Source organism: Apis mellifera, linkage group LG5 (assembly GCF_003254395.2).
Source record: "Apis mellifera strain DH4 linkage group LG5, Amel_HAv3.1, whole genome shotgun sequence".
Classification (NCBI taxonomy): domain Eukaryota; kingdom Metazoa; phylum Arthropoda; class Insecta; order Hymenoptera; family Apidae; genus Apis; species Apis mellifera.
Window position 1 is genome coordinate 10,784,360 of NC_037642.1, and position 977,876 is coordinate 11,762,235.

General features: G+C 34.0%; 78 protein-coding genes, 5 long non-coding RNA genes and 2 other non-coding genes across 187 annotated transcripts; 47 read left to right on the forward strand and 38 right to left on the reverse strand.

Annotated features, from left to right (window-relative positions):
* Positions 1-1,868: 1,868 nt before the first annotated feature.
* Positions 1,869-2,969, reverse strand: LOC107964500. Its single transcript, XR_001703104.2, has 2 exons — positions 2,637-2,969; positions 1,869-2,112 (listed from the first exon to the last, which is right to left on the reverse strand). It is a non-coding gene; the product is annotated as an uncharacterized LOC107964500 (long non-coding RNA).
* Positions 2,970-4,073: 1,104 nt separating this feature from the next.
* On the forward strand, positions 4,074-10,568 carry LOC551934. Of its 4 annotated transcripts, none has more exons than XR_001703169.2 (4): positions 4,074-4,734; positions 6,864-6,966; positions 8,577-8,941; positions 9,582-10,568. XR_001703169.2 is itself a non-coding variant. In XM_624318.6 (4 exons), the coding sequence occupies exons 1-4, from the start codon at positions 4,732-4,734 to the stop codon at positions 9,641-9,643; spliced, it is 453 nt and encodes a 150-aa protein (XP_624321.2). In that variant the 5' UTR covers positions 4,080-4,731; the 3' UTR covers positions 9,644-10,568. The 4 variants fall into 4 exon arrangements, 2 of the variants coding, with proteins under 2 accessions (XP_624321.2, XP_003251089.1); XM_624318.6 differs by having other exon boundaries at positions 4,080-4,734; positions 8,577-8,861; XR_001703168.2 differs by lacking the exon at positions 6,864-6,966 and having other exon boundaries at positions 4,077-4,734.
* Positions 10,569-13,904: 3,336 nt separating this feature from the next.
* Positions 13,905-20,386, forward strand: LOC727431 (gustatory receptor for sugar taste 64f). 3 transcript variants are annotated; one of them, XM_016912475.2, is made up of 12 exons: positions 13,905-14,318; positions 16,608-16,675; positions 16,759-16,906; positions 16,984-17,102; positions 17,185-17,379; positions 17,460-17,569; positions 17,675-17,845; positions 18,091-18,263; positions 18,506-18,668; positions 18,737-18,826; positions 18,900-18,992; positions 20,280-20,385. In XM_016912475.2, coding segments are annotated over exons 2-12 (1,293 nt in total). In that variant the 5' UTR covers positions 13,905-14,318; positions 16,608-16,674; the 3' UTR covers positions 20,310-20,385. The 3 variants fall into 3 exon arrangements, with proteins under 3 accessions (XP_016767964.1, XP_006567793.3, XP_016767961.2); XM_006567730.3 differs by lacking the exon at positions 13,905-14,318 and adding an exon at positions 14,794-15,905 and having other exon boundaries at positions 18,109-18,263; positions 20,280-20,386; XM_016912472.2 differs by lacking the exon at positions 13,905-14,318 and adding an exon at positions 14,794-15,905.
* A 2,998-nt stretch (positions 20,387-23,384) lies between these two features.
* LOC113218812 (protein anoxia up-regulated-like) lies at positions 23,385-35,213 on the forward strand. Of its 3 annotated transcripts, XM_026441068.1 has the most exons (7): positions 23,388-23,851; positions 27,052-27,267; positions 30,666-30,704; positions 32,275-32,499; positions 33,082-33,170; positions 33,339-33,631; positions 34,893-35,213. In XM_026441068.1, the coding sequence occupies exons 1-7, from the start codon at positions 23,777-23,779 to the stop codon at positions 35,009-35,011; spliced, it is 1,056 nt and encodes a 351-aa protein (XP_026296853.1). In that variant the 5' UTR covers positions 23,388-23,776; the 3' UTR covers positions 35,012-35,213. The 3 variants fall into 3 exon arrangements, with proteins under 3 accessions (XP_026296855.1, XP_026296853.1, XP_026296854.1); XM_026441070.1 differs by lacking the exons at positions 32,275-32,499; positions 33,082-33,170; positions 33,339-33,631; positions 34,893-35,213 and adding an exon at positions 30,951-32,113 and having other exon boundaries at positions 23,385-23,851; XM_026441069.1 differs by lacking the exons at positions 27,052-27,267; positions 30,666-30,704; positions 32,275-32,499; ... (1 more) ...; positions 33,339-33,631; positions 34,893-35,213 and adding an exon at positions 28,855-30,508 and having other exon boundaries at positions 23,458-23,851.
* A 373-nt stretch (positions 35,214-35,586) lies between these two features.
* On the forward strand, positions 35,587-41,178 carry LOC409060 (golgin subfamily A member 6-like protein 22). Its single transcript, XM_026441066.1, has 8 exons — positions 35,587-35,723; positions 36,722-36,760; positions 36,881-36,925; positions 37,003-37,614; positions 39,003-39,072; positions 39,336-39,551; positions 39,614-39,860; positions 39,981-41,178. Exons 2-8 carry the CDS (start codon positions 36,736-36,738, stop codon positions 40,161-40,163), a joined length of 1,398 nt encoding a protein of 465 aa, XP_026296851.1. The 5' UTR covers positions 35,587-35,723; positions 36,722-36,735; the 3' UTR covers positions 40,164-41,178.
* Positions 41,179-48,769: 7,591 nt separating this feature from the next.
* LOC727423 lies at positions 48,770-53,616 on the forward strand. Its single transcript, XM_001123131.5, has 3 exons — positions 48,770-49,055; positions 51,195-51,255; positions 52,500-53,616. The coding sequence occupies exons 1-3, from the start codon at positions 49,046-49,048 to the stop codon at positions 52,786-52,788; spliced, it is 360 nt and encodes a 119-aa protein (XP_001123131.1). The 5' UTR covers positions 48,770-49,045; the 3' UTR covers positions 52,789-53,616.
* A 1,279-nt stretch (positions 53,617-54,895) lies between these two features.
* On the reverse strand, positions 54,896-56,290 carry LOC727420 (transmembrane protein 192). 2 transcript variants are annotated; one of them, XM_006567723.3, is made up of 4 exons: positions 56,229-56,290; positions 55,876-56,007; positions 55,405-55,801; positions 54,896-55,332 (listed from the first exon to the last, which is right to left on the reverse strand). In XM_006567723.3, exons 2-4 carry the CDS (start codon positions 55,975-55,977, stop codon positions 55,088-55,090), a joined length of 744 nt encoding a protein of 247 aa, XP_006567786.1. In that variant the 5' UTR covers positions 55,978-56,007; positions 56,229-56,290; the 3' UTR covers positions 54,896-55,087. The 2 variants fall into 2 exon arrangements, with proteins under 2 accessions (XP_006567786.1, XP_001123128.1); XM_001123128.5 differs by having other exon boundaries at positions 56,224-56,276.
* Positions 56,291-56,711: 421 nt separating this feature from the next.
* LOC727416 lies at positions 56,712-60,568 on the forward strand. The gene is given in 8 exon segments (XM_026440644.1): positions 56,712-57,461; positions 57,577-57,721; positions 57,804-58,013; positions 58,098-58,271; positions 58,371-58,475; positions 58,620-59,176; positions 59,241-59,490; positions 59,579-60,568. Coding segments are annotated over 8 exon segments (2,070 nt in total). The 5' UTR covers positions 56,712-57,234; the 3' UTR covers positions 59,981-60,568.
* LOC102654715 lies at positions 60,161-65,091 on the forward strand. Its single transcript, XM_006567719.3, has 2 exons — positions 60,161-61,725; positions 64,439-65,091. Exons 1-2 carry the CDS (start codon positions 60,636-60,638, stop codon positions 64,666-64,668), a joined length of 1,320 nt encoding a protein of 439 aa, XP_006567782.2. The 5' UTR covers positions 60,161-60,635; the 3' UTR covers positions 64,669-65,091.
* Positions 65,026-67,661, reverse strand: LOC411603 (digestive organ expansion factor homolog). The gene has a single exon (XM_006567722.3). The coding sequence runs from the start codon at positions 67,403-67,405 to the stop codon at positions 65,132-65,134; it is 2,274 nt and encodes a 757-aa protein (XP_006567785.2). The 5' UTR covers positions 67,406-67,661; the 3' UTR covers positions 65,026-65,131.
* A 1,888-nt stretch (positions 67,662-69,549) lies between these two features.
* Positions 69,550-75,016, forward strand: LOC411604 (WD repeat-containing protein 20). Of its 5 annotated transcripts, XR_410949.3 has the most exons (5): positions 69,572-70,086; positions 70,681-70,863; positions 71,435-72,826; positions 74,342-74,497; positions 74,755-75,016. XR_410949.3 is itself a non-coding variant. In XM_016912417.2 (4 exons), the coding sequence occupies exons 2-4, from the start codon at positions 69,817-69,819 to the stop codon at positions 72,920-72,922; spliced, it is 1,941 nt and encodes a 646-aa protein (XP_016767906.1). In that variant the 5' UTR covers positions 69,550-69,645; positions 69,742-69,816; the 3' UTR covers positions 72,923-74,005. The 5 variants fall into 5 exon arrangements, 4 of the variants coding, with proteins under 4 accessions (XP_016767906.1, XP_016767905.1, XP_395074.4 ...); XM_016912417.2 differs by lacking the exons at positions 74,342-74,497; positions 74,755-75,016 and having other exon boundaries at positions 69,550-69,645; positions 69,742-70,086; positions 71,435-74,005; XM_016912416.2 differs by lacking the exons at positions 74,342-74,497; positions 74,755-75,016 and having other exon boundaries at positions 69,557-69,645; positions 69,717-70,086; positions 71,435-74,005.
* Positions 74,440-74,894, reverse strand: LOC107964512. Its single transcript, XR_001703159.1, has 2 exons — positions 74,718-74,894; positions 74,440-74,648 (listed from the first exon to the last, which is right to left on the reverse strand). It is a non-coding gene; the product is annotated as an uncharacterized LOC107964512 (long non-coding RNA).
* A 3,411-nt stretch (positions 75,017-78,427) lies between the features above and the next one.
* LOC100578746 (aprataxin and PNK-like factor) lies at positions 78,428-80,361 on the forward strand. Of its 2 annotated transcripts, none has more exons than XM_006567705.3 (5): positions 78,428-78,727; positions 79,005-79,079; positions 79,173-79,352; positions 79,417-79,907; positions 79,968-80,361. In XM_006567705.3, exons 1-5 carry the CDS (start codon positions 78,629-78,631, stop codon positions 80,329-80,331), a joined length of 1,209 nt encoding a protein of 402 aa, XP_006567768.2. In that variant the 5' UTR covers positions 78,428-78,628; the 3' UTR covers positions 80,332-80,361. The 2 variants fall into 2 exon arrangements, with proteins under 2 accessions (XP_006567768.2, XP_003251088.2); XM_003251040.4 differs by having other exon boundaries at positions 78,430-78,727; positions 79,167-79,352.
* LOC725867 (translin-associated protein X) lies at positions 80,332-81,774 on the reverse strand. The gene is made up of 2 exons (XM_026440845.1): positions 81,705-81,774; positions 80,332-81,444 (listed from the first exon to the last, which is right to left on the reverse strand). Exons 1-2 carry the CDS (start codon positions 81,718-81,720, stop codon positions 80,621-80,623), a joined length of 840 nt encoding a protein of 279 aa, XP_026296630.1. The 5' UTR covers positions 81,721-81,774; the 3' UTR covers positions 80,332-80,620.
* Positions 81,775-83,450: 1,676 nt separating this feature from the next.
* Positions 83,451-87,666, forward strand: LOC102654091 (meckelin). Its single transcript, XM_026440884.1, has 12 exons — positions 83,451-83,649; positions 83,713-83,874; positions 84,025-84,221; positions 84,392-84,580; positions 84,673-84,909; positions 85,122-85,274; positions 85,676-85,960; positions 86,043-86,492; positions 86,564-86,826; positions 86,903-87,083; positions 87,151-87,358; positions 87,435-87,666. The coding sequence occupies exons 1-12, from the start codon at positions 83,451-83,453 to the stop codon at positions 87,656-87,658; spliced, it is 2,748 nt and encodes a 915-aa protein (XP_026296669.1). The 3' UTR covers positions 87,659-87,666.
* A 507-nt stretch (positions 87,667-88,173) lies between these two features.
* LOC725797 (NADH dehydrogenase [ubiquinone] 1 beta subcomplex subunit 3) lies at positions 88,174-90,206 on the reverse strand. The gene is made up of 2 exons (XM_003251037.3): positions 89,937-90,206; positions 88,174-88,547 (listed from the first exon to the last, which is right to left on the reverse strand). The coding sequence occupies exon 2, from the start codon at positions 88,533-88,535 to the stop codon at positions 88,221-88,223; it is 315 nt and encodes a 104-aa protein (XP_003251085.1). The 5' UTR covers positions 88,536-88,547; positions 89,937-90,206; the 3' UTR covers positions 88,174-88,220.
* A 79-nt stretch (positions 90,207-90,285) lies between these two features.
* On the forward strand, positions 90,286-92,207 carry LOC102654186 (fizzy-related protein homolog). Its single transcript, XM_006567707.3, has one exon. It carries the CDS (start codon positions 90,500-90,502, stop codon positions 91,958-91,960), a length of 1,461 nt encoding a protein of 486 aa, XP_006567770.1. The 5' UTR covers positions 90,286-90,499; the 3' UTR covers positions 91,961-92,207.
* Positions 92,208-96,989: 4,782 nt separating this feature from the next.
* Positions 96,990-99,343, forward strand: LOC413935 (nucleolar protein 58). Its single transcript, XM_006567708.3, has 4 exons — positions 96,990-97,176; positions 97,344-97,420; positions 97,576-99,050; positions 99,160-99,343. The coding sequence occupies exons 1-4, from the start codon at positions 97,132-97,134 to the stop codon at positions 99,297-99,299; spliced, it is 1,737 nt and encodes a 578-aa protein (XP_006567771.1). The 5' UTR covers positions 96,990-97,131; the 3' UTR covers positions 99,300-99,343.
* A 2,070-nt stretch (positions 99,344-101,413) lies between these two features.
* Positions 101,414-102,843, forward strand: LOC107964438. The gene is made up of 2 exons (XR_001702929.2): positions 101,414-101,898; positions 101,975-102,843. It is a non-coding gene; the product is annotated as an uncharacterized LOC107964438 (long non-coding RNA).
* Positions 102,844-108,832: 5,989 nt separating this feature from the next.
* Positions 108,833-120,020, forward strand: LOC552679 (cytochrome P450 4c3). Its single transcript, XM_016912202.2, has 8 exons — positions 108,833-109,635; positions 114,247-114,444; positions 115,262-115,447; positions 117,840-117,909; positions 117,979-118,105; positions 118,268-118,504; positions 118,602-118,764; positions 118,872-120,020. The coding sequence occupies exons 1-8, from the start codon at positions 109,449-109,451 to the stop codon at positions 119,207-119,209; spliced, it is 1,506 nt and encodes a 501-aa protein (XP_016767691.1). The 5' UTR covers positions 108,833-109,448; the 3' UTR covers positions 119,210-120,020.
* On the reverse strand, positions 115,710-117,456 carry LOC100578566. 3 transcript variants are annotated; one of them, XM_003251035.4, is made up of 4 exons: positions 117,199-117,456; positions 116,513-116,732; positions 116,119-116,227; positions 115,710-116,030 (listed from the first exon to the last, which is right to left on the reverse strand). In XM_003251035.4, exons 1-4 carry the CDS (start codon positions 117,439-117,441, stop codon positions 115,838-115,840), a joined length of 765 nt encoding a protein of 254 aa, XP_003251083.3. In that variant the 5' UTR covers positions 117,442-117,456; the 3' UTR covers positions 115,710-115,837. The 3 variants fall into 3 exon arrangements, 1 of the variants encoding a protein (XP_003251083.3); XR_003304693.1 differs by having other exon boundaries at positions 115,897-116,030; positions 116,513-117,123; positions 117,199-117,303; XR_001702928.1 differs by having other exon boundaries at positions 115,986-116,030; positions 117,073-117,375.
* Positions 120,021-122,368: 2,348 nt separating the features above from the next.
* On the forward strand, positions 122,369-124,289 carry LOC725569 (UDP-xylose and UDP-N-acetylglucosamine transporter). Its single transcript, XM_026440572.1, has 5 exons — positions 122,369-122,750; positions 122,971-123,187; positions 123,312-123,626; positions 123,747-123,898; positions 124,012-124,289. The coding sequence occupies exons 1-5, from the start codon at positions 122,674-122,676 to the stop codon at positions 124,256-124,258; spliced, it is 1,008 nt and encodes a 335-aa protein (XP_026296357.1). The 5' UTR covers positions 122,369-122,673; the 3' UTR covers positions 124,259-124,289.
* A 473-nt stretch (positions 124,290-124,762) lies between these two features.
* Positions 124,763-147,290, reverse strand: LOC409444 (AMP deaminase 2). Of its 11 annotated transcripts, none has more exons than XM_006567712.3 (13): positions 147,151-147,290; positions 144,033-144,166; positions 135,516-135,690; positions 129,320-129,473; positions 128,620-128,806; positions 127,878-128,227; positions 127,552-127,749; positions 127,178-127,473; positions 126,959-127,085; positions 126,733-126,896; positions 126,325-126,619; positions 126,118-126,228; positions 124,763-126,049 (listed from the first exon to the last, which is right to left on the reverse strand). In XM_006567712.3, the coding sequence occupies exons 2-13, from the start codon at positions 144,160-144,162 to the stop codon at positions 125,879-125,881; spliced, it is 2,358 nt and encodes a 785-aa protein (XP_006567775.1). In that variant the 5' UTR covers positions 144,163-144,166; positions 147,151-147,290; the 3' UTR covers positions 124,763-125,878. The 11 variants fall into 11 exon arrangements, with proteins under 11 accessions (XP_006567775.1, XP_026296358.1, XP_016767689.1 ...); XM_026440573.1 differs by lacking the exon at positions 147,151-147,290 and adding an exon at positions 146,248-146,529; XM_016912200.2 differs by lacking the exons at positions 144,033-144,166; positions 147,151-147,290 and adding exons at positions 142,039-142,165; positions 142,273-142,703.
* A 414-nt stretch (positions 147,291-147,704) lies between these two features.
* LOC100578382 (interaptin) lies at positions 147,705-152,398 on the reverse strand. Its single transcript, XM_016912198.2, has 4 exons — positions 152,082-152,398; positions 151,889-151,951; positions 151,023-151,185; positions 147,705-150,780 (listed from the first exon to the last, which is right to left on the reverse strand). The coding sequence occupies exons 1-4, from the start codon at positions 152,150-152,152 to the stop codon at positions 147,754-147,756; spliced, it is 3,324 nt and encodes a 1,107-aa protein (XP_016767687.2). The 5' UTR covers positions 152,153-152,398; the 3' UTR covers positions 147,705-147,753.
* An 827-nt stretch (positions 152,399-153,225) lies between these two features.
* LOC107964437 (THAP domain-containing protein 4) lies at positions 153,226-154,163 on the reverse strand. The gene is made up of 3 exons (XM_016912203.2): positions 153,954-154,163; positions 153,461-153,849; positions 153,226-153,363 (listed from the first exon to the last, which is right to left on the reverse strand). The coding sequence occupies exons 2-3, from the start codon at positions 153,845-153,847 to the stop codon at positions 153,241-153,243; spliced, it is 510 nt and encodes a 169-aa protein (XP_016767692.1). The 5' UTR covers positions 153,848-153,849; positions 153,954-154,163; the 3' UTR covers positions 153,226-153,240.
* Positions 154,164-154,257: 94 nt separating this feature from the next.
* Positions 154,258-157,662, forward strand: LOC413966 (katanin p60 ATPase-containing subunit A-like 1). Of its 2 annotated transcripts, none has more exons than XM_006567701.3 (11): positions 154,258-154,487; positions 154,962-155,233; positions 155,353-155,488; positions 155,567-155,711; positions 155,838-155,928; positions 156,005-156,126; positions 156,199-156,378; positions 156,467-156,609; positions 156,736-156,848; positions 156,934-157,060; positions 157,140-157,662. In XM_006567701.3, exons 1-11 carry the CDS (start codon positions 154,462-154,464, stop codon positions 157,336-157,338), a joined length of 1,554 nt encoding a protein of 517 aa, XP_006567764.1. In that variant the 5' UTR covers positions 154,258-154,461; the 3' UTR covers positions 157,339-157,662. The 2 variants fall into 2 exon arrangements, with proteins under 2 accessions (XP_006567764.1, XP_006567765.1); XM_006567702.3 differs by having other exon boundaries at positions 154,260-154,516.
* A 468-nt stretch (positions 157,663-158,130) lies between these two features.
* On the reverse strand, positions 158,131-158,968 carry LOC107964436 (RNA-binding motif protein, X-linked 2-like). Its single transcript, XM_026440576.1, has 4 exons — positions 158,917-158,968; positions 158,669-158,821; positions 158,429-158,558; positions 158,131-158,271 (listed from the first exon to the last, which is right to left on the reverse strand). Exons 1-4 carry the CDS (start codon positions 158,928-158,930, stop codon positions 158,143-158,145), a joined length of 426 nt encoding a protein of 141 aa, XP_026296361.1. The 5' UTR covers positions 158,931-158,968; the 3' UTR covers positions 158,131-158,142.
* A 572-nt stretch (positions 158,969-159,540) lies between these two features.
* Positions 159,541-162,717, forward strand: LOC726216 (exostosin-2). 2 transcript variants are annotated; one of them, XR_001702926.2, is made up of 11 exons: positions 159,541-160,115; positions 160,222-160,428; positions 160,486-160,669; positions 160,736-160,875; positions 160,949-161,174; positions 161,250-161,430; positions 161,538-161,704; positions 161,770-161,913; positions 161,987-162,108; positions 162,178-162,306; positions 162,379-162,389. XR_001702926.2 is itself a non-coding variant. In XM_006567700.3 (10 exons), the coding sequence occupies exons 1-10, from the start codon at positions 159,589-159,591 to the stop codon at positions 162,598-162,600; spliced, it is 2,127 nt and encodes a 708-aa protein (XP_006567763.1). In that variant the 5' UTR covers positions 159,545-159,588; the 3' UTR covers positions 162,601-162,717. The 2 variants fall into 2 exon arrangements, 1 of the variants encoding a protein (XP_006567763.1); XM_006567700.3 differs by lacking the exon at positions 161,987-162,108 and having other exon boundaries at positions 159,545-160,115; positions 162,379-162,717.
* A 407-nt stretch (positions 162,718-163,124) lies between these two features.
* On the reverse strand, positions 163,125-165,236 carry LOC552236 (threonine aspartase 1). Of its 2 annotated transcripts, none has more exons than XM_006567695.3 (9): positions 165,094-165,236; positions 164,854-164,921; positions 164,511-164,782; positions 164,346-164,425; positions 164,138-164,205; positions 163,936-164,052; positions 163,658-163,848; positions 163,401-163,569; positions 163,125-163,331 (listed from the first exon to the last, which is right to left on the reverse strand). In XM_006567695.3, exons 1-9 carry the CDS (start codon positions 165,131-165,133, stop codon positions 163,254-163,256), a joined length of 1,083 nt encoding a protein of 360 aa, XP_006567758.1. In that variant the 5' UTR covers positions 165,134-165,236; the 3' UTR covers positions 163,125-163,253. The 2 variants fall into 2 exon arrangements, with proteins under 2 accessions (XP_006567758.1, XP_624615.1); XM_624612.5 differs by having other exon boundaries at positions 163,130-163,331; positions 163,401-163,552; positions 163,668-163,848.
* An 897-nt stretch (positions 165,237-166,133) lies between these two features.
* On the forward strand, positions 166,134-168,625 carry LOC413926 (sentrin-specific protease 1). 2 transcript variants are annotated; one of them, XM_006567697.3, is made up of 4 exons: positions 166,134-166,330; positions 166,421-166,451; positions 166,540-166,676; positions 166,788-168,625. In XM_006567697.3, the coding sequence occupies exon 4, from the start codon at positions 166,898-166,900 to the stop codon at positions 168,608-168,610; it is 1,713 nt and encodes a 570-aa protein (XP_006567760.1). In that variant the 5' UTR covers positions 166,134-166,330; positions 166,421-166,451; positions 166,540-166,676; positions 166,788-166,897; the 3' UTR covers positions 168,611-168,625. The 2 variants fall into 2 exon arrangements, with proteins under 2 accessions (XP_006567760.1, XP_003251079.1); XM_003251031.4 differs by having other exon boundaries at positions 166,134-166,451.
* A 1,451-nt stretch (positions 168,626-170,076) lies between these two features.
* LOC726139 (tubulin-folding cofactor B) lies at positions 170,077-172,060 on the forward strand. 2 transcript variants are annotated; one of them, XM_006567699.3, is made up of 7 exons: positions 170,077-170,321; positions 170,380-170,523; positions 170,598-170,685; positions 171,038-171,229; positions 171,303-171,375; positions 171,504-171,774; positions 171,862-172,060. In XM_006567699.3, the coding sequence occupies exons 1-6, from the start codon at positions 170,202-170,204 to the stop codon at positions 171,619-171,621; spliced, it is 735 nt and encodes a 244-aa protein (XP_006567762.1). In that variant the 5' UTR covers positions 170,077-170,201; the 3' UTR covers positions 171,622-171,774; positions 171,862-172,060. The 2 variants fall into 2 exon arrangements, with proteins under 2 accessions (XP_006567762.1, XP_006567761.1); XM_006567698.3 differs by having other exon boundaries at positions 170,078-170,321; positions 171,859-172,060.
* Positions 171,670-174,100, reverse strand: LOC552198 (pleiotropic regulator 1). The gene is made up of 10 exons (XM_624575.5): positions 173,988-174,100; positions 173,736-173,842; positions 173,536-173,660; positions 173,178-173,455; positions 172,894-173,043; positions 172,574-172,768; positions 172,328-172,446; positions 172,078-172,257; positions 171,857-172,010; positions 171,670-171,776 (listed from the first exon to the last, which is right to left on the reverse strand). Exons 1-10 carry the CDS (start codon positions 173,988-173,990, stop codon positions 171,717-171,719), a joined length of 1,371 nt encoding a protein of 456 aa, XP_624578.2. The 5' UTR covers positions 173,991-174,100; the 3' UTR covers positions 171,670-171,716.
* A 953-nt stretch (positions 174,101-175,053) lies between these two features.
* On the reverse strand, positions 175,054-178,075 carry LOC409510. Of its 2 annotated transcripts, none has more exons than XM_393017.7 (6): positions 177,946-178,075; positions 177,274-177,511; positions 176,877-176,979; positions 176,466-176,718; positions 176,017-176,170; positions 175,054-175,906 (listed from the first exon to the last, which is right to left on the reverse strand). In XM_393017.7, the coding sequence occupies exons 2-6, from the start codon at positions 177,509-177,511 to the stop codon at positions 175,722-175,724; spliced, it is 933 nt and encodes a 310-aa protein (XP_393017.3). In that variant the 5' UTR covers positions 177,946-178,075; the 3' UTR covers positions 175,054-175,721. The 2 variants fall into 2 exon arrangements, with proteins under 2 accessions (XP_393017.3, XP_006567757.1); XM_006567694.3 differs by having other exon boundaries at positions 176,454-176,718.
* A 779-nt stretch (positions 178,076-178,854) lies between these two features.
* LOC412531 (GATOR complex protein NPRL3) lies at positions 178,855-181,517 on the forward strand. The gene is made up of 7 exons (XM_395986.5): positions 178,855-179,243; positions 179,391-179,662; positions 179,772-179,867; positions 179,949-180,167; positions 180,229-180,562; positions 180,632-180,808; positions 180,875-181,517. Exons 1-7 carry the CDS (start codon positions 179,082-179,084, stop codon positions 181,247-181,249), a joined length of 1,635 nt encoding a protein of 544 aa, XP_395986.4. The 5' UTR covers positions 178,855-179,081; the 3' UTR covers positions 181,250-181,517.
* A 701-nt stretch (positions 181,518-182,218) lies between these two features.
* Dcr-1 (endoribonuclease Dicer-1) lies at positions 182,219-191,341 on the reverse strand. 2 transcript variants are annotated; one of them, NM_001123013.2, is made up of 21 exons: positions 191,232-191,341; positions 190,328-190,404; positions 190,119-190,234; positions 189,834-189,993; positions 189,438-189,733; positions 188,201-189,123; positions 187,911-188,089; positions 187,521-187,672; positions 187,292-187,433; positions 187,001-187,231; positions 186,739-186,918; positions 186,426-186,639; positions 186,168-186,340; positions 185,919-186,097; positions 185,553-185,806; positions 184,325-185,484; positions 183,674-184,246; positions 183,374-183,605; positions 183,079-183,299; positions 182,716-182,881; positions 182,219-182,637 (listed from the first exon to the last, which is right to left on the reverse strand). In NM_001123013.2, exons 2-21 carry the CDS (start codon positions 190,385-190,387, stop codon positions 182,390-182,392), a joined length of 5,859 nt encoding a protein of 1,952 aa, NP_001116485.2. In that variant the 5' UTR covers positions 190,388-190,404; positions 191,232-191,341; the 3' UTR covers positions 182,219-182,389. The 2 variants fall into 2 exon arrangements, with proteins under 2 accessions (NP_001116485.2, XP_016767546.1); XM_016912057.2 differs by lacking the exon at positions 191,232-191,341 and having other exon boundaries at positions 182,290-182,637; positions 190,328-190,452.
* A 6-nt stretch (positions 191,342-191,347) lies between these two features.
* LOC552106 lies at positions 191,348-193,439 on the forward strand. The gene is made up of 5 exons (XM_006567692.3): positions 191,348-191,491; positions 191,921-192,002; positions 192,612-192,747; positions 192,940-192,995; positions 193,246-193,439. The coding sequence occupies exons 2-5, from the start codon at positions 191,928-191,930 to the stop codon at positions 193,375-193,377; spliced, it is 399 nt and encodes a 132-aa protein (XP_006567755.2). The 5' UTR covers positions 191,348-191,491; positions 191,921-191,927; the 3' UTR covers positions 193,378-193,439.
* A 685-nt stretch (positions 193,440-194,124) lies between these two features.
* Positions 194,125-200,150, reverse strand: LOC726002 (tyrosine-protein kinase hopscotch). Of its 4 annotated transcripts, XM_006567689.3 has the most exons (13): positions 199,968-200,150; positions 199,295-199,593; positions 198,646-199,014; positions 198,143-198,346; positions 197,733-198,010; positions 197,255-197,579; positions 196,555-196,739; positions 196,347-196,461; positions 195,783-196,159; positions 195,537-195,718; positions 195,076-195,360; positions 194,532-194,869; positions 194,125-194,468 (listed from the first exon to the last, which is right to left on the reverse strand). In XM_006567689.3, the coding sequence occupies exons 1-13, from the start codon at positions 200,067-200,069 to the stop codon at positions 194,135-194,137; spliced, it is 3,393 nt and encodes a 1,130-aa protein (XP_006567752.1). In that variant the 5' UTR covers positions 200,070-200,150; the 3' UTR covers positions 194,125-194,134. The 4 variants fall into 4 exon arrangements, with proteins under 4 accessions (XP_006567752.1, XP_006567751.1, XP_006567753.1 ...); XM_006567688.3 differs by having other exon boundaries at positions 196,347-196,736; positions 199,968-200,149; XM_006567690.3 differs by having other exon boundaries at positions 195,885-196,159; positions 196,347-196,739; positions 199,968-200,149.
* A 1,342-nt stretch (positions 200,151-201,492) lies between these two features.
* On the reverse strand, positions 201,493-210,583 carry LOC411631 (liprin-beta-1). 5 transcript variants are annotated; one of them, XM_006567684.3, is made up of 14 exons: positions 210,451-210,583; positions 209,213-209,389; positions 208,582-208,720; positions 208,195-208,352; positions 205,994-206,118; positions 205,693-205,924; positions 205,208-205,369; positions 205,002-205,133; positions 204,697-204,871; positions 204,059-204,354; positions 203,801-203,977; positions 203,321-203,692; positions 202,382-202,567; positions 201,493-201,662 (listed from the first exon to the last, which is right to left on the reverse strand). In XM_006567684.3, exons 3-13 carry the CDS (start codon positions 208,709-208,711, stop codon positions 202,409-202,411), a joined length of 2,118 nt encoding a protein of 705 aa, XP_006567747.1. In that variant the 5' UTR covers positions 208,712-208,720; positions 209,213-209,389; positions 210,451-210,583; the 3' UTR covers positions 201,493-201,662; positions 202,382-202,408. The 5 variants fall into 5 exon arrangements, with proteins under 5 accessions (XP_006567747.1, XP_016767888.1, XP_006567748.1 ...); XM_016912399.2 differs by lacking the exon at positions 210,451-210,583 and having other exon boundaries at positions 209,213-209,493; XM_006567685.3 differs by lacking the exons at positions 209,213-209,389; positions 210,451-210,583 and adding an exon at positions 208,954-208,992.
* On the forward strand, positions 210,203-212,420 carry LOC552025 (tyrosine--tRNA ligase, mitochondrial). The gene is made up of 3 exons (XM_016912402.2): positions 210,203-210,520; positions 210,949-211,844; positions 212,042-212,420. The coding sequence occupies exons 1-3, from the start codon at positions 210,393-210,395 to the stop codon at positions 212,389-212,391; spliced, it is 1,374 nt and encodes a 457-aa protein (XP_016767891.1). The 5' UTR covers positions 210,203-210,392; the 3' UTR covers positions 212,392-212,420.
* A 1,010-nt stretch (positions 212,421-213,430) lies between these two features.
* LOC409686 (NACHT domain- and WD repeat-containing protein 1) lies at positions 213,431-229,723 on the forward strand. 3 transcript variants are annotated; one of them, XM_026440557.1, is made up of 19 exons: positions 213,431-213,526; positions 216,650-216,827; positions 220,505-220,584; positions 220,863-220,985; positions 221,134-221,279; positions 223,095-223,252; positions 223,362-223,754; positions 223,888-224,298; positions 224,839-225,185; positions 225,270-225,800; positions 225,882-226,122; positions 226,204-226,387; positions 226,533-227,007; positions 227,334-227,640; positions 227,925-228,150; positions 228,333-228,528; positions 228,638-229,166; positions 229,245-229,511; positions 229,599-229,723. In XM_026440557.1, the coding sequence occupies exons 2-19, from the start codon at positions 216,719-216,721 to the stop codon at positions 229,610-229,612; spliced, it is 4,737 nt and encodes a 1,578-aa protein (XP_026296342.1). In that variant the 5' UTR covers positions 213,431-213,526; positions 216,650-216,718; the 3' UTR covers positions 229,613-229,723. The 3 variants fall into 3 exon arrangements, with proteins under 3 accessions (XP_026296342.1, XP_026296340.1, XP_026296341.1); XM_026440555.1 differs by having other exon boundaries at positions 213,452-213,698; XM_026440556.1 differs by lacking the exon at positions 213,431-213,526 and adding an exon at positions 215,374-215,486.
* A 6,134-nt stretch (positions 229,724-235,857) lies between these two features.
* Positions 235,858-416,110, reverse strand: LOC726101. The gene is made up of 9 exons (XM_026440829.1): positions 415,823-416,110; positions 259,718-259,758; positions 256,942-257,295; positions 253,067-253,294; positions 252,660-252,827; positions 247,551-247,644; positions 244,646-245,200; positions 241,753-243,740; positions 235,858-236,954 (listed from the first exon to the last, which is right to left on the reverse strand). The coding sequence occupies exons 1-9, from the start codon at positions 415,887-415,889 to the stop codon at positions 236,793-236,795; spliced, it is 3,657 nt and encodes a 1,218-aa protein (XP_026296614.1). The 5' UTR covers positions 415,890-416,110; the 3' UTR covers positions 235,858-236,792.
* An 8,842-nt stretch (positions 416,111-424,952) lies between these two features.
* On the reverse strand, positions 424,953-447,534 carry LOC411115 (baculoviral IAP repeat-containing protein 6). 3 transcript variants are annotated; one of them, XM_026440827.1, is made up of 51 exons: positions 447,254-447,534; positions 446,298-446,617; positions 445,968-446,212; positions 445,538-445,877; positions 443,970-445,467; positions 443,727-443,901; positions 443,381-443,599; positions 442,869-443,292; positions 442,657-442,780; positions 442,420-442,570; positions 442,088-442,312; positions 441,755-442,009; positions 441,393-441,666; positions 441,136-441,297; positions 440,495-440,803; positions 439,299-439,595; positions 438,972-439,186; positions 438,672-438,828; positions 438,388-438,579; positions 438,094-438,308; positions 437,740-437,993; positions 437,425-437,597; positions 437,160-437,350; positions 436,943-437,087; positions 436,511-436,667; positions 436,054-436,426; positions 435,855-435,978; positions 435,589-435,753; positions 435,255-435,418; positions 434,930-435,167; positions 434,558-434,858; positions 434,304-434,479; positions 434,013-434,214; positions 433,705-433,932; positions 433,108-433,632; positions 432,753-433,023; positions 432,400-432,659; positions 432,025-432,307; positions 431,551-431,936; positions 431,317-431,460; positions 431,069-431,246; positions 430,841-430,986; positions 430,531-430,773; positions 430,240-430,458; positions 429,941-430,162; positions 428,540-429,871; positions 428,238-428,458; positions 427,931-428,170; positions 427,677-427,865; positions 427,465-427,599; positions 424,953-427,369 (listed from the first exon to the last, which is right to left on the reverse strand). In XM_026440827.1, exons 1-51 carry the CDS (start codon positions 447,438-447,440, stop codon positions 427,082-427,084), a joined length of 14,157 nt encoding a protein of 4,718 aa, XP_026296612.1. In that variant the 5' UTR covers positions 447,441-447,534; the 3' UTR covers positions 424,953-427,081. The 3 variants fall into 3 exon arrangements, with proteins under 3 accessions (XP_026296612.1, XP_026296611.1, XP_026296613.1); XM_026440826.1 differs by having other exon boundaries at positions 429,941-430,165; XM_026440828.1 differs by lacking the exon at positions 440,495-440,803 and having other exon boundaries at positions 429,941-430,165; positions 447,254-447,533.
* Positions 447,535-447,982: 448 nt separating this feature from the next.
* On the reverse strand, positions 447,983-449,026 carry LOC100577702 (39S ribosomal protein L11, mitochondrial). Its single transcript, XM_003251028.4, has 3 exons — positions 448,804-449,026; positions 448,369-448,558; positions 447,983-448,307 (listed from the first exon to the last, which is right to left on the reverse strand). Exons 1-3 carry the CDS (start codon positions 448,939-448,941, stop codon positions 448,045-448,047), a joined length of 591 nt encoding a protein of 196 aa, XP_003251076.1. The 5' UTR covers positions 448,942-449,026; the 3' UTR covers positions 447,983-448,044.
* A 64-nt stretch (positions 449,027-449,090) lies between these two features.
* LOC550966 (RING-type E3 ubiquitin-protein ligase PPIL2) lies at positions 449,091-451,493 on the forward strand. Its single transcript, XM_623360.6, has 9 exons — positions 449,091-449,264; positions 449,358-449,724; positions 449,784-449,949; positions 450,038-450,186; positions 450,297-450,420; positions 450,481-450,629; positions 450,702-450,853; positions 450,962-451,300; positions 451,379-451,493. Exons 1-9 carry the CDS (start codon positions 449,233-449,235, stop codon positions 451,464-451,466), a joined length of 1,566 nt encoding a protein of 521 aa, XP_623363.1. The 5' UTR covers positions 449,091-449,232; the 3' UTR covers positions 451,467-451,493.
* Positions 451,494-451,853: 360 nt separating this feature from the next.
* LOC551919 (leupaxin) lies at positions 451,854-466,159 on the forward strand. 10 transcript variants are annotated; one of them, XM_016912190.2, is made up of 11 exons: positions 455,112-455,243; positions 455,530-455,742; positions 458,426-458,577; positions 461,965-462,118; positions 462,205-462,334; positions 462,429-462,630; positions 463,319-463,633; positions 463,707-463,880; positions 463,961-464,191; positions 465,350-465,470; positions 465,556-466,159. In XM_016912190.2, exons 2-11 carry the CDS (start codon positions 455,628-455,630, stop codon positions 465,699-465,701), a joined length of 1,740 nt encoding a protein of 579 aa, XP_016767679.1. In that variant the 5' UTR covers positions 455,112-455,243; positions 455,530-455,627; the 3' UTR covers positions 465,702-466,159. The 10 variants fall into 10 exon arrangements, with proteins under 10 accessions (XP_006567739.1, XP_016767681.1, XP_016767684.1 ...); XM_016912194.2 differs by lacking the exons at positions 465,350-465,470; positions 465,556-466,159 and adding exons at positions 464,338-464,475; positions 464,568-464,942 and having other exon boundaries at positions 455,114-455,243; XM_026440579.1 differs by lacking the exon at positions 455,112-455,243 and adding an exon at positions 456,118-456,209 and having other exon boundaries at positions 455,629-455,742.
* Positions 466,160-467,068: 909 nt separating this feature from the next.
* Positions 467,069-468,976, reverse strand: LOC408853 (X-box-binding protein 1). Of its 2 annotated transcripts, none has more exons than XM_026440581.1 (3): positions 468,462-468,976; positions 467,857-468,357; positions 467,069-467,600 (listed from the first exon to the last, which is right to left on the reverse strand). In XM_026440581.1, the coding sequence occupies exons 1-3, from the start codon at positions 468,731-468,733 to the stop codon at positions 467,534-467,536; spliced, it is 840 nt and encodes a 279-aa protein (XP_026296366.1). In that variant the 5' UTR covers positions 468,734-468,976; the 3' UTR covers positions 467,069-467,533. The 2 variants fall into 2 exon arrangements, with proteins under 2 accessions (XP_026296366.1, XP_392383.6); XM_392383.7 differs by having other exon boundaries at positions 467,069-467,559; positions 468,462-468,973.
* A 1,460-nt stretch (positions 468,977-470,436) lies between these two features.
* On the forward strand, positions 470,437-483,031 carry LOC102655661 (ecdysone-induced protein 74EF-like). The gene is made up of 2 exons (XM_006567670.3): positions 470,437-474,185; positions 482,918-483,031. Exon 1 carries the CDS (start codon positions 472,016-472,018, stop codon positions 473,636-473,638), a length of 1,623 nt encoding a protein of 540 aa, XP_006567733.2. The 5' UTR covers positions 470,437-472,015; the 3' UTR covers positions 473,639-474,185; positions 482,918-483,031.
* Positions 483,032-486,941: 3,910 nt separating this feature from the next.
* LOC726337 (mitochondrial intermembrane space import and assembly protein 40-B) lies at positions 486,942-488,529 on the forward strand. Of its 3 annotated transcripts, none has more exons than XM_016912188.2 (2): positions 486,942-487,068; positions 487,464-488,529. In XM_016912188.2, exon 2 carries the CDS (start codon positions 487,893-487,895, stop codon positions 488,361-488,363), a length of 471 nt encoding a protein of 156 aa, XP_016767677.1. In that variant the 5' UTR covers positions 486,942-487,068; positions 487,464-487,892; the 3' UTR covers positions 488,364-488,529. The 3 variants fall into 3 exon arrangements, with proteins under 3 accessions (XP_016767677.1, XP_006567729.2, XP_016767678.1); XM_006567666.3 differs by having other exon boundaries at positions 486,962-487,120; XM_016912189.2 differs by lacking the exon at positions 486,942-487,068 and adding an exon at positions 487,191-487,209.
* Positions 488,530-489,042: 513 nt separating this feature from the next.
* On the forward strand, positions 489,043-516,355 carry LOC408852 (protein similar). 3 transcript variants are annotated; one of them, XM_026440936.1, is made up of 14 exons: positions 489,043-489,448; positions 494,774-494,961; positions 495,088-495,236; positions 495,357-495,542; positions 495,680-495,915; positions 495,996-496,102; positions 497,085-497,232; positions 510,714-511,212; positions 511,296-511,530; positions 511,739-512,088; positions 512,167-512,408; positions 512,487-512,632; positions 512,795-513,336; positions 515,425-516,343. In XM_026440936.1, exons 1-14 carry the CDS (start codon positions 489,405-489,407, stop codon positions 515,767-515,769), a joined length of 3,417 nt encoding a protein of 1,138 aa, XP_026296721.1. In that variant the 5' UTR covers positions 489,043-489,404; the 3' UTR covers positions 515,770-516,343. The 3 variants fall into 3 exon arrangements, with proteins under 3 accessions (XP_026296721.1, XP_016767676.2, XP_016767675.2); XM_016912186.2 differs by lacking the exon at positions 489,043-489,448 and adding an exon at positions 493,016-493,920 and having other exon boundaries at positions 515,425-516,355; XM_016912187.2 differs by lacking the exons at positions 489,043-489,448; positions 512,795-513,336 and adding an exon at positions 492,421-493,920 and having other exon boundaries at positions 515,425-516,355.
* A 950-nt stretch (positions 516,356-517,305) lies between these two features.
* LOC102655148 lies at positions 517,306-522,509 on the forward strand. The gene is made up of 4 exons (XM_026440885.1): positions 517,306-517,468; positions 519,143-519,684; positions 519,828-520,073; positions 520,164-522,509. Exons 1-4 carry the CDS (start codon positions 517,306-517,308, stop codon positions 521,760-521,762), a joined length of 2,550 nt encoding a protein of 849 aa, XP_026296670.1. The 3' UTR covers positions 521,763-522,509.
* LOC411114 (synaptosomal-associated protein 25) lies at positions 522,287-552,977 on the reverse strand. 13 transcript variants are annotated; one of them, XM_006567664.3, is made up of 8 exons: positions 551,348-551,555; positions 547,441-547,633; positions 547,226-547,267; positions 540,005-540,053; positions 533,314-533,362; positions 531,054-531,171; positions 530,407-530,680; positions 522,287-527,814 (listed from the first exon to the last, which is right to left on the reverse strand). In XM_006567664.3, exons 2-8 carry the CDS (start codon positions 547,443-547,445, stop codon positions 527,752-527,754), a joined length of 600 nt encoding a protein of 199 aa, XP_006567727.1. In that variant the 5' UTR covers positions 547,446-547,633; positions 551,348-551,555; the 3' UTR covers positions 522,287-527,751. The 13 variants fall into 13 exon arrangements, with proteins under 13 accessions (XP_006567727.1, XP_006567728.1, XP_006567722.1 ...); XM_006567665.3 differs by lacking the exon at positions 551,348-551,555 and adding an exon at positions 547,911-548,146; XM_006567659.3 differs by lacking the exons at positions 540,005-540,053; positions 551,348-551,555 and adding an exon at positions 552,822-552,977.
* An 863-nt stretch (positions 552,978-553,840) lies between these two features.
* LOC408851 (putative cysteine proteinase CG12163) lies at positions 553,841-557,222 on the forward strand. Of its 2 annotated transcripts, none has more exons than XM_392381.5 (3): positions 553,841-554,285; positions 554,397-556,692; positions 556,761-557,222. In XM_392381.5, exons 1-3 carry the CDS (start codon positions 554,085-554,087, stop codon positions 556,907-556,909), a joined length of 2,646 nt encoding a protein of 881 aa, XP_392381.3. In that variant the 5' UTR covers positions 553,841-554,084; the 3' UTR covers positions 556,910-557,222. The 2 variants fall into 2 exon arrangements, with proteins under 2 accessions (XP_392381.3, XP_006567715.1); XM_006567652.1 differs by having other exon boundaries at positions 553,842-554,294.
* A 119-nt stretch (positions 557,223-557,341) lies between these two features.
* On the reverse strand, positions 557,342-563,467 carry LOC408850 (pre-mRNA-processing factor 39). Its single transcript, XM_026441058.1, has 13 exons — positions 563,347-563,467; positions 563,001-563,125; positions 562,670-562,903; positions 562,131-562,598; positions 561,842-562,019; positions 561,511-561,761; positions 561,322-561,447; positions 560,395-560,543; positions 559,917-560,322; positions 559,692-559,856; positions 559,233-559,619; positions 558,778-559,064; positions 557,342-558,691 (listed from the first exon to the last, which is right to left on the reverse strand). Exons 1-13 carry the CDS (start codon positions 563,393-563,395, stop codon positions 558,394-558,396), a joined length of 3,123 nt encoding a protein of 1,040 aa, XP_026296843.1. The 5' UTR covers positions 563,396-563,467; the 3' UTR covers positions 557,342-558,393.
* Positions 563,468-563,925: 458 nt separating this feature from the next.
* On the forward strand, positions 563,926-568,488 carry LOC409576 (spastin). Of its 2 annotated transcripts, XM_393080.7 has the most exons (7): positions 563,926-564,963; positions 565,070-565,240; positions 565,746-566,006; positions 566,902-567,254; positions 567,352-567,683; positions 567,769-568,079; positions 568,255-568,488. In XM_393080.7, the coding sequence occupies exons 1-7, from the start codon at positions 564,417-564,419 to the stop codon at positions 568,416-568,418; spliced, it is 2,139 nt and encodes a 712-aa protein (XP_393080.4). In that variant the 5' UTR covers positions 563,926-564,416; the 3' UTR covers positions 568,419-568,488. The 2 variants fall into 2 exon arrangements, with proteins under 2 accessions (XP_393080.4, XP_006567713.1); XM_006567650.3 differs by lacking the exon at positions 565,746-566,006 and having other exon boundaries at positions 563,932-564,963.
* A 3,963-nt stretch (positions 568,489-572,451) lies between these two features.
* On the reverse strand, positions 572,452-576,464 carry LOC411890 (nucleolysin TIAR). Its single transcript, XM_395357.6, has 3 exons — positions 575,438-576,464; positions 575,001-575,297; positions 572,452-574,876 (listed from the first exon to the last, which is right to left on the reverse strand). The coding sequence occupies exons 1-3, from the start codon at positions 576,023-576,025 to the stop codon at positions 574,583-574,585; spliced, it is 1,179 nt and encodes a 392-aa protein (XP_395357.3). The 5' UTR covers positions 576,026-576,464; the 3' UTR covers positions 572,452-574,582.
* A 1,420-nt stretch (positions 576,465-577,884) lies between these two features.
* On the reverse strand, positions 577,885-582,467 carry LOC411891 (ARF GTPase-activating protein GIT1). 2 transcript variants are annotated; one of them, XM_006567649.3, is made up of 13 exons: positions 582,192-582,467; positions 581,692-581,825; positions 581,510-581,622; positions 581,232-581,418; positions 581,032-581,162; positions 580,755-580,944; positions 580,605-580,677; positions 579,877-580,074; positions 579,637-579,803; positions 579,039-579,209; positions 578,791-578,970; positions 578,466-578,696; positions 577,885-578,392 (listed from the first exon to the last, which is right to left on the reverse strand). In XM_006567649.3, the coding sequence occupies exons 1-13, from the start codon at positions 582,247-582,249 to the stop codon at positions 578,195-578,197; spliced, it is 2,031 nt and encodes a 676-aa protein (XP_006567712.2). In that variant the 5' UTR covers positions 582,250-582,467; the 3' UTR covers positions 577,885-578,194. The 2 variants fall into 2 exon arrangements, with proteins under 2 accessions (XP_006567712.2, XP_006567711.2); XM_006567648.3 differs by having other exon boundaries at positions 579,637-579,812.
* A 547-nt stretch (positions 582,468-583,014) lies between these two features.
* On the reverse strand, positions 583,015-585,037 carry LOC113218774. The gene is made up of 5 exons (XM_026440726.1): positions 584,987-585,037; positions 584,843-584,924; positions 584,690-584,770; positions 584,533-584,610; positions 583,015-584,464 (listed from the first exon to the last, which is right to left on the reverse strand). The coding sequence occupies exons 1-5, from the start codon at positions 585,008-585,010 to the stop codon at positions 583,086-583,088; spliced, it is 1,644 nt and encodes a 547-aa protein (XP_026296511.1). The 5' UTR covers positions 585,011-585,037; the 3' UTR covers positions 583,015-583,085.
* A 346-nt stretch (positions 585,038-585,383) lies between these two features.
* LOC100576817 (zinc finger and BTB domain-containing protein 41) lies at positions 585,384-591,877 on the forward strand. 2 transcript variants are annotated; one of them, XM_003251098.4, is made up of 7 exons: positions 585,384-585,677; positions 586,640-587,005; positions 587,085-588,002; positions 588,164-588,286; positions 588,422-588,658; positions 588,727-589,054; positions 589,148-591,876. In XM_003251098.4, exons 2-7 carry the CDS (start codon positions 586,677-586,679, stop codon positions 590,486-590,488), a joined length of 3,276 nt encoding a protein of 1,091 aa, XP_003251146.1. In that variant the 5' UTR covers positions 585,384-585,677; positions 586,640-586,676; the 3' UTR covers positions 590,489-591,876. The 2 variants fall into 2 exon arrangements, with proteins under 2 accessions (XP_003251146.1, XP_016767771.1); XM_016912282.2 differs by lacking the exon at positions 585,384-585,677 and adding an exon at positions 585,895-585,913 and having other exon boundaries at positions 589,148-591,877.
* A 1,804-nt stretch (positions 591,878-593,681) lies between these two features.
* On the reverse strand, positions 593,682-595,498 carry LOC724388 (solute carrier family 35 member G1). Its single transcript, XM_001120222.3, has 3 exons — positions 595,187-595,498; positions 594,880-595,095; positions 593,682-594,811 (listed from the first exon to the last, which is right to left on the reverse strand). The coding sequence occupies exons 1-3, from the start codon at positions 595,496-595,498 to the stop codon at positions 594,329-594,331; spliced, it is 1,011 nt and encodes a 336-aa protein (XP_001120222.1). The 3' UTR covers positions 593,682-594,328.
* A 555-nt stretch (positions 595,499-596,053) lies between these two features.
* On the reverse strand, positions 596,054-597,629 carry LOC411385 (ester hydrolase C11orf54 homolog). The gene is made up of 6 exons (XM_394859.7): positions 597,477-597,629; positions 597,296-597,394; positions 597,039-597,217; positions 596,710-596,971; positions 596,461-596,627; positions 596,054-596,305 (listed from the first exon to the last, which is right to left on the reverse strand). The coding sequence occupies exons 1-6, from the start codon at positions 597,553-597,555 to the stop codon at positions 596,132-596,134; spliced, it is 960 nt and encodes a 319-aa protein (XP_394859.1). The 5' UTR covers positions 597,556-597,629; the 3' UTR covers positions 596,054-596,131.
* A 1,288-nt stretch (positions 597,630-598,917) lies between these two features.
* On the forward strand, positions 598,918-616,199 carry LOC100576683. Of its 6 annotated transcripts, XM_026440983.1 has the most exons (17): positions 598,920-599,548; positions 600,025-600,354; positions 600,425-600,618; positions 603,356-603,623; positions 605,796-605,893; positions 606,600-606,752; positions 609,445-609,570; positions 609,914-610,153; positions 611,513-611,641; positions 611,708-611,837; positions 611,951-612,073; positions 612,136-612,225; positions 612,302-612,425; positions 612,509-612,727; positions 612,797-612,888; positions 612,953-613,079; positions 613,200-616,199. In XM_026440983.1, the coding sequence occupies exons 3-17, from the start codon at positions 600,599-600,601 to the stop codon at positions 615,209-615,211; spliced, it is 3,951 nt and encodes a 1,316-aa protein (XP_026296768.1). In that variant the 5' UTR covers positions 598,920-599,548; positions 600,025-600,354; positions 600,425-600,598; the 3' UTR covers positions 615,212-616,199. The 6 variants fall into 6 exon arrangements, with proteins under 6 accessions (XP_026296763.1, XP_026296766.1, XP_026296764.1 ...); XM_026440978.1 differs by having other exon boundaries at positions 598,918-599,548; positions 609,421-609,570; positions 612,953-613,231; XM_026440981.1 differs by having other exon boundaries at positions 598,918-599,548; positions 600,428-600,618; positions 609,421-609,570; positions 612,953-613,231.
* A 142-nt stretch (positions 616,200-616,341) lies between these two features.
* Positions 616,342-620,768, reverse strand: LOC409046 (ankyrin repeat and zinc finger domain-containing protein 1). Its single transcript, XM_006567646.3, has 13 exons — positions 620,331-620,768; positions 620,070-620,213; positions 619,530-619,736; positions 619,139-619,455; positions 618,864-618,978; positions 618,647-618,792; positions 618,352-618,577; positions 618,009-618,278; positions 617,684-617,908; positions 617,345-617,621; positions 617,137-617,278; positions 616,879-617,052; positions 616,342-616,801 (listed from the first exon to the last, which is right to left on the reverse strand). Exons 2-13 carry the CDS (start codon positions 620,170-620,172, stop codon positions 616,628-616,630), a joined length of 2,376 nt encoding a protein of 791 aa, XP_006567709.1. The 5' UTR covers positions 620,173-620,213; positions 620,331-620,768; the 3' UTR covers positions 616,342-616,627.
* A 1,358-nt stretch (positions 620,769-622,126) lies between these two features.
* LOC102654567 lies at positions 622,127-623,604 on the reverse strand. The gene is made up of 3 exons (XM_006567644.3): positions 623,274-623,604; positions 622,485-622,818; positions 622,127-622,344 (listed from the first exon to the last, which is right to left on the reverse strand). Exons 1-3 carry the CDS (start codon positions 623,449-623,451, stop codon positions 622,260-622,262), a joined length of 597 nt encoding a protein of 198 aa, XP_006567707.1. The 5' UTR covers positions 623,452-623,604; the 3' UTR covers positions 622,127-622,259.
* Positions 623,605-623,986: 382 nt separating this feature from the next.
* On the forward strand, positions 623,987-629,681 carry LOC552299 (myosin-IA). 2 transcript variants are annotated; one of them, XM_016912276.2, is made up of 16 exons: positions 624,069-624,215; positions 624,306-624,399; positions 625,317-625,423; positions 625,528-625,723; positions 625,876-626,095; positions 626,165-626,377; positions 626,449-626,652; positions 626,768-626,966; positions 627,028-627,197; positions 627,328-627,588; positions 627,654-627,898; positions 628,000-628,162; positions 628,235-628,567; positions 628,636-628,826; positions 628,911-629,159; positions 629,251-629,680. In XM_016912276.2, exons 4-16 carry the CDS (start codon positions 625,590-625,592, stop codon positions 629,462-629,464), a joined length of 2,796 nt encoding a protein of 931 aa, XP_016767765.1. In that variant the 5' UTR covers positions 624,069-624,215; positions 624,306-624,399; positions 625,317-625,423; positions 625,528-625,589; the 3' UTR covers positions 629,465-629,680. The 2 variants fall into 2 exon arrangements, with proteins under 2 accessions (XP_624678.1, XP_016767765.1); XM_624675.6 differs by lacking the exon at positions 624,306-624,399 and having other exon boundaries at positions 623,987-624,215; positions 629,251-629,681.
* An 828-nt stretch (positions 629,682-630,509) lies between these two features.
* On the reverse strand, positions 630,510-634,020 carry LOC552324 (ubiquitin carboxyl-terminal hydrolase 5). The gene is made up of 13 exons (XM_624699.5): positions 633,925-634,020; positions 633,715-633,840; positions 633,435-633,611; positions 633,264-633,370; positions 632,671-633,198; positions 632,399-632,470; positions 632,152-632,344; positions 631,905-632,057; positions 631,657-631,838; positions 631,198-631,583; positions 630,901-631,113; positions 630,662-630,771; positions 630,510-630,594 (listed from the first exon to the last, which is right to left on the reverse strand). The coding sequence occupies exons 1-13, from the start codon at positions 634,018-634,020 to the stop codon at positions 630,529-630,531; spliced, it is 2,409 nt and encodes an 802-aa protein (XP_624702.2). The 3' UTR covers positions 630,510-630,528.
* A 375-nt stretch (positions 634,021-634,395) lies between these two features.
* Positions 634,396-638,912, forward strand: LOC724701 (protein FAN). Of its 2 annotated transcripts, XM_006567640.3 has the most exons (16): positions 634,396-634,638; positions 634,828-635,061; positions 635,139-635,337; positions 635,409-635,594; positions 635,662-635,733; positions 635,797-636,005; positions 636,081-636,243; positions 636,346-636,500; positions 636,752-636,930; positions 636,991-637,122; positions 637,213-637,416; positions 637,504-637,780; positions 637,887-638,117; positions 638,240-638,328; positions 638,391-638,642; positions 638,764-638,912. In XM_006567640.3, exons 1-16 carry the CDS (start codon positions 634,625-634,627, stop codon positions 638,859-638,861), a joined length of 2,694 nt encoding a protein of 897 aa, XP_006567703.2. In that variant the 5' UTR covers positions 634,396-634,624; the 3' UTR covers positions 638,862-638,912. The 2 variants fall into 2 exon arrangements, with proteins under 2 accessions (XP_006567703.2, XP_006567704.2); XM_006567641.3 differs by lacking the exons at positions 634,396-634,638; positions 635,139-635,337 and having other exon boundaries at positions 634,925-635,061.
* Positions 638,913-639,544: 632 nt separating this feature from the next.
* Positions 639,545-642,596, reverse strand: LOC413711 (mitochondrial uncoupling protein Bmcp). The gene is made up of 8 exons (XM_016912275.2): positions 642,578-642,596; positions 642,145-642,238; positions 641,903-642,050; positions 641,488-641,767; positions 641,279-641,397; positions 640,056-640,116; positions 639,892-639,981; positions 639,545-639,778 (listed from the first exon to the last, which is right to left on the reverse strand). The coding sequence occupies exons 2-8, from the start codon at positions 642,215-642,217 to the stop codon at positions 639,650-639,652; spliced, it is 900 nt and encodes a 299-aa protein (XP_016767764.1). The 5' UTR covers positions 642,218-642,238; positions 642,578-642,596; the 3' UTR covers positions 639,545-639,649.
* A 529-nt stretch (positions 642,597-643,125) lies between these two features.
* On the reverse strand, positions 643,126-644,142 carry LOC552383 (PQ-loop repeat-containing protein 1). Its single transcript, XM_624757.5, has 4 exons — positions 643,946-644,142; positions 643,737-643,873; positions 643,426-643,642; positions 643,126-643,318 (listed from the first exon to the last, which is right to left on the reverse strand). The coding sequence occupies exons 1-4, from the start codon at positions 644,140-644,142 to the stop codon at positions 643,126-643,128; spliced, it is 744 nt and encodes a 247-aa protein (XP_624760.2).
* A 252-nt stretch (positions 644,143-644,394) lies between these two features.
* LOC100578298 (probable serine/threonine-protein kinase DDB_G0283337) lies at positions 644,395-647,325 on the forward strand. 3 transcript variants are annotated; one of them, XM_016912455.2, is made up of 8 exons: positions 644,395-644,859; positions 645,084-645,220; positions 645,324-645,598; positions 645,745-646,033; positions 646,141-646,509; positions 646,592-646,675; positions 646,773-646,883; positions 646,962-647,325. In XM_016912455.2, exons 1-8 carry the CDS (start codon positions 644,817-644,819, stop codon positions 647,103-647,105), a joined length of 1,452 nt encoding a protein of 483 aa, XP_016767944.1. In that variant the 5' UTR covers positions 644,395-644,816; the 3' UTR covers positions 647,106-647,325. The 3 variants fall into 3 exon arrangements, with proteins under 3 accessions (XP_016767944.1, XP_016767943.1, XP_016767942.1); XM_016912454.2 differs by having other exon boundaries at positions 644,398-644,859; positions 644,934-645,220; XM_016912453.2 differs by having other exon boundaries at positions 644,398-644,859; positions 644,985-645,220.
* Positions 647,326-648,964: 1,639 nt separating this feature from the next.
* On the reverse strand, positions 648,965-654,347 carry LOC552430 (N-acylneuraminate-9-phosphatase). The gene is made up of 4 exons (XM_016912262.2): positions 653,906-654,347; positions 650,113-650,185; positions 649,316-649,799; positions 648,965-649,187 (listed from the first exon to the last, which is right to left on the reverse strand). Exons 3-4 carry the CDS (start codon positions 649,554-649,556, stop codon positions 649,000-649,002), a joined length of 429 nt encoding a protein of 142 aa, XP_016767751.1. The 5' UTR covers positions 649,557-649,799; positions 650,113-650,185; positions 653,906-654,347; the 3' UTR covers positions 648,965-648,999.
* LOC102654127 (neurochondrin homolog) lies at positions 650,904-654,482 on the reverse strand. Its single transcript, XM_006567636.3, has 2 exons — positions 654,347-654,482; positions 650,904-653,556 (listed from the first exon to the last, which is right to left on the reverse strand). The coding sequence occupies exon 2, from the start codon at positions 653,300-653,302 to the stop codon at positions 651,065-651,067; it is 2,238 nt and encodes a 745-aa protein (XP_006567699.1). The 5' UTR covers positions 653,303-653,556; positions 654,347-654,482; the 3' UTR covers positions 650,904-651,064.
* Positions 654,483-655,059: 577 nt separating this feature from the next.
* Positions 655,060-656,355, forward strand: LOC552450 (DNA repair protein RAD51 homolog A). The gene is made up of 2 exons (XM_624824.6): positions 655,060-655,267; positions 655,395-656,355. The coding sequence occupies exons 1-2, from the start codon at positions 655,178-655,180 to the stop codon at positions 656,328-656,330; spliced, it is 1,026 nt and encodes a 341-aa protein (XP_624827.3). The 5' UTR covers positions 655,060-655,177; the 3' UTR covers positions 656,331-656,355.
* Positions 656,356-656,723: 368 nt separating this feature from the next.
* LOC412232 (dipeptidyl peptidase 3) lies at positions 656,724-660,004 on the forward strand. The gene is made up of 4 exons (XM_395694.6): positions 656,724-657,105; positions 657,455-657,752; positions 657,827-659,579; positions 659,660-660,004. Exons 1-4 carry the CDS (start codon positions 656,936-656,938, stop codon positions 659,809-659,811), a joined length of 2,373 nt encoding a protein of 790 aa, XP_395694.2. The 5' UTR covers positions 656,724-656,935; the 3' UTR covers positions 659,812-660,004.
* Positions 660,005-660,179: 175 nt separating this feature from the next.
* LOC724926 (DNA polymerase alpha subunit B) lies at positions 660,180-667,755 on the forward strand. Of its 2 annotated transcripts, XM_006567634.3 has the most exons (7): positions 660,180-660,432; positions 660,820-661,033; positions 661,160-661,208; positions 666,033-666,133; positions 666,208-667,002; positions 667,106-667,321; positions 667,386-667,755. In XM_006567634.3, exons 1-7 carry the CDS (start codon positions 660,357-660,359, stop codon positions 667,702-667,704), a joined length of 1,770 nt encoding a protein of 589 aa, XP_006567697.2. In that variant the 5' UTR covers positions 660,180-660,356; the 3' UTR covers positions 667,705-667,755. The 2 variants fall into 2 exon arrangements, with proteins under 2 accessions (XP_006567697.2, XP_006567698.2); XM_006567635.3 differs by lacking the exons at positions 660,180-660,432; positions 660,820-661,033; positions 661,160-661,208 and adding an exon at positions 663,786-664,110.
* Positions 665,592-665,691, forward strand: Mir279a (microRNA 279a). Its single transcript, NR_034289.1, has one exon. It is a non-coding gene; the product is annotated as a microRNA 279a (primary transcript).
* Positions 665,821-665,911, forward strand: Mir996 (microRNA 996). The gene has a single exon (NR_034308.1). It is a non-coding gene; the product is annotated as a microRNA 996 (primary transcript).
* A 226-nt stretch (positions 667,756-667,981) lies between the features above and the next one.
* Err (estrogen-related receptor) lies at positions 667,982-682,847 on the forward strand. Of its 10 annotated transcripts, none has more exons than XM_006567595.3 (9): positions 667,982-668,139; positions 678,618-678,764; positions 678,902-679,015; positions 679,093-679,222; positions 679,434-679,676; positions 679,801-679,836; positions 679,991-680,131; positions 680,214-680,416; positions 680,529-682,847. In XM_006567595.3, the coding sequence occupies exons 1-9, from the start codon at positions 668,128-668,130 to the stop codon at positions 680,865-680,867; spliced, it is 1,365 nt and encodes a 454-aa protein (XP_006567658.1). In that variant the 5' UTR covers positions 667,982-668,127; the 3' UTR covers positions 680,868-682,847.
* Positions 682,848-685,630: 2,783 nt separating this feature from the next.
* On the forward strand, positions 685,631-688,312 carry LOC107964461. Its single transcript, XR_001702979.2, has 4 exons — positions 685,631-686,042; positions 686,156-686,527; positions 686,621-687,219; positions 687,293-688,312. It is a non-coding gene; the product is annotated as an uncharacterized LOC107964461 (long non-coding RNA).
* Positions 687,221-692,038, reverse strand: LOC100576277. 4 transcript variants are annotated; one of them, XR_003304702.1, is made up of 9 exons: positions 691,968-692,038; positions 691,721-691,851; positions 690,986-691,655; positions 690,478-690,689; positions 689,205-690,396; positions 688,366-689,053; positions 688,047-688,284; positions 687,449-687,640; positions 687,221-687,378 (listed from the first exon to the last, which is right to left on the reverse strand). It is a non-coding gene; the product is annotated as an uncharacterized LOC100576277 (long non-coding RNA). The 4 variants fall into 4 exon arrangements; XR_003304701.1 differs by having other exon boundaries at positions 687,449-688,284; positions 689,205-690,050; positions 690,266-690,396; positions 691,968-692,037; XR_410930.3 differs by having other exon boundaries at positions 687,449-688,284; positions 689,205-689,334; positions 689,443-690,396; positions 691,968-692,037.
* A 1,367-nt stretch (positions 692,039-693,405) lies between these two features.
* LOC100578476 lies at positions 693,406-708,294 on the forward strand. The gene is made up of 3 exons (XM_003251068.4): positions 693,406-704,862; positions 706,719-706,943; positions 707,412-708,294. The coding sequence occupies exons 1-3, from the start codon at positions 704,650-704,652 to the stop codon at positions 707,613-707,615; spliced, it is 642 nt and encodes a 213-aa protein (XP_003251116.1). The 5' UTR covers positions 693,406-704,649; the 3' UTR covers positions 707,616-708,294.
* A 218-nt stretch (positions 708,295-708,512) lies between these two features.
* LOC411116 (nephrin) lies at positions 708,513-943,996 on the reverse strand. Of its 3 annotated transcripts, none has more exons than XM_026441039.1 (14): positions 942,766-943,996; positions 854,617-854,746; positions 786,881-787,092; positions 765,851-765,961; positions 757,012-757,102; positions 756,833-756,945; positions 755,406-755,572; positions 748,930-749,074; positions 746,856-746,986; positions 736,935-737,094; positions 731,378-731,677; positions 726,356-726,676; positions 716,980-717,210; positions 708,513-710,320 (listed from the first exon to the last, which is right to left on the reverse strand). In XM_026441039.1, the coding sequence occupies exons 1-14, from the start codon at positions 942,839-942,841 to the stop codon at positions 709,986-709,988; spliced, it is 2,523 nt and encodes an 840-aa protein (XP_026296824.1). In that variant the 5' UTR covers positions 942,842-943,996; the 3' UTR covers positions 708,513-709,985. The 3 variants fall into 3 exon arrangements, with proteins under 3 accessions (XP_026296824.1, XP_026296825.1, XP_026296826.1); XM_026441040.1 differs by lacking the exon at positions 942,766-943,996 and adding an exon at positions 866,329-866,348; XM_026441041.1 differs by lacking the exons at positions 854,617-854,746; positions 942,766-943,996 and adding an exon at positions 846,823-847,875.
* Positions 884,944-894,213, forward strand: LOC551044 (glucose dehydrogenase [FAD, quinone]). 3 transcript variants are annotated; one of them, XM_006567631.3, is made up of 10 exons: positions 884,944-885,049; positions 885,987-886,201; positions 889,883-890,011; positions 890,094-890,290; positions 890,586-890,945; positions 891,098-891,245; positions 891,316-891,633; positions 891,698-892,068; positions 893,772-893,866; positions 893,960-894,213. In XM_006567631.3, exons 2-10 carry the CDS (start codon positions 885,994-885,996, stop codon positions 894,042-894,044), a joined length of 1,911 nt encoding a protein of 636 aa, XP_006567694.1. In that variant the 5' UTR covers positions 884,944-885,049; positions 885,987-885,993; the 3' UTR covers positions 894,045-894,213. The 3 variants fall into 3 exon arrangements, with proteins under 3 accessions (XP_006567694.1, XP_623443.2, XP_016767722.1); XM_623440.5 differs by lacking the exon at positions 884,944-885,049 and having other exon boundaries at positions 885,749-886,201; XM_016912233.2 differs by lacking the exon at positions 884,944-885,049 and having other exon boundaries at positions 885,994-886,201; positions 893,963-894,213.
* Positions 894,915-901,305, forward strand: LOC406081 (glucose oxidase). Its single transcript, NM_001011574.1, is given in 9 exon segments — positions 894,915-894,947; positions 895,038-895,260; positions 895,334-895,462; positions 897,898-898,094; positions 898,164-898,258; positions 898,334-898,598; positions 898,662-899,127; positions 900,712-901,082; positions 901,145-901,305. Coding segments are annotated over 9 exon segments (1,848 nt in total). The 5' UTR covers positions 894,915-894,944; the 3' UTR covers positions 901,244-901,305.
* Positions 943,997-946,790: 2,794 nt separating the features above from the next.
* On the reverse strand, positions 946,791-949,711 carry LOC725038 (NPC intracellular cholesterol transporter 2 homolog a). Its single transcript, XM_001120140.5, has 3 exons — positions 949,451-949,711; positions 947,468-947,772; positions 946,791-947,121 (listed from the first exon to the last, which is right to left on the reverse strand). The coding sequence occupies exons 1-3, from the start codon at positions 949,524-949,526 to the stop codon at positions 947,038-947,040; spliced, it is 465 nt and encodes a 154-aa protein (XP_001120140.3). The 5' UTR covers positions 949,527-949,711; the 3' UTR covers positions 946,791-947,037.
* Positions 949,712-961,861: 12,150 nt separating this feature from the next.
* Positions 961,862-974,830, forward strand: LOC552513 (neural cell adhesion molecule 2). 4 transcript variants are annotated; one of them, XM_026440798.1, is made up of 12 exons: positions 961,862-962,908; positions 966,066-966,222; positions 967,315-967,526; positions 967,590-967,700; positions 967,774-967,989; positions 968,970-969,266; positions 969,344-969,474; positions 969,559-969,718; positions 969,795-970,097; positions 972,523-972,996; positions 973,154-973,366; positions 973,439-974,830. In XM_026440798.1, exons 1-12 carry the CDS (start codon positions 962,809-962,811, stop codon positions 973,480-973,482), a joined length of 2,418 nt encoding a protein of 805 aa, XP_026296583.1. In that variant the 5' UTR covers positions 961,862-962,808; the 3' UTR covers positions 973,483-974,830. The 4 variants fall into 4 exon arrangements, with proteins under 4 accessions (XP_026296583.1, XP_026296584.1, XP_026296585.1 ...); XM_026440799.1 differs by having other exon boundaries at positions 961,864-962,908; positions 972,523-972,990; XM_026440800.1 differs by having other exon boundaries at positions 961,864-962,908; positions 966,090-966,222.
* Positions 974,831-977,876: the final 3,046 nt, after the last annotated feature.

A 977,876-nucleotide genomic window follows, 5' to 3' on the forward strand; every position in this document is an offset into this window, starting at 1 on the left:
GCAAAAGTGCGCCACCGGAATGTTTCACGGACTCTGTATTGCTTGATCGTCCGAAGGCGAGCTTTATGAGTGATCGTGAAACGACGACGAACTCACCTGCGGATCAGGAATGGGGCGAAAGAAGAGGGGTGAATACCGAGTTCCTTTTTCTCCCACTCTGAACCATCTTCGAAAGATCATCTTCCTCAAATTCTCGAATTGAAATAATCGCACAAGCGATAAGGTTTTGTTGGTTTTCATGAAAAAAAAACGACACGTTTAATTATACGCCTTTTTATTCATTTTCTATTTTCTATCTCTATTTTTTTAATTGAAAAAAAAAAGGAAAAGAAAATTTGAGAAAAAAAAAATAAAGATAATGTATATTTTATTCCATTCTTGTTGGCAAAGCTTTTAGCATATTTGTCGTATTCTGTTTGAAAGTATGCAGATTTTTAGAAGAAGAAGTGTATGATTTAGCGTTAGATGTTATATCATGAAAGTACTAGGAACTAGGAGATGAAACTGTGTAATTGTGAAATGTGATTTAATTTTGTTTTCCCTTCTTTATACGTATGGAATTATCAAATATAAATAAATAATAAATTTTATAAATTATGATAAATATGTATTAATTCATTGTATGAATAATTATAATGAATACATGTAACATTTTAATAAAGAAGAACAATATCAATAATATCATGCGTCATATTCCATATTTTCATATATTTCCAATATAAATATTTTTAATATACCATTGTATTTTTCTTTTTTTTTCCTCAATTTTTATTCTTGAAATCTTAAATGTTGTATCCACGTTGAATTATACACTATGAGATATGGCTGATGTCTGATTTGAAAATTCCAATTTTTTTTTCAATTATATTTTTTTCATCGTGTATTTTATAACGCGATTATACTTTATCGTAGCGCATTGTCTCAGAATCAAATACGATGCTTTCATTATTTTTTTCTTCGTTCTTCATTCATCACCATTTTACCACGACGTGTAATTTTATAATAATTTCAATAATTTTAACAAGTGAAAAACAATTTACATATTGAGATAATATAATAATAAATTAATCTTTACGATAAAGATATATTTCAATTTTATGATGTCGTAGTTGCGATGAATAATGAACGAGATATATCTTTATTTAACATGTTGTCACGCGTGCATATGCAACGATAATATACAAAGGATAAAGGATAAAGTAAATAAAATAGATGGAAAATTTAAGGGATGACCGGAACAAAAAGTTAATATGCAAAAATATATCCATTGAAGCTTACCGATTTTTTTTTTTGTTTTATTATTATTATTTGCATACAGTTACAGTTTGAAAAAAAAAAAAAAAACTGTTAATCATTCGTGAAGAATACGTTATCTTCGTTACACACGTGTAAATTACGATAGAGAGTGGGTCGGGGCCCCTTTTGTGTGTTGCATTCTTTAGTAATTGTTACGACACATTTAACGCGTGCTCTCCATAAATTAGATTTTCGATTCTCTTCATTTTCCGCAATTTAAAATTTAATGAAAATTGTATCGATTCTATACTTTCGGACACAATTATAATTTAACACAAAGTTACGATATATTTTTCACATTGTAATATAAATATAAGAAAGAAAGAAGAATGTACACAATATATGTTTAATTCAGGGGAGACGAAGTAATTCATTCTTAAAGAAAACTATTGAAACGTCCTTAAACTTGAATTCGTACAACGAATACAAATAAAAATCAAACATTCTAGCTGCATTTTAATAGCTACTTCTACACGTGTATTTCTTCGTATATGTATTTTCATCAGATTCTCGCTAGAATATTTTTTTCAATTTTTAAATAAAAAAAAAAAAGTGCAATAATATACACGATATACATTTGTAAATATAATTTATTGTACGACAGTTAGTTCCGCATGCATTAGCACGCGAACTCAATTATTCGAACACTCGAGCATGGTGCATACGAAAGTATGACGTACGAGCGGACGAAAATCAACGAATCCACAACGCTCTTTATGTGTCAATGGATCAGCGAGAGAATGCCAGCCAAAGAAAAGTGAGAATAATTCATTGTCGATTCATATAGCGCATATAGCGCGACTGTCCTTCTCTGCACTGTAATGTTACTCATAGCATGTTAGTTATTTTAATTAAAGCTGGATAGAACATTTCGCATGTAAATGTACAAGTTATTGAACTTAATACAATCGAACTTAATGTCGTTTCAACCGTGTGAAATACAGTTGAAAATGAATCTGGTTAGCGATATGTCTCGATAAATTAAATTAATATATTGTTGAAATTGATTGAAATCAATTATCTGATATATCGTATATTTATGCAAAATTTGTGAAACGAATTATAATCGTGAAATTTTGAAAAATGCATTATTTTATAAATATAAGTTAAGTATCGTGATTTGATTAGGTTATAAAAATAATTTAATTCTTTTTATTTCATTCTATCTTTTTTATCCGATGGTTAAAATATTAGATTATCCTTGTGTAAGAAAAATATAGTAAACTTGATCAATAATATGAGAAATTAGAACAAATTCGAAAGAATTTTGTTAATTGAAACGATAAATTAGAAGGGTAAAAAAATATTGTGAAACATTTCAACAAAAATTGAAAACCTACCTCAAGTATGTTTAGTTTTTTTTAATGAAATGATTTACTTTGTACTTCATTTCGTTTTCGTTATAAAATTTTCAAGTATCTTCACGCACTTATTCAAAGAAGAAAAATTCTGACGAAAGCGTCGCTTACGTAATTATTCGTCGACGGCATGGCCACCTTCTGTTCCGCATTGTCCAGTTTGAAATTTATACAGTTACACAAAGTACGTGACGATTATGAGTAATGTACCGAATCTTATAAAAGGCGGCATGAGAAAAGTTTGAGGAAAATTTCGATTCGTTACACGAATAATTTATTTAACGCACTTCGTTTTATTCAAAGAATAAAATCATTTCGTCGATTCTATAAGAAAATGTATTTATTAAAAAAAAGTATCAACAAAAATTTTTTTTATACTATTTTTTTCATAATATAAATATGTTATTATGAAATTGAATCAAAAATAGTTTTCTAATCTTTAGAATATCTTTAATTATATTCTTATAATGAAAAATCTTTAAAGAGATCTCAATATAGCATGGATATACGTAATTTTTTAATTAAGAGAATTTAAGAATATTTTTTAACAGAAAAATGTAAAAATTTTATGGCCTAAATGTATATTAATACATATATATGTAAGTATTAAAATCCTTGACCTCGATTGCAAAAATGATTTCCTTTTGTCAAATAGAAATCTATGTATACAAAGATTGCATTAGAATCGTGTAATAAGATGCATATTGAATATTTGATTAAATGTGATATTTATAATAGCTGTAATAGATTGTTTTGTAATATTATGAATAACGTTTAATTTATTTAGTATTTTAGGTGGTTAATAATAATATTTAATAATAAAAACATTTTGTTATTTCAATTTTTCAATCATATTTATCATGTAATCTCAATAAAATTAAAAATGGAAGTCTTATTTCAACAATTATATATTTTCATGTTTATTTTACTTTACTTCATATCAAAATTTTATATGAATTTTTCAATTATTTTGCATTTCTCAATTATTATTTTGAATATTGCTTTGCTTATAGTATGCTTAAACAAAGACAAATTATAAATTATTGTACTTCCAATTTATTGCAAATAACAAACTTTTCAAAAATTCTGCTTATTATTGATTCTGATAGATGGCACTATGTTCCAACATAAGTTCCAACATATTGTTTATTTGTCCGACTGAGCAAGACGTGATTTTAAAATAACATATATTTGTAAATTTTTTTACATAAAAAAGAAAATATAAAATTGTATAGTTATACAATTTTTTTAAAAATATTAAAATATTAAATTTAACTTAAATTTTTACATTTATTCAAATAAATATATATACATCCTCAAATCTATCTTTTAAGTAAAAAATATAATTTGTGTTACAATAAATATAATTGGAAAATAAAATAGAGAAATAAAATTTTCGATTATTGAGAAAATATAAATTCCTAGAATAGATAATCACGGTTTCCAAAATTTAATTATTTATTCGGTAACTATCGGAAATATTCGGCAATGATCGCATCAATGCCGAAGTTACGACACACAGATACAAAGAAAATCAACATCGGTGGTCGTGAACACCCTGACCTATTCGTTTCATGAGCATAGGCAGACCGAAATCAGACAGCGACGCGACGGTTGAAAAATTATGATAGCATCTTCGTCGTGGTCATCGTTCTCTTTCTTTTTCACGTCACTACTACGCTACTGCGATTGGCCGGCAAATGGTGGACGAACCGTTGTGTTGTTCGTTTCGATGACGCGTATATTGTGTGCGTAATCGTGTACATCGATTGAAAACCATTTGGCAAATTTTCTGGCACATCTTGGCCATTGTTCTCTTACTCGCAATTTTTTCCTCGTTTCGTGCATCATATATATCATTGTATTAAACGATTTCCTTGTGAAATGATTGTGTACTTTGATTCGCGCAGTATCGATTCGTAGACGGTTGGTTTACAACTGGCATGCATGCTGTATAGCACTCACAGCACCCACGCTGACAGTAAAGCTCTGACTGCAGAAGCGTATGTTGTTATCCCAGTGTTCAGTGATAGATACCTAACTACGTACACGGAAGAGAAACGCTATCAACATCTCGATGGTGAGTTTGTGAATTATTACGTCATCTGTCGCGTCATTTCTTATTGCTCATATACATTAATGTTCTCTTGAAACATTTTGATATTTGTAATTTATTATCATTGTTTTCGATAAAGTATTATTGTGTTCCCCACTTCGATCGACATTCTGTCTTTATCTTTCTTTATAATACCATTCTTTTCAGTTATTGTCTACCATTGTACATATAGATATGTAGCTCTTTTATACGCACTGAAAGTTATATTTACGTGACAAATTAAATTTATGGCTGATTAACTTCAGAGTAAATGTTTTTAAAATGTAATGATTCTATTGGTAACCAATACGATATTACGAAATTAATCGTAAGATTTAATATCCTGTGCCTATTATAGTCAAATTTCATGTCAAAGCACGTGGTACTGACGTAAGATATACATATTTTGTCGTAACTATGTATGTACGCAGTATACGTACGAATCGATCACTGACTTTTCAGGGTTATTGCATGAATAAGACTGTAGATTCGAGGAGTAATGTCGTTAAAAAATGATACGTCAACAAATATTTTATTGTTTTCTTTAAATAAATAATTGCAAATAGTTTTGAAATGATATTTATTAAAAATTAAATAGATTAATTATTATAGTAATCAAATATATTTTTTATTATTTTTTAAACTATTAATTATTATTATTTATAAATTTTATTTAAACTATTTAAAATTCGAAAAATTACTTTTCGATATAAAAGATTCGATATCAATTCAATTTATTTTTTGAACAAATTATTTTTTTCTATTAAAATTATCTCGTTAAAATGTTTATTATTTATTGAAGTTTCGTATTTTACAGAATATATTTTTTTAAATACATGGCCACTGTTCCAATTTTTCGATAAAAATGTATATTATCACGTGAAGGACCACCTGACCTGCTAAAAATAGCAAACTCACTTGTATCTAATCTTTAAATAAAATCTTTTTTTTTAAAGAATGAAAATCAATTAAAAAATATAAACACTTTATTGTAAATTAATAATTAAAATCAGAATATTTTTTTTCATTTTTCTTTTTCATTGATGTTTTTAAATATTTATATTAGTTCAAAATAATGATATATGTAATAATAATGATATATATATTACTATACTTATTTTACATTCTTATCTTCTCTAATTGTTCATAAATTTGTTATATATATAATTTTATATTCAAAGTTTATTTTAATCGCGTGATACTCTATTTGAACGTATCATTCAATACACATATGAATTATATAGTTGAATTTTAATTAAGTTCTACTAATTAAATGTTATTGTGAACAAACATTTTTTTCAATGCAAGGTTTCTGCGTGTTTTTATGACCTAGAATAATCACATGAAAAATCGCAAAAAAATCACAAAATAATAAAAATCATATATATATATATATATATATATATATATATATATATATATTAATGAGTAGATCAATAAAAAGAAAGCTCATGTCATACAATCTGTGGAAATAACATTACTTATTCTTTCTTAAAATTGCAGAACACAAATTATATAGGTAAAAGTAATTTTATTTCTTTAAAAAATTTTTTATCTTTCTTTTTTTATTTTTTCAAATGCAAATTAGATGTTTATTTTATAATTCATTTTCGTTAAGTCTTATTATAAGTCTTAAAATAAAATGTTAAATTAAAATTTTAATACACTTAAGTAAATTAAAAAATGATATATTTGATATATTATGAAATATCAATAAAATATCGATAAAAAAGTTAAATAAAAATAAAATTTTCTTGTAAAAAAATCAAAATAAAAAAAAATAATGAATTATTTTATATTAAACTACATTTGTATTATCATACATTATTTTAAATGTTTAAATTCATTTATAAATTTTATATTTTTCTTTATCCTATTAAAAATCAAACTACTCGACTCAAATTTAATAAATTCTTATTTAAAAATAAAGAAAAAATAATTTACAGAAGTTACAATAATTTAATAAACTATTCTTTTAAATAATGAATCAAAAATTTATAATTTCATAAATATTTTGTATATACATCTTGTTTTCTTTCTTTTATTTATATTTATTGTTAATACAATATATTTTAATCTTAAATAAAGTATAGTATAAAAAAAAAAATACTTAGGTGAAGCTGCGCAAAGTATCAGTGACAGGGAGAAATTACCTTGCCGTTTTCGGTTATTCGACATTCAAAGGATACAGAAGAAAACGTCTTGTGCATGAAAAAGGTACTTTTTGTTCAGAATGTTCGTGCTAAATTTCACCTAATTTTAACTTAACTAATTATGCTAACAGAGGCATTAATATTTTTTGATTAACCTCGATTCTTTTCGTTCATAATATGAATTTATTAACAAGATTTTATCTTATCTTTAAGAAGTAATTACTCTTTTGTAAAAAAATATGTAACTATGAAGAAAAATACAATTAAAAATATGAGAAAAATTAAAAAGTAATCGATAAAATATTCAACTTTCTATCTATTATTATGAGACGACCTACTTTTTGATATCATATCGTACAATGTTAAAGAAAATTAAATATCAATATTTGAATATTTTCGTACTGGAATATTTGCTTTGAAATAGGAATTGGAGAAACTAATATTTTGAATATGCGTAATGCAGATTCTTGTTTATTCTTTGACAAGTTTTTTATTGGTATATCTTTTTATAGAACATAAAGTATATTACCAACTAAAATTAGTTTTTTACTTTTTTCGATATAAACTTATAAAATATAAATATATTTTAAAAATAATATAAAATATATTAAATAGATATATGTCGAAAATGTGATCACGTGCATGATTTATTTCTTTAATCTTTTATATATGTATATTATTTATTTATTTATATTATATATATATAAATTGCATATAAATATTAAAATAACTAATCTCTTGCATATTTTAAAATACTTTTATTATATTTACTTGTTGAACAATATATTTATTTATTGAAGATATATTGAAAAAAATCTTTTGTCTATATTTATTTTGCAGACTTATCTTGTTGTAATAAAAAGAAAAAGAATAATACGTGAGACAAAATCGTATTAGATATATCTGTGAGATAAAAATATTATTTTATTTTTAGAAATATGTTTTTTATATATAATAAGGAAATTCGATTTATTTCTATTAAAACTTATATTCAAAGATAAATTTATCGCTTTTAATCATTTTGAAATTAATTGTTTTTGTGTCTAAGCATTAAGTGTTTTTTTAATAAAGAAAAAACAAATTTTATCGCGTATAGAGTGAATCGAATGAAAACTATTTTTATACTATTTCTAATTGTTTATATATAATATAATTTGTAATAAATAATCGACTATTATTTCAAATCGAATCTACAGTAATTTTTTTAGATTTATAAAAATATAGAAATTCTATTCTTAATTAAAATTCATCTACGATAAATAAATAAATATTTCCTATACACCAATGTAATATGGAAAGATTAAATAAGGTAAATTTTATTTCAATAGAATTTCACTTTAAAGTTTCTATAAATTACAAGTTTTAAGTTTCTACAAAGTTTTTATAAATTGATTTCCACTTCTTATTTAAATCAAATTATCTCTAGAGAGATATATTTTATTTACTTTGACTAAAACTGTTTTCTTGCAACTGTATATAATCATCTTATTCAAATTCATAAATTAATTTTTCCTTTACTACTTGTACAAACAAAGAATTAGCCTTCTCATAACATTAACCACTTAATTTGGAAGAAATAGGAAAAAAAAAAAGGATAAAAAATTAAATAAAAAAATAATAGAATTTGAAAAGAAATAGTAAGGTAAAATAATTGGATACATTCATGATTCACAGCATTGAAAAAGATGCTAACGCCGGGACGATCGGGACCAATCAGTCCCGAGGAGATCGGCAATGGACCTGATACAAAAGATCCTGGTGCAACAGGAAATGGTTCAGGGACGTATGCGCGTGGTACGCGCGCCCCAACCGCATATGAGACTGATGAAAGGGCAAAAGAGTTCCTTTCGACCGGAAGAACTGGAAGGAGAAATGCTCTAACGGAAATCTTGAGTCACCATGCAGAAACAGGAATGTTGGATTTGCCAGATCGTTTTGAAGAGCTCACCATGGAAACAGGTTAGCCATATGAGCAGTAAATTATCTTGATTGTTTCATTGATCCACGAATATGACAAACAGGAAAATAAGAAATACAAGGTGCGTCTTTTTTCTTTGTTATTTATATGATTATAAAAGTAGAATTTTTATATATCTTTCATGATCAAAGATCAATGAATTTCTGAGCAAAATTTAAGATTATTAAATTTTAATATATTTATGATAAAAGTGTGGAATATAACTTGATAAATCCATATAAATGTATTAATATTTGAACACACAGGAACTGCATATAATATAATGAATAAAAGTATTTGAAGATAATATATATTATGTAAATAAAATATATAGTAATAATTCTATTGATTTATTGAGTAAATCAAAAAAAAAAAGTCTTATTCTGCTGTGTTTGAGTTGATGTGATAAAAGTAAAAAATTAATCAAAAATATGGAATAAAATTTTGTATAATTTATTATTTAAAAAATCAATTTCAAATATATATATATATATACACTTATACATATGTATAAATGAATAACAATTTATTAATTGTACTATAATATTTTATGTGCAATATCTATATAATTTTCTGGAAAGACATGAAAATCTTAATCATTAGTCTTCACTTAAGAACAAATATATATTAGCAAAAATAAATATTGCATCCATAATTAAATTCTATCTACGTAATTTGATATTGATTTTAAATTAAATTGTATTTACACGACCAATTTGCAGGTCAAACGAATAACAGCAGTCAAGATTCAAATTCACCGGGTACTTCAAAACAGCAAGGTTGACACGGTTCTGGATTTGTTTTTATAAATTGGTATTGGTCATAATGTAAACACACAATAAGGAAAGTGTCGTTTGAAGTTCTGCAGGAAGTTGCTGAAATATTACGAAAACTGTTTTTCTCTTGTGTCAAATCAAACTAGATCTCAAACTTTACACGCACACAGTTTATTTCGTCGCTATGTTGGTGCATACACTCGGTGAGGTCGCTTGAGAAAGCCACATGTATGCACACAAGTATAATGCAAATACGTGAATATGTTATTGAAATTGAAGCTTATTGTTTGTAACTGATTACTAATATGACGCAATATCAAGTTGTTTGATATTATTAAACGAATAATGTCGAAGATTTAGTAACCTTTACATGGTTAATAATTATTAGTACTCGATTAATATTTCGAGTTCTATTAATACTCAAAATTCGTACAATACGAAATTATTTGGTGTGTCGCGAAAAAAATTTTTCACGTTGATGTGAAATCTATAATGATAGTCATATAGTATGTTTATACGTATGCATATCCATGGGTGTCTTGTAAATTGCGGATATGGTTAACAGGGATAATTACATGTATAATTATTCTATATATAATTCTTTACACGTTGTGCGTATGCTGCGTTTAGGATTTAATAAAAATATACAATAAGTTTTTAAAAGGCAGGAGGGAGCATTTTTTTAAATAATAATACACGTATCATTTGTGTCGGTAATTTTTCTCCATCTTTTTTTATCGTTTAGCAATGATTTATCGTTTCAAATTCAAACTTTTTTAAATACATGCTTAAATATATTCAATTTTTTTTTTGCTATTAAACCTTTCGCATCCACAAATGAAATATTTCTTGACTTTATATTATTTATGTTATATCATGTATGAGATATTTCACGGGCCTTTTTTTTTTTTTTTAGAAAAATCTCGTTATGAACTCTTCACTATAACCTTTAAGTGATCTTGGGTCCTTATAATCTTTAAAATAATTCTCCACCATGACTTTTAAACGACCTTAACTTTTTAATCATGATCTTCAAGTGACCTTGACTCTCCATCATAATCTTCAAATAATTTTGACTTAACGAAAAGATTAGTATTAAATAAAAACCATTAGATATTTTTAAGAACAAATTTTTACACATAAAATTTGTCTCTTAAACGTCTCTCCATCCGAGATGTCGTACAAATCATATTGTATCGCTAGATATTTGTGGATGTGGAAAGGTTAAAATTTTATAAAGAATAGATCAGATATATAATAGTATGACAGTACTATATGTAATGAATTATATTGAGTTTTATATAGTACGATATTCCAGCCAAAGATCAAAAATCTTGTCGATTTTTGATTACTATATACTGTCTAACATTGGCCTAATATTATCTCATTTAAAACTAATATTTTTACTCTTTATTATTAATAAATTCCATATGTTTTATATAATTGTTATATTTAGTTTATTTAAAAAGAAATATTTATCGCATCAAGTATTTACAATAGAAATTTTAATTGTAATTTCTTTCACATTAACAAAAAAATATTACTAAATTATTAGAATTTTTGTAATCTTGCCAATTTCAAAGTATACTTCATTAAATGCCTAAGGATATATATTTATGTTCCTAATATTTAGTATTTAACTTAATTACAGCAACGAAATATTCACATCTTTTAATTTTCTAAATGTGCTTTGAATACACAAAATATTTTAATAGTACAAATAGAATTGGTTACTCTAGATTAAATGATTTTTCTGTTAATGTGATTTATATTTATATTTAATATGAAATAGTATATTTCATTGTAATTGAATATATAATTAATAATAAATTGCAATACATGTTATTTGATTGTTGATATTTGATGTATCAAATAGTGATATTATAAAAAAAATATAAAATTTGTATTATGTTTTGATAAAATTAAAGCAATTGTTTGAGTCAAAGAATTTTATAAAAAAGATTCTTTATATTTTCAATAAATTAAAAGATACGTTTAGAAACATATTTTATAATATTTAAAACTATACAAAATGATAAATTATATAAATTATTTTGAAGATGTATATTGAATTCGTATTGATATTTCTTATTGTGATTATAAAATTTTATTTATTATGTATTTATGCATTTTTCTCTCAAGTAATAAAGTTATATAATGAAAAAAAATATATACTTTTCGATTATACGTAGTAAAATACTCAATTTGAACACTGTACTAACGTAAATTAAACTCGATGGAACATCTTATATAAATTTATATACTTAATCCTTCAATTTATTTTTCAAGTATTGTTTTAAAAAAAAGTGAAATCCTAATAATTTTGAAATTGATTATAAAATAAATTGAAATTGATATAAATTAATAAAGCTAGTAATTTATTACGTATATCATTCCTATGCATATTTTGTATATTTGTTGCAATATTTTAAATTGATAAAAGGATGAATGAACATGATATTTTTCGACGATAAAACTTCTGTTCTTAATAATGTACAGTGCGCTAATTGTGTACATGTAATAATAATAATAACTTTTATCTATGTTGATATAAGAACTTGTACAAATAACAGTAAGAACATTTAGATCTTTTAACTATAGAATTGTAAATATACATATAACAACAGAATGTTTTGCGTGTAACAATAAACGACTGACGAATGATCTCGTGTAAAGGATACCGTTTGTTAGCGTGTTATTTTTATTTTTGTTTGTAAGGTTTTAGCGTTCCAAGTATTTAATAATATTGTTTCACGTATGTATTAGACTTTTGCTACAATTTAAATACGAATAAAATTTTATCGTCACTATAATTAAGAGGATGAATACAAGTAAACAGCATTGAGCTCCTAACAGTATTTATATTATAAATGATAATTAACTTAACGAAAAAAAAAAAAAATATATAATGTATAAAGATTAGCGAAATAATTTCGATTCAACATTTGTAACGTTTTACATTTTGATTGTACTATTGAAAGAGAAAACAGAATTTCTATAATTTATACGTGATTTTCGTCACGAAAATTATGAATATAAATATATATTTATACAAAATGCTTGTCATTCACTTTGCATGATATAATTTTAATCTTCAGGATCCCAAGTTTTGGAAAATCTGTGCATAACTTTTTTCTAGAATCCTGCAATTGCATCAAAAATATTTAAAATGAAAAATTTGTATCAAACACTTTTCAATATTAAAATAATTTACATACTCTCTAAACCAATATTTTCTAATGTGGAATATATTTAATATGAGAAGATAATTTTTAAAAGACAATTGTTTCAGTTAGGGATCCAAGGATTAATGAATTTATGAGTATATGGGTGCTACTTATTTATTTATACAATAATTTATAAGTTCGTATTTAGTATCGATGATACGTGCAATTGAAAATGTAACTTAGCGACAAAACAACTACGAACAACTAGATAACATTCTATGATACGCGATGAAACTATTGTTAATAAATAATGAATGTCGATCGATGAAAAATCTTGTCGAACAGCATGTACAGCAACGGCCTTCGCGATTTAAGTCCATTATTTGAGACTATTGTGTTTAACGAATAAACACGATTGTAACGATGTACGCCACTCGTGTATGGGAACAGAATCATAAATATAATTCATATTATATGTGAATCAGTCATCGTGTTTTCTTTATTCCTTCTCTCTCTCTCTCTCTCTCTCTCTCTCTCTCTCTCTCTCTCTCTCTCTCTCTCTCTCTCTCTCTCTATCCTCCTCCCCCTCCTCTCTCCCTTTGATTGTTTTTATGATAATCATCTTGACTTTGAAAGCAGTAGCAATTATTGTGCAAATAATCGAAACGAACCCTAATGCAGATATAGAACTGTAATCATCATTTTACGACTCTTCACGCAATATGAATATTTAATTGAAACATGGTTGCTAATTATCCTGGAAGTGTAATTTACAACACTGCGCTCCACGAACAATAATCTTACATGATTTATTATTTTCTTTGGTATACACGCGGAACATGAAATACGGATGTTTGCATCAGATAAATATTTCGAGAAGGAAATAAATACAATCGCGATTTCCGTGGAAGTGATTTGAAAATTATTCATTAGAATCGGATTATAATCTCTCTTGTAAAATTTAATTCGTCGAAAAATAATTTATCGCGAAAATTTTATTTTTATTATTTGCTGCAAATATTTTTTAATCCGTGTTAAAAATATTATATTTAAGTTTTATTTTAAAAAAATATCTCTTTCATAGAATTGAAGAAGGAGTGATTCTATTTTAATTTATTAATTTTGCAATTTTTAATTCCCATTTTCTATTTTGAAACTCGACTTGAAACTTCCATTACTTGTACAGGTTATGTATAACAATTATCGTTGGAAATTAGTAATCGAGGGTTTCGTTAAAGAGAAATGGAATACAATATACATGTACATGGTACAACACATGGTACGGAAGATATATATTGGTTTCCACGGTTACAGAGAAAGATATTAAAGTGGGCCGGAATTACGAGACAAGATCCACATACGCACCCCTTTTCACAAGCGAATGCAAGCGGCGTAACAATGGAAAAATTCTGTTTACACAACCTGTCAGCTTGTCGTATGTTCACGTATACGGAATACTATAATAATACGGAATACTACTGACAGTGAAAGAGGAACTAAACACCAAGGCATTGGTGTAAGCATGATGTATAAACATCATTAAAGTATAAAACTATAAATGATTTTGATTTTTATTTGTATACAGAGCGAGTTTTTCTTTTTTCTTTGGAAAAAAATATTATACAAATTGTGAAATAATGTTATAATCTCTTAAAAAAGTTTATGATCGACGCTTTGGCAAATTATATTATAGAAATAATACGTTTCTTTTTCCTTAAAATAAAAACTACTTATTACACGTAGTAGAAAAATAAAAAAAAGTATCTGATTAGCCCGATAATAATGTTTTTAATGTTTGATAAATAATCTTTCGAAACTATCTAACATCGTGTTTCACATATTTTTATATATCGTCAAATCTAATAGGAATATTAATGCATTTTAAAAAATATCCGTGAAAATAAATTTATACGCAATGCATGGATCTTACAAGAAAACAATTTATCACATTCTTCTCAATCTAAACGACAACAAAGATATGATTGATGGATCATATACTCTGTACAGATAAATACAACAGATCGGTTAAAGATTCGAACAAACATCTGCTTCAACAAGGAAAAATAACCTCACTTTCTCCAAAACGAGCATTATTTATAATAACAACGATATTCCAAAAAGAAAAAAAAAGAAAAAACAGAGAGAGAGGAAAATACTTTATTAATATTATACGACGATAATCATGACTACATTATCTTTTCATAAAAAGGGTTTTCTTGTTTTATCAAAGATATATATACACGTATCCGTGTTTATAGGCCAGTCATCATCCTTTCTTATCTATTATATTAGCTTTGAAATAAACTCTATATCTGAACTTCGTATCGAACCGACCGTACAGAGATATAATAGAAACCACAAAACCAAGTGTGAATTTTGAATCGAAAACGATCGATGAAATTCGAATATTCGAATAGGGAGATCCTTCGGTAGGATGGATATCCGCCGAGCCACTGTTTGCGGCAAGTGTGTCAAATGTCCATTCATACGTAAAACCTATACTCGAGTAGTGCATATCTGTAATAGTCTCAATAGTGCACATATCTTCTCTGTCATAGTTAATATACACGCTATACACGATATATATATAACTCGTGTTGTCGTATATCTTTTAGCCCATTTCACGACACGTTCCACACTACGAAGAAAGTATATATTCATCACGTGGTATACCTTGTATTTGCAATCCCACCCTTTTAATTTTTCCTTTATTTTCTCGTCACACCTATCCCAGTTTCAACGATCTTACTTAGTCCGCTTCATTCGTGACATATATTTCACGCATGTTCTACGAAAAACGAGTCGTGCCGTTTTCGCTTTTCCACGATTTATTTCCTTTTTTTACGATTGCGCCTTTTTTTGGATATTTTATATTTCTTGTTTCGTCGCGACAAAGTGTTTGAACTTGATACGATGTCGATGATGATGATGGTGGTTCGCTTTACGTTTGTGATATTATTCTTGTCGTTGGATCAGCATTGAAACGTTAACGAAATGGTGTAAAAATGTCGATTTACGATAATACAGGGAAAAACTTGAACGGAATGCGGCCATTGAATGCGCCAGCTGTCAAGTATCAAAACACGTTATTGTTCAATATTAAGTACGTATAAAACAATATTTCTATCTCTTGCACTTTTTGTTATTGTTTTACACTTCTTTTTTTTTTTTAATTAATGTACGACTTTGCCTTTGATTATATCTCATAATTATGGGATCGTTAATAATAAAAATTAAATAATGGAATTTGTAATTGAATTAGATAATCTAGATTCTCCTATAAGATTGTACAAATAAGAGACGAGAATAAATCGTTTCTCTGTCACGGATTTTTACAATTGCCCGCCAGTTCACCACCCCATTGAGCCAGATTTCTTTAATGGTTGTTCAAGCAAACGTTTTATCGAGTTTCCTCCAACTATGTATAAGACACTCTCCACCCTTTTGACGCATGATAAAACTCTGAAATAACGAGTCTATCTTCTGTTCGCCATGCGATCCTGTGCTGTGCATATCATTGGTCGCGACGCGCTACGAAGAAGGTTTACAGGATTCTTGTGATCCAATAATTCTTATGTGAATTTTACCATTCTTCGATTCGAACTTTCTTTTCTTTCTTTCTTTTTTTTTTATACATATTGAATGAGGTTTCGAGTGAATGTGAAAGTTCATTTTTTTGCGCTCAAAGAAAAATTTGAAAATAATCCAACATGTGTATCTAAATATATCTTGATAAATCGTGATCCATCTTTTCGATCAATTGTTCATCAAATCTTTCTCATCGAATAAATAATTAAATTTTCAGGTCGCCCAAGAGCAGCTCAAAGTTTGGAAAATTCGACAATTTGAAAACGGAAATAGAAACTATCGGAAGTAAATTTCTATGAAAATTTATTATTTAATTGTTCGAATTCGATTTATTAATATTCAATTCGAGTTTCGATTTCGTCTTTCAGTGTCGGAACCAGTAGCATTTTCAGCCAATTCGTTTAATCCAAAGACTGACAGTTTACACGCATCCATGAGACCAATCATCATGTTGGCCCAATTCTTTTCTTTATTCCCTGTGTCGGGGGTTAACAGTCCCGACTCGTCGTATCTTAGGTGATTTTCCTTTTTTCAATCAATGAGATATTAAAAATTAATTCGATGTCGCTATCTATCTTTTTTTTTATGCTTAGATTCACTTGGCGCAGCCCGAAATTTATATATTGCACGATATCATTTCTCAGTTCATCGATAATGACCATTTTTAACGTTTTAAGAATTGTCACAACTGGGATAAGTTCGATAAAAATGAGTAAGATTTTTATTCCTTGGAAAATTATTATCGAATTATTTATTTATCGTTTATTTATTTATTTTTTTTTTCTATTCTTAAGCCACATTCGTTTTCAACGGAACGAATTTGATCGCATCATTCTTGTTTTTAAAATTGGCTATGCGATGGCCCTGCTTGATGGTAACTTGGGAGAAGCTTGAGAAAGAGCTTTCACAGAGGCATAGAAAAATTTCCAAAATCAGTCTTTCCATGAAATTCAAAATCGTGACAATAGTGGTGATGACATTTGCATTAGGTAAATTGATATTTTTCGCTCGTATTATTATATTGATATATTTTTGATTTCTTTTTCAAAATCGCGATAAATTTTTGCAGTTGAGCACAGTTTATCGATAATCCACGGTTACTTCAAGGCGAAAGAATGCATCGAATTTCATCGAGAGCAGAGTATTCTTGGCGTGTATTTCCAGATGCAATTTCCACAGGTGAAAGCAATTTTTCTTTGAATATTTTTAGAAACAGTGATCTCTTTTTAAAAAAAATTAAATTTTTTTATTAGAAGCGTTCTAAAATGATTTATATTCGATCAGATATTTTCTAGAACCTCGTACAGTTTATGGAAGGGAATATTGGTAGATATCATTAATATCCTCAGTACATTTTCGTGGAATTTTGTGGATTTGTTTCTCATTCTTATCAGCATCGCTCTAACGGATCAATTTAGACAATTAAACAGCCGCTTGTATTCTATAAGAGGAAAGGTAAGCAAAGGTTATGATATTTCTTACTATATATTTATTTTCTGATAATTTATCAATAGTAAAATTTTATTAATAATATTTTACTCATTTTATCAGTCTCTCTTCTTCCCTCTATCATTCTCTCACTCTTATTCTCTTTGTTTTATAGTAAAAAATTATATTATTTCTTGTATGATTGCTCTAATTAAAATATTATAACACTTAGCAATTTATATTATTGTTTCTAATGGCGAATTGGTCGTTAGTATCATTTCATTGTTAAGGCAATGCCGGAATGGTGGTGGGCCGAGGCAAGAAGTGACTACAACCATTTGGCAACCTTAACGAGACAACTGGACTCCCATATTTCCATTATGGTTCTCCTATCTTTCGCCACGGACTTGTATTTCATCTGCATACAACTACTTTTCTCTTTCAAGTATACATCACAGAAATTATTTATTTATGCATGTCGTTTCATTACTATTACACAAATATCTATTGTGATTTATCATGTAATTCTCTTCTGTCTCTGTTTTCCCATCTTTGATCTATACACTTTTTTGATCTATTTAAAAATTTAACCTTCAATTTTACTTCTATCATTCTATGCGATTAATATTGCTAATTACTATACGCTATACAAACAGGACATAGGATAACTATTAAATGTTTGAACAGCCCGATGCGAGGTATTATCGAGAAAATCTATTTCGGATTCTCCTTTGGATTCCTTTTGGCTAGAACGACGGTAGTCTCGCTGTGTGCTGCGACGATTCACGATGAATCTTTACTTCCAGCACCGATTCTCTACAGTGTTTCCAGTAGCAGTTTTTCCACAGAAGTAAAATTTCAATCTTAATCAATTTGTATAATTATATCGTATAATGTAATCGACTTATTTTTTTATAGGTAATGAGATTTCTATCGCAAGTAACGACGGATAACATCTGCTTGACCGGTATGAAATTTTTCTCGGTAACCAGAAGCCTCGTATTGACTGTATGTATATAATATTCATATGTTGATATCCAATCTGAAATGTTTACTTTACAAATTAATTACTATATTTCAGGTAGCAGGAACCATAGTTACATACGAATTAGTTTTAGTCCAGTTTAATACTACTCAGCAAACTGATGCGTCGAACGCTACAATTGTATGCGAGGTGAAGTAATTGCATTTTCAAGTATCTTTCAACTTGTAAATGGAATTTTACCTAAAATATTGCATTTTTGGCTAAAAAATTTATTTGCTTTTAAATTTGCATATGTAATCATATATAATTATTAATAATATTTTAATAATTTGAAATGAATTGAGCTTCTGGTTGAATTGCTGTATTATATGCATATATAATAATGCTATTTAAGCTAATTTAAAGATAATTTGACATTAAAAATGATAGTTCAAATATATTAAAATTTTTTTTAAAAATATATTTATATATATTTAATAAATATAATAATCAGCATTTTGCAAAGAATTCTAATCTTGTGTAAAATATGTTGTTATAATCTTGTAATAGCTTTATATTCTATTTTTATTTAAGATTTATTTAAGATAATCTTTTATTTCATTTTTCATGATGCACCTCATATTTAATATTAGAAATATATTTATTTAATTAAATATTTAATTATTCATATATGTAAACTTGTAATAAATATTATATGTTATTTTATTTGTTTATATGTATTGTTTTATTATAATCACAAAGTAATTTACTTTTCATTAGAGTACTTGTATATACTTGTACTATATGTATATATATATATAATCATCACATTATAGTATAATCTTTAAAATAAATTATTTCTTTCCATTTATGATTTTTGTTTAATGCAATTCCATAAATTGTGCACCAATTATGAATTTACATAGATTCTCATATAGTTTCCATTGTATTATATTCAGAATAGTTTATATTCAGAATAGTCTCATATAGTTTCCTGAAAATCTTATACAATGAAACCATTATCTATTATCTATATATATTATAGAAAAACAAATTTATTTCTATATCTGGCTTTCTGAATATTTGTAATTATAATAATGTATATATGTATATAAATAGGTATGTAAATACATAAGTTGAGAAATATAATTAATGTAATTTTATCTTTACTTTGAGTAAGATTGAAATTTATTTATTAATCTGTTAAGAAAAATATTTTTATTAAGAAATGTTTCTGCATTATCTACATTCAAAATTAAAATATAATTGACTAAATAATATGTTATGAAAAATTTGAAGAATACATTATATTGAATTATTTATCAAATTTTGAACATATCAATCATATAAATAGTTTTATATGTATAAATATAGATATATAATATTTTATTATTGATAACAGATTAATACATTTAATCAATCTTTATCAAACTAGATACAAAAGCTTTTTTATTTCAATTGAATTTTGCTTTCTTGACTTTTATTTGTTTGTTATAGTTGGTCTCGTTGGATTCTCTATCCTCTTAACATCCTTATGAGGAAAAAAATAATATCTTTCTTTCTCCACTTATTTATATAATAACAAATTTTATATACCTTTAATTAAATACTTGAAGATATAATAAAATAATTGGTCATACAAAAATATCATTGCTGTTTTATATTTTGTTAGCTTCATATTTTTACAATTAAAATAATGAAATAAATGTTAAATACTTTATATTTTTTAAAATTATTTTTGAAATCCATAAATGTATGTACTTGGTTGTAATCACGTATTATCGTTTGTAAAAAAATAAAAAACAAAAAAAAACAAAAAAAAAACTTTGTTATTAATATTACAGTATTAAACAAGTTGAAAATATCACTGATAAGAATCCACCTAAAATTTAATTAGAACTTTGTTTCATATTCTTATATTTTGAAATACCAATACAAAATACCATATAAAAAATTAGAATATTAATATTTAAAAAAAAAATTTATGATACATATTTGATATATATTTACATATGACATCTTCAGAGTGATGCAAATTAAACACATTCAACATCACATAGATAAACTGCTCTACTTTATCTACTGTATTTTTAAAAAAATTTTTAATTATTCAAGTGACAATGATGATGATTTAATATTTAACCTATTTTTATCCTTCGTCTATTTTTCTTCATTACTCATCTTTATATGCCTCACCTCATATGCTTCTTTTCTAATTATTGACAAAATACAATTTTGTCGATAAATAAGAGAGCGAAAGTTACCGATCAAAAAAGTTTTTGATCAGCGCCATCTCGCGTATGGATCACTGAAGCTCCGACTTGTTATTAGCATAGCAGAATGTGCAAGGAGGTATGCGAAGTTATCGACAAGGAAAGCAATATTTTCAAGAAGGACAGAGATATTTCCCCGCCCCTTTAAGGACACCGAATATAAAAATCATTAATTATTCATTTTCTATTAAAAATTTTGATACTTTTAAATTTGCATTTTAAAGTTAAGGTTTCAGAGAAGTTTCTCATATCAATTTTAATATAAAATTCTTTCTTATTAATTATTTATTAACGATTCTTGTGTAGTGTACGTTAGTTGCAAATCTCCATTACGTAATCTAGTAACGAATAATCAATTTATTCATTTAAACCACAATAAAATTAGAAATAAAATTTATATGTGAAAATAGAAGAGGAAATAACGTTTTAAATGTATATAATTATATTTTTTTAAAAATTAGATAATAATAAGAAATTAGTGAAAAATGTATTAATAACGTTGGTTCGATATGCATTAATTATTAATAAAAAATTAATGGAAAGGAATTTCGTAATAAAATTGATACAAGAAACTTTTCTGAAGCTTTAGTTTTAAGATGCAAACTTAAAAGTGCAGAAATTTTAAGTGGAAAATGAATAATTAATTAAAATTCAATATGGCGTCTTTATATACATATCAAACGATATGTATTACGTAATAATTGTTAATAAAAAATTAATATAAAAGAATTTCGTAATAAAATTGATACGAGAAACTTGTCTGAAGCTTCAGTTTTAAGATGCAATCTTAAAAGTGCAGAAATTTTAAGTGGAAAATGAATAATTAATTAAATTTCAATATGGCGTCTTTATATACATATCAAACGATATGTATGACGCAATAATCGTTAATAAAAAATTAATGGAAAAGAATTTCGTAATAAAATTGATATGAGAAACTTGTCTGAAGTTTCAGCTTTAAGATGCAAGTTTAAATGTGCAGAAATTTTAAATAGAAAATAAGAAATTAATGATTTTTATATTCAGTGTCCTTAAAGGGGCGGGGAAATATCTCTGTCCTTCTCGAACATATTGCTTTCCTTGTCGGTAACTTCGCATACCTCCTTGCACATTCTGCTATACTAATAACAAGTCGGAGCTTCAGTGATCCAAACGCGAGATGGCGCTGATCAAAAACTTTTGTCGCATTCTCACTTATCAGAGTATTAAAAATATTATTGTTTTTAAAAATACTTAAGAGATGGCGCTAGTTCATAATTCTTATTTTACTTAATTCTTAATTCTTATCTCAACTTTAAAAAAGTGTGTTTGACATTCAAGAGATAGCACTATCGATCAATTCTTATTTCTTTTATCTTTCATCTTTTATCTTTATATATTTCATTTGCATATTTCATTCTGAAAATAGTACTAATTTTAATATTTTTTTTCCTTTTTCCATTATTTTTTTCTCTTTATTTATACTTTGTACTGTTTTTGGCTCGTGATAAAATAGTATGAATTGAACATATTTCTCCATTTCTCTTATAAAATTGCAATAGGTTTTAATTTTTAATGCAAAAAATTTCCGATTTCATAAATATATTTCTGGAACAGAGATATTTTTAGATTAAATTCTTTAACTTTTGAAATTTGAAACTAAAATTTAAACCCTGAGAAATAATTTAAGATTGTTTCCTAACTATTCAATAGAGGAGATTTTATTCGAATAAGTGACAGTTGTTATAAATAAATAAATTGTTTTTTTGTAAAAAAATTAGAATTTGATCCAACTGCAAATTTAGTGCAAAATGATGGCTAATTGCCAATGTAATATCTGATGTAATATATAAGCACAATCACGGATATAATGTATGATTAAATAAACAAACATGACATTGAATATCTAATTTCGTGTCATTCGTATAAAAATAGTAAACTAGTAATAAAATGTATTAATAACTACTATTTTTACATAATGTACATTAAGTCGAAACTTCATCAACGATTGTTCAAACGAAAATAAAAAAAAACATATTTTAGAATAACAGATTTTATTTGAATAATTTTTCTCAACGCGTATCATTTTATTTATCCACGTTTAAACGTGAAATAATAAAACGAAAGAAAACAAAACAAAAAAAGAAAAAAAAAATGTAAAATGGCGCGTATATACGAGATACAGAAAAAGATATATATATATATATATATATAAATAAAACACAAAGGAAAGAAAGGGAAAGAAAGAGTAAGTAAGAAGGAGAAGGAAGAAACGTGGGAGAGAGCGTTGAAAGAGGGTTGCCAGTTGCAACCTTAACACAATTCTATTTCTTTCGATGCATCAGGCCGTGTGCTGAAAATGACGCAATCGAAGTGGCGACCGCGAGAATCTTGTGAGGAGAAGACGCGCGACACGTACACGTAAAATGCGCTCCCTCGTACGTACACGGTGGAAAAGAAAAAGAGTGGGCGAAGTGGGGTGAAACGATCCGTAGTGGAAGACGAAGAAGCGTCTGGTCGAACGAGTAGAATCGTACGAACCTTCATCGTGGCCGCAATAGCGGATCTTTCACACTGGTGCCCACATTTAACATTTCACGACAGATAGTATCAGTCGTAACGTGCAACGACGAAGCAACGTTTTACCGAGCGACAAGTTCAACAAGGTAGCACCGACGAACGAATTATCATCAACCGAATTATCAACCGAAATAAAGAAGAGAACGAAGTGAAAAGGCAAAAATGGTTTACGAGAGCGACTTCTACACAACTCGACGACCCTACTCACGGCCTTTAGTCTCGTCTTACTCCATCACGGTCAGTATACATGGGATTTGCCAACAGAGCGGGATGAAGTATGTCTTAATAATGTTTTTTGCTGGATGGCACTAACGTCGAATAAAAGCGTCAAGTATGACACGGGAACACTTTAACCGAGACAACCTTGTTGTATTGGATTTTCAATCGATCCAACAGAGCCGACGTTTCGCTTCTCCTTTCAAATTCTCGATTCGATCCAAACCTCCAAACTTTCTCTCCTTCCTATTTTCGCGTCTCGATTTCCTAACCTTTACGATGATTTGTCAAATGGCGAGACGTTGGCTCGTTCACGATCGAAGAATGAAAACGACAGACACTCCTCGATTACCCTTTTTCGATCTCATTCACGAAATCGATCAACACGACAGCCACGAATTGTATCGACGAATTACGGAAACGTCGTATCGCTGTCGATGGATCGAATTCGATGCATTTCGAAGTCTCTCTACTTCCACACTGTATTCCGGCCATTATTATTCATTTACCAAATGTTACCAACTGTTGCTACCAATTGCTCTTTGACAAGTTTTCTCTTAATTCTCGATACATGCACTCGGTGTCTCCCGAAAAAAATGAAACGAATACTTTGTTCGGTACGAGTCGATCGTACTTAGCACAAGCCTAAATTTCAATTAACGTGCACACTTAACAGCACGGAGTATCAAGTATGCCGTCGAGTATCAATTACGAGAGTTAAAACCAGATATACGACTGCGCAGTATAATAACCTCCAGTTTACGGAATTAATTTCTACCTGCATCTGATAATAAGCTCTGACACGAGTCACCCGGACGAGTTGAAAACGGACGGGAAAAAAAAAAAAAAAAAAAAAAAAGAAAGATACCTGTTGAATGATTTGTTTTCGACAACATCCTCTGTGTTTTGTATGCACTTGTACACATATGTATGTGTTATATCTCCCAATGTAACCAAGATTTTATTATTTATTCTATCACAATTGTATGCTTCGTGTATTCGTGTATTTGTGTAAATAATTGGAAATTAATTGGGATAGGAATTATTGTTTTAAAGAGGATTGGAATTTATTTCGTGATAAGATGATACGAGCGATCGTGTTCGTAAAAATGATCGCTAGATTAAAGATAACTTTTTTCCTTTCTTTGTTTTTTTTTTTTTTTTTTTTTTTAAATTATTTTTAAGCCCTCTCAAACGTTTAATTCGCAAATCAATACTCGAAATTTTAACGAGTTTCGCGTTTATATAAATATTAAAACGATATTTTCATCTTCGAATACGAAATATTCGAGAATTCGAATATAAAGCAGTGATTCGAGGGCAAAGGAATTAGAGAAACGACTATTCATAGCGTTGCAGCCATTTTCCGGGACTCTGTCGCGTTAAACTTAGATATCATACTGACCCGGCAAATTTTGGATTCGTGAGCAGCAAAAAAATGTATTTCGAACTTCCACTAATATAGTCTGTTCCACGAAAGATACAATTAAAAAAAAAATAAACAAGTAATAAAGAAAAATAAAAGAAGAAATAAACCATAAACTTTTTTAAACTTTTCGAAGCGAAGAAAATAAAGGAAATCGAGGAAAATTAGTCAAATTTCTCGGGAGGAGAGAATTTTTCAACTCCCGTGACAACGCAAATTTTTGGGATCGATCGAGATCGATTCTCCATCGGTCGATCATGGATCAATGGCATCGTTAAAAGCTGACCCGAATACCTTACTTCCCAACGATTCTAACCATGTTTTGAAACAGAGCTTTCGAGACAGAGAGAAAGAGAGAGCGAGAGCGTCTCGAACGATTCGAAGGAGAAAGAGAGAGAGCGAGAGCATCTCGAACGATTCGAAGGAGAAAGAGAGAGAGAGCGAGAGCGTCACGAACGATTCGAAGGAGAAAGAGAGAGAGCGCGAGAGCGTCTCGAACGATTCGAAGGAGAAAGAGAGAGCGAGCGAGAGCGTCTCGAACGATTCGAAGGAGAAAGAGAGAGAGCGAGAGCATCTCGAACGATTCGAAGGAGAAAGAGAGAGGGGTATAACGACACGCGCACTCACACCAGGGAAGGAAAGAGCGATTCGGTGGTCAAAGATATGTTATTAAGATACTTTCCGTATTTCTTCGTTTCGGTAGAGGGGATTCTGCGAGCATCGGTGTTGCGTTACTCTGCCCTAATTTAGACTCACGACGTAGACCAACGATGTTGACTCCCACCACTAAGGGAGCTAAAATTCGTCACGGAAATTCATATGTGATTTTCTCACTGGCCATATTTGCTTTTGTAACCTATATGTCGCAAAAGCTTCGTGTTTCTCGGATTATTGTTCCTCGAAACATTTCGAAACATTTAGATCGATAATGCAATTTTCTTCTATTTTCGTCGTCCCACCTTGGGCAAAATGGAAGGAGAAGGAGAATTTTCTATTTTTTCTTTTTCTTTTTTTTCTTACACTATCTGAACGAGATTATGGACAATTTTACGGGATAAAATTAGCGAATTAATAATTAAGATGAAGATAAAAATAGAATAACAATGAGAATATCGAAAAATATAAAAACGCTCAACGACGTGTTTGGAAAGAGAAGAAGAGAAGGAAAAATCTACGGACAATATGCGATATTGTATCGGGGGAGCAAGCGTAAGGAGGGATCCGCCTTAAAAAAATCTCGCTCAACAATTCGGAATGTGCGGAGGCGAGCACGAGGGCGCCTGTGTTGCGTTCCTTGTATACCATTCACTGTTGCTTTCGTCTATTTTTACGCGAGGATGAGAAACACGCTACGCTATAACCGTGGCAGAAAATAATCGAGAATATAAAATAGCGAGGAATCATCGGGGGAGAAAAGGACGACGTATTTGTATTTTCCTTATCCAATTCTATATTCGTCCGCAGTAACCGGAATGACGGTGGCACGATCATTGAATAATTTAAGATTCGTCATTTTAATTCGCGTTGCTACGATCGATATAAGTAAATATATATATACGTATATATATAGTGTCGCAATAATAATGGAAGAATGATGGTGTGGAAGTGAAGACGAATCGAAAGGGATCAAGTTTCTGATCGAAGAAAAGAAATAAAAAAATAATAATAACAATAACAATAATAATAATAACAATAATAATAATAATAATAATCCTGAAAAACAATTGATGATCGACAAGAAGAATAAAGAATGGGGCAGAAAACGCATCACGAACGATGATGATGAAATTTACAGAAACAGGACTACTTCCCCTGGGAAAAAGTGCCGTTTGTCCCACGACCATCCTTGGTACCGGAACCATTCACGGTCTGGGGTCGTAAGAGACAGGATCCTAAAAAGGAATTTTACCAATACGTAACCCTGAGGGATAAGGAGGGTGTCGTGCGTGGGAAGAACCCCTCGAAAGAGGATCATGCTCGCCAATTGGTGGCAGGTGGCGCGGTGTCGAAGGTCAGTTTGGATGCCGCAGCCGAATTGGCAAGGAAAGGACACGTTTTCGGGAAAGGGGTGCTTTCCAGGCCACAGACTACCAACAGACACGTCGCTTTACCGGCCAGCGGTCATACCAAGATACTGATGGCGCTCCAAACGCCATCTTGGTACCGATTTTAAGGATTAACCCGCGAACGAACTGGAACTGCTTAATTAATGGAATATATTACGTCTCGTGAAAAAAAAAACGGACGGATTTCGATACGACTGACAAACAATTTTGATATATTTCCTCCTTAGAATTTAGTTAGATAATACTTGCCAGGACTTTGAGATTCACTTTATCGATCCTTCGAATAATCAATCCAACGATTTAACAAAAATATTTCTCGAGAGATTCGTAAGTAGATGCAATTGATTAATATTTTTTTTTTCAAATTTTTATCCGAAATAAATGGAAGGGAATAAATTGCAACGATCTCTATTTTTTTATTATATTCAATTTTATTCGAAATCGCGAATAACGAGCGAAACAAAGCGGAATTTTTAAAAAATCGTTCAACCGCGGGAATTCTTCCCCCGTTCGAACGCGTTTAATATTTTAGGCGAATAGAAAGTTTTTACTCGACCCGTGTATATCTATAATTAGGGAGGCTCGATTTTCCAAGGAAGAATCGATGCTTGAGCAAGATCGAAGGGGGCAAAGTGAACAAAGTTTTTAGGTCGAAAACTAATGGCCGAAACGAGACACCGAGATGCATATGAGCAAAGAACACAAACATAACTATATATATACACACACTATCGCGTCGCGTTATGTATGTGTTTCTTGGCAAGTTGGCTCGATTCAACGTTGCTCAACGTTGCACTCTAGAGTGTCCTGAATATCTCGGCAAGGAGACATTATTAATGCATACGTGTACCGCTCTACGTTTATAATTGGCCCGCACGTTGTGTGTCTACAGATAGATATCGAATATACATTAATCGGCGAGATCTTATCTTGGCGATCCCCCCCCCCCCTCTCTTCACTTTCTTCTTTTCCCTCAACTTAACATCGAGTGATTAAAAAAAAAAAACCTCAAGTACATTCGTGCTAATTATCACGATTCCCTTCCAAGAAAAAAAAAGAAAGAATTCATTCTCAACTTCGTCTGAATTTGATTCAAAATAAATGCTAAATGGAACGAGGCAAAATGTCGAAATATCGTTTTCCTTTTTTTTTTTTTTCGATAATTTCAATCGATCACGCAAACGAGACGAATCAGAAGTTTACGATTCGAAGTTTCAATGATTACAATGATAGTTTGCAAAAAATTCGAAATTCTTTCTTATTTTTCACAATATACGTCCCCTTTTCCAATATACGTTATTCCAAAAGACGGAGAGCAGAGCGAACGAAAATTTGGCATATTAAATCGATCGAAATTATACCTATATGTATATATAACCTATATGTATATGTATACTTATATGTATAGTTAGAAAGAGATTGTTGAAGAGAAGAGTTTGAATTTTCGAGAAATGGAAATGAATCGAGTTCTGTTCTCCGGGTACGCCTCTGTTCTCCACATTGTTGACCTTGTGTGACCCGAATATCTATAGACGCCCCGGCATTACGTGGTCCGTGACTATCCGGAAGTCGGGGTGAGGTCTGCTCAAGAGCAATACAGCTATGCCTACACCAACACCAGCTCGTCGTCTACTTCCTCCTCCTCCACGGATCCGTACAGCCGCCGCCCGCACAAGTCCAGCTACAGCGAGGAGAGCGTGTACAAGAGGGAGAGCGGCCCATACGGATCGTACTCGACCGAGAGATCGACCAGGACATCGAGTGGGGGCGCTCCTGGAAGCTATCACTCCTCCTACGAGTCCCACACTTCCGGCCGTTTGCCAGGTGGCACCACTTACCGCCATTTCTCCTACCGTGTCTAAATCCCCTCCGCCATCTTGAATCGAGCAGCCTCCATCTTCCGACCGTGGGGCGAACGACGGAACAACGACGGACCCGACGTCTTCTTCCTCTCTTTCTCTCGCTCGATCGAAAATGTGGATCGGATAGGGACAACGAGCTTTCTCTCTTTGTATCTTCTGCCCCCGTATCTTTTCCTATATGTAAACGGTATACAGTTGTCAGTGGCCAGTGATTCCTAACCTTTCGAGTCGTGACGCGAGTTTCTTTTCACTCGGTATTTATTATGGTTCGTGTTTATTCTGGAAGTTTGGAAAGGAGAGTTGTTTGAAATTATTTATATTATCGAATACGTTGCGACTCGAGAAAGGTTGGAATATTGCTATTCGTGTGATTAAATTTGTAATTGCGGGATGAAAATTAATCATGTCATGTAGCTGCATTTCGATACGTTGAAATTGATCGTGTTTAATTATTGGCTGTTGTTAAATTATAATATATATATAAATGTATTGGATATTGAAAAATATGTAAATTTGATATTACAAATAACAAATTTGGAATTTACGCTCAACTTGTTTCAGCAATTTTATTATTTTTATCGATTGTACGTGTGGGAGTGTTTCTTCTTCTTTTTTTTTTCTTCTTTTTCTTCTTCTTCTTCTTCTTTTCGCTTTCGAACCAATGATTTTATTTATATTATCCGTGTGCCAGCATATATTTCGTTTCCTTCAGCGTGTGTGCGCGCGTGTGTGTGTAACGACAGTGTGTGAATTAATAAAAGAGAACGCATTACAAGTATCTTTATATCAATTAATCGGGCATGAAAAACGTATATCGGACATATTGATTCGAAGAAAAAAGAAAAAAGAAAAAGAAAGAAAGAAAATGCGTGCGTTCACTTTTCTACTGTGTACCAAACTGTTAAATCGTGACTAACATCACTGAAACCAATCTCGATAGACACACAACGCGACAATCGGCCAAAATAAATTCCTTTTGTTCCGCGGATCGTTGAAAATTTATTCGTCGTCGCCTTTTTTTTTCCCCTTTTTTTTTTTCTTTTTCTCTTCTTTTTTTCTCTCAAGGTACACTTTTCCTTGCTTTTCTCTTCCTCTCCGAATCTCGATTAATCGGAAAAACGCGCCACGAACGATCAGTCTCTCGACCGACGGTCGCCAATTTCCAACAACGACACGCGCGTGTGTAAACGAAGGAAATAAATAATGAATGAATAAAGTGATGCGTAAAAGAAAAATAAAAAAAAAAAATAAAAAAGATAAATAAATAAAAAAATAAAATAAAAAAAGAGTGCAGAAAAGGATACTGTATTGCGAACATTACTAACCGGGTGTTGTTCTTCTTCTTTCTATTTATTCTGCTTCCCACTGTGACTCCTCGTCCCAATCGCCGCCGTCGGATCACGTCCAATATCGTCGAAAATCGATTCGAAACGAAAATCGCACGCAAAACTCTGTAAATACGACGATAAACCGGGGCGCAGGATCGACCGATTACCTTACCGATCTCTACGATTCTTCAGGTAAGTAGCATGGGATTGCAAGCTGATGGAGAACAGAAAAAAAAAAAAAAAGAATAGCTCGCTTCAAGTACGCAAAAAATTACGGCAAGATTTTTTAACACAATGACACAAATCGATCGATTCTCACCGCAAGATTTCTCTTCTTTTTTTTTTTTTTTCTTTTTTTCAAAGCTGCTCCACGTACGACGCTTTTCTGCTTCATCTCTTCATTAACTAAAACCTTGCATTTTCGCAAATCATCCATAGCATCCATTTGGAAATTGGCATCGTTGTTTTCGATCGAACGACGATCATTAGCGCAACGCATAATCGCCGCTTTAGCTGCTAATTAACTTCGATTCGAAGGTGAAGGTGAGGGGAGTGAGTGGTGGAAAGAAAGGCAAACACAAGGGAGGGAGGAGGAATAAATGATTAGAGAGGTTGCACATTGCGATCACAATGATGATTGAATGCAATAAAAATCTAATCCGATTTTCTTTGCTCAAATTACTGGAACACTGTTTCACGATTGCAATCACGATTGATCATTAGCGTTGATTTCTACTTATCGTTTCTAATCGCATCAACGTCGATGGGAATGAATGGCGAGTGGGAAGAAATGCGAAAGGAAGGAAAGAATGGCAGCTATTAATTAAATTAATGTCTAATCAATTGCTGATTGATACAATGCCTGTCGAATATTATCGCAGATATTATTTCTAGTCACGAATAAATCCATTACCGTGAGGATGAATGGCGAAGGAGAGAAAGAGATTGCTGAATTACTGCTTCAAATTGCTATTAATCGATATAACTACAGCGAATAAATTCGTTGAAAAGAGAAAGAGATCATGAAATACTGCAAAAATTAATCGATATTATCGCATTGCTGGTAATAAATCCATTTACCATGAGAGTGAATGAAAGAAAGAAAGAGGTTGCTGCTTCAAATTGCTATTAATCGATATAACCATTGCCATAGCGAATAAATTCGTTAAAGAGAGAGAAAGAGATCGTAGAATGCTAAAATACTGCACAAATTGATCGATACAATCGAATATTATTGCTGGTAATAAATCCACTTACCATGAGAGTGAATGAAAGAAAGAAAGAGATTGTTGCTTCAAATTGCTATTAATCGATATAACCATAGCGAATAAATTCGTTGAAGAGAGAGAAAGAGATCGTAAAATGCTAAAATACTGCACAAATTGATCGATACAATCGAATATTATTGCTGGTAATAAATCCACTTACCATGAGAGTGAATGAGAGAAAGAAAGAGATTGCTAAATTACTGCTTCAAATTGCTATTAATCGATATAACCATTGCCATAGCGAATAAATTCGTTGCGAAGAGAAAGAAAGAGGTCGTAGGTTGCTTGCGAATGAATCCAATATCGGAAGAACGAATGGCGGGGAGAAGAAAGAGACAAAAGAAAGAGAGAGAGAGAGAGAGAGAGAGAATGGAGGAGAGAATAGACGAATGCTCGACACGAGCGCTTGGCTTGGCCGAAGCTAATTGTCGCTGATGCCGCTGGGAACGTAACGATTAGTCGACGAATTAGTAAAGCAGAGTTCGTGCCTCTAGTTGAGAAGCATTCCCCGCATGCCATACGTGGCTCATAAACGGCTCGTCACCGTAATCCACATCCCGTATCATACTGTGTACTATGGCGGCACCCTGATACCGATAAGAGTTCACTCGCGCGTGCGTCCAAGCGTCCTTGCAGCCGAGCTCAACAGGATACGCAGCCTGACAAGACCGTCCACCGAATCCTACGTGGAAAAGTATCTTCAATCGAAGGATCACATCGTAAGTCTGCCTAAGATATCTCCTCCGATATCTCTGTTTCGACGCAAAAAAAAAAAAAAAAAAAGAAAAGAAAGGGAGAAAAACAATCGCATCGTTCACGGCCATTAAGCATGAGTGTCGTCACTACCATCACCATCATCACCATCATCGTCATCATCATCATCATCCATATCGTCGAGACGAATCATCGAATCATTCGTGCACCGTCGCATCTCTTCACGATTACAACCCGTTGTTCTTGGACGACATCTGGCATCATCGTTCGGCGGAATCGCGTCGTCTTTTTTGCACGGACAAGATCGAATTTTTTATATTTTTACGATTGTCATCATATATATATACGTACATATATGTATTATTATATTATCGATTGAGAATTTGTCTCAATTACTCGAAGCATGTCTAAAATTATTGAAATTTATACGTCCCATCTTGTAACGCCGCGATACACACTTTATATTTTTCGATCGATTTAACCGAATTAACGAAACGATCGTTGTTACTACGCTAATACTAATTCCTGTCTCAGAAACAGAGCGAGAACCTTATGAGCACGTATATTTTACGTATCTCTCTTCACAGTACTTCGACGACGAGGCGAGGGAAATACGTGCGAGAGTGGATTCCCTTCTTCGACGAGTACACATCTTCGTCCCACGAGCCGTAGCAAGGTATATTTAACCGCTTATATTCGCTTTTTAGAAAACGCGAACAAACGCGGCCCTATTCTCTCTCTCTCCCTCTCTCCGTCTCCCTCCCTCCCACCACCGCCCGATTATATCCATCCTCTTTCGCCCGTACACAGTCGGTAATGCGAAACGACTTTTCCATTTTTCTAGCGACTTCGCGGAGGAAATAGTGCCGGAACGCATGCGCAGCGGGGACTACGTACGCCGACTGCTCTCGGGCAAGCACAACACGAAGAAGGACTCGATAGAGCCGATCTCATGGTACGAGGTACCCGATCGAGGTAACTTTGGTAATCTGGCGTGTGTTAAGTATGTCGCCGGCAAGCCACACTCGATCAGGAAACCCTACTTCAAGGTCGCCGATTTACGCCCGTCAGACATCAAAAACGATGTCAATTTTCTCAGTTACTACAGCAAGAATCGCGAGGCGGCGGCTAACGCCTGTGAGTAATTAAATACCGAGGAACACAAAACGATGTTTACACGAACACACAGACCGCCGATAAACTCGCGTGTGACGTTACCCAGCTGTCCTAAAATTTCTCTTTTTATTTTATACGTACGCAACGTATTATTTATACGCACGATCTTCTTTATACTTGTTATTTATTTATTTATTTTATTTTTTTTTTACTCGAATCGTGGAAAATGAAAAAATAAAAAGAACTTTTAAGACAGCTGGATACATATATATATAGTTTATTTTTGATCGAATTTTTGTCGACAACGGACGATCGAGAACGAATGAAAATTTTTTTGTTCAAACACGGAACATGTAGGAATGAAGATAGTAGAAATAGTCACGTTATTACGAGAAAGATCGAATGACGAATAATTATCGAAGATAATTATTAATCGTTACATCGTTCGATGTGTTCGGAATCGAAAGAAAGTGGAAAAAGAAAAAAAAAATGGCGATGTTATTCGGCATTACTTTCCCGTATACTTTTTTATATATATATATTCTTGAAGAAAATTTTGGAAAAATAAAAGCGGCCATGTGACGCCGTTGTGTGTACCTTTCTTTTTTTGGTTTTTCTTTCCCGCTCGGTTTTCTACTCTTTTTTTCCACACACTTTTTTGGATGGATTGCCATTGGATTCGCTCTGATCTGACAATTTTTTTGCTGTGCTGTGTTACTCTTGTTTTTTTTTTTTTTCTTATTTTTTTCTTATTTTTTGTTTCCCTCGTTCGTTACGTAGTTTTCCTCTTCATCTCTTCTTTTTTTTTTCCCTCGTTCTTTTGTATGTATGTACAGATTTTATTGTTCGTAAACTGTGTCTAATTGAAATATGTATACACGTGGCGACACGAAGGTGTGAGACGTTGTTGTTTTTTTTCTTTTTGTTCGTCTTTTTTCTCGTTTACTTTTTTTGCTCGGGTCTCTCGGGTTTGATTTCGACAATTGACGATTGATAAGGCGATCGACGATAATAATTTCGAGAAAAAGAGAGAGAGAGAAAAAAAAGAAAGAAAGAAAGAAAGAAAGAAAAAAAAAAAGAAAAGAAAGAAAGGAAGGAAGGAAAAAAAAGAAAAGAAAGAAAGGAAGGAAAGACGAAAATTCTCGAGACGGAAGCAAGATTTTTCACACTTGAGAAAGGGGTGAGAGAAGTGCAGAGAACCAGATGACTGGGACACGTTAAATAACGGGGGTAGAGAAAAGGCAGAGGAGGAACCAGTTCGGCTTTTTTTTCAACGTTTCAGGCAAAGGGTGGAGGAATCGGGTTCCAGAGCTGTACGAGGATCCGACAAAAATGAAACGAAAGGAGAAGGAGGAGGAGGAGGAGGAGGAGAATGAGAGTGAGCCAGCTGCCGAAGAGTGACGACGCTCGCGTTATTATGAATCGTATCGCTACCCCCCGATTTTTCTTTTTTCTTTTTTTTTTTTTTTTTTTCTCTTCAAATTTATAAAAATATCCACACAAATCACGCGTGGGCCCCCTTGCACACAACGAAATCCAAACACCAAACAAACACGATTGCACCGAACACGAGATCGAATCGATTAAAAAAAAAAAAAAAAAATACACCTTTCGCACGGAGATGTATAATGCGCACAGATTATTAGAAACCGACTGATTTGTGAATTTCGTTTGAGGAAAAAAAAAAAAAAAAAAAAAAATTGGTCGAATTAAAGGATTGGTTAACAACACTTTTTGGTGTCGGTTTTCGCACGAGTAATAATAATTAAATAACGAAAAGACTGAAAAAAAGTAAAAAAAAAAATAAAATAAAACGTTAAAACAGCGGTTACGAGTAATCGTTCATACGATTTTCAATTTAAAAAGAGAAGAAATAGATAGATAAACGAAATCTCTACGCGATTCGAGAAATTCACCAAATTTCACTCCTTCACTGTATATATTACTAATTAAAAATACTTATAATCCGATAAAAAGAAATAAAATAAATCAATGTGATCGATGATCGAAAGAAAAAAAAAAAACAAAAAAACGAGCAACCGTCAATTGTTTCCCTTGCACAAATATTAAGATGGAAAGATTAAGAAAACGGGAAGCTGACTATCCGTTCGAGGTAAGCTTATCATGCGTGCTTTTGCAGATTCTAATAATAATAAAAATCAGGCCAACATTGATATTTTTCTCGAGGTTGAGTGAATTTTTTTTTCTTTTCTTTTGTTGAGAAAGGAAAGGAATTAATTAATCATTGAGTTGTAACAAGAGAGCGATATTATAAGAAAAGAAAAAAAAACAGACGAAATGATATCGCAGCTGCTAAAGTAAAAAAAAATATCTTACGGGGTGTGTATGAGGAACAAGACACGAATATTCCTCCCCCCCCATAATTAAATATCGTGCCAATTAAATATTTAAACATTGTACATATGAATGATGCAAACATGCTAACCGATAATCGTAACAAAAAAAAAAATAAATAAAAAATATCGAATCCATTTTCATCGACAGATTCGTTAATAGATTGGATCAACGTTAAGTATATATATATATGCATATATACCGTGTGTCCTTTTCTTTTAATCACTCCCCTCCCATCATGTTTACAAAAACAGGAAACGATCGAAGACAAGACGAGAGCAATTTAATTCGATTCATCGTTTCTTCTTCCCCTTCCCCCTCCTCGCGATAATAAATTACAAAAAATCGTAACAAAAAAAAAGAAATATCAACTTCAGGGATAATATTTCATTTATTCACTCCGATATATATATATACAGGAAATTCGAAATCTTCTTCTAATATTCTAATTCATTTCTCTCAGTCGCACACCATCGTTGAATTGTTTGATTGTAATTTCTTTTATACAGTTTTTTTTTTTTCTACGAAGCTTTTTTATCATCGATTAACGTCGATTAACAAAAGCGTCAATAATATAAATAATATTTCTAACTTCTTTTTCTTCTTCTTATGGCTTTACGTTTACATTCATCTCGCTCACACTTTTCTTCTATTTTTTTCAGACACGTGTACGAAATTATATATACGGAAAAGGATATTTAATTTTTATTAATCGTTAATCGAATAATCGTTTATGTTTCATATCATCATGTATAGCCCCAGATCAACCGATGACGGAAAGAGAGTTGCGGAAGGGTCAGTAGAAAAATTTCTCTAACAATCGTCCTTGAATTAATTCGTCCCTTTCTTCTCCTCTCTTACCTTCTCCCTTTTTTCTTTCCTCCTTCTCATTCATCTCATTCTGACAAATTTTAGCGCGAGCGTTGCAACCCGATTTGGACGACTCGACTCTGAGGAAAGGTAAAAAAAAAAAGAAAAAAAGGATCTCTCGCGAATCTTTCTTTAAAGAAGAAAATGTGATCATTTCGTGTGTCTAGTAACGGATAAAACGCGTAGAGAAACGGAATCGAGGGCGGAGAAGAGATACTCGTGGATGCGCGAGAAAGTTGTCGAGGAGGAGAAGGAAATTCACTTCACGGAGACAGTGAAAGATTCAACGGCCGAGTCAGAGCCTGAAGAGGAGTCTGAAGAGGAGCCAGAAGTCTCTAAGGAGCCTGAACCTCCAAGCAAAGCCGAAAATCCTGCGAAGAATCCGGAACCGGAGCCAACGACGCAACCTGAACCGGTTAAACACTCGGAACCCGTGAATCAAACTGCCAAAGAACCCACGCCTGAACCCGAACCTATCAAAGAACCCACGCCCGAACCTGAACCTATCAAAGAACCAACGCCAGAACTCGAACCCGAACCCGAACCCGAACCCGTGAAAGAACCAACGCCCGAACCCGAACCGCTTTCAGAGACGAAAGAGTCGAAGGAGGAAAACTTAGCGAAGGAAGATGCGGAAAAGAGAGTGGAAGAGGAAGAAACGGAGGATGAAGAAGCGGTAGAAGAAGAGGTGGAATCGAAGGGAGAGGTTAACGAAGCTGTAAGTGAGTCAGAGGAAGAGGAGGAGACGCAGGATGAGAAGCAGGCAACGACCGAGGATGGTATGTTGTTTCAGGACAGGATTGGACTGTGTATTGAATAAAGTCATTTCGAGCAATTATTGGAATGAATTAATATTTATTAGATTTATAATAGTTTTATTTTAAGGATTGGGCTATATATATCAAAATAAAGTTACTTTGAGTAATTATTAGAATGAATTAATATTTATTAGATTTATAATATTTTATTGTATTTATAATTTTTTATTAGAATTAATATTTATTAGATTTATAATATTTTTATTTTAAGAATTGGGCTATATATATCAAAATAAAGTCACTTTGAATAATTATTAGAATGAATTAATATTTATTAGATTTGTAATATTTTTATTTTAAGGATTGGGCTATATATAAAAATAAAGTCACTTTGAGTAATTATTAGAATGAATTAATATTTATTAAATTTATAATATTTTATTGTATTTATAATTATTTATTAGAATGAATTAATATTTATTAGATTTATAATATTTTTATTAAATTTAATTAGATTTATAAAATTTTATTGTATTTATAATTATTTATTAGAATGAATTAATATTTATTAGATTTATAAAATTTTTATTTTAAGGATTGGGCTATATATAATATTTTTATTTTAATATTTATAATATTTTTATTAAATTTAATTAGATTTATAAAATTTTATTGTATTTGTAATTATTTATTAGAATGAATTAATATTTATTAGATTTATAAAATTTTTATTTTAAGGATTGTGCTATATATAATATTTTTATTTTAATATTTATAATATTTTTATTAAATTTAATTAGATTTATAAAATTTTTATTTTAAGGATTGGTCTATATATAATATTTTTATTTTAATATTTATAATATTTTTATTAAATTTAATTAGATTTATAAAATTTTATTGTATTTATAATTACTTATTAGAATGAATTAATATTTATTAGATTTATAAAATTTTATTTTAAGGATTGGGCTATATATTTTTATTTTAATATTTATAATATTTTTATTAAATTTAATTAGATTCATAAAATTTTATTGTATTTACAATTATTTATTAGAATGAATTAATTCTCGATCGAGTTAATTGTTTCGAGAATACGAGTGATGGGTTGGTGATCGAAGTGAGTTTGTTCGTTTACAAATTATCGTTAGAAATTTCGCCCCATCCCTGTTTCGATCAAAGGAATAACGGAAGATTTAAAGAATTTGTGGATAAGTATATCGGCGAGTATGAAAGATCGTGTCTCTTATGTTGCATGATACGATATATGTTCATTTCGTAACGTGTATGATTCCATTGTCGTAGAAATGTATCTGTATCTCCTGTGTATATATGTATGATAGGGATGAACAAGTAATTCTTTTAAAAGATCATTAAAAAGATGTTCAGAAATTTTCGTTTTTCAGTGAGGCAGGATAAGGAGGAGGCGGCAAAGAGAATAGAGCAGTACCTTATCAACGCTGCCGAGCAGGCGAGGTGGGTAACCCTAATAATTAGAAAATTTGGCACCTATCGATGATGAAAAAGATATATTGCGCAACAGATCGGTTCGAAAAAATTCGATTTCGACACGCGTCGATCACCAAATCGGTCCAACGGACTAACGGGTGACCTGGTAAAATCCTGGCCTCCGATCGCTTTTGGCCTGCTTGCCAAAAAAATATCGATCTGATTTATTGATTTATTACATAATAATAATCGGGCGATTAATTTAATTTTAAAATTTCCCTTCGATCAAGGACCGAGGAGGAGCGGAAAATAGCCGCGGAGGAGGAGCGAACGAGGTTAGAGTTGGAGGAGGCGAAGGCGTGGGAGCAGCTGCAAATAGCGCAGGAGCGGGTGGCCCATCTCGACGAGATTATCGAGCAAGAAAAAACGGAGGAAAAGAGGAAGGCCGAGGAGGAGAAGATCGAAGCTGACCTGTTGGAAACTCGAAAGATACTCGAGGAGGAGAGGTAATTTCGTTCGAAGGAAAGAAAAAGCGAATCGCAACCAACGCAACTCTTCTTTCGTATAGAAAGTTAGAGGAGGCTAAAACGGCGGCTCTGCTGGCGGAACAGGAGCGGATGCTGATCGAGGAGCAATTGGAGAAAACACGGGAGGAGGAGGAGAAGGAGGAAAGGTTGGCGAACGTCACCTTCCTCGAACAGGAACGGGAAGTGAAGAGCGTCGATCCTTGCCGCGACGACGAGATCACGTGCGACGTCACCGATCAAGATAGAGAGGAGAAGCCCTACGATCCGATCACGGACGACGAGACGCAGGTGAATATTTAGGAAAAATGTCGAAAGAAAAAATTTTCTTCTAAAAAAATAATAAGAAACGATTATTATTAAATTATTTAATAATTTAATAATTATAATTAATTATATTCTATGATGAAGATCGAGGAGGAGGAAGCGCACGAGGAATGCGAGTGCGACATGGCGGAGAATCCTTTCGTGGAGGAACCGGAGGGGGCGGAGGGGAAGGCAGTGACTGGTGGGAATAGCGTGGAGGAATCGAAAACGGAAGAAGCGACATCGGGCGGAGAGGAGAGTTTCGTGTGGGGCGACGAAGAGGATTAAAAAAAGGAAATTCCTCGTTCGAGAAATCGTTCTCTTTAAACAATCGCGACTCGTTGTTCGCACGGTATATAAAGGAAAGGATGTAATTTGTAAAAAAAGTTCAAGTCTCTCTCTTTCTCTCTATTCTCGATCATCTGTCGTTTAATTATATACTCATTCACGATTCTTTTTTTCTTATCTTTCAAACAAAAAATCGCTCGATCTCGATCTTTTGTCGTGTTTCGCTTGTCGTATTGCACTCGTGGGAAAAATTTTCACGAATTTTGATGAAATTGAAAATTCTTTGCATCATCTTACGTGTTCAATTGTTATTATATTAAATCGTTGAACGATTTTACGATTTTACGATCTCTCTATCCCAGTTGATTCTATTGTATCTGGGTATCTCTCCGAGCTTGTGCAAAACTTATACAAAGTAGAAAGTTGACGAGGAAAAAAAAGGAAAAAAAAAAAAAAAGACAATTTCTCTTTCTTGGAGAAAACAAATTGTTTAGTAAGTTTTATCAAGTTGTAGAATATATATGTTATGTGTATTTAATTTTATGTAATTTATCTTACAACAACATCGTCCAGTTCCAACTTATTTCTCTTAATCGATAACGAAAGGGAATGGTTTGGTTAGGTCTTACGTAACGTGTATAAATAATGCACATCCCGCTATAATTGGAAAATGGTAGCTAGTATACAGGAAATTATTAATTTCATAAACGATTAAGCTGGAAATGGAAAAGTTGAATGAAATTTTATATATATATATATTTATCTACGCGACGTTTTCTTTCGATGCTCTTTCGATTCTTTCGATGCGTCTGAGAAAAAAAAGAAAAAAGAGAAAAAAAAAAGAAAAAGAAAAATGGAAAAAAAAATATTTATTAATTATCACACGCTGTTCAATTACAACACTCGATTAAACACTGCACTTTTCATACTTTTAGCACTTTCCTGTATATTTCTATAATACGTATTTTTGATTATGTATACACACTTCTCTGGCAATAAATATATGTTAAATTAACATATTCGAATATTCGGATGATTTATAACCTTCTTTCGACATCTATTCCAAATGTCGTATTTTCCTTCTTTAAATATTCGTTGAATACTTTACCCTCATCTAAAATTGATCGCTAATATTATTTTCGAGTTGATATTAAAAACGTAAATGTCACGATTATAAGGTCACTTTCGTAGGAAGAACAATCGCGTATAACCTTAACCTTGGTTAATATTACGTAACATCGTAGTTAATACAAATACCAGGTAAATCGATAAAGTAAAAAACATCGATGATCACGTGTTTCAGCAGCGCCTCTATCTTTGCTACAGCGATCCTTTTATAACTATGCTCGAAAATAATATCGAAAAGTGAACGATAAAAATAAAAAAAAAATATTATTTACAATACAATTACAAAACTTAAACAAGCAAAAATTCAATTTCTTTTCGATCTTTCTCTCCATATTTTCCTATAGAAATACACTCTCTACTTATTTAGTAACTTTCGAATCCCTAGCGTATCCCTAGATTATTCAAAAGCATCAGATATATAGAAGAGAAGTTCAAGAAAAAGAAAAAGCCTCGAAAAGTCAGAAAAATTTTATCCTTAATCCTTGATCGATTCTCGAGAGAGCCAACGCGATAATTATATTTTTTTTTCAAAACGAAAAGCCGTAAGCGACGAGGCGAAATCGTTCGTAAAAGGCAACGATCCTTCTATGCTCGAAAATAATATCGAAAAATAAACGATAAAAATAAAAAAAAAATATTGTAAATATCATTTACAATACAATTAATAAAACTTAAACAAGCAAATTCAATTTCTCTTCAATCTTTCTCTCCATATTTTCTAATAGAAATACACTCTTTACTTATTTAGTAACTTTCGAATCCCTAGCGTATCCCTAGATTATCCAAAAGCATCAGATATATACAAGAGAAGTTCAAGAAAAAGAAAAACGCCTCGAAAAGAAAAATTTTATCCTTAACCCTTGATCGATTCTCGAAACGAGAGGCAATGATTATATATTTTTTTTTTCAAAACGAAAAGCCGTAAGCGACGAGGCGAAATCGTTCGTAAAAGGCAGGAGGGTCGTAATCAGGAAACCGATGATCGTCAGCCGACGACGGTGCGTTGGCCTGCCGCCGCTATCATAATTTTCCAAAATGAGCGCCGAGATTAGAGAGAATTGACGTCATAGCCGCGACAATAAAAAGAGGGATTCGTTTGGCGGAGCACCGACTTGTGCTATATCATCGAATATCGAGAAAGCGGGATGCGACGTGACGTAGCGTTATGCGTTATGCGTGTAAGTGTGCGTACTTGCGCGTAGCGTGCAATTACGTAACTCGAATTATTCTTCAATCGAGGAATGGTTGACTTTGATCTTGTAAAAGGTTCGAGGGAAATCGATATCTCGATTTTCTTTTTTTTTTTTTTTTTTCGAAGAGATGAAATATTTAGAATATTTATTTTTCTTCCTTGTATTCTTCCCGCGAAACAAAACAACTCGATCGAATAATAAAAAATTCGAGCGATATTTTTACGCGTTTAAAAGCTTGTTTGTTTTTTGCGTAATCTTACTTTTGTTTTCCAAAGCGAATTATTCGAGTTTTTGTTTAGTTGCGTGCACGCGGTTTTTTGTCGAAATGTATACGTTCGTCGAATACCTTTTGTAATCTCTGTTCCGTACATGACATTGGCAATGAAACAGTTTAATGCGAATGCAAGCGCAAAAGGGACCTTGGAAAAGTCGATTCACCAATAGTGAACCGTGTTTTTCTTTCGAAACGACTCTTTGTTCAACAATTTTCCAAAAGACTCGAGAAATTATCAATCGAGAAATATAAACCTCGAAAGATTAAAAGATTAAAAAAAACGATCAACAAATAAATCGAATATATTTTCTTTCGAAACGACTCTTGCCCTCTTTGTTCAACAATTTTCCAAAAGACTCGAGAAACTATGAATCGAGAAATATAAAACTCGAATAACGAAAGATTAAAAAATTAAAGAAAGGATCAACAAATAAATCGAATACAAAATAAAATAAAATAAAATAATTGGAGTTGAATAAACGAGGGAGATCGTCATTGTAGTCGTCATCACGAATCGATGACGGAGGTGCCGCTTTACGACGAATCGATAATAGCGCGATAGACGCGAGACCTTTGCTCTAACCTTAATGCTTCCTCGATGCTCCGCGTTCTTTCTTACGGACGAAATTAACGGAAGAAGAACGGAAGGAAAAAAGAAAAGAAAAATATCGATCAACATAGAAACGAAAATATTATTCCGATGCGTTTTGTTTTCCACGGAGGAAAGGAAAGGAAAGAAGGGGAAGATGAAATGGACGAGGGCAAAAGTAAGTTGGTTGTCCAATGTTCGGGACAACTGACGTCAGTGCAGAGTTGCTGGCGCCACTGTCCTATGACGTCATTAGGGGTGTACTTGGGGTGGTATGCGGGGGTGGTCGAGGTTCCAGAGGCGTAGAGTTGAGGAAACAGCGATAAGAATTTTCCCGATAATCCTCACGTCGAAATAGAATGCTTAATCCGTCCAGATTAGGGAAAGGTTATCACGGACAACCTTAATGATTATTCTTCGTCTAGCAATTTCTTTTTTTTTTTTTTTTGTAATGGGATATCTTAACGGAGAAGGAAGAAAATATATTTTCGCATTCGATCCTGATTCGTGTAATCTTTATTTTTATTTTTAATTTATCGAGACGACGTTGATTAAAACGCGCCTCTGTGAATTAAAAATTAGTAAAAAAAAAAAAAACACTTTCTTTGACAATAATTATTCACCTTGAATTCCGAATCCAATCAATGATTATATCGATCGACGAGGATGATAAAAAGGTGTTATAAAAAAAAAAAGGGAGTTGATAACGGGGAAGAAACGTAAAATCATTGTTACGCCACTGGTTCAGGCTGTCAAACACGTGCCACCTCCAACCCTCCAGGCCTCCGCCATTTTGGTGTTGAAGTTGGGTCTCTCATCCTCTCCCGTCCATGTAATCTCACTTCGCACTACTCCAACCTTCCTCTTACAAGTCTGCGTTATTTTACCGATTCTTTGGCGCGAGCCCAGTGGCGTAAGCGCGTATAAAAAAGCAATCGTAAAAATGATAGATGGAGACCGCGAATGCCCTTTTCGCCCTGAATGAATCACGAAACTAAATTCTCCGATGAATGAAACTCTGAGATATTCTTTCCTTTTTTCGTTCCATTTCTTTTCTTTTTCTTTTTTTTTTTTTTTTCATTTGTTTCTCCGATATCTTTATGGATTTTCGGTTTGGCAACTTTTCGTAAATCTCTGAAGGGAGAAGAAATTGAAATGTATTTTTTCTCTTCTTTTTTCGAAGTAGATCGTTAAACGAATAAGTGGATAATCCGTGAAATTCACGAATGCCATTGAATTCTAGGATTTTAGGATCGGCTATTAACATCGATGTTTTAATCTCCTCGAAATGGTTCATGAAAGAGGACATTGAAGTTTAAATTGTAGAAAATTTTTTTCTCGGAAGAGAAAAATTCTTTTCTTTTTTCACGCGCATCTGTAGATCCGTATCTCTCGAACGATTCGAATTCGCACGTGTAAATATAAAGTAACGCGTGTCATCGATAAATTTCATTACGCTGAAAATGAGAGCGATATTCGGAAATAGGTACTCCATACAATACAACACGTGTAAGTACGTCAGTATGCAAGCCTCACGTGATTATTTAAACCTATTTATAGTACGGTGATGCGGTGAAATAGCGGTAAACTGGTGAAATTCCGCCAATCACGAACAAGAACTTTTCATCGAATCGATGATAGCGTATTATAGGCGTCCACTTTTGGACCGATCTTCTTTGCTTTTTTCCATCTTTCCTTTTCTTCTTTTTCCTTCCCTCCCCCTCCACGAGATATCGCCGCGAGATCGAGGAACAAGGAAACGCCGAAAGACAAACGATTTTTCTTCCTTTTTTTTTTGAAAAGAACCGAGCGAAATTTCCCGCCTCGAAACGCGCGTACGTAGGGGGCTGGTAGAGTGTTGCGCGAAGCAAACGATACAATTGGGCAAATGAAAGTAGGTGACTGCGAACAATAAGCCGCGATGAGCCAAGAATAAGATTCTCTATTCACCGTGACGCATTGCAGTGAATCACAATTGAGACACGTCACTCATCGTTGAATTTACGAACCGTGAACCGTGCGAACTCGCACGCCGTCCAATCCTTTCCCTTCCAATATCTCACCAGTCATCATCTCGACGAATCGAACGTAACGAAATTCTCTCGATCTCGCATAAGTTTCGAGAGAGAGAGAGTGAGAGAGAGAAAGAGAGAGAGAGAGAGAGAGAGAGACAGAGACAGAGACAGAGAGACAGAGAGACAGAGAGAGAGAGAGAGGTGTTGGACCGCGTAAGATAATTGATCGCCTACTCTCTCTCTCTCTCTCTCTCTCTCTCTCTCTCTCTCTCTCTCTCTCTCTCTCTCTCTCTCTCTCTCTCTCTCTCTCTCTCTCTCTCTCTCTCTCTCTCTCTCTCTCTCTCTCTCTCTCTCTCTCTCTCTCCTTTATCTCTCCTTTATCTCTATCTCCTTTATCTCTATCTCTGCCTTTCTATCTGTCTCTCTCTCTCTTCTTTATCTCTGTCTCTGTCTTTCTATCTGTCTCTCTCTGTCTATGAAAAATTTTCGGAAAAACTGCTTCCGTTGAATGGGAGAAGATGGGACGAGAGATCGAGTCGATGGGCGGATATTCGGGTAACGTTAACGAAAAAAAGGAGAAAAAAATAAACGGTGGAGTAATTTATCCATCGATAAATTGTTGACGGATGAGAGGATAAGAGATGTAAATGAAAGGAGGAGAGGTTGAACGATTTTGATACGAATTGAAACGTACACGTACCGTTGGACGTTCGCGTTGGAGGGAAAGGGAGAAGGAATCAGGGGGTATATGCAATCGATAATATCCACGGACAAAAATACTCTTCGGCAACTTATAGACTTTGAGCGTACGCCGTGGCACGGGCGACCGGACGTTCCGGAATCTGGCGGAAAAGATTTTCATACGCACGCTTGTCTTCTCCGCTCGGAAAATATTTACGCGTTACGATCCGTGTCGCGAAATATGCGACGGGTATTTAATCCAGTTTCCAGCGTTTATCGATAAACGCGGAATAAATATTTGCCCGCGTTAATTCCCTGGAACGAAGGAGAGACGCGAATCCGCATTTGATTCGTGCGATGAAATATATATCCACGTTCCATTTATATCGCGCGCGTGCGTGTGTGTGTGTGGGTGTCGCGATTTTCGCGTTAAACGATTATTAATTGAAAAAGGCTTATTCGATTTCCAGGTAAAACGAATTATTATACGTTTGGAATTAGAATTGGGATGAAATAAGCCGGATGGAACACCATGAAGAAATTTCGGATTTATTAACTCGATTCGGTATGCGTGGAATCTCTCTGGACGCCCTCGCAATTTTTGCTAAAAGAAACAAACTGCTAGTTTTTTTTTCCTTTCTTTCTTTTTTTTTCCTCTGCTCTCTCTCGACTGGAGAGGAACATTTAACCTCGATATCAAATGTCTAGTGCGTTGAGTCAGGTTCCGAATCCAAGGTCTCGTAACAAACGAACGTTTTAGTCCCTTTTCACTTCGCTAACACACGTTTTTTTTTTTATCAGTCTCTTTTTGTAATTTTAAATAGAAAAGGGATGAAGATTCTTCTTCGTGAAATATTGAGACTAATTTCGAAGGAATTTTCAAAATTCTTCCATTCTTCTCAGTTGAGATCTTCTCGTGTTTATATTACAGATTATCGTACATAATACGTTTGGTGAAAAGAGAAACGATTCTTCTTTCAGAGAGGAGGGAGAAAGGAAAAAGAAAATATCGAGAAGCGTTCGAGATCGAATTTAGACGACCTCTTTCGACATACTCGATTTCTCGCATAATAATCAAAGATTACGATCAATGCAAAACTCGAGAGAGGGCTCGATAAGATATCTCCATTGACGCATGTACTTATCTCGGAGACAACTTTTATCACCAAGCAAAAGGCATCGAGCTTAGAAATTCTTCTCTCCCTCGATTCGATATTATCAATCTCCCATTAAACGCTCGCCGTATTTGCACGAGAGATCTTGCAATTTAGATAACAATTCTCTACTTTACAACCCAATTAACTACTTTTCAACGATTAATCCCCTCGTCTTCATCTTAACTCGTCTCCGAAAATTTCCACGAAATATTTCTCAAAACGATTCCCTTTTTCCTCCGTGATCGACTTAACGAGCGAAAATAGGGAGGCGATCGGCCGATCTCTCGAGAGACAAAGAGGCGGAGGATGACGCGGGGCTGGAGAAGGGAGGAGAAGAGGGGAGGGGGGAGAGTTAAGGACGCAGACGAGTGAACGCGTTCGATGGTTAACCACCACGCTCTCCGCGCATACCGCGACAAAATTAGCGACCAACCGAAATAATTTACCCCCCGAACAGGGTCTTCGTTTCGCGAATGACCCTGAAAACCGACATGGAGCGGCCGCGTTCCTTCGTCCACATCATCCGCGCCCATTATCATCCCGTTTTTCTCCACCTATTTTTTTACTTTATACGAACAAAGAAGAGGATTTTTCCGATTGATTAAGAAGGAGAGAAAAGAAAAATGAATGAATGGCGCGAGAATAAAAATTTTGCAGAAATCGAAAGAGTTAGGTTAATTTATTTCCCTTGCGAAATATTTTGAAAGAAGTTCCCTCGGTTACTTAATACTTTTGCATCGAGTTGCTTCGTCGCTAATTAGACGAACCTGCAAAAATACGTGTAAATATCGGGATGACCGGAAATGAATTTCAATTTTCGCGCGTATTATTAATTAATCGAGTACAACGAGCAGCTCGTGTGATTTCGTTGAATCTAACGATACGTTCCTCTCCTTGGTTTTTCTATGGACAAAAATTAATTGCGAGATGCGCGGTGTAATCGAAATTCATAGAGAAGTACGGACGTCATTATACGAATGATTCATCAGCTAACTGGTTAAATAAGCAGTCAATATCCGTTTCTACGAAACGTCGATCCGATCTTTGTAAATCGTCACCTTTCACTCGAAGTTTCTTTTTTTCTTGTCACTTTCGAAGAATTTTTCCTTCCCCTTTTCCCGGAATGGAATCGCGAACAATTACAGGTCAACAATTGTTAACGAATCGTTCGCCTGATCCTTTTATGAAATCGTTTAACAACAATAAAGATCAATCGTTTAAAAATAGACGGCGCGGAGTTAAAAACAAGACGTGGACCGAAATAGAAATTGCGGCCAATTTTACGAGGATTACTCATCATCGATAAGGATTATCGTCGATTTAAAGGGGGAAAAAAATCGGGTATTTTTAGTGAGAAATATCGATGTACCAGCGGTTGATACACACACACACGCGTATTTTCAATCGTATATCAATGAGATATTCGAGTAATCGGATGTAGTAAGATGCGCATTATTCGAGGGTTTATCGAATGTATGAAAGAATAAGAAAATAGGAGGGGAAGGGTACGAAGTAAAATTTGTCGGTTGCATCCACCCTTCTCTCTCCGTTGAAGCGGTAACCTGCAGTTGTAGCGCGGCAATAGAGGCCGGAGCAGAGCCAGTCTGCGCGAGTCTTTCGAGCGGTGAGCGTCGCGTTCTATGCCCGCTCTGTCGGTTTCGTTCGCTGTTCAATCGAAACCGTCTCTTTTCCCACTCGTCTTTCGCTCTTCCACGCGTCGTTCGCAAGAGAATTTGTCGAAACGGCCGATTTCGGGGTCGATTTTATTCGATCGAAGCAGAAAGTAAAAGATAAAAAGAGAAGGGAAGAGAAGTAGATAAATTCATCGGAAACATTCCAGCACAGATGGTCAGAGGTGAGTAGAATAAAAATTTGAATTGAATCGAATATTTCTTTATCGAAATATTTCTAAAAAACGAGAAAGGAAAGGAGATAAAGATTGGAAACACGGCGACACGAGGCTCGGAGTGTGCAAATATGTGTGAATGTTCGAAAGAAAGATTCCGGTGTGCAATTACAGCTTTTTTGACGGGTAACGTTTTGTTATGAAAATATTCGAGTTTGAAATCGACGCCGGGAATCTAGCGTGGAAACGTTACAACTGGTTCTAAACGGCATTGACGTTTATCCGGTGCAATAATACGAGAGGATACCTATATTTACCTTTGCTCTCTCTCTCTCTCTCTCTCTCTGTCGCCTCCGACTTCTCTCTACGCTCTTCTTTGTTCCTCCTTTCGTTCGGCTCGCAGAAGTGGTCACGGCTCGTGGATGTTTTGTGTACAGGTCGTATTGTCTAAGGTCGCGAAGCACTCAAAACACGATTCTCGCGTGGAAGGTCGTCGGTCCACAATCTTCTACCGAATAAAGAAAATTCCTTCTACGTTACGGATCGGAAATATAACGTGCGATCTTTTCAATCGTACATTTGATTAAAGGAGACATTCTTCTTCGCTATCGCGGTTAATATCCCCGTTACGTTATGCATTATAACGTAACATCGTAACATCGATTGGTTGAAATAGCGCTCGTTCGATTCCGTTAAAAATCGAATTTGAAGATATTTAGTCCGCGTAGTAACTGCTTAATTAATCGTTTTATCAACGAAACGGATGTAAGCTCTATGGGGCCAAGGTTCTGGTCGGAATCGAGTTCGTCGATTCTATTTTAAAGATCGGGATACCACCTTCTCCATACGCCACTATATCGGCCCAATCATCGCCGACGGTTTGCATTTAGCAATCGATAATCGTGATCCATCATCAATCGAGAATGAGGTATCGGAAATAACGCGCATATTTTTTTCGATATATATATAACGTGTTCTTCGACCTTGTCGAAGTTTTTAACCGGTGCTATTAGGAGCAAGGGTGGAATATTGAGGAAAGTATTAATTAAAATTCGCGTGGTTCGTGACGTAGGATATGACGTGTGCAACGTGCACGTGTAAATGGACTCGATTTGGTCCGCTTCCATCGGATAAATTTGCATACGTCGTTCGTGTAAAACGGTCGGCCCGCGAATAATATTTTTATACCGAACCGATCGATTCTTTTTTTTTTTTTTTCAAACGAAAAAACATTTTATCCGCGATTTGTCGTTTCGTTTGCTGCTCGTTTCGCAATTGTTCCACGAGACAATACTGTATGTATGGTGTGGTGGCACGCCGATCGATCCTTCTCGTTAAATAAAACGAGACGGTGCGATTTACGTAAGAAAATCGCTGTAAAATCGTGTAATATAAATTAAATGATTTACGAATGAAGATAATATCGCGTCAACGTTAACGTCACAATGATATCATTTTCCAATTGCTTTCTTTCTCTCGAAGAAAAAAACTGATTTAACGTAATAACGAAATCTTTTACCGTGTGTATATATATAGAAACGTTTTTGGAAAAATTACGTTTCCATCACTAATTCTCGAAGAAAATCCAGAAGATAAGATGTTTTATTACGTTATATATATCGAACATGAATATCGCTAGTCTTCGATATGCGCGCTCGTTGTCTTGAAATAAACGAGGGCTTCATTTACGCATCATGTCCTTGCCGGAGACGCGTGTCAACGATATATAAGACGAAACACGATTATGCGTTCCTTATGGGAGGAGGACAATCGAGTCAGTGTAATAATCTTGACTCGATTCCCGAAAAACGTTCGATTCGTTTCGATCGGTTCTGCCTCGGAGAGGAGAATTTTATCACTTGGCAGGGAGAACAAAGCCGTGGTTTCATCACGTTGAAATTAAATAGCGTGTAATAATAATTCTAACGATACGTCATACGGAGATTCGCAATCGTCACGATAGAGATATTTGATTGGCGATAAATTAAACGCTTTACTATTCGATGACAAAAAATCGTATTCGAACTAAACGATTTAACGATTGTGTTTAATAAATGTGTTGTCTCGAATCCATCCTTTTGATGGATCTGATTAAAAAAGAATTTTTTTTCTCTCCATTAGAATTGTTCAATTCGCTCTTTGTTTCAGGATCGTTGCCTGATATCGCAGTGACGATGGCATCGGGAAGAGAAATTTACGGTGCATTCAGGTAAACAATCGCAAATTTTTTTTTTTCTTCAAAACAAACGCGACGCAAAAATCTGATACGATTCCAAGAATTAATGATTAAAACGATTTGATTTGGATTTTATAAGTAATTTTAACGCTGGATAAAAAAAAGTGTCAAAAATAATTAGAGATAACAATTGTTCACGTAATAATAAAAATAATAAAAAAACGGCAAAGTCAATATTAATCCCTGGATCGGATCGTACCTAGGAATAGATTTGGTTATCCTGACCGAATCGTGAACACATTTTCAAACGCGCAATCGAAAGTCTGTTATTTCTAGAATTTTCGTGGGTGTATTTCCAATATTCTATAATCGGTTTAATAGAAAAGTCAGCCCGAATAATAATAATAATCGATGTCATCGAATAGTACGACGATATGCTTAATTTCAATTTTCGTAGATTAACGTTAAAAATCGTGTCGGAGAAAACGATTGTATTTTTATCAAAAGCTATATAAGCAATCCTAATCCAATGTAGACCATTATAGACCGTGACGCAAATTAGAAGAATTTCTAATTTTTTCCTCTCGCGATAAAACGTTCCTCCATCCGTAATTAAATTGAGAGATATTTATTTCTGTAACAGTAAATAAAAAAATTCTACTCACTATACTTATTGTTGTTTCTTTTGTTTTCGTAAAATTATTCAAATAATTATATTATTATTATTATACGGTGTTTTACGTAAAATCAATTCGTTACAGCCTAGACTAGGTACTTCAGTACCAATGACGTAACATTGACGCAAGCGACAATTGTTGCCACTAGAATGCTGCAGGGCAGAACGTCGATAGTTTAGACCAACTACGAAAATCACGTCCCTCTTAGCGACGAAACCTGCTAGCTTCTCGAAACCCAAATTCGAAACGTAGATTCGACTGCCTGTTAAACGTACCACTAATAAACCATTGGTAAACAAACATTCGATACAGATTCGATATTTAATATTTAAATTCAATTTTAAATTTATTAATCTTGTTCGAAATTAATATCACTAGATTTTAGTTTAACCAGATCTCGAGAGAAAAATAATGTCGGTATTCATTGAAAAAAAATAAGATAAAATGTAATTGTTAAGTATAAAAAAATATAGATAAATAAAATTCAATTTATCCTCGTCTATTTTTACGATATCCGATTTTCTAGATTCGCAACAACAACGTAACAGTAAGAAAAAAAATGCATCGAAATTTTAACATTTTTTTTTTCTTAATTTACAGCTTGATCGTTGACGATGTCGATTCCCATTCGATATCAAGCGAGAACTCGGATTTGGATGGTTTATCGAATGAAACTAGTTCCCAAAACTCGTCCTCCCAAACGCCATTGGACAGTCCAGGCGGGCCTAGGGAAAAAATCAAGCAGATGCAAGTGGAGGCCGAAACTAGGAGAGGGGAATTTGCTAGATTGCTTGAGGAACACGCTCAGGTAGTAAGAAAATTAAAGATGATGGAGGCCGAGGAACAACTCTCGGCAACTGGGAACGTTGTTGGAGCCACGCACGCGTGATTCCATCGTTAACAATCGTCGTAAAACAATTGTGAGGATTGGGACCACCACCGCGCCTACGCGATACACGATACGCCGATTCTTTAAGTGCGAATTGGAAATTTAACGGAAAGTGTTGTGTGGATTTAATGAATAGTTTTGTGCGTTTATTATAACAAATAACGATGATTCAAAATAGAACAATGAGAAATGTAAGAGGAAACTATTTTTTAAAACAAGCGTATATTTCTATAGTCTGAAAATTATTATCTGTATAATTTCTATAAGAATTGAAATTTCTTGAGATTACTTTTTAAACAACGATAATACATTACCAAAATGGGATAGCAAAAAGTGTGCAAATTGAAGACAAAATCCTTGATCACTGCTTATTCGTAGGAAATATGATTAGAAATCTTATCACTATGACGAAAATCGCGTCACAATTGAAGAAAATATTTAAATGCGAAACGAACTTTTTGCCCCTCTATGTAATTTTATACGAAACGCTACAGCGTTTGCATGTTCGTTTCTATTTATATTGAAACGAATCTAATAATTCGTAAATTCGTGTATAGATATGTAAAAGTAGAAATGATCGAGCGAAATTTGACAAAATTTGTTGCTCATTGCTTTAAAATTTGGCAAAAAAATATGTATTCAAAATTGACTAATTAACGGGAACGTATTCTCGATTTGCGTTTATCACGAAGTCTGAAAAACTTCTTCTTTAAGACAATAATAAAAAAAAAAACATACATTCGGTATACATTCTTTATAATCTTGAAATAATCAGGATTAATGTATCCGATATACATACGCAGCAAAAATGGCTGGCCTAAATATGTAGTACAAACTTTCAAAAAAAACAAAGAACAAAGTATAATACTAACTAAAAATAACGAGGAGTTTGAGTTTTAGTACTGTTTTCAATAAATCATCATTTTGTAGAACATTTTCGTTTCCAAAAGAAAATGTCGAAATTGTAACTATGTAGTAAATAAGTAGTAAATAAGTACAAGCTTCTACATTTTATAGCATTGTATATTTAAGTGTTCCATATGTATAAGCGAGTAATTTTATATACCATGGAAGCATATATAGATTCGTATGATAGCATAGGATTCTAAGCCTGCCGTAATACACGTCAACTTTTTGTAAATAGAATTCTCTTTTAATATAAATGCATCGTTTAAGATGTTCATCCACAAGAAGCCTTATAATATACGTAGTTACACATTTAAAAAAAAGAAATCATTATTGAGAACCTTATTTTACGATTGTTATAACATATATATAAGGTTCGCATTAAATACGGACCAAATAATCACGAGTATAATCTTTTTTGTCTCTATGTGCACATTGCGTCAGGTTTTTATTGATATAAATTAGATATTATTAGGCATTTATAGAAATATGCATATATACATATGTATTATAAAAAAATATATATATATATAGAGAAACATTTAGTTTATTGTTAAGAAATTTTTCAACATAATACGTCAAACATATAATGTAAAAGAATTTATCTTTTTTTTTTTTTTTTAATGATATTTAAAACATATTTTAAATTAAAAAGATTAGTTTTAGTATTAAAAGTATATTCATTCAATTCAATGATAAAGAAGCTTATTTTGAAGAATGCAAATTATTGTTTTGTTATCATGTTTGTCAACATAGTATGTAATAAAAAATGAATATTATGTATTGAAGATATTGCTAGTCTAAGTACAATAACTTCATATAATACAAACAAATATGTATTATAAATTATGTAAAGTGTATTTAGATGTAACTAAAATTATAAGTGCTGTATATTGAAAAAAATATATACTTTATTCAATTAGATATATACATTTCTTATCACAGAAATTATTTTTGATTTTTTATAATCACGTATATTTTTTATGACATGATATCTTGTTTAACTTAATAATGCCACTTAAATATACGATTATTTTAAATTAATATAATTAAATAATAAAAATAATGTCAAATATTTAACATTTGTCCAATAATTAATGTGTGAATTCAAACATCGTGATAATGCGAATATCAGAAAAAAAAAACGAACGTTCGTACGATTCCGATCTTAATTGTGCAAGCCTTACACTCGAAATAATACAATGTTATTAAAAATTAGTGCATTCAGAAATAAAAACGGGGGGGAAAAAAAAATAATGGAAAACATTAACATAACAGCAAAAATGAACGAAATTATAAAATGAAAATATTCGTCTCGTATTCTTAATATTATAATTACATATATATGATAAAACATCACTTATACATATAAGGCTTGTACTCTGTCAGAATCTCATGCTTCAGGTAATCTACGTTGGGCTGCCAATAGCATCATTCTATGACTTAATTTAACATTATGATCTCTTAAATATCTTATTAAATCCGCTTGTTTTTCAAGCAATTCTTCTAAATTAGATTCTCTATGATGATAACCTACTTCATTACTACCTGCATACGTATCTTGAGTAAAAGAAGATAACCATTCTTCTCTAGCAACATCAGCTGGTGGACGTAATCGATTAAATCTTAAAACTTGTTCTATAAAATAATGTTTACACTTTTGAGGCTTTATATATTATAAATATTTTCAATATCTTTTTTTATACTTACTAATATAATTTATATAAACTGGTACGATAATTATAAGTTCCAATGTAGTCAAGAGCACTATATAATTTAGAGGTGTGAACCATTCTGATGCACGACAATATTGTTCATAGTTAACTTTATGTGTGTGATGCAAAAACACAGCCAATAATAAATAACATGTTATCCATAACGATGCTATGAAAAGAGGTGTTCTTATTTGTTGGTATGTTGATTGATAAAAATCAAGATATCCATAAATACGAAGCTTATGATGTTTTCTTTTTACTAAATGATCTGTTAACATTATTAACAACCAATATGCACAGTGAAGATATAAGTATATAAAATATGTATCACATTTATTATTTTCTTCAGGCCATACAGCTATAAATATAATTCCTGTAATTTCTAAAGACACCTAAAATTTCAAACATACATATAATATTTATTATTGTTATTATTGTTTGTTTTATTAAAGAAATTAATACTTACACCAAATATAAGAGGGATAAATGTAATTAAAACAGTATCCAATTTATGAAAATGTTCTTCTTGAGAAGTTAATACAGGTTGAAGATATTCTTCGTCATCCATGTTATGAGATGAGTCAAAATATACAGCTCCCTACAATACAATTTTGTATTCATACATTTTTGCAACCATATAATATGCTATGTAAAATTCAGTACAGTCATAATGTTATAATAATATAAATATATATTTTAAATTATGAATAATAGACTCATAAAAGAAGGTTATGTTTATGTTACATTGAGACTAATGAAAATAGAATACGAAATAGAATAATTTCATTGGAAATATTATTTCTGTTATACTCACACTACCTGATGTATTTAAATTTCTAATAAGACTGACCATTCCACCATAGAAAGATAAAATAAAACAAGAAAATTACACTTTTCACTATCAGAATTAAATTAACATTTTTTTTGTGTTAATATATAGCATATACTAATAATAAATAGCAAGAATAAATATAATCAGAATTTTATCAGAAATTTTATATCAGAATTTAATGTATATAATAACACACGATATAAATCATTTAGAGTCCAAGTTTAATTTACGTATAACGGAACATAGCTGCAATACGTAGCGTAAGATCAAAATGTCTACTAAAGATAGAAATTATATGAACATCGTTCATAAGATTTGATTTAAATTTTATATAAATTAATTGAAAAAAATTATAATTTACATTACACAATGTATTATTAACCTTGTTTTTAAATTATATTTATTAATGTGCATTTAATTAATAAAAATTTATTTTATTTGTATATACAAGAATAAAAATAGTTGTGCATATGTATACAGTGTTTGATAAAAAAAAATTTTAATAAAAGTTCATAAAAATAAGACGTGATAGAAAATGTAATAGTCCCTAATAATTCAGAAATACCAAATTTCTGTATGGATGCTGACATTAATCAGAGGATGCTGAACAAATATACACAGGAAGCGTCGAACTTTATTTTAAAAACACAAAATAAATCTTTAAATATAGTATTATTTCAATAAATGTAGTATCATTTCATATATATAATCACATCTTCGAATATAGAATGATGGTATCATTTTAAAAAGATCTTTACAATTCAAATAAAAGTTCAAATATATAATTATATTAATGATTAATAGAAATAAATCTTAGATCGATGTTCGCAAGTTTCACTTGCAATGTAGAAAAAAAAAAAAAAAGAAAAAAGAAAAAAATAAAACACAATATACGATGGAGAACACAACCTAAATGAACGATTATATTAATTTTGATCATAGTTAAAATTTGTCAAAATTTACTGTGAATTTATTTCTATAAAATTAACAAGTATGTTTGGACGACAAATTTTCTTAAAGCCTGTAGACAATCAACACGATGAAAGACGTAATGATTATATTCGACAATTATCTCCAAGTCAAGGACATGGAATACCATTTACTGAACTAATAAGCGTACCATATTTAAGAAATGATGGATTAATGCTCGATTTAAATTTCATTTTTATCGACGATGATCATGTTCAATCAAATAATCTAAATAATCTATATTTTCAAACGTTAGTTTTATATATATATATACACATATATATATAAAACAAGAAATTTGATCTACTAAATTAAATGAATTATTTATTCAAGGAAATATATAATAAATTATTAATCACGTTTTAGTAACCGTGGAAATATATCTAATCGATATTTATTGGAATATATAAGACAAATGAAAGAAAGATATCTATTTATGGAAAGAGAATTAACAAGAGCAAGAATGTTAATCCCAATAATATCGCGTAATACCAATGCCGTGCATCAATCGGTATTTTAACCATTAATATTTTATTAGTTGTGTAATAATAACATTTTTTTTTTTTCGTTCATTTACCTTTATTTTTCCAAAGGCACAAACAGACATAAATTGGAACGAATGTTCCCTCACGAAATATGGACATTTTCTTGGAACTTCCTCAAAAAATCAATACAAAAAGAATCCAGAGCAAATTAACGTTTCATCGAGAAGAAAACATTATACTATGAAAAGAAATAAAGAAAATTCAATCAGAAAGACTCTGACTGATTCAGATTGGATGAAACATAGGATTTCTTCACAAGTATTCGCCCAGAAAAGAATAACAGAATGTTGAATATTTCTTGAAATTGTTTAATTTTCCAATATATCTTTATTTTTTCTTTAGAATTTACAGAATGATATTTACCCTATAAAAGAGCCTGATAGCAATACATTTCAACCAAGATCATTAACTAGCAATTCAACCACTGTTTGTTCAATGCATAATATAGCTGTGATTCTTCCACAAGATTCAATTCAATTAAATGATCTATCAAAACACAAACAAGCTGAATCTAAAGTAATTAAAATGATATCAAAGTTAATATTATGATAACAAAATGTTTGATAATATAAGATATATATATACATATATGTATTTTTTAAAATATATTTATAGATAAACGTTGATATCCATAAAACTGCCGATAAATTAGATTCTGATGAATCTAAAATTATTTTTGGAAATTCGAAAAAATATTTCAATCCGTTTGAAACTCGAAAGGTAGGTTAAGATCGTACGATCGAATTTTTTATACCAGTTTTTAATCACTATTAATAAAAACGTATTAATAAGACAATTTAATATACTTAATTTATTTTATTTTATAAATGATTCGAAATTATTATAATTATTAACGGCGAAAAGACGTCGATGGAAATATGCCAAAGCTTTGACAAGAAACACGAACCGGAAACGTCGAACTATACTGACTTCGATGTTAAACACGAAGATTGTACACAGACTAAACCTGCTGTAAATACACCAGAATTTCGACCAATAATGGGCTCGAAATTTAATAATGATATTTCCGATCAATCCACATCTCACTGTCAACAACAGAATATCAATTCTGAGGAAAAGTGTATGTTGAAAAAAATTGAATTTTTCCTAATATACGAATTACGTGTAATATCGAAAAAATAATTTTGGTACTTTTTTTTTCTTCTTTTTGGTATTCGTGAAATGTTTCTAGGTAATCGTAATTATTGGAACAATTACGCGAAAAAGTTACCATATGGTAGAGCACGTGCCAACGATTCATCGAGACAATTTACGCGAATTGTTCAAAAACAAAAGAAAGAAATGCATAAGAGAATACCGACCCCGCGTAGCAATGTTCATACCGCTTATACGCCTATGACACAACCTTCTACCTGGAATTCCATGTTAGATCCCAATGGCTTTACCATTCAATTATTAAGGTATAATAAAATAAATAAAGAAAGAGAAATTTTGATCATCTATATATTTCTTTTCACTCTATAGACTCGCAGTGTTACTTTACGCTCCAGCATTGATGCCGGCGTTAAATTCATTGATCGCGCGACAAAGCATTCAAACAACAATCCCCCATTTCGAAGGTTCGAACGATTTGTTGACGCAAATTTTCACAATTTTGAACAATCAACAATGCGTGCCAAATTTATCGTACGCGCCAAATCCTAGAATGGACGAAAACTCTCGACAATTTCGAGAATCGAGTACCCACAATTCATCGGCTCAATCAAATTCCGAGGTAACAATTCTATATTTTATATATGTATATATATATAAAAATCATTTACAAATAATGTATAAAGTAATTACGAAAATTTTCTTGTTAGAATCTTACGAAACAATTTCAAAACGATACTAATAGAGTAAAAACTTTCGATAATAATCAATTCGAGAAAAATTCGATCGCTGTTAACACCTCTTTAGAGATATGTAGTTGTAACAACGTAAAACAATCGTCCTCGCAGTCGTATAATAAAAATATTTTACACGAAGAAGAAAATGAAAAATTGGTTTATACGTGGACCAGCAAAAAATCATCGAAATCGTCGGAAACGGTAATGTCAGAGAAGCCGATATTGAAAAATGAACAGAATAAGGAGAAAGTAACGGAGAAACAGCAAGAGAATCCTGAATTTTTCGATAATTGGTTAATTCAAAAAGATCCTAACGTATGGGACGATCCAAAATCCAAATCTTCCAATATTTGGCAACAATACGTCAATCAATGATAATTAATTCCTACGAGAAACATCGAACTAAACATCTTCTTGATCTGATCTAAATTACAAAAACTGGAAAATGTATAATCACGGCTAATACGTAGTACGGCTTAAGGACGCTTGCGCGTGGTTCAAACACGTGGCAAAGGAAGGAACTTTTCTACGAACGTTTGTTCAGAATTGCAGTCTTACGAGCTTTCGCTGCCGAAGCGCATCCTATATAACACAATATAAATCTCTAAATTCATATATTCTATTTTGTAAAATAAAATTTTCTTATTTTTGTTTGTGTAATAATAATTTACAAAAATTTATTGGATATTGATTGAAAAATAAAAATTAATTGCAAAATCTATCTATCTACGTGTAATTGAAATTAAATTAATGGAAAATATCAACGAAAACGACCGGTTTTGATTTCACGAGTGAACTTTCTATTTTAAACTACTGTGAAATGTAAAAATTCTTATCTTTCTTCAAGAATGACCATGATAATAAGGATAAATAAAAAAAAATAAGATCTTAATATATAAGGATAAATAATAGAACGAGGAGAATGATATTGGAAAGGAAATTGGGTGAACGAGCAATTGGATTGGAAATTTAATTTAATTTTCTTAAAAGTTGGTTATAAAAAAGAAAGAAAGAAAGAAAGAAGTAAACAATGAGCAAAGAGGGAAGTAGTGATGGTGGTCAAGAAGCTGGTGGAGGAAATAAATCTCCGGGGAAGAACGAAAATGCGGATATTTTTGAAAATCGAGGTAGCAAGAAAATAATACGTTTGTTCACGGTAATGGCTTACATGTTCTCCGTAAGTTTCGTGGCCATTGCCTTGAGCGCATATTATTTAATTCTTTGGAAACCTCCGGATCCGAGGCTTCTGCGGAGGCCGATTCAATTTTTGTCGGAACCCGAAGTGCAATTCTTGTTAAGCGATCGAACGATCGTAGAAAAGGAATCTGCGAAGAAAGAATCCAAGCATTCGCTTTCCGGCCGTACCGGCGCGAACAATCTTTTCCACAATTACGACCACGTGAAAACACCGGATGAAAAATTGAACGAATCTTTGATCCTATTGAGGAACACATTAATCGAATCTTTGGAAAATAGAATCAATGATTCGAGTTCTCCTTCTTCTGCTCGGGATTCACTTGGGGAAAATTCTAATTTCTTTAATTACAATTCGTTTGAAAAAGGAAATATATCGTCAAACTTGAGAAAATCGAGGGAGAAAGATGCAAGACATTCCTCTAAAATTATGAATCGTATATTTAGTAATAATGGTACATCCCAGACATTGGAATCTCCGACTATTCCTGGAGATGAAGCGAAACGCGATCGTTTCACAACTGTTAGAAATTACTCCTTGTATCTTGAATCTGTATCTCGAGATACAGAATTCCCATCGGACGATCCGACGAGAAAAACTGTCGAGGATCAAAAACAAATGTACAAAGAAAAAAATGTTCCGTCTAATTTTAAAATAAGAATGGAAACATTTGATAAGAAGAAAGAGAAAGACGTAAAAACGACACGATATTTAAGAGATAATTCATTCGATGAAGGAACTATGATGGATAAAAGAAATCGTGATATCCGAGAAGATGATGAAAATCTTGCATACAATGTGAAACCTGCGATCAATTTGAATAGAGTAATCAGTACAGATTCTTCCAATAATTTCGAATTTCCAAATCGTCTGCAACACGAGCGATCACTAATGAAATTAGCAGATTTCGCGTTAAAATTCAAAGGTAATTTTTTTATGTTTAATTTTTTAATTTTTATTTAACTTTTAAATGTATATAATATTGATAATAATTATGTAATTTATTACGTTTGAGTGAAAAATATCATTAATTTTACAAGCAACATACACTTGACGCCTATCTCGATAAAGAAAAATATAATATTTCGTTTTAAAAAATCAATTAAAACCTTAGAAAAAAAATGTAATCGATGGATTGACCTATAACGATTATCCGTATTGCCCGCGTAATGACGAGAATAGGATCAGTCGATCTATTATGGCTTCTTTAATGCTATATCTTTTTAAAGATTATATTTTTGTTGAACAATTATATCATATAAATTTTTTTCAATTTAAGTAATTTTAAAATCTAAAAAATAATATGCATATAAATTTAAAAAAAAAGTACTATTTATTTTTTTCTATATGCTTTTATTATTATTATTATTATTTTTATTTTTTCTTAAGATATGTAAAACTTCTATCGAATAATGAATCGTTAATCGAAACTATGTTTATCAAGGAATGATCGAAGAATAATGCTATTAAAATAAAGGAGCGCCTCCTTTGTAAAACGAGAACGTTGTCAAAGTCGCCTTACCTTCGAAACGAAAATCTTGTTTAAGCTTTAACTTAAAGTTTATAGGCTCTGATATTAGCAACACCTATTCTTGATATTTGTAACCTTCGAATTATATCCATGAAATGTGAATATAACGTATACAGGGTGTTAATATATTCGTGGAACATCTCTTTGGAGATATCGATTCTAAAATAAAAATTGGTATACAAAAATATAGGTTATTAAATGATAAATTGAATTAATTGAAGTTTGCACTAAACAAAGCAAGACGAAAATAGAGCGAGACCGTTCTCTGTCTTCATTACACTTGTTGTAGTATTTCATTCTCATCTTGCTTCATCTAATGCAAAGTTAAATTGCTTGTTTAATAAATAATTTAACAAATAAATCTCAATCGATATTTTTATGTATCAACTTATTTATTTTATCCTTTAGAATCGACCCACAAATATATTAACACCCTATATATATATATATGCTTAGAAGAGTATTAACTTCGAAGCAGTATTTAAACCTAAACTTACATAAAATACTTGTGCAACATTTTTAGTCATTTCTTTATCATTTTTATGGAAGTATTTTCATTTGAAATTAAAATGACTTTTATTCAACTATATCTTGTGAAATTTTTTTTTGATTTATTACATTATGTATATATTTATTGTGTTTGATATAATTTAAATTTTTATCAATTTTATCAAACTTTATTCTTTTTTAATTAAAGCATTAATTAAAACATATATAATCTAATAAAATAAAATTCTAATCAAAAACAATTAAAGAAAAATCAATATATAATATTATTAAATAGATATATTTATATTAGAAATATAGAATAAAAATTTCATTAAATGGCTACATTTTAATACATATATTAAAATAATATTACTCAGCGTATCGGTTTTAAGGACATTTTTCTCTCAACGAATCCCGTAAAGTTGAGCAACCCTTGAAGCTTGTAAAACGAAGCACAATGAGTCAAGGTTCTTAGACTTGCGCAGTGAAAGCTCGTTTATATCATTGGACGAACATATCTAATAGTTATACTAGTAAATGTTGATTTGTTAGTCAAAAACGAAAATAGTAATAAAAAACGGTGGAAATGTCAACAGTAAGAAAATGGATATTGCATCCTTGAAATCTCATATTCTTTTTAATAAATTATCGTGAAGTTTAAATATTTTTTTGTCACTAGTTGTTCAACATCTATTATATTCACTTGGGAACGCCCCACTGGTAAACAAAACTGATTTTTATTTTGGAAAATTCGTAAATCAGTAAAAATAAAATCATTGTATATTTTTAACATATGGGTTATGAAAATAATTAGTACAAAATTATTCAAAATACTCCATCGTACATACGTAACCTGTCGAATGTAAAAACATTCTTCATAAGAGTGTATAATATAAGAAATATAGTAAAATTTAGTACACATTTTCATAAATTAAAAAAAAAAATCAAAAAAACTATTAAAAAAATTTAAAAGATTTGAAGAAAATAATGTTTTTCTAATTCAAAATCCCTTTTGAAATCTTTTGAAATCTTTTTCTTCGAATCATCATGGTTACAATTATTATTATTCTATGAATATTTAATACTCAATAAAAATTGAAATGTTATGATGTTAACTGAAGTTATCAGAACTAAAATATAAATTTAATTTCAATTTAATAGTTCTGAAATTGAAAATTAAATAAAGTAAATTAAGAATGCAGTTACCGCGCAAAATGAGCGCCCAAAATGTAATGGCAAGTATTAGTCGTACATTAGGAAATCGAGAACATAAACCGACAGGTAATGAAATTCGATTTGCGGGAGATGAAAGGAAAGATAAACTTTACGAGCCAAAGCACAAACAAAAATTGGTACGAGTATTAACAGTAGTAGCTTATGTTATATTCGTTAGCATGGCAGCAATTTTGTTATCGTTATATTATACTTTCTTGTGGGATCCTAAAGATGTTGTCAGAAAAAACATGAAATCAGAATGCAATGTAAAACCATCTCTCACTACTCCTTCTATTATAAATGGTAAAAATAAATTTTAAAATCATTGAATTGTTGCGATCTTATTATTATTATTAAAAAGCTAATTTGAACGTCATAAAACTAATGCTTTTTTCTTTTTCAGAAACGCAGGTAGAAAAAATGACAAAATCGATGACAATAGCGAATGAACAAATTTCTTCATCGGAAATTATGAGTACTCCTCAACAACAAAAGGATCTGTTAACTATTTTAACAGAAATTGCTGAAACGTCATCGACTACTACCCCGTTAATAATATCTGAAGATTTACAAACTAATTTAAGTACAGAAACCAAAGAAATATCTACAAAAATACATTCAAATATTAATTAATTTGCTAGAATAATATTAAAAACTATTAACAAAAAAAAATAATCAAATTTTATTATCAGAATCTTTGATTTTATTATGATATTTATTTAATAATTTTGACTAAAATAATTTAAATTAGTTTTTAAATCTATATATTTTTTAACTTTTGCAGAGATGAATTTTTAAACCGAATTATAATTATTTATTGAAATAATTTTCTTACTGCAATTGAATAATTGGGTGATAAAATCTTAAAAATGAACAATCATTTTATATTTTTCCTTTAATTTATTTTTAAATTATATACTAGTAAAAAATTAAATAAAATAGTAGAAATTAAATAAAATATTTTTCATTATTAATAATATAAACTGCAATACTAAATTTTTATATATAACTAATAACGTCAAGAGTGATAATATACAATTGACATTAAAATAATTATATAAAGTTGTATAAAATATTTACAATATATTTTTGTTCCCTATTCACCAGTCATAATCATGTGAATAGATTTTTCTGAGCCAAGCATTTGATTGGCTCTTTGAGTACCCACAATTGCAGACAATTGCATAATATCATATTTACAATATAAAACAGTAACTGTCATATTACTTTCAGACCCTGAACGTGGATTTTGATTAGCTTCTTGCATTAAATTGCACATCTCTGTATAAAATTGAGGAAAAATTGGTGGTGCATAAAATATAATATGTCTTATACCTTTTACTCTTATTCTACGAAAAAAATGAAATCGTTCTGAATATAGAAGAAAATGTGCATCGCTATGAAAGAACATGTCTCTTGCTCTTGCTACTTTTGCATCTTTGGAATATTCACAAATTTGTACAAAACTATATTCTTCTTTTTTGAAATAATTACGTAATTTTACAAAATCAAAATAAGATGGTATAAAAATCAGTGTATGATTCATAATTCTATCCTTATACTGAGGAAGTATTTTTGTTATAAAGAATTCCATTCTATATTCTAAGGCATGAGAATGACTTAAAGTTTCAAATTTGTGAAATACTTGTGGAATCTGCAAAGCTATTTGACAAATAGATCCAGAAGAAATAGAATTTATTACTTTTACTTTTCCTGCATAATTGTAACATTTCTTATTAAATATTCCATAAATTTCAGGTACATGAATACTAGAAAATATTAATGTCTGTCTGTAATATTTAGTCCATCCATTTACACACCAACTTCTTATTCTAGAAAAATCTGTTCCATGAGAATCCTTAGGTTGTAAATGTAAATGATTTAATACATGTATCATGTGATCCCAATTTTGCATTAAAAATAATTCTGCTTGATCAAGAATTAATAATTCTATTGATGCCAAAAAATCATAATCTCTATCTGCTTCACCTTCTGCGCCTATTAATATTCTTAAACCTAATAGGGATGAAATTATTATATCGGAAGAATAAAATTCTGAGTATAATTTTAAGGTTTTTTTTGTAATAGCAATTCCTATTTTAAATGTATCATCTGTATTCCCTTGAAATGTCAATTCATAATCTTCAGGTTTTGGATTTCTTTTTGGCATTATTAATTTATCACCACTAAAATCTTCCATAAATCTCTTCTTATTCATTACAGAACCACCTTCATCTTCTCCAATTAAAATAGATATTAATAATTCAACAATTTTTAAACATGAATGTCTAAAAGGAACTATTATTAAAACTTTTGGTCTCACCAAACCTTGATCTCTATATTCATCTGGAATTTCTGTTATGTTTGTAGATTTTGATTTTATTTTTGCATTATGATGCAATACTTTTGTACGTGTTTTTAACACATGATTGATTGTATGCAAACAATACACAAATCTTATTTGATCAGCATTAGAAAATGTTCTTTCAGGATAATATAAATCTTGATAATTATTTATTATTGAAAATAATTCCTTTTGTAAAGGAGTCATAGCAGATGAATTTATATTTATATTATCTTTTATATTTGAATAATTCGCTTTTATGATATTACCATGAATTTGAGATTTTATATATAATTTATTCCATTCTATATTATCAATTAATTGAGGGATAGTACCACATTTAGCGAATTGTTTATGTTCTAAAACAGAAATATTAGATTTTTTTGTGTCTTTTGAATCTTCAAAAGATTTTGATATTTCACATATAAGATTGCCTAAAACAGGCCAAGTTATCTTTTGTGTTTCCATAATTTGTGGAACATTAGAAACTGCTTCATAAAGTTTATCACTTAAATCATCATGAAGATGAATTGAAAATGGATCTTTTAAATAACCAGCATCTTCTTGAGCTGTTTCTGGATCTTCTTCATCAATCTCTTTTATTTTAATGTCTTCATCACTTGTTGAATCTACCTTCTCATCTTTATTGTCCAATTGCAGTGTTAAATTATTGGTTTCTTTATCATTCTTACCAATATCATCATCCTTATCACTACATATATCACTTTCTGAATTAGAATCAATAGCAGTCATTTGTAAATTAGTAGTATTTGAAAATGAGGATAATAAATTTTGTAATGGATTTTCTTGTTCATCACCAGAACTATTACTTTCTATTTCCGATTGTTGTTGCAATTTTTCTTCTTCCAACATTTGTCTACGTTTTTCAATTTCCCTATTTTTAATATCGCGATCTTTGACATATGTTGCATCTTTTAAGTTAAATTTATTTTTTTTTGGCTTCGGTCGATCATTATAACGATGAAATTTTCTTTTTCCACGAAATGATTTTTTACCATGTGCCATTTTTATTTTTTTTAAGTAATGAAATAAAATTCACTCACGTGTGCTTTTTAAATGCATGAATATTTTTGTTTAATATGAGAATATATACACACATATTACATAATTATATATAAATTATACATATTTAAATTAAATTAATATATTTTAGATATATATATACTTTAATTTAATACAAAATAATTTAGTCTCAAACTTTGAGACTTTTTTTTACATATAACACATTCCTGAAGTTCTTCACGTCCATTTAGAAACATTATAACCGCTGAATTCAAATAACACAGAATATACATTATTATATACATTAATATACATATAAATATACATTATTTATTTAATGATTTTTTAAAAAATCATCATAACAGAAAGGTATTATAATAAAAAATATTATAATAGATATTAAAAACTACATATTACTAGATTATAATAAATTATAAAATAAAAATATATAATAATTTTAATTATATATATAAATTATACATATTTAAATTAAATTAATATATTTTAAATAAATAAATAAATATATATATACTTTAATTTATAACAAAATAATTTAGTTTCGCAAGTTTTGAGTATATATTACATATTCTTGAAATTTTTCTTTAAAAATATTATAACCGCTGAATTCAAATAACATAGATACACTATTAGTATCATTTATTCAATGATTTTTAAAAATCATTATAACAGAAAGATATTATGATAAAAAATATTATAATAGATATTAAATTATAGATATTAGATAATAAATAGATATATATAATAGATAGATATTAGATATTAGATTAGATAATAATACTTATAATAAATTATTAAATAAAAATATATAATAATTTCAAAGTAATATGTATATCTTCAAATAAAAAATAAATATGTTTTTCGATTCTATTTTCAAATGTCATGCGATTAATGTGTATATACACATATACATATACATAACATTCGAAAATAGAATAATTAAAAATATTAATTAATTAAAAATAATTATTTATTTTTTATTTTGATTTAATAACTTAATTTTCATAAATATGTATTATATTTAAATTAATGGCTTCATAATTAATTGCTGAGATAATTAAATAAATAATAACTATCAGTTTTCGTTAAATAATATATTATCTATTGATGTATTCTCAAATATTTATAAATACATAATATAATGTCACATACTATTATATATATTGTAAAAAATTATTACTAGAAAAAACTAAGAGAAACTTTCAAAGCGAATTCTCTATATCTAGATCACGTGACTAATGATTTTAATAGATAAATTATCGTTGATTATCGTGAATTTTTTAATTCTTATTTTTCATATTTATAATTTCATGAATTAGTATTTTAAAAAGTCATTACGTGATAAATAAAAAAATAATTATTATATGCGTTTTTAAAACTTAGAATAATATATTTTAATAATTATATCAATACAAATATTCTTTTTATTATCTTTCCAATTCATGATTAAGCCATAATTTATTAAATAAAATAAGATTGAATTTACTATTGCAATTGAATATATGTTTTTGATAAGATAGAATGATGAAGAAATGCAGGAAGAAAAAAAAAGTGAGCAAAATTAATTAACCCTTTACTTAGTTGTTTACAAAATATCCGGTTCCTGACAAGCTGTCGGAGCAAATGAATTCAGGCGAGTAGGCGATGCTGCGCGCGCAATAATAACACGGCGCCGACAGTGCCGTGCATTCTTTAATTTTACTTAATTTCAAACATTATTATATTATTAAATTATAAAAAATAAAAATTATAATGTATATTCAAATTAATTATATAGTTTTAGAATATATATATATATATTTAATTGTATCTAATTATATTAGATATTATGTTATATATAATTTATAAATCTTTATACAAATCTTTGTTACTTTTATATCATTAAAAATGTATTGAAGATATTAGATTAATATTCATATTATTAATATTTCTAAAAGTATTAGATTAAAATATATAATTTTTTATTAATTATATTTTTAAAAATATTAATGTTTAAAACAATGAATATTTTTAATTTTCGTATTAAATTATTTATTTAATATATATATATATGAATTCAGTTTTACATTATATTCGTTATATGAATATAAAACGAACATCAGTATGGTGGGAGACAGAATTACCCTATACGAGGTTGAGAGTATGAGCTGCGGGTCGTAAATGCACGACGAGCAGTTTCGATATAGAACTTGGGGCGCCTTTAACAGCGGTTGTATGAAGAACCGGTAAGCTGTGATTATTTGGGAATTTTTCAATACAAGAAACTGCCCAATTGATATTTGATAGTTTTTAAAAGCTTTTGAACAAGGAATTATCAACAGACGTATAGAAAGGCAGAAACCAACGCAGATTTTTTCGTATCTGATGAGCTCCTCCGTCGCACCGCTGGTGGTAAGATGGCTGTGCAGTTGGATGGAGGAGGGAAGGAGGACTTGAAAACACAGTTTGTCACGCGGGAAGGAACTTATAAGCTAATGACTTTGTCGGAGTATTCAAGGCCAAATAGGGTCGGTTACACCAATAGTCAAGGAAGCGCATCCGTTAGAGTGTCTTTTGTAACTTTACCGGATCCAGCGGATCCTACGGGTACGCAAGGACTTGGTGATCGAATGTGTTTCAATTTTGGCAAAGAGCTTTATATTTATGTCTATCGAGGAGTTAAAAAGGTAATTCAGACTCTTCTCATAACTAGTGTATTTGTTGTTATATTTATATTTAATTAAGCATGGATTCATCAAAACCTAACCTCGAAAATGCATACTAAGACTCCATCTTTGCATCATCACCACACCTAACATAGAAAATTTTCTTTGCATATAAAATTATATTTATTAAACTTATTTTTAATTTAATGATTACTCTAAAATCAAATACATTAATTATTTATAATGATAATCTTTTTACTTGATTTAAAATATAATACAAATGTCATTTAATTCTCACTTATGAAATATTTTTATTAATATAAATAATTTTATGTTTTAATACTCAATATTATTTATTGATATAATATATATTAATTAATAAAATATTAATATAATTAAAAAATTAATAATGCAAATATTTGCTGTAAATATATATATATTTTTTTAAATATTTACTTTAATAAAATTTTATATTTAATAATTAAAAATAAAAAATTTATTATTTTAAAAAATAAATAAATAAATTTAATTAATTACAAAAAAAATATTTTTGAATTATCTTAATTTAAAAATATTATTAAAATTTAAAATTAATTTTATATAAAAATGTTTCAGGCTGTGGACTTAAATAAACCAGTGGATAAAAAATTATATAAAGGAACTAATCCAACTTGCCATAATTTTAATCAAACAACAGCTACTGCAGACAGTGCACCATTATTAGTTGGTTTCTCTACAGGGCAAATTCAATTGATAGATCCAATAAAAAAAGAACTTAGCAAATTATATAACGAAGATGTAGGTAACTTATGATATATTAAAAGTAACAAATTATATCAAAATGATATATATTTCTCTCTAAAATTTTTGATTATGTAAGGAGATATTATATATTCCTAATACAATCCTTAGATTATAAAAACATTTATTAAATATAAGTTGATAAGTTATATAATTTTATATATTGCTATTACTGTAAACATTATCAAAAGATATTTTCAAATATTATTAACAATTTTATTAAATCTCTATATAATATGAATCTGTTATTTTTTTTAAATATGATATATAAAAATGTTAGTTATAAAAGTTTAACTTTTACTTCATGATACATGTATTTCATAATTAATATTTTAATTAATATTTTAAATTATTCTATGTAATATTTAATTTTACTAAATTTTACTTAGATTTTATATGATTTCATTAAATAATGTTAATTAATTTATAATTATTTTAAACTATATTGATTTACAATAACTAAAATATAATATAATGCAATAATCTAGAATATAATTATTTTTTAAAGTTAAATTTAATATTTCTTTGATATTTCTTTTTAATAAATTAAATATTTTTAATGTTTCAGAGATTGATAGACAAAAGCAAAGTAACATGTATAAAATGGGTTCCTGGATCAAATAATCTGTTCTTGGTATCACATAGTTCTGGACAACTATATTTATATAATGAAGAACTTTTATGTGGTACAACAGCTCCTCACTATCAATCTTTTAAATCAGGAGATGGTTATGCCATATATACTTGTAAAACAAAATCCACAAGAAATCCTTTGTATAGATGGGTAATAGGTGCAGAAGGATGTTGTATAAATGAATTTGCCTTTAGCCCATGTGGTTCAAATTTAGCAGTTGTTTCCCAAGATGGATTCCTACGAGTATTTCAATATAATACAATGGAGTTAGTGGGTTCAGCTAGAAGTTATTTTGGTGGATTTTTGTGTGTATGTTGGTCTCCAGATGGAAGATATGTTGTTGTGGGTGGTGAAGATGATCTTGTGACAATTTGGAGTTTTCATGAAAAAAGAGTGGTAGCTCGGGGTCAAGGCCATCATAGTTGGGTAAGCGTAGTAGCTTTTGATCCTTATACTACATCTTATGGAGATCATGATCCAGACTTCAGTGGTTCAGATGATGAAACATTACCACATAATAATCATAATCACTATCATGAGAAGTCTAATCGTTTATCTACAACTTCACAAGGAATTCATTCAAACAGAAACTCTTGTGGTTCAGAATTAAGAGTGTCAGGTGGTACATGCTACAGGTTAGGTAGTGTGTCACAAGATACTCAGTTGTGTTTGTGGGATATTACAGAAGATGTGTTGAGACAACCGATATGTGCAAAGCAAAGGCCATCTGCAGCAGGTTCTAGCATTCTTCCTACATCTGCAACAATCAACAGTGGGAATGGTTCAACGACAAATCATCATTTGAACAATTCTAAACATAATAATTTGAATAATGTTAATTGCAAAGAAAACGCGAGTGGTAATAATGAAAGTAGTAATAATAGCATGAGTACAAATACAGCTGTGTCAACTGTAAATTCTTTGACACAAAGGTTAGCAGGGCTTGGCTTTGGTGAGCGTAAAGGTGATAATCATAAAAGGAACTTTAGCCTCACTATGAGAGGTAGTGGTGCATCTAATAGCACAATAATGCAAAATAGTGGTAGTGATAAAACTACCACTAACTCAAATACAAATAGTAATTTGAACAGTGTCAGTGGAAATTTAGTAGGTCCAAATAAGAAGGTTAGTTCTGTGATGGACGATCCTATGAGGTTGATAGGAACTGCCTGGTGCCCTAGGTTTGATGAGTGCCCAGTGCTAGAACCACTGGTGTGCAAGAAGTTGGCACATGAAAGATTGACTGAATTAGTGTTTAGGGAAGATTGCTTCGTAACAGCGTGTCAAGATGGATATGTCTACACATGGGCAAGGCCTGGTCACATGGTAGGTCCTCTCACCATCAGCAGCACTCTGCACAGGCCACATCATCATAGCAATCCTTACACCAACATTAATTCCTTGCGACCTAACGATCTATGATGTAACCCATCTTCAATTGTTATTGCAATTTTGTGAAGTAGGATTTTTTTTAGTAAAGAATTCTAATTTGTATATAAATAGAAATAAAATTTAAAATCATTATCATTATTCAATGAATGAAATAGGCAATACAATAATGTTTTGGACAATTCCTATTGTCTTTGTTAAATTATATTAGGAAATGAAAAATGTTCTTTTAGATACATAACTATTAAATGTGAAAAATATAAGAGGGTGATTTTGTTATTTTTCATCTTTATTAACAAATGTAATGAATATTGTTCTTGCGGCATCATGTCATAATATAAATGGTAAAATTTTTTAAATTTTAATTTGAGAATAAATGTATATTCTTTCTTATATTTACAAAAAAAACCTTAGTTTACATTTTATCCAAAGCAATATACATTATATTAAAAGGTGCCATTGGAATACAGATTGATATATAATACATTAAAGATTTAGCAATATCTTTTAGTTCATATTATATACCAATTATAGAAATGTACGGACGGATGATACTATGAATGGAAAAATCTATATTTCTCTACTATATATTATGAAATGCAATATTTCATATTTAACTTTTATGTATTTTGTAATTTAAATTTTCTGAAAAAAGAAATGAATTTATAAGATTTTTTCAAAATTTAATTATGTAAAATTTTAGTATTTTTTTTTATTGATGTATAAGAAAATGAATATAATTAAAATATATATAAAATATAAGACATTCATAGTATAAATCCATTCATATTTGTGCCTAATGATCATCTGGTCAAAATATATTCAATATAAATATTAAACGAGTACATTAGTATGATTATAAATAGAATATATTTATATTTGGTTTGCATCATTGAGAGTAATATTCTTTGCGCTCCATAAGATTTTGTAACAGGGCAGGCCCCTTAAATCCTTTTTTTCTTTCCTGTAAAGTGTTAGCTTAGCTTAGTAAATGATAGAAAGTCAATGAGTTATTTAGTGAAACTATTGTCCTGGATTATAATGATGTGACATTTAATCCTTTGTTGAAAACAATGAATTGCCTTGTTGTACAATAAAGCAAAACTTTGAATGAAATATTGCTGCTTGCTTCCTGCTTGAGTTTTATATAAAATGCAATGCAAGCTCCAGAAAAAAAATTGAATTGCCATATATGTATATATATATATATACATACATATATTTATATAAATTTTAAAATTTGTTAGAATTTCAGTTAATATTATCAGGTATGATTATATAATTATTTTTGTAAAAAAATATGTTAATTTAAAATATCTGATTCAGTTTCCTGGCGTTTTGCATAAAGCATTTCTATCATTAAATTACCCTATGTTCCTTTATGTTATAGTGGTTTAACTAGTTAAAATTTTTGTGATAATTTTCATATAGTATGCATTGCTTCTTTTATAGTGACAGTCTTATAATTTTATCAGAAGATGCTTGTGCTTGTTTCTTAAGCCGGTGGGACATTAATTTTTTACTTTCATTGGAAAGATTAATGTTCTGTACCATGCTTTGGCTGATGCAAGAGAATCATGGATGAATCTTCCCAGAATTTATCGCATGGTACGTATACATATGTGTATATAATAATTTAATGTTTTCTTGACTTGTTCATTGCTTCATTGAACAAAGTAATAGAATATGTCTTTTATATGCTCGTTCTAGTATTGATTATATTTTTATATTGCTATTATTGCACAATTCTTTAATGCACCTATAGAAACCATATTTATGTTTTAAATGCTTTCAATTATTTATAGAATTTTTTTAAAAATAAAATTACTTTTGGTAGTGAATTTTTATGCATTTTTTAATTACAGCCTGGAATAGGACAGGTTGGAAATGCTCTTCACGTTGTCAGTCCTGCAGAAAGTGGAGGTACTATAGTATAGCCAGAACCAGATATTAATACATTTTCAAAGCACGAAGAAGAATACATCCCATTAATGCGTGCATTACAATCTTCAAAAATGCAGTTTCAACCATATACCCATTATCGACATCTATATTACGTATGGCCAAGTGAAAATTATTCCAGTATTGTTTAAAAAAATAGATAATTCCAAAGCATCTAAAAATTGATTGCTTAAATTTTTTTTTTAATACCAATTGCCTTTCCTTTCCAATTTTTTTTTAACACAATAAAGATGTTCAAATTTCATAATATTATACAAATTTTATAAAAGAATTCAGCGAAAGTAATAAGTAAATTGTGTGTACATGTATATATGTATACATATGTATGTTGCTCTTATACACTGTACTAAATCATTCCAATAAGATCCTCTTAGAAAAATAAATTTGAATTGAATGGTGTTAATACTAAATGCTTATATGTATGTGTATATATATATATATATATATATATGTATATATGTATATATATATATATACATATTAAAAATTTTTATATTATCAACATTTAATTTGATTATTTAAAAATGATTTGAAATAGTTTGCTTTTTATGGCATAGATTAACAAGCAGTGCAATTATTGTAATCAGTCAGAATAATATGTAAATATAAAATATTTTAAGTATTATTTTAATTTCCATATTTGTTATTAAATATTATTGTTTTTATTTCAAATTATATTATATTCAAAAAAAAATGATTTAAATAGTATGTAATACAAAGAGAATTTATATTATATCATTTTTTTTAAATTTAATTACAATATTTTACATTGTTAATTTAATATTTTTTTACATTGTTAATTTTAAAAAATATTTACTGAAAATATACGCTACAAAACTTTCTTCCTCAATATTTCTATTTCACTTCTTGTTAACGCAATTTAGAAATATAGCCGAATTATTGCTAACTAAATTGCCTTAAAATTATAAGTTAAATAAAAGAATTTTTTATTTGTTTTAGAATATGAATTTGTTCCCGAGAAACTTGTTCGCTTTATTGGAAATTTATAGTACATCAGTGATGTACAATTAGTTGAAAACATAATGTAAAAGACGACTTTATATCTGAGAGCTACGAAATATTAATAATAAATAATTAATTAAAAGCTATAGAATAACTTATATATTATACTACAATAATTATTTTAGATTTCTATTTCATTATCCCTCCATATAAAACTTTTTATGAAAAGTTTATTGTATATATAGATATATATAAATATTTCTGAATTTAGTTATAAAATTCTATGCATTTCTATCTATTATAAAATAATAATAAATCATTTTTACAACGAATAAATAGATATTTTTATATAGTTCTCAGATATGAAAGTCTATCTACAATAAATAAATAAATAAATATAAACTTATTAACTAGTTACTAAATATTCTAATAATAGACAGTATTTCATATTGCCTATTCCACATGGCGCTACTATTTATTATTTTATAAAAATAATTAATTAAAAAAATTATTTATTATATTATATATATTAAAATCAGAATGTAAAAACGATTTGTATTGTTGTAATTTTTAAACAATTTGAAAATGATAATACATTTTTTGACTCCTTATATGGGCATTTTTTAAAAAATATTCATTATTTAATGATAAAATATAATATAAAGTATAGAATCGTAATTTTAAAACTTGTTTATTTATTATTACAAAGATGATCAATATGATTTTGTAAACTAGTGTTTCTTAGACAATAATATCAATCATAGTATACATTCATATAAGTGTTTTATGAGGACATATGATAAATTTGTTTAATATGATAATTTAATTTATCATATGATATAATATTTATTATATAATAAAATAGTTTCAATCATTGAGAAACATTAGTCTTATTGTTATTATTAATACATAGTACTTTTTTGTTATTCTTTCATAAAAGAATTAAAAATATTTCAAAGAATATTTTTATGTATATATATTCGTATTTTATGTTGTATTGATTATAATTAATAATTAATTAAGATAATTGAATTATAATACATATATATACAGATATGTGCATATTGTGTATATGGTAATGAATTCTGTTTTTATATAGATAAAAATAATTGACAAACAGAAATAATTTTATTTTGAAAGATATGTGTAAAGGGATATTATTTAATATTTAATATTTGTGTAAAGGAAAATAATAATAATTTACTCTTAAATTAATAAATCTCAAAATTTTACAATAATATATATTATAACTTAACATACAATTTTACAGTAATACAGCATTAAAATTTTAATTATATAATATTTGAAATAAAAATCGTCAACAAGTTTTAATTAAATATGTTAATTAAAATCTGAAAGTTTTATCATCTTCGATATTTACTTTTGAAAAAAATAAATAAATATAATATCGCTTTTTTCGTTTGAATTCCCTGTGATACATGCGTATGTTGATTGATAATTATTTAATTATTTAATTATGAATAACGAAAGTGAGAATTATGTTAATGTTATGAATCATGTAAGATAAATAATTAATTTTAAAGTTATATTTATCGATTGAAAATTTCTTATATCGATATGCATTATTAAGCCAAAAACAATTGAAATTTAATCTAGTAAATGCTAAATGATATTTGATTTATTCAATTCGAAATCTACAGAATGTTTATCATAATTGTCGTCAAGATTACTAATCTTATGAAAAAATATTTGATTCAAAATCGTAATATGAGCTATAATTTTATGAAATCAAAAATATATATGGTGCTATTTAAAAAAATCAAGATTATCTTGATTTTTTATTGAATAAACAATTTTTTAGAACTCTTTATTATTGCAATTTTTTGCAAATTGATTTACTTTTGTTCAAAACATTTTCTCATAAGATTAATACAAAAAATATGGCTAATACGGCCTAAAAAACCATAATGACATTAAGATAAACGTTTTGTATAATGTTCCTATATTATAAGTAAAATAAGAAGTTCATAATAAATAATATGTATATTTCATTTTATAATTAAGTATTGATCAATTATAGAATTGAATTTATTGATTAATTTATTAGTCTAATTGTAATATAATAATTGATAATATATATATATATATATATATATATATATATATATATATATATATATACTTTAATTTTCTATATTGTAACATAAAATTTTCATTTGTTGAAATATTAATTAATATTATTCAATGTTTTTCGTTACATAAAGCGAACAAGATTTCTTTATATCTACAAAAAATTTGCAATTGCAATTTTATAATATTATTAATACAATAAATAATACAACGGTGCGAAGAAATATTTTATTGAATTAATTAACTAATCTGGCTGATTACATCTCTACAGATGCACATAAAAATAATCAATTTCCTATTTGTTGACTTTTTTATGAAATATTTTCACACATAAATTTACAATATTAAATTTTTAATTCTTTTCGCATTTTACTTGATTTATTTATAAAAATGTATATTCTTTGTAATTATAAATGAAAAAAATTTAATTGTTATTATTCTTGTGTATTTTTATTTTCTCAGTTACCCAAAATTATATAATTATTTGTGAAAATATAATATATATATTTAAATTATAGGCAATTAAATTTTTTCATAGTGTTACATGCTTAGCTAACTATGATGATGTTCGATTTGTTTTTTGTTTTTAATTTTTTTTTAACATATGTGTAACGTACCTTTAATATTGCAACAAAATTGTATTTTGTAACTGATTTTACACTATGAAAAATATTTTATATGATATATTTGGATAATTTAATAAACATTTAATAAATCAGAGAAATGAAAAAGTTACAAATACTTCGTGTAGATAATGACTTAGTGCAAAAAGTGGATTTACAAATAGGTAACAACATTATTAGTCGAAAAGTAGTAACTGCAGTAAGTATTTAATTGTATCTAAAAATATATATATATAATATATATATGTATATATTATATATATACATATATATATAAAATAATTAATGTTGAATTTTCTTAACCATCAAATATTTTTAAAATATAATGACATATATATTTTGACGCATGCGTTTGAAAAGTGCTTTACTTCGTCATGTGAAAGTTTTTTTCTATTTATTTATTATGCTTAAATTAAAAATGTTGCATTTCAAAAATTATGAAATTTTATATATAGTTTGTATAATTTAAATTTCAGTGTGATAATGATCAAGTTATAAAACATGCTGCAATAATAAATGTAATGTCTAATAATGAAATGACAATAACACCGGTAAGAAAAATTTTTATTTTTATTATACAATAATAATTTTATATAGTATATTATTTAGTAACGTTCTATAGGAATATTATTTTCTAGTATCAGGTTTCACCATGTTACATGAAATCTACTGAATCGTCGCGATGGCAACTTCTTAAACTAGGTGTTACAGTTCCGATAAAACCTGGAGATGTGTGTACTTTAGTACCGGAGAAATGTTGGTTTAAAATTATATTAGTATCTGATAAAATGGAAAATAATGAAGATTATGCATTAAAACGAAAAGTACGAAATCAGTATATTAAATTACTACTATAATTTATTTTCCAATATTTTTTAATAATTATAGGCTAATGAAGATATAGATTCAGATACTGTACATGATAAAAGGCTTTGTTCTGAATCAGGAGAAGGTGACAATTTACAGTATAATGTATTGAACAAAATGTTAAATAAAAATAATGATATAACTAAAGTAAAAGTGGAAGAAAATATTATCAATGAAAATAATGTGTCAGATAATGAAAATGAAGATAAAACACAAAACTCAAATTCTATATTAAAATATAATTGTCAAAATATACATCATTCATCTGCAACAGAAGATGTTTCCAAAATTCAAAATGCAAATAAATCAAATGATAAACCTGCAAATGAAAAAAATTTAAGTCTTAAGAATTCACATTTGGCTTCCATAAATGTAAACAATGAAAAAGTTACTACAAAAAATATACAATCTCCTGTTTCAAAAGGAGAACATGAATCCAAAATGTCTACTAATGTAACAGTTTGTAATGTTTTTAGAAGAAACAAATGCAAATATGGAAAGGAATGTTACAGGTAATTATATATATATATATTCTTTAATTTAAAATATTTGATGAAAAAATTTGTTGATAGGAAAAATTCACAACATAGAGATAAATTTAGTCATCCTGATGATCCTGATTATGATATTCCTGATAATAGAAAAAAGTGTCCTTATGGCACTCAATGTTATCGTAAGAATCCTCAGCATAAAATACAGTTCAAACATACTAGCAAAGATATTGCAAGTAAACATAATAAACGAAACTATAAACAAACTCAGAAACAATCTTTGGATATTTTAAGTGGTATAGAAGATTCATCTGCAGAAGAATCTGCTGAAGAATCTGTTGATGAATCTGAATATGAACCTAGTGATGTTGAAAGTTCAGATGATGATGAAATATACTCTGACAAAAATGAAAGTGAACAAGAAAATATATATATGTCCAGTTGATTAAGAGATAAATATTTTTTTATTATAATATGTTTGGATATTTTTAAATTTATCTATGTAATTTTACATAAAGTATGTTGTACATGTGGAACATTATATAACACATATTTTACATAACTACATAAATATATGTGGTAGTGTAAGAAAGATGAAAGAATATAGAAATATTTTATTTTTACAATATTATAATTGATAAGTAAGTATAATCATATAAGAATTAGTTTATTTTTTTATGACTGAAATGTACAAAAACAATGATAAATAAATACTTCAAAAATAGTTACAAAATTTAATAAACTTGATATCCTTCATCACTTTCTATATATTCTTCAGTAGCTACATCTACGAGTATGTGTTTTGGTATTTCTGAACCTCTTATTTTAATTGTATAACAAACATTCTCCATTTTATGAAGGCTTTGTTTAAGAGTACAAAGTTTTCTATTTATTTCTTTATTTGATATACTAACACAACCAAGAAAACCTTTGTACATATTTCTAACAAAATTACATGTTTCATAACAACTAGCACTATCTCCTGTTGCCAAATTATTAATGCATTGACGCATTAGCTCTCCAGTCAAATCAGAAATGCCTAAGATATATTCAAATGGAGTAATTAAAATCTGTATAAATTTAGATTTTTCAGAACTTGTATAGGTAAGTGCTTTTCCTAATTCTAACCAATTTTTCATATTACCACTACTTAAGTATTGATAAAATGTAACAGCTTCTATATATTCCTCTAAACCATTACGATAAGCTTTTAAATAAAGATATGGATCTTGATTTTCTAATTCTCGTGAAATAGCTTTGAAATGATTTTGTGCAACATTTTGCAGTCTTAAATCAGCTTCACATAACACACTTTCTTGTTTGCTTTTTTTATCTATGGTGTGCAAAAGAAAAATAATTCTTTTACTTTCTATAGTAATATCTCTTCCAGTTTTTACAATTCTCTCAAAACGATCATGTTTATCATCTAATTCAGTTGCATATGCTCGAAATTGTTGTAAAACAAAACTGTTTTCATTTGTATTTTCCACAATTTCTTTTTTCTTGTCACCACAATTAATTTTCTTATTAGAATGATATCCACGATTTTTTTCGCCACCTTTTATCCAATCATAAAATAAGAAAGTCAAATTTTTAATGATTATAATATTTCTTTTTTAAATAATCGAAATATAATTGTTTATTATCGATTTATATATATATTTATTTTAAGCGTTGTATATAACAGTATATACAAATTATATTAAATTATATTAAAAACAGAAAAAACTTGTGAGAAACTTGTAATAAAAAAAAATTATATAAAATATATTTAAAAAATATTTAAGTCATATTTAAAATATTTTATAATTAATATACCTTTGACTTGTGACATAGTGATTATTTTCTATTATTAAGACGTTAATAGATTATAATATATAACATTTGTCAACAACTGACTTATATATAAGATAAATGAGATAGAAAACAGTTCTAATAATAGATTTTCTTAGTCCAGAGCCCTCTTACTATGTTAAAGTCATTCTCAGTATTACCGATTCAACATAAAATACATTATTTGTGATAATTAATTTTAATATTAAATTAATATAAAGTCATAAAATAAATGATAAAAAATTTCATATTGTAATATTTAATTAAAATATTAATGAAAAATAATAAATGAGAAATATTCATAAGAATAGAATTCATGAAGAGATTGAAAATTTTACAAATGTTTATATTAAAATACTATAAATTTGTGTTTTAACAAGAAAAAATTTATATTATATAAATGATTGTAAAATTAATGATAAATAGAATTTAAACTTATAATAAAATTTTAAAAAATTTTAAAATTATATTTTATATATTTTAATAATTTGAAATAATAGAAATTTTGTCTTAATTTAAAGATATTTTATATTTCTTAATTTAAAAACAAATTAAAAATGTTATTTCGTATCATAATTATTTTTAATTCATTATTATTAATGATTTAATAATTAAAATTATATTTGGAAAATTATTTTTGATATTAAAGAAATCGTGTCTTTTCACTGAATTTTGTAATGATTGTCACGATTTTTTACATAAAATAAATCACAAAAAGAATTAGATCATTTCTTAAAGCTTTTCTTTCTGAATCTTTATACATTAATAAATACATATAAATAAATTCGAAAATTTTACTAACTTTAATGTATAAAATGAATTATAATTATTGATTCTTATAATATTAATTCTAAGTTGAAATTAAATGTTATAATTAATGTAATAATTGTTCTATTTCTATAAAAATTTTATTTATTCATTACATTTATTTATATATTATATTATTAATAAATATTTATAATATATTGCCAAATAACACGTATGTTTATAACTCACGAATATAATATATATATGTACTATATTTAATATATGTATATATTATACTAAATATTTGCAAAAAAAAACACGAAATTATCAAATTCGCAAATAAATATATTTAAAACATTCGCGAATAAAACATATATTCAAACGTATATTTCAAATTTAACATTTGTGTAATATTGTACAACATTGTATAACATTTGTACGATTTTAAATTATATATTTGAAATATGCATACCTCTTATCTATCCGTATGGTACGGCGATTGAGGCGTAACTGGTACCAGTATTTTTCCCCACATGATACGTGGAGCGCGTAACTTACTGCGCAAGATCATGCGCATTGCTAATAGCGCAAGTAGCTGTCTGTAGATTTCAAACGAATATTATATAAAATATTTAAAATATAAAATTAATTTATATTAAATAAATACGTAAGAGTAAAAAGAATTCTTGTATTATTTCAATATTTAATAATTTGTATTGTAAATACAAAAAGTATTTATATTTTTATTTTGCAATAAAATTATTTTTAATATTTTTTAAAATTCTTGCAAGATTTTTGCAATTTATAAATAAATATAAATTTGCCAGATATTAAATTTTGTGCAAAAAACATTTTAAATTTTTTAACTTTTTAAGTATAATTATTCAACATTTATAATTTAAATAATATAATAATATACTTCTATATCTGGTTACCATAGAAACAAAAACTATACACAAATGTTTTATGCTAAATAAACATAAAATGTGTTACTGTATTAAAAGATATATCTTTTTTTATCTTTTAATTTATTACATAAATTTTGTATTAATTGTTATTGCAAACAAAGAATTGTTTGAATTTTCTGAACCATCAAAATGTAAAAATAATGAACATTTTGATATTGTGACACTTTCTTGCATAGAATGTGATGTTAACAAAAACTTAAAGCCATCTGACGATCGTAAGTTTAAAATTATTTTTCCTAAAATATTTTAGACAAATATTTAGATAATTTTATTCGTAGGATTACGATGTATTTGTAATAAATTTAGTAAAAAAATTGGTTTCAAAGACGGTTATCCTATATGTATATCTTGTGGCATTAATGCTACAGTAACATCAGACGGAAACGATTGTATATCATGTAACAATGCAACATGCATATGTTCTTCTAATGAAATACAAGGTAATAATTAAAGAATTAAAAAATATATATCATTTAAATCAACTTATTTTAAATTATGTATTTTATTATATTATTTATAGTAATGCAATTATTATATGTAAAATATTATTTAAATTAAAACTTTAAATTATGTTTTTAAACATTTTATAGTAGACAGAAATTTAGATGGAACATTATTAGATACTATGTATTGTATTTCATGTGTAAATAATACTTATCCATTTTTGACTGGATCTAAATGTTTACCCTGCAAAAATTTTGAATATAATTATTATGAAAGTGATACATATTTTACAAAGTATTATTATACACTGATACAGAATTACTGTTTATATAAAAATCCTTTTTTTGATAAACAAAATACAAAAATATCATTACAAATGAAATTTAAGAATCAACATATAGATAGTTATTATTTGAAAAATGAACTTGAAAAAGTTATATATTTTTGTAAGGTAAGAAAATAAATAAGGCTATGAGAATAAAAAAATAATTTTCGCACACTTTTTAGAAAGAAGATAAATTAGCATGTGAATATTTATCAAATATATGTGTTTTAAGTCTTTATAGTAATGATATTGCATGCAAATTTTTTATGAAGAAACAAAAAGCATCTATATGGTTATTTTATAATAAAAATGAAACTACAACTATATTAAATAGCAAACAAATTACACAAAATTACAGTTTTATAAAAGAAAGCAATGTATGTATATATATTTTTATAACCATCTATTAAATAAATCTAATAGTTTATAATGTAATAAAATTTATAGTGTAAATGTTATATTTTTTTAGGATAATATATTAAATTTTACAATTGTTACATTTTCTTTACATGGCAATTTGAAATTCATTGGTAAACCTAATATTCCATGCAATTTGTTGGAACATGTTAGATTTGGTATTGACTTTGAAAAAAAATGTAAACTTTCAATTAAAAATTTAATGCAAGAAAAAATGGAATTTATGTATCCATATTTAACATTTACAAAAAATAACAATAATTTAATGTATGCATTACCTATACTTATTAAAAATATTAATCAAGTAAGTAAATTAGTAATTAATTAACATTTTCAAATAATATAATTCATAATTATTATTGCCAATATTTGTTTTGATTATATAATTCAATTTTATTAAAACATGTATTATGATAAATATTATATATATGTATAGTATAATATATATATATATAAATTATAATATAATAAATATATATAATTATATATAAATTATTTTAGGATTATAATAAAATATCAGATTGGCAATTAGTACGAAAATTTTTCTTTATTGACAACATTAGTGGTTTTAAAAGATTGTCAAATTTCACAATAAATGATAGTGATGAAAAAGAAGATAAATTATCTGTATTACGTTATATGAAATCATTAAATTTAATGTAGGTTTTTCATTCATTTTTCATAATTCTAATTTAATTATATTGAATAAATTATATATATGTTAATTTCAATTAATATCTATTATAACAATTTATAATATATATATATATATATATATATACTTTTTACAGAATTAATGTTCAAAATACAAAGGATAAAAATAAAATATTTCCACCATTATTAATTATTGAATATGCTGATTTAATATATGAACAGATTGATAAAATAGTAGAAATTACAATAGAATATAAAATTAAATTTATTGTAAAAAATAATAATATAAATTTATATTTTATGGTAAAAATATAAAATAATAGATATAAATCTAATATATAAAATATAAAATAATATTTTTATCATTATATCATAATAATTTAAAATTAAAATGTTTTTAGATAATTATTGGAGTTTTGTTAGTATTGGCTTTACCATTATCAGGAATAAAAACATTGAATTATATTAAACAACACCATACTTCTTCTATTAATATATTTGTAGTTATTTGGTTTTTTATTTATACTATGAGTACTATAGGAAATATAATTATTTTATGCTTAATCATTTTATGTTTATATCTATTTATATTTTATAAAGGAAGTACAATACCATGTATTTTTTTTCCTGAAGATATTAATGAAAAAATGATAAAAACATTTACAGTAATAGCATTTTTTTCTAAAGTAAGTATTTAAACATAAGATATTAATATAAATACAATTAATTGTAGCTAACTTTAAAATATTTTAATCTCAATTTTTTTAGTTTATAGAAATACTTGGATTTATTTGTCAGTATTGGAATATTGATATATTTTTTATTGATTGGGAACAGCCAAAGATAATAAATAATCAATGTAAACATGATCTTCCATATTTATCTATAAATGAGTTTTATATCAATAAATTTTCTAAAAATAAACATTTTCAAATGACATCAGAAATAATAACAGCCAAACGCAAAAAAATATTATATAAATTAAAGAAATATGAAAATTCTAAGAATTTTAATAAATCTTTTTCAGTTGACAAACAAAAAACTGAAAATTCAATATCAAAAATTTCTACTCAAATAATAAATAAAGATAGCAATTTTGATAATTTACCTATTAGTATTTGGAGAACATATTTCATTGCAAATAAATGGTTAAATCTTCAAACAAAAAGAAAAATAAATATTATGATACAATTACTTGCTGTTCTATGTATTTTTCAGGTAAATTTAAGCTTCATAAAAAAATAAATTAAAAAATTAAACAAAATTAAATTAAAATACATTTTAAATAGATAATACAATTGTGTCCATGGATTATTGGAATACCGGAATTAACATCTATATTTTCTGAAAACAATTATGATTTTATTTTGTATTACACAATATGTACCTTAATATATATTTTAATTTATTGTATTCACTGGTTGGTATCTATTGTATTTTTTGAACAATGTATTACAAACAGAATGCAAGAATTTGTAAATTTATGTTCGGTTGCAAATATTAGTGTATTTATTTTACCATTTAATTATTATGGTTTCTATATTCATGGAAGGTAATATATATTAATATCAAAGTACATAAATTTAAAAAATAAAATATTGTAATCCAATATTTTTTTTTACATTTAGATCAGTACATGGATTTGCAGATACAGATTTACCTACTTTAATTAATAATTTGCAAATGGAAAAAAATAATTTGTGTGCACACAGAGGTCTTGTTCCAGGCACAACTCAACAAACATTTATATTATACTTAACAAAAACTTTCAGGATTACTTTCAACAAAAACTTGAAATTAACAAACATTGTATGTATGATATAATTTTAATCAAAATTTTTTGAAATTATAAATTATATATATTTTTAATTCATAGAAACGACATAATTTTATAAATAATTTCTATTCTGCAACTACAAATTGGGAATATATATTTAATAATCAATTGAAAATAAAACAGTTCTTATGTAAATTTGTAGATCATTGCATAGAAAATGAGGATTATATTATTAAAGAACAGCATTTCTTAGAGAAATTATTCAATATATTTTTTTACAATGAAGAGAAATCAATTTTCTATATTGGTAATGTGTTTTTAATATTTAATAGAAAAAAAAAAATTTTTTTCATCATAATTTATACTGTACATAAATTTTGCAGATAACAATTATTCTTTTAATCAAGTATTATTATATGGAAATGAATGGTTATTTGCAACATTTGAAATTTCAATATTTATTCTCATCATTGTGTTGTGTAATAATAGTACATTAGCCATTGTAGTAACAATATTAGTATCAACATTGTTAACTCTAATAGTGAAACAAAGTGGTAAAAAAAATATAAGTAATCACATATTATTAAATAGAATATTTTTTACGTAAATAATTAATTTATTATATACATAATATAATATTATAAAAAATATTGCATTTTGTATAATAATTTGAATTATATTAAAAATTTACTAATTTTTGTATAAAGAAATAAATAAAAATATATAATGAATAAAAATATATAATTTATATAAAACTATATATATAAAACTTATATAAAACTATAATTATTTCATATAATTAAAGAATTTATATAATTTTTAATGTAATATATTCAAATGCATGCATTTATGTATATTTATTAATATTCTGAGAAATACATTTGAAATATTTCAAAAAAAATTATTTGATTAGAAATTGAAATATTTAAAATTTTTTAATTTTTAATTTCTTATATATTTTATCATAGTTCTATATTTTGCACATACTTCTTATAATATAAATTATTAATTCTTATAATATAAATCATTAATTAATAAATCATTAGTTATTAAATATACAATAAAATCATTTCATTTAAATTATAATTTATTTTCAAATTTATAATATACAACAATAATTAGGAATTTTATAATATTTCTCTATATTTCCAATTATTTTTTAAATAAAACTAATGATGACTATCATGATCATGATCATCATGTTTATGCTCATAAGTAATTCCAAGAGATTTTTCTATACCTAGTGTTACTACAAATGCAGCAAATCCAAGTAACATACCCCTGGTGAATGTTTTAAATAATCGTAATGTATGAGAAGTACCAGGAAGTGCTGTATAACGCCAAACTTCATTTCTCAACCAAGGATCTTTCAACCCATGTTTAGCTAATTTTTCTTGAACCATTTTGAGCTCTGGCACATCTTCTACTTTATATATGTCTGGAGACGGTATTTTCATTGAAGATCCATGACCATGACCTCCCATTTTTCAAATGAACTGAAATTATAAACATTCTTATAATTAAAAATTTTTAATTATAAAAATTTAATGTGAATTAATATTAATGTAAGTATATAATATAAAAAATATTTAAAAATCTTTAGATACAAGATTGTTCAAAAGAAAAAATATATAAATGAAAAAAATCTTTAAATTAAAAAAATTAATAAGATTAAATTTTAATAAGGAAAATATATGCTTTTAAAATACTATATATTTAAATATAATACTAATAATTAAATTAATACAAACATTAAATTCTTAAAGTTAATTAATTATCATCGAGTTATATTTCAATGAAAACAATGATAAATAATACTATGTGTATATGAAATAACTTTAATTACAGATTTATCACCATATTTTTAAATCTATTTTTAATTTCTAAAAATTAAATCTAAAAATGCATTAAAATATACACATATAAATTTATCAAATAAAAAATCATTTTAAGTTCTTTTTAAATGATATATATTTGCTAATATATAATAATAATATAACAAAATGAATGATAATCTATAGTCAATAATTTAATTAGAAAATTTTAAAATTTAAATTCTTCAAAATATTTTCAAATACATTATTCGATTATAATTATTGATTAACAAATAAAAAATGTTTCCTTGTTATATATTGTAAGAAACATTATATTAATAATTATAAAATATGTAATCAATATAATTTTTTATTTTCAATCAAAATAATTTTTTACTTAAAAATACAATATTTATTACTATATAAATATAAACTTATATTCTAACTTTTTTTATTTTCATTATCATAAATTTTTTAATCCAAGCAAGCATTATATATATATATAATGTTATATAGTTCAATGAAACACAGATATTTAAATAATGATAATTTTTTAAATCATTAGATTAAATATAATAAATTTTCAATAATTCTCTATTTTTCATTAGTTCAATGTCATTATCGGCAAAGATTAAATAAAACTAAAATTTTATCAAATTTTATTAAATTTCTATATATGTGATAATATTAAATATAATCACAATATTTTTTAAATATCTAATTATGTAAATATATATATTTACTTTTTGATTAAAAAAAACATTTTTATTTTATTAGCATAAAATACATTAAATTCAATAATTTAAAATATAATATAAACTAAAAAAAGTCATTCAACATTAAATTTAAAATATATATAAATATTTTTTGATAATCGTTAAAATAAAATAAATATGCAACTTATATAAGTTGTAAATTAATATCGAACATTAAGGTTAGTTTTACTTGTATTTTAAATTTTTTATTGTTTACTATGCAATTTTAATTTGGAATGTATATGATTTTATAAGTAAACAGATTGATATTAAGAATTTTAGAATATGAAATATATAAAATAATCACATAACTTACTTTCTTCAACTGTTAACTACAAATTGTACAATCTTTCATGAATATATATATATATATATAACTTTGATATATGTGTCAATTATTTTGTATCTTATATTTACAAAATTATATTATAAAATATATAGTAGGAATACATTTTTTTTAAATATTTTATATAAAATCTACTTAAAGATTACTTTTACAAATTTTACTAATCATTAAATTATACATTTTTTAAAAAATACGTTATAAACTAGCATTTCATTATAACTTCGTAAGAATGTCGCTAGATGGATATTCATTCAATTGCACCTTTTTATACAGATGTTTGCCCATCTGTTTTCAAACGTAGTACTTCAAACTAAGCATTTCGATTGGAGAATCACGTTCAACCTCTTTATTTCCGTATCGAAAATTTTCCAAGTTGACGTTGAATAGCGATTTGATGATACACTGTACTTAATTTCATCAATACAGTGACTTGCATGAGAAATGACAATGTATGTGCAATCTACGTGATTTAAAGAAAAGAAAACGTGTTTGAATAATTATGTGACTGAATGTGAAAGAGTAGCATTAAAAAAATGTTTCATCACGAATACGAGAAACGGCTGTTGAAGTCAAACAGCGAGAGTCATATAGATAGTCTGGCAGGTTCTGGACTTCATTCATCAGTATATTTTTCGCCAACTAAGATGATGAACAATAGTTTCGATCGATTTATTCCAACACGATCGGGCAATAATTGGCAAACAACATTTTCAATGATATCAGAAAATAATCGGAATGGTATAGTTACAAAGAAGACTCGCGAAAATGGAGAAAGCAACCGTGATGGTATTGCTTATTCTTGTCTTCTAAAAAATGAACTTCTTGGAGCAAGTATAGAAGATGTAAAAGGACAATGTGAAGAAAGAAGAGTATTATCACCATTAGTTACCAGAAATCTCTTTAAATACATTACACCTACAAAAGACCACACACTATTGGATCAAAGTTCACCTTATTCTTTATCACCATTGAGTGCTAAAAGTCAAAAACTTTTAAGATCACCAAGAAAAGCAACAAGAAAGATTTCCAGAATACCTTTTAAAGTATTAGATGCTCCTGAATTACAAGATGATTTTTATTTAAATCTTGTTGACTGGTCTTCTCAAAATGTTCTTAGTGTTGGTCTAGGTAGTTGTGTTTATTTGTGGTCTGCATGTACCAGCCAAGTGACTAGATTATGTGATTTATCCAGTGATGGTAATAGTGTAACATCAGTTGCTTGGAATGAAAGAGGAAACCTAGTTGCAGTTGGTACACATTTGGGCTATATCCAAGTATGGGATGTAGCTGTAAGTAAACAAGTAAGCAAATTACAAGGACATAGTGCAAGAGTTGGAGCACTAGCTTGGAATGGTGAAGTTTTATCATCTGGTAGTAGAGATAGGTTAATATTACAAAGAGATGTTAGAACTCCTTGTGTTGTCAGTGAAAGACGTCTAGGAGCTCACAGGCAAGAAGTTTGTGGACTCAAATGGTCTCCAGATAATCAATATTTAGCCTCTGGTGGAAATGACAATCGTCTTTATGTATGGAACTTACATTCCCTTTCACCAATACAAACATATACTGAACATCTAGCAGCGGTTAAAGCTATTGCGTGGTCTCCACATCATCATGGTCTTTTAGCTTCTGGTGGTGGTACAGCAGATAGATGTATTAGATTTTGGAACACATTGACAGGTCAACCAATGCAATGTGTAGATACTGGTTCTCAAGTTTGTAATTTGGCTTGGAGTAAGCATAGTTCAGAACTAGTCAGTACACATGGTTATTCTCAAAACCAAATTTTGGTTTGGAAATATCCCAGTTTAACCCAAGTTGCAAAATTAACAGGACATTCATATAGAGTTTTATATTTAGCTATGTCACCAGATGGTGAAGCTATTGTAACTGGTGCTGGAGATGAAACTTTGCGTTTTTGGAATGTGTTCAGTAAAGCACGTAGTCAGAAAGAAAATAAGTCTGTATTAAATCTCTTTACTAGTATTCGATAAATTAATATAAAAAAAATAATGATTTTATGTATAATACATAATATATGCACTATTCTAGTACTTTGAAAAATTATAATGTATACAACATATATAACTAATAATTTACAAACATTTAGTTAAATATAAGAACATATTCTGAAATCTATTAAGATTAAGTTTATGCACAGCCAATTGTTCATTAATTTTTGCGTGCAATAAGTTATTATTCATAAAATTATGCCCTTATAAGAAAAAGAAAGATGATATATAATTTTTATGAATTTTTCATACAAATGTTTTTATGTACAAACTATTCAATTTATATCTCATCAATGCAATATTTACTTTTTACATAAAATATAATCTTTGTTATAAATATACAATACTATTTAGAGATTAGTCATTTGTATTTCTAATTACTAATTAGTCATTTATATTGTTTGTTTATATTAACAAAATTCAATGACTAAATTTAATAATAATTATATTTAATAATTTATTTTAATTATATAGTATCATAAAACAATATAACACTATAAAAGAATGTAATACTGTAATGATATTGATGTTAATTTTTAAAGTATTACATCTCATTTCTTTTAAGGGCATATTATTATACATTTATAAGACTCAAATATTTATAATCTTTTTTTTTTTAATTTTTGAAAAATATTTTTACAACCTTACCAAAATTAATCTTATGTAAAATTTATATAGAAAAAATTATATCAAGGTTGTATATTATTTTTTCTTTGAGGTGACTTATATTAATTTATATTTTGCAGCTAGCAAATTGTACAAACAAATTGAAAGATGATTTATAAAATAAATCCATTTATTTATATAAAAATAATATATTGATATATTTACTTATACATTTAAGATAAAATTTTGAAAACAATTATTAAGAATATTATAAATATTCTAGTGCAGTAGAATTTAAAATTTATATTATATAGTTCTCAAAGAATATGTCTATTCTATTTTCTAAAATCTTAAAAGATATATTAAACATATGTAAAATGAAATAAATATATTCTTAAATGACATTAAATGATGTAATTTTTTATAAAGGTGTTTGTAAATTACATGACCTTATTGTATTATATATTATATGATTACAAAATTAATTAATAAGTGCATATATCAGTAGTTTTAAATATTATTAATATTTTTTTTTTAAATATTGCACTGATATATTTAATATCATAACAATATTTAAATAGAAAATACTAATAATCATACCTCATATTTTATACGAAATCAGTTAATAAAAAAAATTTAAACATTGATATATATAATATGAATATATTTATAAAACTATGATAAATGCATATTATATTTAATGTAAATATATAAATATAATTAATTAAAGAATCATATGAAAAATATGAAAAATATGAACTTGCTTGATTTAGAAAGAAAAATATTGAATCTGAATTTTTTGATTAAAAATAATATGAACATTTATTACATGAATGTTATAAATTATGAATATTACATACAATTTATTTAGTGCTTTGAGATATATTTAATAGAAAAAATATAATGCTTAATTGTAATAATGTAATTTAAAATTTTGAATAAATAATAATATGTGTATATATATATATATATATATATATATATATATATATATATATAAATGTATAAATATGTGGGTATAGATTAAATCAATCTATTTGTGATTTAAAATTAAACCAATGTCTAAATTTAATACTTGTAATTATTCTGTATTCTAATATATAATCAATATTTATAATCATAAATATATCTTATGTAGATAAACAATTAAATTAAAATTACATTACATTAAAATTATTAAATACTTTTAAAATAATAAAAATATATAATTTCTTGTTTTTGTAAAATAAAATGTGATATAATTTTTCTTCTAAATCATCTATTTCATTGAATAATAATAAATAATATTAATAAATCATTATTTCTTAATAATTAAGAAATAATTTCTTAGACATTATTGCATATATAACTCTTCTAAACATATAACTTATTATTATTAGATTATCTGGAAATTAATAGTCAATTTTAGTAAATTAATTAAAATTGAAAATATTTCAATTTTTTTAGTAATTAATAATTAATTTTAATATAATTTCGATTTATAACTATAACTATTCTAATAATAATTTTTCATTGTCATAGTTATGATCAACATATTCATGAACTGCATTTCTCAACTTTATTTCTAAATATTAAATATGTATTTATACTTCGTAAAATTTTAATAAATAATATTTTTGGAACATACATGAGTTATTCTCATGATATATTTGTATATTTCTAGCATATAAAACTTTAAATATTGAATTATTAAAGGCAATTTTTTTTCCAGACAATTTAATATAATTATTTTTCTGTATCATATTTATATTTTAAAATAATATTAATTATATATTTGTGATTTTCACTAATTAAATTCTGTCAATTATCTATTTGATGAATTAAAAATTGTATAAAAATATTTTTAATTTCATATATTTACATATATGATTACTTATTATACTAAATATATATTAATATTAAATATTAAATATATATTAAATTTTAAATTATAGCAATTTATATAATTCTCAATTCATAATATGTAAAACCAAATTTTTATACAAAAATTTTAAAACAATATATAAAAATTATATGGTTTATATACTGATTTGTTTATATATAAAATGTAATAATAATGTATTACATTTCTTTTATTGAAATGTATTATTTGCTCCAAAAAATAATATAATTTTTTTATATGTAAAATATTTGAAAATACTTTAAAAAATATCAAATTAGGAACAAAAGTTTAAATGCTTAAGATAATTCTTTATGATTTGATTTTTAAATTATAACAATATTATTTTGAATGTTATTTTATTAATAATGTATTAACAAATATATTATTATATAATTTAATTGTATATAAAGAAGAGTTTATCATTTTATTTATATGTAAAAATTTTATGTAAAATATTAAATATGTAAATATTTTAATTCATTTTTTTTAATATTTAAAATGAAAAAAATAAATCATCAGGAATTATCTTTTAGATTTTAGAAAATTTCCTATATCCTAATTATTATATAAAACAATTTACATTACAGTATGTGTAAGTATTGAAATATAAATCTTAATTAAAAATTAAAAATTGAAGAAATGTTTAAAATTGATATATTGAAATAGTTAAAATTAAATATTAAAACATTTATGTAATTAAAATAGATTGTAATGTTAAATATTTCGAAGATATTTATTTCATATGAAAAAAATATATATAATATATATGTACATATATATTTATATAAGTTTTTATAATTGATAATTTCTTTTTTACTAAAAAAAAATTTAACAGTGATTATTTATGATTTCATGTAATTTTTAATTTACTTATTGATTTTTAACAGCATTTTCAATAAATTATACCTAATTCCCTTAATTCCCTTAAGAAGATGGGTTTAAATAGATTTCCAAAATTACTGATTTTTACAAAAAGATTAACAAGAATTAAAATACTTAATTTTTTTATCTTAATTATAAAAGATATTTTTTTTCTTTATTTTCTTTTTTTTTTTTTTTTTTTTTTCATTATAATCATAAAATCGTATTGTAATCTTTTTAATCTTAATAAAATCTATTTCATAAAATCTAGAAATATATATACTATTACTATATACATTTATTGTAATATATTACATAGGCATTGCTTTAGTAAATTTATTTTCATATAACAAATATTTTATAATTTTGTAAATATGCATCATGTCGAACTGATAAGCATCAGGTTATTCTTGAAGACTCGTAATAATGTCATTTTTATAATCTTTATTTCATCTTATCTTCATTTTTATTATCTAAAACCTTAAAATTGCATTTGACATAAATTTAATTGCATTTTTATATTGAAATAATATTATCAATTTATCCTATGAGTTTGTTCTATTTATTTAACTGTATTATTTCAAATTTACATAAAACATTTATTATTTTATATTTCAATTTTTTTTATTAGGAATGTAAATTAATAATTAAAAAAAACTTTTTAAAGCAAACAATTAAAATTCAAGCTTAATGTGATTTATCATAATAAATATCTATTATTTACAATTAAAAATTACAATAATCATATCTTTTCTAGAATTTTTGTGAATTGCTGATAAATTAAGATTTTTTCAATCTATTTAGATATGAATTCATTCAAATTAATCTAAACCAATATTTTATTTGTCTATGTTTGGTATTTTGATATGTATCAAATTTTTCTAGTTTTAATTTCAAGTCAACAATTGCCATTAAATGTCTTTCCATTTTCTTGAAAGTCTTTATCTTTAGCTAAATATTAATAATTTAAAATTAGATTTAATAATTATAAATTTGTTATATATTTTCAATTCAATCAAATAATTCTATTTCTTTAAATTTCTAACAAATTTCTAGCTAATTTCTATTTTAGTAATTTTTGACTATTCACTATTTCAAAATGGAAACATTCTAACGTTTTTTCTTTTTTTTTCTGACACATTACTTTCTTTTGGTTATATCTTCTTTTTCTATGTTATATATTATAATATAACAAGATGTAATAATAATAAAGACAAGATTTTTTTCACATTGCAGATTTATCATATACAAAGATAAATTTTTAATAAATAATATATCTTAAAATTTTTAGTAATAAAAGTTAATAAAAAGTTAATAAAAGTTCACAGGTACACAAATCATAAATGCAATTAAAAATATCAAATTTTCTAAGATTGGATTTTCTAAGTAGAATATTAATTCAAAATACTTATGTTACTTAATTATTAATTTTAAAATCTAATTTCGCGCTCTTTTTGCATATTTCTTATATTAAAATATCTAAAAACATTATAATTCGTCATAATATAAACTTTTCAAATAAATACACAACAAAATAATATATTTAAGGCGAATGTACAATAAAGGAAAATATCTCGTTTCTGATTTGTGCTTATACTTTATCTTTGAATCGATAACATTGAAAATAATATTAAAGTTATAAGGAGATTTTAAAATCGTCACCGCTTAAACGCGGAAAAATATATTGGATGGTAGATCTATTCTCTATCTCGTCTATGCAATAGCTCGTTGGCGCGTTTCATCACAAATGAAATTTCTTTAAACATTGATTTAATATTTTTATCGTAAGAAAAAATTTGTCAAAATGTTAGTATTATTTGAAACTCCTGCGGGATATGCTATTTTTAAGGTAAAGTATTCAAAAAAATATAATTTAATATTTAACCTAACCATGTGTTGCACGTGTTCGTAATAGGTTATAATTTTTAATATTATTTGAATAATTTGATATTTTGGAATTTTAAGTATAAATATTATATTAAATATGTTATATAAAATTATATTTGTTTCTTATAGTTACTTGATGAAAATAAGTTAACAGAAGTAGAAAATCTCTATCATGAATTTGAAACACCTGAAGCTGCTAGCAAAATGTATGTATAAATATTAAAAAAATATTAATTATACTAATAATCAATAATAAATTTATTTATTAGCAAAATGCATATTATACATTATAATATTTTTATTTTTATTTTTAATATTAAAAATTAATATTTATCAAATATATTCATTTTTTATATTACAGAGTTAAACTAAAACACTTTGAGAAGTTTGCAGATACTACTGAAGCTCTTGTAGCTACAACAGCTGCAGTAGAAGGAAAACTTTGTAAATCGTTGAAAAAAATACTTAAAAAACATTGCAATGAACTTCAAGAACAATTAGCTGTAGCAGATGCGAAACTGGGTAATGCCATAAAAGATAAACTAAGTTTATCTTGTGTCAGTAATACTGCTATACAAGAATTAATGAGATGTATAAGAAGTCAAATAGATAGTTTATTGGCTGGCTTACCTAAAAAAGAAATAACAGCAATGGCATTAGGTTTAGCACATAGTCTTTCTAGATATAAATTGAAATTTTCACCTGATAAAATTGATACTATGATAATACAAGCTGTTTGTCTATTAGATGATTTAGATAAAGAGTTAAATAACTATGTTATGCGTTGTCGTGAATGGTATGGTTGGCATTTTCCAGAACTTGGAAAAATTATTACAGATAATATAGCATTTGTTAAAACAGTAAAAATAATTGGAACTAGAGAAAATACTATAAATTCAGATTTATCTGATATTTTACCAGAAGATGTAGAGGAAAAAGTAAAAGAGGCTGCTGAAATATCTATGGGAACTGAAATTTCTGAAGATGATATTTTAAATATTCAACATTTATGTGATCAGGTTATTGAAATTTCTCAATATAGGACACAATTATATGATTATCTTAAAGCAAGAATGATGGCAATGGCTCCAAATTTAACTGTACTTGTTGGAGAATTAGTAGGAGCTCGTTTAATTTCACATGCTGGATCTTTAATTAATCTTGCTAAACATCCCGCATCTACTGTGCAAATACTTGGTGCAGAAAAAGCTCTTTTTAGGGCATTAAAAACTAAAAAAGATACACCAAAATATGGTTTAATTTATCATGCACAACTTGTTGGACAATCTTCAACAAAAAATAAAGGAAAGATGTCTAGAATGTTAGCAGCAAAGGCTTCATTAGCAACTAGAGTAGATGCATTAGGAGAAGATGGAAACTTTGATCTTGGTGCAGAGCATAAAACTAAGTTAGAAGCACGTTTGAGGATATTAGAAGAAGGGAATCTTCGTAGAATTAGTGGAACAGGCAAAGCAAAAGCAAAATTTGAAAAATATCATACTAAAAGCGAATATATGCAGTATCCTATTGCTGCTGATACAACTCTTCCAAGTGGAAAAAGAAAACATTCAGAAATTGAAGATAAAAAACCATTAATAGAAGAAATTACAAAACCAGATGAAGAAATACCTAAAAAAAAGAAAAAGAAGGAAGTCAATACAGATGAACCAATAATTCAACAAATGATTCAATCAGAAGAAGAAGTCCCAATATCAAAAAAGAAAAAAAAGAAAAATAAATCAGAAGAAACAGCAGAAGATAATAATGTTGAATCTAGCTTTAAATGTGAAAAAGAAGAAGAAAAAATATTAGTAACAAGTTCTGAAGTATCGGGAGGTAAGATTTTATTTCTCTTTGCATTTTATAAATTTTAAATTTGTAATATTTATAATTAATTATAAAATTTAAGTATTTAATATAAATAAAAAACTTTTCTTTATTACAGAACAAATAAAAAAAAAGAAAAAGAAAAAAGATAATAAAGATCAGGAAATTGAAGAGACTACACATACAAATGAAGACATAAATGAAGAAGTTATAAAAGAAAAGAAAAAAAAGAAGAAAAAGAAATCTCAAGATGAATAAAGTTTTTTCAGTAAATGTATGCATATATTTAAAAAAATAATTTTTTCAATCTTCTTCATCAATTGATAATTATATTATATACTTTATAAACTTTTATGTATATAGTATATATACATATATATATATATATATGTATATGTAAAGAAAATAACAATTCAATTGTATTTCGATTATATATTTTTTTTTTCCGTAAATATAATGTAATTATACAATTTAGAGATGATTATATAAAAATAATAGATTTCATCGATTTTAATAATCTTATGATATTTTAAGATTAAAATCCTAAATAATTTTATCGATACATTTAACCGTCTTTGATTTTAATTTCAAAATTACAATATTAGAATATTTTTAATCATTTGTATATCATATTTTTGAGATTCAAGATATTAAATTTTGGTATAGAGGATTTTATAATAATAACCAGATTTCTATCTATTTTAATCAATATTAAATTGTTGAAAAATAACATCTTTTCTTTTATATCATTTTTTAATACTACATATTGCTTAGAATAGATGAAAGTGTCTATTCCTTAAATTATTACTTCAAAATCATAAATCCATAAATAAATCAATAAATAATTAGCAATTATAAATATGTATCAGTATTTTATAAGATATATTATTAAAATATAAATATTTTAAGCACTATGAATAGATTGTGTTGTATACATAATTTAACTTGTCAAATTAGAATTATTGTAATATCGGTTTTAATTTATATTTTTATATATATTTCTTTTTTTTTTATTATTAAATATATTATATTCAATTTTCAATATTTGATTTTAAATTTTATAATTATAAAACGCTTCTGAAAAAAATGCATTATCTTAAAATTATTTTTTGGATTATTTAAATATAAAAGATACATAATACATTATCATATATACTATATTGTGAATATAGAAGAAGAAAAATTTTTTTGAATCGTTCGTTAAAAAAAAGTATTTCAACTTTGTTGGCAAATATAAATTTGAAAGTTCAAAATATCAAATTTCGTGTGAAGAATTTGATAAAAAGTTACAAATAGAATTTCATAAATATTAAATAGAAAATATAATAAATAATGATAAAATTAGGATGTAAATTAATTTTTCATACCAATTTCGTAAACTATAAATCTTAAAATCATTTTCTAATATTTATACAAGAAAGAATGTTCATAAAATATGAAAGAAAATATATATTATTATTATATTAGGAAATTATATTAGGATATTAAGAAAAATTTTTTATCTAAAATATTTATTTTCTTTGAAAGAGAGCTAAATACAAAATATGAAATAATAACAATAAATAACAAACAAAAATCTTTAATCAAATTATTTTACAAAATCAAAAAATGGATCACTGAATATATAACAAATATAAAAAAAATATAAATAAACATAAAAACAAATATAAAATATAAATAATTTAATTATCTAATAATTAGTAACAATTAATATTAACACGTGTCTGATGTATTTACATCTTTCAAATGACACGTTACTTTTTCTTAATAAATTGATAATTAATTGAATTAATAGATAACAATAAATATTAATTTATCTGTAATATTTATTTATCTATTAAATATTCATTCAAACTATGAATTTTCATTACATGCATATTACTATGCATTAAGAAATGTATTATATATATATATAAATTCGATAAATTGTAAATTTAATATTGAATCAGACTATGGAAAAAAAAACAGAGAAAAATGGTTAATTCTACACGTAATATGTGATAATATTAAATGAGGTTTGAGGTCATTCGTTCTTTTTCCTGTCAATAAATAAAATTATATTTATTACTGATTTTTCCTTGAAGTTTGCACGCTCTCATTAAACGATGATTTATCATTTGTTTCGAAACTGAATACTTAAATAAAGCAACAATTTTAATCTTTGAAATGGTGCAATTTTAAAAGAATAAAATATTCAGACAAATTCAATAGGAAACAATAATTATCTATTACTATTAAAAAATTTAAAATAAAATTTGACACAATATTTTACGTATCTAGTTACTAGTTTTTTTTATTTCAAATTACATTACTATTATATTACGAAATTACTAATTACATCGTTATATTTAAAGAATCACTATTTTCCAAGATAGGGGAAATAAAATAATCACTATTCAAGTATATCGAAATAATTTAATTATAAGGATAATAGAATTGTTACCTTATTCCAGATCATTTCCAGATTGTTCCAGATCCAAGGAATGAAATTCTAAAAAATCTTTATTATATATGCGTATATATGTGTATATTTTCAGCTGACCAATGCGAATCTTATACACAGTAGTGACATTTCTTCAAATCATATTATCTCTGTCTCTATGAAACAATATACGTGCTCCCCACCTCCTACCATGGAATCTTCGCAAAAGAAGTGATCCTTCTTCTGAGAAAAAAATATGATGAAAAAAAAGAGGCGACGCTTTTCGAGGTAGATGCATCGACCCTCTGTCTCTGGGGGTAGGTGTCTCGTGTACGAGGTCAAAGTCAAGGTCGTACACGTGTCGACCGAATAGGTGCCCCTCCGGAACACACGTGCACCCCCACTTCTGTGGAAGCAAGCATATTGCTGCAACAGGTATATCAGAAGAAGACTTTTGAACAGTCGATTTCTTGAATCTAGATATACTTTTGTAAATCTATTAATCTTTCAGGTTCAATGTCAAGGACGCAATCAAGAATCGACAGAAATACCGTTCGATTCGCCATCTGTTTTGTTTATCATTCTATTATTCGCTTATACATTATTTTATTCTCATTCTACGTACATTCTGCTACACGCTTTGAATTCTGCAACATTTTATATTTTTTAATATTTTCTAATTTTTATTATTATTATTATTATTATCATATGTTTCTTAAAAATAATTTCATCAAGATATAATTTTTCTTAATTTCAATTTTGATTAATATAAATATAATATAGATAATGGAATAAATATCAAATATTAAATATAGTAAAATTAAATAGAAAAAAAATTACATATGTTTTATATGTGATAATTTATATACTTTTAGAATTTTTTTTAAATTATAATATTCTTAGCTTTTCATTCGATCAAAGTTTACTATAATAAGAATAACATTTCGAAATTAAAATTATAATTAATTATCGTTGATTTTTCGTTTGTTCCATTGCATAATGAAGATAAATAAATAATAAGATAATAATAATAATGTTAAAATAATAGGAAATAAAAGTTATTCGAAATATTGATTAAGCAAGAAAATAAACAATCGAGTGAAAATAAATGTATCTGCAAATTTCATCAAAATAGATTACGAAATGATTAATCATCCGTGAAAATGATAGAGAAATTTTGAAACGTTGTTCAGTTTATGTTGAAATTAAAACAAAATTGATTGTTGAACGATGTTGAAACATGAACTTATTTAAAGCTTTTTTTAATAAGTTATTTTGTGTTATTTTTAAACGTTCCTTGAAAAATATACACATTATAAGTAGATATATGTATCACATGTATAACAAATCTTAATGAATAATTAAACAATCTTAATGATTCTTTTTGAACGAGTATTCGATATTTTCACCTTGCTGGCACGTGGCTTTTCAGAATGTAAACACATATATACACATGCGTATATATGAGATGTACGCAGTCAGAATAATCATAGAAGGAATGCCTTTCGAATTGGCTTATCACACGAAAATCTCGTACGAAAAATGCTCGTCTTAATCTCAGAAATTAATACATCAACGAACGTCATCAATTATATTTAGCAGAGTAGTACGTGGACGCTTCGAAAAAAAAAAATCCGAAACTGGCACTTCTCCTCATCTCTATACATAGTAGTTGAACAAATTTCTTAATTTGCACGAGGACGATAGAAACGATTCGACGATGAACACAGATATTGTATTTAATCACAGACACGATATTAATATTTATAGAATAAAAATATCGAATTCAAAAATATAAAAAAAGCGATTAAAGCGAGTATTTAAACAGATGAATGATAAAGATTAATCTTAGAAAAAAGTTAGCTTGCATTGATTTGAAAAAAAAATAAACGAGTTACTATTCTTTGCATAATAGTCGTATATGTAAATGATTCACGGGAGGAAATAGATTAAAAAAAAAAATAATAAATATATAAATGTTTGTTTCTGCGCATAAATGAATAATAATTCAAATCGCTTGTTGTAAGCAAAAGAAAAAAAACGTTGTAATAAGCGTTATAAGCATTATCAACGTAGGAGGCGTTAGAGGGACGACATAGAATCGATAATCTTATCAATTTCATCGAGAAAGCAAATTCAAAAAGTGAACCATTTAAGGCCGTGTAGATAATTCCTTCTTTCTCATCATATATTACATCGTTATCAATTTATACAAGTATATTGATATATTTCAATTTTCTTTACTCTTTTAACCCCAACTAATAATTCATGATTCTATAAATGCTTCTCATATAAAAACAAATACACGATTTAAAAATAATTCGCAGTCATAAATATATATATATATATATTAAGTTTATAAAAAAGCAGTTCAAAAAAAAAAAGAAAAATAGATAAAATGAGGGGGAAAGGGGGAAATGAACATAATAACATAATAATATCTGCGTGTTTTTTTTTTTCTATATTTTTTTTATCGACATATATTTAAATTATCTATTTAAATTATATTAACAATTCATCTCTTAAAGATTAGCACGATGATTCACCAGACGTGTATCGCAACTACAATCTACCCTAACAGATTATTTTAAGAATGTTCATACTGGGGGGACTCTAACTAACGAATTAGGAAAGATCGTAAGGATCTCGTACGTTTTTAACAGACGTCTAAAGACTTCAGGGTCGCCGGAGGGCTACACGTGCCGACCATTTCAAGGTGACAACCCTCGACGCCTGAGACTCCGAAGAAATTCCAATCTGTCCCTCCTTCGTTTTTCTAGATAAATCCATAAACTTACCTTTTTTTTTTTCCTTTTTCTGTTCCTTTTGCTTTTTTTTTTTTTCCTTCTTCATCGATGTTCCATTTCCCCGCTTCTTTTTTAAATTATAAAAATCGAAATCCTTGCACGAAATTTTTAAGCGTGAACACGAGTGACTTTTTTCGTTTGAAATAATTTTTTTTTTTTTTGTTCACTCGGATTTATTCTTATTCGAGGAATAAATTCGTGAAAGTTTGTGAATCGCTAACGCATATATTACTGGATACTAGCCAACCAGGATATTAAGATTGAATTCTTTTGGATTTATCCAGTTCGGAACGTTCCGTTGAATCACGCGTGTCGATGAACGCGAAAATAAATCGATCTGGGCGAACTTTGCTCCACGTGTATTCTTAAAACGAAACCGCTATCTACGATACGTTTACGTATAACTTTCTAAAGTGATCTGTAATCTCGATCGAGAACACTTTCTCCTGATTTCAATAATTGTCCGTATTATCGATAATCGGCGCGATTATTAACCCGTTAATAAAACTTTGAGAGAGAAAAGAAGAAGAAGAAGAAGAAGAAGAAGAAAAAGATATTCGTATCCTCTATAAATGCTTCGCGAATAAAGTGTTAGATAACCGAGATGACATAATTTCAGTATGCATCATCGATATTCTCGTGCCACGAGAGCCCTGTGAACGGCCTGCATGTATGTACGTGTACGTAATGCATGTATGTGTATCAGACCAGTCTGGTGTAACCGAACGAATCGGGTCTTCGTCCTTGTAAGTTCAGACACGTGAACGAATGATTGTAGGACCCACATTCAATTCTTACGGCGGCTTAATGAATGCAACCGTTCTTGGAATTCGAACAGCTCGGCGAAAGAGGCTGAAAATAAAATCGCATTTAATTGAAATCTCTCCGCATTATACTAATTTATACTTGCGCAAATGGAATCTCGAAATGATATCTCGAAAATTGATGCGTTTATGGAAATTGATTGCACTGACTTTCCTTTTTTTTCCCTTTTATTTTAAATCTCGATGTTTCGCACAGATGGAATATCGCGACAGTTTGATTTTTCGGCCGCGAATCAACTCGACGAAACTAAAAAATACGAGAAATGCGCAGTGTAGGCTAAAAAATAATCGTAATTGTGAAACGTAGTTGCATGTATCAGATGACTGTGATACGCTGTCAGAGAGAGAGAAGTAGGAGGAGGAACGAAACGTATCGACTTGCAATTTAATAGAAGATGCCGGTGGCGAGATGAATGCAAATTCGCGGCGATCCCAGACTAGATACCAGACTACGCGTTTCTCTCTCTCTCTCTCTCTCTCTCTCTCTCTCTCTCTTTCCTCGATATTTTTACAGCAAAGATAATTAGAATTTTCCCGGCTCGATTCAGATCAAACGTGAAAATGCGACGTAGAGATGGGGAGAAGGTCACTCGTTTGCTAACTCATGAAAGATCAGGAATTCGAGTCAGCCACGTGGAAATACAGCTAGACTGTCTCGACGCATGCATGCATATAATCGCATTATTGCCAATGATAGATAGATAACGCGTAATCACGAGATGGAATTATTAATTAAAAAATGGATCGAGACTGGATTTTTAAATTCGCGAAAATCGAATTTTAAACTTTGCGAGATCGAATATTTTCAATAATTTGAAACAATCTTTCTTTCTTTCTTCCTTTCTTTTTCTTCTCGAAAGAAAATTTCTTGAAAATTCATCAGATTAGATTTAATTTACAGTCGACGAATATTTAATTGATCACCATCGTCCGGATCATCTGGTAATTGTTCCTTTATCGGATCTATGCGTGAGCACGTAATAATATCGTTCCTTTTTCTCTCTTTTTCATCTGCTATAACAATTTTATCTAATCGACTTCAATGTTTATTATTTCACATCGAGGCTTAATGTATTTTCGTACAGATTACTACTAATAACGTCAAACGTTCAAAATGATTTCGCTATCTTTGACATGACATTCGAAATTGATTAATTAATGAGAAAGAGAGTATTTCGCGTGGAATAGAGCGTAGAGGCGTATTGTCTATCGTGTAAAAGAACAATTTTTTGTTGATTCAGATTAATTTACCCTGATAACATCAGAATGATAATCTTATATATATATATATACATGTATAATTTAACAAGTATTTTATATTGCGAGATTATTAATTTCTTTTTTCGAAAAGAAAGAAGAAAAAAGATTTTCAAATCCATAATTTTAATAATATGTGACTTTTATCGCTTACTTAACATATATTCTTCTTGTTAAGTTCGACGAACCGTTTTCTATTCATTGTCATAGTGCACGTGCATCGAAATAAATCTTATCTTTTTTTGCATCATATCTCGTTTAACATTTTCGGTATATTTTTATCGTAAACGTATGTGTAACAAATTTAATTAGAATGAAAGTTTAAGGTTTAAAGAGGAATTAATTTTTAACAATAAACGTTTCATCGCGTTTCCTTATTTTTATTTTTCTTGCGATGCGATTTTCAAGAAGAGAAAAAAAAAAGAAGAAGAAAAAGATACAATGCACACATGATGTGCATTAATATCTAGAAGAAGGACATGCACGATTCATTCAAATGCTAATCAATGTTTCAATACTGTCGGAATGGATGCATTTCTATGAACCGCAATAGTATACCTTTTTATCTACCAAAGTCCATCGTCTATTTATCTTTGACATTTGTATTTAACTCGTTACTTTGCATCAGCACTGCACATGCATTAATATTTCATTGCTTAATAAATGGGAGAGAAAGAATTTTGTAAAACATTGTATCGATCGTAAATTATTGAGCTTTGGAAAAAGAAAAAGAAAATTAGAGATTAGAAGATAATGACATTCAACTTTTAATTATTTGATAATTGATCGACGTAAAAAAAAAAAAAAGATAATTACGCTAATTTAAATACAGGTAGCCGATAGACTATACAGATATCAATTATAAATATTAACTATACAAGCCGATGAAAGGAAGAAAAAACTCGATGATATTCTTTTTATTAATCATTCACCTTCCGTATTCTTCCGTATTTCATTGTCAACAATTATCAAAACATATTAATGTCCATGTTCGATTATTAGCACCACTTTTCGTATTCATATGAAAATTAAATATTTTAAATAAACTTAAAAAAGTCAATTTGCTCTTTCGATAAATAGTTTTTTCAAAAAATTTTTCCTATTATCATCGAAAAAATATTTTGCGTGCACATATTAATAACAAAAATGTAGAACGTGCGAGAACAATCCACGTGTTCGTCCATGCGAAAGACTATCGATACCAAATTATATAATCAATCATTATCGATCGTGATAGTCTACAGATTATTCATACAGAAGTATTTAACAAGTATCGATTTGTCTTGTTTGCATTCTTAACAATAGTTTAACACTCGAATTTGTCTGCCGAAGCTGCCGTCCCGTTTCGCGTCAATCCGTTCCTGTGTACTCTTTTAAACCTCTGGTTTTCAGTGAATTCTTTTTACGAGTGTATTTTATACGTGTATACATTATTTATTACAACACGTGTAACATCAAAATTTTCGAAATTCATTTATCGACAATTACTCTCGCAAACGTTTTTAACAAGCAAGAAATTCATTTTCGAGATCAATTTCCAAGAATATTTCTAAATGGACACACGCTCTATCTTTGAAAGGATGCCATATAAAGTATGTAAATGTTTTGACATGTGCAATCGAATCAGATTCGATAAACTCATTGAATGGAATCATTGTATGTGCAAGCAAATGATTTTGAAAAAAAAAAAACCAAAGGGAATCGAAAATCTGAACTGTGACATTGGGATTAATCGAAAAAATATTTTCTTAAGAAAGAAACACGATATTGATGTGTCGAAACAAGGTTAAGGTTTCATTAATTCGTTATTTGAAATTGTTTATACGAATGAAAAAAAAAAATTCGACATAAAAATTTAATTTTCGTCCATCATTCCGAAAAATGATTATTATTCTTACTATTGATCGTGAAGTTAAATTCGAAAAATTTTAAAAATCAAAAATTAAGATTATCGTATTTCAATTTTTGAGAATATGGGTAATTTCTTTAAGGAGAAAAAGAAGATAATGAAAAAAAATAAGCTTGGATTTTGGATCGAGAGTTTCATCAAGATCTCGCAAAGTTTCGGATTCAAATCTTTCAAATCCCTAGAAGTTAAGTTTCGACCTATCTTTCTAAAAAGAATGTATCGATCCTATAAATCGTGCGTATAAGTATCGATTTCGTGATAGAGAAAATTCGAGCACAGTACGTATGTACTATGGAAAAAATTTGTGTACCGTATACATACCCATATCGATGTTCTCATCTGTCTGTGGAAATGTAAATTTTATACTTTTTTTTTTTTTTTTAGTATAAGACGAACACGAAGAACCATGTGGCTACCTTTGTACGTACTGCCGGTCAACACCTCGTCACATATATACATACATGTACATATATACACATCCCACGTGTTTGTTTCTATTGGTGGAGAAGTTAGCCACTGACCGTTGGTGTAGTACACAGAGCATTCAGTAGTATATAAGGGCGACTCTTTCGTACGGGCACGCATAACCGAGAGGGAGTCATTCCATGACACGCGTTGCACGCGACCTCTTCCTCTTCTTTTGCCGTCCTTTCGCGGCATTGTTTTCACCGTGACAATTGCTACTTTACTTTTAGTTTAGATTCAGTGAACCATAGAAAATAACTCGATTTTCTTTTGTGTTTCTCTTTCTTTTCTTTCCCTCTTTCTCTCTTTGTCTCTCTCTCTCTTTCGGTTTTTTCATTCTCTTTAAAAGGTCATCTTTTTAATTTTCCGCGTTTTTCATTGCACGAACGCGTTACGAATATCTCTATTTTGTCAATAGTTTGCTTTTGCATTTGAGGTGCTTTGTACTCTTTTATCAGGAAAAATCGATTGTTAGTAACATAGTGCATAGTAACATAGTGAAGAAAAAGAGACTGTAAGGAGAAAACGATCTGTGAAATGAGAACACTCTTTGTAAATTTTCATTCTCCGATAAAAGTGAACATTTTGAGAAGAAACGTTTGAAATAATACATTATGCAGTTATAATTCTTATGAGATAAATTATAATAAATACTTAACATATGAAACATGCAAGAAGCGAGAAGATATTGAAGAGAACATTGGCATATCGAACAAATTCAGAATGTCTTCTTCAACAATCATTATGGGAGTATCGTGGCTCACGATGATTTTGTCGATATGTTTGATGACAATAGTTGTATTGTTATTAGTGCGACGAGGAAAATTTTTATATGCTTTGAGAAAAGTGCCTTGTCCTCCTGCTTTTCCCATCATTGGAAACGCGTACGAATTATGTTGCAGTCCGGAAGGTAAGTGAAATATTTTCTAAAAAAAAAAAATAAAAAAAAGAAAGAATATTTATCTAAAGTTAAAACGAAAAATTAAATTTTAAACAGAGTATGTAAAAATATTTAATCAAATAATTTGTAATAATTCGACACGTGCCGGTTCTTAACCTATTGCTATGTAAGATCAAATCATATATATATATATATGGTAGATTATAGTTCGATTATGACAAATATGAATGTGATATACACTAGTTGTAAAAATTATTTATACATAACCTTAATTTTTTTCAATAAAACATTTTTTTATCAGGCATTTTAATAGTATCACGTTATTTTAGTCACATGAAAATGCTACAAAATGATACAAAATTTAATTTAATGTTTTATAGTTGTATTTAATTAATTAGTATTTAAATATTATAATAATTATAATAATGCATTAATATTTTTTATAATCATTGCATATTATGTAAAATAATTAATCACTATCAGAAATAAATTATAATTTATCAAGAAATAACCTATTTTGAGAAAAATGTATAAAATAATCCTATTTTAGTGAAAAAAAAATTGTGAAGCAACGAATTAATATAAATTAACGCGAGATTTTACAAAATTTGATAACTGATAAATGAACTAGTTAGTTGAATTTGAAGCATATTATTATAATATGTTTAAATTTAAAAAAAAACGATTATGAGTACGAGTTCGATGATGTTTCATGTCAAAAAGAAAAAATTAAATCATGAATCGTTATATAAATGAATAGTTATAAAAAGAGAAAAAAAAGATTAACATGCTGTCAATATAAAGTAATGAATATTTATAATATGCGAGCGCCATTATAATTAATTTTTTTTTAAATAATAATTAATTATTATAATTATTATAATAATATTTAATAAGTATTTAAGATTTTATATTAAGTATAGATTTAGTAAGATTTAATTACATAAATATCTTAAGAATAATAATTTTCTTCAAGCAAATTATTTATTTTTATGTTAATTACTATTATTCTTTATCTTTCTTACTTTTATTTTAAAATTGATAAATTTTAAAATAATTTTGAAATAACATTATTAAATATTAATAATGTTTAATTAAGAATATTAAAAATAATTTAAAATAAATTAAATATTTACATTTATTCTAAACATTTAAAAATTTGTCTATACATAAAACAAAATTTCAATTTTATTGAAATAATTAAATTTTACTTTATCTTATTCAATAATTAATAAAACTTTAACATTTTTTTTTCTCAAAATCAATCGATTTGTTACTATTGAATATTTAAAAAAAAAAAAAATGAATAACATGAAACATCGTAGATAGTCTTGAGACACGATGAAATGTATGTAACTCTGGTATTCGCGTACTTTTATTTCCAAATTGGCACAAGATAACGATAACCTCGATATCAAAGAAATTCGCGAGATCGAGCATGCAAGCAGATGCATTGATATTACGAACAGAAATACATATTGATCGCTCGAGATCGGTATTTTGCGATGTAAGTTCAAGCAAATGAATGATCTTTAACATGTTGATGATTTCTCAAAATCTTTCACTGTTACTTCTTTTTTATGTAACGATTTTTAACATTTATTTTTATTTATATATATATATATTTTTTTCATTGCCACGATAAAATTCGAATTGCGTGTTAATTTTTTAAATTTTTCCATATCTTGTTACGTGAAGAGAAGAGGGGAGGGGGGGACACAAATTATTTGAATATTAAAAAGATCGAAATGTAAAAAAGAAGAAATAGTAATAAATTATATCAATGAAAAGTAGATCGCGTGATTTTTTTTAGTCATGTATTTGATATCATTCATAAATACTTTTTAACAATTAAATAAAACTAATTAAACACCATGTTACAAAAAAATGTCATCAATCAAAACTTGTAGAACATTATCTTCGAATAATAACGTTTATTTTCATATATATATATATACATACACACACACACGCGATATCTGGAATTATCTTATTGCAAATATATATGATTTGTAGCAACAAAATGAAGATTTTTTTTCGCAAATGTTTATTCGATGCGTGTTGTTTAATTATATATATTTTTTTCAAAAAGAAAAAAAAGAACGCGTATTGGAAGAGGACGAAGAGTTTATAAGAAATCAAAGTTTCGCTCGATCTTGGTTATCGCAACACAAATGAATATCAAGTATAATAATTCATTTTCAAAGTGAATCGAAAGACGTGTCAATCGTCGATGATAAATTTTCGAATTATTTGGGAAAATTACGTTTAATTTGCGTATGCTTTAAATATGAAAAACGAACGTGCGAGTAGCGTGTACTCGCGAAATGAAATTGCGGGGGAAAGGAAAAGAGAGAAAAGAAAGGAGGATTTATCCACCTCAGCCCCACTGAATGCTACATATAGATAATGATTGGCGTGTCGTGAGTAACCAGACGAAGAAAGAAACGGGTCGAGGTCGTTCGTGCTCTGAATAAAGCTGTAGTAATTGTATGCAATTACACGTGGCTTAAGAAAAAAAAAATAAAATAAAATTATCAGCGGCACCGATGATTTAAAAAAAAAAAAGCTTTTAATATGAATTGCTCTTGATTCAAAGTTACAAGTTGTACACAAACTTGTACAGTTTTCATTTGTAAACCTAATTATGCAATTGCAAATGCATGCTAAATACGGTTTGATCGTAAATGATAATAACGTTAAAAATATTGATATAACCTCTTGAAATTTGATTTTCAGGAAAATTAAAATTCATTCGTGTATATTGAAGAAAAATAATAGAGCCTTGCAATTTCATTTGTATCTATCGTGTTATGAAATGATATTATTTTAAATAATATTTCAAATGAAACATAACCTAACATGTATAATTATTTTAAATAATTTGATATAAATTATTTGAAATTATTATACATATATATATACAGTTTGAAAATATCATTTCAAATGTGTCTATTTATTGGATTCAAGAAATCACAAAACAAATAATTTATATACAATAATTGATTGCATTAATTACACATTATTCAAATATTTGAAATAATTAATAAATCCAATACTTTATAATAATTAATAGTTATATACTCACAAGTTATATTTCAACTATAAATTACTAGCTTATATTTCAATTATGATAAATGAAAATGAATTTTAAAAGCTGTTAATTTATTTGCATAAGAAAATATTATTCTAATGGATGTTAAGCATTCTAATGGATTAATGGATGGTCTGTTTGGATATTGTCGGCGCGACATTACAACATTCTAACAAAAAGTTGCTTCCTATTCATATAAATATTGAATCTTATAACGAGTAAGTTGGAAAACAAGTTGGAAAAAAATAAACAATGGCCACTTTATCGTACTAAAATCAAAAATAAAGCGAATCGAAGACATACTATTGTACGAAGGACGTATCTAGCTTCACGTTGCGCTTCAAGGTCTACGAGAGAGCATGTCTGTTCTTTTTGTTCCGAGTCATTATTACTCGATGACCTCGCGTTGCATTTTTACCGGTCAATGTCCGGTCAGTGTACAGCCACTCCTCTTTTATTAGAATTGCAACACGAGTCATCCTCGTTCGCTCTTGTTTCGCTCTACGCTCCTTTCTTTTCTTTTCTTTTCCTTTCTTCTCTCTCTCTCTCTCTCTCTCTCTCTCTCTCTCTCTCTCGTCATTACATCAATGCTCGTCTTCCCTTTCTTGACAAATAATTCGCGTCACGAGGCTGAAACAAGCATAGAGATACGACAATAACTTGATTGGCTACGACGATAACTGTAAAAGGTCTATTTCTGTATATTGATGTCTTGGGTCAATGGCCGCCGGAAATCATATGGAAATATCGGCAATCTTACCTTGCATTGCAAAAATTCAGCGTTCCGCTGATTTCCATCTTCGTTTCAGATAAGAATATCTCGGAATATATACATTTTGAAATTCTCGTAAATTATTTCTTTGTTCTATTAACCCCTTCGATCGTTACAGTTTTCGTATTCGATTTTTCGTTGCTGCGAGAAGCGAGATTTTTCAAAATTTCCATCGATTATTATTATATCATATTTATCGTTACATTTTTCATTTTTATTCAATTAACAACAACGAAATATTAATATTAAATAATACGCGGCAAAAGTTCGAAGAAATCGAAGAATTCGTTTTTAAATCGTATTTAATGATGGAAAGTGAAAAAGATTTTTATGATAATGATTTGATAAAAATAAAATTATTTTTTCATCCGAAAAAGATATAGAATATGTATCGAGTTTTCGATCAATCTTAAATAACTGGTCAAATGAAGTGAAAGAAAGCTGCGAAAATTTATACGTAATTCAAAAGTGAAAATATATCTACGATATATTACGTACGTTTAGTTATATCAGATCGAAATCGTGAAAACGATAAACAACTCTAGATAAAATGTTTGTACTTACATGTGACTTAATCTGATCGAAGATACTATTCGAGAGTATCAATTTAATCAGTAGGAGCAATTGTGACAATATCTTGAAAAAAAAACTCGACTCGCGTAAATTGTACGAGATATACGTACAAGTAAGAGGTCGATGACCGCAAAAGTTAAATCAAAAAAAAAAAATATATATATATATGTATATGTTGCAGAAGCCTTCAAAAAAATGATCAAATGGGGAAAAGAATTAGGAGACATGTACCTGATCTGGGTAGGGATGCGACCTTTTATCTTTCTCTATAAAGCAGAAGCGATACAACCATTGTTGAGCAGCAGTGTTCACATTGACAAAAGTTTAGAGTACCAGTATTTACAGCCTTGGCTTGGTTCCGGTTTGGTAACTAGCACCGGTAAGTAAACAGTATTGATACACTCCTTGTTAACCTTTTTTACATCATCTTTTACTCTCTTTCGTACAATTTAAATTTTTCTTCTTTTTATTTATGCCTATGTCACGAGGAAGAGATAGAAGAATATATATAGTAATAATGAAAATTGTAACACATTTTGTAAAATATTTCAGCGATGAATATTCATTCGAAGGGTTAACAATGTTATAAAAATGTAAAAAAAATAAATAATAAAAAATTTACAAAATTGTAACAGAATTTGAAATTCTATAAGCTTCAATTTTTTTAAATGGGATATCCTGACCGTTTTCTACAAAATACACTGTGTGCTTTAGGGCATACTATCAGATTTCCATGAATTAGAGAATGCAAAAAAGGAACAATTTGTTCGACGCAAAAAAAGAGAAAAAAAATGTATAAGTAGATTGAACCGATTCGATCTACTTATCTAGCCGGTTTAGAGGCTATATTTAACTATGATTTATTAGGTTTTTTTTATTGGGATTTTTTTCGTTTGAAATTTCAGCAGATTACCAGACAACTAGTAGCAAAAATTTATGATTATTGAACTCGAATCGGATGTTCCTTTAATAACTATCATTAAAATATTTTTTTGCGTATCCCCTCTAGCAAAATGTTGCCAATTTTTTAACCTATATTTCTAGGGAAATTTTTCTTTCTTTTAAATTTTAATAATAGAATTTCTTTTTTATATTTTATAAATTTATGAAAAGTAATAAAAATTTGGTATAAAAAATTATTTAAACATGTTATTTCAGAAATAGAAAATGAAAAATGTAATAAATTTTTATTCTAGGGGAAAAATGGCACTTTCACCGGAAATTGTTAACACCAACTTTTCACAGTGGTCTTTTGGAATTGTATTTAAAGACGACAATTAGAGAGGCTCAAATATTAATTTCATGTCTGAGAAAGGAAATTGGCAAACCAGAATTCGATATTGTTCCTTATGCTAAACGAGCGGCGTTGGACATAATATGCGGTAAGACGATTTAATATCTTATAATCTTTCTTTTAGCAATATAAATATTTTCAATCTACTTTTATTATTTTTATCTTTTTCAACAAATCTCGTTTTAATATATATATATATATTCAGATTCGTTTGTAAATAGATTTATTTATACGAATAAGTCAAAAGAAAGAATATATTGTTAAAATTAATAGATTTAAAGTAAATAAAAATTTTTTAGAAAAAAAGCGATACAAGATCGAATAACATTGGAATAATAATAATTTTCGAACATGATAAATTTTTGTTATTTAATTATATTCACATTTCATAATACATCTTATGTGATGACAGTAATATCTTTTTAAAATTTTAAACGATTCTAAATTCTAAAAACAATACGCATTTTATTCTTCACAATTATGAATATCGACGAATTTTCTTGTTTTCATTTTTCAAATTTAACCCAACCATAATAATAGTTCTGTTGGAATTTGATAGTCTTAGTTTTTTTTTTATTTTTTGTTTCCGATCATTCTTGTAGCGATTGAATCCATTATGCTTGTAATCCCTGTTTTTGTAATCCTTCTTTTTACCGCGTTTCCCGTAGCTTCTAAAATAAAATTATATATTTATTTTTTTTATTTATTTTTTTTATTTGTAGACGCGCACGTATATAAAAATTTTAGTTTCGTTATTACCGTGACTTTTCTTTATGCAATTTTGATTTTCTTTTATTATGATTAATTTTTGTTACTTTTAATCTCCGTTTTCTTTTCGGCTTCGATAATTCAATTATACGTTGAGTGGCTGGAAAATAATTCTAATTACCAATTATTTCTAATTTCTAATTTTTTATTTAAAAAAGAATAAATTTCATAAATTTCCTTTCACATAATACAAAAATTGTAAAAAATAATTTTAATAAATGCCTCTATTAATTTATATAATAAATGAAAATCATTCAAGATATATGATATCATCTCCAGTTGTTAGTTTATAAAAAGACATAAGAATCAAGTAAATGAAAATTCATGAAAAATCATTCCAATATTGGAATACATAAAAAAAAAGAAAAAAGAAAAAAATACGAACCGACTGCTGTAAGAGCTTTGGGCGCTACGTATCCAACTGGCTTAGTGGGATATTGATACGGAATTCGTGGTTTTGAAAGTTCGATTATTCGTGGTGATGCTTTTGGGATCTGCGATACATTTGATCGTACTTGAAATTGCTTCTCATCGATTCGTTGCCGTGGTTGGGCTAATTGATTAGTGCGTTCGGTTATTTCATAAAGGAGAGCCGATGCTTTCACCTATTACAGGTAAAGTACAATTCCGTTTCACACGCGATGTGACAATAAAGTTTCGAGAATAATTCGTTTAACCCTCGCAATCCGATGGCGCTGAGTTACTTTTTGACTCGGTCGATAATGATGCTAACTTCATGGTTAATTAAATAAGTACAATTAGATGTGTGATATTATTTTAAATTTAATATTAATTTTTTTCTTTTTTTTTCTCTCTCAAAATTAAGCGAGTTTGGATCTATGATCTGGAACGTGTATACTCAGGCTCGTACTTGGAGGGTTAAAGCACGTAGTATATGTACATAATATCGAGATCCATTGTTTGTAAACGTATCTAGTAACTCACTTTCTGGTATCTGCGTGTGGATACTTATGTTTCTCAAGTTCACGTGTAACACTGCGGGGTTAAGTTATATATTTTTCAATGCGCGTGTCATTTCGAACGAAAGTCGACATTTACACATACACTTACGTGACTAGATTCTAAGATAATTTCGTTGTAGGTCTTGGTCTTCAATTTTGTTATTTTCGCACCGATGTTTCGTTTCGCAGACTGTTTAAGGGATTTATCTGCATTCGCATAATCAGATACTGGAGTTAATATGTTATTGTTACGGTTTTCTTGCGATTTTGTGAACTTGCTCACGAACATCTTGCCAAAGCAATTAAATGATTCGTCTGATCCCCAGTGTCGAGTAGTGAGTAACGTAGCCATTTTCTCTTGATAATATATATTACGTCACTTAATAAATTTTCTACATTATTGGAAAAGTCAACTTTGTCTTTTTTTTTTAATTTATCGATTTTTCATTCCGTGTGACATATTGTGTATACGGGATTTTCTGTTGAACAACGAAGGATCAAATATTTCCATTGCCTTCTTGAATTATAAATTTAAATTTTCGAGATCGAACGCGATACAAAATCTTAAATACACCTGCGAATTTTTAATAATAATTTTTAAAAATGATTTATGATTACTTGCCATCGAACATCTTAAATGAAATATTTGCGATAATATCGCTATATATATGTTCTAAATGTTTCGTCGATGTTGAGTTTTTTTATTTATATTTAAGAAAAATTAATAATCTTTGTTTTTTAATGTTACAGATAGTTCCATGGGATGTAATATTAACGCGCAAAAAAATTTTGAAAATGAATACGTGCAGGCTGTGAACACGTAAGCATGTTTTCTATTAAAATTATTCATATTAGAAGAAGATATATTACATAAGTATATTTTTTCTAGATTAGCTTCTATTTCGCAAAGAAGATTTCTGAACGTGTGGATGTCCTTCGATCCAATCTTTAAGTTAACATCGTGGGGGAAAAGACATGATCATGCACTTAGTGTTACTCATGGATTTGTCAATAAAGTAAATATAATTTTTTTCCATTCAAAATGATTATAATAATTTTTGCTTCGTTTAAATATAAATATATAAAATATAAAATAATTTTTTAATTAATATGAAAATTCGAGATATTATAATATTTATAATGAATTAAAATTAATATTATTTTTTTTTTGATTACAGATAATCGCGGAAAGAAAAGCCGAGTGGAAAGATAGAAAAGATACAAATTTTAATGAAAAATCTCACAAACGTCAAGCTTTATTGGACTTATTATTAGAATTATCAAAAGATGGCAAAGTTCTCACCGATGATGATATTCGCGATGAAGTGAATACATTCATGTTCGCTGGACATGATACTACTGCCACTAGCGTATCGTGGATTTTGTATGCATTGGGAAGACATCCTCAATATCAAGTATAGAAACTTTCTGTATAACATAATTGTATTACATTAGTTTTTAACAGTTTGTAACAAATCGTTATCTCACAATTTTTATTACTTTTCATTTTAGGAATTAATCATCGAAGAATACGACGAAACAGTAGGGACGAAAGAATTAACTTTAGATATATTAAGTAAATTAACATGGCTAGAAGCGTGCATAAAAGAATCATGGAGACTTTATCCGGTGACACCGCTCATCGCAAGACAAATCTATCATCCTATTACTATCTGTAAATATTATTTGTTTAAGAATATAAGAGTTCAAGATCTTTTCAATTTGAAATTCTTTGATTTTCACAGGACAGGATATTTTTTAAGTAAATTAATTCGTTTTTAGTGGGACATGAAATTCCAATAGGATCGACGGTTCTCGTTAATTCATTCCTTCTTCACCGAGATTCTCGATACTTTCCAGAACCAGATATTTATCGACCAGAACGATTTCTTCCTGATGGACCAAAATATCCTTCTTACGCTTTCGTTCCCTTTAGTGCTGGTTCCCGTAATTGTATCGGATGGAAATACGGTACAATGATCGTTAAAGTTCTTATTTTGTATATATTGAAAAACTTTCATGTTGAATCTTTAGATACTGAAGATCAACTTCGTTTTATTTCTGAATTAGTATTACACAATGCTGATGGGCTTAGATTAAAAATTACGCCACGAAAATAAGCATTTTTTGCTTGATTTTATTGTAAACAATTTAAAATCAAATGAAATAATGAAAATCAAAGATATCTTTTTTTGATAATAAGCTGAAAGCTGATTTTTTTTTTTTGCACAGTCGATTTTTTTTTTTTAATTAATCATAACAATTCTGAATTTAAACTGAAATAAATATTAGAGGAAATTAAATTTATAATGATTAATAAGAAATTTATATTTCATTTTTGTGTCTTCATATATACATGATTAAACTTAAAATTACTGTATATTGTAAAACAATTTTTATTATGAAGGTTTAGGAATATAATTTTTATATTTTTTCTGTACAATTTCTTTATGTCTTTCAAATGTTCTTTGAAGCTTTTAAAATTGTTATATTTGTAATTCTTATTATTTCATTTTTATTATCAATGATTTTTGTTATTAATAACAAATTTAAGACAATTATAACAATTTTAAAATTTCAAAACATTGATGAAATTATTATTAATTATATTTTTAACTTTTTAATACTTTTCTATAATCATAAAAAAAAATAGAAAATGTTATATTATACAATAACTAAAAAATAATTCTTTATTACATGAGAAAGTGATATTAAATTTCTCGTACATATTTCTACTAGATTATTATAAAACTTCATTATTAAGTACTTTACATATACAATGTGAAGGAATAAAAGTATAATTGTTATATTGTGATATTTTATAATATCTTTAGTTTTTAAGATGTATAAATATGATAAGATGTTATACAAATAATATTTTTAAGCTTTTATCTATTTGTATTTAATAAATAAAGCATTACATTTTATTATAAAAAACTTTTAAAATAAATTTTAATAAATATAATCATATTTATATGTATGTGTGCATCAGAATATGTGATTTAATATTATTATATAATAATAAAATCACTAGACGATTTCAAATGAAACAAAAAAAAACAAAAAATAATAGAAAAAAAATAGAATAAGAAATGATTATTAACTCCATCTCTTGAGTGTCGAAACAATTGAAAGAAGAAAATAATAATAATAAATATAATATAATAAGAATAAAATAAGAATTGAGAATCAGTGTCATCTCTTGAGTGCTTTTAGAAGTATAATATTTTGAAATAATATTTTTAACATTTGATGATATGGAAGAAAAAGACTAATAAGTTTCTGAAATCAGCGTCATCTCGTGTTTGGATTTTCGAAACTCTGATTTGTTATTAACATAACAGAATTTGCGAGAAGGTATTCGATATTATAGGAAAACAATACTATGCAAAAAGAATAGAGACATTCTCTACTTTGGGATGCCATATAGAAAATTTATTAATTATTTGTTTTGTATTAAAAATTTGAATTCACATTTTTGAAGTAAGAATTTCAAATAAGTCTTTCAATATTAATTTTAAATTCCTTTTCACATATTATTTATTAACGATTATCATAAATATATCATAGTTAAATTTGCATTTTCTAATCCAATATAAAATCAATTTATTTAATTTATTAAACTACAATAAAATTATAAATAAAATTCATATGTGAAAATAGAAAAAGAAATAACATTTTAAATGAATATAGTCATATTTAGAAATAAATCTTATAATAATGAAATATCAATGAAAAATCTATATTATTAATGTTTATTAACAAATTAATAAATAATTAATTAAGAAGACTTTCATGTTAAATTTGATGTGAGAAACTTATTTGAACTTTAGTTTCGAAATGCGAATTTAAAAATACTGAAATTTAAAAAAAATTTTTAAAAAAATGAAAAAAAAAAATTTTTTAAAATAATTAATAAAGTTTCAATATAATATTTTCGATTCATTAAAAGATATGATATGTTAATCGTTAATAAATAATTAATAATTAATAAACAATTTCATATTAAAATTAATATGAGAATTTTATTTAGAGATTTAATTTCAAAATGAGAGATTGAAAATATGGAAATTTTTAGTAGAAAACAAGTAATTAATGAATTTTTAATATTGCGTCTTTGAGCTATTAAAAAATATGATGCATTAAATGTTAAAAAAATAATTAATAAAAACAAATTTTACATTAAAATTGATATAAAAAACTTGTCTAAAGTTTTAGCTTCAAGATGCGAATTCAAAACTACCGAAATTTTGAATAAAAAACGAATAATTAATGAATGTTCAATATTACATCTTCAAAATGGCGAGAGATAATCTCTATCCTTGTTGCACAATATTGCTTTCTTTGTTTCTGACTTCAAATACCTCCTTGCACATTTTGTTATGCTAATAATAAGTTAGAGCTTCGGATGTTTAAACGCGAGATGGCGCGAGCTGGCGAGATAGATTAATTTAAAAAAAATTTTAATTTCCTATTTTATCGGCAAAATATATTTTATCAACAATTAGAATAAAATTAAAAAAAGCAAAGGAATTAAATTAATTATAATTTAAAAAAAAAAATATTATAAAAATGTTAAAATTAAACAAAAATGTATGAATAATATTGAAGCGAATAATAAAAAAGAACATTTGTTTATATATGTGTAAATATTTTTGCAATTTTTAAAAAATTTTTAGAAATTTCTGTATACAAATATATAGTATAGTCCTTATAACATATAAGAATATCAATACATTTTGAAATATCTATTTAAATTTTTAATCACTAAAACAAACAAAATTGTCTTTAGTATACAAAAAATAGTGCTAATCCTACAATTTTTAATCTATTTTTATTTTTTTCTTATTTTGCTTTCCTTATTTTTGTTCTTTAAAATTTATGTACCCAAGAAATATTTGATGAAATGCGTAAATCAATAAAATCAATAAAATTATTTTTAAATTTCATTATGTAAAATAAACATTTAATATATTTCATCTTAAATTTTTTTTAAATTCTATAAATAATTATCTCAATAGTCTTTTTTTTATTAAAATTTTTATTTATATTGATGTAACATTTCATTCTCTTATATCTAAAGAAAAAAGAATATTTTATTTTAATGAAATAATAAATTAAAATATTATATGAAATATTTTATTATTCATTACTAATTTATTTTATAATGTATTTAAAATAAAAAAATATTTATTATAAATTATTATTTAAAAATAATTTAATCTTAATATAAAATATAAATTATATTTTCTATTGTTTCTTTATGCATATACATTTGTAAGTACTTATGTAAGATTTATGTAAGTGAATACATATCTTAAATAAGATATAGCATAAATTAGTATAGAATGAAGTCTTTTATATATACTCATTGAATTCTTTATTTTGTAGTACATATATACGTATATAGAAGGAATTATGTGGCATTTAAATGAGACATTAAATAACTATGTATCGTGACTTTGTGATAATTTATCCAGTCATTAGTAAATTTCGCATAATTTTGAAATAGAATAAATAGGCGACGAAATTCGATACCATTAATCATTTTAGGTTATATTTTGTGATATTTGTTAATTAAAATATGCGCGCAACTATTGCGATATTGTGTGTTTTTCTTGGTTGTTGCAGTAATGTTGTTTTCTTGGAACTTCTTGTTAAGTCAGTATTATATTTTATTTTTTGTGCATTATTTTTTTATGTTATATGTTTTTATTTTTAAATATTATTATATTTTATAAATATAGTTATTAATAGTAGTAATATAATAATTTATATTTTTCAATAATATAATTTTGAAATGTGATATTAAAATCATTATTCATTAATAGTATATTCATCATCATTATATATAATAATAATAATATTATTATTTTTTCAGAGATGATCCAGGTAGTGGAAATCTTATCACATTTTCACAGTTCCTTTTTATATCCATAGAAGGGTTTTTATTCACTTCAAAATGTGGAACAGTAAAGCCTAATATAGGAATAAAAGATTATTTTATATTAGTCACAATGTTTTTTATTGCAAATGTTTGCAATAATTATGCATTTGATTTTAATATACCTATGCCGTTACATATGATATTCAGAGCTGTAAGTAATATTTATAATACTTATATAATAATAAGTATATTTATATTTAAATATAAAATATATTAATATCTAAATTTTTTAATAGATACAAAATCATATTTAAATTTATGTTTAATAATTTTAGGGTTCTCTGATAGCTAATATGATTATGGGTATTATTATTTTAAACAAAAAATATGTCTTTAGTAAATATTTATCTGTATTTATGATAACTCTTGGAATTGCAATTTGTACTATTGTTAGTGGAAAAGAAATTAAATCTTTACAACCTAAAAATATTGAGCAAGTACCAACTACACCATGGGATGATTTTTTCTGGTGGATATTAGGAATATCATTATTAACTATTGCATTATTTGTATCTGCAAGAATGGGAATTTATCAAGAAGTATTACATAAAAAATATGGAAAAAATGCGAGAGAAGCATTGTATTACACGGTAAAATTTAATTTTAATTTTAAATTATTACCTATTAAAATTTCAAAATATCAAATTCTTTTCATTATTAATTAGAATTTGTGTATATAATATGTAATAAAATTAAATATTTATTTTCAGCATTTATTACCTTTACCATTTTTTTTAACATTGACTTCTAATATTTGGGATCATCTTATATATGCTCTAGCATCAGATCCAATAAAAATATCAATTATTAATATTCAAGTGCCAAAATTAATTGTATATCTTATAGGAAATATTTTGACACAGTATCCTTTTATTAATATATAAATTATATAATGTATATTAAAATTATTAACTATTATTAATTAAAATACATAATCAAATTTTAATAATATATAATTCTTAATAATAATTTTAGATATATGTGTATAAGTTCCGTTTTTGTATTAACGACGGAATGTACATCTCTTACAGTAACATTAGTAATAACATTACGGAAATTTTTATCTTTACTTTTTTCTATAATATATTTTAAAAATCCATTTACAATTTATCATTGGATTGGTACAATCTTAGTCTTTACAGGAACAATAATATTTACAGAAATATTACCAAAAATTGCAGAAAGTTTACAATTTACAGAAAAGACTAAGAAAGTTCAATAATAAATAATATTATTAATTATATAAACAAAAATGTTATATGTTGTATAATATAATTGAAGAAAACAAGATAAACATATCAATTAATACAATAATAAAAAAAAATTAATTCTTTATTATTCTTTATTTAAACAAAACAATCTATAAGTTGTCTATAAAACTTTATGATTTCGTATAAAAATTTATTAATAAAATTAATAAAATGAAAAGATTATTTTCACGATATTAAAATAAATAAAAAATCTCAATGAATTATAAACATCAAATTCATAATTCATATTTCCTATTTATTTAAATGATTATATTTAAATTACACGCGTACAAAAAAAATCTATATAAAATTGCATATTTTTTTTATTTCAAAAAAATCAAATTTTACTATGCATATTATAATTAGATTTATTAATTATAAAATTTATAATATGATATATTGTAAATATGTTTTCATTATAAGATATAAAATATTTTAATTAGATTTTGATAATCTATTTAATTGATAACACAAAATTATTTTAACAATACAAGTATATTTTTATTTTATAAGATATACTTTATACAATACATACATTTTTTTTATCTAGCAACAATTTACATTTAAGATTAAATTTCATTACGGATATTTATATATTATCATACATTTGCCAATAAAAGCTTATTAATCACAAAGTTGTATTAAAAACCAAAAAAAATTTATGATTTCAAATTGATTTCAAATAATGGTTGATAAATCAAAATTAATTTTGAATTACCATTTATACGAATTATTTTACGAATAGTACTAAATTTAATGCCTTCAAATTTAATAATAAAAATAATAAAAATTATATAAATATTCATATATGAAATATAATTTATAAGAAAACTATTTGTATTTAAGTTAAACACACTTTTTAAAAACATAACATATACAATTTCTGTATAAATGTACAAAAAGGTAAGAAAATAACACTAGGATTCAAAAAATTGAACTAATATTTTTCTAATGACTAAAGCATGAAAAATGAATTGCGGTTTTATGGTACTTTACATTTTTTCTTTTTTTCTTTCTTTCTTTCTTTTTTTTTAATAAAATTAATATATATTCAATTCTAATTTAATTTATATAATAATATGCAATTATATATAATAACACTTGAAATTGGAATTTTATCTAATATTTACTATTCTTAAATTGGTCAATATGAGAAATTTGAGATTAATTTTTCGTTATTTCATAGTAAAATTCTGCAACCTGAGTGAAAGACATTTTCCTATAACTTAATTTTTTTCTTTTAAAAATATCGTCATTATATAGTTAAAATATTTTAAAGAAAAAAATATAAAAATTTCAATTATTAAATATAAAACAATTATCATTATAATATATAATGTAAAAGTATCGAATGAAATCTAAATAAGATAATTTGTAATTTTACAATTAATATAATTAATAAAAGAAATATTTTAAAAAGGAGTTATCGAAAGTTAACAATGATTATTAGCATAAATTATATAATCATTTACATTACAAGATTCTTACAAATAGTTTTTATCGCAGTTTTATCGAATTTTATTGATACTATTTGTAATTATAGAGAATAATTATATTACGTTTAAGGTTTTTTTTTGTACTATCGCTAAAGATTAAAATGGAACGGCTTCAGGTTTTTCAACAACTTTAAAGATATTCGATAATTCATCGACTAATGTTTCATATCGATAGGCCACTCGAATATCTGGTACATTTGTTCGAGTAATATCATTACCAGCCACACCCTCTTTAGTATAATTTGGCCCAAGCCAGTATTGTTTACTCTATAAAAATAAAATAAAAATATTTACATAATAGTATTGATTTATTATCTGTTAATCAGAATACATACCTTGTGTGGAAAACCACTCATAAGTACTGAATTTCGGGCTAGTTCACACATATCGCATGAACTAAGTTTCCATACTTGTGCAGCAATACTATATTCTTCCATTAAAGGTTCCTACAAGAAAATATTATTACAAATTTAAATATGAAAATTATGGGAAAAAAAAAACATACTTTAAAAGAATTAAAAAGATCTTTATATCATACTGACCTTAGTAAAATGAAATTGAAGAGGATCGTCTGTAGAAAGACTTATACATAATCCTCTAGCTAAATATTCAGGTAATGGATTACGATGATAATTTAAAAAAAGAGAATTATTACTAAGAGGTGACATTGCAATCCCAATTTGCGCCAAATAATATAAATATTGTAGTACAGGCACTTTTCGAAGTAAAAGACCATGAGAGATATTTTCTGCCATCATATAACCACAGACAAGATGTTGAATAGGACCAGCTTCACCACAATGAGGTCTAAGAACAAAGGTATTTAAACCTTGTTCTCTACAAACAATATTTTACATTAGATATTTGTTTATACAATATTATAAAAATATATATATCAATAATTAATATCAAATAATTATATATATAATTAATTGTAAAGATATATTTACGCTCTGAAATGATTTAGAACAGTCATGTTTGCATAAGTATAGTATTGATAATATCCGTAAGGAGGATTTTCAACATCATCCCATTCTGCAGGAGGACAAACGTCTTTGTCAAATAAAGGATTTTCGGGTTTACTTTCGTCATCAACGGAATCAAATCCTATTACCTATAATATTCAATATTAAAAATTCTGAAAATTATCAAAACCTGTTTGTTATATCTACTTACATATTGAAGGAATTTATGTAATTCTGGATGAGAATTAGAGTCATTTGTTACTTCAAAAAGAGGAAGAAAGATATTGTTTAATATCTCTTGGAAGTTTGTCATCAATTTGTTCAATTTAAAAATATCACTATGAAATGATAAATATCAGATTAATACCAGAATTTAAAATATGATTTTATTTTAAATTCTTCAATAATATATACATATACTATAACTTACTAAAGTCGTGGAATTTGAATAAGCCAGCGTACATTATCCGAATATACATCACTTTGAATTGCCCATTTTGCTAATTTGTCCCATTCTTCCGGACTTTTACCATAAATCGAAAGACGTAACTCCGCATTTTGATATTTCGATTCTTCGAGATCACTGGCAACTTCTTTAATTATACTTGCGAAAAATTTACCATTTAGATAATTATCCGTTTTAAGAAATACTTCACGGAGACGACTTTCACCGATAGGATTATATTTAGCATTGAATTTATCAAATCTATGAAATGTATTTCTATCCTAAAAAAAATGAATTATAAATAAATTTATTTAAAAATTTTTTTTTTTATATCAATGAATTCAATAATATAAACTTACTGCATGTACATCCAACATATCAACACTAAGATCATAAGTTGTTAAATTCATTGATTGAAATACTTCGCGAAGGGTCATTGTCTCTTTATTTTTAGAACATGTTACAATTTCATCTGCATGATTTTTTAAGGTTTTCTTAATAAATCTAAGCAGATGTTTTTGATTCATACAAGATGCTGCATGAATATGTGTATCAACCTGAAACCAATAACATTATTTTAATTAATAAATGATACATTTTTCTTCACTTTATTAATTATTAATTAAATATTCATGATATAAATTAACTATAATATAATAATTATTTATATTTTTTTCATACTAACCTTTCTGATATTGTAGAAATCTCTATGAGGAACTGCTTTTTGACTGGCAAGTTCTCTAAGCTCATTCAATAATACATGTAGTTGGTATTTTGATGAAAGATAACTCAGTCTTCTGTAGCAAAAGGATTTTAATGGACCATCAGCGATCATTGTACAAAGAAGATTCATATCCCTGACAAAAGTTGCTAAATCAGGATATGAATAAAGAATTGGCTTTCCATCGGTGAAATCTTCTTCGTTTGCATATACATTAAAAACACCATTGACAGGAGCAATTATATAATTCTTTGCTGGAGGAAATTCACATTTCCATGGATCTCCTCGAGATGCAGGTGCATGTACAGGATGATCTAATAAAATTTATAAAACAGATATTAAAATATCATTATTTTTTTTTTTTAACTTTTTGTATTAATATGGAAAGAGGATTAATTTTATATATTATATACATAAAATAATATAATTTAAAAAATTTTTCAACAAAGGATAAGAATGGGAGAAGGACCTTTTAAGACGCATCTTTGAGTGCATTGATGTCTACATCAGATCCATAATTTCATTTTCAACTTCTAACAGCAACTTTTACCTTGAGAAACAATACATTAAGTTGATTTTACATCATAAAAATTTAATATATCAAAAATATCATATCATTTAACATAAAAAAGAATTAATCAAGGGATTGATAGAAAAAATTAAATGTTAAAAGAAAAATATAATTTCGTAAATTTGGAATAAATACCAGCGATAGCTTTACGATCATCATGTTGAACTTCATCGTCACTGCTCACTGGTCTTTTATCGATGCTGCGTAAAAACCGTGATGTTATAGAAGGAAAACTCTGTTTAGAATTATTCATGTATTTTTCACGTATTGCCAATGCTTGAACCAACATCTGGGACGCTTGCTGTAAATCTTCCAAAGGTACCTATAAATATATAATATTAAGAATTTTTTAATTTCAATATTACTTAAATCTCTTAAATTTTATTTTCTTTATCATTTCTCTCTATTTTTTTTTTTTTTTATTGAAATGTAAAAAGAAATTTTCCAATCATTATATATTACATAATACAATAGTTTAAAAATTAAGAAAGCTTTTTATAAAATGATGAAAGATAGACGGAAGGGCAAAATAGCGATATATAATAGGGATTTCCTACATAAGACAACACTTTTGAGGTTTCTTCTCATAGAAATCTCAAAAAAAAAAAAAAAATACAGTCTTCTACGAACATAGATATATATACAAATAAATCAATTGGTTCTATCGATTAAAACATCATTATGTTTTAATTACAATTAAATAATTGATAATTATATTTATAAATTTTAAGGAAATTGAGAAAAATCAGCATTTATTTCAAATCCTTGGTAAAAACTAATTATAATTTCATTTTGTATGAGATATTTAATATATTTCAAAATCAATTATACATACCCCGGAAGTATCTTCACCAGATATGGATACCCTCTGAAAGTGTGGGACAAAATCATTTTCTTCGAGATTAAAGTGATGATCGACATCATCTGGTATACCAGGTCCGAGTGATGGTTCATAATGGCTACGACGTTCTTCTAAATCCTTGGCAGCTCTAAAAAAATATTCTAAACATGATTTTTTATTCAAAAAATATAGAAATTTAAATAATGATAAAAAGAGTGAAACATTAAATAGTTATTACATACATATATAACTATATAGTTTTTACATATGTATTATGTAAAAAGAATATAGAATAATAAATAATTTAAAAAAATAAAAAAAAAATATAAAAATCAATTTATTTATATATTTAAGAAATAAAGGAATATTATAAATATGTTGTGATAAAAATTTAATCATATTCCGAAGAATATTGTCAGTTTTGAATATTAATTTTTATAGAACACATTTTTCGTATAATCTTATAATTATACTAAATATTATAAAATTGATAAATATTTTTATAATAATGATTGATTTTTATATAAATATTACAATACAGTATTTATTCGAAATTTGATTCATGATGATAAATGCTGATTACCATAATAATCCGTAAATTTGATTTTGATTACGTAGAAATCTAAATTAGTAAAACGCATTTAAAATATGTTATATTTATCTCGTTTTTTTGTTTGATATTTCCACAGTTTATCAAAGTTTGTAGAAAATATATCTTCACATAAATACAAGTATTACTTTTCTTATATAATAATTTCAATTATATTATTTTAATAATATTTACTTAAAAATTATATTTAAATTAACATTACATTAATCGTTTAATGAAATAAAATAATATTATTTTAAAAATATATACAGTTTTATATACAAGTTTTCTTTTTATACAAAATATAAATATTTTAAATGGTATTATTATATATGTTGATAATAATGTGAAATCGAAGCGATTGAGCTGAAAATATATATATGCTAAAATATCACGCAAGTAGAAAACCGCGTGCATATATTTGTGCATTGACAATCTAAAAATTAAAATTCTTTACGTTTTTAGATATTTTTTTTCCTCATATATACGATATATTATTCAAATTATAGAATAAGAATATATATATTATATATTTAGATGACTTTATTCTAAATATCTCTATTGTATTGAAATCTATAAAGACAAAAGCGAATAATAGCCACAAAGATCTATTATACCTTATTAGATGTTCGAGATGACAAAATTTTAGATCAAAGTATTATACAGGACAAAATCGTGTCAAAACGATAGCAATCCTACATATATACATATACATATACATATAATTTCGTAAACATAATTAATAATAATAAACTAGCATAATTTCAACGAAATACATTAAAACTTAAAACTATATTAAAACCGTTGGATAACCTATACAAATATTTTGATTAACCACTTCAGGACGGGTGATAGATTTAATAATATAAATTTTAAAGAATATTTTTTAACGATGAAGATATTTAATTTCATTGAAAATTTCAAATTCGTTTATTTGATACAAAAATAAATATAGCCTTTCGTTAATTTATTTTTTCATATTTTACTTCATCATTTTATATTTTTCATTCAAAATGAAGAATCTAGAATTTAAATCTATCAAACTGAAACAAAAAAGTCATAATAATTTTAAAATTCAAATACACAATTATATATGTATTACATATATTGGGTTTTATATTACTGGTCGTTTTGCGGTTATATTGTAAAGAGAAATAATAATTAATTATATTTAAAATAAAATGTTTTCTTATAAAAAAAAAAAATCCGTCCTAAAAGGTTTAAGGGATGTGCAACATGATGTGGGCATTTTAATTTACCTCAAGAGTATCCTATTATCCCTGAGCCATCGTTTCGACTCGTTCGCACCGGCGAACATGTTACACGTTCCTTGTCTTGTATTTTACGTCTGTTGCATGCACGCTGACAGCGTCCGAAAAACGAAATATTTCATAAGCAAATGTTTCTTTCTTATTATATACATTTTTATCTTTTTCTATTTATCGCAAATTCGATAAAGTATGAATTCGAAAAATATGACCAAAATAATATTTCAGTCTTTTTATCAATATATTTTATTATTTCATTGCTCATTGTTAATTCTGAATTTTTTTTTAAATTCATAATGATAATATATATTCCTTCAATCTAATTTAAAATTGAAGGGCCCAGTATAAAAAACGCGTAATATAATATATGCTATAATTTTACAGAAATTTTTGAAGAAAAACAAGTTATATGTTATAATATTTTTATTAAATGAATTTATAATATTTTTCAAAGTGCAACACATCTTTTCAATTAAATTTCATAAATGTATTTGTTTTACTTGTATCATACATACTTGAAAAAATAAAAATGAAACTGCATAAAAATTTGTAAATTCTTTAATTCTTTTTTTTAATATAATAAGTCTATTTTTAAGTTTTAATTATTTATTTGTTTTCGATATGAAGAAATTTTTATTTTTTTCTATTCATGAAATATTACATGTCACGGTACTAAAAAATAATTTAATGAACATTAGAATGCAACAATTAGTTGATAATATAAAAAAAAAATGACTATATGTGTCTTCTTCCCATTGAGTTTATATTTTTATATAAGCCATTCAATTGTATTGATGTAATTACAAAATATCTTTAATATAAAATTATATTAAAATAATATTAAATTATAAATTATATTTTCTCTATGATATTTCAATCAAATGATAACAACTTGACAAAAATATTTAGCATAATAATCTATATTCATTTAATAAATTCTATTTTTAATTTAACATTAATATAACTTAACATTAATAATATATGTATAATTTAATTTGTTTAATTATATGTATATATACATATATGTGTATATACATATATACATAATATATATAATATAGTTTAATTTTAACACATTTACATGATATTATGCTCATACGGTAATTAGTAAGAAAAAAAAAAAAAACATTTATAATATTAAACTGAAATGAAATTCAAATAGAGTTTCAAACAGTTGCATTAATCCATATGTTGTTACGATTACAAATGCACAATAATTTGCAAAAAAAATTACAATTAATATATTTAAAATTACGTAAGAAATGTAAATGTAAAATTTGATCATAGTATAAAAAAATATGAACAAAAAAAAATATTCATCAATGATTATCAAACAATGAAATGAAATTTTTTTAACTATATACATAAATGTATCACTTAATAAACCTAATACTTAATACTTAATATTTAAAAATCTTAATAATAGCGAATATGTGGCTACTAAACGTTTCACACGGAAGGAAATAATTAAAAAAAACAAATGTCCGCACTATCAAAAGAGCATTGCGTCGAATCATGCATGTACGCGTATACATACATGTATACGTGTCATTCACAAAATCCTTTAGAATCCTTTAGAAGAGAGGTGAACAAGGGGTGAAAAAAAATGTTAATAACGTTTGGCCAACGAGGGATGAATTTGTCTTATTCCATACTGCCCCTTTTTCATATTCATGGATCCCTTTTTCCAACGCGTAATTTGAAGATGCACGGGCACGGTAAACGCACAGAGAGTATGAAATTTCTGTTAATCGATACGTTAACTCACATAGCCTGGCCTCGGAAATGCTCGTGGCGAGGTCATGAAAGGCTATCGTAAAGCCAAGCCAGGGGATCATGCGGTCGTCCAACACGAGTGTGATATTTCTTCGTGGTGGACCGGAAACGATCTACATTGCACGCAGTGCATACCGGCGAAAACTTCCTCCCTCCTCGATGGTTGCACGACTACTGAACGGCCGACCGTGAGAGCCACCCCTTCGCCGTCTCGCCTATCACTACCGCGCCACTACCATGCTGCGTAGCACTATTGTCACGTCGCAACCACATTGTTTCTGGCTACTTATATACTATGTATACATATATGTGTACAGCAATGTAATCTATATGTTTAATTTCCGTCAACGTAACCTTCCGTTTCATTTACTTCGATACTATGATGTTCATCCCAATTATTGCTCTGATATAAATATTTTTTAAAAATATAAGTAACATATAAGAGACATACATATACATTTCGCAATTACATAAATTTGAAAATATCACTTGTTAATCAATTAATGAAACACGATTTTATCGATTGTTATATTAAAAATTAAGAATAATTAAATTCTATCTATTTTTATTTATTTGTCAATATTTAAAAATTTTCTTTATTCAGCTGATTATTTAGAAATAAAAATAAGAAAATAATAAATAATTTCATGGAATTAAATTACAAATACCAATTTTATTATCGCATACTAGCTTTCAAAAAAATCAATTTTGTTGCGTCACGACATTATGCTATGCGTAGCTTGATCGTTATAAAGAATACCATCATCGATCCTATTATCCGTAATCTTGTAATTAAATTATTACATCCTGTCAAAAGTAAAATATTTCAAATACTTTTGAAGGTATTGACAATCATGTTTATAATTTGTCAATCAATTATAAAATTATTTTGTCAAAATAAATTTATATTTATCTATAAAAAATTTATATATATATATATTTTTTTAATTATTGCTCAATATCATAGATTGAATCTATTAAAATTCGTTAGATAAGTAAAATTGTAAAATAATTTTATCTACTAAACTTATTTAAATAAATATATTATTATAAACTTATATTTTAAACTTATATTATTATTGAATTTAACTCAACAATTTTTGCAGCTGAATATATTTCTTCATTCAAGATATCAAGAAATATTTATTGATTTAAATTTATTTTTGGATAAAATTTAGTATTTGTTATGTAATAAAATAATAGTTTTACAATGTCTTCTATTTAATAATATTATAAAACATTTATATCTAAACTAGCTTATCTAAACATCTTTTAAATGGAAAAATATAAAAATTATGGAGAATGAAAAACTTCCTCATAATATTATTAAAAGAAATATTTCTCTTTTAATTGCAGATTAACCATCTGTTAAATTGCTATGAAATGTTGTGTTGTGTCAATTCACAGAACAAGGAATAAAAAAATACTCTTCAGACGTATTATCTTTATCGGTGAGTGACCGAAGAAATTGAAAATGAAGCAAAATTTGCAAATTGTTAACTGCAAAATTGTTAAAATGTTACGTTTCTATAGAAACAAATAGTTGAAATGATTTGAAGAATACTCGAGAGATACAACTTGAAGATATTATACTAAGAAAGCTATTAAAAAAGCCAATATTGTCTAAAAAGAATTAAATTGTATTTAATATTCGCAAAGAAAAGTAAAAAAATGGACAATTCTCAAATGGAAATGATGTTATATAAGTTCGATGGATCTGGAATGAATGAAATTAAATCTAATGAACGTACTTAGGGCTGAATTCGAGCAAAAGAATCAATTTAGCTACTACGTCGTGTTAAGCAAACAGTTTAATACGAAGAGGGGACTTTATTATATACTTAGGGTGTACGATTATATTTGACATTGGTCCCTTATATAGATGATATGATAAATCGAAATATAGTGTAAAGATATAATTAATTATTCGAATAATTAATTTTAAAATAATTAAAATGAAAGAGAAAAATGGTTATAGATATATAATTATCACGTACTTAAATAAATATCGAACACGAATATCATTTTAAAATTTATCGATCTTTATAATATCATAAGCGATAAAGGAAAAATTATTTTACACGACTCTTAAGATAATTCGTTATAATTTTTTTTTTGTTTGAGTATATACATAAGTCAATAGTAATAAAATTTACTCATTCAATCTAAGAAGATACTTTATCATTGCTGTGAATGGAAGAATACAAGAAACTGAAAACTTTCCAACGAATAACAATTGAAAAACTAATACTATTATCCATCTCTAAATATAATTCCACAAATAATTAATTATTATACAATAATGTAATATTTGTTTTGCCATAAACATTTTCATTTATACTAAATTTTTTATAAAAAATATTTAATGATATTATTCAATATTGATCATAAAAAATTGAAATATTTTAGATCCACTTAAAATATTAAATTCAAAAAATAATTATGAAAAGAAGGAAAAGAGTAACTATTAAATTTTTAAAAATTGAGAAATAGGATTAAATAAATAATTCATCTATATTTGAAAAAATAAAAAATACAAATAAATAATGATACTTACTTGACGGTTAATTGTCTTTGTATCAAAAGCTTTTTCTCAATTTGTTCAATTGGAAATTGTGGAACTTCGTATGGAGCAGAAATTTCATTAGGCAATTCATGCGATGCGAGTCTCAAGGAAGTCCCACCACCTGTACCTGTTCCACCTTCCAGACCAAAAACTGGACTCTCACTTCCTACAATGATAAGTTACAAGCCTTTTAATTCTATCAACTTTTATATCTTAATTAGTTCCTCAAAGTTTAAACGCTTAAATATTTTTGATCTCGTTAAAATTGTATGTCCTCGCTTAAATTTTTAACTACAAATTTCAATTAAGTTTTTTTATATTATTATTTATTGTTGTCAATTGAATATAAAATATTTTTATTGAAATTATTGAATTCCATAATCTTAATAAAAAAAAAAAATTTACACAACATCTCATCTGAAAAATTACCATCATTTTTTGCTTGTCCAGTTTTCTGTAACCATTCCGTAACAGAATTGCGTTTATATCCAGTCATGTAGTCGTTTTCATTACCCAGCACCATTGTGCAAATTATTCTGTGAGTTTAGAAAGATTTTTCAGAATTCTAATACAATTAATTTGAAAATCTTCCATTTTTATCTAATTATAATATTATGAATATTTCTAAATTATTGATAATTATAATTTTTCTTAATATTATATTAAATTTAATTTAATTGAAATATTTTATTTAAATTTTGTGCAATTAAGTAATTTTGATATTTAAAACAATAAAATTTTATTTATATATATATTATCATTTATATATATGTATATTTTATTTTATTTTATTTTATATGTATATATGCATATATATATAAAGTTTATAAATTGTTCGTCTACAACTTAAAAATTTTTAAATTCAGAGATTATGAAATGTATATCCTCAGTTCATTATGCTTGCTAATACTATATTTTTAATTCGATATGTCTTCTTTTCTTGAATTATGAATTAAATAGTTATAAATAAAATTAAAAATTACAAATTATATTATCAATATAAATTCGCCAGTTAAGTAAAAAAATAACTTAGTAAAACTATTATAGATTCATCTATACTACTTTGTTGAATCGATATAGTGGAAATTTTTATGCATATAAATTGATCGTCATTTGTAACCTTGATTAATAAATATGCTGGAAATCTGTACATAATATTGCTGCAAAAATTGTGTTTTGAAGAAATAACATCATGTTAATTTTATTTTCACTTTACATCTATATATATATATTATATAATCATATTATATTTAACCATAAGCTATGTAATTCTCATCTTCATTTATTTATAATATAAGTCAATTTATTGATTCATTCATTGACTGTATTAATTCTTTTCTCAATTTCCTTAAAATAATAACATTGTATACGAATTTTTCAATTTAGCTCAAAACAAAGTATTGAAAATATGGCGAATATTCAGCAAAATAAATAATTTAAAAAAATTGCCCTTTAAATTAATTAACTTATAAATATCATGTTAATTTTAATAAGAAACCGATATATATATTATTAATGTCACATATACATTTAGACCTGGATAAATGTTTTTTACAAGGCTACATATTAAAATATCAGAGAGTAAAGAACTGTTGAGTTTATACATTACCAATAAAAAGAAAGAAATAAAAAGAGAAGAAATGTTAAAAGTTGAAGAAATGAAAAGTCAAGTTCTAAAATAATTACAAAATTCTAATTAATAATTAATTTGTGATAATTAAATTTATAAAATTGATTTATTTTAAGTTTCTTTCTTTTAAGTGAAAAATAATAAATAAAATTTGCAATTAAATTCCGGATGAAATTGGATAAAAAAGTTAATATTTGATAAATGCATAAAATCACCAAAATATTTACTTAATTTTTATATTTAAATTTGACCTTGAATTTATTCGTAAATTATTGAAATTATTTTAATAATCATCTCTATATAACATAAAAATAATAGCTATCAAAATTATTGATTAAATTTATTCACTAATTATTATATTTATTTATTTATTATATAAATATTATGAAATGAAAATATTTATTCGAATTTTCAAATAAAATAAAAATAAGAAAATATTATCTTCTTATAATTTTTCTTTTTATAAATTTGTTATTTATAAAAAGAACACTATAAGCTAATAAAGTGTAAACATTTTGCATAAAATTCATATTTTATTTTAAATTAAATATAAAATTCTTTCAAAATTTATTTTAAAATTTATTTCAAAAACTATTAAATAGTATAATTTCAATTTATCTTTTTGATAACAATCAGAATTAAAGCAACATTTACTATTTTAAATATTTTATTGATAAAATTGATAATTCAGTAAATTTCATGACCTATGACCTATGATAAGTTTACAAAACACAATGTGTATTAATAGAACAGAATGTGGAGAATACCATAAAACGAAAGGGCAACAGCTGTTTACATTCCTTAAGTACAATGAATTTCGTATTTTACCAGCTGGTTTAGATTGATAATTTTATTAAATGAACACAATCATAATAAACTGTTGGCTCATGCTAATAGGAGTGTGATGATTGACAGTCATGTAATTTTTTATGCAGCATTTTTTAATTTAGGTAACTGTAGATGTAATTGTACCGTATTTTCAATCTATAAATAAAGTTTTTTTGTATTTACATTCATTCGCGAGTAACTACTTTCAGAAAATATGTCTGCTCGCATGAGTCATCGAGAATTTGATTTGGCGAATATCAAAAATACGAAATTATAGCATATATTTATATTTATAGATATATAAAAATAAATTACTTCAGTGTTTACATATTTCTCACAGTTATAATTATATATATATAAGATATGACACACAAGATAATTTTAGTATTTACATGTATCACAAGTAAAAATTAAATTAAATTAAACTTAAAAATCTTTGTAAAAGAAAATCGTAATAATTCAGAAAAACATCAATAATGTTTCATAAACAATATAAATACTAACAATTATTAAATATTAATATTTAAAAAAAAAATAAATCATTGTTACCGAAAGAAAATTTTTAAATAACTTTGACAAATATGTTGTTATTAATATTTTTATTTTGATTAATGCATATTTAGATCAAAAAATTTATGGCATAAACGATCATTAGTTCAAAGTTTGTTTAAAAATTTTACAAACATATAAATACCACACTTTTGCTACTTCGAAAATCTAGTTCCGATTTATTTCTTTTAATTTATCACAAATATACACTCTTGTTTTTAAAAAAAAATTAACACAAAACTCTTATGCAAAATTATATAAAAGACCTGGATGTAAAACGAGACACTCTTAATTCGAGAAGACACTATTCACGTTAACTGATTGCGAGTATCGAATACACTGACTGTAGCGTAGAGTTGGCACTTGGTAGACATCGTAGAATCGGTACATACAACTACACACTCGTATATATACATATACAACTTGCCATCAAGCTGTTTTCTGGTAGCGCCATTAACGCACGTACGCCAAGATCGTGAAACAGTTCTCAAGAAGCGTTAACTATCGCACGTTTTCTTATAGCGATATAATGCTATATAAATATATATATATATATATATATTCCATTCATTATGTTGATTATGTTGATTCTTTATAGAATTAGAATGTTTTTCGGTAAATATAAATTATTTATTAATATATAATACTTTAATATTTTAATTGATATTTAAAAATTTTAACATATTTCAAGTGTTTGAAGTTGTGTTATTTTCGTATATTTCATTTTATAATAAATAACCTCTCAAGATGAAGTTATGCTAAAATTAATATAGAACGATGATGAAATATGAATCACTAATGATATAAAAATAGTATGCTTAGAATAACTTGAACATTTACTAAAATTTTTACATGGACCCATATATACATCTGTATAAAAATTATTATTAAATTAACATACATATTATTTTCATTTGATCCACATTGTTTGAAACTATGTATACATAATGTACATATACAAAGTGTAATTGTCAAAATAAAATCAAAATATTTTATACATACATATATATAAATATTATTCTATTATGAAAATTAATATTAAACAAATATTAAGTGTAATTTAATTTTATTAAATTAAGTGTATTAATTATTTGCATTTAAAGTATTTCATTATTAGTGAAAATCTAAATGTATCTTGTAATCATTAATAATCTGAATATTAACTCAAATTATTACATGCATATATAATTTAATACTTATATCTATATATGCATATACATAAATAATTATTTGAAATTAATTGATTACTTGATATTGAATTTCAATATATTATAAATATCTTTTTCATAAATGTATTTTATTATAATTAGTACATGATAAATAATAATCTATCTTCTAATTATTTATGTTTTGTTATCTATGAATTAGTAGAAAACTATCAGAAAAGTATTTCACACATTGACAGAAATTTAAATCAATGTACCAAAGTTATCTAATCAATATAAATCTGCACAAAATATTATTTTGAAAAATTAATTCTGATAACAAAAACTATAGAAATATATAATAAAAATAATAAATAAATTATATAATAAATTTTTAATGCATAATCAATTTATAATATATAACTATTTTTTATAAATCAAAATTATTTTTATATTATTAAATTTAATAATGCAATGAATGTTTTTTTGTAATATACATATATAATTTTCACTTTCACTCTTACTTGTGAACGAATTAGCTACATCCGTAACACTTATTATCAAACTATCGTAAATTATCTTTTCACATTCACACTTGTATTACTTTTTTTAATTATATTTCTTAATAATAATTGATAATTGTTGATACATAATCATAGAATTGTTTCATGAAAAGTCTTCGAATATTTTTATAAATAACTAATATATAAAATTCTCTATTTCGGATTCATAACTTTTCATAAATTAGATTTTGGCACTCGATCAATATTCGAGAATAATTATTAGAATTGCATTTCTTCATGTATTAATAAATGCACCGGAATCAATTAAATAATTTATAAAAATATACAAAATATTTTTATTCAATTAATATATTTAATTAATATTGCATTTAAAAAAATTTTTCAAAATGTTTTCAATATCATATATTTTTATGCGATAAATTATTAATTATTTATAAAATATTTATTTCGATGAAATAAATAAAATGAATTATTTATTATAATATTATTCTAAACAATAACTAATAAGAATTTTCTTTTTTCTTTAGATAAGTTTCCATAATTTCTTCAAGAATTCATTCAAGAATTCATTCAAGAATTCTACATAATTGAATTCTTTGTATGAAATTACAAAGAATCTTTTAAATGCTAATTGCTTCTAATTTTCTTCTTCTTATTTTAAGCAAATTCACAATATTGAATAAAATTATATCAAACTATTTAATCAAACACATAATAAAAATATTATTGAAAATTAAAAAATATAAATTAATAAAATACTACATAATAATAATATCGTTATCTTTACATGATTAAATTATTAATTCAAGTATATACTTTATATATCAAATTCTTTGAACAATACAAAATATTACGAAGACAATCTTATTTTAAAAATAAAAAATACTTTACATTAAATCTATATTGTCTATTTGTATATTATTACTAATTACATAAATGTGAATTCTTTGAAAAAACTTCCTATTTCTTTGAATATTATGAAATACTAAATTGCATCGATTGTAATACGAACATAAAAAAATGCAAATGCTTCTACATAGAAGTTACTGATAAGATATCTAATCTAATGATAGATTGGTGGTATTATATGTACCGTTATCCGATTTAAACAAAGATAACAATAATAATATATGTATTACAAATTTAATTTTTATAATATTTAGATATTGAAATTAAAACATATTTCATTAAATAATATAAAAATTATAATAGAAAATGAAAATATAAAATATAACTAAATAATTTATAATTAATACCAAATTATATTAACAAACAATATTACAAAAAATTTTGTAATATATTGTTTATTTTCTTTAATGTAGTATGAATTAGGCAAATCAATTAATCAAAATTTATGAAAATTAAAAACAAAATAATAACAATGTTAATACATATAAATATCAGTTTTTTTTAGTTTTTTTAAATGATTTAAAAAAAGTTTAAAATTTTTTTTTGAGATTCACATACAAATATTATTTATAATTTAAAAATCCATAGTATAAATGAACATAAATGTAAAAATGAACAACATTATAAATTTTATTTATTCCTTGCATTTATATAGCATAAAAAAAAATAAAAAATTAAAAAAAATTGAAATGAATAACTTTTTTTAGTCATTGCACAATAGACTCTTTAGAAAAAAATTTGAAAAACAATATTTATTTTTTGTACTTTTTAGAATAAGAATAATATAATACTATGCAAAAATAGTATTACAAAAATTTTAATGTATTCATTAATAATATTATAATAATTTTAATATATTTATAATTGTTATAATATTTTTTTGTTAAAAATATATAAATTTTTAAATATAAAAGTCAATCCTTTCCTACCTTCATCCTCAGGATCTATAAGAAAATTTGGTATCCTTGGACAGAGAAAAAAATCGTTTTCTAAAGTAGTGACACCTCTACTTGACATGATTCGATTTAGGCGAACACCGAACACTTCAAGTTCACACTACGATATGAATTTGGAATAATTTATATTCTAAAAATTTGTAATAGATGTAATAAATATAGATTTAGATTTTTTTCATAAGAAATATTTTTGCTTCGAATACACACCAATCTTTAACGTTTTCTTTGTAATAATGAATTCTTCTCTTTATTACACTGTTCAGTTAACAACTGAATTTTATGCCTCAACGTCAAGTTAACTACACTTAGTTTATCCAATGTTATGACACACGTGTGCTAATCATTTAACTCTATACTTAAATAAATATTATTCGTCAATGTTATTTGTTATCTATATATGAAATCCACACAGTCACTCGTAATTAATGTAATTTTATACACAATTTAGTGCATCTAATTATATATTTCTTTACGATAGACTGAACGCAGACGATGTCTCGTGATACTAATACACCAAAATGATACTGTTTATTGTTAGAAACATTGGTTCTCTATGTCGAATAGGTATTTACAAAATGGAAAAATATCAAAAAAAAAGTGACCGACGTTCTCTCGATCGTATAAAACAGGATTATTATTACACAAAACTAGTTCACTAGTTTTTTTTTTCTTATTTCTTCTTATTTTTATTTTCGCGTATTAAAAATGTTGAGCAACTAATGTACAATGCATGAACTGAGAGAAGATGGTTGCACGATGGCAAAAATACTATTCAGTAGGTGAAGGCGAGAAAGAGGACGATGAAGAACGCAAACAAAATGTAGGCTCTATGCCAAATTTCAAAAACGTCATTTGATGATATACTGCCATAATGTCATGCATAATGATTTCTTATGCGTAAAATATTACATCCATTTTAAAGTAATTTTATAATGTTTTATGCTCGTAAATTTAAAATAAATCAAGTTATTTTTTATGCTCTTTTGATATTATTTTTATATTATGTTATTTGATATTATTTGTTTTAAATAAAACATTATAAAATATCAGTTTGCATATTAATGATACGTGTTTAAATAATTATATATATATCTTTTTTTTCTCATTTTCAAAATTAATAAGCATATAATCTGTACACTTAAATAAAAATATTTATATCAATTGACGAAATAATTAAAATATAAACAATATATAAAAAAAATATATCTTATAAAAACATAATTCTATATAATTATAATAATTGAAAAATAATGAAGAAAACAATTTTTCAATTAAATTATTAACAATAATATAAATTCTTAACAATAAATAATTTTATTTATTATTGAAAACTATTAATTATTATTAGAATGAAATGAAATAAAACCACGTTAATGTCACACAATGAATTATTGATCCTCTTAAAAATTTTAAAACCATCGAATGATAACCATTTTTATGATTCTATTTTTTTTGTTCAGCATTGTTATCAAAAATGCTTATCTGTAGATGAGTTAAAATTACAGTATCATATTTAAATTATGTTTTATGCTTTGATGATACGTTCATAAAGCAAACTCGTTAAAAAAAAAATATTATAACTAATACAAAATGTTTCACTATAAACAAAATGTAAATAATAGTTGTTAATACTATAGCTATTTCAAATTTTTTTATTTACAAATAATAAAATAGAAAGTGCAAAAATTATGACTTTTGATATAAATATACGCTATACTTTTATAAAAATAATTTATTAAATTAATTGTATAATCTTGTCTTTATAATATAATTTCTCTACAAAAATGAATATATTATTTACTAATTTTAAATTTAATTAATTGATCAATGTATTATATAAAATTATATATGTATAATTCGCAATTTTATTACAATTATCTCAAATTTAAATACCACAATTATAAATTATAAGTTGCTCATTGCTATAATGATATATTTGATATGAAATATCAAAAAATGAAACTTACGGTCACGATGATGATCGACATTATGCGGTGTTGTTGAACTATCGGCGTCACCTTCACCATCTAATTCGTAATAAATCCTATTGGTTCCACTATTAACATCCTTCACGCTGTTTATTACCAGATCTTCCATTTTTCTATGAACATGTAGATATATTTTGATTTCTTTTTCCATCTAAATTTTACCGTCTGAATTTTAATATATTTCAATTTTAATATATTTCATTGTATGTTACTATTATATGAAAAACACAATTCAATATTGTCATTAAAATTATGTGTTATGAATAAATATAAATTTAAGATCTATCTACAAGTGTATTGTATATAAATATGTCATGTTCATATAATACATATATGTAAAAAAAATGTATATATCATTTATGTATATGAAATCATTAAAAAATTAATGAAAAACAATAATAAACAAAAAAACAGAACAAAAAATTTTTTATTTTCTAATCAATTTCTATTCATTATTAGCATTTTAACTTCTTGTTAACTTTTTATATCACAATAATAATGGAATTTTGCATTAATAATTGAATTCATATTTGACTAAAATAATATTTAGAAAAAAAATTAAGTTATTAAAACCTGAATTATATTTATGAACTTGTAATTGTTCAAGAAAAATGTGTTTCTTTTTTTTTTGTAAAACAATTAATATATAATTATATATAAAATTATATTCAAAATATACATAGAATTTGTTTTTATTAAAATGTTTTAAATGCAAGTTCAAAATTTAAATAATAAAATAAAAAAATAAATATGTAATAAAATAATAAAAAAATCAATAACATAGACAAAAAATTATTATATTATTTGTGAATAAAGCACATTTATATTTCTCTAAGATATATTTATCTAAGAATGAATTATAATAAATATTTTCTAATTAATGCTAAATATAATAAAAGATTAATAAAAATAATAATTCATATATCGAATTCCAAGATATATAAGCGAACGAATGATATATTTGTGACGATGCAATTATGTTAAGAAAGAAAATTTTAAGTAATACGGATGAAAACAGTGCACAAAATTCCTCTTTTGCTTGCGAAACTTCCACCTAACTTAGGAAAAATTTAAAAAAAGCAATTCGAAATAATCTTCCCAAGATATATTCAAAATTTTTGATATCTGCATTTGCATTGAGAAACATAATAATTATGATATTTACAAACAGAATTTAAAATAAAACATAAAATTATTCAAATTTATTGAAGTAAACAAAATTCCCAAACTTTGATCTTCCTATTTAATTTTTATAAATTGTGTTTGAAGACAATTGAGTATTGTATTTAAATCTTTTCATGTACGTAATTATTTATCATTTTATTTATTATTTAAAAAAATATTATAAATATAATTATAAAAAATAATTTACTCTTAAAAGAAAAGAATTTAATTCTGGATACAAGTTTTATTTCCAAAAAGTTCTGGAAATTTTTTCAAAGTGATCTTTGTTTAAATCAATATACGAATTAATGGATATATTTTAAAGATTATTTATAAAAACTTTTTATAAAATCTCATTTTAAGAAAAATCGAAAATATAAAAAAAATAATGATTTTATTTTAAAACTATATTTCTATTTAATTCTATTAATTAAATGGTAAGTGAAACATTTTTCAAAAATTCGTTAAAAAAAATCTTAATATTTACAACAAAATTAATTTATATATAAGTTTTTTTTATATAATAATTTATATAATAAGTTTTGTTTATGATGATATTAATGATAATTTATATGCAATAAATAAAATAATTGTAGGAAATAACTTTAAATTGAGTTAAAAGTTAACATGAAAGTTTATATGTAGATTAATGATTTCTCAAAATAGTTAAACGAAATATCTAGTTAAACGAAAATATAGATCTAAAAAAGACGAAGGTCAATTTAAAATCTTGAATTCTTTATTTAGATTAATTTAGAAAATTTATATTTAAATATGATAAAGATTCATTCATTCATTCAAAATGAAATAAGTTTTAGAATAAATTTTTGAAACATATTTTTAAATAATAAAATAATTTGATAAATAATTACATAAAAAAATTCAAATGATACATATTGTATACGATATAAAATAAAATAAATAATTTGAATTAATCTATCATTATTTAAATTAAGAGATACACAATAATATTAATTGTATTAATAATCATAATATTAATCGTATAGTAATATTAATATAATTTTCTTACACTTTCGTTATTTTCAGAGCTTACGCATGAAACGTCACTGTATGTTTTTTTTTTTTTTTAGATCACTATCCTTAAACATCACTCAATATAAACAATATATACTCATAAATTATATACATATGCATTACACAATGATGAAAATAATCACAGAACACTGTTTTCTAAATATTTGATATTTAAATAGCTACATTCATGAAGCATTCGGAATTTGCCTTTTATAGTAGCTTTTCTTATAGATACAACAAGGTCACGATGTCAAAATTTAATAGTATTTATGGAAAACAGATTCACTTATTTTATACATACGTATTTTTTTTATTTTAAAGATCACTGATTTATTAAGCATAAAAGAAGAACTTCATAAAATGATATAATTCTTAATAATAAAAGAAATATCACACATAAAACTTCCAGCACGCTGGAGCGTGCTGTTAGCTAGAGACTGTCACTGCATGTTTCAGTCGCGATATGTTGTATAGGATCGTATCTAGTATCATAAGAACCTTCTTATCTTGATAGGAAGATGAATATAAGTCATTCAAACTATAAAAAATCTGAATGAATGCATTTGAGAATAATAGTTTTTTTAAAAACTGTTCTTAAATCCTTAAATTTTTCAATAATCATAATAAAATAACCTCATTTATAAACATAAATCTGGCTTGTTTATTAATACTTAATATACAAAATATACAAAAACAATTTTCATATATAATATTGTGAATGTATATTATAATGTTGCTTATAAGTTTTAATAAATTTATTCATTAAATAAATGGAAAAATTGAAAATAGAATAATAATTCATAGTTGATAATAAATAATATTATATTATAAAATATTAAACTTATTGTAAACGTCAATGGAAATCATTGAAATATTTGAAAAAAACAAAATTTTTCACCTGAAATCTTAAAGGTAGTACAAATGAAGAAGACTACGGCAATGGGCACGATTAGTCGAGTGGCGCCATAGCGATGTGAAGCACGTCACACAATTGGCGCAGACTCACAACTGTCGATCTTGTGAAAATCCATATCGCATGATACAACAAATTATATTATTCTTGGAAAATATTAAAAGATATAACATTTTATGAAATTTATAGCAAATATTTAATAAAAAAAAAAAATAAATTTTAATATTTATTAACTCTATATCTATATCTTGAAATTTGTACATAATATATATATATATATATGTATACATATACATATATATATATTAAAACTATAATGGAAATAAAAATTCGAGAAATATCTAGTATTCGATATATTATTTTAAAAAATAATAATATAAATCGAATAAAATCAATGAAAAAATAACAATGGAAATATTATATAACATTAATTTTTTTTTTTATTAACATACGTAACTTTATTAAATTAAATTAAATTTGCGTTATTAAATATAATATAAGCATGCATTATATGTTTTAAAAAGAAATTCACATGGAGAATCAAATATACTTTATACAATATGTTTTTGTAACAGATTTTTTTGTATTTTAATTAAAATCAAAATCACTTTCTGTATTTGATATATTTCTTTCGATTGTGCTATCTGTATCAGAATCCAACAAAGATTTAATTACATCTTTCGTTTTTTTTTCTTCGTTTCCAGAAGATAATTTTTCATTTTTACTCTCAACTTTTGCGTCAAGTTTTTCTTCTTCTATTTTTTCACGTTTTAATTCTTGTTTTAATTCTTTGCATTCTTCTGTTTCTTTATCCTCTTCTTGTTGTATCTGATTAGGATCATAATCAGTATATGCAAAAGATTGATTTACATGGGTGTCGCTTACTTGATTCGAATCATATTGTTGGTCATAAGCATATTCATATTGTTGATTCGTACCTTCCTGGTATTGTATGTTAGGATCATGTTCATACTGATTTTCAGAATCATATTGTTCGCCTATATATCCTTCGTATTGTTCGCTCGATCCTTGCATATATTCTTGATTAATATATTCTTGATATTCTTGATTTTCATTATTTTCATACATTGCATTTTCTTCATAATTATGTTCTTGATTAGTTTCATACGACGCATTTGGATCATAATTTTGATTTTGATTAGTATCATACAATGCATTTGCATTGTAATTTTCATCTTGATTAATTTCATATGAAATGTTTGAATCATAATTTTGTTTCTGATTACCTTCATACATATTTTGATCATAATTTTGACTCTGATTATTTTCGTACAATGCATTTTGATCATAATTTTCTTTTTCATACACAGCATAATCTTTATTTAAATCGGTATATTCAGTTTCATAATTTTGCATATAATTTTGTGTTTGATTAGAATCTTCGAAATAATTTTGATCGCCATATTCATCATTTTGCACCATTACCTCTTCTCTGTTATTTTCAGATACGTTATTTTCAGATACAAAATTAATTTCATCACTTTCTTGTATTTGCTCATTGTCAACTTTATTCTCATCATCAATCTGATTTTTCGTTGATTCTATATCTTGAACAATATTTTCATTGTTTGCATATTTTTTATTTTTGTATTCTATTTCTTGTTGTTGCGAAATATGTTCACTTATTTCTACCTCGTTTACGATTCCTTCTTCCTTTGGTTCAAGACTTTCTTCTTTTAATTCATTTTTCGTGCTATCTGTATCCATATATTTTTCACTAACATTTTCTCTACAATTTTTTTCATCTTTTCGATTCTCCGCAGTATTTTCCTCTAAATTTAAAGATCCAACTTGCTCTACGTTATCCTTTAATTTAAAATTATCAATAACAAGTTTTTCCTTGTCTAAATGATTTTCAGCTTGTTGAGTTAAATCTATTTCCTTTACCCATTTCTGTAAAACATCCACATTCCACGGTTCTAAATCTTCGACGGTGTCAAACAAATCTTGATTAAGATTCGATTCTATTGCAATATAAATATTATCTTTCTCATTACAATTTTCTTTCTGTGTATTTTTTAAAGTAACACTCTTATCATCCTCCTCCATAATTTTATCGCCCAATGAAATATCGGAATCATTGTGCTCATCGCTTTTCATTTTAATTAATTGCTGTTGAGATTGTCTTGGACTGTCTTTATCTAGACTATTAATACTCTCTTTCCTACAATTTTCAATATTTTGAAGTAGATCTAATTTTGGTTTATGTAACTTAATATCGCTGCTAATTTCGTCTTTCGCGAACGCGACGTAGTTTCTTTCGAAAATTGGAATATGATTTTGCATGGTTTCAACATTTCTATCTTTATTCACACGTTCATTTCCAGAACCAGCAACATTTAAATCCATTGTTCTGGACGCGAGATCATCCGCCAACGCCAAAACCTTTTCGACTTCTTTAGATATTTTTTCTTTCGATTGATTCTTTCGTTCGACAAAATCTCCTGAATTATCATTCGAAATATCAAGCATGTTATCGGTTATATCTTCCTCTTGATCAATTTCTTCCAAACTCTGAGTATCAAGGTCGTAATGAAGTTTCCGAATTTTATCAATGTAACTGTCCAATTCATTTTCTACGATCATCGTTGTTCTACGTTTTTCCTCCATTGCGGATTGTTTCGTCGACAATCTTGTATTAATTTTTCGAGGCGAGATTTTTGGGGCAAAATGTTTGTGACGTTTTATCGCATTTTCAACGTCGAAAGTCTTCGATGAACGCACAGGAATATCGCTGACAAATTTATGCTTCGGTTTAAAATAATTAGATCTTTTCCACGAATAATCAAAGTAATTTGGAGAAACTTGTCTCGATAACATCAGAGATTTATTTAACGAAGGTGTATCGTTTTGTTTTGTAGATGTTGATATTGTTCCGTGAATTGGAGATAATTCGTCAATATCTTTTGTCTGCGTTTGTATATCGTTCGACAATATTTTATTATTTTCTTGTTGAGAAGATTGTACAACTGATGATGAGTATTGTAAATTAACCGGAATACGTCGATTTTTAGTTATATCCAAGGATTTACGTTGTGACGTTGTATCATTACGTTCCGGATTTATAAAATGGGTAATGGCGTGGGATATTTCCATTTGTTTCGACAAAGGTTTATTAAAATTGTAATGCGAAAGAGTTTGTTGATTTAACGAACTCGATCGATTTGATGATGGAACGTGTAGATTCGAATCGATTTGTACATAGGGCTGTTTTCGTTGTGGCAATAAATTTTGAGTTGGTAATTGTTGAATCAATTCGTTGTTTTGTAAAATTATCGGATACGATTGGAAAATATTTTGTTGACTTGAATCATTTGATTGTGTGATATTTCGTTGATAATAATCATAAGACGTGTTTTGAACCGATTTTATTAAGTCTTCTGACGCGGATGACGGAGAAATCGATCGATTCTTTTGAGAATTCAATCGCAATAATTTAGGTGATAATACATTTTCTACTTCAGGAGACATTTGTTTCATAGTGATTTCCTTTTTTAAATATTTAGCTTGATTTGTCGTATTGTCGTCATTAATATTATTTGTCGATGAAAGAGGAATCGTATGAATACGATGAAGATAAGATTCATATTGTTTCTGGAAAAACGAGATATTCTATGTTGCAATATTTAACAACATGTTAATAACACATTTTAAATAAATATTTAATATTTTATATCTACTATAATTATATACTATGCATTAATTAATAAATTACTATATATTATAAATTATTTGCTAGAATTAATTTATGCAAAAGTTATACATATATTGAGTTTCTCTATATTTATATATTTGTTTATTATTAAAATGATTGCAAAGATTAAAAAAAAACTCACTCTAAGAATGTTAAGTCTATCCGTTTTTGTAGACATCAACGTGAGACTATTATCTACTCTATCCAATGCTTCAAAAAGTTTATGATTCTTTTCGTCTCTTGTGCGCTGTTCTTCTAAAAATTCTATATATCTTAAACGTAATCGATTTATACACGCATCATGCCTGAAATATCAATAATTTTAAGTATAAAAGATTTCTCTTTTTTTAGAAAAAAAATTTTTTCTAAAGAAAAGTATCAATTTAAACAATCATAATTGTAAGATCATTAAAAACAAGTTTATTATATTTTATTAGAATCAATTTATCATAATTTATTGAATATCTACTAAATATACACTTCATAATATATATGTATGTATATATGATCGAAGAACATTGCGTGATCTTGACAAAAAAATTATGTATAATACATTTATCTACATAATTATATTCGTTTATGCATCTGCATTAATTATATTAAAATAAAGATTAAAATATCAAATTACAAATATTTCTTATATGTTTTTATGCGATTGAAGTTTTCAATCTCTGAAGGTTAAAATATATATTTCAAAATATAAACACAAAGAACACGAAATTCATGCTCGAAGTCAATTATAAGACAAAGTTAGTATTGATTGTGACAACTTTCTTAAAACTAGGTCACTTCCTAATCAATACATAATCTCCAAAATTCTATTGTTATTATTATTACGTAAAACAGAAATATAATCGATAACAAGACAATTATTTGCCACTGTGCAATATCGTTTTTAAAAAATAAAATTTTTTTTCTGTTTATATATTAAAATTAATGATTATTTATAAAAATAATAAATTTAATAATAATAATAAATTTAATAAGTAAATAATTTTAAAATTTTACCTATTACGAGATTCCTGTACAAGTATTTTGAATCTTTCTTCTAATCTTATCCTTTCTTCCTCACTGTAACAATTATTTCGGGAACATATATAATAATCTATTTATTTATAATTTTATAATTCTACAGTTATTAATAAATTTTAATATATTGTCACTATATTGTTACTATATTTATATAAAAAAATATACTTACCTTTTTCGCAACTTTTCTTGTAGTTCCAACATTTTCTTATAATAATCATAATTATCGTAAAACGATGTCATAATTAATAACAACTTATAATTCAACTTGAAATTAATTCAAAAATTTAAGTTATCGACTGTATCGACATTCGATATTTGGCGCTTATTATGAAAAATTTTAATAAAATTGACAATAATAAACAATATTTACATATAACATATTTCGCATAACTAGTAAACATTTTATATATAACCATATATAATGTAACAAATATATATTAAATTTATAAATAATGAATATTTACTTTGATACTTTGTAAAACCGTTTCAATTATTGATTAAATAATTGAAACAAGTGATCAATAAATTCATTAAATATTTTACTTATTACGATGTAATATAAATTTATTTTATTTTGAATAACCATAACAAGAATTATTGTAACGATCTTTCTTTGGTTCGGTACTACGAACGACTGTCGTATTTGACGTTGTGCAATGAATAGAGTTGAGGGTGTTACAGCAAGTAAACATGCAGGTGTTGTCCCTACTCCTATTCTAACTCACGCAATAATATTTATTTAAAATTTTTATTTAATGATATAAAGTTAATATAAAGTTTTTATTTAATAATACAAAAATAATGTATTAAAAATAAAAAAATCTTGTTTAAAATAATATTTATATTAATCTAAATTTTAATTCATTTTTATTAAAATAATTATTATTAAATATTATAATCAATTTTGCAAAAAAAAAAGAAAAAATTTATTAAAATAATAAAAAAAAGTCTGTTTATACATTTATTATTTGTTATTATTTTTAATTTAATTTCAATTATTTTTAAAAATAAAATATTCATTTTTAAATGTTAAATATAAGTTTATTTATACTTTTTATATAGAATAAATAGAATAAATATTCGTATCGAAATTATATAAATTATTTTTTTCTGGAAATAAACAGATTATTACAAAATAAATAAATAATGAATCAAAATAAATTTAAATCCTTATATCTGTAATATATTTTATTGATATTTTTCTGATTTTTTTTTTATAAAAATTATTATATTAAAAATTTATTGAAACTATATAATAATAAAAACATTTTAATATATTATTATTTATATATTATACATATTATTTTTTTATATTTTATTACATTTTATTAAGCATCATCTTTTCTAATATAAACTGCACACAAATGTTCATGTAATTCTGGTGTGTTTTCTGTAGCCATATATAATTTATGTTGTAGACAATTTTCAATAAGTTTAAATTCTCTTTGAATCTATATTTAAATAATTTTTTTAAAATTATATATTGTCATTTTTTTATTAATTTATTTTTTGTAAATTTTGTAAATAATTATAGTTATATAATTATACCTTAATTACTTTATGTGAACTTGCTCCTTTTGTTGGTCGTGTTATATTAGTTGATCTCAATTTAATAATTTTATCTTCAAATGTTCCTTCTTCTATTGTTGTTACACCAAAATTGTGAGATAAAAGTAAATGTATTTTATTTGTATCAGGTATTATTTTTAAAAAACCCATTTCATAATGTAATGGTTTTTTTGTCTCAGCATCCCAACTTTTTGCAACATAATTTAATATTGGTTGACCAATAGAATACCAATTCATTTCTTCATGATATTCAAAAGGTGTAATTGTTGGAAATTTACCATTTCCAGGACAATTCTCTCTAGTTTTCCATATACCTTTCAACCAAGCTAATGGTTTGATTGCTTCGTGCATTGTTAATTTTTTCATATCTAATGAAAAAAATATTTTATGTAATGTATATTTTTATGTAGACATTTAAATATTTTTCAAGAAAGAAATAACTATTATTTAAATATTATGACATAATACTAACCTTTATCATAGAAATATTCTTTTTTATATTTTAGAATTTAAAAAGTTCTTATAATATTTATTCCTTTAATGATTCGAAATTTTTCTTTTTTGATAATTATCAGAAATATATTATTCATAAAAATTATAACAGTATATGTTTATAATAATATATTATATTAAATATTACTATCTATCAATATTAGAAGATATTAAAACCAATGAACCACAAAGTATCTTTTCGTATTCAATTATTGCTTATTTAATTCAATATTTGCATGTAATCACATATTCAAAAAATTTTATTTTGTTCTCAATTTAAATTTTGTGAATTATATTATAACATCGATTTTCATATTATATTATGTAGTAAAATAACCTTTAAATTAATAGTCATCTATAAGTATATATGTATATATTTATCAAAATTTAAGTAGACATACAAACGTAGTGAAAATACGTTAAATATTAATAAATTTTTAAACAAATGCAAAAATTTAAAAAGAAACCCGTAATTTCAAAATAGTAATATGGCGACAACAATTTACAAATTCAAGTAAATTATATCGCATATATCTGTTTAGAGTTAGTACTTTTTTCTAATAATTATGTAATAATTTTATTATTTTTTAATTTACGCAACATATTAATCATAAATCATTTATTTATTTTTTTTGGAATTTGAGTTCATACTATTTATTTTAAGATATATATCTTCGATATTTATATAATGATCAATGATTAATATTTAAAGAATTATTATTCATATAAAATAATTTTTTTATCAAATTTTTAAATATAATATTATTATTGCTTATAATGAAAAAATAATAAATAAAATATTGGTTTAATTAATATATATATATTAAATTTTCAGATTTTATAAATTATTTTCTTTTTTTATTATAATTAATTTTCCAAACAATTTTAATTTAAATATATCATTGTTGTTTCATAATATCATATTATACATGATCTTATTATACACATTATGTATATATAAACACAGTTATATGTATATATATTTTAGAAGAATTATGGCTGTTTCAATCAATGAAATTTGTGAAAATACTAAACTAGCTCGTGAAATGGCTTTAACTGGAAACTATGATACATCTGGAGTTTATTATCAAGGTGTTGTTCAACAAATTCATCGGTTACTTGCAAACATTGCAGATGCTACCCGAAAAGCTAAATGGCAACTTGTACAACATCAAATTGTTCAAGAATTTGAAAAAGTAAAAGCAACTTCAAATACTTTACAACTTTTTAAAGTTGATACGCATGGAGAAAGGTTATTAGGTACTATTATTTATGAAAAATATTTGATAAGAATATGTACACAATATAATAAATATATACATATATATATATATATATATTATAAATAAAAATATAAATGTAATAAAATAAATTTTTAGGTACTTCGTGCTTATCATTTGAAGAGCCTACAAGAGATCCAACTTTATGGACTTATAATAATTCAGATAATTCATGGAATCAAACACCTGCAAGAGATCCAGATGTATGGCCACCTTTAACACCTGCTGAACAAAAGTAATTTTTTTAAATTAGTAATAAATTTAAAATTATGTTGTGTTACATTATATTAATGTTATTAAATTATATTTATAGAAATATTAAACCATTAAAAAATCAATCAAAACAACAAAATAGAACAAGTATACGAAAATCTGTAACTACTGGAAAAAGATCAGATACCAAAGCAATGGTTAAAAAAGATGATAGAAAAATACAAAAAAAAGATGATATAAACAAAGTATATTTCATTTTTATTATATAAAGTATATATATAAAAAATGATACATACAAAATATAATTAATTTAATTTTTATTATATTTTTACATATAGTATAATATTATAAGAAATAAATAACTTTTATAGGAAAAATTGGAAACTGAAAAAATAGATATAGAAGTAGAAGAACGTAAATTTGAACCATCTGGAAATGATAGAGATTTGGTTGATTTATTAGGTAAACTATATATTATATTATATTAGTAACTTTAAAATAAAATAAGTTGTTATATATATTTACATAAATATTACAGAAAGAGATATTGTTCAAAAAAATCCAAATATTCATTGGGATGATATAGCTGATTTGCATGAAGCAAAACGATTATTAGAAGAAGCTGTTGTTCTTCCAATGTGGATGCCAGATTTCTTTAAAGTATATTTAATAATTTTGCATATATTACATTTCATATAATAAAATATAATAAAATATGGATCGTTTTTTCAGGGAATTCGTCGCCCTTGGAAAGGAGTACTTATGGTTGGTCCACCAGGAACTGGAAAAACAATGTTAGCAAAAGCTGTAGCTACTGAATGTGGAACAACTTTTTTTAATGTATCATCTTCTACACTTACTTCAAAATACAGGGGAGAATCAGAAAAACTTGTTCGTCTCCTTTTTGAAATGGTATTTATAATTTATGCTTTTTATCTTTTTTCAAAAAATGAATTTAAAATTTTTTATTAATTTTTAATTATTATGGATATTTATGCAGGCTAGATTTTATGCTCCTAGTACTATCTTCATTGATGAAATTGATTCTTTATGCTCTAGAAGAGGATCTGAATCTGAACATGAAGCTTCACGACGAGTAAAATCTGAACTTTTAGTTCAAATGGATGGTATAAGTTCCAATAGGTAAAATAATTACATAAAATTAATTGTAATTCATATAAATATTCTATAAAATAAAAAATAATATATAGTATATATACTATACTTTATAGAAATTTATAAAATAAATAAAATAAGTTTTTTTTTTAGTGAAGATCCAAGTAAAGTGGTAATGGTATTAGCAGCTACAAATTTTCCATGGGATATTGATGAAGCTCTTCGAAGACGATTGGAAAAACGTATTTATATTCCACTACCAAATCGTAAGTTTTATTAAAATTTAATAGAAATAATTTCTATAATGTACACTTCAATTTCCTAAAAAAAAAAAAAAATTGGAGTACACAGGTGAAGGTAGAGAAGCATTATTGAAAATTAATCTACGTGAAGTAAAGGTAGATTTATCTGTAAATTTAGCAGATATTGCGAAAAAATTAGAAGGGTATTCTGGTGCAGATATTACAAATGTTTGCAGGTAAACAAATATTAAAAATATATTTATATAATTTTATATATATAATATACATGTATATTTTACATATATTTAAATATAGAGATGCATCTATGATGTCTATGAGGAAAAAAATTGCGGGCTTAAAACCTGATCAAATCAGACAATTACCGAAAGAAGAATTAGATTTACCTGTATCTGCTGCAGATTTTGATGAAGCTGTTGAAAGATGTAATAAGAGCGTTTCTCAAGAAGATTTAGAAAAATATGAAAAATGGATGAGTGAATTTGGTTCTTCTTGATACCATTCTACTCAAAAAATATAAATTCACAAAGAGTTTATTCAAAAATATAATTGCTTATTTAGATAGATATTGTTAAAATTTTTTGTTTGTCATTATTGACAAACAAAATATATAAGCATTTTTAAAAATATATTTATCAATATAATAATTATCGAATTTTTAAAATGATATTCTTCATTATATTAGTATTATTAACAACTTATGTTTTTTTTACTTTTTAAGTTTAAAGAATAATACAAATTCATATTGTTTTAAAAAATCAAAATTTCTATTAAAATTACATAATATATTATATATAAACAAAAGTTGCATAAATTAAACGATATTATAAAATATTATATATATGAAACAAAATAATTCAACTTCATATCATATTATTATTAATTTAACTATAAAATTAAATTGAAAAATAATATTTTTGAATATTTTTATGATTCATAGATTTTAGTTTATTAAGTTAATTGTTATTTAAAGTTTATTTTTATTTAAGTAATGCTCTTTTATAATTAATTTAAATATTTTGAAATAAAGATATTGTAAAAAATAAGTTTTAAAATTTTCAATATATATTTAATCTTAAACTTACTTAAAGAAATATAAGATATTCGAAATTAATTTTGTATTACATTATATTAACTTTGGATTAAAATGTAAATTAAATTGTTGTTTTTAATAGTGTAAGTTATATTTTAATAAAAACTGCAATTTTTTCTTAAAAATCCAATATTTTTGTAAAAATATAATATAAAATTATATATAATATTATAAACAAATTTAATTCATATTAAAAATAACATATTATCAATAATTAAATTTTTTGGGAGCACAACCTTCCTTTCTTAATTTTTTAGTTTCTTCATCAATATTTTTTGAATCTTTTGGTGCTTTATAATTTGATACATGGTCAACTCTTATCGTTCTACCTAAAATCTAAAATTACATAATTATTATTGATTTTATTACATATTATTTTTACAATTATTTTAACAATTATTTTATTTTTACAAGTATTTCATCTTTCATTATTATTAAAGAATTTAATATGAAAATAACAATAATAATAATAATATTTCAAAAATATTTTTACCTTAGTACCATTAAAATTATCAACAGCTAATATTGTACTTCTTTGATCTTCATAGCATAAAAAACCATATCCTTTTTGCTTTCCTGTATCTTTATCTCTAATTAAATTTATATTTACAACTTCTCCAAATCTATAATGATAAACTTATTATTATTAAATTATTTAATAATATTATTAAATAAATAATAATTAATATTTATTAAATAAATATTTAGCAATTATTTTCAATTTTATACTTACTGAGAAAATACTGTTATTACATCACCTTCTGTTAAATCATATGGTAATCCACCAATAAAGATCCAAGCACTATTTTTATATTGATCATGCCAAGATGTTTTTCTATCGCCTAATAATTCTTGTTCTCCAAGTTTTTGTATATTTTTTACGTTTCTAAATATACGATATTTAATTATAAACGATTATAATTAAATAAATAATAAATTATTAGATTTATATTTGCAAATGAACTTTATAAAAATACTCACGTTAAAGGATTCATTTTATATATACTAAAAAAATAATATATTAAAAAAATTATTTTATACTATATACAATATTTTTTAAATTTTATACGATATTGTATTATTTATACAAATATATAGTTACATAATATACATTTATAATAAAATTTAACTCATTTTTTGATACTTGATGATACAATTATACAAAAAGAACTATTTTAATATATATATATATAATATATATATGTATATATATATATAAGTTTATTAAAAAACGATATTATAGTTACACTGAACATAAGTGATGTTTTAGAATATAACCTCAAAAATAGCTTACATCAACATAAATAATTTTATGTAAATATAAATAAGAAAAAAATAGATAAAGGTGTTATTATATTAATAGAAGAAATTGAGAAAAAAACTGAATTATTTGAAAGTTAAAATCAAGTAATTATTAATATATTCTTCATATGACATCTTAGTTTATTAATATAATTATATCAGATAATATTTAATGTCGTAACAACTTTTTTTTTTATAATGATTTGTATAAAATAAAATGATTAAAAAATAAAATGATTAAAAAAATAAAATGATTAAATTAATGATTATAATTAATATATATATTTCTACATGTATAATATATTTTTAAACAAATATAAATTGCTTCTTATTTAATAAAAAAAGAGCAATATGGTATTAACAACAAGAATGTCACATAAAGTAAATAGAATTTCTTATTATTATCATAATGTTTTTGTAATATTTTTGTTAATGTTTACATTATTTATAATATTAATTATGACATATCATATTTTTAAATTTGGGAGTACACAAAAGCGTTCTGTATATAATCCCATTGTCCTTAATGATTTACATTCATTACCTGTACAAGTAATAGATGCAGATTTTGCAATGGCAGATATCACAAATAGTTCTTGCACATACTTCAGTTGTTTTAATGTTTATCGTTGTGGCAGTCAAGGAAATAAGCTTTTAGTATATGTTTATCCACCAAAATTATATGTAGATTCATTAGAAAGATCTATAACAAGTCATATAACAAAAGAGTTTTATCAAATTTTAAATACAATTATTTCAAGTAAATTTTACACACCAAATCCATATGAAGCATGTATCTTCATTCCTTCAATTGATACATTAAATCAAAATAGATTAAAATTACAAGAAGTTTCACAAGCTCTGAAATCATTGCCATTGTAAGTTTCTTTTTATTTTATATATTTATATAAAATATAAATATAATATTAAAAAAATTTTTATTAAAAGTATAATTTTATTATGTGAAATTTATTCAAATTTTAGCTGGAATAATGGAGAAAATCATTTGATATTTAATATGATACCTGGAACTGTACCTGATTATAATACAGTTATTGATGTACCTGTTGGAAAAGCAATGATTGCAGGTGCAGGAATGTCTTCATTAACATATAGATCTGGTTTTGATATCAGTTTACCAGTATATAGTCCTCTTGTAAATAATCTTAAATTAAATTTTAATAATACAAGGTAATAAACTTTATAATCTTTTAATTATTCATAATAATAAATATTTATATATTCTAGACCATGGTTAATCATATCATCTCAAATGAACATTAATTCTGCTTCTGAACAAGATTTGTTAGAAATTAAATCTATATCACCAAAAGATATTTTTATATTAGGTACATGTTTTCACTATAATTCTATGAATAACACAATTCGATGTGCAGGAGAAGATGTTTATAAGTATCCTAATGTGCTTCAAGTATGTAATAATCATTATAATTAAAACAAATAAAATTTTGTATTATATTAAAATTAATATTGTTAGACAGCAACATTCTGTTTAGTAATACGAGGTGCAAGACTTGGTCAAACTACACTTTTAGAATGCATGGCAGCAGGTTCTATACCTGTAATTATAGCTGATTCTTTGACAATGCCTTTTCATGGTATAATTGATTGGACTAGGTATTATATATTATAATAATTAATTATATATTAGCTCTTTTATAATTATATAATAAATATATTTTATGTGTAGAGCTGTTATATTTATACGAGAAGTAGATATTTTATCATTAATATCAGTTTTAAAAAAAATATCTCAAGAACGAATTATAGAACTTCAACAACAGGGTGCATGGCTTTATGAAAAATACTTTAAATCTATGGAAAAAATAATAGAAACCACGTTGGAATTACTTGCAGATCGTGTATTTCCACACTTAAGTAGAGATTATACATTTTGGAATATACCAATTCACAAGGAAAGTCAAAATTATATTAATTATATAACAATTATCAATAAATTAAATTAATTATTATTTTATTTATAAATGTAGGATATTACATCTCCGTTGTTTTTACCTATTACTGTGCCAAAAACTCGAGGATTTACTGCTGTAATTTTAACATATGACAGATTAGAATTGCTGTTTCTATTAATTAATAAACTTGTTAAAGTACCAAGTTTATCTAAAGTTCTAGTTATATGGAATAATCAACAAAAAGATCCTCCACATCGTAAATTTTAATTTTTCATATTAATATTTTAATATTATAATCTTTAATTTATAGTATAAAATTTATATATAATATTATTTAAATTAAAATTTTTTTATATATTATAGCATCTAGATGGCCAAAGTTAAGTAAACCATTAAAAGTTATACAAACAAAAGAAAATAAACTATCTAATAGATTTTATCCTTATGATGAAATTGAAACTGAAGCAGTTTTATCAATAGATGATGATATTATTATGTTAACTGCTGATGAAGTAGAATTTGCTTATGAGGTTTGTATATAATTTAAACGATAATAATGATAGTAATAATAATAATAATAATAAATAATCATTAGATATGGAGAGAATTCCCAGATCGAATAGTTGGTTTTCCCTCTAGAATTCATATGTGGGACAATGGAACAAATTGTTGGAAATATGAAAGTGAATGGACTAACAGTATTTCTATGGTTTTAACTGGAGCTGCATTCCATCATAAAGTAATATAATATTATTATATGATATTTTATTATTATTTAAACAGATTTAGATTCCAACAAACTTTTATTTCAGACATCAAAAATATAATTTTTTAAATTTTGTTATTCCTTCCTGAAAAATAATATTTTTAATATTTCCATTATAAATTTCCTTATGATCCCGGATATTCCTGAACAAGTTTCTGAAAAAATTAGGTATAATGTTTTATTTGTAATTTAATATATAATATCTTTTTTCATTATATAATTATTAATATATTTCAGTATTGGAATTATATGTATACTACTGCTATGCCTGGTGACATAAAAGAATGGGTTGATGAACATATGAATTGTGAAGATATAGCTATGAATTTTTTAATAGCAAATATTACAGGAAAAGCACCTATAAAAGTAAGTTTATTATAATTTTTTTTAATTTGAGATATATTTAATATATATAAAATATTTAATATTATGATATAGGTGACACCAAAGAAAAAATTTCGATGTCCAGAATGCACAAATACTGAAATGTTATCAGCAGATTTAACTCATATGGTAGAACGTACTCAATGTATAAATAGATTCTCTTTAATTTATGGATCAATGCCATTACAATCAGTTGAATTTCGTGCAGATCCAGTTTTATTTAAAGATATATTTCCCGAAAAACTTAAAAGATTTAATGATATTGGAAGTTTATAAATATTTATTCAAAATATAATAATAAAAAAGCTTTTTGTTATAATATTATATGAATATTAAAATATTATATAATACAAATTAAGAAATATAAAATTAGTATGAAATAAATTATCTACTAAAATATAGTTGAATTATATCATATTAATAATAGATACATATTCATTTTATTAACAACACATTTTATTATATATTTACTTTTTTTTTATTAAATTTAAATAAAATTTAATAAAACATCAATTTTTTTATAAAAAGAATAAATAATTTATATTTATAAAATCTTATATTTTTTAATTATTTCGAAATTTTAAGATCATTATTATATTTTTATTTATTTATTTTTTTTAATTTTAATAAATTCAATGATGATTCAATATAATATAAATATAATACAATCAAATATGATACATATATATTGTTTTGATTTTTATAAAAATGGATAAAACTTATAACATCGCAGATATTTTATTATATTTTTTTTTGATACTTTTTTTATATCATAATTATAAAGATTTTTATATCATCATTTTTTTTTATATCATAATTATAAGATATATTTAAATTAATTAGAAATAAATAATTATTTTAAGTAGTTTCTTATATGGTAATATGGTATAATAATATTGTCTTGCACAAATCATAAATTCATTAATACACTATGTGATTTTAAAACAAATTCCTTCAACAATTGCTTTTTTACCAACTTCATGAGATGGAAGAACAGCCATATGACTCTAAAAAGAATAAATTAATAATAAATATTATTTATATTTATTTTTATTTTAAGAAATGAACAATCTTACCATTGGCGTTTGTTCATTTGAATTCATGTAACCTATTATCATTGAATTTGTAGAATGGCTCCAAAGGAAATCCCCTAATCCTTCTTGTGGTGCATATCGTATAGCAATAACACCTCCAAGTTTCTGTTCAAGTCCATACAAAAATTTTGAATCTAAAAAATTTGTATTTCTATAAAAACATTTTATCTATAAATCATAATTTGTTCACTCTAATAAAAGATATTTTTAATATTGTAAAATAATAATAAAGTAGTTACGAGTTTTCACCGATAAAATCAGCTTTCATAGAATGATACAAGTTGGTAATAGGACAAGAACTATGTGATATAGCTTCTGCAACTGTTCGTGCAAGTAAAGTACGAATAAGATGTTCTCCACAGCCTGATGTGCTTGTTCCTATAGAATATTTATCTTTATATGCCCATGTACCACATCCCCACATTCCTGCCTTAAAATTATAATTATAATTATTTAATCATTTTCAAATAAAACATTTATACATAATAATAATAAAAAATAAATTTGTAAAATATACCTGTCCCACTCTTCCAGGATATTTTAAAATAATACCACCACTAGAACAAGCTCCAGCAATATTTCCTTCTTTATCAACACATATTGCTCCAACTGTATCCATTCTTTGTTTGGTATACTATATTATTCAATTAATTTAAAATTTTATTTAAAAAACTATAATATAATAAAATAAAAAAAATAAAATATTAAAAATTATTTACCTTTTGAACATCTGCATTAGAATTTTCTATTTTTCTTTTATAATGTTTATACATTTTCTGTGCTTTTGCTATAAAAATATAAATGTAATAAAATATTTATTAAATTTATATATAATAAAATATTATCAAAAATCATAGAAATGTATAATTTATAATTAACAATTTCTAAATGTATACGAATAATAAAAAAATAAAAGATTTTACATACTTGAAATTAATTGTTCTGGAGATAAAGTTTGGATTCTCATTTCTTGTGCCCATACATGGGCACCATTCCCAACTAGAAAACTACATTATATTTATTTATTTTTAAATGAGTAATAAAAAAAATATTATTTTAAATCTTTAAAATATTAATTTTTAATAATTATACCTTGGAGGAATTCTACCATATGCAATTTTAACTGATTGATGTTCACAAAGTCGTTTTGCCAATAAAACAGGATTTTTTATTCCACTAACTGCACCAACAGCTCCAAATTGCAATGTAGTACCATCCATAACGCTTGCATCACATTCTACGGTTCCTTCTAATGTAAGATTAGAACCAAATCCAGCATTAGTTAATGGAGAATTTTCTAATACTATTACAGTTTCTACTACAGCATCTAATGAACTACCACCAGTTTTTAAATTCTGTATACCCTTTAAAAATATTATTGAATTATATTATAATATATTAAAATATTATAAATAAAAAATTTAAAATAACTTACAGCTTTGCATGCTTGACGACATAATTTTTGATATTTTTCTTTAAGAGTTTCGGAATGTCGTCCTGCCCCTAATAAAACATATTAATATAATACTCAGCATATAAATTAAAATATAAAATATAATAAACATATAATTATATATATATTATAAATATAATAAACATATAAATTAATTAAAATATTAATTTATTTTTTTTTACAATTATGCTTAAATATACGTTTCCAAAACTAATAACATACCTACATGAACAGCAATAAATCCATGATTAATATTACTCATTATAATATTATTATTAAGTTTTCAGTGTTATTAAATATTTATATTTCTTTTTTTTTTTTGATTTCTGATCATCACATATATAATTTTTGTATTAATTTTCATTTATATTTTGTAAATATTTCTAAATAAAATTATATAGATATATAAATATCTATTTATTTATATCTATTTATTTAATTTATAATTTATATTTAAATAAGATATAAAAATTTGTAGGTTTTTATTATATATTGTAATCACATTACCTATAAAATATGTATAAAATTATCTTTAAACACGCATGCGTAATTACATACTTGAATCTATAGTTATATATAATACTATGACACAAATTTTTATGAATATATTTTATAATTTAATTATTTTAAAATATTATAGAAATATGTATTTAAAAACATTATTTAAAAAGTCTAAATAACTTAAATCAAAATTTTGAATTTTTCTAATACAATAAATTATATTAAATAAATGAAACTACAATGATCAAAATTTAAGTCAAATATTCAATTATAAATTGTTGGCATAATTAATGTACATATTAGCCGAAAATATCATATCTAGATTGAAAAGATCATAAAGTAAATCTTATTTACTTTTTTTTATAAAATAAAAAATTTATTTAAAATTATATAGTTTATATTTATTTAAAATTTATATAGTTTAAGCAAATATATAAATATAAAGTATATTAAAACAAAAAATAAAAATTAAGAATTAAATTAAATATAAATAAGTTATTATATATTATTTACATTATTGTATTAAATTATTTAATTTATTAATTTAATTTATCATAATAAAATGTTAGAAACAAACATTTTATAAAATCGCGGGAATCTGAAACTAGTAACTATAGTCACTTAAGTATCTATATCATGATAAGATCCAAACATTGAATTTACCTAATAACCGCTTTTATCTTTAATAAATAATAGATTGTGCATTAAGTCAAGTTCACACAATAAAAGGATAGAATAAAACAATTTAAATATAGAACTTTTTTTGATTGTCCAGTTTTCGCCATCTGGTGAAAATGAATGTCGGTCGATTAAAACTTATATAGTTATTGAAACTGACGCTAAAGGGCGTAAATTTTTGCATAAAATACGCGGGAGTTGTCTATCCATAGTTCGTATTAATACCAATGGAATTGAACATACAGATTTATTACTTGCTATGTTTAAATTTATATGTGAAGTACGTAACATGTAACAATTTTTTATGTTCCCATGAAATACTACAAAATTTAAAATACCGGTTATTAACATAAAATATCAATTTTTGCAGTATTAAATCAAATGAAGGCTTTTTATATTAGGTACATTTATATTTTCAAATTTATGTGTAATTATATTTATCATTTTTAATGAATGATTTATATTTATTTTTACATTTATTTTGATTAGGATGCCTCAATTAACATAAGGATTATTTTAGGTTACTTGAATTAACAACATAGTAGCCATCTATTTCAACTTTATATATACTTACATATAAATACATATATATACATATATATATAATATATATATATATATATATTGTAAGTACCACATTTAAAATTTCTTTTTTGATGATGTTAAATATTTATATATTAAGTTATGTTATTTTATTATAAATAATAAAAATGATAAAAATCTGATGAAATTTTCAGGATTAAGTGACAGATAATAAAAGGCATATAATTTATAATATATTGAATGGCCATATTAATAAAAAACATTTGGACTTTGTGCTACAAGCAATTGTTTTCTTACAACAATCATGTTGTTGTTCGACTTTTTAAAAAAATTTTTTGGGTGGGTAGATGAAGCACCTAGAAAACGTAGAGCAGTTTCATTTAGTTTGGAAAAAGAATTTGTTACTCCAAAAAAACATCGTTGTGATTATAAGACTATTAACGTGGAGGAAGAACCTATTGAAATTAAAGATGATAGTGATGAAGATGAAGTTCAAGTTATTACTAAACATAAATATCCTTCCATTAAGGCTTCTAGTAAATTAAATGGTACATGTAATAATAGTAGAGAAAAATCACTTACTTGTTGTTCTTCATCTTTTTCATCATCAAAATCTCAACCATGTTATGACAAAGTAAATATAGGATGTTCTAGTAATAAAAGTGGAAGAATACAAAATATTGAATCACATCAACAATGTTCAACATTGATTAAAACTCATCGTTTAAGGGAAAAAAATCAGTATGAAGAATTATTACAAAATTTTCTCCCACGTAGGATACATGTCATATGTGATAAAAATGATGATAAAAGATCTACACAAGAACCAATAGAAGTAATAGATTTAGAAAGATCTAGTTCTTCAACTCCTTTTTCCAAAACTCAGTCAGCTTCTAGAAAACATGATAGAATGTTACAAATGCATTGGAGTACTCCAATTAAAGAAAAAAGAGATACAGAAATAATTAATTTAGATAATGATGAAAAAGAAGAGCTAATACATTCCATTCATAATAAAACATTGTCTCATAGAAAAAATGTTATTGAAAAAGAAAAATTTTCACAAAATAAATATACTGAATGTATAACTACAAACACATTAAGAGATCAATTAGCAGCAAAAGCTGTAATGAGGGAAGATTTTATTCCTCAAGTAGCAAAACGTTATAATGAACGTATTGAACAACGTTATAAAGAAGCAGAAAAACTTAAAAAAATGACATGTGTATTATCTAAACATAATCGTTTAGCAAGAGAAGCTGCTTTAGAAGAGCATTTAGCCCGCTCTATGAGGTTATGTGAAGCCGTTTTAGAAGAAAAAGAAGATTTAGAAGAGCCAGAATTGCCTACTTTAACAGAGGAAATGCTGCAAGAAATAAAAAATGCTCTTATCTCTAGGCCACCAGATGAAGTCCTTGTTGAAGGGTTTGGTCTAAGAATTACAAGAAAAGATATTCATACATTAGCTGACCTAAATTGGTTAAATGACGAAGTAATAAATTTTTATATGAATTTACTAATAGCCAGAAGTACCACTAATGACAAATATCCAAAAGTACATGCTATGAATACATTTTTTTATCCAAAATTAATCTCAGGTGGACATTCATCACTAAAAAGATGGACTAGAAAAATTGATATTTTTGCACAAGATCTTATAGTTGTTCCTATACATTTAGGTATTCATTGGTGTATGTCAATAATTGACTTTAGAGATAAGTCTATTCGTTATTATGACAGTATGGGTGGCAACAATTCAAAATGTCTATCAGCACTACGACAATATTTGGAAGATGAAAGCTTGGACAAAAAAAAACAAAACTATGATACTAGTAACTGGAAGTTAGAGTGTGCCAAAAGTATCCCACAACAAATGAATGGAAGTGATTGTGGTGTTTTCTCTTGTATGTTTGCTGAATATATTTGTGCAAATAAAAAAATCACATTTACACAGCAGGATATGCCATATTTTCGAAATAAGATGGTTTATGAAATATTAAAATCCAAGCTTTTATAAAATAAATATTATTTATTTAGAGAATTATTGACAATGAATAATTTAAATAACTTTCAGCAACTTCCAAAAATTACAAAATATTTTAGCAAAAGTTTATTATTGGATAGAATATTCTGAAAATATAATATTTATACTAAAAAGTATATTATTCATATTATTATCATAGTATTAAAAGAAGTTATACAGTATGATTTCTTTTATATTGTCAGAAGTATAATTTTGTTTAAAAATGGAATGTTGTTAATTTTTTGCAATGTAAAAAAGAACAGTACTTTGTAAACAAAAGTTTAAAAAATGTCATAATAAATAGTATTTCCTCATAATAATAATATCATATCTATTTTAATAACAAAATTCATTTCATTATAATATTTGCCTATTGCACATTCTTTATAAAAAATGAAAAATGTAATGTATTATAACACTTTATTTCGAATAAATGTAAAATTTTTAAAATTACTTATGTATGAATATTTTATGTTTAAAACTGTTTATGTAATAAAAAATATGTTTTCTAATTATGGTTTTATTTCAACATTTTGAATCAATATTACATGTCGATCTTTATTATATTATAATAATATAATTATATATTAATTATAATATATATATATATATGTTACAGAAAAAAGTGATAATGTAGAATTTGTTTTTTATTATTTTTCGAAAAATAATTAGTATTATATCATTTAAATTTAGCTTTAATTTAATCTTTATACATTTCTCTTTTATATTAAAAATTTTAAATAAAAAAATTAATTTAATTAGAAAATTTTATCTTTATTTGAAAAAATAGAGTTTTGTAGATAATATGGATTTTCTAATTATCTTAAGTGGAGATTTTTATTGATGTAAATATATTGATTATAATATTTAATAAATTTAGTATTATTATCTTTATTATTATTAAAATATACATTTATATTTTTATTTTTATATATAATTTATTTTTCAAAAATTAAATTTTTTTTATAAAATTATATTCTTCGAGATATGTGTAAATATGTGTATATATATATATATATATATATATATATATATATATATATATATATATATACATATATAATAAAAAAAACATTTATTAAAGTAAGAATTAATTAAGAATTAATTAAAAATTACGTTTCATTTTATTCTGATATATACTTAATTTCATATTAGCAAAAATAAATTAATATTGTAAATTTTTTTATTTTCATAAATTATTAAAAAATTTCATAAAATTTTTTATTATAATAAGTAAATACATCAAACTAACTTAAAACATTACAAGAATTATCTATGGATAAAAAAATAATATACAAAAAATTAAAAAAATAGTTGATTTCACAAAAATATTCATAACTATTATAAAAAACTAAATATATTTCAAATCATTTACCTCTGATCTTATGTCATTTTTTTTCTGCTACAAACATATTCTATTGTAAAATCACAGATATATTATAATATTGGTTCTTTTTCAATTTATCCACAGGATTCTACATTACCATCTTTTCTCTACTATAATTTAAATAACCTTATTTTATATACAAAGTTTACCGCTTGCAAGTTGATTTGAAAACATTTCCTTCTTCTTCATTATATAAATATGAGTGCTTATAACGTAATAACATCAGATTTTGTAAATCTATCCATTACTAATTCTAGTCAAAATTCTTATTGTGTAGAACGACGATTTCAGAAAGGAATAACAATTGATGAATTTAAAGTAAGAATATAAATAATAATTATTTAATATTATTATATATTATTTTATTACATTAAAGGGAAAATTGGAACTTCTTACTGGTGGTAATCCAAAAACAATGAAAATTGAAGTATATGACAAAAATGATAAATTAATTTGCAAATTAGATGATAATCAACGTTTATTAGGATCATATCCTATCGATGATGGAATGCGACTACATGTAAAATAAATTTATTTGAAGTAATAATATTCTTTTTAATTATAATATTATTATATATATAAATGTTATTTCAGGTAATAGATAATTTTTCTCGTACTGAAGAAAATTTAAATAATGTAGAAAAATTTGAAATTTCTGAAGAAGAATATGCTAAAAGAACGGGTAAAATAATCACAATATATTTTTAATATATAAATTAACATTAAAAATATTTACATACAAAAATAATAGATTTTTAATATTTTTTTTAAATTTTTAATATTTTCTATGCTATAAAATTACTAAAATGAAATATTGTCATTTATTTAAAAATATTTTTTCAAAATATTTTAGCTTAATATATATCATAATTTCTTTAATATATTTATAATTCCATTTAATACTAATTAAAATATTTTATAATTCATTTATATATTGAATATTATATAGAATATTTTAAATATTTATCTGAATATATGTGTGATGTGTGTGTGAATGTGTATGTGCATATATATGTATATATATATATATATAGATACAGTAAAGGCATTTTTGGAAAAAAATAAGTTAGGAAAATATAATGAAGAAGAAATGAAAAGAAAAGCAGAAGAGAAAAAACAAGAAGAAGAAGCAGAAAGGATAGCTGCTCAATTATGTAAAATTGGTTCTCGTTGTGAAGTTTGTGTACCAAATCAACCAAAACGAAGAGCTATAATCATGTATGTTGGTATGTATAGTAATTCTTATGCTTTTAATTTGATTATATATATTATTTTTTTTTTTTTATAATTTCTTTATAGGTAAAACTGAATTTAAAGAAGGTTGGTGGATTGGAGTAAAATATGATGAACCACTTGGTAAAAATAATGGAACGTAAGACTATTATTATTATTTTAAATTTATATTATATCTTTTTAATATCTTATACATAAGATATAAAAGATATATTTTCTTGATATCTTTAATATATATTTAATTTTCTGTTTATTTTGTTTCTATAGTGTTAATGGAAAAAAATATTTTGAATGTTTACCAAAATATGGTGGATTTGTAAAACCAATACATGTGAAAGTAGGAGATTTTCCAGAAGAAGAATTTGATTTGGATGAAGAATTATAAAACATTAATATATTTCTTTAATGTGGCTTTTATATTAAAAATTAGAACTTAAAAAAAAATTTTAAACTAATAATATTTATTATATATAAAAACACTTAATATTTTCTTCGTTTTATTATATCTGGTCTCCAATTTACTGGATGTGTTTCTTCGGTCTGTAAACATTAACAAAAAAATAGTTACATTTGTGCTTTAATTATTGATATAATTAATGTATAAAAAAATTTTTTCTTACAGCAGTATCATCTTCTTTATAAACTTTGATTGTTTTATCTGCTTCTGTTGTAATCATACGAGTACCAGACATGTCAAATGTAATACTAAATACTCCAGCTTCGCTATCCATTGAACCTGGTTGAACAGGTGCTTGTAAACGTTGAAAATTATACCTTAAAATTTATATATTTGAGCAATATTGAATAAATTTAAAAAATTCTTATATGAGATATTGTTTACCCTGTCCTCCAGTCCCAAAGATGCATAGTACCATTATCTGCTCCAGAAACTAACACTCCATCAGGATTAACAGCCAAACAATTAACAATAGCATTATGTCCAGATAAGTTCTGAATAAATTTTCCTTCTGGACATTTCCATTGTTTAATATTATCTGGGGATGCTGATGCAAACATGTATCTAATAAATAATATAAATGAAACAAATAAAAATTTACACAATGAAAATTTTAACAAAACAAATTACATACAATGATGGATGAAAAGTTACAGCTCTTACACTCTTTTTATGATTTGTTAAAGTAGCTCTAGATTTTCCACCTGCTAAATCCCATAATCGTATAGTACAATCATGACTTCCAGTGACAATCTAATAAAAAAAAATATATATAAAAAATATAAGTAATTCATTCAATAGTTTTTTTTTTAAATATAGTTTTAAATTATATTATCCTAAAAAAAATTATCTTTCATAATATTAAATACATAAAAAATACCTGTGGTTCAGCTGTTTGACAAATTACACTAGCAACTGTATTGGTATGACCAACAAGTGTATGTACATTTGCTTTGGTACGCATATCCCACACTCTTGCAGTGGAATCTCTTCCTGCAGTTACTAATACATCAATACTAGGATGTAATGCCATAGAATATACAGCTGATAAATGACCATGATAATGTCTTATAACCTATGAAAATAACAAAAATTATATCATACTTAGTTTATTAATATATAATATAATAATAGAATTTATTAAACATTAATTATTGTACATATACAATAAATAATTAAAATTTAATATAATTTAATAACCTTATTGTATTCAAGATCCCAACACTTTACTTGTCGATCTTCTCCACAAGAAAATAAATATGGATGTCGTTGAGAAAATGCAAGTCCACGAACACTACTTATATGACCAGTTAATGAAACTTTCAATTTACCACTTGCAAGATCCCATATCTAGAATATTTAAAAATATATATAAAAATATAATTGCTAATAACTATATGCTAATAATAGATAATAAAGATATATAATTCATAAAATTAATAAAATTAATAATTCAATAAAAATATTAAATAAAACAATCTTACTTTAATTACTCTATCTGCAGACCCTGTAGCAAACCATTCATTCCCTGGTTCAACAGCACAACATCTTACCCAACCAAGATGACCACTAATAACTCTATATAATTTCCATGGTGCATGCCATTTTGGTTTTGCCATAGAATGTGTTTTTTTTTGTGGCATATGTAATGTAAGATTACTTGCATTTCCTCCTGAATTTGTTTGTGTTGTTACTATATTATTATTTTGTATAGAATTATAAGGTATAACTGCAGTAGTATTATTTCCTCCGAAAGATTCATCTAATTGTTGATAATATAATTAATATAATAAAATTAATTATTGATAATATAATAAATATATATATGATATATATAATTACCGCCTGGTGGGGGAGGATCTGTATTTTCATTTTCATTTTGTACTTTTATTATATTGTTATTTTTAACACGTTCTAGTACAGGACCATAAGAGTCTTTTGCTTTCACAAACTTTTTTATTTTTTGTCTACAAAACATTATTATATTTTTTGAATATTGATATTATATATATTATATAGAAAAGCAAAATATATATACTTACAAATTAGGATCCATAGGTGGCAAAGTACCTTGATTTAATAGAAACATATCATGGGTTCTTTTTAAAGATCGAAATACAAGAGTATGTACAGAATGCCTTTGTACATCCTACAGAGAAAATATTTTTATTTAATAACAAATCATATTACTATAATTCGTTTTTTTTTATCATTTAATAATACAATGATAATTATTTTTTATTATCAATAATAATGATTATTAATTATTTTACGAAAAATACTTCACAACTTACCATTTTTATTTAAGGATGAATCTATAATCAATATATCAATTGTAAATAAGAAGAGTAACATAATAATGGAAGAAATACAAAGATAGAATAAAAATATTGAAATCAACGCCATCTCTAGAGTGCAAATGAAACTAATATAAGCAAGGATAACAAATAGTAGAAGAAAGAGAGAGATAGAATAAAAATTGAACATCAATGCCATCTTCTAAATATTTTTAGAAACAAAATTCTTTAAAAAAAATTGGCGCTAAAAATTAATTCTTATTTAATTCTATTTTTGAAAAGATTTCTCAAATACTTAAAAGATGGCATTAACTGTCAATATTTATTATTTTAACCAATATTTTCTATCTTTTCTTTATTTGTTTTGATACTAAAGATAGTACTGATTTCATAATTTTGATTCTATCTCTTTTTTTTATCTTTTTTCTATTTGTTTTTCTTATTTATGTTTATTAAGCTAAAGAATTATATAAGAGTTTTTTTAAAAAAATCTCGCTGACTTTTCAATTCGTTAGACTTTTTTCAATTCGTTTCGGGAGTTTGAATTATAGACAATGTTGTTCATTTTATTAAGTATTTATTTTATAATTAATAAAATTAAACATTTAAAAAAAAATATGCATCATCAACTGAACATTTCATTTTCATTTTCGCATTCTTTTTTTCAATTTTTATTCCAAATTTAAAATTATGTAAATGTATGATTCTATGAATAAATACTCTGATTTTTTATTTGTTGATATTTTAAATATGAAAGAATATAAAGTCTGATTAGATTATTTAATTATCATTAATTATCTTACTAATCATTAATTATCTTACTATCATTAATTATCTAACTAAATTATAATTTTTAATTATAATAATCTAAATATTAAAAGTTATTTTTAAAATTTAAGAATTGAAATTGAATTGTTATAATTTAAAAAAAAAAGATATATAACGAATAATATTTATAATTCAAATAATATCAATCAATATTCAATCAATTTCTTTATATTAAAGAATTTTTAACAGTTCGATTAAAATATGTAATCATAAAATTTTATATTAAGATTAAAGATTTAGGCTCAGCAATGATCTTTTTTTATTGAAACAATATATTTCCTACAAAAGTTACATTGTAAACAATAACGAAATTAAAATTAAAAACAATTAGTAAATTTTGTTATAACAATTTCAACAAAAAAGAATTTGTAACAAATTATGGAGATTTGAAATGCTATTTTCTTATACTTATCGAACTATTTTTTTTAGTAGATTTTTCAACATATAATATATCAGCCTCTTTTTTGGCATGAACTTTTGAATAAGTTTTTTTTCTATATGATAATATATAAACTAGTGATTATACTATTTTCTCTCTAAATTCTGTCATTATCTATATAATTTATAGAATATAAATATTAATAAATTACAGAACATAAATCTGATCAGATTATTCAATTATTTAAATTTAATCTATAATAAATCATTTTGTTTTTTTTTATTCTATTTGGCAGTGAGTGATATGATATCTTGTATATAATAAAATATAAATAATATTATACAAATTGATCACATTGCTAGATTTTATCATTTTTAAATGACCAAGTCACATTTTTTAAAACTTATATTCATTTTTTGATTAAAATGACTAGATGTGAAAATAATGTGTACAAAATGTACCGTTATTTACTGTCGCTTATCGCGTATAAACCTAGAAATATAAACCAAAGTTTGATGTAAAACTTATATAGTAGGAATGTATGTAGATGAAGTAATACTATTTCTTAATAATGTATCTGAAGCTTGTGACGTAACAGATCCTTTACGAGAAGAACGTTTATGAGGATGAAGGTTAAGAGGCGGTAAATTTGGATGTTCGATCCGTGTTGGTGAGCTAACGCGTGGCCGCGATGTTCCTCTTTGTATACCTGTAATCAAAATTAAATTAAATTATAAATATAAAGATATGCTAACATTAATTAATTAATGTTAATATTAATTCATTAATTAATTAAAATGTTAATAACTAAAATATTACTTGGATCATTTGATTCTAAAACATCACTGAGTTGATAATAATCAGTCTTCATTAACGAAGGTTCTTCGTAATCTACGAATGCAGTGTTATCAAAGGCTTTGTCGTCCTTTAATCGATTTTGAATCGGAGTTGTAACTGGAGGATCTGCATAAGTCTGAAAAATCAATTATCTATCTTCAGATATTTTAAATGTTTTTTTACTTCATTCAAAAAATGTACAATATAGTTATTCCATGATATCTGTTTATATAAATTGTATTGAAATTTTCTTTATTTTTTTCATTATTATTTAGTAATATTTTTTTTTATATAAAATAAATAAAAATTATTTTTTATTATATTGAACAATTTTCAATATAATTCAAAAATCATGAAAAAAAAATCATGAATTAAAGTGAATTAAAGTATAACTACATATAAAAACAATATTAAATTGCCTTAAGTTTTACATGTTCAGTTGGCGTAGTTGAACAGGCACGTTTATGAAATTGTCCACCGCCGATTGTTTCATAAGTATGTTCTTCTAGATAATGTCTAGTAGTACCCCGTGGTGTAAGAGTAGCCCACATAACACGACTATCTTGCATAGTATCAGCTCCACAAGGGTAAAGAACAGCTTCATTTTGAATTCTTCCGTTTTTTGCTTGTATACCAGATGTCGCATTTGGTATAGAAATTACGCCACTCTTACCACTTTTATTACTATAGAATAATATTAGTTGATTGTTTTCTGTATTATTGTCTTGTTTTTTAAATTCAATCGTTAAATATTTCATTCCATTGCATATATAAAAATTTTTTTTTTTTGGTTAATTTTTGTTTTGCTATTTTTACAAAAGAAATAGAAAAAAAAGACTTACAATTTGCATTTCAAGAGTAATGTTGCTAGTACGATGCCTATGAAAATTACACCGATGCAAGAAGATATTAGAACCAATAACCATGTGTCATCGAAAACTGTTCCTAAAATTTTAATATAAAAATTATTTATCTACAGATATAATTAATATGATTAAATATATATATTTATATATAATACATATTTTTTTTTCGTTTTGTTCTTTTTTTATGTAACATATTTAAATAGACATATTTAATAATAATTTAATTATTTAATAATATTTAATTATTTAATAATATTTAAATTAATATATAATAATAGAAAATATTTTTACTTTCTTTCAAAATAAAAGTACAAAACGAATTATATGAATAAATTAACATAAAATAAATAAATTACAAATTTGTTAATTAAACCTTGTTGAGGCATTTCTATATATTGAACTCCTTCAGAGCGGCGATCGCAAAAATGTTTGCAAGGGCTGTCATTGAAATGAGATGGGAACGATAATAAATCCGTGTGTGAATAAAAATCAGAGCTATGTTGAAAAATGGCTGGGAACGGTGGTGGCGGTATATGAAGGATGTCAGGCGGTGGTTCGAGTGTACAAGATGCACAACCCGAATTGTTCGTTGTTAAGTCAAAACCTCTCATCTATTATTAATATTAAAAAAAAATTAAAAATTATTAATTTTCATTATATTATTAAATAAAAGTAAAAGTTAGTTAAATCTTTCATATTATTTCTTTAATTAATTAAGTCAGATTTATTTTAAAAAGATAATGAACAATAAAATTTTAATTTAATAAATATTATTTCAAATATCTATGTATATATTTGTTTATAAAATAATTATAAAATAAATATAATTATTTGATTATATTTGATGATTTTATAAAATTATTGTATTTTATTTATTCTTTGCTCTTTTCTTTTTTGCTTAACACTTTCAATTTTCAATACTTTCTTTGTATTATCTTTAATTTAATTAAAAAAATAAACAATAAAAATAATGTTTTATATTATTCCATATTTTTTTCAATAAGAAACATGCAAATAATAATAACATCAAAAAGTATATTCTTACCGTTAAATAACACTCTATGAAAGTTCATACCATTAAAGCGACTACTGGCTTCTCTGGAAGAAAAGCGCACGCGTTGTCGTATTGAACGGTGAAGAAAATTTCTCACCCAGTCTGCTCTTTATGTCCTGTATAGAATAATAATAATAATAAATCTATATCCATATAATAATATTTTATATATGATTCAAAAAAATAATAATATTATTTTTATCAATTTTAATTAGATTATTATATTTAGTTTTTCATATCATTAAAAAAATAAAACAAATTATATTTTGAATATCTATAAAATATAATATATTATATAATTGCAAGATTTATAGATTTATAGAATTAAGATTTATAGATTGAAACAAACTATAATAATGAAATTACGATATATGTATTTGTATGTATATATTTAATATTTAAAAAATATATTTATATTAATCTTATAAATAAATTGTTATTTTCATTTGTTTGAATATAAATAAATATTAATAAATTATTTTAAATAAATGAAATAAGTTTTTTAAACAAATATTGAATATTAGTGATGCCTATTATTATATAATTAAATATTTAAGACATGAAAAATAAATGTTGTATTTCTGTTTGTATTTATTCTATATTATAATGAATTATTGTTTTTTAAATTAAAATACAAATATAATAATATAATAAAATGTTATACAAATGTTATATAAATTATAAGAAAGAAAAAGTATGTGATATTCAAATAGAGGATAATGAATGATAAAAATGTTACAACTATAATCAATACACTAAATATATAGACTAATTTAATTATTTCAAAACAAAATTAGATTATTAAATATAATTATCTAATGTTTATTAATTATAATACAAATTTTTTAAATATAACTTTTTAATAAACATATAAATATTTTTTAAATTCAAATATAGTACATTGATTTTTACGCATGGTTCCGGTAAAGTCAGAACTGTGTTGTGAATTAAAAAATATATTACAATATTTTTATTAAAAAAATTGATATTTATATTTGAAATTTAAAATAACTTTGATACTTAATTATATATATTTATTAATTTCATTTTTAATTGATTAAATTTACTCGTTTATAATTTATTGATGGCAAGATATTATATAACCTGTACATTAGTTAATTGTAGTTATGGAGATAAATCCGCTAAGTATAATTCTTGTGAAAAGTGATAGTAAAGGTGATAGACTTTTATTTCGATATCCACATGTGGCGAAACATACACGAGATTTTAATCAATGTACTAAAAGAAAAAATCCTTATTCTTTAACCATCACAGAAGATTTATTGCAGGTCAATTTTTTTTCATATAACATTATGATTATAATTTATATAATTTTCTTTATATAATTTTAATAATAAATGAACATCATTAAAATATTAAATTATATTTTAAATGAATGTACTAATTTAATAATATATAATAAATTTTGTTAATAGTCTTTACCTTTTCCAATTTCTAACATAAGCAATGGAAATTTAACTGGAGTTACTGATGAAGTATTATCAACATTATTTGCTGTTAAACCAGAATTATGTGAACAAAAATTTGAATTAAAAGTAAATGATGTTCGGTTTGTTGGACACCCAACTTTAGTTCCATCTCATGGTATGAAGGAAGTTAATTCTTCAATGCTTTTTAATATAGTTTTTGCTCTACAAGCACAAGCCAGTCATTCTATAGTAAAATGTTACTATGATTTAAGTAAAAGGTTTGTATATATAATATGTTTGTATATATAATATGTATAATATAATATAATATATTATATTATATTATATATGATATATAAAAAAAAACAATTTTATTATTTGCCTTAGGTTAGGTATAGCTTTAAGACATGAAGAAAAACGATGTGGATTTTTAACAGAAGAAATAAAAATTATGGTTTCTACTCATGATGAAGTTGCCACAAGGTATATATATAAAATAAAAGATTAATTAGAATTTTTGTATTATTATTATATATATATATATATATTTATTTATTTATTTAGATCAGAAGGTGAAAGTGATTGTGATGAATCACCTTATGAATTAATATTGCAAAGAAGTTCACTTTCACGTGATTTGAAATCTGTGTTTAGTAGTCTGACTACTTCTGGTATAATTAATATTATGATTAATAAATGGATTCAAGTACGTTTCTGCCTTCCTCAAAAAGTTCATCAATCTCACAAAAAAGGATTTGTTATTAACCCAGAAATAATAGATAGGTTAATATTATGTTATATGACTATCAATCAAAATAATATTACATATTAAATTTTATTGCAGATGTTTAAATAGTTTAAGACCTTATCATGGTATATTATTACTTATTGAACCTTTAGATTTACTGGATTCACTTCCAATAGATTCTTCTCCAGCTCTTAAACGCTTAATTCAAATGTATAGTCCACTGAAAAGTTTACAAACTTTAGCTGCTGATTCTGATTTGACATTAACTCAAGTTTTTCAATTAACTGGACATTTAATATATTGGGCTAAAGCTACTATAATTTATCCTCTTTGTGAAAGTAATGTTTATGTTGTATCACCAGATGCTATTATCACAAATCAATTATTAGAATTATTTTCTGAAGAATTTCCAGGACTTTGTTTATTACAAGTATGTGAAAAAATTATTTATATTATTCAGAATTGAATTATATGTAATATTAAATTTCTATTAGTATAGGTTCTCAGTGATTTTTCACTACCAACATCTATAAGTCAAAAATTAAATCCTTTAAGTCAATCACAACAACAAACACAATTAGTAAAAACAATAATATGGTTATTAAAAAACCATTTACTTCTACAATTACATACATATGTACAATATATGCCAACAGTGCATGGTCAAGTATCATTGGTAAGTTTAGAGATATTTATTTTTTAATTCATATATTAATTTGCTATACTGCTATCTTTTTTAAAGGATACAAAAGATGAATTGAATCATAATTTAAATGAAATCACAGAAAGTAGTAATGTATGGAATTTAAATGATGTCTCAAAAACTACTTCTGCTGATATAAATGAAGAAATATCAATAACACTTCGTAAAGAAAATGGAATATACAATTATCAATCAGAAGATTATGATATTCCTTCTGATGATAGAAAATTACTTGACAAATTGTGCCGTCTTGATTATTTTAATGGAGGCTATCATTTAGAAGAGATTATGTATTTAGAAAATATTCGTAGATCTCAATTATTACAGATTTTAGATAAATTTCGAGATATTTTAATTACATGTGAATGTGAAGATCCTGCTATAGCTCTTTTTTATAGCCAATTTAACTCCTAAAATTTTAATTCTAAATTAATATAAAAAAGATTTTAAATTGTATATAAATTAAGTTTTGCATATTTTTAATTTCATTATCATTTTTATAATGGTATCAATAATATATTTAAATATAATACATATAAGGTTTCATGATTTATAATAAGACATATTTGTATGAAGTTTCTTTCATTGTTTTTGATTGTGCAATTAATTCTTAAAATGGGTTCCAAAGTACACAATATTATATAAAATATAAAATTTTAATATATTTAAAAAATTTACGTTACAAACATATTTAATGTTTTTTAATATTTAAAATTTTCCTTATTTTATTTAACTAAACATTTATTATAAAAGATTTTTAAAATTTACATAATAATTGTTTTTATACTAAAATGAAATACATTACATAATGATTATATCAAATTCAAACAAGCAAAAAAAAATTATATAAAACATTATACATACTATATGATTAAATCATTAAATAATTAATTTATACATTTTACATATAAATAATATTTCATTGTAAAAAATTATTTATTAATGTTTTAAAATATAAAAAATTTTTTCTTTAAATTTTATTTGATATAATTTGTTAACATATAATAATTATTAAATAAATTTTAATAATTAAAATTGAAATATTTATAAAATATTTTTACAATATTTATTTATTGTATATAATTATTATAAAAAATCGTGCCATTTGAAAATATAAAAAAAATAATGCTAATATTGACTAGAATTTTCAGAGAAAATTGTTACACAATTTATAAGGTAAATAAAAAATATCATTTATAAATCAATCATTTATCATAAGTTGAATACAAGAAATACATATTCCATGATTCTTTTAGAATTTATAAGTACTTTTAAAATGATTATTGCTTTAATATTTACAATGTAACAATATATATTTATACTATTTTTTCAAAATTTTGTTTTTTATAATGACAATAAATGATGTTCTTTTAAATTTAGAAATCTATTTTATACCATCAATATATTATATTAAGCTAAAATGCATAAAAATTATTTATATTACAAATTCGTAAATATTTATGAACACAACTTTATAAAAATATATTTTAATAATAATAAAGAAATTCATTTTATTTTATATGTTTTTATTTTGATCTAATATTATATATGCTATCATAGTTTTTCCCTTGAATAATTTTGCATTCTCTTTAATTTTTTTAATGCGCATTTTGCTGCAGTACATTTTGCAATCCTATAATTTCTTCCAATTCCTTTAAAAGATCCCTTACCAAAAACATCCACTGTAACTCTAACTCTTCGTCCATCGGCTAATTTTTCTGGTTTTCCAAATTTTGCTGTTTCAGGTTCCAATTCCAATAATTCACGAATTGGAGATTTAGGAACATTTGTGCTAAATTGTTCTTTAATAAAATATCATATATTTGTCTTTTTTTTTTATAAAATATATATATATGAAACAAAAAAATTTTTCAAATTACCAATTTCATTTTTCATAATGGCGTAATAGACGCTCCATACTGCATCCAAGGACATTCCACTATCTAAATAAATTGCACCAGCTAATGATTCAAAAACATCACCTAATGCTTTTGGTACTTCTACATCTTCAGCTTCTTCACATTCTTCTTCTCCAATTAAATAATACTAAAAAAAAAAGTAATAATAAAATATATATATGTATATCAATATAAAATATCTTATATATTATATATTAAAATATTTTATATATTGCAATATTGTTGTATCATTCATGTTCTTGATCTTTGATACAAAATAAAATAAATCATTAATCTTAATTATTACTATATTGTATATATGTAAATTTATTCAAAGTTTCTTACTTCTTCACTAATAGAATGTCCATTTTCTTCTTGAATTCTAACGAAACGATTTATAACAATACTTAGACCAGGAGAAAGATGTCGAAAATATTTATGAAATCCACATCTCACAGCTAAAGAAGCAAATATAGTATTATTAACTAAAGCAGATCGTAAATCTGTTAAAGCACCTGGAGAATGTTGTCGAGTATCTTCATATAAATGTCTTGTTATTAAATAATCTAGAATTATAAACTTTTATATTAAATTTTACATAATCGAAAGTTATAAGAGAGAATGAAATTATCTTCATTACCTAAAACTGCATCTCCAAGAAACTCCAAACGTTGATAACAATCTGTTAATCTATTGGGTTGATATGATGCATGAGTAAATGCTTGTAGCAGATAACTAATATCATGAAACTTATATCCTATGTTTTTTTCTAATTCTTCATAACCATCAAGCATCAGTTTTAATTCTTCTTCTGGGTCAACAATATATCGAAGTAAAGGATTTTGTGGTTCTTCCAATTTTCCATAACGAATCTTTAAAAATTAATTTAAAACATTTATTTGTTTTTTTATAATTTTATAAATTATAAAATTATAGATACCTGTGTCCATATTGTCTCTCCTTTTTCATTTTTTCCTTTTACAAAAGGAGTGCTTCCTGGAATTCTATCTTTTGGCTCAGTTTCTTGAATAATATTAATTTCTTCTGTAGGTAGAACATGAATTCCTAACCAAGCCATAAAAAGTAATGCACCTCTAGGTCCACAAGCAATTAAATACGCTCCAATTAATGCCTCGACACAATCTGCTATACTTTTATCAGGAATGCTATGTTGAGTAATTAAATTATATGGTATAAAACAACGCATATTATCTAAATTATTTGGAAGTGTTGTTTCATTGCGGTCAAGTTCATTTTTCATGACACCCAATTTTTGTTCTGTTTCTCGAACTAATTGAGTTATTTCAAAAGGATTTACAGCTTGTAAAGCTGGAATGTCAGCTTGATTCCATAAAGTAGAAGGTACACCAGATTCTATTAATGCTTGTTCAAGTTCCTTTGGAACATAATAGCAAGGAGGTAACCAATTATCATGTGGTTCAAATTTTGTTGCTATCATGCTCTCACCCAACATTTTTTGTCTTCCTAATCTGTATAAATTTAAATTACTGACCTAAAAAATATTAGATTAGATTAAAACAAATTATAATTAATAAATCAATAAAATCAATTAATATTTTGAATTTTATACCTGTTTAGATCTTAAATGACTAAGCTTCCCTTCGTGTATATTATCATATGTACAATACAAATAAGTAGTTATAGCATATTTTAAGAAAGAATCTCCAATAGTTTCTAAACGTTCTAAATTAATACCATCATTTGCATTGGACATAGTTAAAGCTTGCAAAATTAAACTAGGACTTGGACCTGGATGATTTTCTAATTTTGGTTGAAAATCAAAGCTAAAAAGATTACTATCGAAATGATATGTAAATTTTGGTGTATTAGAATTTTTTTTTATTGGTTGTATAGTTTCATTATTATTCAATATTTCTTGAGTAAATTTATCAACCACAGTTTCTACATAAGTTTTGTACTTATAATTTGGTAAATTCTCTTCAGAATGTAAGCTAAATGAAGTTTTTCTTTTAATTACAATCTTATTATTATAAGGTATAAAAGATCCATTTTGTTTTATTTCACATTCTCTAATTTTAGCAAATTCATAATGAGCTAATTTATGTTTTGTAATTAAAACTTCGCTCTCTTTTGCATATGACCATAAAATTTCATCCGAATTTTTTTCAGTTTCTAACAAATCCAAAATTCTCTTATTAACTTCTTGTTTTGATATTTGTTTTTCATCTTCTACAGCTTCTGCAACATTTTCTCCCATATAAGAAATTCGTAACCCCCTGTTTTCATCTTCACTTTCGTCAGAAGTATCAGCAAATCCATCACTGTAAATATCATCTGATTCATAACCATCAAAATCTGATTCACATGCAGGAGATCCATATCGAATATCATTCCAATTAAATTCATTTGGTAAAACAGTCACATTTAGAGGAAATGATTTTAAATTATTTGCTCCAAAATCTAAAGAATTCATTGCCATATCACTTGACCAAGTACCAATTTCTAATTCATTTTCATCATTTGATATTTGTTCTGCTTCAGTTATCTTATCATTCGTTAATTGAAATTCATAATTACTTTCATTTAAATCTTCTTTATCTAATTTATATAAATTTTCTGTAATATCTTTAGATATATTTTGACATTTGGTATCAATTGCATTTGTAGAATTTAATTCATTTCTAATTAATTTTGTTTTTTCAGATTCTTTAGATTTTTTTAAAACTTCTGCTAAACTCCATCCAAAATCTAATGCTGGCCATTCAAAATCTAAAATATTTTTACATTAAAATCAATATTAAAAATTAAAAATAATTCTTATACTATTTTATAAATACCAGAATTTAAATTTTCTTGTCCTAAATTTATCATTTGGGCAACTTGACATCGTATTTGATTAGCAAGTAATAGAGCATTAATTCTATATAAAATACAAGGTAAACAAACTGCTTGTCTCCATAATGAAGCTGGAAAAGGATGAATTGCACATAATTCAGCAACAAGAATTTGTTTTTGTTCCAAATTTTCTCGTTTTGCTCGTTTTGTTTCTTCACTACTTGTTGGTAAAGCAACACCTTTTCGATTAACATATCTAAAATAAAATTTTTATATAAATATAATATAAATATTAAAATATTATCATAAAGTATCATATTCAAATACTATAATTATAAAGAAAATCATGTATTTTTCATAGTATTTACCTTGGTGTTAAAAAATTTAATCTAGCTGATGTATGATCCACATCTAATAAAGGTTGATCTAAATTTTGTATTTGTATATCATATTTTTTCAAATAATATTCTTCAAAAGTGCCATAATCATTACCAGGAAAAGAAGATTTAGGATTCAAATTTGTACAAATTTCAGCAACATAAAAATACTAAAACGAACAAAAATAAAGGTTTAATATTGCAATATTTTGTTTATAATTTAAATATACATTAAAGTACCTGAGGTTGATCCTGACTTCTATACCAAGGCATAATTACTGCATCGTGATATTTTGATGCATCAAACTTGAAGTTTTTTCTGGCTTCTTCAGGAATTTTAGTTGGTCCTATATTTCGATTTTTATATATACATTCTAAAAAGTTCCAATCTACAGCAATGTCAGATTGTTCATCTATCAAAAATAGATTTGTATATGCAATTTAAATCGTAATTTAAATTTAAATAGAAATATAATATTTCGAAGTATTCAAAATTACCTAATTTTACAGGAACAATCATATATGAATTTTCTGAAGCATTAGGATCAAAGAGCATCAAATATTGTTGTAATCTTAATACATTTGTAAAAGTATAATTAAGAAAAGTAGCAATTTTTTCTACTTGCATTTCATTTAAAATTATAGTCTGTTTAGTAAGTTTCAATTTTACATGAACTTCTCCAGATCTAGTATATATAGGAAATGGACATAACTAAAATAAAAATTTAAATATTAATTATATTTTATATATTAATATACAATTATAATATATAATATATAATATATATATTAAAAATCAAAATATTTATACCTTAGGAATTTCTTTCAATGTTATTATACCAAAACCAATAGCTGATTCTTCAGGTGGATATATACGTCTTCCTCTAGTATTTTGTTCTTCAGGTAAGGGACAACTTAACACCAAGTTAATATGATATAAATAAGAAGGAACTCCAATTATTGGTCTACAATCTGTTAACGCCTCAGCTGTCTAAAAAGAGTAATTTGATATTAAGAGAAAAAATATTGTAAAATATATATATTATTATTTTTTATCTTAAAATAGATAAAACCTTTTTATAATAATATTGTCTTCGTTTTGTTGTTCCTGGTCGAGCTTCAGAAAAATCTACTTTACTTTCATCTGGTAAAGCAGGCACTTCTGCATCCTCTGGTTTAGCTTTAAAATTTTCTTTCCCAATAGGTAACAAATTATCATCTATTTCATTTTTTCTATGTAAATCAATACATAATTGTAAAGCAGCCATTCGTCTTGCCATAGCTTTATTAGGCATAGGATATGACTAAAATAATAATAATTTAATAAAAAAATAAATCTTTAAAAAGTAAAATAAAGCACTTACTGATACAATATATTTTACTGGAGAATTTATAGGAAGTCGTAAAGAACATATGTACATAAGTATATTATCAATATTCATTTCCTGAATGGACCATTCTGGAGTTAATCTTGTAAAAGTATCACTAGGTAATTTTGCACAATATCTGTACAAATAAAATTTTGTAACAAAAAATAATTTTTTAAATTAACTATTAAATATTTTTATTTTTTTCTTTGTTATTTTATACTACCTGTTTACTAATGATATAGCAGAATTAAAAGTAACTTTAGGTGCATCACCTCCATCAAGTGGTTTATAATGTGGTATCATAGCAGCATACATATCTGCTTCATTTTCTTCTTCTTCAGATGGTTCGTTATTAGAACATTTTACTAACAAAGTCTACAAAATAGATTGATGCTCTTCCATTAAAATTTTCGACTGGGATGGACACAGGTAATGAACCACATTAAATGGCTGATATTAAAACTGGTACACACTGAAGTTTATGAATAAATTAAATCGAGCAGATAATATAGTCATTAATCAAACATCAGATCCAGTTCATATATTCCATTAAATTTTATCGTAAATTAATAATTAAAATGATTCAAAAATATAATATATCATAATGTGATACCTTTTCTATATAATGATATTGAGCTAGTTGCCATACGTACTCCTTTGACATTTCTTGTGATACCAATAATACATACAGGGCATCTGGAGCTCTTGCACGACTTTTACATTGTACATAGGATTGATAAGTTTTTGGAAAATCATATCTCATTACAAAGTTACATTTTGGAATATCTATACCTAAAAAACGCAAATATAATAGAATATTAATATATTATAAATTATTAGAAAAATATTAATTAATTAAAATAAATTATTATTTAATAATTATAATATTTATTAATGACAAACCTTCTTCTAAAATTGAAGTTGAAATTAGTATATTACATTCATGTATTCTAAATCTTTTCAAAACTTCTTCTTGTTTTCTATGTTCTATTTCTAAATCTTTTGAATAACTAATATCATCAATATTTTTTTCAATTGTATAAAGAGGTGATAAAAAATGTAACTCTTCATCATGCATAGATATTTCATTTAATAAATAAAATAAGACTTTTGCTACAAATGCTTTATCTACAAAAATTACTCCACAAAGTAAATCAGGATCTGTAATGCCACGCATATGTCGTGCTACAGGTGGTTTTTTGCAATTCTCTTCACTACTTTTCCAATTACAATCTAATTTTTTAGATTGCATAAATTTATCTTTAATAGAATCCCTATTATTTGCTGGAAACTTCCGAGAAATATTTTCATTATTTATTTTATTATCAGTATTATTAATATGTTTTGTATAATATGGTGTATATGTTTTCAAAATTTGTAATAATCTATGAACTTTTGTAGTAGTATATTTATATATTTTTTCTTTTTCAGATAAAACTTCAAATGCATTATCACATAAAGCTCGTATCTTCGTAAAAACAGATGCAATCATATTTAATAACAAATAATGTCTTTCATAAGGTGTTTTTATTTTTAATTTTTCCGTTAAAATTAAAAGAGCAAATGCAGCACGATCTGCACACCATGGTCCAAGAGTTTCTAATATATGCAAAAGATCTTGCATCATTTCAAATGGCTTTTCTGTAGGATCTGGTATTTTTTGAATATCTTCATAAAATTCTTCATTATAAATTTCAGTTGGATCATAACGATGATCACGTAGAAATTCAATAGCATGCAATATATGATTTTCAATAGTAATATGTAATTCTCCTTTCTCACTTTTAGCATATTCTACTACATATTCTTTAGGTTTAGGACTATACCTATTTAAAAAATTACTATTTAAATATTTAAATAAAAATATTATACATAGAATAATTTAATATTATATTAATATATTAGAATAAGTAGGATGAATTATATAACTTAAATATAACTTATATTTTTTATTTGATTATGAATAAAAAAAAAATATAAAAAAGAAAACTGAATAATATGAAATTTTCTTTATAATTTTTTTTCTTTTGTTATAACTATAAGTTTAATAAAAATAATAGATTTTATAATATTCAATATTTTTTTATGAATTCATGTATTTTAAATGTTAAAGTTATTTTGTATATTAAAATGTACATACCGTAATATAGATAATATATCACTAGCTGTTTCAACTTCACATTGAAATGTATTTTCTACTTTTTCTATTTCTAATCCTAATCTTCCAGGTTCTTGTGTTAAATTAAATAATGGTACAGCTAATCCAATGATTCTGGGAACATTATTACATGATAAAATAGTTTGTAAAATAAATTTTAGTTGGCTATTGTTTATAGATTTATGGCACTCATCAACTATGACTAGATTTATTTGATGAGGTAAAATTTTTTTATCTGCTAATAATTGTGCACATGTCTTTGAAGTTGCAAGTAATACCTAATAAAATTTTTTTAAATAGAAAAAGTTAATGAACATTTATTATATTATTAATATACAATTAATTAAAAATTTCTTGTAATGTATTAATGTTTCTTACATGAGAAATTTCAAACTTTTCTATAAATTCTGCAGTTGAACAAGTGTCACATAACAATACTTTTAAATCTGTTAATTGTTGTATATAACTTGCTTTTATAGTACATTTATCTTCATCTGTCAGTATGTATAATGATCGTTTTCCTCCTTGACTTAATAATCTAAATTAACATATAATAATTTTAAAAACCATTTAATAAAATAATATAAAAATAGTTTAAACTCTATATAAAAAAATATATAAAAAAATAGTTTAAAACTCTAAAAAAAATAATAATAATATTACCTTCTATTATTTGTTGCAAATTCTTGAATTAATTTTATAACAAGAAATGTTTGTTCATAATTTTTTCCTAAACAAACAATTATATCTTTATCTTTAGCAGCATAAAATAATTCTACCTAAAAAATAGTTTATTTTTAGTATTTAAATTTATTCATTATTTCTATAAAATGTGAAATATATTTTCATAAAATAATTTAGAAAATTCTTACTTGATATTCTCTAGGTGTAAAAGATTTTGTATAAATTTGATCGTTTAGTGGAAATGCCATGGAATCTACGATTCTTACTATATTAATAATATAAAATTATTATTTTTATTATTTCATATATAAATAATATGAAAATTTATTATTTAATCCTGATTTAAATTTTATATAAGGTTAGTATATCAGATGAAAATTATCATATACACTCAACATTTAAATAATATATCATATTATACATATATGTATATATAGTATGTATATGAAAAGTATAAATCAAAATTTGATTGGATAAATAATTTAATTTAAAAATTTAATAATATTTTAACAAATATTATTCAAATTTTTATATATTTAGACATAAATATTAATAAAAAATCAATATTAATAAAAAATTATTAATAATTTTATCATATATGAGAATTTTACACCTATAACTCTTTCACAAATAGAATTGTTCGAAGTAAACAAAATCACGTGATCAAAATCCAATCCAAAATTATAATTGAATTTTCAATCTTAAAATATTATAAATTTTATATTTAAAATAAACATTAATAAAAGACATTAAATCTTCTAAAATAAGAACAAAGTATTCGAAAAATATTAATAAATAATTTCCAGAATAAAAATTTCTAAATATTATACATTTTCATGAAAATAATTAATCGATATAAAAAAATTTACATTATTTGTTAAATGAAATATAATATTATATTATTTTAATTAATATTTTTATTTTTATTGTAATTATAGCTTTCTTTTATAATATATTATTAAATAATATTTAATATAAATAAAAAATCTGAATCTAAGATAAAAAATCTAAAATAAAAATAAAATTAATTAATTAATATTTTAAAATTAATATTTTATTATCATTTTATCGATAAATTGTATTATCACTTACAGCTTATAATTAGAATTGCTAGATAAGCACGATACGATTATCTCCTCTATCATTAAAAGTGGCTTAATTTCCTCATGGCGAATTTCTACAGGAGGAGAATGTGACGTCATATTATACTGTCATTACTGTTAGACAAAGTACGTCACGTGATCAAGTTTCTACTAAACTAAGCGTCGCATCGTGTCACTCTGCTACAACTGTTAATAACTTCAAGCTGTTCGTAACCAAGCTGACCAAGATCCTTTTAAGCATTATTGCGTGTAAGTATGATTTTCCGCGTTTTTATTTTCTAATATATTAAATTTTACTACATATTTAATTTATAAATATAAAATATTTTTATAACTATTTTTGATACTATCTAAAATATTAAAAAAAAATGATTATTTTAAAATTAAATATGCTTTTTTAACGACACGTGTCAATCATTCATTCTTTATATGATTTTATATTTTTTTTTATTTATTTTTAAAGATTTTTATTTTTACTAGATATTTACTTTATTTAAATTTTATTTTTTTTAATTACAATTTAAATTTGAGTATATATATATGTGTGTATATATATTTATAATTATTTATAATTTAGTTAATAATAAAATTAGATTTTATTAAAATCTTAAAAGCTTAAAAAATTGAATATATTTCTTTTTAAATATTTAATTGAAATATTATTTTATTTGTATAAAGAGCAAAAATGCAGTTGCATATTAGAGGAGAGCGCACGACTGTGGTCGAATCACACGAGAATGAAACTATTGCAGATTTAAAGGTATAATAAAAATTTTTTATATTTTTATATTTTATATTATTTTAAACTTATTATATTATATTAAATATAATATATAATAAGTATTTTTCATTTAAAAAATTATTTTTATACTAATATTTGTTAATATTTTTATTTTGAAAAAATATATAAATAATTTGTGTATTATTATAAATATTATATTTATTTAGTCATTTGCGTTGATGATAATTCAGAGTCAGAACTTTATGTCTCTGGAAGGAGCAACAACGCAATATTAAATGACAAATGTATGAGCTGGTGATCAAATAAATATATGTTGATTTCCATTCGCAATATTTGTCAATAATTATAAATTAAATTAAATTTCAAAATTTAAAGTAATATAATATATAGGTTAAAATAATTAAAAAATTTTATTTTTTTAAATGAAATAATAGCTTTTCCTTATGTTTTTTATTATTTAATTGTTATGACAAATATTTAAAAAGTCTATAGAGATAAAATATTGCTTTGTGAATGATAATATAATATTGATAATACTTTGATAAATCATAGTAGATTAGATTTTAAAAATTTTATTAATTGAATATAAGATGATAATAATATAAATTTTTTATAATTCTTTTTCAGAAAAAAATTGTGGAATTAAAATGTGCTGCAAATATAGACTTTAATCTATATTGTTCTGGTCTTTTATTACAAAATGATAGTTTAGTTGGAGATCTTATATCAAATGTTTTAGAATTAACAGTTTCTCTTCCTGGTGGTAAGTTTTCATAATGAAGAATTTTTATATATTTCTTAAGATTTATTTTAATTATAATTTCTTATCATTATTTAATTTTATTCATAATTTATTTATTATAAACTTCTAAATTTATATTTTATTAGTTTTATTTATTTTATATTTTAGATTTTTGATATTATATATAAACATAATATTATTTTAATATTTAAGGTAAAGTACATGGGTCTTTAGCTCGAGCTGGAAAAGTGAAGGCTCAAACACCAAAGGTAAATAAATTATATTAGTTATAATCATATTATACTACAGTACAAATAATTACTACAATTAATTTTATTAACTTTTTACTGATTAAAAAAGTAATCTGTATATTGATTAAAATTGATTAAAATATTTAATGATGAATTTTTATTTTTACGCAATATAAAATTTTAGTTTAATATATAAAATTTTTTTCATAGAAAAAATATTTATTCTTTAAAAAAATTTATTAAATTAGTATTTTTTCGCTTTATATAGGTAGAAAAGCAAGAAAAAAGTAAAAAAAAAACTGGCCGAGCTAAGAGACGTATTCAGTATAATCGAAGATTTGTTAATGTTGTTCAAACTTATAGTCGTCGTCGAGGACCGAATGCTAACTCAAATTCATAATTGTATCTATATGTATACATTTCATGGTTATGAAAATAAAATAAAAAATTAAATATAAAGAAGTTTTTATTTCTTATCTTTTGTAATTATATTAACATTTTCGAATTAAATAAACTTATTCATAATTTTTATATATCATATAGTTTTAATTACGAAATCATCAAGTTGTATTCAAAAATATAAGAAATAATTTTTATTTTTTATTTTAATTATTTATTAATAATTAAATAGGAAATATTTGCAAATAATAGATAAATGACTATGAAACAAATTTTATATTTGTTTTACAAAAAAAATTTATATATATATATATATATACATATCTTAGATAATTTTATTTTAATTATTTTATCTTTTAAAACATTATACATAAATTTACATTATACATAAACATTATACATAAATTTAATTTAATAACTAGTAAGTAATTTGACAAAAAGTCAATTGTGTATATAATACAAGTTAAAATCATTAAAAATATATTAGTCATTTTTGTTCATCAATATCAATTATTTATAGCAACATTAATATAGTAAATTTAATATAATAAATTTAAATTAGATTCTTAACATTGCACTTAATTATTGAAATTGAATCAATGTTATTATTTAATGTCTATTAATTTTTTAATACTGAAAATATATTGAAATTTTATGCAATTTTATTAAAATTAAAATTATAAAAATTTTTATATTAAAATTAACTTTTCGTATAAAATAATTTTTTTCATTTAATATATATTTTTTATTTTTACTTTTTAATATTGAGTAAGAAGATCTTCAATATCTTTGCAAAGTGTTGCAAAATCTGGTCTTTTATGGCTTTTTAAATTCCAACAGGGATGCATAAGTTTTACATAAATTGCTTGTGGACAAGTAAATGGACAAGGAAGACGAATACCATTTTCTAATGCAGCTAATAGTTCAGTACTTCCTTTTTCTTGTTCATTTTGAAGTCGCTCTGTACTAGAATCAAGACCAGGTAAACGTGGTTCTTCTCCAAAACTAAATGTTTCATACATTGTTACACCAAAAGACCACACATCTGATCGAATAGAAAATTTTCCATCTCTAATACTTTCTGGAGCATACCTTAAAGAGAAAAGAAAATTATATATAAGAAATATATAATTTCGTTAGATTTATAATACTTACCACTTAATAGGAAGACTTCGGTCAGTTTGTAAAATATAATAATCATTTTCTCCAATAACTTGAGCTAATCCAAAATCACTGATTTTAACTTTATTTTCATCAGCAACTAAAATATTTCTTGCAGCAAGATCTCTATGAACAATACCCTCACTACCTAAATAATCCATTCCTGTTGCAATATCTAAAGCAAATCCCAATAGTCTTCTATGTGTTAATTCTTGTTTGTGAATTGCTAAATAACTTTGCAATGAACCATGTTTTACATATTCCATTACTAAACAAACTTCAGGTTCTGATATTACTCCGAGAATTTTTACTACATTTGGATGATTTAAAGTCTACAATCATGTTATTCATGTGCAATTAATATTCATTCCAATTTCAATATTATAATTATTAATGTCATATTATATATAAAAATATATAATATATAAAAAATATATTGTCATATATTTCATATAATTTTATATAACATACGTCACATAATTATTAATGTCATATAAAAAATAAATTATAAATTAATTAATAATTTTGAAATAATTACCTTCATTATAGTAATTTCTCTTTCAAAATCATTTATATCAGTTTCAAGAGCCCTTTTTTTTTTTAATTTTTTTATAGCAACTTGTTGTGGTTCAATATCTTTTCCATTTTCTCTTTCTAATGTGCCTCTATAAACTTCTCCATAAAAACCTTGACCAATTTTCCCTTGTAGAATTACATTACAATCAATATCTAATTCATAAATTCCTCGCATTTGACCTAAAGAACCATTGCTACTTCCAGATCCACAATCTTCTGCTGTTCCAGATTCATTTCTTCCTATTACCTATTTTTATATTAATATTATATATTCATTTTCTTTTTTAATTATTATTATTAAAATATATTATTATAGCTATTAATTTCTAAAAATTATTAAATTTATATAAATTGTTATTAATATATATTGTTAAATATAAATAATAAAAATTGATCAGTTTTTTATTAAATTTATTTTATTACCTCGCCTAAATCACTAGGATGTCCTATCCATAAAGCTTGAGTAGAATGTTCAATACAATTCATATTGGGAATGTTATTTTGAGAGATCGAGCAATTTTCTGAATCTCTTCTTGCTAAATATGCAGAAAGATCTTCTGTACTATCTATATAATTATCATTGGTATTGATTAAACCTTGTAAATCTAAAATTAAAATAAATTTAAAGATTTTGCTAAAACAATATAACAGAAGATAATTATATCTTACTATCATCAGTATCATTCCAGGGAAGACTGGTATTATCCATAAGAAGACTATTACTTCTTGATTCACTATTTATTGATTTATTATTATTGGAATTAAAGTTACCTTGCTCAAACTTTTTTAATTGAGAATTAAGTAATTTTGGAAAAGCTGTTGCATATGCATGACTTCTACGAGAATTATATACTTGATATAGAATTTGATTTATATCTCTTGTAATTGCTTGAGGTTGTTTTCTAGAACCATTTGAATCTCCCCAACATTCAAGCATCAATCGATAAACTTCTGTAGGACAACCATTTGGAATAGGTAAACGTTTTCCTGCTTCATAATGTTTTTTTACAATAGTAACATTTGAAAATTCTTGTAATGTATCTCCTCTGAAAAAAAATAATATTAAATTTTATTTTTATATATTAAAATTATATTAAATCATTTATGAAATATTTATGATAAATCGTTATATTACTAAATATATATATTTTAAAACTAATAATATTAAGAAAAATTTATTAAATTGAAATTATAATGAAAACATAAAAATTAATATTTATCTAAAAGATTTACCTAGCAAATATTTGCCAAATTGTTGTTCCAACAGCCCAAATATCTGCTTGAAAACTATGTCTGGCCAATTCTAGATCATTATAAGTCTCTGGAGGTAACCAATGAATATCCATTTCTGTATATACAAATATTCCTGGATCGGCTAATTTTACTACAAAACTGTTATTAGTATGGGCATGTACTAACAGCTTATTGCATCTAATGTTACCATGAACTACACCATTTTCTTCAAGATGCCAAAGAGCAGCGGCCAAACAGGCTGTTGCTTCTACCATATCTACAGTTTTAATAGTTTGAGAAGAAGAACTACGTAAATATTCATCAAGTGAACCATGTCGTACCAATTCCAAGAGCATTCCAATTGATGGTGTTACTGTTAAACCATATAATCTACTAGAACATACAAATTATTCTAGTATCAATATATAATAAGTATATATTAGATGAGAGCAAAAAATTAAATTAACTTGGATTATCCATTTAATATTAAATTATTATATAAAAATTTTGAAGAAACTTAAATACATTATAAGTATAATAATATAGTAAAATTTGATTGTAATAAAATCATTTATTAACTATAATAAGATTTTTTGTTGCAAATATTAGATAAGAAATAAAAAATACTAAAAATTCTGAATATGCATTTCAAAATTTACATTTTGAAATTTTACAATTACTATTTTAATATTTTCATCATAATATAATAAGTTATTGAATAATCTAATAATAATTAAATTTAATCTAATAAATTAAATTTAAAACATTTTTAACTTCTTTTGCCATATTTTTTAAAACCATTATTAATATTCTTTTTTACATTATAATTTAGAATATTTTAATTTATATTACATTACTTTATATTTTTTAAAAATATAGAAAACTATAATATTATAATTATTATTTACCTTACAAGAGTACCTGAACGTAATTGAGACCATTTTCCAGCAAGTTCCAAAAATTCTTTTGTATAATTTGCTTCTTCTTCTTGTTTTAAAATTTTAAGAGCAACTTCTAATTTTTTTCCTTTAGTTAACCTCCAAATCGCTCTGTGAAGAGTTGTTGGTGAATATTGTTGAGTCCTAATAGTTTTTAAAAAAGGTTTATAAATTTCTAATTGATTTTGAGATACACAATGAGGACCAGTTTCTAAAACTGAAGCAACAATTTCTTCATCAGCTGCAACTTCACTAACAGCATTTTCAGGAGCACAAAGTAATAGTGATGACTTATCTAAAAAAATTAATTTTTTCTTACTTTTATTATTTTGTGTTATTATAACAATAATAATTATAACAATAAAAATTATAAATTATAAATAAAATAAAAAAATAAATTTTCAGTTATAAAAATACGAAATAAAAAACAAAAACTTATTTAAATTACCATATTCTGAGGGTGGTAAACATTCTGAAAGATATGGCTGTCCTTCAGAATCTTGAAAAGATGAGACACATTGTACCAATGAATTGTATCGATTAGGAATTCCAATAACAGTGAACTCATTTGGAATTTTTTCTTCTATTCTCCTTGAAAATAGTTTTCCTCCCTTATTACATATATCTAAATGATATACATTATATTCTGTTTCACTTTCTCTAAGTAGATAAGAACCTGGTTTATTAGCACGTTTTTGTTGAAGTTTTGTATATGAAAATTCTTGCCTAAAATGAAATTTAATTTTACAATATTTTTATATATAGAAATATATATATATATATTTTTTTATAAAATTTTATATTGTAATTATAATAATATAATATAATATATATAAAATAAAATAAATGAAATCATACCCAACTGGACCATGACACTTTAATTTATGTAATCTTTCTAAAGAAGGAGTGACAATCTCTCCACATAAATTAAATGTCCATTTAACTGCTAGACGATAATAACCATCCAGAGCAGAAACAAAAGACATTAAAAGTGCATTTTTTGAAAATTTTAAATATGAAGGTATACCATTTTTTCTCGATATTTCCACTGTATTATCTTGTCTAAAAAAAATAAAAAAAATATTAAATACTTTTTGCAATACATATGCGCGCGCACATAAAAAATCAATTATAAATAAAAATTATGTGTAATTTAATATCAACATAAAAAATGTTTTATTTGTTACATTTTAAGTGAAAGAAAGTTTACTATTTTCAATAAAAAATATTTTTAATTTTTTTGAGAAATGTTTGAAAATAAAATATATATATCTATAATAAAATGTCTACCACAAAAAGATATTTGTATTAAAATATATTATGTTTTGTTATTAATGTTTATATAATAATAAATTTTAAACCTTATAGAAACAAAACATAAATCTTCAATTGCACATAATGTAACCCATGAAGCAACATTTAATTCACAATATTTTACTTCATCTACATTGACCCTTAAAGTCACTTTTATTGGAGGATTTTGAAGATCTCTATCCATTAAAGCTTCATATTCTTCATATGGATAATTTGGTGCCATACATTCAAATTGTTTCAAATATTGTTCTTTAACATAATTTGCATCATATCCAGATATTTTACAGATTTCCAGAAGTGCATTATGAATTGGTTTTTTAATGAAAAATGCATGACGTTTTATACATTCCCTAGGAATATATTTTCTATACTCTGATTCCACTGTTTCTCTTGGTATTCCTTTTTCTAACATTACTCTGTAAAAAAGTAAAAAAAATAATTTTATATTTATCAAAAATTAGATTATTAATCAAACTTTAAAAAGAAAAGTCACAATATTAAACAAGTTAATTATATAAAATAATTATAAAATAATAATTTTCATAAATTATACTTATTAAATATAAATTGAAAAATTATAGAAATATTTGCAAAATTAATTATAAAAATATATAATTTTATCATGAAATTTAAGATAAGATATAAATAAATAAATCATTAAATAATTCAATTGGATTGAAATTGAATTATACAAACCTATACATATCAGTAACACCAAGTCCAATTAATTCTTGTTTATGTATTTCATAAACAATATCTGGCACCTTATTATCCATAACATCTGAACGTGCTTGTTGAAAATAATAATCATAGGCATTTACATCAATCTGTTTTAATCTTTTTAAACTTGAAGGTTTAAATCTTAATCTAAAGTCAAATTTATCTTTATTTTTCATTTCCAAACGATATGATAATGAATACCAAAGTTTTGTATAATGATTTCTAAGAGCAAAAAGATGTCTGGCTATTGGACCTATTCCAAGAGATTTACAGATCTAAAAAATCATTTATTTAAATTAAATGTACATTAAAACAAGCAAAATTATATTTAATTTCAAATATATAATAATATTTCAAATATTATTATATAAATACATAAATAAAGCTTCATAAATATAATATTTGTCTATACTTAAATCATATTTTATTAAAGTATATTTTAGATTTCAGATTTATTTTAGAAAAAGGTTAAAATTGAATTTTAATTTAATTTCAATTTCATTTTAATTTCTGACTAATAATTAATAAAATAAAATTTTATTAATTATTAATAATTTATTTTCAATATTTTATAAAATATCAAAACAAAATATTCATTTAACTTTAATAATAAGATCGAGAAAGAAATTTAATTCTTTTATTAACTTACCTTGATACAAAGATCTTCTATTGTTTGTCCATAAATAATTGTAAGATTTAATTCTTTTTCTTCATTTGCAATATAAACAATCGCTAAACTATCGTTTTCCATTGTTAACACAGATTACGTTTTCTTCACATTTTGTTACTTTAATTGCTCACAGCGTACTGATTATTTACAATACGAATATGAATCAACGCGCATGACAATAAAAAGTATATCTATACTGAAATAACTATATATTGAATATAGTATATGTATATATAATATATGTTTATTATTATATATGTAATATATGTTTATTATATATATATAATATATTTATATCTAATTGAATTTTTAATTTATTTATATTAATTTTTTTTCAAAGAATTTTCAAATATAAAATATTACTTATTTATATATCACATATATTTTTGATTTATATTTAATAAAAATATCTAGATTAATAATAAAATGAATTTATATATTTTATTTTTTCATATAAATTGAATTTGTAGTTTTTATTTATTTAGTTAAATATTGATATAGTGTAAATTTTTTTAATATAATAAATTTAAAATGATACAATTTTATTTCATAAATATATCTACAAACAAAACATTAAAAATAATAAAAGATAAATTTATTGAATTAATATTTTTAATGATTTATAAGTTAAAACTAAAAAAATTATATTTATTTTTAAAGTACCAAGAAATTAATAATTAGCATTTAATTAGATTGTTGATAACTAGCTAATTTTGTTTTATTGATTTTTATTAGATTTTAATCCTTTTAAAAAATAATTACATGATTTATAATTAAATTTTGGAATAAATTATTGATTTATTTATATTATATTTAATAAAATTAAAATTTTACATGTATAAATAATCTATATATAATAAATATATATAATAATATAATAATATATATAATAATATATATAATAATATATATAAATAATTTATATATATTTAAAATAAAAAAATTTAATAAATAATATGTATAAAATATATAAATATTTCTTGTTTCAATAATATGCAAAAACTTGTTCAATAGAGGTTTATGAAAAAAATTACTATATATACACAATTTTTAAAATTTTTGATAATTAATATATTTAATAACCTAATTATATGTATAAGAATACAAATTTGAATATAATTGAATATATAGTAAAATTACAAAGATAATATAATCATAGACCACTTACAAAAATTGTAATGTACATATGTATTGTATGTAATGTACATATTGTACAAATTGTTCATTTGATGCAAATATGACATGTATAAAAATCATGATTTTAGTATTGAGTTATTATTGCATAATATTAGTGTAAACATAATATATATTTATTGTTTACACTTTACATTTTATTGTTTATTTTTTATAAATACATTAATTATTCATATTTTTACATGGTTACATGGTTAAGTCTTCAATTTTTACCAATTTAGTGTTTTTACTGTGTATATCATAATAAATAAATAAAACATAAATGTAAATATTTCTAAAAAGAATTATTTTTTTGTAATTAATATATTTATTTTTAAATGGTTATTTTCATTATTCAATATTTCATTATTCAAAATTAAATAATAAGACTTAAACTAAAGAGATAAAATGATGGTCCCCAAAATACTTTTTTTATATATAGGTGCAATTACATTTTTCAAATGCAACCAATCATTCTTCTCTGATTATTATCTTTTGATTCTGAAAAAAATTAATTAACTTGAATAAATATTATAATATGTAGTAATCTATAATATTAAGAATAATGCATAAATAAATGAATAGAAGTTTGACAAATGATTACATAATGAAATATATAAAATGAGTAAATAGATAAGTGATAAAATTTGTTAATAATATAATATTGATAATATTAAAACTTACTAACAATAAAATTTTGTTTATCCGTATTTCGATATAAATAATTCAATTCATCATTTAGTTTCATATATACGAATTCTTAACTAATTTATTATTCGAAAAATGGATATCAATTATATCAATCATTATATGAATCTATATTTTTATAATAAATTTATGCAATCATTATTTTATTAAATAAAATAAAATAAATTATTATTTAAATTTATATAATTAATTAGTAATTGTATTCGGAATAAATTGTATTTGTTAGAAGAAAAATTAAAGAAAAAAAATTAATAAATGAATTAAATTATATGTTAATATACAATAAACAATGTACAATATATCTATTTCTAATTTTTTTTATTATTATTTTTTATTATTATAATTAATAAAAATAGATAATATGTATATATGTACAATATAATAATTTGTATAAAATAAAAGATAATAAAATATCTAATGTAGAATTAAGTTATCAATATTAAATAAATCAAATATTAAATAAAAGAAGTAATGAAGAATGAAAGAATTAATATTAGTAGAGTTAGACTTACATTATATTAGACTATGATTTGTGATTGTTAAAATGTTGGTGAATTCAAATTAGGACTGCCTGGTGTTGAAGTAGGGGTTGATGGAGTACCTGGAGGTGAAATTTCCAGAGGACATACCAAATTACCATAATCTGCTTCATTTTTACTTTTTTTGCGTTTTAAAGTAAACTGAGATTTCTTAGGTACCTAGATTAATTGAATTGTAATTTAATTTAAAGATAAAATTGGAATTTGTATATATAAAGATATGTCTTCACCAGAATTTATAAATTTTTCACAAACAATATGAGAATTAAATTTTCTAAAAATCGGATTTTCTAAATATTTATTTATGTATTTGCATATTATTCGTAATTATTGTAAGAATTAAAAAAACGTTCTCTAATGAACATTTCATGAACATTATTAGCTCATATTTCATAAGTACTATATAATCTCTATAAGTTTAAATTTATATTTTAAATTCATATTTACATTCTTCTCATTGGATTTTTCTAAATGAAATAAAATCAAACATAATTTATTATTTATTATTAATTTAAATTATTTATAATACTAAAAATGATTAAAATGAAATAAAATTTTTTTAAATCTCTATTCATAATCTATGTAGAAGTTGTTCATGAATTGTTCGATATTTTTTTATAAATTTTGATTTTTTAATTAATTTAATAATATTTTTTTCAAGTATCGATTTTTCAAGAATAGCAAATATATAGTAAACAATTAACGAATCGATTCCTTTCAAAAAACTAAAAATTGATGTTGGGCAATTGTTTGTGGAATTGTTAACAATGTCCCTGAAAAGTCAAACTTATAAAACAATATTTGTAAATTTGTTGGTGAAGATGTATCTTAATATTTTATAATATGTAATATTTTGGTTTTTTATCAATTCAAAATAAAATATTATTAATATTTTAAAATAATAGAAATTACCTTTAAACGAGCTGTAAGTGTAAGTGGAATGAATCCAGGAGTGTTCTCAATCTCTCTTTTCCTTTGTACGACTTCTCTTCCAAGAATTTGATTGAAATGTGTAGTTAAGTGTCTACGAAGAAGAGTTTTTCCTGGAGAAATACTAAGTAACGTGGCCAATAATTCTGAAGTAAATCTGCCTTCATAAATCATCAAACCTCCATGTACTCCAGATCCTCTCATATTTGGAGCATATTCCGCTAAATCAACTACTCTGAGCCATTCCATTACTCGATGATTTGTCCAAAGACGAACATTATCACCATCTGCTCCATTTCCATTTGTCGATCTTCTTTCAAGATTATCAAATTCAAAATTTAGTTCTCGTAAAATCTATAAAATTAAGTCATTATTATTATTAAATTTAAATTTATTTAAATGATTATATTATATTTAATTTATAGATATTATAATATTTAAAATAAATAAGTTTAATGTTACCTGAATTCCTCGTCTAAGACTTGCAGCATGTAATTGTGCAGTAACTCCAAGATTTAAAAGATCTTCAGTGGTAAGTCGATGTAACATTCTCCCATCAACTTTACCATTTTGGAAAGCTTCTTTATGCTGTGGTAAACCAATATCATCTAACCATCGTAAAACTGCAGTATTATCCATCTATAATTTTATAAATATTTATATCATTACAAATTTATATCATTAAAATAATATTGTGCAAAATAAAATTATAAAAAATACTTTATCTGATCCAAGAAATTCAGCTCCATCAAATTTTTCAGACTCTATTGCATATAATAATTTCTTCCTATGAAGAACATTTTTAATTTCTAATTCTTTTTCTAATTGTTGTTGTGAGCAGTCTAATAATTTTGATCCAGTAGCACCCCATCGTCTCAATTCGCCCGCGTAACATTCTAATCCTAAATTTGCGAGCCAATCTTCAATTTCTTCCATTGAAAGTTCCACTAAAGATTTTTGAGTAATCGATGCTATTTGAGAATTTGAATCTCCTATGATTGTTTTTTCTTTTTCAGCTAAAACAAAAAAAATAAATAATCAATAAATTTTATTGCACCAAACTAAATTTAAAAATTAAAATGTTGCAAATGTCATAATTCAAATATAAAAGAAAAGTAAATAAATAATAATTTTTTAAAACATATCAATGTCTGAAATACATGATATTGTTATGAGGAGAATAAATTTAAAAAAAAAAAGAGAAATCAAAATTTTCATGCAAAAATCAACATAAAATTTAATTAATTCAATGTTGACATAGACTAAATTAAAAATTATCAGCCACGATTGCCTGTCATATAATATTTTTTATTGAGAACATTTAAAAATGCATGCTTAGAGGAAGAATCAATCGCAACCTAGAGTAGGCGCAGACAGGCATCTCGCGGAGGCTCCTTTAATGGCCAATGGTACTGTTGTGTGTGCTCCAGAAACTAAACTGGGTACCTTACCGAACACTACACCTTTCTTTGAAGAACTCGGTGGCCTAGGAAGACTACTATACTGAGTGGTATGCCTTCCAAATTTTTCTCCCTGTAATAAATTAATAATAATGATGTATTCTTTCATTTTTATCGCAAATTTAATATATAATTATATATACATATATTTATAAAAAAATATTCAATTTTATATATATTCATATATTCAATATAGGACTTACATTTGATATAGGACTTGTATTACGAAGTGCAAGATTTTCATGTTCTAAACTTGCTTGTCTAAGTTTCATTTCTGATAAAGAACTCAAGAGTTCTAATTTTTGTGTTTCTAAAGCACTTCTTGAAAGTACTTCCTAAAATTTAAATCATTGAAAATAAAAAAAAATAAATATATAATATAAAATATAAAATAAAATAATAAAGTTACTTTTTGTAATGCCTCTTCCATTCTTCTGAGAGAATCTTTTTTTTCTCTAAGCATATTTTCCAATTCTTGGATTTTATTAGATTGTGCATCTACTTGTTCTGATAAAACTGATACTTCCATACGTAATGTTCCACGTTCATTTTCTAACTTTTTTAAACGTTCCTATATAATTTACAATTATTTATATTAGTTATATTATATGTATATAAATTCAAATATTAAGGAATTAAACATTAACATTTTAACTTTCTATGTTTTAGTTGTATGAAATTAAATAATAAAATTATTAAAAATATTAATCTTATTCTTTTTTCTAGAATTTATAAATGAATACAATAATAAGTAAAATAATATAAGTATAAATATATATTCATAATTAATTTTAAAGTATTAAATATTTTATCAAATATTAAATATATTATTTTAAACATTATTTTAATATTTATTAATATTTTTCAATATTTTTTGTTACATTATTAATATACCTCAGTCTTTGCTTGACATTCATTCCATTTTTGAATGTCTTGTAAATATTGAAGAGAGCAACAAGAAGAAAATTCTCGTCTTCTTAAAGAAAGATCTGATTGTGATTTAGCTTTTTGTTCATGTTCTATTCTATTCCTTAATTGTCGCTTTTTCCCTAATTTTAAATATTGATTGTTTTGATTTCCTTTATATTGTTTATTTCCTTGACAATTATGGATTTTTGAACAAAAGCTGTTCAATCATGTTATAAAATCAGTGATTTTAAATTTAAAAATAATAAAAAAATAAAAATTCAAAGACCTCATATCATATACTGCAGAACAGAATGATGGAAGAGTTCCAACATGAGTTAAGTTTGTAGATGTACAGAGATTAGGTACACTTCCTCTCAGAGCTATCATTTTTGCATAACCTAATGGACAATTCTAAGAAAACAATATGATTCTTTTAAATATTTCTATGAAATTAAAATTTTATATTTTTAAAAAATTAATTTTTTATAAAAATTTATATAAGAATTTAATTTAAGAATAATACAAAAAATATTTACAATTTGATTTTTAATTAATTTAATAATATTAAAAATTATTAAATTTTAATTGTAATCAAATTGTATTAAAATTTATATAAATTATAAATTATTATATTATAATATCTAAAATTATTAAATTAATTAAAAATCAAATTATAAATAATTTTTATATTATTTTTAAATATTTCCTTATTTATACCTGGCAAGAACAATTGCCAGATTCATGTACTTGATGTTCAAAAAGATTAATATTTGCGAACTCATCTTCTCCTTCTGAATTTGATGTTCCTGAAGAATCATAATCTTCTGAAGGAGTCCAATTAATATTTGATTGTTTTGATCTTGACATAATTTTCAATAAATTTAAATCTAAATAAATTTATATAACTAATTATTTGAAAAACTTTTCATAATTTTTTTTATTATTTTTAATTTCTTTATTCAAATTAAAATAATATTATCTAAAATAGAAAGAAAGAGAACAAAAAAATTATTTACACTACATATATAAAAATTGATATAAATTTATATGAAATTCATTTAATTAAACAATGTTTAAAATAATAACAAAAAAATTCTTTTTAAATAGATATTTTTAATTAGATATAATATATAATTGAAAATTCCGTTTACGACTTTACTTTATTGAGTTCTTTCAAATGAAAAAATTATTAATAGGATTTCTTGCGTTTTCTCTACTTCGTTCATAATTTTCTATTTTTAATGATATAAACAAATTTTGTTATATTTGATTACACATTTCTTGCCATTTTTAAAATTATTTTCATATACTTTTCATTAAACTAAATTATCACAAATAAAATTAAAAGATAAAATTAAAAAATGAAATTAGTAAAACGATCACGTCGAGGTTTTCTAAGATACTAAAATTACCATTCTAAAATTTCTCAAGATGAGAGTCATAACGTCACGTGACGTAATCTATACATAGATTATTCTTTTCTTTTTTTATAATACTTAATATAATATTAAAATTTTGTTTAATAGTAATATTAAAATTTTATTAATCAAATTTTTTTTATTGCGCACATGAGAATCTAAATTAATTTATATTTATTATTATTATTATTTAAATATAAATATTTTTTAAAAAAATTAAAATTTAAATGTTTATAATGTATAAATTAAATTTTGATTTTAATAATTTATATGTATATAAAGTGAAATACATAATATGTATTTGAGAAGTTGTTTTCTTGTAAATCATTAAAAAAATTCAAATACAAAATACATAATATGTATTTGAGAAGTTGTTTTCTTGTAAATCATTAAAAAAATTCTTTTTTTAATTAATTAAGAAATAATATAATATTCATTTTTTTATATTCATTACAATTACATTTTTTATATTCGTTTTAATATATTATATAATATGCTATAATATAATTTTTTATTTTTTTTTAGCTTATCTATTTATTAATTATATTTATTTATATTTTGCATAATATCAAATTTTTTCTTGTAAAAATAATAAAAATAAACATATTTTAAATATATTGATATTGTTAAAATTTTTTGAATAATGTCTGATTTATAACAATGAACAAAGTATATTTTTTTTTAAAAATACCTATGAAATGATTAGCTATTTACTTATTTAATTAAAATAAAAAAATAAAATAAGTTGCTATCTGCAATAATATAAAGAAGAAACAGCTTGTTTTATGTATCTCTCATCTGGTATTTTAAATATAGAATGCTTATAAAAATATTGGAAGAATTAATATTGAAAATATATTTAATTTAATTAGAAATAAACAAGAACTGATACATAAAAATGTTAACTTATAACAATAATGTTAACATATAACAATGTAAAATGTTAACTTTAACAATAACTTATTTTTAAAGTTATAAATAAAATATATTAAGATATTTAATATGCATTAATTGCATGTTTTATGAAATCAATTTAGTTATATCTATAATTGAAGTTCTAAATGTTTACCAATTGCATCCACTGCAATAAAATTTCAGTAGTGGCTGTATCTGGAGGGGAAGGAGGACTTGGAGAGTTTTTAATTGCTGTCACAAGATTTTTTGCTGCTTCTTTGACAGAATCCTTCCATTCTGTATTGCCTTCATTATTACTATCAGTACATACACCTAATATTTAATATATATATATTAACATAAATATATTATAATTTTAATAATTTTATGGATATTTTAACTAATATGTAATCTTATTATTAATTTTTCTCTTAAATATAATATATCTTAATAAAATTAAAAAATTATAATAATTTTCATATATATTGATTATATATTTGATATATTAAATTAATTTAAAATAATATTACATATAATTTATATATAATTATGTATAATTTACCAGAAATAATGTCATCCATTTGTAATAAAGCAGCTTCTAACATCTTACTAGCTTCGCTTGATGTTTTTGTAAGAAAGGTAGATTCTCCTACTTGTATCGTGTTCCCGTTTTTTTCTTCACTTTTACCCATTGCTAATTTCTAAGTACAAAAATAAAATATATAATAAAACATTTTCTATATATAGAAAAATAATTACTTAATAAAAATTATAGATATTTGAAATATTATTTTAAAACTCATATACAATTTTTTAATATTAAAGAAAATGTAAAATATAAATATGTATAACCTAAAAATTTATATTTCAAAATTATTTTTATATTTAAAACATGATAAATTTTTGAAAATTACTTTATGTAAAAATACATAACCTTTTTTATAATTACTAATAAAAAAAGAAAGAAAAAAAATAACAGTACGACAGAAAAAGATAAAGAGAACTGTCAAATAAATCTGAATTTCAAAATGGCGTGTTTACTTAATTATTTACATATTTAAAAATAAAATAAGAAAAAATTAATTATTTTTTTTATTAATCTATTTTTATTTTTTATTTTAAGAGAATATAAATTTCTTTTAGTAAGTAATAGAAATAAAAAAGTATTATTTGAATAATTTTTTGAAACTTACCTCGCTCTACCATGATTTAAATAAAAATAATTTAAATCTTATTTAAACTTTAAATCAAAAATTGATTCAAATCATGAATACAAGAAAAAGCAACAGGTGTTAAGAACAACGCCCAATAGTTTACCGCCATAATAATATTTTGCTCCTTTTTAGTGTTTCGCTTATATTCCAAATATACTATTAACAAATAAATTAATATAGTAACTGTTACATGAAAATCTATCACAAGTTGATAATGATATGATTATTTCTAAAGCGATTTTCTGTAATGGTAGAAAGATTTTTTTACATATAAAACAACCAATAATAGAATAGTTTGAAAAGAAATTTCACTTTGAAGAAATAGTTCAAGTTTTTATAACACAATGATTTTTCATCGAACAAGAAAATTATTATTATGTAAAATTCAATTTATATTTAATGATAAGCATCCGAAATTCTTATATTAATGTTTAAATAATGATATATATATATATCAATATGTTTAAATAATAATATGATTGTATTAAATCTATTAAAATTCTATTAAAATCTATTAATTACAATTAGATCTATTAATTTTCTTTTGAAAAATATTTACTATATTTTATATGAATATTTACATTTATTCTATGTGTGTATATATATATATATATATATATATATATAATAATTATATAATCAACTTGTGTGACATATATATATATATATATATATATATATATATATATACACGAGTAAATTAATGAAAAAGAAAATTTATTTTATATATAATCGAATTTTTTTATTATTATTTTGTATTTTTTATGAAGAATTTTTATTATTTATGAATTATTATTGAAAAATTTATTTTTTTTATTATATAATTTTAAAAAAGAAAATTGAATGCATCAATGTATTATTACTTGTTTATGTTAATATTAGTAATATTTAAAATTATTCAAAGTATATTATAGTAAATAAATTTATAAATTGATATATTAATTAGAAATTTATTATGCATTTTTATTTTACTTATACTTTATATCACTGTTTATAATTATATCATTATCTATTAAGTTAAACAAAAAATTAGTTTTATGGTTATATTTTTAAATATATATCAGTTAAATTTCATAATTAAACATTTTTAAGATAGAATGCATAAATAAACAATATTAAGATTAATTTCTACATTTTTTTTAAACACGAACAATTAAAAATGAACAACTTAATGAGGTTACGTCCGTTTGCAAAGTGTTTAAATAGTCGAAAATTACATTTTGCAAAATATATTTTAGATGCCGAGAACAAACAATTGTATGAAGATGTTTTTCCTGATATTTGCATGTAAGTATTACTAATTTATTGAATATCATAAAAAAAAATTGCACGTGATGCGTAAATTATATACTACATTACATATTATGTGTATTATATATTGTTAGTATATTACATATTATTATGATATATTTTTATATAATATTTTTAAAATTACAATATTTATATATCCTTATTTTATTCTAATTTTAAAGTTTTTTTTTGCTTTAATTTCATTTTTTAATATATTTATATTTTTTTTAATTATTTTTATTTTATTCATATACATCTTTCATTAATCTGCCTTTTCAAAGAATTAAATGATACATTAAAATTTTCTAATTCTAAAAAATGTGTCCTGAGTTTGATATATATCATTATATTATATTCTAAAATTATTCTTGATTATAATTATCTCAATAATAAAAAAAAAATTTTAAAACAAAATAAAATTTTAGGAATGATATAAAAAAATTATGGAAAAGCCCACCACAATGTATATATGCTGGATTTGATCCAACTGCAGAAAGTTTGCATATAGGAAATTTGTTAATTCTTATTAACCTTTTACATTGGCAGCGTTGTGGTCATGAAGTAATTATTCTATTAGGAGGTGCAACAGGTTTAATTGGTGATCCAAGTTATAGAAAAAAAGAGCGTGTTGAAATAGATCAAATTATACTTAAAGAAAATTTAGAATGTATAAGAAATGATATTAAAACTATTATTAGAAACCATACACAATATTTCTGTAAAAATCATAATCATTTAATTCCTATAAAAATATTAAACAACTTACAATGGTACAAAGATATGAATCTATTATCATTTATCAAAGATGTCGGAAAATATTTTAGAATGGGTACAATGCTTGGTCGTACATCTGTACGAGCAAGATTAGAATCTGATAATGGAATGAGTTTTACAGAATTTACTTATCCAATTTTCCAAGGATATGACTGGCTTCATTTACAACGTACATATAACTGCAATTTTCAAGTTGGAGGTCAAGATCAAATGGGAAATATAATATCTGGTTATGATTTAGTTACTAAATATACTAAAAATCAAGTTTATGGATTGACATTACCTCTAATCACAGCTGAAGGTGGAAAAAAATTTGGAAAATCTACAGGCAATGCAATTTGGCTATCCCCTGCAAAGTCTTCTAGTTTTCAATTATATCAATATTTTATGAGAGTAGAAGATGCTGATGTAGAAAAATTTCTTCATTTCTTTACATTTTTACCTTTAGTTAAAATTAAAAAAATTATAGAAGAACATTTTAAAAAACCAGAACTGAGAATAGCACAGAGAAATCTAGCTGAGAAAGTTACAATATTAGTTCATGGAGGTAAGAAAATAGAATAAATTTTCATTTATGTAAGTTACAGATTTAAATTAGAATAATAAAAGACTATTAATTTTTCTATTATTTATTAATTTTAAATAATATCATAAACATAATGATTATATAAGAAATATAATGATAAAACTATTTTTATTTTTATGTGAATTATTAAGATTTATGCAATATTTTTTTTATTATAGAAGCAGGATTAATTGCAGCAAAAAGAGCATCTGCTATTCTTTATGATAAATCAATTGATTCTTTAGCAAAAATGAATGCAAATGAATTGGTACAAATATTAGAAGGTGCTAATTTAATAGAACTTCTTTCTGAACCAGGTATTAATGTTTATGAATTAGCTATGAAAGCAAACTGTTTTAAATCAGATTATGATGCAAGAAGAATTATTGAAGCTGGTGGATTCTACATTAATTATCAAAAAATTACAAATATGGAAGAAGTTGTTGTACCTGGAATACACATATTAAATAATAATATATCATTACTTAGAGTTGGAAAAAAGACTTATCATATTGTACATTGGATATAAAATAAAAAAATTATTTTGATTAAAATTTATTAACTCTTATTACAATAATTTTAATGCATTTAAAAAAATTTAATTTATAATATAAAAATAATTATTTTTTTCAATGTATATAGTAATTTTTTATTTATAATAATTTATTTTTATTTATAGTAATAGAAATAAATGTAAATAATATTATAAAATATAATATAATAAATGTTATATATTACAACGTATATTATAACGTGTACAACGTGTACGTATATATTCATAACATAGAAATACTTTATTTAATAAAAAATTTCTTAAATATATAATTATTCTAATTATAATTAAAAATGAAATATGATAAATATTTTTAAAACTATTACATTAAGATTCCTGCAATGAGTAATAATATTTTTTTTCATTTGTTAATATAATCTAAATTATATTATCTTATTTTAATATAACCTGACAAATTTGATAAGTATTAAATTTTATTAGCAAAAAATAAAGTTTTATTGTTATATTATTATTAATCGATATTATATTATCAATATCGATATTATATTATCAATATTCGATATTATATTACTTATCCATTGAATTTTGCCATATAATTTATAAATCATATTAAGAATTCCCAACAATGATGAAGATAAACAATTTAACATTTAAGCCATATTTGTATTATTTTTTTATGAAAACAAATATTGCAAACCAATAAAAATAAATATTTCATAAAATTGTGAAAAAACCATAGAAATCAAACTAATAACATATAATAATTTATTTGATTATTATACATATAGATAAGAATTGAAGTTAAAATTGCTACAAAAAAAAAACATGTAAACAAATAAGGGAAAATGTGATTATATAAAAAATATGATAACAATGATAATCAACATATATATATGTTGATTATAAAAATATTCGAACACTAATTCATAGTATAATATTATCAAATCACATTAATGTTATTTAAAATAGGGAATTTTTCTAATAGAGCTAATCCGGGTTATTACCTATTTTATTTTCAACATCATGATTTGTATCTAAAATAGATTGTGATTACAGGATAGTAGTGATACAAACAGCGCTTGCGTGTAATCTATTAAAGATGGCGTATTCTGATATTCTACCATTTTATCTTACTAGACCGGCAGTGTGTGTAAGAACCAGTAGCATTGATAGTTTTATTCCGTCATAAAGAATATACTTATTTAAAGTAGATTATTGCAATTATTTGTTTATTAGTGCCAAGCAACGATTTATTGTGATATTTTGTGTCTTCTTTTTCTATTAACTTATTTTTATATATTATTTCTTCCATCTACTTTATGGTATGTATTCTTAATTTTTATCTTTTATATGAGCTTTTATTCTTTATTCGAAAATTTGTATATTTCTTACAAGGTCTATATTATTTTCTTTAAATAAGAAAGAATAAGAAAGAAATTTTTTTCATTTTTTTTATTATAATATTATTTGATAAATTTTCTATATCTTTCTTCATTTTTAATTTTTTTAAGGATAATCAATAAATAAATAAAAAGATAAGTAAAAAATAATGACTCATTTGTTTTATATAAATTTCGTTTGTATGTTATTAAAATATGTCATAGTGATAATTTCAGTATTTTTTAAATTATGACTTGGGAGAATTTCGAGAGTTAATAATCAAAAGACTGTAAAGAAATTTTTAAATTAAAATTTAATTTACATAATTCTATTATGAAAAATTTAATAAAAATTCTATACAATCTTAATTAATTTTGTATTATGATTGACTGCTAACATTTTATTTAAGTGCATTTAAAGAAGTGATAATAATTAGTAAAATGCATATTAAAATGCATGAAAGAAGTTTTCGAATTAATAAAATATAAAAACATATAATCATATATTCATATATAATATAATTATACATATATCTTATTTTCTAATGTTTTTATTTTGTACTTAATAATATAACAAATAATATTTTTTATAATTATATTCTCTTTCATGATTTATATTTATATATTTTTTGACTTTAATTATTTTATTTTATAATATAATTAAATTATATCTCAAATTTATATAATTAAATTGCAATTAATATACCGTTTGCTATTTATAATTCATTAAACATTTTTTATTCATTTTACATTTTTTATTTTTTTTCTAAATATATGTATATATATTGTTTTTAATATAATATTTTTGAAATTTTTTTTTCATATCATTTATACTTCTCTTTTAAGTTATGATTATTATTTTATTGATATTGATTATTTAATATAATTCAAAAATTTTTTAAAGATAATAAAAATATTTTAATTTTAAATTAATTAAGAATATTAAAAGTAACATTTTTCTTTCAGATACATTATTATTGTCTCGAAAGTTATTGTCTCGAAATTTGTGATTTTATAAAAATAATAATGATAATAAATTTATAATCTTTTATAAAAGTATAGTATGATTATGTATATTAGAAGAATAGATAAAAAATTAGATTGATTTTAATAAAATTCTCCAAAAATAATTTTGGGTTAAGAAGTCGATCAAATTCGGGCGGGTAACATGAAATATATTCTAATGATTTTATTCTTTTGATATTTTCAAAATTTAATTCGACATTTATTTTAATTTTAATTAAAATTTGAACATATCTTATATTAAATTTTATAAGATTTTATATAAAATTATATTATTTATATATAATAATATATTACAGATCAGCTTTATTGATGATAAATGCAATATATGTAAGTCTACTGTAATCTAATGTAGAAAAAGCTGGCAACGAATTTTCCGTGATATCGATTATACCTTGAAATTAAGCCTTTGTTCTGCATGCATCAAGCTGAAATTATAATTAAGTGAAATTATTGCCTAGTATATATATATATATAATATATATGCTACATACGGTAAAAAAGAAGAGCATTTAAATCGAACACCTAAATTATTTCTGTTATTAAAATTAAAAAAAAATAAATACAAGAGATTTAAATAATTTCAGTACTACTAAATAATATAAAATTTTTTTCAAAATAAAATATCATTTACGGAAATCTTTTCAACTATAATACGTGTGACAATTATGAAACAGAATTAAATCAACATAGGTTAAATCGTTTAAGGTATTTTATTATTCTATATCATATATATATGTATATGTAGGTAAAATTTTTATATTGATATATTAAATTTATTTTTGATTATTTATATTTATTGTTTGTGATTTTAATCCGATTAGTTATTTTATAATTTTTACGTATTTATAAAAATATTTTTAAAATAAAAATTGTTTTCAATAATTTTTTTTTAAAAATTCTAATAGATAAGAAAATAAATATATATAATAAAAAATAAAAACAATAAATAATACAATTAAATATATATTAAATAACAGTAGTGTTATATTATTAAATTATTATTAATATTATTATATATATTAAATTTTCCTATTATTCTTGAAAAGTATCAATTTTAGGTTAAAACTTCTTTAATTTTTAACTTTTCAAAATTTTATAATATTTATTACATATTATTACATATTATATATATATATATTATTATATATATATATATGATTCTTAATTTTATATAAAATATATTTTATTTTCAAATATTATTTTTTTCAAAATCATAAAAAATGAGATCAAATTAAATAAAAAATTTAAATCGAAAAAGAAGATTTCCAATCAATACATTTACTTTTGTATTTAAAATTGAAGATTAATTTAGGTTGTCTACTTTGTTAATTGTCATTTGTCATCATGTAACAAATTTTATCGACAAATTTAAATAGAAACGGTCTCGATTTCAATAATTGATATGAATAGCTAAAAATAAAATAAAACGATAAATCAATGGAATATCGTTTTCTGAAAAGAATATTACTAGTAAAATGTTTCGATAATATTTCTATTCACTTAATTCTAGATCTGTGCTCGATTATTTATATATATAAACAATGGCTTTCATTCGAAATGATTCATTAACATAATTACATACATGTCAGAAATTAAGAAGTTTTTTTTTTAACTAATATTTATTCCATCTAAAAAATATAATTGTATTAATAATCAAATAATAAAAAAATAATAAAATAATAGTAGAAATAATAAAAATATATTAATATAATTATATTAATCATATTTTTTATATAAATATAACAACTTGATAAAACGATTTGATTATAAATAATATTGTGATGAAAATAATTAGAAAAAATTCGACTCATATTATAATTTCAATTTGATTTTATCAATAATGTAATTATTTTATCTTTTTAAATTAGGCTGTGCTTCAAAACATTTTCGTGGAAAGAAGAATGTTGCTTTAAATTGCAAGATTAAACGGCTGCAAAATGAATCTGGAAGTGGAACTTATCGCAGGAGTGATTAAGGGTGGACCATCTCCTAAAAACTTACCCGCTCCGAGGCTCATTAAAATTTTCATCGCTGGAGAACGGAATGGTCTTATTATTCTTTTATTGATATTTTGACTTATTTGTCTGATTTGTATGTGTCCTTTAAATGGCACATTTTTCCAAATTTTTCTATATGAAAATTTTATAATTGTATTTTCAGTTCAATTAATTTAAAATTGGTTAAAAATTTAGTTTCAGATGGATAGCAGTTTTACTATATAGATAAATATTTGTAATAAATAAGTAATTTATAGAATAATACAAAGAAAGAATATTTTTTTTAATAGTAAGTATAGAAAAGTGTGTCATTTAAGCAATATATTTATTTTTATAGTTAAATTATTTTAATATTATTTTAACTCATTAGATATTAATATTTAGATCAGTTTTTTCTTAATAAAATTTGTAATTCTTTTTTTTTAATATTAGAATTTTCAAAATAATAATATTGTTTTTTTTTATTAATCTTTCATTGTTATAAAATATGTTATTATGTTAATTAATAATAAAAGTTTTTTCTAAGAATGAAAATAATAAAAATTGAATTGATATAAATATAAATTAATAATTACAATTAACTTGTTATAATTCAATTATAAATTAGTAATTGAAAGAAAAAGAAATTTTTATCTAATGGGTTAAATATAATATGCTTTATTTGTTAATTTATGGAATCATATTAGATATATCATAATATATATTAGATTGTTGTATATGAAATAATTAATTTTATAAATATAATAAATCATTATTTAATCAATATAATTCTCAATATAATCACTTAAAGATATATAATAATTATAAATCTTTGTTTTATATTGATGAAAATATATTGAATTTATTAAATTATATCTAGATATTATTTTTAGTAAAGCTATAATAATTTAAAAATTTATTAAGAATTTTTTTATTTCATATGTATCAATCTAATATACATATACTTGCATTATTTATTTATCTATGTATCAATGTTAATTAATTCATTAAATGTGTATCGTTCTTTGATATGCCTGTTTAGTTATCAATTCTATTTATAATTATTTATTTAATTTCTTTTTTTAAGAAATTATGTAAACCTAAATCTAAACATGATCATAAGATTGAATCTTTTTTAAAATATTTTCTGTTTATATGTTTGAAAATAACAATTTATTAGCTTCGATCTTTTGTCTCGTTACTTTATTTTACAATTGCATAGGTGTACGTAGTTTTTCACTGCTTATCGGCGTATCGGCAATGAATATGTTTTTCTGTGTCTGCATATATACACATTATTTCATATGTTTGTTCATACAAATATTCGTTGTATATATTTATATGTAATACATATGAAACATTGAAGGCAACAAAGGAAAATTTATAAATTTTAATCAATAAAACAATTTGTTGATTCATTCATTTGCCTATGTGTATAAATTTGTCCATTTTCCCTGTCAATGCTTTCATATGCTTACCAACCTATTTTTTTTATTTTATTGCACTTTTGTTATATAACGTGCATTTATTGGTAAAATTTTTGTTAAACTACTCCAATGATAATTAAACATACATTTATCATTGAATTTATTTTAATATAATAATATATATGTATATAAAAGAGGATAAAACAGCAATTATTTCAATGTGTTCAAGTAACATTTATTCAAGAATGAATAGATATCATATATATCAATAGTATAATGAACATTTGAAATTAATATAAAATATATTTATTAAATAAATTTTGTATAATTTAATGTAACACAATTTACGAATAGAACAATCCATTTTTAAAATTTAAACTTTTAGAACTTAATTATTAATTGAAATTTTAGGTTTCAAAATATTATAAGTCTAATTTTCGAAATTACACAATATATTGATAACATTGTTTTTTATTTATTTTAATAAAATAAAATAAAAATTTGGATTCTAAGACGTGTTTTAATGATATATAAATCATTATAATTTTGTTTTATAAATTTTGATATTTGTAATGATATTCTAAATAATACTTTGATGACCTTTCGTGTCCTCGTAACCAAAGGGATATATACGCTGAGCATGTTTCCCGCGAATACTCATACTATTTGCTTCGTACATATACACAGACCTTTGACCTGATTTCTACCATGATGGCATTCAAGACACGGTAAGTGTCGAAGCATTTTAGTTATGCTATTATTAATGAATTTTTCTCAGATCCACAAACAAAATATTTTCATTCCTTTTTCTTTCTGATAATTTTGAAATACTTTATTTTTTTCCACAATATATTTTAAATATTACAAATGAAATTATTAAAATTATTAAAATACAGATTGTTTTATATCACAAAATTATTTATCCTAATAATTAAAGACATATTAAAAAAAATATTTTTATATTTTACTACTTTAGGGAATCTGGTATAAAATTGGAATCTTAAAGAAAAGATCTTTTCAAATCATTCATAAATTATGATTTGATATCAAAGACTTTGTAATATACTTTCACAATATATCCTGATTTTTTTTTTATAAATATACTATAATTAATAAAAATTATAGTGGTATAATTATCCAAATATAATTATAGTATAATTAAATTTTAAATTTATCGTATAAGATTATCATAAAAATATTTATTTCCATTCAACTATTTTTTGTTAAAATGCAAATTTTTTATTTACTTTTATCATGTATTGTATTGTATCTTATGTCAATTTTGCTTCATCTATTTTATCCTAATATTGACCAATGTACGAGTTTAAATATAAATATGATAAATTATTAATAATATTATGAAGTAAAATGAAGTAAAATTTTGAAATGATTGGAATTTAAATCGTAAAATTAAAATATTCAAAAGTAAAAATTATTATAACTTTAATAAATATGAATACATTATTAATAACTATTTTTTTTTTATAAAGTGATATAAGCGATTATGATATATATAAAATTGCAAGAATATTAGAAAATTTTGAATCGTTTTAAAAGAAAGATTATCGGTTTTATCCAGATATTTGCTTTGTACAGACTTCTCCTATCGTAAATCGTTTCAACAGATGTTTTAAGAATAAATAAGTAGATTCTTTAGATTAATAGAGAGGAAAATCAAAATCAAACGATAGAATGGTAAAATGTTCCACATTTTTACCATTAATCAACAAATTATAGAAATATATAGAAATCAACAGATATCATTTGTAACTAAGGTAAGTGGTGATATTATGACATTTTTGCAAATGTCTCGCTAATTATTGTAATTAGGGCAAATAAAGTTTAATATATTTTTGTAGAAAAATAACTGATTATTTAAATTTTTATCTTTTTTACAAAAAGATTTTGTAAAAAAATTCAAGAATTCACTTTCATATCTTATAAATAAATAAATTATTTGTGCATATCGTTTTAACTTTAGATTGCTTCTTTAAAACTTTATTGTTCTTACAACTTGTTGTTATAAAAAAGTTTTCGATTTGGATTGGATAATGAAATTTTTACATTTTTAGAAGATTAACAAACAAATAAAATTTATTTTACGATAAATTTTTCTTTTGAAATCCCTCTTTGACACAATTTTATCGAAATTATAATTTTGAAATCAAAAGAATTTTTTAATTAAAATTTATGTAATTTTCATGTAAATCTTTATAAATAAAAGTATTCATATGCTTGTTAATACTTTTTTTAACCATTCTACATTGTATACGCATTTTTCTCTAAGCTGATCTTTTTCTTTTATTTCTAATATTTGCAGAATTTATAGAAGAAAGGAAGCAATTATTGGAACTGGTCGGTCCTGAGCTGCAATCGATTTATGATGACATGGGAATCGAGGTACGAAAAGGGAGGAAGATTATTTCTTTAATGAGTTTTGTTTTTAGGACAATTATTTTATTAGACTTTATTAGAAATTTAATTTTATGTTTTCTTTTTTTTTTACATTTTTTTTGGAAAATAAAAATTAAAAATTCAGTTAAAATATATTTAATTAAAAAAGATAAATTTTATTATAGAATAACTAAAATATTTTTTAATTATAGAATTATTTTTTTATTGCTCTATACATCTATTTTCACATTTGACTGATTGATTGAAAAATAAAAATGCTATAGGTTCTGCTAGTGGATATGCAATATGCAACAAACGTGAATCCTGATCAAAATCCATTCTTAGCCGAACATTTTTTCGACGAAATACACGCTGCTTATCAACATTCGAGGGGTTGTTTTTTATTGGTAAGTTTTCAATAAAAATAAATAAATCAAATAAATATTATTTTTTTCTTATAATTATTTTTCTGTATATTGAATATTTTAAATCGTACGATTATACGACATAATATTATTACAAGGTTTAAAAATGCGTGTAAAATTCGATTTGAAGCTATTAATCGGTGACGAGCACAATGTCGGATGGTTACCAACGAAGCTCACTTCCGCAACCTACGAAATCCTTTCGAATCGCTGCGACGATATGAAGGAGTACTATGAATGCGATAGCGATGATTGCTACGTCCTAAAGGTTGGCAGGTGAGTAATTATATTTCGTTGTAACATTTAGGCGTAAAATAATAAAAATGGCGAGTACAATGATTGAGGACGAAAAAAGAAAAAGAAAATTATTTGTCGTTCCAATTTCATCAACAATTTCCACTGTTTTCACTTTTAACTTTTCTTGTCTTTTTCTCTTCTTCTATTTCTTTTATTTTATTTTATTGTTCCAATTTTTTTATGATTATAATACGATTTAAATTTAATTGTTTTGTGGGTTTAGAAAAGAGAGATATAAGGAAGTATATATCATTGCGAAAAATTATTTTAATTAGAGTGTTATGAGAACCAATTTTATTTAATTAAATTTTATTATATAATAATAAAGAAAATTCTTAAATAATAGACGAAACAATTCTTATTATAAATTTTAAATTATAATAAGTTAATTGTTATATAAAAAGATGGTAAATATTATAGTATTATAATCGAAATATTGAATAATAAATTAAAAAAGAAATAAAATAATCAAGGAATTGATATATTGATAAGAATCTGTTTCTAAAATTTAATTAAAAATTTATAATTTTAGTTGTGTCATTGTGTTATTTTTCTAGATATAATCTTTTTCACGTGAAATATTTTTCTAATTTTCAATATTAAAAAAATTAAAGTTACATCAAGTTACATAATTTTATTTGAAGCATGATGAAAATATTCTTCGTCCTTTTTTATCTTATTTTCGTGATATCCTTTTTCTTCTTCTTTAAGTATTAAATCTATCGTACTCTATCATATTATTTCGTATTTTAATAAATTAACCAAATTCAATCAATCGAATCTTCTATCACAAGCAAATCCTCTTCCATATGTAATATCCGTATATATCCTCATAATTAGTTTCAAATTTTTAATTTAAAAAAAAAATATATGTTAGTTTGAAGCTAGAATTTTTTTATTCTACAAATGCTTTCCAATAGTTAAAAAAAAAAAATCTTCTAGCTGGTGCTTCAATGCATGAATTCAATGCATAAAATTCATCTTTTTATTATTTATGATCAAATATTTATAACCTTTCATGATTTAATATTAATTTAATATTAGATCCTAATGTTATATAGATTATAGATTCTAAAAGTACATGGAACAAAAGTATTCTTTATTAATGCTATGAATAACTTTTAACAATATCTCAGTTCATTGCTATTAATTAGAAATAATTTTAGATATAATATTTAGTATTTAGATAGGAAACTGCCATTAAACTTAAATTAGTTTCTTTTTTTCTTGATAGGAAACAGCATGTAAGTATACTTATTAGTTATATGTAGTTATTTTGAATTAAAAGAGGAAAAAGAAACGTTAACAAAAAAGTTAACAAAAATACTTGAAATAACTTAAAAAGATTTTATAAGTTTTATTTAGGAGAAGGAGAAGGAAAAGGAATCATCATGAAATTTTTGCAAATGTATGATTAAAATAATATATCAAATCAACAAATTAAATTTCTTCATTTTTCTCTTGTAAAATTTTCAGGTGGATTTAATTTTTGCGAATAATTGAATTCAATAATTCACACTTATTATTCCGTTAATATTAACTCTGGAAAATTTTGCCACTATTTTTGACCATTAAAATTCGCCTTCGTAAAATTTTCAATTTTCAAGAAATTCCTATCACTTAATTCAATGAATGATTTTCTGTTTACAGTTGAACCTTTAGTTGTCTTGTTGGTCTTATTGAAAAAGGAATCCTTAAGAAAGGATTAGCCGATCCTTTTCACGAACCTCTTGAGAATTGTTGGTAGCCGTACAGGAAGTATTTATAGAATATTATGTTGTAAATAATTGACAGATTGGGAACTACGAAGGACAGTTGGCATAGTTCGGAACCAACGTTAAGGGAGGCGTTGAAAAAGGCTGCGGAATCTGCAGTTACGGATCAATGTGATAACGAAGAGATTAAGAATATATTGAAGAGCGCTGCTGAGAGACAGCTCGAGTACGCCTTGCGTAAGTTATATTGTATTAATAAAATTAATTTTTCTTAAAAAACTGACTCGAGCGATTCCACCACTTTTTTCTTCTTAACTTAACATTTCTTCCCTTTGTTTGTTTATAGAACTGGACGAAACAGGTGACGGCATAATAGCCGTGAAACGCACATGGAAAGGCAAAAAGAGCACAAGAGCAGTTGCCTCGTTGAAGTCTTTGGTGGACAACCGTCTCCCATCCGACAATGTAATTAACATCGATGTGGATCAGAAGCAAGGCGGCATTAATCCCGATAATAGATCCCATAAAGGCTACCTGGCTCATCTTTGTCGCCTGGTGGTGAATCGCGTGCAGAATTTGGTGAACGCATCTATAGAAGCGGATCCAGAAATCAAGAGCAAGAAGAAGATGGTGCAGGAAATCTATGCGGAGAGTTTGGTACATCTGGCGCTTCTTAGGGAGATTAAACCCTGCGAGAACAACGAGAATATTGAAAGGATCAGGGAGATCTTAATATCGGGTAATCTTCTTTTATTAATGCTGCGCAGTCTTTTTCCTTCATTCTTGTATAATTGTATAATAATTGATTTTAAAAAAAGTCGTATGTTGGGAAAATTATTTTTTGTAAAAGAAGAAAAAAATATTCAACGCAGGTAAATCACAGAAGCATGGCCCTATATTGATAAAAGGCGGTAAATATTCGGGGAAATCATCGTTGCTGTCAAGAATTTACGAGGATGCTTCCACCTGGTTGGATTGTCCCACGTTCAGGATTGTTCGCCTCTGTGCGTCTACACCTCGATCAGCGTATAGTCTCGAACTGCTTCGCGTGCTCTGTCAACACGTCGGCTTCCTTTCCGGCTCGTTAGATGGAAATCTTCCCAAAGACGCCTCGTTTGATCCTCTTTATTTGAACAATTGGCTGGGACAAATTATGAGACGGATCGAGGAGGAACCTATAAAGGAACAGTTGGTCATTCTTCTTGATGACATTCATCGATTGCACTCTCTCGATTGCGATATCGTCGCTGCTCTATCCTGGATGCCATTGAATCTACCACCAGGTAAAAATGTTTCTTGTGAAACTGGACATTCTAGTTGGACAAACAAATGGCTTATTTCATTCATAATATCCTCTCATCTTATATCATTAAGAACTTTTTAAAATAAAGATCTGATGTACCAATATAAATGTACATAGCATATTGATGTATCATTTAAATTGAAATAGAAATATATGTTCTAAAATTTAGTTAATGATTCTTATGAAACTGGATTCTAGCTGGATAAACAAATGGCTTATTTCATTCATAATATATTCTCATGTTGATTATTGAGTTATTGAGTTATTCGAGGCTTATGTCATTAAGAACTTTATAAAATAAAGATCTGATGAGGCTTATATCATTAAGAATTTTTTAAAATAAAGATCTGATGTATCAATGTAAATGTACACAGCATATTGATGTATCATTTGAATTGAAATAGAAATATAAAGTTTGATTAGAAATTTTTGTCAGCTATTGCTATATTTATTGATATAAAAATCACGATAATGTATAAATATTGTATAACAAAATATGATTTTTCTGTTCATTATTTAGGAGTACATTTAATAGTGACTACAGCTCTTCCTCCGGAGGTACTACGGCTCACTCCAATACAAAAAGAGAGATTACGTAGCAACGAAATTTTAATCGAGCTTCAAGACTCGAATTCAGATTTGCAAGAGAGTGAGAACGTTTTTGACACATTGGAGGAACTGGTGGGTGAATGCGCGGCTAATAGAATTGGCGCCATTTTGGCTTCCACGGAGTACGGTTTATCGGAAACAGAGATTCTCGAGGTGATCATGCCAACAGGAGGCGACGGACCATTATTCTTAAAAGAAGGATTCTTCAATTTTGCCACCTGGTGTTTGATTAGAAGAACATTCAACGAATTTCTCAAGGTAATTTTCCATAATAATTTATTTAATGAAGTAAGAAATTTAATCAAACTCATTAAATCAATTTCACACCTTTATTATTCTCAGGTGCGTGTAATGAGTGGAAGACTGTTATTCTCCTGGCGTTATCCAATTCGCGATCTGGCCAGGAAAAAATACTTTGCCAATCAAGAAACGTTGAAGAATTACCACGGAGAATTGACGAATCTTTTCTTCTCGGAAGATTTCGAAGAGAAGGACGATAAATCCTTCTCCGTAGAGGAAACTCCAAAAAAGGAGACGCCTTTTCAGAGTAGGCCGAGGACAGAAACCGCAGCATATAATCTGAGACACGTGGAGGAAGGTTGGTTGCATTTGTTGCGAGGTGGGGATGTAGAGAAGTTGAAGAAATTGGCAGTGTGCGCGTTCGATTTCCTCTTGGCCGCCGTACAAATGATTTCTGTTAGCTACTTGAGGTGTGTTCTTGAACACTCGAGAAAATATTTGCTGAACAGAGACTTGGAATTGGTGTATTATACGGTGAGGAAATCTAGCGACATCTTAACGAGGGATCCTCTTCAACTTGGAGCGCAACTGATCTGTTGGTTGAGGCCTGTGGCTGAAGATGGTGGCGATCTGGTGAGAAAATATCTATATTATATCTAAATATTTGTATCAGAGGAATATTGGAATATTAAAACATTGATTCTAATTCTAAAGGTAAGCAGAATGGTAACAGCAGCAATGGCATGGTGCGATGGTTACACGGCCCCATTATTGGTACCATTGAACGGATGGCTGCAACCACCGTTACCTCTTCAAATTCGCACTTTATCTTATCCACAAGGTGTGAAACTCGTCGAGGCAACTACTTCCGGCCAACATGTTATCATTGTTCCTTTCCAAGGAGATGCTCAATTATGGCACGTGATGTCTGGACAATTGGTTCATACGTTTAAAGGTATCTTTTTATTGCTACCTTTATTTCAGTTTCTAATTTTAAACGGATCATCTTTTTAAATCATCCCAAAAATAATTCCAGGACATTCGAATCCAATTTTGTGCTTAGCTGTGACGGAACACTCGCAATATTTGCTGACAGGCTCTGAAGATACTTCAATTATAGTCTGGGATATGAAGGAATTGAGCCTAAAATTGAGAATACAAGAACACATTGCACCAGTTCTGTGCTTAACGTCTGCTATTAAGAATCCTATGATTATCAGGTCCCTGATTTTATCTCATAAAAGTATAAAATACTATAAATGAAAAGAAATGAAAATTTATAAATTTACAATAATCTGATATTCCATAGACTTTTTTAAAATTTATCATTCGCAGTAATATTAAAATGTTTATTTTTTTTCTCAGTGGAGGCGAAGATTCCAGAATAATCGTTACCAGCCTCTTAACCGGCGACGTCCTCATCAAAGTAGATCATCATCGAGGGCCAGTGAACTCTATTCGCATCGATTCTACCGGCGAATTCCTCGTTACCGGTTCTTCAGACTGTACAGTCTGTTTGTGGTGTCTGGATGGATTCTCGTTGTTAAGGAGCACCGTTCTACCCTCCCCGGTGACAATGATCGACATATCGGCGGATTCCGTGTTCTTGTTGGCAGCCTGCGAGGATCAAAAGTTGTACTTGAGGTGTTTGGCCACGGGGACTGAGATCCACACATTGAGGGGCCACCAGGGAGAAGTGAAGAGTATCTGTTTGGCGAGGGATTGCAGAAGAGCCATTGCTGGTGGCATCAAGGGGAAGATTTCAGTGTTTGATATGCACAGTGGAAGATTGACCAGGACATTGCCTGCCAACCCTTCAGCGGATGTTACTGCTGTCAAGGTAAAGGTGTACATTAAAAAATTAATTGCGGTAGATATTGCAAGCATTGTTTGAAGAAAGGATATTATTTTAAACTGCTAGACTAGTAATTTTACTCATCATCGTTCATCAACAGCTTGTAGTTGATTCATTTAATAACAGGTACAAAATAAAAAGGAATTAGTTTCTATTTAGTTATCACAATAGTTATTAGCTTGTAATTATTAATTATTGGTAATTAATTAAATTTACAAAAGATAATGTATATAAAATATACCTATATACATTCGTACGAGTTTTATTCTCAAGTGTGCTTTCTATGCCTAAATAAAATTTTTCCTAAAAAGGTAACCGAGAAAGACGACTTCCTGATAACAGCTTCTGGCGATCGAGTGGCTTATTGGAGCTTTCGTAGCGAAGAGGCTAATACTAAGCGACAAAAGTCCAGCAGTGCAGAATCATTGCATCCGCACACTGCTCCTATATCTTGTTTGGATATATCCAGAGACAGAGCGATGGCGGTTACCGGTGGTGTCGATTCTCTCGTCAATCTTTGGCAATTAAACACTCACGAATTGCTTTACACTTTCGAGGGCCATATCGCTAGCGTGACTTGTATTGCATTTTCACCTTCCGGTTTATTTGTTGCTTCTGGTAGGTATAGCGATAAACGATATTGGTAAAATGTAGAGACGTTGCCGATTTAGAAAAAAAATTGTCCACGTTAGATGTATTCAGTGGTAGTAAGTAAAAATAATGATTTTAGATATATTTTTATTTAACCATGCTTTGATTGCTTAATTATTGCAATATAATTTCATAACGCTTAACTTAGATAATTACCTATCTTCCTTCTTTCAATTAAACAAACGACGTATATCTCTTCAGTGAAAATGTTCAATTTAACACAATGTAATAACAAACAAAATTTAAAACAGGTTCCGAGGATAAAACAATTCGCGTTTGGGGCCTGAATTTAAGCATATTGGTGACAACGTTTAAACACCAGGCACCTGTCACTGCAGTGACAGTCATGTACGATGGCCGAAGAGTGGTCAGTTCTGACAGAGCTGGTGGAATTCGAGTTTGGGCAGCTGATACCGGCACTCTGATTCAATCAGTATGCGGACCAGGTCGTTGTTTTACAGTTTCTTCTGATATGAGGTGTATATATATATATAATTAATCACAATACTATTTTCATTTAAACATATAGATAGTTTTGTGATCATTGCAACCCTAAAATTTGACATTATTTTCCATACATTATTATGATAATTTATATTTAAAAAGTAACTTGCATTTATGTATTTGTATCATATTTATATACTTGTCTTAAATTTCAGATATGCGATATGCGGCACAGGAGACAATCAATTAAGAATCATAGGTTTAGGTGTTGGTCCAGAAGAAAAATACCAAGTATCGCATTCTCAAGAAATTACTTGTCTTGTCGTGACTCCAGATTCTCGATCATTGATCACGGGTTCCAGAGACATGAGTTTGAAAGTTTGGCAACTCGCTGGTGGCAAATTATCACAGGTTTATATCTTTATTTCTAATTAATATTAACGAAATCTTGAGATTATTTTCCTTAAATGTTTCATTACGAATATTTTGGAAAATTAATTCAACAAATTTTGAAATCCAGGTTTTAGTGGGTCACACGGATCACGTTACCTGCGTCGCAGTTGCCGTTTTGGACAAATCTATTGTAGTGTCTGGTTCCAGAGATGCCAATCTGATTATTTGGGATATTAACACTGGCAGCGATCTTCACACTTTGAAGGGCCACTTAGGGTATATAACCTGCATTAAGTTGTCAGGGGATGGAAGTTTAGCCGCCTCTGGAAGCGAAGACAAAAGTTTGATTATCTGGGACATGAAAAAGGGTTGCTCCCTGAGCAGTATAATGTTACACGTTCCTGTGTTGGGTCTCGAGGTCGCCACGGATCTGTCGAGACTTGCATTGCATTTACTTGAGCATAAGTGCATGCCTATCCTCTGTTTGCACAATACCCCTGCACAGTATGTCAAATTACCTGATTATGTGGCACCATGGAGCGATATCAGAGATTTGAGGTTACCTGGACCAAAGAGACCGCATAAGAGATTGTTGAAGAAGGAAGTGTCACTGGACAGTGACACGTGGCATAGGAAATATGGCCATCTTACATCAGGTTTATTATCTAAAATGAAAGATTCTTATGTATTTATGAAAATATTTTTTAATCGTTGAAACGTTTCTTTTCATCCAGGTATGTTGACATCATCGGTGGAGGATGGATTACAACGAAGATTTAGCGTAAGCGCTTCCATGGACGAGATCAGCAAGGTTGGATTAACGAGTAGTCCATCCGGTTTAGGGCCGGAACAGGCTGCTCTCGCTCAATCGCAACACTTCGATCAACTCGAAGCACTTTGGAACAAACAATCACCGCCTGCTAGACCTCGTGCTCATGGTAGAACATTATCTAAGCAAAGCTCGTTACAAGCCACGCGAATATCTGATTCTGAAGAGGAGGGTAAGATTTTATTCGAAATTTCAACCAGAGGGGGGACAAAAATTGTATAAATTTTATAAGTTATGTTACATTTAATATTTTTTTCAGGTGTACCAGATTAAAACAATGTATTTCATTAGAAAGTAAACGGACTAAAATCCTAATTGTCGTACCTTCTTCTCTTTCCACTGTCTTTCAAAGGAGCAAAGGGTGAACAAGAAATAAGGGGGGGGGGGGAAATGAGAGGAAAAGCTAAAAAAGGGCCATACGTTCTAAAGCTCTAAATTACGAATTTCCTGTGTCTGATGCAATAAATATAAATATATACATACATATAATATATATATATATATATATATAGGTGCATATGTATATTAGAGAAAAAAATAAATTAAAGTTATTTATTTTCATCCCTCATTCCCCACATTTTTAAAAATTATTTTCAATAAGAATTATAGATAAATTTAATTGTTTATTTTTTATATACTTTTTGTATTTTATATTATTTTTCATAAATAGATAAACAAATGTTTCATTTTGTATAGAATTGATTGTTTCCATTTATCATTTAATTTCTTCTTAAATTAAATTTAAACGAAAAATATTTGTATGATTTTATAAAGGAAAATTTTAAAGAATTTGATTTATCATTATTGTTATATTTCAATATACCTATAAATTTAATAAAGAATTGAGTATATATGTATATGTAGTTCTTAGCTTGATATCGTTTTCCAAAAATAATACAATTTCTAATATAATTTTTTTAATAAAGTTTTATTTAATCGATAAAAGATTGTTTTGGAAGGCGATACCAATTATTAGGTCTTACCAGAAAGCGTCCATCTAAAAAAAAAAAATAATATTACAAATATAAATAATTGAAATAAATTTAAATTAAAATCTGAAACATAGAAAATAAAGCAAATTAAACAAAACATAGATTGTTATTATAAATTAGAAAATAAATAATAAAATAGAAACGTAAAACATGAGCAATATAAAAAAAAAAATTGATATAAAATTAAAATTACAAATATGTTAGAAAAATCTGAAACATAAAAAAAGAATTAATATAAAAATTATTTACAATAAAGTACAATGAATCTTTACAATAGCAATTTATCACTTATACTAAATATATTATAATGAGTTATAATAAAAAATTAAAATCTAAAAAATTCTCAATTCTACTGTCCATTGATGAAATCTTAAACTAATTTAATATTAAATCTAAAATCTATTTGCATAACATTCGTATCAAGAATATTCTCGTCCAATTTAAAGTGAAAGAATTTTAAAATATTGATCATTTGCAATGTAATTTAAAAATAATGATCACAACATGAATACTGAAAGGAGAAATAAAGAAAAATGAGTTAATAATAGAAAAATGGATATCAAAGTTAAGACAAAAAATAAAAAAGAAATTAAACAAAAAATAAGTTTAAAATAAATGTACAAGTAAAAGAATAAATAAAAGAAAGCATAAAAGAATAAAGGAATAAATAAATAAAATTATAAATTAAAAAATAAATGAACAAGTAAAAGAATGAAAGAATAAATAAAAGTATAAATTAAAAAATAAATTAAAACGTGAAAGAATAAATAAATGAATAAAGAAATACATAAAAGATTAAAGGAATAAGTAGATTAAAAAATAAATATTTGAATAAACAAATAAATAAATATTTAAATAAATGAAATAACAGAAAAATGTTGATTAAGAAATAAATAATATGTAATATAATATAACAATATTAAATATTAATAAAAAAAAGATGTTATAAAAATAAATGAACGAAAATTGTTTTCTATTTTATAAAAATTTAGTTAAAGTGTTACAGATTTGATCTATTCGCCAGGAAGGTTCGTTAATAAATGATTACTCTCTGACTTGCGAGCTGTCTTATATAAGGTCGTGGCACAAAGTTTAATGAAAATATACGTTTCTTATGAATCGTTTCGTGTTAAAATTGATTTTTCGTATATAATGATTAATAATTTTATAATTTTTAGATTTTTACTGTTAATTTATAATTCTAACAAATTATTACAATAAAAAAATTATATATATTTTTGCAAATTAAAATATTTATATTTCTGTAGTATTATTTTTCTAATATTTCTTAATTTATTTACTTAGTTATTTATTAATTAAATTATTTGTTTATTTCTTTATCTATTTTTTAATTTATATAATCATTTATTTATAAAATTATTAATTTATTTAATTGAAGAAAAATTAGTCTAATATCAGTTTTTGAATGTTCTACTTATTTTTACATATTTATTGATTTATTTATTTATTTTTTTGTTTATAGAGTCAATTACTATATATTGTTATATATTACTTTTTTTATATTTTCATTTATTTACTTAATTAGATTTTTATTTATCGATTTATTTAATTTTTATTTCTTTATCTATTTTCTTTCTCTATTCATTTTTCGAATTATATAAGTTTTTATTTATTGATTTATTCATTTTTTTATTTTTTTCTATCTCTTCCTATTCACCTATTTTTTCATTTATCATACAATAATTTATTTTTTTATTCATTTATTTATTAATTGTTTAATTAATAATAAAGTGAGAAAAGGATAGTGATAGGATAAAAATATTGAAATTACCGTCATCTTCAGAATACCGCAAATGAAACACATACAAAGGAAAGAATAAAAAAATAACGTGAAAAGAACAGAAATACAGTAAAAATTTACTAGAAATGTTATCTTTGGAGTGCAAAGATTATTTTCAAACGCATAGATAAAGAAGAATAAGAATTGAACATTCATGCCATCTGTTGAACGCTTTCAAAAACACGATTGATTTCTTGAAAAAATTTCAAAGATGGTGCTGAAAGTCAATCTTTACACTATTTCTATCTCTTTGTGCGTTTTATTTATGGCACTCTGAAGATTGCACGGATTTTCATATTTTTATTTATCTCCGCTCTCTTCTTTTATTATTTACTCTCTTTGATTATACTTGCTCTGTAAAATTGCATTTATGAGATATCTGATTAATTTTATCGTTTCTTTTATTCAATCCATCAATTAAAAATAATAATAGAGTTTATTCGATTTAATTTTCATACATTGTACGTATACACGTATCTTGTATTACTGATAAAACTTTTCATTTATTAAATTCGTTAATTTTAAGAGTAATTCATTATTTTTTAATTCGTTTAAAATTTAATTTCGTTTACTCGAATTAATACTCGATACATTATCGCTCATCGTCGTTTTTCGTTCGAAAATAAATTGTTCACAAATAATATCTGCGTTATTATGATTAATCAATATAAAGCGTGACAAAAGAAATTAAACTAAAGAATGGGGAAATGGGGAGAAGAAAAAATACACAACAGGGACAAATATACAACGTACGACATTTATTCTCTCATTTTCCTTAAATCGAATATCCTACGTACGGGTAGATACAGAGGATTCTATAAAGGTACATGAATTTCCATGAATTCTGAAAATTCGAGGAGATATATCAGCGTACCCTTACGACATCCCTTCTATTCCTCACTGTCGTGTGCGTACAACTGTGTATGCGCGTGTGCGTATCTATGCTCCACTTCCGGTTTGCGCCATCTCCATCTAAGGATTCGTACACCATCTTTTTCCATCTGCCTGCCTTTCAATCTTTCATTCGAACGACGATGATCTCGCTCTCCTCTTTTTCTTCCCCGATCTCTCTCCTCTCTTTATATAAATAAAAGACATTACTCGAGACATTCGAATTCGGATAAAAATATTTTTTTTCCTTTTTTATTTTCTCATAATAACACACATGCTTTCATTAATATTCCAATTTGTTAAAAGTTTTGACTCGGTTTTGGAGCGTAGAAAATTTCGTTCGATCCGTTCGACACACTCTCCTCTTAATAAAATCTTTCATTTCTCTTTTTCGTTTCGTTCCTCGAAATCTTTGCTTCCTCTTTGCTTTCAAACCGTGAAGCGTAAATATTTACATTATTTCGCGCCGGGCTGCCTCCTTTTCGAATCGATAAACGATTCGACCGAGAGAAAGTCCAACTTTCGATTCGATTTAAATTTCAATGATCTCGAATCATCATAATCTCGGATACGTTTTTTAAATTTCTGATATACTAGGAGTAGCGCTTAATCAATTTCTCCCTTTCTTTCGAACGAGGACCGATAAAACTAATTGAACGCATTTTATATGTACACAACGACGCACAGTGTCTGGTCCTAGGCGAGAATTATCACCCCACGTGATATGCCACGGGCTCAATTTTCCGCTAATTTTCCTCTCCGCCGTCCGTTCCCTCGCCCTTCTAATCGATACATTCTCGCTAAATTGAAACGCCGGTTTTACGCTTACCAGCTACTTTTAACCCTCGCCGATCAACTTCGAACCAACGATAAATAAAACTCCAATACAAATGATATGTGAATCGAAGGCGACACTTTGACAATCACTATTCTATCGTCTTTTTTTTTTCTTTTTTCTTTTCGTAGAAAATTTATCCCCAAACAGCGCTTAATTTTCTTCCCTGATCGTATTCCAATTACTTGAGATTTTTAACAAATTTTTCTCTTTTCCTATTCTATTATTTCGATTCGATGAGAAAATCATCGAATCCAGAGAGAAGAACCACGCTCGAGGAACGAGTATCGTGAAAACGTGAAAAGTTAAACTATATAATCCAGATTCATATTAGAGATTCATATTATCTTACAACGAGCTTGTTCATCGATAATTTCGTTCCTCGAGCGTGGTTATAATCTCTTTTTCTCCTCCTCCATTTCAACGTCACTTATCAAATATTGTCAAGGATTCTTTCTATCTCTCGCTTATTCCCGATTATATATATTGGGTTGGGAATTAAGTAATTGCGGATTTTTTTTAGAAAATCAAAGACAATTTTTTCATGGAACTAAATCAATGACCTTTTGCCATCTTTCAGGCAGCATAATTCATAAAACTTGTAGTTTTTATTAGCAAAAAACTGAATCAAGTACGATTTGATATCATCATCGTTATTGAAATTTTTACCATTCGAGGAGTTTTGTAAAGATCGAAACGAAAAGTAATCGGATGGTGCAAGGTCAGGACTATACGGTGGATGTGGCGAAACATCCCAACCAAGCTCCACTAATTTTTGCCGAGTGATCAAAGATGCGCGTGACCTTGCATCGTCACGATGGAATACAACATCTTTTCGATTTGTCAATTCGGGCCGCTTTTCTTCAACCGCATCGTTTAATTTCGTTAGTCGTTCAATGTAGACAACAGAATTGATCGTTCGATTTGGGTGGTAAGAGTTCAAAATAGACAATTCCTTTGTAATCCCACCAAACTGATAACAAAACCTTCTTTCGACGAATACCAGCTTTTGATGTTGTTCGAGCTGGTTCACGTGGCCTGCTCCACCATCTTTTCCGCTCGATATTGTTGTAAACGACCCATTTTTCATCGCCAGTTATCTGTCGTTTTAAAAATGGATCATTTTCATTACGTTTCTTTAGCAAATCGCAGCTGTTAACGCGTTGCGTTAAATACTTTTCTTTCAGTTCGTGAGGAACCCATGTATCGAGTTTTCGAACATAGCCAAGTTGTTTTAAGCGGTTTTCAATGCACGTATGCGATACATGAAGCTTCTCCGCAATCTCACGAGTTGTACTGTGACGATCCGAATCGATTATTGCTTTGATTAAATCGTCATCAACTTCAACTGAAATCCGCAATTACTTAGTTGCCAACCCAATATATAACAATAAGAGTTGTTTTTCGATAAGCGAACGAAGGCCGACTTGAACTACTAAAAAATCGTTGGTACGTTTTTACCGAGATCGGACACTTTTGAAATTCGCGCCATTCGTCTTTCCCCCAAATTTCCCCTATTTCTTTCCTTCTTTCTTTCGACGGAGAAGAGGAAGTTGCAAGTTGCGATGCGTTAAGGACACTCGAAAGGTTGTACAGTTTTCCTATGAATTGAAACGGCAATTAGGCCGTCGCAACACCGACGAATTTCTCAGTCCCGTAGAAAAAATATTCGCTCGATTTCCCTCCCTAAAACTCTCCGCGCGGCGAAAGTTACAGTTCCCGTGGTTGCAAAAGCGTACAAGCTCTTACACGTTTTTAACCCCCTTCGAAAAAGGGGTGGTGGATTTCTTTTAAACGTTTTCCTCCCTCGAACGATATTCAAATATATATATATATATACTTTCGACGATAGCGATTAATCTATCATGCGACTCGACTAGAATTATTTTCTCTCCGCTCCGCGAGTTTTGGGCGTCGTAGGCGGGTTGTTATCTCGTGTCTTTTCAGGGATCGAAGAAGTTTGAAGAAAGAACGGAATTTCGATCGAAAGAGTGAAAAATAAATAAAGGAAGTATTATATTGAAAAAAATTGTTCAATTTTATCGAATTATTTATCGAATTCGTTTCTATATCAAGTTTACTAGCGCGATTTATTTCAAAGGAAGAAAGGAAAGAGAATTCTCGACGGAAAATCTTTTCCCCCTCCGATCGTGAATTTTAGGATTCATTTCTCTCACCGGATTTCAAGAGGTCGAAATAAAGTTCAAGAAGAAGAGGAAGAAGAAGGGGATTTCAGTTAGAATACTGAGCTTTTGAAAATTCTGAGTATCAAAAAAGAAGAAAAAGTAGAACAGAAAAAAATGCAGAGGAATTAAAGCGAGTTAAAGGGGTTGAAAAATTCACGAGGATCCTCGTTACCGAAATTAACTGTTTGATAGGAGCCGGAAGGAAAGATGCTTTTGTAAATATAAAAAGCTCGGTGTAAAAAAAGAATTAAAAACTTGAAAATTGAAGCAAGATTTTCCGTTCTTCTCCCTTCAGAGAGGTAACGTTTCCTCGAGCCATTGATTCTTTTTACACGCCCACGTACGCTCGACAAATATGGCACAAGGGTCATCAAGGCTCAACGACACTACGAGATACTACGATGCTAGCTCTTTTCAAGAAATCATTAAAAAAAAAAGAAGAGAAGAGAAGAGAGAAAGGCAGAAAAAACAGATAAAAAAAGTAACAAAGTAAAAAGTGATACAAAAAAAACAAGATCGTCCATAAATAAAACGAGATGATTAACAAAGGAGAAAAAGGAAGAAAGAAGAAAAAAGAAAAGATATTTGGTGAGCGATATCGAAGAGTGACTGGCCAAAAAAGGGGTGGACGTTGGCAGGGGGCCAGAGAGTCGTTGGAAATTGCTCGGAGACTTGGCGTAGCCTATTGTCGATTGAACAGACGTGTATCCATTGGGCAAGATCAAGGATCTAGGGATGGGGCCTCGATCTATTTCATCGAGATCGTCCGTCGATTGGTCTCGAGCGAGCCGTCGTCCCCATTGTCGGTGATCAGGGGCCCTCGACGATGCATCGACGTGGCCGTGGTCGAGTTGTTCTTCGGGGTCGAGGACGTCGTCTCCGTGGTTGCTCTCGTTGACGTCAATCTCTTCTGCGAATTTTTTGCAAAATTTTAAAAGTTGAATCTTTTTTTTCTTTCTTTTTTTTGAAAAATTAGAATAAAAAGAGTAGATTATAGGTTAGGTTTATTTTTTCCTAGATTCGTATCTTTTTTTTCTTTATTTTTCAATGTTGAAATGGGAATATCCTTTGAACTAATATTAGAAAATGTTATAATTGGCTCGCATAAAATATTAAACTATATTTTATTATATATTAAACTAATATTTCAATATTTCAATCGTGTTTTTTTTTGCTAACGTTTCAAAATTTCTATAGTTTATTGCTATTGCTCAGGATTTTCAGTTGCAAATCAGTGTCTCTTTATCCCAATATTGAAGATTCAGAGATCGAATGACACATCGATGTATCATTTTGTTAATTCAGATATTTTTTAATTAAAATATTTTCAAATCTAGCTGGATCGCAATTATTCGACATGTAATAATGATTTAGATAACGAAGTAACAATTTTAACAATTTTACGAAATTTTGAATCGTAACGCGAAACGTATTTGTAAAGTTTTCACAAAATATATCGAAATGAAATTTCTACTATATTTTATTTAAACGCACGTGTATCGATTGATCCAAATACGTTGAAACACGTCAAAACGCGTCGATTCGATTCGATAACTTGTAAAAGTTCGATGCTTTAAAATATAAAATAGACTAATCCTGAACAAGGTGGTACAGATGAATCGATCCCGTCCAAAATCTATAAAACGTTCTGATTTTTAATTATTTTTGGTGGTATATTGCATACGAAATAACGTTAACGACTGTTTTTGTTTGCTTTTAATTAAAAAAAAAATCAAGTTGTATACACAAGTGATATACGAAAATGCATATCCCCGAAAATTTTTCACAGTATCTTTTAAGCTTTAATTTATTGACATTTCATCAACAAATAACGATTGTTCCAGAGTATGTTAAAAAAACAAGCGAAAATGAATGCATCGATTTCAAAAATCAATAAGTTCATAGGATAGTATATTATCGAACGATTATTGAAAAGACAATCGTCATCGAGGTCAAAATTTACTTAAAAATTCCTGATTCACAATTTGAAATGCTCTGTTGACTTAAGTAATAAAAAGTATTAAAAATTGTTCTTAATTCATTTCAAATTCTTTATCTAAGTAAAATAAACTTCAATTCTATAAAAAATTGTTCTTACTTCAATTCGAATTTCTTTAACCAATACTCCAAATTATCCAATAAAATAATATTCATACATAATGTATATTATAAATAATATTCGCAATAATATTCATCGTAATTTCAATAAAATAATAAAATAGTAAATTTGACTAGAAAAATTCATTTCAAATTCTTTATCTAAGTAAAATAATTTAATAAGCTTCAATTCTACAAAAAATTGTTCTTACTTCAATAAAATTTCTTTAACCAATACTCCAAATTATCCAATAAAATAATATTCATATATAATGTATATTACAAATAAAATATTCACAATAATATTCATCGTAATTTCAATAAAATAATAAAATAGTAAATTTGACTACAAAAATTCATTTCAAATTCTTTACCTAAGTAAAATAATTTAATAAGCTTCAATTCTACAAAAAATTGTTCTTACTTCAATAAAATTTCTTTAACTAATACTCCAAGTTAATATAATAATATTATATTATTAATAAAAATAATATTATATATATATATTAATAATAATAAAATAATATTCATATATAATCTATATTATAAATAATATTCGCAATAATATTCATCGTAATTTCAATAAAATAATAAAATAGTAAATTTGACTACAAAAATTCATTTCAAATTCTTTACCTAAGTAAAATAATTTAATAAGCTTCAATTCTACAAAAAATTATTCTTACTTCAATAAAATTTCTTTAACTAATACTCCAAGTTAATATAATAATATTATATTATTAATAAAAATAATATTATATATATATATATATTAATAATAATAAAATAATATTCATATATAATGTATATTATAAATAAAATATTCGCAATAATATTCATCGTAATTTCAATAAAATAATAAAATAGTAAATTTGACTACAAAAATTCATTTCAAATTCTTTACCTAAGTAAAATAATTTAATAAGCTTCAATTCTACAAAAAATTGTTCTTACTTCAATAAAATTTCTTTAACCAATACTCCAAATTATCCAATAAAATAATATTCATATATAATGTATATTACAAATAAAATATTCACAATAATATTCATCGTAATTTCAATAAAATAATAAAATAGTAAATTTGACTAGAAAAATTCGCAACACGATTAGAAATTCTTTGCTGTTCCAATTGCTTAAGAGAAAAGAATAGATTTAAGAGAAGTTTACTTCTTCCTCTCGGTCAATATGCGACGTTATCCGGTTCGGAATATCCCCACCGCGAAACTTTACGTTCGTCACGAGAGTATCCGCGGCAAAGTTTGGCAATCAGAGATCGCAGGGATCACGTAAGAAGATCACGCGGCGGAAGGAGGGCATCGCTCACTTCCGGGCTGTGCGCGTATGCGGAGCGAGAGTCCAGGCACGTCCTCGTCAACGAATCCCGGAAATTGCGGCACGTAAAAGCGTCGCGGGATTCGAGACTCGCAATTCGACTGTCTTTCGCCTCCCTCTTAAACACGATCTTCTTCTTCTCGGTTTTATCAACCCTCCCCGTCGTTCGTTAAAAAAAAAAGGAAAGGGAAACGCTCTCGACTATTTTTTCTCTATAATTCCCTTCCTCTTAATATTTTCGAACAGGAGAAGTACTTACTTCAACGAGAATCATCTTTTCCCTTTGTCATAAAGGATTTGAAGATATTACGGAATTATGAATTTTTCAATATAATATTTTTCCAACTATCGAAAAATTCAATATCCATCCTTCTCTCAATGATGTATTGAACAAGCGTTAAACTGAAAAATTTATTCGTCCTAAGTAAAAATTTAAATTACACTCCCAATGTATTAAAACTCTTATTTCTTAACGTCTTTAATTTGTTCCAACAAATCTGAATCAATCGCGCTAATTACCGATAGAATCGTATCACATAACTCGTGTGCAGAAGAAAATTGTAAGAAATTGTAAGAAAACTGTATCTATCGAAAAATTCAATATCCTTTTGATTCTCTCAATGATGTATTGAACAAGCGTTAAACTGAAAAATTTATTCGCCCATTTTTATAAGTAAAAATTTAAATTACAATCTATTAAAACTTTTATTCCTCAACGTCTCTAATTTGTTCCAACAAATCTGAATCAATCGCGCTAATTACCGATAGAATCGCATCACATAACTCGTGTGCAGAAGAAAATTGTAAGAAATTGTAAGAAAACTGTATCTATCGAAAAATTCAATATCCTTTTGATTCTCTCGATGATGTATTAAACAAGCGTTAAACTAAAAAATCTATTCGTCCTACACAAGTAAAAATTTAAATTACACTCCTAATGTATTAAAACTCTTATTTCTTAACGTCTTTAATTTGTTCCAACAAATCTGAATCAATCGTGCTAATTACCGATAGAATCGCATCACATAACTCGTGTGCAGAAGAAAATTGTAAGAAATTGTAAGAAAATTGTATCTATCGAAAAATTCAATATCCTTTTGATTCTCTCGATGATGTATTAAACAAGCGTTAAACTGAAAAATCTATTCGCCCCAATTTTAAAAATTTAAATTACAATCTATTAAAACTTTTATTCCTCAACGTCTCTAATTTGTTCCAACAAATCTGAATCAATCGTGCTAATTACCGATAGAATCGCATCACATAACTCGTGTGCAGAAGAAAATTGTAAGAAATTGTAAGAAAACTGTATCTATCGAAAAATTCAATATCCTTTTGATTCTCTCGATGATGTATTAAACAAGCGTTAAACTAAAAAATCTATTCGTCCTGCACAAGTAAAAATTTAAATTACACTCCTAATGTATTAAAACTCTTATTTCTTAACGTCTTTAATTTGTTCCAACAAATCTGAATCAATCGCGCTAATTACCGATAGAATCGTATCACATAACTCGTGTGCAGAAGAAAATTGTAAGAAATTGTAAGAAAATTGTATCTATCGAAAAATTCAATATCCTTTTGATTCTCTCGATGATGTATTAAACAAGCGTTAAACTGAAAAATCTATTCGCCCCAATTTTAAAAATTTAAATTACAATCTATTAAAACTTTTATTCCTCAACGTCTCTAATTTGTTCCAACAAATCTGAATCAATCGTGCTAATTACCGATAGAATCGCATCACATAACTCGTGTGCAGAAGAAAATTGTAAGAAATTGTAAGAAAATTGTATCTATCGAAAAATTCAATATCCTTTTGATTCTCTCGATGATGTATTAAACAAGCGTTAAACTGAAAAATTTATTCGTCCTAAGTAAAAATTTAAATTACACTCCCAATGTATTAAAACTCTTATTTCTTAACGTCTTTAATTTGTTCCAACAAATCTGAATCAATCGCGCTAATTACCGATAGAATCGTATCACATAACTCGTGTGCAGAAGAAAATTGTAAGAAATTGTAAGAAAACTGTATCTATCGAAAAATTCAATATCCTTTTGATTCTCTCAATGATGTATTGAACAAGCGTTAAACTGAAAAATTTATTCGCCCATTTTTATAAGTAAAAATTTAAATTACAATCTATTAAAACTTTTATTCCTCAACGTCTCTGATTTGTTCCAACAAATCTGATCGTCGAATCGCGCTAATTACCGATAGAGTCGCATCATACAATTCGTGTGCAGAAGAAAATTTAATAAAACGAGCTCACCTCGGCCTCGTTCTCTTTGTACGACCAGAAGTCGATCCGTCTGAGCGCCTCCAACTGGTTCTCGAGCGGGTCGGTGGTTCCGTTGCCTTTGTCCTTCTTCCACGCGTAGATGGGTCGCTCGAGGCCCACCTGATTGCCCGACCGTTCCTGCTCCTCGCCGCCAGGCCTCTCGTTTTCGCTCCTCGGGTCGTCCTCGTTCTTCCTCCACTCGTTTCCGCCGTACTTGGGCGAGGAGACGGCGGACACCGCCACGAAAGCGTTGTTCTTCGACTTGGACGAGGCGGCGTCGGCCGTGGTCCCCGGCTTCGAGATCGGCATCGCGGTCACCCTGTGATAGGCGAACTGCTTCCACTTGCCGGGCCACGTGCCCGTCGAGCTCGTCTTCCCGTAACTCCACTCCTCGTTCATCTTCCGCTGCCACGGGGACAGCTCGTTGGGGCTGCTCTTCGCCCCCCACCCGCTCCGCTCGCCCGCCTTTCTCGCCCACCCGTCGCCAGGATCCTCGTCCTTCCCCTTCCACGAGTCGAACTTGGACTCGCCAGTTTTCGACTCGTTCCAAGAATCGTTCGACCACGAACCACCGCCCCACGAGCTCTTCTCCCCTCCCTCCTGGATTTTCGATATCCAGGAGGAGGAGGAGGAGGAGGAGGATCGAGGATCTTTGGCCAACCATTCCTCTCCCTTCACCTTCCACGCGTTGCCCGGCTTCCAACCGTCCAGATCCTTCCTATTGGCGTACCAACGGCTCGATTTCTCGATTTCGGGCCAGCGATCAGCGTCCATCGGCTCGGGCCACAAGTCGTTAACCATCCACGAATCGTTCGATCTCTCGGGCCAGGAGGATGCCGATCTGCCGTTGAACAGCTTGGCCGACCACCTTCGAGGACCGGCCTCGTCCGACGGTTCCACCGGTTTGATCTGGTAAGGCTTCCAAGTGGACTGGTCGGCCGCCATCACCCACGCGCCCACCGACTGGATCTTGGGCAAGGTCTCCTCCTCCTCGTCCGTGGTCGGCCGCCACGCGCTCTTCTTCCCCTCGTACTTCCTCCTCCAAGCGTTCGAGTCGTCGCCCTGCACGCCCTCCGCCTTCGCCCACTCGTTCGGCCACGACTTCACCGAATCCTCGGATCTCCCGTTCGAGATCTCCTTTCTCTCCTCCTTCTTCCTCTCGCTCGATTTCTCCCCTCCGTTGGTCGACCAAGGGACGCCGTTCTGTTTGTCCAGGCCCAACTTCTTCACCAAGTCGGCGTTCGGGTTGTACGACTTGCCGTTCTCGTCCTTCGGCCACGGCTTCGCGCCGGGAAGCTTGTGCGGCCACGTGGCCGGGTCCGAGGTCAGACTGTTCCAAGTTTTCATCGTGATCTGCGGCCTCCTCGAGCTCTTCTCCTCCTCCTCCTTGGTCGATACTTTACTCGCCTCGGATCGATTCTTGCTCTTCTTCCCTTCGTACGCTTTCACAGGCCTCGTTTCCACGGCTTGCTGCCACGAGGAGGAGACAGGTTTATCCGCAGGCCAACTGTCCCTGTTCCAGGAACGGTGAACGTTCCGTTGCCACGTCTTCTCGTTGCTCGTAGCCGATGTCTTAGCTCCTCCGTCCTCCTCCTCCTGCTCCTGGTTTCGAAAGGAGGACCAATAATTCTTCTCCACGGGCGGGAAATTTACGCGATGGGGCCAATACTTGTTAACTGGTTGCCTCCAAGACCATTTGTCCGAGGTTAGAGGCAAAGGAGGGCGACGTTCCTCGTCCAGGGTTCTAGACCAGGGTGGATCGTATCCACCGTAGGAGAGGTCGGGCCAGCTCTTGCTCAACCGGAAATCCGGTTGCTCGTACTCCCGATCGGTGGGATATCCGTCCGATTGAACGTTGAAGTCGCCTCGATAATTCTGCTCCCGCCCTCGAACGAGCTCTCTCGAAGCTGGTGACAGTTCGTGATCGTATCGATGATAAGGATTTTCCATGTCCGTGTAATCCGGCATCCGTTCCGGATCTGGAAAAATCGGGGAGAATACGATTTATTAAAGATAGAGAGAGGGATTCGAAAGTTTTCGTCGAGGCAGGGAATCGAACGGGATCCGAAAAAGTTTGCGAAATGTCCGAGGAGCGACTTGTAAATACGAAGCGATGAAAAAGTAATGGAAATTTTAACGACACGTTTTCGAGAAGAGTTTCGAGGAAAGCAAAAGTGAAATTAAATTTGTATTGGATAAAATATTTGTTGTTATTATATAATTATACATCGCGAATAAATTTATTTAAATCATGTGAAAATATTCTTGTTATTAAGTTTATCCGAGATTTATTTCGAGATAACTCGAAATTCGATTTTAAATCAATTACTGTTTACTTTAACAACAATTATTTTGCACGGATAATTGTACGAATAAGCAAGAAACTCCCTCGAAAGAGTAAGAGTTTTTCTAGGTTAAGCAAAGAGCTGATTATGCGGGCTAAAACTTTTGACGATAGCCAAATGTAATAGAAATAAAGTGAAAGAGAGCGAACTAAGAGTCTTTTTTTCTGAAAATTAACCTGATTGCATTGCTTAACACGAATTATTCGAAATATATCTATTATATTATATTAATATAGTTACATCTTGATCTCGTTAATGTATATTCGGAATTACCGAAGGAGCACGGTGTGCGCTATCCCTTCTACCATTTCAACACGTCACGTGACACGTTGCAACTTTGGCGAAAGAGTCACGTGACGTATATCTGTCTAACGTAGTGGGGATAACGTGACGTCACGTATCTTAGCCTCCTCAGTCACGTATATAGAGCGAACGTACGATGTTCTCTCGCAACGAGATCCACCTATTTCTAACGAATTAAGTTTCGGAAGAGACTCGTCCGGCAATTCTCAAACTAGCCAAAATCCTTACGAGTTTACCTGTAGGCCTGTCGTACACGCTCGCGAACTCTCTGCGCTGTTGAACGTGACCAGGCTGACGATTTCCAATCTTGCCAAACCGCATCAGCCTTTGATTGCCAAGTTCGCCAACTTGGCTCGCCAATATCGGTTTTCTATCGGATGGAAAAGTCTTTGGCTTCCCGCTCGACTTGTCCTCCCCGATCAGGTCTCTGATAGAGGTCAGACTTCTTGGACTTTGCGGGGAAGAGTGGCCGGTCCCTTGTTCGGTTTCACCGTGAACGTCTTGTTCCCAAGGAGGTCCGAACAGTCTCTCCGCTATCAGACGCCATTGAACAGGGGTCGTTTGCCACGGTATCTCAGTGGTGGTCAACAATGGAGGCGTGGCCGGTACGGAAGTCAACGGAGTCGTGGAGAGACGATGCTTGGGCTTCTTCTTCTTCTTCTTCGATTTTTTTCGCGATTTCCTCGACTCGTTCGTGGATTCGGTCGAGAATAGATTCAAAGTGGGCTGATAGCTGCGCTTGTCTGGCTCCAACTCGTCCCTAGACAGCTTCAGCTCGTCTTCCCTGTTCACTGTCGATCGCAGAGAGAAAAAATTATTAAATATTTACTATTTACAATTTTGAAATGTTATTTAATTTCGTTGTTCAATTCTTGGATGGATTTCAGACTGGTATTGGATTTCGGATTATATCATGCAGATCGTTATAAATAACGAGTAAAAACACTTAAACGACTTTCAATACGTCATTCAACGGGATTAAAGATGTTCGATCGAACGAGATATCCAAATATCCCGTAATTTTAATTTCTAAAAGATTCCTTTCAAGATCCAAGTCCGATAAGAAGGTAGCTCCATTCCTTCCACGAAGGAAGCCGTTCGCGGGTAAATAGATTCCGTGCGGAGTTAGTTGCGGGAGCGGTCCAATCCGGCTGGGCTATTAAAAAGGGAGAAAGCTGTTGCAAAAGGGAAGACCCGCGCTGCTAATCGCGTTCGAGTCGAGCGGGGAATCCAATAAAGGGCTCACAATAGGTTGATTAGAGCGATAGTGCCTGCATTATTGGCCGACGTAATTGCCCCCTGACAATTAGTCGATCCGTATAACGTGGAAATCAATGTAACCCGTGAGAAATTCTCTCTCTCTCTCTCTTTCTCCCCCATTTCCCCTGTTGCGCGGCTTCTTTTCCACCCTCCGTCGCATCCATCCTTCCTCTCGTTCGATTACTTCCTGCCACGCGAACAATATATGTTAACCCGCCATCTTGCCATTTCACGTTCCCGAATTAACCCGGAAACGAACGAACGAACGAACGAACGAACGTGAATCCACTCGAATCTCTAATCGACTCTGTCTGATGGTCTTTTACGTTGTCGACTCGACTCCACATTTCGCGGAATAATCACGCGAAAATTTCGGAATCATCGCTGTTGGATAGAACAGTTCTCTCGACACTTTTTTTTTTTTTTTGGAAAATCTAATCGAAATAAGATGTTAATTTCGTGTGAAAAAAGATCGAAAAAAAAAATGACGTTTAACTGCATTGCAACTGGTTTCTATTTTTTATTCATTAAGAACGGATGGATAATTTTAATTAGCCAAACAGCGTTTCAGCGTATCTCTTTATACGTAATACAAAGGGAAGAGAAGCTCGAATATTTCCCTTTTTTGGAGATTAGATCGACAGTTAAAATTTATACAAGCGAAGTGAATTCGATAACAAGCAATATCTTTCGAAGATAATCCTTCGTCGCTAATAAATATTCAATCGGCATCCAACAAACGTCAACGAAGCACGATCGATCGTTAAAATCGTTAACACGGGCGTTAATTATACAATCGAATTATAGGAAAGTGGAAAACGCAGCAAATTAAACAAATTGGTTGGAAATCGGAATTTTAAAAAAGGAATATTAAAATAATAAAAAAAATCGTTGTCTCTGTATGCAAAACTCGCCCCTTAATTTCGTAACTAACGGGCGGTCTGGTGGCCGGGATAATGCATATACGGGGACAGTGAATAATCCGGGAACAAGTTAGTCCGTGAATCGGTGGGGGAGGGCGAGGAGCAGCAGTAGGTAAAGCGGTTTGCGCGCGAGACCATCTTAATCTCCATTACAGGAACAATGTCGCTTTAATAATAGCCATTTGCTCGCGCTGATGGATGAGCACAGCCCGGGGGAGAACACGTTGCCAGTATCGCGACGCGGTTTTCGCCACGAATAAATCGACGCCCACGCTCTTTCATCGATCGACAACGTTTCTTCTCCCAACACTTTTTTCCTCCCTTTACAACTTTCCTCAAACTCGAGAAAAATTTTTACACAGCTTGAAGCTCTGTTATCGAGCACGATCGATTTTTTCAGATTCGAAACAGAGATATCAATTGATAAAAAAACTTGTGCTCTAAAACGAAGAGAATAATATCGAATCGTCTGTGGAAAAATGTTTGGAAACGCGTTTAAGCAACCATTTTCAATTCCTCTTGGCTTGACCGATAAATCTTCGAAAGTTATTTATTTCTTATCTCCGAACACGTGTCGATACAAGTAATAATCCAATTAACGAAGGAAAGTTCATTCGGGGGATTTGCAACAGGTTTCTTCTTCGCGGGATCAAGTCTCAACGTTGTTTGCGAAACTTGCACGATTATCGTTCCCCGTCGCCTCGCGGGCAAACAGCGGAAACTCGATGAACCAAGCCCAGGTCACGCTTCCCTTTTAGGTTCACCCCTTTAACGATACACGAGAGAGATCAACAAAACAACTTGCGAGATTCAGCCGCGGAAAGACAAGCGAGTGGGGATACCAAGAGTGGAAGGAGCTTAACAAGAACAGAACTATTTAACCGAGATATCAATTGTAAACTATCCCATCGTGAGAGAATTCCTTCGGTCAGAAGGAGTTATTGCCACCGTTACTTACCGAGCAGTTTGTGCAGCCGTTCCCATCGCCTCGGATCTTCGGCTAGTTTCGTCAAAAGTTGCAGCAAATCGTCCAACAGGGCGTCTTCTTGCGTCTGTGATGCAAAGACGATTTATAATTATCGCTCGGGGAAAAAAATAAAAATTCGTGAGCGATTAAAAATTCTCCTTCGAGAAAATTTTAAAAGCTAACAACCGATGTGTCTTTTGATGTATAATGTATAAAGAGTAGCGCGCGCGTAACGTGATGCTAAATTATGCGTCAAAGAGCGTCGACATTTCTTTCGAGGCCACGAGTGTTGTGTAATTCGATCCTCCAGTCGAAGAGCACCACGCGCTAAATGGACGATGGTTGGACAGTGACGGAGAATGTGTTCGTCATTTCTCTCGACCGTCCTGTGTTTATATTGCCGTTCCGCGAAAGAAAATAAACAAACAATTTAGATAATTCTGGACGCGAGTGGCGTCTACTGGGAATTGTAGAGAAACGAGGGAGAGAGAGAGAGAGATAAGAAATAAAAGAAATGGTCTCTGTTGAGCGAAAGAGATAACAGTCTTCCGGATCCCGTGTTTCGTAATTTCCGCTCGACGCATTCCCTCGTATCGAACCTTTCTCGTCGCCGATTCCAAATTAAGATTAACAACCTTCGCTTCGTGTCCACCATTCCAAGTATATATCCTCGGTATTCGTGGTGCGGGATTCAAGGTTCGACGAGAACGTCGAAAGGAAAGTTTCTTCACCTTCCTTTTCTCTCTTTGTTCGACTGTCCTTTTAATGGAGATTAACGCTCCTCGAATCTCTCTCTCTCTCTGTTTTTTTTAATAAAGATCCTAGATACTCCTTCTTTCTCTTCCCTCGCGGAATGGAAATTTAACGCAATTTGTTTTCCTCGATAAAAATCGTACGGATTTTCGTTATTCCCATCGCTTCATTTCCTATTCTTTCAAGCTACGCGTCGATAAAATTCTTCGATACTCTTTCTACTAGTGCTAATACAAATGCCCTTTTCGCTACCTTCTTCCTTCCTTTCATCGAATTTCTTTAATAAAAGTCATCCAATAAACGTGTTTACCTCTACCCTCGTCTAATAAAAATCGGCACCCTTCTTCTTCTTCTTCATCCCTCCTCCCCTTTTTTTTCCGTTTTTTATTCCCAAACGCGATGGAGATTCCAGAGGGTTCTCCTTTCTCCTTTCGTAACGCGAGGATAATCGAGGAGGAGTGGGGAGGGAGGATATTGAATTAGCCGTGAGAATGCGGCTCTTTGCGAGATCCGCGCATCCTCGACGATAAGCACAGCAGGTAGGTGACGCGATAATGGCGTCCGGGACATTCTTGAGGCGCGGGAAGAACGCGTCCAATTTGGCGAGGACACGGCAGCATTCCCCACTCGAATTGCCACTCTCTCTGCCTCGTCTCGCTCTTCTGGATCTGCTCTCCGCCCTGGAATGCCTCCACCGTTCCGATTTTTTATCCATTTTTTTTTTTTCTTTAAACTTATTTATTAACGAATGAATTTGCACGATAGATAGATTTCGGGAGATATGTCGATTTATATTAATACGAATCGTGATTTCTCCGTGAACTTTTTATCTAAAAAAGAACTACTAACGAGTTGTTCGAGTTTTTATTGGCACGCTCGAGTATTTCGGTTGACGCAACAAATTTCTACTCGATTTGGAATCGAAGAGGTGGGTAAGAAAAATTTTTGAAAGAATTCGATTCGATCGAGAGGAGATATTTTTTTTTCTTTTTTTTTTTTTTAAGAGGATATTCCTCGAGTTCCGTTAAAGAGGCGTCTCTTCGCGGATCCAATTGTCGTGGTAATCGCGACACAGTAAACTAGTCGCTTTAAGAATATTGAATTAGTCAGAATGGGTTTATTCTTTGTGCTGTCGAGAATTGTCGGTCAGAAGAAACGGGGACGATGCGATTATATATGTATCTATCCTTCAACTCGTGAAGAGCTCGTGTAATTTTCTCCTCCTTATCTTTTCCACGAAAAATGTCATCTTTGTCGTATTCTTCCTTGCTCGTTTTACAATAGTATTAAAAATGAACTTTTTGCACTCGACTCTCAGGCTTCTCATTTGGATTAGAATTTTTTAGAATATCGCTTTATGAATAAATTCTTAAGCTCGTCGCCTATAATATCTTACGAAATAGTAGAATAATATAATAGAATAGATTTTCTTATCTCAAATTAAATCTCGTGGAATCTTCGGCATTGGTTCCAGGTTTTGACAATCATGGCAGAATATTATTTTCAAAGTTTCATGAGTTTTGTAAGCAGAAGAATGCGATAATGATTGAATTTGAGAGAAGATGAGTTTGATTTTGAACGACGAAATTACTTCTATTCGCGAAGAAATTGACGATAAAGAGAAGGAAAGTGGCGATGAAATGAAAAGTGTAAAAAAAAAAGGGAAAAATAAAAATAGAAGGTGAATGAGAGAGAGTTGAATGAGAGCACGTTATCTTAATAGGAGTTAAGAAGGATTATAAGATTTATGTCTCAACGAAATAAGAAAGATGAAAGACATTTTACCGTGATAAATCGGAAAATTGCATCTTGCCGATTGCTTTATAAAATATAACGCGAAACAACGATATACAGAGTTTAATATTCGACAAATTCTCTTTTTCTTTTATATGATACATAAAAAATATAAAATATAAATTTTATACGTGAATTAACTGTAATAAAATTGAATAATAATAATATCATCTTAAATATTCTCTTCATCAATCCGTTTTCAATTGTTTCGAAATTTAAAAATTTAAAAACGAAAATCCTTCTTCGTTTTTAATTACATATAATTTAAATCATCGTTACTTTAATCATCCTCTCGATTTAAATGCTTTCCTTTCATCACTAAAAGACGTTTCGATTCTCATCCGATGATTATTATTTCCGGTCGATAGGCGTTTCTCACCGATTCGCTGCGTGGGACAAGAACAAATAGCCTGCCTCAAACCCGATCCTCAACGCGGAGAAAGGAAGCGGAGGAGCATTGTCTCTTCGCGATAAAAGAAAACTTGGGAGGAGAGGGGGGCGGCATTTATCATCGCGATCCAAGTTTTATTTCCATCTCCCGATCGTTCCGTGACAACTTTCTCATTTGTATCCGCTTTTTCTTATCCGCGACCGTTCTTATTTAAATCCAAACTTAACTCCTCCCATCGTTTCGAGCGGCAAGATAAAAATGGCCATTTCGAAATGGAAATTGAAAATATAATATTTTCTAATTTATCAAGAAAAGAGTAAAAGAGAGTAAACTCGTTTATTTATTTTTCGATGTAACAAGATCGTTGCTTATTTGACTTGTTATAAAATTTTTAAATCCACGCTCCGGTGGAAATTAAAATTTTCCTTAGTACGAGTTGAACCACGTTATTTTAATCGTATTAAAATTTCATATCCATAGAGAAGGAGAAAAATTTTTCTGATATTTTCCTACACCTTTCTTTCTTACTTTAAAATTCGATATTCGTATGAAAGATTGAATTAAAGAATACATTCCATATCTTTATTAATGGAAGAGAATTTTCCTAATGTAATTATCCTCTAGAAATTTTTCTAATATACTTTTCTTACTTTAAAACTTGATATTTATATGAAAGAAAGATTCAATTAAGAAATATATTCAATATATTCAACTTTATGGAAGAATTAAAATTTTCCTAATGTACTCTAATGTTTAGTAACCCAGTTAGTAATTTTCCTAATGTAACTATCTTAAAAATTTTTTTAGTATGCTACATTTTTCTCACTTTAAAATTCAATATTTATATGAAAGAAAAATTGAATTAAGAAATACTTTCCATACCTTTATATCAATGGAAGAGAATAAAATTTTCCTAATGTACTTTAATGTTTAGTAACCCAGCTAGTAATTTTCCTAATGTAACTATCTCCTACAAATTTTTCTAATATGCTACACTTTCCTCACTTTAAAATTCAATATTTATATGAAAGAAAGATTGAATTAAGGAATACATTCCATATCTTTATATCAATGGAAGAGAATAAAATTTTCCTAATGTACTTTAATATTTAGTAACCCAGCTAGTAATTTTCCTAATGTAACTATCCCCTACAAATTTTTCTAATATGCTACACTTTTCTCACTTTAAAATTTGATATTTATATGAAAGAAAGATTGATTGGATATAATATATAAGATATAAGATATAAAGAAAGATTGAATTAAGGAATACATTCAATGTCTTTATAGAAGAATTAAAATTTTCCTAATATTTAGTAACCCAGCTAGTAATTTTCTTAATGTAACTATCCCCTAAAAATTTTTCTAATACCTTACACTTTTTTATTTTAAAATTTGATATTTATATGAAAGAAAGATTGAATTAAGGGATATTACATACAATAGAAACTTTAATAAACTTTCAATAGATTAAAGTTTTTCTAATGGTTAATAATCCACCTGAGATAATAATTTTCCTAACGTAACTATCTGTTCTGAAAGAACAGTACATTTTCATTTCATTTTCTCCAAGAGTAATTGTACACTGTTCAATTCGCCGGGTAGGCGAAAGGTAATTTAAAGTTTGAAATCCAATCTTTGGCCGTAGAGGCAGATGCAAAGAAGTTCATCTAAAATCGGTAAGAGGAGAATGATGAGGCGGTCGTTTCGCCAGCTGTTTCGTTATGAAGACACTTTGGCCGAGGGGTTGGCTGCCGATTTGAATCAACGTCCAACGGGGATCAAAGTCCGTGGCGCAGGTGGCTCGAAAGACGCTTTGAACAAACCCTGTTACTGACCCAGAAGAAACACGGCTGGACTCTATCGATCGCGCTTTCTCCATCGATCACGACTAACTATCCGTACTTTCTTCTCCCCCCCTTTGCATAGTGAAATCTTGATATTAATATCCGTGAGATAAACGTTCGAATACACGGATAAAATTCATTTATTCGAATATTGTTGCTCGATCGAAAAGTTAAAATTGATGAGCGCAATATCTTGGAATCTTGGTTCAACCGATGAAGAATATTCGAAGGATTAAGATCGCTTCGTTCGAAAATAATATCAGAATTTATAAAAAAAAAAAATTCAAAAAAATTACTGTTAAAATTTTCTCTCACCCCCACTTTTCGAAACTTCTGCTTGGCCGCGTACCCGGCCAGCAAGTAGGATTTCAGTTCCTTGAGGTCCGTTTCTTGCCTCTTGTCCAGTTTCTTCGCGTCGCTCCTCCTCGAGTATCGATCGCCGTCCCCTACGATCTCGTCCTCGCCTCTCTCCGACTTGGCCGGCTGCGGGCAGAAGAAAATGAGAATTTTCGGAAGAAATCATTTCGAGAGAAAATTTTCCTTTTCTCGACGCTTTTAATCTCTTAAGAACACGGTAATAAAAGTTTGTTCGAAACTCGACGATCAAAAGAGAAACCGTCTCTCGAGAACGAAAGCTCATGATGGTCATGTTTGTCACCGACATTTATTCGAGTATTATTGGAGGAAGAATCTTTACTCGTGTATTCTTCGTATTCACTCACCTCGACCACGTTCCTCCTTCGAATCGGCTCGAGTTCCTCGTTCAACCGATTCACGGCCTCCTCCGATCGTGGAACGCTCTTCGACGACACCTGGGTCTCGTTGCCGCTCCCTATCAGGATCTCCTTCTGCGTGCTCAGCTCCTTCTTCACCGTGGGCACCCGCTTCGTCTTCGTCCGATTGGCCTCGCCCTGGTTCCAGTTCTTCTTGTACTTCACCAGCTCGACCACCTGAGATCGGAGAATTCTTGCATTTCGAATATCAAGTAAAAGGGAACTTGTCGAATATTAGGAATTAAACGTGGTGGAAGTTTTTTTTGGCGAGGAGAAGAGAAATTATTGAAAGAATTATTATATATGCACTCCCCTCCCTCGAGATATTTTTCGAGTCATCGACTTTTTTAAAGTGTTCAAAAGTTGATCGTTACAGGAAAAAGTCTTGTGGACATTTGATAAGAAGAATGAGAAGAATCGTTATCCATTAAATTTTTATTCGAAAAAGTTAACTTGGAATTATTTATTTTCGAGAATTTAGGAAATGCAATTGTGAAAAAACGAATATCGATGTATAATGAGAAAAATATCGATACAAATGTAGGATAATTTGTAAAAAAAATAGAAATTTTATTTACATTTTTTTTTCTTGCTTCATTATAACAAGAAAACTTCACTTTTAAGTTATGCAGGACAGGACCTCGAGGGTGTTTTACAGAAGCGTAGCACGTAATTAAGAATCTACTAAATGAAAAAGAGGATTTGGAGGATCTCAAACTTGCCCTACTTTCGAAATTCTCCTAGCAAAAAAAAGGAAAAAAAAGAAAAATAAATTTCGAACGTGATACCGTACATTTTCGGTTTTAACGAAAATTGGACGAATTCGTTTTCTACGCGGACAGCGGCCAATTAATTTATTCCATATCGACTCCCTTTCGATGGAACAAACTGCTCGTTTGTTCGACAGACGACACATACCCAACCCTACCATCTCGTGTCTCTCTCTGTAATAACATCGTTAACGAAACGAAAGTTTTTCCAAAGGAAAATGAAATTATCTCACCGGGGTATCTTCATTGTAGAAACAAAAACGTTATCGATTTTCACGAATATCCTCCATGATATTTCGAGAGCATTAACGTAACATAACGTAATTTATATAACGAAGATTTATCGATTTATCCGAAATTAAACCGATAACGAAATATAGTCGATCGACCTAACTTTATATACCCAAAGTTGAAAAGTTAATTTCGTATCTGGGACGTACGAATTTAACGAGAGAAAGAGATGGAGGAGGGTTGGAGCGTGCGCGATAAAAAAAAAAGGGGGGAGGATAAGTTGTTGTCTCGGAGAAAGGAATCGCGAAAAGGAGGAGCAGGAACCGAAAGACGGATGGTCGTCGACCTCCTCCTTCCTCTTCGAATTTAAAATTTCAAATCCTGCTCTTAAGACGTTACAAATCGGTTTCCGATCGCGATACACAGCCTCGGACCTTTGTCGATGCAAAGTACTTTCCGATAGTCTTCCATTCCATCCTCGTACGCGTCCCGATACAAACAGACGAATTCTCGGCCGGAATTCTCTTTCGTGTCCTCCTTTAATACCCTCTTCCTTCAAACCGTTTCCACCAACCGATAAATCGAGGCCGATAAACGATACGATTCCCTCTCGACTGTTTCTGAATTCCGAGCAATGGATTTTTCTCTCCTTTTTAAAAACTTTCCCTAATTTGAATTTCATTAAAAAAAAAAAAAAAAAAAAGAAAAAAAGGAGGATGAAGCAAGTTTGTCGCGATCGATTTCGATTCGATTGGAAAGAGAGTCCTATCGAACGCGTCAAATCGAAATTGATCGGTCAGCAAGCGGAACATGGATAACCAGAAGCGAGCCAATAGGAATTGAACGTTGTCCTGGCGTGAGGCCAGGTTAATCGTAAATGGAGCGCGGTAAAGGAAAGGTAAGGGGGCAGGTGGTAGGTCAGGGCCGTTGCCGGGTCAGGGTTCACCCTCCCGCGAAACTGCGCTTCCAACGAAACGGTGGTCAAGGCTCGACCGCGATGCTTTTCCCCCGAATCGGGTCATCGGGCGAACGAAACGATGAACGATCGTGGCTGGAGCCAAGGTTTATTTACGTGAAGCTGTTTCGATAAAATATTCGAAATTAGATTCATTTCGTCGTCCATCAACTTTTATTTTTCCAATGGAAACATTAATCGATCAGATACTCTTGCATCCAATCGAGGTGCAATTAATATTAATTAATGTACAAGTATCGTTCGTTTCGCGTTATATTCAACTCTCTGTTCAATTATCTCTAAATAAAGGACGATCTTGTTCGGGAAGAATATCGTTTTTCACGGTTTAATCGACGCTTGTATATTTCTGACTCTCGAGCACGAATAAAGAACGATGTTATCCGAAAAGATAGTCGTTCTCGAGAGTTCAGTCGAAGCTTGTAATATTTTTGACGTATTTTCAGCTTGATTCTAAAAGCCACGTATTCCAGACGCGTTTCAGGTATATAATAGAGATACGCTGATCGATTTAAAGATAGCCGGCCCGATTCGAGGAATTTCTCTCCAAGCGAGCCAGGCACTAACCGCAATATTATTGGTCCTTGTCGTGTCCCACCGAGGAAACCGAGAGCACGAGCCTCACTTGTAAACAAAGTCTCGTCGCGAACGGATCGCGCTCTCGATACGACAACGTTCTAATATCGCGTCGTGTTTCGACACGTGAGACACGATCACTTGCTGTGGAGAAAATTTAATAGTCGAAATTACGAATAAAATTGCCTGGATGAATTAATTCGATAATTTATCGTAAGATTATGATAATTGGCCAAGGTTATGTGTGTAATAGCCACGAACGAACGTTGTTCCAGCATTTCAGTAAGTAATTATTTAAAGCTTTATTCGAGATCTTTAATTTTTTCAACGGATTAATACTCAATTCTGTCTACTTTCTTATAGATGTAGCTTATACATTTTTTAAAAGATATATCATTTGTTACATTTGTCGAAGAGCATTTTACAATATCTATTGGCTTCTATTCACCATTACAATATCATGAATAATACTATTGATGAAGAAGAATTTCAATTTCAAGAAAAGAGAGAGGAAAAGTATTCTCCCATGGATCGAATATTTTATCATCAACTTGCACGATCTCGCTTCTATTCGACCGACAGTGAATATATATATATACACATAGTGTTTCTAACAATCGTGTTCTAGTCTGTGTACGCGGCTTTATAATCGCGTGGCTACGATCAATTGAAATTCCGCGCTCGGCATGTTACTCGAAACGTAGGCAAAAGCTTTCTCCGATTCGTGCCAGATGGTCCAATCTAGCAAAGTTCCAAGCGAAATTTCAATATAGAAACGTACCGATACAAGCTGCACAACGAGTGTCAAATTTACTTGAAAAACTTGCGCGGTTCGATCCCTCTTTTTCCTTCCCGTTCATTTTCGAGGAGCGGTTAAACGATGTACGCTATATATATATATATATATATATATATAAAACCATTCTCGAAACGAACGCGCACACCTGCGCTTTTTTCCACCTTCGGTAACTGTCGATTCTCGGAAAGGAAAGAAAAACCTCTTTCCTCCTCGAGGAAAATGAAAAGTTCACTCTGTTTTGCGAGACAAACGAATATATATACATATTTCACAATTTTATCATTTTATATATTTCACCGATTCAACTAACCTAAAAAATGAAAAAAAAAAAAAAAAAAGAAGGAAATCGTCTTCTCATTTCACTGTAATTATTAGAATGTTAAGAGAGATTTTTATTCACGTTATACACTTTACTCTTACAGATATATTACACGAATAAGGAACAAAGAAAAGAAGAGGAGGAGGATGGACGTACCTCCTGGTCGTATTTGTCGACGATCTCGTCGGTAATGGCCTCGTTCGAGGCGACATCTTCGTCGGAGCTGTTATTGACAGCGATCACTTCGCGCGAGTCAAAGTTCTTGGAGGGAGACGAGATCCTGTCGGGAATGCCTGGCGTGGACGGTGTCGCGGAGACGTTCGAATTCCTAGTGTCGTCCCTCGACATCGCTTCGTGCGACTCGGCCACGGCCTTCAACTCGTCCTCGTACTCGTCCTCGCCCTCGTAATCCTCCTCCTGCTCTTCGTTCTCGATTCGTTCGACCCGCGAGCCAACCGCGACCCCGTCATCCTGCAGGTTGCTCGCGTTTCTTCTTTCAGGATTTATAACCTGAAAAGTGCAAGGAGAGACGAGCTCGAGCAAGAATGATTTAAGCGTTGATGAGGTGCTATTATTTATAATTTGCGTTCTTCGGAATAGACGTTAGAGAAGGTAAAATATTTCTTCCTATTATTTATCGATGGAAATAAAATTTAGAAAAGAAAAAGACTTTCTTCGTCCTATCTGGAGTAAGTAGAATGGGGTATCGATTAATTAAAATCGTTTTTAAGCGTTGTAAACTTTCTCTTTCCCCTAATAAAATTGTAAATTAATGTAAAATTGTCGATGAAATTTACTTTGTCGGTAAGTTAGACAACGACATCGGAAAATATTGATCAGCGCCATCTCGCGTTTGGATCCGCGAAGCTTCGACTTGCTACTAGCATAGCAGGACACGCGAGGAGGTATTCGTGACGTCACGAGAAAGAATCGTGCCACTATTTCTGGTTATACGGTTCCTGATACTTTCAAATTTTCAAGAATCTTACCACGAAATTTTATTAATTATTAATTTTTTGCGCAAAATTTTTACACTTTTAAGCTCGCACGTTAAAGTTAACATCTTTGACAACTTTCACGTATTAATTTTAACTACAAATTCTTTTCTATTAATTATTTATTAATAATTAATGGCTCGAATATGGATCGACGTAACCGCGCAACACGTTTTTCACTAATTTCGTATTATTGCGAGATTTATTTCTACGAATATATCTGAAACGTTAGATTTTTCTCAATTTTCACGTATTATTTTCATTCGTATATTTATCGTCGTTTAAATAAATAATTCGATAAATCATCATTCGATTATACATTCTTCGTAACAATCGTAATAACTGATCAATTAGAAAAAATTTCTAGAATTTTAATTTTGCATCTTAAAGTTAGAACAATTTTCTTCGATAAATATTTTACGGGAAATTATTTTCTATTAATTATTTATCGACGGTTATCATCGAGGTAACAACAATCGATTTATTCTTTCGAATAACAAGATAATTACGAATAAAAATTACACGTTAACGAAGAAAGGAGCGTTTATATTTATAAATAAATCTCATAATAACGCGAAATTAATGAAAAATGTATGACACGCCAGTCCGCACGCGACGCAATTAATCGATAATTAATAATAATTGATAATTGAAAACGATTTCCCGTTAAAATTTATACCAGAGACTTGTTCGAGTCTATATCTTTGAAACGCGAGCTCAAAGATATAAAAGTTCGCGATGAAAGAATTATTTATCAATTAATTTTCAATTAAACGTTTTCGAAGTGGTGGGGGATTACAATGGCGCGTCTTCTCTGTCCTTCTCGCACACTATTGCTTACCTTCTCTATGACGTGACGTCACGAATACCTCCTCGCCTATCCTGCTACGCTAGTAACAAGTCGAAGCTTCGCGGATCCAAACGCGAGATGGCGCTGATCAAAATTTTTCGATCTAACTTATCGACCAAACGACTCACTCCGTTTCGAAAGTTACTTATTTCGTACACGTACGTCTCGTACGTGTATTTTTACGTTTATTTAGCCAATTTTAATCGTCGTTTGTTCGTAAAATTCCGTGCGTTTTTTAGTTTTGTTTGATCCCAAAGTTAAATTAAATTCAGATTTAATCGTTTAGCGTGTGTTTCGCGAGTTGAAACGAAATTAAGCGTAATATCGTAATACCACGACAAAACATAACCTTTAATTTTTGTTTCTTCACCGATGTGTGTTCCGTGAAAAGAATATAATATTTACATCCAATTAATAACCGACCCTTTAATAGCTGCTTCTTGCGTGCAATTTATTTACGCAACGTGATCGTAAATTACATTTCATCGATCGTTTTTTTCCTCGCTTCTTCGTATTATAACTATCGAAATGCAGTTTCGTTATTCCCTTCGACGTTATTTCGCTTTCCAAATGGATAACAATAGGAAATACGTCTCTGAACGCGCGTTCGTTCATCAATAACCTGGATAACCGTTACAATTACGTAAATTTAACGGAAGGGAAACGACGCTTCTTCTCTCTGGGAGTAAAAAAGCATCGAATTCACGGCACGAAGCAACAAGCATACAACGCCCCCTTTTTTTCTTTCTCTCTCTCTCTCCCTTCACGGTTTCGCTCGCAACCATTTTCACAACAGCTTCGCGTTTTTTTACGAATCTTGCTACCTCGGTCGCGAGATAGTTATCGATTTCTCGCCTCGTTCCAACAAAATGGTGGAAAAGATCACATCGAGCTCCGAAATTCTTTTCGATTACCGAAAAAAAAAAACTCGAACGAAATAAATTCGATCAAAAACGACTCACGATATATACATATATATATATATAAAATTCCACGCAAGCGTATCGCGATTTCCATTCGTTTGGCCGAAATACGAGCGGAAAAAAGTAAATATCAAGAAGGAGGATTGGAATTTCGTAACACTTACCGCCGCGGTTCCCAACGACGCCTTCTCAGAGTGGCTGGTAACTGGAACAAAAACGAAACCGTCGATTAGCCGCGATTCCATCCAACTCTTGCCTTCCAATGCAAATTCATTTTTTTCTTTCGCTCGTAAATATATACGCGCAGAGAAAGAAGAAACGGCGCGAAAATTGAAGTTGGAAGCGAAACAAAATTCCAAACGAGGATTTTTAACGAGGATTAAAATTTAAAACGGGAGCCAAAGGTAGGATATATATATACGATAAAGGGAGATGGAAAAAGCGGGGAAAGAAAATCGGCATGAAACCGGACAGAAATGTGACACTGGGTGGCGGCGCGAGCGGAAAAAGAGTTCATGAATGCGACGAGGCGGAAATGGGCGGGGAGGGAAAAAAAATTCGCAAACGTGAAAAGCGGAGAATCCATCCCGTGAAAGTAACTCTCTCTCCCCCTCCGCCCTCGAGCGCGCGCAACCCCCATTTCCTAGATTCATCTGCTCGTCATAATTAATTCTGGAAACATCAGAGTAACTATGGCGCCGTTTGTTTTCTATCCTCTTTCTCGCTTAAATTAAGTATATTATACGTATATGTATAATTCTCATCCCTCTTCTTTTTCCAAACTTACCCTCCTTTTTCTAATTCAGAGAATGCTTCAAATTTATTAAATAAAGATTGGTTTCCTCTTCCTCGTTCAGAGAATCCTCCAAATTTATTAAATAAAGATTGGCTAGGTTCCTCGCCCTTATACAGAAGTTTTCTATCCTCCTTTTTCGCTTTAATCGTATATATATAATTCTCATCTCTCTTCTTTTTCCAAACTTGCCCTTTCCCTTTTCTTCTCCTCATTCAGAAAACCCTCCAAATTTATTAGAGATTGGCTAGGTTTTTTTCCTCGTCTTTATATGGAAGTTTGTTTTCTATCCTCGTTTTTATATTCTCACCCCTCTTTTTTTTCCAAATTTGCCCTTTTCTCCTCCTCATTCAGAAAACCTTCCAAATTTATTAGAGATTGGCTAGGTTTTTTTCCTCATCCTTATATGGAAGTTTGTTTTCTCGTTTTTATATCATTCTCATCCCTCTTTTTTTTCTAAACTTGCCCTTTCCTCCTTCTCATTCAGAAAACCCTCCAAATTTATTAAATAGAGATTGGCTAGGTTCTTTTCCTTGTCCTTATATGGAAGTTTGTTTTCTATTCTCGTTTTTATATAATTCTCACCCCTCTTCTTTTTCCAAACTTATCCTTTCCTTTTCTTCCTCCTCTTTTTCATTCAGAGAACCCAAAAATTTATTAAATAAATTTATTAAATAGAGATTGGCTAGGTTCCTCGCCTTTATACGGAAGTTTGTTTTCTATCCTCGTTTTTACCCTCTTTCTCGCTTAAATTAAGTATATTATATGTATATATAATTCTCATCCCTCTTCTTTTTCCAAACTTAAATCTTTCCTCCTCTTCCTCTTTCTAATTCAGAGAATGCTCCAAATTTATTAAATAGAGATTGGCTAGGTTCTTTTCTTTGCCCTTATACGGAAGTTTGTTTTTTATTCTTGTTTTTGCCCTCTTTCTCGCTTTAATCATATATTATACATATATGTATAATTCTCACTCCTCTTCTTTTTCCAAACTTGCCCTTTTCTTCTCCTCCTTTTCCTCATTCAGAGAACACAAAAATTTATTAAATAAATTTATTAAATAGAGATTGGCTAGGTTCATTTCTATGTCTTTATATGGAAATTTGTTTTCTATTCTCCTTTTTACCCTCTTTCTTCCTTTAATCATATATAATTCATATATAATTCTCATTCCTCTTCTTTTTCCAAACTTTCCCTTTCCTCCTCCTCCTTTTTCTAATTCAGAGAATGCTTCAAATTTATTAAATAGAGATTAACTAGGTTCTTTTCCTCGCCCTTATACGGAAGTTTGTTTTCTATCTTCCTTTTTATATAATTCTCACCCCTCTTCTTTTTCCAAACTTGCTTTCCCTCTCCTTCTCTTTCTAATTTATATTAAAATAAATAATTCTAAAATTAAATTTATCGAAGCTTATCTTGAATATACTACACTTTGATTCGAATTACTATTCTATAAAATTTCTCTAACTTAAATAAATTGAGGCCAGTTAAAACAACAATACGTAAATATAAACTCAAGTAGGTCATATCGTGGACTATCAAATTAATCGACAAGCATCTCTAATTAGAATATAAAAATTCCTATTCTAATTCAATCGAAAATTTATTAAATAGAGATTGGCTCCCGCTCTTACACGAAAGATCGAGAGAAATGGAAAGATCGCGGAGATATAATAACTCGATCTTCCGTGGAAGCTCGTTGATAATCGCGAAATGGAAGGGAAATGGAAAGGATTCGATGGCTGGCGACGTTTTCCGCGCGTAAAAGATCCCGATCTTTCCGTAAAATTCAAAATTCAAGGGGGTGGGAATTTTCCAGCTCCAACTCCAACTCCAACTCCAAATTGAATTAAAAATTCTCTTCGAAATCGAAGGGCAAGTCTATTTAACGAGTGAGCAAGTTTTCATAGGAAGAGGATGATTCCATATTCGAATGCATCTCGAAGATATATATCATCAGTTTAGATAGAATTAATAAGAAATTGAATTATCGATCCAACCAATATAATTCAATAACTTCATTAAGGGAGAAGGTATAATTCGGAGGGAAAGGCTAGAAGCTTGATTTAATTTATAACATTAATATATAATTGTAATCTGGCGTCGAAAGGAATCGGGAATTCTATTCTAGAAAAGATCCCCTCTCTTCCCAAATAATCTCTGTTACCCTCCATAAGAGAGAAAAATTAGTAAAATTAGATCAAAAGAATTAATTCAGAGCGAAAACTTTCCACCACTTCGAATATTTTCGAGTAAAAACGAAACCATCATTCTTCTCTCCAATATTCTTCTCTGATATTTCGATTCTGACTGCTAAAAAAAATGACACATTGGAAACAAAGCAAGTCAATCGAAAATACACTTGGTTCGAGAGCAAAGGAAGGAATTTCTAATCTTCTTAGCAGCTTAAGAACTCGCCGCAACGACGAGCATCGATCGACTAAACTGTAGCAAACAAGGGTGGCGACAAACGTCGTAATTGGTTTTAATCGAGATGCCTCTCCTGAAGAGGGAAGAAAGAAGAGGAGGAGAGGCAACATCGATGAAATAGTTTCGATTGTTGACGAGAAGGAGAGGCCTCGCCTTCTTCCAATAATAATAATTTTCGCACGAATCGAAAACATTGCAAGAGAACGAAGAACAACTGGAACAATAACTGGAAATTAATCACCTTGCTATTGATAACGAATGGCCGCGCGATTTTTCCCTCTTTTGATCGATCTCGAGTTATTTTTTTTTTTGTTGCCATTGGAGAAGCAGTGTTCGATTCGAGTAAACTGTAACATCCGTTTTTCGTTTTTTAGAAAGGCACAGTGTGTAAACGAGAATTTACAGTTTTTTTTCGTTTGATATACGAGATACGTAAGATACGAATATTTGTTAAGAGGAATAGAGGAGTAATAATTAAGGAATAATGAAGAAGAAAGGTGATGAAATTGTGTGGCTGTTGGGATGATAAACGTGATAAAGGGGGAAATTTATAGAAACGGGAAACGAATTAGTCTTTCGGCAGTGCATAATTTCCCGATTAAATTGTTGACTTTAATCGACGCGCGTGGCCAACAATAAATCATCCCTTTTCAACGAAGCGAAACCGTGTGCAAATAACGCGTGTTTGCTCGAACCCGAAATACCATTTTCCAGGCTTGGAAAAAAAAAAAAAAAAAGGCGAATAATTTATTCGATATAATCGCTCCATTTTTCCATTCTCGTATTCGATTCTATTTCAACGTTTGTAACTCGAATCCTATTACTAATTTTATCAAATTTAATATTTTAGATTAAATTAGATTAAATTAACCGAAAATCGAGGAGGATATCTTCGTTTCTGACAATTCAGGATTGGTCGATCGACGGATTATTTATACATTTTTCTAATTCTGATCGCATCTTTCTCTATCAAAAATTTCGTGGGACAATAACTCGATCTGTTGAAAAATTTTTACAAAATTTATTATTACAAAAAAAGGCGAATAATTTATTCGATATAATCGCTCCATTTTTCCATTCTCGTACTCGATTCTATTCCAATGTTTGTAACTCGAATCCTATTACTAATTTTATCAAGTTTAATATTTTAGATTAAATTAATCATTCTATTTTTCCATCCCTATTGAATTTTATTCTAACATTTCTAATGTAACTCGAATAATTATAATTTTACCGAGTTTAATATTTTAGATTAAATTAACTGAAAATCGAGGAGGATATTTTCATTTCTGAAAGCAATGATTCGGGATTGGTCGATCGACGGATTATTTATATATTTTTCTTCCATTCTAATTTTGATCGCATCCCTCTCTATCAAAAATTTCGCGGGACAATAACTCGACCCGTTGAAAAACTTTTACAAAATTTATTATTAGAAAAAAATGACGAATAATTTATTCGATATAATCGCTCCATTTTTCCATTCTCGTACTCGATTCCATTCCAACGTTTATAACTCGAATTCTATTACTAATTTTATCAAGTTTAATATTTTAGATTAAATTAGATTAAATTAACCGAAAATCGAGGAGGATATCTTCATTTTTGAAAGCAACGATTCGGGATTGGTCGATCGACGGATTATTTATATATTTTTCTTGCATTCTAATTCTGATCGCATCCTTCTCTATCAAAAATTTCGTGAGACAATAATTCGATCCGTTGAAAAACTTTTACAAAATTTATTATTACAAAAAAAAGGCGAATAATTTATTCGATATAATCGTTCCATTTTTCCATCTCGTACTCGATTCTATTCTAACGTTTCCAATGTAACTCGAATCCTATATTAATTTTAGATTAAATTAACCGAAAATCGAGGAGGATATCTTCATTTCTGACAATTCAAGATTGGTCAATCGACGGATTATTTATACATTTTTCTTCCATTCTAATTCTGATCGCATCTATTATATCTCTTCGCATCTCTTTCTATCAAAAATTTCGTGGGACAATAACTCGATCTATTGAAAAACTTTTACAAAATTTATTATTACAAAAAAAGGCGAATAATTTATTCGATATAATCGCTCCATTTTTCCATCTCGATTCTATTCTAACGTTTCCAACGTAACTCGAATCCTATACTAATTTTACCGAGTTTAATATTTTAGAGAATTTAAATTAACCGAAAATCGAGGAGGATATCTTCATTTCTGACAATTCAGGATTGATCGATCGAGGAGGATATCTTCATTTTTGACAATTCAGGATTGGTCGATCGACGGATTATTTATACATTTTTACATTTATACATTTATTTATACATTTATACATTTTTCTTCCAATTCTTTCTAATTCTGATCGCATCTTTCTCTATCAAAAATTTCGCGGGACAACAGTTCCATCCGTTGAAAAACTCTTGCAAAATTTATTATCACGAATTAAAATTACACGATTATCGAATACGCCTTCCAATTATCGTCGTATTTCACTCGTTCGAGTTTCGCCATTTCTTCATAGAAAATTCACGATCCATCGAGTCTTCATTGGGACTCGAAAAACGACTTCTTTTCTTTCTCGGCTCCTCGAGGAGAGCTTAATCCCTTCCTGGAAGGAAGATGGAACCCAAAATTCAATACGATACAATTTCATGCAATCTCACCAAAAATATTTTAACGCAGTACGGGACACTCGATACGCGGCTGTTTCTCGCGATTACGAGAAGGGGACGCGAAAAGGGGAGGAAGGAGAAGCGGGCGGAGAGATATGGCGGGTTTTCAAACGTTTGGAATTGGTTCACGGGCCGTTATTACGATTCAGCTCGATTTTTCAATGCCCCCGCGTTTCGTAATATCGTCACCCTCCCCCTTCTTCCATGTCCTTCGCACACGTTATCTCACGCGGAGGAGCAAAAAGAGTAGACGGCGCACCCTCCTCTCTCTCTCTCTTCTCCCTTCCCTTCCCTTTATTGCCGCGTTTTTCGCCTCCCTTTTCAGATCGAAAAAACTCTTTCATAAAGAGAACTTTGTCGATCTTTTTCTTTTAATACGAAATTCGGATTCGAGGAGGTTCGATAATAACTTTTCAAATAAAGAAAAAGAAGGAAAGAGAGGAGGACTCGAGCATTTTTGCAAAATAATTAGAGGAGGGAGGGAGAAAGGGACAAGGTCGATGGTAAAAGGAAGGAGAAACTCCTTTTACAACCTTTTTTTTCCTTTTTCTTTCTTTTCGAGTATCGATGGCGCGATTTATTCGGCATTATCCTTTCCTCTTCCCCTTTGGAAAAGTTCCGAATTAATTTCGATTTCTTTCCAATGAATCACTCGAATGGAGAGGGAAATGGAGCCACAGGGTAGGAAGGGGTGGGTATTCGATCGGCGTATTAATATCCGCCGTAGCTAATCGTGGCTTCACCCTCCGCCTCGTTCTGTATCGAAATGCAAAGAAAAACCGTGATTTATCGGAGAAGGGGTGATTCGAGGATGGCCTAATTCCCAGTGCAAACACACATATATATACTTTGTACAAAAGAGAGTATTATATTTGATGTTTAAAAAGAGTTTTCGATGTTTAAAAAGAATTTAAGTATTATTATTATTATTATGATCCAGGAAACGGATTCCATCTCTGCTGCTATTTTATCATTTTTATCGAGAAGAAAGCGAGATAGTAGATTTGATTCAATCAAAGGAGCTCTTTAGTTCGTTTCGTTTAATTAACATTTTAATCAAGAGTTCCACTTTTCCACTTATTGGCCCTCGATCCAATAATAAGTAAATAAGAAAAAGCGATGTTTCTTGCTTGTGAAAACGAGATCTCGTTCAGATACGTTTTTCAAATCAATAGAAGCATCCTCTTAAAAACAAACTTAGTATTAGGTTGGCAACTAAGTAATTGTGGATTTCAGTTGAAGTTGATGACGACCTAATCAAAGCAATAATCGATTCGGATCGTCACAGTACAACTCGTGAGATTGCAGAGAAGCTTCATGTATCGCATGCATGCATTGAAAATCGCTTAAAACAACTTGGCTATGTTGAAAAACTCGATACACGGGTTCCTCGCGAACTGAAAGAAAAGCGTTTAACGCAACGCGTTAACAGCTGCGATTTGCTAAAGAAACGTGATGAAAATGATCCATTTTTAAAACGACCGATAACTGGCGATGAAAAATGGATTGTTTACAACAATATCGAGCGGAAAAGATGGTGGAGCAGGCCACGTGAACCAGCTCGAACAACATCAAAAGCTGGTATTCGTCGAAAGAAGGTTTTGTTATCAGTTTGGTGGGATTACGAAGGAATTGTCTATTTTGAACTCTTACCACCCAACCGAACGATCAATTCTGTTGTCTGCATTGAACAACTAACGAAATTAAACGATGCGGTTGAAGAAAAGCGGCCCGAATCGACAAATCGAAAAGGTGTTGTATTCCATCGTGACGATGCAAGGCCACGCGCATCTTTGGTCACTCGGCAAAAATTATTGGAGCTTGGTTGGGACGTTTCGCCACATCCACCATATAGTCCTGACCTTGCACCATCCGATTACTTTTCGTTTCGATCTTTACAAAACTCCTCGAATGGTAAAAATTTCAATAACGATGATGATATCGAATCGTACCTGATTCAGTTTTTGCTAATAAAAACCACAAGTTTTATGAACGTGGATTACGATGCTGCCTGAAAGATGGCAAAAGGTGATTGATCAAAATGGGCAACACATTACGGAATAAAGTTATTTAGTTCCATGAAAAAATTGTCTTTGATTTTCTAAAAAAAATCCGCAATTACTTAGTTGCCAATACATCTTACTTCACCTCTTCTTACTATAAATCTTCGAATCAGTGTTCTTTCTTTCTTTACACGACGAGGAATTTACGATTATTGAAACGATTGCACAGAAGAACGCGGCGTAAATAATCATTCTCCCCATCGAAAGCCAGGAAAATGTGAAAAAAAAAAAGACTTATATATTCGTTTCGAGTATTGCGTTTCACCCGATATTTTGCCTAATCCCCGGGGCAGCCTTCGTCTTCTCCCTCCCTCTTCTCCATCCGCTCTCTACGCCCTTTCCAGTTGCAGAGCTGTTTTTCAGAGGCAGGCTGCCGGTTGGCCACGCACAGCGCCCCATCCGTTGAAAGGAAATCCACGCGAGCGGAGATCGATGAATAAAGCAGGTTGGCCCGGAGAGAAAAGCTTGCCGGATTAAAGCTTGGAAACGCGATCCGATGTTTTACGCGCCACTTTCGAATCAACGGCTCGGCTCTGCTCCGATCGATTCGATTCCGATCGCGGGTTTGTTTGAGTTTCTTCTCTGATATTTTTGAATTTTCTTTCTTTTCTTTTTTTTGTACTGTTTTCTCTGTTCTTAGGGAACGAAGACAGAGATCGAATAGAAGAGGTAAGGGTAGATATTGTTTTTTATTTATCAAGGATAATCGTGGATAAAAGTACAATTGTTGTCTCGATTATTCGAATGGAAGTCATTAGAATTCATTCAGCTTCTCTCTGTTGCAATAGGATAAATATTAAAACGTGTAACGTAATAAGTAAAATATAAATAAAGAATATAAAATGCGTGTGAAAAAAGAAAATTTCCTCCGTTAACCAATCAAAGAGTGTTCACTGTTGGAAGAAAGTATAGGATGCGGATTTCGATTGGTTAATGTGGAAGAAAACCTCCTATATTTCTCCCGTATAATATAAAACGAGAGTATTGTAACGTATCGATATAATTTTTTCGTAAAAACTTTGTAAAATTAATTTTACAAACGTAACTTCGTATCCGAGCAATTAAATATCCCAATACAATTTCATAAATTGAAAATATTTATAATTCTTATAATTTCGTATATATTCGACTTACAATACGAAGCGTATTGGGAATGTCAACAAAGGCGTTTAAAGTGGGGAGAATAGGTTTTATCGCCGTCCCGGCAGACTGTTTCCAACAGTGAGAACAGTACGCGTGTCGAGAGAGAAACCAACTCGACGTTCCTTTGATTTTTCTTCCTATTTCGTATATGTAACATATATAAATAAATCGATCAGTTAATCAATTAACGTTAACGTTTCGAGAGATGCAAAGGTATTAAAATCCTTCCTTTTTAATATCGTTCATGTCATTGTACGAATGATCGAAATATATATATATATATATATATATGAACTGCATATCTGTAATCTCTACAACTTGAAATTATTTTTCTTCCTATTTCGTATATGTAATATATATAAATAAATGTTTCGATCGATAGTTAATCAATTAACATTAACGTTTAAAGAGATGCAAAGGTATTAAAATCCTTCCTTTTCCCTTTTTAATATCGTTATATCGATTGAATTATATCGATGTTAATGTACGATCGTACATACAACTCGAGATACGGCGATATATATAAAGGATGTCCTTTATATATAAAGGAAAAAATTAACGCAAGATTTGAATTAAATATAAAAGAGAGTTTTTAAAATATTCAATAATAAACTCTCAGCTCGGTCAAACTGTTCTTTTTTCAGAGTTGCCAACAACTTAATGCAAAAATGGCGGCAAATTCAAATCTTGGGACATTCTTTATACATATGTAACTGCATATAATTGTAATCTCTAATGATTCGTCCACAGATAACACTAATAGATAAACAACTTAAATTATTTTTCTTCCTATTTCGTGTATATAATACATATAAATAAATGTTTCGATCGATAGTTAATCAATTAACATTAACGTTTCGAGAGATGCAAAGGTATTAAAATCCTTCCTTTTTCCTTTTTAATATCGTTCACGTCGTCATTGTACGAAATGATACGTCATTGATCGAAATATATATATATATATAACTGCATAACTGTAATCTCTAATGATTTCAGAGATAACACTAATGGATAAACAACTTAAAATCGTACAACACGATACATATAAAGACTTATACAATGTGACAAATAACAATCTCTCCCTTCCCTCGATATGCCCTGAATTCGAACGAACAGAAAACACGTTGTTATCTCCCTCTCTTTTTGGGTTAAAATTTAAATTAAGGTCGAGGTTTGGAGTAAGCGTGACCGTTCTCCCACGGTTAAGACCGAGGCTTAAACCGCGGCGGTTCGCATAGGCGACAAACGAGGTGTATATATCGATTCGCAGGCGGGCGTCAACATCGATTGAATCTATAATCCTTCACACGGGATTAATACGAGGGCCCTTCGGGTGACGGCACGAAGGGTGTCGTGCTGGATGATCGCGTGCGCCCGGGTCATCGATCGCTCTAATCGGACCACCTCCGACAAATCGAGACACCTCGACCAACCACACGGCTCCTTTCTTCTCCAGGGAACGCGAATAATCGTTGTTGTGAATTTTGAATCGCGTTGAATGGAAGAAGAGGAGGAGGAGGAGGAAGAGGAGGAAAAGAAGGAGGAAGAGGAGAAGGAAAAAAAGGAGGAGGAGAAGGAGGAAGAGGAGACGAGAGGAGAAAAAGGAAAAGGAAGAGGAGGAGAAAAAGGAGAAAAAAAAGGAAAAGGAAAAGGAAGAGGAAGAGGAGGAGGAGAAAAAGAAGGAGGAAGAGGAGGAAGAGGAGGAGGAGAAAAGAAGGAGGAAGAGGAGGAGGAAGAGGAGAAAAAGGAAAAGAAAGAGGAGGAGAACAAAGAAAAGGAAGAGGAGGAGGAGAAAAGGAGAGGAGCAAGAGGAGAAGGAAGAAACAAGAGGAGGAGGAGAAGGAGGAGGAGACAAGAGGAGGAGGAGGAGGAGGAGGAGGAGGAGGATGGGTTAATTGCGCTATTAAGCTCGAAAGGTGAAGTGGCATTAGATGATGACGGCGGTGGGGGGTGTTTGCAATGAAAATATCAACCGGCCTGTTTTGACGCGTGTTGGTTTAGCGCACCATTTCCGCCTGTTTTGCCGGCGGAATCGATGTTTTCCCTCGTCGCGTGTAAACACGTTTCACCGAGAGACGTGTATATAAACGCGTATACCTTCCGGATCTGTCTGTGTGCACACTCTCGATCCTTGCGCGAAACTCGATTCCAGAAAAATCATGAAACGTTTATGATCGCCGTCGATTCGATTAACGTTAACCGATTTCGAGAAGAGACTTGCAAAAATACGATCTCCATCATTCGATTAATGTTAACCGATCTCTATCATTAGATTAACGTTAATCAATTTGGAGAAGAGACTCCTATTGAAGATTTGCAAAAATCTTCATCATTCCATTAACTTTAAGAAGACTTGCAAAAATACGATCACCATTATTTAATTAACATTAATTAATTTGGAGAAGAGACTTCTGTCGAAAACATCTACGATCTTCATTATCATTAATCAATTTGGAGAAGAGATTTCTATCGAAGACTTGCAAAAATACAATCTCCACATCATTCGATTAATGTTAATCAATTTGAAGAAGAGATTCTTGTCGAAGACATCTTCGATTTTCATCATTCGATTAATCAATTGAGAGAAGAGACTCCTATCAAAGATATCTACGATCTTCATTATTCGATTAACTTTAACCGATTTGAAGAAGAGACTCCTGTCGAAGACTTGCAAAAGTACGATCTCCATTATTGGATAACGTTAACCGATTTGGAGAAGAGACTTATAGATAATTCATAAATATAATTTTGTAAAAGTAAAAATCGGTAGAATTTGCAACGAAAAACATTGTCCTCGAAAAATATTCGTAACGCTATATCGAGAATATTCTTCGATCGTATTTCACGAACGAATTTTTCGAATAGAATACAATATGAGATTCGTGAACACGATCTCTTATAAGAATTTTAATCGATTACGAAATATTTTATTAACGTACACGATCTAATTCTTCTTCTTCTTCTTCTTCTTCTTTATCAGAGTCTTCCAAACGAGAGACTCTCGTAAAAATAAATATTTTAGCTCTTCAAAATTGGGGAACCACGAATCCAAAGCACTAATTTGAAGAATGGGGATCGCAAGACTTGCATAATAAATGAATAAACACGGAGGAGATTACGACGAGTGAGAGAAACAGAGAGAATTTTGTTGATCCCCGTCGATTGGTCACGATCGCGTAGGGACAAAGGAAGTCTCTGCAAATTATCCTTGCGGCGAGAGGTCGGACTCTCGTCCAACCATCCACGCTTCGAGCGTGCTCCCGATTCGAGATTTAATTAGTCGAATTGCAAGCAGATTTAATGCCAACCCCGAATTCGCTCGGACTCCAATTAAACGTAATCGTTTATGGACGATTCTCGTTCGAGTTGATTCTCTCCCTCCCCCTCCTCTCCCCGGTTTTCAACCTGCGAGAATTTGTTTATTCGTTCGTTAAATTGGACGACTCATTAACGGTGGCGAAAATACCACCGTGGATGATCATCGTGACGGAACAACAAACAGCAAGAGAGAAAAAAGAATCGAACACGATTTTTTCATTGGAGAACTTTTCGAAATTTTAATTTGTTTAATAACGTTTTTTAAAAATTACGTTCAATCGTAGTGGATCGTTAAATGGATTAAGAGGATCTCTAAAAATTAAAAATTATTGGATTAATTTTTTAAAATTTAATTTACTTTTAGAAAGGAAAGCTAGATATCGATAAATTCGTTCAACATTCTCTTCTCTCGATTCAAACTCTTTCGACTGAGAACGTGCAGGTTTCTCGCAATAGACTCTTTCCTCCAAACTCGTGAAAATCCATTTCGAATCGATAAATCACGATACGATAAAAAAATTAAAAATTTCGAACAAAGTTACTCGTTAACATTTATTCGCAGCTATTAAACTCGATCCTCTTAAACAACCTCGACTGCGGTTATTCGCGATTGTTATTACTATTTCGAACGACAAATTATCCGAGCAACTTTATTCGTAACTTGGACTATTAAATTTTCCCCATTAATATCGCGCCCTCCAAGTTGAAGGAAAATTCCTCGAACGATTCGAGTTTAGGGCGTTTCCCTTTTTCAGAGCTCCAGCCAGTCAAAAATAAATTTATTTAATGATAAACGGTATTGGAATGATAAAGAGTAATTGGTTGGAAATTTGGAACAAAGTTACTCTTCCATCCCGTTTTGGTTATTCGCCGTTATTATTACGAACAATAAATTATTATCGAGGCAAACTCACAAGGGAGCAACTTTACCTTCGTAACTTTGACTATTGAATTTTCCCCCCCCCATCACCGATTATAAGCGTCGATGAGAATCTTCTCGCAGCATCATCCTTTCTCAATTTTTTCTTATTTTTCTACAGAAAAAAGTCGTTGTTTGCTAATATTCAAAATGGATTTTGCGTAATCGTTGCTGAAAGAGATTTTATATTTTATATTTTTCGATTGAATTTATTTAAAAATTTATACTAATATAATTATAAATCTTCTGGGATCGCAGCATCATTCTTTCTCAAATTTTTCTACAAAAAAAAATTGTTATTTGCTAATATTCAAAATGGATCTCGCGTAATCGTTGCACAAAGCTGAAAAAGATTTTATATTTTATATTTTTTGATTGAATTTATTTAAAAATCTACATTAATATCTATAATTATAAATTTTCTCGGGTCGCAGCATCCTTTCTCAAATTTTTCTTATTTTTCTACAAAAAATCATCGTTGTTTGCTAATATTCAAAATGGATCTCGCGTAATCGTTGCTGAAAGAGATTTTATATTTTATATTTTTGATTAAATTTATTTAAAAATCTACATTAATATAATTATAAATTTTCTGGGGTCGCAGCATCATTCTTTTTTAAATTTTTCTTATTTTTCTACAAAAAATCATCGCTAATATTCAAAATGAATCTCGCGTAATCGTGGTATAAAATTGAAAGAGATTTTATATTTTTCGATTGAATTTATTTAAAAATCTACACTAATTATTTATAATTTATAATTATAAATTAGATTTATAAATTATAAATTAGATTTATAATTATAAATCTTCTCGGGTCGCAGCATCATTCTTTTTCAAATTTTTCTACAAAAAATCATCGCTAATATTCAAAATGAATCTTGTGTAATCGTTACACAAAACTGAAAGAGATTTTATATTTTTCGATTAAATTTATTTAAAAATCTTCTGGGGTCGCAGCATCATCCTTTCTCAGATCTTTCTTATTTTTCCACAGAAAAAAATCGTTATTTGTTAATATTCAAAATGGATCTCGCGTAATCGTTGCACAAAATTAAAAAGGATTTTATATTTTTGATTAAATTTATTTAAAAAATCTACGCTAATATCTATAATTATAAATAAGATTACACGAATAAATAAAGTTTGTTCATAGAAATTAAATTTTAAATTTGTTAATTTAAAAATAATATTGTGACAATTTTTAAGAAAAACAGAGATTCTTCACCTTGTCTTATTTTACAGAAGCGAGGAGAGGATGGAGGGAAAATTTGGGCGATCATCGAGTAAAATATAAACGTGGAGATAAATTTGTATTGGGAAGGGATCTGCGAGGGGAATTCAAAGGATTCGCGGCGCACAGTTTCGAGAGACGGTTTTACGAGCAAGAACCGGCTTCCCCAAACATCCACGATCGGGCAAATTCCACTGTAAACCGAGCAAAACTGCCCTCCTTCCCTAGGATCATTCGTAGCTACATTCGAGAGAAAGGATTTTTATTTATTTTTCCATCTCATCGTTCGCCACATTCCGATCGATTTATATCGAATCGTTCCTTTCGTTCTCGTCGTGATTCCACGAGTCGTAATTTGTCAAATCACATTGTTATTGTCGGTAAATTACGACGTGAAGGGGGCCACAGGTCGCGCGTCAATAATTTTGACAAACCCCTTCGAGGTCGCGAAGACAATTAATTACATCGCAACCAAACCTATTCATCGTGTAAAATTGAGATAATCGAGGCAGGAGAAAAGAGAAAAAAGAGACACATTGTCTAAGCGGATGCTGTTTCGATAAGATGAATTTTTAATCGAAAAGATGTGCCTCGATCAACCAGGTTTGGAATAATTGAAGCCTAGGATAACTTAAACTAACTCGATTGCAAGTTGACGCAGGTGGATTATTGTTTCGCAGCTCGGAATTGGAGGTTGATGATACTCGTCTCGAATCTGATGACGATGGAATCATTTGAACATCATCTCGTCTCGAGAGTGAGTGAAATTTGTCCCTCGAAAGTAAAAAGACTTTTTAAGACTTTGTCTTCGATTAAATCTGAGGGGTGTGCTTTCGAAGGAAGATTAATATCGATCGTTGGCGCGGAGGCCAAATCGAGTTAACCGGATATCCGTTTAAGCGAAACTTTTTAAGCGACCTCGTTTCGAGAGAGAGGGAGAAACTTCTCGACAACTTTCGCTTTCCGACTGAAATTCCAATCTACTAATCTCCGAAGAATTAATTATACAGAAACGTGGATCGTATCCACCGAAATCGTATCGGAATTAAACGTTTCAGCCAACTCGAGACGATTGTTCTCCGCTCTTACAATTAACTGGATAATATAATTTCAGGGTAGGAATCAAAGCGTAAAATTTTAGTATTTCGATATTTTATGTAAATATTGCAGTTTTAAAAATACGGAAGAAGAATTATTTTGAATACAAAATTTCTATTGAAATATATTTTTAATTATTTTGCAGTTTTAAAAATACGGAAGAAGAATTATTTTGAATACAAAATTTCTATCGAAATATATTTTTAATTATCCGTACAATGAGAGAATCAAGGCTTAGGAATTTATTTGAAGCGATATTCCAATACTCTGGAGAAATCGTAAATAATATATCATCGCAGGGTGATTACCTCTCTCGTGTGCAAAGGTTAATTACGAAAGCTTGGATCGATCAAGTCTCGTCTCTTGATCGATCAATATCTTACGATTGAAATTAATCGAAAGAAGAATGAAACACGAGAGATCATTTGTTCAAAGATAAGTTGAAGTCTACTGAAGTATACTCGAATATAGTTATTCGAAAGTGATATCTTCGTTCGAAATTAATTAGGAAAACTTGGATCAAATCTACAAAACGAGTTTTTTGGTTGATCATTCTCTCATTCGTTCAAAGATAAGTTCAATCTGAAGTATATTCGAATAGTTATTCGAAAGCGATATTTTCGAAATTAATTAGGAAAACTTGGATCGTTCAAATCTACAAAAGAATTTGTTTTTTGATCATTGTTCCATGATCGAAATAAATCGAAAGAAGAATGAAACACGAGAGATCATTCGTTCAAAGGTAAGTTCATTTAATCTGAAGTATACTCGAATAGTTATTTGAAAGTGATATCTTCATTCGAAATTAATTAGAAAGTCGAATCGAAATTAAGTAGGAAAACTTGGATCGTTCAAATCTACAAAAGGACTACTTTTTTGTTTGATCATTGTCCCATGATTAAAATCAAAAAAAGAACGAAAAATCGAGAGATCATTCGTTCAAAGTTCAATTTGAAGTATACTTTAATAGTTATTCGAAAGTTATATCTTCGTTCGAAATTAATTAGGAAAACTTGGATCGAATCTACAAAAGGAATTTTTTGGTTGATCATTGTCCCATAATCGAAATGAATCAAAAGAAGAATGAAACATGAGAAATCATTCGCTCAAAGGTAAGTTCAATCTGAAGTATACTAGAATATAATTATTCGAAGCTATTCCTTCGAAGTATCTTCATTCGAAATTAATTAGAAAGTCGAATTGAAATTAATTAGAAAAACTTGGATCGTTCAAATCTACAAAAGGACTAGTTTTTTGGTTCATTATCATGTCCTATGATCGAAATGAATCGAAAGAAATATAAAATACCAGAGATCAAAGGTAAGTTCTTCAATCTGAAGCATACTCGAATAGTTATTCAAAAGCGATATCTTCATTCGAAATTAATTAGGAAAATTTGGATCATTCAAATCTACAAAAGGACTACTTTTTTGCTTGATCATTATTCCATGATTGAAATTAATCGAAAGAAGAATGAAACGAAACATCATTCGCTCAAAAATAAATCTGAAGTGTACTCGAATTATTCAAAAGCGATATCTTCGAAATTAATTAGGAAAACTTGGATCGTTGAAATTTACAAAAAGACTCGTCTCTTGATCGATCAATATCCTATAATTGAAATTAATCAAAAGAAGAATGAAACACGATAGATCATTCGCTCAAAATAGTTATTCGAAAGCGATATCTTCGAAATTAATTAGCAAAACTTGGATCGTTGAAATCTACAAAAAGACTCGTCTCTTGATCGATCAATATCCTATAATTGAAATTAATCAAAAGAAGAATGAAACACGATAGATCATTCGCTCAAAATATTCGAAAGCGATATCTTCGAAATTAATTAGCAAAACTTGGATCGTTGAAATCTACAAAAAGACTCGTCTCTCGATCGATCAATATCCTATGACTGAAATGAATCGAGAGAAGAATGAAACACGATAGATCCTTCGCTCAAAATAATTATTCAAAAACGATATCTTCATTCGTCGAAATTAATTAGAAAAACTTGGATCATTCAAATCTACAAAAGGATTACTTTTTTGCTCGAATTAATCAAAAGAAGAGAGATGAATTCAATCATCGAATCGGGAGAAGCGATATACTCGAAGCGGCATACTCCTCGCGATATCCAATCAGAGCGAAATAAATTCCTTGGAAGACGGTTCTCCCCATCTATTTGTCCGGTCCGTCGGCAGTAATTCACCCGGTAGATCCGCCGGTAACACGGTCGTAGATCGTCGGTGAGGAGAATTAATCGAACGTGCGAGAAGGGAGGAGGAGGAGGAGGTGGAGGACAAGGCCAAGTACCGACCGAATTTCCAGAGAGATCGATGCACCTTCGATCTCGATCGATCCTCCCTTCCATTCGAAAGATCCAGAGAGAGAGAGAGAGAGAGGGAATAATGAACGAGCGACGATCGCCGTTGCGTATAATGTTAATTTAATTTTCAGGCGAATGGAGCAGAGATAGTGGAGTTAGGGATGACATATTCTGGGATATCGATTATTTATCAAGGAAAATTTCCAACGAATTTTATCGAAGAGATACACATCGAGATCGATATCGACGAACAAGGATCGAGATATACGAATCTTTATTCATTCTCGTATCGATTATTTATCAAGGAAAATTTCCAACGAATTTTATCGAAGAGATACACATCGAGATCGATATCGACGAACAAGGATCGAGATATACGAATCTTTATTCATTCTCGACAACTATTATTCCGTGTAAATTTAAACGGGAAGAGGAGTAGTTTATCGTGCGAAACGTTGAATAAAAACGTCGCCTTTATCCGTAATATCTCATTTTCTCCTTTTTTCTCTCCAACGTTATAATTCTTCTATAAACACATCAAACTTCTTCGTTTTATCGTATAAAATGAACCGCGGTATCAAAATGGCGCGTCTGACGCGAAAATAATGTTTTAATGTTGGGGGTGAAAAATACGAGGAACGACGTGGGGGGGGAAAAAATTTATAAATATTAACGTTGCGCGCACGTGGTAATATAAAACAAAATGGGTAAATATTCTTCTTCCTGCGCGCGTGGAAAAAAAAAGAGAAATTATATGAATATACGAATTTATTTTTATTATCAAAGATTTTTCGGCTGTGAAAATCCTTTTCCTCCTCCAAGGATCTTTGAACTTTAAGTTAAGAGATAGACTCGTGGCTCGAGATAGATTTTGTAATTCGTTTTGCATCGTAAGGAATCGATTCCCTCCCTTGTGCATCTCCTCTCCTCGGGGATTTGCATCGATGAAAGATGATTTTTCTTTTTTTTTTCATCGTTAACGTTATCCGTGCAAGGATTCTTTTTTTCCCATAACAATCTCCGCCGAGATAAATTTATCATGGATGATGGAAAATTCTTACGAGCGCGTTAAGAGTTAATATCGGATATATAAATTTGATATCTGTGAGAAATATTGTCAGGATATTGAGAAAAAAAATCCCAGAAGTCGCGGAAAGAAAAATATTCGAAAATTCTTCGTTCAACGATTTTCCTCTTTTCGTTCGATGAATTTCCTACGACTTGATCAAACTTGGAAATCTTGTTTACAAGTTTATATATATATTTATACATAATATATATATTTATAATTATACATAATTATACATAATTATACATAATATATATATATTTATATATATATTGTATACAAGTTTATATTATATCGACTTTACAAATTAACTGTAAAAAGATTTATATTTATACAGATTAGAGGAATTTATTCGCGAATATTTTAAACAATATCAAATAAATATCGTTCGAGAAATGTGTTTAGAAAAATCTTCTATTTAGCTCAAAGATAAATTTGATATTCCATATATTATTCGCGTTTAAAGAAAGAAAGAAAGGAAAAATCTTTGTCGAGCAAAAATTTGGTTAAAAAAAATCGATGACGATTATCGAAGAAGGTTACATACGAATTTTCTTGCCGTCCATAACTCGAACCACCCACTTCTTTCTCTTCCTTTCCTTTCTCAGGGAATTTCCTTAAAAATCCTTCGACTCGCAGGTATTAAATCGAACGAATTAATCGAAGAAGATTGCACGATCGAATTACGATATTGCGTTGGAATCCGTGAACGAGCCTCCTCCACGATCTTTTCTTTCCTTCTCTGGACCAAGTTCTCAAGAAATTTCGCTCCTTCCTTAAAAATCCTTCGACTTGCAAACGAATTATTTTAAATCGGACGAATTAATCGAAGAAAGTTGCACGATCGAATTGCAATACGAGTTTTCTCTCCATCCATAACTCGAATCACCCTCTTCTTTTCCTTTCTTTCCCTCTCTGAATCAACTTCTCTAAGAATTTCGCTGCTTCCTTAAAAATCCTTCGACTCGCGGACGAATTAATCGAAGAAGGTTACACGATCGAATTGCGATACGAATTTTCTCCACAACTCGAATCACTCACTTCTTTCCCTTCCTTTCCTCTGGACCAAGTTCTCAGGGAATTTTGCTCTTTCCTTAAACATCCTTCGACTCTCGGACGAATTAATCGAAGAAAGTTACACGATCGAATTGCGATAAGAGTTGCGTTGGAATCCTCCACGATCCTTTTTTTTCCTTCCTTTTCTTCTCTGAATCAAGTTCTCTGAGAATTTCGTTCCTTCCTTAAAAATCCTTCGACTCGCGAGTATTAAATCGGACGATCGAATTGCGATACGAGTTTTCTCGCCGTCCACAAGTCGAATCATCCACTTTTCTCTCTTTTTTTCCTTTTCTGGATTAAGTTCTCAAAGAATTTTGTTCCTTCCTTAAAAATCCTTCGACTCGCGGATATTAAATCGGACGAATTAATCGAAAAAGGTTGCACGATCGAATTGCGATAAGAGTTGCGTTGGAATCCGTGAACGAGCCTCCTCCACGATCTCTTCTTTCCCTTCCTTTCCTTCTCTGAACCAAGTTCTCAGGGAATTTCCTTAAAAATCCTTCGACTCGCGAACGAATTAAATTAAATCGGACGAATTAATCAAAGGTTGCACGATCGACACGAATTTTCTCACCGTTCACATCTCGAATCGTTCACTTCTTTTTCCTTTCCTTTCCCTCTCCGAACCAAATTCTCAAGTAATTTCCTTAAAAATCCTTCGACTCTCGGCTATTAAATCGGACGAATTAATCGTATCGACCTCTCCCCCTCCAAAGAGATCCGGAAATAAAAGTTAAATCGTGGACGGAGGAGAAATGAAATATCGGATAGATAGAGCGAAAAAGAGGAAAAAAAAAAAGAAAGGAACGAAGAATTAATCGGTTTCGAAAATACCTGTTAAAAAAAAAAGGAACAAAGACAGAGAAGTCGTTGGCTGGAACGTCCAGTTAACGAGAGAATCGAATTTTGATATACCCTCGAATCAAACCAGATATCCCAACCTGCCCGATCATATTTATCGTCCAAGGGATTAATTGTTGCCTCCCAAAAGGGTGAACGGAAATATAATACACGAAAATACAGTGTTATTGTTCGCGGTGTGATATCATCCGACTCGTTGATCGAGAAGAGGAGAAGGGAATAAAAAAACCTCCCCGTTTACCAACCCGGGCCAATAAGGGCGCGCTATTTATTCCACATCACGTGGCCGATTACAAAATATTTTCGCGATTTACGGCGACATCCGCGCCCCTGATTTACGGCGTGACGCCACCGCGGCTCGTAAAAAATATTTTTAACGGGTTACGAAAGCTCGTGTTTACGGCTCGATTTCAACCCCCTTCTCCTCATTTCCCAGACATGTACACGCGTATTTTTCATTTTCGTCGAATCGTGGCTGGAATTAAAGAGAGAGAAAGAGGAAAAATTGGAGAAGAAAAGGAGGAGGATCAAGGGCGGATTTTCCTCGCTGTTGTCCTCCTCTCTTTTTCAGATAATTAATAGGACTAACTTCTATCGTCGGAGTCGTTCAATCTCGTATAAAACTGTAATTGCCAGGACCCTGATCCGCGTTTCCTCTGTATATCTGTCGGCCATTTTGGCCAGGAATATTTTTTTAGTTCGTTTAACCGCGTCAAATTAAACCGAAATTCGAGCCTCCACCGGTGTAAAGTTTATTTCGATGCGGTCTCTCGACTCCCTTCCCCTCTCTCCTCTCGTTTCACCGCGACTGTGTACACATCGTCGCTCGTTCGATACTCGCCCTAACGTTTATCGAATATTTTTCGAACGAATTTTGAGGAGAATAAAGAGGAAAAGATGTTTAAGAGAATCGAATATTATTTTGAATCGATTTCGTGAGAAAAGGTTCTTCTTTCCATTTCGATGGAGCAACGAGATAAATGGCCGGATTCCTTTTGAGAATCGGGATAACAAGAAGGAGGGGGGGGAGTGGTTAATCAGAGTAAAAGGAGAGGATCGTTCTCTTTCGAACGAATAATTTTCCTCCATGGGGGTTGTTGGAATCTTGGTCGGAGGAACACGCTTCCGGCAATTATGACGAACGAAAGGGAGAGATTTTATTTTAGTTTTTTCCTTCCTTTCTTTTTTCGCCGGAGGAACGGTTTCGATGGTTATTATTCCTCGATAAATTCTTTTTATCGGTCGAGAATTTCTCCCTTCCGGGGATACAACGTTAAGTTAGAGACCGCTTTGTAAATTATCGTGATCGAGAGTCGCTTATTTTTACATCTTGCTACAATTTACGAATCTCGAACGATGATTTTTTAACGCGTCGTTAAACGTTTTATCACGAACTGGGGGGGAAGCCCCATTGTTCGTCGAAAAATTAATATTGCCGAGGTAAAATACGAAGCACGACACGAAATCGAGTAAAGATAATCAACTCTCTACTAGCTTTGATTCCATCTCGATTCAAAATGTTCGCAATAGCGGTCTTTGTTTATTAACCCAAATATCAACCGGAAATCGAATTAACTCTAGTTTTAATCCCATCCCGATTCAAACTCGCCCGCCACAACGATTTTTGTTTATTAATCCGAACGCGAGGCAGAAATCGAATAAAGATATTAACTCGATTCAAACCGTATCTTTGTTTATTATTATTAACCTCGAATACGAACCAGAAATCGAATATTAATTTATTATTCCGTTTTAACGATTTAACAATTCTCATTATTGAATTTATTTAACTCTTTCCATCAACGAACGTCTCATAACCTAACCTAACCTCGTTTCGAAGAAAAAGTTTCGTAAGAATTAAAACCAAGATCCATATATTTATATATATACATTTGGCTTAGCTTAGTTTACATCGACGAATTGGCGCAAAAAGATTTTGGAAGGAGGCTTGCTATTAATGGCAAGTAAACGAAGCTAATTTCCTGGAGGATTTTACTTACAGTGGCCGAGCGAGGGCGATCCACGTTAATTTCATTTTCGGCCAATCTACGCGCTATGCCCAATCGCGCCACGCAACGCGCGCGCCATCTGCTGTGCTTCTCGCCTTGTCCCCCCTCCCCACCCGTCCCGAGTCACACCCTTTGGCCCCTGGTCCCTCGCCTATATCATCCGTTACATGCGCGCCCAGGCAAATACATGGCCCCGCCGAGTAAATACTGCATAATGGAAACGCGGTTACTCGAATTGCATAATTTCGTATTACGCCGGCCGAACATTGCTCCGCGCAGTTACCTCGAGACTCTACGAGGTAATTCCTTCTCGAGCCTCGATCGTCGTGGATGGATAAATTGGACGAATCGCACGTCCTTCTCCCGTAAATCGATTACTTTTTCAAAGCGTGGAAAGGAATTGATTCTTTGAGATAAGGATAATAATTTCGTGCGTGTAAAAAACGATATAGTCTTTTCTTATCATTATCTTTCTTTATTCAATTATTGGATGACTAATCAATTTAATATTATCATTTATTAGATAGATTAGGTTTTTTTCAGGTTCTACTATTTTATTAATCTATTGATTTTATTATTGGAGGAAGAAGAAGGTTAAATATATTGTATATATATGAATATCGTGACGATTATTCCTTACTCTTTTCTCCTCTTGTTGGTGTGTTTGAATACGGTGTAGAATAAAAACCGTTCGTTCGAGAGAGAAAGATTTCGTTTAAGAAATAGCACGAGATTAGAGATTCGTATCGCTCTTGGGATCGTGACTGTTTTATTCTTTATTCCCACGTTGCCGATCGATGAATCTTTGATGGGACGGGGGAGGGGGAAGGAGGAACGTTTCCGCGGAGGAAGCTGCGCAGCGTGGAATTAATTATAGAAACGGCCGAGAGAGGTCGCGGACAGCGACATTAATTGCTTGCACGCCTTCGTGAGTTATACTTTTTCGTAAGTTTCCCGCGTTAACGCAAGCTGTCGCGCGACAGTCGGCCGGCCAATGCATACAACTTTTTACGAGGAGCGATGCCAAATCGGAATATTCCTTCATCGAATTTAAGGAAAGTTTCTTGAAGAAACGATGCTTCTTCCCGATCCTCGTTAACAAGTTGCGTGATCTTGGTCGGATAAATCTCGCGTTTCATGCTTAAAAGTTTTGCGATGGCAAAAGAAGAAGAAAAAAAGAAGAGATAAGCAGGAGTTTATTGTCGCTTGTTAAAATGAAAAATATCATTCCGTGAAAATTTGTGTTGGAGGGATGTATCGAGGTTGAGATGAAAGTTGGAGAATATCAATCGAAATTTCTGCGATATTAAGTTATATCGTTATATCATTTACGAAAAATTTTGCGATAAGGAATCGAAAGAGTGGAATTCTATGGAAGGATCAAATGAATGTTGGTTGAAAGATCGATTTTGGGAAATTTCTGCGATAACAAAACCCAAAAGTATCTCGATTCTACGTAAATTCCATCATTGTATCATCATTTTAACGAAAATTTTTGCGATGAGGAATTCGAAAGAGCGGAATATCAAAAGAAAAATGTCGTTCAATTCGAAAGTTTGATTTTGGAAAAATTTCTGTGAAATCTTACCGGAGAAGAATTTCAATTACAAAAATTTTTGCGACAAAGAATCGAATCGAGTAATAAACATTCGTTCGACTCGAAAATTTGATTTTGCAAAATTTCTGCGACAATGAATCGAAAGAGGCGGAATATCGAAAGAAAAATGTCGTTCAATTCGAAAGTTTGATTTTGCAAAAATTTCTGTAAAATTTTACCGCAGAAGAATCTCAATTATTACAAAAATTTTTGCGACAAAGAATAACTTTCGAATCGAATAATAAACATGGTTTGACTCGAAAGTTTTTGACTCGATTTTGCAAAATTTTTGCAATGAATTCGAAAGGATGGAATCCTTGGGAAGAATCATCGAAAGGAAAACATCGTTCTGCAATGAATTCGAAAGTTTTTTGGAAAAATTTCTGCGAAATCTTACCGCAGAAGAATCTCAATTGTTACAAAAATTTTTGCGACAAAGAATAATAACTTTCAAATCGAATAATAAACATGGTTCGACTCGAAAGTTTGATTTTGCAAAATTTTTGCAATGCATTTAAAAGGATGGAATCCTTGGGAAGAATCATCGAAAGGAAAACATCGTTCTGCAATGAATTCGAAAGTTTTTTGGAAAAATTTCTGCGAAATCTTACCGCAGTAGAATCTCAATTGTTACAAAAATTTTTGCGACAAGCAATCGAATCGAGTAATAAACATTCGTTTAATTCGAAAGTTTGATTTTACAAAATTTCTGCGACAATGAATCGAAAGGGGCGGAATCTTAGAATCCTAGAATCGAGTTGGAAAGTTGGATTTTGGAAAACGTCTGCGAAAGAGGAATCAAAATTGCACCGAAATGAACATCGATCCTTTATTTCTCGCAATCCCACGAAAATTCTTAAGAATATTAATCGAGGAAGGAGGGGGGGGGGGCTTAATGGCTGGCTGGGGGGTCGTTGCGCCCCTCTTGCCTCCCCCACGCGTGATTTTCTTTTCCAAGGTTTTAATGCCTCCCACGGCGCGGCGCGCAGTTGCGTCATACATTATAATAGCGCCGACTCGCGTATGCGCCCGTTCCGTGCTCACAGAGAATGCGAGAGTGTAGTTTTATGTCGTCCATAAACGATGTATCTGCACGAGCCACCGACCTCTCTCTTTCTGCGTCCGTTTTCTGGGACACAATGGAAAAATAAACCTGGCCAAACCTCCTCCCTTCCTCTCTCTCCTCCTCGCTCTTTCTTTCTTCTTTTAATGCCGGGGCAAGCAGAATTGAAGCCTCGTAAAAGAGACGAAACAAGTCGGTTCGTTCGCCTGCTTTAACGATCCTTTAAAGCTTCCAAGTTCTTCGTCGTCGAGACAGACCTCTTTTCGAGGATAAGCAAATAGGATTCTTTTTAAGAAAATCAATTATTATTATTATTATTATTGTTGTTGTTGTGAAATTTTTATACGCGTTTGTAGTTGAGATCGGATCAGAGAATTTTTAAGAAAATCAATTATTATTATTATTGTTGTTGTGAAATTTTTATACGCGTTTGTAGTTGAGATTGGATCAGAGAATTTGTAATTGTAATTTTCTACAATATATAAAATTATTTTTTAAAATATCGTGCACTTGTCTGGAAGAAAATTGAAACTATATGTCAAGTGTTAATAAAATTTTCTACAATATACGGAATTATATTTAAAATATCGTGTCTGGAAGAAATTGGAACGGTATTATTGTTGTTGTGAAATTTTTATACGCGTTTGTAGTTGAGATCGGATCAGAAAATTTGTAATTGTAATTTTCTACAATATATAAAATTATATTTAAAATATCGTGCATTTGTCTGGAAGAAAATTGGAACGATATTATTCTTGTGAAATTTTTATACGCGTGTACTTGAGATCGGATTAGATTTATAAATTTATAAATTTTCTACAATATATAGAATTATATTTAAAATATCGTGTCTGGAAGAAATTGGAACGATATTATTGTTGTTGTGAAATTTTTATATGCGTGTACTTGAGATTGGATCAGAGAATTTATAAATTTTCTACAATATACAGAATTATATTTATATTTAAAATATCGTGTACTTATTATCTAAAAGAAAATTGAAACTATATGTCAGGTGTTAATAAAATTTTCTACAATATACAGAATTATATTTAAAATATCATGTCTGGAAGAAATTGGAACGATATTATTGTTGTTGTGAAATTTTTATACGCGTATATTTGAGATCGGATCAGATTTATAAATTTATAAATTTTCTACAATATATAGAATTATATTTAAAATATCGTGCATTTGTCTGGAAGAAAATTGGAACGATATTATTATCGTTGTGAAATTTTTATACGCGTGTACTTGAGATTGGATCAGAGAATTTATAAATTTTCTACAATATACAGAATTATATTTAAAATATTTGTCTGGAAGAAAATTGAAACGATATGTCAGGTGTTAATATAATAATGGCGGATATCAAGTATACGTCAAGTATACGTTATTCTCGCGATTCTAATGTTTGTTCGTTGCTGCACCCCTGATCTTACCTTTTCCTTTGGAATCGAAACGGACAGATTGACGCTTGTATCCGTCCTTTTAATTGAAGGAATACCTCGAACTCGGTTCTTCCAAGGTATAAAAGGAGGATAAGTTGCCTTCGAATTATTGCTCTCGGATCGTCGGTTTTGTAACACGTTTAACTGTTATTCGTGTTACTCTCGCGTGTTGCTAAATACTATATTTCGTAAAAACTGGTAAAACGAAATGGTTTAAAGTTCACCTTAATAATTCATTTGAAGTAATAATAATCGACGTAGGCGTGAAAGTTATAGCGGATTCGTACGATTTTAACAATAAAATAATTTTTAACTCGAATAAATATCCTCCAGAATTTTTCTTTCTTGCAAATCCTTCCTTTCTTCCTTATGAAAATTGTAAACATCGAATAATAATCGTTTTCTCTCGAATGTACAAACAGTTTAAGTTTCACCACGATAATTTATTTGAAATAATAATAACAATCGACGATTGTAGGCGTTGAAAGTTATAAATCGACTGTGATAAAAACCTGCTCGAACAAATGTTATTCGATTTTTACAATAAAGTAATTTTTAACTCGTATCAATGAATACTCTCCAGAATACTTGCAGAAGAATTTTTCTTTCTCGCTAAGAACGCAAATAAATCTTTCTTTTCTTCCTTATAAAAATTGTAAACATCAAATAATATCGAATAATAATTTTCTCTCGAATGTATAAACAGTTTAAGCCTCACAATAATTTATTTGAAACCTCGCGGACGATCGTAGGCGTGAAAGTTTTTAACTCGCAGATTTTTAACTCGAATCAACGAAGAATTTTTCTTTCTCGCTAAGAACGCAAATAAATCCTTCTTTCCTTCCTTATGAAAATTGTAAACATCGAATAATATCGAATAATAATTTCCTCTCGAATATAATAGCGGATTCGTACGATTTTAACAATAAAGTAACTTTACCTAAGATTTTTAACTCGTATCAATGAATATCCTCCAGAATTTTTCTTTCTCGCTAAGAACGTAAATAAATCCCTCCTTCCTTCCTTATGAAAATTGTAAACATCGATCGAATAATAATCGCTTCCTCTCGAATATAATAGCGGGTTCGTACGATTTTAACAATAAACTAACTTTACCTCACACATTTTTAACTCGAATCGACGAATAGAATTTTTCTTTCTCACTAAAAACGTAAATAAATGCCTTCTTTCTTCTTTATGAAAATTACGTAATTAATATAAATAATAAAATTATATCCTTATGTAAATATCGAATAATATCGAATAATCGTTTTCTCTCAATGTATAAATAGTTTAAGCTTCACCTCAATAATTTGAAATAATAACAATCGACGTAGGCATGAAAGTTATATCGGATTCGTACGATCTTAACAATAAAGTAACTTCACTTCACACATTTTTAACTCGAACAGAATTTTTCTTTCCCGCTAAGAACGCAAATAAATCCCTCCTCCTTCCTTTTTTACAAAAATCGTAAACATCGATGGAATAATAATCGCTTCCTCTCGAACGTACAAACAGTTTATCACCTCGATAATTTATTTGAAATAATAATAATCGACGTAGGCGTAAAAATTAGTATATCGGATTCGTACGAATTTAACAATAAAATAACTTTATCCCCACGAATTTTTAACTCAGCTCAACGAATACCCTCCAGAATTTTTCTTTTCCGCTAAGAACGCAAATAAATCCCTCCTTCCTTCCTTATGAAAATTGTAAACATCGAATAATATCGAATAATAATCGCTTCCTCTCGAATATAATAGCGGATTTCGTACGATCTTAACAATAAAGTAACTTCACCTCACACATTTTTAACTCGAACAGAATTTTTCTTTCCCGCTAAGAACGCAAATAAATCCCTCCTCCTCCTTCCTTCCTTACAAAAATCGTAAACATCGATGGAATAATAATCGCTTCCTCTCTCTAATACACGAGGGAGTGCGAGAAACGCGCACTTTCAGCGGACCAAGGAATGGAAATAAGGGATATTAAGACGCGCCGCGTTTAACGATCAAAGCAAGGGAAGGAGGAGGAGTAGCGGAAGAAAGGGAAGGAGGAGGAGAAAGAATTCACCGGCGGCGATGAATTTCACGAAGAGAAAGAGGGGAAGGGAAATATATTCCCCTGAAAAAGCAAACTTTCGAAATTATCTCGCGGAGGTAACGACGCTGCAAGTTGGAAATTAGATTGGCGTGAAATAACAGGCGCGAAGAAACGTAACGTAAGTTCGTGTCTTCCAACTTGCGCGAATAAATTCGTATCGAAATCGCATCAGCCAAATCTTCCATCTTGCAATTCTTGGATCCAAGTAACTTCGAGAGAATAGAACAGACAGAATTTAGAGAAAGAGGCTGCTCGATCTCGAGAGAAATTTTTAATTTTCAGAATTTTAGAACAATTTGGAAGGAATCAGATTACTCCACGAGATTGTCTTACGTCTCTGGGAAAATTTCTATGGCGAATTTCAAAATTTTTCCTCCGCGAGAATATTAATCGAGAACCTCGATCTCTAATTATTTCGATCATCGAGAAATCCAAATCCTCGATCACGGAGAATTCCATCTCTTCCCTGGGCGAAGGAAAAGCAAAACAATAATAAAAGAATTCCATAAATAATAACAACGAGAATTCCAATCGTCTCGAAAAAATTTTCTCGTCTCGATTCTCATTTTTCACGTTTCTCCCCTCCGCCATACTTATTTAAATAAAAAAAAAAAGAAATCGAAATAATTTCTCTGGTGGAAGAGGATCCGCCGAAACGGTTGAATTCCGTCGGCGGAATTTTCTCGAGGGAAATGAAAAAGCTGGAAAAACCGGCTCGCGCGAACATGCATAAAATAGTGCGTGGTCGCGGAACCCGCGCAGAAAACTGTCGAGCGGAACGTGCAATTTAACCGGTATTAAAGAAACTCGCGACGCGATTCACCCTCGTTTTTAAATTGCTTCGCGCTTCTCCTCTTGAAATAAGACGAGAGAGAGGGAGAGAGAAAGAAAGACAGATAAGGATAAGAATATTAAAGCGAGATTGGCGAGGAACTTGGACTAGAACTTGGATCCGTTTCTTATATAATTCTTCGAATCCATTCCTTCGAGATAAATTAATAATTAAGAAGGAATGGCGCAAGTTGGAGAACGGCTCGAGTCTCTTTCCACTTAAGAGAGAGAGAGAGAGGAGGTTTTAAGCCGATTGTAATAATGGAAGTTAAAAGTGTATCGTGTATTCGCAGAGGGAAAAATACGAAACGAAGGCGCATTAACTGGTATTATTGGGTTGGCAACTAAGTAATTGCGGATTTTTTTTAGAAAATCAAAGACAATTTTTTCATGGAACTAAATAACTTTATTGTGTAATGTGTTGCCCGTTTTGATCAATCACCTTTTGCCATCTTTCAGGCAGCATCATAATCCCACGTTCATAAAACTTGTGGTTTTTATTAGCAAATAACTGAATCAGGTACGATTTCATATCATCATCGTTATTGAAATTTTTACCATTCGAGGAGTTTTGTAAAGATCGAAACGAAAAGTAATCGGATGGTGCAAGGTCAGGACTATACGGTGGATGTGGCGAAACATCCCAACCAAGCTCCAATAATTTTTGCCGAGTGACCAAAGATGCGCGTGGCCTTGCATCGTCACGATGGAATACAACATCTTTTCGATTTGTCAATTCGGGCCGCTTTTCTTCAACCGCATCGTTTAATTTCGTTAGTCGTTCAATGCAGACGACAGAATTGATCGTTCGGTTGGGTGGTAAGAGTTCAAAATAGACAATTCCTTCGTAATCCCACCAAACTGATAACGAAACCTTCTTTCGACGAATACCAGCTTTTGATGTTGTTCGAGCTGGTTCACGTGGCCTGCTCCACCATCTTTTCCGCTCGATATTGTTGTAAACAACCCATTTTTCATCGCCAGTTATCGGTCGTTTTAAAAATGGATCATTTTCATTACGTTTCTTTAGCAAATCGCAGCTGTTAACGCGTCGCGTTAAACGCTTTTCTTTCAGTTCGCGAGGAACCCATGTATCGAGTTTTTCAACATAGCCAAGTTGTTTTAAGTGGTTTTCAATGCATGTATGCGATACATGAAGCTTCTCCGCAATCTCACGAGTTGTACTGTGACGATCCGAATCGATTATTGCTTTGATTAGGTCGTCATCAACTTCAACCGAAATCCGCAATTACTTAGTTGCCAACCCAATACAATAACATTTCTCATAAATACGATGGAAACGTGACAACGTCGTCGTTAAATTCATCCAATGCGTTGAATGTATCGAAATTATTATATTCTTCCGTGAAAAAGAAAGGAATGGAAAAGCGGAGAGGAAATTGGTCGGTCGAGCTCGATTAGAGATCGTTCGATTTGGAAAAGGAAAAAAGGAGGAAAGACAAATATTTGTGGAAAAAGTTGCGGTCGGTATAGAATTTTTTTTCTCCTTTTCCAAAATTTTACAACGCGACAATTGGAAACTCTAGCCAATGGAATGTATCAAAAAAAAAAAAAAAGAAAAAAGAAAGTCTTCTTTTTTTTCATCATCTCAGTTTTCTAAAATACGCGCAAAAATGATCAAGTATCGGCCGTTATTGAATTCTTCGGGGGGCGTCGCTCCATTTTCCCTGTGAAAATTTTGCCGGCCGGAAACAAGGGAATTCCTGGATGCAGTTCGCGTCGGAATCTCGAGAACGAGGCTCGACGCTCCATCGTGAGACGTTTCAACGATCGCTTTGAAGCAGGGTACAGAAGACAAACATCCGGGGGACGCTGGTAATAGGTGACGTGTTTTGAAGGAGAAATAATTTTCCTTTTTTTTTTTTTTTGTTCTATGAGAAGTAATCATCTAGCAGAGTTGAATAGAGTAAACTTGAATCTAACAACATTTGGTGGAAAAAAAAAAAAAAAATGGAAGAGGGTTTCCGATGGCGGAATATCAATTTTTTTGATACGTAGAAAAACAATTGTAGAATGGTAAAAATCCAAACGAAATCCAAACGGTTTTATATACTGACGGCTATATACTCGGATCGAATGCAAATGGAAACCTGAATGTTTGAATATTTGTACGTTTTGTACGTTTTCTTTCTTTTTTTTTTGGAAAAATGATAAAAAATCATCGTTCGCATAATATATCCAACACGCGAATATCGATAATCGTATTGAAATTCCATTTTTAAACAAGATTTCTCATTTAAATTTCATTATTTATATAAATTGTTCTAAACAAATTGTACACTTTCTTCAATTCAAGATCATCAAAAATTACATCGATCCTCCTCCTCCTCTTTCACTTTACTTATCGATTTCCAATTTCAGGTTCTCTCAAGGTACGATCAAACTCGCGCGGAAACTTCCAACACCGATATTCGTCAGCCCTCGGATCCACTTGATGCCACGTAATTGGCCGTGAACGGACCACGTGACGCGCGACGACCGTTTGACCAAGCGGATCGATAATCAACCCGGTCGGTAACCCAGTTCCCTAAGAAATCGCGCGAGCAGCCGCGAAAAGTTGGGATGGAGACGTTGGCGCGACACGGAGACCCCGTTTCCTCTATCCACCGAATTCCGGGGAATAAATCACTTCCCGTTGCCGTGAAACAAAACTTGCCCGACCAAGTTCGATCCTCGTCGCCGCCAACTTTCTTGCTCGCCGAGAATTCTCGGCCAATCTCCGCGCTGACCGCGAATACCGGGTTTACTTGGGTGGAGGGGAGGGGCGAGGAAGAAACTCGGGGCAAAGGGATTGCGAAACTGATCCCCCCTCCCTCCTAACGCCTTTCCAAGGCGTGGAACACGTTGATTAACGAAGCGGAAAGTAGTTCGGACGGCGCCCGATAGGATCGAAGCGGATTAACGTGTTTTCGAATCTAAGGTAGCCGCGATTTCGCAAGTCGAACGATACCCGCGTAATCTTTCTATGAAATTTTCTTTTATATACGTATTTTAGAAGATTCGAATTTCGAAATTATTTCTAAAAGAGAGAAAAGAAACGAAGCTTTTCCCTTCGGTATCTTTATACGTTGCGCGAATCTCATTAAATCGCTTTCCTTCTTCGAATAAACCAACACGTTGAAAAAGTAACTAGTTTAAAAATTTCTACGATAAACTCACACTAAATCTAAACAATTATTCATTTAAAGCAAATAACGTTTATTCCATTATTATTATTAGAAAATTATCGAAGCAACTTTATTTTCGATCTCAGCGTCGAAGCGAATTAATCAGGGGACCGATGGATCGATTTCTCGAGGAAGCGGATGGAGGAATCGTGATTCGGCGGAAAATCTGCTCGTTAACGCGTATCGTGTCACGGTCGAGGGAGGGAGAGAGAGAGAGGTTGCTCGTCTCGCGGGGCGTATATACTCGGGTGGAAGCAAGGAGCGACTACTTGCCAGTGGCCGACCGCACGCTGTAATAATTAATTCGGGTGGAATGCATTATCGCGATGCTGGCTCGGTCGGAGAACAACCGCCAGGTACCAGGATTTATCTCGCGACACCAAGCTTTTCCTTCCATGTTGTTTGCAAACATGTTCTTTCCTCGATCGAGAGATGCTTTTTATACGTATTTTTTCACGTCTAACGAACAAACCTGCGAATGTACTATTAGCCTCGAAGCTCTCGAAGAAAAAGAAATGAATTTTCGAAAGAATATTCAGATCATTCTTGGCATAGATCTGCTCGAAATAACGCGGATGCGTCTTCGTAGAGTATTCTCCAATCAGAAATGGTATAAGTATGAAAAAAATTATTAAGAATGCATGTCTAGTTACAATTGTATTGTAAATTTGATGGTTATTAATTCATGATCCTGGGGATCTTAATTCTATTCGAATAATTAATATTATCGATGAAGTATTCCAGACTCATAAAGCTAGAATAATATATAAGATTCGAATATTTTTATGATTGATACGAATCACTTTATAATTAAGATTTAAAAATTACATTTTATTTTTAATTTTGAAAATTAAGATTTGACTTAAAATCTTTCATATCAATGTTTTAATAGCAAGGATATTAAATTTTGAATTATGATAATATGTATTTTAAAATGGATAGAAGTGTTAAAAAAGAATTAAATTGTAAATTTAAAAATTGAAAATTAAAATTTTTCTAATACTAACATCGTTATTATTATAGTTTAAAAAAAACGTTAAATTGCAAATTTAAAGATCAATTATCGTTACAATAATTTAAATAAAATTTAGTACAAGAAAAATGAAAGCTGTGGTTATAAGAATTTATTATCTTTGTCATCTGAAAAATTATTTTCGTAGAAATTTATTTTTAAAAAGATACGTTTTAGGATGATTTAGATAATTTCAAATTATTAATATTCTATATAAAACTCGGTTATAAATTTTTGTTGTTACTATTACGAAGACTGAATTCCATTTAATAATAAATGCTAATAAAATTAGATATATAGCATAATTAAATATTAAAAATTATCTAAAAATCTAATCAATAAGAAATAATATTTTTGTTCAAATGTAAAATAGGAAATTGTTCAACATGCTAATTTTAAAATAATATTTATTTGCATAAAATGAAAATTAAAAATTACTTTTTATTTTTAATTTTGAAGATAAATTCATTTTATGGGAAGAAGAAATGGCAAAGGAAACGACTCAAATTACGATGATAAATAAATAGAAACTCTGTTTATCCCAAATTCATCGTTCGAATAGAATTGAAAAATCAAACTGTTGGAATAGTTCCACGAAAGAGAGAACCAATCCCTTCGACAATAAACGAGCGAATTTCAACCCGAATCCGCGACAATCCCCTTTCTCTTACTTGGACCCTTTCTCCTACTTTTTTCCTTCCGTGTATAATGGCGAGCTGCGAAAAAAATCCAAGCTGACGTGAACGTTTAATGGAGGTGTCCGAACAGGCCGATCAATAGTCAGACACCGGGCACATCATCGGCCTTGTATACCCAACGTGCCAGCCATACCGTCCCCTTTTTTCCTCCTTTTTTTTATCGATCATCCTCCCTTACTCCTCCTCTGGCTGATATATATATATATATATATATACTCTTCTTTCGAAGATGAAAAGAAAAAACCTTGGATCTTCTATGTCGACATCTAACGAAAAGATATACAAACGAAAACAAAGATACTTTAAGATACAAGCGAAACATTGATCGATCGAGATCCTGCTTTTATAATAAGCAAACAATTTCGAAGAAAGAGATGAGAATTTTCCCTCTTTGCAAAAGATTTTTCGCGAGAATTCTTTCTCTTTTTCGCGCAAAGGATATCCCTTTGATTCGTTTGATTTGGGCACAGATCACAGAATTGGCGGAAAAACTGATTCGACAAACGTGCCGTTCGTCGTCGCGTCTTACGGAATTAACGGCGCATCCGTCGTTGCTATTTGCCAGCTTCCGTTTGCCATACGGATTAACAATTAACGGAAATAGTTTGGCCGCCTGTTTAGAAAATAAACAGGAGCCAAGGAGGGAGAGGGGAGTGTGTCCCGGTGGCGCAGCACGGCGGAATATTTAACGAGCACTCACCGTATTTTCCCTCCGCCGGTCGACTTGGACCACTTCGTAACCAACTACCATCCCTCTCCTGAATTTCCTCCGCAATAACCGAAACCGCGCGACCTTTCACCCAGGTATTATTTAACCCAGAATCTATTTTTTAATCATCCTTCACGAATTTTCTTTCTTTTTCGATTCAATTAATTTCCTTCGAATTATATGAATCGTTGAAATAAATAATTAATTATTTTCTATAATTTGTAATCATTGATCGGGGATTTTTAAATCGTTGTAGAATTTAGAATCGAAATTTTACTTTTATCGATTGCCATTATTTCACAGTGGTTTCCTATTTGCTTTCTTCGAGCGCACACGCTTCGAATAATCGAAACTGTTTTGCAAACAGGCACATTTTGCAAATATATATATATATACGTTAAATCCGTACGTTTTATTTATTGTTTTCAGTGCGTCAACATCGATGATTATCGTTAATGGATTTGATTCTGATAATAACAATTCGCGACCACAGGTTTATCCAGTTCCAAGAGAGAATTAGAAATATTACATTTCGCGCAACAATGAAATTTATGCATTTTTCGACAAATGTAAAATTTAATAAAAAGTTTTTCATTTTAATACACCGTTCTTCTACTGTTGAGAGATTGTGACAATGATTGCTCAATGATAAACGTACCAAAATCGTACAAATTATCAGATGAAGAAAAAAAAAATATTCGCAGTGTTTTGTATCAATCAACGAGTTATTTCAATTTTAATGAAATTTACTTTTAAATCCTCTTTCATACTTGTATTAAAATAAATAATTCTAAAATTAAATTTATCGAAGCTCATCTTGAGTATACTAATAAAGAAAAAAAAATATTCGCAGTGTTTTGTATCAACGACTTATTTCAATTTTAATGAAATTGACGAGCGATTTGTACACTTTTTAAAACTATCTCCAATAAATTTCTTTAATTTACTTTCAAATCCTCTTTCATACTTGTATTAAAATAAATAATTCTAAAATTAAATTTATCGAAGTTCATCTTGAGTATACTAAATTTTGATTCGAATTTACTATTCTATAAAATTTCTCCAACTTAAATAAATTCAGGCCAAAACAACAATATGTAAATTTAAATTCAAGTAGGTCATATCGTGGATTATCAAATTAATCGACGAGCATCTCTAATTAGATATAAAAAGCCGCCATTTAATTTTAATGATTCAACATTTAATCATTTTAATCTAATCCTAGTTTTTTACTAAATTTTTTAACGACAAAAAAGATTGTGGATAATTATTATCAATTAATTTTAAAAATTTCACCTAAAATCGATAAATTTAATTATAAATAAAGCACAATTTAAATCTATATTAGAAAAAATTAATTTATAAATCAAGTTTATATAGCTGGCACTCATATTTATCTTTATTAAAATTAATTTCCAAACAAAATTTTCATTTATTGTTTCAGAATTCTCTATTAATTATAATTTTACTTTAATTTTTATATTTTATATATAATTAATTGATATAAGAAATCAAATCAATGATCAGAAATGTGACCGATAATTAATAAAGCAACACATTGAATCCCAACAACTTCTCATTCTTCATTAATCAATAATTATAATTATAGTCACGGTTAATAATTGGATTTTATATCAATATACCAATTTTGCCCAACTCAAACTATATTCTCGTCTCTACGAGAATTCTTATCCTTTCGACCGAGGAGGAAAAAAAATATATCGAATTCGAATTATGGACAAAAATAATTACAGTTTGTTTGTCGTTACGTGGAAAATAATTGGGAGGATATAATGGAATATTTCCCCGTGGAAAGGGCGGTAAAATCCGGGTTCTCGAAGCTGGGCCAACCCTTTCGAGAGATTTCGCGTTCCACGAATTCCATTGCTCGAGGAAGAGATCGCGTTTCGGCCAAAGGGAATGGATCGGCGGTCGCCGTTCTTTCGCGTTTCCCCCTCCACGCTTAATTGCCGCTCGACAACGACACCGAAACTATTATTATTTCCCCTCCCGCGGATTAAACTCGTGAGAGGTCGAAACAACGCCAGATTCGAGGATTGCTCTTTCGTTTTTATTAAAGCTCCTTTTGTTTCTTATAATTCGCCGTTTATTAGGAAAAAGAGAAAAATATTCGAATTCACGAACGTATACGAATTCGTACGAGGCAGTTGTAAAAGGAGAGAAAGAGAAAGAGAAAGAGAGAGAGAGAAGGGATATGAATACCTTCTTCTTTTTCTTCTTCTTCTTCCTTTTCTTCTTTTCTCCCTTCTCTTCCTCCCCGCATTGATCAAAGTTACTCGCGCACGAGCGAATCTCGAAAGCGGGTTTTCAAGCGGAGAAAAGGAGAAAAAGCGGGTTACTTAAAAGCGGAGCTTTCTTCCCCCCTTCTTACTCCGCCCCGCCCCCTGGAAAACAAAGAGCAACACTCGAGGTTAGAACACAGGCCCCCGTCTGCCATGTCCATGTTTACTTACTGTAATTAATGCACGCCCACTTATGTGCACTCTCCGCCGCGGGTATCGCTTAAACGACGCGCAATTAGCTAAAAAGCCTGGAACAATGGCCGCCCGGGGATCCTCTCTCTCTTTCTCTCTCTTTCTCTGTCTATGCTTTGACCGCAGAGACATCTCGCGTGAGAATTAAGCAACGATTTCGATCGGTATATCTTTCTTTCGAAATGTAAAAACATCGGATCTTCTTATCGACCGAGGAGACTTCGACTCGAAAAGACTTCTTTTCTCATCTCGATATCGATATTTCAAATTCGAACGATTTCATCACGAGAATCGTCCAAGTTGGGATTTTATCGGTTGATTAACAAGGAAGGAAGGGGATTCGAAACGTCGCGATGCATCATCGAAACGCTAAACTATTAATTAATCATTAGCCCGGTTCCCGCTATTATTCCAGGGTTCATCAATTAAGAGGGTTAAGCGTCCGGCGCGGAAAGGGATACGAGATTTAATTAAATCGATCGTGGATCGATCCTCGTTTGAATAATAACGGAAACGTGATCGTCGGCACGGATAACAACCGGCCGGGGAAGAGGAGAGTAGTTGGCCCGGTTAATTGCGTTAGTCATCGCGCACGGTTTATCGATCGAGTCGATCAAATACTTTTTTACCACGGCTTTTTCGCGTCGCCTCCTTCGAGATTCGCAATCTTCGAAGTTGTGTACGCTCGAACTTTTTTCCTTCGAAGGATTTATAACAAGTGACGAATTCTTTTCGAATGAACGAAACACCAAATAATAACGGAATACAAAGTTATATAAATAATTAATTTCGTCAGCTCGAACGAAACGTAACAAACACATATTTCTTTCTTTCTTTCTTTTTATACCGGCCGGGGAAGAGGAGAGTAGTTGGCCCGGTTAATTGCGTTAGTCATCGCGCACGGTTTATCGATCGAGTCGATCAAATACTTTTTTACCACGGCTTTTTCGCGTCGCCTCCTTCGAGATTCGCAATCTTCGAAGTTGTGTACGCTCGAACTTTTTTCCTTCGAAGGATTTATAACAAGTGACGAATTCTTTTCGAATGAACGAAACACCAAATAATAACGGAATACAAAGTTATATAAATAATTAATTTCGTCAGCTCGAACGAAACGTAACAAACACATATTTCTTTCTTTCTTTCTTTTTATACCGGCCGGGGAAGAGGAGAGTAGTTGGCCCGGTTAATTGCGTTAGTCATCGCGCACGGTTTATCGATCGAGTCGATCAAATACTTTTTTACCACGGCTTTTTCGCGTCGCCTCCTTCGAGATTCGCAATCTTCAAAGTTGTGTACGCTCGAAGGATAATAACAAGTGACGAATTCTTTTCGAATGAACGAAACACCAAATAATCACGGAATACAAAGTTATATAAATAATTAATTTCATCAGCTCGAACGAAACGTAACAAACACATTTCTTTCTTTCTTTCTTTCTTTTTATAACAGAAGCCACGCAATTACCAGCAAACAAAGAATGAAATTCGAATATCCTTTTCCTAAAAGAGGAATAAATAAAAATACGAAATCATCCATATTTACAACGCATCTTCTCTCCTAATTTAATTTACTTTATTTACGACCTTTATTCACTTCGTTTATTATTTACGCGATACTTGTTCATTTACTGAACGGTTAACACAATATTCCCTTATCCGTGGAAAACACGTTAAATTTCCGATACGAAGAACAACCGACGTTTCCTCGATTCAGTTCGTGGATTAAAATTTCGAAAAGATCGTGCACAGTTTCACTTTGCAAAGATCTCCTTTCCGGAAAGAGAAGATGAAAAGCAGATGTTGGAGCGTTAATTCGGCGAAAAAAGAAGGAGGAGGAGGAGGGGAAGAAGAGATATCGCGAGCGGCGAAAGTTTTTAATAAAGGCGGCTGCGCATTCAAACGTTGGGGAAAAAAAGATGGCTGCAACTTTTTAAAGAGGTATAACCGCGCGCTCCAAATTCCCTTCTTCTCCTTTCGCGATTGTTCGCTAATTGGCAAAGTCGTTCCGCCGGAAACTTCCTTCCTCCCCCCACTCTTATTATTTTTTTTTTAATAACAACGGCACGCTGTTATTGCCGCCGATTAAAGAGATGGCCGCCGCCGATTTCGAGGGAGAGAAAGAAATTTCATCAAAGGGAAATTGAGAGATCGTGGGGAGGGGTTGAAATTTCGACGTTTAATAAAGCTGAAATGTCAACGGGGGATGGTAAACGATCGCGATTTTCCCGCTCGCGCTTTTGTTCCGCAACGGCGCGCGGATCATCGCGTCAAAGCGAAAGGAATCCGTGTGAAAAGGATCCTTCTTCCGCTTCCGTTAATTAACGGAAACAGAGGAGAGACGCGGAAATTTCGAAGAATCGAATCCGTTGTGAAAAGAGTTTTATTTTCTCTTCCTCGCGAATGGGACGAATATGAATGATATGATGATATGATGATGTGACGCTCTGCGTTCGAAAAGGAATGGGAAAAATTGAAATTTTTAAAGATAATATATCTGGTAATGCGATTTATTTTCATCATTTATTTTCAGATGATTTAATTTTTCGTGTTTATGTAAATTGGGGCTGGGGTTGTTATTATTTAGGAAATTATTGTTCGATTGTTAGCTGGAGCAATCAACTACATTTATTATTACATCTTAGAATTTGCCTTTTGTACTTTTATAATCATTTTCTTTATAAAACAAAAGAATTGTTACTTAGAAAAGGGTTAAGAAAAATGTTGCAATTTTTTTCATTTATATTTGGGAGAAAAGGAAAAAGTATTGTGTTCGAATATAATTAATCCCTTCCACGAGTTCCAGTCATTGTCCTCTTTGTCGAAACCTCTCGACGAGGTGGAGTGAGAAGGGATATAGAATTCTCGTCGAATGGAGGAGAGAGAGGAAAGAACGAAGGGGAAATATCGAAGAGAAGAATATCGCAAATGTGTTATAGGAAAAATTACTCATTTTCCTAACCTAAAAAAGAATCTTATCTCAATTTCTACAATTATTTTTTTCCTTTTGCAACGAGTCTGCGACTAATCGGCCATCCACGATTCTCGAGATTAATTTTAACGATTAGACTCACCTGTTCTCCAGGCATTGTTAATATTTTAATTCCATTATTTTCATCCCTTTGCAACGCATTTGACCGTAATCGAATCGGCCGTGCACAATTTTCGAGGTTAATTTTAACGATTAGGCCATTCGCATTGTTAATATTTTAATTTCTAATCGAAAGGAAGTAACAAAGTTTTTAAACTTGGGAAAAATATTTTTAAAAGTTTCGAACGTTGCTTATTTTCTTAACCTAAAAAAAGAAAAAGGAAGAATTCCATTTCACAATTTTTAACAATTCTTACAACTATTTTCATCCCTTGAAACCGCGTTTGACCGTAATAATTGTAATAATAATTGGCCGTCCACGATTCTCGAGGTTAATTTTAACGGTTAAGTTCACCTGCATTGTTAATATTTTAATTCTTAATCGAAACGAAATAACCAAGTTTTTAAACTTGGGAAAAATACTTTCGAAAGTTGCTTATTTTCTTAGTCTAAAAAAAAAAAAAAAAGGAAAATTCCATTTCACAATTCTTACAACTATTTTCATCCCCTTGCAACGAGACCGCGTTTGACCGTAATCGGCCGTCCACGATTTTCGAGGTTAATTTTAACGGTTAGGCTCACCTGTTCTCCACGCATTCTTAATATTTTAATTCGAAACGAAGTTTTTAAACTTGGAAAAAACATTTTTAAAAATTTCGAAAGTTGCTTATTTTTTTAACCTAAAAAAAAGAAAAAAAGAAAAATTCCATCTCATAATTTCTAATAATTCTTTTCACTATTTTCATCCGCTTGCAACGAGACTGCGTTTGACCATAATATCGAATCGGCCATGCACGATTCTCGAGGTTAATTTTAACGATTAGGCCCATTCGCATTGTTAATATTTTAATTCCTAATCGAAAGGAAGTAACCAATTTTTTAAATTTTCGAAAGTTTCAAAAGTAGCTTATTTCCTAAAAAATATTAATCTAAAAAAAAAAAAAGGAAAATTTCATTTCATAATTCCTATTCACTACTTTCATCCCCTATGCAAAGAGTCCGCGTTTGACCGTAATCATAATCGAATCGGCCGTCCACGATTCGCGAGATTAATTTTAACGATTAGGCCCATTCGCATTATTAATATTTTAATTCCTAAACGAAGTAACCAAGTTTTTAAACTTGGGAAAAATACTTTCGAAAGTTGCTTATTTCCTTAACCTAAAAAAAGAAAAAGGAAGAATTCCATCTCACAATTTTTAACAATTTCTTCCACTATTTTCATCCCCTTATAACGAGTTTGATCATAATCATAATCGAATCAGTCATCCACGATTCACGAGGTTAATTTTAACGGTTAAGCCCACTCGCATTGTTAATATTTTAATTCCTAATCGAAACGAAGTAATCAAGTTTTTAAACTTGGGAAAAATACTTTCGAAACTTTCAAAAGTTGCTATTTCTTTAACCTAAAAAAAAAAAAAAAAGGAAAAATTTCATCTCATAATTCCTATTAACTACTATTTTCATCCCCATATGCAACGTAGCCCGCGTTTGACCGTAATCATAATCGAATCGGGCGCACGATTCGCGAGGTTAATTTTAATGGGTAGGCCCACCCGTTCGTTATTCTCGACGTTGTTAACCGGGGCGAACGCGTTCGCGTTTATTATTCGAAACTTTGCGCCGTGCGCGGCCTCATAATGCTTCCCTATATATTTTCGCCGTAATGAAACAAAAATGGAGTCCACGCCCGCCACTAAAGCGTACAATTAAAGCCGCTTCAGTTTATTTCGAAATTTTTCCTTTTTCCCTCCCTCCCTCTCTTTTTATTATTTCCTCCTCTCTCTCTCTCTCTCTCCGCCTCGTGCCGCCGTGCAATTAAATTTTTCCCGCATTTCCGAGCGTAAGTAATTGAAGAAAATTCGCTGGAAATTCCTATCCTCCTCCTCCTCTTCTCCTCGTCGCGCAATTTTTCCACGCTCCTCCAAAATTTACCAATTTTGCCTCCCGCTCTCCTCCGATTTAATCCCCTCTTCTTCCCCGAATAAACCCCGAATTAACCCATCCCCTCTCTTTACGTGCGTGTAAAGAGGAAAATAATTCCATTCTACCCATCTATTAATTCGAGCAATTCGTTTTCCAACCCCCCATTAAAGCGAATTTTCCAGGAAGAAATGCGCGAATTTCGAAAGACAGGGTGATGATTGAAATCCCGTGAAATCGTGTTGTTGCAAGGCTAGGATCGATATGGAAATTCGTTAATAAAATAATAATTAATAATCGTCGAGGATGAGAAGAGAATCGAGCGAGGGAAGAGAAAGATTTTGTGCTTTGATCGGTAATTCGATTTTCGATTTTTGGATATTTTGAAGAATTTCTCGAGTCAATTTCTTTTTTCTTTTTTCTAGAATATTTGCTACGTGTTATCTCGTATTTCTCTTCTCAATTTATTATTCGTCCAACGCGAATTTATTCGTGGATTTTCGTTTGCGAAATGATTCAACGAATATTTCTTATTATTCTTATTAATTCTTATTATTATCTAATAATTCTTATTATTATAATGAGAATTCCTGTGAATTTCGATACGAGTTTTTAAATAGAATCTCAAATAATCATCTCAAATAATTCTATCAAATAAACGTCAAAAACAATAAATTTCTATATATATATATATATATTATGTCACTGGCACAAATTATTTGTTACTTCATCCTACTTCAAATTATCGTGAAATACAAGTAAACGGAATTTCGATACGATAGTTTTTCAAATACAATCTCAAATAATCATCGATTCTATGTGAAGAAATGAGTGTCAAAAACAACAAATTTCTTCAATATATATATATTACATTACTGGGATAAATTATTTGTTACTTCATTCCACTTCAAATCACCGTGAAATATAAATAAACGAAGAAGCTCGACCTTCTCGTCATATAATCTATCCGTATAACACTGAGAAATAAAGAAAGATCGGCGCGAGAAAATGCATGGATCGGCCAATCTCGCGAAGAAATTATTCACGGAGGAGCGAAACAATCGCGATACGCGGGCAGAATTGGCCGGGACGGGCTCGAAAGCATAATTGCGTATCAACGCCGGCGATACTGGTGGCTGGTATACACGGGCAAAGCGGTGTAATTTGTGGAATCGTGGTAATCGGCTTTGTACCGGTATTCGGGGATCGTCCTCTCTCTCGCGTGTAAACCCACAGTTCGGAAAATTGTCGCTCGAATTAAAGGAATCGAGCCCCCCCTTCTTCCTTACTCGGGATGAATTTATTATCCTTCTGGAGGATTTCTTTAAAATTCCTCAACTGCGAATGTTGTGGTTGTAAATAACTCGTTTATTTGGATATTTTGAATATTGGCGATGAAAACACATTATAGTCATATTTTAAGAGCAATACGATTAGATTTTAATGAAATATTTTATTGCATTTAGATCGATGGCTATGCAAAAAGTATCTCAATCGAAGAATAAAAAAGGTGTCTATAATTCTATAATTGGGAGAATAATATTGGGTTGGCAATTAAGTAATTGCGGATTTTTTTTAGAAAATCAAAGACAATTTTTTCATGGAACTAAATAACTTTATTCCGTAATGTGTTGCCCGTTTTGATCAATGACCTTTTGCCATCTTTCAGGCAGCATCGTAATCCCACGTTCATAAAACTTGTGATTTTTCTTAGCAAAAAACTGAATCAGGTACGATTCGATATCATCATCGTTATTGAAATTTTTACCATTCGAGGAGTTTTGTAAAGATCGAAACGAAAAGTAATCGGATGGTGCAAGGTCAGGACTATACGGTGGATGTGGCGAAACATCCCAACCAAGCTCCAATAATTTTTGCCGAGTGACCAAAGATGCGCGTGGCCTTGCATCGTCACGATGGAATACAACACCTTTTCGATTTGTCAATTCGGGCCGCTTTTCTTCAACCGCATCGTTTAATTTCGTTAGTTGTTCAATGTAGACGACAGAATTGATCGTTCGGTTGGGTGGTAAGAGTTCAAAATAGACAATTCCTTTGTAATCCCACCAAACTGATAACAAAACCTTCTTTCGACGAATACCAGCTTTTGATGTTGTTCGAGCTGGTTCACGTGGCCTGCTCCACCATCTTTTCCGCTCGATATTGTTGTAAACAACCCATTTTTCATCGCCAGTTATCGGTCGTTTTAAAAATGGATCATTTTCATTACGTTTCTTTAGCAAATCGCAGCTGTTAACGCGTTGCGTTAAACGCTTTTCTTTCAGTTCGTGAGGAACCCATGTATCGAGTTTTTCAACATAGCCAAGTTGTTTTAAGCGGTTTTCAATGCACGTATGCGATACATGAAGCTTCTCTGCAATCTCACGAGTTGTACTGTGACGATCCGAATCGATTATTGCTTTGATTAGGTCGTCATCAACTTTAATTGAAATCCGCAATTACTTAGTTGCCAACCCAATATTATTATCTATTATGGAACGAACGTGAACTTTGTCGCGTTTGTTGAAAGAAGACTGGCGACAGGATAGAAAGAGTGATTCCATTCGTACCCAAGTGAAATGTGAAACGCGATTCCCCAAGATTCCCATCTCTTTATTCTATTCTCGCGGATTTTCAGGAATGCTGTTTCTCGATTCGAGGGGAGAAATTGGAAAACACGAGTTACTCGAACCTTGCTTCTTCTTCTCACTTTGCGCGGCAATGTTCAGTTATCATTAAATAAAGGCAATCGATAGTAACGAAAGAAAGAGAATGGACGATGCGCGAGGTCTATTAATCTCTTTGAAAGGAGAATCAAGGGAGGGGAGGAATCGGTGTTGGTTAATTACGCTTGGAAAAGTGCTCGAGCCGACGTTCTTCGTTTTGATAAAAAAAAAATAATATTAAAGGATGAAGTTGCTTCTGTCTAAACGAGGCGAAATCAATATTCAAAAAAGTGATATTAAATAAAATAATAATAATTCTCTTGATAATTTTCTTTCGACGATCGAAAATAAAGGGAGAACAGTCGCCATTTTCTCTTCTGTCAAAAGAACGAGAAGGAACAAGCTTGAAATCGTGGTCCATCGAGAGGGGAAACAAGGGAGAAGCAAGCTAGCTTCTAGGAGAGAATCGAGGAGTATCCGCTCTCCTCTTTATCTCCGCACCCCCTTTCTTTCACCCTTCGCTTGGCCCTCGAGAAAGCTCGCTCTATCGCACGTTCCAATCTACTCTAAGTGCACTGCGACTCGAGTTTCTCTCCCCATCGAATTAGCGCGAATTCCCTCCCGGAAACCAGAAATTTCGATCTTACATCCGCGTGGAAACGTAACGAACAGCCGCCACTCGCGACAAGAAAGAAAAGAAGAAAATTTCTCTCTTCTCTGTTCGCCCTTTCGACGCCAAAGAAATAACATACGGTTGAATTGGAGAAAATTAATGTTTGTCGAAAGATATAGAAAACAATTGTTTTCGAAATTTTTAACCTTTTAACATGGTTTTAAGAGAAATATCCCGTGAATTTTTCAACGAGCGTTTCAATCTTATAAATTATCGACAAGTTTTTTTTTTTTCGAGTTGAATGTCAATTACTTGAAATTAGAAATTCGAGTAATGATGATACGAAAAGTAGAAACTTTCTAAAATATTTCCAACTGTAGTTGGCAATTTTTTCTTTCCTTTCAATCTTCGAATAATACATACCTTCTTACACTGTTTTTATCATTTTATAACTTTTATCTTATATTAATTTCATCGTTTCTATCGTTATTTCGTTTCCATATATATTCCAATTCTCTCCAGTTTTTATCATACGACTGCATTCAAATTTCTGTATTCGTATATTTTTCACACATCTTTTCTAATCTAACCCCATACTAATCAAATCCAAACATACTAATTAATTCTATTCATATCTTTATTCAATACTATTTTATTTTAATCTTTATTCAATATTATTCAATAATATCGAAAAAACCAAATTTCTAAAAATTAAATCTTTACTTTCCTTTCAATCTTCCAATAGTACATACCTTCTTACAGTGTTTTTCTCATTTTATAACTTTCATCTTATATTAGTTTCATCGTTTCTATCGTTATTTCGTTTAGGCCCACATATTCCAATTCTCGAGGTCCAGTTTTCATCGTACGACTGCATTCAAATTTCTGTATTCGTATATTTTTCACACATCTTTTCTAATCTAACCCCATACTAATCAAATCCAAACGTACTAATTAATTCTTTCTATTCATATCTTTATTCAATACTATTTTATTTTAATCTTTATTCAACGCTATTCAATAATAACGAAAAAACTTTCCAAATTTCTAAAAATTAAATCTTTACTTTCCTTTCAATCTTCGAATAGTACATACCTTCTTACAGTGTTTTTCTCACTTTATAACTTTTATCTTATATTAGTTTCATCGTTTCTATCGTTATTTCGTTTAGGCCCACATATTCCAATTCTCGAGCTCCAGTTTTCATCGTACGACTGCATTCAAATTTCTGTATTCATACAGAAATTTAGTATTCATATATTTAAAAATTAAAATTAAAAAATATAGTATTCATATATTTTTCATACATCGATCATCACGTGTTCTCTTTTCTAATCTAACCCTATACTAATCAAATCCAAACGTATTAATTAATTCATATCTTTATTCAATAAGGAAAAATTTCTAAAAATTAAATCTTTACTCTCGTGTCTTCCTTTGGAACGGGATGAAAAGTTGATGAATTTGCGAAACGATGGAATTATGGTCGATACGTCTTGTCTCCGTTTGAATTTTGAATCCCCCGATCGGAATCGCAAATGAAGAGAATCGAATCGCTTGGGCAAACGAGGCCCGGTTTCAATGGCCGCCGCATATTTATAAGGATCGTTCTTGGCCGGCCAATTACGACGGCCTCCTCCTCCTCCTGTTTCGAGCTTGGACCACGCACGACGCGCCATCTGCGGAAATTAATTCATACTTGAACCCTATTACATATTCATCGGCCACGGCCGGACAACGTGACGATTAATTTCGACAGGGATCCAGCTAATCGACGATCCCTTCCGTTTAACGACCGATCTTGTTCAGATATTCATTCGTTCGAACTTTTTCGAAAGCCTCGTCTTATAAAATTTATCAAACAAAAATTTTTTTCGAGAGGATGGATAGATTATTTGATATATAATTCAAATTTAATAACTTCTTTTCAGAAAAATCTGCACGACGATCTTGAATAAAATCAAGATCGGAGGATTATACGCTTCTTTCGTATAAAGCGCGTATGTACGCGTGTTTGAAAACGAATGGCCATTATCGATCCTTCTATACCTCTCTGTCTATCTCTCTCCTTTTTTTAATCATCGATCGTTACTCGATACAACGATTGCCTTCCATCCACGATTTTCTACGAATTTCGAACAATCGAGAATCGCCCCCCGTCGATGTGATTTCTACTCGATTATTCGCCTAGGTTTAATGGAAACGGTCGATTATAGAGCTCATCGGCCGTATCGAATGGCGATTGTGTAACGAAAACCGAGGATTAACGCTCATCATTTGGCCCGACCAATTTCGAGAAAAACGTTTTTCGAATTTTTTTTTTTTCCGCTTCGAAAACCTCGTTCTCGCCCTCTTGATCGTTTCCAATGAAATTTGAGCTGCTTTGAAAAAAGTAAATAATATTTTTATCAATGCTTATGCACGGCGAGTCAGAATATATGTATAAAAGATACGCGGTAATTTCATTCCTTTATATCGTATCGATATTGTACACTGTTGCCACGTATATTCACAATTTGAATAAAGCGTATTTCGAATCTTGAACGAGTTCGATAAATTCTAAATATAACGAACTCGCGCAAGATCGAAAGATTAAATTGCGAAGAAATGGAGATAATTACTCTTACCACAATTCCGATCGCCGACCAGCGAATAATTCATTTCCATTAAATTTAATAAACCCGCGGAACCGATCAATTATTTAATCCAATAGCCCGGGAACAGAAACACAAGAATCTCACCTCCCGATTACTCCCAAAAGAGTTTCGCCCCGTTGGTAGTTGGGCCAATTACCACGGTTTAATCACGAGATCGGGGAACAAGAGTCGTTACTTGGGAGAATTGCGAGTATTCCGCTGGTAATCAGCCGAGTAGCTTTCTTTCTCCCTCATTTCATAATGAGGATTATAACCTTTTTCCGATATTCCTTATAACCGCTTTCACGATATTCCACTTCGTCGCTAAGGCAGATGCGCGCGCATCTCTGTCGAGAAAGATCGCCACCAGAAGTCGCCACCAACCGCCGAGCTCTTTGTTTTTAGTGGGGAGAAAAACTTTCCTCGAAAGTAACTTCTAAACACGGTCGCATTTAATCGTTAATTCGAATAACATTACGGAATATAATAATAATAATACGATGTAACACGATAATGGTGTCGAAACAAATTATGAAAACAAAAAGATATATGATTTCAATACGCGGCGTCTTACGTAGAGCGAGTAGGTTATGTAATATGTGAGTGGCATTTTATGAAGAGAGGTTATGTTGTATTGTTGGTTAACGATGTTGGATCAAACAAAGGGAAAATCGTTCGATGATCTCGAGTACGATTCGAAATTTGGAAATTTTGGAAAGATCGGATCAAATACACGCGTATATCGTGAAACTTGTTATTCTTCGCAGTGCGTAAAATTAATAATTAATTTCTCGTTAAATATGATAGGGAAGAATGCGTTGAAGATTCATCGAGCCACTAATTATTAATTATATGATATATAAATTAACTTAAATTAATATATATTCCCTTTATTCTTAATATTTCATCGTTTCGTGGGAACAATATCACAATAACTTCTTGATTCGTTGAAAAATGAATCCCCCTCTGAATCTCTCTCTATCTCTCTCTCTCCCCTCCCTCGTGGATCCGCAAAATCCGTCCAATTTTAACGGATCTTAATCCAAAAACGTCAACAGCCGCGCAAAATACGATTACCATTTTAATTCCTCGCTCGCTTTTAAAACCCTTAACGTTTTCACTTTAACGCTTTTTAATCCCGCGACAATACGATCGTAGTTAAAAAAAAAAAAAACCGAAACAAACCAACGGGATAAAACTTTCCCCGATCAGATCCCCCGAATTAGAGTTCTCGTTCGAAATTGACCGTTGAATATCCGCGATCGAACAATGGAGACGAGAGAGAGGATCGAACGAATATTAAACGAACATTGTTTCGTTGGCGTGGAATCCAAAAGACGGTGAGAAAAGCCAAGTTGATGTGGCGGACGATTTACTTTTGTGCCCGAATTCCATTTTTTCTTCCACTTCTCTCGGCTTCCGCGCATTGGTTAACCGGAAGAGGAGGGGGAAGTACTAAAGGAATATATATACGCTTATTTCGAGGTTAATTCAACTTCTCTCGATACGAGCTTGAAAATTTTGTTTTAAAGTTGCAAGTTTTTTTATTTTGATCGATCGAAGGAAAGAATCGATAATTTCGAAGATAATGAATAAATTTCGTAAAATATCATTTCGAAAGATCACGAAACTCTTTTTCGTTTATATCTTAAAATGTATCATTTTAATCGTTTTATCTTCAATTTCAATCGAGTGCAATGAAACTGAAAATTTTTACAAAAGTTTCAACTTTCTCGAAACAACGTGCGCATCGAGGCGAGATCCTTTCCAAGAATTCGTGGAAACAAGATACGCTCGTTAACCGCGCAATATGTATCAACGAAAAAAAAAAAAAAAAAAACTGTCAAAACTGTGAGAATTTTACACGGATATATTGCATTCTCTCGTCAAAGAGAGAGATAGAAGAGGAAAAGAGGAAAAACGAGCAGCGAGATTGGATCTCTCGAGGGGAAATCAAATTTTCGAGGCGAGAGAATGGCCTGCTCGCTTCTCCTCGGTTGGAAAATTGTAATTGTACACGGTGAAAGTGTCCGATTTGGCGGGTAAAAATCGAGGCCGATGGGGAGAGAGGCGTAAAAAGATTGGAGAGGAAAGGTTTGTTTCCGATTAAGGAAGCAGGCTGGCCGCCAACAACGCGATCCGATCTCCCTCTATCGAGGACCTCTCTCTCTTTCTTTTCGTTCCCTCCTTGGATCGTTCTCGGCTGACTTCGCGGAAAATATCGGGCACGGTTGGCAAAGTGCCAGAGACGAGCGTCTCTATCTCTCTCTCTCTCTCACACTCGTTGAGAAGAGCTCGTCCTTCTCGATATCCGTCGAGCTTTCTCCATCCTCTTTTTATCCACGTTCACGCCACCGTATATTCGCGCACGACTCGTGTTGTTTCGCCGAGCTATTTGTACGTAGAGAAACTAGCAGATTTAAGAGATTCTTGGAGAGACTCGTATGGAGTTTGTTATTGCAAAAGGAAATGCCGCGTGGCTGGAAATTTTAGATACATTTGGATGGACGAGCAAACTACTGGAATACATTGGATCCGAGACATTGCTTTCGTCGTAATGGACAACACGAAGAAACGGCAAATGATCTAAGATAAGCTTGGAATAAGAAACGAGGGGAGGGGGAAACGTATTCTCCTCTCGCTCGCAAAGCCGATAAAACTTTTTCATAGCGAATTTCCCCGAATTACCTCGCGCGGATTTTAATTTTCTTCCACTTTAAGAGAGTCGTTTCGAGCCTTCTTTTCGCCACCGCCAATTCCCCCACCGATCGTTTCGCGTCTCGGAGAACTCGGGAGAACGATGATAGGGCTATTCCAACGATATTGCCTCCATTGCGGTTAAATATATTTATTTAGGGAACACCTCGGAACGTACGTTGAATACGACTATCTCTTCTTCCTTCCTTTTCCTTCCATTCTCGAGGAACAAGGATAACGAAAGATGCGGAGAAAGAGAAAGAAAGAGAATTGGAAGAGGACGAAACGAAGAGAAAAGGAGCATCTTCCCTCCGGCAAGAAATCCAAGAATGGTAGTAGTTTCGGTCGGTGACAAGTCGGACAGACTCGGTCGGCGCAAAGAAAACATATTCCTCCGCTTTCCTGTCGAGGAAGAAGGAGGGGGAAGGGAGGAAAGTTCGTAAAGGAAATAGAAGAGATATGGACGGGGAAAGGGATAGTTATTGTTTCGATCCGAATCGCGTGATTGGGCGGAAGGAAAACAGAAGGGGGAGGGAGGAGAGAGAAACGGACAGATGGATCTGCTTTCGCAGGAAATTGATAAAAGAGGATATCCTTTTCGAGATGTTTTCCTCTATTCGGTCGTATCCGAAAAAAGGAGGAAAAGGAACGAAAACTTCTAAATTGAAAAAGGGGTTGGAAAAAGAGCAGATTCCAGACGAATTAAGAAACTCGAATTTCGATAAATCTCGTAACGATAATTTAATTTATAAATTTGATATAAAAATTTCTTTATTTCTCATAATAAGCTTCCAATAAATATTTCAGCTTCCAATCTTAGGTAATTATCCTAACATAAATGAAAATAATTTCTACGATTTTGAATATTCGAATATCTCTCCAACAAGATGAAGTCTAAAGTGGAAGAATGCAGCAGTGAACGGCGGATAAAAATTTTCTGCTCCACGATACGTATCGTTTTGCAAATTTTGTCTTTTTTTTTCGAAGAAGAATATCTTTCAAGCAATTATCGAATTCTTCTGTCCCGGATTCTCGGATGATCGCCGCGATGACCGCGTCTAAGAACGTGGAGAAACTGGGTCGAGAAGCGACTCCTTTCGAGATTAACGAAGCAGTTTGGACGATCGATGGAGTCAAAGTGGGAATCTACGTGTTCCTCGAGCACGTATGCTCGCTAATTTATCTAAGGAAAGGAATCAGGATTCTCTTTTGTACTCTCCATCGATATTAATATTATTCAGTTTAAATCTTGGAACGCTTCCAACACGTTTCTAATCCATCGACGAAGTAAAAATTCTTAATATCAACATTAATTAAATTTATCCCTATTTATGTAATAGTTTCATTAACGAACATTAACACGTGAACGTTAATTCATTTAATTATTATTATTATTCGCTAAAAAAATTATTAGCATGCTGAACAATTTTTAATTCTTTTTATTTTATTCCTATTTAACATTTCAACAAAAATATATTTTAAATTAATTATTTTTTATCGATTAGATTTTTAGATAATTTTTAATATTTAATTATGCTATACATCTAATTTTATTAGCATTTATTATTAAATGGAATTTAGTTTTCATAATCTTCATAAAAATTTATAACCGAGTTTTATCCTTCATAATATTTACAAGAATATTAATAATTTGAAATTATCTAATCACCCTAAAACGTATCTTTTTAAAAATAAATTTCTACAAAAATAATTTTTCAGATGATAAAGATAATAAATTTTTATACCACAGCTCTCATTTTTCCTTGTACTAAATTTTGTTTAAATTATTATAACAATAATTGATCTTCAAATTTGCAATTTAACGTTTTTTTTAAACTATAATAATAATATACTACCATAATTCAAAATTTAATATTCTTGCTATTAAAACATTAATATCAATTATAGATTTTAAGTTAAATTTAAACTCTTAATCTTCAAAATTAAAAATAAAAAACAATTTTTAAATCTTACTTATAAAGTGATTTATATCAACCAACCAATAAAAATATTGAAATTTTCTACATTATCCTAGTTTTATGATCTGGAATACTTCATCAATATTATTCCAATAGAATTAAGATCTCCAGGATTATGAATTAATAATGACCAAATTTACAATACAATTGTTTCTAGACATCCATTCCTAATAATTTTCTTTATAAAGAAATAGATGGAAATTTTCTGAATATTTTTCAAAAAAGAATAAGATTTAACAACAATAACTAGTTGTATTTTTCTCGTAAATATTTTCTATAATAAAATCCTTTTTGATTTTTGAGAAGAATTGAGGAGAATCGAGACACGATAAGAGAGAGAGAGAGATAAACATCTCGCTTCTAATTACGATTCGGCGTCCTTCTCCTTCCCTCGATCCAGCCTCGAACGAAAACACGGTGGAAATTTGCTCGCGCGATTGTCGAGTAAAAAGCGGGAAATGCACGGTTGCTTTCCCGTTCGTTCTTCCATCCATCGGCCCTGCGAAACGCGAGCATATTAATTATATCCCCGATTCAACGCGTTCCGAACGGACGCATTTAATTATGCGATCCTTAATTACACTTGTAAATGTATTTACCCCCCCTCGTGTTTAAATTTCTATTAGGAGCGGGCACATCTTCTCCAACCCCCGTTTAACGCAACGCAATTTATGCAACGTGTTGTGCAAACTGTTGGCCCACGCAATTCGACCGTCCGCCATCTTCTTCCTTTCCTTCGTACGAATTAAAAATTACAGAAGAACAAATATATTCTTTCATCTTTCTTTTGAAAAATATCGTCGAATTACGAGTTTCCACGAAATGAGAACAAATAGAGGAATAATAAAGTATCTGGAGGAAATTTTAGAAAATACGCGAGAGAAGAATAAATAGATATTCTCCAAAGTGTCTTAGAGCACACGAAGTTCCAACGAACCGCGCGGAAACAAAGAAAGAGAGGCACCGCGAGTCTTTTTACTCTGCCACCTTAACGAATCGGCCAGAAAGACGCCCCTTCCTTTTCATCTTCCGTGTGCAAGATCCTGGATCAAAGGAAGGGGGGGGGGGTGAGAACAAGGAGCTGGCAAATTCGATTTACGAATCGATCGTGGAGCGGAACGTGACTCAGGTTTTGGAGACGGATAGCAGCGATCCGTGTTGAAAGAAAAAGGGAGATGGGACACGCCTCGAGGCGTCGACAAAGGGAAGAAAGTAGGGAGGATTCAATCAGCCGGTTAGGATTACCGAGTGGCTTGCGCGCCCAACCTTTGCCCAATAAGCTGACGCCTAAAATTAGTTTCTGCCTCCTCCGCCCCCTCTTCCTCGATCGCTGCACAACAGCCTTCCCCCTCTTCCGCGCCGTCCGTCTCTTCTCCACGACGCTCGAGCCTCTCTCGAGTTTTTCTCGCTTCGAGTGGAAGAATATTTTCGGCCCATTCGAGTGGAGAGCTCGATGATGGTTCTTTGGAGGGGGATTTCGAGAAACGGGGCCATCGTTTTCAACGAGGCCTACAACAGGAATTCTTTCGATCCGGAGAGGGAGATAAAGAAATATAAAGGAAAGAATGGAGAGACGTTTAAGTGGTTTTGGTCAAGGATACGCGCGACGAAGCTATTCTTTCCTGCCAGAAGAAAAGTATAAGCGTGATATCGATTCTTTTGTATCGCAACGGTGAAGGAAAATTTAGTTGGTCGAAAAGTTGGGAATAATGTTACTTGAATAAGAGTTTGAATAATTTCAAAACGTAATCGAGAAACAATTGTGATGGCAAAGGAGCGTTTGAAGTAAAATTTATTTTTAATTACTTTTTCGAGTCTGCTTAAATCGAAACCAACGTAAATTTTCGAATCGTACTTTATACTATAAAAAATATTTCCAAGCGGAATCTCGCTCAAAAGACCAAGTTTAAGAGGATCATCTTTAGCTTCGTCCGTCGCAAGTGTGAATTGCCTGTATTTGCCGCTTTTCAGGGTTAATGCTCGAAAGGAAGGCGAATCTGAGTAATCTGCAAGGTTCTGGAAGTAATCGCAAGCTAATAGAATCCAGAGAATTCTAACGTGTCGATATAAAAATTTTTATTTCGATGCAAATTTAATTTATAAATGTAATTTCGTATCTGAATAATTAATAATATAGTTTCGAAATTATTTTCAATCTTAGACAATTATTTCTTAATTTCCTAAATGAATATAATTTTTACGAATATTCGAATATTCAAATCATAACTTTTCTACGTTCAAAGGACCCTATAAAAAATTGTTTACCTTTTTGTACATATCGTATTCATATTTTCTACAAAGGATTGTCAACAAAGATATCTTCGTCTGAAATGGCGAAGGACTCTATAAAAAATTGTTTACCTCTCTGTAACACGCCTATTCGATTAATCAAGATAATTTGTACGAATAAGTTACACAATATAACAATTTCGAACGTTCAATATCAGTATCGATGATGCTACTTAAAGTCCTGCGAGGCTTCTTTTCGAACATATATATAAACCAGATTAAGGATCCGTGTACAAAGTGGAAGCATTTGAAACGTGGTGAGAGACGCGTTGGGAAAAAAATCGCACTTAACGAGAAACTTGATATTCCGTGGGGGATATTAGCGTCGGCGTGGGAGGAGACGTGTTATCGCGTCGCGGAGGAGAAATTCTCGCGGAGAAAATTGCGGAGGCGCGGTTGAATATGGTGAAATTTACAGCCTGTAACTTGGCGAAACTTTTTCGAGCTCTGTGAACTCGAGCTCCTCCCCCCTCCCTCGCGGCGAGTCACGTACCAGAGGCGTGTATAAATATATATATATATATATATACATCCTCGTCGCGGCTTCGATTACACGCCGAGTTTCAATGGAGTTCATCGCCAGCCACGGGATGGAATAAAAGTTTTTCCTTCAGAGGAGGAATTAGGGGTTGGCAAGTTTCAATGGGATCTTCGAAATTTCCAAGTTTCTCTCCTCGATCGGACGATCTCGTCCTTTCATTGCCTCGAGTTTTTCGATAAATAAAAATATATAAACGGTGGAGGAAGAAAAAAACGATGATGCGATTTGAATGTACGGAGGGAGAAGAGAATCGGGTTAAACGCTCGCCGAGAAAACAGGGTTTGGAAGAGTAGGACGATGGTTCGAAGGACGAGTGGCGGACGAGAACAAAGTGCGCGGGGGTTAAAAGTGTAAATAAAAATTCAACGGACGCGGTCCGTTGCACGTTCGAAAAAGGATCCCTCCCCCGTCCCATCCCATTTCCATATATCTTGCGCATTGTTCAACGAAAACCTACGCGTGTATCAACCCATTGTAACTCCGACAATGGAAGTTTATACCGATACATAAAGCCGCGTGTACCGACTCTGACAGCTGTCATCCGGCAGAGTTTTCAATAATGGAACGGGAACGCCGTTTTCCACCTTCTTCCAGGAAACTGCGCTGTGGAAAAATTCGATTACGTCACGCGTGCGTCTCGAAACGCGATCACGTCGCCGCGAAGGAAGAGAAAAAGCGGCGGGGAAACATTAACGCGTTCCGCGTATAAATATCCCTCTCTCTTTCTTTCATTATCCTTCTTTATCATCTTATTTTCTTTCTCGTCTCGAGAAAGGTAACGATGTTTTTCCTCCTCCCGAGGCCGACTTTTATGTCACGGAAGCGGCCGAGATCGTCTCGACCGATCGCCATTATTTAACGCCGACGAACAGCTGGTAACCGGGTGGAAAACGTCTTGCAGGCACATTGATAAACGAGCGCTCGGTCGCTAAGGTAGCGCGCAATTTTACGGGAGGATACGAGTTTACGACCGTCAGACCGGAGGAAACGCGTTGTTGTAAACGCGAAGGGAACGTCGCCACAAACCGGCAACGCCTCTCCCCTCCTCCTGCCCCTCCGCCCCCCCCTCCCGCGACTTTCGTTTCATTTTCGTTTAAACGATCGCGGCGCTCGCATCCAAATTACGCTCGATCGCGTGGCGTACGACTCGAGCGCCGCGTGACTTTGATACCCAGCTCGTGATGGATACCCGATCGATATCGCGGCGGATTATGCATCCGAGGCACGCGCCAAAGCGGATCGAAAACGGTCGTTGGAAATATCGTTGCCAGCTTCGTGTTGCTTCGCGTGTGTGACAACGAGAAGGAGAGAGAGAGAGGGGAAAGAAGGGGAGAGGGGGTAGTTATTGCCTTCAAAGTTCCCCTTGGAATATCGAAAGTATCGGACAAGTTTCTTCCAAGTTTCTTTTCGCGGGCAGAAAAGTTTTCGTATTCGACACTGCGACGACCTCTATTTCCAAGTTGCGCCAACTTTGAACAACTCTATATATATGTGTGTGTGTGTGTGTATGATCGAGCGTCGATACTTTTTCTTCCACGAGTCAAACTCGCCCAATTCTCGTTAACTTCGAACGCGTGGCTTTCGTTTGAACAGCTTTTCAAAAGTGTTTGTTTGACTTTACGTTTACCGTGTTTTTTTTTTTTTCTTTCTTCGATATTTAACCCGATTTTTCTATTTCTCTCCCTCGAAAGTCGGGACGAGGTTATTTTAAGAGAACCAACCAGGAAATTACCTAATTTCCGTTCCTTCAGTTTCATTTTTTCCCTCGAGATTATGCGGCCAACGATGTTTATGCGAAGCTACAAATCCTCGCGTTCCCTCGTTATCAGCAATCCCTTCGCTTCCACGGCATTCTCTCAGGTTTCCGGTTCAATAAAATCTTTCCCCGAAAGAGAATTGGAAAAAAGGCTCAGCTTTCATTTTTTTACTTTATACATCCGATATGTATAATATACGACGTATAATACGATCAAAAATTTCATTTCAACTTTATTCAAATGTTTCTACCATGGTATTTGTCACATCTAAATCTCGATGCATTAGCACAGGCAGAGAATTCTAATATATAATATAAAATATTTTTTATTTCTTGCAATATATCAAATGTAGATAGAGAATATCGCTCGAATCTTTTAATAACTTTATAAATGAAAACAATCTTCACTGTTTCGTATACTCAAATTATAGCTCTCCTACTGCTACGTTTGGCCTCACAAATGTCAACAAAGCGCCTGGAGTGGGGGTAGGCAGTTCCTAGCGAAGGACCCCTCTTGCCCCCGCGCCGTCCCGCGCAGAGACGGTTTTTTTCCACCTGAGCGAACAGTATATACGTGTATATACATTCGCGCCGAAGCAGGCTAAGGAAATACAGAATATCAATAACAGAGGAACAAAAATCATCGCACAGATGTAGGGCAGGCAAAGAGAGAATAAACCATTTCCAAACCTGTCCCGTAAATAAAGTTTCAATCTCGAAGAAATCGAGCTCCCTGTCCCTATTCAACATTCGTATCAGAAACGGTAAACGTTGCATCGTCTTCTTTATGTAAGGCGGACGACGCAAGTTCGTCTTTTCGCCCTCGGCTGTGCCACTATATCAAAGTCCGATCTTTTGTAACGTCGGTCACGCGATTCGACCTCCGTGCATTATTTGGCCCGATCGTCGTGAATTTCGATAGAGTTGGGAAACAGGAATGGCGCTCGGTAATGTGTAACGGTAATGCGATATTTCTCTCCCGTGGGGAGTCGCTATCGAAAGAGGGGGAGGGAGGAGGAGAAGAGGGATTCGGTCACAGTGGACACGCCAGATCCCTTTATTATCAGCTGATTCATTGCAGCCAAATATCGATAATAAAGCGTAGTATATGTGATGATGCACGGGGCTGTGGGCCCTGTGAGAATTAGAAGAGAAATGCGTCAATTCTCGATTTAGAGATGTAAATATAATAAAATGAAATCTTCAAATTTTGCGAATTTTACAAATTTGTATTTTACAAATTTTGGAATTTGAATTTCTTTTTTTCACGTTCTCGATAATTTAAATTTGTAATTATCGCGGGTTTAAAAATCGATGAATTTTATATTTTTGATTGAATTTCGATTTTTTTTTTTTTTTTTATTACGTCATGTATCGATACTCGAGATGAAAATTATCGAAGAGATGTGTCCAGGGATATGTAAATTCTCGATTTTCGAATACAATAGGGAGAATCTTCAAATTTGTGAATTCAAATTGCGTTGAATTTTGAATTTGAACTTTTAAACATCGTGTTTTAATTTTAATTTTTAAAGTGCAATATTTAGACGCGATTTATAAAACGGCGGATTGAAATTTGAAATTTTTGACGATTATACCGTATATACGGAACACTCGGAGTGGATCAAAGAGAAAATATGTAAATTCTCTGGATTTTAAATGAAATAAAGATATTTTATGTTGATATTTCATTTTTAGATAAAATAGAGATATCTTTTTTTCCTTTTCAATGTGCAATAACTTTTTATAAAATTCAAATTGAAATATCTGTTAAACTAATAATTGTTAGACACGTATAATATTTTTTTTTTCACGAAGAACGTCAAACTGCATCGATAGATTAAAAAATATATTGTTAAAAAACAAAAAAAGTTTATTTTTATATATCGCGAAAGAAATTAATAACACTAGATCTCTCCTCGACACTTTTATCCGAAATTCGAGTCAATGTCAAAATAAGACACATAATACAAACGCTCTCCATATTTATTTGAATCTCACAAAATCAGAGAATCAATTTTAACCGGTTAACTATCCAAATAATCCTCCCTTCAATTTTAATTTCCCTTCGATGATACAGAGAAGAGGACAAATTCGATATCTTCCCTTCAACATAAACTGTAATAGGATAAAACATCTTATCTGACAAGCGCGAGCATCCAAATTGGCGGAAAATGTACTTGTGACTTTCCATATCGCTTTGATATCGAGTGCGCGAAGAATAATGAAATTAAAGCCTTTCCTTTCGCCCTAATTAAAAGTACTCTCTATCCAACTTCGAACATCTCTCGAATGTGTATTCGTATTCACGCCCTCGAGGCAGGCACAGCATCCCTAAATATCCCACCGTTCGGATCACGATGCGATAGCAGCTTCAACGAGCTATGAAACTATCATCCTCTCGGTACGGTTGCCCGTGACAGTTGTTGAACAACGAATGTGGTGTTTTATACGAACCTGCTTTTACGTGTTTATAAATAAAACATTTCTACCGGAAAATATCTCGAGTGAAAGAGGGAGAAACTCCTTTTATTCCGAAAAATTCCGACTTCCGAGTGTGTCGCAATGTTTCTTTCTTTCTATAACTATGTATATATATTCGTATGTACGTGTGTTTCTTTCGTGGAATTCTTTTGAACTCGCAACAACCGGGTGAAACAAAAGGAACAATGGAGAGTCTACGTTTTGCAAATTTCTCTCTCGATTCGCTCGATTTTTCTTCTTTTTCTTTTTAGAGAAGGTTATTTATAAAGTCGCGAAACGTAGGATTTTTTATAAATATTCAAAATTTGTATACTCAACGCAACACGTCTGATAATATTAATATTCATTCTCAATACGTATCTATTTTTCAATATTCAATAGCACCAATGCCGCTTTAACAGCATTTTGATTTGAATTCACGGTCGAAACAAGTTGTAAAGAAGTCTGGCTTCCGTTCATCGCGAATACGAGTAAGGAAAAAAATTTCGAGAAAAACATGATCTCGTTCGAGATATTTCCACCGCTCTTTCGAAATAATTCATCGAAACCGCACGTACGAAATTCTTCAAAGATTTAAAAGAGAGGAATGTGATCCGATTCACGATTTCGTGAACGATTGCAAAGAGAAAAAAAGAGAGAGAAGAAAAGGTGAAAATGAGTTTTTGCGTAAATACATACATATGTCGGAAGTGTGGATGGAACGCGTGCAGGTGGTTGGCCACGAATTGTCAGGGAAACTCTGGGGAGAGTGGACGGTCGATAAATGTAACTGCCACCTGATTTCCCAGAGGCAACGCGGCAGAACCGAAGCGGAGGACGACAAGCGTTTTTCCCGGTCGGACGAGTCGGCCCCCGATTCGGCCAGCTGATACTTCGGGAGTTGAATATTACATAGCGCTTTAGCCGCCGATGGTGAACCGCGCCGATGTGCATTGCAGGCCCCCCCCCCCTCCATTTCCAACGATCGATACCAATACCCTGGAGCGTGCACGTGGATCCACGCGAAATCGCACGCGTTCCGCTTCGTTTCCACTTTGCACCCGCGAAACCGCCCCGCTTGCTTCTTCCGTTATCTGCCTCGAATCCTTTTTCCAATTTTCAAATGGAACACGCGTTTGCGGGAAGGATTTCCTTCTTTTTTTACAAACACACTTTAAACACACTTTCTCGCGGTATCAAAAGTCGAGAAATCGGACGCGAAAAAATAAAATGATAGCAATACTCAATGTCCATGCAAATGGAAATTTGTACTTTTTATATTTCTCGAAAGAAAACAGTGACACGATCATCCGTAATATATCAATTGTGATTGTCTAGAAATTTTCCAAAGAATCTCAAAACGAGTTCACGTAAATGTTAACACAAGGTTGAGAAGAAAATTTTTACTCGAATCTTTTTCATCTTTTTCATCGATTCATCATTTTAGTTCATTTTCATTTCACTAACACAGTTAAACGAATCTATCCAATTTGATGCTCCTTATATTTCCATTAAATCTAAATATGGCTACGTAAATAGAGCAAAGGCCACTATTCACTGTATCCGATATGTCGAATGAGTACGGGCTTTCATCGTTTAATTGACTCGGGATGCGCGCGACGCAGCAATTTGGAATCACATTTCGATGCGAAGACGCGCACGTTAACCTTACTTTCCAACAAGCAATGAATCTAGATGCAAAAGCGTCTCCACTAAATTCTCCAATGATAAATGTCTAGCTTATGAGAACATATCCGAGCGATAACAAATGACCCCCCTTCCGACCTGGCTGAATCTTGAAATAAGGACTAATTAAGGAGCCGACCACTTTAAGGACTTACGGATGAAATAACGTTTCCTGTTACCAGGGAATAAGCATTCGCGTGCACGATGTACTGCGCATCCATTCTCTTACTTCGTTATCGTACAATTTTTAGCACAAAGAAGCTTAATGCGGCCATTTATAATCCATTTAAACTGTGGAGAGATATTTCGCCGTTTCAGGATCAATTAAACGTATAATTATCGTTGGAAAATTGAATCGATGTAATCGAGTTTAATACGTGTATAATACGTGTATTTATAAATCCGAACGAAAGATTCCAAAGATTCGTTTTTACTTCGCTAATTATCTTTTTCTATCGGAGAAAACACAAAAGAAACTTCAAATTTCGATCACGAAACACATTAAGACTCGATTTCACTATTCACTCCGCTTAGATCCCAATTTTCGAACATTTATTTAACTCTAACTTAACCTCTTCGGTACGATTCGTTCGTTCGCGCACATATTACTAAAGCACGATACGCACGATTTTTTACCGCGTGATGGCGTTGCGATCATACGTTTTATAAATCGGACCTAAAGTCGAACAGTCGTGTTCGTTAATTTGACGATTGCTTAAACTCGATGATCGATCTACATATTTATTTTTTTTGTTATCGACTAAATTCGATGATCGCACTAAAGAGTTTAAAATAAATTCCAATCTACTTACCACGCACGATAGTAGTCTCGGCTACTTATAAATACGATTATCGCATCTTGTCGCAATTTTCCACTCGTCCAATTCTTACTTAACCTCTTCAGGTGTTCCGCGTATCGATGATCGCACATATCTATTTTACGTTCTCGACTAATAAAATGGATAATTGCACGGAATAGTACCGAGATCAAAATAAACTCGAATCTATCAACGTTCGAATCTAGTTACAACGTGCTTGGCATCCATCGCTATTCGTATCATAAACGCGGTTATCGTATCCTGTCAGAATCATCGAGCCTTCTCAGCGAAAATTCACTCGCGATTCAGAATCTCGTCTCGCGTTCACGGAATGAAATTTCGCGCGCGGATCTCATTAATATCACCCCACGTTCTATTCCACGACGCTCGGTTGACGCTTGTACACACGCATCGATCGCGCAAACAGGCGAGTATCGGTTGCCACGCGCATGCATACATTACGAGAGCGACACGCGCGACATGCAACAGACCTTTCCGCGCGCCATCTACGCCTCGAAGCGACACCGTAATCGATCCAGGAATCGATCGGTCGATCGCTCGACCGTGCGATAAAGGGACAGAGAGTTGCCTCGGTGGCAAACCTCGATCGATACTCGGCTTCGACTAACCCCTCAGCTTTGTTCGAGTCTGCCCGCTTGATTATTATATGACAGCCCTACAGCAATATTGACTCGCGCTTAACGATTCGCTGCCACTCGCAGGCATCTTACTTGTTTGCTTTAAAGCATGGTCGAGCCAGCGAGTTCAAGATGGCTGGATCTCCAAGTTTAAACTGTTCCATAATACGTGGAGCTCCAAGTTTGCTCGTATAATATATAGCGTATATTTTTCCAAGTTTTAGTTTCGAAAATCGTCGTATGGATATATAATAACAATTTCGAGGATTAAATAAGAAAATAGTGTCAACGTTATTCTCCGACATATTTTCAATAACACCGACCAATTCTAATAATCTTCGATATATTCGAATCTTTTCTAACGCCATTCACGTGCGTAAAATATTTATAAAATATTATATATTTTGAAACATATTTGCATATTTTTCAGAGAATGATGAAACAAGAAGCCTATATATATATATTCGAATATGAAATAAAATTCACTCCAGCAGGAATATCGTTTAGCATTGTTCGCATATTCTAGAAACTCGATGCGATAATTGCACGGCATACCGTGCAAGTAAACAAAACACGTTGGAACGCGCGTTCACCACAGTCGTCCGTGGATTACTCGAGCAGAGTAAACCACGAAGGATTCTCTTTGCTCGAAAGATTTCAACTTCGGTTCATAAAGAATTCGTCGGAGATTAATTCTGGTTAATCCTCTTTCAGGATATCGATCCTCGGCAGTGTCTTGCGGCCGGATTCCAATCTTCCAGATTCGAGGATGGAAGGGAGAAGAGGACGTTCGTTTGACGTGGCGAGGCAAGGGCAACGGGCATGCGCCCTTTTTAAAATTAGCTGTTGGCCGTGAATAGAATTAAATGGAGGGGAGGGGAGGAGGCGGCGGAAGATTGCCGCAGATTAAACTACTTTAACAGAGGAAACACGGAAAAGAAGCGGAGAGAGAGAGAAAGATTTTACGACCTGCATCCCTTGAAAACTCGGTCTAAAGCCCGGGGCAAATAGAATGCGGGCCAAACTAACGCGATGAAAGGGTAGCTAATTTCGCCCGCTGTATCAGAGAAGCTAATGGTCTCCTAATGGGAAATGGGAAAAGTGCGTTCGACGGATATACACGCTTTGCCATTACCGCCTTTTCATCCCCCGAAAAATTTCCATCCGACCGACAAAAGGATGCAACAACGATACAAATACAATTATTCCTTTCTTTCTTAAAATTTCCTTTCACCCAATTAATTAATAATAATTAAATCGAATAATCTATATATGGCAACTAAGTAATTGCGGATTTTTTTTAGAAAATCAAAGACAATTTTTTCGTGGAACTAAATAACTTTATTCCGTAATGTGTTGTCCGTTTTGATCAATCACCTTTTGCCATCTTTCAGGCAGCATCGTAATCCCACGTTCATAAAACTTGTGGTTTTTATTAGCGAAAAACTGAATCAGGTACGATTCGATATCATCATCGTTATTGAAATTTTTACCATTCGAGGAGTTTTGTAAAGATCGAAACGAAAAGTAATCGGATGGTGCAAGATCAGGACTATACGGTGGATGTGGCGAAACATCCCAACCAAGCTCCAATAATTTTTGCCGAGTGACCAAAGATGCGCGTGGCCTTGCATCGTCACGATGGAATACAACACCTTTTCGATTTGTCGATTCGGGCCGCTTTTCTTCAACCGCATCGTTTAATTTCGTTAGTTGTTCAATGTAGACAACAGAATTGATCGTTCGATTGGGTGGTAAGAGTTCAAAATAGACAATTCCTTCGTAATCCCACCAAACTGATAACAAAACCTTCTTTCGACGAGTACCAGCTTTTGATGTTGTTCGAGCTGGTTCACGTGGCCTGCTCCACCATCTTTTCCGCTCGATATTGTTGTAAACGACCCATTTTTCATCGCCAGTTATCGGTCGTTTTAAAAATGGATCATTTTCATTACGTTTCTTTAGCAAATCGCAGCTGTTAATGCGTCGCGTTAAACGCTTTTCTTTCAGTTCGTGAGGAACCCATGTATCGAGTTTTTCAACATAGCCAAGTTGTTTTAAGATACATGAAGCTTCTCTGCAATCTCACGAATTGTACCGTGACGATCCGAATCGATTATTGCTTTGATTAGGTCGTCATCAACTTCAACTGAAATCCGCAATTACTTAGTTGCCAACCCAATATTTTGCTGGAAATTGTACTTGCATCAAGACCCTTCATTCAGGATAAAAATTATTAATTATGAGCGAGGAAAACTATAAAAGAAAATCGAGGGAAAGAGGGAAAGATCGACGTATATAAAGGCGTGAAATAGGATCCGGATGACGCCATACCGAGCTAAGGTCACGGGGATAACGGGCATAATTTAGAGAGCAGTCGAAATTTACTATGAGACTCGAGATACTTGATGAAGGTATGCGAGCGCATACGTGATGAGCCCGCGAGGCGTGCACAGGCGGAACGTAAACTGGAATCTCGGCGGTACAGTTGCGGCTTTAAAGGGAATACGAACATTAATCCGGAATCCTAAATCCAAATAACGCATGAAATAAAGATAACGGGGGGGAGGGGAAGTGGGTTGGAGCCGCGGACGTGGGTTGAAAAGTCGATTTTCAGCCACGCGTTTCGCGCGCCAGCGATGGGTTCGAGCGTATCGCGAGTAGAAACAAATCCTTCCAAGATTCTGTTCTCTCCTGACAGATTCCATATTTGAGTAGTTTCAAGAAATAAATAACAATCTACTCGAATACTTTCTTCCAATTACAGAAACAAGGAATAATTCAAAAGTTTTACGTTACCAAAGATTACAAACAAGCTCGATCCCATCGCTAGTCTCGATCGCGGAAATGGAATTGAAAAATTCAGGTACACTTGTTCCTCTCCCTCCTTCCACTCGTCGATTTTACCATCCCTCCTTTTTCCTTTCTTTCTTTCTTTTACTTCTCCTCGACATGACAACACCGGCTCTAATTACGGACGAGCCGGTTGAAATCCACGAATGGAAATCAACGTCATATCGATCTCTAATAACGAGAGGGGCGAAACAAAACAGCGATGGAAGAACGGTGGGAGAAGGAGGAGTATTTTATTCGGCCGGTCGAAGGGAAACGTCCATCGGCACGAAACGACCGAGCGTTGATGGATTAAAAGCCGTCAGACGTCCCCTCGGCCGATCTGTCCCGCGTTTGCCTCGATCGGCCGAGATCGATCATAGACATCGACACGGAAAACTCGAAATTACGGTACAAGCTTTTGTGGCCACTCGATCGTTTTTCACCGACGTACCGTGTCATCCCGTATAAACAACGCCGTGACAACCGCATAAAGCGTCCTCCTCCAACCACTCCATATATGTATATATATATATATATATATATATTGGGGATTAATTTGTCCGTTCTCACGCTCGAGAACGAGATTTCTCTACGTCATCGCTCGAAAAATACTCTCCGTTTTATTTTTATTTTTACTCTTGCCGAGGACGGAAACACATCCGATCGAGTTCCACGAGTATTTTTCATTCACGAAATCCGTTCATCGTTTCCCTTTTGTCCCCGATTCTTTTGAAATGTTAATCGAGCCCCGTCGAGTTCGTGTCGCTCGAATTATCCCTCTCGCGGGAAAAATCGCTTGAAAAAAGGGAAAAAGTAACACCGATTTCCACCTTCGTCAGCTTCTGCTTCCCTTACAATTTTCATACTCTTCAAATTTGGACGAAATGAAACCTGTCAACATCCCCATAAAATTCAAAAATTATTCAATTTAAAATTAATTATTAAATTATTAAATTTGTTATATTTAATATTAATTATTGAAAATTTAAAATTCATCGAAATTACGATAATTATTAATTAAATTAGTCGAAGAGGGAGACAGGAGAAATACTTTCCCCTCCTTCTCCTCCATCGTCGAAACGTGGAAACGAAGCGCTGGCCGGACAATCATCAGTCACCTCATCCTATTAATAACAATTAACACTTGGCCGGGTCGCGGGATCCCTGTACAACGCGATCGGATGATTTACGATCGCGTATTCGCGATTGCGTCCGTATTCGTGGCTCCGCGAGTTGATTAATGAATTAGGTGTACGGCGCACCGCTGCACCGCGCCCACCGCCGCCGCCGAGCCGATATGATTCACCGATGAACCGTGACCCCGCCCCGCAACAACACGGATGGAGAGAGAGAGAGAGCCCACTTGGACTGCATCACGCTGTAAACTGTCCATTCGCTCGTGAATAATGGATACCAACAATGGACAACCGCCACCGCTTTTACGCGCCGCTTTTCGCGGAACATCCGCACTTCGATACGTTTTATCGCCGGTTTTCTTTATCTATTTTTTTTTTTTTTTCAACAGGATCGAGGAAGAAAGATTTTTCTTTTCTTTTGAGGATGAAAGGCTGAGGTTTTGCAAAGATATTCATTTTGCAATATTTTCGAGGCTCGATTGGTAAAAGTATCCACTCTGTTTGTTGTAGAAAATGAACAAATTGCGGAAGATCCGTACTTCGATACGTTTTATCGCCGGTTTTCTTTATTTATTTATTTTTTTTTTTTAATAGTATAATATATTAATATTTTTTTTTTTTTTAATAATTGATGAAGGATGATCATCCTTTTGACGATGAAAGGCTGAGTTTCGCCAGTTTTCTTTATCTATTTTTTTTTTTCAACAGGATTGAGAAAGGATGATCATCTCTCCTTTTGACGATAAAAGGCTGAGGTTTTGCAAAGATATTTATTTTGCAATTGAATATTTTCGAGCCTCGACTGGTAAAAGTATCCACTCTGTTTGTTGTAGAAAATGAACAATTACAGAAGATCCGTCCATTCAATCTTCGATACGTTTCATCGGCAGTTTTCTTTATCTATTTTTTTTTTTTTTTTCCAATAGGATCGAGGAAGAAAGATTCTTCTTCTCTTTTGACGATGAAAGGCTGAGGTTTTGCAAAGATATTTACTTTGCAATATTTTCGAGGCTCGACTGATAAAAATATTCACTCTGTGTACTTGTACTTTGTTGTAGAAAATGAACAAATTACGGAAGATCCGTCCTTCGATACGTTTTATCGCCGGTTTTCTTTATCTATTTTTTTTTTTTTTCAACAGGATCGAGGAAGAAAGATTTCGCTTCTCTTTTGAGGATGAAAGGCTGAGGTTTTGCAAAGATATTTATTTTGCAATATTTTCGAGGCTCGACTGGTAAAAATATCCACTCTGTTTGTAGAAAATTTGTAGAAAATGAACAAATTACGGAAGATCCGTCCAATCAACGTTCGATACGTTTCATCGCCAGTTTTCTTTATCTATTTTTTTTTTTTTCAACAGGATCGAGGAAGAAAAACTCCCCTTCCATTTTTGACGATGAAAGGCTGAGGTTTTGCAAAGATATTTATTTTGCAATTCTCTGAATAATTTCGAGCCTCGACTGGTAAAAATATCCACTCTGTTTGTTGTACAAAATCAACAAATTACGGAAGATCCATACTTCGATACGTTTTATCGCCAGTTTTCTTTATCTATTTCTTTTTTTTCAACAGGATTGAGAAAGGATGATCATCTCTCTCCTTTTGACGATGAAAGGCTGAGGTTTTGCAAAGATATTTATTTTGCAATTCTCTGAATACTTTCGAGTCTCGACTGGTAAAAATATTCACTCTGTTTGTAGAAAATTTGTAGAAAATGAACAAATTACGGAAGATCCGTCCTTCGATACGTTTTATCGCCGGTTTTCTTTATCTATTTTTTTTTTTTTTTCAATAGGATCGAGGAAGAAAGATTCCTCTTCCGTTTTCGACGATGAAAGGCTGAGGTTTTGCAAAGATATTTATTTTGCAATTCTCTGAATATTTTCGAGACTCGATTGGTAAAAATATCCATTGTTTGTTGTAGAAAATGAACAATTACGGAAGATCCGTACTTCGATACGTTTTATCGCCAGTTTTCTTTATCTATTTTTTTTTTTTTCAACAGGATCCATGAAGGATGATCATTCTTTCGACGATGAAAGGCTGAGGTTTTGCAAAGATATTTATTTTGCAATTCTCTGAATATTTTCGAGGCTCGACTGGTAAAAATATTCACTCTGTTTGTTGTAGAAAATGAACAATTATGGAAGATCCGTACTTCGATACGTTTTATCGCCGGTTTTCTTTATTTATTTATTTTTTTTTTTTTAATAGGATTGATGAAGGATGATCATCCTTTTGACGATGAAAGGCTGAGTTTCGCCAGTTTTCTTTATCTATTTTTTTTTCCAACAGGATCGAGGAAGAAAGATTCCTCTTCCATTTTTGACGATGAAAGGCTGAGGTTTTGTAAAGATATTTATTTTGCAATTCTCTGAATATTTTCGAGGCTCGATTGGTAAAAATATCCATTGTTTGTTGTAGAAAATGAACAATTACGGAAGATCCGCTCAACCTTCGATACGTTTTATCGCCGGTTTTCTTTATCTATTTCTTTTTTTTTCAACAGAATCAAAGAAGAAAGATTCCTCTTCTCTTTTGAGGATGAAAGACTGAGGTTTTGCAAAGATATTTATTTTGCAATATTTTCGAGGCTCGACTGGTTGAATTATAAAAATATCCAATTTATTTGTCGTGGAAAATGAGCAAACGTTAAATTACAATCTCGATTATTTATTTATATTTTATTTTATAGATATTGATTTCCCCTTTCCAATTACAAAAATCCAATTAACAGGAGAAAAGGGCGTGTGTCTACGAAGCAGCCTTACTTTTACCTTAATTTTTCTTAATAATACGTAACCCATATCCGATCGATTGAAGAATTATTCAATTATATTATCGTTAAAACCGTTGAAGCAAACTTGTCGAATCGTTCCTCTTTTCATCTAATATCAAACGATATTTATATAATAGCAAGAATATTCGAAGAGCAATGAATTATTATTTATCGAACAAACTCGCGTGAGATACTCATCGACCGAAGCAGCCATTAACGATTCATCAGCATCCGGTTAACGATCGGTTCGACGACACGTCCCGCCTCGAATTTGGCACGCATCGTGGAACAGTTTTGTGCTTGCTGGCCAATTTCTTCCTACTCAGACATGTCAAGGATTGATCGAATATGCATAAATTGCTACGCTTAAGGAATCTCTCGGTCCTTGCAGCCTCTATTCCTCGATCGTGAAAAGAAAAGAAATCGACTCGTCAAATTTCTTCCTTGGAAGACGTTTGGTCTTCAGGATTAATCGAGGCTTATGAAAATCGTATAGTTTCGAGACAACTATTTTTATTATACGTAATTGGACTCAATTTGACTAAATATAGAGAAAATTACCATCATCCACGTATCTCGTTGACTGACTGCAAGATCTAAAATAGATTCAGTACTACTTTTTAAATCAATTGAGCTCCTCGAATACGAACGAACTTCAAGAAAGAGATTGACACACGTCGATTTCTACATCGTTTCCTAATCGATACACTTTTCATCCGCTGTTAAGATATATCGTGAAGAGACGTGAATTTATAAATTTTCTGGGAAGAAGGAGCAGCTTTTTCGAGGAAAATTCGGAGAAAGAAGCGTCGAGGGAGAATATAAACGGAATACAAGGAGGATTTGGAAAGAGTGTGCGAGATCGTTGGACCGAAAGGCAACGAAAAGGGGTAGGTTAACGAAAAAGAAACGCAAAAGACGCGCGCGCATCATCGAGTCGCCGTTTATTCCCGAGGGAGAGGACAAAGTGAAATCAGTCTACGATGAATTATGCATACGCGCCGCGAGGAAACACGAGAATCGCTCGCTGGGAATCGAAAGGGAATCCTCCATCCTTGGATTTCCTCCACGCCGCTAAACGTTACCCGCGATTCTCTGATTAACAGCCGCCGCGACTCCAATGAGATTATTGAATATACGAATCTATCAGATATATATATACGTGTATAGCTATAAAAGAAGATTATTGAACGTGTAAATCTACATGTAATTATTCTTACGAGGATGTTTCGATGAATATTTGGATTAAAGGAGAAAAGAAGGGGATGGAGATTCTAAATGTTATCCCTCTTCCTCGATTCTTTAATTAATAGTTGTCGTGGCTCCAATGAGATTATTGAATATACGAATCTATCAGATATATATATATACGTGTATAGCTATAAAAGAAGATTATTGAACGTGTAAATCTACGTGTAATTATTCTTACGAGAATGTTTCGATGAATATTTGGATTAAAGGAGAGGAAAGAAGGGGATGGAGCTTCTAAATGTTATCCCTCTTCCTCGATTCTTTAATTAATAGTTGTCGTGGCTCCAATGAGATTATTGAATATACGAATCTATCAGATATATATATACGTGTATAGCTATAAAAGAAGATTATTGAACGTGTAAATCTACGTGTAATTATTCTTACGGATGTTTCGATGAATATTTGGATTAAAGGAGAGGAAAGAAGGGGATGGAGATTCTAAATGTTATCCCTCTTCATCGATTCTTTAATTAATAGTTGTCGTGGCTCCAATGAGATTATTGAATATACGAATCTATCAGATATATATATACGTGTATAGCTATAAAAGAAGATTATTGAACGTGTAAATCTACGTGTAATTATTCTTACGAGAATGTTTCGATGAATATTTGGATTAAAGGAGAGGAAAGAAGGGGATGGAGCTTCTAAATGTTATCCCTCTTCCTCGATTCTTTAATTAATAGTTGTCGTGACTCCAACGAGATTATTGAATGTATGAATCTATTAAATGTGATCTATTAGATTCTTATGAGTCACGGATGTTTCGATGAATATTTGGATTAAAGGAAAGAATGAAAAAGGAAAAGATATCTCCTGCAACTTCTAAATGTTATCCTCCTCGATTCATTAATTAACAGCTGTCGTGACTCTATTATAGAATATATGAATCTATTAAATATATATATGTGTATAGCCGCCATGGTTAAATAATTAAAAAAAGATTATTAAATATAAATATATAAATCTACGTGTAATTATTTTTACGGATGTTTAGATGAATATTGTAAAGATTAAAGGAGAGAAAAGAAGGGGATGAAAAAGGAAAAGGCATCTCCTGCAGCATCTAAATGTTACTCCTCCTCCTCGATTCTTTAATTAACAGCTGTCGCGACTCCAATGAGATTATTGAATATATGAATCTATTAGATATATATACATGTATAGCCGCCATGACTGTAAGAAGATTATTGTGTAATTATATTTGTAATTTGTAATATTGTGTAATAATTAAAATTGTGTAAAATTATTATTATTATATATGTAATAATTATTTTTACGGATGTTTCGACGAATATCGCGAGAATTAAAGGAGAGAAAAGAAGGGGATGAAAAAGGAAAAGGCATCTCCTACAACCTCTAAATGTTATTCCTCCTCTTCGATTCTTTAATTAACAGCTGTCGCGACTCCAATGAGATTATTGAATATATTAGAATCTATTAGATATATATACGTGTATAGTCGCCATAATTAAAAGAAGATTATTGAATATAAATATATAAATTTACGTGTAATTATTTTTACGGATGTTTCAAATGTATTTTTCTAATGTATGAATCTATTAGATGTGTAGATATATATATATGTATATGTATAGTCGCAATGACTAAAAGAAGATTATTGAACGTGTAAATCTACGTGTAATTATTCTTACGAGTCGCAGATGTTTCGATGAATATTTCAATTAAAGGAGAGAAAAGAAGGGGATGAAAAAAGAAAAGGCATCTCCTATAACCTCTAAATGTTCTCCTCCTCGATTCTTTAATTAACAGCTGTTGCGACTCCAACGAGATTATTGAATATATGAATCTATTAGATGTGTAAATATATATATGTATAGTCGTTATGACTAAAAGAAGATTGTTGAACGTGTAAATCTACGTGTAATTATTTTTACGAATCGCGGAAATGTTTGGGAAAAGGCATCTCCTCCTCGCGACTCGAACGAGATTAATGAATATATGAATATTGTAATTATTTTTAGTCGCAAATGTTTCGACGAAGGATAAAAAGAAGGATGAGAGGAAAGATTCCACCCTTAAATTTGTCCACGACACATTGCGAATCCGCGTTCTCAAAATGTCATCTGCGATTAATTTAATTAACGAGATTATTGAATTTACGTGTAATTATTTTTACGAGTCACGGATGCTTCGACGAAAAATAAGAAGAAAAATATGCTGCCAACTTGAGGATTCTAAATGTTACTTCCGATTTTCTAACAGCCACCACAACTTAAAAAAAAGAAGATTATTGAACGTATAAATCTATCAATTTGTGTAATTATTTTTACGAATCGCGGATGAGAGAAAAAGAATATACTGCCACGATTCGAACAAGATTATTAAATTTATTTCTGTAATTATTTACGCGGATAAAGAATAAAAACAAGGACGAAAGAAGAACTCTTCCATCCATTTCATTTATTAACAATTGCCATCGAGTGCTCCTTTTCAAAGAAACCGTCTCTATAAATTCACACGAAATATCTAATCACATTTGCAAAAATCCTTCGATGAACTATATCGACAAAGAGAAGAGAAAAACGGGAGGGAAATTTCTCTACCCGTATTTTAACCGTCACTCGCTCAATTCTCTAATTAACAACGCGGCTATCGGCGAAATCTTGGTGGAGAGAAAAAAATTGTCCGATCGTTTCGAACAACGAAAGAAATAACGGTGACAAAGTAAAAACAAATGGGGGAAGGAACGTAAGAGAAATGTAAGAGAAAAAGATGGAGGCTAGGGAAATGGGCTGCGATGAATTATGCATGCCAAGAATCGAAGCGTGGCCGTGCACGCAACATTGGTCGTCGAAATGCCGCATTATGCATTTGCGAGATATCGCGAAAATACTCGTAACAGGATAGAGAGAGAGAGACAGAAATGGAACGAGAGATAAAAAAAATTCTTCCCAAATAACTGCAATAACATTCGTATGTAATTTTATAATAAACGAAGAATCGAAAAAGAAATGATATCGCGTACGAATCCGGCAAAGTGTTTCGAGAAAAATTAAAATTCTTCCAATTTGTCTACCCTTTATCCAACTCTATATTTATACGTCAGAGAGACAGAGTTTAAGCTCCGCTCACTTTATTCGTCTTTGCAAGGGAATACTTTTATGGAACGATTTGTGGTGAAAGCAAGAGAGAATATCATAGAAACGCGTGTATTATAATGCAAGATAGATTAGAATTAACGCGTAAATATCAGTGGTGTTTCGTTAAATCTCGTGATGACGAGCGGTTGCAAACGGAATTAATTTCAGTTTCGCAAAGTTTTGCGAATCAAATATGGCGGTCCATATCCACCAACTCTTCTGGAACGTAATAAAGAATCATCGACAACTCGTTACTTTCGGTTTGAAATTAATTCACGAAATGAAAAAAAAATAAATAAAAAACCTGTCGATAATTTTCTACGATTTAAATTAAAATAGACGTTTCGAGATGTCGATACCCGTTTTAAAATATATCGAAGCTTGAACGCTTCTTAATAAATTTACTCGAATATTTCTCCATTGAAATGCGACCGATCAATTATCGATTAATTCTATATATATATATACGCGTATTTAATCCATAAAAAGAGGATTAAAAATTTTAATGCACGGTCGGAACAATTATTTTTTTACAAATTTAAAAATGCGTTTTCTCACGCTTTTAACAATCGTTGCGCGACGACTCGAAAAGAGAAACGTAACAAGTCGTACCTTTTTCCATATAGACTTGACGACTTTAGTCAATTAACTTTGACTCGAGAACGCGATAGATTTTTAAAATTCGCTATTAATCTTCATTTTTAATTATTTCTTTTCATCATTTCTTTTCATTAAATTAATCGACGAGGAGGGAAGGAAAAGGAAAAAGAAAATTCTCCGAAATGATGAAAATCGATGCCTTCAAATTTAGGTAAAAGTTTCTCATCTTCGATATTCGATACGAGTCGGAGCGAGCGTTTTAATTTCGCGTTCGATTGTGCGAAGGCGAGGGCCGGTGACGAGCCGCGGCTCAGGGAAGGGAGAGGCAAAAGTTTCTCTCGGATCCTCCCCTCCCCTCCCCTCCCTACCCGGCCGCCCGTTGAAATTTCCTCCGCGTCCCTATAATAAATTGGCCGCGTTACTCGTCGATAAGGGATATAAACGGGGAGGTAATTACGCGGACAAAATGTTGGTACAAAGCGAACAAAATAGGTAGGGAGCCCAACTATCGTTGGCGCGACACACGACTCGACCATTCATCCTCCCCTTGAAAATACATAGCATTAACCAGTGGTTTGGAACGAATGGGCTCGATCGATCGTATTAACGCGAGCGTGTAAAGCGTTGAATCGACGTGACAATCCGCGCCTTTTTTTTCTTTTTTTTTTTCCCCCCTTTATAACCATCCGTAGAAATTTCCTCGCCGATTTTGTATATTTCGTATTATTCATAGATTCGACCTAATAAATTTTGCGTACATATATTGATAATTAATCGCGTCAATGTCAACGTTTGAATTTTTTAAGCTTCTCTTTAGAGAGTTAATTATTATTGATAAAGTGATTAAAAATTCTTATTTAATCAATTTAATTAGTAGGTAAAAATACACACGGAGTTAAGCAGCGGTTTGGATCGATCGATATTGCATCGACGTTACAATCCTTTCATAACCTCCTTTAATAACGTAGAAATTTTCGTACCGACCGAGAGATTCAAACTAACTCGAGATTCTTATTCGATTAATTTGTCCACTCTCCGTTGACAATAATCGGCTTTTTAAAAAAGATTTAATAAAACAGATATTTCTCTCGCATTCTTGGTGGTATTCAGTTTCATACGCGATCGTTGAATTTTCAGATTCAGAAAGGTATTGCTGTCTATCTGGAAAATGATATTCCAACACGCCGAGTACGCAACGTGCGGGAATATCGACCGAGTAATAAATTTCTTAGGTCGCACTTTCGACCGCTCCCCCCCCTCCTCGTTCGTATCGATCGATCCGGCGAGGCACGAGGAGGGGGCCGAAAGATTATTTTCCCTACACGGTGTAGTCAGCGTGTCGATGGTCGGCAAAGGTGGGGCCGCGAATTAATTAGAGGCACTATCGCCACGTCGAATCGATAATCGTTAATTAGGATGGCGTCAAAGGACGACACCCGGCCGTTCCTCGCCTGGATAACGGATAGCCACCGTTGCGAGACCGTTCACCGGTCGAGTGGAGGGGGGCAAGGGGCTTTAATAGATTAAAGCCAAGCTTTAGTTTGCTCGCGCTACGCCGTTTTCGAACGAACGGCGGGGCTTGATCGATTCGGCGGCGAGAAATATGCCGTAAACGTCGACTTTCGAAAACGGACGAATATCATCCGCGGATATTTCTATTCCGCCAACGACGCGTTTATCGTTATGTAATGTATATAATTAGAAATTGAACGGTGAATATATCATACCCTTGTTTCGTAATAAAATTGTTTCTAAATTTGTCGCACAGACGAAATTTACGTATTATTTTTCGTATTTTCAAACGGAAATAAACAATATCGTCGTCGCGCGGTGATCGAATAATAAATTTTGTTGATCGTAATGAAATTTAAATTTGTCGCGAAAAACAAATTTTGCACATATATAAAAAATTTATCGCAATAACTTACGAATAAATTCCCAACCCGTATTTTCGAAATATAAAATTTCCCCGATTTTTCGGGATTAAAATTGTCGAAAATTGTTGGATTAGTTTATCCGAATATAATAGACGGAAAGACTCTCGATGTTTTTTTTTTTTTCGGATAGTTAATTCAACAAAAATTGTTGTTGCATCAAAATAACACGCGTACGCAGAAGATAAAATTCTCTCCGTCCATTTGTAATATCTCGAAATATTCTCAAAACGAAATGTTCTCGAATTATTAATCGGAAAAAAATCAGGAGGAGCGAAAGTATTCTCGATGGATGTTTAAAAACGCGAAGGAATATTTTTTATTTTTTTTTTTGAAAAGCTCGGCGTAAACAAAGTAGCCAAGAATCATTTTCGCTCGTTTAGGTAGGGCGCGATTTTATCCAGGGCGCGCAAAGGTGCGGTTGACAGGGAATATATCTCGTGGAAAAAAATTGTTTATGACTGCGCGGACGGGTTTACTAAGCTCTCGGTTGCGCTTTTCGGTTTTGACGCGTGTAATGCGAATATTTCCACCTTCCTTTCTGTTAAACGTTCAACTTTATACGCGTGAAAAAAGATTATCTCGAACGGTATTTTTCCCCCCTCTCCCCCTGCAACGAGCGAAGAGGGACTAGTTGCCTTTCAGCTACGAGCACGTTCAAACGTCGTTATCTTGATAATTCTTGTAAAAAAAAAAAAAAATGGAGAATCTTGAAAATTTATATAGTCGATCTTTTCCTCATAATAATTTTTTTACAATATTCTAAATATATTAGTTAAAGTATATAATTTTTACATTTTTTTTTTAAACATCGATAAGATTCCTTGGAAGCGAAGCGAAGTGAGAGGCGAACAAAAATGGAGAATCTTGAAAATTTATATAGTCGATCTTTTCCTCATAATAATTTTTTTACAATATTCTAAATATATTAGTTAAAGTATATAATTTTTATATTTTCTTTTTAAACATCGATAAGATTTCTTGGAAGCGAAGCGAAATGAGAGGCGAACAAAAATGGAGAATCTTGAAAATTTATATAGTCGATCTTTTCCTCATAATAATTTTTTTACAATATTCTAAATATATTAGTTAAAGTATATAATTTTTATATTTTCTTTTTAAACATCGATAAGATTTCTTGGAAACAAAGCGAAGTGAGAGGCGAACAAAAATGGAGAATCTTGAAAATTTATATAGTCGATCTTTTCCTCATAATAATTTTTTTACAATATTCTAAATATATTAGTTAGAGTATATAATTTTTATATTTTCTTTTTAAACATCGATAAGATTTCTTGGAAGCGAAGCGAAATGAGAGGCGAACAAAAATGGAGAATCTTGAAAATTTATATAGTCGATCTTTTCCTCGTATATAATTCGTGATAATTTTTTTACAATATTCTAAATATATTAGTTAGAGTATATAATTTTTAAACATCGATAAGATTTCTTGGAGGCGAACAAAAGGTCGATTATCAGGCGTACAAACCGTAATTCATAACAAATGGATGGGCAGCCAACTCGGCCTCGTATTTGGCCAGCCGCAAATTCGATTTATTTATCGCGATATCGTTCGAAATACAGATGGAAGGAAATTCGAGAGAGAGATGGAACGAAATAATAATAGGTTCCCTCTTTTTTTTTCTTTTCGATAGCCCGAGGATATCGACGCGTTTGCCAAATTCCTGTTCGTGAATCCCCTCCAGATTGATAAAACGGAAATGCAACGGATTCGAAGGGACAAATAAGCGATAAGCGGGCGAGTAACGAAATAACGAAATAATGGAATCAGTCCTTTAGGTTGGCAAATTTGGTTTGTATTATTATTCGCGCAGTGGTAGCCTTTGTCGAACGACCGTGTTTAATTCGATTCCGCTCGAGGAACGAGTAGTACGCGCCCTCTCTTTCTGGTTCCGTTTATACGCGTGCAATCTCCGTTCCTCTTCTTTCTTCCTCTCGTTGATTTATTTTTCGATATCCAAGATCCTGCTCGAAAGCAAAATAAAATCGAAAGCAATCAATCGAAGGATCCATTAGAGTTTTGAATTATTCCATTTGAATATTCGAAATTTATAAATTAAAGTATCATCAGTCGATAATTGCGTTACGAGAAATAAAAAAATTTGTGTCGATACGATAGAATTATCTATGATCTAGGATTCTATTAGAGGTTTAGAGAATTGTAGTTTTGGATTATTATTATTATTGTTGTTTTCATTTAAAGCTAGGATTATCGTCTGAGCTTGAAATATTTTCGAAGCTATTTACAGCGTGTCTGGATTATTATATCTCAACTACGAATAATATATTAATTCTTCGTCTATCTGTAGATATTTGAATTCTGAATCATATATCAACAATAATTCAAAATGGTAAAGATTATTTTCATTCACGAGATTATCGTTGGGATAATCGTGCGAGAAGAAATATTTTCGAAATATTATTTCTTTCGACCGGTGAACGTGGATGGAACGTGGACTCGTTATTCACCTTTGAAGTTTCCAGCTCCAATTTCGCCCCACTTAATTGCTCCAATTTGTTGAGACGTTCGGCGACGTTGATAGAGACGACGCGTCGCGTCGAGAGATGCCGTTTGATTGGCGCGCGACAGAGACAGACATTCCTGATTTAACGCGATAAAAGTGAGGGAAGGAAAAATGGAGAGAGAGAGAGAGAGAATTCGATAGGCTGTTCGATAAGCCTCGTGAAGCGAAACGTTATAAACGAAATTGAATATGCTTCTGTAACTGGTCGCGATAGGAGGAGGAGGGGGAGGGCCGCTTTGAACCGCCACCGTCACGATATTACCTGTAATAAATTGTCGGAGCTGCGTAATAAATTTCGTTACCGTCGCGGAGAGAGGGCCGGGTTTCGCCTTGTTCGCCTACCCCCTCTCCCCGCTATTTAAATCGAGGGGCCACGGTAATACGCGTCGACCACGCCACATTATCGAAAAGTAATTATCGACGTTGCATTTAGAAATTAAGCGGCCAATAACGTCGCGGCGGGTGTAATAATCGAATCTCGTCGCCGCGTTATATTCCTCGTCTCCCTCCCCTCTGTCCCATCTTTCGTTTTCACAACGATAATTCGACGAGATATCTTTCCTTACACCGAGTTATCGACCGAGTCACTGCTCATTAACTCCAGAGAGAGGAGTGGTGGTCATTACCTTGGTCGTTGATTGGTCGGAACAACAGCGCTGCGCGCGGAGAGAAACAAAACTTACGTTTCTAAATCTTTCTAGAATAGTCTTCGACGAGTAGTTTGTTCCGTTCGTTTGTCGCGCATCGTTTGGAGGAAGGATACGATGAGAAATATTTGGATACGTGCGAGTTAAGGTAACTTTGGCGGATTTTACATCGGATTGTACCACTGGATAGTCGATTGTTCGCGTCAATTTCGAGGCGGAAGTCTCGTCTGGATCGAAAGCGGTCGAAATACGGTCTCACGCGTATTTGCCAGCGTGCTCGACAGTGCTGATAACACTTCCCGCCTGCACAATCGTTCCGTTAATCAGCGCAGAGATTGGCCGTTACCCACGTCATATCCCCCCCGTAGGCAACCCGTTAAATCTACGAGGCTCGAGACACCCGGCCAGGGCAAAATAGTTAAACTCCACTCCGACAATTCCCCGCCAACTTGCATCAATTGTCGAATTAATTATCGATCTTCTCTTCTACGATGAAATATATTCGAATATTCGAGCAAGCGTTTAAAATCTATCGGAAAGATTCGATTATATATATTTCCTTCCTCGTTTCGAGTCGAGAAGAGAGAGAAATATCTTTTTTCTTCTTTTTCAAATTTTAGAGAACGGTTAATTTCCAGTAACTTTCTTCTCCTCCCCTTGCAACTGTTCATCGCCGGATAAGAGGATAAGGACGCGAGTGACGAGGCAACAGGTGACTCCGACGAAACGCACGATCCTCCCCCTCCTCCTCCTCCTTCTCCACCTCGCTCGAGAAAGATCCGGACGAGGTAAACGGGCCGTCACCAATGGAATCTTCTTTATTCGCCGAGCGGATGTGGTGGAAAGGAAAGGGGAGAGGATTTTTCAGCGAGGAATCGGTGTTTCGAGGCAATCAACGGCCGATTAATTGCCATTCGATGCACTAATCATATTTCGAAATTACCTACCTTCCGGCCAAGGACGAGGATAAATGGATCTCTGGTTTCGATCCTTTCTCTCTTCCTTCGTTTTGTCTCATTTATTTATCCTCGATCGAGGATAGCAGGAAACAATTAAATTAAATAAAAAGAATTTCCATATACGAAACGCGTGATCGTTCGCTGTTTTCGACAATTTAATTGGAGTTGAACGCGGTTTTTGAAAAAGAAGAAGAAGAAGAAGAAAAGAGATCGTGGAAAATGGTGGCTCGTTTTAATTATCCCATCGTTACAATCATTAGCTTTATTAATAGGGGAAAGTTTCTGGACCTGGGTGGAAAGAAGTTTGGCCAACGATCGGCGGAATAGGAGGAGGGATTGCGAAAGTGGCCCGATCCCGACTACCATATCGCGCAAACTTGCAAAGTCAAATTAACTGGCCGACTTAACCCGGCCGGGAAACGGGAGAGTTGGCTAATTGAGGACGTCGCGTCACGCCATCCCCACCCTTCCTCCCCACTCAGAGGCCACCCGGTATACGGTGCAGTACGCGAGAATCGTATTTTCCATACGCGTTGGAACGTTGAATGGTTCGTCGAGCATTGTTTTCCAGTCAACCCCAAAACGTTTCGAAACGTTTAAACGCGCCAACGCTCGAGAACGAATTTACCGACAGGCATTATTCGTCGATGACGCGGCAGCGACATGTTCCAGCGCATTTTCCATCTCGATTTCGAGGGAGGAAGGAAAAAATGAGGAAAAAGCGCATAATATCCCTTACATATGACGCGTAATTCGGTCGATGGCCCCGACGGAACAAAAGACAAATTTACCGCCGCGTTGTTTTAACGCGTTTCGCGTTTCCACAGGCGCGATTATATTCGTCGTATATAATAACGTTTATGCACGGTGGATCCTTCATCGAGGCATCCAACCAGCGCGTAACCGATCGACAGAATCGGTCGTTCCGCGCCTTTGTCGATAGTGATTGAAACTGTCGGCGCGCTGTGAAAAGCGTAATCAAGTTTGCAACGTTTCGAATTATCGATCCGATTCTCGTCGATCCGTTCGTTATCGTTATGATAAGAGAAAAAAAAGAGAGAAAAAAGGATTCGTCGCAGATAAATAATAATAATAATGGAATAGGTACGAAGAAGATGGATCGGAAATCGTCGAGAGGAACAATTGCATAACGATTCCTTCTCTGTTCTTCGTTACAAATGCTGCTTCTCCATTTCTCTTTAGAAGGATCTTTTCCTTCTCTCCACTTTTCGACCATTCTTCAACGAAACACTCCAGTTCAATGTTACACGCCACGCCCTCTTCTCGATCCTCCTGCCCCTCCTCCGATCTCCTCGACGCGATGGGGCGCGTTATTAAGCGGGTCAAAAATTGATTTCCACTTTGTAGCGGGATTTGATCGTGACTAAGTGTCGTGGGAGGCAGGGGAGGCGCGTGTCGAGTGGATTACGCGCGTCAATTTTCACGCAAATCGAGGGAGGGGGTCGGGCAGATTGAAACGGCCACTCGATCGTCGCGCGTCACTCTTCCTCGTTGTTGGCCAGTGTTTTCTCCTGGTCTGAATATAATATCGTGCGTGGAACAACGAGTCTGGGAGGGATGAAGGAACGAGGAGGAGGAGGAGGGTCAATTAAATGCGAATAACGGCGACGGTTCCTAATCAAAGGATAGACGACAATGCGGCTTGATTCGCGGCCGATGGTTGATTCCCTCTCGCGTCACGACATAATCATCCCCGAAACGTGGGCTCAATACGGTTCGAATCAATTCGGTAGCGATGGAATAGAACTGAATTCGAACGAGTATGATCGAAATATTGGTTCGAATCAATTCGGTAGCGATGGAATAGAACTGAATTCGAACAAGTATGATCGAAATTAGTTCGAATGAACTCGGTAGTGATGGAATAGAACTGACCGCGAATTCGAACAAGTATGACTGAAATATAGATTCGAATGAATTCGATAGTGATGGAATAGAATTGACTGTGAATTTGAACAAGTATGATCGAAATATTGGTTCGAATGAATTCGATAGTGATGGAATAGAACTGGCCGCGAATTCGAACAAGTATACTCGAAATATTGGTTCGAATGAACTCGGTAGTGATGGAATAGAACTGGCCGCGAATTCGAGCAAGTATGACTGAAATATAGATTCGAATGAATTCGATAGTGATGGAATAGAATTGACTGTGAATTTAAACAAATATGATCGAAATATTGGTTCGAATGAATTCAATAGTAATGGAATAGAACTGGCCATGAATTCGAACAAGTATACTCGAAATATTGGTTTGAATGAACTCGATAGTGATGGAATAGAATTGGCCGCGAATTCGAACAAGTATACTCGAAATATTGGTTCGAATGAACTCGATAGCGATGGAATTGAACGGGTCGCGAATTTGAACAAGTATACCCGAAATATTGGCTCGATGCGGTTTAAATGAATTCGGTAGTGATGGAATAGAACTGGCCGCGAATTCGAACAAGTATGATCGAAATATTGGTTCGAATGAACTCGATAGTGATAAAAATAGGGATGGGATCGAGTTGGTCGCGAATTCGAGCAAGTACACTCGAAATATTGGCTCGATGCGGCTCGAATGAACTTGGTAACAATGGAATAGAACTGGCCGCGAATTCGAACAAGTATAATTGAAATATTGGTTCGAATGAATTCGATAGTGATGGAATAGAACTGATCGCGAATTCGAACAAGTATAACTGAAATATAGATTCGAATGAATTCGATAGTGATGGAATAGAACTGACCGCGAATTCGAACAAGTATGTTCGAAATATTGGTTCGGATGAATACGATAGTAATGGAATAGAACTGGCCATGAATTTGAACAAGTATACTTGAAATATTGGTTCGAATGAACTCGGTAGCGATGGAATAGAACTGACCGCGAATTCGAACAAGTATGACTGAAATATAGATTCGAATGAATTCGATAGTGATGGAATAGAATTGACTGTGAATTTGAACAAGTATGATCGAAATATTGGTTCGAATGAATTCGATAGTGATGGAATAGAACTGGCCGCGAATTCGAACAAGTATACTCGAAATATTGGTTCGAATGAACTCGGTAGTGATGGAATAGAACTGGCCGCGAATTCGAGCAAGTATGACTGAAATATAGATTCGAATGAATTCGATAGTGATGGAATAGAATTGACTGTGAATTTAAACAAATATGATCGAAATATTGGTTCGAATGAATTCAATAGTAATGGAATAGAACTGGCCATGAATTCGAACAAGTATACTCGAAATATTGGTTTGAATGAACTCGATAGTGATGGAATAGAATTGGCCGCGAATTCGAACAAGTATACTCGAAATATTGGTTCGAATGAACTCGATAGCGATGGAATTGAACGGGTCGCGAATTTGAACAAGTATACCCGAAATATTGGCTCGATGCGGTTTAAATGAATTCGGTAGTGATGGAATAGAACTGGCCGCGAATTCGAACAAGTATGATCGAAATATTGGTTCGAATGAACTCGATAGTGATAAAAATAGGGATGGGATCGAGTTGGTCGCGAATTCGAGCAAGTACACTCGAAATATTGGCTCGATGCGGCTCGAATGAACTTGGTAACAATGGAATAGAACTGGCCGCGAATTCGAACAAGTATAATTGAAATATTGGTTCGAATGAATTCGATAGTGATGGAATAGAACTGATCGCGAATTCGAACAAGTATAACTGAAATATAGATTCGAATGAATTCGATAGTGATGGAATAGAACTGACCGCGAATTCGAACAAGTATGTTCGAAATATTGGTTCGGATGAATACGATAGTAATGGAATAGAACTGGCCATGAATTTGAACAAGTATACTTGAAATATTGGTTCGAATGAACTCGGTAGCGATGGAATAGAACTGACCGCGAATTCGAACAAATATGCTCGAAATATTGGTTCGAATGAATTCGTTAGCGATGGAATAGAACTGACTGCGAATTCGAACAAATATGCTCGAAATATTGGTTCGAATGAACTTGGTAGCGATGGAATCGAGCGGATCACGAGTTGGACAAGAAACATATAATCGGCGAAATCGATTCTTATTCGAAACTCAGAAATTATTAAAATAGGACAAAATGAGTGTAATAACGATCTCGGTTGGATTGAAGATTGAAGATTGGAAGGAAGAAAAAGAAATTTCAAATTTAATAATAACGAGTAATAGGTAAAGAAAATTATAGTTTGAAAGTATGTAGAAATATTTCGATCGAACTTAAACCCATCCCTGACTACAATATAATTCGCGATTCACCGCGATTCACCATGCTCGCAAGTGGAGGCAATAAGGTCGGCGATTGGATCGCTGATGAAAATCAAACTACGAGTTTGCTTATCTTGGCCGATAATTCACTGCCGGTTCGATCGTATAACTATAGCATAGTCGTTAAATAGGCTAATATAACGTAGTCGACTGTGTTGCGTATCGCGTTTCCAACGATTCACGCTTAAACGATAGTTGGCGCAACTTTGAACTCACGGTCGAGTTATTTTCGCGTCTCAAATATCGATTCGATTCGAAAATCCAGATTTCTCCACCACGGTCTCGCTTCGGTGATCAAATATACCTTGTTTATCCGGTTTATTCGAATTACATTCTATTACGGGTAATTGGCAGGTGGATTGTTTTAACCCAGTTCCCGTGGCTGATACATAATTCGTTGTCAACATGACGTTAGAAACGGTTGGAAACGGTCTAAAATTATCGATTGCACGATGATCGATGGACGAACCATGTTTTCGTCGAGATCCTCCAAATTTATTAATAGACGCGAAATGTAACGATTGTTTCGAAAATTTAACGTGTATTTAAACTTCGATATTCTTAGGATTGTCAATATTTCGTGAAGAAAAGTGACAAATAATTTAGATTCTAAATTTTATAGATAGAAGAAATTTGGAATAAAATATAAACTCGGTGAAGAGATCAATCCAGTTCAATTATATATTACTGAGCTGACAATCTTGAAAATTATTTCGAGAAATAATTCACACTCTTACAAAATTAATATTCTTCGTAAATTCCTAAAATATTCCATATAAAATTATACGAATAGTTTCCATTATCACTTTCTCGAGAAAAATTAAAAATGGAGAAAAACCTTCTATTAAACCAGACTCTCTTCATCACAAATGGTTCGAGTTAATTACAAAAATATATTTTCATTTTCTATCAATCCAATAATCATTATATTTCTCTGTTAATTAAAGTTTAAAATCGAAAAGGAAATTTTATCGAATTTATTTTTTCAATTCTCACTTCTCTGACAAGCCACTAATAATTCCAGTTAATTTAAAACAACATGAAATCTTTCTTTTTATTTTATCATAATTTCGAAAACACGATCTCGAATAAAGTTGCTTAACGATCATCCTTGGAAACAGGATGGAATCGATCCGCAAGCTCGAAATCGATTTTCAGATCGCCTAACTTCTTCCTCCTTGATCGATTATGGTGGAGGAGAACGGGAAGCCAGTTTGCGGTCGGCCGGTGGTCGCGAGTTTCGTGCCCATTTCCTACAAAATCGTTCGTGCCCGGCTACGGCACCGTTTCCAGATTTCCGCTCCCAACTTCCAATAATCGACGCCCTCTTCCGTTAAAATCGCGCTTAGAAAAATATCTCATCCAGAAGAGGGATGCGACATGGAGAGGAATATTAATTTCCAAGTATAAATTTCTCGAAATAATTGTTATTTATCAATCGAGAGGCGAGTTACACGAATTGTTCGATTCATGTAAACTCACCTTTCTCATTCTCTCCCAAGTCATTCAGATTCAGATTCAAATTTTTAATCGCAAGTTTTATATTTCGTTTTCTTCTTTTCACTTTTATTTAAGTATTCTATTTTCTTTCTTTATATATAAAATATTGAATTTCCCTCTATAAGCTCAAAATAAAAAAATAATTCAAAACTCGAGATGATCCATGATTTCTAAATTTCGTCGTCATAGAGAGCGTATTTCATTGAACAGGTTGCTTGGATATTTATTGTCATCTGCGCAAAGTCACCTCGAGTCGCCATTTTGAAAAACTCGTCGAGGTTAAAAGATTCAATCGTGTAACGCGCATTGATTTCACCACTTCGTGAATATTGCATTCCCAAACTTTTTTCAGACTCGAGTTTCAAAAGCGTCTAATAGTAGCGATAAAAACACGTATGGTATGAAAGAAAGAAGAAGGGAAGGAATTTTGTCGATCGGGAAAAAGTGGAGCAAAAAAGGTAAAGGAACGAATGAGTAATAGAAAATAAAGAATTTAGAATTTACTTATTATTCTCATATCGAGAAGAGGAGGATTGGAATTAAAAATAAAGAAGTAAAAAAGTAACAAGAATGACCTATCCGATAAGAAAATCGTGAATATCGAAAAAATTAATTCATTCGACGAGAAGAGACTATCAATCTTCGAAGAAGAATCACCATTTACTCGTAGACGAATTTTATAAAAAAAAATTAAACTTTTCGCGTTCGAAAAAATTGTTGTATAATTAAATAAAACGGACGAAATGTAGGTATTTCGTGTAATGCCGCAAACATTACTTTAGGGAGGACCGATTGGAACCGATCGAGCTCCGAGCCGAATAAGCGTCGCTTTCGACGGGACACGATTTTCGAATTCCCTGTCAAGTGCAATCTTCCAACGCGATTCTCTCTCTCTCTCTCTCTCCCTTCCCTCTCTCTCTTCGCTTTTGTTCGAGCACAATGGCCCAATGTCGTTCACCGTTCCATCGATTTTACGCCACGAGGCGGTCCTGTAAACCGCCTCTGAAAAGAATTCGGCGTGGCCGAGTTGGTATTTAAAGCCGAAAATAATTAACGCTTCGATCGCGAAAGTGATTCGAAATAAGACGAAGAGCGAACGAGTGGAAAAGAAGAAACGTCTCGTAGAAGGAATAGAGCGAAAAAAAAAATAGGAGAAAAAGATGGAATACGAAATACGTAAATTCCAAAGTTGAGAGAAAAGAAAAAATATGAAGAAGAATCTTCTTCTTCTTCTTCTTTTTCTTCTAGGTGAGAAAGAACGAATAATTGACCATAGGGGAGAGTGGAGGAGAGGGGACGAAAGAAATTCCTCGGGTTCCATATTCATGAACCGCGGCAGAGCCGCGAAAACTTTTGCCCTCGTTAAATATAACGAGCGCGTTACGACGTGGTCGGTAAGGGAGAAATAACGACGCCGATACAAAAACTGGAATATCGTTTCGAAGGGTGTATACGATTAAGGGAAGAAGTGAAAAAAATATTGCGAAGCGAAAGGAGAACTCCGTTCTTCGATCTATTCGATCGAAACGCGATCGAAACGAAGATTTCTTTATCTTAGTCGAGGCACTGAAACTTTCGACAAAAAAACCACCTTTTTATTTTATTACCCTTTTTTCTCTCCTCTCGAACAGCAAGAATGTCGGTTAATGTCGATCATCTTTTTCTTGCGCTCGTTTCTTTCTTTCACTTTCTCTTGTTCTATTCGATATTCTTTCATCCTTTTCTCTCCTCCTCGTTATCGCTCGACTCCGAATCCATCGACAAAACGTTTTCCTCGAATTGAAACGAAGCAGCGGTTACTCGGACGATAAAAAAGGACGCACATATATACACACGTACACGTACACATATATATTATAGATATTATTAAGAATTATCCCGTTTAGAAAAACGGGAGGCGCGATAAATTTGTCGCGATAAAATTACACGACACGGAGAGAATCGAGAGGGGAATGGAAATATATGGTAAAAAGAAATCGGGGATATAGGGGAGGAGGGGGGAGACGGTGGATGCGAGCCAATGTCTCGTCTATTTCCGCTACCTACCGGCGAATAGCCAATAAGGATCTGCCTACGTTCAACCGTTATCGGCCATAAAAATTTACCCGGCTGTCTCCCCTCTTCCCTTCCCGTAAAATTTAAATACAGATCTCTGCTCGCCCGTTCGCCATCCCCTGCAATCTCACGCTTCCGTTTATCACCGATAATTCGATCTGGCTCGAGGGCTCTATTCGCGGTGAAGAGAGAGAGAGAGAGAGATAACGGCCTAAAGCTTGACCTAAAATCAATTTTGACTCGCGTCGAAAAGCCACTTAAAAAAAGTGGAACGACGGACGGGGGAATTTTTACGCGATCAAGATGAAACGAACGAAGTGGCAATACGTTTGAAAAAATGGGATTTAATTTTTAATTTTGGAACGTTTTCGAAATATGATCATATCTCACTCGAATCGAAACTTTTAACTCTTTTCGGATTGAAATCGATTTTCCGTCTACTTTATCGACGCGTGTCATCGGTTGTTGTAGTTTCTCGAATATATAACGGTTCTCTTTAACCGAGCGGTGTTTAGTTTAGCTTGGAAAGGAACTTTCGAGTCAAAGAAGATACCGGGTCTTTGCCTCGATAATCGTTTATAAATAATCGTCGAAGGCAAAGCGGATAATATCGAGAGCAAGAAGCTTAAGATTTCGGATCTTATCGGATTTATTCATTATATCGCTATGCGAGCAATAAAACGAGGGATAAAGGAAAATTTGAATGGAATAAAGTAAAGACTATATACATATAATCCGTGCGAATCAACGAAATTAACGGATCGAAAATATCCCTTCCCCTAGCTGCAAAGTTATGGATAATGCAACACTTGCAGAATGGAGATAGGCCTTTGCAGTTACCTTAGATGCAAAGATAACGAAACTAGGTGTCGAGTGGAGGCTCGAAACTCGAGAGTCGAGGCTTTTGCCGTTCGGCCCAATTGCCTGCGAGCAATGGCAACGTCGAGATATTAGGCAAGTCCTTGCTGGATCTGTCACACAGATGTCGTACTTTAACGCCATCTTTCGAGAACCGCGTGAATCTCTCGTTGCTTGGGATTGGATTTTTCGGTTTAATATCTGGTTGATGCATATATATATATATATGGAATGGGCATCGATAATCGCGCAACAATATAGGCGGTAATAAAGTTTTCCGTAACCGATGAAAATCTGCCTTCAGGTTATATATTCGCTCGCCGACTAAATACTCGGCCATAAAAGGCAATCTTTAGCGCGGTCCCGCCTCGGTGTATAATATCACAAGGCCACAGGATACAGCGCGCAACTTTGTTGCTCGGTCAAACCATATACAACGGTTATATTAACTTTCTGTCACGGAAATATCGCGGTGCTGCCGATATTAGTTCCCTTACAACGGCGAATAAATCACACCGGCAAGTATGTGAGAATGAAACGTCAAGAGCAAACAAGGAGTGAGAAAACGGCCAAATCTGATTCTGTCTTTTCGCGACTTGTTGTTTACAGGCTGTTTCAAAAAAACGTCTCTTATTCTTCTCGAGAACGAAATCGACCAGTGAGAAAAGGAAAAAAAATCTGCCTACGTTCTTTTGTAAGTTGTACAGGACGCTTCAAATTTTGGTAAAGCGTTTCTTATTCTTCTCAAGGTGTGAATGAAAAATCAACAAAATCTGCTTCTGTATTTTAATAAGGTGTACAGGATGCTTCAGATTTTGGTAAAGCGTTTTATTCTTCTTAAGCGAATGAAAAAGCAACAAAATCTGCTTCTGTATTTTAATAAGTTGTACAGGGTGCTTCAAATTTTGGTGAAGCGTTTCTTATTCTTCTCAAAGTGCGAATGAAAATCAACAAAATCTGCTTCTATCCTTTAGTAAGTTGTACAGGGTGCTTCAAAAATAGATATCAAATTTTGATGAAACGTTTTTTATTCTTCTGAAGATGCGTACGAAAATCAACGAATAAAAGAGTAACAAATTTGCTTTTATTCTTTAATAAGTTGTACAGGGTGTTTCAAAAATAGGATGCTTCAAATTTTGGTGAAACGTTTCTTATTCTTCTTAAGAGCGAAAATCAACAAATAAAAGAGCAACAAATCTGCTTCTGTCCTTTAATAAATTATACAGGGTGCTTCAAATTTTGGTGAAGCATTTTATTCTTCTCAAAGTGCAAATGAAAATCTGTTTCTATCCTTTAATAAGTTGTACAGGGTGCTTCAAATTTTGGTGAAACGTTTCTTATTCTTCTGAAGGTGCGAATGAAAATCAACAAATAAAAAAACAATAAAATCTGCTTCTGTCCTTTTATAAGTTGTACAAGGTGCTTCAAAAATAAGATGCTTCAAATTTTGGTGAAATGTTTCTTATTCTTCTTAAGGGCGAAAATCAACAAATAAAAAAGCAACAAATCTGCTTGTGTCCTTTTATAAGTTGTACAGATTGTTTCAAATGTTGGTGAAGTTTTTTATTGTTTTCAAGATGCGAATAAAAAAGCAACAAAAATTTGCTTCTGTCCTTTCGTAACTTGTACAGGATGGTTCAATTTTGATGAAGTATTCAGTTCTTCTCAAAATGAATAAAACAAGTGAGAAAGCGATTAAGTTCTTTCGTAACTTGTACAGAGTGGTTCAAAAATAAATAGTCAAATTTTGGTAAAACGTTTCTTATTCTTCTCAAGTTCTTCTTAAAATTAACGAATAAAAAAGCAACAAAATCTACTTCTGTTTTTTCATAACTTGTACAGGGTGCTTCAAATTTTGGTGAAGCGTTTCTTATTCTTCTCAAAGTGCGAATGAAAATCAACAAAATCTGCTTCTATCCTTTAGTAAGTTGTACAGGGTGCTTCAAAAATAGATATCAAATTTTGATGAAACGTTTTTTATTCTTCTGAAGATGCGTACGAAAATCAACGAATAAAAGAGTAACAAATTTGCTTTTATTCTTTAATAAGTTGTACAGGGTGTTTCAAAAATAGGATGCTTCAAATTTTGGTGAAACGTTTCTTATTCTTCTTAAGAGCGAAAATCAACAAATAAAAGAGCAACAAATCTGCTTCTGTCCTTTAATAAATTATACAGGGTGCTTCAAATTTTGGTGAAGCATTTTATTCTTCTCAAAGTGCAAATGAAAATCTGTTTCTATCCTTTAATAAGTTGTACAGGGTGCTTCAAATTTTGGTGAAACGTTTCTTATTCTTCTGAAGGTGCGAATGAAAATCAACAAATAAAAAAACAATAAAATCTGCTTCTGTCCTTTTATAAGTTGTACAAGGTGCTTCAAAAATAAGATGCTTCAAATTTTGGTGAAATGTTTCTTATTCTTCTTAAGGGCGAAAATCAACAAATAAAAAAGCAACAAATCTGCTTGTGTCCTTTTATAAGTTGTACAGATTGTTTCAAATGTTGGTGAAGTTTTTTATTGTTTTCAAGATGCGAATAAAAAAGCAACAAAAATTTGCTTCTGTCCTTTCGTAACTTGTACAGGATGGTTCAATTTTGATGAAGTATTCAGTTCTTCTCAAAATGAATAAAACAAGTGAGAAAGCGATTAAGTTCTTTCGTAACTTGTACAGAGTGGTTCAAAAATAAATAGTCAAATTTTGGTAAAACGTTTCTTATTCTTCTCAAGTTCTTCTTAAAATTAACGAATAAAAAAGCAACAAAATCTACTTCTGTTTTTTCATAACTTGTACAGGGTGGTTCAAAAATAAATGGTCAAATTTTGATGAAGCGTTCCATTTTTCTCAAAGTGAATAAAACGAGTGAGAAAGCGATCGAGTCCTTTCGTAACTTGTACAGGGTGGTTCAAATTTTGGTGAAGCGTTCCATTCTTTTCAAGATGAACGAACGAAACTTTTCCAAGAGAAGTCTATCCTTTTGCAAATCGTACAGGTTGCTTCAAAAGGAAATAGTCCAATTTTGGTTCCATTCTCCTTAAAATGAAACGTCACGAGCAAGCAACGAACGACAAAATAATCCACTTTTATCGCAAATTGTACAGAGCGTTTCATCGAAAAGATAAATAAACTTCCAAGTATACACTTTTTCGAGAACTCTCTCAAACTCGAGGAAAAATTTTTCGAAACGAATAACATGATACACGTTTTCCAAATGTTGGATCGGCGTTAAAACGATATCGAAAATATAAGACGAGACGAAAGATGAACATCGAGGCAAAGTTTCGATTAGTCTGATTGACAGTTAACTAGATGCCAGGCGGAAGAGGTTGGAAACTCGTTACAACACACGCCACCGAAATATCGATACAAACCTGCCCTACAAACCAGTTTCGAGTCGATCGCGATAAGCAACGAACCAGACCTTCCCCCCTAAGAAAGATTCAACCAACCCTTTCCCTCGAACCTTCCTTCCTTTTTCTTCCTCTTCTCAACTATCGATCCTCGTTTCACAAATCTCTCTTCCACTTCGAAAAAGAAGAAGAAGAAGAAAAAAATAGAAGCAAAGAAAGAACCTTCTCCATTCCTCCTCCCTTTCTCCAAACGTCGAAGAATCAAGAGTGAGACGGGGTGGAGGAAAAATAGATAGATCAAAGTGAAACTAACGAACCGCGTTAACCGCTGATAAAAGAGGGAAGGTCGACTTGGCTGGCCGTTGTTACGAGCAAAGAGCCAATTAGAAAAGAAAGGGAGGAACGTTGGGGGAAGGGGTTGGGGTGATGTTGGCAACGATTTCCTCTAATTCGGTGTACAGATCGCTGGTTAAAGCGAGTGATGGGTGCAACCTTCGAACAAATTGCTAGAACACACGTGTATTCGAGAGAAGAAAGAAACATGGCGGATGAAGTTGACGTTAAAAAGAGAGATTCGAAATTGGGATAAAATATAAATATCGTGGAGATATTGGGAGGAGGGTGATGAATTGGTGGAAATTGTGGAAATTTGCACGCGAGATCGATATTGGCCTTGACGAAACGTTCAACCGTGGAATATGCATCGATCGGGAAATAATAATTGATAATTAAATTCCCTTGCTTCGACGAGAAACGTTAATTAACGTTTAATCAATTATTTACTCGAACGTTCATAATTTCGATGATCGAATGAAAAAAATGACAATTTTCCGCCGAAATTCTTTTCGAGGAGTCTCTGTTCGAGAGAGAGAGAGGAATTTCTTTGGGAGAAAGAGAAAGAGAAAGAGGGGGAAGAGAAAAGTATTCATGCATTATTTATTCGGGGTGTATAAAGGCGAGAAAATGGCGGGGACAACAAACCGAGGCGAGGATCATATGGAATCTCTCCCTTTATCGTTCTATCCCGAGGCTTCTATATCCTCTGAGGAAAGAAAGCCTGGGTGCCTTTTACCTTTGGATTCTTTTTTAAGAGAATTTCTACGCGATTCGGTAATTTGCATGCTTCCTGCTCCTCGAATCCAACGGTGGAAAGGATAAAAATTCGTTAAAATTAATTAGGCTCTCTTTTATCGATGTAAATTTTCGACTATTCGAAGTTACAAATTTTGTTCAACAGATAAATCATGTTGTCAAAAATAACGATAATTTTGTTTCACGTGAATATCGATCTTCTGGGGATGAAATCAGCCTTTGAAATATCACTGTTTCGTCTTTTTTTAAACTTTGGAGATGAAGATGGAAGGAGGAGAATTAAACTATAAAATATTTAGAATTTTAGCGTTTTATTATCCAACTGTGAAAAATATTTCCGCTCGAGATATGTATATAAAAATATGATAAAAATTTGAGGGTTGATTCCACGCGCTTGAAAAAAAAAAGTAAATAAATTGTTTTATTCGCATAACCGTTCACGCGCGTGCAAATTTTCATTGAAATCAAATTTTATTCGAACTTCCTTACAGAAAATAACGCCCGAACAAATTACAAATTTTTCAAATAAATAAATAAATAAAAATTATTCTCACCTAAATTCGATCTTCATTCCGATTTTAAAAATCAACCTCCACTCCAAATATCCCAACTTCCTTATAGAAATTTCTCAAAAATTTATCTAAATAAATAAATAAATAAATAAAAATTATTTTCACCTAAATTCGATCTTCATCTCGATTTTAAAAATAATCGTGAAATTTCCACCTTAGAAACTATCTTCTTCTTCAACCTGAAACCCTCCAAATATCCTCATTTTCTTATAGAAATTTCTCAAAAATTTATCCAGATAAATAAATAAATAAATAAGAATCATTCTCATCTAAATTCGATCTTCATCCAAACTTTAAAAATAATCGTGAAATTTCCACGTTGGAAATCTTCTTCTTCAACTTCAAACCCACTCCAAATATTCCAACTTTCTTAGAGACTTTCTAGAAAACAACATCCGAACAAATTGCAAATTTCGATCTTTATTTCGATTTAAAAAATAATCGTGAAATTTTCAAGTTGGAAACTTTTTTTTTCAAACTCAGACCCTTCACTCCAAATATCCCAACTTCTTTATACAAAACAACACCCGAACAAATTTCTCAAATAAATAAATAAATAAATAAGAATCATTCTCACCTAAATTCGATCTTCTCAAAAATTTATCCAGATAAATAAATAAATAAATAAATAAAAATCATTCTCACTTAAATTCGATTCTCATCCGTTAAAACGTTAAAAATAAAATTTCTATATTGGAAATCATCTTCTTCAACCCCAAACCCTCCACTCCAAATATCCCAACTTCCTTATAGAAATTTGTCAAAAATTTATTCAAATAAATAAATAATCATTCTCACCTAAATTCAATCCTCTTCCCGACATTAAAAATAAAATTTCCACGTTGTAAATCATCTTCTTCTTCAACCCTTCCACTCCAAATATTTCAACTTCCTTATACAACACCAGAAATTACAAATTTCTCAAATAAATAAATAAATAAAAATCATTCTCAATCAATAAAAATCATTCTAAATTCGATCTCCATCCCAACTTTCTTATACAAATTCCTCAAAAATTTATCCAGATAAATAAATAAACAAATAAATAAAAATCATTCTCACCTAAATTCGATCCTCACCCCGATGTTAAAAATAAAATTTCCACGTTGCAAACCATCTTCTTCTTCAACCCTTCCACTTCAAATATCCCAACTTCCTTATACAAATTCCTCAAAAATTTATCCAGATAAATAAATAAACAAATAAATAAAAATCATTCTCACCTAAATTCGATCCTTACCCCGATGTTAAAAATAAAATTTCCATGTTATAAATCATCTTCTTCTTCAATTCCAAACCCTCCACTTCAAATATTCTAACTTCCTTAGAGAAATTTCTCAAAAAATTATCCAGATAAATAAATTCGATCTTCATCCCAACTTCCTTATACAAATTCCTCAAAAATTTATCCAGATAAGAAATAAATAAACAAATAAATAAAAATCATTCTCACCTAAATTCGATCCTCACTCCAACGTTAAAAATAAAATTTCCATGTTGAAAACTACCTTCTTCTTCAACCCTTCCACTCCAAATATCTCAACTTCCTTATAGAAATTTCTCAAAAATTTATCCAGATAAATAAATTCGATCTTCATCCCAACTTTCTTATACAAATTCCTCAAAAATTTATCCAGATAAGAAATAAATAAACGAATAAATAAAAATCATTCTCCCCTAAATTCGACCCTCACCCGACGTTAAAAATAAAATTTCTCCTTCTTCAACCCCAAACCCTTCCAAAAAACGAATAAGCGGCGGGGGAGGAGGACGATGGCGACGAAGATTATCGAGCAAACGAGTCAATCCGATACCGTTTCCGTTAGGAAGAATTTTCTGGAACGGGGCCGAGGGCAAGCATCTGGGAAGCTGTGCAACATCCCTCCAAGATGTTATCGGACGTGACCGGAACGGGTGGGCGGCCCCGAATTATCCGATAATTTGACAGGCGGTGGCTCATCGCCAAAACTCGGGCCGCACCAATTTTTCCCACTTCCTCAAACATTCATCTCTCCTTCAGCTCTTCTTCTTTTTTCCTTTTCCTTTTTTTTCTTTTAATCTTCGAGCGTGCAACGAGAAAGATTTATAAAATCGGTTCCAAAGTTTTATCAAAATTGAATTTTTGATTTTTATCAAAATTGATCAAACTTGATGGTTAGAGAGATGGTGAATGGGACGAGTTTGAATATCGCTCAAAGGATCACTTGCTGTTTTAAAATTGTACTCGCTTCAACTGTATCGAATCTTATTTTATTCTGATTCGATCTGGAAGATTGTCGGGGAGGGTCGGTTTCTCCTCCACGATCATTATTTCCCGCGGATTAAGAGGGAGGGGGTGAGAGGATGAAGTGTAATAGTTGCGGAGGGCGGTTTGGAAAGATGAGCCGTCATCAAGACGGTGATGAGGGAAAATTTAATGGAATTCGAGTTGCTTGGACAAGTTGCTCCGATAATTTATCGCTCGAACGAGTAATTGGAAGTAATTGTAAACGGTCTGAGATTACGCATTTTAATTGCTCGAAATTTTTTCAACTAGATACTTTTTCAAACCCTTTTTAAATCCTTCCACAGAGAGTGCAACTAGTCTATGTTGCTATTATATCTTCGTTCAAATCGAGAAAAGAAACTGTAAATTACATTATTGAAAATAAAATCCAATTGGAGCAAATTTTTGAATCGTATTTTTTATCGTATTATATAAGAAACATTTCCAAGCGGAATCAAAAGATGCAAGCTTTAAACAGATCGTCTCAAGACACTAGTGAATTGCTTATATCACAGATATATTTCAGTTCAAATCTGAGAAAACTGTAAATTACATTATTGAAAATAAAATCCAGGCTGACAGATCTTGGATTTATCCTTGACAAACACACGTGGAGTAATTTTTCCATCAAAGGGATTGCATCGAGGAAACCAATTCCTACCTAAAACTTGAAGCAAATTTTTCCAATCGTATTTCCTTGTATTGCGCAAGAAATCTCGATCGAAGGGATCTTTCGTTGGAAATTGGAATTTTGGGACAAATATTCTTCAATAATGCAATTAAATATTACAAAAACAAAAAAAAAAAGAAAGATAGAGGGGCCAAGAAGCAAATTTTTCCAATCGTATTTCCTTGTATCGCAAGAAATTTCGATCGAAGATCAAAACGAAAATCTTTCGTTGGAAATTGGAATTTGGACAAATATTCTTCAATAATGCAATTAAATATTACAAAAACAAAAAAAAAAGAAAGATAGAGGGGCCAAGAAGCAAATTTTTCCAATCGTATTTCCTTGTATCGCAAGAAATTTCGATCGAAGATCGAAGGGATCTTTCGTTGGAAATTGGAATTTTGGGACAAATATTCTTCAATAATGTAATTAAATATTACAAAAACAAAAAAAAAAGAAAGATAGAGGGGCCAAGAAGCAAATTTTTCCAATCGTATTTTCTTGTATCGCGCAAGAAATCTCGATCGAAGAGATCTTTCGTTGGAAATTGGAATTTGGACAAATATTCTCTTAATAATGCAATTAAATATTACAAAAACAAAAAAAGAAGAAAGATAGAAGAGTCAAGAGGATCGTTCCATGTCAAACTAAAGTAGATATGGATGGCTCAATGGCAGGAAAATTTACGTCATCTCTCCGCGAGAAATTTCGAGTTAAATTTCGAGGCGACAACGATTAAAAGTCGAAGAAAGGGGATTGATCCGGTTTTCCCTCGAAAAGAGAGAAAGGGGAGGGAGAACTTGTTTGTGTTTTTTCCTTTGACGCCTCTGAACGTCGATGGCGGAAAGAAAAGAAGGGAAAGAAAAATACGACGAGGAGAAATATTTTTACAAAAACGAATCCTTTCCGGGATTCGAGAAGGAGAGAAAGGATCCGATGCTTTCGTCCATTTATTCTTCCGCAATTTATTAATATATTCGACGAATTCGTTACGCTTTATGGAGTGTAAATTATCAACGATATTATTTCCACTCGGATGGACGGTCGCCTGCAACGCGTCGATTTATCATCCAGAAATTGATGGAAATCGATCATTTTTGTTCGAGACCGATTCTTAACTTTGAAAAAGATTTCTTCGAAAGGAAAAAAAGAAAAACGAAATAAACGTCGCACGTTTATTTCTCCCTCTTTTTATTTTATCGATACGATCTCTCGGATTTTCGGAAAGGGCGACTTTCCAAGGCTATTCGCTTTTCCTTTTTTCAAGAAAATCGGGTTATTCGGGTTGCAACAGGCAACCCGGCCGATTAATCATTCCGTTCTCGCGGAATTCCTCCTCCTCCTCCTCTCCTTCCTTACCCAACCCTCGCTCACCCAACCCTCGCCCCGTTTCCGCTCGAATTTCGCGCGCAACAATTATTCACCGTTGCTCGAGCCGAACAATTTCAGGTATTTCGAGTTTCCGATTCTCCGCGATCTCGAGATCTCGCATTCGGATAGGAATGATTTTTGTGGGGAGGGGGAGCGAAATTAAAGGGCGAAAAAATTGGATTCCATCTTCCAGACAAGTCTCTCTCTCTCTCCCTCTCCCTCTCTCTCTCTCTCTATGTATCTGTCTCTCTGTCTATTTCTCTGTCTGTCTGTCTGTCTGTCTTCTTCTTTATGTATCTGTCTCTTTATTTCTCTGTCTGTTTATCTATCTGTCTCCCTCTTTATGTATCTGTCTCTTTGTTTCTCTCTTTATGTATCTGTCTCTCTGTCTCTCTCTTTATATATCTGTTTCTCTGTCTCTCCCTTTACGTATCTGTCTCTCTGTCTCTCTCTTTATGTATCTGTCTCTCTATCTGTCTGTCTCTCTGTCTCTCTCTTATGTATCTCTCTGTCTGTCTCTCTGTCTGTCCCTCTATCTGTTCTTCTCTCTGTCTCTCTGTCTGTTTATCTCTCTCTCTCTCTCTCTCTCTCTCTCTCTCTCTCTCTCTCTCTATCTCTCTGTATCTGTCTCTCTGTCTGTTTATCTCTCTGTCTCTGTCTCTGTCTCTCTCTCTTCGTTTATTCGAAAAGAAACGAAATCGGTTTGCACATCGATCGATTTCTTCCAAAAAATAGAAAAGAGAGATCTTTCTTCATCTTTCCTTTATTCCCTAAAAATCCGCTTATTCCCTAAAAAACACACCAATTCCTCCTGTTTCCCGATGCTCTGATCATCGATTGAAAAATAGGATGAAAAATTTTCTCGCGAAACGATCCTGCGAAAATACGTACGGAGAGAGAAACGAGTGTTTCGATTTCATGGAAAGGAAGGAAAAATGTCGCCCATACCTGATCCACGAGAATAGAGGATTCGATGCTATACGATTCGATGACCGATCGCCTCGTTTTCCTCCTTCTTCTTTATTCTCTCTCTTCTCTTTTGAAAAGAGAATATATATATATATATATATATAAATATTATTCAGATTTAATGTGTATAAGTATATTTATTGGATTAGCAATTTTAATATTATCAGGATCACCAAGATGATAAGGAATAAATATAGAAATAAATAAGATAATATAAAAAGATCTTTAATTGAAAAATATGGATGAATTGAAATTTTATAATTGTTGAAATTTGAGCCTAGTTTATTTGATGATCCAGTTAAATGTATATATATATAAAAATATCATTCAGATTTAATGTATAGGTATTAATGTTAATGTGTATTTATTGGATTAGCAATTTTAAAATTATCAGGATGACTAAGATGATAAGGAAATTAAAAATTAATAAATATAAAAATAAATAAGATAATATAAAATCCTAAAAGATCTTTAATTGAAAAATATGGATGAAAGGAAATTTTATAATTGTTTAAACTAATGGATTTGATGATCCAGTTAAATATATATACATATATATCGGTGGATGAGAGGAAAGAACACCCGGAATATTCTTGTTACGAGATCGGTTGGAAGATCGGTCGAAATGGGGCCGATTTCCATGGCCGATTCGCGGCGTTAATGCATTCGAGATGATATCCGATAGGGCGAGCTATTAAATATATCGCGACAACGACCACGATATTCGTATTCAAGGCGGCTTGCCCCGTACGTGTCTCACCTTTTATCTTTCGTTTTCCTTCCTTCCCTCGAGTTTCTCCTCCTTCGAATAATCTCTCTCTCTCTTTCCCTCTCTCTTTCCATCTAATCTACGTTGAAAACTTTGCATTTTCTCGGTCGAAATTATGACTCGAAGCGCATTTAAGACAGTCGCTCAACGCCCTCTCCCCCCCTTTTTTCCTTCCACGAGTTTAATACCCGGTTGCGATGCTCGGTCAACGGAATGGAAATTCGTCGTTCGAGATATTAAAAGTGACGCAGCGCGTCGAAGTAGAATCACGATGCTTGATCGGTATGGAAGCGGGAGAAATTATTATTATGATCGATCGAGCGCGAAAGAAAATTATATTCTTTTTTTTTCCGTTCCTAGTTTTTGAACGATGATAGAAATTGATGTATCGCCGAATTAGGAACGAATTTCTGAGGGATATGATGGCCATCCAACTCTACGAAAATCCTTTCCCAAAAGGATGTGCAACGAAATCGTCCCGCGAGAAACGCGAATTTTTCGTATAAATGAAAAATACGGAAGATTGGTGAAAAGAACGAATTTTCCAATAATTATCGAACAAACGGATGTATAACGGAGAGAAAAGGAAAGAATTCGTCCATCCTTTTCCATCCTCGCGTCACTCCATTTCGTTTCGCGTGCAATTTAATCCGAATTTTACCTTTGATTCCGAATCATCGAAAGCGACCCGCGCGTACGCACGGATATCCGCGTTAATTATCCCATCCACCGTGCGTGGCAAATTTGCGTAATAAGAGAATTTCCAACTTAGTTGTCGGAAATTTCGGGATCCAAACTTGCCCCTCGTTTCGTCACTTTGAAGGACGGGATACATCGCGAGCTTCCTTCTCTATCTCTGTTCTTCACACAGAATATCGTGCACGATATTCTCCAATTCTCCAATTTTTTCCTTTCTTCACCGATTTTGGGAAGAGTCTTGGGAAAAGCACCAAAAGAGAAGAGAGATATATATAAATATACTATATATTAAATATATATATATATATATATATATATATTTAACTGAAACATCAAATCAAGCAGGCTCAAATTTCAACAATTATAAAATTTCCTTTTATCCATATTTTTCAATTAAAGATCTTTTAAGATTTTATATTATCTTATTTATTTCTATATTTAATTGCTAATTCAATAAATATACCTATATACATTAAACCTGATTGATATTTATATATATATAGGCGTGGAAAAATTTAAGAGGAACGATAGATAGAGATGCACTGGTATTTCAAAGTGGTGTTATAAACAAGCCTGGGAAGGAAACGTCTATTTTCACGCGAATTTTTCATCATCCATTTGCCAATCCGAAACAACGATCTGTATCTAAATGCACGTATAGGATCCAGAGAATTGATATAAATTTTTCTTTTTATCTCTCATAACAGGCTCGCATTAAGCCTAAAATAATTATTATAAATGTATGTTTCGTATTCGAGCATAGCTTTAAAAAATATTTTTACGAGTTTGAACGTTCAAATTATAATTTTTTCTGTCCGCGGAAGGAATACGAGTCTGATTGGAATTAATGTGAAAGGAAACCTATTTTCATTTTTCTTTCCACTGTGCTAATCCAGAAAGACGATCTATATCTAAATCTCGTAGAATTAAGAGAATTATTTTTTTTTTTATTTCGATACGAAATTAATTTATAAATGTAACTTCGAGAGATTAATAATTTAAACAGATATTATAGACAGTTTCGAAAACATCTCCTCAACTTCTTTATCGATTATCCGATATTAACTTCATAAATGAAAACAATTTTTACGATTTCAAATTATTTTACGAATATTCAAATTTTTCTACTGGAAATGGAGATCTTAACAAGGAATCTCTTTTGCACCGTTCTCATAGAAGGGATAATAATTTTCTATTCGAAAAGTCAACACACCAACCTATTATTGGATAATTTCGAAGAATTTAATAAAAGACACGTGGAAGGACGATGAAAGGAAGCTTTTGATTTCCAGGATATTTCCAAACATAGGATTAATCAATTAAATTTAATTAGAAAACGTCCAGGAATTTTTCAATGTTCAGAAATTTGTGGTATAAATCATAGATTTATCTATGATTTATACCAATTATAGTCGAATCAACTTCGTTTCAATATTTTGAGCAAATAAACAAAACTAAAAATTAGTTGATTAAATATAACATTAGTTTGTCAAATTAAAATAAATTTTTACAAATTATTTTTTAAAATCAACATTAGATATCTAAATTATAAGAGTCTTGATCTTTTAAATCAAGTATATAAATTAAAATACTTCTAATGAAATTTAATTCCTCAAATAATACCAATAAAATGATTTATAATTTACTTTACTTATTCAATAATTTTTCAGTTATTCATCACATTAATTAATTCAATATTGATCAAAATTAACATTGATAAAAAAACTTCAAAAATTGAATTAAAAAAAACGAAATCGACATTTGATAAATTCATTTGAAATAATCTTTCTATCCATCGCCTAGAAATTATTCTTCAATAAATTAGATTATTTACAATCTTATCTTTAAATCTTACCTTTCCTCCATACCAGATTTTTCGAAAAAAAAAAAAAAAAGTGCGAATATATATTTTAGTCGAATGAAAACGATTATCGAGGTTTAAAAAATTGGGGCAGAAGATGGCGGCGTCGTTCGCGTCTGGCGGGCGAAATAACCGGGGTCCGGGGATATCATGTAAAGAAGTCTTATTCGGCCCTGTCTACTATTTCACGTACCGTTGCTGGCTACGTGCCCCGAATAAAAATAAATTCACCGACGCGGAACGTGTGCGCACCGTATTTGCCCGCCGGGTTACGGCCGATACATCCGTTTCCGGAATTACCGCTGATATATTACGCGAGATATCCTCTCTCTCTCCCCCTCCCCCTCCCCCTTAACACCGATATCTTCCGCGAGTGGAGTCGCGAGATACGCGCAGGAATGGAATAAAAACCGCGAATCCTCGAGAAATAAAGTCCCAACGCGGATCGACGATTGTAGAGGCTCGATCGGTTATCGATCTCGAGATCCACGGGCAAGGGTAATAGGAACGAATCGGATATTTTCATTTTCTTATGTGTCTCTATCGTTCTATTTAAACGATAGACGTGTATCAGGGTTTGAATTTTTATTCTTCAATTTGTATCGGCCGATTTCTCAATTCGACACATATTTTTACGAGGAATAAATTTTCGTTTTCTTTCTTATATGGAATATTGTTATTGGAGATTCTTCTTTCGAGTATCTTTCTTGTGTTATAAAAGTAAAAATTATAAGTGAGAAAAATTAGACTTTCGAAACTCGATACGATCAGAAATGGAAAGATGTCGAATGGAATATTTTCTTTTTCTTCAACATCAATACAACCGATTCTTCGATTCCTCGATCACGTAAGTAAAAATTAAAATGTGATAAGAAAAACTAGACTTTCATTATCGTACTCGAAACTCGATACGATCAGAGTGGAAAGATGGAATGGAATATTTTGTTTTTCTTCGGATACAACCGATTCTTCGATTCCTCGATCACGTAAAAATTAAAACGTGGTGAGGAAAATTAGATTTTCATTATATCGTACTCGAAACAGAGTGGAAAAATATCGGAAAGAATACTTTTTTTCTTACAATTGTATCAGGAAGGACACTCTTCCAACCGATTCTTCCCGATCTTCGAGCTTGCCATTCCTTGATCACGTAAATAAAAATTAAAACGAAGCACAATTCGAAACTCGATGGAAGATGTCAGAGTGAAAAGATATTGAATGGAATATTTTCTTTTTCTTCGGATACAACCGATTTTTCGATTCCTCGACTACATAAGTAAAAATTAAAACGTGGTAAGAAAAATTAAACTTTCACAACTCGAAATGGAAAAATATCGAATGAAATATTTTTTTTTTCTTAGGATACAACCGATCGATTTTTCGATTCCTCGACCACATAAGTAAAAAATATGCTGAGGAAAATTACACTTTCATTATCATACTCGAAACTCGATGCGATCAAAGTGGAAAGATGGAATATTTTCTTTTTCTACGGATACAACCGATTTTCGATCACGTAAATAAAAATTTAAACGTGGTGAGAAAAATTACACTTTTATTATATCGTACTCGAAACTCGATATGATCAAAATGGAAAAACATCGGAAGAAATATTTTCTTTTTCTTAGGATATAACCGATTCTTCGATTCCTCGATCACGTAAGTAAAATTTAAAGCGCAACGTAATGAGAAAAATTAGATTTTCATTATCGCAAAACCTGATATAATCAGAGTGGAAAAATACCGAATGGGATATTTTCTTTTTCTTCGGATACAACCGATTCTTCGATCACGTAAATAAAAATTAAAACGAGAAAAATTTTAGTGAGAAAAATTACACTTTCATAATTCGAAACTCGATGCGATCAAAATGGAAAAACATCGGAAGTAATACTTTTTTTCTTACAATATCAAGAGGAACACTCTTCCAACCGATTCTCCCCGATCTTCGAGTGCCTCGAAAATTCCTCCATCACGTAAATAAAAATTAAAACGAAGCATAACTTAATGAGAAAATTCTTCGTTTTCCTCGACCACTTTCCACGAAGAAAATCTAAAAATCCGCAGTGAGAAAAATTAGACTTTCATTATCGCGCACTCGGATTGGAGAGTGGAAAAATGGAAATTGGCCGTGTCTAACGATCGCGTGTAACCCGAAACAGGCCGAGGATGGAAGGAGAGAGAGGAGGGAGGCGGTGAGACCGTTTCAACACCGCGGTGTTGAATTCGACCGATGCGGCCGCCGGTTTATTAACGCGAAATCATTACGCCGCTTACGTCTCGGCTTACGGGGCGAAAACGAACGAGTGGCCAGGCGACATTTTTTCCTCCCCCCTCTCGAAATTATAAATAAATAGCGAGAAGATCCACTTTCGCGGAGGAAGGAATTTATACGCGGCGAGGAGATTAAAAGGCGGAGGGTTTTCGATACGGCGAAACGTTTGGGGAGGCTCGTCCCTTTCTCTTTGTATCCCAATGCAAGAAAGGAAATTGGAGGGGATTCTGGTTATCGCAGTGGGGGGTGAGAAATGAAAAATTATAAGGGGATAAGTGGAGATTAGAGCGCGGTAAAAGGTTTACGAGCGGATCTAAGCCTGACTTTGGGTTGAACGTTGATCGATATATCCTTTGTACTTTTATACGGCAGCTACGTTCGTTCTGATCGATATATATATAAAGGGTGTCCCGAAATTAACGCAAGGTTTAGGGATTAAATATAAAATTAATGTAAGACTCTCAGCTCGGTTAAACTGTTTTTTTTTCAACATTGCCAATAACTTGATGGCGGCAAATTTAAATCTTGAATTTTACTTTTATACGGCAGCTATGTTTGCTCTGATCGATATATATAAAGGGTGTCCCGAAATTAACGCTAGATTTGAATTAAATATAAAAGTAATGTAAAACTCTCAGCTCGGTCAAACTGTTCTTTTTTCAGGGTTGCCAACAACTTGATGGCGGCAAATTCAAGTCTTGCCTTTTACTTTTATATGGCAGCTACGTTCGACTTGATCGATATATATAAAGGATGTCCCGAAATTAACGCTAGATTTGAATTAAATATAAAGGAGAGTTTTTAAAATATTGTTCAATAATAAATTCTCAGCTCGGTCAAACTGTTCTTTTTTCAACAACTTGTGTTAATTTTGGGACACCCTTTATATATATTCTTTCCTCAACATTTTTTAGATTTAATATCAATACCACGACGTTATTCAGATTACCCAGATTCTTACTATTGTTGAAACTCAAACTTTCATCAATAAGATCAATAATTTCTTTAAATAGAATAATTTTTTTAATTTTTATTATTTTAGAAAGATTAAGCTTTCTAAACGAATGATATTATTTAAATTTAATCAATTATCTCTGCATATAACTGTAATCTCTAATGATTCGTCCAGAGATAACACTAATGGATAAACAACTTGAAATTATTTTTCTTCCTATATTTCGTATATATAATACGTATAAATAAATATTTCGATCGATAGTTAATCAATTGACATTAACGTTTCGAGAGATGCAAAGGTATTAAAGTCCTTCCTTTTTCCTTTTTAATATCGTTATATCGATTGAATCATGTCAACGTTATTATACGATCGCATATACAACTCGAGATACGGCGATATATATAAAGGATGTCCCAAAATTAACGTAAGATTTGAATTAAATATAAAAAAGAGTTTTTAAAATATTATTTTTAAAATATCGTTCAATAATGAAGACAAGAAGTATCGTATAATAAATAATCGTATAATAATAATTGTATAATAATATCGTATAATAATAAAATATCGCTCCATTTTTACTAACCCTAAACTCTCAGCTATCAAACTGTTCTTTTTTCAGGGTTGCCAACAACTTAATGGCGGCAAATTCAAATCTTGCATTAATTTTGAGCCATCCTTTTACTTTTATATGACAGTTACATTCGCCTTGATCGATATATAAAGGGTGTCCCAAAATTAACGCAAGATTTGAATTAAATATAAAAGAGAGTTTTTAAAATATTCAATAATAAACTTTCAGCTCAAGATTTGAATTAAATATAAAAGAAAGTTTTTAAAATATCGTTCAATAATAAACTCTCAGCTCGGTCAAACTGTTCTTTTTTCAGGCTTGCCAACAACTTGATGGCGGCAAATTCAAATCTTGCCTTTTACTTTTATACGGCAGCTATATTCGCCCTGATCGATATATAAAGGGTGTCCCAAAATTAACGCAAGATTTGAATTAAATATAAGAGAGAGTTTTTAAAATATCGTTCAATAATAAACTCTCAGCTCGGTCAAACTGTTCTCTTTTCAGGCTTGCTTTCACAACTTGATGCAAAAATGGCGGGAAATTCAAATCTTGCGTTAATTTTGGGCCATCCTTTACTTTTATACGGCATTCGCCCTGATCGATGTATACGTGTCGAGATTTAATAAGAAGACTCTCAGATTTAAATTAAAATGGACGTTTCGAGACGTTTGTTTCAACGAAGTTTCAACGCTTCTTAATATAAATTTACGGAATATTTATTATATTTCTCGAATATTGAAATGTATGACCGCGTTGAACAGTTATTTTATTTGTAAACGCTTGAAAAGAGGAATGAAAATATTAATTCGCAAGAGTTTTAACGTGTATAAGGAATTATCGTTTATTTAAACTTGAAAATGAATTTCGCCCGATTGACGTACATTATTCAAACCACTCTGCAGCGGCTCGAGTGGCGACGGTCTTCTTTACTTACTCTAGCTTTCGTTGTTTCCAATTAATAAGAGCGTCGATTTACGAATACGATTTCTCCGGGAAATGTTATAAACTTGTACTTTGAAATGGAGATGAGATAGTCCTTCGTTGAAACGTTGGTTCAGATTCAAAAGTGTATTATAGTGAAGCTGTATTTTAGAATTCTTTTAGAAGCCGTAAAAAAAAGAAAAGGGAGAAAATTTCAGAAATGAAATTAACTCGAGCGAAGACGAATTTAATTTTTGAGAAACGAGATCGATCGCACTCGTGAAGAAATTAGCGACGAAAGCTACGACCAAGATAATGGAGCACTGTTGAACGAATTCTTATATTATTTACGAGTTAATGAAAAAGGCAGAAGAACGACCACTTACTGCGATTCATAAAAATTCTAGTCGAGAGAGAATTTTCGACAATTTTCGAGCTTCCATTCTCCATCCATAATCGCGATGAGATTCGATTAAATGGGAACAAGTTGCGCGTGATTTTAACGGGAAGGAAAAAGAGATTTCGTAAAATTTGTTCTTTCTTGCCGAAACAAATTAGACGCATCAAGAATGCATCTTCAATCGAAAAAGAAAAATACAGAAAATCATATTTTCAAAGATGTATAAATTATTGTAAATCGAAAAAGAGAAATACAGAAATTAATATAAGAAAATCATATTTTCAAAGATGCATAAATTATTGTAAATCAAAAAAGAAAAATACAGAAATTAATATCAGAAAATCATATTTTCAAAGATGAAGATAGATAAATTATTGTAAATCGAAAAAGAAAAATACAGAAATCAATATAAGAAAATCATATTTTCAAAGATGTATAAATTATTGTAAATCGAAAAAGAAAAATACAGAAATTAATATCAGAAAATCATATTTTCAAAGATGTATAAATTATTGTAAATCAAAAAAGAGAAATACAGAAATTAATATCAGAAAATCATATTTTCAAAGATGAAGATAGATAAATTATTGTAAATCAAAAAAGAAAAATACTGAAATCAATATCAGAAAATCATATTTTCAAAGATGTATAAATTATTGTAAATCAAAAAAGAGAAATACAGAAATTAATATCAGAAAATCATATTTTCAAAGATGAAGATAGATAAATTATTGTAAATCAAAAAAGAAAAATACAGAAATTAATATCAAAAAGTCATATTTTCAAAGTAATAAATTATTGTAAATTAATTTGGGTATAGATCATTTTACGTTAAGACAACGCTCGTCGTGTGCGTGAAATCATCTCGAGTCATTGTTATATATTAATAAAATTCGATTTGAAAAACTTTCTCGAATGTATAAAACGTGTAAAGAAGCTCGAATTTGAAATTAAAGGGGAATTAAGTTATCCTCGATGATGTTCGATCGAGAAGATCTCTTTTTTGATTTTGAATCGAGAAAAGAATTTGCCTATTCGAGTGCAGAGAAGAGAAAAATACGAAGACCAGAATGGTAGGCTGATGGCGTGATCTTTCGAATAGCCTAATTTCAAGCCCTTCGAAAAAATCGATAATTCGAGTAACTTTTTCTGATCTCATTCCATTTCTATTGAAACGAATCGAATTTCAAAAGACACGTCGTCCACTATCTATGATTCCAAAGAATCTTTTCGAAAAATACAATTTTCCTCGTTAAATAAATCATATGATTCCGCAGAATCGACGGAGCTTAAAATAAATTAAAATAAAACAGTTGCCTTTCCAAAGCCTCCATTCGATCGTTTAATTCGCAGAAATAATTGAAGTCAGATCCTCCACTCACACAGCGTCCTTTTACCCGATTCGTCCTTTTAAGACGGGGAAATTAACCGCAGAGAAGAGAAATTATTGTTTGCGAAATAATTTTAACAAACTCGTTTCCTTTTTCTTCTTCCTCCTCCTCCTTTAAAGAACTCGTTGTTAAGTTTAATGGAATAACGTGTCCAGACGAGAAGAAGCCACTTGTTCGATCCCTTAGAATCGATGCCGACCAAGAAAGGAAGGAATCTATCGAAATCGTTTCCCGAATTATACAGAAAATATACTCGTGTTTATCGAGATCGTATTATCTCTGCAATTTCTTCTTCTTCTTCTTCCTTTCGAGGATCTCGGCCAATTGTTCCGGCGCCAGAAGTCTCCTTCTCGATTCCGCAATTTTTCTATATATATTATTTCAACTTTGAAAAGAGATTCGATGATTAAAATTCGAAATAACAGATAATTATTGTTTGCGAAATAATTTTAACAAACTTGTTTCCTTTTTCTTCTTCCTCCTCCTCCTTTAAAGAACTCGTTGTTAAGTTTAATGGAATAACGTGTCCAGATCTTGTTCAGAAAAGAAAGGAATTATTAATGCGAGTTAATAAATCCCCGCATGGGGCATAAAAATTGAGAGGGAGATATAAAGAGAGAGATGAGAAACCGAGTCGTGTGTAAACTGTGTGGCCACGCGTTCCAATATTCCTCTCGATGGAGAGAGAATACACGAATACACTCCTCTCTCTCTCTTTTGCCTCCTCTCTTTTTCCAACTCGCTGTTTACATCGCGAAGTTTTCAAATTCTCCGTCTTTGTTTCGTACGACGCGACTAGATGTATCTTTATATGTATATATATAAATTTTGGGGAATTTTGATTAGTCAAATGAGGAAGGTATAAGTTGTAATAGAAATTGGAACGGAATAGATTCACTGGAACGAAAGAAACTCGTGAATTTAAGCGAAGAGGTATAAGAATTCGTTCTTCTGCGGCTCTCTCGGTAAAACAGTTTATCGATTCATTCGACAAACGACACGTTCCTGTTACGACGAAATCTTCAAACTTTCCACCGGTGTTCAAGAATTAATATTTAATCGGAGGTTTGCTTCGAAATATCTTCCAAAAAAAAGAAAAATATATAGGTAAAATCCGAGGTTTAACCGATTAAATATTACAAATATTACTGAAACGTTTATCCGTCGAGTTTCGAGGCGACAAACTTACCACTCAAACCACCTTTCTCGATTCTATGCTGCGAGCGCTCTCCGCAAGAAGCTGGCAACAATCTCTTTGTTCCGACGACTGCGCTCAACGGTCATTTAATTTAAACTGTTTCCAAGTGCGACACCGTGACTGCACAACAAACGCCCCTCCTCCTTCTCCTTCTCTTTCTCGCCTACGCGCACCGCGTTCGAATACGAGACCTGCTCATCGCCAAGTCATATCGAATATTTGTCTATATTCGGCCATATTCGTTTTCTTCGCGTCGAGGAAACTCGATTACCATATGGAAAGAGAGAGAGAGAGAATTGAGTAGCGATTCGATTCGATTCGATTTTTAATAATCTATTTTCTAGTTATGGAGAATCGTACAGATTTTAGATTGAACGAGACGCGTTTTAAAGAAAAGAAAAGGAAAAAGATTGATGGTTTTGGAAATTTGTCTTTTAGAAAGGGGGATTAATCGTGTAATTTTATAAAATCGGTTTCACGATTCAATTGGCGCGCAATTAGAAGCCTTAGTTAATTTTACGATAAACGTGTTGCTCCGCGAGAAAATTATTGGCCGAGCTCGAAATATTTTCGAGACGAAAGTGGGGGATTACGCGTGTACCGCGGCGTTCAAAGTTCAAAGTTATTTGAATCAATAGCAGGGAGTAGTTTCCGGGGCGTGAATAATTCAGCTGAGGCGCGCGTATTATGCGGCCAATAAACCAACGGGGGAACCGCGAATATATTTTTCTCCAAACGCGGGGTGGGGGGAAAAATGCGTTGCGATAATTTTCCCCCAGAATTCACTATACACTGGCCGCTCGTGCGCCAGACAAAGTCGAGCGAGTCGAGTTTTTTAAAAGAATATGCAAACGAGGTTTTGATAGGACACAAATAATGATTAATAATTAATTAATTAATTAATAATAATAAAATAACGTTAACATAATAATATCCGTATCTTTCAGATAGTGGATTTGAATTTGGCCATTTTTCGAATTAGAGGAGAAAGAAGAAAACTATCCATTGTAAGTTTCAATTTTCAAGAATCGAAAATTAGATACATTCTTTTCAATTTTTTAATTCTTTTTTTACTCGATCTCTTTCTCAAGTTACATTAAAAGAAAAACGTAAAGAAAACACTTATTCCTACTTTCAACACGTCGAAGAGCTCGAATTTAACCAGTTAATTTATACAAACTAGGAATAAATTAATTATTAAAACTAGGAATAAATGACGATATTAAAAAAAATTTTATTCCTACTTTCAACACGTCATTTTAACACGTCGAAGAGCTCGAATTTAATTTGTCCACAAAACTAGAAACAAACGACAATATTAAAAAAAAAAATTATATTTCTACTTTCAACACGTCGAAGAGCTCGAATTTAATTTATCCACAAAATTAGGAATAAATGACGATATTAAAAAAAATTATATTCCTACTTTCAACACTTTAGCACGTCGAAGAGCTCGAATTTAACCAGTTAATTTGTCCATAAAATTAGGAATAAATGACGATTTTAAAAAAAATTATATTTCTACTTTCAACACGTCATTTTAAGTCGAAGAGCTCGAATTTAACCAGTTAATTTGTCCACAAAATTAGGAATAAATGACGATATTAAAAAAAATTATATTCCTACTTTCAACACGTCATTTTAACGCGTCGAAGATCTCGAATTTAATTTGTCCACAAAACTAGGAACAAATTTGTTTTATTAACGATTATTGTTTTATAAACGATTTATTTTATTTAAAAAAAAAAGAAAAAGAATCTTTGACTTTTCAAAAACCATCAGCGTCGATTATCATCTTCTCAGCGACGATCGAGGCGAGTTATCGGTTATGCTTGCAGAGATACGAATAAAAATCCGCGCGTGAAACGTTACGTTCGAGGGACGGAGAGAGATGGAAAAAAAAAAAATAAACGGCAAGACAAATTGTTATCGGGGAGACAAGCGATAACGGAACGGTTGGATTAAAAAAAAAAAAAAAACGAACGCTCGTTGGAGAATCGAACGGGCCGGTTATCGGTATTCGGATTATAAGCGCAAACTGTATCCGTAATTGGTTACAATAAACCGTGCGTTGATGCGAGTATGCGATTTTTTTCCAGCGAATGGTCGAAAAAAAAAAAAAGAGAGGGAAAAATACCAAAAACACGATTGCCCCCCCTCCACTTCCGGTGTCCGGTTGCACAGAAATTATCCCGCGAACGTTGATTCGACGAGGCTCGATCATTACTTGGAATAAGTTACAGTCGAAATTCACCATGAAGGTAAAAAAAAAAAGGAGAGCGCGTGTTGTCAATGTGTGGATATTTTTTTTTTTTGATAAATCTCACTTTTTACTCGACATCAACAACAAAATTCGGTTATTTATTTATTCCGCGCGTGTGTACGTGCGCATTGAATTCACGATGGAATTCGTTTCCAACAATTTTATCGATAAAAACGAGGGAGAGGGATAATAGGCGGAATTGTTCGGAAATTGTTCTATTATACGAAAAAAATACGGGAGGGCGGGGGCATTTTTTTTTTCCCGTGTCCGGAGCGTCGACCATCTGACACGCGGAGGAATTTTAATATTGATTATTTTTTAAAATGCCGGGAAAAACGCGAGCGTGAAATTATTGTATTTGTATTTCGAAAGGATATTTAAAATCGTGCCAAGGTCATCTTCTCGATTTAATCGTTATTTCATTCTCATAAATAAATAATATAACAATACGATTAAAAAAGATCATTAACTGATGAAAAATACGATCCTTTTATCGAATCTTTTCCTATAATAAGATATCAATAATTAATATATAAATAAATATATATATATATATATAAAATATAAAAATATAAATAAATAATTCCTCAATTACAAAGCAAATTATATCCGCCATTTTTTCTCCCGCCTCCATCTTGCCATTTTCACATTTGCGCGTCCCTAATCTTTGGAATAGCCCCTCCTCCCACGCAACTGCGCGAAAAAAAAGGAGGCGATCTCGCGTGCCTCGAAGACGAGTGGAAGAAAATGCTGTTCAATTAAAATGTGGATGGATCAAACAGGAAGCGGATGAAGAGCGATGATATAATAAGAGTGGTTTTTCTCGGTCGATAATATTCTTTTCTCTCTCTCTCTCTCTCTAGTTGTTATTCGATATTTATTCGAGAGGAAAATGGTGTGAAACGGTGTTTCGATGGAAGGGTTTTCTAAACCATCGTCAATTTTCAATAAATTGACCCTTAAGCCGTGTAAACGGGTTGCCCGCTATTTGATCGCGTATTAATAATTTACCGGTTGTTCGTTCGTTCGTTCGTTCGTTGCGTACATCTGGTGAAACGAGATTTCTCTCCGTCGATCGAATAATTTAATTCGATCAAATTCACGCTAGAATCCTATTAGAGAGGATAAACGATCGAAGCTTGGTCGGCAAAATAATCGGAATAACAGGCGCTTTATTCCTCGAGCCGTTAAAGAAGAGATATTTCGATCCGAAATACGTATTTTAATGATATTATATCGATATTGTTTCGATATAATAACACGTAAAGTGGTAAGAATTAATCGGATCTCCATCCCGTTAATCGAATCAAAAAATTTCTACGCGATAAACAGAAACGATAAAACATTGTTGAATCTCATTATAAAATATTGTACATTACAGCAAAACAATTACAATTTGTACAAATTTTTCTCTCCAAAAGAAAAATCGTGTCGAAAATTTTCTCTCATACGACTAAAATAATGAATTATTATCACAATTAGGAATATTAAGAATTTCTATCCTCGTTCGTCGTAACATCGTTCGACCAAATCGTCAAAACTCTTTCGACAAACAATGAAACAGTGAAATGAAAGAGAAACTTTATTTTCATTCTTTCTTTCTTTTTTCAAATCGAAAAATCTTTCTCCGCAAGAAAGAATATTGAAACATCTCGTCGTGGAATATCATGAAAAACAAAATTACATGTATTCTACGTTCTATTCGATTCAAAGAAAAATGGAACTTGGCGAAAGAAAGGATCGAGATAGCGCGTTCACAACTATTCGAGTTTATTTCATTAATCTTTGGCCACAATCGCGAAAGGAAATCGACACAATACTTGGTCGGGCCAAGTTTGACAAGTTTTCGTTGACCGTTCGCAGAAATGCGGCGAGCAAGCGGGGAGTAAGGAGGGAAAGCGGGGAAGGCAGACAAAAGGAGAAGGGAAGGGGAAGGAGGTGGTTGCGCCCCAGATAGAAATCCTTCTTGCGCGTGGCATAATTTATCGCGAGCACGGCCCACTTAGTCGTGGCCGGGAGTCATTAAGGACGAACGTGTGCCACGTCACGAGTTACACACTTTGTCACGCCAAGTTCCGCACAGCCACGGCAATTTTGCCGGCCCCTCGATTAAATTACCCGACCATCTCTCCTTTCCTCTCACTTTCCTAGAGAGGAGGAGCTGAAGAGAGAGAGAAAGAAACTCATCGAGCTCCAGTTTCTTCTTCTTTCGCGTTGAAACTGAAAAACACTTCGTTCTTCGCAGAGTATTTATCTAAACGGTTTTCGGGGAAAGAATAAGGCACGAGCAAATGTTGACGAGAGAGAAAGAGAGAAAGAAACTCATCGAGTTTCTTCTTCTTTCGCGTTGGAATTGAAAAACACTTTCTTCTCGATAAACATATATCTTTTCCCTTCTTGTTCGAGCGCAGATTAAGTGGCGGAAATGAACTATCGTGTTTTGGGAAAACTTTGGAAGCATCCGGATTTTCGCTGTTGGACGAGAGAACTTTTCGAACGAAGAAACGTTGCGTTTCTCTCTTTCTCTCTCTCGCTTTGTCCATAAAATTTTTTTGCAGAGTATTTATCTAAACGGTTTTCGGAGAAACAGCAAGGCACGAGCAAATGTTGACGAGAGAGAGAGAGAGAAAGAAACTCATCGAGTTTCTTTCTCTCTCTTACTTTGTCCATAAAATTTTTTTGTAGAATATTTATCTAAACGGTTTTCGGGGAAAGAATAAGGCACGAGCAAATGTTGACGAGAGAGAAAGAGAGAAAGAAACTCATCGAGTTTCTTCTTCTTTCGCGTTGGAATTGAAAAACACTTCGTTCTTCTCGATAAACATACATCTTTTCCCTTCTTGTTCGAGCGCAGATTAAGTGGCGGAAATGAACTATCGTGTTTTGGGAAAACTTTGGAAGCATTCGGATTTTCGCTGTTGGACGAGAGAAGTTTTCGAACGAAGAAACGTTGCGTCTCTTTCTCTTTCTCTCTCTCGCTTTGTCCATAAAATTTTTTTGCAGAGTATTTATCTAAATGGTTTTCGGGGAAACAGTAAGGCACGAGCAAATGTTGACGAGAGAGAGAGAGAGAAAGAAGTATACACAAAAAAGGCAGGAGATTAAGTTACGACCAAAGTCCGCGAAGCGAAACGTTCTCTACAAAATACTTCTCGAAACACAGTTTCTTAAAATATATCTATCCAACATCGATACATTCTGACCAAGTTATTTTTACAGGCAAAATTATTATTCTTCGAGAATCGAAGAATATAATATGGAATAATATGGAATAATATAGAGGACGAATAAAATAATGATAATGATCGTTTAACGCGAAAAAGGCTCCTTGATCCTCGAAGCGTTTCATATAAAAGAGTATTTTCACGATCGCGGAACGACGAAATTATATAAGCGGCATAAGAACACGGATTTAAAAAGCGGGTGCTCGTCGCGAGTGGTGTTTAAACTTGTACGTTTAAATTGCTTCCATAATCCACGCTTGAATCGCCATCACCGCGAAAAGGCTTATCGCGCATCAAGCGAATCGTTTCACGATTTAATAACGGTCGACCGTTTAAAAACACTCGTAAATTGGACGAATCCACGGCAGCCAGAGTGCCATTGGAACCGGAAAAACTTAAAAATATCCTCCTACCTTGCCTTTGCCTTTGCCTCTCGACTCGGATCTCGGGACTCGAGAAAAATAGAGAGAAGGAGGAGGAGGAGGAGGGGAAAAAATGGAAAACCCACGGCAAAGTGGATCGCGAGATTTCGAAAGCGTGCTTCGCCCCGCACTCGCGGATCTCCAACTTTCCGAACGAAGAGAATTATTGCGCAAAAGTTGCGCGTTCATATCATCGAACGCGGCAACGTTTCGATTACCGGCCAGGAATTATTTAATCAAACTTCTCGAGTTTCCTCCCTTCCTTCCTTCCTTTCTTCGAATATCCAGTTGCTTGATTCGACTATTCTCTTCCAATGGTATCGAAAAAGAGATAAAAAAAATACGAGAATACCAGATCACGTCGAATTACATTTCCATCCTTTTCGTCGATCGCGCGAGAAGGAGAGAGAGAGAGGATTCTTCTCGATCGTCGAGGAACGTTACAAGTGGCAACACCGAGCTTACAGTTGCGAGGTAGAATTTCGAAAATGTTACGTAAGATGCAAGATTCACGTATATCGCACGCCAATCTCTTGGAGTACGTGTCAAACCGTATATGCATATATATATCCCTCTTCCGCGAAATACGAAGCACGAACCGCTTCGCAGTGTCTCGATACCGGAAGAGAACTGGAAGAGAGTTTCGTATTGAAAGAAATATTAGATATAATTCGATATTTCAAATTAACCGCTATATACAACAAATTATCAAATTTGCTTATAAAATCATTTAAACACTCGTTCTCGTAAAATCTAGAATAAACAAATTGCTCGTCCGTTATCTTTCCTCCCGGAAGGAATCGAAACTGGGTTACTCGAGGAAGGGCAGGGGGGAGGGAATAACGAAATTATACGCGGCCCAACGACGATGTTTAATTATTGGCAAGGGGGAGTGGAGAGGAAGGCGGGAGAGGAAACGTCGCCGCGATGCGATCGTCCAAGCGTGAAGAGGACACGAACGTGAAAAGCTCCCCCCATTCGTCTTCGTTCCAAAGGAAAATAGGAAAAGTGTCCCTGCGTTTCGAACATCCGGATCCGCGATTTACGATCTCCCCTTAATTGATGCCAATTAAACGCCACCTTCCCCCTCCGTCCACGATCCCTGCCAACCCAACCGCCGTAAATAACCTGGACTTAAACGATGCTTACAGACTCTCCTTTCCCTTCTCTCCTCTCCTGCTTTTATCCTCGCAATTTCGATATTAACGCGGATCGCCGTTTTCGACGACCGAAGTCTCTGAAAGTCGACGAAGAGTCTATTAAACCCTGGCTATTTCCAGGCAAGATTTTCGAGCAAGCTTTCTTCTCGATCTGGGCTTTGCTTTCAGTAATAATTTATAGGCAAATAATTATTAAAATTTTTAATATTTATTCGTAGCTTTATTATTATTATTATTATTATTGTTTGGATAAATTATTAAGTTTATTCGTAACTATTAAATTTTCAGTCTTTATATATTCCATATTTATATAAATTTGGCAATCGTTTTGTCTATATTGTTGTCCTTTATATTAAGAAATAAACTAAAACTAAAATAAAAAATGCTATATATATATTAATTAGATTAATAAATTATCTTCTATATTACATATATTTTTTTCATTATAAGAAAGATTAAAAAAGCCAATTGTAGAATACTAATAATACTTTATTAAATTATTAGAAAATTTATTTATTAAATTTTGCCGAATGACTCGATCCTTTACAGCAACTGCTCCATCCACGTTTTATTTTATTTTATTTTATTATCCATAATATTTCTCTCTTCTACTTTACGCGTGTTTCGACGGAGAAGTAAAGGATCGGGGAGAGGGGGAATCGATCGTAAAATCAACTTCCGCCCAAACTTCGTTCTAGCCGTGATTATTATTTTTACGCGTGGTGCGCGAAAAGTCTCCTCCTCCTCCTCCTGCAGAGCTCGTGATTCGGTGATTTAGGAGACGCGTCTCGCGGAAAAAGAGGCGGGAATATTCCGTGGAGGGAAAACTGAGCGGCCACCGTTGATTTACGCCGCCGCAGCAACCGCCGCTCGAGGAGGAATCCGTCCACCCGTGAAACGCTTGGAATAATTTCCAAGATCGTTCCAAATTTGACGAGGAAGCGGAACGATTTACTTTTTTTTTTTTTTTAAAAAAAATTCCATCCTCGACGGCCAAAAATCGCGAGTCGAAAAGAGGAAAAATTGGAGGAATAATTGGAGCGCGATTATCGCGTCCCGAATAATCCCGCGATATAATTCGAATTTTCGCGATTAAATGGAATTAAAGAGTGACGGGAGGGGATTGGCCAGCGCGCCGTTATTTCCGATTCGAGGTGTGTCAGAGACCGTCTTTTCACCGCCGAAGCCTAGAAACACGAAGTTAACGGGAGTTTAAAGGAGATTCGATTCGAGTAAAGCATACGATTTAGAAGAGTTTAAGAAGAGAAATAAGAAGTATCGAAATTTCGAGGAGAGAGAGAGAGAGAGAGTGATTAAGGAAAAAAACTCGTTTCCCGCGCGTTATCCTTCTTTTTATTCGGGGAGGGGGGAGGGAAGATTAAAGACCTTAATCTTGGTGCCCTAGCGCGCGACGCATCCATTGCATAATAATGGCGTTATACACCGGAGGTGGATTATACAGTCTCGAGAGCAAATACTGTTCCGCACGGAGAACAGTCCAGAGTTGGTCCATGAAGCCAGATTTACAGCCCACTCGGTATTTCGCTATTGGACAATCCGTTACGACGCGACTCCGATTACGACAAACGTGCACAGGTCGCGAGTCGAAGCAAGATTATTACATTTTACGGAGAAAATGTGCGACGAGATCGTTTAAAAAATTAAGTTAATTCACTCTCGTCCAAGCTTGATACTTTTATCTTAAAATATTCGCGTTTCTTCGATCGAAGGAGAATCGAATTCGATTCAAAGAAAAACAGAACGGAGGACGAAAGGACAACTGTCGCGCTTTAACTGGCTTTAAACGAAACTGGGAAACCTGGCTCCTATCCCCTCCATTTCTCGCACGCAACGACGAAACCTACGTGGCTCTATCTTTCGACGATCGCTGCACCATCTGTTGGATCGAAACGATCGAAAGAACGGTCGTCCATCCTAACCTGTACGTCTCTCTAATCCCTTCCCACGTGCTACACTTGATCGTCACGCGACGAGTCGGCCACAGATGTCGTTTCTCCTCCGGTTATACGATATTATTGGCGTATGAGAAAGGAGAGGGGAGAGAGCAAAGCTACTTTTACCATCCTACAAGAATTCCGATATTCTCACAATCGACTCCTCTTACGTGCGGCGACCTTTCTTCCATCGTTATCGAACCTTTTCCTTTTCCTTTTTATTTTATTTTCACAGAGATATCACAGAGGCTTTCAGGAGAATATCCCCATTACGCGAGCGTTTATCGAACGCTCGCATGCATACGTCCCTTGTTCAAATTTAAAAATCTCGTAAATTCAACCGTTTCTCTCTCTTTCTCTTTCGCTCGCTCGCTCGCTCGCTCGCGTCTTCCGTTCCGATATGACGAATGGCGGCTAAAGTCCGGATTTTCCGCGGCGGAAATTTGTCGAAAAAATAAACGAGAAAGCAAAACAAACGGAAAATAAAACAAGCTCTCGTGAACGGTGTCGCGACGGTTCGGAAATAAAAACGGCCGATAGTTTCGGCCGATCTAACGGCGCGGGGCGTTATCGTTACCGCGTCGCCATTTTCACCGCATATTTTACCGCTTAACGGCCCTGTTTAGGGTGGGGGGAAAAATTTCGAAATATCGTGAACGGACAGTGGCTCGTGTCAACGATATACCAGGCATTAATTTCCACCGTGTAAAAATTGGCGCGCATCGAAATCATTACGGGTTTTCATTACCGACGGATGGTACAAAGTGCTTCGTTTGCTCCGCGTAGAGGTTATATATACAATTGTCGTGAAATTGTATCGCTTCTCTTCCATGATTATTTTTCAACGCTTGAAAATTGGGGAAAGAGAGTTGAAACGAGGATCCACGAAATAAGTTTTGCGAAAGTATTCGAACTAGTCAAGTTCGTATACAATAGATCGATGAAAGTTTCTCCAAGTACAAGAAATTTGTACGGGCAAGTTTTAAATTACAAAAGTGTTCCGTAAAAGGAAAAAAAAATATAAAATTATCAAAAGTTGGAAAAATGTCGACGATAATAATTTTGTTATTATACGCACTTCGAATCGGACTTTTGAATTTCCCTGTAAAGTAATTTCACCAAGCCAAAGATTTATTACCGATTTAATTTAATAAAAAATATCAACCCACCTCTCAATTTCACATAATATTTTTCGAGTGTTTCTTTAAACCTTGTTACAAATTTTAAATTACAGATCGCGTTAAAAAGATTAAAGTACAAAGTTGACGATGAATAAGAATCACGGAAACTTTCATCAAAGTCACAATCTTCTCGAGTTAATAATTTCGAATATTTTCACAATTCAATAAAATAACTTCAAAATCGACTACCATTTCGCTATTCGAACGAGACAATTCCAAGATCTCTCTTGAGAAAGTACGTTTCACTTTATTAATCCTTTGAAAAATACACGGATCTGTCAATATTTACCAATTATTCATATTCCTTTTTTTTTTTCTCTTTAATCTGAACGATTTTCACGCTTCATCTTTTCGAACAAAAAATTCTCGAATTTTTAAAATCTTGAGCGAAGACTTGCTCCGGATAGGAATAAATGGCCGATTCGCGGTGCTCTGTTCTTACGATTTATGGTTCGTCGTATATATATACATACATACATTTTTAAGACGTAATTCACGAGGATCGTAAAGAGGAACGATCGAACGAAATAGATTCTCAAACTTTAGAATTCGATGTTGTAGTTACAAACGGCATAAAACGGGCCAACCGTTTATATCCACGATAAACAACCACGTTTGGCATGATTTATTGGAAAATAAAGCGTATCCACCTTTCTTATTATTATGAAAACTCGTATCGAATTTTCATAATAATAAAATTAATCCCTTTTACCTTTTATTTCCTTCGAATCCCATCCAATTCGAGGATACATAAACAAGATGAGGATTTGTATTAATTCGAAAAACTTATCTCGAGTAAAAGACGAGAGAAAGATAATTTGAAGCGTCTCGAGAAGATGAAAACTCGGATGGAAGGGAAGATAATGATTCAAGAGATCGCCTTTTCAATAGGAAAAGTTCAATGTCAGCGCGCTACTTTTTTCTTAGATAAAATTTTGCTAAAGTTACACTTTTGAAAATTTGAAAAAAAGTAACTCCATGCACAATTGAAATTGTAATTATTCCGAATTGAACATTTTTCGATCGACAAGTTTATTGAATGAGATGGACAAAAATAGAAATATATTTTGATTCGAAAAAGTTTTCCTCTTGTACGCGTAACGCAACAAAAATCGGAAAGAAAGGAAGGGAAAGGGTGAACAAGTTGGATTAAACTTCATTCCAGAGGTCTACTACTCTCGGCTCGAAAGTTGAAGATTCGAAGGAACGAAGTTTACCAACCAGTGTCGATTTCAATCTCAAAATCGACGGATGAAAAAAGGAAAAGGGAAAAATCGGAGCTTTCGATTCCTTTCTCCTTCGAGTTCTGGTTAACGTCGATTCGAGACAAAAATTGAAGGGCAAGTTTCCTCGAGTAAAGCAAGGGTAGTTTCTAGTAACTAGGAAATTCAACTTAGTGGACGGCTCGACAGTCTTTTATTTCTCTCTCCATCTTGCAGACTTTTTTCTCCTCACAGAAATACGACAAGAAGCAGAGAATTATTAATCATTAATACCAACGAAATATACCTTGCTCTTTCCTCACCTCTTCTTTTAGCAAAAGAGATTCGTAATAGATTAGATTTAGATTCGAGTCTTCACTCTCATCTTGCAGACTTTTTTCTTCCTTTCTTCTCAGATCGAAATACGACAAGAAGAATTATTAATCATTAACGAAATATACCTTGCTCTTTCCTCTCCTTTCTCACCCCTTCTTTTAGCAAAAGAGATTCGTAATAGATTAGATTTAGATTCGAGTCTTCACTCTCATCTTGCAGACTTTTTTCTTCCTTTCTCCTCAGATCGAAATACGACAAGAAGAATTATTAATCATTAATACCAACGAAATATACCTTGCTCTTTCCTCTCCTTTCTCATCTCTTCTTTTAACAAAAGAGATTCGTAATAGATTAGATTTAGATTCGTTCTCATCTTGCAGACTTTTTTCTTCCTTTCTCCTCACAGATCGAAATACGACAAGAAGAATTATTAATCATTAATACGAAATATACCTTGCTCCTTTCTCACCTCTTGTTTTAGCAAAAAAGATTCGTAATAGATTAGATTTAGATTCGAGTCTTCACTCCATCTCGATTAGAACAACAGCGTCGATCCTATCTTCCCTTCCATTAGCGTTTCATCATCGAGGACATTCGTTTGATCTCGAATATCAGAATCTACATTTTTCCATCCGATTATTCTCCAGCCGGGGATATATTTTGCTAAAAAGAGAGAATTTTTCGTTACGTAAAATCAGCCTCTCTCGGGCCATCGCCATTTCGAAATTACGGGAAAATATTTGGAGAACTGGACTCGACGTGACGGCGAAAGAGAGGGAAAGAAAAAGGGGAAAACACGATATTGTAGGCGGGCTCCCGATCTCCAACGACGAAATTAAATTCGAGAAGTTGAGGAAAAAAGAAACGAGCATGCGTTCGCTCTTTTTTTGTTTTCCAACGATGGAAAAATTTCGAGGATAAGCTCAAAGGGTTTTGACTTGTGCAACTTGGACATGATATTCTGGAAAATGAAGTGAACGACTTTGGATATTGCAAAAACTAATGCTACTGCAAGAGCCATCTATTTTCCTAGGACTAATCTTTCATATTATGAGCTCATATTATGAGAATACTTGAGCCAATTGTATGGTCATTGAATTTCTATCTGTCCTTTTATTTCTATACTGATTCAATTGCGAATCTTTCTCTTCCTCACGTGGTATCACCTTCGTTTAAATTGAAAGCAAATATTTGGGAAAATATTCGTGAATTATTAATTTAGACTGTCGAAGGTAGTCGAATTGTTGAAAACAAAAGCAGCTTTCGCAACCCCTTTACAGAGAGTGATAATGAAAAGGGAAAGAATTTTTCTATATTTCTTTATAAAAAAAATATTATCTCCATAATGTTAAAAAATAAAATAAAATTTTTATTTTAAATTTATAGATTATCCCATAAATTTTTAATATAAAATTCGTTAAAATATTTATATCTAAATTAAAAAAACTAGATATTAATAAGTTCGTATAACATTTAATTTCTAAATCCCCTTACTTTCGAGATATTTAAAATTATTAAATAAATTTTAATCAATCCTGATATGAAAGATATAGAAAGATTAATTCTACTTTTCTATATTTTACATTTCTCATAAATTCGAGATAGAAATCAGCCTCTTGAAACGAAAAACAATTCGCATTCACTCGAACATTTGATGAACGTAACAGAGAATATAACAACATTTAATTTCTAAATCTGTATTAATAATTTTATTGTTACAAAAAAAATTAGAGTCCCCTTATTTTCAACCTGATCAACCCTGATACGAAAGATGTACAAAGATTAATTCTACTTTTCTATATTTTACATTTCTCATAAATTCGAGATAGAAATCAGCCTCTTAAAACGAACAATTTCGCATTCACTCGAACATTTAATGAACAGAGAATATAACAACATTTAATTTCTAAATCCCTTACTTTCGAGATATTTAAAATTATTAAATAAATTTTAATCAACCCTGATATGAAAGATATAGAAAGATTAATTCTACTTTTCTATATTTTACATTTCTCATAAATTCGAGATAGAAATCAGTCTCTTGAAACAATTCGCATTCACTCGAACATTTGATGAACGTAACAGAGCCGGTTCGAAAACGACAACGGATCGGTGAATGAAAAAGCTTGTCGATGGAAAAGAAACGTGAGAATCGAAAACGCCCTCCCCCCGTGGAAACGATCCTTTTTCTCCCCAGTCGGCTCGATTAATACTCCCCTCCTTTCCTTTCTTCCCTATTCTAATGGAAACCTCGCGTACCGCGAGAAATATTCATTGGACGAGTGAAAAAGAAAGAAAAGGAAGAAGAAGCGCATCGATGATGCCTGATCCTCTCTCTGTTGTCGGATCAGACGAGAATTCACCCGGGGACGGTGATTATTCCGGGGAGGAGGAGAGATGCGATTTTTTTCTTTCTCGAAAGAAAATAAAAAGTCACGATCGATGCTCTATCATTCCAAAAGAAAGAAAATCCATCAGTCAAAGGGACAAAATTCGAAAATTCGAAAGTGGTCGAGTTTGCTCGAAAATTGAGAGGCTCAAGGTGTATTATTTTCCAAGAAAAGAAAAGAGAAAGGAAAGAAGGAAGGAGAGACACGTTCCCTTCTACTCTTAACTTTAACAAGCTTGTGCAATTTCACTTAGCTCCTCCTCGAGTTTGCTCTCGTCAAACGGAAATTTCATAAACTTCCTCGAATGTCGAATGTATTCTTCTGGAACGGATCTCTCCCCTCGTTCAGGGATTAATAAAGCCTTTGAAGAATTTTCGTGTCTCTCGTTTGCGCGGCAAAAATTCTAAAAACCGCAACTACGACGCGAGTGGAAGGGGAAAAAACACACACAGAATTCGCCGAAACACGAGAAACGGCGGATATTTACAGAGAAGCATCGGGGCAAAGTTGGTTAAACCTGCGCAAACTGGATGCCGCTTTAATTAACCATTTTAATCACGGGACGGAATGGAGAAAGGAAACCGCTTCTCGAATCCTTCTCTCTTTCTCTCAAACTGAAACTGGGGGAAAAAATTAACGTATGGGAAGAAGAATCTTGATCGAATCTTCATTTTACGCAACTCGATTCTGGAAAAGATTTCGCGTGTATCGAAGGGGACGAAATTACTTTTCCGGGGGGATAAAGTTTCTGAAACTTCACGATTCCTTTATTTACTTGCGCGACGTTGTTGCTTCTCGTTTCATCGCGAATTCCGTTTGTAACGGGACTCTTCCTGCTCTCTCCTTCTTTTGCTTTCAGCAATTTTTAACCCTCTCTCTTTCTCTCTCTCTCGAAATGACAAAGGGTCGAGAAATATTTGCAGGCACGCGTGATTAAAACGCGTGTATTATTCATCCTGTCCACGGAAGGAAGGAAGGGAGGGAGGGAGGGAGGGAGGGAAGGGAGGAAGAAAACGGGTGTGTTTCAACTTTTGATGAACGCGGCCCCGTTTTTAGAACTTTGCTCCTGGGAAATCTGTGAAAGTCAACACGCGCTCCTCCTCGTTTCGAAAACTAAGCCTTTGTGTCTCGGTTAACGAGATAAAAAAAACATTTTTTTCTCTATAATCGATGTATAATAATGTATATATATATATATTATATTCGTTTGAAAAGAAAAAAGAAAGATGGCCGGTTCGAAAGGAGGTGATAAGTTAGTTATATCGAAGTCAAACCACGAAAGAGTTTCTTTCTCGAAAGAATTTATTTCTATTTCGAAGGAAGCTGAAGAAATCTGTTCCTTTCCTGTTTCTCCCCTATAATCAATATATAACAATGTATATAATATATTTGTTCGAAAAGAAACAAGAAAGATGGCCGGTTCGAAAAGAGGAGACAAATTATTTCGAAGTCAATCGTTTTCTCGAAAGAGTTTATTTCTACTTTGAAGAAAGCTGAAGAGATCTATTCTTTCCCTGTTTCTTCCCTGTTTTTAATCGATATATAACAATGTATATATAATATAATGTGTATATAATATATTATATTCGTTCGAAAAGAAAAAAGAAAGATGACCGATTCGAAAGGAGGTGATAATTTAGTTATATCGAAGTCAAACTACGAAAGAGTTTCTTTCTCGAAAGAATTTATTTCTACTTCGAAGAAAACTGAAGAGATTCCTTCCCTGTTTCTTCCTCTAATCGAAATATATATAATATTCGTTCGAAAAGAAAAAAGAAAGATGGCCAGCTTGAAAGGAGGGGACAAGTTATTTACATCGAGGTCAAACGAAAGATATTTATCCCCATTTCGAAGAAAGCTGAAGACATCTATTCCTTCCCTGTTTCTTCCCTATAATCGATATATAACAATATATATAATATATTTGTTCGAAAAGAAAAAAAAAGAAAGATGGCCGGTTCGAAAGGAGGGACAAGTTATTTACATCGAAGTCAAACCACGAAAGAGTTTCTTTCTCGAAGGAAGTGAAGAGATCTATTCCTTTCCTGTTTCTTCCCCTAATCGATATATAACAATGTATATAATATATTTGTTCGAAAAGAAAAAAGAAAGATGGCCGGTTCGAAAGGAGGGGACAAGTTAGTTACATCGAAATCGAACCACGAAAGAGTTTCTTCCTACTTCGAAGGAAGAAGAGATCTATTCCTTTCCTGTTTCTTCCCCTAATCGATATATAACAATGTATATAATATATTTGTTCGAAAAGAAAAAAGAAAGATGGCTGGTTCGAAAGGACAAGTTATTTACATCGAAGTCAAATGAAAGAATTTATCTCTATTTCGAAGAAAGCTGAAAAGATCTATTTTTTCCCTTAATCGATATATAACAATGTACATATATATATATATTATATTCATTCGAAAAGAAAAAAGAAAGATGGCCGGTTCGAAAGAAGGGAACAAGTTATTTACATCGAGGTCAAACGTTTTCTCGAAAGAGTTTATTTCTACTTTGAAAAAAGCTGAAGAGATCTGTTCCTTCCCTGTTTCTTCCCCTAATCGATATATAACAATGTATATATATATAATATATTCGAAAAGAAAAAAGAAAGGGAAAGGAAAAATTCGAGGGAGATTCGACGCGAAGAAAAGTGACTCGAGGGAGAGGAGGGGATAAGTTAGTTACATCGAGAAAAAACCAAACCATGTTTCCTCGAAAGAGTTTACTCCCTCTTCGAAGAAAGCTGAAAAGATTATCGGTAGCTTTCATCCCTCTCGCGAGGAAAATAACAAATAAATAAATATAAAAATTTCAGTTGATCCAGATCGATCAGAATTCGAAATTTCTTTCGTTCTATGATTCGCTTGTCAATAAATTCCTCCAAAGTTTCAAAAGTTACCATCCTCCTTTTTAATTAGTAAACGATCAATCGACAATTTCGACTCGAATTAGTCGATTTTGCCAGTGAATCGTTATTTTATTTGATCGTTTCTCGTGAAAAGCTTGCGAAAGAATCAAAATTTCAACGTACCTATGACGAGTTTTCCAAAATATTTGAATTTTGTAAGGAAAATTGAAATATTTCGACTCAAATTAGTCGATTTTGCCAAGAATTAAAATTTCAACATACTTATTGATAAGTTTTCCAAAGTATTGCAATTCTGTAAGGAAAACTGAAATATCTCGACTCAAATTAGTCAATTTTGAATTAAAATTAAAGAATTAAAATTTCAACATACTTATTGACAAGTTTTCCAAATTATTGCAATTCTACAAGGAAAATTGTTGAAAGTTTCGATAATTTCGACTCGAATTAATCAATTTTGCTTACACTGAATCGTTGTTTCGATCGATCCTTTTTTGTGAAAAGCTTGCGAAAGAATCAAAATTTCGACGTACCTATGACAAGTTTTCCAAATTATTGCAATTCTGTAAGGAAAATTGTTCAAAGTTTCGACAATTTCGGCTCGAATTAATCAATTTTGCCACTGAATCATTGTTTCGATCGATCGTTTCAAAAATCAAAATTTCGACGCATAACTTCTCCCCAATTTCTGGCGCGTGAAAAAAGGACGATCGTTTCGAGTGAGACGCACTCTCTCTCTCTCTCTCTCTCTCTCTCTCTGCGTTGGAGGAGGCTGGTAAGAATGGCGATCCAAAAGGAGAAGGAGGAGGAGGAGGAGGAACGAGTGTCGGGGAGGAGGAGATGGAGGAAACGGTGTCACGTTCCCACGAGCGACGGTATATTTTCTAACTTTGCTCGATGTATACGTTCGAGATGGGTATATTATAGACGCAGATTTTGTCGAGAGGAAATAATAATATAGGTTGTAAGAGAAATATTGGTTCCAAGGATCGATCCATGTTTCTTGGTTGGGGGAAAAAAGAAGGTGTACGTGGCTAAAAAAAAGGAAGGGAGAGGGGATGAAATTTTACATTGTTTGGATTCAATTCTCCTTTTGCGCTCGAGGATTATTTTTGAAGTTTCGTTCGATACGAGGATAAAGAAAGGTTTTGCAAGTGATACGAGAAGGATAATTAATATCTGTTTGTTGATCGTTTCTTGAGAAAGAATTATAAATTTCGACGTACTTATAACAAGTTTTCTATAAAGTATTGCAATTCTGTAAGGAAAATTGAAATATTTCCATTCAAATTAGTCGAAAAATTTTTGCCAAGAATTAAAATTTTAATATACTTATTGACAACTTTTCCATAAAGTATTGCAATTCTGAAAGAAAAATTGGTAAAAGTTTCGACAATTTCGACTCAAATTTAGATTTTGTCACTGAATCGTTGTTTCAATTGATTGTTTCTTGAGAAAAGCTTGCAAAAGAATCAAAATTTTGATGTAGCTGTGACAAGTTTTCCAAAGTATTGCAATTTTGTAAGGAAAATTGAAATATTTCAATTCAAATTAGTCGATTTTGCCAAGAATTGAAATTTCGACGTACTTATTGACAAGTTTTCCAAAGTATTGCAATTCTGCAAGGAAAATTAAAACATCTCGACCCAAATTAGTCAATTTTGAATTAAAATTGAAGAATTAAAATTGCGAAAGAATTAAAATTTCAACGTACTTATTGACAACTTTTCCATAAAGTATTGCAATTCTATAAGGAATCATTTCGACTCAAATTATTTTGCCAAGAATTAAAATTTCAACGTACTTATTGACAAGTTTTCCAAAGTATTGCAATTTTGCAAGGAAAACTGCTGAAATATTTCAACTCAAATTAATCGATTTTGCCAAGAATTAAAATTTCAACTATTTATTGACAAATTTTCCAAAGTATTGCAATTCTATAAGGAAACATTTCGACTCAAATTAGTCAATTTTTCCAAGAATTAAAATTGCGAAAAAATTAAAATTTCAACATACTTATTGACAACTTTTCCAAAGTATTGCAATTTCTGCAAGGAAAATTAAAATATTTCGACCAAAATTAGTCAATTTTGAATTAAAGAAAATTAAAGAAAATTAAAGAATTAAAATTGTGAAAAAATTAAAATTTCAACATACTTATTGACAATTTTTCCATAAAATATTGCAATTCTGCAAAGAACACTAAGACATCTCGTCCCAAATTAGTCAATTTTGGATTAAAGAAAATTAAAGAAAATTAAAGAATTAAAATTTCAACGTATTTATTAATTTTCCATAAACTATTGCAATTCTCTAAGGAAAAATCTCGATCCAAATTAGTCAATTTTGCCACCGAATCGTTGTTTCGATTGATCCTTTCCCGTGAAAAGCTTAACAAAAGGATTAATGAATCATATTTCTATAACCTTGAACGTACACACATACACACATATACACACGAAAAGTAAATTATCAATGTCGAAGAGCTCCCTCGTTATCTCCAACCCCGGCAACAGTTCTCCCTTTGTTCTTCTCGCGACTAATTGACCGCCTTCGTTTTCTTTTTTTAAAACCTAACCTCTCTTTGTCTCTCCTTAATTCAATTCAAATCGAATTATCCTAATATCATTCCCTTCGAGATAACGAATAGAACGACGAATCCTTGAAATATTTTTCGAAAAAAAAAAAAAAAGAATTTCACCGACGCGGTGTCATCTTCTTAAAAAAGAAGAAAGAAACGCGGCCACTCGGGGACAAAGTTGTCGCCGCTTGAAACGATAATTATGAATGGCGGCCTTCTCTCGCGAATCGCGAAATGGGTCGAGTATCGATCTCTCGTTCCGTCGCGTGTCAAGGATGGAGAGGAGAAGGAAGAAGGAAATCGATCCCGATATCTTTCTCGGTGTAATATCAATTTTTCAATTTTATATATTACAATTCTTAATAAATAATAAATTTAATCTTTTAAAGTTAAAATTTATCATTGAATTTTATTTTATCAACATGATTAATAAGGTAAACAATTAATCGAATATCCATTTACTAATTATTAATATATTATTTACAACAACTTCCATTTATCCAACTATCATTACTTACAACAACTTATATCTCTTATATTTTATATCCTAAATTTTTATTTAAGAAAATTATAGAGATAAACTTAATCCGAAAATCAAATTAAAAATTCAAAATCTTAAAAAAAGAGTTAATGAACTGGAATAAGTATATATATTTGAAAATATGATACAGAAATAAAACTTTCTATTAACTTTGCTTACTATCTTTCTCTCTCACCTTTGCGAATCCCTCAATTATACATCCTCCTTTAAAATTCACGAAAACTGTTATCATTTCTCTGCGTTTCGAAACGAAGGAAGGCTAAGGAAAGCTCGAAGAAAAATTAAAAAGAATCGATCTCGCGATATCGATCACCCGTGAATGGAATTACGATGAAGAGAGAGAGAACAAGATAAGTGGAAATAGGTTGACCAAAGGATACTCCATTAACGGTGTTAAGAATTGAGGGAAACGAGACGCGGTTGGCAAGAAACGTAATTGCAAATTCGATAACACCCCTCTCTCTCTCTCTCTCTTTCAGAACAACGAGAGATAATTAGAGTGGCCCGTGGAAACGGGTCAGCAGCGCAGAGAGAATACGTCACGTATCGCCCCGTTTCACGATAAATCCCGTATATATCTGGCTATTTTCGGAAAAGCGGCGAGGTAAACGCAGATCTTGGCCACCTTCTTTCGATATGAGGTCAACTCACCTTTCTCCCAAACGGTGTGAACTTTTATTGAAAACTGATCCCGGTTTTGGGATAAAAATGTGGGATTCCCTCGATTTATCCGGCGAGTATCGATCGAGGTGTCGTCGATTCTCATCGAGGAGGAGAATAATAAAATTCTTAATGAAAAGTTAATTTCTTGGAGGACGAAGAAAAGTGTTCGTCTTCTTTCTCTTCTTTTGGAAATCGTCTTTCGAAAGCGTAGATAAAGAACGCGTCTCGGTTTAATATTTCGAGAATTCATCCCTCGTCTCTTTCGAGAGATTTTCGCGTTTAATTCGAGCGTTGCCTCCGAATGTAAAGACGCCCCGTTTAATAATCTCTCGAGAGGTAGAGAATAATAAGAATAAATCGTTCGAAGCATTCTTTCATCTTCATTTTCTCTTTCAAACTTTTCCTTCCATCTATCCGTTTTCGAAAAATAGAAATTTCGAGTACTCGATCGAACTTTATTCGAAAAAGATGATAAGAACGAGTTTTTGAACAAATCGTTCGAAGCATTCTTTCATCTTCATTTTTTCTTTCAAACTTTCTCTTTCTATTTATCCGTTTTCGAAAAATAGAAATTTCGAGTGCTCGATCGAGCTTTACGAAAGAAAGAGATGATAAGGATCGTTCAAGCATTTTAATCCTCCGCGACGAAAAATTTTCTTCTTCCATCTATCTGTTTTTGAAAAATAGAAATTTCGAGTATTCGAGTTTTACCCGAAAGAGATGATATGAACGAGTTTTCGAACAAATCGTTCGAAGCATCCTTTCGTCCTTTCTCTTTCAAATTTTCTCTATCTTTTTCCATCTATCCGTTTTCGAAAAATAGAAATTTCGAATGCTCCGAGAAGAAAGAGATGATAAGAACGCGTTTTCGAACAAATCGTTCGAAGCATTCTTTCATCCTTTCTCCTTCCATCTATCCGTTTTCGAAAAATAGAAATTTCGAATGCTCCGAGAAGAAAGAGATGATAAGAACGCGTTTTCGAACAAATCGTTCAAAGCATCCTTTCATCCTTTCTTCTTCATCCTTTCTCCTTCCATCTATCCGTTTTCAAAAAATAGAAATTTCGAATACTCGATCGAGCTTTACTCGAAAGAGATGATAAAAACGCGTTTTTGAACAAATCGTTCAAAGCATCCTTTCATCCTTTCTTCTTCAAACTTTCTCCTTCCATTTATCCGTTTTCGAAAAATAGAAATTTCGAGTGCTCCGAGAATCAATTCAAGCATTTTAATCCTCCGCGACGAAAAATTTTCTCCTTCCATCTATCATTTTCGAAAAATAGAAATTTCGAGTGCTTTGAGAAGAAAGAGATGATAAGAACGCGTTTTCGAATAAATCAGTTCAATCATTTTAATCCTCCGCGACGAAAAACTTTCCCTTTCCATCTATCCGTTTTCGAAAAATAGAAATTTCGAGTATTCGAGTTTTACCCGAAAGAGATGATATGAACGAGTTTTCGAACAAATCGTTCGAAGCATCCTTTCGTCCTTTCTCTTTCAAATTTTCTCTATCTTTTTCCATCTATCCGTTTTCGAAAAATAGAAATTTCGAATGCTCCGAGAAGAAAGAGATGATAAGAACGCGTTTTCGAACAAATCGTTCGAAGCATTCTTTCATCCTTTCTCCTTCCATCTATCCGTTTTCGAAAAATAGAAATTTCGAATGCTCCGAGAAGAAAGAGATGATAAGAACGCGTTTTCGAACAAATCGTTCGAAGCATCCTTTCATCCTTTCTTCTTCATCCTTTCTCCTTCCATCTATCCGTTTTCAAAAAATAGAAATTTCGAATACTCGATCGAGCTTTACTCGAAAGAGATGATAAAAACGCGTTTTTGAACAAATCGTTCAAAGCATCCTTTCATCCTTTCTTCTTCAAACTTTCTCCTTCCATTTATCCGTTTTCGAAAAATAGAAATTTCGAGTGCTCCGAGAATCAATTCAAGCATTTTAATCCTCCGCGACGAAAAATTTTCTTCTTCCATCTATCATTTTCGAAAAATAGAAATTTCGAGTGCTTTGAGAAGAAAGAGATGATAAGAACGCGTTTTCGAACAAATCAGTTCAATCATTTTAATCCTCCGCGACGAAAAACTTTCCCTTTCCATCTATCCGTTTTCGAAAAATAGAAATTTCGAGTATTCGAGTTTTACCCGAAAGAGATGATATGAACGAGTTTTCGAACAAATCGTTCGAAGCATCCTTTCGTCCTTTCTCTTTCAAATTTTCTCTATCTTTTTCCATCTATCCGTTTTCGAAAAATAGAAATTTCGAATGCTCCGAGAAGAAAGAGATGATAAGAACGCGTTTTCGAACAAATCGTTCGAAGCATTCTTTCATCCTTTCTCCTTCCATCTATCCGTTTTCGAAAAATAGAAATTTCGAATGCTCCGAGAAGAAAGAGATGATAAGAACGCGTTTTCGAACAAATCGTTCAAAGCATCCTTTCATCCTTTCTTCTTCATCCTTTCTCCTTCCATCTATCCGTTTTCAAAAAATAGAAATTTCGAATATTCGAGACGAGGAGGAAGGAAAAAAGGGAAAGAATGGAAAATTTTCACTCGAGATTCGAGGCATTTTTCTCGATCCCTTCCCCCTCCAACTGTTAGACCAACCACATATGTAGCATCATATCGCTACAACCCTTTTCTATCGCCGAATTTCTCCTTATCCGCGAGCGAAGATCGGCAGATTTACATTTCTCTCGTTTAAATTTATCGATCGAGCGAAATTATTCCGGACGTCGACGCCTCTGTGAAAACTGGGACGCGAATCGATAGCGACGCCGTTTATTATTATTATTATTATTATCATCATCATCCCGAAAATTCGCTGCTGCAATCACGAGTTACAAATTCGTGATTAATAATCGAAGAAGCCTCCTGCCTGTGTTTTTTACCCCGTCCCGGATCGGATCGATATATCGGCCGAAATCGAGCAACGATCATCCCCCCGAATCCTGGCCAAACCCGAGATTTTGCAGACGCGATGGCTCTGGTTATTCCGGATCAGAGAGCGGATCCACCGTTTATCTCCACCGTCTCTCCTCGCGAGTCTCGGATTAACCGTTGCAGTGTGTGTGTGTTTATATATATAGGGTGTCCGAAAATTAACCCAATATTTGAATTTGCCGCCACTTTTTGCATCAAGGTGTTTTTAGGCAACTGTGAAAAAGAACAGTTCGACAGTTTTGAGAGGTTAAGGTTAGTGAAAATGGAGCGTTGCACGATACGACAACGTGTCTTCATTATTGAACGATATTTTAAAAATAATGAAAGTTTGGGTATGAAGCACATTTTCACCTCGATGGCTTCGTTAATCGCCAAAATTGCCGTGTTTGGGGTTCGGAGAACGTGTGAAGCTCACGTGTGATTAGTGAAAAACAAATGCAACCCACAACGCGTCACTGTTTGGCACGGATTTTGAACAGGAGGCATCGTCGGACCGTGCTTTTTCGAGAACGAGACTAGTCGAGCAGTGACTATAAAGGTGTTCGATATCTCTATAATATAGTTCTTTCTGTCGAAATTGGATAATATTAATGTAGCCTATACGTGGAGACGGTGTCACGTGCTGTACAGCCAATGAAACGATTTAATTACTGCACCAGACATTTGCTGGTGTACTCTCTACTTTCGGTGATCAGAATCATATGATTTTTAACGCCATTGGATTTCTTCTTATGGGGTTATTCGAAGTGAAAGCTCTATGTCAACAATCATTCAGTCACAATTATGCAGAAAGGTGATGAAAAATTTGTTACGATGTGTTATATACAAATAAAAAGACTCTCTTTTACATTCGATTCAAATCTTGCGTTAATTTCGGGACACCCTATATAGACACGAAAGAGGAAAAGAAAATTCGAGGAGAGGAGTACGTTTGTTGAGAAAAAAAAAAAATCGTGATACGTTGCTTTACACGTTGCTTCGAGAAGAGTCGGCTTTTTTCTTCCTCCTTGTATTCCATCAGAAATATATCCTCGCCTTTCGACACAGAGAGAGAAAAGGAAGAACTCGAATAGGAACGATATCCCTCGAATTCTTGCTTCTCGGTGTACGGCCACCTGTTTGCCGTACAGCAACCAACAACTTCGAAACCAACTTCCCATTCCATATAAACCAGCGTTAAACTCGAGAGAGAAATTAAATTAAGATAGAAATTCTTTTCTATTTCCCAATTTTCTCACTATTTATATACATATATTGAAAGCTTCGAAAGCTTGATCGTCGATTAATAATCCTCCCTAATCCTTTCGTTTCAAAAGATTTTCCCCTTTCTTTCTTTTTTTAATCGATCGTTGGAAATTTTAATAATTCCCCATTACATTAATCCCCGTGTAATCGGGGAAGATACGAGAATCAAGCTACGATTTATCATCTCTTTTCTTTTCTTTTTTAATAATAAAAAGAACGCGTCCGGATTATCGAAGGGAGGGAATAATTTTTTCACTCGTTCCCGCTGAAAATATCGCATTATCGATCGAGCGAAGGGGATAAAAGATACGAGAGAAAGAGAGATGAGAGAAAGAGACGAGAGAAAGAAAGAGAGAGAGAGAGAGACGAGAGAAAGAAAGAGAAAGAGAGAGAGACGAAAGAAAGAGAAAGAGAGACGAGAGAAAGAAAGAGAGAGAAAGAAAGAGATGAAACGAGAGAAAGAAAGAGACGAAAGAAAGAAAGAGAGAAAGAGAGAAAGAAAGAGAGACGAAAGAGAGAGAGAGAGAAGATAGAGGCAGAGGAAGAGATAAAAGAGAAATACAGGATAATAGGTAGCAGTGGAAGAGAGCAGAGCGATGATCGAGAGAGAGAGAAGAGTGAGGGAGATGGAAAGAGAAGAATGCAAAAGAAGGATATATATATATATGGTTAGAATATATTTATAATGTTAGAATTATATATATATTATATATATTTTTAAGGTTAGAATTAAATGCAATAACTGTGTTGGAAAAGGAGAGAAAGAAAGAGAGAGAGAGATGAGAGACGAGAGAAAGAGAGAAAGAGAGAGAGAGAGAGAGAGAGAGAGAGAGAGAGAGAGGAAAGAAAGAGAGAGAGAGACGAGAGAAAGAGACGAGAGGAAAGAAAGAGAAAGAGAGAAGAGAGAGGGCGAAGGAGGGAGGCACGACCACTGGTTGAATGTTGTTCCGCGGACCGATGTTTGCTCGGTCGAACGCTCGGTCTGAGAAGACGGGAAGCCGCAAGAAGAATAGACCGTTGAAGAAGCAAATTGCCCTCGTAAACGAGCGCGATAAAACGAATCGCGAATCCACCTCGCTTTCGATATATCGAGCCCCTCTCCGATCGTTCACTCGAATCGTTCAACGAGTTTGGTATTATTGGAGGGGAAAAAGGAGAAAAGAAAGGAAAGGAAAGGAAAGGAAAGCTTGATGATGCGCTTTCTTTCGCGATTATAAGATTTTTTTTTTTTTTCCTATTCTAAAGTGGCGCGTTGTTTCTTAATTTTTTCTTTCTTTTCTTCTTCTTCATTCCTGTGCAGAAGGAAGATTCTTTTTTTTTATCGAATTATTATATGATGATACGATTCTTGAATGATAAGATTCTTCCTTCCTATTCCTCACGAGATAAAATTCCTTCTTCCACTAATTTTCGCAGAGAAAGATTTCTATTTTTATTCGCAACGAAGGATCGTAAGATTCGACTCGTTAATTCGATAATACACGTGTTAAGATCTTTCAATTACACGTTGCAAGATTTTATTTTATCGATGATTCGCCACGAAATGTCATAAAATTCCTTCGAATCCCAAAAATACCGAAATCTTTCAATTGCAAGATTCGTAGTAAAATTCAAAATTCTTTTTCCATTAACCACGAGACACTCGAATTATTGCAAGAAGCAGATCTTAAACTTTCCTCACAGAAATATCCAATTCCAATATCGATTTCTCAGAAAGAAACCCCTCCTTCAATTCTACCACCCTCGATTCGAAGCGTTAATATTTACCCAAAACCTGCCAACTGGGAAGACCAACTAAGAAGAAACTAACCGACGCGTAATCCCTTTGAACGAAGGGAATAACCCCGAGAACAAGAAGGGTAATCCTTTTGCGCGACAACTGGATCTTGTCGAGGGACAAAGGGGGAGAGATGTGACCTCCTCCTCCTCCTCCTTCTCGAGGAACAGAAGGTTGCGGGCCTCGAATGGATCGTGGTCGGGGAGAGATCGCGCGGGATTAGAGGGAAGCTTGCATCAGCGTTAAAAGCTAATGGACCGGCGTCCTTTGAAGGGAAAATCCGATGGTGGACTCTCTCTGTCTCTCTTTGTTCGAGGCGAAGGTGGCGACCTTTTGATAAAAAGATTACCTCGGCGATGAGTGGCACGTCGGTAACAATTAACGTTGGACGGCCGCTTGATCTTGGAGGAGAGAAAGAGAGGAGGAGGAGGAGGAGGAGGAGGAAGTGAATCGATACACGGAAGGAAATCGGAGAAGGCGAGTCGAAAAGGACTTTGTTGGAAATTCGAGCTTGCTCGACGAGAGAGGGAATTAACTTGCCTTCCGAAAGGAGTAAGGGGATTTTTCTCGTTTTCCTCTTTTTTTAATTTGTTTTCTTTCTTTCTTTTTCTCTTTCGAAGGGAAAGTTGAGTGTCAATTGATCGGGGGATGAATCAGATTCGAGCAACAAAGTTTAGTTTTTTCTATTATAATGGATACAGTTTTGGTAATTTCTTGTGAATTATATGTGAAAGAGAAGATACATTAGGTAGAGTAGATTCTTTCTTCCCTTGTTCTCTTTCTTTGAAGTATTTCTTTGAGAAGAGTTGCAACAATTTCGAGAAACGTGGCTTTTCTAGCTTAGTAAAAATCAAATCAGTCGAAGCTTAATTAAAACGATATTGTATCTTAAAAATCGTGATAAAGATTCAAATTTTAATTCGAAAGATTGTTATTCGTCAAGAAAATTCTACGATGAGTCGAAGAGAGTCGATGAAGAAGTCGAAGAAATGTATCTTAAAAATCGTAGATTCAAATTTTAATTCGAAAGATTATTATTCAAAAAAAGTTCTACGACGATGAGTCAAAGAAATCGGCAGAAAGATTGTCTGCAGCGATCTTGGAAGCTTAATTAAAGTATTTATATAGAGAGATTATTTACTAAATATTTATTATTTATAAGAATCGTTATTCAGAGAAAAATCTGCGACGATGAGTCGAAGGAGGAATCGGCAGAAAGATTGTCTGAAGCGATCTTGGAAACTCAATTAAAACGATATTTATATAAAAGAGAAGGGTGTATCTTAAAAATCGTGGCAAAGATTCAAAGCCGCAAATTTTAATTCGAAAGATCGTTATTCAGAGAAAATTCTAAGACGATGAGTCGTAAAAGGAATCGACAAAAAGATTATCTGCAATGATCTTGGAAGCTTAAAACGATATTGTATCTTAAAAATCGTGGTAAAGATTCAAATTTTAATTCGAAAGATAGTTATTCGCCAAGAAAGTTCTACGATGAATCGAAGAGAATCGATGAAGAAGTCGAAGAAATGTATCTTAAAAATCGTGGATTCAAATTTTACTTCGAAAGATTATTATTCAAAAAAAGTTCTACGACGATGAAGGAATCGACAAAAAGATTGTCTGCAATGATCTTGGAAGCTTAAAACGATATTGTATCTTAAAAATCGTGACAAAGATTCAAATTTTAATTCCAAAAATCGTTATTCAAAGAAAGTTCTACGACGATGAGTCGAAGAAATTGGCAAAGAGATTGTCTGCAGCTATCTTGGAAGCTTACTTAAAACGATATTATATCTTAAAAATTATGGCAAAGATTCAAATTTTAATTCAAAAAATCGTTATTCAAAGAAAATTCTACGACGATGAAGAATTGGCAGAAAGATTGTCTGGAGCGATCTTGGAGCACACTTCAACTATCCACTATCGTTCACAAAATTCTCATCCAATTACTCCAAACCAACAACAACCAAACCTCCAAAAATCTAAATCTTCCATTCGTAAATTAAGAAGATGTCGCGAGAAACTTTTAATAACCATATCAAAAATAAAAAGAGAATCGATCGAGGAAAGAGAAATCTCGAGAGGAAGGATTGAAAGGAAAGGGAAAGGAGAGGAAAATTTAATTTACCGCGCGATGGAAGCTCGCATTGGGTGGCCGCCGAAACGAAAGCCCTTTGAAATAACAAACCGGGTGTAATTACTCTTCGAGGGCCAACGAGAGGAGAGGAGAATCTTTGAGCCAGCTCTTCCCTCCCTCCCTCCCTCCAAACTTCGATTCCAGTTTCCAACACCTCGTTACGCTTCTTTCGAATCACGATTTAACGCGATGATCGAGGATACGATCGGATAGTGGAGGAAAAATCGAAAGATACGAGAAGGAAAAGAAGAAGAAAAAAGTCGATCGCGAACTTGAAACTCGTCCTCTCCCTTCGATTGACTGCAACGTTGATCTTTGAATCGACTCGAGCGAGGAAAAAACAAGTTTCCAATTTCCTCAAAAGTAGTTTGCAAAAGAAAGAAGAAAAGAGAGAGAGAGAGAGGAATTTCTCCAAGTGTCAAACTTGGAATCCGTATCCGCGTGGACGAACAGGGTTCGAGGGAGATTGGAGGGAGGAGGAGGAGGAAGGGTCAAGAATAAATCACCGCGTGTCGGTCGAGATGTTCGCTCTTTTCCCTGTGGAAGGGGAAAAAAATCGGGAGAAATTCGGGAGGGAACGAATAATATACGTGTACGCAAGGAAATCGAAGAAGGGGCATCTTTTCGAGAGCATGTTTCCGGTGGATGGACGAATCCTTGAGAAATGGGATTGGAAGAGCAATTAGCTTAGGAAGGACAACTTTTCTTTTTTTTTTTTAATAGAAAGGATAACTAATTCCAATTAATTAACAATTCTTTAGCTTGGAAATTCGAAACTTTTCGCAATCCTCGATCGAGCAAAGTCGTGGAAATCTCTCCGATCGTTGGTTAAACGTAGATCGCCATGAGTATATGCATTGTACAGAAACTGAATACGTGAATACGAATAGAGCAAAAAGAGGTTTCTTCTTCGTCACACAATGTATGCAACGTGAAATGAAGGCGAGGAGAGGAAAGTAAGAAAGAAAGAGATTAAAAGAAAAGAGAAAAATATATATATATAATAAAAATATAATAAAAATATATATATATAATCTCCGATCGTTGGTTAAACGTAGATCGCAACGAGTACACGTTACAGAAACTGAGGTGAAAGAGATTTCTTCTTCGTCGTACGTCACACAATGTATACAACGTGAAATGAAGGCGAGGAGAGGAAAGTAAGAAAGAAAGAGATTAAAAGAAAAGAGAAAAATATATATATATTTATATATATATAATAAAAATATATATATAATAAAAAAATTATATATATATATTTGTTCGAAGATAGATGCGGTTGAAAAACGGATGGAATTTTTCTCCCTCTGTGAAACTTTGATTTGAAAAAATGATTTTTTAACTCGTGAGACCTACAATTTCGGTTTTCCATATAAATATAATTCGATGTCAAATTGTATGTCGTTGTTGAGCCTGTTTCCTCTCAATGTAGACATGATTACCTATATATAAATATAATTAATACAAATACAATTCGATGTATGTCAAATTATATGTCGTTGAGCCTATTTCCTCTCAATATAAACACGATTGCCTAATCTTTTCATATAAAACTACATTTTGTTGTGTTTCTTTTTCAAGATTTTCAACGAAGAAAAACGACTACTTTAATCGGTTAACATAATCACGCGGAGATAGAAGAAAAATTGGATCGAAACAAGGGCAACGATTTATTTTATTCGTTTAAGAATTCGTCTACATCTACGTTCGCCTCGAATATTCAAAATATTCGATATTCAAATAGAGATGCATAAGATTAACTGACCTTCTCTTCAGAATTCGAATCTGGTGGAAACAACAGCATATATTCCCTTGGCGCAAATGTTGTAGAAAAGGAAAGGGAAAGAAGAAGGAGGAGGCTCGACCTCCTCGCTTCGAAAAATTCAAAAAAGGATAAAATCGGGACGGGGCAAGTTTCCTCGAGTCGTCGCCCTATTTTCCTCTGCAAGACCTCGGCTTATTCCTTACGCCTCGATTTACCAAAAGAGGGGAAGAACACGGAATCGAACTCCTTCTCCCCCTCAATTTTCCACGCCACTCTTCCGGATTATCGTAAACTCGAAACTCCCGACAAACGAGTTCCTTTTCTCCTCGTTTAGACGCCTATCTCTCCCCTCCCTTTAACTGTACTTAAAAAATTCGAAATTTCCAAAATGCCGAAATTATTCTATTCCTGCTCTCCTTTTTCCTTAAAAATACTTCCTATTCCTACATCATATTGAATCTTATCACCAAGCCATGTATTATTTGAAAAGAGATGTCATGAAAACCGTCTAATAGAAACCTAAAATTAATTTAAATTAAAAATAAGTCAGTTAAAATAATTCCTAGGAAAAAGAATTTATGTAGGAATAAGTTTGATATCTGAGCGAAAGATTTGTGGAATATCGAGATGGAAATATTCGAGTTTCGATTCGAGATGGGATAAGTGCATCAAAGACGTAATAAAGATTAGTTAAAACTGGAGAAGACGAGAATCTACCCAAACTTTCTTCGATTCTGTTCGAGTCGAAGATCTATCCGTCGCTCATCCACGCGTTTTGAAGGAAAAGAAACAATCCCTTTCGAAGAAATCGCGATGGATTTGTGTTCCAATTGCAAGTATTGATGGATATATCGCAACAAGTGATACGCTGCTCCAAGTGAATTAAGAAAGCAGGCTTTCGAAAATCTGGAGCAAAGTTAATAAATTCTAATTACTTGTTAAAATCCTGGAAACAGCGTTCGTTACAGCCATTACGGTCGGCCATTTATGGCGTCGCAATTATTTCCAATTACCTTGCGAATTGTCGGATTAATTCATCCAGCCAATTTTATTCGTAATTTCGACCATTAAACTTTAAACTAAACCCATCGCTGACACCGGGTGATCGCGTCCCTGTCGACTTCCTCGAGATGAGACTTTTTGTTCACGATCGAGTCTCGTGAAAAATCCCTTCCTAGTTCAATTGGCAGGATGAGACATCTTCAAATTGGAGGGAAATTATTCGATTCTTTAATTCGATCAGCGTATCTCGCGTTTGGAACACGTGGCTCTTAGGATCAAGCTCGATTCAACTCTCTCCTCTTAATTCGAGCTCAACGATAACTCAGAAGATAACAGAAATGTAATGTATATTTGTATATTTTTGTGTATAATGTATAATAATACAATATAATATAATGTATAATAATATATATAATATGATATAAATGTATATTTTTTTTTCTGATACGAGGATTCTTCCATCTTTCGATTTTTGATGAAAATTAACGTCCTCCTTTCGAAATTTCGTTGAATTTTTAACAGGATCTCTCCCTCTCTGTTTCTCTTAATTCGAGCTGAGCAGAGAATAACAGAAAGTTTCGTTTTCCTATACGAGGATTCTCTTCGAGAATAATTCCATCTTTCTATCTTTCGATTTTTGATGAAAATTAACGTCTTCTTTTGAAGATTTCGAATTTTTAAGAATCTCTCTCTCTCTCTCTCTTCCTCTTAATTTTAGCTCACCAGAGGATAACAGAAAGTTTCGTTTTCCTATACGAGGATTCTCTTCGAGAATAATTCTATCCACTAATTTTTTCACGATTTTTGATTGATTTGAAAATTAACTCCTTTCGAGACTTCGCCGAATTTTCAACAGCCTCTCTCTCTCTCTTTCTTTTAAATCGAGCTCAGCAGAGAATAACACAAGTTTCTTCCTATATGAGGATTCTCTTCGAGAATAATTCCATCTTTCCACGATTTTTGATGAAAATTAACGTCCTCCTTTCAAGATTTCGAATTTTTAAGATTCTCTCTCTCTTCCTCTTAATTCGAACTCACCAGAGGATAACAGAAAGTTTCGTTTTCCTATACGAGAATTCTTTTCGAGAATAATTCCATCTTTCCGATTTTTGATTTTTGATTTTTGAAAATTAACGTCCTCCTTTCGAGATTTCCAGCCTTCCAGTCGAATTTTTAAGATTCTCTCTTTCTTCTTCTTAATTCGAGCTCACCAGAGGATAACAGAAAGTTTCGTTTTCCTATATGAAGATTCTCTTCGAGAATAATTCTTTCCACGATTTTTGATGAAAATTAACGTCCTCCTTTCAAGATTTCGAATTTTTAAGATTCTCTCTCTCTTCCTCTTAATTCAAGCTCAGCAAAGTTTATATATATAATAGAAAGTCTCGTTTTTCTATACGAGGATTCTCTTCGTTCGAGAATAATTCTTTCCACTAATTTTTTCACTAATTTTTGATGAAAATTAAATTATCCTCCTTTCGAGATTTCAAATTTTTAAGAGTCTCTCTTTCTCTTTCTCTCTCTTCCTCTTCATTCGAGCTCACCAAAGATTCTCTTCGACAATAATTCCATCTTTCCATCTTTCGATTTTTGATGAAAATTAACATTCTTCTTTCAAGATTTCGAATTTTCAACAACCTCTCTCTCTCTCTCTATTTCTGTTCAAAGGTTGGATGGTTAAACGAGCGAGCTCGAGAAACAATCGTGCCTCGGCCAAACGTGAAATTGAAGGGGTGGCGTGCACGATCGAGCAACGAGATAATGGAGAAACGGCGCATACGAGGACGAGAAGACGAAGAGTTTCCAAGGACTATGCGACGTCGACACGCTTGGCCTTTTTGGGGGGAGGAGGTGGTCGAGGGATCGATATTATGTAAGCCGCTCGACCCGTAAATACGCGAGAACCGGGCCAAACCGTCTTCCTTCCCCCTTCGTTTCTTCAAGGATAGTTCGAACCTTGGATAAAACCAGCTTCTCCCTTCTTTTTCACTCCTTCTCCACAAAGATACGCGTTCCTTTGAATCGTCTTCTTCTGAGTTTGACCAACTTCACCCCCCGGAAGAGTGGATGAGAATATCGTACGACGGTTTCCTTCCAATCTTCTTACCAAGAATCGACGTAAGCAACGCGAGTTCCCTCCGAGATGTACAAAGAAGAAGAAGAAGAAGGAGAAAGGTTGCTCAGAGGGGGTGAAACTCCGTAATTTTCAGGGCGAAAGATAAACGGCGTTTCTTTCTCAGCCTTCCTCGAGTTCTAAGAATGTCGTGAGATCGAGTTGATTCGATTCGAATTTGTTTCGTGAGATAAAGAATCGATGAATAAGGTTATTCGATAAGTAAATTTATTTAAGAAGAAATTTCTAACTTCAATGTTCCTTTGCGAGTTTTTCAATCGGGATAAAATCGTTGAATTTCTGAATTATTTTAGAATTTTGCATCACTTTCATATTATTCCAATTTTTCGATTTCTTAATTAGATTTCTATCTCCATTATTTTCACTCTCTCTTTCACTTGCCAATCCGCTTAACGAATAATCTCGTTTCTCGACGGATCAATTTCACCTTCCTCGAGCTAATTTTGTTTCTTTCTGAACTTTGACGAAATTATAACTATAAATTTTTTCGCAGCGTCGAATCTTGGTTGAAACGTTGTCAGGATCGTAGGAGGAACTTATCCTATCTTCGTTTCGAAGTATATATAAATTTTCTATTGTTTCTATTGATAAAGAGTGAAAGAGAGGAATACCATGATCTTATGAACAAATCTACACGAATGGAGTTTATGCAATCTACGTTGTCGAACTATCTATCAAGCTTTTGAATCAAACAAGTTATAATATCAAATCTATGAGATTGGAGGGAAAAATCATAGGCAAACTCCTTCGCCACGATAAACGAATATAAATTCTAATAAAGGAAAAACAAACTAAATGAAAGGAATGGATGAATGGAAATGGAAAGGTTCGAGGATACATCGTGTTGAAAAGAACAAGCATCTCGAGAATAAAACTTGGATTCACTTCAAAGCCTATCTATTGAACATTTAATCCTCTAATCCAAATATAAATGTTTTCATAAAATGAAGCATAAATTAGAATCACACTCAAGACAAGAAAATGATAGACAAACTTGATAGAATATTTTACAATTTTTTTAAAACTTATTGAACATTTAATCCAAATATAAATGTTTTCATAAAATGAAGCATAAATTAGAATCACACTCAAAACAAGAAAATGATAGACAAACTTGATAGAATATCTTAAAATTTTTTTAAAACCTATCCATCGAACATTTAATCTAAATATAAATATTTTCATAAAATGAAGCATAAATTAGAATCACACTCAAAACAAGAAAATGATAGATAAACTTGATAGACTTTTTAAAATTTTTTTAAAACCTATCCATTGAACATTTAATCCAAATATAAATGTTTTCATAAAATGAAGCATAAATTAGAAATCATCACACTCAAGACAAGAAAATGATAGATAAACTTGATAGACTTTTTAAAATTTTTTTAAAACCTATCCATTGAACATTTAATCTTCTAATCCAAATATAAATGTTTTCATAAAATGAAGCATAAATTAGAATCTCAAAACAAGAAAATGATAGACAAACTTGATAGAATATTTTAAAATTGTTAAATCAAATAAATACTAAGACATTGATGCAACATGAAAGCTAAATAAAAAAAGAGTTGTTTCGAGGTTACTTGACTCCATCGATGAAATTGTGAAACGAATATTCGAATCGACGCGAATCTCCTCGAATTTGACAAATGATCCTCGAAACAGGACTCGTCAACTTCGATTCTTCTCCAATTCAAATACGAAGGAGGTTTGCCCTGAAGTTTTTTCGTCCTGCAGTTTCGATATCGAAAGGGGCCTAGCCATTCCGAGGCTGACTGGATTTCGAGCGGCGATTAAAGACTGGCTGGTTTACGAGTCTGGAATCGCGCGGGAGGCGAAAGAAAGCTTGGAATGGAATGGAATGAGTGTAAGGAGAATCGTTGGATATTTCTGTTTGAATCAAGTTTTCGGAAAATACTCGAGCAAATGTGTGAAAATGTAATCGTAACCCGTTCGAATATCGAGTCGAATCGTCGATATTCAAAAGGAAGAGGAAACGAGGTGTTCCTCCAATTTCGTTCCAAATTCTCGGAAGAATTAAGAAGATTCCTTCTTCCTTGCGTAGAAGAAAAAAGGGGGAAAAGAAAAAGATATATTTCAAGAGCGAATTCAATTCGTAACTTTTCCATCTTATCATCGATACTTTTATCAGTTTTATTCGTTTTATCTCTCTCTTTTCGAGTCCATCCGAAAAATAGAATTTTAGAAAGACAAACACGAAGAGATTGGGAGATTAAAAGAGGAAGGAAAAATTGTTGATCGTTTAAACGATCGAGGAACAATATTCTAAAAGTAATTCGATAGGAGCCGCAACTTTTTCCATCTTATCATCGATATTTTTATCAGTTTTATTTGTTTTATCTCTCTCTTCTCGATTTTCGAATCCATCCGAAAAATAGAATTTCAGAAAGGACAAACACGAAAAGATTTGGTTAAAAGAAGGAAGGAAAAATTGTTGATCGTTTAAACGATCGAGGAACAATTTTCCATCTTATCATCGATTTTATTATTTTATTATATTATTTTATTATTATTTTATTTTATTATTTTATCAGTTTTATTCGTTTTATTTCTCTCTTCGATTCTCGATTTTTGAATCCATCCAAAAAATAGAATTTCGAAAAGGACAAACAGGAGGAGATTTGGTTAAAAGCGGAAAAATTATTGATCATTTAAACGGTCGAGAAACAATATTCTAAAAGTAATTCGACCTACAACTTTTTCCATCTTATCATCGATTTTATTATTTTATTATTATTTTATTTTATTATTTTATCAGTTTTATTCGTTATTCTCGATTTTCGAATCGAAAAATAAAATTTCAGAAAAACGAAGAGATTTGGAGATTAAAAGAGGAAGGAAAAATTGTTGATCGTTTAAACGATCGAGGAACAATATTCTAAAAGTAATTCGACAGAACCCGCAACTTTTTCCATCTTATCATCGATACTTTTATCAGTTTTATTCGTAGTTTTTCGATTTTTCTCTCTCGATTCTCGATTTTCGAATCCAACTTTTTCCATCTTATCATTGATTTTATTATTTTATTATATTATTTTATTTTATTATCTTATCAATTTTATTCGTTTTATCTCTCTCTTCGATTCTCGATTTTCGAATCCAACTTTTTCCATCTTATCATCGATTTTATTATTTTATTATATTATTTTATTTTATTATCTTATCAATTTTATTCGTTTTATTTCTCTCTCGATTCTCGATTTTCGAATCCATCCGAAAAATAGAATTTCAGAAAGAAAAAACACGAAGAAATTTGGTTAAAAGCGGAAGGAAAAATTGTTGATCGTTTAAACGATCGAGGAACAATAACGAAGAAACCGCGAGAGAGAAAGAATTAACAGAAGAGAAAAAGAGAATAGAAGCGAATTGCCTTAATAAACGAGATGTTCCCGTTGTCGAAATGGCCGATACGAAATTAAACAATTTTCAAATTGCGGAACCTTCCTGCACTCGACATAAGAAAAAAGGAGGAGAATGAAAATCGTTACGAAAGATCGACCTCCTCCTTCCTTTCCTCGCGCAATGAGAACGATTATAACAAACCTTGCGAATGGATATTGTTGTTGCCAAACACACACACACACACACACACACACACACCATGTCCAATTAAACGGAAAATAAAACTTAACGAAGCAAGGATAATTAATTCATTTCCCCTTTTTAAGACGCCCCATCAAAGAAGAAACAACTCCTTTCGTGTCTTTCTTTCTTCTCAAGATTTGAGAAGACACACGTTTGCGAACGCATCATCCCTCAGGATTAAAGAGTGAAGAAGATCGATCGAATTTCCATTTCCTTTCGAAAGGATTAAAAGGAATAATAAGAGCGTCCCTCTTAAACTCGTTCAATTACACCATCATCTCTCTCTCGAAAATAATTCGACTTGGAACGAATAATCTCTCGATTATTCCTCAATTACATTAAGATCGATCCTCAAACGAGGAAGGAATCGAGCCGATTTTTCCAAGAGATCGCGCTCTAATCTCGCCTGATCTCCGTGTTGTCTCCATCTCGAGAGATCTTCTATGAGATTGAAAGGATCTCTTTCGAATATTCGAAATTCCCGCGCCTCGAGGATTAACCCTCGAGTTTAACAAACGTTAAGGGAACTGCGACTATTTTGCAAGCCTTTTTCGACGCGAAATTTGAATTTCTTCCGTGATCTTAGCTAAATGATTTCACGCAAGAGTTAAATTCTTGTGTTTCACGTGTGAGGAAAGAGAATTGGGTAATTAAAGTATATCGTTGCTTGGATATTTTAATTAATTATGAAGATCAGGGTATATAAAATTATAATAATTCACTATGCTCTGTTTATTCTTATTTTTCTTACACTACATTCAATTTCTTAACGAATAATCCCGTTATTCAGCAACGAAAATTCCAGCTAATTTCATTACCTCGTATTCCTCGCGAAACTTTCACAATAATATTTTTATTCCCACGAACCAACGCTGAAAATGTGCTTCGATCGCCGTCTAATTATTACAAATATTGTTACAAAATTACTTTCGTAAAGAGGTCAGGTTAATCTATTCAAGCGTAAATAAATACTACGTTCGAATCGATCCAACACTTTGGTGAGAGCCGCCAAAGGGTTAATTATTTCGTTAAAACTACCCCTTTTTGTTCTCTGAGTACATTTAACATCTCGAAGCAAGAATATTTGGATCTAGAATGTCCGTCAGGGCTCGATAAATTTCTCGAAATCCAAGGAAATTTCGAGCCGTTTCAATTAAAAATACAATTAATAATAAATTTGTTACATAATTCATGATCCTAATGATCCCTGATCACGAAACAATAAATAAGATCTTCTTATCATTTCATAATTAAGATTCAAAACTAAATTTTGCTTTCGAAGAAAATTTTTTTTTAAATTATAATAAATTATATAAATAATAATCGAGTGTCTTTTGATTTTTCAAAATTTTTCATCATTCGTATCCGATTTCTCCTTCCATTCACAAGTTTCTTCCCAAAAGCAAAAGGAGAGAGCGCGTGACTCGTAAAACAGCTGAAGATAAATTCGCATCAACTGGAGGAACTAGGATGGATCAAGAGAAACTCGTTCGGTTATTCTTTGGCGCATCGATAAATTTTCCCCAACTCCGCTTTAATCCTTCGAGTCCGATAATTTACACGAGGAAGAGAGAAGGGAGAGGCAGTTTCCGAGCTATGAGCTTCCAATTTTCTTGAAAACTTTCCTCCGCTTTAAAATTCTATCCTGTTACACAACGGCTAACGCTCTCACGGTGTCGCTAAAACGTTACAACTTATTATCGAATTTGCCGCGCCCGACACAGTCTTCTTCTCCCCTTTTTTCGCTATCAATTTCATATACACTTTCATCGATTAACTTTTCCAAGAAATATTACGTCTAGTTCTGTCCAAAAGTTTTTGGAATAAAACAAAATACAAATTTTTTCTTACCAATTAACTTTATTGAATAATATAATTGCCATTATTATTAATGATCTGTTACCAGCAATTTGTATATCCCATTTTTGAAAAATGTTTCATCTTTTGATGAAATGCGAAAAATTGAACCAGTGCTCGTTCGACATCTTCTTCATTTTTGAATTTTTTGTCCGTCAAAAAATTTTGTAAGGATAAAAACAAGTGATAATCGGAGAGTGCTATGTCTGTGGAATATGGCGGATGCGACGGAATTTTCCAGCCTACTTCTGCAATTTTTTGACGAGTCCCTAAAGCAGCGTGCGGTCTGGCGTTATCGTGGTGCAGTATCATGTCCTTCCTATTCAACATTGCCGGCCTCTTTTTTTCGACCTGTCTTTAAATTATCCAGTTGCTGACAATATAATTCTTCGAATTGAGCTTTTCGTTCGGTTTTAAAAGCTCGTAATGTATATTGGTCCTCGAATGTCCCACCATATACGCAACATTCTCTTATTCAGAGTCAAATTTGGTTTAGAAGTGGAAGGGCTAGGTTTTCCGGGTTCACAATATGCCCTTTTCCTTACAATGTTGTTGCACGTAATCCATTTTTCATCCCCACTTATCGTCCGGTTCGAAAAGGGCTCGATTTTGTTCCGAGCAAGCGGAGATGTGCATATGACAACTCGATCGTCCAAATTTTTCCGACTTAATTCACGCGGCACCCATCTTGAATACTTCCACACCAATCCCATCTTCCGAATATGGTCAGAAATGGTTCGTTGAGCTGAATTAAGCCTTTCCGCGATCTCCGATGTTGTCGGAAAAGGATCTTGCTCCAACATTGCCTTAACAACATCGTCGTCGATCAAAGATGGTCGCCCAAGAACGTGGCTTATCGGAAAGATCGAAATCACCCGTTTCAAATTTTTCGTACCATCTTCCGCATGTCCTATCAGAAACTGTATCTTCACCAAACACTTTCGATAAATTTCTACGTGCTTCCGTAGCATTTCTTCCTTGTTCATATAAAATACAGTGGCGTAAATGAACTTTATCAGTCGCCATGGGTATACTATCGTTTCACACTTAAGACTAATGTGAATCAACTTTATTATATTGGGTTGGCAACTAAGTAATTGCGGATTTCAGTTGAAGTTGACGACGACCTAATCAAAACAATAATCGATTCGGATCGTCACAGTACAACTCGTGAGATTGCAGAGAAGCTTCATGTATCATGTACCTGCAGTGAAAACCACTTAAAACAACTTGGCTATGTTGAAAAACTCGATACATGGGTTCCTCACGAACTGAAAGAAAAGCATTTAACGCAACGCGTTAACAGCTGCGATTTGCTAAAGAAACGTAATGAAAATGATCCATTTTTAAAACGACCGATAACTGGCGATGAAAAATGGGTCGTTTACAACAATATCGAGCGGAAAAGATGGTGGAGCAGGCCACGTGAACCAGTTCGAACAACATCAAAAGCTGGTATTCGTCGAAAGAAGGTTTTGTTATCAGTTTGGTGGGATTACAAAGGAATCGTCTATTTTGAACTCTTACCACCCAAATCGAACGATCGATTCTGTTGTCTGCATTGAACAACTAACGAAATTAAACGATGCGGTTGAAGAAAAGCGGCCCGAATCGACAAATCGAAAAGGTGTTGTATTCCATCGTGACGATGCAAGGTCACACGCATCTTTGGTCATTCGGCAAAAATTATTGGAGCTTGGTTGGGATGTTTCGCCACATCCACCGTATAGTCCTGACCTTGCACCATCCGATTACTTTTCGTTTCGATCTTTACAAAACTCCTCGAATGGTAAAAATTTCGATAACGATGATGATATCGAATCGTACCTGATTCAGTTTTTTGCTAATAAAAACCACAAGTTTTATGAACGTGGGATTACGATGCTGCCTGAAAGATGGCAAAAGGTGATTGATCAAAACGGGCAACACATTTAGTTCCATGAAAAAATTGTCTTTGATTTTCTAAAAAAAATCCGCAATTACTTAGTTGCCAACCCAATATTATTCTTCGTGCAAGACAATTAAATAAAATAGAATCGAACGAAAAGGAAGAAAGGGAAAGAAGTAGAGTAAAGGAAAAAAAAATATATATCCTTAGAATAGGAAGAATCGGATTCCCGTTTTGGGGGCAATTTGGGAAGAGATAAAGCGGAGTCACAAACGGTAAACCGAAAAGCGAACAGTGTTGGAGCACGTTTCGAATATACAGAGAGAGAGAGGGAGGGAATCGTGTCCAGAAACCTGACTCTGACCCGTTCGAAATTTCTCATCGTTCGCGTTTACTAAACCGCAGTTACTAGATTTCGGGGCCAATCGTGGCAAAAAAAAAAACAAAAACAAAAAAACCGTTTCGACGTTTCGACGTTTCCCTCGCGTTTTCCACGCGGCTCGCTCGAAACGAAGCGCAAAACCGATTATATTCTACTATATTGTCCGTCAAATGGAAAATACGTTTGTCAAAACCGTGATCGAAACTGGGGAGAGAAAAAACCATGGTGAAAATTTCCACAAGACTTTTCTCAGACGAGAAAAGAAGCGACGAATATTTGCAACGTCGTCGAGATGATAGAAGAGAGGGAAGAAGAGAGAGAAGAGAGGGATGATGGAATTTTTGAAATCAATTACCGCCCCTCCCGCGGAGCGAGATGGCCCGTTAATACAGCGATATCCGGTAATCCGATCAACAAGGATCAATTGCCCGAGCGCGTTTAATTATCCAATTCCCGATATCCAATTGACAACGTTCCATTATGCTAATCATTTTTCCCGGCGAGCCAATTTTTCCACCCGATTTCAATTTCGAGCTCGTGGAAAAGAAACGAAGAAACAAAGGAAATCCATGTAATCGAGAGCGGTATCCGGTTTAATGAGAATCTTAATATCTTCGATTCTTCTCGAGAGAGAGAGAGAGAGAGAGAGAGAAGTAAGGTATTTCTACAACAACGATTGTTCCAAGGAAATGCATGTTTCCCTCGATCCACTGTTTCAAATTCGAGAGAAAAGTTTCGATCGAGCAAACACCCGTTTCCAATCGACAACGTTACCTTCGAGTCGCTTTTGAACGAAACTCCTTTTAAAAATCTCTCTCCTCGAAAAAGAATCTCTCAAGATTTCTCGAGGATTATCACTTTTTACGGAAGATAAAAAGAGAGAGAGAGATTGTTCTTCGGTAGACCGAGATGAAGCATTCAACAAGTAAACGCCTCGATCGTTAACTCGCTCCTCGACTCGAGGAAGGAAACGTTTGGAATCCATTTTCCAAGTCAAACATCGGGACGAACTCGGTGGATACACCTGGCTTAATTATGGATAGGCCGGTTGGCAGATATAAAAATTTCCGCCGCTTCGAGATACTAACGAAATTCACAAACTTGTCGAGTAAAACTTGCGTAACTCGAGAGCTTCGTTATTTACAACTTTGAATAAATCGGCCAACGTACGAATTTAATTTGCTAATCTCGTCCACAAAGATTTATACGAGTACGAAATGGAACGACAACGCCTCTTCCTTCTTTAATCCTTCTTCAAACCGAGAGTATACCTAAGAAGAATGTCGAGAGTATAGCTATACTCTTGGAGGAGCTAAGAAAAATGTAAATTTATTCCTCTCGTCGGGGGACATGCATTTTCGGGTCGCGTGACGATAGAGAAAATCCTAACCTCTTTCGCGCTGCTACTTTGCGAGGTTAACGAAGGACCCTCCTTGCTGCCTCGTAACTTGAGAGACTGATAATGAGGCCTGTTGTTCGCGAAACTCTGACGACGTCTAAATACTTGGTGGAAATATACACTCGTTCCACCGATCTATTTTACGCAAAAAAAGTGTCTCGAACATTGACAAATAAAGCACGATCGTGATAAAAAAGATTAATTAAAAATTAAAAGTTTATTTATACACTCGAAGACAAGACGAATTAGTTAAAAATTGGAGGAGAAGGAAGGCGGAAGTGTTCCGAGACGCGTCAACTTCCCCCTCCCGACTCGATAATTATCTGGAACGTAAGGGTTGAACAGCGTCGGTTCGTTAAATCCGGCGTGTACGCAAGAGTTGAAGGAGAGTCGAGGGTGCAGCACGTGCACCACGGCTTTTCCCGCGGGATTGTGGCCAAGTTGCGACGAGGAGGAGAGGACTCGGTCTGGCCTCTCCTTCGTCGAGCGAATTACGTGTGTCGACGATGAAAGAAACCGAGAAAAAGTATGTACGTGTATTCGACGAGTTAATGGGTCAAACTATCGCGTATTCTTGATACCCGATGCTTGACACGGTTTGAAAAATGGAATAATTTCGAGTAATATTGAAAAAAACGACTAGGTCGATTTTCGGAGCAATTAAAAACGCGTTGTAACGCGTTAATAGAGAGTACGAGAATAATTTTGAAAAATTTCAATTTTAAAATGTAAATTTTTACCAAATTTCTGCTGCGCGATTTAATATTTTACGCAGAATCATATATTGAAAGTAATTTTAAAATTGAATATTGTTACAAATATACCTGTTAAAGATTTCATTTAGTTTCGAAAACATATTCCATTCATTCTAAAATTATTACGCGTTTCGTTTATATTTCGTCCTATTTGTTTTCTTCTGAAAGTGAGCATTTCCATTATGCGTTAGCCGACTTGTACAATATGACGCAAGGTCACGTTTATCCTTCGAGACTCGGCCATATTTCTATACCAACACAGTATTCGGTCAACAAACGCGCAACTGTTTCATACCGTTAAATACGACCACTCTCGTAAATAATATTCTTACTGTAACGACGCAATTGCGCAGCGAACAATTAACGAGAAGAAAATGTTATTCGAATACGTTATGGTATTAAGCGAGCAAGTTTCAAAAGAGTTCGTTTAAACTATTAAAACAAATCATTGTTAATACGAATTATGTTTGCTTCGCATTAAGAGCAATAATTTATAATTAATGTCGTTAAAATCCGTCGTCGATTTTGAAACGCAATGCTTAGAAACGTAAACAAAATTTCTATCGATTTCTACTCGACGAAATGCAAAGCATCTTCCATTGTTACGATTACAAAAACCGACGCGTTGTTCCACGCGAATTAATTTTAACGCAACTAATCTCAAAACTACTTTACTTCTCGCAACGAACCTCGATTCTTTGCGCGAAAACGATCGCGTATTTATTTCCCACGAGAAACGAGAAACGATAAATTTACGCGATATAAAAATAACGATACAAAGAACGATATGATACAAAAATGTAACTTACCGGTGGCGACAGTGAGAGCGATCAGCGAGCAAAAGATCGAAATGGAGAAGATACCGCGTCGATCCATGCTTCTTTACGGAAGAATGCGGCAAGCACGTTGAAACTGGATCACTTCATCGCCACTACGGAAGAAAAGTGTGAGAAACAAGGAAATATACACGCGCACACGTGAACGAACACGAAATATTACGAACACCGATAACGGAAGAAAAGTGTCACGCGAACTCACAGGCTTGACGGTCGAGCGTGTACTGACAGGTCTCCGTAGCGTCGCGTGCTCCCACCACCTGATCCCCACTCCCCGACCAATCGCAATTCCCTCTCCAGCTTCCTCCTTTGCCCCGCAACGAGCATAAGTTCTTCCTCGTCCGACCAACTACGTGTTTTCTCTACTGAAACTACTGGCACGGTCTATCGCGTCACTGCTTACAGTTCTCGACAATCGATGGCGCTATTCGCATCGTGAAAAATAATATAAACTTGTAAAATTAGGATTAATACGTACGTACTTTGTATTCCGAAATATCATTAATCCGGATATTAAATTAAGGAAAATTTCCCGGAAAACGCGAATATTGACCGTAATTTTTCCAACGTTTCGAAAACATAGAAAAGTTTATATATATACATATATATAACGTTACGTTAATAGCAACTCACAATCTCGATCGGAATGCACAGTTTTCAGAGGTTAATCTGCTTACGTTAGATGAAAATTGTTCAAATAAGCATGATTTAAATTTATATCGGTATACGTGTTTCAAAATATTCGAATGAAATTTTATTCTTTATTTATGAGATAGCCATTTCGCGTCAAATGCAAGTAAATTCCTATTAACTTGTAAAATGGTTAACGGTGAAATAAAATTGTATCTCGAATATATGAAATAAACTGTTATTCGAATAAAAAAAAAAAAAAAATTGATTTAATTGCAAAACATATAAATACACAAGTATAAATCGGTCGTCTCCCCTCCGTGTGCTCGTTATTATACGAATAAAAAATTTCTCTCTAATTTCACCATTATATACATACGCTCGATCGATATTTTTTTCAAATATTTTTCTTCGACCGATAGCCGAGACTCGAGAGAAATTAGAAGCGTGGAAATAATTTAGAAGCATAAAAAAACAAAAATTCGATCCAATACCTTTTGATCTAACGAATTACGTAGAAAGAAGAAATCTCAACTAACATCGAAACGACGATCGTTACATTCAAAATGGCGGGAGTGAGAGAGAGACGGAAGGGAAAAATGGATTGATGAACGAGTATGAACAAGACAGACAGGCAGCTCATACGCTACAAGAGAATAAAAGGAGCAACGACTCGCTTCCCAACGATAATATATTTCTCGCACGACAAAGGCAATAACATTGATTTATTATTTCTTCGTGGACAAGAAAAAGATAAGAGATCGGGCTAGGGAAAAAAAACGGAACTGGATATAGACTTTATATACCAGAGTCAAAGACTTTTAAAAAGAAAAAAAGAATCGAAGAAAATTTCTTCCTTTATTTTCCTCCTCGCTCGCGCAAAATTGAAACGTAATTGAAAATTTATTCGTTATAGCTGGGGACACGGTTACACCGCTCTATTCTCAGAGGATCGATTCGAGTTTCCTTGACAGATTCTCTATAATCTCGTTTGAATGACGTAACGCTTCGATCTCGTTGACACGAAAAATAAAAATTATGGGGGATAGAAAACATTTTATCTTTTTTTTTGGTTCGAAAAATAAATCTATAAAAATCTGTTTTTAGAGAATAGATTTTTCTAACCCCCTCTCGGATTGGCTATTGAAAATAACGGATACATGCTCGATTTATATACGATGGGGAATGAAATTAATTTAACCACGGTCTATAACTTTATTTTAGAGGATAATTAATTAATTTCCTCGCACTTGGATCGGACACCCTTTTAATCGATTTATAATCAAAACAATAAACCGTCGAATCTTCATTCCGCGTAAATAGAATTTATTGAAATTTCGTCGGCTTTCCCCCGTTAGTTTGATCATTTTCGTAACCGCAATAGTTACCACCATTCCCGTTAAAGCTTCAATATTGTTCCATCACCTCGCCCATCTCGTAATATTTATCCATCTCGTTCATCGATCGTCGGTGTCCAATTAACCCAACCCAACCGTTTAAACGATTTCTTTTGCAACGATATATAAAATTCATTTTACGTATCAAATCCAGGGGGGGGAGGAATGATTAAAAATTGACTTTCAATAATTGATCGGGTATAATTGGTAATGCAATATGTAATTAGCCACATTGTAAACGTACGTTTCCAACCTCCCACGTTGCTTTACCACAGGGCAGATTGTAAACGAGAATCGTGTACCAATTATCATCCCTGGCTGTTATTATTGCGTCCACGTAAAATCAAGTGCGTTCCATATATATATATATATATCTATTATTTAATGTGTTATTTAATTACATCGCTTTATAATATGATTTAATTAATAGGTCTATCATTACACACGTGTACTTTTTATCGTTATTATTAATTGACCGATAATGCAAACTGTCTGGCAAAACGTTGACCGGCACTACTTGCCGATTTCGATACTCTTGGCAGATCTCCTCGTAAATAAATCGAATTCGAACTGAAACCTTTTACTTAAACAAAGAAACGAGTATTGTATAATATAATTTCGAACAATTTCCTTTACTATATATATATATATATATATATAAAAGTTGAACAAATGGGAAGGCGAAACGTGAAGATGAAGGGAGAGTTACCGGAGTCCGAGTTACCGAGTTGAGATATTTAGGTTGAGACAGGTCTCAAAGAAGGGGGGGAGGGGAGGGGATTGGACGAAACTAATTATACTTACATCAGCACACACGCGCGCACGCACACAGGGAGCGTGTTAAACGAGAGATGGTGGCCAGGCCCTGGGAACGAAGTTACTTCTACGTACTAACTTCTCCTATCGCGCCCCAGCCCTGCAACCTACAACTTCCGGCTTATTCCGACCCTACGTCTGGACGATCCGTCCAACTTTCGGAAACGTGTTCCCCGTTACGCCAGGGACGAATATTTCCGCTCTGGGCGTAAGACTGGAAAGGCAAGCGTGCGAGGCTTAGGATAGGCGGCTGTCGCGTTTATCTTTTGCTCCGACAGAAGAAGAAGAAGAGGAGGAGGAGGATTCCACCGGAAAGGGAAAATAAGAAGTGGAGGAAGGGGGACAAAGGACATTCGCGCCGTGGAATTAAGCTCGTTTATCGTCCGGTTGAGTCATCGGGATTTAATATTCCGCTCTTTTTTCTTCTTTTTTTTTACTCGTCCAAGGGATATAATAGCACGAGGAAACAAAGAAAAAAAAGGAAAGAGAATCGGTAGAAGAGACGGTAATTAAGAAATTGATGAGACGACCCAATTCCTCCCCCCCTTTTTGTTCCTTTTTATTCTCTTTTTTCTCTCTCTCTCTCTCACGACAAAAGGAAACCGGGACTTGTGTATATAAAAGCGCGCGTCGCGGTGTTTCTGAATATTCAACGGGATCCTCATTAAATGCAAAGGAGCTACGAAACCGGAAGGAGCGTCCTCTGGCGGAGAGTTTCGAACTAAATAGAAAAGTTTCTACCCGCCTGAAGCCGCTCGCCACTTTCCATAACTACCCCCCCCCCTCCTCTTTGCTAAAACATCCCATTCGTGTCCAATGGAGTAGCGGAATACACACGCGTGCCTTGTTTCCTCGTTCGCCTCCCCCTCCCATTTAACCGCGTCTTTGCGCGGTCAAAAATTGAATCTCGCACGACGGAAGGGAGGAGAAGGCCGGAAACCGGGTTTCTAGAATCCGACTACCGGCTAAATGCTTGCATGACTCGCATATGTATGCAAAACCTTTCATTTATACCCGATGAATTATTTACCTTCTTTGCTCCAGACCGGTTGGAACCGTTTTATCCCTTTATTTAGCAAAAGTTGCTCGATCCTCTTTCCTTCTTCTTCGAAAACCCTTTTTCTCAAGGAAGGGAACGAACAGGCGAGGAAATCCTTCCATTCGAACATATTCAAACACGTACGAACATGTTCGAATATATACAAACACATTTAAACACGTTCGAACACATTCGAATACATTGAAACACATTCGAACATATTCAAACACATTCCAACAAATTTAGACACGTTCGAACACATTTGAACACATTCAAAATACATTTAAATACGTTCAAATACATTTGAATATGTTCGAACACATTCCAACAAATTTAAACACGTTCGAACACATTTAAACACGTTCGAACACATTCAAACATCTTCAAACACATTAGAACATATTCGAACACATTCGAACACGTTCAAATACATTGGAACACATTCAAACATGTTCGAATATATTCCAACACATTCGAATACATTCGAACACATTTAAACACATTGGAACACATTCAAATATATTCGAACACATTGGAACACATTCGAACACGTTCGAATACATTCAAATACATTGGAATACATTCGAACACATTCGAACACGTTCGAACACATTGGAACACATTCAAACACATTCAAACATGTTCGAACACATTCCAACATATTCTAACACATTCAAACACATGCAAAATACATTTAAACACGTTCAAATACATTCGAACATGTTCGAACACATTCCAACAAATTTAAATACATTCGAACACATTCGAATATATTCAAACACCTTCGAACACATTCGAACACATTCAAACACATTCGAACTCATTCGAACACATTTAAACATATTCGAACACGTTCGAACATATTCAAACATCTTCAAACACATTCGAACACGTTCGAACACATTGGAACACATTCGAACACGTTCGAACACATTCAAACACGTTCGAACACGTTCGAACATTGTCGAATAAGAAATAATCGGTGTTATCGGCAGGTTATGGAGGCAAAAAGATCTCCCGTGAATTATATCCGTTGGAGCGGTATCTCGTTATCCAACGACGCGTTAAACGGGGGATGAGGAAACGTGGGGAGCGTGCAAGAAGTTTCACGGGCGGAGGAAAGAAAGGCGGTTGTTCGGGGAAGTTGCGAGCCGCGCGGATACCCTTGGCTATCTTGCCGGGTCAGCTAACTTCCGGTTACTCTACTTTCGACTAACGACCCATCTAACTTCGGGATGCTCAAAGAGTGAGGCGGAACGTCTGTCGCAATGCCGGCGACGATGCAATTACTCGAGCGTACCACGCCCCACCCGCGCAACTAGCAATTTCCAGTGATGACGTTAACGAGAGCCACCTCCCCCCCCCTCTCCCTCTCCCGGAAAAGGATGCGCGGCAATCTTAATGAAATTGCCAATTGCCGTCCCGTCATTTCTCAAATTTCTCTTCCCCGCGTTTCATTTTTTCCTCCCATTTGCCGGGAGGAGAGGAAGGAACGAAAAGTAATCTGAAAATTTTATCACGAACGTCTCTGAAGATAATAACATCCCGAAGCGAAATTTCCAAATTCAAATTCGGCGGCTCAATTTTTTGAATTTCGACGAATCTCGTTTGAGTCGATTGTTGTATCGATCGTCCGACCAATTATTAGCTTGTACTACTATATATATTCGGATAAGTTGCCGATGAATCGGATTAAAGTTAAATAATTAGAACAGCCTCCCTGAAAATGGAAATGGGACAAAGCAATAATCTTCTAAAAGTTGAATCTTTTAATTTTTCGATTAAAATTATTATTTCAAGGGAAAAGAATTAAATAGCGTTTTAACCTTTTTATTCTACCTTCATTTCACTTGATCCACGTATACGAAAATTTAATTCGCATTGTTGCTGCGCGTTCACATTCCCCCGCGAAAAACACGAGAAATTTTACTCTTAATAAAAACTGGTCCTCGAGTTGGAGTTTGCGAAACAAGTAACCGCTTTTTACAAATCTTATCCCTCGACAACATCGGGCAAAATAGACCAAGGTCTCTCTCGTTTAATTAGATCAGCTTTTAACCAGGTCCCTTTTTTTTAATTGGCGTGTCGTGATCCCGTATCAAAAAAAAAGGAAGGTCTCCAGAGGTGGATAAAAGGGGTGCGAGTTCACCGGAGAGTCCTACGGAGCATTTGTGGACGTTTCGAGGCATTAGGCGAGGCGGCGCAATTAACACCGTCGTCCATCGACACCCGCAAAGTCCATTACGGGTCCCCCCATCCCATCCCCTTTTTCCTCGGCCCGAGTATCGTTAACCCGGCAAAATCCCCCGATTAAACCGCGGCAAAAAAACACGAATCCTTTGCCGAATAGATCGAACGATATCGTTTCGGTCGGAATTGCGGCGAAACATCGCGGTGTATCTTCCTTTCCAACCCCGAATTTCGAATTTTAGAAACTACGTTGAAGGAGGAACGTGTCCAAGGAGAATGGAATCCACCGGAGTCGAAACTCTTGCTCTTCCATATTTCGGCCAGAACTCCTTTTTCCTCTCCCCTCCCCCTCCTCGAAACAATCCGACGAGCGGGAAACTCGGCGCGACTCGAGTCGAGAACTTTCGAGCATTCGAATAATCCCACCTCGGGGGGATTAAAAAAAGAAAGAAGGAGAGAAAACTGCGCCCGAGTGAAAAGCCGAGGAGATCAAAAGGGAGGAGATCGTCACTCGACGCGGAGACGTTGAGAAGTCGGCCAGAAATCGAGCGATGAGCCCGATTTGTTGCGAGATTACGGGGTGCAGGGGAGTGGGGGGCGGCGGTGGATAACGGCGAGTCGGTTAACTGGGCGGAGAGATGGGGGAGAAAAAAAGGGAGACGTTCGAAGGATGGTCCGAAAGGATCGATTCTTTTCGTATCTTTATTTCCTTTGTTCTTTCTTTCTCTGTCGAGTAACCGCGTCTCGTCTTGATAGCATCTCTCTCTCTCTCTCTCTCTCTATATATATATATATATATATATGTATATCCTTTGAGATATTTCTTCGTTCAATTCTGGTTGACGCGTCGATTGATACCGCTCAGGGGAATCCAATATCAGCATATATATCAGGTGAGATAGTTGCGCCTTTTGATCGATGGAACATCTCCGGTGGAGATAGGTTGATTTTTGCACGGTGAAAGAAGAGAGAAGTTTCTTCTTGGTTATTATGTATGGTTTCGCTCGGTGTCCGTCGCTTCAAAACACGGGGGAAGCACACACGGGACGTGATTCGCGGTGGACGAGTGCAACGCCCCTCCCCGGCTAAAGCAGATATTTACGGAACAATTGTTTACCCAACGGAGCGAAACACTGACAAAATGTACCGATATTAATTCCATTCCCTGTCCCCGTTCAAAGGATACACCGTTTATGTAAACCGTTATCGAATTATTCCATCGGTTTCTTTGTCCTGCAATTTCCTATCCCGATTTGAATAATAACGCGCGAGTTTCGTTGATTAAAATTTGCCGCAAACAAATTTTTTTCCATGTTTCCAGATGGACGAGACAGCTTTGGCGCCCTCTTCCTCTCTCCTCCCTTCTTTCAACCTCCTTTTTTTTTTCTTCCTCTCTTCTTCTCTCCCATCCCAATGCCCCGAAGGTCGAGTTTAACATAAAACATACGCGTAGAACGAGTACGAGTTTCAAGCTGACGCGATAGTTTCGTTACCGACGGTTCGTTAGCAATTTCGAAGATTCGGGCGATCGGTAAAAAAAATTCGTACGCGTCGTTAATCCCGATTTCTCTCTTCTCCTCGTCTCATCCCTATTGTACGAATTGAAATACGTAGCCCCCGAAGAATCGAGGCGAATTTCGAATAGCGAAGGTAGGGGAAAATGGGATTCTTCGGGATCGCAAATTATTACACGAGCCGACGTAACCTTTTATCGTTGTACCTTTTTTCGCTCAATTCGTGATCTCGATCTGTTGTTACTCCGTCCATTTTCCAATTGGAAACTGAAGAAAGTAGTCAGACACACGAAGGACGATTTGCAGCTGCATCCGACAGTACGGGGTCGCGTCTATTCTACTCGATCGTCCCGCGACGATGGCTTTTCAAAACGCGCGTACGGCGTTTCAACGCAACGTCGCCTAGAATGGAATTCCATTCTCCGTTCCTCCTCCCCCTCCTTTTGACCGATCGTCTCTCCGCGCGAAATTGCTTAATTTCAACGCATCTTTCCACGCTGGAAGCACGATCATATTTCACGCTTTCCAATTACCTCTCTCTTTCCCCCTCCCCCTCTCGACGCCACTGCTGCACTCTTCTCGGATCTTTCCATTTCCTCTTTCCAGTCGTCCGCCCAATCTCGCGCTTTCATTTTGTCAACATCAACTTTGATCGTTAATTTTGTTCCTTTTTACACGGGAAAGGATCAAACTCGTGAGAGATCGAGTGAGTGTCGTGTGCAAATGCGAGGATTCCGTGGCGTGCACAGGCATCGGTGTGCAAAGTATGATCACGGATGACGCGTTCAACGGTGGCCTGTGCATCGATTTAATTGTGACGAGACTAGTCGTCGTCGGCACGCACTCGAGTGTGCAGACGCGCAGCGCGCCACCTGCTGTGCCAACTCTCTGCGAACCGTTTAATATAGAAACTCTGTCTCGCAGAGTTGAAATTTCATACCGTGTTATGAACGAGGAGAAAGCTTACGATATAAATCAAATCCAATGCTCCACCGTGCATTCTCTCTCCTATTTCCTTTCTCCTTGGATCCTTTTTTCTTTATGGTTTTTATTCCCAACTTTTAAATTTTTAGTTCTCTTTAAATTTCTCGGTCGGTTTTTTCTTGTCGGTAACATGCCAACCTTCTTCGGAGATGAATTTTTTCAAAAATGAAAATGAAAATACGACTATTATTTTATTGGAATAATTGTTGCTTAAATTCGATCGTGGTAAAGATCGAAAGGGCTCGAGGTAAAAAGGTGTAAATTCGTGCAAATTTAATCGTGCAAATTGCAGATGGAACGAAAAAAAAAAATTCTCGCGAATATGCAGGGAAATTTAATATTTCCCTGGCTTAATAATATTTCCAGGCGGGAATACGAAGGAAAACAATATTTTTCGCTTCGAGCATATCATGCCACGATATTGATCGCATATTGGATACGGAATCGAGCGGAAAATTTCTTCACTTTTCCAATTTGAATGGTTTCAAAAATTTCGAAATGAATGAATTGAATACGAGTCAAGTCACTAGAAATGGCGTGATAATAATCGTTTATTATAAATAACTATTAACACATTCTCCTGTCACGTACATCATCTTATCTTGTTTCGTTTCGTTCATTGCTTAGGAATCCATGCAATAGTATACGTTACATTGGAGCATTTTATTCAGTTTACTTCGGAATTACAAACATTTACTTGTAATGCGATATAATTATTCGTGTGACGATTATTTACAGAAAGAACGATCATCGGATACTGGTGATGCAATTCGACCAGTAATTTTACAACTAACCGTAATTATTATTCGCTGATAAGAGAACGGGGACAATACTAATACGAGAGCAGGAATCCAATCCAAGCGTGGCCCCGTTAAAAAATTTCGGGACACGTCTCTTTGGGATTGCTGCCCCTTCGAATAATGCCATCGTCAGTTTTTCGTTTAATTATATCAAATGCAAACGGGTATTTCGGGTATTTTGGGAATACCCGAATGTCCAGTAGTTTCTTCCTCTTTTATCTATCAAGGATTTCGTAGTACCATCCTTTCTTCGTTTCGTTTCGTTTCGTTTTTTTTTTCTTTTTTTCGCTTTCGATCGATTCGATTCATGTTTGGAAAAAGAAAGAAGAGAAGAGAAGAGAAGAGAAAAGGAAAGGAAATGACAGGGAGAGAAGAAAGAAAAAAAGAGATGCTTGGAAGAGGAGAAATATCGTCACTCGAATGCAAATTCTCGAATTCTCTTTTAAAAGTGAAGGCTACTTCGATAGAAAAAATCTCGCCCTTTTCCGATTCGAAATTCGTGGGAAAAAAGGAGTTCGATGTTGAAAAATATGCGTTCACTTTTAAGCCGAACTATACGTCGTACTATTATTTCCCGTAAAAAATACAATGCGGACCGATAATCGATACAGGCACGATAAATATTAAATCACACTGCGCACACATATCAAGTGCTAACTGCATCATGCATTATGGAGCAATTTTCTGCACTGTTTTTCTACTCAATAAATCGAGAGCAATGCGATACTGAGCTAAACGGCTGAGACGATTTGATCGGTGGAAAGGGGAGGGAGGGGGGATGGTGATGCGTCATAAGTGTCAACGAGAAACGAAACTTTAAACGTTTGCAACGGAAAAGCGATAACTTGGCTCGCGCAAAATTACAGTGTATAAGGGTACGTCCTATTCGAATGACTTGTTTTAATATATATATATATATACGTATATATATATATATATCTCATATGTATGTGTATATATATATATATATATATATATACATATCTCACGTAGCCGTTCTTTCATAATGTTCGCGTCGTTGTTTTTTTTTAATTATTTATTATTTGTTTCGCCTAATATTATATCGAGCATCGCCTCGTCTGTTGGAACACAAAGGTTCGTTTAAAGTCAGTCGCATTGCTATTGGGGGAGGGGGAAGGAAGAGAAGGATAAGGGAATTACCGGCTACATAAACGAGGAACACGTATAATAAATATCGAATAACAGAGTTGTTACTTATGATAATACGAAGTAGTAGAATGCAGCGTACATATAATATAGCAGTTGCCACAGAGAGTTTACCTACTACGTACGAGTTATTCACATTCACACCGAATTTTTTAACCATTGACTACTTCTTTCTTTCTTTCTTTCTTTTTTCTCTTTTTTTTTCTTTTTCTTTTTCTTTTTTTTTCTTCTTCATCCTCGTCCCTTTCACTCCACGTCCACATTCACTCTTCGTATCTCTCCATTTTTTCCTTATCCCTTTACACGATTCACTCCGTTCAACCTCTCTCGCTCGTTCTTTCTTTCTTTTCCTTTTAACCAAATTATCTCTCGTTCATACCACATACCACATACATGCACGCATACGTTTATCCTCTTCGTTTCTCGGATTATCCTCATTACTTTTTTTTTCTTTTTTTTTTCTTTTTTTTTTTCATCGATATCGTCATCGTGTTCATTTCGAAAAGATACACAAGTAATCTTTCATCATTCATTCTAACCATCCGTCAATCAACTGAAATTTTCATTTCACGTACTACAGGATTTCCTCTCATTTCCGGTCAGTCCGTATTTTTTTTTTTTTTTTTGTTGTCCGTCATAACACAAACAATATAGACTTTTCAAAATGTCCAACAATGTCTATTAACATTCTTTAGCTATTCACACACTTTTGAAACCATCTTCTCCATCTCAACGTCTGTGTCGATGTCGTGGTGTACATGATTACTGGCACTTGCATTGCTCATCGAGCCATGAGAGTTATTAATCGGCGTGGAAATCGTGCCAGTTGGGGGAACCGTCGATGCTGGTGGCGTGTTTGGGGTGCCAGGGGTGCCGGACAATTCGATCGGTGAGCCTGGTGATGCGAGCGGTTCGACCAAATCCTCCAACCCTTCAGGAGTTGGCAATTTGCTCAATTCTTCCCTCAACAAACTATAATGTCTCTGAAAAAGAAATATTATGATATAAATTTTGAAAAGATTCGATCAAACGTGTAAATTATATATAATAATGATAGGATGTAAATCTTATTAATTACTCTTAAAGCTAATGCGTTCAGAGAGAGTGTACGGCCAAATCTTCTATCCGATCCGTGTAATTCCATATCTCTTATCCATCTTTCTAATTGTGCAACAATTTCATGTCTCTTTATCCAAAAGTGAGTATGTATGACCTATAATACATCAAAAGCAAATGTAAATTCAATATTTCAATATAAATATAAACAATATTAAATGTAATATTTATTACCTCTTTGAAACAAGGACATGGGTTGCGAATTTGATCAAGCATCGCCCATTTAGCAGTAGCTTGACAAATGTTCGCGTTATACTCTTGACTAGATTGAGCTCCGCTCGTTGTACCTCGCGACCGTTCGTATCCTGGTTCGTTGAAATAAGGCTCTGATACTAAGATCAGCGATTGTATCGATACTAAGACCTGTTTTTCAACGTTAAAATTTTTTTAATCGACAGGTTTTTCAAACTTCATCAAATGTTATTTACCTGAAGGAAACTACTAGTGTGTGCATTCCATTTTTCTTCAGGGCGGCCATGCCAAGTATTTAATACGCTCAAGCAGACTTTCCCGTCGTTGTACAGATTTGGATTAAATCGCACGGTGTGACGACCAGTAGTTTCTAGATTAATTAACATCGGGCTATTAGGATAGTCCGGAGGAAAATACACGTCAAATTCGAAGCATCCGTTTGCGTATGGTGTCTCCGCTGGCCCTGTTATCAATACCTGAAAAATATTTCAAAATGTACAAAATCGATCAACTATTTTCGTTATTATTCATTTGTTAAATTACCTTCATCACGTCTAATCTATCAGCGTCGCATCTGACGAAAACGCTACTGCTATAAGACAAGGGCAACGCTGTGGAAAGCGTGACGGCTTCCTGCGCCAATCTCTTGACTCTAGTAGGATGACTTCTTTCTCCAGCTGCCCTCATAGTGGATTCAAAGTGATATGAGACGGCAAACTTATACCCACCAGCTTCTGGATTTTCGGTAATCATTTCATACGTATCTGCAATTACATATAAAATAATATAATAATCGTGTACGTGTGTATCGAGTGATAAAAAAAAATATATCGTTATTTCCTTACCAAATTGTAAATTTTTCATAACTTCTATGTATCGTTGTTCGATAGAGCGTAGAGGTAATTCCGGGGCCGTGGGGCTAGGGCCAGGTAACTCTTCTTCGATTCCTGACAATCTAGAAGTAGCATTTTGCACTATGGTGGCGCTTTCCTGAATATCTGGAATCAACGTTGCTAAACCCTCGTCCTGTTCAGTATCATCGGGATACTTAAATAGCGTTTTCGATTTGTTAGTCCTAGTACGATTAATCTTGTGAACGTACGTGTCCACGCAAACTCTCATACTAGATAGGAGCGATACGACGGATGGCTCGCTAGACTTCCCCCTGGGTAACAAGAGCGGAACTAATTGATTGGAAAGGGCCATGGCTCTGAGCAATTGGAGTACAGCGCGATACAAAGGAATGTGCCTCGCCATGTCTAACACCGAATCGTTTCTCAAATACGAAGACAAGGCTGGGAGTAAACACGATCTTGCCAACAGGTCGGGGAAAGACGGTGGCAATTCTCTCTGCGTTTGTCCACCTGAACCGATGTAACTCGCCAAAACTTGCAATAATACTGTGACGTGCTCCTCCTCGGATCTCTGCCGCATCAACGCCTGCTCGACATTCCACGATTGTTGAGTGGAGCCTGTCCCAAATCCCGTCCCCTTCGCCCAATACAAATGCGAATTATCGTCACTTCGACCTGCCTCCCCTTGGCTCCCTGTTATCTTTTGCTCCGTGTTGTCGTTCTGATTTGTCTGATGGGTGAACACCGCCAAACAGTTCAACAATAAAAGCATGGCACCCACTTCGATAGTCGTTTTGCGCAAAAGTAGACCGTCATCGGTGGTCGCCGGTGTGGCGTCGAGTAATTGTTTCAAAACTTGGAATGGCAATGTTGGCAGCAAAGCGGCCAACGGGGATGTTAAAACGTCGCCGCCTTCGCCGTCGTCCGAAACGCCTAGAGCAAGGCGTAGCAAACACTGGGCTCTCTTCCGATCTCTCAGCAATACTTCTGCGTAGCCCGGAAGCCTGAGGAACAATCCGAAAGCGGCAAGAGAGTGGGGAGGGACGTAAGCGGCTGGCGAAGACGCGCACGGGGAAGAATTATTCCCGCTTTCCTCTATAATTTCAATTGCGTAGTCGCTAATTCCTAATTTCACCCATTCTTCGTGGCTAAATGTTTCCTCTGGTGAGGGTGACGGGACGGGTGGTGGTCTAGAATCTGGATACACCAGCGGCAAATATCGCGCCAATACCGCTAAACCACCACCGGCACTAAAAACGCCTAATGAACTTTCTATACTTCTATAATTTAATAACTCGCTGTCGTTTTGCTTCGATACATCCTCTGAAAGGTAAAAAATAAAATGTTTATAAATGTTATGATATTTTAAATTGGAATATCGAGACAGAATACCTTTCGAGTCTTTGTTACGTTGGCGCAATATAAGATGCAAACAAGGTTCTGATAAAGATATTCCACTATCTTCGGCTATAGCTAACAATTGGGCAATGGTCAATTGCGGTGGCAAAGGAGTATTTGGACGCGATGAATGTATCAAATATTGTTGATTGGTAGAATTGGTAGAATTTTGTTGAACATTATTAGTCGATGTTTTGCTTGTACTTGCTGCTCCATCTACTAACATTTAAATTTTAAATAAATAAATTTTATTGTATTTGCATCCCATACATATAATATAATGTATAACTTGCCAGAATTCCCACGTGATTTTCTTATAATAGGACCACGAGCTTGCGACCTGTTAGATGCCTCTTTAGCTCTTTTGTCTTTCGCTGTATTTCCAGCAGCTACGCTAAGAGTATCTACTATAAAGGCCATACCAGATTCCCAAAGTTCTCTAGAACGATTATTGTTCGTTCCAGTTTCATTACTTTTATATGTATTTGGCAACAATAGAAAAAGCCAAGTACCTTTTAAAAATATTTTTAGATTTTAATTACAAATTTGTATTGTGTTATTATTAATGGAAGAAAAAAATTTACCAGAGACTTGTTGTAATATATCTGCAACAGTTGATTGAGTAGACATATACAATAATTGATGATAATGACCAAGTGGATGAGCTGGATGTGGTGGCATGGACAACATACTATAATTGACTGCTGTATTTGAAACTTTCATAGGTGCATCGGAAGTTACGGATACTAGTACTTTTTCACCTTCCAATAATAATTGCAAAATTAATCGCCTCGTGAAACCCGAAATTCCATGAAGATAGCGTATATCTGTTCAATAAATATTTTATATAATACATGGAATGAAAATAATATGAAATAAAATAAATCGTCCTACTTGAAGTCGTTCGTTGTTGAGAAATGACATCCGTTAATAATTCGGCTAATAACTTTTGATTTTCGAGATGACACCAACAACATCTAGATAAAAATTTAATCATTGCACTTTCTAATGATGCATATGAAACACTTGTTTTGGAACATCTGTAAAGTACAAAAAGATTTCTATCATCCGTTCTATGTATAAATATATAATCAATCAAGCAAATCATTCATATAAAATTACCTCAAAGAGGATAAAGATGGATTTTCTACAGGTCGATTACTAAGAAGAGAAAGAAGGGGTAACCAAAATCCATACCCTTCTTTTCCAAGCCAATCACGCATTTTACCTTCCGAGCATACAAGTGTTAAAAATTCTAATACTATCGCTATACTTTCTGGCTCTGTCATGCATAATCCACCTAAAAATAATTATTATAATTTTGTTTACAAAGATTATAAAAATCACAATTTTTTTAAAAATACAGTTACCATAATAATTATTTGTATCCATGGAAATTTCACTTGCTTTATCATTATCCGTTAAACCCTCTAAAGTGTTATTCTGACAACTATCCATTGAGGACATCCTACTTTGAGGTTGTTCTTGTCGTGTCTTTTCCAAATTACAAAAATCTATTGTAAAAATTTATCTTTTAGACAATCATACTATCCTATATACATATTATTTTAATAAAATAACTATTTCATAAGAAAATATCTTACCAGTTATTAACATTGTCAACGAAGCAGGAAGTCCAGAATCAATTAACTGTTCTATACCTGACGGAGATCGAGCGGCTGCAGCTACAGTAAGCAACTGTCCTTCTGTTAAATTTAATCGCTTACATTCTGATAATACATAACGATAATACCATTCTTCGCCGGTAAATTCGCTTTTTCTATCATCCGTTTGTCCTTCTCTTTCCTTGCGATCATCAGATATAGATGCAGAATGATCTGTAGCCTTATTGGGCACCAAAATTCGTACTCTTTGGAGAAGAACGGGAAACAATGTAGGTCTTACATAACAAAATGCGCACAGAGCAGAATCAATCGCTTGTTTTAAAGCAGAACTCGTTCCCAAAATCAAAGTCCATTGATATAAAGCACTATTTTTAAATAATATAATTTATATTAAAGATATGTATCAAAATTTTGTCAAATAAAAAAAATTAATATATGCAAAATATGACTTACTTAAAAAGTTCATCTGTCAATAAAGCTTGTAAATCATAATTAAGATTTTGTTGTTGATGAGCTTCCCATATAATGGAAGATACGCAATGAATATATACAGCAGGTGGATTAATAGCATTAGGACTATTACTGGGTCGAGAAATTCCATTTACTGCCGATGCATGAAGCCACGAAAGCACCGCTGTCATACGAGCTTCTGTACAAGAATCTTGAATTGAACATAATTGCTGAAGTAATTCTACGACCAATTGAACGGTCGATGTTTCTTGAGTAGTTACAGCACCTGTAATCAAAAATTAATTTCACTTTTCTATGAATTCGAAAAAATTTATTTCAAAAAAAAGGAAAAAAATTGATTTTTAAGAAAAGCGATACCTTGAAAGAAAAAGGTAGACCTGTTGTTAAGTAAAAGACCAATGAGTCGAAGTCCAAGCTCTTGAGAATGTAAGCCTAATTGCAAAAGTACCCTTTCCAAATTGGGAGTAAAAAGAGATGGTGCTGGGAGTAACAGAAGATTACAACATGCCTCAACTAATCCTTCAACTGAAGCTGCAGAATTAAGCACTTTAACAGCAAGATTGCTGTTTAACGTGCTTACGGATAGGCATTGATGCAATAATCGCAACCAACCCAAGCTAGACATATATGTTACAAAAATTGTATTTCGACATATAAAACCATAAATTTTTTTCCATAAATAGAACCAAAATCTATATCAAAAGAATTACCTTGTCTTAGTAAGTTGTTCTTCGTCTATTGTATCATGATTCGTTTTTATTTCACCGAATGCTGTAGTACCTAATAATCTAATCTGACTTAAACTTATACTTCTCGAATCGCGTGGTTTATATAATCGTACAAGTACAGATGTTGCCACCTCTGGTTGTGACAGAGTGATACGTATAAATGTCAAGCCTGCTGTAGGCATTGGTGGACAAACAGGTGTTAAAGGACTATTACTTTCTCTTGAAACTTCTATAGCTACAGCCGATGGACATGCTAAAAATAGCAATATATTATAAGTTATTAAAATATAATATATTATTCTTATATTATTACTGATAATACATTTATATATCTTACTAGCTAAAGATGTAAGATGTGGTTGCAATTCTACTTTTCTTAATAATATAGCACAAGGTAAAGTAATCGCAAGATCAACCCAAGCTTCATCAGGATAACAATGATATAACCACGCGGCTGTCCTTGCCCGTTTATGTGGTGTAGAATTTTGTATAAGAACATCTGCTGGTTGTGCGGCAGGATTAAACCAAGATATTATACCCAAAGGAGCAAAGTTTAATAATCCATCTTCATAAGTCTCAAGTGTATTTATAGATTTCTTGCTACTTGAAGAAGATACTGGTAGTACGTTTGGAACATTTGAAAGGTGTTCCATTACCAACGCAATCACACCAGGAGAAACAGAATTAGCATTTCCATTATTACTTGATTTTACTAAATTTTCACAAAGTACTTTTACTCCACCCATTGCTGTAAACATTGCCAGTGATACTTCATTATCTAAAACTCTTAAGATGTACCAAAGAAGAGGCTCGGATAATTGCATAATACCCAATTGTCGATTTAATTCTCTTTGTTCACATGCTATAAAATAATATAATAAATATAAAAATATGTTATTTAAAAATTAAAATTTGTGAAAATAAAAATACTTACAGGATGAAAGATATTGGTAAAGTGGATTAAGAACTAAACTACGATTGCTTGCTTTTTTAGTAAGAGTAGTCAAAAGTTGGAATGTAGCATCTGGTATCGAAGCAGGATCACCAAGTTCAGTAGCTGTTCCTGCACCAGCACTCTCGCCTAGGAGCATAGCTAAAGATGAACCTGTACTATGACCTAAAGCTCCTAACAATCGCATCATGGTAGGTTCATGTTGCAAAACTGAAAATTATAATATTTCAATAGTAAAAATATTTCATTGAAATAAGATTGCTGTATTTCTATATGTATATTCTACATACCAGTATCTGCAACACATCGCATACGAGGTTTATTAGATGCACATTGTTGTAAGCGAGACGAAGATTGTTGCTCTGCAACTTTACTTTCATCCGTTTGTGAAATATTTACTTTCATTTGAGTATCATTAATATCGGTATTTGTATCGAAATTTGTTTCAGAAAAATCTATTCTGATCGAACCATCAGAGCGACACGCACAAGTCTATAAATATAAAAGATTGAAATATATTTTTAAAATATAGATTTTTAAAATATCTACTTCGAATATATAAAATATTATAAATAGTATACCTCTGGCAAAGGTGTTTGAATAAGTCGACATACTAATTTAATAAGTGCTACGACTAAAGTATCCCATGAAGTGGGATAATCTTGTCTGGTATGCCCACCGAATACACAAGCGAATAAACTCCCGAATCCACTAGATGAATTTGTTAAATCGCCAGTTCCACCACATTGAGCTCCAACTATCAAATAATAAACATAGACAAAGAAAATTCATAATTCAATTGTATAATAATTATAATTCTAATTCATGAAATTACCTTCAGAACCTCTAACATATGTAGAAACTAATACTCCGACGCATTCTGTTATACTCATTGCAGTTCCTAAATCTGTATTAGCAAAATTTAAATTCGTTAATGATGTTATAAGTTTATATTGTGCGTCTAAAGGCCCTCTTCTTGCAGAAAGTGCACCACCAGGTTGTACAAGTTGATATATCACCCATAATAAAAGTTCTTTTAATGCATTTCCTAAAGAACTATCAGGCATAATTACATCACATCTCATTTTTAATCTAACTAGAAAATATTGTAGTGCTTGACAAACAGTAGGACCAGCCTAAAAACATATTGAAATATAAAATTACAGAACATTGTAAACTTAATAGTTAAAAAAATTAATAAAAATACCATTATATATTGTTTATCCATAGCATTAACATTTAATCCACTTCCAGAAAGTAAACGTAAAAGCATAGGACCCATATTACGTTCTTTTACAATGCATCCGGCCATACCACCCAGAAGACCATCTAACGGTTGACGACTATTTGCAGCCTCTGCAGGATTTGTCTGTAATGGTTGATTACTTGCCAAAGTTAAACATCGAAGAGCAAGACACCAAGCACGTAAAGAAACACCCGGATGCCTGTAAATTGATCTTATTATTATTTAAACCATCAGTTGGAAAGTTATTCTGATAAAAGAAAAATATAAAAAAACATTTTATATTTACCAACATAATGCAGATATAAGATTTGAAATAGCTGTTGAACTCAACGGTATAACAGGTGAAAGTGAAGGATCAAATTGATTTAAACAATTAGATTGTTCTGAAGAAGCATCTAAATTTAAAGTTAACCAAAGCTGAAGAATAAGTTCCAAATTTGTTCCCGCGCTCTGTTGTAAAATTATATGTAAAATTATATATAAATTATATGTATGTATATATGTATGTGTGTGTACATATATATGTATATACATATTATTATTATTAATCTTTTTTTAAATCATTAGAAATTATATAAATATTTATTATTGTTTGATTGATATTACTTATTGATATTTACCTGTAAATATAATTCTGTAAATATTTTGTCAAAACATCTTGTTAACATTAATAAACTCGAAGAAGTTGTATCAGGTGAATTCCAAACATCTTGACTTCTCTCATTCCAATTAGATTCTGTTTTTGGCGTTGATTGTTGAGAACATCGATTTGATTCTGATGGAACCTTTCATATAAAAAGAATAAGAATAAATTTTTATATTGATTCAAAAATTCATTTTATCTAATTGAGAGTAATAAACACAAAAATAAAAATCATCAACTCACATGTATTGTAGTACTTATACTATAAGGTAAATTATACATGCTGAACATGGATAATATTCTTAATGATAATTCTATTCCCATTTCTACTCCATATTCTAATCTTGCATCCATTGCCAAAGAAATTCTATAAAAATTTATAAATAATTTAATTCTTATATAAATTATACATGTATTATATTTATATGTATATGTTACTTACCCAGATATGTCTACATTTTTAGGTAATGGATGTCCTTTCTTTAAGGTATTTCTACCACGTTCTAAAATATCATCTAAGAAATCTTCAAGTTCACTATCATCAGACTCCAAAAGAGAAGGTAAAAATCCATTAGACTTTGATGTTGAAGCAGTTGCAGATAACACCATTATACTACTATCTTGAGTATCTTCTTCTCCTTCACCTTCAGCAAATCCTTCATCATTACCAAGTGGAACAGCAGTATTACTTGTTTCAGCAGCACTTGCACTATATTCTTCTTCTGGCGTTCGACCTTTCTCCGTTACGAGAGGTATAAAATTCACTACAGAAGGGCCCTCAGCAGTAAAACATGTTTTTGGAGTTAATTTTCCGCCTATAATTATAACGAATAATTAATAAAAATTCAAAGAAAATATATATAAATAATATTACAATCAACAATATGCGAATCTCATACCTTCTAATAAATCCTGCAAAAGGCACGAAACTGCATGTGAAGACCAGGCCGCATCAGAAGTACCCGCCAATCTGACTAATTTTAGGAGCTGTTCTTCACTCATAAGTTCACACAAGCTAATTGCAGGACGTGTAGAAATCACTAGCCTAGCGACTACCTATATGGCACATGTTACAACAATTCAAGAAATTACCTCATAAAGCATAAAGCTTATTATTTATTAAAAATCGTCAAATATCTACAAGCTAATAATATTTTAATCATAAATTTTAATAATAAGCATAAATAAATCGTAAATTATAATACTTGTTGCAAATAAGATATGTACTAATTTTAAATTTTATATTTTGTTCAAACATAAATAATAACAGAAGAAAATGAAATAAAAATCAATAAATACATATAACATAATCATAAATCAAATTTACTTACTTTGCAAGCTAATAGGAACATATCCACATTAGCAGAATTATACAAAATAAGAGCAATAAGTCCACGTGCCACAGGCAGAACATGCTGATGTGATAAGTTAGATATATATTCAACATCCAAATCTGTTGCTTCTGATTTGCTAGAACTTATATGACATAATTAAATTGTCATAAAATGTTAAAAATTAATTGTTGTGATATAAATTTTTATCACAAACCTCGTATTTGCTTGTGATTGCGAACTGCGCGAACTGTGTTGTGTATCACTTTTACGAATACCAAGAATATCTTTGAAGTGCTTGGCAGAATTTTGTTTTAATGTTTTTTTAAAAAACTGCTCATGCGATTTCAATGTCGCTTTCATTTTACTGCATAATGAAGCAGTATGTGATGATAAATTAGTCCATCCCTTCAAAATTTATGTAATTTATTTATTTTTATATTTCATTTATTATAAGAATAAAATGAATATATTTTTCATACCTGTGATGATGTATGAAATGCTTTTTTTGCTTGCTCTAATTCTTGAAGTTGTTGCTTATGATGTAATTTCTGTAATTTTTTACGATAACTACAAGCTGGAGAACGATTAGCGTTACCATATTTCCTTTGCATTGCAGATTCCCCTTGAATAAATTCCCAACGAGATAATAAACCTTTCAAAGGAATTTTTACAATAATCAAAATTTAAAATATTATTACAAAATTAATATTTTATATTAAAATTATTAAATACATAAAATATATACAATATATAGCTTATTTATTATATAAATTATAATATATATATATATATACCTTGTTCTCTATTTTTTTCATTATTTTCTTCCAAACAAGTAGATGGAATTGCTATAGTATCCAAACATACTGATAAAAAAAGTAGTACCCAGCCTATAAGTGTTATATCTAAGTGATTTATATCGGATGCTTGAGGATTTGATAATGGTGCTAATAATTTGCCTAACGTGCGCACCATGGCGTCTATTACGGAAGATCTATTAACTCCAGCAATCAATGATTTACGTCCAAGAAGGGTCAGTAAAATAAATACTCTAAAAATTAAAAAAGAAATATTCGTTTTAATGAACAATATTTTCTAATTTTATTAAAGAATTAAAAATTATATCGTATATCATATATCGTATATCATACCTATCTTGTGGAAATATGTGCGTAGACGATGAAGAATAAAGATTAACTAAAACATTAGATAAAAAATTACCCCACCAAGGTTGATGACCAGCCATACGCGTTAAAAGAGCGACAGCCTGTAACTGTAAACGCGGAGCTGGTGTAACAACACAAATCGAATGAAAAAATTTTTCACAAACAGTTGGTGTAAAAACATCACATATTGATAATGGTATCTAAAAAAAGAAAAAAACAGATATAAAAATCTAAATAATTATAATAAAAATTGTAATAAATAAAAATTAATAAACATACGCTAGGTATTGGACCAATTTCATATACTGCAAATAAGAGAATATCGAGTAAAGTTTCTCCTAAAGCTCGCAATTTATCAGTAGGTGCATTAGTTAAAGACATTGTAGGTATAGTTTGAGAACCTTTCCATGATTCCAATCGTCTCCATACACCACGTACAACATTTAATTGATGTTGAAACATTATACATTCCTATAATATAAACATATATTTTTTATATATAATTATTACATATAATTATTACATATAAAATTATATTTTATATTTTATATTATTTAACTTACTTGATAAGTAGATAATATTTTTGCAGATGGTTGTTCTTTATTTTCATTAGGTATTTTACTAAAAGAAAGATAATGTTGCATATGCATAACATTAGTAGTTTCTGAACACAACAGTGGATCCAGTAGGCTTTTTAATTTTTCAGTAGCTAGGCTAAATCTATGACATAAATTAATAATTAATTACCAATTAAAAATAAATTAATAAAAATATTAAAAAATATTAAAATATAAATATATATTAAATATACATTAAATATAGTAAATAAAATTTATATTTCCAAATAAATATATTATAAATACCTGCACTGTACATCTTCTGCAAGAGCTGACAAAATATTACATTGTGTATCAATAGTAGCTTGTATATTAGAATCAAAAGTGTTGTCACAAGTTGATAAACTACTATTTAATTCCGCATAATCTTCTCCAGGTAAAACCATCATGTGTCCATAAAAAATTCCTAACGGAATTTTACACATAGTAGGAGACATTCCATAGCGACCTATGATTATAATCTAAAAATAACAATTTTTTTATTATCATGCAAATAAATAAATAAATATAATTAAATAAAATAAATAAATTTTATTATGATTTATTATAATAAAGAAATATTATTATAAATACCTTTAAATATCTACAAACTGGTGGTGGTTGAAGATCACATACAACTAAAGATCTATTTCCAATATCACCAGCAACAATAAGTCGTGTACCGTCAATTTCTTCTTTTTTTGTCCATATATCTATAGATAATGATGCTAAATCACTGCAGCAAGGAATAATCAAATCCGTAAGCAATACAGGTGATCCAAAATCGAGGATAACAAAACGACGTGCACCGGAATGCATTCTATCAACTACCAATGCTTGCTGAGGTGGCCAACACAATAATCTTGCCCATGGAAATGTAACTTCTTTTCGCTGTAATATTAAATAGCATATATAAATCTTCTAATAGTACATATTTTAGTAATTATTAAACATCTATTTCATTTCTATTTTGTTATGTAATAAATTATAGTCATTCAAACAAATACATGAAGATGCATAAATTATTTTATTCTACAATACATTAAGATTAAATATTTCTAAGAATTAGAAATTTGAGTAATCAGTTCTTTTTCTATTAATCATATGTTGAATATAGTTCATCATATATTGAATATAGTTCATTTATATTTCAATAATAATTTCAAAGCAGGAATAATTTTTCTATAAATTCTTATAATATAAGTATTAATATATTTTAAAAACTGTTACCCAAAATTTCATAATAAAATTTTATTAAAAAATGTAACTATACACCATATTTATATGTATATATAAAATATTAGAAGCATTATATATAAGAATAAAATCTACATATTCCATTTACATAATTAAATCTATTGATGTGAAATAAAATTGAGAAAACGATTATACTTGCAAAATTAAATCATGGAAGTAGATCTAGGCAATTTCATATTATTAAAATTTGTTCGTGCGTTGAATTCAAAATAAATCATTCGATATAAAATCTATGTAACTAGATGTTTTAATTACATTTAAATTTTATAAATTTCGTAGATAATTTAAATGGTAAGATGTACAATGAGAAAATAATATCAATGTAATATTAATTTTGAATATATGGTATCCTAAAGCTGTCATGCAATTTGCAATTTATGTATTTAGCTTTGTGCAAAATCAATGAAATTACATAAACTCAGTTATAAAAACAGCATATTAATAAAGCTTTTAAAAATTTATAATAATGACAAGAAATTATCAAATTGAGAAACAGAAAGAAAAAAGTGCAATTTCTCATCTATATAATCTACCTTTTTAGAATTGCTGTCTTCAATTTTGTTTTGTACAGTAGTATTGATATTTTGTACGGACGACTTTTCTTTTGTTACAGTAGAACTTAATATACGTGAAGTAGGCATATCATTTTGTGTATTATGCCATGTTTGATTGTTGATAGGCATATCATTAGCTTCATCACAGTCTGATTGATCATCAGGTGTGAATATCAGTTGTGGAGCTGGCTTCTTTAACATTCTTCCTGTACATAGACTAAGTAGATCGCTTAACATAGGTGTTGGCTTAGCCTGAATATCTGCTCCTAGCGATCCAGCATCCAAGTTCTATAATGTACAATGATTTCTATTTGGATTATATTTCCTCTACTTGAAAAAACATCTATACCATTTACGTTTTTACATTCAACGCTAAATAATTGTAATAATTTCAACTGTTCTAATTAAAAAACGGAAATTGTTGAACTGCCTGTTCTATTTTACCATGATGTTTTATTGTTTGTTTTACCAATATGATATTATAATGATATTATAACGTTTACATCAAATTTACAATAATAGCATGCTCCATGAAATCGTTAGATTTAAAGTATAGAAAAAGGAAAACAGAAAGGATTTAGGAACTATTTGTAAAAAAAAAAAGTTTTAGAATAACTTACATAAGTATGATGAATGGTTTTGATGTCAGGTACGCCATTGTTGTTAGTAGCTGTACTATCATAAAGGGGAGCTCCAATATTATTTGTATTCATACATGGATCAATCTTTTCCATTTTGGTACCATCAGAAGCAGCAAGACAAGTAAAATGAAGGGGTTCAACCTAAATGTTTTCAATTTTTGTCCATTTTTATAATATTCAAAATTTTTTTTTATTTTCCTATATTTATTTTGTTACGATTTCATAATATTAATTACCTCTAAAAGTCCCTTCATATTGTGATTAGCACATAAAGCTTTCAACTTGCTAGACACCACAAGTTCACTAGTTGGATGTGTAGGCAGTGTAAGTAGGTCCCTCAAATCAATAGCATCCTGAGAATACATAGAACTTGATGAAGCAGTTGACGGTCCTGTCTGTTCATTAGCTACTGCTGATACATATGTAGGTGGTATTGGACTGTATTTAGGAGGCATCGGCGATTCCAAGTCGAATAATTCGGTCTCAAATGGAGAATTATATAGACCAAATCTATAAAAAAATTTAAAATTCTTTTTTTTATTAATGTTATATTAATAATTTATATTAAGATAAATTATAATCATAAATTGAATTATACCTTGTTGCTAGTAATAAATGATATGGATTTACACGATTTGATATTTCAGCAGCTATTTGTTGTATTAAAGAAATACATTGTTGAGCAATACTGTGATTTCTATCTCGTAACAAAGTTCTATTAATTAATAATTGTAACCAACGCAGTGAACCAGCCCATTCAACTTCTACTATCGAAGGTAATAATGTTACTAAAACAGATACTAAAGCTTCATCGAAAGATTGAGGTGGAGGATCTTCCAAATTGTAAAAACCACTGAAAATAATTTATAATATTATAAAATAAATTATATTTCATATCACTTAATCAAATATTATTGTATTATTAACTTACATATTACAAAGCATAATTAATTTTATACACTTGTGCGCTATACTTCGACCAGCATGCAAAAGACAAGTTCTTAATAAATTAGATAGTCGTGCTTGTACTAAACGAATTGTTTCCAATTGAAAAGCTTTTATTTCAGTATTATTTTGATAGTTACGCAACCTCGTTAATCTAATAGAGGCTATCCACACAAGAATATCTAATGCAAGTGATTGTACAATGGGAGACCTATAATATTTAAATGTATATAATATGCTTATATATGTTTTGCATAACAAATATGATATAATAATATTATAATTTAATAATTTTCCATTTTTATAAAATATTCTTACTTTTCAAGTGTCTCCAAACAAGCTACACTTAATAAATTTTCAAAACAATTTTTAGATTCTAACATAGCGCATCGTTGCGCTCTTTCATTTGGTATATTAGTAGGATATACCGTTCGAACGGTAATTGATACCTCATAAATACAATCACAACCTTAAATAAGTATTGAAAAAAAAAATGAATTAAATATATGAAATATAAATTATTTATAATAATATAGAATTTAAAATCGTATTTACCGATGTAACCATCTAATTTCTTACTACTTGCACCTTCTACGAATCGACGTACTTCAACTATTCTTAATTTTTTCGATGTAGGAGGTTTGTTGTCTGATGAATTTGTTTTTGATTTTGTTGTTGTCTAAAAATAAAAAAGTAATATTATATAATATATATCATATATATATTATATTTAACTATTTCGAAATATATTTTGACTAAATACTCACGTTATCTTTTGTAGGATCAATTAGAGCCTTAATATGAACAAGAAGCGTTCTGGCTTTAGATCGAAATAATTTTGGACTAGTTAATGTAACACAACCAGCACGCCAAGATAAATCTAAACTACGATGTAAATCAATCGGTCCACATAAAATTTCCGTATTATGTTGCCTTTGAAATTCTTCTGTGACCACAGGATTTTCTCCCTTTTGCTCATTACTTATATTAAAATCTATTCTTTCATCAACAGGAGTTAACAAAGGCTCATGATGACCAATTCTTTTGATATTTTGCTTTAGTAAAGTAATTTGAATCGAAGGTAATTCTTGACAAACTGAATGCAAACTATATCGTACATCTACATGACCAATATGTCCTGCTGCACTTCGAGGAAGAGTTAATTCAAATATATGTTCATCCCAAGTATTTCTATATTTTATAAAAGAAATAAACTTTTATAAATCAAGCAGAATGAAATATATATAAAATTATATTTCTTAAAAATATTCATACATACCGTTCATTATGTAAACGCCATGTTCTTGTATGATGCTGACCTTCTGATTGATGAAAATGTTGGGGATGACGACGTTGTCTTTGAGCTTGCATCATTTCATTCCAACAAGGAGGAACAGTAGCACCATATGCAGGAGAATGATGATCAAATCGTGTCAATTCATATAAAGCACATAAATCCGAATGTGAAAAACTTAATTTGTGCGCAATTAACTGATCTCTACAAAAATGTATATATTAAATATATTAAGTTATAGTAAATATAAGTTTTAAAATATTATTTCAAATTTTTTATTTATTTATTTTATTTATTTATTTTATTATTTTAATTTCATTTTTAATCTTACTGAAAATTAGATGATGTTGATGTGCTAGGAATTATAGTTTTATTACTATTTTCTTCATTTGTCATCATATTAATATCCTCAATATCTTCCTTATCTTCTATAGAATCTTCTTCATTTGTAGTAATAAAAAAATGAAGTGCACCATCACTTGTACATGCACACAATCTTTCTAAACCTGAAAAAAAACAAATTGTGCAAATATGAGAACTATTAATAAAAATATAAATAAATATCAAAACTTACTATTACAATAGGCTGCAGAAACAAACTTTTTTCCTTCTATTCTTGCCTCAGTAATAGTTTTCAATGTATTTAAATTTAATACTCTGATAACACCATCTCTGCATATTAGAGCTACTTGTCCTACAGGTTCTGATACATTTGAATTAGTAGTAGAACTTGTACTAAAATTTTCACCAGATAATGTAAATTTATTTTTCTCTTGAAGAGGTAAAAACACATGTTCAACAGGAGCTTCATCTGCAGATAATTCTCGTTTTGCTACTGGTTCAGAAAATATCTTTACTACTTGTCCCGAAAAATCCAAAGCATATACAAGTAGTATGGTATTCATATTATTTATATCATCATGTATTTTACCATTTATTAGTCTATCAGATTGTGTATCATTATGGTCCCAATACACATAACCTTTCTGTGGGAAAAATTCACTATCTTCATCAATATCCATCTGATTATTATTTGAAATTAATGAATCTGTGTTATCAGTTATAGGACACATAGCAACATATAAATGTCTTCCATCTTTAGATGATTCAATATGTGTAATTTTAACAAAATCAGGAGCTTCAATAGATAAAGTTTTTACAACAATTGGTTCAGTCTTTGTTATTTTCATGATATCCAAACTTTTTTTATTGGCTGTTGTTAAATCAGATGTTGATGCAAAATGTTCTGGACCATTAATAGGATTAAAATTGGCATCAAATGAACTTGATGTTGGTGGTACTGTGATACCAATTGGATTTGAATAAATACCATTGGAAGATGATGCAGTAAGGGCAGATGTTGGAAAAATACCATCAAAATGTGGACCAACTACATCAGAATCTACATCTTCTATTACTGGAACTTCATAAAAAAATTTACCAACCAAGAATTCTTGATATAAATTTTCTTGACGTTCTCCATTTGAGCTAGCACTAGTGCCTGTTCCAGATAATGTCTTTTTAGCCTTAGACTCCTTAGTATTATCTTCTTTAATTTGTTGTGTTGTTGCAGTTTTGTGGTGAAAATCATAAAATACTAAATAGTGCAATCTTGATGGTGTGTATTTATCACCTGCTACTTTCATTATATCTAAAGTATCACTGGCAGCACTATTTACACTGTTCATTGCACGAACAAGAGATGATGATGAAGCTAAATCTGTTGAAGCAGCCCACACATTTTCTAAAGTCCTTAATTGCGATGGATTACTAACTGTCACAGTAACAGCACACACTACACATGGCCTGATTTTAGAGTCCGATGTCTCTACAGGTAAAAGCGTAGAACCAGATGTTTTTGTTTCACTGTTTTGAGATTTGGGAGATCCTACTATAGACAATGCTGTGACCTGTACTTTATGAGAACCTGGATGCTTATAATCAGAAAGAGGATCTGTTTCGGAATTAAGTGTCCTTAAATATGATGACAAATTTCTTGTGGAACCAAATTGAATAGAGTCCTTATTATTTATTTCTTGATCTATAGGAGCTACATAAAATGATACCTCCCTCTGTGAGAAATACATGATGTGAAAATATTTTTATGAAAAATATTAATTAAAATATATTAATATATATTACCTTTAATTGATTTGTTACATTCCAGACATTAATGAAACCACTGCTAGAAGCTGTAGCTACAAGACCACTGACATTTGTAGTGCTAATCACATCTACAGTATCACCAACCTCGCGTGCAGGAGCAGTAGCAAGGATGACAGACAAAGGAACATTTTGCGTATATTCTCCTTTAACAAATGGACATGCTGGAGAATGGCGTTCATGTTCTGACCAAGGTTCATCTGTTGGTTCCCAACAAACTAAACAAACATTGCATGTAAAGCACATTATTCTATCATCACCTGTTGCATTTGGTTGATGATAGAAACCAGCCTGAGCCATTTGATCTGGTAAAGCCCACCTAAAAAGTAACATATATATTATTTATATATATATTCCAATAAAAAATAAAAAATTACTCCAATAAAAAATAAAAAATTAAATATTATACTTGTAATTCATGTGTGGCCATTTTGAAAATGTATCTCGGCGGGTGGCTTCACTAAACATTAATGCTTTATCAGCAGGATCTCCTTCTAATGGCAGACCTGGCAATAGGCCATTTAGTCGTTCATTAATGGCAGAAGCAATTGGCAATGCTGGAATATATCGGCTTAATCTTTTCAATTCTGTTACTAATCCTGAGCACACAAGTTTCAAAGAACTATGTGGTAATTCCAAACATACCGTATTCCACTATAATGAAAATAAATTATTATCACATAAATATTAAATCATTTAATAACTTAAAATTAAATTTATAATTAAAATTTATATTTACCTTTTGAGCTTTAATTCCCTTTTTTTGATTTGCTTCTATTACAAAAGTTTTACTTATTAATTCTTCCTTTACTTCCTGCACATGATCTATACCTGGTAACTCTACACATCGTAGACACTGATATAACAAAGTAGCTTCAGAAAACAATAATTCTAATTTTATAATATCTTCACTTCTTGAAACAGGTGTTTGTAAAAGTGTGTCTAAAAAGAGTACTCCATTATAATCACTGCGTACTCCAATTCCTCTTCCATCTGTATATAATATTTTATCTACACCATTTGATAAATATGTCCCTTGAAGTTTTCCATTTAATTTTCCTAAAATACATTATTGTATAATCATTACTGTATAATCATACATTAATTTATTAAATTATAAATTAAGCAAATATAATTTATTTTTTTTAAATATAAATTCATTTTAAAAATATGAAAATAATATAAATGAAATAATAATTATGAATAATAATAAAAATGAAATAACAAAAATATAAAAACATTTATATACCATTAAAAAATAAATAATAATAATTATCTTATAAAATTTACATTTTTAAAAATTATTATTACATAAAAATCAGTATAATCATAAAAATCAATAATTCTTATAAAAAATACTCTTAATAACAAATAATAAAATTAATTTTTCAAGAACAACATAATTGAAAATTAAACAACGATAAAATCATCAAATGATTGTAAAAATTTGATAACATATTAAAAAATAACAAATCAATCATGAAAATCATTTAATAACAAAAATTGATTACTTTATTAAAGTGATTAGAATTAGAAAAACTTTAGTCACGCCTGACGTTTTGTACGTGTATACGACCTTGACCATGAGGTACGATTAAACATTACAAATAAATTATCTATAGGATTTATAATAAAATGACTTGTTATCAATATTAAATACTTCTTTATTAAGAGTAAATGAATAAAAATGCTTACCAGATAAAGAACTTTTTTGCAAAATTACTCCTGAGTTGACATCAAATACATATACTTGCGCACTGCCAGTGGTAATTAGTAACACATTTAGATTAGCATGATAGATTATACTTTTACATTCAATATCCACATTTAAGTAACCGTCTTCCTTTAATAACCATGGATCATCATCAGCCATTTTGCTCATATAGATTACAATTCTCAAAAAATTTGCCTAATGCGCGAACATCACAAAAAACATGGCGTACTTATCACCGCCATCTTTGAATAGAACGTCAGCAAATCGCTATGAAGTTGGTTAATAACTGCCAAACGATTAATACATTAACGATATATCGATATCATATCTTTCGATTATCGATTTCGATTTCGATAAAAGTTACATCTTCGAACAACATTAAAATACATATAAATACATTTAGAAAATATAGACGTTAGAATATAATAATAATAATAATAATTAATAATAGAATAAAATTAATAAATAGTGTTTCATATTGTTTGAATTATGCATTATTCATTTGTTTAATTATTAAGCAAATATAAAACATTAATTATTATGCATATTTTCTAATTTCTATGATTTACTTCCATAATAATCATTTAAAAGATTATTAATAAGTGATTAATGACAAAATTTTATCAGTGGGAAATCTATATAAAATATTAAATAGGATAAATTCATATTTTAACAAGGAAGGAAAAATTACATAATGCCATGTGATATACTTAAATCTTACTATCTCTTACTTTTATTAATAATATATAATAAATTTTTTGAATATAATATTTTAAACTGCCCTAAGTACTTTGGATTTTTTTAATTCCTCTAATTGTTCACGGAATTTTATATAATTTTCATTTCTTTCCTTCATAAATTTTGCATGTTCTTCTGGATCTAATGTACGTACAATTTGAATACCACATGTTCGAGCTATACCAACAATCATTTCACAAATCTGTGGTAAACTTAATAATGCTAAAGGTGGATCTTGTGCCTTAACACAGGCAATTTCATATACATGTTTAAATGATACTTTTCCTGCTATTTCACCTAAAGAATATAATTTGCATAATAAATATTAAATAAATTTATCTTATAATATTTAATTTACCTTTTATTGTTCTTCCTTTTAGAATTCCAGCTGCTTGTTTCAAAAAAAATGTTACTGGTGGTTTATGAATCACTAAAGAATAAGTTCCATCAGATTTTACTTTGATACGACATGGTAAAGGTATGCCCTCCTTAATGTTTTCAGTTCTTGTATTAAAATCTTTACAAAAATTTGCTACATTAATATTTCTCTGAAAATAATACTTAAATAAAAATTAAATAAAAAACTAATAAACGTAATTATATAAAATAAACATAAATATATAAAATAATATATATTAATAAAACTATTTAATAAAACTATTAATAAAAACTATTTAATAAAAATTATTTAATAAAACTAAAAACAATTGCATTATTATTTATTTACTATAGTTTTTATAATAAAAACAAATCATCTTATCAAATTAATGAAAAAAATATAAGATTTTTTAACCTGTCCAAGTTGTGAACCCAAAGGTGGTTTAGCATTTGCCATTCCTGCAGGAATAGTTACTCGCAAAGGAGTACGATGTTCTACTTTTTTCGCTAACTTTTTCAATGCATTTCCTTTTTTAAGTATTTTATTAGACATTTTTATAAAGTTTTATCATATAATTTGAATCTAAAATTTATTTGAAACAATCTTATAAACGTAAATAAAGCAATATAATGTATAAAATAGTATATAGTTAATTTATCAGGTTTACCAAGTTTAAAAAAAAAACTTTACTATGGTGTAGTATAAATATGAATGTGATGAATTTATGTCAAAGATAAATAAATATTAAATAATTAAGATATATATTGAATTAATTAGATATAATTATCATAATAATTATCATAATTCTTTTTTAAAAGAAAGTTAAACAATAACACAATCGAAATGGGTAAACGTCAGCATCAAAAAGATAAAATGTAAGTTGTTAATCATTGTTATTAAATTTATGAGGTTATAATACAAAATTTTTTATTTTCTAATATAATTTCTTAAATTTATTATTTTTGTAGGTATTTAACATATACAGAATGGACAACATTATATGGTGGAAAAAAATCTGGAAGTTCTGAAGCAAGTGAAGATACAACATTTCGTCGTTTACCTTATAATCATTGTTGTTTGACTTTACAGCCTTTTGAACATCCTTATTGTGATCCACAAGGAAACATCTTTGAATTAGAAGCAATATTAGAATATATAAAAAAGTATAAACATAATCCTGTTACGGGAAAACCATTAGATCCAAAAACTTTAATAAAACTTAATTTTCATATAAATTCAGAAGGGCAATATCATTGTCCAGTACTTTTTAAATTATTTACTAAACATTCTCATATTATAGCCATTAAACCAACTGGAAATGTATTTTCATATGAGGTAAAAATTAAATTTAAAAATATTTATTCATAATAATTTAATTTAATTTTTTTTTTTAGGCAATAGAACAATTAAATATAAAGACACGTAATTGGAAAGATTTAATAAATGATCAACCTTTTACACGAAAAGACATTATTGTAATACAAGATCCAAACAATGCCATAAAATTTAATTTATCTACATTTTATCATATAAAAAATAATATTAAACTTGAAGATGAAGGTAGTATTTTATATGAAAATATAGATTTTAATTTGTTTTAATGAGAATTTTATATATATTGAAATGTTATAAACAAGCATTATTATAGAAATCATAAAGGAACGTAATAATCCAAATGCAAAATTAAAAACTGTGTCTATGGAAACCAAAGAAATATTAGCTGAATTAGATAGAAATTATAAACAAACTGAAACTAAACAAGAAATTTCTAAACCAAAAGCAGATAAATTTAATGCGGTTTGTATATTAACATTAATTTTATTCTTTTATTTTATATTATATTAACATTAATGTGTGTTAATATGTTTTTTTTTCCTTTTATAATTTTAAAAAAAATTTAAATGTAGGCACACTATTCTACTGGTGCAGTTGCTGCTGGTTTTACATCAACAGTAATGCCAACAGAAACTACACATCAAGCAGCAGTTATTTCAGAAGATTTAGTGCGATATGAAAGGATTAAAAAAAAAGGTAAACAATAGCATCTATATAAATTTATATTTCATTTAATCATATAATATTTTTTTCTAGGATATGTAAGATTAGTTATGAATTTTGGTGCTTTAAATTTAGAACTTCATTGTGATCTTGTTCCAAAAACTTGTGAAAATTTTATAAAACATTGTCAGAATGGTTATTATGATGGAACAAAATTTCATAGATCTATACGAAATTTCATGGTAAATATATAAATATATTAAATTGAGAATTTATAATAAAAATAATAAGAATTTAAAAACAATTTAATTTAGATACAAGGAGGTGATCCTACAAATACTGGTAATGGAGGAACATCAATTTGGAATAAAACATTTGAAGATGAATTCAAACCAAATTTGATTCATCAAGGAAGAGGAATTTTATCAATGGCAAATTCTGGACCAAATACAAATGGATCACAATTGTATATACTTTTTACTTTTTTTTATTATATATTTATATATATTATTATATATAAGCATGATTTAAGATAACATCTAATATATTTCGTTTTATATTTTTATAATTACAGTTTTATTACATTTCGATCATGTAGACATTTAGATCGCAAACATACTGTTTTTGGAAAGATAGTAGGTGGATTAGAAACATTAAATGCCATTGAAAAAGTTGAAGTGGATAACAAAGATAGACCAATAGAAAATATAATAATTCAAAAAGCTCAAGTATTTGTTGATCCATTTCAAGAAGTAGATGAACAATTAGCTACTGAACGTGCTGCTGAAATCGAACGATTGGCTCAAGAAGCTGCAAAAAATAAATCAAATAATAAAATGGAAAAAAATGATGTATTAAAAATATATCGATCGGGTGTAGGAAAATACATAAAACCAAATAAGGAAGAAGACAAGTATAATCATATTATATATGTATTATGAAATTTATATTAATAAATTTCTAAAACATTAATTATTAATTTTACTTATAGGATAGAGAAAGAGGAATTAAATATACCATCTACAATTAAAAAGAAAAAGACAGTAACAAACTCATTTGGTGATTTTTCATCTTGGTAATTATTAAATTATTTAGAAAAAAAAAAATGTACAAATAGAAATTATTTGAAACTTTATATTTCAAATATCAATATATTTCATTATATAAATTTATATCACAAATATAAATTATTTTTATATTTTTATTATGTAGAAACGAACTATCGTTTATGTATTTTATTATTTTTATTATAATTTATCAAAAGAAATAACAATATATAAATAAATGTATTATAATAAATAAAAAATAAATAAAAAATAAAATTTTTTTTATTAATAATACAAATAGTAAATATACCACAATAAGAATTAGATATAAATATGTTATTTGAATTAAGTGGAAATTTAATGAATTTTATATTATTTGAAATGTATGAAGGTTAGATAAGTACTGGAAGTCATAAACTGAGAACCGGATTCTCCATATTTGATGTTTGCTTTCCTTAACTCAGGGAAGTAAATTGATCAACTTTAACATATTTTATCGTAATTTAAATTTAAAATTGTTATAAATTTTGAGTGTAATTTGTGTAACAATATCTGCAGAATTAATATATATTAAACATGGACGATTTAGGTAAGTAAAATGAATTTTAAATGCCTAATTAATAAGATAACCTCAAATTTGGTCAATCCTACTGTCAGAAATATTTGCATTAGATATTATAAAAATATTTATTGGATATTATTATTTAATTATGTGGGTTTCGATATTTTTGAATTTAAACTTTATTTTTTATCTTAAAAGATTAAATATTACAATTTTTTTTTATTTTATTTAAAATTTTCCGAACATATGATTATATATACATATATAGTTATTATATATACATAAGTAATAAAATATTAATAAAAATTTTTGAAAAAAATTATAAATTCATCCTAAAAAAAAATTATATTTATTCTAATTTGTTTTGCTTTTTTTTATTATTTCTATATGAGTATAAAAACTATAAAAACAATCATTAAAATTTTATTATACAATTCTATCATATTAGATTTGTTTAGTTAGAAATCTAGATGGCATAGCGTAATGTTGTGAAAATCAAAAGTAGTGAAGTTTGTAACTGTTATTTATTTTCAATGTTTAACTTTTTGTTGCATCATCGGTAAATGCATTATAATCATATTAGTTCATTCTCTCAGTGAAAGTTCAATTAAAAATCTTTTTATAATATAAATATAATAAATATAAATTCTTTTTTTTTTTAACATATTAGTTATTATTTTTATATAATTAGTGCAAATTATGTTTTTTATAATTGTATATATTTATTGAAATTATATATTCATACATTATATATTATATATTCATGTTTTCAAATTTAAAATTTAATTTTTATAAATTTATATATATTTTTAAATAAAATTAGAATTTTAAAATATTTTTATATTTAGAATGATACATAAATAAAAAATTTTAAAATAATTTTAAAAATTTTTAAAATGTCCCACGTGATACATTTCACCGGAAGAGATCTCAAAATCCATATAACAACGTAAGAGTGCTTTAAGTATCGTGCCAACAATTCTATGTATTTTTAGTGTATTTCACAGCACTGCTGTCTTTTTGTTATACCGTTGTGAAGAGAGGACGGATATTGTCTAAAATACATTTATATATTTTAACTTTTTATTTTTTTATTTTTTATTTTTATTTTTATTTTTATTTTTTTTTTTAATTAATTTCAGTTTATTCACATAGAATCAATATTGTGGTTATAATTTCATTTTGTCAATAATAGTGACAGTTTATATCATATAAAAAATAATAAAAAACACAGCATTGACTCACTTAATTTTTTACATGTGTAAAATTTTAATAAAATGTGTGTGTAAATTTGTCTATTATATTTAAACAAATTGTGTTCAAATAAAATAATAGAAAATATAAATAAAGAATAATTAGTCAATTATAATTATTATTTATTTAATCTTACTTCTTTCTTTTTTTTAAAGAGACTATTTATTTACTTAGTTATTCGTATTTTGTACGTATAAAATTCACAAACAACATTCAACAAGTGGTCGTTTGATATGTGTATCATCCCCACCATTAATTGATCGTCTACATAGCTCAGTCATTCGCGATAGACAGTGAAGAGAAGCATACCGCAGTAAAAGTACTACATAATAACATATATGTTTATATGCAATGATTTTATATGAATCTATATAAAAATAATACATAAATATAAGTGTGATTATATATTTAAATGTTAAGTTAAAAAAATGGCTATGGATCGAACAATGTATGGAAAAGTAGAACCAAGTGCTATCTATCAGCCCTATAAAATCACCATCAAAAAAGGTTCATCACCAGGATGTGAGTCGATAATTCTTATTTAATCTTTTTTTGCGTTTTTCAAAGATTATTATAATTTTAATCTTTTATTAAATTTAAAATAAAGAAAAATATGTAAATTAAAATAAGAAAATGTTTTTAATAATTACGATTACATTTATATATATATATATACATATATATAATATATTATATATTATGCACTTTTTTGCATAAATGAACTAATGAACTTAATTATTAATCTAATTATTCTCTATGCTTTTTTTTAAATTAATATTGAGTCATTATTGATTTAAAATCTGTATTTGTGTTAGTTTGCGTTCACGCAACTAACACGCGTGATAACATAATGTGAACTTTTAAATTAAGCTCAATTGTTTCTGACAGTATTTTTTTTTATATTCGCTTTATAGAACACAGGTCTGGAAAGAAACAAATTAATTATGAAATTTTAAAATAGTTTTATAAAAATATATGATTATTAATAATCATATATTTAATAATCATTTAATATATCTTAATATTACTTAATATAATTAGTTTAATATATTATATTATAATATATCACGTGATGATATTTGTAAAAATAATTTTTTTAATTAAAAATTTTAAATAATTTGTAATATTTTTTTAACTATTGATAGAAATGAATTGCCGATATAGTCAAAAGTAAACATAACATAATTTCTAATTTTTTTTATAATTTAGTATATATAATTAATATTGCATCTAAAATAATACATTATTTCAAAAATTTTTTAAGAAATCTTTTAAAACTAAAGAATGTATTTAAATTATATATTAATATTATTGTATTACAGAATATGTGGATTTAAATTATTTTTGAAATGTACATTTGATTCTGTCTGAAGAGATGACTCATGATGTGCACAGATCACATCATTTTTTTTGGAATACCTTTCACCTACAATGTGGGTCGCCTTGACACTAAATTTTCTGAAATATTTGTTGAAGTCATTATTTACAATACTTTTATGGAAATCTTTAAACGAATCTAAGGTAGTTAATTTCTTTTTATCTCCAAAGAAGTTTGAATTATAAATGTTACGTCAATTTCCCATGTGGCGCCATCTATTCATTCATATTGGAATTAACAAATTACTGTATCGGTATAAGAAATTGATATTAATAGCATTATTATTATTATATAAATTAATAAATTATTAATTTCTTTAAATTTCAGTTATTAAGTTAAAGACGTTTACATATGTATTTAAGAATTTTTTTATTAAATAATTTAATCATTTATTCTATATGAATTTTATTATATATATATACAAATATACATAGAGTATACATATAGCAATATATATTCAAATTACGATGATTTAACTATTGAAAGTCTTTTTTTAGAGATACAGGAAATCGTTCTCATTTATTAATCGTGCATATTATTGTATGAAAGATCCAGTACATGCGTAGGCATTCTTCTTTGAATGAATTTTGCCTTGATCTATACGTATCCATATCAGGTATGACAGTGTGTGATTTAACTTCCTATGATTACAACTGATGTATTTAAAAACATATATATATATTTGTGTAGGATCAATAAGTCATTCCATTCATATTAAAAAGTATAATTTTTTTTTAATTACAAATTTTATAAAATTGAGTAAATGATATTTCTTTTTGTAAATAAAATTCGAAAGAGAAAAAAATGTTATGTTAAAATGATAGTTATTTGAAGTTATTTTTGAGATGTTTGTCGTCAGGAATCTAGTTGTAAACATTTCTGTATAACGCGTGTTAACCAAGGTGCGCAACACAAATGATGAACAAGGTTAAAAGGAGGGAGAGAAGAGAACAGGGACAAATGAAGAAGGAGATGGGTTCACGTAACACAGATTCTGTAAATGCAAACTGAGAAACACGTGCTGCCAGTTCTACCTGATCTCGCAGTACATACGTGCCTTCTAGTAATCATTTCTTCGCGTGCCATTACCTTGCACGTGAAAATAATTTCAAGTGGTATGAAATAATTTCATTTTTTATTTTTATATGTTTTTATAATTATAATCGTGATATGATTTCCTTCTTTCTTGAAGTGTCAATTTATTATTATTATTAAGTAATATGAGAAATACTATTTTTGATATTTGATTTTACATGAAATTTTTAGAAATTAGCAATTGAAAAAGTTTATTTTAAACTTTTTTTTTTTACCAAATTGCGATCTTGTAATTGTTATTATTCCTTTGAATATATTTTTCTTTGTATAAATAATTAAGCTTTGAGTTGATTAAAAAATTTTGTTATACTTTCTTTTTATATTTTGTAAATATATTAAATTCTATTTAAATTCAACGTTATTAGATTTGATGACATTTTGTTGAAAATGTATAGCGATATGAACGATATTATGAGACTTGAATCGCCGATTATTCCGGCTCGTTTGACAACAATTCAAAAATATGCTTATTGGGAACAATACATAAGTAAGTAATTATGGAATTAGTGAGAATATAAGTTAATAACAGTAATCACTAACTATCTATAGAAATTAATAAGTGTAAATTATAATTGAATTCTAAATATACATGCATATATACATATATATGTTATGATAATTTATTTTTTTGAGATGAATGTTTTACTTTACTTAATAATCGTATTAAATTAGCGATAATATATTCGCAATAATATATTCAAAAAGTAATATATTTAAAGGAAATATTTCATTATATAATTAGATGTATACAATAATTATGATTTTTTTTACAAAATTTACTAATTGGACTTAATTTGAAAATTTATAACAAAAATGCATTTGCATAATGCAAAATTAATCTAAATTAATCATATGATTCAGAAGTATAAAATAGATTCGCAGAAGTTCAGTAGGCTTTTTGCCAACGATAAATTTCACTTAAGTTTGTTATTATATTAACTCAAAATCATTCTGATTTAAATCTGAAATCAATAATTTCATTATCAATTAGATGAAAAGTAAAATAATAATGTTAATAATTTTGCTTTATATTGTATAAAAATTTTTTACCTTTTCTCTAATAATCTATTTTATCGACAAAATAGATTAATTATAAGTATATGTATTTAGAAAAATTATAATTCTCATTTTATATATATATATATATTTTACTGGCATTTTCAAACTTTCAAAATTATGATATTTAATGAACATCTAATGTGAAATTCAAAGAATGTTATAATTTCTACGAAAAAAATATAACTGTCTCGTTCAAGTTTTATTTGTGAACCATTTCTTCGTACTACAGTCTAGGCTGTTTTTCCTTCATCTCGAAGTAACCTCGGATTTCTACTTCCCGTGTTGTGAGAATACTCCCTCCATCTTCTGTTCTTTCTCCTTCTCCAGGCCGGTTTGCCTCCTCCAGGTTTCTATTCTCCGGCTTCGAAGCCGGTCGCTTTACCGAGAACTTGATTGACAATCAGTACCGCTTTGTCGATCGTCATAAGTTCGCGTGCACAAATCTTGTCAATATCTCGAAAGACACGTGACAGGTGGTTCGCTTCGGCGTAATTTTTCATTGTCGCAGAAAATAATATAAAACGGAGAGACAAATACGTAAGAAGAAATGCATTATTTATATTCCATGCAATTATCAAAAGATAAATGGATATGATATATATATATTTACGTTCAGACGTTGCTTGAAAATTCCGCGCAGTCTGCAAATATTATCAGTGTGTTCAATCGTTCAATCTTCACGACGATCATTTTGTCCTTCCTTTCTCGATTTGTAAATAATTTTAAAAATTGTGAATTGAAGTGTAAGATACGATTTCCGTGAATATCCATATACATTGCTTTCAATTCGACCGGAAATTCGTGGCAAAGTTCGACGTTCTCGGAACAGTGGGTGTGTCGCGGTTTGTCTCGCGATGGAAGCAGGATGCGAGTCGAAGGCTGGTGCCGATAATCTTTATGAACCTTATAATGTTGAAAAAACGGAAACGAATTTTCTAAGTCTTGGTAAATGATAGATTTTTTTTATTCTTAATTACTTAATAAGATTTAATTGCTCATAACTCATAGAGGATTAACTTGAATATATCAAAGGTTGCTTATCTCAAAGGTTTGCTTATCTCAAAAGTTTACATATTAAACAATGCTCACGTCAGCGTTTTTTTTCTCTCGTTATTTTGTCGAGGGATTGAAAGTAGGCTTATGTATACTTGTAACATAAACATTTTTATATTAATTGTTGGAAATTATTTTATTTGTTATAAAAAAAAATGATTTTTATAAATATATTAGTCATGGAATCTAAAAAAACTGGGAGTAATTGAATAAGTAAATCGTATCAATTCGATAAATTTGATTCTCAGCTCTCTAAATTTATATTTATTTTTATATTAGTAATTCTTGTAAATTATTTAAATGAAAACTTAATATATTTATCAGTATCAGTATTGATATCATTGTAATTATTACTTATATACATAGATATTTTATACATATTGTCATAAATGTAAGTAAGAAAAATTTTTACAAACCTGAAACAATATTTAAAAAGATATTTAAATAATATTTATTATACAAAAACATTCAATTTATTTTATTCTTACAAAGAAGTAATTGTCAATCTCATTAAATTTAAATCATTTAGAAAAATATTTCTGACTATTCTTTATCGTGATTAAATTTAATGATTGAATTTAATGATTTCAGATGCATTGCTGGCAGATCTTCAAAATACAGTATCATCGGAAGGAAATCATGTCGGTAGTAATGCGACTCCTGGTTACGGATCACTGAACGGCGCACGAACTACCGCCTATAGATCCTACGATAATCGAACTTCTCCTCTTCCGCCGCAATCGGTATGTAAATTTTTTTGCAATATATTATCTGTTATATCATCATTGATAGAGATAAAAAAAAATTTGTATTTGAATGAAAACGCAATGGTTTAATTATCAATATTATTAAATGTAGAAACCAATTATGCATCATTCGCAGAATAAATATTGTATATAATATGTTCAACATAACATAAAAACAATTGTCATTATAATAATACAATAATTATAAATTATAGATTTAATTCGTCGATTGTAATTTTACAAATTAACTTTTATATATATCGATTTTTTATTGTTTTACCTACATTATCGGAAACTCGATTGATTTAGGTTACAATTTTCTGAGACAGATGGCAGGAATGAAATGTTTCACTTATTGCGCTATTCTCGTGATTTCATTTTAAAATTTGCGATGACCTTCTCTCGGTTTTTCATATTCAAACGATTACTATGAAAATTTTACTAAAAAATAACAGTATTAACTATGTCTAAAAATAATCAAAATTTTATAAAAATTCATTGAATTGAACAAATCAAATATAATTAATTGTTCGTATTTTTCAAAATTATTTAAGCCAACTTTATACTATGATCGTTCTTGTAACGTATTTTTAGATGTGGCCATGGAAACGGCGCCATTCGACATATTGTTAGAAGTTGTTTAATACGAGTGGTTTCACGTCACACTTTGAAAATAAGTCGAAACAGTGACGGAATTTTTTCTAATTTCAGAAGAAATTTTAAAGCTTAATTTAAATTAACAAATGAACACTTATATGAAAGTGTAGATCCAGAGATAAGAGATTAAGAGATTATGACAAAAATTGTAGAATTTAAGTAAGAAATTGGTTAAAATTAGAATCAATATTATCTCTCGGTTGAGCGTGAAAACTATAAATTTGTAAAAAAAAAAAAAAAAGAATATTTTGAAAAATTAACTATGACCATTTAACTGTGAAAATCAAATGACTGATCTGCAATTTCATGCTTAATCGACTCTGAAATATGTTCCTTGATGAATCACATCGGATTCTACATCTCGACGATTACCATTCAAAATTATTAATGGATTGCGTTCGATCAGGAAATTCGATCGATCTCGCAGGAAATTGACCAATTCCTCTCCTCATCGCATAGTCACATTTATTATAAATTGATTCATTTCCAAATTAACACGTCCAAAATATAAAAAAATTCTAAAAATTAAAAAAGAATAAATTCAAATAAAAAAAAAAGATAAAAATATATTTTTCGAAGTGACTAAAATATAAAATATAAAAATGCATCGTAACAGAATTCGTAGAGTTGGTGGACGTTTATCGATCTTTCCCGTGGAACAGGTATTACATATCTTGGTAGTATTATCGATTGTCCTCCTGGTAGGAGCGACGATCCATCAATTATTCAACCTTTCGACGTTCGAGTTGGCTGCAAGTTTCCCTGTTCGCGTGCAACGCGGTTCCCATCGCGCCAACTGCATAACATTCAATTGCCAAATCCGATTTTTTGCTATAAAGTATTACAACTTTATTACTTAATTAGTTTCATCGTCACGTTAGTTTGACTATCATTTTGATTATCCTTTTATTGCACAATTGTTTTACAAGTTTCTTGAAATCATCGTACGATTTATATGATTTTTATTAGAATTTAAAAGTTAAAAAAAATATTATAATTATTCTATTATAAATAGAATATTTAACATCTTGAAAAATACAATTATTTAAATTGATCGTTTAAAAAAGAAAGAAAAAAAACTCTATTTTATTTCATCATTTCTAATCTAATGTTGTATATATAAAGAAATACGACATTTACGTTTTATAGATTCTTTCCGGGCATTGCAATAAACATACTCGATATTTTTTCGAACTTTAGTTTATTAATAGATTTTATAGTGCCTATAAAAATTATCTTCCACTCTTTCACTCTGTTAAGAGAGAAAAAAAAAAAAAAGAAAATGAAAATAAATCGAAGGAAAAAACGACTTTTATAGTAATAATAAATTCTTGGAAACAGTAAACACGTATATACATATATTTTAATTTACGTATATCCTCTCTATCGATTGCAAATGTATAATACTTCTCCTTGATTTTGCTAAACATCACTTGTACCGATATAAATTATAAATGCGCGTGATACATATTCTTCTTGGATGTCGCGAAATTTTGCTTTACCGTGACGTAGATTGGCTTTCTCAGACTTAATCTTAAAGCCACGATAAACGAAAAGTTGGCGGAAACTTGTCAAATCGCGAACTATTTTCCTTCGATTCGAATTTAGCACGAAGTAAAACGAACGATTACGTATTCGCATTCGAGTTACAATGTGATTCTCGAAGGCGTTCTGTAAACCGAACTCGCTTAAGAAATAGTCGATTCTCGAACGATATTTGTGTTGCGATATTTTCGATGAGAACGTTCGATATTATCTTCGTATCGTATTCTTTTAAGATTCGATTATTCTCAACTTCGATTATCCTCCAACATAAGTTGAATTTCTTACAAACATTAACATTAGAAAACGTGAAATCTCGTGGATGAAAAATCTCTTATTTTTCCAAGTTGGAATAAATTTTTTTTTAATTTATCAAGTTTCATATGTCACAGTAAATCATGTCGGTTTATAAGCTCGTGTTTATTTTTTGATCGACCAACCTTGACGAAAACTCTCACAGGCTTGCGATTCGATATTCGAGGAAACCAGTCGAAGAGATTTTAACCAGGGATTTCTGCAGGATTCCCGACGTATCGCGACATGTTTTCTTCACCGGTGGTTCGCTATGGATATTTTTGGAATGACAACTCACCGACCTAACCTAGTTTCCATCAGGACGTCCACTAACATAGTTACATGTCATTTTATCGTGGAAATATGAAAAGTAAAAAAATGTTAACGGATAGAATAAACGTATATATGTTTCCTTTCACGTATTACTATATCCAGTTTTAAACGAGAAATCAAATCGAAATAAACGTTTATTCGTTTCTGATCCATTATCGCGGTTAGATCGGCGGAACAAATTTCAAGCGATTCTCTTATTCGAGAATTTTGCAACAAACGAGAAATTTTGGTCTGTTTGGCGAGCAAGTTTCTATTAAAAGTATATGACGCCTTGTCCTCCGTATGTCCACGTAATTGATAATGTATTTACAAATTCTGCATAGCATCTAATGACATCATGTTTTGAAATAATATTAAATATAATGCTTATGCGGGAACTTGGCAGATTTACTTCATTTTTTTTCTCAACGTTTTTTTAACAAATAAACGTTGATGCATTTAAAATTATATTAATAATTATCGTTATTTTTAATTTTAAAAAATATTCCTCAAAAATTGAGAGAGATTGTCTATTAGGTTAAGAATCGATGATGGATCAATAGGAAATAATTGTTACAGCCAACTTATCAGAATCGCGAAGCTATCGAGGAAAGCATCGCGAAAAGTGGCGGAGGAGGGAAAATGCCTTCTTTGAACAACAATCTGTCGGAATTGGACACGTTGCTTCAAGATTTAAGCAACGCCCATTATAACGCTCATTATCAGGAAAGAGGTTAGGATCTCACTTTCGTACTGTTTTCTTATTTAAACCTTTGTTTAAAAATATCACGATATTGAAATATCGATTATATTATATAGAAAATCGTATTTCCTCGAGTGGAATGAATGGAGATTCTAGTCCAATGCTTCGTTCTCCAAGCAGCATGTCAGCCTCGAGACCCACCGTCGACTCGTTGCTCGAGGAGTTGAGTACCGCGGTACCAAACGGGTAAACTTTTTCATTTTTTTAAAGAAAATTAAAAAAAAAATTTGACCCTCGATATATCGAACTAACTCGAATCCAACGCGATTTTTTTCATCAGAGATTATCCTTCCGACGGAAGAGTGAAAGTTACCATACAGGAAACGTCGACGGAGATCCAACCCGTCTATGACGGTTATCATTCCAGACAACACGGATCGTTGAATCGTAGCGAGGTCCAGAGAAGTTACAGTAATGGTCACACTGCCAGTAACGCTACCAAGGAACTCGACGATTTAATGGCTTCTCTATCCGAATTCAAGGTATGCGTCAATCATGAAATTTGTCACTTTATATTCTCTTTATTTCAATTTTCAATGCTTTATTCATTTACCAGTTGAAAACATAGTTACGACTGTAAATTGCTTGATTATTGGATTTCTCGATAACGGTTATAATAATTGTTTTTTCATAATATTTGTTTATTATTAAAATCATTATAGAATGAGAAAACAGTGGTGTTAAAACTATCTCTGCCCATTCTTGGCTCCCTAGGTTACCAAAATAACTTCCATTCCACCATCTACCACTAGTCCAACCATCCACTCCTCATCTCTCTCTTTCTCTCTCCCCTTCATCCGTCTCCTTTCCTTCGTCTTCACTTCTGATTTTCCGTAGTAGGGGAGTGAAAATATAGAAGGTGGGGATTATAGTGATCCACGAAATCTCTCAAAGCTTTCAGCCAGTCTGCAAGCTCATCTCTGCCAATCGACATCTCTCGCGGGTCCTTAAAAATTTTTCAATCTTATCTCGAAATATATCTTTTGACATTTTCCAATTTTAGTAGCTAGTTGTTCTTTTTTTTTTTTTTTTTTTTTTTTCAGTAACTCTAACTTTATCTTATTATCCATTCTTTCTTTCTTAACTTTCAAGCAACTTATTATTCGCTTTTCATCTTGATTCTAAAAACTTGATTCTATTTCTCTGTCTGATTATTTTTTACGTTTACAGATCAATAGTAGTTCCCATCAACATCAAACAGTGACCGATTCTCCATACGCTAAACCGAACAAAGCGACGAAAAGTTCGCAGAGCCCGTTGCCATCCGAGGGCACGCAGACTAGGATCCACATCACCGAGACTCACACCACTCATCACTACCAGCAGCAACACGGGGAACCTTATCCACCGCAGCCAGCTACACAGACCAAACAGAATCAATTGGATTCTATGCTAGGAAATCTTCAAGCCGATATGAGTCGTCAAGGAGTGAACACCACGCAAAAAGGATGCTGCAGCGCTTGCGAAAAACCTATCGTGGGACAAGTAAATGAAATCGAATCGATTAGATTATCATCCGTCGGGCGATTGAAGTTAAAAAACGTATTTTTAATTGCAGGTGATCACTGCTCTGGGAAAAACTTGGCATCCAGAACATTTCACTTGCACTCACTGCAATCAGGAACTGGGGACGAGAAATTTCTTCGAAAGGGAGGGACACCCTTACTGCGAACCCGATTATCACAATCTTTTCTCTCCCCGTTGCGCCTACTGTAACGGCCCCATTCTAGACGTAAGACGTTCGTTCAACGAAACACTCAGAGCGTTATGTTTCGATCGATACAGCAGAGTTAGTTATCGTGTTATTTTCAGAAATGTGTTACCGCTTTGGAGAAAACTTGGCATACGGAGCACTTCTTTTGCGCCCAGTGTGGCAAACAATTCGGTGAAGAGGGATTTCACGAGCGGGACGGGAAGCCGTACTGCAGAGAGGATTACTTCGACATGTTCGCTCCGAAATGCGGTGGATGTAATCGTGCCATCATGGAGAATTATATATCGGCGTTGAACAGTCAATGGCATCCAGACTGTTTCGTTTGCAGGGTAGGTTTTACGCATCCGTCGATACTCGCGAGTAATGTAATATTTTCGATTTCCAGCGACGTTTGCAGGATAACACAATACAAAATCTATCGATGCAATTTTGTTGTAGCGATTATTCGGTAGCTTTAAAATGTACAAAATTGTAGGATTGCAAGAAGCCAGTTTCTGGAAAGTCGTTTTATGCGATGGAGGGCAAACCCGTTTGCCCTAAATGCGTTGGTGTCGATGATGATGAAGAGGAGGAAGAAGAAGAAGCATAAGCATATAATGCTTCGATTTCTTATGTAAAAAAAAATCCTATTGCTCCTTCTTTATGCTGTCAGGCTGCAAAAATGGCTAAAAAAAAACCTGACTTTCCCCATATTTTTTTCAACAGGTGATTTAGGTAATCCCACGAAGGAAGAATGTGCTGATTTGATTTCATCGTCGTCGTGTCTATCTTTCTTGAAATTACACTCATTTACATACACGTGAACACACACACGCACACACATACATACATACGTACATGCACATATGGATAAATGTATAATAATACACTACAAACAGTTAGGATATTGTTAAGGAGTATGATATTATTCATAGAAAATTACTCGATGCAGTCGGAATTGATTTTTTGTTGTCGAACTACGTTTTTTTAGATAGATAAACATTATTAACAATCAATCGTTATTACTAATATCAATTGCTAGAATTGTATGCAAAATAAAAATAAATTAGGAAAAAAAACGAAAAAACATACACAACACAAGAGTTAGCTCGAAACTCTGACGCTGCCGCTTTCCACGTGTCTTCATCATGGAAGGCAAGTGTGATCGTATGCCGGCATTCTATATTATCTAATCGTTCTGTTGTTACGAATTACGATATTCTCTATTATATGCTCGTATATTTAACTCTTCCATGTTTATACATACGCAGCACACGAGCAGATGTGTGCATGCAACTTATATTTATCTGGTTGAAACGCCCCTTTGTGTATGGTGAAATCGTTTTAGACTCATTCATGAATGAATGAATAGAACTAAGGAACACAACGTTAATGTATACTATTGCATTCTATTAATTTTTTTCTATACTCGTGTTTAATAATTTTTTTTGTTTTTTTTTTTTTCATAAATATTTCTAACTGACATAGCAATTTTTTTTTATCCGTAGGATTGTAGACAAAAATTCCAAGGTGGATCGTTTTTTGATCACGAAGGTTTACCTTATTGCGAAACTCATTATCATGCTAAGAGAGGATCCCTTTGTGCAGGATGTCATAAACCAATTACAGGTCTCTGAATTTTCATTTCTCTGAATCTCTGAAACTTTTATATTGTTAATAGAATTAACTTATTAAATAAACATTTTTCTTTCAGGTCGTTGTATAACTGCTATGTTCCGGAAATTTCATCCTGAACATTTCGTATGCGCGTTTTGTTTAAAACAATTAAACAAAGGTACATTTAAAGAACAAAATGATAAACCGTACTGTCATGGATGTTTCGATAAATTATTCGGTTAAAATTTATCGTAAAGTATTCATATTTGTAACATAAAAAAAACGAACAAGCTATTCTGCTTGGCATTACATATTTATAGACTGCTCATGTATGTCTATACCGCATAGAATATGTAATCGCTTTAATCGTTATGAAATACGTATTTCACGATTTAAACTTCTCGTTCTCGTAATCCAAGACAGCCTTTGAAAATTTTTATAAATCTCAATATGCAAATGGTGCAACAATTTAATTATACGTCATGTATTGTTATATATTCTTATTAAGTAAGAATAAGGTAATAGAATAACTGTAGTCCTTTGTATCTTCCATCGTCCGAAGTATGAAGCATGTTAGTATATTGCTAATATTTTTATGTATATTTTATATTACGTATTTCGAATTGACTGTACAATCAAAGGATTATTAAAGGGTGCTAATTATTATTTTTTACTAATAACATATTCGTTGACATATTCAAGAAAAAAAAATTATTCGAAAAAAAAAAAATATTTATGTGAAATTGGAACGTTTACTAAACATTCGCTGTGTTTTTGGTAGGTTTTATATACAAGTTTGAAAAATATTTATATTTACAACTGAAATACATAGTTAAGACGATTAATATTTGTCGAATTTCTACTGAATATTCGCAAGAAATATATAATTAATTATAAATCTAATAAAACGAATTAATCAAAAACAAAATACTTGATAACTACATAATGTAAAACAGTAAAAATATGAGTTAAAAAATTAATAATGCATTTTGTTTCTTACTACTAATCACTTACTACTTCTCCTACTTATAAATATAAATATTAAAAAATAATAATGATTAAAAGTGATAAAATATAAAAATAAATTAAGTTTTTTAAATTCATTTATTGTTTATTTGGCATACTGTTGCATAGCACATTATTATTTTTATGATAAACATTTACCAGCTATTATATACATTAGTAATTACTATTTTGTTTAAAAAATTTTTACAACGATATAAATAGTGAGTGTTAAATCAAATTTAATATTACAAATACATGTACAAAATAAAAACATGTATAAAAATTATACTTTATATATATATATATATCTGTGCTTTTAGTTTATAAAGTGATTTGTGTCACAATTTCTGTGCTACTTATAATATACTAGTATAAAAAGAACAAATAATTTTTTAGTCAGGACAATGATTTCTTCGCAAGTAAAAGTAACGAATATCACAGACATTGTATTTTAAATTTTCTTCTTCTGAGAAATTTGTCATGCTAGTGTGGGAAATAATTCAGAAAAACTTTCGTGCCAAAGATCTGTCAAACTAACATTATTTTTTTCGTGTCGTATATCGGAATTCGGAGAACCGTGCGATTCGTATCCGCAATCAGATGCGTTAGAATCCAATTTGGAATGTGTATAATTAGTTTCCATTTCTTCGGAATATATACTCGAAGGTGACATAGAATCCGTGTTCGTGTAACATGGAGATAAGTGATTGATATAATAATTCGGTAAATATGTTGAATCTTCGTTTGTGCAAATACTATCTGTAACTACTTCTTGAACGCATTCTTGAACGCTTACATTGGTTTCATCTCCAGGATAAATGATCATTACAGAATTGGTTGCTTCGTCGTAAGTACCATAAATAGTGTCTAAATCATGTGTCATATCTTCTTGTTTTATTTCAATCTCTGATTTTATTGACATGGGTACGCTCGTACTTGTGGTATAAGATGTACTGGCTGTGCTAGAAACAGGATGCCACGATTGATGTATATTCATGCTTCTACAGGTTCCATTGGTTTCCACATCTTTTGATGTCTGCCCCACCACTCTTTCTGAATAGTGACATTCCTCAGTGGTATTTTCCTTGGCTGTTGCCTACACAAGACACAATCATTATATTATTAACAAAAGGAAGACTGAGTTGTACATCAAAAATATGAAGTTAGAAACAAATGAAATATTTAATAACATACAAATGTTGTATTTTAAATTAAAAATCAATAATTTTAAGTATATAATTTATAGCATAACAATACTGAAATTTTTTTGTTTTTTTTTTTAAATAATTCATTCATTTCTATAATATAAAGTAATAAAATATTAGATAAAATATACAACATAATATAATATAGTTATCTAGTCAATACGACTGATCATTATTAAAACACTCACTTGTTCATTTGTTCTATGAGGATTTGCTTCCACTTCTGCTGTAACTTCTCGCAGAAGGCTTTCTGCAAGTTTTTCAAGTCGTTCGATATAATCATCTCCTTGGAGTTCACTAAACAATTCTTCAAGAGGAAGTAGATGGTCAGAATCTTCAGAAGAATTGTTGCTCCTGGAGTTAGTGTCAGAGTTGATGCCAGCTGTGTTGTTCCACCCTGCTGCAGAGGGTGAGTGGAGGATACTGTAGATCCCAGTGAGGACACAGCACAGCTGACACGACTCTGGCACATAGAACAAACAAAGTCTTCCGTGTTCTTGATTTCTCTTTCTTTCCTCAATCTTTTTGTTTCTGTAATCAGCACTTCATTTTGCGATCTTAACATCGAACATTCCTGAGTCAATAATTCATTTTGTTCCCTTAACCTTCGAACAGTTTCTTCTAATTCATCAAGTTTAGCCTTTTTACGGTCCCGAGATGTTTGAGCTGCTACTCTATTTTTTAATTTCCTACGAAATATTTTAATATCTAATTAATATAATATATTCTAAAATCTAACATCTAATTTAATATTCATAATTAATCAATATTTGCATCATTTTTTTAAACGTACTTCCTCTGAAGTTTTTCTTCCCATGTCAAATGATCCAGCCGTCGTTTTTTTCCGCGAACACAAACATCTGTTTTGAACGATACACTTTCATCCTGAATTTCTTCGTGTTTAGTGATTTTTTTCGTATCCATATTCGATTTATTAGTTAACACAGAAGTAGTAAAATTTAATTTCGGCACAGACTTTGGTAATTCGCTTGTTGAAATAATGCCAGGCGCCTTTGATGACAGGCCCTTAGGCAACGTTATTATAACACTTTTCAATACATTCATAATCAGCCATAAAATATAAATTAATTTACTATTGTCACTTGTCTTAAAATTTCACCACTTTATCTTCCCAAACTTCTTAAGCCACCGACTATCGGAAAGCGACTGATATGAAGCATAACACTGCCTATCAGGAGAAAATTCCATATGCGCTTCTAGCTGATGTAACAGTACTGACGAACTGCAGCATTTGACTAGCCAAAGAATATCCTAGAACAACAGTTGCATCAGTCTTTGATATGACTGGCTGAAACTAGGAATGTTACATGTGGTGAATCGTTATTGGTTGCCACATCGTATTTCTTCATGCACTCTTTTACTACTACATAGTCAAATAATTACACTTTATTGACGTCATATAATACACATGCTTTTTTTTATATTGTTTTTATCTACTAAAATTATATTCTGCTATTTTTCAAACTTTCTAAAATTATCTAATTAATGATGACTCATTCGATGACTCATAAATTTTAATGAAGTTTAAGAAAATATTTCAAAGTCGTTATGTTTGAATTTATTATTTCTAATTGATGAACATTATTATATTAAAATTTCATTATTGTTTATAAAATGTTTATTGAAAAGTGTTTGATAAATATCATTTAAATTTATCATTTAATATTGTATTATATTATATAATATTATATAAAAAATATCAATGAAATTTTAATAGTGCAATATATATAACATATTCGTAACGGTAAAAAAGAAAAAAAATTATAATTTATCAAAATGTATGAAATTTTTGTTATTAATATTAATATAAATTAATCAAATAATTAATACAAAAAGAAATGTAAATTAGAAAAAATCGAAATTTTGAAATCATTATAATTTTCAATGCAGTAATAATATTTATGGATAATTTTACATAATATATATTATAAATTATTTATTATATTGATAGAAAAAAGATGAAATCATAGACGAAATGAAGGATAGAAAAGAACAGAGATAAAGAAAAAATATAGAAACCAGTGCCATCTTCAGAATGCCGCAAATGAAACTCGTATAGATAAATAAAAAAGAAAAAATAAAGATAAAGAATTGATTATCAGTACCATCTTTTGAATACTAAAGACATCTATTTAAATGCTGGATAAAGTAGAACAAGAATTGAGAATTAGCGTCATCTTTGAAATGTTTTCAGAAACACAATTCTTTGAAGAAATGTCTTACTCTACTAAAGATGGTATTGATGGTTAATTCTTATGGTATTTCTATCCTTTTTCTACTTTTTTATTCTTACCTACGTGAGTTTCATTTGCGGCACTCTGAAGATGGCGCTGATTTCCATATTTGTATCCTATCTCTATCCTTTTTCCCACTATTTGTTCTTTTTCATCTTATATTACTTCTACAAAGTAATGTTTTCAAAAAATGATACCAATATCCGATTAACTTCGTTATTTTTTTTCGTCTAACTTATTAATTAAAAATCTATTCAATTTAATTTTGAGATAAAAAAGAGAATAGATGTTAGAATTATTATGTATCTGATTTGTAATAGAGCCTTATTGGTAATCGATATGTTCACTGTTGAATATAGAATACTATAAAATTTAAAATAAATTAATTTCGTACGTATATGTTTAAATTATTTAATAGAATTTATACTCTGTTTATTTGAGAGAAGGAAAAAATTTATTTAATATGTAAAAATGTAAAATACATTTTCAGATGCAGAAACCAATCAAAAATTTTCGCACGAGAAGAAACTAAACAATTATATCAAGTTGGCTAGCCCGATGGTGCATCGCGCATCGCATTTCATAGATACTAGCCATTAATCTACGGAATCGACCACACTGTAGACAAAGAAGCTACAAGGGGACAAAGAAGGAAAATATTGAGAGGAAGAGGGCGTTGCAGAATGTCACGAGTAGACACGAGGATTCGACAGGACTTGGCTTTCAGTCGCAGCTCGGCAGTCTGTACGAGACGAGCGAGATACGTGTGGTAAAGTGTGTAGTTTGTATACATATACGTGCACGGTGCATGTATATTACTACTCATAGACATACTCTCGCGTGTGTAAAGGTAACCGATACGCCGGACGAGTTGACACACGCGCAGCAATGGCGTACCCCTTTGAAGAAGCCTGAACGTGTTCTGTCGTTTAATTTTTCTTTGTGCAGCTGTGTTTGAAGTGAGTGAAAAAGACAAATAATTTGAGTAAAATCTCTTATATATAAGGCAATGATAGAATTGCAAAACAACGTCAGTATATTAAAGTGTTTCAATCTTGTCGAAACGAAGAAACGAGACGTTACGCCCAGCCTGTTCAGATCCAAGCCCCCATTGCTTGCTCTGATATATAAATCTACTCTTCGTTCTCGTGAATGTCTCTGAATTTTGTAAATAAAAAATCCGATTAAAAGTGGAAGTGTGGCATTCTAACGTTTAATTGCAAATATAACACGTACGTATAGCAATCGAGATATTACCGTGCGAAGAATTTGTGAAAGAGTGAAGTGGATTACTATATGTATCGAGAATTCGAAAGGGAAAAGACGAAAAAAAATACGTTTATATAGAGAAGAAAAAGGATTTTGGAATAGCAAACGAGAGATTGGAGAGAAATAAATAGAAAATCATAGAAGGCAAAGATCGATGTTGCAAGGAAGCCGGTGTCCAACAAATCAGGGCCGGTGGTGTTCGAATTCGTAGTCGGTTGTAAGCTCTTTACGACTTTTTTTTCCTTCTCTCTCTCGAAATATGCGATAACGCTCTTTCGCTCATGTACATTGGGGGCTTCTGCCTCGAGGGTTTTCCTTGGTGTTGGATATAATAGCTGATTGGTCCAACCCTTGGATAAGGCAACCCTCTCTCTCGCAGCGATGAATCGTACCATTTTTTTACATCTCAAATTCAAGATTTGCCCGTAAAAATTGTGAAAATTACCACGATCGTTAAGAGGATCGATACTCAATCGTATCGATACAATCGAAAATAGAGATATTGAGAAACGAGTATATCGAGAAAAGAAAGATAAAAACAAGAGGAGAAAAGAGAAGTAGAAGGAGAAAGAGGGAAGGAAACTAGAGAAGAAGAAAAAGTGCTGGAGGATCGCGAATTCGCGTCTCCGGCTGTGCGGTGAAAGATCGAGTAATCTCAACGCTGGGCGAGACGGAGAGCAGTGGATCGTGGTCGTCATCGGGGAGAATAATCACGAGGATCCCACGAAATGAGAGGCTAGCGTTCGAGGTGGGTCGTTGGTCAGCGGGCGTGCAAGAAGGGACGGTTCGGCGGCGGAAGCCTGGATAGTAGGAGGTTTCCAACATGGCCGCTGCCTGCTACGAGAAGGAAGTGGTGGTAGGTGCCGCTATGCATGGACACGGTCATCACCATCACCACCACCATCACCACCACCATCACCATCACCACCACGGGATCGGCGGCGGGTCCACCGGCGGTGGCGGCGGCCCGGCTGCCGCGGGTGCCGCGAGCGGACAGCAAACCGTCCTGCCGGCCGCATCGACCGGCATCCTCGACACCGCCGCCACTGCTGCTGCCGTCGGCTCCGCCACGACCGCGAACGCGAACACGACGACCGCCACCGCGACCGCGGCGGCTGTCGCAGCCGCGGCGGCGGCCGCCGCGGTCGCCGTCACCACCTACAAGGACTACAAGGACTACTCGCAACCTCTCCACGTCGACTGCAGCGTCGAGTACGAGCTGCCGAGCCAAGCCAAACCACCGCCCGGCGGCGGCGAACCTCTTCTCATGATACACCCGTGCTATTATCGACGAGCCGAACGGGAGAGGAGAAGCCCTTTCGTCAATAATCTGCCACCACCGGCAAACGCGCCGATCTCGTCGAGGCGAAGCAGCAGGCGAAGCGCCTCGGCCGCCGTCGTTGCCACCGCGACCGCAGCCGCTGCCGTCTCCTCCACCTCGTCCGTCGTCGCGCCCTCCTCCGCGGCCGCCGCCGTCTCTACCTCGACCGTGTCTTCTTCCAGTTCCGCTGTCGCAGCCGCAGCAGCGGTGTTGTCGGCAACCGTTGTCGCGACCAGCGATTCGGGATCGAATCTCGTCTCGACGACCAGTCAAATGTCTGCTGCGGCTATGGCAGCTTCCTATCGCGCGGCTCTAAATGCTGCTGCGACTCTGTCGCAACAACAGCAACAAAGACGTCAACAACATCACCCGCAACAGCAACAACAATCACAAGCACCTCCGCCACAGCAGCAGCAACAAAGTCATCATCATCTTCATCGATCTCATGCTCATCCCCTCCACAATCAACAACAACAGCAGCAACAGCAACAGCAGCAGCAAGTAAGTTCGGTGTCGTCGACCTCCTCCACCACCGAACTGATCTCTGCTGACGAAAAAGCAGTCATATCAGGTATTTATCAACACTACTTCCGCGCAATGCGCGCTCACAATCATCAGCATCGACAGCAACAGCAGCAACCGCAGCAGCAGCAAGCAACGCAGCAGCAGCAGCAGCAACATCGAACGGCTCATCAGATTCATCATCAACCTCACCAAAGCGACCGAAGTTCCTCCTCGTCGGTGACGCCAACGGTTACGTCGATATCCGGCATATTGCGGCAGACTTATCAACAGACGTATAACGCGACGAATTCGAGTTCGTCGAGTCATCTACGGGCAACAACGGCCTCGGTGGTCGGGCATCATCCGTATAGGCGACCGTCGACCACGTTACGTGCAACGTCGCACATTGGCCAACAGGCCTCTTCCTCCTCTTCCTCGTCCTCCTCCTCCTCCTCCTCCTCGACGTCGATCGGTGCTTCCAGCAGCGTTTCTTCTTCTGCCGGCGTTTCCAGTGTATACGCGAGCACAATACACAGGCATCACGCCACCTCGCTACACGCCCTTCAAGCGGCTGGTTTTTACGAAACGCCCGGTTATCACGCGCTTTTGCCGCAGAGTTAGGTGTCTACCAGCAGCGCGGTGAACCCGCAACTCGAGACCGACCCTATTGCCAACCTTCATTTATTCACCTAATCCGGCTACAAAGCTCTCTCTTCCCTATTGTACGACTTATCTTCCATACTCGTTAAAGCGCATACGGGTTGGTCTAACTCTGCCTAGTACACTCGGGATACATCTATCTCTGCGACATACACGCTACTTCTCCCTACGTGTATGTTCCGCTGTGTATATACGTAAATATGTATGCATACGTATATATATGTATGTATGTATGTATGTATCGTCGTCGACGCAACGATCGTACGTGCCGTGCTCTCCGTTGTTGGCAGTAGTGTGCGGGTGGCCGGACGGACGGACGGACGGACGAGCAGAAAGCCACAGAATAAACACACGACGCATACACACCACCACCACCATCACCGCTATTATACACAGATATACATTGAACCAGAGACAGATGGATGGAACCACGAACAACTGAAATGGTCGTCTATGTGTAGGCATCGACCAATTTCATCCACCTGCAATACGTGTGCGCTTCTCTCAGGTATAAAAATCCATTTGCTTAGGTCTTGTATTAACGTTTTTTTTTATTATTTTTAGTCATACACTTTCAGCCAAAGACACGAGATTTCCTCCGCGTAAATTCTTGAAACTCGGATGCCTTTCTTAGCCGGGCAAACATCGTGTACACGCGATCCTTCTCTCCATCGTTGTATGCCATCGCCGCTGTAGTCACGACGACGGTGGCAGCGGCGGCCCCTTTCGCTCTTTTTCTCATCCTTCGTCTTTGAATACCCGCGGATCGCGTACGCATCGGTCAACAATAGTATTTTTCAGATATACGATCGATATACGTACACTTTGATCGCATTCTAAAACCAATTATACATTATTGATCGTCAATAATTCATTATATCCCTAACTATAGCGAATAGCTTACTATTTTGATTTCATTTCAGATCTTCTCTGCTTACGTATTCCGATCGACAATCATTCGTAATCGCAAGTGCCAAAATCTAAATGCAACCTTTACGTACATTTTTCGAAGAAGAAGAAATTGCATACAGGGACACTTGTCTTTTTTCTTTTTTTCGCGAGCATATACAGGAAACGGCAATGTGACGTAGCAATTGCATTTGTCCTGCTCTAACGGAACGTCCGTTTCGTCCTTTCTCCCAGAACGCTTCTCGTTTTCTTCGCTCGAGCTTCTTTGTTTTTCTCCATCTCTGTCCGCCTCTCGGAACGGGGAACATCTCTAGAAAGGCGAGAGAGGTCCGAGAGAGAGAGTCGGGGCAGCAGGATTTCTTCTTTTTTGTCCTGCGCCCTTTTCAAAGAGCGCGCTCAAGGAGAAACGGACGGGGACCGTATTTCGTTACACGGTAACGATCGATCAACGTGACCGCACGACCGCACTGGCGGTACGGGCGAGCCGTGGCGAAGCGAGACGAAGCGAGGCGAGGCGAGGCGAGGCGAAACGAGACGGCGACGAGTCGGGACGAACGGTCGGGACGGGACGGGACGGGACGGGACGGATCTGGGCGGTTACGGGACGCGGGGAGTGCGAGGGACGCGACCAAACCAGACGAGAAGGGGGCGCGGTCAAGATGGGGATCGGTATATAGACGAAACCAAGAGACTGCTCGCACGCATTGGAGGGAGCGGGACGCGTCGCCGCGTGTTCCGAAAACACTGACGACCGCGCGTACACGGACGGACGTTAGAGACTAACAGCCGCTAATGCGAACCTGCGACTCCTATAATTTCCAACCGTCTCGCAGAACCTTGGAAAATTGGTTAGAAGAGGAGAACTAGATAGATTGGAAGTATACTTTGTTAAGAATACTCGAAGAAATAATAAAAAAGGGGAAGAAATATGAAAGTCATCGTTTCGTTGCTTCGTATAAAAAAAAAAGAACCTCTTAATAAGGTATCGATTCTAATAAATTTCTTTTCACGAATTCTTCGCATTCAACTCCCTTTCATGCGACTGACTTTAACGACCTGTTTTCTCCGATTGTTGTAACAATGCGTTGAAAAAGACTGTGCTTCGCAGATAGTTTATTTTTGTAGGAAAAACTCGTGTATTTTCGTGCGATGTTTCCCGAAAAGAAATTCGTGGAAGAGATCCAAAGAAAAAGAGAGAGAGAGAGAGAAAAAAGCTGCGGATAAAATAGGAAGAGGAGGAAAGGGTCGTCTATAGTGTATCGCGGTGTGTGTATCCTTCGGCCCGTATTGCGTTTGACACGACTTGTATCGAAAATACTTGATGGAGCACAATCAGGCGCAATTGTACCGCCTCCTTCGGATGGACACAGACACACACACACACAACAAAACCCGGTCGATAGTAAATACGTTTCCTAGTTATATAGGATCGTTGGCTCACTCGCGCACGGGCAGAGGGTTAAAAACTTCATCCACTGATAGATATTTATACGATGTGGAAGGAAGGAGGGCATTATTGTGCCTCGTTGAAACCCCCGTCGAACTCGTTATATAATGTGACGTGGACACATCGGGTAATTAGGAAGCGTCGCAAGCAGAAACGTTGGCTGCTGACTTTGAAAAGGTTTCACCGGTTTGTTTGTCGCTTTCTTCCCGTCTTTCTCGGACGGAAAGGAGGAAAAATTCGCTTGTACGTTATTTTTAAATTTCACGCAACTATTTTCTCGACGATATTATTCCACTTTCGAACGATCCAATGTCCCGATGAATTTCCACAACGCGCGTGGCGGGCTGTTGCGGCATGTTAAATCGTCATCGGTACAATGGTTCACGCATCGAATCCTGATTCGACCGGTTCAGGGGGGACACACAAAGGAGCGACGCGAAAATGTTCCGTTTCGTGTGTACACGAAAGTCTCCTCTCGTTCCTGGTAAATTTTGTTGGCAGAGCTCGGTTGTCGAGAGCAGAGTTCGTTCCTGGCACCACTTACCCTTCGCCGTCCATCTCGGCCGAGCATTTCCGCCCCGGTGTTTTTGCTCGTTCAAAGGGAACGAACCTCTTAGCGGCGAAGTAGAGGGAAGCTAAACGGATACAGGGCCTAAATACAGTTACTTGAACTGTGAACGACGGGAAAAACTTTTCGCGTTACTCTTTTTTGTTTATCGATCGATAGACTTCTAATGAAATTTCGTATTTTCTCGAAAATATCAATTTAGTTAGTTTAATATTTGTTCATACGTATATTCTAAAAGAATATGTTAAAAAACGATAGGTAAGTGGTGGTGATATTTCTTTAGAAGTAAAGAATTATATAGAATTATATATTTCCGATAATCTAAACCAAAAGATAAATGTAGATATCGTTTTACTATCGTTAATCCCAATTATCGGTATTTTTTCTTCAAAAAGAAAAAAAATTTTGTTAAATAATTTAAGAAAAAAATAAATTTACATTTTTAATTTTAATCGTTAATCTTCGATTAGCTATGGTTTTGTTAACGAATTATTACACGAAGAGCTCCGATTCCATCAGTTCTTCGTCTCTAGTTTAATATTTCGATCTAGTTTTGTCCTTTTTCTTCCTTCATTTGGCCTCTTTTTCTCTTCAGTTTCCCCGTAATCTGCCATCAACTAACCGCCGTCTCTCTATACATGCTACTTTCGATTCTTATATGCTGTCGTATATTCCATCGCTTCCTATGCAAAGGATACGCTCGTAGAATTCGATTGTCGTTCGTCGGTATGTCGAAAGAAAAAAAGAGGGGACTCGCGGACGAGCGAGCGAGCGAGCGAGAGAGCGAACGAGCAAAAGAACGAACGAATAAGACTCTGTTAGTCTGGGAGCATTGTAGCGTCGCAACGACGAGACACGGTCGAATGTCAAGCAGAGTTGTCGGTGCTGATACGATCGAGAGCTACGCCTTAAACTTTTCACCTCGTGCATATCGGGAATCAAAGCTAAAAGTGCCTCGCCTCCGACGATTACGCGATTCATGAGAAACCAAGTCATTGACTGAACTCGAAACGTTTCGTGTGTGCCAAAATTTTACGTTTTACCCACCAAATTACTCGAAAATATTCGTTCGCGCACTTTTTTCCTTTTTTTTTTTCTCTTTCAAATCAGTATTACCTTTTGCATTTATATTCGCCTGTATTCCAGGTGAGATCAACGTTTTACGTCAATCAGGTTATATTATCGTTGTTATCGTCTCGAAAAAGCTGGGAGCATTACGTAAGGGGAACGTTGAACGACTTTCCTGGGCTGCGCGCATCTCTTCTCTAGGGGAGATAACGCGATAGAGGCGCTCCTCTTCTCTCGTAGTTGCCACCGGCTCGATCTCAGGAAACACGTGCACGCTGTGCGCCACCACTCGCTTTCCTTTTTTCGCGTCCGATTCCACGATTCTCCCTCTCCTGCACGGAACACTGTTGTGTTGTTATTGGTTGTGTGTGTGTATATACGTGGCAGAATCCACTTCCATAGAAATTTCATTTTTGTCCTCTATTCGTTCCAACTCGGTGTTGCGTTTGTTTATCCTAAGCGCGAGGCTATCCCATTAAGTTGGAAACGTCTCGATCGTCGAAGATATGTTTTCAACGGACGAGTTCTCTATGTTCTATGTTCGCGCGCGCGAGAGTTCAACGAATATACGAGGAGAACGAGCGTGCTTGTGTAATATACGCGTTAAACATCACATAGAACACCCACATGACTCGATGCGACACGTGTGTGTATCGCGAAGGAAATAATACACGGCATGTGCGGTCGTTCCGGTCATTTTTTTTTCTCCTTTTTCTTTTTCCTTTTCTTTAACATTGCATTCGATGAATGCATTTCTACACCGAAACGATCACTTTCCTCCTCTTCCGTCTTCCTTGTCCTTTCCTTTTTTTTTTCTTTTTCTTTTTTTTTCGAGGGGAGGGGGTTTCTCTCTTCTTTCTCTTCTTTACTTTTGCTCGATTGATCCGCAAAAAATCTTGATCGATTGTTTGTCGCGTTTGTAGTTCGGCGAGAGAGAGAGAGAGCAAGGCAAATATATTTACTCTGTAACAAAACGTGCTTCCTCCGTAAGCGGGTACGAGAAAAAGAAAAAAAAAGTCTGGCATCAAATATTTTGTCCTACGTCGCGCGTAACGAACTATACGTAAATATACGATCAAGCTTATTCTCGAAATACGTGTGCATCGCGTCGTTTGATGGAGAGAGATAGAGAGATAGAGAGTGCGTGTGTGTGAGAGAGAGAGAGAGAGAGAAAACGAGAAAGAAAACGAGAGATAGAGAAACTGTGCTCGAACGTGCCTCGCCCTCCACTATATACGAGAACGTATATACTTTTGTGCGTATACAGTAGACGCGCATCGGATAAAAGCTCGATTCACGTTCGACGGACAACGGGGAACGAGAGAGGAAACGGGGCGAGAAGGAAAGAGAAGGGCGGTAAAGATAAGAGGGCACAAAGTATGCCACTTTCGATGCGACGGACCGTGGGTCCCTTGTCCCTCCCTCCCCCCCTCCCTCTTCGAGACGTCGTTCGAAATTAAACTAAATTGCCCGTGGATTTTCACGGGAGACAACGGCAGGGACGGACAGCAACCAGTGCCACGTACGTGTATCACTCTCCTCTCCTCCGACGGTTGTCCGTCCGTGTGTGAATCAGGCGACGAAGAATGGCGTGTGCACGCACCACGGCGCGGCGTAAACGCGTGCGTACACCTTCTCGACACATAGTTCACTACTATTAACTCGGCCTTAAACAAAATGACGTAAACTGCCTCAAATAATTAATATATTAAACGAGCTAGCGCGCCCTCCGACTTACACTTTGCGACTGAACGAATAATAACAAACTCCTGAATCTTGTGTAATAATTATATAGTATTAAAAGGGGATCGCGATAAGTTATTAGCGGATCGCTGGCGAAGAAGAGAGAGAGAGAGAGTTAGAGTTGCGCGAATGCGAGTCCGCCGGCAAAAACGATAAAACGAGCGAAACGAAAAACGGGGTTATATAGATAACGATCGATCGGGAAGAGGGACGTGTGTGTGTGTGTGTGTGTGTGTATATACATATATAACCTCGTGTATCTGCTGCGCGTTCACCGAGCAGAAAGAGAGAAGAGTGACAGAGAGAGAAAGGAAGAAGGGCAAAGTAGGCGTGTAGCGCATTCTTAAACGAAAACTACATATTCTCACGTTGTCGGCAGGCGTATAAAATGATGCATGAGCGCGGGCGAGTGGAGGATGATCATAGGAGGGAAATGTTCGGGACGGTATCGATCCACAACTTAATTACGTTCAACTCCTCGGTTTATCGCCGATAAAGTTTATCGAAAGGAAGGGAACAACAACACTTCTTTCCTTCGTTCCTCGCTGCGGATCGTAAGGGTGTGTTACGATGTATGCAACGGATAAACGAAGCAACGCGAAGCTTTAGTGTGCGTCGAGTAACGAGAGGGACAGGAATGAAAAAAAGGAATGATGGAAGGGTAAGGAAGGAATATATACGACGAGATCTCGTTGCTCTTCTCGGACGAGAAGAAGAAGAAGATGTGGTGCGGATAAGCGAGGAGGAGAGACCGTTCAAAAGACTAACGAAAAGAATAGTAAGGGGGAAAAAAAAAAAGAGGAACATATTTAGTTTTTGGTATTCTAGGATGGGAGCTAAGGGGGGGGAAATTGAGCCAAGACGATTAGGAGGGGGAAAAAAAAATTGTAACGGTGGAACGAAGATTTGTTGAAAATCCATCCTGTCCTCTCGGCTCAAACTTAATAACGGCGACGGTAAGACGGGGACGATGACAAAGACGGGATGACGATGACGGGATGACTGGGTGTTTCGAAGGACGGTAGTTCCTTCGTTTAATGTATTGTATACATAGACCCGCGCAAAGGATATACTCGACAATAAGGATCGTAGCCGGTCGAACGCGATCCATACCCCACGAGAGTTAATCGAGAAACGGACGAACTCCTACGGCTTTTATGGCTCCGCTCGTAAAGATATACCCAAGGCTTTTTCCGTGGAACTCGGGACCCCTCCGAACACCCGGTCCTGGAACACTGGGGCAGAAACGACGACGGAGCGTAGATAGACGGGCGAGCGAGCGAGCGAGCGAACGACTGGTTGGCCAGGTAAAGGTAAAACTCTCTCGCAAAAGCAGCGAGCGAGCGAACTGTGTGTGCCAACCGTGGCAGGTAGTTGCACGCCGGAAAGCATCGGCTGTACAAAGAACCGACCCGAAGCCATTTTTGATCCACGATCCTCTCTCTCTCTCTCTCTCTCTCTCTGCTTCCAGCCGAGACCCCCGAATTACAATGTGTGCTCCCCGCGCGCGCTTCACCGTGGGTGGACCAGCGCGCGAATTTTTCTTAAATCGCCTACCCTCTCTCGATGAATGATCTCTTTCTACGGCAGGCCAGCGGGCTTCAAACGGGCGGACGGGCGGACGGAGGGAGGGAACGGAGACGAGGAGGGAGGACTGTGCTGTCAGCCGGCGAATGAAAAGCGCTTAAGAAGCTGCGCGGCATGCACCTAACAATGACCTTACCTACCTCTGACGCACGAATTGTTCGTATACACCAAAGTACACCGGCTGATTCGGCAAATATAACGCGCGTTATTTTACGCTATTCTTTGCACGCGGCGTCTCGTTGTACACCCGGTTTATAATATACCAAAGCGCGCTCCATGTGCCAGCCAGAGAAACACAACCGCTTCTTTATATCCTTATAATTCGTTTCGAGTTACCGAGAATCTTTTTCAATCTCTCGTTTCGACCGAACATCTTCCATTTCTTTTTTTTTTTTTTCCCATTTCGATTGTTCGTTACTCGGTTCGTAATTACGAGAGGCAATCAGTTCGAATCGTTTCGAAAGTATTCTTTGGAATACGGATGATACGGTTGCGTCGTTACGTCCTCCGTTGGAAACGTATGGGGTTGCGGTTTTTCGATAGTTAAACTCGAAGGGGGAGATAACGGGACGAGAGCGAAGAGATAGAGCCAGCGCGAGAAAGAAGGAATCGGAGAGAGAGAGGGTGGAGAAGGAGGAGGACTCGATCCTGGAAGCGAGCGAGCGAGCGAGCGAGCGAGAGAGAGCGCCGCGTGGCTATGAAAAGGAAAGATATATATCCACGCGTCACGAGCGTCGGTATATTATAGGTTGCCCTGTCTATCCACGGATAGTCGGGGCGATAGTTCGAAACGACGATGGACCACGCCCTCGGCCTGCCATCTCCACTTCGACCAACTCTCTAGACGATCGATCCTTTCCTCGCGACAAGCTGGCAAAAATTACCACCGCAAAAGTCGAGCACGAAACGGGACACAACTGAATACGCCCCTGGAGCGACCCGAGGCCTGCCTGCCTCTCCGGCCAATCGATACCATACCGTGTGCCTCTTCCGTTTGACAGCCTTTGCGACGTTTCTCTCCCCGCTTATTTCGTTCTTTCTCCTATTTTTACCATCTCTCTCTCTCTCTCTATATATATATATATATCCTTTCGATCCTTCTTCCTCGTCAGCCAGAATTTTTTCCCCTTTCTCCTCGAACCGGAACAAGGGGATGGATTCGTATCGTAGTGAGTAAAGCGAAACGAAGCATGCCTCGACGGTCGATCGCATTCCTTGGAACGAAAAGAAGAAGAGAGGAAAGAAGGAAAATATAAACGACTCTGTTAATCGTTACGCGGACACATCGTGGCGTGGCGGACGATCGATTGGCCCGAGACAATCCAATGGGCCCGTGCAATGGGTTGGTTGGTTGGTTTCCACGTGCCCATCCGCTTGCTCGCTTCCTACGATTTCTTCATCCACCGTTTTCCGCGAAAAGCGCGTGTAACTTAACAGGGAGCAATTGTTCTCCTTCTAGTTCCTCGCTTTTCGCGATTAATCGAAAGTTTCCAATTGCCGCGCCACTACCGTCGTGTTGTATCTGCCTGCCTGTTGGTTGGTTGGCGCGTTCGTTAAGAGACCGGCCAACGTATTGCGTGCGTGTGTGTGTGTGTGTGCGCGCGTGTGTGTGTTTACTTTGCTCGATCGTTCATTAAAATTCGAGCCGATGCGCGTGTTATTTCTTCCCGTCACGGTGTTGTATTGGACTTTGGAGAGAGCTTTTACGAGGAACAGAGCGTGTGCGTGTGCGTATGTTTACATGTGCGCGCCGCGTGTCTACCTTTTGCGAAACGCGCCGCGTGTCGCCTTGTTTATCCATCGCCGCCATCGCCGTCGTCGACGCTCTTGTGGCGCGGCGTTGACGATATATATCCTTTTCTCCTCGGTTCTCGAAAAACGACCTTACCTTACCGAGAAACCTTCTTCGTTTTTTCAGGGGTGAAGCTAGCTAGCTACTAATCGACTAAAACTACTCTCTATTGTGGGATGGGAGAGAGGGAGGAGAGAGAGAGAAAAAAAAAAAAAGGAAAAAAAGAAAAAGAAAAAAAAACAGAACATACCTACGCATTTAAGATAATGTACAAGTCTCTAGTGTGATACATTTCTACGCTTATTCTCTTAACTAGTAGTCATGAAGTCTAAAGTAACGATACCTCGTTGTGGTTTGTAAAACGCGGATTAAAAAAACAAAAAAAATAAAATAAAAAATAAACAAGTAGTTCTGTAATAACGATAAATAAAGAGAGGGAAAAAAAAACGAGCAAAAGGAAGCAAAAGATTAAAAAAAAAAAAAAAAAAAAAAAAAAAAAAATGAATAAGTAAAGGAATAAAAGAAGAAAAATAACGACGTAATGATAAAAAAAAAAAAAAAAAAAATCCGCTTAGGCTGACCTTAAACTGATAAAAAAAAAAAAAGCGATAAAAAGCTCGCAAAAGGCGCCAATGTACTCGTAGAATGGAATTGTCCGGCGGCAGACGTCCTAATTAATCGCAACACTTGAAATTGTAAACGACCGCCAAAAAAAAAAAATAATAAAATAAAATAAAATAAAATAAAATACCGTTCGACTTATAAGAAATACTGGATAATAAAAATGGAAAAAAACCCAGAGCGTGAGAGAAAGAAAGAAAGAAAGAAAGAAAGAACGAGATATTTGCGGATCCAAGAAATGGATGAGACGGATGCGTGGATCCGGATGAATGGATGACTATTTCGAAAAAAAAAAAAACACGTGTGGGTTGATCGATTCGTCAAATCGTATGTATGTGTGAATTTACGCGCAGAGTATTCGAGGATGTAGTGTTCGGCATGTACATAATTCTGTATATACGAACGAATCACTGACTGTACAATACCACCCAAATATATTTATATTTCATGTTAAAACAACTTCGATACTATTTATTTCTTCGTTCCAGCTACCGCTTTTCGCTGTTAATCAAATTTGCCTATGCAAAGTATATATACGCGTTATACGGAGAAGAAGAAATTTCTCTCTCTCTCTCGTGGCGAAGAGAAGGGGAAGAAGAAAGACAGAGGCTTGTGTTGTCTCCTATCGTAAAACGGTGGAAGGAAACAGGAAGAAGGGGAGGGGGGGGAACCGCGTGTAACAGTGATTTTCAGAGGAGAACTGAATCGACAAATTTTACTTACTAACGGCAATATGACGCGTGCGTATCGTCAAGGAGAACCAGTCCATTGGCGGCTCGTTGTACGAAGTTTAATGATCACCGGGGATCTTCTTATTTTCGTTGTTATATTCTCGCCGTCTTCTTCCGTTTTCCTCATTCTCGACGGATTGCGTAACGCGCATGCGCTCGTCAAATAAGTTACGTGCGATCTTACGTATCTCTCGGACACCGAATCACTTTCTTACGTCGTAAAAAAGAGAGAAAGGAAAGAAAAGAAAAGAGAAGAAAAGAAAAGAACGTCATCACGGGTTATCGTTTATTTATTTTTAAAAGCGTTTAAAACATAATTAAATGCAAAATCTTTTAACCTTTGAGCGGGGTAACCTCTCTCCTATTTGAACTGAATAAACTTGCATACGAAAGGTGCGCGACCTCCCGGCGGCACAACAATGAAATACAGGAACCACGCTTCCTGGTGCAATTTCAGCCTTTTGTTGCCATTATTTTTGTCATGACGTTTCATTCTATTTAACATTCCTTCGGTCTGATAGCCGGTATTGTTTTTTTTCCTCCAGTGTGCGCCATGGCTTCGCTCGATAAATGTCTCTCCCCCTATCGCGTGGAACAATTTGTTGAAAATACTTCCTTTCTTCCTTTTTTTTTTTTTTTTTTTTTTTCTCTTTATTTTCTTTTCTCTAAAATTATCGACAAGCTTGCGATTAAATAGCAGCCGTATAAATACGATGACTTTACGATTCTTTGTTATTCATGATATTCCGGCGAATACGCCACTTTCCGTAGTATACTTGCCATGACGTCATTAGTCTTCTATTGTATTCGATGACACGCTTCTATCGAACTCGATACGGAATTATAGTTGCCACGGGGAATTGTAGATTACTCTGCAACGTTTTACGGACACGTATCATGGAACGGTATTCGGTATTTTTACGAAAATACTTGCCGAGTTTTCTCCTAAAGTTGGATCGATTCGTACGTAATAAAGAAAAAAAAGACCCGTGTAGGATGTCGTAATTTGTCGAAAATCACTCTGACACGTGTGTATACACACGCACTTATCTTCGTACTTTCGTGTACGATATGGATGTTTTTTTTTTGTTTTTGTTTGTTTTTTTCGACAACTGATAATATCGCGCACAAAGCAAAAATACGAACGAAATTAGGGCTTTCGATATATATACACGCGCGCGTGTTTCAAGTTTCGTATCATCGATCGTCTTCCTTAAATGAAAGAAGTCCGGTTTGATTGCATTACCAAGTGCATCAAGGACTAGAGAGATGGGCTCGGAGAGTGTAAGCTACGTGAAGCGCATCGATATTTTCGAGCCGCAAATTTTCACATGTTCCTGCGATTTCCTTTTAGCGTACCGCAAGTTGGTACGCCATACATTCCGACCATCGTATATGTACCATTCTCTTTTTCTTTTGTTCGTTTTTTAAAAGGATATCTCTTTTTATTCGAAAAAAATTTTCACTCGATATTTTAAATATTTATAGGAAGTACAACTGCGTGTAAAATATTTTTGAAAAATAAAAGATGAAATGCTCGAGAGGTGTTTTCGTCTCTTGCGTCATTGGATTAGTTCTTACGTGTACAATTCGTATGACGAATATACCGTTATCGAATTAGTTATACATGATATTTGACAATAAACTTTTCATGTTTTTTTTATTTCGAAATAAAAATTTTTCGGCCGTATGATTTTGTTCTATGCATATTCTCGACGCATTACGCCTATGCGAAGGCCCCGTATTCAGGACCCACATGGAACAGTGAAAAGAATAAGCACAAGAGTCTTGGTTCAATTGCCGAGTTAACAATCGGGCAACGATTCGCTGTAACGCTCCAGGTAACTGAAATGTCAATTTTTTTTACGGATTTTATATTCGAACGTTACATTTGAACATTTTTTAGAGTCGTCAAAATCAATTGAGAAGAGAAGAGCAGATATTCCAAGCGCCAAAAGAGGAGTATTGATATTGCAGCAAGTATGAAATCTAATGCACTTTCGTTCTTCCTACACGTTCCAATCAATATTAGGTTACTATTATGATATCTTTTTCTTTTGGAAATAAGTATATAATCTTGTGAAAAATAGATGTTAATAAATTTTTTATTTTTTTCTAGAAAACTACTAAAATATTATAAGAATATACCTTTAATAAAAGTTTTTTTTTTTGATAACTTTTAACCTTGTATATTGACATTACCATTGACCTTACGCGAAGAAATTTGCATTTTTAAGTTCGATAAAAATAATTTCTCGAAAAATTTCTAAATATAAATTGTTAAATTTCATCGCTATTAATATATTGAAAATTATATCGAAATATTATTAAGAGAACTATACATCGAAATACTTGGATTGTTTTGTAAAAAAAATTATAATATACAGTTTTAAAAATGATTGAAAGATTATAAACTAAGAATACAAATATTTAGAAATCATTATTATCAAGATATAATGAAGATTAATTATTTTTATATTGATATATAAAAATTTTCAGGTTTATAGAGATAGTTCCTTATTCACCCTAACGTCTTGCAGGATTTCGTAGGATGCTAATGCATCGATCACCTTGTATTTATTACTAGCAATATTATGGAAATATTTCCTAGGAATCCAATAATTTCATTGGATGATTATATCGAGGCATATAGTTCTTAAAATTCATCTTTAAATAATTTTATAGTATCATGTACTTTTAAAAACAAAATAATTTTTTTCCGTTTTTCCACATTATATATTATATTTTTATTTACATACGATTAATTCAATAATTATTTAAAAATAAAAATTTGGATATCAGATACTCAGACCGCCATCTATGAATCGCATAATGTGGCTGCTCTTTATGAGAAAGGCATGGGTGAAATGCCGTAATATTTGTACGAAACATCTTCAAACGTGCTTAAATTCGTGAATATTAAATGTGAGTCGGGAGTTGGTGTTAAGTGTACTATGTATTATTTAGACGTTTCTCTGTTAGTACATTTAATTAGTTTTTAGATTTTTATTCATGCACACAACTTAACCTAAATTTCGAGAACGATCTATGTGAATAAAACTTAAAGTAAACAGTTAAATATACGATTAGTTGAATATATACACTTTATAAATTACATTGTTTCAAGGAAATATTATCTTTTTCTTTCATAATTTCATATTTGTTATTTATATGATTACATAAAATTCGTAGTTTCCTACGTAATAATTCTTCATTTGCAATTTTTACCCATTTATCATATATTTTTATATAACAATTGTAATTATTATATCTTTTTACTTGAAAAATTGTTTATAAAAAACTTTTTTTTTTGTTTTTAGAATATTACCACATAATCCTGGTCTTGAAGTGTCAAGAGTTTATTTAAAGAAAAACATTCTTGAGTCATTAAAACAATTATTTGGTGAAGAAGGGACTAAGTATACTATTGATATCCTAAAATATAATCCAAAAGAACTTAGATGTGTTTTAAGGTGCACTGATGATTGTTATGTACGTTTAAGAGCAGCATTAACCTTAAGTGACAAATACGAAGGACAATCTTGCACTTATATTATTCATCGTGCTTCGCCAAATTTATTATCATTTTGTGCCGATAGTAGGAATTATAAACATTGAAATATAAAGATTCTGGATATAAAAACAACTTAAGTTTGAAGAAAAACCAACTTAATTCACTTACATCATTTTTAAAAAGGAAAATATTGATTTTTTTGTTTTGTATTAATTTTTTTATTAATTATTCAACAATGCCATTCGTTCATAAGGAAGGTAAAGATACTATAATCTTTGCTTCAAAGGAAGATCATGCAACACCCAGTAAAATAGATCTTCCAGAACCAGAACCAAGTCCTGGTCTCTTGTTAGCAAGTGGAGAAATCAATTGGAATTGTCCGTGTTTAGGAGGTATGGCTACTGGACCGTGTGGTTTGGAATTTCGAGAAGCCTTCTCTTGTTTTCATTATTCAACCGCAGAACCAAAAGGTTCGGATTGTTACGATGCATTTAAAACTATGCAATCGTGTATGGTGCAGTATCCAGCATTATATGGAAAGAAAGGAGGATCTTTAGATGATTTAGACGATGAAGAAGATCCAATGGATGAACATAAAAAAAAATTAGAAAATGAAAACAAAGTCACACATTTAGAATCAAAAGTAAAAGAAGTTCCTCATAGTTCTAGTATCGAAACAGGAATAGAACAAACTAATGTTAAATGAATGATTTGTTTGTTTTTGTCAGTAAATAAATAATTAATGCATTTGCATTACAAAGTTAGAGTAAATTTTTACTAGAATTTAATAAAAGGAGAATTTCTAAAGTTCTTACGAGAAAAACAGGTTGTGCAAGAAAGCATTTTTAAAATAAAATATCTTTAAATATTGTTTTCCCGTTATTTTGTTCTCAATTTTTAGAATCGATATGCATGATATTCAGATTATATTATCTGAATTAAAATTAAAATTTAAACCTCGTAATGTTACAATGATTATTTTTATTTATTAAAGAACAAAGTGATGGTCAAACGTATTAAAATTAATATATTTTTTATTTCTCATTTTTTTTTTCTCCTTTGAATTTCAGTTGATCGATGGTGATATATTGTATAGTTGTAATCAATAAATTATTCCACAAAATAATAAATTACCATTTCATACGTACGATGCACGATTTAATAAGGGGAAAGATAATTTTTTCGCGACGCGATATCAAATTTGTCCTATTTGTTCGTGCCGCGACAACGAGATAGTTGACATCATTGCCGTCCGATGGCAGTGCGATCTTTCTCTGCGAGAAAGATGGAACCAATGTGCTATGACGTCAACTTTATGACCTCCCCTCTTTTGTTCCATCCCTTGGGACAGTCGGTCTCGTGTATACAACCTCTACCACCACGCCGCGGTCGTTTACCACCACCACTGTTGTAACGAGTCACTACTACTACTAGCTTCACCATCGTCATCGTCATCGCCATCACACCATGAGTTTGGCGTTCGTCGATCGTTTCGTACGTGTAGAAGAATGATGTGTTTTCGTTTCATAACGTTAAGTGAGTGAAGAACGTATGTTGGTGCATCGATTTCGATAACGGGAGAATAGGAAGGAGTTAGTACGAACAAAGTACGGAAGAGACAATTGGAACGAAGAATTTCGTGACGAGTGAAGGCGGATTATAAGCTGGATACGTTCCTTGGCAGTGACCGAGAGTATCCTAGTATTGTATCATCCGAAAAAAGTTTCTCTGAAATTTTTGACTTGCCATGGATCATCCGAAAAAAGAGAAGAAACACAAGGAGAAAAGAAGGTGAGTGAATCGCATGAAAATTAAAACTCGATGTACCCGTATGGACATTGCGTTGCTCGAACCTCGAATTTTCATTATTTTCACCAAAAAATTCGGGTATATTGTTAATTATGTCATTCTACCTTGTTTGATCGCATGATTGTTCGTAGACACTGTTTAGATGTTGGAATTGACGAAGACCAAAGACAAATTCAATGTGTTGCGCGCGCGCATGTCGCGTTCTATATGCGTGAGTGAGTGAGTGCGTGCGTGTTTGACGCAATCGCGTTTCCTCCGAACGGTAGTCTCTCTCTCTCTCTCTGTTTCTCTCGGAACTCTTTCTATTCTTCTTACACTCCTGATATTTTCTTCTCCCCACCCTTCTTTACAAGATTACTTATGCCTCTTCTCTCTAATAATCCGATCTCTTTTCATTTGCTCTCCAGCTGCGACTGCATATATGCATCGCGAGCGAAGCTACGAAAGCAAAAAAAGAAGAAAAAAAAGAAAGAAAGGAAGGAAAAAAAATGCGTACTAGAAAATACAATTAAAAAATTATTTGTCAAATCGATTTGAAAGTTGTAAAGATTTACGTAGATTGCCACGTTATATTGGGAAACCCGTAATACCTCGAAAATCCGAGCGGGGATTCATCGATTTCTCTTTTCTTGCGCTCAAATGAAACGCCATTTGAATGAATTTTGCGGTCAAGCAAATCGTCATCATATTTGACATAAAAATTCTTCCAATATCGAATTCTCTCAGAATAATTTCACATTCTTGTTTCAAAGGAAAGTTTTTGTTGTCCTGTGTGCATATTACGTTGTATTATATACCGCGATAAAAAAAGCGAATTACAAAGGATACATAAATACGTATTCAATAACTTTTCGTTTTTATTTTTTCCACGTGTATTCATTCTAACGCAAGCTTCATACGTGTATATATTAGGCTAGACAACGTAATAAAATTATGAAATAAAAAAGCAAAACAAAACAACCTACCATCCTAACCTGAAAAAGTACGGAATTGTCGTAAAAACTTAATACATATATACATACATATATACACGTATATACACGCTTGTAAGGTATCGTACACAATGTCAATACGTATTTTCATAGTTGTAATTTTGAATAAATCGTGAAATTCTCTGGTTTGAAAGGGGGTACACGTGCGGGATAGATAAATTTCTATCGATCGTAAAAATAGTCGCATCGTTTTTTCTCGGAACCATTAAAATTCAGATAAATCAAGAAACGCTCGGCCGTGTCACGCGCCGATCATGTATGTTACTTACTTTCAAGCTTCGTCGCCGCACAATCAAAGTGAACCACATGGAGAGATAAAGCGTTTGGCTGGGTTTGTTTTCACGCTTATTTACATGTAACGCCCGTCTCGTTTTCCATAAAATATTCCACCCTGTATGTTTAGAAACATATACACGTATACACGTGTTATTGACATTTGTTTAACTTCCGAAACGATCGATTAACGGGAGTTTAATGAATAAATTAATTTCGATCGGGGCAACGATCAACGATCCAATTGTTTCTTAACAACCGGCCAGCGTAAAGAGCCAATAGTTATCGTATCTCGATATCGTTGCGAGGGAAACTCGTACGTATAAAATTTGCACGCACAGTGTTGTTTTATATACGTGTATATATATATATATGTATCGATGAACGTGGTTTTTTTTTTATTTTTTTATTACGTGAATCCATAATGACGGTTCGGTTTGTTCGGTTATAGCCCCATTTGGAGGAAAAAAGAGCGGACACACTCTCTCTGCTTCGGGCTAAACGCGTGGATACGTATATTTCTCTCGTCTACCGCGCGATAGGGACACGTACACACAAAAGATGATCCGTGTCCGTTCGATATGTTCGGATGACGGGCGACCTTCTGAAAAACTTTCTTTTTCCAATTAGTCCAATACATTAACAGGTTGTTTATACGTTCGAAGGAACTATCAAATCTCTACTGGTTATTTTTAGTTGAGTTATCCGTTCGATTTAACGTCAACGTCAATTTCGGGAAAAAATTTTTTTACACGCCGGTGCGATGACCTGAATAATCGGTCGAAATTCCTCGAAATCGTTAACAGCAACCAAAAAAAATATCCACGTAGAATATTCTTATATTATTCCTTTCTTTTTCTATCGCATTTATATATAAAAAAATATATATATATTTACACGTGAAATTTTTTTTTTTTCTAATTCTTTTCATTTCCTATAAATCATTTTATTGCAAAGAAGACAGACAAAAAATACAGACAAGTATCTCTGGATAAGATAGAGGCTGTTTGTTGCTCGTTTTCAATCGTTCGTTAACCGGCGATATTTATTTCGATCGGAATGAACGATTATTACGTCCAAAAATTAATTTCCAATACTTCTTTTTTTTATCAAATTTCTCGTTTCGAAGGTATTCGAAAAATGTAATAATTTCTCTGTATCGATTTCGAAGATGGATTATCATTAGCCTCGACCAGCCCTTTCGAAACGTGGAACAAACATTTACCTTCTCGAATATTTTATTCGAATTACTATTTAAATCGGGCAAAGTTATTCAGAATCGTTTCCGCATTCGCTCGCTCGATTATTAGTTCCCTCGATCAAGGCTGATCGCCGTGGCGTATCGGTGATTGGCGCTCGATACCCGATTTCCCCTTCTCTAAACAGATCTATAGATGTATGTACATAGATTCGTGTTGCAAAATCGCGGAGAAATATATATATTTACAAATATCTCTGATTGCGAGAAAATAATAAGCTTGGATCGGTGTATCGGTAATTAAGAAATTATATGGAACAAAAGAAACGTCTCCCATATACATACATACATAGTTTATATTGTATAGTAATTATCTCATTACATAAAAGGGTTCGTTCGATAACGATGGAAAGATTTTTTTTTTCTTTTTTTTTTTGCGCGAGATTTTTCGATAGCGGGAGAAGGGAGAGCAACGTAATTGATTGAAGATTAACCGTGATTCGTCGGGCGAAACGAAATCCTGGAGAGACTGGTCTATCGCGATAGGTAGTATCGTTATCAAGAAGATAGCCATCGTTCTTTCCGAGACAACAAGGTTTTGTGTTCTCTTTCTTGCTCTCTAGTATCGCGCGAACCGTCGAGCCAGCGAAAATTCGATCCGTCGGCGAACCGATTTCTCCAACAGCGCCAGAATGCGAATGTCTCGTGGCGATCCCCGACGGAGTACAGTCGTCTTCCCTCTGGCCACCAAGTCTTTCGAACGAGCCTTCTGACGTGCGCGATCGACGACAAAGAGTCGAGGCGAAGGAAGAAAACTGCTCGAGAAAGAAGAGAGGAAAGGATTTGGAGGCCGATCTCTCTCGGCGTAGAGAGAGAAAGAAAGAAAGAAGGAATCGAAGAAAGGAACATCGAGCCTCCACCACTACTACCGTCGATAAAAAAAGAACGCGTGGAGAGAAGGAGGAGTAGCGAGCGAAAGAAAGGAAAAAGAAGGTGCACGAGGAGAGGAGGGGGAAGCAAAATCGGGCCAAAGTTTTATTTCGTCGCGAGCGAGTAACGGGAAGAGGAGGAGAAGGAGGAGGAGGAGGGAGGAGGAGGATCGGGTGGCGCGGCGCCGGCGTTTCGTTGCGCTGCGTAAAAAAAAAAAAGGAAAAAAATCCGGCGAAGGAAGGCCGAGATCGATCGTCGAACGCGCGCGCGTTTCCAAAACCGGTCGGGCCGAAAGAACGCGCGATGATCGCGCCACGTGTCGTGAGGACGGCCGATAACGAAACCGGTCGTTGCACCGAGTGGCCGGCCAAACACTCGTCGTACACCGCCCTCTACGACCAGCCACCTCGAGCCACCCTCCCTTCCTGCCGATTCGCGCGAGCAGCGCCTGTCCTCCAACAACAACCCCCCCCGATTAACCATTACCCCTCCTCCCCCCCTTACGGGCATCAAGCGTCTGGCGGGACGCCGCTGCCTTACCACGCGCCCCTTCCGTGCACGGAGCCACCGTCCACCACCGTCGACCAATCTCAATGCGGCCAGTTTCAGAATGCAGGATGGAGGAATTGCCAATTGGGTCCGATCGACGTCGAGGATCTGGCCCTGTACTTCGAGGACAGATCGCAGATCAATCGCGCGTCCCGGCCATCGATCAACTCGTCGAATTTTCGTCGGCCGCCAAGATCGATCAACAACCCGTCGTATCCGTCGACGAGCGACGGACAGTTGTCGGAATTTCCCTCGAACGTTGCTCGCACGTGCGCCGACGATTGGCCCGACGGCCAATTCTGCGACACCTGTACGCAACAACAGTTCCCCTTTTGCACGGAGGAACGATGGCTCCAATGCCCGGCCAGCGACCGTTGTCCCCTGTACGACGACAACGTCTATCCCTATGGAGGAAACCCGGTTTTGCCACCGTGCGTCTACGAGGATTTCGGCAACGGGTATTGCCGATACTCCGGGTATAACGGGGACGATCAAATTCTCGAGGATTATTTGTAAGTGTATTAATTAGGAGATTATAAGAAGAAAGAGAAAAAAGTTTTATTATTATCTTGGAGAATTTAACGAGCAAGAAGAAGGGCGAGGAAGAGCGTAATTCGCTGGTACTGTAAGGTTTCTTCGATCGAGGATTTAATTTCTTTTTATTTATTTAAAATCGCATTAAAATATTAAGTTTCCACGACGAACGACACAATTATCGAGGAGGAGATATATATTTCGAGCTCGGTCGATAAGAATTCGATCGGGATTTCGTAGGGAAGAGGAAACTTTCCGGTTTTCCTGGTAAAAATATTTTCAAGAAGTGGAGAAAAGAGCAGTGTTCGAAGGTCGTTTCGTTCGAGGGAGATAAGCATTCGAGATAGTCGAGACGTGACAACACGTATTTGATGTAAATCTCACCTTTTGCCCGATATTTACGCCATTCTATTTATATATGTATGTGTATATATATATATATATATATATATATATATTATATATCTTGTTGTAGCAATTATAACGTCACAACATTTTAAACAGGGACCAGATAGCAAAACGTCGAACCACTCGAAATAGAATGCAATTTTGCGATCGAGCGTCGAGAAATAATTCTTTCAGGGTCGCGACTTTTACCTACCTACTGGCATGATCGTTGTTTTTATAGCTTCACAGTTATTCAATCGTGTCGCGTTACGTAATATAGGTGAAAAAAAAATTTACCTACCGAGCAGAATGTCGTTAGAAATATCGCGTAGAGGAAATAGTATCCTGTTACTTAGTTGGCGCAAAAGTTGCGCTTTTAAGTTTAGTTAAATTTTGAAACGTTCGAATCATTTTTTTTTTTCCTCTTCTTCTTTTACATTGCAGGAGCAACGAGAAAAGGAAGGAGAAGTCTCGCGACGCTGCTAGATACCGTCGAAGCAAGGAGACGGACATTTTCACGGATCTGGCCGCCGCTCTTCCCGTAACACCGGAACAGGCAGCTCATTTAGATAAGGCGAGCGTTATGAGGCTTGCCATCGCCTATCTTAAAGTGCGCTCTGTGGTCGACTGTAGTAAGTGTGTTGACGTTAAATAATAATATTCCTTCGATGTCCGATCTCTCGATGTCCCGAAAGAAAACAAACAAAAAACGAAAAAAAAAAAAAAATTCTCATTCGTCGTTAATTATTTTTTTTCAGTTCCAGGCCCGATGACCAAGTCCGAGACGTTGAATCAAATGGACGAATTATTTTCCAAAGCTCTAAATGGATTCATGCTGGTGCTTTCCAGCGATGGAAATATGATCTACCTGTCGGAGAATGTGAGCGATTATCTCGGCATTTCCCAGGTGTGTTTTTTCCCAGTAGAACGAAACAAAAAAAAAAAAAAAATATTTACCAATGATGGAAAGTAGGAATGGACAAGGAGTTTCTTTGTTTAACCAATTCCTTTATTCGACCATTTCCAGATGGATATGATGGGCCAAAGCGTGTACGAGTACAGCCATCCGTGCGATCACGAGGAATTGCGGGAATGCCTGTCCTCGAAACCGCTCGAGAACAGCGAGAAACGTGCTTGCAGTTTTTTCTTACGGCTTAAGTGTACGTTGACCAGCAAAGGAAGGAAGGTCAATCTAAAAAGCGCTTCCTACAAGGTAGAAACTTTTTCAACCATTCGGTTCAAAATCATCGTTTTGTATAAATAAAGGAGGACAAAAGAATTAAGTTCTCGGTTGATTATTATTATGCAATGCCTTCTTTTTCTTTTTTCTCTTTTTTTTGCCCGTAACAGGTGATTCATTGTACCGGTAGATTAACGTATATCCGCGATCCGGTATCGAATTCGTCGGACAACGACGAAACGAGAAATAAAAAGGACGAGGAGGGGAATGAACGGGACACCGGTGCCTCGCTAGTGCTTTTGGGATGTCCCATACCGCATCCTAGCAACATTGAGATACCGTTGGGACGTCACACTTTCCTCTCCAAGCATAGCCTCAGCATGAAGTTCACGTACGCCGACGAAAAGTGAGTACATTTGTAAAATAAAGGATAGAGAAAGAAAATGATTTTTTTCATCCATGAATTATTTTCCATACGTTCTTCAGGTTGGCCGAGTATCTGGGTTGGAACAGCGAAGAGTTAGTGGGACAATCCGTTTTCGAGTTCTATCACGCCCTCGACAATTTGGCTCTGGATAAATCTTTCAAATCACGTGAGTAAAAAGCCAATTGACGGTCATTTGAATATAACGCGTTTGAACGTTATTCACGGCTCGTTCTCTATTTTAGTAACGAGTCTAATCTTTCATTTGCGTGTGCGATATAAACGATTTTTCGCCTCTGTTAATCTCGCAATTCGAAAATTCTTCCTATTTTTTCTTCTTTTCTTTAACGACTCGGAAACTAATAAGGAAAATTTTTTCCCAAGCTCGTCAGGAAATCTGTAAAATCTTGAAACACGTGACCTCGTTTCTCGAGCGGAACCTCTTTCGATCCCTCTTCCTCTCATGTCATTCGTCTAACGCGTGAGAGAGACGCGTGATGGTATCGATCGACGGGTAGCCGCAACGAGAGGGAAAAGAAAGACGAGTTGTAGGCGTTCGGAGGAATTGTGAACGATCTTTATGTCGGGTGAACGACACCATCAAGGGCACAACAATTTATAAGATTTTTCGAAGCAAATATTCCTTTATTTCTCTTTCTTTTTCAATTAATTATACAGTTGCAAATTTTCTTTATAGATCCAATTTTCTCTTTTCTGATCCCAGTTTTTGTACCGTCTCGATACGTGGTCCATTTCGTAATCTCTCTTCCCATCTCTCGATTTACGAGAAGGGAGCAGCTCCTGCGGATCGCGATAAGGGAAGCTTTCGAGGAACCTTTCCAGTCGTCGCACGCATCGTCCTCCGATAAGCTCGATATAAGAATTCAACGATCTCTCTGAAAACTTTAGATAAGAGAAAAATTTCGCTAGAATATCGATAAATGAATACGTATCGTCATCGATGACGATAGTTCGATTAAAATTTCACGCGCGAGAGATTGGTAATTCCTGTACGAATCTTTCGTCATCCAGGATACGTGCGCAGTGGCGATGCGACGGGACGGGTTATAAAGCCCCTCGAAATCGCCGCCGAGCGATTAGAAGAATCTCTCAGCCGCTTGATCGAAATCCGTTCAATCGCGCTGTTTCAGTGTTCAGCAAGGGTCAGTGCGAGACGGTGGCCTACAGATTTCTGGGCAAACGTGGAGGATACGCTTGGGTCGTGACGCAAGCCACTCTAATTCACTGTTCCAAGCAGCAGAAACCGTTGTCCGTCGTCTGTGTGAATTACATTCTAAGGTAGGATCAATCGAGTTTCTTCTTCCTCGTCCGTCCTCCCCCCCCTCTCTGCATGATGCGCGGAGTATCTTCCACTTCCTGCTTGTGCACGTTATAATTGTTGTTACATTGGATTAATCTTGATCTCTCTCGAACGAGAGATGGAAGGTGGAGGGATAAATTTATGCAATAACATAAAACAAATATCGCGAAAGAAAGGAAAGTTGATCGGTTTATTATCACCTGTTTCTCGTTCACCGAACTCTTTTAGCTAAAACGCAAGGTAAGTGCTCTTTTTTTTCTCTTTCTTACGCTTGCATGCAGATCCCTCTTATCGATTCCAGAATCCTCTTGTCTCGTCCTTTCTTCTCCGTCCCTTCGTTTACGGAAGATACTTCTGACCGAGCACCGCCTTTTCCTCGTTTTACGAGAAGGCGGATTTATCTTGCCGAAGTCGGCAAGATTCTTACCCCCATCGAGTCGAATCTCTCCACCCTCCGTTTCGACCTGGAGCACAACTGACGCAACATTTAGCAATGCGGGTGTCTTGCGTCAGATCTCTTCTCGGACATTTGAAACGAACGCGTGTTGAAACGCACGTGCTACGAGTCGCGAGCGAATTCTAGTAGCGCAGTTCCCGCAAATTGCATGTTTTTCCGCGAAACGTAGAATAGTGTTAACGATAATAATTGTGACGCAATTGTGTGTCTGCGAGCTAGCAATGAACTTGTACGAGGATAAGAGGAAAAATTGTAACAAGAAAAAATTATTCGTGGAATTTAGTTAATTTTTGTATATATATATATTTTATCAGATTAGAAAGAATAATTAATATATGGTTGTTGATATATCTCTACTTTTACAAAGAATTTAATTTACGTTCGTGAAAAATAGGAAAAGTATTATAGCGAGCTTGTGAATAATTTATTTACTATTTAAGAAGATGTCGCGTTCGCGAATCCGAGAGTCGCGTTCGAATGGTAAAAACAATTTTGACCAATTATCATCAATCGGTAACACGAAAAAGAGCAGGAGACCTATTTAAACTCTATTTGACCGGTCAAGCAGGCGCGCCGCGGTATTCAGTCATCGGGAAACGAATGAAACGGCTACCGTTTCTTCCATTCTCCCGTCTTCATCCCCGCGGTAATTTCGAGCCGATGCCGTCCCCTCCGTGCCTCTCGTCCCCGCTTCTTGCGTAACACGCGTCCAAAAGGGTCCAACCCTCGAGTAAGAGTAAGCGAGATGATCGTCGTCCACATAAAGAAAAAAAAGATCCCCTCTTTGTCTCCCTTGTCCCTAAAGCAGTTTAGGGATCCTCCTTTAGTTGCCTGCTAGATTCCCTTCTTCGAATTTTCCTTCTGGATCCTTTTTTTCTCTTCTCTTCCTCGAATCTTCCGGATTTAGTTTATTGCTCCCTTACGGGGATCGATTTCGGTTTATCGTCGTGGGGAAAATTCGAAATCGATGCGGTTATAAGGTTGTACGCCGGGCGAGGAAGATAAACGGTATAAGGGTTCTCCCTCCTCCTTCCTCTCTCTCTCTGCCCTCGTCCCTCTCCCCTCCCTCCCTCGTTCCGTGCCGAACAAGATAACTCGACGACGGTTTATTGCATAGATGGTCGGTCGCGGCCAAAACGTTGTGTACGAATCGGAACGTGCCAAATTTTTTTCACGCGCCAACACGCGTTTCGCAACGCGTTAAGCTATCGTAATTATGAAACGTGCGCGGTGTGCCGAGGCTCGACATTTTTTTTTCCCTTCCTTTCTTTTCCAACGAAAGGACGATAGATCGGCTCTCTTTTTTTACGTTTCGTTTCTAAAAGTGGGGCGAGAGTTTCGTTTCCTCTTGTTGGAATGAAAAGGAAGAAAGAAAGGAAGGGTGGAAAGGGCTGGTGAAATTTTCGTACCGTCCTTGGGGATAAAAGAGGGGGAGAAACCGTGCAACGCTTTCCGCTTATCTTGCATCGATTTTCGCGGGCCGAGGTACAAGGTCGGCTCTCTTCTTCTGGCCGAATCCGAAAGATGAAAGTGGTGTCTAAAGTCGGATTTCAATCTCTCGTTCTTCAATTTCTTCGTTTTCCGTTTTATCCTTCGAAGGTTGAAAAGCTTCGAGCTGCGAGTATATATCGGAAAGGCGGAAGATGCGACAGGTAGAAGAAATACGAGGAAGAGATAATGAAGGGAAGAGGAAAAGTGTCAGGCTGAATCGTCAAGCTTTAAATTTCCCATTTATTTCCGAGGTATTAACAACTAGAGATATCAATAACGATTCCGCATCTTTGTGTCGATTTCGAACAATGCGCCAGGCAGTGCGAAAGTGAACGCGAGAGAAATACGACTTTATTTGTATTAATTTACAATTCGAGCCTTCCTCGACAATCTATCTCTCTCTCTCTCTCTCTCGATCTTCTTCTCGCATTTACTTTTCAGTCTGTTCGAATTTTTGTTTTCATTGCCTTGTCCTTCCACACCCTTCCTCCCCATCATACCTCCAAACTTTTAACCTCCAATAATCGTAAAAAGGGGGAGGGAGGGAGAGAGAATAGATCAGGTAGTAATTCGTTGTTCGGGAATAATAATAATAAGAGAGGAGAAGAATGGTGAATTCAGTGGCGGTTGAGAGACAGGCGATATCCCGGCGAGGCGAGCGTGAGTCGAGTGGTGGGGGAAAGAAGGAAAGGAAAGGAAGGAAGAAAGAAAGAAAGAAAGGATGGATTGTTTCGTCCGGTTCCGCGACGAGAGAGTGAAAGCGAAGGGCAAGAGAGGCAGGGGGCCGGACGCGCCTCGCGGCGCTTGCGCGACTTGCGTATTCCCGCGACGGCTCTTCCACCGTTTTAACCGTCGCGTTCCCTCCTTCCCCCTGCCCCTCGTCCCCCTCCGCGGTCGTCGATACTGCTCTTGTTCGCCCAGTGTCAGTTGGCGCGACCCCGAACGAAAGTGAGAGCGGTTCGTGTCGAAGGGGAGAAAGTCGGGCGGCGCGCAAACTCGGTCGCCGCGGCTCTCCCTTCGCCATTCGGCAGGGACGATCCCAACGAACGAAACGAACGCGTTTGTTTCCAATCCGTGAGAATCCGTGAGCCCAGTTATCTCCGGTCGGGACAGAGCGAGAGGAGGTGCGGGAGAAGGCGCTCTCGCTCACCGGCCAACGTAATTTCTCGATCGAATTCTTCTGAATAAGTTGCTCGAGGGAGGGAGGGGGTTGTTGTGCATCGTCGTTTGATACACGGATCGATGCATCCTCGAGGCGGCAGCAGCAGCAGCAGCCTATCGCGCAACCGACGCTTCTCAATGAAAAGCAGTGACGAGTCGAGTTGTTCTCGGGAGGACGAGCGAGCGACCGCTGTGCAGCGGCAAGTCGCTCTTTGTTCCAAGAAGACGTCCGTTTGAATAGAGAAAGCGGAAGTGTCGGGTTCGGTCTTCGTCGATGTATCTTAACGGATATTCCTAAGTGACCGTGAAGAGATTTTTTGAAATTGTAATAGGAAGGAGTAAGTTTTAGGGTTCTGGGTATTATATATTTTGGGATTTAACGGAGGGATTGTTACCGAGGATGGGCCGAGGATCGATCGTAAATGAGCAGAGGACCCGGCGTGTTTTGAGACATTTCTAAGACCGATATTTCGCCTCTTTGTTTCGTTCTCTTTTTTTTTTTTACTTGAAATTTCTCCCGAAGAGTGCGATGTTGACGGAAATCCGGTTCGTTTATCGGTGTTGATAAATCGTTGACAACGCGTTTCATTGAATAGGGAAACGCGACTGTTTGGGAAGGGAAACAAAAGAGTTGAAAGTAATCCTGTTTCGAGGAGGGAATGTGCGTATTGGCGCGCGGGTACACGAGGTCGGGTGGTGGTCACACGATAGCGAGATCAGATCCGTTCCTCCTAACGTTACCGCGCGCGGTATCTTAATGGATATTCGAGTTTCTCGACTCGTCTGTACAAACTCTGTGGGAAGCGAGACTTCCTGTGCCCGGAAACCTGTGTCGGAAAGAATAGGATCTTGGCACGTCCTGACGCGTGGGCACCGTCGAGTCGAATATTAAATAATATAATTCGGTGTAATTTGAATCGATCCGTCCAATCTTTCGATTCGTAACTTTTCCATGATTTTTTAAATCGACGAACGCGATATCGTACGTTCGAATTCTTTTGTGCGTACACTTTAGTCCGTCTGATAATAATAGTCGGTTTTATCAACGAGATAAAATTGACGCAAGCAACGTCTGATGAAAACAAGAGTTTAACTCGTTATAACTTAACCCTTTCGACGTTGAGTATTGTTACACGCGCCATGTGCTCGTTGTTTTGTTCTCGGTCGATAAAAAGGAATTTTTCTTGCTTTTATCTCTCTATTCGACGATCCGTATACCGAGTTCGTGGTTCATTTTTTCTTACTTTTCGATTCTCTCTCTTTCTCTCTCTCTCACGCGCTTCGATCAAAGGGAACATCGCGCGCCTCTTATATCATCCATGCTTAAAATTTCCAAATAGGAAGCTAACAATACGCAACAATATCTTACAAATGTTATGCAATATTTTGTAAGATAAGGTTCACACGGTAAATCAGCGGCGTAGATGTACGCGCGTATCGATCATATTTTCGTCACGTGTTCGCAGCAACCGAATTGGCCAATCCTCTCCTTCTATTCTTCGCCCAATTTTCATATGTAGAATAGAAAACCGTGCCTATCAGCATCGTCACTTTACTTATCAACCTCAATTGCGAAAAATTAAAAATGCACACTTTCATTTTCCCTTCCAAAAAAAAAATTCACACGCATCTCGTGTTCTTCTTTATAATTAATATAACGCACCTGTGTTTGCTCTCCGTATTACGCGCTTAATCATCCTTTCTAAAGAAGAAAAAAATCGATCCAGATAAAGCGACTCTTTCCGCGTGGAAAGATAAATCTTACTGGTAGAAAAAAGAGAAAAAAGAGCCACTGCATCGATAAGTTTTAAAAATCTTTAGGATTTTCGCGGGCAAGGAGGAGGAGGCCGAGATTCTCGCGGTGGCGCGTCACGCGAGCGACCTTGACTGTCAGCCGGCTCGATTGCATAAGGATCGTTTTCAGTGACAATAGGAGTGGCCCCCCCTCCTCCTCGCGATAGATATCGATCCATATCGATCGATCGATACCTATTACTGAAATTGAAGGGGACGATATTTTTTTTCTCTCTCTCTCTTCTTCAATCATCCAAATTGGAGAGAAATTACGTCGTTCGTTCCTCTTAACGGATTTCCGTCGTTCCGTTCCGCCGAGCTATGTCGGTTAACCATAACACCGCTTCGTCGTCGAGAGAGAGAGAGAGAGAAATATTGTCCATGGAGACTCTCTCCTCCCGGCAGCAAATTCGATGATTCGTTCGAGAGGTTGCAATACATCCTGCCGAGTCACGTAAATTTCCATCAATTTCTTATCTAAGAAAGACCTTGTCGCCGCCGATTCACGATCCGTGCACGTTATTGGCCAACCGACGATGGTCACACATAATCGTGTCCGCGCACGGATCCGTATCCGATATCTCGATTCGTCACGAGTCGGCAATAATGAATTCCTCCGGTTGATTTTAAACGGATTCGAGTGTCTCGGTTTCCGTCTTCCGTCTATCCATCCATAAAGAGGATAAGGGAGACGAATTTAAGTTTTTCAAGTTCGTGATTAGAAAATTAAAAAACGAAGAGAGAGAGAGAAAGAGCGACCCATTTCTTATATGACTACTCGTCCCCCCCCTTTTTTCTAACCGCGGTTTAAGCAAGCTGCACAATTGCCGGTAGCTTATATAACCAACGTTCTTCGAGCTTAAACGAATACGGTAAACACGACTACACAGCTCGGTGATAGAGAAACTATTCAAATAAATCTATTCTAGTAGACTAAGCTAACAATGTGTGTATATATTAGAGACAACGTAGACTAGAAAATCTTTCGTAGAGATGGTCTCGAGAGAGGGAGAGAGAGGGAGAAGGCGAGCACTATCTATCTCGCGAGAGAAGCGATGATGACGCGAACGATGAACGAGAGAGCGAGTTCGCTAGCTCGGATTAGCTAGCGCCTCGTGACACACATTTTAGTATTGGCGAACGAGTGACTGATTTCGCGCGTGCCATCCAGAGGAAGGGGATATATTCGTGCGCAGTATTAACGGTCGGGCGTAGCGGCAACAACGGTACGGGCGAGATCGAACGATTGTCGGGGAGGGAGGGGGAAGCGGTCGATTCAAGTTTTAAAAAGTTGATTCGGTCGACTGTCAGTGATTCCGTGTCCGGTTGCGTGCGGTCGATATGCGATCCGTCGCTTCTGCCTTCCTTGGCGTTTCTTCCAATATATTCGTGAACACAATTTTCTTCGATTCTTTTAATCTCTAATAAAATAAATGATTCTTCGAATTTTCTTACGAGAATCGAAAGGGGAAAAAGAGAGAGAGAGAATATTATTAGATATTTTCACTAAGGAAGGCAGAGTTGTTATACGTTTAATAATAGATTGCGTCGCTTTACGGGAAATTGGTCACGGTTGAGCGCACGTGCTCGCGCCTTCGTTCCGAGTTTTTCGACGGGCGAGAGAAAAAGGATTAAGAGGAGATGGCGAGAGGAGGGCGATTCGATTGATACGTGGATCGAGAGCAAGGCCAAAGTGCACCGAAATAGTTGACGGTGGCTCACAAAGGGCTATTAATATTTAATTCGATCCGTGACTCGAATTTTCTCACAGGGACAAACTTGAACGGGATTCGATTGGAAAATTGGCGATTCGTCGGTCAATTCATCGTTCGAACGGATGGAGGATGGTTTCTATTGATCTAGGTCGTTGTTATCTGATGTTATCTGTTACGTACTCGTGTTACCAAATTTTACGAAGAGGAAAGTTTAGATAGACTTTTTTTTTTACGTATATATATATATATATATATATATATATATATATTGATTAATGTGTTTTACAAGGAGCAGCATATTCCGCGTTGCGAAGCTGGATGAGTTTCGATAGGAACCAGGTTACACGCTTAAGGTTCAACACGATTTACGTTATCGTCCGGTTTCCAACACATTGCGCAATACGCATCACCGGCACCGGTTAATATTTTTAACTTTAACGCCGACAGTCCGTCGAGCTTCTTCTAATTTTATAGCCGCATGAAATTTAATAATTTACGATCAACAACCTCGGTGACGGAGAAAAAAACCCTCCCTTTTATTTTAACGACTTCGAGAGATGTCGTATTCGATGATATAACCAGGAGGAATCCTGCTGATCTAGGAAAAAAACCACGCCAATAATGTTGAGAATTTAAAATATCCTTTCGTTGGATCCATTTAGATTTATCCGCCAAATTGGAGCCGCCTTGAATCGTTATTTACCAAAATTATCGGCTTGATATGATTATGATCAACGATAAGTCCCGCGGTGAATTAATAATAATCAGAGCGATTGAACGGATATAAATGTACAGATGGATCGGTATTTAGTCGGACATCGGCGATTGGAATCGCGTGTCGGCGTGTCGAGCGTGCGCGCAAGTTCGACGTCCTCGATTAAGCGTTCTACGCGGGCTGGGTATTTTTAAATTCACTGTGATCGCCGCGATATACGAGACATGCCGAGTGCGTGCTCGAATAAAGTTTCATTTTCTCGCGCGAGAGAAATAGATATAACCCGTCTAATTTGTCTAAAATTCGATCGTCGAGAACGTTGTTAAATCTTTTTAAATTCGATTCTTCTCTGTCGCGAGATTAGAAAAGGAAAGGAGAACGAGAGAAGAGTTTTCGAATAAAAAGGCTCGTTACGATGCGCGTAAAGATAAATACGAGGTAAACATTGACGCGGGCTATGGTCGAAATGACTTTGACGAGCGCTTGGGTAAACACCGAATTCTCGCTGCAATTGGTGGGCACAGATCGATATGATCGTCCTACTTCGTAAAGGGCCGTAAAAGGGGACACCGAGAGCCCTATCCCTAACCTGGATTAGCCTCGCTTTAGAGGAAGCCAATTTCTCCTCTCGTCGTTCCTTTCTCGAAATCGAGGGAAATAAAAGATAACTGGAATTATCCAGGATGTGAAAAATGTAGAGAAGAGTAAAAAAAGAAAAAGAAGTGACACTCTCGCGACGAGAAACATCGAACGTACGCTGCCGCGAAAACGTGGCACAAGAGGAGGACTAGAGTATTTTCGTTTCCACCGAAAAACATCTTGTTCTCTTCCCTCCTCTCCCCCCTCCTCCCCCGGCCTCTTGTTTGTTTGTCTAGGTTACTCCACTCGCCACCCACGTGTTTGTCACAGTTCCTTCGTGACCGATCCATTTTTTTCTTTTTTTTTTTTTTCCTCTCTTTTTCCTCTCGTTCACGCATTTTCCCCCGACAGTTCGACTTTTCGAACGTTTTCCTCCTCGCCTCCTCGATTGCACGATTGGGCAAGAAGAAATCCGGACCAATGGGGAGGCGAGGCGAGTCACAGTTTATCGAAACTGCCGCGGCGTTTCCTTCCTCTTTCTCTCTCACCGTCGCGATCTCGCATCGAACATTTCGTAACGAAGTAACGTTTATCTTCGCTTCGTTCGGGTAGATAATCTGTCGCGCGCGGTATTACACCCGCGTTTCACGTCGCGCCTCACCGCGCCTCGCCATGCCCGACCACGCTGCTGCGGCAAAAAACACACTTTTTTTCGCGGCAGTCGTTCTCGGCCGCTCGTCTCTCCATCAACCGTGTTTACCAGCATCGTGTTTCGCACCGTCGTTTCTATCCCTTTTGTATTCGACTTTAATAATCGAACGAAAGCGCGAAAGTGTGTATAGATATATATATCATGTATATCAGCTGTTGACTGAAAAGTTTAGATAAGAATCAAGAAGAGATTGGTGAATTAGAAATTGGTGAAGTTTTAAGCGAAAAGAATATATATATATATATAGATATATTCGCGATCGAGGATAGGAATTGATGAACTTTGTGGAAAAGTATGAGATGGTGACACGGGTTCGTTCGAATCTTTTTCGTTTTATTCTCGTTGAAATTGAATATTTGGTTTATATATTTGGTATATAGTGGGAAGAAGATTTGCACGGGGAAAGTCACGCGATCGGCCCGTTTTAATAAAATTGCACGATGAAACGGGTAGGCAATCGGTAACATCGGTGACGCGAACGATTTTCATTATTATTCGCGCGTCAATAAGTCTGTTGCGTTCGTTTTCTCATTACTTACAATCTCTTTCTTTTTCACGATTTAACGTTTTATCGTTTTTAATAAATGTCGCCGCTAACGTGACCTTCTTTTTTTTTTTTTCCTTTTCCTTTTTTTGCACACCTAGCACAAAGAAACACGCGTGATAAATATTCAAACGCAATTGAAATCTACGTGCAATCCTGTACATTCCGATACGCGCTTCGTTGTTTATTTATCTCGTATTGGGAGCGTAATTGGGAGTGAAAACGAGAGAATAACGTTGCGTGAAATTGTCTACAAATGTCTCTCGCGGTTGATTTATGCATATAGATTCGGCATCGAGTCTATCGTCCGCTACTTTACATCCACGTTTAATTACACGTTTTCTTAATAATCATCTCTCTCGAAAAAAAAAAAGTCTTCTTAAAATATTTCGACTCGTATCCCTTCGATACCACCGTGTATAGCTACATATTTTTCATTCGGTTAGATTACACGCTTGTAACGTTTATCGAAAACACAGAAGATAACCTATTGTATTATCATGTTGGACAGGTAATTTACACAGGTTGTTAAAAGAAGAAGAAAAATTGTATGCAAAATATGCGATCCTCGTATTATTATTATTAGCTATTTCATATTCGTCGTTGTTCAATAGTTCATAAAAACCGATCGGCGTGATCGCTCCTCGTCTGCCAGTTATCGGTCAGATATCGCGAGCATCGTCGTACGATTATGTCACGCAACAGAGAGAGCGAGCGAGCGAGCGAGCGAACGAGAGAGAGAGAGAGAGAGAGAGAGAGAGCGACGGAAGAAGAGGTGAGGGAACGATCGAAAGACGAGCACGGCGGCGAAATCGCGGATCGAATATGGGTGAATGGAGAGAGAGTGTGGCTGGTCGCGGCGACGCACACGGTCGCCGCGGCAAGCGCAGAGCGCGCGATCCTCGAGCAAGCGAGCGAGCGAGCGAGCGAGCGAGCGAGCGACGGACGAACGAAGCCAGTGCGAGTGCAACGTTTCTCCCGCTAGTGTCAGTGCCAGTGCCAATCGTGCGCCATTCCTACCGTTTGCCGGAAGACGAGAGCGTTCAGAGATCGCGTGCCTCTCCCCCCTCCCTTCCTTTTTTTCCACTCGTCTCCACACGCGTTTCGAACGGTTACGATGATCGTTTGACGGTCGAGGACCAACCACTGGATTCGACGAAGGGACTAATATATCGAGCGAATATTTTATATGTATATATATATGTGTATATATATATATATAGGTATCGATCGAACCTGTTTTTCCTGGCCAAAAAGTGTTGTCGGGACGATGGATATTTAGGAAAACGTCAAAACTTGTGAACGAGACGGTTAAGGTTGAAAACTTGTACACTTTGTACGCGCTATTACATCCTTTTCTCTCGGTCGTTGGTGGACAAATGTTTGCTGCGTGAATAGACGCGGAGACGAGACGAAACGCGAGAGAGAGAATGACGCGAGTCCACGGATCGTACGATCGATCAATTTTCAACTAGGGAGGGTAGCTAGCTCTGGTAGGCAACAAGCAGCAGCGTGGCTTGTATCGTTACATAACTTCGACGCACTACTCGGTTATTCGAACGGCGAAACCACTGACAAACACACGTACGCGCACCACGGCGGGTTGGAGGAGGGGGGACGTGTAATTTTCTTCCCATGCTCGCGAAACCGGACACTACCGCACCACTAGTTTTTTTTCCACTTCGTAACGACCCCTCCCCTCCCTCCCTCCCCTCCCCTCGCCCACCTTCTCCGCTACGTAAACAAGTCGCGTTTCCTTCTTTAATCGCCCTAACGATTTTTCGACCGTGGACGTCAGGAAGAGAGGCTCGGTTTCTTGTATCTCGGCCAAAAATGTCTTTCTCTCTCTCTCTCTCTCTCGGCATCGTCGTGCGCTCGAGAAACGTCATTCTCGCGCGGGGACTATTACAGGAAGTTGTGTGTCGCGTTGTTTGTTTCCGTTTCAAGGGCGAAGGATCGCGGACTCGCCTCGAGGTTTTTCGTTTCGTTTCGTTTCGTTTCGTTTCGATCGGTGCCAAGCGGTGACGAGAAGAAGAAGAAGAAGGCGGCGGCGGCGGCGGCGGCCTCCCTTTTTCTCAGGGCAAGGAGGAGGCCCCCGAGAACGAGGCAAAGGCCGCCCAAGAAGAACGCGTGTCGACTGTGATTCGTGCCAAAATCGTTGGGAAACTCGCGCAACTCTCGCTCTCCGCTCTCCGCTCTCCTCTTTCGTTTCGACTCGTTTCGCGGATCCTCTCCCTCCCCGTTATCGACGCGGTGGATAAATCGAAAAGGAAAAAGAAAAAGGAGGAGGAGGAGGAGGAGACGACGTGGAAGATCGTCGTGAGACGTGGGCAGGAAATTTTGGGGGAGGAGGACGGAAGAATAGGCGGAAGAATGGGAAAACGAGCAGCAAGGGAGGGGGGTTACCAGATGGGCAGATCGGCGGAAAGAGGGGATTGATCCCACGTGCTCGATTGCACAAGTAACCCGGCGGTCGGCCGTCACTCTATTTTTAACAATACCGGCCGCATATTTAACTCGCACCTAACTCAACCTAATCTCTCTCTCTCTCTCTCTCTCTTTCCTTCCTTCCTTCCTCTACGCGATTCGATTTCGTCGTTTCGATTCCCTTTTCTCCCTTATCTTCTTTCTTCTTTTATAATATCAATCCCGCTGATTCGCTCTCGCTCAATTATCGATCGACAATTTTGGATAGATAGAGAAAGAGAGAAGCGACCTCTCCCTTCCTCCCCGTTTCTCCTCCCCCTTCCTCGGAGGTATCGCGGGTCGACAACACGTTGTCGCGAGGCGTACGAGGTCGCGCCGTTTATTTTCCTACTTGAGCGGCTCGGCAGAATTCATCCCGCTCGCCAACAACACTCGAAGAAGAAACGGTCGAAGACGAACGACCGGTGGCCCAACTAAAAATAAGTCCCGCGTTTTTTATCGTGCTACTACGCGCCGTTATGCAAGCCGATTCGCGAACTCGCGCCCGCTCGAGGTGAAGTATCAGGAGAGGAGGAGGACCGAGCCGAGTTCGAGGAGGTTCTCCTCTTTTTTCCCACTCAAACTTGCCGAGTTCGATCGATCGAGATTCTCGCTCGTGATTCGTAAGCCACGAGGCGGCTGCGACCAAGCTCCTGCTTGTTCCACGTTTGGGGTCCCGCTGGTCAATTTGCGACAATTACCGAGCCGTTGCGACTGGTTAAAGTTAGTTAGTGGCTCGCCTCGGCTCTACACGACTACGCGCTAAAGCTAAGCGCGAATATCATCGGACTTCTCTCTCGCCGTTTTCGCGCTTCCTCTCTCTCTCTCTTTTTCTTTCACTTTCGTTTTAAACTCGCGTGTCCCGCGCGCGCAAGTTTTTATCGGAAATTGCGTTTTCCATCCGTCTGTACAATTTCTTTCCTTTTTATATGAATATTGTACCGCGTTATTCGATAAATCCGTGACGAATGATGCAAGAGTTTTCGTCCCGCTGAAAATTTATTATTCGGTGGCCCTGTTCACCGATTACGCCTCGTTCACGAGATTCGATGGGCCGCTTAACCTTCGCGATAACCCATATTCGAAACATCGAACGACACTCGGTCCAGAGATCGGCTCGCGATCGATCCACCAATTTTTAAACTTTCGTTTATTTACGTAAGGAAGATCGATTTAAGAAATAAACGATTCGGATATTTTGGCGGACGGTTTAACCGCTCTTTGGATTAGGCGATAAATAAACGTGGTCGAGAAAGGCCGTAAAATGTGACCGTGGTAATGGCAAGCCCGAGCTAGCCGACCTCGATCCAGTGCCAGTCATTCGACGACCGATGCTCGAGGATCGGGAGGGAGAATTTTCATTGAGGGAACTCGATCGGGGAGGAAACTAGTTTCGTTGCTCCCAAACGGCCAACGAGCGTGCAACGCCGATCGAACGGCGCGTAATAATTGTTACGTAAGGAAGAGAGAGGGGAGAGGGAGAGAATCGCGAGTTAAAAAACCGTGGCCACATGGCCGTTGGTTCGCTCTCGAGGGTCAGGACCCGCGCGAACGCGCGAGAGGGGGGCAGGTTTAAAGTAGGCCGTCCAAGATGCGAGCTCCGTCTCAGTCGTCCATTCAACCTGTTCGCGATACCGCTACGTACACGTACGCCGGCCAACCATCTTACACCACGAAACTTCCTCCTCCTCCTTCTTCTTCTTCCTTTGCAACGATTCCAATTTTTTCCCCTCGAATCCCTCGATTTCTTTGGACGATCCTCTTCGGAGAGAGAAAGAGAAAGGGGGGACGACCAGTTTCCACCAGGTAGGATTTCTGGTTTCAGCGGTGTGGAACGCGAGGATGAGGTGTACAGCGCGCGTCAGCTCGCAGCACGTGACACCGAGAAGGCCGTGAAGCCGGAGCAGCCGGCCGATCCCATCCTCGTCGAGCCTCTGCTCACGACCAAGCTTCGTCTCCGCGTCCAAGTGAACAATAATAACAATAACAATAATAATAACAACAAGAGTAACAAGAGTAACCTGGAGGAAGCTACGTTGGACGGAAACGAGGAACGGTTCTCCCTGCAACCGGAAGTCGATTCGTTGGATCGCGCGAAACCGTTGACGGTGACGAGCTCGACTTTCCGCGCGGCGGACAACAAGCCGAGGAGGGCGCAGGACGGCTCGCGGAAGGATAACACCTTCCCGAGACCGGTCCAATCTACGTCGGAGAAATCGTTCGCCGGTGTCCAAGCGTTGAAACAATCCCTCGAGGAGTCGATCAAGGAGAACAACGAGCCGAGAAAGAAGCAGCAGTGTCGCCGTGCTCCGTTCGAGTTCCAGGTAAATAAATATATTAATAAGTATATAAATAGTATATAAATAGTTTTTGGGAGTGGAAGTAATTTTCATGAATGATGTTTTAGGGTAAACCAGCGCTGGAATACGATCCGGAGACCGCTGTTCGCCAGGACAGACCGCACGTGGTTACCAGACACTTGTTCGCATCCATTGCCACTCAGCAGCAGCAGCAGCAGCAGGAACAGCAGATCACTTGCAGGCCACCGCCGCAAACAGCGACTGCGAGTATCTTCGCACCTCGCACCGAGGACATGAACAAAGGCTTCTTGACTTTCAGCGAGGATCATCCAGGCCTTACCAGTGGGTGTCTCCTTTTTTCCTCCTCCAAACAAACACTCTTTCTCTTTTCTCTAACAATGTCTCGAGTTTAATAATTTCCCTTTCGAAAGAAAAACGTACGACTCCCCTCTCCCTCTCCTTTCTTCTATTATTCTTCTATTACTCCTTTCTTCTATTCTTCTATTATATATGGAAGGGTCGGTTTCTCGCACGGTGGAAAATGTTGCAGTGCTGAAGGACGAGCCGGAGGATCTGACGCATCTGGCGCCAACACCTGGCGACGTGTGCGTCCCCCTCGAGGACACGCCTTTCCTCTCGGAGATGCTCGACGAGTTTATCCTGAGCAGCGACAACTATTGCCCCCTGCTCAGCCCGGGCGGGCCGTTGGCCCCCGAGTTGCGGTCCACGGATTTCGGCGACCCCCTCAAGGACGCCGAGTTGGCCGACACCCCGAGAGGCAAGGATCTCGGGGAGTCGTTGGCCGACAGCGACCCGTTCATGTACGGCGACTCGCCGAGCAGCCCTTGCAGCATCGATCCGAGCGCCGTCTCGCCGCAGCTCGCCAACAAGTATCGTCGAGTGAGTCGTCGATCGAGATTTCGAATCTTTTCTCTTCTATCTCTTTCTTTCTTTCCCCGAACTCTCTCGCTTTTCCAGAGCCCGGAGAGAAGCATAGACTCGTTGGGCAGCCCGACGGGCGGAAGCGGTGCCGACGGTTTGTCCGAGGACGAGATGTTGATGCTTGGGCTGAACGACAGCATGGCCGACGACGAGCTGGAGTTGAGGGCCCCGTACATACCGATGTCGGATCAGGACGAGGCGTTGGATCTGCTCATCAGCAACGATATGGTGATGTGGAGCCCGCCACAGACCACGGATCAGAAGAACGGTTTGAAATGGTACGGGGGAAAGATTGATACACGAAGAAAAAAGGTTCTTTTGTTTCTGAAAACGTTGCGCGATTCGTAATCTCGTAGGATGTTGGCGGAGAAGGAGCAACGAACGTCGGATTCCAGTTTGGCGCAACTGTTGAAAACGGATCAGGTCGTCTCGAGAAAGTACAACGACCACGGTGGGGGTTTGGTGAATCCGGTCCAAGTTCTCGGCCAGATCCCTAGAAAAAGTGAGTGAGGTTCGAAGCCTCTTTTCTTTTCTTTTTTTTTTTTTTTTATATCTTTATTTCCTTTGCGGAGAGACAGGTTTGGACAGATTTTATGACAGGTGCGTTATTAATAATTAAAAAGATCCGCGACTGATGATCCTCTCTTGTTGTGTCCTCTCTCAGATATAAATCTAGATAACTGCCATTGGTCCTCCAAAGTGGACAGACCAACGAAGCGTATTCACACTGCCTCGATAGACGTAGGGAACGACAATAAACGTATCAAGTGCGACGAGTCGACGAAACGCAGCTGCCATCTGGAGGATCATCTGTTGACCAAACAACAGCAACCGTCTTCGAGGAAATGCTCGTCGAACGGCAACAACAGTCAACTGCTGCGCCGCCTGGTGTCGCATCAAAACTCTCCGCGAAATAATAACAATTTCGCGAACGAGTCGTTCGAGGGGACTGCGAACGGTCGGCAGAGCGCGAGTAGGATAGACTCGGAGCTGGACGCGGCGCAGGACGGGGAAGGAGACGGGGGCGGCGGCGACGGGGGCGACGGCGGCGGAAGGATGGAGGAGGGGAGGAAGGAGAGCGGAGGAAGGTGTGGCCGGAACGGCAGCAGCGCCGCGGAGAGCGGCGCAGATACGATCGGTCAGATGCCGCAGCGGAATCCAGCGTGCAACAGCGTGCTAATGAATCTCCTGGTATCCGGCTGCGATGTGAGTGCGGGATACGTTTGCTTCGCGAAGCCCTCGAAGAGCATAGCGAGCACGTGAACCGGTCCCTCGATCGTTTCATTTTATTTCTCGATGAAAATGTCTCTTGCCAATTCTTGGAACGTTTTCGTCTCGCGAGAATCGCGTTCGAAACCGCAAACGAAACCCGGTGTTGGCCGCCCACAATTTTTGCCGATCAAGCTCGATTAAAACGATTCGCGAGTCGCGATTAAATCCGACCGTCCACCGATCTCACCAACGTCTTCTTCTTCTTCCGTGTTTTGATCGTTGATCCTTTCTTCTTTTCTTTTTTTTTTTTTTTTTCTTTTCAACCGCGATGCCTCGCGCGGAGCAAGTAGTTCTTGAACGGTCGAGAAAGGCCGAATCGAAAAAGGATCGACTTACGGAGTTTAGCAGTTCTCTAGAACACGATATCCTCGAAACGCGTTCATATTTCGCAATGCGGACAACGATGGATTTTACACGAGTTTTCTAGGAAAGTACGTTATTCGAGTAGAGTCGTAATATTATGGTTACGCAGAGAGAAAGAGAGAGAGAGAGTGAGAGTGAGAGCGAGAGAGAGATCGAGCGAACGAGGGATCCAAGAGCGAGAGAAGAGTTTCAAGAGAGTATTTTATTATAGTAGAGAGAGTATTCGAGGCGACGAAAAGTACAAAAAAAAAAAAAAAGAAAGAAAGAGATATATACACGGCGAGGCACGTACGGAGATAGATAGATAGATAGAGAAAATAGATACTCGATGATAATAATCATTTTAAGAAGTGTAGGAGAAATGTTGTTCTCAGGCGATGTAAAATTCGCTCGATCGTAAAAGCTGTTTAATAAGAGTCACGTTATGTATATTCTACTTCAAAGTATATGAAAATTGTTGATTTGAAGAATTTGTCCAAATACATTGAACATTGAACATCGAATCATCTGAACTGCTGCGTTTCGTTTCCTCCTTTCTCATCCCTCCACCGCTCCAACCGCCCTCCCATTTTGTTGCGAACAAAAGGGGAAAAGGGATGATCGCGACGCCTCTCCACGATCCTCCCTTTCGATCATCCTTATACGGTGCACGCTGCTGAAAACCACTTGTTGATATGATTACGATACGGCGAGAGAACACGTGCCGGCGAATAATCTTTCTCTTGCCGTTGAATAAGTAACGAGGAAGCAATCGATCGTTATAAATATAGCGTTGGATTGTATTATAAATAATATTCTTTTCTTCCTCTTCCTTTTTCTTCTCCTCTCTTTCACATTTTGTAAAAGAAAAAAATAGTGGTAATAAAATATTGGAGATTATTCTCAAAGATCTTGTTGGATCGATTGCCTTCCGTTTTAATTACACGAGTGAATTACTTTTCATGTATCGCGAAATAACCGTTTCTTTAATTCGAATAAACGGATAAGAAATGGTAGTTTTATATTTTTTTTACATCTCGTTTATGATTTAATATATATACATATACCAATTATTATTATTATACTAAAAATAATTCGCGCTCGAGTTTGTATCTCGAAATAACCGTTTCCCCTAAAACTGTTAAATCTTAAAGCGATGATTGCGCAAATAGAGGACGCTCGAAGAAAAATATAACATCTTGACAAAATTGACGAGTCTCTCGCATTTAAAAGAATAAATAGCCTCCCAATTTTCCTCGTCTTTCGTAACGAAACGCAGCAGCCCTCGTTCTTCGTCTTGAAAAGTATAGCTCGAAAAAAAGTATATATATATACACACATTCACACATATATATAAACGTGCTCACGTGTGGAGGGCCGAGGTTCGCGATGAATGCGTCATAAACGTCGGCGGTCAGGCTTCGAGCCTATATAAAAAAAGCGGACTGTGTAACGTAAGCGTCATTAACCGTCCATCAAATATTATAACTTCGCCTCGGTATATATCCTTGTGCAATCGGTATTTTACCTCTCTCCTGTCGAGGATCGATTAAAAATAAGTGGACGAGCCACGTTTAATGACGCATCATCGCGAAACAAAGAAAAATAAATAAATAAATAAAATAAAATAAAAAGAAAGAAAGATGATAACGAATTGGAAATATTCTAAAAATTGTTCAGGAGAACTTGATGGAGTCGCGGAACGTGCCCACGATGTACCCGAAAGTAGCCCTGATGTCCCCGCTGTCCGTGAACCTGGACAATCATCAGATGGTGCCCCAGTGCCCTGACTCGAGAGGATCGTCGTCCGGCTCTTCGTCTTACGGCCAACTGAGCCCGGCCGCGAGGAGGCAGATGTCCAGCAACGCGTTCGTAATAAACGGAGGAGGATCGATAGTGTCGTGCCCTTCCTCGCCGATCATGCCGTTCGACGCGTTCGATTACGAGGCGAGCATGTCGGTGAGCGGGTTGCTCCAGGTCGAGCCGGATCTTTTCGGAACACTGCTCGACCGAAGTCTCGTGTAAGAATATATACGATTGTGAAGGATGGAGATATTACAAGTTGCAATAGAGAATAGATGGGTTATGATGATGGGCAAGAAATGAAGATGCCAAAGCGAGAGGCGACTTTTTATTTTTTTTCTATTTTTTTTTTTTTCTCTCTCTCTTTTTAGATGGAGTTTAAAGACAGTTCGGGGTTGTCGTTTCTTTTCTGAATTGAGAATCGTGCGAAAAAGATACATATTGTATATCGATATTTTTTCATTGGTATGTATAATCGTGCGTGGTATAAATTTATCCCGATCCTAGATTTTTCACGCGAAAAGTGCCAATGCATTTTTTAGGGTGTTAGCGTTTAAGGTTATAACGTAGTGTGTAAAGTATAAAGAAAATAAGGAAGGAAGGAAGGAAGGAAAGGTTCTGCTGTCGCTTTATTTCGCGATACACATATATATATACACATATACCTGACATTCGGTTGACTATAATAGAGCATAATTCCTCCTCTGATCCAATAAAGATTTTATGACCACTCCGTCGAGTGAAAAACGAAGATATTCGAGTGGCCGCGTTTCGGATCGATCCGGATTGGATGAAAAAAGAAAAAAAATGGGGATAAGAAAGGGATCATCGATCATCTGTCGACGATTATTAATCGGGGGATTATTGTGTCATTGTTGGAAGCGAGGGAAATAATTAATAAAGATAAGGAGCGGTGGGTGAAGGGGGGAGGGGGAGACGTTTATTCTATCGAGGCCGATTGATGTATATCGGCGATCGATTTCTGACGATCCGTTCGCGATAACGATAATCATGTACACACACACACACACAACACACACATACACGTTTATTGCGAATTCTCATCGTTGTTGTTACTGTTTTTTATAGTTTTTAACGAAGCCAATCCGAGTATCAGTTGTTATTATCATATTACTATTATTATTATTATTATTATTATTGTATTATTATGATTTATCGTTTTGTGCACGTATTTTTAAGAAATATTCAAACAAATTCTAACGCAGTATATATTATATATATATATATATATTTTTACTTATTCACTTATTGATACAATTACTGTAATCGTGTAATTTTATTACTTTAATATCACTGTATTTTTATTATTGTAACATCTATGATTAATTATATCCTTATCTATCCGCATTATACAGTGCTGATATACAGATCGATATTACCACGAGAAAGGAAAAGTTATGAAGTATAAATAAATAAATAAATGAATAAATAGTCTTTCTAATATTTTCGTGTGTTTTTTTTTTTGTTTTGTTTGTATAAAATTAAAAAAAAAAAAAAAAGAAGAAAGAAAAAGAAAGAAAAGAAAAACCCGTATTTCGTACGTTGGAAACGTTTGGTCGAAACGCGGCTTGAAATTGTGCGCGATCGATCGATATTATAGCGGGAAGTTGGCCGCAAGAGAGATGGTAGCGCGAACCACTTCAGAGGTGACAACTTTGGTGGCCGTTCGAGAAGAGAGATTATCGCGAGGGAACCGCAACAAACTGTCTACGATGACGATCATAAACTGCACGATACATGGGCCTGGTAAATGCCGTTTATAGCTGGCCTTCCGTGAAAGCACTCTACTTTTCTGTTTTCTCTATGAATCTGGCCGGCCTGATAGCCCTCGCTTTTGCCATCCTCTGGGCCGTACGATTCGAAAGAGGCTTTGGCGATTATCTGAACCTCATCACTCCAGGTTGGTCCCTATCCGCACAAAAACGTTTTAAAGTTGATTGATGACGGTCCAATGGTTACGTGCAGGCTATCCTTAGTCCCTCTCTATACCGAGAAATTCCCCATAAGAATTTTTTCAAACGTGGTATTAAAATATTATCTCCATTCTCTCTCTTTCTCTCTCTCTAACGATTTAGAATCGGACATGGAGAATGCGTCATCCTTGGTTATCTGTCCGTCTATCTATCTATTGAATTAACGATATCGTAAATGATAGCTTCGCACGAATTAAAGATCGTGATTTTAAAGATTATATAAAAAAGTGAAATGGAAAAATAAAATACACGTGCAACGTGCGTGTATCGAGAATATAAAAATTCGTATATATATATGATCACTGACTATATGAATAAAACGTGTATAAAAGTTTTGTTCGCCACTTTTTCTCGGATTATTTTCTCCTGATACGAAATTTTATTACGAATTTACAATTTTACATCGAAGGAAATTGTATATATAATAAATATGAAAATATAATCGAATTGTAGGAATACGATATGATAATACGACACGGAGAAATAGAAAGTGTGTATATATTTTGTTCATAAATCAAAGAAAGAAAATAAATGGAAAATTTAGTACCGGTGGCGCCATCTCGCGTTTGGATCGCCGAAGCTCCGACTTGTTACTAGAATAGCAGGATATGCGAGGAGGTATTCGTGACGTCACGGAGAAAGAGAGCGATATTGTGCGAGAAGGATAGAGAAGGTCAGCCATTATACCCCCACCACTTTGAAAATTGCATTGAAAATTAATTAATAATTAGTTTTTTAGTGCAAATTTTTGCATTTTTAAGCTTGCATTTCAAACTTAGAATCTGAAACGAGTTTCTGGTATAAATTTTAATAGGAAATTGTTTTTAATTATTAATTATTAATTATCGATTAATACATCGTATACGAACTGATGTATATCGATATGCGACATATTTTTCATTAATTTCGCGTTATTATGAGATTTATTTATAAATATAAATGTATGCATCTCAAACGTTGATTCCTTCTTTACATTTATTCATAATTTTTATTCGTAATTATCTTGTTATTTGCACGAATAAATCAATTATTTCTTATTCGATTATAAATCAAATAAGAATTTATGAACATTCTCTTTGATAATCATTAATAAATAATTTATTGGAAAGAATTTCGAATTAAAATTAACACGAGAAACTTCTTTGAGATCTTAGCTTTAAGATACAAGCTTAAAAGTGCAAAAATTTTTAGTGAAAAATTAATTATTAATTAATTTTCAATGTAATCTCTTTGAAGTGGGGAGAGGATGCCATGTTTTTTTTCTATCCTTCTCGTAAATATCGTTCTCCTTCTCTGTGACGTCACGAATACCTCCTCGCATATCCTGCTATACTAGTAACGAGTCGGAGCTTCGTCGATCCAAACGCGAGATGGCGCTGATCGCAACTTTCCAATTTTTACCTAACTTATCGACTTAGATAAATTTCGTCAACGGTTGTAATGGAAGAAGAGAAGCGAAAATTCTATAGTGTTCAGAAATATATATTTGTTCGAAAACAAAATCTGTTTGTAAAAATTCGAATGAACAATACACGTGTATTCTTTAAATTAGACACGATTCGTGCTAAAAAATTCTCCTATTTCTCGATAATGGTCATAAGATGAATTTTTTAGAATTCGCGTAACGCATGTTCGTTTGTATGTGTGTGGGTTAACGTGCAGATCACGACGAGCAGGTGACGGTCACGTATGGACCGGAATAATACTCTCCACCGCCTTGTGCTGTTCTCCTGCCTATATCCTGGGAATCAAATGTTGGTTGTGCTTGAGATTAGAGCCAACGAGGACCGACCTGGGGGATCGACATAAAGTCGACGATACGGCGGATCCTCAAGATATAAATCGACTTTTTTACTTCCACGTGGTTGCCTGTTTACTGTCGGGATTTTTGGTAGCGATTTTAAACGCGACTTATCTGATTCTGTTGAGCGGGTTCCAGCAAAAAAGTCGCGATGGCTTGACAGAAGCTATTGAGAAATACGGTATCGATATTGCCGTAAAGGCGAGGGTGGACGCTGTTCAAACTGAACTAGAATGTTGCGGAGATACCAATTACGAGGATTGGTTCCGAATTCCGTGGCTTAAACTGTCTATGGAGGGACCAAAGGATGTGCAGAAAGGTCCTCGGCTGGAAGGGCAGTGGGTATAATCGAACCAATTGTCGTTTAACCTTTCTCTTTATCTAAATTACTTTTCTCTCTCTCTCTCTGTCTCTTTCTTTTTTTCCCAATAAATTTCTCTATTCCTAATATCTGAATTAGCCTCCTTCTTTAAATCGTATGATAAAGATCAGCACCAGAGGAGCAAGAGGAAGAAACTTCCACGCCCGTAGACGTACCTTTTTCTTGTTGTTCCAATAGCATTCCTAAACCTTGTATTCATCACGACATTCTGAGCCCCAGTGCCGTGTACGATTACAATCCTAAACATTTGACCATTAGTACCAGTGGGTGTAGATCGAAGATTATAAATCGAGGTGAAGTTATTCGAATATTCTTGACAGGATACCTTCTTCTTTTATTCGCGTATCAGGTAAGCATAAGAGGAGAAAAACGTAGCTCGAAGTATTTTATTACATACATATACATATACATATACACGTATATATTTTTTATCTTTCAGATAACTTTATCGATTTTCTCACGATTATTGCAAACCGCTCACAGCAACGAAATGTACATAGGGCCTCAAAAGACGCGTTACTACGTCTGGATATTCTTCAAGCCGGAAGATTTTCCCGAAAACGGGATAAAGAGCAAACTACGGTTGCAAAGGAAACGGTCGAGAAGCAAGATTTCCACTACGTTCTCGAAAAGTTCGGACGAGGAGGAAATAAGTACGCAGCGTCCGAAAAGTAGGAAGAGCAGTATGAAAGTTTTAACGAAAATTCGCTCGAGAATCTCCTCGGTTAAATCGAAAAGCGTGCCTGTTATTAAATCTGCTTTATCCTCGAAGAATTTTCGAAGTAAGAAAAAATTCGCTCATCGTCATCAGTTGGAGGATATGGAGAGAGACGAAGAGGAGAGACCGGACGAAGAGAGGAAGCTTCTTTCCAAAACTACTAGATCCGAGATTGTTATGCTGAAAAATCATCTCTCCATTTTTTCTCTACTGTCGGACGATTCCTCGTTAAATTTGCCCCCACCGCCGCCGCCGCCGCCACTGTCGCCGTTTATACCTATCCTTGACGTAGAGAACGAAAGTAAACAAACCATTAACATCGTGGAAAATAATATAAGCGAACAATTCGCTACGATCGTAGAGGACAAAAGCGAACGAATCGTCGAGATGGTAGAAAACGAAAGCGGACAGATCTCCAAAATGGTGAAAAATGAAAATGAACAGATAGTGGTGCGAGATAAGAGCGAACAAATCGTCAAGATCGTAGAGGAGCATAAAAGCGAGCAAATCGCCAAGGTAGTGTCTTCAAAATCGTTGGAATTGGGAAAACTCGATTATCCGTTACAGGAAAGCATGGTCAGAATTCCGAACTCTGGTAGACGGATAAAGGTGTTGGAAAAATTTGGTAAAATTTGGGAACGCATCGATAAGGGTACGCAGCACAGAGAAAGCGGTGGAGCGGATATTTTGAAGAGAAATTCGAAAATTAATAATTATCTGAAGAAAAGTAGTCGCGTGAAATTAAGCACAACCGACGTCTACGACAGATTTCGTGGCACTCTTCAGCACACTCTGGCCAGAAGGGAAACCATTCAAGCCCAAAAAGAATTGAAAAAAGCGTACAATCCCAAAGTGGAAAACAATCCAGATATAAAACGTAGCCACGTTTTGGCAAAGATACGGCACAACATTCCACCCTCTTACCGTTTACTAGCCGACTTCGAAGCTCACAAAAGGCCTTTTTTACAAACGTATCCGAAATCATCGCCCCTTTCGCGCTCTTTCTCGCCTCCCCCTCCTCCTCTCCCTTCTCCCCTCTCTCCCTCTCCCCCCTCTCCTTCCCCTGCTACCCCTCCGCCTCCCGCTCCCCCTCTTCCTCCTCCTCTCCCACCTCCGCCCCTCCCTGCTCTTCCTCCACCGCCATCTCCGTCAAATCTTCGACTAAAGCCGATACCGCGAAGGCAACGACAATGCAGCATATGCAATCGTCCTGTTCAACAAAGCGCAACCTCTTCTTCCGAATCTCTCATCGAAGCTTACGAGAATACTCGAAGGTTTTCCAGTTCGATTCGAAGGAAAGCTTACGGCCCGTTCTCGTAGCGCACCGGTCGATCAAGAGGAGATCGCGTTACCTTACGAGTCGATCTACTACCACTCCCTGTTTAAATCCATCAAACGCAGATGGCACTCTTTTTGAGTGAAACGTTTCCATAGCGATGAATTAAAGTAAAGATGCATTCGCGAATGAACCGAATCGTAAAGAAAAAAAATGTAAATACAAGTAGGAAATAGTGGAAAATAAGAAAAAAAGAAAAAAACGATAGCTGGTAATAGAAATGTTAATACGAAGAGGATAAGGTAGAGAAGATAAAGAAACACAGTCGTACAATACTTGATGGTATTTATTTGCCGAGAAGTAAAATACACAGGCATTTTTGTTATAATGGTACTGCCGAAGAATACTTCTTACGTCTCTGTAATACATCTAGCGACAATACATCGGTACTAAAAAGAGAGAAGCTGATTTTTCATCAATTTGTCTGTTTTACCAAATGCTTTACAATATTTGCGTACTTTTCCCCCCTATCTCTCATCATCTTTGTGTTTCGTTTATTTTTTTCTTCTTTTTTTTTTTTCTTTCTTTTTTCTTTTTTCTTTTTTTTTTCACTTGTTCTACTTCTTAATCAGGCTTCGTGTTTACTCTATTGAATATATTTTTCGCGATTGCTCGTCTCACTGTTTTTTTTTTTTCGCTTCGAAAAATCGGAAAACGGCCGGCGCGCGATAGACATTCGTACGTTCGTCGTAGTCGAAAGAGAAGAGAGAAACAAAAAAAGAAAAAAAAAATAAAGATCGACGATACGTTGAAGAAACTCGTCACGCCGTGGTCGTTCTCGTCTCGGCACCTTGCACTTTTGCACGGTGGTCCCAATTTTGTGTTAAATCATCGCGATTTCGTACTCTGTTATTGCAAACGTTAAACAATCGGTTTCACGCAGTTTCTCGTCAGTTTCTCGATTAACAACACGCGCTATACCGCAATAACTTTGTCGAGGGGGTAAACAGTCGAACGACAAGCTTCGAACGAAGTTGAGTCTCGAACGAAATCGTCCCCCCTTTTTTTTTTTTTTTTTTTTTTTTTTTAAACGAAGGTAACTCGAGAGAAATTGCACGCAACCTTTTTTATACATAGACTTTGGAATACACTAATCGAACGAAAAAACAAACAACGGTTTTCAACGGTTTTCAAAATTTCGGTCGCGAGCGATCTGTCGCGAGTTTTCGCCTCTCCCCTTTCTTTTTTTTTTCTTTTTTTTTTTTTTTTTTTTTTTTTCATTTTTCAATGGTCGCTGTTCTCGCAGTTTTTTCGCCTCTCGTAAAAACCGCTTGTTCAATTATTCGCCTCAATAATTTCTTCTCGCCTCTTCTTTCACTCAATCTTCCCATTCACACCGTGAACCATTTCCCTTCTCCGCGCAACTACCTCGTCTATTTTCACCTATCTACGCGTCTAACTACTTAAATCTGCGTTATTCTATAATACAATCCTGTGAATAGGTATTTAAAAGTACGCGTACCACATAGACCTGTAACAAGGTTCGATATGAGTTACTCGTTCAGATACGAGGGATTATTTTGTAAAATAGGTATATAATATAATTCTTCGAATAGGCGGTGATAAATATTAACGACGAAGTAACAATACAATATTGCTCGATTTCGTATTGTATAATATATATAATATATAATATATTTATGATAATATAACAACGTTGTTCGCTCGCGAATAAAGATAATAATCTCCCATTCCCATCCTGAATCCTGAATCCCTCTCATCTTCCCTTTTTTTTTTTTTCCTCTCTCTCGTTTTTTGTTCTTTTTTTTCTTTTTTTAAAGGTCTACATAAGAAGGGGGCTCACCGCGCTCGTTCCATACATGTATGCATGTATATGTTTGTATCATATATATATATAATCTTTATATATATATATATATTTATACCTATTTATAATTGTTCTGTATATCCTTCCTCTGTTAAAGTAAATAATTACGATAGGCCTAACGATCTCGAGTAACAATCATAATTATTACCAATATCGGTGCATTTGCTCTCTATTTCTCGTTCTCTCTCTCTCTTTCTCTCATTCATTCATTCTCCCGTTCATCAAATTTCCATTCTCATTCTCTCTTTTAAATTTCTCTTAGTACGTTCGTCCGGCGAAGCGTCCAAGAATTTTGCAACCCATCGATTCCATCCCTTTCACGCCTCCTGCATATATATATCGATAATAAAAGCAAACGAACAAGCGAAATCGAAAGGAGCTACGCGTAATATATTTCCTTTCTTATTTGTGCTCGATTCATAACCATCGCGCATGCGCGCGACTCGAGGGCGACATCTTTTACAATATTTATACAATATATCGATATATATATATATGGTTAATTTCTTAAATTCAGAAAAAAGTTTACATATATATATATATATGTATACAATACGTAGTTATATGTATCGGTACACTCTTGATCTACATAAAAAAATCTGCACGACTCTAACCTTTTCGTACTCCGTACATATATATATATATATATATATGCTCATTCTCACTTTCTCTCTCGTTCGCTCGCTTTTCTCTCTCTCTCTTTCGCTCGCTCGCTCTTTCTCTCTCGCTCGCTCGCTCTTTCTCTCTCGCTCGCTCTCGTTCCATACATGTTCGTTTTCTCTTTGCTACGGGCTAATTTTGATGCTACAAAGAGGGGGGATGGGGGGATCAACGTCAGCGCTGACAGCATCTCTGGCTCTCTGTCTCTACGCGTTCTCTTAAAGCTAAAGAGGTAAGTGTAAAGATGCGAATACTGTTAAGGCTGGCTGACAGCTTAAACATCGCTCATCTGCAGTGTTGGATCCGATCTGCGGTAACCACGTCACTTTTTTCTCTATTTTTCACTCAATTATAAATTGACCTTAACCTTTTTAACGGAATTTTGTACGACACGGAGTCGAAGAAAGAAAAAAATGGAAATCTAGAATGAGAAATTCGCGTGTAAATTAAAAAGATCGGGATGGAAGATAAGAGATAAACGTGGTTATAACGTGGATACGCGCAGATCGCGATAGAAAATAACTGGGGAATCCCTGGACGCCGTGTCGACACAGCGTGCAATGGATTATTATTTATTCGTTCGTTCGTTCGTTCGTTCGTTCGTTCTTTCGCTCGTACAATACAAAGTAGAGGTACTTCGCTTCGTGTAAATACAATAATGTACAATCTTCGATTATTCTTTGTCGATTATTCCTCTTGCTCTCCCATACCGCGTCCGTGACTTGTTTCGTTTGGAGTTTAACCTTACAGTGACAACCCCGGCGCGTTAAGCGTGCGCGGGGCCGCAAGAAACGGAATCGATCTACGGTGAGTCGACAGATAAAACGATGAACAAAATTCTATCTACACATTAAACATCTTCCTTCTTCCTTCCCTTCCTTTCTTCCCACCTCTCTCGCTTTCTCGCGCCCTCTCCCCCTCTCTTTTCTTCTGCTCGAAACGACGCGTCTTCTTCGTTGTTTAGATCGATAATATCTTCTCTCTCTCTCTCTCTCTCTCTCTGCCTTCGCTTCTCCTTCCTTACAGAGCACGCTGCGCCCTCTCCTCACAGAAAACGACTTGTGCTGTCGCGCTAAACGTCCTCCTCCGCTCGTTCTGCGCTGCGATTCGTTCCGGTTCCATTGGAGTGTTCTCACGGGGAAGCGAGAATATTTCGTTGATCGCACGATCGTTCGGCGTGGAGCGTGGTTAATTATACGGTTAATTATATCGAGAAAAAGAATAATAAGCGGATAATAACTCGGATCATCTCTCGAAGGAAATATCTAAATATCTAAATATTATTTTGCCGCTTAAGGCAAGCTCCCTCCAAGATCCGTTCGATAATATATATATATATAATAAGTTCGTCTATACACGAACTTCTGGATTTGGATCGCGCAAAGACATGACGAGGTCGCTGCTGCTCCTCTCAGCACGCGGTTCGCCTACTACGACCCTACTAGCTGCTTCGAATTTCGACACGCGCGTGTGTCCCGGCATATATATATACGCGCATATACACACACACACACATACACATACACACGCGGTGTCCATCTACAAGTAATCGATCTACTGTACACGGATATTCTTGGTCGTAACGCTAATCGTGATAACAAATTACACGGTATGTATTTATCTATGTAGGGGAGGGGGGGGGGGGGAGGGATTCTCGCTGTGCGTATGTATCGTTCACATGTGCACTCCCACACGCTGTGCGATCTACACTATTCTCCCTTTTTCTTTCTGTTGTTTCTCTGTGTGTGTGTATGTGTGTGTGTGTGTGTGTGTGAGAGAGAGTAGATGTGTGATTCTTATACGATTGTGTGTGATATACGAATGTAATATGCGTGTGTAAAGTGTGCATGTGTATGTGTACAGGATCGTTTCAAAAATTTGCGCAACGTACACGCAACAACGATGCAGAGAAGAAGACAGCGTGTGCAGTACGTTCCCGGTTACTTACAACTCTCTGTTGTCATTTCTTGTGTGTATGCATTTCTGTTCTCGTTAATCTTGCGGGTAATCTTTAACCCTTAAACAGGCGCACGATACTTGACGCGTTTCGTTTTTGTTTTTTTTTTTTTTTTTCAGCTAAAGGATTTCTATTTTATTTTTTTTTTTATACTGTTCCTTTTTTATTTATTTTTTTTTTTTTGATTTTTTTTCCACTTTTTTTTTTTTTAATTAATTAATTAATTTATCATCAATAATCTCTCCTCTTATATTTTAGAAACTTTTTTTTTTTTTTAGATAAATCGTTAAAAGTGTAAACGCTATATCACGAGAGGAAGAACTTGGATAAACGTGCAATTAAGATGAAAAAATTTCTCTTTACTCGTTTATTATTATTTTTTACTCGTTTGCTCTCTATATCTCTTTTTTTTTTTTCTTTTTTCTCCTTTGCGTACTCTCCTTCTTGCGTAAATGCGTCTGCTTGTCTTTTTTAAAAAACTCTACCGAATCACTGAATTGACTTGACGGCGCTTATCTGATCGCGTCGACATCTTCGCTTTTACATGTAAATATTATCCGTAAATAAACTAATTTTTTTTTTTTATTTCTCTTCTAACTTTCTGTCTTAAATATTTCTACATTTAGAGATGAAAAAATTTGCTCTCTTAAGGGTTAAAGATGAAGTTCGTTAGGTGCGATCGAGCGGAATTCTTTGATAAGATTTTCACTCAGATACACAAGATAGCTCGTAACGTGATCAATAAATGAGTGAACAAAAGAACGAAAGGTCGACGAAAATATTAAAATCGTTAAAATATACAATCGAACTACTCGCTTACATACATAACAAAACGTAAAATAGAAAAAAATAAAAAAAAAAAAGTACAAGCGATATTATACATTCAAATAGAAATTTACTTTTACACATTCGTTGAAAATAAAAGGCACAGCACATACAATGGTACAATTTATTTCCCAGAAGGCAATAACTTTTTCGAGGCGATGATCGATTCCGAGCAACAATCAAATCAAATTAAATTAAAATCGATGCGAACGATCGTTTTTTTCTAATAAAACGTACGCGATTACCGATTTGAATTGTAAAATTGAAAGAAAAGAAAAAACGACGAGAGAAAGAAAGAAAGAAATTCAAACGCAGGACGGAGAAAGAGAACGTATGAAGAGAACGACGTTATCGATCGTGTTCAATCGCCTATTTGTCAACATGTCTGTACTATAGGTTCACGACCAAGTATAAGTACACTGTGACAAATAAAGTGACAAATAAATTAAGTAAGTATACGAGTACTTAAGTAACGGTATAATGAGTAATCGATCGTATGTATCATTTGTGACTGATGAGTTCTGGTTTTTATTATAAACACTGGTGTTGTTGTTGTTGTAGTTGTTATTGCTGTTGTTGTTGTTGTTATTGTAACTGTTGTTGTTGTTGTTGTTGTCGATAGTGTTGTGATTGTGATGATGGTGATGATGGTTATTTGGTGCTTGGTTGGTGGCCGACGGGGTGCAAGTGGTCGAGAGTGGCCTTACTTGAGTAGTTGATGGGCTCGCTCGTTGGCCACCTTTATCCTCGTCTCGTTCGATTCGCCCTGCGTGCCAAAAAAACAAACAAACGAAAGATCGTAACCCAAACTTAAACGTTCATTGTTGTTATTGTCGACCTCTCTTTTTAACTTTTCATTTATTCCGCTTCACTTTATTTCCTCGTTCACACGATTTGTCGTCGTCGTCGTCGTCGTCGTCGTCGATTATATTCCTTCTTCTTCGAGCTCCTCCTCTGTGTAAATTCGAACCCGATCGATGCAATTATATCCGACCGATATAAGCGGGAGGAGTGGTCGGTGAAAGAAGAGGCAAATTGAATATTCAACGGGGAATATTGAATCGATTATTGAAGGGAATGCTAACAATAAAGGAGAAACAGAGCTCGTATTACGTGCCATTTGGCGCGACAACGACGATGACGATGATCCTGTGGGGTTTCATCCGACAAATAAGATTCCAAAGAAAAGGTTAAACACGTCGATATCATCGTCGTAGCACGCGCAATAGTTATTAACCATATGTGTATAATTATAGGTATTATAATTATCCACGTGAATGTAAAAAAGAAGAAAAAAAAAAAGAAAATTGGACGCGACGACGACGCGACGACAAAGAAAGAATGGCGAATGGGTTGTTACAGAAAGGTGTAAGAGAAAACTAAATGCGTATACAGGGAGATTGCACTAAGTAGACGAGACATAAAACACACGTAATATTGTAAATCGATGTAAACCGGAAGGCTCGATGATTTCGTTGTAGCACAAACAGGTGGATCGAGTTGGAGACACGAGTTGGGTTGACGGTTGGGTTGGCGATGTCCGACCGACGACGAGAAGGCAGAAGAAGGGGTCGTGGGCGTGTGAGCGTACAATATTTTTGGAGTTGATATAATATACATATATATATGCATATATATATATACACACATATATATATATTTTGTTTTTTTTTGTATTTTTTTTTTTTTTTGTTTGACAATTTGGGGCTCGGAGGAGACGGGTACGTGGGCAGAGAGACGCATTTTACTTGAGTAGAGCGTGCGCACGCTGATTCGCCACGGCTATCCTCGTTTCGTTTGACTCGCCCTGCGGATTATCACAGTTTGGATTTGGTCACAAGGTGGCACAAGATAGAGAATTTATTTGTTTATTTTTATTTTTTTCAATCGAACGTAAGGAAAGAAGAAACAGAGAAGGAAAAAGATTAAAAATAGAGAAAGATAAGAAAAAAAAAAGGGGCAACAAAGCGTGTGAGATACGGTCAGGATTGACCAAAATAGCTAAAGGTGCGATAATTTTCCATCTGTTTCTTTTTTTTCGTTTCCTTTTTCTCTAGCATTCATATTCTTCTCTTGCTTTTTTTTTTGAACTCGTGATTGCAGAACATGGTTGAACATAGACGACACACCCCGTGGCAAGGGTGGCAAAAAAGAAGAAGAATGACGTTGGTGGTGCGATAACGAGAAAGGGTTAATTAAAGAAGGGGCGGCTAGTCGTGCGGTGCACGTGCGTACGCATGCCAACGTGAAAACGAAACGATCATTTATTTCCCTGTTACTCGAAAGGTGTGCATATATACATACATACATAAATATATATATACATATATATGCTGTAATTACTTCGTTCGATTCCCAATGGTGCAATATTCCATCTCTCTTACAACGATCGTTTCGTTTCTCGATAAATAGAAGTTCCGTGCCAATATAAAAATGATGTGTATGTATATATAAATATATATATATACCCTATATAAATATATATAACATAAAAAATAGAGAGAAAAAATATGTTTTATCGAATGCGGTCTCCTGAAAGATGATATATAAACTTAGAGATCTTTCGAAGAACAAATGACTCGAGGAATAAGGAACACGTGAGAGAAAAGTGGGGGGAGAATAATCGCTCGCAAGTGGAACGTATACTCGTACGATACGTTGCCCATCGTCGGCGGCCAGAAGTATAATCGGACAATCTTTGGAGGAAACGCGAAATTTTATTTTATTTTTTTTTTTTACAAAATCATGCTGATCCGTTCGGTATTTCATTTATGAAATGATATCATGCAAATATATCGAATAATAATATCTTTTTGACCGAGAGTCTCTGATTTGATTCGGAAAACAAAGTCTGGCAAGACCGCCGTACAGGATTTGATCGAGGACGAGAAACGGGATTCGCCGCGAGGAGGCGAGAAACGTCGATTCTTTTTTTGGGATCGCGCCAGGGAACGACGTTATGAACTGGTGGTAAGGTAGATCGAAGGGCAATGTAAGAAAGCGAAAGCGACAACGAACGTGTTATGCGTCGCTCTGAGCGCGTGCATCGCGAGATAAAGTAATCCACGCGCATGCTCCGTGGAAATAAAAATATATATATATATATAGCGGAGCTAATCGTACGTATTTTATAATTTCATTATTAATTGAATCTATCACGGATCTTCCTCTCGTCTTTTCAATTAATTTTGCATCATTTTCAATTAACTATCATCATTACAATTATCTTTTTATTAGATTAATAGATAACCTCAATATATGTATATATATATATATATTTATGAAGAGAGGAAGAATCGGAATAGATCCATCGAATCTCGTGACTTTTTCCAAACTCAAGCCCGACTCGTTTTCTCACCTTGCGATTGATCCTGTCGATTTGCCGATTCTGATTCTCCAGCTCGCTACCCATATCGATCGCCATGTTTCTCAGATTACCGATCATCGTGTTCACCTGGCCCATATTCTCCTCCATCTCCGTCTCACGGGCATCGTTCGTGATCTTGGCGATATAACCGCCCTGCGGGCCGAGCCCGTTGCGATCGTCCATCACCCGTTGGGGTTGGTTGTTCACCACCTTACCGTCGTCGTTTCCTTTCCACGTCCCTTCGTCCTCCTTGAAGCTCGCGCCTCTGTATAACAAGATCGTTTCGTCAGTGTACGTACGAATATATATATACACATATATACACACACATATATACACGATTCGAAAATAAAAGAAGACATTGAAAGTAGTATCGTTAGCAAGTATTCAAACATTTTTCGTATCTCATCTCGTTGAGATATCGTGGAAAAGGAAAAAGAAAGAAAAGAAGTGTCTTTGATCCTTGATCATTTCTAATGTAAAATAAAGGTTGAAGAGAGGCTGTTTTTTAATGTCGACGACGTTACGTAAGAATTCTGTTGTGTGTAGAGAGAGTGTGCTGGAAATAAAGAAATTCGATTCGTAAGAGTGTGAGAGAGAGAAGGGGGGAGGTTAAAGCGATTTCGGGACAGCCCTACTTGTTGCATGGAAGAACGCAGAGGCCGCAGCACTTTTCCATTCCCGTGAGATTTTTCTCGGCCTCGCGCATGTCGGCGTTGATTTGGTCCATACCCTCCTCGATTCTGTCCAGTTGTTCTGTTTCATCGTACGAAAAAACAACGTTAAACATCTCCATCCTGTCGGTATTTCCAACAAAAGAGTATATATATATATATATATATAAGTGTCTCGAAAGAGAATGGACAGCAGGCGTGAAAATAAAAAATTCACTCCGTGTACGATCTACTTCTTTGCTTCTAATCGAATTTATTAAAAAAGAAGAAAAAAATTATCGAATTACACTCGAGAAAGGAGAAAGGAAAAAGAGAGAGAAAAAAAAGAAACAGGAGAAACACAATAAGCTGTCCCATTCTCTTTCGAGAATTATAAATTTGTTCTCAAAAATTGAAGTGAATCGTCATTTTCTCGAGTCATCGAGGAATAGAGATTTCTTTCTCGTCATGCTTTCCATTATTTCTATTATTTTTCTTTTTTATATCAATAAATAAATTGCAAAATATTCTACGTACTATCTACTCCTTGATCCTAAATGACGATTTGGTGGTTTTATAATACTTTACGAGGATTCATCGAGAGATTCGTCGTTGCATTGCTGAACGTTAACGCTACGTCGATAAAATTTATCGCAATCGTCCGGTTCGAATTAAAAAAAAAAAAAAAAAGAATAAATAGAAAAATATAGAAAAATAGTAATGTACATACATTTATCATCGCGTTTCAATCAGAGTATAAAGAAATGAATTTTTTCTCTCAACGATCCTCGGAAAAGAAAAAAACGAGTGCAACGAAAGTGCAACAGCTAAGCAAAGAGTCTCCCTACTAAGGGTAACCTAAGATCCTAAGATTTGGGTGAGTAATTCTGTATGTATATTGGGGGGTGTTTTCGGTGGATTCTAAGGGTAGTGGGTACGAATTGAACAAAATATTATATTTCACGTTGAGAGAGTTAACGCGGTGATGCAAAAAATAGTGCCGGTCAATAAGGTAATAATAACAAGTACAGTAACAAGTATTGCAATAGGTTTTTGACTTACACCGTGCCGGAAGTACCGGAGGGATGCGTTTAAAAACGTGGAGCGCGTGTCGTGCGACCCGATTACGTCTGTTACATCTCTTTGTGACGTAATTTTACTTTTTTTTTTTTTTTTTCTCTTGTTTTCTTTTTTTTTTTTTTGGTTCGTCTACTTGTATTTCTGTATTTCTCTGTTTTTTTTTGTTCATTCGCCTTCGTGAGATTACGTTCACGGAAGGAAACGGAGTTAAGAATAGGAGGAAGCAGGCGGAGAGAACGATAGGACGCAGAGAGAAAGATAATAAATAGAGAGATATATATAGAGAGAGAGAAGAGAAATAGAGAAAGAAAGAGAGAGAGAGAGAAAAGATAGAGGCAGAGGAAGAGATAAAAGAGAAATATAGGATAATAGGTAGCAGTGGAAGAGAGCAGAGCGATGATCGAGAGAGAGAAGAGTGAGGGAGATGGAAAGAGAAGAATGCAAAAGAAGGATATATATATATACATATATATATGGTTATAAGGTTAGGATTAAATAAGATGCAATAACTGTATTGGAAAAAGAGAGAAAGAAAGAGATAGAGAGAGAGAGAGAAAGAAAAATAGAAAAACTCAAGAACAAAGGGGGGGAAAAAAGTAAGTTGATGATTATTCGAACGTAAACGATCTGAGCATTGAAGGAATGTGATAAGATGTTGAAAGAACGAATCTGTTGTCTTTTTTTTTTTCTTTTTTTTTCTGTTTTTTTCTTTCTCTGGTTCGGTATCAATCGTTTCGATCGAAAAAGTTAAATTTCCGATATAAAGGGATATTATGCATAGTGTCTGGACGATATTATTACATTTAGTGTCGTGTATATATTATATATATATATATATACACACGTATGTATACAATATCCAGTGTATAACTATATACGATATCCGTACGATAATTATATACGAATATTATATACATATCGGCGGGTAGGAGAACGTATGGAGGACATATATATATATATAAAAGTAAGAAGTACATATAATTGGTCGTCGATTATCGTTGCTTTCGTGTTCAGTCATCGAGACCATATGGAAATATTGAAATATATTTATAATTTAATTCAAGTTACTTGTAAAAAAGACGTTTCTTTTTTTTTTCTTTTTTTTTTTTTTTTTTTTTTTACGTTTAAGTTTAATGTTTGTTATGTCTAGATTGAAATGGCTTACCGCCTTGCTCGTCCAGCATTACGAGGGTTTTCATCCCGACCTCGTGGCTCTAAACAGGCAACCGACCAATCAGCGGCGTGTTAAACGTGAGATAATATACAGGAAGCACCGTCGAAACGCTCCCTCGCTTCGCTCCACGACACAATTTCTTTCGTTCGTTTATTTTTCTTTTTTCTTCTCTCTCTCAATTCTTCTCGCGTGCCTCGTCCCCCCCCCCCCCCGAATAGAGAGAAAATCCCGAAACCACGATCCTTAAGCTCGTTTAATCGCTGATCAACGAGGAATCGGACCGCCTCGAGTTCACCGCGAACGATTTCCATTCAGAGAGGCAAAAAGAAGGGACAAATTAATTAAACACGTTTGGATCGTTCTAAATATTCAAGCTTTATATTCGAGTCTCGTCGCTATTGTTGTCCTCCTACGTAGTAACGTATAAGTAAATCGTCACGAGGTGTCGCCCTCGTTACATCGAATCGTTCGAATCGAGAAAGTCGGATTCATCGTGGACAGCGCCTCTACAATATATATCTCGTCCATCATCCTGGTGACGGATGACGGACAGAGGAGGAGCGAGAGGGCGCGTACGGCGACATTTTATCCTGATTATTATAATTCTAATTGCGGGTCAGGCTGCTGGAGGACTGGAGGAAACTCTTTTACAGATTTTTTTTTTTTTTTTTTATTCAATGAACTAGAATTCGATGTGTTCGAAGTTGGATTTACCAACCGAGACGACGCGTTCGAACGAACGAGAGAGAATGCATCTTGAAAATAACAGATGGCGTCTGACCGTCGTCTTCCTTCCTCCGCTTCGAGAGGATCGAGAGTGTTTTTCGAGAATGAGAGAGGGGAAGGGAGGGGGAAAAAAAAAAAGAAAAAGAAAAGAGAGTAAAGAAGATGAAAATTCATTCGAAGAATGAACAACGAATTGACGGGAAGCGAGGAAGCGACGAGGGACGACGTTATCGATCGAGCCATTGGTAAATCCAACCGTTCCACTCCGGGTGGGGTGGGGGAATTGGAATAACTCTATATTGGATGTATCATATATATATATAAAGGGGATTATTAAATCAAATATGCACGTGAAATTTTTTCAAGATAGCAAAAGAAATTACAGCTACGGTTATGAAAAATTATTATTATATATAGGCAGCTAATATACTAGGCGGTCACACGTTCTTATTATATATATAAATATATATATATAAAATTCTGTTCTATCACGGAGGGTGGCTTCAAAGTCTCGTCAAGGAGGATATGATGGATAATCGAGTCTCTAGATCGAGAGAGAGAAAGAAAGAAAGAGTGAGTGAGTGAGAGAGAGAGGATGAGGTGGAAGGGGGTTCAAAATGGATTTCAAATTCGATGAAGCGAATCGAGTTGAAGGGCGAGTGGCGAGGCTGGCTCGGTGGCGATGATGCGAGAAGTCGAATGTTAAATAGGAGCAGACAAAGGCGTAGAAGCAGATTAAAGGAAGAAAAGACACGCTTCGGTTTTCCAGTAGTAGTGTAGGCACCCAGAGGTACCGTGCCGCTGTAAGATGCAGAATTAGAAAGTTGTTTTTAGCTAAAGGACAGAAAAAGAGATCAGAATCAGAGATATAACGCGCGTTTCAGTTCCCGGAATCACAGATTAGGCGGAAATCACGCTACATCTGTATTTGTTAAGTCTGTTAAGTCAGTCGTCCGTCGATTTTTTTTTCCCCACAAAAAAAAGTCAAGCAAAGTTCTTATCTCTCGTTCCTTCTGTAATTTTCCATGCGTATTTTTTCTTTTTCTTTTTTTCTTTTCTTTTCTTCTTTTCCCGTTTGCGAGTCGAGGGTCGCGTGTATTTTTTTTTATCGAATCTCGATCGATCGTGAACGAAAATCTCTCGGTTGAATCGTGTTACGCCCTACGTCGAATAATCGCGATTTCTCGGGGAAATTAATACAATATCTGTGACTCGACATGGATCAATAATAACTCGCGAGAATAAAACGAATTGAATTGTACGTATTTAGATAGATAGACGTGTCAAAGTGTGTCCTGTATCAACGAATATAGATATATATATATAGTCCCGTCAACCGTGGAAAGTGTACGAAAAATAAAAAGATCTATCTTTTCTCTATTTTTTTTTTGTTTTTCTGTTGTCTTATTAAAATTAAAAAAAAAAAAAAAAGAAAGAAAAAGAAAAAGAAAAAAGAAAAAAATCGTCAAATCATAATCGAAATCGAGTGAACTGAAAAACTTTATTATTCGTCCTTACTCTTGTATTACTTTTTGCTTTTTTTTTCAATGTCCCATTTTTTTTTTTTTTTTTATTTCTCGATCACTTTGCTCTCGCCTTTCTTTTTTTTTTTTTTTTTCTTTAACATTTTCAATACACATTCTTCGAGAGAAGAATTAAGTCTTTTTTTTTTTTTTTTTTTTTTTTTTCTGTTGTTTGTTTATTGCTGAGGGAACTGCTTACCGCCTTGATGATCTAACATCGTCAGAGTGTTCGCTGCGACATCCTCGCTCTACGACAGGGTCGAAGGGCCCACACGTTAACGGAAATGAAAGATCGTTCAGTGATGCGCGTGAACAACTGCGAAATTAAGTCAGAGACAAACAAGCAAACCGGGGGCACGCCTTGCCACATTCATCATCATATATATATATATTCGTATTTCGTCGTTCATCGAATCGAAACGACAATCAAAATGAGTCGAATGCGACGAATGGAATCTCAACTCGAAGCTGCATCTATCGTTGAATTCGAAGGAATTCGAACGGAATAATATTTCGTGTCGTGTGACAAAACGTGCCAGGTTAATAATAAAAATAAAAAAGTTTATATTTTTTTCTACGAAAGAAAAAAATTCTGTTCAAAACGTACGTCCGTGAAGAAGGATGATGATACAACGATGATGAGAAATTTATTTAATTGTTATTCCTCGAAATTTTTCTCTTTTTTTTTTAATCGGAAATTCCTTGCCTTATATAATTCAAATTAATTTCTCACGGACGGACATCCTGAACGTGACGATAAAAAACGTGGAAAACAATAATAATAATAATAATAATAATACGAGAATACAATAATAACGACGAAAAGATAAGGTATTGTGGATGGCGCGAGGAAAAGAAAGAGAGAAAAAAAAAAAAGAAGAGAAAAAAAAAAAAGAAAAATGATGATAAGAAAAATGACGATGAGATATCATAGCTAATTATTATTATTATTTAGAGCAAGTGGAAACGAATTACTAGCTAATAAAGATTCACATGGATTTTCAACTTTCACACGGCGACATCGACGTAACACACGACGTCTGCTTGCACCATGCGCATCGCATTTGCTAAATAATTATATATAAAATTAATTCGCAAGGATATAAAGGATATATATATACATATATATATATATGCAATGATAATATATATATATATATATACATATATATATATATATATATATATATATATATATATATATATATATATATATATATATTGATCTTTGGCAGCTTCGAGGATGAGAACGTAGCGGATACCTACGTAACAATAAGAAAATCAGAATTCTACTACTGGTAATAAATACTCGGCTCAACAACATACGGAAACAAAACTATGTACAAACAAGAAGGCAACGAGCGGTGGCAAAATGATCACGTGGCTCGTCGCCGCTTCCTTTCCCCTCCCCTATCCTTGTTCGTCGATCGTTGCTTCTTTGTCGGATCGAACAATGTAAAAAAGCCATATTTAACGAGACGCGCGCTACTTTTCTCCGGCTCGAATCAATAACAATAACTAATATATAATCGCACAATCGCTTTTTATATATGCACGATATATATAATAATAATAAAATAATAATAATAATGATGATGATGGTAATAATAATAATAATAATAATAATAAGAAGAAAGAGAATAATAATAATAATAGTATGTACACGACGGCATCGGTAAACTCGCAGAGGTAAAAAAGCGGAGGGCAGATAATACCTACTGTTGGTAAGACGACGGTCGACAAAAAAATACGTTTGATGCAAAAAAAGGAAGTCAAATTAAAGAATAGAAGAAGAAGAAGAAGAATATACGTAATACGTGTATACATATATGTACATATATACAAACATGTGTATGTATCTGTAGAGTACATATATATATATACAGAGAGAGAGAGAGAGAAGGAAAGAGAAATTAGAAAAGAATAAAGAGTGAAAAGAATAAAACGACAGAGAAAGATAGATAGATAGTTAGAGAGAGAGACAAACATCTAGCTCTAAACGTTTACGAATCATTAAGTAAGAAGTACTTGTCTGGGCTTTGTACACTAAAGAAAATGAGGTAAATACATGGGCTTATATACATACTTTTAAGCGACGTATATATGTATATAAACGTTATCTAGATTTGATACGTATATATTCGTATATATAAGTATGAATAGATAATATAATAAATAATAATGTACGTATTATTACACGTTGACTGATAAGCGACACAGCTAGAAGCTTCGTGTTTTGCTACGAAGTAAAAAAAAAAAATATACACAATTCGAGAAAGAATGTGTGTATTCGTGAGAAGAGAGATAGATAGAGAAAGAGAAAGAGAGACTGACTGACAAAATACGTATACGTATGCGTCTAAATCGAGATGCATACATATGAGATACACACGTCTACGCTTCGAGTATTTTATTGTTGCGTATAGAAAGAGAGAGAGAGAGACAAAAGAAAGAGAAAAGTCCGTCGAGAAGTAGGGAGATAGAAATGAAAAAAAAAATGTGAGAAACTAAGAGAGAGAGAGAGAGAGAAAGAAGCCGAGTAAGAGAAAAGTCGTAGACGCACACAAAGGGGGACGAAGAAAAAAAAAACAGGACGTTGTACAATAATAATAATAATAATATAAACGAGTCAATTTGATCCCGCGCATGATGCTCTCTTGAGTTGATCGATCGATTTGAATTCTGTGAAACAGCAGATTTCTCCGATATCGAATATTCGTATATGTGTGTACTGACAGCACAGCAGCAGCAATAGCAGCACCAGCAATTAATGTTTGTGATTAATCAATTGTGTCAGTATTATATTGTCAGTATTATTAAGTAAGTAATTAGTGTCGTTTTCCTAGTAAGTAAATTGCCTGTGCAAAAGTCCAGGGAAATTTCGATTTCTTCCAAATACAAATACAAAATATATAATAAAATATATATTTCAACTTTGACGACGCCACTATTTTCCGCTTCCACTTTTGCACTTGACTGGTTGTAAAGAAAAGTTGACAAATGTTAAACAGTATTAATAGTGTTGATGGTGTGAAACTAGGTAATCGGTAAGGTAGTAACGGTAGGTAGTACTAATAGTAGTAATTTTGTAGTAGTAGTAGTAGTAGTAGTAGTACGGCTGTAGTACAGTGGTAGTTGGCTGTCGCTTTTCATCGTCAATCGCGAATTCGCACTGTCTCGTTCGACGCTTCCGCTACAATTATTCTACCCGTTTATATTTATTTAAAAAGCAAAGAAAATCTACCGCTACTTCTCGTTGCAAGAAACTTCACCGAGCAGGGAGTTGCGTGTATGATTCTACCAAGTTTTCGTGACAGTGTATACACGATGTAGGTGGAGAGAGAGAGATAGAGAGAGAGAGAGAGAGAGAAGAAAAAGATGGAAAAAGAAAAAAAGAAACGATAAAAACAGAAGAGAGAACGTCATTTTTATTGATCGAATTATTAGAAGATGAGCCAGTTCAACGAATCTCGAACAGGTATACACCTGGGGGAGAGATATATCCGGTTTGACGTAGAAACCGCGGCGAGGTAGATCGATCGAGAGTGTCTCTTCGCGCTTCACGGTGCATATATGTTTATTAAAAGAATGCCTTCCCACGACCCGAGTAACGAATAAACAGTGTCGGTTGGAAAAAAATAGAAAGGGCAAAAAACTGAAAAGAGGAGAGACGGTTTATACATCGCGATGATCGATCCACGCCTTTGGTCCCTTCCTTCGGCCGCCAATCAACCGACGAACCGTAAAGTCGACGCGTATGCTATACATAACGTGCGTATCGATTAGAAACGCGGATAAAATTCAAAAAAAAGAAAAAGAAGAAGAAAAAGAAGAGGAAAAAGAGGAGGAGGAGGAGGAGGAAGAAACTACCTCTCTCGAAATCGGAATGAGAGAGAAGACACGCGTGGAGATACGTGTTAACAAATCTCTCTCTGCGAAAAAAAAGGTCAGGAGGTTGCGAGAGTGTGCTCGAGATAAGCGACCGTGGCGAAGTGTCTATCGATTTTTTTCAAAGTTGGAAAAGTACAGGGGACGAAAGTTCTCGAGCACGTTGGACGATAAAAGAAGGAATACGGAAGAGAAAAGAGGAGGAGGAGGAGGAGGAGGAGGAGGAGGAGGAAATGAGTCCGCGAAGGAGCAACGCGATATTATCGGTATTCCCATCCCACTCGCCTGATCTTCGAATTGGAATTTTTTCGCCACGGGGAACGATCTTGAAAGGAGAGAGAGAGAGAGAAAGAGAGATAAAGAGATAGAGAGAGAAAGAGAGAAAGAGAAAGAGAGGGAAAAAATTCCTTTGTGCTTGGATTAGGTGTGACACGAGACACACACATACACACAAGTTCAATTGTAATGTAATTCCTTGTGAGAGAAAGCCGAGGAGGTTTCCTTCTTGTTGTTTTACTTATATGGCTAAAAAGCGATTCACTCACCTCCCTGGTCATCGAGCGCGACCAGAGTACGGATGCCAGCCTCCTTGCTCTACGACAGACACAGAGGCAGCACAACACAGACAACCACCACCAGTGTTAGAGAGTTGTTTTTTCTTTTTTTTTTTTTTTTTTTTCTTTTACTTTTTTTTTTTTTTCAGTAGTAGGTATATAGTATATAGTAATATTAGTAGTATATTAGTAGTATATAGTATTACGACAGGTAGAAACGGAGGTTGGTGTAAAACGGAAAGTCGGTGGATAGAATTGGGCAAAGTAAGTTTAAGGTGGTATCTTTTCACAAAGAATACGGTGCTGGATATATTATATATACGTGACCCGGATCAGGCTAGTATTATTATTATTATACGCGATAATTAAAAGAGTTATTAAAAAATCGGTTATATTTAATAGTTTTTTGTTTATATTCTGTTCTCGCTTTTTTTTTCTTTTTTTAATTTTTTTTCAAGCCTTTGACGCGCTCACAACGATAGGCGATTGTAATAATATATATATATGTATATGTATACGTATGTATATATATATATGTATATATATTATACCGCCTGTAATGCAAAGATAGGTGGGCAGATTGACGGACACGTAATATGTATAGATTGACGATATATATATACAAGAGACACGTTATCGTTATTACTTATTTATCGGTCTTGGCTCGAATGAGTGATATATATATATATATATATATTTTTTTTTTTCGATCTCTAGATTAGGCTTGTCGCTTGTTGTTGCTGTTGTTGTTCTTGATGTTGTTATCGATCATGACGATGTTGTTGTTGTTGTAGTTGTTGTTGTTTTCCTGTTGCTCTGTAACTGTCGTCGCCGTTGTTGTAGGTTTATCTATTAAACTTTATTTATTTATTTATTTATTTATTTACTTTATTTATTTTCAGATCTCTTCCTTCCGGCTAAATTCGAGATTTCGAGTTACAAGCGTGCGAAGGCTCGCACAGATTTTGATTCTTTTCTCTGTTATTTGTTTATTGTTCAATGCGTATATATTTTTTTTTACTTTCTTTTTTTTATAGCGTTTCTACGTACTCTTTTTTTATCATCGTATATAACGCGCGAAGCGAGTCGAAAGGACCGCTCTTTTTTTTTTTTTTTTTTTCTTTTTTTCATTGGGAGGAATTCTCTCGTTCTCTTCTCGTCGCCGGTCTTCAATCGTCCCTTCTTCTTCCATCCCATATCTTCGGAACGGAAGGGAAGAGAAAAGAGAGGATTCTCCTCGGAAGAGAAGAGAGGTCGAGAAAGAGAAAAAGAGAGAAATAGAGAGAGAGAGAGAGAGAAAAAAAAGAGAAATAGAGTATAACAGAGAAGATAATTAATATCGAAGAGGAGACTGAATATCCATAAGAATGAAAAGGAAGTCATCGCATTATATATAGTGTATGTAAAAAAAAAAAAAAAAAAAAGAAAAAAAAAAGTACCGCAGAATACAGATCGATACACAATATATATATATATAGATTTCTTTTTTTTTTTTTTTCTTTCATGGAGAAATAAATTGAAATAAAATAAAATGCGCAATACAGAAACTAAAGGTTTCGATCGCAATTTGAGTCGCGAGAATACGATACAATTTTTCCACGATAAATTTTAAAAGGAAGAATAAGAGAAAAAAAATTGAACACCTGGAACGATTTTCCTGGAACAATTTTCCCGGAAAACTTGGGAGAGATCTCGGGACTCAAACGGACGAAAGATACTTAAAAATAAATGCAAAGTAGATAAACACACGCACACAGAGAAGTGGAGATGGAGAGAACGAGAGGGAGAGCATGAAGAGAGCGGCGAAAATGGTCAAATGAGAGAGAAGAAGAGAGAATGAATGAGACAGAGAGAGAAAGAGAGAGAGAGAGAGCAAAGAAAAGGAGCCGAGCTTTTCGACTGGATAAAACCAACAAGGGAGGGAAGAAATCATCGTTCTTTTTTTTTTAACAAACGATACTTATCTTTTCTTTTCCTTTGCACGATTTCTCCGGCCAACAACTAACTCTGGTTCAAATTGAAGAATAGATAAAAGAGATAGATTTAAAAAAAAAAAGAGGAAAAGAAAAGAAAACCTCGGATACTCGAGGCTGCCGTGAAAATTATCCATCGAACATTAATTTAATTTTTGGAACTGATTACCACGGGTGTGCTTTTATTTATTGGGTTGGCAACTAAGTAATTGCAGATTTCAGTTGAAGTCGACGACGATCTAATCAAAGCAATAATCGATTCGGATCGTCACAGTACAACTCGTAGCAGAGAAGCTTCATGTATCTTAAAACAACTTGGCTATGTTCAAAAACTCGATACATGGGTTCCTCACGAACTGAAAGAAAAGCATTTAACGCAACGCATTAACAGCTGCGATTTGCTAAAGAAACGTAATGAAAATGATCCATTTTTAAAACGACCGATAACTGGCGATGAAAAATGGGTCGTTTACAACAATATCAAGCGGAAAAGATGGTGGAGCAGGCCACGTGAACCAGCTCGAACAACATCAAAAGCTGGTATTCGTCGAAAGAAGGTTTTGTTATCAGTTTGGTGGGATTACGAAGGAATTGTCTATTTTGAACTCTTACCACCCAAATCGAACGATCAATTCTGTTGTCTACATCGAACAACTAACGAAATTAAACGATGCGGTTGAAGAAAAGCGGCCCGAATCGACAAATCGAAAAGGTGTTGTATTCCATCGTGACGATGCAAGGCCACACGCATGTTTGGTCACTCGGCAAAAATTATTGGAGCTTGGTTGGGATGTTTCGCCACATCCACCGTATAGTCCTGACCTTGCATCATCCGATTACTTTTCGTTTCGATCTTTACAAAACTCCTCGAATGGTAAAAATTTCGATAACGATGACGATATCAAATCGTACCTGATTCAGTTTTTTGCTAATAAAAACCACAAGTTTTATGAAGCTGGGATTACGATGCTGCCTGAAAGATGGCAAAAGGTCATTGATCAAAACGGGCAACACGTTACGGAATAAAGTTATTTAGTTCCATGAAAAAATTGTCTTTGATTTTCTAAAAAAAATCCGCAATTACTTAGTTGCCAATCCAATATATAATAGAACTATAAAAAGAAGTTTCTTTGCTCCTTTCCTCGTACTTGCTCTTGAAAGAGAAGCGGTGCGCATTCATCCACGGAGGGGAGGGAAATGTGCATGAAGTTTTCCAGAGAAAAGAGAAAGAAATCAAAACGATAGACAGAGCGAGCCGTTGAATTTATAATAATATAATATACATGTGCGAGTATTTACCGGATCTTATCTCAATCTGTTTTTTTACTTGTTCCACTCTTCTCTCGGGTAAATACTCTGGCGAATATTCGGGTGCATAATTAAAAAAAAAAGAGTAACGAGTGAGGGGAGTTCGATCCGTCGTATGAATCGGTGTGGTGGTGGTGGTTGGTGGTGGCTGGCGGCGGTGGATGATGCATGGAACGACATCTTTTTGGCAGACAAGACGAGAGCGATCGACTCGAATCCACGATTGAAAGCGAAACCAAACGGAAGAAAGAGAGAGAGAGAAACGAGAAGGTGATAGCGTGACGGATTCGCATGGATTCTGAATGAACGAGTAGCTCAAAATCGATTTTTTTTAATCCTCTTTCTTCGTATGCGAATCCATCGAGCCGTGTTTCTGTGAGTGAACTGAAGTGGTTTGTGCGCAACGAAGTATCGATAGAATGATACCGAGAGCCAGAAAAGTGACAGCACGATGCATCGAGAAAGAGAAATAGAGTAGTAGTAGAAAGAGAGAGAGAGAGAGATGAAGAGTGTTCTCGCGGAGGACAGGCAAACACACACAGGCAGGCAAACAGCCAAGGCATAGATATAGGCGGCAAAGTTCGCGAAGGTGATATCTCATTGATCGATGAAAATCTAACAAATCTATATTCCAGAAATAAATCGTTCGATTAACAATTTTTTCTCTTCGCAAACTTTGCAAGCGAACAGGCGTTCTTCCGGAAACTGTTGAAAGATAGGTAAAAATTCTCTTCGATCGATTAATTGCGATTAATCGATCGGAATACATATATTCGATCCGTATATTCCAGAGATTGGAATAAAGTTTCAGGAAGTTTGCGATGGCAGGCAGGCGGGCGATCGAGCAAGCGAGTGTATCGAGTTCTTTCGAATTTTTAAGCAAGCGAAAAACACACACGTGGGCACACACCGCACACGTGAGAACACATACATACGCAGCCAGCAACACACGGACAATAAATCGATAAATGCCCGGTTCAGCCAGCAACACGGATCATACTGGTAGCAGCGACAGAGGTATACTCTTTTCTCGATTTTTCCAAAATCGAGACTTTTTTGTTTCTTTCTTTTTTTTTTTTTTCCTTTCTTTCATCGTCGAGATCAGAGCTGTCGTTATTTACCTGTCTTGATTTACCAGCCTCTAATGAGACAATCGGTTGACAAACTATGGAGAGGAGAATAATCGTTCCCTAGAGATTTTCACGCTCCCATCCCAGTCGGGATGAGCCTTTTCTTCTTCCGATTCGACGATCGGCATATTTTAATGCTTCTTCTCAACGTTTAATTACAAATCTTAGATTTCATTTCATTATGAAAAATAGGAAAAATGCAAGTTTTACCGATCGTCGAATCGATGTTTCTAAAACGCGATTCACAGTGAAAAGAAAAAACACACAGAATGCATGGAAGTACAGATAAAGAGAAATAGAAGAGAGGAGGTGGAAGAAGAAGAACGGAAGCAACTGAAAGAGGACTTGTGCACGTACATACAAGAAGGATTGAACTTTCGTATAAATTCTTCTCGACCGTTATTCGACGCGATGATATTAACCAATCGTTGTCGAGAAATTCGTTGTTGCTTGTCGTCGATTTAAAAAGGATAGATCGAGAAGAATTGAAAAGAAGAGAGAAAAGAGAGAACCAGGGAAAGGGAGCAAGAATATCCGTAGGAAGAAGTCTAGAGAAAAGAGAGATGGAGAGAAAAAAAAATGCAAAAAAAAAAAAAAAAAGTATCCTGTTTACCCTCTATCTTAATCGCTAATGATGAATCGTGATCATCAAAAATGTTCTACGCAACGTATAAAAAGATTGAAGCACGCCATCTCTACGCGTACGTGTGTTAACGTACACGATGGATATTGTTTAAATGATGTACCGCACGTTCATCGACGTTCCTTCATTCATCCTTCTAAATCTCGTATCGTGTCAAAAGCGTTTTCTCTGTTTTCCATAAGATGAGTCCGTTTCCAAAAGACCCGGCGCTGGAATTCACCATTGCTGAAAAAAGATACTCCTCCACCACTGGCAGCATTAACTATTTCTGCTTTTCGTTTTCCCTAATTATTTTCATTATATTCAACTTGCGACTGCCCCCGCTGTTCAGGTTCTCCTCGAGCTTCGAATAATATACTTTCGATACCACGAATTTCGACAATTCACATTCATATATAAATATATGATACGTACAAGATGTTCCAGAAACGGGTGACACGAGCCGGTAACAGATTCATCGTAAAGGGGTTAACTTTTCGTGCCATCGATTTTGGGACACCCTGTATACACGTATATTTAGATATGGGCAGCGTTTCTTTCGATGATATCACGCGTATGTACGTACACGTTGTAAATAAGTTGTGTCGAAGTCTCCAGTGCTCGAAATGCGACACGTGCTAATTAAGTGCAGCCACAGATAAGTAGCGAAAGAAACTGGAATGGAGCGACGCAACCTCTTACCCCTTTTTAATCCTCGTTCCATTCTAATTAACATTTAAACGATCACTTTTTCACGTTAAATTTTTAAATTTAAAGAAACATTCTATGGATTGTGAAAAAAAGAAAAAAAAATATTTATTTATTTATTTATTCATAGGGTTGGATACAGATTGCGTTCGCTCCTTGGACAATTAGTAACAAGTTGAAACAGGAAGAGAATGAAGACATCGGAGACATACACAGTAATAGTAAGTTTCGCACACACTTAGAGACGTACATATATCGAGAATAGATATCCAAGATACGAGCATAGACAACGAATAATAATAATTATGCATGGGAAGAAAAATGCGGAGAGCTGAAGAACGTAGACAAGAGTAGACACGAAAACACGCGCACGAACGCACGCGTTCCATTTAAAAAAAACGATATATAACGATATAATACACATATATATATATATACATATATATTGATAATTTTTATTTTCACATCGCGGTTCTTTGAAACAAAAAACATATTTCCCGTGTGACGAAATACGTTTAATTTTAGACGAAATTAACGCAGTGATGTAACATTTGATGATTATCGCGTGCATTCGTGCTGCGGATTACCGTCTCGAACCGCGTCGATTCGTCGTCTTACAATTCTCCCGATTATATTCACATATAAATATATAAAACATATAGATATTGCTTGGCACCCGTGCGATACCGGTTTTCTCCCCTTTTTCTTTCTTTAAGAGGAAAATGTCTCTCTTTTTTTTTTTTTTTTTTTTTTGCTTTCATTTCACAAAAAAATTCGCGTCAAACGAAGCCATAACAACCTCGACGGATATATGGCTGTCATCTCACAACTTCACCGTTATTATATCGTGTTCAAAATATACACACATATTAATAAGTATCATGTAGGAACGAAGAATATATTTCTTGCGCCGGAGTTGGGTCAAATACTATTTCACGATTGTACAAAACCGCATAAATCTGACTATTCTCGTCATATTCTCGTTGAAATATCCTCGTATTCATTCTATCTGTAATTTGCATAAAACGCCACTTCATTTTCTTTCGTACAGGTGTATACACGTATATACTTAAATATATACATGTACACAATTTCAAGAATCTGAAATGAAATAGTATTACGCCCGTCTCCCTCTAGCGCGTTCCATTTTTCTATATTTCGTTATATCTCTTTTTTTTTTTTGTTCCTTTTTTTTTTTTTTTTTTTACTTTGTTCCTTCAACTGCACCGAGGATCGACTATGACGCCCATCTTTGCCGTGATGCAACACGCAACGATTTTACCCAGCGATAATTATATTAAAAACTTCTATATAATATTTTATGAGAGAAAAATCTGGGAGCAAGAAACTCCGGGAATAAATCGCTATATAAGTATAACGAGGATCGAGGATTAGTACCGAGGATGATCGAGGATGAAGGTTAATGCGTAAATAGAAGAGAAATAGTTTCATAGGGATGAGATGAACTCACCTCCTCGCATAATGCCAGCATACGCCTCGTACTTTCCAGGGACTGAAACAGAAACGGGAGTCACGTGGGTTAAGCGTTAAAATATCAAAAATGTTTCTAACTATATAAATTACGCGAGTTTCGCCACGCATAAAACGAAGAAATAAAATATTCAATCGATATGTAATATTATAAATTGAACAATAATTAAAGAATTATCATATTAATAGACATACCTCATCTGTAGTTTGATCGGCCTTTAGTTGTAATTCCTGCAACTCGGTGCGAGGTGGCCCCTCCACCGTACCCGGTGCTGATGTTGGAGCAGGCATCTTGTTGAGTGCCTGACGATTAGCCTTCTTCTACGACCGCGCTTCTTCCTTCACTCTGCAGCTACGCGCACCTCCTTGGTATGGAGACTCGACTGTTCTGCAACATTGAAGGATAAATTACAACTTCTAGCAGAAGTTCTAAATCTTTAGAATCGTCCACCTAGTTTATCCATTATATCTTAAAATCTAAATAATCGAAGTATATTTATCACGAAGTGTATTCATTTACGTTTCATTTAGCACGTACATGCTGGACCGAGAAAACCAAATACCCAGCAAAATGTACGTACGCGTTAAAATTCTCCCGAGAAAAACGGAGAGAGAGAGAGAGAGAGAGAGAGAGAAAATATAGAATAAATCGTGTAATGACGTACTTTCGAAAACGAGATGCACGCTAATAAAGAATCTGTACTTGATCAGCGAGGGAAGGCGCTATTATTCTCTCGAAGGCGTAACACAGGAATGAGTCGATTTAACGTGTCGAGAATCTGCGATTGCGAAATTTTACGCAGATATTTGGCAAAAGCTGCCAGCCAGTCAGTCGTCGTGGATGCATGTATACGCTTTACGTGATGGAGTTACGTGTAGAGCCGGTGCTCCTACGAAAATCAATACCCGACGACCGACCGACCGACCGACCGATCGACCCACCGACCGAATCGCGCGCAGGCGCACATGACCGCGCCTTCTCTCTCTCCCTCTCTCTCTCTCTCTCTCTCTCTCGCACGCGCGCCGTGCTTCCTGTATTTCCAACCCTCCCCTATAACCGACCCCCTCCGCGCACACCCACCGCCTCAACGGACCACCCACCACTTTTTCAATCCTCGCAGCACCACGAGAACCGATCAGCTGGGATCTCCTGCAACGTATGTAGGTTGAGAAACACCGTTGAAAAGGTTGCACACCGACGCATCCGCCTTGATGCGTTTCTATAAATAACCTCTTTTTTCTCTCTCTCTCTCTCTTTTTTTTTTTCGACAATCTTCTCCCGGGGGATTTCCGTGTTCTATCGTAAGTAGAAGTTTCAGCGGCCGATGGAAAGATTTTTATCGCGCGAACGATATCGAATTTTTGTTAAAAGTTGCAGATATTGATATCGATACAATTCTCATCTTTTTGTTATTTTTCTGGGGAGCGTTCGATTAGAATTTGAATAGTTTTCCCCATTCGCGTTTATAATTGATCGAAATGTTCGAAAACGAATTTATTTTATTGCATCATTTTATTTTATCTCTATCTGAGCAAAGATTCGCGAATGGTTCAAAGCGCACGGGACACCTTGTTAATGCATTAAGACAGCGTGAGAGCTTGGTAATTGGCACTTGTAAATTTAATTGCTGGCAAAGTGTAATGAACAGAGATATCCGCTACGAGAGAGAAAGATACATGGACCACGAATATATATATAATCCTTCGGGAAAACTAGTTCATTCGTAAGAATGATAATAAAACTGTGTGTGTGTTAAAATTAAACCAGGCTCTATAAACGTTTCGCACAAATTATGGCGTGATCAATTGACTGAGTTTGTCCTTGCCCTCGAGACGAAGTTGGCTCGTTTCCAGGGCGAAAGGTATCGCGTCGTTTCTCCTGGTCACGGTGCACCTCGCCAAGATCACGGGCGACTACACAGAGTTAGAGCTGGAGGACGCCGCTTGTATACCCTCTCAAATAGCAAACAAACAGATATTGGCGTTCGATAAGAGAGAAAAATGAAGAGGAATTCGGAGGAAATCGTGTTTAGAAATCAATACGAGGCCTTCTAAAGAAATGTTTCTCGAACATTCGACGTGCATTCGACGAACATGTCACAGCATCGACGATACTTTTGTTGTTGTTGCGAAACAAACTTTTTTTATAGTATTGATTCGCATAACGAAACAGATGAATCAGATTCTTGATTAAAAAGACTTGTATACAGCATTTTCTTTTTCGATTCATATTTATCCAAATATTTGCTATTTAACTTTCTATCAGATGAACAAGTTTAAATCACATATTGAACGATTGAAATATTGATGATCGAAATAATAGCGACGAAATTACAATTCGTTGCGACTTATGTCGTAATTCTAGATTCTTCTAGATAGAGTAGGGCTCCAATACGAGAGCATTTGCTATTTTCAGTAGCAAAAAAATACACGTACGTATCAAGACTGATATCGTGTACGATGACAAAGACGATCCTGACGATCACGTGGAAAGATAGATGTACGTGTAGATACGCTTTGAAGGAAATGTCGATCGCGCAGCGATCCAATGTGCCGGGTGCCGGCAAAATAATGCGGTCATATCACGATGTATACTTCAATTTGCATGCATACACGAATATATACAACTGCGCATTGTTTGAATGTTTCGACGCACGTTTTGACGCACATCTTCCTATTTGGAATAGCGATTCGAGATTTGATGTTCCTCAAATGTAAATCGTAATTAATGTTTTAATTATGCAAACGAACGTTATAGTAGCAAGCGATTAATATTTATGAAAAAATGAATAAGTTAATTCGTAATGATAAATTAAAAAAAAAAATTTTATTTAAAATGTACGATATATAAATTTAGATGTAAATCTTTAATGTTAAAGTTCAATTGTGTCTATTGGACGATTGTTAATTTTTTTTTTTTTTTTCGACATTTAATATATCGTACGACAATAATTTATAAATTTGTATAAAGCTAGAATATGTAAAATTTATATTTGTGCAATTTATACGCAATAAAATTATTAATTTTAATTTTTAAAAGTTAAACAATACTAAATAACAATCGTAGAAGAGGAAAGAAATTGAATATTTTTTTCACATTTTATGATTCATAAATGCATCATTATATTATGTATTTCATCTTAGATTGAAGATTAAAAATAAAATACTAATATTCTGACGTCATACATGCTCTCTTGTCCTCGCACATACATTCATGCGCGTGTGTGTGCATGCGCGCGCCAGCGCCCTCTTATCATATATACATATACTCGGATGTTTTTCATCAATGACGCTCAGCTGTTAACGCCGGTAAAAAAAAGTTTCAAAAACTTATCCTTTCAAAATGGTTATCATTTTTAACGATATAAACTAGTTGATTTTATAAATTTAACAAATAGGAAAAAAATATGTATTTGCAAAATTTCATATATGTATTAAATAGACCGCGCATACGTATGACATTAAGAAATCAATAAATAAAATAAGTAGTTCAAGACGGTAACGTTAACATGATGTTTTCCACGCTATGGAATAAATACAAAGATTGCAATTAAATAAATAATGAAATATTTCGTAAATTAATTTTTACGTCATCATATCGAATATATCATTGTTAGATTTTTTTTTGAAGAAAATCTAACATGAATATATATATATCTTTTGTACTACATGCGTTAAATGTTAAATATCTAATTTGAAAATTAATAAATTTACAACAAACAAAATCGATTTAATATCAAGTAAATCATTAATGACGAATTGTTTGGCTTCTCATTTTCTCCTTGCATAAGAAAGTCAAAACTATTTATAATACTCTGTACTATTTATAATATAAAGTATTTATAATATAAATGTACACAGTAAATATGAATTTTGATTGATAATTGCAATTCATATAATTTCTTTATTTCATTTTTTATATTGATATGTCATGAAAAGAAAATTAATAATTCGAACACAATTATCACGAAATTTAAACATTATCTAAAAAATACCAATTAACTAACTAAAATATTTAAAAATTCTTAAAATATATGATGGTAATATAGAATATAAAAAAAGAAAATTATGCAGTATTACTGGTCTAGCTATTATTACTAACCGTAACTCGTCAATAAAGTTGTCTTCGATGGGTGTTTCCACTGCTAGTGAATTTTATAATCAGCTTGTTCGTGAAGAATTGTAAATAAAAAATTTCAGAATTATCACTAACACTTTTTATCTAAAAGTGCAAAAAAACCGGTAAAATCGTAAGCAAAATTCACGAAGCTACGTTCTCTCCGACTAGAAGATTAGTACTCAGCTACTGAGCAACGAGCAGTCGCAGAGTTTCAGAACAGCATTCGATTCATAGTGGGGGTAAAATGTCGTCGGTAAAGAAAAGCACCAATAGAAAGACCAGATTACAAAATTGCAAACTCAAGGCGCGAAATTCGTATTTTATATTAAAACATTTCTCTTAATTACAAATTTTACAATGTAAAAATTTTATATAATATAAAATTTAATTTTTCTAATAATTAATTATATTAATATATAATTTTTAATTTTTAATATTTAATATATAATGAATATATATTAATATAATTTTATATATTGAATATTAATCCAAAATAATTATTCAACTATTACAATGTAAACGTAATATTCATAATTAGAAAACCACTGATTCGTTATGCCGATTTTCAAATATAATATCGCAATAATATAAAGAAAACAATTTTTAAATTACGATACATATCAAAAGTGTATTATATATACATATATATATATATATATATATATATATACACAACGATTAAATGTAGAATCATTTTATATAATATTAATTATAATATTAATTTAAGATAAGAATATAAATTTAATTTATTATTATAACAATTAATTTAAAATTTCTAATGAATTAGCTATATTAAAAAATTCTACTAATAAAACTTTTATAATTTCAAAATATCATTAAAATTATTTACAAGATATATTTTTTAAAAAAAATCTTTATCTTTAAATTTATATCTGAAATTATTTTATTTATCTTTCATATATGTTCGTTTAAAAAAAATTTTTAAAAAAATTTAAAAAAAAAGTAAATTAACAAATAACTAAAATTAAATTAATGAAATTAACTAAGAATAAACTAAGAATCTTAAAATTAAAAAAAATTATTAAATAATATATAACTATTATAATAAATAAAATATTAAACTTCATATCTATATATTATTATAATAAATATTTTTAGAAATAAAAAATGTAATATACATTAACTTGAATTAATTATTTAACTTTCAAAGTCATGATTATAAATAATTTATATAGAAAAAAATTTAATCTATTAAATATGTAATTATATTAAATTTATAAAATAGAATAACAAAACAAAAGAAAGAAAAAATAAAATTTATTAAAAATTCTAAATTTATTAAAGTTAGTAACATATACGCTTTGATATGAGTCAAATCATAGCTAGAATAAAGTAAAAAATCGATACAACTTCACTGCAATGTGGTACTTTGTTAGTTTCTATCTATACATTTCATTGAATGAAGTAAGTTATATTAAATATTATATTCGCTTACCAAAGATAATCAATGAATTCTCACAAATCACAAGAAAACTATCGTATAATTCGTTTAAATATCAACTTTTTAAGACACTACAGCTATTACTAATGATCACATCGATACAGTGAAACAGCTGCTGCTTTTTTGACAACCGGAACTTGAAAATGGTTAACATCAATTTTAAAAATGGCGCGAAAATTTAAATACATAAAATACATAAACAATATTATTATGAAAAATTTATAAAGTATATAATAAAAAAATTAATAAAAATATAATCAAAATTTTTTAATTATCATATCGAAAATTTTATTATAAATTTGTAAAATTGTATTATTTTTATTTTGACATGGAAAAATATATTAGGTAAAATGAATACAAATAAATATAATTTTTTTTATTATTTTAATATAATGTTAAACACATTTCAAACTTATTTTATAAAACTTTCTATTTTTAACACTTTCTAAATATTTTTAACTAATTATTTTCATATTTCATAAAATTTATAAACTTTCAATATAAATATATATATTGAAATATATTTACATAACATTAATAATTTTTAAATTATTAGATTTTATTTCAAAATGATTCAAAATAATGAACGTTTCTTTTTTTTCATATCATATAATATGAATATTTAGGGAATTTAAAAATCTAAGTTTATATATAGTTTATTTAATATATAAGTTTATATATATTTATTACATATAATATATAAATATGTGTATAATATATATAAATATGAAAATTATTTTTAACATTTTTTATTAAGATATTAATAAGAAATAAAAACTCTTTTATATTTTGAAAATACAAAAAAATATTGCAAACATTATATTATAATAGTTAGTTATAAAATATAAATTAAACATTAACAGAGTACAAATTAACTGCATATTAAATTACAGAATTTATCTTATCTTTGATGCAATAAAAATATTTATGAAAACATGAGTTCGTAGTTAAAGTCAAATATATATCTTTTGTAATGAAAAATGTTTACCAGTTTTTTTTAATTTGTCATATCTATTTACATGTATTAAATCATCTCATTTGCTGTTCTTGTTAAGATCTGTTATTTTTGAATACGTCGCATAAACATTTATATTTACAGAAGAAATAGAGTGATCAAAATCGGATTAAAATTTCTTATTTTTAATTTCTTATTATTTTTAATTCAATGATAAATAAAAGAATATAAAAATTCATCCAAGAGTTAATTACGTCAGTTAAAACCATTAGAAGTCAACACCGTGCTGTGTGTGCACTAAGATGGCAGGCTTACTTTTACATAAAACGGGCTTGTTATTTTTATTAATCGTTAATCCAATCCTTGTATTTTGTGATTCTGTCAACAAACCAGTACAAAATGTTCCGGAGCCTTTAATTCAACGTGCCTTGAATTCTTTGAATCAAGATTCTCCGACGCATCATACATATAGGGGCGGTAACCTGATTAGCGCGCAAAAATTGGTATATTATGTATCAGTCTTTTAAAATCTAAATTTTTATTATTGATTAGAATAAAATGTATATTTGTATTAATATAATTATAAAAAGATTGTTTAATTTCTTAACTTTCAGGAAGAATCTCCATATGTAATATATAGGCTTACATTTGATCTAATTCCTATTTGTAAAGAAGCATTAGAACCTTGTCCTCGAGAAGCATGTACTATTGAAATAAAACAACATGAACTTGGAGATATAAATGTTTTAAAAGAATCAATACAATGTATGTATTTATATCCTCAATCTGGACAAGATGACCAATTACAAGTACAAGAAAATAATCAAGATCAGGATCACATTATTGAAAATTTAGACAAACAAATTATTAATAATCAAAGCATTGAACTAGATCATGAAATTCAGAAAAATGGAGATCATAATGATAGACCATTTATAGCAATGAGAGCTTCCAGTCCTAATTATTGTCCAGGATGTCCATATGAGTTAAATCCAAATTTACCTGGATTTATTTCTTTTGGAGAACAAGTAGCAAAGTCAATGGATGAATTAATACAGAATGACTTTAAACACAAAGTAATTGACATTGTCAAAGTAACTCGTGCTATTCCACCTTCATCTAATATTATACAATATCAAATCTTATTACATATAGGAGAATCTGATTGCTTAAAAAATGCAATAGAACAATCAGAATGTTCTGTCCAGTTAAATTCTTCTTTTAAAATATGCTTGGTAACATTTGAAGAAAAACCATGGCAACAATCTAGCCGTAAAATAGTAAAAAACAATTGTACTTTGAATAATGATGCAGAAATTAAAAAAAATATTATTAATTCCTATTCAACAATAAATAGTGAAGCACTTGTAACATCAATACCTAATAGAAAAGAAAAATTAGAAGCTTTAGAAAATTTAAAAGATATTCTTGATAATTATACTTATGTCACAACTAAGAAATCAGAAGAACCAGAACAATCAGAAGTAACAGAACATCCTATTTTAAAAATTTCTGTTAATGGAAGTGATGACGATGCTAAAGTTCAAAGATTTGAAGATAAAGTAAAAGAATTTGATGAATTTCTGAAAGATTTTGATTTACCTACAACAGAAACTCGATCAAATCTGGAAATAAAAAAAGACGAAGTTCAAGAAGAAATTATTTACCCAACAAAAAAAGATTCTGTAATTAATAAATCACAAATCTTGTATAGAAACAAAAGGTCAGAATTAGTTGGTGCATCCAGTTATATAGATATTAATAATCCTACAGTACAAGAACTTGCAAACAAAGGTTTAAAAAAATTTTCAGAAAATTCTGAGGGTTCAAATGAACCTATGATAGTAGAAATTGTTGATGCCTCACGGCAAGTAGTATCTGGATATTTATATAAAATAAGAGTTAAATTAGGTACAAGTAATTGTCCAAAAGGTACAAAAGAAAAATGTCAGTTGAAAGAGGGAACTGAAATTAAAGAATGTTTGTTCAGTATATGGTCTCAGCCATGGATAGATAAAGGATCTCCAAAAATTACCATTAATTGTGATTTAAACAATCGTCGAAAACGATCTTTACGAGGTAGTAAATATAATCAAAAAATGTTAAAATTAGCTCAAGACATAAAAGATGAAATGTTATTTGAAGATTTTATTATAAAATTTAACAAAACATTTAGTTCAACCAATGAAAAACAAAATCGTTTTCAAATCTTTAAGCAGAATCTAAAAATTATTAACGAATTACAAACATTTGAGCAAGGGACAGCTGAATATGGTGTTACAATGTTTGCAGATCTTACGCCTAAAGAATTTAAAACTCGATATTTAGGTTTTCGCCCTGAATTAAAACAAGAGAATGAAATACCTCTTGCTAAAATTGAAGTATCAGATATTTTTTTACCACTTAAATTCGATTGGCGTGATTATAATGTAGTTACGCCTGTGAAAGATCAAGGTCTATGTGGATCATGTTGGGCATTTTCTGTAACTGGAAATGTAGAAGGCCAATACGCGATTAAATATAAAAAATTATTATCTTTATCGGAACAAGAATTATTAGATTGTGATACTTTAGATGAAGGTTGCAATGGAGGATACATGGAAAATGCTTATAAAGCTATAGAAAAATTAGGTGGTCTCGAATTAGAATCAGATTATCCTTATGATGGCAGAAATGAAAAATGTCATTTCTTTAAAAAAAATGCTAAGGTACAAGTTGTTGGTGCTGTAAATATTACTTCAAATGAAACAAAAATGGCACAATGGCTTATTAAAAATGGGCCAATTTCCATTGGAATCAATGCCAATGCTATGCAATTTTATATTGGAGGAGTTTCACATCCATTTCATTTCTTATGTAATCCCAAAGATTTAGATCATGGAGTTTTAATTGTGGGATATGGCATTAGTAGTATGTATATTGATATACTTTTTAAATACAGTAATTTTTATCTTTTTACATGGCATATTGTTTTCTAGAATATCCTCTCTTTCATAAAAAATTACCATACTGGATAATAAAGAATAGTTGGGGCTCACGATGGGGCGAGAATGGTTATTACAGAGTTTATAGAGGAGATGGTACCTGCGGAGTTAACGCGATGGCTTCAAGTGCAATAGTTGCATAACAAATATATTTAAGAAATTAATGCCTTTAATAATATTTAACTTCTTCGAAATAAAATTATATATTTTTTTTTTTGTACTGTAATGAGAATAAAAATTATATTAATGTATGAATGAAATTAGTCGCTTGCACTCTAAAAATTTAACGTAACATATTTTAATGATAAAACATCATAAACGTTATGTTTCATAATTAAAATTGCAAATAATAAATACTAATACTAATAATGATATGAAATTTTTACAATTATACATTAATAATTATAATTATTAAGAATCAATGTTTTTATAATAAAAAAGCATGTTTGTTACAAATATTTATGTTTTGTTATTGTTCTCTTCAATTTAGCGACTTTTATATATCGAAAATTTAACAGAATGAAGACATTAATTTTTTGAAGACATATTAATAAATAAATTGAAACATTAATATATTCAGAATGTAATTAAAAATTATATTTTTTCTTATTTCGACAGTCATAAATATATTTCTTTGAAATTCTAAATTAACACAAGCAATGCATTGTTGTGTATTATTAGAAATATTTATATAAGTTTTAAATTTCATTTATTGTAAATTATAAAAATTCACATACAGAGAAAATTTCTTGAATGTATGTGATTTCTATGTCGATTGCGACAAAATTCAGATTATAATTACAAATGCGAAATTACAACATACAAAATAATATGCATTTGTAACTTAAAAATATAATTCCAACGATAATTTTTATAACTGAACATGTTATAAAAATGTAGTTCTCTTCTTTTACTTATTGTTTATCAAAAATGTACTGACAAATATTAACAATGTTTATTCCGTGAATACGTCATAAAGTGCGCTTACCTAATATCTCTAGGATATTCAAATATCTATTTTTCCATTTACATATATTTTTAATTTTTTTTAAGCGATACGTTTAATGCATATCAGCAAAAAAAAAATTATAATATTATAAACTAAGTACACGGAAAAAATACTTATACAAGTTGTAGGTAACATTTATGAACTGCTACTCTCCTGTTAAAGAAATAACACGTCACGGAATAAAATTAGACGTAGAATATTGCATTATACAAACTTAATGCAAATAATATAATTGGAGAATATTTCACATAATGTACTTTCTTTCGTACCATATGGCATTCTTTATCAACTACCTGTATCATGTATGTCTTTAATAATATATTCAACATCAGTCGGGAAATTCTTTAATATTTCCTACACTTTTGTATTATTTAAAATATATTAAGAAAGAATTTCATGCAAATAATTATTTATGTATTGAAAAAAAAACATCAGTACGACAAGTATTATTATTATTATTATTATTCGTGTCAGGTCACTGATGTGTCATTGGAACTTGAAAGAATTTTGCTTCTTTTGTTGTCTGTCATCCTTAGATGAAAAAATAAAGATTTTAAAATGTACAGTAGATACAGCAACGCAATGAAAGCTGGTACAAGAGAAATTTTGTATTATCTTCTAATAGTAATTATAAGATCCCCATTGATTGTACGGTCCATATGCTTGAGGTCCTCCTTGTCCATATTGCCAATTTTGGTAGTTGGCATAATTAGGATCGGAAGGAGGTGGATATTGTTGATAACCTTGTTGATATCCACCCTGACCACCATATTGACCACTTTGAAATTGTTGTTGTGATTGATAAGGTCCACTTGGTCCACTGCTATACTGGTATGATGACTGTGAACTTACAGAAGGTGGAGGTGGTACATTAGTCTGATCTCCAGTTTTAACTTTCTTTGGAGGAGAAGTATCTCTATAGAACATTAAATTTGCGCAATTTAATAAATTTTATTGATATTAATGACTGTTTAAATATTTTTTTATAAAAATAATACTTACGTTTTGGTATCATCATTTTTCGTCTTTTTTCGTTCCTTTGCTTGTTTGATGCATTTTTGGAATTGTTCATGTGCTTTTAATATTTGTCGAATATCTGGACTAAAATCTTCGAGAAATTCTACTTTACGTTGTGCAAAAAGTACTCTTTGTTCTAGATCAGCATGTTCTCGTTCTATAAACATATCCATATATCCGACAATTTCTTGAGTATCAACAGGAGTTCTTTGCATTCCCAAATCAATTAATTGCAAATAAAGTCTTGGATTATCTTTATCTTTTTCTGTTGCCTAAAAAATACATAATATATAAAATTATTTAAAAGTATTAAAATTATTGTTATAAGTGTTATTCAAAATTAAATTATAAAATTATAAAAAATTATAAAATATAAATTATAAAAATATAATTAGATAAAAAATATATAAAATGTATTATAAAGATCAACATGATCATACCTTCAATAATACTTTAATTGCTTTATCCACATCATTTTTCACTTTACACAAAAATCTTGCATACTTTACTACAATATTATTTGCGATAGTTCTATTCTTACTATTGCTAATATAATTTTCATACAATGTACAAGCTTTATCTAAATCTCCTCTTCTACGTTCTAAATTTATTCTTCGATATGCCACTTGTAACATGTTTGGTATTACATTATCGATATTTTCCAATATGTTTGCTGCTTTTTCAAAATTACCCTGACCTTCTTCAAATGTAGCCCACTGCAAATGTAAATTTGGCTTCTTTGGATGATGCACTGTACAAGCTCTAGTATATACATCTCTTATTTTTTCCACATTATCGCCTTTCAAAGATTCCAAATAACGAACAAACTATAAAATAATTAAAAAATATTTAAAAATTAAATGCAGAAATATTTTCGAAAAAAAATAAGAAAAACTTACTCTCATCCAAAATTCATCATATAAAGCACATGCTATTAAACATCTTTCAAATAAGATAATTATTCGATTTTGATCTTTTTGTTCAATTTCAAAATCTAAATATTCTTTCCAATTTTTTAACTGACATCGTTCTAAAGGTTTGACATGGAAATATGGTCTTTTAATCTGTAAATAAAGATTAAATATTAAATAATAAATATCACATTAAGTATATGATGTACTTACACCTTCTTCATATGACCATCTTGCAGCAACTGCATTAATATTAGCTTTATGCATTTTACGTCTACTACTAATAATTTTTTCTCTAATAGCACGGGTTTCTTCATCAGTTGGAGGAAGTTCATGTGGCGGCGGTTCTTCACCAGGTGGTGCATCATCAGCTGCTGAAGTAGAAGTAGTGTCATCCGATTTCAAAAGTGCTTTCACTTCAGCACGTAATGCAAGAAAATCGTCAACATTTAAAATACGATTTGGTAAATTTGAAGAAACAAATTCTTGAAATGCATCAAAATGAGAAATATAACCAAGTGTTGGAGTACATAATAAACGATCATATAATGCTGTTACTCTGCTTAGACGTTTGCCTTCTAATTCCCATTTTATATAACTTTCCCAAAGACGATCAGATCTAAATAAAAAAATATATATCTGTATAAATATTATATAAATATGTGCATAAAAAATCGAAGATATTTCGCACCTGAATTCAAGACCACATGCCTGAATAGCTTTTTCATATTGTTCTCGAAGTTTTTCTTCATCTTTTTCATAGACGGTTTTGCAGTGGTTGATGTAATGAAGCCAAAGGTCGACACTGAGCGAAATAGCTTTCAAACCTTGGTCGAATACCTGTAGTAATGGTTTGCAATCACATTTAGAATAGTTTACAAGTGATTGGGCTGGTGGCGGGTAGACTTATACCTATTTTTTGTTTTTTTTATTTTTTTTTTTTAAGCTTTCGATAAGCATTACGGTTTTTTAGCAACGTATACTCACATATCATACGCGTACTGTAAATAAAGAGATTTAATTAACACAGAGATTGCAGAGCATTGTGCATTCACCTTAAAGTCAAGGAGTGTTCCGATCTGGGTGCCTCTGTGTCTTCCGCCACATTTTCTTGCTCCCTCTCTGGCATGTTCACGTCCTAAGTCTTTGTTTCTGACTTTGATTTAACACCCAACCCAATCTTACTTACATTAAGTAAGGTACCGCATCTTATGCTTAAGTTACAATACTTTCTGTAGTAAGCTATGTGTACAAATGCTTACAGTAAATATTATACACAATTTCTTGCACGGTAATATCGCAAATTGAAACAACTAGCCTTCGCTTGACTTACGTATCGTATGTAGAATATCGATATAACGGTATAAGTAAAACAGTAATATACGCAATAATATTGTAGATATCGCAGAATAATTAAATAACTAGCTATTTGGTAAACGGAGAGAGTCGTATAGGTGCCGCAAGACGTGCTAGGCTGTTGGAAGGGAAAACCATATTTACGTGCGTGCACACTGCCCACGCGTCTTCCTAACTCGAGCTATTTTCATTAGATTGCGTTAATTAAATGATATCATAATAAGAAATAGATCTAATAAATATGGTAAACGAATTGACTCACCCTTTGGACATTATCGGGGTTGCCCTTCTTCTTCTCGTAATCAGCAAATTTTCTCCAGTAACCATAGCAATATGGATAACGATCCAAAAATTTGGTATAAGCCTCACGTGCAGCCTCTGCATCATTCTACATGACAAATAAATCATATATTAAGTATAATTTTTATAGTATTGTTGCTTTTTAACTTACTTCTTGATCAACATATTGGAGAAGATAAGTCCATCCTGTGAAATCTGATGGATCTTCATTAACAGCTTTCCAATATTTTTCTAATTCTGGTAATGTCTTTTTCTTTGGCGATGCTGGTTTAATTTCTTGCTTATTATCCCCTGGATCTGTTTCTGTTGAAAGTGCTACCTTTTTTGCTGGTGTTTCATCGTTATTTTCAGATGTTGGTGAACTAGGATCATACTCTCCTTCTGCATTTAATTTACGTTTATCTGAAAACAAATATAGTACAAAATAAAAAGACCGAAGTATATAACAATTTTAAAAATTTAAATAAATTTTTCTTTCTTACTTGTGCCTTCCGTTTTGTTCTTCTTTTCTGCGATTTTATTCATTACTTTTGTTCCACTTTTTTTCTTTCTTTCACTATCTAATGGTAATTCATCTTCAGAAACTGATTCAGTTTCTCCCAAATCTGCTGGGGCCGCTGCTGGTAATTCTTCATCAGATACAGCTTCTGTTTCAGGTTCCTAAATGTTAAAAATAAAATATTATATAAAATATAAACACACTTTTGTAAGTGCGTATGCATGTACAAAATATTATAAGTTTTTAATCTTACTTCTTTAATAATAAAATACCTTTGTGGCAGCTTCAGTAGGCAATTCATCTTCAGATACAGCTTCCGTATCAGGTTCTGTTTTTTTTATAGCATTCTCAGACAAACATTCCATGTCAGCTTCTGTGGTTTCTGATATTTCCATCATTTCTGTCATATCATAATCAGGCACAGTTTTTTCTATAACATTTTCTATACTCTCCGATGTTTCTTGTTGACAATCTACTTCTACAACTTCAATTCCAGTACTTTCATTTATAACAGTTTCAGATTCAATTTCTTCTGTTTCTAGGATTTCTGTCACTTGTGTTATTGTTTCTCCATCATCATTCATAACTTCTTGAAAATCTATCAATACACGTTGATTTGTTTCATCATTACTAATATCTTGTCCTTCCATATCCATTTGTTCACGTTCATTTAACATATCAACTTTATCCATACTACTTTCTTCTATGATCATAGGATCTGATACTGTAGTAGAATGATCCTAAAATAAAAATATTTTAAAATATAATTTAAATATATTAAATTTAAAAGAAAGAAATATATTTTATTTACAATTTGAGATGCAGATGTTTCTAAATCAGGTACAGTTTCTTGGATTCCTATTTGTACAGTCTGATTCATATTGATTTCATGAATAGTGGTATCACCAGAATCTTCTAATTCTAAATGTAACATAGAGGAATCATCTTCATTATGCTGTTCAATTATAATATCACCAAATCTTTGCACTCCATTCTCAGGAATGCTTTCCATTACCACTTCTTCTTGTAATATAGGTTCCTCTTCCTGAAAAATTATAACAAATTATTTCTATTAAATATGATATTGAATACGAATTTTAATGATTGCGAGAACAACTTATAGTACTATAGAATTTACGCACCTCGACCTCTTCGATTTCTTGCACTTTTTTCGGAGAACGTGTTGCCCTTGCTAGAAGTTTTTTTACAGGAGATTTCTTTGCTACCACGGTAGTCTTTCGTGTACGACTAGATCTCGTACGTCGTACTGAAAAGAATCAAAATATAAAAAAAAATGCAAAATTTGAATAAGATATTTACGTTACATGCGTATGTGAGACGCCATTCGTTTAATGGCGGTTTGCAGGTCTTTACTACCGGGTTTATTAATATTTTTATTTCATTTTATACAACTGTACATAAATATAAATGAAAATCAATATTATGTCATGTTAAATACAGTTTCTTTCATAAATATCATCTTCTTACCGGGTTCATTTAAAGCGATCTCACTTTCATCACCACTTGCGGACGACATCTTGCCTCGATGCAATCTCTGGAATGTAAAACGCAGAACTGATGAAGAAAATGGCGGCAGAATGCTAAGAGAGACTCTTAGTAGTATATTTATGAACTAATATGATATAGGTGATAAAGTGATAAACTAATTTAACATTCATCGGTAATAACTGTGCCGGGAAATATAATAAATATATAAATGTTATCTTTTATAATTGTATATTTCTAAACATTGAAAGAGAATCTTTTTAAAATTATCAATTTGTAATATTATATATACTTTTATTATATTATTTATCATAAAATTTATATTTAACGAATGATATATTCTTAAATAAATGATATCATTAAATATAAAATAATATCATTAAATATAAAATCTTTATTATTTACTTATTAAATACATTTTAATTCTTAACAAATTAAATAATAAATGAACAAAAACAAAATATGAGATGTAAAATTTAAAATTGTGTGAAAAAAACAATAAAGATATCTTAAGTACATATACGCATGTGCAAGGGAATACAATAAAGGGCGCAAGTGCATAAAGTAATCTATCTCGTGTACTTAGAATATATACTAAATGAAGTAAATAGTAATATGCACATAATATAAGTTTTTCTATGTATATTTTTGTATGCGCGATTTTGTAAAACAACGTTTGTTGATGTTTGTAAATTCATGTTATATATTCATGTTTCAAGTTAAATGTGAATCAAAACAAGCGATGCTGAAGAAGATTACGAATTATTCTATTTTATTTATGATTTATCAATTGCAAACATTTCAAAATTCTGAAACTTATCGTTTTTTTCTTTCATCTTCTTTGTCAATAAAAACGATTGTTTCTGTGCAATTATTTTTAGAAAAACTTAATTGTTGAATTTCGAAAATATTTTTTAAAAAGATGATTTAAAACAAGTTTTCATTTTCAATATTTACACAACATTGGGAATGTCAGAATGTTTAGTTCAACTTGTATTTGGCGATAATAAGTGTACTTGGTACTATAGGAATTCAAAAATTTGCGATAGGAAATGTCTTACAGTGATGGCGGGCGTCCAATACGAAAGTACGGCACTAAGTCGCCGAAAAAACTTTGCGTGACCAAGAATGAAAATAGTGATAAAACAACAACTACCATTAACTGCAATAATCATCACCACAATCATTACCATCATAATCATCGCTTTCTCGACGCCCCTCAGCCGTCAGTACACAAACGTAATCTCTATATTGTTTCTTTTCCTTTGATATTGCTTTTTAATGTTCTGAGGACACTTCTTTATCAATTATTTGTGGTATTCAAATACTTATATACATCTACATCTCAGCTGATTCAACGAAGACAAGCTTGCAAACAAACTTGTCAGCTAGAAATTGTAGTTGGTCAGAAATCTAGTGAAAATTTAAATAATAACTTAAATAATACTGAACAAATTGAAAACGAGGGAATGTCGCAAGTGCCTAGAAGGCCAATTGGTCCTGGTCCAGGAGATCCCTTACTTGCAAAACAAAAACATCATCATCGTAGAGCTTTTGAATTTATCAGCAAAGCTCTTAAAATTGATGAAGATAATGAAGGTATGATATTATAAAATTATGTAACATAAAAAATTATATTTGAACTATATTGTATAATTTTTTATTCTTTTAATATATCATTATTATAATTATAATTAATCAATAGGTCAAAAAGAAATGGCAATTGAACTTTACAAGAAAGGAATTGGAGAATTAGAAAAAGGAATAGCTATAGAATGCACTGGTGGTCGGGGAGAAGTATGGGAACATGCACAAAGACTTCATGATAAAATGCGCACTAATTTAGCAATGGCAAAGGACAGACTTGATTTTCTTGGTTTGTAAACATATATTTTAAGTATATAACATTTCTTAAGCTGTTTTAGTCATAAAATTTACTTATAATTATTAAATTATTAAATTAAGTTTTAATACAGCTTAAGGAGTAACACTATTACTGTTTAGCATGCTCATGTGTTAATTGTTCTATAATGTTCACGCGTATGTATGTATCTGGGTGTGTGTTTGATGAAAGTACTAATGCGTGAATGTACCTGTACATGTATGCATGCGCGCGTTATTCCTTTCTTTAATGGTTTTATTTTTATTTTTTGGCACAATATTTTTTTTTTTCATAAGCGATGCAAATTTTTATGTATTAACTAGTAGCCAAACTTCATATAGTAGCATTTCTAACGGCCATTCAAGCATTCATCTCAAATTTAAAGACTAGTTATATATAATTTACAATTTGGATAAAAATTATCAAAATTATGGGTTCAAACTGTATTTAGCTATTTAGCCTACTGCAGCATGGCAGAGAATGTTTTTCCTTTTTGTAGTGAGTGTGTGTGAGCTGAAAAAACTGGATATCTGCAATGAATATCGTGCTCCTGGAAATAAAGTGGACAGCGAACATCCAGGAAAGAATCTGAGGATCCGACGCAATATACACACATTACAAACAACTCGATCTTCTTTAAATACAAATCATACTAAAAACACAAACAGTACACAAACAGTGAACATAGGGCAGAATACATGTACTCAAATTCCCAAGTTAAGGCCACGTTCACCAAAAAATTATTCTGCCCATTCTGAAGGTACTGTTTGTCTGAAGTTTTGGGCTTACAATGCAGACTTTGACTGTAAATTTGTTAATTGCTTTTTTAAACAGTTATTTCTATTTCATTATTAACACATGCATTTATATTAGTTTTTGATGTAATGCAATAAGTAGTAAATGCATGCATGTTAATATGTATATTTTTTTTTATCATTGATGTAGTTATGCCACACTTAGCAGTATGATATATTTATTTAAGTAAGTAATTTAAAAACATAGAATTATTTATATATAAGTATAAATAAAAAAATATTTATATACACATATGATATTATGTGCATGGTGTGTATATATATATATATATATATATATATATATATATATATATATATTATATATATATGTGTATATATATATATATATATACATATATATATGAAGCAATGAATAAATAAAAGAAAAGATTAGTTCGTATGCATGAATGTGTGCTTTATATAAAAAATTAAAGTTTTGTTAAAAAATTAGAATAGTTTCAAAAATTATTTCTTATATTTTTAAAAAATATATTCATATTTGTTTTATTATTTTATATAGTATTTAAATCATTAGTTTAATAGTATATATAATTTTTTAACAAATGAAATGTTTTATACATATGAAATATTAAGTATGCTTTTAACATTTTAGACATACAAATATATTATATCACATGCATACTATCTTAATAAATATATTTCATTCTTTTTATATTAACTTGAATTATGTTAATAATTATATCTTTTATTGCAAAATATTTGTCTTGTATTGTTATTTTTTCTAATAGTTCTATGTAATAGATATAATAAGAATTTGTATTCAAAAGTATTATAATAGTTTCATTTTAAAATTATTTTAAAATTTTTTTGTTTCTTATTTATTTTATGTTTTTATAGCATCTGGAAGAAAATTATCTGTTCCTGGAAAAAGAGTGGGCACAGTTATAAGTAAAAGTCAAACATTACCACGCAGCATGGGACGTTCAACAGCAATACAATCATGTCATAGAGTTGCACCTATTAAACCATCATCTACACCACCTTCAGTGAAAAGGCAATTATCAGTACCTGGAAATGGTTCACCTATTAGGAGACCAGGAACACCCACCGCATCAAATAGCAATAGAGGAACACCTACAAGAAAAGTACCCATTTTAAAAGGTGTAGATCCAAAATTGGCACAAGTTATTCTAGATGAGATTTTGGAAGGTGGAACAGCAGTTCACTGGGAAGATATTGCTGGTCAAGAAGTATGTAGATATTATACCTATATTATCAAATAAAAAAAGAATATATAATATTATATATATGATAATAAGCTTATATTTTCTTTTTTTAATAAAATAGACTGCAAAACAAGCACTACAAGAAATGGTTATTTTACCTTCATTAAGACCAGAATTATTCACTGGTTTGCGAACACCAGCAAGAGGATTATTATTATTTGGTCCACCAGGAAATGGAAAGACATTACTTGCACGTGCTGTTGCTACACAATGCAATGCTACATTTTTTTCAATATCTGCTGCTAGTCTCACATCAAAATATGTTGGAGAAGGAGAAAAACTAGTACGAGCTCTTTTTTCTATTGCCCGAGAACTACAGCCATCTGTGATCTTTATTGACGAAGTGGATTCATTGTTAAGCGAACGAAGGGATAATGAACATGAAGCTTCTAGGTAGATTTTAATATAGCTTTTGATATTTATATAAATTGATAAATATTTGTAATTATTATTTATTTAATTGACAATTCTTATTTAGGCGATTGAAGACAGAATTTTTAGTTGAATTTGATGGATTACCATGTAATCCAGAAGAAAGAGTATTGGTCATGGCAGCTACAAATAGACCTCAAGAATTGGATGAAGCTGCATTAAGAAGATTCACAAAACGAGTATACGTTACGTTACCTGATTTACGAACAAGAATTATGTTACTAAAACGACTTTTAGCTAAACATAATGATCCACTGACTTCAGAAGAATTGAATGAAATGGCAGTTTTAACTGAAGGCTATTCTGGGAGTGATTTAACGGGTTTAGCAAAAGATGCAGCTCTTGGTCCTATTAGAGGTAAGATAAAATTTCATAAATTTTTTATACATATTTTCTTTTCTTTTTATTTAATATGACTGAATGGACACAAAGATTTTGACCAGACAGTCTAATAAATAAATAAATCATTATTAATTAAATAAAAAATATTCTATTTTTAACCTTCATAAAAAATTTATTAAATCTTGTACAGAACTTAATCCAGATCAAGTAAAAGAATTGGATCTTAATTCTGTACGTAATATTACAATGCAAGATTTTCGTGATTCGCTTAAAAGAATTCGTAGATCAGTATCTCCTGCAAGTTTGGCTGCTTATGAAAAATGGAGTTTTGAATACGGTGATGTAAGTCTATGATTTTTAAAAATTAGTTGAACTTTATAAAACTTTAAAATAAATTATATTGAAATATATCAACATTTAAAAAGAAAAGAAGAAAAAACTTAACAATGAAAAATACAACAAAAACGATATTCTGCGATATTAATTAAAATGATATTAATTATTATAGAATGTAAATATAGCAGCTTTTACATTTTCTAAGCTAATTTATAAAATATCTACATATGAAAAGAAAATGTAATAATATTGCATAAAGCACTCTTGCTAAGTACTCTTTTTTAAATAGCTTTATACAATATATTATATATATATATGTATATATTATAATATATTTATATAATATATATATATATATATATATATATAATATATTAATATAATATATATATATATATATATTATAATATTATATAATATATATACATATATGTATATACATACATATTATACATTTCATACTCCATCCAGTAATCAGGTATCATAGATTTAAGTTTCATTCTAAAAATGTTAATATTAGAATTTCAATGTTTGTAGTTATATTATAGCCTACATAGATTTTTCTAACTTTTTTATTTCATATTTCGATAAACTATAAGCTTTAACTTCATTAAATCAATTTAATTTTTGTTATATTATTAGCAATTTGCAAATCATTATGATATGAATTATTCTAACAATACAAAAAAATATATAATTCTACAGTTACAATTACAATATGCACTTTATAATAAAGAGAGTAATGTAAATATTTAATTACTTACTTATATTTCAAGCACAATTAATTTAAATAATATCTGTAGAAAGACTGTATTTGCACATGAAACAGCTCACGTCCAATCAGATAATAAAACAATTACTGTAATTGAGTATAAACAGATTAAGTACCGCTATAATTATGTTATCAAATAAGCATGAAAATAAATAATAATCTTGATCTTATATATAAATATGTGCTAAAAGTATGCAAATAGAACTCTTTGAAGCACATGAATTTTGTAAAATATAACAAATTACATATTATATAATGTACTTGGGAAGAATATTACAATTATTATTCTTGTTATGTTTGATAATACTTCAAATATTCATTTCATAATTGTTAAAATGAAATAATATAATTAAAGTCTCTTAATAGAAAATATTTGACAAATTATAAATCAATTCTTGATTTGATGGATATTCTATGAAACAACGAATTGCAAGTATGTTTGAACTTTGTGAAATTAAAAATATTTATTATTTATAAGTAAATATTGTCATTAAAAAAATTAATGTTATGATAAAGGTATGCTACAAAAAGAAATCGCATATATAAAACTTTTTGATATTTATCTATTGCTTCAAATGCTCAAATAAAAAGTGATTGTGCTTGTATTTATAGTTATTGATTTAAAACTGCATTTATTACAAAATCGTAATATTAAGCTTGTTATTATTTCACTTTAAAATTAATTAATTAAAAATATCTTAATTTTATTTGACATATATTTAATTTATAGGAGAAGCATATAAAAATTATTTCTTTATGTTGTAACTCGTTATTATTAATTTATTTTTAATGATGATAATGCAACGAGTTTAAAGCTTCTCTAATGTGATCAGTAGATAATACTGAACTATAAAAATATTATATATATATATATATATATTGTGTGAAATAATGTTGAAAATTTTTCTTATTTTTGTGTCATCTAATTTGATAAAAAGAAGTGTAGCTCCTTTAACATGTTAGAATTTTTAACTATGTAATAATTAGACTGCGGAAGTTAATGCAGTACTAGATGCAGATATTGTATGTAAAATTAAAAAATTCATATAATTATGTTTAGTCAGATATATATAGTATAATGTAATATATATATAATATATAATATAATATATAATATATATATATTTAGTATATTTACATTATATATACATTTAAACTTTAGTGATCCTTAATACATATATATAAATATTGCATACATTTAAAACATAAATTTTTAATTTTCTAAATGTGTATTTTTAATACACATATATTAAAAATTAGAATAAAAATACACAGATCAGTATTTTAATATATTTCAAAATTATTAAAAATATTAATAATAAGTGCTCATATTTTATACAGCTTCTAATTGTGCGTTATACACGGATAATTATGTAAAAATTATATAAATATAAATAATGAATACGTTTAATATATGTAAAATAGAGATATATATTAATATTTGATGTTACAATATTAGCTGCCTATCATACAAATTTGTTATGGCAATATTTGGCAAAACAAGAGCATATTTAATTGCTATGATTTATAATGATAAGATTGAGTAAATTTTGGCAATTATTTGAAATTATTAATTATTTAAATTATAAACAAATTCAATATATACAAGAAAGATGAAAATATACACAACAAATATGCAGAATAGAAAATTTATTTGTAAGTTTTTTTTAATGATAAAACATAATTATGTTGAAATCTTATTTGCTTAATCTCTTATCTTCTTACTTATTTAATTCCATGTGCACAAACTTCCACAGTCTAATTATAATTAATGCACTTATAGAAAAGTGATAACTGTAAAAAAATATAAGTTTGCACTTGCGCAAAATTGCGCGTTTTTTCTATTTAATATGCAAGTAATAAATAATATTAAATAAATTTAATTTCAGAATTCTAACAATATAAATATTAAGTTAATATATATTGCTGAATACTATATGTATAATTAATTTGATTGAGGAACTTGTAGATTTAATGTTAAGTCAATGTTGAAATTGTTTATGTTGAAAGAGTATAATGTAAACTATATTGAAGTTTTACTTACTTACTTTAGATAGAATATTTTTTCCTTAAATTGATGTCAGTCGTATTTAAAATTTTTTGCATTAAATAATTTATAATATGCATAAGTAAAATATTTTTGCTCGAATTTCGTCAATAATCTTGCACAACAGACTGTTATGAATATAGATATATCTCCATTTACAACCCTGGCCTTCCATGTTAAAAACACGTTCTGCCTCGATTATTTTGCTACTTTTATAAAAACTACTTTTATAAAAAAAATGAGAATTTCTTAATAACGTAAGCAAAACAGTAATGTTAATATCAATTAATGCTATGTAAATGAAAAATAATCAATTGTGAATTGATTATGCAGAAATATTTGCGCATGGTTATATGAATTATGTTTTCTTGATAAATACATTATATAAATATATAAATACATTCGAATCCTTTTTTCTGGATAATATAGAGATAAAAATTATTTTAATTAAAAAATTCATATCACTTATATTATGCATTAAATGCAACTTTTCTAAAGAGATAATAATTATTAACAAAATAAGTAATAATTTATTTGATAAAACGTAACATAAAACTTGTAAAACTTATTTTTATTTCATCAATGGTGTGTTTTTTATAGATCTTGTCAATTATTTTTTAATTAATGCCAAATCTATATTTTTGAACAATATTATAAATTACGTAAAAAAGTATATGGAACAAGATAGACAGATTATAATTGTAAATTGCAAACTTAAATTTTCGTTGAGCAACTCCTCCTTTTAATATATTATATCGTAGTATTCTTCGCTTGATAAAACAATTAACAAATACATATTGAATTAACGTTAATATACTCAGTGACATGCAATTAAATAGTAATTTTTAAATGTAATTGAATAGTATAGTGTCACTTGTTGTACAAAAATACAAGATATCCTATTTAGTATTTTGCCGCTGTGTGATCGAGATCGAGGAACGCATGTATTGTGTGTAATAAAGTGTACAGTACAAATTATTCTTCAGCGCATTTTATTTAAAAAAAGGAATGCTCGCAACTTTCAAGCGAAAATTAATCAAATTATTCACAATTTTACCGAATTATAATTTTTTATTATAGTGTTAAAATATTCCAACTTGACATTACTAAATTCGTGAAAAAAAATTTTAATTTTTAGTAATAATAATATAATTGAATAAGAATCCGTTTTAAATTGAACAACGCTTCTTTTATACAGAAAACGAAATTGTGTAGTTTCAATAAATCGCAAATTTTGTACTTAAAGTTCAATTTTATTGTGTCAAAAAATCAGTCAGAATTATGTCTTCTACATTAGTCATTCAGTCATCAACTGCTTGACGCGATAATTTGCAGAAAAAAATATCTTCGATTAACTTAAACGATTATTGTAAAAGTATGTCGGCTGTAAAATAAAATTACCTTGTTTATGTACTTAAAAAACTTATATTATTTTTACATTTAACCAGTTATAAACGAAGGTACTACGTTCCTTATAAATTTAAAAAATCACTTTTGATATTATTTCATAACTTTATATTTTATAATAACGTGGGCTATGAAATAATACAAAATATTGTGTATTTTAAATATTTATTCCTTTTTTTTCATTCAAAGGACAATTTGTTTTTATTATAAGATAACATTATCCTAAGCATTTTCGAGGGTTCCACACCCTGCTGTACCTAAATTATTTTTTATATAACATTTTTTTTTATGTCTTCCATCGGTTCACTGATTATTATTAATCCATAGACAAGTTCTTTTTCTTAAATTGGCTCTCCGTAGTTCGATATCACTTATCGCAGTCAATTAATCATTGCTATATTCGACTTATGTTTCTTCTGTTATTACATTCAGTACTGACTTTATACAAATTGGTTTTGAAAGGTTTATGGCTTTTTATCGTCGGTGGTGAAGCGAAGTATCGATAAATTTTTATTACACTAATTCACTCTAATTTTCTTTTATTATTAATTTATTAACTTGATGAAACATATTTTAAAAAATAAGCATTCAAAAAATTACCAGAATGTTAAATTTTTTAAAGAAAATAAATATAAAACTAAATTTTGTTGAAAAATAAAGAATAAAATATTATTTAAATTATGTAACAATTTTTCATCTGTATAATAATTAGAAGATATGAAGATATAAGTATTGTATTATATCATAATTGCAATAACTTTAAAATATCGAATAATATCAAATATGATTGTCAATTGATATACTGATTGTTACAAGAGAAAAAATTAATATTTTATAATATACTCAAAAGAAATGTAATTTAATTATCAATGTATAAATTAATAAAGATAAGACAATAGTGACTCCAACTCTTAGTGGAAGTGTTTATCATTATCATTATCATTATACTTAAATTACATATAATAATTACACCAAGACTCGCTATTTCTTTGTACAGATGGAGAGGAGTCACTATGCAATATAAAGTATATTCAATAAGTCAAATTCAATATTTTCATAAGATATTTCACTTTTGACACTTCCAGAAATATTTTCTTTAAAATTTTTTATAAGAATGTTTTGTACATTTACCACCGACGATAAATATCACAAAACGAGGGAAGTTTACAACTCGTTTATCGACTCGCATAGTTTATTTTAATAAGGGCCCTGCATACGTCAAAGCATGCATCCAAATCTAGCTACATCACAGGCGCCGTGTCTACCTATACTCTCTATCTTATATTATATTCAATGTCATACTTTGTGTTTACCATAAATGAACATTTATCTTTGTTCATTAATGATTTGAAATAAACTAAAGATTGGTAATTGTGGCAAAAATATTAAAAATATAACAACGTAATGGTCGCATACATACATACACCTTACGCAGCACAACGAATGCAGGGCTCATCAAGGGGCTGCAATTTTAAGTTCAGAAATATACCTCATTCAACACTTTAAGAATATAAATCGTTTTGAAAAGAGTGTTATATTACACTGATGGATTGACTGCTATGATATTTCTTCTTTCAATGAACATTACAAGATATACTTGCATGTATTATAATAATATACGTTTCTATTGTTTGGCAAGAGAAACGTATTAAGAAAATGTATATTTAAATGTATGTAAGTGTATATATGTATATATATCACTTGATCTTTTGATGGTATAGTCTCTGATATATTACTTAATATCAGTCAATATTAATACAACCAAATTTAGGAGCTTCTTCTTGCTATGTATTATACTTCAATTGAAGTAAAACTGGAAAATTTGTACATATGATGCTGCAGTCAAAATACCAATAAACTTGTTGGAACAGGTATATGACAGAACAGTTTTTGCAAACGCCCCAGGGGCAAATGTATCATATGTAACAATTAGTTGATGTTGATCAATGATCAATTTCATTGCGTGGGGTATTGTGGCATGGTGTATGTTACCATAGCAGGTTGCTGACCTGGTGGCAATGGTGCAGTTGCAGTCGGTGGTGCAGCAGTCGCTTGTGCAGGTTGCCATGTACCTGCACCAGGAGCAGGCATTCGCATACTATTCATATATTGAGCCTGTTGTCCATAATATTGACCATAGTACTGAGCAGGCTGTAAAAATTGACCTTGCATTTGTGGATATCCTTGTGGATACCAATAACTCATTTGTTGGCCATATCCATATGCATACTGTCCAGCTCCAGCTGTAACCTATTATGTTAAGAACAAAATATATTTTAATATTTTTCAATTTATTATAATCATAAAAATATAAATAAAAAAATTAATGATAAAATATATAAATAAAATAAAAGAATATATGTATTAAAATTACCTGTTGAGCTTGATGATTTGCATTTGGACCCACACTGTTGGGATCTCCATTTTCTTTTCCCCAAAAACATTTGACAATACTACCATTAATTTCTGTATTATGTGTTGATTCTATGGCATGAGTAGCAGCTTCCTTAGTAGTAAACTTTATGAAAGCATATCCTTTATCCTTAAATACTCTTATATCTTGTATGGTACCAAAAGGAGAAAATGTTTTGGTTATCAGGTCATCTGTAATGCCATTTGTAAAACCTCCACAGTATACTGTGCAATTAGTTGGACTACTTTGGTTATATACCTATTAATAGTAATATATAATTATTAAATAAATTTAATTAACTTATATTCTCATAGATTAAATTATTATATTATATTTTCATTATATATAAAGAAAATAATTGATGTATAATGTATAATTTTTTGAAATTTAAAACATACCTCTTCATAATTAGGTTTACTATTATTTGAATGTCGTGGCCTTTCAGATCGAGGTGGTGGTGGTTTCCTCGTTGACCAATTTGTCCTGATGCTTCTAGATCCAAGCCACTGACCATTCATAGCTGCTATCGCTGCTTCAGCTTCAGACTTTTTGACAAATGATACAAAGGCATATCCTTTACTTTTCATGGTTTGTGGATCGCGGACAATTCTACAATTGCTAATTTCGCCAAAAGGCGCGAATGCTTCTTTTAAAGTTTGTGTTTCAATTTCTGGCGAAAGATCGCCGACAAATATGTGATGGTGATTACTCGTATCCAACTTCGGCTGATTTCCAGGGCTCGTTGCCCAGTTAACCTTCATTTCCTTATTCAGGAAGGATCGCTTGTTCATGGCGGCTAGCGCTGTAGCCGCGCATTGATGATTCGTAAATTCAACAAAAGCATATGGATCGTTTCCTGGTTCCCGTATAATCTTGCATCCTTTAACAGCACCTATTTGTGAAAAAAGTGCGCACAAGAGTTCCTCCGACACCGAAGTGTCTAGATTTCCCACATAGAGCGTTCGCGGATTACTTTCTTCGCTCATGCTCGCTCTTTCAGAACCCCTGTACTTCCTTATTTAACTAATTTCCTTACTTTCCTTGGGCTTAATTTATGGTTCACACGTTCAGTGCGTGATACGTGCATTTACCTCGACCCCAGCATCAGAATTCAGATTTTCTCGCCTTTTCCAAAGAACACGGACGGTTGAACGCGAAGCTACACCCAGCCTCTACGTCATACTAACATAAAATGGCCGCTCTCCTGCTTCACTACTTTCCCTTCAATCATCCACGTAAACTTTCGTATTCTACCGATTAACTTACTTAAAACTATGTTTTCTTCACGCCTATTCAGTTCCTTTTATCTACCTACCTAAAGTTTATTAAATTGACTTGAATAACTCAAAACTTTATTAGCTAAAGTGTAAAGAACACGTGTTTTTGTATCATCCGTCGAAGATTTCATAACAGGTAGCGCGAAAACGCTTGTGAATCATTGGCCTACAAAATTCACTAGACAATCACTTTTTTAAGGTTGATTTTCATAAAATCTTCCGATGTTAATATTACTTGCTTATCCTTCACAAGGTGACAATAATTAATCATAATGACTATTAAAAATACGTACAATACATATATTTATAAAAATTTATAAATATATTTTATATTTATTTAGAAAAAATATGTACATTGAAAAATAAAATAAAATAAAATTAATTATTTTTATATTATTTTTATTATATCAAAATAGAAATTTATAATTAAGATTTAGAATTAAAAGAAATTTATTTTGTCATTTTTATAAATTTGATAGATCGTATTCTATATTTTAATTAATAAAACATAATTATTTCATATATAATAAGTATTATTTAAATACAAAAATATTGAAATAAAATTATTTTATTATTTAAATTAAGACAAATGGCGTCTACAAATAAACATTTCAACATCAAAGAACGGAAAAAAATATTATGAAAAATAATTTTGATTAATGATTTAATGAATTAATGATTTAATTAATGATTTTTTATTTCAATTTAAATTATTATAATATAGCTGTCATTTGTTTTAATATATATATAAAATATTTTTGGATAAATAAAAATGTTGAAGAACGATTTTATTAATTATATTTGTTAATAATACATTTAAATTTTATTTAACTGTAAATGTATTCTATATTTAATATCAATTAAATATAGAATATATTTACAGTTAATTAAGTATAATAATATTAATTATAAATATAAATAAAAGTAATTTTATAAAAAAAATTTTAAATAAAATAATTAATCTATCATAATTATTGTATCATCATATATAGAATAATTATTGTATAACCATATTACTGATAATATGAATAAGAAAACACTTTTTTTTATTGGCAACGAAATTCTTATTTGTAATGTTCAATATAAATATATATATATTTTTTTCTATTTAAAAAGAGAGAAGGGTAGATATAGATAGATAGATAGAGAGAGAAAAAGAAAGAATGAGAGAGAGAGAGAGAGAGAGAGAGAGAGAACCAATTATAGTAAAATTTAATTCACAAAACGAGTTTCTTATAAATTATCATTATGTATGAACAAATTATTAATAAAAATATTTTTATTAATTGATTTTTTAACTATTTATCCTGTAAATAATCATATGTTCATAAGGTAAAATAAATTTTATTATTGATATTAAAAATGCAAAAAATTATCAAATTTTAACAAATATTTTGTAAAAGATATTTTTTTATATTGCACTTTATACATATATTTTATAGTTATATAAACAGAATTAATTTTTTCACGTTTATAATTTCTTTTTACATGCCAGCTTATATGAACAAAAAATACATTTATAAAATCAAATATACAAACTTAAATTGTATAGTAATAAAATTCATTGGTTTGTGGCTATTCAGTCTTTATAATATATTAAAAATTACATTAATATTATATGAATCATGAAATATGTCTTGTTTTATATTTTTTTTAATAAACTATAATATTATTCATGCATTAAAATCTCCTCATTATTTACATAAAAATAAGAATATTAAACAACAAATTATTATTACGGAATATAAAACGAAAATACTTATTAAATATTTTAATTTGTGATGATTTTGAGTATTATGATGTTAAGTATCTATACAACTTATATATACATCAAATATGGAAAAATTATTTAAACTATAATACTTTGCCTTTGATTTGTTATGTTTGAAATTGGGTAACAAGTAGCTTTGTTGCTTTGGCAATATCATAAACACATGAACGTACTTGTTGGAGGCATCTATCCATATGTTCTGTATCACTAGTACATCTTTGAAGACCAGAACATTCTGCTTGAAGTCTACCTGTATTACCATTTAATTGTCTTAGAGCAGATCTGACGTTTTCCTCAATAGGATTCTATAATATAATTTAAATGTTTTTATTATAAACTTTTATTTATATTTAAATAAAAAATCTTATCATATCTTACTTGAGGAAATATAGCTGTGAGTTCAGCAACAGCAACACGAATTCTTTCTGCACAAGGTACAAAAGCTTCTCGTTGTTTTGGATTTTGCATGGCCATCCATAATTCCCGAATTCTTTTTGTAACTTGTTCAGTTCTTCTAGTAACTTCTTCGCTAGAAGGAAGATTAGGAGCTCCATAGTCCCATAGACTTTGTGTATTGCCACGAGACACTGTCTCTGAATCGCGTTTTGACTATATTTTATATTTATAAATAAAAATATTAAATAAATTTTATAAAAGAAAATTTATAACTATAAACTAAAAATTTTATCATTGATATTAATACCTGGCAAATAGATGTTGACCATGAATTTGGTTTTCGTAGACCTTCTCTTGTTTCATACATAGACGCAGGTCGTTGATTAGTTCGACTAAGAGATGTTTTTATATCAAGTACTGGCTCTAATTCTGGTTCTTGTTCTCCACTAATATGACCATTAATAACCGCATCAGTAGATCCTTTTAACTGTATTTTTTATATGTTTTAGATTTCAATTTATAATATATTATATCAATATTAAACATTTATCTTACATGAATCATTTGTTTTAATTCATTATTTTCATGTGTCAGTTGTTCTATAGTATTTTGTAATGTAGAAATCTGTTCACGGAGATCCCTGACGGTAGATTCAGAGAGAGTTAGTTGTTTTTTCAAAACTTCTACAACAGATGGAAGTCCCTTGGCTAATGGAGCAAAGGCTTCCTGCAATACCATTTTAATGATGAAATTTTATTTAAAAAAAAAAAATAAAAAAATAAAAAATGTTATCATTAAATCACTTTATGTGGTTGTTACAAAATAAAACACATGATCAATATTTATATTATAAATTTTAGTAAATTATATATTATAAAAGGTGTATGAACACTTCTTTGGCTGCACATGCACTAACAGACCTGTGCACTTGCCTAATAAGGAAGAGCCATGTATTTAACTGTTTCCTTATGTTCCTTTTCATTATTAGAGCTGGTACCTTTAATATGTTATCACTTTATCTATTTTTATATAACTTTATCTATTTCTTATATATTATAATATAATAAATTATTCATTTTTTTTATATTTCATGTCATAATTTCTGTATTTATACTATCTTTTTTAATTTATTTTTAAGCAGTTTAATACCTACTTCATTATCCATTTTAAATTGTGTTGAATATTCAGGTATTGTATTGTCAGCCGATGTCAATGCATAATCATCATCAGAAGCTACACTATCATATAAAGGTTCATCATCAGACATTTGTGATCCATATTTTCCATGTTGTTCTTTACGAAGTATAGAAATAGCTGGATCTATAAATACTATATATATTGACATAATGGATAAATTATAAAAAATATATAATTTGAATAATTTTATATAAACCTTGTAAGGGCGCATTATTTGCAAGCATATGTCTTCTGCGAGCTTCAATAAGAATATCTATAATAAGTGTAGCAAATTCCTTTGGTGTAAATCTTGCTAATTTTTGTCTACCTTGGTTCCTTGTGGATGATAATTGTGGATTAACTGGTAGAAAAGGTACAGTACATTTTTCTGGTAAAGATGCAGTTCCAAACCAAACTATTTAAAAAATATAAAATAAAAATAATTAATATTCCTATTCATCAAATAAGTAAAATATAATATTCACAATAGTTTATTATTTAAAAATCATATATTATATATTTAAATTAATCATAATGTAATTTTAAGTTAGAAAAAAAAAAACTATTGAAAAATCGAAATTTTTAAATTCAACTTACCTTTCCTTTAAAATGATGCAATAAAAAAAGCATGCATATTAATAACATTATAAATAAACTAGAAATTAACATAATATAATATATATATATATATATATATATAATGATTTGAATGCATATTTTATATATATATATTTTATATATGTATATAATATAAATATATATATAACATATTAATACTTATAAAAAATTATTTAATAGGATACATTACAGAAAAATATATACTCAATTAAAAAATTATGAATATTACGAAATTATTTTTATACTAATCTATTCATTTCTCAAAATCACTATTTATATAAAGCAATTATATGTTATTATTTATATTTATATATTATTTATTCTTACTTTCTTCATTTTCTCTTCGATCTACTTCATCATAAACATCCATTGCCAATTCTTCCAATAAATGATTTGATAACTAAAGAAAAAAAGATTTATATATCATAGTTCATATTTATATAAAATTTTTACTTATATGTATAAATATATATTTACCATTTGTAATTTATTTCTTCCTTCTAAGCACAAATCACTTTGTTCCAATAATAATGTACATTCAGGAATAATAATATGTTCATCCACTTTATGATTTGGTTTACGTAAACATATAAAATATGTCAGTCTATCTGTTACTTCGTACATGCATTCAATTAAACGATCAGATAAATCTATATGTCCTGCCATTCTAAACAAAAGTTTAGCTATTAAATCTAAATAATATTCTTTTTTATAATTATATCAATAAAATAATATTTTTTTTCTTGTTACATACTTAGCAATTTCAGCAGGTGTTTGTGCATTTGAATCAACCATATTAGGATTACCACCATTAGCTATTAAAAGTTCTAACTGTAAAGCTTGACCTGCTCTAGCAGCTACATGTAAAGGTGTTGTACCTTTTTCCTATAATATTACATATTTTATCATATATTTCTATAATTAAATTATATAAAAATTGTTTTTTTTATTTACCTTATAAAAATAATTTGGATTAGCACCTTGTGCAAGTAATCTTAAAGAAGTTTCTAAATTACTTGTACGAACACTACTATGCAACTGCCTACTTAATTCTTCTTCACTACAACATTCTTCCTTACTTGGATGTAATATGAACACTAAATGTTGATGTTTTGCTTTAATAAAATCAGCTTTTATTGGACTATAAAAATAATTAAATTATATTTTTAATTTAATCATTAAAAATTATATATTATTTTATAATATTATTTTATAAAAATGATTATACTAACTGTAATGGATCTTTAGCTTGTGGTTTTCTCCTATTAATTTTTGAATTACTAGGATCTAAAAGGGAATGTTCCCAAATACTGTTTGCTCCATTATCATTTAATGTATGCACCATCTATAAGATATTATTCATTATTTTTTAAATTATAAATTTTACATAATTCTAATAGTAATTTTTACTAACATTAAGTAAATTTGTATGCCAAATGCTTTTATGAAGAGATTTTATTTGAGATATATGACGACCAAGACTACGATGTACACCACAACAATCATCACATAATAAAATTGCTCTGTTTAATGAAGCCCATCCAGGTTCTAAAAATAATTTATATAAAAATATTTATTTTTATGTAAGTTTCCAAATAAATTATTATTAATAAATTAACATAGTAAGTATAATAAAATAAAAATTTTAATAATTTTTTCTAAATATTATAAAAAATACAATAATTATATAAAAATTATGATTAAAATATAACTTTTTTCTAATTTAAATTATATATATATTACTAATATAAATAAGTAAATAACATTAACCTTCATTAAATAATTTAGTTAGTTTTAATCAATTAAAGAACAATTTTTTATCGACATAAGATTATGAAATATTGGTAAAAGATTAAAAAAATTTAATAAAGCTTATGTATTAAATAAATCATTAGAAGAAAAGAATGCATTTACCAAAGGCTCCGCAGTCAGCGCATATATCCGTATTAACTCTATGCTTCGGCCGAGCCATTCTCTTTACATTTATTTCGTTAAAATATAAGAGTTAGATTTGTTATAAGAAGTTTAAGAGACATAACATAATGCACAAATTGTTTTAAAAATAATATAAAGAACTAATTTAGAAATAAGAACCCCTAGTTTAAACGTCATTATACAGTTAATGATTTCACTATGACAGAAACCATCTCTAGTAGCTTATGTGAGAGTAGTTGTACCATTGATTGAGTATCCTAAAAGACACGCAATCATATGATTTATTTTTACTTACATTATTTTATTCTAACCTATCTTAATTACATTTTACATTAAAAATATTTTGATAATTTTATTATAAATATGTTTATATATTTATGTTTTTGATAAAAAATTAATATTACTATATATATTATTGTTATATATTAGAAAAAAATAATAATTTTTCAATTTATAAAAATTAAATTAATTAAATTATAATTAAAAATTCAAAGTTGGTATTTTATTAAGTATAAAATAAATAAATATAAGTTCATAAAAGTATATATTAATTTTTATTCAATAAAAAAAAAATATATATATATATATATATGTACATATATTAAGCTCAAATTTAAGCTTAAGAATACACATTATTAATATATATAAATAAAAATATTAAATATATTATGCAATGAAATTGTACATTAACCAATAATATAATTATCAGGTTCTGTAATTAATGATATACTTTTTATATGTATATATAGTATTGTTAATAATATTTTACATTAATATTCATATAGAATTTGTACTCACATTAAAATAAACTATAAATTAAAAGGTATTTTTACAATGTTTCAATTCATTATAATTATTAAAAAAAATTCATAATTAAGAATCTGGTGATTCAGAATATAAAGTATGAAGATCTGTAAGCAATTTATTTGATATATATGTTACATTGAGAACAGATTTATCTACATCATCCATCTGACACAAAGATTTAAATTTTTTACCATCTGGAGTTTCTAAGAAATTTATACTTGACTTTAAAGCCATATATTCTCTAAATGATCGTTTTTGTTTATACTTTGTGATTATAGGAGTATTTAGTTGAATTGAATAATCATGAATAGGTTTTGCATGCATAATATTAAGTTGATTTTCTAATTCCAAAAAACTTCTATCTGTTTCAATATCAGATCTTATATTCCAATCTTTATTATTTTCTTTATTTTCATCATTTTGAATTGAATTATTTTTATTTGAAAACTCTGTAATTTGTGAAATATGTAAAATAGGTGTTTTTAATTGTTCTTCTGCATATTGAATTGATTTACAACAAGTTTTTAATTTAATTTCTTTATTTGTCATAATATTTTCTTCTTTTAATTCAATATTGGAAAGTGTAATCTCTTTATCATTTGTATATAATAATCTTGTGACAAATGCTAATGTTGATTTTAACTTATTCACATTTTCTTCTGTTTCTTCTAATGTTGATTTTAATTTAATCATATTTTTTTCTGCTTTTTTTAATAAATCTTTCAATTCACATTCTAAATGAATAATTTTGTCTTTATTTATACAGATTATTTCAGATGATTCATATTCCACATTCATATTAGTTCCAGAAGCCAATAGCTTTGTATCCTGAATGTAATTACATAAATTTTCAATACAATCATCTTTTTTTAAAGGAGATTTTATGGATATGTCATATTTTGAAATATTTTTGTTTGGACTTATGGAATTTTTTTCGGATTCATTATTTTTTGTTAATACTTGTTGAGAAGATTCATAGTTAGAAAAAATTGGAGACTTTGGAGTAACAAGTAATGCTTCATGTTGTTGGACACTTATATCATTAACTTTTGATCTTGAATAATCAGAAAATTGAATATTTTTCTCTTCATTTATTTGTCCATTATTAATAAAATTAATATTGATATTCGAGGAATCAGTTATAATTTTATTTTTAACTGGAAGATCAATATTTACTTCATTTGTTTTTTTTAATGTTAAAATTTTTTTTGAATTCTTATTTACTTTCTCAGAATAATTTTGTATGAATTTGTCTTTTATAGTATTTGGTGGAATTAATGAACTTTTTCTTACCGGTTTAGAATTTTTTTTATGAAATTGTTCATTAATTACAATTTTATTTAATTGATTTTTATTTTCATTGTTATCTTTTGTGTTTGTAGAAATTGCACTAAAATTAAGAATTCTACGTGCACTTTTCTTAGAAGATTGAATATAACTTGTTTCTAATAATAATAAAATTATATATTAATTTATTAAAAAAATATTCAAATAAATATAATTTTATACTAACCACTTTGTTCTTTATTTATTTTTGAATATTTTTTATTTGATAATGTTCCCAATCTTTCAGGTTGTGCTCTTTTACGTACTGAAATACACATTCATTTTTATAAATATTTACATTATTTATATAAAAAAAATTAAAAATTACTAATAAATATATTTACCACTATCTTTTTGAATAGTTTTTAAATTTTCAGATTGTCCAAGTAATTGTGCAATTTTAATTGGTTGAGGTCTTTTATAATCTACGAAATAAAAAACATTTAATTATTATTAACAAAAAAAAAGAAATTAAATAAAAAATTTATCGAAATTACCTGTTTTATTTGTCAATAATTTTGAACATGTTGAATATTCTGTCATTCTAATTAACTGTAATTGTTTATCTTTAGATTTACCCTAAGAAAGTATAAATATGAAAATATTTATAAATGAATTACATTAAAAATTTTTATACTCACAGTTGAATTAGATTTAACAAACATTATTTTTATTTTTTAATTAAATAACATAATTTCCACAATATTTCACATCATAAATTTCTATTTTAAATTATTTTTTATTTTATTAATCACTGTAATGTACGATAATAATAAAATATTTTTTAATAATTAAATTATAAACATAAATAACATTTAAATGTAAAGATAATATATAAAGAAATTCAAATTTCTTCTAATTTAACGGATTATAATCATAAAATATAACGATGAATAGATCTGTAAACGACAAACTAGATTTCAGTTATATGAAATGGTGCATTTACATTGCATAAATATATGATATACCAATGAAAAGAGTGAACTTACATTCCATATACCGCGCGTTTAGTTTGTGATTCTAAATGCACAAGTTACAAATATGAGTTAAACATTAAGTAATGATAATTTTGATGGATATTTATATATATATAATATTTATTGCGTGATTTATTATCTGTTACGAACAAGTGCTATACAAAATGTAAAAAGTTTTGCGCAGATTTCTTATCTATAGTTAGCTATTCCCCAAAGTCACATCTATCGGCCATTTTGTTAAATTTATTTCTAAACGTATCCCCTCCAAATTGAAAACAACCGAAGGTTGACGCTGTTCTCGATCTCGATAAAGTATTTTTGGTTAGGTTAATAGCTGTATAGAGGATATTTAACAGTAAGTAAATTATTATGATTGCGTCTATTTTTATTAATATTGAATTGAGGTAAAAAATTTCTATGCGTTCATGAAGAAGTACCACTTTAATACAGTTCGTAATGTGTAATTGAATGGAAGGAGGCTTGGAATAAAGAGAGGCTATGGCTACTGCTTTGATCATATGTAAAATACTGTTACCCGATCGGCCACCCTTTGTTTTTCATTACTGGTTTATTTGGCACTTCTTTCAGTTGGTTCGTTCGTGCAAAACAATTTTCTATTTCGAAATACTTCTTATAACCTCTAAAGTCATAACCTATATAATATAACCTTAGATGTCAACATATTAAATATTCGTTGTTTAAAAAATTTAGTGGAAATGTTCTTAGAAAGTTTTAAAATCATAATTGACAAACAATTTTAAATTTCTGTAATGTGTGTCATCTAAGTTAGTTTTATATGCAATTTTCTTCAATATTGCATTTTATGTTATCAATATTATATTTTATTAAATAGACCTAATTTATTATTATTAAAAAATTTATAGAAACAAATTTTTTGTTACAAATTTATATATATATAATTAATAAGTAGAACTAATTATTTTCTTATTATAATAATATATATAATTCTTTAATTCATATTATTTTGATTTATCTGAAAATTAAATAAATAATTATATACAAAAAAATTTTATTTTTTAGATTAAAATTATATCTAATTATATCTAATTAATAATTGGAAATTTAATTGTATAAATGTAATTGAATTAATTATATTAATTTTAGTTAACTTTGTATAATGAATTTTTTATATTTATGTGTATATATATTAATTTACATCCTTCTTTTCTTTATATGATTATGCTATTATAAATATGTATTTAATAATATTTATCTAATAATAAATGAAAATCATAGTAAAAAACAGATAAAATAATTATTATAATAATTAAAATCAAAATAATTTTTATGTTTCAGTGATTTCAGTGATCAAATAATTTTACGTTATAACAAAATGGATGTTGCTGGAGATTTGACATTACAATGGGTGGAGGAGGTGGGAAATGTCATTCACGAAGAAGTAATATATGGTTTAGAAGCACAGCTTGTTGGAGCAGAAGAAGAAGTAATAGGGGCTTGCGAAGAAGTTGCAATAGAGGAAACAGTAGAATCAGTTCCCAATGTAACTTCTACGACAGAATCAGAAATACTAATGGTGCCACAATCGAACGATATGGAATCTATTTATATAGTTCCACAAGATCAAGGTCATGACTATCTCAATATACAAGTTACAGAGGAAGTAATTGCAGATAATTGGGATAGATCTGGTCCAGAAGATGGGTAAATTTAAATAAAATATTTTTTTAAATTTTAAATTAAATTTAACAAAATGAATGATTAATACATTTATATTTTGAAGGGTTGAAATACCTGAAACAAAAGTGTCCCATGAAAATCTACTTGAATATGATGACATGGAAATACCATTGCCAATTGATCAAGATTCTTATACAAATAGTAGACCTTATCCATGTGACTTTTGTAGCAGAAGGTTTAGAAAAAAAGCAAATTTAATGAATCATATGGTAGCACATCAGACAGATCGTCCTCATGGTTGTAATTTATGTGGAGCACGTTATGCAAGAAAATGTGATCTTATGAATCATTTAAAGATTCATGCATATGCACCATCTAGAGATGGTTTAGAGGATGATTTAAATGATGATGATTCATTAATACCAGAAGAAGAAGAAACTACTAAAGGTAGACGTAAAAAAGTTCAATCAAGTGTACCTAGAAAACGTAAAAATAATTCTGCTATTTCTAAACGCAATATGGAAGATAGTAAAATAGAAATGGGCAAATATGTCAATAAATCTTATGATTATGTTGACGAAGATATGCGTCTTTTGGAAGAAATGACTAGTAGAAATTCTGCGCGCAGTAGTAACTATGCTTCAAGCTCAAGATGGACTGAACAAATGTCACCTGTATCAACTGAACCTCAAGCACCACGTTGGCCTATAACTGATCCAACAAAACCATATGTGTGTCAATATTGTGGAGTTGGTTTTGCAAGAGAAAAAGCACTTGCATCTCATGCACGTATACATGGTGGTGATAGTCCATTTGAATGTACATCATGTGGTGACATGTTTTGGGATGTTAATAGTTTAAGAGAACATGTTCGTGTCAAACATGGTGGTACAATACAATCTGATACAGAAGAATATGATAACGATGCTACATATACTGGAGATGAAAGATTTGGAGAATTCTATTGCAATACTTGTGGTGTTCCTTTTCACCGTTTGGACTTACTTAAACGTCATCAAAAGTAAGATAATTTTATAATTATAAAAATTAAAACATTATAATAATAGAAAAAATATATTCATATAATTGTTCATAATGATTAAAATTCCATTTTGTTTATTTTCATTCTCATAATCAGAAAAATTAATAACAATATAATATTAATTTTATTGGTTATATTAGGATTCATGTTAAACAAGAAACTGATATGGTGGAAGGTCCAAGTCAACATCATGTTTGTAATGTTTGTGGTGAATGGTTTGAAGAAGCTTTAGCATTGTTAGCACATGCTGAACTTCATGCTAGGTATATATATGTTATAAAATAAAGAATAATTTAAAATTATTTTATAATTATAAAAATTAAAACTTTATGATAATCATTTTAAAAATATTTAAATATCTCGATAAATATTGATAAAAACATTATTTGATTGTTCAGATCACCCAGTCGCCGATGTTTATTATGTGGTGAAAGATGTCGTGATGATGCTGAAGTTGCTGAACATGTTCGGCAAAATCATGCTGAAGATGCTCCACCAAATACATGCACTCTTTGTGGAAAAACATGTAAAGACAAACGCAGTTTATTAAAGCATTCATGGGTTCATAATGTTGATAAAACTTTTGGATGTACAAAATGTGGTAAACGTTTTCATAGCAAAGCTAGATTACGAAGGTATTTATTACAATTTTTTTCATGTTATTTGTTAATCAGTTTTTAATTATTTATGTAATTTTATTTAGACATATGGTATCACATCGCAATAAAATGGTAGCTTGTGATGAATGTGGAGAAGAATTTCCTAATGGTAGAGCTCTTGTTAGTCATCGTCATTCACATAATAAAGATTTAGGTGGTCGTTCTTTTCCATGTCGAGAATGTGGTAAAACATTCGGAAGTCGTAGTTCACAACAAATTCATATTCGTATTCATACTGGAGAAAGACCATATGGTTGTAGATTTTGTTGGAAAGCATTTGCTGATGGCGGTACTTTAAGAAAACATGAACGTATTCATACAGGAGAAAAACCATATGGATGTGCAATTTGTCCACGTGCTTTTAATCAAAGAGTAAGATATTTTAATTAAAATATATAATATAAATATACTTCGATTGTTCCATTATATTTTAATGCATATTTTTTATTATTATTATTATTTTAGGTCGTTCTTAGAGAACATGTTCGAGCTCATCATTCAGGTTCTGATCCAGGACGTGTAGGTAGTCTTACTCCATATTTATGTAAAGTATGTGGTGATACATATGCAACATCAGAAGAAATAGTTGCTCATATTGTGCAACATTGTGATGATAATACTGCATTAAAACGTCAACCGCAAACAGGACCACGAAAATACAAAAGGAGACGTAAATTAAAACCCCATGAAACCAATACAATGTTGCGTATGACTGAGCAATATGATATGTTAGAAGGAGCTTCTGATTCAGATGATAATACTAAAAGAAAACTTGGAAGAAAAAATAAACAACATCGGTCGAATGTTGAAGAAGGATATCAGAATGTTCTTAAGAGTTTTGAAAGTTCTTTACAAAATATAAATTCAATTGTTAGTAATTCGAAATTAAATCCTGGAAAATCCAAACTTTCTAAGAAGAAGCTTAGAAAAGAAGAAAAAAAGAATGAAGCTGAAGCTTCGTGTCAACCTGGTAGACCAAAAATGATTCACACCCAAAAAACAAGAGTGCCTGTTGAAATTGGTAGTGATGGAGTAAAGAAAGGACAAAAAACGAAAACAATGGTAACAAGGACTCCTAAAATGATGCCACAAGAACATAAACTAGGTATTTTTCCTGGTGGGGAAAGAAATAGACCAAGAACAAAAAACGTTAGTTATCATATTGAAGGGAAACTTCAACCAACACCTGCAACATTCCCAAAACCAAAGGAAGAACCTCCAACATCTTTAACACCAGTACATCGTCAATCACCATTAACTAATATAAAAATAGAACCTAATTTACAAAAAACGCCGAATAATAATCATAGAAATAATAATGGTAATATTCTTGCTATTAATAATGAAAAAATGGAATCAACACCTAGAAAAAGATCAGGTGTTTTGAAAAAAATTAAAAAACAGAAAGATGAAATTAAACAAGAACCAATGGATATTGATCATGAAGAAATACAAAATAATAATAATACAGAAAATACGGATTCAACGAGATTAATGGATCATACAGTAGATGGAAGTAACTTAGAAGTTGCATTTGAAGCAAGTGTTACAACCGAAGAAGAAAATATACTTCCCGATGTAGGTGAAGTAAATAATACCGAAGATGTAGGAACTGGGAATGTAAAACTTAGTGTAAAAGTTGAATCGACATCTCAACGAATGTTGGCTGTTCATACCGTTATAGCACCTGTAGATGATATTCCAGAAACTATAGTACCAGATGCTGTAGAATATACATGCGAAATGTGTTCCGCAGTATTTTCCAGTCGAGCAGAATTATTGGTCCATGTTCCCATACACATTTGATTTAATTTGTTTAATGAAATTAAAGGAGGTATGCAAATTTGTTCTATTTTAAAAATATTTGTTTAATTAAGCAATATTTTAACAAGGTCAATGAAAGTTTATCTGTTTATTTGAATTGACATTATGTTATTATGCCAAATTGTCCTCTACTCGTTGCTCTATGAAGTGTACCAGATTTTTGTGTTTAACATATATTTTAAAAGTTGATGCTGTCTTTAGTTTATTATATCATTCTAAGGTATATAGAAATTTTCAAACATATTTGTTTTCGTTTATCATTATTATTATATCCTTTTTATACTATTCGTGTTTCTCTTAAACTAAAAAATAGTACTATTTGGCTCAAAATTCATATTGAATCATGATACAATGAGTAATGTTACAAATATTTTATATGTTTACAATTTATAAAGTCAGTTACTTTGGTCAAAGAATTGAAATCTTAGACCATTTTTTTGCCATCCACAATTTTATACTAAAAATTAACAAAAAATGAAATAATGGCACGTTGTGTACATAAAATACTAAGATATTCTAAATATTAATGCGAGTGTGTTCTATAATATTACTCGTTTATATAAATTAAATTTACTCTGTACGTTTGCTTTTAGCTTCTAAGTAATTAGATATATGATAGCCAATGCATTGAAGTACTATGATAAATAATTTATATTATTAACCCAGATTGTTTTTCCTATATTTTTTACTTATAACAATATTTACAAAAATCAACATAATACATTTGAAAAATAGATATTGATCGATTTATAATTAAAAAAACAAAAATTAAACTTTTAAATTTGCCTTAAATCAAATAATTGTAAAATAGTAATAATACACATTGCACAAGTTGCATAAGAAACATTTATAAAATTAATTTCGTATTTTCGAGCATTTTGTGATACAAGGAACACGAATGCATTGTTATTGTTACAATAGTATTCATAATATAATAAAATATGCTTATTATTATAGTATATTTCGTTTGCACTAACATATCTCAATAGTTTTTATAAAATTTGGTATTATATTTGATTGTATGAAATATATGTAGAATTTTATGAGAAATGAAGCATTAAAACTTAAATTATGAATTTCAAAATTATTTTATTTTAAGCATTAGTAAATTATGCACAATCAGATCTGATTTTAATTTTAAAAAAATGATCTTCAAAGCATATCTTTGTTTATTTGTATTACATGTTGAAAATACATGTTTCATTGGATGTAATATATCCATCATTGTATATTACTTATAACTGATGAGTGCTATTGTAGTATTACATCAAAGAATATTATGAAGTAAAGAGCAGAATTATATTTTATTTTAGATAATATAAATTTATGTATTACATAGGCTCATAAAAGTTTAATGTTACAGAGTAAAAATTTAAGTATTAAATATACTGTATATATACTTTCATACAAATATTTTAGATATATTGACAAGTTTTTTTATCTTTGCATCTTTATTTCATAACAATAAATAATTACAAATATTAAACATCATTTCTATTTACTAGTAAAAGATTTCATAATTTTATTTATTTTCAAAAAAAATATTTGAATTAATTTTTAACTTATCATATTTATTTCTTATCTCTTCATTTAAATATTGCAAATATAATTTTTATTGATAAGAACATTATAAAAATTCCATTATAAAAAATTGCATTAAATTAGATTTAAAATTATTTTATATAAAATGTTGATGTTTACTAAATTTCATGTTAAAAATATTCAAGTTTTTTTTATTACTTTGCTGATATTCTATATCTTACAAATTAATATTTAATATTATGTTAAATTATAATAAAAGAAATAATTAATGTTTCAAATTGTTTAAAATTTTCAAAATCATTTAATTAAATATTATTATTAATTTTAAAATTACTTAAAATATAGTTATACTTTCTTGTATAATGTAATGCATTAATTTTATTATAATTTTATTATATTTAACATAAAATATTGTAGTACCTTTATAGTATTTTTCTTACCTTTGAGGAGATGTGTATATATATATTCCAAAGTTAAATTAGTAGTATTTCAATGGCATTATATATGAGGCAATCAATCAAAAACAGTATGTGCTCTATTTTTATAAGTAAGAAATATTTTGAATATATATAATGAAGAATATAATGAAAATTCTGATACTATTTGTAACATTTTGCAAAAAATGTGTATGTGTGTGTATATATATATATATATATATATATATATATATATACATACATACATATATATATATATATATATATATATATATATATATATATATATATATATATATATATATATATTGTTATTATTTAATATTCTTATGTTTCTCTAGGAATGGCACACAATGCCCATTATTCATTTGTTTCTATATTTTTATAGATATATATATATTTACTTAAATTACTAAAAAGTTTCATAAAATAAAAAATATTGGTAATTTAATTTAAAAATAAGAAAAATATTTTTGGAGAAGCATCAAAAAAGATATTCAAATAATACAAATTAAGTTTAATAATTCTTAGGACAGCATCATATTTTGTATGTTGTGTACATACATAATGATTTATTTCTTTAGTAATATACATATATAATGTATTTATGCTACAATGCTAAAGAAATATTTAAAATTATACTGATTTAAAATTATTTAAATTAACAGAATACAAGTCAAAGTTTGTATAGTCTCAAAATTAATATAAGATATTTAGAAACAGAAAAATTTATATATGACCAATGTAAAGTTATAACTTTTGGATAAGGAATATGTAAATATATATTTACATAAGAAACATCAGAAACAAAAATTGGTATATTATGTATAAATTTTTATTTCAACATTACACACATTTACATTCCTATTTAACAGTAGCTTTAATATTATTTAAGCGTATCTTAAAAAATATGAAAATTTATTTAATTAACGCGTGCATAGAGCAGCTAGTGCAGGTGGCAATAATTGCAAAAATGCAAATTGGACGAAATTTAGGAACAAAATGTTTAAAAAGAAGTACAGACAAGAACACGTACACAAATTTTTCGTTTTTTCAACTACAAGAAGATTGATTGCATGTAAGTATCCGTGGCTTCTTTCTAATGATAATTAATCTAAAATAATTAGTGTAGCATATGATACTATGTTGCATGATAACGTTTTAAACAGTTACTAAAGAATTCTTATATGTATTACTTCAGTTATAAACTAAGTAAGCTCTAAGAATATGTATAGATTTATAAGCTCTAAATTAGCATTTTCTCGATAGAATTGTTTGTATCTAGCAGGGATAAAATAGCTAAGAAAAAAAAATGTACATACTATTATCTTGGATATGGTATGGTGATTTATTGTTAATCGTAGATATATATTTTTTTTTTTAATAAACCGCGTTAACAATTATAAAGGTACAGTTAATTACGTCCGCACAAAGTCACGGATAATTCGAAGTACATATAATAACGATGTGTGTACAATTGTAAATATGTATTCATTTGTATACTTTAAAAATTGTGTCATTTCTATCTCATGATAAATTTTAGAAAAGAATATAGATTATAATTATAAATATATAATCAGTTTGTTGAGTTAACTATTAAATACTTGATACTTTTATTTTTAGTTTGAATGAAAATTTATGTAAGGTATATAAATTCATGCGGTTAAAAAATTATGTAAATGAATGGTAGTTTTCATATAATTCAATATTATATTGTATAAAGTCTTGAAACTTTATATTATGAAAATCATAATAGTAGTATAATAACGTTTTCACCATTCATAAAAATATGTATATTATCTATGTTTATGCAGGTAAATAATTTAAGATACTGTATCTTTGATTAGGGAATAAAATCACAAACATTATAAATTTCTTTCTCAAATCCCATACATATAACAGAGATTATGATTAAAAATGCTCCAATAATACTAGTTGATGTAGGTTGATCTCCAAAAAAATATATTTGTACAATATAAGCCAAAATAATATCTAAAGATCTAGTCACTGATACTTTTCCAGCACCTTCTATTTTTAATGCATTAGTCACTAAAATTTGACCTGATAATCCAGTTAGTGCTATTAACAATATTTTACTCCAAGTAATCCAATCATATGAAAATTTTGATTTTTGTTCTTGATTATCTGATACAAGAAAGAAAAAAAATACTGCTGTAACAAGTGACCACCAAGATAGATTAAAGATAATTGCTGAGTAATGAATTTCTGAACATTTTCTCATAATAACTATATTAAGAGCTGTAAAAAGAGTTGCTAAAATAGCACACACATATCCCATCACATTGTATGATTCAGCTCTATGTATCTAAAGAAAGAAATATTTTATGTCAAATTGTTGATTTATAGAAATTTTATAAAATATTATTCTTTTACCTGAAATAAAAAAGGTGGTTTAGATACAAAAATAACTCCCGCAAAAAGTGCACACATAACTATTACGCGCAATATTCCACAAGGTTCTTTTAAAAAAATGAAAGATAATGCAATTACAATCACTGGAGAACTAAATATAATTGTTGTAGCATCTCCTATTGGTAATTTGCGAAAACTATAATATAACAATGATAATGTTGCACCACCTATTATTCCCTGAGAAAAAAGATGAAATACTTTATCAGATTATTTTTGTTTATTAATATATGAAATATAAATCTTATTAACTTATTCATAATTAACATACTTGTAAATGTAAAAGCATTCTTTGTCCTTTGGGTCCAAAAAGATTTTTAGAAACTTTAAATGCTACAACAGCCATAACTATCATTTGTAAAACAGATCTGATAGTCAGCAATACCATAGGATGTACATTTTGTACTGCTTTGACTAAGGCAGAACTAATTGTAAAAAATGTACCTGATAAAAATGCCAAAAATATTCCAAACCATTTAGTACTCTCTTGATACGTTTCAGCATTATTAGCAAATTGTTCTGTGTAATGGTATGCTGGATGTATACTATTATAAGAAGCAGTGGATTCAATGCTGAACTTCATTATTGGGCTACTTTAAAGCTATGATCCGTGATACAATACTGAATGAGACTTTTGCTGTATACTACCATCTATCACTAGTACATCTGCTGTTTGATAGAATTAATATACAGCTTTGCATATCAAACAGTTTATGAGAGATTAATACTGGTAGGAAGATTTGGAAAATGTAACGATTGGATTGAGATTCTGAATGTTAAAGTAAAAAATGTTAATTATAAGATCAAATTTGTTAAAATGACGTTATTCGTTTTAATTTTACTCGAAAGAAACTTTTTAATTAATGTATTTATTATCTTTTTAATTAATAATAATATAATTGGAATAAGTTTATAATTTCATATAAGTAATCAGGATTTTTAGATCTTTTGTTAAATGAATTGTATATTAAGTATATTATGATATTTATGCAATTAATAGATTCGTTTATTTACTTCAATTTTTCCTTATAATTATTTTTGAATTAAAGTAATATTATAATTTTGTTATTAAAATTAATATAATTTATCTTATTTAATTACAAAAGAAATATGTTTATAAGTTATTACAACATTATAATTATTTATGCATAACTTTTATTTGAATATTACAAATATTGAATATTATAAGAATGTATATATAACAATATAACAAAAATTAGTCCTTTCCAAACTCTACACCAGTTAATGGTTTATCTATACGATAAAGTGTAGTACCTAAATTGAAATATCCCAAGTATTCTATAGTTTCTGGAGTTGTATCAATATGATAATGGCCACCTTCTCCATGATGAGAAAAACTGTGAAAATGTTGAACACGAAGATCTAGATCCTAAAATTATAAACAATGAAACAATGTTATGGAACAATACATGTAACAGTGTATAGTAGGATAGACTAAAGACAATTTCAAATTATTTTTTATCAATACAGTTTAAACGTTTTCCTACAATTATATAATATCTAATTTCATATGATTTTACTTACACTTTCAGAACTAACAAATGTACCAACAGCTATTAAAGGTGTTGACATGTTATAAAAGTGTAACCAATTATTAAGTTGTGCTTCAGTACGTAATGGAGTTGCTGAGAAATCTGGCATAACATGCTGTTTGACTTTTCCATTTTTTATTAAAAATGTTCCTCCTAATCCTATAGTTGAAAAAAATGTTATACAAATATTTAATTGTATTTTTTGTTAGATATAATTATTAATCAAAAAAATTCTGCTTACCAACAAGATTATTGTGATAATTTTGAGCAATTGCTTTTTGCATACATGCAATAAAATCATCATTTCCAACACGTTTTTTAACATGAATTTTTAAGACTTTACCAGGTTTTCCTTCAGTGACAAATAAATTGGCTAACAAAGCAAATCTCGTTTCATTGTTAGGTAAATTTTGAAGTTCACAGTTTCCATTTCCTTTATTGACATATGAAATATGAGTTCCATTTTGTACATTAGATAATGAAACAACCATATTCATTATAAGCTATAAAAATTTTATCTTATATTCTAATTACTAATTAAGATATATATATATAAATTTTGATTATTACCTCACAATTAGAATTTATGTGTGGCCATGGGCCAGCTCCTGCCCCAATAACAAAAGAATCTTCTTTATAATGTAAATGATTTAAGAGTTGTTGAATATCATATAATTTATTTTTTTGTACAGTAGGAAGAAGAAATGATGGACCACCAATTTCTAACACTGTTGAATTACCACTTAATCCTAAATTCAAATATTAATTTAAAATAATACAAAAAAAAAAAATACTTTATATATAAAAAATAATATAATTTATTTTACCTGGAGCAGAAAGTGTGAATGGTTCTTGTGTTAAATCAGGGCAATCAACAATTTCTACTTCAACATTTGCAAAATTTTTAATTAATCCTTCTTTTAACACTATTGCAAAAAGAAAAGAAAAAAATATATATAAATATAATATTGTTAAAATTTTAAATTATATATTTTATTTAAAATTTACCATCTTTTATTTCATCAAGAGAAGGGACATGTAGATTTCTTTTTACTATGGTAAGTTCATTGATATTCAAAGTAGTCATATTTAAAAAATATATATATATATATATATATAAAATTAACTGAAAATTTGTTTTTATAATATATATTAATAAAGATTTAAAATAATTCACGATTATGTAAATATATTTCAAATATAATTTATATAAGAACTATATTATTGAGAAATGGTAAAAGAATTAACAAAAACTTGAATATGTTGTCATCACAAGATTTGCTTTATCTAATCATGTGTTTGAGTATGACCTTATTTCATAAGAGTTAATATCAGTTACGTTATTTTTAATTACAATAATTTTTATATAATCTCTATTTTATGTATTAATAGTTATATATATTACATATATATGATTCAAAATATTTGCTGCGCATATACTGCGCATTTTTTGATATACAAACATTTTTATTAAGTTTTTAAATTTTTTTTAATTAAGATTTATATATATATTGATAAATTTAAATATTAATTTGATGAACCAAATAATTTAATATAATTATATATATATTATAAAATATAGCAATGAAATAAAAATAATCAATTTACGAATTATTTTCTAAAGCTCTTAAACAATTTTATTATTACGTATATATTATTATTATATATATATATATATATATATGTGTGTGTTATAAATTGTATAAATTCTAAAAAACAAAAAAATTAATATATTAATATATAATATTATATTAAATAAAAATAAAAAAAATTAAAAATACATTAATACAAATAAATAATAAAAATAATTATATTTCTATGGAAAATTTTAACAAGTGCAAATAAGATAATAAGATAAATAAATACGTTTTATAAAAAAAAAATTTCAAGTATGAGATATACATATGCGATGATAAAATTTTCAATTGACGTCAGATACTTACTAGTTAGAAATTACTTATAGTTCTCTTCAGAGATGGCAACACGATGCACTTATATTCAAGTAATCAAATATACGCGCGCATCAAAAAGAATCCAAATAACTTTATAATCATTAATAATTCAATGAAATTTGTTATTAATAATTACATTATCTTGCAAATAAATTTTTCTCTTTGTACATTTTTTTTATAAACAAAGAAAAAATTATGCATTTTAGATACTTTTTAATGTATTTCTTTGCATGATGTTTTATGCGTTATATATCTATTAAATAAGTAAATATTTAATAATAATGATGAAATTCAAAGTTTAAAAAACGGTATATCTTATCTTTTATTTTCTATACTATTATTTTATATACTACTCTTAACAAAATAAATTTGCAAGATAATTTATAATATAATTTGTTTCAATTAAATGTCAAAATGATGCGATGTGAAAAATTGAAAAGAGGGTTGGCATATGTCGATGTTCGGTGTAGGGTTGTGGATGCGCATTGGACAGCGAGAAATCTATCGCGAGTACTAGTCAACGTTCCTGGATCGTATCGTCAGTATGCGGTCGCGCATTCCATGCGAAAACACCTGTTTGTTGTTTTGATTTCTCTACCGTTTTTTCGGTCCTAAATCGCGTTGAATATCACATATTTATACATTTGTCTAACGTCTAAAATAGAAAAAGAAACTTTTAATCGTAATAAAATATCGTAAATATTTGAAAAAAAGTAAATAGAAACATTAATTTAAGAAAATATTTATATTTAATATTCTTGGATTAAAGTAAGAAGGGAAAAAGGGGGGAAAAAGAAAGAACAAGAAAAATAAAAAATTTTGATTAAGAGATTTTTAAAATATAATTAAATATTAAGAAAAATGATTAAAATAAATATAATTAAGTAAATGATTAATAGAATAATTATTGAAAAATTATCGATTGAGATCGAAGAAAAGGAAGCACCGTTAAATGCATACTGGTGTATCCGTGTGATAAACGAGGAATAAGGACAAAGATATTGTGGAGGAAGAAAACGAAACGTAAACAGAGAGAAAGAGTGAAGGAGAAGAAGAGTTTTAACCGCGAGAGAGGAACGTCCTCGTGATTTCAACCACGTGTATCTCGTGGTCCTCGTTTAAACACGCGTAAGAGCAATTTTCTCTATTGACGTACGCCGGTTGTTCGTGGTTGCTCGTATTGACACTTTTATCTCTTTGCAACGAATTTATTCGCGGATAGAAACCAGCATGCAATTTTTTCCCAATTTTTTTCCACACGCATCTTTTTTCAACATTAATGTAACCATTATTTCGTCATCCTTTTTTTTTTCCTTTCTTTGTAGCATGCAATTAATTTAAATATAATTGTCGATTTCCAACTGGATTTTAGAAATTTACGTACTATAGATCAAAATATTCCTTGTTCATGTTTACGAAACATTTTTCCTTACTTTTATCCATCTTGTAAAAATTTCTTTCACGAAATTCTTTCGCGGTTACAATATTTTGGTGAATTATAATTGCAATAAAAAAAATGCAATTATAATCATTTTTATCTATTTCTTGTTTCCATTCTGTATAACATAAAAAAATAAAAAGCTGCAATAATTTTTTATTCCAAGATTACAATTAAACTCCAAAATGTAACTTAATTACACTTGACTCGGATTGAAAATAATTTCTTTTAAGAATGATACAAATTCGTATCGAATTATTTTTCTTTAAAATCATTATCATATAAAAAGAGGAAGAAAGAGAAATTGAAAGAAAAAGAAGAAGAAGAAGAAGAAAGGAGAAGGAAAATTAATAACATTCAACGGAAATGAATAATGACAATGATCGATCGATCAATTGTACTTGAAATACGAAAGAGGCGAAAGGGAATCATTTGAAATGAAAAAGACGATGATCCGATAATGTTTAGTCGTAGCCATGAGGCAGGGATGTGCAACGTACGTATACACACGTAAGATTGCAGCTCGTAGATTATTTGTAGTCGTTGCTATTGAGATGGTTTGATAGTAGCCCCTTCCCCGCGCACATCTTTATATCGAGACTGAATGGACAGAGAGAGCAGCCTCCTCTATGAGATAATACGCCTGGTTGTACCTAAGTCATTCAGGCCTCAAGTCGGATCCATCGAATCGCGAGAGATCGCGCGAGGTGAGGGTGGACACCGTAACAGCCCCTGCAGTCATGCTCACCATACAAAACGAGTGAGTATATCGGTTTGCATGCGATATTGGGTAGCCACACGATACTCTTCATCGATGCATCCCCTGGATACTTTGTGCTTTTTTTCATTTCCTCTAGCTTTCCAGAAATCGTGCATTTCCGCCTCGAGCTTCTCATCATCGAGTTTCAGGAGTCGCCCTTCAATTCAGCGATTATTCCATCTTATTTACGTTCCAGGATTAAACAAACATTTCACGATCACGAAAGTTATCATCTTCTCGTACGATTTATTTTCCTGAATTTTGGCGTCTCGTTCGTTAAACGCATTAATCTTTTCACTCGTTCACAAATGAACGATACACGCTTTATGGAAATCCTGCTTTTATAATTTCGCCTTCTCCGACCTCTTCTCGCCAAAGAATAAAGCCAAGAACGTCGCTTAATACATTCATTCCACTCTCTAAACTTTCTTTCAGCGATGGAAGAATCATTGTTAATGGCGATTATACGGCTTTTTAAACGTATATATTTCATTATAATACAATAGTATCGAACGATTTTTGAATCTTCTTACAGATTTCCGAATTTATTCGTATTTTTTAATTTCACATTTTCCACGAATCTTTTATCCGAAATTCGAAAGAACGTTCCAAGATTGTAAAAATATGGAAAGAGAAGGTAAATCGTTCGAAGAGGTTTTTCGCTTATAGCGAAATCTGTGACACGATGCACACGCAATTACAAAGGTGCGGTTCCGGGTAGATGCCGTGACGTGGTTCCTCGTGGAGTCCCTTTGCATCGTGTGCAAGGCAACACGGCAATAAACCACTACCAGTAACGATGCATAATCTAATGGCGGGTTAAGTATGGGACAGCTTGCTTCTCTGCGGTTCATTAATTGCAGCTTGCTCTCTCTCGACTAGCGTGCTGTTATTCCGATCGTCCGAGCGGGACAACAACAACAACAACCAGGGGTTGAAAGAGAAAAAGCCTCGTCGCACACGTGCACGTCTACGTGCAATGCCCACGTTCTTAAAGGGAGAAACCTTTCGTTTTATCTTTTTTTCCAGTTTCTTTCTCGAGGCGGAGGATATTAACCGACGTAAATTCACGCACGTAAATCGAGTTTGCCGCCACGCCAATTTCAACAAGAATGGGAATCTTTGGAATTCGTTCGAACTCGCGAATGATTTTACAGGTTCCTATGTGTTCCCGAAATCTAAAAGCGATCTCGTTTCTTTTCTTAATGTTTATTTTTTTTCTTTTCTTTGAATTAAAAATTCCTCCCATTCCTAGCATTCCTCGTTTCCCCGGCATCGAACCTTTTTGTTTTTCATTAAACGTGCGCCGTGTCATGGCCATTCGACTTTCCTCGAATCCCTCGACAAGTATATCGCGTGATACAGTCGGATTAATAGACGATGCACTCGTTTGTTGGAATATATCCAATTTTATCAAGTGTGTATCATCTGAGATACTCGATAACGAGCCTGCAATTAATTGCCACCTTCCGGCGTATCTTCTTTCAAGGGAGAGATACAAATCGTTCTTATAATTTGTTCAGATCAAACGAAATGAATATGTCGTTGTAAAAAAAACTTTTTCAAGGCAGATCTCGTTGAATGAACGAAAGTTTAGGGATCTTAAACTCGATTGTCGCGAGATTATTATTACTCGGTGTTCGGAGAACAACAGGCAACGCGCGTCACCAATGATCATTTTGTTTGGCCTGCGGTTTACGGAAGTCAGCTGTAGGCGAGCGCCTCCTCTCAAGCGTTCCCGTTCTATTAAACTTAAATAGGAAATGTTATTTTCCGGATTAATTTAATTTCTAAGACGTTTGAGGATACAAATTGCAAAGAAACTTTGTTCTCTTCCTTATTCGTTTTTTTTTCGATTAATCGTTTTCGAGGGAAAAGAAAAGAAAAGATCGCAATTGCAAGGATTTCAATGGAAAGAAAACGAAGAAGAAGAAGAAGAAAGTGAACGCGCTTACTAATTTGCGTTTAAAATTACACCTGAAAATCAACCGCTATTCAACGATTGACCGATTTGTTTGTCCAATCCCTTCCTCGGACGTTTAATCTTCTTTCATTACGCGTAAGAAGAAAAACACGTGCGTGGTCAAAGGAATTTCTCGCGCGCGAGATCGATGTCAAAGGCTTTCCTTTTCTTCCCGAGGCCTTGCCCGTTCATTACTCGTTTGCTCGATTATTTAATTTCCCTGGTGAATGGAAGGGAGACAAAGGGAAACCCGTGGCATCGGAAAATCATGAATACGCGCGGTATCGCCGTGTGTTCAATGGATGGAAAACTACCGCGGTAGATTGAAGTATCGTCTACATATCTCGTTACGTATTAAATTTTTTACTAGTTTTATATTTCCAACCTAACCCTGAAAAATAATATTACACTCCTATATATATATATATGTACGAGTATGTTTCATACTCTTAAATCAAAAAAGAAAATCACTTTCGCATGCCGCTATATTATTTACTTAAAACTAAATACTCTCCCTTTAATGCAGTTAAGTGCAAAATAGCTCGCATAGTTTAATTAAAAGAGCTTCTCCTCGCCTTTCTATTCAATGTACACGCATGCTTTATATTTATGTGTGTGTATGTAACCAGTTTACCATCATCGGTATATTCTATCGAAATAAAAATTCGAATATTAGAAACGCATCGTTGACAACGAGATGCAATCTCGGATTAAGAGTTCGTTGCGCAGGTAAGCAGTCCTCGAAAAAAATTCAGGAGAATGGAATTATTTCAGCATGTCACCGCGTAATGGCTCGTGCGTGGCGGAAGTGAGCTCGGTGAGGAGTCTCTCGTCGGACGATGTCTCGGCGACCAAGACGAACCGAAAGAAATCCTGCTGGGCACGTGCCACGGATCCGGCTCACCGCCGCGGACGTCGAATTCAGTTGCTGCAGATGTTGGTTCTCCCGTTCATACCGATCCTGGCGTTGATCGTCCAAACGGCCAACACCCTCCACGATATCTTGATCTATCGGCAGGAGGTCTCCGACATCGAAACGCAGGTAACGTTTTCCATTTATTTCGATTCTCTGTCGATCGAGTGAAATTTCTAAAAATAAAGTTTTTTTTTTCTGGTTCGCGATAAATAAACGTGCAATTCAGCGATAATCGATCGATGAACTATGCGAAAGGAGCGAGTAAACATGTGCCACACCTACGCATTTCTTCGATTGTGTATTTTGATTCGCTTTGATCGATGATTTATAATGATTTTATCTATGGATAATTTTTCTCACTTTTTCCTTCTAAACTTGATTATACGTTAAATCGTATCACTGTGCGATTATCAAGATTTTAATTAAAAGGGAAAGAAATAAATCGTCGATGTAATGTAATTTGGTATTTTTTTATTTATCGCTCTTTTTAACGAGAGAAAAAACGATTTGCTATTACGAAGTACACGATGATTACTAAATCGGTTATATTTTATGCTTGACCTCGATTTCTTCATTTTCCAGTTCAATGCCTTCTTTAATGTACAGTCGCTTCTCTTAATATCGGGCACGCTAAATTTTGACGAGACTCGATCCGACTTTAACGAATTTAACGAATTGTGATAAATCTATAACGTTGATAAATTCGATTAAAGATGATATTTTTCATTCCATGTGGTGTAAATAACTAAGCAATAACTCATTCCATCACGGCACAATGCATTGGTCATCGACAAAGATACATCGATATTGTTTCGATGTTGCGTCCAAGTTCTTCACAATGCGTTCTTCATCTACGGTATCATATATTGTTGCAAAGCGATCGATCCTCGAAAATAGAATGGAATTCTCTCTCTCTCTCCGATTGGGAGGAGAAATTCACGGGAGCAGCTTTCGACGATTCTTTTTTCACTTTACACCCAAACCTCTAAATTCATCAACGTACTCGCGACGTACGTCGAATCGTTTTCGAATCGTTTCCGGTATTTCGAGTTTCCAATCTCCGCCTTCGTTCTCCAAGATTTTGTCTCGAACAATTCGAGATCCTCGATCATCCTCTAATATATAATTGTGAAGGGAAATTGGAACGGACAACAAGTGCCTGAATATACCGCTCTCAGACCAAGTCTTGCTCGAGTCCAAGAAAATTTCCATACCGGAATGAAATAGTGTCGCTCGCTCCATTTGCGGATGATTATTATTGTAGCGTACGTTCAGAAGGGTTGATAAGGAGGGAGGGAGGGAGGGAGAGGGTGGTAGATCGAAATTGATCGAAACGAGGGTGCAGTCTCTCGAGTGCACCGTTCGATCTCGAGTTATACTTGTTTGACGAGCACGGTTGGCACGCCACCGTGGAAAAGAATGGACGTATTCTCCTCCTTGCCTGTCCTCGCTATTCCTCCCGTCCGTGTTTGCCGTCCCGTCCTTCTGCTAAGCGTGTCGAGAGTTTTATACCCGTTGCTCCTCCGCCACGCCCTCCATAATTAAAATCTATAGGAAAAACCGAAGAAGAAACTCAATTTGCCTTTTAAAAGTACGCCGTTTCCAACCGTTGCTGGTCAAAATTAAATTACCATGGAATGATTATATCGATTATACCCTACGTTAAATTTCTTTCTTTCTTTTTAAATCTGTATAAACTTTCGTTTTTTCGAAAACTTGCGAAGATTCAATCGATTAATTTTGGGATAAAGTGTATATTAGAGCGAAGCTGATATTATTTTATTCCAATCGAACGAGCATCAACATTCAACGTGTATCGTTATTTGAAAAATTATTGAAAAATGAGATTAATTCAATTTTACGTTCATCGATCATTGAAATTTCGATATTGGTGAATTAAATTTGTGAAATAAAAAAAAAGAGAGAGACGATATTTTACTACTACTTTTTACAACGTTTCATCACGACGGCCGACACATAATTGTTAGAATGCTGTATGAGAATGAAACGTAATGGAACCGTCACAAGTATAACAGAAGGCCATTTAGGTACTTAGAAGTTGGAGTGACCGCACGATAGTGTAACTAGGAGATATTCACCCATCCTATCGCGTCCACTTTGTCCTTCCCATCAATTCCGTCTCCTTTTACAAGTTTCGTGAAAATAATTAACGGAATATTCGATCCGTTTACTTTGTTATACTCGATCAATAATAATTTTCAATAAAAAAAAGAGGTTTTAACCTCTTTTCATTTTCATTCGAAAAACAATTCCATAATCATGGATTTCTTGTAACAGGTAACAATCGCCACTGATTTGGGGAAGGTTGTCACGCGGATGCAGCTCGAAAGATCCGAGGTTGCATTCTTTATTTACACCAATGGCAACACTCTAAGGTATTAAACGAGTAACGTAACGTAACCTTTTTTTCCTTTCAAAGCGTTCTTTCGTTATATCAAAGGTCAGAGTCGCACGGTCTAACCCGTGTTGCAACCCACATTGTTCACTCGAAATGCAGATTAGACGCGTTACGTATCCGTTTTTTTGTTTTTTTTTTTCCCAGGTAATTTTAAAATCGCTTGATCTCCCGATATAACGTGACTCGGTAACGAAAACGACTCGTCTCTCTTCCTTTTGAAACGGGAAGAAACCCTTTAACGCGCGGCTCAATGAAAACGGATGGGCGGCAGGGTTTTATCGTTTAATCCGAGGTGAAAATCGCGTTGCAATGAAATCATCGCAACGGAGGGAAAATTAGTAAATCTCGATTCTTGGTTATCGACACTCGGAAATTCAAGGTAAACGATTAAAGTCGCGTGATCAGCGAAACGTGAGATATTGACCTGACCCTTCCGCTTCGATTCTCCCTTCCTAAGGGGAGGAGGAAGGGGAAGGGAGAAACTCTGTCTCTGAAAATATTTAACGAAATTTTTAATCCGGGTTAATAAAAATAAATTCGTGGAGAAACGTTGTTTCGAGGCGAAGCGAGAATGTCTCGGCTTTGTGAATGTGGCGAGCTAGAACGAATAAATAAGCCCAACCTTCTCCGCCAATTTATCGACGTAACGGCTAATACGCCATGGTCTCTTGCATTTGTTCAAGGTCAAACTTGACGCAGAGGTTCGCCATAACTGATCAAGCTCTTCATAACATGACTACGTGGCCCCTGGTCTCGGTGCCCAGGGATGAGAGCAAGACGCAAGCCTATGACGTGGTCAGCAAAGAGGCTTTTCAAGCACGCCTCGAGGATTTCAGGTAACGGATCGATTGATAAATACACTCTTCCATACGCTCGGAATCCACGTGTATCGTGCACCATGAATGACGTCAGAGCTTACTTACCTTGTACCATACGCATCACGACTTTCCCTTCGTCACTGTAACTTTCTTTCTTTCTCTTCTTTTTTTCACGTAATTCACGATTTTCTTCATCCCTGGCTCTGCGAAACGACTTTTTTTCGACACGAGGATCATTTGGATTGAGAAGTTTTTAGAAATGGAGATTAATTACTCGTGATAAAGTAGAGATAAAATAATATCGAATCACGTTTTCGTGTTGGAGGATTGGATGGAAAGTTACGGCAGAATCCTATATTCCTTCCGACACTTGTTGAATTTCCATTCAACCTCGAAGTGGACGATTCTTTTCTTCCGCGTATCTCTCCTCGCTCGATAATGTAGAAACTTTTTCTTCTTTTCCCCGGTATCTCAGTTCATTTCCACGCATGTTATAATTTATACATAATAGCCGATATTTATTACGTAGAAAATATTGTTGAGTGAATTTTAACAATATATAACGATAGCAACGGAAGAAAGGAAAGATCGAAAAATTTTCGGCTTATTAATATTAATTATATTAGAGCGGAAGATTAGAAATGTTAAAATTTATTCTAATACGGATGCGACAACGGTCCAATGGCGGTGGACTCGATCGTCTAATTAGAGAGGGAGAGCCGAAAGGCGCGGCAAAGGAGATACATATGGTATGGTAAAACGGTGTATGCTTTTATAATAGCGCATAGTCGTCGTCGTATTTGTCTTGGCGTATCGATCGATTATAAAAATACAGTGGCAAGGATCCGGTTTTTCCAAGACCGAGACGGATTATCGTTACATCTCGTCGAAATAGTAAAAGTGTAACGAGCGTAAACAGTATATTGGAAATTTAATTTTTCCACTTTCTCAAATTTATTTTAAAAGGGAGTCTATTACATCGAACGCCTCGAATCACATTTAACACGTCTCTCTGATCGGAAATATATGCAAAAATTACTCGATCCGTATTCCGACTTCAATTTTATACGTGTCATCTTTTACGCATAATATCCGTTAAATCGATAAAGGCCAAGAGTCCAAGTGTCATTATTATTATTATTATTATTATTATTATTATTATTATAATTTCGATTGTGTTAACGAAATAAAAGAGGAAAATTCTTTTCAATAAAAAATTTATTACACGACGTCTCGTCGAAATATCAATGAAAGATAAACCTAAAAAGGATTAATTTTAGAATATTAGTATTAGACGTTTTATTAATCCGTCTGGCAAACGATACTAATTAAAGGACGTTATGCCTCCCGCATAAATTATCTAGGGTGACATGTTAATGCAATGGAAATTTCTCATCTACGTGACCGCACGTGTATATCATCTACGCGTTATTTCCATTTGAACACTTATTTTCCGTCAAGTAAAACGGATCGTTCCTTTCGAATCCCCACGATTCATATTTTCGTTCTTCTTTTTTTCTCTCTTCTCAAATTTTCTGAAAATTTGTCAAAGAAAAAAAAAGAAGGTACAATCGAAAAATATATATAAAATTTTTACTCACTTTTATCACAAGAATAATTCATCCATTGATCGACCCTAAGGTTTGTAGTTTTTGCCTTTGGCCATCGTACGAGCACAGGTCGGATAATAGAACGCGTTTCTGTCAGCGGGGGGACACCCGTAACAAGGAGCTAACAATCCCCCCAGAAAGATATTACCCGCACGGTTGACAAAGATAAGAAACCGGGAAGGAGGAAAGAACGCGTGTCAATCGAAAAAAAAGAAGCCGATTCCCGGAGTTTTATTAATCTTCGATCGATCGGTCGCCAATTAAATTAATTAACGCTGGCTATTTAGCTGATTATTTTCAACGTTTTAACAACCTTCTATCGCTCGTTTCATTTCGGCCAATTAACGTTCTAATGATATTCGTTTCGCGCAGCCTCGAATTATTTTTTTTAAAGAATTTACAAAACAATTATCTCCATGTCCGTAAACATTCAAAGCTTCGTACGTGTGTGTCGATTTAAAAAAAAAGAAAAAAATTTAAGAAAGCGTAATTGAAATCCTCCAATGAATCGTGTCTTATCAAAATGTCGAATGGGAATAATAACGTAAGAAGCGGTAATAAATTCCCTGTCAAAGAAATCGTACGTCATTTTGCCTCTGTCGCGCCTCGGCCTTCTCTGTCGAACTACCTTTATGAGCAATGGATGAGGTTGTCACACATGAGCGCGTGACCGCCCATTTGGAGCAGTAGACAATATTTTTAGACCCCTCTACCCGCCTCCCTCTTTCCACCCCTCCTCTGCTTTCTCTTTGTCGCTCTATGACTATCTAACTAAAAACTGCCTCGATGCGATGAATTCATCTACTATCTGATCACTCGAATCATATATACAAGTATATCCTGCGACAAGATTCTCTGTTCAGAGAGTATTATTCGTAACAAATTCTTCTATTTTATAAAAAGAGAAAGAAAAGCAATCCAGCAATCCTTTTGTTATATATTCTTATGATATTATTGTTATTCGTCACTTATTACTTTCTTTTTAGAGCACGTACTTTGTAATGGAATGGAATATGTGTTCAATCATTCAATTTTTATGATATACGAGCAACGAGATTTAACGGAGGTCTTTGCAGGTACAAAGTTTGTTCGTTTCTTAGGCAGAAGATAAGTTCGGAAGAGAGCAGCATTACCGAAGTGATGACATGGTACACGAGCGTGAACGCGGCCATGCTAGACCATCTGACTAATCAGATCAAAGAAACGGATAATAGCGGAGTTTGGAGGTGAGTCTTTCACGAGAAAGAAATATAATATTTCCTTTTTCTTAAAAGTATTACTATTATCTCTTATTTTGAGAGGGAAAAGAGGAGAAGATGGTTAACTTGGACGGTGGATTCGTTTTGAGTAAGTCAATTTTTCAGTTAACAGAGAAAGAAAGTTTCCGAGAAAAGTGGGATGAAGAGTTGGTGAAGCAACTCGAGTTATACCTTCTCTAAAAATAAAAATCAATTTCAAACTTCGGGTCAACTTTTCTTCTCTCCTTTCTTTTTCCCTCCCTCTTCACAAGTTGTCGTACAATTTATTATACATAAATACAACAAACGTGGAGAATAAATCGTTTTCCAGATATTTGATAGCTTTCAAAAATTTACTGAGAAGTATCGAGAGTTTGGGTATCGCTTCCGTTTACGGGATCAATTACTTCGGGCGTGGAATCCTTCTGGGGGACAATTACGTCAGCTATGTCCGCCACGAAGCTCTTGGACGCGATCTCCTCAACGGTTCTCTCACATACGTGCCTTCTCTCAAGCATTTTTACGCCGAGCTCACCCGCACCATGCCCGATTATGGCAGGATTAAATCCAGGTAGGCACGTTACGTTATTATTAGGTTGGCAACTAAGTAATTGCGGATTTTTTTTTAGAAAATCAAAGACAATTTTTTCATGGAACTAAATAACTTTATTCTGTAATGTGTTGCCCATTTTGATCAATGATCTTTTGCCATCTTTCAGGCAGCATCGTAATCCCACGTTCATAAAACTTGTGGTTTTTATTAGCAAAAAACTGAACCAGGTACGATTTGATATCATCATCATTATTGAAATTTTTACCATTCGAGGAATTTTGTAAAGATCGAAACAAAAAGTAATCGGATGGTGCAAGGTCAGGACTATATGGTGGATGTGGCAAAACATCCCAACCAAGCTCCAATAATTTTTGCCGAGTGACCAAAGATGTGTGTGGCCTTGCATTGTCATGATGGAATACAACACCTTTTCGATTTGTCAATTCGGGCCGCTTTTCTTCAACTGCATTGTTTAATTTCGTTAGTTGTTCAACGTAGACAACAGAATTGATCGTTCGGTTGGGTGGTAAGAGTTCAAAATAGACAATTCTTTTGTAATCCCACCAAACTGATAACAAAACCTTCTTTCGACGAATACCAGCTTTTGATGTTGTTCGAGCTGGTTCACCATCTTGGCCTGCTCCACCATCTTTTCCGCTTGATATTGTTGTAAACAACCCATTTTTCATCGCCAGTTATCGGTCGTTTTAAAAATGGATCATTTTCATTACGTTTCTTTAGCAAATCGCAGCTGTTAATGCGTTGCGTTAAATGCTTTTCTTTCAGTTCGTGAGGAACCCATGTATCGAGTTTTCGAACATAGCCAAGTTGTTTTAAGCGGTTTTCAATGCATGTATGCGATACATGAAGCTTCTCCGCAATCTCACGAGTTGTACTGTGACGATCCGAATCGATTATCGCTTTGATTAGGTCGTCGTCAACTTCAACTGGACGACTAGAGCGTTTTTCGTCTTCGTTTGTCAAACCAATTTTGACACTGCCGTTCTTTTAAGGCTTCGTCGCCATAAACAGCATATAACTTTTTGTGAGCTTGCGATGCATTTTTCCCTTTGCGGAAATAAAAAAGCAAAATACGACGATAATGTTCCTTTTGATTTTCCATTTTTCAACGAACACCAAACGAAAACTACGCAATCGATCGAAAAATTTTTTTTACTGATTGACAGCTGAATTGCCAACTATCAAATAATAAAATGTGTTTTACATTTGGACTACACCAGCAAACCTAAAAATTCAACTGAAGCCATCTATGAATGAAATCCGCAATTACTTAGTTGCCAACCTAATATTATTTAAAAGGGAAAGACATGCGTCGAAAAGGGAGATAGAGGTTTGTTCGGAAAACGTGCGTTACAGACGAGACGAAATCCTCCAGAACCGGAAGAGGGAGCCGAATGTCGAAGACGCGATCGCTTATTTCGACTCAATGGCAACTTACGTGGACGAACTGCGGAAACTTCAGAAAGAGTTACGTCACATGATTAGGTAAATATTCGATTGCAATATTCTCTCTTCTTTGAAAGTTTTCGAAAATAATTACACCTTCAACAGGGATTACGTGAACTCGACCCTGCAAGACGCGAGCAACAAAGAAGCCGCTGGGATAGCTATAGTTGTGCTGGTGCTGGTCGTCTCTCCCATCATTATAATACTAGTACGCAACGCGGTTGCGACGATTCAAGTAAGTGAAAATATAATTTATTCGATGCAGTTTTTAAAAATACTTGGATTGAATCTATTGCGAATTTATGTTTTAAATTATCTTTAAGAGTTTGTTGCTTTTGAAAATTTTAGATGTACGCAGCTAACCTGGCGCAGAAAGCGCGGGAGCTGAAACAAGAGAAGGGGAAAAGCGACACGTTGCTTTTCCAAATGTTGCCACCGAGCGTTGCTCAACAATTGAAACAAACGCAACAGGTAATCAAGCTAAGCTAAGCTCCGAAAACTATTGTTGTATCGTTGATTTGTAATCATTCCAGGTTCCGGCTGAATATTACGAGGCGGTGACCGTATATTTTAGCGACATTGTCGGGTTTACGGAAATTGCCGCAGAGAATACACCCTTGGAAGTAAAATTTCTTACATTGCTATCCGTAACGTAATTCCTGATTTTATTTTTACTTCGAGTTATCGCATCATCCATAGGTTGTCACGTTCCTCAACTCGATCTACAAATTGTTCGACGCTCGGATCGAATGTTACGACGTGTACAAAGTTGAAACGATCGGCGACTCGTACATGGTTGCGTCCGGTTTGCCCGTTAGAAACGGTAAAAAAAAATATCAAATATCAATCCACGTTGTTGTTCCACGAATTGTCAATGTATTTTAATCCAGAGCAATGATTTCGAAGGGGACAAACACGTGTCCGAAATAGCAACGATGGCCCTCGATCTCCTAGCGGCTTCGTCCGTGTTCCAAGTGCCGAAGAGGCCCGGGGAACGGCTTCAGATACGAAGCGGCGCCCATACGGGGCCCGTCGTTGCTGGAATCGTGGGCAGCAAGATGCCTCGTTATTGCCTCTTTGGGGATACCGTGAATACGGCCAGTCGCATGGAATCAACCGGAGAAGGTATCGACTTTCAACATTCCTATTCATTTTTCCTATAATTTAATTAACTTTTATTTATCTCGCACGAAGCTCTGAGAATACACATCAGTCTAGAAATGAAAAAGGCTTTGGACGCGGTGGGAGGTTTCAAAATTGTACGCCGTGGTTTAGTCGACGTTAAGGTAAACAATTCAAGAAATATACATATATACATATATAAAATTATGTAAGAAAATTTTCTTTTAGGGAAAGGGACTGATGGATACGTATTGGCTGGAATGTAAGGACGGTGGTATCGCTCGTGCGGCGGAACTGGACTTGCCCTCGTTCTTCGAGGACGTGCGACCAGTTTTCATACGTCGTCTCCGAGAGGAGGGTACCCTTTGATGCGAGCCGTATTCCCGTCGGGACCTCTGGTACCTGAACCGACCGCCCACCCCTTACATTCGCCTTTCGCAACCGAACCTCATCGACCACTTGAAGAAGCCCACCCAGGGTCGCAAAAACCGACTGTCCCATCCAAATCTCCACATCACCCCCGTCAAGCCACCCCCCCAATCCCAGTCGAGCATCGAGTCCCAAGACTCGACGGCCACGTACGAGGGCACTCAGTCGACCACCCCCTGCCCGCCGAGTTACTCGCCGAGTCAACGTAGCCGTTACTCCCAACCGAATCTGCCCACCCTTCTGATATCCCACGAGAAGAGGTCAGGGGATCGTCGCATCAGGATGTCTCAGCCCACGTTGAACTCGAGCTTCAGCGGCATCAACTTTGCCGGGATGAACCGTAGCTCGAGACTTTCGTACCCGAGCCTGAGACCAGCTTCCGGGGACAACAGCATTAACGAGGAAGAGAGATTGTCGGCGAGAAGCGTGCAAGGGGTTCTCGGGAGTTCGAGGGGAAGTTGGACGGATCAAGGAGCCGCGAGACTGTCCCAATCGGACGTGATGCGGCTCGTTCTGCGCCAGGACGCGAAACGGGACGCTCGCCTCTCCCAATCGACTCTGGTCATCGGCGATTATCATCCCGGTCGCGGCCAACAGAGATTATCCCAACCCTGTCTGAGCACGGGCAAGGATCTCAATTTGCCAACGATGGTTTTCCACTCCCCGTCCCCGCCGTCCGTCAAGCACAAAAGATTCTCGCCAGCGGTGCACGCCAGCCAGAGGGAACGGCTCTCCCAATTGGACATCGGCGCCAAGTATAGAAATTTCAAAGAGTCGGCCGCGACGAAATTCAATAGGGACAGATTTTCGATACCCGAGCTCGAGACGCAAAATGATCTCAAGTTGTTGATAGCCGGGACACCGAAGCAGAGGTTCAGTTTGGACAGCCAATTGACAGGGCGTAATCAGGACGTAACTCGGTCGAGATTGTTGCCGATCGCCAGTTCGCCCATCAACGAACACCAGCAAATTAAGATCGAGGAGCAAACAGGAGGTAAAGTTAAAAGCCCCACCAGAGAAGGCCTTGGACGCGTGCTCGTCGCGAGTACCACTCCGATATTACCGCCGAGCGAGAGGGAATTGTTATCGACCGAGTTGAGTAAAATAACGACCGTCGACTCGACGACGCAGAAGGATCAAACGACGCTTAGAGGGAGCAAACTTCACAGATCGGTCTCGCCTATCCCCACCAGGGAGAGAATGTCGGTGCCTGAAATAAGAAATTCGAGTCTACGCCGATTGCTCGACCCGCCGATGAGGCAAAGGCACAGTATCACGGGCAATTTAAGACAGAGTATAATCCTTCCCATCAAGCCTCTCGATTTTGGAAGGAAATCGCCCAAGCATTTGTTCGAGGAAGCATTGGAAAGATTTGGAAGAAAGGATGAGAAAGAAGAGAATCGAAAGAACGAAATTTCGAATTCGGAAACCCTTGTCGACATCGTCGACGAACCTAAACACATTCAAAAGCATTACTCGTATACGTACGAAAGTAGTGGCGACGACGGTTGCTCGATATTTGGAAAGATAAGCATGTCCGCGATACCGAAGAAGAAATATTTGGAAAGTAATTTCGACGAAAATGAACAGGTGATCACGACGGTGATCGAGACGGACGTGCCAATGATAATGGCCAATCCGAAGTATGTAAAAAAATCATCTTATTCGAGCGAAACCCCAAAATGGATTAGAAAATATTTGGAAAGCGAAAGTCCGAAAGGAGGAAGAAAGATGCAGGCAAGCAACAAGGAGAAAACCAACAGAAGGAACAGCAGGAGGAAAAGCTCTTTGGAATCGATGGAAAGCGAGAAAATTACGGACAAAGTTCGCTCGAAATCGGTGAGCAGCGGTGAGAGGAGCCCGATGCTGAGAAACACCGGTATACAATCCGAGTTGAAAAATATGAAGAACACGTACGTGAGAATTGTTCCTTCTAACAAAACTCGAGAAAACAGATATGAAGTAAAGATAGAGAATAATTGGATCGATGGAAATATTCACGGACTATATGGTGATGAATGTGAGGATACGGATTCCGATGATTCCACGTCCATTTAAATTAAAACTAACGATACTAATGCGTAATAGAAATACGAAACAAAGAAATTTTGTCCGATTAACTTATAACGATATTTGTAAATTGGTGAGAGATTAAAGAAAAAAATTCATATTGTGTACTTAAAGCATAAAATGCTACGAATTTTATGAAAATTGATATTTTCTAGTTACCAGTCAAGGATATGTATTAGATAACAATTTGATTAGCCTAAACATCTTGGAAACGAAATAAGGTAAACTGATATGTCCGATCCAAATTTTATTTTCTCATATTATCATATTTGTAATGATCTTTAGATCTCGATGTATTATTTCCATTCAAACGAGAAATTTTATTTTTATTAAAATAAAATTAAAACAACTTGTAAATATTTGAATTAATTCTGTTGAATACTTATTGCGATATATAGTTAAGAAATTTTTAGTAAAATTCAGGACATGGTTTGATATTTTATTGTCACTATTATTCGTATTTAAAATATAAAATTTTTTAATGCTTGCTGTGAATGAAAGAAAATGTATCAGAGAAAATATAGTCTAACTAGTTATTATCACATCAAATACATAAACTGTACGAAATGTTCATTTTCTTATCAACATACTATCGACATTCCTACAGTTTTATAATATAAGTATCGAGAAATTTATATTTTTTTTCTATGCTAGTCATCAATGAGATTCGCGTGAATTTCATCTCAAATTCCTATTACATTTATATATATAACGAAATATTTGCCTCATAAAAATATTCCAAAAAATTTGTATTTCGCTTGAACATTACATAATTATATTGATATGTATTACAATGTTATGATATTATAACAGCATAACGCAATTGATGTAACGTTATAATATCTTAAACTCGGTATGAATGTAATATTACGGTCATGAATGTGAAACTTATCGTGAAAGTTATCGTAATCGTAAAATTGTTAGTCCTTTATATGTCATTTAATATATGATTAAAGATGTTATACCAAAGATATAATCGAAGGGAAAAATATATAAAATATATTTAATTTTTAAGAAATATGAGATCTTTGCATACTTTGAATAACACTCTCGTTACAAATTAATTTTTATCAAATGAAAAAATGATTCAAATTCATAAGTTTTAAAATAATTTATAATTTTTTTTTCTTTTTTTTTTTAAACTTGAAAAATACATGCGAGAAATTTTACCTGAATTATATAATAAATAGATTTGCACCATAGATTTGCAAAACATAACGCACTTTAAATTTATATATTTTGAACATAATATATTATGAACATAGTATATTTAAATTTTAATCGTTATATCATCATCATTTAATTATTTTTTAAAAAGTTCCACTATTGACGAAAATTATATGTGATGAACAAATAAGAGCAACTCGTAGAAGAATACATTTAAAATAGTAAATGTAAGAACTATCAGATAATTACTTTGTTACGAAGACGGTGTTCTTTTAGGCACGGCATAGAACAGAAACGATTAGAATTATATTCGAAAGGCACCTGACCTGCCATATCCACACCACATTGAAAACATCGTGAAACTACAGTACAGCCTTGTTTTAAAATGCGTTGTTCTGCAGCCAATGCTCTCTGTAATAGAAATTCATGCCATTTAATTTATCAATACAATATTTATAGATTTCATAATTATTTTTTAAAATATATACTTTTTCTCTATCACTGAGACAAAGATATCTTTGTTTCGCATCTTCTTCTTGTTTTTTAAGTTCAAATTCTTTTCTCTTCAATTTATCTTTTTCTCGTTTTATTTTTCTTTGTTGTCTTTTTTTTTCCGATTCCTCGTGTTCTATTTCATCAGTAAGTGGTCCAGGTATTTGAGACTTTATAATAGATATATGTATCAGTTTATAATAGTGATAAATAAAAATAATTTTAATAAATAAAAAAAAATAAATAATAAATACCTTGCTATAATTAAATTTATCGGGATTAGCGCCCATAAATCTTCTAAAAATATTTCTAGTTTCCTTATCATTTGCCGCTGCATATGGTGTTTGCAATTTCTTATTTCTATTGCAAGGATCTGATCCAATTTCCAATAATTGCCTAAAATCGAATAACTAGATAAAAGTTCTATAAAATAAAAAAAAAGTTAGGCTAACATTGATATACCACACTAATTTTAAGTGTCCACCCAAGGCTGCTAAATGTAGCATTGTATTACCATCTTCATTGGAATCATTTACCAATTTTGTTATATCATCTTTGTTTATAATTGAATGAGAATTTATAGTTACATCTTCTTTATTTTGTTCTTCTAATTCAAAATTTTTTTCTACTTGAATTAATAAATCTTTAATAACAGATGTCAGTAATTCATTATCACCTAATTTACATGCAGACCATAATTTAACTTTAGCATTGGCCAACATTTCGTTCATTACATATTCTGAAAAAATATATTTTAATAGACATAAGAAATATAATTAAAAGAATATAATAATAATTCACCATCTTTTTTTGTCTTTTTCTTCTGACGACGAGATTTTTTATTCTTCATATATCTTGGTACCGTATCTTGAAAAGCGAGTAAATTTTCATGAAATTCTACTTCTAATTCTTGTTGAATTAATGAAACATCCATTGGAGCATTAGGAGTATTTATTTGATTATCCAATTCTTCAACTTTATCCAATTCTGATTCTGAAGATGATTGTGCTAACTTAGCAACTATATCTGAAAGATAAGATTACAAATAATAATTTATTTTTATATTAATTATTTATAATTATACATATTTTATTACATATTTATAATGATATTTTAAATTTTATACCAGGTAAAGGACGGCATGGACTTTTTCTTGGTTTTGCTCTATCTATATAAGATCGAGAATTTCTATGTTGTCTTTCGGGAGATGGTTGAGCAGGAACTTTATTCTTGTCATTATCTTGGGTATTACGGATATTACTGGAAGCATTAGAATCATTTTCTTCATTTTCTGTTTTTATTGGAATTTCCCCAGAAACATCAGTTTTTGATAATTTTTTTCTAAGAGGTTGACGAGGTGAAATAGGAAAAGAATCTGTAAAATCAGCTGCAGAACCTATAATATATATAGCATTAATGAAATAAATGTAAACATATTGAAATATTTAGAAGCAATATTAATATCGTACCATAAATTTCCATTGTACTTAATATATCATACACTCTTTTAACTTCACTGAATGTTGCTCTACGAGTAGGAAAAGGCAATGGTCTTAATCTTAAGTCATTCTTATCTAAAGGCGGATTTTTTCCTCCGAATAATACAGTTCGATTATATGGACCAACAGCTCTATATAAAATTAGAGAGGAATTATTAATATAAGATGACCACGATTCAAGTATATCTTGTACATGCTGAAAAAGAAAAAAGATTAATAAATATAGTATAAAAATAATTCTTATTTAAATTTATAAACTAAATACCTGAAGAAGAGATGCTTCATTATAACGACGTAAACTAGCTCCAGCACTTTTTGCATGATTAGCTGTTGTACGTGAACTTTGGGCAAAGCCTTGTTTTGCTCGTACAGTATAGGAATGAAATGTTTTATGTACAATGGGTTCTCCGTCTAAAATACAAAAATATATTGATAATATTCATAACAATACAGAATATTTTCTTAGATATTAATATTAATACCTTGAAATACAGCTGCAGCAAAATGTCCTCCACCAATCATGATAACAGTCCATGTTGTTTTCCTCCCACTGTCCAATGCCTGAGCAATCATCTCATTGTCTACTTCTGGAATTTCCTAAAATGTAATTGCATCTCTCCTGATCTGGCAAGTATAGACACGCCAAGTGATTCTAATAAAGTAGATTAAATTACAAGATAAAATCATAGACAAGTATGTCTATACTCAGAGAAAGTTACTTACAAAACTATATCTCTATTACTATAAATGAACAGACCTTTTTATTATGAAGTAAACACCTGTATATACTAAATATATTTCCATCATCATTTTCAAAAAAAACTTTTGAATGACGACTTGCAGTGACTAATAAATCTTCAGTTTTTTTCTCTTTTATAATATCATCACAACATTCTGTATCAGAACTATCAGAAATTGATTCCATATTTTTTCCTTTTTTCTCAATTTTTTTATTCTTATTAATAAGATTTCTATTTTCACAATGTCCACTAGGTAAAATTCCAGCTTCCGAAACATATGTCTCATCTTCATTTTCAGAATCTACATCACTACCAGATAAACTTGAAACGTTACCTATAATATTAATAATACAATACTTTTCATATTGAATGTGATAAATTATCATATTGAATTAATAATTTTAATACCTTCATCAGCAAGAAGGCTAAATTTATCTTCATTTATAGGTTTTAATCCATTTAAACGCTGTTTTAAATTATATCGATGCCAATCTAATTTATAATGAAGTCTTTGTTGTGCTTTATCTTCAAATATAGTATTACAAAATGAACAACTTAAAGAATCGGATACAACTAAATCATCAAGTTGATTCAACAATTTCTCATTTTCTGAAACTAATATAAAAATATATAAAAAATATTTGTTTCATTTTATAAATTTTCATAATAAAAATAAGATATTATAGATTCTCGACTTTATAAAAATATATTGATATTGTAACCTCAAATGTATATATGTTTTTTATATTTAAAGTTATAAGAAAGTTATAAATTTATTAATTTGAATGATGTGATAAATAAATGAAAATGATAAATAAATAAAATTTGATAAATGTTCTTAATTTTAATGTGAAAGTAATAATTTTACAATTAGAATCATTCTAATACGAACATAAATTCATATTAAATAACATTTTAATTAAAAATGAATATTCTACATATAATTACCAGATGACGATCGTGATTGCATGCATTGTGCTACTTTAATTCCTTTTGTAATTCTATTAAAATCTTCTTGATTGTATATTTTAAATATTTGATGATCCATCATTCACGTTATTTTAATTTTTGAACTAAAAAAATTGTATGAAGCTGAAAAAATAAGATATAATCACCAGTAAAATAATAAAATTTTAATTGAAAAATTAAAATTGGCATACTATCACTTATTTAATGATGAAATAGAAAATTCTATTATTTTATACTAACTTTTTCACGTATATGTATATAAAACACTTTTTAATAATTAAATAGATGTCAGAATCGAATGGTATCTACTTGACAATCCCATGCAAGTCGGAAATTTATATTATTAGTATTATATTAATAGTTTTTTTATTGAAAAAAAAAATATAAATAATTTTATTAAAATAAAATTCTAAAGTTACAATAAACAATATATTCACTTTCGATTTTAAATATATTTCATTAATCACATCACATACAGTTTTATTTTAACTCAGCTCTGATACAAAATTACATCATCAAATAAATTATCGCAGATGGAAACAAGGTACTAATAAAAAGAGATGAGGAATCCGAGAATAGACATTCAATACATTTTTTTTTTAATTCGATTAAAAAGACTCTAATCAAACAGATTCTTCAATAGGTTAAAAAGACAATAAAATTAATGAAATATAGAAACTGTTTTTTGAATGTATAAATTTTGCAGATTGAATATAGATAAAAAAGTAAGATAACAGAGGAAGAAGGATAGAAATAGATTAAAAATTGAACGCCATCTCTAGAGTTGAAATGAAATTCACATAGGCAAGGATAGCAAATAATAGGAAAAGAATAAAGATAGAATAAAAATTAACTGTCAGTATTATCACTTAAGAAACAATGACATTTTTTAAAAACAAAATAAACTAGAATAGAAAATGATAATTTGCGCCATCTCTCATAACATTTAAGAGATATTAAAAAATTTTTACCTATTTTATGTTGCTTTTGAAAAGATCTTTGGTATTCAAAAAATAACATTGATGGTTCATTTCTTACTCTATATATTTTTTGTCTATGAATTTTATTTATAATATTTTTCTTATAAATAATCCTTATAAACAAATCCTATATTTTAATTCTATCTCTATCCTTTTCTCATCTATCATACTTGTTTTACAAAATTTATACATTAAAAAATCATTTTCAATATCTAATTCAATTCAATTTTCAATATTTAATTAACTTTATTTTTTTTTTTTACTAATATATTGATTAAAAATATAACAAATAATAACAAAGATTTTAAATTTAATTTATTTTGTTAATATTAAAATTAGGATGTTACAATATAACAATAATTATTAATATTCTCCAAATATTTCTTCAACAATTTCAACTAAAAAAATATTCTTAACATTATTTTACAATAATATAATATGTTTTACATATACATGTGTATATACACATAATATAATTAATGTTAAAAGGTACCACATTTAATACTTGATGTTTAACTTTTTGAACTTAATTTTACTTTATCAATAAATAAAGATATTATATGTACAATTTCAGTCTTAAATTATAAAGAAATTAATAGTTACATAACTAAACATAAATAGTTGATTTGTAATAATACATTAACTTTGTACTTTTTATAATTTTATATATAAAATAATGTATATTATAAAATATTATAAAATAATATGCATTATTTTATATATATATTATATATTATAATGTTAATACATATTGCAATTCACATTTAATTATTTTTCTTATACAGAATTAGAATTTATATTTTTTTATAATTTAAACTATTGAAATAAACCTGTTTAATTTTAATTTTAATTTTAACATTAATTTAAATATAAAATTCATTTTGTTATTTATTCTTATTTTAATGTTATTATCTAAGAATATTATTTTTTTATATATTAATATACAAAATTGCTCTTTTTTCTATCAAGAATATTTATAAATTCATATATATTATAAATTATTTATCTTACTTATTAATTATTAAATTAGATACAATATTAATTAAGAATTTTAATGATGATAGTTAGATAATTAAGAATATTAATAATGAATAAATATATACAATATTATACAATCTTCTATAAATTATATAAACATTATTTCAAATTATTCCTCATCAACATTATTTTGTTCAAGAATGTTAAAATATTAAAGACACATGTAGACAAAAATTAATATACCATTAAGTATTCCAATCAAATAATTCATTTGTATCCCTGATGTCTTTGCAAATCTGAAAAAAAAACAAAATATATAAAAAATTAGAAAAGAATAAAATTTCAGAAGAAAAATTCACATATATAAATTCACATAATTAATTGTTATAGTGTTATTTAATAATTTGATAGTAAATTTTTTTAAATTTCAACTTACCTTTGCTTAGAAGGACTAAAAGGAGTAGGTGGATTGATTCCAGGAATACTGCTATCTTTGTAAATTATAAACCAAGTAAAACCCATCATAATAAGACCACATATTGCTGCTCTTATTAGCCATCCATATGATTTAAAAAATAATATCATTACATTTACAACATCATCGTATTGACTATTATTAACAAATTTTTCATTTATAACTGTTAATTGTTTTATATTGAATTCTGATATATCAGGTACATATAATAAACCAAATATATTGGATATATTTGAAAATATAGATGTTGTTGATACTATATATTTAATACTATTTTGTGGCTCTAAAATACTACCTAAGAGATGATATATAAATATCAATATTCACAATACTATATATAAAACTATACTATATATCCAACATGCAAAGCAGCAATAAAAATTTGTTTTTATAATTTTAAACTTATTAAAAATTAAAATTATTAAAAATGTTTATCATTATGTCAAATATATAATTTAAAAAGCATAATCTATTAAAAATGAAAAAAATTAAATTAAATTCACAAATTTATTTTAATGATACTCTATTACATAAGTATAATATTCCATTAAAACATAAATTATTATTTTAAGCTTGTCAATACGAAGATATTGAAAAAATTATTACAAACAATACATTCCTTATGCTTAATCAAATGTATAAGATATGTATGTACAGAGTATAAACACATGCAATGTCTATTAACAAACACGCTAAATTTACAAAACAAAGATTTGAATAAAGTATTATTTTCCTTTCAATATCACTTACCATAATTTATATATAATTTTCCCAAAACAATAGATAATGATATTACAAAGAGTAAACAAATAAAATTCCATTCATTCATTTGTAATCTTTCCCATAACCTCATTGGTAGAATGCAATTTTTGTTTGTTATTAAATCATTAGTTTTATTTAAACGAAAATTAAATTTCTTCTCGCCCATTTTAATTTACAATTAATAAATGCTTATATGTCTGCATTGAATAATCACAAGATTATGAATAATAAATGATATTACCAAAATGTATTACCAAAAATAACAGTGAATAATAATAATACATAAATAGATATACGATTCATACACACGTGACACACACAAAATTTCTACGCATGCGTTTGGAAAACGTTTATTCAGGACTGTATCATTATTAATTTTTATAAAAATTCAAGAGTTAAAAATTTTTAAATATTAATTTAATCTTTATAAAAAATATGTACAGAATACATTTTAAAAGAATTTAAAAAATATATTATTATAGCAAATAAAATAAATAAAAGATGAAGACAATGTTTGAAAAATTTTCCTGTCCTAATTTATATGTTCATCAAAATAATTTATTTTTTCTATAACTTCATTAATAGTATCATATGATTATATAGTTATAAAATAATATATTTAATGTGTTATATTATAAAAACAGATAACAATATTTTGTAACGCTACTGTAATTATAAGATTATGGAGGGGTGAATGATAGATTGGAGATTCCAGTTAACCGCATTCGTCATTCGTTTAACGGCGAAGATTGGTCTGTATAAGGGAGCTGGACTCCACAAGAAACGAATTGTGTATACTTATATAAAATTATAAACGTGTATATATGTATTATTAAAAAAAATGGCAATGCAAGAGGAAATTGGTATCGGAGATTTGGTTCTTTTGGATGAAATCACATTAGAAAAGATTGTGGATAATTTACGAGTTAGGTAAGATTATATTTTGACTAATGGTGAATAAGGCGGTAAATTAGGAAATTGGCGGGAAATTTAGGAATATAAGTTATTTGTTTCTTAAAGAGCATGACAGGTGTCCTTTTTTGTATTCCGATGATCTTAGTAAATACTTCATAGATCATCCACCAAGAGGGCGTGGCTAACCGTATATTAGCAGGTGGTTATAATTCGGCTTTATAATTTGGATTTGAATTCGATCTATAAAATCGATGATAATAAACTATATCAAAATTAAAATTGTTTTTAATTGATAATATAATTTTATATATAAATATCAATAATTATGAATTTATATATTTTCTATGTTTTTATATTTATGTAAAATCTATAATTACGTATACAATATTATAATTATAAATATTTAACTTTTATGTTTTTTTAAATAAAAAAAATTAGCATATGTTCAAAAACGATATATTTAATTTTATAATAAAAAATGTTTAAATCTTATCTCGTTTTGTATTCTATGAGTCATCGGTTTGTAACTTAAACTTTACATTAACTCAACTAATGTATTTAACAATCAAAATGTTTTAATCTTCTTTTATTTTTTATATATATATATATAAAACATAATTAATTATTTTATATTTATAAAAATGGATTATTTTTTTTATTCAAATATATACGTATTAAAATACAAATTATTTAAGAAAAATGAATAAATTTAAGCGCGCGATTGATAAATAATTTAGCATAAATTCTAATATGTTATTCAATTATATATTAATATTATTTTACAGACAATATTTTATAAATAAAATACATATATATATATATATATATATATATATATTTGTTATATAATTAACTATTATAACATTTGATAATAATATTATCAGTAATAGTCATTTGATATCAGTAAATGATAAGGAAATAATTGATGAAAAGATAATATTTATCTCTTAAAAAAAAAAATTAGTTTGTAAATATGTAAATTTTTTTTGAGTTAAGTTTCAATAATATAATATTCTATATATATTGAATTTTTATTGATTTAAATTGATTGATTGATTCTTTTATTATTTATATTATTTATTTTATTTATTATATTCTATATATATATAATTTTAGATATAATGGTGGTAAAATTTATACATACATTGGAGAGGTATGTGTCAGTATAAATCCATATAGGAATATAAATATATATGATAATGAACATATTAATAAATATAAAGGTAAAAAATTATATAATAATAATTGTTATTTAAATAACATTAAAAAATTGTCAAATACTTTATATAAATATATGAAATAATTGTATTTGATAATTATATTTTAGACAGAGAGTTATTTGAAAATCCACCACATATTTTTGCAATTGCTGATGCAGTGCATAAAGAAATGAAACAACAACGACGTGATACTTGTATAGTAATAAGTGGGGAATCAGGTTCCGGTAAAACAGAAGCAAGTAAAATTATTATGAAATATATTGCTGCTGTTACAAATTTAAGTGGTCAACAAGAAATAGAGAGGTATACATAAATTATTCATAAGAAATATATTTTATTATTTAAAGTTTTTAAAAAATTATTCTATTTTTAAGTATAATAAAATAATTATCTTTACTTTATTTATTTTTGTAATTTTTTATTTTTAGCTAAAATTATTTTTTTTTATATTTCAGAGTAAAAAATATTCTTATACAATCCAATTCAATATTAGAAGCTTTTGGAAATGCAAAAACAAATAGAAATGATAATTCATCTCGATTTGGAAAATATATGGATATAGATTTTAATTTCAAAGGGGATCCAATTGGTGGGCATGTTACTAATTATTTATTAGAAAAATCAAGAGTTGTATATCAGCAAAATGGTGAAAGGAATTTTCATTGTTTTTATCAGGTATTTGCAATTTAATTTTATTTTATTATTTTTCACTATGAATATAAAATATTTTATTCAAAATTTTAGTTAATAAATGGATGTAGTGAAGGAGAATTAAATAAATTACGTTTGGTACGAGATCCAGCCGCATACTTCTATGTTGGTGCAGGAAATTGTAATAAAGCAAGTCCAACTGATAAAAGTGATTATAAAACTGTTACCTCTGCTATGTCTATTCTTGGATTTACTCAAAATGAAATGCAAACAATTTGGAATATTATTGCTGGGATATTACATTTGGTTTGTTGTAATTAAAATAAAAAAAATTAAAAAGTTATTAGATTATTCTTAATTTGACATTTGATTTATAGGGTAATATTACTTTTAAATTTATTGAAGATAAACTTTTTATTGAAAATAGAGCTGCTTTGAATGATACAGCAAATTTATTTTCTATCAGTATACAAGAATTGAGTACAGCTCTTACACAAAGAGTTATTGCAGCTGGTGGAGAAGTTATGCAAAAAACTCATACTTCAACAGAAGCAGAATATGGTCGAGATGCCTTAGCAAAGGTAATGATTTTTTTTTTTTTTATAATTTTTTATTATATATATGTATATAAAAAATGAATGTATGTAAAGAATAAGTGAATATTATTTAAAATTTGAAAAATAAATTATATTTCAGGCTATATATGAAAGATTATTTACTGAAATTGTATCTCGCGTCAATAGTGCAATTAATGTAAATGATACAGAAATTTATAAAAGATATAGAACTGTAATTGGAGTACTTGACATATATGGTTTTGAAATTTTTGATATAAATAGTTTTGAACAATTCTGTATTAATTATTGTAATGAAAAACTACAACAATTGTTCATTGGTAAGAAAATCTTATATAAAATTATTGTATTATAATAAAATTAATATTTATAATATTCCAGAATTAGTATTAAAACAACAACAAGAGGAATATGAAAGAGAAGGTATTGCATGGCAAAATATTGATTATTTTAACAATCAAATAATTTGTGAATTAGTAGAACAACCTCATAAAGGAATTATAGCAATTATGGATGAAGCTTGTCTTAATGTTGGCAAAGTTACAGATGAAGTTAGTTTTTTTAATTTATTATTTTAATTTATATTATTTTTTATATATATTAATAATTTATATTTATAAAATTAAATTAATCATAACATTTTATTAAAATGTATAATTATTATATAATAATTTTTTTTAGATGCTTTTGGAAGCTATGGATCAAAAATTACTTGATCATAAACATTATACTTCTCGGCAATTAAAACCAATGGATAAAGAACTCCAACATAAAGTACAATTTAAGATTAAACATTATGCTGGAGATGTAATATATAATATTAGTGGTTTTTTAGATAAAAATAAAGATACATTATTTCAAGATTTTAAACGTTTACTTTATAAAAGTAGTAATCCAATAATTAGCAAAATGTGGCCTGAAGGTGCTCAAAATATTTTAAAAGTATGTAAATATACATTTTATAATTGTTACAAAAGTATTTTTATTATTATACTATTTTATTTTAGACAACAAAAAGGCCTTTAACAGCTGGAACTCTTTTTCGTAATTCCATGACAGCACTAGTTAAAAATTTAACAAGCAAAGAACCATTTTATGTTAGATGCATAAAACCTAATGAAGTTAAATCACCGGTTGTATTTGATGAAGAAAGAGTCAATCATCAAGTACGATATTTAGGTCTCCTTGAAAATGTATTAGTTAGAAGAGCAGGTTTCGTATACCGTCGACGATATGATACATTTTTAAAACGGTATTTATATTCATATAAATATAATATGATTATTAATCATATATTTATATATCGTTATATTATAGAAATTCAATTATATTATTAAAATTTTTTTTTATTAGGTATAAAATGATATCACAATATACTTGGCCAAATTTTAAAGGTGGTAATGATGAAGATGGTGTGCGTATGTTAATGGATGAAAAAGGATTCAGTAATGATGTGGAATATGGACATACTAAAATATTTATTCGTTCACCTAAAACACTTTTTGAATTAGAGAAAGTTCGTTATTTAATTTAATTTATTTAAAATTTTTGCTTATTGAGACAATTGTTAAAATATGTTTATTTTTAGGCGCGTAGCGATTTAATTCCAGGTATCGTAATATTATTACAAAAACAATGGAGAGGATATTTATGTCGTCAAAAATACAAAAAAATGAAAGCTGCCCTTGTTATAATGAAACATTATCGAAAATATAAAATATATGCTTATATCAAGGAATTAGAAAAAATATTCCGAAATGCAAAAACAATGCGAGATTATGGTAAACATTTAATTTGGCCTCGTGAAAACTTCGCTGTAAGACATATAATATCTGTTTTAAAAATAATGTATGAAAGATGGTGGGCATGGATGATTCTTAGACTTATCCCTAGAGAGGATTGGCCTCAACTACGATTAAAAGTATGTTATATTTATCAATTAAAATGTTTAACTTTTAGTTTTAATTTTTTATATTAATATTATCTTAGATGGCTGCGGGAATAGTTTTACGTTCAAAGCGACTTCATTGGGGACAAGACAGACGATGGGAAGGAAATTATCTTTCTAAACCAGATGAAAATGTTCATAGTGATATTTTTAATTCTTCAATAAATAATCTTCGCAATACCGATCATTTTAAAGCAGTTTTATTTAGTGCATTTATTAAAAAAACCAATAGGTTTGTATGAAATATTATATTAATTTATTATATTAATTTATATTAAGTGTAAATATAAATTTTATTTTAAATTTTTAATAATAGATTTAATAAATCAAAAGATCGTGTACTAGTAGTTACTGAACATGCAATATACAAACTTGAAAATTCTAAATTCAAAAATATGAAAAAAGGTATGCCAATAACAGAAATAACAGGTTTAAGTGTATCACCTGGAAAAGATCAACTTATAGTAATTCATTCAAATCGAGGAAATGATTTTATTATGTCAATTATTGCTAAAGATGATAGAATTGGAGAACTTGTTGGTATTTTAAGTAATAAATATAATCAGTGAGTATATATTGATTATTTATTCAAAATTTTGTTTGTATAACTTTACTACTTAAATATAAATTAAAATGATATATTTTTATAATGCTAGATTACGTTTTGCTGATTTACAAGTTACAGTGGATGTAAAACTTAAATGTATGTTAGGAAATAAAAGCAAAGTTTTACGAGTAGAAGTAAATCCTGAGGTTTATGAACCAACATTTAAAAAAGATGGTGAAAATATTATATATGCCATTCCGCCGTCAATTGGTATAATTGATGGAAACGTTGATACAAGGTTTCATTCTAGAACCACTAATTAAAGTACATGTTTGAACTGCCTTTTTAATATTTTATAAATATTACAATTAAATTATTACATATACTAAAATAATGTTCTGCAAAAGTATTTTTTGAAAATATTTTTTTATTTATAAATTTTTTAATGTACAAATTTATAAATAATATTAAGAACATGAATATTAAGAACATTAGAATCGTAAGTTAAAAACAAATGACAATATTAATTTAACAAAAAGTATTTTGATACAAATAAATAAATTATTAAAAGTTATTAAATAAGTAATTACTATATAAAAATAATTTAACATTGCTTAATGAAATTGTTTTATGTAAATACACACAAAATTCACTATAAGTAATACATTTAAATTATAAAGAATAAATAATGTATTACTTAAGTGAAATAAGTTGTAAATTTTTCAATTGAAATGTTAGAATATAATGAATAAACATAAAATAATAGAATAGGAAATTAACACAGTATTGTTTTAAAAATGTATCATTTTTTGATACAGTAGTCTTAAATATTTATCGATGTGGCATTTTACTTAAAATATTTTTGAAAATATATTTTTACATTAGTGTTAAATATTTATATACTATAAAAAAATTTAATTAGATTTATAAATTATATATTTTATAAAATATTTTAAAAATATAAATTTAATTTTATAAAAAATATATAATTTATATTCATGTTAAAATTGATATATAGATTAATAAAATTCTAAATATTAAATATACAAAAAATTAAATACAACTGAAGAATTTGTTATATTGTTTAGATTTAAAATTTTCTAATTCTATTAATATTATGCAAATGATATTGTACGAATTGAAATATAAAATGTAAAACGATATAACATATTATAAAATAGTGCCATTATATAAATAAACGTTTTTACATATTTTTATTTATATCAAATTGTATCAACAACTATAATTGGGCAATAAATAATAAATTATTTATATGCAATCAAAATTTCTAATATTTTTTTGTAAAATAAAAAACAAGTTTATTTATTATATTTTTTATTGTTGAAGTGTAATAGAATACATTTTTTATACAAAATAATTGTATAATCTAATCAATGCGTTGATATAAATATATATATCCTAATTCTTTTGGTGGATTTTCAGATAATGCAACCTGTAATAAAGGATTCAAATAAATAAATTTTGTTATGTTTAATTTATTTTATATTTTTTATACATACTTTATCATCATTATATATCACCCATCGATTATTTTTCAGAAGATGGCATACATAATGTCCTACCATTGTCGATGTACCCATATGTGATATAAATCCTACTAATTTATATTCTATAAAATATAAAAATGTAATATTTAATAATACAGAGAATAAATATCAAAATAAACTAATTCTTGATAAAAATATATAAATTTGTATAAATATGAAATATTATAAATATTATAAAAATACAAACATACGATTGATTCCATCTCTAAATATTTCCTTGGAATGTTCTGGTTCATTTTCACTTTCTAAAGCATCCAATTCATTTTGATGACTAAAAATCCAATCTGCTGCACGTTCTAAATTATTATCAGTCGCTTTAAGAGCTTTTGTTGCTTGTTCTCTTGTGAAACTCATCCCCATTAGCATAGCTACAGCATCTTCATTTGCTATAAATTTACTTTTTTCTAAAAATAAATAAATATATAAAAATATATATAGATTAATAATCAAATATATTTATAAAAGAATTTGTAAAAACATTTAGTTACCTGGTTTGACATCGATTCCAGGAGGTACAAAAGGATCTGCAAAATCTGAATCTGCAATATGCTCCATTAACCAATTTGTGGCTGCTTCTAAGCCACGATTTTCTGTAAAATATAAAGCTCTTTCACAAGCTTCTGGTGGAAATCCCATATCTGTCAATTGATTTAAAATCACAGAATCATAAACAAGTGGTGGAGGTTCAGTCCCAACTGTTTCCGGCAATAATTCTTCTGTAGGCTGCAAACCAAATCCTCGAAGAGAACTTAAATTTAATATGTCTGGCATTTCAACTGCTACATCTAATTTAACTGGTGTCCAATCTTCTTTCATCATGAATTTTTTTAAATGAATTAATAGATAGTCCGGAAAAGTAGCAAGTCTAGTTGTTCTATAAAAAATACATTATTATATATATAGTATTAATTATGTACAATATATTATTACATATTTTACAATATTACTTCTGTGCTGTTGTTTTTTCATTTAAAGCTGAACTATAAAATTGTTCCACTATTTCTGGTCGAATAAATGTTTGCAAACAAGATGATAGTTTTATACGTGGTCTGACAAGAGCATTCGAATCCAATTTTTGTCCTTTTGCTTCAGTTTCATTTTTCAATGTTTCATAAGCTGTGACTTCATCCTATATAAAATATATATATAAAGATAATTTTCAAATTAAAATTTATAAATTATATAATTTATTTACCTTATTTACAGCAGTTTCTATAGGTATTGGTAGTGGTAATAAATATTCCGTACGATAGGTATACTTTACTTTGTTAGAACGACTACATTGATACCTTTCTTCAACTTGAAATTTAAAACAATCGGTTGGATTCATTTGACGACGACTGTGACGCTGTGCGATCAATTTCCTGATATTAGTATTGTAACTTCGTATGAAAAATGAAGTAAATTATTTTTATATATCTGATTAAAAGTAATATGATTACATTTATTATGTTTATGATGTGAAGAAAAAATTCTTGTGCATCTTGTTGTCGATTTGAGGAAAATCCGGGATGTCCACGACCAACTAATGTTTTAAACATCCGAGGCGGAATACCTTGTCGTGATTCGTGTTCATTGTTTGTATCTGATGGATCAGAGTATTTACCAGAAAGTAAACCAATTCCAAGTTTAGCCCTACAATATCAATCTTGTATCTTAAAGTTATTCACATATTGTAATTTTACTTACATTTGAACATTAAAATCATTAGCTGGATCGGTGTAATTTTGTTGAAATATCTGTGATGCACCATCTATAAATCTGAAATTCACCTCCGATTATTAAATACTGATCCTATTATGAAGAAAGACATAATGTTTTATTAAAAAATATATTGACTGAATAATTATTACAATATTGTAATATAGTAAAAATTTTTTTCTATGTATATTTCTATTATACATTTGTATTATATTTAATTTCTATAGTATAATTTATCTGCTTGAAATTAAATTACAAACCTTTTAATAAAATCTGGAATCACAAATAACATTTGCATGACACTATTTAAATAACAAGAATTTCCTAAGTTAGCAAGTCCTGTATATCCAGGTCCATACAAAGGTGTTAATTTACTTGTTGCTTCTTGAAGTGCAACCCATTCTCCAAATCTTTGATTGAGATCTAATTCTAGTTCTATCATAGATTTATCAGTTTTCTCCATTTGGGCAATATTAATACCCCAATGAGCTAAATGTGATACTAAATTTGGATCTTCAACCATATCATCTTCATCATATGAGAATACATCTGCTTTTCCTTCTTTAGTTATAGTTCCTAATTTCACAGCTAAGGAATAGCCTGTAGCTCTATAATGTTCAACTGCATGATCATTTCCTCCTGTTCCATCATAAAATTTACGTCCACAAAAAATACTACCATCAGTTAAATTAAGCCAAAGATTTTGAGTTAAATCACATTTTTCACATTTCCATCCATTTGGTGGTATCTTTTTTCCATTATCTAATTGTTTAAGATTTGCTGCATGTCTATAAATTTGACATTTATATAAAATGATAATAAAAATAACAAATATTTTAGTTTTAATTCTTACTTTGAAATTGCTTTTATTTCTCCATCCCAAGTTCCAGTCAATGCTTCTACTTCAGCTACTTTTGTTGCAGATTCTGCCTCCAATATATATTTAATTGCAACTTCAACCTATGTAAATTTTATTTATAATTTATTTTTATTATTATTTTTGTTTTTTTTATATAAAACTTACTTCTTGAGGTAAATTATCTGTTGGATATGGTATCGTAATAAAATCTGGTAAAATAATAATTTGATAAGATTCATGATAAGTATATTTTTGTTGATCTGGTGTAAATCCATCAGCTGTTCCTATTGCTAATCTAGTAATTTTCTTTTCAGGACCATCTCCTTGATGTTTAGAAGGAATCTAATATAATATATATATAAAACATTAATCATTACATATAAACAATCCTAATTTTATGTCAATATATTTTTCAATATTAAAATTTAATAATTAAAAGGCTTACTTCTTTCCTTCTTCTTTTAATATGTAAAAATATAGGATTTTCTGTTAATTGATAATAATGTTGTATATAATCCTGACCTAATCCCAAGAACGTAGTAAGATTAATATACAGACCAGTACAAGTATCCTTAAAAAAATAATGAAAATAATAATAATACAATTAACAGATTATATTATTATCTTTAATTATAAAATCATCATGAAATCTTACTGGTGTATCAAAAGAATAAACACATTCATCCTTGTATATTTTATCATTTTTTTGCGGTATCCTTATTTTGGATAAATGTTTCATTAATTTCTCCATTATAAACAAAATGTAATCACTATAAAGAAACAAAAATATCTGAATAAATTGAAAATGACCGATTTAAAGAGCACCGGTTTGTTGTATTGATGATATGCGTGATTTGAGAAATGAGACGAAAGAACCGGAATATATTCGATTCTTCTCGGTTCTCTTTAAAAATCAGTGGTGCTCAAAGCTTAGTCACACGATTTTTATATTTCAATTTAATATAATATATTTAAGTATATATATTATTTAAAAAATAATAAAATAAAGAAAAATTTTATATTTTATTTATATAGTTTTTAATTAAATAATAAAAAATATTTTTCTTTTTTAGTTTTTAATTTTTATATTTTTAAATATATATATATATATATATAGAAATGCATCGAATAGAACAAGCCTTATTGTTTCATTAAACAGCCATCTGAAAAGATATATACATAAATGTTATATACATACGTATATGATGATTCATATTGTCATTAACACAACCTAAAATAAAATTTATATTTTATTTAATGAGAAATGATCACGTAAATTTGACTGATAAAAAGTATTAATTATGCGTATCATTTATAATTTACTGTCATTATAATTTGTATTTATTTTTGTAACAATGGAAAAAGAAAGGTAATCTTTTCTTTTAATTATATGCGTTTATTTATAAAAATATAATTACTTTCTAGTAATATATTTAAATATATATATAAATTAATTTAAAATATATACACTAATTTAATTCAAATATATCATTTATATCAATTTATAATAATCATTTATATTAAATATTTTTAATAACAAATTTTTTATATGTATCAGGTTCACTATGCTCCTTTTAGAACCTGGAGAGATATTTTTTGAAGATTATAGTGTTCAAATGAAATTATTTGATAATTCTACTTCAGAAGAACAAAATTGGAAAGATGGAAGATTAAAATTATGTTCAAAATCATTAGTATTTGTAAATAAAGATATTAATCAGCCTTTAATTAAGATTCAACTTAAAGAAACTCTAACTATTGATCAATGTCAATCCAACAATGATATAGCAAAGTTAGTATATTTTTGGTTTTTAATATAATTATAATTACTTTTTTTTTATTAACATAAAATTTTATTTTATTTGCAAGATGTGGCAATATATTATTGGTTCAATGTAAGCAGTATGTAAAGATGCTAGAGAAGAATATACTTGCACCATATAAATTTATACATCAAAATGCTACTTTTCATTTTTTCTTTAATTATGCAAAAATAGATGATTACCTTCCACATATTCTACAACTATTTAGAGCAGCTACTTTACCAACTGCTGAACAAAATGCTATGGTATTTTCTAAAATTATTATTTATATTATTACATTAAAATATAAATGTATTAAATTATTATTTTTATATAGATTATGGCTATTGTACATTCTCGACAATCTAGAGTATCATTTGATACTTCATGGTTAGAGGATTTGTATGAACAGGTAGTGTTAGAAATTCAAGCAAATAAAGTGTTACCTCTTGTTATAAATCCAGGAAGAATACTTTTAACAACTTCAAGAATTTATTTTCAACCTTATAATAATTTAGATCAAGTATGTATTTTAATGATAATTATAAATAATTTTTATTCATACTAAAGAAATAATTTTATAATTTTAGCATCCAGTTCTAAAAATACAACTGAAAGATATTATTAATATCAATAAAAGACGATTTCTTCTAAGTCAAATTGTAAGTGTGATTTTTTAAATTAATATAATCATTACAATTTGATATATATTAATTTTTTTTAAGGGGCTTGAAATTAAATGGTTACGTCAACCTGAAAATAAGGCTGAACATTTATTTATATCATTAAAAAATCAAAATGATAGAGATGAATTATATACAAGTTTATTAAATCAACCTACAATTTCTTTAGAAAGAGTACCTCAAGATCAAATGACTATGAGATGGCAAAATGGTTCTTTATCAAATTATGATTATCTTTTGTATATTAATAGGTAATTTATATTGATTATAATTATAATATTAAATTTTACAATATTAATTAATTTAAATATTTTTATATTTTTCAGTTTAGCAGATAGAACTTTTCATGATTTAACTCAATATCCAGTTATGCCATGGGTATTACAAGATTACACATCTACTACATTGGATTTAAAAGATCCTAGAATATATAGAGATCTTTCGAAACCTATTGGAGCTCTTGAATCAAATCGGCTAGAAAGATTAAAGGTCAATTTTTTTTTATATATATATTTTTTATATATTTATTATTTTTATTTTTTCTAATAATAATGATCTATAAATGTCAAAAATATTGATATTATATTTTAGGAACGATATTTAGAAATGTCAGAACCAAAATTTTTGTATGGTTCTCATTATAGTGCACCTGGATTTGTATTATTTTATTTAGTACGAAAGTATCCTCAGTACATGCTTTGTTTACAAAATGGAAGATTTGATCATCCAGATAGAATGTTTAATAGGTATGTATATTTTATAAAAAAATATATTGCTACAATTTTTTTCAAAGTACTGAATTCATAAGCATTAAAAAAATGTATGTATTATTCAGTTTAGTAATGATAATAAGATTATGTGAATAAAGTTTTTAATCGCACAGACAAGCCAAAATTTTATGGTAATTGCTTATTGTACCATAAAAATACATAATTACTCTGTCGACTCTGCAGAATCGATTTTTTGTTTCACTCTTACCAACAAAAACACCTAACAGTGTAGCTGACGTATGGAAAAATGTTTTGGTGAACATGTCTGACTTTAAAGAACTGATCCCGGAATTTTATGACATAAACAATGGTGGTGATTTTTTAATAAATAGTTATGGTATTGATTTTGGTTATCGATATGATGGAACAAAAATAGGAGATGTACAATTACCACCATGGGCAAATGGTAATTTACAATTTACAAATAATTATTTAAAGTTCAAGTAAATTAATTATTGAATTCTAGGACCAGCTCATTTTGTACAAATATTAAGAAATGCTTTAGAGAATGATTATGTTTCTCAAAATCTTCATCATTGGATTGATTTAATTTTTGGATATAAACAAAGAGGAATTGAAGCAGAGAAAGCTAATAATGGTAAATTAAGTATTTAGTTAAAAATTAATGTATAAATAATATTTATTCTATAATGTCATTTATATAAATTATATTAATATTGTATTTTAGTATTTTTCCATTTATGCTATGAAGGAGCAGTAGATTTAGATACTATTAGAGATATTAATGATAGACATGGTTTGGAAATACAAATCATGGAGTTTGGTCAAATACCAAAACAAATTTTTACTTTGCCACATCCAAAACGTTCAATGTTTATTTTGGATAAATTATATACTGAAATTGATTCAATATCAATTAAAAACGAAAAAGGTATAATATATTTTTTCAATTGATAAATTAAAATTTATTAAAATTTAAATTTTTATTTATTATGATTAATAAAAATATTGTTTTTAGAAAATGAGGAAAATCCTATAGAGATTTTCGAATTATATGAATTAATAATGTTTCAATCTCATAAAGAAAGTGTAAGTAGTATTATTATAACGAATAAGGAAGAAATAAATGAAGTAATATCAGTAGGACAAGATGGAATGCTTAAATTATATAGTATAAAAAATAAAAAATTAATGCGTAATGTACCTTTATCATCATTACCACTTTCCTCTTGCATATCATATTATACATCTTCTCATCGCAATATATTAGTTGCCGGTTCTTGGGATAATACATTGTGAGTAATATTTTATTTATATTATTATTATTTATAATTTTTATAATATTTTATATTTGTATGTGTATATGAATTTCATTCTATTAATTAATATTTTTTTTTATAGAATATTCTATGATATTGAATTTGGTAGAATAATAGATGTACTTCAAGGCCATGAAGATGCTGTTTCTTGTTTAGCATTAAGTACTACTCGTCAGGTTATTATCTCTGGTTCATGGGATTGTACAGCAAAAGTTTGGCAAAGTTATTCTTCTGGGACAAAAATTAAACCAGCTGAGTGCCTTATAGCACAATTAGATCATGATTCTAAAGTAACTTGCATCAATATATCAGGGTAAAATTATTTTTTATATTTTGTAAATTGTATTAAATATTATATTTTTAATTTTATTAATATTAATATTATATATTTTATTAATAATATATATTTTTATCTTTTTATTGAAATATTTATAGAGACGAAACGTTATTAATATCTGGCACAGAAGATGGAGAAATTTTTTTATGGAATATGGATACATATAATCTTCAATTCACTGTAAAAGGTAAAGTTTAAAATAATTATTTTTTTTTATTTTAAAATGTATGATTATTTTATTCTCTACAGCACATAATTGTAAAATAAATGCAATGGTATTTGATCAAGAAGGAAAAAGTATAATATCATGTGCAAAGGATAAAATGTTAAACATTATTGATATTTATACGAGTACTCAGATTTATCGTATAACTCTAGAATATGAACCTTTAACATTAACATGGTTCAAAACCTTTTTATTAATAGGAGATAACAATGGTAATATTAATGTTTGGAATCGTCAAGGAGCAATTTTTATTACGCAAATACATTGCCATGATGGTATAGTATTTTATATATAAATATTAATTAATTGTTTATATTATGTCAAAATCTATTATTTTAATATTTGATTTAGTTTAATTAATAATTAAGAATTAATAATTAATAATAATATTTTTAGGTCCAATTAATACATTATCAGTATCAACAGAAAATAATATAATCTTAACCGGTGGAAAAGATAAAAAGATAATTGTGTGGAATTGTAAAAATGTATAATTAGTAATATTTTCAATGAAAGATCTTTTAATTATAAATTTAATTATTAATTTATAATAAAACTTTTTGACTTAGTAAACATATAGCAAAAAAATTATACATATATGCTATATTCATTTGAAATTGTTATAATATTTGTTGAATATTTTAATATTTGTTGCGTGTATTTATATTTATAATATTTTAATATATCATATTGTTATGCATTCCCAATAGTTTATAAAAAAAAATTCAATACAAATATTACATATATTTGAAATATTGTTTCTTTAATATATATTTTTTGCAAATTTAATAAATTTTTATGGATAATAATACGTACTAAATAATTTTTTTTTAATTTTTTAGATATATTTCAAAAATTTTTAACACCAGTCTTATATTTTTATAAAAATCTAAATTTAAATATAAGGAACATAAAAAATTAACATGTAGTATATTTAAATTTAAAAAAGTTAATAAAGTTACATTAAATTTATAAAATGCAATTGTAATGTGCATTTTGATTTATATATTAAATAATTAATATTTTTTAATATTGATTCGATATTTCATATTTTTTATTATAAATATTTTCATTAATTTAATTTGGATATAATTAAAAAAAATAAGTTCTATTTATTTTTGTTATTTTTTCTGCATAGCTTCTTTTATATGTTTAAATAAAATTTCATAAAAATAAATTATATAATACAAATATTCATTACAAACTCTAATTACAATTGTTTTATCATATGTTCATACATATTTTTTTCATTTATTATTACTTACTTGAACAACTCAATGCATTATTGTGAATTGTCCAGTTTTTTCAATTGTTCATATGTTATAAAAAATATTATATTCCATGGTCCCATTCTAAACCAAGTAGGTACAAAACCCTTGTATAAAGCTAAAAATCCTTCATTTTTAAAAGTCTACAAAAAGAATAAAATTCATATTATTATTAAAAAAAATTTTTTAAAAATATGCATACTTTTTTTTTATATATATATGTATATGTATATGTTTGATATTTGATATTATATACCTGTACAAAGCAATCTATGCTACCATTATAAATATGTGGTGGTAATGTACCACCTGTAGTTCGTATCCTCCTCTGATTCATTAAACGTGTCTACAATAGTATTATTATTTAATATTTTAATTAGATAAAAATATAAACGAAATATTTATAAATCATTTACTTACACGAACGACGTCTATAGGAGTAGAAGCTATTGCACTTCCCATACTAGCTATAAAACTGGACCTGAAATATATAATTATATATGTATATGTACAAAATATATTTAATTTAATTTTAAAATCTTATTTTGTTACACTAAATTAAACCAACCCTTATCCAAGCACTATAAATTATACATTGTGATGTCTACAATGTTACATAAAATAATTTGTTTAAATATTTTGTATAATATATTTTCATATATTATATTTTTAAAAAATAATAATAATAAAACAAATTTTTAAAAGTATATAAAGAAAAGCAAAATAAGTATTTAATTTTATATTTTTTCAAAATTATAAATAATAAATCTATATGAATTATATGCTAATCAAAATAATTTATAATGCAATTAATCATTTGGATCACAATTTTAATAATTTTATATAAAACAAAAAATATTAAACATAACTTCCGTTTTGATTCTCTGGTCATCTCCATGTCCACGTACTGCACGTGCCCATGTGCATCACATGGCACATGGTGTGAAAGAACCTGGAAATAAAATTTTTCATTTTTAGAAAAATGTTACTTCCTTTTTAACAAATATAAGTCATTATAGCAATTATATGACTTATTTAGCTCATTACCTGTTATTCTTAAAAACAAAAACATCTATACTATCTATACAATATAAAAATAAACTTCAAAATTAAAATACAGATTTTTATTTGTTAGTTACATTTATAATATAAGTTTTAATAAGTTTTTAATTATTAAGATTCATAAAATAAAAAAATATTTGACTTTAAAAAGCATAATAAACAATTTTAATATTAAAAATAATAAAATAAAAAAATTTTTAAATAAAATTAATATATATTTTTCTATTTAAATATACTTACATGACATCACATATTGTAAAAGAGCATAAAATTTGTTTGCTTCAGAAATTCAATTATGAAATATTTATTAGTAGAATAATAATGTAAGAAACATATTACATGAACAGAAATAGCCCGGATAAGGGTTCATTTTTGTATTATTATTTTGGTATTAATATTAAATAAATGAATTATTTAACAATATAAACTTACTTTTGAATAAATTTGTTATATAATAAATTAAAATATATATATTAATAATTATATTATTATGATAATATTAATAAATTAAATATATAATAAGTATATACACAAAGAATAAAATATAGAATTAAATACATGAGTAAAAATGATTTACTCACACAAAATGATTACTAACACTGTCTCCTAATAAAATCATAAATTTTTTTTTACTATAATCATATATAGGTAGTTCTACAGCTGCAATAATTGCTGCTCTTTGGGCAGTAGGTCCTACACCCTATATAAAATTTTTAATATAAAATTATATTTATGTATACATATGTATATATATATGTATGTTTCTAAAATTTATAAATAATTAACTTACTTTCCATAAACCACAAACACCTTCATGTTGATATACATCTTGAAAGCAACCAAATAACGATAAATTTGAATTGATTCCAGTTACTTGCATACGTACTTTTACTACATCAGTAGGATTAGCTATAGCACTTGAAATAGCACCAGCCAAAGCAGCACAAATAATATTTATAATAACTAAATCATCTGTTTCCCATTTATTCATTGCTGCTTTTTTTAAAGAATAGTAAGTACCAAATTTTATAGTTCCATAAGTAGCTTGTCTTAAAATAGCTGAACTGATTCTATATATAAATAAAATAATTTTATTTAACTCAATATAATATTAATAATATTAAAATAATTTATTACTTTTAATAATAATAATAATAAAATAAATTATATTAAAATAATATTTTGTTTATATAAATTACATTTACCCAGAATATAGAGCTTTGAAACCTTCTTGTTGTGATATCTGAAATAAAGCATCAGTCATACCAGAATATTTTAAATGTGCATATCTTTGATCTAATTTTTGTCCTTGAATTTGAAGACGTGTTTTTGTTGTGTCCAAAGGAAAAGTACCTGTTCAAAAATATATTTATGGAAATAATAAATAAATAAGTTAATGATTTATAAATAAACTTTTATAACAAATTAATTGTATTATATTACATACCTAACTCTGCAAAAATTGAAGCTAAACCTCCGTAAATAAAAGGTTTCCAATCACTCCACTGACTCTCTCCCATTACAACTTTGATGGTTTGGTACTTTATAATTAATAAATATAAATTATTTTTTAATTTTTTATTTTTTTAAAATATTTATAAATCTAATATAATTTTTAACGATATTTTATTAATGATATAGTTTATAAAATATATTATAAAATAATTAAGAAACTAAAGAATTAGGTTATGTATATCGATTAGAAAATAAAGAGCTACATTTATAATTCTAAAATAATGTTATACCAAAATATTTAAAAAAATTTAATAATATAAATATTCAAAACGTAATATATATATATATATGTATGTATATATATTTTTATGATATATAAAACTTTTTACTAAAATTAATATCTTCATTAATAAAAATCACTATACCTGTAACAGTAATATCTATAAGTATATATATAATAAACTTTAAGTATAAGAAATGATCAATAACAAATAATAATTTCTTATATCATCGTTTTTATTTTATATGAAAATCTATTTTTATTAAATTCAAGAAACATTAATCTAAGCATTATTTCTTAAAAATATTAAAAAAAAATGTAAATTAAAATTGAAAGCTACAACCAATCATTGTGAATTTACTGTAAATATAAATATAATATAAATTCTGAAAGTTCCTATATAAAATTTTTGCTAGTTATATGAACAAATGAATTTTATCTTCAATTACGTTTAAATATATATGATTTATGAATTATTTCTGTTATAAAAATAGTAATGTGCTTTAATTTAATTTAATTTAAATTTAATTTTTCTTATTGTATTAACAAAATTTTATTTAAAAAAATTAATACATAATAAAATACAATTAAAATGTATAAAAAATTCAATGTAATAAAAAAATCTTTAGATAAAATTTCTTTAGTCAATAAAAGGTATAGAAATAGTATATTATATCATTTATATAAAGTATCTCAATCTATTCGAACTGGGACTCTTGTATGTATTGATGTACTGCTTTGATAAATATATACTTGTGTTAAAATTGCAATATCAATTATAACTTGAAGAGTACTACAAACTTCAAATTGAATTGGAGCTTCTCTTATAATAAAATAACATGTTTTAAATGCATCACCTAATGTCCACATAGCAACCATAAAAATACTGTAATCATAAAAAAATAATTTAGAAATTTAAATATTAATTTTTAATTTAATATTATTCAAATAACTATTTATTATTAATTTTTTATTATTAATTCTTGTTATTACCTCATTCCATTAGTAGATTTATTAAAAAAATTACGTAGAAATTGTGGTATTCCAAGCATAGCTTCTGTCAATACTGCAAATAATCCAATAGTTTCAACAAATATTGGTATATCTATTAACAAATATGTTAATATTCCTATTAATGCCGCAAACAATAGCATAAAATCTAAATAAGATTGAAAATCTGTCCATTTCCAAAAAAAATTTGCATCAAAATCTAAACAAATTAAATTTAAATATAAGTTATAAATTTTGTATATACTATTATATATATATATTATTTTTATTTATTTTGTCATATTTAAATTTACCTAAAAATACACGTTCTCTAACTTTTATTACTTGATTTCTACTTTGTACACTTATACATAGTTTAATCATTATAAACATAGTAACAATCATAAATATACTTTGTAATAAAAGAGGTATTTCATAATGTTTCCCAAACCTGTAAAAAAATATATAATAAATTATTTGATATGACAAAAATATAGCAGATATATAAAACAAATATACAAACCAAAAGAAAATACGTAATGTATTAGCAATTAAAAGTGTAAGGCATACATAAAGAGAAAATCCTTCTGCACTATCTCTTTTTTTAATTTCTTTGTATTGTGGTACATATGGAATAATACCACCAAATATCATTGCTCCAGAAGCAATCCAATTTCCTAAATCCTTAATAGTTAATTGCTCATAAACATTATACATCATAATATTTTTGTTCTATTTTCATATTTTATTATCTATAATGTTTTGCAATATATATTTAATTCTAGGTTATGGCTCCAATCTTTTTAAATATCATATTGACAATGAATCATTAAAATCAAATAAACCTGATAATAAAAAAAAATGATAAATTGTGTAAATACATATTATCTGAAAAGCGATAATATATATATATATATATACATACCTTATAATGACTGACTTTTATTTAATATATAGTTTTAGTACAATTAAATATATTATTAAATCTATATATATATGTATGCATAAAAAATTTATAATTGTGAACATTGATAAACTAAAGAATTGATACAAAGTTTAGTTACCGACTATAGGTAACATAAATTGTGATACATTCAAGAATTTAAGTATTCAATTACAGATATAATTACAAATGAAGTATAGAATAGTATCGATAGGTATACAACAAAGTGAAGAATGATTATATTGTTGCTTAGTAACCCATAATAACAACTTTAAATTTATATATACGTGTACATTACAGTGTTTTTCATGTCATTATACATTTCATAAAATATAAATTTGTTGTCTTTGTATTAATCATTTAAAATTTTTGTAATATCTTTTAAATTATTACACTAAGCATAAGATAAGAAAAATTCATAGGCAAGCAAACTTGTTATAATTTTCAAGAAATGACAAGATGTAATAAGAGTGAAGTTAATCTTAAAAGCACTGGTAAAAATATATTTTTTTATTGTTCTATATCTTTTAATTTGATTGAAATATCGTCATTTTAAATAATTCAACAGATATATATTTTGCAAAATTATCTTTGTAACCCGTAAATTTATATTGAATAGTGTACAATCAAAATGGACAAAGTTATTTTGAGCAATTAACAGCGTACAATTCTATGAGCGCGCATTTGCGACGCATTTTACTAGCAAAATGTGTTGTAGATGCCAGAAACAAAACCTATATGCGTAAAAAAAAGCAAGCATGTAAACAAATTGGCTGGAAACCAAAATGTGCAAAAACAGATATTACAAATAATATAATTGATAAGTTGGCATATGATACTTCATATCATCCAGCGGTAAAAATTATTTATAAATATAATAATAATTATGCATAAAATATTACAATATATATATATGTAAGAAAAAATAATAAATTCGAATTGTTTCATTCATTAATAGGATTTTTTAAGAATGAATAATGGTTCAAAGTATTTTTGCCAGTGTCAAGCACAGAAATATTTTACTACTTGTTATGATTGTAATGCAATCTGTTCAAAACCAAAATTACATAATCACCTAGCTTATATTAATCCGATATATAAAATAAATGCTTCAGAGCCATTTATATCAAATAGTAGCAATATAAGAAAACAATGCACAGAATCAAATACTAATTATAGAAAAATATTTAATCCTATAAATACGAAAAGTGCATTGAAATTTCATGATGATAGGTAAGATCAAATTTTGCAATAAAAAAATTTACTTTGTTATTTAAATTCATTTTAATTATAGTTACTTACTTTATTTATTATTATATTAATCATTTATTTATTTAATTATTTTATTTAATTATTTATATTAATATAAATATACATAGATATGAAGAAAATTCAATATTATGTGAATCTTGTGGTCTTTTATCACAAAACATCAATGATGATCTTTCATCAGAAATTAGCACATCAAGAAGTGATGAAAATCCTGATCAATTTTATGATAATTTAATAGATAATCCAAAAATCGATGAAAAAGATGAAGAAGAAACATACGCTAAACTTATGTATGAAATTACACACGAAATAATAGTAAATGGTCTATATACTGATGATGAATTAAACAAAATATTCAAGAAATACATCGAAAAAAACAAAAAAGTTTTAGATATGGTTAGATATTTTAGATATTATATTATTTATTATTTAAATTTGTAAAATAATATTAAATATAATAATGCATATATAAATATAAAATAATATAATATATCATTAAATAGAATCGAATGTTATATGAAATTTATCAATTGAAACTTGCTTTGAATATATCGGATAATTCAGAAGAAGAAGATATAAATAATGTTGCATATGCTCAGCAATTATTAAATATTAGCAAAGTTCGACCACCAACACCACCGAAAGTTTTAAATGAAGATAGAGTAACTGAAAAATTAATGTGGTATCAAAAATTGGATAAAATCAAAAATAATTCAATAGGCAAAAAATCAGTTTTATTAGTTGATGCTAATCCTGAATTACGTGTAACTGAAAGAGATGTTTTAACATCATTAATAGAAGCTGATATCGATCCTGAACAAGCTCGAAAAATTTATAAAAAACTTTCCTTCAAAAGCAAAGATAATTTATTGGTTTGTTCAGTATAAACTACAGCTATATATAATTTACAAAATTTCATTAGAATTTCATTATCAGTGTGAATATTTTTTTTAGATTGACACGAATTCCATACAAGATTCAAATAATGAAATAGAAAAAAGCAATCAATTTAATTCCAATTTAATAGAATCATATAAGGTATGCAAAATAAAATGAACAGAAAAAGATATCTATATCAATCTTAGATAATCATAAAATATGATATTCTATTATTATAAATATAAATATTTTTTAGTTCGGAACGAAAATCGAAAAAGATGAAAATCAATTCAAAAATGAAAATTCAAATAATAAATATAGAATAGAAGAAAATGAACAATTTAATTCCAACTTCACAGAATATGAGGTAAACAAAATAAATAAAAAATATAAACGATCTTGTAGAATATAACGTTCCATTTTTATGAATATAAATATTTTTCAGATCAAAACGAAAATTGAAAAAGATGAAAATCAATTCAAAAATGAAAATTCAAACAATGAATGTAAAATAGAAGAAAACAATTTAAATTCTAATTTAACAGGACATGAGGTATGTAAAATAAATAAACACAAAAAATTTCTATGATTTGATGATCTTGTAGAACATAATATTCCATTTTATGAATATAAATATTTTTTAGATTGAAACGAAAATTAAAAAAGATGAAAATCAACTTAAAGATAAAAATTTAAAAAAAAAATATAGAGTGAAAGAAGACGAACAACTTAATTTTGATTTAAAAGAATCACATGATGTACAAATAAATGAGCAAGAAAAAGCTTCTATGACTGATGATCTTATAATATTAAAGAATAAAAAAGTACAAATATAAAAGAATAGATATATAATGCTGAACTAAGGAAATAAGTAACAATTTCTAAAATATATTTATATAAATTTAAATATTCATGTTGATTTTTCTATAAAGATATTATATTTTGACAAAAAAATTTAAATATAGTTATTTTTTCTTTTATTATTAAAAATAAGTATTACATAAATATTTTCATTTAATTCTTTTATATTATTGTTTCTATTTATCTTATTCAAACAAAATAAAATATATTATGAAAAAGTATATTTTACAGATGTACATATATAATTACAATATACATATATGTAATTAGATTCATTTGCAGTATTCATATATTAAATATATATATATCTCAATTATAACATATGTTTATATATAACATATATATGTATAAACATTTATATATATAAACATTTTATATATATATATATACACACGTTTACAATATTTGTAAAGATCATTATATTTAATGCATATATTGCATATGATACATTAGTTACAAAATTAAAACAATTATTGCTCTGATTTGTTCTTAATATATGTTTAAATGTAAATATACGTTTTTACTTATAACAAATTTATATATTTATAATGTTATTTAAAGTTTGATTTTAAATAATATTATATAAATTAAAAATTCATTATATAATTAAATAGTAAATATCGAAAAAATAAATTTAAAAATGTAAATTAATAATTTTTGATTCTATATTAAGAAATATAATTATTTCATGTAAATATATTATAAAATTCATTTTCAACCTAAAAAAATAATAAAAGAAATCTAAATTACAAAAACATATTAAAATAAGACAATTTCTTGAAACTTAATAGTAATAACAATATATAGTAAATATCACTTTTTTTCTATTAATAGAATTATATTCTATTATTCTTTCTTCTTAATATTAAGATTTGATAATAACTAATCTGATATAAGATAAAAATAATGTAAAAATAAAACAAAATATTATACAGAGTGCCCCATCACATCGAAAAATCGTTTAAATAGATAATTTATATTCTATACAATATTAAATTCATATATTTTATATATGAAAATAAAAAAAAAAAATTCATACAAACATATGCTCTATTTGATCTTATTTTTGAGTTATACTTATTTTATATTAAAATAATTTTATCAAAAAATTAATTGAACTATTTATAAATGAAACTTAATACCAGATATTTTTTTATATATAAAATGTTTATTGACGATATCGAAATAAATTTAGCAAAAAAATAAAGGCTTTTAAAAAATAATATTTGAAGAAATAAAGAAGATAAAATTAATTAATGATGAAACATTTAGCTCACATTTGAATGCAAAGTCATTTTGAATATTTTTAATGAAGATAAAAGATAAAAAAAAATAATGGTAAAAGAAATATATAATATAAAAAAGAAATTTATTATTTATTGTTTATATGAAAACAAAATCAAATAGAATATATGAACTTTTTTTTTATTTTTTTCATGTATTTATCCATCGAAGTATACGGGACATGCTGTATATAAGAAATTTAAATTACTTTTAAAATAAAATATATTACATGCTATAATAATTATTTAGTTATGAAGAAACAATTACCAAGTTTTATAAAAATTTTATATCTATCAGCTGTGATTTTTTAAAAAAAACCTAAAAAAAATGTTTTTTTATCAACTACCATCAGATGCATTTGAAGACGAATCTTCAAGTTCTGGAGCATCAGGACCTCTATTTAATATACTTAAAAGATCTGTGACATGCCTTATAGTAAAATCTGGTTGTGGATCTTCTCTTAATAAGAATGGTTTATCCACTGTTGGAATCCAAATTGTACTACCTAAACCTGCTTCTATTCCACCTAGATAAAAATAATGACAAATCATTTTTTTATGATATTAATTCAAAATGCAAATATGATATTTGAATATAATATTTCTTAATAATTAACGCGTTGTGTAATGAAAATATACGATAATAATATAATACCTAGAATATCAGTTTCCAATTTGTCACCAACCATTACACAACTGTCTGGTTTAACATTTAAAAATCGACACGCTTTTCGAAATATTTCTCTTTCAGGTTTTTCCCATGGTAAATCTCCTGATACAAGAATTATATCGAAATATTGTTCGAGTGAAAGTTTTCGTATTTTTTCCCATTGTGCATTAGAAGGACCATTAGTAATCAAACCTAAGAGATATTTTATCCTCAACTGACGAAGCATAGAAATTACATCTGATGCCAACGTCAAATAATAATATCGTAGATATAACCATCGTTCGTAAATTTTTCTTGCTAGATATGAGTATTTTTCTCCAAGAGCTTTACTCCATAAAGTTATGCGCCAAATATCCAAAGTATGAACTACATTGTCAGGACATTTTCTAAAGAGCTTCAAATATGTTGTTGTAATCTTTATAGATATATCTTCAGGAATACCATATTCTTGTGTTAGTTCCTCAGCCAACTGCAGATAAAGTTAAAATATCATTTATTAGATGTTATTCATTTTATGATATATAAATCAAGCAGTATAAAATAATGAACAAAATACAAAATACACACTAAAGGAAAATGAATGATTTCCACATTCAACACAGTCTAAAATAAGATATTTTAATAATTAAAAAAAATTATAAATGTTAAAAATTAATTTTATAAATATATTCAAAAATCACATATTGAATGTGGATTTTAATGGTTGAACCAAGCTCTTGGGAAGAAGGATACAAACGATCAGTTAGGAGTTTAGGTCACTTAATTCAGTTTTTGATGATTACCTAGAAAATGCATTGATTCATTGAAATACTCGAGCCGATTAGTGGACACTCGAAGTGGCACCCGCGGTCGTTGCTGTAATCACAACAAAATCAGTTGTGCCAACAACAAATTTATATTATTCCAACTTTCAAAACTTTACTCAATTGGATATTAAACATTTATACTTATTACTGCAGATTTTGTCATACATCATGTTAAAATAAGAGATAACTTATACATGATTATGATTTAGGAAGTTTATCAAATTTAATTGTTAATTTAATTTTTAAATAGAAAGGAAGGTAATATTTTAAAAGATAAAATTTTAAAAACAATTTATTTTAATAAAAAAACCATTTATTACTTTACAATGCCATTCATGTATACATAAATTTATCAAATATGTACATTTTTAAAGTATATAAATTTTAAATATTATCAAACTTATACAAATTTTCAAATAGTTTATGAATTAATATAAAATGTAAAAAAAAATTTATTTCAACATATATTATATCAATATTTAAATTCGTAAAATTATTTAATAAATAGAAATTGATAAATCTTTTGCTTGCCAAAAAACTATTCTTACATATGATTACTAACAAAATTTATATTTGATATATGAAATTTTAGTTCACAGGATTGCAAAATTGTAGTTACTAAAATTAACTACTTGAACATAAATATTACTATTTAATAAAATGAATTATTTTTATTGTGTTTTTATTATAATATGAACATATATATATATATATATATATATATATATATATATATATATATATATAAAATTTAGAAATTCAAATAACTTGATAATAATTTTGTTTTATATAATATAATGTAAAAAACATATATAATATGTATACACAAATAAACATATTACTTGATAACATAAGAATGGATTAACTATTTCAGCTATTTTATCAATATAAATATAAATATTTTCATTCAAAATATAATAGAATGTTTTTAGTCTCCAAAGAGATGTTTTCCCAGTTCCATCATACGATGATTTCTGCATACAGTTAAAGCTCCACGTTTCTTCAAAACAGAAGCAACATTTTCATCTGCTTTAACCAAATGACATAAAAGATCTTCAAAAGCAAATTTTACATTTGGCTGAAGACTTCCTATCTTTATTTTCTTGAGGATTTCAATAATTTCTTCTACCCAACCTGACTCAAGAGTAAATTGTGAAAGCCAAGGTATGACTTGTAAGACTCCAGCCATTGTTTGCATTCCAAGAAACCATAATTCCATAAGTTCTAACCATTTTTCTTTATATGACATGGCAACAACAAGTTCAGTTGGATCATTGCTTTCATCAATTATATATGCATCCCATAAAAATCTTATAGTAGCTTGAATATATCGACAAATAGAAAAATCATTTTTCTTAATACGTATTGCTTGCTGTTTCAATAATAACAATCCCAAAACTGCAAGATGACCATGCAATACTAGATTTTCAGGAATTTGTTTAAGTTCTGGAAGATTATTGAAAATAAATTTCAATAAAGAAATAAATGTTGGTGATTCTTCTACTAATTTTGCTTCTAATACGGTAATGTTCATTAAAACATTACACACAGAAACCATGGCTGTCCTTGAATCTTTTATTTCTTCTGATAGATGAAGTTCTAAATCTTCTTTTTCTGGTTCTTTTAAAATTTTTAATCTTTCTGATTTTGGTATTGGTGGTTTTTTTTGATGAACAATTGTCCAATGATAAGATAAACATTCAAACAAGACTTCTTCTTGTTTATGTTGAATTAAAATTTTTCTAGCATCTTCTTCTACAGCTAAATAACATAATGCTGGCAATAAAAGTCTCAATAAATCAATTTCACTTAAAGGATCATGAATAACTGATTCTCCAGATGATGTTGCTTCATCACTTTTAAGTTTCGCATTTGCTTTAGCCTTTTCCGTTAATTTTCTATTTCTATATGCATAAAATGTATCATTAGCTATAGTTAAAACATAAGGTAAAACTGTATAAACTTGAGAACGCATAGCTGTTGTTTCTTGGGCAAGCCATGCTGCCAGTACTCTTACTACAGCACAAATAAATATTCTTTCTTTAATATCTGTTATTTCTTTCATCTTGGATACTGCTGTGAGTAAACCTATAATTGCAGCAAATGCTCCTTTTAAAACAGTATATAATGATTGTTTTTCTTTCTGATCTAAATCCAACTGATCATTGGTAATATATGCAAGAGAAATTTCAATAATAATAAAACAAGATGTTATTAAATCTGCATTTGTCATTATACTTTTCAATTGTTTTCCTTCTATTTGCATTCTAACTTCTATAGATGTTAGTTGAATTAATAATAATAAAAATACTTTTGGTTTTTCTTTATCTAATAAAGTCCATTCTGCTCCTAATAAATCTAGCATTACAGAAGCAAGTTTTAATGCTGGATCACGTTGATTTTTGCTTATTTTTGATCCAAGAATATCAGATAAAGCTTTATGTATACTAGAAGGCCAAGATTCTTCTTTAGCAGTTTTACTAATTATATCCTTTGTACAAGACATTAGTAAAGCTTGCAAAATTGTACATAATTCAAATTTTCTTTCTGTATGATCTGTTTCAAAATCTAATGCAATCTTATTTATTATAGCATGAAAAGGTGCAGTATCTGTTGCATCCCATGCTTCTGTACTAAATCTTTGAACTAAAGTAACTAAAATGTTTAAGGCCTTATCTGTTTGAAAACTTTTTTCTGAATAAATATCACACATTTTTGCAATAGCTTTATGTTCAATTAAAACTTGTTGTCCAGGAGAATATTGTGCAATATTTTGCAAACATGTATATGCTTCACTAACAATAATTAACATATTATCATCTGCATCTTCATCAGCTTTTGATACAATTTCAAGTAATGCAGGTACATGAACAATCATATCAGGGTGAGAAGCTAATTCTGATTCGCCACAAAATGCAGAAAGTATAGATAGTGCTACAGATTTATATACTTGTGGAGGACAATCTACAGGAACTACTTGTGTAGATAACAATTTTGTTAAAAATTTAGTTCCAATAGCTTCAAATAACATTTTTTTTTCTGTTACTGTACAATCTTTACTATCCACCAATTTTGTAATCATAAATAAAGCAGCAAATTTTTCTGAATCAGATTCAACAGACTTTAAAATAGTCACATGCTTTTTCACATTCTTTGAAATACTCATGGTTATAATTTACTTTATTACAATTTAAAATGTAATTATAATTTAAATATTTTTATAATTTTACTTTTTTTATATGATAACAATCTCCCAAATAAAATATAAAATATTAGAATATTAATATTTACCCAATAATATTTAACAAAGATTTAATAAAACTTGCATCTTTCACATGTCACAGCTAAAAGCCAACTGGCAGTACTCCCAAACTTCCAAATCAAACCCCTTACGACTAGCCTTGCCCTTTGACACACTCACTTAAGCAGACAGAAATAAAGTTGTACTACCACAAATACTATTCCACAAACATATATAATTATTATTCAAATATGAATTGTTATTAGTATAAGGTTAACAATTTTCTTTAATTTTTTTTAGTTTGCTGTCAATTTTTAGTTTATCAATATCAATTACTTATTTATTAAAAAATAATATTAAAAATTATTCAAAATAATTTTATTTAATAGAATTTCATTGGAAAAAGATTTTAAATATATATATATAATCCTAGCATAACCTTTTCCGCATAATACAACGTGTGAATATAATTACGTTATACAACTAATTGTATCTTAAGAACGTCAAAATCTTTAGTAACGTGCTTACACGCTTTATCTACGTTATGTTGAGCGTCTGGACAGTAGGATCGGTCGAAAATAACCGTCCGAGAGAAAGCACTATATCAGGGAGTCGGCTCGTATTACACAGAAGTTTCTATTTTCGTCGATCTTCGTATCCAAACGAAATTGAGAGATTAAATGTAAATTTAATTACCATAAGATATTTTTTGAAACAATAAAAAATCTATTATAAAAGAAGAAATATATAAAATAATTAATAAATTAATAAAATGAGTGACCTTTACATTTTTCTAATTTCGAATAAAAAATTGAACTACTTTTCGCGCACTCTCCAGGAATGACATATATATATGTATATATATATACACATACACACATTTCTAGTATATTAACCAATACTGACCGTTTATATATGTACACGCATACAGTTTTTGACACCAATAAAATTTCAAATATTTTAGCATACCTTTCGACATGTTTGATTGTCGCCTTTTCTGGTTTCGATGAGAGTATTGTCCAGATCAAAAAACACAGCGCTTATAGTTATGTTTGATGAACAAAAATGCTTCTTATGCAAAGTCGCCATTTTTATTGTATATAATAAATATGTTGTCAATCCAACGATGTTTCAACAAAGAATCGCGCATGAAAACATGTAGTGTTCATATAACAGTCCCCTTTTAAGAACACTTTAGGGATAAATATACAATTATCTTAATGGTCAGACGTCAGAACAGATATAATCTGTCTCGTCTCGACCTAATGCCTTTCGTTCCTGACCTTTTTCTCTTCCTTGATTTCATTTCGAATGAAGAGACATCTTTAATAGAAACTTATAATGTTGATTGTCGATAAATGCGTAATCTAGTTTTTAGATTAAATTATATAGATTTACAGTAAAATAAAATATTATCAACAGAGTTAATTAAAAATATAAATTTTTATTCATATATTTTTTTATTTTATTCATATATTTACTTTGAATATAATAATAATATTATTAATAACATAATTGTCAAATATTAATAATATTAATAATAGTAAATATATTAGAAAAATTTGTAAATTACAATAAATTATTAAATATTTATTTATTTACTATAATTATTTATGAATTTAGTATTAAACAGTATATTATTTTTTAGGATAATAAATAATAATGCAAATTACATAAATTAAAACTACTTTGACATCAGTAATGGCGTCATAATATTTTGGCGCAAAGATAATACTTGCTTTGAATTCTTATTTTTGCATTAATAATTTTTATTATTTAAAGTGTATATTATATTATAAAATGTCAGCTATGGCATCTACTGCTAGTCTTCAAGGAGATGAAGAATTTGAAGAATATAATCCACAAGCAAAATTAATAAAAACTTTAGAAGTAATTTTTTTTTGTAACCTATATATATTACTTTTTTTCATTATAATTTTTAGATATTTATATGAAAGCATTTATATGATTAACTTATATTAAAATATAAAAATTATTTAATATATTTTTTGTTTAGGGAAATGGCATAACAGCAGGAGATGTAAAAAAATTAGAAGAAGCTGGTTATTATACTGTGGAAGCTGTAGCATATGCTCCTAAGAAATGTTTAATTGCTATCAAAGGAATTAGTGAAGCTAAAGCAGATAAAATTTTACAAGAAGCATCAAAATTAGTTGTAATGGGATTTAAAAGTGCGACTGAAATTCATCAAACTCGATCAAATATAGTTTTTGTAACTACTGGTTCCAGTGAATTAGATAGATTATTAGGAGGTGGTATAGAAACAGGTTCTATTACAGAAATATTTGGAGAATTTAGATCAGGAAAGACTCAGTTATGTCATACACTTGCAGTCAATTGTCAATTACCTATAGATATGGGAGGTGCAGAAGGAAAATGTCTTTATATAGATACAGAAGGAACTTTTAGACCTGAAAGATTAATTGCTGTTGCTGAAAGATATAAAATTGCAGGAGATTCTGTATTAGATAATGTAGCATGTGCTAGAGCTTATAATACAGATCATCAAACTCAACTATTAATTCAAGCTAGTGCTATGATGACAGAATCTAGATATGCATTATTGATAGTAGATAGTGCAACTGGTTTATATAGAACTGAATATTCTGGAAGAGGAGAATTAGCTGCTAGACAAATGCATTTAGGCAGATTTCTTAGAATGTTACTTAGACTAGCTGATGAACATGGTGTTGCTGTTGTTATAACCAATCAAGTTGTGGCACAAGTTGATGGTGCAGCTAGTATGTTTGGAGGAGATCAAAAAAAACCAATTGGAGGTCACATCATAGCTCATGCAAGTACTACAAGATTATATCTACGTAAAGGTAGAGGTGAAACTAGAATATGTAAAATTTATGATTCACCTTGTTTGCCTGAAAGCGAAGCAATGTTTGCAATAAATGCAGATGGCATTGGAGATGTTAAAGAATAAAAGACTTATTATTTTTTTATAAAAATCTATTTGTAAAAAAAATGTTTAAAATATGCCTTCCAAGAAAAATAATTTAATTTTTGTATTTAATATAATTACACTTTAAACTTTAAAGTTATCTAATTTGTTTTATTTTATAAAAATAATGAATAAATAACATTATTATTAAATAACTATTGTGGTATATACAAAACTGTAATGAGAAAAATTAAATATAAAAAAAAATATATATTATATAATATAATTTATCATATTATATGATAAAATTTAATTTGTTTATATTTTTAATAATAAATTTGAATTTTATATTAAATATTTGTAAAGGAAAATTAGAAAATTTAAATTAAAAAAATAATTTAAAATCCATTATTAATCACTTGTAACTTTTGATAGAAGGTTAAGAACTAGATTATCTAGGAAATTTTGATAATTGTTCTTTTAAAGATTTAAAAAATGATAGTTTATTATGTAATAATTTAATTATAAATAAGTTTAATTTTGTACATATGTATATATAAAAATACAATTAGTTGTTTTTATTAACATTTTTTGGTTATTTTGGATAAATTGTAATGTTTAAATTATAATTTAATAAATGTGGAGATATGTTGTACACGTGGCCATTTTATTGGCAGAAGATTGTTTCGAAAACCAAGCTTCAACATTTCGTACGGACTTTTTCATTTAATATAACTGTTAAAATAAAAAAAAGTGGATCTATAATTTTAAATACAAATAAAAAAATTAAGCATTTCGAAAATAATTTTATTTCAAGGTGGGTTATGTGTCGTTTGATTTGTCATTGCTTTACATATATATATATATATATATATATATTTAGTGTATGTGTATATATACTTTTATATATATATATATATATATATTTAGTATATGTGTATATATACTTTTATATATTTACATATGCATATAACATATGTATAAAAAAGTCTAAATTTTTATTATTACGTCTATTTTTTAATATTTTTTCTAAAATGTTATAATTACAAAATATTCTGTTAAATTTATTAATTTAATAATACCATATTGTTTATATTTATATATAAATTTATATAGAATTTAAAATATAATCAATAAATTTATTAAATTAGAACATTATATTTTAGTGTAAAATTATTGTCTACGAATATGAGTGAAGATATTTCTTTATTTACTTTACCAAATAAGCAACCGATAATTGCATTAGAATGTGATACTGCATTTAATGCTTTAACAAAAAATGAAAAATTATATGCACATTATTTAAGTCAAGCTGCATGGAATGGTGGTCTTATTGTATTTGTCCAAACTTCTCCAGAATCACCATTAATATTTGCTCTACTACATAAAATCTTTATATCTGAAACAATAAATGAATTGAAAAATTCTGCATTTAATGTTAATGTTAATGAAGATGAATTTACAGTAAGTTTTATATTAAATAGTAATTTTATTTTTTTAAATATAATATTAATTGTACAATTATTTCATATTTTTAGGCATTTTTAGTATATTCATGTGGAATTTTTGCAAATGCTGGTAATTATAAATCTTTTGGTGATAGTAAAATCATTCCAAATTTACCTAAGGATAAATTTGAAACTATAATAAAAGTTTCAAAAGCATATAAAAATAATTCCAAAAACATTGAAGAAATTTGGAATAAAATTCAAAATATAATATATTCTATTAAAGGAAAATTAAAATCTTTAGGATTGAGTGAGAAGGGAATTACAACTTATTTTTCTGCTAATTGCACAGAAAAAGATGCAGAGTTAGTTAATGATTTTATGCAAAGTAAAGGATTAGAATGTTATAATACAAGATGCTTTAAAATAGCAAATGATCATAATGATTCTAAATTTGATATATATGAAATTAGATTAGCTTCTGTGGAAACCAATAATGATTCTAATATTACTTTGTCAGAAGAAGTATTTAAAAATGCAAAATTTAGAATTACAAGAGGAGATTACAGTAAACTTTTGATTCCAGTTGTTCATAATCTTCAAAAAGCAAAAGAATATGCGGTAAATGAAATTGAAAAAAATATGTTAAATAAGTACATAGAACACTTTCAAACTGGATCTTTACAAGATCACAAAGATGGTTCTCGTTTATGGATTAAAGATAAAGGACCAGTTATAGAAACTTATATAGGTTTTATTGAAACTTATAGAGATCCAGCAGGTCAAAGAGGAGAATTTGAAGGATTTGTAGCAATGGTAAATAAAGAAATGTCCAAAAAATTTGCTACATTGGTAACTAATGCAGAAAAATTTATACCAAAACTCCCTTGGGGCAAAGATTTTGAAAAAGATGAATTTCTAAGACCTGATTTTACTTCATTGGATGTTTTAACATTCTCGGGATCTGGTATTCCTGCAGGTATAAATATTCCAAATTATGATGAAATTAGACAATCAGAAGGATTTAAAAATGTTTCTTTGGGTAATGTAATTCCTGCAAATATGAAATTAGATGTAATACCATTTTTATCTCAACATGATCAAACTTTGATGAATACTTATAGAGTAGCTAGTTTTGAAGTGCAAGTTGCTTTGCATGAACTTCTTGGTCATGGAACAGGTAAATTATTGAAACAATTAGAATCTGGTTCATATAATTTCAATATTGGAAAAATAAAAAATCCTTTTACTGGAGAATTAATAAATAAATATTTTTTACCTGGTGAAACATATGATTCGAAATTTGGGTCATTGGGATCATCTTATGAGGAATGCAGAGCAGAAGCAGTTGGATTATATTTATCTTTAGAAAAAGATATATTAAGTATATTTGGATATGAAGGTTCTGAAGCAGATGATATAATATATGTAAATTGGTTATGTTTATTATGGACCGGTTGTGCAAAAGCTTTAGAAATGTATCAACCATCAACTGGAAAATGGTTGCAAGCTCATTCTCAAGCAAGATATGTTTTACTTAGAGTTTGTTTAGAAGCTGGCAATGATTTTGTTGATGTTGTAGAATCTGAGCCTGGAAAGAATTTATTATTAACTGTTAATAGAACAAAAATTTTAACAGTTGGTAAAAAAGCAATTGGAGATTTTTTAACTAAATTACAAATTTATAAAAGTACAGGTGATATTGAAGCAGCCAGAAAAATGTATGAAAAATATAGTGAAGTACCTGAAATAGGACCACATCCATGGGCACGTTGGAGGGATATAGTTTTAGCTCACAAAGAACCCCGAAAGATATTTGTACAATCTAATACATTCATTAATGGTTTGTATTTAAATAATAATATATATTACAAAATTTTACAATTATACTACTATTATATAATTTGTTTATTGTGAAAATAGATGAAAATGAAGTACAATTGAGAAACTATGAACCCAATTTTGCTGGATTGATTCAATCTTGGATAGAAAGATTTCCTTCTACAGATATTTCGCAAACACTTATTGAAATTATGGAAAAAGATAAACAACATTTTATATTCGAGGATAATTAATTATTTAATACAAATATTACAAAAATATTTTTTGTTTTTTTGATATATATTTTTTGTTTATTTGATATATACTGTAACATTTGTATATGTATATGTGGATAAGAATCATAACCATAAAAAACAATGCCATTTATTGTTTTTATAAATATTTTATTGAATAAGAATTTTGTATAAAATAAATTTATTACAAATATTTAACAAATATCTTAAAATAAAATATATTCTCAAAAATATAAAAACATTTCTTTTATTATATATTATATATATTATTTATATATAATATTACATAATAATATATAATATATAATAAAAATAATATTATTGATATACATGTTCATCAATATATATTTATATTCATTGTGACTACGCATTGAACATGTGATATTTCTTTATAATATACACACACATGCATACGCGCGTGCGTGCGCACATGACATACCTACAAAGCATTGTAACACTGAATATGAATGAAGATTCTGCGCATGTCGTATATTGTTTCATTATATTTATTGGCGGGAAAAAACTGAAAAGTACAGTATATTAAAATGTCAAAAGAATCGTTAAATTTATGTTTCTATAATTTAGGTTGTGATATTTCTGATAAATCTATCATCGATAAATGTAAGTTATTTATAAGTTTATAATTTAAAATTAATAGATTTCATTTCTAACCTATATGAATTCTTTGATTAATTTTTTATTTAAATACTATTATTTAAACAATTCAATTTTAATTTAAATACATTTTATATATTTAATAACTATTAAATTATTAAATATTAAATATATATATATTTAAAAAATTATATCTGTTTTTTAACCTTTTCTTAGAAAGGTTATCTTGTTTTACATATTATGAACTATTATTTATATTTTAATAAAATGTATTTATATGTTTAAACTTTTGTTTTGACATTTTTAATTTTATATTAATTTTTGTAATATATAAAATATATTAATATATTGTTTTTATTTAACAGATTTTCAATTAATTTTTTTTTTGTCTAGGTGTACAATTTTGTCATGTTTATAATATAGATGAAGAAAAATTTTTAGAATTATGGGTAGCATATACTATTACACATTCATTAGATATTAATCCAACAATAAACAATCTTATTCAATTTGAGGATGAAGAACTTAAAAAAAATAATGAATGTGTCGTAACACAAACCATATCAAATATACATACTCTGGATATACAACCTAAAGAAGATATTATGTATCCTTTTATATATATTTATCATATCATATTCATCAAATTTAGAAAAGTCTTATTATTATTCTTTTGTGTTTATGATATTTTTATATATTATCCTTACATATTCTTTATTATATATAATTATAGTAATAATGTTTTGGAATTGTATAATACTGGAGAATGTTCTACATCAAAGGTAAGTTTTTATTTTAATTATCCTTTATTTTGACATATGTATATTTATTTATTTATTTTTAATATATATATATATATATATATATATATTATGCTATAAATACATGCATGCTATGTATACACATATACACATATATAATTATTATTTATCAATAAATGATAATTTTTAGTAAAAAAAATTTAATATTATATTTTAATTTATTTTATTACTAATTATTTTGCAAAACTATCGTATTTCTTTTTATTGGTTGAAATTAAAATTTTTTATTTTTCTTCACAAAATATTCATTGAATTTTTTAATGGATTATTTTGATTTTAAAATCTGTTGTTAGTTTTCATTATTCTTTTTTTCAAGAGGAAAGATTTCTTGTAATGATCTTCTAACATTGTTGCCAGATTTATCAATTTTATTTTTCACTAATAAAATAGATATTTGAAATTTATATATATAATACAATTAAATTTTATTATTATAATTATAATTTGCATTCTCAAGAAAATTTTTTTAACTTATTATATTTTAACATATATTTATATTTTAACATATATATAAATATTTTATTCAATGAAAAATATATTTAAAAATAAATATTTATATTTATATAATATATTTAAAAATAAATTATTATATATTTTATAATATATTATTATATATATTTGATATATAATATTATATAATATACTATTTTAACATAAGACTAAAATTTTTACATGTAAAATATATTACATTTTATCAAATTAATAATTTAAAATTAATGTTCATAAATGCATATGTATAATTTTTTAAAAATCTAAAAAAAGTATTCAATAATTTTTAAAGTATAATATTTCAAAATATTTTAAAAATGTTTAATTTAAAATTGAATATTGAATTTTGTCTCAACCTTGGCAATTCTATAATTTACATCGATTTGGCAACATTGCTTTGCATTCTTTATGGTCGATCTATGGTCTACAGTACAGTAACAATGACGTAAGATTTCTACCTGAAGATTCTACGTAAAAAAATTCAAAATTGTACCTAACAAAATAATATGAAATAGATAAAATTTTTAATTATTTTTATATTTTTTTTATTCATTGATATATTATTTGATTTTTTTTGTAAATTACTATTTCAAATTTATATTTAAAAATATATTTATAACAAATTATATATTATACAATAATTTTTATTAAATATAAAAAATATAATTTAAATGATATATATATTTAATTATTTTTAAATTTTATTATTACATTTAATTTTGGAATTAATTATATATTATATATGATATATTATATATTATATATTATATATTATAGAATAAATTAATTTTGAAATTTCTTTATAATTAACAAAATAAAGTTTTGAATATAATTGAATTATTTATTGTATATTTATTTTAGCAAGGTTAAGTATTCTTTATGATTTTTTTTTTATATATTTCAATTTTCTTTAATTTAAATTCAAAATATATATTTCAAGATTTTACATATTTCAAGACTATATATCATTTTAATAAAATTCTACAATAATTAAATTGTTTTTTAAATTTAAGTAATATTTTTTTATTATAAATAAAAGATTTTAAAATCATATTACTAATAATTATTATTAAAATATAATATTATAATATTAATATTATGCTTACATTATCGTCATTGAGTACTAGAGATTCCAATATTATTTTTCGGCAGGTGGTTTCTTGTTCTGATGTGTTGTAAGATCTTGTTGAAACACCGTAATTCCCGCCACAAAAATCGTTCAGGTAGATCGCCGCCATTATCCCCTCTTCTTTTTTCTCAGTCTCCCACAAAGGACACTCTATTATGGAGGGGAATGTTGGATTCGTTCTTATTGGTTGAAAAAGGATAGTATGTATTCTCGTATCGTAGAGAGAGGGGTTCTTCTTCCATCTAAGAGAGCTGACCAGATTTCTTCAAAGGGTACGATTTCAGTTTTCAAGGACCCAGACTCCATTATCATCCTGATGCGCGCGTGCGCGCGCGCTTACAGCTTTCCGAACAAAAGTTGTGTTTTTTATGTATTTCTATGCTTTAATTCACAAATTCTATTGAAATTTACGAATACTACTTTACTAAGTAATTGTTTTGTTTGTGTACAAGGCAATTATAGTTCATATTTTTTAAAAATCAGTAGCTATAATCAAATATCTCGATGGCGTCGAATTGAGACGCTACCGTTTGCTTGTCAGTTAGTTACACGTATTCGAAGTGTATTATCAGTGGTTTACCGGTTAATTGTGAATATAGTATATAAATTGTAAATTATGTGTAAATATTGTGAAATAATAAATAATTCGTGCAAAATAATATTATACATATATATGCGGGAGTGTCAGTGTATATTACATATTGAAATGGTCAAGTAACGCGTCAGCCATTACGGAATTCGGTTTGAGTGAATTTCATACTCGAAAGTCATTCCGGCCAATCGTATAACGATTCGCGTTATAAGTAACGACCTGTTGCTATTGCTATTATTACGTTCTAATTCATTCAATTTTTCTTTGCTTTTCTTATCAATTTTTACGATAAAATTTTATGTTTATCGTGAAAACTTGCTAGATTAATTATATAAAAACGAAAAAAATTGTTCATATATATGTAAAAGTTGTTTGCTCATATTGAATTTATCATTAGATCATAGTTGTTATAAGAAATATGCGATAAATGTAATTAACAATAGAAAAGTTTATGGATAACCTTATTCATATTAATATATATGCGTCCATATATATTGTATGAAATGAAAATAGTATTATATGTGAGAGAGAGAAAAAAGGTGGATTACAGTAGTGTGCGTATACGCGAATGTCGTCGACCGTTCATTCGTTGAGAGTTCCAAGCGTCGCGTCGCTACAACCTGTTGCTTCGAGTATGTTGCATGTTTCTTTGGGTATACTCACTTTTTTTTGAAAGTGTTTCTATATCTTTTAAATACTCTACGAAAAAAGGTTTCTTTGGTTATATAAGTAAAGGTATTATATGATAAACTTTTTTGTTTAACATTTTTAATTTTTAAATTATATATTTATGTTTCCAAATGTACATTATATTTTGTACATATTAGCTTGTTAAAGTTGTATATAACTGTGATAATTCTATATTTTTCTATTTAATATTTAATAATTAATGTTTTAATTTTTTTTTTACTAATTTTTAATAAAAAAAGTATCGTACATTGATGATATCATTTTATACATATGAAAAAGTGACTGAATAAAATTATATAAATATATGAAATTTATAATAATAATGAAATATCCGAAATTTTTAAATTGAATAAATAGAAAATTGTTTAATAAATAAAATTTAATTTTTTTAAACAGTATTTTGTTGAAAGATCTGTTTTTCTAAGAAGTTGTTTACATTTATTAATTAAACATAATTATTCAACAATTAACAATCCAATCTTTTTTATTTTTTTGCTTCAATTTTTAATTTTTTGACGATCTTTTTTATACATAAAATAAGTAAAAAATTAAAATTTTTTGTGAAGAAAGAAGAAAATATATATTTTGATATTTTTATTGAAAAATAAAAGAAATGCCAACGGTTCTTATGGCATGGCATATAATTGGTAAAAGCACCATGTTATTTCCCACGGTATCTCTGTGAATAGTGGGGCAAAAGATTGCCAGGGGCGGATAGTTTGTGGAGAGAGGGGTAGAAGGAGAAATAGTCTCCTGACTCTGTGCATATTCGTCAGAAAAGAGGGGGAAAGAGGACAGCTCGGTGATCGACCTAAAGTTTTACATGATCTGGTACAGCAAGTATCATTCAAATAAATTTCCTCTCATATTTCTTTTATATATATTTGATTGAATATTGCATGTATTTAGCACATATTTTATAATTTTTGTAAATTTTATTTTATTAATTTATAAATAAATTATAATTTATATAATTTATATTTTAATGAAATGAAATTATATTTATAAATATAAAAACGATTTTTTAAAAAAACCATTCCTGAAGAAATGAAAATATCGTATTAATTAGTTACTATAAAGAAAAGCAAATTTGTTATTAAATTTAAAAGCATTGAACGCAAAGTACAAAAAATAGTTTAAACTTTATCGAAACAATACGTAATACAGTGCCAAGAATGATCAGGTTAATAACAATTAACCTTTCTCGTTATGTTGACTTCTGAATACAGATCATGCTATATAGTTTTTATCATTTTAATATTATGAATATAAAATAATTATGTTTATTGTTTCTGTCCTTTCTTTGTTTATTTAAATTTTTTCTCTTAATCGTAACAGTTTCTCATATTCGATATTTAGAAAACAATTTGCTTTCTAAGTATCAATAATGGAACGTGCCTCATTATATGATGCAATATGAGAAGGAAGAGGATAGAGAAAAAGAAGAAAATGAAAAAATTTCCTGAATTTGCCAAATGAGTGAAGGTCTAGTGCACAGAAAATGAAATTGTGACTAGATCCACACTCATTAAGTACGTTCAGGTCTAAACATCACAATTTTATTATTGGTGATTATGAAAATTCTTCTATATTAAAGTATATGAATATGAATTTTAAGAATTTTTCATTACTAAAAACTATTTTTTTATTCATATATAAACTAAGATAATATAAAACAGATAATTCCATAGGCGAGTATGAATGTGGTGCACGTTTTGATTTATTTCGTGACTAGATACATACTCGTCTACGGTAATCTGTTTTACTCTTAAAATATTGTGTATGCGAAATATATATATATAAATAATATATTTCTAATTTTCAGTAAAAATAATTTGATGAACATATTATTATTCTATATAAAATTTTATTTTTTTTTTTTAAGCAAATTAAAAGAGCAAGGAGTCCATCAGCAGAATTAGAGAATGATACAAAATTACGGGCAATAGAACAAATTTTTCCATCATCGATATATACATCAAATTTGTAAGCAAATTATATTATAACTTACATTTTCGTAATTCGATACTGGAATTAGCAAATTTCAATCATTTTTGCAGAAATGTACCCATTCGTTCACCGAGCAATACAGTTAAAGCTAAAATTCTTTTGTATTTTGGTCCAAATATTCAGAATTGGAAAACTCAAAACGATTACGAAGTATCGATCGTTCAAGCTGATAATCCCCATATACCAAAAGATGCAGTATACATGTATGAAATGCTTTTCAAACAAGGAGTCTTTCTCAGCAGTCGTTGTAAAAGTTTTGGTGAGCGTCTATGTTATACTTGGAACGAAATGGGACCCTCGAATTCTAACATGCGTTACGTGAGAAACATAATGTGTATAAGTCAAACAGCATTTAGAACATGGGGTAGAATATTTATAATGGATGATACTTCTACTGGTAGTAAAATTGTTATGTTGGAAGGTTCTAAAACAAATGTTGGTGAAAAAAATGCTCCTATTATACGTTTGGATCTTAGTGGAGTTAAACATTATTCATTGTTTCCTGGTCAAATAATTGCAGTGGAAGGTTTTAATACTACTGGAGATACTCTAATAGTAAAACAGTTATTTGTTAAGGGATATGCACAATTATTTGATGAACCAAAATTATCAGTAGATATAAAAATTTATGTTGCGGTTGGCCCATTTACACCTTCTGACAATTTAAATTATCAACCATTATGGGATCTTATGAATCGTGTTGCAGAAGAAGAACCAAATATATTAATATTAATTGGACCTTTTATAGAATATACACATCCTGAAATTAAAAACTGTACCTTGAAAGAGACATATCAAGATTTTTTTGATGCAATTTTGATGAAGATTCTACAATATTTGCAAGGGTTATTATCGATTAATAACATTTAATAATATTATATAAATTATAAATATATTATAATTTATTAATATTTAATAAATTATTATTAACAATTTTTTATAATGTAGGAAATCAACACGTATTGTATTAGTATCTTCTAATCGTGATGCGCATCATGATTCAATTTTTCCGACACCAGAATTTATTATAAATACAAATAAAATTGGATCAAATTCGGCGAATCTTTATTCCATGCCAGATCCTTGCATAATAAATGTAGATAATTTGCACATAGGAATAACATCAGTTGATATTCTTAGACATCTTGGACAACAAGAAGTATCGTAAGTATAGCAGAACATCTATTTAGTAAGATATGAATTTTATCATAATAGAAAGTTCTTTTAGGAATACACCTGGAATGGATAGGCTTGGTCGGTTAGCTGATCATATATTGTCTCAAACTACATTCTATCCTTTGTATCCTCCTTTTTCTGGCTTAAATCTTGATACAACACTTTGGACAAAATACGCTTGTTTTGAGCGGCAACCACATATATTGATTTTACCTTCCGATGTGAAACATTATTGCAAATTATTAAATGAATCTCTCGTTTTAAATCCAGAGCGATTGCGAAAGTATATCTATGCTAAATTATACATACGATCAGTGAATAATAAGAAATGGGATCCAAACAATATATCTTGTGAAATTGCAAAAGTCTAAATATAAGCGTTTTTGTTTTTTTGCAAAATAAATCGTAAAAAGATAAAAAAATGTAAGTTTATATATTTATTATTTGAAATACGAGGTTATAGAATAATGAAAAGAATTTTTATATAATTTGTATTTTTTCTTGTCATAATTTTGCATACATAATACGTGTATTCCATAATTTTTTTAAGTGGATAAATAAAAAAAAATTGATTATCAAAATTAGTACTTTTTCATTTTTCCGTTAGAGGTTAGCACTTATCGTATTTAGGATTATAATTCTTGTCCGTATTGTAAACGTATGATGGCGCCACATGAACAACAATCGGAGCCATCGAGTTTTCTGCTTCTAGTGAGTTGTAGAATCGGCCATTGCTCCAATATTTTTCTTGTGATTGAAAATTTTTAATCTCTGATGGAAATACAAAAGTGTATATGAGTACCGAGGTAAGTTATTCAATTACCTATTACATTTGTCATTCCTTTTGTGATATATTTCTGGAAAAACAGTAAAGATAATTGAATATCAACGATCTGCCAAATTTTCGTCCGCCATCTTTGTTACAAATTCGTTTACATTTTACTATGTGTGTTATATTTTTTATAATTATTTTATGTTTTGCATTTTAAATTTAAATAATTAATTTTGTATATATTAAAAATTAGAATTCAATAAGTTTTTCTTAATATTTATTTTTAAATTTTCGAATTAACTGCGTGAGTTCTACTATTACTGTTATGGCCTTGGTTTTTTAGTCCAAAAAAACGAGTTATGAAATTAGACATGTGATGATAAATATATATATATATATAAGAATATATGTATATATATATATATATATATAAGAATATGATGCTTTGTTTAATTATGTTTTTTATATCTTTTAAACAATAGATCTATTTCTTGTTAAGATATAAAATTCAATTATTTAATAAATATTTACATGTTTTACATGTTTTTGCAAAAGTAAATTATATATATATTGAACAAAGAGAATATGTAATTTTTATTGAGTGTTGATATGTTATAAGAATGAATAAATTTAAAGCAAAATATGTATGAATTTAAAATATATCATCATTTTATATTATTTTTTAATTCTATTGTATCTTTTATATTGTATAGAATTTGTATACAGTATATTCTTAAAAATATTTTTAAAAATATTTATATCAATTTACGATTGATGATTTTATTGATGATTTTTAATTTTATAGTTAATATTGTTAATTATTTTATTGCGTAATATATGCAATGTGTATTTAATTTTTTAAATATAAGTTATATGAATAAAATTGCAAGATATTGATTTAAATAGTTGATAAAATGATATCGACGGATGAAATTAGAAATTTCTTTATTACCGACTGTTTATTTTTTCATTCTTCAAGATATTTCATAAAATTTGCGCATTATTATTATTATTGTTGTTGTTGTTATTGTTGTTATTGTAGATATATTTTATTTATGAATATTTAAAACTATATATTATTGCAATATTTGTATTATTATTACAATATATTGGTAAATTATATATGGCAACAAATAAAAGAATTATTTTTGTAAATATCTTTGATATAGCGTTTTATTGAATATGTAAAAAAATGTGCATGTTTCAAAAAATTAAGTTTTATTACATTTTTCATAAAATCATTTTCAAAAAAAATTGATTAAAAGATATTGATATATTATTCAATATATAATCTTTAAAATAGTTTCAGAATTTATATTTATTATTCATAGATAGTATTGAAGATGGTAATAAATTTGAAAATGATGTTGCAAATATATTTAATATTTTTTGATATATAATTTTATAAATTTTATAATTATATAAATTTATATTTATATAATTTATATTTATGAAAATATTAATATATTAATATATCGTAATATAAATTACGATTACTTTGAGGAATTCGTATACAGAATATTTATTAGATATGAACACGATACGAAGTATCGCAAATATAAGAAAGTGAGAGTGTCATCGATTCAGTTGATTTAAAGTCTAATTACCTCAACTTAAATTAAATTTTATTTTTACTTATTATATTTTCATTGGTATAAATTTTTTATTTTTATTTCTTAATTGACCTTTGAAATGAAATATGGAAATATTATTTTTTAAATTCGTGTTATTTTCGATAATCTTTAATCTTTCAATATTTCAATTATATATTCACTTTTATAATTTATTTATTTTTCAATTTTTTACATATTAAAAAAAGTATAAAAAACTAATTAAAATTTTAATGTATAATTGGTAAAAATCTTTAATGATTATTGCAAAAGAAAGAAAGAAAGAAAAATGTATATTTGTATAATAATTTTTATTATAATTCTTTGAGAAACAATTGACAAAAATAATTTTATCATAATGATGTACGCATAAGCGATTATATTTACTCATATTATTTATTTTATTTTCCTCTTCTTTACCGTGTATAAAAATTATAAGGAATAATTCTCATTAAAAAGTATCAAAATTTTGTTTTAACAAAAATATAAAATAATATAATATATATATATATACACATAACGTTTAAAACATAAAAAAAATCATAAAATGAAAATTGAATTGAAGAATAAAAAATCTTTTGGTAAGAGGCCAGGATTTTAGAAAAATAACTAACGGTAGATGAAAATTGAAGTGTCTACGCTGGTGGGCTGTTTTGGGCAGGCTGTACGCAAAAACGGCGACAGTCAAGTTCAAGGCCACCATCGGTTACTTTTCTTTCCCTCCTCGTCGGCAGAGCAGCGGTCGCCTCCAGTGCCACTGTTGCTGCTGCGACACCATCGCTACCATCGTCACCACTGTCTCAGCCGCCGCCAGTGCTTTCAGTATAGCCACAGCCTGCGCCCCCGCCTCCCACCTCCCACTTCTCCCCTCCCTCTTATTCTCACCCTTCCATAGCAATATATATATATATGTTGCACGCATTACGCCAGTAACGTATCAATTTAGGTCCTGTTTAGGTCCTGCTTCAACTGTGGGTAAAGGGAGAGTTTTGGAGCTCGATCGATCAGACCTGCTAGTCTGAAAATTCAATTGGCTTGTACATGGACGCAATGCCATTTTATACGTTTCTTTCTTTGTTCACATTATTTTTATCGTATCTATTCTGTGTAAAAAAAAAAAAAACATTCATATCATAACATTTTATTTTCTTCTACTTCGTGGAATCATTTATTCAATTAACATCTTTTCCTGTTTCTTCTTCATCGTGTTTAGAATACTGAAGTAAAAAGAGGTTCAGTTTATAGAAAGACCTGCTTCAAAATAGCTTCACGGCCAAGAGTTAATGACCGATTGGTCATGACCATGATAATGTTCACGGTAATTTTATCAATTTCGTTTATATTTATACAACGTGGTAACGTGTTGTGCTTCAAATTGAAGTTGATGATTTTATCATCGATAAATACACCCCGATCTAATTCTTTGCAAACGAAAATAACTCTGTTGTCTTGAAGATATTAATGTTTCTGGAAAATTTACTTATATTCTATACCTTCTATACCATGTAATATATGTTTATAATATTAATACTAGTATTATATAAAATATATGTTTTTAATCTCAAAAACATTATTTGTTTATATTTAATTGGAAATATATATTTGGAATAGAAATTATTTTTAGAATTTTTTTTATAATAACAGTAAGTCAGAGAAATTTATCAACAACATTTATATTTAATATAGCGATAAATATATATAATATTATAAATATTTATAATAATAAATTTATTAACAGTATATATATATATATATATATATATATATATATATATATATAAAATTGAAATTTTATCTATTCATGAGAAATTGTTTTGTTGTGCAAGATAAAGAATAGATCGTATAAATCATAATCATAAAAAATTGAATATCTGTTGATCAATTAGATAAGATATTTGATATATTTTGTCTGAAAATTCGGTTATTCCTTAAACGAAGATAAGGTAATTAGTATAAGAAATATATATTTTGCGGATTTGTGGCGCCTGGTATTAGGATCGGCCATCTCCGTGTATTACCGTATCCTCAGAATTGCCGTCAGTCGCGTACGGCTCGTCGCGCCGTCAACGTCGTGGTAGGGGGATAGTGTGTACATACTGGTGTGCGTGCTTTATTCGTAGTCTTCATGAGTGTTTCAATTCTTGACATTGTGGTCTTTTTCGCTTTTCATCTAGGAAAAGTATAGCAAGAAAATAAGAATACAGTGTTCTTGTATTATTTGGACAAAAGAGACGATCATGGATTCATGGATGTACGATGTGGTAGGTGTTGTCGATACATAACCTCTTTCTTCTTTTCCATCTCGTGGCTTTGTTTACGTTGCTGCGCGCGCGTTCTTTGCTATTTTCCGTTAATCCGTTGATCGAATATCGAGCAAAGTTTTGATTATTTCGAAACGGAAATATTTAACGTTCGTTTTGAAGAATAATCAAATGAAAAAAAAAAAATTCGTTTCACAATAATGATCATGCGTTGATCATTATAATATGATCTGAAATCCGGAGTTGGTGAAAAAAAATTAGTTTTGGTAATCTTCAAAACTTTGTATTTTTTTTTTCCTTATTAATATGCAACAAATTCAACGATTTTTCTTGCATAGATCATGTTAATTACATCTGTGTTGTTCGAACTTGCTTGTTTTTCAATGCAATAAGAATACATATGTATTATCTTTGTCGCGTACATACCGTCAGTCAGCTTTAGCGACAACAGACTCGGTTATTACGTTACGACGTGTCTGTTAGGTAATCTATCCTGTAACTTACTGATCATTTTTCCACGTCTGTCCGTTTTTAACGTTACCGTTGATTCATGATTACTTCGATTTTGTAATCTTTGTTCCTGCTAATTGATAAGTTGATCGATTTATTTGAATTAAATTTCACGTTTAACGTATACATAAAATATGTAAATATTTGAATAAATATGATAAATTTAAGATATTATAATAAATAGATAATAAATTTAAAATTCTATATTGAATATAAGTTAAAATATTTTACATCATTTGTATATATATATATATATATATATGTACATACAAACATTGCCATGAAAAAGTTGTTTATTTTGATGACTGTGAAACAACTAAATCGAACGACCTTAAGTTAGAAACTTTTATCGATACTTTTTCATCTACGTTTTTTCCCTTGTTTGTTCCTAAAAATTTCTTTTAATTTTTCTTTTTTATTTGAAATTTTGTTAAAAGATATATCTTATTGATAAAACGATCGATAAAATTTGAAGAAAATATATTAATCGTGACGTTAATATTTTCTTTTTAGAAAAAAATATAGGTAATGTAAATAATATTTCGTAAAAAAAATATAGATAATGTGTCGTTTTTGATTATCGTATGAAATATTCGAAAGTAAATAATTATTTTGTTAAAAACAATTATTTATTTTGAAATCGTTTCAATTGTTTTGCGATAATTAATTCTTATGTGCTCCGATATTTGACGATAAGAAGAATGTAATAATTTTCACGTCAATCTATTTAGAAATTCTAAATCGTATGGAAATTTTCCAAATTTTTCAAATTTATTTTTAATCAAAATGGAGGAAATTTATATTCATTCAAAGATACATTTTATTAATCATTAAATATATTTATCAATAATACATATTCTTTTTAGAATTTTTATTAAAAACAAATATTTCACTTATAAAGTTTTTCAAACAGAATGTATCAAATATAAGATTTAACTATTTTTATATATGAAACCCATGATAATTTTATAATATTTTTGTGATTTATATATATATATTTAATAGTTTAAAAATTTATTAAAATGATCATATAATACATTAATATATAAATCTTACACAATTCTGTATGAATAAAACATAAGAAAACATGGAATTATTTATTTCATCTTTAATCTTATTAACATTTTTCATAATGGATGAATTGAAATAACATTTGTAACCAATATTATTTTGAATTTATCCAATGCTGATTTCTATAAAAACAGTTTCCTTTTTATACTTATTAATATTCCTCTATTAATATTTATTTTGAAAATAAATATTGGCTATCAATATTTGCGAAAGAAAATTTCTCACGAAATTTCAGACTCCACGTACGTAGAGAATCGATGGATCGAGATACTTCAATGGAAATAAAATTGTGGATTCCTACATAAGAAGTTTAATAGATAGAAGATTATTGTAAACTTAATAAAAAAAAATTAAAAAAAAGAAAAAAAACGTTACAAGAACGCGTCAGTCGATATTTTCGGATTTCTTTACTCTTACTAATCTTGGAGAAATTTTCAAAACATTTTGAAATCGATGATCCAAATACGACTTTCACACTTTTATGGATCTCTAACGTGACAAGGATGCGTTTATTTTTTCACCGAATGCATTTTTTATTTCCATAAATTTCAAAATAAATTTCTATACAAAATATACATTTGGAAGAGGAAGAAAAGTTTAGAAGAAGCTCTTTGTGATGAAATAAAATGATTACATGTTTATACGTAGCGTGAACTTGCTACAAAGGTGACATTTGTTTTACTTTAATTCTCTCTCTCTCTCTCTCTCTCTCTCTCTCTCTCTCTCTCTCTCTTCTTGCATCTCGCTTATTATTATACATTGTACGTGAAATTACGTGCGATATCTGCATACGTTCGACGTATTTCGTGTATATTTTGTAGTTAAGTAAAGTATCGATTACGAAAAATTTGCATTAGAATAGACTTTTGTGACAGAATATATATATATTTTAATTATAAGATTCATCGAATACGCAAGCAGGTGTATTTCTATTCGTACGTATATATTTCCGCTTATAAGATAAGTTCGAGTTAAACTTACGATCGAATCGATAGAAGAATGATACGCAGACAAAGCGGGAAGAAATTGACAGAGGCCGATCCGACAATGGATCTGGCAATTATTCGCAAAAAAGTCGAATTCTCCTGTGTGAAACGACGGGGCATCCGTCGATAGGCGTGTTTGACGATTGGTCGCGCAGGTTGTATGCGCGCCAATGATGCGTTGTCTGCGTTTGGTGAGGAACATGCTTGGATAATCATCGGCTTTCCGAGCTCGCCTCGGGTGGGGAGCATCGAAGTTTTCAGGCTACGAGACACGTCGGTGACGTCATCTCGAAGCTGGGCCAGCCATAACCTTGGACAATACGCGAAATAAATTCTCTTATGCGCGATTTTTATCTTGGAAGAAAAAGCACACGTTCGTACAACGTGATTTCCGTTATTATTTTTTCCCCTCTTTCTCTCTCTCTCTCTCAAGTCTGTTGAAATCCCTGCGGGTGCGATAATTGGTGAATGATTAATGAGATTCTTTGCGAAATAATATTAAATTTTATTTTGAAAAAGGACGGAGAAAAAGATCGAGAAGTGTTATCGTATTGGACGTTTATTTCGGAGAGGAATCAATGTTGAAAAGGATGGAGATAAAAATGGAAAAAAATGCGGTTTGAATTGTTGATGATGAAGATTTTAAAAAGTGAAAGAGCGTCGCGCCGTTCTAAAATTAGTTTTACATGTCTCGATGTTGTTGTTGCTGACTCGTTATGATATTTATTTTTTTTTTTCTTCTTTTTCTTTCCTTTCGGTTAAACTTGCCGTAAAATCGGAGCATAGTTGTTAGAACGAAGCTCTGGCCTTGACCGCGACCCAGGGTCTTCATCCTCCGGGATATCGATTCGTTCCTCTCAACTTCTAATTCTGTATATATCCACCTGTATATAAAGCCGTAATATCGCGCTCACCCCGTGAGCATTGTAATAATTCAGGGTCGCCGCGATCGACTTGTTGCGAAATCGCGGACACACGCTGTGCGCATCGTGACGCTTTTTCCTTTTTATCGGAAATTTATCCGAAGGAAACAAACATTCGTAATCGTAACTCGAGAAAATAAGATGGTGTCCGATTCCTTTTCATCTCGTCTTCGATCTCGTGCCAGAGTCTCGAGTTATCGAAAAGAAGATTGCACAATCCAGGAACATTTCCTCGTTGGACGAGATTTACTTGCGTTTATTATTTCTCGAAAAAAATTAAACGCGATCTTTAACTCTCAATCGGTAAAGATTCCTCCTTTCGTTACCGATTCGTCAATTATTCGAATTTGGGATTAAACGTGTGAAAAAAAAACTTGAATTTGAATTTTAATAATCTATTCGATCGATGTTCGTAGCATTTTGTCAAATTCACACCAGTGTTCACTTTCTAAAAATTCGAATTGATATATTTGCATAGGCATACTTTTCGACTCATCGCAAATGAGATATTTCAATTTTTAACAAAGATCGAGAAAAAATAAAATAATTGTATATAATAAAATGATTTCTTTTTCTTCATTTCTATCATTTGGATACTTGTTTCTCATTTGCATAATTAATTCGTATAAAAAAGATTTCGACTGATGGATTTGAACTCGTCCCGCGGGTATCTGAAAAATTTTTATACACCTTTATAAATATATAATTTCGATTTTGAATCTATAATATGTTGTTGTTTTGCCAATATAAAACTTCCATTATGTTGGAATTATACTTCTGTTTATACTTATATTCCGTTAAAATTGAAAAATTAGCACGATAGGGAGGATGAAAAGATACATTTCGTATCAACGATGGTTGTCAATCATCGTTGAATAATGAATAGCAATTGTTAAGAAGACATCTTTGATCGTAATTAAACCGCGTTATTGCGATAGAAATAAAATTACGACTAGCCAGAGTGCAATCGATATTCAGGTCATGGCTTCCTCTAAAAATGGACGCTCGATTAAAAGCTTCATTTTCTTTTCCTCTTCTCTTTTTTTGGGGTCGCGTATATATATACACACAAACACACATATATATATGTGTGTGAAATAGCACGAAATTCTCTGTCAAATAGAATAAATAACGACCTTGATTCTTCTGTCGTGTCACATACGCAAAGATCGCTTTCGCAAAATGAAGTAATATAGTCAACGATTTCGCGTAAGTTTCAAGGTATGCGGGTCTTAAGTATTCAATGGAGGAGAAAAGCATTGATTTTTATCACCGTAGAATAATCACCGAAGACATCGCGTAACGTACGTCGTTGTATTCTATTTTCAAAATTTTCTCCAATTCGATTTTTTCGATCCGCAAGTCTTGTGTCAGATGTGGAAGGGAATGAGACGAGAGAGTGGATCGACGATACACGAGGTGCATCTGAACACGAGGAAACTGAAACGGAACAAGATAAAGAGAGCTAGAGGGAGAAGGAGAGCGAGGAGCCTAGTATACCATCGGTACGAGTAAAAACGGTGAGAGATAGAAAGAGGAAGGGAGACAGTAGAGAGAATCGGACAGAGGGATTCAAGGCCGCCCGCAGTCGGCTGTTTCCGTCAAAGTTCGGCGGCTAAAATTGTGCGTTGGCGCGGTTCTGCGGCCTTCGCGAACGTGGCCGCTTCTCTCGCAGAAAAGTCAAGTTCAAGGCTAACCAGATATCGCGATACGCTTATTTCTTCTCTTTTCCCATTCCCATTTCTTCCTTCCGTTTTGCATTTTGGATAAATCGAACGGTTATTACGGAGGCGAAAGTGAGAAAAATTAAAGATATTTGGACGACTCCTGAGGCGAATCGAGTTCGAATTATGCAATCTCTGTCTCTTCAAACTTTCTTTTATTCGACTTATATCTATTTTATTTATTTATTTATTTATTTTTTTCCTTCTCTCTATTGTTATCATTAAGCTCGGGATTTTGAGGGGAATTGTATCGTTATCGTTTCGTCACGGTCGTCATTATGTATCGTGGCCGAGTGTTCCGCGCACCGTGTCGGTTTTTATTTCATTAATCTAAACGTGGGAGACGTACACGTGAAGCACTTCGCACGACTAGCCAAGTTCGAGGTTAACCAGCTGCTTCGGTGCCTTCGCTCTCTCTCTTTCTTTCTTTTTCCAATTCCTTCGTATCGTTTTTCCTCTTTTTTTTTTCCCCTCACGATCGCCACACATTTCACAATTCTCGATGTTTATCGATCTCTACTATTGAAATAAACGGCTGGTTAAAATGGAGCACGAGTGGAGAAAGAGTTTTCGACTAGAATCGAAATTCCGAAATAAAATTCCAACGATCTTCTTCTTCGAGGTTGTAGGATAATTGAAAATTGAGCAAAGGTGTCGTTATATATAAAAAAAAAAAAATGGTTGCAACGATAAGGAGAGACAGATCGTGGCTGGATAGAGCGTAAATCTGCTCAGACACACGCGTCCTAAGTTCTTGCGAACGATCGTAACTGCATCTCGCAGAAAAGCCAAGTTCAAGGCTAACCAGATACTCTGCACTCCTTCTTCCTCCCCTCGATCCCCTTTCTGCGTGCATTTAATATACGATACCGAGGGCAGGAGGGCGACAGAGAGGAATAGGCTTACGCAATCCTTTCACCGTTACTTTATTCACTATCGCTCTGCTCTCTTAACGTTCTTTTAAGGATACCTTCCTTTTTTAACTTGTACTTTTACTTTTTTTTTCTTCTTCTTCATAAATCACATCGAATTGTATTTTCGAAAAAGATCAAAGGACGTATAAAATGGATAAGAAAAAAAAAATTGAATAGCGAGAAGAGTAAGAGATAATTAATTAGAATTGAAGAAAAAAATTGTGAACTAATATTCCGAGAAACATCGATGCTATGTATCGCGAATTTTCTGAAGTCAATTCTAAAAATGCTTGAGGCGTTGGTCGTGCTTAAAAATAGCAGCAGAAAAAAAGTGCAGCTGACTGCAAAGCAGACTGTCTTCTTCTGCTTTTCGATTATTTTGCCACAATTTTTTTTTTTTTTTTTTTTCCGTATAAAATCGATCAAATTGTAGAAAATAATAATTATAGAAACAGGGTGTGTGAAAGATTGAACAGGGAAGAGAATTTTTTTTTCGTCCAATCGTTGTTCCAGGTTTGTATGATGCCCGGTGGCGGCACCGAAAATATGATTGGAAATAATAGGACTATGGCGAACATTAAACAAGAGATCGAAAATCCTACGACGCCCACGCAAAATTATCAAGTTTGTTCACCGACCACCACGCTTCAGCATCAAGAGGTATTTTGGACATGTAGTTTTTTACGGTCAAAAAAACAATTGCGATTCGTGAAAATGTAAAATAATTTGAAAACAAAATTATACATTTTTTTTTTTTACAACCTTGGGATGATGATCAACCTTCTTCTATATTTCAGGTGATTTGCAGTAAGATAGAAGTTCCGCCCGATTATGGCGGAGGCGAAGGTAGCCCTGGAAGTCCGGAAATGCACCATTGTTCCTCAACCACTCAGCCTTTGGGGACATCAGAGGTATGCGAGAATATTTATTCCAAATATTATTATTTTTTTCCAATCGATTCAAAATTCAACGAGATCCTTTTATTCAGGAAGGTGTCAAAGAGGAAGACATGATACCCAGAAGGCTTTGCCTAGTCTGCGGTGATGTTGCAAGTGGATTTCATTACGGGGTTGCATCTTGCGAGGCGTGTAAAGCTTTCTTCAAAAGAACCATACAAGGTAAGAAAAGTTCCTTCGCGTTTATTCAGATATTTCTTTTCCAAGAATTTTCCAGGTAGCACCGTGCTATTGTAATTGATACATAAGTTTCTCTTGCTTCTAATTTTTAATCTGAGAACATTTTAATTATTCATTTATTAATATATATATATACACGCATGGTAATATTGGTGCTACCTGGATGAGAGCCATGTATATTACAATAAAATAGCGAGTAATTTTACAGGTAATATCGAGTACACGTGTCCCGCGAATGGGGAGTGTGAGATAAATAAACGGAGGAGGAAAGCGTGTCAGGCATGTAGGTTTCAAAAGTGTCTTAGACAAGGCATGTTAAAGGAGGGGGTCCGATTGGATCGTGTCCGAGGTGGGAGGCAAAAATACAGAAGGTCCACCGATCCCTATACACCTGTGAAACCAGCTCCCCTGGAAGGTGATTTCTTTAATAATCCTTGTTAGTATATCAAATATCACAGTTTCGATATGTCAAGATTCCTTTCATTATTAAAAACCCATTATACGTCCCTTGTATCTTATATCAAGATACGATTAAATCTTTGATATTTTATTCTTTCTAGCAAACATAGCGACAGGAGCTTCTAACGAAATAATAAGTAAGCTATCGGGTCCTCCTCCCATTTTACTTTTATTCGAGTCGGATTCACGTTGATTGATTCATTGCTAAAAAAAATTTTTCTCATCTTGACGCGAAATCATCACCGATGTAATAGATGTTCAAACGGTAAACACTTTTTAATTTATTGGTAGATAATAAAATGCTGGAAGCTTTGGCTGCCTGTGAACCCGACATGCTGCAAGTATCGAATATCTCCCATACTCTTGACACTGATCAAAGAGTACTTGGACAATTATCTGATTTATATGATCGGGAATTAGTCGGGATAATTGGTAATATATATTACTATTAAGTTTTTGTTATTGCATAATCAGGATCGTTGTACGATTGATCTGAATTTTATTCGTTTTAAAGGTTGGGCGAAACAGATTCCAGGATTCAGCAGTTTAGCTTTAAACGATCAAATGCGGCTTCTGCAAAGCACGTGGGCCGAGATATTGACGTTCAGCCTCGCGTGGAGAAGCATGCCAAATAATGGTAGATTAAGGTTTGCACAAGATTTTACTCTAGACGAACGACTTGCCCGCGAATGCCATTGTACAGAGTTGTACACGCATGTGAGTATCATTTTGAATAATTCTAATTCATCATACGTCTTCACATTTGTTAATACTTTAATCTCTTATCTGTGTATGTATGTATATATGTATCTATAATTTTTTTTAACAGTGTATCCAAATAGTGGAAAGGCTTCAAAGATTGGGATTGACCAGAGAAGAATATTACGTGTTGAAGGCGTTGATATTAGCAAACAGTGACGCGAGATCAGACGAGCCACAGGCGTTATACCGCTTTAGAGATTCAATCTTAAATTCGTTGTCAGACTGTATGGCCGCAGTAAGACCAGGACAAGCGCTTCGCGCCACTCAAAATATGTTCCTAGTGTTACCCAGTCTCAGGCAGGTCGATGGAATTGTCAGACGATTTTGGTCTAGTGTGTATCGAACGGGGAAAGTACCAATGAACAAGCTCTTTGTAGAGATGTTAGAAGCTGCTTATTATCGATGAAATAACACAACAAACTCGAACTCAAACGATTTAATTAATATCTAATATATTGGAGGACTTCGCTAGAATCGCTCTGTTATTAAGTATATAACACTCGCACATTATGAATGACTTAAAGGCACGCATTTTCTTGTGTTCCTATAAGATATACGATGACAGAAGATGACAGTGATGATGAGAGTGATAGTGAGAATAGAGAAAGAAGAGAAAGGAAACGGAGACTGTACAGTTTTATTCATTTTCTGTAAGAGAAAGACTTAAAAAAAAAAAAAAAAAAAAAAAAAAAAAAAAAAAAAAAAAAAAAAAGGAAAAAAAAAAAAGGCTTTATTTTTCAAAAGAGGAAGAGTGTTGGAGCGTTGGAGCGTCGTTGGCCAGTGATTCCAGCAGATTCGTTGAAAACTCTCAAAACGAAACACCTTGATATAGCAGGCACATTGTTTCGTCGTAATAAACCAAACTTTCCTTTTCGAGTACCCCATTTACAGGTACAAAGAAAAAAAAAAAAAAAAAAGAAAGAAAAATAACGATGTTATTTCAAGATAGGATACAAGTAGTAGTACAAGAGATGCGAGACGCTTTTTCTCGAGCCTCTCATTTTTTTTTAGGATAGTTTACGAAGAAACCTGTCGGTCGGACAGAAGAACCTACCAAATAAATAAAATGTTTTTTTTTTTTTTTTTCATTTACGTAAGATCGTGAACACCGAAAACCGGTGAGAATCGTAGAAATCAAAATGCAAAATGTACTAACTGTGGGTGTTTGACGTTTAGATAAGGTTAGAGCATCGTGTGTTACCAAATACTACCAGTTCAATCAAAAATTATATACGAATAGCTCCGATTCGAACTCCGTTTATTTTAAGTTAATGTGTCTTTTCTCTAAAGAAAGAAAGAAAAATAAATCCAGTCAATTTGAAAAACTAGAGGAAACGCAGACTCTCTATATATATATATATATATATATATATATTTTTAAGAGTGTTGATGAAAAGATGATATCATTTTACATAGAATAACTGCACATTTTTAATACTAATACTAAATGTAAAGTGTAAAGATCGATAAATGTAAAAAATCGATGTGCGTACCGCATTGAACATCCATAGTTATTAGTTCAGCGGATGAATTTAGGTATGTGCTATTGTACAAATCGAACCAATATTATTAACGTGAACAAGGAGCTGTGAACAGTGAACAAGGAAAAAAAAAATGCGAAAGAATGGCTGGATCGTTCTCTTTAATTAAAAGCGCCATGCTGTTTTCTACGAGATATTGTGAAAAAAGAAAAGAAAAAAAGCAAAAAAACAAAAAAACAAAAAAAAAAAGCGTTTCGAGAACGAACCTTTTTTGGCCAGGTTGCCAAAGTTAGGTTCTTAGGAGGCAGAGCAGAGAGAGAAGAAAAAAAATTTAATCGATTGTTGAAATGAATTTGCGAAAATGTTGTTCGCGCGTGCCACACGAGGAGCGTATTAGGAGAATATATATTATTATATTATATTATATTATATTATATTATATGTATTCAGGGATCTTTATTATCTAGTTATTATTGTTACGAGATCTGTGCATAGATCTTGCGCATAATATCGCTTTTTTTCGAAGCGAACAATCGTATAGGAGCTATACTATACTCACATGAAAAAAAGAAAAAAAAGGTTCATTTTTAAAGGAGGGAAAAACCGTTTGTGTAACAAATTAATGGAGTAATATTTTTTTTTTTTTTCTTTTGTCGATTACACGCAACCAAAAAAAAAAGGCAAGGTTTCCATCGATTTTTTCGGATCGGCTTTTTGTTATTTCACTTAATCGATATTGACTCGATAATGAAACGAAGAGAGAGAGAGAGAGAGAGAGAAAGGAACAAAATTGTTTTATCATTATCAAAGTTATATATCAAATATTAGATTTCGTTGAAGAAGCTCGATCGGAGTCGTTCGAAACCTTGCGATCTTAAAAAAAAAAAAAAAAAAAAAAAAAAATTGCGTGTGCAAATCACTGTGACGTTCAGAGTGCAATAATATTCGGGGACATGCGATTACAACTTTTCTTTTTTGGTCAATCGATCGCGACGTCCTTTTTAAGTTTTCCTTTTATTTGTACATTTCGTCTTCGTTCTTCTAACGTTTGAATCCTTGTTTAAGAGAAAAAAAAAAAACCTCCTGCATTTAAATACACGATGCAACTAGTTAGATAGACGCTTACGTATTGCGTGTCCTTTCTCCATTAGTTTTTTTTTTCTCGATTTATCCGAACGACGGTTCATTTCCTCATTATGAGATATATATATATATGTATATATATATATATATATATATATATAATGCAACGAACGCGGATGAGGAAAAAGAAAGAAGAAAATCGCTGTTGAGCCACGGCGAATTTTTGTTCCATATATATATATATGTATATATGTATATATATATATGTATATATATATGTGTATCTTTTCGCTCTTTTTTCGTTTCATTTTCTTTCTTTTTTTTCAATAATATGATTTCTTTTCTTTTTTTTCTTCCATTTCCCCCCCCCTCGCCCATCTTACGAATCGCAATAAAAGAAATCATGTTATTTGCTACACTGCCTTTCAGGTTGTAAATTTTGCAAGAGAATCAAATGTTAATTTATTAGTAAACGATCGAATATTATTCTAAAAATGTGTTATCAGAGATGATTTCGTCACAAACGTTGTTTGTTTTTAGTTTTATGCGAATTATTATATTTCATCAGGGAACCATATATATATATATATATATTAATCAATATCTCGATGGCGTTCGTCACCTGTTGATAGTATCGGGGTTTCTTTTCTTTTCTTTTTTTTTTTTTTCTTCTTCCAGAAAAAGTTGTTGTAATATCAAAATATTTAGTTAATCAGACGATAATGTACCATTTGTACCGTCCATAATAGAAGATGTTCAATACAATCGTGTTCAATTCTATGGAAACGATTGTAGGCTTGATTGTTTAAACATTTCAAATTTATTCAAATCTGTTGTCGACACTTTTTTTGTTTAATTATTATAACCGTTGGATATTTTTGGAAAAATGTGTTTGAAAATTGTGTTGATTGTTTAACTCCGTATATATATATATATATATATATATATTTATATATATATATATATATTTTTACATTTTAATAGAAAATGTAAAATTTTCACGTGCTATCAATTTGTGATCTACTTTTTTTATCCGTTTTTACATAGAGAGAGAGAGAGAGAAAGAGAGACAGAGCGAGCGAGAGAGAGAGAGAGAGAGAGAAAAAGATGTAATAATTTTCTTTAGTTGAAATTTCTGAGCGAAAGTTTCGGATGAATTTCGAATTCGAGGCCTAAAAATATCCTGGCACATGCATCAATCTTTTAATTTTCAAGATTTTTAACACGTACACACACAAATATCGAAAAATATATACATACACGTAGGATAATTAATCCTTCGCCATCGAATTTGTCTATAATTGATCAACGATTCGATCCATTCTTCTGGTATGCGTGCCACGATCAAGGGGAAAAAGCCGCTAGGGAAATATTTTTTTACGAATTAGACTTAACTAGTTGGATGTTGGATGTTTTACGAGCATTTTTTTCTTTACTCTATACAAAACATATTGTTCATCGATGATTCGCCGTGGCGATAGAATCACATAGTCTCAGGGTTTTTAACCAACAACCAACAAAATAAACAAATGATGATACAAATTTAGATACATATAAATAAATAAATAAATAAATAAATAAGCGCGCGTGTATATTTGTGGAGCAAAAACATTATAATAATAATTACGATATAGTAATAATAATAATAATAATAATAATGAGGATAATAATGATGATAAAGGGATATTAACATTAGTATTAAACTGATGATGATGATAATAAAAAGCAAGAAACACGATATCGTTTCTTGTATATTGTAAATTCACGCATTTGTTTTGCACACTGGATTTTGTATCCGGCGCGAAAGAAATATAATTCTAACGTCACTTTTTCTTTACGATCTTTCTCCCTGTTTCTAGGAAGAAGATTTGTATACGTACGTTATATACGTAGTTTATTCGAAAATTTCCATCAATAAATTCTAACCACATCCTGTATTTTTTTTTTTTTCTTTTTTTTTTGGCACGGGTATATATACGATTGCACAATTTTGAAAACGCTTCCGCTTTTCTAGCGAAACGTGCGTGCGCCGAAACAAAGATGACAAAATGGATCGTGGATTTGAAATGAATTTCATATATCATGGCGTGCAGTGTTTACGATTTGTTTCTTCTTCGAAAGTAAACAATATAAAGTGGTTCTTCGAAAAGTCCTTCTTTTCTCGTTCGTTTCGTCGTACTCACCAGACCAGTCGTAAATTTGTACCTGCTGCGAAGAAACGTTGCTTCTCTGCGACCTCTATATGCGTACGGAATATGTGTATACAGATACCATGTAATTATAATTTTTATATATATAAAGAAAAAAAAGAAAGGATACGTATGTGTGCGTGAGCATTAGGTGATAAGTCGAACGAAAATAAAAATAGGAATTAAGCTCGATTTTTATTCTTGAAATCTTCAATGTACGAGCTCCTGTTCGGAAAGAAATTCGCATTAAAATATTTACGTATGAAAAATATATGCCAATTATAACGAAATAGAATACTATACTACTGACCTCGGTTGGCGCAGCAATCGTGTTGCGAGAGGAAGGATGTTCACGTGTGCTTCTTTATTTGTTAATCGTCTTTCTTGTCAATTTTGCCAGTAAGTATATATATATATATATATATTTTTTTTTAAATATATACGTACTTACATATACATAAGTAAATATTTGTACTGTAAATAATAAGCGAAAAGTAAAGTTGAAAAAAGCCATTCCCTCGCAGAAGCAAGTTCGTACGTGCTGCGAAGCAATTGTTTGGAATTCGATGTGGTCGACCTCGAGGATTACTTACCTCGGAATATTGAGAATGTACCGACGATCGATATGATGATCGGTGGTTTCAAATGTCCCGTCTCTGCTTTGCCCTTTGGCGCTTTGAAATCTGACTGGGCAAGATTACTGCTCCTGCAGAGAGCGCAACCAAAGGATTCGATTCTCTCGAAGAAACTAGGTCGTCTTTTCAGAATCTTAGCTTATTTCCAAATAGAGCAACATTACGATATTATTCAATCTGGAATTTTCAGCAGGTTGGTATAATAATGAAAAACGTAATTTTAAACGGTAGAGTTTTTTTTTTTTACTTTACGAAATCCGATATATTTCGACGATAAGTCTAATCGCATCTTTTGTAATTCGAAAGCGTAACCGTTACGAAAAGGAAAGAAACGAAGGGATTCAACAGCTCGGCAATCGATTTAGAAGGGATAGATAAAAATTTTACTGCAAATACTTTTTTCGACGATAAAAAGTCCATTGACACAATTAATACGGCAATAATTCTTGGACAACCGTCGAATTTTTATCGATCGATAATCGGATGACATGAAACGATACGAGAAAAAGAAGATGGTAAATATTACCACCGGTTTTTCAGATATAAATAAAAAAATTACGCAGAAAACAAATGAAATCCGTCGCAATCGAAATCGCGAATAATTTTACGAAAAGTCAAGGTGGTGCAAATATTTGTAGAAAAAAGGATCGAGTAAAAATAAAGATGACACCTTTACCGGTAAGAATATTAAGAATTTTTTCAAATTTTTTCAATAGATTTCGGCAGAGTATTTGGCAGCCATTAATAACCGATTTAATCCAATTTCTACAGTTACCGACATTTCGGAAATAACGATTTCTAATTCAAGTCGAGAATCAATAGTGAAAAATATGAAGGGAGAGGGAACGACGAGATCGATTTTCACCATTAAAATTAACACGATGAAATCTGATGATGGTATGGAAGATTTTAAAAGAATAAGCGATTTTTCTACGTCGTACGATTACTCCATAAAGTTCAATTTAGAATTGGAATTGAAAATGTAAATAGTCTGGAGATTTTTGATGTAAAAACTAGGCGTTCATTCGGATAAAATCTCCGCTAACTCGAGCGAAAGTTTTAATCAAAGTCCTTCGAATCGTCAAACAAACGACGTGTTCCTTCGGAAAGATTCCGTGGAATTTCTCGAATAAGAAACCTCCGACTTATAAAAAACTTGGAAAGCCCTCGTTGGATAACTTTTCGAAATACATTGTAATTTCACGAAATGTTAGTTTAACCACTTCTCCTTCTGTAGAAAATTAAAGGAGATTAAAAATGCAGATAAATCTAAAGGAAGTTCGACGAAATCCAAAAAGCTTGAACACGAATATCGAAAAGGATCTTGGATGGTTTTACAATTTTGCCCACGAAGATAACAAACAATACAGGTACGATATACATTTTTTAATCATATCACTAAATATTTTTCTATTATAATTTAATATAATTTCTTAATTGCAGTAATAATCCGGCTGATCGTCGAGGTATTCGTATCAAATGCAACGGGAAGAAACGCAGCGGTAGAAAAGAAGCTTTACTCTTCTGATCTGCAAAAATATAATAGGATAATTTTTTTTATGAAAAAATAGGATAAGAAACGAATCAAACATTGCCTACCTAAATAAAATTGTTCGAATCTCGCTTAATTGGACTTTACACTTCTTGATTTCCTTTATCGTGTCACGTTTGCACGTTGGAGAAGCTGGTACGACGACTGGGACATTTGCCGATTCTTATCAATGGCCGTCCAGTCCATAAATTCACGAGCCGGTGACCAATATTTACGAGGTCCTCTTCAAGCGTTACAAGCTGTAAACGAGTCCTCTTATTAATCCTATGCACAAGATTTTTCGAATCGTCGACCAGCGAGTAAGCAGTTGAATCGTTTGCGATGCAACGCGATTAGGTGACAATTCATGCGATATGCGTTGAACGGGGCGTCGTGTTTCGTATGCGATTGCGATTCGAGTTGAAATTACACGCGAAGTAATAGGGGAGGGGAAAAAGATAGGGGATCAGTTTTGCACTGTTTAAAATGTTCTCGTTATTCGTAAGGGAGGGAGGAGGGGAAGGGAACGAGAACGATTGCGATGAGTTCATAATTGGCTTTACGCAAACTATCGTGACTCGATGGTTTAATAACGGTTTTTCGAGATAGCAGAGCCGATCGGTTTAATTTGCAACGATAGCATATCAGTGGGTTGCGGTTAATAACCAGTCCAAGGTACGTGAACAAATAGGTGTGTTCAATCAGCATCCCGCGTCGTTCCAAATTACTCCGCAATATTTTTGTTAAAATATCCATCCGCCGTCGGTTTCATCCATCGATGTACAATATCGTATAAATGTAACGCGTACGACTGATTATTCAAAACGTACGGAGAAAGCACGGGGAATTGAATAATTTTATCGCTTTATTTATGCGAGAAAGTTTTGTAAATACGTTTTGGAACCTTTAATAAAGAAAAAGTGAATGAAAAATTTTGTCTTTTAATTATTTACATATATATATATATATATGTATGTATACATACCTATAAAATTATTTGCATTTAAAATTTTATTCGTCGTTTTTAAATTCCTTGTACGCTCGAATCAGTTTAATTGGATAATCGTTTCCTCATCGAATGATAAAAGGTGTGCCAAAATTAATGCAAGATTTGAATTAAATATAAAAGAGAGTTTTTAGTCTCTAGATATATTGATTTTTTAAGCGAATCATAAAGTATATAAGATAGGGTTATTTATGGAATAACATATCGAGCAAATGGCTTCCACGGCTTTGCTGCCATATACGCACCCTTTCGTCGAAATTTTTCATTACCTTTCTGCATAATTGTGGCTGAATGATTGGGATTGTTGACATAGAGCTTCCATTTCAAATAACCTCATAAGAAGAAATCTAATGGCGTTAAATCACACGATCTAGGGAGCCAATTCTGATCACCGAAACGAGAGAGTACACGACTAGCAAATGTCTGGTGCAATAATTGAATCGTTTCATTGGCTGTACGGCACGTGACACCGTCTTGTTGAAAGCACGTATCGGCCACATCAATATTATCCAATTTCGGCAGAAAGAACTATTGAGCACCATTAACAGTTGCTGCTCGACCAGCCTCGTTCTCAAAAAAGTATGGTCCGATGATGCCTCCTGCTCAAAATCCGCAGCAAACAGTGACACATTGTGCGTTTGTTTTTCGCTAATCACATGTGAGTTCCCTAAACACGGCAATTTTGGCGATTAACGAAGCCATCGAGATGAAAATGTGCTTAGGATTATTTTGCGGCCGCCAAACATTCATTATTTTTAAAATATTGTTCAATAACGAAGACACGTTGTTGTATCGTATAACGCTCTATGTTTACTAACCTTAAAATTCTCAGCTGTCAAACTGTTCTTTTTTCAGGGTTGCCAACAACTGGATGCAAAAATGGCGGCAAGTTCAATCTTAATTTTGGGCCACCTTTATATAGCGATACACGTGTATTAATATTTTCTTCTACAGGATCGAGAAACAAAGCGAGCCATATTTATTAAACTCAATAATTTCACCCGTTGTAGAATGGATTAACGGTGCATCGCCCCTCCTTCCAACGAAACAAATTACCTCGCTTCACCAAGATTCCAGTTGAGAGCGGAGCATTCCCTTTGCACCTGCCTTTCTCAATTTCTCACGTCCATGCTGATAAACAGTCGCGCTTTGACGCGATTCGTTCGTAATTGCGTTAACACCAAACCGCTTGAAAATTCAATGTTTTCTCTTCTGTATTACACGGTATATATCGTTTGACGGTATTAGACAGATCGACACTAAACTTCGTAAACGTTCCTTTCGTTCCTTCCGTTTTTCCCTCTTCTTCTTCGAGGGGAATTCGAGCGAATTAAGGGAATCATTCAAGGGAGGAAGGGGATAAATGGGAATTGACAAATGGCGGCGATCAATCGCGGGCAAATGTACAACTCAGCCGAAACAAATTTGCTCATTACTTATCATTTCTTCGCGATTACTCGCCCAGTAAGGATTATCCGTACACATTGTTCCATGGAGGGGGGGGGGATGGAAACAAATTAGCCGTTTCTCGAAGAGGTTTCCCTCGGCCTTCGTGTCTAGAATACGGGTGGAATGTTCGTTGCTCGAGCCGTTCGTCAGGATTACTTTAGCTTCTCGAGCAGCGACGATAGACTGGCGTCGTAGCGAGAGCAACGTCGAGGTTACTATACCGACAGAAAGTTCACGGGAATCATTTAACCGGGGAAAGAGTAGCGTGATCACGGAGGAGGAGAGGGAGGTGCACGGAGAGGGGGGGTGCACGATGGTAATGCGGTGGTGCGGATAGAGGAAGGGGCGAGGAGACGCTCGGTAATTATTTTACCGACGAAAGCGAAGGGATGAGAGAATACAACTTGCCCCCTTCATCTTTTCACCCCACCTTCGTTTCCGGCGGCTTGATGCTAATTCATACTAATTGGTTGCATTACTCTCGTTTCATTCACCTGCATTGCTTCTTCTCTCTCTTTCGAGACCACTCGTCTCTACCTTCTTTGTTACCTCGTCTCTCCTCTATATATATATAAAATTTCTATTAATTAGTCACCAATTAATTTTCAATATTTCCCTCTTGTTTAATGGTAAAAATCTTACGAATAACTTTGAATATTCTCGATCGTTACAAGATTCTTCTTTTTTTTTTCTCTCTTCCTTTCCAATCTTTCATTCCCACGAGATTCCGGTCGAAGAAACTTGCTGCCTTGCTATTTTTATATTTAAAAAGGTATTTTATTGTGAAATACCGAACCGTGATTTAATCATCCAATTATGCGTCCATCGTGATTCATCCGATTACAGTTTGTTTCCTAAAATTTGTAACAACGAATCAATGAAATGAAATTTTAAACTTTCGTTTCGTCAAGTTGGTTAAATTGTTGGTAAGCCATTTAATTTTTGGAGAGAGAATTTTTGGCGAAAGAATCTTGAATTATTGCGAAATAAAATAAAATAATTTATATTGAAATAAAAGAAGAAGTGTTATAAATAGACGCTCTTTGTTCTTCATGCTACGTTTCGTAACGATGAAAATTTCCTTTGAAATCAAGAGATCTCGTAGATCACGTATTATTTTATGGCACTTGGCACAGAGAATTGCACGTACATTTTTTTTCCTCCAGTTGTCCGCTCTTTTTCATTTTCATCTTCTTGGGTCATATTTTTGGAAAACAACCGATCAATCATCGAATGCCGCTTTACGATTCACTCGACGACAAATTCTATTACCTAGAATTTAAAAAATTCGTTGAACAAAATTGAACAAGAATGTTTGAAAGAATAATTTTTGAAAAAATTTAAAAAAAATCGATGACAAAATCCATAGGCGAAGAAACGAGGGAGAGAGATGCGTGAGAAAACGTCGGATTGTCCGACACCCTTTGCAGGGGTGCAATCATCTTTGCTCAGTGTCGTCCGTGAAAATCCATTCTCGTCACGTCGAGACAAACGGGCGCAGTTGACTCTCCATCTAAATCTTCTTCTTCCTTTCGTCCTTGGGATCTCTTTTCTTTACTCGCACGGATAAGAAATGAAATTAAAATTCTCAAGGAGACTGAAACGTCACGTTCCTCGTCGACCGTCTCATCTCGTTCCACGCTTCGCGGAAAGGAGCATCGCGTCCGTTCGCCTTCAGAAGATAAAGAAAACGGGAGAGATCGGGAGAGACTGCTTCGCGAGATCTTCGTAGATCGTTCGATTCGAACGAGCCGGACTACCGGCACATTTCGAACTTTCTGCGAGAACAAAGGAATCCAAAGGATCGAGTTAACCTAAAACTTTGAATAAAAAGTTTAGTTAGTATTTTCTGAAAATAGAAATTCCCGAGATGTAAAATATTTACCTTTTTCGAATGCAGATTGCAGTAGAGTAACTACATTTTAATATTGTTTATCGAACGTCTTCATTACACGAATGTGTCCATGTATATATAAATAAAATCGAATTTTAACCTATATAATTTTCAGTATCCATCTACAACACGCACATTATAAAAATATATACACACATATATTTAATAAAATGTAGAAATGTAATAACATGTATACATGTACATATTTATTTTTTACAATGCAATAAATATTGTATACCATATTTTTCATCTTCTTTTTTTTCTCTTTTCCTTCAAGAAATTTCTTCTTTTCTTTTCGTTTTTCCGATACTTATAATTTTCCACTTTACAATATTTGCATATAGATTCTTTTGTTTATTGTTTTAATTACGTTAAATGTTTTTTGAACAAATATTTCGAGACATTATAAAATTTCTTTCGTTATAGTCTATATAAACTGTCAATAAAATTTATTTTGCCGATAAGTTAGATGACGATTGAAAAATTTCGATCAGCGCCATCTCGCGTTTGGATCACCGAAGCTCCGACTTGTTATTAATATAACATAATACGCAAGGAGGTATTCGTGACGTCACAGAGAAAGAGAGGGCAACATTGTGCGACAAGGATAGAGAAGATGTGCCACTATTTTTGGTTATGCGGTTCCTGATACTTTTTAATAATTCAGAACGCAGTATCGAAAATTTATTAATTATTAATTTTCCATCAACAATTTCTACACTTTTGAACTCTCGTCTTAAAGTTGAAACCTCAGACAACTTTCACGTGTAAATTTTAACGACAAATTTTTTTCGATTAATTATTTATTAAACGGATTTGTGCCTCGATCGACGCCCAATCCATTAATTTCATTAAATATTATTATTAAATATTCAATACATTTCTGAATATAAATATATCCATTTAAAACGTTAAAATAGTTTTTGCTTTATTTTCGCGTTACTATTTTTATTTATAAGTTTGTTGTTTGTTTAAGCGAGATAATTTAATTATTTACCGTTTAATTATAGAATACGCAACTGGCACATATTCCATAATAATTATTTATTAAAATCGCATCTCAAAGTTAGAACCTCGAACATTTTCCTCGTATAAATTTTAACGAAAAAATTCCCTTTTTATTAATTATTTATTAATAATCATCATAAAGTACATCATCCTCGATCTATCGAGTATTAAATAATCGATTTATTTATGTAAATAAGAACACATAATTATATATAAAAAATATAGAGGAAATAATGTTTCAGATGCATAAATTTAGAAATAAATTTTATAATGATGTGAAATTAATAATGAAAAAAATATATTGCAGATCGATTACATCAGTCCGAATATACGACGCGTTAATCGTTAATTAATGATAAATCGAAAACAATTTCTCGTTAAAATTTATATCAGAAACTCGTTTGAAGTTCCAGCTTTTAAAAGTGCAAAAGTTTTCGATAAAAAATTAGTTATTAATTATTTTTTCAACGTGGTATCTTTTTTAAAATGGTGGAGGCGTAGCGACATTTTTTTTCCTGCTCGCACAATGTTGCCCTCTCTTTCTCTGTGACGTCACGAATACCTCCTTGCGTATTATGTTATATTAATAACAAGTCGGAGCTTCGTCGATCCAAACGCGAGATGGCGTTGATCAAAATTTTTCGATCGTTATCTAATTTATCGTCAAAATACACTTATCTTTATATATATATATATACATGTATTGCATTCCTTTCTATTTCTATTTTCTATCTTATATATATCGTATATATAACAATAATTCGATCGGAAAATTTACTTACGTTGCGTGTATTTCGAAGAATCGGAGAAAAATTTTTACATGCTACGTTTTTCTCGATTATATTTCCCCGTTACAAAATCGATTGAACGTGTATATTTATAAAATATTACTATATATATACCATAGTTAAGAAAACGAGAGCGTATACGAGAGAATTTTCTCAGAATCTTAAGAGCGAGTTGATTTCGAGTATTCTCCGAGTGTAAAAAGAATATTTCAAAAACACGTTGCGCGCATTTCCTTTGAAAGTGTATAGAATTTATCGCATACAGTTTTTTTTTTTTCTTTCTTTCCTTTCTCTTCTCTAGGGGGAGAGAAACAAAAAGCTTTCGGGAATCGAGGCAATCCCTTTATCCGTGGAGGAGGGATTAGTTGGTTTCGTTAGGGGAAAAGAATGGACGAGGCACGATCCAGTAGACGATGATTGGAGAGGAAACCGTGACTGGTTAATTGGAATTGGCGGCAAACTTGGCGACTCCCTCCCCCGCCCCCGGATAGAAGCATCGATGAAATTGCAGCAGTCGTCAAGCATCGACCGGTTTCCTCTCCAGTTTCGAGATCGCTTCTACCTTCTTCTCTTTGCCCGTTCCTTTTCATTCGGGGAACGACGAAGCGACTCAATCTCGCCCCTTACATCCATCCACGACGGAAGAACACCTCCTTTGACTTTCACTCGACGAAGAAACGCGCGTGTAATTGTTATTCCGTCCGGCTCGCTATCACAGTTTTTTTTTTTTTTTTTTTGGTTAAAAGTTATACATCGCGCCCTTCGTCGCATCAATTCATCACCGGAAAATTAATCTCGCGTATACTCGTGGAATCGAACCAACTTCTAAATTCCATACCCGTCTATTTTTCCATTCCGTTTCGATCTTTCGCGTATTTTTCACGAGTCGTAATAAATCGTGGAAAAGAACCGGTGGAAATTAATTATTCGCGCGAAAAGAAAGGATATTTTTAGGAGGGGACGGGACGCGCAAAACAAACGGAATTCCCCTCCTTTTTTCGCCCGTAAGTTATACTTTCGTATTCTTTCGTCCCACCTCTGTTACTATAAATTCACCTATTCGTATTTCCTCGAACGTATATCGCGCGAGAGAAGGCAATTGCTCGATCGAGAAACGAGAACTCTACTTTACCGCTTTTTTGCCCGGTCGAATTTTTTCATCTCAAATCTTTTTCATCCTCGTCCCGCTCTTTAAATCTTTGTCCTTCCTCTTTGTCGAGCAGGGGAGGGGAGGGAAAGGGAGGAATTGGCATTCACGATTTCGGTTACGATATTAATCGTTCGAGGAGGAGGAGAAGAAGCAAGGCGAGAAGAAGAGGTGGCGCATAACTCCTGGCCTTTCCCATCTTAGTCCAAACTATTTGAAACGTTTGCATCGATATGCGAAACTTTATCATTTCTCCTCAAAACGCAAACTCTCCAAATCTACCGATGCTATTTCGAGCCAGGTGAACCAGGTACGAATATAGAGTGCGTTGAAAGCTGTTTCCAATTTGTTCGAATTATTTAATATTTAATTAAATCCATCGATCCTCTTCCATTTCCATTTCCTTTTCCGTTTCTTCTTCGCGGCTCGAATACGAAGCGATACGTTTGGGGGAGGGGGAAGGTATAAAACGACGAGGAGGATAGGATCGATGGGAGGAGTGAAAAAGGCTCGGGACGATCGATCGGATAGGATCGGCGTTCACGGAGGACGGCTCATCTTAATCACCGATTTATCACTCGCCATTGCCCCTCGAGGGCAATCGCGCGTGAACCTGGCCCGATGGACGATACATCGCCGATACAGGGGCATCGTCGTCGCCTCGTCGTCGTGACCCATCCCGAATTCGCCCAGCCGGACACGCTCGCTCGAACACCCAAGATTCCTCGGAACGGAAGGGAGTTAAGGCTTCGAATCGATGGGACGGACAGTGGAGCTGACGAGGACGGGCCGATAACGAGGCTTGTTAATCATTTCTAACCGGCGATCCCCCCCTTCGAAAATAGCGTACACCGAGGTGTCGTGCAATAGGGATCGTACATATCGAAGATTGGAGCGGAATGGAAGAAATTGGGGAGGAAGAGGAATTTTCGCGCCAACTGACCAAAGTGGAATCGGTTACTACCTTCCCAGGGAATGCGTTGGTCCGTGAACTCGGCGATAACGCAGAATTATGGCCCCCCCCCTCCAACTGGCTGGCAGAGGAGTGACCATTCCGATTCGCACGCATGTATCATCGTTCAGCCAGACATGTATCTCGTGTCCCGCAACGTTTCTTTTCGAATCGTATCTCGAGCGAAACGAGGAATATCGAAGAATGCGAGCGATATTTTCTTCTTTCTAGATCACTTGTTAACACACGAGTTAAATTGTATATATATATATATATATATTCCACACGCACGCTTCCCCCTCTCCTTCCTTTACAGAGAAGAACGGTTTTCACGGAGATGCGGCCTAATTGGTGGCCTCCGCCCATTATCGCCCCTCCCCTTCTTAATTTACGAGGCCGAATGTTGTCGAGTTACGAATGCCGAGTATAGGTTAAATTTTAAGACGAAATTTAGAAGAGTGGGGGGAATGGTTAACAGTCGAGATGGCGCGTCTGTCGTCCCGAATAATTACATGCGACTTTACCGATAACGTCTTGCTTATGGGAGAAAGGGACGCGATGTTTTCGAAGGAAATTAAGCTAATATAACGAGACGCTTCGCCCGTCGACATAATAACCGATACACTCGTTCAAGGGAGAACGTTCGAAATATTATTACTTTAAGAATAATATCCGCGCATGCGCGATATTACATACGTCGCGAGTCACGCCCGTACCCTTTAAAAAACTCGCCAAGTGGAAAGTTGCATGACCGATTATCCCACTCGTCTCGAGAGTGCTTTCCATCAATCTCTATTTCGCAAACTTTTTCTCCCTTCTCCTTCCGTGCTCTCGATTTCTTATCTCTCTTGTCTCGACGTCGACTATTACCTCGGATTTGATTATCACTTTGTCGAGGGAGGGGGGAAGGAACTGGCAGCCTTTCGCGATATAATTTTTGTCCCGATCCTTGTCGCGATAACGAAACTATATATATATATATCTCGCAAACTCGGATAAATTACGCGTATCCTCCACGTCCACGGCCGAGCGCTACTGTCGTTCACGGTAGTTGCTTTTTTACCAGCTCGACCGTTAAAGCGGCGTTATCGCTCGATCTCCATTCGGTAATTTTAATTAGTTTACAAAGGATTTTTGTGAATCCACCGATGCGTGCAGCGTTATTAGTTTCACACGCAGTGACCGCGATGTAAACCGCGATACGACGAGTATTCGGTCGTTGAATATAAAAGTCGTTTCGAAAACTTTGTCGCGATTTTGAGGTTAGAAAGTAAATCTTGTTGCGTTTTGTGACGAATCGAAATTTTCGTATCGATTCTTTTCCTTCCTTCTTTTTTTCGCACGCATCTCCTAACGGAATGGACGGAAAGGAAAAGGAGATTGCGCTTCGAGTACGCGATCCCGTATCATTAGCAAATTCGAACCAATTTCCATTCGTTTGCCCGTTGTTGCGCTTGGGAAGCGAATCGGTGGAGTAGTTACGGTACCTTTTTCCTCCTCTCTGTTTCTTCCTCTCTCTTTCTCTCTTTCTCATAAAAGCGAGCATAAAACCTTTGTCGGAGCCCGGAGAGTGGAAAACACGTATATTGAAAAATATAAGTATAAAAGGACGGATACAAACGTACAAAAGGACTGCGTTTCAGAATATTTTATAAAGTAAACCACCGCACGCAACGTCTTTCCCCTCCCATCCCCTCCCTACCCCTCGAAAACGCGATTTTCTTAGATGCAATAATTTCGAGTCACAAAAGGATCGTAATTTCGTCCGCTTTTTTTTTTTCTTTTTCCTCTTGCACGCTCCTCCTCCTCCTCCTCCTTTGACAATCATTGAATTGAATCCCGGCCCGATTACAACAGTCGTTTGCAACAGCGATCGCGTCCCAGGGATGGCACGCCCTGAAAGGATATTTCATTCGTTCCTTTCATCCATTCCCATCGTGATCCATCCATTTCGCCAACGTGAATTTTCGCTTCGCTTTAATTAATTAAAATCTTCTCGTTTATACCGGCGCAATAAGATGCGCCCACTTTTCAACGTATATTTATATATATATATATGTGTGTGTGTGTATATACACACATATATACACCTTCCTCTTTTATCCTTCTTTCCTTCTCCTTCTCCTTCTCCTTCTCCTTCTTCTTCGGTTTCAGTTTCGACGAGAAGGAGAAAGTGAGCCGACCGTTCTTGTTCCGCTCATCCCCTCCACGTTTCTCTCCCCACCTCCTTTCTCGGGCCAGCAACAACAAGGCAGCGAACGACTGAAAACCCGTGCTTTTGCAGACACGCGCTACGTGTTCAACCAACTGGAAAAAGTCGAGGATGTAATTTTTACATTCGTTTCCAAGGGAATCTTTTTCATCGAATGTTTCCTTCCTTCGTTTCGATTAACATTTCCCTCTTAACTGGATCGAAAAACTCACCAAATTCCAATAAATTAAAGATATCTCTCCGTTTCCCCCCCACTTCAAATCTGGCGAATGATCGGAGCAGCGGAGAGGAATTCGGTGGGAAGGTTGATACGAGCGCGAGAACAAAGGAGAGGAGGAGGAGGGGGGAGAGTTATGGCGGTCTCAATTATAGCTCGCAAATAAAACGTTCCGAGCCGGCTAATATTATTTATCGCCCGGTTGGATGCCTCTTCCGCGTCGTTATAAAAGCGAGAACACGGAAACCCATTATAATGAAATTAACAAATTACCCGCTCGTCCAACGCCTCGACCTCTCCCTCCCTCTTCCTCCTCCTCCGTACACATCCTCTCGCGAGTCCCATCGATTTTCCCACCCGAAACCCGTACAACCCGTACATCCTACATCCTCCAGCGTTCTCGCTCCTTAATCCTCCCTCCTTGCTTCCAATCCAATTTCCTAATTCACGAGGAGGCTGCTTCTCCTCCACCCAATTATCACAGCTTTATTCGTCGTACAGCCTCGATTATCCCACGATTATTATATATATCCGTATCGATACGGATCCCATCCTTCCACTGGGTATTTTCAATTAGGCAAGGGAGGGGGAAGGTGGTTTTTGGGGAGAGACAATGGTAGGCGGACAAAAGCGTGATATACGAGGAGGGCATATTTTTAAGTCGTATATTCCTGTCGAACCGAGCAATGTCTTTTCTGGATTTTTAATTCGAGTTATTACGATTAATTCGAAAATTTCCATCCTCTTCTCGCTGTTGTTTCGACGAAGGAAGGAAGGGATCGATTAATCTCGGGGAAAAGAGGGGAGGTCAAAGAGTCGAACATTTTCATTCGAAAATCCGGATATGTATCTCGGGTTATTCAGGTTTGCCCAGGTTTGATTTAAAGTCGTTCGAAAGGGAACGATGATATACGGGCCCTGAATACCTCTACGTACCCTCGCATTTACACGCAGGCACGCGTGAAATGAATATCTCCTTTCTAACCCGCGACCCGACCGCAAACGTATATATTTCATCTTGCTATCGCTATTTCAGAGAGGCGACTTGCTTTTTCCTTTCCCGCTTCAAAGGATCCGCCCGGCTTACTTTCCTCAACACACACACACACACACACGTATATATATACGCACACACGGTCGTTAACTCGGACGACATCTCGCTTTATCTTTGAAAATTCGTTGGCGAGCCAGAATAGGAGAGAGAGAGAAAGGGAGATCGCCTCGCAGTTACTTTTTATTCGGTTGAAATTTCAACCTTGGTGCTAAAGGAAGCCGGGCAGTAAGAATCGCGTCGCTCTAATAAATTGCAGTCGAGTCTCTCTCTCGGATGGATCTTGCTTTCGAATAAAAACGAGAGAGGAAAAAAGAAGAAAGAAGAAAGACACGCGATACAGAGGCGCTAGCTAGAGCTCTCTCTCTTTCTATCCCTTCGTTTTTTCAAACGGGGCGGAAATTTCCCAGTTTTATAATATAAAATTCACGCGCTAACTTGATTTCGAGTGCGCGCTCAACCACGATGATTTTCAAGTATTCTTCCCTCCACTCGAAACGGATATTTTTTTCGCGCTTGCGAAAAAAAAAAAAGAGAGGAGGAAAAAAACAAAACGACCCCGCTGCGATTCAAACGCGTCGCACGCGCGCGTCATCCACCCCGGATGCACTTCATTAGAAAACTTTTAAACCTCGTTTCGTTTCGTCGTCGTCGCTGTTGTCGTCCTCCGCGGGGCTAATTCGGCGATACCGACCGAGTTTCGCGAAACATTCGCCCGGCGAATTTGCCTCGAACGTCGTTATCTCGCTCTATCCTTCTCTTTTTCTCTCACCAACAGCAAAGCAATCGCGCTTTCGATGATTTTTAATTTCAATTTTTTTAAAATCTTACGATTTCGAAAATGGATACGCGTATTTTTTTTTTCGAGCGACGAGAGATATCTCTTTTTTTTTTTTTTTTTTTTTTTCCCTCTTTCGTGTCCAACGCTATCGATACGAGTTTTCAACCGGGGCCGGAATGGAGAATAAAGGATCCGCGTTTCGTTTTTGTTGCGTTGTACACGCAACGAACAACGACAACCGTTGTTTAACGTTTCCCGGCCGCTCGAACGCGTACGAAAAAAAGGAGGTTATCGAAGGGTTATTAACAATGCACCTCTTCTCCCTGCACACCTTCTTTAATAATTTCCCCGTGAAAATCCCCTTCTCATGGAAAAAAAAAAGAAATACTCGAACTCGCGGGATTATTTATCGACCAACGGTAATATCGATCTTCGCCATGCATTTCTCTAATGTCCAAGTAAAAACAGGATAACAATAAAATAGAATCTAAAAAAGTATACAAATATCCAATTGAAAATTGAAAATTTCTGTAAACGAACCTATTTAACTTATTGCTAAAAAAAGAAAAATACGAAAAGTTCTCGTTGGTGGCAGTTAAAGGAGAAATCTTGGAAATGTTGGTGGGGCGGAGAAGTTTGGAGGAAGAGGCAACAAGTTGCGGGGCAAGGAGGGCGCGAACGAGGGGGAATCGAGAGCGAGCAATTAGAATCCGGCGCTGGACACGAGCGGCGGTCGTTTAGCGAGGAGGAGGGGAGGGGAGGGGAGGGGAGATACGCGTTACACGGCCCATTACGAGTCGCTCGGGTTTCGGAAAAACGTTCCACTTTGGGGATAATGGCCGGCCGAAAGGAGCCACCGAGTTGTATACGTTTATACTCCTCACGCGTCTCTCTCTCCCCCTCCCCCTCCATTTCATTTTAAAGTCAAAACGGTGCGCGCCTAGTCCCGGGCCCCTGAACATCGTAAGAGGGTTTGCCATACTATTATAACTTTGTAATGGCCTACTGCCGCGTACTTTGCCCTGGATATTGCCTTAAAGGGCGCGATCGTGAAACGGCCCCTGTAAATTTAACTTTCAAACACGCACACGATCCTCCAGCAGCGAGATACTCTTATTCCTCTTTATCGTTTGCATCTTAGCTAATACTTTATGATCTATCAATCTATGATCCAAGATATATAATTAGATATATCCAAAAGATGAAAAATTGAAATGAGAACATGTTTACTGATGTACTATTATTTACCCAGTCGATAAATAGTCTTCTTGCACCTTACTTAATACTTTATGATCTATCAATCTATCGATGATCCAAGATATATAATTAGATATATTCGATTCCAAAAGGTGAAAAATTGAAACGAGAACATATTTACTGATGTACTATTTACTATTATGTACTATGTACTATGTACTATTTTTTTTATTATTTACCCAGTCGATAAATAATCTTCTTGCACCTTACCTAATACTTTATGATCTATCAATCTATCGATGATCCAAGATATATAATTAGATATATTCGATTCCAAAAGATATAAAATTGAAACAAGAACATGTTTACTGATGTACTATTATTTACCCAGTCGATAAATAGTCTTCTTGCAGCTTACCTAATACTTTATGATCTATCAATCCATCGATGATCCAAGATATATAATTAGATATATCCAAAAGATAAAAAATTGAAACAAGAACATATTTCCTGATATACTATTTACTATTATGTACTATGTACTATTTTTTTTATTATTTACCCAGTCAATAAATAATCTTCTTGCACTTTACCTAATACTTTATGATCTATCAATCTATCGATGATCCAAGATATATAATTAGATATATTCGATTCCAAAAGATATAAAATTGAAACAAGAATATGTTTACTGATGTACTATTATTTACCCAGTCGATAAATAGTCTTCTTGCACAAATAGTCTTCTTACCTAATACTTTATGATCTATCAATCTATCGATGATCCAAGATATATAATTAAATATATTCGATTCCAAAATATATAAAATTGAAACAAGAACATATTTCCTGATATACTATTTACTATTATGTACTATGTACTATGTACTATTATTCTATTCTTTTATTATTTACCCAGTCGATAAATAGTCTTCTAGAGTATTTCTCTTTCTCTCTTATCCACCGAGTCTCGATAATTTTTGACTCGGTTTAGAGAAGAAAGAAAAGGTATACTTAACTTAAATTAAGAGAGGAGAAGTATGATCTTCTTTCGTCTCGAGCTTCACGCAACAGTGCCAAGTAACCAGAAGCGTGAGTAAGAGAGGAATGCATCGGAGAAATATCCGAGTAATTCCAATTTACGGCGTCGCTGCAAATCATAATAGCAGGCCCGGCTTGGACGGCTCGGGAAACGGAAGCGGCCGACTTAACGACTGTTCGATACCTGGAATTACATTGGAAACACGAGACGTATTCCATTCGAAATCCAGCGTTGGTAATTTATCTAAATTTCCGTCCAACCGCCGAGACATTTTATCGATGCTTGTAAACCTTGCGCGTTGTGCAAGATTTATCCCCGCACAAAGGAATTCCTTCTTGTCCTTTGGATCTTTGTCAGAGGATCTTCGTAAAAGGAATTCGAACCGAGACCGAAGATAATCCACCAGGCGAACGGTGGACGAGGAAAATGTTGTTTCGAATCTATCGATTCCTCCTCGGCCATTGTGTTGGCGGGACGCCAGAGGAGGAGCCAGGCTCGGCCAGGTGGAAGCGAGGCTAGCTTGGGGGCAAGTTAGATTCCTGGCGAAAAGGGGCGAGGTTGGACGGACCACGAAATATTTGTCAATCGCAAAAGGCAAGAAAGATCGGGCGGGGAAGTCGATTTAACGCCCGTTAAGGAAGCAATTCCTTTAAGAGGGATGGGGAGGATGGCTCGACCTTCCTGGACTTACGACCTTTCACCGGGGAATCGCTTCCGTCCGCCATTATCGGCGGACGAATGGAACATCAATAACCAATTTCGTAAGACTAATATCGCGAAAATTAGTTTCCTGAGGTCCCTTTTCCTTCCTTCCTTCCTTCCTCTCTCTCCTCTTTATATACCCTTCGTTAAAAGGTCTAACCCCGCGCTTTCGATCGATCGATCGATCGATCGATCGTCTCTCTTTATCGTCTCGCGATGCTCTTTCCCTTCTTTTTTCCCACCAGACGATAATACATCCTTCCTTTTTTCCTTCGAGATTTCAGCCAGGTGAAATATCCGGCCAGGAGGGGAACCGGAGATCGTTTCGATCGTATCTCCGCCCGAGAATTCGAGAATTCCCGTCCCCCTTTTTTCGTCGAGAAACCTTAACACGGCGCGGACGAGTAAACGTTTCGCTCTATCGGCGAATGGAAACCGAGAAAAAGAGAAAGATATATATATATATATATATCGCGAGCGGGAATTTCTTCAATTACGCCTCTTAATTATAAATTAATTATTCCCCGAGTTATGGCCCCTATTTTTACCTCCCTTTTCAACCTAATTACCGCCACGAGGAGCTTCGAAACTCGCCCCTCTCCGTTTTTGCGTTTCGTTCCTCGCCTCACCGTTTCTATCTCCAACTTTTCTTTAACGAGGAGGATCCTCCCCTCCCCTCTCCTCTCCACCTTTTTGCCGGGGAACCAGCCGGTTTTCCTCCTCGATGTTTCTTTTCAACCTGCAAAATTTTACCGACTCCGCTCTCTGAATTTCTCCTCTTAAGAAGTTCCCCGAACGTCCGAACGTTCTTTTTTCCTCTCCTCTCTTCTGTATCGATCGTTTCTCGCTTGAAATTTATTCATTCGTCCCGTTGGATTTTAAAAAGGAAGTAGACGCTGTTCCACGTCGACCGCGGAAGAGTTAGAGAATGGACAAAAAGATTCGTTGCGTTTATCGAGCAAATTTGATCAATCGGCATTCTGTTCGAGAGAAAGAGGGGAGACACGATATTTGACACGATTTCTCGATTCCTTTTTTACCGAGCGAGCATAGCGGGGCTAGGAATGTTAAAGTTGATTTATTTCCTTATCGATCGGGAAACGAATGCATTTGGCGGAGCAAAATATCGTGATCGACCTTCTCCCTTCCTATTTTTCTTTTCCTTTCCACAATCGTGAAGGTCTCGAATTTTCAATCCTTATTTTTTCCATATCCATTCCATTATCCCCTCTCCCTTTTTGGAAAATAGACAGGCGGCCCCGCGAAGTTGGAAGAAACAAATCGAGAGTGAAGGTTGGAGAATGGGGGGGAGAACGTTGACCATGAAGTTTCTGTTTGTACGTTGGTCAAAATTCGTGCGACATGTACTAAAGAGAAAAGCCATTCCACCATTCAAGAGTTTCTAACCACTTTCGGTGACTAGCCAAGGAAAATTCTTCGATGGTGTACAAAGAGGACGTGACACCGCCGCCCTGTTACCGGTCAAACTCTCTCTCCTATATAAATTCGTAACGTTCGTAAAAGTGTTTCGAGGTTATGTCGATGATGCAAAGTGAACGCGCGTGAAAAATTTCGAAAGGGGAAAAAATTTCGTTCAACGGAAGGAGGGAAAAATCGTAAAGTGTGATCGAACTGTTAACCGAGTTTTCTTTGAAACGACTTTTGACACTCCCCCGCCTTTACACGCACGTACACGCACGTATATACAAAGAAAAAAAAAGTATCCCCTTTCGAAATATCCTCGTCGGCTTGATATTATTTCATCCCGATGAAGTATCGGAAGGAGCAGGGTGTATCTTGGACCGAGAATTGAGAGAGGAATAATGAAGAGAGGGAGCAAGTGTGTCGCGCAGACCATCAACTTGTCCAACCCGGAAACATGCATAAGACCGAAGAGGATTCAGAAGCTCGTCTCAGCGGACGCGATGCAACCCTGCCCTACCATGACAGGCCCGGCCTCGTCCTACTGGACCCCCAAACCCGTGGCCATTAGAATCTGCACGAGGAAGGATATGCAAAGAACTTGCCCGCCCAAGGTTCCAACACACTTCACTCATAGATTAGAGTTAAAGAGAATACAAACACACTTCGTTATACAACAAAGATTAAAGTTAAAGAGAATACAAACACACTTCATTCATATAAGATTAGAGTTAAAGAGAATACAAACATACAACAAAGATTAAAGTTAAAGAGAATAATACTTCACTCATATGAGATTAGAGTTAAGAGAATACAAACATACTTCACTCATACAACAAAGATTAGAGTTAAAGAGAATAATACTTCACTCATATGAGATTAGAGTTAAAGAGAATACAAACACACTTCACTTATACAACAAAGATTAGAGTTAAAGAGAATACAAATATACTTCACTCATACAACAAAGATTAGAGTTAAAGAGAATACAAACACACTTCACTCGTATAAGATTAGAGTTAAAGAGAATACAAATACACTTCATTATATAACAAAAATTAAAGTTAAAGAGAATACAAACATACAACAAAGATTAGAGTTAAAGAGAATAATACTTCACTCATACAACAAAGATTAGAGTTAAAGAGAATACAAACACACTTCATTATATAACAAAAATTAAAGTTAAAGAGAATACAAATACAACACAATACTTCACTTATACAACAAAGATTAGAGTTAAAGAAAATAATATTTCACTCATACAACAAAGATTAGAGTTAAAGAGAATACAAATACACTTCACTCATACAAGATTAGAGTTAAAGAGAATAATACTTCACTCACAACAAAGATTAGTGTTAAAGAGAATACAAACACTCATATAAGATTAGAGTTAAAGAGAATACAAACACTCATATAAGATTAGAGTTAAAGAGAATACAAACACACTTCATTATATAACAAAAATTAGAGTTAAAGAGAATACAAACATACTTCACTCATACAACAAAGATTAGAGTTAAAGAGAATACAAATACACTTTATTATATAACAAAAATTAGAGGTGAAGAGAATACACACTTCATTCATACAAGATTAGAGTTGAAGAGAATACAAACACACTTCATTCATACAAGATTAGAGTTAAAGAGAATACAAACACACTTCATTATATAACAAAAATTAGACTTAAAGAGAATACAAACATATAACAAAGATTAGAGTTAAAGAGAATAATACTTCACTCATACAAGATTATAGTTAAAGAGAATACAAACACATTTCACTCATACAACAAAGATTAGAGTTAAAGAGAATACAAATACACTTCACTCATACAACAAAAATTAGAATTAAAAAGAATACAAACATACTTCACTCATACAACAAAGATTAGAATTAAAGAGAATACAAATACACTTCACTCATATAAGATTAGAGTTAAAGAGAGTATAAACATATTTTACCATACAACAAAGATTTAAAAAGAATATATTTAATTGAAAGCTTCACTTTTACGAGCTTTTTATAAATAATAGTCGAGATTAAAACTTAAACATTTAAACATTTAATCTCCCTTGACTTTCTTCCAATTGAGCCACGTCTGAATATCGATTATTACATTGATCGAGAAGGTTTATCTGGAAATTAGGATAGAGATCTACGAGAACGAGTGTTTGGAGGGAAGAGGGGTTTCGTAAACGCGACGAATCTTTTGCAGCTTGTTTCAGCGCTGTCCGCTGAAATCCGACGACATATGTATATGTATATACGCTTGTTCGAATTTTTAGAATTCGTAGCGTGTCGGGGAATCCTCCAGGTATCCGTCTCTCGATTCCGAAATGTAAATATAAACGGGGGTTTGTTCTTAAAAATCGTCAAATATTGATATTCTTCCGAGTCACGTACGCAAACTCTGTCCCTCGCGAGGGAGGAGAGAAATATATATACTGTTTCGTGCGCGTAGGTGTGCGATTGCCAGCCCAAGAAGAGGAGGACGTTCGGGCAAAGATTCTGCACCATCCTCCTCTTCTTCCTCAAGAGCAGCATAGCGGCCGGCCTCGTCTACTGGACCCGTTCCGAGGGTTTGTGGGGGAGCAGCGCCGAAGTCGAGGACCTGTATCGAAGGATAATGGCTACGATCTCGCCCTCCAACGACTTCGAGGATTACTGCAGAACGGAAAGAGAGGATGTAATCTTCCACCATTCATCCTGATCGATAATCAAACCCCTGTCTCAAAATTCGGAAGTACAAATAATTTTTGATCATTGAAATTTTGATCGAATCTCCTCCTTTAAGAAACCCTGAAAAGAAAAAATTAATTGTTTCTCTGTAAAATCACCGTCTTGGTTATTTTTAAAACATCGTTCAACGACAGCCTGAACCATGTCTTTTTTCTTCCTTTCTCAAATCTTGAATTTTGGGACACCCTTTACTTCCCCTATTTAAAAATCCATGATAAAATTAATGTATTGTTTGTGAATCTGTGAGATCTCTGTGAGTCTTGTTGAAACTTGGTTATTTTTAAAACATCGTTCAACGACAGCCTGAACCATCGGCTGTCTTTCTTCTTCCTTTCTCAAATCTTGAATTTTGGGACACCCTTTACTTCCCCTATTTAAAAATACACGATAAAATTAATGTATGTATTTCTTCCAGATCGAGTTGCCTCGGTTCAATCAGATCAAGTACAAGTTGATAAAGAAGTACAATCAGGCCGTGTTCACAGTGATGAATTGTATCTTGAACGCGTCGACCGCGCTGCGGAACCAGCTTCAAAGGCTGATGGTCCCGGAGACGGACAAATCCGGGGAGGAGGAGGAGGACGAGGATGCGGCGGAGGATACGAAGGATAAGGCTTGATCGTTGACCTCCCATCATCATCGAAACACAAATCCTGTGCGTCCTATCGTTTGCAACATTTGTCTTGTAACTAATTTTTTTTTTTCTCTCTAAAAAAAAAAGGAAGGAAAAAAAAGAAAAAAAAAATCCTAATGCACGAATAAATTTCTCAAATAACCTCCGCTCCTCCCTCGTTTACAACATACGAGAGATAAGGGACGCAGAGAGTCAAATCTGCACTTGCATCCCCCTTCAGATAGATCGGATAGAGTTCTTCTTATGTTCGTTGCCATAAGCAAGTAAGTTACCTTGCGATAACGCAATAGCATACAAACGGATTAAAATTCCGTTCGCAGGCTGCTTCCATTTTTTCCTCCTCCTCCTTTTCTTCTTTTTTTTTTCTCGAGACAGACGGTACACCGGGGATCTCTCGCGAAATAGTTGCATGTTCGAGCAAAATTTCAAGCTTTTCTCTTCTCTCTACATTTTCTGTATTACGTGTATATATGTATACAGTAGGAATTTATTCTCTCTACGTAGCCAAGGACCGAATTTTACACCCTCAAGTAATCCCTGTTTTAGAAAAAGGATCGAGCTAAAATCTCATCTCTCATCTTTTAATATAAATTTCGGATTAGAACCGATCATTCCGGATCATTTGAATTTATTGGAGAAGGATTCACTCACCTCTTTTCGTAGCATTCGAAATTCGATTTAACGAAAGACACGATTAATTTGAAACAACGTTTTCCTTTAAGATAAGGATCCTCTCCTTATCTTTTCGCTTCGATCTCTAACGTTTCGAAGCTTGTTTCCCTTTCAATCGATATCGCGGAAGAAATATCGCGGAAGGGAAGAGAGAAGGAGGAGGAGGATTTGGGCAGCCCTCGGGGGGCAAGGGAGAGATTCAAAGCTCGATTCAGTTCGGACAGTTAAACAGTTTATTCAGATCGAAACTTTATGTAGTATATACATACGAGTTTAATAGACGATATGGAGTTCTGATATGAAATCACCCCCTCCCCCTATACAGTGAACTTAAAATACAATTCGATTTACATCATCGTTTCTGCTTCTGATTATGTACACACTTTTTAAGTCTTCTTCTTCTTCTTCGTTAGCCAAGAATTCGAATTCGTCGAAATATTTGTTATAAAAAAGGAGAGTTTGTATATATATATATATATATAAATAGAAAAAGAAAACTCGAATCTCGTTTCGAAACGAAACGTTGTCGAGCGGTGAAAGTACGATTTCTCGGCTCCTTGTCACGCTGGGGGAAAAATTCGATATCACGGACGTTTCCCGTTCTTTAGGCTAATGTTCATTGGACGCGAGAGAAGCGTCGATCAGCTCGTTTTCGATCCACCCCCTTAAAAGTATTCTTGAATTTCATATATTTCTCGTCAGAGAACGTTCTTTCGATTTTTCAAAGGGAAAGAATAACGAGCCGTTCGAAATTACGACGACATTCTTGCCTCTCACCTTCCCTCCCCTTGCGTGGAGGGAGATACATAATTATGTACAACGACACGACATCAACTAACGACTTTTCTCTATCTTGTTCCCTCCCTCTTCTTTCAATTGGTACAAAGGGAAAGGAGAGAACGAGTTAGAATCGCGATGACTTAATTCATATCTCCCCTCTCTCTCATTCACATTCGTTCAAAGCTCGAGCGAGACAAAGTTCGTCCTCTTAGGAATATAAAGCTTGTCGCTTCCTTGCAAATTCAATTTTTCATCCGCGCTAAAAAGTAGGAAAGAATCGAATTTCCAAAATTTCTGCTCCGCGAACGAAAAACTGACTTACCGACCGCAACTTTGCAATTTTCGAGCGTCCGAAATCAGGAATTTTCGGAAATTTCGGAATGAAAAAGAAGACAAAGTCGACGTATAAAATCGCGTTTCGTAACAAACCACTACGAGCGCACGTTTTCCCGTTGTCGAAAGGCTGATTGATCAGCCTTCCTTTCTCCCCCCCCGCAATAACATCGCGTTATCTCTCCTCCCCCTCGCTCTTCCCATTCTCGCCCCTCTCGATCCATCTTCATTCCAAGGAACGGAACAGGCTGGCACGAGGAATCAACCTTTATCTTTCCTCGCCGATTCTCTCTCCCTCGATCGGACGCTGCGAATTCATTTATTTTGTATAATCGACGAGAAGGGGAAAGGAAAGGAAAGAAGATGCTCGATTATTATTAATCGAATAGAGTCTTCGAAACTTAAATCTCGCTTAAAAGAACAAGTTTCTTCTTTCTTTCTTCTTTCCTCTTTCTTCTCCAGAGGAGGAGAAAAGGAGGAGAGATTGTTGTGCAAAACAATCTCCGATCGGAAAGTTTTTTTCGACGCGAGGAGTTTCTCAACCCTTTTTGGCGAGAAAAAAAAGGGTTCCTAGACGCAACTCTCGGGCAGCCTGTTCGCCATCAATCGCCTCTTGATCGCCTCCCCGTCCAGACACTCGCCCGCAACGACGACACCTTGGCCACCCGTGGAAGGGACGACGCCCTGTCCACCGCCGCCACCCATCATCGCTCCTCCCGTCATGGGCATGCTCTGTAAACTCGGCGGCAACGTGCCCCTCGATGGTAACCTCAGCTCCGTCGGCCTCCCCGTGAATTTGTGGCACAGCTCCTCTATGCTTGGCGTAGGCCCGGGCGTGACCCAGTGTCCCGGGGGATATCCACCGCCTGGATAACTCGGCGGGCTCACTTCCGCCAGGTTGCCCTCTGAAACATCGAAGGGAGGGCGCGGGTTGGACAATTCTTTTGGGAATTTCTCGCTCGAAACTTTATGAAGCGGAACGAGTGACAATTAGCCCTGCGGTTTCCCTCTTTTTTTTTCTTTTTTTTCCAGACAGAAACACGAATACTAGTGGTAATACTTTGTACAGGATTGGAAATTATTGGGTTGGCAACTAAGTAATTGCGGATTTTTTTTAGAAAATCAAAGACAATTTTTTTCATGGAACTGAATAACTTTATTCCGTAATGTGTTGCCATTTTGATCAATCACCTTTTGCCATCTTTCAGGCAGCATCGTAATCCCACGTTCATAAAACTTGTGGTTTTTATTAGCGAAACACTGAATCAGGTACGATTCGATATCATCATCGTTATTGAAATTTTTACCATTCGAGGAGTTTTGTAAAGATCGAAACAAAAAGTAATCAGATAGTCAGATGTGACAAAACATCCCAACCAAGCTCCAATAATTTTTGCCGAGTGACCAAAGTCATGATGGAATACAGCACCTTTTCGATTTGTCGATTCGGGCCGCTTTTCTTCAACCGCATCGTTTAATTTCGTTAGTTGTTCAATGTAGACGACAGAATTGATCGTTCGGTTGGGTGGTAAGAGTTCAAAATAGACAATTCCTTCGTAATCCCACCAAACTGATAACAAAACCTTCTTTCGACGAATATCAGCTTTTGATGTTGTTCGAGCCGGTTCACGTGGCCTGCTCCACCATCTTTTCCGCTCGATATTGTTGTAAACAACCCATTTTTCATCGCCAGTTATCGGTCGTTTTAAAAATGGATCATTTTCGTTACGTTTCTTTAGCAAATCGCAGCTGTTAATGCGTCGCGTTAAACGCTTTTCTTTCAGTTCGCGAGGAACCCATGTATCGAGTTTTTCAACATAGCCAAGTTGTTTTAAGCGGTTTTCAATGCATGTACGCGATACATGAAGCTTCTCCGCAATCTCACGAGTTGTACCGTGACGATCCGAATCGATTATCGCTTTGATTAGGTCGTCGTCGACTTCAACTGGACGACCAGAGCGTTTTTCGTCTTCGTTTGTCAAACCAATTTTGACCCTGCCGTTCTTTTAAGGCTTCGTCGCCATAAACAGCGCATAACTTTTCGTGAGCTTGCGACGCGTTTTTCCCTTTGCGGAAATAAAAAAGCAAAATACGACGATAATGTTCCTTTTGATTTTCCATTTTTCAACGAAAACTACGCAACCGATCGAAAAACTTTTTTTACCGATTGAATTGCCAACTGTCAAATAACAAAATGTGTTTTACATTTGGACTACGCCACCTAAAAATTCAACTGAAATCTATGACTGAAATCCGCAATTACTTAGTTGCCAACCCAATAAAAATATTCCTGAGATACGCGAGATCGTAGTTGGAATTTTTTAAAAATTTCATATTTGGAATATGGAGGAGGAAATCCTCGTCGAAATAATGACAGAGAAAATTGAATTGATCCGGGTTTTTGCTTAGTTGCCAACCCAATATTTTACGAGGTTTACTTCTTTGTTGATGATAAGCGAGGTTGGATTTTTAATATTACGATAAGGAGAATGGATAAAGTTTCTGCGATCGAATAAATTCTGTTTCTTTCTCGTTCCTTTTGTTGGAAGGAGAAGGGGATGATGGAAAATGGAAAATGGGAAATTGTACAACGGCATATCTAAAAAGAGCGGCCTACCTCTTGCACAATCGAACGAATCGATCCAATGGCTCGCGAATGGAAAATGTTTTTCGGAAAATATCTGGCCCGATCTCTTTTGTCGGGGATGAAATACCGCCGGCGCCACGCGTGTAAGCCGCGGTAATTGAATAAAATCTATATATATACACACGCCGCTATTACAAATCGCGGCTGTGCTCGTAACCAGCGCAATTAGATTAACTGCGCGTTGCGAGAACGTTTCCTGCCTATTATTCCAGCGAAATCCAGACCGGCGATCGATCGTTTCGCGCGGTTTCGAAACCCCGAAACCGTCCCCGCTTTTCTCATCGAAAGTCAAGTTCTTTTTCTCCATTCTTCTTTCTAAGGAATCGATCGATCCCCTTGATCGAGGGGGATCGAGATGTTGTTGTTGGGTTATATATCTCTGCGTGCTTTGGATTAGGGGAGGAGAGGGAAGAGGAATTAGGGGGAGAGTCGTACGTTGTTTGCAATGGTTTGGAGGCAAATGCTAACGACAGTGAAATTAATGGAATAGGGATTTGAGATCCTGAGGAATGTATTATTATTGTACAGGGCTTGGACGGTGAAGGGTTGAGATTTTGGGCTCTGAGATTGAATTTATATTTGTACAATGTTTCTTTTTTTCTGTGTGATTCTATTGGATTCTATTTTCTATTGTGTATTCTGTTGAGGATGAGGTAAAGATCAGTGTAATTAATTGGAATTGGGATTTTATTGGATTATATCGCATGCTGGACAATGCTGAAGGAGATTTGAGATTTTTATTTCATTTCGAGCTACGTGTATTGCTGCCCTGCCTGAGGATAAGGCTAAAGGAAGAATAATTAATGAGGATGGAGATCTATTGGATTATATCGCTTGACAATGCTGAAGGATAAAAGACAATGAAATTAAGAAAGATTCGAGATTTTAGATTTTACTGTGTCGAAGTGAAGATTTGAAATTCTTATTTCTTTTCGAGCTACGTGTATTGCTGCCCTACCTAAGGATAAGGCTAAGGGTAGAGTAATTAATAAGAATGGAGATCTTATTAGATTATATTGTATGCTGGACAATACTGAAGGGTAAAAGACAGCAAAATTAACGAAGATTTAAAATTTTAGATTTTGAATGACACTGCGTCAAAGTGAAGATTTGAAATTTTTATTTCCTTTCGAGCTACGTGTATTTTGCTCTGCCTGAGGATAAGGCTAAGGGTAAAATTAATAGGGATGGAGATGTTAGACAATGCTCAAGGGTAAAAAACAGCGAAATTAACGAAGATTCGAGATTCTATGTTTTCGAATATTGTTGCAACTAATGAAGTGAAGATTTCAGATTTTTATTTGCTTTCGAGCTACGTGTATTGCTGCCTTGCCTGAGGATAAGGCTAAGGGAAGAATAATTAATTATTCTTAATTATTCTATTCTATTAATTGAGGATGGAGATCTATTATATCGCTTATTGGACAATAATGAAGGATAAAAGACAGCAAAATTAACGAAGAATTGAAATTTTAGATTCTGATATTGCGTCGAAGTGGAAATTTTTATTTCTTTTCGAGCTACGTGTATTTTGCTCTGTCTGAGGATAAGATTAAGGGTAAAATTAATAGGGATGGAGATTCTGGACAATGCTAAAGGGTAAAAAGACAGTGAAATTAAGAAAGATTTAAAATTTTAGATTCTTCTCTATTGAGCGAAGTAAGGATTTGAAATTTTTATTTCCTTTCGAGCTACGTGTATTTTGCTCTGCCTGAGGATAAGACTAAGGGTAAAATTAATAGGGATGGAGATGCTGGACAATGCTGAAGGGTAAAAGACAGCAAAATTAACAAAGATTCGAGAATTTTAGATTCTAATATTGCGTTTTCGAATATTATTGTTTTTATTTATTAACGAAATGGAGATTTGAGATTTTTATTTCTATCGAATTTCTATCGAGCAAGGATGCTGAGGATAAGACTAAGGGTAAAATTAATAAGAATGGAGATCTTATTGTATTATATTGCATTCTGCAATGTTGAGGATAAGGCTAAGGATAGCGAAATTAAGAGGAATTGAGATCTTATTATATCGCATATTGGACAATGCTGAAAGGTAAAAGACAGTGAAATTAACGAAAATCTGAGAATTTTAGATCCTGAAATTATTCTACTGTACTTCTGAAGTATAGATTTGAGTATGAAGTATAGATATGATATAGATATGATATATATAGATATGATATTGAAGTATAGATTTTTTTTACTTTCTATCGGATTCCTATTCAGCTATGTTGAGGATAAGGCTAAGAGAAATTAATAAGGATGGAGATGTTGGACAATACTGAAGGGTAAAAACAGCGAAATTAGAAGATTTGAGATTCTGTGTTTTCGAATTGTTGCAACTAATGAAGTGAAGATTTCAGATTTTTATTTGCTTTCGAGCTACGTGTATTCTGCCCTGCCTAAGGATAAAATTAATAGGAATGATCTTATTGGATTATATCGCATGCTGAACAATGTTGAAGGCTAAAAGACAGCGAAATTAACGAAGAGATTTCTGAGATTTTAAATTTTGATATTGCGTCGAAATGGAAATTTGAGATTTTTATTTCCTTCTATCGAGCTACGTGTATTGCTGTCCTACCTGAGGATAAGGCTAAGGGCAGAGTAATTAATAAGAATTGAGATCTTATTGTATTATAATATACTGAACAATGCTAAAAGACAGTGAAATTAACGAAAATCTGAGAATTTTAGGTCCTGAGATTATTCTACTGTACAAAGCAAAGATTTGAGACTTTTACTTTCTATCGGATTCTTATCGAGCTACGTGCATTCTGCAATGCTGAGAATAAAGATAAATGAAATTAATAGGAATGGAGATGCTGGACAATGTTGAAGAATAAAATTAGCAGCAAAATTAACAAAGATTCGAGATTCTGATACTGTGTATTTTCGAACTAACGAAGCGAAGATTTTAAATTTTTATTTCCCATCGAGCTACGTGCAACATCGATGATAAGGCTAAGTGAAATTAATAGACATGGAGATCTGGATGCTGGAAGGGATCGAGATCACAATGGACAATACAGAGGCGAAAGGACGAAAATCTGAGAATTTTAGGTCCTTTTAGAAGATCGAGCTTACTCCACTCTACACTGAAGACTTTTACTTCCCTACGTGCACCCTGCCTTGTGCCCGAGGCACAAAGCCAAGGACAGCGAAATTAATAGGGATCGAGATCTTATTGTTGTAACCGGACAACGCCGAGGATAAAGCGAAATTAGGGGAGTAAAGATCCGACAGAGTTTCTGCGTTGTTTCTCCAACGCCGGAGGCAAATGCTAAGGATAGTGAAATTAATGGACTAGTATCTTCAATACACCGTTGTATCTCGACCACTAAAATGAAGATATCCAAGATATCCTTCCCTTCTCAATAGAAACATCCAGATTTTTCAATCCCAATCGAATCTGCTAAGGATAGTGAAATTAATGGACTAGTATCTTCAATACAGAGAAGATATCCAAGATATCCTTCTCTTTTCAATAGAAACATCCAGATTTTTCAATCCCAATCGAATTTGCTAAGAATAGTGAAATTAATGGACTAGTATCTTCAATACACCGTTGTATCTCGACCACTAAAACGAAGATATCCAAGATATCCTTCCCTTCTCAATAGAAACATCCAGATTTTTCAATCCCAATCGAATCTGCTAAGGATAGTGAAATTAATGGACTAGTATCTTCAATACAGAGAAGATATCCAAGATATCCTTCTCTTTTCAATAGAAACATCCAGATTTTTCAATCCCAATCGAATCTGCTAAGGATAGTGAAATTAATGGACTAGTATCTTCAATACACCATTGTATCTCGACTACTAAAACGAAGATATCCAAGATATCCTTCCCTTCTCAATAGAAAGAAACATTCAGATTTTTCAATCCCAATCGAATCTGCTAAGGATAATGAAATTAATGGACTAGTATCTTTAATACACCGTTGTATCTCGACCACTAAAATGAAGATATTCAAGATATCCTTCTCTTTTCAATAGAAACATCCAGATTTTTCAATCCCAATCGAATCTGCTAAGGATAGTGAAATTAATGGACTAGTATCTTCAATATAGAGAAGATATCCAAGATATCCTTCTCTTTTCAATAAAAACATCCAGATTTTTCAATCCCAATCGAATCTGCTAAGGATAGTGAAATTAATGGACTAGTATCTTCTACTAAAACGAAGATATCCAAGATATCCTTCCCTTCTCAATAGAAACATTCAGATTTTTCAATCCCAATCGAATCTGCTAAGGATAGTGAAATTAATGGACTAGTAGGGACCCGGATATCTTCAATACACCATCTTCAATACAAGATATCCTTCTCTTCTCAATAGAAACATCCAGATTTTTCAATCGAATCTGCTAAGGATAATGAAATTAATGGATTAGTATCTTCTACTAAAACGAAGATATCCAAGATATCCTTCCCTTCTCAATAGAAAGAAACATCCAGATTTTTCAATCCCAATCGAATCTCCTAAGGATAGTGAAATTAATGGACTAGTATCTTCAATACAGAGAAGATATCCAAGATATCCTTCTCTTTTCAATAGAAAGAAACATCCAGATTTTTCAATCCCAATCGAATCTCCTAAGGATAGTGAAATTAATGGACTAGTATCTTCAATACAGAGAAGATATCCAAGATATCCTTCCTTTCTCAATAGAAACATCCAGATTTTTCAATCTCAATCGAATCTCCTAAGGATAGTGAAATTAATAGACCCGGATATCTTCAATACACCATCTTCAATACAAGATATCCTTCTCTTTTCAATATTTCTCAATAGAAACATCGAGATTCTTAATCCCAATCTACGAATCGAATCTTAAACCTACAACAATACATTACCTCTTCTTTCGAAGCTTTCGAAATTGTCCGAAGAAAAATTCAAAAAACTTACCAAATTTATTTGGAATAACGTCCGGATCCGTTTCCACGGTTTGCTGGGGGTTCTGCAGCGGGTACTGTTGAGGGGGTAGCTCGCTCAGCTCGGCCGGTTTTTCGTGGCGTGGCTTCGACACGCGTTCCCGACGCACGCGTACCACCACCACGAGTATGACGAGGACCAGGGTGACCAACGCCCCGACCACAACCCCTATCAACGGCGACAACACGATCCCAGCGTCTTGTCCTTGAACACAGAGAGGCAGAGAGTAATTTCGCAGCAGTTAGTCAGGGGAGGGATGACGCGTTTAAACGTAATTAACAAATTCCAGCGGCGAATTTCAGGCTCGATGAAATTCACGAGGGATTGACAAATGGACAACCGTAATTTATTCAAAATTATCCACGATTAAACGACCTAATAACAGTATTTCATTACGAAATATACAACTTCCTCCTCCTCGATAATCGTTATAAATAATAATACGAAAGGAGGACGTGTCTCCTAAATTTTCTTCTCTTCCTTTTATTTTCGTCCATCGAACATCTTGCGCTCGAAAATATCTCGGTCGAACTTCGATGAAATTTTAAACTTCTTACAGATTCGAATTCTATATATATATATATATATTCTGGGAGGATAAAGGTGGAAAATTTACGATCGGGGACGATGGTGAAAAATATATCGGAGCGTAAACAAGAGTCCTCCGTGTTTTATTTCGTTCCATTCGTTACGGTGTTAATTGTCATCAGTTATCCAACTATTCGAAAACTTGGATTAAAAATATCGTTGGATTGGATAACAAACTTCCACTTACCGGATCAAATGAACTACCTCCAATTACTCGTCTCTCTTTTTCTTTCTTCTTTTGTATAAATAAATATTTAGCATATACTCGAGAGGTAAAGGAAAAGAAACGCGATCGAAGAAGAAATTAATCGTAAGCGAGTTATGAAAGGAGGGGAAACCGCTTTCTAATCTCTCTCTCTGGCTATTTACTCCATCTTTTTTTTCCACCCTCTCGTACAACAGCGCAGCGGTAAACCGTGCACGTACACAGATCCGAGGAGAGCACAGCCTCTGCAAACCGCCTTTGCGCGGATTCCAGAGTTGGCTCTGGACTCGATTCAAAATGTTTGCGCGTTAAAAAATTAGAGGGAACTGGAAGGCGCATTAGTCACCTCTCTCTCTCTCTCTCTTTCTCGTATATACTTCTGTAATATTCGAGAAACTAGGAAAAAAAGAAAGGAAAAAAAAGAACGGACGAAATCTTGCAGCTCGACTCTCGCTTCCCACGAAGGAGGGAAAAAGGGAAGCGTGACGTTTCGGTTGATAGCGTGGGAGTCGGCCCGCTGTTTTCGTCGGATAATTAACAAAACCGTATCCTTTCCAGCTGTTCCACTTTCCCCCTTTTTTTAAATTCTTAACTCCAGCGAGGAAAGAATTCGATCTCTCCTCCATCGTTTCAAACTTTCTCCACGCGAAAATGATACGCGACACAGGTGCGCCCATATTAGGTCTACCGGAAAGTTCTGTCCGTTTTTGGAATAAACAAAATACAAATTTTTTCTTACCGTCAATTAACTTTATCGAATAATATATAATTGCCATTATTATTAACGATCTGTTGCCAGCAATTTGTATATCCCATTTTTGAAAAATGATTCATCATTTTGATGCGAAAAATTGAACCAGTGCTCGTCTGACATCTTCTTCATTTTTGAATTTTTTTGCCCGTCAAAAAATTTTGTAAGGATAAAAACAAGTGATAATCGGAGGGTGCTGTGTCCGGGGAATATGGCGGGTGCGACGGAATTTCCCAGCCTACTTCTGCAATTTTTTGACGAGTCCCTGAAGCAGCGTGTGGCCTGGCGTTATCGTGGTGCAGTATCATGTCCTTCCTATTCAACATTGCCGGCCTCTTTTTTCGGACCGCTGTCTTTAAATTATCCAGTTGCTGACAATACTTCTCCGAATTGAGCTTTTCGTTCGGTTTTAAAAGCTCGTAATGTATATTGGTCCTGGAATGTCCCACCATATACGCAACATTCTCTTATTCAGAGTCAAATTTGGTTCAGAGGTGGAACGGCTAGGTTTTCCGGGTTCACAATATGCCCTTTTCCTTACCCTTGTTGTTGCATGTAATCCACTTTTCATCCCCAGTTATCATCCGGTTCCAAAAGGGCTCGATTTTGTTCCGAGCAAGCGGAGATGTGCAAACGATAACTCGATCGTCCAAATTTTTCCGACTTAATTCACGTGGCACCCATCTTGAATACTTCCACACCAATCCCGTCTTCCGAATATGGTCAGAAATGGTTCGTTGAGCTGAATTAAGCCTTTCCGCGATCTCCGATGTTGTCGGAAAAGGATCTTGCTCCAACGTTGCCTTAACAACATCGTCGTCGATCAAAGATGGTCGCCCAAGAACGTGGCTTGTCAGAAAGGTCGAAATCACCCGTTTCAAATTTTTCGTACCATCTTCCGCATGTCCTATCAGAAACTGTACCTTCACCAAACACTTTCGATAAATTTCTACACGCTTCCGTAGCATTTCTTCCTCGTTGAAATTCGTATGAAATACAGTGGCGTAAATGAACTTTATCAGTCGCTATGGGTATACCATCGTTTCACACTTAAGACCAATGTGAATCAACTTTATTACAGTTTATTTGCTACGTCAGTATGTATACATTAAGCTCTATAAAAATATAGAGTCGAACGTGCAATAAATAAACATGTGCTTACACAACTTTCCGGTAGACCTAATATTTATATGATCTACTTATGCGCAGGAGGGCCCATAAAGTCCAGGATTTAATCGGCCATCCAGGATTTAGGTGTAAACCTAAGCGTTGCGCTTACGCAGTTAACGTACGACGTTTGCGTTTCGACGGTTTATATCTTCGATATAAACCTGTTCGAAATCTCCAAACATCGGTTGCCCCAGCGAGACACGCTGCATTTCTCATGGGAGGTTCGTGGGATAAAACATCGCAGGCGAATGGTTTTGAAGATTCTGACAAGGAGATCGAGTATATAATTGTTATATAATAATTACGTATATTCTTTTCTTAAAGTTAAAGTTGCAGAGCGGAGGGGAGAAATACGTATTCAAGGACGCGGAGCAATTTTTTAATCAATTACCAGTCTTTCTTTTTCTTCTTTTTAACGCCTTCTCGTCCTGCAGGAAATGGGCGCAGTATATCCTATCGTCGTGTACAGTCCCCCCCTTTTCTAAGCCCCCGACAATGTCTCGTAAAAGTTGCAATGGAAGTTTAATCGAGTTCCAGGCGAAGAAACGTCTGGCGGCCGGGGGTACTAAAGATAAACCTCGGGCTCTCCCGATCCTCTACGGAGGATCTCTGGTCTAACGGAGCCAACAGGGGAAATCGCGCATCCCCGACTCAGGAGTTTAGATCGAAGTTTAGATCGCTAATCGCGCCCTCTCGCCAAAAATTCTCTGGAAATCGTGGAATTCGGTTTCATCGTCGAAGAAAAAAAAATCGATCGAAATAAATCGTGCGAAATTTCAAGAGAAGGGAAAAAAAGAAGAGGTAAAAGTCGTGGGATAAGTTTCATTGGACGGGATAAGGGAAGTAAGACAGAGAGGTTGGGACGTCATACGGCCCCGGCTAAGTCACCGAAAAGCCGGGCTTAGCCGGGGGGAGGCCAGATCTAACTTTGCCTCACCTGGATTAATTTCAACGTAAAGGCTAACCCCGAATCGATGTCGCGCCGAGACTAAGACGACTTACGTGTCCCTCTCCCCCCTCCCCCCCCCCCTTGCACACCGTTTTCAATTAATGAAACGCGGACGCGAATCTCTTTCCGCCCTCCGTGACCGATCGCTTTCGACCCGGATTACACCCGTTTCTGAAAATTATTCCATCCCCGTTAAAGGGATTTCCACGATATTACTTTCTTCGAAACACGCGAGATTTTCCTCTTCTCTCGCGTTTTTAAAAAAATCGTCCCTTTCGGTTAAGCTTGAAGCAAAGAGATGCTAATACGGTCAAGTTGGATGGTGTCCTCTCAATTGCAATCAGTCTCGAGAGTTCGTCACCGACTGCTCTCTCTTCTTCTCTCGTTTCATCGCGTGTGTACACAGGAGAGATACTGTGAAAACCGTGTGTGCATACGTGAAATCGAGGAGCAATTACCTCAATCTCGAAGAGAGAGAGAGAGAGAGATCGTTCGTGATAAACGTTTATCGAGAAGGGAGAGGTTGATCGGCGTGGCGATAGGCTCGAAAGGCTTAAGGCCAAGTATCCTAATCTCAATTATCGTAGGACCTAGATGGAACCCTTTATCTAATCTCTCCCTCTTTCTTCCACCCTCGACTTCAACCCGAACACCCGCGGGCCATCGAAATTACGCTAGTTTCCACCGTTGCTACTCGTCTCTTATTCAAATTATGCTTCGTTCCATTACAGAGAGAGAGAGAGGGAGAGAAGGTTCGATTTATTCGAAATTCACGTTTAGAGGAGGAGGTCACGGGTTCGATGCGTGTAATTTTCTCGCGGAAAAGGTTTCGCGCATACGCGAGAAGGGCTGAGGAAATTTCATGGGTCGCGGTAATCTGATTCAGAATTCGTTGCAGCTGACGCCTTTCAACCGCAGAGAATCGTGAAACCGAGAGAGAGAGAGGAATTCCGCGAGAGATACGACAGGGATCGATTTGCCTTCCCTCTCCCCTCCACCATCGTCTCGTTTCGAATTATATTTTCGACAACCTTCTCCATTCTCTTCTCGCCCGATCATAATTCTCATTTCAACTCGACTCGAAACTTTGATCAATTGTCCGTTAACGTGGGATCTCGAACAAAGGGGAACAGGTCTTGGAAACGTGGCTGGTTATTGCCAGATAGATGTAAAGATTTCGGTCGAAGAGCGTACAATCACTCGCTTAATACCACTCGGACACCGTCCAGGGGATTTAAACTCGGGAATTACGATACTTCCGGCGTTACGAATGAAATCGTACGTTCGAGGAATTTCCATTTCCCACGAAACCGTCGGGGATAACTGGGTAGGCTACGCCTTCATATGAACTTGGAATATATCACAGAGAATATTTCTTAGGGGCTTGACCATAATAATCGTTTCACTTCGAACAGGAGGATTTCTTTGATGGAATTTAGAATAAATTTGGCTCTTTCTTCTTCCCTCCAAATGAGAAGACGATTCGTGACGAATTATTTATATGACTTGTTCTCGCCTTTCGATCTTCGTGAGCCGAGTTTTAAGAGAATTGAATCAGAAAACGGAACCTGGATTTTGAGGTTCAGACACAATCAGCACATGCGCCTTTCTAGGCCGCGTTTCGTTTCGACGATGCGCCTCTTCCTTTCGAGATCGAATTCTCCACCCGAGAATCAACAATTTTATTTTTATCCCACCGATCGATCGATGCACCAATGTTCCTTCCTTCCTTTCTCCAGATCGACTGGATTATATATTCGAGGGGAGCAAAGTTGACTAATCGTTGAAAATCGGACGGTTTTCGATTGGCCGTTTAAGCAGGAAAATCGGATATATTACAAGAGCGAGTTGAAAAGCTGATCGATAGCCGCGCACGGATGCGTGGAATTACGGAAACGCGTGTCGGTTTCATCGTCCTTTAATTGACGCACGTTGAACGGTAACGGAGTGGTATCGGCTTTCACGGAGCGACGAGTTACATCTGGATACGTTATTCAGATATCCTTCGATCGTATAAACACGCAGGATCGAAGCGGAGGTGGGGGGGGGGGGGGATCGCAAACGAACTGTCGTCGCCTCGCGCGACGGGGGCCACGCGACTCGCTAGTTTAACATCCTCCCCTCCACGCGTCCGTTTCTCCCTCCCTCCCCTCGACAACCGCCGGGATCGCGAAATTCAATTTTCTCGGTCGCGGTTCCCCTCCTCTCCCCCCAATCGCCGCTTTCTCGCTGCAAGAAACACGCTCACTCCCTCTCGGCCATCGCTCTCCCTCGTATACAATTTTCGGAAAAACGAATTTCCGCTGCGTTCAATTTCGCAGATGTTTACCCAGCAACGCGATCCGCTCGAACGCGCTCGTTCCTTCTTTCTGCGTATCTTTGATTCCTAGGGATCGAGGATGTGTATATGTATAAAGGGTGTCCAAAAATTAAAGGAAGATTTGAATCAAATATACAATTTTTCATCGCCTTTCCGCATAATCGTGGATGAATTTCGTCGATACGATGTTTGATTTCCTCTTGCGATGCGCGTGTGCTTGTGGGATCATCGATCTTTCACTTCGAATAACTCCTAACCTAACCTAACCTAATCTAACTTAGTTTAGCTTAGCCTCACCTAGCCTAACCTAACATAATCTAAACTAATATAATCTAACCTAGCCTAACCTAACCAAGGCTAACCCAACCTAACCTAAACTAACCTAATCTAATCTAACATAACCGAACCCATAAGAAGAAATCTAACGGCGTTAAATCGCACAATCTAAACGAGAGAGTACACGTGTTGTATCATATAACTCAGCTGTCAGAGCGTAACCCTAATCCTAACCTGGCTTAACCTAGCCTAGCCTAGCCTAAACAAATCTAATCTAATCTAACCTAACCTAGCCTAATCCAATCTAACCCAATCTAAGTTAACTTAGACTAATCTAACATAATCTACCCTAACCTAATCTAATCTAACCCATAAGAAGAAATATAAACGAGAGAGTACACGTGTTGCATCGTATAACTCAGCTATCAAAGCCCTAACCTAACCTAATCTGGCCTAACCTAGCCTAGCCTAACTAAATCTAATCTAACCTAACCTAGCCTAATCTAATCTAACCTAACTTAACCTAACCTAAGCTAACTTAACTTAACCTAATCTAATCCATAAGAAGAAATTTAATGGTGTTAAATCAAACAATCTAGAGAGCCAATTCTCATCACTGAAACGAGAGAGTACACGTGTCGTATCGTATAACTCAGCTGTCAGAGCGTAACCCTAATCAACCTAACCCAGCCTAACCTAACCTAGTCTAGCCTAATCAAATCTAATCTAATCTAAACTAACCTAACCTAATCTAACCTAACTTAGCTTAGCTTAACCTAACCTAGCCTAACATAATCTAACCTAACCTAACCCATAAGAAGAAATCTAAACGAGAGAGTACACGTATTGTATCGCATAACTCAAACTTCTTTTTTTCAGGGTTGCCAACAACTTATGGCGGCAAATTCAAATCTTGCGTTAATTTTGGAACACCCTTTATACATATATATATTTATAGGGATCGATGAGAACGAGAGAGAGAGAGAGAGATGGGTAGATGTATTATATCTCTCGAATTTGAGGAATGGAATTTTTCTTTTTTCTTCCCCACTCTGCCAATTTAAATATTAATATATAGGTTAACGAGATATTCGTCGGGAATAATCACGGTTGAAATATTTATGGTATTTTGAAAGCCCCTTTCTCTCTCTCTTTCCCTCTCTCTCTTCGAATCTATATAATAATAATAATAATAATAATAATTCTCCTCCTACCCATCCATTATTGCTCCATTCGAGATTGTTCGTTCGCGACAAGGGAAGACTTGGAAAGATTCGAGGGACGATGATGGGTTAAGTTAATCGTTAAGCGGCCTCGTCGAAGCGGCGGATGGGGATAAAATCGGACGAAGAAAGGGAGAATTGGGGAGAGGGGGGGAGGGGTAAACAGAGGTAAGTGAAGTTAACGACGGAGCAAGAAGAGCGGCAAAAATGACCCCGGGAAAATTACCGCACGCGAAACGGTTTAATGTCCAAAAAGACGAGCGCGGACGGACCCCGGTTACGGAGGAAAGGGGGAGGGCACGCGAGCAAGACGAAGCGAGAGACGAAGCGCAGCCGCTTAATGACCATTCTGTACATCCGTATCTCTCTCTCTCTCTCCAATCCTTATCTTTCGTTTTTCTTCTCCTCCATACTTCTCTGTACGGGAAGAAGGGAAGGGGAGGGTGCCGCTGGGACCATTATCCGTAATTGCTTTCCTTAATTCGATGCTCGTTGCTCCGCGAAAAAATTTTCCCTCCGCCACATCCAAGAAAGAAGGAAGGGTTAACCCTTGAAGGGTTGACAGGAAGAAAGAAAAGGAGAGGGATCTTTCTTTTCCAATTATCGACACTTGGCGTCGAATATGAAAACCAGGGGAAGGGGATGGAATCGTAGGAAAGAGCTATTTAAACGCCGCAAGTTTCTACCCAATGTCTTAATTACGCGCTAATCGACTTTCGAGCCGGGCTTGTCGTTTCGCCGATCGAGTTCCAACGAGGATAGCCGAGAGGAGAGCTTGTCTCGTTCTTTCTCTCTCTCTCTCTAATCGAAAGATAATCAAATGCGGTCTGAGAGAGAGAGAGAGGAAAAGCGTAAGTAATGGTCGTTTGTTCTTGAATGTCGAGAAGTTGATGTACGAGAAGTCGGTTGGGCGAGAGAAGACAGACGGAGAGAGAGAGAGGGTAGTAAGTAGCGACGGTGGTGGTAAGCGCGCTCGCTCGCATCTCCCGCTTGCAAATTGATAGACGCCGCGGCGACCGTAAATCACTTTACTGACAATTGATTTGGTGCCCTCCGTTTTACCTCGTTGTAAACTCCACGCCATCCCACGATATTTACGATCGCGCGTGTTACACACGACGTCGCCTCGACTTATCCGCGACAAATCTTTTTACATTTTTCTTTCTCCCCTATCTCTCTCTCTCTCTCGCCGATCATTTTTTCTATCAGCTTCTCTGTCGGGATATTCGATGGAAATGAATAAACGCGTCGTCATAGAGGATTATTTACGAGTTGCTCCGTTTTTGTTTGTAACCAGAGTACCAATAGCATTTGGAAATAAAAAGAATCATCCTTTCTAAAAACATACGGTCCGTGTTAAAATCAATACTTTTTATTATTATCTTTTCCTTTACAGAAGTCGAATATTTCGATTTTCGAAAATTATGGACGAATCATTTTCGGATGTATATATATATATAACGGCCTAAGGTAACACGTATACACGTAATGGGTGTGGTGCATACGTCTCGCGGCGTGTTGTCTCGAGGGTGGCGATTCGTCTTGCTTACTAACCTCGTCGTTGACACCACCCACCCGGGAACAGCTACCATCCGTTTCAAAGGCGGCGCAGGAGCCAAGGCACCGACCTTGCCTCGCCGAATCCCCCCGAACGCTTTGTTAATCCCCTCGACATCGGTCACTATATCGATCAGGGTCAACCTGACGCACCTCGTTTCTCTTCGATCAGAGCTTACGCACCACGTTTCTTTCGTTAGAAGCGAGTCGAAATTATTGTAATTCAATCAACCGACTTTGACGAGACGGATTTTTCATAATTTCTCTCGATTTTAAAGATACACAAAAAGCGGAACAATTTCTCTTTTACCGGTGCGTTTCTCGGCATCCCTGTAGGTGACCTCGCTGAGAACGACCGGTTGGCTGCGACCCTTGGCGTTCACCGCGTACACGGCCACGTGCACCCCCGCCTCGACCCCAGCCTCCAGTCCAGCGAGGGAGAAGCTCGGCTCGTCGGCGTTGGAAACGTTGTAGAGGGGTTGGCCGGTGGACAGGAAATCCACGTCGCCGTGGTACACCTCCAGGATGAATTTTTGCGGAAGACCTCCATCGTAGCCGGCCACGCATCTCACCTCGACGCTGGTGTACGTCTGGTTCGCGAGCGTGCAGTTGCGCACCGGAAACGGTTTTCCTGAAACCATGGTCGAAGGTTGAACGGCGTTAATGGCATTTCAGAAAATGGAGGGATCAAAATATTTCTCTCGAATTATCGGGGACGAATCCTTCTCCTCGTCGTATTGTATTTCGCGGGGCAAAAGTTGACGTACTTGCGGAATATTAAAACGAGCCGGCGCGTGAAATTGCTTCGTAAAGGATTTCAGTCTTGGCTGCCCCTTTAGAACGTTACGATTGTAAACGGACCGGGGTCCGCCCTTTTAACTCGCAATATTCCTCGGCTACTTTGCTCTACCGTCCCCAAGCTTTCGCCAAAGCTTCGTCAAACGAGGGGAGGGGCTGGCTCTCGTTATTATCACCAAGCTTTTGTCAACCGCACCATCAAACGAACGATGAAAATTATTTCCTCTATCGGTCGAATTTATATATATATCTCGCGATACACTAATAAAGAAATCTCCACGTTTCTCTCGTTCGTTGCACTAATATTACACGCTTTGTGCCCGCTCTACAGGTTGAGGAAGGGAGGGATGAAAAATGTTTGCGAGTGTCTACGAGTGGCAAGGATTTAACGGATCTCTTTGTTTCGTGCTCTCTCGCTTCTAAATAAAATTTCCCTCGCTTCTTAAACGGACAGCTGTCTATACGAAAATAAATATCGTTCGTCCTCCCCTTGGATCCTTCGACTTTATCTTCTTCCTGCTCTTTTTTCCTATTTACAGATCGCCCCTTCATTCCCTGATTCTTCAATTTATTTTGCTTGGCAACTAAGTAATTGCGGATTTCACTCATAGATGGCTTCAGTTGAATTTTTAGGTTTGCTGGCGTAATCCAAATGTAAAACACATTTTGTTATTTGACAGTTGGCAATTCAGCTGTCAATCGGCCACCAGTTTTCCCGAGGATATCTTCCCCGATATCTTCCCCGATATCCCTTTAACGTTGTCCAACATCCAAAAGGGAAAAGGGGTAAGGCAAAGATAATTTTCTCCATCTTTCGTTAATTTTCCTTACTTCATAAAGAGTGACACTCTTTTCTCGATTCTCAATTTTTTCGAAAACGCATGAAATACGTTTTAGAAAATTTAACCGTTCAGATGAGAGGAAGAAAGAAAAGGAGAAGGGAGGCTTGAACAAAAGGCTTTCTCGTTTGACAGGGTATAAAAGGGAAGATGGCTAGGAATTCTCGATGACTCGCTTTCATCTTTCCACGTTGACTCGAGCAAGGGAACTTTCGACTACTCTGGTCCTCTTAGCTCGGAACAACGTTGATTAGCCATTATTCGAATTTCGTGAATTTAACCCATGCTTCCTATTCGAATATATTGGGTTGGCAACTAAGTAATTGCGGATTTCACTCATAGATGGCTTCAGTTGAATTTTTAGGTTTGCTGGCGTAGTCCAAATGTAAAACACATTTTGTTATTCGATAATTGGCAATTCAGCTGTCAATCGGTAAAAAAAGTTTTTCGATCGGTTGCGTAGTTTTCGTTGAAAAATGGAAAATCAAAAGGAACATTATCGTCGTATTTTGCTTTTTTATTTCCGCAAAGGGAAAAACGCGTCGCAAGCTCACGAAAAGTTACGCGCTGTTTATGGCGACGAAGTCTTAAAAGAACGGCAGTGTCAAAATTGGTTTGACAAACGAAGACGAAAACGCATTGGTCGTCCAGTTGAAGTCGACGACGACCTAATCAAAGCGATAATCGATTCGGATCGTCACGGTATAACTCGTGAGATTGCGGAGAAGCTTCATGTATCGCGTACGTGCATTGAAAACCGCTTAAAACAACTTGGCTATGTTGAAAAACTCGATACATGGGTTCCTCACGAACTGAAAGAAAAGCGTTTAACGCAACGCATTAACAGCTGCGATTTGCTAAAGAAACGTAATGAAAATGATCCATTTTTAAAACGACCGATAATTGGCGATGAAAAATGGGTTGTTTACAACAATATCGAGCGGAAAAGATGGTGGAGCAGGCCACGTGAACCAGCTCGAACAACATCAAAAGCTGGTATTCGTCGAAAGAAGGTTTCGTTATCAGTTTGGTAGGATTACGAAGGAATTGTCTATTTTGAACTCTTACCACCCATCCGAACGATCAATTCTGTCGTCTACATCGAACAACTAACGAAATTAAACGATGCGGTTGAAGAAAAGCGGCCCGAATCGACAAATCGAAAAGGTGTTGTATTCCATCATGACTTTGGTCACTCGGCAAAAATTATTGGAGCTTGGTTGGGATGTTTTGTTACATCTGACTATCTGATTACTTTTTGTTTCGGTCTTTACAAAACTCCTCGAATGGTAAAAATTTCAATAACGATGATGATATCGAATCGTACCTGATTCAGTTTTTTGCTAATAAAAACCACAAGTTTTACGAACGTGGGATTACGATGCTGCCTGAAAGATGGCAAAAGGTCATTGATCAAAACGGGCAACACATTGCAAAATTGAAAAAATTGTCTTTGATTTTCTAAAAAAAATCCGCAATTACTTGGTTGCCAACCCAATAAAAGACGCTTTTCCTTCGGTTTTCTCTTCGACGAAAATTCGGATCGAAAATTCTATAAACTTATTCGAACCACAGGAAAAATGGACGCATATATACATATTTTTTATTTTCCTTTTCCCACGAGGCAGTCGGCGCGCCGCCTCGTTACACTGGCCGTTATTTAATCAACATCGGGGGCCGAGGGTAATGACGTTCTCGCGTCAGCGATTCTTTTCTCTCGCTTTTTAAAAATTTAGCTACGTCCACCGGAAATCTGGCGGAAAACAAATTTTTCTTTTTCTTCCCTTCCCTTCTCTCTCTCTCTCTCTCCAAGGGGGGGAACAATGCCTCGAGAGTAACGAGCTTACGAACTTTCTTTGAACCGCGCTTCCACGTTGAATATATATATATATATATATATATATATATATATATATCTTTCTTCTTGCCGCGCAATATCCAATATACCGATATAACGGACAGATTCGAAAATAATTTCGTTTGCTCGAGGACCGATTTCCGGCTCGCTGCGGATGAATGAAACTCACGAAAGGTTAAGAGGAACGACCGCCTCGATCTCGCTCGTAATATACGTTTCTTTAGAAAAATTATTTTCAATCCTAAAGTTTAAAGATTGAACGATATCGTATTCAAATTTTCAATTTTCCACTTTTTATCGAATCAAAGTCAAATAATTGTTAGAAATAGTAGTTTCGAAACGAGCAAATCTTTCCTCTGAATCATTTCGAAAAATCTGTTCAAAAGTAACAACAACAATTTTTGGAAAAATACGTAGGCGTAGTTAGCGATCCAGATGGACGGATCTTTTGTTCGTCCGATAATTTTTTCGCCGGACAAAGATGAAAAAAACAACGCGATGAAAATTCGAACAAAGAAGAAAAAGACTTCGATTTAAACCGCGCGTATATATATATATAAAATACACGTACACGAATATACGCGTGTATTCGTCGATACGTCAATACGTTTTCGGCGCGTCAACGTCATTCTCGATCACGCGCGGATAAAAAGACATCGAGGCGGTGGGAAAATCCGCTCGCGGATTAATGTCGATTTACCGCTCGATGATTGGTGGCATCGCATTGTACGCGGGGGCGATAATTCCCGAATATCTGTCAGGATTTTCGACCTCTCCTCTCGTGCGAGGCGCATCTCGAAAAAGGCGCCTTGGAAAATTCGAGGAACGAACATCCACAAAATGGCGCCTCCATTCCCTCTACTTTTCCCTCTCTATATATATATATATATACAAAGGGTATTGGATCGTTGTTTATCGTTTTTCACCTAATAATCGCTATTAATTAATTTCATTTAAATCAAATTTCCATCGATATCCAATGATACGGTATATATAACGTTTATTATAATTTGTCGACACTCGCGTGTAATAATAATATTCTTCGTTAATCGAATTAACGCGTTGATATTAAACGAAACTCGAGTGGGGATGGTTAATCGATTTTGTCGAAACTTTTAATATCCTATAATAATCGTGATATGTAATATCAATGGCCAGGAAGGAGAGAGAAGGGGAAAAAAGGAAGAGAAGGTGGCAAAGGAGTCGATAGAGAGAAATATCGGATAAGTGGTCGGTTAATACCTGCGAGGAGGGGGTTGATTAACGATCGCTTTCCAACTAATTGGAAGGATCTTTAGACGGTGGAACAATCTTGGTTTCGAAAGGGTAAATAATTGAGGCGTTAATAGTCTTGGCGGTTTTGCCCGCAGCCCCAAGGGTAACAAGAATGCGCCACCTCTCGAATAATTCACGCGTCCTTCCGTCCTGTTATTCCCCCTCTCCCTCTCTCTCTCTCTCTTTTTTCTCTTTTTCTCTTCCCATTCGATTCCCCTCGCGCACTAAAAAAAAAAAAAAAAAAAGGCAGGGATCGAATCGGACAAATTTCAACCTCGGAACGATTTCGAATATCATCGCGCCGCGTCGCATGCAAATGAAAACGGCACGATCGATCCTAAACATTTCGGGATTTCCCCGTTTATCCAGACAGATTCCAATTGTTTTTTTTCCCCTTCGAAATATTTTCCACCCACAGTTTCAAAGTGTCTTATTTGCATTCTTGGAGAGGCGTGAAACGCAAAGGGGAGGGGGGGGGTAGTTTAGGAGGATTTTATTAACTCGATTTCGGGTGGAAGGGGCGTAACGTTTACATAGGAGAATCCGTGGTGTAAATACTTACCGGCCGCTATCAGCTGGAAGAGACACGGCCTCGCCTGCCTGCCCACCGAATTGTCCGCCCAGCACGACAGAGTGCCGTAATCCAGCTCTGTGGTCGGCGTGTACCTGAACACGCTCACGCCGCTCGACGTCTCCATCGAGAATCTGCCCTGCGCTACTTCCAGCGTCTCCCCGCTGTTGTTGAATTTCCAACGGAAATTGTGCGCCGGGGGATCGGCCTCCACTTTGCACGCGATGTTCAACGACTCGCCCCTCGACGCCCCCACCACCACGATCCTGTCCTCCTTGCACACTGGCGCGACTGGGGAAAAACGCGTGTTAACATTTAAAACTTTGTCCGCGGATTGAAGTTTACCTACTATTTGGAAGGAATTATAAAAATAAGAAATTGTAATATTCTAAGGTTCGAATATTCGGGTAAATGTAAATAAATGAAATGTTTAAAGAGAAACGTTTTCTCGATTCTTATCTTATTATTATAATATTCTAATATTCGAATATTCGGGTAAATATAAATGAATCTTTAAAGAGAAACGTTTCTTATCCTTTTCTTTTCTTTTTTTCCACAGGAAGAGGAAATATTAATAATATATAAATATATATATAAATATTATATTCTAAATATTATATTATATTCTATTATAAATAATATTATTGAAACCAATTTTATGTTTGAAACTCATACTATTCTCAACGTTTCTATCATTTGTGTTCATTTGTGATGAGGTGAACAAATTTATAATATTTATAGAATTAATATATTTGTAATATTCGAATATTCATATAAATATAAATGAATCTTTAAAGAGAAACGTTTCTTATCCTTTTCTTTTCTTTTTTTCCACAGAAATATTAATAATATATAAATATATATATATAAATATTATATTCTATTAATATTTCTAAATAATATTATTGAAACCAATTTTATGTTTGAAACTCATACTATTCTCAATGTTTCTATTATTTGTGTTCATTTGTGATGACTCGAAGTGAGCAAATTTATAATATAAATTTATAATATTTATAGAATTAATATATTTGTAATATTCGAATATTCGTATAAATATAAATGAATCTTTAAAGAGAAACGTTTCTTATCCTTTTCTTTTCTTTTATTGCAGAGGAAATATTAATAATATATAAATATATGTATAAATATTATATTCTGTAAATAATATTATTGAAACCAATTTTATGTTTGAAACTCATATTATTTTCAACGTTTCTATCATTTGTGTTCATTTGTGATGAGGTGAACAAATTTATAATATTTATAGAATTAATATATTTGTAATATTCGAATATTCGTATAAATATAAATGAATCTTTAAAGAGAAACGTTTCTTATCCTTTTCTTTTCTTTTTATTGCAGAGGAAACATTAATATCTGTAAATAGTATTATTCAAACCAACTTCATCTTTGAAACTCATATTATTCATTTGTGATGACTCGAGGTGAGCAAATTTATAATATTTATAAAAGTATAATAATTCTAATAATCGAATAATTCATATAAATATAAATGAATCTTTAAAGTTAGATGTTAATATCTATAAATAATATTATTGAAACCAATTTCATCTTTGAAACTCATACTCTCAACATTTCTATCATTTGTGATGACTCGAGGTGAGCAAATTTATAATATTTATAAAATTATAATATTCTAATATTCAAATAATTTATATAAATATAAATGAATCTTTAAAGAGAAACGTTTCTTATCCTTTTCTTTTCTTTTTTTACAGGAAACATTAATATCTGTAAATAATATTATTGAAACCAACTTCATTTTTGAAACTCATACTATTCTCAACGTTTCTATCATTTGTGTTCATTTGTGATGACTCGAGGTGAGCAAATTTATAATATAAATTTATAATATTTATAAAATTATGATATTCTTATATTAGAATATTCGTGTAAATGTAAATGAAATCTTTAAAGAGAAACGTTTCTTATCCTTTTCTTTTCTTTTTATTGCAGAGGAAACATTGATATCTGTAAATAATATTATTGAAACCAAGTTCATCTTTGAAACTTGTATTCTATTTTCAATGTTTCTATCATTTGTGTTCATTTGTGATGACTCGAGGTGAGCAAATTTATAATATTTATAAAATTATAATATTCTAATATTCCAATATTCGTGTAAATATAAATGAAAGAGAAACGTTTCTTATCCTTTTCTTTTCTTTTTATTGCAGAAGAAACATTAATATTTGTAAATAATATTATTGAAACTAACTTCATCTTTGAAACTCATACTCTCAACGTTTCTATCATTTGTGTTCATTATTGTGATGACTTAAAGTGAGCAAATTGGTATGAAACAAGTATTTCATCTTGGACACTTACTGAATACTAAAACAATAAATTACAATATTATATATATATATATATATATAGTCCTGTCAATCTTCTCTCTCTCTCGCTTATTTTCCACGAGATTCAATCCGAAAGTCCGTTTCTTGCGGATATTCCCCTCCGAATCTGCTGTTCGAAATGATCGAGAGAGAGGGAGAGAGATTTAGACAGGTTTATGGGTGGAAAATTTTCCAACCATGGCTCTCGACCAGCCAGCCAGTTTCGTCGAGAGGAGTTTCCTCGAAGGTAAGATTCTTACCTTCTCCCGTCCAATTTATCCCATCCAGCATTCATTCCTCCTCCGCATACGTATCTTATTCGAAGGAAGCCTTTTTTCCATTAGCTGTACACTCGACGAGGGCAATGATCGTAAAAGAGAAATTAGACGAACGAAATTACCGAGGTATTGTTATTTTCCTTTTCTCTACGACTCTATCGAGAGACAGAGTTTCGAAACAGGGGGGGGGGGGGATGGATTGACGAATTGAAAAGAAAATAAAACTCGTCGAGGAATCATGGCAGGAAAGTAAAAGGGGTATTTCCACCAGGATAAGGTAAGGCAAGTTTATGAGTCGGAGGGCAATCTTGCCGGAGGGCAATTTGGCGAGCTTCTTAACTTATATCGATTCCCTTTTTTCGCCATCCGGTTTTTCCAGATAGATCCAAACTTGAACTTTCGATCGATATTTTAATCCAGTTCTCCACATCGTTATGGAGACAGATTTCTTTCTCTTGACAGGTTTTTTTCCCCCTACAATTGGAATATTTCTAACGTTTTCTCGAGAGGAGAAATTTTTAGCAACCCGTTTCCGAAGGAGAGAACGGTGTTTACGAGAGAGATTTTTAATAATAAAAACCGAGAATGGCAGATGAATATGGGAATGGTTCAACGAAAGGATACTACTAATAATGAAAAAGAGCTGCAAGAACGTTAAAAAGGAAAGGGAAGCAGTTGAAAGGATAAAAAATGCAGTTGGTGGCGTGGTGAAAGAATTCGAGGGATAAAAAATACAGGAGACTTAAAGACTGTGAAAGAGCGGGGGAGAGAGAGAGAGAGAGAGAGCGACAGTTGGGGAATAACAAGCCACCGTAAAAAAAACATGACCGAAATAATAATCGTGAAAAATTAAATTCGCGCAAATGAAATTTCTAGCTAGGATAAAAATTTACAACTAAGGTCCAGTAAAAGAAATTGCTCCTTGTTATCCTATCCACTGCTTCAAGAAATATATATAGAGAGAGAGAGATGTAAAGGATAACGATATCTTTAGAGTTGGAAAGATATCAAAAGTGAAAATGTGACACGAAATACATGACCGATAGCGTATCACGTATAGGCGCTATCTGGATGAGTTATGGTCGGTCATCTGGACTGACGAACGAGCCTCACTCTCTTTATCCGTTTAATTCGTTTCCATTCATTTTTTTAACGGGATAAATATTTCCCGTCATTACTATCATCTTTCCTCCTTTCTTCTTTTTTCTCTCTCTCTCATTTAGAAAAAAAAATGTAACCAACGAACGCGAAATTCAATTGGAAAATTGTATCGGAGGGGAATAAATATAATCTCGATTAAAAGGAAAGAAATTGGTCGATTGAAACGCGAGTTCGATGAAAATGGTCGATACGGAGGGAAACTTTTGTTACCGACCGAGAATCGGTTGACGTTTCCGTGTAATTAACGGCCGAGAAGTCGTAAACAGTCCTCGTTAGCCGTTTTGTAATTCGAGATTGACGACAACGAATTACCGATTATATCGAAACGAAAGCGCGAACGAAATTTAATTATCATCCGTGTCGGGAAACATTTTAAGAATCGGTGCCCTTTGATTTCATGCCCTTTCGCCTTTTTTTCCCCTACGCTTAATTGCGGCCAACGTTGTGACTGCGTCCACGTTCAAAGAACTTTGCAAAAGAAAGAAAAAAAAAGACAGGAAGAAAAAAGAGAAGAGGAAAAGAAAAAAAAGGGAGAGGAAAAAAAACTGCTCATTCAATAGCCCTTTGAACCACTCGTCCGTTTCCTCTTTTCCGTCACGTTTGTCCGTAGTTACAAAGAACCAGCTTTATCGGATGATTTACATCGAATCGCGAGTCGTAATTTCCCCTCTCCCTCTTTTTTCGCAAAATTAATCCAATATCACCTCTCTATTAATGTAACAATAATTCGTATATAAGCAGATAACTTAAACTTACGCAACTGATCGTTTCTTTTCGAACTCGACGATTTTGTCTCCCTGTTCCATTCGAAAGCAAACGAAACGCACAGTTTCGACAGAAACGGCTGATTCGCGAATTTTACGAACTCGCCGCGCCACGAGTGGGGCGCTAGCGTCGCGACACACGTTACGCTCGTTCCTTGGAACAAAACCCTATTTCGCTATAATCACAATTTAATCATCGCCCCGTTCCACGTCGAAATTTCCATCCAAGTCGATTCCAATTCGAAGGAAACTATAGATTCGTAGGAATGAAGGGAAGGGGGGAATGAATGAAGCCAAATGTCATTCCCAGCGATCGAAGCGACGGCTTCGTAATAATAATCGGCGAGCGGTCCAACTTCGAACTAACTCTCGCGAGAGATTGCCTGTCCCCCCACTCCTCCCACCGTAACGAGGCCACGCGTCTAAATATCTACACCGTAGTCTTCGACGTGACGTCCGTACGTGTCGTTTCGCTGTATTTTTTACTTACTCGCTTTAACCCTCGTCTTAAGCGGGGTCAAAGTATCGGCGTAAATGGAGTTTCGCGTGCGAAACAGGTAGAAACGAACGAGTTTAAAGTGTGTATATTTGTGTTCGGATATATCGGCGAAACGAAATGGCCGCGATTCGAATCGAGGAGTGTTTTTGTTTTCGTTTCTCGACGATATCCAATTCGTTCGCGTTCTCTTTGTTCCCAAAGAGAGAGAGAGAGTTTGCGTGGATGGATTGGATTATGAAAAATTTAACGCCGAAACTAAGTTGAAATATTCAGAGGAATAGGAGGAGTGGGATAGAAATTTGGCTTTCATAAAACACGACGGTGGTGGTGAACTCGAAAACGCTCGAAACGCGAGCTTTCGAGAGAAATCCTCGATTAAGTCTGCTCGATTAAAATAAAGTGCCGCTCCGAGGTGGATCGGTTTCAAGTGGGTTTCCGTGACGAGCTGGCTGGCGGTAGGAGGGGTGGGGTGGGGGAAATACTCACACTTGACGCGAAAATGAAGAGGCTCGCTTCGAGTTTCGTTCAGGTCATTCGTTGCGGCGCACACGTACTTGCCGGCGCTACTCCTGGTCACGCTCTGAAGCACCAGGCTCTGATTCGACCAGATTATCCTGGCCGACGTGTTGTGCGCCAGTATCTGGTTCTGAAAGCAACAAGAGGTTCCGTTTTTTTTTCAGATAATCCTTGGAATTCTCTCTATTAATAATAATAATAATAATAATTCTCGAGAAAGGAGGGAAAAAAAAAAAGGAAAATGGACTCCTTCCTCTTCGTTCGTGCAGTTTGAGATTTCGAATCGCGATTCTCGTTATCCCTGGCGATAAATTAGAGATAAACATGCGCCCAGCCGTCTTCCTCGATTCCATTCCCTTATCACCGCCTTTTTCCCCTACCGAATTTTTATAGGCAATTATATCGACGAAAGGCTCTGACCCACATCTCCTCGGATATGGAGTATATATATATATATATATATATATATATATATATATATATATAGAGAGGATAAATTCTTTATTATTGCGAGCACGAAGGAAAGAGATTTGGGAGGAAAGAAGTCGATAACTTTTACGATCGGCCGATGTTTCGCTCCCCTATCTTTCTTACAAATTTATCCGTCCTCCAATCCGTCGCGACGATAAAGATAGAGATAGAAGGTCTTCTTCTTGTTAGTTAACGTTTTCTGGGAACCACCGTACTCCCTCTCCGTATTGTAGGCGAATAATAAAGCGGTATTCTTTATCACCTCGAAACCCTTTGACATCGTATTCCTTTGTAAAGATCGACAAGGAAGGCAAGGAGAGAGAGAGAGAGAGAGAGGAATATTCAGGCTGACGGCTTATCAACCGTCGCGGAGCGCATAGCTAAGAATGATACAGCGGTGCACTTAGTTGTTTAATCAAACTGGATGAAAAGAGCGCTAGTTTCGTTATCTTTTGTACTGTTCCACCCTTTTGTCCCGGCTAACGAGAAGACAAAACGAATGCATTTGGTTCAAGAATTCCTACCTTTTCCTACCGGAAAAATTAACATGACAGCAGAAAGGAAAAGAAACGAGAACAACGACCGCGCGTAGGAGGAATTGTAATTTGGAAAAATTCATATACCTTTCGATAGATTGAAAAGAAAATACACCTCCACGTATCCTCATACATATTAGAATCGAATAAATTTAATCCTTTCTCTAAGAAAGTTAAAAGTGAAGGAGACAAAAGTTTCTTCTCCCAAAATCTTCTCTTTTCAATTAGAGAGGAAAGGAAGTTAGCCAGTGGAATAGGCATTGGATTAGACAGCCAACAAATAGAATGGGAGATGCTTGGACTTGCGAGAACCAAACGCGAGAGAGAGAGACTTGTTCTTCGCCTTTATCTCCTTTTTTCCATATTACGCATTCCCTGTCGGAATTCGTTCGCCCAAGATAATTCGAAATCGATTCGAAACGGGGCCGTTTGAATGGCGTGGATCAAGGATTTCTTCCATCCATCCATTCCTCTTCGTCTCCGCTTCGTCTCTCCCTTCCCCTCCTTCGATTGTTTTATAATCTCTACGAGCGGAGGATTTCTTTTCTCTTCCTTGGATCCGGTTAATTAGCCCTCCGTTTCGATCGATTCTGTTCAGGAGGAGGAAGGGGAGGAGTCGTCGTTATTCTAATTCGCGGCGATCGATCCGCGCGGATGAATTAAAAACGGAAACGGGAGAGGGATTGGGAATCGTTTAATCGGATGGAATCGATCGGAAGGATCGAAAACACGGGAACTCGATTAAACCTCGAATCGTAATCTATGGAACGGGGCGTTCCGCAGTCCAGAAGCTTTAGCCCCGCTTAGCATAGGTTAAGCTTCGGTTAAGGCCACCGGTTTCGACCCTTCGATTCGCTCCTCCAGTCAAGACTTATATATATATATATTCTCCCTCTCTCTCTTTTCGTTTCTCGTATTATATTATATAGGAGAATGTTCATTCGTGAAACGACGGAACATTTCCCATTTTACCCAGAGGAGAAGGGAACGTTGGATAAAATCAGGAATAAACAGAAGCTGCTCGCTCGCTCGATGCATCGATAACCATCTCGTGGAGAAGTCGCATATTACCCATCTCTACCTCGCTACGGGAGAGGAAAGTTGGACGTTTCCATTTCTTCTATCGCGTCTTCCTTTCTTCTTTCTCCTGTCTTTTATCGCGAACGAGCCGATTCCAATTCCTTTACAATTTTTCGTCACAATTATATAAATTATATCAAATGATGTCCCAAAATTAACGCAATTTGGAATATAACACATCGTCCAAATTTTTCATCACCTTTTTGCAAAATCGTGGCTGAATTTCGTCGATACAGCGTTTAATTTCCTCTTGCAATACACGTATGGTTGTGGGAATAACATGGATCTTTCATTTTAAATAATTCCATAAGAATAATCCCTAACCTAATCTAACCTAACCTAAGCTAAGCTAAGATAACTTAACCCAACCTAACTTAGCTTAGTCTAATCTAACCTAACATAATCTAATCTAATCTAACCTCACCTAGCTTAACCTAGCTTAACCCAACCTAACCTAATCTAATCTAACCCATAAGAACAAATCTAATGGCACTTAAATTGCTTAAATCGCACGATCTAAACGAGAGAGTACACGTGTTGTATCGTATAACTCAGCTGTCAGAGCGTAACCCTAACCTAACCTAACTTAGCCTAACTTAGCCTAGCTTAACCAAATCTAATCTAACCTAACCTAGCCTAACCTAGCCTAGCCTAGCCTAGCTTAACCAAATCTAATGTAATCTAATCTAGCCTAACCTAACCTAATCTAACCTAACCTATAAGAAAAATCTAATGGCGCTTAAATCGCTTAAATCGCACGATCTAAACGAGAGAGTACACGTGTTATATCGTATAACTTATCTGTCAGAGCGTAACCCTAACCTAATCTAACCCAAGCTAACTTAACCTAACCTAACCTAACCTAACCTAACCCTTAAGAAGAAATCTAATGGTGTTAAATCAAACGATCTAGGGCCAATTCTCATCACCGAAACGAGAGAATACACGTGTTGTATCGTATAACTCAGCTGTCAAAGCGTAACCCTAACCTAACCTAACCTAATCTAGCTTAACCTAGCCTAGTCTAGCCTAACCAAATTTAATGTAATCTAAATTAGCCTAACCTAATCTAATCTAACCCAAGCTAACTTAACCTAACCTAATCTAACCTAACCTAACCCATAAGAACAAATCTAATGGCGCTTAAATCGCTTAAATCGCACGATCTAAATGAGAGAGTACACGTGTTGTATAACTTAGCAAAACGTAACCCTAACCTAGCCTAACTTAGCCTAGCCTAGCCTAGCCTAACCAAATCTAATCTAACCTAACCTAGCCTAACCTAGCCTAGCCTAACCAAATCTAATGTAATCTAACCTAGCTTAACTCAACCTAACCTAACCTAATCTAACCCATAAGAACAAATCTAATGGCACTTAAATTGCTTAAATCGCACGATCTAAACGAGAGAGTACACGTGTTGTATCGTATAACTCAGCTGTCAGAGCGTAACCCTAACCTAACCTAACTTAGCCTAACTTAGCCTAGCTTAACCAAATCTAATCTAACTTAACTTAGCCTAACCTAGCCTAGCCTAGCTTAACCAAATCTAATGTAATCTAATCTAGCCTAACCTAACCTAATCTAACCCATAAGAAAAATCTAATGGCGCTTAAATCGTTTAAATTGCACGATTTAAACGAGAGAGTACACGTGTTATATCGTATAACTTATCTGTCAGAGCGTAACCCTAACCTAATCTAACCCAAGCTAACTTAACTTAACCTAACCTAACCTAACCCATAAGAAGAAATCTAATAGCGTTAAATCGCACGATCTAGGGGGCCAATTCTGATCACCGAAACGAGAGAGTGCACGTATTGTATCGTATAACTCAGCTGTCAGAGCGTAACCCTAACCTAACCTAACTTAGCCTAACTTAGCCTAGCTTAACCAAATCTAATCTAACTTAACTTAGCCTAACCTAGCCTAGCCTAGCTTAATCAAATCTAATGTAATCTAATCTAGCCTAACCTAACCTAATCTAACCCATAAGAAAAATCTAATGGCGCTTAAATCGTTTAAATTGCACGATTTAAACGAGAGAGTACACGTGTTATATCGTATAACTTATCTGTCAGAGCGTAACCCTAACCTAATCTAACCCAAGCTAACTTAACTTAACCTAACCTAACCTAACCCATAAGAAGAAATCTAATAGCGTTAAATCGCACGATCTAGGGGGCCAATTCTGATCACCGAAACGAGAGAGTGCACGTATTGTATCGTATAACTCAGCTGTCAGAGCGTAACCCTAACCTAACTTAACCTAACCCATAAGAAGAAATCTAATGGCGTTAAATCGCACGATCTAGGGGGCCAATTCTAATCACGGAAACGAAAGAGTGCACGTGTTGTATTGTATAACGCTCCATATTTATTGACCCTAAACTCTCAGCTCAGTCAAACTGTTCTTTCTTCAGGATTGCCAACGACTTGATGCAAAAATGGCGGCAAATTCAAATCTTGCGTTAATTTTGGGACATCCTTTATACAAATATATATTTATAAGGATCCTTAGAATGAGAGAGAGATGGGGAGATGTATTATATCTTTCGAATTTGAAATTTTCTTTTTTCTTCGCCACTCTGCCAATTTAAATATTAATATATAAGTTAACGAGATATTCGTCGGGAATAATCATCGGTTGAAATATATTTATAGTATTTTGCGCGTGAAATTCAAATCTTGGGACACAGATCCCTATGGATCCCCCCTCCTCGATCGTTCGAAAAGAAAAGAATCGAAAGAGAGAATTAAGAAGAAGGGAAGAGAGTTTGTGTACGAAACTACGGATAACGACGACGCGTCGATCGTTCCGCATGCTCCAGACAGCATGTATAATGAGCTCGTAAACGCGCGAGCGTTAATTACGAACGCCTTAAGGATCGTGCCCCAGACTCTCCTCCCGGGTTATTAATTCGATTTTCCTGTACGGTTTCCCCGAAACCGAGCCGCGCCCTTCCCTTCCCTTCCCTTCCCTTTGATCCATCGAGGAGCCGGGCGGGGAAGGATCACGGAACCCCGTTCCCCTTCTTCTAATCAGATTTCGCCAAGGAGTAAACGGGGACTAACTTTGTCCCCTCTAAATCCATTCACCGGGATTTGGATATTCCATCGGCGGTCTAACTCGTTTAACCCCTTCTCCACCTTCGTTTACATATATATGGAAACGCTTCCCCCTAAAAATAAAAGAAACTGAGAAGAACAGGACTCGTGAAAATTCCATTCTACAGTTTCTCCTTTCGAGTATATGCTTCGATAACTCGACGATTCACAGTTTTCTTCCAATACTCTCCTCGATCTCTTCCCTGTACGATAGAATTCACTACTTCGTTCGAATCGTATACAATTCGAAGTGGTTCGACGATAATCGATGGCGTTTAAGAAACGTCGATGGATCCTCGTAGAGGAAAAAGTTAAAAGTTGCCCGTTTGAAGGCGAGGTTCTGGTGGTCTGGAAGAGAGTTCTGGAACGGAGCCCGAAAGCCCGGCGGCTTCGTTTCGAGGGTTGGAATTACTCGTGGCACGTGGTACATCCACGAGCGTACAATGGGCCAACGGCATTGTCTCGCGCCTCGCCGTTACATAAAGTAGGTGTTAACCTGTCCCTTCCCTTCTATTCCGCGCACGCATCCTTCCAAGGTTGGCCCGATAAACGGAGAACGAGGGAAATGGGACCGAGATTTCCACCTTTCTTCCCCTCCCTTTTTTGGTTAACTCGCTCACCGAGCAAACGAGCGAGATACTATCGTCCGATTACGAGGAATTCTTTCGAGGATCGAGTCGAATATCCTGCCGTAAGATTCATCGAATTTCTTCTAGCATTTCGATCCCCAATTTCTCCAAGATATATATATATATATATATATATATATATATATATACACAGTGGTCGTCTCTTTAAAGGAGAATTCTGTCGCGCGATTCCTCGGTCGATGAAGGAGAGAGAGAGAAAAAGCGGCTCAAGTAACCCCTCCCCTCAAGGAAAGGGAAGAGGAGGGTGCACTGATTCCTTGAAAAATTGCCAACAACTCCAGCTTCCTTCCTTCCTTCCTTCCTTCTTCTCTAAACGAAATTATTTATTTATCTTTCTCTCGATTATCGCGAATTTATCATCCTCCTCTATTCTCTCTTAACTCAAAATCCGAATCGGTTGGACAAAAACGTTAGATTTGAGAAGAGAGAAGAGGAAAGTGTTAAAGCAAGACATTATTTGGAAGCAAAGGGAGGATGTATACAGTTGTATTTTCGGCCAGTGAACACGTGCTAATGCGAACGAAGCAGAAGAAGAAGAAGAAGAAGAAGCATTGAACGAGCAAGGTTTAAAGAGTGGAGGCAGGTATAGATCGCCTCCAATTCCTCTCCTTCTTTCGGGACGTGCCTCGCCGATAAAATGAAATTTATCCTCCCTTATAAAAATATATTTCACTCCACGTTTTATTTCCAAATTTTCTTCCTTTTCCAAAAGCCTCGAAAATTCTTCGTTCCTTTATATTACTCAAGATCTAACCAATCTGCAAGCTTCATTAACCCTCCTCTTTCTCTCTTCAAATTCAAATCTCTTCTCGATTCAGTCACTCGTTTCTTTCCTCCCTCGAATGATCGATCAACGAATCCTTCTCCCTTCTGAAATCGATGTACGCCATCCAAGGACGGCACATTTGATGCATTCGAGCTTGGCTTTCTTCTCCTCGTAGCATTTTCGAAATTTTGTACAACTCCACGTCTTCCGCCGACTTTTCCTCCCCCTTGGAGAGAAAGAAAGAAAGGAAGGAAGATCTAACCAACCTGCAAGCTTCATTAACCCTCCTCTTTCTCTCTTCAAATTGGTATTCTTCCTCGTCTCTTTCTTTCCTCCCTCGAATGATCGATCAACGAATCCTTCTCCCTTCTGAAATCGATGTACGCCATCTAAGGGCGGCATATTTAAGGAGATGATGCATTCGAGCTTGGTTTTCTTCTCCTCGTAGCATTTTCGAAATTTTGTACAACTCCACGTCTTCCGCCGACTTTTCCTCCCCCTTGGAGAGAAAGAAAGAAAGGAAGGAAGGAGGGAGGGAGGGAAAAACTTGTTGCGCTGTTGGGAAGAAGGGATTCGATTTCGAAGAAGGGATCGAGTTGAAATTGATCCGACCCCTCTAATCCTCCCCGCATTAAGCCATCGAGAACACTCGCCTCGACTCGATCGATCGTCGCAACAACGTCCGTATTGAGAATCAAATAACAATCTCGTCGTTGGAAGGAATTCGGAAAGAGAAATTTTCGTGTCGAGATTAGAAAAGGTATTCTCTTCTTGTATTATATTTAGGAGAGGAGGAGGAGTATTAATAGGGTTCTTCCGGTTGTCCAGTCGGTCGATCCACTTTGCCAGGAAAGATGAAGAGAATCTTTCTCCTGTTCAACGATTGGCTCGTCGATACTTGGCTACAGAACCTCTCTATTGTCCCGGTGAATGGTATAGCCAGTCTAATCACTGTACCCTATTATATCAGGCTATCTCCTTCCTTTATTCCTTTACCCATCCAGATATTCCAATTCTTTTTCCCCCCCTCCTGTCTTTACGATCGTCGTCGTTGGAGAGGTTACGCCTGCCTCGAAGCGTTTTTTTAAGACCGACAATTCGGAATACTGGGATTGATCGGAGAATGGAACGTGTCGATGGCCTCCCATAATTCCTAGGCAAACGTTCTTTCGATCGGGGAGAGAATAGTTTTAATCGTTTATTCGCTTTTTATTCGAGTTACGAATTAAAATTCTACTACCATAAATTTCAATCGTGATACTATTCCAATTAATAATATTACTTCGCTAATCAAATTTAATGAAACTGGAGATATATTAGATGAACGTAATATAAATCAATAATAATGATATCGAAGGTATAAGATTAATTATTCCTTTATTAATAAATATTAATCGTCTATTAGTTTGTCTATGAATTACATTAACTAAAAAAAAATAAACCTGAAGATCTTAATCCATGAGAAATTATTGTTAAATATCCACCAATTGATCTAATTTTAAAAAAAGTTATTATTCTTATAATTATTAACCCTGTATGTACAATTGATGAAATTGCAATAATTGATTTTTTATATCAAATTGAGATAAATTAAAACTCCAAAAGAATTAATTGTTACTAAAATTTTTTGAGTTCAAATAAATTCATTTTTATAAATAATTATCAATCGTAATATCCCATAGGAGAGAGTTATGAAAGATTTGAATTTCCCGCCATTTTTGAATTAGCTTGTTTGACCGAGCTTTCGATATTTTGGGATTTATTATCGTCATCAATCCTTTCAGTGTGAATTATTCGAGGAAAGACTCGTCGAATCGTATTTTCAGAAGGAAATCTCTCTCTAAGAAGTTAAATCTTGGATCATCGAGGAGGAGAAATGTATCTTACGAGACGACTTTTTTTTCAATTTTTGAAATAACAATTAAAAATTTGTTTTAAATAAATTATATTTTATTTTTTTGAGATATAAAAATTTATTAAAAATTAAACAGAGAATTCTGAATAAATGAAAGTTTTGTTCGGAAATTAATTTTAGTAAAGATAAATATGAGCTATAGCGGTTAAACTTGATTTATAAATTAGTTTTTTCCAATCCAATAGATTTAAATTGTGTTTTATTTATAATTAAATTTATTGACTGAAATTTAGAATTAATTGATAACAATTATCCATAGTCTTTTTTATCGTTAAGAAATTTAGTAAAAAACTAGGATTAGATTAAATGTTGAATCGTTAAAATTAAACGATATGGCGGCTTTTTATATCTAATCGAGAGATGCTTGTTGTTTCAACTGGCCTGAATTTATTTACAAAATAGTAATTCGAATCGAAATATAAATACGAAAGAGGATTATTAAAAGTAAAGAAATTTCTTTAATCGAAGAGATAGTTTTGTACAAATCCAGCCCGTCAATCTCATTAAAATTGAAATAACATAGTAAAAGATACTGGAAGGTGAAGGTGAATCGCTTTTTCCCCAGATTAAACAGATTCTCCTCCCCAGCGAAATCGAAACCGAATCCCTAGCAAAGTTTCTCCGGTTTCGCGTAAAATTCTCAGATTTCCTCTTTTTCTATCGAACACAGCCTTTGTTACATCGTATTATAACACACAGTCGAAAGGTGAACGACTTTGCATATAATAAATATTCGTTTGTATCATGCTACTCTAACTCTTTGCCCCGAATTCTTGCTCCTTCGATAAATTAAAGATCACCGCTCGTAAATTATCGTGAAACTTTTATACAAATAAAAGCCTTGAACTTTAATAAGAAAAAGAAAAATTTTTCGAAAAGATCGAATATCGTCCCTCATCCGCTTGTTAATAATAAAACATGGGAAGAGAAAGGACGAGGCTTTGCTTAATAAATTCGGCCCGACAAATTTGGCCGGTGTAACGACTTGGAGGAGGAGTCTTTTATCGCTTCTCCCCATAAATCCGCGAGATGATCGGCTTTCCACTGCGTTTCCTACGCGTCGACCCTGTCGAACCGTCTCTCATATATTATGCAAATAAAGGATTCAAAGTTTCTTCCTTCTTGTAAAATATACGAGCCATTATACGGGACGAGTCTCGCTGCCGCGTAAATTACCTGTAACCTCCTCTTGTAAATTTAAAGAACGTCTCTCTCTCTCTCTCTCTCTCGTGCGAATTTTTGCGAGAGAGCAGCCAGACTCTTAATAAAAGTACAACGTCAAAGATCTTTGGAAATTTCGTTGGGAATGGAAGGAAAAGAAGAAGAAGGTTCGATTTGAAAGAGAGAGATGGATGTAATACTTACGTCGTGTATCCACGTCAACTTGGACCAGGCAGGATTAGCCCTGATGTGGCACTCGAAGTAGACGTCGTCGCCTTCCTTGATGTCCTCCGGACTTAGCGTCGATCCAAGGTTCAACGAGACAATCGGAGGATCTGTAAATTAAACGCCAGCCTTTTTTTAAAACTTGTTAAAAGCAGAGATGGACAGATTTTTTCTCGATCCAAATCCAAAGTGAATTGAACTTCCACGAAAAATTCCATCCTTTTCCTTCTCTTACAGTGTTCGTTTTCTTCGTTAGTTTAATCATCTCTAGGTTTCTCCTCCTCCCAAGAGAGTTTAGAGTTTACTCCTCGCCACGATAAACTCTTCCCTTCCTTCTAAGAGTAGTATTAATTAGCCTAACTCCTTGTTTTATGGGAGAGGGTTGCCACTTTTTAACCCTCTCGTTTTCATGATCGAGAGGGAGCAGGAAAAAGCGGGGGCTGCCAAGGTTAATGCGTAATTTCAACGATTCTGCTGCTACGGTCAACGTAATTGGATACATGATGTGACGTTATTTCTCTTTTTCTCTCCACCAACGTTTCAACAACGTTAGACAAGTTTCGAGAAGGAAGAGGCAACAATTCATCGAACTTATTTTTAAGGAAACTTTTCAAATAATTAATCGCGCAAAGTTATTGGCAAGTAATTGCGGATTTTTTTTAGAAAATCAAAGACAATTTTTTCAATTTTGCAATGTGTTGTCCATTTTGATCAATGACCTTTTGCCATCTTTCAGGCAACATCGTAATCCCACGTTCATAAAACTTCTGGTTTTTATTAGCAAAAAACTGAATCAGGTACGATTTGATATCATCATCGTTATTGAAATTTTTACCATTCGAGGAGTTTTGTAAAGATCGAAACGAAAAGTAATCAGATAGTCAGATGTGACAAAACATCCCAACCAAGCTCCAATAATTTTTGCCGAGTGACCAAAGTCATGATGGAATACAACACCTTTTCGATTTGTCAATTCGGGCCGCTTTTCTTCAACCGCATCGTTTAATTTCGTTAGTTGTTCAATGTAGACGACAGAATTGATCGTTCGATTGGGTGGTAAGAGTTCAAAATAGACAATTCCTTCGTAATCCCACCAAACTGATAACAAAACCTTCTTTCGACGAATACCAGCTTTTGATGTTGTTCGAGCTGATTCACGTGGCCTGCTCCACCATCTTTTCCGCTCGATATTGTTGTAAACAACCCATTTTTCATCGCCAGTTATCGGTCGTTTTAAAAATGGATCGTTTTCGTTACGTTTCTTTAGCAAATCGCAGCTGTTAATGCGTCGCGTTAAACGCTTTTCTTTCAGTTCGCGAGGAACCCGTGTATCGAGTTTTTGAACATAGCCAAGTTGTTTTAAGTGGTTTTCAATACGTGTATGCGATACATGAAAATCCGCAATTACTTAGTTGCCAATCCAATTCGATTCGATCTTAACAAGAAACTATGAATCTTCGAAAGGGTATCGAAATTTCTCACGCGTGACGACGAAGTGGAAACAAAAATAATAATCGCGACATTCGAACAAAATCTTCCAATTTCTCGAATCCTTTTCTAACCGATTCCAAGAGATGGATGAGGGAGAGAAAAAAGAAAATAAAAACGTGGATAGAGAATCCTCTCTCTTTCTCTCTCTTTAACTGTCCTTTCCTATACATATACATGTATATATTCCTCGTTTCTTTGTTTTACGATCGAGGATAGAACGAGATCGGCCTCGGCGGAATTTCGGCTGCGATTCGGCTGGAAATCTAGCGTAGGCTGTTTTATTGCGGGTGTAAAAGGAACGAGGGGGGGAAAAAATCGGTCGTAAATCGGCCGATCTCGCGAGAGAAGCGAAGCTTTATTTTTTTTTACGGCGTTCCAGCGCGTATGCATGCATTAAGACGGCGTGAAAGAGGGGAGGGGGGATAACTTGGGATAATGTTTGGAAAATATCATCGAATATGCATTTAACGTCACGTACGCTCGTAAAAAAAAAGAAAGATGGCGGCTGTGATATCGAAGAAGAGAGCAACGGAATCTATATTTATCGTGTATATATACTTACATACGACGTCGATTTTCCAGGTCTCCTCCAGGAACAGCCCCGTCACGTTCGGATTTTCCGCCCTGCAGGTGATCAATTTCCCGTGATCCTCCACGCCTGGCTCGAACTCCACCATGCTCACTGTCCGATTCTCCCATCTCTCCTCCTGCGTGCGACACACACACATCATCTTTTGGATAAAATCTTTGAATAATTTCAGTAAAAAGGGAATATTCCAATTAAGCTCTTCTCTTTCGAGGCGAGCTTAATTTCGGGAGAGAGATAACTCGTATCTCGAATCCACGGTTGGCGCAAGGTGGACGAGGAAAAAGAAGGGAAAGGGAAAAAGTTCGACTCGGTAACTCGGTATGGTTAATTTTGGTTATATTAAGGTCGAGAGGCGGACCGTAAGCAACCGGGTGGCAACATCTGCTGGAAATTCATCCCCTCGGCTCGAAAGGACCCAAAGTCCTGGGGATCCTTTCTAAACAGCTCCACCGAGCGTAAATTTCGCAGCCACTCTTCTCTCGTTTTTCTCCCCATCCTCGACTGCCCTCCCCTCTCTCCATATCTCGTAACACTTTGAGAGAATTTTGTTCGAAAGCGTCAACCGACGAGTCGATCGAAACAACCCTTTCTCCTTTCCTTGCAACGATAATTTTCTTCCAAAAATTGGAGAGGAATGAAGGAGGAATTTCATTTAGAGAATATTTATAAAGGCCTTAAAAGCCGGCATTCCACAACGGCTACGCTTTGCCTACGAACCGCTAACGAGACTTCTCTCGTAACACGTGGAACGTGGTGAAGACAGGCCGAACGACTATGGGATAATCAGGATGGTAATGCGATAGAAGCGGTCTACGTGTCCCGCCGCTTATAGGATCCGCTTAAATGTTAATATCTAACCTTTTCTCTCGCGGTTACGAGGCTGTATTTTATTATCCGTCGCATGGAGAGGCCGAGAATTTTAAACAGATCCTCCCCTTCCTTTATCCTTCTTCAACGATTATTTCCTCCGAGGTGTGGTTAACACGCAGGGTTGCAACCAACTTGGGGATTCGTTAAAATTCCCCGGAATATTCGATCTTTCTCCATCCAAGAATTTTAATCTCGTCCCCGTAAAAGTTGGGGAAATTAGAATTCGAGTTCTGTTAATCAGAAAAGGAGGTCAAATGCGAGAGAGAGAGATATGTATTAGGTCTACCGAATCTATGACATCATTTTCGCCACGTAAGCACATATTTATTTATTGCACGTTCGGCTCTATATTTTTATCGTTTAATGTATACACACTGACGTAGCAAATAAACTATGATAAAGTTGATTCACATTGGTCTTAAGTGTGAAACGATAGTATACCTATGGAGACTGATAAAGTTCATTTACGCCACTGTATTTTATACGAATTTCAACGAGGAAGAAACGCTACGGAAGCGTACGTAGAAATTTATCGAAAGTGTTTGGTGAAGGTACAGTTTCTGATAGGACATGCGGAAGATGGTACGAAAAATTTGAAACGGGTGATTTCCACCTTTCCGATAAGCCACGTTCTGGGCGACCATCTTTGATCGACGAGGATGTTGTTAAGGCAATGGAGCAAGATCCTTTTCCGACAACATCGGAGATCGCGGAAAGGCTTAATTCAGCTCAACCAACCATTTCTGACCATATTCGGAAGATAGGATTGGTGTGGAAGTATTCAAGATGAGTGCCGCGTGAATTAAGTCGGAAAAATTTGGACGATCGAGTTGTCGTATGCACATCTCCGCTTGCTCGGAACAAAATCGAGCCCTTTTCGAACCGGACGATAACTGGGGATGAAAAGTGGATTACGTGCAACAACATGGGTAAGGAAAAGGGCATATCGTGAACCCGGAAAACCTAGCTCTTCCACCTCTGAACCAAACTTGACTCTGAATAAGAGAATGTTGCGTATATGGTGGGACATTCCAGGACCAATATACATTACGAGCTTTTAAAACCGAACGAAAAGCTCAATTCGGAGAAGTATTGTCAGCAACTGGATAATTTAAAGACAGCGGTCGAAAAAAAGAGGCCGGCAATGTTGAATAGGAAGGACATGATACTGCATCACGATAACGCCAGACCACACGCTGCTTTAGGGACTCGTCAAAAAATTGCAGAAGTAGGCTGAGAAATTCCGTCCAACCCGTCATATTCCTCCGATTATCACTTGTTTTTATCCTTACAAAATTTTTCGACGGGCAAAAAATTCAAAAATGAAGAAGATGTCGAACGAGCACTGGTTCAATTTTTCGCATCAAAAGATGAAACATTTTTCAAAAATGAGATATACAAATTGCTGGCAACAGATCATTTATAATAATGGCAATTATATATTATTCAATAAAGTTAATTGGCGGTAAGAAAAAATTTATTTTATTTCAAAAACGGACAGAACTTTCCGTCGTTGCTAATTAACAAGGTTCGCATCTGTGGCTATCGATAAGATATCCACTGTCAGTCTCGAGGCGGATCAAGGGGAGAAGTAACGATGAAATCCATCAACGCTCTCTGAGCGTTGAAATATTCGAGTCCAGCTTTTACACGGCTGTTCGCGTCGATCGTGTTCGCGGTGTACATTATCGAATGCTCGGAAAGGGCTTCGAACCATCCATTTTCTTAATCTCTATCCCTCTCGAGAGATCGAACGAAATAATGCTCCTCTATCTCGAGAAGAAGAAGAATTCTCTACGAGCTTCGATTCTTCTAACGATCCAGACGCGCGCTTCCTCCCCGAGGACACGCGCCATAATGGCGCGCCGTTGTCGCGAGCAAACAATCTCGAATCGTGTTTATATATATGTATATGTGTTTACGTGGGATATATCTTGGCTTATTGGAAACGTCGAATAACGCGAGTTAATCCGGTGGACGGATTTATTATTTCGACCGTTCGAGATTTTCGAGATCTTCTTCAGATTCGGATATATAATTCCGGGGTGGTTTTAACGAGAAAAAGAGATATTCATTTTTAAAAATCGTAAACTCTTTGCATTTAGAATTTTTATCACCGGTTGGAATACATATCACTCGCCTTGAATTTGGATTTTTAGCTCCCCGTTTTAACAGGATATGATATTACACGAGTAATATTTAAAATATAAATTATGTATTTTGATGCTGTGCTCTCGCGGCCTGGTTGTTATTTAAATATCGTATGAACGTATTACGAATGGATCGTGGTTGAAAAATTGAATGAAATTTAAACCGTGCAAATATAATCCCCCGTTTGATTACTGCTTCGTTTGTTCTTCGATTCGAATAAAAAAAACCTTAAAATCGATAATAATTTCTCTGTCGCGAGATCTATTGTATCCCCCCCCTTCCCCCGCGTTTATTTTATTCCGATTTCTCGATAGTCTCGATTAATTGGATCTCGAGCTCTGACTGTTTGATATCGTTAATAACAACGTAATGTCAATTTCGCGGAGATAATTTAATTCATTTGTCGTGTATTTTTTTCCCTTCCTCTCTCTTTTTTTTTTTGGATCGATGATTCCAAATATCCGAAAGAATCGGTTTGAATAACCGATTTTTTTATTTCCTCCCTAATCGAATCCATTGATAAACTATTTAAATTTTAATTTTTAGTTAAAAAACTACTTTTTTTCGTGCATATTTTCACGCAACGAGACAAAGAAAGAGAGAAGAGAAACTGTTTGCTATATCGAAAGCAACGGTTGAATCGTAACGGGGCAATTAGCATACCGCCGATGAAAATATCTGGAGTCGACAGGTGTAGGTTGGTTAATTCAATCGAGCGCTGCCCTCTGATCGTACCTTTCAACCCTCGTCGCTTTCCAACCCTCTTTCCAACAACTCCAACTCCAATCCTACGTTCGAGCGTAGACAGAGATGGAGATAGATAGATAGAGAGAGAGAGAAAGAGAGAGGAAGCGGCGCAACCGCAGATTTCCCTTCCTTTCCGTGTCTCCGTTCCATCGCTTTGACTCTGTATCGAGAATCTCTTGGAAGGAAAAGATTCGCAGCCGAGGGGTATAGTTATCGGCAACCCCGAAGCGTTTCGACGCTTAACTTTTTAACCCCCCCCCCCCCCCCTCTTCTTTCCGAATTCTCGCCATTCTCTCGTTAAGCCGTTCCAATTACGCGTGGATAATCGTAACAAACCGTCGCGGTTTTTCGAAGGGAAAGGACGAGGTTATGGAGGCATGTCGAAAAAACTTTTTTCCAATTCCAATGAATTTGTATAAAAATAATCGTATCGACATAATTTGTTTATATCGACTCTTGTATAAATGTTAATTATACATGGAATTTTGGATTCTTTTTAATATTCTGATCAATTAGTAATATTACAAAAGATATAAATTCAGGTTGACTGAATTCGCATAAATGGAGCATCATTTTACTTCTCTACGAGATATATTTTATCGTTCATAGAGTCTTTTAATATCTATAGCAGCTGCATTTATAGGATATGTTTATTCCCTACGTTGATGATACAATTGTATTACGAATTTGAGGAGGATTTTCAATTAATAAATCTATTCTTCTCCTTATCATTAGTAATTCTGTTTATAGTAATCCTTCTTAATTTATTTGCTTTACACTTGACAGGATTTAGGATCAAATTTCAATAACTATAAAATTTTATTTCATCCATATTTCTCAATTAAATATCTTTTAGGATTTTTATATCGTCTTATTTATTTTTATATTTATTAACTTTCAATTTCCTTATCATTTTGGAGATCCAGACAATTTTAAAATTGCAATAAATCCAATAAATACACCAACTCGTATCGAACCTGAATGATATTTTCTATTTCCATATTCAAATTTTAATTTTAAATAAATTAAATAGAGTTTGAGGAATTGGAATTATTGTATCTTTTAATATCTATAGCAACTGCATTTATAGGTTATGTATTACTTCGAGGACAAATATAAATATTGAGGAGCAACAGTTATTACTAATCTTTTACCAGCAATTCCCTATATTGGTGATATATTGTTGTATGTTGTTTTATGTTTTAACGATTGTTTTATGAATTTGAGGAGGATTTTCAATTAACAATGCTTAAATAACAAACTTTAAATCGATTCTTAGAATCAAATTTTAATAATTACAAAATTTCATTTCATCCATATTTCTCAATTAAACATCTTTTAGGATTTTATATTATCTTACTTTTATATTTATTAATTTTCAATTTCCTTGTCATCTAGGAAATCTAGACAATTTTAAAATTGCAATTCCAAATAAATAACAAATTTAACCTTTTCGATAAAATTTACAACTGAATTTTTATTAATAATTTTATTCCATTAACATGACTAGGTTTTAAAAACAACCTATTTTTTATATTTTTTTCCAAACTTTTATCTTTAAGAAAATCATGAGATTATCACGAAAATCATCATCGAATTAAAAGTTCGAAAATATTAATCGTCGGCGAAAAGAATAATTAACGCCTTTTTTCCCCACTAATATACTAATCGTTACATTAATTTTAATAACAAAAATTACTTACATTTGAAAAAAAGAAATAATTTATTTTCGATGAAAAAATTTATAAACTTTTTCAATTCCAATGAATTCCTAAAAATAATCATATCGACAATTCTTGTGAATATTAATTATATATGAAATTTTGGATCGATTCTTGGAATTTTTTTAATATTCTGATCAATTACTAATATTATAAAAGATATAAGCATCATTTTACTTCTTAGTTTTATATATATATATATATATTCACATTAGATGAAATATATTTTATTCTTCATAGAGTCTTTTAATATCTATAGCAGCTGCATTTATAGGTTATGTATTACTTTGAGGACAAATATAAATATTGAGGAGCAACAGTTATTACTAATCTTTTATCAGCAATTCCCTATATTGGTGATACGATTGTTTTATGAATTTGAGGAGGATTTTCAATTAACAATGCTACTTTAAATCGATTCTTAAGATCAAATTTCAATAACTATAAAATTTCATTTCATCCATATTTCTCAATTAAACATCTTTTAGCATTTTTATATCGTCTTATTTATTTTTACATTTATTAATTTAACAATTTCCTTATCGTCTAAAATTGCAAATCCAATAAATAACAAATTTAACCTTTTCGATAAAATTCATTATTGAATTTTTATTAATAATTTTATTCCATTAACATGACTAGGTTTTAAAAACAATCTATTTTTTATATTTTTTTCCAAACTTTTATCTAAGAAAATCATCATCGAATTAAAAGTTCAAAAAAAACCGTTCCCTTCTTTGCTTTCCAATTACGCGTGGATAATCGTAACAAACCGTCGCGGTTTTTCGAAGGAAAAGGACGAGGTTGCCTTCAATCGAACGGATCGATTTGAAAGATTAATCGCTCGCCTCTTCCGGAAACGCGACGAATTTCGTAATTATTCTAATATTTCGAAACGAATAATCTGTCGAAAAATCTAAAAGGAAGAGGAACGCGAAGGATGTATTCCTTTTCTCTCACCTTGGTGTGCTTCAGCTGTCTTCTCCGCCCCTTGTACCAGGTTATCACCGCGGGTGGCCTCGAGCCCGTCGTCTCGCACTCCACCTCGTACCGCTTCCCCGCGAGCAGAGACTCGTTCCCCACCTCCTTCCTCCCCGGCCTCCTTATAGTCGTCGTCAACGGTTTCACTGCAAATCAACAGATCGATTACTTTTTCTCTCGAATCGCTCAATTAAACCGATCCTCCTCCAGCATTCATTCCAAATAATCTTTCGATCTTCTCGATCCAAGATTCTCTTCCTCGAATCGAAATGGAAAAAATGGAGGGATTTTTCGGAAATCATTCGCCAATTTCTTTCCCCGATCGTTGATAACGATCGTTACACGGGGAGGGTGGCAAACATTGATTTTTCAACGCGTGTGTAAACGCGCGGAACGATACTGTTCCGGGCGACGATCGCTTTGACGGACGATAAATCCGACTATCCAATTGGCCCAACACCAGATACGACCCGTTCGTGCGTGAAATATGAAAACTACGAGGATAGAGCATCCATCGTTTCGTCGCCTCGCGAATCTAATCGCGAGTGAGTTTTCAAAATTTCCACCCCTTTCCTCGTTTCAACGCGTATAATCATCGAACGGGAGGGGAGGGTTGGAGCATTGTGTTACAAATTTTTAAACGAACGTCCCACGCAAATATTTGATTTGCCAGATTTCCGGAATCACCGGCCTTTTCGATTATCCGCCCCCTCCCCTCGTTCAGGGGTTTTTTAATCTCTCTTTCGTTTTTTGTTCCACGAGATGAATACACGCTCGTGCAACGGTCACTTGGCGCGGGTCGCGAAAATCAAAGAGCGAGCATCGATCAATCTCCCCTTTTTTTCCCCTCCCTCTCTCTCTCTCTCTTTCCTTTTTCATCGTTCGTTTCGTTATCTCTGCGCGGAAATTTTTTCTCTCTCTCTCTCTCTTTTTTTTTTCCATTCGCCGCTATGATGGGTGTTCTCGTTCGCCAATAACGGGTCTTCAATTTCGTCATCCGCTTCGCCGAAAATTTCCTGACTTTCGGCAGCATCGATCGTTCTATCAATCGACGATTGTGTCTCTTCAGATAGTCGAAGGGAACACCTTTCCTCCTCCTAGTTTTTAAGTTTCCTCGGATAATTGATCTATGAATTTTTCAGTTTACCCTCGGAATTAATGTTTCTCAGGATCCAGGTTATTGGTTAACGAAGAATTCTAATTTTGAGAAAGCTTGCTTCTTTGCCTTTCTTCGGTAAAAGAGAGGGAGGGGCAGGATTTAATATATTTCTCGTCTTATCTCGCCTTATCTTGCCTCGAAAGGATGTTGGCCCACTTTCGTCTCGTAGAGGTTTGTTGGCAATAGCGATAAGAATTTGTATCCACTCCCTTTTATTTCCCGAGGAAACAAAACTCGTCAAACTCACGGTTCAGATCCAGGGAAATGGAGGCCTCTCTCGGCTCGATCAGGTCCGTGTTCCTCGCCTGGCACGTGTAATTCGATCCTAGATGCGATCTCGTGATTGATTGCAGGGTGAGTCTGTCGAGAAAAACGTATTATAATCATCAAAATTATCGTCGATCCATTCAAAGTATATTCTCTTACCTGTTCTCTATCACGTCCCCTGCGTTCTTCTCGTACTCCTCGTCCTTCACTCGACCGTTCACCAACCATCTCACCATAGGCTCCGGCTTACCTGGAAAAACCAAATTAACGAACCGTCAGGAAGAGAGAGTGAGAAGCTGTTAAAGAGAGACGAGTTTCTTCCGGAACTTTTAAATTAGCCGATAGTTTCGGTGCTCGAGACAAAAACTTGGCCAAGTCTTCAATATCCGGTTATAAAACCATCCTGCTACAGATCGATACAAATACATAACCATTCTAACAACGAAATATCTGATAAATAAAATGACGAATTTGAGGAACAGAAACATTCGAATAACGAAATGATTAAGTATTGGGTTGGCAATTAAGTAATTGCGAATTTCAGTTGAAGTTGATGACGACCGTGAGATTGCAGAGAAGCTTCATGTATCTTAAAACAACTTGGCTATGTTGAAAAACTCGATACACGGGTTCCTCACGAACTGAAAGAAAAGCGTTTAACGCGACGCGTTAACAGCTGCGATTTGCTAAAGAAACGTAATGAAAACGATCCATTTTTAAAACGACCGATAACTGGCGACGAAAAATGGGTTGTTTACAACAATATCGAGCGGAAAAGATGGTGGAGCAGGCCACGTGAACCAGCTCGAACAACGTCAAAAGCTGGTATTCGTCGAAAGAAGGTTTCGTTATCAGTTTGGTGGGATTACGAAGGAATTGTCTATTTTGAACTCTTACCACCCAACCGAACGATCAATTCTGTCGTCTACGTTGAACAATTAACGAAATTAAACGATGCGGTTGAAGAAAAGCGGCCCGAATTGACAAATCGAAAAGGTGTTGTATTCCATCATGACTTTGGTCACTCGGCAAAAATTATTGGAGCTTGGTTGGGATGTTTTGTCATATCTGACTATCTGATTACTTTTCGTTTCGATCTTTACAAAACTCCTCGAATGGTAAAAATTTCAATAACGATGATGATATCGAATCGTACCTGATTCAGTTTTTCGCTAATAAAAACCACAAGTTTTATGAACTTGGGATGCTGCCTGAAAGATCATTGATCAAAATGGGCAACACATTACAGTTCCATGAAAAAATTGTCTTTGATTTTCTAAAAAAAATCCGCAATTACTTAGTTGCCAACCCAATAGAGCATTCGTAAAGATAAAAGAGGGAATGGAAGAATAGATGATGAAATTAATTGGAATGAAGAAACATTTTGGAACAGTTGATTGATAGAAATCTTTGTATATAACAAGTGATTCGAGTAACGAAGGATCTTTTACATTGCACAACATCTAAATGTTTAATCGCTTTAAAGGGAATGGCGCATAATCCACGCGTTATCATCTCTCTTCTCCCATCCTCATCTCGTTTCAAATATCAATTACAGAAGGACAGATGGGGGGGAAAAGAGAAGAGAAAGGAAAAACGATCCTATTCCTCGAACCATCTCTCTCTCTCTGTCTGTCTGTCTCGCTCGCACGAATCGATCGCGTGAATCGGAATTTAAACTCGGCGCATAGCCATCGGGCTCGGATGATAAATAAGGGTTTCTGGTCGGCGTTTCCTCGATCTCTTTAACAGTAGACCCCTTCCATATCCATATCCTCGCGCGAAAGTAGCGTTTATCGGAAATAAATGGATATATATATATATATATACATACACATACACGCGCGCGCGTCGTACTCGATTCGAGTCGAATGTTCCGTGGATAGACTCGGCGCGTATTATATCACGGATTTACATATCTCTGGCGGAATAATACGGTTCCCCAGGCCGGATGCGTATTTTTGTTGGAAAAGCTGGCCAGGTTGAGGTGATAAAACGGTGATATATATACGGGTGATATTACACGAGGGAGGGGGGAGAAATCAGGAAAAACTCGCCCTAAAAACTTAAAGGGGGATGATAAAGAGAGAGAGAGAGAGAAGAGCATTTGTTATTCGCGATACTCGAATCGCGATTTAATCAGGCGACATTTAAAATTGCAAGCCTGATCCCCTCTTCGATTCAGATTAAGTCTGGTTGTTATTCGATCGTCGATCCAGATTGCGCTTTAACCTCCGTTCCTTCTGTTTTGATTAGAAAAGAAAGGAAAGAGTGGAATGGATAAGGGATGATAAAATAGGGAGGAGGAATTTTCGATCGTCTCGATCTTTCTGTACAGTGGATGGAATTTAAATAGGCGAGGCTAAATAATATAACGAATATATTTAATGAGAGTTTAAGGTGTATTTATTGGATTTGAAATTTTTAAATTATGTGGATCTACTAGATGACAAGGAAATTAAGTTAAGTTGATAAATGTAAAAGTAAATAAGATGATATAAAATTCTTAAAAATTCTATAACTTTGTGTTATTTCGCGGATGAATAATCGTAACCTGGACTTTATTTCTTCCTTCTTTCGCGCGTACGAGATATCGAATCGGATTTATCTTCTCGTTGGAAATTCGAGAAGCCTCGCGGCCACGTGGGTCACGAGTTTTAAAAAAGCGTTAATTATCCTTCTCGCCGACGATTAATATTTTCCCTTGCCTTTCCAACTTTTAATGATTTTCTTCAATAAAAGTTTGGAAAGAGATATAAAAAATAGGTTGTTGTAAGGGTATTCGATTAATTGTTTACCCCGTGTCACGTTAATGGGATAAAATTATTAATAAAAATTCAGTGGTGAATTTTATCGAAAAGGTTAAATTTGTTATTTATTTGGAATTGCAATTTTAAAATTGTCTGGATCTCCTAGATGACGAGGAGATTGGAAATTAATAAATATAAAAGTAAATAAGATGATATGAAAAGACGTTTAATTGAGAAATATGGATGGAATGAAATTTTGTAATTGTTGAAATTTGATCCTAAAGGATTTGACGATCCTGTTAAACGTAGAGCAAGTAAACGAAGGATTACCATGGATAGAATTACTAATGGTAAAATGAAATGTTGTCCTCGAAGTAATACGTATTCTATAAATGCAGCTGCTATAGATATTAAAAGACTCTATGAACAATAAAATACATTTCTAATATGAACATATATAACTAAGAAGTAAAATGATGCTCCATTTATGCGAATTCAGTCAACCTGAATTTATATCTTTTATAATATTAGTAATTGTTCAGAATGCAATATTAAAAAAATTCCAAGATTTCATATATAATTAATATATACAAGAATTGGTAAACAAATTGTCGATATGATTATTTTCGTGATAATCTCATGATTTTCTTAAATAAAAGTTTAGAAAAAAATATAAAAAATAAGTTGTTGTAAATAATAAAAGAATATTCAATTAATTGTTTTTAAAACCTAGTCATGTTAATGGAATAAAATTATTAATAAAAATTCAGTAGTAAATTTGTTATTTATTAAATTATTATTATATTGTAATATATAAAATTAAAATTGATATAACTAAACCAATTACTAATTTATTTGGAATTGCACGTAAAATTGAATATGCAAATAGAAAATATCATTCAGGTTTGATAGAGTTAATGTATTTATTGGATTTATTGCAATTTTAAAATTGTCTGAATCTCCAAGACGATAAAGAAATTGTTAAGTTAATAAATATAAAAATAAATAAGACAATATAAAAATGCTAAAAGATGTTTAATTGAGAAATATGGATGAAATGAAATTTTGTAATTATTAAAATTTGATCCTAAGAATCGATTTAAGGTAGCAATTGAAAATCCTCCTCAAATTCATAAAACAATTGTATCACCAATATAGGGAATTGCTGATAAAAAATTAGTAATAACTGTTGTTCCTCAATATTTATATTTGTCCTCAAACTAATACATAACCTATAAATGCAGCTGCTATAGATATTAAAAGAATAATAATTCCAATTCCTCAAACTCTATTTAATTTATACGAACAATAAAATATATTTCATCTAATGTGAATATATATATATATATATATATATAACTAAGAAGTAAAATGATGCTCCGTTTATACGAATTGAACGAAATAGTCAATCTGAATTTATATCTTTTATAATATTAGTAATTGATCACAATGCAATATTAAAAAAAAATCCAAGAATCGATCCAAAATTTCATATACAATTAATATATTACAATTAATATACAAAAATTGGTAAACAAATTGTCGATATTGGAATTGAAAAAGTTTATAAATTTTTTCATCGAAAATAAATTATTTCTTCTTTTCAAATGTAAGTAATTTTTCTTATTAAAATTAAATTAGTATATTAATATTTCTTCTTATTACACAGATATGTAAAAATCAATATATTTTTAAAGTAATCTGAGCGTAATTCATTATTTATTAATTTTTTATAAATTTTAATTGTAACTTTCCACTTGGAAATACGATTAACGTTATTAAAATTAATAATAAATTTATTCGTTCGAATTTATTCATATATATATATATATTATTAATTCGTCCTCGAGGTGGTTTGCACGAGTGCTTAGAGAGCGATGGTGGCCGTGGAAAGGGAGAAGAAGGACTTTAACCCTCGGTCAGGCTACGCCTCTCGGCGTTGACTTTAACTCTCCCTTCCCTCCCCCCCCCCCCTAGAAACCTCTACGCCTCCGTTTAAAACGACGACGACACGGGGGAAAGGAGAGGGGAGGGGGGTCGAAGCGGAGGATTTTAATCCGCGGATACCGGACGATATCTCGCAGGATTAAGGGGGCAGAAGGATCCGCAGAACCACTCTTGGACTCCCCTCCCCTCCCCCTTCCTCCCAAGCATCTAACAAGTTTACCATCAGGTTCGAACTCTACTTAAGGCAAATACCAGGACTCTCGAGAGATCCTTGGCGAGGCAGAGTTTCCCCTTTATTCAATCCTGCGCCCTATTCCAAACCTCCCCTCTCTTCATTTCATCGCCTCCTTGATTCGAGACCTCTTGATTTAGGATTATCGGGGGAGCAAGTGTCGATAAGCTCGACTCACTCACTCTCTCTCTCTCCCCTTTAATATATATATATATATATTTAGCAAATTTCGAATAGCACATCCATAACCCGTGTTTAAGCGAATAATAGATAAAACTCTCAACTTTGCCGAGTTTTCAATTTCAATCAACTCGATTATCGATCGAGTTTGGAGAAGGAAGGATCGAGGGCGAGGAAAATTCTGTCCCCCCGAATAATTTTTAATATCCTTTATGGCTCCGCGCCTGCAGTTTCGCGATAGATCTTATCTCGGGGGAAATAGGCGGAGTGCATCGCGCTCGAAAGGAGGGGGGGAGAAAAGGAACCTCCTCCTCCTTCTCGATAATTATTCGAAATTCACCGAAACTGGCTTATAATCTCCCTCGATCGAATTCGTTTACGTTTCTTTCGTGCGTAGGAGAAGGAGAAAGGATGGGAGCCTCGATTCTTTCCGGGCACGAAGCCGAGTAATTGGCGATAAATCCCGAGTAAAAAGCGGGCCGGAGTCGTAAAATTTTCTCACTCGCTCTATAAATTATAGATAACGTTGGGGCAGGGTTAGGCTTAAGTTGTAAATCGCGTATAATAGAGCGGTGTTGAGAGACCGAATGCCGAGCATATCGAAAAAACTTTTCTCCAATTCCAATGAATTTGTACAAAAATAATCGTATCGACAATTTGTTTCATATCGACTCTTGTATAAATGTTAATTATACATGGAATTTATGGGTTCTTGGAATTTTTTTAATATTCTGATCAATTAGTAATATTACAAAAGATATATAAATTCAGGTTGACTGAAATGGAGCATAAATGGAGCATCATTTTACTTCTCTACGAGATATATTTTATCGTTCATAGAGTCTTTTAATATCTATAGCAGCTGCATTTATAGGATATGTTCATTCCCTACGTTGGTGATATAATTGTATTACGAATTTGAGGAGGATTTTCAATTAATAAATCGCTACTTTAAATCGATTCTTCTCCTTACCATTAATAATTCTGTTTATAGTAATCCTCTCTAATTTATTTGCTTTACACTTGACAGGATTTAGGATCAAATTTTAATAACTGTAAAATTTCATTTCATCCATATTTCTCAATTAAACATCTTTTTATATCATCTTATTTATTTTTATATTTATTAACTTTCAATTTCGTCTTGGAGATCCAGACAATTTTAAAATTGCAATAAATCCAATAAATACATTAATTCGTATCAAACCTGAATGATATTTTCTATTTGCATTTTCAATTTTACCTGCAATTCCAAATAAATTAGTAATTGGTTTAGTTATATCAATTTTAATTTTATATATTACAATCCTATATAATAATAATTTAATAAAACAAATTTACTACTGAATTTTTATTAATAATTTTATTCCATTAACATGACTAGGTTTTAAAAACAATTAATTGAATACCCTTTTATTATTTACAACAACCTATTTTTTTATATTTTTTTCTAAACTTTTATTTAAGAAAATCATGAAATTATCACGAAAATAATCATATCGACAATTTGTTTACCAATTCTTGTATATATTAATTATACATGGAATTTTGGATTCTTGGAATTTTTTTAATATTCTAATCAATTACTAATATTATAAAAGATATAAATTCAGGTTGACTGAATTCGCATAAATGGAGCATCATTTAACATAACTTCTTAGTTATATATGTTCATATTAGAAATGTATTTTATTGTTCATAGAGTCTTTTAATATCTATAGTAGCTGCATTTACAGGATACGTATTACCTCGAAGACAACATTTCATTTTACCATTAGTAATTCTATCCATAGTAATCCTTCGTTTACTTGCTCTACGTTTAACAGGATCGTCAAATCCTTTAGGATCAAATTTCAACAATTACAAAATTTCATTCCATCCATATTTCTCAATTAAACGTCTTTTCATATCATCTTATTTACTTTTATATTTATTAATTTCCAATCTCCTCGTCATCTAGGAGATCCAGACAATTTTAAAATTGCAATTCCAAATAAATAACAAATTTAACCTTTCCGATAAAATTCACCACTGAATTTTTATTAATAATTTTATCCCATTAACGTGACACGGGGTAAACAATTAATCGAATACCCTTACAACAACCTATTTTTTATATCTCTTTCCAAACTTTTATTGAAGAAAATCATTAAAAGTTGGAAAGGCAAGGGAAAATATTAAGGCGAGAAGGATAATTAACGCTTTTTTAAAACTCGTGACCCACGTGGCCGCGAGGCTTCTCGAATTTCCAACGAGGGGATAAATCCGATTCGATATCTCGTACGCGCGAAAGAAGGAAGAAATAAAGTCCAGGTTACGATTATTCATCCGCGAAACAACACAAAGTTTCAGAATTTTTAAGAATTTTATATCATCTTATTTACTTTTACATTTATCAACTTAACTTAATTTCCTTGTCATCTAGTAGATCCAGATATAATTTAAAAATTTCAAATCCGATAAATACACCTTGAACTCACATTAAATATATTCGTTATATTATTTAACTTTTTAAAACTCGTGACTCACGTGGCCGCGAGGCTTCTCGAATTTCCAACGAGAAGATAAATCCGATTCGATATCTCGTCCGCGCAAAGAAGGAAGAAATAAAGTCCAGGTTACGATTATTCATCCGCGAAATAACGTTTTTTCCCTTCCTTCCTTTTTTTTTTTCCACAGCGAACAAAGTTTGTGCCCGAATCGATATCGAATTTCGAAATGTACAAACGCAAAGTAGATACAGGTGAATACGAGAGGGCGCGGCAATAAAATATGCCGATTTTTTTTTTCCCCTTTCTTTTTTTCACTCATACACACACACACATATAACTTCTCGTTTTGAATAATCGGATCTAACGTTCGTATCGTCCGCTGCCCAGAGACACCTTCTCCCCCGTAAATAACCTGCATCCTCCGATTCTCCCGTATAAAAAGAGCCGCATTAACATTTAATCGGTAAAGTATAGGCGTAATTTCGGCGCCGATTGAATTGCAAATCTTACCGCGGTGGAAAAGTTGTGTATCCATCCTCTCCCCCCCCCCCTTTAAGAAGGAGGGGAGGGGCGAAACTTTGCGGAATCGAATAAACATCAAAATTTCGCTTTGTGCCGGGAAAACGATATCGGTTATCGATACCGGTAAACGATAAATCGTCCAAACTGTTCCAAATCTGTTGGAGAATAAAAGACAGAGAGACGATCTTCTTTAGAGACGATTTACAATTAAATGAAAATTCTCTCGTTCGCACAGAGTTTGCGCAGCATTTGGGAGCAGCACCGTATTGTCAAGGATAAGCCGATCTTCCCTCGATATTCAATTTAATATACGCGGTGCGTGCGATATTCCCATCGAATATGCATACGTATTCATCCAACGATCCTGCGTTTGTTCCTCCCTTCCTCCAATATAAATATATATACACACACATATACACGAGGATATTTATTAAACGGTTCCATTCGTTTCTCGATCGAAATCTGGCGACACCGCCTTAACCTTTCTATTTAATCTCTCTCACAGAGAGAGAGAGAGAGGGAAGAGAATAATCTTTTAAGGCGGCGGAGAGAAGTTGGCGCAGTTATAAACAGAAATTTAGATCCAGTTGCCAAAGTAAACAGCGGAACCTCGGTAGTTCGCCGCTTCCCCCTCCATATTCCACTCCGAGCAACGCTCGCTCACCGGCGTTCTTCCGAACGTGCAACTTTTCACTTAGCTCGGTCGATAAAAACTTGGCTGATCTAATATAACCTACGCTACGTACGAACCTTCTTCCCTTTCAACTTTCGAGTTGAAACGTCGGATTAATCGGTTTGCCTTGCCGCTTCCGAATCATCAATCATTCAATTTCACGTTCAAAAGGGGAGAAGGAGAGAGAGAGAGAGATACTTACCGCCCGTGACGCGACACGTCAGAGAGGGGGTGTCCCCCTCCTCGTAGGGCCCCGCCGTCCCGTTCACTATCCTCCCCCACTGGTCCAGGATGGTGGGCTGTTCCGGAGGCACTGGAAGAAGAGGAGGAAGAGAAAAATTCTTGCATTCTCTCTCGTTAATGATCGCGGAGGTTGGAAAAATTTTTATTCGCAACTCTGGATTAATATTTTTAATATTTCTCCTAGAAAAAGAGGATATTTAGCTGGATATTTCTCGTTATTTTTCGAACGATATTCGACGCTTTATCTACGTTTCGTTCCTGCTTCTTCGTTGTCGCTCAGTCGATAAGTTGGTGGAAATTTGTATTTCTATATTCGAATACGTATTATTACGTCGCGATGTTAAAAGTTCTTCGTAATCTTTTCGAAAGTTGGAAAGCTTCGAGCAGCAAACTTCGTTACGTGGAATTCATAATTAACGAGAAGGAAATTCGTCTCGATTCTTTTTTTTTCCTCGAGGAGAGGAATCGAAAATGCATTGTTCGTAGATTTTTTTTTTTATTTTTATTCTCTCTCCATTGTAATTTTTTTACTCCCCCCCCCCCAACATCGGAATCGTCGATATACACCGCGCGTATATATCGAATGTTATTCGAAGCTGAAAAATGTACCGTGGCTGGAACCGTGATTCTTTTTTTTTGTTTAAAACTTTGTTCCCGATTTTGAAAAAATAACGGAGAAGGGAAGAAAGACGGGAGGGAAATAGAGAAAAAAATATAGGCAAAACGATTATCGGAGGAATTTTTGGAGGAACAGTTTCCGCGGATCGATACCAAGGGTCGCTCGAAAAATTGCTTTAAGCGGATACGGTTATTCGATTCTGTTCGACCTCGAGTCGTAAACTGCAACCAAATCCGAAATAACGTTACGGTTCTTGGTCGAGATATATATATTCTAAGCCTAAGCTCGAATCGTAAATTCCAGATCGAAAAAAGGATTAAAACTTGTCGATCTCTTAATAAGAGAATCCGTAATTTCTAAACAGATTTCATTCTAGATAGAGATGAATCGAATCTCATTTTTCTTTTTTAAAAGAATGATTTGAACGCGAGATTCTTGGGGGATCGTAAAGCAGTTTGATCAAGCAGGGAAAAGGTAAATTCGATTCCCGTGCAAACTGCATTGAAAACTCGTTTTCTATGACCGCGATCAAATTTTATCCCTACGCTTTATCCGCACGTGTGTAAAGTATTTACGCTCGTTTTTCCATCCATAATTGCCGCGAAAAAGCGCGTCACAACGATTGATCGATCACGTCCTTCGGATCAGGGAATCCTAGATACATTGAGATTTCGAGATGAAAAAAAAATAAATAAAATAATACATAAAAAAAAAAAAAAAGTGCTTTTCTCTCTAAACATTATTCGATTACCGACCGAGTGCGTGTAAAGAATCCTCGAAACGCGTTTCTCTCTCTCGGTCGGTAAAGCGGTTGACTTTGAATGCTGTAGAATAATACAGAGAATATATCGAGACATTAGAGAGAAGGCGATGCAAGGGGTTGTAATGGCAATTACCAGTGGTAATCAATGGACCTGGCTCCGATAATTTCAGGGCTGGATGGAAAATAGGCACCCCTGTGTGCGCGTATTCAATTCCCTCTCCTGCGGCCAATTTACCTTTGCATCACTCCTTGAGCCCCATTTTAAACATCCACCCCCTCGTGCTCCAATCCGTTTACGATTAAATACATTTATTTACACTCTCTTTAAATCTGTAGAATAATAAAATCGTTGAACGTTTAAATTTAAGGTTAACCCTGTTTCCTATCCAATCCAATACTCGGAACAACCAATCGATCTGAGGATCCTATGAAACGAGTATTTTTTAATTTCCAGCGTTTCCCGATTTAAAGGATGGAAATAATACTCGAGATAAAAGGAACGGTATGCGCGTACGTACAAGCGGAGAAATTGTGGCGCAATTTTAATCGAGTTAATTTCGAGCCGCGTGCCTCGCGGATTCCGTTCTCCCGGAAATCCGATTCAAACGCGGCAGCGTGGACAATCGGCCATTTCTCTTCTCTTCTCTTCTTTTTTTTCGAGAACAACGAAATTGCGCGAGGAGAGGAAGATCTCGCAACGAGAGACGGTGGAAAATTAGCATTAGTTTATTTCAGAAACCGCGTTGCGTGCGTTCCTTTCTTTCTTCTTTTTACGAAGGAGGCGCCGTTTTCGAAAAATTTAATCAATGTCTTATTCGAAAATTTCTTTTCCTTTCATTCTTCTCGAAAGGAAAATTTTATCAAGAAAAAATTTATATCGGTAACATTAAATGTTCGTGAATTAAAAATTTCAAATTTAAAAATTAATATTTATTTAATTTATTTATCAGTTTATACAATAAATTTTTAATTAATTAAATAGCTTATATTTAGAATATTGAAAATATTAATGAAAATTTTTAAAATTTTTTAAATAAGTTTTTAGTTAGGATTGATAAAATCCAAATGATTTATTAACAATAAATTGCTAATTTTTTAGCTTTAACTAAATATTTAATAATTAAGTTTCATTAAATTTAAATTTTTCTAAATAACTACAATTAATCATATTTAAAATAAATATAAGAAGTAATTATTTACATTCAGACTCGGTCGAATATATCGGCCCGCATTACCATACGTTTGGATTCGCGTGATGCAAGTCTTCGCGTCAATTGCCGGTTGCCTATTGAGAGAAACAGCATCGACGGATAGCAGCCGCCGCTGCTATTAAGTCAGGCAACTGGGAAGCGTGTTAAATTTCAAGGGAATGGCTCGCCCGATAATAGGCGAACGGTGTCAGAACGAGCAGAAACATTATCGTAAGTGGAAAGAGAGAGAGAGAGAGAGAGTCACGGACAAGCGAGCTTCAAGATCCTCTCTCTCTAGGATCTTCGCTCCATTGATCTTTCGGGCTTTGATCAACCCCGTAAACGGCCGGTTCTTCCGCCTCGCTTTTTGAATATTTAAGGATCTATCCCGATTAAATGGACGCCCGCCACGCTCCAATTAATCGGCCGCCGCGAAATTTTAAATAATCCAATCCTCGTATATATATGAAACTATAAAAGAGAAATCGATCGAGGTGAAAAATCGTACGACCCACTGACCTAACCTCAAAATAGAGATTTCTTATTCACTTATTCTCCTTCTCTCTCTTTTTGGTCGAAGATCGCATCTTCGAAGGGAAATTATGCAAAATTCGCTTATCATTCTCCTTTTCTGAATTACGATATCGAGAGAGAGAGAGAGAGAGAGAGAGAGAGAGAGAGAGAGAGAGAGAGAGAGAGAGAGAGAGGAACGGGTCGCATCGATTAAAACATCCTCCTTTTCATTATTCATCGAATCGACGGTTTACGATTTATGGAATACACTTCCGCATAATAATTATATCCCATTGGTCGCTCGATCGGACAATTCTTTATTTGCATTTTTATTGTTCCACCGTGTAGGGAGGAAAAAATCGACCGGAATAACAAATGCGCCGTTAAATAAACGGTTTAATAAATACCCCGCCGCTCCCACGAAATATTTTTCCACGTCCCCTCCCCCTCCTCGTTTTTCGTTCCCTTTCTTCCCTCGATCGATATTCGAAATTGTACGAAAGAGGAGGAGGAAAGGAATATCGTTGTCGAGGAATATCTCTGGAAGAGTCGATTTCGTCGAAATCGATCCCCGTCCGACGATTACCATACCGTAACGCGATGCAGAAACCGCATTGCAAATACGACTTTTACGCTCTTCCCTTCCTTCTTTCTTTTTTCTCTCTTTCTTTTTCTCTGCGGCAATCTTGGATTATCGAGAGAACAGCGGAAATTCTGCCTCCATCCGAGAGAAAAATCACTTCCCTCCAAAAGTATCTATATATATATATATATATATGAAATGCGTCATACTTTGGATGGAAAGTGGGGATGGAACAAATTTCGGTGTCTTTCGATTAATAATCTCGAAATTCGACAACGAAAACTGTTGGAAAAACTCGCTCGTCGACGTTGAAATTTCGTTCGAAAAATTCATAAAGGGAGAGAGAGAGAGAAAGAAAGTTGATCCAGAAATTTTGTCAGATTTTCAACGGGAAATTAACCACGAACGGATTACAGATGCGATTCTTTTGAAAAAAGAAAAAAGATTTTTCTTATCTGTACGTTGGATTTCGATGGAAACGTCAAATTTTATTTTCAAATCCAAGCCGTTAAGCTAGTTTCCCCGAGGAGAGAGGGAGATAAAAATAATGAGGAGGATCGTATCGTCTCTGTCGTTCCGTTTCCAATCTGTTTTGTCCATCCGACGTTCGATCGTTAATCAAACAGTTCTCCTTTATTGGCTCTCCTCGAGAGAAGGAAAAAGAAAGAGAGAGAGAGAGAGGGGAAACGTTTGAACGGTTGTACGAGCGGTGTAGCGACATAGCGGGATAGAGCGATTAAATTTATACGCGATTTTCCCGTGGAAAAACACGGGAATATTCAAGGATGGAACGTTTCCGAATTAATTTGCATCTCCTCCTCGGTTTCTTCTCGACCTCTTCTCCACCCGTTCGCGGTGAATCGTGAAAGTTAAATTCGCGCGTCGAGCGTGCAAAGAGGAGAACACGAGTTTCCACTATCGTTCGCTCGAATTCAAACGGACTTCGCGAGCTGTTCACCGTACACCGTGTCGTGCCGTTTTAAAATATTCGGCCCCCCCACTCCCACTGAAATTCGTTAGAGTGATTGACGCCAAGGGATTGGCGCGCCGCGGACGAATGAACGCGCGCTTTCCAAGGTCGCAACTCGTGCGCGAAACGACCGTCTCTTCCGTTTCGGGAGAGGGAGAAGGAAGGAGAGAGAGAGAGAGAGAAAGAGATAATCGGAGTGGATTCGGGGACGGGAAACGTTACCGCGGGAACGAAAGAAAGGGACTTTGTTACGATAGGTATTAGCATTGTCGTTCGTTGCATCTCGAGAAAAAGTGTGTACAAAGTGTGTACTTTTTATTAAAAAGAAAAAGGGACGTTGTAATTTAAAGTCTGCTTCGCAACTTTACATTCTCGAGTGTATTTTCACGATAAACAATTTCAAATATTTACCGAAAATAATTATGGAAAACATTTCGTCTCGCGAGAGTATATACGCGATCGCTTTCTGAAAGGAGCAAGAAGCAGACGAGGGAGGGGAGATTGGCAGTAAACCAATGGGGCAAGAAGAAGAAGGAGAAGAAAAAAAGAAAGGAAGGAAGGAAGGAAGGCTGGCTACCTACGAGCTGTTCCTAGCTACTTCCTATCCTCCCCTCTCTCTCTCATCTTCCCCGTTCCGGACGATTTGAATAAGCTTCGTAAGCCTGAAGCTTGGCCGAGTTGAAAAGCCGCGCGGTGTTTGCCGAATGCCACTTCGTATGCCGGCAACGCAGACCCAACAGCGACGTTTTTTAAGCGCGTGAGCATTTTCCATACGCGCCCTCCCCGTGAAGGGTGAAAGATCGACAAAACAACTCGGTACACACCCGCCATGTTCTCGTGAAACGTTGATAACCAACCCAAGGTGCCCTTTCCAAGTTATTTATCTACGATCGACGTTAATTTTGGAATTTATCAATCGAGACGATGAAACTTTGTATATTCGATATTAAAATCTCTGTTAATAAGCGTTTTGGAATTTATCAATCGAGAGGATGGAACTTTTACATATGTATATTGGAAGAAAGTTATCGAAGATGATCTCCCTTTATCTCCTCCTCTTTCTTTGTTTTTATTATTATTATTTATTTACGATCGACGTTAATTTTGGAATTTATCAATCGAGACGATGAAACTTTGTATATTCGACATTAAAATCTCTGTTGATAAGCGTTTTGGAATTTATCAATCGAGAGGATGGAACTTTTACATATATTTGTGGAAGGAAGTCATCGAGAATGATTTTTTATCTCCTCCTCGGCTTTCTTTCCGCTCAATCGTTTTCATCCTATCCTCCCTTTCTTTTTTTCCCTTTCCTTTCCAAGTTATTTATTTACGATCGACATTAAAATCTCTAATTAATAAGTGTTTTGATGAAACTTTTACATATGTATATTGGAAGTCATCGAGGATGATCTTTTATCTCCTCCTCTTTCTTTTTTTCGCAAGATTTCCTTCTCTTTCCAAATTATTTATTTACGATCAATATTAATAAGTGTTTTGGAATTTATCAATTGAGACGACGAAACTTTTATATATATAAATATTTGTGAAAAGAAGTCATCGACGATGATCTCCCTTTATCTTCTCCTTTTTCTTTGTTTCCCAAGGTTTCCTTTGACATTAAAATCGAATCTTTATTAATAAGTGTTTTGGAATTTATTAATTGAGAGGATGAAACTTTTACATATATATATATTGGAAGAAAGTCATCGACAATGATTTTTTATCTCCTCCTCTTTCTTTCTTTCCCAAGATTTCCTTCCCTTTCCAAATTATTTATTTACGATCGACATTAATTTTGGAATTTATCAATTGAAACAATGAAATTTTTAAATATATATATATTGGAAAGAAGTCATCGATGATGATCTCCCTTTATCTCTTCTTCTTTTTTTCCTAAGGTTCCCTTCGACATTAAAATCGAATCTCTATTAATAATTTTTGAAATTTATCAATTGGACGATGAAATTTTTAAATATGTATATTGGAAGAAAGTCATCGATGATGATCTGCTTTTATCTCCTCCTCTTTCTTTCTTTCCCAAGATTTCCTTCCCTTTCCAAATTATTTATTTACGATCGACATTAATTTTGGAATTTATCAATTGAGAAATGATGAAATTTTTAAATATATATATATATATATATATATATATATATATATATATATATATATTGGAAAGAAGTCATCGATGATGATCTTTTATCTCCTCCTCTTTCTTTCTTTCCCTTACCCAAGATTTCCTTTCCTTTCCAAGTTATTTATTTACGATCGACATTAAAATCTCTATTAATAAATGTTTTGGAATTTATCAATTGAAAGGATGATCTTTTATCTTCTCCTCTTTCTTTTTTTCCAAGGTTCCCTTCGACATTAAAATCGAGGAAAAGAATCTCTATTAATAAGTTTTGGAATTTATCAATCGATGAAACTTTTACATACGTATATTCGACGTAAAAATCTCTATTAATAAGCGTTTTGGAATTTATCAAGGATGAAAATACTTTTGCATATATTCGTGGAAGGAAGTCATCGAGGCTGATCTTTCATCTCCCCGGCAGTGGCTTTCTTTCCGCTCGATCGTCTCCATCCCATCCTTTCCTTTTTTTTCGACCCACTTCTCCGGCGATGACTGTTCCATTACACGGAACGCTACGTCAAAAGGTGCTTGTTAAATTTTTACGGCCACCAGTTTTCCCGAGGATATCTTCCCCGATATCTTCCCCGATATCCCTTTAACGTTGTCCAACATCCAAAAGGGAAAAGGGGTTAAGGCAAAGATAATTCTCTCCAACTTTCGTTAATTTTCCTTACCTCATAAAGAGTGACGCTCTTTTCTCGATTCTCAATTTTTTCGAAAACGCATGAAATACGTTTTAGAAAATTTAACCGTTCAGATGAGAGGAAGAAAGAAAAGGAAGAAGGGAGGCTTGAACAAAAGGCTTTCTCGTTTGACAGCGTATAAAAGGGAAGATGGCTAGGAATTCTCGATGACTCGCTTTCATCTTTCCACGTTGACTCGAGCAAGGAGCTTTTCGACTACCCTGGTCCTCTTAGCTCGGAACAACGTTGATTAGCCATTATTCGAATTTCGTGAATTTAACCCATGCTTCTTATTCGAATATATTGGGTTGGCAACTAAATAATTGCGGATTTCACTCATAGATGGCTTCAGTTGAATTTTTAGGTTTGCTGGTGTAGTCCAAATGTAAAACACATTTTGTTATTCGATAGTTGGCAATTCAGCTGTCGATCGGTAAAAAAAGTTTTTCGATCGGTTGCGTAGTTTTCGTTGAAAAATGGAAAATCAAAAGGAACATTATCGTCGTATTTTGCTTTTTTATTTCCGCAAAGGGAAAAACGCGTCGCAAGCTCACAAAAAGTTACGCGCTGTTTATGGCGACGAAGCCTTAAAAGAACGGCAGGGTCAAAATTGGTTTGACAAACGAAGACGAAAACGCATTGGTCGTCCAGTTGAAGTCGACGACGACCTAATCAAAGCGATAATCGATTCGGATCGTCACGGTACAACTCGTGAGATTGCCGAGAAGCTTCATGTATCGCGTACATGCAAACATGAAAACCGCTTAAAACAACTTGGCTATGTTGAAAAACTCGATACACAGGTTCCTCGCGAACTGAAAGAAAAGCATTTAACGCGACGCATTAACAGCTGCGATTTGCTAAAGAAACGTAATGAAAATGATCCATTTTTAAAACGACCGATAACTGGCGACGAAAAATGGGTTGTTTACAACAATATCGAGCGGAAAAGATGGTGGAGCAGGCCACGTGAACCAGCTCGAACAACATCAAAAGCTGGTATTCGTCGAAAGAAAGTTTCGTTATCAGTTTGGTGGGATTACAAAGTAATTGTCTATTTTGAACTCTTACCACCCAACCGAACGATCAATTCTGTCGTCTACATTGAACAACTAACAAAATTAAACGATGCGGTTGAAGAAAAGCGGCCCGAATCGACAAATCGAAAAGGTGTTGTATTCCATCATGACTTTGGTCACTCGGCAAAAATTATTGGAGCTTGGTTGGGATGCTTGCAGCATCTGATTACTTTTTGTTTCGATCTTTACAAAACTGGTAAAAATTTCAATAACGATGATGATATCGAATCGTACCTGATTCAGTTTTTTGCTAATAAAAACCACAAGTTTTATGAATCGTGGGATTACGATGCTGCCTGAAAGATGGCAAAAGGTCATTGATCAAAACGGGCAAGACATTGCAAAATTGAAAAAATTGTCTTTGATTTTCTAAAAAAAATCCGCAATTACTTAGTTGCCAACCCAATATATATATTTTCGATAAGTCGAAGCGGCGGACATTTTAATTATAGAGGGGTCGGATATTGCAAGGCGGACGGAAACGAACGTTAACGGTAAACGTCTATCCTCCCTCGTTAATTTCACCCCCCTCTCCCTCTTTCTTTCAACCTCCTCCTCTCCCTTCGCGTTTTTATCGGGACAGAGATTGAATTATGATCGCCGCGCGGTATCGTTGCCGCCGATTAATCTTCGATTATCGTCCCGGGCTCGTTAAGGGACGCGCCAAGTCGACGAAAGAATCGTAAAATATATTATCGACCCTTCTCTTTTATATATATACACACAGGAGATGGAAAAAGGCAAGGGAAATAATTAATGCGACAATGGTGGAAATTTCGTTTCGAATTAATCGATTTGAAAAGAGCAAATCCTAGAGAGGATCCACCTTTATTCGCCTCCATAAATCACGCCTTAAATCTTTGACCCTCTTCGCGGAGATGGAAGAAAACAAGGGAGGAATTTTTTCGCTGACCGATGGAAGGTTTTCCAATTTCGAAAAGGAGCACGTTACATTTCTCGAAAGTGACGCGGATTTCTCTCGGAGAGAGCCTTAGGATAATGGGAAGGGTAAGAATAATGCGGGCGTTTCCAAAAGTTGTGGATTCGAAATGGATTTTCGCCACTTTTCCATTCGGATTATACGTATAAAAAGTGGCCGCGATTCGTATAAAGTGATTTTAAGCGAGAAAAGTTCGCCTCCTTCGTTGAGATATGGCCGCAAATATTAAAATCTGGTGTGACCTCTCCTTTATTTCGACGTCTTCCGCACCCGGAAATGGAAGATTCCGACTGTAAATATATGATATGATGTGCTGAAACGATAAAACCTAAGAATCCAATTCCTAATATTGCATAAATTGTACCTAAATTATACAAAAATTTCTTTTTTTCCTCTTTCATTTATTACAATATTAGAGAGATTAATCGAAATCCAGGTAAAATTAAAATATAAACTTCTGGATGACCGAAAAATCAAAATAAGTGTTGATATAAAATTGGATTAAAGAATTAAAATTTCGATATGGTAATTGCTCCAGCTAAAACTGATAATGATAATGATATAATAAAATTGCTGTAATAAAAACTGATCATGGAAATAATGAAATTTTTTTTCATAATTTAAAGAAAAATTTTTTATTATTATAACTGTAACTATTTAAGTTTAATGATCCTATAATGAAGAGAAAAAATTGCAAAATCTACTGAGAGTGATGAATGATATAAATATGCTGATAATGGTGGGTATACTGTTCATCAAGTTCCTGGATAAAATAAATTTCTTAATAAAAGTATAATTAATGAAGGAGGAAGTAGTCAGAATCTAATATTATTTATTAAGGAAAGAAGATCTTAATTGTAGAGGAATTAATCAATTTCCAAATCCTCCAATTAAGAATATAACTATAAAAAAAATTATTGTGGGTAGTCACAATTGTATTATAGATTTGATCACTGTTAATTCATGATCCTTAAGGGATCTTAATTCTATATATAGAATAATTAGTCCAAGAGAAATAATCCGTTCCCTTTCTACAAGTAAAAATCGCCTAAATTTTTCGAAAGGAAAAACCTCTTCTTTGCAACATTCTCGAGCATCGTTGAACTAAAAACTTGAAACAGGTTGGAATCGTCCCAAGTTCGTTCGAAAGCTTGACGACACGCGTTAAAAGTAATTGGTTTCTTTTCCAAAGCGACAATGATCCAAAGTCGTAGAACGTGAGAGAGAGAGAGAGAGAGTTTCGGGGAGGAAAATTTTGTGTACTTATCGAGTTATGTACTCGCTTCACGTTCGCCGGATGTATCGAGCCAATTTAGGCGTCTGCAGTCGGATCGTAGGTAGGGCTGAAACGAGGCCAGGACGGAGGCGGTGCATGGAGGAGCCGATTTCTACGTCAATATTTGCGAAACATTACGCTACGACGACGCGGCAGCAGCACATATTCATCGACTCGATAGATACGCGTAGAAACGCCTTTTCTCCCAGCCATGCTCGAATTATCGAATCACCTCGTCCTAGAATCTGTTTTCGATAAAAATCCACGTCTGAAAATCTCGTATCACGGACGATTGGCTTTCAACGAAGAAATCGATCTTCGATTAATCTTCATTTAACCGCGCAGGGGTTCGATTCTCCACTAATTGCATTCGTATTCGAGGGAAACCGGTTAGGTTGCAAGTACAAACAGGTGGCAATACTCTTCAGAGTCCCACGAGTCTTCTTGGCTATCCACGTATGCAATCCCTTCCTCCTTTCTTTTTCAAACTCTATTTTCCATTCTTGGACGATGAATGAAATTATGAATGATGAATGAAATTAAATCAAATTGTAATTATTATTATTATTGTTTTCGTTCTCTCTTTCTGTGAAAGAATGGCTAGGAAAGTGCTGTCTCTTCGAAAAGAATGAAATAAACAATCGAATCCACCGTGCAAAGCATTTCTTCGAATCGAACTTGTTCGTCTCGAGGAGGAAGCGTTTCGCTCGAGATCTGGGAGGGGAAAGTTTCTTGGGAGAACTGGGAGCGTCGCGTTGCCAGTCTCTCTCTCTCTGTTCGCTTGGAATAATTCGCGTAGTTAGCGGCCGGCAGTTTATCACACGGCGGGTGACAACGCTCGCTCGTTCCAACGCCCTGTTAGCCCGCAACTCTGTTGTCGGCGCGCGCATAGTTCGCCAAGCCAAGACTCGCGGGCCGAAGCGCGAAGTAAGCGGCGTCAGACGTGTCCCGGAAATCGTGCCGCATTCCTGCGAAAACTACTTCAACCAAATATCCCTCCCTCCCCGCCCCCGTTTAACGCCGCGCGACTCCCTTCGTACATTTCACGCAATTAAGAAACGGCAGATATTTTAATAGCAATATACGAAGAAAGGAGATTATTCTAATATCGCCTTCTCTCTTCGAATCCGTATATCGAATTGGGGAACAATTAGAGAACAGGATCACAGGTATCTAACCGAGAGACGCATTCGTTTCGTCTATTACCTTCCCAATTACCAAGATGTGTATACACATCTTTTTCATCCTTCTTTCGAGCTAGAATATGTACGTAGCCTGTTGAAAGAGATCATAGGTACCTCTCGCTCGTGCAAACGTGAAAATTCCTTCTATCGATTTGAATTTGCCGCCTGAAGAAAGAACAGTTTGACGGCTCTGTTTTATATTTAATTCAAATCTCGCGTTAATTTTATAAAAGTAGAAAAGTAAAGGGTGGCCCAAAATTAACGCGAGATTCGAATTTGCCGCCATCAAGTTGTTGGCGACCCTGAAAAAAGAACGGTTTGACCGAGCTGAGAGTTTAGGGTTGGTAAAAATGGAGCGTTATACGATATACAACAACTTTGTGTCTTCATTGTTGAACGATATTTTAAAAATAATATTTTAAAAACTCTCTTTTATATTTAATTCAAATCTCGCGTTGACGCGGGATATTTAAAATTAACGCGAGATTTGAATTTGCCGCCATTCTTGCATCGAGTTATTGGCAACCCTGAAAAAAGAACAGTTTGACCGAGCTGAAAGTTTAGGGTTGGTAAAAATGGAGCGTTATATGATATACAACAACTTACTTTGTGTCTTCATTATTGAACAATATTTTAAAACTTTCTTTTATATTTAATTCAAGTCTTGCGTTAATTTTGGGACACCCTTTATATACATCGCTGTTACAATGTCCCGTATCTCGTATATGCGATCGTACAATAACGTCGACACAATTCAATCGATATAACGATATTAAAAAGGGAAAAGGAAGGACTTTAATACCTTTGCATCTCTTTAAACGTTAACATTAATGTTGATTCATTATCGATCGAAACATTTATTTATACGTATTATATATACGAAATAGGAAGAAAAATAATTTCAAGTAGTTTATCTATTAGTGTTATTTCTGGACGAATCATTAAAGATTACAGTTATATGCAGAGATGATTGATTAAATTTAAATAATATCATTCGTTTAGAAATTAATCTTTCTAAAATAATAAAAATTAAAAAAATTATTCTATTTATTCTATTAAAGAAATTATTGATCCTATTGATGAAATTGAGTTTCAACAATAGTAAAAATTTAGATAATAATCTGAATAACGTCGTATATTGATATTAAACCTAAAAAATGTTGAGGAAAGAAAGTTAAATATATATATAAAGGATGTCCCAAAATTAACGCAAGTTGTTGGCAACCCTGAAAAAAAAAACAGTTTGACCGAGCTGAGAGTTTATTATTGAATATTGTAAAAACTCTCCTTTATATTTAATTCAAATCTTGTGTTAATTTTGGGACACTCTTTATATATATCGCTGTTACAATGTCCCGAGTTGTATGTACAATAGGAAGAAAAATTTAAAATTGTTTATCCATTAGTGTTATCTCTGAATGAATCATTAGAGATTATGTATATATAAAGGGTGTCCCAAAATTAACGAAAGTTTTGAATTTGAAGAAAGAACAGTTTGACGGCTTTCTTTTATATTTAATTTAAATCTTGCGTTAATTTTGGAACACCCTTTATATATATCGCTGTTACAATGTCCCGAGTTGTATGTACAATAGAAAGAAAAATTTAAAATTGTTTATCCATTAGTGTTATCTCTGAATGAATCATTAGAGATTATGTATATATAAAGGGTGTCCCAAAATTAACGAAAGTTTTGAATTTGCGTTAATTTTGGGACACCCTTTATATATATCGCTGTTACAATGTCCCGTATCTCGATTTGTATATACAATAGGAAGAAAATAAATTATTTATACGTATTATATATACGAAATAGAAAGAAGAATAATTTCAAGTTGTTTATCCATTAGTGTTATCTGTGGACGAATCATTAGAGATTACAATTATATGCAGTTATATATATATAAAGGGTGTCCTAAAATTAACGCAAGATTCGAATTTACCATTTTTGCATCAAATTGTTGGCAAAAAAGAACAGTTTGACCGAGTGTTTATCATTGAACGATATTTTAAAAATTTATCTACTTTGGGACACTTTATACTAAACACTTCAAATAAACACTAAAATCACAAAATCTCGCGTTTCTCTTTTTCTCTTCGCGACATGCACGCAACGTGCTTTTAATCTGCTCGGCCGAGAGATAGCTGGGAGTAGTATTCGCCAGGATTTAAGACGTCTTTCCGTTTATTGCCTCTTCCTTATTCCAGGAAAGATTCTAAAAATTCTTCTCTTTGCTCCTCTCCTCTGGCAAAATTCAAAATTCGTTGTTGCCCGATAATCTCTCGCCCAGAATACTCGAGAATACCGGGTGGAATAAATTTGGAGAGGGGAGGGGGGGTCGCTCCAAAGCGTCTTTCCAATTTTCCAGTTGTGAAAGATGCGGCCAAGGAGGAGTGGGGCGGGACACGATTTATGCCCCGGCTCGTAAATTCATACGACTTGGCCGAGCCCACCCCCCCGATATTCGCACCCTTCCAGGTCCCCGCATTCCGCGCGAGCCAATTCGCCGTTTCATTTCGCAGAGAGAGGAGATGATATCCATCTCGTTATTTTCTTTCGAGTAGTAAACGACGCGTGTAATAGTCGGTGGATCAATTAATTCGATTTGCATCCGTCCAGCATTGGAGCAAAAGTACTTCAATTTATGCAAATGGTTTTTATCATTATATAGCGATATATGTATAATGATTACTATGAAATATTATCAATTTTATGAATGAAAATACAATATTTCAAGTCAACTTTCGTTAGTTTTAGTTTTTGAAATTAAATATTTAATATTATTGTTGTAATTATTGTTTTAAAATTGTATATTTAAAGAGGTACATATATTATATTATCTTTCTAAAATAATTTAATCTTGCATAATCTATGATAAATATTCTTATGTAAAAAGAAATGATAATGATAGAATGATAGAAATAATAATAATGATAATAGATAATGATAGAAATTTAAAAATTGTCAAATAAGTTCAAATAAGTTAATTTTATATTAAGAAAATACTATATTGAAAGTTATTAAATTATAAAATATTAAATACAATATTAAAATTGTATATTTAAAGAAGTATGGAGTCAAGGAAAATTTGATATATATTGATACATGTATTATACCTTTCTAAAATAATTTATTTTACAATACACAATATTTTAAGTCTTATTATACCTTTCTAAAATAATTTAATCTTGCATAATCCATGATAAATATTCTTATATAAAGAAATAATGATAGAAATTTAAAAATTGTCAAATAAATTCACTTAATTTTATATTAAAAATGCTATATTGAAAGTTATCGATGAAATTAATAAGAACAAAAAGCTAAAAAATATAAAATCAATGGAATAACATTATCTAGATATATAATTAAATATAAGAATAACAATATTTTATATAACAAATTTCATATAACACTTATAAACTAAAGAAGAAGAATTATTAATGAAATATTATTAATTTTATATGAAAATACAATATTTTAAATCAACTTTCGTTAGTTTCAGTTGAAATTAAATATTGTTATAATTATTGTTTTAAAATTACATATTTAAAGAGATATATATATTATACCTTTCTAAAATAATTTAATCTTGCATATTCTATAATATAAAATATTCTTATATAAAGAAATAATGATAGAAATTTAAAAATAAATTCACTTAATTTTATATTAAAAATGCTATATTGAAAGTTATCGATGAAATTAATAAGAACAAAAAGCTAAAAAATATAAAATCAATGGAATAACATTATCTAGATATATAATTAAATATAAGAATAACAATATTTTATATAACAAATTTCATATAACACTTATAAACTAAAGAAGAAGAATTATTAATGAAATATTATTAATTTTATATGAAAATACAATATTTTAAATCAACTTTCGTTAGTTTCAGTTGAAATTAAATATTGTTATAATTATTGTTTTAAAATTACATATTTAAAGAGATATATATATTATACCTTTCTAAAATAATTTAATCTTGCATATTCTATAATATAAAATATTCTTATATAAAGAAATAATGATAGAAATTTAAAAATAAATTCACTTAATTTTATATTAAAAATGCTATATTGAAAGTTATCGATGAAATTAATAAGAACAAAAAGCTAAAAAATATAAAATCAATGGAATAACATTATCTAGATATATAATTAAATATAAGAATAACAATATTTTATATAACAAATTTCATATAACACTTATAAACTAAAGAAGAAGAATTATTAATGAAATATTATTAATTTTATATGAAAATACAATATTTTAAATCAACTTTCGTTAGTTTCAGTTGAAATTAAATATTGTTATAATTATTGTTTTAAAATTACATATTTAAAGAGATATATATATTATACCTTTCTAAAATAATTTAATCTTGCATATTCTATAATATAAAATATTCTTATATAAAGAAATAATGATAGAAATTTAAAAATAAATTCACTTAATTTTATATTAAAAATGCTATATTGAAAGTTATTGATGAAATTAATAAGAACAAAAAGCTAGAAAATATAAAATCAATGGAATAACATTATCTAGATATATAATTAAATATAAAAATAACAATATTTTATATAACAAATTTCATACAACACTTATAAATTGAAGAAAAAGAATTATTAATGAAATATTTATTAACGTCCACAAATTTTAATCATCATGCTTGTTATATCGTATATATACGTTAATAAAGAATATGAAAATAATAAAGTGAATTAAAAGTATATACAGAAAATAAAAATCTGGCTCTAATATTTTATATTCGCGTTCGAAACTAAACGATTAATTAAATTGGATTCAATATCAACCAAATAGCGTCTCACACAATGCGTTGCAATGCAAGCATTCGAACAAACGTGTTTCCTTATTAAAATTTTTAGAAAATAAATTGTCTCGTTTCTCGTACTTCTCACAATTATGTATTCAATCTTCCTATTCCTAAAACTTGAAATATTTTTCTTACCAATTTCTTTTATATATATATTCATAACATTTTCTTCGACGTTTCGAACAAATGAAAAAAGAAAAGACTCGAATAAAATCAAAAAATATAAAACAAACAATGTTTAATAAATAAAAACACTCCAAATATCAAATAACGAAAAAATTCCAGAATTTACCACTGAATTATACTCAAATTTTCGGATAGAACGAATCAGTGTGCTTACATTTACATAAAGAATATAATATATATAATATATTCTCGTTATAATATTGCAATGTAAATCGTAAATTTTCTTTCGAGTAAGTACGTGTAATCGGCCGTGGATCAATTAATTCGATTTGCATCCGTCCAGCATTGGAGGAGCAAAAGTACTCAATTTATACGTTGTAAGAGGAGGGGGGTTAATTATTCTCTCGCCGCCGCGGAGAGGCTCGATTACCATTACCATCCCCCAGCGTGGCCGATGGACGGATACGCGTTCCCCTTTTTCCCTCGCTTTACTATTTTTCTCCATTAGTCGGCGCGTGGAACATAACCCTACGTACCTCGGCTGGGAAAAGGGTTGCCGACCTCTGCAACAAACTTCCACCTATATATATACGTGCGAGGTAAAAAGGGTGGAAAAAATTGCTGCTGCACGCTTTTCAAGCGAGATTGCCGGAACAAAGAAGAGTTGTTTAACCGATCATCATCCCTTTCAATCGTCATCATTCTCGTCCTTCCTGCATCCTTTTCGAGCATTCGAAAGATGGCCGAGTTTCTCGAACGGTTATATGCAAATGGAGGAGGAAAGAAAGGGAGAGAGGGAGGTTAATTAAGGGAGAAGTTAACGACGGGGTTTGTCCAGTCCCATTTCTCCATGCTCCCTCGACTTTGACTCGGGTTAACGCGGAAAGTTTTCGCGTGGATTTTTGAAATTCTAATTCGGCCGCCTCCTAATCCTCGATGATTCCTCGAAGAGGAAGATACAGAAGGGAAAGGAAAGCTTCGAAGAGAGAGAGAGAGAGAAATTCTGAAGATGCGGCTTTTCAGATGGACGCGGCATCCAGCTATAGAAGCAGAACTAATTGCGCTGTATTTAATTAAGCCGCGGATTATTTCCTTAACGAGGGCAGATCCTCTATTCTTCCTTCCAACCGCTTCCCATCTTTTACAATTTTCCTGTCTCCTCCCTCCAGCCACTCTCTCTCTCTCTCGAGTTCCATCGTCGGGCAAAAACCGTGTTCGTCGTTTTCAACGGAAAGAACTTTCTCCACACACGACGTTCCTCGACTCTTTTTGTCGAAAAAATACGTTTGTTTTTCCCTCGAGCCGAGGAGGAGGGAATCCATTTGTAAAGACCTTTTTTATTTCTTTCGTCGATCGATTCGGCTCGACACTGGTTTCGATAATCTCCTCGAAGGAGCTTTCTGAAAGATGCACGCTCCCTCTTTTCAGATTCTGCGACGACCAAAACGACTTCTTTCCTTTCTTCGACGCAATTTGCAGGCCCGAGTCGCACCCCCGAGTGGCTTTATAATCATACCTCTCCTCCTTGTTGCACACCGTTATTAAATTCCCTCCAAACCTTTCTCCTCTCTCGAAACTAAATGTTCTCGTTGAAGGAAAGAACGGCCATCGAGAGGGAATAGCTCGAACCAAGTTTCGAGTTTGCTGGAACACGAGAAACAAGCAGTCGTATCGAATATCATCGACGATAGAGGACAGGGGAGAAAGGGAAATGACCGATAAAAACGGACGCAATCTCCTCTGATGAAAATACCTCGCCGGACCAACCATCTTCCACCCCAATTTCTTTTTCGTGACTCCTCTTTTTTCACAATATCCCAAACACGCGTTTCTTTATAAGATAGTCCGTTTTCTTCGATCCTAGAAGGATTTTCCAGACTTTAATTATTCAAATTTATTTATTTATACACCGTATCCTTGATTCAGATCGATATATTTCATAGAATTTAGAATTTTATTTATATTATCCAGTATTATTTGTTGGATGAATTTCTAATTGTAAATTAACTTTATTGAATAATATAATTATTATTAACGATCTGTTGCCAGCGTGAGGGCAATTTGTATATCCCATTTTTGAAAAATGTTTCATCTTTTGATGCGAAAAATTGAACCAGTGCTCGTTCGACATCTTCTTCATTTTTGAATTTTTTGCCCGTCAACAAATTTTGTAAGGATAAAAACAAGTGATAATCAGAGGGTGCTGTGTCCGGGGAATATGGCGGGTGCGACGGAATTTCCCAGCCTACTTCTGCAATTTTTTGAGTCCCTAAAGCAGCGTGTGGTCTGGCGTTATCGTGGTGCAGTATCATGGCCTTCCTATTCAACATTGCCGGCCTCTTTTTTTCGACCGCTGTCTTTAAATTATCCAGTTGCTGACAATACTTCTCCGAATTGAGCTTTTCGTTCGGTTTTAAAAGCTCGTAATGTATATTGGTCCTCGAATGTCCCACCATACACGCAACATTCTCTTATTCAGAGTCAAATTTGGTTCAGAGGTGGAAGGGCTAGGTTTTCCGGGTTCACAATATGCCCTTTTCCTTACCCATGTTGTTGCATGTAATCCACTTTTCATCCCCAGTTATCATCCGGTTCGAAAAGGGCTCGATTTTGTTCCGAGCAAGCGGAGATGTGCATACGACAACTCGATCGTCCAAATTTTTCCGACTTAATTCACGCGGCACCCATCTTGAATACTTCCACACCAATCCCATCTTCCGAATATGGTCAGAAATGGTTTGTTGAGCTGAATTAAGCCTTTCCGCGATCTCCGATGTTGTCGGAAAAGGATCTTGCTCCAACGTTGCCTTACCAACATCGTCGTCGATCAAAGAATGGTCGCCCAGAACGTGGCTTATCGGAAAGGTGGAAATCACCCGTTTCAAATTTTTCGTACCATCTTCCGCGTGTCCTATCAGAAACTGTACCTTCACCAAACACTTTCGATAAATTTCTACACGCTTCCGTAGCATTTCTTCCTCGTTGAAATTCGTATAAAATACAGTGGCGTAAATGAACTCTATCAGTCGCCATGGGTATACTATCGTTTCACACTTAAAACCAATGTGAATCAACTTTATTATAGTTTATTTGCTACGTCAGTATGTATACATTAAGCGATAAAAATATAGAGCCGAACATGTGCTTACGTGGCGAAAATGATGTCATAGATTCGGATACAACTTTCCGATTATAGACCTAATATATCAACGATAATTTCATTTGAGATTAACTTATTTTGTTTTTGGTTAATAATATGAATTTTTTTATTATCAAGATATATAATAATATTTACTGGAATATTAATTGAATTAAATCCTACTCCATTTAGTATCTGGTTTCAATATTGAATATCATAGAAGAATATTTGTTTTAATCGTTTTTATCCGGATGAATGTATCGAGGAAAGACTCATCGAAGACCTCGAAATCGAATCGAGAAAATTTCTCCAAACAAAGAGAGAGAGAGAGAGAAGGGTACGATATATTTTTTAAAAACTCGCGGTCACGTTTCTGGGATTAAAGGGAAAAGCGTAAACAGCGGTGGACGGCGATAAAAATGTAAGGAAGAGGTGGTGGGAGACGTCTTCGATTGGCTTATGAATTTTTCAACGGCCGCCATTTGTTTGAGCAGACTTAGAGCCGGCTGAGAACTGCACTTTTCACTCGACGTCGAGAGTGTAAAGGGGAGGGCGGCGGCGGCGGCGACGAAGGCTCTGCTAAGTGGAGCATGTGTTTGTCCGCGTACCGTGGAAATGCTGAGAAAAGGAGAGGGAGAGGGAGAACAACGTTAACGCGTTAGTTGCGTTAGATTCGTATAAATAATCCAACCCAAAGATTCACGAGATCGATTCACAGGCTACTTTCTCCGAAACGAGATCAACCACCTTTTCAACCCAACTAAATTTGTTTGACGCCGCTTTTCACGCCTCCTTTCATCTCGATTGAAAACTCTTTCGAAAGGGAACGCGCGCCATTTTTCGACGAGGAATTTTATCTCATCCTCTTCCGTGATTTTTACGCGTTTTAGTTCTCTTCGTAACAATAAACGAAACGCAAGAGTGCAGTAAATCTTACCGATCACGACGAGGCTGTAGCGGAAGCTGCGCGTCTGCCCCTTGCGAAAGTCGACCCTGCACCTGTAAGTGGCCGCGTCGTGCCTCTTGATGTCCTTGATCACGAGGATCGCGGGGTTCTGGAACTCGGTGCGGAAATACGCACGCCGCCCGAACACGGTCGAGTCCGAGGAGTGCTGAGCTTTGGCCACCGGTTTCTCACGGGCGTCCATCCTGCAAAAAAGAGAAAAGAATACAATGCGAGGAATATAATGGAAATTTCGTACAAATCGAACCGATTACGAAACGAAATTTTGTCGCGATAATAAATGTAATTCGCCGTTTACGGCGTGACAATGGAGACGTGATCGATAATTCGGGGGGGGGGGTAAGTAGTTCGAAATATAATAATCGTTATTACGTTATTACGTTACGCTTCGTGTCTAGGCGACGCGATTCTCTCCTTCCGAGAGAACGTAATTTCCAGTTTAATCCACTTCCTCCAGTGGATGGAGGGGAGAGAGGGAGAGAAGGGAAGAGTTTTCTTTTAATCGAACGAGAAAACTCGCGATAGAGATATAAAAAACAATTGTTTCGATATAATTACACGTTGAAACGTTTGTATATTAAAATTTTTGACCCTCTTTCTTTCAATAGTTTAAATTTTCCAACGGATACGACATCTCGAAATATCTATTCCAATTCGAATCGTTAAAAGTAGAAACTTTTTATTTCATTCCCAAAACTGTGTTAAAATTAATCTTGTTAAGAGGATTCTTTAATCCGGATTAATTTCTGTAACCTATCTTACACCGTAACGATGTAATTTGTATTTCCTTTATTCTACACCAATTAAATTTCATATTATATATTTCGAGGAATAATAAAGAAGCTCAAAAAAAAAAGAATAACAATTCCACTTATAACCTGAAAATCTTTCAGGGCGAAGCGAAAAGAGATACTCGATATAGCAGCGTTGCTCGCATTCCCGGCGACTTTCGGAATGGGCGGAGTAACCGTGCAGAAACTTCTTGTCCGCCGGCCCCTTTGTCTTTGTCGTTTCTCTCTCGCCCTTCCCCTCCCCCGACGACTCTTCCGTTTTTTCTTCCGCCGGGACGCCCGACTTCCGGTCCGGAATCCCAAGAATTCGCGGAACGGCCTGCGGTATCCGATATGTATGTAGGAAACGATCGCAATTTCCAACCAATGAAATTCGAGTGGAGCGCAGAGGTTTCGTTGTAAGAGGTTTGGCCAGGCGCGGATAGAAACGGATAGAACGAGCGAGTGCGGTGCGGTGGGGTGGGGTGGGAGAAGGGACCCCCACTCCTCCCAATTGCGATTCGCAACGGTCGCCGACCGACCCGCCACCTACGTCGCTCCCGGCTATTATTGCTCGCCTATTAGAGAATATAATTATTTCGAATCGATGAAATAATTATCGCTGCGCGGCCGACCAGAGATAACGCAATTAACCACCACGCGAGTATCCACGTATTTCGACAATTTTCGATACGAAAAACTGTGGATGAATTCTGGCGAGATCAAACCCAACGATAATAATATATTTGTATATATGTACGGAGAAATATATCGCGTAGTTTTTCTTTTCGTTCACGGGATATTTGTTCGCTCGGAAAGGGATAACTTTCAACGATCGACCGGCCCATTGTCGAGAGCTAGTGTAATTATTATTTTCGCCGTGTACACAATGTCACGAGCATTGGCTTGCCTTTCTTCCACTGGCCCGGTTAATGTTGACTCTATCCCCACCACTCTCGCTCCTTCCTTCGAATCCCTCTCGATATCTCGTGCGAAGCAACGTTGGCGCGCCGGCAACGGTTTTACAGGGGTACAACGGGATACCCATTTTTCATTTTACCGCTACGAACGGATCGGCCGATAAAATCGCGGCGGAGTCGTTAACGCACCCGTCGACACGTCATTTTTAAACGGCGGCGAGCCTCGATAAAATTTTTCCGCTACGAGGTGGCCGTTTCTGAGGAGCGCGATCGAAGACGGAGGAGATTGATGAACCTGTATCGAGCGAAGGGATTAAAAGTAAGAGCGAAAATGTCCTTTTTCTTTCTCTCTCGATTATCACGTGTATCCTATTTATTTTATTCGAGCGTGGAATACTTTTTTTTTTTTAAATAAATTATCAACCTTAATAAAAGGAATTATAATAAAATATACCGCGTTTCTCGATAAATTCTTCTTTTTTTCAATATAAACTTGGCATTCCAGATTCGAATCGACTCGGTTACATCGTCTTGAAAAAGAAAATTTTAAACAGATAAGTTTCGCTCCGTGATATTCATTAACGAATATATTAAAAAGGACGACAAAAAAGAGAAATGGAAGGAAGGTTTAACGAGGCATAATTATGTGGCATTAGCACACGGGTTCCGTAATACGCGCCATAATTAGGGGGAGGTTTCTTCGAATCTCGATCCCATGAAAATTACCTAAAAAGAACCTCACCCCCGCTTTTCCCTCGCCCCAGAAAACTTTCCAACGGACGATGACGGTGAAAAATAGAGACGAAAGAGGAGAGAATCGATTCGCGCATATTTTCAAAGATTTTCAAACTCCTCCGGAAACAATTTTTCCTCGAAGAAGAAACGCCAAGAATCGCAAGCCTCTGAAGATAAAGTTTCAGGGGAAAAAAACTCTCTTTTTTTCTCTCGTTCTAAATCGTTCACGTATTAAAATATAATTTTTCCCGATTATTATTCAATTGGTGAAAAATGATATTCAAATATCTATTTATTCCAACTTTTCTCTTCGATGTGACGTAACAGAAGAAAGAGGAAAAATAAAAAGCGACGACACTTGGAATGTCGGGACACGTATCTTTCTCCTGTTTCGATTTACGAATAATATTCGATGTCCGTTTTATCCCCAATATTTCCCTCCCTCGTAAAAATGATACACGCCCCCTGGGCAAATATACCCCGACCTTTCTCCTAATTAAGTTTCTCGACCCACCCCCTCCAATCGCCCGAACTTTGGCTGTAATAAACGAAGAGGGGTAGTTGTCAATCGACCGCTGCTTAAGAAGTTGTTGCTTTTCAAACTTTTCAAACGTATCTGTTTTATGCAAATGGACGATATTATATCAACGTTTATTTCGATCATCCAAAGAAGTTTATATTTTAATTTTACCTGGATTTGGACTAATCTCTCGTATTGCAATAAATGAAAAAAAGAAATTTTTGGTAATTTAAGATTATAATTTATTGGAGATTGGATTTTTATTGTTTGAGCTCATCATCTTACTTCAGCAACAATAATTATTGCTGTTCCTTAAGGAATTAAAAGTTTTTAGGTGATTAGCAATTAAAACTAAATATTTCAGTTTTATGATCCTTTTATTGTATTATTCGCTATTGACAGGATTCCACGCGTAATTATGTAGAGGCTACTTTTCTATCTTTTTCTTTTTTATTAACGTTTTGCCCCATTTACTCTCTCTGTGGTTTTCCTCGTAAAAATGATGCATGTCCTCCGGGCAAAGGATAAATAGCGGCGAAATAAAATGGAGACTCCATCCACCATTTACTCTCCTTCAAGAATATCCCTCCTCCTTCTCTCTTTATTTATCGTTCGAACTTTGTTATTCCTCTCCTTCTTTTACAAATTTGTACGTCCCTCTCTCTTTACTTATCGAAAGAAAATAATAACCAACAACATAATATATGAAGAATAATATTAATTGACGAGTTTTGATAGTAATTTTTAATTTTGCTCCATGATAAAGTAAGTAATAAAATCCAATTCTTTTTTACCTCTTTTATAACGATATGAGAAATTAATCCAAATTTTTCCATTCCAAGGAATATCTATATGTCGAATGTTTTTTTATTTTTTTTTAAAGGAGGGAATTACGCGGGGTTCGTTAAGAAAAATTCGAAAGTGATTAGGGACGGACGATTAAAGGCGAGCGTCGGTGCGGTTTCCAGTCCGCTGCCTGCCCCCTCCCCTCGTAAAAATGATGAACGCGAGCGAGGGTGGTAAACAAGAGCGGAAGCAGGCAGCGCACGACTCGTCTACTGTCGCTGTATCAGATATACGCCACGCGACCGTGAAATTTCCCCCACCCCTCGCATCGATTTTCTCTCTCTTCTTTCTCGAAACGAAACGAATCTTAACGATTTTAATAAGGAAACTGTGTGCTATTAAAAAATTGTAAATTTTATCGGAAGAGAAAGAAGTACAAACTTTGTTTCCCCTCCCCGTTCGTGGCGAGGATGACGGGAGCGTTTGTGAACGCGATAACTCGCGGCCCCAACGATTGCTATTTGTTTTCGCAACGTCCGCGCTGTCGGCGACAATGAGTCCCGTCGAAATGGAAGCCGGTTCCGGCGTGAATATTCCCGGAATATTCGTGCGTGGCTGGCTCCAGTAGAAATAACGATACGCAGTCAGACATGTCGGAACGTGCGGCTGACGTACTACTACTACTACTATCCCCTCTTTTATCGTGGATTTCGAATAAAATCGAAAATTATTATACATTAGCGTAGGAGTTTCGGAAGAAGAGATTTTGTATTTGCGAATAAGAAGAGAGATACTCGTAATTTTCGACTTTCCGTACGCTATTCGTACGACTGTTTCCATTAAATAAAAACCCATCTCCTCCGATCCAAGAGAAGGGAAGCTCATAAATTGAATTCTCTCTAGCAAACTGCTCTCTCTAGGGCAGAGGCGAGGCGAGGCGGTGAAATTCTCGAGTCGAGAACTGGTACGACGATAAAGGTGGCTCGGCAAATATGAAACTCGTCCTTTGAGTCGATAAGAACGAGAAGACTGCGACGCGTTGACAAAATTTCATCAGACAATCGCTCTCTTCTATCTACGCATATTTCTTTTTCCTCCTCCCTTTTCCAGTCCCTTTGCTCGATCGAATTTCTTTTTTGGATGTTTCTCGGCTCGAAACGGACGTAAAGAGATTATTTGGAGAAAGAAAGAAAGGAGAGAATTTCTCGAGCGCGTCGTCACTCGGTCGATAACGAAATTCAATATTTCCACGCTAACGACCGGTCGGTAATGATGGGCAATTCGCTCTCGCCGGGGCCCGCTTTAATATTTAGCCTTACTACTCGCCGGCACGCCATCCCAACTCCCTCCTTTCTCGAAAACGGCGCGAATATCTTCGAAATTATCGACGAGGGAACAATTACGGAACCGAAGCTCTTTCTGCTTTAAATTTAGACGGAGAAGGGGGGGAGGAAAGGGGGAGAGGTTGTCGAAAAGCGCGGGTCTGGTTAATATATCACTTTTTCGTTCTTTTTTTTTTTTTTTTTCCTTTCTTTCTTTCACCGGCACTGACCCGCTACGTCACGGAGCTTTGTTTTCACGGCTAAACATTGTTATGCAGATGGGACCAGACGGCATTGTTGTTCGGGTAGAGCGACCGGCGCGCGACCATGAAGCTATTCTCATGATAATTTCCCAGGATTATTTTTCGTAATTTCTCATAGAATACGTTCGTGCATCTTCCCTCCCTCTCTCTCTCCCTTTTCGAGGAAAATAAAAAAAAAAACATCCCCTCCTTCGCTCGTTTAATTTATCCGCTACAAACCGCCTTATGTTCATTATTCAGCATCTCGCCGACCGAACGAGAATTATTTTCTTTTTTTTTTTAAATAATAAATTTAAGGAAAGGAACGTCACAACTTCATCGCACCTCCCCCTCCTGGTTAATTTAGCGGAGAGAGAGAGAGAGCGCTCGAATCGAGTAATCGAATTCCAGCAAAGCGTTCATCCCGGATTAGACGAGGCGCGTTTTAATAGCCGCGTTTTCCACGCCCGTTTGATCAACGCGAATAACGGCCTTGTTTCCCAAAGAAGACTTTAAATTTCTCCCCTTTCGCGCGGCCTTTCGACCATTCAAACCACCCTTCCCCCCCTCTTCGAGGTTAAACGCTTGAAATTACTCGTGTTTCGTACGCTCGCCAACGTAAACTATCCCATTCTCCTCTCACAAATTCCTTCAAATTAGGTTAGCGTCTCTCGAGAATCTAACATTCTTACTCGATCAACGACGAGGAAGGAGGAAGCGGGGAAGAAGACGCGTCGGCCTCGATTAAAGGGAGGCGAGGAATTGGCGCCTCGACGCGTGCCATCCGCCGTTTACGTCCATTATAACCTTGAGTATCTTGAGGCGAAGGAACGAAATTTGAGAGAGGGAAAGAAATTCCATATTCTCTCGAGAGAGAGAGGGGAGGGAAATGGAAGAAAGGCGAGTTACGCGAGGAAAGTTGGAGCTCGAGTTTGGAGAGCTCGATTAAAGGGGCCGAGTCCCTCGATGAGAGGGACAGAAAGCGTGATAACAGAGACGTTCCAGAGACTCGATCGATAATCGCCTTCCCCCTTCGAATCCGTATATCGAATTGGGAAACAATTAGAGAACGAGATCACCCGGTATCCCGCCGAGAGACGCATTCGTTCCGCCTATTACCTTCCCAACCACCAACGTGTGTATACACATCTTTTTCATCCTTCTTTCGAGCTAGAGTATGTACGTAGCCTGTTGAAAGAGATCATAGGTACCTCTCGCTCGTGCAAACGTAAAAATTCCTTCTATCGATTTGAATTTGCCGCCCGAAGAAAGAACAGTTTGACGGCTCTGTTTTATATTTAATTCAAATCTCGCGTTAATTTTATAAAAGTATAAAAGCAAAGGGTGGCTCAAAATTAACGCGAGATTCGAATTTGCCGCCATCAAGTTGTTGGCGAGCCTGGAAAAAGAACAGTTTGACCGAGCTGAGAGTTTAGGGTTGGTAAAAATGGAGCGTTATACGATGTACGACAACTTTGTGTCTTCATTGTTGAACGATATTTTAAAAATAATATTTTAAAAACTCTCTTTTATATTTAATTCAAATCTCGCGTTGACGCGGGACATTTAAAATTAACGCGAGATTTGAATTTGCCGCCATTTTTGCATCGAGTTATCGGCAAGCCTGAAAAAAGAACAGTTTAACCGAGCTGAGAGTTTATTATTGAATATTTAATTCAAATCTTGCGTTGACGCGGGACATTTAAAATTAACGCGAGATTTGAATTTGCCGCCATTCTTGCATCGAGTTATTGGCAACCCTGAAAAAAGAACAGTTTGACCGAGTTGAGAGTTTAAGGTTGATAAAAATGGAGCGTTATACGATATACAACAACTTCGTGTCTTCATTATTGTACAATATTTTAAAAACTCTCTTTTATATTTGGGACACCCTTTATATACATCGCTGTTACGATGTCCCGTATCTCGAGTAGTATATGCGATCGTACAATAAGGTCGACACGATTCAATCGATATAACGATATTAAAAAGGAAAAAGGAAGGATTTTTAATAAAACTTTGTATCTCTTTAAACATTAATGTTAATTGATTCACTATCGAAACATTTATTTATATATATTATATATACGAAATAGGAAGAAAAATAATTTCAAGTTATAGAGATTACAGATATGCAGTTTATGTATATATATTTCGATCAATGTATATATCATTCGTACAATGACGTTGACATGAACGATATTAAAAAGGAAAAAGGAAAGATTTTAATATCTTTACATCTCTCATTACATCTCTCAAACGTTAATTGATTAACTATCGATCGAAACATTTATTTATACGTATTATATATACGAAATAGGAAGAAAAATAATTTCAAGTTGTTTATCCATTAGTGTTATCTCTGGATGAATCATTAGAGATTACAGTTATATGCAGTTATATATATATAAAGGGTAACAAGATTTGAATTTGCCGCCTGAAGAAAGAACAGTTTGACGTCTCTCTTTTACATTTATAATTCAAATCTTGCGTTAATTTCGAGACACCCTTTATATACATCGCTGTTACAATGTCCCGTATCTCGATTGTACAATAAGAAGAAAAATAATTTTAAATTGTTTATCCATTAGTGTTATCTCTGAATGAATCATTAGAGATTACAGTTATGTATATATATATATATATATAAGGTGTTCCAAAATTAACGCAAAATTTAAATTTGTCGCCTGAAGAAAGAACAGTTTGACGGCTCTCTTTTACATTTATAATTCAAATCTTGCGTTAATTTTGGGACACCCTTTATATATATCGCTGTTACAATGTCCCGTATCTCGAGTTGTATGTACAATAGGAAGAAAAATAATTTTAAATTGTTTATCCATTAGTGTTATCTCTGGACGAATCATTAAACATTACAGTTATATATATATAAAGGGTGTCTCAAAATTAACGCGAGATTTGATGGCTCTCTTTTATATTTATAATTCAAATCTCATGTTAATTTCGGGACACCCTTTATATACATCGCTGTTACAATTTCCCGTATCTCGACTTGTATGTACAACAGGAAGAAAAATAATTTTAAATTGTTTATCCATTAATGTTATCTCTAGACGAATCATTAGAGATTATACTTATATATATATATAAAGGGTGTCCCAAAATTAACGCGAGATTTGATGGCTCTCTTTTATATTTATAATTCAAATCTCATGTTAATTTCGGGACACCCTTTATATATATCGCTGTTACAATGTCCCGTATCTCGAGTTGTATGTACAATAGGAACAAAAATAATTTTAAATTGTTTATCCATTAGTGTTATCTTTGGACGAATCATTAAACATTACAGTTTTATATATATATAAAGGGTGTCTCAAAATTAACAAAAGATTTGAATTTGAAGAAAGAACAGTTTGACGCCTTTCCTTTACATTTATAATTCAAATTTCGCGTTAATTTCGGGACACCCTTTATCCACCTGATCATTGGTCGGTCGAAAGAAGGGAGCAAAGTTCGAAACGAAATACAGGTGCTCGAGGAGGAGACGCGCTCGGTAATGAGAATCGATAATGGGCCTCGAAGCTTTCAATTCCAGTTGACAGGAATCAAGCTAGGTTAAATGGAAAAAGAGGAGGAAGAGATGGATCGATATCGCGATTCGTTTTCCGATCCGCGGCCGAGAATCCTTCCTGCACTTTTGAAAAAAAAAAAGCAGCAAGCTACAAAGCGACAGTTACAGTTGGCTCAAGTAGACTGTCCCGCTCAATTTTCGTTCGTTTAACGCTCGTTAGTCGCAAACAATACATATATATATAAACCTAGAAATGTAATTTTCGGAAGAAAACGTCCTCTTTGCCTCGTCTAATAATAATTTTTGCTTCTTCTTGTTTCTCTTTCACCCTCCCCCCTGAAATTTTACAAATTGAAACGAAAGGAAAGGGATTCGCCTTTTCGTCGATCAACGAGAATTTCGAATCCATTAGCGGATATTTTCCCCCCCGATACATTTCCAACTGATAGTTATTAGGAGGGACGATAATCGAGATAAATTTAAAAACTTTGCCGAGTAATTAAAAGTGACCGTGCAAGGAGAAGGATAGATAGGAAAATACTTGTATCAAAGGGTGAAATGAATTTATTCCGACGACCGGCGCATCCGAGCAATTGGATTTCACCAATGGATTGATCGAAGCTGCGAACGAACGAACGAACGAGGAAGAAGAACGAACGGGGAAACGCGTAAAAGTCGATGAAAATCGATCGAACCGTGGGGCAGGAGGGAAGAGATAGATAGATGGACGGATAGATGGAGAGGGGTCAGACTCCGGGATTAAAGAGAGCTTTTAAAAGCTTCGCCCGCCTCGTCTCGTCCGTCAAAACCTTTTTACATTTCACTGTTTTACGCCGAATAATTTGCCCTTAATGCAGTTTCATCGGAGTGGGGGGAACACACGGGGACGTAAGTGCACGTGACATCCTCGGAAATCGAATATCACATCGTTTAAATTTATTACAGGATGGGATAGGATTTCCTCCCATTTCACGGTTCTCGATACGGTTAATCGAGCCCCTCGTCGACGATCTACCAAAAACTGGAACACCAAAGATTCCACCAAAGTCTCTCCCTCTTTTTCGAAACGACTCCTCGAAACTCGTCTCGAAGAAACGCGAGCACGAGAGACTGCTTCAGATCAACCATTGTCCACCGTTCCATTGTCGGATTTTCAATGCACGGTAAAATTTATTAGCACGGATGTAATTTCCCTCCGGTTGAATTATTACGCGAGACTAACTAATCCCTCCCTCCCCTCCTCCCCTTCTTTGTCATTCACCGTTTATCGACTGACACTCCCGCCCGTTTATCTCGATCTCTCGTAAGCCTCGTACTCACCTCCCTCCGATTTAGGTCGCTAACTGATTGAGGGTGATTGACGCTCCGGCCGAATACCGGACAAGCCCAAAACCCATTATTTACCGCTCGGCCCCTCGTGCAACGTTATAATTGCCGCCAGCTATTCCAACCCTCTCGGATTCGATTCGACCAGGCTTATCGCCCGAGCCCACCGCCCGAATTCTTGCGCATTGTGCAAGGCTGCCGACCTAATTAAGCGCGCCACTCATCCACTCGTTCCCTCCCCCCTTCCTTTCTTCAATTCCAATTTCTATCTCGAATTCGAGCAAACGTCTTTAAGGGATCGAACGAACAGCGTCACGTCCGGCACACAGTTTAAGAGAAGGATCGATCTGGAAGGAGTAAAGAAGACTTGTATATATATATATATATATATACACGTTGGATCGAGGAGGAATCACGTTCACGGCTATCGCGGCCTGTGTCGTCTTAATCCCCGGGATCCTTTTTACACGGCTTTCTCATTCGCGTCCCTCTGTGTACCTCCGCGCTCCTTGTGGACTTTGCCGCCACCGCCCTCCCTCTTATCCGCTTGAATTACGGCGAGGCACGTCCGCCCCTCGAGTGGACCCCTTCGTGGAAATGGCCGAACCGTATTAAAACGAATCCTACGTGATCCTTGCGAGATCATCATCCTTCCCGACTTTTTATATATATATGGAAAGTTGTGTCCGAATCTATGACATCATTTTCGCCACGTAAGCACATGTTCGGCTCTATATTTTTATCGCTTAATGTATACATACTGACGTAGCAAATAAACTATAATAAAGTTGATTCACATTGGTCTTAAGTGTGAAACGATGGTATACCCATGGCGACTGATAAAGTTCATTTACGCCACTGTATTTTATATGAATTTCAACGAGGAAGAAATGCTACGGAAGCATGTGGAAATTTATCGAAAGTGTTTGGTGAAGGTACAGTTTCTGATGGGACATGCGGAAGATGGTACGAAAAATTTGAAACAGGTGATTTCCACCTTTCCGACAAGCCACGTTCTGGGCGACCATCTTTGATCGACGACGATGTTGTTAAGGCAATGTTGGAGCAAGATCCTTTTCCGATAACATCGGAGATCGCGGAAAGGCTTAATTCAGCTCAACGAACCATTTCTGACCATATTCGGAAGATGGGATTGGTGTGGAAGTATTCAAGATGGGTGCCGCGTGAGTTAAGTCGGAAAAATTTGGACGATCGAGTTGTCGTATGCACATCTCCGCTTGCTCGGAACAAAATCGAGCCCTTTTCGAACCGGACGATAACTGGGGATGAAAAGTGGATTACGTGCAACAACATGGGTAAGGAAAAGGGCATATCGTGAACCCGGAAAACCTAGCCCTTCCACCTCTGAACCAAATTTGACTCTGAATAAGAGAATGTTGCGTATATGGTGGGACATTCGAGGACCAATATACATTACGAGCTTTTGAAAACCGAACGAAAAGCTCAATTCGGAGAAGTATTGTCAGCAACTGGATAATTTAAAGACAGGTCGAAAAAAAGAGGCCGGCAATGTTGAATAGGAAGGACATGATACTGCACCACGATAACGCCAGGCCACACGCTGCTTCAGGGACTCGTCAAAAAGTTGCAGAAGTAGGCTGAGAAATTCCGTCACACCCGTCATATTCCTCCGATTATCACTTGTTTTTATCCTTACAAAATTTTTTGACGGGCAAAAATTTCAAAAATGAAGAAGCACTCAATTTTTCGTATCAAAAGATGAAACATTTTTCAAAAATGGGATATACAAATTGCCCTCACGCTGGCAACAGATCATTAATAATAATGGCAATTATATTATTCGATAAAGTTAATTGGCGGTAAGAGAAAATTTGTATTTTGTTTTATTCCAAAAACGGACAGAAACAGTAGATCTAATATATATATATATATATATATATATATATATATAAAATTGGATATAGAATTGGGTGGTTTCGGATTTGAAAAGGTTGTAATCGTGTCCAGAGTTTATCGTCACGCGTGACAAAGATGGCGTCGCAATCGAGATCGATAAAAGGGGGGAGCAGGTATTGCAAGGAGGGCGGATACGGTGTTGATCTCTCGAGTGAATGGTCAACGCGCTTTAGTTGAACACGAACTATGGGGTCTTCCGATTGTCACGCTCCCTCCATCAAAGGACAAAGCGGTCCTCCCTTCCTCCCTCCGCCTTTTCCAGACAAATTCTTCCAATCGAGAAAGAGGGGATCGAGAAAAATTTCTTCTCCCAAACTTGATGCTCGACTACTCGGTTTCTTTAAAATTAACGCTGTTTCCACTGTTTCGTTTCCTCGACTCTATGTCTACGAAAGGAGATGATAATAATCAGAATCTTCTTGGAAATTTTCAAAGTTTCGTCGAGTTCTCGAGTAATCTGGCGCGGGTTCTAACGCTTTATCGGACGATATCGGAGGAGACGTGACGCGTTTGGACGCGGAAAATTTGGCATTCTTCTCACGATCTTCTTCTTCTCCTCCTCTGCTCCGTTTCCTCCCGTAGATACATCTTATCTCGAGGCCTGGAAAGTAGATTCAAACTCGAGCCAGTCGAGGAGAGGAGATAGCGGGGAATTGTTTGGTCCCCGGAGTGAACTAGGATGTGTATAACTAGGTGGTCTAGAAGTTGGCTCTGAAACGTTGGGGGTGGGGGTGGGAGGAGGAGGAGGCTCGATCCCATGGTTCGATGTACCAAGGGGAAGGAAGCAAGTTGCGAATCCTCGAATCGCAGGTCGAAGCTGCGATCCTCCTCCGCACTTTGAAACTTTGTCGCAGTAGACAGTGGAGTAGACTATTCGACTGTTCAAATTTCACCAACAACAAAGAAATAACGAACGATTATGAGGATGGAACACGCACGGCTCCCAAATTTGACTCGTTGCCAAATTCTAGAATCTTGCGATCCTATCTCTCTACCCTCTCGATCGAAATATCATTTTTCCAGGGAATATTTATTTCTTATGACTTCGAATTGAATTAATCGAGGAATATTTCGCAAAAGTCTTATTATTGTATATAGTTTATTTATTAGTCTTTTCTTAATTCGAGGTTGCTTTCCAAAATCGTTTTTATGATCGCCTTTCTTTGCTTCCTGATCGAAATATCATTTTTTCAGAGAATATTTACTTCTTACGACTTGTTCGAATTGAATTAATCGAAGGATATTTCGCAAAAGTCTTATTATTGTATACAGTTTATTTCTTAGTCTTTTCTTAATTCGAGGTTGCTTTCCAAATTCGTTTTTATGATCGCCTTTCTTTGCTGCCTGATCGAAAAATCATTTTTCCAAAGAATATTTATTTGGTATTACTTATTCGAATTAATCGACGAATATTTTCCAAAAGTATTTTCACACAGGTTTATAAGTTTTTAATTTGCCCTTAATTCGAAGGTGGCTAATTTTCAATTCGCATCACGTCTTTATGCCCCCCAATCGAAATATCATTTTTCTAGATAATATTTATTTCGTGTGACTTTGTGTCAAATTAATCGAATATTTCGATTAAAAGTATTCTGACACAGGTTTACAAGTTTTTAAAGTGGCCAGTTTCGCTTCTACGACTTCTTTCTGTCCCCCAATCGAAATATTTTTTCAGAGAATATTTATTTCTTATGACTTCGAATCGAATCAATTGAAGGATATTTCACAAAAGTCTTATACAGTTTATTTTTTAGTTTTCTCTTAATTCGAGGGTGGTCGCTTTCCAAATTCGTTTCTATGGTCGCTTTTCTTTGCTCTCTGATCGAAATATCATTTTTCCAGAGAATATTTATTTCTTACGACTTGTTCGAATGGAATTAATCGAAGAATATTTCGCAAAAGTCTTATTATACAGTTTATTTTTTAGTCTTTTCTTAATTCGAGGATGGTCGCTTTCCAAATTCGTTTCTATGGTCGCCTTTATTTGCTGCCTGATCGAAAAATTATTTTTTCAGAGAATATTTATTTCTTACAACTTATTCGAATCGAATTAATCGAAGAATATTTCGCAAAAGTCTTATTATTATTATACAGTTTATTTTTTAGGCTTTTCTTAATTCGAGGGTGGTCGCTTTCCAAATTTGTTTTTATGATTGCCTTTATTTGCTGCCTGATCGAAAAATTATTTTTCCAGAGAATATTTATTTCTTACGACTTATTCGAATCGAATTAATCGAAGAATATTTCGCAAAAGTCTTATTATTATTATACAGTTTATTTTTTAGGCTTTTCTTAATTCGAGGGTGGTCGCTTTCCAAATTCGTTTCTATGGTCGCTTTTATTTGCTGCCTGATCGAAAAATTATTTTTCCAGAGAATATTTATTTCGTGTGATTTATTCGCGTCGAATTAATCGACGAATATTTTCCAAAAGTATTCTGACACAGGTTTACAAGTTTTGAAAGTGGCCAGTTTTCCAAATTCGCTTTTATGATCGCCTTGCGATCGAAAAATCATTTTTCAAAAGAATATTTATTTCGTGTGACTTGTTCAAATTAATATGATTATTTATTATTATTAATATAAAAACGAATATTTCCCAAAAGTATTCTCACACACAGATTTACAACTTTTTAGTCTTCTCTTCGAATGACCAGTTTCTTTCAGATCGCTGCTTTCTGCCCCCCGATTGAAATATTATTTTTTCCAAAGAATATTTATTTTATATAACTTGTTCGAATTAATCGACGAATATTTCACAAAAATATTTTGATACAGGTTTATAAAGTTTACAAGTTTTTAAAGTGGCCAGTTTCGCTTCTGCGATTTCTTTCTGCCCTCCAATTGAAATATCATTTTTCCAGAGAATATTTATTTGGTATTACTTATTCGAATTAATCGACGAATATTACAAAAGTATTCACACACAGGTTTACAACTTTTTAATTTGTCTTCTCTTAATTCGAATGGCTAGTTTCTATGATCGCTTCTTTCTGCCCCCCGATTGAAATATCATTTTTCCAAATAATATTTATTTCCTGTGAATCAATCGAAGGATATTTCGCAAGTCTTATTACAATTTACTTTTTAGTCTTCTTTTAATTCGAATGATCAATTTCCAAATTCTATAATCACCTCTTTTTGTCCCCTGATCGAAATTTCATTTTTCCAGAGAATATTTATTTTATTTTCATATGACTTATTCAAATTCATCGAGGAATATTTTGCGAACATCTTGTCAGTTTATAACTTTTTAGTCTCCTCTTAATTCAAAGGTTGATTGGCTTCCAATTTTTACGATCGCCTTTCTTTGCCCTCCGATCGAAATATCATTTTTCCAAAGAATATTTATTTCGTATTCTCACATAGATTTACAACTTTTTAGTCTTCTCTTCGAATGACCAGTTTCTTTCAGATCGCTCCTTTCTGCCCCCCGATCGAAATATCATTTTTCCAGAGAATATTTATTTTATTTTCATATGACTTATTCAAATTCATCGAGGAATATTTTGCGAACATCTTGTCAGTTTACAACTTTTTAATCTTCTCTTAATTCGAAGGCCAGTTTCCAGATTTGCTTCTATGATCTCTTTTTGCCCCTCGATCGAAACATCATTTTTCCAGAGAATATTTATTTCGTATAATTTATTTGCATCGGATTAATTGACGAATATTTTGCGAAAATTTTATTACAGTTTACAACTTTTTAGTCTTCTCTTAATTCAAAGATTGGTTGGCTTCCAATTTTTACGATTGTCTTTCTTTGCCCCCCGATCGAAAATTCATTTTTCCACAGAATATTTATTTCATATGACTTATTCGAATTAATCAACGACTATTTGGTGAACATTTTGTCAGTTTACAACTTTTTAGTCTTCTCTTAATTCAAAGGTTGACTGGCTTCCAATTTTTACGATTGCCTTTCTTTGCCCCCCGATCGAAAATTCATTTTTCCACAGAATATTTATTTCATATGACTTATTCGAATTAATCAATTACTATTTGGTGAACATTTTGTCAGTTTACAACTTTTTAGTCTCCTCTTAATTCGAAGTGGCCAATTTCCAAATTCGCTTCTACGACCTCTCTCTGCTTCTACGATCGAATAGAATACTTACTTCGTACGATTTATTCGAATTAATCGACGAATATTTCTCAAAAGTATTCTCACACATTTTCAAAACTTTTTAAAGTGGCCAGTTTCCAAATTTCTCTTTCTCGATCGAAATATCATTTTTCCAAAGAACACTCATTTCGTATACTACTTGTTCGAATTAATCGAACTATTCGAAAGTCGCAGAGGTTCAGGCAAATTTAATTCGAGCGTGGGACGTGAAAACGGCGGGATCCCGATCCCAAGTTGTTTCTTCACCTTTCGCTGGCCAAAAGACATCGAACAATGAGCCGAGTTTCGCATTAAGGAAATAGGAGGGCGGAAACTTTCCAACTTTCTTCCATCCCTCGCATTCCTCGCATATCCTTCGTCGTGATTCGACCCACCTTTTCCCTCATTACCTCCCCCCTCCCAACTTATAAATCGTATCCCAGCAACAATACACTCCTCCTCTCTCTTTGTCCTCTCTTTGCCCCCAAACATCCACCAAAATACACTTCACTCCTCGTCTCTCGATTCCAACCAAGGCAGAAAATTTATCCTCGATTTATCGGTCTTGGACGAGCTGGTGATTTATTTCCCGGCAAATTGCCAACGCTTCGCTATTTGTCCCCGAATAAATAATCCCACGATACATCTCCCTCCCTCTTCCCCCGCGTATATTTTCATTTCGGCGATTCATTCAATAAACCAAATACATATAAACCAGATAAGATAATACAGATAGATAATAAATACAGATAAACCAAATACACGTATATACACGAGAGAGAGAAAGATTCGTGGAAAGGAAGAAAACAAGGCGCGAAGAGAAGCCTTATTATGCGAAACTCTGCCCGCGCAAAGTGGCGAGGGTCGCGTCAACCGAATAACCAGACCGTAAACCACGAGGGGCCAAGGCGAGGGGGGCGAGGATCGAGCGGGTGGAGCGGAGTTTACGTCACCCATGAACCGTATGGATTTCGAGCAAATACACTCGTGGCCGTGACGCGCTCGTAAACTCGGTCGAAACGTGAGCTTCTTCTCTTCCTTCTTTATCGATCGAGAACGAGATCCAAGTATAGGATATATAGGAAAATTTGGGACGATAAAACGAGGGGCGCGAAGTAACGGACAGTTATTGGCCGTATGACAATGATACGGTGTTTGGGCCGTGATTGACGACCATCGAAATCTATTTACTTCGTAATGCGTTTCATATTTCATCCATTGTGTTCGATGCGCGATGTATCCTCGATCAAATTTTGATTTTCCGTAGTTTCCGATTCGATTGTTTTATATACAACTCACACACACGCGCGTATAATACAATGGAATCATCAATGAGCTAAAGAGTTTAGACGGATGATTAATTCGTTTACGAATCATCAATCGATAAAAAATATACAATACTTTCAATTTTTTCCTGTAATTGATTTCTGCGAATTTTAATAAAATTCTTACACCTAACGAGATGCTCCAAATACGCTCTTAAAATTCATGCTCGATTATCGATCTCTCTATACCCCAAAATATTCCTTGAGAATAACTCAACGGAAACGAAGAATCCCACGCTGCCAATATGCCTCCAATATTCACGATATACTCCACTTTTTAATTACAATAACTCAATCCAAACCTTCCAAGATCACCTAGCTTTCCCTTAAAAAGATCAGACAAAAGTTCAAATTATTACTTTTTACCTAAACGCGAGAGGAAACTTCTCTCTGTTCCCTTTAATTCGTAATTGCTCGAAAAGACGAGTGTAGAGGAGTGGGAGACCGATTTCCGTAAAATCGGTAAAGTAGAACGCGCACTCGGCGTGTTTACGGTAACAGTAGCACGAGTTACTTCCCCTTCCATCTATCTCTCTCTGTCTCTCTCGCGTGCACGCACGCATGCCCCCCTCCACGCGGCTCGCGGCGGAGTTAAGAGCGAGTCGACCGTGCAACCGCGACAGAGACGGGTGTAACGGTCGATTCGTCGCGTGCGGATATCTGATACTCTCGAAACGTAATTCTCTCCTCGGGTGTCGCGTTATTTATAAATCGCGCCGGCGGTTACAATTTTTCACGTTTGTTCCGCTTAACCAATTGCTATTAATTTAATGAAGGGGAGAGAGAGAGAGAGAGAGAGGGAGTTGCGTTACGTAATTTTCGTAGCTGGTAGATCGAGGTTTCGAGCGTAGTACGTTGGAAAGGAAAAATAGATAAGGCAAAGTGCGCGCTCGTTAAACGAGGGGAGGGGAGAGCAGCTCTTTTGACCGCCACCACTTTGTTCCCAGCTAACCAGTCATTACGTCCCTCGACAAAAAATGCGCGACACCCGAATACATTCGTCTTCTCTCTCTTTCACATTCTATTACCAACGTGTTGGTTAATCGTTCTCTCTCTCTCGAATAACCTTATGAAACCACATGTTCCTTTTCATTGGAAATGGATTCTCGATCGAGTTGAATCTTTTTATCTTTCATGAATTGAGATAGGGATTTATTCTACGAGAAGAACGAGTTATTCACGATATCGATTAAAATTTGCCGGGCGAGGCGGAGGCTGAGAAAAGATGTCGTAAAGATAATTGAAAGGCGAAATTAAAGGAGAGGGGGGCGATTAAAACAGGGTATAGCTGGTAATCCGGGCGGGGCGCGTAAAATCTGGTCATGACGTAAGCGGATTAAGGTATTAAGAGGTTGAAGTTGAGAAGCTACCGACTGATACTACGACTCGTTCCGTCTTGTCCAATACCTCGATCGTTGCACTAATTACGGGAAGAGTGACGAAGGATATGTAACAAGGATTTCGTGTTTTACGACGAACACAATGGCGGCTAAGAAAAAGGCGAGTAAACAAGAAATTGATTAATTACCAAACTTTGCCTTCGAATCGATGGATGAATATCATCGAGATTATAATTAAAATTACCCTTCCCCTTTTTTCAATTTACATCTTTCTCCACAGACTCTGTCTTTTTTTCTTTCCTTTTTTAAATGTATTCGTGAAAAATAAAGGTTTTTAAATCACTCGATATTGTATATTTCCCGACAGATTTATCAGCGGTAAAAGTATTTGCATACATTTCGAGTAATTACTGGCTGCGTTTCAAAAAATTACGCCGATGGATACAGCCGTTGCGTTGTTTCAGAAAAAGTTTTTTTTCGGCCGGCAACTTTGCCTGCAACCTGTCGTTACCTCTCCCCCGGGGGAGAACGGCCGTTGGAATACTCGAAATACGAGAAACAAAGAGAGGGGGGGGGGAGGGAAAAGCTGTGGCGCGATCACGAGATTTTTATTCCCCTGAAATCATTATCGGTCGTTACCATTAATAATCACGAGTCTCGTAACAACGTCCCACCGGGTTCAACCACGACGAGTTTTCTTTCTTTCTTTCTCTCTCTCCGCCTATCGTCCAATTTTCCATCCCTCTCTCTCTCTCTCGTTCCGTCGTCGATGTCTCGTTGCCACGGTGATGCAACCTCGTTTAATTGCGAAACATTTCCGCCACAATACGAGGCGATGAATCAACGAGGTTCGCGGTCTCTATTTCCGTTTAATTACAAAATATTCGCGATATCCCTACGCTTCGACAATGTCGCAATTATCTCGATGTTTTCTTTCTCGCGTCGAGCCGCTTTTGAATCGTTTCAAATTTCGTTTCGAGGCGAGAAAGGAGAAAAAAAGAGAAAAGAAAAGTAGTTTCGCGTGAACCGGTCGATTAAGTAGGAAACCGATTTACCGATAGATAACGAACAGCCATTTCGCGGGTTACTTAACTCGGTTCGTTAGCGGCTCGTTCCAAAGTATACTTTCAATCCCCCTTCGTTCGAAAATATACCGAATTCTCGATGCTCTCTTTTCGAACAACGCTCGAGAATCCACCTTGACTCGTTTAACGATTCCAATCGTCCCGAATTAAAAATTCAAAGCGCGTCCGAGACTCCTCGCCGTTTCGATCCTCGTCGAAGGACAAGGAACGAGGAGTGGGGAGCGAGTTACCGCCGCTCGTAACTCTCCCCTCCACCACCCATTGTCCCGTAAAAGTCACACCGCGGTGTACACGAGAGAGCGAGAGAGACAGACGTCGCTCCCCGAGCGATCAGATAAGCGAGCCCCCACTCCTCGTCCTCGAAAACTCTGCCCGAACAGAGATAACCGCTGTTCCGCTAACAGGTGCTCCAGTTTACCGATTTTAGCGGAACCGCGACAACCGTTCCACTATTATGCGTTCGTTACACGTATCTCGACGCGTGCCTTTATTACTATCGGTTTATTGCACGTGGAAATTTCTAGGCTTTCTAAGATTCTCGACGTGTAAAAAGCTTGGTCAAAGATGGAAAATTTTCAGTCCTTTCGAGATATTTTTTGTCGCCAACGTGTATACACGCGCGTATAAATAAACGAGTGGCGCGTTTGATCTCGGCCTCGAAACGAGGCAAACCGAGTCAATCGGAATATCGGATGACGCGGACCACGAAAGGGGGGAGGGGGGGATAGAGTCTCTGCGTTATGGATGGCGAAACGAGGTAACGAGAGAGAGGGAGAGAGAGAGAGGTTATTGCACGTTAAAGGGAGGCGTTCAATTCGTAGGATAGTTAAGGGCACCGACGTAACTACTGCGGCTAATGAGGCATAAACAACCAGGGTGCCGGCTACTCGACCGCCCTAACCGCCGAAACCCCCCCCCCTCTCCTCGTTTCACCGAGTAACCAACTATCCCAGCGCCCATTTTAGCGCGTCTATAGTTTAGTCACTGTTCTCGTAAACTAATAATATTAGCTCGAGTTTATCGTTCCTGCTGGTTTAACCAAAGTCTTACGATCGTTCTGAACTCCTCCTGGCTACCTCGACAATTATTCTTCGTTTCCTCAACGTTGGTGTCTCAAACGTCCCCTCCAATTTCGATACTTTCTTTCGAAAAGTAGTCGGCTGAATTATTCACGAGCCTCGACTGTTATTTAATTCGAGATAAAAGCAGGGATCGAACGACGGTGATTTTTCTAATCGGCACGCAACAAGTTTGCGTGAAATTTCGAAATTTCGTACGAAAGAGAAGAAGAATAGTACTCGATTCGAGGTTGGTTAAATTAATATTTACGATTTTGGTGAAACCACAGAGAGTACGAAAGGAGGCCAATTAAGGGACAAATCTGCCCTCCCCAACGGTCGTAAAACGTCGGATCCCTCCAAGGACTTTTACTTCTTCCTGACCTCGATAACTTTTCCCTCTCTTTCACTGCTTTCCTGGTGGCGATTATTAGCATCGAGAATAAAAGAAAGGAGAGGAGAGTATAATTCTAACTAAAGGAATTCAAGAGAGGCGCGTTTCCTCGCGTTTCAAAGTAATTTCGTTAAACGTGAGGGAAGGATGGACGCGCCAATTTATAATTTTTTTCTCTCTCCATCGGATATATAGCTCGAGGGAAATCTTTTCACGAATCCGGGAGCAGACGGTAAGGAAAATCGGGTCGGTAATTGCTCGTCTCGAGTCGATTCGAGGAAGAAAAGGACGGAGAAGTGGAAATTGTGAAGGCGATCGAAGCTTGTTCCAGGGAAATTCGAGTCCACGTTTCTTAAACTCGAGTTACAGAATGGACTGTTAGTCGAAACATTGGCTAATTACTTATGAACGAGTCGCTTCCTCTCGAAAATATAATTTAATTTGAAATTCATCATCAAATTAATTTAATTTTAAAATTCTTAATTTTTTTTAAAATCATTTTTTAAATTTTAAGTTAATGAACTTGAATAAGTATACATTTTGAAAATATAATATAGAAATAAAATTTTCTATTAACTTTTTTTTAATCAAAATTAATCTTAAACTTTAAACACATAAAAAACTCGAAAAAGGAGCAGCACAGGATGAGATAATCTTGGACGGACGAATCGAAGATTCGCCATAACTCATCTTTCCATTTTAATCTAATGAGATTGATATTCGATATCACAGGTCACCACTTTTAATCGAATCCGTGCAACAAATCGTATCAATATTTATATTTATATTACATCGATTAAGTCGAAGATCATAACTGATAAAATTCGTTCAATCGAAACTTTCGAAAAGAATAGCTCGTGAAATCGTTTTAATCGATTCAAGATCGTATCGATTTTCTCGTTCAACGAACGAAAAGCAATACACGCGACAGATTCAGAACGTAAGGAAAAATTTTTCCGAATTATCGATCGATCGAGTCGCCAAGAAGCACGCGACGAGAGGAAAAAAATCCGACAAAGTCGTTGTTGGCGCAACTCGACCGAGTCGAGTGTTCTCCCTCTCTCTCTCTCTCTCTAACAACACCCGCAAGCTTTTACACGAGGCTGGATCCCCTACGTGTTGGTGAGCGCTTCTCGCTCGATTAAAGTTTCGCTCGAAGCTCGGACGGGCACAAAGAAAAACCGCCGCTGCTCTTCCTCTCCCCCTCCGGCCGTTCAACGAAATTAATTATGCTGCTGAATTAAATATACGCGGAATATTAACGAGCAAACTCGAAAACGCTGCCCGGTGCCGCGGTTGACACCGGCCCCTTCCTCGATCGTTCAAAGGAAGAGGAACGAAGAGGGAGGGGGATGAAAAATTTGGAATCACGACAAGGAGGAGGATTGGAAACGAAATTGGAAAAGAGTTTCTCATCATATCCCTGGAGAGACGAGACGAACGATTATAGGCTGATACTACGGCGATTATAGGCCACCACGTTTTAATTCTACCCCCTCCGCGATTCGATGCGGCGCGAAACTCGAGCGGAGAGAAATAAATGAATTCGACCGTTCGCCCGTTCCCAGTGATTAGGAATCAATTAACCCCCGTTGATAATTCACGGCGAATGGCCGGAATGCAGTTACTTTTAATCGATGCAGCCCATTCAGTGTCGTATCGCCGGCCGATAAGCGCCCGGCTATTTCGCCGGCTGTATCACTCCGCTCCCCGCAATTGTTTCCTGATCGAGCACCGATACGAGCGCGTTGCCAACGTTCGTCATCGTCCGCGGATTTATCCACCGCCTTCTCGAAATGTGGAAAATTTTATTACGAATTTATCATTCGCAAATTATCCTTCACCTTTTTCCATTGAAACGGATTCTTTACCTGTTTTCATGGGGATTTCATGGGGATATCCAGGTACGTACGCGGATGGAAGGTACAACAGTATTTTTAGTAGTATCAGCGGAGACAGAAGAGCAGAGAGAAACAAGAAACAAAGACAGGAAAATCGTGGTTGGACGTGAAGGAGTGAATAATCAAAGAAACGGATGATTATCTTCGATTTAGGAATATTCGAAAGTATCCCTAACTTAACCTAACTAAGCCTAAAGTAAGATAATATAGCCTAAAATAGCCTAACATAAATAAATGTAATATAATCTAATCTAACATAGCCTAGCATAGCCTAACCTAGCCTAACCTACACTAATCTAATCTAATAAACCTAAACTAGCCTAACCTAACTTAATCTAGCCTAAAATAGCCTAAATTCGATTTAAATAGCATAAATAAACCAAATATATTATAATCTAACCTAACATAGCCCAGCATAGCATAACTTAGCCTAACCTAATCTAATCTAATATAGCCTAGCATACCCTAGTCTAACCTAATCTAATCTAATTTAACCTAGCCTAGCCTAACCCAGCTTAACATAACCTAGCGTAGTCTAGCCTAACCTAAGCTAGCGTAATCTAGCCTAGCATAACCTAGCCAAATCTAACATAATCTAATTTAATTTAACCTAACCCAGTCTAACCTAGCCTAACCTAACCAAACCTAACCTAATTTAACCTAACATAGCCTAGCGTAGCCTAGCCTAACTTAGTCTAGACTAATCAAACTTAATCTAGCCTAGCCTAACTTAACCTAACCTAGCCTAACATAATCTCATCTAATCTAACTTAGCCTAGCCTAATCTAACAACCTAACCTAGTCTAACCTAACTATATATATGAAAATAGGATGAAAAAAGTAAAGATTCAAGTTTGCAAAATTAGTCTAAACGAATCCGTTGTCGATTGTTCCTAACCTAACCTAACCTAACAACTTATGAACACTAATCTAACAACCTAGCCTAACCTAGCCTAGTCTAACCTAACCTAATCTTATCTAATCTAACCTAGCTTAACCTAGCCTAACCTAACCTACTCTAATCTAATCTAATATAACCTAGCCTAACCTAGCCTAACTTAACCTAATTATATATATATGAAAATAGGATGAAAAAAGTAAAAGATTCAAGTTTGCGAAATTAGTCTGAACGAATCCGTTGTCGATTGTTCCTAACCTAACTTATGAAAACTAATCTAACAATCTAGCTTAACTTAGCTTAACCTAGCCTAACCTAACTTACTCTAATCTAATCTAATATAACCTAGCCTAACCTAGCCTAACTTAACCTAATTATATATATATATGAAAATAGGATGAAAAGAGTCAAGATTCAAGTTTGCGAAATTAGTCTGAACGAATCCGTTGTCGATTGTTCCTAATCTAACCTAACATAACAATCTAATCTAGCATAGTCTAGCCTAACCTAGCCTAGTCTAACTTAATCTAATCTAATCTAACCTAGCTTAACCTAGCTTAACTTAACCTAGTCTAATTTAGCCTAACCTAGCTTAGCCTAATTTAATCTAACCTAATCTAATATAACTTAGTCTAACCTAGCCTAACTTAACCTAACCATATATATGAAAGGATGAAAAGAGTAAAGATTCAAGTTTGCGAAATTAGTCTGAACGAATCCGTCGTCGATTGTTCCTAATCTAACCTAACCTAACAACTTATGAACACTAATCTAACAACCTAGCCTAACCTAGCCTAGTCTAACCTAATCTAATCTGATCTAATCTAATCTAACCTAGCCTAACTTAACCTAACCATATATGAAAGGATGAAAAGAGTAAAGGATTCAAGTTTGCGAAATTAGTTTGAACGAATCCGTCGTCGATTGTTCCAAACGAAAACAAGGTTAAGATCATCGGAAAATTGGCGACCGAGGTAAAAATCGAATTTTTCATACGATTTCGATCTTAACTCTTCTCCCAACTTTTACTTACCGCATTTGTATTTATATTTTGATCGAGGGGAGTAAAGGGATAAATTTTATTTTCATCCCCGTATTTCGAGAGAATCTTCACCGACCTCGTTTGCACGCCATGAATTATGTACCACGCCTCTCCCTCCCCCCTCTCCTCGATGGGAGGGGCGACTATTTCGATTTGAAAAATTTATCCAGGATTCTCGCGGTGTATATAAATTTATCCCAAGGAGGAGAGAAGGGAGGAGAGGAATTCTCGCGAACGAGGGCGAATTGTGTCGCAGAAGCGGTAGTTACGGCGTTAAATATTTCTAGCAAAGTTGCACCGTGGCGCGACGTCGATGAATTGAAAATTGAAAGTTGGGAAGCCGCGCCCGGCCCGACCCGACTGAATGCGGCGAAAATTGGAGACTCATTCGAAAACGTCCGAGGGAATCAAACCTCTCCCCCACCTCTTCTAAGTCAATCGACGACAAAAATAAATCGAGCCAAATTATCGCTCGACGATTCAACAATCTCCCCTTCTGTTGCAGCTTTAACACGAGACAAACCTTTTAATTCTCCTCTTTGAAAAACAGCTCGTGTACACGCACACAGAAAGGAGCATCGATTTTAATTTTTCCCAAAGTTTGATATCCTCTTCTTCTTCGAGCAAGTAAATCCCCGATTGTTGCGATCAGAGACAAATGGACGTAAAGTATAGCAGCCAGAGACTAATTCGTTACGCTGGCCACGACACGATTCCCATTACGCGTGATACGTAGTTTGCCAAGATTCTCGACGTGTGATCTCGAACAAAAATCGAGGGGTTAAGTAATGGAGCGTTATTTTCGAGCATGCAAAAATATGACAGAAAGAAGTCTAGGATCATTAAATGAGTCGAGGAATCCAACAATCCTCTTCATTATTATCAAAATTCTTCTCCACATATTCCTTCATACAGATTTGGCTATCCTATCGATATTTCCAGATTTTCACATTGGAGAAAGTCACATGGATCTTGTTCGAATCTAAGAAATTGGGGGTTGTAGGATCTATGAAAGATGTCTTGTCTTTTGTGTTTTCAAAGTTTCTTTCTTTTTCGAGAAAAAGGGAGAGGAAGGGGAAAAAAAAAAGTTTCCTTCTTCATGTTCCCTTTACTCCATTACTTCTCGTTCCTTTCGCGGGAAAAATCCGTCTGTCCGAACTCGAATTCATTTCACGCCTCATAATCTTTAATTAAGCCGGATTTTCCAGCGAGCATAATACGAGATCGTTAGACGACCTACCTTTGCTTTTATTCCAATCCGGAAACGTTGCACTCCGAATAGTTTCAACCAAATTTCTCTCGTCAAAATTCCAGCCGATTATAGTCTCGATAGTCTCTGTTTGGAACGAGTTGTTCGAAAAGGATAGTCGAAGGATCGAGGATCCTCTTTTGGAGGAAGAGTCTTTTCGAGGAAACGCGTCCACTCGAATGGACGAAGGGAGAACGAAAGGAGTGGAGAACGGTGGAAAAGGTTTTATTACGCTCTGGAGAGAGTCACGCAAAGGTAGAAGGACAGTTTCCGCGTGTGTAAAACGCGTTTTATTATGCGTTGCGACGAGGTGACTTACGGCGGGAATAAAACTTGCGTTACGTTTATTGTTCGACATCGGATAAGGAATAAAAGGGAGGAGGAGCGTGTATGTACAATCGTTCAAAGTGGCATCCAAGTCGTTCGAAAGAGAGAGAGAGAGAGAGAGAGAGAGAGAGAGAGAGGGAGAGAGAGAGAGAGAGCAACGTACTACGACGAAACTCGTGTCCAAAGACGATAGATGGATCGATTGCCTTCTTCTTCTTCTTCTTCCTTTTTTCTCCTTTTCTCCCGACCGCTCTTTATAAATAAATTACGCTCGCGTGACATTTACCGACTGCGCCCCGCTTCTGACGACGTTTCCGTTCCTCGATGAATTTCTCTCACCCACACAAAAGGGTTTTTCTTCCTGGCTGGTTCGGTCAAAGAGAGTTTTCAGAGGAAGGGAGGGAAGGAAGGAAGGAAGGAAGGAAGGAAGGAAGGAAGGATTGAGGCGTGAATGAGAGAAAGAGAGAGAAACGGAAGACCGGTTGAAAGAATATGGAATGGAGGAAAAGTCGTTGGTTTGACCTACTCTTGCACGTGTCACAAGATGTTCCCTTCTTTTGATCGATCAACCGTTAAGAGAAGTCGCGCGCTTTTTCTCCACTTTTTTTTTTTTTTTTTTTTTCAAGGACATCTGATTATTCCACGGTAAATGTCACTCCTACGATTCGAGAGGAAAAGAAGAGAGGGAATTTTTTTCGCTTTCTATTCTATAATTTCACGAGCGAGCGAGGACGATCGGTTAACAGCGGTCGGTAAGGGAGAAAAATCGGTTATCCATAACGATCCGCGAAAAGATTCGATCTCTTTATCTTCTTTTAGTTTACGACTTTCATAAATCCATCTCATCCACAATAGCTCGTTAAATTAACGCAAGATTTGAATTAAATGTAAAACTCTCAGTCAAACTGTTCCTTTTTCAGGCTTGCCAATAACTCGATGGCGGCAAATTCAAATTAAACGATTCCGAAAGAATCTCTGTTTTATTTCAACTCCGTAACGAGGCCTTTCCAAAATATTAAAGCGGTTATTCCACAGTAAATATCACTTACGAGTCGAGAGAAAAAGAAGAGAGGGAACTTTTCGCTTTCTACTCTAAAATTTCACGACCGAGCGAGGACGATCGGTTAACAGCGGTCGGTAAGAGAGAAAAATCGGTTATCGATTTCTTCCTTTATCTTCTTTTAATTTACGACTTTCGAAATCGGCTTTATAAATCCATCTCACCCACAATAGCTCGTCAAATTAACGCAAGATTTGAATAAATATAAAACTCTCAGTCAAACTGTTCCTTTTTCAGGCTCGCCAACAACTCGATGGCGGCAAATTCAAATTAAACGGTTCCGAAAGAATCTCTTTTCGTTTCATTTCAACTCGAACTAGGCCTTTCCAAAATATTAAACCGGTTAATATTCTTTCATTGCCAGGTCTTAAAGTCAAGATACAAGTCCCGGAACAATAATATCGAGAGTCTCATATCTTATACCCGTTCGATACCCTTTCCCCGTCGGATATATACCATAATTATTACGTCTCCTCTCTCGATCCCATAAATAATAATAATACGATCGAGGGTAGCCTGGCTGTCCGCGGATACGAATAGCTCGGATGGCGTGCTCGAGCGCGGTAAATACCGACTCGGTAATAAAACGCGTGCCCCGTTCTCCACTCCCGTTTAAATAAAGCGATAAATTTCTCCACTCGAGCGACGAGTCGGTTAAGTAAAATCTCAAGTTGGGGGATGGAAGATTTATATAATACGCACACACAGGGTGAAACGGATCTTTGAATTCTCGATAACGTTCCATCTCGACGAGGAAGGTAAATATTAATAGCAGAAACGAAACGAAACGCATTCTCAGTCGGATATCGGATACACCGCGGAAATTGTTCCGCTCATTAGAGAGGCTCGGCTTTTTCCACCGAATTGGATCGAGTAATCACCTCGATCGAAAAAAAAAAGAGAGAAAAATCGGGGGTTCCAAGGCTTCCAATTAGCGGCGTGTGTCACCCGCGTGAATTTTTCACGCTCATCGCGATAATTGTCCCCATTGCGGGATCGAAGATCAATCGGAAACTCGGTTCGCAAAGCTTTAACGAGCTTTTCCAGAGGACGACGACTCGAGCATGGGATGACAGAGGAACCTTCCCCCTAAATCGTTCTCCCTCTTTAAATCATACCCCCGGGTGTCCAAATTTTCAGGGATATGTCTGCTCCAATACGATAAAACTTTCTCCTACGTGTACCTTATTTTGAGAAGGAGAATTTTAAAAAAGTTAGGATTAGGATTAAGATAGTCTTGATTGGTAGCGAATAAAGATACGAAATTTTGATTTCCATCCACTTTCTCCTTCGTGTATCTTATTTTAAAAACGGATTAGGATTAAGATATTCTTGATTAGTAGAATAAAGATAAAGATACAAAATTGTGATTTCCATTCACTTTCTTTTCCTGTATTTTATTTTGAGAAGGAGAATTTTAAAAAAGTTAGGATTAGGATTAAGATATTCTTGATTAGTAGCGAATAAAGATACGAAATTTTGATTTCCATCCACTTTCTTCTCCTGTATCTTATTTTAAGGAGGAAAAAATTTTTAAATTTTAGGATTAAGATATTCTTTCCAAGTGATTAGTAACGAATAAAGATACAAAATTGTGATTTCCATCCATTTTCTTTTCTTGTATCTTATTTTAAAATTTTAAAAAACGGATTAAAATTAAGATATTCTTGATTAGTAGCGAATAAAGATACAAAATTGTGATTTCCATCCATTTTCTTCTCCTGTATCTTATTTTAAAATTTTAAAAAACGGATTAGAATTAAGATATTCTTGATTAGTAGCGAATAAAGATACGAAATTTTGATTTCCATCCACTTTCTCCTCCGTGTATCTTATTTTAAAATTTTAAAAAACGGATTAGGATTAGGATATTCTTGATTAGTAGAATAAAGATAAAGATACAAAATTTTGATTTCCATCCACTTTCTTCTCTTGTATCTTATTTTAAGGAGGAAAAAATTTTAAAATACGTTTAGGATTAAGATATTCTTTCTTCTCCGTGTATCTTATTCTAAAATTTAAATTAATATTTTAAAAAATTTAGGATTAGGATTAAGATATTCTTTCTAAGTGTTTAGTAACGAATAAAGATACAAAATTGTGATTTTCATTCACTTTCTTCTCCATGTATCTTATTTTAAGGAGGAAAATTTTAAAAAATGTTTCAAAATAAGATATTCTTTCCAAGTCATTAATAGCGAATAAAGATACAAAATTGTGATTTCTGTATCTTATTTTAAGGAGGAAAATTTTAAAAAATGTTTCAAAATAAGATATTCTTTCCAAGTGATTAGTAACGAATAAAGATACAAAATTGTGATTTTCATTCACTTTCTTCTCCATGTATCTTATTTTAAGGAGGAAAATTTTAAAAAATGTTTCAAAATAAGATATTCTTTCCAAGTCATTAATAGCGAATAAAGATACAAAATTGTGATTTCTGTATCTTATTTTAAGGAGGAAAATTTTAAAAAATGTTTCAAAATAAGATATTCTTTTCAAGTGATTAGTAACGAATAAAGATACAAAATTGTGATTTTCATTCACTTTCTTCTCCATGTATCTTATTTTAAGGAGGAAAATTTTAAAAAATGTTTCAAAATAAGATATTCTTTCCAAGTCATTAATAGCGAATAAAGATACAAAATTGTGATTTCTGTATCTTATTTTAAGGAGGAAAATTTTAAAAAATGTTTCAAAATAAGATATTCTTTCCAAGTCATTAATAGCGAATAAAGATACAAAATTGTGATTTCTGTATCTTATTTTAAGGAGGAAAATTTTAAAAAATGTTTCAAAATAAGATATTCTTTCCAAGTGATTAGTAACGAATAAAGATACAAAATTGTGATTTCCATCCACTTTCTCCTCCATGTATCTTATTTTAAAATTTTAAAAAACGGATTAGGATTAAGATATTCTTGATTAGTAGAATAAAGATAAAGATACAAAATTGTGATTTCCATTCACTTTTTTCTCCATGTATCTTATTTTAAGGAGGAAAAAATTTTAAAATACGTTTAGGATTAAAATATTCTTTCCAAGTCATAGCGAATAAATACACAAAATTGTGATTTCCATCCACTTTCTTCTCCTATATCTTATTTTAAGGAGGAAAATTTTAAAATACGTTTAGGATTAAGATATTCTTTCCAAGTGATTAGTAACGAATATTGATACAAAATTGTGATTTTCATCCTATTTTCATCCAAGTTTGTCTCTCTCTTTGTTCCTTAACTTGATACACATAAGAAATATCTACTCGATCGTTTAACAATTGGTTCTATGAAGCCGAAGAAAAATATGAGTTGGAATAATTTATTTTCATCGAGCCTCAGTTTCTTCGAAGAAGAGTAATCTCCCTTCCCTCGAAGATGACGAGAAACTTTGAATTTTACGCGTATTACCCTCCGTTTTCCGGACTGTCGCGACAAATTTGCAACAAAGTTGAGACGAGAGAAAATATCGATATCGAAAATATTACGGACGGCTGTCGATTCTCGGTAAATAATATTCGAATAACTCGGCACTCTTTTTCCGAATACGATCGATCGCATTTTCGTTTTAATTCTCGAAACGCCGGCCGACTCTCATTTCCGCTCCGTGTTTATTAAAGATCATCGGGCGTGTTCGAGCAAATAAACTTCGTTAGCGGGTAGGCACGAGTATATAAACGAGCCGTTTTCGAAAATTTCCACCCCGGCTATTTATCGGGATACTGGAAAACGGGGGAGTTTATTTATAAATATCGACAATATTCTCGTAATTGATATAACGAGCCGCGTGACGGGCTCGTAATTAATCCGTAATAAAGCTTTTTTCTCTCAATTCCTGAAACGACGATCTAAAATAAAAAAAAGAACTTCACGTCCATATCTCTCTCTCCCTCCCCCACGGTTTTCCTCGATCCCATTATTCGATAAATTCGAAGAGAGAATCAAGGAGGAGCGGGATGATTAATCCTTCGTATTAAATTTCTGTTTAATTAGTTGGCGCATCAAGCTCTCGTAACTTAGTCCAAACTCGCCTGACACGACTCCCCCCATCGCGTTACGTTATCCGGAATCGCGGACATTTTAACGAGGCTTTTCATCCACCTGTCACCGGCAAAGCCTTTCCCGAAAACCGACCACCTATGTTTCTCTCGCCTGGAACTAGCCGCTTTGTAATTACGATTCCACCATTTTCGAGAGGGAGAGTTGAAAGACCCTTGCAGGGAGGAGAAGGCTAATTATTATCGGTTCGACGATTCGTTTCAATGGAGTTCATTACCAGCTGTTTGATATCAGGGAAGAAAATTCGGATTTTTCGATATTCGAGTAAACAAGAATTTTTTAAAATAAAATATTGGGATGGCAACTAAGTAATTGCGGATCTTTTTTAGAAAATCAAAGACAATTTTTTCAATTTTGCAATGTGTTGCCCGTTTTGATCAATCACCTTTTGCCATCTTTCAGGCAGCATCGTAATCCCACGTTCGTAAAACTTGTGGTTTTTATTAGCAAAAAACTGAATCAGGTACGATTCGATATCATCATCGTTATCGAAATTTTTACCATTCGAGGAGTTTTGTAAAGATCGAAACAAAAAGTAATCAGATAGTCAGATGTGACAAAACATCCCAACCAAGCTCCAATAATTTTTGCCGAGTGACCAAAGTCATGATGGAATACAACACCTTTTCGATTTGTCGATTCGGGCCGCTTTTCTTCAACCGCATCGTTTAATTTCGTTAGTTGTTCAACGTAGACGACAGAATTGATCGTTCGGTTGGGTGGTAAGAGTTCAAAATAGACAATTCCTTCGTAATCCCACCAAACTGATAACGAAACCTTCTTTCGACGAATACCAGCTTTTGATGTTGTTCGAGCCGGTTCACGTGGCCTGCTCCACCATCTTTTCCGCTCGATATTGTTGTAAACAACCCATTTTTCATCGCCAGTTATCGGTCGTTTTAAAAATGGATCATTTTCATTACGTTTCTTTGGCAAATCGCAGCTGTTAATGCGTCGCGTTAAACGCTTTTCTTTCAGTTCGCGAGGAACCCGTGTATCGAGTTTTTGAACATAGCCAAGTTGTTTTAAGCGGTTTTCAATGCGTGTACGCGATACATGAAGCTTCTCCGCAATCTCACGAGTTGTACCGTGACGATCCGAATCGATTATCGCTTTGATTAGGTCGTCGTCGACTTCAACTGGACGACCAGAGCGTTTTTCGTCTTCGTTTGTCAAACCAATTTTGACACTGCCGTTCTTTTAAGGCTTCGTCGCCATAAACAGCGCGTAACTTTTCGTGAGCTTGCGACGCGTTTTTCCCTTTGCGAAAATAAAAAAGCAAAATACGACGATAATGTTCCTTTTGATTTTCCATTTTTCAACGAAAATTACGAATTGCCAACTATGAAATAACAAAATGTGTGTTACATTTGGACTACGCCAGCAAACCTAAAAATTCAACTGAAGCCATCTATGTGAGTGAAATCCGCAATTACTTAGTTGCCAAGCCAATATATCTGTCGAGTGGAGAGGAGAAGGGAGTTTCATAAGTTAATAAATTACTTGGGGGAGGATGGGGGAACGCGTTGATTAAGCGTGGATCCGCGAAACGTACGAGAAACGATATTTTTATTTGTCCCGTATCGATTACCCGGCCGGTATCCGCATATTAAACATTTATCCAATATTCCACGTAATATTGTGCTCTCGATAATTTAATATTGCCATTTTATTAACGGCGAGTCAATATCGGGCTCGATTCGATCCTTTCCTTTTCCAATCCTCTTCCCTTTCCTTTCGTGCACAATTTTTCAATGATGGCGAAAACAAATGTATCAATCTTCCTTCGTAGTAATCGAATAATAAATGCTGTTTGCCAGATTCGTCACAATTTATCGATAAAACGATCCAAAGAATTTTTCAAAGAATTTTTCCTCGATCTTCCAACACTGATCCGAGGATTTGAATTTCGGCCAAGGAATCTTGGCCGCCGCGTAAGTGGATGGCTGCCAAACTTTCGATCGAAACAAACAAAGGGTTCTTTCTGTTCGAGGAAAGGAGAGGAGGAGACGTTAAGTGAAAATATTCCACCCAAAATATTCTCTGCTGCAGAGAAATTAACGACATTGTTATTGGAAACGAGACACGATTTCCCGAGAGAAAAAAAAAGAATCTTGGAAATTTCTGGCCTCTGTGAATGATTCACAGAGGGAGGGAATATTTTCGAGGGAGCGTTATCGGGAGAACAACGGCCCTATAAACGTCCCAAACGTCCGTAATTTACTACTATATTCCGTGTCTCGTGGCAGTGTGCAGCCAGATGACCATCTACCGGCGGGTGGAGGAAGGAAGCGTGAAACTAAATAAACATCGGCCCGATATTTCTTCTCCCTTCTTGCGAGGAAAGAAAAGGAGAGAGGATAGCGTTAATTTTAAGAAGAAAGAGGAACGCCTTACCCGATAGATAATTTATTCGATATTACTCCTCCTTTCCCAATCTGAGAGGAGAAAGGGGGGGGGGGAGCACTCGAATGAAAGGGACGGGGTGGCGTTTTAATAAAATTAGTTAGCGAGTTTAGCCAATAAGGCGGCGATGAACGATGCGGTTGCCTTATAGCTCGTGTTTGCTCTGCGCCGATGGTGATAATATTGCGGGAAAAGAGGGGAGGGGAGGGGAGTTGGCAAGTTTCCCGATTAAACCTCGGTTAATTTGCGATTAAACCAAGCCGTGGAATCCTGTATCGGATCCCCTTCGACCGGTGGAAAAGAATGCACAATTTATAATAAGAAAAATGTCAGATAACGTAGCAAGAAGTCTTCATATCCAGGAGGACGTTCAAGAGAAATAGATGGAAAGGAAAGGAAAAGTTGAGGGATAATTCAAGGAGGAGGCTTAATCGCTCGTAACGAAGATGGATACTCGCGTCCTTAGGCCTCCCCTCCCCCGCGAGAGGAATCCGGCAAACAAGCGGTGGGCGAGCGATACATCACCGGAGCCAGATTTAAAGCCGGACGAACACGTGAAATACGTATGCGATAGGAAAAATGTGTAGAGAGAGGGAGAGAGGGATAGAGATAGGTAGGAAACGTGCCACGCGTGCAGAATGGGGGATCCGCCCGGTGACAAAACGCTCGCGATCCTTTCACGAAACGATCCTTTGGAACGGGTATCGAAAATCCTGGCGCATTGATTACGCCGAAACGTAAACGTATTTTTCATATTTGCACAGAGGAGACTCCATCTAGATTAATAATATCGAAAATTAAATAACTTTGTACTCTTCACCTTCTCTTATTATTATAAAAGAAAGGAACGTGTATCTGTCTCTCTCCTTTTCCAAAAATCGAATCGAAATGAAACGAAAATCGTATCGTAATATAGGAAGGAATAAGTTGGAGGACTGTAAAATATTCGGAGTGGAGAGCGCGGGCACAAAGGAGGGGAGAGTACTCGGGACGCTCTCACGTGAGACAACAAGGTTGACGGAACGCGCGCGCATTTACTCGGCTCTGAGCGAGCTTCGAGCGCGGAGAGAGGGAGGGGAAGGGAGAGTGGGAGAGATTAACGAGTACAAGGGATAATTGCCGGGACACGCGAAACGGCGAGCCACTCGAGTCGATCTTCAGAATGCGAGAAAGGGGAAGGGAGAGCGAAGAGGGAGATGGAAGATACTTGGAAGAGGGGGGACTATTATGAGAAGAAGAAAAGGTGGTGGTGGGCGAAATAGAAAGGTCGTTACGCCGTTGGAGTGAGTGATGACAATACGTCGACTTTAAAATTTCCCTGCGAGAGAAATTCTTGATGTGAAAGAGGCGAGATCGGCAAGGAGGAGGAAGCTTGGATTCGTCCATCCATACGTCCGTGTTTTGTAAAATTCAAGAAGTTCTTGGGGGGAGGGGAAATGAAAAGCGAGGACGGAGATTCTTTAGCCGTGTCGTGTGTATGCGCGCGCGTCTGGGGAAGAGAGAGAGAGAGAGTAGAAAAAGAGAAGAAAAATTTTTCTGCCCAAGTGTCTTTTTAAATCCAACGTTAATTACGCGGAGAGCGATTCTTTCTTTTCCTTTAAACGTCGTCCTCGTCGTAGTCGCGGTTTTAAAGACCGGAAGTGTGAATCGTCGCGATATTATCTCGCCCCCATAAATTCATTAATACGATTAGTTTCTTCTTTCTTCTAATTCTTCCACGGATTTCACGCTTCGAGAAATGCAAATGGCTCGCGTCACCGTATATAATATATATATATATAGCATCGAGGCTCGTATTTCAGCTTCACCGTAACGGTGTGTCGGGTTAACCGGGAACAGATGGTCATCCCAGTAGAGGATGGACTCGTGTTCCTCGACGAGGAAGACAAGACGCTCGTTCCGTCTCCCTCCGTCTCCCATAATCCCTGTCCCGATACTTAACCGATCTCGGTTCACGGGATAATATCGAACACGTTTCGCTTCTTCCATCTATCTATCTATATATACACGCACGACGAAGAAGAATCGAAGCGGAGAGGAGGATCGAGTTTAACCGAATTCGCTTTGGGACTAACAGCTAGCCTGTTGGTGAAGGACAATAGAGAGAGAGGGGATACGTGTAAACAAGGCAGGCCGAATGCCGAAGCACGGCTAGTAAATAGATACGAAGCTGTAAGAGAGGAAGGGGGAGAGGTCCTCGCGTGGTAGGGCGCGATAAGTGTAGTTGGATGGGATGCGCGCGACGACGAACAAACGCGTGCATAAGTAGACGCGCGTTCTACACGGGTACGCGACGTTGAACAGTTGCGCGCGCATCCTCTCGATCGGGCCGTGTAAGCGTGGCAACGTTTCGCTCGGGCAGAATAGCGATCGTGGTCGTCCTCGAGCTGTAAATCAGGGATTTTGGACGTTGGAATACGTTCGAATACTACTCGTGTCCCTCCGTCGAGTCCCCTTCACCTCGATATTCATTCCCTCGACTCGCGTCCGTTTGTTCCACGAGAAATGGCGACTCGGATTTTTATCGACCGTCGATAAAAAAATTCACCGCGAAGAACGAAACTCGAGGTAGCGAAACGGCTACGGCGCAATTAAAAATGCAAAGGTCGCTTAATTCCAACCGCGGCGGGAATTGCGGTTATTATTCGCGAGTGGGCTGTTTCCCTTTTACCAACTTTCCGTAAATAAGCTCGCGCATGGAGAAATGGGTAAAGTTTGGCGTACGAAAAGACCTTTACTTTACGAGAAAATATTTCGAATATTCGCTGCCCATGATTTCATCGTTATCACGTTAATTCGATAAGAGCGAAACCTTTAATTGAACGCCGGCAAATAAATAAGTCGAAGGAATCTTTCTTTTGGTTTAGCTTACTTTACTTTTCGAAAGAGATCTCTCCAAGGGGGCCGAGTTTCAATTTCGACGAGTTCGCCTGAACAAATATTCTTAGATAAAGCCGTTCGAAGCTGCGCAGAGGCTGAATGCCTAATGGCATCCGAATTTCCATCGTTCGACGCGTGAAATAACACCGATTGCCACATTCCTCCAAACTCTTCGGATTATCTTTTTCACCACGATGGAAAAATCAGATTTAGAGTATGATAAAGTTCATAAGATTGGAATAATTCTCAACTCCCCCTCCCTTGAAACTAGAACGGAAACCGCGTAATAAACAGATATACCTTTCGAGTCGATTCTTGGGCGCGTTTTTCGTACGCTACTCCACTCGTCTTACACTTACAATCACCGAGCATCTCTTTTAGCCTAACGAACGTCACCTCTAGGAAATTTCTTTATCTACGGAGGAGAAATCTAATGAGAGAGAGAGAGCGGAGAGGAATATTATTTCGTTCGAAATCGAGGAAGAAGAGAACGTTAATCCGCGAAAAGATTTAACAGTTCGCTACTGTCTGGCAATAAATTGGGACGGCGTATCCCGGTATAAGGGATATGATGGACGGCTCGGAGCGAAAAAAGGGCTCGGATGTTGCTCCGTAAAATTTGTTAACGTTTTAATAAATTTGAAACGGGGCGAAAAGTTACGGTTCCCGTTTATCGATCGGCACAAACTTCATCCGTGTATTCAACCCCGTCTCTGCGAGAAGACTAGGCTCGCATATAAAACAGGTGATTTATCTTTATCCCGGTTTCCTAACGAGTTGCTCGATCTCTCGTCTCGCCTTTCGAGCCACCTCTACTTATTTATCGATTATTATATTCCTTTACACCGTTCGAAAGAAAAAAAATCCTTCTTTTTAAATTTTACTCGAGATAAATATTTTCCACGAAGAGAAGGAGGATTCGATCCGAATCTCTCGTAATAAAGTAACAGTGGTTTCTCGGCCCCCATTGTGACGAAACGTCTTTGCGGAATTCGCGCCCCTTTTCAAACTGGCCTCAAAGAGGGCCACGTTGGACGGGCTTTCACGAGCCAGGCGTATTAATTTTGTCGCGAGTCGGAGAAAAGGGAACGAGAGATCACTGGCCGAGATTATTATTCGCGAAAGAAGAAAGGGAAGACCTTCTCTTTCATCGAAAACGGTAATTTTTATCCTCTCCTCGTCTATACCTTCGACGCTGCCTTCGAAAACTATTCAACGAACAAAGGGATCCTCCACCGTTTCTTCACGTGTCTTCCTCGAGCGTGAGTACAAGAATCACAGTTCTCCTTCTCGCCTTTCGTTTCCTTCTTCTATCCACGAGAATTTATAAGAATTATAAGAAATTTATCCAGAAAGTGTAAGAAGGAGGAAGAGGTGGAATCGCAGGCTTTTTCTAATCGAAACGATCGCGGCTTAATCCGCGATTAAACTTCGCTTCAGGCGCCATTAAGCCGGAACCAAAGGACACCGGAATCGGGGGATATCGGCGCGATCGATCCTCCCCCCTTCAAGCCCCTCCTCCGCAGATCGCACTCGCTCTAAACGCTGGCTTTGCCCAACCTGGATCCCACGAATCCTGGCGTAGATATCCCGCGGATTAGAGAAATTTTTATTCTTTCGTTCGTCGAGTATTATTGGGTTGGCAACTAAGTAATTGCGGATCTTTTTTCAATTTTCTCATGGAACTAAATAACTTTATTCCGTAACGTGTTGCCCGTTTTGATCAATCACCTTTTGCCATCTTTCGGGCGGCATCGTAATCCCACGTTCGTAAAACTTGTGGTTTTTATTAACAAAAAACTGAATCAGGTACGATTTGATATCATTATTGAAATTTTTACCATTCAAGGAGTTTTGTAAAGATCGAAACAAAAAGTAATCGGATAGTCAGATGTGACAAAACATCCCAACCAAGCTCCAATAATTTTTGCCAAGTGACCAAAGTCATAATGGAATACAACACCTTTTCGATTTGTCAATTCGGGCCGCTTTTCTTCAAACATCGTTTAATTTCGTTAGTTGTTCGATGTAGACGACAGAATTGATCGTTCGGTTGGGTGGTAAGAGTTCAAAATAGACAATTCCTTCGTAATCCCACCAAACTGATAACGAAACCTTCTTTCGACGAATACCAGCTTTTGATGTTGTTCGAGCCGGTTCACGTGGCCTGCTCCACCATCTTTTCCGCTCGATATTGTTGTAAACAACCCATTTTTCATCGCCAGTTATCGGTCGTTTTAAAAATGGATCATTTTCATTACGTTTCTTTGGCAAATCGCAGCTGTTAACGCGTTGCGTTAAACGCTTTTCTTTCAGTTCGCGAGGAACCCGTGTATCGAGTTTTTCAACATAGCCAAGTTGTTTCAAGCGGTTTTCAATGCATGTACGCGATACATGAAGCTTCTCCGCAATCTCACGAGTTGTACCGTGACGATCCGAATCGATTATCGCTTTGATTAGGTCGTCGTCGACTTCAACTGGACGACCAGAGCGTTTTTCGTCTTCGTTTGTCAAACCAATTTTGACACTGCCGTTCTTTTAAGGCTTCGTCGCCATAAACAGCGCATAACTTTTCGTGAGCTTGCGACGCGTTTTTCCCTTTGCGGAAATAAAAAAGCAAAATACGACGATAATGTTCCTTTTGATTTTCCATTTTTCAACGAAAACTACGCAACCGATCGAAAAACTTTTTTTACCGATTGAATTGCCAACTATCGAATAACAAAATGCGTTTTACATTTGGACTACGCCAGCAAACCTAAAAATTCAACTGAAGCCATCTATGAGTGAAATCCGCAATTACTTAGTTGCCAACCCAATATATTCGAATAGGAAGCACGGGTTAAATTCACGAAATTCGAATAATGGCTAATCAACGTTGTTCCGAGCTAAGAGGACCAGAGTAGTCGAAAGTTCCCTTGCTCGAGTCAACGTGGAAAGATGAAAGCGAGTCATCGAGAATTCCTAGCCATCTTCCCTTTTATACCCTGTCAAACGAGAAAGCCTTTTGTTCAAGCCTCCCTTCTCCTTTTCTTTCTTCCTCTCATCTGAACGGTTAAATTTTCTAAAACGTATTTCATGCGTTTTCGAAAAAATTGAGAATCGAGAAAAGAGCGTCACTCTTTATGAGGTAAGGAAAATTAACGAAAGATGGAGAGAATTATCTTTGCCTTACCCCTTTTCCCTTTTGGATGTTGGACAACGTTAAAGGGATATCGGGGAAGATATCCTCGGGAAATCTGGTGGCCGATTGACAGCTGAATTGCCAACTGTCAAATAACAAAATGTGTTTTACATTTGGACTACGCCAGCAAACCTAAAAATTCAACTGAAGCCATCTATATGAGTGAAATCTGCAATTACTTAGTTGCCAACCAAATACATACCAAGATTCAATGATAAACTCGAATCTCGTTGATTTTGGGAGGACACCCTGTATTAGTCTGCAGACGAGAGTTGATCGACGGCTGGCCCGTTATAATTACAAACTATCTATTATCCTCGTTTGACGAGCGCTAATTAGACCACCCTCTCTTCTCCTTCTCCCTTTTCCAGTTCAATGGATAATAATATCCCGACTTGGAAGGTGAACGATCAAAAAAAAAGAAAAAAAAAAGGAAGAAGGGATAAATAGAATAGTTGGTTGGAGCGAGAGAAAATGGGTGGATCGGGTTGCTCGAGTTTGGAAACTGGGCCAGCTCGATTCGAACTGGGGAGGATTAAAGCGAGTTTTCGAATAAACGGTGTGTGCGACCGAAAGGGTTAACGGAGCACGTACAACGAGCGGCGGATTTTTTACGACGCCGCCATCAACCCCGTAATTTCCATGAAAAATAGTCGGTGGGGGGGGGGGAGGGAGGACGCGAGATTTTCTTCCCCGTTTCGCGAAGAATAAAAAGAAATGGGCGGTGGCGGTTTAGTTTAATACGGCGGGATATGCAACGGGGTCGAAACGAGATGCAGCGATGAAATTCTAGAACGAAACACATGGAGGGAGCTTCGTATTCGACCGGGTTTGGTTTACGGGCCCGCATTAATTCGTTTCCTCGGGACAAATACCCGCGAATGGGAACGAAAGTCTCGCGGGTCTGATTGGTTAGCGTTGCAAGGAAATTTTATTTTCTTCGTTCCCTCGATCCAGGCAATTTTAAGCAAAATCTCTCGTAACGTGACTTACTGTGTTCGAGTATGTGTGAGCTAGATATTGGATGATTATCTTAACTCCTCCTGTAGAAAGTGATTTTTCTTGTCCTTTTTCAATATTCGTATAGAATTCGAAACGTATTTAAATTAGAATCCAGAGAATTTTAAGTTTATTATTGGATGATTATCTTAACTCCTCCTGTAGAAAGTGATTTTTCTTGTCCTTTTTCAATATTCGTATAGAATTCGAAACGTATTTAAATTAGAATCCAGAGAATTTCAAGTTTATTATTGGATGATTATCTCAATATGATGTAAATAATTTTTACGATCTTCAATATTCGAATTATAATTTCTCTATTACTGGATTCTAACGAATCTTCGATGATGAAATCTCGATTAGAATCCAGAGAATTTTAATAAAAAATCTCTCGTGACTTTCGAAGATAGTTTACCTTTTCCAGTATTGGATGTTACTTCGTATATTCAAATTGTCGATGAAGAAAGGAGCCATTCTCTGTGCCATTCTGCAGTATTGTTTCACTGACAGAAGAAATGCACGTCTTCTATTAATATATTGTATTTAATTATATATTTATTTTATATATATTTTAATTATATATAATATATTAAAAAATATTTCAATATATTATATCTTCCAATAATTATCCTAACAACTTGTGGAAATGAGAATACGATTTTTAATGTTCAAATTATATTAAATATTCAACGAGCTCGAAGGAATCTTTCCTTCGACCAGACTCGACGTCGAAACATTTATTCGAATAAACGAAGGAAAATAAAATTTATCGAAACTCGATCCATCTCCTAAATAAGGGAGATAAAGGGTGTTTCCATTGGCCAGAAAGGGTGGAACGAGACTAGTCCGCTTTACATCGTAAATAGATTACGCGCATAAACCGTGTACGCGATTCCCCTCCCTCGCTTCGTCCGTATTTTTGCGAGCAATTATCCGGCTATTTGATTTCACGCGCGTCAAATATTGCCGGGTCGCGTTACGAAACGTGTCCACCTCGGTGAAAAAAAGTAAAAAAAAGTTGTAACCGGTGAGCGAAGCTCGGGTCGAGTCGAATCAGGCGGCTTCAATCTCCGAGTTTTGGTCGAAAGAAGGAAGGAGAGAGAGAGAAAGTTATAAACGATAATTCTCTCTCTCTCTCTCTAGCGGCGCAATTAAAAACCTAATAACGAATCGAATCGATAACACTCGAGGGCTGCGAGTGAATGAGCCGCGAACGAGTTTCCACGGAATTCGTTATCAATACTTTTCCTCCTCCTGGTTAGAAATATTAATTCTTCCCGATCGAGGAAAACTTCGACCCGTCCATTTCCGCGGAGTGAGATCCCTTCGTCGATTTCCTCCCCCGCATTTCAATTACAAATTAAGCCGTTCCGATCGCGCGGGATGAATTTTTAAAAAGCTCCGCGGCAAGGGAGGAGTTTTATTCGAAAGTTCTCAAAGGGGAAGGATCGATGTTGTATATATTCGATCCACAGTCGAAAATCTTTGGAGCGAAAAAAAAAAAGAATCTAGTTCCTCGGGGAGGGGGAGGTTGTATATTCAAAGGGACCTCTCTCGAGGGAGGGTATCCAATGTATCATCGTGCTAACAATACGACAGAGAGAGAGAGAAGAATGGAAGAGAGAGAGAGAGAAGGGAAGGGGAAATGTAGAGGAGTCGGGTTCCACACCCACCATTTTGTTCGAAAGGTTATTTATTACTTATTGAAGCGGTCTTGTAATTTCCTCGCGTGATATACTACTAGCGGAAAAATAATATCGGCCGCGTATGCATTATGTATCTCTGTTCTCTGTCTCTGTCTCTCTCGCTCTCGATTCGTACAGCACGAACGACGCCGATCGTGCTCGATTTCGTTACACCGAACGTGGAAACGTCTCCTCGTTTCGAGGCGGAAGTCACGGGACAGTATGCGAAGTTGTATTTAATGCGCTGAATAATGGCCACCTCCGTTCAATTATTCAACTGGACAAAGTTTACCCAAGTTTACATTTTCGGGATCGAACGTAAGGGAGACACGCGATCGATGAACGACGAGTGGAAGGGAGAGACAAAGTATAAAACAAAGTCGAATTTATTTCATCGCTCCGTTGATAAATTATTCCTCCGTCGGTAAGTAAATGATGCACGAGTTGCCTCTCTTTTAGAAAAAATTGTTAGAAAAAATCCAAATTCCAAATTCAATAGACCTCGTAGACCGTAACGCGTTTCAATCAAAATCGAATAGATTTCTCAAAGAGGCGTTCCATATCTCGACAGAGAACAAGTGAACGAACGGAATCGGAATAAACGTCGCGCAAGGACGTCGCAGGCAAGCGGTAAGTGCAGCGTTGCCACATCGCGAGGAAACATGGAAACATGGTCACGGTGTCTACGTGTCGGAGCGTGCACCGTGGCGTGGATACGTTTCGGATAGAATTGACCCGGATATAATCCGGGGACGGTCGAATCCTCGAACCTGCTCCTCCTCCGCACTTCCTCCGTCCCTTCCGGCGCAATGGTGTGTCCGGTGTGTCGGACGGGCAGGCTGTGCCGGCCGTAAAGTGGTAGGAGCGCGAAACGGGTCAGCCGGCGAAATATAACCGAAGCCGCGTTGCCGTTTACCGAAATACTCCTCCTACGGCCGCGCGACGACAACTTTCGATCGACGGAGCACGGTTCCTTTTTTTTAATTCAAAGGAGGGAAGAAAATTCTAATAACGGGAAAGGAGAAAAGGCGAGTTAAAGTATAACAAAGTGGCGAGAAACTGAGGAATAAATTGAAGGGAGGGGCGGCCGCGGAAGCGAACGTTATTAAAACGCAGTCGGTCGGCTGCGCGATGGAACGTAATTAAAAATCTAATTTCATCGCGGCCGAGGCTGAAACCTCGAGAGGCGAGACGCGGCAAAATTATGTCCCTGTAATCATTTCGTACACAAATACCTGAATAATCGTCGTCTCCCGATTGCCGCCAGTTCCAAATTAATCTCGCGTACGATCTCATACCACGACGTCTTCGATCCAAGAGCAGTAACATAGTTTCTCCATAAGAGAACAGTTGCAAACGTTTACGAGCAGTATTTTTACTCTCTCCCCGAACGTTTCGCAAAAAGAATGCTAATATATATTCAAAACGAGCTTACTTTTACTTTATTCCACGATTTGCTCCCCGCAGTATATCTCCTTTCCTCTTTCGATTCGAGAGAGAGAGAGAAACATCCGAGTGTTTATCCGCGTTTATCGTGCACGGGAGGGGAATGTCGAGCATCGAAATTTAATTTCACAAGTTGGCTGGCAGCGATCGCTTCCGTATTGTGCCCGAGCGTCGAAATTACCGGGAACGTTTGGCTTTTAAAGAAGTTTCCGTCCTCGGCGTGTGTACACACGGGCCAGAACAAGCGTAGTATATATCGTTCCCCCCGTTGTTTAAACGGGGCAAATAGGAATGGCAATAATACTCCCGGTGTCTCGGCCGAGTATCGACCCCTCTCCTCTCTCTCGAGACCGATGTCTACGAAGAAAGGAAACTTTCGAAAGAAAAGGATGCTTTTCATTTCGTACTACATTCCTCTCCTTCCGACTTATCTCTTAAATTTTTCCATTCGAAGTATAAAATATATTATCGAATTTTGAGATTAAGAAAAAAGAGAGAGGGAGAGATGGAAGAGGTTGTCAAAGGGCTGGAAATCGATGCCTCGTTAGGGTAATGCGTTCGGCGCGAGTTTATCCGGAAATTGATCGCCGATATTAATCCGGGGAGGGCTCGCCTGTGTCGCGGTTTCGACGAAACGGCTGTTTCCCTTAATTGGAATATGAAACGGAGGGGAGGCGCTCCCTTGAAAATAATTATTCAAGGACACGGTTCGTCGAATCCCCGCCGATCAACCCGACCGGATTAAAGCGAATCTCGCGTCCGAGTTTCGAAATTGCGGTTATCCAACTTCGTACCCTTCCTCCTCCAGGAGGAGGAGGACACGAAGACAGAGAGACGGCCTTCCCAACTTGTGCCAATTTCCGTTTGAAAAAAAGGAAGAAAGGAGGAAATAAAATCAGTACTACTGGAATTTGAACTTCCCCCCGAGTTAAAGACGTCGAAACGAACGGGGCACGGGCGGAAAAAGATGCTTAATTAAGCTTTAATTCACCGCTCTTCCATTTCCAAGCTTCTTTCTCCCTCCCCCCCCCCCCCCTTTACGTACAATTTTTGTTCTCGTCTCGGCCGCGCGATATTTCACCGGACGGATTTCCAGCAGAGAGGAAAGAAAAGATGGCAGAGAGTGGCCGTGGGCTAAAGTCGAGAGATATAGGAGGAGGCGCAAAAAAGTTGCAGGTGCGAAGCTCGCTCGTAAGGCTGGTATAAATTTATACCAGACAACTTTCTTCCCACCAATACGACTTGCGTTTCACTTTTAAGAATGAAACGTCCATTTTATGGAAAATCTTCGATCTCTATGGTTTACGAATTGGGTATTAGTTTTCCTTGGCAAAGCGAAATTCCACGACTTTGAACGGATGGAACAAAATCCAATTCGAGGAGACCTGGAATCGTTACTGGAATCCATTCCACCCCCATAAATTACTATGTATATAAATATTTATTAAACTATTATTTAAAAATTGAAAAATATTCAAAATTTAAGTTTTTAATTATATAAATAATAAACAAACACGAATAATAATGCATAATAATTAATTTTTAATTTAATTTTTTAAAATTTAAATTAAAAATAATATTATATATTTATTTAAATATATATATATATATATGTATATATTGATATATAAATATTTAAAATTGAAAAATATTCAAAATTTAAGTTAATTATATAAATCATAAATAAACAAATATGAATAATAATAATGTATAATAATTAATTTTTAATTTAATTCTTTAAAATTTAAATTAAAAATAATATTATATATTTATTTAAATATATATATATATATATATATATATGTATATATTGATATATAAATATTTATTAAACTATTATTTAAAAATATTTTTAAAAATTGAAAAATATTCAAAATTTAAGTTAATTTTTTATCCTTTTTTAATTATATAAATAATAAACAAACACGAATAATAATGCATAATAATTAATTTTTAGTTTAATTTTTTTAAATTTAAATTAAAAATAATATTATATATATATATATATATATATATATAAATATTTATTAAACTATTATTTAAAAATATTTTTAAAAATTGAAAAATATTCAAAATTTAAGTTAATTTTTTATACTTCTTTAATTACATAAATCATAAATAAACAAACATGAATAATAATAATACATAATAATTTTTTAAAATTTAAATTAAAAATAGTATTTATTTAAATATATATATATTTATATTATAATATATAAATATATAAAAATATACTTTATATTAATAAACTATTATTTAAAAATATTTTTAAAAATTGAAAAATATTCAAAAACACGAATAATATGCATAATAATTAATTTGATTTTTCAAAATTTAAATAAAATCTAAATAAAACCAAATTAAAACTCAAATCGATTTCTAACGACGAAAAGATGAACAGGGAGCTCGATATCGTACATTTAAATTTTATATCTGGCACGAAGGTTGTTATTTCGAGAGCAGGGTAAGACGCTAACGAGTAATTCGTTTTATAATTTAGGAGATCGGAGACGAAGGTTACATATTCATGCAGCTTCCTTCGAATCTAAATAATCATTCTCCAATTGGAATTGGATAATTTAACGTGTTTCCGCTATTAATACGACTTTAACGGAGATAACGAAGAGACAACGTTGGTCCCAACCGAGCGTCTTTACATTCGCGAGGGGTGAAATTTCGTTTGCTATAATCGGAGTAGGAGTAACGAAGAAATTGAAAAGGAGAGAAATGGGCTGGCGAGGAAGCCTCTTCGAGTCTATCGGTTGATCGAGAAAGAGAGAGAGTTGAATCGAAAGCGGTGGTCGGTCGAAAAAGGAAAAAGGGGGAGAGGAAGATGAAGATGCCGGATGGAATGGACGGGGGTGAAGGAAGGGAGGCAACAAAAGAGCTCCTCTTTCAAAGTATTTCTATGACGTTGCCGCGTTTCGTGGTTCATTAGTGAAAAAGGGTTTCCCTTTTGTTGGCCGCGATACCATTGCGAAATGCTCCACGATCCCCGTCTGCGCGCCATTAGCCGAGTTACTCGAACCCACCACTTTGTTATTTATATACCAAATTTATATACATCCTCTTCCTCTAAAAATGTCCTTCTCCCCCCTTTGGAAACGAGATAATCGACCTCTGATAATCGAGTATAAATAAATATGTAAAAAAAATTCGCTTTCTCCCTGCTGAAAAGAAGCAAGTGAACGCTTGATTTTCGAGAGGGATCGTTCGAGCTGCGATATGAAAGGACGATAGGAGACGCGAAATGGACGAAATGCGTGCATTCGATGGGATCTTCGCAGCGAGGGTGGGCCGAGTCCGAGATCCGAATTCGAGGATATCGCTAGGTTTTTTGCAATTAGCAAAATGGGGGAGCGGAGCGAATGAATGAAGCGAGCGGCATTGTGCCTGCGCCGGCGATAATTCCTCCTCCGATGCGCGCTTTTCTTTCCCGTCGAAACGGGCCGAGCCCCGACCAAATTATTCCTTCCTTCGATGAAACAGTGAGATCAGGGATACGCGAAATTGTGGAATTTAAAATTGTATTGGGTTGGCAACTAAGTAATTGCGGATTCTTTTTTAGAAAATCAAAGACAATTTTTTCAATTTTGCAATGTGTTGCCCGTTTTGATCAATCACCTTTTGCCATCTTTCGGGCAGCATCGTAATCCCACGTTCGTAAAACTTGTGGTTTTTATTAGCAAAACACTGAATCAGGTACGATTCGATATCATCATCGTTATTGAAATTTTTACCATTCGAGGAGTTTTGTAAAGATCGAAACAAAAAGTAATCAGATAGTCAGATGTGACAAAACATCCCAACCAAGCTCCAACAATTTTTGCCGAGTGACCAAAGTCATCATGGAATACAACACCTTTTCGATTTGTCGATTCGGGCCGCTTTTCTTCAACCGCATCGTTTAATTTCGTTAGTTGTTCAACGTAGACGACAGAATTGATCGTTCGGTTGGGTGGTAAGAGTTCAAAATAGACAATTCCTTCGTAATCGCACCAAACTGATAACAAAACCTTCTTTCGACGAATACCAGCTTTTGATGTTGTTCGAGCTGGTTCACGTGGCCTGCTCCACCATCTTTTCCGCTCGATATTGTTGTAAACAACTCATTTTTCGTCGCCAGTTATCGGTCGTTTTAAAAATGGATCATTTTCATTACGTTTCTTTAGCAAATCGCAGCTGTTGATGCGTTGCGTTAAACGCTTTTCTTTCAGTTCGCGAGGAACCCATGTATCGAGTTTTTCAACATAGCCAAGTTGTTTTAAGCGGTTTTCAATGCGTGTACGCAATACATGAAGTTTCTCCGCAATCTCACGAGTTGTACCGTGACGATCCGAATCGATTATCGCTTTGATTAGGTCGTCGTCGACTTCAACTGGACGACCAGAGCGTTTTTCGTCTTCGTTTGTCAAATCAATTTTGACACTGCCGTTCTTTTAAGGCTTCGTCGCCATAAACAGCGCGTAACTTTTCGTGAGCTTGCGACGCGTTTTTCCCTTTGCGGAAATAAAAAAGCAAAATACGACGATAATGTTCCTTTTGATTTTCCATTTTTCAACGAAAACTACGCAACCGATAAAAAAACTTTTTTTACCGATTGAATTATCAACTATCGAATAACAAAATGTGTTTTACATTTGGACTACGCCAACAAACCTAAAAATTCAACTGAAGCCATCCATGACTGAAATCCGCAATTACTTAGTTGCCAACCCAATAAAAATATTCCTGAGATACGCGAGATTGTAATTTTTTAAAAATTTCATATTTGGAGGAAATCCTCGTCGAAATAATGACAGAGAAAATTGAATTGATCCGGGTTTATTCGATCTGGAATTGTCCCGTGTTTGGGGCAACGGTTGCCTATTCCCCGGCGACAACACAGCGGCAATTTACGTCGGTTTCGAGAGGGTGGAAATTGGCAATTACTAATGCGTGACCAATCCCACGGACAACTCTTGCCAGCGGCCTCGACTCGCGCCATCGAGCGCCGCAACAATCTGGCCTCGGAGAGGTTCGGCCGCGGTAAGCGTTTCCATCCGATCGAAACGAAAGCGGTAAGCGATTCTTTCCAAAGTAAACAAACTCAACATATATATATATGTACGAAAAGGGGACAAAGGTTTGTTTGTCGATTTTATAATTTCCACCCTCCTTTGAATTCTTCGACGGGCGGAATTTTAATTCTCCTCTGAAAAATAACAAACAAGGGATTTTTATTCGTTAAGGAAATAAACTTTTCCTTGGGAGATTTTTATCGAGCTCCGTATTTAAATCTTTATTCGGGATCCCGAAATCGAAGTCGCGACAGAGGGAAATGAAAGTCGAGATCGTGGCAGCTATTTCGCAAAGCTGCGGCGAAAGGAGGGAGGGTTTGCATGGAAAATCAGCGGGAAACGATCTCTCGAACGCTTCGAGGCTCGCTCGCGACGGCACACGCGTCACACGGCCCGACGTTAAAGCCGGCTTTACTTGGAGCTTCCTACGTCTACGATGCATATTTATGAATCGTAGTCATGGTCGACGACGACGTTACTGTCGTTGCGGTGTTAAAAGTACCGCTTTTGCTTTCAGGCCACCATCGATTAAACGTCATTCAATATTTCGTCGTCGACTTTGAAAAAGTCTTCTGGAATAAAGTTTTTTTCCTTTCTTTCGTACGTTCTTCTTAATCCTCCCCGGTAAATCGCGGAAACAACGAAGTTCGGGGGGACCATCCATCCTCTTGCGCGAGATCTTGCAAGACTTTCACTTTGGCGTGTATATGAGAGGTAAACCTTTGCCAGAGAGGCTGGCAGATTCGCGTAACGCAATTAAGACGGGCAAACGAGGGCTAACTTTTCGCGAAATCTCGTTATTCCTCTCCCTCTCTCTCGAGTAAATCTGGTTCGCCTTTTCCAAGAAGAACGTCTCCTCTTCCTTCCCTTTTTTTTCTAACTCTCGTTTATCGTCCATTGTTTCCCGTTTGTTTCCTCAGGTTAAAGTTAAATGAAAGTGGACGAAACATTTTTTTAATTTTCAATTTGCCTTACGTGACACTCCCTTCGCCCGGAGAGAGAGAGAGAAAGAGAAGGGAGGAAAATCGGTACCCAATTGCGCGGAAACGAGAAAGTCGGCGGGAAGACGGAGAGGAGGGTGAATTTCGCGGAGCGACGATACGGGGAAAGGGTGGCTAAGTAACCAGCGTGTACGCGAAACCGAATTGAATTAGGAACTTTCCGCGGGCACATGCCCGAATTTGCATAAACGCCGCCAACTCACCTCGGCTACAAGCTTTCGAATCCGCCCGCGCGCGCCCTCCGTCCGTACGTGTCGTCACGCACACGTGTGTACACGTGCGCCGGTTAAATCCAACGAAATGGTCCACCTCGTTCGAGAGGCGCACACGCCCCCCTCTCCCCACACTCTAGCTATCGCTTGCACCGTGTCCCCGTTCCAGTTCGCGCTCGCGTACGTCGACGAAATTAATTAGCTGCTTTTTGCCCGACCTCGCGCGGAAATTAGTCACTCCCATCTTGTAGCATCCGGCCAACGATAGTTCCCCCTCCCCCTCTCTCCTGGCTAAAATGCAACGCTCTCGCCCGTTAATGGAACGCGTGTTCTTCCCGTCGACAAAGATTCCGGTTAATAAACGTGGGGAAAAACGAAAGAACGGTGGGACTCGACTCGATTAAAATTGGAAAAACTTTGAATCGGTACAACTCCGAGGATAATGGTTTCTTATCGACGGATCAGAGATCGTTGGAATCGTGGAATTTTCGTCTTCAAAATGCTCTTCGACTCGTCCCGATACGACTTTCCGTTCCCGAGATATCGTCGTGTAAAGAGAAAGGTATTTTTTTCAATCGCTCAGTCGGACTTCGGCACTCGCGCCTCGCCTCTATCCGAAACTTTAGATAACGCGATTTCTGGAAGGAAATATACGTTTCTAGAGAAAAATAATCTATTTAAACCCCGTCTAGGGATATCAGGATCGAGACAATGGAATGAATCGAAAAGTCGCCAATTTCGTTGAATAAATAGTAAGAAATCGTTGACCGTCTCTCTGAATGGTGGTCGGTCTCGGTCTCGGTCTCGCACAATTTTAGACTCTTCCGCGCCACCATTCGTATTTTCCATCTTCTCCTCTCCTCCCGTAGCCTTTGATCTCGGCCGAGTTCGGGGCCGAAGGTAAGAGCACTCCACGTATTTCTTTCCGTCTCTTTTCGTCTGTCACGGAATTAAAAAATGTTCCTGGGACGACGACCGTCGAATCTCTTCTCCTCCTTCTCGTCGAAATTCTCGAGGTGGCCGGTCCCCTCCCCCCCCCCCCTCTCGTAATGAATTCCAGCCGGCACTCGAGCCGCGTAACGCCGCGTATACAACCGGATATGCCGGAAAAATGCTAGGGAGCGTTTTCAGTTGGAGGAAGCGGGTGGGAAAAAAAAAAAATAAGGAAGGAAAGAAAGAAAAACGAGGGTCGCCCTCGTTTAAATCATTTATCCGTAAATATGAAAAAAACTTGGGGGCTTGCAAATTTCTGAATTCCCGGTTGTACACGATGTTACATCCGCCCTCGCTTTATATAAACCCAGTTGCCCCAGTTTTTCATCGGTTTACCGCGTCTTGCTCGTTAAATAAACCGTATTGCAAAAGGCGCTGGTCTCGAAATCCGTTCTCCGTTACGATCGAACAGAGAGACGGGCTGGGGGGGGAGGGGAAGCTTCTCGAGATATAATAAAGAAAAAAGCTGCCACGATTTCGCGTCGAATGGGTTTACCGTCGAAACGCAAATTTCCTTCGCCGGAATTATTCGATTCATTCGACGAGCGCGAAACAGAGATAGAGATATACAACTGGAAGAGTCGCGAAATCTTTTCTTCGTCGGATCACGATCGACGGACGAGCTCGTCGTCCGTCATGCTGTCCGCTCTTTCACTCTGCACTCCCTCTCCTTTTTTTTTTTTTTCACGAAACCTCTGCCAGGAACGGGGTGACGGGACAACGTCTATATAACACTTTTATATTGGAATCCATACGAGGCTCGTAAATCTATCGAGGCCGAGGTTTCAACGAGGCGGCGGAGCTTCGCGATTTCTCTCAACGTCGAGAAATCATCGCCCCCCCCCCTTTTTTTCATCGCGCCCCGTATTTTGATATCGTTTCGAGCACAGGTTTTTCGACGCCCCTCCTCCCCTCGAGAGGAAATCGTCGAACCGTGCGACCAGTTAATTTATAACTGCGCAGTTTTTCAATCGAGGAGGAGGGGAGCGCTTCGTTGAAGAAAATAAAAAGGGAGACAATCGATCGGAAGGATGTCACCCATTCGACGAGATTACCCCCAGCGCGTTAATCGGAGGAGCTTCGAGTGGAACGAGTTAATGATAATTCGAACGGAGGATATATAGGGTGTCCCAAAATTAAGGTAAGATTTGAATTAAATATACAAGATTCTTTTTTCAGGGTTGCCAACAACTTAAAAATTCAAATTTTGCGTTAATAAAGTGGAACGAATTAATGATAATTCGAACGGAAGATATATAGGGTGTCCCAAAATTAACGCAAGATTTGAATTAAATATATAAGATTCTTTTTTCAGGGTTGCCAACAACTTAAAAATTCAAATCTTGCGTTAATAAAATTAGGACATCCTTTATATATCGAACGAGTTAATCATAATTCGAACGGATATATATAGGGTGTCCCAAAATTAACACAAGAATTATTTGAATTAAATATAAAAGATTCTTTTTTCAGGATTGCCAACAACTTAAAAATTCAAATCTTGCGTTAATATTGGGATACCCTTTATATATATCGAACGAGTTAATCATAATTCGAACGGAGGATATATAGGGTGTCCCAAAATTAACGCACGATTTGAATTAAATATAAAATATTATTTTTAAAATATCGTTCAATAATAAACTCTCAGCTCGGTCAAACTGTTCTTTTTTCAGGCTTGCCAACAACTCGATGCAAAAATCTTGCGTTAATTTTGGGACACCTTTTATATATCATAATTTGAACGAAGGTTCCAAAATTAACGCAAGAATTATTTGAATTAAATATAAAAGATTCTTTTTTCAGGGTTGCCAGCAACTCGATGCAAAAATTTTACGTTAATTTTGGGACACCCTTTATATATCGAACGAGTTAATCATAATTCGAACGGAGAATTATTTAACGCAAAAATTATTTGAATTAAATATAAAAGATTTTTTTTTCAGGCTTGCCAACAACTCGATGCAAAAATCTTGAGTTAATTTTGGGACACCCTTTATATATCGAACGAGTTAATCATAATTCGAACGGAGGTCCCAAAATTAACGCAAGAATTATTTGAATTAAATATAAGGCTTGCCAACAACTCGATGGAAAAATCTTGTGTTAATTTTGGGACACCCTTTATATATCGAACGAGTTAATCATAATTCGAACGGAGGTCCCAAAATTAATGCAAGATTTGAATTAAATATAAAAGATTCTTTTTTCAGGGTTGTCAACAACTTAAAAATTCAAATCTTGCGTTAATATTGGAACACCCTTTATATATCGAACGAGTTAATCATAATTCGAACGGAAGTCCCAAAATTAACGCAAGATTTGAATTAAATATAAGGCTTGCCAACAACTCGATGCAAAAATTCAAATCTTGCGTTAATATTGGGACACCCTTTATATATCGAACGAATTAATCATAATTCGAACGGAGGTCCCAAAATTAACGCAAGATTTGAATTAAATATAAAGTTTGCCAACAATTCGATGTAAAAATTCAAATCTTGCGTTAACATTGCGACACCCTTTATATATATGGAATTCTGGCTTATGGTAGGCGGAAGAAGAAAGAGCACAATCATGCCCCTCTCGGATACTTTTTCTCGTCGGGACGACGACCGTCCGGTTAAAGAGGAATAAAGGAGAGAGAGAGGAAGAAAAAGAGAGAATAAGGAAATAAGGAAGTGGATAGGAGAGGAGACCGGCTCTCGAGGTTGGCCGTTCCAGGGCGGCGCGACGATTTCCTGGATGATTATTCTCTCGGTTTTTCGCGAAGGGTAGTACCTATTACTGGGGCGGCTGTGTGAAACGGTTGAAAAGAGGCCTTCCTGGGGGGAGGGGAGGGGTTAAGATCAAAGGAAGTGGCTCGAAGGGTCTGGGAGACTGTTACTGGCCGACTGTGCAGGAGCCGAGATCCGTTCACGCTGAATGAACGAGAGGAGAGGATGGAAACGAGAGAGAGAGAGAGAGAGAGAAAGACTCTCACGCAACTCTCGTATCGCCTAAATAAGCAATACACGACGGGAAAATCCGATTAGCTTCTGCCCACTGGCTCGTCCTAACCGAGTGACACGCTTCGAGACGTCTCCAAGGACGTGCATCCCCTCCCCTTTGTCCCTTCGCGCCAGCCTAATCGCGTTCTTCGAGATCCTCGTAATCTTAATCCCCCCCCCCCCCCTATTATATTCCACGACGAGCGAATCCCTTTAGGCGAGGTCGATTAAAATGTAGTAGCTATATATATTTGTCTTGCTTCCTCTTCTCGAGAAAGAAACGTCCGAGATATGGAAAAGATCGATTTCCCTTATGGGTTTTCTCGAGTCAGTTTTAACGAGACGTCACGCGCTAACAACCTCTACCATATATATATATATATATAGCATATCGATGCATACGTATTTAAAAGGAATCTCGCTTTGAGAGGAAGGTTAAAGACGAACCGTTGAAAAGAAATCCTTTAACTCTTGAACGGCGGCTGGAAAGGGGTTGAAGAAGGAAGGGAAAAGTGGATCGAAGACCCTTTGCAGCTTCGTTCCCGAATGCAGGCAATTCGAATGGTACAGGTGCGCCTTCTCCCCGGCCGGGAGGGGAGAACTGGAAAGGGTTACGTTTACTCTTCTTACTCTCCTCGGGAGGAATCTCGTTTCATCGATCTCTCTCGAGCGAGGAAATGTCCGAGGACCGCGTTTCGGTATTGTTTGCCGAGAGAATCGACGTTATCGCGTCGTATAAGAGGAAGAGAGAGAGAGAGAGTTTGCACTGGAACCGTCCCCTCCATCTTCGCGTTGCGTGGAATTCTTCGACGAGAGGGTCGGTGGCGCCGTTTACTCGGTAAATTTCTCGAAATAACTGCCCTCGAGCTCGAAAGCCATCCGATTCTTCGATCGCCCCCTAAGCTAGTTCCAAAGAAAGATCGGATCGTCCCCGGTAGCTTTCCAAGATTTCGCGTACATCGTGGATGGACGAGAGCTTAAAATATCGGAGAGTTTCGGGCGATAAAACGAAGAAGCGTATCGCGGAAATATCGGGGAAAATAATTATCGGCGATCCGATGCACCGGTCCCCATCGTTCGCAGAGAGAAACGAATTTCCACCGGCTGGATGAAAAGCGGTGGTGGAGAAATCGGCGATAATCGACATCCGATTTCTTCTCTCTCTCTTACTTGCATTATTCTGCGGCTTATGTCGGGTCATATTCGACAGAGTTGCCGATAAAAGTGAATCCAGTCGAGCGTCCACTCGGTTGTTAAATCTTGCGAAGAGAAAACGGTGTTTCTAAATTCTTTTCTTCCCCATTAAAGAGAGAGAGAGAGAGAGAGAGCGGTAGAGTAATTTCGAATGACAATTTGCCTCGACGGAGGCAGATTTCCTCGAACGGACATATTTTAATCGCGGAGGCACGAATAATCGTTAAACCGTAACAGTAGCTGCGTTTATCGCGAGCACGCCGCCGCCGTATATCTTCGTGACGCACTCGAAACCCAGTCGTGCTCACCCACTGCGCAGATACATTCCACGGACTCGTTTAATTTCGTTCACATCGCGCCGTTTATTTTTGCCACCGTCGTGCCCGCTGTCGTCTCGCCGACCCCCTCCAAAGCCTACGCTGAAGAATCTGAGAGCGGTGGGGAGGGGAGGAGAGGGAATGGCAGCTCTCGTCGCACCTGCATCTCTCTCGCCAATGCGGAGATCCATAACTCCTCGGTCGAGGGCAATTCGCCCGATTCCTTGAATACGTAATTGCCTCTTCCTCTTCTGCCTTCACCGCACGTTTTCCTTTCCGTCGTCGCCCATCTTATTGCGTCCCCCTCTGGCCGATATCCTTCCCAGGGGAGGGAGAGATATCTTTTCGCACTGAAGAATATATATATCGGATCTCGTCGAATAATCGTCACATTTTATCATCGAGTGTATTTATACAATCTACGTATAACTAGTATATTCGAATTCTCCTCGCCGAGAGAACCACGCGTAGTGAAGGAAGAAATGGAAGGAGGCTTGGCCTTTGAGGCAAAGGGCAAGCGGGGTCGCGGCATTAGAAGCCTAGCAGAATTTACCCACGATCGGGTAGAGACGAGAGCATGTATCGGGTTACGACCGCGTAAAGATCAGGATTTCACTGGGGAATCAACGTTCCCGACGAAAGGATCGGAAAGAGAACAGGTTTCTCGGTCGAGAAACCGTGGCAATCTTTTATTCTTATTGCGTTTTATATATATATATATATGTACATATCGATCGATTCCATGGAACAACCTGTTGGCCGTGCAAATATTTTCGTTCAAATATGTTATTTACGTTGGCGGTCGCGCGTCCCTGTACCGTGCGCGCGTGCACACGCGTAGGATGTTTGAACTCGGAAGGCGATACTCGGAGACGCGAATCACAAACGTCGAGTCGAACCAATCTTTCGAGAGGTTTCTCGATGGAATTAGCAAACGATTGAATCAGCCGCACGATCACACTGCCAGAAAAATTCTCGAAAATTCCTCGCGAAACGAGCAACGTCTCGACAACTGTCTCGAATATAGTTTAAACCGAACGGTTGCGACGTAGTCGCAATAAAGATAACGCAGCAGCGACCAGGTGGACAGTGTTGCCACGTGTGTGGCAACGGCCGGTAAACTTGCCAGCTGAGCGAAGAGTATAAAGAGAGCGTGTGGGTATCCCGCGTGGGAATCGTTCGTTGTTAGCCGGCCGGCAGTAAGTTTATTGCCGCGTAAACGATGCATTCCCTCTCCCCGCGAGAGTTTAAACTATAGCACGAGACCGTGGATGGAGATAGAATAAGCCGCGAAAGCTTCCTCCGGAAGGAAGTGTGTGTGTGTGTTTCGGGCGGATAATATACAGGGGCCATTTTTAAACTTAAGTATCGCCGAGCAACGCGATTTAAATGGAGATGGACGAGGGGCCATTGCCAACTGCGCACCTATCGCGGCGACTTCCTCCTCCTTTAATCCCTTTCTTCTCTTCTCTTCGTTAGAAGAGAACTCTTCCGACGTACCTTTTCTCGAGAAACCAACCAACCTGAAACGCAACGTTTACCCTTTCCGTTATTTTGAACAGAGACACGTGTTCACTTCCACCTCCCTCCTCCTCCTCCTCCTCTTCTTGTCGACAACGATACAACGATAAATGGACCGAGCCACCGAGATTTTTCTTCTTTCTTTTTTTTTTTTCCTTCCATTCCGATCGAACGAACGAAAGTATAAAGCGTTACGCGGTGTAAAACGCATTGGGATGAAGGGGAGGGGGGAGAATATTCGTCATCCAGCCGGTAAATTACAAATGCGCCGTGTGCAGTTCATTGTACGAGTGGATGCGTCTATATACCCCCCCGCTTTATTACGTAATTTCAGTTGGCAAATTATTACAATTCGTCCCGGCGGTTTGCACTGTTAACGATGTTTGTATTACACGTATACAGATAGGCGCGCGCGCGAGCGCGATGGGGAGGGGGGGAGGGAGGGGGAGGCCGCGCATTGTACGCGCGCGAACGAGAGGGGCAAATAGTCGAATCGATAGAGGACGGCCGCCTTTGGTATTCAAATCAAACACTTTGCGCGTATCTACATTTATAAACGTCTATTATCATTCGATGGATAATGAATCGCCAATTAATTACCATGCAATCAATGGCCGGGCCGGACACCGACGACGAAAGTACCGAACAGGAACCGGGTCGGCCGGTTTCCCGTTTCATTCGCGCCCGAAACCGCGTCCCGCAACAATTTTTCCGTCTTTCTTTTCTTTCGATCGATGAAAAATTAGCAACGGTCGATAATAAAGAAACAACTTGAGAGAGAGAGAGAGAAAGAGAGAGATATTCACACCACACACACACACACACACACACACACACACACACACACACACACGCACGCACGCACGCACAGAGAGCTGGTATTCGAAATTCCGTGTACGCGCGCGTCTGAAATTATGCCGTTGATTCGGCAGGAAAGGAAGAGATTCGCAATCAGGGGGATCTCCGTTTGTCGCGACCGGTGTCAACCGGCGACCGTCCGACCGCACCACTGTCAACCTGCGTAATTAATCCACGTTTCACCGGGCCGGACACCGACCTAAGATTTACCGCAGTCCAATTTTACACCTGTCCGTCATTCCAACTCGCGACACCTTTCGCCTAATGAAATTTCTCCTCCGTGATGATTATCGATGCCCACTTTATCCGTTTCGCCCGACATACTTGGAGATTTATAATAATAATTGCAAAATCGATCGTCTTGTCTTCCTTCTATCCGTGGAGATTCGCTTCTTCTCAATTTTCATCGTTTTCGTAACGCGTAACGTCTTCTTAATCACCGAATCGAGGAATGAAATTTTTCGAATCGAAAACGCGTTACGCGAGCCAATCTGCGTCCTTTATTTCGCCGAGGCAATATTTCCGCTCGCTAGAGCCGACATTTTCCAAGGTTATTGCTCGGTGAACCGAGCCAAGTATTGCTCGGTGGTCTTTAGAGTCCATAGCTCTGCCGCATAACTTTTCATTCGAATACGGTTTTACTTATTTCCATTGGACCGTTTTGAAGCAAGTTGCGAGGTCCTCGGTTACTCTACGCTTTCCGATCGATAGAACGGCTCGAAAGGTCGCCGTTTACAGCACCGTGACCGACACAATTCGTGATCGTTTGCCGAGAAAAAAATGTCGAGCAAAAGTCAGGTCGAAAAACGATCGATTCAACAAGCGTCCTCCCCTTAAAAGAGAGAGAGAGAACGAACACTTTTCTAAATTTTTTTAAAAACGATAATTTCGCTCGAATTTCTCTGTAAATTCGATTAAAGGAAATTAAAGGAAATTTGGAACAATCAGGGATAGTTGATCCATCGATCCGGAAGGGAAGGGAGGAGGGGGGAGGGAGTAATCGCGACTCGTTTGCATAAACGTTAATTTCAATATATCCCCTATATTTTCCGCCCTGGATATTTATCAATTCCGTCTGGAAACGGGAATTTGATATCTGATTCGACGCTGTTATTGTTACCTGCACCTGTACCGGCTCGATGTTATTGCAGTTCTGCCATGATTGACGCCGCGAAAAACCGACGCAATGAAATCACGGAAAAATAATGCTCGAGATACGAGCTACCCATCTACCTACCTACGTGTCGCGTTGTCGCCTCTCACGTATATTTTCACCGCATACCGTTAACGAATCTGTATTCGATATAATATCGGTCGTCTTGCGAATTTTCTCGAGAAATATTGAAATTGAATTTTCGAAAAGAATGATTGGAACCACTCGTTTTTTCCCCGAACTCTCTCTCTCTCTAGTTTCGTCCCTTCACATTTTTAAACAAAGCGATCAGTTAAGGTTGCGGATCCAAGATTAGCATCCGCAATTTATTCCGGAATACCTTCTCCCTGGCCCTCTGAAAATCTAGAGAATAGGTTTCAGACGATAGCAATGCGGGTCCGGCATCTGCAATTCATTCTGAATCTTTCTCAAGTTCCTTCGGGATTTCGGAAATCTAAAATGAATTTCAGATGGCGGTACGTAAATTCTTCGGATTCGCTTCTCGACCGATCCCTTCTAGCCTTCCTTTCCCATGATCGATAATTATTACCGACAATTCTCCGATTGCGAAAAATTCAATAATTTTCCTAAAACTCTCTCATGAAATAAACATCTTTGGAACCTTTTTGGAAACGAGCGTTAATGCGATCCTTTGATTTACACGCGATAAATTCAAATTGGCTGGACTCCGACCGTTAAAACGCTCGATAAAACGGGTCCCCGCTCGTTCGCGCCAACATCCCAAGAGTCTATGGATAAAACGTGGCCGGCTGGTCGAAACGACACGACGCGACCGTTCAAAAAAGTCGCATTGGATAAAACCGATGTAAAACTTCTTAAACGACTGGTTTGCGCGGGCAAAAGAGAGAGAGAGAGAGAGAGACGCTCGTGTCGTTATCGCGTCCGTATCGGTACAACGCGGCCACCGAACGTAACGGCCGTCGAACGCCGTGCCAACGATAACGACGTTGCCTTTCGATTCACTGCATCTCTTTGCTCGACCACCATCACCATCACTACACAGGACACTGTACGTACAAGTTTGCAACACTGGACGCGATAATGCGCGAAACCGGATCCCATGGACACGAGGTTTCCAAGGTCCGTCTCGTGGACGTGAGCACGCGATGCGAGTACATCCAAAGAGTTGCTTTGCGCGACACCTGGTGTGAGTTGCCTTGGACGCGCTCGTGGCGCTCTCAACGTTGTTAAAATTTATGAATAATGTAGCGAGATAATGTAGTTTCCTGGTAGTTCGTTCGAAAGTACGGATCTTTACGGAAATTTCAAGAGTGAGGGAGGGGAAATACGGAGCAATGTCGGAGATTCGAGGGAGACGAGAAGATGTACGCGAGACGTTGGATGGACTGGAGAGTGTGAAAAAAGGAAAGGAAGGGGGAAAGAAGAGCGAGGGGAATCAACGAGCGACGGTTGAAACAGTGGCGCGGTGATACGTACATATACATATATATATACATATCGATGGCGAGAGCAAGAGAGGGAAAATACGTTTCGCGCATTGTTAGGAGGATAGGGAACAAGCACGGGTTTACGCAGTGTCAACGATCTTTCCGCGTTGTTTCGTGGCTCGCTTTCGGGAACAAGCAACGTGCTAAAACGTTTTACGACCCCTCTCCACCCGTACAAACTGCGACCGCGTTAAAACAATCCACCGCGTTACAATTACGACGAGGAATCGTCGCTGCCCGGGGATCCGCAGAGCATTGTTGCCGCATTTGGGTGGCGACACGGATATTGCCGATATACGGTGCCCCATTCGCGATACGCGGCGTTTTCGTACGCCATTCGCTTCACCCACAGCGAAACGGTTCGACGACTAAGGCTTTACGACACGTTCCAATATCGATTCGTCCAGGAATTAACTTCCAGTTAGCGCGGTGCTAAAGCTCCAACCTCGAATCGCATTCGAACAGCTCGTCGAACGAAAGATCAACCACGTTCGTTATTCAACGCGGTGAGGTTACGATGCGGAAACTCGAATCTTGAACAGAAACTCGAATCGATCAAAGATGAGCGAAGATGGGATCCGTGGTCAGTTTCGTAGCGCGAAATTTTTGAGGGAGGAAAATTTTTGATCGCGCGACTCGAATTTCTACGGTATTCCGTAAATATTATATTCTACGTGGATAAATTAATAGCGTCGAGCAGCGCACTCGCTCGATATCGGGATTGCGCATCTTTTGCGCTTACGCATGCGCGCTAGATACACACGAACGCGTGTACCTTCCAATATCTTCGCCATCATCGTTGCGAAGTAGATGCAAAGTGAGACAGAGAGAGAGAGAGAGTTTCCACGTTACCGCTTATTTGCTCGGTGATGTAAACGCGGTGTTGGCGAGCGGGAAAGGAGACGGCGAAAAAGCCGTGGGAGAGAAGCCACTGAGAGCAAAGGGAATGGAATAGAGCTCGGGGATGAACGACGACACGATGCATCTGATTTATGAGGTCCGTAACGGGAGAGCTGGGAAGGTTGGTGCGGCGCAATGCGATCTCCTCCCGTTTTGCGGTCGAGCTTCTTCCGTTCCTTTTACGTTACTTAAATAATGCGGCCGGAAACAGTATTTGATTAAACGGTTTTCTGAAATACGAGATCGAAAATCGGAATGCGTAGCGAGATTTATCGATGAAATTGATTTTCCTTCTTTTTTTTTTTTTTTTTTTTTTAGTTTGATTGGCTCGGCAACGCGACCGGAGAATAACAGATGATCGCGAATATTGGATGGCCGTTCTAAACTTACATTCACTTATATGTATATATATATAGAGAGATCGAATCGATGAAAGGATGGGAGGGGAATGGAAAAAAAATAGAAAGGTTCAATTTCCATTTCATTTGGGATTAACGGGGACAAATCTAGGCGAGAGTAGATCGTGGACGGACGATGAACGACCGGCACCCCGTATCCGGCGTTTGCGCGGCAAGTGGCATTAATTTTTCCACAACGGGCCGCGTTCCCCGGCTCCTGGTGTAACGAAAACTGATTTATATCCGCACGAGCCATGGAACACCGATAATTACCGGTAATCGCAATTAATCAGATTTATGCGTGTTAACTATAAATCTGATTACACCTAGGTATACACAGGTATAATAATGCTAAATCTCTCGCTAGCTTCGATTCTGGCTAGCCGAAATATAAATTACACGGGGTCGAATCTATGACTTCTCATCGTCGATCCCCCATTCGATATCCCCATCTAATTTTCGTTTCAATTTTTACAATTGCTTGAGGAACCCGAGTAAAAAAAAAAGAAGCGAAGAAAAAAGGAGAACGTTCATTCCTCTTCCCATTTTCATTTTTCTCGTCCGTTTCCTCTCCCTAGCTGGCGAGAAAACGTATCTGTCGCCACGAATCGACAGCTGCGCCCGAACACCGAGGGCGAATAAAATTTTCGACCTCGGTCCCTCGATCTCTGACCTCCCCCTCCCCTTGTAAAATTTTCAAGTATATTCCCTCTCTCGTCTCGGAGAAAAAAAGAAGAAAAGGGACCCGATTTCGAGGCGAGAGGAGAAAACGAGTGTAATCGAGGGAGAAAGGAAACCAAGGACCAAGGATATTCGCGTCGAAGGCGATGGCTTTCGACCCGGGAATCCTGGGGAGGGCGGGGAGGTCAGCCTCGACGAGGGCGCCGCGTAATCCAGAAGGGATCTTTCCCGGACTCGTTCCCGACCTCCCGACTCCGATCCACCGCGGGATCCGTCCGATAGAAATTTAACCCGCCGTTGTTTGCTCCATCTCCACTCCGGCTCGAACGATCGAGTTACGCCGATCGCGTGCAACGAAACTTTCCGCGAATCCAACCACCCGGTCTGCTCGCCTTGCGAGAGACCAGAAACTTTCCACTTCCCCCCAACCCCTCCCTCCCCCCCTCTCCCTTCGATTCCTCCGATTCTTTCGAGACGCGCGGCGAGAAATCCGCATTTGCGCCGTGCTTGTCGTGACGAGCAGAAGGGATCGATATCGATTGTTCGAGTATGGTGTTGAAAGAGTGTGTGGAGGGGGGAGGGGAGGGGAGGGGGGAATTATATCGGCGTAAACGCACGGTTTCGAATTCCGAGATCGATTGGAAAATAGGGGTGGGACGAAATATCCCCGTTGGGATCGATCCGTTTTACGATTTCACGATCCATTTAAGCGCGTTTCGACACTGTGCAACCGCTCTCTCTCTCTCTCTCTCTCTCTGTATCGCTCCAATGGAACGGACGATCGAATGGGATCGGAGTTCAAAGATCGAGGGCTCGAATTATATATACATATATATATCGTCGTTGTGCATCTTGTAATACGAGTTGCCCGTGCAAATTGTGCAAATCTATTCATCCGTTCCGCGTCGTTGCTTATGCGATCGGACGGATATTTAATTGGAAATCGATCGATATACGTATTTATCACGAAGGGAGGCGCGTTAATCTTTAAGACTCTTTCACTCATCGTCCCTCACTCCTCTTCCAGATTCGAGTATAGGTGAAAGCTTTTGTTCGTTCGGACAAAGGCTCGTTAGGAGAGGATACGCATAAATGTTTGACAACGCGATAGAAAGCAAAGAGAGTAGGGCACTCGATAGGAGGAGGAGTGCGTATCCTTTACCGAGGGGCGCGCGGTATGCGCATAGCTCGCATACCGACCCTTCCTCGCGCGGTATGTTATAATTAGCGCGGCCTGCACGCAACATTGATATGTCCACGAGCTTCCAAATACTTCCTTAACGAGATAGCTTCGTAAACAACGGGCTAAGTGGCCTCGCGTGCCTCCCAGATCCGATTTCCCACCCTCGAAATCGTATCACTTTTTTCCAAGCTTTGTTCCATCGTTAAAATTCCAACTAACTGTGTGTGTACGTTATTCTCGATCATTCTCGAAGGGAATAAAAAATGAATAAGGAAGAGAAGAGAATTGAATTGGAATTTCTCTCTCTCTCTCTCTCTCTGTTTCAGCAAGTTAACGAGTGGTGTATCGCGAAGGAATCTTGCTTAATTTATAGACGAGATCACAGATTCGGCGGATCTCGATCGAAAGGGGACGATTAATCAAGCAGCCACGCACAAGTTGGCGCGGATCTTCCGTTACATCGACTCGGGTGGGAGGGGATGGATGTCGCGGCGGTTATCAATTATTCGCCGATAAAGCTGCCATCCAGAAGCCGTTGCTCCACCTGCATCCCCTCAGACACCGATTCAAATTTATCGACACGCTATAATTACTTGCCACGTAAGTTAATCCTCATTAGGCGGATCCTTCTTCGCCAATATATATATATATATATATATATATATATATATATATATATATATATATGTGTGTGTGTGATATAATTCGAGAATTATAATAATGCGACCTTTCGACCTCTCGACCTTTGACCGTCGAGGTGGAAAAAAACAAAAGAAGAAGAAAAAGAACGAGGCTGTTAAAAATTCCACGCTCTCGAAAATTCATAGAAGCGAAAATTTATTCGACCGTGTGTGGGATATCGAAAAGGGAAAAAAAAAAGGAAAATTCCAAATCATAGTGCTTTAACTGCGTTTTCAAAGGAAACTTCTTCTTTCTTTGATCCTTGAATAACCGAACAACCGATTTTCGATCCGATTTTTATTAACGATTCCGCGTGTCGAAAAATTGGTATGGAAAAATTATTAACATATTTAAATCGAGTTTGATCCTTCTTTGATCCTCGACCAACGATTCGCGTGTCATTGGAGTTGTTGATTGAAAGAAGAAGAAGAAGAAAATAGGCACGATCTCGCCGAATCGAAAAATTATTAACGAGGCGTATTTAAATCGAGTTTGATCCTTCTTGAATAACCGATTTTCGATCCGATTTTTATTAACGATCCGCGTGTCATTGGAGTTGTTGATTGAAAGAAGAAAAAGAAGAAACTAGGCACGAATCGAAAAATTATTAACGAGGCGTGTTTAAATCGAGTTTAAACTTCTTTGATTCTTGAATAACCGATTTTCGATCCGATTTTTATTACCGATTCGCGTGTCATCGGTATCTAAAAATTTCATGGAGTTGTTGATTGAAAGAATGAAAGAAAAAAATATATTAAAGCACAAATTGAAAAATTATTAACGAGGCATATTTAAATCGAGTTTGATCCTCGACCAACGGAACAATCCATTTTCGATTCGATTTTTATTAACATTCGCGTGTTATTGGAGTTGTTGATTGAAAGAAGAAGAAGAAATTAGGCACGAATTTCGCTGAATCGAAAAATTATTAAGGAATATTTAAATCGAGTTTGATCCTTCTTTGATCCTCGACCAACGGAATAACGATTTTCGATCCGATTTTTATTAACGATTCCGCGTATCGAAAAATTGATATCGAAAAATTTTATGGAGTTGTTGATTGAAAGAAAGAAGAAGAAAAGATACTAGGCACGAATCTCGCCGAATAGAAAAATTATTAAAACGTATTTAAATTGAGTTTAACCTTCTTCGATCCTCGACTAACCGAATAACGATTTTCGATCCGATTTTTATTAACGATTCCGCATGTCGAAAAATTGGTGTCGAAAAATTTTATGGAGTTGTTGATTGAAAGAAAGAAGAAGAAAAAATACTAAGCACGAATCGAAAAATTATTAACAAGGTGTATTTAAATCAAATTTGATTCTTCTTTGATCCTCGACCAACGGAATAACCGATTTTCGATTCGATTTTTATTAACATTTGCGTGTCATTGGAGTTATTGATTGAAAGAAGAAGAAGAAAAGATATTAGGCACGAATCGAAAAATTACGAGGCGTATTTAAATCAAATTTGATCCTCGACCAACAAAACAATCGATTTTCGATTCGATTTTTATTAACATTCGCGTGTCATTAGAGTTGTCGATTGAAAGAAAGAAAGAAGAAAATATACTAAGACACGAATCGAAAAATTATTAACGAAGCGTATTTAAATCGAGTTTAACCTTCTTCGATCCTCGATCCCAACGGAACAACCGATTTTCGATCCGATTTTTATCAACGATTCCACGTGTCATTGGAGTTGTTGATTGAAAGAAGAAAAAGAATAAGAAACTAGGCACAAATCATGCCGAAAAATTATTAATGAGGCGTATTTAAATCGAGTTTAACCTTCTTCGATCCTCGATCAACGGAACAACCGATTTTCGATCCGATTTTTATCAACGATTCGCGTGTCATTAGAGTTGTCGATTGAAAGAAGAAAAGATACCAAGGCACGAATCGAAAAATTATTAACGAGGCGTGTTTAAATCGAGCCTCACGGTTCGTTACCGTGAGAATCACGAGCGAGTAATCGATCGAGATAATTGTCAATTAAGAAGGAATCCCGTTTCGAGGGAGGAAAATATCTTTCACCGCTCCTTCTATTCGACCTATTGTCGCCCGCCGAGTTATTCCTCTCCTCATCTTCGACTCCTTCGGCGAGGAAAAAAATTATCCCCAACATTTTATAAATTCATCCTCCTTCAATTTTCAGCCTCATTAAGTTTAACAAAAAATTACAGATACACGATCGAGCGGGATAATTGTCAATTAAAAAACGATTTTATATTCCATCGATCCCCGCCCGAGGCGAAACGATGGGCAGACTTTTAATTAATAACCGTTTCAATTAAGAGGCGTCTGCTCGGCGACATCGACGAGTAAGCAACGCTCGTGAAATTTCTCGACAGAAAAGAAGACAAGGAAGAAAGGAAAGAAGAGTTTCGAAGCTTTTACCAGGCCAACTCGGAATGCAGAAAGGAATTCGTAGTCGAGGCAACGAACAGTTTACACGTACAGTTTAATAACGCGAGCTTTGTATCTCGTGAAAGAGTAACCGTATCAGTCCTCTTTTCCTTAAGAAAGGAATCAGAAAGAAAGGAATTAATTGATCCACTCACGTGTACAACGGTACCCCGGCCTCGTCCCTGAACCAAAACACCATGTGAAGGGTGTCCTCTCCCGGCGGGGTGATGTCGCATGGTAACTCGGCCGACTTCCCCTCCACCACGCTGATATTGACCAATGGCACTGCAATCAGAACGTCGACGGAACACTCGTTACTCTTAAAAGAAACTTACAAAACTCCAAGCATCCCCTCGAGGGGCTATTTCGAAACGAAACGAAAAGATTCCATTCGATTCGGTCCGCCGCTTCCGTGATCGAAACACAAGAATCGAGGCATGGACGACTTGGATCGAGAGAGAGAAGGAGAGGGAGGATGGAAGCCGTGAAAATATCCGTTTATCGACCGTCTTGGAAACGTTCGGGGAGGATTAGCGCGCTCCTTATTATTTATTTCCACCCGCCCTTCGGGTATAAATATCGCTTAGGGGCGGCTGTTTACCATATAAACGCCCCACGCCACTCATTTGAATTCTCCAGTTTTTCCAGCTTGTAACGAGCTCGGGGGTTGTGCACGCGCAACAGCGGTTGGAGGCAACCCGTCGGGGGACCATCCAGGTAGTTACTTTCCGCCGTTGAAAGCAAGATCCTTCCCGGATTCGTTATAATTTCATGCGCGTATTTCGCGGCCTTGCTCGCGATTTAACGTTCGCCGCTTTTACCATCGTGTGTATCTATGTGTGTTTGTGTGCGTTTGTGTGCGTGTTTATGGGTAGGTGCACGATGGAATTTTTCATAAGCGTCACGCTTCCTCCTCCGCGTAATTAGATTAGGCGAGCGTCGGTGCGAACGCAACATCGTTCGTTCCTTCCTACGCGAAATTAAGCGTAAGTAAAAAAAGAGTAAGAAAGAATTGGAATTGGAATTTTTGGATTAGTTGTTTGGGGATTTTATTTTCGAGGGGCAGTTTAAGGGGGCAGTTTCGATGGATACACGGGGCGGTTTAAATAGAGAGTAGAAGCCTCGAAAGCCGTTTCGATTAATGGAATTCCGCAACACGGCCGCAATTAACCCTCAAAGACCCGAGGCGAAACGTCGAGCGGCGTGGTAATGGGGGAGCGCGGCCCGTGTCGCGCATTCGAAACGCGTTTAATGGATTCGTTACGTTACGAGTCGACGAGAAGACGTCGAAATCATCGAATCGTTGTAATATTCCGTCCATACATTCGTTCTATTTCTTTTCGCCCGCCTTTAAAACGAATTTCATCGAATGTAGCGAGTTGATCGATCGATCGATCGAGCGCCGTAGCCAAAAATCTCGTGTTCGATTAAAATGGCCGCGAATTCCATCAAACGTGGTTGCCAAAAATCTCTTTCTCGATTAAAAATTCGATTTTCAATTAAAATAGCCGCGAATTCCATCGAGCGAAGTGAGTTGATCGATCGATCGATCAATCGATCGAGAACGGTTGCCAAAAATTTCTTTTTCAATTAAAATGGCCAAGAATTCTATCGAGCACGGTTGCCAAAAATCTCTTTTTCAATTAATATAGTTGCGAATTCCATCGAGCGAAGCGGATCGAATGATCGATCGATCGATCGATCGAGTGTGGTTGCCAAAAATCTCATGTTCCATTAAAATGGTCGTGAATTCCATCGAGCACGGTTGCCAAAAATCTCTTTCTCGATTAAAATGGCCGCAAATTCAATCGAGTGCTATTGCCAAAAATCTCTTTCTCGATTGATCGATCGATCGATCAACTCACTTCCTTCGATGGAATTCGCGATAGTTTTAATCGAGAAAAAGATTTTTAGTAACCGCGCTCGATGGAATTCGTGGTCATTTTAATTGAAAAAACAATTTTTGGCAACTACTCTCGATTGATCGATTGACACTTCATTCGATGGAATTCACGATAGTTTTAATCGAGATAGTTTTAATTGAATGCGGTTGTCAAAAATCTCTTCTTCGATTAAAATGGCCGCGAATTCCATCGAATAAAGTGAGTCGATCGATCAATCGATCGAGAATGGTTGTCAAAAATCTCATGTTCCATTAAAATAGTCGCGAATTCGATCGAGCAGGGTTGCCAAAAATCTCTTTCTCGATTAAAACGGCCGCGAATTCGATCGAGCGCGGTTGCCAAAAATCTCGTGCTCGACTGCGTCGAAAATAAACGCGCTCTTCTCCTTATTAGAGTTTTGGACCGCGTCGTAACTGGAAGACGAAGAGTTTGCCAAGTCACGGGAGATGCGAAAAAAGGCGAAACTTATCCAAACTTATCCATTCATCGATCATTGCCGGACAAGCATCTTCATAAATCTTGACTTTCGTTTCAATATCCGCTCAAATTCCGCCTAACCGAGTAACGAGACATTCTCTAAAAATTCGTCAAACTCCTCCTCAATATAAAATCCTCTGCAATCGACACGAGTCTCTTTCTCTATTAAAATGACCGCGAATTCCATCGAATTGCCAAAAATCTCGTGAATTCGTGAATCGAACGAAGTGAATCGAACGATCGATCGATCGATCGATCAAGAACGGTTTCCAAAAATCTCGTGTTTTATTAAAATTGCCGCGAATTCTATCGAGTACGGTTGCCAAAAATCTCTTTTTCAATTAAAATAGCCGCGAATTTCATCGAGCGAAACGAATTGAATGATCGATCGATCGATCGATCGAACAGTTGCCAAAAATCTCTTTTTCCATTAAAATGGCCGCGAATTCTATCGAACGCGGTTACCAAAAATCTCTTTCTCGATTAAAACTATCGCGAATTTCATCGAACGAAGTGAGTCAATCGATCGATCGATCAATCGATCGAGAACGGTTGCCAAAAATCTCTTTTTCGATTAAAACGGCTGCGAATTTCATCGAGCACGATTGCCAAAAATCTCTTTTTCGATTAAAACTATTGCGAATTCCATCGAGCACGATTGCCAAAAATCTCTTTTTCATTTAAAATAGCCGCGAATTCCATCGAACGAAACGGACCGAATGATCGATCGATCGATCGATCGAGAGCAATTTCCAAAAATCTCGTGTTCTATTAAAATGGTCGCGAATTCTATCGAGTACGATTGCCAAAAATCTCTTTTTCAATTAAAATAGCCGCGAATTTCATCGAACACAGCGGATCGAACGATCGATCGAGTGCGGTTGCCAAAAATTTCGTGTTCCATTAAAATGACCATGAATTCCATCGAACACGATTGCCAAAAATCTCTTTTTTAATTAAAATAGCCGCGAATTTCATCGAACACAGCGGATCGAACGATCGATCGATCGATCGATCGAGAGCGGTTGCCAAAAATCTCTTTCTCGATAAAAACTATCGCGAATTCCATCGAACGCGATTGCCAAAAATCTCTTTCTCGATTAAAATAACCGCAAATTCCATCGAACGAAGTGAGACGAACGATCGATCGATCAATCGATCGAGAGCAATTTCCAAAAACCTCGTGTTCTATTAAAATGGCCGCGAATTCTATTGAACACGATTGCCAAAAATCTCTTTCTCGATTAAAACTATCGCGAATTCCATTGAGCGAAGCGGATCGATCGAGAATGATTGCCAAAAATCTCTTTCTCAATTAAAACAATCGCGAATTCCATCGAACGAAGTGAGTCAATCGATCGAGCGACTTTCACTCTCCTCGGACGAGCGGACGTAACATTATCAAAAACTTTCGAGACGAGTCAAGTTTGTCCAATTGACCGAGGCGTGGAGAAGCAGCGGAAGTTGGGAGTAAGGGGCATTTGTCGAGCTCGGATACGCGTTGCAAGATCGATGATCGGGGCGCGAGACGGAAGGAAAGGGAGCCTCCTCTGCACGAGTCTCAGTCGTTGTCGAGGGGAGTCACAACGAAGGGATAATGGGGTTCGTTTTAACAAGGCAAACGTTACGATTGTCAAAGAGGGGTCTGTCTTGCTCGCAAATTAACTCGAGTCGGAGGACCGGTTGTTAGCCGCTATTATGCCGGCAATTCGTGCTCTGGGCGAGCGATGAGTCCGTTATTTACCGTCTCTCTTTGCCGAACTGTTCCTATATTCCGTCTCGATTAATTCCAATCTCGCGTTGCTCGAAAAATGATGAATTATAAAATCATCAAAATCCGCTCGATTCAACGACACACGTTCGATATCGCGTCTTTATTGTACGAGCTCGAGTTGAACTCGATCGATTCGAAGCTGCGTAAGAACGAGGAGGAGCAGGATGAGAGAAGCAGGTTCGTAGAGACTTGTCTTGGGGGGAGATTTGGCGGAATAGGAAGGGAGAGGGGGAGGGTCTCTTTGAAATTTCGCCTTGTCCTAGCTAGATGGAGAAGAATAGGAGGAGGGGCTTTACGCTTTATTGCGTATTTACATATTTTCACCGAATCCCCTCGACGTTTCATAAAATTCAACGTCTTTATAAGGGGTCGGCGATGTTCCCAGGACGCTTCGTCGACACTTTATACCTTTGAATTTCTGCGACAAAGATTTCTCCTTCCCCTCCCTCAGAGTCGAGTGTTAGCCGGGTGTCGAGCGAATCGGAGATCCCTCGAGAGGAGAGGAATAGCCACTTTCCTTCGAAATTTAAATTTTATCGCCCCGAAACCGGGGATCGAATAATTGCCGTTGAAAAATCCCGTCGAATTTTTCACCTTTCCTTCCTTTCCACGAACGTGGACAAAGTTTTCGCGAGATACCAACTTTCCAAATATAAAAACTACTCCTTCGTTTATCTCGAGTTAACACTTCCAACATCCCCCATGAAATAAAAAAATAATTCAAAAAGGGGAAGAATTCTTATCCAAAGTCCCTCTCAGATTCGAACCAACTTTACCATCGATCGATAAACTTTAATTATATATCCATTGCGAGTATCGAATTACTTCGAAGAATTCGAGAAAGATTGGTAATTTTGGAAATTCGAGGAGGCTGTCGGGGACGTGACGGTGTTGCAGGCTGTGCAGTTGCATTGTGCAAAGCCGCGAGACACTGAGTTACGAGGCACGGAAGGGAGGTCGCGGCCACTTCCGGTTGTAATGCAGTTTGCGCAACAATGGGAGCCACAATAGGCCAACGGAGGCCCACGTAACGTCGCCCTCCCTTCGGAGACGTTGCCTTTTGACCGGGGATCAAAGCGTTTCACCCCCTCCTCCCCCCCCTGCCATTATCATGCCGCCTTGCAACCGGCCCTTCCGACCAGATCGGCCGGATTTACGGGCTTTAATGAAATTTCCTCCTCCGCCGCCGCCGCCATCGGTTACTCGAAAACTTTTAAACTGCCTGCCTCGAGAAACAGCGCCACCGCAACTGGTAATTCTGTTTGGAGGATGGATCCGTTTTTTTTTTTTCGAAACGAGGCAATTACGAGGCCGAGGATAGAGAATTTAATGAACTTGAACGAGAATTGTTCAGGAGCAAAGTTTCACCGATTCACGGATATCACGGTGATCCCCCCCCCCCCTTTCCCTTCAAACGATGATCGTTTGAATACCGAGGACCGGGTAGGTGATCAGAATTTCAAACGAGATCTCTGTTTAAAGTATGCTTAATCAACGTACTTTCGTCGAGAAGTTTGATCGTTGCTCGTTAACCAACGTATTATAGGCGTTTTTCCTCCCCCCCCCCTCCCGAGCTCATTGCCATTGGCGAGGAGGCCAATCGGATCGAGTATCGAAGTTGAGGGAAAAAAGCACGAGTCGAAAAGTTGGTCGATTTAGACGGGCGCGAGAGAAAAAAAGAGAGGATGTTTGTTTGTATTTTTCGCTCGCGGCGAAGAATCCAAAGTGGAATCAGTGGCGAGGACTTTGGCCGACAGCGTGAAATTGAATTAATCCCGAATTAAGAAACTGCGAGGATAGCCGCGAGACCGAGTCGGGACCGATGGCAATGTTCTTCGAAAACTTTGGACAATCTTCTCTGGTAAACTCTGGCCTGGTTATTCCCCCGTCGTGTCGAGGAATGATGATATCCCGGACGAAAATTCGAATTCGTTATTAATTTTACAAAGATAAGGTTGCGTTTCTATGAAAAATTTCCACGAATCCATCCAGCCTCGACATCCCCTCCCTTCCGCGCCGCGTATCTCGAACGAAAGCAATTACCCGATCCTCGATTATGGATATTTGCTGGTCGCGTCAATACCGTCACTTAACAAGCAAATATCGAGGCCGAGGCGAGCTAGATAGCGGACCGAATCCACCCATCAATGGGCCACTACAACGTGGAAATCTGGCGTGCGACAATGGCCGACCGGTTACCGCTTCGAATCCCTCCTCCTCTTCCTCCTCCTCGTGCGGAATCCCCGTTTGCCCGTTTCCACGCGCTTGATAACAGAAACCATCGATTTAACAGCTTCCCGCTGTGTTTCCCCCGTTTACGGACTTGTAAAATTATTAGCCAATTTCACTCCGACCGGTCGGATCCGGAGAGAATAATTAACGCAACGACGTCGTGAAATTCGACGAGCGAGATCCAGCGAAACAAAATGGGACGGAAAACAATGGATCCGTAAATCCGGGCTGGGGAGACTGGCCGATCGATTTCATCCATTGGAATCAACGCGACGCGATTATCTACTTTTCGCCCCGGCCACCGAACGACAGCGCCATCTATTCTCGTTCTTCGTTTTTCGACGAGAGGAGGAAAGAAGCAAGCGCGGGAATAATCGAGCGTGTTCCTCTTTCCCCCCTCCCCGATAATTAATTCCATCGTCGGCGATAACGTCGCGATTCATTTCGGACGGGACGCGAAATCTCTCTCTTTCTCTCTCTCTGTCTCGCGACTTGTCCCGCTCCGATATTCCTGACACGTCACGTCACGGTTTCTATCCGCGCCTATACGTGCACTCGGCTCGCCGTTCCCATAAATTAATACGACCGTTTAAACGGTCCGTCAACCGTGCGAGCGAGGCGCGAAAGCGCCTCTCCCACCTCGTGAAATTTTATCCTTCGCCAACCGAACGACTCTCGCTTTACGCGTTCTACGAATACATCGAATATATACTCTTTTCACGTTTCTCAAATATCGATCATCGACATTTTGTCTCGAGTCTTTTCTCTCGTCCTTCTTTAATTAATTCAACACGACCACGACAGAGGTCGACGCACACAGGCCGTTTTCGTTCCCCCCACCACGACCGATCGTAATCTCCAACTGGCGAGTCCGTTTGACCGTCCTCGTTCGAGCCTGTTATTTGTAAACACGGTGCCGCGGAGGGGGAAGGTGGCACGAGTCGCGACAAAAAAGCGTTCCATCGGAAAGTGAAACGACGCGGAAACGAGTCGGCTCGTGGCTACTCGATGGATGGATGGATAGTTGGCGAATAGGCGGGAAAAATAGAGCGGTGAAAGGTGGAGAGCGAGAGAGAGAGAGAGAGAAGCGTAGATTGGCAGGTGGATGCGGAAATGGGGCCGTTTGTTGGACGGAGAGGAGGAATTAAGGGGGGGAGGCGCGAATAATCCGCTCGTCCCCGTCCATTCATAAACAGGAACGGTTCTGGATCGACGCGTTTTCCTTCCCTCCCTTTTCAAGAACGCTTCTCGATAATTTGCCCGTGACGTAACACGATCGATCAGACGGAACGAGCTCGAGCTCTAGGAAACTAATTTTCCCGATATGAATCGAATGGACGGAATCGGAACGGGCAAAAAGTTCATCAGCGAGCCGGGGAAACGGGTTTTTGATCGATCGATGAGAGAATTCGATTAGAAAACGAGGGGAGGGAATGAATTTTCGTTCCGCTGAAAAAGATGTTTGCGACATGATCGACCGATTACCATTCATCGAGAATTTAAATCTTCTCTGTCTGAACGCGTCTTAACGAGACTCGAAACTGAAGGAGTCATGATAGACGGTTTTAAGAACTCGATACAAAATTTTATTCACTTTTGAATAAAAATCGAAGTGTTTTACTATCAGGTAGCATAGAAAAGGCTGAGACTGCGTATATGCCTTACACCTCGCGTTATCCCTCCCCTCCCCCTCGTTCGTTCGAATTACGAAATGGATTCGAGGCTCGTCCTTTTTTTCTTCTTTTGCGGCCGACGTCGAAAACTAATTTAAAAAATGGATTCGGTATTTTTCTCACTCGCGAACAAAGGGTTGCGCTTCTCGTTACGAATTCAAACCGGGGCCTCGGTATTATACGAAATCTCTCGGAGAGATCCGTCGAGAGATTCGTATAATTTTCCCAAACTCTTGGAACGGCGGGGTATTCGAGTGGCGCTCGAGAGAAAGAAAGGAGGCCGCGGAGTCCACGTTAGACTGTATTTGCGTAAAGTCCAAGACGAAATGCAATTAATCTCGTTTCTTGGACAGCGAAATGGCGGTCCCCCTTTTTTTTTCCCCACATTGTGGCGCGCGTTTCGAATAATTCGAAGACGTCGTTTATCGAACCAGCCTCGGTCATTAACGCCTAGGGAAACGCTGTTCCTTCCCTTTGAATATTTATATACAGCGCTATCAACGCGTACCACGACTCTATTCGTCATCCCTTATCGGAGACTCTCGAGCTACAGCGTTTTGCCCCCGTCAGCGAATTCTGAAAACGTGTGTAAATCGGAAACGTTCGACGAATAATTAATCCCGATTCGTCGTATCGATAAGTACAATATATATATATAACGGAAGGGAAGGGCAAAAAGACGTTCGTTAAGCCGAAAACGATTGCCGCTAATTTCCACCGGCAAGAAATCTCCTAATGCTTTCAACGTGCTCCCCGTTCGAAATTCCCCTTCTTGCCTCGAGATCTAAATCGAGAACTTTGAAATTTCGTAAAGCACCTTTATCAGAGAGCCAATTACACCGTAGATGCGAGAAACTGGAACGTTGGCGAGATCGAATCGCGCGGCACGTTCGAATTTGCCGCCCGTAATCTGGTAACTTTTCTCGCGCATGCGCACCGCCCGATATCCATCCGTGCGCGATAAAATCGCACTGAGAAGCAACTTTTCTCGCGCATGCGCACCGCCCGATATCCATCCGTGCGCGATAAAATCGCACTGAGAAGCAACTTTTCTCGCGCATGCGCACCGCCCGATATCCATCCGTGCGCGATAAAATCGCACTGAGAGAAGCAACTTTTCTCGCGCATGCGCACCGCTCGATATCTATCCCTATGTACTAAATCGTATCGAGAGAAGCATTTTTCTCGCGCATGCGCATCGCTCGATATCCATCTATACGCGATAAAATCGCACCGAGAGAAGCAACTTTTCTCGCGCATGCGCACCGCTCGATATTCATTCGTGCGCGATAAAATCGCATCGAGAGGAGCAACTTTTCTCGCGCATGCGCACCGCCCGATATCCATCCGTACGCGATAAAATCGCACCGAGAGAAGCAACTTTTCTCGCGCATGCGCACCGCCCGATATCCATCTATACATGATAAAATCGTATCGAGAGAAGCAACTTTTCTCGCGCATGCGCACCGCCCGATATCTATCCCTACGTACTAAATCGTATCGAGAGAAGCATTTTTCTCGCGCATGCGCATCGCTCGATATCCATCCGTACGTACTAAATCGCACTGAGAGAAGCAACTTTTCTCGCGCATGCGCACCGCCCGATATCCATCCGTGCGCGATAAAATCGCACTGAGAGAAGCAACTTTTCTCACGCATGCGCATCACCCAATATCCATCTATACGCGATAAAATCGTACTGAGAGAAGCAATTTTTCTCGCGCATGCGCACCGCCCGATATCCATCCGTACGTACTAAATCGTATCGAGAGAAGCAACTTTTCTCGCACATGCGCACCGCCCGATATTCATCCGTACGTACGATTTAGTAGAAGCAATTTCTGGGGGATAATCGAGTTACACGTAACATTTAGAGAAAAGCTAGCCTAAAAACGCGAGATGAAAGATCGTTTCTCCTATTTTTCTCCTGTTTATCGAGATGCAAAGTTTACGTACATGGAAGAGAGAGAGAAATGGAGGGAAATGGGACGCGTAGCGAAAGTAAGGGAGGTTGGAGACAAAGTTGGAACAAGCGGAGCGGGTTGAAATCGAATGAAGTTTCGGCCAGACTTGGTGGAGTGAAAAATTGCGGGAGCAACTTTCACAATGCTCCCGGGCCCATTAAACGGCTCAACAAGTACGATTCCCGTTTTGCTTTCGCGAAGGATACAGAAGGAAGAGAGGAGTGGACGCGGCACATCGTTCTCTTCCCTCTCCTTTTACCTTAAGCGACGTGAATTCCAATGGAATTCCACTTTCTTTCTTTAATTAATCGAAGGGAGAGAATCAAGGTTGATCAACTTCCTCGAATAGTCCATCGATCTCTCTCTTCTCGAGAAAAATCGCGTTTTCCAGGCAAACCTGGCTCGATCGAAGGAATCCATTCTTTGCTCGATCGAGAAAAACAATGCAAAAATATTCCCACGACAAATCCATTGTTTCTTTCTTCCAAATCCTCGTGGAAGAAAGTGGAAACAGATTGCATTGTTGTCTCGAGATTCTCTTTTATAAAATAAAAAATTATACAAGCCAGTTTCTTTTTAACCAAGAAACAGTAACAAGTTCGACACGAATTAATTTAACTCGAAGGGAAGGGATTCTAATTGCGCTCTATTCGAGGATTAAACATATATATATAGAAAAATCGAGCAACTTTTCTCCTTCCAAAAAGAAGGAAAAGAAAGGAAAAGAAAGTTAAGCTCGCTCCGCGGAGGAAAAAGCTCTCGTTCGTAATATTTTTCCACGGGCCTAGTTCCGCTCCAATAGTCTAATTCGGTTTCGCTCCTTTCTCTCTTTCCCTCGAATCGAAAACTTTCGAGAGAAGGAACGTGACGGAAAACTCTCGCGTTTCTATTCCTTTCTTCTCGAGGAAAGCCTCTCCTTTCACGAAGAAGCCCGCTTTCGTATCCCATCCGCGTCCGCGCGCACACTCCTTCCCCCCCCCCCCTAATTATTTATCAACCCGCTTTTGGAACTACAGATCTCTTCCATTTCCCTATATTTGTTTCCTCTTTCTCTCTCTCCCGAGCATATATTATATAACCGTAATGGAGAGAGAAATTTCGTAATAACCCTCGTCAGTGGAAGCAAGCAGATCCAAGATGGCGTAAATTTTCGAATTGAACACTTTCCAACTTCCATCTCTTGCTAACAATAACGTCCTCGTATTTGTGTTCTCTTTAAAAGATCTTTAAAAGGATAGAGGTGGACCTTCGAAATTAAGAGACGTAAGGAGGGAAAGAGAGGGGGATGGAAAATGGGTTACATTTCTCTTGGAGGGCGCGAGTTACGGGATAGAAGCGAAATTCCGCGGAAACGAGAGGCAGCTCGAACGTTAATTACGGTATCGTTCGGTTCGATCGAGGTCCTCGCGTCCTCGTATCTTTCGGGGAGGGGGGGGGTGGGGGGCGCTATTGGCGCGGGGGAAATGATGGTCGATGTTTTCCCGTTCGTCCGATCGCAAACGATTGCCGTCCGCCTACGTAAATTGAAAGCGTTCGACGAACCGCGACGTTTATCCTTCCTCGTTTCGAGATGGAAGCGAAATTTTCTGTCTCTTTATATGCGTGTGTGTGTGGAGGAGGAGGTCCGATTCGGCTTAAGGAAACGGTAGTTGGACGGAGTAGTTTCTCGCGGACCGTGGCTTAAAGGGATCGGAGGGAGGGAAGGTTCCGCGGATGGCGGCTCCTTGATCCCCTGAAATCCAGGAAAAAGTCCCCGCAGAGCCATAACTTTTATCCTCGGATCGCACTTTCCTACTTTTCGGATCCGATCCCGAGATACACCGGTGCCGACCACTCTACTTACGTTCGTTAACGTCCGGTCAAAGGACGTGTTCCTTCCCTTTCTTCCTTTTCCTCTCCTGTTTTTGTTGTATCCGAGGCGAGGATCAAATCTCATCGAATTCGTCTGGAGGAGTAAAGTCTACGTATACGGGAATTAATTCGACGATTCTTCTTTCTTCTTCTTTTTTGTTACATCAAGAATTAAATCTTATGGAATTGTTGGTCGAGTAAATAAGATTCGATTTATTTATTCTACGTATACACGAATTAATTATATCTTCGACGATTCTTCTTCCTTCTCTTTTTGTTACATCCAAGGCAAGGATCAAATCTTATCGAATCTGAGGAGTAAAGTCTGCATATACGGGAATTAATTCCACGATTCTTCTTTCTTCTTTTTTGTTACATCCAAGGCAAGAATTAAAGGTATAAATAAGATTCGATGAATTTATTTATTCTATAAATATACGAATTAATTAATTAATACATCTTTGACGATTCTTCTTCCTTCTATTTTTGTTACATCCAAGACAAGAATTAAATCTATAAATAAGATTCGATGAATTTATTGTACATATATAGGAATTAATTATATCTTCGACGATTCTTCTTCCTTCTCTTCTCTTTTTGTTATATCCAAAGCAAAGATCAAATTTCATTGAATCTAAGAAGTAAATTCTACATATACAAGAATTAATTCGACGATTCTTCTTTCTTCTTCTTTTTTGTTACATCCAAGGTAAGAATTAAAGGTATAAATAAGATTCGATGGATTTATTTATTCTATAAATATACGAAATAATTATATCTTTGACGATTCTTCTTCCTTCTCTTTTTGTTACATCCAAGGCAAGGATCGAATCTGAGAAATAAATTCTACATATACGGGAATTAATTCGACGATTCTTTTTTCTTCTTCTTTTTGTTACATCTAAAGTAAGAATTAAAGGTATAAATAAGATTCGATGGATTTATTTATTCTATAAATATACGAAATAATTATATCTTTGACTGATTCTTCTTCCTTCTCTTTTTGTTATATCCAAGGCAAAGATCAAATCTCATCGAATCTAAGGAGTAAATTCTACATATACAAGAATTAATTCCACGATTCTTCTTTCTTCTTCTTTTTGTTACATCCAAGACAAGAATTAAATCTATAAATAAGATTCGATGGATTTATTTATTCTATAAATATACGAATTAATTATATCTTCAACGATTCTTCTTCCTTCTATTTTTGTTACATCCAAGACAAGAATTAAATCTATAAATAAGATTCGATGAATTTATTGTACATATATAGGAATTAATTATATCTTCGACGATTCTTCTTCCTTCTCTTCTCTTTTTGTTACATCCAAGGCAAGGATCAAATCTTATCGAATTCGTCTGACGAGTAAATTCTACATATACAGGAATTAATTTCATCTCCTCGAGTTCGACGATTCTTCCTCCTCCTTCCTCTTTTTGTTAGATCCAAGGCAAGAATTAAATCTTATCGAATTGTTGGTCGAATAAATAAGATTCGATGGATTTATTTATTCTATATTCGTATACACGAATTAATTACATCTTCGACGATTCTTCTTCCTTCTCCTTTTTGTTGTATCCAAGGCAAGGATCAAATCTCATCGAATTGTCCATATGACGAGTAAATTTTACATATACAAGAATTAATTTCATCTCCTCGAGTTCGACGATTCTTCTTTCTTCTTCTTTTTGTTACATCCAAAGCAAGAATTAAATCTATAAATAAGATTCGATGAATTTATTTTACATATATAGGAATTAATTATATCTTCGACGATTCTTCTTTCTTCTTCTTTTTGTTACATCCAAGGCAAGAATTAAATCTTATCGAATTCATCTGACGAGTAAATAAGATTCGATTTATTTATTCTACATATTACATATTCTTCATATTTTACATATTTATTTATTCTATTTCTTCCTCCTCCTTTTTGTTATATCCAAGGCAAGGATCAAATCATATCGAATTATTCGTGTGACGAATAAATTCTAAAACATATACACGAATTAATTACATCTTCGACGATTCTTCTTCCTTTTCTTTTTATTACATCCAAGGCAAGGATCAAATCTCATCGAATCTAAGGAGTAAAGTCTACATATACGTGAATTAATTCGACGATTCTTCTTCCTTCTTCTTTTTTGTTACATCCAAGGTAAGAATTAAAGGTATAAATAAGATTCGATGGATTTATTTATTCTATAAATATACGAAATAATTATATCTTTGACGATTTTTCTTCCTTCTCTTTTTGTTATTCCTTTTGTTATCCAAGCCAAGAATTAAATCTTATCGAATTGTTGGTCGAGTAAATAAATAAATAATTCGATTTATTTATTCTATGTATATAAGAATTAATTACATTTCTAACGATTCTTCCTTCCCCTTTTTATTGTATCCAAGGCAAGAATTAAATCTCATCGAATTGTCCATCTGACGAGTAAATTTTATATATACACGAATTAATTCGACGATTCTTCTTCCTCCCCCTTTTTGTTATATTCAAGGCAAGGATCAAATCTTATCGAATTGTCCATCTGATGAGTAAATTCTACATATACATGAATTAATTACATTTTCGATGATTCTTCTTCCTCTCCCTTTTTGTTAATAATAAATAAGATTCGATTTATTTATTCTACATATACACTGAATTAATTTCATTTTCTCGAGTTCGACGATTCTTCTTCCTTCTCCTTTTTGTTGTATCCAAGGCAAGAATTAAATCTTATCGAATTCATTTGACGAGTAAATAAAATTCGATTTATTTATTCTACATATTACATATTCTACATATTTTACATATTTATTTATTCTACAGGAATTAATTACATCTCCTCTCTTCTTCTTCCTCCCTTTTTCTTATATCCAAAGCAAGAATTAAATCTTATCGAATTGTTAGTCTGACGAATAAATAAGATTCGATTTATTTATTTTACATATTACATATTCTACATATTTATTTATTCTACAGGAATTAATTAACATCTTCTCTCTTCTTCTTCTTCCTCCTTTTTGTTATATCGAAGGCAAGAATTAAATCTTATCGAATTGTTCGTCTAACGAGTGAATAAGATTCGATGAATTTATTTATTCTATATGTACAGGAATTAATTTCATTTTCTCGAGTTTGATGATTCTTCTTCCTCCCTCTTTTTGTTGTATCCAGGGCAAGGATCAAATCTTATCGAATTGTTTGTGTGACGAATAAATAAGATTCGATGGATTTATTTATTCTACATATACAAGAATTAATTTTATTTTCTCGAGTTCGATGATTCTTCTTCCTTCTCCTTTTTGTTATATCCAAGGCAAGGATCAAATCTTATCGAATTGTCCATCTGATGAGTAAATTCTGCATATACATGAATTAATTACATTTTTGATGATTCTTCTTTTCTCTTTCTTTTCGTTATATCCAAGGTAAGAATTAAATCTTATCGAATTGTGAGTCGAGTAAATAAGATTCGATGGATTTACTATACGTATATAGAAATTAATTACATCTCCTTTCTTCTTCTTCCTCCCCCTTTTTCTTATATCCAAAGCAAGAATTAAATCTTATCGAATTGTTCGTCTGATGAATGAATAAGATTCAATTTATTTATTTTACAGGAATTAATTATGTCTCCTCGAGTATCGACGATTCTTCTTCTTCCTCTCTCTTTTTGTTATAGGCAAGAATTAAATCTTATCGAATTGTTGTCGTCTGACGAGTGAATAAGATTCGATTTATTTATTCTACATATACAAGAATTAATTACACTTCCTCGAGTTCGACTATTCTTCTTTCTCCCTCTTTTTGTTATAGGCAAGAATTAAATCTTATCGAATTGTTCGTCTGATGAATAAATTCTACTTATGCACGAATTAATTTCATTTTCGATGATTCTTCTTCCTCCCCCTTTTTGTTGTATCCAAGACAAGGATCAAATCTTATCGAATTGTTCGTCTGACAAGTAAATAAGATTCGATTTATTTATTCTACATATACAGGAATTAATTATATCTCCTCTCTTCTTCCTTCTCTTCTTCTTCTTCTTCTTCCTCCTCCTTTTTGTTGTATCCAAGGCAAGGATCAAATCTTATCGAATTGTCTGACGAGTGGATAAGATTCGATGAATTTATTTATTCTACAAATACACGAATTAATTACATCTCTGACAATTCTTCTTTCTTTTTTTTGTTATATCCAAGGCAAGGATCAAATCTTATCGAATTGTTCATCTGACGAATAAATAAGATGGATTTATTTATTCTATATATACACTTATCCAAGACAAGAATTAAATCTTATCAAATTGTTCGTCTGACGAGTGAATAAGATAGATTTATTTATTCTACAAATACACTTATCCAAGACAAGAATTAAATCTTATCAAATTGTTGGTCGAGTAAATAAGATTCGATGGATTTATTCTACATATACACGAATTAATTACATCTTCGACGATTCTTCTTCTTTCTCCTTTTTGTTATATCCAAGACAAGAATTAAATCTTATCAAATTGTTCGTTTGACGAATAAATAAGATTCGATGGATTTATTTTAAGTATACACTCGAGTCAGACGAGGAGGAACGGAGGATATATAGGGTGTGCCAAAATTAACGCAAGATTTGAATTAAATATAAAACTAATATAAAACTCTCACGTCGGTCAAACTGTTCTTTTTTCAGACGTGCCAATAAATGGCGGCAAATTCAAACTTTGTTTCTAATATTTCCAATTATAGCATCTTTCAGCCAAATTTCTAACGAAACAAGCTTTCCAAAACTCTTCCAAAATTCTCCATTCTATTTATGTATCCTCCGATTCCCAAAAATTTTTTTTTTCTCGACTGGGATAATATAGGGTGTGCCAAAATTAACGCAAGATTTGATTTAAATGTAAAACTCTTAACTCGGTCAAACTGTTCTTTTTTCAGACGTGCCAATAAATAGCGACAAATTCAAACTTTTGTTTCCAATATTTCCAATTACGCAGCCTTCAGCCAAATTTCTAACGAAACAAAACTTTCCAAAACTCTTCCAAAATTCTCCAAAATTCTATCTGCGTATCCTCCGCTCTCAAAAATTCCCAAAAATTTTTTTTTCTCGACGGGGATAATATAGAGTGTGCCAAAATTAACGCAAGATTTAAATTAAATATAAAACTAATATAAAATTGTTCCTTTTTCAGGCTTACCAACAACTTGACGCGAGAATGGCGGCAAATTCAAACTTTTGTTTCCAATATTTCCAATTATGCAGCCTTCAGCCAAATTTCTAACGAAACAAAACTTTCCAAAACTCTTCCAAAATTCTCCAAAATTCTATCTGCGTATCCTCCGCTCTCAAAAATTCCCAAAAATTTTTTTTTCTCGACGGGGATAATATAGGGTGTGCCAAAATTAACGCAAGATTTGAATTAAATATAAAACTAATATAAAATTGTTCTTTTTTCAGGCTTGCCAACAACTTGACGCGAGAACGGCGGCAAATTCAAACCTTTATTTCCAATATCTCCAATTACAACATCTTTCAACCAAATTTCTAACCAAACAAAACTTTCCAAAATTCTCCAAAACACTCTATCTGCGTATCCTCTCTATCCGCTCTCGATCCCCAAAAATTTTTCTTTCCTCTCGAAAAATATTCCCCGACACGCGTATTACACGTATACACCATTACGCGGGTACACGTTTCAACGATTGTTCAAACAATCGCGCGCTCAGTTTCCTACATGATTGCCGCGTGTCGCTATTACGCGGGACAACCGTACACCTCGTATCCCCTCGTATTGCTGACAAACACGATCGATTTTCGTCCGCCTAATTTCCCCCACTACATACAACTATATACATATAAAATACAAGATATCCGTTGAAAAAGCAATTAAGAACCAGCGGTCGTTAATTCAGCATGAATCTGAGTTAAAAACGTCGAAAGTTTGACCTCCATTGTTCCATACATTCCTGCTGTATTTCAACGAAACGTCTATATATATATATATATATATATATATATATATATATATACATCGTTAAAATATAATTCTTAGCGAGAAAACGGAACAAGTCGATATCCCTAGCCCAGAGGATATACAAGGAAGTACACTTAGAGCGTCGTACGAATCTTACCGCAGGGGTCGAGTTTCCGATTTCGCAATGGCCGAACGATGTCGCGTCGCGATATTTCTCTCTCTCTCACAAGAGAGAGAGATCCGAATAATTAGACACGATTGGAAGAAAACGATCGTGCTCGTCGCCTAGCTAACTGAGATAATCGATCCTCCCTCGATTCGAGACTATATATATATATATATATATACGTATATATACGTTCCTCGAGTTTATTTTAGGAAACGACGTTGACTGACTCGAGTGACGTCTCAAACTTTCTGCAAGAAAATTATTAAATGTTTACGGTAGATACGGCGGATATTTCCGAGGAGGAATGGCGAGAGTCGCAAGATCAACAGACGTAGAGGGGGGGAAGGGAAAGGTAAGTTGGCGCGCTTTATTTTAACGGAAAATAAGCGAAATAAGCTTCTTCTCGATGGGGGAATTCAACAAAAAGTTTCGCGGTAAAGAGAGAGAGAGATATATATATATACGACACATCCGCGCGATGGTTTGTTTACTTAAGCCACGCTTAAGATAAGCGCTCTCTCTCTCTCTCCAACTAGAGAGATCTTCGATATCTGACCCTATTTTCGTATTCGTTTCGAAAGGAGAAGAGAAAGAAAGAAAGATATTAATCGATTCATCTTTTCGTTACGTTTGATCCACGTAAAATATGTGAAAATTATAATTGCTCGGTTTACTCTTTCGATAATTCCTGTGAATCATCCAATCGAGGGAAAAGAAAAACACGTGGAATCGAACAGGTCATTATCCACTTCTCGATTCAATATTATCGGAATATCCATTATTATCGCGCGATTAAGTAAGAAAGAAGAAGAAATATACACCGAGCGAACGATTCCGCATATCCGGAACGGGATAATTACCGATCGAGCCGAGCCGTGTTTCACGCGTTATTAAACAACGAAATATTATTAGAGGCGATAGACAACAAAGCGCATTTACGTAATCCCCTCCTCTCCCTTCTGTAAAGAATGGAATAGAATTGAAAGAGCAATTAACCGCGCTTCGATGACGGATTATCCGCGAACTCGACGCGAGAGAGAAGGAGAGATTCTCCCTTTTTTTCTTTCCTCGTCGTTCAAGTTCCCTCAAGTAAACCGAGTGTAGTCGCAGAGCGAGCTATTCCGATGCTCGAAGGAGGAGGGGGGAGTAGAAAAAAATGGAGGGCGAACGGTTGTGCGGTGTGCGTCAACCGGGTCTCGCCTTAATGCTCGTAACGTGTTCCGGTGAAGCGGGCCGAGCATCGTGTAAAATACGATGAGACGAGGCTCGTATCTGGCGCTCGATACCTGCGCCTGTGTGGCGGGCGGCCTACAACGTACGTGTACGTGTACGGCACACACAACCGTGCGCTTTATCTCTGTCTCTGTCTCTGTCTCTCTCTCGGTCGGTTGCCAGGCAAAAACCAGCCCCGGCAAAGCGAAACGATCGCGCTTCAAAAATCAAAGCGACCAACAGATTCAACTTTCCCTTTTGAATCGAAATACCCCGAAATAAACTTTTCTTCCTGCGCTCCTCTTCGCTTCGTCCACTTGTTATATGTTTCTCGTTTCTCCTCGGTTCGTTTTATTCTCTTTTCTTGCTATTTCTTTGGATTTTAATTTTAAAGCAGGAGAGGGAATATAAGAGGCGTATCGTCGAATCTCGCGCGGTTATCTCGGGTGATTAATGATCGGAGGTGGCAAGGAGGAGAGGCAAACAGTCGATACTCGGTACTTCGTTAGGAATGACAATTTTCTTTCCTCCTTCGTCGCAACGGCGAGCGTCCTTTTATTCGAGGAAACACTTCGAGTTTTGATAACGGATGAATCGTGTGTATTCATCTTCGCGCGATCACGTGCTTCGAGATCCGGAACCGGATTCCAATTTTCTTCAAATGGTGATTACGAATTTTATCTTCTCGTATATATATTTGCTTCGTACGAAAAATATTTACGTCGAACATTCGAGATTACGTAAGATTCTAATTTTTATATACGAATCTTCTCGCGTTGAATCGAGCGAAATGAGGATTCGAAATATTTTTAGTTTCGTACGAAAAATATTTATACACGACGCGTTTGATATTCGAAATTCGAACGGATTCTTTATATATAATATAATAATTTTCAAATACGTATTAGAATTATACGATTAAGAATTTTATCTTCTCGCGTGCGAGATTGAAACAAGGATTCGAAATATCTTTAGTTTCGTACGAAAAATATTTATATCGCGTTCGATCCTCGAAATTCGAAATTACGTCGAAGAACGGATTCTGATTTTCAAATACGATTACAAATTTTATCTTCTCGCGTGAAGAAAATTCGAATCGAAAGTGAAACGAGGATTCAAAGTATCATTTGTTTCGTACGAAAAATATTTACGTCGATCCTCGAAATTCGAGATTACGTCGTAGAAGAACAGATTCTAATTTTCAAATAATTTTATGAATTTTATCTTTTATCTAGTTTGATCGAGAATGGAGGATTCGAAATATCATTTGTTTCGTAGGAAAAATATTTACGTCGAAATTCGAGATTACGTCAAAGAATATAAGATTCTAATTTTTATATACGAATTTTTATATATATTTTTATATACGAATCTTCTCACGTCGAATCGAGTTAAATGAGAATTCGAAATATTTTTAGTTTCGAAAAATATTTACATACGTCGCGTTTGATATTCGAAATTTGAACGGATTCTTATATAATATAATAATTTTCAAAAACGTATTAGAATTATACGATTAAGAATTTTATCTTCTCGAGGTTCGATCGAGACTGAAACGAGGATTGGAAATATCTTCAATTTCGTACGAAAAATATTTATATCGCGTTCGATCCTCGAAATTCGAGATTAAATTGAAGAACAGATTTTAATTTTTAAAATACGTACGATTTCGAATTCTACCTTCTTGAGTGCGTGGTCGAATCGAGACTGAAACGAAGATTCGAAATATGATTAGTTTCGATCGAAAAATATTTACGTACGGCGCGTTTAATAATAACACGACGAGTTATATTTGATATTTGAAATTCGAAGGAATCTAATTTTCAAATACGTACAATTATGAATTTTATACGTACGATTATGAAATTCGAGATTACGTCGAAGAACGAATACTAATTTTCAAATACGATTACGAATTTTATCTTCTCGCGTGCGTGGTTCGATCGAGAATGGAAGAAGGATTCGAAATACAATTAATTTCGTACGAAAAATATTAAAATAGCATTCGATCCTCGAAATTCGAGATTACATCGAAGAACAAGAAGAAGATTCCAATTTTCAATTACGTAAGATTACGAATTTTATCTTCTCGTGCATGAAGAAAATTCGAATCGAGGATTCAAAGTATCATTTGTTTCGTACGAAAAATAATATTTATGTCGATCCTCGAAATTTGAGATTATATTGAAGAAGATTCTAATTTTTAAAATACGTACAATTACTTACGAGAATTCTACCTTCTCGCGTACGTCGTCGAATCGAGAATGAAACGAGGATTCGAAATACAATTAATTTCATACGAAAAATATTTACGTAGGTTGCGTTTAATAATAACGCGACGAGTCGCGTTTGAAATTACGTCGTCGAAGAATGGATTCTAATTTTCAAATTTATTACGAATTTTAATTTTCGCGTGATTTGAGATTGATTGATTGATTGATTCGTACGAAAAATATTTACGTCGAAATTTGAGATTACGTCGAAATTCAAAGAATGGATTCTAATTTTCACATTTCGAATTTTATCTTCTCGCGTGCGTAGTCGAATCGAGAGTGAAACGAGGATTCAAACGAGGATATCATTTGTTTCGTACGAAAAATATTAAAATAGCGTTCGATCCTCGAAATTCGAGTTTACGTCGTTGAAGAATTACGATTACGAATTTTATCTTCTCGCATGCGTGAAGAAAATTCGAATCGAAAGTGAAACGAGGATTCAAAGTATCATTTGTTTCGTACGAAAAATATTAAAATAGCATTCGATCCTCGAAATTCGAGATTACGTCGTCGAAGAGAAGAACGGATATTAATTTTAAATACGTACAATTAAGAATTCTACCTTCTCGAGTGCGTGGTCTTATCGAGACTGAAACGAGGATTCGAAATACAATTAGTTTCGATCGTACGAAAAATATTTACGTATGGCGCGTTTAATAATAACACGACGAATTACGTTTGATATTCGAAATTCGAAGGGATTCTAATTTTCAAATACGTACAATTATGAATTTTATATGTACGATTATGAAATTGGAGATTACGTCGAAGAACGGATACCAATTTTCAAAACACGTACGATTACAAATTTTATCTTGTCGCGTGCGTGGTCAAATCGAGACTGAAACGAGAATTCAAACGAGGATATCATTTGTTTCATACGAAAAATATTAAAATAGCGTTCGGTCCTCGAAATTCGAGATTACATCGTCGAAGAGAAGAATGGATATTAATTTTAAATACGTACAATTAAGAATTCTACCTTCTCGAGTGCGTGGTCTTATCGAGACTGAAACGAGGATTCGAAATATAATTAGTTTCGATCGTACGAAAAATATTTACGTATGGCGCGTTTAATAATAACACGACGAATTACGTTTGATATTCGAAATTCGAAGAGATTCTAATTTTCAAATACGTACGATTATGAAATTGGAGATTACGTCGAAGAACGGATTCCAATTTTCAAAATACGTAGGATTATAAATTTTATCTTCTCGTGCGTGAAAAAAAATTTGAATCGAAAGTGAAACGAGGATTCAAATGAGAATATCATTTGTTTTGTACGAAAAATATTAAAATAGCGTTCGATCCTCGAAATTCGAGATTACGTCGAAGAACAGATTCTAATTTTTAAAATACGTACGATTACTTACGAGAATTCTATCTTCTCGTCGTCGAATCGAGACTGAAACGAGGATTCGAAATACAATTAATTTCATACGAAAAATATTAATGTAAGTTACGTTTGATACTCGAAATTCGAACGGATTCTAATTTTCAAATCCGTACAATTATGAATTTTATACGTATGATTATGAAATTGGAGATTATGAAGAAAGGATTCCAATTTTCAAAATACGTACGATTACGAATTCTATCTTCTCGCGTGCGTGGTCGAATGGAGACTGAAACGAGGATTTAAAGATTCCTTTGTTTCGTGCGAAAAATATTTACGTCGATCCTCTGATCGAGAATGGAGAATTCCAAGTATTATTTGTTTCGCACGAAAAATATTTACATAGACTGCGTTCGATCCTCGAAATACGAGATTACATTTGGAAAATTCTAATTTTTTATATTTCATTATAATTCACGATTACGAATTTTATCTTCTCGCGTGCGTGAAGAAAATTCGAATCGAAAGTGAAACGAGGATTCGAAATATGATTAGTTTCGTACGAAAAATATTTATATCGCATTCGATCCTCGAAATTCGAGATTACGTCGAAGAAGAACAAATTCCAATTTTCTGTTACGTAAGATTATGAATTTTATCTTTTTGTGCGTGAAGAAAATTCAAATCGAAAGTGAAACGAGGATTCAAAATATCATTTATTTCGTACGAAAAATATTAAAATAGCGTTCGATCCTCAAAATTCGAGATTAAGTCAAAGAACAGATTCTAATTTTTAAAATACGTACGATTAAGAATTCTATCTTCTCGCGTGCGTGGTCGAATCAAGACTGAAACGAGGATTCGAAATATAATTAATTTCGTACGAAAAATATTAATGTACGTTTGATATTCGAAATTCGAACGGATTTTAATTTTCAAATACGTACAATTATGAATTTTATACGTACGATTATGAAATTCTCGAAATTACATCGAAGAACGGATTCTTAAAATACGTACGATTACGAATTCTACCTTCTCGCGTGTGTGGTTCGATTGAGAATGGAAGAAGGATTCGAAATATGATTAGTTTCGATCATACGAAAATTATTACTAATATTTACGTTGCATTTAATAATAATACGAGTTACGTTTGATATTCGAAATTCGAACGGAATCTAATTTTAAAATACGTACGATTAAGAATTCTACCTTCTCGCGTGCGTGGTCGAATCGAGACTGAAACAAGGATTCGAAATACAATTAGTTTCGATCGTACGAAAAACATTTACGTCGCGTTTAATAATAACACGACGAGTTACGAATTTAATTTTCAAATATACCTACAATTACCAATTTTTATCGAAAAATATTTACGTAGATTATGTTCTCAAATCCTCAAAATTCGAAAAACGGATTCCAATTTTCAAATACGTATAATTAAGTATTCTATCTTCTCGCATGCGTGGCCGAATCGAAACTGAAACAAGGATTCGAAATACAATTAGTTTCGTATGAAAAATATTTACGTCGATCCTTTGATCGAGAATGGAGAATTCCAAGTATCATTTGTTTCGCACGAAATATATTTACATAGATTGCGATCCTCAAAATTCGAGATTACGTCTCGAAGATTCTAATTTTCATATACGATTACGAATTTTATCTTCTCGCGTGCGTGAAGAAAAGATTCTAATTTTTAAATACGTTACAATTACGAATTTTATCGAAAAAATCCTCAAAATTCGAAAAACAGATTCCAATTTTCAAATACGTATTTATATATTAACAATTCTTCTTCTCGCGTCACATCTCGAATCGAGACTGAAACGAGGATTCGAAATACAATTAGTTTCGTATGAAAAATATTTACGTCGATCCTTTGATCGAGAATGGAGAATTCCAAGTATCATTTGTTTCGTACGAAAAATATTTACATAGATTGCGTTCGATCCTCAAAATTCGAGATCACGTGGAAGAACAGATTTTAATTTTCATACGCGATTACGAATTTTATCTTCTCGCGTGCATGAAGAAAAGATTCTAATTTTCAAATACGATTAAGAATTCTACCTTGTCGCGTGCGTGGTCGAATCGAGACTGAAACAAGGATTCGAAATACAATTAGTTTCGATCATACGAAAAACATTTACGTCGTGTTTAATAATAACACGACGAGTTAAGAAATTAAATTTTCAAATACATACGATTACGAATTTTTATCTAAAAATATTTACATAAATTAAGTTCGATCCTCAAAATTCGAAAAACGGATTCCAATTTCCAACTACGTACAATTAACAATTCCACCTTCTCGCGTCACATCTCGAATCGAGATTGAAACGAGGATTCGAAATACAATTAGTTTCGTATGAAAAATATTTACGTCGATCCTCAAAATTGGAGATTACATCTCGAAGAAATGTAATTTCTAATTTTCATACACGATTACGAATTTTATCTTCTCGCGTGCGTGAAGAAAATTCGAATCGTTACGTCGTACGAAATTTGAGATTCTAATTTTCATATACGAATTTTATCTTCTCGCGTGCATGAAGAATCGAAAGTGAAACGAGGATTCGAAATATCATTTGTTTCGTACGAAGAATATTAAAATAACGTTCGATCCTCGAAATTCACGTGGAAGAACAGATTCTAATTTTCAAATACGTACGATTACGAATTTTTATCGAAAAATATTTACGTAGATTACGTTCTCAAATCCTCAAAATTCGAAAAACGGATTCCAATTTCCAACTACGTACAATTAACAATTCCACCTTCTCACGATATCCCCATCATATCTCGAATCGAGACTGAAACGAGGATTCGAAAAATACCATTACTCTCCTCCGAAAAATATTCACCTTTTCGATATTCGAAAACAGTATCAAAGACTAACGCGATTACGTAATAACAACTCAAAACCGGATTCTAATTCTCAAACACGTACGATCGAGACGAAACACGTACGTAGAAACATTTACTTACAGCTACGTATCTCATATCGTCGAAATATCGAGCTATCGAGATTAACGCTTTGATTGGAAGAATGGGAATTTTCGAGGCGAAACGGAACGAACGTATAATCGTCGATGAACGGTTATCGGTTTGGATCTGCGGACGGCAAGGTTCACAATGTTAACCAGTTTCTGGTAAAATCCGCAAACCGTCGCGATTAATTATATTTACCCGGCGGATCTTGATCGAAGCAAGACGACGCATCGCTGCGTCATTCGCGGATGCTCGAAAGAGGGAGAGAGAGGGAGATGATTATTGTTCGAATGGAAACGCAAAACCATACGGTATCGATTCCCTCTCCCCCCCCGTCAACGGATTGCCGCTGTTTGCCGAACAAGCAATCCGGGGAAAGAACACAATGGGGGAGCGCATTTCTGTTTGACAAGACGGAAATACCTTGCGTAAATACGGTTCGTCATCGAGGCGTACGGTTGCCTCGAAGGGAACGAATCGGTCATCGAATCGTCATCGAGAATATGGGAATACGATTCGCGTGTACTGCAAAAATGAAACAGAGAGGAATCATATGTCTCTCTCTCTCTCTCTTTTCCAAGATTAATAAAAGAATTATACATCGATTTCTTGCTTTCGAAATTTTCTTGAGTAAAAATATGATAATACGATTATTATTATAGGTAGATTATAATTAAAAGTCATTGAGAAGGCGAAAGAGACAGGAAGGGAGAGGAAATATCGTTGTCTATCTCAAGATCCTTATTTTGAAATTTCCAAATTTTCATATTACGTACAAAGAACGTAAGATTCTAATTTTTATATATATTTTTATTTAATATAAAAGTATTAAAATAGCATTCGATCCTCGAAATTCGAAATTACGTCGAAGAACGGATTCTGATTTTCATATACGATTACGAATTTTCTTGAGTAAAAATATGATAATACGATTATTATTGTAGGTAGATTATAATTAGGAGCCATTGAAGAGGCGAAAACGAAAGATACAGGAAAAGGAAACGTCGTTGTCTACCTCAAGATTACTTTGAAATTTCCAAACTTTTATATTCCTTTCCTATTTGAGTAAAAATACTACGATTATTATTATAGCTAAATTACAATTAGAAGCCATTGAGAAGGTGAAAACGAAAGAGACAGGGAGGGAGGGAGAGAGGAAACATCGTTGTCTATCTCAAGATTCTTATTTTGAAATTTCCAAATTTCCATATTCCTTTCCTATTTGAGTAAAAATACTATGATTATTACGAAGGATTATAAGAGAGAACACAAAAACGAAAGAGACAGGGAGAGAGAGAGAGAGAGGAATCATCTTTGTCTGCCTCAAGAATAATAAATTGTATAATGTTTGGTCGATTCTTGCTTTGAATTTCTTCGAATAAAAATACTAGAATTATTATTGCGCAGGATTATAACTATATTGAGAACGCAAAAATGAAAGAGACAGGAAGCGAAAGAGAGAAGAAATATTCTTATGTGTCTCTCTCTTCCCCAAAATTAATGAATTGTAGAACGATTGATCGATTCTTTAAAATTTCCATATTCCTTTCCTATTTTCTTGAGTAAAAAATACTACGATTATTATTACGCAGGATTATAAGAGAGAGAAAGGAATCATCCTTGTCTGCCTCAAAAATAATAAATTGTATAATGTTTGATCGATTTTTGCTTTGAAATTTTCTTGAGTAAAAATACTACAATTATTATTATGCAGGATTATAATTATATTGAGAAAGAGACAGGGAGAGAGAGAGGAATCATCGTTGTCTCTCTCTCTCTCTCCCCCAAAATTAACGAATTGTAGAACGATTGATTGATTCTTTAAAATTTCCATATTCCTTTCCTATTTTCTTGAATAAAAATACTACGATTATTATTACGTAGGATTATAAGAAAGAGAAAAGAATCATCCTTATCTCTATCAGGATTGTAGAACGATTGATTGATTCTTTAAAATTTCCATATTCCTTTCCTATTTTCTCGAGTAAAAAATACTACGATTATTATTACGTAGGATTATAATTATATTGAGAACGCAAAAACGAAGGAGACAGGGAGAGAGAGAGAGAGAAAACATCCTTGTCTATCTCAAGATTCCTGCTTTAAAATTTCCACATTTCCATATTCGAGTAAAAATACTATTTAATTTATAATTAAATTATGTGTTACATTTATATTAACTATATTACACAGGATTACAACTATATCGAGAAAAAGAAGAAGACAGGGAGAGAAAGAGAGAGGAATTATCCTTGTCTTCCTCAAGAATAATAAATTGTATAATATTTGGTCAATTCTTATTTTGAAATTTTCACATTTCCAAAATAGTATGATTATTATTACACAGGATTATAATTATATTGATAAAGAGACAGGAAGAGAGAGAGAGAGAGTGAGGAAACATCCTTGTCTCTCTCTCTCTCCCCCAAAATTAACGAATTGTAAAACGATTAATTGATTTTTTAAAATTTCCATATTATTTTTTTTTCCTATTTTCTTGAGTAAAAATATTACGATTATTATTACGTAGGATTATAAGAGAGAGAAAGGAATCATCCTTGTCTCTCTCAAGATTAACGAATTGTAGAACGATTGGTCGATTTTTTAAAATTTCCATATTCCCTTCCTATTCGAGTAAAAATACTATTTAACTTATAATTAAATTATGTATTACATTTGTATTAATTATTACGCAGGATTACAACGACAGGGAGGGAGATTAACGAATTATGCTATACGTTTGATTCTTGCTTCGAAATTTTCACTAGGATTATTATTACGCAGGATCACAACTATATATGGAGAAAACGAAACTTTGCGATGATAAATTATGGTGACGAGCAGTTTCGAGAGAGTTCAACTTCCCTTTTCCCGTATCCCGTTTTTTGGCGCGGCGGGCAGAAAAAAAAAAAAAAAAGGGGGAGAAGCGCGTAAGATAAAATTTATTGGAGACGTTGGTCGCGCTGCGTCCGTGGCGGGAGAAAAAAGGGCGGAAGTCCCATTGTGCGCCGAGTTTGCGCGCCGCGAAAATATGATTTTTGCCCGACCAACTGTGCGCAACGTGCGCCCGAACAATGCGAATTCACGGATCCACGACGAGGATTCGTCGCTAGACGCAAGATTTTCGAGCAAAGTTTTCCCAAGGATTCGGTTATTAACCGCGGTTAAATTGTAGCGGTCACTGATCCGGGAGAAAACTCTAAAACCGAGAAATATATATATATATATATATTTCCATATTTTCGGAAATGGATTTTTGACGCGATAAATAAAAAGGCATGAAACGTGCTGTCCATCGTATGTCAGTATAAATTAATCTCTCTCGTCCGATCGACCGATATAATCCACTTTCGTCCGTGTAACAAAAATGTCCGATATAAGAATCTCTTGTACACCTTGTAACAATTTTATTATCGACCGATACCTAAGCTAAACCACGCGAAAGATATCGTACGACTCGTTTGAAATACATTGGCGGCGAAATCGGCGCCTGTAAATTCGATAATGGCCGTTTTCATCGTGTTACAACGCGGCGGTAAAGGCAGAGGTTTACGGAAGAGAAGAGTTGGGGAGGGGGAAGTGTACGCGCACGAAAATGCGTATCCGGTGTCGCGTCGATCCGCGGCCGGTGAATTCGGATCCGGCGGCGGCGGCTAAGTGGGACGCTATTATCGGTTCGTGTGTACTCGTTCGCCGCGCGTTATTATATTCTAGCCGCGGCCGCTACGAAATAATACCCAGAGATTCACGGTTTATTAACATGCTGGACGCGCACAGGTTGCCGTTTACGTGGACAATGTTCGCCCCCTCGTTAATAATTTCATTGCGGGCACCGAATCGTTTCACCGGGTTAACCGACCGCGTTATACGAAAACGTCGAGAAATATCTCGACGCTTTGCGCGTCTCCGCCAAAGTGGGGACGACTCGAAAACGAAACGAGAGAGAGAGGGAGAGAAAAAATGAAAGATAAAAAAAAAAATAAAATAAAAAAAAAAAAATATGTATATACCGTGGTTGAAACAACACGGACAAACGGTTGTTTTAAAATCGAGTTTCCAGCGGGCAAGTCGGCCTGGTGACCCAGCCCGCGCCACGAGTTTGTTTAGCAGAAACAAACTGTCAACTAATCTTTAGAATAACCCCGAGCAATTAAACAGGTATCCGACATGCGGTTAATTCTAAAAAACTGGAGCGCTACAAAGGGCGGAGACCACCTGCTCTGCAAAAAAAAACGAGAGACAGAGATAGAGAGAGAACAGCGTCGAGCACCGGTTTTAACGATTCCCTCCCGGTTTGAAAGATCAAACGTGGGACACAATTAGCGAAATGGTATTTGAAAGAAAGAGAAGAGAAGAACGGACGGTTGAAGATATAAACGTTTGCGGTTACGGGACGTACGAAACTCCGCGTGGAAGAGAAGGAGAGAGAGAGAGAAGGAGAAGGAGAAAAGAATAACACGCGAGATAACGATCGCAACTCGGACTCGCAGTCTCGGAAATTACGCTATTGAATCAGGCGAGGAGTCGTCGAAAAATGAACGCGTAGATTTTTCCGGAGGAGGCGATTCGCTTGCCTCGGACGGGGAAAAGACGAAAGGACGAGGTGGGAGACGAATTATAAAGAGAGGCTCTACGGTGAGAGGTATTACAGTTACACCTATAGCTCGTGTAAAGATACCGAGGCACGTGCGAGCTTTCGTCGTATCTCGTTGTAGGGCGCGTTCGTTTCTCTCATCGATTACCGACGCGACTCAAGGTAGTGTGGACATTCGAGTGACATTCGAGACGATTGTAATTGGCGTAACGGTTATCCGTGGAGCGTCGCTCGCTCGCTCACACGTTTACTCGTTCGTTCGTTGATCCGGAAAGAAAAGTGCAATGGGAAGATACGATTCGATCGAGCGAGATATAATATATATATATATTAAATTATAATTGACCTATTAGACTCGAGTGATAAAAAATAATCGTTACGAAAATGCACTTTAATTGCGATATTTCTCGCCCCCTCCTGTCCTTCCATTCTGTTTCTCCACCCGCGTTAATTCACGTGATGTTAAACACGCGAAAAATTCAACCGCGCTAATTAGAACTAAAATTAATTAACGCGGCCCGGTTAGTTAGATCCGCATTAATTCCCTCGCCCCGTTAATTAATGCCGATCCGATTTCAACGCGACGCCATAGATGATAAACGACGTTATTGTGTAAAACGTGAGAAAAACAAGGAAGAACGGTTAAAGATTCCGATCATCTCGAAATCATCGCGTTTGGAAAAAAAAAAGAAAAAGGAAAAAAATTTAAATATAAATAGAAAAGTGATAATAAATTATCGTTCTTATCTGTTTTTTTTCCTGTACAATAATTTTTTCAGCAATTTATACTTATTATTCGAATAATTACGTAACTAACGACGATCGATATCGACGAAAAAAAAAAATCGTTTTCGTCGCATTCTTCGACTAACGCGTGCGTCAAACCAACTAATCTTTCTCATACGTGTCAATTCGAAGCGTTCTCGAGGTGATTTCGGCGCGTCTATTAATTAACACGCGGCGACAATTTTCCGACAATTAACGGGGAAGAGTCGGACGGGTTGAACTCTACGCCTTCCTTCCTTCAAATCGAAATTTCATTCAACACTTTTCTCTCGATATAACCAGTTTCTTTTTTCTCTCTCTTTCGTACTGACAGGAAAAAAATGTCGTACAACCTGTCGATCTCGCCCATCTGCCCGGACCCGAATCTGGGGCCGAGCCTCGCTCAGGTGTGCCCTGGGCCGCAATTTTTGACGTTCATGAGCCTGTTCAACACGTTCGCGCTCGCCAAGGAGGAGGTGTCGCTGCTGTGCCAACGTTTCGAGCCCGTGGAACCCGCCGAATATTATTACGATTTCATCGTGGTGGGCGGTGAGTATTCGTTTTCTTTTTTTTTCCATAATCTGTAAGTCTTTGAAATATTATAACAAATCAACCAAATTGATTTTGTTTTTAACATCGAAAGTCTCTCTTTTCCCGCGATCGATCCACTTTGCACGTTCATAATTGGAAAGTTATCCGATCTGTTGAGCGTCTTCTTCCCGAAACGATTGCGAAAGATTATCCATCGTAACACGTTCGAGCCCGATTAAGGTTCGAGAAACTTTCAATAAGCGGCGTGGATGAAACCATAAATCGGTGGTTGTTTCGCAAACAGAGAAAAACGCTTCTCGAATCATTACTCGTATCCCTTTATCAAGGATTAATTGAAACAAAAAAGAGATTATTATTATTAAAAATAATACGAGAGTATATTATAACAAACTTCGATATTTCAAGAAGGAGAAAGAGGGTGAAAATTTCGAGAAAAAAAAATCGAATATTGAACCCGCTTCCGTTCCGTTCTATTTTTCGAACGAAAATTCAATGCACACTTTCCACAACGATCAAACGTATCGTAGACCGATTCGGGGGAGGGGAGGAACACGGGCGAGTAATAATTATATTATTTTCTAAAAATCGTATCGCACCGTTTATCTTTCGGATAAACGAGCGAAGCGCTCGTTCGTTGTATTTCGCGTTCCGTTCCAGCCGGCGGCCGAACGGCCCGAATTTCGCAATTTCGTGTCGGGGGGGATTGCTCGAAGGCCGGAAACGCAGGAACAAAGACTGGTGGAAAAAACTGGCGGGCGGCGGGGTGGGGAGGCGGTGTCGCAATGGAGAGGGCGACGAAAAGACTCGGGAGGCTCGTTCGAGCGTGGCGAATCGCGTCCAGAAGCACGACAGAGTGGAGGGGGCAAAGCGAGATAATCATATTTGACGCGGATGCGGTTTAAACGGGCCAATATCCTCCCCCCTCCCTCTCCTCCTCCTCTGCGTGAAAGCCGTTGTTTCTAAACGGAGGAGAGTGTCGCCAATTTCGAATCGCTCGTTTCACCCGTCTCCGTGTTTATTTATCCACGCGAGGGAACGAAACGATGGATCGATATACAGCCACTGAAATCGAGGTTGAAAACAATATCGATATCGTCTTCTCGTTCCCTCCATCTCTCCTCTTGTTCGCCGATGGAGTATCGCTGTGGTTTTAGCCACTTGGAATAGGTTAGATTTCGAGAAAGTTTTATTATTATTATTCTCGAGAAAGTCGAGGGGAAGGGAGGAAAGAATCGATCGGTTTCGCGAGCGGAAAGTTAGCTGTCGTTCAAGAGGATAAAAAGAGATTAGAGAACGCTGCAACCGTTTCAACCTGAATTAAATTTATATATATATATATTGCGAGTATTCGAAGTATTCGAATTTCGAATACCCTCGCGCTTATGCACGAATAATTGCGTTGAATAGTTGAGAAGATAGTTGGGATTGGTCGAGGACGACAACCGGTGGTTGATCCTTGTTTCCCGAAAAAACCGGGAAAGCGTATTATTGCTTCCGTTAATTACGTAAATCGCGATTCCTTCCGTGGACAGGGCGTGATTAAAGGCCGGGAAGAAGATATTAGCGGATCACGAAACACGGTTACGCGCGCGGCAATTATGATAAAATATGCATTTCGCCGCGAAAATATTTTATATAATGGCCGGCCGAGCCCGTTATTTCCATAATCTCTGCGCCGAATATTCAACGTATCGCGCGATGAAAATGTTATTCGCCCGCTGACACTTTTCCTCGATTATACGCAATTTCTCCCTCTCTCTTTTTTTCTCTCCCGCCTTTCTTCTCATTCCCGGGCATCGATGCGCGGCCACGCGCAGATTAGTGTGAAATTTCCTCCCCCCTCCTGCGGAGCCTAAATTCCGATCGAACGTCGTCTCACGCAACAGACAACCGTGAGATGTATGTATAGGGGATCCTTAAGAGATACGACCGAAAAGAGGCAGACGCACGATCGATACGGTGCTTCGTCGATAAGTAGGAGATTGGTAGGACAACGAGTAGAAACGGCGAGGTAGCTCGCGTCGATGGAATGTAAATAAAGCGGCTAAAGGAAGGATTCGAACGAGTTACGCAACCGAGTTATGGAACGTTTCTTGCCGATGCAAGAACCTGATTCTCGCCCTCTTGATTCCTGTTGTGACGGTGGTCCAGTTTGCGGGAAATGGCACTGTGTCGAAGAGAAGGAGAGGGGAGGGGAACGCCGCAGGCGAACGAAACGAGAGAAAAACAAAAGCTGGATGTATAAACGGTGAAGGAACGATCTTCTCCTCGGCTCGGAAATCTGCTTGTTTCGCTACGAAGAAATCGATATCCGATAGCAAGCAGCTCAAACTTTCTTCTTCTCCGTCCCATCTGTTCGTTCGCCACTTGTTCTTTCTTCCTCGCGATGGGGAGGGGAGGGGAGCGCGGCCTAGGCGCGAACGCGACTCGGCCGATGTCACAGGCCGCTACTTTTCCCTGTTCTCGAGAATGCAAGAAAGTGGGGCAAGAGCAATAACGAGCGATTCGAAACGGCTTATTTTCTGCGCTATTGCGCACGACCGAACAACCTCGTTCCCCCGATAATCGGCGTCCGCTATCTCTTCTCCCGATTCCGTTCGATGGACAATCCGATTAAACGAGCAACTAATTATCCCTGGTTAACCCGGATAATCCAGCGGCAAGGTTTTCGTCGTGTTTTTTTTTTTCGAATTTCAGAATTTTTCGCAGATATTTGAAAATTGCGGATAAATCGTGACAGTGTAAATCGCGTAAATCTGTCGCGGAGGATCGAGAGACCGGATGGAAAAGCTGCGGGACGAAATACCGCCACGGTTAATTAATATTAAACGCCACGAGCGTGTTGTTAATTACTTCGAACAGCAACGATGAGCCCGATATTATTCCGCAACAAGCAAAGCTTCACGTATTAATCTTCCGAAGCGTGGCCTCATAATTAGCTACGTCTCATAAATATCTCGCGCCCGCAACGCGAGACTAAACAGACCCATGTTGCGTTGCTGCATGCTTTCGATAAAACTGAAAGATAACGTTGCAACATTTGCATGTCATTCGTATAGGCGAATATTAACACCGGTGTTTCTCCTTAAAGCGGAGCTCGCGTACAAATAGCTCAATTTGTCCCTTGTTTCGCCTCTTTTCGTTTATATCTATCTCCGAGTTTCCTCCTCCCAGTGAAAAATAAACCGTCCAATACAAATTGCTCGCTTTTCTCCAACTTGTCGTTTCCTTTACGACGACGATTATTAGAAATGGTTCAACCTCGATATACATCGTATACATTGATATATATATATCGAAAAAAAGTCCTCTTTCGATTTATCCGAACAAATGGAATATTTTCCGAAGAAGAAAAAAGTATATCAGGGATCCGTGTTTCCGTTTCTCTCTTTACTACGCACGAGCAGCACACGGATACACGGATACACGCGTCACGTGTAAGCGAAGGCGAAACACGTTCCGCGTACCAAAGCATCGCGAATAACGTATATAAACATACTACACGCGCGGCATAATTACTTTTACTCGTCGGTGTTGCCGGTTTGCCACGGTCAAGGCGAACGTCGAACCACTTTCCAGCCTGTTCCACGCGAGACGATTTGCCCGCCGCGCTCGTTTTCGTACTTTTCATCCGATTTCGATTTCGAAATAACTCGATCGTTTCGACGCTCGTTTCAGGAGGAACAGCTGGCTCCGTGGTGGCGTCCAGACTGAGCGAGCAGCGGGAATGGAAAGTTTTGTTGCTCGAGGCTGGCCCGGACGAGCCGCCTGGCACGGATGTTCCAAGCATGGTTGCCATGTTTCTAGGTAGGTCGAGCCCATGTCCCAGCAGTGCGCGGATTGGTTAATAATCGGGGGGACGGGAATTGATGAAAAGATTTTGGGACAGGTAGCGACATCGATTGGGGTTATCGAACGACGAACGAGAAAAACGCCTGTCTATCCTCGGGCGGTTCGTGTTTCTGGCCACGTGGTAAAAACCTAGGTGGCACCTCGAGTCACAACGGCATGATGTACACGCGCGGCCATCCCAAGGATTACGACGATTGGGCGGCGATGGGCAACGACGGTTGGTCGTGGCAGGACGTAAGTTTCCGATATTCGAAGACTGAATGGAATTAAATCAGAGTTCTCTCGAAAGGAAAGAAATAGAAATTAAAAAAGTTACGAAAGATTTCTCGAATCGTACGCACATAATGTTTTTCTTTTATATTAACGTAACACCGGTGGATTTATAAAGAAACGAGTTGCGACAAAGGAGATCGCGTGTACCTAACGATTTACCAATCCAGTCGGTCTGATTCACCTTTAATAATAATAATTCCAACTTGACGCGACACACTTTTCTTTCCGTTTTTCCCCTCCCCCCCCTGTAAAATAGGTCCTGCCGTATTTCATGTGCTCGGAGAACAACACGGAGATCAATCGAGTCGGGCGGAAATACCACTCGACCGGCGGATTGCTCAACGTGGAGAGATTTTCTTGGAGGCCGGACATTTCCAACGATATACTGGCCGCGGCGGCCGAGTTGGGATACCCGATCCCCGAGGAGTTGAACGGCGATCAATTCACGGGATTCACGGTCGCGCAAATGATGAGCAAAGACGGTGTCCGACGGAGCACGGCCACCGCTTTCCTCCGCCCGTTCCGCAACAGGAGCAATTTACAAGTGATCACCAACGCCACCGTGACCAAGATCCTGTTGAAGGAGAAGAAGGCGGTTGGCGTGCAATATTACAAAGTGAATTATATTATTATTAAAATTATTAATATATAATATATATATTTATTAGCATTTCTATGCCTCGTTAGAAATTATAAGAAAATTTTTCCATTCGAATACGACGAATGTTTGATCTTCGCTTTTTCAATTAATCAATTAACGATTCGCAGAACGGCGAGCTTCGCGTAGCGCGTGCCTCGCGGGAAATAATCGTCTCTGGCGGCGCTGTCAATTCTCCTCAAATCCTGCTGCTCTCCGGGATCGGTCCAAAGGAGCATTTGGAGGCAGTGAACGTGAGCGTGGTCCACGATCTTCCAGGTCGCCATTTCTCTTAACGCTCTTAAACTCTTAACGCGTTTAAAATTAACGTAATAATTAATTTTTCCAGGAGTGGGGGAGAATCTGCACAACCACGTCTCGTTCACGTTGCCGTTCACGATAAATCGACCGAACGAGTTCGACCTGAGCTGGCCGTCCCTGTTGGAGTACATCGCGTTCACGAAGGGCCCGATCGCCTCGACGGGGCTCTCGCAACTCACGGGTATCGTGTCCTCGATTTACACGAGCGAGGACGATCCCGATCTCCAAATCTTCTTCGGCGGTTACCAAGCGGCTTGCGCGACCACGGGCCAACTCGGCGCGTTGATGGACGGCGGTGGCCGTCATGTAAGCATCTCTCCGACGAATCTTCATCCCCGCAGCAGAGGTACGATACCTTTATCTTTCTCTCCTCCACTTCAAACTCATCCTCTCTCTCTCTCTTTTTTCAGGCAGCCTTCGATTGGCGAGCAACGACCCGTTCGCCAAGCCAGTGATCCACGGCAATTATTTGAGCGACCCGATGGACGAGGCAGTCCTTCTCCACGGGATTCGGATAGCCCTGTCGCTGAGCAACACGAGCGCGTTGGCCAGGTACAACATGACTCTCGCCAACCCCCCTCTCCCCGCCTGCTCCCAGCACACGTATCTAAGCGACGACTACTGGAGGTGCGCCATGCGCCAGGACACCGGCCCGGAGAATCATCAGGCCGGTTCCTGCAAAATGGGCCCGGTCAGCGACCGGATGGCGGTGGTCGACCCGAGGCTGAGGGTGCACGGCGTCGACGGTTTGCGCGTGGCTGACACGTCCATCATGCCCAAGGTATTTATAATAAATAATATGTTATATTATATTATATATATTATATTAAATAATAATCTCGCGAATATCGTTGTCGAGAATATATATATATTATATTAAATAATAATTTATTTATTAAATAATATTCTCGCAAATATCGTTGTCGAGAATATATAGATATATATTAAATAATAATTTATTTATTAAATAATATTCTCGCGAATATCGTTGTCGAGAATATATATATATTAAATAATAATTTATTTATTAAATAATAATCTCGCGAATATCGTTATCGAAAATATATATATATATATTAATATATGTATATATTATATTAAATAATAATTTATAAATATTATTTAAATAATAATTTATTTATTAAATAATAATCTCGCGAATATCGTTGTCGAGAATATATAGATATATATTAAATAATAATTTATAAATATTATTTAAATAATAATTTATTTATTAAATAATAATCTCGCGAATATCGTTGTCGAGAATATATAGATATATATTAAATAATAATTTATAAATATTATTTAAATAATAATTTATTTATTAAATAATAATCGCTAATATCGTTGTCGAGAATATATATATATTATATATATTATATATAATATATATATATTATATAATAATTATATTAAATAATAATTTATTTATTAAATAATAATCTCGCGAATATCGTTGTCAAGAATATATATATATATATATATATATATATATATATATATATATTATATTAAATAATAATTTATAAATATTATTTAAATAATAATTTATTTATTAAATAATAATCTCGCGAATATCGTTATCGAGAATATATATATATATTAATATATATATTATATTAAATAATAATTTATAAATATTATTTAAATAATAATTTATTTATTAAATAATAATCGCTAATATCGTTGTCGAGATATATATATATATTATATATATTAAATAATAATTTATTTATTAAATAATAATCGCTAATATCGTTGTCGAGAATATATATATATTATATATATTATATATAATATATATATATATTATATAATAATTATATTAAATAATAATTTATTTATTAAATAATAATCTCGCGAATATCGTTGTCAAGAATATATATATATTAATATATATATATATATATATATATATTATATTAAATAATAATTTATAAATATTATTTAAATAATAATTTATTTATTAAATAATAATCTCGCGAATATCGTTATCGAGAATATATATATATATTAATATATATATTATATTAAATAATAATTTATAAATATTATTTAAATAATAATTTATTTATTAAATAATAATCGCTAATATCGTTGTCGAGATATATATATATATTATATATATTAAATAATAATTTATTTATTAAATAATAATCTCGCGAATATCGTTGTCGAGAATATATATATTAATATATTTATATATATATATATTATATTAAATAATAATTTATAAATATTATTTAAATAATAATTTATTTATTAAATAATAATCTCGCGAATATCGTTGTCGAGAATATATAATTATATATAATTATATATAATTATATATAATTATATATATATTATAATAATTATATATATTTATATATAATTATATATATAATTAATATATAATATATATATATTATATATATTATATATAATCTCGTGAATATCGAGAATATAAAAATGTGAACGTGTTTGTTTCGATTTGGAAAGGTGACGTCCGGGAACACGGCCGCTCCAGCGATCATGATCGGCGAGAGGGCAGCGGCTTTCGTCAAGTCTGACTGGGGTGGCGCGCCTGCAAAATGGTACGGGCATACTTCTTCTTCCCGTCTGTGGAGAGAGGCGTGACGGAGTAGAGAGGAGTACGATAGTCAAATATTTGCCATATATTTCCATAGTAGCCCCCGTCCCGAGATCGACAACTCGTTGGATCTGTTGCTCTGGGGGATCAAATACATCGACTGGGACCAGGGCGACTGGTAGTCAACGTCCTCGAGATCTCACTAGATCCGGACGACCGGTTTTATCCCTTCGATCGGGAGAAAGTATTCCAGATAGTTTCTTCTCCTTTTCAACATCCACTCTTTGTAACAAACGTCGAGACCAAAGAAATGTAAATGCGGATTCAATAAATTGAATTATTACAATCCAACTCGTCTATCTTTATTCATTCACACCAGCTACAAATTAAAGAAGAAAAAATATTTCGTTGATTCTCACGATTTCATCAAAGTTTCTTTTCTTTTTAGATTCAATCGAATTGAAAGTATAAGAAAATATAAATATGTATTTATGGGAAGATTTGTAAAGTATCGCGGAAGAGAATGGAATAGAATCTACGCAATTCGACTCATTGTTCATTAACCGAACTGTGGTGCATCGAAATTGGCTGAGATACTCTGTGATTACAATCAGGATCTCTTATATGACGTCGTACATTCGTGGATATCTTTATACACGTGTTTATAATATACAGAATATTTTTTAACGTTCCTTATCCGCACACGATAAGTTAATCGCGTATTTAATAATTAACTCGAAATGGGAATGTCACGTTCGATGAAATATTGCCCGACGATTTACCGGTCGATCGATCATTCCCTTTCGACCAATTCGACCAATAATCCATCAATACGTCAGATAGCGAACATGATTTTTTTTTTCCCTTCCCCCAAACTTTTGCAACAACAAAAGTATTCCGCGACGTATAATTTATTAAAACGCGTCCGTTTTTTTTCAAAACATTTTTATCGCTTTTTGTATCGCGCTGCTCATCATCAATCGTTGGGGAAAAAAGAGGCTATAAAAAGAACACCGCCGGACCTCGCCTCATCAGACCAAGGCCCGCCGTGCCCGGTTTTCATTCTCTGAGCGTAACTCGACATGGTACCTCGAATTAATACAATTTTTAATACAATTTCCAATTTTCAAAAGAAAGAAGAGAAGACGAGACGAATCTGATCGTTCGAATTTCAGGCGAACTTAAACTCGATGTACAACAACGTATCCCCGCTGCAGTGCACGTCGCCGTTCCTTGGCGGGCCGCAGCTGACCGACGTGTGCTCGGCGAGCAACGGCGAGCTGTTCCTCGCCCTCCTCAACTTCTTCGTTGCCACGAGCCCGGTGATCGGCGAGCCGTGCCAGCGCGTCCACTCCTCGAGGATACCCGACCTCAGCTACGACTTCATCGTGGTCGGCGGTGAGTTGAGTTCAGAAAATAATTTTTAAATCTTCGAAACGAGAGAGAGAGTCGACGATTTAAATAAACGCAGGCGGAGCCGCGGGGGCGGTGGTCGCTGGAAGGCTGAGCGAGGTTTCGAATTGGAAGGTTCTGCTTCTGGAGGCAGGCCCGGACGAGCCGGCCGGCGCCGAGATACCTAGCAACCTTCAGCTTTATCTAGGTAATTCACTGATTAATTTACTCGTAAAGAAAAGAGAAAAAGCCTTCAGCTTTATCTCGGTAATTCACTGATTGATTCACTCGTAAAGAAAAGAGAAAATATTGGGTTGGCAACTAAGTAATTGCGGATTTTTTTTAGAAAATCAAAGACAATTTTTTCAATTTTACAATGTGTTGCCCATTTTGATCAATCACCTTTTGCCATCTTTCAGGCAGCATCGTAATCCCACGTTCGTAAAACTTGTGGTTTTTATTAGCAAAACACTGAATCAGCTACGATTCGATATCATCATCGTTATTGAAATTTTTACCATTCGAGGAGTTTTGTAAAGATCGAAACAAAAAGTAATCAGATAGTCAGATGTGACAAAACATCCCAACCAAGCTCCAATAATTTTTGCCGAGTGACCAAAGTCATGATGGAATACAACACCTTTTCGATTTGTCGATTCGGGCCGCTTTTCTTCAACTGCATCGTTTAATTTCGTTAGTTGTTCAACGTAGACGACAGAATTGATCGTTCGGTTGGGTGGTAAGAGTTCAAAATAGACAATTCCTTCGTAATCCCACCAAACTGATAACAAAACCTTCTTTCGACGAATACCAGCTTTTGATGTTGTTCGAGCTGGTTCACGTGGCCTGCTCCACCATCTTTTCCGCTCGATATTGTCGTAAACAACCCATTTTTCATCGCCAGTTATCGATCGTTTTAAAAATGGATCATTTTCATTACGTTTCTTTAGCAAATCGCAGCTGTTAATGCGTTGCGTTAAACGCTTTTCTTTCAGTTCGTGAGGAACCCATGTATCGAGTTTTTCAACATAGCCAAGTTGTTTTAAGCGGTTTTCAATGCGTGTACGCGATACATGAAGCTTCTCCGCAATCTCACGAGTTGTACCGTGACGATCCGAATCGATTATCGCTTTGATTAGATCGACGTCGACTTCAACTGGACGACCAGAGCGTTTTTCGTCTTCGTTTGTCAAACCAATTTTGACACTGCCGTTCTTTTAAGGCTTCATCGCCATAAACAGCGCGTAACTTTTCGTGAGCTTGCGACGCGTTTTTCCCTTTGCGGAAATAAAAAAGCAAAATACGACGATAATGTTCCTTTTGATTTTCCATTTTTCAACGAAAACTACGCAACCGATCGAAAAACTTTTTTTACCGATTGAATTGCCAACTATCGAATAACAAAATGTGTTTTACATTTGGACTACGCCAGCAAACCTAAAAATTCAACTGAAGCCATCTATGAGTGAAATCCGCAATTACTTAGTTGCCAACCCAATATATTCGAATAGGAAACACGGGTTAAATTCACGAAATTCGAATAATGGCTAATCAACGTTGTTCCGAGCTAAGAGGACCAGAGTAGTCGAAAGTTCCCTTGCTCGAGTCAACGTGGAAAGATGAAAGCGAGTCATCGAGAATTTCTAGCCTGTCAAACGAGAAAGCCTTTTGTTCAAGCCTCCCTTCTCCTTTTCTTTCTTCCTCTCATCTGAACGGTTAAATTTTCTAAAACGTATTTCATGCGTTTTCGAAAAAATTGAGAATCGAGAAAAGAGCGTCACTCTTTATGAGGTAAGGAAAATTAACGAAAGATGGAGAGAATTATCTTTGCCTTACCCCTTTTCCCTTTTGGATGTTGGACAACGTTAAAGGGATATCGGGGAAGATATCGGGGAAGATATCCTCGGGAAAATTGGTGGCCGATTGACAGCTGAATTGCCAACTGTCGAATAACAAAATGTGTTTTACATTTGGACTACGCCAGCAAACCTAAAAATTCAACTGAAGCCATCTATGAGTGAAATCCGCAATTACTTAGTTGCCAACCCAATATATTCGAATAGGAAGCACGGGTTAAATTCACGAAATTCGAATAAAGGCTAATCAACGTTGTTCCGAGCTAAGAGGACCAGAGTAGTCGAAAGTTCCCTTGCTCGAGTCAACGTGGAAAGATGAAAGCGAGTCATCGAGAATTCCTAGCCATCTTCCCTTTTATACCCTGTCAAACGAGAAAGCCTTTTGTTCAAGCCTCCCTTCTCCTTTTCTTTCTTCCTCTCATCTGAACGGTTAAATTTTCTAAAACGTATTTCATGCGTTTTCGAAAAAATTGAGAATCGAGAAAAGAGCGTCACTCTTTATGAGGTAAGGAAAATTAACGAAAGATGGAGAGAATTATCTTTGCCTTACCCCTTTTCCCTTTTGGATGTTGGACAACGTTAAAGGGATATCGGGGAAGATATCGGGGAAGATATCCTCGGGAAAACTGGTGGCCGATTGACAGCTGAATTGCCAACTGTCGAATAACAAAATGTGTTTTACATTTGGACTACCCCAGCAAATCTAAAAATTCAACTGAAGCCATCTATGAGTGAAATCCGCAATTATTTAGTTGCCAATCCAATATTTAACGTTTGAACAAAACAGGCGGGGATCTGGACTGGAAGTATTACACTACGAACGAGTCGCACGCCTGCCTAAGCACTGGCGGCAGTTGCTACTGGCCTCGAGGCAAGAATCTCGGGGGAACGACCCTTCACCACGGCATGGCGTACCACCGTGGCCATCGCAAGGATTACGAGAGATGGGTCCAGCAGGGCGCCTTTGGCTGGAGCTGGGACGAGGTACGACTTCAAATCCCTAAACTTCTAATATATAGAATTTCTTCACCTTACAATACTTGCGAATTTCAGGTTATGCCGTATTACCTGAAATCGGAGAACAACACCGAGCTGAGCAGAGTCGGGACAAAGTACCATCGAAGCGGTGGACTGATGAACGTGGAAAGGTGAAGAAACAAAAGTGTCTCAGACTTAACAACAATTATATACAATTATTTTAAGTAATAAGAAATGTTGGACAGGTTCCCATACCAGCCACCTTTCGCTTGGAAGATCCTGAAAGCGGCGGAGGAGGCGGGTTTCGGCGTTTCGGAGGACTTGTCGGGGGATCGGATAAACGGTTTCACGGTGGCGCAGACGATAAGCAGGAACGGCGTGCGTTTGAGCAGCGCGAGAGCGTTCATCACGCCGTTCGAGAACCGAAGTAACCTCCACGTGATAGTGAACGCGACCGTGACGAAAGTGAGAACGTTGAACAAGAGGGCGACGGGCGTGAACGTGTTGATCGTAAGGAACATCCGTTCGATTCTTCTCGACTTTCGATTTTGACATACGATTTTTCTTCCCCAGAACGGGAGGAGGAGGATCATATTCGCGAGACGGGAGGTGATCCTGTCCGCAGGCTCGGTGAACACTCCTCAACTGCTCATGTTGTCGGGCATAGGGCCGAAGGAACACCTTCGATCCCTGGGAATCCCGGTGGTGGTTGATCTGCCTGGAGTTGGCGAGAACCTTCACAATCACCAATCGTTCGGCATGGATTTCTCGTTGAACGAGGACTTTTACCCGACCTTCAACCAGACCAACGTCGACCAGTACCTGTACAATCAGACGGGCCCTCTATCCAGCACCGGGTTGGCTCAGGTGACCGGTATATGGCACTCGAATCTCACCACCCCCGACGACCCCGACATACAGATATTCTTCGCCGGTTACCAGGCAATTTGCAAGCCAAAATTGAAGATCGCAGATCTATCGGCCCACGACAAACAGGCGGTGAGAATGTCCGCGTTGAACGTTCAGCCGACGAGCAAAGGTTGGGAAGAAATTTTTTAATCTCTTTCTCTTCTTGTCTTTCTTTTTTTTAATCATTGACCAACGATTGCATAAAATTTTTAACGAAGGAAAACAAATAATTTCAATATTATAATTTTTAATAAAAATAAGTCTAAAATAATATAATAATAGTTAACGTTGAAATTGTAATGATAATTATCGTATAACTATATTATGGAAATTTGGAATTTGGAATTTAGAATTTGGAATAACTATACTATAGAAATTTGGAATTTAGAATTTAGAATTTGGAATTTGGAATAACTATATTATGGAAATTTGGAATTTAGAATTTGGAATTTGGAATAACTATATTATGGAATTTAGAATTTAGAATTTGGAATTTGGAATAACTATATTATGGAATTTAGAATTTAGAATTTAGAATTTGGAATTTGGAATTTAGAATTTAGAATTTGGAATTTGGAATAACTATATTATGGAAATTTGGAATTTAGAATTTGGAATTTGGAATTTAGAATTTGGAATTTGAAATTTGGAATTTAGAATTTGGAATTTGGAATTTGGAATTTAGAATTTAGAATTTGGAATTCAGAATTTAGAATTTGGAATTTCGAATTTGGAATAACTATACTATGGAAATTTGGAATTTAGAATTTAGAATTTGGAATAACTATACTATGGAAATATGGAATTTAGAATTTAGAATTTGGAATTTGGAATAACTATACTATGGAAATTTGAAATTTAGAATTTAGAATTTGGAATTTGGAATTTAGAATTTAGAATTTGGAATTTGGAATTTAGAATTTAGAATTTAGAATTTGGAATAACTATATTATGGAAATTTGGAATTTAGAATTTAGAATTTGGAATTTGGAATAACTATATTATGGAAATTTGGAATAACTATATTATGGAAATTTGGAATTTAGAATTTAGAATTTGGAATTTGGAATTTAGAATTTAGAATTTGGAATTTGGAATTTGGAATTCAGAATTTAGAATTTAGAATTTAGAATTTGGAATTTGGAATAAATATATTATGGCAATTTGCAAGCCAATTTGGAATTTAGAATTTAGAATTTGGAATAACTATATTATGAAAATTTGGAATTTAAAATTTAAAATTTGGAATTTGGAATTTAGAATTTAGAATTTGGAATTCGGAATTTAGAATTTGGAATTTGGAATTTGGAATTTGGAATAACTATACTATGGAAATTTAGAATTTAAAATTTAGAATTTGGAATTTGGAATAACTATATTATGGAATTTAGATTTTAGAATTTGGAATTTGGAATAACTATATTATGGAAATTTGAAATTTAGAATTTAGAATTTGGAATTTGGAATAACTATATTATCGAAATTTGAAATTTAGAATTTGGAATTTAGAATTTGGAATAACTATATTATGGAAATTTGGAATTTAGAATTTAGAATTTGGAATTTGGAATTTGGAATTCGGAATTTAGAATTTAGAATTTAGAATTTGGAATTTAGAATTTGGAATTTGGAATAACTATATTATGGAAATTTGGAATTTAAAATTTAAAATTTGGAATTTGGAATAACTATATACATGGAATATTATGAACAGGTCGCATCACGTTGAACAGCAAAGACCCCCTCGACCCGCCCGTCATCTGGAGCAACGATCTGGCCACCGAGCACGACCGCAGCGTCATGATACAGGCGATCCGAGTCGTGCAAAAATTGGTGAACACTACCGTCATGAGGGATCTGGGGGTCGAGTTTCAAAAGATCGAACTGAAGCAATGCGACGAGTTCGTCGAGGACAGCGACGATTACTGGAACTGCGTGATACAGTACAACACGAGGGCGGAAAATCATCAGACCGGCACGGCGAAGATGGGACCCAGTTACGATCCTATGGCGGTCGTCTCTCCCCGGCTCAAGGTGCACGGCATCAGGGGACTGAGAGTGGCAGACGCCTCCGTTCAGCCGCAGGTACGTATTCATTCTCTTCTTCTTTGGATGATTTTGGGTAATTGATATTCTCGTTCCATCAGGTGATCTCGGGTAATCCTGTCGCCTCTGTCAATATGGTCGGCGAGAGGGCTGCAGACTTTATCAAGGAGGATTGGGGAGAATTACTTCAATTACTGTAATCATTTGTTGGAGTTAACTGTACTCGTGTTTTAAAGCTACGTATATATATATAATTATTCTGAAACGTGGGTATTATCTCTCTTCCTTTGCAAATTTTTAAAATTTAGAATTGAAAAAAAAGTTGAAAGCTCGAAAAGATTCATTTTACGTGCATCGAAGGAGAAATTAATTTTAAGGAAAGGGCAATAAAACGTTTAATTAAAATTATAACAAGGATCAGCTTGCGTTTCGATCGAAGGGAAGGAAATGGCTTCTGAAACACGGAGAGAAATATGGGTGCATTCATCCTTGGGTCGCAGTGGCCTTAAACGCTACATACTTTCACTAAGAAAATGGAAGGCAAATCCAATGTCGCGGATTGCGAAACAGTTCGACTCAGATCACGACTCGTTTTATCATGTTACACAGTTTCGTTTCTTTCTCTCGAGTCGTTTCTTCTAATTTTCTTCGCGAATTATTTTGGAGGAGAGCGTTACGAGAACTCTTGGAAGGATATTTTTTAACGTTTAGCGTCGAAACGGGGCTTGAGACTTTCCATTGATCGGGCCAAGTTCCGCCAATCTCCGGGAAACTCGGCACCCCCATAAATCGAATACGAAATTTAATCAAGCCTGTGAAAATGTACGCGAGTTTCCGGGGAGGAAAGTTGCGTATAATGCAATTTTTCGTCCATTAAAAAAACGAAAAATTGAACGAGCAATTTCGATCCGTCGCCTTCTTACGTTTCCGCAAAATTATTTCCACGAATACATATATATATATATATATATTAAATTCAATCAGAATCGAGAGGAAATTTCGTGAAAAATTCGATCAATTTAATATTTCGATCGAATCGGAATCGATTCGAGCCGAGAAATACAAGTGGTTTGAAAAAATAAAAAAAAAAAGAGAAAGAGAGAATTGTCGAGAAGCAGATTCCGTTTCCCGAACAAATTGAAGAGAGAGGAAGACGAAAGGTTGAACGGATGATGATATAAACAAATTATAAATAAAACATCGAACATCTAGGAACGTTATATGGATGGGTTTGGACCGTGTCGTACACAACCCGCGACGCTGTTCGTCCGCCCTCCCCCCGCGCCGCTGTAACTGACTGCTTTGAATTTCATGAGGGTGCGAATGAATTCATGGTGGGATGGCGCGCCTCTCTCTCGACGACTCGAAGCGCCCCCCCTCTTCCTCTCCCGCGCCAAAATCCACAGGAATCCAGCCGTAATTGGAGAAATAATAACGAGCGTATCGCATCGTACGTAAGATCGAGCTCCCTCTATCTACCTATCTCTCTCTCGCGTGCGAGAAGAAAATGCCCAATGGAGAAACGTTTCGTACGGGAGGAATATCCAAGAGACGAGGGTTTGTTTGAACGAGGTCGGTTTTCAAGAGGCGGTGACGTCACGCGCGATGGTAATCCGTCGAATCACGAGGCTCATTCTGGCTCTTTCCAGAACGCGCATAATGCGCTTTGTCGCGTAGCGCGGCGATACGTAATGCATCCAGTTTGTTTACCGGCCGAGTACCATCTCCTCTCTCTCTCTTTCTACCTTATCCGAAGAGCAAGCAGGCGCTCGTTACTCTCGCGCGAGCGAGTGGACAAAAGGAAAGGAAGAGGAGTAGGGAGGAAACACCCGGTTAAAGAGAAGCGTACGCAGCGGGACGATGAACAGGCGGAACTCCCCTCCTCCTTTTTCCTTTCTTCCCTTCTTTCTCCCCTCCCTTCCCCAGAGATCCACACCTCGGCTTCGCCGTTGTCTCCGACTCGAGTCATCTCGAGTAATTGCGGTTGCGGATATAGAATAGGTGCGACGCGACGCGCAAATGCGCTTTGCAATTCGAACAAACGAGAGATTTAAACACCGTTTGTCGTTTCCTTCGTCCCTCCATCCGAGCGAAAGATTCGTTCCCGATTCACGTTGCGCGTGCGCGCCTGCGACGACGACTTCCCGCCGTACAGCACCGTATCGGTGGCTAATTCGTCGTTGCGTCTCCCTTTCTCTCTCTCTCCGTCTCTCTCCCATTCACGGCGTAACGTAAGTCGAGAACGAAGCTCGATTTCATCTCGTCTCTCCTCGGTTGAAAAAGCGCCGCGAAGGGGGAGGTGGAGAGTACACTTGGGGGGGGAGAGGTAATACAAGCGGATTATTAAAAACCGCGATAGGAAGGGGCGCACAAAAGGAGCGCGGTGAAAGAAGAAAGGGAGGGAAGGGAAATAGGTTTGAATGCAGGTGTCTGTGTGCGTGCGCGCTCGTTTTTTTTTAGTATTCCCAAGCGGAGCGGATGGTAAAACGCGATAGGTAATTAACCTCGTTGCGGAACGTGCGAAGCTTCTTCTTCCCTTCCCTTTTCGCGAGCGAACAACCCGATACGAAGCGGCGACCGCAGACCGCGCTGTCTTGAAATTGTTCGGCTGTAACGGAGAAAGAGAAGGAGTGGGGGGAGGGCGCGCGTTCTTACCATGCGTCGATAATGCAAACGCGCGTAAGCTAGGAGAGGAGTGGGAGAAGGATATAAGCAAGCCCGTAAATATTGTGCCGCGGCGCTCGTGTTCGCGAAAACCACGAACGTGGTAGGGAGAGGAACAAGCGTGAGAGACGAATCCGTGGTCCAACGCGTGGATTACCGATCTCGTTGTTACGCCTGCAAATCCTTTAAGCGCCTCTCTCTCTCTGTATACGCTACGTGTATTCCGTTTAAATGGAAGGATGGAGGGAGGGAAAAAGCGAGCGAGGTAATGACGATCCATCCATCTATCATCGAGGCAAAAAAATCGTCTTTGTCTCGAAGAAAGAGAGGCACGACAAAAGGGAGATCAGGAGGAAAGGATCCGTTGGTCTTTTTTCTCGAATGGTGTTATTTTTTCCCTCCTCCTGGCAAGAGTCGAGTTTCCATCGTACGCCGCATAATTTTATTATCGTCGTTTTGCGCTGTCACGTTGCATCCAACCGTTGAAAAATCCTCACGGCACGGCGGCCGTAATGGCGGTTATTAAGAATAATGATTGCCGAGCGGAAGTCTACGGACTCGCTACACAGGGGGGATACATATTCATGAGAGTAAGTGAATCGGCCTAATATCTTACCTCGCCTCTCTCTCTCTCTCTCTCTCTCTCTCTCTGTCTCTCGCGCATCCATCTCGTTTCGCGTTTGGCTAGGGAAGCACAGTTGTCGGGCTCGTTTACGCGGAACCGTGTCGGATCGCTTTACCTCTTCCCTGGCTATAAAAGCGAAACTTTTTCGATCCCTTCCTTTTCGAAACGACATCGTCGTGTAAACTTGCCCATCGTTATTCCTTTACCTATTTTTTGAATATTCGAGGGAGCAGATAGATCCATTGTGTTTTCGAGAGGAAAAGGAAAATTATCCTCGAAGAAAGAGAGAGAGAGAGAGATTTCCCCTCTTTCTCTCATCTTCGTTCAACGGCCTCGCGTCTTTTCCTTTTTTTTTCCGCGGGATTCGCGCCCGCAGTTTTATTTATTCACGCTTTAATTACCGTCCTCCACCCGTCCAGGCACGTGGATACACCCCGAAACGAGAGAGAGAGAGACTTGAGGGGGCGGCGGCGAGATTAATGTGGCTTGGTTAACGTACTCTTCAACCCTGTGAGAAATTTGCTCGGTGTACGCGCGTATTTAGAAAGGAAGAGAAGAACAGAAAGAGAAAGGAGGGGGGAGAGAAATGATAAAAGTAACGGGGACGAGTAATGTCGTTATTCATCGGGAGCCTGGGTGTTTCCTACGCTGTCTCGGAATGATGTTGGCCAGGGCTTTTCAGCCTCTCTTTGTTCTAGAAACAAACGGTCGACCCGTGAAATACTTGACTCCGTTTCATCCCTCTTTACGACCCCGATTTCCAACCTTCGCACAAGTCGAGTTTGAGAAATTCCCTCGAAAATTTTATTGTACAACGAAATTGCTTTCCCCTCCTCCAATGATATCCCTCGTCGATATATATCCTCGTCTCTCTCTCTCTCTCTCCATTTCCATTTCGAGACGTTTTTCAAAAAATTCCACGCGTGAGAAAAACCCTCCACTCTTTAAAGTTCTCGCCGGGGCCGAGATGTTATCGGTCGAAGAGGGCAAGGCATTCATCCGACCAGATAACATCGCTTGTTAAATCCACCGGTGTAGTCAGCACCACGCTGCCACCAACATCCTACGCGAGATAGCGAGTTCAACTCGCCACTCTCTCCCCCCTCCTCCTCCTCGCTATATCTATGGGTGGTCGTCCACAATGGCGCGTCATTCGGGCCAACACCGAGCGTCGATGGTCGATTATTATTACCGATTTCCTGATCGATTTAATAAAATGGTTACTATTCCTGAAATAAATAATTTTATTTTTATACGATAAATTACAATAAGAATTGGCCTTAAAATTAATATATATATATAGAAATTGAAAATAAAAACGATCCATTTTTAATTCCCTTAAATCTGTATATATCTAAAAAAATTATATATCTAAAATGTATATATCTAAAAAATGTATATATCATGTATGTATATATGTATATATATATGTATAAATGTATATATCTGTATATATCTAAAAAAATATTATAATCTAAAACTATTGGTAAAAAATTAAACTTTGTTGAATTAAACGAATAAATATTTCGTTCAAACAAAATCTCTTTATTTAAACGTATATAACAAATATAATCTTATTAATATTATTGAAAAATTGGATAATAAAATTCCAAGAACTCTTCATCTTCACCGAATCTTCGAGGAAATAATTGGAACTCGTTTCGATCGGGTCGAGTCTCTACTTTTGGACAAAGAAGGAAGAAAGAACGATTCTATTCCTTTCTCATCGTCCTTTCGTCCCTTTTTTAAACCGTTGGATGGACATTGCGCGTCGTTTATTAGTCGGAAACATGACGGCTCGGGTCAGGTTTGAAAGCGCGGAGGAAGCGCGGCATTTTAATCCGGACAGTGATCCGGTTCTTTGGCTCCGTGACGGGAGTGGGCGCGGGAGTGGGAGTGGGAGAGGGGGGAGGCATCGATGCCAAAACGAGCGGCGCGTCGCTTCGATGGGCGGCCAGCCTCGAAACGAGAGAGTATCGATCGTTGTCAGTTTCAGGTATCGCGGGGTAAAAAGCTCGGCAATCGAGTCAGCTGTTACGCGTAACGCGGTTAACTGTCGCGTCTCCGCGTCAATATTGATTCGCTTTTTCTCCCTTCCTCATCCTTTTTTTTCATTAGAACAAAAGCCATCGATGACGCGGCCTATTCTCGACCACCGCGTTCGAGTGGGCGGCGACGAGTGTCGGACGCTGTCGATCCTCGAAAGAGGGGCCTCGTCTCGTCTCGTCTCGTGCGCGAATCGACTATGATTAATCGCGCGCTCGCCACTTTCTGCCGCCCTTTTTTTCAACGATCGCATCCATCTTTATCTGTACCGATTTTCTTCGTTTATTCCGCTGCTTCGGGTTCAAACTTTAATAATCATAAAATTTCATTTCATCCATATTTTTCAATTAAAGATCTTCTAAGATTTTGTATCATTTTATCCGTCAATTTTCAATTTCCTCGTATTAAATCATACTTTTTATTCGCATATTCCAAACAAACTAGGTAATGTAAATTTATAATATAGTAATAGTAATATAAATTTATTATAATATATTATAGTATATAATAATAAATTTATAGTAATATATTTATATAAATTAATATAATAGTAATATAAATTTCAATTTCACATAATAATAAATTTAATCTTTTTAACAAAATTCACTACTGAACATTTATTAATAATAAAAACAATTCTACCTTGTTTTCTTGAAAACGAAATGAATTCCAACTCTTTTTTTTTCTTGCAATGATCAAACAAACTAGGTGTAATAGTAATATAAATTTCAATTTCGCATAATAATAAATTTAATCTTTTTAACAAAATTCACTACTGAATATCTATTAATAATAAAAACGATTCTACCTTGTTTTAGGTATCTTGAAAAATGAATTCCAACTCTTTTTTTTTCTTGCAATGATCAAACAAACTAGGTGTAATAGTAATATAAATTTCAATTTCACATAATAATAAATTTAATTTATTAACAAAATTCACTGAATATTTATTAATAATAAAAACAATTCTACCTTGTTTTCTTGAAAACAAAATGAATTCCAACTCTTTTTTTTTCTTGCAATGATCAAACAAACTAGGTGTAATAGTAATATAAATTTCAATTTCACATAATAATAAATTTAATCTTTTTAACAAAATTCACTACTGAATATTTATTAATAATAAAAACAACTCTACCTTAAATTTTAAGTATCTTGAAAACGAAATGAATTCCAACTCTTTTTTTTTCTTGAAATGATCAAACAAACTAGGTGTAATAGTAATATAAATTTCAATTTCACATAATAATAAATTTAATCTTTTTAAAATTCACTACTGAATATTTATTAATAATAAAAACAATTCTACCTTGTTTTAGGTATCTTGAAAAATGAATTCCAACTCTTTTTTTTTCTTGCAATGATTAAACAAACTAGGTGTAATAGTAATATAAATTTCAATTTCACATAATAATAAATTTAATTTATTAACAAAATTCATTACTGAATATTTATTAATAATAAAAACAATTCTACCTTGTTTTCTTGAAAACAAAATGAATTCCAACTGTTTTTTTTTTTCTTGCAATGATCAAACAAACTAGGTGTAATAGTAATATAAATTTCAATTTCACATAATAATAAATTTAATCTTTTTAAAATTCACTACTGAATATTTATTAATAATAAAAACAATTCTATTTTGTTTTAGGTATCTTGAAAACGAAATGAATTCCAACTCTTTTTTTTTTTCTTGCAATGATCAAACAAACTAGGTGTAATAGTAATATAAATTTCAATTTCACATAATAATAAATTTAATCTTTTCAACAAAATTCACTACTGAATATTTATTAATAATAAAAACGACTCTACCTTAAGTTTTAAGTATCTTGAAAACGAAATGAATTCCAATTCTTTTTTTTTCTTGCAATGATCAAATCTTTTCAACAAAATTCACTACTGAATATTTATTAATAATAAAAACGACTCTACCTTGTTTTAGATATCTTGAAAACGAAATGAATTTTTCTTGCAACGATCGATTAAATATGATCGATTTAGAGCGAGAAAAGTCTCTGGTTTAATTCGCTCGAAGGTTGCATCCCCTGTTTGCAAAATACACGGGGAATAATCGCGCTCCTCGCTGAAAGTGGTCCTCGTTTGCGCGGAGTATTCTTGGCCGCGAATACCCACTCGAGAAGAAAAACAGTCGGGGCGCAACTCGCGATAGAGAAATATCCTCCGATGAGCTCGAACCTCTCGTCTCCCTGACCTAATCCAATCTGACCAATGACCCCTTTCTTCTTTCGCGAATTTTTCTTCCTCCTCTGGAAGGCATTTTTCCATTCCATTTTCGATTTTCGACGACGAGGATTTTAAATGGAATCGCGACGATTTCGAGAGAAATAAGAAAGAAGAGGGTCGAAATAATAAGTTGATAAAATAAATAAATGGCGTTGGCACCGTTATCCGTTGCAAAACTTACGAGGATTATCGGGGGGGAGGGGATGGTGGAGGGCCGCCGTTGAAAATCGTTGAAATTAAGAGGAGGAGAATTTGCGAAAATGTTTCCGTTTCAACGGATTCTACTTCGAAATTCTCGAATATTCCGGTTGTAATACGATCCTCTTACGATCTACCATTTATACTCGAGCATTATTCAAACATATATATATATATATGTATAAAATATAATTAAATATAATTGAGTAAATCCTCTTCCCTCCCCCCCAATCCGAAAGGTGGAAAAAGTCGAGAATCGGTCGACGCGTCGAGCTGAATTAACTAAATATTCGAATCAAAGCGATAGTGACAGAGGAAATTGGCGGAAAGCTCTTTAGACGAACCTCAAAGATCCTCTCTCTCTCTCGTGTTTCTCTAACAAAATCTTCTTTGTTAAAATTCTCCTTTACGTTCGAAGGCGAAGGGCTGTTCACAATTTACGATCCCCTCCTGATTTATGAATTAATTCTTTTCAACCGTGTCGGATCGCTCGATTGACTTTTTCCTATCCTGAGGGAGAAACGAGATAGAGAGAGAAACGAAAGAGATTTTCGAGCTATGGATGAGAGAGAATTAATAGACAAGTATTTTAAGCGGCGCCATTTTCCGCCGAGTAAAATTATTATTATTATTATCGTTACGGGTGAACGCGATGGAAAAATGTTCGGAGAAATCGGGGAGAAATCTTGGCAAAATTATAACGAAGGGGCGGGGGGACGCGGTGACTGGAGCGCCGTTAATTATCGAACGTGAAAATTATGTAACGAGCTCCGATATATTGTTACGCGGCTCGCCGCCGTGTTGTTTTTCCCGCCAACTTTGCCCGCGCAACGATCGTCACCGCAAACGGCGTTAATCAATTTCCGACCAGTTCGACAACGCCCTCTGCGAGGATCAACAACTTGTTGTCAAACATAATTGGGACGAAGGGGAGGGGAGGAGAAAAAGGAAAGGAAAAAAAGAAACAGGCATCGCTTCCAAGCCACTAACTGCGAACGATAAGCGCTACTCCGAACGACCCACTTTTCTCGTTCCATATATATATATATATATATATATATATATGTATAACGAAAGGCGTAGCGTACGCCCCTCGCTAAACTTTACTTTCCTTCCGCTCGGCGTAGCCTCCATCCTCTCCCCCCTCCTCGCAAACGAGGCATTCTCTCTCGTCATTAACGTGCCAATATTTTCTTTCCCCCTCCTTTTCGTTTCCACGCTCTCGCCGCTGTACGAGTCGATCACAGTCGTACAGTGTCTGTCTCTCTTTCTCGGTCGGTATTTATAAGATTTCATATACGACGAGACGTATACACGGTATGCGCAAGTATACGATTTTTGGTTTATCGCGCAGCAGCGAAAAAGCGATTCACGAGGCGTGTTTCGCCTCGGTCGGTAATCAACGCGTGCAGAAAATTAGCCGCGTTATTGCATGCATTTTTAAGCGAGGTATAACAGTGCCGCGGCGGAGGGGGACGTGGTGAAATAGCGAGCGATGATCCACCTTCGCGTGTGCACGTGAACGTCCTACGCTTACCATTATCGTTATTATTATCAATTGAAACGCGTTTCGAGATTAGTATCGGTATAATTATAGCAGGTAATGACTTGGAGGTTAATTGGCTACCGGGCAAATCGATTTTCGATAATCCGTCAAAGAGGTGGCGCCGATCAGCTTTACAGTTGTTGGTTATCCATCTAGCGGAGAATGCGCGTAATTGGAGCAATCTAAATGCCCTTTATTTCCCTACTTTCCTTCGATCCTCTTCAACATCTATCATTTCTCTTACCACCGTTATTTAATCGACAGGGTTTATAATTCGATCTACGGATTTTCTATGGATCCCCCCCTTCATCTCTTGCTATTCAGAATACCCGTGTTTCTCCAAGACACCGAAGAATTGACGCCGAAAGTAAATTTCTTTCTTCCTTATCGATCGAGCCCATCCGCGATAATCGTAATTCCAATTCAGGCGAAACACGCGTACAATCGTTTGAACATCGCGATATTCGTTCGCAAACGCTTTTTCTCATTCGTTTCACTCGCTTCGCGATTAATTACATCCAATATCCGTTTATGAAACGTATCCCGTCTAATTTAAATTATTCTCTCTCGAAATCCCTCTTCAACATCTATCGTTTCTTACCACCGTTATTTAATCGACAAAGTTTATAATTTGATTTTCTATGGATTCCCTCTTCCCCCTTTGCTATTCAGAATACCCGTGTTTTTGCAAGATTTTATAGATAAATCCAAATTGACACCGAATCGAGAAGCCACGCTTCTTCCTTCCTTATCGATCGAGCCCATCCGCGATAATCGTAATTCCCTAGCGAAAGACGCGCAATAACGCGTACAATCGTTTGAACGTCGCGATACTCTTTCCTTTCCCTCACAAACGCTTTTTCCCACTCGTTTCACTTGCTTCACGATTAATTACCTCCAATATCCATTTATGAAACGTGTCTCGTCTAATTTAAATTATACTCTTTCGAAATGTCTTTCTTCGATCCTCTTCAACATTTATCGTTTCTTGCCACCGTTATTTAATCGACAAAGTTTATAATTCGATCTACGAACTTTCTATAGATCCTCCCTTTGCTATTCAAAATACCCGTGTTTTTCCAAGATTTTATAGATACATCCGAATTGACATCGAATTGAGAAGCTAGATTTCTTTATCGATCGAGCTCATCTGCGATAATCGTAATTCCCTAGCAAAAGACGCGCAATAACGTGTAGAATCGTTTGAACGTCGCGATACTCGTTCGTTTCACTTGTTTCGCGATTAATTACATTCAATATCCGTTTATGAAACGTGTCTCATCTAATTTAAATTATATTCTCTCGAAATCCCTCTTCAACATCTATCGTTTCTTACCACCGTTATTTAATCGACAAAGTTTATAATTCGATCTACGAATTTTCTATGGATCCCCTCTTTGTTATTCAAAATAGCAAACCGTGTTTTTCCAAGATTTTATCGATTTTTCACCGCGAATAAATCCGAATTGACGCCGAGTCGAGAAACTAAACTTTTTCCTTCCTTATCGATCGAGCCCATCCGCGATAATCATAATTCCCTAGCAAAAGACGCGCAACAACGCGTAGAATCGTTTGAACGTCGCGATACTCGTTCGTTTCACTTTCAAACGCTTTTTCCCATTCGTTTCACTTGCTACACGATTAATTATCGTTATCATCCAATATCGTTTATGAAACGTATCTTGTCTAATTTAAATTATTCTCTCGAAATCTGTCTTCTTTCGATCCTCTTCAACATTTATCGTTTCTTACCGTTATTTTATCGACAAAGTTTATAATTCTATCTACAGATTTTCTATGGATCCCCCCTAAAATACCCGTGTTTTTCCAAGATTTTATTGATTTTTCACCGCGAATAAATCCGAATTAACGTCGAAACTAAACTTCTTTCTTCTTTATCGATCGAGTTCATTCGCGATAATCGTAATTCCCTAGCGAAAGACGCGCAACAACGCGTAGAACGTCGTTCGTTTCACTTTCTTCGCGATTAATTACATCCAATCTCCGTTTATAAAACGTATCTTTCCTCTAATTTAAATTATACTCTCTCGAAATCGGTTGGAAAAGAAAGAAAACGTTCGAAAAAAGAGGCATCATCGAAACGAGTCATCCCCCAGGATAGGAAATCCACGCTTAATTGCGCCTAATGATTCCTGAAACAAGCAATTAGTCACGACAATAATACTCGTCGAGTGGGGAGGGGTGGGAAGACGATGCAAATTTCTCGTTAAAAGAAGCTTTATATAAGTACTTTGGGAAGCTACTTTTCGAGCTTCTCGCACCTTCCAGCCTCGATAAAATTTGATTTCGCTTTTGCAGCTCGCCAAGTTTGTTAAACGGATCTCCCCCTCTCCTTTTCTTCCTCCACCAGAGACAAGATCGAATCCTGCTCAGATATTCCTATACATATATATGTATATACATATACACGTATATATAGGAGTGAGAAAGACGGCAATCACGCGAATGACGGGGGTCAATAAAGGACGGGTGTAAGTAGTCTTTAAGAAGCCTTAATGTAAATGGACGTCGCCGACGAAAAGGCGATTTAAGAGACGATCATAAGCCTCTGCCTCGCCTTTTGTCGCAGCTCCTTCCTTCCCCCATTGTACGTCCCGAGACACATTGTTGCCAACCTTGATCCTCCCCCTTTCGATTAATTAACCCCCTTCGATTTCCTCGATATCCCCCTTTCTTCGAACCATCTTCTTTCTCCCTCGATAAAAATCCTTCCAAGAAAATCGCATGATCGAACCGCATTTCCTTCCTTCCTTCCCTCTTCGGCGCACATCGAAAATACTCCTTTCTACTCACGAATTGGAATTCATCCGGCGAAGATTCGTCTTTGGCCGAAACGTGTTGGGAAAAATCGAGCAGCGAACCGCCCCCCTTTGAAAATTTGATTCGACCCCTGGATTCGGCCCTGAATTTTGAGAGGACTCGTCGTCGAGGACGAGTCGAAACGAAGGATAATATATTTGCGCGTTATTGTTGGAGGATAATTAACACGGTCTCGGGAGGAGGATTCCAAATCCTAGTCTGCGGGATTAATTATACGCGGTGTATTAATCAGTTATCGCCTCACTTTGAATCGAAACTAACGCGTCCCCCTTTCGAGGAACAATGGATACGTTCCACCGAATAATCTATTATTGCAGACTGTTTTCAATTCTCTTCAACATGCCTTCCTTAATTTCGATCCATAGAAATTTTTAAATTTCTTCTTCGTGTTTAAAATAAATAATTTATTGAAGCTCGTTTTATACATCTTGAATATATTATACTATATTTTGATTTGAATTATTATTTTCTAAAAATATCTCGTTTTACACATCTTGAATATATTATACTATATATTTTGATTCGAATTATTATTTTCTAAAAATATCTCTAATTTGAATAGATTCGGGCGATTCGAGTGTCGATTCGTGTCACGACGCGTTTCCCGATTCTACTCCAATGGTCGCGTGTACGAAAAGCTCGAAGGCGGAAGGTGAACGCACGGAAACGATCGGGCCAATTACCATCGGTTTTTGTATCAACTTTCGCCAAACAAACTTTCCCACTTAACACCGGCCGCGTAAATCGAACACAGGCCGCTCATATTTCGTATGTATGTTCGATATTATCGATATTAAATCAAATTCCTTTCTTTTTGTTTTTTGTTTTCAATCGTCGCCATTTTGAAAGAGGAGAACGGTTAACGGTTGATTAATAACGAGCTTCTTGCAATAAAGAGAGATAAGCAGGCATACTCGGTGAATACTACGTATATCGTGCATCAACGTCGAGCGTTAATACACTTTTGCACACGGTGCTTTCGAGAGGATGAATATATATATATATATATATATATATATATATCGAAATCCCGTACGAATCAATTAGCGGTGTTGCTCGCAATAACCGAGCAATTCTCGCCCGTTTATTTTTAACCGGATATAATTGGAAATTCGCGAAAAAAGAAACGATCCCCGTCCCTTTATTTCCCGCGTTTCTATCTCCGCGCGGACGATAATTCGGTGGCGGACAATCGCGGAGGCGAGCAAATGCCAAAGGGGGAGGGGAGGGGGAAGAGAGGCGCATAATACGGGCGGCACGCACAAAACGGAGATTAATATCGCCGTAATTTGTTGATCAAATATTTATTTCGTGTTTAATTAATCGTTAGCTTTTAATGGCCCTGGCCATATTTCCCGGCTTGTTTGGCCGTCTGGCTATTCTATTATAAATTATAGGGGAATACTATTAGGCGCCTCCGGCGTTTCCCCCACCGCTTTTGTCGGGGGACTTATCCTGCGAGCGTGAGTTATCGACGGAGCCGATGCCTTACGGATACCGGCGACTACGTTTCTTCGCGAACGATCTCGTTAAAAGCGTGAGAGTCGAGAGTAACAGGGATACGCAATCGCGTGGATCATCGTATCTATTCGGCAGTAAACTGGCCGTAAGAGAAGAAGCTGTCGAGGAGAAGGAATTCGTTTCGAAAAGGAGGTCGAGTGTGTGTGGTCGAGTGTGTGTGGGCGAGTGTATCGTGGGCGATTTTCCATTCCTCTCGCCATTCCCCCGTGGCGTACGCCCGTTGCGCTGGTTGCCGATCCGCAGTCACGCTAGCACTACTAATTGCATGTCCGACCAAAGTATATCACTACCACTGCCGCCCTTTATTCCCGGCCACCGCACACCGAATCCTCTCTCTCTCGCTCTATCCCTCCACAACTGCTCATCACTCTCCCCACCCCACCGCTCCTCGTCGCCGTCGTTGTCGCTTCCCAACTTACACACCGATGGCTCTGCGGTGCGTTGAAGTTAAGCGATGGATTCCATTCGGCCGACGTGGTGGACGCCCGTTTTCCTCTCCCCGCGTATTTTAACTTTCGCCTCCTCCTCCTCCTCTCTCTCCCCCTCCAGCAGACCACGATCCGTCCCAGTTAGCCCGCTTTCCGTTTCCTTCCAACGCCCATCTAACGAGCTAATAATCCGTTTCGCCGTGTCGTCCGTCTTCCCTCGATATCTCCCCACCCAACGATCCTTGATTTTCGTTGCCCCCACTTCTACCCGGTTCCCGTCGAATTACACGGAACTCACCATTTACCTTCCCGATGTCTGACACGCGTTATCTCTCTCTCTCTCTCTCTCCTCCTCTCTCGATTAATTCGACCTTTAATTCGTAAAGGGAACACGTGTATATATATATATATATATATATTCGCGATCCGTTTCGCTCCGCCCTGGTTGCACGAAATCTTTCGCTCGATCCAGTTTTAAAACTGGAGGTAACCGCGAAATGCATAACGAGCTTCCTGAAAGCGCACGATATCTAAGCGGTTCTCCGCCGCTTTTTTTCCACCGCTCTTCCCTGGTCGTTTACCCCTTTCCAGCCCTTTTTTTTTTTTTTTTTTTTTTTTTTTTTCTTTCTTCTTTCTCTCCCCTTTGATTATCCCACCGTCCAAGCGCGAACGAATCGATCACACGTATTCGTCTTCGGCTCGTCCTCGCTCGCTTATTATTATTATTATTATTATTATTATTATTATTATTATTAAAGGGAGCGCGTGCGTAACAGGAGTAGTGGATCAAGGGTCGATTTCAAATTCCCCTTGGATGGATATCGGGCAACGAGGAGCCGGTGGTGATCGTCGTATCCGTCCTCGGTTAATAAACTTTCCCTCTGTTCGTTTCGTTAATTAACGAGCGGCGGGAGAGATCGGCCGTGAGAGATAAACAGGCGGCATTAAATATTTCACGGGGCAATTTTCACGCCCGTTGAAAAATTATTATCGGCCAAATGGGGAGGAATATTACCGCCACTACAGAGTGGGAGGGGGAGGTCACAATTTTTCCCCTTTACTTATTTCGTTAAATGTGAATAGGGGGAGGGACAATGGGGGATGCAGCTATGAAATTTTTAACGACTTTCGCTTCGAGACCATCGCCCGCGAAATTAGCCGCCGTTCCCAATTTTTTCTCGATTTAACGTTTCTAACGTTCCCGCGTTATTAATTCGCCACCGTTATCGTTTCCAACGTTGGATATTGCGATGGATACGCTCGCAACACGTCCCGCCGCCGCACCAATTGCTCCCGTTTCGTCCATCCGAGCGGTGGAGTGGAGTGGGGAGAGGATAGCAGCCTCGCCGGCCATCTAGCTTCGTGTAAGAGCGGAACCGTGTAGAATTTCATATATACGCGCGTGTGCGTGTGTGTGTATAGGCCGCGATTCGTGCCCGTGAAATACATCCAGGATTCACGAGACGCGTACGCGCAGCGCTGCGGGCAATCAGGGGAAGGAAGAAGGCGAGAACGAAAAACAGAGAGGAAAAGGTATATACGTAGTCGGTATTAACAAGGGAGATGGGTGTTTTGGGAATTGCGAATCGCGTTATTGCATTTTTTTTTTTGCAATACAGATGAATTTAACGATAAAACCGAAGAAGCCTTCTTCGAGGCCGAGTATTCGAGATAAAATACATATCTCGGCGATAAATTTTATTTTACAATTAATTTTCCAACCAGGTGAGAACGACGTGACCAATGTTCGAGCAACGTGTTCTTTCGTTTCCAGTCGATGTAGCGGGGAGGAGGAGGGGGGAGAGGGAACACGAGATACGTCGAGCGATACGTCTTCCTCCTCCTCCTCCTCCTCCTTCTCCGTGATTCCTAGGCAATCGTCGCTGGCTTCCTCGACTATCTTTTATTTATTCGCCCCGCTTAATTAAGCCTCCCCTCCCGCCACGTATTCTAGGCTGTAGAGCGCAACATTTCACCGGTGTTAATCACGGGCACGACAACGTACGCGAGGCGAAGCGTAATTTTTGCCCGAGAAACGGTGATCAGAACATTTATGTAAAGTCCCGTTCCGTTCCGTCCCGTTCCGTTCCGTTCCGTTCCGTTCCGTTGTGCAGACTGCGGACCGTATAATCGGATAACGTGTCAAACGGCAGTTTAGCGGCGGGATATTTACGAGCTCGGGCACACGCGTCATCGAGGGAAAAAAATTTCGAACAAACTCTCGCGTCATCGATCTCGATCCGGCCAAAGGACTTATCCGACCGAGTTTTGCGTGTTTTGTTTACGCCTGCGATATCCTTTTTCTGCCACGAGACAACAACGAACCGAATTACTCTTCCCCCACTCCACTAAATTGAACACCGAGACGGGATTGGATACGAGTCGCCGGTTCCCCCTCCTTGCGAAAACGTTCATAGCCACCTGTCCGTATACGTGTTCTTGCAAATTATTCCGGTCGGGCGAGAGTGTTTCCACGCACGTGGCATCGTTATCGAGCGACGGACATCGGAGAGGGACGTTTGTCGTTCGACGGATAAAACGATGCGAAGGTTGGATAAAGAAAGAAAGAGGAGAGAGAGAGGGAAAAGGTAGATGGAGAGAAGCGATAAAAGCGGATCTCGAGGCGAGACGAGCGGTGTACTATCGCGATCTAAATGATAATTAACAGGAACAGAAGGAACTGGTTCTCGTGTACGTCGATCGAGCAAGGTTTTTATTACGAGGAACGCGCGCGCACGCATGTAGCCTTATGGTCGCGTGCCTTAATTAAACCGTATTACCGGGATATAAGTAAGATTAGAATTAGGGATAAACGTAAAACACGATTCGAGTATTAAAGGAAGGAAGAGGAACTTTTTTTTATTTACGATCAGGTGTATATATAACACGATGTTATTCGAGAGAGAGAGAGAGGGAGGGAGGAGGGACGACGGATCGAGGACGAAACTGTTGTCGGATGATTAATTATCCCGCACACGTCCCGTGCACGTTCTCTCCTCCTAGGCACGTAGGTTTCCTTAGGAGAGGAGAGTAATTTACGTGGCCCCCGACTGGTAACCATCGGAATGGAGACCCATCGTCGCGGGGAATGTCGAACGACAGGATTAAATATCGTGTAACATCACGGAATATCTACGATATTGGTATCCGTAGTTTCGCCAGTGAAAACAATTCATTAGCGGGATGCTCTCTCCTCTCGAGGTAGGTTTCGTTTCTTCGTGAATGAATATATCCCCTCTGTGGGATACTTTGGTTGACGCGTCGACGATCGCTTTATTGGCGAAGCCCGAGGGAACGATCGATCCGGGTAACGACATCGATTCCGAGGACAAACATCAGAGAGTTTACGGGGCGAGAGTTTCGATTCCAATTTTCGTCATTTCTCCATATAAACGGGGACCCGTGCTCGCCAAGTTTCCAGTCGAATCGAATTTCGACGGCCGCCTGTATCGATAGGCGAATTCGTCCTCTCGACTTTTTCTTTCCTCCTCCATAAACGTTCCTGTTTTCAATTTCGAAAGATCGGATTAACGATTCAAACTATTTTTCAACGAACCAAGTCTAGCCGAGTCGAACCGAGTCTAGTCGAGTCTAGTCGAGTCTAGCCGAGTCTAACCGAGTCTAGCCGAGTCTAGTCGAGTCGAGGCGAATCGAGGCGAATCGAGCCGAGTCGAATCGAGTCCTCTCCGCGATATCGGAGATGTCTTACAAAATTGACAGTGCGCGGTGCAACTAATCCAACGTATTTGATTTATAGCGACTCGGGTTGAACTGACACAACAGCGGTGACACTGGCAACGGTCAATTTCAGGGGTTCATACGCGCGACATATATATATAGATATACACGCAGGACGCGGAACAGAGTAAGTGAGCAGATGAGAGAGGAACAGCGGATCAGGAGCGAGAAAGAGGAGAGGGGAGACGGAGTGGATTTATTGCCAGGTTACCGAGCCGTGAATGCAGCCGGACGAACGGAGAAAACCGCAGGAAACTCTGTCATTGACCGTCGGTAATTTCTCTTTCTCTCTCTCTCTCTCTCCCCCTCTTCCATGATAATTTCTCTCCTCCCTCTTCCCACGTGGGAGCGGATGAAAATTCGTCCCTCCCTTCTCGTGGATCCGTGCTGGTCCCGAAACGTTATCAACTCGCGGACAAAGCATGGCTCAGCTTTCTGCCGACTCGAATCCTCCAAATCGAGGAGATTTTTTTTAAACTCGCGTCTTCGTGGGATAAGATCGAGAAGAAGAATTCATATCGAATGTGATCTCGCAATATATCATTGATAAATATTAATTATTTCGAAGGACGATGGCCGGGTCGAAATTTGATAATCCTCTAATTAGCGTTCGTCGAGAGATGATACGATAATACAGGGAGAGACGGACTACCGAGGAGCTGTGGAAACAGTAGCAGTATATATATATATATATATATATATATATATATATATATATATATTGGAATACCATTCAAATGGCACGTACACGGTTGAGGTTGAACAGAATTTTGCTTAACGGTTCCCTATCCTCTTACCACCCTATCGTCCCATAATTGAGCTTTATCATTATCGGTTTCGAGTACTCGTTCCTATCTAATTTCGGGGTGAAAATAAATACGAAAGGAATCGCTCGTTTCTTTACATTACGTACGACGATATACTCGAATATCCTTCAAAATTTTAGCCGAGCTCGTCGAGCTTTTCCAATCTTTAAAGAATATTCCGTCGATTTGAATCGCCTTGGTTCGTCGCTGGGTGAACGTACGCCACGACACACCTCGTTCCGAGGCGCAACGATGAATATACAACGAATACGAATATTAGCAAGTTAAATCTCGGGGAGGAGGACGGGGATGGAGATTGTCCGAGGGTGAAACATTCGAATTCCAAACAAGCCGATACGTAACGGAAGATTCTTCGTGTAACCTGTTGGCTGGATAGCCAACTCTTACGCCACGCCAACCACGAATCTCTTTCCAACCCAATCTGGGATGTATACATATATGCATTACCAGAAAACGTGGGCTCGTTAACGAGTACGTAAAAACGAAAGGAGAATAATTCAAGGATATTTCCATCGTTCCTTCGAGGATTCATCGAAAAATAAAAGAATCGTATTCGATCATTTTGACGATATATCGTGTTGTTAAAAATGAAAGAAGATGTTCGAGTGCAGCGTTCACAAATATTGGTGAATTTCTTTCGAGGAGAGTTAAAGGATATATTCTTCGGTCATTTTGACGATATATATCAGAGAATTGTTAACGAGATAAAAATAGGAGAATAATTGGAGAAATAAGTTTCAATCGATTGGATTTTTATTCGAGTGATGGCGCGCGTGTTGACGGAAATCGGTAAATTTCCATCGTTCCTTCGAGGATTGGCCCCGTGAGCTGAAAGACGTATCTGTCGGTGACTTTGACGAAGCCCTCGCACTTTGTATAAAGACCGGTTCAGACGGTTCCTTTTCCCGGCACGTAGACCCAGAGCTCACGTACCGAACAGCGAAAACATCACGTTTTTATCGATATCGGGAAGAATCAGTTCTTCACGGCGTGTTTGAAAACGAATGATCGATCTCTCTCTCTCTCTTTCCCACTTTCTTTCCTTTTCTCGTCGATAAATAACATCTGCGGTAGGAACGCGCGCAGATAGCGCCCAAACTGGCGAGAGTTCGTACACGTATATATATATATATATAGGAGTGAAAGACTTTCTGCGTCTTTTTGCGAGAGAAAAAAAAAAAAGAAAGGAAAAAGGGAGGGCGAGTAGTCGTGACGAGTAGTCGTGAGCCCACCCTTCGACATCCCCTTCCATTTCCCCTTCTCGGATTCCATAGGAAACTGGGGATCGTTTCGATTCTTTCCTTTTCCTTCGGCGAAAACGATCCTACCGCGGGCTGAGTCGGCGAAATATATTTCACCCGGGCAAGAAGACGTGCCTGCGACATCCTTGTTTTTTTCCACCTCTCCTCCTCTTATCGCTCCCCGATTTCTCCCTCCCCCCCTCCACGCGTGGCAGCTTCCAACAATTTTATCGCGGCGCCGCTCCGTGTTATTGCTGTGTTAACAGGGTGCTTAAAGAAAATTAACCTTTATCGCTCGGACTTTTAATCCGTTGCCGCTCCAGTTGGCCGGGCTTTAAACGGCTTGAAACGGGCAATCGACGAAAGGATAATGTTCCCCATCCGGAAACTATATTCGTGATCGAACCCTATTCCTGCACGTATATAAAGTATCCTTCTCCATTATCCTAATCCTTTATTATATATATATATATATATACATCCAATATACAACGATCCAATTACAGACAATACTTGCCCGAGTGTTTCGCTTTAATCGGACCAAGACGTTCCCGGGATACATCCCCCTTAATTCCGTTCCACTTGGCGCAATAGCTTGTCGTCATCGTTGCGCAAATTACAATCTGACCGTCGATAAGTCGATTAGCGAGTTACGCGGCTACGATCACGCCCCGATCCGAGTCCGAGATAATTGAATCCGAGCTCCTTACAGTACGTGCAGAATTCGAACATTTTCGTGGAAAAAATATGGCGCAATTCGGTGGATGCATGCAACGTATATATATATATTTTGTTGTATCGGTGTTGGCGCGAGTTCGGTCCCCTATCTGTCAGTGGCAGGCGACGCGAGCCCCGAGGACATAAGAGTGGGGATGGGGATCGACGGGACGGTCCGGAGCGAGGGGACGCGGGTCGAGCGAAATTGCCGCTTAAACATGACGCGCGCATCTCAAGTCAAACTGCAAGTTTCCAGCGAGGGAACGAGCTCGGCTCGCCTTGCTAGACTGTCTCATCGAAAGCCTGCATACCCTCGTCCTCGCTCCACCCCCACTCCTCCAACTCTTTCGATAATATTGGATATGGCATCCCCGCGCTCGGCCGCCCACGTAACCACACCGACTCCCTCTCTCTCTCTCTTCCTTCCAGAGTCGACCAATATGCGGTAGAAGTTATGTGGTGTCGCCTTATCCCTTCCACTCCCTTCCATCTCCCCCGCCCCACGCCTCCAAGAAGATGCTGACTTCTCGAGTTTCTTAACTTTTCCTTACTTACTTTTATCCATCCATCCTTCCTTCCTTCCTTCCTTCCTTCCTTCCTTCCTTCCTTACTTCCTTCCGTTCTTCCCTTCCTTCGTTTCATCTCTCCTTTCTTCCACTCGGCATACTTTTGCCTATAAAGTCAATCTCGCCGAGAACTTAATATCTCTAGGCGCGCCTCCTCCCCCCCGCCCCTCCGACGTCGAATGGAATTTTATCAGTAAATCTGCGCTCGTTCGATTGCTTCATCGATCACCCCTCCCTCCCCACCTTCCGTAAATTGCCAATAACTCTTCTCCACGCTATGGTGTATGTAGTTATGTTTCGCGGTCGTGCCCTGACTACTTTCAGAACTAATTTACCGACCGATAGGGGACGAGGAGGGAGGGGGAGGGGGAGGGGAGGGGGGCTTTATTTCGCTCGTCCTCTCGCGTATCTTTTTCCAACGATTACCTTCTTACGTGGGTGGGGGAGATAAATTCCTTAATTCTTTCGCGAGAATGAGAATCTTTCGATCGCCCGGAGGAGGGAGAGGAGAGGGAGAGGGAAGTTAATTCACGATCGTATTAACGTTATTGGCCGAAAGGTCGCAAACCCGGGCCGGGTTTGATCCGAGACACACGCCGAGGAAAATTTGAATTTTCCCTTTCCTCGCGCGCCCCGTCCTCCCCCCCCCCCCCCACTCGAATATCCCGGCCAAAGCAATTACGCAAATGAGCATATTTAACGCACGTGTGCTTCGCTGTTTAACCATGCGGCGCGTTAATTTCGGCCGAATGAAAATGGCCGAGTTTTCATAAAGTTCCCCATCCGGGGAAAGGAAGGGAAAAATGATCGAGAGGGATTGCTTGAGAGGGGAGGGGGAGGCACGGTGAATTAACGTTACACGGTCGCGAAAGGAAGAAAGAAGAAGAAGAGAGAGAGAGAGAGAGTGGTGGCGAAAAGAAATCGGTTTATTGCTCGTGACACGTTTCACAATTTTTTCCCCTCCCTTCCCCTCCCGCAGCTTTTGCAGCCAGCCAGCTATATAACTGGCCCGCGTTCTGTCCTCCTGGAAATATATTTCGTCCGACAGTAACGCCCACTTCTAGTGCACTTGTTGGAATAAAGTACTTGGTCGCGAACAACTCGATCGGCCACGACCGGTTACCACGCTTTTCTATTACACCACACCGTATATATGTATACGCTCGAAAACGAACGTTCGAAACACGCGTCGAATATCGGACGCCAATCTCTCTCTCTCTTTCTTTCTTTCTCTCTCTCTCCCTTTCCCTCGATTTATCTTATCTTTATAGCGGACGCGTGAAATGGCCCAAACACACACACATACGCGAGAGATGTAGACGGTTGATATAATTGAACGTGGATTCAGAAGGACGCGGGTTTGCATCGCAGGCGGCGCTACGGTCGGGGTAATTATCCACGCTGTCTTCTTTTTCCACTCTACGGCCTTTCCCCCCCTCCCCTCCCATAAAGGGAGCTGACTAGGCGCTTTTGCCACCTCGGGGGAGGGGGGCGTGTCGCGGTGGACGTTGCTCGTTCGGGCAATAAAAAAAGCGCAGCACCGCGTGATCGAGAGGAGGAGGAGGGGGGAAAAAAAGAGAGAGGAAAAAAGGAAAAGAGGGACGGGTTTTAACGACGGAGCGAGCGCCCGCTTCAGGTTTCAGGTGGCCGCCGCGTGCACCGTCGGTAACCGCGTGTAACCGATATTCGCCATTTATGACGCGATGACCTATGCGTTTTCCTCGCCTTCCTTTTCCTCCACGCTCAGCACTTTTCCATTCCCACCGCGCGATTAACGCGAATCCCGTATTCGATCCGATATTCGTTCGATCGACGGCCGTTCGTCATTCCATCCGAAACTGTTTTATCGAGCGAAGCTGATGATTCTTTTCCCCCTTCCAATCGAATCGTCCTCGTCAACTACTACTTCCCTACTCCCGTGTCCCGTGATTAATACGCGCGGGCTTCGATGCATATCGTCGCCCATCGAATTTACCAGGCGATCACACGTAAAATTGCTATAAATTGTGCAAAGTTATTAATAGCTCGCGGCCATGCGATCCTTTCGATGCGTCACCCTATTCGGGCAACAGCCCGTTCCGAGTAGTTTCATGCCGCCAGCTGTATAACCGATATCGCGTTACGTAACCTTATTCGCAAGTCGTTTCCATAATATAAAAAATATATATAATATATATATATAGGTCGTGGATTTCTTTGCACGATCGTGACTATAAAGTGAAAGGTGTGGAAGAGCCGGTCCGAGGGAAATTAGAGCGTTCGAGCCAATTCACGCTCCTGGCATTAACGAAGCGTAAAAACCAATTATCGAATACCAGTTCCAAATTCCCGTAAATGCGCTGTTAATATACATATATATATATATATTCAGACGAGTGAATAGATAAACGCGAAACCGTCGACCGTCGATGTTTGATCATCGAATCAACGTAACAAGTTGAAATTCGACGGTAATGCTAGTTTATCAATGAACCGCGTCATTGTCAAACTTCCCCTCCTATAATCCCTCGAAATTACGCGAAAGTTGGAAAACTGCAAAAGTGGTCGCGATTGATTTTATTTCATCTTATCTTTCTTTCGAATAATATTCCTCCTCGTATCGATCTTTCAACGATTCCATATTCCACGATTTTGCTCCAACAAATTTCTATCTAGGCTATCTCAAGACTCTGAATAAGGGAAATAGCGAGTTCGAAGCGGGATGGATCCGAGGTAGGACCTAAAAAGTCACCGATACGAAAAATATATATACGGAAATATCTCTTTAAATAATCCGATCTTTTCATTGAACCAAAGTAGAAAGATGTTAATGGATATTTATAATATACGAGTTACAAATGAAATTTTCCTCGATAAATTCTCCGTTTATTTTCTGATACGAAAACAAATCTCGTGAAATTTATATGATTATAAGAATAGAAGGGAAGGGAAAAACTGGTTCGATCAAGCCAATATCCTCGAGAAGGTGCGTCTCTTGCACCCATTTTTTTCCACCCTCGTTCGCAATCTCCCCGCCCAAATAACAGGGAAGGAAGGGTGGAAGAAGGATCTCTGGTTGATTGGAATGCCGACAAGAAGATACGAGAAGCTGATTAGCTGCCTGTCTGAATAGGCAAGGTAGACAATGGCGTCAAGGGGACAACAACTGTTGGCGCGCAACATTGATATCGAAACGTACGCGAAGCCATCTTCTCCGTCCGTGGAAAATTTAACGTCCCAACATCGCGCCGGTGTATGCATGCCATGGCCAATCATCGAGAAACGAGGGTAGTCTATCTTTCCAAACGCATTGTTGTCGCTTCCTCCCCATTCTGATTATTCACAATCGCGACCACCTATTTTTCGCCGAATTTCGCCAACAACAATCCCACATACATTACACGTACGAAGAACGATGACATCTGATCCAAGCGTATACAGAAAAATAATAATCCCGTTCCCTCCTCTTGTCGTCCTTTTCTTTTCTTTTCCCCGGCGAGAAACAAAAATTCGATATCTTTTTCTTTAAAGAATTATGCGTATCGTTTTCGATAGAGAAGAAGCGGAATTACTCCGAATACACGTTACGAGTTGATATTCGAGCGGCACGGAGAGGGGGGAGCTCGAGAGTCATTGGCGGTCGAGATCGATTGTAATCGATATTTACATCGCGGCTCTCGAGCACCGCGTTCGACGTGTAATCGACGAACGGTGGATTCTATTCGGACGAATAAGCGCGGATACCGCACCTCTCTACAACTTTTCATCTATAAATTACGAATCGAGAGCCAATGAATTTTTATCGAGAAACGACGACGACGACGACGACGACGACTCGATTATTAAACGCGATATCGGTCGTGAAAAAGAATATAGCTCGTGGTTTCCTTCGTTACTTTGCGAACGAAAAGTATGCACGTTATTATATCCAACTTCGGTTAGGAAACATCATCTTCGCTACTGCCTACGCTTCACCGTACCTACCCCCACCCGACCCTGTTATTCCGGGATTGACGTGTCAACACGGCCTGCCGTTAATGCCAGTTTCGGCGAAAGAGGTGGGGGAAGCGCTGGACACACCAGTCGCGATAAGACCGGTTTACATGGAGGGAGGTCGGTCAAGAAGAGTTACGCGATCCTGAGTATCGAGCGAGCTCGATATCGATCCCCGGCCACGAAAATTAGGGACACGTCCAGCCTGCTTTCGTAGCCTAAAGGCGGCCCGACCAAGTGGCGAGGGATTCGGCCGAGTGTCGAGCGCACGCCCCAACCAAGCTCCGTTATATGCTTTATATAAACTGCTGTATTCGAACGAAAGTCTTTCTTCGATACGGGAGCGAATTGGGACGTCAGAGGGGGTCAGAGGGGCGCGTGAAAAAGGGGGAAGCCCGGATTAAAGCCGTGGCTACCGATGAACGCGATATTTGCCGATTGGAGAGAGAGAGAGAAAGAGGGGGGGAAGGGAAAAAATTCGCAATTACAAGTTGGTGAATTCGCGAAAAGCGTTTTTTCATGATAAACGGGCGGGCGGGATGGAACGAGTTATTTCATCGCCAATTACGGGAAACGGATAACTAGAAATTCCTTCGTAACAGGGCGCGTCGCGCAACGTTGTATTATTAATAAACGTTAAAACGCACGTTGAATGTCGGTTATTCGCAATTCCAACTCGATTTCGAAGCTCGATGGTTTCGATGTGTATATATGTATACGTATATACGTATTCGAAAGAAAAAGCGCAGGGATCGGTCGATGCTGTACTGTATCGACGTTTATGTACGGAGCGAGAGTATCGCTTTACACACGGCTCGCCTATAGCAACCTCGTTTATCGTGCGGCGTTAAAATTACAATGCGAATCGATGTCGACTCGTCCTTACTCGTATTACTTCCCGATAGAAACGTCCCCGCCGAGACGAGACGAGGACACTTCGATTCAATTTCATCCTATTAACCTAACCTACGGTTTGTCTACCGTTTCTTTCCTTTTCTTTTTTTTTTCTTCTTTTTTTATCAACACGGCCGAACAAACGAGAGATTCGAACGAAACCGTGGTTCCGATATTTTTTTCACCTAATAGAAACAGCCCGATCTAAATTTCAAACTCTTCCCCCTCCCATCTAACGTTTCGTGAACACGGGCTTATCTGTCGTACGAGGCGTGGAAACAACGAAATTCCATAAACGGAGCCCGCTAGACAAATCGGGATGAAAATTTCATTGGATCACTCGTCGGGAAAACCGATATTCCCGAGTCGTCGGGCGTTAAAGCCGAAAGCGCGTTATAGCGCGGAAGAGAGGGGGGGGGAGAGAAGAAAAGGGAAAAAGAAAAAGGAGAAAAATTCGAATGCTTCCTTTCCTCCAAAGGAAGGGTAACAAAAGAGAGAAATAAAGGAACGGAAGACTACGGGAGCGATGGTTTGCACGAGATATGTAATATCGAGTGGGCGCAAAAAGCGGTCGGCAAACTTTCAATCAGTCGTCCCGTATTGGAGAGTAGTAACGGAGCTTGTATGGGCGGACAGGCCGGTCCGCCTGTTGGCTGCAACAACACAGCGTTACGTGTGGCCTGAGCGCGGCCCAGTAGTCGTGGGATTTATTTGGTCGGACAGGAAACACCGTCGCTTTACCGCACAGCGAGCGAGCGAGCGAGCGAGCGAGCGAGCGAGCGAGTGGTGGGGGGAGCGGGAGTGGAGGGGGACGGCGGATTTCACGGATAACGGCGAGGGCTACGCTGGAGGGGAGGGGCGAATGGGACAAGGACCGGTGGGGAGTGTGGGACGCGCGGCAAGAACTAAAGGACGAGGACATGCATATTAATAGGGAAACAAGTACCGAAATGTCTGACCACCGGTGAACGAGCCGACGTTCGTTGTATCGAACGTTCTCCCTCGTCCATTTCCCTTCCTCCTTCCTACTCGTCCTTTCGGGTCCGTCCGATTTCAATCCATACGTGGCCTTCCACCTCCCCCCCCATCCCACTTCGTGTCGACGACACGTTCGATCCCGCAGACGAACGTCGCAGAGCCGCGTAAAACGGGCGATCGATTAAACGGGCGGCGATCGAATACGGGACAGGTACGTAAGCATCCGACGCTTGCCTGTAATCAGTTGTTAAGGCGGTGTACTGGGTAAAGATCCTCCTCGCGTTCGATTGCGATCGATATCGATCGGGATCGATCCTTGCCTCGAATCTTTATATATCTTGGGGCGAAAGCGTGAATTTTGAGGAAAGGGGAGGGGATAAAAGGGAAGGAGAAGCAGCGTGGCCCCGGTTTCGCCTGGCTCGGAGGTAGAGGGAGTGGCTGGCGTATAAATTAGTGGTGAAAAGTTAATTGGAGCGGACACCGGCTTCCAGCTCGCAGTGATACAAGTTACACTCGTACCCCACCCTACTCTCCCTACTCCAACCTCCGCTGGAATCGTTCGCTTCTGGTGTACGTAGCGCAGCGTAGAACACCAAACACCGTACGCCTCTCGAGCAATACCGTAGCACGCCGATTTGAATTATCGGCCCCTCGTCGTCGTTACCGCGTTAAATCCTCGATCCGCATCGCCTCGGAGGGAATCGCCGTCCGAATTATATACATCGATCGATGGCTCGCTCCACGATCCATCCGCCGAGAAAATTTCGGATTCGAGGCGCGAGCGTCCGGTTGACAGGCGACGAGCGCGAGCTCGCGCAACAATCCCGTATCCTGAATTATCGCGGCGCGGGCAAATACGCTGATTCATGCAAATTTATAATTTCAAATTCGTAATTATTGTCAAATCGGGCCGCGCTCGGGCGCGGATTGCGGTCGGGAGAGCAATTCGATCGTGTCAGCCGTGTTTCCGAGTTGCGCCGCGTGGCGTCGCAACCGTCGCCGTTGACTAATCGTCGAAACGTTTGCCGTGTCGTGTTTTCTTCGCGCGCATCATTCTTCTCCTTTTCCATATCGAATATCCTCGATATTCGTTCTTGGAAAAAATGGATGGAACGAAGGTGGATAACGAATAATCGGCACGCGTGAAAACGGAAATTAGAAGGAACGAAGCGGGCGGTTTACTTTTTAATTCGTAGCTTAATAAAAGCGTTGGAACGAACGAAGTGGGGGAAAGAGAGTAGCGGTGGCTCGCTCTTTCGCATTACAAGCGGTTCTCGCAACACGCGCATCGAGAACCGCCCACGATTCCTGGCCTCTTTAATTAATGAACATCCGGCGAATGTTCGCAATGTTCCCATTCTCCTTATTATCCTTCCCCAATAATAAAAATAATAACGATAATTATTATCGGTATATACGCCATTAATACCGTTACTTATTATTATTGCCACGATTATTATCGTCGTCATCGTCGTCATTATCATCGATTTAATCGCTTTTCTTTCTTTTTCTATTTTTCCCTTTTCTCATCTTATTACCATTATTATTACGAGCGTTATAAGAGAACGGAGAGCGGAGAAACGGGTAACGAAGGCGGTACGGAGGTATATAAAAAAGGAAGAAAAGGTCGCTTTCATTAGAGCCGCTCGCATTACCACCGGCCTCCGCGCTCCTTGATAACGTATCGGTTAATTTCACGCCGGAACTCGCAACGTTCCGTGAGCTTTCCCTTCCACTTTTCAACGACTCAACGGCGGAAGAACAGACGCGGTGTACCTCGACCGTTGTACCTCGGCCACCGCCGAAATATCATCGAACACTGTCCAACTCGATCATCTCTCTCTCTCATTCTCGCCGGGCAAATCCGACAGAGCGCAAAGGGAGCGCGTTGTGTGCGCGCGAGGATCGATCGCTTCGATTGTTGCGCTAATCTCCGCACCCCGCCCTAAATTCCCTCATTTCCCTCCCTCCTCTTTGCTTTTTTCCAACAATGAGATTTTTCACGCCAACGGATACTTTACATTATACGCGGGGAGGAGAGGGGGGGCTGGCTAGTAAAACGCGTCGGTTAATTAAAATCGGGCGAACGGGGCGTTCGATAGGCCGAATTTATCGCCGAATATTTTTTACCGCCGATTTTCAGCCGAATATTCAAACAATATCGAGATCGGATATATGTGCAAAGCCCGGCAACGGCGCATTATTGCTCGCCACGTTGCCCTCGAAACGCGATCGTTCCCCTCCCACGTTAATTATATTCCAACACTTGCCCCATTATTTTATCCCGGAGATTAAATAATATATGCAATACGCGATATACATATTTTTTTTTTTTGTTCCATTCCCCCGGAAAATATTTCCCAATATTTAAATAAAATATTTACGAAGCGTTGCGAGTTACGGTGTCGCGAAATCCCTCCTCCCTAATTATTAATTTCGGAAGAGACGAAGCGAAGGAGACGGAAAACGAATGGAAAATTTAGCAAGGAACACTCGAAAATCGATTCTCGTCTCGCGAGAAACGGAACGCGAACGTCCAGAAAATAACGGGGTTGCATAGCACGCACGCGACCGTGTAAGTAGATAGGGCTCGAACGATTGTTGGAAATGGTTCTTCGAGCGGCCATCCGTCTCGTAAACGCTTATCTCGGCCCCTCCTCTCCCCCCATATTCGCGTTTCACTCTCCTCTCGCCGTGGCCGCACACCCATACCCGTTCGCGCTTCCGTTAACGATCTTTCTTTTCTCTCCTCTCTCGTCCTTTTTCCTCTTACAGGCTCGAGAAACGTTAGGAACGAAAGATAACCGTAACCATAGCGACCAGCAATTGCGCTACGCTATTTTATTTCGTTAGTTTCGCCGTTTGACGCGCGCGCTCCTCTCGCAACTAACCGCAAACTATCTTCCCCTCCCCAAGCGAGGAGCGACGCGAGTTATAATTGACTTTAAATACACCAACGTTTCTTTTTATTTCCTTCGACCGTAGGTAACTCCTTTCCGTTATTTCCCCTTGGATATACTTTTCTCTCTCTCTCAACTGGACCAGTAAGACGTCCGTTTACGAGGCCCCTTTACGTACTTCCGTTAACCGAATTATCTCCTCCCTTCCCTCCCTGCAATTTCACTTTAATCGGTATTTATCGGCGACGAATCGACCGGTTTACTTTCGAAACTCTCGTTACGTCGGTAAAGAAGGAAACGATAATATCGATTTATCGTAGCGCGACTTATCGATCGAATTCATCTTTCACTTTCTCGAAACTGAAGGACACGAGTAGGTTCACGAAAGCTAATCCTGCGGATGTTTTTCGAGGGAAAAATGGGGAAAGGGTTTTGATCGAGGAGTACCGCTAACTTAATGAATAATTCGATTCGTAACGCGGCGCCTTCCCCCACTCCGCGTATTTGCCCTTCGCAAACAAGCGAGTGTACACAAACGCGTGCATAACTTCGCCTTAACACTCGTAATCGGGCGTGTACACCTCCCGTAAATATCCCGATCAAATTTCCAAAATATCCGTTTACACGGATACGCGAGATCATCGGCTCGAACGGGAGAAAAAAGCGTGGCGCGAAACGAAAATCGAAAATCGTGGGAGGAATCGTTGCGAAAGGGGACGCCCTGTCGCGCGCGAGATATTAATTGCGTCGAGGCAGTCGGACGGATATTTTGTTTCAATCAATTCCGAAACGGGCGAACGAGCTTAATTGATTAGCGGCCGTCGATCGGATATTCGAGTCGAGTTCGAACGCGGCTAAAGTGGCTTATTTCCTTTTTTTCCTCTCTGCCTGAGATTCGAGAAATTTACTTCCAATTCTTGGGAAAGAAAAAAACGATGAATATATTCATAGGGAACTGAAACTAAAACGGGGGGGGTATCGATACTACGGATAATGCATTCATGAAATCGAATGCGATTCAACCTCCCCTTCCATAAAGAGAGAGGAAAGAGTTACGCTGGAAGAGAATCTGAAATCGAAGTTCATCGAGCTCGTCGACAAGAGTTGCAAAGAGAGGAGGAGGAGGAGGGGGGTAGTATCGGTAGGATTACATCGCTTATTACCCCATGAACGACACTCTGGGAGCCACAATCGCGGATCCGAGAAGGAAAGAGGAAGAGAAGGAGGAGGAGGAAGAAGCTGCTCCACTCGAGATACGTGGCGAATTCTGTTCGGGATCCGGTGAATACCGGGGAGCGGAAGAAAAGCATCAATTTCCGCCAGAGAAAAATCTCGGGGATGCTATCCCTTGAATCTGTCGCTTCGAAATGGAAATTGGACCCGGCCCGACTTTCGTTTACTCTTTTGAGGAATAAGAACACGATTCCGCGAATTTTCGAATCGACCGAATACTAAAAAATCCCATTGATTTCGATTAGCTCTTTCTTCTTCTTTTTTTTTTTTTTTACGGCCGGCTGACACGGCTCACACCACCCTCCACGTATTTCCCCGAGCGAGATAATGGCCGTTAGTCGGGGGGGGTTAGTTGGTTGGAGAGGAGGACTGGAATGGAACGGTAGGTGTCGAGGAAACAATTCCGACCCTCGTCTTACACGGAAATCCATACTCGGTTACCCTTGACGAAGAGACTGTGAATAATTACCGGCTTTGAAGCGTAACGTTGCAGGTTTTCACCCTTCGACGCCACCGTATTACGCGCACCACTTTTCATCGTCAATTTTCCACCGAGAGAGAGAGAGAGAGATAAGGTTCCACAAGTGTAAATCACACGTGTCGCGAAAGAACGATCGAAACGGGCGACAAAGATATACACACATTTACGTACATTTGAGAAGAAGAGTTTTTTTCCCCGTCTTCGCGTATAATATAATATAATATAATATAATATAGTATAATATAATATAAATGTACGTATCACGATGTAACGCGGAGACGCGCGTATAATTCTTCCATTTCGAATTTCCAGGAACGGACCGCTCGCGGATAAAAATAACAAGGGGAGCGAGTGCGAAAGATAACGACGCTGCGAGAAGAGAAATTCCTAAGGTGTTGGTGGCGCGGAGAAGAAGGAGGAGGAGGAGGGAGCGAGAGAGAGAGAGAGAGAGAGCTCCGCCCGTTTCCAACTCTATTCTTCTCGCCGTCTATACGCTCGCCTTTCTCCCCACTCTTCGCTCAAAGCCTGCCCCCTCCCCCCGACACCGTGCCAACAATAAGGATTTTCTTTTCACGCCACCAGACCCGATCGACGATCGTTTTTCATAAATTTCAACCCGACCACGACCCGACCAACACTCTCTCCCACTTGTTTCGCGGTTACGTGTTCTCAGGTAAGCGGAAAGCTCGGCATCGGTGTTGGTGGTTTCCGCCAACGCGGCCTCGTGTGTCTCGCTCCATTGTTTCTACGTATTCTCGCCAGCGCACGAACCAACCGCCTTACGACCTCGTTCTCCCATCCGACTGCTTCCTTCGTTCCTATTCCCCCGAGTGCGATTCGCTTTTTTCCTTCTTCCTCTTCTTCTTCTTCTTCTTTAATTTATTCGACGGTAAAGTAAGATCCAGATCAAATCTCGATCGGGTGTGAATCGAGATTTACGATGATTTTTTCGGTTAAGAAACAGCACTCACTCAGTATACGATCCATGTTGTTACGCGTATAAAAATGTACGACTCGTATCTTGTACATTTGCGCGTGAATTGAATGTCACCGAACGCTATTTCGATCCTTTTTTGAATACACGCGTGTATACACGAGTTGGGTGTAGTAGAACGAAAGTATCCGGCGCGAGGCGGATGTATGTATGTAACACGGTTCATCTCACAGCGTTCATCCTTTATTATCAATCGAATCGTTCCTTCGAAACAGAGACGGAGGACAAGTCGATTTTTGTCATCGGTTTTGCCTGTGTTAACGGTGGCTCGATTCCCGCGGTTCCGTCCCGCGGACCGAAATTCGATTTAATCCCACTGATTTTCGGCTAAAGGATTAGATTACTCGATTTTTGTTCCGGCTTCCGATCGGATTATCCTCCATTTCACAAACTCGCTTTCGATTGGAATTCAATTTACCTCCTCCTCCCCCCTCCCCTCTCCCCCTCTCCTGATTCGTAGAATATGAACGGTTATCGGACATCCGTTGAATTATTGACCGGATAAAACTTTGCAAGCCAACCGTCTTCCCTCTGTGGCCGGCCACCACTGAGAGGGATCAAGATTAAGCCGAGACGCGATCCAACTTTCTGCCTTCCCCTTCCCTTGTTTCGATTCCACGGGAATATCCGTGGCGACGGTACACCGAATCCGTGAAATTAACGACTCCGCGAACAACCGAATGAATACAAAGATGGAAAAATTGGAGAACGAGAGAAAGAGAGAGAGAGAGAGAGAGGAGAAATGGCGAAGCGTTTAACATGGAGAAGTTGAAAATTAGTTGAACGAGTATCTCGCATTCAACGAACAAATTGCAATTACCGTTCTGTCGTGCAAGCCACATATTAAATCGCATTAAAATGGGAACTAACCGAGATTGTCTGTCGACTCGAATTCGTTCGCTTCTCTTTTTCCTTTTCGACCGAACCGCGTTAGAGTAGAAATTTACAACTAATAAATTCAATGTAATCACCAGCAGTCAGTCGCGTACAATCTTCGCGTACATTATCATACGAAGAGAGAAATTCGCCTAAACCATGAATCCTGATTTTAACGAAAGTTTGCGTGAAGTGGAATAATGTGATAATTTTTGTTCAGAATATTTCATTCTTCCCGAAATTAGAATCTCTCCCGGGGAATAATTTTCGCAAGAAAGTTATAGAGCGATAAAGTTTCTCTTTATCTCTCGCGTATCGTTACAAAACGGATATAGGTTATATACGAAATTAATTATTATTATTATTATTATTATCGTTATACTTGAACACCACAACACCACAACGCGTAAATATATTCCTTTCCTTGCTTTACTTTCGGTACTTTAAATATTTTTCTTCGTATTTACGACGCGATATTCTTATAATTCTGCCGAAATGTAAACAGCACAATCCGATCCGATGGCCGAAAGAAAGCGAACTACAATCTCGAGAGCCGTAGTCGGCCGAGTTGGGTAGAGAGGGCAGCAGCGTGGGCATCCGTGAATTTGCCGGCGACAATACGCCGGAATATAACCGCATTGTGTAAACAGACAACGCGGCGCAACCGTGCCGGGAGCACGGTGCGTGAATCCTGAACATTGGACGACGACGAGTCCGGGCCACGGCGTCGTCCTCGTCGTAATCGTCATCCTCCGGATCCAAGTTGGTTGACGCCGCCTAACCATGGACAATGGGAGCCACGACCAGTACGGTACCATTATCCGCCTCTCGCGTCTATGACAACTCCATGAATTATGCAGCGTAATGTAGACGGATACGCGACCCCTCCCCCTCCACCTCCTTCTCAACGCTCACGCGCCTCGCGCATGTCGTTCCATTTACCGAACCCACCGCTTTCAGCCGTGCGATTTACCTCGTCCTTTCCGATTTACGCCCTCTTCGCTCGTCTCCTCTTTCTTGTTCCCGTTCTTGTTACGCCTTGCTCGACCCCTCGTCCCGCGATTTACCACGTCGAAACGTTCTCGAAACGATAATTGGAGAGGTGAAATTCGGTTCGAAGCCAGTACGAAAGTCGTACATACGTACATACATATATATATGTATCTCGTGGAAAGGGTATAACGCGTTGAACGATGCGTTCGAAGAGAATAGGCTTGCATCTGACGCGTATTATCCCCTCCCTCCCCCTTTTCCCCGCGGAGCTTCCGATATTCGGTATTTTCGACAGGTGCTTTGAATATCGGTGCGTTTACCGGCACCGTACGATGTTAGGCCGCCGATTGCCGGTATTACGGTCTCCACAATATCAATCCGGGCGTGCGGTTATCGCAAAGTAGGGAAACGCCACGTTCAAATCCAACGAGCCCTATCCCCCTCCCCGTACCGTCGCCGACTACGATATTGCCAGATTCGTATTACCTTGGCTTTAACTACCACAGTCAACATCGATCCATCGAAAACGGTGAGCGCTTACACATCATGAATAATTCGCATCTACGAAACGACGCATTCATAGTCGTCAACTAACCTACACCTACACCGTTCGAACGAAAATCTCGGATTCCTTCCTCCCGAAAGATTGAATAATAAATCCGCACGATTTTTGTTCTACGAAATATAAGAAAATGTGTAAATATATTTAAATTTCTCCAGAAAACCATCTCGAGTCCCGGGGTCTTTTATCGTCCCCGGGATCTAATCTCGGGTTAAGAGGTACCTCGAGATTCCATCCTTTTGCTTAAACTTTAAATCATAATTTTCATCGGACTCGCTTTTCCCCCCTCTCGAGCGATCGCAAAGCGGAGGAGAAAAGCGAAGGAGGAAATCTGGGAAAAATAAACACGAGTGGATACCAAATGATGAAATGAAATTGAAGGAAAGCGGCGACGTTTGCCTCGAGAGAGAAAAAAAAAAAAAAAAAACGTCGTAGCTACGAATGACGTTTCACGAAACTTCTTGCTGTTCAAAAATTTGTATATAAAATATCCTCGATCGATAACGAACATATATATTTTTTTTTCAAGAGTTTTCGAGGAGAAAGTTTGTGGGAAACTGGAGCGAAGAATAGAGTATTTGGGCGAGAAAAATGGCGCGCCGAACGAAATCGAAGTCGATAGTTAACGAGTCGTGAAGCGCGATTAAAAGTTTAAAGCGGTTCCCTCGAGGGTTTCTTCGCTCTCCCACTCTTTGTCTCGAGCGTGGCAACACCATGGCTCGCAACGCCACGGTGTCAGTTAGAGGTACCTCGTCATCGTGGAACGAGTGTGGACGAGCGAGCGCGAGAGAAAAAACAAGAAAAACGAAAAAAGAAGGGGAGAAAGAATTAGCCGGCGAAAAGGTTTAATCGTTAACGATGGCGGTCGTAATCGGGCTGCCCGATAAAAGCATCGGGTCCCTAAAGAGTCATCTGTTCGGCAAATGGATGACCCGTGGAACGGGTTCGTACGTACGTACGAACGGCACGCAAGAATCCTGGGGGGATATATCGGCTCAAACATTACAACCCTCCCCTCCCCTCCGTATCTGTCGTGTTATCGCGAACGAACAATGACTACCTATTACGCGACTCCCCGCTCATTTTTCATTATTATCGTGGGTCATCGGCCCGTTTCTAACGAGAGGCGGCCGCCTTCCGTACGTAATTACAAATTGGTCGCTCCGTTTCGGGCCGAATCTAAACCCAATCTAACCGAAAACATTTACGTCCCCCCTTAAATCGCCGCGGGCGATTACGGCCCTGCTTACGGATCAAGATGGTGTCGCGAAGCGAGCGAGCGTGCTGCCCCACAGCGTTTGGCCGGCCAAAGACGACTTCGCGATCAACTTATTAGGCGAGATAAGCGAGTGGTGGGGAGAGCGAGGGGATATGAAGTCGTCGGAATTCGTGGCGGCTTGGTGGTGGGGGAAGTCTCGAGTCGCCTCGGTTCGTGACTATCCCCGCTGTGTAATCAGATATCCTAGGGCGTGTGCGTTTCCCCTGTAGATCGGACGAGTCGGGACTCGTTGTGCGGCCACGTAACCGTAACCGTGCCTCGTGTCGGATCGATATCGGAGGCGAAGATTGGCCCGTGAGGCGGAAAAGAGAAGAAAAGGAAGAAAAACAGGTGTTAATCGTCGTCGAACACGCGTCAACGTTCTTCGTCGAGAGAGAGAAAGAGAGAGAGCTTCGTGACACGTGGGGACTCGGGAAATCAGCAATTCGCTTACCGACCGTGACACGGTGCGTTTGCGTTTCGACGTTGGCGGAAAAAGAGAAGAAGGGAAAAAGACGTGACCCCCCATAATCGTGTCGCGGGGAATTATATCCACGGGTATTATCGTCGCTAATGTCCCCCTACGCGGGCGTAAAAAATTTTTTTTACGGCCCGCACTAAACGTTACGATTTTTACGACGTCCAATATTCCTTCGTCGAAACGTCTTTTCCACCGATCAAACTCGCTCCCGCGCCACGTCGGCGTAACCGATCCAATAAGTTGGATCCCGAAACGGGATGTTGGAAACGCGTTAGAATTCGCAGAATTCGCCTTTTTTTTTTCGGTGATTTTTCGATCGATCCGTTCCCTCTCTCTCTCTCTCTTTTTTTTTCCACGAGTACCAACTCCATCCACGAGTAGATGATCCATTCATACGACTCTTTTGATTAAATATGTCCGTCCATCTGGCGTCGTCGGCGAGACGGAAGCAATTTTCCCGAACGATTGAGAATCGTATTCCAATCACCGACGGTATATACCGACCGTATAGGAATTCGGTAAATCTCGAGGAGATATATAAAGCGGGATAGATAGAGATAGAGAGCTGGGGGGACGATGATAGTTGGCCCGATTCGCGCAATTCGTTGCCGCAGACGGGCGTAATTAATGCACTACTTTGTTCCCATGAATTTATAATTTCCCGTTATGGTAAACAGCACTTGCAAATATTTGCATATGCAATGTAATAATATCGTTGTTAATTTATTACCGCTTGATGCGCACTGATATCTCGGAATACCGCATAATATAGCGTAAAGCTCGCTGTCATGGTATTTCTACGGCAATTCGTATAATATCGTTTTCCCCCCCCCTCCCTTCTCTGTCCGTGGCGGATGAAAAACAGGGATTTTTCCCTAGAACGCCACGTTCTCATCGATCCACGGTTTCAAACGATTGGAAGGGGGATCCGTCTTTATATTATCCTCCTCCCGCGAGAGAAGAACCGAACACGAATCTCTCTCCGTTATCCCCGATTGGGAGTGGAGGGGAGAGCCGCCGCTTGGACCGTCCCTCCCCGCGCTCCCCCGAGTTTCTCAAGACAGAAATATCCGCGGAATGTGGTGGCTTCGTCGAGTCCATCGGGACAAAAATTACATCCACCCCCCCTCGGCTAAGTATTTACAGGAGGGGGACGGCAAATAACAATCGATCCTCTCCTTCCTTTCTCCTGTCCAATAATTAACGATCCTTATTCATCCCTCGAGATTTTCAACGGATTTTCAACAGAATCAGAACGGAGGGGGGGGGTTAAAAATGGCGACGTTTTCAAATCAATTTCGCTCATTTTTCCAAAAGGCTCGTGGTAAATTCTACGTGAATTTGAATTAATCCGTCGTTAACTCGTTTCTTCCATCGATCGAATTGGCGCGAATTCGAATTACTTACGAAGCCGAGGAGGGGGGAGAGAATCGTCAGAGACGGTTTAAAGGGGATGGGACGAGAAGACACGCGTTCCCAGCGACGAAAGGGATCCGGAAAAAACGGTTTTGGTTGATTGATCGTATGGATATCGATTAACCGGTTGAGAGGAGGGGGGAGGCCCCGAGGGAGGGGAGAAAGGACTCGGCCCAAATTCCGCTGACGGTTATAGGACGTCTCGTTTGTAACTGTCGACGCGACAGGGATGGAGCTTAAACCCTCGAGATGCATCCTGCGAAAATCAAGGAGGGGGGACGGCCGAGAGATACGAGCGAGAAATATTGGATTCGACGCGTCCCAACAGCGAAACGATCCTTCAGAGAAAGGAAAGAAACGTGCGTAAATAAGTCGAGACACGACTTTTTCTTGGAAAAAGAGAGAGAGGGAAAAGAGAGCGATCGATGTATTCTCCCTTCCATTTTCAATTCGCCTGCACTGTACACTGTATTTCCTGCGCGGGAACGACCAATGAACAACGAGATTGGATGAAGTTTCCAATATTCCAAATTATAGATTTTTCTATCGCTTTTTTGATCTCTCTCTCTCTTTTTATTTTTTCGCAATATCGCGGAATCAAAATCAACACGATCCATTAGCAACTGAAAAAAAGGGATCCGTTTGAAAATTTTTCCAGGCGTGGAGAGAGAGAGAGCGAGAGAGAGAGAGAGAGAGAGAGAGAGAGAGAGAGAGAGAGAGAGGGAGAGCGACAAAGGAATTTCCGCGGCGGTGGCGGCCGTCTAACGCCAGAGACATTTCGTTTTTATGTTTTTCCGCTCGCTTAAAAAGAGCCCCGCTCTTTCTCCCCCCCCCTACAACGATTTTTGCACACACGTTTCTCGCCTGTTTTTACGACTCGCGTTTCCTATTGTTCGCGATATTTTAAATCGAAATTTTTCTCGAATTTCGAGATTTCGAGATTTTTAGGCAAAGGAAGATGGAGGATCGAGTAAGAAAAAAGGGAGAGAAGCGATCGTTTTCCCTTTCGATTGATAATGGAAACGAGACACGGGTCGCACGCGCTGTTTCCGAGTGGATTACGAGCGGCAAAAAGGCGATGAACGCGCCTCATTGTCTCCGCCTTCCATTCAACGACGCTGTGCCATCCATCGAGTGTGCGGCGTGACGCGGCGAAAAAAAGGGTATTATTGGCGCGAACTGGGGTGACGAAAGGAAAACCGTGTTGGCGGGAGAAAGGGGAGAGGGGCGGTAAATTAAAGGGGAATATTAATGGAATAACCGCGAGGAGGTGGAGGAAAACGGAGGCTCGTTGAATCTTGGAAAGAAAGATATTCGATATTCTCCTCGCCGATTTTTATTCCTTCTTTAAACTCGACAACTTTACTCATTTCCTTAATTCGAGCTTACTTTTAGAGGAAACGTATCTCGATGATAATAAGCGAGACCGTGGATAATTGTCGCATTTTCTTATACATTTAACAAGGGATCGAGTTATTCAATAATTAATGACAATTAAGCAAGGGGTGCATCCCTTATTGCGCTCCATCGTTCAGTTTCAATCTCGTGTCGATGCTTTTTTCCACCGCGAGCCGCCATTAAACGAGGCGAGATTCGTGATCGAGTCGTAAGATGATCAAAATTATGCTCCATCCAGTTTCAGTCTCTTCGATGCTTTTTTCCTCTCCTCGAATTCGCCAAAGAACGACTAACATCGTGTTAACCTCTTTGAGAACAATAAGCGAGACGTAATTATAGCATTTTCTTATACAGTTAGCAAGGAATCGAGTTATTCGATAATTAACAACGATCCGCCATTAAGCGAGTTAAGGGATGCACCATCGAAGGTACAAATTATTACATCCAAATTGTGCTGTAAATCACTCAGCGAATGTCCAGTTTCAATCTCGTCTCAATGCTTTTTTCCCCCGAGCCGCTATTAAACGAGGCGAAATTCGTGATCGAGTCGTAAAGACATCAAAATTGTGCTCTCGTCGCTACGATTCGCCAAAGAACGACTAGCATCGTGTTAACCTCTTTCAGAATAATAAGCGAGACCGTAATTGTAGCATTTTCTTATACAGTTAGCAAGGAATCGAGTTATTCAATAATTAACAACGATCCGCCATTAAGCGAGTCGTAAGAGATGCACTATCGAAGCATCAAAATTATGTTCCATCGTTTAGTTTCAATCTCTTGTCAATGCTTTTTTCCTCCACGAGCTCGAGCCGCTATTAAACGAGGCGAAATTCGTGATCGAGTCGTAAAGTCATCAAAATTGTGCTCTCGATTTGCCAAAGAACGACTAGCATCGTGTTAACCTCTTTGAGAATAATAAGCGAGACCATAATTGTAGCATTTTCTTATACAGTTAGCAAGGAATCGAGTTATTCAATAATTAACAACAATTAAACAAGGAATGCATCCCTTATTGCGCTCCATCGTTCAGTTTCAATCTCGTGTCAATGCTTTTTTCCTCCACGAGCTCGAGCCGCTATTAAACGAGGCGAGATTCGTGATCGAGTCGCTTCGATTTGCCAAAGAACGACTAGCATCGTCTTAACCTCTTTGAGAATAATAAGCGAGACGTAATTGTAGCATTTTGTTATACACTTAACAAGGAATCGAGTTATTCAATAATTAACAACGATCCGCCATTAAGCGAGTCGTAAGGGATGCACCATCGAAGCATCAAAATTATGTTCCATCGTTCAACTTCAATCTCTTGTCAATGCTTTTTTCCTCCACGAGCTCGAGCCGCTATTAAACGAGGCGAGATTCGTGATCGAGTCGCTTCGATTTGCCAAAGAACGACTAGCATCGTGTTAACCTCTTTGAGAACAATAAGCGAGACCGTAATTGTAGCATTTTCTTATACAGTTAGCAAGGAATCGAGTTATTAATATATAATAACAAATAAACAATGCTTCGAGGCACTATTAAGCGAGGGACGCACCATTGAAGGTTTCAATGCTTTTTTCCTCTGCTCGAATTCCTCTCGTCGCTTCGATCTCGACGGGCCTGTCGCGGTTTCCATTTCGCAAATATTCGGGACGGGAATACTTCAGGCGCTGCTACAGGCGGGAAGAACACGCGGGGATCGCGGTCACGGGCGATCGGAATTCGCGCGGCTCGCGAGACACCGAATCTTTAATCGAATTCCCAAGAGTCGTCTCGCCTCGAGACTTGGGGACAATGCGTGCGCCACGATTCGGCTGGGGAGCGACGCGCGCAGGATCGGAACCAAGTTTTCAATCGCGAGATAACGAGAAACTTGCTCCCTCTGCAACCCATTATTTCGGGATCGTTAGATAATTTCCGGGAGAGGTACGCGCCTCTCGAGCCTCCGCTAATTGCGCCGCCGAAATTTCCTTCGAAACGAACGAAATCGATGTCTGGAAACGCTATTCGTCGAACGTTGGAAGAAGAATTGGGCGAAGGAGGGGGAGAAGGGAATTAACGAAAGAAAGAAAGAAAGAAAGAAAGAAAGGTGAGCTCACCCGATTTCTCGTCGACGATGGAAGCGATCCCGGCGACAGCTCTGGTCAGTGCGACGAGCAACAGTACACTCCACATGTTCTCTCGATTGTTCCTTTGCCGCAGTCCGGGGAAAGCGCTGTCTTATCGCTCGCCGACGCCGTTAACTCATCCATCCAGCGGCGCCGATTCTTCTCCCCCCGCCACTTTCATCTCGCGCCCGGATGGCCGTCCGCGAGGCCCACCGATCGTGGCGGATCGACACGACGAGCCGTCACGCATCGTCCGCGCACCACCGAAATCCGAGCCGAACTGACGCCGCACAATACGCCGCGCACCGGCCTTCGACCTTGCCTTCCCCAACCAACCAATTTCTCCTCCCGAGAAATGTTTACCGTCCTCGTAAGCGTTAATCCTCTCCTCGTCTTCCCTCCCCCCTGTTTTTTCTCTCTGGTTGAACGCTAATTAAACTTGCCGTCCCACCGCATCCACGACCGCAACAACCTTCTCCCTCTCTCTCTTTCTCTCTCTCTCTCTGTCGCTCGTTCGCTCGCTCGTGTCGAAGCCAGCGTTGCGACACGCGTACCGTTGGTCTCCCCTCGCTGTTAGAAAATCTACCGCACTTTCTAACCGCGCGCCACTGTCGCCAATAACCTGCAACGACGAGCACGATACCCGCAATCACCGTGGTACACCGTCGTGTGTATATCCATCGGAGGCCGCAAAATTCACCGCACAGATATCGAAAACTTTCCTCCGCGTTTCCCAAAAACGTTCCACAAAGATTGAAGAAAGTTTAAGGCGATCCAAGGCGATATAATAACAGACGTCCAGATCTCGTTCTCTCCGCATCGAGGGGGGGAAGGGGTCCTCGGTGGAAGTCCCACAGGTCGTCGCAGGAACGTCCACGCTCTTTTACGAGAGAGAAGGAAGCGTTCCGCTCTTTTCCACCATTTTCGATTCGAACGAAATATATATATATATATATATATCGTAATCGTTCCGAATAAAGATCAAAGGTAGACCTTGGCTGGCACAGACTTTACGGCTGGAATAGATCCAAGCAGGGGCTGCAATCTCGTCAATGGCCGCGAACGAGATCGATCCTCGAAGAAAGATTCGGCCAACTGTCCCGTCACCTTTCCATCCTCTCCACCGTCGCACCGTCCCGCACACAGCACAGATTTTCGCGCGCTTTTCCCGGGACAGGAATCAACGTTTCCTTCACCAAACAAACTCGAGTTGCACACCTCGTTCTCGCTTGGAAAAAAAAAAAAAAAAAAAAAGAGAACTCGACACGTGCTCGAACTCAGATACACGACGCGGCACCTTGTCAACACTTGTTCGAGCAACGGATGAAGAAAGGAAGGAAGGAAGGAAGGAGTTCGAAGAGTCGGGGAGAGGAGAGGAGAATTTTTGCGTTGAACTCGATCGGCCGGGGAGGAGAGGCGGCGCAGAGGGGCGGTGTAGAGAAGGCGCGCGAAGGGTAGGAAGTCGGCGCAGGTCCACGAACGAGCGCGTTTGCGGACACGTGGTCCTCGACCGACGGCGGACGGCACACTGACGGAGAAGACGAGCAAACGGCGCGGCGACGGGCGCGCAGCCTGCAAAACCTCCCGAGGAGGTGGAGGTGTCGGAGGAAAGTGGAGGGTGGGGCGAAAAGGGGGTGAGAAAGGGGGCTCCCTCTGGAGAGAGAGAGAAAGGGAAGAATCCTTTGCGAGAAGAATTCTTGTTGCGCGATGATGCCACCACGCACATGCGTTCCACCCTGTTCGATAAACGCACGGCTCTTTTTTGTTTTCGAAAACTCCTCCTTGTTTTCCGATCGTGAAAAAAAAGGGGGGCGGTTTTCGAATCACCGTGTTGTTTTCTTTCTTCTCGATGCGAAAAGGTATCTCTATATTTATTGTACCATTTACGTGATAATTAATTTCGTTCGAGCACGATGAATATATATGCTATATTAATTTTCGTTTCGTTTATTCGCGAAACGTGGAAACCTCGTGGGAAAAAAGAAGAGGGGAGGGGGGAGGGATAGATCTACGTACAAATATTTTTCACGTCCACTCGTATAATTGAAAACTGTATATATATATATAAAACATCTTGTTTTCCTTCGAATCGAGAAAATACACTCCGATAACCGGGGCTCATTCGTTGTTTACAGTTTCCGAATTTTCGAGAATAAATCCGGGCAAAGGGTAAAGATGTTTGGCCGACGAACGCGTTTAAGATGTACTTGAGGCTTGCTCGACGATCCGTGGGTCAACGAGCGCCTTTTGTTCGGTATCGAAGCGGTGGTTTACAGTGGTTTAAGGGGGGGGAGAGGATAAGATACGACGGTCAACGGGATGGAAGGGATCGAAACAGGGTGAGAGGGACAAGGATCATCTTAAAAGCTCGTGAAAGGGAGCGTATGCCGCTCGTCAATAACGACTTTTCGTCTCTCTCTCTCTCCTCGCCGTCCTCCGAACAAATTAAATCGGCCCTACTTTGCGTATCACAAAAGCTATCCCGCGCTTAAATATTTCACGTTTCACTTTTATTCGGCCGAGTATGGTTCCCGGGCCCGATGAATTTCGTATGAAACTGCGTGCGAGCAGGCCGTGTCGCGTATATTACGCGTTCCGACGTAATTTAAAACCGGGCGGGTGAAAATTTCCGCGATAAAATCCGCCGTGAATAAGAGCGCATACGGCGCGTCGCGTTGGGACAACAACGTATTTTAATCTCGATCGCGCCCTCCCTCCCCCCTCCGCGAGCGAGTCGAGAGATATTCGAGGTGTTGGCTCGATCTTGTCGAGCGGTGGAAATGGAAGGGGAAGAAAGCATGGGCGATCACGAAACGCGATAATCGCGAGAAAGAATCGACGAATGATCGAAGCGCGGCGCGTCACGTGACGTGCTTACGGGTCGAGCGCCTCTCGCGTTATAAAATCGCGACATTTCTGGGGAGCGACGGAAAACGACGTTACACGCAGAGGTCGGCTATTAACGCGATCATTAGGTTCCCGCGATAATACGGTGGCACGAGGGTAAAAACGTTTTGGTTCCGTGAGATTCGGCCTCGAGATTAAACCGTTTCCCTTCACGCGACACCGTTTACTCGATCTTTAGGAGAGAGCCGCGATACTTTGCCGCGGCCAACTTTGCAATTTCCGAAAATGACCTCCCTACGAGACCGGCTGCTTCGATTATCCTTCGAGGCGAAGAGGGAAAAAAAAAAACAAATCTTTCGCAGATCGCGACGCGCGGCTTGTAATTGAATAATTAATGAAATTGTTATCGATCGTAAACCGTCGATCTCCATCCGTTGCAATTTACTTTTGTAATTCGAGACGAGATACGAGGAAAATAACCGAGCGGAGAAATCGCAGATCGTACGTGGCGATTGGAATTTATGAAAAATCGCGTTGTAAATACCAACGTGCCGACAACTCGTTATCACGGTTACGTTCCGATTTTTCGTCAAATTTGCAGAGGCATCGCGAAAGCTGTTTTTTTTTTTTTTTTTTTTTTTTTATATAAATCACGATGTAATCTACGTTAAAAAAAAAAAAAAGAATTTATCGCGGGAAAAACGATTGTATCGCAACGATTCGTCCGTTCCTCTTTCACCTCTATCGGAGGAAAAAAACGTTATTTTCATTCGAAGGAAAGAGCGCGCGATGACGATTCCACGTAAGTGATCTCAAGATTGTTTTACACGGAGAAACGTGACGTTTGTATATTTCGTATCGACGGAGCAGACGATCCAAGAATTTTCCCGTTCAGCCGTGCGTGGCGGTAGCTGACGAGTAGGAAAGTTCAAAGTTTCCTGTATTACCTACGCATCACCAATTCGACGTGACCCTCTCGTGTTAACCTCTCTCCGCCAACCGTTCTCTCGCCACTCTCCACGCTCTTCCCAAGGCCGTTAATCCTCCGATAACCGATAAAACTAACCAATTCGACGCGATTAAACGGAAGGGAGAAACAGAATAGAAAAATCGGAAGCGATAAAAGTAATTGTTCGGAATTGGATGAGATGCGGCGAGATGTCGCGACGAAAGAAATACAAAAGCTTTTATTAACAAATTACAATTACTCGCATTACACTATATGTATATATATATATATGATACTGATTAAGCTCGTTCGTGAGACAAGACTACGCGAGAATCGTTCTATCCACGGAGATCGTATCTTTCCCATGCGAACGCTTCTCTTCCATCTTGCGTTGTACGTAGATTTTTCTTATACCGAGGTAACACACGTTCATCGCTTCTTCTCCGCAAAAATACGGGACGACGCTCTCAATTGGTGATCTTTGCTGGAACTTCGAAGCACGCGATCGTGTTGTTTCCTTCCATCAACGCGTAATGTATAACCATGGAAATCTGTAGAAAAAAAAAAAAGAATATTTATTTCGTCATTTCTATTCTCCATTATCGTTGCAATGGATTGTATATACAATTATAAAAAAAGAAAGAAAAAACATATAGAGTAAAAATAAATCGAACAGATAATTAACCATTCTTTCATTTCGCGTATTGCGAAACAACTTTAGACTTGTTAGACTCGTGCGCGATAACGTTTATTAAAATCGGTTTACTGGCCACGATAATTCTTATCTGTTCGATGTGTAGGAATACAGTTTGGTGAAAAAAGGAATATATATCATACATTTCGTATTCGAAAAAGCAAGCAAGAAAAGAAAAGTTTCTTAATTTTTTTCTTTTTTACCGTGGGATAAATCTGCAACACGGGGAACTCTCGCTTGTATATGTACTCGATGTCTTTCTTCAACGAGCATCCAGCCGGAGTCCCGTCCAGATTGTAAATGTTATCGCACGCGCTGGTCCCATCTACGCCGACGAACGGCAACGGTACGCCAAGAACGGCGGCGTTCACGGAGTTGACCAAAGACTCGACATCTTGTTTCGGGACGAACTTTTGCTCGACCGACGCCTTCGTCCTTCGTTTCAGTTTGCACGGTGGTACGTCGCAGCCGGTTATCTTAACCTGATTCGGATCCTCGAACTTCTCCCCTGCAATCAATCAATTTTTCTTTTTCTTTTTCTTTTTTTTTTTTTCTCTCCTTCTCCCGATTACAAAAGTGGGTCTGCGTGACGCAATGCGTACGCTCGGTCGTAAAGCCGATACGGTAATTCGCATTGATATTCGAACGACGTGAATTCAAACACGCGATGACGTTCACCAGTCGAAGATTATTGCTCCGTGTATTATTATTATTATTATTATTATTGTTATTATTATTATTACTATTTGCTCGTTGGAACTCGTCGATGAATCGACGCGATTTGTTCGCGATACGTAGCATCGCGACGAATTAAATAACGAGAAGAAATTTAAAACCGTGGGAAAAGGAGGAAAAGGAAAAAATATCGGCGCGCCAACGATTTAATCGATCGGTAACCGTTTTCATCGCTAAACACTCGGGTCGTTCATCGCAAATGTTGTTTGTTATAAATGTGTATAAAAGTTTGAAAATAAAGCGTGCATTCGCCTCAACGTCGCCTGAATATTCATCGCGATATTTAATATATATATATATATATATATATATATATATATATATATATATCTTTCTCTCTCTCTCTCTCTCGTTGGGCAAAAAATTACACGCGCAGCGAGTAAATAAAACGTACTACTACATTTTTTCTTTTCTTTTTTTTACCATCGTTACGCGTATAATTCATTCGAATAAAAATATTCTTCAGACTTAAAATAAACCAAGGCTCTTTCCTGCTCGTGGTTACATAATTGAAAGATGACGAAGGATTTCTTCTTTCAGAAATTTTTCTTTTTTTCTTTTTCTCATCGAGGGTGCCGTAAAGAAATATATATATACATTTTAATATTTTTAATATCTCTTTAGCATCCAAATACGTTGCCAATATTAATAAAGATTCCATTCGACCTGGTTTCAACTGTGCTCCGTCGATAAAAACAGAGTTCCTCTCGAAACGAGCCAGTCGATCGTTTAATTACGCGCGATCGGCATCGTATTTTGCATAATAAAAAAAAAAAAAGAAGAAAAAGAAAAGAAATAAACGTTTACGAGAATCGACAAGAGATACATTCTCTCTCTTTCTTTCTCTCTCTTCTACAATCAACTTGCACGTACGAGATCATCGTTGAAGGAGAAAGAAAAGAAAAAAAAAAAATCCACGACACACGAAAACGAACGAAATCAACTTGCATTTTTCACTTTTGGACGATAAGGGAATATTTTTTTTAACGAAACATCTTCTTATCTATCTCAAAAGTTTCGTTCATTCGTAAATAACCCACTGAAAATATTATGCAAAATAGGCGTAATAGATCGTGTGTACACAAAAAATAAGAAGATACGATCGATGAGTCAATATAAAACTTGACCGCGGAATGTAAACGAGAGAACACACACACACGCGCGCGCGCGCATACGCACGTACGCGTCACACACACACACGCGCGCGCGCATCGTATTTAAATATGCTGAACGGCAAACCGATCGCCGCCACGGCACGAGATTTTTATTACTAGGTCTCGAAACGAGCAGTGATAATTAGTCGAGGGACATATTAATAATTCCAAGACGGAATATTTATCGATTATCGAGAAATATTCGAAAGAACGTGGGAGAGAGAGCGAGAGAAAGGGAGAAGGGAGGGGGGAAGAAAAAAAGAAACGAGAAAAATTTTCTTTCTTTTCTCTACTTACCGGTTCCGCAGTGATTAACTTCGGTTGCACAGACAACTACGAGCAGAGCTACGAAAACGAGAATGGTTCCCCTCATCGTCGCGGTGAAAGCGCGTTTACGTGGACGAGAAAAGGAAAGAGAGAGAAAGAAAAAAAAGGGGAAAAAAACCGTTTCGCGTCGAAGGAATTGAAGATCGTCCTCGCTCGCCTCGATCCAGGCCCAGATCCGGCTCTCGACTGGGTGTTGTTGCCACGGGAGGATGGTAACGTTGTGATCGGTCATTCGTCAAAGTTCACTTTAAATAGATTCCCCTCCCTAGAGGAGGAGGAGGAGAAAGAGGAGGAAGCCGGCCTACTCGAGTGGGGATGGAGAGAGAGAGAGAGAAAGAGAGAGAAAGAGAAGGAGAAGGAGAGAGACAGTGGAAGTGGAAGGGGAAGGGATTCCGTAAATTTATAAAACTTTGAGGAGGAAGTTGTCCTAGAGAACGCGACGTGTAGTTCGGCGCACAAGATGAATCGCGTTGGAATCGGACGAATCTCTCGCTTTTCGAGGACTTCGAAATTATTCTTTTCTCGATACGATTTCTTCTTCCTTCTTCTTCTTCTTCTTCCTCTTTTTTCATCGTTCTCGAGGTCTCGAACGGAAATGAAACGAAGCGGCACAGCCGCGAAGAACAAAGCACAGGAAATTAACAACCGCTCCTCTCTGGTCCCACTTCCAATGAAATTCCAAGTTCCCACTTACTCGCGGGAATGACCTTCGATTAATGCCCTCCTAGATACTGTTTCGATCACTGTTAATTCTAATTCCTTCAACTTCTTTTCCCTTTCCAACAAAGATTCCGAATAAATTTCGTTTCCAACGCGTATATTGTATACGCTTCTCTCGTGGATTATTTTATACACGTATCCAGTATTAAGTGAATGTATCTTAATAATCTTATATAATTATCTCTAAATATCTTAATAAAATAAAATTCGAAAATCGATAAAAGGAATAATTTTCAATAAAAGAATAATATGCACGGTGGTTCTTCGTAAATATTCTCGAGCCTACGAATCCCAAGGCCCACGAAAGTTTCTAAAAGTTTCTTATCTAAATAGCCAAGTAAATTGTGTCCGCGCGATGGATCGTATTACCGTGACTTCAAAACATAAACAAACGCGAGGAAGGAAGGAAGGAAGGAAGAAAGAAAGAAAGGAAAGAAGGAAGGAACAACAGGTATCACGTGTCGGCCTCGTCCGTCGAGTTTGAACGTTCCTACCTGATCGAAATAACGAATAACGTTGCGCGTACGCGAGATATGTCGTACGCGTATATGAGTGTGTGAGTGTGTGTGTGTGTAGAACGTGCGAAAAACGGCGCGCCGCCGGAGGACACGAAATGCAGCTCGCGAAGTAGAAAGTGCAGCTCGGAATACAAACGAAGAGTAAGAAATTATCGGCGGGCGGTAACCTTGAGGGGAACGGGAAAAAAACGAGATTCCTCCTCGACGAGTCCTCCAACGGTGCTTCCTAGTTATCTTGATCGCGCATTCGACCACGACTTCCGCCCCGAATCCCCAACGAAATTTCGAAACAAACCGTTTTCGATCTCGTTTTTTTTTTTATCTCTCTCGTTTCCAAACAATTTTAATCGACCGATAGCGCAAAATTTGAAAACCTGCCTCGAAAAGAACACGCGCGGAATGGAAATTGACGTGCGTCCGTCAAAGAAAAAAAAAAGAGAGAGAGAGAAAAAATAGGAAAGGAAGGAGGAAAACGGAAAAAGGAGGATTTTCTCCCGCGTTCGCGATTATGCTTGAAAGGAACAATGTGTTTGAGGAATCGAGGACGAGAGAAGTAATAAAACGCGCAAATAAAAATCACGTTCCGTGACATATGTCGTGAAACGCGATTTTCGATTCTTGGAAACGCGGCGAGAAGAGAGAAAAAAAAAAAAGAAGAAGAGGAGTTGGAGGAGGAGGAGAAGGAGGAGATGGAGAACAATGTTGCGAAAAATAATTACGCGGAGCGCGTATGCGGGGATCGACTCGCCAGTTTTTTGCGCCCGCCATTTATCGGCCCGAAGTAATTCTGCGGTCAATTTCCTCGACGCTTGGCCACCTTCCGAATCCACGCGGATCCTTCTCGCTCGTCCAATAATCGCGCCTCTCTTTGCCTCGTTAAATACTTCGTACGCGGTTATAATTTCGCCACCGAGTAAAAAACCACGAGGTTTCTTTCTTTCTTTCTTTCTTTCTTTCCTCTTCTTGTTTTTTTTTTTTTTTTCACGTCTCGAATCTTCCAACGCGATACGTTACGTCCATTATCCGTGTTGTTTTGCGCGAGCGAAAAACCGTCGCGTCAGCGATGATAAGTTTTAAAGCAAAAAAAAAAAAAAAAAAGTAATGGAAATCGTGGAAAATTCAGCGATAAACTTCGAATCGAGATTATTATTCTTCGCTAAATTGTGAACAAAATTTCGCGGAAAATTTCGATGGATGAAGGAAAGAAAGAAAAAAAAAAAAGAAATTGGAATTTCATGAAAAATTCTTCCCTTCGAAAAATGTTCAGCATTCACGACATTACGGCTCGCGTATGGATGCAATTGTATATACACGATTATATCCGTTACGTTGAAAAAAATGTTGAATATCCGAGCGAAAGAATTCGCGATATCGACAGGTATATCGATCGATAGCTAAAGGCGATTAATTCTTTCTTTTTTCTTTTTTTTTTTTTTGTATCTACCCCTTCGTTCGAATGGAACGCGAATATTGAAGAAGTAGGATAGATCGTAAGATCTCTAAGTTCCATCGTGCTAGAGCCGGCCAGCAAAGGCAATTATCTCATTTCGACTAATTAGAACATGGTACAAGGGGCTAACAGGCTTTTATCAGCCAAGTTGTTGCGTCTTAAATTTCTGACTTTGATCCTCACTTGAATATTTAGATAGAGGGAAGGTAGAGAGAGAGAGAGAGAGAGACACATTTGCCGGTGTAAAAAGGGACAGAGTCGGAAAATTGGATAGATTTTTTTTTTTTTATGGGTAAACAAACAAAACCGATCGGAAGAGGAATGAATCAATTTTCGCATAGATAGGCAAAGCGGTGTAATTAGAGAAGTGTATAGATTTTTGTGTCGCAGTAGCAGATACGATATCGCTTTCATTGCGGTTCATTGAATTGCGTATTGCAAACTTGCATAAACACGACGCTATTGCACGTGGAAAATCGTACGGAAATTGCGTTATTTCCCAATATTAGATGAGCGTTGAAAGACGACGAGTCGGAACGAAGGACGGGATATACTTTTGTTACGTTGGATTACACGCGTTCGATGTATTTTTTTTTTTTTAACTCGTGCATTAATATCTCCTCGTTTCAATCAATCCAAAGCTGTATAAAATTAGAATAATTATGCATCGAAGCATATTAATAATAATTAGAATCGAATGTAAAATTACAAATGAAAAAAACCGATCGTACGATTTTTCCATTCATATTTATAATGTATATACAACTCTTTGAATATTGAAGATTAAGCTGGAATTTCGAAGGAGAAATAACGTATGAAAATGTATTCGATCGATTTCATATCCGTACTTCGTATCGTGTGTGGTCACGCACCAAGAACAAGTATGACAAAGAGAGCAGGTAGTGCGAGAAGGATAAAGATAGGATAAAAATATGGGAATCAGCGCCATCTTCAGAGTGCCGCAAATGAAACTCGCGTAGGCAAGGACGGAGAACAGAGGGAGAAGGATAGATATAGAGTGAGGATGGAGATGCTTGCGCCATCTTTGGAACGATAATGGTATTAATTAAAAGATACGATAAAGTAGAATCGCGAATGATAATTTTAGAAAAAAATATTCTTGACAGAGATGGCGCCAATAGTCGATTCTTATTTACCTTACTTTCTCAAAGGTACCTTTGGTAATCGAAAGATGGCAGTAACGATCAATTCTTAATCTATCTCTATCCTTCTCCAATCACTCGCTATCCTTACCCGACGAGTTTCGTTTGCGACAAACCGGAGATGGCGCTAATTATCATATTTTTATTCCATGTCCTATATCCTTCTCTCCTCGTCATACTCGCTCCACAAAATTTTATAGAATTGAAGAAAACAGCTTCGACATCCGATCAACTTTATCTTAATCGTTTTCTTTTTTCTTCCTTCCTTTCTTCCTTCTTTTCTTTTTCTCCATTCAAAAATAAACCACCATATCAATGAAAAACATTTTTGATTTATAGCGGTCGTGTGCATCCGGCATGGAAAAGGTATCTAGGACGCTCGGCTACGAGCAACCGTCACAAAGAAAAAATTCTTCGCTTCTAAAAAAGCTTTTTACGAACCTTCTGACGAGCGTCTCGTCCGACCGTTAAAGTATCCACCCATAAGAAGAAGAAGAAGAAGAAGGAAAAAAGAAAGAAAAAAGAACAATACCATTACTCACCCATCTCTCGTTTCGAGAGGAAACTCGCCACGAAGGAAACCGATGACGATGACGCATCTCGCGATTTGGAAAATCGATGAAACTGTGCCACCGACCCTACCGCTACGACGTTGTTGTTGCCGCGACGGATGATTCGTTTCGTCGGAGCGTTGCCCGTTTCCACCAAACTGTCCGAATATCCGGCAGCATTTTGAACGATTTGCGGTTCGCAGTTGCACCAAGTCCGGGATCTATTCTTGAACGGGATGTATTTATAACTAACCTTACCTTTCCCGGTCCCAACCAGTACGTGCCTACGCTCGACGAATGGCATCGCGACCATCTCAACCTCTTTCCAAATCTACGCGCTATCGACCGGCCGGCCGGCCGGCCTCTGCCTCTTTGTAACGTGTAACACGTTTCGTTCCACCTCCCCTCCCCCCCATTAGCTTCTTGGCCTTTGGAAAAATGCGAATTCTCATTTCCATCCGCATCATTTATACATCATTAATCCCGACCTATTTCTGTCCTCCCTCTGTCAAAGTGGGAGGAACGATCTCTGTGTGTGTGTGTGTGTGTATGTGTGTGTGTCTGTGTTTTGAATGTGCGCGTGTGTGTTGAGTATGTTTTGTGTGTGTTTTTAGTGTGTTTTTAGTGTGTGTGTGTGTGTGTGTGTGTGTGTGTGTGTGTGTGTGTGTGTGTGTGTGTGTGTGTGTGTGTGTGTGTGTGTGTGTGTGTGTTTTGAATGTGTGCGCGTGTGTGTTGAATGTGTTTTGTGTGTCGAGTGTGTTGAGTGTGTTTTTAGTGTGTTTTCGGTGTGTGTGTGTGTTTTGAATGTGTGCGCGTATGTGTTGAGTGTGTGTTGAGTGTGTGTTGAGTGTTTTGTGTTTTGTGTGTGTGTTTTGTGTGTGTGTGTGTGTGTGTGTGTGTGTGTGTGTGTGTGTGTGTGTGTGTGTGTGTGTGTGTGTGTATGTCGCTCTCGGTCTCTCTCTCTCTCTCTCTCTCTCTCTCTCCTATTCTCGAAAAGTTCAATTAAAAGGAAACAAATTTCGGCCATCCCCGATGGAAAACGGACGAATCAGTTGTTCAGGATTCGGGAAAACGAATAAACGTGTACGAGGAAACGTGTTCGCCTCGTTTCATGAAAGTAAAATCGCCTTCTATATCCCGAAGCAAAATCGCGAAACAAACGGAACCGTCTGCCAACGATTCCCGGGGATAATCTCGGGAAAGCGGGATAAATAACCAGACGGCTCGTAGACCGAACAGTTTAGTCGTTTATATTTGGATACCGATGCGATCCCCTTTTGCGTTTCCCATCTTCCTCGATAGATCCTTCCCCCCGCCCTCCCCCCACCGAATTTGAAAAAGGTACGCGTCGCGCCAATCATCTTTCCTCTTTGGAAATTTTTACGGAAACGAATCGATTCCGCGCGTAAAATTCAAATTTTACGCGAGCTTTTCGGGAGGGAAGGGAAGGGAAGGGAAGGGGGTGGAATGGGAGTGGATTTCACAACGCACCAATTTCCCATTCCCATGTCACGCGGATGGGCCCCGCGCGTCACACGATACTCTTCCTTGTTTTGACTGATACACGCGGTTCACTGGCTCGTAGCGGCGAAGAAAAACGGGCTATCGGAACGTGGGACGTGGTTGCGTGTAGCGGGGGAAGGGGCGAGAAGGAACCGTTTCCCCGTGGGACCGGTTCGAAGAGGTTTTTTTTTTTAACACGACGGAGCGTTCGAAAAAGTTCAAACGAAAAAGTTGGCTATGTATTGGATATTTCTCGAATCCCGTCCTATTTTCGGTTTCAACCTTTCTTTCCCCTCCTCCTCTCTGAAAGCGTGCAAAATACGCGAAAACAATCGGAGGGTCGGCCGAAGTCGGCGAGCCGGCCTCTCATCGGGATCGAAACAGCGCGGGTCGAATTATACGTCGTTTAATTAGCATGATCATAAAAGAAACGGAAGGGAAAGGAAGAGTTTGCCGAAAAATCGATAAAGCTCTATTTACGTAGTATTCGTAATTCCTTTTCGAAAGGAGAGAACGGAGGAAAATGCTAAACTTGTCGTTTTTGTTTACCTAATACACATATACAGTGTATATATATATATATATATATATACACACACACTAATGTATTGCGAGTTAGAAACGTTGTAGCCACTGTATAGGTAATAAAGTTGGGAATTCGTTATCGCTTTTATTGTTCTCCGCTCCGCTTTTAACGCTGCCCCTCCTCCTCGTTAAAACCGTACGCCTTTGATATGCGGCGCCCGATGTCCAGCGAGCATTAAGTGACTTACGACGTTTTCACCGTGGCCTGACGGAAATAGTAGCGTTATGGCGAGCACGAGCAACAAGAAAACGAGGAGGAGAGGTGGAGGGGAGAGAGGGAAGGGAATATATGGAAAAGGACAGTCGCGTTAAAAAAGAAGACGAGCCGTGAGAACGAAAGGGAAACGAACGAATGCCAGTTTTGGTCGGTCTAAAAAAGAAGAAGGAGGAGGAGGATGGAGAGAAATGTTCGTTTTCTAGGGATAAAGGACAGGTGCATACCTCCTTCTCTATTTTGGCGCGCACGGCGGGGAATGTTTTGTCCAATCTCGTGCGTATAAAATCGCGACATTCCATCGCTCCTCTCCTCTCGAATCGCTCCTTTTGGTCCCCGTTTAGCTCGTTCCCTTGTTGGCGCGAGTCGAGCTTCGCCTCTCTCGCCTTTCCTTCCTTCCTTCCTTCCTTCCTTCCTTCCTTCCTTTCCATCCGATCTCGCGCCCACAATTGCATAACATTTCGTTTCGTATCCACGGGAGCGAAAACCGTCTTGAGCTCGTTTCGCTTATCTTTATGGCCGAGGAGCGGAGGTCGACGCAGAGTGGCGGGGGAAACTTTCGGTTGGAAATGGTCGGTCGAAAAAGCGATGTTCCCTCGAGTAACAATAATAAATTCCTTGCTAGCTATTGGTCCAATTTAGCCACGGTGACGAGACACGTAACTAGAACGCGAGAAGAATGCCAATATCTGGCGAAAAAACTCGAAGAATTCGGGAACGTGGAATTCTTGGCGCCGTCGGGTTGGTCGAGGGGAGGGGAGCGTCACGCGGCCTCGCTGCATCCTTTCCGTTTCGTTTCTCTTTCTCTTTCCCGTCCTTCTTTTTTCTATAACCATCTCGTAATAATTTTAGATACGCCCGATGCTCGAACGCGTATCCTCGATCGCGCGCGTACGATTATTCCCTTTTTTATTTCCCCGGAGAAAAGTGGACGAAAATTTTATGAAATTGTCGCGATTAAAAATTTTCTAACGCTTTCTAAAGACGACACGTTCCAATTTCTCTCGAATTTTTCTCAATCCTCCCCGAATTCCTTTCCGCGACATTCCGAACGAAAGGGAATTTCTCCTTTCGAACGATATCGTTACAACGCCACTTATTTACGAAGCCCACGGAACGGGGAGAGAGGAGAGCAGCGTTGAACGCTGGGAAGGGAAAAAAAGCAGGAGAGAATCGTGACGTACGCACGTGCGCGCGCGTTCTTCAAACGAACGAGTTTCAGATTTATCGATGCATTAGCGTTTCTCCTTCGACAAAGCGTTTGTCCTACCGCGATTTATCTCGACACCTCTTTGACTCTCTCTCTCCCCCCTCTCGATACTCACCCAGGGCTCGTTGTTTCCTCGCTAAACATAGCAATCTCCCTTGCATATCGAACTGGAATTCGACAAAAGTATATGTTGTACGCTCGAAAGAGGAAGCAACGATAATATTATAATAATCGCGGGGATCATCCTCGAAACAATTTGCACAATTCTACGAATAATGGTGAAACGGGAAGTGGATTACGAGATCCGCTGGATTTCGAAGAACGCGTTAATTCGATCGTCAGACCTCGAGCTCCATTAACGGATATAAGAGAGACGAAAGCTCTCTCGGGTATTAAACAAATGTTTCCTATTAAACCTAGACGACGCCTGTCCGCAGGAGCGATTAGGCGGCGCGTTCGTGTGATTCCATATGGAGTGGGGAGCGGTTTGGGGGCGACGGCGAGTGACGTCGTCCCGTGAAGGGTACCGGAAAAGCCTGAAGCCCCGTGAATCATGGTGGCCACGCGAAAACGCCATAAAAATAATACGGCTGTGTCACGATAGCGGCACACGGGATGACTCATCTCCTCCCGCACGCACGATCTTACTTTCGAAGATTCGATCGATATCGTCTGTACCATTGGACGGAAGGGTGACTCCGTTTCCTCCGCAACAGGGGTGCGCACCCTTAGCCAAAATAACTGTGCTCTTCTTCAATATTTTCACGCATGAAATATCGATCTTTCTCGTCTCGGAGAAAAATTCGATTCGATGAAAGGATTAATATTCTTTATTTATTTTATCTTAAAATGGATAATATTACACGGTTGAAGATTTTCGAAAATCGCATCGATGGAAATGTTCGCGTACGACATAAATAGGATTCTGGTAGGAAAGATACAGGTTATGCATAAATATTAATGGGCGGGGAGCGAGCAACAACGTGCCGCGCTCGGATTGATATCGATCGGTCTCGATTCTCGTTAGTCATCGCGGTTTGTTGTCGCGTCGGACGAGTTCATACAATAACACGGTAAGTATAAATGAGTCATAACCGATAACCGGAACTGCTTCAAAGGCGTGGCGAGTAAAGATGGAAGACTCGCCGTTTCTCATCGCAATTTATTTATTAATATATATATATATATATATATATATATATATATATATATATATTAGGTCTACTGGAAAGTTCTGTCCATTTTTGGAATAAAACAAAATACAAATTTTTTCTTACCGCCAATTAACTTTATTGAATAATATATAATTGCCATTATTATTAACGATCTGTTGCCAGCGTGAGGGCAATTTGTATATTCCATTTTCGAAAAATGTTTCATCTTTTGATGCGAAAAATTGAACCAGTGCTCGTTCGACATCTTCTTCATTTTTGAATTTTTTGCCCGTCAAAAAATTTGTAAGGATAAAAACAAGTGATAATCGGAGGGTGCTATGTCCGGGGAATATGGCGGGTGCGACGGAATTTCCCAGCCTACTTCTGCAATTTTTTGACGAGTCCCTAAAGCAGCGTGTGGCCTGGCGTTATCGTGGTGCAGTATCGTGTCCTTCCTATTCAACATTGCCGGCCTCTTTTTTTCGACCGCTGTCTTTAAATTATCCAGTTGCTGACAATACTTCTCCGAATTGAGCTTTTCGTTCGGTTTTAAAAGCTCGTAATGTATATTGGTCCTCGAATGTGCCATCATATACGCAACATTCTCTTATTCAGAGTCAAATTTGGTTCAGAGGTGGAAGGGCTAGGTTTTCCGGGTTCACGATATGCCCTTTTCCTTACCCATGTTGTTGCACGTAATCCACTTTTCATCCCCAGTTATCGTCCGGTTCGAAAAGGGCTCGATTTTGTTCCGAGCAAGCGGAGATGTGCATACGACAACTCGATCGTCCAAATTTTTCCGACTTAATTCACGCGGCATCCATCTTGAATACTTCCACACCAATCCTATCTTCCGAATATGGTCAGAAATGGTTCGTTGAGCTGAATTAAGCCTTTCCGCGATCTCCGATGTTGTCGGAAAAGGATCTTGCTCCAACATTGCCTTAACAACATCGTCGTCGATCAAAGATGGTCGCCCAAGAACGTGGCTTATCGGAAAGGTGGAAATCACCCGTTTCAAATTTTTCGTACCATCTTCCGCATGTCGTATCAGAAACTGTACCTTCACCAAACACTTTCGATAAATTTCTACATGCTTCCGTAGCATTTCTTCCTCGTTGAAATTCGTATAAAATACAGTGGCGTAAATGAACTTTATCAGTCGCCATGGGTATACTATCGTTTCACACTTAAGACTAATGTGAATCAATTTTATTATAGTTTATTTGCTACGTCAGTATGTATACATTAAGCGATAAAAATATAGAGCCAAACAATAAATAAATGTGCTTACGTGGCGAAAATGATGTCATAGATTCGGACACAACTTTCCGGTAGACTCCTAATATATATGTATATATATATATATATATATATATATATATATATTTATATATATATATGTACATATAACGGATACGAAATTGCGAAAATAGGTTAGCGCAAAATACACCGATTTTCGAAATCGAAAAGATCAAAATTAGTTCTCGAGGCCTCTCCTCTTCGACTCGAGGCGTCCAGAGTATCGCCGGAAGTATCGTATTCAAGGCCCGCATGCCACGATATTATTATTTATCTCGGGATAGTAAATCAAGGATGAGCGTCGTCGTAAACTCAATTGAAAAATATGGAAAAAAAGTTATACACAAGTCTCCCCCCTCTCCCGATTTTCACGATAAATTTTTATTCGGTTCGAAGAGGAGAGGAGCCATCTATAAATTACTCGACAATTACCACTCTTCCATAATTCTATTATTTATGGGCCGCAAGTGGCGAGAGGTTGACTCCAGGTCCACCCAAGGGACCGAGATATCGATCCATCTTTTCTCCTCGTGTTCGATTAATGTCGAAACCGAAGAGATTCGCCCCTCTTCGAAAAGGGCGACCGTTTAACGGCAGCTGGGACAAAATTTTCATCCACGATTTCGAGATCTAGATTCGTGAGATAAGGAGCACGTGACTCGAGATTATTTTCTCTTCGTTGCTAATCGAATTACGAACGATTGATAGAAAAGAAAAGGAGGAAAAAGAGCAGAGGAAAATAGCGACAAAGTGGTGGGATTGTCGAGGGGGGCAAAAAAAAGCGAGGCGAGGAATAAATACAGGGGGAGAAGTTGGCTCGACAACAGGGCGACAGCAGCGCTCGAGCATGCAGCACCGACCGCGCTCAATTGTAGCCAACCGAGTGGATAAACTTCGACTGGATTCTCCTCGAAGCGAAAACCCGATCCGTTTACACGGCACATTTTATTACACCGATCCTCCACGAAAACGTGCCCCCCCTTTTTTCGACAAAATCGCGAAATTCTCGTAGGTCGAGGATTCGTGTGGGCGGGAAGAGAGAGAGAGAGAGAGAGAGAGGGTGTAGGTATTCGAGGGATCCGAAAATAGATCCGCCGCGAACCGTGTGCGGCGACATTAGAAACACTGTGCCGTATATCTCTCTCTCTCTCTCGTTCCACCACGCTTTAATTACGAAGAGAGAGAGAGAGAGAGAGAAGCGAGGCGTAAATATACACGATATAAAGCTCCCTTTCACGAATCGATCCAACGCGTAAATCGTCCGATTTTTTTCAATCCCGAGAAGAGAGGAATTTATTTTCTTACGGATGTGGAAAACGGGAAGCTTTGAGAATTGATAGCGATCCACCGAACCGGACGAAGGAACCCTCGTCCAAAGATTCCGCCCCTCGTCGATGAACAACGTAGGAGGGTTAATCGCCCTTACTGTTACCCACCGAGCAAAACTCTCTGCTTTCTTCTCCCAAAGTCGAGCGGAGGGAGAGAGAGAGAGGTTCGAAGTGACACGCATCGAAGCGGAACGTTCCCAACCTTTCCACCGTGCAAATAACGCCTCCATGTATGTGTATATTGTACGTGCACCTCGCGTCGAGATATTTTCCGTTGGATGGAAACGACCTTGGAACGAATTAATCGCATCTCTAATAAAAATTTTCGAAACAATTCCAATCGATATCTATTTAACTTCTCCACGATTCTTCAAAAGTTTCGAATCTTTCTCTCGTTGAACCTGTTGGAGAGTTATTTATATATTATATATTATATATTATTTATATATTTATATATTATATATTATTTAACGAGGAGGGTTAAAGCGAGGAATTAGTGAGAGAGAGAGAGAGGGAGGACGGTCCGATTTAGCGCGAGTCATTAGCGCGAGTGCATCCTCGAATACTGGGAGGAAGATATTAGAAAAGGAAGGTGTATGCGTGTCCTCCTCGTGGGTTAAACGGACGTGTGCCGCGCTCGAGCGGGGAGCGCGAGTGGAGGGGGGGGCAGCCAGCACGCGTGTCGTCGGTTTGGTTTTGGTTCTAGTTCCGTGGCAGTCGACGTTGCCGTCGACCACGATTCCCCTGCCTCGGCTCGTGGCCTCGCGCGCGCCTTCGAAAACTATTCTTTCCTTCCTTTTCTCTCCCTCCCCGACTCTACTTTCTTCTCTTTCTTCTTCTTCCCAAGAGAGAGAGAGAGAGAGAGATATCGTTAGCGCGTCGTTTACCGTGTCACGGCGATAATAATCGAGACGCGACTTGCATCGAAAAGTGGAATAAAGTTGGCCGAGCCACCTGATCTAATTTAACGCGGGAAAAAGTAGTCCCAAGAATAACGACTCGTCGTCGAAGAGAAAGGAGGAATCGTTTCGAGCAAGCTGTTTAGCGGGCGAGATCAAAGTTACGGAAGAGAAAGAGAGAGAAGATAAAACGCGAGAGGAATATATCGCATCGAAGAATATTTTGGACAAAGGGATTCGAAAGAAAAGGGAGAGAGAGAGAGAGAGAGAGAAAAAAACGTCGGCTCGTTTCCTTAATCAAAAGATTTCGCCGCTGCCGCTACGCGCCTCGACTAATAACGAGCACGTGTTGCCGAAAAGAAAAAAAAGAAGAAGGGAGAAGGAGTCTGCGGACAATTGGGAAAGGAAGGAACTCGAGGAACGTTGGAGGAGACATTCCGCGTTGGACTCTGTGTACAGTGTTGTCTGTTGCGCAGTTGTACAGTCCGTGTCGCATAGTTCGAATCGTGGAGAATGTGCCCGGCTACGTGGATCCGTTTCCCGCCGATCGAGGGGAGAGGCGAGAATAATCGGTCGTCGAGAAGAAATCGCGGTTGATTCGAATCGAATCGAGGAGGACTCGAGGAGGAGGAGGGGGAGGAGGATCGAATGTCCGTGAGGGTGTCGATCGGCGTGGGTGGTGGGCCGCGCGTCGACTCGAGCAACACCTGATCCTCGGCTCCCGGTTCGAGATGCGGCGCACGTCGGGACACGTGTTTCTGACAAGTTTGCTGATACTGCTTCGCCGAGCGGACGCAGCCACCGAGGATTCGCCCGAATTCTCGAACAAAGGTACGTTCCTCCTACAAACGCCCATAACATCATCCTCCTTCCTTTCAACTGCTTCCAATTCTACCTTCGATTCGTATTCGCCGAGATGGGATCCCTCCTTGAAAATTTCGATCGATGATCGTAACGAGAACGGGTCGAAGAAGAGAAATTTATTTCGAGAATTCGAGACATTGCGGTGACCTCGACCGGGTTTTTCGAAACGAAAAAGTTAAAAAGTTACGAGAGCCTACCACATCGACTGGCGCGAGTTTTTGGCAGCCTGTACGAAATAAAAAGAGGAGCCTCTTTAACGACTTTTTGCTTCCTGCTTCCTATTCTTGCCAGGGAAATTCTATCTCGAAGAAGAAGAAGAAAGGAAGGGAAATCGGCGTTTAAAACGATACGAGGGGATTCTGTGTGTTTGGAGGAACGGGCTCGTTGTATATTTGGGATAGGCTTTACGAAGTTTGATCGTTCGCAACAACGTTCGATTCGAAATCTGTCAAAACAATAGCCTTCCTCTTCTTACGAGGAGGACTGTTTACGAGTGGAATTAAAATTGGTTTTTATCGATGTTGGAAAAATACATTTTTCTTTTTTTTTCTTTTCCTACGTCATAAAGTAGAAACTCGAGGAAGGATAGGAGAGGCGTGATCGATACGCGATGAAACGCAGAAAGCGATCCGCCCCGTCTTATAGATTTATTTTGGTCGGCCGAGCGGGACGTTTGCCCGCGAAGCGAAAGAATTTGCGCCGCGGTTTATTCTCGGCACCGCGCGAAAAAGGCGCCGCTTCGTTTTCATCCCTCCCCCTTTCCATCCGTCATACGGGGCCAATTTTCAAAATTTATGAAAAACAGAGACGATCGAGAGACGGCTCTCGAAAGGAATGCTCTTCGTCTGAGAAGAGAAAGAGAACGTAGACAGAATGGGAGAGAGAGAGAGAGAAAGTAAAGTTGAAAGGAATTCAGGGAGGATCGTTCCACGTGCCTCGAATTTCCGAAATTCGATCCAGAATCGTCCTTGCCACCCATCGTTTCTCTCTTCCCCTCGCGAGGGGGGAGAATATTTAGAGAGGGGAAGCGTAAACAGCAGCCTACGCACGATCCGTCATCCGGAACGAAAGCAACGTATTCCGCGAAAACGAACAGGGAAGCAGGTTCCAAGCCTGTTCCCTAATCGCTGCGCCGTTGAATTTCAAAGAAATATCCGAGGAGAGAGAAGAAGAAAGAAAGAAAGAAAGCCGAGTTTGAATAACAAAAACCGGCCACGTATTCAATTATTACACGCGAAACGCGTTGATTTCAACAGGACTCTTTTCTCAAACGATAAGAAAGAAACGAACTTTACCGTTCGAGAACTTTACGAGGATCCCTTCCCTCCTTTCGGCGAGAGGAGTGGGGGAGCCGTCCGTCCGTGGGATATATATCGCGATAGGTGGCGACAGTTGGAATTTTATCGAGCGAGGCAACTTCTTCTCGGGGAAGCAACAGGTGTCAGGGAATGCGGTATTACGCGAGAGCGGGCCGAGGTTAGATCGAAGGTTAGATCGAGACGGGATCGGTGCGACGTCGAGTGTTATACGAGGCGCGTATCGGGAGACAAAAGACAGGAAGCGAGGGGGGAGTCGAGGCGCCGATGAAAACTCTACTAAATTAATTCCGGTCGGCGCGAAGAAGGAGGAGGAGGAGGGGGAAGGAGAGGCTGTAACGCGACTCGATGGAGCCTCGCCTCGGTCGGTATATAATAGCCTCGTAAATTAGCCCGATGGAAGTTTCTCGATCGGCTCGCGCGAAAGAAGGAGTCGTTTCGTAAGAAACGCACGGCCGAATCGGGTAAATGAAGGGAGGAGGAGGAGGTGGGTCGAAAATGGAGAATGGAAATGACGAGAATAGGCGAGGCGGCGGAAGCGGCGGTTTCCTGACACGATACAAAAATAACGGGGATCGCCCCTTCGAAGCATTATTTACATAACGATACTCTCTCTCTCTCTCTCTCTCTCCTCCTTTCCTCGAATCTTCTTTCCAGGACGAGTATCGGAATTCTATTTCGGTCGAAATCGGTCGCGTCCTTGCTCCAATCATCGCCTCCTCTTCCCCCTCTCCTCTCGTGTTAACTCGCTCGAGTCACGAGACCCGTCGCGTGGAGAGGCGACGTTCGACGTTCGGCCAAACGTTTTACGGCGGATTCGCCTCTCGAAAAATGTTTATCGAGGATGAAAGGTGGAAAAGTGTGGAGAAGGGGAAGGATCCCGCGTTCGAAGGGGGAATGCGGAATCCGAATTCGATGCATCATCGCTCGTGATATTCCGTGCGCGAATTTAAACTTAGAATCGTAGGGAATCGTTACGAGGAGGTGACTCCACCCACCGGGAGAAAATAGAAACGATATAAAGCGAGCGCGCACGTGCGGCGTTAACGTACATCGCGGTATGCCATTGATAACTTTGTCTCCGTTGGCACGCGTTATCTCACCCTCCCCCTTCATCTCGATTAGCGGAGAAAAATAATAATCGTCGTGAATATTATTGCGGGAATTAAATTAAGATTGAATCAAATTAAATTAAATCTCGTCTCTCGAGAGCGAACGATTAATTAGAGAGCGTCTTATATATTTCAATCGCGTCGATTTCTATTTCGATTTCGAATCGTTTTCAGGAAACGGTTCCGTTTCCGAGAATAGACAAAAACGTGGAATTCTAATTCGTAACGAGCACAATAGGCGGCCGAAAACGATCGAGGAAACGAACGAATTTTAAAATTATTATTTATCCAAATTTTAAAATTGATTTAAATTTAAAAAATATTTTATAAAAATCTTTTAATATAAAAAACAATTAAAATTGAAATATAAAAAAATAATAGTTAATAAATAAATAAATTCTAACTTTAACTTAGATTAAAAAAAAAACTATATATTTCTTTATTTATATAGTTTAAAAAAAACATTATATTTTCAATATAGAAATAATTAAATTTAATTTATAAATAACAAAATAAATATTTCCAATTATTTATTTTAATATATAAGAAATATTAATAAATAAACTTATACTTTCGCCGTACTTTCCTCCCCCTCTCCTCCTCTCCTCCTCTCCTCTTCTCGCCAGAAGAAAATTGTTGCTAACCGTTGTTCTAACCTAACCGTTTCTCTTATTCTTTCGTGCCCCTCTTTTTAAGGGTCTACGACTTTCGCTCTTACAGCGCCGCTCAGATTGGTGTGGGCCAGCAGGGGGGAGGACGTGGAATTGCCCTGCGACATCACTCCACCGACCCCCGACGACTCCGTCAACATGGTTCTCTGGTTCAAAGACACGGCCGGGATACCTCTTTACAGGTAACGATCTTCCATCTCCCTTATCCGCTTTACGCGGAGAAGGATTTAATATCCGTGATGAGATGCCATTGTTCTGAGATCGCATCTCGAAATATCTCGGGTCAAGCCCCCGAAATAGGGTGCCGCCTATTATCATCCTCTTCTCCCCGCCGCGGTTTCTCGCAAGATTCACACGAACCCCTCCCCTCTCCTCCTTATCGATTAAAATTATCCGTCCCCCTCTCCTCGTCGCGAGCAACGATGGATAAATTGATGATGAATAAATAATTTATTCCCTGAACGAGAGTTGTAAGTTTACTTCTGAAACGGGAGCAGGCATTAATGGCGAAAGATGTTCTTGGAAAAAAAAAAAAGAAGAAGAAAAAGAAATAGGAACACGTGGCCTGGGGAAAAATTATAGGAGAACCTTGTTACGTATAGACCAGTTCGTGTTACCATTTCGAGGAAGATAAAACAGGGTTTAAAAAACGGAAAGAAACAAGTGGGTTCCAAGATTTTACGAGTTTCCTGTCTTTTTTTCCTTCCCTGGCCGCGAGACGAGTTCGAAGGAAGAAGCGGGGGAAGGGAAATCGATCGATTCTTTCCCCCCCTCTCCTGTTGCGGAGAGATTTCCACCTCAACATTGCGTAACGGTCAACTCGTTTTCGAATCTAAATCCGCCGAGCGCGCGCTTGCCAACTATCCTTTTTTCCCACCGCAAATAGACGCGCGTGCTATAGAGTTAGTCATTAGAACTAGTGGCAGAGGGAGGAGGGGGGAGGGTCCAGGGTCCGGTGTTTACCACCTCCTTTTAAACTCCCGGAAACGTCAACCCGCCGCTCGATCGTTGACTCGCCGAGAAGAACACGGCTCGAGCCAAGAATTTCGGCCCGGCGAATTTCGGGCCAGGATATTCCCCAGGTGGTAACCGGGTAACCTAGCTTTCTTTGATCTTGAGAACGCGAAAGAGAAATTTCTAAATTTCATATTTTTTTTTTTTTTTTTTTTTTTTTTTGGTTCGTGTCGAAGATAGATATATTCGAAATACGAAGGTATTTGAATTGACACGTCGATGTTTTCGAAAAAAAAGTTTTTAAAAATTTTTCTGCGCAGCTTGGACGCGAGAAGCAGGGATCTCGCTTCCGCCATTCACTGGGCGGTCAGCGACGATCTTGGGAAGAGGACCTACTTTCAAATCGGCAACGGGCATCAGGCGAGGTTGAAGGTGACCAAGGTCACGTACAGGGACCAGGGGATCTTCAGGTGCAGGGTGGATTTCGTAAATTCTCCGACGAGAAACTTTCGCGTGAATCTGACCCTCGTCGGTGAGTGCGAGTTTTGAATCCATCCTTTGTTTTTTAACGACGGCTAATAATTCCCATTTGCAGAGGAGCCATCCAGGCCTATGATATACGATGCTCAGGGGCGAGAGGTGACAGGGGTGGGCGGACCATTCTTGGAAGGTTACAACCTCGCGTTGATCTGCCAGGTGTCCGGAGGTTAGAACTCTTCCCATCTCGCTCGCGCGACGCCGCTCTAATCGCGTCTCGTCTCTCTCTCTCTCTCTCTCAGGAAGGCCGAAGCCTACGGTCACGTGGTGGATGGACGGGGAAATATTGGACGGCGTGGACGACACGCCGCACATCGGCTCGCCGAGCAAATTCACGGAGAATCAACTTTTCATAGCGAACGTGACGAGATCGTTGTGGGGAAAGAAGCTGGAGTGCAGGGCACAATCGCCACCGATGTCCTCTCCGATCGTTCGCGAAGTCCCTCTGGACATTTACCGTAACTATCCTTCTCTTTATTTGTGTATCGAGTTACGTCCTTTCGTCCTTTCAAACAATCTCCCCTTTCCCCTCCTCGAACGAATGTAACAACACTCGTCGAAACGTTTCGAAGAAATCCATCCATCGCGAATAGCCGCGCACACACACACATATACGCGCGCATACACGTGCGCGCCTAACACATAGGACGGGAACAAAATAGAACGGGTAATGTTGCGTGCCTGTCAAGGCCGCTTTTTTCAATCTCACCACGTGCGCCAACAGCGATAATCGTCGCTGTGGAACGACTCTCCTCCTTCCTCGCGCCTCCCCTCCCCTACGTTTTTTTTCGTTCCGCTCGTGTGTCGATATAATACTTTGCACAGCGGCGTGTATAACGCATCGGCGAAAAACCGCAGGAACGCGTGCGGCTTCTTAAACGTAACTTCTTGCGTAAGCCGATCGTATTTCTCGCGGGGTGCAAATTCTTTTCTTTTTTTTTTTTTTTTTTTTTTTATTTTATCGTGGCGCACGGGAACGGCTTCTTCCTTCCCGAAAGAAAACACTTTCGACCGGACATCCTGCGCGGCAAGAAATATATATATATATATATATAACATTGGCTTCTTATTCATCCGAATGTCCTGCGACTAGTGTCGCAGGAGAAGAAAGAAGTTTAAATATAGTTCGTGGGTTAGCGAGCCACGGCGGAAGCGAGATGAATTCCAACGATTTCGCGCGGTCCTCTCTCCTTGACTCCTTTGACGGCCGTGTTTCGTGGAATCGCCGTTCCAAAGCGTAAAAATACGCGGGTTCGGGTGTGGGACACGTGGGGCTCCCCCGACCGGTTATTTTCGAGCCCCGGCTTTTGGATCTCTTCGCAATTTTTCGCAGCCCCCCCCCCCCCCCCCCCGTCCCTCCTGAATCCTTGAGAGGAGAATAATCGGAGGAATAAGGTTTTTAACGGAAACGAATTACGTTAATCGGATTCTTTTTCAGTGAAACCGGCCCTCGTCAAGATCGTTCTGGCCGAGGAACAGATCTACGCGAATCGGCCGATCACGGCGCGTTGCGAGACATGGGGGAGCTCGCCCGCGGCGAGGGTGGTGTGGAGGCTGGGCAGACAGGTGATAGGCGACTCGAACGTGTCCACCACCCAGAGAAGCAATTCCACGGTCAGCAAACTGCCTCTGATCCTTAACAAAGACGACAATGGGAGGAGATTAACTTGCAGGGCCGAGAATCCGAGATTTCCCGGCGGGGTCCTCGAGCAGACCGAGATCGTGGACGTCGCCTGTGAGTCAATTTTCGGGACACGCAATATCCTCTCTCTCACTTTTCTTACATTAATTTTTTTTAATTTATCGATTCAGACAGCCCGGTCGTGTCGATCGATCTAGCAACCGGCTACGTCCTGGACACGCTCAGGGAAGGAGACGATCTGAAATTTGTGTGCGACGTGGACAGCAATCCTCCACCAACCAGAATCGTTTGGTATCACAAGGTAAGGAGGAGGGGAGGGGAGAGATCGAGTTTCTGCCTCAGTCGGTAACACGAGACACCAACGAGCGGGATTCGAACGTTGCAGGATAATCGATTGGAGCACGATGTGGCCGACGGAACGTTGATAGCCTCGAACACGTTGACGTTGAGGGTGCTCACTCTGGCCCACGCAGGCGAGTACTCGTGCGAGGCGATCAATTCCGTGGGTGGGGGTCGCAGCCCGCCGATCTTGGTCCGCATGAAATGCAAGTGTCTTCGAGAATTCGTTTCTCTCTCGATTATTGTTGTTATTGTTATTATTATTATTTCTTTGGATTCCAGATGCCCCGAGATGCAGGGCGGGCTACGAGAGGCGCGAGGTCACAGCCGGCCGTTACGAAACGGTGTCGCTGCGTTGCGAGGTCGACTCGGTTCCCAGGGACGGCGTCAGGTTCTCGTGGACGTACAACGGGACGCTTGGTGACGTGTTGCCAATGCCAAACTCGAAAGCTCGGAACAACGGGCTCGTTAGCGTTCTCGAGTACACTCCCACCGTTGACACCGACTTCGGAACTCTCGCGTGCTGGGCGAGCAACAGCGTCGGAAGACAAAGGGCGCCTTGTATATTCAACATCGTGGCTGGAAGTACGTGTCCTTGATAATTCCAAACTAACTCTTTTCCTTAACGGACTTTTTTTTTTTAGCGAGATCCGTCTTTTCGACGGGTATATTAAAACGTTTATTTATATATATATTTTCCGTATATATATTTGGTAGATTTAACACTAGATTTTTTTTTTAGCGAGATCTTTTCGACGGGTGTATTAGAATGTTTATTTAAAATCTATTGTCTTCGATACATTTTTTTATATATTTTTCGTATATATATATTTGTTAGATTTAACACTAGATTTACGGACATTGACTTTTTTTTACCGAAATCCGTCTTTTTGGGTATATTAAAATTTTTATTTGAAATTCTATTGCCTTCATTTTTTACATGTAAACTCTATCTTGGATGTATATTTTGCGTACATATACTTGTTAGATTTAACACTAGATTTATGGATTTTTTTTTTAGTGAGATCTTTTCGACGGGTATATTAGAATGTTTATTTAAAATCTGTTGTCTTCGATACATTTTTTTACACGTAAACTCTATCTTGGATGGAGTATATATTTTTCGTGTATATAGATTTGTTAGATTTAACACTAAATTTAGGGATTTTTTTTTTTAATGAGATCCGTCTTTTCGACGATATATTAAAATGTTTATTTAAAATTTTTATTTAAAATCTATCGTCTTCAATTTTTATTTTATATATTTTCCGTGTATATATATTTGTTAGATTTAACACTAAATTTACGGACATTGACTTTTTTTTTTACCGAAATTCGTCTTTTTGGATATGTTAAAATTTTTATTTAAAATTTTTATTTAAAATCTATTCATTTTTTACATGTAAACTCTATCTTGGATATATATTTTCCGTACATATACTTGTTAGATTTAACACTAGATTATGGACTATATACTTTTTTTTTTTTACCGAAATTATTCGTCTTTTTGGCGGGTACATTAAAATTTTTATTTAAAATCCGTTATCTTCGATACATTTTTTTACACGTAAACTCTATCTTGGATGGATATTTTTCGTATATATATATATATATATATTTGTTAGATTTAACATTACATTTACGGACATTGACTATATACCTTTTTTTTTATCCGTCATTTTGGCGGGTATATTAAAATGTTTATTTAAAATTTTTATTTAAAATCTATTGTCTTCAATAAAAATCAAATTTAAAGTTTTAGAGTTTATATTTAGAGTTTACACGTAAACTTTATCTTGGATGTATACTTTCCGTATATATACTTGTTATATTTAACATTAAATTTACGGACTTTTTTTTTAATGAGATCCGTCTTTTCGACGAGTATATTAAAATGTTTATTTAAAATTTTTATTTAAAATCTATCGTCTTCAATTTTTATTTTATATACTTTCCGTATATATATTTGTTAAATTTAACTAGATTTACGGATATTTATTATATACCTTTTTTTTATCTTTTCGACAGGTATATTAAAATTTTTATTTAAAATCTTGTCTTCAATACATTTTTTAAACTCTATCTTGGATGTGTACTTTCCGTATATGTACTTGTTATTCAATTTAATAGATTTAATATGAGATTAGATCCTCCAGACAATTATTCTGCTATTGAAAAAGAAAATTCTTTCGAATTTTGTTTGTATAATAATTCAGGCATCGATGGCTGCTAAAACTTTAAAAATGATTATAAAACACGTGAAGGGGTCATTTATGGGAGTATTTTCTGCATTATCAACATCTTTTATTTCACTTTCGCTTCCAATATCTGAAATAATATGTATTGCCATAATTTTCATTCCCACTATCGTTAGAATCTCTTTAATTTCATATATATTCAAATTTTTCCTTGCTTTAGTAAAATCCGATCCAGATTGGTCTTCATTTATTCTCTTTATTATTCTTGTCCATAATAATATAAATGCAAAAACAAATATTTCTTTGAATAGATTTTGAATAGATCAAATTTTCACTTGCAATAAAATTTTTCCTAAATTTCCAAATAGCATCTGTTTTTTTTTTCTTACAAAACTATTGAAATTATCTCTCACGTAAATCTATTTATTATTATAAAATAATAAAACAGTCATCATTCGTTTGGTATTGCTGCTTCTTATTCATTTTCGTCCATTTCGCAACAATTGATCTACATAAATTAACCCCCCAAATTGACGAATTTTCATAAAAATAAGTTTACACAACATTTAGAAATATTTGATATCTTTATATCATAAAACAATTTTCCTTCAATCTTCCGTCTTCGCTTCGAAACGAATCGATTATACAAATCATTTCCTCTCCTTGGAATTATTATACAAAAAGGAAAAAAAAAAAAAAGAGGAAAATTCAAAAGCAAAAATTTCCGCGAAAAGAACGCATTTCCGGAAATTATTATTCTCAATTTTCTTTCTCTCCGAGCTTTACAACAAACGCGCGTTGTAAATTCGCAGGGCCACCGCAGCCGCCATCCGACTGCTCGCTCAACAACGAGACCACCCCCCTCCTCCAAGTGAATTGCGTCCCAGGCGCGGACGGTGGCATGCCGCAGTACTTTTTGCTCGAGGTCCGGGGGGCGCCGAGGAGGGATCCCGTCCAAGCCACCGCTTATTCGCCGACGCTCCACGCGCCGCAGAGCGACCAGGGGACGGTGGGGGGCGAGGCGCCTCCCATATACCAAGAGCGGAATCCAAGCCCGAGTTTCCAGATACGGGGCCTCGATCCGGGCTTCGATTACACGTTTTACGTGTACGCGGTGAACGGGCAGGGGAGGAGCGAGCCGGTCCTCCTCGAGAACGTGAGGGTCGGCGAGGTGATGGGCGAGGGGAGGGTGGAGAGGAACGGCCTGTTCCTCGAGGATCTGAAGAGGGCGCTGCCCAACAGCAGCCCCGAGAACGTGATCATCGTGGTCGCGTTGACAGGTACAGGTAGATCGAATAACCACTCGAGATTTCTTAATATATTGAATATATCGAAGAATTATATTGATATTTAAAAGTATCATCCGTTAGAGATAAGAGTTAATCGAAGTAAAAAGAGAGATTCGATTCTTTAACGGAGAAGTTATTTTAATGGATCTTTAAGGTGCGGTTGCTTTGATCTTGATCGGGATCGGCGTGATCATCGGGCTGGCCGTCTGCAGGAGAAGGAGCGCACTACCCGTGAAAGATGGGCCGGACGATTTCACCATCCCCACCTACGTCTCCGCTCAAAGGGTCGAGCCGAGGATCAGATACTCGGGCGACGGCAGGCGAGTGTCCCAGAGAGCGAGTTTGTACATGGAGGAGAATCGAAACGGTAAACCTCTCTCTCTAACGCACGAAACGTGAAAAATTATTCGAGAGAAAAATCCATCGCTTGCTTTTCCAGAGCCTGACCTGCTGCAGAGGGTCGAGATCGACGTACACGATTAACGTTTATTATTATTATTATTATTATTATTATTTCTCCTTGTACAGATAGAAGTAAGAAGCGAAAGGAAGGGAAGAGAAGGGGTATATGGGATATGCATGTCGTGTGCGTGTCGTATGACACGTTGTTATACGCTTTCCGCGACGTGATGTGTATATATCAGGTGTCTATTTCCCTTAGGATAAGTTAATTTAAGTTTGGTTAAGATAATGTTTCCAACAATTCCTGTACCTGTTGTTTTTCGATTTCTAACGTTTAAAAACGATGACGAGCTCTGGACTGGTTGTGTTACACTTTTTTTTTCTTTTTTTCTTTTCGCGTAATTCACGTGCCTTTTCTTTTTGGACGAAGAAAGTATTATACGTACAATCGCGTACAGCTCGGTCGATAAACTGTCCTTCTCGCGTTAAATAATAGTTTTAACTTAAGCTTGGCCGCTTCGCGTATTATGTGTACAAACACACTTGTCCTTTCGACCAATGATCTCACGTACCTCGGACACGTGGAACGTACGTACTTCTTCTGTATGTGTATTCACCTAGCAACCGAAACGCTTATCTTAATTGTGTAAATAGCGCATAAGAAAAAGAAAGAGAGAAAAGTGGGAAAAAGAGAGATAGCGACGTTGTATTTACTTATATTATAGGAAATAAATTTTTAATACCTAGATACCTGTTCTTTTCGACGCTATACTGCAGAAGGACAAATTGTATTTAAACAGACCAATTTGACCATCCATACTGAATCCATACTGAAAAATATAACGCGTGTGTCGCTTCGTAAAACAATTTTCCAAAAGATCGTAACTTTTGCGATCCCCTCGACACATTCGAAACGCACAGAGAGAAGAGATCGCGAGGAGGAACAACAAGAACCTTATTCAAATTATACGATATTTATTCCGGGATCACTTGAGGAAACTTGGATTCCTCGTTAAATAAAACGAGCTGCGTTGTTTGCCGCAATTCTCGGTGGCTGTAAATACACGATTCGAGTTTCCAGGGATATTATCTTGAAGGCGTTGGCAGGCGAACGATCTAAACGTCCGTTACGCGTAGCGTTGCGATTAGCTTGTTTCGATTTTGTTTCGATCTCGAGGCGGTAGATATTTTTATGGATGAAAAATTGGGGGGGGATATCCGATTCGTTGGGATCGATGTCGATTACGCTTTGACGAAAGGATGGATGGAATATTCGATCGCGTTTATACGTTATTTACGTGCAATCCGGCATAAATGTAGCGCGCTAATAACTATCACAACCGAATTACGAGCGAAATTACGCGCGTAATCTGAAACTCCTCTTACACGTTACGCGTTACATAAACGGGAGAGTGGATACGAGAAAGAAAAAAAAAAAAAAGGAGATTAGATTTGGCGCGGCGAGACGGAATTTTTGAAAGGCTCGATCGCGAAACACTTTTTGCGCGAGAGAGAACAAAGTGCAAAGTGTTTTGCCCGCGACTGTACGCGCCAGATACGCGCGTAAAGTGAATGAGCGATGTAAAATTTACAATTTATAATGGACGCGAATACATCGGCACGATCCCAATTATCCGACAACACACGGTTACAACGCCGGCCGTTATCTATTCATATCGAGCGTAACTGGGATCCAATTATAAGCGAATTTATTAATTTATCGCAAACGCGAAATGCGAGGCATCGTTTCATCGTTCGTTTCGACGAGTCCAAGGATCGATCGATCCGAATGAACGATGGAGGAAGAAGAAGAAAAAAAGGTGGATCGCGATGATTCCGAACGGCCGCTACTTTATATTCGACGCGTTTCCACAAGCGGCGGAGCGAGCGACATGGACGAGTGGCGGTCGATTGCTCGAAACTTCATCAACGTCGCGATAATCGTGTCGTCGATTGCGTCGACAGATATTCTATTTTCGCTGAATTAGTTTGCCACAGCGCCGACAACCAATCGCACCGAAAAATTCAATTATCATTACCGACGGTTCCCCCCGCTCGATCGGTAATCGGTTTACAGATTTGCTCGTCGCGTTAAACCGTAACCGTCAATTGCCCTCTCTCTTTCTCTTTCTCTCCATTTATCCTCGCAAAGAGAAGGAAGAAAAGTGGGAGGAAAATTCTTCTTCGATCGAAACGAAGCGTGTACGACCCGATCGAAACGAATTAAAAGGGGAATATGGGATGTGGATAAATAGCGACAGAGTGGGAGGGAGGGAAGAGACGAGTCGTTAGGGGACAAGAGAGGCTTTGCCGCGTCCGGTCAAAGCGTAAGCGAATGCGGCGTGCATTCGCTTGTATAATGAAGATGCGAGCGTTGGAAGCGTTGAATGCGGTTGCGTGCGCGGCGCGGGGCTAGGAAACGGCAGCGGCGTGTCGGGCAGGATAATTAGGTTATACTTTGTAGAAGGGCCAACCTCGGTATTATCGTTATCGTCATGGGAAACGACGCTCGGCCGGAACGCCGCGAGGTATTCGTGTTATTTTCAACCGAGCCACCTCCCCTCCCCCCCTCTCGCGTTAAATCCGACTCGCTCCGCAATAAACGCTCCTCCCTCGAACGAACTCCTTCGACTCGCGTCCAAATACGATTTTTCAATTTTCCCTCTTCTCGTTTTCGAGCTTTCTATTCTACCACGATTTGACCTACGGGGTCCGCGTTTCTCTTCGCGCGTAAACACAACGGTTGGAAAGGAGGAGGAGGGGGAGTGAAAAATTTGTCCCAGCGACGACGAAACTTGGTAGAGGGCGAGAAGAAACGTTACTTCTCTCCAGAAGTTAATTTACTCCGGTTTCTGACGGTTCTTAAAGTTGAATGAATTTAATTAAACGGAAGGATGGAGAGTCGAGGCGTGGAAAATACCGCGCAGTATTCGACATTACCGACGCGACGTGGAAACGGCATTTAGATGCTCCGCGATCTTTCGGCCGATTATTCATCGGGGAATTGTCATCGGCGAGGAAAGTGGAGGGGGAAACGGAGGATCGGTGAAAACACAGCGTTGAACGCAGTTAACCAACAGGTTCGACGAGCTAGGCGTCGCCGCGCAAATAAAGGTGGAAGGGAGGGGAAAACTTTGGAAGGATTTACGGGCGGTGGCCGGGCGATTTACTTACCGGCAGGGCTATTTTTATTTTAATTTATCGACCGAACGACACGATAATTTAAATATTATAGTTTGTTGTTGGTCAACCGGGCTAGTTGCAACGATAACACGGGCTATTAATTATTCCGTTATCGTTGTATATATATACAATTAGATGGTTAATTTACACAGGGGTGATGCACACTTCCGTTAAATAATTCATAGTAATTTCTCGAATGATACCAATTTTGTAACGCTGGAAGAATAATACATAATACATAACGTGGTACAAAGTGGTGGTATAAGTTTATAAAGCATAGAGCGAGAATTAATTACGGTTCCCCAAGCTAATCGAACGACGCTGTTTCGTCGCGGATAAATTATTATTATTATTATAAATCGTATATATATAGAACAAATTCTGTTTCAATTTAACAGCATTGGATCCTTATTGCCCGACAATTATTCGTCTTCGTTCGTGGACACCGATTTAATTATTAAGAATTAAATTACCTCCTTGGCTTTTTCCACGAAAATATCGGGATAAAAAAAGAAGGAAAGAAGAAAATCGGAACCATTAGCCGGACAATTATCCTTCAACTTTTGACGAAGATTGTACATAATATAAACGATCTCGTTAATTTATTTACGCCCCATGGAGCAGAAAATTTAATATGGAATAACGTATAATTTTAATTAACGTAACGGTAATTATAAAACGTAATTACATACGTAAATAGCATCGGCGATTAAGTGTATTCGATATGCAATGTTAAATCGATCGATGCAATAACGCGTAAAATTAAGGCTCGTCAAATATCGATTATCCTCGAATATAGATTAAGAAATGTACGTACATATATATATATATATATATATATATATCGAAGAACGACGTCGTAAACGCAGCTTCGTCTCTCCTTTGAGAAATTCAGTTTAACCGATCTCCTCGCTTTCTAATCTTCATTATCGACGTTCGATAAGTTCGAAATTCCTTTGTAAAATAAAAAAGAAAAAAAGAGAAAATTCATCTCGAAGATTACGCATTGGAAAATTAAAATATACTTTTACAATTGGAACACACACCGATCGAAATTTCTTTTATATATTTGGATCGAAGGAAAGGATGGCGTCCAATCCCGTAGCGATTCGTTCCGCGACCCGATTCAGCCCAAGATTTACCGCGATTTAATCCACCTGTTGGAGAAATAAATCCACGATCCCTAACTTTTTGAATTTCGTTTGAACGGGCGACGGTAAATCTTCGAGGTAAAGCTTCGACGATCGCCTCGCCAAAGGCGATCGTTTTTTTCTTTTTTTTCCCTTTCTTTC

What these genes read in the sequence shown, in the direction of transcription:
- Err (XM_006567594.3), top strand. Translation starts at nt 671,953, where the DNA reads ATGGATTCATGGATGTACGATGTG. An exon ending in CCACGCTTCAGCATCAAGAG is followed by an intron (nt 678,765 to 678,901) that starts GTATTTTGGACA and finishes TCTATATTTCAG; the next exon opens with GTGATTTGCAGTAAGATAGA. An exon ending in AGCCTTTGGGGACATCAGAG is followed by an intron (nt 679,016 to 679,092) that starts GTATGCGAGAAT and finishes CCTTTTATTCAG; the next exon opens with GAAGGTGTCAAAGAGGAAGA.
- LOC552430 (XM_016912262.2), bottom strand. Translation starts at nt 649,556, where the DNA reads ATGCTTCGTCAGTTGAGGATAAAATATCTCTTAGGTTTGATTACTAAT. An exon ending in ATTGGAAACTGATATTCTAG is followed by an intron (nt 649,188 to 649,315) that starts GTATTATATTAT and finishes ATTTTTATCTAG; the next exon opens with GTGGAATAGAAGCAGGTTTA.
- LOC411631 (XM_006567684.3), bottom strand. Translation starts at nt 208,711, where the DNA reads ATGGGTAAAAGTGAAGAAAAAAACGGGAACACGATACAAGTAGGAGAA. An exon ending in TGGAAGAGGCATTACAAAAA is followed by an intron (nt 205,134 to 205,207) that starts GTAACTTTATTA and finishes TTTAAATTTTAG; the next exon opens with GAAGTACTTTCAAGAAGTGC. An exon ending in CACTTACAGCTCGTTTAAAG is followed by an intron (nt 202,568 to 203,320) that starts GTAATTTCTATT and finishes CAATTAATCTAG; the next exon opens with GTACCTAAGAAATCTCAGTT.
- LOC102654715 (XM_006567719.3), top strand. Translation starts at nt 60,636, where the DNA reads ATGAGCAAAGAGGGAAGTAGTGATGGTGGTCAAGAAGCTGGTGGAGGA. An exon ending in TTTCGCGTTAAAATTCAAAG is followed by an intron (nt 61,726 to 64,438) that starts GTAATTTTTTTA and finishes TTTCTTTTTCAG; the next exon opens with AAACGCAGGTAGAAAAAATG.
- LOC727423 (XM_001123131.5), top strand. An exon ending in GAAATTTACGGTGCATTCAG is followed by an intron (nt 51,256 to 52,499) that starts GTAAACAATCGC and finishes CTTAATTTACAG; the next exon opens with CTTGATCGTTGACGATGTCG.
- LOC408851 (XM_006567652.1), top strand. Translation starts at nt 554,085, where the DNA reads ATGGCAGGCTTACTTTTACATAAAACGGGCTTGTTATTTTTATTAATC. An exon ending in CGCAAAAATTGGTATATTAT is followed by an intron (nt 554,295 to 554,396) that starts GTATCAGTCTTT and finishes CTTAACTTTCAG; the next exon opens with GAAGAATCTCCATATGTAAT. An exon ending in TGTGGGATATGGCATTAGTA is followed by an intron (nt 556,693 to 556,760) that starts GTATGTATATTG and finishes ATTGTTTTCTAG; the next exon opens with AATATCCTCTCTTTCATAAA.
- LOC413926 (XM_003251031.4), top strand. Translation starts at nt 166,898, where the DNA reads ATGTTGTTGTTCGACTTTTTAAAAAAATTTTTTGGGTGGGTAGATGAA.
- LOC412232 (XM_395694.6), top strand. Translation starts at nt 656,936, where the DNA reads ATGTTGTACACGTGGCCATTTTATTGGCAGAAGATTGTTTCGAAAACC. An exon ending in GAAAATAATTTTATTTCAAG is followed by an intron (nt 657,106 to 657,454) that starts GTGGGTTATGTG and finishes ATTATATTTTAG; the next exon opens with TGTAAAATTATTGTCTACGA. An exon ending in TTAATGAAGATGAATTTACA is followed by an intron (nt 657,753 to 657,826) that starts GTAAGTTTTATA and finishes TCATATTTTTAG; the next exon opens with GCATTTTTAGTATATTCATG.
- LOC102654091 (XM_026440884.1), top strand. Translation starts at nt 83,451, where the DNA reads ATGTGTTACTGTATTAAAAGATATATCTTTTTTTATCTTTTAATTTAT. An exon ending in CTTAAAGCCATCTGACGATC is followed by an intron (nt 83,650 to 83,712) that starts GTAAGTTTAAAA and finishes TTTTATTCGTAG; the next exon opens with GATTACGATGTATTTGTAAT. An exon ending in GTTATATGAAATCATTAAAT is followed by an intron (nt 85,275 to 85,675) that starts TTAATGTAGGTT and finishes AAATGTTTTTAG; the next exon opens with ATAATTATTGGAGTTTTGTT.
- LOC411116 (XM_026441039.1), bottom strand. Translation starts at nt 942,841, where the DNA reads ATGTGGAGTGTACTGTTGCTCGTCGCACTGACCAGAGCTGTCGCCGGG. An exon ending in CTGGAAAATCGACGTCGTAT is followed by an intron (nt 746,987 to 748,929) that starts GTAAGTATATAT and finishes TTTAATTTACAG; the next exon opens with ATCCTCCGATTGTCTCGTTG. An exon ending in CGTTATTCCAAATAAATTTG is followed by an intron (nt 710,321 to 716,979) that starts GTAAGTTTTTTG and finishes TCGATGTTTCAG; the next exon opens with AGGGCAACCTGGCGGAAGTG.
- LOC408853 (XM_392383.7), bottom strand. Translation starts at nt 468,733, where the DNA reads ATGAATGTATTGAAAAGTGTTATAATAACGTTGCCTAAGGGCCTGTCA. An exon ending in GAAGAAAAACTTCAGAGGAA is followed by an intron (nt 468,358 to 468,461) that starts GTACGTTTAAAA and finishes AATATTTCGTAG; the next exon opens with GAAATTAAAAAATAGAGTAG. An exon ending in CTCATAGAACAAATGAACAA is followed by an intron (nt 467,560 to 467,856) that starts GTGAGTGTTTTA and finishes TGTCTTGTGTAG; the next exon opens with GCAACAGCCAAGGAAAATAC.
- LOC725569 (XM_026440572.1), top strand. Translation starts at nt 122,674, where the DNA reads ATGCGCGCAACTATTGCGATATTGTGTGTTTTTCTTGGTTGTTGCAGT. An exon ending in TTCTTGGAACTTCTTGTTAA is followed by an intron (nt 122,751 to 122,970) that starts GTCAGTATTATA and finishes TTATTTTTTCAG; the next exon opens with AGATGATCCAGGTAGTGGAA. An exon ending in ATAGGAAATATTTTGACACA is followed by an intron (nt 123,899 to 124,011) that starts GTATCCTTTTAT and finishes TAATAATTTTAG; the next exon opens with ATATATGTGTATAAGTTCCG.
- LOC725797 (XM_003251037.3), bottom strand. Translation starts at nt 88,535, where the DNA reads ATGGGAGGTCATGGTCATGGATCTTCAATGAAAATACCGTCTCCAGAC.
- LOC100578566 (XM_003251035.4), bottom strand. Translation starts at nt 117,441, where the DNA reads ATGGCTACGTTACTCACTACTCGACACTGGGGATCAGACGAATCATTT. An exon ending in CAAAGCTCTTACAGCAGTCG is followed by an intron (nt 116,228 to 116,512) that starts GTTCGTATTTTT and finishes ATTATTTTCCAG; the next exon opens with CCACTCAACGTATAATTGAA. An exon ending in TTGCATAAAGAAAAGTCACG is followed by an intron (nt 116,031 to 116,118) that starts GTAATAACGAAA and finishes ATTTTATTTTAG; the next exon opens with AAGCTACGGGAAACGCGGTA.
- LOC726101 (XM_026440829.1), bottom strand. Translation starts at nt 415,889, where the DNA reads ATGGATCGACGCGGTATCTTCTCCATTTCGATCTTTTGCTCGCTGATC. An exon ending in CGTGTACGACAGGCCTACAG is followed by an intron (nt 243,741 to 244,645) that starts GTAAACTCGTAA and finishes CGATTTTTCCAG; the next exon opens with ATCCGGAACGGATGCCGGAT. An exon ending in ACAAAGAGAACGAGGCCGAG is followed by an intron (nt 236,955 to 241,752) that starts GTGAGCTCGTTT and finishes AAAAATTCGCAG; the next exon opens with AAGAGATTGACGTCAACGAG.
- Dcr-1 (NM_001123013.2), bottom strand. Translation starts at nt 190,387, where the DNA reads ATGGCATTTCCACTAAACGATCAAATTTATACAAAATCTTTTACACCT. An exon ending in AATATCATTATATAGAAAAG is followed by an intron (nt 187,673 to 187,910) that starts GTATCACATTAT and finishes TCTATTTTGTAG; the next exon opens with ACTTTGTTAGTAAAATGTTC. An exon ending in GACATTCTATTAGTGAAGAA is followed by an intron (nt 182,882 to 183,078) that starts GTAAGAAACTTT and finishes TTTTTTTTTTAG; the next exon opens with TATTATTTAATTGGAGAAGA.
- LOC552450 (XM_624824.6), top strand. Translation starts at nt 655,178, where the DNA reads ATGTCAGCTATGGCATCTACTGCTAGTCTTCAAGGAGATGAAGAATTT. An exon ending in AATTAATAAAAACTTTAGAA is followed by an intron (nt 655,268 to 655,394) that starts GTAATTTTTTTT and finishes TTTTTTGTTTAG; the next exon opens with GGAAATGGCATAACAGCAGG.
- LOC552513 (XM_026440798.1), top strand. Translation starts at nt 962,809, where the DNA reads ATGCGGCGCACGTCGGGACACGTGTTTCTGACAAGTTTGCTGATACTG. An exon ending in CGAGATCGTGGACGTCGCCT is followed by an intron (nt 969,267 to 969,343) that starts GTGAGTCAATTT and finishes TTATCGATTCAG; the next exon opens with ACAGCCCGGTCGTGTCGATC. An exon ending in ATTCAACATCGTGGCTGGAA is followed by an intron (nt 970,098 to 972,522) that starts GTACGTGTCCTT and finishes GTAAATTCGCAG; the next exon opens with GGCCACCGCAGCCGCCATCC.
- LOC726002 (XM_001121783.5), bottom strand. Translation starts at nt 200,069, where the DNA reads ATGGAAAACGATAGTTTAGCGATTGTTTATATTGCAAATGAAGAAAAA. An exon ending in TTATGTTTTGTTTCTATAAG is followed by an intron (nt 198,347 to 198,645) that starts GTTTAAAATTTA and finishes TATTTTTTTTAG; the next exon opens with ACAAGATAATACAGTGGAAA. An exon ending in GAGAAATTACTATAATGAAG is followed by an intron (nt 194,870 to 195,075) that starts GTAATTATTTCA and finishes ACATGATTGTAG; the next exon opens with ACTTTAAATCATCCAAATGT.
- LOC724701 (XM_006567640.3), top strand. An exon ending in AGCAGAGAAAGCTAATAATG is followed by an intron (nt 637,123 to 637,212) that starts GTAAATTAAGTA and finishes ATTGTATTTTAG; the next exon opens with TATTTTTCCATTTATGCTAT. An exon ending in GCAAATACATTGCCATGATG is followed by an intron (nt 638,643 to 638,763) that starts GTATAGTATTTT and finishes TAATATTTTTAG; the next exon opens with GTCCAATTAATACATTATCA.
- LOC552236 (XM_006567695.3), bottom strand. Translation starts at nt 165,133, where the DNA reads ATGAGTAATATTAATCATGGATTTATTGCTGTTCATGTAG. An exon ending in TATGGTAGAATTCCTCCAAG is followed by an intron (nt 164,426 to 164,510) that starts GTATAATTATTA and finishes AATATAATGTAG; the next exon opens with TTTTCTAGTTGGGAATGGTG. An exon ending in CAAATGAACAAACGCCAATG is followed by an intron (nt 163,332 to 163,400) that starts GTAAGATTGTTC and finishes TATTCTTTTTAG; the next exon opens with AGTCATATGGCTGTTCTTCC.
- LOC724926 (XM_006567634.3), top strand. Translation starts at nt 660,357, where the DNA reads ATGTCAAAAGAATCGTTAAATTTATGTTTCTATAATTTAGGTTGTGAT. An exon ending in TCGATATATACATCAAATTT is followed by an intron (nt 666,134 to 666,207) that starts GTAAGCAAATTA and finishes TCATTTTTGCAG; the next exon opens with AAATGTACCCATTCGTTCAC. An exon ending in CTTGGACAACAAGAAGTATC is followed by an intron (nt 667,322 to 667,385) that starts GTAAGTATAGCA and finishes AAGTTCTTTTAG; the next exon opens with GAATACACCTGGAATGGATA.
- LOC409444 (XM_006567712.3), bottom strand. Translation starts at nt 144,162, where the DNA reads ATGGAAGATCTGGTAATAAACAGCGTGAAGGATGTTAATAGTGGAACC. An exon ending in CTGGTGAAGATACTTCCGGG is followed by an intron (nt 128,807 to 129,319) that starts GTATGTATAATT and finishes ATATATTTATAG; the next exon opens with GTACCTTTGGAAGATTTACA. An exon ending in GTTCTAAATCATTTCAGAGC is followed by an intron (nt 126,620 to 126,732) that starts GTAAATATATCT and finishes TATTGTTTGTAG; the next exon opens with AGAACAAGGTTTAAATACCT.
- LOC102654186 (XM_006567707.3), top strand. Translation starts at nt 90,500, where the DNA reads ATGTTTCATCACGAATACGAGAAACGGCTGTTGAAGTCAAACAGCGAG.
- LOC411114 (XM_006567659.3), bottom strand. Translation starts at nt 547,536, where the DNA reads ATGCCTGCTCCAACATCAGCACCGGGTACGGTGGAGGGGCCACCTCGC. An exon ending in CCGATCAAACTACAGATGAG is followed by an intron (nt 547,268 to 547,440) that starts GTATGTCTATTA and finishes TTTCTGTTTCAG; the next exon opens with TCCCTGGAAAGTACGAGGCG. An exon ending in AATGCTGGACGAGCAAGGCG is followed by an intron (nt 531,172 to 533,313) that starts GTAAGCCATTTC and finishes ACGATGAAACAG; the next exon opens with AACAACTGGACAGAATCGAG.
- LOC551934 (XM_003251041.4), top strand. Translation starts at nt 4,602, where the DNA reads ATGCTGTATAGCACTCACAGCACCCACGCTGACAGTAAAGCTCTGACT. An exon ending in ACGCTATCAACATCTCGATG is followed by an intron (nt 4,735 to 8,576) that starts GTGAGTTTGTGA and finishes CATGATTCACAG; the next exon opens with CATTGAAAAAGATGCTAACG. An exon ending in AGAGCTCACCATGGAAACAG is followed by an intron (nt 8,862 to 9,581) that starts GTTAGCCATATG and finishes ACCAATTTGCAG; the next exon opens with GTCAAACGAATAACAGCAGT.
- LOC100578298 (XM_016912453.2), top strand. Translation starts at nt 644,817, where the DNA reads ATGACAAGATGTAATAAGAGTGAAGTTAATCTTAAAAGCACTG. An exon ending in AGTTAATCTTAAAAGCACTG is followed by an intron (nt 644,860 to 644,984) that starts GTAAAAATATAT and finishes TATATTGAATAG; the next exon opens with TGTACAATCAAAATGGACAA. An exon ending in ATTTAATAGAATCATATAAG is followed by an intron (nt 646,676 to 646,772) that starts GTATGCAAAATA and finishes AATATTTTTTAG; the next exon opens with TTCGGAACGAAAATCGAAAA.
- LOC552299 (XM_624675.6), top strand. Translation starts at nt 624,127, where the DNA reads ATGGCAATGCAAGAGGAAATTGGTATCGGAGATTTGGTTCTTTTGGAT. An exon ending in TTTATTAAAAAAACCAATAG is followed by an intron (nt 628,827 to 628,910) that starts GTTTGTATGAAA and finishes TTTTAATAATAG; the next exon opens with ATTTAATAAATCAAAAGATC. An exon ending in TTAAGTAATAAATATAATCA is followed by an intron (nt 629,160 to 629,250) that starts GTGAGTATATAT and finishes TTATAATGCTAG; the next exon opens with ATTACGTTTTGCTGATTTAC.
- LOC411891 (XM_006567648.3), bottom strand. Translation starts at nt 582,249, where the DNA reads ATGGCTCGGCCGAAGCATAGAGTTAATACGGATATATGCGCTGACTGC. An exon ending in TCGAAGAGAAAATGAAGAAA is followed by an intron (nt 580,075 to 580,604) that starts GTAAGAATAAAT and finishes TTTTTTAAATAG; the next exon opens with TTTGGTTTGGAACTGCATCT. An exon ending in TCACAGCTATATTTCCTCAA is followed by an intron (nt 578,393 to 578,465) that starts GTAAGATATGAT and finishes ATTATATTATAG; the next exon opens with AATCCTATTGAGGAAAACGT.
- LOC552324 (XM_624699.5), bottom strand. Translation starts at nt 634,020, where the DNA reads ATGGAGAAATTAATGAAACATTTATCCAAAATAAGGATACCGCAAAAA. An exon ending in TTAAAAGAAGAAGGAAAGAA is followed by an intron (nt 633,612 to 633,714) that starts GTAAGCCTTTTA and finishes ATATTATATTAG; the next exon opens with ATTCCTTCTAAACATCAAGG. An exon ending in ATTTAGAGATGGAATCAATC is followed by an intron (nt 630,772 to 630,900) that starts GTATGTTTGTAT and finishes TATATTTTATAG; the next exon opens with AATATAAATTAGTAGGATTT.
- LOC409510 (XM_006567694.3), bottom strand. Translation starts at nt 177,511, where the DNA reads ATGAGAGGTTTTGACTTAACAACGAACAATTCGGGTTGTGCATCTTGT. An exon ending in TATAGAAATGCCTCAACAAG is followed by an intron (nt 176,980 to 177,273) that starts GTTTAATTAACA and finishes TTAAAATTTTAG; the next exon opens with GAACAGTTTTCGATGACACA. An exon ending in CTGAACATGTAAAACTTAAG is followed by an intron (nt 176,171 to 176,453) that starts GCAATTTAATAT and finishes TTGATTTTTCAG; the next exon opens with ACTTATGCAGATCCTCCAGT.
- LOC100577702 (XM_003251028.4), bottom strand. Translation starts at nt 448,941, where the DNA reads ATGTCTAATAAAATACTTAAAAAAGGAAATGCATTGAAAAAGTTAGCG. An exon ending in TGGGTTCACAACTTGGACAG is followed by an intron (nt 448,559 to 448,803) that starts GTTAAAAAATCT and finishes TATTATTTTCAG; the next exon opens with AGAAATATTAATGTAGCAAA. An exon ending in AAAAGGAAGAACAATAAAAG is followed by an intron (nt 448,308 to 448,368) that starts GTAAATTAAATA and finishes TATATTCTTTAG; the next exon opens with GTGAAATAGCAGGAAAAGTA.
- LOC100578476 (XM_003251068.4), top strand. Translation starts at nt 704,650, where the DNA reads ATGAAGAGAGGGAGCAAGTGTGTCGCGCAGACCATCAACTTGTCCAAC. An exon ending in AAAGAACTTGCCCGCCCAAG is followed by an intron (nt 704,863 to 706,718) that starts GTTCCAACACAC and finishes TCGTGCGCGTAG; the next exon opens with GTGTGCGATTGCCAGCCCAA. An exon ending in GCAGAACGGAAAGAGAGGAT is followed by an intron (nt 706,944 to 707,411) that starts GTAATCTTCCAC and finishes TATTTCTTCCAG; the next exon opens with ATCGAGTTGCCTCGGTTCAA.
- LOC726139 (XM_006567699.3), top strand. Translation starts at nt 170,202, where the DNA reads ATGAGTGCTTATAACGTAATAACATCAGATTTTGTAAATCTATCCATT. An exon ending in AGCTATAATCATGTATGTTG is followed by an intron (nt 171,230 to 171,302) that starts GTATGTATAGTA and finishes ATTTCTTTATAG; the next exon opens with GTAAAACTGAATTTAAAGAA. An exon ending in CTTGGTAAAAATAATGGAAC is followed by an intron (nt 171,376 to 171,503) that starts GTAAGACTATTA and finishes TTGTTTCTATAG; the next exon opens with TGTTAATGGAAAAAAATATT.
- LOC551919 (XM_016912196.2), top strand. Translation starts at nt 457,636, where the DNA reads ATGGAAGCAGGATGCGAGTCGAAGGCTGGTGCCGATAATCTTTATGAA. An exon ending in CGCTCATTATCAGGAAAGAG is followed by an intron (nt 462,119 to 462,204) that starts GTTAGGATCTCA and finishes TATATTATATAG; the next exon opens with AAAATCGTATTTCCTCGAGT. An exon ending in AAGAGGAGGAAGAAGAAGAA is followed by an intron (nt 464,446 to 465,349) that starts GCATAAGCATAT and finishes TTTTATCCGTAG; the next exon opens with GATTGTAGACAAAAATTCCA.
- LOC107964437 (XM_016912203.2), bottom strand. Translation starts at nt 153,847, where the DNA reads ATGAAAAAATTAACAATGCACGAAGCAATCAAACCATTAGCTTGGTTG. An exon ending in GTTCACATAAAGTAATTAAG is followed by an intron (nt 153,364 to 153,460) that starts GTATAATTATAT and finishes ATTTAAATATAG; the next exon opens with ATTCAAAGAGAATTTAAACT.
- LOC408852 (XM_016912186.2), top strand. Translation starts at nt 493,163, where the DNA reads ATGATCGCGCCACGTGTCGTGAGGACGGCCGATAACGAAACCGGTCGT. An exon ending in TTCACGTACGCCGACGAAAA is followed by an intron (nt 495,916 to 495,995) that starts GTGAGTACATTT and finishes TACGTTCTTCAG; the next exon opens with GTTGGCCGAGTATCTGGGTT. An exon ending in CAGAAGAACGGTTTGAAATG is followed by an intron (nt 512,409 to 512,486) that starts GTACGGGGGAAA and finishes GTAATCTCGTAG; the next exon opens with GATGTTGGCGGAGAAGGAGC.
- LOC409686 (XM_026440557.1), top strand. Translation starts at nt 216,719, where the DNA reads ATGAATCTGGAAGTGGAACTTATCGCAGGAGTGATTAAGGGTGGACCA. An exon ending in GCCATTGAATCTACCACCAG is followed by an intron (nt 224,299 to 224,838) that starts GTAAAAATGTTT and finishes TTCATTATTTAG; the next exon opens with GAGTACATTTAATAGTGACT. An exon ending in ATTGGTTCATACGTTTAAAG is followed by an intron (nt 226,123 to 226,203) that starts GTATCTTTTTAT and finishes AAATAATTCCAG; the next exon opens with GACATTCGAATCCAATTTTG.
- LOC725038 (XM_001120140.5), bottom strand. Translation starts at nt 949,526, where the DNA reads ATGAGGGGAACCATTCTCGTTTTCGTAGCTCTGCTCGTAGTTGTCTGT. An exon ending in AGTTAATCACTGCGGAACCG is followed by an intron (nt 947,773 to 949,450) that starts GTAAGTAGAGAA and finishes GATTGATTGCAG; the next exon opens with GGGAGAAGTTCGAGGATCCG. An exon ending in TGTTGCAGATTTATCCCACG is followed by an intron (nt 947,122 to 947,467) that starts GTAAAAAAGAAA and finishes TTTTTTCTACAG; the next exon opens with ATTTCCATGGTTATACATTA.
- LOC411385 (XM_394859.7), bottom strand. Translation starts at nt 597,555, where the DNA reads ATGACTACTTTGAATATCAATGAACTTACCATAGTAAAAAGAAATCTA. An exon ending in ATTCACACTTTCTGCTCCAG is followed by an intron (nt 597,218 to 597,295) that starts GTAAAATAAATT and finishes ATTTGAATTTAG; the next exon opens with GATTAAGTGGTAATTCAACA. An exon ending in CATTTGTTAGTTCTGAAAGT is followed by an intron (nt 596,306 to 596,460) that starts GTAAGTAAAATC and finishes TTATAATTTTAG; the next exon opens with GATCTAGATCTTCGTGTTCA.
- LOC113218774 (XM_026440726.1), bottom strand. Translation starts at nt 585,010, where the DNA reads ATGTTTGTTAAATCTAATTCAACT. An exon ending in TTGTTAAATCTAATTCAACT is followed by an intron (nt 584,925 to 584,986) that starts GTGAGTATAAAA and finishes ATACTTTCTTAG; the next exon opens with GGTAAATCTAAAGATAAACA. An exon ending in ATTATTGACAAATAAAACAG is followed by an intron (nt 584,771 to 584,842) that starts GTAATTTCGATA and finishes TTTATTTCGTAG; the next exon opens with ATTATAAAAGACCTCAACCA.
- LOC727431 (XM_016912472.2), top strand. Translation starts at nt 15,808, where the DNA reads ATGTCGATTTACGATAATACAGGGAAAAACTTGAACGGAATGCGGCCA. An exon ending in ACGTTATTGTTCAATATTAA is followed by an intron (nt 15,906 to 16,607) that starts GTACGTATAAAA and finishes TTAAATTTTCAG; the next exon opens with GTCGCCCAAGAGCAGCTCAA. An exon ending in GTAGCAGTTTTTCCACAGAA is followed by an intron (nt 18,669 to 18,736) that starts GTAAAATTTCAA and finishes ATTTTTTTATAG; the next exon opens with GTAATGAGATTTCTATCGCA.
- LOC552106 (XM_006567692.3), top strand. Translation starts at nt 191,928, where the DNA reads ATGCAGTTGCATATTAGAGGAGAGCGCACGACTGTGGTCGAATCACAC. An exon ending in AACAGTTTCTCTTCCTGGTG is followed by an intron (nt 192,748 to 192,939) that starts GTAAGTTTTCAT and finishes TTAATATTTAAG; the next exon opens with GTAAAGTACATGGGTCTTTA. An exon ending in TGAAGGCTCAAACACCAAAG is followed by an intron (nt 192,996 to 193,245) that starts GTAAATAAATTA and finishes CGCTTTATATAG; the next exon opens with GTAGAAAAGCAAGAAAAAAG.
- LOC411603 (XM_006567722.3), bottom strand. Translation starts at nt 67,405, where the DNA reads ATGGCACATGGTAAAAAATCATTTCGTGGAAAAAGAAAATTTCATCGT.
- LOC100576683 (XM_026440983.1), top strand. Translation starts at nt 600,599, where the DNA reads ATGCTCACCATACAAAACGA. An exon ending in TCTCCGACATCGAAACGCAG is followed by an intron (nt 603,624 to 605,795) that starts GTAACGTTTTCC and finishes TTCTTGTAACAG; the next exon opens with GTAACAATCGCCACTGATTT. An exon ending in GTGGTTTAGTCGACGTTAAG is followed by an intron (nt 612,889 to 612,952) that starts GTAAACAATTCA and finishes ATTTTCTTTTAG; the next exon opens with GGAAAGGGACTGATGGATAC.
- LOC102654127 (XM_006567636.3), bottom strand. Translation starts at nt 653,302, where the DNA reads ATGAGTATTTCAAAGAATGTGAAAAAGCATGTGACTATTTTAAAGTCT.
- LOC100578382 (XM_016912198.2), bottom strand. Translation starts at nt 152,152, where the DNA reads ATGACATCGTTTTACGATAATTATGATTATTATAAGAAAATGTTGGAA. An exon ending in CAAGAAAAGTTGCGAAAAAG is followed by an intron (nt 151,952 to 152,081) that starts GTAAGTATATTT and finishes TAATTGTTACAG; the next exon opens with TGAGGAAGAAAGGATAAGAT. An exon ending in GTACAGGAATCTCGTAATAG is followed by an intron (nt 151,186 to 151,888) that starts GTAAAATTTTAA and finishes TTGATATTTCAG; the next exon opens with GCATGATGCGTGTATAAATC.
- LOC409060 (XM_026441066.1), top strand. Translation starts at nt 36,736, where the DNA reads ATGACGGAAAGAGAGTTGCGGAAGG. An exon ending in CGACTCGACTCTGAGGAAAG is followed by an intron (nt 36,926 to 37,002) that starts GTAAAAAAAAAA and finishes TCGTGTGTCTAG; the next exon opens with TAACGGATAAAACGCGTAGA. An exon ending in AAGATACTCGAGGAGGAGAG is followed by an intron (nt 39,552 to 39,613) that starts GTAATTTCGTTC and finishes TCTTTCGTATAG; the next exon opens with AAAGTTAGAGGAGGCTAAAA.
- LOC551044 (XM_006567631.3), top strand. Translation starts at nt 885,994, where the DNA reads ATGTCGTACAACCTGTCGATCTCGCCCATCTGCCCGGACCCGAATCTG. An exon ending in TTGGCGTGCAATATTACAAA is followed by an intron (nt 890,946 to 891,097) that starts GTGAATTATATT and finishes AACGATTCGCAG; the next exon opens with AACGGCGAGCTTCGCGTAGC. An exon ending in TCTTCATCCCCGCAGCAGAG is followed by an intron (nt 891,634 to 891,697) that starts GTACGATACCTT and finishes CTCTTTTTTCAG; the next exon opens with GCAGCCTTCGATTGGCGAGC.
- LOC726216 (XM_006567700.3), top strand. Translation starts at nt 159,589, where the DNA reads ATGGTATTAACAACAAGAATGTCACATAAAGTAAATAGAATTTCTTAT. An exon ending in GCTCTGAAATCATTGCCATT is followed by an intron (nt 160,116 to 160,221) that starts GTAAGTTTCTTT and finishes TTCAAATTTTAG; the next exon opens with CTGGAATAATGGAGAAAATC. An exon ending in GAGCTGCATTCCATCATAAA is followed by an intron (nt 161,914 to 162,177) that starts GTAATATAATAT and finishes AATATATTTCAG; the next exon opens with TATTGGAATTATATGTATAC.
- LOC409046 (XM_006567646.3), bottom strand. Translation starts at nt 620,172, where the DNA reads ATGATGGATCATCAAATATTTAAAATATACAATCAAGAAGATTTTAAT. An exon ending in ATGAAGCATCTCTTCTTCAG is followed by an intron (nt 618,578 to 618,646) that starts GTATTTAGTTTA and finishes TTTCTTTTTCAG; the next exon opens with CATGTACAAGATATACTTGA. An exon ending in GTCTCAGTGATAGAGAAAAA is followed by an intron (nt 616,802 to 616,878) that starts GTATATATTTTA and finishes TTTCTATTACAG; the next exon opens with AGAGCATTGGCTGCAGAACA.
- LOC102654567 (XM_006567644.3), bottom strand. Translation starts at nt 623,451, where the DNA reads ATGGGCGAGAAGAAATTTAATTTTCGTTTAAATAAAACTAATGATTTA. An exon ending in AAAATTATATATAAATTATG is followed by an intron (nt 622,819 to 623,273) that starts GTAAGTGATATT and finishes ATCATCTCTTAG; the next exon opens with GTAGTATTTTAGAGCCACAA. An exon ending in TTTAGTCCTTCTAAGCAAAG is followed by an intron (nt 622,345 to 622,484) that starts GTAAGTTGAAAT and finishes TTTTTTTTTCAG; the next exon opens with ATTTGCAAAGACATCAGGGA.
- LOC552025 (XM_016912402.2), top strand. Translation starts at nt 210,393, where the DNA reads ATGAACAACTTAATGAGGTTACGTCCGTTTGCAAAGTGTTTAAATAGT. An exon ending in GTTTTTCCTGATATTTGCAT is followed by an intron (nt 210,521 to 210,948) that starts GTAAGTATTACT and finishes ATAAAATTTTAG; the next exon opens with GAATGATATAAAAAAATTAT. An exon ending in TACAATATTAGTTCATGGAG is followed by an intron (nt 211,845 to 212,041) that starts GTAAGAAAATAG and finishes TTTTTATTATAG; the next exon opens with AAGCAGGATTAATTGCAGCA.
- LOC107964436 (XM_026440576.1), bottom strand. An exon ending in GTAATAACAGTATTTTCTCA is followed by an intron (nt 158,559 to 158,668) that starts GTAAGTATAAAA and finishes TTATCATTATAG; the next exon opens with ATTTGGAGAAGTTGTAAATA. An exon ending in ATAATTTTAATGGTACTAAG is followed by an intron (nt 158,272 to 158,428) that starts GTAAAAATATTT and finishes ATGTAATTTTAG; the next exon opens with ATTTTAGGTAGAACGATAAG.
- LOC411115 (XM_026440826.1), bottom strand. Translation starts at nt 447,440, where the DNA reads ATGAGCAAAATGGCTGATGATGATCCATGGTTATTAAAGGAAGACGGT. An exon ending in ATGTAACAAATCAATTAAAG is followed by an intron (nt 445,468 to 445,537) that starts GTAATATATATT and finishes TATTTCTCACAG; the next exon opens with AGGGAGGTATCATTTTATGT. An exon ending in ATAGATTAGACGTGATGAAG is followed by an intron (nt 428,171 to 428,237) that starts GTAATTTAACAA and finishes AATATTTTTCAG; the next exon opens with GTATTGATAACAGGGCCAGC.
- LOC408850 (XM_026441058.1), bottom strand. Translation starts at nt 563,395, where the DNA reads ATGTCGTCCGCAAGTGGTGATGAAAGTGAGATCGCTTTAAATGAACCC. An exon ending in TCCAATATGTTGATCAAGAA is followed by an intron (nt 561,448 to 561,510) that starts GTAAGTTAAAAA and finishes TTTGTCATGTAG; the next exon opens with AATGATGCAGAGGCTGCACG. An exon ending in GCATGTGGTCTTGAATTCAG is followed by an intron (nt 560,323 to 560,394) that starts GTGCGAAATATC and finishes TTTTTTATTTAG; the next exon opens with ATCTGATCGTCTTTGGGAAA.
- LOC413966 (XM_006567701.3), top strand. Translation starts at nt 154,462, where the DNA reads ATGGCGACAACAATTTACAAATTCAA. An exon ending in AGATTTGGTTGATTTATTAG is followed by an intron (nt 155,929 to 156,004) that starts GTAAACTATATA and finishes TAAATATTACAG; the next exon opens with AAAGAGATATTGTTCAAAAA. An exon ending in TTCGTCTCCTTTTTGAAATG is followed by an intron (nt 156,379 to 156,466) that starts GTATTTATAATT and finishes ATATTTATGCAG; the next exon opens with GCTAGATTTTATGCTCCTAG.
- LOC550966 (XM_623360.6), top strand. Translation starts at nt 449,233, where the DNA reads ATGGGTAAACGTCAGCATCAAAAAGATAAAAT. An exon ending in AAGCAGATAAATTTAATGCG is followed by an intron (nt 450,187 to 450,296) that starts GTTTGTATATTA and finishes ATTTAAATGTAG; the next exon opens with GCACACTATTCTACTGGTGC. An exon ending in TGAAAGGATTAAAAAAAAAG is followed by an intron (nt 450,421 to 450,480) that starts GTAAACAATAGC and finishes ATTTTTTTCTAG; the next exon opens with GATATGTAAGATTAGTTATG.
- LOC724388 (XM_001120222.3), bottom strand. Translation starts at nt 595,498, where the DNA reads ATGAAGTTCAGCATTGAATCCACTGCTTCTTATAATAGTATACATCCA. An exon ending in GAATGCTTTTACATTTACAA is followed by an intron (nt 595,096 to 595,186) that starts GTATGTTAATTA and finishes CTTTTTTCTCAG; the next exon opens with GGAATAATAGGTGGTGCAAC. An exon ending in AACCACCTTTTTTATTTCAG is followed by an intron (nt 594,812 to 594,879) that starts GTAAAAGAATAA and finishes TTCTTTCTTTAG; the next exon opens with ATACATAGAGCTGAATCATA.
- LOC726337 (XM_016912188.2), top strand. Translation starts at nt 487,893, where the DNA reads ATGCCATTCGTTCATAAGGAAGGTAAAGATACTATAATCTTTGCTTCA.
- LOC413935 (XM_006567708.3), top strand. Translation starts at nt 97,132, where the DNA reads ATGTTAGTATTATTTGAAACTCCTGCGGGATATGCTATTTTTAAG. An exon ending in CGGGATATGCTATTTTTAAG is followed by an intron (nt 97,177 to 97,343) that starts GTAAAGTATTCA and finishes TGTTTCTTATAG; the next exon opens with TTACTTGATGAAAATAAGTT. An exon ending in AAGTTCTGAAGTATCGGGAG is followed by an intron (nt 99,051 to 99,159) that starts GTAAGATTTTAT and finishes TCTTTATTACAG; the next exon opens with AACAAATAAAAAAAAAGAAA.
- LOC102655661 (XM_006567670.3), top strand. Translation starts at nt 472,016, where the DNA reads ATGGCCGCTGCCTGCTACGAGAAGGAAGTGGTGGTAGGTGCCGCTATG.
- LOC409576 (XM_393080.7), top strand. Translation starts at nt 564,417, where the DNA reads ATGTCTTACAGTGATGGCGGGCGTCCAATACGAAAGTACGGCACTAAG. An exon ending in GGACAGACTTGATTTTCTTG is followed by an intron (nt 565,241 to 565,745) that starts GTTTGTAAACAT and finishes TCCTTTTTGTAG; the next exon opens with TGAGTGTGTGTGAGCTGAAA. An exon ending in TTATTCTGCCCATTCTGAAG is followed by an intron (nt 566,007 to 566,901) that starts GTACTGTTTGTC and finishes ATGTTTTTATAG; the next exon opens with CATCTGGAAGAAAATTATCT.
- LOC552679 (XM_016912202.2), top strand. Translation starts at nt 109,449, where the DNA reads ATGTCTTCTTCAACAATCATTATGGGAGTATCGTGGCTCACGATGATT. An exon ending in CGGTTTGGTAACTAGCACCG is followed by an intron (nt 114,445 to 115,261) that starts GTAAGTAAACAG and finishes TTTTTATTCTAG; the next exon opens with GGGAAAAATGGCACTTTCAC. An exon ending in GGCGTTGGACATAATATGCG is followed by an intron (nt 115,448 to 117,839) that starts GTAAGACGATTT and finishes TTAATGTTACAG; the next exon opens with ATAGTTCCATGGGATGTAAT.
- LOC411604 (XM_016912417.2), top strand. Translation starts at nt 69,817, where the DNA reads ATGGCTGTGCAGTTGGATGGAGGAGGGAAGGAGGACTTGAAAACACAG. An exon ending in TCTATCGAGGAGTTAAAAAG is followed by an intron (nt 70,087 to 70,680) that starts GTAATTCAGACT and finishes AAAATGTTTCAG; the next exon opens with GCTGTGGACTTAAATAAACC. An exon ending in GCAAATTATATAACGAAGAT is followed by an intron (nt 70,864 to 71,434) that starts GTAGGTAACTTA and finishes TTAATGTTTCAG; the next exon opens with AGATTGATAGACAAAAGCAA.
- LOC411890 (XM_395357.6), bottom strand. Translation starts at nt 576,025, where the DNA reads ATGAGCGAAGAAAGTAATCCGCGAACGCTCTATGTGGGAAATCTAGAC. An exon ending in GTAAACCTAATTATGAAGAG is followed by an intron (nt 575,298 to 575,437) that starts GTATGTTTTAAA and finishes TACTATTAATAG; the next exon opens with GTATATAACCAAAGTAGTCC. An exon ending in CAAATCATCAAGCTCAACAG is followed by an intron (nt 574,877 to 575,000) that starts GTAATTTTAATA and finishes TTAACATAATAG; the next exon opens with GTTACAGCTGGAGCTGGACA.
- LOC412531 (XM_395986.5), top strand. Translation starts at nt 179,082, where the DNA reads ATGGAGATAAATCCGCTAAGTATAATTCTTGTGAAAAGTGATAGTAAA. An exon ending in TACTATGATTTAAGTAAAAG is followed by an intron (nt 179,663 to 179,771) that starts GTTTGTATATAT and finishes TATTTGCCTTAG; the next exon opens with GTTAGGTATAGCTTTAAGAC. An exon ending in CAGGACTTTGTTTATTACAA is followed by an intron (nt 180,563 to 180,631) that starts GTATGTGAAAAA and finishes CTATTAGTATAG; the next exon opens with GTTCTCAGTGATTTTTCACT.
- LOC100576817 (XM_003251098.4), top strand. Translation starts at nt 586,677, where the DNA reads ATGGATGTTGCTGGAGATTTGACATTACAATGGGTGGAGGAGGTGGGA. An exon ending in TTACTTAAACGTCATCAAAA is followed by an intron (nt 588,003 to 588,163) that starts GTAAGATAATTT and finishes TGGTTATATTAG; the next exon opens with GATTCATGTTAAACAAGAAA. An exon ending in CATGCTGAACTTCATGCTAG is followed by an intron (nt 588,287 to 588,421) that starts GTATATATATGT and finishes TTGATTGTTCAG; the next exon opens with ATCACCCAGTCGCCGATGTT.
- LOC727420 (XM_001123128.5), bottom strand. Translation starts at nt 56,262, where the DNA reads ATGGTCAGTCTTATTAGAAATTTAAATACATCAGGTAGT. An exon ending in ATTTAAATACATCAGGTAGT is followed by an intron (nt 56,008 to 56,223) that starts GTGAGTATAACA and finishes ATTGTATTGTAG; the next exon opens with GGAGCTGTATATTTTGACTC. An exon ending in TTATCCCTCTTATATTTGGT is followed by an intron (nt 55,802 to 55,875) that starts GTAAGTATTAAT and finishes TTGAAATTTTAG; the next exon opens with GTGTCTTTAGAAATTACAGG.
- LOC102655148 (XM_026440885.1), top strand. Translation starts at nt 517,306, where the DNA reads ATGGGCCTGGTAAATGCCGTTTATAGCTGGCCTTCCGTGAAAGCACTC. An exon ending in TCTGAACCTCATCACTCCAG is followed by an intron (nt 517,469 to 519,142) that starts GTTGGTCCCTAT and finishes AATGGTCATAAG; the next exon opens with ATGAATTTTTTAGAATTCGC. An exon ending in CTCGGCTGGAAGGGCAGTGG is followed by an intron (nt 519,685 to 519,827) that starts GTATAATCGAAC and finishes ATCGTATGATAA; the next exon opens with AGATCAGCACCAGAGGAGCA.
- LOC552383 (XM_624757.5), bottom strand. Translation starts at nt 644,142, where the DNA reads ATGATGTATAATGTTTATGAGCAATTAACTATTAAGGATTTAGGAAAT. An exon ending in ACATTACGTATTTTCTTTTG is followed by an intron (nt 643,874 to 643,945) that starts GTTTGTATATTT and finishes ATTTTTTTACAG; the next exon opens with GTTTGGGAAACATTATGAAA. An exon ending in TAGAGAACGTGTATTTTTAG is followed by an intron (nt 643,643 to 643,736) that starts GTAAATTTAAAT and finishes TAATTTGTTTAG; the next exon opens with ATTTTGATGCAAATTTTTTT.
- LOC100578746 (XM_003251040.4), top strand. Translation starts at nt 78,629, where the DNA reads ATGAAAAAGTTACAAATACTTCGTGTAGATAATGACTTAGTGCAAAAA. An exon ending in ATTATGCATTAAAACGAAAA is followed by an intron (nt 79,353 to 79,416) that starts GTACGAAATCAG and finishes TAATAATTATAG; the next exon opens with GCTAATGAAGATATAGATTC. An exon ending in TATGGAAAGGAATGTTACAG is followed by an intron (nt 79,908 to 79,967) that starts GTAATTATATAT and finishes ATTTGTTGATAG; the next exon opens with GAAAAATTCACAACATAGAG.
- LOC413711 (XM_016912275.2), bottom strand. Translation starts at nt 642,217, where the DNA reads ATGGGAGAGAGTCAGTGGAGTGATTGGAAACCTTTTATTTACGGAGGT. An exon ending in GTGTTTGTGGTTTATGGAAA is followed by an intron (nt 641,398 to 641,487) that starts GTAAGTTAATTA and finishes AATTTTATATAG; the next exon opens with GGTGTAGGACCTACTGCCCA. An exon ending in GCATAGATTGCTTTGTACAG is followed by an intron (nt 639,779 to 639,891) that starts GTATATAATATC and finishes TTCTTTTTGTAG; the next exon opens with ACTTTTAAAAATGAAGGATT.
- LOC113218812 (XM_026441068.1), top strand. Translation starts at nt 23,777, where the DNA reads ATGGTTTACGAGAGCGACTTCTACACAACTCGACGACCCTACTCACGG. An exon ending in CAGGTGGCGCGGTGTCGAAG is followed by an intron (nt 27,268 to 30,665) that starts GTCAGTTTGGAT and finishes ACCGGGGCGCAG; the next exon opens with GATCGACCGATTACCTTACC. An exon ending in TTCAATCGAAGGATCACATC is followed by an intron (nt 32,500 to 33,081) that starts GTAAGTCTGCCT and finishes CTCTCTTCACAG; the next exon opens with TACTTCGACGACGAGGCGAG.
- LOC552198 (XM_624575.5), bottom strand. An exon ending in CCACCTATGGATCCTAATTT is followed by an intron (nt 173,661 to 173,735) that starts GTAAGTATATAT and finishes AATGTTTTGTAG; the next exon opens with ACAAAAAATAAAAAAGTTTG. An exon ending in GGGATCTTGAATACAATAAG is followed by an intron (nt 172,769 to 172,893) that starts GTTATTAAATTA and finishes TTATTTTCATAG; the next exon opens with GTTATAAGACATTATCATGG.